Source organism: Chiloscyllium punctatum, chromosome 41, assembly GCF_047496795.1.
Source record: "Chiloscyllium punctatum isolate Juve2018m chromosome 41, sChiPun1.3, whole genome shotgun sequence".
NCBI classification, from domain to species: domain Eukaryota; kingdom Metazoa; phylum Chordata; class Chondrichthyes; order Orectolobiformes; family Hemiscylliidae; genus Chiloscyllium; species Chiloscyllium punctatum.
Genome location: NC_092779.1, coordinates 19,427,890 through 20,581,322, shown reverse-complemented (window position 1 = coordinate 20,581,322; position 1,153,433 = coordinate 19,427,890). Strand labels below are relative to the sequence as shown.

The following is a 1,153,433-nucleotide window of genomic DNA, read 5'->3' as shown; positions in this document are numbered from 1 at the left end:
ATACAATACATTGTGTACAGTTGAGGTTCACCAAGATACTGCCATAAGGGGAAAGACATGAAACATTTTCTTTTTTGAAGAAATCATTGAATGACTTTATTGAGTATTTAACATGACGAAGAAATGGGGAAAAAAAAATCGCTGGAAGACTCTTTCCAGTGGTTGAGAGTTCTAGTGAACCAAATATAGTTTTAACGCAACTTAAAAGATGGCAAGATAAATCTTTCTTTACATAGAGAGTTAGTAAGCCTAGCAATTGAAGCAGAAGTCAACTTTAAACAATAGCTTAATAAATGCTTGCAGGAACAGGGCAGACAACAGGTTTATGATTATAGCTTGTAATGACAGTGAATGTCAACATAGCCTCAATAAGCAACTTGCACATTATAATTTAGATTTCACATTTCTGTAAGTAGATGGCAATCAGGACTGAGGATCCTGGATTGATTCTTTCCAACCTGTGATCAGTCAACTGAGCACAAGCAACACCAACAACTTACATTAATATAGCACTTTAACATAGTAAAATGTCCCAAGGATTAGGCTTAGCCAATCTTGGTATACAGTCTCCATATCAGTATGATCTTATATGGTCAGTTCCCATAACTGAGTTACTAAGAGAGACCTGAAATGGAGGACTGTCACCTGAAGAAGCATCTGCCTCCCTTACTGGAGTTTTCAACCTATGTTCATAGGTCAGAAACCAGATTCTACCCAGAGATTCCAATTCTCTCTCTCCACAAACCAGTTCCACTTGAATTTATTTGAATGTAGTAAATACATTCCAATATTTGTGTTACATAGCATAATTGTTAAATATATCTGAGAGACATAGAGTCATAGAAATATACAGCATGGAAGCAGACCCTTCAGTCCAACACATCCAAGCCAACCAGATATCCTAAATTAATCTAGCCCCATTTGCCAGTACTTGCCCATATCCCTCTGAACCCTTCCTATTCATATACCCATTCAGATGCCTTTTAAATGCTATAATTGTACCAGCCCCACCACCTCCTCTGGCAGCTCACTCCATACATGCAGCACCCTTTACACAAAAATGTTGCCCCTTAGGTCCCTTTTAAATCTTTCCCCTCTCACATTAAACCTATGCCCTCTAATTCTGGACTCTCCCACCCCATGGAAATATGCATAACTTATTATCCTTTGAACCTGTTAAAAAATGTCATCTTCATCACTGAGAACCCAGGTGTCTTAACTTGGGACTTGGTCTTCAGTTGCTGACATGATTACCAATATGTGTATACCAATTTGTATTTAATCTTATGGACTCCTGCCCATCATCTATGTTCAGCCAGTGACAATACAATCTGCATAAGCTCTCCAGATTTGTTTTCTTTGTGCATGTAATTTTTCCTTCTTCTGACAGGTTTATCTTCTTCGTGTTCTCAAAAACGTGCACATGCACAATTAAGCCCAGTTGAAAGATTTATCTAGGGAGTCAAATTCCCCTTTTTTGACCCTTTTTAATTTGCTTAAGTGCAATTCTTGTACAAGTATGTGCCTCGCAATAGCATTTCTCAGTTGCTGTCCTTGCAGCTCACTGAGGGGTCATGATCCATGACAACAGGGGGTATGCTTTGTCATCCACAGGCCATCTGGTTACTTCAGATTTTTTCCTTGAAGAGATCAGGGAGGGCAGACTTCCTCAGGACAAAAGCATCATGGCAACTTCCTGCAAATCTGGCATTGGTATGCAGAATTCTTTACATCTGGTCACGCGAGATGTATAGGGAGTGGAAGCTCTTCCTATTCAAAAGGTTTAGGGTGTTTGCTCTTGGAGATTTCAATGTTACGTGAGTGCCATCTATTGCACCCTGTGATTTGGGAAGCTGAGCAACTCCCCCCCAAAAGAAATGAATGATAACTCCTGCTAGAGGTCCGTGTGTGCAAGTATCACCAAGAATATAATTGGCCCCAGATGTGATGCTGAGCAGCCTGCTGTGCACTTCCGGTATTTTTCCATTCTTAACATTATGTTTTTCTGATGATCTACTTAACAGCATACTCAGTCTTATGCTTGGGATATTGAAAATAGATGCAATTTGTATAACCATATTTTTGAAGATGACAATAAAGCTGGTAATAACACATCCAGAATAAAATTACACAAATTAAAGTAGTACAATATGTCGCCTGAAAATTTTTCAGCTTTAACTGGCATGACTTTGATTTTAGGTTATACACTACAAATTGTGTAGTTGTGCTAATTAAATAACTTCTTTAACCTGGCTGAAGTGAATAAATCTTTGTAAACAGTCACGACTAAGCAAAAACACGACACTTCATGTTAAGGGAATTCAGCTCTTGAAGCTCTTTGAAGAGCGAGCAGAGACAGAATGGGCTCCTGTATCACTTTGTGGTCATTTCCCATATTCCATCACTTGTAAGACCATAAGACAGAGGAGCAAAACTTAGGCCATTCAACCCATCGAGTCTGCTCCACTATTCAATCATTGCTGATAAGTTTCTCAACCCAATTCTCCTGCTTTCTCCCTGTAACCTTTGCTCCTGTTGATATACAAGATCCTACCTATCTCAGTCTTAAATGTACTCAATGACCTGGCCTCCACAGCCTTCTGTGGCAATGAATTCCATGATTCACCACTCTCTGGCTGAAAAAGTTTCTCCTTATCTCTGTTTTAAAAGGTCTTTCCTTTATCTAAGGCGATACCCTCAGATCCTAGTCTATTCTACCTATGGAAACATCTTTCCACTATCACTCCACCCAGGCCATTCACTGTTTTGTATGTTTGAATCAGACTCCACCACTCCCCCCAACCCATCCTTCTAAACTCCATCGAGTATAAACCCAGAATCCTCAAATGTTCCTCACATGTTAAGCTTTTCAGTCCTGGGACCATTCTTGTGAACCTCCTCTGAGCACGCTCCAGGGCCAGTGCATCCTTCCTGAGATATGGGGCCCAAACCTACGCACAATACTGTGGTCTGACCAGAGCCTAATAGACCCTCAGAAGTGCATCCCTGTTTTTATATTCACGTCCTCTCAAAACAAATGCCATAATTGCATTTTCCTTCCTAACTACTGACTCAACCTGCAAGATTACCTTGAGAAAATCCAGGACTAGATGTTGACTGAACCAAGCTGGAGATAGCAAAATTAAAGACTGATGGTCATAGATATTATTTTCCCAATTTGTTGCCAATTATGGAATGAAACTGGGGCAATAAATTAAGTAAAATTATTTATAAACTCATAGAGTCATAGAGATGTACAGCACAGAAGCAGATCCTTCAGTCCAACTCATCCATGCTGACCAGATATCCTGACCTAATCTAGTCACATTTGCCAACACTTGGCCCATAAACCCTACCCATTCATATACCCATTCAGATGTCTTTTCCATGTTGTAATTGTACCAGCCTTCACCACTTCCTCTGGCAGCTCATTCCATACACGCGCCACCCCCTGCGTGAAAAGGTTGCCCCTTAGGACCTTTTAATTTTTTCCCCTCTCACCGTAAACCTATGCTCTTGAGTTCTGGACTCCCCCACCCCAGGGTAAAGACCTTGTCTATTCACCCTATCCACACCTTCATGATTTTATAAACCTCCATAAGGTCGGCCTTCAACCTTCAATGCTCCAGGGAAAACAGACCCAGCCTATTCAACCTCTCCCTATAGCTCAAATTCTCCAATCCTGGCAACATCCTTGTAAATCTTTTCTGAAGCCTTTCAAGTTTCACAACATCCTTCCCATTCATATACCCATTCAGATGTCTTTTCCATGTTGTAATTGTACCAGCCTTCACCACTTCCTCTGGCAGCTCATTCCAAAAGGAGGTAGACCAGATACTGCCTGGAAAGTGCTGCAAAAACAATCTGAAGTCAAATGCTGAATTCATTTAAGGTGAGCCATGTGGTGCACCATATGGCCAACTCCTCCAAGTCAGTTTTCCAACTACCACTCCAAACCAATCCCAAGTCCCAAAATACTACAGCAGTAAAAGTGGCAATAGCAGCTGGAGAAAAGACCACCTAAAATATATGTCACAATGAGTTAAGGCTTTGGTGAGCTAATAGAGAATGTTGATCTGGCTTTGTTAATAAATCAATCTTTTGAAATTGGTGATTAAGCCATAGAATCCCTACAGTGTGCAAACAGGCCATTCAGCCCAACACAGACTCTCCAAAGAGCATGCCATCCAGACTCACCCTTCTACCATTTCCCTGGGGCTCATGCACCAAACCTACACATCCCTGGACACTTGGGATGGACTCTATTTAGCATTCCCCCACCTTCCCCCACCTCATCCTAGTTCCAAACTTCTAGCTCAGCACTGTCCCCATGACTTGTCCGGACTTGTCCTACCTGCCTATCTCCTTTTCCACCTATCCACTCCACCCTCTCCTCCCTGACCTATCACCTTCATCCCCTCCCCCAACCACCCATTGTCCTCTATGCTATTTTCTCCCCACCCCCACCCTTCTCTAGCTTATCTCTCCACACTTCAGGCTCACTGCCTTTATTCCTGATGAAGGGTTTTTGCCCGAAACGTCGATTTCGCTGCTCCTTGGATGCTGCCTGAACTGCTGTGCTCTTCCAGCACCACTAATCCAGAAACTGGTTTCCAGCATCTGCAGTCATTGTTATTACCTCGTTGATTTTAATCCTACTGCGAATCCTCTTGCAAGGATGCCTGCCTTGAAGAAGTTTTCCTCCTCTCTCTACAAGAATCTCAGGAAGTCCCCCTCCCACTGCAACTCCCAGGTCATTTCATCTGCCCTGAAGCTCTTCAACCATGTCGTGAAACAAACTCGCTACCACAGCCACATTTGCTTCCTCAGTGCCTGCCTCCATAACCAACTCATCCCACACGGACTCCAGACCACCTTTAAACCAGCAGAGTTCGGACCCGAACAGGACAATCAGTACAGACTACAGATTCAAAAACACCAGCAACAGTTCTCCTTCAGGATCCTCCGCTCCACGCTTGCAGCAATGCGCCGGCACCTAACATCTCTACAGTCAGCCCTGCCTCAGCTGAGGGCCACACTCTCTCAGAATTGCAAAGGACCCACTCTGTACGACATCCTCAGGAGAATTCATACTCTCAACAAACAGTATTTCAATTCTATCTCAAACATCAAAAAGTGTCAGTACAACAAACTTTTATCTACCCACCTCCATAACTAGCGCTCCTCAAACATTCCAGAAGATTCCCCTGGCCTCGGAAACGGCTGATGCAGCTGCCACACCCACGCCGATTGATGATGTCACTTCCGCCCCCCATCATGGCCATTCCCACAACCACTTCCACCCCTCACAATTCCTCATGCATCACACGTGACATCACTTCCGCTCCTCACATCATCGCTGATGCCACATGCTCAGTGACTTCCGCCCCCCTACTGCCATGGTCACCACCTCTTCCGTCCTCACCAGTGCAACTCACCTGCATTCTGCTGACATGCCCCCCAGAGACCCCACTGTCACTATCCCCACCCCCCAGAACCCCGAGGGGAACACTACCCCTGCTCATGACTCCACCCCCATTCACACTCCACCCACCATCACACCCACTCCAGTTACAGATTCCGCCCCCACTCCCAGCTCTACACCTGCACCAGATCCCAGCTCCCAGCCCTGCCGAGTTTTCACCATCCCTCCAGACCTCCCCCTCACTGAGGACGAACAATCAGTCCTCAGCAAAGGACTCACCTTCATCCCCCTCCGTCCATGCATCAATAAATTTAATACACGCCGTGATGTCAAACAATTCTTCCATTGCCTCCGCCTCCAAGCTTACTTTCACAATCAGGATTCCCGCCCACCTTCCGAGGATCCCTTCGCCCACCTCCAACACACTGTATCCACCTGGACACCCCGCGCTGGCCTATTACCTGGCCTCGACCTCTTCATTTCCAACTGCCGCCGGGACATTAACCTCCTCAACCTGTCTACCCCCCTCCCCCACTCCAACCTCTCAACCTCACAACGTGCAGCCCTCCAATCCCTCTGCTCCAATCCCAACCTCACTATCAAGCCAGCAGATAAAGGGGGCGCAGTGTAGTCTGGCGCACTAACCTCTACACCGCTAAAGTCAAATGCCAACTCGAGGACACCTCTTCCAACCCCCCCTCGACTATGACCCCACCCCCCCATCACCAAATCATCTTCTCCCAGACCATACAGAACCTCATCATCTCAGGAGATCTCCCACCCACAACTTCCAACCTCAGTCCGGGAACCCCGCACTGCCCGGTTCTACCTCTTTCCCAAGATCCACAAGCCTGACCACCTTGGCCGACCCATTGTCTCAGCATGCTCCTGCCCCATTGAACTCATCTCTACCTACCTCGACACTGTCCTATCCCCCCTAGTCCAGGAACTCCCCACACACGTTCGAGACACCACCCACATCCTCCACCTCCTCCAAGACATCCGTTTCCCCGGCCCCCAAAGCCTCATCTTCACCATGGATATCCAATCCCTCTACACCTCCATCCGCCATGACCAGGGCCTCCAAGCCCTCCATGTTTTCCTGTCCAGATGTCCCCAACAGTACCCTTCCACCAACACTCTCATTTGTTTGGCTGAACTGGTCCTCACCCTTAACAATTTCTCCTTTGAATCCTCCCACTTCCTCCACACCAAAGGGGTAGCCATGGGCACACGTATGGGCCCCAGCTATGCCTGTCTCTTTGTTGGCTACGTAGAGCAGTTGATCTTCCGTAATTACACCAGCACCACTCCCCACCTCTTCCTCCTCTACGTTGATGACTGCATTGGCACCACCTCATGCTCCCGTGAGGAGTTTGAGCAATTCATCAACTTCACCAACACATTCCACCCTGACCTTAAATTTACCTGGACCATCTCTGACACCTCCCTCCCCTTCCTGGACCTCTCCAACTCCATTAATGACGACCGACTTGACACTGACATTTTTTACAAACCCACCGACTCCCACAGCTACCTGGATCCACCTCTTCCCACCCTACCTCTTGCAAAAATGCCATCCTGTATTCCCAATTCCTCCGCCTCCGCCGTATCTGCTCCCAGGGGGACCAGTTCCACCACAGAACTCAACAGATGGCCTCCTTCTTTAGAGACCGCAATTTCCCTTCCCACGTGGTTAAAGATGCCCTCCAACACATCTCGTCCACATCCCGCACCTCTGCCCTCAGACACCACCCCTCCAACCGTAACAAGGACAGAACGTCCCTGGTGCTCACCTTCCATCCTACCAACCTTTGCATAAACCAAATCATCCGCCGACATTTCCGCCACCTCCAAAAAGACCCCACCACCAGGGATATATTTCCCTCCTCACCCCTTTCCACCTTCCGCAAAGACTGTTCCCTCCGTGACTACCTGGTCAAGTCCACGCCCCCCTACAACCCACCCTCCCATCTTGGCACTTTCCCCTGCCACCGCAGGAACTGTAAAACCTGCACCCACACCTCCTCCCTCACCTCCATCCAAGGCCCTAAAGGAGCCTTCCACATCCATCAACGTTTTACCTGCACATCCATTAATATCATTTATTGTATCCGTTGCTCCCGATGTGGTCTCCTCTACAGTGGGGAGACTGGGCGCCTCCTAGCAGAGCGCTTTAGGGAACATCTCCAGGACACCCGCACCAATCAACCACACCGTCCCGTGGCCCAACATTTCAACTCCCCCTCCCACTCTGCCGAGGACATGGAGGTCCTGGGCTTCCTTCACCGCCGCTCCCTCACCACCAGACGCCTGAAGGAAGAACACCTCATCTTCCACCTCGGAACACTTCGACCCCAGGGCATCAATGTGGACTTCAACAGTTTCCTCATTTCCCCTCCCCCCACTTCCAAACTTCCAGCTCAGCACTGTCCCCATGACTTGTCTGGACTTATCTTACCTGCCTATCTCCTTTTCCACCTATCCACTCCACCTTCTCCTCCCTGACCTATCACCTTCATCCCCTCCCCCACTCACCCATTGTAGTCTATGCTACTTTCTCCCCACCCCCACCCTCCTCTAGCTTATCTCTCCACGCTTCAGGCTCACTGCCTTTATTCCTGATGAAGGGCTTTTGCCCGAAATGTCGATTTCGCTGCTCCTTGGATGCTGTCCTCTTCCAGCACCACTAACCCAGAATCTATTTAGCATTGCCAATACACCTAACCAGCACACCTTCTGACTGTGGGAGGAAACCAGAGTACCTTGAGGAAATCCACACAGATACGAGGAGAATGTGCAGACAGCCCTCGGCTGGAATTGAAACCAGGTCCCTAGCACAGTGAGGCAGTAGTGCTAACCACTGTGCCACCAGTTTTGCACAGAGCTTAATGTATAGATTTGTAGTGAAGTTACAGATTTCACAATAGTAATCCCCTGGTATGCTATGATAAGGAGAATAAGGGTCTCGAAGAGGTTAGATTAGAGACTCTTAAGAGTAGGCAATAGAAAAGCTTCTCTTCAGTGCTGTCTTCCAACAAGATCTATACATAAATAAAGGTTCTTAGATTTTTCAGACTATAACTAGCCAGGTGACTGCTCTTTGTTATGTAAGTCATTGGGGTAATATGTACTGGCTGAAGACTTCAAGTCTACTTCAACTGGGTGATTTACACTATCTATAATCATCAAAGCAGTGAGACTAAATTCTTTCCAATAGTAGCAAATGACCCTTCCTACAATTATCAAGTCATTATTCATCAACACTTTAAGGAGGTTACTGATGATTTATTCAGGAGTTCCCATGCAATTCATATTTTTCCCAAAGGGAAGCAAGATAAAAGGTAAATAAAACTCTCCATTTCCACAGGCACAAGGAACAATTCATAGAACTCACACTGTACTCAGTGTCCTGTTTAAAAGATCATCAATTTTCAATATGGGAGCAGTTTTCATTCTATTTAAACCTAGTCAACAGCTGACAAACCCCCATGTACAGAAGAGTTCATAGGGTAGTATACCTCTTGGAAACTAATGCCACAATTAAAACTCAAATCTTCTATAATAATAGATACAAGCAAATGGGCAAGACACTTCTAATAAACGATATCTATGAACAACAGGATGAGGAAACCTTCGATAACGTCACCAATACAGAATCAATAATTATCCCTTTGGCATATGACAGAACTTCCAGAAGCAAAATAATCATACAATATCCTACAGATAGGCTGGTCTGCACCCTAAGTAATTCCCTTCTCCCTATACGGGTGCTTTTCAACTTCATTTGGCCAAAATGCACAGCATTAAGAACATATACAGTAGAAACTCGATTATCCGAATACCAATTATGCGAAAATCGGATTATCCGAACGGAATCTGACGGCTCTGTGAAACCGTTACAACAAAGTGGCATTCCTGATAAAGGTGTCGCCATCGTGTCTTTTGTTAGCAGCACAGGGTAATGAGGGTTGCCTGCACTGAAGAAGATCTGCAAATGCTGCATAAAAGAGGTGTTAATGATACTGCTGCAACAATCTCAGTCAGTCAATTGTAGCAGTGTTAACATAATTTTAACCAACAATAGTGCAAAGATCGGGTCTTTAGTTTAACTGAGGTAAACAAGGGGGTACTCACACAAAAAATGATGTGCAAGCATTGCAGCAGATAAGGTGTTAATGACACTGGTCCAAGAATCTTAGTCAATCAATTGTTGTAGTCTTGAAAGAACTTCATCACGTGAAAATAACCGACGTACTGAAGGATTTTAAAATGCATGACAAAGTCAGTGGTGTCTTCATTCCCTCTACAAATTTTTCTGAGTTTATATCTGGTGTAACTGATCAAGTTTGTTGTACATACTGTACTTATTATGTCTGTGAAAAGAAAGTGCACCACAGTGATAATTTGACTGAAAAGTGAGATTTTACAGCGTCTGGATTGTGGTGAAAAGGCATTGAGGATTGCATAGGAGTACAACATTGGGATAGCGACAGTGTCTGACATCAAGAAAACAAGACCAGCGATTGAGAAACACATCAGCCTAAATGGCAGTGCAAATGCTCTAAAAAGAAAATCCATGAAGCCAGCAAAGGATGAGCAACTCGACCAAGCTGTGTTTTTGTGGTTTTCACATCAGCATGAAAAGGGAATTCCCATTTCTGGCCCAAAGATACTGGAAAAAGCTGCCAGTTTCCATGAACGCCTCCACACCGGTGAATCTGATCACAGTGTTTCAGTGGGCTGGTTACAGCGCTTCTAACACGTCATGGCATTAGGGAGCTCAGCATTCTTGGAGAGCAGAAGTCTGTGGATGACAGCACAGTGGAAGACTACAAACTAAAGCTGCAATCCATCATTCATGAAGGAAAGTATGAACCTGAGCAATTGTACAATGCAGATGAAAGTGGATTGTTCAGGCGTGCATTGCTGGATAAGACATTTGCATCCACCGCAGAAAAGTAGGTGTCGGGACACAACGCGCAGAAGGATCAGATCACAATTTTCCCTTGTGTCAATGCCACCGGCACTCATAAATTACCGCTTGTCTGCATTGGGCAATATGCTAATCCCCGTTACTTTAAGAACTGTGACAAGAACTCGTTTCCCATGAGGTACAAAGCACATAATAAGGCATGGATGACATATCCCCTTTTCTCATCCTGGTTCCGTGAAGATTTTGTACCCGCTGTCAGGTCACATTTGGCAAGCAAAGGACTCGAGCAACGTGCCCTTCTGCTTGTTGACAACACGGGGGCACACACTGTGAAAGGCAGCCAGTTATAGTCAGCAGACGGAGTAATCAGGTGTTTGTTTTTACCACCCAACATCACTTCAAGGTTACAGCCACTTGATCAGGGAATCATTGCGATAATGAAAACATATTACCGCTGTGACATGTTGCGTGCTGTCCTGGGTGGAGACAATGCTGACAAAGGACTGCTGGAAATCATTAAGGCAATCACAGTAAAGGACACTCTATTCATGATTGCCAAATCTTGGGACCACATCAAGCCATCAACAATTGCAGACTGTTGGTACAATAGCTTGCATATTGGAGGCCGTGCCAGTGAAGTGGACACCCATCCAGCACAAAGTATAACCACTGACGTCACTGAAAACTGCAGACACCTGGGTTTAGGAAACTTTACAGAGACAGAGATTAATGCTTGGATGAACTGTGACAACAAAATTGGAACAAAGACACTCACCGATGATCAAATAGTAAACATAGTCACAGAGGAACAGTAGGACTGTATGAATGGTGTGGATCGTATGGAAAATCTGATACCAGCATCATGTCCAGTCCCCGTTAATGAAGCTATTGACGGTTTGTGACTTTTCATGGAGTGGTACAAAACACAAGATGGAGTTGATGCCGTTAAAGTGATGCATCTTTGTCCCATGTTACTGTTTGCAAAAAAAAAGAGACAGCATTTCCTCAAGCAACAGCGGCTGGATAATTTCTTCAGAAATAATAAACAGCCTCCACCTCAATGAATTCTTTTTATTGTACAGGTACACAAAAAGTGATCTGAGTTGTAAAATGTCATGAATTTTTAAGCGATATGCAGTGTTTGTGAAGATTTTAGTGATCAAATGAAATAAACACTCTGTTAGCACACTTTTTAACACAAATATGCAGCTTCCTTTGTTTAACGTCAAATCAATTTACCGAATACTCAATTATGCAAATGAAAACCTGCCTGCCCAAGGACTTCGGATAATCGAGGTTCACTGTATACCTAATGCTCTCAATGTGGCAAAAGCGACAAATGTCATGCAATTGCTTAACACTATCAAATCAAATAAAGAGACAAGTAGGGGCTTTTGCCCTGATGTGAGCTCACTTTTGCATCAAAGATAGGCCTTGATCAACATGAGCGGCATAGACACGCTGACCTTAGGAATCAAAAATGTCTACAGAGAATAGATACAGATGCAAAGTTAGGTAGAAGGGCTTACAAATGATCAGCTGAGGAAATCAAACTCCTTCACGATTTAGAACAATAATTAACGGGCAGCTCTTCTATCAATAAAATGATCTCCAATATCCTTACCAGCAAGATGCCTAAACAGATAAAAGGAGAACATTAGCTAAAACAGAAACTAGACCCCTTACTCCAGCTCCTGATGTACCTTTAGAGATTATTAGCAAGGAAAATTATTAGAGGAGGATATATTGTATCAAACTGAAATCCCTCAAAAGTGAAATAGAATTGCTCAACCACCACATTATACCCCAAACATCTGGATATAGATAAGCAAGTATTACAGGCAGAATACCTAACTAGTTTAAAAAAAGGAATCTGGAGGCCAGAGGGATACGGTTAGGGCTCATTCAATGTATTACTGATCTTTTAATTAAAGGTAATGTAACATTAGAAAATGGTAAGAATACTGAGAAGCAAAGCATTCAGGTCAAAAGAATGAAGGAGGCAAAACCAGTAAAGTAAGAAAACGGTATGCAGCTAAGAAATCTCAGTTTCTGGAAACGCAATGACTTTACAAAATTATTAGAAGACAACTTGCCTGTCAAATTATAGGCCAAGAGTGTGGTGCTAGAAAAGCACAGCAGGTCAGGCAGCATCCGAGGAGCAGGAGAGTCAATGTTTCAGGCAAAAGCCCTTCATCAGGATGCTGCCTGACCTGCTGTGCTTTTCCAGCACCACACTCTCAACTCTAATCTCCAGCATCCTCACTTTCTCTCTGTCAAATTATGGGGGCCCCTGCTTTTACCCACTGTTCTTTGTCAGAAGAGGAATTGGAAAATGTATTCAGTGCCAAATTATCAACTCAGAATTATAAAGCTAATCTCAACAAGATTAAATCATATTCTGGCCAGAGAGATACACATCTGCTGATGTGACCAATACAGGAAGGATAGGTTAATACAGAGTGACTGTGGAGGAGATTGAGTCAAAGAGTGTTCTTGGCCCTGATGGCATGAAGCATAAGGATATCCAAGCTATACAAAGAAAGGCATGCAACACATCCCCCCAGACTGTTCTTTCTTTGCCTTAAATCAGGTGTAATACCATATTCCCTCAAAAAGAGTAGGGCAGTTTTAATCCCTAATACTGAGACAAAAATATTAACAACTGGAGGTTGATAACAATTGAACCTATTTTATTCCATCTTTTTATGAAGATCATGGCTAAGGTAGTTAGCGTGGCAGTTGACTTAAATTTTACATAAAACGGGTCAATGGCAGCTACTTTTGGGTGTAATGAAAATATAACTTAGCAAGTTTTGAGAAGATTTGTAGCTCAGGTTGAGGTTCTGGATGTAGGTTTGCTTGCTGAACTGGAAGGTTCATTTTCAGACGTTTTGTCACCATACTAGGTAACAGCATCAGTGAGCTCCGAATGAAGCTTCATCCGGAGGCTCACTGATGATGTCACATAGTACGGGGTGATGAAGCATCTGAAAATGAACCTTCCAGCTAAGCAAGCAAACCTACATCAGGAAAATATAACTATTTTAGAGAATGTAATAAAAGGAATGGGAAGGATCTCTCAGTTATCTTCGTTGATTTGTCTAAAGTCTTCAACTCTGTGGGACATAAATTATTATTCAAAGCACTTCAAAGGGTTGTCATCCCTAAGTCCTTTATGCGGTTGATTTCAGATTTACAAACAAATAGTGCGACAATAATTGAAGGTAATCACTGTAAAACTAACCCAACTAAGATGAGGAAAGAGTTAAGTAAGATGATTTTTTTGTCTCTCCCAGTGTTTGGGGGCAGTGATGGTGGTAATGCTCTTCCAGTGACTGGAGGCAGCAGCAGTAACAATGTAGCTCTCCCAGCAATCAATGAGAAACTCACAGGCTGACTGAGACTCCAGGCTGTGGCCATGCCCGGGTTCCAAACACCTTTATGGAGAAAATACTTAGACTTTAAGATCTGAATGTTTTTCTTTCTCTCTTTTAGTTCTGCTGTTGTTTTTAATTCTGGTTTTGTAATCAAGATGGCACTAGAAAATTGTGACTTTGTAAACTTTTCACTGTCCTCATATATTCCTATGCTTGAGTACATGAGACAATAAAATCTAATTCATATCTAATTCTAATTCTAATTAATATAGCTTTGGATCATTTGGTGTGCACCCTCAAATATGCAATTTCAGGTGTTTTTATGCCTTTTAATTGAATTAAGATCAATTTCTTCTCTTTGGCTTTCACTGGCAATAATGTGCTTATTAGTGACTTACATCCAGGGATGGCTAGGTGTCCAGCAATTCTGTGGTTGTTCAGGTCTGGTAATCAACATCAAAAAGACTGCAGGATTTCATTTTTCTTATAAATGGAAGAGATTTTTATATCATCATGAGAAGAACTGGTCACTTGGTGGTAGCGATATTAAATACATTTGTCCAGGAGGTACAGAAAAATATCTGTGAGCCCAAGTCGATCCATGGGTAGGTGTTGAGGAAGCAGCGTGGGAGGTTAAATTAAAGACGTGGTTGGTGAAACTTGGTTTGACTGCCCTTTGCCCGATGCAAAAGACCAAAATTTTTAAAACTTATATTGTCCCAAGAATGTATTACCATTTAATTTTGATGGTAACTTCACAAAACACTCTTCAAAAACTGGACCGAATCATTCACAGTTTTACCAAAGAGACTCTACATCTTTCTCACTATATGACCGATGGTGTCATTTACTTGAAGAATAGGGGTGGAGGTGTGGGAATGCCAAAACTAAAGGTACAAATTGCAGGCTAGCAATTACTAGAAAACACGAGGCCCTCAATTCATCGACCAATAGGGTGATCCAGACTTGCTCTCAATTCTGTAAACCGAGTAACTTGGGTGTGATAAAGGCATTACATCAATTGAAGACCTTGAAAGATGTAGAGACCTTTTTAGAGAAGAAGACCCAATGAAATCCTACTGCAGATGTTGAGGAATCTTTGAATCCCCTAAATGTGGAGTGAAGTGAAATAATGGGAACATTGTGTAACAACTACAAGGCATTGAGGGATTGGGAGTTCGCCAAATGGATGGATCTCAAGAATCAGGGTCTCAGTGTGAAATATTATGAAGATGGTAAGGTTTCCAATTTGTTGATTAAACCATCTTTTAACATGAAATCATCTAAATTAATAAATAGTTTGCCAGAGATGCATCCTCTATCCAATAAGAACCATTCTGACTCTGATAAGGCAGATGAACTTACAACATTGTTCAGTATGTGGGAATATGATACTGTTGCAATTGCTGAGTCATGGTTGAAGGACAAACCAGTCTGGTAGCTCAACAGGGTACAGATGTTTCAATTGGGGCAGGAAAGGGAAGTAAGGGAGGCGGGGCATTGCATTAATGGTAAGGGAAACCATCCTTGCAGTAATGAGGGAGGATGTCATAGAAGGGTCTTCAAATGAGGCCAACTGGGTAGAGCTTAGAAATAATAAGGGGTAATTACCTTGATGGGATTATACTACAGGCCTCCCAACATTCAGAGGGAGATAGAGGAGCAGATATGTAAGCAAATCTAAGGTAAGTGTGAGAAAAACAGGGCAATAGTTGTAGGGGACTTCAACTTTCCAAAAATCATCTTAGTGTGAAAGGATCAGACAGGATGGAATTTTCAAAGTGCATCCAGGAGAACTTTTCATGCCAATATGCGGATGGTCCTAGAGATGGGGCAGTGCTGGATTTGGTGTTTGTCGGTCAGCATGCATATGATGGGCTGAAGGGCAAGTTTTTATGCTGTTTAACTCTATAACTTGAGGCAGCCCACTTTTAAAAGAAGGAATGCTGTTGGTGCGAGGCACCATGGGAAACCTTGTCACATATCTCAGGTAACTACCCACATGTTAAGAATGTAAGAATTATCAGCGTAATAAAATAATGGAAAAGTTACAGGAGTATATTGGGAAATATGGATGGACTACTTAGGTAGAACCATTCCTGAAGGTTAAGGAAGGACATCTCTGGAAGCCTGACCTGATAGTTAAGAAAGATCTAAAAGTTGTTGTTGTTAATATCACAAGTCAATTCAAAAATAAGGATTAATCATTTGAAAAAGACTGGGCCAAAAAAAACCACTGAAATACCATTGTCTTAATCAGGAAATAGTTGAACTGACAGAAGGCTCAGAGCCTGTACATTTTAGTTTTGTAAAAGGTGCCAGAGGAAAATGGCTAGAATTAAATAATAGCCTGGTGAGACATCTGGGTATCCAAAAATATAAATCGTTTACCCAGGACATTGAGATTAACTGTATCTCTAACGCTGGAACTTTTGCAGATTTTTAGTGATGACTATATGCCTTTTATTTGCTGAGCTAATATTCAGATATTGCTCTTGCTCATGGAAATTTATATTGTTAGTCTTAAGTTTTATGGTTTTGTCTTTATACCAATTATAGATAATGATTATAATTTCAATTTTAACTAATAGTTTCTCATATTTTTCTTTTAACATTTTATTAATTTTAGCTAATAAAGTTTTCATGTTTTAGTTAGTTATGTAATAATGATAGATAAAAATGTTTTAAGTTAAATTTTGGGTCGTAAGAACTAACACATCAAATGATGTTAATGTCTTCAGACAGCTAATCTAATCTAAACAGTGCTGCCTGAACTTAATTAAACCATGCTTGGTGAATTGGCTCTGGCCCCAAATTTTGGCTTGACCATACCCTTTTAGATCTATAGCTGTGGTCGGGCTGGATAGAGATTCAAACAGCAGTGAGCAAAAAGAAAACTCAGAAGAGGCATTCCCATGTTTGATTGTATTAAAATAACCAAATGCCTCATCATCTAATTAATGATGCACATGAAGCGATGAGTAAAATTCCCAATGTCCCTACCTACCATCTAGTAAAACCACAGCCAAGCAAACAGGCTTGGCAGAAGCAGTGGGGAAAGAAGATCCTGTTGAACTTGATTTTTTCATAGTAATAGAAGCCAGAGTAGGCTGTTTGGCTCATTGAGCCTGCTCTGCCATTCATTAAGATCATGGCTGATTTATCCACCATCTCAGCTCCTGTTACACGTATTATCCCCTACCATGCAAAAGCACATCCAACTGTGTTTAATGAAGCTGCGTCTACTGCTTCCTTGGGCAGAGAATTCCACGTGTACACTACTCTTTGGGAAAAGCAGTTCCTCCCCATGACTGCCCTAAATCTACTCCCCCTAATCTTGAGGCCATGGCCGAGTCCTAGTCTCACCCACCCAGGAAACAACTTGCCTGCCTCTATCTTATCTATGGTAAAAAGGTCCCCATGACTTGTCCGGACTTGTCCTACCTGCCTATCTCCTTTTCCACCTATCCACTCCACCCTCTCCTCCCTGACCTATCACCTTTATCCCCTCCCCCAACCACCCATTGTACTCTATGCTACTTTCTCCCCACCCCCACCCTCCTCTAGCTTTTCTCTCCATGCTTTAGGCTCACTGCCTTTATTTCTGATGAAGGGCTTTTCCCCGAAACGTCGATTTCGAAGCTCCTTGGATGCTGCCTGAACTGCTGTGCTCTTCCAGCACCACTAATCCAGAATCTATCTTATCTGTCCCTTTCCTAATTTTATATATTTCTATAAAATCCCCTCTCAATCTTCTAAATTCTAGCAAGTATCAGTTGGATCAACCTCTCCTCATAGGGTAACCCCCTCATCTCTGAAATCAATCTTGTGTACCTCATCTGCACTACCTCCAAAGCCAGTGTATCCTTCCTCAAGTAAGGAGACTCTAGGCTGGCATTGTGAAGAAACATGAGAGGTGTAGAATAAGTGGGAGGCGTTGGCAGCCAGTGAAACATCACTACCCTTAGCGTTTTATCACTTACCTGGTGAGGCAAGGAAGCGAGTCCCGAGGGCCTCTTGCTTCTGAGTGGAAGCACGTGGGCATGACCCCCTCTGAGACAGTATTAGGTGGGAGTTTGACTCTATTAATGTTTTGCTGGTGTATAATACCTCTCACCATTCCCTGCATGCCAATGCCAGCTATTCAGGAGGTTGCCATGACAATTTCATGCAACAATCCCCAACACTAGGGCTCATGACTCATCCAGAAGGTTAGCTAATTATGAGCGTTGCCCCATGAAATTTTACTACATGACTCCAATAAAGTTTCTGTAGGAAGAGAGCAAAACCAGGAAGTGCAGACCATTGTAGGAATGCTCAAGGTCACCTGAATAACTCTGGTGGATCATTCAGTGTGGGAAAAGCAAGGTGCAAAACTGGGTGAAAAGTTCTGCGTAATGAAAGACTTCTGCTGTTGTCTGAATCTGACTGACATGATGAAGAGGAAGCAGAATGACCTTGCTGCCCACAACTGAAGGGAGTGCCAGAAAGCAGACGGCTAGGGACTGAATGGCTAGTGCCAGAGAAAGTAGACGAATGTGTGATAGCACAAGGATTTCAATATATCAAGGTGACACACAAATTAAGGTCAATCCATCAAACTGTTAATGTTGCCTAGTCTTCCAATATTCCATTATCCTTATACATTGCTCTCTGTCAGCTTCCTTCATATTCTTTCAGTATTTAGAAGCTTACACTTTCATTGTCTTCACCCAAATTTCCAAAAAGCAAAAAAAACAACCATCTTTTTTTAAATAGAATCCCTACAGTGTGGAAACAAGTCCACACTGAGCCTCCGAAGAGTAACCCACCCAGATCCATTCCCCTAACTAATGCACCTAACCTCGGCATCCCTGAACACTATGGGCAATTTAGCATGGCCAATTCGCCTGACCTGCACATCTTTGGATTGTGGGAGGAAACCAAAGCACCCAGAGGAAACCCACACAGATGCAGGGAGAATGTCTGTGTGGAGTTTGCACAGTCACCTGAGGTTGCCTAGGCTGTAAGGCAGCAGTGTAAAAACAATGACTGCAGATGCTGAAAACCAAATACTGGATTAGTGGTGCTGGAAGAGCACAGCAGTTCAGGCAGCATCCAACAAGCAGCGAAATCGACGTTTCGGGCAAAAGTTGCCCGAAACGTCGATTTCGCTGCTCGTTGGATGCTGCCTGAACTGCTGTGCTCTTCCAGCACCACTAATCCAGTGTAAGGCAGCAGTGCTAACCACTGAGCCACCATGTTGCTCTTCACAAGGATTTTTACTTAAATGAAAACTCTCAAAACATTACGAGCAATTAATGTCACTCAATGCACAGCAACTAGGTATATCTCTACTTAGTGCAATCTAACTTGTTTTACTTCCTAATCTAATACTCATTTTATAACTATGAGGTGCTACCCGAGTTAGTAATCCTGGAATTACCCGCCTTTTAGCAGCTTTGGGGAAATACCTTCACAACATGGTCTCCACCAGTTCAAGATGAAGTATTGAGCACAAGCACAAGTTCAAGGGTAACTTGAAATGGGCAATAAATGCCAGACTAGTCAATGGTGCCTAGAAGAATTAATCAATAAAAACTACTTAGTAAGCCAAAGGATCCTGGCCTAAATTCATCTTTGGCATGGTGTGCAGTTTACATCCTTCTCACATGGAGTGGAATTTAGACTGGAATTTCAATAAGGCATAAGGCCCCATTTCCTCCCTCAGTTCCATGTTCCCTCTCCAGATAGATTGTCAGGGGTATAACACTCTACCAAGTTATCAGAGTTCGAGACTCTCAAGTTAAACACTAGCCTGATGGATACAGGTTTAACTCTAAATTTGAATGATAAATCTTTCAAGGAAGTAAATGTTTCTTGTGATAGGACAGACACTTGCAATTGTTCCACTCGCTAATAACTATACAGCTCGCTAGGAGACTTCAAATGCTGCTAAGAATCAACTGTACTGGTACAAAACTGAAATGACAGGCAGACCAAACAGTAACTTTAATTTCCCAAAACAACTTAGTGAAACAGTTGGGATTTTAAGTCAATGGTTATATAGTGGCTTCATATACCAGTTTGTTCTTGCTAGATACACTTTATTTCTCTACGTAAGATGAGATTTGAACACACGGACAGGCCAAAGATCATGACGCAGGGATCCTTTATTCAACTGGATTCAGGTCATTACAAACATGATGGCAAATTAAGCTTAAGAAAGAAAGGCACAGGGCTAAATATTATCACATTTTGGCGAAGTATCAATTTTATCGAGTTTCATGGAAGGTTTCTCTCTATGAGGCCAAGCGCAATTCTTATTATTTTATCACAAACTTGCCTCATTAACTACCTATTTTCCCCAATGTGTCACCCTCATCGTCCAACGCTCACCCAGTTCTCCCAATCGTCGTAGCTGGAAGTACTCACCAATCACAATATATTACAGGGAAATACTGACCAATCACCAGGTATTACAGGGAAATGCTCACCAATCACCAGATATTTCAGAATAGAGTCCCTTGAGCAACTGCTTTCTTTAAACCCTGGTGGAACACCAAATCAAGCTATAAAAATTTGAATTTGTCTCTCATGAGCAATATAATGGCACAGCAACCATAAACACATGCTGTTCATGGCTGACATTTCCTGGCACATGCAGATCCACTGACTGGCAGCAGTTGCTGATGGCCAGCAAGCCACCCAGTTTAAAGTCCTTAGCTACATCCCATCATCCACTGTCTCTAAATCACCATGGTGACTGTGGCTTCAGCATCAGCAACTTGATGGCCCTGTCTCATTTCCTGCTGACCATGGTAATGATGTGGTCACTCCAGCAGAGGCTAAAGTGGCAGTGGTGTAATGGATAGGCTCGTTCATTCTAGCTCTGGTCGCAATACGGTGACTTGTGCAGTGACTACACGTGGTGCATCAGGTCCATTCCACCTTGCAATGGCAGGAATCCTTGTGGTGGTGGCGAGGGGGCTGCCGCAGTGGACAGAGGCATTGGGAGTCCAGTCCGTTCCTCCTTTCTATGGCGGCTTCAGTGGTAGCTTTGGCAGCAGCATCCCAAAGGCCCATCAGAAACCTAGGAGACATGAATGGAACAAAAGGTGAACTTTGTCTGAATTATTTCTTTTTTTATATTTTCTGTAATTAAAATTGACGCTGGAGTATGACAACATAAACACTAATCACTGTATTTTCCTAATTGCAAGTGACAATAAATTATTATACTATACTGTACACTGCACTGTTCCCAAAGCCCCTGCAAATCAGCATCTTTCAGTATTCAGTGGGGTCTGTCACAAATTTGCAAGTACTCGGACAATTCCAAATTTTCTTTTGCACCCAGTGAAAGCAAAATAAGCATTATTGCCCCACAATGGAAACAAATTACTCGCACAATCGCCAATGACTAATTTACATTCCAGAGTTGTCTGCTGCACCCTGCTCTCATCTACTAGAACGGAGTGTCAAGCCTGTTTGACTGGTAGCGCCCGACACAGCTGAGCTGTGTTATGTAGAAGGAGAGCTTCCTCCTCCCCAGTGTCCTCACCCTCCTCAGTCAACTGTTCCCATCTCCCAGTTCTTCAGCATCTAGCACCTCACCTCATTGTCTGCTCCAATGTGCAGATGACAGCACACCTGGACTACAGTGGAGAAAGCCCCAGACCAGTCCAAGCAGCAGAGCTGAATCTTCATTAGCTCCACCACCTGCTTAGGTTAAGGCATGGGTGGCATTCTATTTGCACTGCACAGCAGTCAGGGAGTTGCAAAATGGTACTCTCAGCCCTGGTTGCAGCAGGTACCTCTGTCAGCAGCCTTGTAGAGCAACTGGACCCTCACTGTCCTTGACTCATCTCAACACATGCATCTACTTTTTTTCACCCAAGCCTTGAATGCTTCCACCCATCATCATAGAGCACCTGTTCCCTCTCCTCCAGTCAACGCATAGACCCCCAGAACTGACTTCTTTCCAGACCCATGTGACCGACTTTGACCAGAAGGGACTGACCAGACCACTATCTGCTGTCCTTGCAGATCCCCAACGGACAATATGCAATTCCCTGACTGCTTGTGAAGGTCTTACATGACTAACCATAACCTACTCCCCAAACTGTAGTCAGGTATTCCCTGACTGTGGCCAGGCCCCAGATTGTGTGTGTACTCAGCCCTTCACTCACTTTACCGAGCATCCCTTGACTGACAGCAGTTGCCCTTGACTCGACAGAGGACTACCCTTCACATTTGGTTGAAAAATCATGCAATGTGTTTGAGAGCAGGTAGGTAAGGCATGCTGTAGGTGCAAGATTGATATCTGTGCTGGTTACTCTGAGTGTGAGCAAATTAACATGACAATTCTGTGAGCACTTAGGGTTTGGATGAAGCACCGTTGTATTATAAGATAGGCTATGACAAAGCAAAACAGGAATGCTGTGATCATGTAGGTAGGCATGAACTGAGGGAGTGCTAAGAGAGAAAGCAAGCAGCCCTGAGATTCTGTTGGTCCAACCCATAAGCTGTATGCCTGTTTCTATGTGTAAAGGATCCTTGCAGCAGTATTTCAATCTTTGCTAATTGCCGGTGGCAGGGAGCCTAAAATAGACAGCAGAAGGGGTCCTGCAAGTGTATCAGAAGTCCCATGAGGGCTCAGAGGACAGTAGTTGTCAGATTTCACTGTAAACAAGTTGCAATGAAGAAATAAATAATTTACAAATAGATATGGTTAGGTGAATGGACCAAAATTTGGTGACATTTAACATGGATAAATGCAAGGTTATTCATTTTGGTCAGAGGAATAGAAAGGCAATTTATCTAAAATAAGAGAAATTTCAGAGTGCTTCAGTGCAGACAGAACTGGAAGGCCTCATTCATGAATTGTGGAGAATAAGTATGCAGTACAGCAGGTAAGAAGGAAGGCAAATGGAATTTTGACATTTATTGCTAAAAGAATAGACTAGAAATGTAGGGAAGTGTTGCCGGTACTCTACAAGGCATTCGTGAGATTTCACCTGGAGAATTGCATACAATTTTGTTCCCCTTATCTGTGTAAGGAATTTGTTATAGTAGATGCTGTTCAAGGAGGTTCACTAGCCAGATTCCAGAAATGAGGGTTCTAAAGAGAGATTGAGAAGTTTCGGCCGATACTCTCTGGAGTTAAGAAAATTTAAAGGTGATCTATTTGAGGTATAAGAAGACACGAAAAGATGTTTCCTCATGTGTGCAATCTAGAATGAGAGGTCATAGTTTTAGGGTGAGTGCAAACAGATTTAAAACTGAGACAAGGAGAAATTGCTTCCTCGAAGGTTTACGAGTCTGTGGAATTCACCATCTCAGAGTGCAGAGGATAGTGGAGCATTGAGTAAAAGTAAGGAGGAGACTGAAGATTTTTAATTGGTCATGGGTTGAAGGGTTATGGAGAGTGGGCAGGCAAGTGGCGTTGAGACTGTGATGGGATTAATCATGATCATATTAAATGGTGGAGCAGACATGAGGGCTGAATCACCGACTCCTGCTCCCGGTTCTTTTGTTCTTACGTATATTTCTGGTGTCCTGGGCCATCTCCTGCGATATTGTTGCTAGTTTTCCAAGATGGCAGTCTAAAGGAGCATACGGCAAGCTGACATCTGATTCACTTCGATTTTCGTCTCGGGAGCCATCAACATCTAGTTTCCTCAGAGCAAGGGGTAGAGTAGGAAGCTGCATATTAATGAGATGGGATTCTATATTAATGAAGCTGTTAACAAGCAATAATCCTCCCCCAACCAAGCAGGAATCTGATCTTGTCACCCAGAATGCTGTTTTAAAATGCAACAAGTTGCTGCTGTCATCAAGAAAAGGCCTCATCCCACTTTTCACATAATTCTCACAGGGTTCCAACCATAGTCCATGTCATTCAAGCCACTAAGATTTGTCCCAAATTGTTTGTGTGGAATTGAGCCCACATCTGGTAGAAGAAAATCATTTGTCTGTCCAATTCATCTCTCCAAGAGGCATCCCTTCCCCAAACACACCCTTTTTCTAGAGAAGATCCATTTGACCTCCCTAGCTGCCCGTCACCACCTGTATTTAGGTAGTCTTGGTATAACTTCTTGAGCTGTCTTGCTTAGTGTGCTCCTTCACCATCACCACTTGTTGCTTTAGGTCTTCTACTACTAGTGCAGGTCACTGGATTATTAGTCCACTAACTGACCTCATTTGAAAACCATTTGTTTGATTAAAGCCAGCACTGGATCAATCCCAAATGGCAGTTTATTCCAGAAGGATCACTTGACATTGATTGAGCCAAAGGAGGTTTACTTCCTGTCAGACAACCAGAAAAAAGTGCATTAGCAATAACAGTGGCAGAGCTACAACCCAAAGAATTATACCTTTTCATCTCACAGAGATTGGGAGATATAGGGCAGAACTTGAAGACATGAAATTATTAAATCATTCACAAGAGAGGAATTGCAGAACTCCATTGTACAGAGACATTTGAGCGTCTTGATACATGAATCACAAAACTTTGTGCAGGTGTCACAAGTGATTAGGAAGGTAAATGGAATGCTGGATACTTACTGCAAAGGAAATGGAGTATTATAAGAGGGAAATTTTAATGCAGCTGTACAGTACCTTGGTGGGATGAGATGTGGAGCACTGTGTACACTTTTGAAGTCCTTACTTGATAAAAAGAAAAAAAAATTGTGTTAGAAGTTATTCATACAGGGTTCACTGGATGCATTCCTGAGATGAAGGGCTTTTTTAAAAAAATCACTCATGAGATGTGAGCATCACTGACTGACTAGCATTTATTGCTCATTCCTAGTTGCCCAGAGAAGGTGGTGATGAGCTGCCTTCTTGAACTGCTGTCGTCCATGCGCTGTAAGTAAATGCACAATGCCCTTGGGAGGGAATTTCCATGCTTATAGTACAATGAGAGGCTTATAGGCCTATCACCATTGGAATTTAGATGACTATAGGGCGATCATGTTGTCGCATAAAAAATACTGACGGGACTTGATAAGATGGGCAATGGAAGATGTTTGCCCTTGTAGGGAAACTAGAACTTGGGGAACCAGTTTAAGAATAAGAGTTCTCCCTTTTTAGATGGAAGTGAGTAGTTTCTTTTTTCGTCCCAGAGAGTTGTAAGCCTGTTGAATTCTGTTTCCCAGAAAGCAGTGGGAGTTGGGTTATGGATTTTATTCAAGGCTGACTTATAGAGTCATAGAGATGTACAGTACAAAGGTAAACCCTTCGGTCCAACTCTTCCATGCTGACCAGATATCCTAAACTAACCTAGTCCTATTTGCCAGCATTTATATCCCTATAAACCCTTCCTATTCATATACCCATTCAGGTGCCTTTTAAATGTTGTAATTGCACCAGTCTCAACTGCATCCTCTGGTAGCTCATTCCATACATGCACCACCCTTTGTATGAAAAAAGTTGCTCCTTAGGTCCCTTTTAAATCTTTCCCCTCTCACCTTAAACCTATGCCCTCTAGTTCTGCACTCCCCCACCCCGAGGGTGAGACTTTGTCTGTCCACCCTATCCATTAAATTTTTGATTAGTTGTTTTGATTTTACAACAAGGGAGCCAAAAAGTCGTCAGGAAAATAGAGTTGAGACCACAACCAGATTATTCATGATGCTTTTGTCGAGCCAGCTGAGAGGATTGAATGGTCTATCCCTGCTCCTACCCTCTATTTAAAGGGGAGAAGTGAAAAAAGAAATGTGAATATGACAAACACCTTTAAGTAAAGCACATGAATTTATCGCAACAAATACGCAATGACAATTTTCAAGAAATGGTGTTTACTACTCTGAAACAGCTTGTCTTTCACAAAAATAACATTTCGTTATTTACATAGTTTCACAATCCAACTGTGTAGTGTGTCAAAGACGGTTCCTACCACACATCAGCAAGAATGTCAACCACTGGATTCTTAGACAAGATGTCATGCTTAAAGGCAAGAAAACATAAACAAACACTCATAGGTGAGGTAAAGAAAAATACCCTTAAGGGTAAATGGCAAATTATATCTTTCATGAGTCAAGTATCAAAGAAAAGTAACTAAGGTGTGCACCTGTTTTTTACAGAATTTCTTTTGCAATCAGGGAAATGCAAATTCTTATCTTTGTTTGATCCATTACACAAGCAACGGAACAAAGTTTTAATTTATTCTCAGAAGATTAAAATTTTTAAAATGCTTTTGGTTTTATTTAGCTTCTTCAATACCCTCCCTTCTGCATTTGTAGGTGTTGAATTTGCTGGGTTTACAATTCACAGGTGTCTCCAGTGTTTTGTCCAAGGGTGATTTTTTTTTTAACTGTGGGTGTTGCTCGATTATGAGACCATGAGGGTTTCCAGAGTCAAGTGTGGACATGTCCCAACCTGACAGTCTCACAAACACACACACACACACACACACACATTGGGTTGAGTGAGCAACAGAAACAGGTTGGCTATGCTCTGCCTAGTAACAACAAAAGCCAGGTACAATACAACTACCACACAAGTAAAAAACGGTGGGTGTCAGGAATTTAAAATCAAAACAACTAATACTTATCCAATTAAGCACAAAGGTGGGCTTGTAACATGACAAGACTAACTCAAAGAGTGGGCATTAATTGACTGAGAGTGAGAGACCTCTCCAGACTTTGAGATGATACCTGGCCATGGCTGTTAGGCAGACATTGCAAGGCAGGGAAACTCCTTTACAAAGCAGCCTGCAGCCATTTGTAAGTGGGGTTTTGCAACGAGAAAACCATTACCTTTTTCTGGTTGTATTTCAGCAACAGCTGGAAGCCTGCTCACCAACTGGAAAATTTCAGTCATCATGGGTTAGGGATCTAAAAAGGCCTCTGAATGGCCTCAGTTAGCTGATTGCAGGCTGGCATCCATATTGCCCCTGCGGCACACCTGCCAAACATGGGCATCCTTGGAAAGACAGCATCAAGAAACAGCACAAAACTATTCGCTTTTTATCTTCTGCCTGTCATCTCTCTTTCTGTCTCCGCAGATACTGTGAGACCTGCTGAGTTTTTTTTGTATTGTCTGCTGTTATTACACAGAAAATAGAAAAATCATGGACAGGAACAGGCCTTTCAGTCCATTATGTCTGTGCCAACCATGATGCCATTCTAAACTAATCCCATCAGTTTACATATGGTCCGTATTCCCTCCATTCCCTGCCTGTTTATGTGTCTATCTAAATGCTTATTAAACTTTGCTAATGCTTATGCCTGTAGAGTATTCCAGACACCTATCATCCTCTGTATAAAAACATTTGCCTTATGCATCACCTTTGAAATTTCTCCCTCTTACCTTACTATGTATTTGACATTTCCTGTAGCATTTTTTCTGTATCTGTTTTGTATTCTGTAACATGTTCCAATAATGAGATGTTATGGGGTGGACTTTATGGTTTAAACATGGTTCATTTAAGAGTGTCTTGAATAAGGGGTTGGTGAACATTCTAACCCCTGCCTGGAGGAAGACCCATGTGATTTTGTTGCCTCAGTGACAAGAGGTGACAAAGGTTCACTTGAAAAAAATATAAGAAACTCAAGAGCCACTTTTCACACCTTGTTATTAAAGAGGGGTACCTGGTCTTCCTTGGCACAACCTCTTAGATGCTGTTCTGAGCAAAAGGAAAAAGATTCTTATTGCGTTAGGGCCAAGTAGAATGCTGGTGGGATATGGTTCTCTGTTTAAAGGGGTGAAACGTGTGGAGATTTAAGAATCAAGGAGCTGTTGGAGGATATTGTAGTGTCTGAAATGCTAAAAGACTGAGTGAATCAATTTAATGGGCACTGAAAGAACCACTCTGACAGGGAAGGGAGAAGGTAACCTATTGGGTACGTTGTGAACTTGAATCTACTTAATGCTAATCTGATGAGACCGTGCTCTAAAGTATAAACTAGCATAGGGTTTTGAACTGTGCCAATTCATTAATGGTAAAAGTATTTTGCCTATAGTTTAACATGTTGATCTTGCCTAGCACACACCCTGTGTGATGTAACCTGTATGTCTCTGTCCAAGATTTTTTTTAACCCTATGATCTGTGTCCTTGCTTACTATGATCTGCCTGTGCTGCTCGTAAACAAACGTTTCACTGTACTTAGGTACACATGGCAATATATCAATCAAATATATTAATTGCCAACTACACGGGGTTTAGTTAATGTTGATTTCAGTTTGCTTGTCACAAACAGTCTTAAAACATGAAATCATTTCATGCAATTCTTTTATCAGTTACTGAAAAGTCATTTTTTAAAAATGTAATTGGCTTCTATCTGTTAGGCCTCTATTGGCCCAACTGTTACAAATTATGTGTGTAATTACTGCCACAGACTGCACCCAAAGGCAATTACAACAGAGGTAGAAGTTATGTGACTACAGTAAGCCAATCTGTACACTAAGTGCTATTGCATATCATTAAACAAACCCCTTCTCAGACAGAAAAAAACAAAAAAACTACACTTAATTTGCAGTTCCAAATTATGCAAATTACCCAATATGCATATTATCTATTACACAAAACTATTAACTCTTGTCAATAACATTTTTGTTAGTTTCTGAGCATGCATTACATTACAAGTTTCTTCTGTATAAGAGTTGCTCCAAGTCCAGTCTCTCGCACAATCCTGCAAGGTGACTTCATCGTTGATGATGTAATGCATAGTGAGGCATTATCCTCACCAGTTGTTTAATTCCAGTGAAAGTTGATTCTTGCTCTGTGTCCAAGTGGCACTGAACATCCTTAGCAGCAAGTTTGCGTAAAGGTTGACAATGATGCCAAAATAGATAAGATCTTTACTGGAATCCAACATATCATTGCACTGTTTTCACATCTGTTGGTCACTGCATCTGTGTTACCATTATTGCTCTCATCTTGTCTAAATCTGAGCAATTTCCTTTCAATGGCAGTACATGATCTAAGTACTTGTCTCAGGCATGTTCAATTGCATCTTGTTCATGTTTAACTTCAAGTTCACTTGGCAATTGCAGTAGATACTGATTGTGATCTTCAATGGCTACTTCCAATATGTCTCCATATCCATAGACCAGCAGATCATTCACAATAACTTCCACTCCTGGAAGTTCACTAACTATCTCATGATAAAAATCACACAACACCAGGTTATAGTCCAACAGGTTTAATTTACAGTGTGATGTAACTGAAATTATACATTGAAAAATTGATTGTATATTTTTCAATGTATAATTTCAGTTACATCACACTATAAATTTTTGCTATAAAATCTGTGTTACGATCGAGCCCTCCACTATCACCTGATGAAGGAGCGTTGCTCCGAAAGCTAGTGTGCTTTCAATTAAACCTGTTGGACTATAACCTGGTGTTGTGTGATTTTTAACTTTGTACACCTCAGTCCAACAGCGGCATCTCCAAAACGTATCTCATGATAGTACTCTGATGAAGAGTCATCTAGAGGCGAAACATTAGCTTGCTCTCTCTCCATGGATGCTGTCCGGCTTGCTGTGATCTCCATCATTGATTGTTTTCAGTACAGATTCCAACATCTGCAGTAACTTGCTCCCACTAACAATCTCATGTTGTCTGCATTACTATTCTTCTGGAGGAATGGAAATGTAAGTTGATTAGAAGAAACTAGCAGAGCTTGCTATAAGAAAATAGTGTTCAACTAATTTTTTTTAGAAGTAGTAACAGAAAGGGTTGTGAGAGAGTTAATACTGTGACGTGGTGTACCTGGACTTCCAGAAGAAGTTTGATACAGTGTCACACAACAGACTTGTGAGAAAAGTTATAGCTCATGCAATAGAAGTCACAGTAGCAAGGTGAACACAACACTGGCAGAATCATAGGAAACAGACAGTCGTGATCAATGGATTTTCTTTTAGGATGGAGGCAAGATTTTTAATGGAGTTCCCCAGGAATCAGTACAAGGATCTTTCCCTTTCCTGACAAAAGGTAAACGTAAAATCACCACAGTCCAAGTGGACATAGGGCTGTTCAGTCAGAGAGAGACAGCTGGTGGTGGTTTAAGAATATTTCATGGTGACCTCATCCTGTGGAAGAATTGAACCCATGTTCTTAGCATGACCGAACATAAAATCAGCTAGCCAGCCAACTGATCTCCAAAATGTCACTGTAGTCTCAGAGAGCAGCTCTCTAATGGAAGAGAGAACTGGTGGAACTTAACGTAAGGGTCACAATGCTTCAGGTGAAGGTGAGATGGAATGTCCTGCATGCTAACTTCATCTAATACAAGAATTAAAACCACACTTTTGGTATTAGTTTGACCTGACAGACCAGCCATCAAGTCAACTGACCGAACTGATCCCATCCTTTCCTTACCCTATATTAATAGTCTAGACCTTGATGTGCAGGTGACACTTTCAAAGTTTATGGGTGTTGTAAAATTTGAAATCATTATAGACTGTGATGAGGGCAGTGTAGAACCTCAAAAAGACAAAGACAAATTAGTGGAGTGGATGGATAGGTGGCAATGAAGTTCAATAGAGAGGAGTGTGATGTCATAAATTTTGTAAAGAACATTATTTTTTGTAAACAATTTGAGCAACAAATTTTGTAATAATGTAAAAAACATGAACAGACATTAAAATGTAAGGGGTACATTTCTAAAGGGCATGCAGGAGCAGAGGGAAGAACTGGGTGTATATGTGCACAGATCATTGAAGGCATTTGGACAGGTTAGGAGAGAATTTAATAAACATGCTCCCATACCCTGGCTTTTATGAATACGACATAAAGTACAAATGCAAGGAGCTGCTGCTGAATTACACAAAACACTTGTTAAACCTTATCTGGAGTATTATATAGAGTTCTGGATGAAAGGATGTGAATGCATTGGAGAAAGTACAGAAGGCATTTCTAATAACTGTTCCAAGGATGAGAAGCTTCAGCGCTGAGCTTAGGTTGAAAAGATTGGGTCAGTTTTCCTTGGAGAGATGGAGATATGAAAAGGCTGGATAGAATAGACAGGGAGAAACTGTTAATGTTTGTAAAAGAATTAAGAAAGAGCGAACACAGATTTAAAGTGATTTGCAAACTGAAAAGCAAATGTGGGGTGATTAAAAAATATTTTCACACGATCATAGAATCCCTATAGGGTGGAAGCAGGCCATTCAGCTCATCAAGTCCACACTAACCCTCTGAAGAGCATCCTACCCACAACCCCTTACTCTATCCCTGTATTTCCTAAAGTCAATCCATCTAATTTGTACATCTTTGGGTTGTAAGAGGAAACCCACACAGACATGGGGAGAATATGCAAACTCCCCACAGACAAGGGTGCAATCAAACCTGGATCCCCGACACTGTGAGGCAGCAGTGCTAACCACTGAGCCACCGTGTCACTCCACGGTAAGTGGTTTGAACCTGGCATGCACTGCCTGAACTTTTGGTGGAGGCAGATTCATTTGGACATTCAAGAGGGAATTAGCTGATGTTCATTTGGAGAGTCGGTGTAGACGCAATGCCTCACATCTGTTATCTGGAACTCCAACTGTTCATTCTTCACTTTGCGTTGTATTCTCAGCTATTGCTTTCCTTTTACAAAGAGTATCATTTCATCATATACCTCAACCTGACCTTCAAGGTCTTCATTATTGGAAAATCATTTTGAGTGAAGGACAGGGGCAGCAGATGCATGGGAACACCACCACCGAGAAGTTAGTCATCCCCAAACAAGCTCAGCCCCACACACCTAAATAAAAATGGGTAAAGTCCAACCAAGGTGTTTCAGCCTGACTGTAATTTTAAAAATGATGCTCCATTGAAGACAGTAAACAGCTTAGCCTGCAATGATTAGAAGGTTCAAATCTGCTTGAGAACCTCCAATGATTCCTGGGTGGGTAACTGTTCTCTCAACCCTGAGGTGATATTTATCTGCATTAGTTTTTAAAAATATTCTATGAAGTTAGTAGGAGTTATTTTGTTCCCATTTTCTTCTTTAGTAAGATTTCACTCAAGAAGCCAAATGTTGTTAAGAGATTAGGATCCAAAAGAAGAATTCATTATAAACAGCCAAGAATAAACACTTCAGGCTTTTTTTTTGCAGAAGATTACAGAAGAGAAATGACGTGCAGATTTTCATCTTGATCTGGCAGGGTCTATACTTTTTCCAGGTTGCATTTGGACTATTGGGGAAGATCTTTGGCAGGGAAATGGAGATGGCTGGGGAAGCGACAGGAAACATCCATTAAGCCACGTTTGACCCAGTGCCATTACTGGGGCATTTTCCCAGTGACAGGATCCAATTCTGAGTGGCTCTCCATGGATATGGACAAGCAATTTACATAATTAAAGGTGTACCTTCAGGTCATTTTAGAAGCCATTAATATTTGTTAATGCAAAGGAAGTATGAAACCACGTAGAGAGACAGCCAAAGTCATGGTGAGGGGGGTCTACCTTTTACAGCCCTTTTTAGGGAGGGGCTCATGGAGACTCGAAGAGTTCAAGGGTGAGATTCAAGGATCAGGGACGTCAGCCATAGTAGCTCCATTGGTGTTGTCCGACAACTTTCTCTTCCAAAACACAACCTTATGAAATTTTCAATTTCTTAAAATTGTAATTGCTGGAGCTTTGAAGTTTTTAATCTGCACGGGTAACGCCCTCTTCTCCCAATAGTGCTGCTGAGGATTTAAAGCTGCCAGCCCCTCTGATTGAATGAGAGATCTAATTGGGGTAAGACACTAAAGACGAATGACAAATTAGATGTAGAAAGGGTGTTTCTTCATGGGGAGGGATGAGAGATCATAGTTTTAGGAGAAGGGGTAGCAAGTTTAAAGCTCACATGGGAACGAATTACTTCTTTAAAAGGGTCGTGTTTCTTCAGAATGCAGTGGATGCCGGGAGACCCAGCAAAGGAGAAGATAGTCAGATTTTTAATTAGTAATAAGTTGAAGAGTTCTGCAGAGTGGTCAAGAAAGTAGAGTTGAGGTGGAGATGAGATCAGCCATGATCAGACCAACTGGGAAAGCTGGTTTGAGGGGCGAAATTGTCTACTCCTGCTCACAGCTCTTACATTCTTAAAAGATGCAGGAACAGAAGTAGGCCATTCAGCCTATCTAGTCTGTTCTGCCATTCATTGAGATCGTGGCTGATCTGATAATCCTCAACTCCACTTTCCTGCCTTTTCCTCATTCCCTTAATAATTAAAAAGAAATCTGTCTATTTCAGCCTTGAATACACAGCCTCAACAGCTCCCTGTGGCAAAGAATTCCAAAGATTCACTAGAGACATCAGCAGCCTCCTCAATAGTACAATGGACATGGCACTCTGCTATTAGCAAGTATGGGCTCAGAACCCACATTTTGCCTCAATATCATACTCCCAAAACCTGCAGTAAAGTCTAGGTCATTGTATCCAGTTTTTGGTCCTCGCACATGGTCGGTGTGATGTTGAGTCTTTGCAAAGTGGTGGGCAAAGGTGGGTCATGACACTGATTCTCATAATAAAGCACTTTTGTTGTACAATAAACTGAAAATTTGGGTCTGTACATCTAAGAAGCATTAGTTTGGAGGTGATCTGATTGAGGTTTAGAAGTGAAGGGATTGATTTCCCCAATGATTTAGATAAAAGAGAACCAAGTATCACTGTTCCAGGGTGTGGAAGGGGTTCTTGTGGTGCAGAGGTAGACACCTCTCAATGAAATTGTTGAATGCTCTTGGACAGGCTGGAATTCAATGCCCACCAACGGTCCACCACCTCCTCTTGACCTGGAGACCCACATTCAAGTCTCACTTCCTCCAGAGGATCTCTGAGAAGGTTAATTTAAAAAGTAGGTTAAATAAAATAAAACAGCATATGGATTTTATGGCTCTCCCACCTGGAAAGCTTTCAGCAGGCAGGTAAAGTTATTGCCTTCTTAAGACCTTCAATTGCCAACACTTCCATAGTACAATGGAAAGTGAAAGGTGAGGTAGCCTGGTTGAGATAAAATAGTAGCCATCGTTATTGTGGAGATGCTAGTAGTGAGAGCAAATCCAGAGGCTGCTGCACTAGCATCATGGTAGGTGAAGCCTGTTTCACAGGGCCCCTCTCACCCTTAATTGGGGAAATTGAGGGGGTCGCTGATGATAATGACCATATCACTTGAGATGTTGTTCACAATCCTCCTCCATGACTTGCCTCAGCCTTTGCCTGGCACTCTAAAGAGGACAACATGACAGGACAACTGGCATCACATCCAAATGTCTCTGTGCCATCAGTATCACTAAGTTGTTAATGCTATATAATGTGAAATGTATTCTGTGGGCATCAGTGAGCTGTTCCTGCACTCACTTAGCCTGCTGCAGCACCTGATTCTTCATGAGGCTGGCCAATCTCTCAATGAAGAAGCCCATTCACTCAAAGACCTGAACTACAGTGATACACATGAGCTAGATATACTCCTCCATTCACACCCCATGATCTCACAGTTACTTGGGAAACTTGGGCATGTTTTGTTCTGATCCACTATAAAGAACATCCTTGCCTGAGGCATTCCCAGAGCACTTTCAAACTTTCCTGCACTGGATCCAGTTTCCACATATCACTCTGTCTGCCAAACCCCTGAAAATGGCCACCCATATCTGTCTCTGCTTCACTCACTTCCTCCTGCACATCACCAAGTGGCACTCTCTCTAATCATGCAGAATAACACCCCCAACCACTCAAAATGATTGAATCTGAGCAAGTGGAAGGTACAGCTGATAAAGTGTGACAATGCATTCATAGTGTAATCTTTGATCTTTGCACTTCAATGTCAACACAAGAAGAGATCATGAGAAGTACTTTTGAAGAGCAGAGCCTTTGCAGTGTTGACACCTCTCAATGCAACTCTTAAATGTCTTAGACAGGCTGAAGTACATTACCCACCAACCATTTTCACCCTCCACCCCACCCCACAACATCTCCCCCCACCTACCCCCAATACCCATCCCCTAATGTAAACTCTCAGCTCTGTGTTCACCATCTCCACCACAGACGTCCATCTGGTCTTCCCATCTTGTTCATGTTTAGTGACTCTGGTGATCACAATGGCGAGCTCTTCCATGTTAATGACACTGGGTAAAGAAGGGAACTCCAGCTCATAGGAACTTGTGTGTATCGATGCCACCAGGTCGTCCTCAGCAGCCTTATGGTTCTGAGCTTTGTGGAGGTGTCAGTAAATGCCCTGAATCCAAACCGTTCTCATGTTCAGGTGTAGCAGGCACTCTCAAGCACCCCAGGAGGGTGTCTGCTACAGGTTGAGTGAAATCTGACTTTAGAGTTTAGTATTGCGCTGTGTGTTCGGTGTTTGTCAGAGTTTTATTTAAATTTATTCTTTCACGAAATGGAGACATTGCTGGCAAGGCCTGCATTTGTTGCCTATTCTTAATTTCCGTTGGACTGAATAGCTTATTAGACATTTCCAGGAGCAGTTAAGAGTCAACCTCATTGTTGTGGTTTGGACCATACCATGTAAGGATGGCAGATTTCTTCCCCTGAAGGACACTAGTGACCATCAATCTATGATAGCTTCATGGTTTTCATTATGGAGACTAGCTTTATATTTCATATTTTGTTAACTGAATTTTAATTCCACCAAATACCATAGTGGGATGTACCTGAACCTTTGAATTATTACGTTGTAATAATATTACCATTATGCCATCATCTCCCTGAATAAAGTCTTTGAAACATTCCTGCACTGGACCCAGCTTCCAGACATTACACTGTCTGCTAATGAGCTCCACTGTTATGAGTTTGTATTGTGCTTGTATGGAGAGAGAGGAGAGTCAGTTTTCCTACCAGTGAACTGGAACCTTTTACTAATAAAGAGTTAGATAGAAGGGTGCATTCCAGGAGGTTACTGGCTCACTCTTAGTTGCAAGCATGTCTAGGTATTTGCAGGCATTGCTGATGATGTATCCCATGCATTAGTGGAATGGAATTTAGCCATTACCTTACCTCTACCACCTCTAATCCTGCTGGGTTTAGGAGGGTAGCTTCCCCATTACCATTCAGCAAAAGGACTGTCCTCCTGTCCCTTACTATGTCAGATCAGCGTTTCAAACTGATGGTCAGCCATGCTCTGGGTTCTATCCTTCTGTCTCTCCTGCTCCATCAATGACTGTATCACAGCATTTACTTCTGCTCCACCTCCATTCCCTCCTCCACAGCTGCAGTGAGGCTGCCCAAAACCACCCTCCACCCACTTAAATGTCCACCCCATTAAAATCAGGAGTCATAACTTCTCCGCTCCAGATTGGATCCAAGAAATTATCCCAATGCCCTTTTTCCGCTCTTTCCTACTCCAACCCAGGATGGAACCACCCGTCCAAAGTTTCAAGCAGATGATCTTGCAACAAGAAAAGTGAACTGATTCTTTCTTTTCACAGATGCTGTTCAGTAATTTCAGAGATTTATGTTTTTGTCCATTTTTGAGTCCAAATGACATGCACTGACTTCCTTAAAAATGCCGCACATACATTGTTCCAATAAGAAAAGGCTTTATATCAGAGCAATTAATGTTTTCATCATCTTTCGCTCAGAATCTTCCTTCATCTCTCCTTTTGTTCATAACAACTAGTACTGAAAAGATTTTTTTTAAAATGCATGTCAAGTTAAACGGTGAGCTTCATGCATGAAAACCCACAGAGTAATGTACTGTGTGGGCGATTCGTGCAAAGGCAGAGTTTCCAGCGGTTAATTTGTAGGGAGTTGTTACTGGTATTATCACGCATAGTCTTTGTTGGTTCTGCTGTGATGTGTTTGAAAATAACCCAAACAGGTTATGTAGTAACAGTGATATTATCTGGGTGAAGCTTACCTGAGGGGATTCCATCATAGCCAAAATGTTTCTCACTGTCTGCACGAATATGGCCTCAGGAGCTTTTGACAAGCAAACAACCTGGATATCACAGCAGCCGGTGATGGCTTGGTGACATATTTGTTGAAAATGGATGTTTAAAGCTAATTATAATTAATCTTCTGTCCAGTCCAAAAACATACTCAAACTGTGTAGAGTTTGTTATAAAGTAGCAGACTCCAAAACTTTGCAGTGTAAACTCTTCCTGAACTGACACTCACTGTTGGTATTGTGCTTTATGACAGGATGTGATATCAAGAAGATCCTTGTTGACGTATGTCGTTACACACCCAAAACCATGGCTGTTTACAATGGCGGATAGTTATCTAACATTTTCATCTGAAATTCTTTTGCATACTGCCTTCTGCCAACTTTCCCAGCAATCCCATTTGTATGAAATGAAATGTTCTTATAAATTGGGATTAAAATGAGACATGCTACAATTAAAGAGACCATTGCGAATTGACAGCCATGGCTAAGCTATGCTCTTGCTGATAAAATTGAGTATTTGCATGTCTTTGAATAGCTGTCTGAAGCACAGCTCAAAGACCAGTAAAAGGCAGTCAAATTTCTAACAATTGTATTTTCTAAAATTTGAAATTTAAAGGTTCTACCATGCAAACCACATGCTTCTTAAACTGTACACAGTTTTGCACAGAAGAGCTTGTATTCAGGCAACACTAGAAGTGTTTTGGGATGTTTCGCATTGGTTTGGCAGCCTGATAATAAAGATGCAACAAAACAACAGATTAGAAAATACACTTCCTTTGATTAGCGCATTTCATTTTGAGGTATGTTACCTAAAGTGTTAATAATTTCTGATGGACCATTTGGGAGTGCAGGCACCATGCCTGAAGACTTGATTGTACCTATTATATGCTGCTCACCTCAAAGGTAACCAGTACTACCTCCTTGTTGATCTAATTGTAATGTTACCAGTTTTGGTTGGTAGGAGTGAAGTTGCAGAGCTGTTGGATGCTTCAGTGCTCAGCAGGAGGTTTGGCAGTGTGCACTGAATGGATGACACAGTCGCTACTTCTTCTGGCATTCCTCAAAGTGAGAAGGGTGCTTGCCTTGGAGCCCGTCCAAGAACCTGCATTGAGGGTCTCTTCACCAAGGAGGCTGTTGTGCTGCATCTAACACATGGTTCTGGCTGCCCAGGGAACTTGCCCGTGCTCTTCGTCAATCATAGGTGTCTGGGAGAATTTGCAAGTTGATTATTAATGCTTTGGCTGTATCATGAACACACTTTCTACATTCATCCACTCTTAGAGTGGGGCTCGAACCTCAGAATGCTTCTCTTTGTGCCACAAGGCTTCTTCTTCCTGCTTCTTAAAGGCTATCTGACCCTCTCTAAGGGTAACTGCATTCATTGAAAAGGAAGCTGCTGCTGGCTACCTGCACTGACAGTGGCTGTATGTAGAAACTGAACAAATGGAGTACTAGAGGAGGACAAAAGGCTTCCATAGGTTCAGTGGTGCAGTGGAAGAGGTCTTTGCAATGGAAGTTGACAAAAGGAGAGATGCAATTTTCTTATGCAATGCCAAAAGGCCTTTAAAAGTCACTTTACAAAGGAAGTCAGAGCACATGGCCAAGGAGGTTGATGCAAGGGATATGGACCAGAGGACCTAACAGCAGTGTCAGAAGAAGTTTAATGCACTACACTCATGCCAAGGATCAAGATTAGTGAATGCATCTTCAAAGGACCTCATATTCAGTGCATCACCAACCTCCCATGTCTCAAATGAAACCACAAAACATCACTTTATCAGCAATGCACCCTGGCAGCTAGCACTCACAGCCTATATCCAGATGTTTTACTTCACCGACACACACTTTCCAATAATGCCGGCCTCACACCGAGCTCCCACATAACTCCAGCTGTTCTTTGCTGAGTGACTGATGGTTCAGTGGTTAGCACTGCTGCCTCACAGCGCAAGGGACCTGAATTCCATTCCACCCTCGGGTGACTGTATGTGTGACGCTTTACACATTCGCCCTGTATCTGTGTGAGTTTTCGCCAGGTGCTCCGGTTTCCTCTCACAGTCCAAGTATGTGCAGGTTCGGTGGATTGCCCAAGGATGTGCAGGCTAGGTGAGTTAGCCATGGAAAATGCAGAGTTACAAGGATAATGTAGGGGGGTGAGTCTGGGTGGAATGCTGTTCAGAGAGTCGGTGCAGACTTGATGGGCTGAATGGCCTGCTTCCACACTATAGAGATTCTATGAAATGAATAGACTGTACAGTAGAGGCTTATAAATCATGCATTAAATTGACCAGTATGGTCATTTACTGTTTTAATCATGGAGAAGCTTTTGGTGCACACAGGGCACCCAGAGGTGCCGCAGAGTCCAGTGTTTCTGTCCAAGCTCTCACAACAGTGTGCAAGGAAAACCTCAAATCAGTAGCTTAACAAACAATCTGCTAATGGTCTGGCTGTTTCCGAACCACTTTTTCTGTTCATATAAATACATTGGTATTTTGTTTGTTTTTGCAAAATTGAATCGCTACTTCCAATGTCTAAGCATGTTTATAGATTTAGAAGGAAACAGTCATTAATTTTCCTGTAAGTAAAGGACTTAAAATAATTGGATCTGCACCTTTTATGAAAGTAGCAGGGGAGTTTCATTTGTTATCCTATTTAAGGGGAAAATTTGTCACAGAGAGATTTGTTTGTTGCAACTATAAGATAATTAGTCCACTCCAAACAAGTCCATGTTCAGACCAAAACATCATTTTGTGCCTTTATTAAAATTAGTTGGAATGTCTGAACCATTTTCCTCAGGGGAGGAGGATGGGCAGATGGGTGGAGAAAAGATGAAGAAACGAAATGAGAGGTACAGGTGGATCGACAGCAGAATCGAATGACAAGTTGATCAAAGATGCAGGAAGGTGTAGCTGTAATGTGTTCGTTGCAGGATCTGAAGACATTCCTGTGTCGAGACTGAACTTCATAACTTCAATTACGTTATGGAAATGAGGGAGGGGAGTATGAACATGAAATGGGATGCACATAGTAAATTATTCTTATCTTAAGTATAAAGTTGCTATGAACAGATGGTGGTGGTTCTATTAAAATGTACCATGAAGGGACGTAACAGAAGCAGACTGCGTCTGAAATCTCCTGCCTGTTACTTGACTAGAGATGATAGCTCATTTGAAATTAAGCCCCACATGTGAGTCACCTGTATCTGTGATTGTAGCAGCTGTCAGAACTGAGAAATGCAAGCAGCATTTTACTTTATACTCCTGCTGTCATTTTCTTTAGTTTCCTTCCTTTCAATGAATGTTGGATGAAGTATTGTACCAGTAGCTTTCACAGTAAGGAAAAGCATTTTGCAATGAGATTATATCTCTCACTGTTGACAATACCAGTAAGGTCCTAATCTTTCCTGAGATGACTCACCCACAAGTCCGTTTTGTGAGGACAGTATCCTTGATGTATCATACATCTTGGTCCCAGAGTCATAGAGGTCTACAGCATAGTAAAAGGCCCTTCAGCCCATCAAGTCTGCGCCAGTGAAAAAGAAACACCTAACCCCATTTTCCTGGCCCACAACCTTGTACACCTTAGCATCATAAGTGTATAACTAAATACTTGTTAAATGTTTGCCTCTACCACCCTTACTAAGTAGAAAGACAGGATGCTGGAAGAACACAGCAGGCCGGGCAGCATCAGGAGGTGCAGAGTTTTGGGTGTAACTCTTCTTCAGGACTGGGGGGTAGGTGTGGGGGGAGCTGCAGACAAAGGGGGTGGCGGGGGCAGGATGGTGAAGTGGGGATAGGTGTAGACAGGCAAAGGGTATGACCTGGTTGGTTGATGGGGAAGAATGAATCCAGTTGGTGGCAGGGAGTATTGGCAGTGAGGGGGAGGGGCTGGAAAGGGAGTTGGAGGATGGGGAGGGAGTTTATTTGAAATTAGAGAGCTCGATGTTGAGTCCTCGGGGCTGTAGGCTGACCAGGCAGTTTATGTTTGGTCTCCCCGATGTAGGGAAGACGACATCGGGAGCACTGGATACAGTAAACTAGGTTGGAATAGAGACAGGTGAACCTCTGTCTCACCTAGAAGGACTGTTTGGCATCCTGGATGGAGGTGTACGGGCAGATTTTGCATCTCTTCTGGTTTCAGGGGAAAGTACCTGAAGTTCGATTGCAGGTGTGGCGTGGACCAAGGACTGTCAGAGGGTACGGCCCTTGTGGAAGGCAGAGACGGGTAGGGAGGGGAAGATATCCTTATTGGTGGGGGGGGGGAGGATCTAGTTGGAGTTGGCAGAAGTGTTTGAGGATGATGCATTGCATGCAGACTTTGGAGTGGTAGGTAAGGACAAGGGGGACAACTGTGTTTATTGTATTGCATCCTCACCTACCACCCCACCTCATCTCTGCATCCAACGCACATCCCCCCAACACAATAAAGGTTAATGCGCCTTAGAATTTTACAAATCTTAATTGTTTTCTCCCTCAGTCTCCTCTGCTCCAAGGAAAACAACCTCAGTCCATTAAATCTCACTTCATAACTAAAACTGTCCAGCCTTAGCAACATTGTGGTAAATCTCCTCTGTACCTTCTCCAGTGTAAACACATCCCTCCTATAATGTGAATTTCAGAACTGCACACAATACTCTCAGGCTGTGGTCTAACCAATGTTTTAGACACTTTCAGCAAAACCTCCCTCCTCTTAAACTCTGTGCCTTGTCTAATAAAGGTTGTTATCCCATATGCCTTGCTAACCACTTTATCTACCTGTCCTGCTACCTTAAGAGACTGATGGCCATGCACATGAAGGTCCATTCCAACCCTAACCTCACCATCAAGCCTGCAGACAAGGTGGAGGAGGGTGGGGGTGGGGGCGCAGATGGTAGTTTGGCACACCAACTGAAGCCAAGCGCCAACTCACGGACACCTCCTCCTATTGCCTCCACAACCACAACCTCACCTCCCATCACCAAATCACCAAACCATTATCTCCCAGACCATCCACAACCTCATCATCTCAGGGTATCTCCCATCCACAGCCTCCAACCTCCTCATCAGGGAACCCTGTACCACCTTATTCTACCTCCCACCGAAGATTCACAAACCTGACTGTCCCAGTTGACCCATTGTCTCAGCCTGCTCATGTTCCACCAAATCTATCCCTGCATACCTTGACACCATCCTGTCCCCCTTGGTCCAAGAACTCCCCATCTACATTCAGGACACCACTCATGCCCTCCACCTCTTCCATGACTTTCATTTCCCTGGCCCCCAATGCCTTATCTGCACAATGGACATCCAGTCCCTGAACACATTTGTTTGCCACGATGAAGGCCTCCAAGCCCTCCATTTCTTCCTCTCACGCTGACCCAACCAGTACCCTTCCACTGACACACTTACTCATGTGGCTGAACTGGTCCTCGCCCTCAACAACTTCTCATTCCAATCCTCCGACTTCCTCCAGACCAAAGGGCTAGCCATGGGCACACGCATGGTCCCCAGCTAGGCCTGCTCTTTATCAAGTACGTGGAACTGTCCATCATCCGCAGTTACACCGGTACCATTTCCCATCTTTTCCTCCGCTACATCAAGGTATTGGTGCTACCTTGTGCTTCCACGAGGAGATTGAACAGTTCATCAACTTCACCAACACCTTCCACCCCAACTTCAAGTTCACCTGGACCATCTCAGATATCTCCGTCCCCTTCCTGGACCTCTCCATCTCCATTTCCAGCGACCAACTCAACACAGACATCCAATACAAACCCACCAACTTCCACAGCTACCTGGATTACACCTCTTCCCACCCTGCCTCCTATGAAAACAATATCCCTTATTCCCAATTCCTTCATCTGCTCCCAGGAGAACCGATTCCATCATAGAACAATACAGATGGCCTCCATTTTCAAAGACCACAATTTCCCCTCCCACATGGTCGATGATTCCCTTTAGTGCATCACATCCAGTTCCCACACCTCTGCCTTTGAACCTCACCCCTCCAATCACAACAAGGACAGACCTCTCATGGTCTCACCTTCCATCCCACCAACCTTCGCCATTTCTGCTACCTACAAACAGACCCCACCACCAGAGATATATTTCCCTCCCCACCCCTATCTGCATTCCCTCTGTGACTCTCTTGTCAGGTCCATGTCCCCCACTCCCCCACCCTCTCCCTCGGCACCTTACCCTGCCATCGCAAGAAGTATAAAACCTGCGCCCACACCTCCCTCTCATCTCCATCCAAGGCCCCAAAGGATCCTTCCACACCTGACAGAACTTTATTTGTCCCTCCACACACATCATCTTCTGCACCTGTTGCACCCAATGTGGTCTCCTCTACATTGGGGAGACAGGACACCAACTTTGGATCAATTCAGAGAACATCTCTGGGACACCCGCACTAACCAACTTCACTGTCCTGTGGCTGAACACTTTAATTCCCCCTCCCAGTCCACCAAGGACATGCAGCTCCTGGGCCTCCTCCATTGCCAAACCCTAACCACCCAACGCCTGAAGGAAGAACGTCTCATCTTCTGCCTTGGGACCCTCCAACCACAGGGGATCAATGTGGATTTCACCAGTTTTCTCATTTCCACTCCCCCCACCTTATCCCAGTCCCAACCTTCCAACTCAGCACCACCCTCTTGAACTGTCCTACCTGTCTATCTTCCTTCCCATTTATCTGCTCCACCCTCCTCTCCTATCGTATTCCCAGCTACCTCCTTCCAGCCCCACCCCCTTTGCATTTATATTTCAGCCTCCTTGGCTTACAAGCTTCATTCCTGATGAAGGGCTTATGCCTGAAACATCGACTCTCTTGCTCCTCGGATGCTGCCTGACTGGCTGTGCTTTTCCAGCACCACACCCTTTGACTCTGATCTCCAAGATCCATAGTCCTCACTTTCTCCTATGCACATGAAGGTCCTTTGATCCTCAGTGCTTTGCAGGGTTCTACCATTCATCATATATTCCTTTGCCCTCAGTGGTGTCTGCCTTCAGAGCTATTGTCTTCATGATAGAACCATCTGCCACGTCTGTCACTCCTGTACTTAAATGAAAGGTATCCTCTATCAACACCATTGAAGCAGATGATGCCGTCATTAAGTTTAACTAATCAGCCAAGGTGAGATTCCAGGATATGCCGATTGGTGTAAATTACTCTATCCAGTGGACAGTTTTGCCCCAGATTCCCATTGGCTCTCATCCTGCACACTCCATTGAGCCAGCGTTGATCTAGTAGTTTGGTCATAATGATAGAGATGGGGATATGCTGGGCCACAGGGTTACATATTTTGTTTGACTGCAATTCTGATGCTCCCAGTGATGATGAATGAGTTGCTCTAGATCTGTTTGAAGTCTGTCCCATTTAACACCAAAATACTGCCACACAACACAATGAAGCGAATCATCAACGTGAAGATGGGACTTTGTTTCTACAAGGACTATGTGGTGATCTACCAATACTCTCAGGAATACATGGTTCAGATTTGACCATCAGATACTCAATCAAGTTTGACAACTGAATAACTAGCTGGGCTATTTAAGAGTCAACCATTTTGCTGTGGATCTGCAATTAGGTAAGGAAAGCAGTTTTTCTTCCCGAAAAGACATTAGTGAAACAGATAGATTGTTACAACAATGATTTCTCAGTCATCTTTTAATACTAGATAATTTTAAAGTCAAATTGCACCATCTGCTTTTGTGAGATTCAAACTTAAGATCCAGAACATTACCTGGGTCTCACAATTACTAGGTTAGCAATACCACAATTGCTGTCACCTTCCCACTTCTCAGAAATTTTCCATATACATTATAGTCTCGCAATGGTTTTAAGAAACATGCTTCATGTTCCATAATAGTGTCATGGATACTGTATAACATGATGCCAAAAAGACAGGACACGCCTGTTCGATAACTACCGAAAATCTATCAGTTGAGATGAAAATATCAAGAAAGACCATTGTGGTTTAACCAGCCAGAGCAAATCTACAGAAAATACAATCAGTTAGAAATATGTCCCAATTGTGCCCATTTGACGAGTGTAAAATGAACACCAAAGAAGGAATAATTTCAGGCTACATTGTCAGGCCCTAAAGTGAGCTCAACCATTTTTAAGGCAGTGATATCTACAAAAAAATGAAGGCTCACTTTAAAGACTCGTGAGCACCTAATCTGCCAGAGTTCAGAGCCATCAACTTTAGGCCTGGTGCACTCAGGCTCTCAGGAATGGTGGAGAGTTTGATGCCTCTCCCTCTTTCGGTTTGATTGTAGTCATGACGACTGCTGCTGACTCCCTTCTGTTGTCCTTCATCACCACACTTCTGGGTCTTAGCTGTTTATTCAGTTGCATGTTCAGTTAAGTGAGTCGCCTGTGGAGACATGACGGATACTGGCAGTTTGCCCAGAATATTTAGATTAGTGCAAGGTTTGTGAAGGTTTGTAGCTCAGGTTGAGGTTTAGGGCGTAGGTTTGCTCGCTGAGCTGTAGGTTTGATATCCAGACGTTTCATTACCAGGCTAGGTAACATCATCAGTGGCAACGTCCAAGTGAAGCGAAGCTGTTGTCTCCTGCTTTCTATTTATATGTTTGTCCTGGATGGGGTTCCTGGGGTTTGTGGTGATGTCATTTCCTGTTTGTTTTCTGAGGGGTTTATAGATGGTATCTAGATTTATGTGTTTGTTTATGGCGTTGTGGTTGCAGTGCCAGGCCTCTAGGAATTCTCTAGCATGTCTTTGCTTAGCCTGTCCCAGGATAGATGTGTTGTCCCAGTCAAAATGGTGGGGTATTTTTCTTCCGTGTGTAGGGCTATGAGGGAGAGACCCAGTACAACCCATGGACAAAACCAACGTCGTCTACAAAATTCCATGCAAGGACTGCCACAAACACTACGTAGGACAAACAGGAAGAAAGTTAGCCACCAGGATACACGTACACCAGCTAGCCATAAAAAGGCACGACCCTCTCTCCCTCGTAGTCCTACACACGGAAGAAAAAAAACCACCATTTCGACTGGGACAGGCTAAGCAAAGACATGCCAGAGAATTCCTAGAGGCCTAGCACTCCAACCACAATGCCATAAATAAACACATAAATCTAGATACCATCTATAAACCCCTCAGAAACCGAACAGGAAATGACATCACCACAAACCCCAGGAACCCCATCCAGGACAAACATATAAATAGATAGCAGGAGACAACAGCTTCACTTCACTTGGAGGTCACTGATGAAGTTACCTAGCCTGGTAATGAAACGTCTGGATATCAAACCTATAGCTCAGCGAGCAGACCTACCCCCTAAATATTTAGATTAGGCCCAAGGATCAATTTCCTCTGATTCTCCAGCCATGTCTTCAAGTACAGGGATTATTCCTCATGACCAGTAGGCCAGCGCAATGCAGAGATTGGCTGGATGAGTTAAGGAGGGCCAATAGTCTTCCTCAGCTGTAATGGTTGTATAAAGCAAAATGGACCCTGGAGCCACATTGTAACATATTCACAGTGCATATCACCGAGTCTGAATATCACAGTGAGAGCAGAGCTGGAAACGTCCAGAAAGATCACTCTGGAAGACAAACTGGTGTGAGATTCTCTGGAATAAACACAATGAGTATGTGAACATGAACATGAAGATTAGTCATAACCTAACGTAACTAAATGTCAGTCTCTGGTATATCTATGATTACCCTCTATTGTAGTATTTACTATTAATGTATAATGAAGTATTCCTATGAAGTCAAAGCCTGAAGACTGCCTTTCTCCTCAATTAGTCTGTAAAGAATCCAAACTTATAAGTGTGACATCAAACCACAAAATAGAAAAATAACTTCCTTGTGGCTTTGTGAAAATACTTCACTCAAATGATCATTTGAAGGATCTGTGATTTTGCAAAGGAAAATCAGCAAACACTTAAGATCACAAATAAAAAGCTTCTGCATTGAAATGCAGGCATTTCAGAGAGTTTACGTGAGTTAGTTAAGATTCACCTGCTGCTGCCAAAGCCTTGCTCTGCCAGAACTAGCTGTGGCTGATTGCCAAGCTGTAGCTCCAAGGGATGGTTAACACGCCTGTAAGCGTCCAGTGAAACCTCATTTCCAAATTAAAGCTTGTCATTCATATGACAAAGCCATATTTCTATTGATGTGGATGTCACATTCGCCACCCAAGATAAGGAACAGTTTCTAAGCCGAGCCCAGAGAAATGCCTATCAATATATTTCCAGGGCACTAGCTCCAACTCTACTTTCAGTTATCAGCACACAACTTAAGTAGAAACAGTAAAATTGTTTAAGAACATAACAGAAGCTTAGCACACTAAATTCAGTAAATTCAGCACACAGAATTCTCCTGTACGGCTTAATGTTTGAGATAACAGCATCTTAAATATCAATGTCAGTCAGACATTTAACACATCGAAAGGACATAAAGTTGCCATTGAAGTGGACAGTCACAGTTGGCACAGAGCAAAAGATTAAAAAGAAAATGGCAATGAACACTTTAGAGATCATTGAGCAATAACTGATCTCATAGAATAATCTAAAATGTTTATTTTAAAACATAATCTTAGTAATCACTACAGAATGTAATTAGAAGCTCTAAGTTATCCAATTTTTGTTCAGTTTCTCTGGGCTCCTTCCCAAAATTCAAAACCAGGGTTTAGAAAGTTAACAAAAATAGAAATTGTCGGAAAAGCTCAGTAAGTCTGTCAGCATCTGTGCAGAGAAATCAGAGGTAATGTTTCGGTCTGGCAACCCTTCCTCAGGTTCAGTCATAAGAACCCCAGATTAAACTTGAACCTGTCTTCTTGCTATTGCTTATGACTGCACTGGACATTTAGAGCACATTGTCATTCATTGATCAGCAAAGAAAACTCCATTTTGACAGCAGTTGTGTGTCTAAATTTTCTGTTCTTTGTGCGGGTTATAATCATTTGTAACAACTACTTTGGTGAATGTAGGGTTAACTTTTCCCTCTCATTTTTATAAATTAAATCAAAGTACGTAAATGTAAATAAAAGTATATCAGCTTTTGATTGCGATCACTATGTTGAAATAAGAAAATAAAGTAAGCATATCTAAGATTATATACATGCAACAAAAATAATATCCCAAATGAGTAATACATTAACTGATACTTTTTTTTTGTTCAAGAATCACTTGCCTTTTAGCTGAAGTATTTTAAAATGTCATTGATTAAAAGAAAATACAAGTAAACCCTTTCTATGAAATGAAGGGGATTAGATCTTTTCAATAGCTGCCATAGCAAACAGCTACTATTTGATAGTGGACTCTTTGCGTGTTGGCTATCAACTTGTTTATCTGAAATTATTTGTCCACCAATTTGTTTAAATGCACAAAAGAGGTTCTCAAACCAGATTTTTGATTGCTTTTTGATTCCTTTGAATTTCCTCCTTAGACGAAAAGGGGATTAAATTGTACCATATCATTTCCAACATGGGTGCTTAGTTACCTTTTAATGTGTTAAAATGGTGGAAAGAAAGCATTCAAACACTACTGAGCTAAAGTTTGCCAGCCACCCTATTAGAAAAGGACAAAAAGTATCATTTATCCATGCCAGGAAAGAGTCTAAGGTCATTTGCACGTGTGTGAAGGAGGTCCAATTCCTCTTTATTCCCTTCTGCAAGTTTGGTTTGCGACAGTTATACTTGGAATCTAGCCTAAGGATCATGGATGCTCCTCATTCTGGGATCCTCGACTCTTAACCTCCAGACTTTGGCTCCAATCATCAATCTCCACATTCTTCACACTTAGTCCCAAACTCCAGATCCTCTACCCCTCCTTCCCAACTGGTCAGCTGCTAGTAGATGAAGATTGGGCAGGCAAAAATATGCCCTCCAAGACTCAGATACATTGTGGAGGGAGGAGACTGTTGGGCTGCATCTAGTGACTGGGAAATGGGGAGCAGGCTGAAACAATAGTAGCTAAGACCTTCCTTGTGATGATGTTCCTAATCAATGGATGGGCGACCTTCTTGGGCAGGGCAACTTCTGCTCCCTCAAGGTATTTGTTATTTCCCCAACTCAAGACAGAGGCTGAACATCATTAGTTCTCTTTCAGGCAACTCTGTGTGCAGCCATTTCTTTGATACAGGAGACCTGTAACAATATCATGCAAATGTCATTTTTAAGCAGTGTGATTGCATCACTTGCTCAGGTAACTTTGTGAACATGCAGTATGACAACTTACCCTAGACCAGATTTTAACTGCAGATGTGAAATGGGTGGTCAGTGTGTGTGAATTTGATCTGTTCCTCCCAGCAGAATTTTTTTAGGGTGGGGCTGCATGTCCTAATTAAAACAGGCATTGCAGAGCTGAAGTACTGCAATATCAGATGGTCCAGACACTGAACGATCCAACACACAGGATACAGGGTTGAGGAGCAGGGTGCCCTCGTTGGCGATTGCCACATAGTTGAAATTGAAGGAACACCCGTGCTCCTTCAGAACTGATCCTTCTGGGACTATTCATGCTTCACTACCTGGTGCAACTGATATCCCCTTCAATATTATCCACAACAACCCCAAGTACATTTATAAAGTACTTTGACATAATAATATACTCTCAGGTACATCATAGGACTATTAACAGGCGCAGTTTAACATTGCACCATATAATCTATGTAACCTATTGCACGAGCCAGTAAAAGTTCGTATGCCAGTACAGTAAATTATTAATAAGGTTAATAAAATGCTGATATGTATAAAATGACTAAGAAACAATTTTTTTCCTAGCTACCATCAGTTCTGAAGAAGGATCACTCAGCCCGAAACATTAACTCTGATTTGTCTCCACAGATTCTGCCAGACCTGCTGAGGTTTTCCATCAATTTCTGTTTTTGTTTCTGAGTCAAATGCTGTTCTTCAAAAAGAGAGGAAGCAAGGGTAGTATGCAAGGCATCAGTGAGATCACATTTTGAATACTGTGGGCAATTTTGGTCTCCTCATTTAAAGAAACTTATGCATTAGAGGTGGTTCAGAAAAGATTTACCTGGAATGAGTGAATAATCTCCTGGTGGAAGATTAGACAGGCCGGGCTTGGTTGCACTGAAGTTTAGAGGAGTAAAGGATGACATAGAGTCATAGAGTCATAGAGATGCACAGCATGGAAACAGACCCTTTGATCCAATTCCACCATTCCAACCAGATAATTGAGTCCCATTAAGCCAGCACTTGGCCGATATCCCTCTAAACCATTCCTATTCAATGTTGCATCTTTACTAGCCTGCACCACTTCCTCAGGCAGCTTGTTCCATGCGTGCACCACCCCCTGTGTGCAAAAGTTGCTCCTTTGGTCCCTTTTCCCCTCTCATCCTAAATCTATGCCCTCTAGTTCTGGACTCCTCCACCCCAGGGAAAAGACCTTGTCTATTTACCATATCCATGCCCCTCATGATTTTATCAACTTCTATAAGGTCACTCCTCAGCCTTCGACGCTCCAGGGAAAATAGGCCCAGCCTGTTCAGCCTCTCCCTATAGCTCAAATCCTCCAACCCTGACAACATTCCTTGTAAATATTTTCTGAACCCTTTCAAGTTTTACAACATCCTTCCTGTAGGAGGGAGAACAGAATTGCACACAGTATTCCAAAGTGGCCTAACCAATGTCCTATACAGCTGCAACATGACCTCCCAACTCCTATACTCAATGTTCTGTCCGATAAAGGAAAGCACACCAAACACTCTCTTCACTATCCTATCTACCTGAGATTCCATTTTCATGGAACTATGAACCTGCACTCCAAGACGTCTTTGCTCAGCAACACTCCCCAAGACCTGACCATTAAGTGTATAAGTTCTGCTCTGGGTTGCCTTTCCCAAATGCAGCACCTCACAATTATCTATTGAAGGATACAACATCTTGAATGGTTTTGAAAGGATGACATGGAAGGGATGTTTCCTCTAGTGGGAGATTCCATTGTGGGGCACTGTCTAAGGATCATCCTTTTAGCACAGTGATGAGGAGAATGCTTTTCTACCAAAGGGTTGAGTAACTTTGGAACTCTCCGCTTTCCAAACCAGTGGTGATTGGGGGTCATTAAATATCTTTAAGGCAGACAAGGATAGATTCTTAGAAAGAAAGTGAGGACTGCAGATGCTGGAGATCAGAGTCAAAAAGTATGGTACTGGAAAAGCACAGCTGGCAGCATCCAAGGAGCAGGACAGTCAACGTTTCGGGCAAAAGCCCTCCATCAGGATAGATCCTTGGTAGGCAAAGGAGACAAAGGTTCAGAGTTGGAGAGGGATATGAAATTCGAAACACAAAGAAATCTGTCATGATCTGAATGAATGGTAGAGCATGCTTAAGGGGACAAATGATCAATTTCTCCTCCCATTTCCAATATTCCTTTAAATCAAACAACAGCTCAGCAGAAAACTTCATTCGATGTTGTAACAAACAGGAACGGAGGGAGAACAGGACTGGAAATGTAGAGTCATTGTTCAAGCTTGAACGTGCAAGACTGAATTGGTGTGTGAGGACTCCACAAAAATACAAAATGGAAAAGGGTTATTGAAGATGTGAAGTGAGAAATGCTTTATGTGTTGTTGTGACAATCCAGTGTCTATCGCTTCACCCACTTGCTTTGAATGGATTAATAGCTCTTTTGAAATAATGAACAGAGGGATATCATATGAACCTGTCATGTTTTTTCCCTAATGTTGTCAACATTAATTTGTAACCTGTAATTTCAATTCAGAACGTTTAAACTAACCACTAACAATTCCTCAGACAGGTGCAAACTGATTGCTGACATTCCAGAAAAAACAACTCATCCTCAAGCAGATTTTGATGTTAAAAAGAAGACTCTGTTTTCTGCCAGTGCAATTGCAGGTGAGTTAAACAGTCCTTTGACATCTCTGCCAGTGATATCACAGGCAACTGCATTTTAACACGGTGAAGACCAAAATTATCACAAAATTGAGTTTCCCTGTTTGTTCAGTGAGTAGATACATCTTACAGTGTGGTATTGTCAAGAGGATACAAGGAAGACATACCTGTTGTCCATCCACCACCCACCTTGGCGCTATAGAGTCACCTCTCCCTTCAGAGTGGTGATCTAGGGCAGTGATCTGATCAGTGACCACAGCAGTGAGCAGGGCATCAAGCAGAGTGGCAAGCAGAGTGATGAATGGGCCAGTGATCCATATCAAGCAGGATAGTGTTTGCAGCAGCAACTACAGCAGCGGATGGGGCTGTAACTGGAACAGCCAATTACAATGCCTGGCAGGGAAGTAACCCAGGCAGAGTAGGACAGTAAATGCAAGGAATCTGTTTGGAATATAGGCTGTGAAGAGATAAGACAACCAACTTAGCCCTTCGTCACTTATCTGAGGAAACTGACGAGAATAGTGCGACTGCTGAATAAACTAAAATAGATATTTTCCCTGAAAGATCCAGGTGACTGCTTCATATCACGCACCAAACCAACTGCATTTGAAATTCCAGTGACATCCATGTGTGTCTAGTAACACCCAGCTGTGTTTGCAAGAATGCCACACTGAAAGCTTCTGCGACGTTTCATATTTCATCTCTCATCTTTGAAGGAACATGGTTGTGTTTTGTAAAATAAATCTCAGCACAGGAAGTTCTTTATTTCTTCTTTATTTGCTATATGCATGTGCAGGTCTGTTCGATGATCAATATTTATACACGCATACTCCAAACCTCATATTAATCAGAATTGCATCTTTGTCTTGTTTTAATCTGAATCAAAAATAGTTAATGTATCTAATTGATAAATAAAGACCACATAGCTAAATGGATAAAATATTTAAATTTAAGTTGTGACTAATAGCGAGGTGGGACAAGCGAGCCACAGTGTGAAACTCCAACCTGAGTAATAAAAGTCTAAGTTGTTAAGCAATTGGTAATTTATTGCACTATCAATAGAAAAACCCTGCAGCTGAAATCTTTATTATCAGAATAAGTTACGAAGATGCCTTTTTTTAGTAAAAATACATCAAAAAAAATCTGTGATCTCAAGTTTTTTTTGAGATTGCTTTCAAAGGCAAAAAAATGCACATTCTGTGAATGCTGTATAGTAGCTGACACTTCAACAAAGGTAATCAATGGGTTTAAGAAAGCCAAAGACAGATATGTCTTGAGGTGAAAGCCAGTAAATTGGGAAAGACATAAGCTGAAATAACTTGAAGCTAGTCTTTATGTTTGTTCAATTAAGCATTATCACACCAACAATATTTTTAAAAATTTACATTTATCTTAGAATTCAAAAACAAGCAAGACATGTACAAACAGAAACTTTAATGACATACATGAATGACCTGGACTTGCACATGCAGAGCATCATTTTAATGTCTGCAAACAACACAGCATTTGGAAATGTAATAGTTAGGGAGGAGGATGGTAAAAGACTTAAGGAGGACATAGACTTATGAAAAAGACACTTTGAGGATGTCATTAAACATAGAAAAGAGTGAAGGGATACACTTTGGTAAGAAGAATGAGGAGAGACAATGCCTGCAAAGTGGTACAATTTCAAAGGGGATGCAGGGACAGAGTGAGCTAGAGATGTTTGAACACAAATCTTTGGAAGTGTCAGAAAAACATCAGAAGGATTTTTAAAAATGCAAACTCTTTGATTTAATAAATGGAGGTGTGGAGGCAAAACAAGGGGGTTATGCTAAACTTTTGTAAATCGCTGGCTAGGTCTCAATTAAGCATGGCTCTTTAGTTGGGATGTCAGCAATTAGTGAGTGTAGAGAAGAGTTATTAGAATGGTACCTGAGATTAGAGACTTCAGCTAAATGAAGAGATAAGCTAACTTGTTCTTAGAGCAGAGAATGCTCATGGAATGTTTCACAGTGTTATAGCCAGTCTTCTAAGCTCCAATCAGTATTGACCCAACCTGCTCAATTTCTCCTCAGAAGGCAAACCCCTCATTCCAGAATTCAGCCTTGTGGACCTACTCAGAATTGTTTCCAATTTTCTTCTCAAGTAAGATGGCCAAGTCTGTTGCAACAGCATGTTCGATGAGATCTCAATGTCCTGTACAGTTGTAGCAAGATTTCCCCACTTTAATATTCCACTCTCCTTCCAGTAAAGATTAGTATTTCATTTGTCTTCCAAATTGCTTGCTGCATCCATATGCTGATTTTTTTTGTGATTCATACTCAAGCTCTCTCTGTACCACAGCATTCTACAATTCCTCTCCAATTCAGTATTATTCTGTTCTTCTAATCTTCCAAACAATGTAGGCAACCTTACATTTTTCCCACATTATACTGCTTCTACCCAGTTTTAGCTTACTTATTTGCCTTGCTTTGATTTGATGGATGAAATTTACAGGTGATTGGCCTCAGCAGTTTACAAATCGCATTTGGTTACCTGGATTTGTGGATTCAGTGCAATTGCTTGAAAGGGACAAGCCATTAAAGAGCCAAACATCAGAACTGACTTTACGATTGTGAAAAAAGAAATATGCTAGTCCTTTTAAAACAATACTGAAGCTGTATCATCAAAATGGGGCCACTTCCTGGACTCAGTATTCTCCACTTGCAAAAAAAAACTTCAAAGGTGATGAGTGATGGACATGTGTCTGGCAAGTTAAGAAAACCAAAAGGGTAACAGTCTCTTTACATGATTTTTTTTCCTTCACATCTCACTGCTTACTACGATAAATCTTCTGAAGCAGATTTCCATCAGAAAAAAAATCAAGCTGTATTTTATTAGATTAGATTACTTACAGTGTGGAAACAGGCCCTTTGGCCCAACAAGTCCACACCGACCCGCCAAAGTGCAACCCACCCAGACCCATTGCCCTACATTTACCCCTGCACCTAACACTACAGGCAATTTAGCATGGCCAATTCACCTAACCTGCACATTTTTGGATTGTGGGAGGAAACCGGAGCACCCAGAGGAAACCCACGCAGACATGGGGAGAATGTGCAAACTCCACACAGTCAGTCACCTGAGGTGGGAATTGAACCCGGGTCTCTGGTGCTGTGAGGCAGCAGTGCTAACCACTGTGCCACCCTTCTGTAGCGTATGTGTCTTCTGGCTAAGTGCCAGTTGCATCAAGATTTTTGGAGGACTTTTCACCATGACGTCAAGTGAGTTTTCTCATTGCATCTCACCAAATGTGCCTCGTTAACTGCCAACTGCGCCCTTATGGCTTTCCTCTTGTCCAGTTATAGCTCCAACTTACCACATGCCATTCCTGGACCAATGTGCCACTCCCCAGCTACCTTGTAACCACCAGCATCCCAGCATTATCAGTCTCAAGCTGCCCTGTGCAGTTTTTGACATTTATCCCTGACATGGCAGAAAAGGGGGAAGGCACCTAGAAGTCATGGTGGTGGACTTGGTGCACAGTTGGGACATGTTTTTCCCACTGCACCACCAGAGCTGCTATCCAATTCAGAACAATCTCAACTATCTCAAGAAAAGCACTGCAATAAGACTGTAAGATATGAGAGCAGAATTAGGCCTTTTGATCCATCAAGTCTACTCCACCGATCAATAATAGCTGATACACAGCCTTCTGCGGCAAAGCGTTCCATCAATTCACCATCCTTTGGCTGAAGAAATTCCTCCTCGTTTCAGTTTTTAAGGGTAATCCCTTCACTCTGAAGCTGAGCACTTGTGTCCTAGCCTATCCCACTAGTGGAAGCATGTTCTCCATGTCCACTCTATTCAGGCCCCTCTCATCCTTCTAAACTCCATTGGGTACAGACCAAGAGTCCTCAACTGCTCCTCATATGTGAAGGCCCTCATTCACTGTATTATTCTTGTGAACCACATCTGGACCTCTTCCAATGCCAGCACATCCTTCCTTAGATATGGGGCCCAAAAACTGTTTACAATATTCCAAATGCAGAGCTTTATACAACTTCAGCAGTACATCCTTGTTCTTGTATTCTAGCCCTGTTGAAATGAGTGCTAACATTGCAATGGTCTTCCTAACTACCATATGAACCTCCATACTAACCTGAAAAGAATCATGAACTAGGACTCATAATTTCCTTTGTACTTCATGTTTCCAAACCCTTTTACCATTTTGAAAATATTCTTCCTCCCAAAGTGCATAATTTCACACTTTCACATGTTGTATTCCATCTGCCACTTCTTCTTTGCCCACTCTCCTGGCCTGTCTAAGTCCTTCTGCAGCCTCCCTGCTTCCTGAACACTACCTGTCCCTCTGCCTATCTTTGCGTTACCTGCATTTTTCGCAAAAATGCCCTCAGTTCCTTCATCCAAATCACTAATGTGTAATGTAGGAATGTAGAAAGAAGGTCAATGTGCTTCTCCATTCCACCTACATAATACCACCATATTCTCACTCTGACTTTGCCCTTGTACCTCCCTCCCACCAAAGCTCATGCTCTACCACTCTCACCATTGCTGCAACGTCTTCCCTGACTTGCTGTCACCCAAATGTCACTAACCCCGTATGCCTTTTGCACAGCCTACTCACTCACTTGGGAAACCTTCAAACCCACACCAAAAGTACAGCTGTGCCACCCTCTTTCTCCCTTAATACCTGTCCCTCACTCATTTGAGAGAGCACAAAGAGTCAAGGTGGGTTGTAGACTACCTGACATTTGACTGTTCATCCATTATATCCAGATTGACTTGTTTACAATATCCAAGCCATGGACTGGAATCAAAAGCTGCCCTTGATTTACTGTGCTAGGACCTCAGAACAAAGGCTATATCAGTTTCTTGACTGAAGACTGCTGACAATCATGACAATGTTCCAGGCTTTATATCTGTGCTGAACTGCGAGTATGCCAGCAGCACTATGAGCCTGGTATCTCCAGCTGAGGGGGCAATTTATAAAAAGGCAAGGCAGAGTAATGCAAGGTAGGGATGCGGTGAGCATCCAGGTAGGCTAAGAGGAAGTGTGTTCTATGACCACAAGCCAACAGCCAGAGATACAGCCTGGTCCAGTCCATGAGCTTGTTGCATGCTCCTGAGGACACAGTGTCATTGCAGCAGTCTCACAATGGTATTTGCCAGAGTTCCTCAATGTGCACCTTTGAAGTGCAGAAACATTCTGTAAGTGGATCAAAGATGCTGGCACATGTCAGATGCCAATGTCCATGGTCTGTGTGGCCAATGCACATGGATTGTGCCCTGAGATGTTGGTGTTTGGAGTCCAATATGGATGCCCTTTTTAGCAAGCAGTGAGCCAAAGTTGCCAGTTACCCACTCTTGGCTTCCATGCTGAAAATTCTTGATGCCCAGGTTGTTCATTGCGTTTAGTAAAATAGGAACCTGGATATTAATGAGTCACATTGAGATGTTAATAACGTATTTAAGAAGTAATAATCCCCCTTAATTGGTATCTCACCACTCCCCAGTGAGAAACCCACCTCAACGTTCAATGAAAGCATACACAGTGTGGCAAATTGGTCCTGACACCGAAATGGGCCTCAGGGGACTTTTAACGCAATTCTGCCACAAAATCTCACCAAAGTCCATGTTGTCAGGTCTCAGATAAAATTCTACCCAGCATGCTTTGCTTTACATCTTTGCTTCAGAACAATGATCTATAATGCAACATCAGATGTCACCTATTTTGATGAGTTGAAATAGATGCAATGTGTTTAATTCAGCATGCAAAGCACAGAATCTGACATAGTAAAATATGTGTCTTTCGCATTGGCAATAGGAAGCCAGAAATAGCCACAGAAGTGCCTTATGCTGAAAACCGTGCATCTCGTAGAAATAAATTGAACAGATTGCTGGGATGCTGAAGAGAAACCTCCTCATCATGGACCATTCAGGATAAGCCTTATATTCTTAAGTGGGGCTTTGCTGCTCACTGTACCATCTCACCTTCCCACTACCTGAGCCACAGGAAGAGAAAGAGAATGAGCATTGCTAAACACCTGGATCCTAAACACCGGACATCTCAGAAAACAACTCGCCAATGAACACTTCATTTGGAGCATCCTTCTCATTCCTTTAAACGAACATCCTTGCATTCCTTATCATCAGAGCCACCATCCTTTCTATAGCCTTACTTTAATCAATATTTTCAAATAAGCATTAGTACTAAAGTCAGGTCGAAAAGAAAATACATCCAGCACCATAATTCGATCTGTTTATGATGTTTAACAGGAAAAATCAAAAATCATAGAAACTTATTAGAAGACCTCCTTTTATCCTGAATTTCCTATGAAAGTGTTTCCAACTTGCTATCACGTGGAAGTTGGAATCTTGCTAAGTTTCAACTGAAGACATCTCAGTTGGATGTGGTAGATGTTTTTAAGCCACTATATACCTTTAAAGGCTTGACTACTGACCGCAACATCCTGGATTCGTCTTGCCTGGCTGGTTATGTAACATTATCAAGGAAATGGTAGACAGACAGTGGTACAGGATCAATAATTCTGCCCACCTCCATTCTCTGCAGGAACAGAACTCAGCTGTGCCAAGGATATGCAACACTCTGGAGACTCCAGTCCAGAGTTAATATGGCAGAAGTTGAGATTCCATGCAACACTGAATTGTCAAGCAAGTTATCAATGATATCATAGAAAAATAGAAATGTAGAAAATAGGTGCAGGAGAAGGCCATTCAGCCCTTCGAGCCTGTGCCACCATTCTATTTGATCATGGCTGATCATGTAGTTTTAGTGTCCCATTCCCACTTTCTCTCCATACCCTTTGATCCCTTTAGCGAGAAGTGTCACGTCAGCTCCCTCTTGAATATATCTAATTAAAGGGCTCCAACAACTTTCTGTGCGAGAGAATTCCATGGGTTCACAACACTCTGAGTGAATAAATTCTTCCTTATCTCAATCTTGAATGGCTTACCCATTATTCTAAGAACGTGAGGTACCATCCTGGTAAACACCACTGCAGTGATGGAGCTAAGTGAAGCACTTTCTCCGTAGTGGACAGAATAGTTTCTATTCATCACCTGAAGCCCCAAAAGAAGTTAGAGCTGAACCCCTCTATGCAGTGAACCATTAAGTGCCAGCGTACTGGCAGACTGCCCAGTGCCTCTGGCATTTTCTGGTGTGTGCAATATTTGTACTCAATGTCAGCATCAGAGTCTTCTGTGGCTGAACTGGAATTGCTGAAAAGAGAGACAAGTCAACGTTTTTCATCTTGTATTTATCAGGGCAAACATAAGAACAGTAAACTTGAACTTATTATAATCAGGTGAAGCAAAATGAATTAGGTCTTCTCTTTTCAATCTCTTTGCTCAGCCACATTCAAATACTTTATTATATTTTTCAAGAATATAATTATTCCTTTCTCCAATTAAAATATAGTTTACAAGACTTTTTCTGTAGCATTAAGAAACAGAAAGTTTTCCTTAAATGGGAACAAGCATAATTTTATTATTTGCTAAATCTGAGGGAAAATAAAAACAAAGTAACGTCAAGCAAAGACACCAATGCAAATACAAAGTGTCTCAAACAAGAATATAAATTTTAAAAATACAGTTTAAACTCTTTAGGGTGTTTTTTTTAGGTGCAATGTTTCAATTTAAGACCATAATTAGTTTGGATTGTCCTGGATCAACAGCTCAGTGATTCTCAGTGTTTGGATGTTGCTTTAATTTGTCTTGTCATGAATTGCTTTGTCCTTCCTTGGTGGTAAAGAGGGAGAATCCTCTCTAGTTTCAATCACAAATTGATCTCTCCCTGTTCCACCAAAGAAATTCCTTCAAACACAGCTCATTCATGTATTCCCATGTCAGAGTTCATTGCCTCCTAGCTAACTAGTTGTAGGCAATATTCTTTTTTAATCAAATTCCTTCATGCATGACTCGTTTCAACTTTTTTCAATAAAAATATTAATTTCAGTTCAGAATAGTTCTTGTTTATTGTTGGTTTCATGAAGGTCAGCCCAGTCTGTGCTCTGGTGATTACTGTGGACATTCCATCTGCTGAGATGTTAAAATATCCTTTTATTGTTACGTCCACTCACCTGACTATGGAATAAAGCAACTTTCTTGAATAATACCAAGTTGTCATCCTTTATCCATCCTGCTTCCACTCTCATTCATTCAGTCATAGCCAGAGAATCTTCAGTATAGTCTTGATTTCCTTTCCTGTCCCATTATCTTTAGGGTTCCCTCAGGGATCACTTCTTGGCCCAATTCTATTTCTCATCTACATTGCTGCCCATAAGTGATCCTGTTCAAAAATATAATGCCAGGTTCTACATATGTACTGACAATTTCACCTGAATTGAACGCTCAACTGTCTCTGAGTTTACACATTACTTGGCCATAAATCAGACCTGATATGAGTCTAAGTTCCCATAAATTGAACATTTAAGACCAAAACCATTTGCTTCAGCACCAACTGCAAATTCCATTCCTTAACAACCCATTCCGTCCTCTTTCCTTACCCTTATCTCCAGGGGAAAACAACAATTTATAACCTTAGCTTCCAATGTGACCCTGAGGTGAACTTCTATTCACATCTTCTCCATTTCAAAGACTATTTATTTCCCTTTTCCTCATAAGATTTATCCCTGCCTCCTATATCTAGCTAAAAGCCTCATCCGTGCTTTTTCTACCTCCAACCTTGACAATTCCAGTGCTGTCCTTGTTGACCCTGCCCAAACCCTCCCAACATCAACCACATGGGATTTTCAGGCAGCAGAAGGTTGCAGTTGGGAACCAGAGGGAGCTGTTGCTGGGGCATTGCTGGTGGTGAAGTCCAGGGACAATCGTGGGCAGGCAGAGTTTGGAACAGTGAAAACCTATGGGTTTTTTTTGTGCAAACCAATAGGTACAAGTATGCCCCTCCCTATCCATAAAGAAACCAAGAACAATTTAGTTATATTTTAAATTAAATATAATATTCTGGACTCATTCAGTCATGTTGTCATACAGCATGGAAACTTTCCTGATGAAGGTCTTATGCCCGAAACGTCAATTCTCCTGCTCCTCAGATGCTGCCTGACCTGCTGTGCTTTTCCAGTACCACACTTTCAGCATGGAAACAGACCCTTCCAACCAATCAATGCTAACCATAATCCCAAACTAAATTAGTCCCACCTACCCGCACTTGGCCCATACTGGATTAGTAGTGCTGGAAGAGCACAGCAGTTCAGGCAGCATCCAACGAGCAGCGAAATCGACGTTTCGGGCAAAAGCCCTTCATCAGGCTTTTGCCCGAAACGTCGATTTCGCTGCTCGTTGGATGCTGCCTGAACTGCTGTGCTCTTCCAGCACCACTAATCCAATATTTGCTTTCCAGCATCTGCAGTCATTGTTTTTACTGCACTTGGCCCATATCCCTGCAAGCGTTTCTTATTCATGTACTTATCCAAATGCCTTTTAAATGTTGTAACTGTACCCACATCCATCACTTTCACAGGAAGTTCATTCCACATTACCACTCTGGTAAAAAAAGTTTCCCCCATGTCTTTTTTCAAAATCTTTCTCCTTTCATCTTTTGACTCAGCTCTGTTCAGTTGATATGTTTCATTTGCTGTCTTGAACACAACATGACTTATTAAGTTCAGTGTTTAAATGACATCAGGGTTCTCATTTTTGGATTTTGCAGTTTCTCATCAGACTGGCAGTACCTCTGATGCCTGCTGAATGCCAGGTCTTAATATGGCAGCATGTGAGAGCACAGCATAGACCTGATGGTAAGGACAGTGCCCCAAATTTAACTCCACACTTGCTTCTTCTCGTCAGCTGCAAAGGGGTTAAAACCTTATTTGCTTCACAGAAAGAGTTGGCAAGAGTCTGTCCTGAAGCTCAGTACAGACTGTAGTGTGTCAGTCAGAGGACAGGCATAAAGGCTTACTACCCGACTGAGTGTCCAAGTGAGGGTTTGCAGGTCCAAACAATTTCTGGAATAAGAAATTGTGGGCTGCTGTAAAGCTTTAAGGATCAGTTCAGTTTTTCTCCATCAGTGATTGTCTGGGGCTTTTGGAAAATGTCAATAAGCCGCTGAGGGAGCTCTTTTTTTAATAGAGCAATCAACCAGAGCAATTTTAACTCAAGACTTGTTCTCTTCCCCTTGGTCAGGCAAGCTGACATTAGCTGGCAGCACGGTAGCTCAGTGGTTAGCACTGCTGCCTCACAGCGCCAGGGACCTGGGTTTGATCCCTGCCTTCGGTTACTGTCTGTGTGTCATCTGCACACTCTCCCTGTGTCTGTGTGGGTTTCCTCCAGATGCTCCGGGTTTCCTCCCATAATCCAAAGATGTATAGGTCAGGTGAATTGGACATACTAAATTGCCCATAGTTTTAGGTGCATTAGTCAGGCGTAAATATAGGGTAGGGGATTGGGTCTGGGTGGGTTACTCTTCAGAGGGTCGATGTGGACTTGTTGGGCTGAAGGGCCTGTTTCCACACTGTAAGGAATCTAATCTAGCTGTATGATGTTTGGCAAGTACCACTTGGGTCAATATCTAGTCTTGTCTCCAATGCTGGAAAAAATGTAATGAGCAGCTCTATCAATGGATGAAATTCCACTGTGCAGGTTCCTGCTTCTGCCATCATCCTATTCCTTTGTCCTTTTGAGGCTTTGTATGGTTGCTCTGGCAGACTTGAATGTGTTTTTCACTGGCAATGTCTTCTACATCACAACCTGATGCTTGCTATTGCAACCATATAAACTTTAGACAATCCATGAATTCACATGAACAGAAGAATGTCCTCTTAGTAAAATAAATATACTTACTTCCTTCTATGCTGTAGGAGAAAATAACTCATAACAAGAGGGAGATTACCAGCAGTGCAGAAGGATATCTATGTCCCTGTACCTTATTCAAAGAGACACCACAAAACATGTGGAACAAAACATAGACAGGGATAGAAGATAGGGACAGCAGCAGGCCATTCGACCCCTTGAGCCCGTACTGCCATTCAATATGATTATGGCTGATCATTGATCTCAATACCCTAATCCTGCACCTCCACCACCACCCCACCCCGCACCCCACCCCCCCCCCCCACCCCACCTCCCCCATATCCCTTGATCTCTTAGCCACAATAGCTATATCTACTTTCATTGTGAAGCCACAATGTTTTGCTCTCAAGTATTTTTATGGCAGTGAATCCCGCAGGCTTACCACTCGCTGGGTGAAGAAATTTCTCATCATCTTAGTCCCACAAATTTCCCACTTCTCCTTAAACTGTGACACTTTGACTCCCTCACCATCAAGAATATCTCTCCTGCATCCAACCTATTAGAATTTTATAAGTTTCTACGAGATCCTCCCCTCATTCTTCTAAACTACAGTAAATACAATCCTAACTCATACTACCTCATACATCAGTCCTGCCATCTCATAAATTAATTTGGTAAACCTTGGCTGTACTCCCTGTACTGTGAGAACATCCTTCCTCAGACCAGGAGACCAAATCTGCACAGTAGATGTGGCCTCACCAATGCCCTGTGTAATTGGAGCAAGACACCCTTATTTCTGTACACAAATCCTCTCACTGCGAGGGCCAATGTAAAGTTTGCCTTCTTTACTAACTACTGCACCTGTGCATTTACTTTAAGTGACTGGTGCTCAAGGACACCCAAGTCATTGAAGATATCCCTTTCTCAATTTATAGCCATTCAAATCATAACCTGCCTTCCTATTTTTGCTACCAAAGTGGTTAACCTCACATTTACCCACACTATATAGCAGCTGCCATGCATTTGCCCACACACTTAGACTGTCAAAATCACCCTGCGACGTCACTGCATCCTCTTCACAGCTTACCCTTCTACCCCGCTATCCAAATATAAAGGGACTAACAGCTATTGTATAGATATTAAATATAACCAAAAATGCAAATGGATGGGACTTTTATTTCAGTGAGTTCCTGTTTAACTAAACTCTCGTAGTGGTCTATATTATAGATGGTATTCTGGTTGTCACACAGGATTCTCTCAGATATTCACCAATTCAAAATATCCACTAGGATTTATTCAATCCTGATGGAAGTAATCCTGTCAGTCATTTACAAGTACCCATTACAAATATATGCATAGGAACTAAATGGATGACATGTGAGTTGGCTTTTAGGGCTTACATTTGATATTTAGTTACATCTGCATTTATTTTCAATACCTTGCTAGACAGGCATGAACTTTGTTAGAAAATCTGTTACGTTTTTGGTTTCTGATTAAGACTGCAACATGGTGAATCAACTTGAGTCAAAACATCTTTGCTCTCACTTCGTAAAAGTGCAATCACTTAACTTGCTATTGACCGTATCACAATAGGAAGTGAAAGGACATTCTTTAGGTTTTCTGTCTGACCAAGTCTATTTTTAAAGATTGAAGACCCTGGTTGAAAGCTTTAGTTTGATGTGCTTCCACGTTATGGTTATAAAAATGACCCAGACTGCCCATATTTCTTGTAACTCCATATTAAGCTACCACTTAAAGACTTAACTATTGGAATCATTAACCTTTAATGTCACAAGCATACAAATCACAGAGCGAGTGCAGCAGGTATCAAAATTAATTTAAAAGATTCAATAGTATATTATCCTTTTATGTCAAAAACATTGGAATGCAAAAGAGTGGAAATTATATTTTAATTGGTCAGACTTGGTCAGACTCCAAATAGATTTGGAAACTGCACCTCAGGAAAACTACGTTTACCACTGAAGGAATACAGTGCAGATACAACCAAATTATATCAGAGCTTAAAGTGGTTTGTTATGAGGACAGGTTGCATAGAATGGAATTGTTATCTTTAAGTGAAGAATGTTGAAGGATGATGAATGCTAAAGTGAAAAATGCTAAAGAGATTTGATACGGTATATACAAAGAAGTTGCTTCCTCTGCTGCAGAAAATCCTCAATTAAGAGCACAAGGAGCAAATTAGATTAGAGTTAGACCATTCTGATTGGAATTGTGAAATAACTGCATAGAGGCCAGTTTCCCATCACCAAATCACCTCTATTTACATGTACAGTGTACATGGGCTGTGACCAGCCAGCTCAAAGCCAGTCCCTATACTGAGGAGACTGAATCTTCTGTTTATGTCTGTCAGCCAGGGCTCCCTAATTAGCCCACGTTAACAACCACAGTCAAGAATCTCACAGTCAATGAGATCCATATGGCCATGGTTCCAATCACTACAAATTGTCTTCTCACTTTCAAAGCGGAGTGAAAATCTGAAGTTTTCTCTCCACAGACAGTCGATGCTGGGATTGAGGTTGATCAACATTTTGTTGGGTAATGGTATCAAAAGAATATGATCAATGGTGAGTAAGTAGAATTGATACACTGTTCATTTGAGCTGGAAGGTTTGTTTTCAGACATTTCGTCACCGTGACAAAGTAATATCATAAGTGAGAGCCTCTGGTGAAGCGCTGGTCTAATGTCTCACCTCTCTATTTATAGGTCTTGGTTTCTTAAGGTGGCTGTTGTCATTTCTGTGTTTTTTAAGAGAAGACAGATGGGGTCTAAATCAATGCGTTTATTGATGGAGCTCCGGTTAAAATGCCAGGCCTCTAGGAATTTGCGTACATGTCTTTGTTTCGCTTGTACTAGGATATGTGTGCTGTCCCAGCCAAAGTGATGTCCTTTTTTGTCTGTATGTATGGAAGCTAGTAATAGTGGGTCGTGTCTTTTGGTGGTTAGTTTGTGTTCATTTATCCTGGTGGCAATTTCCTGCTAGTTTGTCCGATGTAGTGCCTTTTACAGTTCTTGCATGGTATTTTGTAAATGACATTAGCAGGCCCCAAAAGCTACAAACAGCAGAAGAAAAATAACTTTACAACATTTTCAAGAAAAACAGGTACCCAATAAACACAATCCGTCAATTCCTCAGAAACAAACCCAAACAAGCAGACACAACGCAACCAAAAACTATAACCACATTACCTTACATCAAAGACATTTCAGAAATGACCTCCAGACTACTCAGACCCCTTGGCATCATGGTAGCCCACAAACCTATCAACACACTTAAACAGCAACTAAGAAACCTAAACAATCCCATAGATACTACCAGCACAACTAACATCATTTACAAAATACCACGCAAGAACTGTAAAAAACACTACATCAGGCAAGCAAACAGGAAACTTGCCAAAAGGATAAATGAACACCAACTGGCCATCAAAAGACATGACCCACTCTCACTAGTTTCCATACATACAGACAAAGAAGGACATTATTTTGGCTGGGACAGGACACACATCCTAGGACAGGTGAAATAAAGACATGTAAGTGAATTCCCAGAGGCCTGGCATTCGAACTGGAACTCCAACAATAGACACATTGATTTAGACCCCATCTAACTTCCTTTCAAAAAAAGAACCAGAAATGACATCACTTACCTTAAGAAACCAAGCCCTATAAATAGAGAAGCAGGACATACCACCAGCGCTTCACCAAAGGTTCTCACTGATGATGTTACCTAGTCAAGGTGACAAAATGTCTGAAAACAAACCTTCCAGCTCAGCGAGCTAACTTACATACTTATCATCAACCTGAGCTACAAACCTTCTCAAAAACCATGAACAGTTCATTCTTGTTTCTTTATTCTTTTTAATCACACAGGGAACAGCAACTTCCCAGGCCTGTGCTGGGATAGCTAATCTCAGTCAGAGTGGAATTTTCCCTACTGTGAGTGGAAGAAAGGAAACCAGAAAAATAGGGGCAGTCCTGGCAAAGGACTTTAACTGGAATGGTCGGAGAAGCAGCACCATGGAGGGTGGCAGCTAACTTAGGTCATTAACATCCAAGTAAGGGACAATCCAACCAGCTCACTGCGATTTTAATGGAGACATTCTCACTATTGCAGTCAATGTGTCGGTCAGGGCCTAAAATAGAAAACTGTCGAAAATTAAGGCTGTCCTCACAACTTTGAGAAGCTGTCCAGAATGGAGAAGGTGGGAATCTCCCTACTAATCCAAACAGCATCTGGATTAGTGGTGCTGGAAGAGCACAGCAGTTCAGGCAGCATCCAAGGAGCAGCAAAATCGATGTTTAGGGGAAAAGCCCTTCATCAGGAATAAAGACAAAGAGCCTGAAGCATGGAGAGATAAGCTAGAGGAGGGTGGGGGTGGGGAGAAAGTAGCATAGAGTACAATAGGTGAGTGGGGGAGGGGATGAAGGTGATAGGTCAGGGAGGAGAGGGTGGAGTGGATAGGTGGAAAAGGAGATAGGCAGGTAGGACAAGTCCGGACAAGTCATGGGGACAGTGCTAAGCTGGAAGTTTGGAACGAGGGTGAGGTGGGGGAAGGGGAAATGAGGAAACTGTTGAAGTCCACATTGATGCCGTGGGATTGAAGTGTTCCAAGGCAGAAGATGAGGCGTTCTTCCTCCAAGGGTCTGGTGGTGAGGGAGCAGCAGTGAAGGAGGCCCAGGACCTCCATATCCTCGGCAGACTGGGGGGGGGGAGTTGCCAGCCTGCCACCTCTAGTCACTAAATCTATAATCCAGAAGGGGCCTCATGGTTGTCAACTGTACTCAGCATCATCCATCTTTCCCAGGCAGTTTGCTGAGTTTCAGTAATTGCATTAGCAGCATTTAAATCCTGTTTTTCATTCTTAATAGGACAGTGAGTTGAGAAATTATTAACTCCAGCAAGATTGCTGAGCCTTTCCTTTGCCAGCAAGAGCAGTCTCTGAACCCCATTTAGTCCGGACATCAGGTTCCCGAATCCTATCGTAAAGTACAGTCTATAATTACAAATACTATTTTCCAAAGTGACAGAGGGAAAATATATGCCAGTGAGCCTGCCCTGATATATTTTCCATTGTAGGCCACTGGCTTAGTATGTTAGGATGTCAGTGAAGGGCTGGGTTAAGGTTGTGACTACATATTCCTTGAATCAACCATACTGCATCTTATAATAAAAAACTTTAAATTTTTTTTGTCAATCAAGCCTCTTATTTATGTGATTTGTCACATAAACCAATTTGCACATATTCAAAAGGAAAAGGCATTGTTTTCATAATGGATCGAATTGAACTTTGGAGTTGAAATTATATATTAACAATCTACAAGTAGTTTTTTTTTCCTCAAATGCATTGTGCCATTTGAAATTAAGTTTGTACAAAAAAGTTAATAGTGTTATGGTTTGTAAACAAATGTGGGATAATTTAAATTGAAAATTATGAATTATTTTCATTTGTGTGGAACTTCCCTAGATCTTGGCCCCTCACAATTAACAAATGCTAACAATTTTTTTTACAAAAGTTAATGCCTGGATAACATAAAAAAACTGCCGTATAGGAGCTTAGCTTGACGTATATAAGAATGGATGTCCACAAATGTGTTGTGTCCCTTTAAGAAGTTGCATGGAATCCTCTAATTTGGAAACAAAGAATCTTTTCATGTAGAATGAAAATATTAGTTAAAAAGGGGTTAAATCAAACAATGAAAAGGCCTTTAGGGATGTATGAACTGAAATAATGGTCACAATAATGCTGTATAGTAAGCTTATCACCTAGAAATTGGATTGTGCCAAAATGGGTTTTAGTACACTCTGTGTGTGACTAAGGGAAATTGGTCCATGGTCCTCATTTGTTTATTACCTATGAACCTCAATTGTTGGTTGAATCTTTCGGCAGCTTGGCCTGGAGATAGAGCTGGCTAAGACTCGAGCTGAGGAGAAGCAGGTTTATCCAGAAACAAAGGAACAAGTGGATGGCCAGAGTGAGGGTAGGGCCAATCAAGGATAGTGGAAGGAATTTGTACCTGGAGTCGGAGGAAGTAGGGGAGGTTCTTAATGAATACTTTGCTTCATTATTCACTACTGAGAGGGACCTTGACGTTTCTAAGGACAGCTTGAATTAGACTGATATGCTATAGCGGCAAGGTGGCTCAGTGGTTAGCACTGCTGCCTCACAGCACCAGGATCCCAGGTTCGAATCCACCCTTGGGCAACAGTCTGTGTGGAGTTTGCACATTCTCCCCATTTCTTCTGGGTGTTCTGGTTTCCTCCTGCAGTCCAAAGATGTGTAGGTCGAATTGGCTATGCTGAATTGCCCAGAGTGTTAGGTGCATTAGTCAGAGGGGAATGGATCAGGGTGCGTTACTCTTCAAAGGATCAGTGTGGACTGGTTGGGCCAAAGGGTCCATTTCCACACTATAGATAAACTAATCAATAGTAAGGAAATAGGAATGGGATCAAGTGCAAGTCGGCAGCAAAGGTTTAAATGCAGAGCCACCAAGCTCCACATTCAAGTAATACAATACTTTGTACTTTGCATAGGCTGCGCAAATTTAAAGCAGTTATAGCCAGGATATACCAAGGTATTGCCCCTTACTACTTGAACAGCTTTCCCTTTGCATCTCCTGAGGTGTAACACCTGGTTTTAGTTTGTACCACCAAAAACCATGCAGAGAACATAAATTTGTGCATCACAAAGGTCAGGCAGCATCCATGGATAGAAAGCAAATTAACATTTCGAATCCAGATGACTCTTCATCAGATGAAGATTCATCTAGACTCAAAACATTAGCTTGTTTTCTCTCCATGGATGCTGCCTGACCCACTGTAATCTCCAGCACTTATTGTTTTCAGTTCAGATTCAAATATCTGCAGTAATTTGTTTCTATAAATTGGTGTATTTTCTTCTTTCCCTTAGACCCTGGTACTGAGTCCTACTCCCTCCAGGTCCCTTATCATTACATCCTTGTCAGCCAGTAATATATTCTGTATCAGGATAATACAGTGGCTAGTGTTAGGATCAATAAAATACCATGATGAATCCAGGATAGGAAGTCCCTCTCTGAAGATGCCAGTCTGCTCTGGCTGTTTCAATCAGTAAGAATTCAGCATGTGTGAGGGAAATGGTAGACATGCATTTTCAAAAACAGCTAGATAAAAACAATGACTGCAGATGCTGAAAACCAAATACTGGATTAGTGGTGCTGGAAGAGCACAGCAGTTCAGGCAGCATCCAACGAGCAGCGAAATCGACGTTTCGGGCAAAAGCCCTTCATCATGTCTAACTTAGGGATCAGAGGCTGTAACTGAACAATAGCTAGACATCAGATTGTCTACAGTTGATAAGCACTTTGAGTTCTTCAGGCACCCTATCCCATAGCCAACCTGACCTGGACTTTTCTCCACAACATTTCCATTTCCCACAGATTCCCATGCAAATGTTAATCTAGAAAGTTGAAGACCTATCTCCTCATGCCTACTAAGGCATATGATACTTATTGTTACTTTCGCCATAGTCATTCTTTGCATCTGTCTTCAGCTTGATTCTCCTTTGCAGAAGAACACTACTGTTTAGAAATACAGCAGTTTAATCCACATTTTTAAAAAATTCATTTGTGAAATGTGGATGTCTCTGGCTTGGCCAGCATTCATTGCTCCTCACTAATTACCCACAGGGCAGCTGAGAGTCAACGACATTGCTATGGGTCTGAAGTTACATGTAAGCCAGGCCATGTGAGGATGGCAGATTTCTTTTCCTGAAGGACATTAGTGAACCAGATAGATTTTTAGGACAATTGACAATGGTTTCAAGGTCATCAGTAGATTCTTAATTCCAGTATTTTGTAATGAATTCAAATGCCACCGTCTGCCAATACAGGATTTGAACCCAGGTCCTCCGAACATTCGCTGAGTTTGTGAATTAGTAGTCTAACAGTAATACCATTGAGCCATTGCCTTGCCTAAAGTAGCAATTTCACTTGATGTTGACAAACTTGACAATCAGTCACCTATTTTACATCCTGACTCTTATTCTCTTACATTGATTACATGCATGACACTCCTTTAAGGTCCAAAAAGAATAAGGTTTCAAGGAATTTTTACTCTGTCACTTCACCACGGTCCCATTCTTACTAGCCCAATGTTAGTTGTTTTGCTAAAATTTCCAGGAAAGAAACAGGTAAACAAATATTCTTTCTCAATGCTGTGCCAACTGAACTCTATTCACAGGAAGAATACATTTCCAATTGCATAACTATAAATTGTTAGACTACAATGATAAACATGATTGAAAAAAAGCTAAAGCCACAATTGTGAATGGCAATAATGATCCATTGTGTAAAGACTCCTGGAAGAATTCAAGTAAAAGAGAAAGAAAGAATGTGAGACTCCCAGAAAATGCGTGACAGCAAGCTGGTATGCGTCAGTAGATTGATAATCTTTTTTTCTCTGGGAACATAGCATGCAAACTGAGAGTCCTAGCGTGTGAAGAGAGAAGTGACTGTGGCAGATCTACAAACAGGCCCGCATTGAACGAATCATTGGCAATCTGCTGGTAACATTTGAAACTGAAGGATCAGGGACTAAGTTTTCTTATTGTGCTCTAGGTAGATAATTATCAGGCCTGGGCATATACAGTGTATGTGAGCTGTGGGTGAGAGGTTCTGAGCTTCCTGAAAAAGGCTGATAAAAACCAGCTGAAAAACTGGCTTTGTTTGTGGAGCAGAATGCTTATTTATAAAAGTAAATTGTGTGCCTCCATTGCAAACAATTTTGCATTGAGTGGTATACCAATAATTCATCCACCATTATTTACATTGTGACACTTAAAGTATAGGGGGTTGGAATAGAATAGTTACTTTGAGTTGTAAATAGAATGTTATATATTTGGAGGTAAAATGTAAATTAAGTTAGTACCTATGATTTTATCAATCTTTCCTAATTACATGTTTATTTAAATGATAGGAGGAGTTGCTTCTAATAATACCATTGAACAATTCAAATTCCGCCACCCTGAAGGTACTTCTACAATGGTAGTTGTTTAGTTCAAATTCTAAGAGATGAGCATCTATGAGTCAGTTCTCTCGGCTTACACTACCAATTCTAGCTCTCTGGCACAGCGGCAGAATAATTGCTTGACTATTGGATTTTTCTTCTGGTGTGAGTTTGAAGTGTGTCAGGCAGAAGTTCTGTCTAGTGACCTACCCTCTCATACACTCCCATATAAACACCTAGATTGTGGATCATTCATGGTGAAAGGTAAACATGGAAGGATCAATAGGGAAGTTCTTGACAATGCATCAGTTAAACTAATCAACAACTATGCGATTACATTTGTGGCAACCCTGAATAGAAACAGACCATTTCTGTTATTAGCAAGTTTTGAGAAGATTTGTAGCTCAGGTTGAGGTTCTGGATGTAGGTTTGCTCACTGAGCAGGAAGGCTGACATTTCAGACATTTCGTAACAATACGAGGTAACATCATCAATGAGCCTCCAGATGAAGCACTGGTGGTATGGCCCGCTTTGTATTTATGTGTTTAGGTTTCCTTGGGTTGGTGATGTCATATTCTGTGATGATGTCATTTCCTTTCTTTTTCTCAGAGAGTGGTAAATGGAATCCAAGTCAATGTGTTTGTTGATAGAGTTCTGGTTAGAATGCCACGCTTCTAAGAATTCTCATACATGTGTCTGTTTGGCTTTTCCTAGGATGGAATGTGTTGTCCCAGTCAAAGTGATGTCCTTCCTCATCTGTATGTAAAGATACTAGTGAGAGTGGGTCATGTCTTTTTGTGGCTAGTTAATGTTCATGTATCCTGGTGGCTAGTTTTCTGCCTATTTGTCCAATGTAGTGTTTGTTACAGTTCCTGCAAGGTATTTTGTAAATGACATTAGTTTTGCTTGTTGTCTGTATACAGTCTTTCAAATTCATTAGCTGCTGTTTTAGTGTGTTGCTGGGTTTGTGGGCTACCATGATGCCAAGGGGTCTATATAGTCTGGCAGTCATTTCTGAAATATCTTTGATATAGGGGGGAGTGGCTAGGGTTTCTGGATGTGTTTTGTCTGCTTGTTTGGGTTTGTTGCTGAGAAATCAGTGGACTGTGTTCATTGGGTACCATTTCTTTTTGTATACACTGTATAGGTGTATATATGAACACAGTCTGCCAAATTACCAGCAGCATTGCATTCCAACTGGAACTCTATCAGCAAACACATTGACTTGGAACCCATTTACCACTCCCTGAGAAAAAGAACAGGAAATGACATCACTGCCTGAAATGACATCACCAACACAAGGAAACCCAAACATATAAATAAAAAGCAAGAAACACGAGCAGTGCTTAATCCGGAGGCTCACTGAAGATGTTACCTAGTATGGTGACGAAATGTCTGAAAATGAACCTTCCAGCTCAGCGAGCAAACCTACAGTCATCTCACAGATATTGCTGAGTACTGTACTGGAATGTCAAAAATTAAACAAGAAGTATTGGTAAGAATAGAGAAATTGGAGAGTTAGAAATAATAGATTTGAATAGGTTTCCATGAGCCAAACAAAACCTCTAAGTAAAACATCTTCATTGTGGCTGTTAGTTTGGGTTACTCAGTGGACGGTATTCTTATTTCTGAGTCACACAGTTCTGTGTTCACATCTCACTCCAGACCATTCCGTGAATGCTGCTGCATAAATTGAACTTTGAAGCCTCCTAAAATTGAGTCAATAAACTTGTGAATATAAAAGTGAACTGCGATTGTCACCATCCTTGTTGTTTGTCGCACAAAATCTGCTTCTGTGTGTATGCACTTCTTAAACTCCTGTGCATCTTTGCAACACAACCTACCTGTTTCCATGTGACCAGTTATAAAATAACTGGTCAGTACAACATTCATGTGTGGGATGAAAGATTGAAGCTAACTACTAATACAAGGAAAGTATATCCTGCGAGAAAAGGTGATACATGTACTGTGTAATGCAAAAACATAATTTTTGAGGATAAAGGAATAGAGGTCACCCTATACGCTAAATCAATATATGTTCCACAATCTATGTTAAGAATAGAAATCGAGCTGATCCTCCTGTTCAGTACTAAGGGAGCGCTTCACTGTCAGAGGCGCTATTGCTCTGATGATGTGTTATAATGAGACTGTCGGGTTGATGTCAAAGAGGAGTCCAGAATTAGAGGGCATGAGATTAGGGTGAGAGGAGAAAAATTTAAAAGGAACCTAAGGGGCAACCTTTTCATGTAAAGGGTGGTGCGTGTATGGAATGAGCTGCCAGAGGAAGTGGTGAAGGCTGGTACAATTGCAATATTTAAAAGACATTTGGATAGGTACGTGAATAAGTAGGATCTGGAGGGATCTGGGCCAAGTGCTGGCAAATGGGACTAGATTAATTTAGGATATGTGGTCAGCATAGACGAGTTGGACCAAAGGGTCTATTTCCATGCTGTATGTCTCTATGACTATGACTCTATCTCAGGGCACCGTTTCAAAAACACATCTACATTGCAGTCAGGTTGAGAATTCCAGAATTTTGACCTATCTCCAGAAGTTCTGATGGTTGGAAAACCAGATGAGTCTTTTGCATAACCTGACCAGATTACAGCCAATCCACAATGTTTTGTCTGAACAACATTACGGCTCGAGATTAGATTGGAAAATATCTAAAGTAACACAAGGTTCCAGAATGTATGTGCTTCTAATCCACTTATTAAAAATTCTGGACTTTTTTTTTTTGCAGATTCAGATATATCCATTCTTGAGCAGAGCATTCTCACCACTCACTCCACCGCGTCAACAACCTTTATGCTGTTTACATTGTGAATGCAAATGAAAATTTGCAGCTGCGGTGTAAACAGGACTTTTGTGTTTAAATAGAATGTGTAATCTCTTTCACTTCAGCAACTGCATCATCAGATAGCAGCAAGTGACACACATAAATCAAAGGAGCAGAATGGAAGGCAGCCAGTTCCAGATGAATGAACTAATCCACATTCATAGGTGGTCTCCATTTCCTTTGTGTTATGCCACACAAATGTCCTCCAATCTTTTTGTTGAGTATATGGAAGAAAGAAAGTAAAAGATTGCTGCCTCCAAACATTTTTTAAAACAAACATCATGGGTTGAGCTCTGCCAGAAATCAGTTGAGTGTCAATTTTGAAAGGTTTCATAGGAAAGTTTCTCTCCACAAGATCTTGCAAGTTCTTTTCACACTAACTTCCTCAACTTTACCTTATCATCTATGCACTGCAAGGTTCCACTTTCATTGTATTCTCCCACTCACCCCAGGCAGAAGTACTTGCCACCATTGGGATATCCCAGGATTTCTGGTGCTGGCACCATATTTAAAATAACCCAGGAAAGCGTTGGCAATCCAGAGTCCTGGACATGGCCAATAATGGAAAATTGATGGTCCCCTTTGTGGGCAGGGACCCAGACATCGAGGGTTGCTGCAGAGAAAGCCATAAAATCACACCCTGCCAGTCAGGTTCAAGGGTCAGTGCAGTCTCCACGGTCCAGAGAAACAGGCAACAATGTAACGAGAAGTTCAATAACCTTCACTGCTCTGCCATGATAAGTGGAACCATTTTCTCTTTTCTACCTCAAATCCACTGTATCGCTGCTGCTGCACACACATCCCACCAGAGCCTCTCCTCTCCCACTGTACACTACTGCATGATAAATGTTTCATCACTTGTTGTCACCCTTCCCAGCCCCAAATTCTACTGATGTCACATGCCTTCAGCAATTCCTATTCACCCACCCACTCGCAAGATCTCACTACTTTGTTGTCACTTGCACCAACACTAACAGCTGTGCCAACTTCTTTCATCTCACTCAATCCTTCCCTTTGCCTCATTCCAAGTGGAAATGGGCCACAATAGGACAGAGTGAGCCAAGATCGGTGATGAGGTGCCCAACATTTGGCTCCACTCCCAAATTGAGGAGAGAATCTTTAAGCTCGCGAGACAGCAAGCAAAGAGACTGGAGATACAGCCGAGTCCAGTCTGTGAGCTGGGTGTGAGTCCTTGAGCACAGTGTCCTTGCAGCAGTATTACATTGATAGTTGCCAGTACAGCCCAAGGTGCAGTATTGAATTGCAGAACCATCCTGTAACTGGCTCAGAGATATGCCGGTGGTGGCCAAGTTGTTGGAGGGAATGCTGAGGGACAGGATGTACATATATTCGGAAAGGCAAAGACTGATTAGGGATAGTCAACATGGCTTTGTGCGCGGGAACTCATGTCTCACAAACTCAATTGAGTTTTTTGAAGAAGTAACAAAGAGGATGGATGAGGGCAAAGCGGTGGGCATGATTGATATGGACTTCAGTACAGCATTCAACAATGTTCCCCATGGGAGACTGGCTAACAAGGTTAGATTTCATGGAATACAGGGAGAACTAGCCATTTGGATACAGAACTGGCTCAAAGATAGAAGACAGAGGATGGTGGTGGTGGGTTGGTTTTCAGACTGGAGGCCTGTGACCAGAGGTGTGCCACAGCGATTGGTGCTGGATCCACCACCTTTCGTCATTTATATAAATGCTTTGGATGTGAGCATAGGTGGTATAGTTAGTAAGTTTGTTGATGACACCAAAATTGGAGGTGTAGTGGACAGCGAAGAAGGTTACCTCAGGTTACAACAGGATCTTGATCAGATGAGCCAATGGACTAATATGTGGCAGATGGAGTTTAATTTAGATAAAGGTGAGGTGCTGCGTTTTTGGAAAATAAATCTTAGCAGGACCTATACACTTAATGGTAAGGTCCTAGGGAGCGTTGTTGAACAAAGGCACCTTTGAAAGCAGGTTCATAGCTCCTTGAAAGTCGAGTCACAGGTACATAGGATAGTGAAGATGGTGTTCGGTATGCTTTCCGTTATTGGTCAGAGTATTGAGTACAGGAGTTGGGAGGTTATGTTGCGGCTGTACAAGACATTGGTTAGGCCACTTTTGGAATATTGCATGCAATTCTGGTCTCCAAAAGAGTTTAGAAAAGATTTACAAGGATATTGCCATGGTTGGAGAATTTGAGCTATACGGAGATGTTGAATAGGCTGGGGCTGTTTTCCCCGGAGCATTGGAGGCTAAGGGGTTACCTTATAGAGGTTTATAAAATCATGAGGGGCATGGATATGATAAATACACAAAATCACTTCCCTGGGTTGGGGAGTCCAGAAATAGAGGGCATAGGTTTAGGGTGAGAGGAGAAAGATATAACAGAGACCTAAGGGGCAATGTTTCCACATAGAGGGTGGTACATGTATGGAAAGAGCTGCCAGTGGAAGTGATAGAGGCTAGTACAATTGCAACATTTAAAAGGCATCTGGATGGGAAATGAATAGGAAGAGTTCGAAGGGATATGGGCCGGGTGCTGGCAAGTGGGACGAGATTGGGTTGGGATATCTGGTCGGCATGGACAAGTTGGACCAAAGGGTCTGTTTCCGTGCTGTACATCTCTATGACTCTATGCCATGACATTTCTCATAGTCTGGCACATCAGATGCCAATGTCCATGGAATTGGGATCCATGTGATCAGTGCCCAACGTCCAACGTGGAGGTCGTTTGGAGCAAGCAGCAAGCTGATTTGCCGGGCGCTTGCCCTGGTTTCCTTGTCAAGTTTTCCAGATGTTGAGCTTGTTGCCGCATTTGGTAAGATGGGAGGCTGAATTCTAATGAGGTAAGCTGGGCATTTAACAATCAATAATGACCGTCAAATAGCATCTGTCTGCTGCCAAGTAAGAACCTCACCACCCTGCTTGTGAAAAGCTTAAAAGGTGGCATGAGTTGCTCCTGACACAAAGTTGAGCCTTCTCTCGCTTGTCACCCAATTCTGCAACTTATCCCACCATCGACATGCTGTTGAAACTCCAAAAAGACTCCAGCATGTATTTTGCCCCAGTTTATCTCCCCTGCCTACTGCCTCTAAAATATCGTGCATATTCCATAGCCTGGACCTACCAGCAGAAACGTACTTTTAAAATCCGCAAGAAGAACATTCCAATCTAATCAGTCAATAGGTGCTGAGAAAAGATACCACTTTTCAGGAATCCTTTGCCATGCTAATTGACTCTCTGATCCTCCAAAATGAAGTGGAACTGGGGCGAGGACTTGAAGGTACAAGTGTAGGGCCAAACACTAATTCCTTCTTTTATATTTGTATCCTACCACCTCAAAGCCTTGCTGGAGCCCTCTTATCTCATTGATATTGGTGGGGCAAGCCCTAAATGAGTATTTTGCTTCTGTCTTTACGAAAGAAACAAACTTTATAGTGAATGAAACCTTTGAAGAGCAGGTGTGCATGCTGGAATGGTTAGAGATAGAGGAAGCTGATGTGCTGAAAATTTTGTCAAACATTAAGATTGACAAGTCGACAGGCCCGGACCAGATTTGTCCTCAGTTGCTTTGGGAAACGAGAAATGCAATTGCTTCGCCACTTGCAAAGTTCTTTGCATCCTCACTCTCCACTGGAGTCATACCTGAGGACTGGAGAGAGGCAAATGTAATTCCTCTCTTCAAGAAAGGAAATAGGGAAATCCCTGGCAATTACAGACCAGTAAGTCTCACGTCTGCTGTCTGCAAGGTGTTAGAAAGGATTCTGAGGGATAGGATTTATGACCATCTGGAAGAGCATGGCTTGAGTAAATGCAGTTAACACGGCTTTGTGAGGGGCAGGTCATGCCTCACAAACCTTATCGAGTTCTTTGAGGATGTGACTAGAAACGTTGGTGAGGGTCGAGCTGCAGATGTGGTGTATATGGACTTCAGCAAGGCATTTGATAAGGTTCCCCATGGTAGGCTCATTCAGAAGGTCAGGCAGAATGGGATACAGGGGAACTTAGCTGTCTGGATACAGATTGGCTGGTCAACAGAAGACAGCGAGTGGTAGTAGAAGGAAAATATTCTGCCTGGAAGTCAGTGGTGAGTGGTGTTCCACAGGGCTCTGTCCTTGGGTCTCTACTTTTTGTAATTTTTATTAATGACTTGGATGAGGGGATTGAAGGATGTGTCAGCAAGTTTGCAGATGACACAAAGGTTGGAGGTGTCGTTGACAATATAGAGGGCTGTTGTAGGCTGCCTCGGGACATTGACAGGATGCAGAGATGGGCTGAGAGTTGGCAGATGGAGTTCAACCTGGATAAATGCGAGGTGATGCATTTTGGAAGGTCGAATTTGAAAGCTGAGTACAGGATTAAGGACAGGATTCTTGGCAGTGTGGAGGAACAGAGGGATCTTGGTGTGCAGGTACATAGATCCCTTAAAATGGCCACCCAAGTGGACAGGGTTGTTAAGAAAGCATATGGTGTTTTGGCTTTCATGAACAGGGGGAATTGAATTTAAGAATCGTGAGATCTTGTTGCAGCTCTATAAAACTTTGGTTAGACCGCACTTGAAATACTGCATCCAGTTCTGACAATAGACAAGAGACAATAGGTGCAGGAGTAGGCCATTCTGCCCTTCAAGCCTGCACCACCATTCAATATGATCATGGATGATCATCCTTCATCAGTATCCTGTTCCTGCCTTAACTCCATAACCCTTGATTCCACTATTCTTGAGAGCTCTATCCAACTCTTTCTTAAATGAATCCAGAGACTGGGCCTCCATTGCCTCTGGGGAAGAACATTCCACACAGCCACCACTCTCTGGGTGAAGAAGTTTCTCCTCATCTCAGTCCTAAATGGTGTACCCCGTATTTGTAAGCTGTGCCCTCTGGTTCGGCACTGACCCATCAGCGGAAACATGTTTCCTGCTGCCAGAGTATCCAAACTTTTATTAATCTTGTATGTCTCAATCAGATCCCCTCTCAGTCTTCTAAACTCAACAGTATACAAGCCCAGTTGCTCCAGTATTTCAGTGTAAGGTAATCCTGCCATTCCAGGAATTGACCTCGTGAACCTCTGCTGCACTCCCTCAATAGCCAGAATGTCTTTCCTCAAATTTGGAGACAAGAACTGCACACAGTACTCCAGGTGTGGTCTCACCAGGGCCCTGTACAGCTGCAGAAGCACCTCTTTGCTTCTATACTCAATCCCTCTTGTTATGAAGGCCAGCATGCTATTAGCCTTCTTCACTACCTGCTGTACCTGCATGCTTACCTTCATTGACTGGTGTACAAGAACATCCAGATCTCTCTGTACTGCCCCTTTACCTAAATTGATTCCATTTAGGTCGTAACCTGCCTTCTTGTTCTTGCCACCAATGTGAATAACCCTACATTTACCCACATTAAACTGCATCTGCCATGCATCTGACCACTCACTTAACTTGTCCAGGTCACCCTGTAATCTCCTAACATCACATTTCACCCTGCCACCCAGCTTAGTATCATCAGCAAATTTGCTAATGTTATTGTTAATACCATCTTCTATATCATTAATATATATTATAAAAAGCTGCAGTCCTAGTACTGATCCCTGCGGTACCCCACTGGTCACTGCCTGCCATTCCGAAATGGAGCCATTTATCACTACTCTTTGTTTCCTATCAGCCAACCAACTTTCAATCCAAGTTAGTACTTTGCCCCCAACACCATGCGCCCTAATTTTACTCACTAACCTCCTATGTGGGACTTTATCAAAAGCTTTCTGAAAGTCCAGGTGCACCACATCTACTGGATCTCCCTCGTCCATCTTCAGAGTTACATCCTCAAAAAATTCCAGAAGATTAGTCAAGCATGATTTCCCCTTCATAAATCCATGCTGACTCTGACCTATCCTGTTACTACTATCCAGATGTGTCATAATTTCATCCTTTATAATAGACTCCAGCATCTTTCCCACCACTGAGGTCAGACTAACTGGTCTATAATTTCCTACTTTCTCTCTCCCACCTTTCTTAAAAAGTGGTATAACATTAGCCACCCTCCAATCCGCAGGAACTGATCCCAAATCTATCGAACTCTGGAAAATAATCACCAACGCATCCATGATTTCTCGAGCCACCTCCTTCAGTACCCTGGGATGTAGACCATCAGGCCTCGGGGACTTAACCTTCAGACCTAACAGTCTCTCCAACACCAATTCCTGGCAAATATAAATTCCCTTAAGTTCAGGTCCTTCAGCCACTGTTACCTCAGGGAGTACCAATTCAATTCTTCTGCCATTTCTTTGTTCCCCGTAATATATTCCCCTGTTTCTGTCTTCAAGGGCCCAATTTTAGTCTTCACCATTTTTTTGCTTTTCACATACCTAAAAAAGCTTTTACTATCCTCCTTTATATTATTGGCTAGCTTACCCTCGTATCTCATTTTTTCTGTGCGTATTTCCTTCTTAGTAATCCTCTGTTGTTCTTTAAAAGCTTCCCAGTCCTTCGTTTTCCCACTTATCTTTGCTATGTTATACTTTTTGTCTTTTAACTTTATATGTTTCTTAACTTCCCTCATCAGCCACGGCCACCCATGCCTCCTCCTAGGATCTTTCTTCCTTTTTGGAATGAACTGATCCTGCAACTTCTGCATTATACACAGAAATATCCACCATTGTTCCTCCACTGTCATCCCTGCTAATGTATTGCACCATTGAACTTTGGCCAGCTCCTCCCTCATAGCTCCATAGTTCCCTTTATTCAACAGAAATATTGTCACTTCCGATTGTACCCTCTCCCTCTCAAATTGCAGATTGAAGCTTATTGTGTTTTGGTCACTACTTCCCAATGGCTCCTTCACTTCGAGGTCCCTGAACAATTCTGGTTCGTTGCACAATACCAGATCCAAAATTGCCTTCTCCCTGGTCAGCTCCAGCACGAGCTGATCTAAGAATACATCTGTGAGGCACTCCACAAAGTCTCTTTCTTGAGGTCCAATCCCATCCTGATTCTCCCAGTCTACCTGCATGTTGAAATCCCCCATAACTGTAGTAACATCTTTGCGACAGGCCAATTTCAGCTCCTGATTCAACTTACATCCGACATCCAGACTACTGTTTGGGGGCCTGTAGATAACTCCCAAGACGGTCTTCTTTACCCTTAGTATTTCTCAGCTCTATCCACACTGACTCTACATCCCCAGATTCTAGGTCTCCCTGCGCAAGGGACTGAATATCATCCCTTACCAACATGGCCACCCCACCCCCTCTGCCCATCAGTCTGTCCTTACAATAGCACGTGTAGCCTTGAATATTCATTTCCCAGGCCCTGTCCACTTGAAGCCATGTCTCAGTTATCCCCACAATATCGTATCTGCCAATTTCCAAAAGAGCCTCAAGCTCATCCATCTTATTTCTAATGCTTTGAGCATTCATGTATGGTATTTTTAATTTGTTACTGCCCTCACCCTTCCCATCAACTCCTATTTCACTCAACCTTACAGCATGATCCCTTTCTGAGTTTTCTGCCTCATTGATACAGTTGTCTTTCTTGACTTCTCTTGTTCTAACTTTCCCTTCAATTTCCTTCTTAAACATCCAGTTTGTCCCCTCCCCCCCGCTACTTAGTTTAAACGTAGCTGTGTTGCAGTAGATAACCTCCCCGCCAGAATGCTGGTCCCTAACCTATTAAGGTGCAAACCATCTCTCTTGTAGAATTTATGCTTACCACAAAACATACCCCAGTGATCCAAGGATTTAAATCCTTGCTTCCTGCATCAGTTCCCCAGCCACACATTCAATTCCATTATCTCCCTGTTTCTGGCTTCACCAGCCCGAGGAACTGGAAGTAAACCGGAGACGTCCTGCTTTTCAGCCTTCTTCCTAGTTCTCCGAAGTCCCGCTGTAGTATGTTCCTCCTCCTCTTCCCGACATCATTTGTGCCGACATGTACCACCACCTCTGGCTCTTCACCTTTGTCCTTGAGGATTTCCTGCACTCTGTCTGTGATGTCTTTAACTCTTGCACCAGGAAGGCAACACACCATCCTTAAGTCCCATCTGCTGCCACAAAAACCCCGGTCAGTTCCTCTCACTATGGAGTCCCCTATTACCACGGCTCTGTGCAATGTCTGACTCTTCCGCTCTGTCTCCACGCCAACTTTTGATTGACAGACCTGGCCGCCTCGCGGACTGACAGTATCATCTGTCTCTACTGTTTCCAAAAGATTCAACTTGTTCCTGACTGGTACTTCCACCAGGATCCCTTGCACCTGTCTCCTCTCTGCCTTCCTCATCGTCTGCTCTCTTCTGGTATGATTGGTGTAATAACCTCGCTGAAGGTCTTGTCCAGAAAGATCTCATTCTCTCGGATGAGCCTAAGGTCCTCGAGTTCTTTCATCAGTGCTGCAATATGCTCTGTCAGTTGCTGAACGTGCACACACTTTCCACACTTATACAAGCCAGACACATCAGAGTCATTGACCTCCCACATCAAGCACGTAGCACAGTGAACCAGCTGGGCAGTCATGTCTTCACCCTCTTCAACTGTGGCGTAATCACTTCACTCAACCTCCTTGTCAAAGACTCCTGAGCTAAAGCCTCACTCTTCAATCCACAGGAACTTCCTTGGACCTTCTTTCTGGGACAAGTCTGTGGACTCTTAATTTAGGTTAGAGAAGGAGGGAGGGAGGGAGGCCCTACTTTGTAGGACCTGGGTCATCCTATTATAGGAAAGATGTGGATGCTTTGGAGAGAGTTCAGAGGAGGTTTACCAGGATGCTGCCTGGACTGGAAGGCTTATCTTATGAAGAGAGGTTGACTGAACTCGGACTTTTTTCATTGGAGAAAAGGAGGAGGAGAGGGGACCTAATTGTGGTATACAAGATAATGAGAGGCATAGATAGAGTCAATAGCCAGAGACTATTTCCCAGGGCAGAAATGACTCACACGAGGGGTCATAGTTTTAAGCTGGTTGGAGGAAAGTATAGAGGGGATGTCAGAGGCGGGTTCTTTACACAGACAGTTGTGAGAGCATGGAATGCGTTGCCAGCAGCAGTTGTGGGAGCAAGGTCATTGGGGACATTTAAGAGACTACTGGACATGCATATGGTCACAGAAATTTGAGGGTGCATACATGAGGATCAGTGGTTGGCACAACATCGTGGGCTGAAGGGCCTGTTCTGTGCTGTACTATTCTATGTTCTATGATATTGCTGATCCCTGACTCTGCCTACTCCAATGGTGGGGACACACAATATCCTTTACAAATCCCCAGAAAAACACAGCCACATGCAGTGGGTGAGATTCTGGGTCACAGGTCAACAGCCAGTTTTCTCATCCTTGTACCTGAGAACTGAGTGCTCACTGTAAATAAAGGACATCACATTCAGTTGGCTGGTACAGTCAAAGGGAAAGTTGGTAGTGAGTCCACTTGCACGAGTGGGAGCTTCTTTGAATTCTGCAAAATGTTTAGTAAAATAACTCAGTCTATTTGATACCGGAAGCTGTAATAGCTCATTGATCCATATGAGTTCTTCAATCTTTACTTATTTTTGAATTCGAAACAACATTGCAGGCTGTTGCTAACAATTATCAAGGAATTGAATGTGCCACATTTTCATCTTATCAAGACTGTGTAAAATAATTCCTATTCATACATGCAAACATATGAATTAGGAGCACAAATAGGCCATTTGGTCCATCAAATCTATTTCACCATTCATTACTATCATGGCTGATCTAATTGTAGCTTCAATTGAATACTCCCAGCTATTTCCCCTGTACCTTTGACTCCTTTGTTAGTCAAGAATCTATTTACATCTCCCTCAAAAATATTTAATGATGTTGCCTACACTGCTCTCTGGGAACAAGAGTTCCAAATATTCATGCTCCTCAAAGAAACAAGAATTTTTAAACTGTGTTCCACTTTCTCCCAAAAGTGAAAATATCCTTTCAGCACCCATCCTGTCAAGTCAGCTTTGCATCTTACAAGTCTCAATAAGATCATCTTTTATTCTTCTAAACTCCAATAGGTACAGTCCAAGCCCATTCAAACGTTCCTTATAAGACCCTCATATCAGGTAAAAGTGGAGTAAATCCTCTGGCATTTACTTCTATTGCATTCATATCCTTTCTTAACTAGGGAGATCAGGACTGTGCACTAATTCCAGATGTGGTCTGACCAAGGTAAATTTAGCAAAATATGCCAGCTTGTATGTTCTATCTCCCTTCCGCTCAATGGCATTGCACTTGCCTTCCTAGGCACTTACTGTATCAGCTTACAAACTTTGTGAGCCATGTAACAGACTCACCCAAACCCCTCTCTGCCTCAGAGTTCTGTGGTTACTGTCACTTATAATAAATATGCTGCTTTTCTGTTCTTCCTGCCATGATGGACAAATCCATACTTTCCTACATAATACTCCATCTGCCAGGTTTTTATCCACGTCCATCTGCAGACTCATGTCTGCTTCACAACTTATTTTCCTACCTATCCATGCTTGCACTGTAAAGTTAGCAAATATCCAATCAGCTCCTTCATCCAAGTCATTCATATAAATTGAAAATAGTTGAGGCTCCAGTACTGGTCTCAATGGCACTCCACTACATACAGCTCACCAATCTGAAAATTACACATTTATGTTTACTGTCTGTTTCCTGTTAGCTAACTAATCCTCAGACCACACCATTATGTTACTCCCACACCATGTGTCTTTCCCACAATGGTAACTTTCGATGTGGCACCTTGTTAAATGCCTTCTGGAAATCTATGTACAGCTCATCCACAGGTTCCTCCTTCAGCGCATTGCTTGTTATTTTTCTTTTATTCATTTGTGGAACGTGGGCCTCACTGGCTGGCCAACATTTATTGCCTGACCCTAGTTGCCCTTGAGAAGGTGGCCTTCTTGAACTGCTGCAGTCCGTGTGCTGTAGGATGACCCACAATGTCCTTAGGGAGGGAATTTCAGGATTTTGACCCAGCAACAGTGAAGAAACGGTGATATATTTCCAAGTCAAAATGGTGAGTAGCTTGGAGGGGAACTTGCAGGTGGTGGTGTTCCCACGTATCTCCTGGCTTTGTCCTTCTAGATTAAAGTGGTTATGGGTTTGGAAGATGATATCTAATGGTCTTTAGTGAATTTCTTGCAGCTTGTAAATAGTATACATTGCTGCTACTGAGCATCAGTGGTGGAGGGAGTCAATGCTTGTGGAATTAGTGGGCTGCTTTGTCCTGGATGGTGTTAAACTTCTTGATTGCTGTTGAAACTGCACTCCTGATTTGTGCCTTGCAGATAGTAGACAGGCTTTGGGAGTCAGAAGATGAGTTACTCACTGCAGCATTCCTAGCCCTGACCTGTTCTTGTAGCTATATGGCATGTCCTGTTGAACTTCTGGTCACAGGTAACCCAAAAGATGTTGATAAAGGGGGATTCAGTGGTGGTAACACCATTGAAACTCAAGGTGTAGTGGTTAGATTGTCTCTCACAGGAGATGGTCATTGGTTGGCATTTGCTTGGTATGAGAGTTATTTACCACTTGTCAGCCCAAGCCTGAATTGTCCAGAAGAGAAAATGCTGAAAATCTTAGCAGGTCTGGCAGCATCTGTAAGGAGAGAAAAGAGCTGGCGTTTCCAGTCTAACTCACCCTTTGTCAAAGCTTTGACAAAGGGTCAGTTAGACTCGAAACATCAGCGCTTTTCTCTCCTTACAGACGCTGCCAGACCTGCTGAGATTTTCCAGCATTTTCTATTTTGGTTTAAGATTCTAGCATCTGCAGTAATTTGCTTTTATCCTGAATTATCCATATCTTGTTGCATTTGAACATGGACTGCTTCAGTATCTAAGGAGTTGTGAATGGTGCTGAACATTGTGCAATCATTGGCAAACCTCACAACTTTTGACCTGATTATGGAAGTAAGGTCATCGCTAAAGCAGCTGAAGATGGTTGGGCCTAGGAGATAGAACATAGAACATAGAACAGTACAGCACAGAACAGGCCTTTCAGCCCACGATGTTGTGCCGACCACTGATCCTCATGTATGCACCCTCAAATTTCTGTGACCATATGCTTGTCCAGTAGTCTCTTAAGTGTCCCCAAGGACCTTGCTTCCACAACTGCTGCTGGAAACGCATTCCATGCTCTCACAACTCTCTGTGTATAGAACCCGCCTCTGACATCCCCTCTATACTTTCCTCCAACTAGCTTAAAACTATGACCCCTCGTGTTAGTCATTTCTGCCCTGGGAAATAGTCTCTGGCTATCTACTCTATCTATGCCTCTCATTATCTTGTATACCTCAATTAGGTCCCCTCTCCTCCTCCTTTTCTCCAATGAGAAAACTCCGAGCTCAGTCAACCTCTCTTCATAAGATAAGCCTTCCAGTCCAGGCAGCATCCTGATAAACCTCCTCTGAACTCTCTCCAAAGCATCCACATCTTTCCTATAATAGGGCGACCAGAACTGGACGCAGTATTCCAAGTGCAGTCTAACCAAAGTTTTTAGAGCTGCAACAAGATCTCACGACTCTTAAACTCAATCCCCCTGTTCATGAAAGCCAAAACACTATATGTTTTCTTAATAACCCTGTCCACTTGGGTGGCCATTTTAAGGGATCTATGTACCTGCACACCAAGATCCCTCTGTTCCTCCACACTGCCAAGAATCCTATCCTTAATCCTGTACTCAGCTTTCAAATTCGACCTTCCAAAATGCATCACCTCGCATTTATCCAGGTTGAACTCCATCTGCCAACTCTCAGCCCATCTCTGCATCCTATCAATGTCCCGCTGCAGCCTACAACAGCCCTCTATATTGTCAACGACACCTCCAACCTTTGTGTCGTCTGCAAACTTGCTGACCCATCCTTCAATCCCCTCATCCAAGTCATTTATAAAAATTACAAACAGTAGAGACCCAAGGACAGAGCCCTGTGGAACACCACTCACCACAGACTTCCAGGCAGAATATTTTCCTTCTACTACCACTCGCTGTCTTCTGTTGGCCAGCCAATTCTGCATCCAGACAGCTAAGTTCCCCTGTATCCCATTCCTCCTGACCTTCTGAGATGCCCTGGATCTGAGCTGACTGACCTCCAACAATCTCAACCATCTTCCTACGTGTTAAGTATGATTCCAGCTTCCTTGAAAAGCTCTAATAGCTTAGTCTATCATAATTTTCCCTTTAGAAATCCATGTTGAATCTGTCTGATCTCATTGAGATTTTCTAATTCTACCACTATATTAGATTTGATTGATTATTGTCACATTTACTGAGATACAGTGAAAAGCATTGTTTTGCATGCTATCCAGGCAAATCATACCTTGTATAATTAAATAGGGTAATCAAACAAAATGCAGAATATAGTGTTACAGCAACAGAGAAGGTGAAGAGAAAGATCAACTCTAATATATGAAGGGTCCATTCGGAAGTCTGGTAATAATCTGGTACATATTTTTAAACTTTTGTGTCATCGCTTAATGGAAGAGAATGGAGTATAATTCAGGTGGGACAGGTCTTTGATTATGTTGGTTGCTTTGCCAAGGCAACAGGAAGTATGGATGGAGTCAGTGGAAGGAAGACTTTGTGATGGACTGGGTTGCATTCACAACTCTCTGCAATTTCTTGCTGTCTTGGGCAGAACAGTTGCTAAACCAACCAAGTTGTGATGGTAAGCGTCAATGTGGACATGCTGAATTTCTTTAGCTTTCTGAGGAAGAGGAGGCATTGATGTGCTTTCTTAAGTGGAGTGTCAACATAGATGGACTAGGACAAATTATTGATATTTACTCCTAGGAATTTGATGCTGTCAACCATCTCTACCACAACACCATCAATATTAACCAGCAACTTCATTTTGCTGACATCAAGGGAAAGATTGGTGTCTTTGCACCATGCCACTAAGGTCTCTATCTCTTTCCAATACTCTGCCTCTTCATTGTTTGTGATCTCACCCATTATAGTGGTGTCATTGGCAATTTTGTAAATGGAGTTAGAGCTGAATTTAGCCACCCAGTTGTGAGTGTATAAGGAGTATAGGAAGAGGCTGAGGACATAGCTTTGCGGTCCCGGTGATGAGGATTATTAAGGAGGAAGTGTTGTCACCTATGTTTACTGATTGTGGTCTATGGGTCAGGAAGTCAAGGAACCAGTCACGGGGGGAAGCAAAATCCTGCACCTCAGAATTAGAGTTATGGTGTTGAAGGTGGAGCTAAAGTCAATAAGTGTATTGTCCAAAATAAAAGAAAATATAGTGTTTTTCCTATCACACTTGTCCTACGACAGCTCACTGGCCTGAAGTTTCCTGCTACCTCGCCCTCTACCCTCACCTCTTTCTTGAATAGAGGAGTCACACTTTACAATCTGTGAGATCTCTTCCAGAGAATTTTGGAAAATTAAAACCCATGTATCTATTATTTCAGCAGCCTTTTATTTTAAGACCTATGTCTTTGTTGTTCAGTTAGGTCTGCCTTTCTTTTTGTTAGGTCAGTATTAGATGTAAAATTTTCTCAGCGCGGTTTCTGTAATGTTTCACACATCAGTGTAACCAGAAGGATTTACAAGTGTTAACTCCTAATGGGAGTATTTCCAGCAAAGTGTGCAGCAGTTTTAATCAAGGAAAAGAACTGTGAAAAGACATGTAATAGACTGTTTTTTATTGCTGCATATGCGTGATACCACCCCAACTCTTTCAAAGAATTGAGGCAGGCAGACTGATCAGAATGTTTGATATATTGTGGATTGAAGTATAAAGGACTCCTAAAATAAATCTATCTACAGCAAGCACAGACAGCAAGCATTCTCTTATATTGTAAATATACAGAACTGCATGTGTGGTCTCCTGAGTCATGCTCTGATTTCCACTGTGCAACAAGACAGCTTGAGCACTTTCTTCCACATTTTGACATTGACGTTTAATTGAATTTAGTTGTGAGCAACAGATCAAGTGGTGAATTGATTCGCTCACAATCAGATCATGGGTTCCAGTCCCAGCGTCATTTATCACTCATTCACTTCTGTCGGTTCCAACCTAATCCTTTTATACTCAGGCTGCCTCAAGAGAGTATCATTCAAAGAACAGAAACTCCATCATGGGAGGGTATTTTGGCAAACTATGTTCTCCCCATGCTTAATATGTTGATGTTGTAGTGATTTAAAATGAATAATTATGGAAAGTATCTGTCAATGGGTGTGTAGAAGTTTTCAATCAATCATTATTTCAACAAAATTGTATCTTCCCTAAAAATTGGCATGAATTCTGCAAATGCATAAGAGACATAGGAAATCAAGAGGGAAAAATCCTACATTCAGTTTATTCCTGTCTAAATATATTTAATCAAGAATAAATGTTAGCCTTGTGTCTTGTTTACAGACTGTAAATGAAACACTAAGGAATTCTGACGTTAGCACTCAACTAAAAACAAAGTATGTGGATGCTGGGGATCTAGAGTAGAGTTGAGTAGAGTAGAGTAGACTAACTTTTTATTTGTCATTTCTATCATATACAACAGCTACAGTAAAAATGAGACAGCGTTCCTCCAAGACCAAGGGTGCTACATGGACAGCACAAACTATACAATCGTACGTGGCATAAAGTGTATAAGAGTTGCAAAATACACAAGTTACAATGTAATAGAAGAATGATAAGTAATGGACAGTTTTCTAGCAGCAATTCAAAGTTGTGTAAAGAATTTCAGATGGGAAAGAGTCCAACCATACTGTGTTAAGGAGCCTGATGACTTGGGGGAAGAAACTGTTGCACAGTCTGGCCGTGAGAGACTGAATGCTCCAGTATCTTCTGCCAGATGGCAGAATAAAAGCAAAGAAGTACTGGTGAAACTCATCAAGTCTGCCAGCAGTTAGGAGGAGGAAGAAGAAACATTGGATTCAAGAATGCTTATTCTGTTTCTTTTTCCACATCTGAGCATCCACATCCACATCCACATCCACATCCACATCTGCTTTTGTTAACTAAAATGGACGGCCCAATAAGAGTGCCCATAACATTGGATGAATGGCAACCCCAATAGGAGAGATGGACACTGCTAAAGCAGGCAGGAGACCAGGATGGCATCTCAAATGGACACACTCCCAGATGCTTGCCTCTGAGTGCCATCAGTGTAGAAGGGGAGCTCTTTAAGGGAAGGACTGGCTGTTTTATTCATGTAGCTCATTCAGTGGTGTCAATGAGAGGACTCATAATATGTATTTCACTTGATGTACATGATTTGGCACTTAATTAATTATTCTAATCTTTGCTTCTTGGAAAGACTCTGCCAGTAACTGAATTCAATTGCCCTTAAAAATGGGCTTGTGAATTGTAATTACCCAACACCTGATGATTGCAGCAATGTGATGCCTGCCTATTTCAAGGGTTTCAGCAATCAAATCAGCACTAAACACACTGTTTATTATCTGGATGTATCAGCAAGAAGCCAATATATCATGAACAACAGCTGAAATAATGAGCTCAAGATAGCAAAGTTGTCATTCAATCAGTATTGTTCTCCAGTTGATGATATGATCTACCTAATTTGCATACTTCTGATCGATGTTCACTGCCCTCATCAATGTGGCACCCAGCATGATTCACCTCACAAGAGGGTACAGGCTATGGACTCCATTTTGGAAAGCGAAGGACACTTATAAAGTAAAATAAAATTTTCTGACAAACCTAATTGTTTGTCCTCATGCATACCTAAGTGAAGATTCTTGAGTCCAATTGGTTAAGGAGAGACACCATTGCTTGATGTGTTCACTGAGGTCCCACATCCATTGTAGGGAGCTCCTCACTAAAACTGACTTCTAAACAGTGTGAAGAGAAAATAGAAAGTTGCTGAGTAAGTGCAAGTGTAATGAATGGCTAGCACCATTCAATCACCATTGTCTCTAAAGTTCAGGTCAATATGTCACAGAGGCCAGATTTTGCTGAAGATTTTCCAAGTAAATTGATTGAAATCATTAGCCCACAACCAGTCAGAGCAGTTGACAACATTAATCTAGTTATAATGTTGAATTCCTGCAGTTAGGTTCTTGTGGTGCAATGGTAGTGTCTCTACCTCAAAGGTAGGAGGCCTAGGTTCAAGTCCCTACCTGCTCCAGAGTTATGTAATAATATCCCTGAGCAGATTAATCAGAAAATATCTGTGGTTGGTTTCTAATTGTCATTTTGGTTTGAAAATGTCAACTACATATTCTTTTCCGGTAATTTTAGTGCACTTCATCTCACAGAATTGTAAGGAATGGTAATTCTTGGTCATAACTAGACCTTTTGTGAACTATGTTCCTTTAACATTGGCAAAGCTACATCGTGTTAAATTCACTGGGCACCTGGGAGAGCCAATCAGGAAAATCACTGGGTGAGAAAAGGACAACTCTTACCAATAATAATCTAAACTGATCATCAGACAGAAGTTCAAAGCACAGAGAATAAAATTACAGTCAATGGAAATAAGTAAAAGATAGTCAGCACTATTCCAAACATTTTTATTAGTGGCTATGATGGTTGTCAAATTTGTTACTCTGACATTCTTGAACAAGAGATTGCTACTTGACAGGTTTGTATCCACGTCAATAAAACGTCACCAGGAGTTGTGGAATCATAGTCTGTAAAAAGAAAATGTTATCTGATGAGCAACTAGAAAAATTCAAAGCATGTTTGGAATGCCAGTTTAAGATGAGTTCAGATCCAGCCTACATAAACATTTACTGAACTGATTTCTAAATGATTCACCACATATGATGAGATAAATATGTGGTCTCCTCCTCCCAGGTTCATAAAGCTTCTGCAATATTTTTAATAATGTTCCCTTATGTTGGGAAATGATTGCTGAAACATAACTTTCATTACTGTTGGAAATCCTTTTTAATGAAGGAAAACAGTTCAAAACTTTATTTATAGAATTTTTATCCATAACAAATTTCTGTGTAAACCATTCGGATTTGTTAGGGAATTTCTATTATGGTGTTCTGAAAAATATTTGGTTGGGTCTCATTTGAAAAAATAACAGCATACTAATGACACGCATCTCTGTGCATGTGCAAAATGGCCAGAAAGTAATTGGGGGTTAAGACATACATCACAAGTTATGAATCACCAGAACCATCTCGCCAATTTTCCATTTGCTTCATTTTTAGCCTCACTATTATTTTTAAGAAGTGGCTGAATTTGTGCATTAATTGTTTATTAAATTGACAACAGTAATTAATAAAGCAAGCAACATTTTAATGACTAAGTCACTGTTAATGCAATGCCAGTCAATCCCTTTGGGTCGGAGGAAGAGGAGAACAATGAAATTACAGATTCTCATTCCTTCAGGTGATCAGTTGTTCGAAATTTTTAGAGATCTATTTTTTGTTTTAGTATTTTTTGATGCTTTTGGGTATTTTTCTCCTTTTTCTGCACTTCCTATAACTTGAACTAAACTTCTTGCCCATCATTCATCTATTTCTTTCTGGGTCGATCAAGATATATTTGGTTCCACCATTCAATGTCTCCAGATACTCTGTTGACCTCACTGCCTTCATACTTACTGGAATGTGCAAACATTTCTGCAGCTGAAGGGTGCAGGTTAAAACCTAACCAATGTAAAGAGAATGGCAAAGAGCATCTCCACGCCAGCAAGATCTGGTCCAGTACATTAATACTAATGGGACAGTGTTCCACAAAGAATGAGCCATGTTTTTTACTAGTTGGTCATTCGAAACTGCTGGTTAACTTTTAGGAATTTATCAATCTGCTTTCTTACTCATTCATTTTTGAAAAGAATTTGTTTTGTTTATACTGCAAAATGACTTCTAGCTTCCTTCAAAACAGATTAACTGCAGTCATATGTGGCCCAGTAAGGATTTCTTTTGTGCTTGAAATGAGTGTAAGCAGCAAGTAAGACAAGAGCAGTTCAGAGAAGAGAAAGGTGGCACTGAATGAATGAAGGCTGTATCCACAACAAATCTCTAAGCAGACTTCCTCTAACAAAACTCCACTGAGGATCAATATCTCACATCTCTTTGCTGCACAAGAAAGCCTGTCACAGTGTCAGGCCACAAGTGCAACTGATATTTTGGCAGGAAGAAAATGAGTCTTATTTAAATGAGAAAAGACACTGCAGAAAGCTATGCAGCACAGCGGGATTTGCGAGTCCTCATACTTAAATTACAAAATACTAACATACAAGTTCAGCAGGTAATAGGGAAGGCAAATGGAATGTTGGCCTTTATTTTAAAGGGAATAAAAATATAAAAGTATAAAAATAGGCACCCATGCTAAAATTTTACAGGGTACTAGTTTGACCACACCTGAATACTTTGAACAGTTTTGGTTCCATACTCGAGAGCAAGATATATCGGCAATGCAGGCAGCCCAGAGACAATTCGCTCGGTTGATCCCAGTTAAGGAGAGATTGTCTTATGAAGAGAGGTTTAATAAGTTGGGCTTGTACTAATTGGAGTTGAGGAGATTAAAGGGTAACCTTACTGAAACATTACAGAATTCTTAGGGGACTTGCTTCTCCTTTTTGAAGAGCCTTGAATCAGAAGACATAGTCTCAGAGCAAATGGACACCCTTTAAGGCCGAGATAAGGAGGAGTTTCTTCTCTCAGATGTAGTGAATGTGTAGAATTCTTTACCTTCAACACCTGTAGAGGCTGGGCCATTAATGTATTCAAAGCTGAAACAGACAGTTTTAATTAGTAAAGGAATCAAGGGTAATGGGGAATAAGCAGGAAAGTCACGTTGAGGGTTCGAAGTTTTGCCACGGTATCATTAAATGGCAGATTAGACTCAGTGTCTACCTCTGCTTCTATGTCTTATGCTCCTATCTTGTATTAGGACATGAACTGCACCGACTGTCAGGATGACTGGGATCTTTGATATTTATGCAGCAGACTCTTTCCGGTGCCAGTAGCTGACTTTGATGAAATACCACAGTTTACAGCCCACATCTACACCCACACTGCAAAATAACCTAGGGTGTAAAGTCACATTGTCAGATTGTCATCCATCACTTTCTGCTAGCTTTCTGAATAGGAAGGAATTCCCTTTCCTCAGCAGCCAACTTGCTGGCTCCAGCAATAGGGTCTAAGACTGATTTCCTGACAGCTGCCCTTTCAGTTTTCCCTCCAATTGTTCTTCTGTTGCAACAATGTGCGGTCCCTTCAAGGTATGACCACATATATCTTAAGGGGAATGATGGTCATGTGAAGCCTGCTTTTTACACTTTGTGATAAATTCTAGATTTCTGTGACCACACAACCATGCAGCCTATAGGGAACATTGTAAATTCTTTTAAACTGTGCTAGTTCTTCAAGTTCCACATTTCTGCTAATTGAGAAGGGAAGTCCTCAAGAATGACTGAGTATGGACCCAGTTAAGCATAAGGATTTATCAGGGTGAGGGCAGGGATTTGGAAGTTGACCACATTGTGCCAATTTTTCAGATAGAAACCTGATGCATGAAGCTTCAATTTGTGGGATCAAATTGCTGCAAATGAAGAGGCCAACATCATTTTCATTTGAATTCTTTACAAGCACCCCGTTAGCCATCTAATCAGTCATTAATGTTTTGAATGTACTCTTAAGAGGGCTAACATTTTTTTAATGATCCATTTACAATGATTGTATATAATCTGTCTGCTATTCACAGTGAAAATGCCCAAATAGGACCTGACCAGGGGTCTTTAAAGGATCCACTGTCTCCAAAAAGGACAAATAGGAATCCTTCTTCTGTCTCTATCTTAAACTTTAGGCTGAGAGTGGATAGCCTAGATCCCCACCATTACTTATTTTTAGCTGTGCAACTGGTCAATCCCACATCTATCAACCCATCTGAACCACTGTTCCCCCCTACCCCCACCCCACCACATCTAGTGAGCTGCCTTTGGGACCACAGTTGATGCCCAGGACCTATAGTGCTGTTCTCATCAAGTCTTTGATTCAATTTTCCCTAGTCCAGCCAGTAGAGTCCTGTAGGTGTCCCAGCATGCTCTACTTCCACATTGTGTCCAGACTTAGGAAGTGATCCAATTTCTAACTTGCATTTTATTTTAAAAATGTGATGCACTTCAAAATAAGTCAAACCTTCATCACCAACATAATGATCACTCTGAGTGAGTGTGACTTGGCAGATCTGCAAACCGCAGGGTTTGTGCAAATGTATGGGTTAAGTCTGGTTTTAGGTTTTGCTGTGGAGAGAGAAAAACAACCATTTTCTGACACATTATACTTAATTACTGAGAGAGCTATATTAGCAAGAAACTATTTTGAAATGTTAGCTGAGGACAACACTAATTTATAAAAGAGTCTCATATTTCTGAATACACAACAGGTGAGGGCTTGGTGCAAGAGCAAGATTTTCAATGTTTCTTAGGTGACACGTTTTTGATGAAGCCTGCAGTTCCATTTGTTCCTCACACTAACATAGCAATTACACAGGCTCAAACTCACCCTCCATCATGCCACAGACCCTGCTGTAACTTGCAGGGTCAGCCAATTTAAATAGACAGAAATGTGCAGGCCATGTAACTAAGTCTGCACTACTTAAAGTGGGGATAGCAAGGGCAGAACACATAAAACAGAACACATCTGCAGAGGAAGTGTCAAGTGAGTCGTGGGACTAAGTGGGGGGTGGGCAGCTTGGAGAAGTAAAAGCCTGGCCATGAAGGAGGGGCAGAGAACTGTTGGTTCAGTGCTATGTAAAACAAGCTCCTGCCTAATGGCTTAACAGTAGCACTATAAGAAGCAGACAAATGACAGCCAGATCAAAGGAGAGTGGCAAACCTCACCTGAATATTTACACATCGGAAATATTAAACAACCAGGACTCACCCAGAGTTACTCAACCAACTTACAAGATGCCATTCTCAGAGCTTATAACAACTCCTATGATTGTTCTAGTTAACCTTAGACGTTTGTTTATAAAAGGTATTAAGACACCAATGCACCCACCTGGACAAAGGTAACAAAGTTCACTGAAGAGTCCTCCTAGAATTCAGAAGCCCTGAAATGAAAATCATGACACTGTAGCACAGCCAGGTGGGAGTGACATACTTGCTGTTAAGGCATTATCTCAGTGCAGCACTAGAACAGATTAGTGAACAACATTCAGATGTTGTGTATGGTGGTAATAAGATGATACTAAGATAATCATATGCTACAAACATATATGCATAATAAAACTACATGGAGATATAAACCCTAGTGTTCAGAATTGTGTCTTTTTTTTGTTTTTGGTTGCTTGAGGAATTCTTGGAAGCCATTAACAATGGGCCATATATTTTCATAAGTCTATGCATTCCAAACCATTGCTTTCTTAAACAGAGTCTGAGACATCATCAAGAAATGAACTGTAAGCACCAAAAAAGGTGCCTCCTGCTTTATCCTATTTGCTTTTGGTATAACACCAAATGATGTATTTGCATAACATCTTTAAGAGAACAAAATGTCCCAAGCTACTTTACTGAAGCAGTATAAAATAAAATATGAGCTCCAGTCACATAAGGAGATGTTAGTACAGCTGACCAAAAACTTATTTACTGGATTAGTGGTGCTGGAAGAGCACAGCAGTTCAGGCAGCATCCAACGAGCAGCGAAATCGACGTTTCAGGCAAAAGCCCTTCATCAGGATGAAGGGCTTTTGCCCGAAACGTCGATTTTGCTGCTCGTTGGATGCTGCCTAAACTGCTGTGCTCTTCCAGCACCACTAATCCAGTATTTGGTTTTCAGCATCTGCAGTCATTGTTTTTACCACAACCTTATTTAACCTAACAGTTTTAAGGTGTGTCTTTAAGAAGTGTAAGGTGAGTATTCCAGAGTTTGGGACCTAGGCAGTTAAGAGGCACAGCTACAAATAAAGGAGAAATTGAGAATACCCACAATGAATCCAATAATAAGGGCTTCATGACAGAAGACATAAAAACAAATTATCTCTCTGCCTGAATCTGCCGTAATTTAGCTTTATTAAAAAAAAATGAGATGTGGGTGTTGCTGGCAAGGCCTGCAATTAATGCCCATCCCTAATTGCCCTGAAGACATTGTTGTTGAGCCACCTTCTTAAATTGCTGCAGTCCACATGATGTAGATACACCCACAATGATCTTAGGTAGGGAGTTCCAGGTTTATTACCCAGCAACAAGGAACTGCTTTACATTTCCAAGTCAGTGTGTGAGCCGGAGGGGAATTTGGAGTATTTTTTTTAATTACACAACTGAGAATTAAACTTTCAAATTCCTTATGTCAACGCTGATGTTTCAGACAATGTTTAAATTCAACCACGTCCTGATTTGAAATGTCACAGAGGTAACTTGACCCTCTCCTACTGCAAGCTTAACTCAGTTGCAATTTGTTGAATGAATTTCGGGGACAGCAACATTTGCCCACATTATCCTGTCATTTGTGAATAGACACCAATTGAAGGATGCAATGCTTCACCAGTTGTCAATTATATTGGAATTTTACAGGCATCAAATTCTTTGATTCACATAGAGTCATAGAGTCATACAGCACAGAAACAGACCCTCCCATCTAACAGTCCATGCTGACCATAATCCCAAACTAATTAGTCCCACCTGCCTGAGGTTGGTCCATATCCTTCCAAATATTTCTTATTCATGTAATTATCTAAACACTTTGTAAGTATTGTAACTGTAACTGCACCATACTGATTTGGGTAGCAAAACAACTTATACATGTTTCTGTCCCAAAATAAGTCACCCTTCCCCTATTTATGACCATTCCTGCTGACACCCATCATATGCTATCATAACAAGTGAGAGGTGAAGCAGCAGATGATGAAGGACAGAATAATAAAGAGGAATATCAGTGGAGCATACCACAGCAGACAGAATTAAGAAACAGTTGCATCTGAAAGAAATGTTTTTCACCAGGGAGGTGTTGGGTTTAGTATATTTTGTTTATAGATTGGTGACAATAATCATTCTGACATACTTTTCTTGAGAAACTGTAATGTCAAGATTGAACAATAAAGCATGATGATTAGTTTCACTGAGATTTGTTAGTGTTGGAACATGTGTATGTAAAATTGTACATAACTGCCTGGAAAAAAATTGAAGTTATGCAAATGAAAGGAGACCCACATACATGATGGGTTCTTTAAAAGGACAACAGACAATAACATACTTTATGCTTATGAAAGAAAGAATAGTGAAACTGATAGAACAAATTATATTATATGCGCCAATACATTGATGTCTGTTTGAGTTAATGCTTGCTTCCTTATAAAACTGTTTGTCAAGGCACTCTGTTAAAAGCTGAATGTAACAACAAAGGGAGAGATTAGATAAAGATCTTAGTAGAAAGACAGGATAAGATGAATGTGGAACTGCAAAATTCTGGAAATTGGACAATAAACAGAAAAACTGAATTTGAGAACCTTTAAACATGTAAAGCATCTATAAGATACATGCTGGGGGAAAGGGGAAAAATGCACTTTCAATGATATTAATTTCAATCAATCATATTGACAAGCTATAGCCTGATAAAGCATTGCAAGGGTTTTGCAATGAAAGATGCTACAAAATATCATTAGCACACATCTAGAAAAAGAGAGACTCAGTCAGCAAGATACTGCAAGTAATGAAAAGAGAGTGATACCCTGGAGAGCTAGGAACCATCAGAGCCTTTGGTTGTTCATATCTTTATATCTCTTACAGTTGTCAAGTCTAAACTTTGATGTACTTAATAAATTCTCTGACTTGATTAAAAAACAAGTATAGGTTGAAATTGGTCTAGAATGCTGAAAGGTACAGGTTTGATGCTCTCGACCTTACACAAATTATCATATGTTATGATTTTTCTCATTGTGATATAACAGAAGAAACAGGGAACTCTGCCTCCTGTAATATGAAAGGTTGACACCACAGTCAATGCCCACGTTGCTGCATTTTTGGTAATGAACATGACAACAGGACTCAATTTATGTCACACAGCATTATTTTAGCGAGTCACAGGAGATCACTATAAAATCTAATAGGGTGCAGTACAGGCCTGATCAATGCACTTTCTAGGCGAATTAGGGAATTAATTAACTTTAGCATCACAGAAAGTCTGCAGGGAGACAGTGCCATTTAATTTTCACAATCAAGGTTCATGTGTAGTAAATGGCACTCACAATGCTTTGCAAGCTTTAACAGACGTTAAAATTCCAGTTTATTAATCCAAAGGTTTCTTCACTCACAGATTGTCTGTACCAACATACAGGGGTTTTGGTGAAAGTTTGACCTTTTGATCTCCTCAAGAAAGAGGATCAACAGATATTTTGTGGGTGACAAGCTGCACTCATTCCTACCAAAGATTTTGACAGTGAGATCCAAACAGCAGCAGAGGGATTTGTAATGAGGCAGATGCTTTTACATCAGCGTAGTTCCTGCTGTAAATTTAATATGGTTTAAACATACTCCTTTAAATGTCAACAGTGCAGGAGAAGCTTCCTAACATCCTCACAAATGAGTAGTGGACACTAGATTCAAGCCTATTGGTTGTCACACGTTCTTTGCGATTCTTGGGAGAACGTGTAAATAGGACTGTTATTTGTTCGATGATCTTCTTTACAGGGACCATTCATAATTTGCAGATCCTATGACTGCAAAACCTTAGGCAATCTCGGTCTCAGTCGCTGCTGAGAAGTTTGCAGATTTGCACATATTCGCCACTCCCTCAGTCTTGCCACATTCTATCAATCATCATTATCTTGTTGTTTATGTGAATTAATCTCCCTCTGTAATATTGTTTGAACTGTTGTGCGGTACAGGAAAACAAGTGGTGAAGGAGTGGGTTGAGGGGTTTATGTCAGAGAAGCATATGACTTCAGTTTGTCCCATTTTCTTTCTCTCAGTCATCCTTCCATCACTTTGCAACTTTCATCGTCCTCATAATCTATTAGGAACAAGTTTTATTTTGCTTCCTTTTCTCATCGTTTTCCACTTTCTCATTTGCCTTTCATTGCTTTGGTGGATCTGCAGGGGAAGAAGGTGCAAGTTGTATGAGTTATACTCTTTTGGCATTAATGATTCAAAGAAACAGATGAAAGATGATGACGCTATCCTGCATTATTGGAATGTAACAGTGACTGTTTCCTTGATGTTTGTCATCCTTGGAAAGAGTTTCTCCCCTTCAGTGTAATGACACAGTTCCTGGAGGAATCATGCTCTTCCTCATTGTCAGAGAAAAAAAACCTGCAGATGCTGGAATCCAAAGTAGACAGGCTGGAGGCTGGAAAAGCGCAGCAAGCCAGGTACTATCAGGAGGTGGAGAGGTCGACGTTTTGGGTGTAACTCTTCTTCAGGTTACGCCCAAAACATTGACCTCACTACCTCCTGATGCTGCCTGGCTTGCTGTGTTCTTCCAGCGTCCTGCCTATCTACTTCCTCAATGCCAAGTAGCTACTCCAGTAGCCCATTTGTCACAGGCCCTCAATACAAGATGGCCTTGTACTGAGGTTTAGTGAATTGGGTGGAGGCTAATATTTGGGTCCTGCATGCCACATAGTATGGCTCATGTAAGAAATGTGTTGGTAGACCCTGGAGAAACAACTGTTGAGGATGGCAGCGAGAAGAGGGGGGAGCAAGGTATAGCCAACCAAATTAAATATACCAAACCAAATTAAAATATACCAAATTAATATCTCTGCCCATAAACCAGAGTGCATTTTTAAAATCTGATTAGATTAGATGAGATTGTTATATTAGCTTAATGACAGAAGAATCAGTTACATCCTGGCCTGCCCAAGGAAGAAAAGGGAGACTGGTATCTGTGGTACAGTGTGTAGTCGGTGAACTTCTGACAGAACTAGCTAAAGTCCCAAGATTATAATTACCACCTCATCACCTTGGTGTAAGAGTAATTTTCTTCTCACAAATAATTAACAGTCCTTTTCTCCTCAGATCCATGCATATGAAGGATAATAAACAGGGATGAATGATTAAAGCTATGGGTAATATTCATTATAAACTATGCATGCAGCCACATAGCAAACTTGGAAGTAACCATATAGGCTGCTCACAAGTTGCTCCCATTAAGACATCATGCCAAAGTTCACAGGAATTCAAATTGATGGGCCAAGTTCAATTAAAAATATTTAGAGGGATATTAGGTTTGGACTGTTGATGGAGTCAGCATGGATTTATAGAAGAGAAATCACACTTCACAACTGGAATGTTTTCAGGATGTAACTAGTGGAGTTGATAAGGGGGAGACAGTGGACATGATTTCCTTGGACTTTCAGATGGCTTTCAATAAGGCCCCATAGAAGAGATTAGCATGTGAAATTAAAGCATATGGGACTGGGGATAATATACTGACATAGACAGAGATGGCAGATAAGAAACAAAGTGGGGATAAATGGGTCTTTTTTTCAAGTGGAAGCCAGTGGCTCGTGGATATCGCAGGGATCAGTGCTTGGACCCCAGCTATCCACAATATATACTCATAATTTAGATGATAGAACTGAAGGAAATATCCCCAAGTTTGCAGATGATGCAAGCTGAATGGCTGGGTAAACTATGAGAAGGATGCAGAGATGCCTCAGTGTACTTTGGACAAGTTGAGTGAGTGGGCAAGTGCATGGCAAATGAAGTGCATGGCATGGCATATAATAACTGTGATATTATCCACTTTGGCAGCAAAAACTAGAAGGTTTTTGTATGGTATTTTGAATCATCTGAATGACCATAGACTGGGAAACGGTGGGGGGGGGGGGGGCTTACAACAAACTTTGGTAACCCTATAGACTTGGCACTGAAAGTAAATGCCTAGGTGTTGTAAGCAGTGAAGACAACATGTAGTATGTTGGCCTTCATTGTGAGAGGATTCGAGTACCTAAGCAGGTATGGCAGTCAGTAAACAACACATACCCTCAAACTTTGGTCCAAGGTGCAAAACAGGATATAAATGAATAAGCTTCCCTCCACTGTCCCTGAAACCCAAACTGCTGATCTCAAAATTGAGGCTGGGATAAGAACCAACCCTTAATTGTCTATTAGCGTCAAAGAGTTGCTACATCATGAGAAAAGATACTTCAGCCGAATGTGTCTGCACCGGTCATCAAGCATACATCTATTCTAATCCCATTTTCCAACTCTTAGCTGCTGGCTTTGAATGCTTTGGTATTTCAAATGCTCATCTAAAGATTTCTAAAATACTTCGATGGTTCCCACCTCCCACCAGTGAGTTCCAAATACATGCCATACACCTGATGAAAAATATTTTCCTCAAATCTCCTCTAAACTTCCTTGCTTCTCACTTTAAAACCATGTCCCATGGTCATTGACACCTCCACCACTGAAAAACTTTTCTCCCTATCTATGTCCCTCATAACTTTGTCCACCTCAATCAAGACCTTGGTCAGTCTCTGTGCTCAAAGATAAACAACCCCACTCTCTGTCATGGTGGCTGAATGATTCCACATCAGGCAACATCCTGATTAATCTTCTTTACATCCTCTTGAGTGCAATCATATCCTTAAATCAGTGGCATTGTCACTGGAATAGTAATGCTTTGGAGACATTGGTTCAAATCCACTATTTGAATTCAAGTAATTAAACTGTGGAAAATAAACTTAATCTCAGTGCATGATTGTTGTGAAAACCCATCTGCAATCACTAATGTCCGTTAGGGAAGAAAAACTGCCATCCTTACCTGTTCTGGCCTATATATATATATCTACACACCACAGATCCACAGCAATGCAGATGACTCTTAAGCACCGCTGAATTAGCTTAGCAAGCCACTCTGTTCAAGAGCAACACTGAATGGGCAAGAAATGCTGGCTTTGCCAGTGATACCAACGTCCCATGAAAGAATTTTTAAAAATTTAAAAGGGCCGTAATTGGAGCAAAAGTGGATAATCTGTCCTAGGCCTCATCCATTCCCTTAAAATTGCAGACAGCTGGATGTAACTGGGAATGTTATTGGTCTTCCATCTGCAAATGGTTTTGGCAGGGCCAATTAGTTTCTGCCCCATAATACTATTTTGTTCACGCAGGAATAGTCTTGGAAGAAATTCTGTACTATGCTTGAGAGCATTTGGTGGAGTCTAAAGGCTTCCTGCTTTTTATTTAAACTTCTATTTGCACTGTTGGAATTAGCATAAAGTCTACATTGTAACATATCTATTTAGAGACTGTCCATTTTGTGACCTTTTACATCATTACAGACACAGCTTACTGTTTACTTGTTTGATTATTAACCCTTTACTCCATATCTATGATCCATGAAACTTTGATACAAGCAATTATGTACACAATTTCAAGGTGTGAATCACTTTATCTTGACACAAGTGTGTCTAGTAAATTCAAGGTAAATTTAAATATCTCAAAATGAATGTAACTCTGAAATACATGACTTACACACCAAATTCTGGTCTACAAGCAGAACAAAATCATTTATGCAGTAGAAAGATTGAAATTTCAGGTAGTAGACATTTCGATTTTAAAATAACATTAATAAGCCCCTTCTGACTGAAAGTATTCAAAGAATGTGTCTATTTCATTGACAAGTGATCTCCAATGACAATCTTTGAATAGTTTCTACACAAAAAATATGTAGTTTTGAGGTTCTCAAAGATGTTTACAGTAAGAGCACAGATTTAACTTTCCACCCATAGGTCACTCTAACTCCTTTCCATAACCAATTACTTATATAGGCAATTCAGATACATTTTTCACATAACTTTGAAGTCATCACCACCCTTAGGCTATACATAGAAACATAATGCTTGGATTCTTTTTCCATAGAACAGTAATGATGTTTCCTTGCAAAATTTATGACCTTTCCATTGAAGGAAAAATGTAGAAAAACACCCCAACCTCCATACAATGCATATTTTAGTCCAGTTTTTTTTCTGGTATTACTGGTTACTCTACTATTGCTGATGAAAATGTGAAAATTATGACGACCAACTAGCAACCTGAAGGGCATCTGGATTCTAGTCAGATGCTTGACACAGAGACAGTTAAATAGTATGACAAAATAATAAATGTATACTAGTTGTCATTGTTCAACTGTGATTTGATGTTTCTTCCAATCACTCATGTTAGATGAACCATACCAACAGAAGAAATTGGATGGGAGGCATAACACGTTCTCCTGGTGCTTGGTTTTTCCTACCCCAAGCCTTTTAGCAGCTTTTTCAGGTCTGCTATATATAAATTATGCCAAGGTCATGGGGCCAACAAATGTCCTGCCAATAATTTTTGCTGTCCACAGAGAGGTTCGGAAAAACAATCCATTCAATGTGAAACCTTAACTCACTTTCCTTCTCCACAGATGTTGCCAGAATATGTTAATTTTTTTTTCAGCACACTGTCTTTTTGGTATCAACAGAGGGCTGCAGTAGGAGTTAGTCAACTCTGGGTCAATAAAGCAGAAGTTCCCTGGATGCAGAACTGCCCCTCAACAACACTTTGCTGATTACCCCGCTAACACTTCACACCCTTGTTGATCAAAGTCTGTCTAATTTAGCCTTAAATATATTCAATGACCCAGCCTCCACTGCACTCTGAGCAAGAGAATTCCAAAAGCTTACTCACGTGAGAAAAAAAATCCTCTTCATTTTCATCTTAAACGAATAAGTTTATTTACAAAATAGTTACAGAGGAGCAAAACATGCAGATAGATTTGGAATGCAAAGCTATACTAAACAAAAAATTGGTTGAATCAATCCATAAGAATTTCAAATATTTGCTTTAAAGAGCAAATTTTATGCATTTTAAAGAAAATAAGCATTTGTATTATGCTATGTTGCATTATCACTGGATATCTCAAAGCTCTTTGCAGTCAATGAAATTTTAAAACTTCAATGAGATCTTTTGTCTCCTATCTATAGAATCATACAGTAATAGAGATGTACAGGCCATCTCATCATGCCAACCAGATATCCCAACCTAATCTAGTCCCGTTTGCCAGCACTTGGCCCATATCACTCTTAAACCTTTCCTACTCATATACCCATCCTGATGCCTTTTAAATGTTGCAATTATAAAAATGCAAGGGAGGAGATTGCAGAGCCATTGGCCTTGATTTTTGTGTCCTCTTTGTCGACAGGAGTAGTGCCAGAGGACTGGAGGCTAGCAAACGTGGTTCCCTTGTTCAAGAAGGGGAGTAGGGATAATCCTAGTAACTATAGGCCAGTGAGTCTCACTTCTGTTGTGGGCAAAGTCTTAGAGAGAATTGTAAGGGATAGGATTTATGCACATCTGGATAAGAGTGATGTGATCAAGGATAGTCAGCATGGTTTTGTGAAGGGCAGGTCGTGCCTCACAAACCTTATTGAATTCTTTGAGAAGGTGACTAAGGAGGTAGATGAGGGGAAAGCGGTAGATGTGGTATATATGGATTTTAGTAAGGCGTTTGATAAGGTCCCCCATGGTAGGCTACTGCAGAAAATACAGAGATATGGCATTGAAGGTGAGTTGGAGGTTTGGATTAGGAATTGGCTCTCTGGAAGAAGACAGAGGGTAGTAGTTGATGGCAAAGGTTCATCTTGGAGTGCCGTCACTAGCGGTGTTCCGCAAGGATCTGTTTTGGGACCATTGCTGTTTGTCATTTTTATAAATGACCTGGAGGAAGGGTTAGAAGGTTGGGTGAGCAAGTTTGCGGATGATACGAAAGTCAGAGGAGTTGTAGACAGTGAGGAAGGATATGGCAGGTTACAGCGGGATATAGAGAAGCTGCAGAGCTGGGCAGAAAGGTGGCAAATGGAGTTCAATGTAGCTAAGTGTGAAGTGATTCACTTTGGTAAGAGTAATAAAAAGATGGATTACTGGGCTAATGGTAGACTACTTGGTAGTGTGGAAGAGCAGAGGGATCTTGGTGTCCATGTACACAGATCTCTGAAAGTTGCCACCCAGGTAAATAGTGCAGTGAAGAAGGCATATGGCGTACTGGCTTTTATTGGTAGAGGAATTGAGTTCCGGAGTCCTGAGGTCATGCTGCAGTTGTATAAGACTCTGGTGCGGCCACATCTGGAATATTGTGTGCAGTTTTGGTCGCCATACTATAGGAAGGATGTGGAGGCACTGGAACGGGTGCAGAGGAAGTTTACCAGGATGTTGCCTGGTATGGTAGGAAAATCCTATGAGGAAAGGCTGAGGCACTTGGGGTTGTTTTCATTGGAGAAAAGAAGGTTTAGGGGTGATTTGATAGAGGTGTACAAGATGATTAGGGGGTTAGATCGGGTTGACAGTGAGAACCTTTTTCCACGTATGGAGTCAGCTATTACAAGGGGGCATAGCTTTAAATTAAGGGGGGGTAGATATAGGACTGATGTTAGGGGTAGGTTCTTCACTCAGCGAGTCGTAAGTTCATGGAATGCCCTGCCAGTAGCAGTAGTGGACTCTCCCTCTTTATGGGTATTTAAGCGGGCATTGGATAGGTATATGCAGGATAGTGGCTTAGTGTAGGTTAGGGGTGCTTTGATCGGCGCAACATCGAGGGCCGAAGGGCCTGTACTGCGCTGTAATGTTCTATGTTCTATGTTCTATACAGCCTCCACCACTTCCTCTGACAGCTCATTCCATACACGCACCACCCTCTGCATGAAAAAGTTGCTCCTTCAGTCCCTTAAATATTTTTCCCCTCTCACCTTAAACTTATGCCCTCTAGTTCTGGACTCCCCTACCTCAGGGAAACGACTTTGTTTATTTATCCAATTCATGCCCCTCATGATCTTATAAATCTCTATGAGGTCACCCCTCAGTCTTCGACCCTCCAGGAAAAATAGCCCCAGCCCATTCAATCTCTCCCTACAGCTCAAATCCTGCAACCCTGGAAATATCCTTGTAAATCTTTTCTGAATCCTTTCAAGTTTCACAACACTTTCCGATATTTTTTGGACTGTGGGAGGAAACCGGAGCACCCGGAGGAAGCCCACGCAGACATGGGGAGAATGTGCAAACCCCACACAGACAGTCACCTGAGGGGGGAATTGAACCCGTGTCTCTGGCTCTGTGATTGCTAACCACTGAGCCACCGTGCCGCCCACTGGAGGGAGTACAATGTAGATTTTTACAAGAATGATACGTCAACTTAGGGGTTAAGTTTTGAGGAGAGAATATACAAATTAGCTTTTTTTTATTCCTGATGAAGGGCTTTTGCCCGAAACATCGATTTCGCTGCTCGTTGAATGCTGCCTGAACTGCTGTGCTCTTCCAGCACCACTAATCCAATATACAAATTAGGCCTGTTTTAGACCCTCGAATGTAAAAGCTTAAGGGATGATCTGATCAAAATCTTAAAGATATTAAAGGAAAATACAGTTGATAAAATTTTTCCACTGGAAATTCTGGACCAAGGGGCATAGGGCTAGATCATTCAGGAGCGATGTTAGGAAGCACTTCTACACACAAAGGGTTGTAGGTGTTTGGAACTCTCTTCCACAAAGTGGCACTGGATGCTGGATCAGTTATTAATTTTAAAACTAAAATAGATAACTTTCATTAAGCAAAGGCATAAAGGACTAGGGGCCAAAGATAGATATATGGAGTTAGGGCTTAAAAATGTGTTGCTGGAAAAGCGCAGCAGGTCAGGCAGCATCAGAGGAGAAGGAGAATCGACGTTTCGGGCATAAGCCCTTCTTCAGGAATTCAGCAAAGAAGGACTTATGCCCGAAACGTTGATTCTCCTTCTCCTCTGATGCTGCCTGACCTGCTGCGCTTTTCCAGCAACACATTTCTAAGCTCTGATCTCCAGCATCTGCAGTCCTCACTTTCTCCTTAATGGAGTTAGGACAAAGATCAGCCATGATCTCATTGAATGACAGAATAGGTTCAGGGCTGAATGCCCTACCCTATTTTTATGTTCCTATGTACCCTGTTGAACTCACTAAACCTCATATGTATGAATAAAATCACCTCTCATTCCTCTAAAGGCCAGACTCCACAGCCTGACCCCATCTCAGAAATCAGTGTCAAGATTCGAGTGGTGCTGGAAAAGCACAGCAGGTCAGGCAGCATTCTGGGGTCATTCCTGATGAAGCGCTTTTGCCTGAAACATCGATTTTCCTGCTCCTCGGATGCTGCCTGACCTGCTGTGCTTTTCCAGCACTACTTTAATCTTGACTCTAATCTCCAACATCTGCAGTACCCACTTCTGCCTCATCTCAGAAATCAGTCTAGTGATCCTTTTCTGAATTGCTTCCAGTGCAAGTGAATCACTCCTTAAGGAAGGAGACCCAACCTTGGTGCTCTAGATGTAATCTCATCAGTGGCCAGTACATTTGCGGCAAGACTTCCCTCATTATTCCCAATTCCCTTTTTTGATATGATAAAAGGAAAATCCAAGCCTCTTAATCTGAACTCTGTTCCACAATTTAGATGCAGTCCTTTTTTATGATGCGGACTTACTCCCAGCATTTTCAATTGATGTTTTTGTTGGTTCACAATTATTCTTTAATTATAACACACAGGAGATCACCTAGGGTGCTTTCCTGTTTTCCCTGAAAAGCAGTAGATACTTTAACAATGGACATTGTGTTTCAGGATTAAACTAACATTCAGATTTATTTACGAGATAATTACACGGGAGCAAAAAACACAGCAAGGTACCAAGTACAAATCTGCACTAAACAATAAGGATTAAATCAATCCAAAAATATTTAAAATGCTTTCATGATTGTCCATGTTTTCCACAGCCTATTAAAAAAGACTTGCACTTTTCTTCATCAGCAGATATTTCAAAGTACTTTACAACCAATGAAGTGTTCTTAGAAGTGAAGTCCCTGTTGTAATGCAGGAAACATAGCAGTCAATTTATACACAGCAAACACTCACATCTGGCAATGTGATAATGACCAGATCATTTCATTTTGTGATGCTAATCATTTGTTTTTTCATAGCATTTGAGCATTGATGATAAGACTAGCAGATATCACCATTCACAATTGCCAATGAGACGGTGAGTCACCTTTTGAACTGCTGCAGTCCATGTGATACTAAATAAAAACAGAAAGAACTGTGGATCATGTATATCAGAAACAAAGGTTCTGGGAAGGGTCACCAGACCTGAAACATTAACTCTGATTTCTCTTCACAGATACTGCCAGACCTGCTGAGCTTTTTCAGCAATTTCTGCTTTTGTGTCTTGAGTCAAAAAATGCTGTTAGGACAGTGGTTCAAAGATTTTGACCCAGCAACAGTGAAAAATGGTGATATAGTCAGATGATTTTTGGCAAAATGCGACAATGCACAGGCGGTGAAGACAGTAAAATTGAATATGGTGGATATGATATCAACCAAGCAGCTTTGATTTGATTTAGTATTGTCACATGTTGCAAGATACAGTGAAATGTATTGTTTTGCATGCTATCTAGGCAAATCATACCTTACGTAAGTACAACAGGGTAATAGAACAGAATGCAGAATATAGTGTTACAGAGAAAGATCAACATTAAAAAAAAATAGGCCTGAGGAAATATCTGATAGCAGCTGGGAAAAAGCTATTCTTGAATTTGTTGACAAAGTTAAAAATCACGCAGCACCAGGTTTTAGTCCAACTGGTTTATTTGGAAATCCAAGTTTTCGGAATGCTGCTCCTTCGTCAGCTAGTTTTTGACTTTAATCTGGTATTGTGTGATCTTTAACTTTATACTCATGTGGTCCCTCTCAGCTCAACCAAGGCTAGATCCAGCACAAAAAAGCCTTGCAGTTATTATTAAATTGGAGAGGAATCAGAAAAGATTTACCAAGATGTTGCCAGGACTGGAGAATTTAGGTCATAAGGAGAGGTTGGAAAGGCTGGGACTTATTTCCCTGGAGCAAGGGAGGTTGAGGGGTGACCTCATAGAGTTTTATAAAATCAGGAGGGCATAGGTTAGGCGAATAGATAATGTCTTTTCCCTCGGCCGGAGAAGTTCGAAACTAGGGAGCATATTTTTAATGGTGAGAGGAGAAAGATTTAAAAGGGACCTGGGGGGCAACTTTTTCACACACAGGTTGGTTGGTATGTGGAATGAATTGCCAGAGGAAGTGATGGATGCAGGTACAATTACAACATTTAAAAGACATTTGGATAGGTACATGAATAGGAAAGGTTTAGAGGAATAGAAGCCAAACACAAGCAAATAGGATTAGTTTAATTTGGGAAACATGGTCAACATGGGTGAATTGAACCAAAGGTTTCTGTGCTGCATGACTCAATGACTCCAAGATTCTGTATTATTATTTTTCATGATAATATCACTGTGGCTGGCTATCCCATATTTCTTGTTACTTATGAGTCAGAAGGAAGGTGAGAAGGATTTTTATTGCTCCAATGAGGTGCTATGATTTGGAATGGTCTGCTGGAAAGGGTTGAGGAATCAGGATCAATAGTTGTTTGCAAAAAGGTACAAGCTATGCAGTTGGATAGAATGATTTTGCTTTGAATGACTGTGGGACTAATCAGTTTAGTTCCTTAAAAGAGCTGGTGAAGACAATTCAGTGAATTGATCTTTTTCTTTGCGGTATGATTTTGAGGGTTTATGTTAGCATTGATTGTGAAACTATTATCTATTATAACTCTTTATACTATAGAATTGACTGTGATTTAGACAAACAAGCCAAGATGTTCAAGGCAGCCTCATTGCATTTATATTGTAATTTTTCAGTGTAACCAATTCTGCCCCTTATTCAGATTATCTGCTGCCGAAATCCTCATCTTTGCTTTTGTTACTTCTAGAATTGATAATATTGATACATTCCTGCCTAATCTCCCACCTTCGAGCACTCTTAACTTGAAGTCACTCAAACTCTTTATATCCTAACTTGCACCAAATTTTATTTAATTATCTTTTTGTTTGACATTGGCTTTCAGTTAAACAACATCTCAGTTTCAAAATTCCCATCCTTGCTCTCAAATCCCTCCATGGCCTTGACCTTCTGATTTCTGTAATCACTTCAAGCCCTACAACTCTCAGATATTGACATTTCTCCAAATCTGGCCTCTTATGCGTTCATGACTTTAATCACTACATAATTTGCATACATTGGTATAGATGCTTTCAGAATCTCAGCTCTGACCTCTACAATTCCCTTCCAAAGCCACTTTTTTGATCTCACTTTTATCCTTTAGGATATCCTTACAACTTACCATTTGGTCATCTACTACACTAATATCTCCTTGTATAGTTTGGTGTCACATTTAGTTTGATCATTGGCCTGGTAGTACTTTGACTTCTAAGGTTCTACTAGAAATAAAAGTCACAACTTGTAATAGTTGCTGTCAGTCTGGTATCACAAACAACACATGGGCACAGGCTGATTTCTATAATACATGCTTACAAAGAAATGTTTACACTCAGAGCCCTGCAAAGTCAATACCCCAACAGAATTTCAACATTGAGTAATGCAGAATTACTCCACGACTCCCTTGTCAGGTCCACACCCCCCACCAGCCCTCACCTAACTCCTGGCACCTTTCCCTGCCACTGCACTCCATCCCCTCACCTCCATCCAAAGCCCTAAGAGATCCTTCCACATCCATCAGAAATTTACCTGCACCTCTACCAATGTCATCTACTGCATCCATTGCACCAGGTGTGGTCTCCTCTACATCGGTGAGATATGACACGTTTTTGCGGATCATTTCAGAGAACATCTCTGGGACATCCACACCCCAACCCCACTGCCCCGTGGCTGAACACTTCAAGTCCCCCTCCCTCTTTGTCTAGGACATCCAGGTCCTGGGCCTCCTCCATCGCCAAACCTTTACCATCCGACACATGGAGGAGGAATATTTCATATTTCGCTTTGGGAACCTGCAACCACATGGGATAAATGTGGATTTCAACAGCTTCCTCATTTCCCCTCTCCCCACATTATCCTAGTCCCAAGCCTCCAACTCAGTATCACACTCTGGACCTGTCAATCACTCCCTCCTCTTACCTATCACCTTCTCCCTCACCTTCATCCAGTTATCGCTTTCTCAGCTACCTTCCCCCAAACCCCACCCGTCCCATTTATCTCTCAGCCCTGACCCACAAGCCACCTTCCTGATAAAGGGCTTATGCCCAAAAAGTCGATTGTCCTGCTCCTCAGATGCTGCCTGACCTGCTGTGCTTTTCCAGCACTACACTCTCGACTAATGCAGGATTACGTAGAATGTACAGCACAAAAACAGGCCACTCAGCTCAATGTTTATGCTCTACTTACTCATGCTATAACCTTCACAAGAGAAGTGTGGAAGCCTTACATAATGTTGTAAACAATGACGTTTTGCTGTTTATACGATTTATCTAAGAGTTCTAGTACTACAGACCCCTTGGATGAAATTGTATGCAATTGTATCTATCACATTAAGAGCAGAGAGTACATTTTGTGAGGATTTATTCCATCAATGGAGTTTTCCAAGTGATGAGTGAATGGCATTAAATCAAATGACCCCCTTGAGCACAATTGTCAAGTTTGATGTGACAAAATTGCCCCACAAATTGCATGCAAGTCTTTATTAATGTGTTACATTTCCTTTATAAATTCCCTAGACCAAAAGTTTTCAAATTTAGGTGCATAGCATGTGTATCGGGTATAAAAACTTCAGTTCACAGACTGTTTTGGAGCTTTCCTACAGTAACTATCTTGAAGGGATAGAGCCATAACTTTGTTTTGAATTTTTGTACACATTTGACCGGTGTTTACTCTGTACATTATTTAATATTGATGGCAGACATCTTTTGTTTGCATTTTGTGGAACCATCTTTTCACCATTGTTCTTGATTGTTATTTATTTTGAAACTATACCTTACAAAGAGGCAAGGATGTGTATTCCTCTCTATGTGTATATCTCATCTCCTTAATTAGATTGTATAAATCGAAATGTGAAAGGGAAGCTTATGAAGAGCAAATCCAAACAGGTGCATTGTTCTGTTAACTCCAAGCCCAAGACCTGCACCTGTCCATGCAAGATCAATTTTGTGGCAAGAATGAGCAAAAGCCTTGGGAGAGAGCTGACAAATTATCTTCAAATCTACATGAAACTGAATTCAAAGTTCAATGGTCTTAAATTGGCCCTATAGATGACTACTGAGCAGGGATGTTAATTTTGGTTGATAAAATACCACTATTCATAATTATAACAGTAGTAGACAATTCTACTTTCTAGGAATCTGTTTAGTGTAATCCAATAGTCACATAAAGATAACTGTAAATATTAAAAATGTTTCTAAAAGAGATATATTAGAGAAAATCAAAGCTGTATCTGTTCTCAGATTTAAATATCAATCATAAAATGTGCAAAGTAACTCTCATGATTTATAATGTGATCTAAATTTCTTAATTAGTTAGCTTTCTGTAACCACTACCATAGAGTATATTCTCTACTGACAAATCAGTATAATAATTAAGTTCCATTCAGTTCAATGATCACTAAGTATGCATTTGCAAACATAATCAGAAAGTATTTAGCAGCAAGAATAATTTCTGCTAATAGCTGGAGGCACAAGGAAGTTCTGTTTTACTCTATTGTTATGGGTTTAATAGGAGCAGCTGATGAAATTTCATATTCAAGGTATTCTAAAAGATGTAAGAGTTACCAGAACAGTGCAGATCAATTCCTTTGTTCATCTTTTTGTTTGAGATCGACAATCTACAGGATCATGTCACCAATTTCAGTTTCTTCGAAGCTTGAGAGGAGTAAATATTGCACATTTATTCACAGACAGAAATAATCAGGACATTGATCTATATTGAGAATGCAACAAATATTTCATTACACCAAAAGTGGCCTACTTTAGGATAGACAAATTGCATTGGACATTTAGGTTATTCTTGGTAAGAATCGCAACAACCTAAGAAGATTGTCGTACAAATGGTTACAAGAGGGGATTTTCCATAAAGAACATGAAATTATGAAGTCCGAAATGTCAACTCTCCTCCTCCTCAGATGCTGCCTGACGTGCTGTGCTTTTTCCAGTGCCACACTTTATTGACTCTGACTCTCCAGCATCTGCAGTCCTCACTATCTCCGAACTACAATTTTTGCCGAGCAATTGTATATTAATTTCATTCTGTGCTCTTTCGCGATAGCAAATACCCACATGACAGCACAATGGCCCAGATCTTCTGATTTCCAGATTGTTGGAGACCAAATGTGTGCATCAATATCTGCACCAGGACCTTGCAGAAGTCCAAATACACTGACTTCCATAGAAATTGTCAAGGAAGTATCCACCAGGAGGCATTATAGAATACTAGTGGCATAGCTGGAATGAGGACATGGGTTGTTCTTGGGGTTTCCTGAATTAGTTTTCAAAAGTCCCACAGGTTACTTAAAGGTGACTTTGCATGGTTATTCCTTAGTATTGCTTGTGGTAAGAAAGGAACACAGTTTAGGAATGTGTTCATTATAATGTCAGATTTGAAAAGCATATGATAATCAACTGGTGGCTTAGCCTGGCTGACAATATATGAATAGAACTCTATTGTGCAACATTGGCAGTTCAGTTAGAGTGTTGTAAGTAGCAATTAGTTGCTATACGTTGCCTCCCAAGTTATGTGGTTGATTATTCAATATATTTTGGCAAGGAAAGATCGTGCTGACTCATTTTTGTTTGGAAAGAAGTATATGTTATGCCATTATTGGACACAACTTTAAGTTAGTTTGTGGCCCTCACACACCAAGTACTTATATGGTTTAATGAGTAACTATGGGTAGAAAAGTTGTTTATCCTTCAGGATTTGGGTAATGTACTGAAATGCAACATGATGAATATTTTGGCAATTTTACAAAATTCATTTCGCACAACGTTAGGTTCTTATAAAAGCTGAAGAGATCTTCCAAGCCACTTGAAATTGCTTTTCTACATGATTATAAGAATGCAAATGTCCAAGAGTTGTGCTTCTGACTTTAGATTGCTGACAAGGAGTCTCCATTAGGAGTGCAGATTTGAAATTGAGTAAATACCATATTTATGTATTGAATTACAATTTTATTAAAATCAGAAAACGATTGTAAATTCAGATCTGCATTAGACAGCAATCTCTCACTACCAGCCCAGTTTAGGAAAGTTACTACTTTGGATCAGAATTCCAGATATTTAGTGTTTCTTCTATTCTCCAAATGTTCTGTGCTCACAGTCTCATGCCATGGTACAGTTTAACAGGCAGTGTCTAATCTCTGCTACTTTGACCATGTGACCATTTCCCATAACACAGATGGTAAATGTAAGCAAGCAACCCATTCAATCTGTGTCAGAGGAGAAGGGGGAAAGATTACTGTTAAGCAGTATCTCATCCTCCCCCAATGCCAAAATCTATTTCTAGCAGGAATCACGTAATAACTGATCAGTAATAGCAGTCTGTGCTGCCATTTGCAATATTCATTGATGACAGTAGCACTCATCAGAGAAAAAGATACATGCTAGCTGGATACCAAGTCAGATAGATGGTGTAGCATGAAAATAGATGTTTCTCTTGAAAGGTGATTTTATTCCCAAACTACAAATTATTTTGTGTGTGTGTCGAACTATCATTTACCAACCACACTGTGTCCCACCGTTTCTGTGTTATAGATATTTTAAATCATTGTGTGAAGACTACCTTTGAAGAGGATGGGATTTTAACTTGGGCCTTCAGGCTCAAATAGTACAGATAGTAACACTAAGCCACAAGAACCACTCCCCTATTTAAAAAATAACTACCACTAAATTCAAATAAATCACTAAAGTAAACAATTGACAAGCACTGCTCACCAGGAACAGTGCACCAATAACAAATGTGAAGGAGGTTAGGAAGAGAGGAAGGGGACGAAATTAAAATGGAGTTCTCATGGAAAATTAACTACTCCAGGCCCCAGGGGTGCTCTTCCCATTACATTATGTACTCTAATACCAAATAAAACAATCAAACAACCAAGAAAGACAGGCAGGCAATGGGGTTAAAAGATCGGGGATAAGGGGAGGAAAGTGGAATGAGGAATGTCAGATCAGCCATGTTCATATTGAAAGTAGACAAGCAAGAGGCTGGAAGAACACAGTAAGCCAGGCAGCATCAGGATGTGGAGAAGTTAACGTTTCAAGTGTAACCTTTCTTCAGGGCTGAGTGTGGGTGTAAGGGAAGCTGTAGATAAAGGGGGTGGAGGGCAGGGTGGTGAGGTAGTAATAGTTGAATACAGGTAAAGGGTATGATCTGATTGGTCGTGGGAGGAATGAATCCCGGTTGGTAGTCGGAAGGAATGGTCAATGAGAGGTTTGGAGGGGAGGGGAGGGGCTGGGAAAGCAGTTGGCGGATGGGAAGGGAAGTTATTTGAAATTGGAGAACTCGATATTCAGTCCTCCAGGCTGTCGGCCATCCAGACAGAAGGTGAGGTGTGATCCTCCAATTTGTTGTCTGATTTGTTGCAGCAATGAAGGAGACCAAGGATGGTCATATTCAAAAGGGAGTGCGAAGGGGAATTAAACAGGTGGTGACCAACCTGTGTTCACCTATCCCCACTTCACCACCCTGCCTCACCAACTCCTTTAGCTGCAGCTCCCTTACATCCACTCCCAGTCCTGAAGAAGGGTTACACCCGAAACATCAACTTCTCCACCTCCTGATGCTGCCTGGCTTGTTATTTTCTTCCAGCCTCCTGCCAAATCACTAGTATGGCAAATCAAGACAGACCATCACCCATAAAATAAACTTTGACCCTAGAAGGATCCATACTTGATCCTTCTAGGGTAAAGTATCACAACCATCCACACTGCGTCAGTCGAAGCCATGGAATCAATTGTTAACCCTGACATCAAACTATTAATGTAAGATAGATAAATCAGTGCAAGTTAGATAACTCAGTTCATGCAGATAGTACAGCATCACTGTTCAAATCTTGTAATTTGCACAAGTCTGTATGTGTTGAAATTTCCTTGCAATTTTCACTTGGTTTGGACCAGATTAGGGACAGAAATCAATTGAAATTTGTTCTTAGAGAAAATGAAAAAATTTTCCTGGGATTACATTTCTGGAAAGCTATCAATTTAGAAGTCATGCCTTGCAGATGATACCCTTTGCCCTCACACGCAGTCTCTATGATCAAGAAGGTCCTACTTTGGTGCCTCAGAAACAACAGTTCCCTCCAGAGACTATTAGAGGAAGATACTGGATTAGTGGTGCTGGAAGAGCACAGCAGTTCAGGCAGCATCCAACGAGCAGCGAAATCGACATTTCGGGCAAAAGCCCTTCATCAGGAATAAAGGCAGTGAGCCTGAAGCATGGAGAGATAAGCTAGAGGAGGGTGGGGGTGGGGAGAGAGTAGCATAGAGTACAATGGGTGAGTGGGGGAGGAGATGAAGGTGATAGGTCAAGGAGGAGAGGGTGGAGTGGATAGGTGGAAAAGAAGATAGGCAGGTCGGACAAGTCAAGGAGACAGTAACTGAGCTGGAAGTTTGAAATAGGATGAGGTGGGGGAAGGGGAAATGAGGAAGCTGTTGAAGTCCACATTGATGCCCTGGGGTTGAAGTGTTCCAAGGCGGAAGATGAGGCGTTCTTCCTCCAGGCGTCTGGTGGTGAGGGAGCGGCGGTGAAGGAGGCCCAGGACCTCCATGCCCTCGGCAGAGTGGGAGGGGGAGTTGAAATGTTGGGCCACGGGGCGGTTTGGTTGATTGGTGCGGGTGTCTCGGAGATGTTCCCTAAAGCGCTCTGCTAGGAGGCGCCCAGTCTCCCCAATGTAGAGGAGACCACATCGGGAGCAACGGATACAATAAATGATATTGGTGGATGTGCAGGTGAAACTTCGATGGATGTGGAAGGCTCCTTTAGGGCCTTGGATAGAGGTGAGGGAGGAGGTGTGGGCACAGGTTTTACAGTTCCTGCGGTGGCAGGGGAAAGTGCCAGAATGGGAGGGTGGGTCGTAGGGGGGTGTGGACCTGACCAGGTAGTCACGGAGGGAACGGTCTTTGCGGAAGGCGGAAAGGGGTGGGGAGGGAAATATATCCCTGGTGGTGGGGTCTTTTTGGAGGTGGCGGAAATGTCGGTGGATGATTTGGTTGATGCGAAGGTTTGTAGGGTGGAAGGTGAGCACCAGGGGCGTTCTGTCCTTGTTACGGTTGGAGGGGTGGGGTCTGAGGGCGGAGGTGCGGGATGTGGACGAGATGCGTTGGAGGGCATCTTTAACCACGTGGGAAGGGAAATTGCGGTCTCTAAAGAAGGAGGCCATCTGGTGTGTTCTGTGGTGGAACTGGTCCTCCTGGGAGCAGATACGGAGGAGGCGGAGAAATTGGGAATACGGGATGGCATTTTTGCAAGAGATAGGGTGGGAAGAGGTGTAATCCAGGTAGTTATGGGAATCGGTGGGTTTGTAAAAAATGTCAGTGTCAAGTCGGTCGTCACTAATGGAGATGGAGAGGTCCAGGAAGGGGAGCAAGGTGTCAGAGATAGTCCAGGTAAATTTAAGGTCAGGGTGGAATGTGTTGGTGAAGTTGATGAATTGCTCAACCTCCTCGCGGGAGCACGAGGTGGCGCCAATGCAGTCATCAATGTAGCGGAGGAAGAGGTGGGGAGTGGTGCTGGTGTAATTACGTAAGATCAACTGTTCTACATAGACAACAAAGAGACAGGCATAGCTGGGACCCATACGTGTGCCCATGGCTACCCCTTTGGTCTGGAGGAAGTGGGAGGATTCAAAGGAGAAATTGTTAAGGGTGAGGACCAGTTTGGCCAAACGAATGAGAGTGTCAGTGGAAGGGTACTGTTGGGGACGTCTGGAGAGGAATATGCGGAGGGCTTGGAGGCCCTGGTCATGGCGAATGGAGGTGTAGAGGGATTGGATATCCATGGTGAAGATAAGGCGTTGGGGACCGGGGAAACGGAAGTCTTGGAGGAGGTGGAGGGCGTGGGAGGTGTCTCGAACGTATGTGGGGAGTTCCTGGACTAGGGGGGATAGGACAGTGTCAAGGTAGGTAGAGATGAGTTCAGTGGGGCAGGAGCATGCTGAGACAATGGGTCGGCCAGGGTGGTCAGGCTTGTGGATCTTGGGAAGGAGGTAGAACCGGGCAGTGCGGGACACATCTTCCTACTGCTCCCTCGACCATGACCCCACCCCCCATCACCAAACCATCATCTCCCAGACCATACAGAACCTCATCACCTCAGGAGATCTCCCACCCACAGCTTCCAACCTCATAGTCCAGGAACCCCGCACTGCCCGGTTCTACCACCTATCCACTCCACCCTCTCCTCCTTGACCTATCACCTTCATCTCCTCCCCCATTGTACTCTATGCTACTCTCTCCCCACCCCCACCGTCCTCTAGCTTATCTCTCCATGCTTCAGGCTCACTGCCTTTATTCCTGATGAAGGGCTTTTGCCCGAAACGTCAATTTCGCTGCTCGTTGGATGCTGCCTGAACTGTTGTGCTCTTCCAGCACCACTAATCCAGTATTTGGTTTTCAGCATCTGCAGTCATGGTTTTTACCCTATTAGAGGAAGATGTCAACTGAAGATTGGCAGCCAGCTCCCACCAGTCATGTTTGAGCATCCATGAAATCATTTTTGATGTAATCCTTCCAGCCAGAATCCAGCCATCTTAGTCACTTGCCACTTCATGAGGAAGTTCAATGGTCCTTTATTCAAGGAGTAAGACAATCCATATTCTCCCTAACTAAAGAGAAAATCAGACAGAGAGAGAGACGGTGTTGACAATTTCATAGATCAGCAGGTACAAGGAACAAGTAGTGGAATGTCTTGAATGACAATCTTTTCAATCCTATCAACAGGAAATATTCAATTAACATGCAATTGGTGTACACTGCCAATTACATCACTGCAATTGATTATCCAGGTGGGCTCGTGTTTAGGTTTTCACCACTTTCACAGTCATGCTGAGTGTTTGATTCCCTGTCTGAGAATTACTCTATTTTGGGGGGTACTGTGGCACAGTGGTAGTGGCCCTACCTTTGAGCCAGAAGATCTGGGTTCAAGTAGCACCTGCATTGAAGGTACGTAGTAACAGCTCCAGAAATTGATTAAAAGTATCCACACTGTCAATTACCTTGTCAAGCAGTTCTCCTCCCAAATGTTGCCAGGAAGCTACCAAGACACTCAAAAATCCCTCCGTCATTATTCATGACAGGTGTCTGGAATGTCAGGGCTTTCCCCTGAGTCATGTTTCGTGATTCCGGAGACAACAATGTCAACATACAGGTGATATAGCACCTCTTAATGAAGTAAAACATTGCAAGACATTTCACAAAAGTGTTATGAAACAGAATTTGATCATATAATGCACTATTAGGACAGATTGTGAATATTTTGTCACCGCAATAGTTTTTAAGGAGTATCTTGATTTTGGCAAGAGAGAGACCGGTGAGTTAAAAGAAGGAATTCCAAAGCTTAAGGGCTATGCATCTGAAGGCATGGCGACCAATGGTGGGGCAATTAAAATCAGGAATCCCCAGAGGTCAGAATTAGAGGAGTACAAGATTTGTGGGGCTGAAGATGATTAGATATGGGAGAGGAAAACACCAAGGTGAATTTGTAAATAGGATGGAGCATTTCCAAAATTGAAGTGTTCCTTGACCGAGAGCAATGTAGGCCAGCCAACACAGAAGTGATAGGTAAAGGGTACTTGATATAGATTCCAAGAATTTTGCTTGATCTCGGATTTACAGCAGGCAGAATGTGGGATGCTGGTCATAGTGCATTGGAATATTCAGGTTTAGAAATAATGAATAATATGCATAGACTTTCAGCAAAAGGTGAGTTGAGGCGCGGGGTCAGATCAGGTGATGTTTCAGAACTACGTGGTCCTGGTAATGGCACAGGTATGTGGTCCAGATGCGTATCTCAAGGTTAAAGGACACCCATTATACGGGTTCAGCTCAGACAGTCCGGAGACTACTTTTCTGTATGAAACCCCTGATGTCATGCTGCTTAAGAAAATAATATGTTTGTGAATCTGGTTAAAAGCGCAAAGATAACCATGCCTTAAACAGTGGAATTTCCCATCTAACCACAGTTTGAGAAATGACCTTTAATATTGATAGACATTGTTCCTCTTCATATAAACACATCCTCATGAAAGAGGAGGAATAGAACTGGCAGCTAAGAAACAAGAGTTTGTGATGGAATGCTAAGCAACAACAAACCAATGGGAGGAGTATTCCACATTATGCCTCAATTCACAAAATAAACCATCCCTGGAACACTCTAGTAAAGTATCTGAAAAAATCACATTGCTTTAAATTTCTTGAGGGTACAATTAAGGATGATAGTTTGTGTACCTTCAGAGAACAAGAGTAAATATTTAAGTAGCACATCTATTGGTAAATTTAATAAAATAAAAATTAGAGCACCAAAATCATTAATACTGGCTAAGACAAAATATGTATATGGGAAATTTTGTACAAACCACCCCTGGATTTGAGTTCGCCTGGGTTTTCAAATATTTTTCTGCACATTAGCACTGGAATGCAATGCATCTCCCCAAGGTTGATCAGTCTTTACCTTGTAGCTTCAGTGTATTAGAAAGTAATGAAGGTCTACTGTATGTAATAATTGATGAGCAACAGTCAGAATTTAAGATCGCTTCAGAAAATTCTGCACATATTGTGATGCATCAATGAAGAAGACACATGCAGCATTTACTGAATTATTTATCACAACCCAAACCATTACTGAAACCTTGATCTCGATGGAGCAATGTCAACTTTTTCACACCATAATCCTACCTCTTGATACCCCCACACTTAAAAATGGGGACATTTCCTCCAAGTGCTACCTAGTCCATTTGAAGGGCAAAAATGTTAAAATTTATTTCAAAAAAATCTTAGACTTGCATCCTTTCTTATACCAAATATTTCAAAATGGATATTTGGACAATTTTGCCCCTTTACTGATGATTGTAGACAAAGATCTAATTACAGTCTGTCTATTGAGAAATAGTATCAACACTGTTGGTAGCTATTGGTTTTACTAAAACAGACCAATCCTTAACTTTTGAAAGGGCAGCAATGATAAAGGTAAAAAAAATTAGATAACAATCTAAACTCAAAAATATCCTGCATCTTTGAAACTTTATTTACATTTCTCTTTGTAATATACAGAATACAAATCTTAAACAAAATTTTATTGACACATTGTTTTGTGTTAAAGAGTTTTTGCATCTGAACAAAAATATGCAGAAGCATTCAAAGCTATGTAAACAAGATTACTTGATGCCATTTTATAATCCATCATTTGCGTATAGTAAGACTATGACTGAAATTTTGACAACCTAGAGATTGCACAATAAATGGGTGTGGGTTTTGGTATTAATAAGAAACACTGCGTATATTGAATCTTGAGAAGTTACAAATCGAGAGTCTGTGGTTGACATCAGTTTTCTATTTTGTCTGAATATTTGCATATTTATATGCTTAATCACAGCAGGCTACATTATTTTCCTGCAGTCCAGATTGCGCAGACATTGTGATGTTGTGGTCAGATTAAAAATGCAGTGGTGACACATTAATCTAATTAATGACAACTACAGGTCATTCTAAGAAACTCAAGTGTTTATTTGTTCGGTTCAATGGCGCCAAGTAAATCCCGCTCTCTAAAAGATTAGGACATTACGCAAACAAAATTATGTGCTATCAAAAGTTCTAAACAATGGTAAGCAGGCAAGGAGAAGTACTGAGATGGCAGATGAGTGGGTGACCATTTACCAAAAGGAAAGGAGACAACAGGGCCAGGAAAGCCAGGACTGCTTGGAGCTGTCTAGCATACATAAAATTTTAGGTGCCTATTTAGTGAGCTGCACGGCTGAGTCAGGGTGAGGGAAAACCATAGTACCATGGCACCGGAGGGTACTGTAGGAAAGGAAAGAGAGGGTGGTAGACAGATTAGAAAGGTGGTGGTAGTGAGTGACTCATTAATTTGAGAGATAGACTGGATTGCAGCCGAGATCATGAGTCCTATAAGATCTGTTGCCTCGCAGATGCAAGGGTTCGGGACATAACAGATGGCTGAATAAACCTCTGGAAAGGGAGGGTGAATCAACAGCGAATGTGGTTCATGTGGGAAACAACATCACGAGGAGGGACAGCCTGGAGAACTTGCAGGTTCAGTTTCATGTGTTAGGGAGAAGGGTGGAACACAGGATGTCCAGGGTAGTGATCTCAGGAATGCTACCTATGCCACGTGCTTAACTGTCTAGGCAAAGCCAAATCAGGGAGGTAAATGGAGGGGTTAGATTTGTGGGGCATTGGAATCACATTTGGGAAAGGAGAAAACCATTCAGAACAGATGGGCTTCATCTAAGCACAAATATAAGAGTGTAAATAATGTTGTGGGTGTGGATTCCAACTTGTAAGGCAGGGGGGCTGAGTTCACTAATGGACTTAGTTTTGGGAAAACTAGTGAGAGCAAAAGAGAAGATCGGGATTGGGGAAAAGGAAGTGAGGGAAGGTTTGGGTGTTGACAATGAACAAAAAAATGGTTGCCTTTCAATTGGCAAGAAATTGATAAGGGGAGAGTTAAATTGTATGAATGTAAAAGCACAAAGCATAGCAAACAAACTTGGGGAACTATAAGTAGATGTTGCTCTAGGGAGATATGACACAGAATCATTGACAGAAACATGGCTCAAGCCAGAACAGGAATGGAAATTTAACTTCACAAGTTAAGGCATATTGTAGGATCATACAATGCCTACAGTATGGAAAGAGGCCAGTTGGCCCATTGAGTCTGCGTCAACCATCTGAAAAGCATCCCACCCAGAACCAGAGCTCCACACTATCCCTGTAACCCCGCATTTACCAAGTCTAATCCACCTAGACTGCACACTCCTGGACACTACAGGGCAATTTACCATGGCCAATCCACCTGACCTGCACATCTTTGAACTTTGGGAGGAAACCAGAGCACTCAATGGAAACCCACGCAGACTTGAAGAAAATATGCAGACTCCACACTGACAGTCACTCATGACTGAAATCAAACCCAGGTCCCTGGCACTGTGAAGATAACCACTGAACTACTGCGCTATCTCAAAACAAGGTGGATAGAAAGAGATGATGTGTAGCTGTCTCGAGCAAAGATAATAACATTGCCCTTTAATGAGATACTGTTCCTGACTTAGAATCTATAAGGATGGAGGTGAGAAACGGGAAGAGCGCAGTGACATTGTTGGGTATTTATTATAGACCTTCAAGTACTGGAGTGAAAGTACAAGAGATTATTTGTAGGCAGATCATGGGAATCTGCAGGACAAGTAGGATTGTGATAGTTAGTGATTTCAATTATTTCAAGGTAGCCTGGGGAAAAGCTAGGATGTGGGACATGGAAGAGGAGAAATTCCTGCAATGTGTGCAGGAGAACTTTCTGAAAAAGTACATTTCTAGCCATACCACAGAGGAATCTGGGCTGGATCTGGTCTGATCTGGCAGACCAAGTGGAAAATGTCAGACTGGGGGAGTATATGAGAAAAAGCAATCAAATATAATAATGTTCAATATTAAGTTGGAAAATGAGTTTTAAAAAATCAATCAAGGATTAGGATCCCAGATTGGAAAAGGGCAGATTTTCGGGCTAGAAAGGTGAACTGAAGCAGATTGATTGGAAACACATTTTGCTGATTAAAACACGTGGATGAAAAATGAGACACTTTCAAAATCAGATGAATAGGGAGCAAGCTAGACACATATCAGTGAGAAATAGTATGAGGTTTCCAAAGCTAGAGTACTCTGGATGACTAAGGGTATTGATGAAACAATAGGAAGAAAAAGGAGGCATATGTTGCATACTGGAATAACAATAGCAAGAGAAATCAGGAAGCGTATCTCGTATGCAAGAGAGAGGCGAAGGCTGGAATAAGGAAGATTAGGAAGCATGAGGAAAGGATGGCAGGTTATAGAGCATCAAGTTATAGTGATGTACAGCATGGGAACAGACCTTCCCATCCAATTCATCCACACCAACCAGATATCCTAACCTAATCTAGTCCCATTTGCCAACACTTGGCCTGTATCCCTCTAAACCCTTCCTATTCATATACCCATCCAGATGCCTTTTAAATGCTGTAATTGTGTCAGCCTCCACCACTTCCTCTGGCAGCTCATTCCATGCATGCACTGCCCTCTCCGTGAAAGATTTGCTCCTTTTGTCTCTTTTATATCTCTTCCCTCCCACCCTAAATCTATGCCCTTTAGCTCTGGACTCCCCAGGGAAAAGACTTTGTCTATTTATTCTATCCACGCCCTCATGATTTTATAAACCTCAGTAAAGTCACCCCTCAGCATCAGACACTCAAGGAAAAACATCCCCAGCCTATTCAGCCTCTCCCTCCAACCCTGGGCAACATCCCTTTGGCAGCATGGATTAGAAGTTGGCTAAAAGATAGGAAATAGAGGGAAGGTATAAATGGGCATTTCCCAGTCTGGAGACAAGTTGAAAGTACTCCCCAAGGACTGGTGTTGGGACTCTTGCTTTTTCTGATTTATATATTTGATTTGGAGGTGGGTATTGAGGGCAAAATCTCTAAATTTGCAGATGATACTAAGCTAGGGCAGCATGTGGCACAGTGGTTGGTATTGCTGGCTCACAATACCAGAGACCCAGGTTCAATTCCAGCTTTGGGTGCCTGTGCAAACACGATACAGCCATTCTGTGCGGATTTCCTCTGGGTGCTCTGAAATCCTCCCACAGTCCAAAGATGTGGAGGTTAGGTGAATACTCATGCGAGATTGCCCTACAGTGTCCAGAAATGTGCAGGCTAGTGGATTTGCCATGTGAATGGAGGGTTATGGGGATTGGAGGGAAACTGTTGAGAGGGTCGATGCAGACTGGATGGGCTGAATGGCCTCTTTCTGCACTGTCGGAATTCTATGAATCTCAGGAGTTTCGTGAATTGTGAGGATGATGCTGAGTGACCTCAGAGAGACGTTGACAAATTGGCCAAATGGACAGACAAATGTCAGTGCAGAGAAATATGAGATCATGCATTTTGGTCGGAGAAATGTGGAAAGGCAAGACAGGCTTAAGGATGCAACTTTGAAGGTAGTACAGGAGCAGAGGGAAGCACTGGTTCATGGGCATGATTCTCTGAAGATCAGGCAAGATTATACAGTTGTTGTGAAGACTTATAGGATCCTTGGGTTTATAAAGAAAAACAGAGAATATAAAATCAGGGAAGTAATTTTACACCTCTATAAATCTTTGTTCAGACATTATTTGGAGTATTGTGTTCAGTTCAGGGCACCTTATTTAAGGAAGGATGTTAAAACCATGGACAGGATTTACTGGAATGATAGCAGGAATGAGGTATTTTAAGTACAAGAAAAGTGTAGAAAAATTGGGCTTATTCACCTTGGAGCAGCGAAGATTAAGAGTTGAAAAAAATAGGAATTGCTGGAAAAGCTCAGCAGGTCTGGCAGCATCTGGGAAGAAACATCAGAGTTAATGTTCTGGGACTGGTGACCCTTCCTCGGACTCGAAACATTAACTCGGATTTCTCTTTAGATGCTGCCAGACCTGCTGAGCTTTTTCAGCAATTTCTGCTATTTCTGATTTACAGCACCTGCAGTTCTTTTAGTTTTTAGTTAAGATTAAAAGTTGACCTTATTTGAGGCATTTAAAATTATGAACAATTTTGATATGGTTAAAAAAAGTTATTCTATTTCCACGAGTTGATATGTCAGTTACTCAGAGTAACAGTTTCAAGATTGTCAGTGTTTGGACCACAACTTTTCACTTTTTGCATTAATGATTTAGATGAAGAAATGGAGGGCATTCTGGCTAAGTTTGCAGATGATACGAAGGTAGGTAGAGGGACAGGTAGCATTGAGGAGGCTGCAGAAGGATTTAAACAGGTTAGGAGAGTGGGAAAAGAAGTGGCAAATGGAGTACAATGTGGGAAAGTGTGAGGTCATGCATTGCTGTAGCAAGAATATAGGAAGAATAGAGGCATGGACTATTTTCTAAATAGGTAGAAAATTCAGAAATCTGAAGTGCAAAGAGACTTGGGAGTTCTAGTCCAGGATTCTCTCAATGTAAATCTGAAGGTTGAATCAGTAGTTAGGAAGGCAAATGCAATGATGGCATTTATTTTGACAGGACTTGAATATAAAAGCAAGGATGTACTTCTGAGAGTCTGTAAGGCTCTGGTCAGACCACATTTAGAGTATTGTGCGCAGGTTTGGGCCCTATATCTCAGAAAGGATGTATTCACCTTGGAACATGTTAATGGGAGGTTCATGAGAATGGTCTCAGGCATTAAAAGCTTAACATACGTTTAAGGGCTCTGGGTCTATACTTGATGGAGTTTAGAAGAATGGGAGGGGGGTGGGTTGGAGGGTATATAATTCAAACTGAATGGCCTGGACAGAGTGGATGTTTGGAAAATGTATCCATTAGTAGAAAAGACTAGGACCTGAGGGCACAGAGTAAAGGGAAGATCTTTTACAACTGCGATAAAGAGAAACTTCTTCAGCCAGTGAGTAGTGCATCTATGGAATTGGTTACCACAAAGGCTGTGGAGGGCAGGTCACTGAGTGTACTTAAGACTGAGATAAATAGATTTTTGATTATCAAAGTGATCAAGGGTTACGGGGAGAAAGCAGGAGAATAGGATTGAGAAACTTATCAGCCATGATTGAATGACCGGACAGACTCGATGGGCTGAATGGCCTAACTTCTGCTCCTATGTCTTATGGTCTAATGGTCTGTACTCAAAGAATTGTTGGGATTTGGAAAGCACTGCCTGGGAGAATGGTGGAGGTGGACTCCATATAAGGTTTAAAGAGAAATCTGGATATATATTTCAAAATTATGAATTTGGATTGCTCTAGAGATAGGGCTGGAGAATGGGATTAGCTGGGAAGCTCTTTTGGGAGCCAGTACAAACACGGTGAGTTGAACAGTCTGTTCTGTGTAGTTGAATTCTATGATTCTGTGAATTATAATTATCATTCTCTAACACATCAATCAAAACAAACTGGACACAGTCCCATGTATTCTTGACTTACCCACACATCTTCCTGCCCTTTAATAATCACTTTAGGTGTAACTATTTCAGACCATTAAATTATTGAATTGTCAAAGTCAAGCAACAAGTTGTTGCATTTCACTGACATAGATGTCATCCCAAAACAGCTATTTTTAGTATTGTGAAACCCTTTTCCATGTTGATCTTTATTACTTCCTCATTCTTTTAATAAAAGCCTGAAGCGACAAGGATAAAATTGTTCTAGCGTGGGTGCTCCTGCATATGTGCATCACTGAGTGCATGTCAATCAATATTACAAGGGTGCCACTTTTCCACTAATCAGAGGCATCCTTGATATGCAGTAACACGAATGTCCCAATCAACATCAGGAGACAGCTTCTGATCTGACTTTCAAGTGCATTAAAGGCAAGCAGTGTGATACTAACTTCAACAAGTGTGTCACGGTAGTTTATATTTGTACCTAGTATATAGCATCTGGTCATACCCAATCACTCAAATCAAACTCCTAAGAATCTTATATGCTGACTTTTCTTTCCATGAATTGCCCAAAGCTTCTTGTCTTCACAATTAAAAAAAATGTTGAACTGAAACAGGTTGGGGCTTCAATTAAATCCGGGTTCTAATGTTGAGAAAACTTGCAGCAAATGTTTCAATTAATGAACAGCATTATAAAACAGGCATTTCAGGCACAATGCTGCAAGTGGTATTGAACATCATTGTTGATGTCTGCCTTTGTTGAGACTAGATTTCCAATGTTTCGTTTATATTATTCAAGGTCTTGTCATGGATTTTGATAACCAGGTCAGCATTGTGTTGACAATGGCTCAGAGCTTGGATTCCAAATATGTGCAGATGCAAGCACTATCCACATCCTGTAGTCCAATGACAGAGGATGAATCACCTTGCGACAGACCCACAGGCAGCAGAGGTTGAACACGTTTCCATTTCTTCTGTAGATTAGCTCCACTCCGTTGGAATGCTTGCTGAGAGTGTGGTGGAGTATTGTAGCAGGAAAATTGAGAATAGCTTCAGTGCAATGACTCCATCTTGCTTGACCCCCACCTGAATGTGAATTAGCTCTGCAGTGACTTCACTGCGTAAGATCACAGCTTGCACATCATCATGGAGCAGGTATTGAATGGAGACAAACTTTTGGGGCAGCCAAAATAAAGGATGATATTTCACAATCCCTCTTGATGTTTTAGTGTTGAAGGTCCCTGTAAGGTCAAGGAAAGCCACAGATGAAAGTTAGTGCTGCTTTTTGCATTTCTCTTGTTGTGAAGATCATATCTGGTGTGCACATTAGACAGCAAAATCCACATTGAGACTCTGGAAAGAGTTCTTCAGCCACAGAGAAGTAAATTGAGGGGGATTCTTTGGGTTTTTTTCTGTAGAAATTCCTCACAGTTAACACAGTCACACATGTTGAAGATGATCACAGTTATGCCATCTTTGTGATCTCCTGGCATGCTCTCCTCCTTCCAGACAAAGATAATGACTTCACGGCGTCATGCCATTTGTACTTCTCTGCCATATCATAGTGCTTCAGTAGCAATTCCATCAGCTTCTTATTGTTCTTTAGCTGTTGAATGACCTTTCCTAATTCACATCGGTTTGGGATTGTGTTGAGATGGAGGCAATTAGCATGCTGCGGGATGGAGTCGAGGACACTTGGATTAATGACGCAACCTCTGTTAAGGAGAGCTCAAAAGGTTAAACACTGAAGTGCAGATATCCTGCCTGGCTGTTCTGAGCCATTTCACACTCAAACAAGTCGGTTGCCTTCAGCAAATGAATCCTTCTCGAAAATGCTTATTGGGTTGCTAAAGGGAGAAGAGGAACAGAAACAGCAGGAGGGAGAGGAAAGATTTTCACTGGAGGCTGCTGCATGTCAGGTAGATCCAGGAGTCAATGGAGGTGGCCATATCAATCTAGAGAAATTGGAAAATGATCTTTATTTCATTGAAGAGCAATATTTTTGAATTTAGGTGCCTTTTTCTGTGCTAAATGCTCTAGCCAGATCTGAAGTCTAGATTAAGTGCATTGCCTAAAACTATCAAGATTTCAACTGTTCTGATTTTCTTTCACCACTTGTTTCTTCCAGGTGCCAATGTGTTACATGCCAAGCAACAGCCATTAGGTTGTGAACTATTGCCTCAGCAATCTCCAATTTTGCAGCCATGAAACAAAAACCTCTATCAGGTTCAGAGGAGATAGAGTTGGAAGAAGAAACTTGCAAGCCAATGGCATTTTCTACTGCAAGCAGTCAAAGAGCAAATGATTAACTAATGATTATAGTGAACTGCATCTCCCGCAAACCCACCAGCAACAACAATGACTAACAGTTAATCTATCCACCTGAATCAAAGTAAATCACTGCCTGAAGTACACAAATTGCACCTCATAATGCTGCCCCTTAATGAACAAATTGCAACTATTATTGAATCAATTTGCATGAGTTGACCATCACCGACATCAAATTTGTTTTAAAGCAGTGGACAAGTACGAAAAATATTCATGCACATGCTACTCGATAATATCTCTATTAATAAAGCATATGGAAACTTGAGCTTCATAAGTTGAAGTTTTGAGTACAAATGCTGGGGGTTATTATAAACATTTATAAAGTAGACAAGCAGGAGGCTGGAAGAACACAGCAAACCAGAAAGCATCAGGAGGCAGAGAAGTTAACGTTTCGGGTGTAACCCTTCAGTTTTTTTGCCTCGAATATTTATAATGCTCTAGCTAGGCCACAGTTAGATAGTGTGTCCAGTTCTGGTCACCACACTTCAGCAAAATCACACAAGTATATTTGATGGTTTTCTGGCAGCACAAAGAAAGGACAATGATAGTTGCTGGACTGCTGTGAAAACCCAAATGGGTGACTAAAGCCTTTCAGGAACGGGAACCTGACACCCTTTTATGTGGTGAATGCTGGATTGTCATGTAGTGTCTATTTTCAAGTCAATAAGATATACTACAGAATTTCAAATATTCAAAATGAACCCATTCTTATTGACTTGCTCCAGATTTTCCTGCTTGTCTTAGTTCAACATTCTTCCAATTCTTCTCACTTTGTTCATCTTAGAAGACTGAGATTTTGAATTGACCAAAGTCAATAATGACCATATGAATGAACGTCAAGCAGGAAGCGAACATATAAGGAAGGTTTTGACCTTTTTCCAGGTAACCTCACTAAACAAGCAAATTATTATAATTAAACAGTGGTTAGACAATGTTATATGTGCGACAAGTTAATCTCCAAATAATCCCAACTTTTGAAGTGGTATCATTAAATACTGCAATTTGCTATGAATGGAAACAACATCTGTTTTCACTGTTGTTAGCTTGTGTTGAGGACTTGGAGAAAGCAACATAGAAAGACCATCATGTTCATACAAGAAGAGAATTTAGAACATGAATCCAAATTTCAGAGAGAGGATTTTTATTACGTCACTTCTGGGGTTAACAGCTTCAAAATCACATTAACACAATGACAACAACTTTTAGCTATAAAGGACCATTAACAGGAGTTCATGTAGTCATTGAGCACAGGGATGATAGGGGATTTGGACTTGTTGTGACTTAAAACACAGGCTGCAGAGTTTTGGATTACCTCAAACATATGGAGGGTAGAATGTGGAGATCAATCAGAGGTGCATTCAAATAACCAAGTTTGGAAAGATCAAGAACATGATCGATGGCTTCAGTAGCAGATATACTGAAAGGGGGCAAATTCTGATGATTTTATGGGCCAATAGGCCATCAAAATTCCGATTTGAAAAAAGCCAACCATCTGGTATTGACAGCACCCACATGTTTTGACAATTTTCAATATCATTATTCAAATCCTTAGACAAAATTAGGAAGAAATCATCTACTACTGTTCTTGTATTTCTATTTTTCCTCAGAGGAAACATAGGTACACACTTTGACTTCATCTCTTGCAATTTACGTTGTCAGTGGCTTCATCTATACAATGTAAGGGTAGCAATCTAGTGGACTGTCCTAGGTCGTCTTTTTTTGCCCTATTACTAACCAGCCAAATATGAATACAGCAGGAGCCTTAAATTTGCATGATCTTTCACCATTGGAACAGAGTAGTCCAAATTAACCCTAAAATATTTTACCAACATCTTTTGCTGAGATTCACCATATAGTTGGAGCAATATTTATTGAAGAAAGTACAAAAACTTGAATAAAATGGCTTGAAGTCAACTATGAAAACCCATACCTCAATAGGTGAACAATAAACAGTTGCCATTTTCATCTATTTGTTAATATTAACATAAGCATTTCTGTCAGCAAGGCATCCGCAAGCTGGTAGTTGGAAATCTGCTAATCTAGGAAGAGAATGAAATGGCCAACTAAAGACTACATCAATTGTTTTAAAGAGATTTTAAATTATGTGAAAGAAGTACAAGGAAAGGCAAGTTTGCAGGATTCCAAAATTAGGACATTGGTGAAATTCTTCTCATTGGTGAAGAAGCCTACAGAAAATCAGAGAAATGGACCATTCCAAAGAGGAGCAAAGGCCCTAGAAGATTACTGAGATAGAATGGGAGTATGTTGTAGAGATACTTGAAGGAATTGGTTGCATTCAATTGGTTGGTTGCATTACAAAGATTTAAAGTCGTGCGTTAAGTGTTGGTGAAGAGTCAATACAAAAAGCCCTTGGGAAAATGTGCAATTAGCTAACAGGAGTGTGGCAGGAAGGAGCAAGCACTGAGTTAAATTTAAAAAGCAGCCAGCAGGAATAGGGCAGGAAGAATTGAAAACAGGGCCATCGCATAAACCTCTAATCAAGGCTCATGGATGACAATTCTTATTGTTTCATGCATCAAGTCCACTTAATAGCTCTCACCTGTCTCACTCTCCCAAATATTTACCAATTTTTCTTCCTGTACTTTGTGCTTATTCACTGAGGACACCATATCTCCTCCTCATGCATCACCATTAACTGCTCATCCGTCACTTCCATTACATTCAATCCTACAGCCAGATTGGAGTCATAGAGTCAAACAGCTCTCCATTTACTCTTTCAAGCTTCTATCTTGGTTAGCATTCCCCAAAAGGTTACCCTCAAAAGCAACTGCCTGTAAACCATGCCCACAACCAACACCAGTCCAAAGAGGCTGGCATTGGCATGCACCAGGTCTGCACCCCTGGCCTCCCCACTCTCTCCAACACTATCATGTCACATCTCTAACCTATGTACAGTACAGCTTTGTATTTCAATGCTGCATTTTGGAGTGTGATGACACTTTTCACTGTAATGCTGTGCAGGGATCAGCACCCAAGTCATGGATTCAACCAGGATGCATCTCAGGGCTCCTTGTTTATTGTATTAAGCTCACTCACATTGCACCTACTTGGATGCTCACAGTATCACTGGCCTGTCTTGCTTTATTTCATTTTCCCTCTCAGCCATAGCTTAAAAGCTCACAGTACTTCTGTCTTGCCTTGCTGTTTAGTTCAGATATAAAAAGCCTGGCAGCTTGTCATGATCGTTGGCAGTGACCAGTGGCAGAGGCAGGTACAATTATGACATTTAAAGGACATTTGAACAGTTACGTAAATAGGAAATGTTTTGAGGAACACGGGCCAAATGCAGATTAGTTCCATTTAGGAAACCTGCGTGGTGTGGATAAGTTGATTTCCATGCTGTATAACTCTGTATGTACTCCCTAACCTGCAAAAATAATTGATACCCTTAATATCTTGAAAACTTCAAATCATCCCATCATGATGTACAACATTTTGGGTTTATTTATCTCACACCTGCTCCATTTGCCCAGTAGCGTACACAGCAAATGTACTGTATATACATCAACCAAATGCAAATGTCTGCTCAAGGGGCAGAGCCTTCAGTCAGACCAAGGGAGACAACCTTCAGTCAGAGGCCCCTGGCACAGTAAATTAAGGACATCATCTAAACTCATCGAAGTGCTTGGACACAGTCAGTCAGCTGCTTAGGCCAGTCAGGATCAGGGGTTTTATATCAGTACAATCCAGGGAGGAGGGCCATGGTGAGTCCCGCACCTCCAGCCCAGGATGTCATGATGAATCAATTGCTGAGCTGCTCAGAGATCAGTCAGGTGTCCTGTCACTCAATAGTCACGGCTGCCCATCCAAGTTGGTCAGAGGTGTGGCTCATGGTCAGCTCTGGGGCTCAGCTCAGTGCAGGTTTAAGGGGGTTATCAGGCATTTATTCACCAAGAGGAAGTGCAATGTGTGTTGACCAGAACAATACTCCTGGATTCTTTGTTCTATTCAAGCGTGAAACTCTGAGGAGCATTTACACAAGCTCAGGTTGTATTTCTTGAAATTTAAAATGTTAAGGAATGGTTTGAAGTTTTTAAGATATTAAGGGTAACAGGTAGATTAGATAAAAGTTATTTTGGCAGGTTAGGGATACATACAGTCACACAGCATGGAAAACAGACCCTTAAATCAACTTGTCAATGCCAATCAGATTTCCTTAATGGAACTAATCTGCATTTGGCCCATATCCCTCAGAACAACTCCTATTTACATAACTGTTCAAATCTCCTTTAGATGTCATGATTGTACCTGCCTCTGCCACTTCCTCTGGCAATTTGCGCCACATATGCATCACTCTCTGTGAGTAAGCGTTGCCCTTCATGTCCCTTCTAAATCTTTCCTCTCTCACATTAGATCTATATCCTCTACTTTTGAACTCCTACGGTCCAGGGAAAAAAAGTCCCAGCCAATCCAGCCTCTCTTTATAACATAAATCCTCCAATCTAAGTCACATATTTATAAATCTTTCTTACACTGGTTCCAGTTCAATACCATCCTTCCTACAGCAGGGCATCCAGAACTGTACGCAGTACTCCAAAAGTGGCCACAACATGACATCCCAACTCCTTTTCTCAGTGCTCTGACCAATGAAGGCATGTGTGCCAAATGCCTTATTCATCACATTGTCTAGCTGTGACCTAGCAAGGAACTTTATTATTCAACAACACTCTCCATTAACTGTGCAAGTCCTGCCCTGACTCTAATTTCTGGATGATGATGCAAATCATAAGGGCTAAAAAACGAATGTGAGATAGCTTTGAAAGATAAAGTTAAGGAGAATCCAAAGAAATTCCACAAATTCATTAAAGGAGAGAAGGGGGCTGCTTAAAGATCAACAAGGCCAACTCTGTGTAGAACCACAGGCGATAGATGGGATACTAAATAAATATCTTGTGTCAATAATTACTGTGGAGTAAAACACAGAAGCTAGGGAACTTTGGGAAATAAGTGGTGATGCCTTGAAAATAATTCATACTACCGAAGAGGAAGTGCTAGAGGTCTTAACTGCATAAAGATAGATAAGTCATTGGGACCTGATAAGACCTATCCCAGAACTTTGTGGGAAGTTAAAGAAGAGTTTGCTGAGCCCTTTGCTGAGATATTTGTATCATTGATAATCATTGGTGAGGTGCCAAGTGACTGGAGGTTGGCTAATGTAGTACCATTATTTAAGAAAGGCTGCAAGAAAAAGCTAGGGAACTATCGACCAGTGAGCCTTACCACAGTGGCAGGTAATCTGTTGGACGAGGTTTTGAGGATTTACATACATTTGGAAAAGCAAGGACTGATTAGGGATAGTCAGCATGGCTTTGTGCATGGGAAATCATGTCTCACTAATTTGAGTTTTTTCAAGAGGTGACAAAGAAGACTGATGAAGGTAAAGAGGTAGATGTTGTCTATATGGACTTCAGCAAAGTGTTGAATTAGATTCCACATGGTAGACTGGTAAGTAAGGTTAGATCACATGGGACTTCATAATTGGTGGTATAGTGGACAGTGAAGAAGATTATCTCTAAGTGCAAAGGGATCTTGATCAGATGGGCCAATAGACTAAAGAGTGGTAGATGGAGTTTAATGTTGATAAATGTGAAGTGTTGCATTTTGGTATGGCAAACCAGGGCAGATCTTATGCACTTAATGCTAGAACTCTGGGAAGTATTGCTGAACAATGAGACTTAGAAGGGCAGGTGCACAGTTCCTTAAAAATGGAATCACAGATAGACAGAGTGGTGAAGAAGGCATTTGGCACACTTGCCCTAATTAGTCAGAATATTGAGGAAAGGAGTTGGAATGTCACATAGCAGTTGTACAGGACATTGGTCAGGCCACCTTTGAAATACTACGGACAATTCTGGTTACCATTCTTTGGAAGAGTGTTGTTAAACTTGAGTCAGTGCAGAAGAGATTTACAAGGATGTTGCCAGGACTGGAGGGTTTGAGATATAGGGAAAGACTGAATAAGCTGGGAATTTTTTTCCCTAGACCATCAGAGGCTGAGAGGTGATCTTATAGAGTTTTATGAAATCATGAGGGGTATGGATAGGGTCAATAGCTGAGGTCTTTTACCTAGGGTGGGGGAGGGGAAAGATTTAAAAAGGACCTGAGGGGTAACCTTTTCATGCAGAAGGTGTTGTATGTATGGAACGAACTGCCAGAAGGTGTGGTGGAGGCAGTAAAAATTATAACATTTAAAAGGCATCTCGATGGATATATGAATATGAGCCGTTTAGAAAGATATGGCCAAATGCTGGCAAATGAAACAAGGTCAGATTGTGATGCCTGGTCAATGTGGATGAATTGGACTGAATGGTCTGTTTCCAAGCTGTATGACTCTATAACTCCACGAGTGAAATTCAGAAACAATTCTCCACATAAAAGGTGGTAGAACTTTCTGTACCACAAAGAGTAATCAATACTGGATCAGTTGTTAATTTTAAATCTGATCCAATAGATTTTTGTTAGCCAAAGGTATTGAGGGATGTGGGGAAAGCATCAGTATGTAGAACTAGGTCACAAATCAGCCATGATCACATTGCCTGCTGGAACAATCTCCAGGGGTTAAATGGCCTGTTCTTGTTCTGATGTTCCTAATTTCCCTTAGCATCTTACACAAACTAAAAATGGCAAATTATGAGGAGCCACACTGGGCTTATTTATATATCCTTGCAGATCATTCACTTTGCTTATAGCTAAGAATGGCTAAATTTGTTATACTATGCAATGGTACAATCTGAAAACAGAATTTTTTTTTGAGACTACTGTGCTTTGGTGAATCAAAGAAGATGTATAATTGTCAGTACACAACAAATATCTGATTGTTGGGAAGTGTTTTGCTACTAAATATGTTCAGGATAACATTAATGATTACTAAATGCATTCCATATCATATGCTTTATATTTGATTGAAAGGTATTTTAACACAACATAGGCAGACTAGAGAGGTATGGAGTTGTCATTATTGGTTATCCTGGTGAGATGATTATCTCAGCAGAAAACAATGCATACCAATACCAATGTGGTATTATTTCATATCCCCCATACCACTATTTAACATTAGAATTGTAACTTGTTGGAAAGTTTATGTTAACCAATGTAGCATTGTCTTCTATTCTGTGCAATTCATCAGGATTCAATATATCACAGTAGTACAAGCCATTTATTCCACAAATATGTTCAAAAATTTTCAAAAATGTATTAAATAGCAGTTAAAATTTGATAATATATAATTTGCAATACAAATCAGTACCCTTTCAAAAGGGTACATGAGGTGCCTCACTCCACTTGTCATTACAAGTTATATTTACAATGTATGTATACATTTCATGTCAAGCTTTCTCTAGTGCACATATCTCAAGATGTTTTACATGGATTTCAACTCCTCATAGTGGGAGGGCTGAAAGCATTGGTCTTTTCTCCAATGAGCTTTTGCAGTGGCTGCCAAACACTAGTTTGTCTCTCAGCACATAGTTATGATCCTTAGAATTTGCCAGTGTGCAACATTCAGTCATTAACAGCTCTTTGCACTGGAGGCTTTGCACGTTTCAGGCTGCTTCTCACTGAGTTGATGGTCCTGCAGCAGCACATCATGTTTTTATTGGTGTACACCCCATAGAATACAGAGGTACTCAAGTACAGCATTTATTTTTGTATGTATCTGTACTTTAAAGTACATGCGTTCTTTGCTACTAATTGACAGCAATATTCATGTTATAGCTTTATACTCTAATGTTTTGTATTTCTTTTCGGCCTCCACTTAGGTCTTCAAAGTAAATGAACCCGATTTAACTAATAATAAGCAAGTTTGGCACTTCTTTTAAATATTTTGTAGGACTATTCCCCCAACCTCGAGATAATTCACGAAATCTGTTTGCATTTCTCCAAAACAGAAATTATAAGCACATGCTGGACAGAAGATTTGGCTTTTCTCAACTTTCATTGAGCCAACTCATGCAGAAATGATACATCCCACAGCTGAATAAAGGAGGAGTCTTATTTTGTGCTCTATCTATCAGTTACCTCACTAAGTGGATACTTCAGAAGTATTGATGTGTCATTATAACAATGACATTTCAATTAGCTGCTAGTTTTTCATAACCAGAAGCAAAATTGCATTCTTAGGAGCTACAAGATTTTCAAGTCCATATTCCTGCAATGCTTTTAGCCAGTTACACAGCTACAATGAAGAGTGAATACTTCAGTTTTGTGCTTTGAGGATATTGTGACCCAAAATATATTGCTTCCATGTATGAGCATATATGACTTGTGATTTCTATATGACTACACATTGACCAGAGGCCAACATTAATTTGATTCAATCTGGAGCATATCTGCAATCTATACTCGCAAACTTAATATAAAGAAGTTGATTGAATTGAATTGAATTTATTGTCATGTGTACTGAGGCACAGTGGAAAGCTTTGTCTTGCGAGCAATACAGGCAGATCAGAGTTAAGTAGCATAGCTAAGTAAATAATAGGTAAACAACGGCAAAAACAAAAACACAGGTACAGGCAAATGTTAAGAGTTTGAGAGTCCATTCAGTATTTTAACAACAGTAGGGTAGAAACTGTTACAAAACCAGTTGGTGCATGTGTTGAGGCTTCTGTACCTTCTCCCCACTGGTAGAGGTTGTATAAAAACATTGCTGGGGTGGGATGGAACTTTGAGAAAGCTGGCGGCCTTTCCTTGACAGCAAGCCTGGTTGATGGATTCTATAGATGGGAGGTTGGCCTTTGTCATTGACCAGGCCAAGTTCACCACTCTCTGTAACCATCTCCGATCTTGAATGGTAGTGCCATACCAGATAGTGATACATCCAGACAGAATGGTCTCTATGGTGCACCTATAAAAGTTGGCAAGGGTATTCACCATCATACCAAATTTCCTCAGCTGCCTGAGAAAGAAGAGAAATTGTTGGGCCTTTGTAACCAGTGTGTCCACATGAAAAGTCCAAAAAAGTTTGTCGTGGATAAACACTCCCTGGAGCTTGACGCTCTCCACTCGTTCCACCTCTGTGCTGTTAATGTGTAGGGGGGCATAAGTAACATCCCGCCAATTAACAAGTTTGTCAGCTCCTCATTCTCTCCCAATACAGGATACCTCTGATATAGTAAGACATGGAAAATCACTCAAAGGCTGCCTGCTACCCTGCAGTGCATGGCAATCACATTCAAATTTTACAAGCTTACCTGAATTATTAGTATAAATCCACAATTTAGGTCACCTGCACTTGTAAGTAGTCTCTCATGGCATGTGCAGAATTTAGCTTCTTGTACAAAATTGCAAGGATGTGAGGACTTAAAGGTGGGTGGCAGCTCAGCTTATTTTAGTTTTAAAATTAGTATTAAATATTTATCAGTTTTTGACAGGACTTGGAATAGATGGGAAAGAAATGTCAAGCAAAAACTAAAAGAAACTCAAAGATTCTGTGAAAAAGAGACAAAGTAATTTAATATCCTTTATTTACTGGTTCACAAGGCAAATGTGGGGCTTTGTGAGATGGGTGCGACAGGGACATATGTCCCAGAAGACAACAATGTCAGATTTCAGTAGCTAGGCAGAGGCTCAATGCAGCACTTGTATTGAACACTTGGCATCTCTGGAACCAGGAAATAGTCTATGCCCTATGAGGCTGATGCCTCCTTTCTGCAGGAAATGGGATGTACATTTGTTTTTATTCAAGCAAACCTCTCTGCTCATTCTTTTCTACAGAAGGTATCAATCTTGGATCAATTATTTCAAGTAGGCCAATTGTAAGTTCAAACTCCACATACTTGACCACATAGTAATCAGAAAATTTATAACAGGTAAAACGAGGCTTTTGGCCGATTATAATTGTTCTGGCTGATGAAGAGACACACAAACTAATCCCATCTTCCTACACTAGGTTTCTGCAGATCCAAAGTCTTGAGGTAAACATTCAAGGTCTTTCAATGTGCTGAGTATTTCTGCCTTTACTGTCCTTTCAGGCAGTGAGTTCCAGACTCACACCACCATTTGGGTGAAAATCTTCACCTCCCCTCTTATCTTTCGACCAATTACTGTACTTTCAAGCCATGCCCCCTAGTTTTTGACCCATCTGCATCTACTCCATCATAGCCACTCCTAATTTTATACACCTTTATTAAGTCACCTCCAAGCTTCCTCTATTTAAAGAACAACTCCAGCCTATCCAATCTTAATCTCATTGTTAAAATTTTCCAGTCTCAGCAATATCCTCATAAATCTTCTGTGGACTCTCTCCAGTGATTGATTGTCCTATTTCCATAATGTTATCCAACTTCACCTCTGCCGCAGCTCATCTGCTGCTGATGCTTTATTTTGTTACATAGCGATTTGACTATTCTAATGCACTCCAGGCTGGTCTCCCATACTCCACCCTCTGTAAATTTGAACACATTGCTGCTTCCATCCTTAGCATTAGCACCAAGTCCTGTCTACATAGCATCCCTATGTTCGCTAACCTGCATTGGACTCCAGTCAACATTGCAGCCTTGTTAACAAATAACTTCCCTTCTCTGCAAACCCTTCCAAATGCCACAAACCTCTAAGATATCTGTGCTTTTCTCTTTCCGGCCTTTAAACCATTCCCAATTTTAATCACTCAATCACTGACGGTTGATTCCGTTACCTACGTCCAAGGCTCTGGAATTCTTCTCTAAAGTGGTCCACTTCTTCACAAAAATGGTGAAATGTTGCAGATGTGAAAAAAACTGAAAATCTCAGCTGGTCAGGCAGTATTTGTGGAGAGAAGCAGAGTTAAATTTTATGCTGATGACCGTCATCAGAATTATTTTTGCCTGTAATATTTTGCCTCAATATCTTCCTTTCCATCTTTAGGCCTCACATAAACTTAGGTTTGTGAGCACATGTTTCCCAGTTTTGCTGAACAAGATTGCACCAACCAACATGATTCCAAAGGCCTGGGGAGTATTGCTGACAATGATGATGAATGCAGAAGAAGTTCCCCATCAGGAGGATTGAGCTGCATGAAAGGATCTGAGAATCTGATAGCAAATCTGTCAACGATCATTGGGAAACTGCAATTTTGCCTCCCACCAAATTTTGTTCCCATGCCTGCCTTCCCAAAAGCTCAAAGCAGGCCTGGAAGCCTCTGCCCTTTGTATTGAATTTTTCCATAATTCCACATCAGATCATCAGAATCAATGTATTGTCATTCCAAGGCATCCAGAAAGGTTACAGTTTTAAGAAGATACTTTGAGAATACTGCAGACAATTCTGGTCACCTTTCTATAGGAAAAACCTGAGAGAGTGCAGAAAAAAACTTACCAGGATGTTGCTGGGACTGGAGGGTTTGAGCTATTGGGAGAGGCTGAATTGGCTTGGGTGTTCCAAGCCTTATAGAGATTCATAAAATCAAGAGGGGCATGGATAGGGTGAATAGTCAAGGTCTTTTCTGAGGGTGGGGGAAGCCAAAACTAGACGGCATAGGTTTAAGGTGAGAAGGGAAAGATTTTAAAAGGTCCTGAGAGATAAATGTTTCAAACAGAGGATGGTGCGTGTATGGAGTGAGCTGCTAGAGGAAATGGTGGAGACTTTATAATCCTATTATAGCTCTTAAACATTTATCTTAGATTAAATTACATTCCCTACAGTGTGGAAACAGGCCCTTCGGCCCAACAAGTCCACAGCGACCTCTGAAGAGTAACCCACCCACCCCCCTCTGTGGACCCCCCTCTCTAACAACTGTGGACAATTTAGCATGGCCAATTCACCTGACCTGCACATATCTCTTCAAACATGTTTCTGGTCATCTAATCTGAGATCTTCTTACCCGGCAAGGTTGCATATTTTGTCTCCTGTGATGATTACAGGCCTTATAGAACTTTCTGTAGTTCAATTGCCAATGTATTTTATTTCAATGTTTTCATGGATCATCAATATACATTATGGGGCTGTTCACAGTCAAGTACTCATCCCCAATTATGCACTCAAACGTTTGGAGGGCGTTTGAGTTCACAAAGTATAGACTCCGAAATGTCAATAGAGATCTTGCAAAAAAGCCTGGTCATAGATCAGTTTCAAAAGTTGTCCCTATTGGGAAAATGAAGTACTTTTTTTCTTGTGTTCTTTTTAAGAATTGACTTGTCAGGGAGTGTTATGACATACCTCCACAGCAAATCGGACTTCTGGACTAGACCTAGATTTGACCTTCTGGCCCTGCACCCTTTTATGGGTCAGTTAGTTCAGTTGGCTGGTTTGTGGTGCAAAGAGATGCCAACAACTTGATTCCTGCACCAGCTGTGGTTACCATGAAGGTTCTGCTTTCTCAGCCTTGCCTGAGGTATGGTGACCTTCAGGTTAAGCTCAACCTCAGTCATCTCTCTTTGGTGAGAGAGCAGTCTTCTGAGGCTCTGACTTTACTTTTAATTACAAGAACCCTTTTAATTGCAATTGCGGTTGTGCTGAGTGAAGCATTGTATAAATTTGCCTGCAATTTCCACTTGCCAGGAAGATGCTATTTTCCTAACGGACCAGGTGTAATGGAGACTTTGAACTGCCTGTACTCCACTCATTCTAAACGCAACATGTTGCAAACATTCTCCGATTTAACATAAGTGCTGTTTAAAAGCCATCTTTTTTTAATTTCAAAATGCACCAGCATCTATTTAGGTGCAACATCAACATATTGCTGTCTGATTTTGTTTTATTAAGCTGCCCATGACAAATACATGTGCTTCACTGTAAAGCTGGAAAAAACAAAACACTGAGGGAAGCAATCTCGAATTCCAGGGACGATAACTACTATGATACCGGTTCAGCTGGGACAAGACCACTATGGCCATGAATGGAATTACGGAGGGTCACTGCTTTACCACGGCAACAAACCAAAACAGCGAAAGCAACAGATTTCACGAATTAGATTTGTGTAGGACACACCCACAGCTTCGTCCGCTACTCAGGACAGCGGTAAAGAGGAAATTTTATTGAGTGAAATTAATTGTCCTGTTGCCGACAGAGGAGTCTCCTCGTCTTGTCCAGGTCAAAGTGAGTGTCTGAAAACCTCAATTTGATCAGTAGATGTGTAACTGAGCACTGCCGCCTCCATGGCAAAGCGTACACGGGGAAAAGTTTTGTCTCCCAGTTCAACAATTGTATCCTCTACCTGACAGAAATAGGATATAGTTCTGTCCTGCAGAATAGCATTGACGCTTCGTGAGTCCTCCTAATGTCACGAATTCCGTTGTATGGTGGTGTAAGCTCATGTGTTTCACTTCCCTTTGAATAACCTATCATCCAGCATCTATAAGCCCAGTGTTGTTTTTCAATGCCTGAAATTCCAGAGCCCCGCTGATGTATCTGTCGCCTCCGCTCACGCCAGCATGGTAAGCGGAATGTTTACATCCCCGGGTAGACTCGATTACTCTTGGAGTGAGAAACTCTTGCTTAGTACATGGGAGATCACAACATTCAGTGCCCACGGTGAAGGCAATGTGTATCCGCGTCTCCCTCATTAAAGTGCAGCACCTCCAGGGGATAAGGGCATGCCCCCTGCGTCCCGTTGACCTAATGAAGACAAGAACAATATTTGTCCGGCGGTATTAGCGAGGAAGAAAATACTTATAGGTACGGCCGCTTGACTGGAACATGTCAGTTTGTTGTGGAGTTTAATAGCCTGTGTATATCAGTAAATATTTCTGAATTCCGTTTTCTTTGATCTCGGAATTAAGGCCATCACTGAATTGGAAGGAAAAGTGTTGACAAACTAACTGGGCACAGACTCGTCCCCGGAAATGGTATAAAATGAAAAGCACACAAAGATTTTTAGTTTGACACTTGCAAACCATACACGTGCACTAGCGGATTTTGACACTGTCAAATCCATAAAACAGTCAGTCAGAGAGCGGGCAAGAAGATGCATTTCAACCCATTGTCGACCACGTCCCCCCGGATGAGACGATAAACGCAAGTCGGTTGTGTTTTACAGACTTGCTGATCGTGCTCCACCAAAGCGTCAGGGGGCAACCTGCGGCCCCCGTCCTTTACCAGCCAGAATCGACAGTCCGAGCTATTCCCCCGCGCACTTGCCCACAGTATCCTCGCTATCGCTGTCTAACCTCCTCGCGTTTGTCAATTCCGCAGATCAATGAATGATTGCAGGTGTTTATGGCCTCATTGTTTCACGCACACAGTAGATTATTTAGCAACACCAAAAAGAAATACACATGGAAAGTAATCAACTTCTGCAGAAGTGAGGGATAAAATGATTCAGCGCTCTCAGGGGCAGGGGATTCCTGTTTAATAATAAAGGGACAGGAGAGTAATATTAGTGGCATTTGCTCCGTCTTTTAATGTCTTGTTTCCGCACCCTTCCTCCACGCCTCCTGGTTTATTTACTGTAAGTGTTCAGGAAATAGCCCGAGTCGATTTCACGCTGTTGAAATTATACAGCGGCTCAGGGAGAATCCACCCAACAGGTGTAGAGGGGTGATTGGAAAGGTACTGTAAAATTAAGTCACAACAGCATTCTTCCGTTTCAAGCGACAAAGTTTACAAATTCCCGCCACCGGTGTAGGTGGTCTCGCAAATGAGGGTCCGCGGCTGAGGAGGGGGTGGGGGCGGCAGCAGGAAAGGGGAGTGGGGGGAAGATTTGGAAACGAATCTCTAGGGTTCCGTCCCCCCCCCCCCCCCACAGGATCCTCCCTCCCCCCCTCTGCGAGGTGTGGAGATGGCTGGATCGAAGAGCGATATGACACAGGTCTCTGGGATTCTCTGGAGATTTAAGGGGGTTGCTGGGGGGGTTGGTCATGACACAAGCGAACTACCTGGGCGCCTGAAACTTTAGCGAAAAAAAACAAAACAACCTCAACTGAACTGGAAGCGACCTCCGCTTTTCAATCACTTCAGCAGACCGGGTTCAGGGCGCTGAGTAAGCTGTCTAGAGAGTGGGAAAGGAGTCATTTATTCCCGCTTGCTGTTTTGTTATTTTGTGTGTGTAACGTAACCTCTCTCTCAGTCTCTCTGAAGTCATTGATACCTGTGATCCTCCTGCTCGGGATTTTCTGTGGAAGTCAGCGATATACAAGCGACCATGAACTTGGAAGTTCTGGGTGAGAGGGGCTTCGTGGATAAAGCGACAGCGGTCTGCAGTGACTCGGAAGGCAGTGTCCCCTCGCCCCTGTCGGTGGAAGAGGAGCTGGGGTCGGATGGGGACTGCACAGCCAACAGCCCGGCTCCCACCAACCCGGGCTCCGAGGGGAAGGGCAAAACCTACACCAGGCGCCCCAAGCCCCCTTACTCCTACATCGCTCTGATCGCCATGGCCATTAGAGACTCTGCCTCCGGCCGCCTGACCCTGGCTGAGATTAACGATTACCTGATGAAGAAGTTCCCCTTCTTCCGTGGCTCCTACACGGGCTGGAGAAACTCTGTCCGCCACAACCTGTCTCTCAATGACTGCTTCGTCAAAGTGCTCCGTGACCCGTCCAGACCCTGGGGGAAGGACAACTACTGGATGCTGAATCCCAACAGCGAGTACACCTTCGCGGACGGGGTCTTCCGCCGCCGGAGGAAGCGGATTGGCCGCAAACTCCTCAAGGAAGCCGGCCCGGGGGACAAACGCCTGGATCTCATCCCTTCAGCATCCAGCAAGGATGAAGGAGTCAAGTTCTCCAGCTCGTTTGCCATCGACAGCATCTTGAGCACGCCTTTCCAGAGGCGGGAGGACAAGGTGCCTGTGGACGGCGCTACCAGGCTGTTCTGGACCAGCAGACCTCCCTTACCTTACCCTCTCCTCACCTACAGTCCCTCCGGCCCGGTGCCAGCATTGTTCCCCATCAGCCCGGCTGCTAACTCCATGCTGCAGCCTTACCGGTTCGCTGCCGCCTCCCAGCCCGGAGTGCTGGCCCCCCGCCTCTCTCATTTCACCAGCTCCAAATGCATCCCGGACACGATTCCGAGCACGGGGAATTTCCCCGGCGTCCGATTACCAGCGGCGATGCACCCTCAGACCTACCACCCCTACAAGATCGAGTCTTTCATCGTCTAGAAGGTGGACTTTAATAAGAACAAACTCCAAAAGAGGGAGAGAAATGGAGCCTCTCTTTCTGCACTTTTGTTTCTAGAACTTTGAATCGAGTCTCTCTGTTGCTTTTCTCACCCTGAGCATCGCTGTGGACCTGGCAAACACTTTGGTTGGAATTTTGTTTGTCCCCAATATTTGCTCTTCTGTATATCGACAAAGCCAGTTGGTCTGGTAAACCTAAAGGAATACTATATTACAGAGATTGTAGTAAGTTCATTTCTGAACAGGTAGTTTTTTTATTATTAAAAATAAACGTGTGATCAACTGGTTATCAGAATTCCTGCCTCAAACGACGGCATCACTGTGTGCCAAATAAGTAGCTAACGTGATTTTTAAAAAAAAAACATATTTATAATTGTGATTTCCAAACAAGAGGTAACCAGATAGGCTTTATAATGTTGTGGGTTTAAACGGTTTAATTAATGACAATGCTCCAATCGAGTGAATGAGTTTAATAGATCTTCTTACTGTTACTTCAAGACGGGACCACTGCCAACGTAAGCAGGTGATGTTTTTGTGTGTAGTTTTTTTTTGTTTGGTTTGTTTATTAAAAGACGCATGAGCCTTACATTGTAAAATAAAAGCTTTGATAACAAACCCCATTAGCGTCTGACGTGCACTGATTTGACAGTCGCTTGGGTTCCATCTCTGCCATTTGAAAAGTGGTGTGGGGAAAACGACGGTTTCTGGGGGGTGGGGGGGAACCAGTGAAATAACAAGAATCGGATTCGCGTGAGAAATGTTTTCTGTTAATTCTTCTTTCAAACGCCTGTGCGTGTTGAAATGAGAGAGTGGGAGATCAGATTATGAAACGCGATTTGACTTGAAACGTTTGGGGCGGAGCCAAACCAGGTTGTTTACACGTTTCAACCAGCGAGTATAGACTTCTTTTTAAAAAAAAAGTTTTGACCGTTTTCTTTCTTTAAACGCATGTTAATAGGGAACAACCCTGCTCCGAGTGAAATTCATGATTCCTCGACTAATTCCCAACAAAAGAAATGACCATCTCTGTAGCTGTCCAGTAAATTAAATAAAAGCCTCCCCTTTAATTATTTTCTCTATTATTGCGACGGATGCAAACACGTGACATCTTGTTTCCATGCTTCCAGGCCAGTTAATCTTCAAGAATTAAAATTAACCAGAAGGTACATCCACCGTTGAAACTTGCTCAAGGGCGCTTGCAAAAGTGAATCAGCTGGCAGTTTCTATCGAGCACTCAATACATCTCGCCCACGCAGATACGCGGTATAGTATTTTAAGGAGGAATGTATTGACATCAGATAGGAGCTAGGAACGGACAAGGTGGTGGGTTTTCAATGTGGGCATCCAACATGAGGGCTGGTGCTGGAAACAGGCGTGTAAGCCTAATAATATGCGGACAATTTAAAGGTGCACAGGCCTCAATGCTTCCTCACGCTCTTGGGACATCAAATAGGGTTTCTATACGGGTTTTGTTTTGCCACCCCTCCTCCCCCCACCAAACCCCACCCCCAACACCAATAACTTCCCAAATCAAATAATGCATTCTCGACCATTCACGTTCAGAGCTCCGAGTCAATGAGATCAAAATGTAAACAAGTTGAATCCTATCGCAACATCAAAGTCTCGGGTGCAGCTGATGCACATACTTCTCTGGTATGTGTGTCTGCTTCAGACCAACCACGCGTAAACGTGAAGACCGCCCAGAGCTTGATGTAAACACTGGCCGCCTGTCCGCACCTCCCTGTTGTCCGTACGGAATACTCGCCAGTCCAGGCTACTCGCAGGCACTGACATCCAATAGACAAACCTAAAGAGCCGCGGATACTGTAAATCAGAAACAGGCACAGAAGTTGCTGGAAAAAAAACTCAGCAGGTCTGGGCAGCATCTGTGCAGAGAAGTCAAAAGTTAACGTTTCGGGTCCCGTGACCCTTCCTCAGGACAACGACCCGAAACGGTGACTTTGATTTCTCTGCACAGATGCTGCCCAGACCTGCTGAGTTTTTCCAGCAACTTCTGTGTTTGTATCTATTTGACTCAACCCTTCTCGAGACCCAGAAATGTTAGCAGTGTTGAGGACCTGAGCTGTTGTCCACAGATTTTGACGCTTTATTTATGACGATCTTGTTGCGTTTGAAAGTCAAGTTGGTAATAAACGGAACAAACACAATCACCGGTTTATGAAGCTCACGGAAGTGACACAAGGTTTAAGACACTATACAGGCTGATACAAAAGCACAGGTGTATTTCTCAGCAGCCAGTCTCGTTGAATATTGCCTCAGCAGTTCACGGTCGCTTGAGTTTTCTCCAATCAGTTACCAACCCATCTTGTTTAACCACTTTCGTAGGCACTCCCACAGCACACACTGAGAGTTAGCAATAGTACAATAGACTGTCTCTTTCATTTAGAGGAATGCAATTTCATTTTTTGTTGTTGGCAACTGACGAAAAAGTGGCATTTCGGACGAGTTGCAACGTAACCACGGATAGGTTAAATGAGCATAGGGTTTATAATAAACAGGTGATCGGCGACAGAGTTTGGGGTTGTACTGGACAGGTGTTCAGTTTAGCGGCGGGTCGGAAGGTGATCTTGCCATTTGCTGATTGTACTCTGTCACCATTGCGGTTTAAAGAGGCACCTTTAGATAGTAGCAGGGTTTGGTTAATACCTGGAGCAACCTGTTTGAAATAGCTGGGGTGTAACACGGCGAAGTTTTAGTAAATGTCACAGGTATATGCATACTCGCACTTTTGAGGCCGGGCAGACTGTTTATTCAAAGCAGCAATTAAAAAAAAACGCAAACGTTTATTTTAGAAAGATTCCCTGTTTCTGTAAACATAGTTTAGATGAATGATCTGCCTGTATGAAAAGTGTCTGTGAAAGAGAACTTGAAGACTTGCTTTTGGAGTTGTTATTTACATTGAGGCTTTGTGGCGCCAGGGAGATGGTCCAACAAGTATCGGGGAGGTCTAATAATCTCCGTTCTGGCCCACTACAGGCGGCGAGTTATGAATCAAAACGGTGCTTTGACATCACTTCTGTAATTGAATAATTTACCTGAGCTCTCTCGTTTCCAAATGATTGACTTTTGTTTAATTTGCGTTTAAAATGAATTGTGTTTTGGCAGCGGAGCTAAGGTCTGTCTTTTTTTTTGAAAACCCTCATTTACCTCCCTCCATCGAATGCTTTAAGTGATACTTGACTTTAAAGCGAAGTCGAATCTGATGGAAGGTTTGCATAAAGTGTGTAAGTCAGGTCTGTAACCACTGATGATTTCGCCTCTCCGCCGCTCGTTCATTTTGACCTGACGAACGCTGCAGAAATATTTTTAAATATATTTTAATTCGTCAACTGTTTGATGTTCGCGATGCGAATTCTGGGAGAGTCCATCGTTCGTCAGGGTTATCACTTCAGCTGAACCAACTCCACTAGGTCTCCCATTGTAAGGTCCAGGACAGAGAGAACAAAAGCTTTCAAAAGCACAGCGGTGAAAAGCCACCAATCTAAGGCCTTGCAGTCACAGTGTACCAATGAGCTGGTAACTTGCAGGGCCCGTGCTTGTGATAGAATCTATAATTAATGTCATGATTTTGTATTTGGATTCAGACTCCCAAGAGTGTGAAGTGCTCAATTGAGTGAAGTGGTATTTTATTGGATTTTCTGAAATGTCCAGTTTGACATGTTTTGTAAAGTGTAGTTTATGAACAAAGCATTTTTTTTACTTAAAAATGACTAACTAGATGCCAAGGAACACATAGTTACTGCATGAAAAACTGAGAGCTTGCAATGCATGAAATAATACTTGTCTCCAGTAAATTCTGTACAGTTTTATATCTGGACCAAAATCAATTCTAGCAGCCCCAGTCAGGATGTAAACCCAGAGAGAGACTGCTGGAACAGTAAGGATGATCAATGGATATCCAGGGGTTTTTTTTTGTTGTTTGTGAGTTATGGGGTTTGGTGGCTGGCTCAGGATTTGTTGTCTGCCCCTAATTGCAGTGAAAGGAGTTGGTTGTAAGCTGTCTTTTAAATGCTGCGGTCCCCTTTTTAAAATTCATTCATGGAATGAGGGTGTCACTGGCTAGGCCAGCATTAATTGCTCCTCCCTAATTGTCCAAACAGCAATTAAGCAGTCAAACACATCTGTGCAAGTTGGGAGTCACATATATGCTCAACGGTACAGATGGCAGTTTCCTTCCTTAAAGGATGTTTGTGAACCAGATGGGTTCTTTCAACAATCTTCAATGGATTCATGGTCATCATTAAACCCCTGATTCTACATTTCCCACACCAACCCCCAATTAAATTCAAACTCCAGCATCTGCCATGGCAGGATTCGAACCTGGGCCCCCAGGACATTACCAGGTCTGTGGATTAACAGTCCAGTGATAATAGTACTAGCCCATTGACTGCCATTTGGCAAAACCCACAGTGCTGCTAGGAAGGGAATTCCAATATTCTGGCCCAAGAACAATGAGAAAACAGCAACATAGTTCTAAGTCAGAATAGTGTTTGTCTTGGAATGAAACTCAAAGGTCCCACGTGACTGCTGTGCAAATGCTTCTGGGTGGTAGAGGTTACAGGTTGGAAAATACTGTTGAAGGAGGCTTGACGAGTTGATGAGTCATCTTGTAAATGGTACACATTGCTGGTGCAGGGAGTGAGTATTTGAGTTTAACGGATGGAGTACTGTTGAAGACAGGAATTTTGTCCTCACTATGATTTAGAATTTAGAATTAGAATTTAGAATCCCTACAGTTTGAAAACAGGCTCTTCAGTCCAACAAGTCCACACTGACCCTCCGAAGAGTAATCCATCCAGACCCATTCCCCTACCTTATATTTACCCCGACTAATGCACCTAATACTATGGGCAATTTAGTATGGCCAGTTCACCTGGCCTGCATATCTTTGGATTGTGTGAGGAAACCGGAGCACTTGGTGGAAACCCACACAGACACGGGGAGAATGTGCAAATTCCACACAGACAGTCGCCCGAGGCTGGAATCTAGATTGAAGAAGTTGAAAAAGGCTAGGAGGTTTTAAAAACCATGAGTGGGCTGGGTAGATTAAATAGGGAGAATCGTTTTCTGTTTGTAAAAAGATTTGCAAGTGATTTGCAAAATAAACAAAATTAAAGTTGAGAAAAACATTTTTTTTCTCACAACGAGTAGTTAGGGTATGGGGTGCACTGCCCAGAAGTGTTGTGGAGGCAGGTTGAATTAAGTCTTTCAACGGATATTGGATGACTATTTGAATTCAAATAATGTGCAAGGGTATGGGGTAAAGCAGGAGATTGGTAGTAGGTGATGGTGCTCCTTTGGCATGCTGGTGTTGACAGGATGGGTGAATGGCCTCTTTCTGCTCTGTAACACTTTTGTAATTCTAGATGATGTTGAGCTTCTTGAGTCATGTTGGAGAAGCACTCATTCAAGGAAGTGGAGAAAATTCCATCACTCGTGACATGTGCCCGTGGACAGGCTTTGTAGAGTCAATATGTGAGTTATTTACCACAGAACTCACACCTTCTGACTTGCTCACATCGTTATAGTATTTATATGACTGGTTCAGTTCAGTTTCTGGTAAACATTAATCTCCAGGATGTTGAGAGAGGATTCAACAATGGTAGTGCTGCTTGTTCTTTTCAAGTGCTTATGCCTGAGCCAAGTTGCCTCACATTCAAGCTACTTTAATGTGTGTATATAGAGCCTCAAATAGATCATAACTTGATTTTGCCAGTGATCGGGAAACTTACATAAAGTAGCCTCTTACTTCAGAGTATGAAGGTTGTAAGTTAAAGTCCCACTCTGCAAACTTGAGGACATAATCAAGGCTGGCCCTCAAGTGCTGCGCTGAGGGAGTGCCATCAAAAGTATGTCTTTCAGATGATGCAGTAAAATGGGACTCCATTGCCTTCTTAGCTGGATATAAAAAAAGATTCTAAGGCACTATTTTGAAGAAGAACAGGGAATTCTGCCCAGTGCCCTGTCCAGTGCCCACCAATATCACTGAAACAGATCATTTGCTCACTATCTCATTTGTGGAGTTGTGCAGGGCTAATTTTATTTCTTCATTATTCTTTTGTGGCATTTATTGCTCAGTCCTAATGTCCCTGGAGAAGGTGATGGTGAATTTCCCTCTTGAACCACTGTAGCTCATATGGTATAAGGACACCCACAGTGTTGTTCGGGAGGGAGTTCCAGAATGTTGACCCTGTGACAGTGAAGAAATAATGATTAGAGTTCCATGTCAAGATGTTGTGTGCAATTTGGAGGGGAAATGCAAGTGGTGTTGCTCTCATTTGTGTGCTGCCCTTCTTTTAAATCACTGGAAGTTGCTGTCAAAGAAGTCTTGGTAAATTATGCTGGTGCATTTTGTAGACGGTACATACCTCTTCCACTGTGCACTGAAGTGAATAGAGTGAATGTTTAATATGGTAAATTAGTTATCAATCAAGTGGGCTTCTTTATCTTGAATGGTGACTGCTTTTTTGACTGTTGGAGCTGCAACAACCCATGTGGTGTGGTGGCAATTCTAACAGACTAGCAATCCAAAGGCAGGCCTAATGCTGTAGAGGCAACAATTCCATCCCATCACAACAGTTGGGAGAAACTAAATTCAATTAATTAATGAATCTGAAATTAAGATCTTAGTCCTAGTAATGATGATCATAAAAGTATTGAATTGTTATACAAGTATTTTTCATTCACAAATGGTCCTCTGGGAGAGAAGCTCTGTTCCCTTTTCTGATTTGACATGCACGTGACTCCAGACCCACAGGAACGTGGCTGACAACACACCAATTCAGTGGCACCAACCTGCTAAAAGGTAAGTCAAATTGGCTGCCTTATTTCCTAAATGGCAACAGAGACTAAACTTTAAAAGTAGTTTATTGGCTGTATAGTTGAAGAAAATCAGCCTGGAAACAACAAGCTTGTGAAAGAAATGACCGTATTATTCAAGGATACAGGTAAGGCCCTAACCATCAGCACCATTCAAATAACATTATTATTAACACTTCTCTAGAATTGTGTGTTCTTGCCAATGGATTGATATTTCAGAGGAATATAAAATGGCCATTTGATATCTCTTACTTAATTGCCCCAAAGTCCAGGTCCATGAATTTGAGGAAGAATTGTACTTGGACTTCAGGATGAGCCTGTTTGACATCAGCAAGAGTGAAGCTGTGCTTTTTGAAATTCTGTGTTCTCGCCAATGGAATAGTATTTCAGAGGAATATTAAAGCTAGGCCTTCATAGTCACAATACAATATTGCAATGTGACATGTGACAAGGTAGTGTTCTGTTGAATTTGAGAAGTTTTAATTTACAATAACTGTAGCCAAAATCAGAAGACAACACTTAAAAGCAAAATACTGCAGATGCTGGAAATCTGAAATAAAAATAGAAAGTGCTAAAGAAGCTCAGCAGGTCTGCCAAGGGAGAAACAGAATTAAAATTTCAAATCCAATATGACTCTTCTTTAGAAGTCAATACTGTCAAGAAGCAGCGTTTGTTTGCATTAGGATTTTTCTAAGAAAAGTAGAAAACTTTGTGGGACCCCATGGAAGACTGGTTAGCAAGGTTGATCTCACGGAATACAGGGAGAACTAGCCAATTGGATACAGAACTGGATCAAAGGTAGAAAACAGAGGGTGGTGGGGAAGGATTGTTTTTCAGACTGGAGACCTGTGACCAGTGGAGTGCCACAAGGATTGGTGCTCGGTCCCCTGCTTTGTGTCATTTACATAAATGATTTGGATGTGACCATAAGAGGTACACTTAGTAAGTTTACAGATGACACCAAAATTGGAGGTGTAGTGAACAGCGAAGAAGGTTACCTCAAATTACAACAGAATCTTGACCAGATGGGCCAATGGGCTGAGAAGTGGCAGATGGAGTTTAATTCAGATAAATGCGAGGTGCTGCATTTTGGGAAAGCAAATCTTAGCAGGACTTATACACTTAATGGTAAGGTCCTAGGGAATGTTACTGAACAAAGAGACCATGGACTGCAGGTTCATAGCTTCTTGAAAGTGGAGTCATAGGTAGATAGGATAGTGAAGAAGGCGTTTGGTATGCTATCTTTTATTGGTCAGCGTATTGAGTACAGAAGTTGGGAGGTCATGTTGCGGCTATACAGGACATTGATTAGGCCACTGTTTGAATATTGCATTCAATTCTGGTCCCCTTCCTCTCGGAAAGATGTTGTGGAACTTGAAAGGATTCAGAAAAGATTTACAAGGATGTTGCCAGGGCTGGAGGATTTGAGCTGTAGGGAGAGGCTGAACAGGCTGGGGCTGAAGCGTCGGAGGCTGAGGGGTGACCTTATAGAGGTTTATAAAATCATGAGGGGCATGGATAGGATAAATAGACAAAGTCTTTTCCCTGGGGTCGGGGAGTCCAGAACTAGAGGGCATATGTTTAGGGTGAGAGGGGAAAGATATAAAAGAGACCTAAGGGGCAACGTTTTCACACGCAGGGTGGTACATGTATGGAATGAGCTGCCAGAGGAAGTGGTGGAGACTGGTACAATTGCAACATTTAAGAGGCATTTGGATGGGTATATGAATAGGAAGAGTTTAGAGGGATATGGGCCGGGTGCTGGCAGGTGGGACTAGATTGGTTTGGGATATCTGGTCGGCATGGATGGATTGGACAGAAAGGTCTGTTTCCATGCTCTGCATCTCTATGACTCTATTTAGCTGTTCTGAGGACAATTCTCCACTGTGAGAACATCTCAGTTATATGAAAATTGACAGTTAATTGCAAAGAGAAAAGTCACAACAGTACATAAAGCAGTGTTCTGCTACTGATGTTTTAAAACTGAAAAGAAGCAAATTGAGAACAATTTGTGCGGCAACATAAACCTTGAAATTGAACTATGGTTTCACAACACCCTACCAATTGTGTTCCACCTCTAGTCCCCTGAAGGCATTGACTCATACAGGAGTACCATTCCAAAGCTAGCAGCCACCCTTTGGTGCCTTACTTGAATTACTATTCTTCCTCTATAAGCCCTGCTGTTAATATAAACCTGCCTCTTCCTCATCATGTGCACAGTCTAAATAGAGAGCCAACTGACCCCATTATTTCCTCCACACCCTATTCTATTCAAAGGCAATTGTAGCATTTAGTTCACATCAGTTGATATCAATAAATTCAGTGGAAGCTGTAAATGGAAGTCAAAGTCTTCCTGGTTTGAACCATTCAATAGCACAGAGAGAGGATTTTATTTTAAACAATGAAAGATAAAATCTAAAGTAAAGCTCGACTTGAGGATTATTAGTTCTCATTAAGTGTGGCACAGTGGCACAATGCCTCACAGCATTAGGGACTCGGGTTAAATTCCAGCCTTAAGTGGAGTTTGCATGTTCTCCCCACGTCCTTGTGGGTTTCTGCCAGGTCCTCTGGCTTCCTCCTACAATCCAAAGATATGCAGGTCTGGTGGATTGGTCATGCTAAATTGCCAAGGATGTGCACACTTGTTGGATTAGCCATGGTAAATGCAGGGTTACAGGGATAAGATAAGGGGTTGGGTCTGACTGGAATGCTCATTTGAGGGTCAGTGCAGACTCAATGGGCCAAGAGACGTCTTTCTGCACTGTTGGAATTCTATGATAATATCATTTATAATTTATCAGCAAATGGTGATTGTGTCTTAAGTAACTTAGTCCTAAACTCTGGAATTTCTTTCCCTCATGCTACATTTCTCCATATCTCTATCACTACCTTTAAAACATTTCTTAAAACTGACACTTCATCAAGCATTTGGTGACCTGATTGAATATCCTTTTATGTGGCTGGCATCAGTCTTTGTTTTATAATACCTAATGCTCCTGTGAAGAACTTTGAGACATCTCATATGTTAAAGACACTAAATAAATATATGCTTCTGTACATTTACAATATAAAAGTAGGTTTAATTGAGCTCCAGTCCCTTTTGTTGACAATGCAATATAATGACAGTGCATTAAACCAATTGTGCTTTTGCTTTTGCATCTATTGGAATTGATCTCAGGTTCACATTGGCACTGAACAGTTGTTTAAACTGGGTTACTGATCTAACTCCTCAGAGGACTAAGCAAGTATTATCACATTTCTGCAAGCTTCATGCACTCCAACTTAATTTAATGTAAAATAATTTAATTTTTTTTTAGAAACAATTCCCAGATGTTTCAATCAACATGCCACTCTGCGCTGAACAATTAAACCTATTCTTGCATATTTGGTTGCTATGGTGGCTCAGTGGTTAACACTTCTGCCTCACTGCACCAGGGTCCTGGGTTCAATTCCACCCTTGAGTGACTGTTAGGAGTTTGCACATTCTCCCTGGGTCTGTGTAGGTTTCCTCATACAATTCAAAGAGGTGCAGGTTAGGTGCATTGGCCATGTTAAGTTGCCGATAGCGTCCAGGGCTGTGCAGTCTAAGTGGATTAACTATGAGAAGTGCAAGGTTACAGGGATGGAGTGGATCTGGGTGGGATGATCTCTGGAGGGGTCAGTGTGGACTCGATGGGCCTGCTTCTGCACTGTAGGGATTCTATGATATTTTAAGGGCAGTCCAATCCACACTAGTAACATTAAAATAAACAAGCTGGTGAACAGAAACATGCCACATGAGTGGATCTGCAGAGCCCAGATGTTCCTAATCAGAATGGAATAAATAGTTTGGATCTGCTGGTTAGTCATTATATTGTCTAAGACACTATATTTTTTATAACTGTCTCGTGAGACCACCTCTGAAACTAATACTGTATTTTTTCAAAAGACAGCTGGATATATATTTGAAAGGGATAAAGTTACATGTTATGGAGATAAGGTTGGAGAACAGGACTTGCTGGTTAGCTCTTTCATGACCTGGTATAGATATGATGGGTTGGATAGCTTCTTTCTGTGCTGTAAGATTCTATGATTGTTAAAATTCAAGTCATTCTCGTATTGATAATGTCTGGCCACCCTACTATAAATGTTGTGTTAATGAGATGATCATAGAAATTGCAGTATAACTGGCTTGTAGGCTTCTTTCAGAAATTTCTATGATGATAATAGTAACAAGATAGAAACTCAATCTTTTGCTTCAGATAAAATAATTTAAGCTCAAGGGATGTCGGAAAATTACTCAAAGTAACACATGATTCGATCAACTCCTTAAATTCAAGAAGAAGTACCTGAAATAACTCCACAGAAGCTGGTATCCCATCACCAAGTCACTACTTATTTACACGTGGAGAGTTCTTGACATTGATCCAGTTCCCTCAGAGCCAATTTACAGAGTGAACAGGTCCCATCACTCTGGTTTGTACCTATCAGTCAGGGCTCCCTGACTGGACCAGATTAAAGCCCCAATCAGGGAACTAGCATGCTATGAGGCCTACTTGGCCGACATTGTTACAATCACTGCAGTATTAAGTACATTAATTTTATAGATTGGTTCTCCTGGTAAATAAACTAGGCTGAATCTCCTCCAGATCCCAATGGTAACACCTGTCCAAAGCCTGCATTTCTGGCCTGGTTAATTTTCAGGAGTTAGATTAAATTTAGCATGTCACCTTGTTTTGATCACCTTGTTATAAAAAGGACGTTATTAAACTGGAAAGAGTGCAGAAGAAATTCACAAGGATGTTACCTTGACTCAATGGTTTGGGTTAGGGGAAGTGGTTCGACAGCTAGGACATTTTTCTTTACAGAATAGGAGACTAAGAAGGGACTTATAGAAGTGTATAAGACTATGAGAGGCATGGGCAGGGCGAATGCACTTAGTTGTTTTCCCAGTGTTGGGGGAATCGAGGACTAGAGGGCATCAGTTTAAGGTTAAAAGGGATAGAATGAAAGGGAACCTGAGGGGCAACGTTTTTACACAGAGGATGGTGCGCATATGGAATGAGCTGCCAGCAGAAGTGATTAAGACAGGTACATTAACAACCAATTAAAAGGCATTTGGGAAAATACATGGATATGGGCCAAGTGCAGGGAAATGGCATTAGTATGGATGGCATTTTGGTCGGCATAGACCAGCTTGGGCCAAAGGGCCTATCTCTCTGCTGTAGGACTTTATGACTCTACAACTCTAATATGTGGAAAACCTATTCTGGGGGTGGAATCACTTGCACAAGCCCAATTTGTGATGGCATTAATTATTGGTGACTGATTGGAGTGGTGATAAACCTTGGCAACCTGCCTTAGTAACAAAGAATTGCATAATGTCAGGAGCATTGTACTTGAGATGAAAATGGTCTATTCAGAAGAAAATTGGGGGGTGGGAGGTAGAAGCAGGAAGATAAATAAGTTAGTAAGCCCTTTATATCTGTTGCAATATTCAATATGATCATGGCTGACCCACATCAAATCCAGCTTCCCACACTGTACTGGTGTAACTGGTGTTACATAATTCATTTGCTATCATGCTTCAACTAAATTATGTGATGTACTGCGTAAGGCCTCAAAGAATCTCAGTTTAGTAGTATAGAGTTTCAGAAAATATTAATCTTGAGGCAGTTGGGTTTTCCTGGTATTCTCACGTTATGTTTGTAATGCATTCCAGAGAAAACCACTGTCATGCGGATCTTGTGTTACAATGAGGAGCACATTAATGACTTTGAACAATATTTGAATGTTACTGACAGTCTTTGGACACTGAGGTGTGGTCGTGGTTTATATTATCTGACAGACTGTGATGGTCTTTATCAAATACAAGAATCTTACAATGATTTTGTGCCTATTTTTAATGTTGGTATAAGTAGATGACCGAACTATCATAGTTGTCAAATACAAGTTTTTTTTTCATTTACATTATATGGTAATCCAGAAACTATCCATTACTTCATCTAAATGACCATTTTTCTTAGAGAAACACTGGTGGGAAATTCAATTAGATGTCCATCAAAACTGTCTCAGACTGTGCTCTTCCACAATAACGACAGATGTACCCTTTTAGTACAGGAGTCAATCAATGTTGATAACGAATAGAAATATTTGGCAAACTTACATTTCGTAACAATGGTATTATCAGAGCTACTGTGGGAACCTCACTGTCATTCTTCTTGATAACCAGTTATCTCAAGAGAGTCTAAAGTTCTGGCCCCTGGATTTTACTAATTTATTTTACTAATTTGGTTGAGTAGTCCATTATCAAAATATGAGTGTTAATATTACTGAGCTTTAATTTAACATCATCAATTGGACAATTAAATGATAAAAAAGAGATGACAAGATGACTTAATAGTGTAGTTTAAAATACAATGAGATAAAACAAAATAGATTATGAAGATGTCTGGAAAAAGGCGACTTAAATAACAGATAAAAATATGAACAAGTTCAGACAGCAAATCTTTTTAAATTCAATCACAGGATGTGGCATCTTTGCCAAGGCCAGCATTTATTACCCAGAGGTCAAGTGAGAGTCAATCACATTGCTGTGGATCTGAGTCACATGCAGGCCAGACTAGGTAGGGATGATAGATTTCCTTCCCTAAAGTACATTTGAAAACCAGGTGGGATTTCCCCCAACAATGGGCAATGGCATTATTATACTCTTAATTCCAGATTATTTATTGAATTCAAATTCTACCATGACAGGATTTGAACCTGGGTCCCCAGAACATTAGCCAAATTTCTGAATTAGCAGTCTAATGATAAGATCACTAGGCCATTACCTCCCCAGAAAATGGAGAAACATTTTGTCCAGAGGGCTATGAAGCATTAGAATATACTTTAGTGACTGAAATGAAAACAATGCCAACATTTAGGAATACGCTAGATAGCTGTTTAAACGAAAATGGAATTAAAATATAGGCAACAGGACGGCCAATGTGAAGTGTAAATGCAACAAAGAATGATTAGTCCAAAATTACTGTTTCCATATTGGCAATCATTCTAAACAATTTTACATGAAGAAAACAAGAAGTTGATTTGAGCCCAGGAATCAATTGATGATGAACCAAACTTTGTTGTTAGCAACTATCACAGCGGCTCACACTTGATGCTTGATTTAACACAGTAAAACATTCAAGATGTTTCACAGGAATGTTATTAAACAAAAACCTGACATATCATCATATAACGAATTATTAAGGCATTTGATCAAAAGCTAAATTGAAGAGAGATGTTTTGAGAGAGAGGAAAGAGCAGGAGAGATTTTGGGAGGGAATTTCAGAGTTTAGAGTCCAGGCTGCTGAAGGCATGACCAGCATATGTGGTGTGGTTAAAATCAAGGATGAACAAGTAAACCAAATTTAAGGAAGGGTAGAGAACTTCAAGGGAGGTAGGCCTGAATGAGGCTACACACATTGGGGGTGGAGGGGCAGGCTACAAAAGATTTTCACCCAAATATGTTTCTCTCTGCTAATAAAATGACTGAATATGCTCTGGGTTGCAAACTTCTATACTTGTGAAAACGCAAAAGGTTAATATTTTACATTTTGATTTCCAACATAATTGCATGGGTAAGTTTCACAATCACAATCTTCTTAAGACTGTAGTGTATGGATAGACAGACACATTCTGAGAATGAAGCATTCAGCTAATGCATAAAATGTAAAAGTTTGTGAAGCTGCTGATGGCACACTGTTACATCCACTTATATTCCCCAGAAATAGCTATCATAACCTTCCAGAATACAGAAATATTATCAATAGGATTGTTCCAATAGATTAGATTATTTACAGTGTGGAAACAGGCCCTTCGGCCCAACAAGTCCACACCGCCCCGCCGAAGCGCAACCCACCCAGACCCCTGCATCTACCCCTTACCTAACACTACGGGCAATTTAGCATGGCCAATTCATCTAACCTGCACATCTTTGGACTGTGGGAGGAAACCGGAGCACCCGGAGGAAACCCACGCAGACACGGGGAGAACGTGCAAACTCCACACAGTCAGTCGCCTGAGCGGGAATTGAACCCGGGTCTCTGGTGCTGTGAGGCAGCAGTGCTAACCACTGTGCCACCGTGCCGCCCAAATACTTAGTGATTGAATTTGAAGCTACAGTAAGTCTGACATAAAGAACTGTATCTTTTACTCATTGGCCTGTACCATTTCACTTTCATCTTACTTGCTTTTCCTCTTCCCCATTGCCATTTTTTTGTACTCGGTATGGTTTGTTTCTGTGCTTCACTTCTGCCTCTACACACCTCTCTCCCATTCTTCTTTCTATTTATCCTTGCTTCTTTTGATCAAGAATATTGAGTATTACAGAACCAAAATAAGTAGATGAAGATGCAGATCTATTTGATTGGTGGTAAAGACTTGAGTACTGGTAATATTGCTGTTATAATGCATGCCTCCAGGAGGAGGTCATCATCTTGTCCTATTATCATTTGTCTAATAATCCAGCAGTGATGGTAATATCCTGGGGACCAGAGTTCAAATATGTCATAGCAGGTGATGGAATTTTAATTCAATTTTTAAGAGAAATCTGGAATTAAGAGTCTAATGATGACTTGACATCAATGTCAGGGAAAATCCCATCTCATTTTCTAATGTCCTTTTGAGAACTAAACCTTACACAACTCCAGACCCACAGCAATGTGGTTGATTCTTAACTGCTATCTGGGGATTTGGTGATGCTGGCACAGCCAGTGATGCCCACATCTCATGAACAAATATATATTATTGAACAATGAAAACTGTATGATATCAGAACCTGGTTATGATTTCCATTGTCAAAGAACATGGCAGTATTCACTGTTTACAATCTCACACGAGGAACTGTCACATTAGCACCAATAGGCTACTGGGTTCATATGTAACTGCACTATGGAAAGGAATAAGTGAGAAGAAGAGGAAATGTGGGAAACAATAAAATAAATTTAATGGCAAGGAAAAATAAAGAACATTGGAACAGGAGTAGGATAGAAAACAAAAAATGCTGAAGATAACAGCAGGTTGGGCAGCATCCATGGAGAGAAAGCAAGCTAATGTTCTGAATGTAGTTGACTCTTCAGAGCACATCTAACTCGAAATGTTAGCTTGCTTTCTCTCCATGAAGGCTGCCTGACCCATTGTGACCTCCAGCATTTTTGGTTTTCAGTACAGATTCCAGCATCTGCAGTAATTTGCTCCTCCTGAGAGTAGACAGATATTGACACCATGACAGCCTACTGCTTCCTTTTACCAGCATGATCCCTAACGTAGAGAGATTGTCTTATGAGCAATGACTTAAACGGGTTGGGATTCTACTCATTGGAATTTAGAAGTATGAGAGGATTCTTAAGGGGCTTGACAGGATAAGTAGGATGTTTCCCCTCATGGGAGAGTCTAAGGTGCGAGGGCATATTCTCAGGATTAAGGAGTGCCAATTTAAGATTGAGATGTGCAGGAATTTCAACTGTTAGTGTATATGAGTCTTTGGAACTCCTTGCCACAGAGAGCTGTGGGGGCAGAGTTCTTGTCCATATTTAAAGCTGAGATAGATAGATTCTTGAACAGTAGGTGAATCTAGCGTAATGGGGAAAATGCAGTGAAGTGGATATGAGGAATGTCACATCAGCCATGAATGGCAGAGCAAGCTCAAGGGGCCAAATAGCCTACTCCTGTTCCTAGTTCTTTTGGTATTATTGTCTTGCCTTAACCCTCACCTTTCACTAATCACGTAAGTGAGGCGAAGAACATAGAACATAGAACATTACAGTGCAGGACAGGCCCTTCAGCCCTCGATGTTGTGCCGAATTATGAAACCAATCTGAAACCCACCTAACCTACACTATTCCATTATCATCCTTATGTCTATCCAATGACCATTTAAATTCCCTTAAAGTTGGCAAGTCTACTACTATTGCAGGCAGGGCTTTCCACACCCTTACTCTGGGTAAAGAAACTACCTCTGAACAGAGAAAAGATATCTTTACTTATTCAGAAACAAATTCTAAGAACATCATCAAACTCTCCCTAAGATTATCCAATAAGTTTCTGGCTTTTGAGGTACATACCTCATACATTGCTGCTTTTTATTGCACCTCGAGCAGATATGTTAGCTGTTCTCAGACCTTTTCAGCTTCTTTTAGATGCTTACAGTGAATCTGCACCTACCACACAAGTTGACATTTTATTCCAAATCAATGAGTTTTAACAAAAAGAATAATCTTTCAGATTTTAACAAGTTCTATGTTGAAATAACTTGCAGTTCTGACTCATGGTGCTTCCTATTCCAATGTAACTCAAGTAGGCTAACTACAATGATCACAGGAATTATCACATGCTTTTTAATCTTTCATGCTGTTCTGCCATTCAATGAGATCTTGAATGATCTGCACAACCTAACACCATATATCAAAAAGGTTTAAGAGATAGGAGCAAAGATTGGTTGCAAAAGTCGATCAATCCCAGATTTTGAATCTTAAGAATTTATCTAACATCAATTGCTGTTTTGTGAAAAAAAGTTCTAAATGTCAACCAATTTCATTTTTTGTGTGAAATCACTTCAGACTTCACCCTTGAAGTGTCTGCTACTAAAGTTATCCATGGTGTCCTGACCAATATTTGTCCCTCAGTCAACATCACAAAAATAGAATGACTCAAATTTTTCAGTCGTCATATAGCTGAAATCTGAACTTAAGGTACAAGTTGCCTGACAGGACCCTGTGAAAGTCCTTAGGTTTAATATGACATATACTGTCCTAATGATAGGGGGCCAGGGTTCTATCACTTCACTCATCATCTCCTATGCTCGTTGGTTTTGTGTGAGGATGGCAGTACTGACTTAATCACCACTACAGCCATAATTTGAAGTCTCTTCTGAAATAATACAGTATGATCAAATTGCACAAGTTTCTTAATCCATACAGAATCAAAGCTAGGTCGTGAATTTGGGCTATTTTCTGCTCATTATTACAGTATTAATTCTTGGAGTTTACCATGTCTGTATTGGCATGCTGCATTTCCTACGCTACAACATTTTGAATATCCTTCAAAAGCATCTCCTTAACTGTAAAGTATTAGAGATGTCAACAATCATGAAAAGCATTATGAAATATAAATCTTCCTTTTTCATTATTTTTAGGTGATGTCTCTGAGCCTTAGATCTTCCAAACAGCAGAGATAGTTTCTTACTATCCACACTAGTAGCTCCCTCAATGGCTTGAAACATTTAATCAAACCATCCCTTAACTTTTTAAATACTAAAGACTAAAAATTTTAAAGACTAAATCAAATCGCTTCAGTATTTTAAATCTGTCACTTAAATTTCTCCAAAGTAGTTCCATAATAAAACAAAATCTTAAAACCTAATTTCCTTCAAATGCAAAGCAATGTAGTGGCATCTCTGGAACAGTTTCCAGGTTCCATCTACTGTCATTATTCAAGAGAATGGACACAATACATAAGATCTAACTATGGTCTTATGCAAAGAAAGCATATTAATTTTTTTTATTTTGTGTTTAATCTTCTGGCAATACAACTAACAATATATTGGTTCATGCAACAGCCTTTGGCACATGCTGTACTATAACACCCAGCTCTCTCCTGCTCAACAGCCTTGAGCATCCAACTATGAATGGTATACACATGACACAAAGATTAGGTGGTTTGTTCACGTCAGCCTACATCTGAGATGTTATTACCCTAAAGCAAATGTGTTATTAATTGCACTATTGGAATAAATGGCATAACCTGACCTCTTCCTCTTTTTTTATTATTTTCACTGTGGAAGCCTTCCTCAGTTGCAATTTCTGGATTAGTGGCTACATCGGAGATGATATCACAAATTACTTTTCTGGTAAATAAATGGGAATTTCACAGATTTGGCGAATTGGAGTGCAAGAAGATATCTATATCATGGCGAGAAAATGAGTTTTCAGCAGAATTCAACACTGCAAACATGTGTTAGAGCTGAGAACTATTGCAGTGCTTTTCAAAATATCACCAAAGCATATAGATTCTTTGATCACGCTACAAGCTATGTTCCTTAGCCACCACCTCTATCCCCCTCCTTGGAATATTATAATCTTGATGTCATATTTGATCCTGCGATGAATTTCCAACTGTTCTGAACGTTTCTGAAAGGGTGAATGTTGGAGACTGCATTTAGCTCCAGTCAATCGAATATCAAAAGGGATTGGACAGGGAAAGCAGAACATCATAGGATCTTGTAGGGTAAGGGCCTATAGCCATGTGTCTCCCGGTTACTGCTAATATCTAACTTATAATGTAACTTATTCCTGATAGCTATCATGAAATAATCTAAATTTTCTTTAGGTCAAAAGACTTATTAGTTAATATTAACTAGCGGTTTTCCTCTCCCACTGTAAAACAAGTAGGTCCTTAGCACTAGTCAAGGAAAAGAAGTGGTGGCAGCAAACTAGTTCAACAATGGACTGGCATTGGCTACATTTCTACACCATCACGATGTTTGCCTATTTCCACCTCTGACTTCACCCGTGCTTTGACTCACCTGCAGGCTAAAATGCTTGTCCCATGCCCTTGTGGCCTCTTCCAATGCATTCTGAGCCAGCCTCTCTCATTCCATTCCCTGGTAGTGTAGGTCATCTAAACTTCTCTGCCTATGTTTGACTTCACAGCAATTCATCCATTATCCCTGTGCTCACTGACCTACATTGGCTTCTCATATAACAAAACCTCAGTATTTTAATAATTCTCATCCTTAGTTTCAAAAGGGCTCATGGTTCTCCCACCCCTCTGCCTGTAATTGGCTCCAGCACTACAACCTCTTTTTGTCTCCTTCATTTCTGGCTTTATGAATATCTGATTGTCACAGCTCCACGTTTGGATACTATGTCTTCAGCTACCAAGGCACTAAGCTCTGGAATCCCTTTTCACTTCTCTACCTACTATTCTCCTTTATTCAAAACCCATCTTTTTCAGTCATCAGGCCATCTTCCCTTACATCAAATTATTTTTGATAATGCTCCTCTGAGTCTTGAGGAGTTTTTTTTCTACGTTAAAGGAACTATAGAACATAGAACATAGAACAATACAGCGCAGAACAGGCCCTTCGGCCCTCGATGTTGCGCTGACCTGTGAACTATTCTCAGCTCGTCCCCTTATACTATCCCAAAATCATCCATGTGCTTATCTAAGGATTGTTTAAATCTCCCTAATGCAGCTGAGTTGACTACCTTAGCAGGTAGGGCATTCCACGCCCTTACCACTCTCTGCGTAAAGACCTTGCCTCTGACATCTGTCTCAAATTTATCACCCCTCAATTTGTAGTTATGCCCTCTTGTACAAGCTGATTGTATCATCCTATGAACAAATCTTTCTCTGTCTACCCTATCTAATCCTCTGATTATCTTGTATGTCTCTATCAAATCCCCCCTTAACCTTCTTCTTTCCAATGAGAACAGAACCAAGTCTCTCAGCCTTTCTTCATAAGACCTTCCCTCCAGACCAGGCAACATCCTGGTAAAGCTCCTCTGCACCTTTTCCAATGCTTCCACATCCTTTCTGTAATGGGGCGACCAGAACTGTACACAATCTTCCAAGTGTGGCCGCATCAGCGTTTTGTATAGTTGCAGCATGATATTGCGGCTCCAGAACTCAATCCCTCTATCCACTATCCACCTGGGTGGCAACTTTCAAGGATCTATGCACATGGACTCCAAGATCCCTCTGCACATCTACACTACCAAGAATTTTTCCATTGACCAAGTACTCTGCCATCCTGTTATTCTTCCCAAAGTGCATCATCTCACATTTAGTTGCATTGAACTCCATTTGCCGCCTCTCAGCCCAATTCTGCAGTTTATCCAAGTCCCCCTGCAACCTGTAACATTCTTCCAAACTGTCCACTATGTAAATACAAATTGTTAATAATGTCATGTTAATTGTCTGTTATGCTGAAAAACACTGCTAGGCATTCAGTAGTCAGTTAACATTGACTTGGAACTCCAAAGGGTTCTAGTAGACTTCACACCTAATAATTAACATGTGAAGTCAATTTCAAGGATTAGGTACAAAATGATATTTATGTTTGCAATTGTATTAGCAATGTTCATGGTTCTGAATTCATTGAAATGAAGTGTAAAGTTTTATTACTGTTGCTTAGCTTGAACAGAAAAATAGAGGTAGATTGATTCCAGGAGCATTGAAATTAAAGAGTTGAAACTCCTTGCAGTGCAGTTCCAGCATTTATAGAAAGTGGAAAGCAACTAGTAAGCAAGACATAGGTAAGTGCAAATACCAGACATCACTGGCTTCCAATGCACCGTGAAACCGGAATCTCTGATACCTGTCCACCAATGGGACAGAGGAAATTGCCAATGTTCTTGTCCAACCACAGATATATTTCCTTTAACCCACTGAACAAGGGACCAATCTTCAAGACTTTTTTTAAAAAAGTCAACAATTCATAAAATCCCTACATTGCAAAAAGAGGCCATTCAGCCCATCAGGTCTGCACTGACCCTCTGACGAACATTTCACCAGACCCAGACCCCACACCCTCTTCCTGTGACTGTGCATTTACCATGGCTAATCCACCTAACCTGCACATTCCTGGACAGTACAGGGCAATTTAGCTCCACCAGCACACCTCACCTGCACATCTTTGGACTATGGGAGGAAACTGGAGCATCCAGTGGAAACCCACACAGACACAGGGAGGATGTGCAAACTCCACACAGACAGTGACCCCAGGCTGAAATTGACCCTAGATCTCTGACACAAGGAGGCAGCATTGTTAGTCACTGGGCCATAATGCCACAGCCCCCACCATTCAAAAGTGCTCTTGAATGTTTTCTATTTTCTACTTAAAACGAGCTGAGTATATTTAATTTATTCCTTTGCCAAAGAGCAGCAGACAAAACAATCATGTGCCTTTAATAGGATTTCAGGGTGCCTTCAGCTGTGCAGTCACTTTTTTAAGGCATCTATGCCAGCTGAGATGTATTGCAACAGAAAGGAATTCCAGAAATAATGCAATAAATCAAGCCTGGCTTCCTAACATCTCTTATAAATTTGTTTCCTCTTTGCAAGGGACATGGATCAAAGGCAAGTATGTGGAGTTAGGCCACAGATCAGCCAGGATCTCAGTTAATGGTGGAACCGGCTGAATGGTCTATTCACGTTCCTGTGTACCCTGCCCAGGTTATTTGTCTGTTCAGAATTATACTCATAATTTTCTTTATTCGTTCACCCTCCACAGCAATTTAGCATTTGTTACCTTTTCTTAAAATCACCAGGAAACACTCATAACGTTTAAGAAGGATTTAAATCCTCATTGGTGATGCCAAGACATAATAGGTTATGGACCAAGTGCTGGAAAATGGAATTCAAGTAGTTCAGTGGTTGCTTTTGACCACTACAGACTCAATGGGCCAAAGGGTCTTTCTTCTGTGCCATAGACCTCTGACTCTATAACCATTTATCGCTCATGGCAAGGATTGGATGCAAGTTTATTGGCACCAGTATGGTTCACACCAGATGTCGGATAACTGAGCCAACTGACCCTGGCAAAGAGACCAGATTGCTGTGGCAATGTACACTTCTCCATGTATGTTGTCGTCCAGAGCTATGAATAGTGATGGTAAAGGCTCTAATTTTCTTTCCATCATGTTGCTGACTTAGTATCTCTCTGCCTACCCTCTGAGTATATGAGAAAGATTTACTAGTTCATACTCAAACCTTTTTGTCTGTATAATGAAGACACCTCCCTTGGTCGTCAAGTGCTGGAATGGGACTTAAGCTGAGAGCTTCTGGTTCACAGGCGGGGATGTTACCATTATGTTAAAAAACAAGCTGGGCTAGAAAGCACAGCACAGAAATAGAGATAAGAAACAATGTGAAAGGCCACATCTGATAACATCAGAATTAGTAGTCGGAGTAGGAGTAATTTCTCCTCCTCTCTTTTAAATCCCTTACCCCAACACCATGATCCATCTTTCTAGATTGCCCCACATGAGGAAACATTCTTTCCACAATTACTTTGTCAATCCCCTTTTGCATCTTACATACCCCAATTACATCTTTTCTCATTTTCTAAACTCCAGAGAGTATCGGCCTAAACTGCTCAATCTCTCCTCATAAGACAGACCCTTCATTACTGGAATAAAGCTAATGAACCGCCTCTGAACTGCCTCCAATCCAACATTCCTCCTCAAGGGGACCAAAATTGTACACAATGCTTTAAGTGCAGTCTCACTAGTGCTTTATACTGTTCCAGAAACTTTTCTCTACTTTTATTTTCTATTTCTTTTAGAAATAAAAAGCAAAAATCTTCCTTATTACCTGTGTTCTGTGATTCAGGCATAAGGACATCCAGATCCTTCTGCACCAGAGCACTGTGAAGTTTCTCTCCATACAAATAATAAGTTGCCTTTCTATTCCTCCAACCAAAGTGGATAACCTCACATTTATTTTTCTAATTTTCTGGCCTACCACATGCCTTTGCAGTATGGTATGCCTTAATTTTGTCTTTATTTTATCTTTACCTTTCTTGCTTAGCCTTGGAGGCTCCCTGCCCACCTTGCCCTCTTAAAAGCTTTAAAAGAGTTGGTGGCTGAACAGACAGCTGAATAATCAATTCAGAAAGTAACTTCAGAAAGAAGTGTATTGTTTTATATAAATGTATGAAACAGGAGACCAACTTATTAAATAACTTCTGAAATGTGGGTTTGGAGGAAAATAGAAAGGATCGGTTAGGTATTCATGTTATCACATATTTTTAAAATGCCACTTTCTTATAAAAATAAATTGCGTTGCATAGCAGGTACACTGCTAACAACATGCAACTAAATATTAAAAATAATATTGTCTCCTATTAAAATGTGGTTAACCCAGGTTGGATTAATGCTGCAGATAGTCACATAATTATGTGATCTGGCTTTACATTGAATTTCAGATGTAACAACTGAAACAGTAAACAAGCCTTTGTCTAAAAGATGTAGGTTAAGATTTCGAATTGAAGCATTCATGACAATTATTTCTAAGTTGATCAGATCCTGATCAATCTGCATTTCTAGATTAGAGTGAATTTTTCCTTTGCAATCTTGAATAGATTCATCTATAGAGCATCTATATTCATTTAGGGTGGGGAATTCCTCAGATTCACAAATCTTTTGCAAAAGGAAATTTCTTGTCATTTCAGTTTGAAAAGCTTGACCTGCTCTAGACTACCCAGGAAATAGCCTTCCACCATTTGCCCTATCAATACCTCGAAGAATACTACATATTTGACATCTCATTTAGCCAAACTCCAGAGAATATAGATTCATTCTACCAACCTGTCCTCATAGGACAGTTCTCTGATCCCAGAATTACATTTAGTTAACTTTTGCTGCAGCCCACGTCATGTATATCACTCCTTAAGTAATGAGAGAAAAATTGTGAGCACTGCTTCAGGTGTGTCCTCAATAATAAATTATATAATTTCAATAAGATTAACTCTCAACCCCAACCACTTTAGGATTAAAGCTAGCATTCTTTTTTCATTTCTGTATCTGAGTAACAGTTTTTTGGACCCTTCCCAATGCAGAGTGAGTCGAGAAACTGAAAAAGAGATTTGTAACTGCATACATGATTTCCTGCAGCTTGTGGTCTGTTTTGATAAATTGCTGATTTAATAACAATTTATGTTGAATTATGAATATGTGAACATTCACCTAAAATCAGCTGATCAACTTGATCCATATATAAATTTTGTAGTCAGGTTTTAAGTATTGTAAATGTTTATTTCAGCGATGCAGAATTAATATTGCAGTAATACAGCTATTACTGACATGCAAATAACCCTAATCTGTGAGAGCTGGAAAATATGGCTACCCAAGGGAGTCTGCAATTCCCTGGTGATGCTAAAAGTTTAAGTTGACAGTTAATTAAGGGTTGTTTTTAGCACGTGAAATCAGTTGTAACTTGAACTGGGTGAACAGTATTAATCCAAATAAAATTACGTATCTATGAAGATTGATAATATGATTTCTTGATCAGTAAATTTTACCATAACAATACTTTTAATATAAAGTAAAATCAACAATTACTAACTATCTAAATTATTAAAATGGCGTAAAATGAATTGAGACATCCTTAATGTAAATTATATTAAGTTGTAGCCAATTGTGGCATTATAAAAAGCAAGTGCACATGAAGTCAGAATTGGCAGATTACAGAAATCTCAGATGCAGGATCGAATATATTTTATACTTAAACTACATCTAATTTCATGTTATATCCATTCTAATTATATTTCTTTTGTCTCATTTAATCAAATGGTATCGTAGATAATAAGTAACTCACGGTGGCTCAGTGGTTAGCACTGCTGCCTCACAGCACCAGGGTCCCAGGTCCGATTCCAGCCTCAGGTGACTGTCTGTATGGAGTTTGCACATTCTCCCCGTGTCTGCATGGGTTTCCTCCCACAGTCCAAAGATGTGCAGGCCAGGTGAATTGGCCTTCTAAATTTCCCATAGTGTTATGTTCAGAGGGGTATGGGTGTGTGACTCTTTGGAGGGTCGGTGTGGACTTGTTGGGCCGAAAGGCCTGTTTCCACACTATGGGGAATCTAATCTTAAAAAAAGCTCTGCATTGTGAAGGAATACAATGTTGGACTGTGTCAAATTTTTTTTCTTACTTCTCTATTTCTCAACTGGGATATTATTTGTTAATTTAATGGAGAAAGAAAACAAGAATTTATATTAAATCAATACTAATTTTGAAACTTGAATAATGTAGATTCTAATTTATTTATCACACTTGGGTTCCACTCTGTTTCTATTGTCTACACCATAAGCATATTCATTAAATAATGTAAATCATCACATATTTCTATTTCAGCATCATTATAATTAAATTAAGTATCCTCAGTTTGAAACCTCAAGGATAAGAGGTAACATCACAAAGGTAGTGCTCAAACTAAGGTTAATCAACAGGTGAATCAGTAACATGATCTGCAGACACATATGAGGATTATTCAAAAGACTTATCAGAAGCATCGAATCACAAACAGGGGTTCAAAGGGAAAAAATACAGAGAATGGGGTAGACAGATGGAAGTGACTGCAACTAAGATAAGATTTAACTATAGTATAAATAAAGATTCAAGAAAAACAAAGCAGTAGATGCAATACTCAAAGCACCAGACCCGTTATGGGTTGAAATATGGCAACTGGTCAATGGAAAGGCAAATGAAGTGTATTGATTACCAAGTCTAACAACAGGACATTGCAATTGGGGAGAATGTGGCTGGCTAGGAAGGCAGCTTTACTGTTGGCCAAACAAATAATTCTGTGATAGAATAAATTTCAAGCAAAGAACAGTTATTGATGTCAGCATATGATACCCACCAAAGCTGACAGGTCTCCTGCTCACAGCCTCTCCACAATTCAAATAATTTTACTTGGCCTACTGTCAAAATAAAGACATGAACAAAATCACTGTCTTATAAAATGTTTTGCACTCATGCCAAGTGCTATTAAAGGTAATCATTCCATGGATTTCTCAACAACATTTCACCTAGATCTAATCTTCCTAACTATCTTCTCATCACCTTTTTTGGGCAGTCTCTTGGGATCAAAGTCCATTGAACTTATTTCCGCTTCAGTTCAATCAGTTCAGAGACGGCTGATAAGTTCAAAGTGCAATCTGTAAACTTTGCCACTGTCACAGTTAGAAATGCAGGTGCCCTTCGGGCTAAACCAGAACAGCTTCAGAGTTTGACTCAGACACGATGATGCTCATTGGAATAGTATCAAAGCATTGGATTCTGGAGACTTTTGTGGTGTGCTGGTAATGTCACTATCTCTGGGCTAGAAAGTCCAAGTTCAAGTTCCACCTACACCAGGGGTGGGTCATACCAAATTTGAACAGGTAGATTTGTTTTGTAGAAAGGCTGGATTCTGGTGGGTGTTTAAGTGCATTATATCCCCCTCCTACGCCACTTTGATTTAATCCCCTGCCTTGTTTCCCACATTTTGGTTTTTATTTGTTATTTTAACACTCTCATTGGTGGGCAGTGCTTGTAATTTGTTAATTAGCCAAATGAGTGATTTGTTGATGGGTCAACAAGAAAAGATTTGGGTTCTGTCTCCTCATGGGCCTGCTTCCAGACCTGGCTAAAGTAGTTATCACAGGTCCAGGCAGCAAGACATGGAGGGAGACATAATTCTCGGCAGGTGGAACTAGATTGGGTTGGGATATCTGGTCAGCATGGACAGGTTGGACCGAAGGGTCGGTTTCCATGCTGTACATCACTATGACTCCATGACTCTATGACTCTCTTCTGCAGCTACATTTATGCCTGGGTGTTATCAGGTGGTTGAAGGAGCAGCGGTCCAAAAGCTAGTGCTTCCAAATAAACCTGTTAGACCATAATCTGGTGTTGTGTGATTTTTAACTTTATACGCTCCAGTCCAACACTGGCATCTCCAAATCTTGGAAAGGGAGAACATGGTATTCACCAGCACCCTCTCAGCACTTAGAGAGAAGTGGGCATCACAGGGGATAGAGTGTATTAGCTCACCTTTCAGCATTAGTTTGATTAGCTCTCTCCCTTGTTTCCTCACCATTCTGATTTCTTTGTTATTGTGACATGTCAAATTAGTTAATCAGGTGATTTGGTGGGTTTTTCAAAACATTCTTAAAAACCTGGATTCCCAGTGCTGCATTTCGACAGTGTGGCACATATAACAATTATCTAACACGCAGAATGTCCCCAGTTTGAAATTAGGCTGAACATCAATTATTAGGGAATTGTATCTGCAGCTCAATGGTTTAGATTATCAGATTACAACTTTATTATGGTTTAGCTGTGCCTTTTATGTAAGAAAAAAGGAGCTGGGATCTTCCCCAGTGGGGAACTGGCTTCTGGACATGGAAAGGTAGAAACTGGTATTTGTGCTAAAACACTTGTAACTCTCTGCACATATTTTGCTGCCTAATTCAAGATATGATCATTGATATGTTAAACACCACTTGAAAAGCAGGTGGTACTTGGAGGGTTAAGTATGTCAGTTATTTGGACATTTGTGCATGAGAGCTGGTGTGTGTGTGTGTGTGTGTGTGTGTCTACACGCAAGTTGATAAAGGAATCTGATATACTCATTTATAGTGGAGACCACTACTTGCTTAGTATACAATTAAGTTAGATTACTTACAGTGTGGAAACATGCCCTTCAGCCCAACAAGTCCACACCAAATTGCAAACCATCCATACATTTACCCCTTCACCTAACACCACGGGCAATTTAGCATGGCCAATTCACCTGACCTGCACATCTTTGGACTGTGGGAGGAAACCAACGCAGACACGGGGAGAATGTGCAAACTCCACACAGTCAGTTGCCTGAGGTGGGAATTGAACCCGGGTCTCAGGCGCTGTGAGGCAGCAGTGCTAACCACTGTGCCATCCTTCATCAAACTTGACTCCAACACAACACTGCTAAGAACAACTTGGCTACTGTCCCATGGCATATATAGGCATTAAGTTCTCTTCAAACATCTCACGGTAGCTAAAATGCAAAATGAATAGATTCGCCCAGGTGTAATAAAGGGTGTGTCCTCAGATCTGTGTTAAGGCACACCATTTGGCACGCAGTGAATGGTACTTTGCTCTAGCTCTGGGCCAGGCCATACCTGACTGGGAAATGCAGCAAAAGCACAAGGTTATTAGAATGAAAATAATAGTATTTCTTATCCAGATGAGTTTGTAATAATCCCTGTGGTCAAAAGGTAGGTTTGAAACATTATTGATTCAAAGTTTCATGGGCATTTTGGTGGGCACTCAACATTCCTTTAGCCCTTCATTGCACGTTAAGCTTCCCAATATGAGAGGTGGCCTAGAGATATGATAGTAGGTTAATTGGCGAATTTCTTCATGACTTTGTAAGTTCCGTGATAGACATTCCAAGTATAATTGCCAAGACTGTCACAGTTGCTAGGTCTCATGTCCTGTAAATTGTAATCCATTTCACGATGAACAAAATTAAAATAATTAATTACATAAGTATTCTGTTTAAAACAAAATAACATTACTGTATGTTTATGCATTCAAAAAGACATCAGCTTTTCATCACAGCAATGTGCAAGAAGGCATGCACAAAAGTCATTAAGGACTAAAATATATACCATGGACCCACAACCAGTTGGAAATCAGTTTTGTTTGCACAATATTTCACTATCTCGTTTATTCAACTTTAATTTTATAAGCCTGAGATTATGAGGGAGCTGTTCTAAAGTTGCTACTGCACTGGCAGGTTACTAAAGCTGATGTTACTAAAGCTAAAGTTGATCTTTCTAAAGCTAAAAATACAAATATTGATGGGATTGTTAGTTAAAACTTTACGGCATTTGACACATTGAAATATGTGTATACCTCTGAAGGTTCACAGATTAAATTTATTAAAATGTACTAATAACATTAATTACACCATAATTAAAGTTATGTCATAGAAAAGTAGATAATATAGAAATAGGCCATATGATAATAATATGTTCAGAAATGCAGATTCACAGGTCCACTCAAAGACTCTGAAATTGTGTTGAAATGTCAAAGGTGAAAAAGAAAATGCATTTAAGAAACAAATGTTATTGTTATTTTCAACCAGTTTAATGATTGATTAAAGTGACGTTATGAACATGGGGGTTGAATTTCCTTGGGGATTTTACCAATCATCCGTTGTGGCTTCAGCAGAAGATCCATGAGCTCTCCAGAGAAACAGCATAAACAGCATTTATGTCATTTCCCTGGTGTTTCTATGAATCTTCTGCTGAAGTTACAGGGGAGAATCAGGACAATTCCCAAGGAAATTCAACTAACCCATGTTTATGTGTGTAAAAGGAACTGAATGCGAAAATTATGAAGCAAAACCCAACCAGCATCCCATTTAATATAAATAACACATGCTTTGCCACAGGAGGCTTAACAGATTGTGAAGTTTTTCTTCAACATATCAATAACAAAATCCAAAACACAGTACAAAGCATTTGGCATGGCTCAAATAATTCTAATTCATTCCATAAACAAATGTATATTGGTGCTGGCTCATGTTGATGAGCAAAGATTTAGTCTGGTGAGAATAACAATGATTTAAATCGAAACATACTTGAATGAACAAAGGAGTTCTGTGCCTTTATGAGTGAAATCTATTTTGTTCAGGTAAAGCAACACTGCAACCTACAGGTAGAGAGATGGATGACATTACCACACCTTATACACCTGGCTCTCAATCAGCACCATCACTCCTCTTGTTGACCAGGATCATTAGTTCCTAACCAGTTCACAACCAGTTCCTAATTAACCACCCACTCAAGCCTTTACATGTTAATATTTGACTAAACTCAATATGAATTATGAAAAACACATGCAGTTGGGGCGGCACCGTGGCGCAGTTATGCCACATGTGCTGTAAAACAGTCAGTTATCGTCCTACTTGGAATTAATGAGATACTATCAACTTAGAGCAGGAATTCTCAAACCTTTAGCATCTAAGGCCAACTCTCATGAAACAAAAAATCCATGCACCCACAGTAATGCAGGGGTTTTTGTCTCTGTTTGGAAATTAGTTACACAATTCGAGTCATAGAGTCATACAGCATGGAAACAGACCCTTCAGCCCAACTCATCACCGCTGACCAGACATCCCAACCCAACCTCGTTCCATTTGCCAGCATTTGGACCATATCCCTCTAAATAATTCCTATTTTTACACCTTTTAAATGTAGTAATTAAACCAGCCTCCATCATTTCCTCTGGCACCTCCTTCCAAACATGCACCAACCTCTGTATCAAAAGGTATGCCCACAGGTCCTTTTAAAATTTTTCCCCTCTCACCTTATCTCTAGGTTCTCTAGTTTTGGACTCCCCTATCCAAGGAAAAAGACTTTGGCTATTCACCCTATCCATGCCACTTCCAAGGAAATTCAACTAACCCATGTTTATGTGTGTAATAGGAACTGAATGTGAAAATTATGAAGCAAAACCCAACCAGCATCCCATTTAATATAAATAACACATGCTTTGCCACAGGAGGCTTAACAGATTGTGAAGTTTTTCTTCAACATATCAATAACAAAATCCAAAACACAGTACAAAGCATTTGGCATGGCTCAAATAATTCTGCATCCCTAGATCTCTTTGTTCGGCAACATTCCCCAGGGTCCTACTATTGACTATGTAAGTCCTGCCCTGGTTTACCTTATCAAATTGCAACACCTCACATTTGTCTAATTTAAATGCCATCTGCCATTCCTCAGTCCATTGGCCCATCTTACTAAGGTCTCATTGTACTTTGAGATAGTTTTCTTCACTGTCCACTGCATCACCTTTTATGGTGTCATCTGCAAACTCACTAACCATATTTCCTATATTCATATCCAAATTATTTATATAAATGATGTAAAGCAGTGGACTTAGCACTGATTCATGTGGCACACCACTGGTCACAGGCCTCCAGTCTGAAATACAACCCTGCACCACCTTCTACTGGGTGGCATGGTGGCTCAGTGGTTACCTCTGCTGCCTTACAGCACCAGGGAGCCAGGTTTGATTTGAGCTTCAAACAACTGTCTCTGTAGAGTTTAAACATTCTCCCTGTGTCTGTGTGGGTTTCTTCCCATAGTCTAAACATGTGCAGGTTAGGTGGATTGGCCATGCTACATGTCCCACAGTGGTCAGGGATGTGCAGGCTGGGAGGGTTTGCCATGCACTCTCATGAAACAAAAAAATCCATGCACCCACTGTAATGCAGGAGTTTTTGTCTCTGTTTGGAAATTAGTTACACAATTCGAGTCATAGAGTCATACAGCATGGAAACAGACCCTTCAGCCAAACTCATCACCGCTGATCAGACATCCCAACCCAACCTCGTCCCATTTGCCAGCATTTGGACCATATTCCTCTAAATAATTCCTATTTATACACCTTTTATGGGAAATGCAGAGTTGCAGGGATAGGGTAGGGCTGTGGGATGTTCTTTGGCGGGTTGGACTTGATGGGCCAAATGGCCTGCTTCCACACTATAGGGATTCTACCTTCTAGCCAATGTTGTATCCAATTGGTTAGTTCCCCCTAGTTCCCATGTGATCTAACCTGACTAACCAGTCTACTGTGCAGAAGCTTGTTGAAACATTTTGTTGAAAATTTTGAACATATAGACAACATCTACCACTTTACCTTCATCAATCTTATTTGCCACCTCTTCAAAGAACTCAAAAAAGTTAGTGAGACATGATTTCCCATGCACAAAGCCATACTGACTATTCCTATCAGACCTTGCCTTTCTAAAAGTATGTAAATCCCGTTCCTCAGAATCCCTGCCGACAATCTATTTGCCACTGACATAAAGTTCACCAGTCTATAGTTCCCTGCCTTTTCCTGGCTGCCTTTCTTAAACAATGACACCATATTAACCAACCTCCAGTTTTCTGGTACCCAACCGGTGGCTATCAATGATACAAATATCTCAGCAAGGCACCCAGCAATTTCTTCCCTGACTTCCCACAAAGTTCTGGGAAACACCTGATCAGGTCCCAGAGATTTATATACCTTTATGACCTCCAGCATTTCCTCTCCGGTAATTTGAACTAATTTCAAGACATTGATATTTATTTCCCCAAGTTCCCTAGCTTCCAAGACCTTCTCCATACTAAATTAAACAGAGATATTTATTACTTTTCCTGCACTCAGTGTGAAAATTAGTGCAATTGTTGGTCACCGGATTGAGGATTGGCTGAGGGGAATGGCTGCTCAATTGAAATGAAGGGGCTACCCCCAGATTGATTGAAGTTTAAATGAGATTGGATACTGTTATGTATAAAATTGAAGCAGCTGCCAGTGTTTACATGACAGCAAGCTATAGGTGCTTTTGACACTGAGGTGTTGCAGTAAAGCTATTGCCAATTCAGCTCCAACTCAAAGTGAACAGTGTGAATCTAGACAGAGCTCTGTTGTAATGTGGAATGAGGCTCCTCAACACGGGAGCAGTATATTCACATCATTTTCATTTGTATGGATTGTGAATGCAATAAAAGTCAAATCTGATTGGCACTCGGGCACTTTGTCCAAAGCCAACAGACATTAATTCAAATGTTCTAATTAGGGATATTTTCCATTCTCTTTGTCTATTACACTTCTCACTGTTGGAAGAACATTCAGCCACTGCATGTAACTAGGGGCTTACAGAGGTCTTGGGTGTAAATGGAGCATTAGATTTCTAGCCAGAGCAAAACCATGCCATGCAAATCCATTTATATGCAACTGGGAGCCAAAGATGCAGGACCACTGTCACTTCTGCTTTGCTACAGAATGGCTTTGTAACCGATTGTGATAAACGTAACTCCAGATTAAAATCCCAGCAATGCTGATCCATCAGACTTCCTCAGGACTGAACCTGAATTTCACCAGCTAGATGGGATACTCCAAAAAGAAAATCCCCAATACTACCGACCTGTATTGATATAAATGGTCCCTGCACTGTTCTTGCTCCCGGGAGCTTACTGGGGGAGGTGGATGAAGAGGTGGATGAGACATGGGGATCAAAGTCGAACCTATCGACTCTGGAAACAGTTTGGATGCAGGTGAGTGATTCCAGTAAATAATTCCTGTGGCAAACTTTTTTTGTGAGTTTGAAAATAAAGTAACATTTGACAAAGATGTTAAAATACAATGTCGTACCCAATTGTCACACACTGTCTCTTTCTCTCTCTCTCTCTCTCTCTCTCTCTCTCTCACATGCACACAAATTAAACATAGATAAAAGTATCATGATATTATTGTAACTTATAATTACTTCAGTATCTTTTGTGGCAGGCTTATAGTTTCTTAGATGGAGGAAGTAATTTGAAATTGAAGTGAAGGTCTGGCAAAGGTAAGGATTCTCAGTAAATAGCATGATTTCTTGGAGTTGCATTTCCAGGAGATTAGTCCGCAGGTGAACTCAAGGTAGGAATAGATTAGAGGAAGTCCTTGAACTTTCAGGCAAATACAGCTTGTTCCATTGGTTGCTTAGATGACTTGCACATAGTTTGATGGCTTTTGGTAGAAATCTCTGGCTGCATCCAACTTTTCTTCATTTAATTGCAGACAGAAAATATGGCTGTTTCATCACATGGTCTTTCCCGAGTTCAAAATGCCCATCCCAAATAAGGTGGGTGGTTAGCTTGATTATCCATCCTATGTTCTGGATTTGACAGCTTGAGAGTTTGAAAGGGCCAGTGTCTTCGTACTTGTAAGATCCATCAGTTTGATAATTCCCTTGGAATTAGTTTGAGTCAACATAAGTCTGGAAGAATTGTCTTGAGAAAATGTGATAGAGTGGTTACAATGATTTTAATCCACAAAAGAAATCAGTCCATCATTGAGCAGTAACTTTTGCAGGCTTTTCAGTTTTTTAAAATATATAATTAAATGTATTGTTTACTTTATACTTTAATATATGTGTTCTACCTCTACATTAATTCAGTTAGATATTAATTTAAGAAACCATTTAATCTGAATGGATGGAAATAATTTCTGAAAAAATACCAAACAGTTTTTGTTGTACAAATCCACATGTTGTACAAATCAATCTCAGCAACATGTGGATAAGTGGAGCAAAACCTTTGTGATTGAAACAGCATTAGCCACTACTTGCATAGAAATACTGTATAAGAACATAAGAAATAGGAGCAGGAGGAGGCCCTTCAAGCCTGCCATGCCATTCAACAAAATCATGGGTTGATCTGCCTCGGCCTCAATTCTTCTTTTTTGCATGCTCGTCATGGCCCTCATCTCCTGAACACCTGAAAACAAATGTCTATCTTCTGTTTAAATACTTTGCAATCTAGCCTCTACAAGTCTCTGGGACGAGCTATTGAGCATGACAATTTGCTTGTTTTCTCTCTCTCTGTTTTGTTATGACACACGGCTGAATGGCTTTTCTCCTGCCATCAAATAGCCTATGGTATTTTTAATCTATTAACTACCATCAATCAGTAAGTTATCCATGTTCCAATTGATTAACTTACATGCAACATCTGTTAATGGAAATGTAAGAACACGAAAGTAGACGGTAGGGAATTAGACAATTTGCTTATTGTGTTTCATTTTACATTGCCACACATGATCATTGTAATTGGCTGCAAATTAAATCTATAAACCTTCCAGTGATGTTATCACGATGATTCATCTTTAAAACTGTCATTGCATAACAACAACCCTGAATACAAAGGGAGTGTTTGCCTCGACTGGCAGCTGGGAAATATCATAAAAGTAAAGCTAGATTATCAGGTTGAAATCTTTACACAATGCAGAAACCAGAAGACATAACTTGAATGGAGTCAAAAGTGAACCCAAAATGTTTTTCAGGAATAGCTTCCCTACTTAGAGAACAATGAATATTTGGAAAATCTGCCACCAAAGTGATAGAGACATGAACATTATTCAAAATGTCATTGATCTAATGATGGTGAAATTGATAAGAGTTACTTTTGTGAAGTAAAATTCACAGCAGTGAGTGCAGATCAGAAAATTGTGCATGCAGATCAGAGCAGGGATTAGCATCTAGAAGTGGGCAGTGTCATTAGCCAAGTGGCCTCCTTCCTTGTTTCTCCAATCATACTCACTTCAGACAAAATTCTATTGAATTTTGCAGTGGGTTAGTGGGATGGACAATGATGGTTCACTGGCCATTTCTCATCTGTGATTTTGCTGGGAATTTTCAAACAGCTAAAGAAAATAAGTTTTTATTTGTGCTATTTCAAAATATTAGATGGTGTGGTGATGCAAGCAGTTGAACACTAACAAGTTAAACTGCAGCCCAGGTTATTATAATAAAAACGTCCTCTTATCTGCTGTCTGAAACAATGTGTGTGAAATGAATTTGAGTAACTTCTGTTTTGTTCCTGATATCTATGAGTTTTACAAATGAAAACTGTATCCGATTTGGCAATAACTGACACAGAGTCATCGAGACGTAGAGATGTACAGCACGGAAACAGACCCTTCAGTCCAACTCATCCATGCCAACCAGATATCCTAAACCAATCTCATCCCACCTGCCAGCACTCGGCGCATGTCCCTCCAAACCCTTCCTATTCATATACCTATCCTGATGCCTTTTAACAATGTTGCAATTGTACCAGCCTCCACCACTTCCTCTGGGCAGCCCATTCCACACATGCACCCCTTAGGTCTCTTTTATATCTTTCCCATCTCACCCTAAACCTATGCCTTCTAGTTTTAGACTCCCCGACCCCAGGGAAAAGACCTTGTCTAGTTACCCTATGCATGCCCCTCATGATTTTATAGACCTTTACAAAGTCACCCCTCAGCTTCCAACGCTCCAGGGAAAATGGCCCCAGCCTATTCAACCTCTCCCTATACCTCAAATCCTCCAACCCTGGCAACATCCTTGTAAATCTTTGCTGAACCTTTTCAAGTTTCACACATCCTTCCAATAGGAAGGAAACCAGAATTGCACACAATATTCTAAAAGTGGCCTAACCAATGTTCTGTACAGCTGCAACATGACCTCCCAACTCCTGTACTCAATATTGTCACCAATAAAGAAAAGCATACCAAATGCCTTCTTCATTATCCTATCTACCCACAACTCTACTTTCAAAGCGCTATGAACCTGTAGTCCAAAGTCTCTTTGTTCAGCAACACACCCTAGGACCTTACCATTAAGTGTGTAAGTCCTGCTAAGATTTACTTTCCCATAATGCAGCACCTCACATTTATCTAAACTAAACTCCATCTGCCACTCCTCAGCCCATTGGCTCATCTGATCAAGATCCCATTGTAATCCTAGGTAACTATCTTCACTGTCCACTACATCTCCAATTTTGGTGTCACCTGCAAACAAACTAAATTTACCTCTTAAGCTCACATCCAATTCATTTATATAAATGACCAAAAGTAGCAGACCCAGCACCAATCCTTGTGGCACTCCACTGGTCACAGACCTCCAATCTAAAAACAACCCTCCACCACTACCATCCTCTGTTTTCTACCTTTGAGCCAGTTCTATATCCAAATGGCTGGTTGTCCCTGTATTCCATGAGATCTAACCTTGCTAACCAGTGTCCCACGGGGAACCTTGTTGAACACCTTACTGAAGTCCATATAGATCACATCTACTGCTCTGTCCTCATCAATCTTCTTTGTTACTTCTTCAAAAAATGAAATCATGTTTATGAGACATGATTTCCCATGCACAAAGCCATGTTGACTATCCCTAATCAGTCCTTGCCTTTCCAAATACATGTAAATCCTATCCCTCAGGATTCCCTCCAACAACTTGCCCAGCACCGTTGTAAGGCTCACTGGTTTATAGTTCCCTGGCTTGTCTTTACCGCCCTTCTTAAACAGTGGCTCGATGTTTGCCAACCTCCAGTCTTCCAGCACCTCACCTGTGACTGTTGGTGATACAAATATCACAGCATTGGCTTCCCACAGAGTTCTAGGGTACACCTGATCAGGTCCTGAAGATGTATCCACTACTATGCATTTCAAGACATCCAGCACTTCCTCCTTTGTAATATGGAAATTTTTCAAGCTGCCACTATTTCCCTACATTCTATATCTTCCATGTCCTTTTCCACAGTAAATACTAATGTAAAATATTCATATAGTATCTCCTCCATCTCCTGCGGCTCCACACAAAGGCGACTTTGCTGATTTTTGAGGGGCCCTGTTCTCTTTCTAGTTACCCTTTGTCCTTAATGTATTTGTAAATACCATTTGGATTCTCCTGAACCCTATTTGCCAAAGCTATCTCATGTCCCTTTTTCATTCTGCTGATTTCCCTCTTAAGTATACTGCTACTGCCTTTATACTCTTCTAAGGACTCACTCGATCTATCCTGTCTATACCTGACACATGCTTCCTTCTTTTTCTTAACCAAACCCTCAATTTTTCTAGTCATCCAGCATTCCCTATACCTACCAGCCTTTCCTTTCACCCTAACAGGAATATACTGTCTTTGGATTCTTGTTATCTCATTTCTGAAGGCTTCCCATTTTCCAGCCATCCCTCTACCTGTGAACATCTGCCTCCAATCAGCTTTCAAAAGTTCTTGCCAAGTGCCATCAAAATTTGCCTTTCTCCAATTTAGAACTTCAACTTTTAGATCTGGTCTATCTTTACCCATCACTATTTTAAAACTAATAGAATTATGGTCACTGGCTCCAAAGTGGTCCCCACTGACACCTCAGTCACCTGCCCTGCCTTATTTCCCAAGAATAGGTCAAGTTTTGCATCTTCTCTGGTAGGTACATCCACATACTGATTCAGAAAATTGTCTTGTACACACTTAACAAACTCCACTCCATCTGAACCCTTAACACTATGGTAGTTTCAGTCTATGTTTGGGAAGTTAAAATCCCCTACCATAACCACCCTATTATTCTTACAGATAGCTGAAATCTCCTTACAAATTTGTTTCTCAATTTCCCTCTGACTATTAGGGGGTCTATAATACAATCCCAATAAGGTTATCATCCCTTTCTTATTTCTCAGTTCCATCCAAATAACTTCCCTGGATGTATTTCCGGGAATATCCTCCCTCAGTACAGCTGTAATGCTATCCCTTATCAAAAATGCCACTCACCGTCCTCTCTTGCCTTCCTTTCTGTCCTTCCTGTAGCATTTGTATCCTGGAACATTAAGCTGCCAGTCCTGTCCATCCCTGACCCATGTTTCTGTAATTGCTATGATATCCCAGTCCCATGTTCCTAACCATGCCCTGAGTTCATCTGCCTTCCCTGTTAGGCCCCATGCATTGAAGTAAATGCAGTTTAATTTATCTTGTTCTGTGATTTGTTCCTACCTGCCCTGCCTGTTTGACTTGCTTCTTTTCTCTACTATACCCATCTCAGATTGATTCCCCCCCCCCCCCCCCACCTTACTAGTTTAAATTGTCCGGAGCAGCTCTAGCAAATCTCCCTGCCAGTATATTAGTCCCCTTCCAATTTAGGTGCAATCCATTCTTCTTGTACAGGTCTATCCCAGAAGAGATTTCAATGATCCAAAAATCTCCCATACACCAGTTCCTCAGCCATGCATTGATCTGCTCTGTCCTCCTATTCCTGCCCTCACCAGCTTGTAGCACTGGGAGTAATCCAGATATTACTACTCCCGAAGATCTTTTTAAATTCCTGCCTAACTCTCTAATCTCCCTTCTGAATCCCATCCTTTTCCCTTCCTATCTTTTTGGTTCCAATGTGTACAATGACCTCCTGCTGGCCCTTCTCCCTCTTGAGAACATTCTGCACCCTCTCTGATCCTGGCATCAGGGAAGCATTCTGATTTTTTGGTGATGGCCACAGAAACGTCTGTCTGTATCTTGGACTAAAGCGTCCCCTAACACAATTGAACACACTTAAGACAAAATCAATATGAGTTCTGAAGAAGAGTTGCTTGACTCAAAAAAGTAACTCTGTTTCTCTCTCCACAGATACTGCCAGCCCTGCTCAGTTTCGGCAGCACTTTCTGTTTCTGTTTAGAATCTTCAGTATTTGCAATTCTTGGTTCTATTTTAAGGCAATAACTTTGCATAAAATGAAAAATATTGTTCAGAGATAATTTTCTGAGATTGGGGTGGAAGCCCTGCAGGGAAGAAGGAGAACAATTTGGTCTGCATTTGGTACTTTGTACCTGATCTTTGTTTTGTTCATACAGGATGCAGGCATCACTGGTGAGACCAACAGTTATTGCCCAGCGGACATTTAAAGAGTCAACCACATTGTTGTGAGTACCATGTAAGTCAGACCAGGTAAGAATAAGATATATATCCTTCCTTTAATGAACCACATGTTTTTTTCCCTTACATCAGTTTCATGGTCATCACTAGATTCCAATTCCAAACCTTTAATTGAATCGAAATTCCAACAGCTGCTATGAACTGGGTCCCCAGATCATTATCGGAGTTCCCTGCATCAATAGTCCAGCGATAACACCATGAGGCCAAAGCCACCGCTTAATTAGAGGACACGTGCTTGAAATTAAGAGTTCTCCAGCACCAAATAAACATAAAAATGAAAAATAATAAAGTTTGAAGAACCGATCGTCCGAGTGACCAGGCACAATGGCACAGCCTCACAGCACCAGGGTCCCAGGTTCGATTCCAGCCTTGGATGACTGTCAATGTGGAGTTTGCACATTCTCCCCTTGTCTGCGTGGGTTCCCTCCCACAATCCAAAGATGTGCAGGTCAGGTGAAGTGGCCATGCTAAATTGCCCGTAGTGTTAGGTGCATTAGTCAGAGCGAAATGGGCCTGGGTGGGTTACTCTTGGGAGGGTCAGTGTGAACTGGTTGGGCCGAAGGGCCTGTTTCGACACTGTAGGAAATCTACTCTAAACATCCTGATAGGCATGTTCCACCGTAGAGAATGTGTTTGCAGTTTCACCTCCTGCTGCATTTGTAGCGCAGGGTGATTTATAGAGACAGAAAGGGAAGTCGCTGAAAGTGATGAAGTTTCAGCGTTGTTTCTGCAAAAATCCCACAGTGATTACGGATTAGCAATAAAACGGTGATGTCAAGCAATTTGTGAGGGCGGCACTGCACGCACTCAGAATGCAGTGAAGACTGTTTTTAGCGCGGTGGGGTTGTTGGGGGGGGGGGGGGGAGGGGGATTTCAGCGAGTATTTCCCGCACTGGTCCGCTGTAACTCAGGTGGGACAGCCAGTGGAAAGCGGGTGCTTCAACATTCGCCCTCGGACAGACACTGAGGTGAATGAATCTCCTTCTGTTTTCAAATGTCTACTATATCCTCCAATGGCGGAATGCAGCACGGATTTTCTTCAATCTGGACTCCCCATATGCCACAAGCATGGACAATGAAGCTGTGGACAATTCGAGCGCATCCCACCCACGCATTTCACCCTCAAGCAGGTCCCAACACTAGGTGTAAAGCCTACACGACCCCAGGCCAAGCCTTATACCCCAATGCAAGCTACACACCCCTCTCAGATTCAAATGCAATCCTCACGCCCCAGCAGGAAGCAGGGACCAAGGTGGCCAGTGAAACAGTTCGCCGGGAACAGCTACAGCAATGCCGCAGAAATTTGGGAGCGGATGGCTGCAGGTACCTATTATCCCATTAAAGGCCTGCGGAACGTACAGTCAGTTGTGCAGACAGCCCCAGGCAGAGGTCACGTGAATGATGAGATGAAGCTGTTCTATGGGTCACAAGCAGATGGCAGCAGCCAGAGAGTTGCCCCTCCCAGTGCGCGAAACCTTTCTAATGGACAGGGTTTGCTAACTTCTCCCTGGCGCTGAAATGTCTAGCAAATAGATGTTCACAAACCAGCAGATATATGATTAGCGAGCAATCTCCATCTGAGACCATCGGCGGTGTGCAGTGCTGAGAAGCTGTATATGACTTCAAACAAACTGCTCAGATCTGTGATGACACACGTCAGGGACAGATGGAACTAGAACCCAGGTCGTCTCGCTGTTCTATTAGCACTCTGTCATAAGGCCCCCGTGAAGCTGTAGATTTTTCAAAAATTTCTAATCAGTTACAGAGACGTTATTAGGCAGAAGTGAGTACTGCAGATGCTGGAGATTAGAGTCAAGATTAGAGTGGTGCTGGAAAAGCACAGCAAGTCAGGCAGCATCCGAGGAGCAGGAAAATCGACATTTCGGGCAAAAGCCCTTCATCAGCAATGCCCGAAACGCAGGTGGGACCTCCTGCCTCGGCAGTAGGGACAGTATCATTGCATCACAAAACGTTGAGAATCTGTATATTCCACAAGCGCCGGGGGATGGCTGTGCAACTCATTGAGATAAGCAGCACGCTTTATTAGCTGAACAGCTGCTGATGGAGTTGACTCGTGTCATCGTCTGAAAATCAATCGAAGTATTGTGCATGCTGGAGATCTGAAACAAAAATAGAACCGTTTGGGGAAATCCAGTTGTTCTGGCAGGATCTGTGGAAACAGGAGCAGCGTTAACTTCTGAGTCCGGGAGGATTCTGCATTGGTTCCGGCAAATAGAGCTTTACAGTTTTTACAGCACGGATAAAAACAGCTCTATGGCCTGCGCCATCATCAATCATCCATCTATTCCCATCACGTTTCCCAATATTTGACCCGTCGTCTTGCGCTTTAAATGCTCATCTAAACATTTCTTAAATACCCTAACCGTTCCTTCCTCTACCGCCCTTTATGGCAGTGGGTTCCTGATGAAGGGTTTATGCCCGAAACGTCGACTCTCCTGCTCCTCGGATGCTGCCTGACCTGCTGTGCTTTTCTAGCACCACACTCTCGACTCTGACCTCCAGCATCTGCAGTCCTCACTTTCTCCTAGTGGGTTCCAAATACCCACCACTCTCCAGATGAATTTTCATTTCCTCAAACCTTTCTAAACTTCCACTCCTTCCCTAATGCCTGTGCACCCCTGGTAATTGGTACCTCTACAAAGGGGGAAGTATCTGTTCTATGTCAAGAGTGCAGCTCTGGAAAAACAAGGCAGGTCAGGCAGCATCCAAGGAGCTTGAGGTTCGACTTTTTGGGCATAAGCCCTTCATCAGGGCTCTAATTTTCTAATTTTCCTGGAGCACCGGACCCTGAGGGATGACTTAAAGAGGTTCGTGGATAAGGTAATTAGATAAGGTAATTTTGGCTCGGGGAGTCCAGAATTAGAGGGCATAGGTTTAGGATGAGAGGCGAAAGGTATAAAAGGAACAACCTTCTTCACGCTGAGGGTGGTGCGTGTCTGACAGGAGCTGCCAGAGGAAGTGGTGGAGGCCGGTACAATTATAACATTTAACAGGCATCTGGATGGGTACATGTATAGGAAGAGTTTAGAGGGATATAGGTCAAATGCTGGCAAAAGGGATTAGATTAGTTTGGGATATCTGGTCAGCATGGACGAGTTGTACCGAAGGTGCTGAGTAACACTATGACTCTATATTCAGATATACTGAAGGATCATTAATGCAGGTTAACCAAGTGACCTGGTTTTCTATATTTCACTAAAGTGGCAGTAGCAAAATCTGGTGCACCCGGCGCTAATGTAGGTCACAGAAAGAACATCTACAAATATTCTTGAATTAATTCTAAACTGGAAAATATGACTTTTAGCTCTTTACAATCCTACCAGATTCAACATTCCTGAAGGTACCCGGCATTTTGGACAGTGGTGTTCAATTGTTCACTTGCTATAGCCTGTATTTTAAAAACAAAACAAGGGAGACTGGAAATAAGATGAAGGATGAGGTTTCCTCTCGTTGTAGAATTGGGAATGAACACAGGGTTTGACCTCTGCCTGACAGATGTATCCAGGCTCAGTGTGAGTGGAGAAGTCAGAAACAAAAACAGAAATTGTTGGAAAAGCTCAGTAGGTCTGGCAGCATCTGTGGAAAGAAATCAGAGTTAACGTTTCAGGTCGTCACCCTTCCTCAGAACTGATGGTAACTCTGAGTGTGTCCATAAGACCACAAGACCCTAAGACATAGGAGCAGAAATTAGGCCAATCAGCCCATCGAGTTTCAATCATCATGGCTGATAAGTTTCTTAACCCCATTCTTCCGCTTTCACCCCGCAACCTTTAATCCCCTTGATACTCAAGAATCTGCCTATCTCAGTCTTAAATATACTCAATGACCTGACCCTCCACAACCTTCTGTGGCTATGAATTCCATAGATTCCATAGATGTTGGTTTATATGAAGAAAATGTGTGTATGGGGGGGGGGGGGGGGCGAAGGAACGAGGGGGGGGGGGGTAATGGTGGTGGAGGTGGTGGTAAGGAATAAACGATAGGCGAGGATAGACCCAAAGAGAGGGAAGAACACTCAGAGAGACAAAAGACTGGATGCCGATCTGGCAAGGAGGGTGAATATCCATTAATGGGGACTGTTAGTGACTAACAATGGATTGTATGTAATAGCAGACTGTGTGATAACAAGGCCTGGTGGGTGGGGCTTGGGGTAAGGACACGGGAGAGCTCAAGCCCTAAACTTAGTGAACTCGCGATTGAATCCAGAAGGCTGCATGGTCCCTCAGCAGAAAATGCGCTGTGCTTTGCTGGAGCACTGTACAACCCTGGAACAGAGGTGTTGGCCAGGGAACAGGATGGGGTGTTGGTATGACAGACAACTGGAAGCTCAGGGTCAAGGTCAGAGACCAGCTTCACAGATACCGAGCCACCTGAGAATGAGCCGCACTTTCCAATCTGCTGATAAAGTTAAAAGTCACACAACGCTGGATTATATTCCAACAGGTTTATTTGGAAGTACAAGCTTTCAGAGCACTGCTCCTTCGTCAGGTAGTTAGTGGAGTAGGATCATAGGGCACAGAATTTATAGCAAAATATCTTAGTGTCATAAAACTGATGCGATATATTGAACAAACCTAGATTGCCGTTTAATCTTTGATCTTTTAGAATGGGTTGCAGGTTTCGATTCATCTGTAAACCCCAGAACTTCTTTCAAGTCCCATTTCCGAGATAACTTAAGACTTTATAACAAAAAGGTGACATCTTAGCTCAGAGAGTGCATTAAAGATGTTAGGTTAGAGTCGGTCTGTATTCCAATCTTGAGTTGGACTGGTTCTATTTCCAAAGTAGGAATTTATAAAATGTCACATGGATTATAAAAAATATTGACTGCCTACAGATTGTGTGCTTTTTGAACAAAATAAGGTGTGACTTGAAATAAGTTCTGGGGTTTAAATATTAATTAATCGAAACCTGCAACCCATTCTAAAAGATGAAAAGCAATCTAGGTTTGTTCAATATTATCGCACCAGTTGTATGACACTGTGATATTTTGCTATAAATGCTGTGTCCTATGATCCTAGTGCACGAGCTACCAGCTTAAGGAGCAGCGTTTGGAAAGTTTGTACAGTACTTCCAAATCAACCTGGTGTTGTGTGACTTTTAACTTTGCCCCAGTCCAACACCGGCACCCCCACATCACGATCTATTGATGTAATGGACCGATCCAAACTCGCAGAATAAAGCAATCACAAAACACTTAGCATCCCCGTGCCCCCTGACCCGCGGTTCACCCTTTTTTTTTAAACAACAATGGTATGAATCGGAGCTCTCTATCTCGCTCGCCAGGATCGGAGCCAAACGCCGGACTTCAAACGGCAGTTTTGATTGTGAAATTCTAAAACAGCCGCACGGGAAATGAGTAAGGGAAGGCCAGTGCTTTGTTCTGGCCGCTGCCTTCAGGAATGTGGGTTGATTTTTCTCTGCTCTCCCATGAACAACAGGATCACGTGGGAACAATCAGAACAATCCTAAAGACTACAAAATAAAGATGCATCAGCTCAACAGTACTCCTGGGATTTATGTTCCCACTGCAGAGGCCCCACCATAAACTGTGGTCCATTAAAAGCCCCAGGCTTCTTTCACAACCTAAGGCAGAACTGGAGTCGGACATTGATTCCCAATATTGGGACAAATATTTACAGATATTTGTGAATAAAACAAAGGCATGGTTGAACAGGTTGGAGCTGTACCAACGGCACGCTAAACCTTGCCAAAGTGAAGCTGACCGCTTAGTAATGGAAGTAGAATGCTGGTGTTGCTGAAAATCAACTAAAAACTGAAAATGTTACAAATCCTCAACAGGTCCGGGAGCATCTGCGGGCAGAGAACTAGATTTAGTAGTTCAGGCTTGTAGGCATCAGTCCTGATTCAAAGACCCTGAGAAGTTAATGTTATTTATACTTGTCTTGCCCAACCTTCTTGGCTCTCAATCTCACACCTTTGCTCTAACTGGAACCATGGAACACAGGAAATAGGAACCGTTCGAATCTGTTCTACGTTCCAGCCATTTTCCCGCTCTGTCTTGACGTTCCTTCAAGTCTCTAATAGCTCTAGAAGTCTATCCATCCCTGTCTTCAACGTACTCAAAGTCAAAAATCACATGTCACCGGGTTATGGTCCAACAGGCTTATTTGGAGCTGCAAGCTTTTGGAGCCTTCGCTCTTTCCTCGGGCAGCTCGTGAGAGAGAAGACAACGGACACAGAATTCGCAGTAAAATATCAAAGGGCCAATGTACTCAATAACACAGTTGAGTGCAGCACCAGTAGATGTCTTGCTGCAACTGTACCGTGTGCGTTGGTGAGACCACAGCTTGAGTATTGTGTGTAATTTTGCTCTCCTTATCTCAGCAAGGATGTTCTGGCTATGGAGGGAGTGCAACGAAGAAATTTTACCAGACTGACTCCAGGGATGACAAGACTGACGCACAAAGAGCGATTGGATTGACTAGGGCAATATTCACAGGAACTTGGGGGGAGGGGGTTTGGAGGATCTCATACAAAACCTAGAAAACTCGAACGGGACGAGTCAGGATAAAGAAGAGGGATGTTCTAGAAGAGTTCAGAACCAAGGGTCACAGTTTGTGGATACAGGCTAGGTCATTTTGGGCTGGGATAAGGAGAAATGTCTTCACCCAGAGAATGGTGAGCCTGTGGAATTCTCTGCCACAGAAAGCGGTTGAGGCCAAAACATTCGACGTTTTCAAGAAGGCGTTAGATATCGTTTTTAGGATTAAAAGGATCATAGGGTATGGGGAGAAAGCAGGAACAAGGGGACTGAATTGGATGACCAGCCGTGATCATAAACCGAGAGCAGTTTCGAAGGGCCGAAGGGTTTAGAACATAGAACATAGAACATAGAACAATACAGCACAGAACAGGCCCTTCGGCCCACGATGTTGTGCCGAACTTCTATCCTAGATTAAGCACCCATCCATGTACCTATCCAAATGCCGCTTAAAGGTCGCCAATGAATCTGACTCTACCACTCCCACGGGCAGCGCATTCCATGCCCCCACCACTCTCTGGGTGAAGAACCCACCCCTGACATCTCCCCTATACCATCCACCCTTCACCTTAAATTTATGTCCCCTTGTAACACTCTGTTGTACCCGGGGAAAAAGTTTCTGACTGTCTACTCTATCTATTCCTCTGATCATCTTATAAACCTCTATCAAGTCACCCCTCATCCTTCGCCGTTCCAACGAGAAAAGGCCGAGAACTCTCAACCTATCCTCGTATGACCTACTCTCCATTCCAGGCAACATCCTGGTAAATCTTCTCTGCACCCTCTCCAAAGCTTCCACATCTTTCCTAAAGTGAGGCGACCAGAACTGCACACAGTACTCCAAATGTGGCCTAACCAAAGTCCTGTACAGCTGCAACATCACCTCACGACTCTTGAATTCAATCCCTCTGCTAATGAACGATAATACTCCATAGGCCTTCTTACAAACTCTATCCACCTGAGTGGCAACCTTCAAAGATCTATGTACATAGACCCCAAGATCCCTCTGTTCCTCCACCTGACCAAGAACCCTACCATTAACCCTGTATTCCGCATTCTTATTTGTTCTTCCAAAATGGACAACTTCACACTTGGCAGGGTTGAACTCCATCTGCCACTCCTCAGCCCAGCTCTGCATCATATCTAAGTCCTTCTGCAGCCGACAACAGCCCTCCTCACTGTCCACAACTCCACCTATCTTTGTATCATCTGCAAATTTACTGACCCACCCTTCGACTCCCTCATCTAAGTCATTAATAAAAATTACAAACAGCAGAGGACCCAGAACTGATCCCTGCGGAACTCCACTTGTAACTGGACTCCATGCTGAATATTTACCATCTACCACCACTCTCTGACTTCGACCGGTTAGCCAGTTTTCTATCCAATTGGCCAAATTTCCCTCTATCCCATGCCTCCTGACTTTCCGCATAAGCCTACCATGGGGAACCTTATCAAATGCCTTACTAAAATCCATGTACACTACATCCACTGCTCTACCCTCATCCACATGCTTGGTCACCTCCTCGAAGAATTCAATAAGACTTGTAAGGCAAGACCTACCCTTCACAAATCCGTGCTGGCTGTCCCTAATCAAGCAGTGCCGTTCCAGATACTCGTAAATCCTATCCCTCAGTACCCTTTCCATTACTTTGCCTACCACAGAAGTAAGACTAACTGGCCTGTAATTCCCGGGGTTATCCCTATTCCCTTTTTTGAACAGGGGCACAACATTCGCTACTCTCCAGTCCCCTGGTACCACCCCCGTTGCCAGTGAAGACGAGAAGATCATTGCCAACGGTACTGCAATTTCCTCTCTTGCTTCCCACATAATCCTAGGATATATCCCGTCAGGCCCGGGGGACTTGTCTATCCTCAAGTTGTTCAAAATGTCCAACACATCTTCCTTCCTAACAGATATCTCTTCTAGCTTATCAGTCCGTTTCACACTCTCCTCTTCAACAATACAGTCCCTCTCGTTCGTAAATACTGAAGAGAAGTACTTGTTCAAGACCTCTCCTATCTCTTCCGACTCAATACACAGTCTCCCACCACTGTCCTTGATCGGACCTACCCTCGTTCTCGTCATTCTCAGGTTTCTCACATACGCATAGAATGCCTTGGGGTTATCCTTGATCCTATCCGCCAGGGATTTTTCATGCCCTCTCTTAGCTCTCCTAATCCCTTTCTTCAGGTCCCTTCTGGCTATCCTGTATCCCTCCACTGCTCTGTCTGAACCTTGTTTCCTCAACCTTATGTAAGCCTCCTTCTTCCTCTTTACTAGACATTCAACCTCCCTCGTCAACCAAGGCTCCCTCACACGACCATTTCTTTCCTGCCTGATCGGTACATACATATCAAGGACACGTCGTATCTGCTCCTTGAGAAAGTCCCACATTTCCACCACATCCTTCCCTGACAGCCTATGCTCCCAACGTATGCTGCTCCTATTTTGTATATGTGAATTCTAAAGCTCCACAAACTCCGGGAGAAGGAGTCCCTGCTCATTCCAATCCTACATAGTTTACCTTATTCCGAGACTCATACCCAAGATTCTGGAAGCCCGCCCCATCCTAAACGGTGAAACATCTTTCCTACACCTCTCCCGTCAAGCTCCTCCGGGCTTTGTATGCTTCGATGAAATCACTGCTCATCCTTCTTAAAAAAAGAGAATCGAAACTTAATCTCCTCAATCTCTTGCAATGTTTAGAGGTGTTTGAATACACATTTCGCCTCCTTTATCCTGGTTCTCTGTTTCGAATTATCGGGTACAGCTTGTACGAACAATACATTTTATTTGGTGTGAATTGTTCGCCGCTTTTCCTGCTGCAACATATTTTAAAAGAAGATATTCATTTGGTGTAAAGCGCTTTGGGAACACCTGACATGGTGAAAGGTGCTATATAAATGTACGCTGTTTTTCACTTCCACGGTCTTAATTTTACTAAAAGTCTGCTACTGTTGTAGCTGCAATCGTGCAAGGAAGACTCACCGGACTGATTCCCGGGATAAAAACCGAAAGACCGTTCTGAGGAAGGGTCACTCGATCCGAAATGTTATCTCTGATATCTCTCTACAAATCTTTCCAGACGTACCACCCCGGAATGGAAGACAAAAATAAAAATTGCTGGAAAAGCTGAGTAGATCTGGAAAAATTTGTAGAGAGAAATCAGCGTTAACATTTTGGGTCAAGTGACCCTTCCTCAGAACGGTCTTTCGGTTTTTATCCCGGGAATCAGTCCGGTGAGTCTTCCTTGCACGATTGCAGCTACAACAGTGGCAAACTTTTAGCAAAATTAAGACCGTGGAAGTGAATATAGCACCTTTCATCATGTCAGGTGCCCCAAAGCGCTTTACACCAAATGAACATCTTCTTTTAAAATATGTTACAGTAGAAAGGGCGAAAGACAATTCACACCAAACAAAATGTATTCTTCGTACGAACTGTATCTGATAAATCGAAGTATAATAGGAGGAGAAAGCGAGGACTGCAGATGCTGGAGATCAGAGCTGAAAATGTGTTGCTGGAAAAGCGCAGCAGGTCGGGCAGCATCCAAGGAGCGGGAGAATCGACGTTTCGGGCATGAGTCCTGAAGAAACGTCGATTCTCCTGTTCCTTGGATGCTGCGTGACCTGCTGCGCTTTTCCAGCAACACATTTTCAAATCGAAGTATATAGCCAGGGTAAAGAAAGGGAAATGTGTATTCAAAGTCCTCTAAAAATTATACACACCTCTCTACATACACACACATTGGTCAGTAAGGTTTTTTTTGCAAGGTAAAAACAATGACTGCAGATGCTGGAAACCAGATTCTGGATTAGTGGTGCTGGAAGAGCACAGCAGTTCAGGCAGCATCCGAGGAGCAGTAGTTTTTTTTTCGCAGCTGTACCTATAAATTAAACTAAGATCATTTTGAAATATGATCCTCGTTTTCTTCTTGTTGCTGATTGTTCCAGGAACTGTCTGGAAATCTAGTTACATTCGCATCAAATGTGATCGAAATAATTTTTTTTACTGCCATGACACGCGCATCGGGGGATATGGGCACAAGGATGGTGAAGCATTCAGTCCGGTTTTGGCGGGATGTGGGTCCACTTGCCCCAATATCGTGTGGCTGGAGGCTTGTCAGAAGCAAATGTATTACAATTATCGGAAAAACGTGTAAAACATGGTGAAGTCGATGCCTCCCACGCAGGCGCTCCCACACAATATAAGCCCACGGGTCATTCAAGCAAGAGATGCGCCGCCTAGCGGTGGCTCCGAACTTCCAGCATTTGGCCCCGGGGCCGCTGTGTGAAACATCCGCGCAGATCGTGGGAGCGTTTGTAATCGAGGAGCAGGCTGAAGGGGAGAAGCAGAGGCGGGGGATGTGTTGTTAAAATAGCACTGCACACACCCAATCTTGCTCTCAAATCAATAGAAGCCGCCTGGAAAAAAAAATATGTAACTCCCTGAGCCATGACTACGTGACCATATTGTTTGGACATGTTTTCAATTTTTAGTGAAGTTTTTACTGATCCCCTTCTGCTGTCACAATAGAAATCTCGATAGATGCAATGCCCTCCCTCCCCGTTAAGTTTTTAATACTATTTCTTACAGAATCCTTCACATAAACGAATTAAACACAGATGCAAGTAACTTGCCTGCTGATTTGTTAATGCCTTTAATCCGTGAAAGATGTTTCTGAGCAAGCATGCTGCTCGATAATGGCACTGGAGTAAGAAAATTGAATCCAAATAGAAGTGACTCCTGTAAAACAGTGACCCGCCAATTAACAAAATACAAGGCTCCAGATGTTATAGGAGGACATTAGAATTGTACTCGGCAAAACACGCGAAGTACTGGTCAATCTACCACAAGATATATACAAAACAGACGAGCGTTAACCAAACGGAACCACTTATTCCGAATGCAAAGCAGATGATTTGCCAGAAAAATATTCTAAAATCTCAGCGTCGGACTGAGGGAGAGTGTATTGCCGACCGTCCGATGTTTGCTACGATAGACGGCAGCAACCCTTACTGTTATTCAGAATTAATCCAGAAATTTAGGTCAGAAAGAGACGTACATTAAAATGCTGCTCAAAATAAATTTCAAGCCAAGTGTTTACCAACGTGCGTTTGACATGATCCAGAGTAAGGGAGAAATGAAGAAATATGCGTCCAAAGCCCTTCCTCTCTTGAACTTTCAAATATTATTTCTTACAGCTGTCTATGCATAAACTATGCGCCAATGTGAATTAAAATAGAGTTTCATCAATAATTTTACCCGAGTCAATGTTTCATTTCAGTTCATTTATTGTACGTTTTCACTTTTTTTTTCAGGACTGAAATACTTAAGGGACCGTAAAAGAAAGAAGGACATGGTTGAATGAATGTGAAACCATTATTTCAGTGACACTGCTGATTACCTTTGGGGACAGTCTATAATACTGTTCTCGAATCCATTTTATTCCCCGCGACGTTAAACTAAAACACACTGTAGTTGAAAATGTTAAGTCATGGAATAATTACTTCTAATCTAAACTAAAACCTTAACTTACATATTTTATTGATGCACTATCTTCCCTAGTGCATCACGTATTTGAACGCTTTGCAGAACAAGTACAGACTGAGGTACAGACTGTCAGTGATAAGTCTGGGGAACACATTAATATCTCTTAGCTGGTAAATTGGTGCAATGCATCAATAGGGTCAGTTTGGAAATGTGAAATCTAATCTACTGTTAATCCGTCTCACGAAAAACAATCCTTCTTGAGCCGCGATTTTTTTTTCAAACTGCATTAGCTTCAGATATTAATTAGGCACCTCCTCAAAGCGCGAGGAGAGAGAATCAGTCATTTGCCTGCCCACGTGGTTCGTAACCTCATCTCTTATTTCCGGCACCCGGGGTTTGGGTTAAACCCGGAGTAAGGGAGCAAAAAAGCCAACAATGGCGGCTGTGCACAAATTGGGGAGGCAGGTTCAATCTAATTCTGAGACCGTCCTGTTTTATTCAACAAAATTATAGAGACAGAGAAAACGAGAAAAGGGCAGGGGCTCAGAACAAAAATGCTCCGGGATGAGGAGAGTAGAGGACTTTAGGCTTTTGAGGGGATTTGGGAAGAACCTTGAACCTTCAACCAAAGTCCTTTCCTATGCTGGGCTACCAGCTGAGACGTTTAGTGAGTGAACACGGTGCAATCAAGATACGACTCCGAATGTTGCACTGTTGTTGAACCAGATAGATTCAGACAAATTGCAGGCCCTACGAACTAAAATATTCATTCCTTTGAAATGAACCCGGAGCTAAAAAAAATAAAGATTTGACGACCCCGAAAGATCAATATTATTAAACCTTTCACAAGAAAATAACTGAGAGTTTCCCTTTCAGCTATTTAAATGCGATTAATCTGTTTGTGTTTTCATTCTATCTCACTGGAGAGGCAAGTGTGATTGCAAAGGCAGGACCTGGGGAAGTTATGGAATTCAGATTGAGAACTGATTAATTAAATGAAGACACTTTTGTCTTTCTCTGTTACTGCCGTTACATTTCGTTTCCGCCAATCGAAATCTCTTAACAGCCATGCTCCCAGTGAATACATTCAGCGGTGTAACTATACCTACTGTGAAGAAAGGCACCGTTAAATTCCTAATGTCTCCAGTGTTTAGGATTGTGGGCTATTGTGGGATTCTGGGACACCTTGTTTTAGGTTGGCCACACCGATATAGAGATAGCAAAAACAGCTAAAAAAAAAACTGATTCATCTGTATTAAAGCTTTATTATAAAAATAAATTTAAAGAGTTAAAAATCACACAACACCAGGTTATTGTCCAACAGGTTTAATTAGAAGCATTCCCTTTGGGAGCGCTGAGGCTGGGGCTTCCAATTAAACCTGTTGGACTATAACCTGGTGTTGTGTGATTTTTAACTTTGTACACCCAGTCCAACACCGGCATCTCCAAATCAAATTTAAAGAGCTCAGCGTTTAGTACTGTATGTAACAGTTCACCTCTACGTAACAGATCACCTATCCCTGGATAAGAAGCAAAGTAGCAACATTTAAGTTGCGTCTGAAAGAACCGTTTGGCTGGAAACGCAGAGATTTTGTCAGAATAACAATAATGAACAGGTGTATTTGAGTTTACAGCTTCATTCACTGGTGCATCTAAGACAGCTGAGTGAAACAGCATAAATTCTCCTCATTTATTTGTTATCGAGCGAATAAAATGCCGCTCTATTTGGATTTTCAAAACGATGAGGTATCAGAACTGATGAAAAACGCTCTCGAGATCGCACCGCGATCGACCATTGGAGCTCCTCTAGTCGATCGGTTGACTCCCTATTTCTCGGGACCGTGTAAACCAGAGAGAGAGAGAGAAATATTTACTGTAGTCATCCCCCGGCACCTTCACCACCACGTCAGCTTCCAGTGAAGATGGAACGCCTACTCCAGCCATACTTCACAGATTATTTCACCGGCTACACGTTAATAGGCAACAACCCACATTTTGCACGCTTCATGCATGTTGCTTCTTTATAGACAGAACGTGGAGGTGCCGATGTTGGACTGGGGTGGACAAAGTTAAAAAGCACACAAAGCAGACTATAGTCCAACAGGTTTATTGGGAAACGCTAGCATCAGATGAAGGAGCAGCGCTCCGAAAGCTAGTGCTTCCAAATAAACCTATTGGATTATAACCTGGTGTTGTGTGATTTTTATCTTTATAGACACTTAGCCCACAAGGTATCGTCTACCTTGATCTATTGTTGGGGTTTTCTTCCGCATCATTAATTTTCAAAACATTGTACCCTCAGTGTCAAACCAGATCGAAAGAGACAGCGGGTCAGCCAGCGGCTGCTGGAGATCTGTGGGTGCTGATCGGAAGGCAATCTCTTCCTCAGCATTCACATCAAATAGTCGTTATTCAAAGGCCGGCCTGCTGTCAGTGTTTTCAGATACTCACTGAGCTGTTTATCCCCAGTATTTACAGCACTAATTCCGGCATGAAATAAGTCCTAGTTGCTAACTTTGTGTGTGTGTGTTTGTGTTTGGGGAGTGAAGTTTTGAAATAAAAGGCGCAGTCCATATGGGGCCATATTTGTTGTGATTCACGCAAGATTCCCCATTCAAATAAACCTGCTTAAATACACTTGACAGTCGGCTGGAGAAATTGACTTAGCTGTTTCTAACATACGAGTACACAAAAAAATTGCAATATGCAAATGAGCTGTGAGGGAAAGTGCGCATTGGAGCCTTCTGATGTGCTGAAGGATTTTTTTTTGACCTAATATTGTTTTTCTATTTTGTTTTGACAACGATCCGTGACTGAGGTTACGTTTCAACTGAAGATACATTAAAAGCTGGTGGTGAGGCAGCGCAGGAATTCCCCGGAATCTGTCAGTGCACCAACCAGCAGCAAGGGAAACCTTCCCACTTGACAACGGAAGAGAACATTTAGCGGGCGTTACGGGTTCGCGACTCGGGGTTGTGTTCGCGTTGGGGAAAAAAAGAGAGGCAATAATCATTCTCCATTCCGAAACACGAAGAAATGCGTAAACGAATCCGCCTCAGTGTGCCTATCTGTCTTTGCCCTTCAGTTCAACTTTAAGCTTTTCCAAGACATCCTACGCAGAAATATATGACTTGATACCATGATACCAGGGGCAATACGCGTTTGGTGTGTAACGCGTATCCACTCAGATATTACTGTCACCGAGCACTAAACGAGACCTTAATAAACCTTTTCCGTTTTCGATAGAGAGCGATGCTGGGTGCCTGGGAATGAACAGGATTGGTCAGAGGAGAGGATGGATTGATGGAGCAGATATGTCTAGCATTGTTTGACTCGCCCGTTCTCAAAAGATTGAGTGAACTCCCAACGTTTAATATTTCTACGAAGGCATTTTTTTTGTCAACTTAAAAAAAGTTATTAGGATCTAGTAGAACGATAATTGCGTTATGCTGAAATGAATAAGTGCGCCGTTAAAATGAAAGGGTCACTAACTGTACATTTTTAAAACATAGCAATACCACGGTTGACACTCAAAAGAGTCTGTCGGACATCTTCAATGTTGTCTATGCTTTACTCAGCCAGTTTCAATATTCAAGTCCAAACATATAACATGATTTTTTAAAAATTGCAAGTTTGGGAACATCCCGTGTGTCTTAAGAGGTGTGCGGATTGGAAACGCTACACCTTTAGCTGGCTTGGAAATAACGATATGATTGTGCGCGCACAAACTTTCCTCTCCAGTTCCTGGTGATTTTCATGTCTTTTTGCAGCCATTTATAATCAATACACCAGCTTAGAGCACACCAGCTTAGAGCCGGCTGCCTCCACTATCGAACCAGCTCCCTCAGGAAATTTGAAAACAAACCTCAATTGAGTCAATTTAAAAGGTGCACAATAATGAGGAAAGTGCAAACCGGTTGTGTGTTTTCATAGTGCTGATTTCGTTTATAAGTACCAGAAAATTAACGTTATTGTTTGGACCTAAAATAAATTCAGTGCAATTCTTTCCAGACAATGCGGCTTGCAAACGTCCGTGTTTATGTTTTGTCTAACTTGGTCTGGTCGGAACATGATATTAACAGTTTGGGGTTCCAGTCGAGATTCGATATAACAATACCAAGGGAACGAAAAACGTGTACTCAACAATCACAGACAAAATCAGTCGACTCTTCGTTTAATTTGGACAAAGACCTCGACTTTAAATCCTGGGCACTATTTAAACAAAGGGTGAAATACATAACTTCCAACTCATTGAAGAAATCCAATAATACAGAACTCTGTAAGGGAAGAATGGGTTGACTTTTTTCTAACAACTTGTTGGAGATGTTGCAATCGTGTGTGAAAGCATTTGTGAACCAGTGAGTGAAATATATATCACAGTAAAACAGCCATATCAAATCAACGTAGTTTACGTATAATGGTGCATCTTTAATCTCGGGTTCAGCAAAGTCGTTCTGTCTTGTGAATAGTGACAGCTGGACATAAAATTGAAGTTTTGTTTTTTTCATTCAGAGACGAGTCGCTTGTCTCTAGTTATGGTCACTTCTAAATGCTCTATCCGTGGGTCACTTTCCTTCTGATGAGTCTTAAGATTCCCGATTGTGAAAAGCCGAAGTGAAATAAACATGGGGTTATAAACATGGCCTTAAACGGCTGCTTTGTCACAAAGAAAAGCGCGATCTCAAATGTCCCGAAGCGTGGTGTTATTATCAGGAATGGAGTTGGTGCTGTAACATTGTAACGGATGACAAATGAATCGTGTTTGTACCAATTATACCTGCATCTAGCAAGAACAAAAAATGGACTGGAGTAATGAATGCGCACGTCTACATTTCCACAAATACCTCAAATATTTCCTAACAATGTTCATTTCTACCCAAATCAAGAGATATCATATATATTGCCATTAGCACAACGGGTTGCTGTTGATTGCTTCTTGTAATTAACCAAGGCTCTTTTGTTTGAAAATACAGTCTGGAAGGTGTGTTATTTCTTCTTCTGCGTCGTTTGTTGATTGATTTCAGACACAATTGAGTCATTTTGTTGTAAATCCCTGCAAATGCTAGCTGGGCTCGGGGGAAAGCTGTCGACGACTGCGAAGCTAATTTTGCTTTTCTTTGTCTAATTATTGTAGTGCTCAGGGAGGGGGGAAAGCTGCCTGCAGGACTGGAGCAGTAAACTGACACCGAATCTCTGTGTGTGGTACAGGCAAGGTTTGATGAAAACGGCCTGCTTCCACTCACGTCAAAGCTAGTTACTCAGAACAATACCCCATACACGCAGGACTCATCCAACGCAAATCTACCTTTTTTTTTTCTCTCTCCTCTCTGTGACCACCTTTTCCATCTCTTCTCATTCCGTCGTCCTTTCGCTCATTCGTTCCCTTCACTTCATCATTGCCCCAGATTCTAGCCATTCCGTCTATTTCGTAAAGGAAGGCAAACACTTTTCAATGAAAGGGCCGATTTGAACCTCTAGTTTTAGTTTGGTGATATTTATGAGATGTGTGACATAGTGCGAAAAAAATGCCCTTTAGAACTAATTATCGCGGTTTAATCTTATTGCGTATAATTACCTAAATGTGTTCAAAGCATCATTTTGGAGAAAATAAAACAAATGAGTAAACATTCATTCAGAGTTTTAAACGTTTTAACCCCTAATAGTAATTTCATTGGTGTACTTGTAAGATGAATGGAAACGACTGACTTCTGCATTTTTGTGAATAGATTTATTCTATTTAAAATACAATTTTATTCTGGTCATTCTTCTGTTAAACAAAGTTAGCCCTGATTCATGCGACTCAAGGTATAACGAATATGTGTGCAAAGCAACATTTTGTCGAAGATTTTGAAATTGAAATAAACAAACAAGAGATAAAATTTTCGACGTGATTCCAAATGCCATTGAAGAGAGCGCAGATTGTGTGGCTTTGTGTGTATATAAATAATGTGCCGGTGACTTTGAATGTATGTTGTGAGTTAGCATCGTTCGGGAGTACATTTGTAAATGTGGCAGTATGTAGTTACTTTGTGCCAATATGTAGGTGGCGTGTGCCAGTATGTAGGTGGTGTGTGCCAGTATGTAGGTGGTGTGTGCCTCGGTGGTTGCTTTGTCAATCTGTTCGATGGCTACAATATGTACGTATCTGAGGATGAAGTCAAGAATCAGTGAAACGTGCACAGTATTGCTTATCAAATGCTAGTTACCCAGAAAAATATCCTGACATGCAGGACTCATCTAACACAAATTCACCCATTCTGTCTCTCTTTTTCTCTCATTAGCTTCTCCAAACCAGCTCTTCAAGAGCAACTGCAAACCCAAACCATAGTGCAATATGAGTATTTTTAGAGGGGAATGACTGAAATACCAATCTTTTATGTTATTTCCTTTAAAATTTACTCAGTCAAAGTATATGCCGAATTTACGCAATTCTTAAAGGGTTAAAGTCGACGTTTTCCCTGGCTATAGGTCCAGAATTAGGGAAATCAGTTTCAACATGAAAGGCGAGCTATTTAGGACTGAGATGAGGAGGGACGTCTTCACTCAGAACCTTCGGAATTGTCTAACCCGAAGGCTGGGGAAGCTGCAGTTGAAGACAAAGATGGGTAGAGATTTCGAGTTACTAATCACATCAAGGAATAGAGGACTAGGCCAGAATTCAACTTGTAGAGAGGTGATCACCCATGATCTGGAATGCAAGTTCGAGGGACTGAACAAACCTCTCTTGATGTGTTTTATTAGGGATGTTGCAGAATTAAATTTCAGTGTTAAAAGTGCAAAAATTCCAGCGAAGCTCGGCACCACAGCACTGACTTCGGGCCGTCAGCAGGATAAATGGTGTGGGGCAGAATTGATGTTAAATGCGATTAAATAAGTCAAACCTGGGAGGGGGGGGTGGTGGTGGTGGTGGACAGGGAATGTATCCTCACGCTGTCAGTGATTCTAATGTAGCTGCATGGTGCAGGCAGACAAAAGTAAAAAGTATTCTGCAATGCTTCAAACAGGATTTTGGAGATTTTTTTCGTAAACTTGCACGTACAGCCGGTTAAAACAAAAGTAATGTGGGTTTTCTTTCCTCTCCTTCTGTCTCGCTGACATGTGGCACCCCTGATAAATGAGATTGATGAATGAATTGGAGGTGCCGATGTTGGACGGGGGTGGGTAAAGTTAAAAATCACACAACACCAGTTTACAGTCCAACAGATTTATTTAGAAGCACTAGCTTTCGAGACCCTTGAAGAGGCAGCGCCCCGAAACCTAGTGCTTCCAAATAAACCTGTTAGACTATAACCTGATGTTGTGCGACTTTTAACTTTGATTAATGAAGGAATCGTTTGGATCGAAAGGCGAAAACCTGGTTACATCATTTTATTTTATACTTCAGTCCGGGATGGTTGTAGGTTTTTTTAAAAAAAAATTAATTGGAGGGAGCTCGAATTAAGGTTTCACCCTTGAAGGGAGGAGAGTGAAGGGTTCGGGAGTTTATTAGCTGATAGGTCGCCACGTTTTTTTTGGCTCCGTCAGTCAGTGCGGGAAGCGTGGGGGGGAGGGGAGGGGGGGGGGGGTGAAGAGAGAGAGCGAGAGAGAGAGCGACCTCTCGGTGCTTCCTCTTAAAGGGCTCTGCGTTGGGATAGCCACCAGGTGGAGGATGGAGCAGCGATCTCGGAGCCACTGAACTGCTGCCAGGAATCCTAGGCAACTTTTTTTCTTTCTTTAAAAAAAAACACGATTTCCTAGAGGGGGGGAAGACAGGCCGGGCGTCGCCAGATGCAGAGAAGTCGCCTTCCCTAGAAGGAGAGGCCTGTGCGGAGAATGCGGGCAGACCACCAGTCTGACACTCAGCCGCTGAGCTTCTGCACTCGGCTCGGGACAGAGGAGCGACGCTCCCAGCAAACGGAGCAACTGCCTAAAGTCGATTGAACAAGACTCCTGTGTTTTCCAGTCGGGTAAATGTCCCGTGCTCCAGTGAAGCTAAATAGGGCGTAGCGTCTACAGGGATCATTATTCGAGAGAGAGCGAGAGTTTAAAAAAACACACAACGTTTGTCTTCTTCATTCCCCCCCACCCCCCCCCATCCTTCCACTTTTCCAGGCTGACCCCCCCCCCCAGCACCTTTCTCTCCACATTTCACACAGAGTTCGACTTCAGTAGGAGATGGCGAGCGAGAGCCCACAGCAACATCTGGAACCTCCAGCGCGCATCCGGTCGAGCCCGGTTCCCGGAGTGCTCAAGTCGGCCTTGATCGGCCAGCACTCGCCGGCCATGGAGCCCTCGAGCCTGGGCAAAGCCAAGAAGAGCAGCGGAGGCTTGAGGCGGCCCGAGAAGCCGCCTTATTCCTACATCGCCCTGATCGTGATGGCTATTCAGAGTTCGCCAACCAAGCGGCTGACGCTGAGCGAGATCTACCAGTTCCTGCAGACCCGCTTCCCCTTCTTCCGGGGCTCCTATCAGGGCTGGAAGAACTCGGTGCGGCACAACCTGTCCTTGAACGAGTGCTTCATCAAACTGCCCAAGGGTCTGGGCAGACCCGGCAAGGGTCACTATTGGACTATAGACCCGGCCAGTGAATTCATGTTTGAGGAGGGGTCTTTTCGTCGGAGACCCCGAGGGTTCCGCAGGAAGTGCCAGACGCTCAAGCCCATGTACAGAATGATGAATGGCCTGGGCTTCGGCCCCTCGATCATCCCCCAACCCTTCGACTTCCAGGCGCCCGCCGCTTCCCTCGCCTGCCATGCCAACAGCTATAACCTGGAGAGCAGCCTCAGCATGATGAGTAACTCACTGTCAGGGAGCTACGATGGACTCAGCAGCGGGCACCATGTCCCCCATATGTCCCCCAACCCCGGCTCCACTTACATGGCCAGCTGCCCCGTGTCTTCAGGCGGCGAGTACGGTGCCGACAGCAGTAGTAGCCCTGTCCCCTCTTCCCCTGTGGTGGCCAGTGCCCTGGAGTGCCATTCTCCATATTCGTCCTCAACTGCCCCTTGGTCATCGTCCGCCACATCGCCGTACATTAAACAGCAAAGTCTGAGCCATATCAACTCTGTCCCCTCCAGCCTCCACTCTACTATGTCATCCTACTCGCTGGAACAGACATACCTTCACCAAAACACAAGGGACCCCGCAGAAATTGCAGGTACCATTGCTGAGGAATCTCGCTCTACATTTTTATAAGGCGCCGGCTATATTTTTGTTCGTGTATTCAGTGTGTCACGCAACAGATTCGTTGGCAGGCACCAGAGTTTGGCTAGTTTTTCTGTTCACTGATTTGTTTATGTAACGTTTATTTCCTCAAATAGAATAGAGTACTTGAGCGCTTCTAAAGCGAAGCGAATTAAAATAAGCTTGGATTTTGAAATGGCGACTTTAGCTTTAGACCGACGGAGCCCAAGCGCTCACAATTTATTTCTCTAAGTTCTTTTTTCTTAATTGCGAGAAACTTATTGTAAATATAGCAGCCTAGAACAAGCGGTTAAAGTACAATGCTGTTCATGGAAGAGGTTTCCCACTGAAAGATAGGCTGACGAAGGGTAGTAAAACGGCGTGAGTTGAAGGAGGGATTCATGGTCCTAATTGTAACTTTAGAATAGCTTTTTGAAGTTTGAAGACTGTTGAAGTCAGTTTAACAGTGACTGATACTGGTAAACTGATAAAATGTCATTAAAATAATAAGATGGAATCTTATACCTCCTTCTAAGAATAGGTTAAGGAATCCTTAATCAATCCTCTCTACACTCGTACCATTTAAAAATCCTGATTAGATGCAACCTCAGCGATTTTTAAAACAGAATTTGAAATATATTTGACTACCTCATCACAAATAAAGCGCGGGGTGGGCGAATGTGCTTTTAGAAAATTGACAGTTTATTGGCTTGTAATTTAAAACTATCTATGTTGACAGAATGATTGCTTCAGTACAGGATAGATTGTCTACACTGGTATATCTGAAGATAGTGTGCAGCTGTTTCATTTAACTGCACTTTGTGTTAATGTGATTTAAACGGGTTTTATAAAGGTTCCCCTGTCAAAGGTTCGCAAGTATCATCTGGTTTTTCGCCCCCCCACCCCCCGCCCAATTTTGCTGAAATTGTGAAATAGAGAGAGAGAGAGAGAAAGCCAGAGTCTATAAGATCTATAGGAACCGTGGAGACTCGAGGCTGTAAGTTTCCAAACAGTCACTGAAAATGTGGGTCGGGAAGGTTAACTAAACAAAGACAGTCGCGGCCGGACCACACTGAAGAGGATTTTAGCTTGACTTAACCCAGATGAGAGCTGATGTTGTTAAACGTTCTGGGAACCGCTGGTTCGTCAACTGCCAATACAAAGGCATCTGTATCTACCCCGTACTTTCTCAGCGCAGAACCTTAAAAAGTCACGCTTTGTTTTTTTTTAACCCTTTGATTTCGCAATGCATTGGATAATTAAGATGAAAACTGCTAGAAGAGAGAAGCAGCAGTCGAGGCAATTGAAAGGCACAAGCAACACCTTATAGTAAGCCCGGGGTTTGGGGAACTGAGGGTCCAACGTTACTGGCGGAAGTTCACATCAAGTCAAATAGCTGCGTGTATGTGTCCCTAGTTTTAACACATTTCCAAACTGATGGACGCCAAAGTATTGTGGTTAGTGTTGAAAGCTATTCTCAGAATGAAATACTGGACATCAAGACTTTGGAACAGCCTGTGGTATGGAAAGCATCACTGGCGTGTGATTACGAAATGACAGTCTGAATTATATGGTTAAGATGTCGGGAAAACAAGGTACCATCTTGAAGCCAAATATCGGGCCCTAAAACAGGAAATAGCTGGCTTTCGGTTCATTTGCCAGTTGATGACATACCTGCTGGCTGAGAAATTATACACATCTGGTAGATATATATATATATTATATATATATATAGAAATTGTCAATGCTTGGTACGATTTTATAACTTGTTGGGGCTGTGGAGTTGAACTCAGGAGACTCGCGCAATGTTTTCAAGTCCGGCTGACAGTTGTCTGTCATCGGCGTGACTGTTGGATTCCTCTGGTGATATATCTGGTCTCCGGTGTTTTAGCTTCAGCGCACGTTCCGTTACAGCCAGCCGCGCACACACACACACAAAAAAGCAATTAGTTCCAATCAGATTGTAAACAAAACATAAATCATACCAAATAGAAGTCTCTCAAACGGGCACTCGAAACTTTTTTTTTCACTCTTTTAAGTAAAGCGTTCATTCGGATTGCTGGGGATAGGTCGAAATAGCAAATCAAAGTTCATCTTATCAGGGTAATTTTGAGATTTTTTTTGCCCCAATTTAGGCTTTACCATTCTGTGAATTGAAACCAGGTGTTAGCGTCCGTAATAGTCATGGAAATGAATGGTTAATGATTCTCACAAGTGTAAACTCAAATAGGAAACTTGCCATTCTGCACTTGGCACTTGAATGTTCCCAAACAAGGGAAGGTTTTGTCTTTTTGTTGTTAAGTTGGAGAGGGACGCTCTTAATTTGTGTGTACTTAACTCGACCGAGTCCGCAAACACACACATTTGGAGTTAGCATCTGGAAAGTTATGGATTCCCCTTTAAACAGCGGTTCAATGTGTCCCGCAGAAACAGTATGTCTCTCCCCGAAAATTTCATTTTTGATTCTTAAGCCAGTGCTAAATTTTAACGACGCAGATACGCAATTAACACAGACATGATTGAGAGGGAAACTGATCCAAGGCCGAACATGCATTGACCACTCAACTGATACTGATTGAGATGTAAACAGTAGGGAGCCCTGTGTAAAACGGTTAGCCTTTACACACAAAAAAATAATATTCGCTCCTTGTCGTTTCAGTGGGGCTACCTCGCTATCAGACTCATTCCTCGCCAGTGTGTGACAGAAAGGATTTTGTGCTCAATTTCAACGGGATCTCATCTTTTCACCCCTCGGCCGGCGGATCATATTATCACCATCACCATCAGGGCGTGTGTCAGGACATCAAGCCTTGTGTCATGTGAAAATCTGCGCCCACCTTAAACCAAGTCTCGTCTGTGCCTATCCCTGATCATTTTTGGTTATTCTGATTCATATAAATAAAACCAAGACAGAACTCGGCACCGTGGAGATTGAGCCCGAGCAATGTCTTTCGAGAAGAAAAACAGGGGGGACAATGGGAGATACCTCACTACTTGCACATCTGCAACCCTGTTGCCGACTTTTGTTTTTTAAAAAAAGAAGCAAATTGTCTCCTTTGTTGAGTTTTTTTGGTCAAAACAAGGAAGACGAACTGTCCCGTTGAGTCTGCCCTTTAGCTATGAAGAAAAAGGTGGCGCGTGTGTCAGATGTCTTGTTATTTTAACAACATTCAGTTCCTATATCAGTATTAAAGAGCAGGATGTGTAGTATGAACATTAGCGTACTGTATTTATGTATAAATTTTGAAATCCAAAGGTCAGACTTGATACCATGTCAGTATTAGACACTGATTCGAAATATTTTTTTCCGAGGATAACACGGATTTTTACCATAAACTATAATAAGACACATGTATGTATACACGCACATAATGCTTTTTATAAATAAATACATTTGAATATAATTGCACTTGAAAAATGTATACTTTATGTCTTTTTGCCAAAATGTTTTGATGTAAAAACTAAGTTCAATAAAAATATAATTCGGAGTGTTGTTTATTATAGTTTTTTTTAGCAGTTATCTCAGCACAGTGGACGAAATATGTTCAAAGTCGGGAGACCCTGTTTCGGGATTAGGCTGTTATACATCTTAATGGGGTATTCAAAGCGACTGCTGTTGATCGACGTGTTTTAGTATTGTAAAACATCTACATTGTAAAAGGGGCACCTTTAAGTCACATTGACCAGAGCTGTAACATTAATTCAGCGTTGAATTCTATGTTATCTAATCGAACTATCGGTTAGCGCGGTTGACAGATTTTTAGTAGACATTTTTGCACAGAGCGGAAATGGCCGCTCGGTGTCAAACAGTGCTAAGGTCATCAGCGAGTGTCTTGTGTGTAAGCGTCCAATTACCGAGATTGCACTTTCAACTCGCTAGAACTGAGTTCGATCATCTGAAGGATTCTGATTCAATTTCAGTTCAAAGATGAATGCGTTGCACCATCACGAACAGCTGGAATTAACCCATTTTGGAAACAGCGAGTGAACTGTAAGGTTTACAGTCCTGGAGTTAAATGTGCACGACTCTTAATCACTGAGCGGCAAGAAGCTAAAAGCAAATTTTTAAGCTTGAGAACCACTGATTCTACACCTTTGTCAGTGATTATGGTACTCAGGTTAAATTCACAGGTTTAAATTACAAACTCAAAAACTCCAGAGACAGCACAGTTGCTCAGAGGGATCCTAGAACATGATCAGGAGGTGCTTCAGAGACCAAGACGAGGCTTATGGCAAATCTCCCCCCCACCCCTTCCCCGCCACACCCCTCCCTCACACACACACCTCCGCAGCAGAAAGGGTCCTGCTCCGGATAAATTTAGCAGCAGATAGGTGTCCTCTTCAACAGGAGGAGGCCGGGAGACCGGCAGATCCTCCGCCCTTCCACTCCCATCCTCACCCAGTCTGAGCTGCTCGTTATCAGGAAGCATTCTGCAGGCCAGTTCACCTCCACCCCCTTCCCCACCCCCTCCCCCACCACACCGCCGCCACTTTAACGATGACCCATCACTCTCAGCAATAGACTCATGAGGCACCACGATGTGTTTGCAAAGTGCTTGTTTTGAACTTTAAACCAGGGCATTTCTTACTGGGGGGGGCGGGGGGGGGGGGGGTGCTCCTTGTGTGTTCCTCCAAATAACCCTGTTCAGATCAGGTGGTCAAAAAGTGAAGAGTGTTTGGGGTAGGGAGAAGAGTCTCGATTTTTTTTCAGACAGCTTCTCTTTAAACTTATTTCCTTTCTATCTGACAGCAGCCACCGTGTGCGTGACCCGGCATTACGGAACCTCTGCGTTTTAAACCTCTTCCTTATCCCTCTGCGTTGTAAATAGAGTTCAGGAGAAAATTAATGCCGTTGATTAAAATGCATGGTCTTTTTTTCGCAACTTGAGGCCTTCAGCCAGTCGATTTCCTTTTTCTGTAAGATGTCAACAGTTGCACATTTACTGTAAGAGAAATTGAACTTCACAGGGTTGCAATTGCATTCTCGCCAATAACTCCTTTGAAAAAGAGGAAAAATTAAAAACCTGCGTTCATTGTCATTTTCCCCGGGAGTCTTGGATGACATGAAAATTCGAAAACCATGTCCAAACCAGATTTGAATGTTAAATTATTCCCTTTCGTTTTATTTTTTAAAACCTCTACACGAGACTATTCTGAACCTACATTGGAATGAGGGTTCGCTATCGATCGTACAAAACACCCTAAACGATTGAAGTTGGTTTGTACATTTAACAAGTGTAACGTGGATCTAAATTGCCAGTTTTGATCAGTTTTGCATGGACTCCTTGTACTCAGTTCTATACCCATCCCATTCACATAAACACTGCTGCTCCCTCCTAAGACGGTAATTTGCTGACGGTCAGTTTTGCTAATGGCCTTGACCCATGAGGTGGTCAATTCTGAGAAGATTTATAATTATTTTAACTTCCTTTTCTTGGCGAAGTCCTACCATTCAGTTTACATTCCTGGGTCTTTTCATGAAACGTCTGTCTGCTGCACATGGAAGCGGTTCACGAGGACGGTGTACTCTCCCTGAGCAGGGCACAGACAGCGCTCGCTCAGTGCCCTGGTAATACACGCAAGGGGATTTAGATCCAGGCGCTGCTTCATGGTTGTTGTCACTACCACTCGTGCCATCTTGTTAAGAAACGGCAGTACAAACAATCGCTTCAGCAACATTTTGATTGGCAGCAGATGACTGGGAATCCCTCTCAGATACAGTAATGTTGAAATTTAAAATGGAGAAAACATAATGGGTTCACACGATTGAGGTTGTCTTGTGTTAACTGTATAATAGATAGCTCCTCTTCTTCATGATGTCGTTCTTGGTTCATTTCAGACTGTGGATTTGAGATGCACTCTGTCCTCCCTTATCAACTCACTCCGGCATTCTTTTGTGCTGTTCTGATTTATTGGTTAACCTGCACCTTTTCTGACCTTCACCCATTTAATAGTGTAGCCCTCAGTCAATAGGTAATGACTTATGTATTCTGCACTAGTGTAGGAAACCTACCGACCATTGATTTACATGTAGTGGGAGATCTTATGAATATGGTACATTGCGAACAGTACATTAGCCGGATTTCCTTAATGGATGATATATTCTGGATCATCTATCATTTCATGTCAGCTGAGGAAGTGACAGATTTGATGATTAGTAGGGCTGAATTGTAACCGGTGTGTAAAGGGCAGCGTGTGCTTATTTAGCGGATAATTCCAAGCCAACATGTCTAAAAAGTAACCTATGAAACAAAGTCATTTTTTTCCTCCTCAGTTCCGGGAGGAACACACTAACTGGAGCACCAGCCAGCGCAGGGTCAAGTGCCCCAAACTAAATCTCCAGGTTTTTTTTTATATATACTGAGGAGACTCTAAATCTCTTGGTTAAACAAAATCCTCTATAAGAAAAACAAATGACACTGGAGCCGTACAATTAGCCTAAAAACATAGTTATACTAAAGACACAACTGATTCACAAATGTCTCCCTCCTTAACCGGCAACTGTCAAACGGCCTAGTAAATTACTCCATTGTGATAACATTGGGGTAGGGGGTGGACAATAAAACAGGCGGCAAGGACCCACCTGAGGATAGTTCGTTTCAAGGTCAAGATGAAGTGGAGATTGTTTGTTACAAACTGAACATGTAAAATACCAGCGAACCGGCGTGTATTCGCACCGTTTTCACCGACTTTGCAACTCAAACAAACCCCTCACCGCCGCTGTCATGTAGGAAACAAAGTCTGATGGTAGGTTCGCACGACGCTATTTGAGACTGACAGCTCCCCAATCACCCTGGAACAAAACCGCACACACAGCAATAATCGGAGTAAATCACGATTAAGCTGAGGCAAGCAGTCTTAAGATGCACCCAGCTAGCAGCAAATCGTCCGGTTCCCCGTCCTGACCCCCGGCTTTAGTGAATGTTACATTTTAAAGTGGTGGTTGGTAACAGTGAGAGAGCGAGTGCATTCTGAGGATCCCAGTCAGACTAATGGCATTTTAAAAAACAAAAGCAAAGCCATAATAGTGTGAAGTTAAATCTGAGGGAACCCGAGGAAACAGTTTAAGAAAGATGTTTAAAAACCAGTAGGGCACTAATGGGGAGGGGGTGAATAACAAAGTGCCTACAGAAAAAGGCTCCTTCAGACGTGCCCAATAAAGTAGGAATAACATTTAGACCAAGAAAATCATTGCACCTTTGACCCCATTAACTAATCATTAAAGGTGCATCCAGAATCATATGAAACATGATTTGTTACTCTGTGATAACGGGATAGGAACCGGATAACATCTCTGAATCTGCACGTTCAGGGTACTTCTATAACATTCTGATGGAAATCAGTCATATAATTTTCACCGTGAGGCATCGTATCAACCGCCCGGCTAGTATTGGATGAGTCTATCGAAATGAGTGAGCCACTTCGAGTTTATCATTTCATCAAAATCTGTTTCTCACGTACCAACGGCCTCAGTATAATCTCCCGGTCGCGGGAGGGGTGATTGCAATTTTTAAACGAATTAAAAAGTAATAGAGTTTGGATAAAAATGTCCAGTGTTAGCACATTAGCAGCCAACCAACAAGACAACTCTGCACTCTTTCTGGAGAACGGATGCAAAAGCTATGGCAGTGGTTTCAAGCGTCTGTTTACCCAGGCGTTAATCGGATGCTCTGAGTATTGACAGATCAGCCACAGGTCGCCGTTCTACCTCACTAATGTCAAATGCAACTTGAAGATTGGCTGATGACTCAGCGCTGAGAGCATTGCTGTACTGTCCAGGCTTGTGCTTGACACTGCTAAGGAGCGAATTGTATGTCTTAACTGCCCTATTTCACTGTGGCTTTTTTTTAAAAAAAAGATTGTTGGTGTCTTCTGTTACGAGGGATTTTGAACCTGTCGGACGTTAATTTCCCAGACCCTGGACAACCCCAGGGCGTCCTGAGAGCTCAGGGTCCAGCTATTAACATGTACATATCTCGGAGGGTCACAGCAACAGCCGTTACTGATCTCAGTTCTCTGGAAGATTTAAGTATTGGCATGTCAGTGTATATTTACACACACTCTCGCCTCGCTGCTCTGAATTGCAGAGTCTTGTAACGTGGAGGCCAGCGTCAGTATAACTGTGGTTTGTGAAATTTGATTCCTTAAGTAGTAGCTTTTCTGTTTCTCCAACATTTCTTCGAGTATGAAAGGAAATGCGACCTGATGTCTCTCTCGGTGTGGGCGACCTGTATTAGAAACCCAACCCCCTCCCTAACCCCGCGTTCAAGCGCAGCTATAACAGACGCGAGACTCTAATCAAAATCGTGCATGGGCGCCCACCTTTTTAAAATCTCTTGGCTGTTTTCTTTAAAATTCTGCGTAGTTTGGTCTAGAGAGTTTAAAATAGGGCCAACTCTATCATTATTCATTCTACAGGAATAGAAGTTTTGGAAGATATTGTATGCGCGTCTCGGGTATTCATATACGAACTGTCAGCCTGTGTATGAACAGGCCCAAACACCAGTGGCATTAACCAATAATAGGAGCCCAGGGCGTAAAATGGGGATTATAAATTTTATAAAGGTTTCAAACTCTTTCCGAAAGCAGCAGCCACTATTATGATCGTGTTTGCATGGGTGTAATTTATAGTGTAATTACAAATGCTCATTGCTAAAGGAATTTGCCGTATATTGGACAGATGAAATGTTCCATGCTTCGAAGTGATAATTGTTTCTACGTCAAGCGGTAGAGAAGTATTGCAACATTTGGGATATAGTATTCAGGGAAACGTACCACCCACATTGCTGCCTGGCGCACACAAGTTGCCTTTTATTAACCACTGAGGGTTCAGGTTAGTCCAAAGGACAACAGCGCCATCGAGAGGGTTTCAGCTGGGTTTACATCTGTAACATTTGTAAGATCTGGAACATTTTCACATTTCATACGACAGAATGGAAGGAGTCTTGAACAAGTATGTTATGAAGATGTGAGTATACTGTAAAAAACGCTATTAGTGACAGCACCAGCACCAAGTGTTCTCAATAAGCCACAATGTAACATGTGCTCCAGCTATTGTGGTACCTAGGGTAGCTGGTTGCCTGGAAATGAAAAAACAGATTCAAATTAGGCCAATCAGTTTAAATTATACCCCCAAAGATACTAAACTCCAATCCAGTTTGAATTGAGTATATTGACAATCTGAAAAGCCATGACACAATCCGATGCTTTGCGGGTATAAGACCAGGGAAAATTGAATAGTTGAGAAGATAACTGCCAATCACCAGCATGTAAAAAGACTGCCAGAAAATAGCTCTCTGAAAGGTACCTTTATCGATCAGTAACCTGTGAAGGAGAAACCCCTAAGAAGAATAAAAGAAGATTCGACATCCAGCCGTTTTTTTTGAAAAGTTGAATTTTGGTTAATTTTATTCGGGGGTGGGGGCTGATGGGGCTTATTGGACTAGTTTTATAGAAGGGCAAGTAAAAGATAGGTGGGAGAAAGGAGTTGTAAATAGTTATTAGTTAATTACTCTGTTATATTTTAAGAAATAAAGTTGTTACTTTGACTAGTATTTGCCCTCTCAAATTTTCACAGATTACCGCACAGGATAAATCTATTCTGTGTTGCTGGGTTAAATTAAGCAGGAGGATTTAACCCATGTTGCAATAGCTTGGGGGCTCTGCTTTAGATAGATTTCAATAGATTTGGGGGCACAAAAATTCCCAGCAGATTTAAACACTTTCAGGTTAGTGTCCTAGATCTTTAAATAAAACCTAGGTGAGACAATTTGTTTAATTTTGGTTCCTTGAGGTTGAGTAAATTAAAAGGGAGAGAAATGGCTCTTACAATTACTAAAGAGGTTCTGGGATTTGAAGATGATTCTCAAATTTGCCAAGAAAGTTCAAAAGGAAAGAAAAAGGCCATACTTTTAGCATCAGCAAATAAGTTAGATTTGCATTTAACCAAGGACATAAGTAAAGCTGAAATTGTCAGGGAATTACTCAAACACTTAGGTGTGTCAGAGAAACAGACAAGTGCAGTAGAGGTAGAAAAACTTAAATTACAATTGAGGAAAATGGAGTTACAAGACAAAGAAATGAAGAGAGAAAGGGAAAGAGAGAGAGAAGAAAGAGAAGAAGAGAGGGAGAGAAAGGAAAAAGAGAGAGAAGGTTCTTAGCTGAGCAAAAAGAGAGAGAACTTGAACTTGAGAAGTTGCAACTTAGTCAGCAAGGTCAAGTTGACAGGATGGAGACTAAAAGAGAAGGTAGTGATATATGTAAGTATTTCAAAACACTGCCACATTTTGATGAGAAAGATGTTGAAGCCTTCTTTATTTCATTTGAAAAATTGGCGAAGCAGATAAAGTTGTCTGAGGATTTATGAGTAATGCTAGTTCAGACTAAACTGGTCGGCAGAATAATGAGGTATTTGCCGTACTGTCAGATGAGGGGGTCAAGAGATTATGAAGAGGTTAAACAGGCTATTTTAAGTGCTAATGAATTGGTACCAGAAGCATATATTGGATTAGTGGTGCTGGAAGAGCACAGCAGTTCAGGCAGCATCCAACGAGCAGCGAAATCTTTCATTTCGGGCAAAAGCCCTTCATCAGGAAAAAAGGCAGTGAGCCTGAAGCATGGAGAGATAAGCTAGAGGAGGGTGGGGGTGGGGAGAGAGTAGCATAGAGCAGAGCAGAGGAAATGACCTGGGAGTTGCAGTGGGATGCTGCCTGAACTGCTGTGCTCTTCCAGCACCACTAATCCAGTATTTGATTTTCAGCATCTGCAGTCATTGTTTTTACCAGAAGCATATAGACAGCAGTTCGAAAACACAAAGAAGGAACCAGGCCAGACTTATGTTGAGTTCGAAAGAATTAAACATAGTCAACTTTGTTTCTTAAAGTATAACAGCGAATAATTAATGAACAACTATTTACAACTCCTTTCTCTCACCTATCTTTGACTTTCCCTTCTATAATACTAGGCCAATAAACCCCACTAGCACCCACCCCCGATTAAGATTTACCAAAATTCAAATTCTCAAATAATCGGCCAGATGTTGAATCTTCATTTCTTCTTCTTAAGGATTTCTGTTTCACAGGTTACTGATCGATCTATTGAAAATAGATAAGACCTTGAGGCTCTAAGAGAGATTATTCTGCTGGAGGAGTTTAAAAACTCACTTCTAGAGATGGCAAGAATTCACGTGGAGGAACAGAGAGTTCAGGAAGTGAGAAGAGCAGCAGAATTAGCAGATGAGTACATGTTGGTGCATAAGGCAAGGTTCCGGCCAGAATTTCGTCCTGTGAGGGATAGAAGTTGGGAGAAGGAGAGGTCCTACAAGACAAAACCAAGAATACAGAGCACTGGTAAGAACGTACTACAGGATAAAAAAGCCCAAGAGAGTGGAAAGGAGATGAAAGGCCTCAGGTGCTTTCACTGTGGTAAAGTGGGACATGCAAAGTCACAGTGCTGGTCATTAAAGAAAGGCATTGTGGTCATTAAAGAAAGCTAGTGGCCTTAGTGAAGGTAATAGAGGTGACCCCAAGAAGAGCCAAGGAGCTGCAGCAGAGTGCACAGCCTTCGGCAGGGGCTGGGTATGGAGTTAGTACCTGATCTCTACAAAGAATTCGCCTCTGTGGGTAAAGTTTACCCAGAAAGAACTGGAGCAGAAGGACAAAGATTTATAATTTTGAGAGATACAGGATCTAACCAGTTACTGATAGTAAGGGATGAGTGAATATGCACTCTTTCTGATGTGTTACCCGAGATTGTGGTAATTTGTGGGATTGATGGGCAGAAATTTAGCGTACCCCTATGTAAGAGCAAGTTGGAGTGCCAACTCAAGACTGGAAAAGTTACAATGGGAGTGATCAACAGAATGTCAGTTCCAGGAATTCAGTTTGTTCTTGGGAATGATTTGGCAGGACCCAAGTGGGAGTGACACCCCTTGTGGTGGAGAAGCCCAAGGAAGACCAAGAAACTGAGGAATTAAAACAGAAGTATCCTGATATTTTCCCAGTTTGCATGGCAACCAGATCCCAGTATCATGAGTCACAGCACGATGCAAAAATTAAAGAGAAAGATGAAGGAGTTGAAGTTCATTTAGCAGATACTCTGTTTGATGTAATAGTGCAGGAAAAACCTGAACAGGCAGAGGGTCAGACAGAAGTGTTTAGTCCTGAAAGGCTAAGAGACTTGCAACAGCAAGACAAGAGAATAAAAAATATGTATGTGGATGTGTACTCTGAAAAGGAGGCAGAGAATATTCCAGAGGGTTATTATTTGGAGGATAGAATCTTAAGGCGGAAATGGAGACCACAGCAAGTTAGTACAGAGGAGAAATGTGTCAAAGTGCACTAGATTGTGTTGCCGGTAGCATACAGGCAGGAAGTATTACGGGTAGCACATGAACTACCTGTAGGAGGTCACAAGGTGTACGAAACTCTCAGGCTAAGGTTCAAAAACATTTATTGGCCTGGAATACACAAGGATGTGGTTAACTTTGCTGTACTGTCATACATGCCAAATGGTAGGTAAGCCACAGGTGGCAATAAAACCAGCATCTTTGTTGCCAATTCCCACATTTGAAGAATCTTTCACACTGGTTATAATTGATTGTGTAGGTCCCCTCCTGAGAACTAAATGTGGGAACCAGTACTAGTTAACCATAATGGATGTGTCTACCGGATTTCCGGAGGCAATTCCATTACAGAGTATCAAGGCAAAAAGGGTAGTAGAGAAGTTAGTAGCTTTCTTCACACAATGTAGGCTACCCAGAGAGATTCAGTCAGTCCAAGGGTCAAATTTTACTGCTAGGCTGTTTAAGGAGGTTATGGAGAGCTTAGAAATACAGCACTTTAAATCCTGTGCGCATCATCCTGAATCCCAGGGACCTTTAGAAAGGTGGCATCAGACCTTGAAGACCATATTGAAAGCATACTGGAAGGACTACTCGAATGATTGGGATAAATATATCCCATTCGAATTGTTGCTTTAGTGATGCCCCAAATGAATCAACTCAGTTTGAGTTAATATTCGGTTATGAAGTGAGAGGCCCTTTGAAATTAACTAAAGAAAAATTGACAGGATCAAAGTCAGATATCTCACACTTAGATTATGTATCGGAGGTGAGCGAGAGACAAAATTGAGTAGGTGAGTTAGCTAAACAGCACCTAAAGAGGGCACAGTGTAGAATGAAACTGCTGGCAGATGAAAGCTCTGAGACTCTGATGTTTTCCTGAGGGGATGACATTTAGTACTGTTACCAGTAATAGGAGATCCCTTCAAAGCCAGGTTTAGTGCCCCCTATCAAATTGTAAAAATGCCAGATTAAAATAAAGGTATGAGTGTGTCATGTGAACATGTTGAAACAGTATTATGCTAGAGAGAAAGAATTGGAGAAACAGGTGTTAGTTACTGCTCCGCAGAGTGAGGAATCAAATCCAGATGATGTGGATTTTGAGGTGCCTCAAATAGATTTAAAAATGAACAAGTCCTTGAGGAGTGGGATAGGTTAGTAAGTGATCTGTCTCAGGAGCATAGAACACAGTTGAAAGATTTGTTATTGCATTATAAGGACATATGTAAGATGAAGATGGGGAGACTAATGCTATTGTACATGAAGTAGACATAGGGAATACTGCTCCGATAAAACAACACCCCTATCAGCTTAATCCTTTTAAAGCCAGACAAGTCCAGGTGGAGGTGGAGGCCATGCTTGACGAGGATATCATTGAACCAAGCCAGAGTGAATGGAATTCACTGATTGTCTTAGTTCCCAAACCGAACAGGACTCAATGATTCTGCATGGATTATCGGAACATCAATGCCATTACAAAATTGGACTCTAATCCAATTCCCAGATTGGAGGACTGTGTCAAGAAAGTTGGTCAAGCCAGTTACATTACCAAGTTGGACTTACTGCATGTTTACTGGTAGATATCTTTATCAGAGACAGCGAAAGAAATTTCTGCATTTGTTACCCCAAATGGGCTATATCAGTTTAAAGTGATGTCCTTTGGAATGAAGAACGCACCCACCACATTCCCAAGACTCATGAACAGAGTTGTGGATGGATTAACAAACTGTGCAGTTTCCTGATAAAGGGCTCCTACCGAAATGTCAATTTTCCTGCTCCTCGGATGCTGCCTGACCTGCTGTACTTTTCCAGCACCACTCTAATCTTAATAAATTGTTCAGTCTATTTGGACGATCTGGTGATCTTTAGTAAGTCCTGGAAAGATCACATGGTACTGTTGGCAGAGCTCTTTGAAGGACTAGGAGAAGCAAAACTGGTGATGAATTTAAATTAAACTGAATTCATTAAAGCAGAGGTGACGCTCTTGGGACATAACATTAGTCATGGAAGGTTGACCCACACGGAACACAAAGATGAAGGCCATTGAGGAATTTCCACAACCAACCTGAAAGAAAGAGGTGCTTCAATTCTGAGGACTCAACGGATTCTAATGGAAGTTTGTTCCAAACTTCAACAGTGTAGTGACTCCGTTAACCAATTTGCTGAAGAAGAGCACAAAGTTTCGGTGGACAGAATCATGCCAGGAGGCAGTTGACCATTTAAAAGCCATATTAACCACCAAGCCAGTTTTAGCTACACCAAACTTTTCAAAACCTTTTAAAGTCACCATCGATGCTAGTGACATAGTAGTTGGAGCTGTACTCCTCCAGGAAGATGAAGATGGGATTGAACTGCCAGTGGGTTACTTTTCGAAGAAGATCAACATCCATCTGAGGAAACGCTCCACAATCAAAAACGAACTATTGAGTTTGGTACTGACCTTACAACATTTTAATGTGTATGTCACGAGCAATGTGTCAGAGACAGTTGTGTATACAGATCACAATCCGTTTACATTCTTAGGACATTTTAAAGATAAGAATATGAGACGATTTCATTGGAGTCTTATGTTACAGACTTTTAATTTAACAATCATACATGTGTGGATAGGAAGTATATAATTGCAGATGCAATTATAAACTGATAAAGTTTAGGTGAGATTTCTATTTATTTAATGTAATATATATATATATAGGTATATGAGAAGAAGTTAATGTGAACTTATATTAAAGTTATCTGTATATTTGGATAATGTGTTTAAAAAATAGGAAAAAATGAAGCCATCTTTTCATTATGATGGCTCATTTTTTTCTTAAAGGGGGAGATGTTATGAAGATGTAAGTATACTGTACCTTTAAGAGAGTTAAAAGCAAGCAGTGATAGCACCAAATGTTCTCAATAAGAGACAATATAACATGTGCTCCATCTACTGCAGTACCTAGGGTAGCTGGTTGCCTGGAAATGACAAAACAGATTCGAAATAGGCCAGTCAGTTTAGACTATACCCTGAAAAATACTGAACTCCAATCCAGTTTGAATTTAGTATATTGACAATCTGAAAAGCCAATGACACAATCCAATGCTTTGGGGGTATAAGACCAGGGAAAATTGAACAGTTGAAAGGAGAACTGCCAAGCCACCAGCATGTAAAAAGACTGCCCAAAAAATAGCTCTCTGAAAGGTACATTTATCGATCAGTAACCTGTGAAGGAGAAATCCCTAAGAAGCAAAAAAGAAGATTCGACATCTGGCCGTTTTTTGAAAAGTTGAATTTTGGTAAATCTTAATTGGGGGGTGGGGTGGATAGGGTGTTATTGGACGAGTATTATAGAAGGGAAAGTAAAAGATAAGTTAGAGAAAGGAGTTGTAAATAGTTGTTAGTTAGTTATTCTCTGTTATACTTTAAGAAATAAGTTGTTACTTTTACTTTAACTAGTTCATAGCCTATCAAATTTTCACAGATTACTGCACGGGATAAATCTATTCTGTATTGCTGGGTTAAATTAAGCAGGAGGGTTCAACCCATATCATAACAAGTAGCAGCAATGTGTGCTAGCTGAACAATGCACTGCAGAAATTTAACAAGGATCCTGCTCAAACCCACAGCCACTAACATCTGGAATGACAAGAGCAGCCGGTAACTTGGAACACCAACGTCTTGCAAGTTCCCCTCCAAGCTACTCAACATGGAAATATATTGCCATTCCTTCAGTGTCACTGGGTCAAAATCCTAGAATTCCTCCCTGAAGGCATTGTGGGTCTACCTACATTGTGGACTGCAACTGTTCAAGAAGGCAGCTCACCACCACCTTCGCAAGAGTAACTAGGGATGGCCATTAAATGCTGGCTCAGTCAAATGCATCCAGATTCTATGAATGAATAAAGATAAATGAAAAATATTTATAGAACATAAAAAAAATTATTTCTATACCAATGGAATGCCAGTTCAGCTTCTTATTGGAATGGGTTGAGGAAAGTGAGCTAGGGGGTGGGGTGCATTATCAATGTGAAATTGCCCAATTCGAGTACAACGATGACTCTGATAGCTCCATTTCATCATACCTATTTTGAAGCCTAAGATAAATGAAGAAAATGCACAAAGACAAATGAAGTGGCAACACAAACCTCTCTTAAAATAAGCCTTTGAAGTCAAAATGATCCAGGACCATACACCCACAGATCATTTGGCAATGGGTTTTAACTCTATATATCTCTTTCTCCTGAAACGCTTTAAACATTGAGACAAGAGCAGAGTTGCTGCTGCATCTTCTAATAGGTAATGAAACTGGAGTGAAGTTTTGTGCAATACCTAATAGTTAACACAATTTAAGAAGATCAGGATCCAGAATGGTATAAAGCATAGATTAAGTTAATGCTGGTGAAGTGCAAATTGCGAGGGAATGAGAAAGAAACTAAAGAGTGCGAAATGAGAGGAAATTTTGGGGAATGAAAAACAAATTAAAGAGATAGAAAAGAGGGAAATTTCAGGGCTTATCAACATTTCAGAAAAATATATTTTTCTAAAACAAAAGATCTAACCAGAGGGCTAAGATGAGCCAGGAGCAGACATGAGAAGTTGTTGGTTGACAGGATCAAGGAAAACCCTAAGGCCTATTATAGGTATATCAGGAATAGAAGAATGACTAGAGTAAGTTTAGGACCAAAGATAGTAGTGGGAAGTTGTGTGTGGCATCTGAGGATGTGGGGAAGCGCTTAATGAATACTTTTCATCAGTATTCACACTGGAAAAGGGCAATTTTAGTGAGAATGTGGAGAAACAGACTACAAGATTAGATGGATTGAGGTCGACAAAGAGAGATTTTCACAATCTTGGAAGGTCTGAAAATCGATAAGACCCCTGGGCCGGATGGGATTTATCCTTGGATCCTCTGGGAAGCCAGTTAAGAGATTGTAGAGCCTTTGGCTTTGATCTTTATGTCATCATTATTGACATGAGTATTGCCAGAAGACAGGAGGATAGCAAATGTTGTTCCCTTGTTTAAGAAGGGGAGTTGGGAGTCAGTTATTATATGCCAGTGAGCCTTACGTCAGTTGTGGGTAAGGTGTTGGAAAATGTTTTAAGAGATAGGATTTCTAGACATCTGGAAAGGAATAATTTGATTGTGAATAGTCAACACGGTTTTGTGAAGGGTCGGTTGTGCCTCACTAACCTTATTGAGTTCTTTGAGAAGCTGGAAAAACAGCTGGATGAAGGTAAAGCGATTGATGTGGTGTATATGGACTTCAATAAGGCATTTGCTAAAGTTCCACACAGTAGGCTATTGCACAAAATACAGAGTTTCGGGATTGAAGGTGATGTAGCAGTTTGGATCAGAAATTGGTTAGCTGAGAAAAGACAGAGGGTGGTGGTTGATGAGAAATGTTCATCCTGGAGCTCAGTTACCAGTGGTGTGCCACAAGGGTCTGTTATGGGGCCACTGTTGTTTGTCACTTTTATAAATGATCTGTTTGTGGCAGTGGAAGAGCGGGTCAGTAAATTGTGGATGATACTAAGTTAGGCAGAGCTGTGGATAGTGCCGATGGATGTTGTGGGTTACAGAGGGACCTAGATAAGATGTAGAGCTGGGCTGAGAAGTGGCAAATGGAGTTTAATGCAGAAACGTGTGAGGTAGTTCACTTCAGAAGAAGTAACAGGAATGCAGAGTACTGGACTAATGGTAAAATTCTAGGCAGTGTAGATGAACAGCGAGATATCGGTGTCCTGGTGCATAAACCCCTGAACATTACCACCCAGGTTGATAGGATTGTTAAGAAGGCATATGGTTTGTTGGCATTTATTGGTAGGGGATTGAGTTTCGGAGCCATGAGGTCATGCTTCAGCTGTACAAGGCACTGGTAAGGCCGTACATGTACAGCTTTTGTTACCAAAATATAGGAAGGATGTGGAAGCTTTGGAAAGAGTTCAGAGGAGATTTACTAGGATGTAGCCTTATATGGAAGGAAGGTCTTATGAGGAAAGGCTGAGGGAACTGAGGCTATCTTCATTGGAGATAAGAAGATTGAGAAGTGACTTAATTGAGACATATAAAATAATCAGAGTGTTAGATAGTATGGACAGCAAGAGCCTTTTTCCTCAGATGGTGAAGGCTAACATGAGGGGACGTAGCTTTAAATTGAGAGGTGATAGATTTAGGACAGATATTAGGGGTAGTTTCTTCACTCAGAGAGTAATAGGGGCATGGAATGACCTGCCTGCAACAGCAGTAGACTCCCCAACGGTAAGGGTTATTGAAATACGTATTGGACATACATATGGATAATAATGGAACAGTGTAGGTTAGATGGGTATCAGATTATTTTCACAGGTCAGCACAACGTTGAGGGCCGACAGGCTTGTAACGTTCTATGTTCTATGTTCTAAAATCTGAGCAAATCAACAATGGGACTCAGTGGACAGGTATGGGAAAAAAATCTGAAGAAACAAATATTTTCAAAATAACTATTTTGAAGTTGATGGAAGGGGAAAGGGGAATATGAAAAACTTAAGAGCAACTTTTCAAAAGTATAGAGAAGTTATAAAATCAAATTACAGTAGCAAGGAATTCCATAGGCACAAAACAAAGGGGACATTCAAGGCGAGTGCCTGAGGATGAGTTCACAGGCAATGAATGAGAAGGTGGGGAAAATATGTAATTATTCCCACTCAGGTTTTGCTAAGGAAAATGAAAAAAAAAATGATACCAGTACTGGATGAATTTGCAAAAGGAAAAACTAAAAATGGAGAAAGTAAATGACAATTAGCAAAGCAAAAATAAGGTAAAATCTAAATCCTGATGGCATGCATTTGTGTCAACTAAAGACAGCATGGACACCAAACAGGAAAGCTAGCATCAGAGGACTGGTGAATAGCTCAGCTAATGTCATTGCTAAGTAAACACAAAAAATAGAACAAAACCAATGATTATTGACCAATCAATTCAATCTCAGTGGTAGGAAAGGCATTGAAATCTATTGTTTTCCAATGTAATAAGATAGTCAGCATCCATTCTGAAAGGCTGAGTTGTGCTTCACTGACTTGGTAGAACTCTTTGAAGAAAATTGGGGAGATTAATTGAGGAGAGTGCAGTAGATGATTTATTTGGATCATAGAGTTCATATGATAGGCTTGTGGGACGTTAAGCCAAGGAACAAGTATTTGAATATATGGGACAATTGGCATAAATAGAGAGCAGAGAGTTGGTGGCGAGGGGAGTTACTTTGATTAGAAGTTGATAGGAAGTGATGTTTTACACAATTCTGTACTGTCACCACATATGTAATTCCTAAAAAATAAATGCGAGATGATGAACTTCGGAGACAAAGTAGAAACATCACCCATCTTTTAGAAAATGGGAAACCAAGTGAGGCCAATGAGCTGAAGGATCTAGGGATACAGATGAACAATCCATTATAAGAAGCAGCATAAAGTCGGAGAGTGCTACAGCATGGAGACAGACTCTTTGGCCAAAACTGGTCCGTACCGACCAAAATGTACACCTACGTTAACCCCATTTCCCTGCACCTGGTCCATATCTTTCTAAACCCCTCCTATCCAATTATTTTTTCAAATGCCTTTTAAATGTTGGTAATGTACCCACCTCAACAGCTTTCACTGGCAAATCATTCCATATGTGTCCCACCCTCTGTGTAAAAACATTGCCCCTCAGGCTCCTATTTATTCTTTCCCTACTAATCATAAACTGATGCCCTCTAGTCCTCAAACCCCCAACCTTGGGAAAAAGACTGAGTGCATTCACCCTCTCCATGCTCTCATGATCTTATACACTTTTAAAATATACCCAATCAGTCTCCTATGCTCTAAAGAAAAATATCCTAGCTTGTCCGACCGCTCCCTATAACTCAGACTGTTGAGTCCTGGCAACATGATTGTAAATTTCTTCTGCACTCTTTCCAGTTTACTAACATCTTTCCTATAGCAAGGTGACTAAAACTGAGCACACTATTCCAAGTGCAGTCTCGCCAATGTCCTGTACAACTGCAACATAACTTCCCAACTTTGACACTCAGTGCTCTGACTGATGAAGGCCAGTGTGCCAAAAGCCTTCTTCATTGACTGTCCTGTCCACCTGTCACTCCACTTTCAGAGAACTGTGCACCTAAACTCCAAGGTCCCTCTGTTCTACTACATTCCTTAAGGCCCTACCATTCACCATGAACTTCCTACCTTGATTTGACTTTCCAAAATGCAAAACCTCACACTTACCTATGTATTAAACTCCATTTGCCATTTCTCAGCCCACTTTGCCAGCTGATCAAGGCCCTGATGCAATTTTTGATAACCTTCCTAACTGTCCACAATGCTATTAATTTGCATAATAATTAAGAATACTAACAGAGAGCTAGAAATTATTTTTACTGTTATAGAATTCAAAAGGTGTAAAATTTGTTAAAATTTGCATAGAATCTTGGTTAGTCTGCAGTTAGAATACTTTGCAAAGTTTAGGTGACTGTACAATCATAATCCCAGTCAATAAAAAGAATAGAGAGACATTGATATCATGCAAAGAAATGCAAAGAAAGGAGTTACTCTGAGTGTTGACAGCTTTAGGGAAATATTGAACAGATTGGATTTCATTTCTTTAGGCTTTATGGAGCCATAGAAATGTACAATACAGAACACACCCTTTGGTCCAACTCATCCATGCGACCAGATATCCCACCTGCAGAATCCATTCCTGAAGAAGGGCTTATGCCTGAAACATCGATTCTCCTGCTCCTTTGATGCTGCCTAACCTGCTGCGCTTTTCCAGCAACACATTTTTCAGCTCTGATCTCCAGCATCTGTAGTCCTCACTTTTTCTCTGGCAAGGTATTGGCATGGATAGGGGATTGGTTGACTGGCAGAAGCAGAGAGTGGATAAAGGGGTCTTTTTCAGCATGCAGCTGGTGACTAGTGGAGCTCCAAAGGTTCTCGGTGTTCAGACAACAACTATTCACCTTATACATTAACAATCTGAACAAAAGAACTGAGGGCATTGTTGTTAGGTTTGCAGATGACACAAAGGTAGGTGGAGGAATAGGTAGTGCTGAGGACACGGAGAGGCTGCAGAAGGACTTGGACAAACTAGGAGAGTGGGCAAAGAAGTGGCAGATGGAATACAATGTGAGAAAGTAAGAGGTTATGCACTTTGGTAAGAAGAATACAGGCATAGACTATTTTCTAAATGGGAAAGGTTTCAGAATTCTGAAGCACAAAGAGACTGAGGAGTCCTAGTTCAGGACTTTCTTAAAGTTAACATATAAAGTCAGTTAGCAATTAGGAAGGCAAATGCAATGCCATCCTTGATTTCAAGATAGCTAGAGTACAAGAGCAGAGTTGTATTGCTGTATAAGGCTCTGGTCAGACCATGTTTCGAATGTTGTGAGGCTACTTGGGCTGTGTTGAGAGGGTGTGTTGGTTTTGGAGGGGGTCCAGAGGAGATTTACAGGAATGATCCCAGGATGAAGAGATTGTCATATGAAGAGAAGTTAAGGATTCTGGGTCTATATTTGGTGGAGTTCAGAAGGATGAGGGTGGAGATCATTGAAACTTACAGAATACTTAGAGGTTTGGATGCAGTGGACATGGAGAAGATGTTTCCATTAGTAGGAGAGACTAGGGCCTAAGGTCACAGCCTCAGTGTAAAGGGATGGTCCTTTAAAACTGAGATGAGGAAAAATTTCTTCCCAGAAGGTGGATATTCTATGGAACCTATTGACACAGAAGGCTGTAGAGGCCAAAGCATTTGGAGTACTTAAGACAGAGAGAGATAGGATCTTGATTAGTCAGCAAATCAAAGGTTATGAGTAGAAGGCAAGAGAAAAGGGTTGAGAAGCATATTGGCCATGATTGAATGGTGGAGCAGACATTTTGGGCCAAATGGCCTAATTCTGCACCTACCTTATGGTGTCATGATAGGGCCTGATAGAATATTGATCCACACTCAAGTATCAGCTGACTCAGTCACTTTCTTTGGAAATGATTTCCATAGTTTTACCTGCCTTACATGAAAGAAAAAAAATCTTCTGAATTTCCTGTTGAATGTCTCACTTTTGATTTTTATATCGTCTCGTCATACTTTGCACTCTCATTCTTCTTTATATTTTTGTTTTGCTTTTTCCAGCATCACACTCTATCTACTCTATTTTCTCGATACATAGATTAACCAAAATCTCCCATAATTTTACAGACCTGTATTAGATTTCCCATTGGTTTTCTTTTCTTTTCGAGAGCGAAGAGACCCAGCTTTTCAGTCCTTTTCTGATATGAGTACTCATGAATTTCTGGTATACTTTTGTAAATCTTCTCTACACCTTGCTCACCTACTTGACTCCTCAAGACCTGTCCATAATCTACAGGGCACAAGTCAGGAGTGTGGTGTAATACTCCCCACTTTCTCAAATGTGTACAGCTTCAGCAACACTCAAGAAGCTTGACATAATTCAGGACAAAGCAGGTCAATTAATTGGTATCACAACCACAAGCATTCAATTCCACCACCAAGACACAGTAGCAGCAGTGCGTACCGCAGGATGCACTGCAGAAATTCACTAAGGTTCTTTAGACATCAACATGCAAACCCATGACCACTACCACATAGGAGGGCAAGGGCAGCAGATGCATGGGAAAATTATCACCTGCATTCCTTCCAAGCCATTCACCATCCTGAGTTGGAGGTATTTCACTGTCTTTCCAACCACTGGAACTCCCCCCTGAATGGCATCTATAGAACATGGACTGCAGCAGTTCAAGAAGACAGCAAACCACCACTTTCGCAAGGGTAGCTAGGAATGGGCAATATGTGCTGGCTCAGCCATAAATGCACATGAATGAGTAAAAACAATTGCTCATTCTGTTATTAATGTTCTCCTATAGTTTGTTACAGTTTTCAATATGAGCAATCCTCCATCCCACCAATTTGGTGACATACACAAATTTAAAAATTGTACTTTGATCTTCAAGTTGAAATCATTAATTTAAACTGTGAATACCTTTAGCCCATGAACGGATCCTTGTAGGGAAATCACTGCTCACTTTTTATCACTTTGCCTTCTGTCCTGAAGCCAGTTAGAAATGAATTCTCCCATTTATCTTCTGTTGCCACATTCTCTAACCTTGTTCATCAGTCTACTTCAGGAAACCTTATCAAAGGCCTTTTAAAAATTCTGATAAAATTTCATTTACTAGGTTATCATCCTCTACTCTTTATTTCAAAAAGAATTCAATGAAGTTACTCAAACAAGATCTCTCCTTTTGTAATCTATGCTAATTATTCATTGCTATATTTGCCAGTTCTAAATGTTCTTCTGTTCTCTTCTTTCATAATTGGTCCTTTAATTTTTGCAACATTGATATTAAGATGATTTGTCCATAATCGTGACAGGTGTTTTCCTTCTACTTTAAGTGTAGGAATTGTATTGTCTATCTACTGTCTTCAGGTTTGTCATCTTTTCCTATGAATGTTTTACTAGCAATGCTTCTATATTTTTCCTAAATTATTTTCAAACCTGTGGATGCAATATATCCAGGATTTTGATCTCTTCAAGTTTCATTTTGTTTAATTGAGCCTTTTGTAATTTTACATCCACTTCTGTGTCACATTGAGACAGGGTGGTTAAGAAGGCATTTGGTACTCTTGCCTTCATTGCTCAGTCCCTTGAGTATAGGAATTGGGACGTCATGTTAAGGTACATTGGCAAAGCCTCTTCTTGAATACTGTGTCCAGTTCTGGTCACCCAGTTATCAGAAGGCTATTATTAAGCTCAAGAAGAGATTTACAAGAATGTTGCCAGGTGTGGAAGGTTTGAGTTTTAAAGAAACGCTGGATAGGCTGGGATTTTTCTCACTGTAGCGTAGGAGCTTGAGTCAACCTGGTCGAAATTTATAAAATAAGGACAAATATAGATAGAGTTAATGGTATTGTCTTTTCCCTAGGATGGGGGATTTCAAGACTAGGGGCACATTTTTACAGTGAGAGGAGAGAGATTTTAAAAAGCCATAAAGGGCAATGTTTTTGCAGAATGGTTCATGTGGGGAATGAAATTCCTGGGGAAGTGTGTATGTGGATATAAAAGACATTTAGATAAGTACATGAATAAGAAAGATAAATAGGCAAAGTCTCTTCCCTGGGTTGTGGGAGTCCAGAACTAGAGGGCAGAGGTTTAGGGTGAGAGGGGAAAGATATAAAAGAGACCTAAGGGTCAACGTTTTCACACAGAGGGTGGTACGTATATGGAATGAGCTGCCAAAGGAAGTGGTGGAGGCTGGTGCAATTACAACATTTAAAAGGCATCTGGATGGGTATACAAATAGGAAGGGTTTGGAAGGATATGGGCTGGATGCTGGCAGGTGGGACTAGATTGGGTTGGGATATCTGGTTGGCATGGACAAGTTGGAGTCTATTTCTGTGCTGTACGTCTCTATGACTCTATGACTTTATTTGGAGGGCTATGGACCATGAGCAGGCAGATGGGACTAGTTTAGTTTGGGATTATGTTCAATACGGACTGATTGGACTGAAGGGTCTGTTTCAATGCTGTATGACTCTATGATTTGATGTCTACATGTCTATCTCACAGGATTTGCAGGAGCTACAAAAGGGGCAAGACCTTTCATGCTCAATGCTATTTCCTCTGGAGGAGCAACGTGCCATATTAGTGCAGGCTGAGCATGTCCCAGGACACTGACATGGAATTATGCCATGTGCTTTGTGATGTGACCAGTCAGTATTCATTTCACTCACAAAAGATAAATTAACTTTATCATCCATTCAAGGGATATGGAACACACTGACTAGGAGGGCCAAGTGATGCCTCGAAAAGGCACATTGACACTGGACCTTATTCCAATGAATGCAGTGCCAGTCATGTCACAAAGTGACAATACGAGATTGTAAGTGCTGCATGAGTAGTGAGACCTTGTGCTCCCAGCTCCATATTAGTCAAGAAAGTGTATCATTACACATTTGAGCATCTTGCAGACTACTTACAATTCAAGGTGAGAGAAAGCAGTTCTGTGCCGATGTGCAGCTTGCAAGATCTTGCATTGCCTTTGTACTTTGTGGACAACAGCTGCTAATTTTAAAGTCTCCTGTGATTACATCTACTTAGCAAAGTTGACTATCTTGAATCTGCAATGACCTATGATGTGGTAAGGGTTGCTTGTGCACCTCGTACAGTTTTACACTGCATGCATTTCACATGCAACATGTGAATGATTACAGATGACTTCGACTTGTACCGTGTAAGTGCCTGATTAATGTGATTTCCCCTTAAAAGAGCTTACATTAATTCATAAGTGGAGCCTGAGTGTTGGAACAGAGGAAAAAACTCCGACTCTATCCACTGCATGTGGTCGCAACCAATTACCATAGTTCCCTCTGAGAGGATGAGTGAATATGGAAGGCTCAGCTGGGCATAAACATCCCGCTGCACCCCACTCCACCCCATCCTCCTTTATTCTGACATCGCATCACGACATATCCTCCACATGTTCCAACACACTGCCTGGAATTACATCAGCAGTTCTCTTCATTACCTCTTGAGCTCCATCTTTACAGTCTAGTCCCACCTACAGCTTTGCTCTCTACTCCCGACATATTGCCCCATTGAGTCCCACGAGTAAAGACAAATAGTGACATGAATGAGCTTTAACAAAATCGGGAACATGATTGAGTAAAATAGCACAACTGATTTAAGATATCTTCAATTGTTTCAACTGCGTTGTTCAAACAGTTCATATATTTCTTACTCGTGAGAAACACAAAACAAATCACTCAGGCTGCTGCCTTTTTGGCCCATCCAACACTAGACACCTGTTCACATTTTTCTGTCAAGAAAATTAAGAGGTTAAGTGGTTATAAGTATTTGTACGCAAATCAAAAAGGAACTTTGGGCAAGTGCTAGTCGCAAGTCTAAAATTCAATGTCCAAGTGCTACAGTTTGATTTACCCTGACCTGATATTAGATTAGATTAGATTCCCTACAGTGTGGAAACAGGCCATTCAGCCCAACCAGTCCACACCGACCCTCTGAAGAGTAACCCACCCAAACCCATTTCCCTCTGACCAATGCACCTAGAACTATGAGTAATTTAGCATGGCCAATTCACATATTAACTTTGTACAACCACAACCTGCTGACTGTTTCAACATTGGAATGCATTGGATGGCATGGTGCCTCTGTATTTCCTGGTAGAATTTAACTAAACCGGTCAGAGGAAGCAAAATCTTTTCTATTCTAATCTAAAGTGCCTTAGCAATGGCATGATAATTGTTCATCACTGCCAAACAACCTCTTATTATCACTTATTATTATCTATTTACAAGAGAGTCATCACATTGTGATCCAACGAATGCCAAGTATTTTTGTTTACTTTCCCTTTTCATCTCTTTTTTATTGCCTGTCTTAATTATTTTTTTCCATCTATTTCTGTTTCTGGATTTGATTTCATATTGAACTCACCCACTTGAATACTTCCTGAACTCTAGTTAATCTCACAATTTCTTCAACCTGGTCAGTTTTTTTTGCACAATCGTTTATCGTATTCACTCCAGTCTCAGATGATTCATCCACTTTTGTCTTTGTTCAGTTTCTCTGAGAGATGAGAGTCGAAGAGTGTGGTACTGGAAAAGCATAGAGACCAGGCGCCACACTTTTCGATTTTGACTCTGCAGTATCTGCAGTCCTCACTTTTTCTCTTAGAGATTTGTCAGGACTGCTGTCATGTTCTTTCTTTTACAATATTTAAATAGAAACAAAACATATATGATATTGTTTTAACTGTGCTTTGGAGTGATGTCAAGCAAGTCATAGTTATTGGAATGTTGAAACAGATTTAAAGAGCTGAGACTCTACGTTTTCAGTCAGTTCTAAGGCAAGTGCACCATCTAGTGTGCAAAGTGAAGAGTGCATCTTATGATATTACAATTTTGGGTTTTCAAAAAAACATCAAAATTGATGTATGAAACTCAGAACACAAAAAAAACTAAACTATCTTAAGAACCTTGATTAAATACAAAATAAATTCCACCATAGAGATGGAATTATAAATAGACAATAGACAATAGGTGCAGGAGTAGGCCATTCTGCCCTTCGAGCCTGCACCACCATTCAATATAATCATGGATGATCATCTTTAATCAGTATCCTGTTCCTGCCTTATCTCCATAACCCTTGATTCCACTATCCTTGAGAGCTCTATCCAACTTTTTCTTAAATGAATGCGGAGACTGGGCCTCCACTGCCCTCTGGGGCAGAGCATTCCACAGAGCCACCACTCTCTGGGTGAAGAAGTTTCTCCTCATCTCTGTCCTAAATGGTCTACCCCGTATTTTTAAGCTATGTCCTCTGGTTCGGCACTCACCCATCAGAGGAAACATGTTTGCTGCCTCCAGAGTGTCCAATCCTTTAATAATCTTATATGTCTCAATCAGATCCCCTCTCAGCCTTCTAAACTCAACGGTAAACAAGCCCAGTCGCTCCAGTCTTTCAGCGTAAGGTAGTCCCACCATTCCAGGAATTGACCTCGTGAACCTACGCTGCACTCCCTCAATAACCAGAATGTCTTTCCTCAAATTTGGAGACCAGACCGCACATAATACTCCGGGTGTGGTCTCACCAGGGCCCTGTACAGCTGCAGAAGAATCTCTTTGCTTCTATACTCAATCCCTCTTGTTATGAAGGCCAGCATGCTATTAGCCTTCTTTACTATCTGCTGTACTGCATGCTTACCTTTGTTGACTAGTGTACAAGAACACCCAGATCTCTTTGTACTGCCCCTTTACCTAAATTGATTCCATTTCGGTAGTAATCTGCCTTCCTGTTCTTGCCACCAAAGTGGATAACCATACATTTATCCACATTAAACTGTATCTGCCATGCATCTGACCACTCACCTAACCTGTCCAGGTCACCCTGTAATCTCCTAACATCCTCCTCACATTTCACCCTGCCACCCAGCTTAGTATCATCAGCAAATTTGCTAATGTTATTACTAGTACCATCTTCTATATCATTAATATATATTGTAAAAAGCTGCGGTCCCAGCACTGATCCCTGCGGTACCCCACTGGTCACTGCCTGCCTTTCCGAAATGGAGCCATTTATCACTACCCTTTGTTTCCTGTCAGCCAACCAACTTTCAATCCAAGTTAGTACTTTGCCCCCAATACCATGCGCCCTAATTTTGTTCACTAACCTCCTATTTGGGACTTTATCAAAAGCTTTCTGAAAGTCCAGGTACATTACATCTACTGGATCTCCCTCGTCAATCTTCAGAGTTACATCCTCAAAAAATTCCAGAAGATTAGTCAAGCATGATTTCCCCTTCATAAATTCATGCTAACTCTGACCTATCCTGTTACTACTATCCAGATGTGTCATAATTTCATCCTTTACAATAGACTCCAGCATCTTTCCCACCACTGAGGTCAGACTAACTGGTCTATAATTTCCTGCTTTCTCTCTCCCACCTTTCTTAAAAAGTGGTACAACATTAGCCACCCTCCAGTCTGCAGGAACTGATCCCAAATCTATCGAACTCTGGAAAATAATCACCAACGCATCCACAATTTCTCAAGCCACCTCCTTCAGTACCCAGGGATATAGACCATCAGGCCTCGGGGACTTATCAACCTTCAGACCTAACAGTCTCTCCAACACCAATTCCTGGCAAATATTAATTCCCTGAAGTTCAGGTCCTTCAGCTGCTGTTACCTTAGGGAAATCATTGTGAACAAGTAAATATCAATGTTTGTAATAAATGACAATTATCAACTGCACACCCATTGGATAGCATTTTTGGTTCGAGGGTTGGTTAGCTCAATTGGCTGACTAATTTGCAATGCAGATTGATACCAACAGCATGGGTTCTATTCCCACGTGTTACCATGAAGGTCATATTTTCTCAACCTTGCATGCCCTTTGCCTGACATGTGGTGACACTAGGGTTAAACCACCCAGCTGTGCCTGTCAAATGGGAGAGCAGCCCAATGGTCCAGTAGGACTATAGCAACTTTACCTTTTAATGTTTATTTGATAGTATTTGGAAAAAGGAAGACGTCATAAAGCCAGAGTTATATCATGTTATACAGGCATAGAGATGGAAAGCACGGAAACAGACCCTTCGGTCCAACTCGTCCATGCCAACTGATAAGGTAGAATTAACTTGTGAAGAAGGCATACAGATAAGCCATAGATTATAGCAGGAAGGTTATGCTAGAATTGAATAAAATACTGAGCCACAGCTAGAATTTTGTTTGCGCTTCTATTCACTGGACTTAAAATGTGATTGTACTAGAGGTGATTCAGAGGATATTTGAGATGGCCAGCCTGAACTGGTGAATGTTAGTTATGAGGAAGAAATCTTGGTAATACCATGAAATATGTTACCAGATTGCAGCTCTTCATGGTGAGGTTGATTCTGGTTGTATCAGTGTCTAAAAAAGGGGAGAGCTTGGTACCAGGGAGAGCAGTTAGAAATGGCACAAACAGGCCAGACAGCATGTAGCCTGCTACCCTGATACAGAATTAGAATCTTTGATGCAAAGGAGGAGAGAGATCTTCCTTCAGGAAGCCAGAAGGGCCCCAGGTAGAAACTGGTGCAATAAAGACCAACTTTATAGACCAATATCAAAAGCAATGTGTTATGCTGCAATCATACCTGAACTTGTCTGAATCCAAACTGAGTTGAGCTCTTTTACAAACAGTTGCCTAAGACAGGTATCATGCCCTTTGGATGTCTCGGTGAGGGTCTAATGCCCATTTTAAGAGCATGTTTTGAAATTTGGCTCCTCTGACTGAAGCGTCACTCTGCTCAAGCTTTCATGCCAAGGATGCAATCTAACAAGAGGTCAACAAACAAACCTGAGTTTTGATTTTAAACAATACTTTCATATGGAACCATGGGAATCAGGAGTACCGATCCAGAGGATTTCTGTCAGTCACACTTGCCTTCTGTGATTTTCTTCATCCTCCTATGAATAGTGTGAAAGATGACCCTGGCAAGACAGTTGGTCTCAGTTGGATCTGTTGACATGGAACACTTACCTCTGGAAGTTATTGCAGCTTGCCAGAATTACTATTCAGCGGAGACTCAATTTTGTCAAGCAATGGATTAACCAGTTGGGGACAAAGTGCATAACTGTTTCTTGTTGTGGCAATGTAGTCTGCCCTGGCCAGATTTCACACTGAATATGAGAAAGAGAGTCAGGGGTAAGGGTAATGTTGTGGTGTGGGCAGGTTGTACAGAACAATAGGCACATGTTTAGCACCATTTGCAGACTGTAGAGCAGAAGAGAGTCAGGAATATGGGGATGCTGGAAAATGAGAAGGAGAATTGCTTTACGAAGATATTATTATCCTCAATGTTTTCAGCCTCACTCATGGCCATCACTTATGTAATAGCTCTGTCAATAATGGAAAACACTTATACATAGGGGAAAGGATGTGCAGATGTACATGTCTCTTTCTGGGGGTTTATTCCTGCTTCCTCATGCTGTATGCCACTTTATCCTGAAAAAATACGTATGTGTCAGTCAGTGTTAACCAATCTGTTTGGCCAGTGTGACTACCATAGTTGAATAGCTGGCTGTATGTGTAATGTAAACGATGTGGATATAACATTTGCAACAAGGTCTCAGGGTAAGACAAATCAATGGATCTCACCTGAGTTCTAATTGACAGAGATTACTCATAGGTTGGTAGGTCAATTAAGGAATATCAGTGATTAAGGGTGCAATCGACAAGATATATTATTTAAATATGTATTTAATGACCTTGACCACTCATGTGAAGTCATTAAACATGTTGTGAAACTGCATCCAGGTCCTCTGGTCTCCTGACACTGACCAGCAACATCCATTCTCCCTACATATTGAAGACTTTTCTTTTTTTCCGTCTTATCCATCAGCATCTCAAAGGCAGAATTCAAAAACCTTGTAGCCTGCTGTTTCTCTCCTGTTGTGTCATTCCCCACTCATTTCCAGATCAGATTTGCTGCAACCATGAAACCCAGCAGTCACTCCAGTCACAATGCACCTTCATGTTCAAACATGCAGACTAACTTTAAGAGTACACATTAATTGGTGCTAGTTATTTACAATCTTGGCCCAGTACTGATACTTTCAGACAATAAGCAAGATAGTTAATGTTGGCTCCATGTCAAGATCATTCAACCAAGCAGTCAGTGTGAAGTTGGCATGGTCATTGCATTGCCATCAGTTGGCCTGGTTTAATTGCACCTTCTCCATAGGTAATTATTATCATGCTTTTGCAGTCATGTTGACTCCACTTAATGCTTTGGACTGCAGAAAGTATGGTGTTTCACATTAACAGACAACTTTGATTGTGATTTCAAGTAATCTGATTGTGGCTTTAGTTTTGTTTTTTTAAAACAAATTAGTTACTTCAAACCAGTACATTGATTAAGTCTTTTTTTTAATGCATAGCAATAGTATCAAAATATTCAGCAACACTATCTTGAGTTAATTCATAGCAGTAGGTTAAATTGACATGGGATGGATTCAGTAAAATATAAACTCTAAAGAGCAATCGGTATTTGGGATGGGTTTTTCTGGGAGTTTTACTATAATTAGGGACCGAGGAGGTTTTTTTTTTACCATGATAATAAGAGGATGGTTGTACTAGATAGCCCAGAGCAAGTGAAGTTCAAGTCTTCCTCGGAAACACTCCTCCCTGTCCTGTTCTATATGAATACCTGAAATAATAATGCTCAACTTGCCTTGTGGGCTACTTCTACCCAGCTCCTAGTAGGGACTGCCTGATGGGACAGTTGGAACAGATTCCTTCTTCAGGCATTTGCCTGATATAACAGATTATTCCTGATGACATAAATTGCATTTTTAAAACAGAATCCTGATTCCTTCCTGCAGGTTTGCTACCCTCTTGTATTGTGTGCATTTCACACACTGGATGTACAGTAGCTTCACATACAAGTTTTGATTAGATTAGATTCCCTACAGCGTGGAAACAAGCCCTTCGGCCCAACCAGTCCACACCGACCCTCCGAAGAGTAACCCACCCAGACCCATCTCCCTCTGTCTAATGCACCTCTGACTTGGCAATTTAGCATGGTCAATTCACCTGACTTGTCTATGGACTGTGGGAGGAAACCCACGCAGACACAGGGAGAATGTGCAAACTCCACACAGACAGTCACCCAAGGCTGAAATCGAACCTGGGACCCTGGTGCTGTGAGGCAGCAAGGCTAACCACTGAGCCACCCCACAGTGGGTCAGTCAAAAAACAAAGGTGGCTCTGATTTTTGAGAAGCCAGGAAGTGTATGAAATCTTTTCAATGGTGCTATCGCCATGCCTTCCCATCTTACATCGCAGTGTTTGATTCCTTTTCCCATTTAACTCTGGCCTTCTTTTGCTTCAGAACAGCGTAAGAAGCATTCAGAACCGCCATCTGATTGACAAGTGCTGGTTTAGACAACACCTTTCATCAACATTATACAGATGAGGCCCTTCCAAATGGCTCAAGCACCTTGCTGAGGACATCCAACATGTGTCATGATAGCAATGCTCATTGCCTGCCCAATTTCCACACAATTAAGATTGGCCTGAATATGATTCACTTGTTTCATTTCAATGTTCATGTATAGAATATGGGCATCACTTATTAGGCCAGCAGTTATTGCCAATCCCTAATCACCCTGGAGAAGGAGATAGTGAGCTGCTGTTTTGAACTGCTACAGTTCATGGGAGGGGGCAACATCCACAATACTGTTAGGGCGGGAGTTTCACGATTTTGACACAGTGGCAGTGAAGGAACAATGATATGGTTCCCAATCAGGATGTAGTTTGGAGGGTAAATTTCAGGTTATGGTATTCCCATGTGTCTGCTGCCTCTGCCCTTCTAGGTAGTAGAAGTCCCATGCTTGAAAGGTGCTGTTGAAGGAGCCTTTGTGAGTAGCTGCAGTCTGACCTCAATAAGGCTCACAAAGCTCCCCACTGTGCATCAGTTGTGGAAGGAGCGAATGTTAAACATGATGAATGAGGCACAAATCAAGCTGGCACAAATCACTTTGTTCTGGATTGTGCTGAACTTCTTGAGTTTGGTTGGAGATACAGTCATCCAGACAGGTATACCATCACATTCTTCACTTGTACCTTCTTAGATGGTGGACTGTTTTTGGGGAATTAGGAGGTGAATTACTCACAACATTCCTCGCCTCTGGCCTGCTCTTTCCACTGCAATATTTATATTTATAATCCAGCTCAGTTTCCGGTCAGGATGTTGGTACCAGGAGATTCAGTGATGGTGATGTCATTAAAGGGGGATGGTTAGATTCTCTCTTATTGGTGATTATCATTGCCTGCATTTGTGTAACATGTAAGTTATTTGGCATTTATCAGGCCAATTCAGAATGTCGATCAGGTCTTGCTGCATAGGAACATGGATTGCTTCAGTGTCTGTGGAGTTACAGATGGCACTGGACATTGTGCAATCATCAGTAAACATCAATGCAACATCCATTCTTGTTGAACTAATGATGGAGGGAATGTCATTGTTGAAACAACTAAATATAATTGGGCCTAGAATACTATCCTAAGGAACTCCTACAGTGATGTTATGAGACTGAGACACTTGATTTCCAACGACCACAAACAAGCATATTTGTGCCAGGTATGGCTCAAATTAGTCACGAATTTTCCCATGATTCCCATTAATTCCAGTTTTGCATAGGCTCCTTGAGGCCATATTTGATCAAGTTTGCTTTGATGTCAAGGGCAGTCATTCTTGCCTCACCTCTGGAGTTTAACTCTTTTGTCCAAGTTTGGACCATGGCAATAAAGAGGTCAGGAGTTGAATGGCCCTGGTGGAAGCCAAACTGAGAGTTGGTAAGCAAGTTATTACTTCACCATTACCTGTGGCACATGCAACAACAGTTTCACACTGCACAGTCATTGTTGAGACAATGTCCTGCTTTCATATTTAAGATACTCTCCATCAAGTTATGTGGTACTACAACCATGCAAAATTGGATCAAGTTTTGAACTAGTCAAGCAACTCGATATCTGGGCATCCAAAAAAAATTAAAAGAAAAAACTTAACCAGGAGATTAGAATTTCCTCAGATCAGGGGACTGACCCCATACTGGTTAGGCCACAGTCAGTGTGTTATTGCTGCTATTGGTTTCTGTGTGTTTTTTTTTCGGGGACTGGGTGGGATGGTGGGAAGGAAAGAGAAAAAAAAAGAGGGATAAAAGGAAAAGCAAAAAAAAATCTGATCATCCATGAGGCGCTGTGGGTCATCGGCTGGGAAGAATCCTATTCAGTCACAATTCATAACCTCACAACCTAGCATATACCCTACTCTCCCATTGCCACCATGCTAGAGAACCAAACATAGGTTAATGGATTGTGCAAGAAGACATGCCAGGAGCAGCAACAAGCCTTACATAAAATCAAGGGATCAAGAAACAACACAGGACTATTTGCGTGCCAATCAGCTGAGATGCAATACATTAGAGAGTGCTAAACAATCTCACAACCAACGGATCAGATCTATGGTCTGCAATCCTGCCACATCCAGTCTGGAATGTAGGTGGTCAATTAAACAATTCTCTGGAGGAGGCCACATAAATATCCTTATCCTCAATGATACATGAACACAGCACATCAGCAAAAAAGGTAAAGTTGATTCCATTCATTCAACGTTATATCAAGAAACAGCTGAAGGCAGGGGGGTTAAACATCTATGAACCCTGATGTTAGTGACTTGAATGAGGTCAGCCAGGTGGACCTCATAGAATATGAGCTCCCTGATTGGGGCTGTTAACCTGGTCCAATCAGGTACTCTTGGCTGACAGATGAGAACAGGATCATCGATAAGGACAGGCAGCATGGTAGCCCAATGGTTAGCACTGCTGTCTCATGACACCAGAGTCCTAGGTTCAATTCCAGGTTTGGGCGACTGCATGGAGTTTGCACATTCTCCCTGTGTCTGTGTGCATTTCCTCTGAGTGTTCTGGTTTCCTCCCACATTCTAAAGATGTGTAGGCTAGGTGGATTAGCCATGGGAAACGTGGGCTTTCAGGGATAGGGTTGGGGGGGTGGGTCTGGGTGGAATGCTGTTCAAAGGGGTGGTGTGGATTCAATGGACCAAATAGCTTGCTTCTACACTGTAGGGCTTCTGCGAGCTGGCTATGAAGAGGCAGGATCAGTGTCAAGGACACTCCACATGTAAATAAAGGGTGACTTGGTGATGAGATACCAACCTCTGAGGAATTATTTCGCTGAAAACCTTCTGACAATAGTACTGAATACCAGTACCTCAGAACTTGTAGTGCATCCAGCTAAGCTGTTCCAGCATAGATGTAGCACTGGCTACATATATACACAATACACAAGTATAGTATTGTGAAAGATTGCCCAAATATGTCCATCCTAAAAGCAGGACGAATGCAGTTTGGCCAACTAATGCCAACCAGTCCATTTCAATCATCAGCAAAGTGATGGAAGCAATCATCAACAGTGCTATTCAGTGGCATTTATTCAACAATGACCTTTTCACTGATGGTCAGCTTGGGTTTCACCAGGCCCAGTCAGTTCCTGATATCATTACAGCCTAGGTCCAAATGTGGACAAAATATTTGAACTCAAGAAGGGAAAAAGGGACAGTGACTGTCAGGCAGATTTGCCTGAGTATGGTATCCGGGAGCCCTTGGAAAACTGGAGTCAGTGAGATCGGGTGGAAAACTATCTGATGGTTGATACATACCGAGACAAGGAACAATGACTCAGAGGTTATCACTGCTGCATCACAATGCCAAAGACCCAGTTTTAATTCCACCCCCAATCAATGTCTGTGTGGAGTTTGCATATTCTCCTGTAAGGGTTTCCTCCAGACACTCTGGTTTCCTTCTACAATCCAAAGGTGTGCAGGGTAGGTGGCTTGGCTATGCTAAATTACACGGAGTATCCAGGGATGTGCTGGATGGATGGATTAGCCATGGGAAATGAAGGGTTAGAGGGTTAGAGTAGAGGGGGTGGGATGCTCTTCAGAGGGCTGGTGTGGATTCAATGGACAAATGGCCTCCTTCTACTCTGTAGGGGATTCTATGATTCTAGATAAAGGAAGACGTTTATGGTTGTTGGAGGTAAAGTATCTCAGTCTTGCGCTGCTGAGAAACTGACTGAAGGTTAGTGATTCAGAATAGTTGAGGTTTTGGAAGAAGTCCCAAGAGCTATTTGATAGCTTGGTGACAACTTGGGAAAATTCCTGGGAACTGGTAGGTGTAGCTTAATGTTTGAGTTAAGACTCAGGAAAAATACTGGAAGCCATGGGAGCCTTAGTAAAACTGATAAGGAATGGATAGTTCAATGCAGAGGAGAATGGGGTGGATTATCTACTTTAAGGAGAGTAGACAACCAGAACGTGAACACCTACTGAAACACTTTTTGATGGAGGGGTATTTCAGGGAGTTCCAAATCCACGCCTTCAAAAGATTGAAAGTGAAATCCTTCATAAAGTTTTAATGGTGAGCTTCTGAGAAATCCATGGAATCTGACTTCATGGCATTTGTTATTTAGAGTGCAGTTTAAGGTGTTTCACCACAGTTGCCTGTTGTCCAGAGTTACTTCTCATTAATCTTGGATGTTAAAATATAAGTTGTGTCTACATATTATAGATTGTATTAGTGTTTTAATGTTGCACAGAAAGATTATTGTTATTAATTCATATTTATGGAATCTTGTGGCTTTATTCTCTTATTAAGTTGCTGGGGTTCAGTTAGCTCAGTTGGCTGGATGGCTGGTTTATAACACAAGGTGATGCCAACAGTGCAAGTTCAATTTTTTTATTGGCTGAGACATCTTGCAGGTCCTGCTTTCTCAGCCTTCACCTTGCCCCCCTCCACACATTACCTGAAATGTAATGACTCATGTTAAATACACCACCAGTCATCTTTCTCTCATGAGAGAGTAGGACTAAGGTGACTTTATATATTTACCAGGGTCTCAGATTTTGTCTATTTTTTAAAAAATGATGCTGCCAGGCCACACTTGGTTCTGGACATTTATGTAGTGCACCCATAGTATATTCCACATCCTTGTCACACTCAATGCTTCTTCCAGTTGGTATTCAATGTGGAAAGTATTGTTTCATCAGCTGAAGGTCATTGGGGGAAGTGATGTGACAGGTAAGGGGATCTCCTAATTGCCATTTATGTTTGACCTGATGAAACTTGGAGCTTGGGGGTCAACATTGAGAATTCCCAGGCAACTCCCTTCTTACTGTGCCACTGCTGGTTTGATCCTGTGTGTAACATGGGGCACAACTAGTGATGATGATGGGAATATCTAGAGACATTGATATACTCACGGAATCATTTCTGAAAGACAATGTCAGAGCATTGCTTGGTTAGTCTGTGGGATAGCTGCTCCTACTTTGGCAGAAGTCCCCAGATATTAGTAAAGAGGATTTTGCAGGATTGATAGGGATGTTCCATCGGTATTTCCAGTGCTGAGGTCTATGTCAGTTCGTTTGGCCTGGTTTTATTTTGTTTTTGATTTCATAGCTGATTGATGCAACTTATGCTGTTTTACTCCAAATTTAAGTCCGTTTTAAAAAATTCCTTTTGGGTGTTTTAGCTAATCACATACTGCACTAGGTGGCAGTCTGATCTGCATGTCATGAAGAAATCTTTGCTGTGGTTTAAGTTTGATAGATGTTTTTGTTCTTTCGTAATCAGGTTTCTGGTTCATCTCTGCAGCTTTAATAAATACACTTTTGTTTCTTCCTTTCCTGAAAACCAATCGAATCTCAGAGATTACCTTCATAAGATTTGAAATAAAGACTGAATATCTTTTACTTCAAGCTTGTACTATGGAGAAGGGCAACATGTCCACGTGTTGATCTGTAATTTTATCCTGCCTTGTGCATGAAGCATGTCTGGGCTAATGTGTAACGAGACTCTGCAAGCTCACATTCGGTTAAGATCACTAAGGTTAAAGTTGAATACAATCTCTGTAGGGGCTGCAGCAAAAATTTTAAAAGTGATGTGTTAAGGGGAAGGGGCCAAATGAATCCAATGTCAACTTTCACAAATGTTTCTCAAGTATTGTATATACTTAAGTCATAGTCAAATGTTTTAGACTACTTTTTCAGGATAAATTTATGGGGTTGACAATGACATGGATACTACTTTTGAGGAGCTGAAATTCACGCCCACCCAATACATACTGTATCATTAGTAGAAGCGCAATTGATCGTTAAAGGAATAAAGAAAAAAAGCACAACAAATTTTGGTAAATACCGGATAAAAACAACAGAAACAAAAATGAATTACCAGCAGTAATTGTTCTATCTGCTTTCTTTCTCTTGTTATTCTCTCTTTCTTTTAAAAAGAACTTAAATTGGAGTAGTGATGACATCATCAGTGCAGCTGAAATCCAGAATGGGGCAGACTGGAGACTCAGAGCGGACTGGGATGGCCATAAATCTGGTAACCCGGAGTAGGACGGGTCGGCCAGCAGTCTGGTAACCCGGAGCGGGACGGGACGGCCAGCAATCTGGTAACCTGGAGCGGGACGGGACGGCCAGCAATCTGGTATCCCGGAGCAGGACGGGACAGCCAGCAATCTGGTAACCCAGAGCAGGACGGGACGGCCAGCAATCTGGTATCCCGGAGCAGGATGGGACAGCCAGCAATCTGGTAACCCGGAGCAGGACGGGACGGCCAGCAATCTGGTAACCCGGAGCGGGACGGGACGGCCAGCAATCTGGTAACCCGGAACGGGACGGGACGGCCAGCAATCTGGTAACCCGGAGCGGGACGGGACTGCCAGCAATCTGGTAACCCAGAGTGGGACAGCCAGCAATCTGGTAACCCGGAGCGGGACGGGACAGCCAGCAATCTGGTAACCCAGAGTGGGACGGGATGGCTAGCAATCTGATAACCCGGATCGGGAAAGGACAGCCAGCAATCTGGAGACCTGAAGTGAAGTGGGACCGTCATATGAAAAGTGAATACTACTTATACTAATTATAGCGTTCATGTGATGATAAACTTAAGAAATCCATAGCCTAACATTGGTGTGAATTAGGGTCGACATTTATACAAGATAAATGGAAAACTCCCCCAGATTTTTTAGCCAAAAATAGGGAATTAACTTTTACGTGAGATTGACTTTTATTTGAGTATATATGGTAATTCTAACTGTACAAATACATTTGTAATTCACCACAGAGTTAAGTTCAGCAGTTTGCAGAATTTTCTTGTCAGTCTCAGTTATTGTAACATCATCACTGGAGTCTGTCTCCCTAGTGTCCAAGATCTTTGCTCTTTTACTCAAAACTTGTGTTTATGACAGTCGTGAGGTGATGTAGCAAAAGTGCCTGATTTACTCTGTCATCAATGAGAAGATTGATGAAATCTTAAAACTGTTCTGACATTAAGACCAAGATTTGGCTGCCATCTGTGACATATCCATTCACACCTGAGTTTCGTTTCTTGTATTTTTACATTCACGTGAATTAACACTGCGATAGACTGACCAACTGTTCCCCAAAGAGACAGCTTTATTTTAGAACATTTTGCCCACAGCTAAAGTTAACAAGGTAAACACCTGTTGTGTGACACAGATGTAGAGCTCAACTTTGACAGGCTACGTGCTAATGTTATCCACATCCCCTTAGACTTTGACACAGATCTGAACTGACCACTCTAGTTTCTCAGTGAGGCCTTTGGGAATTCCTAAAGGGAAAAGAAGACAGCAAAAAAAGTTTTTGTTAGTTTGTAAAAATAAAATTTCAGTTTCTTCCACTTATTTGCAGAATGGAGTCATGTCATTTGAATTATTGAGGGATATATTAAAATACGTTTTTTGTCTGGATCAAAATTCTTTGTCCATTGAAAGAGCGTTAATCTCAATTAAAGCAAACTAATTCTCTAATAGGTGGAGAGAAGAAGTTATTTCAGATGCATTGATAAGAAAATGGGGCAGTCTTATTCCTGTTGGGCAAAAAAAAATGAGCATTAGAGACTCCAATTGTGGTTTATGAACTTCATCAAGTTTAGTGACTTTAATTTCAGTGACTTTTAGTTGGCATTGGTCACTAGCTGTGAATCCTGCAGACTTTATTGAAATATTCAAACTAGAATCCTGTTCTTCACAAATTGAATGTTTTCAATACTGGATTTAACAAACAAGCAATTATCTTCGATATCAATAATTGTAAGGCAGGTTGCATTAATGACATTTCAAGGAATTCTCATCTGTGCACAGTTACCTTCAGTGTACTTTGGCCAGAGCGTACCATCTGTAGGATGTACTGCAGTGTCTTACCAAGGTGTCTTCTGCATTACTTCCCAAAGCTGCACTACTTAAACGGTTATTCAAAATCTTGCATTGAATGAATATCATCACTTGTGGTCTTTTATGGTTCAAGAAGGATCATTGCCACATTCTGGAGGGAAATTGAGGATTGCCATGAAATATTGAACCTGATTCTTCCCATGGCACAAGCAATTATAAATAACTATGTGCTAACAATATATACAATGGATGCTACATTCTTCCTTAATATTAAAATGCAGTTGTGTTGCATATGCATTATTCATTCTTTTATTATGCCACCATATTGTTAAAACATAATAGCTGTGAAAATATTTGATCGGGTTTTCAAACAATGACAATTATGATTCCCACAGAGACCAATATCACATTTTAAAAGAAAGTAAATTTAAACCTTGTTAGTGTTCAAAGTGTAATACAACAAGGTTTCAATTTTTTGACTTTTATACTGTCACATGAGAGTAAAATCATTATTAGCATTGTTTTGGGGTTTTGCTGCCAGCTGACCTAGGGTCCCTCTGCTTAGGATATTCTCTGTGTGAGACTGTGCAATTGTCTTCATTCAAGCGATGTTCCCCAAGTTGAGTTGGCTTGGCAAGGGTCTCCATTTCCATAAGCACACCCTGAAATTCATGTGTTTGCTGCTTTTTCTAATGACAAAGCCAGTTGTAGTGCATGTTTGAAGTCCAGTTGGGCTTTAGTTAGTAGGTGCTTTTGCATGGTTACATGATTAATCCCACATACCAAATGGTTTTTCAGCATCTCATTAAGGGTTGAACCAAAGTCACGTGCCTCTGCCAGTTGTTTTTACCTCGGACAAAAGTCCTGAAATGGATGCCCCTGGTTCTCAAAGGGCCAAGTAAAACTGACAGCATCTCTGAACTGGAGGAGGTCTGGGTTCATAATATTCCTTAACCAAATTCATCAACTCTTAAGAGATTTTAGTATCTGGTGCCTCAGGAAAATTTAGACTTCTGAGAACTGATAAAGCCATGGGTCTGCAAGCTGTAAGGAGAATTATTCATTACTTTTCATCTGCCCCAATGTTACTTGCCTGAAAAAAAATGCATTATTTCCACACACATTGATAATCCGATCAAACGAGTCAAGCTTCCTAAATGATGGCATAAAGCCAGAAATGCTGACCCCAATTCAAAGACGACCAGCCAATTTCTTCAGGAGTGTATTGTTTTTTCTCGTCGCCACCAAAATAACCCCATGGAGGCTGGTATCCTGTCTCTAAGTCAAGTTCACTTGCTGGAGTTCTTTACTCTGGTCCAACTTTCTCAGATCCAGTTCTCAGACTGAACAGAATCTCTGACACATCTATTTATGTCTCTCAGCCAGGGCTCATTGATTGGACCAAATTTATACACCCAATTAGGGAATCAATACTCTATTATTATCCATTTGGCTGACCTATAGTACTCCCTGTAAACCCACAACTGTGTGGCCAAACTTCAAACGAACACCATCTCTAAGTTCGTAAACAATGCTGCCATAATAGGACAGATATCTAACAATGACCAGTCAAAATACAGAAGGGAGATAGAGGATTTGGTGAGATGTTGCAATGAGAACAACCTCTCTCTCAATGTCAGCAACACTAAAGAACTGACCATTGACTTTAGTAAGACAGGAGGAGAACATTCCCTCTTCTACATCAATGGAACTGAGGTCAAAAGGGTAGAGACCATCAAGTTCCTCAGAGTGACGATAACCAACTAGTCCTGGTCTTCCCATGTAGTTGTGATGGTCAAGAAGGCACAACAATGCCTCCTCCTCTTCAGGTGGCTCAGGAAATTTGGCATGTCCATACAAACCCTCACCAACCTCTACAGATACATCATTGAAAGCATACTGCCCGGGTGCATAATGGCCTGGTGTGGCAACTGCCCTGCTCAGAATCATAGGAAACTACAGAGGGTGGTGTGCGCACAGCCCAGGTCATCACAAGAGCCAACCTTCCAGCCATGGGCTCCATTTACACACCTCGCTGCTGCAGAAAGGTTGCCAATATCATCAAAAACCCTTCGCACCCCCATAATGATCTCTTCTAACCCCTTCCATCAGGCAGAAGATACTGAAGCCTTAACACATGCACCAGTAGGTTCAGAGACAGCTTCTTCCCATTAGACTAGTGAATACAATCTCTAGCCTCAAATAGCCTGATCTACTAATGTTGATCTCTCTTGTATCTCCTGTGCAATGTTATCTGAATGCCTCCATCTAAATCTTTTGTTTGTACATCCTTGCTTACTATAATCTTCCTGTATTGCTCATAAACAAAGCTTTTCACTGTACTTCAGTACAAGTGACAATAAAATATCAATCAATCAATTAATTGTTATAATCACTACAATGGGAATTCCAAGGATTTTGACCCAGCAACAGTTTAGGAACGGCAATATATTTCCAAGTCAGGGTGGTCAGTGGCTTGGAGGGTAACTTGAAGGTGGTAGTGTTCCTATGTATCTGCTTCACTTGTCCTTATAGATGGAAATGGTAAAAAGAGAAAAAAACAGGACATTTGATCACACAAGATTGCCCTCTAAGAAGGGCACTGCTTGTTACTGGCCACTTGGGTGCTTCCTTTCTTCCTGGTGGTGGAACTTGAATAAAGATTTGTACATCTGTTGTCTTTCACTGTGTCTCACACCTGTACACACACAGCATAGGTGCTGGGGAAAATATAAGAAAAATTTAAAAAAAACAAAAAATAAAAAGAAACAAAAGAAAGATGGAAATAGTTGTGGGTTTGAAGGTATTGGTCTGAGGATCTTTGTTGAATTTCTGCAGTGCATCTTGTGGATGGTACAGTTAATGAATGTCAATGGTAGAGAGAGTGGATGTTTGTTGATGTGGTGCCAATAATATGGGTTGCTTTTTCCTGAATGGTGTCAAGCTCCTTGAGTGTTTTTGGAGTTGCACCCAGTCAAGGAAGTGGGGAATATTCCATCATACCCTTCACTGTGCCTTGTACATGATGGACAATCTTTGGGGAGTCAGGATGTAAGTTAGTCGCTGTAGAATTCCTGACCTTTGACCTGCTGTTGTAGCCACTGTATTTATGTGGCAGTCCAGTTGAGTTTCTAATCAGTGGCAACCCCTAGGTTGTTAATAGTGGGAGATTCGATGATGGTAACACCATTGAATGTCAAGGGCCGGCGGTTAAATTGTCTCTTATTGGAACTGGTCAAAACTTGACAGTTGTGTGGCGCAAATGTTACTTGCCACTTTCCAGTCCATGCCTAGAGAGCGTTCAGATTTTTGTTGCATTTTTACACGGACTGCTTCAGTTGCAACAAAATCCAGACAATATCCAGGTCTGGACAAACATAAGGTCATTTACATTTCACAACTTTAAGTGCATTGCTGTAAAATGGGTGTCATGTACCCATTATGATTGACCTGATAAAGTTACTGTACTTCTGAATAGCCATACATCTAATTCTACACTTAATGTCAGTGCTCTGCCCTGTCATGTTCCTCACCCCCTGTTAATCCTCTGATACTAATTTTCTGTAAAAGCATCAGAGAATTTGATGGTTCTGTTCCTGGTTCTATCTTTTCACTTATTCATCATGGCTTCTTCCGTCTTTTCCCCTTTTGACAGCTCCTCTCCAGGCAGTGCAAGGATCTTTAAAGGGCTGCCCGATTTTTAAAGCTTGCAGCAGCTCATACTATCCCTCCCACTGTTCCGCTGCCACCATTGTGATAAACTTCCAGTTCAGTTTAGGAATGACGTCAGGATGTTGCCTCCGTACATTTCCATAAATAAGCCTAGCCTGGATAATTCCCCACCAAGAAGGAACATCCACTGGCGGCTCTAATAGGAACATGATTTTGTGCCCTTCTCAAATCCTAAAATAATAATCTAACACAAACTAACAGCAAATTACCACTCATTATTAAAGATAAATGGACATAAATATTTGATGCACAGATCCTTAGTTTTTAAAAAACTGATGAAGCCTCAGGCTAAGCTCGGACGTCTCTATTGTGAACTGTAATGAGATTGCAGTTTTATTTTACAATGACAAAAGCATAGCAGGCAAAATGTATATTTTATCTCTTTCTCATCATATGTTGCTGCAAGTTTCTCATACCTGTTGATGGCACAGAGTTAATGCCATTGGGGCAGCATGGTGTCTGAGTGGTTAGCACTGCTGCCTCACAGCACCAGAGTCCCAGGTTTGATTCCAGCCTCGGGCATCTGTCTGTGTGGAATTTGCACATTCTCCCCATGTCTGCGTGGGTTTCCTCCCACAGTCCAAAGATGTGCAGGTCAGGCAAATTGGCCATGCTAAATTGCACATAGCATTAGGTGTATTAGTCAGAGGGAAATGGGTCTGGTGGGTTACTCTTTGGAGGGTGGGTGTGGACTTATTGGGCCGAAGGGCCTGTTTCCACTCTGTAGGTAATCTAATCTGTTTTGATATTGGTTGTACATGCCAATCTGTCATTGAAGAGCTGTGCTCCTAGGTCCTGGTGCTCTGAAAGGCAGTAAGTAGGGTGGTCAGGGCCCAATGGTATATTGCTCAACTATTAATCCAACAGCCAAACTAGTACACTCAAAATCTGGGTTCAAATCCCACAATGGGAGATAGTAGCATTGGGAATTAATTTTTGAAAAACAAAATCTGGAGTGAACAGTCTAATTTTGACCATTAAACTATTGTCAATTGCCAGAAAAAAAACCTATCTGGTTCACTAATGTCCTTCAGGGAATGAAACTGCCATCTTTACTGGTCGGGCTTACATATGACTTCAGACCCGCAGCAATGTGGTTGACTCTTAACTGCCCTCTGGGCAATTAGGAATGGGCAATAATTGCTGACCTAGCCAGTAGTGCCCACATCATGTGAAGAAATAAGATAGAAGTGGTTGAACTTTCATTCATTTCATGTTCAGGTTCGCAATGTAACACCTTGAAAAAATTACCAAAGGGACCCCTTTGTCACAATTTCATTACACAGCATATGAGTGCACTCCCATGATACTCTGTCATGGTAAATGCTATAATTTGTATTATTAAAATAACCAAAGATGTCTGTACAGAGACACAAGATCGTGCTCTTCAGCATAGAAATTTGTCTCAACCAGTCCAAGTCAACCTTTCTCTCTACACGAGTTAATCATTTTGATCATACGTACATTTAATGTTTGGAGATCTCTCCAATTATTGGCATTCATCCCAGCTATTCAATCTAATCTTTAAAGACAAAATTTTGTTTATCTATAGAGATTTTCACAACCACCAGATGTCTCAAAACACTTTACAGCCAATGAAGAAGAGCTGAAATGCATTCACTATGGCACATGTCACAACTGATCTACACTCAGAAAACTCCCACTAATAGCAGTCCAAAGATGTCTGGATTATCTATATTTTTTGTGTAATGTTAAATGAAGAATTAAGTTTGTCCAGGATCCTGGGGAGAATTCCCCTTTTCTTTTTTGAAATATTAGCATGAGGTATTTTACTTACATCCAAACAGATACAGCTTCTGTTTTAAAATGGACATTTGAATTTTATCGCCTCACACTTCACAATCGAGAAACATTTTTCTGCTTTCGTTCTAAATCACTGCATTTAATGTGACATCTATGGATTGTTATTCTTGACCCATTACCATTTCAATCACTATGTTTTGATTAGTCCAATGCTCTTTCATTCATACCTTTAAGCAGTAAAACCTTTTCAGGCTGTAGGATTTTTGGAAAGACATTGAAATAGAAGGATGAACCACAGTATTGGTAAAAGAGCACAACTATGAACCATTTAAGTGAGGATGACTGGTCAGTGGAAGAACTATGGCCTAGAAATTGGTGTCGCTTACCAATTTGATAAGTAAAAACGTTTTGTTTTTTTTTTGATTGCGAGCAGCAGCTAAGGTAAGACTGTTTGTTTTAAAAGTACTTACCGGTAGCGGGCAGCGGTGTTTTTTTCACTCTCTTCACAGAAAGAGCGGGAGCAGCAGGGGGAAGTGACGACGACCAGAGAGGCAGCCGAGACCCGGAAGCAGGTAGAGCGTAAGCTTACCTGGGTAGGTTTGTTTCCCCTTTAAAAGCGCGCAGCTGAAGAACCCGAGGCACTACGGAGGTAGTGCCTCCCACCCGCCCTCCTCCTCTAACCTAATAATAAGATCCGTTGTGGTAAGGAGGTAAGTGCCGAATTTTGCTTGTTGTATTCTTTAGACCCAGTTTTTTGTTTAAAATAAAGGTTAGCTTTAGAGGGATGGCAGTGAAGGCAGTGCAATGTTCCTCCTGCAACATGTATGAGGTGAGGGATGCCATGGACGTCCCTGCTGATTACACTTGCAGGAAGTGCACCCATCTCCAGCTCCTCCAAGACCGTGTTAGGGAACTGGAGCTGGAGTTGGATGAACTTCGGATCATTCGGGAGGCAGAGGGGGTCATAGATCGGAGCTATAGGGAAGTAGTAACTCCAAAGATGGCAGATAGATGGGTGACCGTGAGGGGGACTGGGAGGAAGCAGCCAGTGCAGGGACCCCCTGTGGTCGTTCCCCTCAAGAACAAGTATACCGTTTTGGATACTTGTGGGGGGGACGACTTACCAGGGGTAAGTAACGGGGCTCAGGCCTCTGGCACGGAGCCTGTCCCCGCTACTCAGAAGGGAAGGGTGGAGAAGAGCAGAGCAATAATAATTGGGGACTCGATAGTTCGGGGCACAGATAGGCGGTTTTGTGGGAACGAGAGAGACTCACGTTTGGTATGTTGCCTCCCAGGTGCAAGGGTACGTGATGTCTCTGATCGTGTTTTCCGGGTCCTTAAGGGGGAGGGGGAGCAGCCTGAAGTCGTGGTCCATATTGGCACCAATGACATAGGTAGGAGGAGTGCTGAGGATGTTAGACAGGCTTTTAGGGAGCTAGGTTGGAAGCTCAGAGTTAGAACGAACAGAGTTGTTGTCTCTGGTTTGTTACCCGTGCCACGTGATAGAGAGTCGAGGAATAGGGAGAGAGAAGAGTTAAATGCGTGGCTACAGGGATGGTGCAGGAGGGAGGGATTTCGGTACTTGGATAACTGGGGTTCTTTCTGGGGAAGGTGGGACCTCTATAAACAGGATGGTCTGCACCTGAACCTGAGGGGCACCAGTATCCTTGGGGGGAGGTTTACTAGTGCTCTTGGGGGGGGTTTAAACTAACTCTGCAGGGGCATGGGAACCCAGACTGTAGCTTTAGAGTGCAGGACCTGGAGTGTAGGGAGGTTAGGAATATGGCATCAATCTTAAAGGAGGGTGCCTGTAAACAGAAGAGTGGCTTGAAGTGTGTATACTTTAATGCCAGAAGTATACGAAATAAGGTAGGTGAACTCGCAGCGTGGGTTGGTACCTGGGACTTCGATGTTGTGGCTATTACGGAGACGTGGCTAGATCAGGGACAGGATTGGCTGTTGCAGGTTCCAGGGTTTAAATGTTTTAGTAGGGTCAGAGGTGGGGGCAAAAGAGGGGGGGGTGTGGCTTTGCTTGTCAAAGATAGTATTACAGCGGTGGAAAGGAAGATGGACGAAGATTTGCCATCTGAGGTAGTTTGGGTTGAGGTTAGGAATAGGAGAGGTGAGGTCACCCTGTTAGGAGTCTTTTACAGGCCTCCTAATAGTCCTAGAATCGTTGAAGAAAGGATTGCGAAGATGATTCAGGAGAAGAGTGACAGTAATAGGGTGATTGTTATGGGAGACTTTAACTTGCCTGATATTGATTGGGAAAGCTATAGCTCAAGTTCGTTAGATGGGTCAGTGTTTGTGCAATGTGTGCAGGAGAGTTTCCTGACACAATATGTAGATAAGCCAACAAGACGTGAGGCCATACTGGATTTGGTTCTGGGTAACGAACCAGGCCAGGTATTAGAACTAGAGGTAGGTGAGCACTTTGGGGACAGTGACCACAATTCGGTGATTTTTACTCTAGTGATGGAGAGGGATAAGTGTGTACTACAGGGCAAGAGTTATAGCTGGGGGCAGGGAAATTATGATGCGTTGAGGCATGACTTAGGATGTGTGGATTGGAAAAGTAGATTCCAAGGCATGAGCGTAATTGATATGTGGAACTTGTTCAAGGAGCAACTATTGAGTGTCCTTGATAAGTACGTACCTATCAGGCAGGGAGGAAAGGGTCGTGTGAGGGATCCGTGGTTTAATAAGGAGTTGGAATCCCTTGTTAAATGGAAGAGGGCGGCCTTTGTAAAGATGAGGCGTGAAGGTTCAATAGGGGCAATTGAGAGTTATAAGGTAGCCCGGAAGGACCTGAAGAGAGAGCTAAGAGCAGCAAGGAGGGGACATGAAAGGTCCTTAGTTGGTAGGATTAGGGAAAACCCTAAGGCTTTCTATAGGTATGTTAGGAATAAAAGAATGACTAGGGAAGGAACAGGTCCAATCAAGGATAGTAATGGGAAGTTGCGTGTGGAGGCTGAAGAGATTGGGGAGGCGCTGAATGAATACTTTTCGTCAGTATTCACTCAGGAACAGGACATTGTTGTCGATATGAATACTGAGGCACGAATAAGTAGAATGGATGGCTTTGAGATATGTAGAGAAGAGGTGTTGGAAATTCTGGCAAGGGTGAAAATAGATAAGTCCCCTGGGCCTGATGGCATTTATCCTAGGATTCTCTGGAAAGCAAGGGAGGAGATTGCAGAGCCATTGGCCTTGATTTTTGTGTCCTCTTTGTCGACAGGAGTAGTGCCAGAGGACTGGAGGCTAGCAAACGTGGTTCCCTTGTTCAAGAAGGGGAGTAGGGATAATCCTAGTAACTATAGGCCAGTGAGTCTCACTTCTGTTGTGGGCAAAGTCTTAGAGAGAATTGTAAGGGATAGGATTTATGCACATCTGGATAAGAATGATGTGATCAAGGATAGTCAGCATGGTTTTGTGAAGGGCAGGTCGTGCCTCACAAACCTTATTGAATTCTTTGAGAAGGTGACTAAGGAGGTAGATGAGGGGAAAGCGGTAGATGTGGTATATATGGATTTTAGTAAGGCGTTTGATAAGGTCCCCCATGGTAGGCTACTGCAGAAAATACAGAGATATGGCATTGAGGGTGAGTTGGAGGTTTGGATTAGGAATTGGCTCTCTGGAAGAAGACAGAGGGTAGTAGTTGATGGCAAAGGTTCATCTTGGAGTGCCGTCACTAGCGGTGTTCCGCAAGGATCTGTTTTGGGACCATTGCTGTTTGTCATTTTTATAAATGACCTGGAGGAAGGGTTAGAAGGTTGGGTGAGCAAGTTTGCGGATGATACGAAAGTCGGAGGAGTTGTAGACAGTGAGGAAGGATATGGCAGGTTACAGCGGGATATAGAGAAGCTGCAGAGCTGGGCAGAAAGGTGGCAAATGGAGTTCAATGTAGCTAAGTGTGAAGTGATTCACTTTGGTAAGAGTAATAAAAAGATGGATTACTGGGCTAATGGTAGACTACTTGGTAGTGTGGAAGAGCAGAGGGATCTTGGTGTCCATGTACACAGATCTCTGAAAGTTGCCACCCAGGTAAATAGTGCAGTGAAGAAGGCATATGGCGTACTGGCTTTTATTGGTAGAGGAATTGAGTTCCGGAGTCCTGAGGTCATGCTGCAGTTGTATAAGACTCTGGTGCGGCCGCATCTGGAATATTGTGTGCAGTTTTGGTCGCCATACTATAGGAAGGACGTGGAGGCACTGGAACGGGTGCAGAGGAAGTTTACCAGGATGTTGCCTGGTATGGTAGGAAAATCCTATGAGGAAAGGCTGAGGCACTTGGGGTTGTTTTCATTGGAGAAAAGAAGGTTTAGGGGTGATTTGATAGAGGTGTACAAGATGATTAGGGGGTTAGATAGGGTTGACAGTGAGAACCTTTTTCCACGTATGGAGTCAGCTATTACAAGGGGGCATAGCTTTAAATTAAGGGGGGTTAGATATAGGACTGATGTTAGGGGTAGGTTCTTCACTCAGCGAGTCGTAAGTTCATGGAATGCCCTGCCAGTAGCAGTAGTGGACTCTCCCTCTTTATGGGTATTTAAGCGGGCATTGGATAGGTATATGGAGGATAGTGGGTTAGTGTAGGTTAGGTGGGCTTTGATCGGCGCAACATCGAGGGCTGAAGGGCCTGTACTGCGCTTTATTCTTCTATGTTCTATTTTCTATGTTCTATGTATCCACTATTATGGCAGCCATGTCTACACAGCTTCCTTGCCAGAGGTGCCTGCCCAGCCTTTTTAAAACAGGCATCAAAAATAACCAGGCATTAATCCTTTGTCATATGCAAATAGGAGACTGAAGGCAAGTTTGAACAGAGGCCAAGCTCACTGAAGGAAATTGTTCACGATATGGCAACTGACGAACTGACCTTAAAAAGTAACGTTTCCTTGGTTTCATATTAAAACATGAGCCATCACCAACCACCAATTGTATCCCCTCCTAATCGTGCACCACTCACAATTTGCACCCCTCTTGATTGCCCCCTCTTTCCTGGTAGCTCATTTGCCTGATCATAGGTTTGTGTGAACCAATATCTGAGCCAAAGTGCCGAGTTCGATTCCAGGATATTATCCTCTGGGTTCATTTTTTAAAAATTGAAGTGAACTATTTTCCAGTCTTCAGTTCACATCCACAGTTGACAAACACCCGCCCTAAGAATTGGAGTTTTTTAAAATTACCCTTCAGCTTAAAGGTTCTTTGAGCTAAAAATTGCTCTAAATGCAAGTTGCTAATAGCAAGGTATCTGCTAAATTAAGGGCCCAATATTCTTTATCCTTGCCAAAGAAATTTAAAGTTAGGTAGAGAAAAACAGAGGAAAGATGGAAAAGAAGGTAGAATAAATTAGAAACAAATTAGATGTAGAAAGATAAATAGATGGAATGCAAGATTGAATTAAAAGAGGCAAAAGGAATAAACAAATAAAACACAAATTGTAAAAGTTAACTTCTAGAAGTCTCTGTGAGCAATTTAGCAATGCCAGAGTGAGATTCAGCTTCAGTTGTTCTCTTTTGGGCTAATGTAAAAGGATATTACAATATCAAGTTCAAGCCCTAAGTTTCTGCAGTGAGTTTAACTCAATTTAACAAATCAATTCTAGCAACCTTTTGAAATTCACAGGAGGTTCATGAAAAATTCCCAATATCTTTACAAGGCTACTGTCTCGCAATTTCAGACAATTCCCAATTCTTGGAACATCACTTCTCCCACACAAATTGAAGGATATTTCTGCACACTAATAAAAGTGTGCCCATTTAACTTGCTGTTATTTACACCCGAAAACTTTGGACTTGTAATGTTTTGAGTTTTATCATTTCTTCGATGTTTTTGTTACTTTCTTTCTAGCCAAGACAACTTTGCTGACAAAACAGAAAATGCTGGAGAAATTCAGCAGATATTGGCAGAGTTACTGTTTCAAATGCAGTGATCATTTGTCAAAATTAAAAATAGCTGGGAAAAGGTGGTACCTATGCTGGTAATGGGGTACATTGGAGATACATTGACTGCATGGAAGTAGTGCCCAGAGAGAAAAAGAGAGAGTAAAAACGAGTGAGAAAGAGGCAGGCAAGCAAGGAGACTGTTGATGATAATCCTAAAGAGATATACATGCTGGGGAGCATGCTATTGGCAAGTGTAAGTGGTTGAAAATGGGTTGGAGTTGCATGAGGTCCAGGGTGGTACTAGCTAGATGGATAGAGAACTGACTGGGCAAGAGGAGGCAGAGAGTAGTATTGGAAGGGAATTTCTCAATATGGAGATCTGTGACCAGGGATCCATGTTGGGATCACTGTTGTTTGTGATATACTGGGGAAGGTATAGGTGGTCTGATTAGCAAGTTTGCAGATGACAGTGAGATTGGTCGAGCAGCAGATAGTGAAGAGGACTGTCGGAGAATACAGCAGAACATAGATAGATGGGAGACTTGAGTGGAGAAATGACAGATGGAGTTCAATCTGGGCAAATGTAAGGTGATGGATGTTGAAAGATCCAATTCTAGAGTGAACTATACAGAAAATGGAAACGCCCTGGGGAAAACTGATATAGAGAGAGATCTGGGTGTTCAGGTCCATTGTACCCTGAAGGTGGTAATGCAGGCCGATAAAGTGGTCAAGAAGGCATACAGCATGCTTTCCTTCATCGGATGGGGTATTAAGTACAAGAGTTTGCAGGACATGTTACAGTTGTATAGGACTTTTGTTCGGCAACTTTTGGAATACTGCATACAATTCCAGTCGCCACATTACCAGAAGGATGTGGATGCTTTGGAGAAGGTGCACAGGAGATTCACAAAATGTTGCCTGGTATGGAGAGTGCTAACTATGGAGAGAAATTGAGTAGATAAAAATTATTTCATTAGAAAGATTGAGGTTGAGGGGGGAACCTGATTGAGATCTATAAAATCATGAGAGGTATGGACAGGGTGGATAACAAGGAGCTTTTTCCCAGAGTGGGGGACTCAATTACTAGGGGTCACGAATTCAAGGTGAGAGGGGAAAGGTGGCATGGTGGCACAGTGGTTAGCGCTGCTGCCTCACACCGCCAGAGATCTGGGTTCAATTCCCGCCTCAGGCGACTGACTGTGTGGAGTTTGCACATTCTCCCCGTGTCTGCGTGGGTTTCCTCCAGGTGCTCCAGTTTCCTCCCACGGTCCAAAAATGTGGAGGTTAGGTGAATTGGCCATGCTAAATTGTCCGTAGTGTTAGGTGAAGGGGTAAATGTAGGGGAACGGGTCTGGGCAGGTTGCGCGTCGGTGTGGACTTGTTGGGCCGAAGGGCCTGTTTTCACGCTGTAAGTAATCTAATCTAAGGGAAGTATGTGTGAAAAGTTCTTTTCACGGAGGGTGGTGGGTACCTGGAATGCATTGCCAGCAGAGGTGGTAGAGCAGGCATGGTAGCATCATTTAAGATGTATCTAGTCCTGAACACTGTAAGGTACTGAGGCAGAAGATGAGGTGTTGTTCCTCCAGCTTGTGGTGAGCCTTATCTGAGCACAGCAGCAGGCCTGAGACAGAATTTTGGCTTGGTACCAGGTAATTGGGTGCTCAAGGTCATTGTTATGGACAGAGCATAGATGTTGAGCAAAGCAGTCATCCAGTCTGCATTTTGTTTCTCCAGTGTAGAAGAGACCATATTGTGAGCAGCTAGTACAGTAGACTAGATGGAATGGAGTGCAGGTAAATTATTCCTTCAACTGAAAGTTGTGCCTGGGACCTTGGATAGCGAGGAGGGAGAATGTAAATAGACAAGTGTTGCACTTTCAGTAATTAGATAGGAAGAGGGATTGATGGGGGGCCAATATTCATTTCTGAGGCGCAGATATAGTGAGTATGAAAATCACACTAATTATGAGATGGAGGTGCCTCTGTTTTTTTAGTAAACAGTTTGACTTTTGTTTGAGGTCCAATCAATATTGTCCTGAATTGACTAATATTGATTAACACTTCATGATGTTTATCATCTTGAGCCTGCATGCTGTCAAAATCTTGTTTCATATGGGTGCTGACTATTTCATTTTTGAAGGAGTTGTGGAACAGAACATTGTACAAGCATAATTGAAAACCTCCACCTTTGACTCAGTATGGAGGGATGGTCACTGAAAATATTATTGTACATGGTTGGATGTAGGACCCTACACTGAGGAACTCCAGCAGTAATGTCCTGGGATTGAAGAAGTTATTATTCTACAACAATTTTAGCCACTTTCTCTTATGCTGAATGACAACCAGTGGAGAACTTGTCTCGAATTTGCATTGTCTTTAATGCTATAGAGTCATAGAGATGTACAGCACAGAAACAGATCCTTCGGTCCAAATCAGCCATGCGGACTAGATATCCTAAATTAATCTAGTCCCATTTGCCAGCATTTGGCCCATATACCTGTAAACTCTTTCTATTCATGTACCTGTCCAGATATCTTTTAAATATTGTAACTGTACCAGCCTCCACCACTTCCTCTGACAGCTCATTCCATACACACATAACCCTCTGCATGAAAAGGTTGCCCCTTAGGTCCCTTTCAAATCTTTCCCCTCTCACCAAAAACCTATACCTTGTAGTTTTGGACTCCTCTACCCTGGGAAAAAGATCTTTGCTATCTAATCTATCCGTGTCCCTTATGATTTTATAAACATCTACTATGTCACCCTGAGCCTCCGACACTCCAGGGAAATTAGCCTCTCCCAATCGCTCAAACTCTCTAACCCTGACAACATCCTTGGAAATCTTTTCTGAACTCTTTCAAGTTTAACAACATCTTTCCTAAAGCAGGGAGACTGGATTGCAATGCGGTATTTAACAAGTGGCCTCACCAATGTCCTGTACAGACACAATATGATATCACAACTGCTGTACTCAATGCACTGACCAATAAAGGCCAGTGTACCAAACATCTTCTGCACTACCCTGTCTACCTGTGACTCCACCTTCAAGGAATTATGAATCTTCTTCAAAGCTTCAAGGTCTCTTTGTTCAGCAACACTCCCAGCACCCTACCAGTAAGTGTATACATAATGCTCTGCTTTGCCTTTTAAAAATGCAACACCTCACAGTTATCTAAATTAAATTCACCTGCCACTCCTCAGCCCATCAGCCCGTCTTTCTTCTTTCCCTTGATCAGAGGCTCAATTTCTTGAGTCAGCCAGCATTTCATACACCTACTAGCCTTGCCTTTCACACTAATAGGAACACACTACTTCTGAATTTGTGTTATCTCATTTCTGAAGGCCTTCTTCCACTTTCCAAATGCCCGTTTATCTGCCTTTCCCAATCAACTTTTGAAAGTTCTTGCTGACTATCATCAAAATTGGCCTTACCTCAATTTAGATTTAATTTAGATTTAATTTTTAGGTCAGATCTATCCTTTTCCATAACCATTTTTAAATGAATAGAATTATGATTACTAGCCCCAAAGTGCTCTCCCACTGACACTTCAGTCACTTGCCCTGCCTTATTTCCTAACAGAAGGTCATGTTTTGCTACTTCTCTAGTAGGTTCATCCACATATTGGAAAAGAAAATGTTCTCGTGCACACTTAACAAATTCCTCTTCATCCAATTCCTTAACACAATGGCAGTCCCAGTCTGTTTGGAAAATTAAAATCCCCTGCCATTACAACCTTATCATTCTTATACATAGCTGAGGTCTTCTTATGTTGCACAAGTTCTTTGATACTACACTCATCAAAGTATTGCCTCGATGTAGATGGAAGTCACTTGAAAATCAGCTCTTTTGCCTCTAATTGGGCCAGGCTAGAATGGGGTCTGAAGACGTGTGGTTTGAGGAGAACACAAATGGAGCAATGGTAAACAGTTGATTAATAGTGTTAACAAAGCTTTCTGCCACATCCCAGATGATAAAGAGTATACTAATGGGGCAATAATTAGTCTGATTCAGCTGGACTTTGATTGAGCTCCTTCCCTTCAAATAAACAGGCGGACATCTTGGCATGAGGAAAGGTTTGCATGATGTCATCACAGGTGTAACTTTGTACCCACCCTAATAAATCTCCCTGAAATTAGTGAAACATTCTTGCTTAAAAAATTAACTTGAAAGAGCTGTAAAATATTTCAATTTCAAAGCATAAACAGAGCACAGGCCAGGACTGAGCTGACTAAGAATGAACCACTCACTGCCGCAGCCGATAAAACCCATTCAGTCCTGAAGCACTTTAATCTCGCTGTAGCACCAACCCTCAATGAAAATAAAAGACACCTTCATAGACCCATATGAAAACACAAGTTCGTAATAGGTCTGTGGCAAAGACACTCAAGAACTGTGTGAATCAATTCACACAAGGAGACTCTTATTTATTCAATGTGGCCCCAGGGATGTTTTATTTATATCTCATGTAATGATGAATTTTCCACTGGTTATTTCCTTTCTGCAAATAGTTGTCATCTGTTATATGTCAACAAAATTGTCAGACCACCTTTAAATATTTAATGCTTGTAAAGAGCTGACACGATAGTAGGCTTTTGGCTCAAGTTAGGAATGCTAAGAGTATTCAGGTACCAGTTTGCAGAGGTAGCAAATGAACTCATTTCTGCTGGTGCATGCCACTCTAAAAGCAGGCACTGTTCTCAGATGATACCTCCAGTGCTAGATGGCTTTGCACTCATTAACCTAATGGCAACCCTGATTTATTATCTGGATGTATAATTCTGAGCTAATTATACCAACGGACAGGCTATTAATAAGAATGTAGGAAAATAAAGGACTGGAAAAGACTCTGCAATCCATCTGGTCATTTCCTAAAAGCTAATACACATCAATTGCCCACTCATTCAAATACTTTTGAATCCTCCAATGATTTCAACAGGAAATTGGATGATCATTTGAAGAAATTAAGGTTGGAGTGATGGGGCTTCAGCAGGGGAGTGGAACTGATTTGTGTGCTGTACCTAGAGTCGGCATAAGCTCAAGGGTCCAAATGGTCATTTTCGGTGCCATTATATTGCGATCAAATTTTACCACAATATCTGCAGCTGTTTGTCCAGATGGGGCAATATGCTCCTCATATGCTTCATTTAAATCTAAGCTGTCTGTACATTTTCCACTTTTTAATCTTGAGCCAATGCCTTCTGCTTTTAGATTCTGGCAGAATCCGGAGTAAATCATTGGGAACTAAACTTGCAATCTTGAATTGGCCTGAAGTCCTAGAATACAAGTATTCTGTGCTTTCTCTTCTTCAGAGTCCAACCCCTTTCCCTTTAAAATCTCCTCATGATATTTTTCATTCTTTCATTGGAAGTTGACGTGACTGGAAGGCTAATATTTGTTGTCCACCTCTAACTGTCCTTTGGAGGGCTGTAGTGAACTGTCATCTTGAATACTGCAACCCATGGTGGGAGTGGGATGGTGGTGGTGGTTTAGGAATACTCACAGTGCTGGGAGGTTTTTTTAGGTAGTTTCAGGATTTTAACCTAGTCACAGTGAAGGAATAGTGACAGATTTTCAAGTCAGGATAGGGTTTGGCTCAGAGGGGAAATTGCAGGTGATGGTATTCCCATATAACAGCTGCCCTTGTCACAGGTTTAGAAGATGCTGTTAGACCTGCCACAGCACATATTGTAGATAGTACACACTCTGCCATTGTGCAGTTGTTGAGAAAGTGCTGTCCAAGACTTGCTGCCTGTGGACACCAAATGCTTCACTATCTGTGAAGTTGCACATCGTACTGATTCAGAAACCTTAACTCAGGTATCAGTTTTACTGTCTGGATAGACTTACTGTAATACAGAGACCACAATCACAATGGGCTGAATTTTCCCAGCACCTGAATGGTGTGATGATACTGTGCCTTTCAGAGTGATGTGTTCTGTGCAGTTTCCCTTGTAGAGAGGATTGCCACAGAGGTGACAGAATGTCTGTTTCGGACAAGCAGTTGGAAATAACTTGAAATTATCTCTGTGTGTGCTTTTTTAAAGGTCAACAAAAGAATCATGAGTGGGTGGGTAACAGTTAGTTGAGGATTTCTGTTGGCTGCTGAGCTAAATGCTTAAGTTCCAAGCTGCTCGAGTGAAGTCTGAGATGAAAGGCTTCTCTAGTGATTGTAACAAGGTCAGCCAGGTGATCTCATAGAATAGGAGTTCCATGATTGGGGCTGTTAATCTGGTCCAATCAGGGAACCCTGGCTGACAGGAGTGAATGAGCTTCTTCTTAGCATCAATGATTCTCCATATGTAAATAAAGGGTGACTTGGTGATAGGATGCCCGCCTCTGTGGAATTATTCCAGAGGCAATGAGGGAAAATCACTTTCTTGAATAAATTCATTTGAAACAATTATCTTTGAGTTGGGGAAAGCATTTCTGACACCAAGTTATTTGGGAAGCTTAACTAGTTCAATCCTGCCATCAAAGACTAGACACAGCATGTGGGAAGAATGTGTTATTTGTTTTCCAGGCAAATGATATTGCAGCAGAGGAAAAGCAATGAGTAATTCTCCTGATAGCCTGTGGACCCAGAGCTTTTTCAGTTATTAGGACCCTAATGTTACCTGAGGCACTAGGTACCAAAACCTTTCAAGAGTATTTGGATTTAGTTAAGAAATGTTACAACCCCAAGCCTCCTGTAATTCTGAAATGCTATTGGTTTTACTTGGCAATTTGAGAACTGGGGAAATCCATAACAGGATTTTTGAATTTATTAAAACAACTGGCAGAGGCATGTGACTTTTGTTTAACCCTTAATAAGATGTTGGCAAAAGGTTATGCCTGGTGGCTAGGATTGGATGCAGACATAGCGGAGTTGGTGGGTCAGGGCCCAGAATATGAACAAAGATAAAAATTACTGGCAGCAGTTCCCCCACATTTATGGGAATGGCCAGGCAAACCCTTGACTCAATTACATGTTGACTACGCAGGTCCTTTTGTGGGCTCAATGTTCTTAGTCATTATGGATGCTCACTCAAAACGCTGAACGTACATAGTGTTCATTCGTCAAACACAGGGATGAAGCTAGAAAAGCCATGTGCATCTTTGCAATACATGGACTCCTGGAAATGTTGGTCACAGATAATGGGCCATCATTTACCAGCAGGAAATTAGAGTATTTCCTAAAGTGGAATGGTCATATAAGGACAGCTCCACACCATCCATCATACAATGGTCTGGCAGAAAGAACAGTCCAAACTTTGAAAGCAGGCTTAAAGGATAAACCGACATGTTCACTAGATACCAAACTGTCCTGGTTTCTATTTGATTATATGACCATCCCTCATGCAACTACAGGGATAGCTCCAGCAGAGTTGCTAATGGGAAGAAGACCCCACACCAGGTTAAATCTGATTTTCCTGGACTTGGGGGTTGGGGGGAGGGTTGCGAAACAGCATCAGGAATACTAACACTGGATACAAGATTCCACTAAACGAGAAAGATATGTTACTTCAGGGGATGAAGTTTGGTGTAGTAGCCATGGGAAGGCCCTGCATGGGTAAGTGGCATAGTCAAAAAGAGAGAAAAAGTGAGAAAAAAGATTTGCTCAAAGTTACAGTGGGTATCAGTGAAAGATGTTTGATCTTTCTTGCCTCCATTGTTTACAAGATTAGGAGTTAGCCATGTGTGGTGGGAGAGTTTATTTGAGGTTTAGTAGTCATTGTTTTGCAACAGCAACAGAAGGATATGATAGCTGAGTTACTGAGTTGTTGATAATTTATGGTAGAAACGCTGTGAGATATAACGTTTTCTTACTCACATATATCCCAAGACAGTAAGTAATGCTTCAAATTCTCCTTTCTGACTTTTTATTCTGGAGAGTTTTGCTGTTATTTAACGTGCCTTTGGAAGGAATCTATTTTAGGTCGATTTATTTTTAACCTGCTTACGGTTAGTAAAAGCAGCAAAATTTCAAGAAATATAAGGAATGAGAGTCTGAGTTATACAAAGCAGAACTTAAGCTAAACTGCCACGGTGGAAAATATTGATGGCTAAACCCACTGCATGTCACTCTGCCAGAGGTAGGGAAGCCTCCAAAAGTAAAGCAAATAGCAGGAAAGGCTGACAGTGAGATACCCATCTGCTTGCAGTCTATTAAGCTTGTTAACGAGCCAATTTAAAATCAATTATTCCTGAGTGCACCAAAATATAATTGCGTCTCAGGGATCAAATGGAAGCCCTGTGGATTTCCCATGCCTCCCTGTAGGATTTGCCAGTGGCCTACCAGCTGTTCTCCCTGGCTGTTAGGCTAACACTCAGTGCTCAATTGAAGGAACCAGCATTAGGAAGGAAAGAGTTCCACTGAAGGCTGCCTCTTGGTTCTTCTATCTGCACTCTGCTACAACCTCTGGCCCCCTGCCCCTCCTGCAATGGTTCCTCCCTGCAGACCCTATCCGAGCTTCATTCTCATCTCTACGGTTCCAGTGAGGATCTTTGGTACAATCCCTAGAGCATTATCGGCTGCACCATCTCTCCCAGTGGTGCTTCTAACCTCTGACTGGTTGACAGCTCCAGACAGGCAGGATTCCCATCCCCATAGGATAGGGGAGAGAGGGATCGGGCCTAAATTCTGGGAAAGGTCCTACGCTAGCTAGCTAAGTGCTTGTCAACATTTAATTTGATCAGACCTTCTCTCATCTACATCTAACCCTTATGCAAGGAAGCAGAATTTCCATCAGTTCTCTTTACTTTATACAGCGGGTGGTAGGTACCTGGAATGTGTTGCCAGCAGAGGTAGTAGAGGCAGGCACGGTAGATTCATTTATGGTGAGTCTGGACAGATGCCTGAGTAGGTGGGGAGCAGAGGGATACAGATGCTTAGGAATTGGGTGATAGGGTTAGACATTGGATTTGGATCGGCTCAGGCTTGAAGGGCCGAAGAGCTGTTCCTGGGCTGTAAATTTTCTTTGTTCTTTGTTCTCCAGTTAAGGGCAAGATCACTTTCATTAATATCTAGCCCATAGTGTCAGACAAAGATTCAGAAACACCAAGAAAGCAGTCATATTATTATCAAAGCAAATTACAAGAGAGGGATAAGTCTGAAGTGATTGAACCAAAGTTACTTTGTTATGATTGCTTATTTCAGTTATCATTACATCAGTACTTATTTAGAATATTCTGGTTTGATTTTAATGAGGGGAACAGTGAAGTTTAAAATATAAGGAAGTATGTGAAAAAGCCATTCGGTCCATTACAACTGTTTAAAACCTTGGCTAGTTGATTAGTCTACACTTGGAGCATTGTGCAAATTTCAGATCTTTGGAATATTAAAAGGAATTTATACTTTGGAGAAGGTGCATGATAGTTGTGAAGGGGACACACAGAGTTTACAAAGTAATATAGATAAATTTAGTGGGCAAAAATTTGGCAAATGTATAAAACGTGAAAATTTAAGGTTATCCATTTTGACTGGAAGAACAGAATCACAGTAAACTAAGTGAAGAGGGATCGTAGACGTTTGAGTTCAGAGAAGTCCAAGTGATATTGTACAAGAATAACAAAATGTCAGGATTCAGGTACAGCAAGCATTTGGGAAAGCAAATGGAATGTTGATATTTATTGCAAAGGGAATGGTGTGTGATAGTAAGGAGGTATTGCTACAACTGTATAGGACCTTAGTGAGATTGTAGCAGAAGTACTGTGTGCAGTCTTGGTGTCCTTACCTAAATAAGAATATATGTGCATTAGAATCAGCTCAGAAGGTTTAGTTGATTGATGGTGATTTTATTAAACATGTAAGGTTGTGAAGATTTGACAGGGTCAATGATATTTCTCCTTTTTGGGAGTTTTGAACTCGGGCCACAGTTTAAAGATTTGGATTCTCACATTTGAGATGGAGATAAGGAAGATTTGTTTTCTCTCAGAAGGTCATTAAGGCTCAGGAATTCTGTTTCATGTTGATCAGCGAAGTCAGAGTCAGTGACTATATTCAAACCTGAGTTTAACAGAGTTTTGATTGATAGGAATGTCAAGGGCTTTGAAGAACAGGCAGCAAAGTGGAGTTAAGGCACAATTAGATTAACTGTGATTTTTTTTTTAATGATTAAGTAGGTTTGAGGAGCCAAATGGCCTAATCCTGTTCTTATTTCTTGTTATCTTGTGATATTATACTGCAACTGAGAAGTTATACACATGATGAAAGATTGAACAATCCAGAGATCCTTTATCCAGAAAAGATATTGCTGAGGGGCAATATGATAAAAGGTTATCACAGACAGATATAAATTTTCTACTTAAAAGAAAGGCATACATATGAGATAGTTACTAATAAATTTAATTGTGAACTGAGGAGAAACATCTTTACTCAGTATTGAGAATGTTGACCTTATAAGGAGTAGTTGATGCTTACATCATAGAGGCATTTAATGGAGAACTAGATAAACCCATGAGGAAGAAAGGAATGGAAGTTATACTGATTGGGTTAGATGAAGGGTGTGAGAGGAAATGTATGTGAACCTTAAAGATCAGGTGGAACAAATGGTCTATTTCAATGGTGTACATTCTATGTAATTCAGTGTAAAATTCTATCCATAGTCTACACTGAATCTAGTTTATAAGAAAATCAACGCTAATTCCCCTAAGGTTCCTAAAGTTCAATATTAAATACTCCCAGAGCTCCCCAAAGGAAATTGAATGAAATTCCAGGGCACACACCTAATCTTAAAATATGCCTCTGCCCCATCGCATTCTTAGAGATTTGAACCGTATACCCAATAAATTCCAAAAGCTACAAACAAGGAAATCATCACAGTGGTTGAATTTCCCTGAGGTTCTCCGAATAACAAGGCAAATGTTTTCGAGATCTCACCAAGTGTATGGCTCTGATGATGCAGACCTTAATTCAATATAACAACTTGACCAAAGATTTTTTGATTAAACACATGAGGGCCCTAGCTTTTTTTTCTTTCTGAATATTGTTGCAGGATTTATACCATCTCTGCTTTGCAGTGCAGAGAGGTGCAAACAGCACAAGTTCAATTCCCACATCAGCTGAGGACAGCATGAAGGACTCACATTCTCAACCTCACCCCTTGCCTTTTACCTTCAAGTAAAACCACCACCAGTCATCTCTCTTGCTTGCAGATGAGAGAGCAGCTGTACAGTCTGGTAGAACTATGGTGACTATTTTCTTATGATCATCTAAAAAAAATCAGACTACTGAAGGATAATAAAGAAGTTAATAATGACAGTAAGAGTTGTATTAGAAATTTTACCAGCTGAAATCAGAATCTGTGGAAATAATTTAGATGAGCATGCTCTTCTTGGTTTATTACAGTGCCCACTCCAAATGGGTAGTATGTAGCAAAAAAAACCAAATGATCAAAGGAATAGTTATTCTATTATGGGAAGCAAATTTCTTTTGGATGTAATCTACATCATAAAAATAAAGCCTATTTCAGAGCTGTATATTTTATGTAACTCTATGTAAAATTCTATCCACAAACCTACCTCATCAGGGACTAAAAAAGAACGTAGAGGGCAAGATTTCTATAATCATCTTTCTACAAAGTATATAGGCTTCATCATGAGTTAATGATTTCTAAGTTAGCTATTATGGTTGAATGTAATATTTATTCTTGGTATAGATGGTTGAAAAACAGAGAGTGAGCTCTGATTCAGGAGCATGTGGGCACAAAGCACATTCCAGAGTCTTGAGCATATAATCTGGCTGAGATTTCAGTGTAATGTGGATGGAGACTTAGATTGTCAGTGTTGCCATCTGTTAGAAGTGATGTTAAACAGTGAGGTTCTATCTGTTCTTTCAGGTAAATGTAAAATATCCCATGACACTATTTGAAGTTTTCCCAGAACCCTAGCCAACAGTTAGCCCACAATCAACATCATTACAAAAATAAGTTATCCAGCTATTGGCCCGTTGGGGTTTGAGGGACATTGCTGGGGAAACATTGACTGCCAATTTTCAATACCCAACAAAGGCGCCTATAGTTCCAAAGTACTTCATTGACTGCATAGCACTTTCGGATATCCAGGACTTTAAAAGGTGCTGTGTTAATGCAGTTTTGGCCTTTCTTTTTTACTCTATCTCTAGAAGAGGGAATGTTTCTGTATGGGCTCAGAGATGAGAAATCTGAAGACAACATTCCTGAATATGAAGTAAGGTCTCCTGAATTGGATTCAAGTTTCTTGCAATTTAATCACCCAAATTTGCAAATAATAAAATGACCACTAACATTTAATCCCTTTAATACATCAGAGAGGCAGTGTCTCATGAAAAGTTTGCCTCTTAAAAATTATTCACTGAAATAGATGCCTAGGTATCAGGAACCTAGTCGTCGAAATAGTTTATTCAGCTTAGCTATAAAGTTCTGTGTCAGCCAGTAAAGTTATAAAGGTAACAGCATGGAAATTCTGTGTCATTTTCACCATTTTACCAGTTTATAAAAAATCAGGACAAGGTATTTTTATTATCTCAGAAGTTGCTGATTTTGCACCCCACAAGCTGATCCTCCTGAATGTCCATATGGTTTTTGGCCTTCCCATTGATCCCCCGTCATTAATTAACATGTGTTATAATGAGGACCAGTGACAGGGCAGCTCCTGATTTCTTAGTTCTACACTTGCAATGTACAAGAAGTAAGTTAAAATTAGAAACATAAGGCACAGCTGTTGACAGGGTCAATTGAAACAGGTAAGTCTCAAAACTGCTGAATCTTTGACTACCAATTACAGCAGCCAGCAATGATTTGTTGGAGAATTTCAGTCTAGACTGGTTCTGACTATATGGAAGAGTGGTGAGACCACCAGGAGATTTCTCTGCCCCTCCATTCCCCACATTGAAGATTGGTTAAGTATAGATATGACAGTACATATAGGGATACTTTAGTCTGTCTTTGACATAGAGGAGGAAGAGTAGGGATCAAATAGAGATGAGCATGGCAGTATTGGAAAATATTACCAATCTCTGCCAAATATTACCTTTCAAACATATATGGCAACATTGGCCATATGATGTCCTGCGGAAGAGTGTATTTCATCTGCAGAGCAACAGGAAAGGCAGCCACCTGCTACATGATGACTTGCAAACACAGTCATCCACTTGTATTGCTCCTTTTGTGACTATGAAACATTTTTGCATAGTGCCATTTGGGTAACCATGGTGGATGTATGTAATATCAACCGTATGGATATGTACCTAGTCTCCAGTGAATCCAGTCTACTGGAATTCTGATGTGCAGGGTGCAATAGATGGCATCCAGACAGCCACATGAGCTCCCCTAGAAAACCACCTCAACTAGCTTAACAAAAGCAATTTAATTTGCTGAATGTACAGTGAAGTATGGCAACATGCAAAGGATCCTCCATATCAATTTGAGTTTGCTATAACTTGCCATTTCCTGTCATCCTTTGCAATTTGATGCTTTCTAAATGTTCAAATAAGAAATTCTTGTCAATAGATGATGGAGTATAATCTTTTTTCTGATTATCAGCAACATAATCATTAACAAAGTGGTTATGGGGAACCCCAATATTGACCATAACCATAAGACCATAAGACATAGGAGTGGAAGTAAGGCCATTCGGCCCATCGAGTCCACTCCGCCATTCAATCATGGCTGATGCGCATTTCAGCTCCACTTACCAGCGTTCTCCCCGTAGCCCTTAATTCCTCTAGACAACAAGAATCTATCAATCTCAGCCTTGAAGACATTTAGCGTCCCGGCTTCCACTGCACTCCGTGGCAATGAATTCCACAGGCCCACCACTCTCTGGCTGAAGAAATGTCTCCGCATTTCTGTTCTGAAATGACCCCCTCTAATTCTAAGGCTGTGTCCACGGGTCCTAGTCTCCTCGTCTAACGGAAACAATTTCCTAGCATCCACCTTTTCCAAGCCATGTATTATTTTGTACGTCTCTATTAAGTCTCCCCGTAATCTTCTAAACTCCAACGAATACAATCCCAGTATCCTCAGCCGTTCCTCATATGCTAGACCTGTCATTCCAGGGATCATCCGTGTGAATCTCCGCTGGACACGTTCCAGTGCCAATATTGAAAGTACCATTATAGAAAGTTACTCTCAGTGGGGCTGTTTTGGTAGGCAAACGTGAGGACTGCAGATGTTGGAAACCAGAGTCTAGATTAGAGTGATGCTGGAAAAGCACAGCAGGTCAGGCAGCATCTGAGGGTAAGAAAATTGACATTTCGGGCAAAAGCCCTTTATCAGGAATGGAGGTTGTTTTAGTGCCTACATTTTAGGGGTTGTTTTAGGGGTTATTTTGGTGCCTACATAGGTTGGTTAGAGCCTTGCCCTGAGCAATATACCTGTTCATGTCGGGTTTTTTTTAAGTATGTGGCGTGCTACATCCTGCACAATTTCATGACCCAAGTTATGGACATTCTTAATCCATGCTAATTTGCATATAACACTACGTGGAAAGAGCATCACAAAGGCCATTACTCAGAAAACCAACTAGTGACTAAGACAATCAGAATATACTTGATAGTTATAAAACTGATTACATTTGCTAAAGGATAACAATGGAGGATTGTCTCTCAGGTGATGATAGACAGATGTTCTAAGCAAAGTTGAGAAATAGGTTTTAAATTTTTCACAGAAGTAAATAATAAATATTGAGTTGATGCCCTCCTTGTTACAGTTTACAATGTGAAGTGTTCATTGCATTTTAGCAAGTAAAATGTTTCTCTGCACAGGGCACCCATGCAAGAAAAAGGAGAACAGATGAATTGTTACCTTGGATTCACCGGTGAGTTCCATGAAGCCTTATTACATAGGTATGTGGTTCTGAAAGTGAAACGGGTGTCACTCAGTAACCGCACCACCTCCCTTCATATTGGGACTTTAAAAAAGTTTTCTTCCTTGCACAGCCTTTCTCTTTTCTGCTCAGTCTCTTCAAAAATGTTTTGGAGACCAGTCTCACATTTGTGAACAATTTTTTCCCCTCATTTTGGGTGGTTCCTTGATCCTTTTCTGATTGCTTGTGCCATATCCTGCAATGGAAAGTGTTCTTGAGAACAGGGGGAAAAAAATCACAATCATCCAGTCATCTACTGTGGTTACCCGTGGTTAGAACTGCTGCCTCACAGCACCAGGGTCCCAGGTTCGATTCTAGCCTTGGGCGACTGTCTGTGTGGAGTTTGCACATTCTCCGTGTCTGCATGGGTTTCTTCTGGGTGCTCTGGTTTCCTCCTACTGTCCAACGATGTGCAGGTCAGGTGAATTGGCCATACTAAATTGCCCATTAGGTGCATCAGTCAGTGGTAAATAAATGATCTAAGTTTCCACACTGTAGGGAATCTAACCTACCTGATTGTAGACTGAAATCTTTCTTGTACTTTGACACAATAGTTCTATCCTACTCATACGCAATCCACATTAACCTTTCCTTTGTTAAACTGCATTACATTCTGGTTCTCTGCAAAAAAAACTGCACTTGCCCCTTCTCAACCCATTAACTGAACCTGTCCAAATCTTTTTGAAATTGGGTGCTCTGATATTCATCATTTTCCACTGCTCCCACTTTTGTATCAGAGGCTGTGGAATTCTTTTGTTGAGAACCAACTGAGTTATGTTTTAGGTGGTTAGATAAAAGATTCAATTATGCAACACTAAAAAGCTCACTTCCTGTGTGGATCTACCTAAGATACTTTTGCTGCATTTGCAGACTGTGGAAGTGTGTATAAAGTATGACATTAATACTTTTGCTGGATGTATTGATAACTTACCAATCAAAGTAATAGGTAATACATCAGCAGAACAGAAGCCTGAGTACAGATTGTAGTAGTAGCTGTTTAAACTGAGAGAGGTGGCTGAGGAAATAGCGGAGGCATTGGTTGAGATCTTTCAAAAGTCACTGGAGTCAGGGAAATTCCCGGATGATTGGAAGATCACTGTTGTAACCCTCTTGTTCAAGAAAGGATCAAGACAAAAGATGGAAAATTATAGGCCAATAAGCCTAACTTCGGTTGTTGGTAAAATTCTAGAATCCATCATTAAGGATGAGGTTTCTAAATTCTTGGAAGAGCAGGGTCGGATTAGAACAAGTCAACATGAATTTAGTAAGGGGGGTCATGCCTGACAAATCTGTTGGAATTCTTTGAAGAGGGGACAAGTAGGTTCGACCAGGGAAACCCAGTGGATGTAGTCTATCTAGACTTCCAAAAGACCTTTGATAAGGTGCCACACGGGAGGCTGCTGAGCAAGGTGAGGGCCCATGGTGTTCGAGGTGAGCTACTTGTATGGATTGAGGATTGGCTGTCTGATAGAAGGCAGAGAGTTGGGACATAAGGTTCTTTTTCGGAATGGCAGCCGGTGACAAGCGGTGTCCCGCAGGGTTCAGTGTTGGGGCCGCAGCTGTTCACATTATATATTAATGATCTGGATGAAGGGACTGGGGGCATTCTAGCGAAGTTTGCAGATGATACGAAGTTAGGTGGACAGGCAGGTAGTACTGAGGAAGTGGGGAGGCTGCAGAAGGATCTAGACAGTTTGGGAGAGTGGTCCAGGAAATGGCTGATGGAATTCAATGTGAGCAAATGCACTTTGGAAAAAAGAATACAAGCACGGATTACTTTCTAAACGGTGAGAAAATTCATAAAGCCAAAGTACAAAGGGATCTGGGAGTGTGAGTCAAGGATTCTCTAAAGGTAAACATGCAGGTTGAGTCTCTGATTAAGAAAGCGAATGCAATGTTATCATTTATCTCAAGAGGGTTTGAATATAAAAGCACCGTTGTGCTACTGAGACTTTATCAAGCTCTGGTTAGGCCCCATTTAGAGTACTGTGTCCAGTTTTGATCCCCACACCTCAGGAAGGACATGCTGGCACTGGAGCATGTCCAGTGGAGATTCACACGGATGATCCCTGGAATGATAGGTCTAACATATGAGGAACGGCTGAGGATCCTGGTATTGTATTCATTGGAGTTTAGAAGATTAAGGGGAGATCTAATAGAAACTTGCAAGATAATACATGGCTTGGAAAGGATGGACGCTAGGAAATTGTTTCCATTAGGTGAGGAGATTAGGACCCGTGGACACAGCCTTGGAATTAGAGGGAGTAAATTCAGAACAGAAATGCGGAGACATTTCTTCAGCCAGAGAGTGGTGGGCCTGTGGAATTCATTGCCGCAGAGTGCAGTGGAGGCCGGGATGCTAAATATCTTCAAGGCAGAGATTGATCAATTCTGGGTGTCACAAGGAATTAAGGGCTACGGGGAGAATGCGGGTAAGTGGAGTTGAAATGCCCATTAGCCACGATTGAATGGCGGAGTGGACTTGATGGGCCGAATGGCTTTACTTCCACTCCTATGTCTTATGGTCTTAACACTTCTGAAGTGATCTTAGATTAGATTCGATTCCCTACAGTGTGGAAACAGGCCCTTCAGCCCAACCAGTCCACACCAACCCTCCGAAGAGTAACCCACCCAGACCCATTTCCCTCTGACTAAAGCACTCTGACACTTCGGGCAATTTAGCATGGCCAATTCACCTGACCTGCACATCTTTGGACAGTGGGAGGAAACCGGAGCAAACCCACACAGATACGGGAAGAATGTGCAAACTCCACACAAACAATCGCCCAAGGCTGGAATCAAACCTGGGATTCTGATGCTGTAAGGCTAACCACTGAGCCAACCTTCCAGCCCTTTATACCAGAGGCATAAGGCAGTGGTGCAATTCAAACCCATGCCTCCGTGGAGGCAAGAATATTAATCCAGCAGTTTAGGCCAGCTTTTCTGACATGCATCATGATGCTGGACTTGTGTCATATATTTGGCATATGCTTAACCTATCCAATCTGATCTATTCAGATTTGGTATAATTTGAGTCATTGACAATGTCCAATTGCGTCCCACTCCAAGGTATACCTTGAATCCACAAACAGTGGAAATGAAGCTCAGAGTCCCATAGTTGTGTAATTGCCCACAAGCCTCAGGGCCTACTGGCTGCTTTTGGAGAATCGCAGCCGAATTGTATTTCCAGGCTTCGTATTTGACCAGCGCTTGTATAAAGAATACTATCTCCTGATCACGTTATTGAAATTCTTTGATCTGAGGAGAGCCCTGGTACAGCACCTATCCAGTATCTTCTTTTACTGACCCCATGAAAGAAAAGGAAAATAAAGCAGGAGATCCAAAAACACTTTAACTATATAGGTACGTTGCACCTGTACATTGTTTTCCTCATTCTTGGTCAGGTTAATTGATTCCCAAATGATTTTGTGCATTGTGTTATTAACCAGAAGAGATGGCTTAGACCAAAAACAAAATATCTTGTTTGATAATATGAAAGAGTGGCCAATGGATCAGAAGAACTTTTGATATTTACGATATTTATCCATTTCAGTAACTGCATCATAATTATTTTAAACTTGGCACTTGGTGATACAATAGGATAAAAGATAATCCTTTAGCCTCCAATGTAGGGACATGTCAACCTTAATCTCTCCTACAAATTCTTTGTTCTGAATTATAAAGCATTGTAGGACTCAGGATAATTGACTTGAATTGGTTTAATTGATTTTTCTCGGACTTTAAGCCATAAATCTAACACCCCATGTAGTCCTGATGCAGGTGATGAATCTATGGAAAGTCATGGTCAAAATCTGTACAGTACTTTATCCATAATGAGTATCCCAGCTCCGAAATGTATGAAATGTTATAAAAGCCACACTTCTCAGAAAAAGGTTATCTGTTCTCATCAACTTCATTTGGCACCTTGATTAATTAAGCTATTGTGTGGGATCAACACAAAGGAAGCAATCTTTAACTTCCTCTTGAAACAGATATGCAATGGATGAATCCTTTAGAAGGTCAATAAATGTTAACCATCATTTTGAGTCGCTGCAAAAGAGAATCTGGAAGTTATGTTCCAGTTCTAAAAAGCTTTTGTTAGACTGCATCCAGAATTCCTCATTTAGTTCTGAGTAGTGCAATAGATAAATTGAACTTGGTTGGGGGGTGCAGGGGTGGGTGGGGGTGGGGGTGGGGGGTGGTGGAGTGGGGGTGGGGGTGGGGGTGGGGGTGGGGGAGGATTCACATGAATGCAACCATTGCTAAAACAGTTACACTGAGGATAGGTAGCCAAGATTAGCCTTATCTTCTCCTGAGTACAAAGGATTAAAGGGTAAAATAATTGAGGTGTTCACGATGACCAAAGAATTTTATAGGTTAAGTCAAGAGAAACCATTCCCTCTGAAGGTGGAAGTAGATCAAGGGGTACAACGTTAAAATTAGAGCCAGGCCATTCAAGGGGATGTCAGGATACACTTCTTCATTCAAGAGACCATGGAACCCTCTCTGTCATAAAACAGTTGTGGGTAAAGCAATTACATTTAAAAATGAAATTGATACACTCTTCATAAATGACTGTACTGAGGATTGTGAAACTAAAGCAGGAATTATCAATTTCAAACAGATAGTCATGTCCACAGGTCTTAATTAAAAGTAGCAACATGGCCATGCAGAATATGAAACCTTTTTCCGATGTAATTCTGAGACTTAGGGTTCACGCTTCCCTGCACTATGGGGAGACAATAGAGAGTTATCACCCATAATAGGGAGATTCCCTTTGAAAAGTAGTTGAGGTGACAAGCCCTGTGATTGCTCCTCACTCTTGACTTTGAAGCAATGTTGAAGCCTGTCTATGATGGTGTGCTTGAGAGTCTCCCTACAAGAACAAACGGCGCAAATGCATGCTCTATTCCCTGTGCTTTTCCAAATAAAGAATCATTTCTAAAGATCAGATTGAAGTCAGACATTCTAGAATTGATATCTATGCAACTGAGACAGTATGTGCCACTTGAAGATAAGCCAAGTGCATCAGAGAAAGCCACATTATGGAACTCTGTTGCTAAGTTTCTCACACACAGCAGAGTCAAATGAGGAAATGTACAATATCAATCTGATTATTTTGAACTGTGCTGGGACCTAAATTCAATTGTTTTCTTATCAATTATTGAATTAATTGGACATCCTCTTAATTGTCACATTGGGCCCTTCTTCAATGGGGATAATCAAATTTGTTGATGAAGTTAGGGAGAAGCATTGCTCAATCGATCACCTCAAATGGGGACACTAAGAAATTTGAAGCCAGTTGGCACAGCACTGCCATCTATTATGTTGGATTGTTTGACAAAGTTAAATCCACTGTAATTACAAAAGAATAAACTTAATAAGAATCTTTGGAAATATTTTGCACCTCGTGGAATTGACATGTTCTTGCCCCGCTTTAAGTGTCAAATTTCCCATCCTTTGAGAGACCTGAGCAGCAGCAATGAATTTTAAATCAGATTGCCAACTACATTGAGAGACCCTATCATAAATAAGTTACTTTTAAAAATGCTTCCATAGCAAGACCATCACTGTTACAAAAGTGGCTAAGTGTGAGTAACCTGTAGTGATATTTCACAATTTAACCCCTGTATCTTTCCCACCATCATCAGGAAGTATATTACAGTTAATGTTGTTGTTTCAGATGTTTGCCTGCCTGTCCGAGTTGATGTAAATAAGAAACATTCATTTGTTTATAAGAAAATTGTACATTTAAAACTAACTTTCATGAATTGTGTCTAGTCTGGCAAGCACTTTATATTGATGATGAAGAATTCTATTATCTTTGTGCCCTTCTGATTTTTAAGAAATCATTTCTCATGCTTTGTGATCAACCTCTCAATAGTTTTGTGCAAGAATATGCAGTTTTATTGTACCCATGGCTTTTAATTTTTGAGCAATGCTAAAACCTGTTGCAAGTTCCTGGATAGTTGACTTGTTGTCTTGCATAAACAGTTCAGCCTGTATTATGCGCTAGTAAGGCAAAGGGCACATCATCACAGGAACTGATGATATGTCACATGATCTTGTTCTCTCGAAGCCTCATGACACGATGAAGCCACAGCTACATGTTTCTTAAATAAAGTCAATGTTTTCCTTGCCTCAGGAGACTCTGTAACTATAGTAGCGTAATGAGATAATAATATTATAGATACCACACTCCTGATTACTGAATACCAGTAACAACTGTATTTAAAACCAGTGTGTAAACTGAAGAAAGTATTGTTAATGTACAACAAACAATGTGAATTTATCATCACATTTGGAAGTTAACTGCCTTTCTGTTTTATACTCAAACCCTTATTACTGTTATCCTGCCAATTGTGAGTTTGAATTTGGGTTTGAACCTGGCAAATGCTGAGGATTTCACTGCTCTTTTAATATGTTGCAGAGCCAAATTGCCAATCATTGCAGTGATATCAGTGTATCAGTGAAGGAATTACCTTCTCTTGTTCAAACAGCTGAAGTGGACATCGATGAGTATAGAAGCATATTTATTTCTTCAGCATGTTTTAGCTCTGGAAATGCTGTGCTGTGCCTCAGACGATCAGTTTGATTTGGAGCAGGTCACCTACAAAGGTCCTTAGAAGATGATGGTGACCAACCAGAATCTAAGAATGTGGTTTCCATCTTTGGATGATAGCAGAAGGATGTGCATGCTCTTTCATTTATATGACTGAAGTGCAGCCCTCAAATTTTCATGGGCACTGAAGTTAAAGTATTATTGTATTAGCGTGAGAAACATCATACCAGGGATATACTGGAAATGTTCATTTAATGCCCGAGGGCTTAAATGCATGAGGTTGAACCAGTACCCTGTAGGAGAAAGTGAGGACTGCAGAGTCCAAAAATTATGGTGTTGGAAAAGCACAAAAGGTCAGGCAGCATCCCAGGAGCACGAGAGTCGACGTTTCGAGCATGAGCTCTTCATCAGGAATTAAGAGCTGTACCCTGTGGCTCTGAAAAAACAAAATTTGCCAGTGAGCAGAACCAAGCAGCAGGAAATTAAAAGGGACAGCTTTTACCATATAGTAACTCAAACTATGAAAGGTAATGAATTAGTTACAAACATTGAAATTGTTCACACACCCTGCATTTTTAATATCAAGTTTATGAAGGTCAATTACATAAAATCAACCCTTTATTATGTGGTGTTTATGTGCCTCAAATTTATTATTTGTGTCAAAGTAAACATGTGTATTGCTCTAGTTTGTAAATCTCTTCTCTGTGAACATTTCTTTTGAGAAATCTAGTGACTTCTGTGAGTCCTTGTTAAATGCAGCAATCAGATAACTGCAAACAGGGTAATTGTTCATCAAATATTACTGCCCCTTTTTGTGAACACAATAAAGGATGTCATTCTACAAATCATGAAACTCTCACCAACCTCACATGTTTTGGACATATCCACCTGAACCTTGGTAGATTCACTGACATTACACCTTCTGTTTGGGTGATAATCTAAGTTACTGATATCATTAGGGAAGGATGCTAACATGAAGCCTTTGGTAGAAGGAAGACTTGGTTTTGATAAACAGAATATGTTTATTATATAATACTCCATAGCTAGTTACCATACATCTGAATTACATGATAACCTCTGCGAGATTTAAAAATAAGTAAAAATAAAAGTAAAACTAAGGGGTAGTATGCTGGCTCAATGGTTAGTGCTGCTGCTTCACAGTACTAAGGAGCTGGGTTCAATTCCACACTCAGGTCACTGACTTTGTGGATTTTGCACATTCTCACCATGTCTGTGCGAGATTCCTTCGAGTGCTTTGGGTTCCTCCCACAGTCCAAAGATGTGCAGTTTAGGTGGATTGGCCATGCTAAATTGCTGATGAAGGGCTTTTGCCCGAAACATTGATTCTCCTGCTCCTCGGATGCTGCCTGACCTGTTGTGCTTTTCTAGCACTATTCTAATTTTGACTCTGACTCCAGCATTTGCAGTACCCACTTTCACCATGCTAAATTTCCCCTGGTGTCCAGGATTGTGCAGGTTAGGTGGATTAGCCACAGGAAATGTAGGATTACAACAATGGGGTGGCTCTGGGTGGGGTACTCTTCAGAGGGTCAGTGTGGCCTCAATGGGCTGAATGGCCTGCTTCCACACTGTAGGGATTCTATGATTGTATGATACACTTATCATTGTAAATTACATAGACTTAACATTAAAACTGGAAACAAAGTGAACAGTAAAAAATGTTGATCTCCCAGGAACAATTATTTATATCCTGATCGATGGAATTTATCTCTTGACATCAGTTAACCCTTTCAAGTACTGTCATATGTAACAATAATTACCATACTTTAAAGCAATAGGCCCACTTTCCAAGGCCAATGAAAAACATTTGAGAGGCTTGACAGTCTATAAAATCACCAAAACGGTAGAAATTTATGAACATTATCATTCATAGACCAGATATTGCTTGAAATTATAGCTAACTCCTGAATGGAATTTGAACTCTTAGTAGTCCTGTACTTGGTTTACATATTTACCTTAACCAGCATATCATAGTGGATCATTGAAGGATGTAGCCAAAAGTGAATTTTTTTAAAAAAACTTGCATGAATGTGGAGGTGACAGGGGAGGAGAGCCCCTGCTGGTCCAACTGTAGTGCTGAAGACTGATTTCATCTCCCTCCCTCCCAATAGTTTTCATCATTGTCCAAGGATCTACTTGAGGGCCAGTAGAAACAACTTCCTGTTTTAATCATGACCTAAACTACAAAAGAAAATGTAAGATACAAGGCAAGCAAAAGTATGTGGCGAGAAGAAACTGTAACAATTTTTGAACATATAAATCTATTAAACTGTTTTAGAACCTATTTCAAAATCCCAAGGGTTTCTCAAGTCAAATTGTCACAATTATAACCTCAATGACTGGAACAGCTGAACTTTGTGCAAACTCCATACTGGAAGTGGCCAGAGTCATAGAGTCATAGTCATAGAGCATGGAAACATGGAAACAGTTCCATCCAGTCCTTATTGAATCCCAAACTAAAGTAGTGCCATTTCCTACTCCTGGTCCATATCTCTCCAAAGCTTTCCTACTCGTGTACCTGTCCAAATTTCTTTTAAATGTTGTAATTGTACCCACATCCACCACTTCCTCAGTGGAAGGGATTGCTTGATCTCCTACTCTGGTCTGGTTGCAGATGATTTACCAAACTAAGTAATTCTTAGTTTCATAAATCTCACATTAACTCTATCCTACAGATCTGAGAAAGATTTCTACAGGAGAGTTATCAGTGTAAGAGGTAAGTTAAGACTCCTGGAATATATTGATGATGGTACCATTCTTACTGAATCACTAGTTGCTGTCGTTATAAGAATCCAGGAACTGGGTGATCATGAAAAGAAGCTTTTCAAAGAGCTCAGATAGATGAAGGAAATTTGAAGGATACACGCATTCCTGGCAAGATGATAGAATTTGACACACCTGACTGGTTTTATTCCTGGCAGGGCATGAGAAAGAAAAGTAAAATACTATTATGTCAGCCAGAAATATTTCGAACAAACTATGTAAAGCAATCAGGAGGGTAAGAGGTGCATTGTAGGACGTAATAATAAAAATGTTGATTTGATTTATTATTGTCAGATGAACCTAGGTACAGTGAAACTTTTTTGCATCATGTACAAGCAGATCATACTATACAAAGTGTATTAGCACTATAAAACAGAGTGAAAAATACAATGTTATAGCTGCAGAGAAGGTTCACAAAGAGCAAGATCACCAGTTAAATTTAAATCTGTAAGTTAGCTCACTGAATGTGAAGGTTTGTTTTCAGACGTTTCATCACCATACTAGGTAACATCATTAGTAAGAGTCTCTGGTGAAGCATTGGTGGTATGTCCCACCTCTCTATTTATAGGTCTTAGTTTTGTAAGGTGGGTGATGTCAATTCTGGTTCTTTTTTTCAAGGGAAGGTAGATAGGATCTAAGTCAATGTGTTTATTGATGGAGTTCTGATTAGAATGCCATGCCTCTAAGAATTCTCATGCGTGTCTTTGTTTCGCTTGTCCTTATCTATACAATGTTTTCAAGAAAAACGGGCACCCAATAAACACAATCCATCGATTGCTCAGAAACAAACCAAACAAACAGACACAACGCAATCAAAAACTATAGCCACATTCTTAGAGGCATGGCATTCTAACCAGAACTCCATCAATAAACACATTCACTTAGATCCTATCTACCTTCCCTTGAAAAAAAAGCTGGAAATGACATCACCCACCTTAAGAAACCAAGACCTATAAATAGAGAGGAGGGACATACCACCAGCGCTTCACCAGAGACTCTTCCAGATGATGTTACCCCTAGTATGGTGACAAAATGTTTGAAAACAAACCTTCAAGCTCAGCGAGCTGACTTTACAGACTTACCATCAACCTGAGCTACTAATCTCAAAAATCATGAATTTAAATTTAAAATTTGAGAGATCCATTAAGAAGTCTGATAATGGGGGATGAAGTTGTTGGTGCACGTGTTTCAGCTTAAGCATCTTCTGCCCTGTGGAAGAGGTTGGAAGAGATTATAACTGGGGTGACAGATGTCTTTGATTATGTTGGCTGCCTTCCTGACGCAGCAAGAAGTATAAATAGAGTCAATGGATGGAAAGTTGATTTGTATGATGGACTGTTTACTCCATGCATCTGAGAGCTAGATATTAAGAAATATCCTAAGCAGAGTCTAGGTGCAAGGATTTTTTCAGGTAATGCAAGGATTGATCAGATAGGATGGCAGAGTAATTAATAGTGATGAGATAATGTAAATGTAACTTCCAAGACCTATGTGAGTATATGGAGGCAAATTATAAAAAGATCCTTGGATGCCATATGGCTTAAGATTGGTGCCTCAGAAGTTCACAGACTAGAAAAAGCCAAAGAAAAACAGAAATCCATTTTATCAAAGGTTTATTGAGTCTTATTTAGTTGTGCTGTGAAACATAACCCCATTCTGTGAAAGACACAGATTTTCATATCTTACATTGACCTATTCAGAATTTCCACATCAAATGCTGGCTCACTGGCAGCATATATCAATTTTTTGTAATGTATTTAATTTATACCATTGACAGGATTGATTTTACAAACATAATATAACAAAAATCAGTGATACTTCAGTGGTAGTGGCATAGCCCATTCAGTGGCTGGTTTACGTTTATTTGCATTTCAGCCAACATCCTCCTACAACTTCCATTTCCTTCTTGCTTGAAAGGAGAATGGTCAGCTAGAATGCAAGCACACTAAACTGGAACGTTGGTGCTTTTGGTATTCTGGAATGATCTAATTCCCATTCTGACATCCACTCCACATGTTGACAATACAGCTCTCCAAACACTGTCTTAATTGTATTACAAAAGAGAAAAAGGAGATCAGAATTCACTGACCGAGGTGGGTGGTCCACATTTATCGTCAGGATAGGGAAAACACATTGATCCAAAAAGTCATAGAGATGTACAGCACGGAAATAGACCTTTCGTTCCAACTCGTCCATGCCGACCAGATATCCCAACCTAATCAAGTCCCATTTGCCAGCACTTGGCCCATATCCCTCTAAACCCTTCCTAGTCATATACCCATCCAGATGCCTTTTAAATGGTGTAATTGTATTAGCCTCTACTACTTCCTCTGGTACCACATTCCATACTCGCATCACCCCCTTTGTGAAAAAGCTGCCCCTTAGGTCTCTTTTATATCTCACTCATGCTCTCTTGTGATGAAGGGCTCCGGCCCAAAACATCGATTCTCCTACTCCTCAGATGCTGCCTGACCTGCTGTGCTTTTCCAGCAACACACTCTCGACTCTGATCTCCAGCATCTGCAGACCTCACTTTCTCCTATTCCCCCTAGTTCTGAACTCACCCACTCCAGGGAAGAATCTTGCATATTTATCCTAACCATGTCCTTCATGATTTTATAAACCTCTTTAAGGTCACCCCTCAGCCTCCAGTGCACCAGGGAAATCAGCCCCAGCCTATTCAGCTTCTCCCTCTCACTCAAATCCTCCAATCCTGGCAATGTCCTTGTAAATCTTTTCTGAACCCTTTCAAGTTTCACATCATCCTTCCAATAGGAAGGAGACCAGAATTGCATGCAAAATTTCAACTGTGACCTAACCAATGTCCTGTACAGCAGCAACATGACCTCCCAACCCCTGTACTCAATACTCTGACCAATAAAGGAATGCATACCAAATGTCTTCTTCACTATCCTATCTACCGCAACTCTATTTTCAAGGAGCTATGAATACTCCCTAGCCCTGCTCTGATTTGCTTTCCCAAAATGCAGCACCTTGCGTTTATCTAAATTAAACTCCATCTGCCACTCCTCAGCCCATTGGCCCATCTGATCACGATCCTGTTGTACTCTGAGGTAACCTTCTTCATTATCCACTATACCTCCAATTTTGGTGTCATCTGCAAATTTACTAATTATAGCTCCTATGTTCACAACTAAATCATTTATATAAATGACAAAAAGCAGTGGACCCAGCACTGATCCTTGTGGCACTCCACTGGTCACAGGCCTCCCTTCTGAAAAACAACCTTCCACCACCACCCTCTGTCTTCTATCTTTGAGCCAGTTCTGTATCCAAATGGTTAGTTCTCCATGTATTCCATGAGATCTAACCTTGCTACCCAGTCTCCCATGAGGAGCTTTGTTGATTGCCTTACTGAAGTCCATATAGATCATATCTATCGCTCTGCCCTCATCAATCCTTTGTTACTTATTCAAAAAACTTAATCAAGTGAGACATGATTTCCCACGCATAAAGCCATGCTGACTATCCCTAGTCAGCCCTTGCCTTTCCAGATATGTGTAAATCCTGTCCCTCAGGATTCTCTACAACAACTTGCCCACCACCCATGTCAGGCTCACCGGTTTATAGTTCCCTGTCTTTTCCTTACCACCTTTCTTAAATAGTGGCACCATGTTGGCCAACCTCCAGTTGTCCGGCACCTCAGCTGTGACTATTGATGGTACAAATATCTCAGCAAGAGGCCCAGCAATCACTTCCCGAGCTTCCCACAAAGTTCTAGGGTACACCTGATCAGGTCCAGGGGATGTATCCATTTTTATGCGTTTCAAGACATCCAGCACCTCCTCCTCTGTAATATGGACATTTTTCAAGATGTCACCATCTATTTCCCCACATATCCTTCTCCATAGTAAATACTGATGCAAAATGCTCGCTTAGTATCTCCCCCATCTGCTATGGTTCCACACATAGGCTACCTTACTGATCTTTGAGGGGCCCCATTCTCTCCCTAGTTACCCTTTTGTCCTTAATGTATTTATAAAATCCCTTTGGATTCTCCTTAAACCTATTTGCCAAAGCATTGGTGTATATATTTTGCATTTAAGCTAATTAAAATGTGTTTGCCAAATGCTATGTATCACTGTTTAGAAGTGTGGTGGTTGGCAGTTATCCAATCGAACAAATCAAATAACTTCTTAGATAAGTATCCCTGATGCCCATGGAATTACTGATATGAGTTACTAAAGTATGGGAAGCATTTGTGTCAAAGGACCACAGTTGTTCCATTCAAAATAGAACATAGTTCATTTGCATATGTATGTCTTGGCTACAGAATATTTTAGACTTACAAATATTTCTATAATATTTCAGGTAACCTAAAATTATGCAGAGAAGTCACGCCACCCTTTTTAATGTTTTGTTTAATTGATACCTGCAAAAGTAAAAGCATAGCCTAGAATTTGCTCATGGCAATATTGGGCAATATTGCTGAATGCTTAACAACACATTACATTTCCAAAGTACCTTTGATGTAGTGAAACATCACAGAAACCAAGATTTACATGCAGGAGCAAGCCATTCGGCCCCTCACACCTATGGTGCTATTCAACAAGATCATGGTTGATTGATTGTCAAGCCATTTTATTGAAGAAAAGTATCAAGAAGGACAAATACCAAGCACAGTGAAAGACGTATGGGAATGAACAAACATAAGTTCTAAGGAATACTTTCAAGTGGAAGGGGTGAGGGGAGAAAGAAATTGAGTTTTTGGTCAATTTATTGAGGAAATTCCAGAGAATACATCCAAATAAAGAGAGATGAAAAGCATTCAAGAGTCAAAGCCAGAAGATTGAAGAATGCATGAGTGTATATTGGTTAAGAGGATGCTTTGAGTTAGGCTGAAGTGAAGTCATGGACTGAGTTGAAGATGACAACCTTTCAATTTAATACACAGTGGACAGGAAGCCCATCCAGATCTATGATGATGAGGATAATGGTTTCCTGGAGCTTGATGGAACATTGGTCTCTAAATTTTTAACGAAGTTTAAAAAGAGTTAAAAATAGGAGATCAGAGATATTTTACAAACAAAAACCAAATTTGGAAATGACTAAAATAGGTATCATGCTTTATTTTTATGGCCATGGAAGTTAGGTCATGCTAAATTGGGCAATCCATCTTGATGATAAATAAAAACCTAAGATCATAGAAGGACAAAACAGAGAAGGGGATATTTAACCTATCGTATTTGTACTCATTCTTTAATCAAGCTATCCAACTCATCCCATTTCCCCATTCTTTCCCCTGCAAATATATTCCTTTCAAAGTGTTTATCCAATTCATCTTTTGAATATTACTATTGAACCTGCTTCCATTAGATTTTCAGGCAGTGCATTCGAGTCCTCCTGGCCACACTCTCATTCTTTTGTCAACTACCTTTAATCTGTTTCCTTTAATAACATTGAGTGGGAAACCAAGAGAACTGAGAATTGAATCATAAGGATTTGTATTGTATTTTACAAGCAGTTATGCAAGGGTGCACAATATTAGCCAGAAACCAATTATGGAAAGTTGAATGATGCAAGAGTTGGCCCAGAAACCACAAGTTCACAAGTTGACTGTTAGCCAGGTGACACTCTCCTACTTACCACTAGGGGAAAACACTTCGGCTGGTCAGAAATGTTATCTTTAAATATCTTCTTGATAAGGATTTTCCTGTAAGTTCATTCTAATATGCTGTTATTGGGGAGGCAGGGTATTTTCTGGGCAAGTCACCACTCGACAGCAATTAAATTGTCATCAACCACATTTTTAAAGTAGAAAACCCATCCAGCATGATAGAAAATAGAAAGCTTTCAGCACAGGGCATAGCAGCTTCCTCCAGGAAAAGTTTAGTTAGTCCCATTCCCTTGCTGTTTTGTACTCCTGCATTTTGAAAGCTATAATTGAAGTTGCCTCTATAACCCAGCACATTTGATATCACAACCAAGTACTGTTTAAAGAAGTTCTTGTTTACAAAACCTTCGGTTCTTTTGCTAATCATTTTAAATTGCTGTCCTGTGGTTCTTAACATCTGTCCAAAATGCAGTTTCTGTCCACCAGCTCTATCCCATGATTTTGAACACCTCCACCAAATCTCTTCTTAATTCTTCTTCTCTTAAGATGAATAGCCCCAGCATCTGTTGAGAGAGAGTCAAGATTAGAGTAGTGCTAGAAAAACACAGCAGGTCAGGCAGCATCCGAGGAGCAGGAAAATCGACTTTTTGGGCTAAAGCCCTTTGTCAAGAATGTTGAGAGAGAGTCCAGTGACCCTCCTTCAGAACTTCAAAACTGTTCCGAACCGATGATGCCAGACCCGCTGGCTTTCTCCAGCAATTTGTGATTTTGATTGTTTCATTTCTGCATCATTGTCATCATCTTAAGCAGTCCCTCTACAATGAGGATGAGTTTCTTCTTCTTCAAGATATCTGTCCTGAAGTGACTGAACAGTTCAACACTGGACATGCAGACCCTGCTACAGGTGGAACTGATGGATTTTGAAGAAACAGATCAATGGGATGCTTAGGTTTTCACACACTCCTTCCATTGTTTGCATTTGATCTCCCCCAGGGCCTGTGGCACACATTCAAAATAGATTGCTCCTTTGCATAAGCTTCTCCGGGCTGAGTGGTCTTGGCCAAGAGATTTCAATGAGAAAGTGGGGATGTTGCATTTTTTCAGGGAGGTTTTGAGGATGCCCATGATGCATTTCTTCTGACCACCTGGTGACTTTGAATCACAGCATCTAAAGTTTGTTTTGGAAATCTTGAGTCTAATGTGTGGCTGAAGTGACTTGTCTGGTGTGGTTGATTGACAATAATTAGTGTCTCTACGCTAGGAATGTTGGTCTCAAAATGGACTTTGATTGTGGAGCACCAGAGGCAGCTCTCAACACCTCTGGCCTTTCATGACCAGTTTTGTCCTGATCTCCCAAGACAATTAAATTCTGAATTGTCATGTGGTTGCTTGGGTTAAAATTTGGCACACTCCACACTTTTGTTGCCCTCAATTAATGCTCCAGAAATAAAGGTTTGCCCCTGACTGTTCTGGTGAGAAAAACCTTAGACAGTATTTTCCTCCGTTGGTGACCTCTGTGGCCAACTGCACTGCACTCACAAATCCCAATTCCCTTTGCAGAACCCTGGCCCCATTTCCTAAAGCTGCAAGTGTAAAATCCCTTCAGGTTCTATGTCATTCCCAATCAACATTTCTAACAGTTGATAAATGGATCCCAAATTTTCATACCCCAGAATTACTACAATTTTCCACTCAACTCGAGACATTCATTCCTTTGTGTTTTTCCAAAGACCCCAATTGTAGGAAACTTTTCTTTAATTAGTAGTAATTCTGAGCAGGGATGCAGTACTGTAAAGGGACAGCAATGTTCTATGGCTTTCTTTTCTGTATTATATTCATATGGTTGAGATTTTCTTCAAAATCAGCAGTCATCTCGTATGTTATGAGTTCATGATGTTTTGGGATTGCCTTTGCTTGGACTTGTCCACTTTGTCACACTTAAAACATTTAAGGGACAAGTTCTCATGGGGGTTTTTCTGATTGTCTGCTCTAACTTCACCAGAAATTAGGGAAATTAATTTCCTTGTCCTCAGACTTGCTTCTTGTACGTTGGATTGTTGGCTTGTTAAATAAGTAATCAGGTTCATAAATTGTCTGGAAGTATTTCCAAAAATCTGTCTCATAATATGTGGTGCCAAATGCGTATGTAATCCAATACATTTTCGTTCTCTGACTAACATTCCAAAGTGTTTTCGAATACAATAACCAATTCCCTGGATACTTCCTGGATACTATACGGATTTTTCCTGCACTTTTTAAAATTTTACTTGTTAACTTTAGATGTTTGACCATGTCTAATTAGAAAAGCAAATTATGGGGAAGACTACCATTTGCTTTACAATGCTTCAAATTTCCTCGTTGATATAATTGAAGAAACCATAATGTTTCCTGTCTTTCATGGAGCAACATATTCTGTGTCGCAAGTCTTCACATAAATGCTCTGCAAACAAATTTCTCCCCTAAAATTTTAAACCTGGCTATGATACATTTCATAGATTTCTAGATTTAGGATTGGCTCACCCAGACACCAATTAACCATGCCACACTGAATAAGAATACTTCTTCCCTTGGCAAATAAGTTCTGGATCTGAGATGACTGCATGATGACATGCCTGGTAAAGAAGACTGGAATCATACAAACCATTTTGATGGATTTCATAATCCAATATCAAAGCTGAGTAGGTTCAGCATATTTCAGGATACAAATGATGACTGACAAATTAGCTGAACTGATCATATGCATTGAGGTTAATTCAGAGTGTTAATATGACCTAGGAGCATCAACATGCCACTGGAATTAGGACTGTTTGTAGAGAAACATAAATATCCCTGCACGCAAGTGCTCCAATGAGTTTCTTATGCAAAATGGACAAATAATGGCTATTTTCCAGTGCTCCATGCTGTTGAATTGTGCTGGTTAGACTCCCCGCATTAAAATGTTCTTAAACCTTGTGCCCTGCCAATCTGTGAATTGATTATCTCAGCTTTGATAAGTGGCTTTTGTACCTATTAGAGAAATTGTAACCTGTACGGGTCAAACTAAAACTCTAGCTTCATGAACAGCCGGAACTAACAGGTGCAACAGCTTCTGGAGATTATCACCATCACCAAGTTGACACAGTAGGATGAATCGACAGACTCGCAATGTGCCATAATTGGAGTAAATGAGGAGAGATCCAGCAGAGAAGGGTAACAGAAGTCTGAGAAATTAACAATACACATAACAAAAGTGGGAGCTTGAATCACATAAAGCTTCCACCAGGCTTAGGTGATGAGAGTTTCCCAAGACTGTCAAGAAGGTCCCTTATGATGACATTCATCAGAATCCTTTATAACATGGCTACCAATAAAGACTAACAATGTAGGCTGTACTAAGAAACCCTATGCACATATACGTCCTTCCTTTGCCTGTTGACTTCCACGCTGGTTTACAGCACACAGAAGTCAAAAGTGCATTCAGGAACAATTAAAATTAGAGAGAACATTGTTGACCAAACACATTTTCTTTCCGCGACGCAGAGTATGAGGAGGATACACCTCAATGAGGAAGCCATTAATCATTCTCATGAACTCCAATCGATACAAGATAGGTTTTATCAACCTTTCCTCATAAAATAACCTCAGTCCCTAAAGTCCACCAGGTGTCAGTCCATAAGACCACAATATATAGGATCAGAATTAGGCCATTCACCCCATCGAGTCTGCTCTGCCAAATAATCATGGATGATATGTTTCTCAATCCTATTCTCTTGCCTTCTCCCTATAGCCTTTGATCACCTTACTAATGAAGAATCTATGTATCTCTGTCTTAAATACACTCAATGACCTATAACTGGGTGACCTTTTACCTTAATCAACTGCACTAAATTAAGGTGTGCACACAAACAGACAGGTGAGTTGCCATTGTATTCAAACCAAATGGGCAGTATTCCTCTTCAATATGGAAGTTTTGTGGTGTCTTGGTGGGCCTATCCTAACTCACAGATGTTTGAATTGTGTCACAGGCAGCTTTATGTTTCCGAATGAAAAAATCATTCATACAAAACTACATTGAGCATCTGGCAGGAAGTGTTAGGAAGTAAACTGGATATTAACTACTAACTGCACCATCAGTGATATTTCTTCAGTGATATCAGCAAAGAAACTTGTTTCCAGAAATAGTACTATGAGAATGAATTTCCAACTTCATCAGCCTATAATCACTCACAGCATTTTTCTTGTGTCAATCCAGTAGACAGTATTAATTATGATGTTGTTAGCTGGGGTTTTCTTAATGGATATGTTAAGTTCAGCTGATTAGCCAGTCATTAAATATAAATATGCAGATAAATGCGAGGTGCTGCATTTTGGGAAAGCAAATCTTAGCAGGACTTATACATTTAATGGTAAGGTCCTCGGGAGTGGTGCTGCACAAAGAGACCTTGGAGTGCAGATTAATAGCTCCTTGAAAGTGGAGTCGCAGGTAGATAGGATAGTGAAGAAGGCATTTAGTATGCTTTCCTTTATTGGTCAGAGTATTGAGTATAGGAGTTGGAAGGTCATGTTGCGGCTGTACAGGACATTGGTTAGGCCACTGTTGGAATATTGCGTGCAATTCTGGTCTCCTTCCTATCGGAAAGATGTGAAACTTGAAAGGGTTCAGAAAGGATTTACAGGCTGGGGCTGTTTTCCCTGGAGCATCGGAGGCTGAGGGGTGACCTTATAGAGGTTTACAAAATTATGAGGGGCATGGATAGGGTTAATAGGCAAAGTCTTTTCCCTGGGGTTGTGGAGTCTAAAACTAGAGGGCATAGGTTTAGGGCGAGAGGGGAACGATATAAAAGAGACCTACGGGGCAACCTTTTACACAGAAGGTGGTACGTGTATAGAATGAGCTGCCAGAGGAAGTGATGGAGGCAGGTACAATTGCAAAATTTAAGAGGCATTTGGATGGGTATATGAATAGGAAGGGTTTGGAGGGATATGGGCCGGGTGCTGGCAGGTGGGACTAGATTGGGTTGGGAGATCTGGTCAGCATGGACGAGTTGGACCGAAAGGTCAGTTTCCATGCTGTACATTTCTCTGACTCTCTGACTCTAAAACTCTGGAATATCATGGATGTACTCAGTTCAGATACTGAATTATAAAATCTGCCATAAAGCGTTTACTTGATTCCAATACTCAATTGTCAGACATGTCATCTTGAAGACACCTTAAATACAAAGAAATGTTGTTAATTTTGCGGTTTCCCTGGAAGATGGTCATTAATAAATTATTCCATCTGACAAATGTGTGCTTAAACCTCCACTAGGTAAATGAGTATCCAAGGATTACCATTGACCAGAAGCTGAAATGGACCAGCCATTTAAATACTGTGGTTACAAGAGGAGGTCAGAAGCTAGATATCCTGCAGTGAGCAACTCATCACCTGAATTCCCAAAGCCTGTCAATGAATTGTGATGGAAGATTTCCCACTTGCCTGGATGAGTGCAGCTTCAACAATAATCAGGAAGCTTGACGCTATCCGGGACAAAGTAACACACTTAATTGGCACCACATCCATAAATATTCACTCCCTCCATCACCAAGCTCAGCAGCAGCAATGTGTACTACTTACAAGATGCACTGCAGAAATTCACCAAGGCTCCTTAGGCAGCATCTTCCAAACCAATAACCACTATCATCCAGAAGGACAGGGATAGCAGATACATGGGAACACCACCTCCTGTAAGTTTCCCTCCAAGCCACTCACCATCCTGACTCAGAAATATACAATCATTCCTTCATTGTGGTTGGGTCAAAATCTCAGAACTCCCTCTCCAAGAACCCTGAGTCTACCAACAGCTAATGTACTGCAGCAGTTCAAGATAGCTCACCACCACCTTCTCAGGGGCAACTAAAGATGGTCAATAACTTAGGCCCAGCCAGCATTACCATAAATCCATGAATGAGTTTTTAAAAATAGCAAATACCAAGAAATCAATGTATGTTAACACATATCATTATGTCATGTCTCCATGTCATATCTCATCACATGATAATTCCATCACTTAGAACTGTCAAGATTTAATAAAAGTATTTGCAACTATGCAAACAAATCATAATTTGTCATTAAGTTTTGAATATAAGGAACATGTTCTCGAAGCAAACTTCCAAGTAATGATTTCCACGGGTGATACTGTTATGTGAATGGAAACAGTTCAACCACTGCTGTCAATGTTTCCTGTTTATCTCCAAGTTGGGACTCTACCGCTACCTACTTCGGTACCATCACTTTTAAGAGAGCATTGTTAAAGAATTAATAAAAACAAGATGCAACCAAAGCCAAAGATCTGAAACTAAAGTATAACATGCTGGAGAACCTGAAACTGAAAACATTGTACTTGAAAATGTAACCGCATTTTTCTCTCTTCACAGATGCTGCCAGACCTGCTGAGTTCCTTCAGCAGTTTCGTTTTTTATTATTAAAGCATTGCTGAATGGAAGATAGGCATAATTTATAAATTTCTATGCTTAACAAACCCTTAACAATCAAAACAAAACAGTTAACATCAATTCTGTTTGAACTTGTTAATCCTGTTCAGTCTTGGAAGACACTGTTAGGTCACGGGCAAATCCCAACACACCAAATGACTCCACACCAATGTACACTTATTTCATTATTTCAACACATTATTTCAAACACAGACTCATTCCACCTGTATAATTCAAAAGGACTGATGCTTTTTTTTCCAGATCTGCTTAACAAAACCATTAGTGAAAGCTTACAGAAATAGAAGAGTTTAAACACTAAACTTTTATACTTGCTAATCTAGTTAAATGTTCATAGAGAACTCATGTGAGGACCAAGATCTGTTTGAGATTGAACAAATCCACGTTTTTACAAAATTGGCAGATTTAGAAAAACACCGCTATTTCTTGAGTTCCATAACATGTGCATCATCATCATTTAAGGTAAAGCTGCGAATTACATTTCTCTATCATTCTTTCCATCTACAGGTTGATGGATACGCAAAACAGACTTGAAGCAGAAGAAATGGAAACTAAGTTGCTTAGTCACCGGGATCAAGCATATTTGGTTGGAAGTGGTGTTTGAAGTTCTGGAATAGACATAAACAAGATGGAACATAAAAGTTCTTGTCATTTTGTGCTCAGGAGTGGGTCACCTTTGATGACAGTGCACATCAGGTCAATGTTCAACTGAGGTAAATAGATACTTGAGTGTTTTATTTCATTCTTTTTGGTAATGAGACATACCAATAGGAAATTAAATAGCATACTTTGAAACAGTGTCTTTGATAGAATAAAATACAGAGCATATGAAAGCGTGGATTTGAAATGAAATTACCTTTCTTATCCATATCTTTTCATGTTCTCAGTGAGTTAAAAAAACAGCTATTTGGACTTTAATGAATAAATGAAATTATACAATATCATTGAGGTTAAATGTGACTGTCATTTATGTAATAAATTTATTTGAAACTTCAATTTCCTCTAACATCTGATGGATTCTCCTGTGGGAGCACAGAATTGCTTGTAAATATTTTTGTGAGTCGATATTTTGAACTATAACCAGTTATTCATTTGTCAAAATCCAATTGACATGATAACTCTATGATATATCCAAAGAACATAATTTTCCTATTACTAATTACTACCATTTGCTCTAGCTGACACTTGCGAGCATACACTGTTTAAGATATATTATGTCTCTGCATGGTCAAAAGTGATTCTAACTGCTTTGCAGCCAATGTTTGCACAAGAAATCTTCAGAACGTCTTACAAATGTTATTCAGTCCTGCGCAGAAGTCACTACAGTAATTTCACATCAACTGTAGAATGAGAGGGAATTTGTGCACACAAATGGACATGGTTGAAATTAATTTATTGGAACCACAGCCTGGATTGTTGGTGCACGTTCCATCTTTATTCTTTTTTAATGTCACCATAGAAGTTTTTCATCACATTATAAATACATTTCAGTGTTGATCATTTTAACAAACTCAAGGGTGAAGGAAGCAATCCTGTGCTCCCAAAGGAGAATTGACAGAATTATGAAGATAATTTTAATGTAGCCCATTGGATGGAAATCCAACCTATCTACCTCTGCCTACCCCGAGACTAGGAGAACCCTGTCTATTTTTATCCTCCAGTGAAACCAGCAGAGAGCAAATTAGGCAATGTTGCACCCCATCCAATTTAACCTTATTTTCCTTAGCCGGCAGATTGAGGTTAAATTGACCTGTTTACCTCTGGCATGTAATTCCTTTATGTGCTCCCTATTGGAAATGTAGGATCAATGTAGTTACTACTGAATGCCAGGAAACAAGCAAAAGCTAAATAAATAAAACATATGAATAGTTGCTTTCTGCCCTTGGATTCTTGCCACTTTCTGCTGGCTCTAAGGGCAAACTTCCAAAAAGGTATAGCTTGATTAAACTTCTTATGCAACCTCAGTAAACCTCCAGCAAATAGATCTAACATTATAGTTTACATTATTCAATCTTGACCAGTCACATTCCACAGACAGCATTTTCATGATTCAAGAGGGACTCAAAGCATCATGTTCCATAAATTATTTAACCATTCTATTAATCTTTAACTCTAAACCAGATATTCACTGTTTTCACAATTAATTAACATAGCAACGATTAGTTTTAATTCTATCCATGCACAACCAAATGGGAGAAAGCTAGTTAGTCTCAATTTTAGTTCTGTTGAAAATTTAGTTTATTTCTTTAACCTTCATTCTTGGGATGTGGGCATTATTGGCAAGGCTAACATTTACTGTCCATTCTTAGTTGCCTTGAGAAAATAGTGATGGGTCTTCTGTTTAACTGCAGTACATGCAATGCTGTAAGGTACAGAGTTCCTCAGGATTTTCATCGAGTGGCATTGTAGAATGATGAAATATGTCCACACAGGATTGTAAGTGAGTTGGAGAACTTGTCGGTGATGCTGTTTCTGTGCACCTCCTGACTTCTAGTTGACAGGATTCACAATTTTAAAGCAAACCATAAAGGAAGCCTTGGCACGTTGCTGCAGTAATTCATGTAGGTAGAGCATGCTAGAGCCTCAATATTGTGGAGAGAGTATGTGTTTATATGCAAGTAGACAATATGCAGATCAATTGGTGTGCTTTGCACTGTGATGTCAAGCTTTTCTGTTACATCTGCAACATCTGTGACAGTATATATTCACACTCCTGACTTGTATCTTCTAAATCATGAGGATGTTTTGGCCCTTACTACAGAATATCGAGCTTTTTGCCTACTCTTCAGTCTCTCATTTGTGATTGGTCCAGTTGAGCTTCCAGTCAATGGTGAATGTTGATATTGGGCAACTAAGTGACGCATGAAGGGATACAGAAATTCATTTTGTCGTATAAGGGACCAAATTCCAAACAGTAACAATGTAAGATTTGCATCAGCACTACTTGCCTGGATACCACTGATGATAATATTCAGATGAATGATCCTTTTCAGTACAACCGAGTAATAATCTAACTCTGCCCGTAAAGACGAAGAACATGGGTTCAAATAATGAGCTAACTTCCTCCAGCTCATTGGTAAGATGAATAAGGTGATGCTCACCATCTGCAAATATCCTAGTTTCCTTTTTCTATTGACCAATTTGCTACTAACATAATGTGTAATTTCAAATTATTTGTCAGTTTACTTATATTGGTAATTGGTTCATAAGCAGTTTCTGACCTCTAGTTTTAATACTTGCATTATTTCAACATTTTTGTCAATGAGTTCTCTGGCCAATACTTCTAATTTGTATCCTGCAGAATTCTGAAATCAAATCATATACATTGGTTTCATCTTACTTCGTTTGTCTAATTGGTTGTTTTGTTGCTTTTCTCTGTCTCATCTGCTGCTTTTACTCTTCAGATACTTCTTTCTATGCCTACAAGATAATTGTAGTTATTATGGAATGTTCCATTCCTTTTATCTTCTTGTTAAATTACAGCTGCTGTTCCTTTGGTAGCACCTCAGTGATTTTACTTTCTATCATGCCTGTAGCATTTTACAATGCTACTAAACACAGCAAATTCATTTTCAAAGCTGCTAAATGCAACATCATTGAAATGGAGCATTGAGTGTTTCCTTCCTGCCACTCCAGCAGCCATTCTGTCTCATCCCATGCCAAATCCTTTTCTCCTAAATTCTGTGAATTCTCCTTTCATCCTGACATTGCAACTGATAACTATTCCAAAGAAAGAGTTGGTTTATCTAGCTCATACTTTTCTTCCAGTTTTAAACTAATTATCTCAATCAATAAGCAACTTCTTTGCTTCATTCTGACGTGCCTGAATGGCCAATAGCAACCCACCAAGGTCTGTCAGCTCCGCCACTGTCTAGTTGTCAATAAAACCTTTACTCTTGACACTATCTTTCCCATTATGCACTAGAACTGTGCCTTTCAATTTATACCAATACCATCTTTCCTCCTTGAAATCTGTCTGTTCCCAAAATAGTTGATCCCCTTTATTCTTGCAGCTACCATTCTACTGCCTTTGAATTAACATCTCTTAACTGGAAGTTGCTTGAAACTCTCAAGTCATTAATCATTATTTAGTTTCTGAACACTGAAATTTAATCAATGACCACCAGTTTAGTTTTGAGTAAGATTTTGTCTATTTATAAAATTTACGTTTGAAATGTTGTCCTACACCTCCTTTGACTGTTTCTTATGCTGAAGTGGATTCTTAATGTTTCAGGCATTTTAAAATCAATGATGTGCCTAACACACATGAAAATCTATCAAAATAGGTAAGAGTCTGAGAAATCTATGCATATAAAGTTTTTGATTTTTACTTCAGAGAAGTTAAGTGGAAGTGCCATCCAAGATTTCTGTTATCTCCATATTTACGCAAGATGCTGAATGTTTTGAACCCAATATAACTCTTCTTTAAAATGCAGAACCTGGAAAAGGTTGTAATGTGTGTGATGCCTTGACTTTCAGCTATTGAATGCTACTCTCAAATATTGAGAGTGTTACACATCCTTAACTGAACAATGGGTTCCAGCAGACTGGAAGACCGAACGATAGGGGGTGGCCAAAGGGCAGGTATCTCGTGCAGAGCAAGGACGGTCAGCGGACTAGAGGCCTGAGTGATGGGGGGATGACAGTCAGTAGGCTAGAGGTCTGAGCAGAGCAGGGTCAGTTAGCAGGTTGGAGGTCTGAGCAGACCAGGGTCAGTCAGAAGGCTGGTGGTCTGAGCAGAGCAGGGTCAGTCAAGGGGCTGGAGTTCTGAGCAGAGCAGGGTCAGTTAGTGGGCTGGAGGCCTGAGCAGAGCAGGGTCAGTCAGTAGGCTGGTGGTCTGAGCAGAGCAGGGTCAGTCAGTGGGCTGGAGGTCTGAGCAGAGCAGGGTCAGTCAGTGGGCTGGAGGCCTGAGCAGAGCAGGGTCAGTCAGTGGGCTGGAGGCCTGAGCAGAGCAGCATCAGTCAGAGGGCTGGAGGTCTGAGCAGAGCATGGTCAGTCAGAGGGCTGGAGGTCTGAGCAGAGCAGGGTCAGTCAGTGGACTGGAGGCCTGAGCAGAGCAGGGTCAGTCAGAGGGCTGGAGGTCTGAGCAGAGCAGGGTCAGTCAGTGGACTGGAGGTCTGAGCAGAGCAGGGTCAGTCAGTGGGCTGGAGGCCTGAGCAGAGCAGGGTCAGTCAGTGGGCTGGAGGTCTGAGCAGACCAGGGTCAGTCAGTAGGCTGGAGGTCTGAGCAGACCAGGGTCTGTCAGTGGACTGGAGGCCTGAGCAGAGCAGGGTCAGTCAGAGGGCTGGAGGTCTGAGCAGAGCAGGGTCAGTCAGTGGGCTGGAGGCCTGAGCAGAGCAGCGTCAGTCAGTGGACTGGAGGCCTGAGCAGAGCAGGGTCAGTCAGTGGGCTGGAGGCCTGAGCAGAGCAGGGTCAGTCAGCAGGTTGGAGGCCTGAGCAGAGCAGGGTCAGTCAGTAGGCTGGTGGTCTGAGCAGAGCAGGGTCAGTCAGTGGGCTGGAGGTCTGAGCAGAGCTGGGTCAGTCAGCGGGCTGGAGGCCTGAGCAGATGAGGGTCAGTCAGAGGGCTGGAGGTCTGAGCAGAGCTGGGTCAGTCAGCGGGCTGGAGGCCTGAGCAGAGCAGGGTCAGTTAGTGGGCTAGAGGCCTGAGCAGAGCTGGGTCAGTCAGCGGGCTGGAGGTCTGAGCAGATGAGGGTCAGTCAGAGGGCTGGAGGTCTGAGCAGAGCTGGGTCAGTCAGCGGGCTGGAGGTCTGAGCAGATGAGGGTCAGTCAGAGGGCTGGAGGTCTGAGCAGAGCTGGGTCAGTCAGCGGGCTGGAGGTCTGAGCAATGTGAAGACTGCCAGCAGACAGAAGAGGCCCGATGGAGCGGTTTTTGGACTGGGACTGGTGTGGGTGGTCAGCAGCTTGTGAGCCTGGGCAGACCACATGTAAAAGCCCGTGTGCTGATTTACTAAAACACTGTAATGCTTATCTTTTTAAATTTATTCTCATTTTTCTGACTTACACTATGAACAACTCTAAGTAATGTAACTTTTTTCCTTTCTTTTTCACTTTTTGTCTGTATTTTGTATCTAAGATTTGTACTTAGATACTTTGTACCTAAGATGGCAACATATGAGACGACTTTGTAAATGTTTCACTGTGAGTACGTGTGTCAATATTCTAGATCTACTTCTAATATTAGAGACAAGATGTGATAATGGTAATGTACCATCCAATCAGATCAATCTATTTCTGTCACAGTTCACAGATAAATAATAGACAATTGGGAAAATACTGAAGAGCAGCCAGTGAACACATAACTATGTGTTCCATGGAAAGAGATAAGCAGAAGAATAAAGGAGAATGTTTTAGGTAATTATTTGTACAGCCATATTGGAAGAAGATCGATAATTCACACTATCCATAAATCTCATTTTTGCTCTGCAACTGGAAAAAATATATTTGTGAAAATGAGAAAATACAACAGCAGAATCATAACAGCCTCTCAATCAATACTTACAATTACCATTTTCAATCCACAGGCAATTCATTCATAGTCTCATATGTATTTTATTAAAGTATGTGATGACATAGAGAATTTTCTCCCCAAGAAATGCATATACTTCAAATGTGTGTGAATATATAAATTATAATGTGAGTTGACCATTGGGTCAGAATAATGCATTTCAAAATATATATGTGATTCTAAATCTATTGTAATGTGATTAACTCTATGCATACTCTGAGATGGCTAGTCACTTCAAGGCAATCAGGGAATAAATGTTTGTCTTGCCAGTGACACCTGAATAATTAAGCTGACAGAAATTTGTCCATTTTACAGAAAGAAAAATCCATTTCCTCACCACTATCGACTTAAATGAGCTCGAGAATAGACAAAGAGTCCACATAAAAGGCATTTAAAAAATTGTGTGAGCAAAAACAGTATGACCCCTATGCATGAATGATGGGGAGATGACCAAATCATCTCCAGCCTGGCTGGATATAGTTGTGTCACCTTTTGATGGAGGATTTCAAAATAGTAGCATATGGGTGCTTGTTACTGGTTACTGGTGAACCACTAGGGTGTTAATGGAATAAAATGTTTATACTGTGGGTTTTACAACAGGTCGAGTAAACATTAAAATTCAATAGCTTGTTTTGAATTTTAAAAAGTTCAAGGATTGATTTTAGACTGAAAGAAACACAGAAACTGCAAGATTTTAGGGTAGTTTGGAGGAGATCTGATTGATGTTAGAAGCAAGTATAGTTTGCCCCCTAAAAAGGAGTTTTTCAAATTAGATCAATTCTCTCAGACTTCTTGCAGCTTTCAGATCAGAAAGGTTTGATTAGAAATCTGCCAGTGATTAGAAAGTTGAGAAAATGTAAGCTCTCAGTTTTGTGGATGTTCATAACAGAGGAGTCCATGGTTCACTGAAAAGAAACTGGAAAGATTCAGTTAAGTAGAACTTAAAGATTTCATATGAAGGGGTAATTTCTCTGGACTTGAATTGCTGTAATTTGATGGTGATGGGGAATAGGTTAAAACATTTTTGTTTTGCTGCATGTTTTGAGATGTTTTTAAACTGTCTTCTGTATCTGTGTGACTTGTTCTCATTTTCATCTTTTGTGTTAAAAACGTCTATTCTGTTCTTAATAAAACTACAGCCTCGTGTGACTATGTTTCAGTGACTGACCAACATGTCTACAAACGTAAATGTTCTATCCAGCCAGGTTTCATTCTGGGATCCAACTATTCCAGTAGTAGTATCAGTAGTAGTATAACACATTGGTAGTTTGTTATAATAGAAAACCTAGTTGTGTCTACATGCAGTTACAGGCTCTGGCCATTGAGTGTTGCTGTTGATCCAGCTGAGCCTGTGTACCTTCATCAATTAGTGCATCACAAGGGGGCTTTCAACATAGAATCCCCATCTCTTGGCCAAAGATATGGGTTCATAAACCCACCTGCACCAGAGCTGTGACAATAGCAAGAGTGAGCAGGTTAACTAGGACAAATAATAAAACCAGTCATGACAGTAATTATGAATAATGGTAGTTATTGTTTTGTTTTTTCCTTATTGTGCTGATGGAGGTCCATTCTTTATTAATTTTTTCCAAAATGGTTCACTGTCATATTTCAGAATTTCTTGATTAAAGCAAAATGGTGAGAGCTGATAGATCGCCCAACAAAATGTTCTAGTCCAACAATATCTAGTTGAAAAACATTTCAGTCAAACCAGTCCAAAATTACATGAAGTAGGTTCTATGTACTTCCACAAGCCCAAGAGGGCCAATGTGTCAAGGAGTGGTAGGTGGAATTTAATTTAGATAAATGTGAGGTGTTGCATTTTGCTAAGGGAAACCAGGGCAGAACTTATACAATTAATGGTAGGGCCTGGAGAGTGTTGCCAAAAAAGAAACCTAGGAATACAGTTGCATTGTTCTTTGAAAGTGGAGTAGTGCGCAGACAGGGTGGTGAAGAAGGCGCTTGGCAAACTTCCCCTCATTGATCAGAACATTGATTACAGGAGGTTAGACGTCATGTTGCGACCACTTTTGGAGTATTGCGTACAGTTCTGGATGTCTTGCCATAGAAAGGATGGTATTAAACTGGAAAGAGTGCAGGAAAGATTCACAAGTATGTGACTGAGACTGGAGGATTTATATTACAAGGAGAGGCTGGACCAGCTGGGACTTTTTCCCTGGAGCGTAGGAGGCTCAGGGGTGACCTTATAATATCATGAGAGGAACAGATAAGGTGAAAAGACAAAGTCTTTATTTCCCAGGGTAGGGGAGTCCAAACCTAGGGGATACAAGTCTATGGTGAGAGGGGAAAGATTTAGAAGGGACATGAGGGGCAACTTTTTCACACAGAGGTTGGTGCATATATGGCACGAACCGCCAGAGGAAGTGGCAGGGGCAGGTACAATTATGACTTCTAAAAGATATTTGAACAGTTCCCACAAATAGGAAAGGTTTAGAGAGATATGGGCAAAATGCAGACTAGTCCTGGCAATGGGAGATTCATGGTCCCTATTTTCATTCTTGAACAAAGGAACAATGTTAGCTACTCACCAGTCCTCTGGGATCTCTCCAGTGGTTAACAAGGATACAAAGATCTTGATCAGGGCCCTAGCAATCTCCTCTCTTGCCTCTCTCAGTAACATGGGGAAATACCATCAGAATGTGGGGATTTATCCACCTTAATTCTTTACAATAGATCCAACACCACTTCTTTCTTAATCTCAACATGCCCAAGCACATGCCCATACTCCACACAAATTTCGCTATCCTCCATATTCTTCTCCTGGGTGAATACTAATGCAGAGTATTCATTTAGGATCTCACCCACATCCTCTGCCTCCAAGCACAAGTTCTCTCCTTTATCCTTGAGTGGTCCTACCTTTCCCCTAGTTATCCTCTTGTTTTTAATGTATCTATAGTATGCCTTGGGATTCTCCTTAACTATACTTGCCAAGGTCATTTCATGGCCCTTCTTGCCCTCTTAATTCCCTGCTTGAGTACTTTCATACTTTCCTTATATTCCTCATGGGCCCTGTCCAATTTTATCTTCCTCAGCCTTACATATGAATAGGAAGGGTGTGGAGGGATATTGACCAAATGCTAACAAATGGGACCAAGTCAGATTGGGGTGTCTGGCCAGTGGGGATGCATTAGACCGCAGAGTCTGATTCCATGCTATATGCCTCTATGACCAAGCACTTAAGTCCAAGACAGAACTAAAATGTTTTCAAGTGTCTTGAACAAAAAGTGCTAAATGGATTATTCTACTTAGCTTTCTCCATAAATCCCTTTATTACAAATGCCAGTGTTCAGTCAAATCAGTTAGTTCCAACATGGCAGTGTAATGAAAGTTTATGATATGTTACTTTTATTATATTAGGAGCTTGGACTCTAAAGTAGAGGGAAAAGGATTTTGATATGCAGTAGAAATAGCTTTTTTGTTAAAGAAAGATTTACAAAATCATTTGAAACAGTGATCAGTCTTTCCATGAAAGTATATAACTGAATCAAAATGACTAACAAGTGACCTGGTGAGATCATGGCTACTCATTATTGACTGGAGTGTTTTACTACCAGGGATATAGAGGCTAGGGCCACCAGGAGGTTAGGTTCAGGAGAAACAATCTTTACCAGCAGGCAGGTATTTTTTTTTTGTTTTTGGCAGGCTTCGGGCCAGCAGACTTTCAAAGGATTCCTGAGTTGTTTTTGCAACCTCAAAGTTGATAAAGCTGAAGAGAATTCGACGGGTTCGTCTGTCTGTGTATCTTGGAGAGAGATGGAGAGAACCATATCTAGCAAATGTATAGAAAGTCACGAAAAGAAAGTGTTTGTAATGTGGTCAGTTGAAGAAGAAACTGCAGAGAGTCATGAACACAGCCCAGTCCATCACACCAATCAGTCTTCCACCCATTGACTCTATTTATATTTCCCACTGTCTTGGAAGGCAACCAATATAATCAAAGACTCCTCCCACCAGGGTTACACTCTAATCCACCTCTTCCACCGGGCTGAAGATATAGAAGTTTGAATAGATGCACAAACAGATTCAAAAGCGGCTTCTTCCCCACTGTTATCAGACTTTTGAATGGACTTCTCAAATGTTAATGTTGATCTTTGTCTCTGCACCTTCTCAGCGGCTGTAACACTATATCCTGCACTCTGTTCTGCTCCCTGATAAACTTTGCATGAAATCATCTGTCTGTGGAGCACACAAAACAACACCTTTCACTATATCTTGGTACATGTGACAACAATTAATCAAATCAAATCAATTCACTTCAAAGTCAATGTATCCTTCCCAAAATGTGGTGATCAGAACTGGATGCACTGGGGTCAGAACTCTGATTGATGGATTCTAATTAATGCTCTGCAAAATTTCTTCCTATTTGTTTTCTGTTAATTTTTTGGGTCACATTTTGTCCTTGTGCCTATGGTTGGTGCACCTAGATATTGAAATTCTTTTGCTCCTCCATAGCTTCTGCAGGTCATGACAACTTTCATGCTTATGTTGCAGATGCAGGTAGTGGACCCTTCTCTCTTATTGTCTGAACTGTGTGCATGGAACCCCTTGCTCCACAACAGACTGATACTTTCCAACCAATGTTTTTGAAGACCACACCTCTGAGAATTGAGTCCATATGCTCCTGAACCAATGACAATTATTTGTTCACTCTCCATGGGCAAATGGCAAAACCTTGATCAAAGACAGAAACCTTTCAAGAATGTATTAAAGAGAGGAGATAGAAAGGCAAAAACATTTAGGAAGGAAATTCCAAGGCTCAGAGCCTAACTAGCTGAAGGCATGGCTGTCAGTTATGGCAATGAGGTTGATGGTGATTGGGAATGCACAGGAAGCCAGAATTGGAGAAAGGCAGAAAAAGACAAGACCACAACAAAGAAGATTGAGCCTATGAAGGGATTGAAATGTCAGGATGGGAATTTTACATTTGAGGCATTGCCAAACTTGGAGTACAGAACTTTTGGATGAGGTGAACTTTATAGAGGATAGAAAGTGAGTGACCTCTCAATGGGGTTTTGGAATACTATAGTTATCTACCAGCTTTAGAAAAAAACATAACTCATAGGCTTCTGCTCATCCTCAGGCAAATTTTGAGTGTAACTTTCTTCAGCCCTCCCCTGCAGCCCAGGTTAATACTCACACATGCTGCACTGACCCTACCGTGAACCAATAAACCTACCTCCTGGGATTTGAATCAATGATAAGCTCTCAGGCAGTATGCCTATCAGTAAGCAGGAAGTCATTAGAGGTCCCAAGTACAAGAAGTAGAATGGAAAATGAATCACATATTTCACAGAATTGTTTAAGGTGCAATAAAAAGCTATTTGGCCCATTGTTCCTGCACAGGTTCTAATACCTAATGCCAATCTCCTCTCTTTTCCCCATATCTCTGCACGCCATTTCTATCCAAATAAGTATCCAATGCCCTCTTGAACCTGCCTCCATCACATTCCAAGGCAGTGTTTTCCATACTCTCACTACGCCCTGTGTGAAAACATTTTTCTTACATCATCCATGCTTTGATTGCACATCATTTCAAATCTATGCCCTTTTTTTCCTTTCTTTTACAAAGAAACAGCTTCTCCTATTCACTTTATCCAGCCTACTCATGATTTTGAAAACCTCTATAAAATCTCTTCTCAGTTTTCTTCTCTCTAAGGAGAACAGTCGAAACTTCTTGAACCTAGCCTCCTATGTGAAGTTTTTCATGCTTGGAACACTTCCTGTAAGTCATTTATGCACTCTCTCCAATGCATTCATATCATTTACATAATATGGCACCCACAACTGTACAATACACTCCAACTGCAGTCTAGCAAGTATCTTGAACAAATTCAGCATCACCTCCTTGCTCACGTACTCTATGCCCCTATTAATAAAGCTAAGACCAATCTATGCTTTCTTAACTGCTGTACCTATCTTGCCACTTTGATCTGTGCACTCATAATAGCCTCCCCCGTTCCCCCCCCCCGGTGCCACTGCTCCTGAACCCACTTCAGAATTCTATTTCCTATTTTATATTGTCTTTCTGACCAAGGACTATGACCTCACAATTCTCCACATTGAGCCTCCTCTGCACCCCTCCACCTCACTCCACCAAATTATCAATGTCTTTTGGAGTTCTTCCTCACAGTTTACAATTTTTCCAAGTTCAGTATCATCTGCAAACTTTGAGATTGTCCCCTGATCACAAAGATCCAGATCATTTTCCTGACTGCTGACGAACTGCACAACCAACCTTCCTCCTGCCTCCAAAAACTCCATTGACCAGTTCTCTCTGTTTCTTATCGTTCAGCTGATTTTGTATGCATGTGACTGTTGAACCCTTTATATCATGACCTACAACCTTCCTCAAACGTCTGTTGTGTGATACTGTATTAAAAGCCTTCTAGAAATACATGTATACCACATCAACTTCACAGACCATTTCTGTTGCTACAAAGCTATGTTAAATCTGAAGAAGAGTCACTGGACTCAAAATGTCAACTCTGTTTCTCTCTCCATAGATGCTGCCAGACCTGGTGAGTTTCTCCAGCAATTTCTGATTTTGTTTGTTTCAGATTTCCAACATTGACAGTTCTCTGTTTTTTATTGAAATTAAGTACAGCAAGCAATTAGGAAGACTTATGGCATGTTGGCTTTTATTGCAAGGAGATTGAAGAATGGGCCCATTCTGATCTCCATATTTAAGGGAGGATGCAATTACTGTGGTGGTGATACAGTTACGGTTTCTGGGATGATAAGAAGTTGGGTAAATTCAGACCATATTCCCTGGAATTTACAAAAATGAAAGATGATCTCATTGAAACATTCAAGGTTATGAATTGTTTGACAGGGTTGTTGCTGAAACATCATTTCCCCTTGCTGAGGAATCTAAAACACAGGGACGGTGTAAGACAAGGGGACAAACTGAGCTGAGGAGAAACATACTCACGAATAGATTTGCATATCTGTGGCATTCTCTACCCCAAACGGTTGTGAATTCTCCACCACTGTATATATTTAAGGCTGAGATAGAGAGATTGCTCATCTCGCAAAGAATCAAGGGATAGGAAGAGTGGGCAGGAAAGTGAAGTGGAAGTCCAACATTAATTACAACCCCACTGAATGGTGAAGCAGACTCAATGGCTGTTCCTTTTTCTCTTGTTCTTGTGGGAAATTCCCCCAAGCTGGTGAAGGAGTCTAGCTCAAATGGACATAAGTACAATATAGGAGGCAGACCCATTCAGGAGAGAAATTAGGAAATAACTTCACATGAAGGGTCAAACACTCATCTGGAAAGAAATAACAGCAAATGCAGCTCAATCAATAATGTTAGATTGAGATTCATTGAGTTTTATGGGTCAAAGTTATTCATGGATGTGGATAGGAGGAGGGTGAACAGAATAGGGATTTGATTGAATAGAGTTGGGATGGGGAGAAGGTTGGGTGAATTGCAATTTTTCCTATGTTTTCCCTGAAGTTTCAAAACCGAGGATCTAAGAAAAGGCTTTAAAATGATAAGTGTGTTTAATAGGCTAGATCAGTCCCCTTCTGGGGGAATTCTGATCAAGGACTTGAACAAACATTTTAAGTTTAGAGATTGATTACTTTGTCTGAAATGATTTCACACAAAGGCAGGAGACGCTGGATGGTTTCAGTTTTGCAAGATCGCGATGAGGCAGTTTCTGCCAAGAGTGGAGATCAGGGGATATAGATTAGATTAGGGGATATATATCAGGGGATATACAGTGTGGAAACAAGCCCTTCAGCCCAAACCGACCCTCCAAAGAGTAACCCACCAGACCCATTTACCCCCTGACTAATGCAGTTTACACTATGGGCAATTTAGCATGGCCAATTCACCTGACTTCCACATCTTTGGAGGAAACCCACGCAGACACAGGGAGAATCTGCAAACTCCACACAGATAGTCGCCCCAGGTTGGGATCAAACCTGGGACCCTGGTGCTGTGAGGCAGCACTGCTAACCACTGAGCCACTATAGAGAAAGGTGGATGGGATGACTTGAGTTCTTAGTTGAGCTGCTTAGATTGACAGATACGACTAATACCTGGGGGCAATCAGACAGTTCATAGAAAGCACTAATATTCCTCCCTTCCTTCCAAAATGGGGTGACTGCTTTTCTCTTCATATTGTCTGATACTCCTGCTGGTTTGTCGGTTACCCAGCAGATGCGGTGTCAGGATTTTGGAGTAATCTGGGGAAGGGAAATGGCAGATTACGCAAGTAATTTAGATAACTCTCTTTTTAAGAAGCTATGTTTGTGTATAGTGCCCCAGGGTTTAACTAGCGAACTGCTGTTGGTCTAATGACTGAAACGGATATGGATACAGCCCGAGGAAACATGTTTTTCACCAAATTCTTGAGCACCATTCTAAAAGGAGTTATACGAATGTTGACATGTGTGTAGGAATGTGAATAACCAAGTAAGCGATTTTGATTTCCATCTGTCCTTTTCACAGCAACCCTTCCCGCGCAGAGATCTTAACAACATGTAATCACAGCACAGAGGGGAGATCCTGGTTCGGGACAGCCATGGATTTCAGTCAGGTCTTTGTGAGCTTTCCTGCGATAACTGGGGGTGTAGTGTGATCTCTGGACGGTGTCCGAACCTATAGGACAGTACACCGTGTTTAGGGAGATGCATAATCCTCACAAGTGGGCGGCTGCTCATTTATAATTAATTCTAAACCAATCTACATGCGCATGGTTCTAGGCGCTGGGACACACAATCTATGGTTGGACTTGAAAGCAGACCTTCTGGCCCGGAGCTAGAGACGTTACCACGATGCCACTTTACAAATCCTCCTATTCATTTGCATCTTGGCTTTTTTCCAACATCCCTAAGCTCACCCCTCTCACTCCCTCGGGTGCCTCTGGTTTTCCCCTGCTCGGACTCCGGCTGACTCATCTGTTCCTCAGATGTTTACTGCTTAGCTCAGAAGTTGGAACACACCGTTCGCCTGTCTGGGTGGTGGGGGGTGGGGGAGAGGGGGGAAGCGGGAGGCGACTTGCTTGAGCTTTTCATTCCGTTCCCAGTGACCGTCAGAGACACATCTGACGCTCGCCCCCCTCCCCCCTAAGTCTGGAAGGGACAAGGAATCGGTTCTCTCTTTCGTGCAACTTGCAGTAGCGAGTAATGGGTCACCCAAACTGTCAAGAGAAAGCAACTAAAATACACAATCTTGTGCTCTGTCAGATCCACCAACATCCGAGAGGGGTGCAATCTCTAATTACATACCAATGTTGTACAACGATTTTTTTTCCCTCTCTCGCTTATTATGTGGCACTGTCTCGTCTCGTTCAAAGCATGTTGGATTCAGAATGTAAATCAAATGAAAGCCACCGTTCCAATTCGGTTTGGTCCCATTATAAACCTTGATCTCAGTATAATTGCGATGCAGGAATAACACGTCTCAACCTCTAAGATATACTGCTTTATAACAAGGGCTGTTCCGGGTTCAGAGATTTTTTTTTGGCACACCGAAGAAACAGATTCCATTTCGGTCCTCAGACCGTAACTCCACATCACCATTCTTCAAATCATGTCCAGAAAATATTGCCATTTCTAATAAGAGTCTGCGGGCCCCGCAGCCCCAGTCATTTCCTCTCCCAAATTTCCCCAGATTTGACACTTATTTTGCGACCTGTGGTCTCATTCAGGTCATGCACAGCCTCGGGATTATAAAAAGTGAAGAAGTTTTCGTTTATTTCTGCGTTAACAAAGCAAATTTAACTGCATTTGATCACTAAGTATCTGAAAATGGGTGGACTTGAACTTGTTCTTGAAAGAGGGACTGTTGAACAAAATAGAGGCATTGACGGTGAGTTCCATAATCATAAAGTAGTTTTAACGACTGTGGTTATTTCCATCCAAGCATTGCCCCAGCTCCTGCGTTCCCAGCCTGGCCATACCTTTGACTTCCACTAGATGGTGCTATTTAGCAGTCCATGGCCCTAAAGGAACAGTCAAGACAAAAGACATCTTTTATTCATGTTGGAAGTCATGACTGGATTTGTGCTGTTTGCGGGTGAATTTGTGCTGACTGCTTCCTCTTCTAAATATGTTAGATCGGCACTGGTTATGTCGGCACGCATTGCACCCCCACCCCACCAGCCTTCCCTAATTATCAAAGGCCGTGACCCTAATAAGAGCAAACTATGAGTTTATTAAACCGTTGATTACTCTTTTAAGTATTTAAAACTATATGCGAATTTTAGAAAGATACCTGGCACAATATAATTTATTTTAAAGTCAGGTAACGAAACACAAGGGCTCTAATGAAAGGAGGAGATGTTTTCTGAAGGTCCCGAACCTTTGAACCCAGGGATAGGGAAAAATAATTATGATAAAGACACTCGTGAAAAATATTACACCTTGTATTTGACAGTATATTGCATTTGTTTGGCGAGCGATATTATTTTGGGAAAGTTCCCGAGGTAGAGCCTCTTTTCTCCCCCAGGTGATCAGGTAGAAAGCAGCGGTTGGCAGATAGGGATTTATTTTTTTGGAATAACTGTTTCCATTTTGTAGTGCAGCAGATGTTTTCATGTGTAAAGTGGAGCCGTGGGCAAAACCCCTTGAATTCAAACCGCACATTCAACTTTCGTGGCACATTCAGCAGTTGGTGAAACAGCTCGGTTTGTTCATTAAACTGGCCGTTGGTATTTTGAAGCGCACCAAACGCCTTTGATCACTGATACCGGGGAAGCACTTGGAAATACATCTCACACATAAAAGAAAATTGTCTGACTCCCAAAAAAACACGTTTATTTCGTTGGGTTTCCCGCAATTTAAGCTGCAGCCACCAACACCTTGACTTCTTTATAAAACAAATTATTTTCATTTAGGACTGCAAACACTTGGATATTTAAAATATACCAGTCTACGAATGTAATATATACAGATATTTGGAGAAATAAATATTTATATGTCTTAAAACTAGTTTGTTACAATTATAGTGGTGCATGTAATAATTGTTACAATGTTTAAAACTTTTTTGTGCTTAGTTTGCTTGTACAGAATTTTTAAGAAATGCGTTCAGTGTGTGACACTGTGTTCTTTTACTTTGTATATCTTTATATGCTGATTTTCTTTTATGTTTGTCTTGCCAGAAGATTCTCAAAGACATTCATCTCGCTTTTCGCAGTTAATGAATTCACTCTCGGTCTGCTGCACTGAGATCTGTCGGTCTTCTCGCCACTTCCAGATTTCTCTCAGATGGCTGAAATGTAAATTTGTAAAGCTCCGTCTTAAACAAGCCTGACATTGTCTCCCCGACCAGGAGAAACGCGGGGATTTCCGCCAAACGCCAAAACTTTGAGTCTATTCGCGTGCTCCGCCAATAGCTCAGTTATGTCCCTATTGCTCCCAAATATAGGATTTAAATCCTCCAGAGCAAAGAGCACATCTTTGTGTTTATTATCGATTCGTTTGTGATCATTTTGAATGTAGTTCACCTTTAAGGCTGCGGGAAAATGCGTTGAAAAGCAATTTTTGGGACGGCGGAACTAACAGAAAATTTCATTAAGACGAGGGCAATGTAACCTGTTTGTGGTACTGAGTGTAATTAGTCCCCTGTGCGGTTCCTAGACGAAGGGGCTCTTTCTCAGACCTTATTTGTTACCCGGGCCATGCAACAGTGATCCTCCCGTAGATGAAACTAACACCTTGAAAAATTATTGCGATTCCCCCTTTGATCGCTTTTGGGAATATTAATTCCGTTTGACATTGACCTTAATATTCGAGTTAAACTTCATATAATTAATACTTATTGTAATTCTTTGTGTAAAGCGCTTTCAACAGTTTTTTTTGCAACAAGAAGCACTATACTAAGCAAGAGGTATAACTACATTTGTAATGTCATCGTCGGCGGTGACGACTCACCGCAGATCCCATAGAGATGGTATAATCTGTCCGATCCCATAGAGACGGTGTAATCTCTGTTGCAAACGGAATGGAACTTGAATGTAAATAAATCTGTTGGCTGTTAATCTCGATGGTATTGACAGATGATATTAGATAAAACGCCATTACAAATTAAGCTGAAATGCAATTAAACAAAGTTAACTTGTGAGTTTGAGTAGGATCTTTATACAAACATATCAGTGAGTACATCATTATTTTACAAAATATTCAGCTCCTGTTGCGTTCAGGATTTACAGTTAATCATTTTGACGAATCAGTTTGCATTAAATCGGATAAGCAGTACTTCATATTTTGCATGCAACAATATAATAACATTTCAATCTCAAGATGGTCGTGATTTAGGATAATTAACACTTTGAACCTTCCCCCCCCCCCCCCCTCCCCGAAATGTCTGCGTGAGTTTGGGCGGCTGAACGCGTAGTGGTGCTGAACTGCCGGATTGGAAAGGTGTTCACCCGACACTGAGGCGGCCGAGTCCTGCAGGGGGCGCCTGGGGTACATGCTGCACTTCATTCTGCCTATTCTCTCTCTCTTTCTTCCTCGCATCCAGGTGTCCTTCGTGTCTTCACAGACAGAGCGCCCTTACTCTTCTTGAAAGGTGATGCCTTCCGAATGCTGCTCCAGTACAACACTGTGAATGGTTCCGCTTCTGTGAATCCCCATAAAGGACATTCATTTTCCATATATCAAGTAATACTTGTCAAACGACGACTGGGCGAGTAAAAGGGAGAAACCTGCAGGCGTTTCTAATGAGCCCCAGATAGAAAAGATCATTAAGTGTTACTTTATATTTCTCAGTGGCAATTAAACTACCGTTGGCATCTTATGGGGCTGCTTATATTTGAATCACCTCAGAGAAAGCAGATTTTTTTAGTTGCAGTTTAAGACTTTCTTTGTTCCTTCTATTTATGCTTCCAAAATGACTTGCGTAAGTACTGCTCATATACATTACATTGAAATACTGTATCTGTGTGCCCAGTGCACTTCTAATTAACGTGATCTTTTACAGGTCAACTTTTTCTTTCCTGGAGTTGAGACTGAGGTTTATTTTTACAGTATTGGATCAACTCTAATTTGCATGCCTAACGCACATCGAAATGTAGTTCACACAACCAAAGAGGGCAGGCTGAGATGTTATCAGGTTCTGAGCTGTGGGAACAAAGGGACTTAACTTAGCCTGAGTAAATAAACCGGACCATCCACAAGGCTATAATTCACACAGCGAACATTCTACATAAATGCATGCAATTATGGAGGTGTAAAGTGTCCTGAAGCATCATTATGTTTGAGTTTGTGTGCGCTCATGTTTTCTAAAATATTGGCGAATTTGACTTTCTTTCATTATTTGACAGACGTGTTGAGTGATGCAAATCAAAATGAGTCTAAATTGTACAAATACACATAAATGAAAGCGCAGCTTTAACTTAATAAACGCAGGTCGCATATTACTGTCCAGACAGTTGCATATATCGACGAAAGACCTTTGACTACATAAATTAAATAACGTGCTCCATATCTCATCGTTATAGCCTTTAATGATGACTAATATATAGAGGGGGGTGGTCTGTACAGCCAGTCCCCGGTCTGTGACCCTCCGAATAAACAATCATTAAAAATATAAAGAATGTGGAATTTTCCCATCCAGCGGCTGTTGCTTAAAGCAGCAACAAATCACTGCCAGCTGCCCTCAGTCAAACAGTAGGAGAGTTTCAATATTTTTCTGTGTATTTTTACAGAAACTTTACAGCAAATATTCTGAACGAGAATTGCATGTGACATTGTGGAGAATTCGGAGGAGATACAGGGAGAATGGGAGCACCTTCGGCGGTTTCCGTTACCATCATTTTCTATTGACATTGACCGACCTCAGACTATCGTTCGAACCTTCCACGTTTAATCTTCAGGAAGAAACTTCATGTTTCATACTTTTTGCAAAAGAACTCAAGGGTTCGAAGGATGTTTAAGTCATATTTGCAAAAGATTCCGCGCTCTGTTTAATTTCTGTATCGGTCAAATAAATGAGATTAAACTATGTGCCGCATTAAACTTGAATTGTCACTAAGTGTCGAGCTCATGTGATGTTTAGACGTTCCCGGTAGACCGTATCAAATACAAATAAAGTAACAAAACATAGCAAGAATTTGAAATCCTCGCGATTTTACCACCAAATAAATACCTGACGTCGCTTGACCACAGTCGCACATTCATTTTAATGTAACTGATCCTTGTTGTATCACAACAACCCTTAATACTGTCGAATAAATGTTGCCGGCTTTATAATACTATAATCCTATGCAACATTTGTCAACGATGATAAAATGTTATAAATTCGTCAGAATAATCTAAAACCTGTATATTATTTTCAACATCATTCGAGGATGCAGTTGGATAAAATCTGAAGTAATTCAAAAGTTAAAATGTGTTGTTTTTAAACATTCAATTCTTTTAAACATACTTTATTTGACATGAGCGATATAAATATCAAATCAGACAATTAATATTTGTCTTTAAAAATCACGTGGAGGTGATGGTGGTCCGTCCAAACTGTCAATTTTTTTTCTCTTTGTCTTTAGGGAGAGACAGAATTGTGAAGCAAATCTGTCACTGTACAAACAGCCTGAGGTGGAATAAAGTTCATGTGGGGGTCTTTATGTGTGGAGGAGAATGACCCGAGGAATATGTCAGGTCCACCTGCAGTGTCCCGGAAGACATACAATGAATCGTATTGTACCCACGCAGCAGATTCACTTCCAAAGCAAAAAACACACTCAAACCAGAAATTAAAACCATTTCCAGGCAAAACGATTACAGACTATATCCATGTTCACCCATCAGAACTCGAGTGCTCACTAGACCAGTGATGTCACTACATTTGTTTCATGGTCTACTTTATTTTAATTCGCCAATTGTTCATGGGATTGCATTGTGTTTCTGTGTTTGTGCGTGCACGCGTGTGTGCTTAAAGGTAAAAATGATTCGTTACTTTCATACGGTCATTTTTCCAATATTGTTCCGACAAGGCAAATTGCAGACGCTGATCTGATGATTTGCAATATTTTCTGCCGATGAGCTAAGGTTGGCAATGGATTGATTACAGAACTCACACACACACACACACACACCATTCCTATTGATAACGAATCGATTGCAAATGTGGGTCTATCTCAGGAGCAAATACTAATCGATTGCAAGTGTGTGCGTATCTCAGGAACAGATATTAATCGATTGCAAGTATGGTTGCATCTCAGGAACGGATACTAATCGATTACAAGTGTGAGGATGCCTCAGCACCCAGTTACTAATCGATTACAACTGCGGAGTTGTCTCAGTACCCATATATTAATCGATTGCAAGCGTGGGGTATCTCAACAAGCAGCAATTAATCGATTAAAAATGTAGGGGTGCCTCAGTGCCCAGTTATTAATCGACGATGTGTGGGGGCATCTTAGTGTCCAGGTACTAATCGATTATACATCTGGGGATATGTCAACACTCTAATTAAGCGATTATAAGTGTGAGGTGTCTCAGTTACCAATAATTTATCGATTACAAGTATTTCAACGTCTACCTGAGCGATTATACGTGTGGGGGTATCTCAGGACTGAATGACAGATACCAGTTATAAACTATGAATACAATTGGCCTGTATGATTATTAAAATTGTATCCTTAAATAGATATCTCATAAGGAATATCTTACCCCTGCCTTGGATTTTGAATGATTGAGCAAGTAGCAGTTTTACTGGTCTTATAAATAATACTGGGCTGTTTGATGAAGAGCAGCCCTCATTATAAGAATTATGTTTGAAAGACAAAAGGCTAATTTCCACATTGATCTATTTACACGCACCAATCTCGTAAAGAAGTCAACGTCCGGCAGCTGGGGAACATGGAAAAGAACTCTGCTTTATAATGCTGATATGGTCTAAAATGAAAATCTGAATTAATTTAAAGGTTAAATAAGACACCATCTGAGATTTGTGGATGGCTCGCTAATGCACACATTGCAGGTTCCGAGTCGAAGCCTCAGAGATTCTGGGAGTCACACTTGCCGTCCAATGCCTTTTGTCACAATCCTGTAGCCCAAAAAACGGGACGAACAAATTGCCTTCACCCATCTGCAAATGGACTGACACCTCAGAGGGAGTTAGGAAAGGCATTGAATTCGGGCGGGGGTGGGGGAGCCACCAAACCCATTTAAAGCACTATCCAGCTGTTTGAATGGGATCCCAACAATTCGTGTGTGTTTTAGTTGAATAAAATGTCACGGCCTAAATTGCCCCCGTTCAGCATGTGAAAAGGGGGCTAATCTCACACTACTCTTGACGGTGATTCATCTCCAATTCTATATTCTCACTGGCGGCTAATAGAGTGTAAAGAGTCGCGAATACAGACAGACATCACAACAGGGTAGGAATAGCAACCACACTTTCAACTTAAATCTCCCGCATTACGAGGTACACAGGCCAGTGTAGAATTAATCTTTAACAGGGGAGTCTTTACCTGCTTGCCCATCCCCACCCCAAAACAACATTTTTTTTAAAAAGTCATAAGCTCTTTAAATGGCTTTGAACTATTCAGTCGACATTACTTTGTTAAAAATGACAATATATTATTAATATTGGCTTTTAAAAATGAAATTTCCCCGTGCCTTGCATTTGTAATATTGCCAGAACTCTGGACATTTATTCCGTAGGTATTTCGCATTTATTTAACCATCCAACGATGAGGAACACTTATTGGTTCATCTTAAGAGTGCAATTTCAGTAGAGATGTCGTACAAAACATGAAGACTTAAAACAAAATAATAAAGTGAGGGAGTTTGAGGGCGGTGGGGGGATTGGGAAAGGGGGCATTGCCTATTTAAGGGGCTTTCTGTGGGGATTGGAATGGGGGAGGGAGGAGAGTTGGTGTTAGAAGTGGGCTGGAAGATTTGTACGTCACCTAACTGCTATAAACTGTACGTGGGTGGGCCAGAACACAGCGGCAACTGGTGTTTCACTGAGAGACGCTGAGACTTCAATTGGATATTGTCGCCTTGGAGGGAGGGGCTGAGAGCAGGGGGGTGGGAGGTGGAAGAGGGAGAGGGAGAGGGAGAGAGAGAGAGAGAGAGAATCGGGGGGGGGGGGAGGTGGGAGAAAAACGCTGCGTAAAACTCTTGTCAAGTGACGAATGTCCAAAAAGTTCAGAAGTTTTTTTTTCTTACCCAATTCACTCTGCCACCCTGCAGAAAGAAGGACGTTTTTGGGGGCAGATGTGAAAACGGGGTTGGAAAAACTCTTCTTCACAGCGTTTGGGAGAATAAGCGTGGATTGAACTCTCTCTCTCTTTCGCTGGCCTTTTTCCTGTGTCGGTATTTCGGCGTGAAGTTTTTTTTTTGGGGGGGGGGGTGGTGGTGTTACGGTGGTAAGGAGCTGGAGTGGAACACCACGGAGCCGGGAGACTTTTAACATTTCTTCTGAAAAGTTATAGTGTGCAGTTTGGCAGTGTTTTTTTTGTTGTTTTTTTTTGTTTTGTTTTGGTTGCTCTGTGGGAAGGCAGCGATGCAAACTCGATACCCGGTGTCGAGTCCGAACTCGCTCGGAGTGGTGCCCTATCTGAGCGAGCAGAATTACTACCGGCCCGCCCCGGGATATACCGGGATGCCGGCGCCGATGGGGATGTACCCGCACGCTGCTCACGAACAGTACGCGGCGGGGATGGCTCGATCCTACGGACACTACACCCCTCCTCCCCAACCCAAGGATATGGTGAAGCCTCCTTACAGCTACATCGCCCTCATTACCATGGCCATACAGAATGCGCCCGACAAGAAGATCACCCTGAACGGGATCTACCAGTTTATCATGGAGCGCTTCCCCTTCTACCGGGAGAACAAACAGGGCTGGCAGAACAGCATCCGCCACAACCTGTCCCTGAATGAGTGCTTCGTCAAGGTGCCCCGGGACGACAAGAAGCCGGGCAAGGGCAGCTACTGGACCCTGGACCCGGACTCTTACAACATGTTCGAGAACGGCAGCTTTCTCAGGAGACGGAGGCGTTTCAAAAAGAAAGACGCGGTGCGGGAGAAGGAGGAGAAGGAGCGGCAGGTCAAGGACCCCGCGGGACGGCAGCAGCAGCAGCAGCAGCCGGCGGCCGCTGGAGACGCCGAGAAACACGCGGTGAGGATCCCGGAGATCAAGACCGAGAACGGGGCTCCGTCCCCACCGCCGCCGCAGCCGCCTCTGGCCGCCCCCACTGCCCTGAGCATGGTGCCCAAGATTGAGAGCCCGGAGCCCAGCAGCGGGCAGAGTCACAGCGGCGGCAGCAGCAGCAGCAGCAGCCCGTCCAACCGCTCCCTCAGCCTGGACAGCCACGAGCACCAGCCCTTCACGGTGGACAACATGGTGCCCTCCCTCAGAGGCTCCCCGCACCCCTCTGGCGAACTCAGCGCGGCTTCCCGGACGGGGATCAGCCCCTCGTTGTCCCTCAGCTACGCGTCCAGCCAGTCGTCCGTCTACAGCTCCTCCTGCAGCCACAGCCTGAGCTCGGCCGGCGCCGGCACCTACCACTGCAACATGAACCTGTACTCCGGGGAGAGAGCCGCTCACATAGGGGCCAGCGGCGTGGACGAGGCGTTACCCGAGTACTCCATCCCCCCGAGCAGCAGCAGCAGCGCCGCTCCTTCCCTGAGCCACGGTCTCAGCAACGGCCAGGAGGTGGCCGGGAGCGGGCCGGGCCGCCTCGCCTCCTGGTACCTCAACCAGGCCGGTGACCTGAGCCACCTGACTTGCAGCGCTTACTCCGGACAGCAGCAGAACATCCACACGGTGCGGGAGATGTTCGAAGCTCAGCGGATCGGCCTGGGCACCTCCGCCGTCAGTTCGGCGCACGCCAGTGGGAATAGCAGTTGTCAGATGTCATTTCCCCCGGCCCAGACACTTTACCGCACCTCAGGTTCGTTTGTATATGACTGCAGCAAGTACTGACACCAAAACAAAAACAAAACACACGAGAGAGAGAGAGAGAGCGTTTACACACTGTAATTTTTATCTTTTAGGACGCAAGCAACAACAGCCCGTGTTTATATATCTGTCTCATTTGTGTAGATAAACAAAAAAAAAACCCACAAAACCAATTTGAAATTTGGTTAACAGAAGTGTTACTCCAAAAGAAACGTAAGTTGCTTTTATTTTGCAAAAAAAAGTGTTTAAAAATGAAAAAAAAGTTTGTGTGTCAAATCTACTAGAGTTCACGGCGAGCTAACTCGGACTTGTTATAAGCTGTCGGATAGTAATTTATTTTCAGTGTAGTAGAATATTATTTTAAAATATGGACCAAACTCCCCGAAAGTGTTCTGGTGCTGACTCTTCCCCCTTCGCCCCACCCCCATCCCGAATCTTTAACGTTAATGTTTTGTTGTTGTTACCCTTCCAGTATAAAGGTTGACTGTATAACGCGATTTTATGTCCTCCTTTTATTGAAAATGTTCCGAAGGCATTGCATTGTTTGTTTCTTAATAAATGACAATTCGCTCCGTCTGTTGGAAACTCAAGAGGTCTTCCGTGTGCCTGGGAGCTCCCGCTGTAAAATTCAGTGCTCATTCAGAGAGTCAGAGAGTGGTACGTCTGGGGGAAAAAAAAATTGCTGGCAGGCACAAACTAACTCACTAGCCGAACGCATGGGATTGAATTAGGTGGCATCTCGAATCTCAAAAACTCTATCTTTGCCCCCACCCTCTTCCTCCCCCATTGTTATCTGGTCCACACGTCAAAGGGAGCGCCGCGTCTGCCCAGTTCGAACAAACGTTTGTCATTTCGGATAAAAAACCAGTCCTTATCGGCTTGGTTTATCTAAAGACAACAATTAGCCTCTAATTGCAATTGCTCTTTTACTCGATTGCAGTAATTTGGTAGCAATCAGGCATTGATTTAAGAACACAGCGGCCACTTTCCTTTTAAAAAGAACTAACACCGTCAAACTCAGACAATCATATCTCAATAAATCCAGCCATTTGTTTTGTGTGAAGTGACGGTCAAAACTGACTCCTTCCCCACTCTCTGGTGCAGAGGTGAAGATGGCATTTCTTCATATTTTATTCTGCGGAGTAATGCGACTCGGCATGTTTGTTGAATGTGTTGCAAACGCTCCGGAGAAGCACCCAATTCTGACATTATTTCTCTCTCGTGTTTGTCAATTTGCTTGCTGCATTTTTGTTTCTAAAATAAGGAGTACCGCCGATTACTTTGAAAGCAGCTTTTGAGAACTTGTGTGCTGCTTTAAGGAGTTCACTGCTTAACAGCTGGCCCGGTTGAGGTGTACTCTGGCTTCTGGAAGGTTTATGGACTGTATACGAGGTGTCTCTTCGCGTTGAAGGGTCTTGCTTATCGGTAGCTGTTTAAGTCACACTGTTTTTCCAACAAACAAACTCGGGTATCAAACGAGGCAGCTTTGTCGCCGGCCTAGGCCGGTTGGATTCTAATGAATGTCACTGTTCACGGTGGCTGCTGTTTTTTTTCTAAAAAACAAAAAGTAAAATTACATTCAGATGAAATCAGAAGTTAAATGACACTCAAAACCGTTTTAACACAAGTTTTTAAAGATTAAGGTTTCTTCCTTTACATTTTTGTCCCATTTGAAATGATTGATAATATCTTGAGATTTGGGTCTTTTATTTTGCTCTCTTTTAAAAAAAACTTGAAGTGCAATCACGTAGGGCCTAGAACGAATCCCTGGGAAAGGCCACTCTAATTAAGATTAAGCGTTTTGAAACTGATAAAGATATGCTCCTGGCCTGCAAAAAGATACTGCCTAGAATTTCGAAGCAGGAGCTCAAACTGCAGTTTAAAAAAATAAAGATAAGGTCAGCCATTAAACAGAGGGAGACACTGCCGTTTGGCATTAAAATATCTATCATGTTAAGTTGGAAGCACTTATCACATTAATGTCGTAGCTTTAAATTATATTTGGGAATATTTGCTTAACTCCTCGCTGCAAACAAGAGGAGACCATTACAGTAACCAACAGGCCTCCCATACAATACACAAGAGCATTGGCAGTGGTAAGATTTATTGAGCGCATATTATACCTTATTAGGGCTGGTTGAGTGTTGACTAGACATTTAAAGGAGAAATCCTGGGAGACAATTTCATCGTCCCAGGAAACCTACGCTATTAAACAAGTGCATGATATGATCTTCACTTATTAAAGACCACCAGGCAACATTGGGGGGAAAAAAACACATGAAGCGTGAGCCACGTTTAGCTTTTTGTTTAAAAACATCTGAATGGGTCAACAAAAAAAATGGCCGCCTTTTTACATGGCAATTAATTTGCTTGAACTAACGTGATTAAGGTCACTGGGAGAGGGCTGTGTAATGTGCCCACTTTGGGCTAATCGAGTTATATTAGACACGGGGCCTTCTGTGATTAACTGTTTACACACCATCCCTATAGTTTGTTTTGAACACACACGTGTGTTTAAGAGCTGGGGGGGTGAGGTGTAGAGTTCGAATAGGTTTCATTCCTGACATGTTGTAGCGACCAGGATCGACTCCATTCTGAAACCTGCGTATTGTTCACTGAGAGGCACCCACACCCCACTTTGAATTCAATCGTGATTTTGTTCGTTCATATTTTTAAAAATTGTGTGCCCGAGCCACAAATTAACTGACGAGAACAGAGGGGTGCTTGATTTTGGGTATGCCGGGATATAGAGGGGCACTTCCCGCTCACAATAGAGAATCCCTCGGGACGATCGAAACTGATTGCGTTGGTTGCTACACAGGAACCCAATGCTGGCTGTGTTTATAAGCAAAGCAAACTTATTTAGTTTTTAAGAGCCTCAAAATTTAATCCACGCTTTTCCAATTTGCCATCTGCCCGAGATAAAGTTTCCGCTGTAAGTGTAGTTCAGTTTAATCCGACGAGTTATGGCAACAATATTTGAGAAGATTAAAGTGTAACGGGCAGGCTTCTAGTTTTTTTTAAAAGAGACTCACCTAAGGTACGCCATTTCGAATATTTAATTTACAAATTATTTTCAAAACGTATGCCTGGCAAAGAATTTGAGATAACAAATCAGTATAAAACCACAAGGGATCTCTAAACCAGTTTTGTTCATTTTATTGAGATGGTCTCATTGAATATATAAGATCCTGAGGGAACTTGACGAAGGTGAATGTTGAACGAGTGTTTTTAGGGGACACGGGTGAAAAATAAGAAGGTATCCCATTCAAGAAGAATATGAGGGGAATATCTTTCCTCAGAGGGCCCTGAGTCTGGAATTCTCTTTCACAAGGACAGTTGAATACTTTTAAGGCTGTGCAGATGGGTGTAGGTACGAGTATTAAGCAAACAGGAAAGTGGAGTTTAGGCCAAGATCAGATCAGCTATGATCTTACTGAATGGCCGACTAGACCCGAGGGCCCGAATGGCCTACTCCTGCTCTTTATTGGCATGTTTGCGCATGTATAAGATAATGGAGAACATGGTTCACCAACTTTTAATCGGAAGCTAAGTATTGATATTGGGATGACTAGTTTATGGAAAGTGTCAACTGAATTTGTATACTAGAAATTTCCAGTACGTCAATGAACATGTAACCTATTATATTATACAATAGGGTTATGGAATAGCAGGAGTTCTGCAAGCAAATATCTAATCAGTGCCTTGGTCGAATTGTTTTCTTTTTCTCTAGAAGTGATACATTCATGAGTTTCTTGATTTCGGTCTCAGTAATGATGACAAGTTAATATAATTACTCAACAGGTGAACCGGTGATTGGTTAGGAAGATGTAAAATTCAAACGCGTGGTCACTGGAATAGTAACCTGGACATCTCTGAGGATTATTTGTTTGGGAGGAACTGAGAACATTGGACACTAGGAGAAATGTGAAGTGAGGACGCTGTTGTAAATTTAACAGAATTATGGCGATACAAAATGTAATTCTAATCCTGCTTTCATAATACGGTGGGGTTGTACTGACCAGGTGATGTTAGCAGGAAATGATGGCTGATCTGAGTTTCAAAGACGTAGCTACTTGTATAACAATGATAACGATTCGTTCAAATTATATGACAATTGATGTAGGATTAAGATTAGTTTTGTGAAATTGGACCTAAGCACACATATATTGGCAGAAATACAACATAGTATAATAATTTCAATATCGACACAATAATAGATACTGTGGAAATTCAATACAAGATGAGAAGAGTTCTATTTCTGGATATTCGCAAATTGCTGCGAAAAATCATGTCGCTCTTTTCATTCTAAGATATTTTATATTCACTCCGATTCTAATTCAATCGGAATATAGTAATGTCCAAGTCGTTTCAAGTAACAAGCTCACATAATATGTGCGTGTCTATGTTTCGTGAACAGCCATTTGTGAAAATGTATGTCTACGTGTCCATTTATCAGATATTTAACAATATTCTGGAGGTTTGTAGATAACCACCCCGGTAGTTAAATCGTGAACGTCAATATCAGCTGTGATACCTGAAAAATACTTCGCAAAGTAAAACTGACAAGATAACGTAGCAAAGAGTTGAGTAGAGAGTTCAGGAGTGGGAAGTACTCTGTACCACCCTACCTCGTAGATGACTGTATATAGGTATCGAGTGTAAATATGGAACTACATAGTCATTTGTGGTTTTAATGATATAAATATGAATATTGACAAAACTCACCATATGTTACACGGATTTTATAATACTTTACGTGTAACACCTCTCATCGTTATTTTTTATGATTGTGATTTGTCTTGTCTGAATAGATTTGACTGAGCAGCCTCCCAAATATTAAACGAATGAATTAATTACGGGGAAATATCACCGTCAAAATACATTGTAGAATCCGTTTTGGTTTTGGCTACATCATCTTCTTTAATCTTCAAACTCGACATGAGAAATCGTTCTCTATCGAGTTAACAGAATTCCTAATTTTTCGATACACGGGGATTTTTAAATATAAAAGTCACACCTTTTGGATTCTGGCCTCAACAAAAAAAAAGGACTTCAGGAATATATTCGGAAAAGCGAAGGCATTAGGAATTTTTTAAAAATAATCAAGGACCACAATTGCCTGTCTGACATTTAATTCTTCCTTCTATTTGCACACTTCCTGTACATTGTTGGGCGCTTAGTCCAGACGTCTAATTTAATCAGTACATGTTCACTCTGACCTAACAGAATTTGATCGCACTATATGGTGTAACATTAAATATGAAAAAATTGAGGAAAATGTAAATAAATGATGCATAATAAAGCAGCCAGAGCCTGTACAAACTTTAAGATATATAATGTATATATTTAGATTTTATCACGCCGAATATTTAAAAATGTCTTTATTATACAGCATATAAGTTCGAATAGCTTTTGTTAACACGTTAAATTAAAATCTTCACCTAAAGATAGAAAGAAACATTCCTGATTAATGTAGCTTTTAATATGGTTTTAAAACATTCGTTTCGATTCACTCTATACATTATTGCACGGAATGATTCTGTTTATTTCATTTTAAAGTTAATTAAAGGGATATCTTCACGCACACCGACTTGTATAAACATATGGATGCATACTTGCGTGTTCACGCTTAGATTTTCAGTTTCCAACTTTAATTATAAAACCATTAATTCTTCCCTGGCCCAATAAACAAACGTCGCGTTAGCAAGAAGATTGATCGTTTTCATGCAACTAAATCTGACTAGTCCAGGAAGAAATAAAATTCAATCAGTGTGCCGAATCATTTTTCATGAGACAGAGAAAGCACAGAGCGAAACGTAGCCAGAGGCCAGTGCTCGGGGATGTCAGTGCAGTAATCCCCAAAATTAGACTTTGGCGAGGGACTTGCAATCTGTGAATATTGCACCGTGAATATTCGCTGTCTCTTTGGTTTCAAAGTTTCGAGCTGTTATCAAGTTGCGTGCAGTCCTTTTAACTGGCGGGATAATTCAAATGTGGTGCAACCCGAAATTAGAAAGCTCAGTGGTGAATATTTTGCTACGCACAGAACTGATTGGAATATTATGGGTCTGTAACAATCCCACAGCCGTTTGCCATTGAGTCCCATATCTTCTGAATGAATTGATTTTGAACAAAACAAAAAGCTATATACAGAGATTCAAATTTCCAGGCGTCTGTGCTTAGATGTTTGCATATAAAATGACGGGAATGGGAGTGATCAGTGCCCAGAGCTCAGCGCCTCGTGTTTGAATGTCTTTTTAAGTAGTTTGCGGTGCCAGGTCAGAACAGACTGTCCCATGGATTTTTTGTTGTTGCTGTATACTCGGTGATGTGTTCCATATTGTGCGGAACTGAACTCCGTTTGCATGCGTCTGATTTCAGACTATTTTGGGTGAAGGGGTCAAGTCTTTACTTTCGATTTTAAGCGGATCCAGTTGGCTGCTGCCGCACTAACTTTCGCTCCCTTTCTAAGCCAAGCGTCAGAGTAAACTCACGCTGAAAATCTTCAGGTCAGAGCTGATTACAGGGTTGGGTGGCCGACAATTTTTTTCCCTAAATAAACACAGCTTGGTTCAACCTGGGTGGGCAAAATGGACCAATTTTTACAAACGCTTTCGGAGAAGCGGGGCGGGGGGTGGGTAGTGGGAGGGGGTTGTTCAGAGCGGGAAAACAAAGCAAGACGGTGCTGCCTGGGTATTCTGTGATCCTAAAACAGATCTGCAGCCCTCCACACTCCTAACGGCGATAACAGGGAGCGCCCGCGTACAGACCAACAAACTGCAACACATGAGTCCATGAGCGAGCTGAATACTCTGGCAAGTTTGTAAAGCGAGTCACACCCATCACCCGAACCAAATCAGGCCAAAATTACCCATTATTGCCAGCAACTCGCTTTCCTGTGAGGTGCATTTGGGAGGGCGAGGGGGAGAGGGGGTCAATAACGTGTGAAATAGTCTCAAGATCATTTTGTAAATGTCAATTCGTGGCGGCAATGTGAGGCTGAGATGCCTGAAGGTAAAAGAGATTGTCCAGTTTGTAGGCTACCTGCGTCCGTTTAATGTGGGGCGAGATGAAAAATACAAATGACAAAGATACACATTCTCCCCTTGCCTTGGCCTCCACTTGTCTGAGCTCAGATTGTATTTCAAGCCTTGGCTCAAAAGCTTTTTTTTAATCTTTCATTTGCTTTTTAAAATCTGCCCTCATTTCTTTTAATTAATTTAAAATGCTCAAGGGTATCATTTTCAGATTGTCCCCACACCATCGAGAATAAGGGATGACAGGCAGATTGTGGTGTTTTTCTTTTTGAAATAAATGATAGCACCCCGGGAAAATTTCTCTATCAGCAGTTCCCGGGGACAGTCGACTGGGCCATCTCTCCCCACACACCCCTTACTTTATAGTTACTGAAATATAACATTTTGATTTAGGGGCATAGGGGAGTTGACACATTATTAAACCTCATTTTATCTTCCAGCTCCTTCACAATACAAAGGTGGTGGGGAGAGTATAGCGAAGTGTTTGCACAGATGCAGGAATAGCTCATTCCGGAGTCTGGGCGCAATATTCCACATGGAGGTACTTTTTTTCCATTGTTCTGTGAGAAGGGTGGGGAAATACTTGAAAATTAAAAACTGCACGAATTCACAGTTCAGTCGAGATAAGAATCACAAAGGTGTTGGCGGCCCGCTCTCTCACTCGCTACCTTTCCTGAGCACTTTATCAAAGCGACGCCAAAACAGGATCCCGAAAAATTTCGAAACAATTGTCTTGAAGATTTTGATGGGTTTTCTGTTTTGGAATTTAACAAGTTGTAATCACTGTGACCCGTGCAGCGGTTCCTTCAGGCTGCTCGCTTGGGACAAGAGAACTGGCCTCCAGACCAGTTAGCAACTTTAAATCTTGCAGGAAATTCTCTCAGGCTTTCCTCACTTTCCCATCAAATCAGGAGCACAAGTGAAACCATGGATTTGCCTCATACCGTGGAGGGGAAAAAAAAAGAATGAAAAAAAGCACACATTGACCTGCCAGGACAATGTTAAAAGATTGCCGACAGTTTTAGGCACGTTTCTTAACTTAGTCATATATTGTACCGAATGTGAACTCTTGCAGTGGAAATGAGCTTAGAACAGTAATGATGGATCTTTACAGAGAGAAAAAACACAAGGCCAAAACGTAGTGATTAGGCCTTTTGTTACTGACAATGGTGGCACTTGATGACATGAAGCTCAATGTGAAGGCAGACCTAAGAAGCTCACCGGTACCAATTGTACAAATCCACAGAATAATCAGTGTAGAATCAGTGGGAGAAAGAAAACTTCTGCAGCTGTACAGGGCCCTGGTGAGACCACACCTGGAGTATTGTGTGCAGTTCTGGTCTCCAAATTTGAGGAAAGACATTCTGGCTATTGAGGGAGTGCAGCGTAGGTTCACGAGGTCAATTCCTGGAATGGCGGGACTACCTTATGCTGAAAGACTGGAGCGACTGGGCTTGTGTACCCTTGAGTTTAGAAGACTGAGAGGGAATCTGATTAAGACATATAAGATTATTAAAGGATTGGACACTCTGGAGGCAGGAAACATGTTTCCGCTGATGGGTGAGTGCCGAACCAGAGGACACAGCTTAAAAATACGGGGTAGACCATTTAGGACAGAGATGAGGAGAAACTTCTTCACCCAGGGAGTGGTGGCTGCGTGGAATGCTCTGCCCCAGAGGGCAGTGGAGGCTCAGTCTCTGGATTCATTTAAGAAAGAGTTGGATAGAGCTCTCAAGGATTGTGGAATCAAGGGTTATGGAGATAAGGCAGGAACAGGATACTGATTAAGGATGATCATCCATGATCATATTGAATGGTGGTGCAGGCTCGAAGGGCAGAATGGCCTACTCCTGCACCTATTGTCTATTGTCTATTGAATTTGAAAAATTGCAGTCACTACTGGATACCGTCTGTTTAACCCCGTGAGAACTGCAGTAGCAGCCCTGGTCTGTATCAATAAATGCAATCATTGAACGTTTCTCTTTCCTGGGCAACATAAAGCGAGTCGGGACACAAAATGCCCGGAACTCCTCAATATCAAACTTTAAAATGAGCTCGAAATCTCGTATTTTAAAACGAACGCGCTAATTGAGAGCGCAGGTAGGCCTTTCGGCCCCTCAAGCTTGTTCCTCCATTCAAAAAATTCGTGGCCGATCGGATTGTGGTCTAAATACCACCTTCCCGTCTGTACCCAAAGGCTGTCACGTTAGTCCAAAAAAAAGGTTTGATGAAAACTGGTGGAATCGGCCAGTTTCAGCAAAGATTCATCAGCCGAACGGAACCACAAGATCTCAGAGCTTCCGGTTATGTCCCATCCCATCTCACCCCCATCAAAAAAACATGTTGAAACAAAACCAGAAATTGTGGAAAAACACAGCATTTATGGAGAGAAAGCAGAGTTAACGTTTCGGGTCCAGCAACCCTTATAGAGTCATAAAGTCATAGAGATGTACAGCATGGAAACAGACCCTTCGGTCCAACCCGTCAGAAAATATCATGAAATATCTTGATAGTTTGTATTGGAAATATGTTTATTCTTGAATGTGACTTTTTTTTTCAGTTAAAAATAAGTTAGGCCCAATGTTTAGTTTTCTGTTTAGGCCCAATGTTAGTTATCGCCAAGGAAAGGGCATAGCCAGGGTTGAGATGTCCGGGTATTGCTGGCCACGGTCAATGACCAATAATGTTGACTGGGCAAATGAGAAACCGCGAGGCCGTCCAGATGTAACTTTCGCACTGACTTCTTTCAAAGCTTCGAGGCTGGGGTCTGCAAAGATCTGCCAACGCCACGAGGCATTCTACAAGGCAAGCGCATGCCACAGACAGGAGAACTACAACGAGGAATTGGAGGGTGCAGCACCTGGGCAGATTGAACACATTAAAGACGCGCTGAATCTTTTGAAATTGCAGGTCCACCTGTGCTCAATAACTAGACAGTATCATTGTCTCAGCCTCAGAACTATTTATTGTATTTACAGTAACATTTCTTCAAAAGACAGCAATGGAACTTTCTTTTTTGAAAAAAAAATGCAACTGTTCAATGTTCATGGATGAACTGAAGGCTTATCCTTCTGTTTCTGTGTGCAGTGTCCGGACTTTAAGGTTCTTTAAGACCTTTATTGCAAACCCTTATAGGACAGTTGTCTGTGTTAAGCTTCAAAAGTAATTGCAGAGCATTTAATGAGCTAAATGACTATTCAAGCATTATAGCACCTAGAATAAAATCATAAGAGTCTTAAAGTGGCAACCAAATTACGGGCTTAATCCGAAACTACAATATTTTTGTAAATGTGTTGAGAATTGCAACAGATTTATATAGAGGCGAGTTCAGCTTTTCAACTGGGTGAAGTCGCAGCCAGTCTGTACAAATATAAATCTTTGTAATAAGTATGCAGAAAGAGTTACCATTAAGACCCGATTGCTTAGTTCAAGAAATTATTAGCTCCAGTTTTCTGGGGTAACATTTACATGATATACAAGTCCGTTACCACGGGATGCCCCGTTCAGTGTCTTTCGCGTGCACTCTGCAGCCTCACATCCCGATGCCAAAATGTAGTCTGTACACGATTTTTCACAGTTCCGCAAGGTAAATTAATTTTAATTGTAGTGCGGTGCTAATGCGTGGAACTTTCAGGAAAAAAAACCCACAAGGTAGTTTTTTTTTTCATTTACGAAGATTCTGAAGCATGTTAATTTTGATCACAATTTAACCAATTAAAATAAAAACTGCAGCAAAGCGCAGACATCAATATAAACTGGTTTGGGACACGCACAATTGTGATCTATACTTTGCACACGAGTGCTGTTTTAATTATGAAAGCCCATACGCTGAAATGAACTGTATCATGCTAAACAAAGCAGAGCTAATTGAAAAAAAGTACTTATGTGAAAGCAGTACGTCAAGTAAAGTGCAATGCCAACTGTTTACGATAATGGATTTGGTCATAAAAGTCTAAATGGAGAGACAAAATAGTAGCAGCGTGCGACCGTCGCCGGGAAGTTCACCCGAGACTGGCCAGTTGATGCGACTGCACCATTGTAGAGTTCAACTCGTGACATTTGGTCAGGGTAGACCCTTTTCGGTCATCTGTCTTTCTCTTCACAGGTACGCACACAGTGTTCGTTTCCATTATTCAGCGCGTGACACACACTTAGCCATATCTATGTGTATGTCATAATAAGGTCACTCATCTGCCAGTGCACTCAACACTTTAAAAGTTAGCACCCAGTTTAAAACACAAACTCGCATCAGCCAGAGAGTTTTTTTAAACATAATCTGACAGTTCACTGGCTCCCATGAACTTCTACTTGAACTGCATTCGACGATGCAGCAATTGACAGGAAATTAACACCCAATACTAAATATACACGAACTTCCATTGATTGTATAGATCGTTCAAAGGCGAAGTGTCAGTATTTCACTCGCCTTTCTCCCTTGAAGGATGGTATTTTAGGAAGCAAAACAGCCATGGCACGGTTAATTTTATAATGCACAGCCGTTTTCCCCTGCCGCTGTGGCAAATCAATTCGTAGTCGGAAATATGCTGTTTATCCGCAAATCTGGAATTTTTCGAAAATCCCGATTATAAAGTGAGCTAATAGCGAAGGGAGTGAAACTACAACATTATCCAAGCAGTGCGCGAGTTTCTTGCTGCACTGTTGCAAGAAACATTCCAATAAAATCCACCAGTTTGTTGGGGAATATGACTCGCAATTTCCAAACCATTGGTTTTTTACGAAGTTAATTCGCCTAATTCATCGTAGCTTTTTATTATTGCTAAGTATCTGAACGAATTTCTGCATTACAAGGCTAGGAGTGGGGTGTTCTCATTTTATTACCGTTAACAAACTCGCCAATCCTAAAGCAAAGTTTTCACCTTGTGTGTGCGCGCGCGAAAGGTTGGAATGTTCACTAAGAGAATGTCTGGTGTGAATTGAGTTGGGAGCAATTTTGCACATAACGAAATATCATCCAGCCGATGACAAGTTTGCGCCCTTTCCGCGCTGTGTTTTTCTTCAAAGAAGGCCAGAGTTTGGGAATCGGACGTGGAAAATGATGGAGATTCCCCTGAAAAAAAACCCAGCAATGAATGCTGTCAGGAATTCAATGACCATTTATCTGCCTGTTCTTCAAAGCTTTTGGCAAAGCGTTGGAACAAGAAACAACTAGGGGAAAAAAAGTAAGTAGCGTTCAAAGAATTGCAAGAGTGTAATGTGCACCATTGAAATAAAATCTACAGTAATACCCACTTTAAAAAAAAGAGAATAATATACGTGTTCTCTGCGGACAAGGCTTCCTTTCACCAGCTGAGGGCAACTGTGGTCAGTCAGGATTTGAGGCTGGATCTGTTTCCCAGGCAGTGTAGTGCACAAATCGAACAACCATATAAGTTTTCTTTTATAAACTGTATGCCTGCACTCAATGGTTTTTGATTTGACAGTCAAACCCATAATTAGATGCATTCATTGATGAAACAATCTGGATTTTCTACATTTTAAGCTACAAAGATTTGAGAACTTTTGTGTTTTTCAAGTTCTGGGGCGGTGGGGGGTTGGGGAGGGGAGCGTTGCCTGCACCTGTATCAATCCTGCTGGAAGCGGGTATCTTTTTCCTTTCCCAGACTTTGGCGATGCCTACTCACATATGTTCTCAATTAAACTCAATAAGGCCCACTGTCTGACTGCTGGGAACTGTGGCGTGTTATAAGGTGTTCTGTTAATGCACCAAATCAACCGAAACTCCAAGAAGAAGAAAACGCGCGGTGTGTTTTCGATACATCAAACACAGTGCTCCAGTCCCCGCCAATAATTATAATTTTTCACTGTCCACCGGGCGGTTGAATGCCAGGAAAATGGACCGGTCATTTGTTTCCGCAAACTTCAAACGGGGCTGGTGTTTAAGATGGGGTAACGTTAATGGGAATGTGTCTGCACTTTTTATTGTACAGACACCCTCTGCTTCATTATAATCAAATTGCACTAAATGACATTCTTCTTAAAACAACGGGCGGGTACACCATGTTCTCACTGCATCAGCCGGAACTCGACTGGGTGGTTTCTTACATTTAAACCATTGCGACACTTGCCCTTGGAATTCTTCCACTGCCCAATGGCTAAAGTGGATTTGTAACTGTTGCCCGTGCAAACAATCAGCAAACGAAATAAGGGAAGCCTTTCTTTCTGCAGAAGTTAGACTAAAATACGTCTCATAACCAGTGCCCAAATACTGTATCCACACACGCTTTACATCATTGCCAATCTTCGTTCGTGAAACCGCACTGACTCCATTCACTCTGATTGACCTGAGAAACATATTATACCCAAATAATGATTTTAAAAGTGGACTATCAGTTAACATTAAGATACCTTGTAGTGCGAGTGAAGACTGACAGAGAGTGGGCTGGGAAACTGTACTTGCGGTGCCTTCTGTGGAAGGAAAGAGTGCTTTTTGTGCATGTGTTTTGCGGGGGGGGGGGGGGGGGGGGTGGAGTGGATTTCCGGACCCAGGATAAACTGCAAGATTCAATGGATAACATACAACTTTACAAACTCAGAAGGGAGAGTCATTGAAATGCAGCGGAACCACGTTCTGTAGGTTTTCCAGAAACATGAACTTTTAAAAGCAAACACTTACAAATGATCTTAAATGTTTAAATGTGTATTAGAAGACGGTCTATGTGTACTGTATATTTTAGAAAAAAAGGCACCAGCATTCCCTCCAAGTCTGGTTGGTGTCTAATTATAGAAGAGGGAGCGGAATGACAAGGGCCCCGATCTGCAGGTAAAATGGTCTGAAATACAGAGGGATCCTTCATAACTAGACTGCAACCCCTCAACCTGAAACTGTTCCCACTTACGTTCAAATGATTTCGTCAGAGTTTCCAAGGATTTTTTTCTCTCTCTCTCTCAGAGAAAAGTAAGCCCTGTGTTGATTGGAAGCGGAGGTTCCGCACTCTACATTATGTATGAGAGTTTCTCTTTAAAGTCAGGCGACGAGGTGCAAGCGCTGCTGTTTGAAATTACGAGAAAGAGAGAGACAAAAACCCAACCCTACTTTGTGTGTAAGATAAGTCACGATACCTACCGCAGATAAACGATGATTAATTAATGAGACACAGACAAACACAACTCACAAAAAAAAACAGAAGCCATGAACGGTTAAAACCCTGCACCTACGTGTTTTAATAGACAGAATTATTTTCAGTAACACGCCAGGTTTAAGACAGAACCTTGTTCAAGGCAGAAAAGTACAAAAGCGACGCCCCTCTCCCGTCTACGAGGTGGTCATTCCAACATTAAGGGCAGTTTAAAACAAAAAAATCACTTCCATCATTAAACATTGTTTCCATCAACCAGTCCCATATAACCAAGCATTTATGTCGTTTGAGTGGTGTTGTAAGAGCACATCACTTAGCACCCTTTTTTAAAAATTTTATGTGAATCATGTTCCCTCGTTCCTTTGTGGATTGTTCCTTTCTCATTATTACATTGCACCCAGTGTTCATGAAGAAGTCTTGCGGCCCTGGCGTATGTGTGGAATGGTATCCGGCCTCAGGCGTTTGGATTAGTCTTCATCAGCTCAATATCAGCCGCTACCATCTCTCTGACTAGTTCCTGCACACAAGCACAGCAACATCAGCTCAGCTCACCGAGTATTTCACAGAATCCGCGTTAGAAAGACACAGTGAGCTACCGCTGGAAACCCAAACAGTACGGAAAAGGTGAAAAAAAATTAGTAGTGGCGAAAGAAAGTGACAGAAATCAAAACTCAGCATCTACAATTTTAACCCCAAAGTATAGATCCACAGCGGTCATGTGTTTCTGCCACGGATGTTAGGGGAAAGGGTTCAGTTAAATCAGTTTGTTAAGTCATTGCAATACAAGATGGAACAGCGAGGTACGGGGCCTAAGTGAGGTACTCAGACACCACACAAATGGATTCACAGAAAAATACAACGCAGTTGTTGGGGTGCAGGAAAATGGAGAACTTTCAAATTCATTTCTTTCATATTTGACCCCGCCACTCCCCCGTCAAAATAAAAGCCACTTACGTCAAATGCAACTCTTGGCTTCCATCCTAGTTTCTGCAGCGCTTTGGTGCTGTCTCCTTGCAGAAAATCCTGAAGAAAGATGAATCACAGGGTCAACGTCAAACGACACTACACTACTGTGTTTGCATTTTTATAGATTATTACCGCTCTTCTGGTTAAAGCGCTGGGGTAATCGAGCCCCGCGGCAGCGGACAGTCTCTCTGGGATGTGGCAGGTTTAAGGTCAGGGGTAAGATGAGGGTCGAGTTGCTGACAGGTGCCACCCTGACCGAGTTCCCGCTGGCGTTCAGACTGACGGACACGGTCGAATTTGTCGCCTTTATTTTGGCCGAAGAGGTTAAGGCGCACGAAGGACTGTGTATTAAACTAGATCATCTCTCTCCGACGCTGAATGGAATTACTGCTGCCTTTAACACCGCTTCGGTATTTCATTGGTGTTCACTTTTTTTCAGAGGCCGTCTCAGTTACTTGCTCCCAAATATTTGAGATTGAATAAAAACTGCTTGACACTTCAGGCTTGCAAGAAAGTGCCCTGTGCCACTTTTTTTAAAAAAGAAAAAAATAAAATTGTACATCACCTGTAATTATTTTTAACACCACCCCTCCAAACAACTGAACCACACAACTAAGTTTCCAACCGACTTATCCCCACACTTCTTAAAACTTCACATTTACTGCTTTTCAGTCAGCGCTAAACTTAAACCTGCCCGAAAAAAAATCCCCCAAGGGATTATGTTGTATTTATTTATACCAATATACAAGGTGGTTACGGAATAGTGGTAGCATTTAATTAAAATTACGGCTTTATTTTCCCTTCTGGTTGTATTGGATATTTTAACTAAATAATACACTCGTAATTCGGGCCACAATGATATTGGAGGTTAAAAGGGCTTATTAAAAATGTCAACTGATTTTCACGACTCAGTTCCTCGTCCTGTGTGTGCCAAAGGCGCCAATATCTACAAAACCTTTTGAACAAAGGTGTTCAGAGACAAAAAAAAATCGAAGGACGACCAAATCAAATACGGCGAATTTCTCAACTCCTGATCTAAATTCTTAACACTTTCATTGCTTCTTTTTCATCCAGTATCGATTCACTTCTGCACCAAATTCCTTCACAACATTTCCCCTAGACCGTCTCACATCAGACTCAGCGTTCGCAACTTAACTGGTGGGTGGTGACAAGGGAATCCAATGGAACATCGTTTATTGGGACAACCGATTCGAAACAGCACAACAACCAATAACTGGGCAGATCCACGCTTAGCCTTAGCTCATCTGTTACTCAAGTGTAAAATACAGCATTGCTTTGGCATGTTCCTGACAGGTTGTCCTGGCTTCAGTCACCAGTTTATGAAAGGTTTACTTTAGGGTATCAATAAATTATAGCTAGTTCACAGATACAAAAAGATGATGGTATATTGTACCTCACCTCAGAGGCTAGAATACAAAGAGGCCGAAGTGATGTTTCAGTTTTGATTGGACCTTAGGTTGCTGGTTCAATTCTGACTGAAAAAGAATCCGAGTCTTTTTTAGTTTTAATTAGTAAGGGAATTAAAGGGCATAGGCAGGAAAGTGGAATTGAAGATTATGAAACTGGCTGTGATCTCACTGAAGGGTGAGTGGACTCAATGGTCAAAACAGTCCACTTCTGCTCCTATGTCTTCTGGTCTTAAGAGTTCAGGATAGATGTATTATTCTTGGAATCAATAGACCACTGATTAACTAGATAATTAGCATTTATGAGGGCAGGTTGTCCTCATATATATGCATTTTCTAATGACAGATAAAAATCTTAACTTTAATTTTAAATTTCACAACAATTTCAACAAAAGCAGGGAGATGACAAAGTAACTTCTGATGATGTATTTTAATGGATTCTGAACTGGTTTGTTAATATTTGTGAAGTATTGCCATAAAGACAGTTCTGCATGAATTGCAAGGAAGCAGAAATTTGCTTTAAGGTCCCTCCACTGTTGCCATGCGCTTGGGATTACTTACTGTCAGAATCAGGCAATGATGGGAAATGCATTTAATCCAACCACTTAAAAGTTGGAGAATACAGGACAGAACCAGTAAAGGCAGTGGGTGAAAAGATTCTTTTCTTGCTTAAGATCTTGTCAAAGCACCAAACAACAATCACTCAGTGTGCAAACGTGATTATCTGACAAATATCTCCAAGTTCTTTGGACTGTGATTTTATATTTGGCTAAGTACAACTGCTCCACAGTGCATTTGGTAATTCCATACACAGATTGGCTGCCTTTTCGCAATACAGGACTGTTTGACGAGGAAGCATTTTGTTGAAGACTTTGCACAATAACTCATTATCTAAATACTAAATGCTTATTTAAGTTTTTTTTTAAAGACATGAAACAGTGTACATACCTCACTTCCACCATAAATCATTCTACTACCCTAACCCCAACTCACGCCTTTGTTTCAGAGTTCATAGAATTCCTCCAGTATGGAAACAACAAGTCCACACCGACACTCCAAAGAGTAACACACCCAGACCCATTCACCTACCCTATTACTCTACATTTACCCCTGACTAACGTACGCCATCCACACATTCCTGAACATTATGGGCAATTTAGCTTGGCCAATTACCCTAACCTGCACATCTTTGGACTGTGGGAGGAAACTCCACACAGACAGTCGTCCGAGGCTGGAATCAAACCTGGGTCCCTGGCGCTGTGAGGCAGCAGTGCTAACCACTGAGCCACCATGCTGCCCTTTTCCAATTTATTAACAGACTGTTGTCATACATTCCCTTCACTATATACATCTACATCCATTAACAGAATAACTTGTGGATTCCTCTGGTCAGTGGTGTTTCAGTAGAACCACTGCAGCTGCCTGCCATCTGAATGGCTTGTGTAGACTTGGCCAAAGTTCCAAAGTTTATAAGCATCACTTTGAAAAATTAGATTTTGTAATTATGAAGCTATGAAAACAAGCTCATCTACTCATTAATTCCTTAAAAATAGAATTGCCAAAAATACCATTCCACAAATTTTTCCTTAATTTTTGTTCATGTATTAGATCCCACAAGTTTAATGACAACTGAATCATATTTACATGTATTTTGTTTTGAATTTTCCATTAATTCAAATTTAGTAATGCAGCTAACATAACAAAGTAGAACTGAGCTAATATTAAATTAGCAAATACCTATATTGAAAGGTGAACTGTTTCCTTTTATTTAAGCAGTACTTGTTGGCATAATTAGGGAAACCAGCACAAAGAAGTTATTGATCTTGATAGTCTAAGACTGCTAAATTAACACAAAAAGAGATGAAGGATTTGATTGCATTAATAGAAGACAGTGGGGCTTATCAGCAGTATCACTATTGTCCTCTACTGGTAGAATTACACTATAACAGTGCCTACAATTGCAAAAAACCTTCATCGGTTGTAAAGGGCTCTGTGATGCCTTGAAATTGTGAAAAAAGCTATGTAAATGCAAATGTTGGTGCAGCCAGAGTTGCAAAACTTCAATGCACCTGTTGCTGTCATGACTGCTGTTACTTCAACTGTTGGAACTGGCAGAAAAGCAGCCACGGGCTCTGGCATAAATACAAAGTGCTGGAGAACATCAGCAGACCTGGCAATATCTATTAAGAGATATTGAGTCCAATATGTCTCCTCATCAGAATTGAAGAAATTCTGGAGTTCCAAAGAAAAATCATTCTGGACTTGAAATTTTAATTCTGTTTCTCTCTCCACAAATGGTGCCAGATGTGCTGAGTCTCCCCATCACTTTCTATTTTTATTTCAGATTTCTAACATTTGCAGTACTTTGCTTTTATATGCTCTGGGACAAAATGTTCGAAGGTTTTACTTTCAGCTGACTGATAAGGTGGTGCTGGCTCGAAGGGCAGAATGGCCTACTCCTGCACCTATTGTCTATTGTCTAAGTTTAACTTATTGAAAGGTTGGCCATATTTATTGTGCTTATTTTGAATAGCAAAGTATTGGGAATGGGTGAACTTAAGGGCCCTGCCCCATAGCAACAATGGTTTGCTATTTCTAGCCAGGATTCCTGATTTCGAAATGAGTGAAAAGTAAGTTTACAGCGTGAAAGCCAAGAACGCATATTGGAAAAATGGGCAGCACTAAACTACTCACTGGAAAAATTCATCCCAAAAGATTGTCAAGAATGCACTAGATTTTAATTTCAGCTACCTCATAACACAAGCATAATAATTATTCCAGGTCAGATAAGGATAAACCTTTTGTATATTTAAAGTAATTTTTTTCTGTGGTACATGTCAAAGAAGTAAGTGTGTTACATGCAGCTCATGATGGTGAATGAGTGAGAACACTGCCTAAGCATTGGTGAATTGGTACAATTCAATTCTGGAAATCCACATATTACTTATGGCTTTAGACAAATTTTTATTAAGACCAAACTTGTTCTGAATATACTGGTTCAATACTGATTCAGTACCAGTACCATTTATGACATGTATTCAAAATTATATTCATTGCACTCTAATTGGAGACATAACTACACATATACTTAAATGCATACAAGTAGTTTTTACTTCAGATAACATTACTAATATGTGAATTTATATAAGAATAGATGGAGTATAAATTCAAAACTAAATTGTATTCCTTGTATTGACTTAGATTTGCATAGAGCACGAGTCATGTTGAATGCGGATATCCCAGATTTACTCCTCTAGCTATGTCGATTCATGGTAAGAATGCTTTTAACTAAATTCAGAGCTCCCATTTTAACTAATGATAAACTAAAATTCCCGCTTCTGATTGCCAGTTATTGAACTTACAGACAGTGACCATGTAAGTACAGCAAACAATTGCATCCATTGCAATGCTCTGTGTGGTCAAATAGCTACCTTACATTCACACATGCATTAAGGTCACTTGGAAAATGTGCATGAAGGTGATGAATGCCTGTGGAACTATAACCCTATTATGGAGTAAATATCTTAAGTGGAGAGATAGAAAACTATCTGTGACCATGAACAAACTGAAAAATGGTTAAGAAGCTTTTAATGTTAAATTGCATTTTGTTTGATGCATTATGCTACAAATGATGTGTGATACAAAAGATGGCAAACCATAAGGTATATATTTGGCTTGAACATCCGCACAAAATGGGTGATCAAAAAATGGTTTTATACTCATCTCAATTTTCTTTTCCTTTGACACAAGTGCAAAATGGGTTATCAATTCGCAGTCACAGTTTTGCAAGACTGCCCAAGATTAACTTATAAATGCTCCAATGTTTGCCACATTCAATTGAGCTTTTACTTTTTTTTTTACAGGGTTCCAGGTGCAGGGTAAATACCATTGGACATTTAAACATCCAGGACGATTTCTGCAATATCATGCTTTAATACTCCCTGTAACATATCTTTCCGAGTACGCTGCTTCAATGACTAGCTTCCAATTGTAAGATCAGGGCCATTTTTCATATGCGTCTCAATATTTGATTGGCTGTAAAGCATGTTCTACCTGCTATTCCTGAAGTCATAATAGTTTAATTGGCCAAAACTTCAGAGCATAGAGAGATTCATCATTTAATAAACCACAATTAATCAATGACAACTTTGCCGAGTGCTATCAATTCAGCATAACAACTCTAAAGACAGTTTTGTTCTTTGCATTTGCTTGAATACCCCAGACATGTAATGCATTAATATGTACTAAGAAATCCCATTTAATTGATAAAAGTGTGCAACAATGAATAATATGCATCACAAATCTCAAAGACTTTCGAAAAATACCTGTACCATAGCTATTTATTGATATTATTAATTATATATTTTATATATATTAGGAACCATTATACATCACAAGAAAAAGTAACTATGCAAATGGTACACAAAATGCAATGCAGATATCCAGTGAAATAGCTGAAATAATGGGCACTCTTTGAAACATATAAAGACATCAGTAACATTTCTGCATAATACCTGTAAATATTTAAGGTGACAGGGCTATTGACATATAACATCACAAATCTGAACTTTACAACCACAAAGCCACACTGACACAATGATGCATCAGAATGGGACAACCTCTCCCCATAAGGAAAAGTCAATTCTAGCAGCTGGTTCAAACATTACTGGGTAATCATCTTGCAAAGGTTTCTCTGCCTATCCCTCAGCCTGGACCATTGCAGATCAGAGGTGTGGGTGCAGTGTAGGAAGGAACCCAACAGGATAAGAATAACAAAGACATGGAGGGTTTTTAAGAATGTTTATTCAGTTAACACTACAAAGAACTGTTCACAAATTGTATTCAAGTAGCAATTTCAAAAAATTGTATTGAGACAGTATATATATTTTGATAAAATTATTGAAAAGCTGAAAGATTCTGTGGACACTATAGTTCAATACCTAGATTAAACTCATCAAAAGTGCATGAGGAATATATGATGACATTTGCTCAGATCTGTTTTCTCACCAGTTACAGCCTGTGGCAGTGATTTCAATATTAAAAGAGCAGCTGTATGCAAAAGAGTTTTGGTCTTTTTTGATGTAGATTCTAAACTTTTAAAACGATTTAAATTCTCAGGAATGTTTGCGTCAACTTCTAAATTTAGAAATAGTAAAATGCCGCAGATGCTTGTCACTGAGTCAGAGAGTCATAGAATTGTACAGCACAGAAACAGACCCTTTGGTCCAAATTATCCATGTCAATCAAACATCCTAAATTAATCTAGTCCCATTTGTCAGCGTAAGTGGGCAGGTGATGACCGAGTAGTATTATCATTGGACTGTTAATCCAGAGACCCAGGTAGTGTTGTGGGGTCCTGGGTTCGAATGCTGCCATGGCAGCCAGTGGAATTTGAATGCAATAGAAATCTGGAATTAAAGAGTCTAATAACAGCCATAAATCTATTGTTGATTGTTGGAAAAACCCATTTGGTTCACTTATGTCCTTTGGGGAAGGAAACTGTCTGGCCTACATGTGACTCTAGACCCATAGCAATGTGGTTGACTCTTAACGACCTCTGCGATGGACAATAAATGCTGGCCTTGCCAGCAATGCCCTCATCCCGTTAATTAATAAAAAAAGACCCATTTCTCTCTAAACCCTTCCTATTCCTGTACCCATCTTGATACCTTTTAAATGTTGTAATTGTACCAGTCTGTACCATTCCCTATGGTGACTCATTCATGATATGCACCACCCTCTGCATGAAAATGTTGCCCCTTAGGTCCTTTTAAATTTTTTTCCCTCTTACCTTAAACCTAGCTTTGGACTACTCGACCCTGGAAAAAAGACCTTGTCTATCCATGCCCTCATGATTTTATAAGTCTATATAAGGTGATCCCTCAACCTCCAACGCTCCAGGCAAAATAGCACCAACCTATTCAGCCTCTCTCTATATCTCAAACCCACCAATCCAGCAACATCCTTGTATATCTTTTCTGAACACTTCCATGTTTAATAACATTTTTCCCAAAGCCAAGAGACCAAAACTGAATACAGTGTTTCAAAAGTAGATGCAACATGGCATGCCAACTCCTAGACTCAATGCACTGACCAATAAAGGCAAGCATACCAAATGACTTCTTAACTATCCTTCCCAACTTTATGTAGATTACAGTCATCTGTCATTTGGTCATGTATTTACATCATAACAGTTGTTCATGAATTTCAAGATTTTGATGAAGTCATCCTAAACCTTTGCACCTAACTTTGTAATAATACACGTCTTTGATTGCATTTTATGCAATGGTTTCTTCACGTCAGAAAAATCAAAATCAGCATCAAAATAATTCATTAGCAATAGCAAACCAAAACGTGTGTGTGGGTGAAATAACTTGAAAAAAAATGAAGTACTGCAACAAATCAATACGAATTGCATAGTTTATTTTTGTGACTAATGACAAAAAATCAATAGTCAGAAGGCTCATAATCAGGGTGTGAGTCAAAATTTACAAACACAGGCATGCCATTAATAGGTATTTGCCAAAGCAGCATGACCAAGTTGCAAATTGATATAAAAAAAGTGTATCTCACTCATAGTGGTTCAGGAATTCTGTGATAAGAGTCACAAGTGGCATTTGTGTTTGAATTTCTTCCTTTCATATGGGGGCAGAGTAAATGAATAAACCAAGCACCAAGGGAGTGAAGGAATGCTGGTATGTGTGTTTTTTTTCTGGGTAGTGAGCAAAGCCTATATCAGCATGGCATGAGTGGGCACGCTCACGATGTGGGACCAGTGCTTAAATTTTGCTTTTGAATATGGAGGTTTTTTATAATATTGACCGATAAATAGCCCTGAACAAAATAAAGCTCTGCAGTTTTTACAATCCAGTCACAAACCAGTGTGACTCATTTCAGAGCAAGGAGTAATTTCCTTCCCTCTAGTTTCATAGTTAAGTTTACTTCAGCATTCTTATCTTATCAGTATCATAATCTCACATTTCATCAAGTCTAAACAAGAATCCCACCTCATTAAATAAAACCTCATTTCACTCTATGGTTTTATATAAGCACAAACTACCTAGAAAACAGAGCCTGTTTAATGAGCAAGGGTGATAAGAGATTGGAGCGGGATGGGGGGTGGGGGTGGGGTGGGGTGGTGGTGATGGTGGCGTGTGTGGAAATACACAGCTAACTGTCTGGTCTGCTCAGGAAGTTGCAAATCAGTGGTATTGTCCATCAGGGGGGCTGACAGAATGCCGCCAGTGCCCAAACAATGCTTGAGCTCCACTTTGGGGAAATGAAGTCAGTCAGCACCGGCTTTGACAAGCACACTGACAAAGGAGATAAACCACAAACAGGACAAAACAAGGGATACTGGGATATGGACTTCGAAAGAATGCCAATTACACAGGAGCCTCTTGTGCCAGACAATACTGCCTTTGCTTCATCACTTTCAGTAGCTGGAGGAATCCTATCCCATGACTGTATATCTTAACTTGGCAGCAGATAGTCAGCAGACACGCAATGGGTAGGTACTGGGTAAAAGTAAAACTTTGGAGTCTGCTCGCCCTGCTCAGAGTGCTCTCTTCACCAAGCTCCACAAAGGAGGAAGTCAAGGCACCAACCTTTCACATTACATCATATAAAAGCCTCATTTATCACCAGCCAACATACATCTAGAAAATCATAACATCCTTTCAGGAAAATCATGTGGAAAATAATCAGATTTACTTCAGCGAAAGCTTTCCGTATCAAGGTCCAGCTTTTGACACTGTTACTGTAAACTTGTGCAAGTGTATTTCAACAACTATTCAAGAGAAGTGGAAAAAGTCCCTCATGGTGTACTATTAAACTCTATCACTGGGAAAAGACTCAATACTGAAGTCAACCATTTCATCAGACAGCCAGAAGGCAATCTTAACTCTAGAGGAAGTCAGACAAGAATAAAACATCACCTGTCTGTGATGTATGTTCATTCAGGATTACTCTGCTCGAAGATCTCATTAGTTTTCAGCCTCACAGAACAAAATGTTTCAAGTTTATCAAAGTTCCGTATTGAATTGACTGATCACAACTGAGGCCAATTTAAGGACATTAGAGATCTTGTGCCTGATTGATACAGAGTAAATTCAAATGGAAGTGCATATTTGTGAACACCATATACTCACGGAAGAGCTTACTTGTGATGTCCTCTGTAAATTATTAGCCTAGCAACTGTGCCAAGACCAACTTGAGTAAGATATCAGAATGCAAGTGTTGGCCTTAACGACTGCACTTGAAATGTCAATGCCTTTCAAAAATCCATCTTCAATACATACAGATAATAAAATTAACCAGATTTTATGACAACATTTGCCTGCAAGTGCTGTGAATATAAATAAAAACTTCCTGTCTCACTCTCAGCGTAATAGTTGAAGTTACATTGTTTTGTACATTACAAAGGAAAGCAGATGCTGGTGATGAACAGGATACAAGTATTAACAGGCCTGCACTAATACAGGTACATGATACAGGTCAGGGGTCAGGTTTTGACAGTTCAAGTGCCAGAGCCACAAATCATTTCCACCTGTGGATTCCCTCTCCTCTCAAGCAGTAAAACAAGAGATTGCAGCAAAACATGCTCCACAAAACACTCAGTATTCTTTCCTTCAAGACTGGTAATATTAAAAGTGGTATTTCTGCAATGGGAAAAAAAAACTTCTCATTAATGGGTATTATAAACTACTCAATTAAAAAATACATACAAACGTAATCAGAATAAGACCATAAGACATAGGAGTGGAAGTAAGGCCATTCGGCCCATCGAGTCCACTCCGCCATTCAATCATGGCTGATGCGCATTTCAGCTCCACTTGCCAGCGTTCTCCCCGTAGCCCTTAATTCCTCTAGACAACAAGAACCTATCAATCTCGGCCTTGAAGACATTTAGCGTCCCGGCTTCCACTGCACTCCGTGGCAATGAATTCCACAGGCCCACCACTCTCTGGCTGAAGAAATGTCTCCGCATTTCCGTTCTGAAATGACCCCCTCTAATTCTAAGGCTGTGTCCACGGGTCCTAGTCTCCTCGCCTAACAGAAACAATTTTCTAGCATCCACCTTTTCAAAGCCATGTATTATTTTGTACGTCTCTATTAGATCTCCCCTTAATCTTCTAAACTCCAACGAATACAATCCCAGTATCCTCAGCCGTTCCTCATATGCTAGACCTGTCATTCCAGGGATCATCCGTGTGAATCTCCGCTGGACACGTTCCAGTGCCAGTATGTCCTTCCTGAGGTGTGGGGACCAAAACTGGACACAGTACTCCAAATGGGGCCTAACCAGAGCTTTATAAAGTCTTAGTAGTACATCTCTGCTTTTATATTCCAACCCTCTTGAGATAAGAGACAACATTGCATTCGCTTTCTTAATCACAGACTCAACCTGCATGTTTACCTTTAGAGAATCCTCGACTAGCACTCCCAGATCCCTTTGTGCTTTGGCTTTATTAAGTTTCTCACCATTTAGAAAGTAGTCCATTCCTATATTCTTTTTGCCAAAGTGCAAGACCTCGCACTTGCTCACGTTAAATTCCATCAGCCATTTCCTGGACCACTCTCCCAACCTGTCTAGATCCTTCTGTAGCCTCCCCACTTCCTCAGTACTACCTGCCTGTCTACCTAACTTTGTATCATCGGCAAACTTCGCTAGAATGCCCCCGGTTCCCTCATCCAAATCACTAATATATAATGCGAACAGCTGTGGCCCCAGCACCGAACCCTGCGGGACACCACTCGTCACCGGCTGCCATTCTGAAAAAGAACCTTTTATCCCAACTCTCTGCCTTCTGTTAGATAGCCAATCCTCAATCCATCCCAGCAGCTCACCTCGAACACCATGGGCCCTCACCTTGCTCAGCAGTCTCCCGTGTGGCACCTTATCAAAGGCCTTTTGAAAGTCCAGATAGACCACATCCACTGGGTTCCCCTGGTCTAACCTACTTGTTACCTCTTCAAAAAATTCCAACAGGTTTGTCAGGCATGACCTCCCTTTACTAAATCCATGTTGACTTGTTCTAATCAGACTCTGCTCTTCCAAGAATTTAGAAACCTCATCCTTAATGATGGATTCTAGAATTTTACCAACAACCGAGGTTAAGCTGATTGGCCTATAATTTTCCATCTTTTGCCTTGATCCTTTCTTGAACAAGGGGGTTACTACAGCCATCTTCCAATCGTCCGGGACCTTTCCTGACTCCAGTGACTCTTGAAAGATCTCAACCAATGCCTCTGCTATTTCCTCTCTCAGAACTCTAGGGTGTATCCCATCGGGGCCAGGAGATTTATCAATTTTAAGACTTTTTAACTTTTCTAGCACTATCTCTTTCGTAATGGCAACCATACTCAACTCAGCCCCGTGACACCCTTTAATTTTTGGGATATTACTCCTGTCTTCCACTGTGAAAACTGACGCAAAGTACTTGTTAAGTTCTCCTGCTATTTCCTTATCTCCCATCACTAGGCTCCCTGCATCAGTTTGAAGTGGCCCAATGTCTACTTTTGCCTGTCGTTTGTTTCTTATGTACTGAAAGAAACTTTTACTATTATTTCTAATATTACTGGCTAGCCTACCTTCATATTTGATCCTCTCATTTCTTATTACACTCTTTGTTATCCTCTGTTTGCTTTTGTATCCTTCCCAATCTTCTGATTTCCCACTGTTCTTAGCCACTTTATAGGATCTCTCTTTTTCTTTAATACATTTCCTGACTTCCTTTGTCAGCCAAGGTTGTCTAATCCCTCCCCGGTTAATCTTTCTTTTCTTGGGAATGAACCTCTGTACAGTGTCCTCAATTATACCTACAAACTCCTGCCATTTTTGCTCTAGTGTCTTCCCGGTTAGCCTCTGCTTCCAGTCTATTTTAGTCAGTTCCTCTCTCATGCCCTCATAATTACCTTTATTCAACTGTAACACCATTACATCAGATTTCGCCTTCTCCCTTTCAAACTCCAGACTGAACTCTACCATATTATGGTCGCTACTTCCTAAGGGTTCCCTTACTTTAAGATCTTTTATAGAGTCTGGTTCATTGCAAAGCACTAGGTCCAGAATAGCCTGCTCTCTTGTGGGCTCCATGACTAGCTGTTCCAAAAAGCTAGTCCGAAAGAAGGAACTGTTTTGTGGCAGATACTTCATAAAATTCAGATTTGTTCATGATGCAAATCACCAAAGAAATAAATTATTTTAAATACATTTCATGCTGTTATGGGACTTCCTCTATTTTATTATCTATTAAACTACCTGGAAACACAATTGTACAGCCTTTTCTTATATAGACAATGATAATTTGAGTCTCTGCCTCATTCTGGTCTTCAACACTGCTTTATTACAAAGTAGAAATTAAGAAGCTTGAAACAACACAGAATACTGCATCAACTGAGTTTCTGCTCATCTATACATGATCCTTAAACAAACAAAATTTCTTCTTTTCTCCCTTTCCCCTGTACAGCTTTCCACTTGGGATAAATAAGTCAGACAGAAGATCAAATGCAATCAAATCTTTTGCTCCATAAATTGGCTGGTAAAGTTGTTTAACACAACCTGCAGGATTAACTTAGCCACCACCCATTAACGCTTTCCTCACCTGTGGAAAGCAAGTTACCTCAGGACAGTGCTTGTCCCTGGACTCAGGACATGGAGAACAGAAACAGCACAACTCCCACCAAGTTTGTTTGCTGGACCACCCACATATTTGATGACTATTTTGTGCCCTCTGGGCATGTTCTCTCACTCTGGGAATTGGTTTGGTTTAGTTCAGCAGTTTATAGTAGGAAATTGGTCTGAATGAATAGTTGAGATATCTTGCAAAACACTTAATTCTCAAATATCATGAAACTTTCTTTTAAAAGAAAAGATCAAATCATTAAAATGATCAGGATTAATTTCTTTTTGTTTTTAAAATCACTTTCTCTGCTGATTTTGAAATAGAACGCTTAAAGAGCATACAAAAACCATGTGGTGTAATGATTTGGAAGAATCACTATGCTGAACAAGAGAGAAGTTATTCTAAGCAATATTTGTAACAAACATGTTACCACTTTGAAACTACTTGCATGCTTTTGATAATAAATAAATAAGGAAATTGCAGAAACATTATTTATAATTTTTCAAAGCTCTCTGAATTTGGGAATTGTGCTTTTGTATTGAATATTGCAAATTTCATTCATTATTTATGAAGAGAAGGAGGGTGAGATAAGACAACTGCTGACATGTCAGTTTGGCATCAATTGTAGGTGAATTATTGGAATTATTCATCAGAAACTGAGTTGAACAATTGGACAAGTACCAACCAATCAAGTCCAAATCTGTAAATAAGAAATCTGACTGTAGCTAAATTTCTAAGAGGCGGTCTCCAGCATGGCAATTGCCTCTAAAACAGATTTGATAAGTGTAGTGATTGTAATGAGGTCAGTGGATCTCATAAAATATGCATTCCCTGATTGGGGCTGTTATCCTGGTCCAATTAGGGAGCCCAGGCTGACAGACTGAAACTGAAGCATCAGAGGTTCTGGTCACTCAGAGCTGGCTCTGATGAAGTTGGACCAGTGTCAATCTTTGTCTAAGCAAAGAGTGGCTTGGTGACAGTATACTAGCCTCAGTGGATTATTTCAATAAGGATTCACACAAGATCTATTTTTACTTAAAATGAAAGGATATAGAATTGGAGGTCACCATGTGACATAGGTTGGTAAATTGCTTGGATGGTAGAATGGAGAGAACAGGGTTAGAGGGTATCTTCTCTGATTGATAGGCAAGTGGTGTTTCACAGTTATCTCTAATTTAATATCAGAACAGGCTGGTGGGTCCAAATGGCCTACCCATGTTCCTGATTTCTTATGTGATAATGTGCTTTGATACTAGTGTTAGAGGTAGATTAATTGACTATGGAATAAACAAATATACATTACTTTAATTTCATGGCATAATGAGTTCACTAACTTTTCCGAGCTAACTCTCCCGTGAAATCCTTTTACTTCAATTGAAAGAAACTGCTGGTGTAAAATTCAAGGATATTAAAGATAATTCCTTGAAACCTGATTTATAAATATGCTACGGGCAAGACTTTCTTTCCGGAAGATTCTGAAATCTATTAAAGTCGCAAAGACTGCCAAGGGAATTAAACAAAGTTAGTTGATCATTCATGATGTTGATCCTGGGCAAAAACATCAGACAGACTATTAGATTTAATCTATAATGTTATTCCATCATTATTTGTACTTCGTACGTTCCTGGTGCCAATTTATATTTTGTAATTTTCTTTCTGCTCCTCTTATGTTTGACTTGAAATTTTCATTTTACTTTTATACTCAATTATCATTTTTTCTGATTCCTTCTTTTGCTTAAAATATGGTTACTTGTGCAAAGTTATATTTAATCTTCTTCATGTGTTTTCTTTTAAATTATGTAATAGCTTAAAAGCATCAACTATGATTAAATTCTTTGCTAAATCAATTAATATGTCAACTGTGCTTAGAAATTACAAGGTACAGAAGGGAGTGAATGCGATTAGAATAGGGACCAAAGAAAAACAAACAGTGCTGCTCAAGTAGGGACAGCAAAGGGCTTGAAGATTATTACAAAGAACAAAGAAAATTTACAGCCCAGGAACAGGCCCTTCGGCCCTCCAAGCCTGAGCCGATCCAAATCTACTGTCTAAACCGGTCTCCCAATTCCTAAGCATCTGTATCCATCTGCTCCCCACCTACTCATGCATGTGTCCAGACGCATCTTAAATTAATCTACCAAGCCTGTCTCTACCACCCCTGCTGGCAACACGTTCCAGACACCCACCACCCTCTGTGTGAAGTACTTGCCATGTGTATCCCCCTTAAGCTTTTCACCTCTCACCTTGAAAGCGTGACCTCTCGTTATTAAATCCTTCGCCCTGGGAAAAAGCTTATCTCGATCCACACTGTCTATACTCTTCATGATTTTGTAAACCTCAATTAGGAGGCACAGCAGTGACAAGGTTGTTAGGAGGTACAACAGTGATAGGATGTTGACTGAAGGAGTAAGGCAAAATCTGATTCCTCGGTTATTAAAGATTCATAGATCTATACAGCATAGAAGGGATCACTCTTCCCATCGTACTTGTTTCAGCTCTTTGAAAGATCTATCTAATTTGTCTCATATTACTCTGCTCTTTCCCTACTTAGAGTGGAAGCACACATTGAGATAAAGACTGTATGCAATGAGGAGCATATGTTAACTTGGTGATTTGGCTCTGGTGGACTATTTGGTTCAGGTTATTCTAAAGCTTTAATTTAGATTAACAATCAGACTCAAACTTTAGAATTGCAAGCTAGTTAAAAAGCTTAGCTTAGCAGAAACAGTAAAGCAGAGTTCAGACCACAACCAGATCGGCCAATGAGTTTATTGAATGCTGAAGCATGCTTTTAGGGGAGTCTGGCCTAAGTTCTATGTTCCATGGTCCTATGATACAGATAATGATAAGCAGAATGTGATAGGAAGAGTGTGTACACACAATTTAACGTTAATAGAAATTATCAGAAAATCATCATTAAACAAGAAATAAAGTCCATGCATGAAATAGCAGTATAAAAATAAAGTTGAAGCCACTTTGCAATAACTATCTTATTATGTTATTGATAACTAACTCATAACTAAATAATTAACTCACCTGAAAATTGCAGTGGGGTTCTGGACTTCTTACGCACCTGTTACATACCCCTGCACCAGACCTCCCAATGTAAAAAGTCAGAGGCTAACCAGCAAAGAAAAAGCCCACCCCATAGGAATAATGCACTACAAGCGCCATTAACAGATTGAATATAGTTTGGAGGAGGTCCCTCACCTTTAAAGCGGCTGGTCAATCAGTCCTACCAGCAGTACACCCCAAAAATGGGGCATTGCTGGGACTGCTGGCAGACCCACACAAGAGGAGCCAATAGGCTGAGGCAAGTCAGGAGGTTGGGGAGGGTTGCCCAACTTAGGGAAGTTGGGGTTGATGTGCAGGCAAATAGGAAGAGCAAAGAAAATCATCTAAAGATCTTACCCAATCCTGCTTGCCATTCAAAAAATCATTAAAAAAATGGCATGTTTACTTTTGCTTCAACCACACTGCATCAATGTCAACTTCACTAATTTCCAAATTTCCCCTCCCCTCCCACCTCACCCCAGATCCAACCCTCCAGCTCAGCACCACCCTCTTGACCTGTCCTATCTGCTCTACCCTCCCCACCAACTTATCACAAACATCCACCACCTGCATCCACCTATCATCTTCCCTCCATCTCCACCCTCCTTTTTATCTCTCAGTCCCCTTAACCCCACATTCCTGATTAAGGGCTTTTGCCCAAAATGTTGATGCTCGTGCTCCTCGGATGCAACCTGACCTGATGTGTTTTTCCAGCGCCAGACGTTTTGACTCTGACTCTCCAGCATCTGCAGTCCTCACTTTCTTTCAATATAGCTTTTAACAAATTCACTTAACCTTTAATTATTTACTTACACATGGTGGGTGAGGTGTTGATTTCAGTGACTGCCCACCCTCCATGTTGTGGGTGTGCGTTGCAGTGTGAACTCATGGGGGGATGGCAAGATGGGGAGCTGGACATCTGGCCTATTACATATGACAGCTTCAGAAACACTCCGAATGCAGGCACATAATATGCACCAACTCAGTTGGTTGGACAGCTGCTTTGCAATTCAGACTGACCCCAACAGTGTTGGTTCAACTCCACACTGGCTACAGTTAGCATGAAGGATTCTCCTTTTCAGCCACTCCCCTCATTGATACATGGTGATCCTCAGTTATTTGTCTTTAATGAGAGGGCAGCCCTACAATTATGGTGACTTTGCCTCACCTTTAAATATACAGCTCTATGTTTACAAGATGAAAAAGGTTGGAATATAAATTTCCAAGGATTTTAGCATTTTGGAAGGACAAGCAGAATGTAAAAAGGTGGAATGGTAGCTCTGACAATAAAGGCTGTCCAAAGTTATGAGAGGTACAGGATCTTGGCTCAGAAAGTAAGGAAGTAGAATCAGTATGGATGAAGATTAGTAATAGAAAGGATCATAAAACACTGATGGGAGAAGTTTATAAGTCCCTTGATGGCTGTTAGCTATTAGACAAACCATGAAACAAGGAATTATTGGAGGTCATAAAAAAGCAACGCAATAAGCAGCAGGTAACATTTGCTTCACACAAGTTCCAGGCAATGACCATTTCTAACAAGAGAGAATCTAACTATTGCCATTTGTTATTCAATGACATTACCATCACTTACCTCAATTCTTGTCTTTCAAATGTCTGCCTACTATTTTTAAGGCACAAGTCAAGAGTCTGAATGAACACTTCGTACTTGCCAGGATGAATGAAGTGCCAACAACACTAAAGAGGCTTCACACCATCCAAGACAAAGCTACCTATTTGATTGGCTCATCCACCAGCTTTACCATTCAGTTCCTTTACCACCACTAAACAGTAGCAATAGTGTGTACTACATTGACACCACTAACTCACCAAGTCTCTTTTGACAGTGTTTTCCAAACCTGTGCCCTTAGAACTATAACATCATTCCTTCACTACCACGAAGTCAAATCCTGAAACTCATTTCCTAACATCATTGTAGGTGTCCCTACACCTCAAGGACCATGTGAATCAGGAAGGCAGCTCATCAACACACTCTCCAGGCAATTAGGGATGGCAAGGAAATGCTATGTTGGCTGGTGAAGCCCACATACCACAACAAGTAGAAAGAAAATTTTGTGGAGGCCTTTAATTTAATTGGAAGAATCAAATTGGCAAACACGATCGAGAAGATGAGTTCATAGAATGGTTGTGTAACAACTTCCTGGAGCAGTATGTGTGAAATTAACGAGGGACAAACTGATATTAAATTTAATATTGTGTGATGAGGCAGGGTTAATTCTTCGGAGGGTTGATGTGGACTTGTTGGGCCAAAGGGCCTGTTTCCACACTGTAGGGAATCTAATCTAATCTAATTAATAAAAGTAGTACATGACAGTAAAAGATCTATTGGGAAATAGTGATCATGATTCAGTTGAATTCCTAATTTTGGAAGGGATGAATTCCAAAGACAAACAAGAATTTTAATAACTTAAGAAAAGCAAATTGCATAGGTATGAGGTGAGCATCTACTAATGTAGATTGAGTAATTAGACAAAAGGTATGGCTGTAAATAAAAGTTTCAAAGCATAAAGAAACAGTCCAAAATGTTCAAAACCAAAAGCTCAATGTGAAAAATCCAACTATGCTTCACTATGAAGGTCAGGGACAGTATTTAATTAAAAGAAGACATTGAACCAGATACAATACTTCTGCTGCTCCTCAACTTGTCATGTTAATCAAGTTAATGGTAGAATAATAGAATCTGTAAGACTCGTGTAAATATTGTGCTCATTTAATTTGTATAATGTGCAATGGAGCATTTACATACGAAAGTCCTAAGTGTTTTTCTAGTGCCACTGGTTTCTCCTTTCAATGACTAATGAATTGAAGTTGATGGCATTTTACTAGATGTTGGCCTTAGTGATTCTGATGATTTAACATTGTGAAACTAATGATTACCACAATCCCAATGTGATGACACAGTGTAAGATCAATATGCAGCAATATTTGGGGCGGCACGGTGGCTCAGTGGTTAGCACTGCTGCCTCACAGTGCCAGGGACCCTGGTTCGATTCCAGCCTTGGGTAACTGTCTGTGTGGAGTTTGCACATTCTCCCAGTGTCTGCATGGGTTTCCTCCCACAGTCCAAAGATGTGCAGGTCAGGTGAATTGACCATGCTAAATTGCCCATAGTGTTAGGTGCATTGGTCAGAGGGAAATGGGTCTGGGTGGGTTACTCTTCGGAGGGTCGGTGTGGACTTGTTGGGCCAAAGGGCGTGTTTCCACACTGTAGGGAATTTAATAAAAAAATTAGTGAGTTGGATAGTCCTGATGTATGCATTAAACCTTTGACAAAGGGTCAGTTAGACTTGAAACGTCAGCTCTTTTCTCTCCTTACAGATGCTGCCAGAACTGCTGAGATTTTCCAGCATTTTCTCTTTTGGTTATGCATTAAACCTGCCTTTTTAATAATCTCATGTTTCTTTGTCAGCCATAGTTTGGCTTTTTAAAAATTTATCATTGTCCTCCCAAGCATGAGATTAGTTAAATGTTACTTTTAGTTAATACCTTGGTGCAGAAAAGCATCCCAGGGTGATCAACTCTCATGACCTCTGCTGGCATTCACAGTCAAGAAGAGGATTTCACTGTGGGAAATTGTGGGTTTGGAATTCCAACTTGCCACTCTGAGGTGCAGTGTTTTGGAGCTGTTAGAATATTGCATTATGCTGCAGAGACTTCGGGTGAGAATAGAAGCGATCTCAGCTGTGATGTTCTGGAGTCAAATAGCCTGCCGGCACTCAATGTCTAGACTCATACATACTTGGCTAAGGAACTGGAGGGCAACGGATGTCTATGGAGCCATATACCAGCAAGAATCAGTGCCTTCAGGAGAGGAGGGAAGAAACGTAGAAGAGGAAAAATATACACATATGGACAGTATTGCAAAAACATTTAGAAAACTGAGGTTTACTTATATCTGTTGGCATTGTGCCATCAACTATATCTGTTGCCATTATGCATTAACGCCACAAATATTGCAACATTCAGACTAAGTTGAAACAGATATGTGAACAGAAATATACATCCATCAAACTAATTGCCCAAGTCTGAAAAAAATCTGTTAGATTATAAATGTTATTCAAACTTTTGCCTCAAGAATTTTGTGCTATTGTTTTTGGTGTACACTTTTGGCACACTGAGGCAGACTGCTGTCCAAGGCTGCAATCCTATCATTCTATCATGTTGATTTGCATGATATCTTATTCCTTAATATTTAGACACTTCATTCCTTAAGCTTTACTTCAAGGTAATAATGCATTCTATTGAAACCTAAAAGGTTATCAATCGCTTTTCACAAGCAGGACTAATAGGCACTATTAAAGGGGTGACATGAAAATGAACACTGGTTATTCAGTGCAACCTACTTAAGCTTTCAATGAAGAAGGTTAAAAAATATTTTTGTCAATTTGCCCTCTCCATCAAGGTGTTAGTGTTATCATTGGATCCAGGATCAGAAACTAGCACCCTCAGGTCAGATGTAGCAGACTTAAAATTCTGAAACTACAACAGAAGCAGATCATTTACACTGCAAGTTTTATACAGTAGCTTCCATTTTTCTGACATTTAATCATATAATTTTTACATTTTTAATTTTTAAAATGTATTTAACCAGTCTACCTTTGAAGCCTATTATCAATTCTCCTTCAAACCCACCAATTTCTATCATGCTTCTTAATATATCCTTTTTCATCTCAGCATCCATTTCTGTCTCATTATGCCTCTATGAAATGCCTTGGGATTTTGATCTATGTTAAAAGTGCTTCAAAACTATGGGTCATTGTTGCTTCCACCACTGTTTATGGTACGTCTTATCATATCCCTGTTAAAGAAAATCTTCTAACCTCCCCATTCTTTTGATGGTAGTCTTAAGTTTATTCTTTTGAGCTGCGAACCCGTAGGTCTGTGGAAGTAGGTTTTACCTATCTATTCTTCAATATTTTAAGCATTTCTGCAACATTTTACATGTATCTGTTCTTGTATTGCAAAATACTTAATTTAATTTCATAATGCCAAACTTTATCTGAACAAATTGATTCTGATTCCTCTGTCTAATTCTGGCATCCTTTCAAGAGTGCTCAAAACTGGCCAAATCTTGTGTTAACTGTGAATTAACTAATAGTATGTTTAGCATGATGCCTTTTACTTTTGTACTATATGCCCTTATTTATAAATCATTCGATTCCATTTTCAATTTCTTTAGAATTATCAAACTGCCCTCTCTCTGTTCAAGAGTTGTGCATCTGAACTTTCAAGAGTATCTTTTGTTCCACTGACTTTAAAAATGTACTTGAAGTCCTAAAATGGGTGAAATATCAAATTTATGTAATACTAAGCACCAGACTCCTTTACTATCACTTTTTGATACTGTGTACTCAAGAAGACAACAGTAGCACGTGCAGGGAAACACAACCACTGCAAGACCTTTTCCAATTCACACACCATTCTGAGTTCAAAATATCATCACAATTCCTTCAGTGTCACTGGGTCAAAATCATGAAGCTCCCTTCCAAATAATGCTGTGGATGTGCCCACACCAAATGGATGGCAGCAGCTCATCATAATCTTCTCAAGGGCAACGAGAGATGCACAGTTTAAGCCAGCTTCACCACTGATGCTAACATCCCAAGCACGATTTTTGAAAAATATGGCTTCTAGAAGTTTACTCAACACCAATGTAAAAGTGACAATTAACCAAGTTTTCTCTTTTTTTTAATGGCGAGAACAGATAACTTGCAGTAGTAATCTTTCAGTTCCCCAATGCAACATCAGTATGCTTGAATGATGTCAGAAAGCTACACTGTTTGTGTCCAGATCATCTTCAGAATGTGGTTAGGATGCAGTTCTTCTTCCACTTAGAGTTTAACCAACTAATTGTTAAGAAATATATGCCAATAGTTATCTACAGAAGAAAAGAAAAGCTCAGTCTACTCTGTTCTAAAAATGCACTGTGAAAACAGTAACTGCTGCAAACACTCAACAGATCTGGCAGCAACTGTGGAGACAGAAATAGAAGCTGGACAATATATCCCCAGCAGGGTGCATATTCGGTGGGCATTACATAAATAGGGCAGGTGCCAGCTGATCACCTTGTAACCCACCCTTCAGCTCATCTACATTATAGATGGTGCTGAAATTGCCAGCCAGATGTACATAAATAATTAAGGGTCACATGAGCATGTCAAAGGTAAACTGACCTCAATATTCCTGATGAAGGGCTTTTGCCCGAAATGTCGATTTTCTTGCTCCTCGGATGCTGCCCGACCTGCTATTCTTTTCCAACACCACATTCTTGTCTCTGACCCACAATATTATCCTGTTCACGTCATGAAATGGTTGGCATGTGCAAGCAATGGCCGTGGTTGTTTTTTTCAAAAGTGCAGGAAGGAAGGGGGATTCCTTTGTGCATCAGCATTAATCCCCAAAACCCCTCAGAAGAAAGTACATCCTTCTTTCCTCACCCATTAGCCTTTTAGAGACACTGAAATTCATCAAACCCTCCCATCCCAATGCACTTATTAACCTGGGTCCAGGATTCCATTGGATCTTCATTGTGGACCTAGTTGCAGTGCTGGAAAATTGGCTGATAGCTCCAATTGATGTCCACCCACAGAAGTCGAACTCCCAAAATACGCACTAATTTAGAAAGCCCACGGCCTGGTTCAGAGTCTGGAGACTGGCCACCAAATTTCCTTCCTCCACCAAGCCCTACAAATTTGTACTCAGAGTAAACAGCTCAAGTCATAATCTTCTCTCCACAGATGCAGCCAGACCTGCTGAGTTTTACTAGCAGGTCATGTTTTAATTTCAGATTTTCAGCATCTGCAGTAATTTGCTTTTATCTGAACAATGTGCTTTCATTTCAAATTGGGGAATCAACCACTATCGCAGTGGTGTGAATTTTCCATTTCCCATTAAATGTCAAACTATGGGTATTTTTATGCTGTGGTTTGTGACAAATAATGATTCACTTCCCATACAGCCCTTACAATCAGCAAAGGAAGGAAACTTTCATCCCATTTCAGCATGAACTGAATTTAAATGGAAGTCACAGAGGTGAAAGAATTGAGGTTAGCCCCAATCAAAATGATGTAATTTGTTCTGTTGACTTGCAAAATAACTATTGAATTAAATGAATTTATAAACCAATAATAATGTTAGAAATTATGCTGTTGATCTTACCAAGTGCATAATAGCTCTTGTGAATGGGAGCAGTATTCTTCAATGAGGTCCCAACAGAGCAAGTTCATGTTAAGCTATTTAATATGGGCAGAAATTTATAACATTTCTACATCAACATAAAAATAGGGAGGTCTTACTAACACTGGCACTAGTCAGACCACAGCTAGAATACTGTGAATAGTTTTGGTCTCCTTATCTAAGGAAAAGTATACAGGCATTGGAGGTAGTTTAGACAAAGTTCACTTGGAGAAAGTGAGGACTGCAGATGCTGGAGATCAGAGCTGAAAATGTGTTGCTGGAAAAGCGCAGCAGGTCAGACAGCATCCAAGGAACAGGAGAATCGACGTTTCGGGCATCAGCCCTTCTTCAGGAATGAGGAAAGTGTGTCCAGCAGGCTAAGATAACTGGTAGGGAGGAGGGACTTGGGGGAGGGGCGTTGGGAATGCGATAGGTGGAGGGAGGTCAAGGTGAGGGGTGATAGGCCGGAGTGGGGTGGGGGCGGAGAGGTCAGGAAGAAGATTGCAGGTTAGGAAGGCGGTGCTCAGTTCGAGGGATTTGACTGAGACAAGGTGGGGGGAGGAGAAATGAGGAAACTGGAGAAATCTGAGTTCATCCCTTGTGGTTGGAGGGTTCCCATGCAGAAGATGAGGCACTCTTCCTCCAACCAACCCAACCACCCTGTAGCTCAACACTTCAACTCCCCCTCCCACTCCACCAAGGACATGCAGGTACTTGGACTCCTCCATTGCTAGATCATGGCAACACGACGGTTGGAGGAAGAGCGCCTCATCTTCCGCCTGGGAACCCTCCAACTACAAGGGATGAACTCAGATTTCTCCAGTTTCATTTCCCCTCCCCCCACCTTGTCTCAGTCAAATCCCTCGAACTCAGCACCTCCTTCCTAACTTGCAATCTTCTTCCTGACATCTCCGCCCCCATCCCACTCCGACCGATCACCCTCACCTTGACCTCCCTCCACCTATCGCAGTCCCAACGCCCCTCCCCCCAGTCCCTCCTCCCTACCTTTTATCTTAGCCTGCTGGACACACTCTCCTTATTCCTGAAGAAGGGCTGATGCCCGAAACATCGATTCTCCTGTTCCTTGGATGCTGCCTGACCTGTTGCGCTTTTCCAGCAACACATTTTCAACAAAGTTCACTTGGTTGATCCTGAGTATGGATGAATTTTCTTATGAGGAGAGGTTGAGCTTGTATCCATTGGAGGTTAAAAGAATGAGAGGAGACTTTATTTAAACATTTAAAATTCATCAGGGTTTTGACAGGATTAATGTGGAAAGGTTGTTTCCTGTAATGGATCAGTCTGGGGCCATAGGAAATAGTCTTCGAATGAAGGTTGACTCATTTAATGCAGAGATTAGGAGGAATTTTCTCAGAGTGTGGTAATAAGTGTATTCAAGGTTGAGATAGCAGATTTTTAATCAGCAGATGAATCAAGGGTTATGTGGATGGCAAAAAAAGTGGAATTATGGATTATCAAATTGTCCATGATCTTATTGAACACCACAGTGGACTCAATGGGCTTAATGGGCTAATGGCCCACTTCAATTGCTTCATCTTATGATCTTTTCTCTCCACTTGCTCTCACTTACCCCAAACCCTGACATGAGTAACCTTATATGTCTACTCAGTCACTCAGGATACATCCCCACCTCACCCACCATACCTGCCTGTCTCCTGTTCCAGGAAAATGACAATGATAGATAGCAGCGTAAACAGTATAGTTGGTGTTGGTGGTGTGTTACAGATCACTTGAGGGAGTCCAAGTTACTATGGCAACATGTATGTTGTAGTCTGGAGCTATGGTCAGTGTTGGTAGAACCTCCAACTTTCTTTTCATCACATAGCTGACCAGGATGCTCTTTCTTGGCAGAAGAGATACACTGCTTGCCAATGGGGTGTGCTGGAAGTTTGATAATCAGCCTGTTTGGCACATGACATGTATGTACCCTCCTTGGTTATCAAGTCACTGGTGAGACTCAAAGCAAGTGACTAAGAGGCATGGACCTTAGTCACTGCATCACAAGACCCCACAGTAACATAGACTGAAGCATAAAATTACAGAGATAGTGACAAATATCTATGACCATCCCTTCAGTTGCTTTAGCCCAAAACTCTGGAATTCCCTCCCTTCATCTCTCTCTCTCATTTTCCTCTTTTAAGACACTTCTTAAAATATTGCTATTTGGACATGCTTTTGGTCATCTGATCTAATATTTCCTCATGTTGCTTGGTGTCACACTTTCCTTTATAATGTACTGATTTTTAAATGTATTCACAGAAGATGTGCGTTGCTGGTGAAGTCAGAGTTTATTGCCCATATCTAACGGCTCCAAAGAAAGAGATGATGAGCTGCTTTGTTCAACCACTGCAGTACACGTGGTGTGCATATATAAACGGTGTTGTTAGGGAGGGAGTTCCAGGATTTTGACACAGTGTCAATGAAGAAGCAGCAATAGTGCTCCCAAGGAGAGATGGTGGCATAATGTCACTGAACTACTAACCCAGAAACTCAGGCTAATATACTGGAGCCTGAGTTCAAATTCCACTAAGGTAGATGGTGAAAATGAGTTACTACCTGGAATAATGGTAATCATGTTTGTTGATTATTCCATTGTTGTAAAAAGCTATCTGGTTCACTAATCTTCTGCCCTTATCTGATCTGGTCGAAGTGTTACTTTCTGAGTGAAAGCAATGTGCTTGAGTCTTAAATGCCCTCTCGGCAATTAGAAATGGGCAATAATTGCTGCCCTGGGCTGTGATACCTGCATTCCATAAACAAATTTAAAATGAATCAGGATGACGTGTGGCTTGCAGGAGAACTTTCAGATGTGGTGCTTCGATGTATCTGCTACTCTGCCCTTCTAGGTTTAAAGTACCTTGGAACACTTAACGATGTCAAAGGGATAATATAATTACAAGTTGTTGTCGTAATAGACTGAGCTAATGTGGAAAAACTGGCAAACGAATGTGGAATATAGGCAAATGGAGTGGACTCGATGGGCTGAAATGCCTTACTTTCATTCCTACATCTTATGGTCTAAATGGGAGGTCATCTTACCTGAACAGGATTGATCAGGATGCTTTCTAAATGGTGAAAAGCTAGAAACAGAAGTCAAAAGAAACTTAGATTTCCATGTGAATAGGTTATTCAAATATGTATTCATGCATAGGTACAAAAATAAACCAAAAAAGGTAAAGCAGTGCTGGCCTTTATATCCCTGGGGCTTGAATGTGAGAGACTAGAAAGTCCTACAGGTGCTACACAAGACTGTGGTACTATGTTCAATTCTAGGCAGTACACCTGAAGAAAGATTCATTGGTCAGTGCGATAGACTCATTAGAACAGTACCTGAACTGAACAACTAAATTATAAATTGCAAGGTCATATTCCCCTGAATTTAGAAGAGCAGGACGTGATTTGAATAAAGTTTTCAAGATATTAGGAAAAATTGATAGCGTAGATAGAAGCTGTTTTCTTTGGCATGGGAGTGTATGACTCAGGGACATGGCTGAAAAGTTAAGGCTAGGTCTTTAAGAAATGCAGTTAGGTATTGCCTCCACATAAAAATGGTGAAGATGTTAAGAGTATCCTTTTGCAAATAGTAGTTGATTTCAGCATCGATCATACACTTTCAATCCACGATTGATCGATCTTTAGTCAAAGCATTAAGATATGTGGGACTCAAGCAGCTAAGCATTTCAGTCATAGCCCAACCATAGTGTCATTGACTAGGGGAACAGACTCAAGGAGTTAAGGTGTTAACTTCTTTTCATTTAGAATATGAAGAGATTAAGAGATTAAGCATGAAGGGAGTAAAACAGAAAATGCTGGAAATCGTGTATGTGGAGAGAGATATAAAGTTAACAATTCATGTATGACAAACTTTCATCAGAACAGTTCTTGAATATCAAGGGATATTTTACAGTGATGTTCAAAATCATGAAGGGGTTTGACAGAGTAAATAAGAGAAACTGTGCTGTAAACAACAAATGCTGGAGACCACAGTGGGATCAGGCAGTGACAAAAGGTTCAGTGACTGAAGTACACTGATTTAAGGTAACTGGCAAAATAAAAGAGATAGGTGGAACAAAATTGCAAAGAAATGCTGGGATCTGGAATACTCTGCCTGAAAGACTTGTGGAAACAGATTCAATAGCAACTTTCAAAAGGGAATTGGATAAATACCAGAAAGGGAAAGTTTAGTTGCAGAAAAATGGGGCTCACTGAATAGCTTTTTGAAGAGCTGGCACAACCAAGTTCGGGCAAATATTCCCAGAGCATTGTAAACAGTTTTGCACTTGTAAAAGTTGGCCTCAAAGTTCTGTAATCATATTTCTCTAAAACAACAACGAAGTTGTAACGCTTTTTAATTTGGTGCTGTGGAAAATCAAAGGTTGATGGAAGGTTAAACATTTCTCTTGGCCTCCACTGGCCTCTAGGACTCTATGTAACACTAATCCTGAGAGAAACATTAACAAGCCCTCCAAAAGGATATTAAGTACGATTGGGTCTACTTCTGACAGACAACAACTGAGCCCAATTCTCCTGGTAACACAATTTGAATAACAGTAGTCAAAGCAGAAGACTAGAACTCAGTTAAAAATCCCAGTAGTTCAATATAAGGTACAACTGCATGACTTTCCTAGTTGGACGACATGCGTGGATGAGGGGGGGTGCAGCCATGGAGTTTAAATTATCGGCATACAACCAAAACTATTGAACACCGCCTCTGAAACCTAAGGATTATAGGAAATGTGGCTAAAATGGTATCATGATCATCATGATCACTAAATTAGTCCCTTCATACTGCAAGCAAAACTACTGAGCTTCTTCAAAAACTTGCATCAACAGTATTTCACAACCACAGAGTTCGCTGACTTCAACCAGCTTCTGGGAGGCCAAGACAAATGTTTAACCTTCCATCAACCTTTGATTTTCCACAGCACCAAATTAAAAAGCGGTATGACCTTATTGTTGTTTTAGAGAAATGTGATTTCAGAATTTGAGGCCAGCTTTTACAAGTGCAGAGCTGTTTACAATGCCGTGGGAAGATCTGACACAAAACACTGTGGACAAGTTCAGGAACATTAGTCCTGAGTATAATTAAGTCTCAGTGTTTCGTGTACCACAATAGATTTCTCTAACCATGTGGCTTTCATTTTACATACATGCCAGCATTTATCAAGAAAACAGTGAACTGAAATTCAGTTTTATGGTTTGTTACTTTCACTAAAGAATGGATAAAAGAAGCAATTGCAATCCAAGGTGATGTTAAAATAACCTTAGAAATTGCCCTTAGAATGTTCAATACTGCAACAATAGGCCATAACCATTCTCATTGTATCTTCTTTACACGTTACAGGAAGGTGAATAACTTGAATTATTTGAGTGCATTCATATGGATAGGACTCCAGTTCAATAGAAATATACTTTACTCTCACATTAAAATGCTGCAAATTTTCCCAAATCATTACCAAACATGCTCCGGTTTCCTCCCACAGTCCAAAGATGTGCAGGTCAGGTGAATCGGTCATGCTAACTTGCCCGTAGAGTTAGGTGCATTAGTTAGGGGGAATGGGTCTGGATGGGTTACTCTTCGGAGGGTCAGTGTGGACTAGTCAGGCCGAAGGGCCTGTTTCCACACTGTAGGGAATCTAATCTAATATAAAACAAAGGGGAGATTTATATGATCTACAGCATGTCACAAAAGCAACCTTTCAGAATATTGTGATGCTATGATATAACAGAGAAAGGAACTTATGACTGAGGTCAGGTACATATTTAGCTCATGTACTGCTTGATGATTGTACTCATAAAAACTGAAGCTGGAAAATTGTTCAGTTTTCCATTTCTAGAACTAATATCAATTCAGAATAAAGTTCTACATATGTTTAAAATGTGCTAAAACTGAATCCAAGAGTTACTTTCAGTCCTTCAAAGATAAACAAGAGACTCAGTTGCTTTTTTAATCCATAAAATTTCAATCTCTATTTTTTTCATTGAAGCAGTGGCTGGATCAGGAATTCCCATTCTTGAGGTTCACTCTGGATCCAGAGCAGTGACAGTTAGCACATGTGGTTGAACATACACCAGCTTGTACCAGGGTCAATATGGACCCCACCAAAAGGCTCCAGGCCAGGCAGGTTGCCTCGTTCCTCAACATGGCAAAATTGGAAAGAAAAATACACAATACAAACTTTTCACAAAAGAGGATGCTACAGCCAGGGTCAGGAACTAGGGGTCTCCCACAGACATTAACAGAACAGAATGAAGCCATTCAGCCCAAAATGTCTGTGCTGATCATCAAATATCCCAGATTATTGCTTTTGGTCACACAGCTATGGAGGCTGTGGCTGCACAAACGAGCATCTGAGCACTACCTAATTGTTATAGGAGTTTCTGACTCAACCACTCTTTCAGGTAGAGAGTTCCAGATTCTTACCACACCCTGAGAGTGAAAATTATTCTTTACAAAACTCATCTTTGCCTTCCACCTCTTACTTTAAACCTATGCTCTCTGGACATTGATGCCTCTACTAATGCAAAAAAAAAGTGCCTTTCTATCCATCCTATCTATGTCCCTCATGATGATTGTCAATCAGGTCCCTTTCTCAACCTTTGTTTCCATAAGGAAAATAATCCAGCCTATCCAATCCTTATTGCTCAGACCTTCCAGCCCAGGCAGCATCATGGTAAAATGGCTCTGGATCTCCTCCAACGTGATCATATTCCTCCTGTAATGTGCTATGGAGCAGACCAAAACCCCTCAAAATATATTAAGAAGACAGTCTACTTTTTCTTATTTTAAAGCTAAGACATTGTATTCCAGATGCAATTCGATTGGTCAAACTATTCGATGTTAAGCAAAACAGACTTCATTTTTACGCTACAGCTAAAATACAGAAAAAAGAAAAGAATAGGCTTAACTGTAACTCTATTGAAATGCTAAAATATGTTGTGGTTCTGTTCGCCGAGCTGGGAATTTGTGTCGCAGATGTTCCCTCCCCTGTCCAGGTGACATCCTCAGTGCTTGGGAGCCTCCTGTGAAGCGCTTCTGTGTTGTTTCCTCCGGCATTTATAGTGTCTCTTCCGGCTGTCCGCTGCAGTGGCCGGTATATTGAGTCCAGGTCGACGTGTTTGTTGATAGAATCTGTGGATGAGTGCCAGGTCTCTAGGAATTCCCTGGCTGTTCTCTGTGTGGCTTGTCCTATAATAGTAGTGTTGTCCTAGTCGAACTCATGTTGCTTGTCATCTGCATGTGTGGCTACTAAGGATAGCTGGTCGTGTCGTTTTGTGGCTAGTTGGTGTTCGTGGATACAGATCATTAGCTGTCTTCCTGTTTGTCCTATGTAGTGTTTTGTGCACTAGAGACAAAGAAAAGGACAACCAACTCCCATTCCTAGACGTGATGGTACAGAGAACACCGAACGGAGAATTCACCACAAAGGTTTACAGGAAAGCCACACACACAGACCAAGTCCTGAACTATGAAAGCAACCACCCCAACATACACAAAAGAAGTTGCATCAAGACACTGTTCAAAAGGGCCACAACACACTGCAGCACACCAGAACTGCAAAAAGAGGAAGAAGAACACCTCTACAATGTATTCGCCAAAAACGGATACCCACGCAATTTCATCAACAGATGCTTAAGGGAAAGACAACGGAATTAGGACATGCCACAACCCAAAGGACTAGCCACATTAACATACATCAAGAACATTTCTGAACTGACAGCCAGACTACTACGACCACTAGGACTCATAACAACACACAAACCAACAGCCACTCTCAGACAACAACTCACCAGGACAAAGGACCCGATACGCAGCATGAGTAAAACCAATATAGTGCACAAAATCCCATGCAAGGACTGCACAAAACACTACATAGGTCAAACAGGAAGATAGCTAACGATCCGTATCCATGAACGCCAACTAGCCACAAACGATACGACCAGCTATCCTTAATAGCCACACACACAGATGATAAGCAACATGAGTTTGACTGGGACAACACTACTATTATAGGCCAAGCCATAAAGAGAACAGCCAGGGAATTCCTAGAGGCATGGCACTCATCCACAGACTCTATCAACAAACACATCGACCTAGACCCAATATACTGGCCACTGCAGCGGACAGCTGGAGCGGACAACCGGAAGCAGCAGAGACAAACCACTATAAATGCTGGAGGAAACATCACAGAAGCGCTTCACAGGAGGCTCCCAAGCACTGAGGATGTCACCTAGACAGGGGACGAAACATCTGCAACACAAATTCCCAGCTCGGCGAACAGAACCACAACAACGAGCACCGGAGCTATAAATCTTCTCACAAACTTTGAATGCTAAAAAATATTTATTAACTACTACTAATTAACTGTTCCAATATAGTAACATCCATAAGCAAACCCTTGGCGAAGACAAATTCAGTAAAGTAGATTTGTCTCGAATGTAATTTTAGCAGCAGGAACAGAATCACAGTTTTTAGCTGTAACAGAAACAGGAAAAAGAACTTCCACATCCAGTTTCATGACTCCAGGCAACTGCAGAAAGCTAAGATTAAAAATCCTGCTTCACTGGGAGCTTGACCCCATCCATTCAGGCTGCCTCTGTTGTTCCAACTTTAAAAACAAAAGCCAAAGTGTCACAAACTGTTTACTCCACTGGCTTTGAGCAGACTGCTCTATAACACCGCCTCAACCGTTCTTCACAACAAAAGGACAAAGTTCACCTCTTAAAGCCATTGTATTGTCACAAATGTGGTGACCAGAACTGAACACCGTACTCCACTTGTAATCTCACTAGCATTTTATAGAATTCAAACAATATCCTTGCTCTTACATTCTGTGACTCAGCAAATAAATGCAAGTATTTCATATTTCTTCTTAGCCATGTTATTGATCTGCCTGGTACCTTCAGGCATCTGATGATATGCACACATAGGTCGTCCTGATCTTCAGTACTCTCCAGGGTCATATAATTGATATTGGAAACTCTTACCTTGTTAGTCCTCTCCAAGTAATTACCTCACACTTTTCCAGGTTGAATTCCATTTGCAATTTTGTTCCCCTGAGCATTCATTTGATTGCCTCCTGCAGTTTACAATTATTTTCCGCACAATTTACCGCCTGAACCAATTTCTGTGTCATCCAGGAACTTCTTGATTATACCCCCCACATTTAAGTCCAAATCATTACTATATACCACAAAAACAAATGGCCCCAGCACTGAGCCTTGCAGACTGAAAAAGATTTCCAGTCACAGAAACATCCTTCTACCATTATCCTCTGCTTCCTGCTTCTTCCTTTTTTCACCAGGCTGCCAAGAGGAAATTTATCAAAATCTTTGCTCAAGTCAGAGTCAATCACTTCAAATGCATTATTCTCAGAAATATTCCTGCTAACCTCTTCAAAACAGTTGACTAAATTTATCGAATGTAACCGCTCTTAACTAATTTATGCTCTCCATGGATGACAGGCACTGGAGTTTATGACATAAGTCACAACCAAAGTGTTGTTTGTGTTTGTTTGACCCTGAAAAATGGCAGAACCCATTCAGGAGGGCAACATCAGATGCAATCTCAGCATAAGATGCATCATTTAAGTTATTCATTCACTATAAAGTTTTAAGTCCTGACAATATTTGGGTGGCACGGTGGCACAGTGGTTAGCACTGCTGCCTCACAGCGCCAGAGACCCGGGTTCAATTCCCGCCTCGGGTGACTGACTGTGTGGAGTTTGCACATTCTCCCCGTGTCTGCGTGGGTTTCCTCCGGGTGCTCCGGTTTCCTCCCACAGTCCAAAAATGTGCAGGTCAGGTGATTTGGCCATGCTAAATTGCCCGTAGTGTTAGGTAAGGGGTAGATGTAGGGGTATGGGTGGGTTGCGCTTCAGCGGGGCGGTGTGGACTTGTTGGGCCGAAGGGCCTGTTTCCACACTGTAAGTAATCTAATCTAATCTAATCTAATATTAGAAGATAACATATCTGTCTTAAGAATATTATCAGATTTCCTTCAGGTCTTCCCTTTCCTAAAGTTAAAAACTGTACAATAGCAGATTATAGTCCAACAGATTTCATTGGAAGTACAAGTTTTCGGAGCGCTGCTCCTTCATCTGGTAGCTAGTGGGGCAGGATCATAGGACACAGTAAAAGATAAAAGTGTCATACAATTGATGTGATGAAAGAGAAGACCTAAACTATTCAACCTTTCCTAATGGCTGTAATCCCTACAGCTCTTGAACCACCCTTGTGAATATTTTATGCACTTTCTCTTGTGCTTCTATGGGCCGAAGGGCCTGTTTCCACACTAAGTAATCTAATCTAATCTAATCTAAAAAAAACATTTTTATAGTATCGAGATTTGGTTTGATTTTCCATTTTCTGTGTTTCTCTGAGTCGTGATGAAAGGTCATCTGTCTGAAATGTTTCTTTCGATGGCTGCTGCCTGATCTGCTGAACATTTGCAGCCAATTTTTGTTCTTGCTTTAAGTTTCCAGCATCTGCCAAATTGTGCTTTTGAATTAAAATTTCTGTCATTTTTTATTTATAACTGGCTTGTGCATTTGTACTGTGGCAAGAAATGACAGAAGGGTCATTTGCAGGAGTTTTGGGTTTAACCTGTCTGAAAACGATTTAGTCAATTGCGCTGTTCAGTTTCTCTTGAAAGTGCATGAGAATTGATTCATGAGATCTCATGCATGCACAAATAAACATCTCAGTAATAGAAAATACCAGAAACACTCTATTCATGACATTTTATATGCTATGTTATGAATTCATCAATTGTTTAATCAACATTAAATAGGCTTTGTCAGTTTAAAGAAGCATACATCTATGCTTTAGCAGCAGGAAAAGGAATGGAGGATGTTTATAAGTACCTGAGACAAATTAATGAAGTTCTTATTGAGAAAGGTTTGACTCCAATTTGGGAAAATAGAAATTTCAGAGCAATGCTAGGAACTCTATCCATGTATCCAGGTGAATTTTAAGCACTTCACTAAATGGCTTTGGATTTTCTACAGCTCTGGTTTTTACAAAATACCATACCACCAAATCACAGTATTGTTGTAATACAAGAGGATGTTTGGCCCATTATGCCTGCACCATCTTTCTTAATGCATGTTGTGACTTAGTACCATCCTCCTGCTATATCTCCATAACACTGAATACTGTTGCTGTTTAAATTGTCATCTAATGCTCTCTTCGCATGGTGGCTCAGTGGTTAGCACTGCTGCCTCACAACACCAGGGACCCAGGTTCAATTACAGCCTTGGATGACTGTCTGTGTGGAGTTTGCACATTCTTCCCGTGTCTGCGTGGGTTTCCTCTGGCTGCTCTGGTTTCCTCCCACAATCCATAGATGTGCAGGTAAGGTGAATTGGCCATGCCAAATTGCCCATAGTGTTAGGTACATTAGTCAGAGGGAAAATGGGTCTGGGTGGGTTACTCTTCGGAGGGTCGGTGTGGACTAATTGGGCCGAAGGGCTGTTTCCACACTGTAGGGAATCTAAAGTAGAAGTATCATTGTGCTGATTAAAATTCGCTTCACCACACTTTCAGGCAGTGCATTCCAAACTTGAACCACTCACCGTGAACAAGTTTTTTGTCACATCATTTTCACTTCCTCCAGAAATTACCTTATACCTATGCGATGTCATTCTACATCCTTTTATGAGTAGAAACAGTTTCTCCCCCATCTCTTCTGTGCAAACCCCTTATTATTTTGAAAACTTCAACTCCTCAGCCTTTTCCTTTTCTAAGAAACTTCCCCACTCTATCTTCATAATTCAAGTTTCTCATTCTTCAAACCATTCTTGCAATTCCCTTTAGCACTCTCTCCAGGCATTCATCCTTCCTAAAGCGTACTGCCCAGGATTGGAGACAATGCACCAACTGAGGTCTAACACATGTCGCGTAAAGTTCAGCATAACCTCCTTGCTCTTGTACTCTTATGCACCTATTAATAAAATCTGTGATCCTGTATTCTTTATTGACTGCTCTCTTCCTATCCTTTCACCTTTAATGCCATATGCACACATTTTTCCCAGGTGTCTCTGATTCTGCATTCTTTTAGGGTACCACCCTTTAAATTGTAGTTTTACGTTCTTTCTAACAAAATGTATCACCTCACACTTCTCTGCATCGAACTTCATCTGCCACATGTCTGCTCACACTGCCTATTTTCGTAGTTTGTACACAGTCCTCCTCACAGCTAACATCATCTAACTACTTGTAAACAATGCTATTGAAGTGGTTAGTTAGGTTGGCTGAACAGCTGGTTTGTAATGTAGAGTGACATCAACACTGTGGGTTCAACTTCCGTACCAGCTGAGGTTACCATGTAGGACCGCTCAACCTCACCCCTCGCCTGAGGCATTATGACCCTTAGGTTAAACCACTGGCTCTCTCTCTTTCTAATGACAGAATAACTCTACAAGACTATGGAAAATTTAGCTTTATCTAAAAAAAAGTCCACTAACGTCACACTTCCCTGTAAATCCTCACTATTGTACTTCATATACAAAATTCACAAGTTTAAAATCTGTCAAAATGTACATTCATCAAAAATAAGATAGCGAATTGATGACATTGCTCAAAATATTTCTTTAAGTATTTGTTTGTTATGTCTATGCCCTGAGACAGTGCTGAATGCTAACTCTGACACTTTCTTCAAACTCACAGAGACACAGTCGCATCCTGGTTATAACAAAGGACTAGCAATCCAGAGGCCCAAGTTGATGCTCTGGGGACAAAGGTTACATTCCTACCATAGCAGCTAATTAAATTTAAATTCAATTCATAAAATTTGGAACATAAAAGTAGCCTCAGTAATTTGATTGTTGTAAAAACTCATCTGGTTTACTAATGCCCTTTAAGGGGATTAATCTGCCACCCTTACCCAGTCTGGCATACATCTGACAAACTGACTCTTATCTGCCTCTGAAATGACCTCGAAAGCTGTTCAGTTCAAGAGCAATTGGGAATGGAAAACAAGTACTGGCCTGAACAACAATGCCCATGTCCTTTGATTAAACAATGAAATAAATAAATGTAACATAAGCACACAATTGAACATCAAACCATCACTTTTCACTCATTTGTCTGTTGAGATCTTTCACAGTCTCCAAGTTCAGAGCCCCCAACTCAATACAATCCAATGCCTCTGTACTTAATTAAAAGCTATGTATATATTTTGCAGTTCAGATGAAAGGTAAAGTTATTTTGTTTCTTTCTTTGCTGAATCTGCCTGACTGGCTGACATTTCCAGCATTTTCTATTTTAAAAAGAATTGCTAAGTACAGTAGTCTAAGTCTGTCAGAAGTTAGGAAAACCCTTTCCAGTATTACCACATGATTACAAACCATAGAAACCTCACTCTAGTTGTGACACATCCTAAGACACGGCAGTACTTCAGAGCCCTTAACTGTCTCCATGCCTCCTACTCTTGTAAACATTCTAATTGCTTCCAGACTTTGGCACATCCCCACCATGTTTCTTGGCCCTAAAGTACCCACTCAGGGCTACTAAACCTGAGCAGTTCTAATGTCAGGATTTACTGTTACCCAGGATTCTCCCAGATCATGACCGTTCTCTCTACGAACAACCCCCGACCCCTAGAGTGGGAGATTCCAAACCCTCCCTCACACTCTAGTTTTTAAGGGAAGTAGACAATGAGTTTATATGCACTTCAGTCACAGTCAACTAAATATCTCTTGATTCAGGATTTCAGATTGGATGATTTTAAATGTAATTCCACTATTTTAAAAATGAGAGAGAGGCGGGAGAAAAAAATCAAGAAACTTAGATCAATTGATGTGGGAACTGATTGAAACCTATAATTAAGGACAAAGTGACTGAATACTTGGTGGTATTTGAGCTGAAGAGTGATTGCAAAACAGAATTGTATAAGTTAAGTCATATCTAACAAAATTAATTAAGATTTTTGAGGAACTAACTAAATTAGCAGACAGAGGAAGGAGTATAAATGCAGTTTACTTGCAAGGGCTCTTGTGGTGCATTGGTAGTATCTCTAAGGTAGGAAGTCTGGTTTCAAGTCCCAATTGCCTAACAGAAATGTAATAACATCTTTAAACTCCATATGATTTTGAACACCCTTACTAAATTGCCCCTTTAACACCTATATCTCTGCTCTGAGGAGAACAATCTCAGATTCCCTAGTCCCTCCACGTAACTGAAATTTCTCATTTCTTATTACCATTCTACCAAATATGTTCAAACTCCTAATTTTTCAAATACTGATCCATGGCAAAAATGCCAGGGTATTAGAACCATGATTAGATATATTACTAGTGGGGTTCTTAAGCTATCTTGTAAAATTTTACCAAGTACATGCACATGATAGATTCAGTTGAACCTTTTGTGGCTGACATTTGGCTTGAGTTCCACAGGGTACTGATAGCAAAAGCTCCAGAATGCCAGAAACAATCGAGAGGGCATTGACTGTCCTCCCAGACGGTGGTTACTTTCTGAGCTGCAAGTCAATCTCCTCGAGCCCCACCTGTGCTGTGTTAACATGGTAAGAAGTCATTCTGATATTTTAGGTCACAGATGGAGTGGACTGTTGCGGAAATATTTTTGCCTGTTCCAACCATGGGAACAACCCTGTTATTTAGAGTGGGCTTGGATTCCACCATCACTCAAGTGCTGGCAGAATAACTCAACTGGAATTTCACCCACAAATTCTTCATGTGATTTTCAGATCACTCGGGAAGTAGTGATAGATTTTTCTGGTACTAATATTAATCCTTCTGTGAATAATGGCTGATAAAACATCAGTTTTCAAAGTGAATTGTGGCAATCTTTTATCTCTGAAGCAAATTCTGATTTAGAAAAATGTTCCCTCCAGTCCTTCACATAAATGTGATTTAAGAGATGAAAACATTCCTTCTGCTTCTGTTTTTGCATTCACTGTCAACCCCGCATTTTAAAGATGTCCGTTTCAGTGTAGTGTTTGCGTCTTGTGCCTAACTACCCTTTGGAAAAACCTTTCAGAATACACAATTTTTTTAACTGCTAAAATATTTCTCCAAGTAGGGGAGGTGGTTGCATAGTGGTAATGTCATTGGAAAAATAATCCAGAACCCAGACTCACGCCCTGCAGACAGGGGCTCAAATTCCGTTGTGGTAAGTGGCAAAATTTGAATTCAGTAAGAGAAATCTGGTGTTTGCCTAATGTTGATTATTGTAAAAACCCATCTGGTTCACTAATACCCTTTAGAGAAGGACATTTTCTATCATTACCTGGTCTGCCCTATCTGACTTCAGACCCATATCAATGTGGTTGATTCTTAACTGCCCTCTGAAACAAGCCATTCAATTCTAGGGCAACTAAGGACGGGCAACAAATGCTGGCCTTGTAAGTCATAGAGATATACAGCATGGAAACAGACCCTTCGGTCCAACACGTCCATGCCGACCAGATATCCCAACCCAATCTAGTCCCACTTGCCAGTACCCGGTCCATATCCCTCCAAACCCTTCCTATTCATATAGCCATCCAAATGCCTTTTAAATGTTGCAATTGTACCAGCCTCCACCACATCCTCTGGAAGCTCATTCCATATGCGTACCACCCTCTCCGTGAAAAAGTTGCCCCTTAGGTCTCTTTTATATCTTTCCCCTCTCACCCTAAACCTATGCCCTCTAGTTTTGGACTCCCCGACCCCAGGGAAAAGACTTTGTCTATTTATTCTATCCATGCCCCTCATAATTTTGTAAACCTCTATAAGGTCACCCCTCAGCCTCCAATGCTCCAGGGAAAACAGCCCCAGCCTGTTCAGCCTCTCCCTGTAGCTCAGATCCTCCAACTCTGGCAACATCCTTGTAAATCTTTTCTAAACCCTTTCAAGTTTCACAACATCTTTCCGATAGGAAGGAGACCAGAATTGCACGCAGTATTCCAATAGTCGCCTAACCAATGTCTTGTACAGCCGCAACATGACCTCCCAGCTCCTGTACTCAATACTCTGACCAATAAAGGAAAGCATACCAAACGCCGCCTTCACTATCCTAACTACCTGCGACTCTACTTTCAAGGAGTTATGAACCTGCACTCCAAGGTCTCTTTGATCAGCAACACTCCCTAGGAGCTTACCATAAAAGTCCTGCTAAGATTTGCTTTCCCAAAATGCAGCACATCGCATTTTTGTGAATTAAACTCCATCTGCCATTTTTCAGCCCACTGACCCATCTGGTCAAGATCCTGTTGTAATCTGAGGTAACCCTCTTCGCTGTTAACTACACCTCCAACTATGGTGTCATCTGCAAACTTACTAACTGTACCTCTTATGCTCACATCCAAATCATTTACGTAAATGACAAAAAGTAGAGGGCCCAGCACTGATCCTTGTGGCACTTCACTGGCCTCCAGTCTGAAAAACAACCCTCCACCAACTCCCTCTGTCTTCTACCTTTGAGCCAGTTCTGTATTCCATGAGATCTAACCTTGCTAATCAGTCCCCCATGGGGAACCTTGTCGAACGCCTTACTCAAGTTCATATAGATCACATCTACTGCTCTGCCCTCCCCTCATCAATCTTCTTTGTTACTTCTTCAAAAAACTCAATGAAGTTTGTGAGAAATGATATCCCATGCACAAAGCCATGTTGACTATCCCGAATCAGTCCTTGCCTTTCCAAATACATGTACATCCTGTCCCTCAGGATTCCCTCCAACAATTTGCCCACCACCGAGGTCAGGCTCACCGGTCTATAGTTCCCTGGCTAGTCTTTACCGCCCTTCTTAAACAGTGGCACCACGTTTGCCAACCTCCAGTATTCCGTCACTTCACCTGTGACTATCGATGATACAAATATCTCAGCAAGAGGCCCAGCAATCACTTCTCTAGCTTCCCGTTCTCGGGTACACCTGATCAGGTCCTGGGGATTTATCCACCTTTAACCGTTTCAAGACATCCAGCACTTCCTCCTCTGTAATTTGGATATTTTGCAGTCTATATCTTCCATATCCATTTCCACAGTAAATACTTATGCAAAATATTCATTTAGTATCTCCCCCATTTTCTGTGGCTCCACACAACGGCTGCCTTGCTGATCCCTGAGGGGCCCTATTCTCTCCCTAGTTACCCTTTTGTCCTTAATATATTTGTAAAAACCCTTTGGATTCTCCTTATTTCTATTTGCCAAAGCTATCTCAATTCCCTTCCTGATTTCCATCTTAAATATACTCCTACTTTCTTGATACTCTTCTAAGGATTCACTTGATCTATCCTGTCTCTACCTGACATATGCTTCCTTCTTTTTCTTAACCAAACCCTCAATTTCTTTAGTCATCCAGCATTCCCTATACCTACCAGCCTTCCCTTTCACCCTGACAGGAATATACTTTCTCTGGATTCTTGTGATCTCATTTCTGAAGGCTTCTCATTTTCCAGCCATCCCTTTACCTGCGAACATCTGCCTCTAATCAGCTTTCAAATGTTCTTTCCTAATACCGTCAAAATTGGCCTTTCTCCAATTTAGAACTTCAACTTTTAGATCTGGTCTATCTTTTTCCATCACTATTTTAAAACAAATAGAATTATGATCGCTGGCCCCAAAGTGTTCCCCCACTGACACCTCAGTCACCTGCGCTGCCTTATTTCCCAAGAGTAGGTCAAGTTTTGCACCTTCTCTAGTCGGTACATCCACATACTGAATCAGAAAATTGACCTGTACACACTTAAGAAATTCCTCTCCATCTAAACCTTTAACACTATGGCAGTCCCAGTCGATGTTTGGAAAGTTAAAATCCCCTACCATAACTACCCTATTATTCTTACAGATAGCTGAGATCTCCTTACAAGTTTGTTTCTCAATTTCCCTCTGACTATTGGGGAGGCGGGGGGGGGGGGGGGGGGTCTATAATACAATCCAAGTAAGGTGACCATCCCTTTCTTATTTCTCAGTTCCACCCAAATAACTTCCCTGGATGCATTTCGGGAATATCCTCCCTCTCCACAGCTGTAATGCTATCCCTTATCAAAAATGCTACTCCCCCTCCTCTCTTGCATCCCTTTATATCCTTCCTGTAGCATTTGTATCCTGGAACATTAAGCTGCAAGTCCTGTCCATCCCTGAGCCATGTTTCCGTAATTGCTATGATATCCCAGTCCCATGTTCCTCACCATGCCCTGAGTTCATCTGCCTTCCCTGTTAGGCCCCTTGCATTGAAATAAATGCAGTTTAATTTATTAGTCCTACCATGTCCCTGCCTGCTCTGACTGTTTGACTCACTTCTGTTCTCAGCTGTACCCGTCTCAGATCAATCTCTTTCCTCACCATCTCCCTGGGTCGCACCCCTCCACGTTACTAGTTTAAATCCCCCCAAGCAGTTCTAGCAAATTTCCCTGCCAGTATATTCGTCTCCTTCCAATTTAGGTGCAATCCATCCTTCTTGTACAGGTCACTTCTACCCCTAAAGAGATTGCAATGATCCAAAAATGTGAATCCTTCTCCCATACACCACCTCCTCAGCCATGCATTCATCTGCTCTATCCTCCTATTCCTGCCCTCACTAGCTTGTAGCACTGGGAGTAATCCAGATATTACTACCCTTGAGGACCTCCTTTTTAAATTTCTGCCTAACTCTCTGTAATTTCCCTTCAGAGTCTCAACCTTTTCCCTTCCAATGTCGTTGGTTCCAATGAGGACAATGACCTCCTGCTGGCCCCTCTCCCTTGTGAGAACACTCTGTACCCTCTCTGAGACATCCTCGATCCTGACACCAGGGAAACAACAAACCATTCTGCTTTTTCTCTGCTGGCCACAGAAACGTCTGTCTGTATCTCTGACTACAGAATCCCCTAACACAATTGACCTCTTGGAAGCCGATGTACCCCTAGAGCCAATCTCAATACCAGAAACTTGGCTGTTTGTGCTATGTTCCCCTGAGAATATATCACCCCCTACATTTTCCAAAACAGCATACCTGTTTGAAATGGGTATATCCACAAAAGACTCCTGCCTGAGGTGCCGACCTCTCTCTCCCTTCCTGGAGTTAATTCATCTATGTGACTGTATCTGAGACTTTCCCCTCTTCCTATAACTGTCATCCACCACATACTGTTGCTGTTGCAAATTCCTCATCGCTTCTATCTGTCTCTCCAATCGATCCACTCGATCTGATAAGATTCGCATCCAACAACATTTATGGCAAATATAATCCGCAGTAACCCTTAAACTCTCTTCAAACTCCCACATCTGACAAGAAGTACATATCACTGCAAAGTGATGCCTATACAGGAACAAAACAAAAATCCATCCCCTGTTCTCTCCTAAAGGCATTGCATTAAGTTGAGTTCTGGTTCCAATTGTAGGTCTTGTGTACTAGACAAATGGGTGAGGCTTGACAATGAGTTTCAGGTATTTGGCATCACATCAGAGCTGAGCCTTATCTACACGTGGACTTTTCATCATGGTTTACTGGAGAGAGAGCAATCAGATGTTCAAATCATAGTTGACTGTTTCCTGCTACTCTTGGAATGCCATGCTGATTTCAGTGCTCGTATTCTCTCTCCAGCGGAGATCAACTAACTCTGTACATTCCAGGGATATTGCTAATTTCTATGGAGATGATGTTAACTTTGCCACAGGTCAATGGTCAAGTTAAAATAGTTGTGGTAAATGTACAGTCATATTCCTGCATTAATACCTTTTTTATTGGTATCTGGATTTGGAGGAAATGTAACAGAAGTCTTCAAAACCATGAATGGTTTTGATAAAATAATTAGTTATTTGCAGTAGGCAGGAATGGTGGTTGACCATTGGATATAGACACAGACGTACCAAAGATGACATGAGGAGACCTTCCTTCTTTCCTACAAACAGGTTGTAATTGTATAGAATATACTGCTTTAAAGGGTGGCGGAAGGAGAGTAAGTAATAATATTCATGGAGAATTGAATCAATACTTGTAGGGAAAAGATAGGCATTAATTGGATAACTTTACCAACAAATGCCTGAGCCATTCATAACAAGAGCAAAGCATAATCCTGAGGCATACTGGGGTGTGGTAATTTCACCAGAATACATTTCGTGCTGAGCCACTGACATTGGTGTGGCTTGGACATGTTCATCAGATAGGTGAGAACTGTAAACCAAAGGTCTTCTGCATGGTGAATACCACTGTGTCACCATTTTCTGAGTGCCCATACCTCCACGAAAAGGAAATCTACAACTGAAGTCTGAAGATAGTAGAAATTGAAAAAGTTAAGTGGGCAATAGTCACCAGCCATTTGAAGACACATTGGAAAAGCTGAGCAGATACAGGCAGCTCCTCTGGAGGAGAAGTAGGCCCAGAAAACAGAGGCCAGATAATACTGCACTTTCACAACCCCCTGTTTTTCTCTGCAGCAAATGGGACAGAGACTGCCATGCCATAGTGAGGCCCCTGATCTGTGGCAGATGACATGGCACAGAGTTGATAATCGTGATGCATTTGATCATCACTCTGGAAGGGTGCCAATATACAATGCGCCGAGTTTCACAGAGATTTTGGGCTGACTGACTTTCTACTCTGATGCATCAATCTATGGGTTTGTACTGGGTAGCCTAAACACCTGTCTGAATGAGGCAGGAATCTTATTATTGTCGATAGATTGAGATCTTATGATGTTGTTAAGACTCAAATGCAATTTTAAGGGCAAACTGGAAGAACAAGTACCAAGTACTTTCCAGTCCACAAACTTTATCACCAAAAGGCAACGAGGAATGGCTCTCAAAAAGATAAGTGAAAATTATTTTTATTTGGAGTCTGCAGAATGCTGCTATCCACTACTGCCCATGGCATTCTGCTTCACGGGGAGAACCCACTCCCTTCTCCAGCCAATCTACGTTCTTGTCTGCGGGTCAATCTCCATTAACTAGACAAAGCACTAACCTGGAGTATGTGTGCTTCATCAGGAAATGTATTCAGCACAAAGTTCACCAGTAGAGTGGGGACCAGGCCAAACTCTTGAAATATACCAGGGTCTCCTGCAAGCACAGTCACAGGTACCAACTATCCCACTCACGTCTTATTAGCACTATAAGTAGCATATTTACCAAATTAATCACTCTAAAAAGTTGTTACAGATCTCTTAAGGCTGCAATACTAAGAAGCAGGGTACCTTTTGTTCCTGGAGGCAGCAAGCTTGAAGAAGGCAAGGGCACTTAATTAGCTGGAGGCATGGTGTACTCAAACTGTGTCACCTTCCCATCTCCACCAGAATTAGGTTTTGCACAGGCAGGACCACGGTCAATCTTTCCACAGGCAGCCAACTGGGGCCCTAAAGTGGCCAATTAAAGATTAAGCCAGAAGCTTGTCACCATGCTGCAGTTCCTGTAGCTGCTACCTTATGGATAACTTGCAGAGGGTAAGTACTCCTTTGGTCAATGCAATCTGTGCAAGATAGAGGGATTGAGGCACTGAATATTGAGCTGGAGGTTGCCCACTGGGAGCAACTCTCTTGATTTTGCTTCCAGCACCATTTCCTACGTTCACCAACCTTCAGCCCCCTCTCCTCAAGACACTCAAATCAAAAACCCATCCCATGCATTATCTCTGACATGGGTCTTCTGCAATCCTGGGATTCAGGGGGTGATCTCCTGACAGCAACCACAGCCAGTTAACATGGGCACTGCTAAATGCAAGAGTTGCTGGCCTCTGACTGGTTAGCAGATCCCGCTGGATTAGACATCCAGTGGAAAACTGACTGGTGGTTGCACCACTGCATGATTGGGATGTCGTTCTCTCAGCTGCTGGATGAGATCCCTAATGTCTCAGTAAGTTTTCCCTACTGAATCAATTTGCTCCTGCCATTGACAATTTTCTTACAGCCTACAATTAAAACAGAAAATGAATTAAAGTAGGTTCACTAATCACTTGCGGATGGAATTAATTTTTTTTGTTTATTACTGATATTAACAATTTGAGTGAGAATTTAGGAGGCATGATGACACCAAAATTGATGATATTGTTGACAGTGAAGAAGGTTACCTAAGATTACAAAGGGATCTTGATCAACTGGGCTGAGGAGTGGCAGAATGAGTTTAATTTGGGTAAATGCGAAGTATTGCATTTTCATAAAACAAACAAGGACAGGATATATACAGTTAATGGTAAGGTCCTGGGTACTGTTGTCAAATGAAGAAACCTAGGAGTTCTGGTACATAGTTCTTTGAAAATTGCATCACAGATAGACAGGGGGGTTAAGAAGGCGTTTAGCATGCTTCCCTTCATTGCTTACACCTTTGAGTATAGGAGCAGTTGATGTCATGTCAGGATTGTATAGGATGTTGGTGAGGCCACTTTTGGAGTACTGTGTACAGTTCTGGTCACCCTGCTGTAAGAAGGATATTATTAAATTGGAGATGGTTCAGAAAAGATTTGCAAAGATGTTGCTGGGACTGGAAGGCTTGTGTTATAAGGATAGACTGGAATATGTTTTTGCACAGGAGCATAGGAGGTTAAGGGATGACCTTATACAGGTTTATAAAATCACGAGGGGCATGGATAAGGTGAATAGCAAAGGTCTTTTCCTTAGGGTGGGAGAGTTCGAAACTAGGGCGTATATTTTTAAGGTGAGAGGAGAGGGATTTAAAGGGAACCTGAGAGGCAACTTTTTTCACACAGAGGGTGGTTCATATATAGAATAAACTGTTAGAGGAAGTGGTACATGCAGGTACAGTTATGACATTTAAAAGACATTCATATAGGTGCATAAACAGGAAAGGTTTAGAGGGATATGGGCCAAAAGCAGGCAAATGGGACTAGTTTAGTTTGGGAAACTTGGTCAGCATGTATGAGATGGACCGAAGGGTCTATTTCCATGCTGTATGACTCTATAATTCTTTCTACTCTGCCAACCATCTTTATTGATGTTGAGATCTGTGGTGGTCATCTGTATATCGAGTGCATCACCAGAAGTCTTGCAGCCTCAAATATGCAATGTTCAGATTGTGTACATTTTACAGCATTGTAAAATGTAATGTGTCTGATCTTGGCTCCCTGTTTGGCTTGTTCACGGTGTTGCCCACACACAAAGCATTGGCTGGCTGACTGCTGCTTAACACCCAGGAAGAGCCTCATGCATGCAAGACCTCAGGCCAGCACAGGAAACACTCTGTCAGGTCGAAAAGCTACCTACTACCTTATGGATAGCCTGACAATGGGGCTGCAATTGATCAAAGTCTGGCATTCCAGCTTATCAGTACTAAATCATAATTCTGAAATGAAACTGCTCTAGATTGCCCCTCCCCACCATTAACTTCCATTCAATCATAGCACAAAAAGTTCATGTGCTCACAGCCAGATGTTATCACTGTGGGCTTTTTACATTTCTTTCTGCTTTTTAATACATTGCTGGTGTAATCTGAGTTGCTGATGGGTTTAGCTAAGCAGTTTTACCTTTGACCTGATTACATTAAACTTTCCCAATCAATTTAAGTTCTATATAAACATCATTTCTCAGGGTCCCTCTAGGCCAAGAGTGAAAAGGGACAAACTGAGGCCTTAATCCCAAGTACTTATAAGTAGCATTGAGGCCTTCACAATAATTAGAGATATTTTCATGCCAATAAAATATAATTAAGCTAAATGCTTGTTTCTTAAAAGAATCAGAGCATCAGCTATTATGTGGTCCTTTCTATTTGTAAAGACTTTCACTTTCACTTTTTCGAATACAAAATTTTCAGAAGATATTTCATTGTTTATATTCAGCAAGTAAATTCAAAATAAAGACTTTGCTGTATTGGTGATACCAAAAACCAATGGAAATAGGGAAAAAAATCCATTCAACAATCAGAAGTACAGGTAGGAAGGGACTCATTGTCTCAAAGCTCAAGAACCTGGGAAAGCATACAGCTCAAACTATATTCACTTCCTTAATCATTCTTCTACACTGCAGACAACGACCAGTCAGTAATACATCAACAAGAAATAAAAAAAGTTTCATAAATAGGTAAAGAACAGTCATATCTGTTATTTGGTTTAGTGTCCATTTATACACATTAAGTGCAAAAAGGATTTATCTGTTGTTAAAGAAAAGTTGATTAACACAAATTAAATGGCATAAATCTTTCAGATTACAATGATACAGAAGTAGTTTCTGTTGCATTTGCAGAAATGTTTGGGTTTTTCAAAAAAAAAATATTGCATCCCATAACAATCTGAAATATTTCATAATTACCAACAGAAAGAGGCCAACAAAACTAGTACAGTATTCGGGCTTGTCAAAAATACACCAGGCAAATTCTATGTCACATTTAACATATGCGTATTATTATACTTTCAAATGAAATGGAACAATTTTTTTAGCAGTTAATAGGAAGACTGCTGGTTTGTACACTGAGGCAGACTAGCTTGGCAGCCAGGAAAGCATTTTATTACAAACCGCAGCTAAGGAGGCAGTTTCTCCAAAGGGCAGCACCAATGAATGCACTCTTTGTACAGTGTATTAGTGAAAATATTCAGCATTACCTGGTATACTGTCCCAACTCCCTCTACTGAAAATAAACTACACTGCCTCAAACCCTTCGCTTTCAAAAGTGACTTTTAAAAACACTTTTCGAAACAGGCACTTCAAGTTATTTCATAAAATAAATCCACAAACAACTTTTTAATACGTAAATAACCATTTGATCAGGACAGAAAAAGAAAAAATACGACACCATGGATGTAAAATTACACAATGTGCGATTTAAAGACAGAATAAGAAGTGTTTCATTTCATAAATTACCAGTTATGTTTTATGTTAGTTCCTCACAGCAGAAGATTTATGAAAATGTCACTCATGTTGTTTATGGGAACAAATGGACTCCTACCCTCTCTCAAAAGGTAACATATTTCTTTCTCTTCCGTCTCCACAGCGTCTACTTGAAAAACATCTTGCTGTGAGGCTGGGTTTCCACAGACATGAACTCCCAACAGCCTTTAGTGATGGGTGGGGGGGGTGGAGGTGGGGAAGAGTATGTGTGGAGGTTGACAGTCAGAGCACAGCTGCAGGGCTTATGGAAATTGTACATTAGAAATGCTGTTTCCATATATCGCTCCTCACAACAAACACTGTGGCTTTTAGCTTCTTCCCTTCACTCCATCATTTTGCATATTGATGACACTTCCCTATAATATACAGCCAACTGCCAAGGGCCTAAAGATTCAGCAAGACCACTATTGTGTCAATTAGGCTGCTTAACAATCCCTGAGGCTAAAGGTAACCTGGCAAATATGTCAACCTTCATTTATTTGTTGACAGCTTTATCATATTTCAATTATTTATTAAAAAACTGCCCTGTTAAGTAGCAACAGTCTAAAGCACAAAGTTCACGAGAGCAAAAGTTCAAATTTAATACACTTAACTGAATTAGCCAAGTGCAGTGTTTCAAGTGTCTTTTAAAATTATGATCTAAAGCAAATTAATACAACTAAATATCAGGCAAACCTGGGTCAATTAAGCCACTGATTCTTATCAGGGTAACTTGTAAATGTTTATATGGCACTTCTTACATTGAGGTGACATTTTCAAAATTGTTTTAACTCCAAAGGCTGGTTTTAATTAATTTCAGTTAACCTGTCAGCTGAACCATAATGGAAGACTCTGTGTATGAGCTCAGATGCAGTAGAAGTTTCTTTGAACAGCTTTCCATTTTTGACCCCTTAATCTGCAAAAAAAAAATCCAGGTGGTCCTTTATATACTGCATGCAGAATATTAAATATAATGTTAAGTGACAAAGCTATTAAAAACAGAAAGGTCCATTAGTAATTCTGTTGGCGAGTTAATTTTGCCTGCCATATGGAGCTACTTTATTCATCTGATATTTTTGAAGGATCTCTCTTCATATATAACACTTGCCTCATCATTAACAATTTTATGAAAATATTGTGAAAAATATTTATGAAAAACTTAAATCCATTTGTGTTAACTCTTCCACTGTTAGATTCTACTAGAGTATTGAAGAGCAAGGCTATTTATCAGCCACTTTAAAAAATAGTGAATTGTAGATTAACACACTGAGCAAATTACAGCACAGGCCAGTGAGCTTATTCCTTTTCACATGGAAAACATTTTGATATGCAAGATTTTGTGGTGTTATGGAATTTTGTGTTGTGTTGGAATGCAGTAAATTGGCCACTGGATGGAAAGCTGGTGAGATCCTTGTGCTGCCTCCTTTTCAGAAAGGCCACCATATTTTGTTCCAACTCAGGCACCTGACCACCTGCAGGCCTTCCCCAGGATCAACGAACTGGGTGGAAGTCCCTCCAGTCAGGCACTGTATGCTATTTAATGATAAGCTTTCACTTGGGAACCCACAGACTATCCTGCACAGATTTGCTTATTATACTCCCTTTGTGGTAAGTCCATAGCTGGTGAAGGGTATGAAGTCTTTAAGTGGGCATTACTCACTCATTTAAGGGTGGCAATTCATAGCAGAAAAGGAAGATCGCTGAAGGATGGAGGTAGGAAAATGGTGTTCCCACTCAACATCCTCCTGCTGTTGCCCTAGAAAAGAATGTGGGGGTGCTGGGAGGGGAGAGAAGATAATAAGTTTGCAGATGACATAAAGATTGGCTAGATGGTTGACAGTAAGGAAGGAGACCTTAGGTTACAGCAGTATAAGATGGATTGATACCCTCTGGGCAACTAGGAATGGGTAATAAAATGCTGGCTTACGTACCGATATCCACATTCCATGAATGAATAGAGAATAACACTTATTGTCACTTTTACTGTAAAAACAATGTTCAACCACTTTCTTCAGAACTATGTATTACTTCCAAAAGCTCAGGGGTTCGTCTGGTTGAACTACGCAATGCTTACTGGTTATACATGTTTAATGCTCACATGCTAAGATTACCAGAACAATTCCATTCTTTTTTTTGTTAGCATTTTCCAACCTTCCAAACAAATTTTTCGCATGCTGCTTCTTTCGAGATGTGATGATTGCAAACTGTTTCAAAGCATCCACTACTAAAACAAAACATCTATGTAAGGAGTCCAAGGTAACAAACTCCCCTCATTTCCCTTCCTGTGAAGAGACTTATGCCAGAAACCTCTTCTTAATTAACTGAATGATATGGAACATATCTGATCGAAACTCCTCAACGTTTCTCAGGATGTTGGGCTTTTAAGTCACAATATCATGTTATTTTTAATATATTGCCCGAAGACACTTAAAATATATGTTGTATTATAATTTATACTACATGAACATGTTATTAATTATATTGAGGTTTTGAGGATTGAAGAAATAAATGACTTTTATTTGATTTTATCTTGAAAAGGTTAATCAGGCATCAAACATTGCTGGATACATAGAACTCTTTCTGTTCTGCCCCAAAATTTGCCTCATCTGAAGAACACCTCATACAACCAGTCCACTTGTCTAATCCAAAGAACCTCAGACCTATTTGTATTTGTTTCACCTTTGCAGTTTTATCTTGATTGAACTTGTGAGCCTGAAAGTTTAAAAGATCCAGCCTTCGCACCATTGTCTCATTGGTTATTAAAACCCTAAATCAGGACATCAAGGGATACTTTCAGCAGCTACTGGCATTTGTGTGCATTATTAGGATTTGTAGTGTTGAGAATGGCTATAGCACAGAATGAGGCAATTTTGCCGGCTATGTCCATACGATCTCTCAGCAAGAACTAAGCTGGTCCCACTCACCTACCTTTTTTCCCATAGCCCCGAAAATGTTTTCTCTTCAGAATAATTATTCAATGTCCCGATGAAAGCCACAAGTGTATCTGTCTCCATCACACTTTCAGACAAGGCATTGTAGATCCTAGCAACTTGCTGTACTAAAAGGTTTATTTCTCATGTTGCTTTTGGTTCCCCTTTCTTTTCTGTCAAGTCCTTTCATGATTTTGAACACTTGGATCAAATTTCTCAGCCACCTTCTCTTTGGTAACATTCTCAACTTCTCTAATTGAGCCAAGCAAATGAAGTCCTTCATATCTGGAACAATTCTCATCAATCTTTTCTGCATTCTTTCGAATGACTTGGCATTGATTTAAGTTTTATGGTGCAGAAAATCCATGATCTTTCTGTTACACTTACATTACAACTTACAAACAGTGCATCAGAAGGGTACCTATTTTAGATGGGATCAGGATACAGTGAGTCCCAGCTTTGTATGCTTGCACCTTATTTGAGACAGACACTGCACTCTTTAAAGGATTGGGAGTAGCTACGTTGGGAGATATCCAGTGAAGGGCTGGAACAGTACATCTGGTGATGCTAAGTCCACCAAAAGCCTTTAAGATAAAAGGAGATAAGTGCTTTTAGGGTGTGCAAGTTGAAATGCAATAGATATGCATGTGCTTCAGGGGCATCTTCAACTTTCTTTTGAAGGTCAAATATAATATTTTGGTTAAAATATATGAATAAATTTATTGTTAACGGAATGTCAGTCTCAATGGCAAGGCTAGGATTCATTGTATATCCATGGTGATGGTGGTGAACTGTCTCCTTCCAGGAGACAATTTTTGATAAAAATGACGATCACATCTGTTGCCTCACAGCGCCAGAGACCTGGGTTCAATTCCCACCTCAGGCAGCTGTCTGTGTGGAGTTTGCATGTTCTCCCCGTGTCTGCGTGGGTTTCCTCCGGGTGCTCCGGTTTCCTCCCACAGTCCAAAGATGTGCAGGTCAGGTGAATTGGCCATGCTAAATTGCCCGTAGTGTTAGGTAAAGGGGTGAATGTAGGGGTCTGGGTGGGTTACGGGTTGGTGTGGACTTGTTGGGCCGAAGGGCCTGTTTCCACACTGTAAGTAATCTAATCTAACTCAGAGTTGATGAGGTGGAAGCTAAGCTCTGTTCACTGTGACACATTAGGGAAGGACAGAGATACTTGGACACCATGTTTCAAGAAACAATTACACCTTTTAGATCAAATACATCAAATTTGGTTCATTGACAGGGACAGATAGGTGTGACTGCAAGTGAGGCAGCTTTGGGGATCCAGAATTTAGTTTTGCAGAAATAGAACCAGAATAATAATAATGGTAAAAGGTTAAAGCTTAAGGTTTTTTTTTGTCTGAATGTATGCAGCACAAGTTGAATGAGTTAGTGGCATAAATAGAAATAAATAAATATGGTTTGATATCCATTATGGAGACATGTTTGCAGGGTAGCCAAGACTGGGAGCTCAATACTCAAGGGTACCAAATGGTAAAAAGGAAAAGAAGTTGGGATAACTTTGTTAATCAAGGTAGGTATCTGTGCGGTAGTGAGTTGTGATACAGGTGTAATAGATTGTGATGTGGTATCCGTATGTGTGGAAATATGGAATAACAAAGTAATTAACTCACTTGAGGGTGTCATCTATAGGTGCCTGACGAGTTGCATCACAGAAGGGAAATAATGGAGGCACGTAAAAATGGCACTACAATTGATTGATTGAGTGATTTTAATCTGCATATTGAACCAAGAAATCAGATATGTTAGGGTAACATGGAAGATGAATTGGTAAAGTGCATCAGAGATTGTTTCTGAGAGCAGATCATTGCAGAACCTATCCTGGAACAGGCTATTTTACATCAACTAATGTATAAGGAGGCAGGAACAATAGAGATTGCTTAGTTAGTAACCTCCACAGGTATCAATCACAACATAGCCGAATTTCAAATTCAGTTTGAGGAAGGGCAACTCGGGTCTCAAACCGGTGTCCTCAACATAAACAAGGGAAATTACAGATGCATGAAAAAAAAATTGCGTAAAGCAGGCTGGAAAATAGTATGTAGGGAATGGATGAACAGTGACAGACATTTCAGTAGATATTTCATGATACTAAGCAAAAAACAGCTCTAGTCAAAAAGAAGAACCTGATGAGATTACCTGTGGTTAACAAAGGCCATCATGTAGAGGATCTAATCAAAAGCCATTCTATTCTATGTATGGTTTTTATTTCTATTTATATGACAGAATAGCCCACAATCTGTGAGATTCGACACACAGTAACATGACTGAGGTAGAAACCTCAAGTCCAGACACACTCAGGTCATTGACAGTAACTTGAATCTACGATGAAATGTTTGCCAAAATTTCTCATTGTTGGCAACTTAATTGGCATATAATGTATGCATCTAGATACTTGTATAATGACTATTTACGTATGTCATCCATGTACAATAAGGAGCTGAAGGGTTAAAGAAAGTGAAGGTAGATTGCACGTTGCTAATAAAAAATTACCTTGTAATTATAAGATTAAGATAAGAATAAATTCTCATACGTTAATCTGTTTTAGTATGCTTCAACCATTTTACTGACTTTTTTTAACATGCAAACAGCTATGTAGGCTCGCTGACTGCTCCCAAACTCCAATTTGCCAGTTCATTTCATCAACAGGATAAAATACATACTTAAACTAAAACATTACTTCATGCCAGAGATAGCTCTCAGGATATTTGAGACAGAGGAAACGCATAAGATTCATTCATGTGTGTCACATCTCCAGTTATTGTCTCCTCATGCTGACTGAAGCACTAAAGATGGAATTTGGGATAATTTCAAACTATTATTGGCTGGTCTGCTCTTTTCATAAAGATTTTTCAGATTAATAAAGGTAACTAACCAATTCATCAGCACAATGCCAAATTTTACACTTTGCCCAAGAACATCTAGAGTTGGTTTGTCCGGAATTTAAAAAGTTCTTGCAGCCCTAATCAATATCTGCTTTTAAAAATAATGCTATGTTTAATCCCAACAATACACTAAATGGTGTATTTCATTGATACATTAAATAAAATGATTTTAACAGTTCCACCAAAATGCTATGTATTTGCTAAAGCAATGCAATGGTACAAAGTACATGTCATAGAATCATTGAGTCTCTTACAGCACGGAGCAGGCTCTTTAGCCCAAATTGGTCAATACCGACCAAAATGTACATCCACACTAACCCCATTTCCCTGCACTTGGCCCATGTCCTTCTAAACCTTTCCTACGCATGTATTTGCCCAAATGCCTTTTAAATGTTGTTAATGTACCCACCTCAACCACTTCCCCGGCAGTTCATTCCATATGCGTACCACCCTCTTTGTAAAGACGCTGCCCTTCAGGCTCCCATTTATTCTTGCCCCCTCTTACCTTAAACTGATGCCCTCTAGTCCTAGATTCATCAACCCTGTGAAAAAGACTGAGTGCATTCCCCCATCCATGCTTCTCATGATCTAATACACTTCTATAAGAGTCCCCCCTCAGTCTCTTACTCCCTAAAGATTAAAGTCCTATTTTGTCCAACCTCTCCCTGTAACTCAGTCCCTTAAATCCTGGCATCATCCTTGTAAATTTCTTCTGAACTCTTTCCAGTTAAATAACATCCTTCCTAAAGCAAGGTGACCAAAACTGAACACAATCTCCAAGTGCAGCCTCACCAACATCCTGTGCAACTGCAACATAACTTCCCAACTTCTATATTCAATGCCCTGACTGATGAAGGCCAGTGTACCAAAAGCCTTCTTCAATGCCCTGTCTACCTATGACTCCACTTTTAGAGACTATGCACCTGAGCTTTTACTATCCTCCTTTATATTATTGGCCAGTTTACCTTCGTACCTCATTTTTCCTATCTATGCCCCTCATGATATCGGAATTCATTGCCCATTTCTAAGACGTGAAACCCAGCAACTGAAGTGGAGGATTTTTCTTGTATAAAAATGCTTGGGCTATTCAGTTATAGTTTAGCTTTTCTTCAAAACCAGTTGATTAAATTAAAGATATGTATCTTACATTAACCTGTTTAACCACACATATTACAATCGATCACTGAAAATAAGCTCGTTGTCATGAAGCAGTCAACATTTTTCAATAAGTTATGTGATGATGGGATTCTACAAATAAGCCATCATGAAGTACTACAGATTTTGCAAACATGTGGAATATGTAGAGTATCATTAATGCAATACATATAGAAATATTAGTATCTACATCACATGCAATAGTGCCCAAATTATTTAAGGCCGGGATAGACAGATTTTTCATCTCTCAGAAAATCTACAGATATAGAGAATACATGACCAGCTGGTGTTTGATGGAGTAGGCCCAATGTGTTCGCTGATCTACCATAGCTTTTATTTTTTGTATTCAGATATCTTGCCAACCTTTTCAATTTTAGTTAGCTGTGATGGTCTCCTATCCAGCACAACCAAATTGAAATGAATAATAAAGATAGTATATTAAGGCAGCAACTTAAAAATAGCTTGAAACACTGTTGGGGATATTGTTTCAGGATACAAACATATGAATGATATAAAAATGATGAGAAGGAGCAGAAACCATGTGATAAGATAATAATGGAAACATGGGTTCAATCATGAATACTTGATAGGGTTCAGTTATTTGAATTAAGTCAAAATAAAGTACTGGAGATACCAGAGCAGCAATCAATACTTGGAAAAAAAAAGGTTTTTTTTCGGTGCAGAAATTTTGAAGTACAGAAGTTCAATCTATCTTTTCTATTATTTACTGTTGTGTACCCTGCATTTTTCAGTTACATGACAATAACTCCAGCATTTGTTAAACTCCATTCTCTTATGGGGTATATGACAAACAAAAATCAATTCTACTTTGTGCTGGTATGACAGCTGTTGCCTGAAGTATTAAAACATAATCCGCAGCCTTAAACTAATTTCATTACATAAGTTGCAAACTTAATTGCTACAGTCAGCTTTGCAAAAATAGACTTAAAGAGTGCCTCAAACACATGACAGTCTCTATCTCACATTTTTCTCCTGTTGAAAACACCACTTTCTCACAGATAATTATTACATGACAGTTTTAGCTATGAAGATGAGAGGATGTTATGTTTTGCCTGGGATTGGGTATTATCCATTTATACTAAACCTCACCAGTAGGTTGAGAGCTATAAAAAGGAGTGAACAGTCCTTGAAGTACAGCTGAATTAAACAACTAAGATCTTCATTGAAAGTTGTTAGCTTGCTTCCACAACTCTTAAGGAGATTTGGAGAACTGTGCATACAGCAGTTGTCTATCAAGATGCAGAATTGCATTTAAGCGAATGACATTTTGTAATTCATAGGCCTGGTGCAGAGATGCCAGCTTTCAGCCAATTTGATTCATTCTGCATGAGATCAAGAAACAGCTGGAGGTATTGGATACTGCAAAAGGCTATATGCTGTGACAACATTCCGGCAACAGTACTGAAGATGTGCACTTCAAAACACTGTACCACAGCCAAGCTGTTCCAGTACAGCCAAAACACTGCTATCTACCAGAAAATGTGGAAAATTGCCCAGGTATGTCCGGTACACAAAGCAGGACAAATCCAACCCAGCTAATTACCACCCCATCAGTCTAGTCTTAATCATCAGTAAAATAATGGTAGTTGTCAGCAACAGTGCTATCAAGCAGCACTTGTTTAGTAATAACCTGCTTGCTGTTGGTCAGTTTGGGTTCCACCAGACTCATTTTGCTGCAAATCAAATTACATCCTTGGTTCAAACATGGAAAAAAAGAGCTGAATTCCAGAATTGAGGTGACAGTGACTGCCCTTGGCATCAAGGCTACATCAGAGAATGTGTGGCAAGAAGGGGCCCTAGCAAAACCAGAGTTCATAGGAATCAAGGGGAAATCTCTCCCCTGGATGGAGTCAAATGTAAAATAAAGGACGATGGTTGCAGTTGATGGAGGTCAGCCATCTCAGTTGCAGGACATCTTTGCAGCAGTTCCTCAGGTCCAACCATCTTCATCAATGACCTTCCTCCATCACAAGGTTGGAAACAGAGATGATCGCTGATCGAACAATGTTCAGCAGTGTTCAAGATTTCTCAGACACTGAAGAAGGCCTTATCCAAATTCCACAAAATCTGTACAATATCCAGATTTGGGCTGTCAAGTAGTGAGTAACACAAACAGCAGGCAATAACCATTTCCAATAAGAGAGAATCTAACCATTGCTCTTTTAATTCAATGGCAATACTATCATTGAATTCTACACTGTTAGCATCCATTACCATGGATGAGAAACTGAACTGGACTTGCCATATAAATATTGTGACAACAACAGCAGATCAGTGATAAGCAGACTGTAACCCACCACTTGACTTCCCTGTTTACAGTCTACAAGGAACAATTCAGGAATATGATGGAACACTCCATACTTGCCTGGATGGATATTGCTCCAACAATACTCAAAAAGCTTGACACCATCCAGGACTAAGCAGCCATGATTAGCACCACATCCACAAACATTCACTCCACCTCCATGATGGATGTAGCAGTACGATCCATCTGCAAGAGGCATTGCGGAAATTCATATTCTCCAGGGCACCTATGTCTCAGGAACGAATAAAAATGTACTATACATCTGTGGCCCCCACAAAGATTATCCCCTCCTACAGAATTTCCTAAGGCTGGTGTTAGAAGTCATTAGAATTATTCTTAAGCCTTTAAATAGCTAAATCCAAGTCTATTTGATATCTGGAAAATGTGGCCAAGTGTGCAAAGCTCACGCGCTGCTCACTTGTAAATTAAGATCACAATCACGATTACAAAACCTAGTTTGCATATAGAAACAACTTCCTGTCTGCTTTGAGTAAGATGAGAAGACATATGATATCCTTAGCTTTATAAATTAAAACAGTGCACAAAAGTAAGGAAGCAGGGCTTGACCTTTATTGAAAATTGGTTTAGCTCCAGATATAGTATTTTGGCCAATCCTGTGAAGCACCCTTTAGGAAAATTTCAAGGCCTGACAAAGGGAGCAGAAGAGATTTAGAAGAATAGTTCAAAGGCTGAAAAAATTCATTTGTGTGGACAGCTAGAGAAACTGGAGTTGTTTTCCTGAAATGAGAAGGTTAATGGGCAACATGAGGGGAGACTTTGAAAATCATGATGGATTTTAATAGAGTAAATATGAATAACTTCTTCAAATGTCAAAAGGGTCAATAATTAGATAATACTGATTTGATATTATTGGCAATAGAATGAGAGGCAATGCGAGGGATTTTTAAAAAACTCAATAATCTGAAATATGCTGCTTGAAAGGGTGGTGGAAGTAAATTCAAAAAAGCCTTCAAATAAAACAAGTTAAAAACTTGAATGACACGATGAACCAAATAGCTCTTTCAGTGTTACATTGTTCCGTGACTCAATGAGCGCTGCTACTAGTTTGAAGGCCTCTCAACTATCTAGGCCTTGGATGTCAAAGGGATCTGTTTTGGAAATGAGTCGGGGTAAAAAGAGTGAAAATCCAAATGGATTTGCTAACTAAATAAAAATCGTCACTTTTCAAAAGGCAAAATAAAGGAAATGATCCTGATGATGGCATTCATTCTTCTCTTTATTTTCTTAAGATTAGTGATTCAACTTACATGTTTCATGTACTTAGCTTAATAAATCAAGAATCTTAATATACAGACTGCTTTTCATGACTTCCAGTCACCCCTTCATGGCAAACTAAATAGTTTAGATGCATAATCACAATTGCAGCATGGGAAATGTGGTATCTAATGTGTGCACAGCAAGGTTCCATAATCTATTTTTGTGGTATTTGCACGGGATAAATTTTACTCATGCCCCTGGATACAATCTGAATTTGCTCTGGATGAGTTTCCACGGAACAAGGAAAGTATGTTAAAATATTTTTGGGAAGTTAAGTATGTTGGGTTAGTTGTGGATATGTAAAATAAAAATCTTGCCAAAATGGTCTTTATAGTTGCATTGAAGATTTGTCGTGAAATCTTAAAAGTAAGTATATTGAACATTTATGATTACATTACACACAGTGGACAGAAAATCTTATGAAGAGACAGTGCGTAGGAGTGCTAGGTGGTTACATAATCCAGGCTGACATGTCAGTGTAGTATTGTGGGATTACTGCACGATTAAAGGTGCATGCAGTCCACAGTCTGAATTTTGTAATCACTCACCTGAGCTTCTGCTATTACTTAGCACATTCCCACTGTTTACTCTAAAACCACTTTAACACTGTTTAATCCCTGAACAAAGCAAAATTGAACATAGGATAAGGATAACCCCAAGTGAGATTACTGTACACCTTTTGTTCTGCTGCAAAGCTTGTTAGGAAAAGTCAAACTGCAAAGCTCTTTATAGTCAGCGAGCAGTTGTCATTAGGCCAAACAGGTTCAGGCAGCATTCTGAATTGTATTTTTATCCCTTCTAATTGTGCCAAATTACACTCCTATTGGTACTTTCATTATTCTTGTTTTCTGCAGGAAGGAGAGTTATTGGCACAAGAACATAGCACAATACTATGATACCATTTGTTTCCTATCGGTAAAAGAATTCCAAAGTCTCAATTTGTTGCCTACTTCCTTAGTGTAGGCACGTCCACTGATTTCTTGAAAGTGAATATTTGCATGGCGTGCAGACTCTTTCCTCGTAAATTTTACACTTTTTTTCCTGGTAGCAGAGGGAGTGTATAAAAGGAATAATTGTCTTGTCTCTGGCACGCTAAAAAATGATGATACTGAGTGGCATTCTCCAAAGCTAAATATATATTACGTTCTTGGCTTTTAATCTATTCTTTTTCAAAAGATTCTGCTTTATTTCCAATTTACTAATTAAAAACTTGGTCATAATTATGTTCATTTACGTTTTAAATATAATTAAATAACAGATGATAATTTCTCATGAGGCAGATTGTTTATTTTCTGAAGCCCCATACACCAATTCCTTCTCCTCTACTAGACAGCATTACTTTAAAAGACTTTTGGAAACTTAATAGAAAAGACTGTCTTCTTAAAAACTCTACTCTTCAGTTTACAAATAGGTATTGAAAAAACATTAATACTACAGTAATAAAACTTCTCAAATATCAGGAATTGCTTATCTCTAATTATTTATTTAAGTGAACAAAATAATTTTAATCAAAATATTTTTTACATTTTGCAAGCTGTTCTTTGTCATTTTTCCTTTACATGCGACTTTCTAAACTTTATCTTTCTCATCACTATTCCAGCTTTTTGCTCTTCAAATGCCATTTCAAAGTTTTGTCACAATCATAGCCTTGCTCTCATTTTTTAATGAGAGACAAATTTTAAAAAATACATAAGCTCTACTTGATAAAAAAAAGGAAAGGTTCCAAAATCTAATACAAGAACATCAAGAACTGGAGCATTGATAAATGACTTGAAGAAGTGATTCATCAATCTCTGGTGAGTTTTTATACATCAAATAGAAAGTGATTGCCATAAACTAGTACATTTATCTGTGATACTTCTTTTATCCACCATTGATGCCTACGCTTTCAGTTGTCACGCTGACACTTGCGAAAGTTGGCTTAGGGGTGACAATACTGTTCACCAAGGCCTCATGTGTGGCCTGCAACTGGGTTTTCAAATACAAGTAGTACAAGGGGAGGATTATGCAACGAGATGCCCTCCAATCAGAATCTGCTTCTCAGTAGTGAGAAGATCAGCAGCAAATTCTAATTGGGAGGTAAACAACCTCTGATTGGAGGAGCAGTGAGCTGAGCAAGTGACTAGATTCATGAAGCCCTGCACAGCAAGAGTAACAACTGTGGTGAGTGTGACAAGAGCACAATACTGCAAATGACATCATGCCGTGGGTTCAATGCAAAAGATTAGACTCCTGTTGTTTAGGGGTTTCAGAATCCTGGAGCAACCTTGCAACAATGTTACAGCTGCACCTCACTCAACATAAATATCACAACTTATTTGGAGTTATAACACTTGAACTAGAGCTCTCGAGGAGTGGTAGGTGGAGTTTATTTTAGTTTATTTGAGGTGTTTCATTTTGGCAAGGCAAATCAGGGCAGGATTTATACAGTTAATGGTAGGGCCTTGGGGAGTGCTGCCGAAGAAAGAGACCTAAGGGTGCAGGTGCATAGTTTCTTGAAAGTGGAGTTGCAGGTGGACAGGGTGGGGAAGGTGTTTGGCAAGCTTGTCTTCATTGGTCAGAACATTGAGTAAAGGAGTTGGGACGTCATGTTGAGGTTGTATAGGACATTTTATAGGATTTTTAGAATACTGCATTGAATTCTGATCTCCTTGCCAAAGGAAAGATGTTGCTAAGCTTGAAAAGGTTCAGAAAAGATTTACAAGAATGTTGCCAGAATTGGAGGGTTTGAGCTATTGGGAGAGGCTGGATAGGCTTTTTTCCCTGCTGCTTCAGAGGCTCAGGGGTGACTTTATAGAGGTTTATAAAATCATGAGGGGCATGAATAGGGTAATTAGATAAGGTCTTTTTCCCAGCGTGGGCAGTTCAAAACTAGAAGGCATAGGTTTTAGGTGAGAGGGGAAAGATATAAAAAGGACCTGAGTGGCACCTTTTCATGTAGAGGTGGTGCATGTATGGAATAAGCTGCCAGAGAAGGTGGTGGAGGCTGGTAAAAAGTTTAAAAGGCATCTGGATGGATATATGAACTGTGAAGGTTTAGAGGGATTTCAGCCAAATGCTGGCAAATGAGACTAGATCTGTTCAGGATATCTGTTCGGTGCTGACGCATTGGGCCGAAGGGTCTGTTTCCGTGCTGTATGGCTATGACTTCCTGACTCTTGTAAATTCGCAAACTTGGGGAGAGTCTCAAATGCATTTGGATACGAACACTAAAAGAAGACCGATTAGTTCTTAAATAACTTAACAATAAAATTAGAGCCTGTGTTATGATCCCAGCCAATAATATTGCTGGGCAAGTCAGATCTCAGACTGAAATCTGCCTTGATAGATCATATTTTATTTCATTTATGTTTTAACAAAATTATCTTTCATTGACACAGATATATTTTAGCAATAAAACAGAAGTTAATGAAACAAAAGAAATGAAGATAAACTAGAATAAACTAATCTATTCATTTATAACCTATATTCAGAGAGTTTTAAACACACAGCAACAGATTAATCCCAAACACCCCACACAAGTTTAAAAATATCCCTTATATAATACCCAATAGCAACCCTTGTACAATACTTACCCCAGAATCACTTCCCTAAAACCACACTTAAATAAGCATGATTTTAACTCTTGGACTGAAATCTTTGATAGCTTATTTGTGGAGCTATCATACACCTGCATTTATGTGAACTCAGCTTCAAGCCCTCTTCAGGGTTTCATCCTGACACTTCCTGTGTGGTGGGCTATCATTAACTCTTTATTCGAGGGTAATCTAGTCTTACTATATTCTCCCCTCCTCAGGAGCACTGCTGTATACTTGCATATCTATGCAAGGACCTCATAGAGCTGACTAACTCAAAGTAAAAACTGAATGAAAAGATTCTCTCTCTCCATTGTGTTTGTTTTCCTCAAGCTTTAAAAAAAATCCCATACTAGCAGTTTCTAACACAAACCATAAGGCAAATTGTCTGTCTTGCTAGTTCGTAAAATCCTAAAGGTAGCCAAAAACCCTTTTGGGCTGCCAAAACAGTGCTCACGGACTGTTTTAAAATAAATCACCGTGGCTACAGAAATACTAAGTTAATTATTAACTGCAGACACATAGAAATCCTACGTTATTCACCAAGAATTCACAATCCAAACTTAATTACAGATTTCAAAATTACGCACACATGCATATGTGTGTATATCACAGTTTATATCTTACCAGATATATCTAATGATTGCCATCTAAAGCAGTTTTAATATGAATGTATAATAAATAGGGTTATTACAAAGCTTAAATCCGAAGACTATACTTGACTTTGACTTCTCGACAGGTCTGTCATGAATCCAAGTTCATTGTATGATTAAAGAGATCTGAGTTCTTGGGTGGAATGAGGCTTCAAGTCAGGGGATAAGACAAAGCTCTCTCCTTCCCACACAGGCACCCTGAGAAAGCAGTCAAGAATGGGTTCACTGCTTGGCATATTTCAGTGATCATTTTCATGAATTACTTACAAAATTATCGATTTAGTGGTTTATAATTCTATTTTCTCTGAAATTCAAGCTTACTGTTGTGTGAAACCTTATCTTTCTGAAATTTGCTCATAGCCTTTCCAAATGGTAGAAAAATTGAAATGTGCAACCTACTCTCCCGCAAAATCAGCATCCTCACCGACGTGCAAAGGCTGGACAGCACTAATCTCAGCCAACAGCTTTGGATACTGTTGTCAAGAGCCTTGCCTCTTCCACAGAAACATCAAATCTAGGAGTAGGAGTAGGCCATCAGCTCTGCGAGCTTGCTCTGCTTTCCAATATGATCATGTCTGATTGACTTTCTCCCCATACTTCTCAATGCCTTCAAAATCTAAAAAAATTGATCTCTTTCCCCATCTTAGTCCTAAGTGTTCAACTCCATATCCTGAGACTATGACCCCTGGTTCTATTCTCCCCAGTCAGGGCAAACATCTTCAGTACATCTACTCCAGTCCTGTCAGAATTTTATAAATTTCATTCAGATACCCTCTCATCTTTCTAAACTCTAGTAAGTACAGGCCCAGTCAAGTTAATCTCTCCTTATAGGACAGTCCGGTCACCCATGGAATCAGCCTAATGAACCTCCTCCTGTAGCAAGGATATCCTTTCTTAGGTAGGGAGATTAAAACTGGATGCGACGCACAGACATGTTCTCACCAAGGCCAGGTATAATTGCAGTAAGACATTTTACTTCTGAACTCAAATCCTCTTGCAATGAAGGCCAACAAGCCAGTTGTTCTTCCAAATTGTTTGCTGCACTTTACTAAATACTTTAATTGATTGGTTTCATTGACTGGTCTCTTTCCTCCTTTATGACATTCCCTAAATCCTATCCTAATAACCAAGCTTTTGGTCACCCATTATAACATTTTCTTATGCTATTGGGGTGTTTCACTTCGTGAAATGTGAGTTGTCCACAATATGACAGAGCACCATTACAAACAAAGTCAGCATTTATTATCACAATGCCCATACTGACTGACAACAGTTATAAAGTCTCATATTCTGATTGTTACGGCAAGGCACCCAGTGATTCACTAGATAACCTATATCTTTATTTATAGACATACACTTAAGGGCTCTTGTGATATCCCCACCAGAACACCTCGGAACAGGTTGAATAAAAAAATATCTATATGGCCAAATATAAGGATAAATTTTATAAGCACAATTTTATAAAAAATAATCAATTAAGAATTGTCTTTAATATTGTTCAAGGAGCTTCTTCTTAAACAGTAGCTGCACTGTTTGCCAATGAAGTCATCAAAATTGTGCCATATGTGTCAGATTTATTGTCGTAATTACACACGGCATTCTGGAAATGTAACATAAACCAGACACATTTGTGCCTGTAAAGTAGCATTATTACTTTCCCAAAAAGAAAGCCCTTAAATCGATTGCACTGCTTAAATCAGTATCATTAGGATATAAATAGTAACTGAAAGCTCAGGATTGAGAAGTTCAATCTCTTTTTAAATAGTTTATATGCTTGAAAACAAAAACGATAACATTGCTGTCTAACCACAAATATGGCTGTACAAACTGGATCATTTTTAAAGTGTGAAATTTAACTGAGGCATTGCTGTACTTGTAATAAGCAATGCAACTTTAGTTTCTCCAAAGGGACCAAAACCATCTTGTTGAAAATTCTATTCAGCACACGAATCAAAGTAAAACATATTTAAACAACCAACTGGAGAAGTGGGGGTAAAGGTCACTTACTGGACTTCTAGATAGTGAATGAAAATAGAACATGGGCTAAATCTTATGCTTTTTTGGCTAAGTGTCAATTCTGTTGAATTTTGAATGAGTTTGCTTGCCGTGTCTTTGCAAAGTTGCCTTATTAACTATCTACCTGGCCACTATTGCCACACCACCTTGTCTGATTCTAGTCCAGTTCGACTGTACCCAGAACAATGTGCCACAGCCAGGGTATCTGGAGTGGATTGTCAACTAGTGTCACATTTAAAAGGATGTTGAGCATCAGGCCGAACACTGTTTGTCCAGAGCTGCCCTGTCATTTACTTCAGACTTGGCAGAGAAAGGAAAATTGGTGTCCAACTTTGCAGACCAGGACTTGGAGGGTGTAGTGGATGGGGTGGAGTGGAGGAGAGAACACCCTCATCCCCCTAGCCCAGGAACGAAAGCCATGTCAGCAAAATGTTTCGGCCTGGTCTGAGGTTTCCATCTGGGTCAGTGCAGTCTCAGTCATCTGGAGAAAAGCCCAGTGCTGTAGGAAGAAGGCTAATGAACTTTTTTCCATCTCGCCATTGTAAGTGCCATCATCATGTTTTCAACATGTCACATTATATCTGTTACTGTACCTATCTCTCAATAAGACGTATTCTCTACAACTCTCATTAATGCCTGCAACATCTTCTCTCTACTCTCCCTACTTACTAGCTCAGGACACCTCTCCAACTGCATCTAAAGTAACTACTTTGCCACCCACTTTCATCTTGTTATCTGCACGTCTCTCAATCCAGAAAGAAAGCAGCACACTATCAGAAAGATTCAAGGTGGTTGGTGGAATACCCAATATTGTGCTTCTCAACCATTGTGTAGATACCATGCTGAGTCTCACTATCCCAAGTTGCTGATGGACCATTTCCAGGCCCCTGAACTGCTATTAGAGGATTACTCTGCTGAATGAAGGCTATCCCAATTGACTTGACTCAACTCTGCTGACAACCAACCTCCTTCCTTTGTATCTGTGCTAAATGGCAAAGCAAGAGAGAAGAGATATCTTTGGCTGAGGGGTTGAATCATTAAAAAAAAGACAAAGCAATTCAAGTCAGGGATGCTGTGAACATCCAGGCAGGGGTCCTGTCTTTGTTTGCCTTTGACTAAAATCCCCTCAAAGGCGAAGTGACCCATTAGGCTTCACGACCAGTGCGGCCCATTCCGCAAAATGGATTGGTTTAATGGTTCCTTCACTTTCCAGCCTTCTGATTTCAGCCTCTATCTTTGCCTGTAAGGTAAATGGCATTAGGCAGACCTAGCCTAATCATGGAATTGTTTCCCGGTCAACATGCGAGTTGGCCTTGGCTCCTTTGACAGTATCTAGACCTTCCTGAAAAGTTTCCAGGTATTTAATTGGGACTTTACTCAGGCAGCCAATTTCTAATCAAAACATTTTGAGCCAATTTAGATGCTCTTTGGAGGGTTAGTGTGGACTCGATTGGCTGAGTTGCCCACTTCCACACTGTAGGGATTCTATAAATGTTACTTATCAGCTATTAGTCCAATATTGTCTAGTTTTTGCTGCAAGCTTGCATGGATTGCTTTGTTATCAGTGCAATTGCAAAGTAAATTACTGTAATATCATCAATAAAAAGTCAATTTTCAACCTTCTGATGGAAGGAGAGAAATACATAATGTAACTGAAAAACTTTGGGCTTAGCACGTTGCCTTGAAGACATGACGCAGTAATTTCTTTGGGCTGAGATGGTTGGGTCCAGCTACCACAACCATCTTTCTTTGCACTAGGTAGGATTATTGCCACCTGACAGTTTTCTTCTGAACCCTATCAACTACAGTTTTACAAATGCTCTTTGGTATTACACTGGGTCAAAAGCTAACTTGCTGACAAGCGCAGCCACTCTCATTGCAGCTCTGAACTTAGTTCATTGTCTATTCTTGGACCATGACTATAAAAATAGCCTGGAACCAAGCGATACAGGCTAAACTCACTAGTGAGCAAGTTATTGATGTGAACATGCCACTTGTTGGTACTGATATTTTCCCATTCTCTGCTGGTAGTAATTGAGAAGATTGGATTTATCCTGTTTTTTGTGCCTTTTTGACACAAAAAATACTAACAATGTGACTTAAATTTACAATGAGCAATCTCATGCATAATTCAATTTGGAAAAATACATTATCTATGCAATATCAAATAAAAAATGCAAATGTTTGAAGATATTATCTCAAAGGAATAGCAGAATTTTAAACAAAGGATAATTGTGTAACCAATTTGAATAGGTACCCAAAGAGTCACAGCAAGTAGGATACAACTAGTTTAATAATCAGAAACAAGACCAAATCATCAAACACAGTAATATGTTTTAACAATGGGATAATAGTGAAGGTGTAAAACTGCTAGAAATGCTTCTGAGCTATAGCATTTCTGGAATACAATTATAATTTTGGATATAATAAGGAATGTTACAAACAAGTAGTCAAATGAAGCATTTTACATGAACAGAACTGGGTTACATTTTAATTAATTTTTAAATGTTCTTACCACTTCAGTAGGCCTGTAGTACTTGGGATCGACCCTCACATGGATTTGGCCTGTTTCCTTGCACCTTCCCACTTCATTTTCACCCTCACCTTCCCATCTAGAAAAAGATAGCAACATTGTTTTGATTATTTTGTCAAAACAATCCATATTAAGGGTTGACATTTTTTCCATTTTCATTACATCCATGCAGTTGTGTTACAAAGAACATAAAAAACAGGAAGAGGAGTAGGCTTTGGGCCTGTTCTACCATTCAGAAATCATGGCTGATCTGATTGTGGCTGTAGCTCCATTTTCCTGCTTGCCTCCATTAATTCTTGAACTCACTTATTGATCAAAACTTTGTCCAGCTCAGCCTTGAAGATATTCAGCTAATACATTGCTTATTAGGAAAGGAATTACAAACACTAGTGACCACTAAAGATGAAATTCCTCCGCAAGTATATCTTAAACAGAAGACTCCTTATTTGGAAACTGTCCCCTGGTTAATAGATTTCCCCATGAGAGGTACCATCCTCTTAGTATCTATCCTATCAAGTGCCCTCAGAATCTTTTGTTTTAATAAGAACACATCTTCTAAATTCCAACCTGCTCATTATTTCCTCAGAGGAAAAAAACACTATTTCAATCAATCAAACTGGTGAACTTTCTCTTAACTTTTTATAATGCAAGTTGGTCCCTCCTGGAATATGGTGATCAAAATTGGGCGGCACGGTGGCACAGTGGTTAGCACTGCTGCCTCAGTGCCAGAGACCCGGGTTCAATTCCCGGGCGACTCTGTGTGGAGTTTGCACATTCTCCCAGTGTCTGCGTGGGTTTCCTCCGGGTGCTCCGGTTTCCTCCCACAGTCCAAAGATGTGCCGGTCAGGTGAATTGGCCATGCTAAATTGCCCGTAGTGTTAGGTAAGGGGTAGATGTAGGGGTGTGGGTGGATTGCGCTTCGGCGGGGCGGTGTGGACTTGTTGGGCCGAAGGGCCTGTTTCCACACTGTAAGTAATCTAATCTAAAAATTATACATAGTACTTTAGGTGTGCTTGAACAGTTCTAGCAAGACTCCCCTATTCTTATATAAACAGAAAAATCAGACAAAACTCAGCAGGTCCGATAGCATCTGTGGACAGCAAAACACATTTTATGTTTCATAGTCTGATATCACTCAGAATTGAACGGGGCTAGAAAATGCAACCATTTATGATGTTGACAGATGAGGAGGGTGAGACCAAATCATTTTGCAGAACATCTCCATTCTGTCCATAGGAATGACCCAGACCTTCTATTTGCTTGCCATTTCAATAAACCATCTTGCTCCCATGCTAATATTTGTGCTTTGGCCTGCTATGGTACTCCAATGGATAGTGAGAAGGGGACATAAACAGACAGGTGTTGTATCTTCTGCAATTGTGTGAGAAAGGGCCGCGGGGTTGTGGGGTGGTATTGGGAGTGGAAGAAGTTTGGTTCAGGGTGTCCCAGAAGGAACATACCCTGTGTAATGCTGACAAGGGAGGAGGAAGAATACAAGCCTGGTGGTGTTGGAAATGATGGTTTATGCTACTTAGGATGCAGAGGCTGGTGGGGTAAAAAATCAGGACAAAGGGGACTCTACTGTTGTTGTTGAAGGGAAGGGGTGAGGGCAGAAGTGCAGGAAATGGGTCAGGCACGCTCGTGGGAATCCTCAGTGAGGACAAAGGTAGACATATCTAAGGCCCTTCTGCAGAAAGTAGCATTATCACTATAAAATATCAGATGGCAGGAGCATATAGTAGACCTTGTGCTGAATTAGGAGGAGAAAGTGAGGACTGCAGATGCTGGAGATCAGAGCTGAAAATGTGTTGCTGGAAAAGCGCAGCAGGTCAGGCAGCGTCCAAGGAACAGGAGAATCGACGTTTCGGGCATAAGCCCGAAACGTCGATTCTCCTGTTCCTTGGAAGCTGCCTGACCTGCTGCGCTTTTCCAGCAACACAGTTTCAGCTCTTGTGCTGAATTATATGAGTCCTCCCTGCCCGCAAGTCCACTGGCAGACCAGTGTAATGACCTGCCCTATAAAACAAAAGTGCGCACAGAGCTTGAAAACACCCTATAATTACATCAATTATCTCACAAAGATTCTCCTGGGTTGCTTAGGTTTTAGGGCAGTGCCAAGAAGAATAATCTTCAATCTAGTGGAAGCAGTGATACCGTGGTATCGTGGTATCGTCCCTGTTAACTGAATAGGCCTTGCGTTTACTATTTTGTAGGTATCTTTCTTGGCCATGGTGAAAATTGCAGTGGTCAGAATTAAATTGTTCTGCATGTGCAGTTTTTATTGTTGTTCCAGCTGCTGTGGAAACTACTCCATAATGTAAACAGAACAGCCTCACAGTTGAGAGACTTAGAACTTCTAAGATTACAATGGCTTGAATGCTGAATAGTTCTTAGGAAATTTTATTTTTACCACTGATTTTTTTATCCAAGAAAAGTAGGGAAATAAACCCAAGTCTGAAAGCATTTTGTAATTAGAGGAGGAGTTATGCATTATGAAATAATAAAGGGTTTAAATGGTTGTAAGAAGTTTCAATGTTTCTTTAACAAATTCCTGGGTCCTGACAACTTATATTCCTGAATCAAAGGATAAAGAAGCTTAAATTTAGATTAAGCGTTAATTGCTAATTTTATTAGTTTGGTTACAACAGAAAATGTTTCTAAAATTGCTAGCATAGCTCCTTTGTTTTCGAGACAAATAAGAAATTGTACATCAGTAACTTTTTCAAGCCATCTCGGAAATTTTTTTTTGAAACAACTTTACTGTTTGACAGATAACGAGATGTGTTCTAAGTACACTAACAATGGGATGGTGACATTTTAAAAAATACTGGAACAGATCATGTTGAAAAAAATTGGTGGAGGAGGGAGGAAAGGGTAAATAGTGGAGGTGTGTGGAAGAGTAAGTGACACATGGAGAAACTTGATCTGCACCTCCAAAAATTTCAGAGTGCAATTACATGGTGAGCAAATCAGTGTGAAAACAACTCTGTCATTTTTATAAAGAATGGAACCTTTTTGGAACAAAAGAGTCAGGACAGGACTGGTTACATGGTAAAAATAGGAACAATAGTTCGAAATTGCTGGACCAATAATGTGGGTTAAATTCAGGACACACGTTTTAATGCTTAAAAAACCATTGGGGTGCAAATAAAAATGAATCTCACTTGAGTTATTTAAAGCCAATATTTCATGTTCTAAAGATTTTGTTAATAATACAATTTCTGGCCCTATCATGAAACTCAACATTGGAAGCACAAGAAGGAAATAGTCAGAATAGAAAGGGAGAAATGAGGTTTTAAACTTAAATGAAGGTAATTAGGAGATATTAAGGGAGATATGGCTAAGGTGAGCATGGAAAATAGGTTAAAACTAAGGACAAGCAGAGTTGCAGTGGCAGAAGTTCACAGAAATATTTGATAAATCTCAGCGAAAAGATGAGTGTTTGCTCATCCATTTTATTTGCTGGATATGGGACTGGTTAGCCAACAGGGAGCAGAAAGTAGAGATGATTGGGTCATCTCTTCTTTTTGGATTGGCAAGCTATAACCAAAGTGCCACAGAGATCACTGTTGGCTCCTCAACTATTTCCAATCTATATCAATGATTTAGATGATCGGCGCAACATCGAGGGCCGAAGGGCCTGTACTGCGCTGTATTCTTCTATGTTCTATGTTCTATGTTCTATGAGGGGACTAGAGTAGGGTAGCTAAATTTGCTAATGATACTACTTTAGGAAAGTAAATTGTCTTGAAGGGGTACAGGAGAAACTCATTCCTGATGAAGGACTTATGCTCGAAACATTGATTCGCCTGCTCCTCGGATGCTGCCTGATCTGCTGTGCTTTTCCAGCACCACACTCTCGACGAAGAGGCAAAGAGCTACGGATGCACCGAGTGAGTGGGCAAACATTTGGCAGATGGGCAGAGAGCTTGGGTAATGGTAACTTGTCCATTTTGGCAGAAAGAATAAAAACTTAAATTGAGAGAGACTGCAGATCTTGGTGGTATAGAGGATCTGAGTGTCCTGGTCCACAAATTATGAATTTAGAATGTTGATGCAGCAAGTGATGAGGAAAACAAATCAAATTCTGTTGTTTATCACAAGAGGAATATAAAGTAAAAGTAGGGAAGTTTTACTGCAGGTGTTCTGGGCCTTGAGGGATCAGCTGGGTTGTTGTGTACAGTCTTGGTCTCCTCATTTGAAAAAGAAGATATACAATTGCTCTAGAAGCAGTTCAGAGAAGATTCACTTGACTCGTTCCTGGGCTGAAGGGCTCATCTTACTTTGAACAGGTTAGGCCGATACCTCCTGCAGTTTAGAAGAATGACTGGTGATCTTACTGAAGCATGTCAGATCTTCAGAAGACTGATTGGGGTGAACACCAGGAGGATGTTTCTCCTAGAAAGGATACAATTAAGGGACATGGGTGATGATTAAGAGGTCTTCTTTTTAAGGCAGAGCTGAGGGTAACGTTTTCCTTTTAGTGGTTCATTCCAGAAGTCTCTTCCTCAGAAGTTAGTGGAGGCTGGGTCTTTAACTTTATTCAAGTCTGCATTGGATAGTTTTTGGATGAACAAGGAAGTCAAGGGCTAATGCGTGCAGATAGTAAGGTGGAGTTGACACCAAAACCAGATGAGCCATGATTTTATTGATTGATAGAGCAGGTTCAAATTGTCATATGGCCTAGTCTTGCTCCAAAGTGTTATATGTTCATGTTGTTGAAATTAAGTAGTCTCACTGCCATTGGCAGTAAATTGTTGAGAGAGTTTTGAAATATTCTTCTCACTTCTCTTTCTGTCTTATTTTTCTAAATACTACCTTTCTCTCCCTCTTAAATTAGAAACTGAAAGAGAAGTTAATACCATCTTAACTCTGATTCAACAAAATTCTTTCTCAACCTTTCTGTTTCTTTCTCTGATCTTAGGTTTCACTAGCTAAGTCAGTATTGGTTCCTGTTGGTCTGAAATTTCAGATGACCATGTCATTACCTATTCCCACTTATACCAATTTGTGGCTGAAAAATGATTGGAACTGAGCGCTCAAGAAACATACCATGACATGCAATGTTTGGACCAACAAGATTCTAAAGGAACACTGAGAAAACTATTGAGGAGAAGAGGAAAGAAGTAGATTTACAGCCAAAACTGACAAGAAAATAGGGAAGAAGCAAGTATAAACAAAAACAAGCTCAGAAAATTGTGCTCCAGAGAGAAGCATAAAAGTTCAGAAAAGACCCTTTATGAGATTTGTATCTAGCGTACACTAGCCAAGTCTTTCCCTGAAGCATCTTGCTTTATTATTTTTATTCAAGTACCTTTACATGAATCAAAAGCAAGGAATGCAGTTAGGAAACCATCACTGTTACATCAAAGAACTTGTGAAAACAACTATCCTCGAATAACAAATCAAAATTGAAATTGGGACCAAACGAACATACGTGCAAAGATACAAATATACCAAATAGGAGCAGAAGCAGGCCCTTCAACCCACTTAAACTTACTTAGTTCAAGAAGATAGACTCAACTTGAAGTAATTAATGCTCCTTGAAACGTTAAATGTTAACAGGGCAAGCCACTGGAGCTGGACATTAAACTCCTGAACAAATGAATGAGAAACAGGACCAGGCCACTCAGCTCTTCAAGCAGTTTATCATTTAATAAGATCATGCCTGATTTTATTACTTTACGTTTCCAACTACTCCAATAATATTTCAGCCCCTTGATTATCAATAATTTATCTATCTCCCAATTAAAACGTTTCAAAGGCACTGCCTCCACCATCTTTTGAAAAGGGTTTCAAAGATGCATGATCCTCTCCCAGAAGAAAATGTCTCCCATATCTATCATAAATGGATGATCCCTTATTTTAAACAGTGTTTAAAGCTGTTCCACATTGTTTCAGAAGAGTAAACATCCTCTTCACATCCACCATATCAAGGCTCTCAGGATCTTACATATTTCAATTATATCACCTCTTACTCTTCTAAACTCTAACCTAACCCTCCATTCCAGGGACGAGTCTAGTAAGCCTTCTCTGCTTAATTGCTTCCAATACATTTACAACCTTCTTTAAATAAGAATAACACTGCTCACAGTTCAGGTGTGATCTCACTAATGTTCTGTACGGTTGAACTATACTTGAAATGTACTATACAGTTTGTATTCAGTTCCCCTTGTAAAAAGCACTAACGCTCTATCAGTTTTCTTAATTACTTGTTATACCTAGATTCTGATGTTTTGTAATTCATGCCTTAGGAAATTCAAAGCTGTGCAATCTCTCACCATTCAGATAATATGGTCTCTATTCATTCTGTCCACTCAATGTGGACAATTTCAATTTTCCCATATTGTTCTCCATTTGCTAGCTCTTTGCTCACCACTCAACCTATCTAATTTCCTTTGCATCTTCTTTATGTCCTCTTCGTGATTTACTTTCTAACCTACCTTTGTGCCATCAGCAAATTTTGCAATCCTGCCTTCAGTCCCTTTATCCTAGCCATTTATGTAAATTGTAAAAAGTTGATGTCACTACACGGATTCCTGTGGCATACTATTTTTTTTCATCTTGCCAACCAAAATTTTTCCAACCTAATGGAACTTCCCCAAAACTAGGGTGTTTTAGAAAATTAGAGTGAATGCATCACCTATCTCATGAGCCACTTTTAAGATCCTAGAATGAAGTCCATCAGGACCCAACAGCTTGTCATCCCAGAGCTCCACTTCATTTTACTTGACAAAGGAGCAGTGCTCCAAAAGCTTGTGTTTTCAAATAAACCTGGCTATAACTTGGTGGTGTATGATTTTCAACCATATCCATCCCAGTCCAAAACCAGCAACTCCAAATCATGACTCATGATTGTGATTCCCTTGAGTTCCTCTCTCCCTTCTATTGCTTGGTTTATAGTTATTTCTAAGATGCTACTTGTATCCTCGAAATTAAAGACCAATGAAAAATATTGGTTCAATTAATTTGCCATCTCATTATTTCATTTCCCATTATTAATTCCCTGGACCCACTTCCCACAGATCAACATTCATAGAGTCGTGGAGTCGTAGAGATGTGCAGCACGGAAACAGACCCTTCGTTTCAACTCATCCATGCCGACCAGCTATCCCAACCCAATCTACTTCCACCTGTCAGTACCTGGCTCATATCCCTCCAAACCCTTCCTATTCATATACCTATCTAGATGCCTTTTAATGTTGCAATTGTACTAGCCTCCATATTGTTAACTCTTTTTTTTCCTTTTTTAAATAGCTATATATATATATTCTTATTATCTGATTTTATATTTCTAGCTAACTATCTTTTGTACTTAATTTTCCCTCATTAAGCTTAGAGTGATTCTTTGATTTTATAAAACATATTTTTGTCAATTCTTCTGATCTGCCACACACCTTAGCATAATTACTCGTTGGTCTTTAAATCTGACACCATTAACTTGTTTAGCTGACCAGAGATGGTGGGTTCCTCCCTTGGAATTTTTCTTTTTCTTTGGAATGTACATATTCTGTGTCTTCCAAAATATCTCCTTAAATTCTTGTCTCTATTGCTCGATCACAAACCTAATTTGCCAGTTAATCTTAGCTAACTCTGCTTTCATCCCTTTAGAATTGCCTTAAAATGCTAATCTTGGACCCTCCCTTCTCTTCTCTCAAAGTGAATGCTTTGCTATCATCTAGGGGTACCTTCAGTATGAGGCTATTAATTAATCATATCCTGTTGAGCAACACCAGGACTAGTATAGTCTGCTCTTTGGTTGGCTCCAGAATGTCCTGTTTTGAGAAACTATCCTGAAAACATTCTATGAACTCATCTGGAGTATTTTTGCCCATTCGATTTTTCCAGTTTATACATTCCAACAGTCATAGTTTCTATTGCTGAGTCTGCCAATATTCTCCTATTTCCAGTCCATTTTGAGGGGTGCGGTTTCGAGGTGGGGCCACTAGCAGTGGGTAGCCAATGAGGACATATTATTCATACGAAATCTTCTGAGAATTTCCAAAAAGTATATGCTGTCTCTGGTTGACAGTTGTCACATGGATGGAGGGGAATGACCAGTGGTACCTCTGATAGTTTTCAGCCCACATTACCTCTGATTGTTGGAGGATCATGGTTGTAGCTGCAGGCCATCCTGTGAAGTGGGACCCTTCCATAATGCTGGCTAGATGCAGCTGTGGCCACACTTTATTTTTAAACATTAAAAATTCTTCAGAAAACGCCTCTCTCTTGAGGCACCCTCCCAACCCTCCAGCTACTGCAACAATGCTCAGCTCTCCCAGAACTCAAATTCAGCCCTTTGTCCCTGAATATTGGATTGATATCCAGTGAGTAGGTCATGTTCCATAGCAGTGGAGAGGCACCACCAGAGCTATCCTCTCCTGTCGCACCTCATATTGCTCTTTAATGATTTTATCTGCATCTGAGTGACGACTTTGACACATACACATATGACAGCTGGTTGTACTGATCCAACTTCTTCTCTCAACCTCTCCAGCGCTCTTCTACAGTCAGACCGCTTGTTAAAACTACATTCAAGTTTGAATGAATATTGAATACATCTAATAAAGCTAAACACAGAGAACACTGTGCCAATTTCCTTTGATTCAGTGGACACCAGTTAAGAAGGAATGAGGTCAATGGCAGAAACCAGAGTGTTCATGTCCTTGGTGTCCTGTTTAGTGTTTTATTGAATTTCTGATCCTGCATGCTCTCAGTTAAATTAAACTTGTCTCCCTCACTCTTTCAACTGCATAAAGTCTAACCTGAAGCTATGTAAAACCCTGATATATGTATTCTTTACATTCAACCTTATTATTATTTAAAAGTCTTCCACAAGCAGCTGTACATCTTGGAGATGGTGCATGCGCTGTTACTATGCGTTGGTGGTGGAGGAAGTAAAGGTTTAAGGTGATGGGTGTAGTGCCAAACAAATGGGATGCTTTGTCTCAGATAGTGTTGAGTTTCCTGAGCATTATTGAAGTTGTCCTCACTCAGGTCAGCAAGGACTATTGCATCATTCTCCCAGCTTGTGTCTTGCAGGTAGTGGAAATATTTTGGGGAGTCAAGAGGTGAATTATTTATGGTAAAATACACTGTGTGAAACCTGGTCTTGTAGTCACAGTATTTATGTGGCTTGGCCAATTACATTTCTGGTCAATGGCAACCTTCTGGATGCTAACAATGGGAGATTCAGTGATGGTAATGATATTGAACGTCAAGAAAAGGTGATTGAATTGTCTTTTATTGGTGATGGTTATTAGCAGCCAGGTACTTGTAAGGTGCAAATGTTAATTCCTATTTAGAACAAACCTGAGTATTTTGCAAGTCTTGTTGCATGTGGATACAAACTGCTTTACTGTCTGAGGAGTTATGAATGGAACAAAATACTGTGCGAACATCAGCAAATATTGCAACTTCTGACCTTATGACAGAGGAAAGATGTTTGAAGAATCAGCTCGAATGATTTGGCTTGAGGAACTTCAGCAATATTCTGGGACTGAGGTGACTGACTTGGACGGGTAGAGCTGAGACACACCTAGGGGTAAAAAAATTTTGATAGGTTTGTACATAGACCTGTAGGAGTAATGTTGGGAATTGCACTAAACAGGAAATTAGAGACCCATGCAATGATGGAAGATCTCTAATTATGGGTGACTTTAATTTAGTTGGACAAATTAAGTTAGTCACAGTCCCATACAGGAGGAGTTCCTGGAGTGTAAAAGGGATGATTTTCTGGGCCCAATACATTGAGGAACTAACTAGAGAACAGGGTATCTTAGACTGGGTTTTGTGTAATGAGAAAGGAATATTGGCAACCTCATTGTGCTAGGCCATTGGGAGATGACTGACCATAATGTAATCAGAGTCCTCATTAAGATGGAGAACGATGTAGTTTATTCTGAGACTAAAATTTTGACTCTAAATAGAAGAAATTATGTTGGGATGAGGTGTGAAGTGTGAGGTGACTATGATAGATTGGGGGACATTACTTCAAGGGATGATGGTGGCAATGGCAACCATTGAAACAACACATGGGTAAACTTCAAAATTTGTTCATTCCTGTCTGGTGCAAAGGTAACATGGAAAAGGTGGCCAAACCATGGTTTACAAAGGAAAATTACAGATGGAATTAGATCCAAAGCCCATAAATTGTCCAGAAAGAAATAAAAGACCTGAGGAGTGGGAGCAGTTCAAAATTCTGGAAAGGAACACAAAGGGACTGATTAAGAAAGGAAAAATATAGATGAGATTAAGCTTGTGGGAAACATCAAGAGTGATTATTAAAGGCTTTACAGGGATGGGAAGAGAAAAAGATTAAAGTCCCCCTTGTAGTCAGAAGGAGAGGAATTTTGGGGAACAAAGAAATGGGTGACTCACTAAATACATATTTTGGTTCTGTGATCATTAAGGAGGACACAAATAAAAGTGTCAAATGTTGGGGAAACAAGGTTTAGTAGGAGGGAAGAACGAAAGGAAATCAGAATGGGTAGGGAAATGGTGTTTTGGAAATGAAAGGATTTGAAGGCAAATAAATCGGGCCTGATGATCTACATGCCAGAGTACTTAAGAAAGTGGTCCTAGAAATAGAGAATGCATAGTTGGTCATCTTTTAAGATTCTATGTTCTCTGGAATAGCTCCTACAGATAGGAGGATAGCTAACATAACCCCTCTGATTATAAAGGGAGACAAAGGAAAAATCAGGATGATAGATTAGTCAGCCTAACTTCAGCAATCGGAAAATTGCTGCAGTTCATTACAAAAGATTTAATAGCTGAGCACTTGGAAATAAATTGTGGGATCGGACAGAGTCAGTAGGAAAGGGTATTCGTGTTAGACAAAACCTCCTGGGATTCTTTGAGGTTGTAATTTGTAGAATTGTTGAGGGGGAGCTAATGGATGCGGTTTATTTGAACTTTCAAAAGTTTTTTCAAAATCCCACATAAGAGATTATTGTGTAAAATTAAAGCACATGAGATTGGGGGTTACTGTACTGAAGTAAACAGAAAACCAGTTGGTGGACAGGGAACAAAAAGTTGGAATAAGTGGGCATTTTCTGGAATGGTAGCCAGTGAATCATGGATATTGCAGGAATCAGCACTAGGACCCCAACTAATAGCTCTAAATTTGCAGATGAGAAAAGGTTGGGTGGAAGAGTGAACTGTGAGGAAGATGCAGAGATCCTTAAATGTGATTTAGACAAGCTGAGTGGGTGGGCAAATGCATGGCAGATACAGTACAATGTGAATAAATATGAGGTTATCCACTTTGTGACCAAAAACAGGAAGCCAGATTATCAGAACTGAGAGGGGATTATGTAATGAGACCTGGGTAACCTTGCTACTAAAGATAAACATGCAGATGCAGTAGATGGTCAAGAAGGCAAATGGTATGTTGGCCTTCATAGGGCAACATGTTCTGATGACAGCAACAAGGATGTCTTGCTGCAATTATACATGGCTTAGTGAGGCCACAACTAGAATATTGTTGCAGTTTTGGTCTCCTTACCTGATGAAGGGGGTTCTTCAATAAAAGGAATGCAGAAGACTTTTACCAGACTGAGTCTTGGAAAGACAGGACTGACGTGTAAGGAGAGGTTGAATCAGTTAGAGTTATATTCACTGGCGTTCAGAAGATTGAGGGGGGATCTCATAGAAAACAATAACATTCTAACAGGTTTACACAGGGTAGATGCAGGAAGAATGTTCACAAAGTCAGTTGACTGCACAGCAAGGGGTCACAATCTAAGGATACGGGGTAAATCATTTTGGACTGAGAGGAGGAGAAACTTCTTTAACCAGAGAGTGGTGAGCCTGTGGAATTTGCTATTACAGAAATAGCAAGTCCCACAGCACTTGGGACTAAATGGATCAAAGGATATGAGGAAAAAGCAGGAGGAATAAGCCACTGACTTGAATGATTAACAATGATCATAATGAATGGCAGAACAGGCTCGAATGGTCAAATGGCCTACTCCTTCTTCGATTTTCAATGTTTCTATGACTTCCAACAACTACAATAGTCTTCCTTCGTGATTTAAATGATTCCGGACAGTGGAAAGTTTCACCCTAATTCTCGGTGACATCAATTTAACCAGGATTCTTTGATGCTATTCATGGGTCAAATGGTGTCTTGATGTCACGGGCAGTCACTCTCACCTCAACTCTGGAATTTCCCCCCATCTCACTTTTCTATATTAAAGGCACATATAAATTCATGTTGTTGCTGAGTCTACCGTAAACTCCTTTTTTCCTTTCAACTTCATCTTTAGTTATTTTAACACCATTCACAGGGTTCACCCATTTTTTTTTTCCTTTGCACACAATCTTGCACTTGGCCATATTAAATTTCATCTGCTGTTGATCAGCCAGTTTTAATATTTTGTCTAACACATTTTGTAGTTCCCAGGCTGGCTCCTCATATTTGCCCTACCATGGCTCGTTTGGTCTCTTGGCCTTTTTCTCTTCCATACCTAATATACGTGACAAACCCATTTCTTCCACTGCTTTACACCCAGATGATCATGTTTTGGGTTGTTACCATTACAAAGATTCTTTTCATGTAGCATTTATCATCTGCATCTATTTTGCACTTGAGAAATTTACAGCCATTGAGCTTCAATCTGTGCAATTTTCAGCATTGTTAAAGCCAGGTTAAAAGTATAAGTAGCAAATAAGGTACATTGTCATCTCACAATATTTTACAGTGCTTTTTGGATGGAATGCACACTTTACTTGGCTCCAAGATTTACAATGTATTTTCCACTCTTCTTCAGGTTCCAAATGCTAAGCAAAAACTTTATTTTTCACAGCTGAGTGGTTACAGAGATTAAATAGAGCATGTTACACCTCATTAGGTCTTTTATTTATGCATGGTCTGCCATTTACCAATTTCAATTAATAAAAGTATTACAACTGAGCATGATTTAGTTACACGAGATTGAATCAATGGTTCTCAAACTTTTTAAGTGTATGCCACACACGGAGAAAAACTGTGAAGCCTGCCATTCAGTTGCTCAATACAACAGAAGGACAATACTGCACTTTTTAGACATCACAACATTAAAAAGGGTTTACTATATGTTAGTAACAAAGTAAAAGCAATAAACGGTTACACAATAATGAAGTTACAGTCTAGCTTAAATGCTTATTAAAAGTGTCATTTGTTTGTATTTGAGTTTCACATAGACTGGGAGAAGCAGAACAGTTGAAGTAGTGAAAGCTAAAAATTTTGAGAATACATTCAGGCTAGTATTCTAGCTTTATAATGGAGAAGAGATCAGGCCATATAAGATTTAGTACTGAATACTAAACCAATAAGACTCATAAAACTGATGCCCCCTTATATCCTACAGCTGTGATTGACACTGCACAATATGGATTAGATTGCTATGTGAGCTGTTGCAACTCGTTCTAAATGGGTTTTCCACATACACAGTGAAGGATTCCTTCACACTTGAGGATCATACAAGAATTACATATTTAGAAATGTCCATGTAGCTTTTTGACATCACCTGTTTATTTACCAGCATAGTACTCAAAGAAGCCACTGACACTGTACTGTGTCACTATATGATGGCAAATCTAGATGTACCACCTCTGTCTAAATTTGTGTTCATCAAACTTATAAACTTAGCAACTTGTATGGTTGAGTTCTGTTTCAATGATACTGTGTACATTTAAACAGAAGGCATTGCCATGGGATCCGCTGCAGGTCCAGTTCTCGCTAACATATTGGCGATGAAAAGCGAAACTCTCACGGAAAGGCAGCAAACATCCTCCCCCTTCCATTCTTCTCACATGGAGATGATGTGTTTGCAATATTTAAATCCACAGCTGCGTCAAAGAATTTCTTTACGCAGCTTCAGAAACTCCATCCTGCAATCAAATGAGATCCTCTTCCTCAATGTTTTAGTTGAGAAGTTGGCAAATCAGTCATTAACCACTATATATCAAGAGCCTACATTCACTAGTCAATATACATCATGGGATTCCTACATCTCATGCAATACAAGATGACTGGCAATCCAGTGAATTGGACCCTGGTCATTTGCTCACTATATAAGCAGATCAAAACTATCCTGTGAGATAATGGATGCCTTGGTCAAATGATGACACTTATGTTGTATGTCATGAAACTCACAAAAGGACTTGCACCCACCACTCTTGTCTCTGAGTGGTGCCAGTCTATTTGAGATTACCTTGGAAGGGGAAAGGTGACTCAAAAATTGGAACAACAGATAAAACTAGCTGTCTTACACTGCCGCCATGCAGTAAATCCATGAGTATTTGTTTTTCACTAGCATGATACTGCTATCGGACCAAAAAGCCATTTTGCCGACCACACAAATGAGTAATGTGGTACAAAAGTTTCAGTGCCCACGCAATGCCAGGTATTTTAGTCTACATCCCATTTGGTGCGCTGAAAAAAAGAACAAATCCAATTGATTATTAGCAGCTGGTAGCATGACACTTATACTTAACCAGTCTGTGTTTGCCAGCTTTTGAAAACACAATCCAACATTAAATGAAATTCTACTTTGTAAATAGTTTATGAAATGTTCTGTACTACACTACGAGTTATGTCACAACCAATGTAATACCATCAGCCAGGCCTGCAGGGTGATGCATTTGAAGCTACATACATAAATACTCAGGACATGGTTTATTGAGACAAAAACAATTTTACATACATTGCATCTTTCTCAAGAAAAGTATCATGAAGGCAGCTGAACTTTGTTGTATCCCCTGGCAACACCTAGACCAATCTACCTGCCTGGTCTGGGAATTAAGATTGCTAATTAATTTCTTGCTGAATTTCTGTGCCAATAATGGCCAAAAAAAAAGGCCCTTTTCCCATTCTGTATTTAAAGGTGTTTCATTTCTTAATTCTCCTTGTGTCCTGATTCTGATGAGTACAAGGTGAAAAGCTTCAAACTCTAGTTTATTATTAACAATGTCTAATACTAAATTAGCCATACAAAATCTGTTATTAAGGGAATACCTTGCAAATAGTGACCACAATATTCCTGAACTTGAAATTCAGTCATAAAGGAATATCATAAACAAAGATGTAAAAATTAAGGAAGGCAAATTTCAAACATTTGAGAAATTAGTTGGCTAGAATAAACCGAACTGAGCTGCTAATGGAAATCCTACAAACAGAAACGAGTATTCAAATAAGAACTGATATGCTAAGTACAAAACCTTTAAATCCTAAAGCGTCAGTTGTGTAATGCAGTAACCGTGGTCAACAAATGAGATAAGGTACATTATCAAGCTCAAAGAAAAGCCTTATATAAATGCTTAAAAAAGTGCAAGTAGATTGGAACATCTGGAAAAAAACAACAAAACAATACAGAAGGAGTAATAAGATCTTCAAAAAGCAATAGGAAAACATCTTGGAAAAGATGCCGAAGTAAGCATGTATTTATAAATATATTAAGATAAAATGTAGCAAAAGGACACACAAGATAATTTAAAGGTAGCTGCAGGTGAGGCTTATTATCTTAGCACTTCATGTCCACACCACAGTGGAAGAAGAGCACAAATACCATCATTACAAGGAGACAAAACGTGAAGAGAAATAATTTGATCGACTTAATACAATTTACATAAATGATCATGGCGAGAGTAATGGGACTTCAACTCAATAAATTTTGAGGAGCAGGATTCCTAATTACTGATGTAAATAGTTGAAGAAATTATATTCGTCATGATTTTCCAACATACTATAGATTAAGGAACTGTGCCTATGGATTGACAAATTGTAAATGTAATTCAATTAATTAAAAAGGGAAGGAAAGAGGGTTGCTATGTATAGACCCAGCAGTTTAGCATCACATATGTGGTGCTGATAAAAAGAAATATGGATTCATGAAGAGTAAGTCATATCTGAATGAAAGCAATAATGATAGACTAGTCGATTTGAAATGATCTATGGTCCCTTTTAATTAGAAATCTGTAACTTGATTGAATGGACAATCATCTTGACTTCTCTCCCTAATTTGGTGACAATTCTTGGAGGCAGGATGCTCTGGGAAATAGTCTCAGCAAAGCCAGTCTATCAGAAAGTCATTCAAACCAAAAAATAATCCTACCATTTCATCGGGGACTAAATGGGCAAGATTTAACATGGGCTCTCACTTTCTCCTATACACTCTATCTGATGCCCATCTTGAATGCATACCATTGTTAGCTTATCAATTACAAGAATCATATTGCCTGAGTCAGCAATGAACAAAGCTAACAGGGAAATAGGTAATGTTGCCAAATGAGTTGAGCTCAGATCTCAGATTTATGCTTCGTCCCTTAGACTGCACCTGTACTGAATATAGCCTGGGTTGCTGCAATGAGTAATGACTTGCATCTCCCAGGATTGACGCAGTGAAAAACAAGACAGTTTCCTGGTGCTGAATAGGCCGGATACGAGGAGTATCTAGTGAAGCATAAACTCTTCAGTTTTAAATAGAGTCATTTTTGGGAGGAAAGTACAGGGCAAGAATGTCTGAATAAGCAGAAATCCTGTCAACTCCATTCTAATTATACTTGATGATTTTTATCACTTTCCCGTTTAAATTTTGTGGGCTCAGCGATTTAACAAGGGCAGCTTTTAGCTCTGTGGGCTGGTTAGTAAATAAAACCTAAAGCAGAATATAAGAGCTTCATTTAGCTAAGGCCCCACATATAAGTGAAGGAGTTAACAGTTGATTCCCTGGACTTGCTGACCTTTGGACAGAATCTTACCTGGTGTTAACTTATACTTTTAATCTGGGCAGTAAGAGCAAGGTATGTGTGAAAGGGAGCTCTTAAATGTGACACATTTTTTGTTTGTTGTTTCTTTGACTTTATATAGTTTATTTTTCTGTTCAGATCAGAACATGCATAAAATATCTATATTGATAGAAAATCAGCTGAATCAATATTGTCTAGACATCAATAGAATTTGCCCATGAAGGAAGTATTTGAGAACTAGGAAGATCCTTAAAGAAGGGGTCTGCCAAGCGATTGTTAAAATACAAAATTTCAGTCCAGCTTCAACAAAGTTCATAATTGTAAACTACAGTGTCTACTGACATCAAAGAAGTGAATAATAAAATTAATTTGCTAAATTTGCTGGTTAAAGTAATACTACACTGGGTATTCTGTGGCTTGTGAATTATACCTGGATTTTCCAGAACATCTCTTCCATCTATCTACAAAGCACAAGTCAGTGCTGCGATGAAATACTCTCTGCTTGCCTAAAAGGACTCAGTTGTAACAAAAGTAAGATGCTTGTGTTAGCATCCCAAATATTGAAGTAAGCATTCATTTTCTCTACACGTTGCAGCTTCAATACACCAATGGCAACGTCCACCAGACTATAGAAACTTGCTAAGGCTTCTTGGCATCACCTCCCAAATTAATAATCACACTACCCAGGATCAGAAGAAGCATAGAAACATCATCACCTCCTTGTAACCTTCACAATGACTCACCATGCTGATTTGGAATCTGTTGCCATTTCTCCATTGTCTCTACGCTAATATCCTGCAATTTCATTCCCAATGTGATTGCGGGAGCACTTTCACCAATGGACTATAGTGGTTCATGAAGAAGGCTCACCAACATCTTCAAACAGGCTAGACTACGATCTCTTGTGACTACAAAGATAATGAAGGACTGATGACTACCTCCACAGCAATCCATTGCTTGCACATAATGTCCTAAACTGCAAACACATTTTCTGTTTTCCTTTAATAAAAAATCACAAGGAAGGGGTGGAAAAGACAGTTTCAGCTCCACTGGTGGTGTGCTATTGGAACTGAACATTCTTGTGTATAGCAGACTGGATTTAAATATTAGAGTTCTATGAAGGTCACAGTTAAATAACTTTGCCCTCGTTATCCCTGTGTTGCTGGTGAAGACTACCTCTTTCTTTGAATGCGAGAAGTGAGCTATTAAGCACCCAATAAAAGGGAAACAGGACAACAAAAAGAGAATCTTTCACTGACTGCTGGAATTCAATCACGTTCAAAATAAATCAGAAATACAAATTCTCAACAAGTCTGGAAATGTAAAGATTACGAAGCCAATAGTTCAACCACCAATGTCAACACGACTGTAAACTCCACTGAAGCAGCCAAAACGTCCAACATTCTGCTCTTTGTGAACAATTCAGAGACTGATCCTTACATCTGTTTTTATGTTACTTTTATCTTTTTGGGCTCATCAGTAACTATGTGTATTGTGTTCGTATTTCTTCTCTTGAATAGTGATTAAAACTCTCTTTTTGGTAATTCAAGAAAGCCTTGTTAAAATGACCCCTTTTAAACACAAGTTAAATTGAGTGCGAGAGAAAGGTATCCACAAGGGAAGGAATCCTTTTACAAAAACCAAAGAGGTTGTTGATGGATAAAGAGGAGGAGCCAATTAATCCTTCCATATTTGGAAGGGATTGCACCACAATCCTGCCTTCTCTGGCCAACCTTTAATATTCTTCCTTCTTAAGAATTTAGCCGACTATGCATTAAAAATATTCAAAGACTGCTTTCACCACTTTTTAAGAAAAAGAGTTCCAAGAGCTCATGACCCTCTGTGACAAAATAAATTCTCATCTATTTTAAATGGATGACCCTCTAGTTTTACATACCACCCGCCCTAGTTCCAGATACGTCCACAAGAGGAAACATTCTTTCCCTATTCATCCTTTCAAGATCCCTCAGAGTTTTAAATATTTCAATCCAGTTACCTCTCCCTCTTCTGAACTCCAGTAAATGCAAGCCAAGGCTGTCTAATATTTCCTCATAACACAAACCATCCATTCCAGGCATTAGTCTAGTAAACCTTCTCTTAACAGCTTTCAATGAACGTACGTACTTAATAAAGAGACCAGTATTACACACCGTATTCCAGATGTGATCTCAGCAATGCACCATATAACTGAAGAATAGATGCCCTACTTTTGCAGTCAAATTCCTGTGCAATGAACAATAAATTTCTGTCAGTCTTGTTAATTACTTGCTGTAGCCACATACTAAATTTTTACAGTTCATGCGTTAGGAAATCTCTGCATCTCAGAGCTCTGCAATCTCTCATCATTTAAATAATATGCTTCTTTTCTATTCCGTTAAAGTGGACACTTTCTCATTTTCCTATATTACACTCCACTTCCCAACTCTTTGGCCACTAAATTAACCTCTTGTAGCCTTGTTGTATCTTCTTCACAACTCACGTTTCTACCAATTTGTATCATCAACTAATTCAGAAATCCTAACTTCAGTCCCATCATTCAAGCCATTTATATAAATTGCAAAAGGTTAAGCCTTTACCTGTGACAGGCCTTTACCACTGACACCTGTGGCACACCATGTTACATCTCATCAACTAGAAAATTACCCATTTATGCTCTCCTCTGTTTTCCGATAGCGATTCTTCTATCCTTGTGAGTATTACCCTTTTCACTATGAATTTTATTTCTTTCAATAACACTTGATGTAGCATCTTATTAAATACTTCCATAAATCTATGTACAATACATTCCCCTAAATCCACAGCACAGATTATGTCTTCAAAGAACACATTTTTGGTTAAACATGATTTTCCTTTCACTAAATCATATTGATTCTGCAAAATTACCTTGACCTAATCTACGTGTTTGGCTGTAAATTCTGTAGTAATAGCTTCCAACACCTTTCTTATGACAGATATGAAACTAAATGACCTGTAGTTTCCTGCATTCTGTCTGTCTCTCCTTACAGATTGTGGACCAGTCATTCTGTGTCTGTTGTGAAGAAGTGAAAAGACACAAGGGAAAGCTTGGAGAACTAAAGGACTTAGAAAACAAAAGGAACCCCTCCACTGAATCATGAGATCTGGGTGATTGAACTGTTTCCCCAGTATGACTTTCTTCTCTATCCATGACACAAACTTTATTTTTGTCTGCCCATATCTGTATGTTTACGTAAAGAAGGGGATTTTGAGTTTTAACTCAAAGAGTTAAATGTTGACTGTTCATAATTGTTGATCTGTGGTTCGAATCTATTTGTAATAAATAGTAGTTCTTTGTTAAATTCAGAAACCTGGTCCAGGTTTTTTGTTAACCTTAGACAGGTAAATTGGGAACTCTATGTACGTAGAAAAAATGCTTAACTTTTGTGTCAGGAATGACAGAGCTTGAATTATTAAGTGTTACAGTGGGCACTTCTCTTAAGATCCAAGGATGAAGTCCAGGAAAAGCTGAGGATTTGTCAGCCCTCAACTCCAACAATTTACTTAATTGTCTACCTGATAATTGTAATTTTCCTGAGCTCCACCACCTTTTGATTTCCTGATTTATATCTATTTCTGAAACTTTATTTGTATTCTCTACAGTGAAGTCTGATGCAAACTACCTGTTCACATCATTCACCATCACTTTATTTTCCTTTATTAATTCTCAAGATTCACTGTGGAGGACCAACATTCATTTTGTTAACTCTTCTTATTGTTAAATATAGAAGTTCTAACTAAATGTTTTTATGTTTCTATTTAGCATTCTCTTGTAATCATTCTTCCTCCATATAATTTTTTAGTTATTCTTTTTAAATATTCTGTCCATACTGTACAAAACTTTAGTTAGACCACATTGGAACTATTGTGTGTAGATCTGATCACCACTCTATACAAAGGTTGGGGCAGCCTTGGAGAGGGTTCAAAAGAGGCTTACAAGGATGATGCCTGGATCGGAACATATTAGCTATAAGGAGAGTTTGGACAAACTTGGATTGTTTTTGCTACTACACCAGATGTTAAGGGAACACCTGATAGAGATCTATAAAATTATGAGGGGCATGGATAGAGTGGATAGTCACTTTTTTTCCCAGGTGAAATGTCAAATACTAGGGGGGCATAGTTTTCAGATGAGAGGGGAGTTTATAGGAGATGTGCAAGGCAAGTTTTTTTACACAGAGGGTGATAGGTGCCTGGAGGTGGTAGAAACAGATATGATAGCAATGTTTAGGAGACATTGACACAGACACATGAACAGGCAGAGAATAGAGGGATACGAACCATGTGCAGGCAAATGGGATGATTGTAGACTGGCATATAGTTGGCACAAACATGATGGGCCAAAGGTACCGTTCCTGTGCTGTACTGTTCTACGTACTTCTGATCTGCCACCCATCTTTGCACAATGATATGCTTTATTTTTAAATTTGATATTATCTTTCACTTGTTTAGCTCTTGTCATTATCTATGTTTAAAATGCTAGTTTTGGATTCTCCCATCTTTCCCTCAAACTAGATGCAAAATTCAATCATGCTATGATCACTGCCATCTAGGGGCACATTCAGATTATTGATTAATCCTATCTCATTGGGTATAATATCATACAAACCCATTTCAAAACTGCTTCCTGATTTCACTATAAATACCCTAGTTCTGACCGGAAGGGCATAATTCCCAAAATTGTGCATTGAAAATTATGAAGACACATTTTGCGAGAGGACATTCATTTTAATAATTTGAAATCTGAGATTACTAAACTTTTGCTCATCTAGGATATTATGGAATATCGAGCCAATTGTGGTTGGATGGAATTAGATATACCATGATCTCACCGACCAGGGCTATTCCAGTAACTCTGCCATACTCTACTGTTTCCCTCTCCAAAGCTCTATCAACTGCTTAGATTTTTTTAAAAAAGTAATGTTTCTTTCTTGCTTGGGTTAAAAGGAGTTAAAAAAGTGTTGAGTAGGACTGAGTTATGCTAGGTTGGAAGAGACCAATTCTGCAGTTTGGTTTGATATGAATCAGCATTTTTGTTGTCATTAGTCCCTGTTAAATCACTTATATACAAAAAATTTCAACATAGAAAAATAGCAGTAACACAATATTCAATACAATAATCAATACAATAATTTGGAGGAAAATTATTTTATAAAACTGCATTCAGTTAGGCCAAAATAATTTGTTCATTGAACAGCAGATACATTGCAGTCATTTTAAGCAATGTAAATAAGAAGCCTCACTCGGAGCTGTAGGGCAGTGCCTTAGAAATGTGTAATTTTTTTTAAGTAAAAGAAATACATCTTGAGGGGATATTTGGTAATCCACGTAACTCATATTACAGTTTACAATTTGTCAAGAGTATAGAGAAAGATGATCTGGAAACCATGATTCCATCTTATGATACTATCTGTGATGCACATAAATGTTTTGCAGTTTTACTCTTACAGATGTAGTTTCCTATTACGTATGTGGATATGTCAGTAACAGTTGGGGATGGTTTTACATATGTTTAATATGCATAATGACAGGCTAACAAAGGAGCATCAGTACAAATAATCAAATTGGACAATTAGGAGATTATAGTTTTTGAGCAAGAGCACTACCAGAGGTGATTTTTCAGATAATCTCCACCTTTCAAATACCTTAATTAACTCAACCTCCAAGCACTATGATTCTGCTTGTTCTGAGGTTAATCTAACTTTTTTAAAGTTGAAAATCACACAACACACACAACAGGTTAGAGTCCAATAGGTTTATTTGGAAGTACTAGCTCTCAGGAGGACTGCTCCTTTATCAGGTAGCTGTGCAGCAGGATCATAAAACACAGTATTTATAGCAAAAGATCACAGTGTCATGCAATTAAAATGATACCTTGAACAAAACTAGATTGCTGTTAAGTCTTTCATCTTTTAGAATGGGTTGCAGGTTTCAATTCATTAATATGTAAATCCCAGAACTTCTTTTACGTCACATTCTCAAGATAACTTAAGGTTTTACAAAAAAAGTGACATCTCACCTCAGACAATCTATTAAAGGTCTGTCTGTATCCCAATCTTGGAGTCAGACTGGGTCTATATCCAAAGTAGCAATTTATAAAATGTTATATAGATTAACTGCCTGCAGGTTGTATGCTTTTTGAGCAAAAATAGAATGTATCTGCAAATACAATTCTGCAAATGCAAATTCACCCCACAAACTTTTATGCGTGTGTTTGTGTGAGAGAGACAGAGTGTGAATATGTGCATGAGTGTGTTGGAGTATAAGCCTGTGAGAGTGTGTGAGTGAGAGAGAGAGAGAGAGAGAGAGAGAGAAAGCGAACAGTGTAGAGGGGTCACCTGTAGTGTGACCCCACATGGGTACTGAACTTGGCTATCAGCTTCTGCTCGGAAACTCTGCATTGTTGCATATGTCTTGGAGGATGGTCACCAAAAAATCCAAGACTGAATGTCCCTGACCACAGAAGTGTTCCCTGACTGGGAGGGAACATCCCTGTCTGGTGATTGTTGTGCGGAGTCCATTCATCCGTTGTCATAGTGTCTGCTTGGTCTGGCCAATGTACCATGCCTCAGGGCATCCTTGCCTGCAACATACGAGATAGACAACGTTGACTGAATCACATGAGTACTTGCCATGTACATGGTGGGCGTTGTCCCCATGTGTAATGGTAGTATCCATGCTGACACTCTGACATTTCTTGCCATGACAGGGTTTTACAGTGTTGTGGTCGATGTTGTCCTGAAGGCTGGACAGTTTGCTGCAAACAAAGGTTTGGTGCTTGTTTAAAGGCGAGAGGTGGAGGCGTAGCAAAGGTCTTGGCGAGGTGCTCATTTTCATCGATAATGTGTTGCAGGCTGCAAAGAACATGGGATAGTTTCTCCACTCCCGGGAAGTACCGGACAATGAAGGTTACCCTATCGGTTGCAGTTCGTGTCTGTCTCCTGGAGGTCATTCTGATTTCTCGCTGTAGTGCATTGGAACTGATGATTGATGAGTTGAGCATTGCACACTATTCTTAAGAGGGTGTCCTTCAGCATCTTTAGATTTTGTTGCTTTCCATCTCATCTGAACAGATTCTGTGTTTGTGCAGGGCTTGTCCGTAGGGGACAATATTTAATATGTTTAGGGTGGAAGCTAGAGAAGTGCAGCATCATGACGTTATCCATGGGTTTGGGGGGAGAGTGAGGTACTGAGGTGCCCGTCCTTGATGGAGATGCATGTGTCCAAGAATGAGACAGATACTAAAGAGGAGTCCATGATAAGTCTAATGTGTGGTGTAACTTATTGATATCACTGTGCAGTTGTTTCAGTGACTCCTTGCCATGGGTCCCCAACGAACTATATTGTACACACACTCACATACTCTCACACTCCCACAGACCCTCTCTCATACACACTCTCTTTCTCAGACACACACACACACACACCCCACACATCCTCTCACAGGCTTAAACTCTGTCACACTCACATAAACACACTCTCTCTCATGCACACGCACACTGTCTCTCTCTCTCTCTCTCTCTCTCTCTCTCTCACATGCACACACGCACACATATAAGTCTATGGGGTGAATTTACATTTGCAGAATTGTATCTGCAAATACATTTTACTCAAAAAGTACAAAATCTGCAGGCAATCAATGCAAGCAGTCAATCCATATTTTTTATTTCCTGTCTGGGAGCAGCAGGAGATAGAACGGAGGTAACGTGGAGACAAGGAGGGTGCCGGGAAGCTAAGGACTTAGTATATATTTGGCAGTGGCTAAACCAGAGATAGTACACTTATAGTATCTACCTCCCGCGTGCCCCCGCCCCCCCACCAACTAAAAGAAGACTCTGTAAGGTAAGATTTTTAATTTTTTCTCTTTCATTTCTTTCATATATTTAAGTGCATTGTTTGGTTTTAGTTAGTTGATATAAAGCTAAGGCTTACAACGGCAGGGGGCTTCAGATCCATGGCATGTGCCTCTTGCTTGATGTGGGCACTCAGGGACGTGGCCGACATTTCTGACTCCTACACTTGCAAAACGTGTGTCCAGCTGCAGCTCTTGTTTGACCGCATGATGGCTCTGGAGCTGTGGATAGGGCATCCGTGATGTGAAGGAGGTCGTGAATAGCATGTTTAGTGAACTGGTCACACCGCAGGTTAGAATTGCTGAGGGAGACAGTGAATGGATGACCAAAAGGCAGAAAAAGAGTAGGAAGGCAGTGCAGGTGCCCCTGCGGTCATCTCACTCCAAACCAGGTATACCGTTTTGGATACTGTTGGGGGAGATGGCTCACCAGGGGAGGGCAGCAGTTGTCAAGATCATGGCACTGTGGCAGGCACTGCTGTTCAGAAGGGCGGGAAAAAGACTCATAGCGCCACAGTCATATAGGGGATTGTATTGTAAGGGGAGTAGATAGTCGGTTCGGAGGTGAAAATGGGACTCCCGGATGGTACGTTGCCTCCCAGGTGCTTGGGTCAGGGATGTCACCGATCGGCTGCAGAGCATTCTAAAAGGGGAGGGCGAACAGACAGTTGTCTTATTGCATATAGGCACCAACAATATAAATAAAAAAATGAGATGCATTTCTGAAAGCAGAATTCAGGAAGCGAGGAAAGGAGTTAAAATGAAGGACCTCAAAGGTAGTGATCTCGGGATTACTACCAGTGCCACATGCTAGCCAGCGTAGAAATGAAAGAATAGGCAGGCTGAACGTGTGGCTTGAGGAGTGGTGTAGGAGGGAGGGGTTCAGATTTTTGGACATTGGGATCGGATCTGGGGAAAGTGGGACTATTACAAATTGGATGGTCTACATCTGAACCAGGCTGGAACTTGGGGGAGGTTTTAAGCTAATGTGGCAGGGGGCTGGGAGCAAGGAGAGAAGACAAGTAGACAGCGAGGTGGAAACTGGAGACTGTAAGAATCATGAAGTTAGCATTAATAAGGGGAAAGAGTAGGCAGAGAGCAGATGAACTGGTGGCCTGAAGTGCATATACTTTAATGCAAGGAGTATAGTGGATAAGGCAGATGAACTTAGGGCTTGGATTGGTGCCTGGGAGTATGATGTTATTGCAAGCACAGAAACTTGGTTGAAGGAAGGGCATGATTGGCAACTAAATGTTCCAGGATATAGACGTTTCAGACAGGACAGGGAGGGAAGTAAAAGGGGGAGGGGGGGGGGGGGGGGGAAGGAGTTGCATTACTGATCAGGGATGATATCATGGCTGTTCTAAAGAAGTACACTATGGAGGGCTTGAGTAGTGAGGCACTATGGGTGGAGCTGAGAAATAAGAAGGGTGCAGTTACACTGTTAGGGCTGTTTTACAGGCCTCCCAACAGTGAGCGTGAGGTAGAAGAACAAATAGGTAAACAGATTATTGAAAGATGTAGAGGCAACAGGGTGGTGGTGATGGGAGATTTTAATTTTCCCAACAGTGACTGGGATACACTTAGTGTCAGATGTCTGGATGGGGCACAATTTGTAAGAAGCATCCAGCAGATTTTTCTGGAGCAGTATGTCAATAATCCGACGAGGGAAGGGGCCATATTGGACCTGGTGTTGGGGAATGAGCCAGGTCAGCTGGTAGAAGTTGCAGTGGGAGATTTCTTTGGGAACAGTGACCACAATTCTGTAATTTTTAGAATACTCGTAGACAAAGATGAGAATGGTCCTAAGGGAAGAGTACTAAACTGGGCCAAGGCCAATTATGTCAAAATTAGGCAGGAGCTGGGAAATGTGGATTGGACACAGCTATTTGAAGGGAGGTCCAACATTTGTTATGTGGGATGCTTTCAAAAATAGATGAAAGAAAGTGCAGGATAGGCATGTCCCGTTAAAAGCAAATAGGAAAGGCAAGATTCGTGAACCATGGATGACAGGAGAAATCGTATGACTAGCCAAGAGGAAAAGGGAAGCATACATAAGGTCTAGGCAGCTCAAGACAGAATGGGCCCTGGAGGAATATCGGGAAAGTAGGATCAGTCTTAAATGAGGAATCAAGTGGGCTAAAAGAGGTCATGAAATTGCTTTAGCAAGCAGGATTAAGGAGAATCCCAAAGCCTTTTATTCTTATATAAGAAGCAAGCGGGTAACTAGATTGGTCCACTAAAGGATAAGGAAGGCTGTGTGTCGAACCTGAGAGAATGGGTGAGATTCGGAATGATTATATTGTGACAGTGTTCACTGAGGAGAGGGACATGATGAATGTTGAGATTAGAGATAGAAGTTTGATTAGTCTGGATCACGTTGACATAAGTAGCGAAGATGTGTTGGGTAGGTTAGAGGTTGTTAAGGTGGACAAATCCCCAGGACCAGATGGGATCTATCCCAGGTTGCTGAGGGAGGCGAGAGAGGAAATAGCTGGGGCCCTGACAGACATCTTTGTAGTATCCTTAAACACAGGTGAGGTGCCGGAGGACTGGAAGGTTGCTCATGTTGTTCCCCTGTACAAGAAGGGTAGTAGGGATATTCTGGGTAACTACAGACCACTGAGTCTGACGTCGGTGGCGGGAAAGTTGCCGGAGAAGATACTGAGGGATAAAATCTATTTATAATTGGAAAAGAATGGGCTTATCAGTGATAGGCAACATGATTTTGTGCGGGGGAGATCGTGCCTTACCAACTTGATAGAGTTCTTTGAGGAAGTGACCAAGTTGATAGATGAAGGAAGGGTTGTAGATGTCATATACATGGACTTCAGTAAGGCATTTGATAAGTTTCCCCATGTTAAACTAATAGAGAAAGTGAAGTCACATGGTGTGTAGGGTTTTATAGCTAGGTGGATAAAGAACTGGTTGAGAAACAGGAGACAGAGAGTAGAAGTTGAAGGGAGTTTCTCGAAATAGAGAAAGGTGACCAGTGGTGTTCCACTGTGTTTGTGATATATATAAATGATCTGGAAGAAGACACTGTTGGTCTGATCAGCAAGTTTGCAGATGACATGAAGATTGGTGGAGTAGCAGAAAGCATAGGGGATTTTCAAAGAATACAGGAGAATATAGATAGACTGGAGAGTTGGGCGGAAAAGTGGCAGATGGAGTTCAATCCAGGCAAGTGTGAGGTGATGCATTTTGGGAAGTCTAATTCTAGAGCTAATTATACATTAAATGGAAGAGCCTTGGGAAAAGTTGATGAGCAGTGAGATCTGGGAGTTCATGTCCACTGTACCCTGAAGGTTGCTGCACAGGTGGATAGAGTGGTCAAGAAGGCATATGGTATGCTTGCCTTAATCAGATGGGGTATTGAGTATAAGAGCTGGCAGGTTAAGATTGTACTAGACATTGGTTCAGCTGTATTTAGAATACTGCGTACAGTTCTGGTCGCCACATTATCAAAGGATGTGGGCGCTTTGGAGAGGGTGCAGAGAAGGTTTACGAGGATATTGCCTGGTATGGAAGGTGCTAGCTATCAAGAGAGGCTGAGTAGGCTATGAGTGTTTTCATTAGAAAAAAGGAGATTGAGGGTGACCTGATTGAGGTCTATAAAATCATGACGGGTATAGACAGGGTAGATAGAGATAAGCTTTTTCCCAGGGTGAAGGATTCAATAATGAGAGATTATGCTTTCAAGGTGAGAGGTGAAAAGTTTAAGGGGGATACACATGGCAAGTACTTTACACAGAGAGTGGTAGGTACCTGGAACGCGTTGCCAGCAGAGGTAGTAGAGGCAGGCACGGTAGATTCAGTTAAGATCCATCTGGACAGATGCATGAGTAGGTGGGAGCAGAGGGATACACAGTTAGGAATTGGGCGACAGGTTTAGATGATGGATTTGGATTGGCTCAGGCTTGGAGGCCCGACGGGCCTGTTCCTGGGCTATAAATTTCTTTGTTCTTTGTATATAACAGTTGATAAATTCCGACTTTGGAAGCAGAACCGGTCTGACTCAAGATTGGGATACAGACAGACTCTAACCTCACACCTTAATACATTGTCTGAGCTGAAATGACACCTTTTTTAATATAAAACCTTAACTTATCTTGAGAATGTGACTTAAAAGAAATTTTGGGGTTTATATATTAATGAACTGAAACCTGCAACCCATTCTAAGAGATGAAAGACTTAACAGCAATCTAGGTTTGTTCAATATATCATTTCAATATTTTGCTATGGATTCTGTGTCTTATGATCCTGCTTCAAAGCTACGTAATGAAGGAGCAGTGCTCTGAAAGCTAAGGCTTCCAAACAAACCAGCTGGACTATAACCTAGTGTCGTGAGATTTTTAATTTTGTCCACCCCAGTTCAACACAGCGCTTCCACATCATAACTTTTTAAAATTGGCTTGTGTGATTGGAAGTAAATTTGCTTTTGGTGTGTAATGTATGCAATATATGCACTGGACTTTATGCATCTGAGCATGTTTGATCAACTGGGCTCAGCATGCTGAGGAGAATTATGTGAGGTAATGGACAAGTGTGATTATTCTAGCAAAAAAAAATTAAGTGAGTTCACACATTGGCCTTCTGTCTTTGATAACTTTCAAACATTTTTGTGTGTACCTTCCAGAAGTGATTGGAAGAAATATTTGCGATCCCCACCCAAATGAATTTAAACATCCAAAATGTTATCCTGACAGGTATTCTAGTGATACCTAGATTGCATATGCTTTTGTTTTGTTAACTTTTATTGTTTCAAGTGCAACATTGTGAATGGTTAACTACAATGACTTGGAAGTTGGAAACTAATACAATAAATGGTCTCTCCTCTGGTTTGAATTACATCACCAAGTACTAAGCCATTCAGTTACATTAGTTTCAACCACTAGATCTTAATTTGGTCTCAGTTGTTGTGAATCCAAAGTTACTCTATTGCACAACGGTGTGGATGTTGGGCTCATGGATCATCCACAAGTCCAGTGCAACTATTCTAAAGCTACCATGCAAATTGTGCTTACAGACAGCAACTTTAATGCTTTTCTGATAACTTTCTGAAAATCAAGTTTAATCAAATATAGTCATAAAGTCATAGAGATGTACAGCATAGAAACAGACCCTTCGGTCCAACACGTTCATGCCAACCAGGTATCCCAATCCAATCTAGTCCCACTGCCAGCACCCGGCCCATATCCCTCCAAATCCTTCCTATTCATATACCCATCCAAATGCCTCTTAAATGTTGCAATTGTACCAGACTTCACTACTTCTGCTGGCAGCTCATTCCATACATGTACCACCCTCTGTGTGAAAAACTTGCCCCACTGGTCTCTTTTATATCTTTCCCCTCTCACCCTAAACCTATGCCCTCTAGTTCTGGACTCTCCGACCCCAGGGAAAAGACTTCATCTATTTATCCTATCCATAATTTTGTAAACCGAAATAAGGTCACCCCTCAGCCTCCGACGCTCCAGGGAAAACAGCCCCAGCCTGTTCAGCCACTCCCTATAGCTCAAATCCTCCAACCCTGACAACATTCTTGTAAATCTTTTCTGAACCCTTTCAAGTTTCACAATATCTTTCCAATAGGAAGGAAACCAGAATTGCATGCAATATTCTAACACAGGCCTAACCAATGCCCTGTACAGCCGCAACATGAACTCCCAACTCCTGCACTCAGTACTCTGACCAATAAAGGAAAGCACACCAAATGTCTTATTCACTAAACTATCTACCTGTGACTCCACTTTCAAGAGCTATGAACCTGCACTCCAAGGTCTCTTTGTTCAGCAACACTCCCTAGGACCTTCGTATAAGTCCTAGATTTGCTTTCCCAAAATGCAGCACCTTGCATTTATATGAATTAAACTCCATCTGCCACTTCTCAGCCCATTGGCCCGTTTGATCAAGATCCTGTTGTAATCTGAGGTAACCTTCTTCGCTGTCCACTACACCTCCAATAGCATAGCTGCATGAAAGCAGTGTCAATCACAAGGTTGTGAGTTCACGTCCCAATGCAGGGCTTGAGCACAAAAATCGTATTGATATTCAAGTGCAATTCGAGGGAGCACTGCACGATCAGTGATGCTGTTTTTCAGATGAGATGTTAAACTAAATTCCCATATCCTTATTCACGTGGATGTAAAAGATCCCATGGCACTATTTCAAAGAAGAGGAGGGGAGGTATCCCTGGAATCCTGACCAATATTTATTCCTAAAACAACATCAGAAAAACTAGACTATCTGGCCATAATCAAACTGCCGTGGTGGGAGTTTGCTGAGCACAAATTAGCTGCCGCATTTCCTACATTCCAAAAGTGACCACACTTCAGAAAGTACTTCATTGACTGTAAAGGGCTTTGAGAGTCTGGAGATCATATAAAGCACTGTATAAATGAAAGTCTTGCTTTCACAGGTAAACAAATTAAAACATTTTTCAATCTTAGATACCACTGTTACATAATGAAACATTCTATGCATCGTTCATGTCTACTTTATCCAATGGGCAACTCTGGCATATCTTTAGATATGATCCGCAAAATCACAAGGAATACTCATCCAAAAATCAAAATGAAGTTTATTTGCATCATTTCATCGTTAGCAGATCCCTCCCCAATAGTGCTCAGTTGTATAGTCTAATCATAAACCTAACCACATTCTTTTAAATGTTGTTCTTAAGGTGCTACAAACCTCAGTAATAAATCCACAATTTTATGGAGAAAGATTGACTTTTGGATGGAAGTGGAGTGATTTTATTGTTTCGACTATTTAATTGCTGATATTTGCTGTTTATTCTTGATTAGCGACTTTCAGACATTTTAGTAGTTTTCAATTGGAAGTTGATTATTCTGCTTCCTACACTTCCAGCTAGATCTATCACCATATTGTGGATATGAATGTTTTAGAAATTTTATGAAAGTATGACAAGGTAGAGCCATTAAATGTATAATGTCAAGAGTGTTAATTGGCATAGATGCACATTATGAATGACTTTTCATGTAAAGATTTTAAATTTTATGTATAAAAGAATATGTTTGCACATGTGCACATATTATCCTGCATTTAGTCTGTATTATAATCTGTGAACTGATACTCGCATTACATTGTAAAAGTGAAACATTTACATTCAACAGTTAAATTGAAAAACACAATGCACTTTCTCCATTCAAAGAACAAATGTATAAAATAAAACTTAAGAATGCCTGTTAGATGCTAATACCTCTGATTTAATCAACCTCATCTTCCCCCTAATATAAAGACTATGCGATTTAATGCATCAGAATTTAGAATGCAGGCAGATCTTGCTGAATTAGAGGCAGTAAACACCAATAAAGTGAATACACACAACAAAGCAAGTCTTACAAAACAACCTTACAGAAGCAGTTCCCACTTAGGCAGTACTCCAGTTGTCATGGATTTTGTAACATATTCTTGTAGTAAAAAAAAGATACTATGGAAACTTGCATGCTAACCTTTATTTAACAAGACCTTCCAATTTGTAGAATTGAAGATACCTTTGGACTGGTGACAGAGGAAGAGAACCAAGGAGACTCAGAGAAAGGGTTTCAGAGAACTGGCATAATCTCTGAAAGCTCTCCCACTGATGTTAATGGGAGAACAGATAAACGACATATGAAGCCACAATTAGAAGTGCAAAGGATACATGCTGGGTGGAAAACGTAGAGAGGAATGTAATGGTAAGGTGGACGAAGGCTAAAGACAGATTTAAAGAGGAGGATGAAATTTCCTGCATCAGTGTACTGGGGACAGCTGAAGTTAAGGCTTTTGAAATAGACAGGATGTATGTTGTGGAGTTCTGAATGAGGTGGATTTTATGTACTCTGGATCTGGGAAGATTAACAAGAGGTGCATTGGCAAAATTGATTAGAAATTTTAAAAATGATAAGGATTTCATCACTTAATGGTCGTGAGGTATATATCGAAAATGAAATAGCTTTGGCACCTAGATGACAACATTTCTTAAAGATGTCAATAGTTGCCATTTTATTTTCATTAATGTTGGCTTAGCCTGTGACACAGCCCAGGAAAGAATATTTAGAAAATTACATAATAAATATTGAGAACTCCTTTGGTCATTTTGTGTACAACATTGTAATCATGGTTGTGAGGATTTCATGCATTCAGTATTTCCATAGTAATTGTAAGACTATTCTAAAAGAAAATACTTGCAATTTTGTGATCCTAAGTGATTCTAACACCAATACCATAATATATGTTCAATTTTTATCATCATAATATTTCAGACAAGCAAATTACACTCCCGATCATTTTTTATATTTTTGTAAGTAAATTTAAAACAGTCAGTTTGATTCCAAGATCTAATGATCTCAATTCCAGAAATGCCTTCCAGCCACTTAAATGAATATGAACAATTCAGTTAGAAACTACAAAGGCTGATACAGGTATAAAAATAGTATTATTTGCCAAGTGTATATTAGTTGCGATACGTATATTGTACAACCCAAAAGACATTTGCTCTCCCTTTACTCACAACCTAAATGTAAAAGTACTTACTAGTAATGTTTAAGTTAATTCCACACATTATGCATACAGGTAGCTCTGGGATAAAGAGTGTTTTAGCATTGCAATTTAGTTATAATCTCATTGAAGAATGAGGGAATGGTATTTTCGAGATTGTTTACCTCCATTGGCAATAGTGTGATTCCAATGGGATCATGTGTTGCGCGCATGCGCCGATGTCCACGCCATTCTGCGGATGCATGATACCAGCTGCTGACAGAGCAGCTTTCTGTGAGAGATAGTGTACAGAGAGCAGCTTTCTTACGTTTTTTAAATGTACTGTGTGTTAAATTTACTTCAGCTTCTTTAATAAATATCATTTCGACCTTCATTCAGGCAGTGCTATACTTTGTGTAACACTTTTGGTTGTTTTTTTGAGCGATTGCGAGTGATATTTTTTGTTGGTCTGCCCCAACTCCACTTTTTCCATAAACTCCATTATTTCTATTAATCGATTTTCTATTAAATGAGGTTTCGCTGGAACACAACTACGGTGCTATAGGACAACAACCTGTATACATCTGAATCAAAAGATGACAACATTGCTTAATTCTATTATGTAAGTGATAAAACAACCAAGACAAAAACCTTTGCAGGCAAGGAGCATACAAAGCTTCCTGGCAAGAATTGGAAGGTGATGGCATTTCATTTTCTTTTTTCTTGTATGGGATATGAACATCACTGTCAAAGTTAGCATTTTTGACCATTGCTAGTTTGTCTTGAATTCGCTAGCTGTCAAGACCATTTTAGAGGACAGTAAAGAGTGAACTGCTTTGTAAACTGAACTGTGGGTCTGGAGTCACATGCCATCTAGACCACATCAGGATGGCAGGTTTCCTTCCCTAAAGGACATTAGTGAACCAGATGGGTTTTTACAATAATGAACAATGGTTATTACGATTAGACTAACTTTTAACTCCAATTTTTCTTTTTTATTGAATTCATATTTTATCATCTGCAAGGTGGAATTTGAACCCATGTTTCTAGATTTTTAACCTCAGATTTTAGATTATGATATCAGTGACTCACCACAATAACACTACCTCTCCACAAGTGGCAGCTTAGTAATGACACTGACCTAGGAAAAGCTATTAATGGTGACAAACTATCATTGATTGTCATAAAGACATCAAAAACAGCTGTAACTAAATTGAGTCAAATTGCCTCAGCACAGTGGACAACGATGTACTCCAAATTCAAGTCTTCTACCACGCCCAGGTGTTCAGGAACAGATTAAGTCAAGCAAAATATCCCATCTCCCATCTTCCAAAGCAGAATCTCCAAGAATAAAGAGTATCACAAAGAATGAATCTCCAGATAATTATTAAGAAAGTAAATAAGCTGGTTTTCATCATTCATTTGCTGAGAGGGAAAGAATAAAGTGTTCAAGCACTTGAAGTAATAAGTCGACTCACTTCAGTGCAAATCTACAAGCCAAATAGGAAGCAAATTCCATTCAAACAAATTGAAGATGTGGTGAATACAACACAACAATTGTCACCACTAAGAAGAGGCAAATGGCATGCAGAGATCCAACTTACTGCAAATAAATAAAGCCGTCTTCAGTAAATCACACTGACAGTTATAATGAACAGATATACAGTACACTACTCAAGTCCTCTGCAAAGGGAATACCAGAGATTAAAGATTCTCCAGTTTGAGGAAGAACTACAGATCTCAGACCATCAGCACATTCAAAGTTAACTACTTTCTACTCAACAAACTATCATTTTCCGAGTCCAAAGAGAACCACATTTGGGAAGAATGCTGAAACCTCCAGACTGGGGGCAGTACATGTAAATGTATTTTAAAAAGTATAATGTCAGGAAAAAGAAGACATGGAGGAAGATGTTGTATAAGGGTATGGAAGTGCTAAAACTTGATTGTGATGCCATGCGCACTTGGTCAGGGATTAAAGAGGGAGGACAGAAGAAACAAATTTGAGTTAGTGTATTCTTAATGGTTTCTGTAGTATGTGAGTCATATTCATGTCATCTGGAAATAGTTGCAGTAATGCAATAAACATTTTCCAGTTAGACCAGAAAGGTGGCTTTCCTTATCCTTGCTATACCATTGCGGGCTTGACGAATCTCATCCACACAACAAAGGTAACTGTGTCATGAACATTGATCCATCAGGCTTCTTGCAGGCTCTTGGTTTAATGTCTCACAAGGGAGATCATTGAGCAATGCGAGCTGAATGCAATTTATTTCCTCTTAACAGAAATAAGCAGCCAGAGCAAACACTCAATTTCTGAGAATTGCAAGCATGGCGATTTTCCAATATTGACAGCACATATAAAATTATAAGCCCTATACTGAGATATACCACACCCGAAGAGATTCCACTCTTTGATTCTGCAGGCGGTGACTGAGCCAGTTACATGTGAGCCACCATGTTAAACCAAAGGGAGGCCACTTAGCAGTAAGGCTTTCCTTCTGTTAAGATGGTGCTTGAATCCAGTGTACAACCCACACCAGCATGAATGAAATGAAGGCCATGTTGCTATGTGCAATGTCATTGAGAAGACCACTGACCCTCCTGAGCAATGCTATTGCAGTACTTGCCAGAGCATGTGCACATATGGCAAGATTTGTTGTAGTCTGCTGCATGCTATACAACATTGATATCAAGAAACCATCACCAATGTTGCCATCAACTACAAGGTGAAAATGTGTTGCTGGAAAAGTGCAGCAGGTCAGGCAGCATCCAAGGAGCAGGAGAATCGATGTTTCGGGCATGAGCCCTTCTTCAGGAATCCTGAAGAAGGACTCATGCCCGAAACGTCGATTCTCCTGCTCCTTGGATGCTGCCTGACCTGCTGCACTTTTCCAGCAACACATTTTCAGCTCTGATCTCTAGCATCTGCAGTCCTCACATTCTCCTAATCAACTACAAGGTGACCAACTCAGGAGGATGGCGATGAAGACAAAGAGGAATAGAAGGAGGGAGTAGGCAACCAATACTGTTTCTTCCTGGTCATGTAGTCTGAGACAGTTATAGGAAGGTTATTATTAAGTGGAAGAGGGTTCCAAAAAGATTTACCAGGATGTTGCCGGATATGGAAGGTTTGAATTATAAAGAAAGGCTGGATAGATTCATAGGGACTTTCTTTTTACTGGAGCGAAGGAGGTTGAGGGGGTGAACTGATGGAAGGTTATAAAATAACGAGAGGTACAGATTGAGTTAATGGTACTTGTTTTTTCCCTAGGATGGGGATTTCAAGTCTAGGGGGCACATTTTCAAGATGAGAGGAGAGAAATTAAAAAAAAAGCAAATTTTTTGCACAGAGGGTGAGTCACGTGTGGAATGAATTTTCTGAGGAAGTACTGGATGCAAGTACAATTACAATGTTGAAAAAACATTTGGATGGATGCATGAATAGGAAAGGTTTGGAGGGATATAGGCCAGGAGCAGGCAGGTGGCCTGTGCCATTACTTTATCTTCCATTACCAATAATCATAATGTCTTTGTGGTCACAACACAGGTGAAAAGCTTCACAAAACAAATATTGCAAACTAAAATTATCAATCAAGTACCAAAATTATTTGCAACTGTCAACGAATCAGCCTTTTTGCATGCCCTACGTATCTGGGCTTATTATTCTAATGCTCTTATGCAATGCAAATGATTGGTGGAAGGCTGCAGATTCTTAGTGGGGAATGTTGCAGATCGTCTCAAAGGACAACATTCAGCATTTCTTTGGCAAGAATGCCTGGATTCATACTGTACTGATCTTGCCAGTTTGGTCTAGGCCAGTGATAGACAACTACAAGAGCACTGCTTGAGCAGTGGAAATACGTATGCTGTCATCCTGAGAGAGGACATGTTGCTGCTTATGCCCACAAGACATCTCTGAATGACTTCATTCTAAGATTTCTGATCAAGGCAGGTGCAGGGTGGTTTCTGCTGCAGTGGAAGCTGAGAAATCAGCCAGAAGCTGCTGCATGATAATTAGGTACACAAGTATTCTAATAGAGGTCACCATCAATTATAGCTGAAAAGGATGGGTTCCAAGCTCTGTGTAAAGCCCTGTTCTAAATTGAAACCAGGCGCCTCCTCCTTCCTTGACATTGACTGTAGATTTAGTGGTAGATTACCAGTCCATAAAGCAATGCAGTTTACATATCTATCAGTTTTCACCTGTACTGTCATGACCAATATGGCCGCAAAAAAAATTTAATACTTTTAGTAACACGCTTTGGTTAATTGAAGTTAACACGTAGTTATTCATTCACCAAAATCATCAAGGAGCCGATTACATCGGCTTTCTTATGTGAAAGTAAGAGAAATTCTATGACTAACTCTAAGAAAAATAACCATGACACAAAATCAAACATACACACCAAGTTTAAAAAAAAGAGTTAAAAAGTGTCCAACACAAAAGAAAAAAAAATAAAAGAATGTGAAGTTTTAGGTCTTGAGGGTGTGCTGACAGCGTAAGATGCTAATCTGAATCTATGGTTATTTAGTGATTTTCCAGATCAACTGCAACTGTGAATATTACATATATTGTTGAGTTGTCACTGTTTAAATTTTCTCCAATTTGTGTTGCTAGTATTTGCCTCGTATTTCAAGTGAAAACAGATAGAGAGGGAGTGAAGAAGAAAACAAGCAAAAGACAGAAAGAGAGAAACCAAGAGGAGTAGAAACAACAAAAGCCATCAAATGGAAGATATCGCTCTTCCTTTTTTCCTCATGTGAGTGAAAAAAACAAAAACCCAGGAAACTTAAAATAAATCATTCTAATACAAAAAAAGACTAGGCCCATGCAAACAGCTATTGAATTTAAGAATGACCACCAGGCTACATATATAACAACCCGTGTTGTCATTGCTAAACTCAGGAGGATTCTAAGGAATAGCCTCCTGCCTTGTGGTCAGGATATTTAAACTAAAGAACATTGTTTATCTGGTCTATATTTTTCTAACCAAAATATCAGTGTCAAACTCTCTGTCTTTTACCTGTCTTATTCCCCTTTGAAGGGGAATAGTTTAAGTTACATTGTTGTCAATTAGAAATCCTTTCTGTTCTCTGTTACAATAGGCCAAATGATGAAACCTGGTGGTAAATTGTTTTTGTCCTGAATTGCAGTCATAGAGTCATAGAGATGCACAGCATGGAAACAGACCCTTCAGTCCAACCTGTCCATGCCGACCAGATATCCCAACCCAATCTAGTCCCATTCGGTCCATATCCCTCCAAATCCTTCCTATTCATATACCCATCCAAATGCCTCTTAAATGTTGCAATTGTACCAGTCTCCACCACATCCTCTAGCAGCTCATTCCATCCAACAAACTGGGCATTTTGATAGTCTACTTGGGATTTTATACATACTGGGATGGCTTCTGGCACAGTGGGGCGTGAGTATCGGTGGACTCTTCCCAATTAACTTCCATCAACAGAGAATTATGGTATTTCTTCTTCCTCAGGGAGGAGTCATGACTGCTAGAGATTGTTATTAGATTCTGGATTGGTGGTGCTGGAAGAGCACAGCAGTTCAGGCAGCATCCAAGTAGCTTCGAAATCGACGTTTCGGGCAAAAGCCCTTCATCAGGAATAGCTGAGTGTGAGGTGTGATGAAATTAGTGGTATTAGGGTCTAGTGATTCACCTAGTAGAATTAGACATATGAAGGTGCAACCACTGAATTCATGAAAGTGGTCATAAGTAATTGAACCTTCTCAAGGTATCCAGGGTCTTAGCACTGGACTCTTGTATAAACTGTTCGCTCAGGTTTTTGCACTGTTTATTTAGACGATCTCATAGCCTGCTGAGAAAACAACATATCTCTCCTTTTCTCCCACTTGCACCAAAGTTTCCAGTGCAGCATCTATCCTTCTTCCCTGTTGCTCCATTAATCACTCCTCCTGCAGGTTAGAGGCTCTTCCCCAACCACTTCCAGAAACTTCTTCCAGAACGCACTTCCATTTTAACAGTGTGCATAAGTGGTGCTTAAACCTCAACTGCATGGAGTCACTCAAGAGCAGTCTCAACCTTGAACTGAATGCTACAATCATTTAAATTAACAGGGTATACAATGTTTGTCTGCTGTTGCATCACAACCTCCACTATTTTCTTCAGGGGCTATCAAATTTTGTTTCTGTTTTATTCAGAGGCCTTTGCAATGACTGATTTTGAAGGTGCTGCTGAGAGATGGAAAATGGCAATATGAGGCAATTTGCCTTTCAAGGTCCCATTCTGCCACACTTGACCTGAGTTAAAAAAAACTCATCCTTCATCAGGCAATTCCTCTTCCCCAAATACAACGCAAAGAGAGTCACCACGTTGGGAAATACAGGTGTGAACTCATCCACTACCATTCTATGGCACAGTGCCTGCTAAAAAACATGATTTAAAAAAACTAAATGTTAAGAAGCTTTAGATAAAGCACCACAGTGTATCATTCATTATTGCCGGTAAAACATAACTGGCTGCTGTCATGAACCACAAAGGGTCTCAGGTTAAGAGAAGAGCAAATATGAAACGAGTAGAAACAATACTATTCTGTCCTTAGGCTAATCTACTAAATTTAACATCAACAGTGATTTGGGGCCATTAGGAGTTCAACTGTGTGCTTACATGTACGATGAGCACATCAAAGAAGCATGTTGTGCAGACCTGTCGGCCCCTGTTGAAGGTGGGATTAAACCACACAGTTTGATAGAAATAATAGCAAATACTCTGTGCACGAAAGAATGTTCAGCATTTGAGGAGTATCGATGGCTTATTGTGGTGAAAGTAACTAAAATAATATGATTATATCTATTCAGTGACATTCTTAACGTATAAATGTTAAATATAAATGTAGCCATCTTTTTATCAAATTGCTTTTATGCGCATAGTCAATGTATTTCATGCACAAAGTAAACAGAACAATCCTGGCCATTAATCAAAGCGATGGCAGAAAGTACTGACTGTTCTAGTGAAAATAAAAATTGTGAGAGTGTACATGCAAGTCTTTTTACTTTGGGCAAGAGTAGCTTAGCTGTCCTCACACACACCCTTTGGGAGTCCATATGGCATGTATTTTAATAATGAGGCATGCGTAATTATAATGATTTTATATTAAAAAAATTTACATAAGCTAATTAAATTCTAACTCATCCATTTAGTATTGGTATCTGTCAACAAAGGAGCCTGCCCATGCATTAACTCCCACTGATTACGTTGCTAAAATAGCTTTATTGTTGCAGTGACAGAAGTTGTCGATCTGGAAACATGTAGAGTAACAATTTCGTCATGAAAATAATGAAACCAATTGCTGCATTGCAAACTCATGTGAATAACTCAACTATAACTGAAACGAAACAAATTTCAATGCGAATGGAGATAAATGATAGGTAACTGCTTTTCGACTGATCAAGCAAGGATTTATGAGTCCACACACTAAACTTTCAATGTTGGTGTTAATGATGCACTGTTTTCTTTTGTTAGGCATCAACATAAATGTAAGTGAAATTGCACAATTGCTGTATTGTCAGATACAAGTGGTAATAATCAAATAACTGCGAAACAGTCATGCCCATATATACGATCCACCCATATTTAAAAATAATCAAAATATTTGCAGTGTACTTTTGAGGTTTACCCAGGTCAATTTTTTTTCTCCTTTTACAAGCAGAGTAGCCCAGGGAACACCAGTGTTGATGAATGAGTTACAATATACAGACAGAATGATTTGAAAGTAAGCTATGTCCCTGCGTCTAAAATTATGGTTGAAATATAGATTCACTGCACTTTATTATACACAATGGGAAACTAACATTTTAATCCTCCATGGTCTCCATATCTGAACAGTGACAACAAAACATTTTAACTAGTACTGATGAAACAAATGCAAATAAATCTGCTGCTGCTCTTACACTCAAAGTATTTTCTTCAAAGTAAAACCAAACTTGAAATTTAACTTTTTTTGTTAAGAACCAATGAATGAAAAACAATAAAGAGCTTCACTGTGCACTACTGGGAAATTAATGCTGGGAGTTCAACTGAAGGACTCGACCTAATGGTCATCTTTCAACCTGAATAACTGTATTCAATTGCCTAATACAGTACATGGTAGCATTTTTAATAGCTTAAATATATGGCTGCCTTGCACTTAAAAATGTGACTGCATAGGAACGACAAAATAACTATTAGTCAATTTTGAATACCGTTCTCTAAAAAGAATTAATCAGAGGAAGCATGTGTGGAATATTTTTGCTTTTACTTCTGAGTAATCTATTCATGATTTGTATGCCATCACAATGATTTTCTTCATGTGAACTGCATACAAAAAAATCAGAAACAAACACTAATACCAAGCAAACAGACACCAAATCCAAGGAAAAAAAACATATTTTAAGGACCATTATGTTATATTAAGATTTCTGTGTCAACATAAAGGGCTAGTGACTGTATTACATAAAGTTTACTGAAATCAAAAGTTGTTCTTTCCCCATTAACACGGATTACAGAGGAACCTAATTATCCAAAGGACATGGGCAGGAGGTATTTCATCTGGTTCATTGAATTCTGGATAATCGAATGTTAGATAACATGGTTTAGCCGAGCATAGGGACATTGCGATCTTGCTGGATAATCCGATATTTGGATAATCGAATACCGGGTAATCGAGGTCTCTATAAATGCATCTAACATTGAATTATAATCCAAACAATTATTTAAAGAACTGTCACTCCCTTCTCCTGTTAGGTGATGGAAAGAACATTTTGTAGACTCCACTTAATCATGCTAAATGCTTAAAATTTTCATTCATTCCACTTCTACGTAGATTTTCACCAAGAATAGACTTCGAGCAATTTTAGAGTTATTTGGCAACTCACAATAAATTATGAACTATTCACTTGTAAACCTGTATCTGTGCCTCAAACAGTTTGTAGCACATTTTCATACTCACACAATGGTTTTCTCAATGTGTTTGAAGGCTTTTTCAACAAATTCTCGAACACTGTGCACTTCTCCTGTAGCTATGATAAAATCCTCTGGTTCATCTTGTTGCACCATTAACCACATAGCCTGGTAATAGGAGAGAAGAGATAGGAGTGAATCATCTATAATGGCCTTAGCAGAGTCTTAATTCATGTTCTCAGATTAAGATCACAGTACTTCGCATGAACAGGCAGTAGGGATATAAATTATAGTTACCAAAAATTGGACTCTGTTTAAAGAAATATCAGTGAGATATATACAGAAATGCCAAATCTGATAGACATCACCACACTATGATTGATTCTTGGCTACTGGCATATGCATTGCATTTGAGTTGCCAACACTGAAAGATTTATACTAATCTCAATTTCAATCTCAACCACACTCACGACTGTTTGCCCAATTCAGCTCTAACTTCATTTACAAGTTTGCTGATTACACTACCATAGTGCGTTGGATCTCAAAGAACACTGAGACAGAATACAGGAACAAGTTAGCTTTGTGGCATGGTGTAAAGACAACAAAATCTCCCTTAACGTCAGCAAAACAAAGGAGCTGGTCATTGACACCAGAAAGGGAAGTGCAGAACATGCCCATCTGTATCAATGGTGTTGAGGTGGAGGTGGTCAAGAGTTTCAAGTTCCTAGGAGTAAGTATCAACAATGATCTATACTGGTCCGTCCATGTTGACATTACAGTCAAGAAAGCACACCAATGTCTCTACTTCCTCAGAAGGCTAAACAATTCCGCATGTCCACAATGGTTCTTACCAATTTTTATTGATGCATCATAGAAAGCATCCTATCCAGATGCATCACTGCTTGGTATGGCAACTGCTCTACCCAAGACCATAAGAAATTACAGAGTTGTGAATGCAGCCCGAAAACCAGCCTTCTTTCCATTGATTCCATCTACACTTAACGCTGCCTCGGGAAAGCAACCAACATAATTAAAGACCCCCTCCTACCCCAGTTATACTCTCTTCCATTGGCGAAGATACAAAAGCTTGAAAACATATACCAAACAATTCAAGAACAGCTTCTTCCCTACTGTTGTCAGACTTACGAATGGACCTCTCATATATTAGAACTCATCTTTCACTGCACTTTCTCTGTAGCTGTAACACTATATTCTGTATTCTGTTCTATTACTCTGATGTACTTACAGGAGGCATGATTTATCTGGTTAACATGTAATACAATACTTTTCACTGTATCTTGGTACATGTGGCAATAATAAATCAAATCATATATTTCATTTTACTTTGACTAATTGTAGGCATATTCTGAAGGAAAGAAAAAGAGAAAATGAGGAAACTCAGCTGATACAAACTCAGATCCCAGAACTCTGCAATAGCCCTCAAGCCCTGCATTGTTCAATATTGCAGCTAGCTTTGTACTACGTTTCATATAAAGCAGACTATAGGGGCTTCCTGCTAGCATTCTTCACCATTGGAAAAGCAGACTTGCTCGAATATGTCTAAGGTATAGCTATATTTTTTAATACTTCACATATGAGCCTTACCCCAAACCCCAAAAATGAACTAAGTAACTGATGTTCTTGTGCCAAATATGCAACAAAATACTGCTTTGTATATGCTGTATTTTTTTGTTTATTTCTGTATAAAAGGTACCATTCAGTTTTCTAACATTCAGTGCCCAAAACTACTTCTGCTTTTTCATAAAAATTCTCTCTGCCTTCTTTTCATTTCCTGAGTAGGTAATTTGGGGTAAATAATTGCAAGCAAAAGAATGCAATAATTCAAGTAAAATTTCAGATTTGCCATGATGAAACATGAAAGTTGACATATTATCAATTACTGCCAACTGGAACTCAGAATCATAGATTATCGCGATTTCTATTATCACTCTACAGCTAGGTTATCCTGACCTGTACATCCGCCAAGAAATAAAGCATAAATATTTTACAGAGTTACACCTTAATATAAAATGTAAATGTTTGGGTCACATGAGAAATCCTAAACCTTCCAAGAGCACAAGTTATTCAAAGGTCTCTGGCGTTCAATTGGTAAAAATGTCTAAAATCTGTAAAATAAATCTATTACAGAAATAAAGCACAGGCAATAAATTGGATGAGAGCATACTTATTAACACATGTATTCTATGACTGGGTTTTAAATAGCTAAGGAGCATGTTTAAAGAATTATACAGATTTTATTCGATATTCAAATGCTTTAGGATGTTATGAGAACATGAAATCTGCTAGAAAGTGCATGTATTTTTTCAATACTGTGTTAAAAGACAAATTTAAGACTAATGTTTGGAAGTTACTTTTCATGCAAAGGATGATTAATAAATTAATTTCTAGAGTGGGCATTGGAGTAATCCCTGCAATTATTTACGAAAGAACTGGGTCCTTTATCTGCATTTAGGAGGTGGTGCTAACTTTTGGGGAATGAAACATAGAACAGTACACACAGGGGCCATGGTGGAGCAGAGGATAGGGCTGCTCAAGGTTAGGTTCCGCAGTTTGGAATTATCTGGGCTTGGTGGGGAGGAAGGGGGGAGTTGTTGCTCCTGCATGGTCTAGAACACTGCTCAGCACAATTGGAGCAAACAAACCATTCCCGCTCCCCTCCAACCCACTGAAGTCAGGGGCAAAAAGCTCTGATATGGGATTCTTAGCTGTTGCTGAAGATATTAATTAGGTCCACGAACGAAGCAAGTGACACCACTATTGCTGAGTTCACTGCAATTCATTGGTAAGATCAGGGATTTAATGGAGGCTGCATTGCATTCCTGTATGCTCAGAAGGCTGCTCAGTGAACTGTTGGCTTAGCCAGTGCACTTCCTGGGGAGTCCCTCATTATCAGGTCACCTGTGCCCAATCAAGGGGCTGAGCAGTGGGGGCTGCCCATTAAAAGCCACCCACTGCCCTTCTCTCCAAGTCAACTCCCCCTCTCTCTCACAACCCCCATCCTACCTTTGGTCTGAGATCCAACTATGAACCTGGGTCTAATCGGACTGACAGAAACCTAGCCATGGAGTCATATGCAACACTTGCTTTTGAAACTTTTTTGATCTTTACAGATGAGTTCCAAAGAATGACTTAGAGATTTTATAAGATTCAGAAATCCACAAATAATATTGGATTAGGCAAGAACTACACTAAAGCCATTGGTTCATCTCCTATTTCCCAGTGAATTATTTAGGCAGTCTCAGTCAGAGACACAGATAACACACAACACAACACCACAAATCTTCATTGAAAAACGTAACTAATCTATGATTCTGTGACTTGTGAATTATTCCAATTCACTTATGGGATATAAGCTTACTGTTCATTGCAATTAATCTTCATTTGTCACATACAAAATTGCTATAAGTGTTACAATTTTATCCATATTTCTACACTTCTGTTGCAGTACACAGAAATGTCTGAAATGAAAAACCATTAAAAAAGGTAACTATACTTTTAAATATGAGGAATTGTTTTTCAATGTGTGTGAAACTTTAAAACCTAAATTTTTGTATCTAACACATTTTGAAAGAATGTCTTTCATAGGTCCCAATATTCTTGTGCAAGACACCTACAAGCAAGTAAGATTTACAAAAAAAATCAAAAAATCCTTGAGGCATTTTTCTTTGCTTCATGATCCAGGAAAGAAGAATCACAAAATCCTTTGTTGCTTTATAATTTCTCCAAACAAACCAAGCTACTTGTTATTCCAGTTGAAGATGTTCCATCAATGCTTTTTGATAACCATAGAAGTTCAAACTGTTTTTCATATGTTTGCTATCATTCCCACCTCTCGTCTGCATCACAAATCATACATGGTCCTGGTACAGGACAACTTGAGAATGAACCCAGACAGTTATGACAGCTGCTGCAAGAAGGAGGCCATTCAGCCCAGCGTGCCTGTAGCAGCTCTCTAAGCATTTTGGTATAGTGTCAAACTTATGCTTTTTCCATGTAACACTACACATTGTTCCATCTGCCATCACCACATTTCCAGACAGTGCATTCCCTAACTACTTGATGTGGAATAAAGTTTCTCTCATCTCACATTTGTTCTTTTGCAAAACGTTTTAAAATTGTGTCTATTGATTCTTGATCCCATTCTAAGTGAAAACTGTTTTTCCCTATCCACTCTGTCCATGACTTTGGAAACTTCTGTGAGATCTCCCCTTCTTTCCAAGGAAAACAGTCCCAAATCCTTTAATCTATTCTCATAATTGAAGTTTATCAGCCCTGGAATCCTTATGAATCCCTTCTGCATTCCCTCCAAAGCATTCACATGCTTCCTAAAGTGACACCCCCCCCCCCCCCAGAACTGTACACAATACTCTAGCTGAGGTCTAGACATTGTCCTTTCTAAGTTCAGTACAACCACCCTCCTCTTGTATTATGCCCCTATTAATGAAGCTAGAATACTGTATACTTTATTAAATGGTGTCTATGTTTGTTCTGCCACTTTCAATGCCTTGCCGCTCTTGCACACCAGTTAGAATAACATCCGTTATACTATACTGTCTCTCTATACTTTTTGCACTGAAATATATCACCACACATTTCTCTGCATTGAACATCATCTATCACCTGTGTGCCCACTTCACCAATTTGTCAATGTCCTTCTGAAGGTCTACACTATTCTCCTCACAACACTCCCAAATTTTGGATCATCCACAAACAGACCATCTTATTGTTTGGATATTCTCATGAGTAATCAACATGCAGTACCAGTTCAATAATCAAAATATAAATTTAATATTCGTTTACAATACCCATTTAATATACCTAAAAATATAATCATACTTAAAATTCACAGTCCTTTACTTTATGAGTGTGTCATATGCAGAAGTTCTGGTTTTTTCACACATCAACATAAGTACTTGAAATATAAAATGAATTACAGTAAATTACAATGGATAGAAATATCAATACAAATACTTCAATCACTCATCGAGCAGTGACAGCCTGAACTTTGCACTGAAGCATCTGGCATGGGAATTGAATCCACAACCTTCTGACTCAGAGACAGCACTACTATTGAGATACATCTAACATTACGATGTGGTCGAATTATACTTGGTTGTGATGTCCTGCATTACCAAATTACGTGCCAATAGTTACTTTTAAGGCTCACATAAAGACTGCTCATGTAGGTGAGGTACTGGTCAAAAACGATCTATAAAAACAAATAATAGACAGCAATATGATGAGAAAGATTGTTAAATTTTATGCTGGCAATCATCTTGTTTTTGAAATAAATATATTCTTTTAGAAAATGTGACAAATATTTTTAATTAATGTCAGTACTTAAAAAGTCTTTGTTCAGTTTTTCAGGTCTGCACAATTATCATGGGTGCATTCTGCTTGCAGATGACAAATCTACAAGCTACTTAATAGCTGCAATAAGAATTCTGATTTTTCTACTTCTGCAGGCTAGAATTTGACCTCATCAGGCCCTTGACCTTCCAATTTCTAGGTATTTCCTTTAGTAGTTCCCATCATCCAGGACTTCAGGCATTAAACTGTGCTGTTGGAGGGGGTGGGGTGGGGGGGGGGTGCTCCCACAGTTTTCAGTTTATTTATCATTACTGAATGGTTTACTGGTTTTAACAGGAGAGACGCTTTGTTTAAACTTCTACAGAGGATAATTAATGGTTATTGACTGGTAAATGAAGAACAGGTGACAGGCCAAATCAGAAGAAAAACGATCTTGTGTTGTAGCGTGATAATGGCTTAGTAATTGCTGCAAAGCTGAGGCTTATTGCATCCCATCATAATGCCAGATCATGCCCAGAACACAAAGGCCTCTGTGTGAAAGGTATTCAACCTTCTACATCCTTACACATCTGCTCAGTTGATTTGGTCCATTTATTCTCTGATGGGCTGCATAACGGAGGCAAAAGTTCACTTATTCCCACCTTCCTGCTCACACTCTGTCACATGACATTCGACACTGCGACTTCAAGTGCACCTTTGTCTTTTCACAAAGTGTGCACTTGTATCAGTGATAAATTGTATCATTATTCCAGAACTTGGCTTGTTGGTCAGTTTTAAGTTCTTTATATTCAAATATTAATGTTGTAACTTGTGTTAGAAAAGCATCATTCTCAATGCAATACAGATGGCCAGATGCAAGTACCTTGCAGTAGAGATTCTAGTGTCTTTTAATTGTATCTTTGCATAAGCAGCCATCCACCCTTGCCTTTTATTTCTCCACAAATTATTAATTATTAAATGTGAATATTGTGAGACATGGACAGTGGAAAGAAAAATTCTTCCAAACTGCTCCTGCAATTGTGGTGATGAAACAGAGGCAGCTCCAAATCAATTACCAGCCACAAAAGGCATTTTATAGAATCACTCATTGCAGAAGGTTGATATTTAGTCACTGTGCCTCTGCTAGTTGTTGGAACGAACCATCCAATTAATCCTGTTCTCCAGTTCTTTCTCCACGGCTCTGCAATTTTTAATTCCGTTTCGAGCATTTATCCACTTCCCTTCTAAGAGTTAGAATGGAATGTGCTTGCACAACCTTCTAGTCATTGCATTCAATACCATACCAACTCACTGTACAACTTGATCCCCCCTTGGTTTACCTCTGGTTCCTTACCTAATTACCTTACGTCTATGTATTCTGGTTACTGATCTTTCTGCCACTGGTAACAATTTCTCCTTATTTATTTGATCAAATCAGTTCATGGGTTTGAACATCTCTTATCAAATCTCAACTTAATCCTTTCTGCTCCAGCTTTCTCAATCTCTTCCATGCAATTGCAGTCTTTCATCTCTGGTACCATTTTAGGAAATGACCTCTGCGCTCGATCTAAGACCCCATTAAAATGTAGTGGTCTGAATTTGACACAATAATACAGCTAGAGTCAATCATTATAAAGAATTCACAGCAATTTCCTTGTTTGTGTACTCCATGGGAGCAATTTTTAAACACCTCCAAGTTGCATGTGAATTTGAGGTACAATTTTGGTTCCACTAACATTTTGGACAAGACACCATCTTGGCAAAGGATGTGAAGCACATCTAGGGAATGGCTACCTGACAGACTCTCAAGAGGATGATTACTGTTTAAATTGCCTACTGGAGATCATTGAAAAAGCTGCAGAGATTTTGGTGATCAACTCTTACAGGGATGTTTTTATGGAACAATGTTAATAACTGTCAATATCTATCAGCATTTATCCAAGAAATTTTCTGAGGACATCATCTAAAAAGCTAAGTGCTGAGGTACACTACTTTATTGGAGTCACCAGATGAAATGGAGTGCTTGATTACTGATATCGTTGCAGAGGTCTCTTTTGGTTTGTAAGAGGAATGTGAATAAGACATAAAGCTGCAGGAAAGGGGGGGAAGAAGAGGGTGACATGGTTCTAGCCTCTTTGTGAGTATGGGACATCTCTCTTCCTCTAGATTTCCTCCAGAATCTCCAGCGCTGTGTTGCAGAACACATGTTCCCTTACCCTTGGCTTTTGAGCCATATGGAAACCTACCACATTGTGTTTGCCAGCTTACTTCTTACTTTTACTGGAAGTGAGTTCTTGAAGCACTGCTCAATGCAAATTGCTTCTAATCTGCATACAAGTGCTAACCTGCAGGTGAGTCTTTTGGCACCTACAGCCAAGTTCAAATGATGGGAATCAGGAATTAGGACCACAATTTCTATTAACAGGAATGTCAAATGGGAACAAAAGTAAAAGCTGGCAATCTTAATGGCAGCTGAAAGAGTTAGCATATTTCACTGTTCAATTACATAAGCTTACTTGGATACTTAGCATGGGACAGGAAGGAACAGAGAGAATAAGCATGGAAAAACAGCAACAAGTAGAATCAAAGATGGAGAAAATACGAAAAAGGCAAATAAATGAATTAACAGCACAATTAGAGGTTAATGGGTATGGTCTGATAGCCATTGCAGAGACATGGTTAAAAGGAGATCAAAGCTGGGAGGTTAATCCTCAGGGTATATGATTTTTCAAAACGATAGACAGAAAGGAAAGAGTGGTGAGGTTTTTGTTATCTGTTTTTGTTTCCTTCCCTTTTTGAATGAGGATGTTACCTTGGCAGATTACTAAGCCTCTGGGACTTTTCAGAATCTAAGGATTCTTGAAAGATAACTGCCAGTGCTCACACCAACTCTGTTAGTACAAGATGGAATAAGTATGATAGAAAGGAATGATCATAGTTTGGAAGATGTAGAAATCACATCGGTGGTGGTAAAAAATAACAAGTGGAAGAAGGCACTGAGTGGAGTAGTGAATAGACCTCCAAACAGTACTTAGAATGTAGGACAGAAAATAAATCAGGAGATAATGAGGCATGCAAATAAAAGAGAGTACAGTAATCATGCGTAACTTTAACCTTTGTGTGTACAGGTAGCGATGAGGAAGAATTCACACAGTATATTTGAGAGAGACTGCTAGAATAATATGGACCTAACCATGTATCAGGCTATTTTTCAACAGGTAATGTGTAATGCGGCAGGTTTAATAAATGATCTCAGAGTAAAGGTTTCCCAAGAAAACAGTGAACACAACATGGGAGAGTTTAGCATTCAGATTGAGAGGGAGGAACTTGGGTTGGAAACAACAGCATTAAGTTTAAGTAAGGACAGTTAGAAAGGTATAGGGCAGAATTGCCTGGAGTGGACTGGTAAAGAGTTTAGTAGAAATGGCAGTTGAGGAACAATGACTGACATTTAAGAAAATAATTAATGGCTTATAACAGATATGCTCCAGTGAGGAAGGAGGATATTAGGAAGGGAATAAGCTAGCCATGGTTAACCCAGGATGTTGAGGATAGAATCAAATTGAAAGAAAAAAACATGCAGTGTGGCAAAGATTAGTGGTCAGCCAGAAGATTGGGAAAGTTTTAAAAACCAACAAAAGATGTTCAAAAGTGGAGAAAATAAACTTTGAATATAAACTAAGCAGTAGTATCAAAGTGGACCAGAAGAGCTTCTTCAAATGAATAAAAAGGAAGAAAGAAACCAAAGTGAACATGGGCCCTTAGAAAATGAGGGAAAATTAATGGAAAACCAGGAAATGCAAGAGGAATTGAATATATATTTTGAATCAGTCTTCGTGGCGGAACACACTAATTGTAATCCAAGAAGGGCCGGTTACAGTGGTGAATAAATACAATAACTATCACTACAGAAAATATACTATGGAAACTAATTTGGCTAAAGGCCAGTAGGTTTCCTACATGTGATAAGTTGCCTTCTAGATTCTTAAAGGAAGCAGTTGCAAAGTTGGTGTGAGCACTGGCAGTTATCTTTCAAGAATCCTTAGATTCTGAAAAGTCCCAGAGGCTTAGAAATCTGCCAAGGTAACATCCTCAGTCAAAAAGGGAAGGAAACAAAAACAGATAATCATAGGCCATGGATGTATGTTTGGGTTTCTTTGGATTGGTGATGTAATTTATTGTGGTGATGTCATTTCCTGTCCTGGTGGTAGATGGGTCTAACTCAATGTGTTTGTTGATAGTGTTCTGGTTGGAATGCTATGCTTCTAGGAATTCTCGTGCGTGTCTCTGTTTGGCTTATCGTAGGATGGATATGTTGTCCCAGTCGAAGTGGTGTCCTTCCTTATTTTGTATGCAAGGATAGTAGTGAGAGAGAGTCATGTCGTTTTGTGGCTAGTTGATGTTCATGTATCCTGGCGGCTAGTTTTCTGCCTGTTTGTCTAATGTAGTATTTGTTACAGTTCTTGCACGTATTTTATAAATGACATTAATTTTGCTAGTGCTACTAAAACAGCAGCTAATGAACTTGAATGACCTTATATGGACAACAAGCAAAACTAATGTCATTCAGTGTTTTGCCCAGAGGCCCACTGAAGAGGTTACCTGGTAGGGTGATAAAATGTCTGGAAATGAACATTTCAGCTCACGAACAAACCTAAATCCAGAACTTCAACCTGAGCTACAAATCTTCTCAAAACTTGCTCATCATAGTCCAGTTATAGCTTAACATCTGTTATTGGTAAAATGTTACAGTCTATTATAAAGGATGGATTAACAAAGCATTTAGGAATACATAACATAGTCAGAATCAGAATGGCTTCATGAAGAGGAAGTCATGCCTGACAAATTTATTAGAACTCTTTCTAAGAGGTAATAAGTAGGATAGACAAAGGATAACCAACAGATGTAATATATTTGCAGTTCCAAAAGGCGTTTGATAAGGAATGGCATGTTAAACTACAGTATAAGGTAAGAGTCCATGATGTTGAGGGCAGTATATTAGCATGGATAGAGGCTTGGCTAAATAACTGAAGACATATGTTTGTATAAGGGAGGGGTACTCACAGAGTGCTTTAGGAATCAGTGCTGGGGCTTCAATTATTTACAAAAGAACGTTAATGACCTGGATGAAGGAAGTGAATGTACTATCATTAATTTTGTGGATGATACTAAAACAGGTGGGAAGGCAAGTAGTAAGGATAACATGAAGAGTCTACAGTGGATACAGTCAGGATATATGAGTGGGTAAAATTTTAGTGGATGAAATATAGTATGGTAAAATGTGAGTTTCTGTACTTAGGAAGATTAGAGGCACTGAATATTATTTTGTTGGAGAAAGTTTTGCAGAAAACTATAGAATAAATGGAATTTTTTTGTGCATAAATCAAAAAAACAGCAAATAAGTTCAGTGTCTGATGCAGAAGGCAAATGGAATGTCAGTCTTCATTTCAAAGAGAGTGACGTTGTAAAAATTTGGAAGTCTTGTTAAAACTATACAAGGCACTAACTAGACCATATCTAGAAGATTGGGCACAATTTTGATGTCCCTATTCAATGTAAAGATATTCAGTCATTGGATGTAGTCCAGAAAATATTCACTGGGCTGAACCTGGGAAGGGAGAGATTATCTTATGAGGGCTCAGTGGAGTGTAAAAGAATAAGAGATCACCTTATTGAGACATATAGACCTTGACAAGGTAGCTGTAGAAGGATTTCCCAATTGGTCGCTAGAATAATGGGTTGCCCATTATTCTAGGACAGAGATAAAGAGGAATTTCTTCTTTGAGATCTGGAATCTGTGGAACTCTGTACTCAGTTATTAAGTATATTAATGGCTGAGATAGTCATTTTTTGTGATCAGTAAAGAAATCAAGAGTTATGTGGAAAAGTGGAGTATTATGAGATCAGAACTGATCTGATACGAGACTCGATGGACTGAATGGCCTACTTCTGCTCTTAGATTTTTATGGTTTAATCATTAAGTGGTAAAGTAAAGCTTTCAAAAAGGCATATCTTACTAGCAGATCACCTACCTAGCACGTTTTTCACTTTATCAACAAAATAACTTGCAAATCATCTGCATATAAAGGCAAAGATCCCACATCTTTTTAACAGCTTCCTCAAATTGTCCTGTCACTATCGATGACTATGTATACACATTCCCAAATCTCTCTGTTCCTGTAAAACTCCCTTTAAACATTCCCTCTAAAATTGCACCTTCTAGTTGACTGGACGATTAAAATTACACATCACTCATTTTTGCAAAGTTCAGCTCATAATAATGAAAATTATACAGTGCAGATGGAGGCTCTTCAGTCTGCTATAGGTCTACTGGCTCTTTGAAAAGGGTATCCATGTGCTCCATACTGAGTCACTGTTTTTAATAAATGTAGTTTGTCCTAAAGTATACTGGTGTTTCTCACATTGTCCAGAAACACTTTGAAGTTCTAATTTACAGAAATGTTCACAAGTATCACTATTATTAAAAGGTTGTGAAAAGATAAGCTTTTTTTTTCAATTATTTACCACTCCTTTGATCAAAGTACTTGGTACTCTCTTACCTTAGCCCCACTGTGCCAGCATCTATATCATTGCTGATAATCTTGGGTAACTGTATAATTGTGAATTCATATTCAGGAACAATAAAATGCACATTTCATAGCTCAAATTACAAATGTGATGAAAGAAGGTTTACACAAGAACTGAATCCAGAACACCATGATGTCACTGATGCAAAAAAAAAGTGCCTTTGCATCTCCAAGGCCTTTGTAAGAACCTAGCATAACTTATTGATAAACATTCAGAATAACTTACTTTGACAGATGAAAAAGATAACTTTATTTTTTAGATTTAGCTCCCTTTACATAAAGCTGGGGGGTATAAACTTTCTTCTGGTTATCTTATTTAATGTATTTCTGTCACTAAATTAATTATATTTTTGTCAGCTAGGTAGTTTGAGGGATAAATATCAATGGTCCTATGCAGTCTGTCAATCAGTCCTTGCTTTTTGGAACTTAAACTTAAGTTGTATTTTTCTGTGACTGTACAGATCAGATTTTAAATTGTTTCTAAACAGATTTACCCTTGCTACAACTTTATTTTACATACTGGAAAGTTTCCCTAAATTATGCTAATAACAATGAAATAACAGTATTGTTTCTCTCCCTATTTGAGCAGTAAAAGAGACTAGTCAACTTGTTCAAATAATTTGATTACATTGAGATGTCAAGCAACACACAGCCAGAAATAATGCCTGTTACCACCCTCTACATGAAATGTAAGTATAAAATGAGGCCATACAATGATCCATGGAGACATTAGGAAGAATTTCCACAAGTTAAAACAAAGACACCATCTAAACAGAGGTGTTGCATGTGTCACAGTAAATCTGTTCAATTTATAATGGAAAAGTTTCACTTTACAGTGACAAATTCAAAACAGAGCCAAGCCAACCTCTCTTTTTGATGGAATCACAAAACCTGGCAGGTATCTAAAGAAAAGCTAAGACATGAGACATTTAAAAAAATGTCTCAACTTTTTTCTTAACATAATGATAGATTTCAGAAAATAATCTTTAACAAAAGAATGCTGTGAAAAGTTTTTTGATAGCAGTCGCCATGAACTTAAAAATCCAACAACTTGAATTGACCCTTTTCCAAAACACATTCCGCTAGAATAAAAAATAAACCAATAAAAAGGAGACACCCACACTTGATAATTAGGCTATGATGCTCTTCATGTACCCCGTGAGTTCAGTGTGGTCTTTGTAAGTCATTTGCCGTGGTCCTTCAGATCCAATTTGGCTCCATTGAAAAGCATCTTCTGCTACAGTTTCTCACACTGTGCTCTGAATTGAGTGACAACTGGTTTTTAACTAATTAGTATTAATCAGTCTATTTTAAAATTGTAGAGTGAAAAGTGTTCAAGTTGGTTTGCAGAATTGGTAGCTGGAGGCTAATGTGGAACTGCAGAGTAAACTTTCCTTATGTAGTTAACTACTTATTTTATGGAGAGTGAAGTGGCACTGCTGGAGGGTTCTGTAATTAAAACAATGAGATGAGTGTAGACTTCATGCTGTTAATTATAAAACTGAGTTCAGCCAGTGTCTGTATTATTACAGGGTTTCAGCACTAATAAAAGCTTACTTAGTCTCCACTTAGTACTGTCAGCATCAATTCACAAACAAATCTGTTCTTCAAATTGTGATCTTGGACCAGAAGTCAACAAATAACCCTACCTTAGATAGTAAATACTGCTGAAAATGTGTTGCTGGAAAAGCACAGCAGGTCAGGCAGCATCCAAGGAACAGGAGAATCAACATATGCCCGAAACGTCGATTCTCCTGTTCCTTGGATGCTGCCTGACCTGCTGCGCTTTTCCAGCAACACATTTTCAGCTCTGATCTCCAACATCTGCAGTCCTCACTTTCTCCTCGAAGTAGTAAATACTGTCAGACTAAAATTCAACAAAATATCAAAAAACAAACTGCTACCAAATTAATACTCTGGGATCCCTCATGAAGAGCTTTTGCCCGAAAAGTCAATTTTCCTGCTCCTCGGATGTTGCCTGACCTGCTGTACTTTTCCAGCACCACTCTGATCTAAACTCTGTTGCAAGAAACCCATCTTAATGAGAAGTAGCACCTAAAGTTACAGCTGGATGTGTTTGATCGGGTGTTTTTTCATCCTTTAACACGAAGAGCAGGGGAGTGGCCATACTTGTCCAGAAGAGTCTCCCATTTAAGTTATTAGATCAAGTTAAAGATGACTATGGGTGGTTTGTAATTTTTTAAGCTTTAACACATGGTGAAGAGTATGACATTCTAAATGTTTATTGTCCCCCGGCACCCACCCCTCAAATTTCCGACCGATGCACTTTTTAAGTTGATTGCCCTTGGAACATGACACACTATCAATAGGGGGAGATTTTAATCACCTCATGGACCCCCACAGTGATAGAATGCCCAAAGGTCCACCAAATGGCTCTCTGCAATCCAAACAATTGGTTGACTTATGTCTGGAACTGAGGCTGGTGGAAATTTGGAAATGTCTCCACCCTACAGGTAGGGACTTCACCTTTTTCGCTAATCCACACAAGTGTCATATCAGGATTAACCGTTTTTTAGCACCTTCAGTTTTTCTGGATTCAGTGCTGTCCTGTAAAATTGGAAACATAGCCATTTCCGATCATGCAGTTGTATATTTGGAGGTTGAAATTAAGGGCAACAGAACAGGTTCCCGGCATTGGCGAATGGATCCTTTTATTCTCAAGGACAGTATGTTTAGCAAGTTTTGAGAAGGTTGGTAGCTCAGCTTGAGGTTCTGGATGTAGATTTGCTTGCTGTGCTGGAAGGTTCATTTTCAGACGCTTTCAGACGAAGCCTTCGACCGGAGGCTCACTGAAGATGTTACCTACTATGGTGACGAAATGTCTGAAAATGAACCTTCCAGCTCAGCAAGCAAACCTACATCCACAGTACATTTGTCGAGTACTTCTCGAGTGAGTTCAAAGCATTCTTTGCTATCAACTCAGGTCCGGCTAGTAACCCGTCTGTACTCTGGGAGACTGCCAAAGCCTATGCTATGAGGATAGTTATCTCTTACTCAGCTAGCTGCAAGAGACAGAAGTGAGAGCAGCAATGTCTGCTCAAAGCCTGGTTGAAGGCAGCATAATTTGATAGGCCATCAATGGCCAAGTTGCAGCGAGCCACATCCTCAAGTTGCTTTGAATTCCATGCTCACTCAGACAGTGAAAACAGAACTCTCTTTCACGAAACAAAGGCAGTTTGAGCATGGCGATAGGCCAGGCTCTGGCATATGTGGCCAGGAAATAGAGCGCCCTCCAATCCATTACATCAGTTAGAGAAGGCACTGGGATTCTTACATGGAACTCTAAAAGGATCAAAGCAGCATTTTGGAGCTTTTACTCAGAGCTATATCAGTCAGAATGCTGCAAGGATCAGTGGGCTAAGATGGAGTCTTTTTTCAAGAACTTGGACCTTTCAGGTTTGACCTCGGAATAGGCAGCTTTTCTTAACACCCCCTTGACAGTGCAAGAGATACAGGAGGCAGTAAGACAGCTCTGAAGTGGAAAGGTGCCTGGCCCTGATGGTCTCCTGGGTGAATTCTACAAAGAGTTTATAAATATACTGTCAGGGCTGATGCTGGACACGTACAGCTATTCATACAGTCATGACTACCTCCTGCCATCCCTGAGAGAGGCTAACACCTCTCTCATTCTCAAAAAAGGGAAAACACTGGAGGACAGTGCTTCATATAAGCCCATTTTGCTGTTAAATTCAGACTTTAAAATTTTATCCAAGACACTTACGTTGAGATTGAAGAAGGTGTTGCCCTATATTGTTAAAGAGGACCAGATGGGTTTAAAGGGCCGTAGGTCCTCCAATAATATTAGAAGATTACTGAATATGGTCCAAGTGTGTCAGCAATGATCAGTTCAGGGTTTGGTGATCTATTTAGATGCAGAGAAGGCATTCCATCAGGTGGAGTGGCCATGTCCTTTTTTATACTCTGGAATGGTTTGGTCTAGGTGACGTCTTTGTCAGATGGGTGGAGGTCCTGTATAGGGACCCTCTGTCTGCAGTTCTCAGCAATGGTGTAAGATCCAGTAATTTCAGTATTGGTAGGAGCAGTCAGCAAGGTTATCCCTTCTCACCGCTACTGTTTACATTGGTGATTGAGCAGCTGGCAGAGGCGATATGTAAGGACCCTAACATATCTGCCCCAGAAGTGGGATCAAGGGCATATAAGACTACATTAAATGCAGATGATGTTCTCCTCTTCTTATCAAACCTGGCAGGTTCCGTACCTCACTTAATACAATATATTAATTTACTTGGCTCTTTTTTTGGGATATAAAATCAATTTTGCAAAATTGGAGACTATGCCCGCTGGGGGTGTTAAGGGAATACCTGATATTGAAGGTGAATTATGACTCCCCTTTGAATGGTCGCAGAGGGGTTTTCTTTACATCGGCATTTTTGTTACTCCCACCCTTGATCATTTGTTTAAGGCTACTTTTAATCATTTGCTTGACAAGATTAGACAAGACCTTCAAAGATGGGAGAACCTTCCAATTTCTTAGTTAGGTTGCGTAGCCCTTATCAAATTGAATGTCCTTCTTCATCTGTTATATCCCATGCGAAAGCTCCCTCTGATGTTTCCCAGGCAAAGGTTGTGTAGACTTCACTGCTTGGTTTAGTTCTTTTATTTGGCGTCTCATTAAGCTTGCCAAATTGCAGTTACCCCAAGAGTTGGGGAGTGTCGACTTTCTGGATATTAAGAGATACCAAGTAAGCTCCCGTCTGCCCATTGTGAGCAACTGGGCTTGTGAGAACTTGAGATCAATATGGTTGGATATTGAGGCTTCGCAGGCAAAATGCCCCCTGTTGATGAGGACAGCTATTAATACAATCAAAGCATGGAGAGCAACGCGACAGAGCGAGGGCAGTTTATGAGAAACCTCTTTTCTCACCCCTATAGTTGGCATGCCGGGATTCCGGCCAAGGATGATGGACCCTGGATTCAAACTGTGGGCAACTAGGGGAGTCTCCTGTTTGGGAGACCTGTTTGAGGGGGAGGTCATGAGGTCCTTCGACGAAATGAGCTGCCAATATGGACTGCCCAGCAGGGATCTTTATCGTTACTTTCGGGTTAGTGACTTCATTCAAAAAAAGACAACACTTTTGACCAACCCCTATAGATCTAACACAGGCAAGAGAGTGCTTCATACCTGGGGACCAAAGTTAAGGTAGACCCGGTCTCTCTTCTCTTGGGCCTGCCAAATTTATCTTCCTTAGATACGCATGGGACAAAGCTATTTAACATTCTCACTTACTGTGTGAGGAAGAATATTTTGATGAGTTGGGTGTCGGAGGACCCTCCAGGCCTGTTGGGGTGGTGCAAGTTAATTAAGGAACACATCCCTTTGGATTTCCTCACAAACATAGTGCACCATTAAACGGAACCTTTTTATAAGACATGGCAGCCCCTTTTGAATTACCTGGAAGCAGACTTGTCTGCCATTTTAATTAAGGCATTTGTTTAGCCATGGTGTGATTAGGTTTAGTGAGCCTTGTGCCCTGGGAGGAAGAATCCCAAATAAATATGGTTGTAATAATTAATGCTTCCAAAGGTTGGAGCCTCGGTGTGGTTGCGCTGAGTGGCATTATTTATTTACCTATCTATTTATAGATTTGTAGTGAGTGTAGTTTTGATTTGTTTTGGAGAGTAGGGTAGTAGTTAGTTTATTGTAATGGTTGTTATAACTTTAAATGGTTATATTTTTGTAATTTTATAATTTTGTAAAGAAAAACTTTATTACTAAAAATATTTTTTAAAATGTCCCTTCAGTTTATGTTGCTTCTCCTTATTTCTTCTGACAAAAACGTGTCACTTCATATTTCTCTCCACCTAAATGAAACATATAAGTGCATGAATCCATAGTTATGAATCAGAAATAATGTTCCTTTTTGGATTCTGACTGGGAGGTGATCCTTTTATCTTTCTTTTTAAAGAACGCCATTAAAACCAAGAAGACCTTCATGAAACTTTTTTAGTTATATGAATTGTATCTTTTACTCTTTACTCATTATTATTTTGCACAATTTTGTGCTACTTTCAGAACTTTGATCTCTCACTACCATAATTATCATGATCACATTAATTTATTACGTCTTGCCATAATTTGTGACAGAAATGTCTCCCATGCCCCATAACTCTTGACAAGGGCTTGGCCTTTACAACATATAAACTTGGCTGAATTATTGGAAAACCTGCAGACCTCCCAGAATTCCACCCCATTCCCCCCTCCCCCATTGCTACCTTCCCCATTGACCAATGAGATCCAGCTTTGATTGGTGACTATGTCAGAGAAGTGATGAAAAGGTGACTAAGGTCTCAGGCAGCTAGTCTGGAGCCAGTTTATGTCTAAATTCTCTGGGGGCTGTGGCTTTGTAATTTCTCAGGAATGTTTAATTCACTGCATCCCTGTATGTTTCCCTCAAGGAGGACTTGGGCCTATCTAACCTCCCTAGAGGGCACTGTATAACGAAATTAGCATGAGATAAGTTTAGATTCTCATCCAAACATGAAAATACAGGAGAGAATTTCATTAAAGTTGGAGAAGTGGGTGATCCAAGTTAATCCCATCAGTAAACTGCGGTAGAGAGTTTGTTTTTGTGTGAAAATCCTCCAAGCAATGTTGCCGAGCTCAATAAATATAAAATATGTAAAAATGTATAACTTGGCCTGAGTCAACTGCAGATAACAACTTTTGACTCAACAAAACAGTTGCTTGAACATATTAGTAACTGACAGGAACAATTGAAGACTGCTAGTTTTTTTTTGTTTCTGTCCCTTCTGTTTTTTGTTAGTGTTAACGTTATCGTGTTTCTTTCCATTTCACATACATGGGGGGCTGGGGAAGGGATGGGTGTAGTCTTTGTCATGCTGGTACTGGGTGAAGCCAGAACTTTCTCTGGCCTCTCCTAATGCTGTTTTTTATCCCCATTCAGCCATTTTAAGGCATAGGAATATTGCACATTCTGGTCTACAAAACATATTGCAGGTAGGTATGAAGAGGGCAGTGCATAGACTACCCACCCCAGTTAATACAGGTAGCTAACATTGATACAATGATTCAGATATACGACAGAGAGAGTCAAGCCAGAATACCACATAAAGGTCTGCAGCACATATTAAAAGAAAGGCATTGTAAAATTAAATAATACATTATAGATAAGACACACATTAATAAGAGATGCTAAGTCAGAGAAATACTGCTCCCTATAGGATGTTGACTAGGAGGTGATCTTATTTTTCAGTAATTTTAAGGGAAGACTTTTCATGAAAGCCTTCTTAATTTTACATGTATAAGAGATTGTAACTTCTACCCTTTAAAGCTGGCAATTCTAGCTGCAGAGAGTGTGTTATTAAGGAATGGCTAAAGAAGGAAGAATGGGTAGTAAAGCACTCTGATGCTGCATTGGAGGCGTCAGAGAGACAGTGAAGAGGAAGGAAGTCCTTCTTTCCTGATGGAAATTGGAAGCCTTCCATGTATTTAATCAGAAAGTACATGATTAAATCAATACTTGGAGCACTGCATCAAGAAAATGGCTGCATTACTGGATATAACTCAATACTTTGACAAGAGTTTTTAAGAATGTTCTCATATTTTTGACTGCTGCGGAACAGCATAAGACACTGCCTGAGATAGCAAACTAGCTGTAGGTACAGGGAATAAACTCTTTCAATTAATAAAAATATTATGCAGATGACAGAGCAAGAAAGGTGATGCATAAGCAGCCTGAAAGAGCACACGGCTCAAAGGTAGAGAGCGATGGTGACTTCTACAACCAGAGACGCTGCTATCTATGTCTCCGTATGTTGGATAAAATAACAGCATCTCATCTACTTTTGCACAGTAAACATGATATAAAGGTCATACTTCCCAAAGAAACTTTGTGGATTTGACCTCTTATGCAGTGTCCTCCTCCTCCTCTACCTCACAGCATTTACACTATGGCAGCTTCTCCTTCTCTGCAATGTCTTTCTTGCCCTATGACACCAGCCGTGTTTGACAAGCATTTGTGATACAAGGAACAAGAATACATCAGCTAAGTTGTCTTAGCCCTCAAATCAGCGATCAGTATTACCAGTTCAAAAACCAGACTGTTAATTACTGCATGTTGTCTTTAAGTAGCATTTGTGAAAGGGCCTTCCTGTCAGATTGTGTCTGATGTGCTGACCTCAATGAGAGAAACGCTGAGCCAGTTGAAAATGGAAAGCAAGCCCTCCAAAATGCAAAGGTCCATAACTTATATTGTTCTTTGGGTAAAATACTACTAACAGGCACTTCTGTTGCCATTGCAATTTCCTTTTCTAATATGACAGAGGTGTATGCATGCACTTCCTGCCTGATATATTAGTGACATAGTAGGTCACTCAGCAGACAAAGCAATTTATGCCACACAAACAGGTTTTTAGACTAGTGACCTATCACTGGTTCAACTCTGTGTCACAGTGTGATGGCATCCTGTGCAGTGAGAAGCTCATAATAAAGGGGAATTTGGAAAGCCGAAAGAGAAACTGTGTGCCAGCTGTGGGGTAGTGGAGTCCTTTATCAACCCGAAAGAGAAAATACTGGAAAATCTCAACAGGTCTGGCAGCATCTGTAAGAAGAGAAAAGAGCTGATGTTTTGAGTCTAACTGACCCTTTGTCAAAGCTGAGTTCTTTATTAAGGCAGGATGGTGGAGAGGTGACCCATCCATCTATCCATATCCTTCCAGCAGACAGCCTTCCCAAACTACTATCAATTGAGACCATTAACTGGGCAACTAATGCTCAATTGAGTGCCTCACCTCAAAGCTGCTAATACCAAACTCATTGGTGGATGGGTTTCCATGTCACAAAACACACCAAAGATAATTGTGTTTGCTTTCCAGCTACAAGGGAGGGGGCCCTCCTTGAAAGATCTGCTACTGGGAGGCATTGAGAGCCACAACCTGTTTTTGCTGCTGACTTCCCTCCCCCATAAACCTTTGTGCACTGTCACTCAGCCAAGACTTGGCTCTTGGCTCATGGGTTTGTGTCATTCCAGCAGGAACCATTGCCCCACAACTCCATTCAGAAGAGCTCGGCCTTGGATTCGCTAGCAACTTTTGGCAGGTGAGACTTCAGCCACCAGGATCTTTGGTTAAGTCTCACCAATGGCCTTTGAACTGCTTGACTGGTGTGAAGCAGGTCTTCCTAGAAAGAGGCAATGGGAGGTGGAGTTTCAATCAATGGCTCTCCAGTCAGTGCCCAAAAAGCCCAGCACAAGATTCCACACAATATTATTAATCTTTGGTATGTGCTTGTGTTTATCAATAGAATTATACCAAGTTATGTTGTGCTCCTTTTGATGTAAAAGGTCAGAAACTGCATGACACCAGGTTATAGTCCAACAGGTTTATTTGAAATCTCAAGCTTTCAGAGCACTGCTCCTTTGTTGGTGAAGTCAGTGTGACTTCTGACCTTGTCCACCCAGTCCAACACCAACACCAACACCTCCATATCACAGCCTTTTGATGCAAAGTAAGAGCAACAAAGGTTTAACTTGAATAAGCAAACGTTGCATGATATTGTGTTCATACTGATCATTGTACAATATGGTGTTACTTCCAGAAAGTGAATTTACTTTTCAAATCATGCTACAGTCAGTTCTTTGTACCACTTCTCCAAAACAATGCTTCGTTTGTGCTAACCTCAAACAAATAATATGCTGTAAGCCTCCAATGATCGTTCATTTAAAATCCGATTTAATGATCACACAGGTTTGAAGGTCACATCTGAGATTGTTGGGTCAACTGGCAATATCTCAAGATCACTCTATTGGATAAATTGTCCTGATACCCCCACGTGATTATAAGTGACACAAATACAAAGGTACAATACTTATTTGACTTTGTACAGAAATCATCCACTGACACACACTGTGCCTTTTAGAAATCTGCACTCAACTCAGGTGCACTGGATATTAAAAAGAAGCAACTGAGCCAATGGGTGGAACTGCATCTTTATATTTGTGCCAATAATGACATTACAATTTGGGTTCTGAAGGTATTATTACATGTGTTGCTACAAAATGTAATTAAAACAGCTAATGGAATGCCGGCCTTTATCTCAAGGGCGATAGAATACAAAGGGGAGGAAGTTATGTTTCACTTGTATCAAGCCTTAATCAGACCCCATCTGGAGTTCTGCATTCAGTTTTGGCAAGCACCTCAGGAAAGATATATTGGTCTAGGATAGGACACAGTGCAGATTCACCAGAATGATATTAGGATTAAAGGGTTAAATTATGAGGAACGACTGCATAAAAATGGATTTTGTTCCCTTGAGTTTGCAATGTTGAGGAGTAATCTCATTCACATGACAGAGTAATTATAGAGAACCTACGTCCTCTGGTAAACTTCCCAGACAGGGAATTCAGCTTAGAAATTAGACCTAGGCCATTTGAGAGTGAAATCTCCCTCCCAAAAGACTATGGATGCCAATTTAATGAAATTTTTAAAGATTGAGATTGACAGGTATGGGCAGGTAAATTGAGCAATAGAACAGGCTATTTCTGTTCCCAGGTTATCCTTTATTTTGTAAATGCAGCACCTTACATAAATGTCTACCCTAGAACAATTAAGGCTAGGGCAATAGAGCAATGGGGCTGGGAAGGAAATTTCCAGCCATTGGCCTTGGGTGATTAGCCAGCACTATCCCACCCTGGCCATTCTCCTGAAGACTAGATCAGGGCTGAAAAGCAACTTATTCAAAAGAGGTGGGTAACCAACTGAAGTAAATTAAAGGTCAATTAGGTCCAATTATCCAGCACGCCTATAGGCCTCCCATAACATCAACAGCACAGCAGAGTCAGCCCCAGGATACTTTTGAGGCCTTTCACCCTGGTCATAATCACACCTGTTTTTTTTAACCTTGAAAGATTTTAAAGTGCTGAGAGGACTCCTCAAAATGAAGGCAGTTTTTCTCTTCTAAACTTGTAGCACCAGGCCATAGCTTACTCTCTGCTATTTGTCGTCCAGCTTTGAGACCCATTTTTGACCTTAAAGTACATCCTCTGGTCAATTTAGACAAATCTTATGCTGGAGTCCTGTATTTGACCCTGACTGAAATTGGAAATCCTGCCTAGCAAGAATCCCAACATCAACCTTGTGAGGTCTTGATTTAAAAGTACCCTGTTTAAATTCACATTTCCTTGTCAGTGCAATACTTCAATCATATCTCAGATTTGAGGCATTCAAAGAAATGGAAGGGGGACTTGGGAAGGTCTCTATTACCTTGACCACTCCCATGTCTGGATCTCTTACTGTTACCTGGCAGTTTTATGCTTGATCTGAGGGGCATCAGGAGGGTGGGCTCACCCAAGCTTGTGAGTTTTATGAATGTTGGATTTTAAATTACAGTAATGCTTTTAAATAGTGCCTATAAATCGCCATGAACTGCAATGATTTGGAATTGGGGAATAGTGAGATCAGAATAAATCACTGTCAAAAGGCAAGCTTATCTAATTTGGTTATCATGCATGGGAAAGAAACCTGAGATCAGGACTTATTGAAAAGTAAGTGGCTGTTGCCACACCTTGACAAGTAGGCGGCACGGTGGCACAGTGGTTAGCACTGCTGCCTCACAGCGCCAGAGACCTGGGTTCAATTCCCAACTCAGGCAACTGACTGTGTGGAGTTTGCACATTGTCTGCGTGGGTTTGCTCCGGTTTGCAGGTTAGGTGAATTGGTCATGCTAAATTGCCCGTAGTGTTAGGTAAAGGGGTAAATGTAGGGGAATGGGTGGATTGCGCTTCGGGTTGGCGTGGACTTGTTGGGCCAAAGGACCTGTTTCCACACTGTAAGTAATCTAATCAAGAACAATGTCATTTACTCCACCAGTAAAGAGGTCTTCATCCATATATCAATGACCTGACTGATGTTCAGACAGGTCCACAGAGTTGATCACTTGCCTGTAGACCCTGTGTCCAGGGTTATCATCGCCTTCCAGCTGAAATTTGGTGCAATTTTCATCTGAGCAATGGAGGACCATGTGGCTGAGGTTGGCATCGCTGTTGCTCTTAAGTGCTCTGGGATTGTTGTTGGCAGCATGCCTTCTGCTGTTGCCCTCTTTTGGAGTCTCACCTATTAAATTCTTCTGACTATCAATGTACCTGAAAATTTGAAGTTCTTCAATTTATGACTAATGTTACTCTTTACAGTCCAGCTTATCTACATAGTAAAGGTTAAAAGAGGCTATCTTTTACACAGCTAGATTAATTCTGATTGTAGTTTTATAAAGGAAACAAATATTTGCATTTATATCGTACCGCATCCTGATATCCTGTAGTACTTTCATTATAATTTGTTGTTTTGTCAAGTTTTCCAGGAAACAGCTTTTATCTCTTCAAGCCAAATAGCTTTTAAAAATCTTTGTAGATCTCCAACTTATTGATCACTTCTGCTCCCACTTATATTTAAATGCTCAAATCCACTATAGAAAACATGATTTATTCCATATTTTTCTTTGCCAGCAAACTTTGAGTGTACTTAACTCAGTTAATTTAAAAATATCATTTTCACAATTTTTAATGAATATAAGCCAAATCTGAATAAAAAACTGCGCTGACTTCTTCTTTAAAACTTTTCTAACATCTGAAGTTATAACATAAAACTGGCCGCAACTCAAAGATCATTATGGAATGAATGGTTTTAAGAGTTTTAGAAAGTCAATTGCATCCTTGACTTGTGAAAAAGAGGCCATTTCCTTAATAACACACAGTGTACTTCCACAGGAACCATCACTTCTATTACTGTCTTGGGGAGTAGTGTGCACCAGTCACTCGAGCCAACTTTAATTTTTACATTGGACCGATGGGCCAAATGCTTAAGTGTTTCATCAAAATATATCAGAGTGATAAATTTCATAAAGCAGTATTGAGGTTCTAACACATATGTTTAATATATTACACATGCATTCATAATTTGAAGGCTAACGAATCCAATGGCAGTTGCTGACAGCAATGGAAGAGCTGTAAAAAACACAAAAATTTTCTTTTGCTTCCTTCCTTAACTGCAGACAGCAGTCTGAACTTTATTAAAGAAATGAAATTATTTGTTTGGCTACCTCTACAGAATTGATACAACATTTTGCATTTTAATATTGGCAGTTTTCCTTGGAATTTGTTTCCTAAGAAAGAAACACTAGCAGTAACTTACCAGAAACAGTAGTTACCATTGCTTTCACCTCTACAACATCTCTTACATTATTCATGAAGCTTGTGTCACTAAAACATTTTAAATAAACTCAACCACATATGATCAGTCCCACAGCAATCTGCAATTCACACTTTCAGTTCAATTCTGATTAGATAAACTAATTATATCTCAAATGTTACAATTGTCGGGGTTAGATAGCTATTTCATTTTAGGACTATGTCTTTTGTTGTAACTGTGTTATGGTTTCGATTTAAATGCATCTTTAAATTTAGGGCAAATGAAAAACCTCATGTCTGAGGTCCGCTTGTGAGTGAATCTACACAAAATCGACTGCAGTGATTCAAGGAGGCAGCGAACCACCACTTTCTCAAGGCCAACTAGGGATGGAAAATGAATATTGGCTTTAACTCTGTCACATATGCTTACTCGCTCACACTCTGTCTTCTCCTCACAACCATTCTTACTATTTCTGTCACACATACTCACTTCCACTCACTCAAATCGCTTACACTCTTGTCAGACATACTCACTTAGTTACACTCTTACTCAGTTTTACACATGGACTCAATTACTCTCTCTCACTCCTCTCTCGTAAAATACTCATTTCCTCACAATCTCTCATGTATTTACTCTCATACTCATTTACATACAATGAAAGTTTTGAAAAAATGTAAAATATTGACGTTTCATTCTTTCTGCTAATGACTAGACATTTGAGTTTCTTAGTAAAAGTTATCAGTCTTTATGGAGGTGGTATCATCAATATTTAGAGAGATCATAAGTGTACAGCTCAATTTCATGGTGAAGCATATTTGAATAAAATCTTTAGATGAGTTTTATTATACCAATGCAGAAATTTACAAAAGGGCAATGCTTGGCATTATTGCTGCTGCATTGCAAAAAATACTGCCTCCTCTGCATTTATTCACTGATTACTCGCGATCTAATTAAAGAACCTCTTAAGGAACACATTTTCTATGCTGTTATTTAGTCCCTGTTAAGACCATAAGATGTAAGAGCAGAAGCAGGCCATTTGGTCCATCGAGTCTACTCTGCCATTCAATGACATCATGGTTGATCTGATAATCCTCGACTCCACTTTCCTGTCTTTTCCCCATAACCCTTGACTCTGTACTGATTAAAAATCTCATTATCTCGGCCTTGAATGCACTTCGACCATCCTCTGTGCTAAAGAATTCCACAAATCCTTGGTCCCAGAGGGAAAGCTTTACAGCATATTGGAAACTTAGGTGAACAAAATCCAGTCCTCTCCCTTGATAAAAACAATAAATAAAACAACAAATGGTAAAACAAAACTAAAAGAACTGCGGATGCTGGAAATCAGACACAAAAACAGAAATTACTTGAAAAGCTCAGCAAGTCTGGCAGCAGAGAGAAATCAGAGTTAATGTTTCAGGTCCAGTGACCCTTCTTCAGACCCTTTGCCATTTACAAATGTAAAACCCTGACAAATGTAGAAATTTTTTTTAGATGTCTGTTTTTTGATTATATTGCAACGAAGTGTTTCCTTTGTTATATTAAACAATATCATAACAAAGTACTAAATGGGGGGATAGTAAGGGGAATTACAACTGTCAATTTGTGGATATACATCGAAGTGCAAACTTGAGCACATCATTCACGGAGTCAATTCAGTGCAACATTGAAAAAGCACACCCTATATATAGAGTCATAGAGATGTACAGCATGGAAACAGATGGAGTGAAGTAACATGAAGAGGAAGAAAAATTGTAGAATTGTTTAACAGCTATCTCCTAAACATAGACAATATAAAGAAAACAATATTGATTCACCATCCCATTACTGTGATATTGTGAACATCCTGCAACATTCAAAAATTGTCAACTAAAGGGAGAGATTTCATTAGATTAAATCTCAAGCAAATACAGTATTTAAATGGAGAGGAAAATCTATTCTTGCAGTGTTAGTAGACTAAGAACAGCAAGTAAAGAAATTTTCTCAGGGATAAACTGAAGGAGCAAAATTGCAGTAACTTGACAAGAAACAGCCAGGATACATTTAGAAGAAGGAGGTTCATAAACTTCCCTGATTTATTTGAAGATATTATCAGTAAAGTAGAACTCAATTCACAGAATTGTTTTGACACAGAAGGAGACCTGTTGTGGCTGCACTTGGCACGATCTTCATAAAGCCTTTGTCAAGGCCTCAGATGAAAAACTTTCAAAGAGCCTAAAAATTCTGAAAATCCAGAAGAGAGCATGGAACCAAATAAAATTTTCAATAAGAATAAGAAACAGCATTCATGAGAAATGTTGTGTTGAGCTGCAGGGAAGTTTAAGGCCACAGGGGTCTACTTCATGCTTTTAATCTTCTCTAAGTATGTGGATGTTAAGGCCCACAGCAAGTTTCTTAAGTTTGCAGATGAAAGTAGAAAGAGGGAGCAATTTGTGGAAATTTTGTGGAAAGGTTTAGATTTATCACTTTAGTTACATATCCCTGATACACCAGGTAAATAATGGTATGACTTATAACAAAAGCAAAATACTGGGCATACCAGGTATTTGAAATACAAAGAAAAGTTGATGGAAAGTCTGAGAAAGTCTGGTAGCATCCATGGACAGAGAAGCAGAGTTAATGTTCCAAGTTGAATGTGACTCATGCTTCATGCCTGGTTTTTGAATGTAAAACAGACATCGAAAGCATCAATTTATGAGTTGTAAGTATACACAAGCATGGATCCCATTGCTACATTTCTGGGGCCCATTTCTTCGGTCTCCAGGCAATCACCAAAACATTTGGTCTTGAAAACGTTAATTAGCAATCCAAGTCCAATGAAGGAGACCTGTGTAAAATTAGTTACTAATGAATGAGGCAGGCATTGGGCTTTCCCTGTGTTGGATTCTTCATAGCTCCTGCAAATACCACATAAAAGCAAGGTTTATCTTCGTATTCTCTTTCTCTTAAGAAAAGTCTCTATGCACACCAGTGAGGCAGGAAGCCTAAATTTAATTACTCTTGCAAAGTGAGCTGCTGGTAGACACATAACTGACTCTAATTTTAAAATCATAGAATAATAGAATCATTACAGTGTGGAAGCAGGCCATTCAGCTCATCGAGTCCACAATGACCCTCTGAAGAGCATCTCACCCAGTCCCACCCTCTACCCTATCCTATCCTTGTAACCCTAATCCATCTAGCCTACACAACCCTGGACACTATGGACAATTTAGCATGGCCAATCCACCTAACTTGAACATCTATGGACTGTGGGAGGAAACTAGAGTACCCTGATGAAACCCATGCAGACATGGGGAGAAAGTGCAAACCTAACACACACAGTTACCTGAGGCCGGAATCGAATTCTGGTCCCTGGCAAAATGAGGAAGCAGTGCTAACCACTGAGCCACCGTGCCACCTTTATTAGATGCGTTCCTCTTGGCAAGGAGGAAAGTGGGAGTTCTACCTGCCTGATATCCAAAGTGGCAACTCTTTAATTTCTGGACCCCGCATAATTTGCCTTTTAGATCCCTGTAATTGGGAGTTTATCCATTTAAACGAGGGAACAATATGTTGCTGCAGGATACTAAACATTCATTGTCTTTTTCAAGTCATGCTAAGTCTTTAATGTCCATCTGATCCAGCAAACAGAATGGATAACATTAATGCAGAGCTTTGTCTAAAAGTCAAATTCTGACAGTACAGTTCCCCCCTCAGCACTATACTGGAGCCATTTGAATGTCTTTTACATTGGTTCACTTCAAAGAACCCAAAAGCTACTAAGAAATATTAGGAATTATTGCAAAGAAATGGCTGAATTAAAAGGAAAAGCATTGACTAACCAAAACAAATTAATTTACTCCAAAAAAATTAAAAACGCGTAACCAAGCCGAAACTGACTGAAATGCAACCTTTTGTGAGCTCAAACTGATCCATTACATTGCTGAACTGGCATGTACTGAACATTGTTAACAGTTTATAAATGGATACAAACAGGACAAATAATTCACACGTCTGAAAACTGCATTTTATTTGTAGATAATGGTACAAACAAAATCTTGGACGTTCTGGTCAACTATCCTTCTGAATGTAATTACAATGTTCATTTTAAGTCTATTGGATGGTGAACTGCAACCCTATGTCATATCCATTAGAAATATTATCTACAAATTATAAACAAGCCCCTCTGATCAGCAGGCTTCTTCTAATGTTTCAGGGGAGGTTCAATGAACCTGAACAGCAGAGTTACTTATTATCCCAGGATGCCTCTTTGGGCTGCATCATCAGTTTACATTCAGAACTTGCAGGAATCATTGTGTTTGCATTTTATGTGCTTAATATATTTGACAAAGTTATTTCTTTTTCATAATAATATTAATTTCCAAGTTACATGTATGCGCTGTGTATGCCATATAAACATACGAGAAAAAGTCAGAAAGCATCTTTATTAACTTCTATTTACATCAAAATGGCAATAAAAATGCAAAATATGTCTATAATTACATCTGGGTATTCAAGTCTATGCAAGTTCAGTCAGTCAGTGAAACACATTGTAACATACGGACAGTACATGAAAAAAAATTTGAATCTTATCAGTTTTGGAAATGATGCAGAGGCGATTTATTAGGATGTTGCCTGCTGCAGTGGGAAGGTCTCATGAGCAAAGGCTGAGGGACTTAAGGCTGTTTTCATTAGAGAGAAGAAGGTTGAGAGGTGACTTAATTGAGACATATAAGATAATCAGAGGGTTAGATAGGGTGGACAGTGAAAGCGTTTTTCCTTGGATGGTGATGGCTAGCATGAGGAGGCGTAACTTTAAATTGAGGGGTGATAGATATAAGACAGACGTCAGAGGTAGTTTCTTTACTCAGAGAGTACGGGTGTGGAACGCCCTGCCTGCAACTGTAGTAGATTCTTTAAGGGCATTTTAATGGTCTTTGGATAAACATATAGATGAAAATGGAACAGTGTAGGATAGACAGGCTTCAGATTGGCTCCACAGGTCGGTGCAGCATCGAGGACTGAAAGGCCTGTACTGCGCTGTAATGTTCTATGTTCTAAAATTTGAACAGAATAAAATGGACTTTCAAAATTTGGTATACTATACTGTGATGTAAATGCAGCTGACACACACATGATCTAAGATTCTACCTTGTTCTGTTAATTGATTGAAAACAGAGTGGTGATATAGATACGAAACCTGATTTTAGTTCACCTAGGCCAGGAAATATGTGAAAGTTGGATGTGGGAAAGATCAGGCTCAGCTGCAGTTTTGTTTTTGTATTTGAGAGGCATATTGATATTCACCATCTAAACTTAACCATGACCTGAGGCAGGACAGTCATTGTATTTGGAATCGTATTGAAGCATATATGAACATCTTCAGTTGTGATGGTGGAGAGAGAGAAGGCAAACAGAAAATGGAATAAAAAATATTTAGATTTGCCATCTGTCGAGATTATCAATATTATTCAGTTTTGACTCACATCTGGGACGTGACCACAAGAGTTCAGCTCTTTCATGAAGAAATTTCACAAAGACTAAAAATAAGTTCAATCTGCAGTCATTGAGACAATCTAGAATCGTACTCTACAGCCAATGTTATACAATGGATTATGCATAGGAAAGGCTTAACATTAGGATCTGATCTAATCTCATTGAAAAGTTATGACACAAAAGGAGCTATGGCCCATCATGTCTGAGCTGATTAACAAAAAGCCTATCCCATCATCCTGCACGAAGTCTATAGTCCTCAGGTCATGGCTCTTTAAGTAGACATTGAAGTTTTATTTATAAATATGGTGAGAACTTCTGCCTCTACTAACCTTCCAGTTACGGACTTCTGGATCTGTACCATTTTCAGGTTAAAAAAAATCCTTCTATTAATTACATTAAATGTGTGACATGTCATCGTGACTCCTCTTTGAACGCAAATATTTGTTCCTATTTATTTAGGTCTCTCATAATTTTATACCCCCTCAATTAAATCACCATACACCTGCCCCGGCGGACTCTCAACCTCCCCTTTTTCTCAGGGAAACAATCCCAGCATATCCAGCCTTTCCTCCAGATAAAATTTTCCAGCAACATCATCATAAATCCCTTCTGCACCCTCTGCAACATAAGCATGTTTCCTGTCATGTGGCAAGCAGAACTGTACACAGTTTATTTATTTAATTTATGCTTACCAAATGGTTAATTGCATCAAACGAGAAAAGTCACTGCCTTTGTTTGTTAGGTCCCCATGGCATTTTCTGTTAATTTCATTTACATTTTACATACAGTCCTTTCAATAAAAATTTTGGACTGTGAATTAGTAGAAGTCTATCATGTTTTGGAAGTGATAATGTAGGAATTTGAACTCCAGCTTTAATGATTGTGCATCGACTGTACAATATTGAGAGTGCTGAGTGAAAAGTTGAATAAGTAATGAAGAACAGCTAGGGTCAAACGCTGGGTATCTCCAGCAGCCTGTACTGTACTTCTCAACACCACATCAACTGCCCCCATGGGTCTTGTTGTGGTGGGGCAGTTATTTATACGACAGGTAAGGGATAGTGTCATGGGATATGCTTATTCTAGACCTTAGTAACCTGGAGGTCAAAAGATCAACTGAAAAAGTGACAATACGGTTAACTGACTGTTTCATATAATTAACTACTTATTGAGGTTAATCACTCCATTATCTGCCCGTTTCTACTGGTAGTGTTAAAAGATCCAACACAAAACATAAACAACTGAAGGCCTGCCCTGTGGAGGTGGATTCTGAAGAACGTGCAACACTATGTTTAGTATTCCTGCTGATAAGAAAGAGAGGAAGAAGCCAAACTGGATTCTTAGGACAGATAGGGAAAAATGCACTCCAGCATATTTATATTGTCAGTGTTTCTTCATTGATCTGTAGCCTAACTTATACTAAAAGCCAGTGTTATAATCATAATGGAATTTCCCCACTGGAACTGTAACTCTCTTCCTCCATATTTTTAACAACTTCTCTGAAAAATTGTGAAAATTTCTTACATTCACAATCAACTCAAATTGTTTTGGAGTTAAGTGACCCAATTAAAATAAACAGGTGGCAATACTTTAGTACCATTTTTTTTTCAGTAAACAAGAACAAATTCTATTTGTATATTAAACTTAATATAGAAAAAGGTATGGTAATTAATAGATATTTCATTGAGGTGTAATCAAAAACAAAGTGGGAATCAAACTAAAAAAGACATTGGAGGTGGTGATCAAAAACTTAAAGTGATATGTTTTCAGGAAAGTCATGCAGAATAGGAAATAAGTGAGACAGAGGGATTTAGAGAAGGAGTTTCTGAGCGTGGGGACTAAATAATTGAGGGCATAGCCATCTGTGGTGGGGTCTTGGGAGACAGTTGCATACAAAGTCAAGTTTGGGTAGAGGACCGTTTGGAAATAATGGTCATTACAAAAATGCAGACAGATGAAGTCAGGAGGATTTAAATGCTGGGATGTGAATTTCAAATCTGGGGCATTGTAACACTTAAAATCAAGGTAGGTCAGTGAGAAAGGTAGGGTGATTGGAGAGTGGGACAGAATGGGTCAGCAGCTGCTTTTAGAAACCAGAAATGTTTGAGAGATGGATGTTGAGGGTCTGGCCAGAAATGTTTGTCGACTTGAACAAGGAGCAAGCATGGGTCCGGGTGGGTTGCTCTTCGGAGGGGCGGTGTGGACTTTTTGGGTGGCAAGGTGGCTAGCACTGCTGTCTCACAGCGCCGGGGACCCAGGTTCAATTCCGGCCTTGGGTGACTATCTGTGTGGAATTTGCACATTCTCCCTGTTTGTGCGTGAGTTTCCTCCCACAATCCAAAGATGTGCAGATTAAGTGAGTTGGTCATGCTAAATTGCCCATCCTGTTAGGTGCATGAGTCGGGGGTAAATATAGAGTAGGGGAATGGGTCTGGGTGGGTTACTCTTTGGAGGGTCAGTGTGGATTTGTTGGACCAAAGGACCTTGTTCCATACTGTAGGGAATCTAATCTAATTGGTACAGATGAGGGTTTCAGCTACTGATAGCACGAAGGTCATATTACACAACTGCATGTGGCTAAAGATGGAAGAGCGACAAGGAAAGATCCTTGGGAGACTCTGGAGGTAATGGTTCTGTGGAAGAAGAAAAGCTACTTTTGTAGATGCTAAAGCTACGATTAAATAGCCAAGTGCAGATTCAAGCAAGTGCAGTGTCTTTGAGTTGTACACCATACGGTAGACACTGGAGAATGATGGCCTGGCCAACTCTGAGGATGGCAAATAAATCACAATTACAATTACAGAGGAAGTAATGAGTGATAGGCAGGAACAGAAATGATGGCTCAGTAATTAGCACTGTTGTCTCACAGCACCAGGGACCCAGATTTAATTCCAGCTTGGGTAACCAGTCTGTGTGGATTTTGCATGTTCACCCTGTCTCTTCATGGGTTTCCCCAAGTGCTCCAAAGAAGTCCAAAGGTGGATTAGCCATGCTAACATTGTCCATAGTGTCCAGAGATGTGCATGTTAGGTAGATTAGATATGGTGAATACAGGGATAAGGTGGTGGGCTGGATAGGGTGTGATGCTCTTTGCAGGGTCGGTATGGACTCAATGGGCCAAATTACCTCCTTCAGTATTGTAAGGATTCTGTTATTTCATGAAATCTGATTGCAGAAATCGAAGCATGGAGCTGAAGATGCGGATGAATTTTGGAGAAAACAAAGAGTTCAAGGCTTTATTAAGGAAGATTTGAGATATGGTTGAGATTTGTAAGAATCTTTGTGAAAGATTTGGTTGACAGCAGCTTCTAAATCACTGTTTGAGCAGAGTGAACTAATTACAGTGTTAGCTAATATGAGCGCCAAGAAGAGATATTAGGTGATCAAACAATTTAATGAGAATGGAATCAAGGGAACAGCTGGTGGGGGGTCTCATGCACAGGATAAACATGGGCGGGGTGTGTATGATACAGATCGGAGAGAAAGGAGAAAGAAGGTCATAGATTTCTAACAGAACCGTTGACAGCGTTTAGGTAGGTGAGTAATGTGAAAGGAAGATAAATGGAAAAGGAGCAAATTCAACTGAATAGTGGGCCATACTGCACAGCAGAGGTCAGACTGTAGTTCATGTTGAAGCCCAATCTCCAAAGTTCAATGTATCTGCGGCACTGCTATGTTAATTTTTTTTGAAGTGACCGACATGAAATGTCATCCAGTAACAAATCTGCACAGGAAATTAAAGGAATCATATTTCTTTGTTTGGCAGGTGAATTGCTGAAAGTGAAATTAAACAAATAATTTACAATATGATTGCACTTATTAGAAAAATGTGCTTTTTTAAATTTTGAGCAGAATAGTAATTTGGCTACCCAGTCAAGGTCACTTAATTCAATGTGGGTGGGCTTGAGAAACTGTGACTGCGTCATACAGTTTATCTATCATCATAGTTGACCTGGAGGCAAGATGGATTCATGTAGGCAGTATTGGCTGGAATAAGGCAAGCTTTTAAAACCCTTATGTACAAGAAGATCCCAAGGGTTTGTAAGGTCATTAGATTCCTATTTTGGACCAGGTATATTCCACAGTACTGTATAAAAAGTACAATGACTCGAGATTTTGTATTTATAGGTTTTGTTTTATTAATAAATTATTTCTAAGGCTGCATACTAATGACAGGTTTCTCTTTAATAATAGTACTGTTTTCCTTTGGGTGGTTGAAACATCTTTTGGACTTTAGGACAGAGAGTCCTTCATGACTATGTCAATATTTTTAGAAGTCACTCAGACAAAAAAGTTCATAAAGTACTGGATGACGCCTTTGACTCTTTTTTACTATAAGGAATTTAAAACAAAATCTCATAAATAAATGGAAATAAAATTACATTAAAAAATAAACAAGCCACATTGTTTGGTTAATCAACTTTTGTACAACTGTGTATGGATACTGTGTATCTATACAGTGAATCTCATCAAAAATGGAAAAGTAATGTGATTTAGTTTCCCAATTCTTTACTACATTTTACACTTACATTTTTAATTCATTTCAAAACTCTTTTGTAAGTATTGCATCATAGATGTGGAGCCATTCTTTTGCCCTTGTTTCTGACCTTCCCACCCACCTCTCCCTGTAATCCCCAGTCCCAACTCTTACCTTTGTCCAGGGTCTTTCTTGATCCTGGAACCCCGGGGATTGTGGGGTGTATGTGTTTCCTACAGCATTCATACACTCTGTGGTACTACTGAGGATAGCAGCTGGCCTCTAGTTTGCCCCAGGTCTTGACTACAGGCTAAAATGCCTGATTGAAGTGTGGTTCTGGCTGTTCAGCTGGCATGTGAGATCCCTACCAACTCAACAATCTTTTGCTCCAAATTTCTGGTATGAGTGAGTTTCACCCTTTCTTTTGCCAACCATAACTATTCAAGTGCCAACCTAGACCAGAGGTTGCACTACATCAGAAAATCACAGGTTTGGGCCCCACCTTACCAAGCACTCAATTTAGCCTAACATTCTTGTGCAAAGGGCTACTGAGTTTCTGCATACTTGTCCAAATGAAGACAAAAGATTGTGTTGGAACTATTCAATGGAGAACAGAGAGCTTGCCATATGTTGAATCAGATATCCAAATCTCAACTTAAATTACAAAAATCTAGTGGTTTGAAAATACAGTGTAATCAAGTAAATCTATCACAATGATTCTAACAGATATTTAATTCTTGATAAACAGTGACCAATTCCAATTGTTGCTACCTTGCCTTGTGGACCCCAGTGATTCAGCAGTTACAAAAACACCCAAGTATGGTATACAGATCAGGAAGGTGCCAGGTTTGATCACATCTTGTATGCTAAAAAGGTTTATTTAAGCTAAAGTCAACTGGAATTCTCAATTATAGAGTCATAAGAGTCACACGGCATGGAAACAGACCTTTTGGTCCAACCAGTCCATGCTGAACATAATCCCAAACTAAACTAGTCCCGCGTGTCTGCTCCTAGCCCATAATCCTCCAAATCTTTCCAATTCATGTACTTATCCAAATGTCTTTGAAACGTTGTAACTGTATTCACATCTACCACTTCCTCAGGAAGTTCATTCCACACTCTACATAGAAAATTGTCCCTCATGTCTTTTTTAAATCTCTCTCCTCTCACCTTATAAATATGCCCCCTTGTCTTGAAGTCCTCCATCTTTGAGAAAAAATGTGTTGCTGGAAAAGCGCAGCAGGTCAGGCAGCATCCAAGGAGCAGGAGAATTGACGTTTCGGGCTTGAGCCCTTCTTCAGGCTCATGCCCGAAACGTCGATTCTCCTGCTCCTTGAATGCTGCCTGACCTGCTGCACTTTTCCAGCAACACATTTTCAGCTCTGATCTCCAGCATCTGCAGTCCTCACTTTCTCCATCTTTGAGAAAAGACAACTACCATTAACTCTATCTATACCTCTCATTATTTTATAACCTTTTATAAGATCGCCTCTCAACATCGTACGCTCCAGTGAAAATCGTCCCTGCCTATCTAGTCTTTCTTTATAACTCCACCTTTCCATTCCAGGCAACATCCTGGTAAATTCCCTTCTGCAACCCTTCCAGCTTAATAACATCGTTCCTATAATTACAGTGTATAAGTCTTGTTAAGCTCTGTTCACAATGGATACCAGCATGTACACTATTAACAGTGTATCTGTATATATATATTTGTACAAATGGAATAATTAAAAAATTTGGTTGTTAAGCCTCCCAAAGCTGAACAGTCCTAAGTCACTCCTGTCTAGCTTCACATATTAAGAATTAGTGGCCAATTGGATGATGTACCACAGGACTGCCAGTACCCATGTTTCAGCATTACAGTAAATCACTGTTTTCAGAAGAGGTGATTAGTAGAACACATTGTGGGAAATTAAGGAAGTTCTGTACTATATTTATGTTTCCAAAGTGAAAGAAAATGATTCAGAGGTAACGTCCATTCTGTGTTTACTCAGTCAGAGTATAAAAGTGAACCCGATAAAAAAGTATTCCCGAAAAATGTTTTTTTCCCTGACTAATGAACTTCTTCTTCACAGGAATCAACTATTCAGCATATGTGAACTCACAAAACTGCACCATATGAGTTTTCATGATGTTTTGCTTTGAATATCTACAGAATTCTCACAGGGAATTGCATTTAATCTCAGCAACTATCTGTGTGGTTTAGCTTGTGAGGACATTCAATTCCCACAATGCATGTAAAAGTTTAACCTGTTAGTTGATATATATCTACAATCCAATCTGTGATTCTGATAAATTTCAAATGCAATTAAATTGTTACACTGGGTGAAAAACTAAAATGTTATCTCCTATTCCACACAAAATAAAATGCTGCAAAACCATTGCTAGCCAATAAATAACAAGCTTACACAGTCAGAGTTCTTGAGAAGATTTTTACATAGTAAGTCCAAGAAAGTAGCTAGTGGATGCCAGAGGATTATCACTATTCCCTTCATTGATCTAAAAAGAACTTTTGCACAAAAGTACAAAGTAAAAAGAACATACTCTTACCTCATCCACTAACCACTTTAGGGACTGACTATACATTTCATATGGACATCTGGTCTTTTGTATTCCTAAAATCATTTGTAGGTCTTTAACTAGCAGTAATCTTTCCATGGTTTTCAAAGTTCACTCATACATGTTCCCAACTGTTAGAGTGGTTTGGTGTACTCTACCGTTGATGATCATTAGCTGCGTTTAATTGGCTTAAAATGTGTTGAGTATTGTGGAGAGCACTTTCATGTGGTGTGAAGTAGGTACTTCACTGTAGCAGAGCCAGTGCTGGCATTAAAATTTGCTGTGAGAGAGTAGGGTTTCATTTGTTTTGCTGGAATGCATGTTTTTTCACATAATTAGGGAGATTTGGAGCAAATGAAAAGAAGTTGACGGGCTATGGTTCTGCATTTAATTTAATTTTGAAGTTGAGTCAAACTTGAATAACTTCTGAGAGATGTTACATTGAGGAAAGAGTGGGGCACATTATATTTACTAATTATAGATCCTGTCATTTCTACACCCCAAAGTGGACGCATTTTCTTAGTGTTCAACATATTCAGGTTTCTCTTTTGGTAAGGAGTGACTTAGAATGTTACAATGCAGGGCCTGGAGTGCAGCAGATTAATTCTCTGTTGGAATCTGGACATAAATACTTAGATGTGAATTTAAACTATGTAGCAGAAATTTTTAGATGCTCTCAAACAAATGTAGAAAGGGAAAAGATGAATCAGTTCTTCAAGTGAGAAATAATACACTGGAACAAGCTTACAAATAAGTTGTCTTGAGAAATCAAGAAAAACCTCTGTATAGGGAACTTAGTATGTAACTGAAGAGAACAGCATTTCTCCAATAAGTGAGGAACTACTTGTGAATAATTAAAATCTGAACAATAAACTTCCAGTGTTTAACCCTTGAAAATCAACACATTGCATAGTTTTAGTGGAAAGTAGTGCCTCCAGTTATTAAAAAAACCCTCTGAAACCTTGCTATTTAATTTTATAAAAAGATGAAATTTGACCTATGAGAAATAGTCATTGAGCATTAATTATTTGATGAAGTTGATGGCCATAATCTGTACTCTCCATCTAAAAATATATCTTACTCTAAATGAACTTTATTTCATTTCTTGTTTTTGTTTAAACTGCAAAATTAACTTGGTCCTGAAAGAGAAAAGAAATTACAGCAAAACATGTTTGGTTTTCAATGGAACCCGCTGAGGGTAGCTGCTGGAATTTTAGTGGGCTGAAGGTGTTCTCACCCACTGGTTAGAAAACTGGAGGGGATTCCCCATCAGGACTGTGGGGAGGGTCAAAGGCATGAAATAAATGGACGCTGCTGGGTCTTCCCAATGAGTCAGGTCCCCTAGTAGCTGAAGTCCTGCTTGCTGAGAGCTGGTGACCAATCAAAGATTGGAAACTCATGCTAATGGCATCAGTGGCAGCATAGCACCTACCAAGATCCAGGACTGCAGAGGAACCTAGGGCATGGATGAGTGATCGTGCAATGGTGACTTGGGAATGGGGTCACAGACAGTGAGGTCTGAGGGGACCAGTGGCAGAGGGTGGCATCTAGCACTCACCACGCCCCCCCCCCCCCCAACCCCCCCCCAACCACACCACCACGACGAGCCTGTTGCCAGGGTCCTCAATTGGACAAAGTGTCTCTGGGAAAATGCCGCCAAACCCAACCAGTTTTGCTATGCCACCTTTTGAGAGTGCAGGAAACCTGTATGGTCTCCATTTAATCCCTGACCCACCAATAATTTGCAGGGGTCTCAGGGATAATGGGCATTAATTGGCTCATTTAGAACCTAAATGAAATCCAAAGCTAAACAGCTGGAAATTTCCCATCAGTCCCTGTCTGACTTAATAGGGAGAAGTATTCCGACTAATGAGTGACTCGCACATGGTCTCTCCCACAATTGAGGGGCCCAGCTGCCATGACGGACCTCATAAAACCAAACTGTAAGTTGTGATTAATTGGGCAACATCTATATCAATAACTAACTGTTATATAGACATGGACACATTCATTTCCTCAGGAACAACGGGAAAGAAAATACTATAAATCTGAAACAAAACTATGGTTGGAAACACAAAGTATACCAATCACCACTCTATAAAGACAGGCTACAGCTTATTACACAGGTAACCATGCATCAGAATATATCTGAGGTGAATAAGCCTATTGTGTAGCTTTGAGCAATACATCTCAGTTAGAGTTAGCTAGTATTTATTTTGGGAGGACCAAGGATACTGGGAAAATGCTACAGATTTTCTCGGTCTCTAAAGGATGAGAACTCAAAAGTTCAAAAGAACAAAGTAGTTTCTGCTGCTATTGAATATCCAGTGACCTCAGCTATTCATATCAGTGAGAATATATCCAAGCTGAGCTATGCTGGGTTCCAGAGTCAGGTCCCCTACAAAGGCAGTGGTAAATAGCACTGCAGTATTTTGCCCACAAGCATGGGCTAACCCAACAGACGTCCATGGGTCAACCTACAGAAATGAGGGACTAGAGAAAAGAACAGACAGCCATGAGTGTGGAAATATGTGTAATTCACTATTATTTCAAAAGTGAGCAGAGACAATTCAGTTAACTTCTGCTCTTGTTCAGCAAACCACTTTGGTTTCCTTTGCTAACTATTCATCACCTTGTCCGAAAAATGGGGCACTAGATTTGAACCAAAGTAAGTGGAATTTTACAGATGTTATATTTCCTAAACCAAGTTTGAGAACAGAATTAAATTAAATCTAGAGCCTTTGGAATAATCAATAAGATTTTGAAGCCCATCCACATTGAACTTAGTTGGAATTAAAATTTAATTACTGCCTAAATGGATGATCTTATTGCAAACCATGAAGGTGAGACATAAAATTCAAGTTACAAACTGCAGAAACTCAATTTCAAACAAGTTAGTTAACTGTTTGAGCTCAAATCATTGTGTGACAATCTAAGTTGCAAGGGTAACTGTAGTTTGGCAGGAGTTATTCACTTAGACAGAGTCTGTTATTTGACGGCAGTTTATTCAAAGAGAGAACATTTGGCGTTGTTTAATGGGAAGAAATGGGCCCTGAAATTCCACAGTACCAATCATGTCTGCTAAGACAGAAATTGCACTAGTCGCTCCTCTGCAGCAATGACCCCTGCCAGATTTTGAGAACTAGGGCATGAATGGAAGTAGAGGAAAGGTTTGCATGTGAAACTTAGTAGTGAAGTCTTTAGAAAGACAAATTAGACTGAAGATTTGCAGCAGCAAATTAAGAAAGCTAATGGCTAAGAAAGCATTAAACAAATGAGATTGCTGTTCGCTGATAACTATAAATGCTATAGTGATATGAGTGATAACTGTAGTAAAGGGTGGCTGAAGTATAATAGCACTTCTAAAAAGGTTTGGCAGAGGTACCAAAGGATGCTGCTAGGAAGAAGCAGCGGTGAGCAATTTTCTTGAAGTGATAGTCTAAGAGTTCCAGGATTTTGATCTACTGACAGTGATTTATTTCCAAGATAGGATGGTGTGTGACTTGAATGGGAACTTGGAAGAAAATGGTGTTCCCATCCACCTGCTACTCCTATTCTGGTGGTAGGATCCTTAGTATGGAAGTTACTGCTGCAGGAGTCTTGGTGAGTTGCTACAGTACATATTATAGGTAGTACATACTGCTGCCAATGAATTCCATGGTGGAGGGAGTGAATGTGAAGAGAGTGGATAAGGTGCCAATCAAGTGAGCTGCATGGTTTTAAAGTTCTATGACTGGAGTTCTATTCATCCCAGCAAACAAGGGCAGTCCTAAATTGAGCCTTTGAGATGATAAATAGGTCTTTGGGAAGTCAGGCCAGTTACTTGCTGAGGAATTCTCAGTCTTTACCATCTTGTTTATGCCAGTATTTAAGCTACATAATCGGTCTCTTGAACTTATATCTCAACTCATTATCGATTCCTTCTATTCTTTCTCCGTCGTATGCTTATTCAGCTTACCCTTAAATGTTTCTCTGTTTCCACCTTAATTACTACATGCACAAGTGAATTCCCCAGTCCTACCCTTCCTCCTGAATTCCCTATTGAATTTATTAATGATTATCTTATATTTATAATTTCTATTTTTGGATTCTACACATAGTATAGATTCAAAGAAGCAATTCTATCAAATTCAATCATAATTTTAAAGACCGTAGACCATAAACCATGAGATATAGGACCAGAATTAGGCCATTGAAACAGTTCTGAAGCCTTTCCTCATTTAGAAAATAACTTCATTAGGTTATCTTTTTGAGTCGAAAAGTGTGGCACTGGAAAAATACAGCAGGTCAGGCAGCATCCAAGAAGCAGGGGAATTGCTGTCCATCATCAGGAATGAAGGGCTTACGCCCAAAACATCGAATCTCCCGCTCCTCGGATGCTGCCTGACCTGCTATGCTTTTCAGTGCCACACTTTTCAACTCTGATCTCCAGCATCTGCAGTCCTCACTTCCTACAAGTCATTGTAAGCCTCTTCTAATGATGCCTACCTTGAAGAAGTTCTCCTCCCTCATCCACAAGGATCTCAGTGAGTCTCTCTCTCACTCCAACCCTCAGGTAGTCTCCTCTGTCCTGAAACTCTTCAGCCACATCCTGAAGCAGACCTGCTACTAAGCCACATCTCCTTCCTCAGCACCTGCCTACGCAACTGACTTATCGCGTATGGACTCAAGACTACATTAAGATGATCACAATTTGGACCTGACTAGGAAAACCAGTACCTACAGCGAATGCAAAGTCTCCAGAAACGGTTCTCCCTCCAGATCCTCTGCTCCATGCTCACAGCAATGCACCGCCACCTACACTACCTGCAGTCAGCCCTGCCCCAGCTCAGGGTCACACTCTCCCAGACCTGCAAAAGACATCTGCTATTCTTCATCTTGAGAAGGATTCACACACTCAGCAAATGCTTTTTCTCTAGCTTATCAGACATCAAGGAACATAAGTATACATTCCTAATGAAGGGCTTATACCAGAAATGTTGACTCTCCTGCTCCTCGGATGCTGCCTGACTGGTTGTGCTTGTCAAGCACCACACTTTTTGACTCTGATCTCCAACATCTGCAGTCTTCATTTTCTGCTATCTTTTCATCTTTTCTCACAAAAGAAAATAACTCCAATTACATTCAATCTTTCTTGGTACTTGTGCTCTTTCAGCTCTAATAACATCCTTGTAAATCCTTTTTCCACTTTCTCCAATGTTTCAATCACCTTTTTAATGGAGACCAGAAATGTGCTCAGTACTCTCAATGTTGTCTCATTAAGCTTTTGTATAAATTTAATAAAACCTCCCCACTTTAAATTCTGTTCGTTTAGCGATGTGCACCAGTGTTTTGTTTCCATTTTTACGGCTTTGCTAATCTGTATTGCTACATTTAGCAAAGTGATTCTGTACTTCTTCAATCTTTCCAGGCATCAACCACCATTTAGACTCTTATATTTCAAGTTCCCTAGTTCCTTCACCCAAATCACATTTAAATTTGATCATACCACCTGGTTTAGATGATAGTAGTTGAGATAAGAAATGTCAGTTTATTAAAAGTACATATTTAAACATATATTAAAAAAAGCACTACAAAAGATCTGGCATACAGTATATAAGACATTAAAATGCCTCCTTGAACCAGGAGTATCTCATGAACTACTGCATTCATGCATAACCTCAACAGAAGTGTCCTCTCATGCAGAAAATCTATGGCTTCTGCTGAAAGGCACTTTTGAGTATTTTATCTATGTTCATTTATTACCATCAAAATATACACCGTTCATATCATCTGTACATATTCTTGTTATTCTTGTCAGATTTTCACCAAAGCAAGGGAGGGAAAAAGGACCATCAAATGGACAAATGCACTTAGACACTCCCATGATAGGAAGAGTGTAAAACAAAAACAGGCTTCAACCACAAAGATTCAAGCTTGGGTCTAAAGTTATTTGTAATGTAAGCTCCTGTACTTGCCTTTACTGTCAGATGATGGACCAACACAAGCTAACCATTCCTTTAAACTGTAAGTGCAAAGCAGGATAGACGTTTTCCTCTTAAGAGATGGGATGGAGGGTTAGGAGTGAAAATCACTTGATAGTCTTGTTTGACACATATCATGGAATTTCCTTTTCATGGCAGATTTACAATCACAATTTTGATGTCTGGTTATGATACCATGACTAGATACAGACCCAAACAAAAGGAAAGCTCAATTGCACACATTTGGATAAAAATCATTGTTTACTAATCTTACAAGGTTCAAGCTACTCTTTGAATTTGGGCATATAATCAGTGCCAACACATCTGTACTTTATGAAGGAGTAGAAAGGAACCATCTGTTAGATGAAATTTTGATTAAGAGGGAAAGAGGACCCTCAAATGGACAAACGCACTTAGACATTCCCATGATAAAAATGGACTGACTGCCATTTTTACCAATTGATTTTCACTGTTTGCACTTCAAAATTAACAAATTATTTGTAAAGTACTTTCAGACAACCTGACGATCCAATAAAGCACTCTTGTTTTTTCAATCCAACTCATTGTTGATGCCTGGGTTCAATTCCTGCACTGACTGAGGTTATCACAAAAGGACCCTTCTTCTCAACCTCACCTCTTGCCTGAGGCGTGGTGACCCTCAGGTTAAACCACCATCAGTTGTTTCTCTCTAATGAGAAAGCAACTCTATGGTCTAGTAGAACTATGGGACTTTACCTTTTCCTTGCTAATTTTATTAGATCATGCATATATGGTGGAAACACTGAAGAGTAGTTGATAAATGATGGAGGGAAGAGCTGCAAGGTACATTTGGAAGATAACATCAATTACATTTTTAAACTAAAATTGCATTCATGCTTCTCGAAGATTACTTAGAGGATAACTGCCAGGAAAAACATCCTAAGAACACATGGTCATAATGATAGTTTTAGAGTGGGGAAGGGGGCAGCTCAGGAACTAGTTCTCCAACTCACTTCTTGAACAATGCAAAACATTTTTTAAAAAAGCAAAACTAAAAAACAAATACAAATTTGAACAAAATACACAAGACGTCAATCAATGGATCAATTTCGAACCTGAAGCTGAAAATGAACCTCGCAGCTCAGCGAGCAAACCTACATCAAGAACCTCAACCTGAACTACAAATCTTCTCAAAACATGCTAATATCAATCAATATACACTTAATTTAAAGTAGTATCAGTTCACAAATGCCTGTAGCTGTCTAATTACCTGTAGTATATGTCTCATTGACATTAAATATTTAATTATAGGCAGAATAAAACTAGAAGTTTCATTTGCATCTATTTTTAAAGTTAAGTCTAATTGTTCCTTCAATTTCCCTGAACATAGGCCATTCATGGATCATGAAGTTCTTCGGGTAACCCACTTCCTGGTTACACTTATTATACAATACATGTCCGATGGGCCAGGTTTGTGGCCTAGAAAGAACTATCAATGGCAATGACCCCTTGTTGGCAATGGAATTCCTATAAAGGAGGATCCCTCTACAACTCATTAGGAAGACCACCATGCAGCATCTGGTCTTCCCAATTAAGGCAAAATGCCTCTGGAAGTGGAAAGTGGTCTTTAATTGGCCACTTGAGTGGCTCAATTGGCCTACGATGGACAGTGATGATTCCTTGACAGGATAAAATGGCATGTCGGTGTGAAGATGTAAGGAACACCCTCTTCGTGCTCTCCCAGGCCATTTTGTCAGGCTTCCTCTGTTTCCCCAAAGGTCCTGGAAAATTCCAGGCTATAGTTCAAACTACTTCATTAACTTTTGCATTCCTTGTGTTCCTAGATTACATGAAAGGTGCTAAGCAAGTACAAGGGTATTATGTTCAGAGAAAGTGGCTCTGCTGCACACCATACTTAGAGTATGAAAGCAATGGCCGTGACCAATATCACAGCATAATGTATTTCCTCCTCCTAACATGGGCTAGTCATACAACCTGCTTTATTTTGTGTGCTTTGTAGTGTATATTATTTCCAATACAAGAAATTTTTCACAATGGCCTGACCTCAAACTTTCAGCATTCATGGTTTTTCAATTGATAATAATGGAATATCAATTGTTTGATTGATCACCATATATTCTTATTTAATTTGGATGCCAAAATAAAGATTTTCAAAGATTGTGATTCATCAGATTTTTAGTTTTGTGTGTATGTGTGTAAGTATGATTAGTCCCAGTTCAAATTACACTCAAAAATATGCACAGATCTGCATGACATCTACAAAAATATACACTTACAATATACATATACTTCAGAAATGAGGAAATAATTGTGGTTAGTAACTTTTGGTAAAAACAAACTATGCCTGTAACTTTTTTACAAATCGGTACAGAAAATGTGTGCAACACTATAATACCACAAAACCAGAACGGTCTTTGTCTCAACTTTGCTACTGGCATTTGTGGTTTGTCAAATACACACAAGATCTCATTGGTTTCATTTTTCAAACTAAATATTCCAAAGCATTTTCTCTAAGTGTCACAAAAAAACAACTCTATTCTCACATAACATCTGCAAAACTGCTCATTCTACATTTCTAAGTATGAGCACTAGACATAGCTGAATGGGAGCAATCTACAAAACAAAATCACATGATCAACTTACAGTCTTGATAAATTTGGGTTTGGAGAAAATAAATGCTTAAAAGCTCCAAATTATGGAATTGGAATGACTGAAACCAGAAGGGTTTTATTAGTATTTATCACAAAGATTTGGCTCTGATTCACCTCTCCTTATGGTGTTCAGCTTTTCCAAATTTAAGTATCTTAATGTGAAAGTGAATAGGCTGGGGGGAGGGGGGAGGTTGTGGAGGGACTGTGGGGCAAAGAGTGAGAGAGGATATCACCACAGATGCAACTGAGCATTTTTTAAACGACAAAAACATGTCTGCTGAACATGGAGCAAAAAACATTTGCAACAGCTTTACGTTTCGAGGCTGGGAAAGGCCAAGCTTGTCCTTTAGAATGCCTTGTGCCAGATTAACATACTCATGGGTCACTCATGTAACTTCAAGTCCCAAAAACAGAAAAACAACTGTACTAGTTTGTTTGTCTGTAAGGCAGATTCCGGGAGTCATTTTTAAGCAGGCCAATACATTACGGTGAGAGTTCAACAGAACATATGTCAGTGGGGGTTCAATGGAATGAACTTACTGTTACCTTTTATAACATAAGTCTTCTTTTCCTGATACTGTCTGAATCTGAAACATCTAAATTAATCCATAGAAGAGCCAGTCTTCCTTTTATTTCCTGTCTATAGTGCAGCAGTCGCCTGTTTCAATTATGAGTTTCGCCAGCTCCTACATTTTTGCTGCTCCATCTGGCTCAGTGTACACTGCCTTGGAAGGTAAAATGCACCAACTGTTCTGATCAGAGACTGATAGAACCCTGGAAAGCTGCAACAATTAATGGCTTAGCTAAACTGATAAGAAAAAAATAGGGAGAGCTACATTTTTCCCAATTGGGAAGATTTATAGTCATTCACTTTTAATGGAATATTAATACCAATTACCATTTGCTGTAACATATACTGCAAGACTGCAGCATGCAAAGTAACACCTATGTTTCTCATGTGGAATGTAAGTACAGTCTGCATGATCTACATATTAATCAACGCAAATGACGAAAATGCTCAGGGGACAAAATTCTCTTTATACTGAATAGTTTCTCTTGATTATAAGTTATTCTGGGTCAAATCAAATTGCGGATTTTTTTCCAATGGCATTTCTTGTTTTGGGCGGTGTGTTTATAGGCGTGGAGGCAATGGGAAGTAAGCAGCACAATGTTGCGTTGATAATCACAAATGTTTAAAGTGTTTTTAAACTTCCTGTTGGCTGAACTTAAACATTTCAAGCTTTCTGATATTGGTAACAATAGTTGCTGACAAGTCACTTATCACCAGAAATGCAAACTAATATGTGAAACAATTCCCACACCAAGTAACATTATGTCACCAAAATATAGTCCCAGCACTTCAGGGCACAAAACAAATCAAGCATTATATGCAAAGAACTTGCATATTCTAAGGTTTTATTTCTATATACATTCATATGTAATCATGAGATTTGATTTTTTTGCATAACTGGTTAATCAAAAATGCCTTTCTACAAAGGTGGAGTGGGTCTGATGATTGGCTTCGATTTCCCTTCGTTACTTCCTGCTTGCACTGAAAAAAATGCTCAGCTCAGCTCAGCTACTGTACAACATTCTGACTCATTGTGTCTGACAACGAAGCCTCGTGTCCTGGAGAGCCAGGATGCAAACTACAGTTAAACCTTCAGTATTAAATATTCAGTTTCAAGGTATAGTGGGCCCTTTAAGCACCACAATGTGCAGCAAAATGACATTACCTTTTAAGCTAGTGATTAGCGTTCCTTCAGAACCACATCTTGTTTGCAGCTCTGTTACCCTCCAACATCCAGCACCTTCCCAGCCAAAAAGAATGGGCTTGAGACCAGTTCCCATGCCTCAATCAATGATTCTCTACAGCCAGCCACCAGGGACATGCGAGAATGCCACAGAGTAACTGATTTTTTCCTTCCTCCCACTGGGAGTCTGGCCTTCACTGAACTGGTAACAGTGTGAGAAATCACAGATGAAAATTCATATCTTGCCACTCCACGAAGCGTGAGAAAATGCTTCAGTGTTACAATAGAGTACACAACTTTTAAACACATTAACAAGAACGTACCGTGGCATTTCAACAACAACCCTCACTCTTTCTACAAGTATTTGAGCAATCTCCAACCCAATTTTGGTTGCTTGATGCCTGACAAGACACAAGAAGTCATTATGTCATAAAATTTCATCAGACTATGTTTAGGATGGTTTTTGATTGTGAGATTTTAAGAGAGTGTTACAGCCTTTGCTAGTTTCCTGGATAGCAATGCAGCAATGGATCTTCCCATTACTGCTGAGGGGAACTTGGAAAAAGTATGCAAAGAAGGAATCACTGGCTTCAAGGTGGGGGTGAGGCGAAGGGAAAAAATTGGCACTTAGGAAAGCAAACTTCTTTTTAAACAAAACTTGAAAGTGAGGAAGAACAAAATAAAACTTGATTTCTGTGATAATGTGGAAGGTTCCATATCATTGTGTAATTTTTCGATTAAGAGTACAACATTAGGCAGCTAGACATGCTTCCCGAGTGGATTCAGACTTGGCAGATTCAGCAGAAGCTAAAAAAAGAATAAGTTACATGTGATTCTTATTTAGTTTTACACAGGTTGCTGGGGTAGATTTTGCACTCGAATTTTCTTCAAACTGTCATTCACACCATGATAACAGAAAAGCTTGTTGGAAGTGGGGTGCTCCATGATTTTTCTAATATAAAGTTCATGGGTGTGCCTAATACAGTGCTGTCCCAATGCACTAGATTTTATAAAAGTGACAATCTCGTCATCAATGGGATTGAAGGCAGGGGTAATATTAAGTCCAACAGGTAATCTGTCCACTACCAAACCACCTGCGCCTGCTCCCATTGTAATTATATAAGTGGTAGAGGTTGTATTGTTGCAGTGACTGACATGATACCCTTAAATAGGTAATTAATGACCAAAAAAGGGCCACATCACTGCTGCCAGCTTTGAACTGGTTTTCTTGTGTAAGCTGATGATCAGGAGATTGTCAATCCTTATTTGTCCCCCTGGATGTATCAAAGATCCCAATCAGTAAATCCCCATAACCCTCTCAATCCCTGATGCCACAACCCTTACCAATTTATCTTGTCAAATGCCAAACACTTACAAAGTTCTGACCCATCACAGCTCACCACCTTTTTGACCTAGTGCAGTATCTGCAGTGGACAACACTCCCAATGGCATTACCCATACCTTGAAAGTTGCAAATCACTGATTGGCAAGTGGCTCTATAAAGCCAGGTTTCTTGTCCCTGAGGGATAGAAATCCTATCTCCAGACTATTAATGCCTAACTGACTGTTCAATTGCTGCAGGCAGATGTTTCTCCCATAAGTTGGCATACACCAACATTTTAGCTGGACAGGGGGGGTAGAATGAGGGCGGGGAGGGGTGTGAGAATAGACAATGACTCTTCTCAATTTTTTTCCCACTGTCTATTTGTCAAGAGAATAAATGGTTAGAGTTGAAAAGTTAGAAATACAAAAAACTAGTTTACATCTACATCCATGAACTCACTGGGCAGGACCAGAGGCAGAATGGCTAGAAAACTGGCCTTGGAGAGCAGTGAGCCAGTTTGGCTGCATGTCCCTACATCTACAGGTCATTTCAAAAGTGAATTATTAGACCATTCTATCAAAGTAACTTCCTCAGACATGTCATAGCAGTGACAGGTGGGATGAAACTGGACCTTCTGGCCCAGAGGTCACTACAACTGCCCCACAAGGAGGTCACTACAACTGCATCCACTGCTCTGGTGTTTTGAGTTTTGACAGATCATTGTGGCTGGTAGCCAATTAATGTTCTTAACGGTCCTATTAAGGGCACTGAGGTGATGCTGACTGAATCCTGACCAACGTATGGAGACAGGGCTGCAGACCAGAGGTCCAGCACTCAAAATAATTGTTTAAACACCTATTCCTTTACCCCCTATTCCCCTTTGCAATGTCTGTTAGATGATTACATACCACCTTGTGGAGGGCTTCCCTGCCAGAATTAGAGATCTGCTACCTGTGATCAGTATGAATCTAATTATTTTTCAGAGGAACGGTGATTTCGATCACCAGTTACTTACACTGGCAGCTCCTATCTCTGATGGTGTGGCTGCAAATTCAGAAGTGCTGGAGAGTTCCAGTTGGCTTTCCAGCCCTGGGGTCTACTCACATGTTAGGAATGAGCACAGGCACATTGGCCAGTGCTTACCAGTCCCCACCCAAGGACCTATCTCTAAATAAAATGTCCTGCCTCCCCACAGATTACTTTAAAGGGACTATATATTTTGCCAGTTTTTACAGCCAAGTTGTACAAAGCACTCCTGTAACTACTTGTATGCACTACTTGTACATTACATCTAAGCTAACCCAACAAAATACAAAAAGCTGCCAGCACAAAGTTGAAAGCAATACTTAGTGAAATTATTTTGCACAAGAATGTCATTCCCACTGGTGCCTAAAAAAATACATTGAATCCAGAGCATTTACATAGGAAAAGAATTCATGTGGAAAGCCGGCTATCTCGTATTGTCCTCTTGGATATTAAAGGGCCTTCATACACTGGATTTCTATGTAGTTTTCAGAAAAGTGCTGAGACGATGCAAATAAATGCAGTTGATCCATCTCACAATACTGAACGTCCACATCAAAATTAACACAGTTTCATATCAACAACACTTACACAGTAACCATTGTAACAGAATTGATTTACAAAAGCATTTGCGGGTTAAACTGATTAATTGTAAACTTGCTTTCAACCTCCAGTCACCACAAACAGACATAGATATCACAATATGTTAATCATACCCATTGTTTACAACGCTGGTAGATAACCTCCCTCATTTCCATGATTTTTGTGTGCAGACACTATGTGTGGGCTGCATCCATGTGTGGGACCAATATCACACTTGCAATACTCAAGCCTACAAGCCATTTCTTAAAAGGGAGGTACATTGTGTCTGCTGTTGGTGCTAAGAGCATTCAAAGTACGGTTTTGTGCAGTTGAAGAATCAACAAAAGCTGACTGCACCAAGGCTTTTAGAAACTGCCCTGTAGGCCTTGGTACAGGAGGTAGAAAGGAGGAGAGATTTCTTTACACTTTGTAGAGAGCCAAAGGTGAATCAAAATCCAAATCAGAAGGCAGAAGCATGAGTAAGCAGTGAAAGTGAATGCCAAGAGAGTAGCCTCAAAGTCCTAGTTGCAGGCCACAAGAAGTTAGATGATCTGAGTTGTCAATGTTCGTAAGTATATTTTCAAATGCTAAGTCCTACCAATGGTCACTATCAATCCTCTGCTCAATTCACATTACACTCCAACCAACAACCTCAATCCGGAAATATACCTGGTAGTTAAGGAGTCTACCTCATGCTCACACACTCGGCATGGTCACACGTCTTACATCAACATTTCACAGCCTGCAAACACCAACAGCTTTTCAATCATAGCAGCCAGATCATCCACTTCTCTCTTTCTTGCAGAAGGTAATGTGCACATCAGGAGGCTAGGAGGAGAAGACATGTGCCTGTGTCAGAGATGATTTTGATCATTATGGTAAAGGCCCCAGTCACAGGTGGAGCTGAAGCAGCTGGAGCAAATGAAGAAGTGGTTATCAAAATATCACTTCCTCATTCACCCTACATTCTGAACACAAAAATGACCCTGAGCTTCCGGTTACCTGCCATTTCAACACACAACCAATGTTCCCTGGCCAACATCTCTGTATCAGGCTTGTTGCAATGCTCCAGCAAAGGCTCGAAGACCAGCACTTTATTTTCCGCTTGAGAACGCTGCAACCTTCTGGACTCGATATTGAGTCCAGTAATGTTAGGGCCTGAGCACTTTCTCCCATGACCTTACCCCAATCCCCACACACCAGACTTTGGCATCACATGGGCTGCTACCACCTATTGTCAGCTATGAATAGTCGCCATGTGTAGACAAGCAGGAGGCTGCAAGCACACAGCAAGCCAGGCAGCACCAGTAGATGCAGAAGTTGATTTTTTGGCATAACTCTTATTCAGGGCTTGCTGTGTTCTTCCAGCCTCCTGCTTGTCTACTTTGGATTCCAGCATCTGCAGGTTTTTTTGGCTCTAACTAATAGGCCTGTAGCAGCTATCCATTCTCCCAGGCTGACCTTTATCTATTTCTTTGTCTGCCCAACTGTTTTTGTCTCTCTCTCTCTGGGCTCCACTTATCACTTACTCCTTCACCCCCCCTTCCCCCCCTATCTGTTCTCCAGCATAACTTCCAACCTTTTCCCAGCTACAATCAGTTCTGAAGAAGGATCACTGGATCCAAAATGTTAACTCTGTTTTCTCTCCGCAGATGCTGCCCAAGCTGCTCAGCTTTCTCGGCATTTCTGATTTCCAGCATCTGCAATTCTCCTTCTCATGTAATTTTTACTTTCTCCTCTCCCCTCAACGCAACCCTACACTTGTCTCTTTTTCATTTCATATACTCAAGATTTGGAACTGTCCAGGCAGTAGCGGGAGAGAAAGAGCAATACAAAGATGTCATCCAATTTCAGAGTCGTGGCCACAAGTTTGGATACTGACAATATGTGTAACTTACGAGCATAAAATAGAGTTGGTAACTAATTTTACCGAGATATCAAACACAACTGGGCTGGAGACAGGAGAGGGGGAAGGGAAAGCATAGGTGTCAGGTTTATAGAGAAAGCACAGAAATATCTTCACCTCTATCTAACAGTTAGATTTGCTCATTTTCCCAGCCGTGCTTAATGCCAAAAAGAAACCCGACTCAGCTGTAGCCAAGTCTCGGAACAATCATCTTGCGCACAAGCTTAAGTCAACAAAGGAAGTACTTGAGCATCAGCCAGACCACTACCTTAAGTTACTGAAACTCTCAGCAAGTTAGGAAAAGCACCCAAGATGCACAAAATTGCAGCAACAGCCAGAAGAAATAATCCAGCAACTACCTCGAAAGTTAGTTTAAATCGTGCTGGTGGGTGTACTTCTCGATGTTTAATGTTGTAATCAGATGGCCAAAGATAAAGGGACAAGTGGGGCAGTCTGGAGAATGGTAGCATTGGCATCAAAGCAGTTTCACTTGCTGACAAATGCCATAACCTGCAGGCTGCCCATAATCATTAGGAATGTACTTGCAAACCAATCACAAACATGGTGTCAAGCACAACCCTCGTTGGAAGTGTGCAAGCACGTTGATAAAACAATCCATGTAATTTAAATCAGGCATTGCCAAGTCCAATTTAACCTTAATTTTGTTTATTGAGACAGAAACGAGAATAGTTATGTCAGAACAAGTTATTGCAGATGCTGTAACCTGTACTGAAAACAACAAATCTGGACATCACAGCAGGCCAGACAGCATTCATGGAGAGAGAACAAGCTAATGTTTTGAGTCTAGATGATTTTTCACCACAGCTCATGTCCACTATTGAGCAATTCATGTAGTTTGGAATACTCCATTCAGTCTGGTGACATTTTATATGTCATTTACAGCACAGAAATGTTGAAAAACGTATTTTCTTTCAAAAATGCAATGGTTCGTTGAACCTATTAATCTCATCAAAATTTTCCTCCTCTCTCAATCCCAACTGGAAGGGCTGGATAATTATCCTGAAAGTTTTTCCCCCCACCCCGAGACACACCAATACGATTCCATTGATGTGTGAATGTCTGTAAATGTGTTTAAAAAGGTTAGTTTAGTGACTTAAAATTGTGCCATGATTTGGAGGTGCCGGTATTGACTGAGGTGGACAAGGTCAGAAGTCAGATGACACCAGGTTATAGTCCAACAGATTTATTTTAAATCACAAGCTTTTGAAGCGTTTCCCCTTCATCAGATTCTCCACTGACAAATTGAGAAAAGTTTAATTCTATCAAATAACCTACACAGTTTGAATTTGTTCACAGAAGCATCATGAGGACACTTTAGGCCTGAAGTTATGTCAGAGTGAGAGTTGGATGGGCATGCACCAATGTCAGTGACAAACTATCACAATCTTGGCAGTATGAAGTCCGACTGAACAGCTTTAGTTAACCTTCAACAAATAAAACAAAAAACAGTTGCCGGCTGGTGGGCTGGTAATGTTGTCTGGCTGAGAGCCACTATTGGATCCTGAAAGAATTAACACAGCACTAAGTTATGGGAAATAAGTTGAGGAAGGGAAGAAGAGAGGACATAGCCCAGGTCAGGAGTGATCTATACTTCCATGGGTTTGAGGGTAAAGGTGGAGGGGACAAAAGGCTCCACAAGGAAAAACAAGAAAGCAAATCAACTTATCTCTTTTGGCCTCTTCTGGTCTAACTCTTCTTCTCTCTAAAATGGTCTTCGAGAAACCACAATGGTAGTTGCGTCCTGACCATATTATAAGCCTGAGACTAGTACAATAGGAATAAAGAAACCCTCAAATTTCTGGCAAGTTTGCTTCCTGCCTGCTTCAAGGCATAGCATAAAACCTAAACCAGCTGGCAGTGTGTGTCCACAGTGAACAAACCCTACTGGTGATTTTAGCTATCCATCACCCTGATTTCATTGGTACAGCAGGGTTACATGTGCCCTTTTTTTTCAAAATAATATGTAGCTGCAAATAAGTACAAATTTGAAAAAGAACTTCATATTCTCATGGCAGACCAACAATCTACCTGCAAAATTTATAATAATTTAACTTAGGCTATTTTACCTTCTAGTTCCCAGTGTTATTTGTACAGTAAAGCTATCCACCCATAAAGTATTGTGTTCACTTTATCTCAGTTTATCTCACTTCATTGTGTCACATTTGAAAGTGCCATACATGCAGTGTACAGAAGGCTCAAACTTTCAAGCCAAAAGTAGCATCTGGGCAAATAGTGAATTGAACAAATAATTAGAAAACAGGAATAAAGACAATCAATAGGCACACCAATTCCAAATCAGGATCTTAAGGAGAAAAATGGCAACCAATCAAATCACTCACACGATGTTTTTACAAACATTTGAGATTCCATTTTGTCAGTTACCCTCAGAAACAACTAAACCAAGGACCCTCATTTTTCAGTGTCAATGTTCAGATGTTAATTTCTTTCTGCTATGTTAACAGAAGCGTTAATCCATTTAAAATAAACAGGATAATGCCTTTGCTAAAATAATGGACAAATTCATTTCAGATGAAAATGACAAATGTTCAGTCATTAATATGCTGAAGCGCAACTTAGGGCTCTAGTTTCTTTCATAATAAACAATTAGAAATACATAATGTACAATAAAATCATTATGACTTACCTATGCAGTTGCCTCTCATATGCTTAAAATCTCTCCAACAACATTGTAATCTAGAAGCCTGCCCAATTTCAAGCAAATTAGGACTTAGACCTTTCAGATCTATTGCAAGCAGCCTCTTCGGTAACCGCTTCATAAAATCATCTGACAGGATAGGTGGATGTGCTCAATGCTGCTGGGAATTTGCAGCATTTACCCTGTTGATGCCATAACAAGCTGCGTATCTTAGGCACTGCAAGCTAGGAACTTCACACTACAGCACTACACTGTTATCGCAAAGGAAATGGCCTAGAAAGATATGTTAGCTCCTCAATTTGCTGGCAGAGGCCTGGAGGAGTTGGTGGACCTTGTAAAGGAGGGCAACAGTCTTCCTCCTGATGATAAAATAAGCCACACTAGCAGTCTCAGCCAGGCTGGATTGAGACAATGGTCTGTATCAGTGCAGTGCTCCTGATGAAAGGCAAGGCATATCAGTACAGGGAGAAGGTTAATGATCTTCAGTGCTCTGAGAGAGTAAATGTTAACATAGTCTTTCAACTACCTTACACTCACAGTTTAGCCTTCACTCTCACCCCACCAAGGCTCATAGGTTATTGTTGAATGCATCATGACCACTCAATGACTTTCAATCACCTCACTCTTCCAAATTACTAACTTTAATCCATCTGCTTCCCACTCACCCTCTGCAGGCAGCTCACCACCTTTGTTACTCCTGCATCAACACCACCTGTTCTTCCATCTACTATTATCATGTTTGGTGCTTCCCTTTATCATAATTATCATACTTCTATTTCATTGCAGGAAATATTGACTCACCCTCCAGACTGATGTCTCCACAGCACCTCATCTGATGTATGTGTAATCTCCAGACTAGCTGCACGTGATTTCAGGACTCACTATGGTCAATCTAAAGCCCCTTGATTGAGTAAAGGTACCCCTAATTGATCATAGCCAGCTTCCCCCACCTCTCCCCCTTGACTTTATAAAGTACTGCTTCCCTTTGACATTCAGACATGCCATTTGATTGAAACATAAGTGTGACACTGACGCAGCATAGTACAGCAACGTGTCCATCCCTTTGCTCATTCAGTGCGCCAAGACTAACCACCTGACATACCCAATGCAATAAAAATGATGCAAACCACTGAGGCTGGAAGCTTCCAAGTAAGCACAAATTGAGTGAGTGCTAAGGAATGAAGCTAAGAGCCATAAGACGCATCCTGCGTAAAATGCACGAGATACCTGTAAACCCCAGTGGAGTGTGACCTGGCAAAAACATGGAAGTCCAAAGTGTTTTTGAGCACTAAGTGAGGTTTGGATGGGCTGGCAGTGTGAGAGTTGGTCTGAGATCAGCCATGATGATGTGGTGAGGCTAGTAGTGTGTCGTTACTGACTTGCTTGGATGAAGACTGGCGGAGAACGGTGTCCATAAAGAATTCTGGGACATTGTGGTGAAGGCAGAGTTGGATGAAGGCCTGGACAAATAAGTGGCAAGCTGCTGACACCTTGTAACTACTCTGACTTTCATGTTGGGAAAAAGCAGTCATCTGGTTTCTTGGGAACACATGGGAAAATTTAAGGTGTTTAGAAATGAGGCAAGCTGGGCTAATATTCATCAATGAGATTCTGAACTAAATATTTAAACCTTAAGGGGAAAGTCAGAATTTGTTTCTTGATGTCCAGTTTCTGAACTTTTCACTTTTGCCATATATCTTCACATTTTTCATTATTGTTTACACCATACAAGGAAGAATAATATTCTGCCCAAGAAATTCAATGAGATACAAGAATTCATCTCAAACTGCACCAATGTAACCCTATGTAAGCACTGTGACCCACAACAGCCTTCTGTTACCAACAAAATATTTAGAATATGGAGTGGGGAAAGGATACATATCCTTTGTTCTTGATAGTGGAAGTGTCCTAAGGCCAAAAGTTTGTACTTGCAGAGACCTATATGGTAGAAAATTGTCGCAGGACTTATTGAAGGAGGAGAGAAGGATAAAGTTTTGTGAGGAATGTCAGTGGCGGCATCAAAGCTTAGTCAAATAAATAAGATGCAAGAAATTAACACAGGGGGCTGAGGCAATTATAGAATGGAGGGGAAGTTACAGAATTAGGGCAGACTGAGGATATAGATGGCCTCATATGATGTCCAAGATTTCACATATTCTGTGCAAGGTGATATATGCACAGTGACAGAGAATTGGGATCTTCTGCAGGTCAGAATGCAGACAACAGGATTCTGGACTGGTTGAAGTTTATGAAGGAAGGTTGTTAGCCCTTGCTTCTCTTCCAGGGGTGGAAAACAATCTGTACTTTGTGAAAACTAAGTTCTTATTTGGAATGCTCTTCCACAACAAAATTGAAGAACTATCTGTAGAGTAAGATGTGCACCTTTGCATTATTTCTGAACTAACTACAGCAGGAAAAGAAACAAACTATTTGTAAGAATTTGGAATGAATACAATTAACTGTGTACATATTATACAGAATGATACACTGACTGTTCTAAAACTACCCCCCTCCCACCCACCCAGTGTGTATGAAACACCTCTGTTCGAGTTTTCATGTAGGGATTATGTTCTGGGTGTGGAGTTGTACCACATCTCAACAGCAAACATGACTGTGCTTAGATAGCATATTTAACAATGTAAAATGTCTCAAGATGCTTCACAGGAATGCTATTAAACAAAATCATTCACTGAGGCACACAAGAAAGATAAGTAAAAGAGGTTGGTTTTTGGCAGCACCTTGAAGGAGATGAAAGACTAGAGTAGTAGAGATTTAAGGAGAAATAGCCAATATTTACAGGCTTGGCAGCAAGCTACTTTGAAAATATTAAAATTAGGAATGCAGAATTCATAGATAGCATAGAGACCAAGGACAAATTTCAATTTAAGAGCAAAAATTTCAAAATTGACACACTGCTGGAAAGGGGTGATAAGTGAAGAGCACTTGGTATGAGTCAGGATACAGACATCATTTTGGATGAGCTTAAGTTTTCCCAAATGTACGTTTAAATATATAATATCTAACATGATTAATATTTTACATTGTCCACAATAGTGATAATTGTCAATACTGACATTGCTAAATTGTAGCTATGACCATAGATTAGGATGGGCCCATGTGGAGTTGCCACTTTACTGAGCCTTGAGCATACAAACAAAATTGTATGAGAAAAAATTTTTAATTTAAAGCAGCTCAAAAAGGATTATGCACTTTTGAAATCAATGAGAAAATTTAAAGATGTAACTCTGTTGATGAGATGAAAGGAATGTGACAGGATAAGTTTGTCACGTGTCACATACGTGATTATAACAATATAATGCGAGAGGAGATATCAGAAATAGGTGGGGCCTGAATCTTGAAGGGATTTGAAAGTCAAGAAGAAAGATTCTGAAACACAGGAAGCCATTGAATGTTGATGAGGATGTGAACCTTGGTATGAGTACACAGAATACAATATTTTATATTTTGTATAGGTTAGGGGTTGCACAAGTGCAAAATCCAACGGTCTTCTGGATTAGTGGTGCTGGAAGAGCACAGCAGTTCAGGCAGCATCCAAGTAGCTTCAAAATCAACGTTTCGGGCAAAAGCCCTTCATCAGGAATAAAGGCAGTGAGCCTGAAGCGTGGAGAGATAAGCTAGAGGAGGGTGGGGGTGGGGAGAAAGTAGCATAGAGTACAATGGGTGAGTGGGGGAGGGGATGAAGGTGATAGGTCAAGGAGGAGAGGGTGGAGTGGATAGGTGGAAAAGAAGATAGGCAGGTAGGACAAGTCCGGACAAATTATGGGGACAGTTACTGAGCTGGAAGTTTAGAACTAGGGTGAGGTGGGGGAAGGGGAAATGAGGAAACTGTTGAAGTCCACATTGATGCCTTGGGGTTGAAGTGTTCCGAGGCGGAAGATGAGGCGTTCTTCCTCCAGGCGTCTGGTGGTGAGGGAGTGGCGGTGAAGGAGGCCCAGGACCTCCATGTCCTTGGCAGAGTGGGAGGGGGAGTTGAAATGTTGGGCCACGGGGCGGTGTGGTTGATTGGTGCGGGTGTCCCGGAGATGTTCCCTAAAGCGCTCTGCTAGGAGGCACCCAGTCTCCCCAATGTAGAGTAGACTGCATCGGGAGCAACGGATACAATAAATGATATTAGTGGATGTGCAAGTAAAACTTTGATGGATGTGGAAGGCTCCTTTAGGACCTTGGATAGAGGTGAGGGAGGAGGTGTGGGCGCAGGTTTTACAGTTCCTGCGGTGGCAGGGGAAAGTGCCAGGATTGGAGGGTGGGTTGTTTGGGGGCGTGGACCTGACCAGGTAGTTGTGGAGGGAACAGTCTTTGCGGAAGGTGGAAAGGGGTGGAGAGGGAAATATATCCCTGGTAGTGGGGTCTGTTTGGAGGTGGCGGAAATATCGGCGGATGATTTGGTTTATGCGAAGGTTGGTAGGGTGGAAGGTGAGCACCAGGGGCGTTCTGTCCTTGTTACGGTTAGAGGGGTGAGGTCTGAGGGCAGAGGTGCGGGATGTAGACGAGATGCGTTGGAGGGCATCTTTAACATCGTGGGAAGGGAAATTGCGGTCTCTAAAGAAGGAGGCCATCTGGTGTGTTCTGTGATGGAACTGGTCCTCCTGGGAGCAGATCCGGTGGAGGTGGAGGAATTGGGAATACGGGATAGCATTTTTGCAAGAGGTAGAGTGGGAAGAGGTGTAATCCAGGTAGCTGTGGGAGTCGGTGGGTTTGTAAAAAATGTCAGTGTCAAGTCGGTTGTCATTAATGGAGACGGAGAGGTCCAAGAAGGGGAGGGAGGTGTCAGAGATGGTCCAGGTAAATTTAAGGTCAGGGTGGAATGTGTTGGTGAAGTTGATGAATTGCTCAAACTCCTCGCGGGAGCACGAGGTGGCGCCAATGCAGTCATCAATGTAGCGGAGGAAGAGGTGGGGAGTGGTGCCGGTGTAATTACGGAAGATCAACTGCTCTACGTAGCCAACAAAGAGACAGGCATAGCTGGGGCCCATACGTGTGCCCATGGCTACCCCTTTGGTCTGGAGGAAGTGGGAGGATCCAACGGTGACCACCTTGAGAAGGCCACTTACAAACTGTTAGCAACATCAATTAAAAGTTCAACAATGTAAGGGTTGGAAGCAATGCAAATACACATGGACTAACTGATTTAAGAAGGCAGATTACCACTGCCTTCCCTAGGACTACTCAGGTCAGGCAATAAATGCTGACCAGCCAACAAGGCCCATGTCCCACAAGTGAATACAAAAAAGTCATTCTTCTTAACAGAATGTATGATCAATATCCAGCGTATTATATAAATGTTATATCAATGCAAAGTATACAATCATCATCAGAAGTTGCACAATATAGGTATTCAGTAATATCAAGGCTGGCACTGGATAGGCTGTAGATCCATACCAAGTATGATGGATATTAATACATATTTTACAAGATAAAAAGAATCATGGTAGTTTATTTCTGCATGGCAACATGAGGATGAGCTTCCTGTTACGAAGGTTTGCTTTAGGTAGAAGCTTCCTGTTGCAATTATGCTCTTTACTGGGGACAGTCGATGTGCCTGTGGTAGGAAATTATTACTCACACCAAGAGGTCAAAATAGGAAATCCCCACGCAAGACTGCATTGTCATATTTAAAGGAGGAGGCACCACAACTGTACTGTAGATTTGACAGGCCTGCCACAGTGCACAACTATTTAACCTTCAGATAATATGCATATATTTCTATTCACTGTGTCTGTATAGTGAGTTTAATTTTGAACTCAGTACAGTGTTATGATTAGAAAGCATACATGCAATGAGCAAGTGCAATTTCAGATAATAGCAAGCGTAAAAATCGTGAAGGAGCTGCAGCATAAGCAACACCAATTAACTGAGAGAAATGTAGGTCTGTACAAAGAGATCACAAGTAAAATGGGTTGAATGAATGGGGAAAGGTTGAGGCTTGAATAAGGTCAAATGAATGGGCAAGATCACAGCTGGAGTAGAGCAAAAGAAGGTGAAAGGTCACACATGGGGCCAGCAAAAGCTGCTTATAGTTGGACAGAAGGTTAGAGGAAAATTTGCAGCAGACATGAAGCCTGACGTGGATGAACGCTGGTGGTTTGAGCCAGTGGGTGCAATTATCAGGTGATGTCACCAGAGTTGAAGCACAAGGAAAAATGTGAAGGTTTGTAAATCTGTTGATATTAATTCCAGGTTTGCCATAAACATCCAACTTTTACTCATGTCACAGAGGAAAGATCAAGTTGTGTCATCAAAATGAGATCTCAGCTTTCACTGCAACCTGCTTAGTCTGCTGAATATTTAAACATTATGATGTGGAGAGGTCTAAAACATTGACTTTGCAGGGCTCCAGTGTCCAACACTAAATGATTTCCTAATCTACTCATGTAGTAGCAAAGAAGCTCATGCTCAATAAGCCAGGTGTTTGTCATGTGCCTTTTAGAAGAGACACATGGTTAGCATTTCAGGTTGATGACCTGTAATTGAATGCTAACTCTTTTTCTCTCTATGTATTGTTGCTTGACCAGCTAAGTATTTAAAGCACTTTCATTTATTGCCAGATTTCCAGCAGGTGTGGAATTTTTCTTTTGTGTTATGAATACTTCAAAGGTCTCACATTGCTGAGATAGAAAGATAGGGAAAAAAAGTCACCTAGATCCCTCACTCTTGATCACCACAGAGTGACTCCTGCTGGTAAATTGGCAAATATGAAAACGTGAGGTGTGGTTAGCAACTGGTTAATGAGTAGGTGGTTAGTCACCTACTGACAAGCACACATGTAACTCCTCCTCAGAGAGAACCAAAATCCTCAGAATAACTGAACAGAATACAAACACAAAATAAAGTGTGGGCATTAAGAAATGGGAGGTCAGGTTTGGAAATGCAACATGTTTCCATTTTTGGCATCACAAATCATTATTAAATGTCTACAGTTAGGTAATGCTTAATAAAATACCTTCTGTTGTGCAAAAAGTACTTTTGCTGTCCAACTTCAAGAGATAATCTCCTACAAAATGACTGCGATCTTTGTACATTTCCTATATCAGCCACCTAGCAGCACTTTGACGTCTCCAATTCCATTCGGTCAGTGTCAAATTAGTAGTGACACCAGCCAGAAACTGCCTGACTTCATTATATGTATGTTCCATACAACCATGAGAGAGGAGACTTTGATCCCATTATTCAGTGCTTGTTTGGAAAGTTGCAGTACTGGAATGTAAGTGTGGTACTCAATGCCCCAGCGAACATCGATGTGAAACAAAGAGATTAAAATGTATTTTTTTATAATTACAGCTTTACTGACTCCAGTAGACATTACTTGCTTCAGGAAGTGGAAACATTGGACAATATCCAAAGAACATATGAACTACTAGACAAAAAAAATAGACAAAGGCTCATCTATTTCATGGTCTATCATCTTGGTCGTCACATGATACAATGATAATGTAGTTGTTGACTACATCATAGCAATCAATCACAATTAGTTAGTCTACTGCAAACCCAGACATGACGTGAGAAAAAGCCTGGTGTTGGACAGTTTTGGGAACCATAGATCCAAGATCAGTTGCTCCTCTGAGCATGCTACCACATATGTCTCAAATTGCTTGTGTACTGTATTCCAAAAATGTTGCTTGCTGAAAGTAGTAACAGAAGTATTTTAATTTGCATTTGAATGTATCAATACTAGCTACTCCAACATTTCCTGAGGAAGCCAATTCTTCAGACTGACCACTTGCTCAGCAAGATATGGGGCAGGATTTTGAGATTTCAGTTGGTGCGCTGATGTTGGGTTCATATGTGGGTCCAGTACTGACATGGTCTTAGGGACAGTTGCTCCAAATTAATTTTTGAAGGATTAGCCAATAATTGGCCAGAAAGTGCACGAGTCATCCAATTAAAGATGGTGGCCAGTCTTTTGAAGCTAGAGGACCAATAGAAGAACTTCCAGCACTGAAGAAGCTGCAGTCTGCAAACAGTGCTAATGGAGATAAAGAGCTTTTCCACCTTGAGGTGCTCACTGAACTCTAATAAAATGTTTCAAAACAAAAATGGCCACAGCTCTTGGACCACCATTTCGAAGGGAAAGCCCCTGCAGTGATCAGATAGGGATGGCAGCCAATGGGTGCGCTTCAAAGTGAGCACAAAGTCTTGATCTGCAGCCTCCAGCACCCGTTATGTTCCTGATGATGTAGGGACTTCACAAGTTGACTGGAAAATTCTAGTCAGCCTCTGATCATTGGCCTTAATTGGCCTATTGGATCACTTCTGAGCAGAAAGCTGTTCATTACCAGATCCAGCCTCTGGGAAAATGGTCAGGAGCCAGGATCATGGTTGGGTTTGGCAATTCTGATGAGCACTGGGAAATTCTGTGCCTGCCTCCACATTGGTACCAAAAGCCACTTACGATTTCTGCCAATTGGTTCTGAATTCATTCCTCTTCCAGTGGCAGCTGTGTCACCTAGTTCTATTATTCCGAACACAGTTGTGAAACGCCAAGTTTAAATCAATGCACCATCTTAAATCCACCACATATACATCCAGTGACCTCACCAGACGAACCAACAACTTCATCAGTTTTCTGACAACATCAGGTGTCAAATGTTATTAGATTTATTAGTTCAGTATTCCACTGTCTGTCTGGCACCTACAGGGTCACACTATTATCAGCTCAGGCTCTGCTACAATTTTCTGTCTCCCTTGGTCTGTGTGAAGTTACTTCATCCACCTAGATATTTGTTTCCACGTGCTCAAACATCCAGTTCAAAATTTCTGTTTGACTTCATGGTGTACTATCAGCCTTTAAATTTGTGCTATATGAAGTTACAACCACACGTATGAGGAAATGGTTCTCATCATAAAATAGGTCTGCTTTGCTTAAAGCCATAAGTAGAAATAGCACAAAATGTCAGGGATTCTACATTGTTCATCCTGTATTGGTGCTTTGGCTCCATGTGAGTCAGCACACTTCTCAGACTCAATATCTCTGTTTTTTTTATCTTGCATTGATTATTTGGAACATTTATATGCACATTGAATTAATATCACCTCAGAAACATATCTCTGGGAAGAGAGATATTTGTACCTGGACAATAAATGTAACTAAATCAGCGGATTCATTAACATGGGTTTTTGTTTTCAAAGGCACACACAGCCATCGTAAGAAATAGTTCTCACTGTAGATAAATTGTCAATCACCTCATTATTTTCTCACTCCTTCCCATGTCTATAATGTGCATTATATTGATAAAAAAAAGTGGTCATTTCCAAGAACAAGTATTGCACACATGCCAAAAGCTCAAGATATAAAAAAAAGATCAAGCACAGCCAAACTCTGCTGGAATTCTGATAGTCATAAACTCTGCTTTGACATCTGTTTCCAGTGTACTGCTGGTATGCAAACTATTGTCTATTGGATGTATGTTGCAGTTATGTTTGCCAGGGTTAAAGACTGGGTCAATTTGATTGAAAAGCTAAAATTAGCTCCTGTATGTTTTCCTAAGACTACCGTAAACCCCTTTGTTTTTGCTTGAACTTTGGCCTCCAATTTCTTTGCTGCTTAGTCAATTACCATGCAACATAAAGCTATGAAATAAATCCTAGGATCAATTCTGCTCTGCATATTACTTCTTCCAAAGCTTAAATGAATAGAGGGTTTTGAAAAGTAAGAGGCTTAAAATAATGTTGAGTTAGAATACTAGATCATTTTTTTCTGCTTTAAAACATTGCTGACACAAACAACTCCAAACAGTTGTAAGAAATGTTAGCATTTCTTACTTTCAATATAGCACCAATGTGCTGTGCAATAATTTCAAGAGCAAAAGCTTATGATTCAATGCAAAGAACATACTTTACCTATTTTTTTCATAAAGCAAAAAAACAAACATTTATCTCTATGGCATTACTGCAATCATTGTCATTTTGATATGATCCAATGTAGACAAAGCAGGACAGATGGAACAATGAGATTTATGTGTCAGTTATACTACAGAATTTTTGTCAATTTGCATATAAAAACAAAGTATAGTGTTGGAAATCTGAAATAAATACTGAAGGTGCTGGAGAAATTCAGGTGATCTGGCAACATGTGTAGATAGAGAAACAGAGTTAATATTTTGAAACCAATGTGACTTTTTTGGAACCGAGGAAGTGTAATATTGAAATTGAAATGTTGACTCTTTCTCATTCAACAGATGCTGCCAGACATGTTGAGCATCTCCGGGACTTTCTGTCCTTATTTGTATCAGCACAACTTGGGGTTGACGTTGACTGATTAAATGGCATCAAGAAATGATGTGCTGTTTTGATGTTGCAACTCTGGGGGGAACAGTTATGTTTAAGTATCTCCCAGACAAATGGCTGGATTAGCACAACAATGTTTTTTAAAATTAACAATGAATAATTTCATCAGCATTATATTGCTAGTGAGCAAAGTTAAACCACTGCAAGCAAACACATGCAGAACTTTTCCTTGACAGAAACGATATGACGTTGCAGTATAACTCTGGACTAAAATTCATGTTTCAAGTAACTGAATGTATAAAGCAAGTACTTAAAAACTGACTCAGAATCTGGTTCAAGCAATTGTTCTCAAAAGCAATGACACCATCGAACTTTATGGACTATACAAACGGGAAGGGAATAGAGTCATATGGATCCTGTAAGTGAAGACAGTTTTAGTATGAAAGGATGAAGGCATTTGCTACGTCTGGATTTTTACTTGTGAGCCAACCATTGCAACATAACTTTCAACATAGCTTTTCATGTGAAAATTACCATAGCCTTTAAATTTGTTTCAATGGTCGCCTTGAAGACATGGTCATCATGTCTTCTCCTGTCCTGTTGTTTTCACTATAATTGTTTAAAACCTTTTCATTCCATGATTTGACTGGTGGGTATATCATCAAACTGTCTGGGTATTTCATCCATGTTGTCAATGAGTCTTCATGGGCACTTTGTTGCATTGTTGGAAATTAGTAATTTTGGTTACAGGGTCTTTTGGTTCTAAGTGATCTTGATTTTCTATCTGTGAAAGATCACATTCTTTTCTGTGCTCTAGATTTGATTAGTTCCAATTCAGTGTATGATCATGCACTTTTTCTGTTGATGATATAACATTGATAATTTTCAAGAACCCATTCTGATCCATGCTTCTCAAGCCCAGTGGCTATGCCTGTTATGATGGCACATTTCATTTTATCCAGCTCCTTCAAGGCAGATTCCTCCTTCTTCAACTCTTGCATGTTTTTTTATTAACACTAAATTTCTTCATTGCAGCAGTTATTTGATGAGTTAGTAAATGTTACAACTTTTAACATGAAAGCAGCTTCATACATCATTCATTTTGCTGAAGAAACTATTTCTGTAACTCACTCACTATGCCTTGTGTGATGTGTTTTGTGTGTGTCTTAAAATCCTTTTCACAGCCCCATATCATCTACTTGATCCGAAGCACTGATTGACAGTATAAACAGTGCAGTCAAAAATTGTGGCGCTGGAAAAGAACAGTCAGTCAGGCAGTATCTGAGGAGCAGGGGAGTTGCCATTTGGAGCATAAGCTTGTCATCAGGACACGATGCTTGAAATGTCGATTCTCCTGCTCCTCGGATACTGCCTGACCGGCTGCGCTTTTCCAATGCCACACTTTTTGGCTCTGATCTCCAGCATCTGCAGTCCTCACTTTCTCCTAGTATAACTTATGCAGTTCGGGGACAAACACTGAGGTTGGTTACTGATGTGAATATAGCATTTTATAACTGAAAAAGGGGTCAGCATTTATGTCAAGTAATTTCAAAAGCATGACTTCTGGTGCCAATAAAAAAGTGGGGTGATCTCACATACTACATAAGTTTTTATGCTACTACAGAAGGTGTTCACTGACAACAATGTCAGATAATCCTTTAATAACCCATTAAACTGTTATCAAAATGTAAACACAGCCCGCTTAATGGGATAAGTGATTAAAGACTTTTTGAGACACAGACAAGCATTCACAACAGCCCTGGCGATCAAAACAAATCTTGGAGGATACCAAGTATGGAATCAAGTGAAACTGGAACACCAGGCAGCCTCCTTTTTAAAAGTGTAGTTGCTGTCACATTTCCATCTTAAAGTAGATTTCTTGTCAATCAATGAAGTGTAATAGATAAGTTAGTTTTTATTCTACAGACGGGCCATTCTTTTCAAAGCTAAAAATCACTCAGTATTGAAATCTCAGTCCAAAGCATATCAGGAGAGTTTCTTAGTTCTTTGTTTTTATCAGCTTTGAATGCATTATAACAATTCTATTGTTGAGCAAGCTACTGTTGAAGGGCTTATGCCTGGGGGCGAAACAAATTCCGGGCAAGAGGAATGGGGATAGGGATCATTCCTCAGCCCAAGACACAAGTGAAGACATGAAATTCTGAGCGAATGTCTCTCTACCCATTTTCATTCCTGAAGGGCTTATGCCCAAAACGTCGATTCTCCAGCTCCTTGGATGCTGCCTAACCTGCTGTGCTTTTCCAGCACTACACTCTCAACTACTGTAATGTATGTCAACATATACAGTACATAGTGGTAGTCAATATACCAGTCAATTTACCTTTGCAGGATGGAGCCCATAATCAATCATGGCAGTAAAAACATGCCTAATTTGCAATATAACATCTAACTATTGAAACTGAATTAATTATAGTTTTGACTTTTGATGCTTGAAAACTAAGGAATTCCAACAGCAGATGATCTCTCTAATTCTCGACTTAAAACTGGAGGTGACATAAACCATATCTCCTGCCAAAATGAGCCTGCCTCCATGAAAACAGTGAGGCATTGGAAATGCCCACCTCTGTGATGGAGTAGGCAAAGGAAGGTTTGTGAAGTGCAGGCTCATCTTGGGGCCAAACAAATCCCGGGCAAGAGGAATGGGGACAGGGCTCATTCCTCCGCTTAAGGCACAAGTGAAGGCATGAAATTCTGAGCGAATGTCTCTCTTTTCATTTTCATATTCATATTCATAAAATGCTTGTAATTTTGAAGTTTGTGTTCAAGCATAGTTTGCAAGATCTGTAGAAAAGCCTGAGCTTCCTAATTAAATAGCTATAGCATGATGACAGGAAGAACCATAAACTTTGAAATATAAGCATTTTAGGTGAGAGTTAACCACCTTCTTACTGTTCAGATAAGCATTAAATAACCCATAGCCTATTTAAAAAGGAGCAAGGAACTCTCGTAGTGCCTGAGGCAATGTTTTGCTTCAATCAACACCATAACATTAACACCATTAATTCATCTTTATCGCACTGCTACATGTGGAACCTTGTTATGCATAAATTACTGCGCTTCCTTACATTACAAGTGACCTTTACAGTCAAGGGTGTACAAGGTTCTAAATAAATGCAAGCCCTTTCTTCTACACTGTTAATGTTTTATATGATTTCTATATTGGAATAAAAACTATAAGCAATGCAGAAAATGTAAGAATTTGTGATAAGTGACCATTGCATGGAGATTCTACATTGTTGTGCTAGATTTCCCGTACATTTTCATGAACATAGATTGTTTCAAAACGTAATCTTGATTAGAAGTAAAACAGAAAATTGAGATTAAACTGGGAGGCACACTGATGTGATCTAGTTGCCACGGGGACAGGAACTCAAATCCATTGAGGTGGGGTGATAATTAATATATTTTCACATTATCTCACAGAGAAAAAAAAAAGGCTGATTTTGAATCCAGGAAACAAAAAGTTACTACTGTATGAAAAGCAGGGTAGGAAATATTCTTGCATTAACAATGAAGGAGATTGCTCGTGAGATTTCAGTACAAAAACAGGATAGAACAAGTTGCGCTCTTGTAGATTTAAGAATGGGGAGTCACTGAAGTCAGCCTTGTTGATGATAATCAGATTCACAAATCTCAAACAGGGGATATTTCTGTAAAATATATATTTATCGAAAGTATATCGTTAGGTTAAAATGTTTTGAAAGATGTATTTTGGACGTTCTAGTTAGTGAGAGGGAGATTTCCTTCTTGTTCAGTTTGACATATTAGTTTCCTATTAATTAATGTTTGATCTATGTTTATAATCTATGATTTTAGTTTTCTTGTTACAGTAGAAGTTGTAAAATGAGAAATTGGTGTCCACCCATTTATTTCCATTGGTTGTTTGGGAAATTCATTCCTTTAAAAACAAAGTGTCTAAAGTAATCATAACATGAGTGACTAAGAATGGGGCAAAAATAAAGTCAATCTGAGGATCCCTACAGAAATCACTTGGTTTACATAAATATGGGAGATTGAAAATAAATATTATTTGCGTGCATGAAATGCATCCCACTTTTTGCCGAATGTTATTTATTACTGTCCATTAGAATGGATTTGAATGCTATACCCTATAATAACTTGTAAAATCCATCTCTTACTAAATTCTGGAAAAGAACAACCTCTTTATTAAGCAAGTGTAGAGCATTTCACTAGAATCCACTTTACTTCCTGCTCATGCTAATCCTGGCATGAAAATTCCATTGCTGTGACCAACTTTGAACCACAAAATTTCATTAAATCCATTCTAGATTTGCAGGATGTTTATTGTAATGTGTTCAGCATGGACGAAACATTTTCTGGGGCAAACGTGCTTTCTGCAAGTTTCAAAAGGCAGTTCGATCCCACATACTGTTCTAATTTTCTGATGCTATCAGATCTGTCATACATAATGATTGTTGCAAAAAAAAAAAAATATATATATTTTAAACAGAGGAGTGTGGACTACTTTGTTTTAGAAGTGATGCTAAAATACAATGTTCACCAGGGTGTGGAGGAGTATGTTGTCTCCAACAAAATATGTCTTCCTTGACCTGCTTGGTCCTATTCTGTAATTCCTTGCACTTTTTACCCTGGAAATATGTGACCTTTGCTATTAATAAAAGATGTCTCATCAAAAAGAAACAAGCTACAGAATGCAGGGAAACAGCAGTGTAAGCAGGGGATGAAACCTTCCCTGTATTATTGAATGATAATTAAAGCCTGTAAGCAATATTTTCCTAGGACACAATTAAAAGTGAAGAGATTAATTTCATAGATAAACGGGACAACTGATGATCACAGAAGAGCCTTTGAAGAGTTTCTGTGGGTGTAGGGAAGTGGAGCTTCCCAGCCTACATGCAGGGATGAGTCTGTCTTCTGCATCTGTCAGTCATCCCATCACGATTCCCCAGGTGCGGGATTGGGACACAGACTGGGGCCAAGAGAAAGTTCTGATGACTGGAAAGCATCCGGGCACAGGAGAGGTTGAACAGTGGTGGATGGTTGGCCCTTAGGCTTTCAAGTAAAATAAAAGTTTGAGTCCTTTTCCTGTGCCCTGACTTGGATTCCCAGTTGAGCCCCAGGGAGCTATGTTAGTTTTTGACTGTGAGCCAGCGCACGGAAGCTCCAGTGTTCTTAATTCACAACCCATGGTGCCATACCTCCCATTCTGCTCAGCCACTGCTGAATATAGAACTAAGACTATGATTCCTGCAAGATTTATGGCACATATCTGCTGGAACATCTCTAGATTTGTTAACTATGGATTGCTTCTCTTTTTTTAAAGACATATCACCATCATTTCAGTTTACATACCATAGTCCTATGCTTACTTTTAAATTCCATTTTTATTTCCGATTTCCAGCATCTGTGGTTTTATTTCATTCCACTGTTTATCTCACTGCCTTTTCTTGAGATTAATATGTCTCTTTCCCACTGTTCACATTTGTTGATTTTGGTATTTTATGTTTGATCATGCATTTTCTAAAATTCATAGTCATTACCACATTCACTTTCTTAGAAATCAACTCAGCTCTCATTAGTCATGACAAAAGATTATTAACTGACCATATTAATCCTATGTGTCTCACCACATAAATGCTGTCTACCCTGCTGAGCTATTCCAGTATTTTCTGTTTGTACTTACTGTTTCTTTGCCCACTATGGGGAAAAGAATTGAAACAAAGCTGTCACAGGATCACTAAAAGCAGAAGACAGCGCGCTGGACTTTCCCATTGGGGTCTAGCTCCAGCTATCAGCTTCAGTCCCATGTTAGAAACCTGGAAGTATTTGTTATGGATATTGATCAAATAAGCCATTTAAGAAGTCATCTCCAGTTAGCCAGCATCACTAAGAGGGTGGCATTAGCAAAACAGGTAGGAGACTGTGAAAGGCCCTGTCAAAGTGAAGGATGTCTACAGCGTAGCTCCTCAACAGATCCACACTGGGTAGACTGAGCTGAAATATTGATGACTCCCCCCACTTGCCATCAGGAGATCACTTTCAGCGGAATAGTGGGTTCTATACTCAACAGGGTAGCGAGCTACAGTTACTGCGTTTCTCCCTAAGTCAGCCAGGAAGTGACCCTGATTCACTACCAACTGTTGCTGGGTCGATAGCGTCTGCTGTGTTAACCTCACCCATAGCAAGCTTGTACAGAGGTATAAAGTGTGAAAGGTAGCTGACTCAATGACTCTTCTTAATTTTTCTCCTAGTCCCACCAACTAATCTTCATCCATCAGACCAGGAAATATCAGACCACTATGGCAAGTGAGAGAGAGTAAGAGTGCACCCTAAAATTCCTGTCATTCCCCAAATGAGTCATCTTCTGGACTATCTGCAGCCAAACAAATAAGACCAAGCTCTCTCACTATCACACTGTAATATGTAAAATGGAACTTCGGATATTTATACCATCAATGTTACGTACACCATGTTGTTGCTTAAGTAATGAAAAATGACTAACAGTCAGAATCATAATACTTTTTTTTAAACAATACTTATGTAATCAATGTGTACTTCTTATATGAAGTGCTACATGAACAATGAAAGCAGTAGCAATGCAAGCAATTTTGGTAGCCATTTTCTGTCCAAGATTCCCATAATAACAAATAATTAATGTGCTGAGAAAGGACTGTTCATTAAGATACCAGGACTATCTGGTCCTCGATGAATGTGATCTTTCTCGAGAACTGAACCATCAGAACATGCATCACATTTAACAGTGAAGCACTTTTGCAGTATTGCATGTATTATATTGAGAGAGACTGGTTTGAGACTTGAATGCAAAACCCTCTGAGTAAGAGGCACGTGATATCTATGAGGTTGCCCATTCTGATCACTTAATCTGTACTATCAACATCCTTTCTCACCCAGCACTCCAACCATTGCATGAATGCTGTCCCCTTCATGCTTCACTACGGCTCTGAAGAGTCATCTAGACTTGAAACGTTAGCTTGCTTTCTCTACATGGATGCTGCCTGACCGGTTGTGATCTCCAGCATTTTTTGTTTTCAGTTCAGATTCCAGCTTCTGCAGTCATTTGTTCATACACTGTGTTACCACACTTTATTATTTGAATTCAATAAAAAAAACTAGAATTAACAATCTAATGATGACCATGAAACATTTGTTGTTGGAAAACATACCCCCTGGTTAACTACTGCCTTTTGGGAAAGGTAATTGCCATCGTCATCTGGTCTGGCCACTATGTGACTCCATACTCACAGCCATGTGGTCAACTCTTAACTGCCCTCTAGGCAATTAGGAATGAAATGTAAATGGTCTAGCCAGTGACACCCACATCCCATGAATGAATAAAATAAATCATCATATCCTACAAAATATTTCTTGCTAATTTCAATTTTGTCCCAACCTAAAAATTGTACACAACCCCTTGGCCAATAAAACAAGCAATGAGGTGAAACCACCAAGACACTCCCACCTACACATGGATTGTGTGAAAAGCATTTGAAAATAGTGTTGCTTTAAATGTTGATAATTTTGAGTCAAGTGGACCACTATGAGCACCTAAGGATAAAATGACAGACTGAATACCTCACAATCATGCATATGTTTTACTACACATATTGTACACGTTTGGACCACCACAATTCTCAGACTTACATTTAAGAGTCAGTGCACAACATTCCGTGGTCTACAGTTTCCATTAGTTGCCCAGTCACATGTCAACACTCAATTCTATTACACAGGTGCCTCCAACCTCAATGCGTCACTCAGTATTATCCTAAATCCCTGTTTTCTGGTGCTAATCCAAATCCTCCCCTCTTGCCATTGCCAGATAATTTCTTAAGACTGTGGGCAACCATAAGAAACAATTACTATAAGTTTTTAAAAGCAACATGCTAAGTAATATTTTGTATTAACAGAAAACAAATGTTAATTTTTTTTAACATTTGGAATTATTTCATAAAGTTATAACTTTGAAATGATAGCAGAATCTCAGCTCAAAACAACAATTCACTCGTGCAAAGTTAAACATGACAACATACTGGATATATAAAGTAATATATCTAGTGTATGAAATCTGCTGCTTGAAATAGTACATAACTAAAAGCGATTTATGATGCTTACCACACAAGAGCTTGTATCAGCAAGATTCATCAGGATTTTTGATGTGTATCATCCATTAGATGGGGGTGACACACTCTCATTCCTATCCCAAATTATACTCACAGGCTACGGACACTTCTGTTTTTTTGAATTTCTGGTAAGTTACCAACAAATTAACATAAACAAATCTTACATTTGACGACTTATTTCTAAGTGATCATGGTGAGTTGTTGAATGAATTTACTTTAGTTTACTGTGTGATGTTTTACAGGAAAATTGTTCATAAAGAAACATCATTTTGATAACTTAATTCTTCATAATAGACTTCGACTGTGTTTTGCAGTAGCAACAATCCAGATCTTTGGCCTGAACTTTATTTAAAGTATCCCATAATGCATCAAATAATTATATGTGCTACCAGATTTCAAAATTAAATTCAAGCTCTCCTTCCACACCCAGCTGTTGTGATTTCCTTTGAAGTTAAGACTGTTGACCCAAGTCTGTCTCTAATTCCTTGCTCTTAATAACAAGTATAACTGGAAGTGCTGTTGAGCAAAACTGCAAAAAATTTAATCATATTAGTCTTGTTGCTGTTGTTAACAGCATCAACTTTCATGTTAACGAAGAGCCAACTTAGTTTCATAGTAATATTGAAAATGTTGCAATCGATTGAAACAGGCGTCTGAAACTATGCTCAGAGATGACCATAACAAGATGCAAATCTGGACAAATAACTCCAGATATTGGTTTCAATACAGGATTTGATAAGGTTCAGTTACTCACTTGAAAACTACAATGATTGGAAGTGAGAGATTTGACAGGGGAGCACTGTAGAGAGACGGGTGGGTAGAGAAACTGAAAACATAATGCAAAAATGTTGCACGTAAAGTAAACTGAATCATTCCACACATTTAAGATGATTAGGTCACTTTGATGTAAAGAAACAGCAGAAAAAGAGTTAAACTGTTTCAATGTAAACTGAGAAGGAAAGCTCATGAAAAGGAAAGTGGAAGTTGAGCTACATGAGCATTTCCATCTCTGTCTCATCTCTTACTGGTCCAAAACAGATGAGCCTTGACAGTTCAAAGATGTGCAAAAATCATAACCAAAGTTTCCAATGAAAGAGAAACAGTTTAACAAGTAAATATTTTATAGAGAATTGAAATTCCTTAGTACCTGCCTTTTACCAATAAATGATTGAGATCAGAGATTTGCAACCAACAAATTTGTGTGGAATATAAAACCTCAAGGCTGAAATTGGTTTAGAATGCTAATATAAGAGATGAATAAATGGAAATCAATATTCGGCAGGAGTAATATAAGCTGTCAATTTGCTATCACTGAAGTTGCCTTACCATATGAGGTTTTCACTCCTCATGTTCGAAGGCACTGGAAGTTTTAAACCATGTTGTTCTATTAAATCTTGTTGAACTGCTTGAACTCACTTGATCATTATTTTAAGTATCTTCCTCTTGGTGTTCCACTTTTTGGCAAATTACTTTCCAGAATTATCATTCGATTGCTTAGGGAAGAGGATGAAAACCAATTTAAAACAGAATGCTACAAACACCAGGAAACATTAACTCTCAGTCCTTTTCTCCTTCACTAGGATGGGTCTGAATAACACAGAGTCATAGAGACATACTGCATGGAAACAGACCCTTCGGTCCAACCTGTCCATGCCGACCAGATATCCTAGCCTAATTTAGTGCCATTTGCTAGCACTTGGCCCATATCGCTCTAAAAACTTTTTATTCATATACCCATCCAGTTGCTTTTTAAATGTTGTAATTATACCAGCCTTTACCACTTTCTCTGGCAGCTCATTCCATACATCCATCACCTTCTGCGTGAAAACTTTGCCCCTTAAGTCCCTTTTAAATTTTTCTTCTCTCACCCTAAACCTATGCCCTCTAGTTCTGGACTCCCCCCGACCCCCAGGAAAAGACCTTGGCTATTTACCCAATGGTTGCCCCTCATGATTTTATAAACCTCTATAAGGTCACTCCTCAGTCTCCAAAGCTCCAGGGAAAACAGCCTCAAAATTACAGTGGTACTGGAAAAGCACAGCAAGTCAGGCAGCATCCGAGGAGCAGGAAAATCAACGTTTCAGGCAGGAGCCCTTCACCAGGAATGATGAAGAATTTCAAGATGAAGGGCTCCTGCTAGAAACATCAATTTTCGTGCTCCTCGGATGCTGCCTGACCTGCTGTGCTTTTCCAGCACCATTCTTATCTTGACTCTAATCTCCAGCATCTGCAGTCCTCACTTTTGCCTAGAAAACAGCCCCAGCCTATTCAGCCTCTTTCTGTAGTTCAAACCTTCCAATCCTGGCAACATCCTTGTAAATCATTTCTAAACCCTTTCAAGTTTCACAACATCCTTCCGATAGGAGGGAGACGAGCATTGCACGCAATATTCCAAAAGTGGCCTAACCAATTTCCTGTACAGCCGCAACATGACTTTCTAACTCCTATACTCAATGCTCTGTCCAAAAAAGAAAAGCATACTAAATGCTTTCTTCACTATCCTATTGACCTGTGCCTCCAGAAAGAAAAGCAACCCTGCACTGTTACAAGCCAGCTCTGTATCCAAATGGCTAGTTCCATGAGATCTAACATTGCTAAACAGGCTACAATGAGGAACCTTGTTGAAAGCCTTACGAAAGTCCATATAGATCATTGTCCACCGCTCTGCCCTCATCAATTCTCTTTGTTACTTCTTCAAAAAGCTCAATCAAGTTCGTGAGACATGATTTCTCACGCCCAAAGCCATGTTGACTGTCCCTGGAACACATTGCCAGCAGAGGTGGTAGAGGCAGGCATGGTAGATTCATTTAAGATGTGTGTGGACAGATGCATGAGTAGGTGGGGAGCAGATGCTTAGGAATTGGGTGACAGGTTTAGACAGTGGATTTGGATCGGCTCAGGCTTGGAGGGCTGATGGGCCTGTTCCTGGGTTGTAAAGTTTCTTTGTTCTCTTTCTTAATCAGACCTTCCCTTTCCAAATACATGTAAGTCTTGTCCCTCAGGATGCTCTTCAACAACTTGCCCACCATGGATGTCTGGCTCACTGGCCTATTAGTTCCCTGGCTCTTCCTTACCACCTTTCCTACATAGTGGCACCGTGTTAGCCAACTTCCGGTCTTCCGGCATCTCACCTGTAACTATCAATGATAAAATATCTCAGCAAGGGGCCCAGCAATCACTTCCCTAGCTTCCCAGAGAGTTCTAGGATACACCTGAACAGATCCTGGGGATTTATCCACTTTTATGCATTTTAAGACATCCAACACCTCCTCATCTGTAATATGGACACTTTTCAAGATGTCACAATATACTTCCTCACATCCTATATCTTCCATGTCCTTCTCCTCAGTAAACACTGATGCAAAATACTCATTTAGTATCTCCTCCATCTCCTGTGTTTCTACACATAGGCTGCCTTGCTGATCTTTGAGGGGCCCTATTCTCTCCCTAGTTACCCTTTTGTTCTTAATATATTTATAAAATCCCTTAGGAATCTCCTCAACCCCATTTGCCAAAACTATCTCACGTCCCCTTTTTGCCTCCTGGTTTCCCTCTTGTACTCCTATTGCCTTTGTACTCTTCTAAGGATATACTCAATCTCTGCTGTCTATACCTGACAGATGATTTCTTCTCTTTCTTAACCAAAACCTCAATTTCTCTAGTCATCCAGCATTCCCTACACCTACCAACCTTTCCTTTCACCCTAACAGGAATATTTTCCAGCTGTCCCTTTACCTTCGAAAATCTGCCTCCAATCAACTTCTGAAAATTATTGCCTAATACCATCAAAATTGACCTTCCTCCAATTTAGAACTTCAACTTTTAGGTCGGGTCTATCCTTTTCCATCACTATGTTAAAACTAATACAATTATGGTCACTGGTGCCAAAGTGCTCCCCCAATGACACCTCAGTCACCTGCCCTGCCTTATCTCCCAAGAGTAGGTCAAGTTTTGCAGCTTCTCTGGTGGGTACATCCACATACTGATTCAGAAAATTTTCTTGTACACACTTAAACAAATCCCTCTCCATCTAAACCCTTAACACTATGGCAGTCCCAGTCTATGTTTGAAAAGCTAAAATCCCCTACCATAACCACTCTATTATTCTTACAGATAACTGAGATCTCCTTACAAATTTGTTTCTCGGTTTCCTGCTGACGATCAGGGGGTCTATAATACAACCCCTATAAGGTGATCATCCCCTTCTTATTTCTCAGTTCCACCCAAATAATCTCCCTGGATGTACCAGGAGTAATCCAGATATTACGACCCTCGATGACTTCCTTTTTAAATTCCTGCCTAACTTTCTATATTCTCCCTTCAGAATCTCATCCTTTTCCCTTCCTATGTTGTTAGTTCCAATGTGTATAATGACCTCATGCTGGTCCTTTTCCCCTCTGCACTCTGTCCAAGACATCCTTGATCCTGGCACCAGGGAGGCAACACACTATTCTGACTGCAGGAATGTCTGTCTCTTCCTCTGACTATAAATTCCCCGATCACAATCGATCATTTGAAAACCATCGTACCCCTCATTACATTTGCGCCTGTCTCGATACCAGAAACTTGGCTGTTTGTGCTACATTCCCCTGAGAATTCATCACCTCTACATTTTCCAAAACAGTATACCTGTTTGAGATGGGGATTGCCACAGGAGACTCCTGCACTATCTGCCTCCCTCTCCTAACGTTTCTGGAGTTAATCCATCTACCTGACTGTATCTGTCGCTTTTCTCCTTTCCTATAACTGACATCCATCATTTCTCCTAGCTCCTACAAATTTCTTATTGACTTTAACTGCTGTTCCAACCAATCCATGCGATATGATAGGATTCTCAACCAAACACACTTCCTGCACACATAATCATCAGTAACATGGAAACTTTTCTTAAACTCCCACATCTGACAGGAAGAGGCACATCAAAGCTCCACAAGAAAGAGCAATCACTCAACTAAAGGCCATCTTTGCTCCTTCACAAATCTATAGACCCAGAAAATAGCACCATCTTATTGTTCCAAAACAAACTACTCCAGGCTAACTTAGGTTTATATTTTTAAAGTTTAATCAAGAGACAGATTGCATCAAGAAAGAACCAACTCTACTCACTATTGTAGATTTACAGCAAGGTTACACTCAAAAGTTCTGCACTTATCTGATCCTGTGCTGTGAGCTCTCCCACACAGGTTCATCCAAAGGTCAGCTGTGAATTTTGTTGTTGTTAACATTTCCTAGATGCACTCCGATGTCCAGAGATATTTGAACTCAAACAGCAAAGGCAGTAACTGTGCAGATTCACTGCTGTGTCAGACAGTAGTACAGGTTTCTTTCTCTGACCATGTGATCTTCCTCCTTTTTAAAGTGCTGTTGTTTTGATCTTTTTTTCCCCACAATGTTTCAAACAATACAACAGCACATAAACCAGCAATTGGTGCTCCTGAAACTTGAGGAAATCACCTCCAATGCATGAAATACCTAAAGAAAGGAGCAACTCTTACAGTCACAACGTTTTCCCATCCTCCATCTTGGATTACCCAGAATCCATGCTCAACATTGATTTCATTCCATATTAACCAACAAGAATGGATACTTTGCACTGCAGCAGTGGCCCTCTTGATAATCTCATCTCTTTAAGATATATACTCTGCCAGTATGAATTCTTCCACTTAGCTACCTTGCTCAGAATCAACGGCCAAGATTCTTCAGTGTCCTAAACATTCTGTACTTATTTCCAGCACTATTTTGTGTAGGAACATAGGAGATGGAATAAGCCATTCAAATCCTCGAGCCTACTGCACCATTCTAGATCAGAGCTGATCATCTACCTCAATGCCATATTCCTGTGCTATCCCCACATCCCTTAATGTCATTAGTAACTAGACATTTATCAATTTATGTCTTGAACATGTTTAATGACTAAACTTCCACAGCTTTCTTAGATATATAATTCCAAAGATTCACCAACCCCTGATTGATAAGGTTCCTCCTCATCTCCTAAATAGTTTACTGTTGTAGTCATTATTATACAATAACTGCTGAGTGTAAATGAACTAAAAGCTATGTGCTTTTTCAAAACTGTAGAATTGTTATGATGTGAACAGAATAGAAGTCTAATTTCATGGCCTGGGTATTATCACTTGCATGATAAACTGGCGAGGGAAGAAAGCTGGTGATGGTGGTTAAAAAGTGAATTCTACAGTGCTCAACACCAATATATTGTGCATACATGCACTGTCCCAGGATATCCATGTGTCCCACCATGGTGATGAGACACTTGTAAATATATTTCAATCAAGATAAGAGCCTGATTTGAATTTACCATGTGTGTACCAGCCTCAATGAATGGCCTATCTATTCTCCAAAGGAAGTGGCATCTTCCATTCTCATTGTGGGTCCCAAAAGCTAGCTGCGATACCTAAGGCCCTCAGGGAAGTTTACAGCCTCCCCAGCCCTCTCTCTTCAGCTTTCTCTCCACCCAGCTATCCAGCTCACAATCCCTCCCAGCCCACCACCTGATTGTCAACTGGAGATTCCTCGTTCCTTGATTGTCAATTTTCCTCCCACATCCTGATTGATGGGGATGGTCTCAGTGACCTTATGCCATTCTGTTCTCTTCCTCCCGACATGCGGTCAGCTGCTGGCTGGGAAGTGGAGTTGTAACTGAGGCCCCTCAATTGATGTCAAAATAATCTGTATCTTTGAACTTGCTAGGTTTAGCCTCAACATCTCTACCTATCCATAGATATCAGGAATATTTATTTTACAGTTCATGGACCAAAAAAAAACAATTTAAATACAGACAACCACATTTAATGAGATTAACAGGTTACATTTTAAACTAACAAAAGTCTAACTGTACTACAAATATTTCTGTACATAGGCCTCATCTATAAAAAAACTTAATTAACAAATAATTTTATTTTGAATGTAGTCACTTATTCTCTAAAATTACAAACAGAGGACCACAATGCTGCGCTGTCACATTCTGTACTATGGGCAAAACACAGGTCGCCAGACTCAAAAACATGGTGCAATTCTAAACCTAGGAACTGAGGTGAAGAAATCAATTTAATATGAGAAAAGCTGAGCAGAAACACATGAGTGTGATCTCAAAGTTCTCACATGTAGTAGCCTGAGGTAAAATCCACAATTGGGAGAAACTTAAGAGAAGAAAGGTATAAATTAAAGTTGGCAAAATGAAAGAGTCCAAGAATACAGGAAATATTTTGTACTTTCATGAAGTTTTGGCATCTTACAAATTGGATTTATAGAAGGAAAGAACAATGAGGTATTTTTCACAATGTGATTCTTAACCAGAAGTCATTTTATACGACCTTGTTTGAGACAAAATAACCATTAGGAGTGCCCAAATAGTATATCACACAACACAGTATACCATTTGTAAATGATCAATGAGATCTTTCAATGACAACACTAATTTTCAACCACTCTATGGAATTTGCAGGGTTACAGTTCTTTGCAGAATCCTGTAGGTTTGCTTTTACCACTGGACCATACATGACACCCAGCAGGTCAGTGTAATTCACGGACCACATAGCACAGTCTAAACACTTTTTCACATTCACAGACTGAAGATAGATTTTTATATTTGTTGCTTTTAATTAATTGAAGGAAGGGAATCAGTTCACATGAAGAATGAAACACAGAGATACATTATCCTAATGTATCACAACTTGAAATATTGGGACACTACACTTGAAAGGCTCAGATTGCAATTTTCTCAATCTCAGCTGCAGCTTCCTCAGTGGAACCGACAGCGGGCTATTCAATGGCATATCGTCTTTGATAGGCTTTAATGGTTGTGGAAACCTCTTAGAATTCAACTACTGTGTGCAACAATGTTTTCCAACTCATACCATATGTGTAAATTTAATGATAGATTATCACACAGAGTTAAGCAAATTTCACAGAAACCTAAACAATTTATCCTACACAGACAATAGCTAAATGATGCGCAAAAACTGATGAGGCTGGGTTCACATTAAGATAAAGTATATATTACAGTCCTAGCAAGAAAAGCCTGTGGTAAGTGATGGATGCAGATTAATAGTGGGATCATGTGGGGGCTAGATAAAGGGGGGAATAGCTTCAAATGAATAATAAAATTCCAAGTGAAGGTAACATTTTATTACTTCCTACGAATCTACTCTGAAAAATTTGAATTCAATGAAACCAGATGGCTAGCAACTCTTTAACTAAATATTAGCAATGTGTGTAATTGCAGTCATCAAGATTGTGCCCAAAGTATAGTGCTGATTTAAATGCTCCAAAATGGTAAGGAGAAACTTAGAATTTCCTGAGATTGACCCAGTTTTCATTAGACTTTCCTGCCATTTTGCAATATGCTAGCTAGAAAAAGACATTCATGTCATATGTTGAAAAATGCTATTCCAACAACACACACATAAGAGAAGGCGAGAAACAATAGTGAAATAGCATGCAATGCATACGTATATAGAACTTTTAATATAATGCATGGTCCCATCGAGCTCTGCAGTTAAGAAACCCCACCACACAGGAGCAATGCAGTTGGCTTGATTGGCATTCTCCCCAACATCTCAAACAATCACTCCTTTCACCACTGGTGCCCTTTCGCTGGACTGTACCATCTACCAAATAATCTACAACAATTTTGCCAAGGCTTCTTCTTTCAAAGTTTCTCCTCAACCCATGTACACTCAGGCGATAAGGCAGCAGGTGGAGAGCAGCTTCACCATGTCCAGGTTCTCCACTACCTCATCCACTATTCTGTACATGACCTTCAGCTCTGGTTTAAAAGGCTGGAACAATAATGTAATCACAATGTAGAAGTGCATTCATTACATAGACATCTGATGGTTTAAGAAGTCTACTCACCACCACCTTCTGAAGGACAACGAAAGGTGCCAATAAATGCTGCCTTCACTAGTGACATTCATCACATAAATAAAAACCCCATTATTGACTCCATTTAAGAAAACTTAAATCCTTATTTCAATTAAATAGATTTTTCTGTGTTGCTCTTGAAAATGTAGTTCTGCACTCCCGCATTAAATTACAAGTATTTGAAAATATTACAAGTGGTATTGAAATACAAATTGAACATACAAACATAGGGAATTTAATCAAACTTGTACTTACATTGACATTTATCTTGATCTTCAGGAGGTAAAATTAACAATAAAGGATTGGGGAGTGAAAAACTCCAGTTAGCACACAGAGTGGTCCGAACCGCAAACTTAGGAGACATGACTGTGTGCTACCTTCTAGACAAAAATGCAACCGTTGACCATAACATTCTGCACTCTCTCTCTGAGCCGATTTCATGTGCATTCTGTCATTGCCTCTTTAAACACAGTGGCTCAATAGTTAGCTGCCAGGGACCAGGGACCCGAGCTTGATTCCAGCATTGGACGATTGTGCAACTCCACACAGACGTTCTCCCAGTGTCTGCATGGGTTTCTTCCTACAGTCCAAAGATGTGCACATTAGGTGAACTGGCCATGCTAAATTGCCCATGTGGGGATATGTAGGTTATGTGTAATAGTCAGGGGAAATGTAGAGTAACAGGGGAATGGGTCTGGGTGGGATACTCTTTGGAAGGTTGGCGTGGACTTGCTTTGCCGAAGGACCTATTTCCACTGTAGTGATTCTATAAAAAAAGGTCTATTTTGCTTTTTGTTTAGTATATGACAGCTTATCAAACAACACAAACATATCATAGTAGATCAAGCCTTGATTTGCGAAAAGACTGCTGGCTATTCATATAGCTAAGCCTGCAACATTATAAGAACATAAGAACTAAGAGCAAGACTAGGCAATTTAGCCCCTTGGACATGTTCTATTATATAGTACAATCATGGCTGGGAGAAAGTGAGGACTGCAGATGCAGTTGAGAGTGTGGTGCTGGAAAAGCACAGCAGGTCAGACAGCATCTGAGGAGCAGAAGTATTGACATTTCAGGCATAAGCCCTTCACCAGGAATGGCTAATTTCTGATGCAGGGTTTATGCCCAAAATGTTGATTCTCCTGCTGCTAGGATGCTGCCTGACCTGCTGTGCTTTTCCAGCACCACACTCTTGACTACAATCATGGCTGATCTCATCTCAATGAATCCACTTTCCTACCTGATTCCCATAATCTATAACTCATTGCAAACTAAAAGTCTGTCTACTTCTCCTCAAACATATTCAGTGTCTCAACATCCACCACACTCTGGAGTAGTGAATTCCACAGATTGAAAACTCTTTGAGAAGCAGTTCCTCCTCATCTCAATTTTAAGTCTACCACCCCATAGCCTCTCTATGACCTCTCGCTCCAGATTGTCTCTCAATGGGAACATCTGCTCTATGTCTGCTTTATCAATCTCCTTTGGCATCTTATATACTTCAATTAGATCTCCTCTCATCCTTCTACAACCAAGTGCAAAATGGCTTAAGCTGCTCAATCTCTCCTCGTAAATGAAGTCTTTCATTTCTGTTATTAACCTAGAGAACCTTCTCTGAACTGTCTCCAATTAATTACATTCTTCTTCAAGTAAGGGAACTAAAACTGTGCACATTACTCCAGATGCAATCTCACCAATGCCTTGTACAACTACAACAAATCTTCCCTACTTTTACACTCAATTCCTTTCATAAAAATGCCAAAATTCTGTTTGTTTTCCTTATTATCTGCTATGCCTGCATACGAGCTTCCATGCATAAGACACCCAGATCCCTCTGACTTTCCCTAATCCATGTTTAGTGGTTGTCTTTCTATGATGCTTGTAGGAGTCATACAGTGATAGATGAGTCCCAATAAAGCAACCAATTTATCAAGATTAATGGCAGATATATCCATAACAGCTCAATAAATCTTCCTCATTGTGGATTGACCTTATTTTAATAGTTGAGCGTGGTCATTATTGTAAATGCAATTTGTTCTGGTTAAAGTATAGCATTATCATGGTTAAACTGGTGTGTCGATCCATTAAAACAACTTACTTGAATAATAAGCAATAAAACTGAAGCTTAATAAATATTCCATTACTTCAGGGACTTTTTGTAGTCATATAAAGACTTGGCAAAGATTTAGTTGTGATTAAATAAGGCCAGACATTCAAACAGGGAGGGAAGATTACATTAGTATCCAATTGACAGCAGCTGGAAAATTGTAATCTAGGTATTAATTCATTCATTAGATTCTACTATGAATCCTTTGCAGTGGCAAATATTCACTGACAGTGAACTCAAAATAAAATTATTCACAATCATACAGGGTCACTCAAAGAAAGTTAAGCACAACATTCACATTCCAGTCTTTGGAAAGTCTTATGACATGAATGTTATATGTCAGACTGGACCTACCTTAAAAACTGCCAAAACTGTCACAGCAATTGGTGGAATTCAGTCATGCTGAACAGGCCTCTTCACAGACATTAGGGATTACCTTTAATCAGGTCTCCATCAGGTGGATGGCATAATGCAAAACATCTTTATTCAAAATTTGGAATGTCATAATTAAAAGATTGGAGGCTTTGAGCTATAGGGAGAGGCTGAATAGGATGGGGCTATTTTCCCTGGAGTGTTGGAGGTTGAGGGGTGGCCTTATAGAAGTTTATAAAGAGGCATGGAGAAGGTAAATAGACAAGGTCTTTTCCTGGGTAAAACTATCGAGGGCATAGGTTTAGGGTGAGAGGGGAAAGATTTAAAAGGGACCAAAGGGGCTACGTTTTCACACAGAGGGTGGTGCGGGTATGGAATGAGCCGCCACAGGAAGTGGTGGAGGCTGGTACAATTGTAGTATTTAAAAGGTATCTTAGAGTCATAGTGATTGAGATGCATGACACAGAAACAGACCCTTCAGTCCAAATCATCCATGCTGACCAGATATCCTAAATTAATCTAGTCCCATTTGCCAGAACTTGGCCCAAATCTCTCGAAACCCTTCCAATTCGCATACTCATCTAGATGCCTTTTAAACAGTGTAATTGTACCAGTCTCCACCACTTCCTCTGGCAACTTATTCCATACACCCACCACTCTTTCCATGCCGACCAGATATCCCAACCCAATCTAGTCCCACCTGCCAGCACTCGGCCCATATCCCTCCAAATCCCTTCAATTCATATACTCATCCAAATGCCTCCACCACTTCCTCTGGCAGCTCATTCCATACACGTACCACCCTCTATGTGAAAAGGTTGCCCCTTAGGTCCCTTTTAAATCTTTCCCCTCTCATCCTAAATCTATGCCCTCTAGTTCTGAACTCCCCCACACCAAGGAAAAGACCTTGTCTATCGACCCAATCCATGCCCCTTAGAATTTTATAAACTTCTAAGATCCCGCTTCTGCCTCCGACACTCTAGGGAAAAACAGCCCAGCCTATTCAGCCTCTCCCTATAGCTCAAATCCTCCAATGCTGGCAACATCCTTGTAAATCTTTTCTGAAACCTTTCACAACCTCCATCCTATAGGAGGGAAACCAGAATTGCATACAATATTCCAAAAGTGGCCTAACCAATGTCTTGTAAAACCACAACATGACCTCCCAACTCCTTTACTTGCACTGACCAATGAATGAAAATATACTAAACACCTCCTTCACTATCCTATTTACCTGTGACTCTACTTTGATGGAACTTTGAACCTGCACTCCAAGGTCTCTTTGTTTAGCAACACTCCCTAGAACCTTACCATTAAGTGTGTAAGCCCTACCCTGATTTGCCTTTCTAAAATGTTGCACCTTATAGTTATCTAAATTAAACTCCAACCGCCATTCCTCAGCCCATTGGCCCACCTGCTCCATGACTAGACTATGTTTGGATTTCCCTGATTTGATTACAAAGAAAGGCTTTATACTCCATCTTATCATAACTGATAAAATTGATTATAGACTCCCAATCATCAATCAGACCATTTTGGCACCCATCCAGTTGAGACCCTGCATGCATTGTTCAAGTGGAGGCCATGCGGTAAACACATGATCAGTGGCCAATCCCACCAAAATTCAGTTGAATACAATATTTTGACCAGTTGTAACCATGCAACATAATATTAAGGATTTACCGACACCATTAGTTTAACAGTTTTGGTGCACCGTCTCTCCCAGGGGTTAGCTGATTGCTGTCCTGTTCTACCTTATTACACTTCTCAAAACCTGTCATACTGCCCACGTGAGGGTCTCAATTAGCACTTGTGTAGAAAGACCATACATGAGATTTCCCACCCAGGCTTAGAGTCATAGAGATATACAGCACGGAAACAGATACATTGCTCCAGTTTGTCCATGCTGACCAGGTATCCTAAATAAATCTAGTCCCATTTACACTCTTCATGTTCATATACTCACTCAGATGCCTTTTAAATGTAGTGATTATACCAACTCCACCACTTCCCCAGGCAGCTCATTTCATGCATGCATCATCCTCTGCATGGAAAAGGTACCCTTCAGGTCCCTTTTAAATCTTCCCTTTCTTGGGGAAGGTGGTTGAGTCCCCATTTTCCAGCTGACTAATTGATCCCCAAGCTCCAAGCACATGGACGAGACTTCAAATTCTGCCTGTGTGTGCAGAAATAAGTTTGAAAAATATTTGTTTTGCAAGTGCGTATTGTTTAATTACTCAAGAACTGCTAGTGTAGTACATCGTGTGTGTTATGTCCAAAGTGTAAATAAACAGCTGCTACAGTCCTCCTCATTCATTAATGATCACTTTAATTAAGGCACCAAAAGATATACAGACACAAGAAGCCTGAAGACCGAGCCTAAAGTAAGAAGGATGTGAAACTGCAGCCTGTATATATCGGAATGAGTTGTAACTCTAATTATCCAAGCCTAAACAATCTATATATTACAGAGTTTTCAGTACAAAACAATAAACATCTGAGAGTCTTAATAGCACCTTCGAGGTTTGTTGCAGGAGGGCTGAGTAGATGTTATCAAGTTCCTTAAAACTGACTTAAAGACACAATAGGGATTACAGCAGAAATAAATACTTCATTCCCATTTTGCGTCTTTTATCATTTGCATTTAAGTTTAAACTCCTTTGGCAGTCATAAGCATCTCCATTTTTGTTGAATAACAGAATTATTCTTAATTTCGTACATGATTCTCAAAAGAAAAAAATATCAAATTAAATGTATTTTAGATTTTTTGCCCAGTGAAACTATTAAAGACCAAATCAAAGATGATGACAAAGAAAAATGTTGGACATTTCAACCATTAACTCATATTTATTTTCATGGATAGGAAGTGCAATTAGCTAAAATTTTTGAAATCATATCATTGATTTTCCCTTTTACTTCCACATTTCCAAGTTGGCAGCATCTTGTAAGGGTTGAATCAGGATGTGCTTTGCCACATAAAATACTGTGGATGCTGGAAATCTGAAATAAAAACAAAGTGCTGGAGAAACACAGCAGGTCTGGCAGGATCTATGAGAGAGAAATAGAGTTAACTTTTCAAAGTTGATGTGAATCATCTTTGATTCTGAATAGTTATATCTGACTCAAAATGTCAGCTCTGTTCCTTTCTCCAACAATGCTGCCAGACCTATTGAATGTCTCCAGCACTTTTGGTTTTTATTTGCGTTTGGAGGTAGTTTTGTGCATTCTCTTCCCTGACTGATCCACCCAGACTTGACACTGTGCAAAGAAATAATTTCTCCCTCCGCAGTTTGTAACTTAGTTAAACTACTGTAACTTAGTTCCTAGAGCAAGATAAAAGGCAAATCAGTTAAATTTGGATGTGGTTGCATTGCTATTGTGCTTAAATGGTACCACACAACTATTAACTTACATAAAGATGAAGACTAAAATTGTTGCCCCTTCATTATGCGCTCTACCCTTGTTACATTACTGTTAAAATGAATGTCTCCAATTCACAACACCGGAAGGATGTTTTTTGCACAACTTGCAAATGCACTGGAAAATTAACATTGGTTTTCAATCCTCAACACCTCATGCCTTTTACTTGTCTTTTCCTGATGCTACTCTTGTGACTATGCGCCCAGCCACCATTTGATGCGATTGAACCTGAACTTTGAGCTGTACATCTGCAGGTCCAAGTATAATACAGACAATCAAATCTTCACTTGATGTACATATCCATCATGATAGAATGATTGCTCTTTCTCTTCCCTTCCTAGGAATGAGGCAACTAGATTGCCTCAACAGCCTTTGCAGGTTAGCCTGATAAATACAGTTCAATCTCGAAATCGGAAATGCCACTTTTTCCATTGTTTCAGGCATAATGTTGCATCATGTGGTTAAAAGTGAATTTAAAAAAAAAACTAAATTGCAGACACTTTTAAAAATTGGAGTGAAAAACAATCTAGCACTTTGATTTAAGGTGTAAACAGAAAATTGCATAATTTAATTTTGATAGATTACAATTTGTTACTGGAGTATCATACATTTTGGTAAAAGGATAGTTCTTATTTCTTGTCTGTTCATATCAATTAGATTGCTTTGAGTTAGCTCTCACTTGTCAAAAGAGGTTTCCTGGAATAGATGTTAGGGTATGGGAGACTTGTGACTTGTCTATCAATGTACCAATGTACCAAAACCTTCCAGCACTAAACCTAAGCCATCGGTACTTGTTACAGCATTCCAATTGCCTCCAGCTATATCTTGTTCTCTCACTTACGGTGATGAAATAAAGGCAATACAAATACTAATCTAAGACTCATTGTGTATGTGACTTCCAAGGGCAATTTTTTTGGGTGTGTGCAGATCACATCTTTGAATACGTCAAAACATTTTTAAACATTTGAATCCGTCTTTACATCTTTTCCTGCAGGATTTAACAAAATAGATTGGATTTTTTTTAAACTTTAAACTATTTAATGCTATAACTTTTCTGGGTTTGTATAGAAACTTTCTAAGTATTGATGCCATTTTATTCTCCCGTGTATTAAAAAAATACATTGAGAACACACGAGTTAGCAGAGAGCATGCTACAAATACTTTTTAAAAAAAGAAACCTCTAATAGAACATCCCTTATATGAAAGGCAATCCAAACCTGGAAACATTTCAAAGACAGGCTCCTTCTGTTGCATTTCTTTATCCTTCTGTCGGTAACTACACTATTTTGCACTTGGAGCTCATTTGCTTTGATGATTGAGGTAGGGCTGCCAATAGGTGGTGCAGCAATGCAACTTGCTCCAGAAAAAAAATGGCCACGTTGTAATTGAACTTTCTCTCTGAGCAACATTCGGAGTTGCATCTGATTCCAGAGTTTTTCTTCTTCATATCCGTGAATAGGGCAGAATTTCCAACTTGATGCTTTCTGTTTATTTTTTAAGTAACATGAAATTCAGCCACTTCACTGCTTAGAAAGTTTTGCCAAAGCATTTGCACAACAACAGCAGTAGCCAACACCACCAACAGCGCAACACTGTGGGGATAACGAGGAGGCTGAAGTTACACAATCTCGCAGCAATTGCAACTTGGCAGCTTTGCAATATTGTCATCAAAATCTATCCACCTACTGAGAACTGACAGAACTTCTTTCCAACTGCTCTGTACCTATGTTCCACAGAAAGAAGTTTGATTACTGACAGCCTGTCATGAATTAGGCATCTCATTTATTTGTAGTTTAATCTTTTGCAGGAGTGTTAAGATTAATATATCACTAATCTCGGGAATACTCTGCTTGTATTTGAATTTATACATCGTTTGGAGGGGGTGGGGGGGGGGGGGGGGGTCGGAATTTGCATCCTCTAAACTAAAACAGTGATGACTCTCGACACTTTCAATCTTGTATCAATATTCTTCTTTGATTGCTTGCGAGAAGGACTTCAAGAATTGTCCAGAACAATTACACTTTGGCATTTGGTGAAGTGCTTCAACTTTATTCTCCATTTCTTCATGGCAATGTGCTAAACGTTAGGATTGTGAGAATATGAGCTTATCATTTTAGTCTCATTAGCCTCTCATGCTAATCTTTGAGATTATCTGTGTCCCTTCTTTGAGGTAAAAACAATGACTGCAGATGCTGGAAAGCAAATACTGGATTAGTGGTGCTGGAAGAGCACAGCAGTTCAGGATGCTGCCTGAACTGCTGTGCTCTTCCAACACCACTAATCCAGTATGTGTCCCTTCTTTGTCCACCTGACCACTATATCCCTTAAAGCTTTCGTCTAACAAAAGCTATTGACTTCAAATTTATAAAGATTACTTGGACGAGTATTTTCTACTCTTTGGGTGGGTGTGCATCGGGCGGGGAAGGTGATCTGGGGTTGGTGGAAAATGGATGGATTCCGCTGGATTACTGGTGTGACAAAGTGCTTCCTTGCATCTTTCCTGAATGGTCCGGTTCTTATTTTAAGGTTAGGTCTCCTCATACTAAATTCATTCACTGATGGAAAAGGTTTAACCTATCAAGCTGTTTAATAACCCATAAAATTGCCATTAAAGCACCCATTAACATTGTGCAGTCTAGGAAATACAACCTTTGCTTATGCAATCACAGAATATTGGAATAGTTACAGCAAAGGAGGTCACATTCAGACCATTGTCTTTCCACTGGCTTTCTGATGGGACAATTCACCCAGTATTGCTCCCCTATATTTTCTTTCCCCCTCAATGGTCCTGCATTTTTTTCCTTTTCATACAACAATCCATTTCCTTTCTAGAACACTGAAATGACTACATCACCAACAAACAGTCAAGCAGTGCATTCCAGAGCCTGTCACATACTGCATAAAAAAGGTTTTGCCTCATGTCACCATTCCCTCTTTTGGCAATTAATCTGAATCTATTCTCTCTGGTTCTTGATCTTATAACTGTTTCTCTCACTTTCTCTCTCTCCCAATTTTAGACTGCTCATGATTTTGAGTATCTTGATCAAATCTTCTTTCTACTTTCTCTTTTCCAAGGGAAAAAAACAGATTGCAGTGATCCAAGAGGAAGCTCATTAACATCGTCTCAAATAAAACACAACTAACTTTCCCAACTCTTCCGCAAAACTGAGGGTTCTCATTCCTGCACCTGCTCTTGCAAATTCTTACTCTACCTTCTCTTAAACCTTTGCATCCTTCCAAACATGACATGCCCAGAACTAGATGCAATATTCCAGCTGAAGTTGAGTCTGAGTTTTGTACAAGTTTAACATAACTTCCTTGATTTTGTACTTTAACACCCTATTTTTTTTTTATTCACTTGTGGGACATTGGCACTGCTGGCTGGCTAGCATTTACTGCCTATGCCTAGTTGCTCTTGAGAAGGTGGTGGTGAGCTGCCTTCTTGAATCATCGCAGTCTATGCATTTTAGATAGACCCGAAATGTCATTAGGGAGGCAATTCTAGGGACTTAACCAGTGACAGTGAAAAAAATGACAATATATTTCCAAGTCAGGATGGTGAGTGGTGAGGAGGGGAACTTGGAGGTGGGTGGTGTTTCCATATATCTACTGCCCTTGTCCTAAATGGTAATAGACTAGGTTTAGAAGGTGCTGTCTAAGGACCTTTGGTGAATTTCTGCAGTGCACACTGATGCTACTGAGCATCGGTGGTGAGAGAGTGGATGCTTGTAGAGTGCTACCACTTAAGCAGGTTAATCCCAGGATGTACTTGCCATGTACTTTATTGAATTATCTCCCAATATGTCTTGCCAGCTTCAATTATTTATACATAAACACGTGTTCTTCCTACTAAAATGAATCATGACACACTTCTGTCAGTGCCATCTGCCACTCATTATCCATTTCAAACTATGTTCATTTTAGGATTCACACCAATCTCTTCTTAAATTCCAAATGATTGGCACATTTTGAAACTGTGCCTTGGACACCTCGGTCTAAATCATTAACATTTATTGGAAAGAGCAACTCCATTATAAACCTTCCCTCAGTCTGAAAAACAATAGTTTACAACAACTCTTTATTTGCAATGATCCAGCCAATTTGGCATCAATGTTACTACTATCCCTCTTTTTCCATGAGCTCTAACTTCCTTTGCATGTCTAATGTGCAGTACCTTATCAATTGCCTTTTGAAAGTCCATGTACTCTACCTTAACAGTATTAATCTCATCAACCCTCTCTGTTACCCTCTCACACATTTGTTAAACATGATTTGCTCGTAATAGAACGATGTAGATTTTCTCTAATTAACCTGCATTTACCCAAGTAACAATTAACTTTGCCCAAATTAATATTTCTAAAAGCTTCCCTACCACTAAAGCTAAACTGACTGGCCTGCAGCCGTCCGGGCCTATCTTTACACATTATTTCATAGGCTGGAGAAGGTGAAGTCACATTGGTCCAGGGTATATGAGCTAGATGGATAAAGAACTGGATGGGCAACAGGAGACAGAGAGTAGTAGTGGAAGGGAGTTTCTCAAAATGGAGACCTGTGACCAGTGGTGCTCCACAGGGATCCCTCCTGGGACCACTCTTTGTGTTATACATAAACGATTTGGAGGAAGGTATAGGTGGTCAGACTAGCAAGTTTGCAGATGACACTAAGATTGGTGGAGTCGCAGACAGTGAAGGGGACTGTCAAAGAGTACAGCAGACTAGAGATAGATTGGAAAGTTGAGCAGAGAAATGATAGTTGGAGTTCAATCCGGGCAAATGCGAGGCAATGTATTTTGGAAGATCCAACTCTAGAGCAAACCATACAGTAAAAGTCCTGGGGAAAATTGATGTACAGAGGGATCTGGGTGTTCAGGTCCATTGTTTCCTGAAGGTGGCAACGCAGGTCAATTGACTGGTCAAGAAGGCATATGGCATGCTTTCCTTCATTGGACGGGATATCAAGTACAAGAGTTGGCAGGTCATGTTACAGTTGTATAAGATTTTGGTTTGGCCACATTTGGAATACTGTATACAGTTATGGTTGCCACATTACCAAAAGGATGTGGATGCTTTAGAGCGTGCAGAGGAGGTTAACCAGGATGTTGACAGGTATGGAGGGAGGTTGAGTAGATTAAGATTATTTTCATTAGAAAGATGGAGGATGAGGGGGGACCTGATTGAGATCTACAAAATCATGAAAGGTATAGACAGGGTGAATAACAAAAAGCTTTTTCCCAGAGTGAGGGACTCAATTCCTAGAGCTCACATGTTCAAAGCGAGAAGGGAAAGGTTTAGGGGACATATGCGTGAAACGTTCTTTACACAGAGGGTGGTGTGTGCTTGAGCACGTTGCCAGTGGAGGTGGGCACGATAGCATCATTTAAGATGTATCTAGTCAGATACATGAATGGGCAGGGAGCAGAGGGATACAGAAAATAGGCGACAGATTTAGATAGAGGTTCTGGATTGCGCAGGGTTGGAGGGCCAAAGAACCTGTTCCTGTGCTGTAATTTTCTTTGTACTTGTTCTTTATTCAACAGTAATGTAACATTTGCAATTTGGCAGACCATTGGCCACTAGCTCAAATGTACAGAACTTTGGATAATTATGACCAGTAACTTGGTGCCAAATCAACTTTCAGCACAGTTTATAAATACCTTATCCATATCAGCCTTCAGACTTTCTTTTGCTATGACCTGAACATCCTGTTTTTGGTTTAATCCCTCAGCTGTATCTGATAGGTTAATGAGCAAATCTTCTTTTCAGTCCCTATTCATCAACTCCTCCTTTTACCATCCTTTTACAGTTTATACGCCAACAGAAATGTTAGGATTCACTTTTATGTTAGTTGTCAGTCTTTCTAGACTCTGTTTGCTTTTCTTATTTGCTGAATAATTGTTTCAAGATGTTTGCCCACCATTGAAGTTAAAAGACAGAAGGTAGAATTTAAATTCAATAAATACCTGGAATTAAGAACTGAATAATTATCATGAATCCATTGTCAATTGTGAACAAAACCCATCTCGTTCAATAATGTCCTTTAGGGAAGGAAATCTGCTATCCTTACCTGGTCCGGCCTATATGTGACTGCAGTGTGGTTGACTCTAACTACCCTCTCATGGCCAAGCAAGCCACTCAGTTGTGACAATCATTATGAAGTCTCAAAAAAAGCTGGACAGACCACCTGGAATCAACCAAGGCCCTGAAAACGACAATGGCAAAAACAGCCCTAGTGACCCTGCAATGTGCTGCCAAATTTGAAACAGCTGTCTCACAGATTAGTCAAGCAACAGTCCGACACTGTCACACTCACTGAATCATAACTTACAGCCAAGTTCCTGACACCACCATCTCAAATCCTGGATATGTCCTGGCCCGCTGGCAGGACAGACACAACAGAGGTGGGGGCACTGTTGGGATGGAGTTGTCCTGGGAGTCCTCAACATTGACTCCAGACCCCATTAAGTCTCATGGCACCAAGGTTTAACATGGACAGGGAAACCACTTGCTGATGATCACATACCATTCTCCCTCAGCTGAGGAATCAATTGTTCTCCATGTTGAACAACACTTGGGGTGTGCTGAGGGTGGCCAGATTGCAAAATGTACACTGGGTGGGGGATTTCAATGTCCACCATCCTAAGTGGCTTGGCCACAATACTACTGATCAAGCTGGTTGGGCCCTAAAGGACATAGCAGTTAGACTGGGTCAGCGGCAGATTGGGAGGGAACAAGTAAGAAGGAAATTTGGCCTCAAACTCACCAATTTGCCAGTGGCAGATGGATATGTCCATGACAGTATTGGCAAGCGTGACCTTTGCACAGTCTTTGTGGAGACAAAGGCCTGCCTTTGCATTGATAAGACCTTACATCATTTTGTGAGATTAACTGAACAGACTTCAAACAGATCTAGACACTCAAGCCTGGGCATCCTTGAGACACTGTGGGCCATCAACAGCAGCAACAGAAACATATGCCAACACAATGTGAAAGCTCAGGGCATGGCATTTCCCCAACCTACCATTCCCATTAAGTTCAAGAGATCAACTCAGGTCCAATGAAGAGTGCAGTACAGCATGCTGACAGCAACACCAGGCAAACCTAGAAATGAAGTGTCAACTTAGGGAAGTGACAAAACAGAGCTACTTGTATACCGAACAGAATAAGCAGCCAGTACAGTTACAACACTAGCATCTGCCCGACAATGTGGAAAATTGCCCAGGTATGTCCTATACACAGAAAGCAGGTCAAATCCAATCCAGCCAATTACCACACCATCCATCTTGTTATGACTCTCCTGCTTACTTTAAAAACAGCAACACAGAAAAGATTTATCCCATGCAGTAATGTGTAAAACTTCGAGTGGCCGAGAAATATATAAAGTAAAAATTAACAACTTTATTTCTTAAAGTATAACACAGAATAATTAACTAACCACTATTTACAATTTATTTCTCTATCTTTTACCTTCCCTTCTATAATACTAGTCCGATAAAACTCCCAAGATTTACAAAACAACACTTAGTATCTCAAAATAAGGTAGCAGTAGGTTATTGTCTTCGGATCTTCCTGTGTCTTCTTTTCTCCTTGTTAGGAATTTCTGTGACACATGTTACCTGATAGAAAAGGTTCCTTTTTAAGACAGCTATTTTTTCAGGCAGTCTATTTACATGCTGTTGTCAGTTCTCCTCTCAACTGTTCAATTTTCCTCAGACTTATAACCACAAAGCATCGGATTGTCATTGGCGTGGTTCTGTTCGCCGAGCTGGGAATTTGTGTTGCAGACGTTTCGTCCCCTGTCTTGGTGATATCCTCAGTGCTTGGGAGCCTCATGTGAAGCGCTTCTGTGATGTTTCCTCACAAATCTTCTCACAAACTTTGAATTGTCATTGGCTTTTAAGATTGTCAATATACCCAATTCAAACTTGATTGGAAATTAGTATTTTTAGCAGGGTATAATTTAAACTGACTGGCCGAATTTGAATTTGTTTTTGTCTCCAGGCAACAAACTACTCGAGTTGCTCAACCCAGTGTTACATACATTGTTGTCTTATTGAGAACACTTGGTGCTGTGTCCGTTAGTTCTGCTGTTTTTAACTCTCTTAAAGGTCCACCCACATCTTCATAAAACCTCCCCGCTTAAGAAAAATATGAACCATCATAATGAAATGATGGCTTCATTTTCTTTTTTACCTTTTAATCACATTACCCTGACATACTGATAACTTTCATATAAGTTCACCTTAACTTCTTTTCATATACCTATATATCTATATGTGTCACATATATACATAAAATATTAAATAAAGACAACTCTCATCTAAACTTTATCAGTTAAATTCCTGATAACGCGTCTGTAATTAAATTCTTCTGACCTGCAACATATATTATTTTTAAATGAAAAGTCTATAATATAAGACTCCAACGAAATAGTCTCATATTTTTATCTTTAAAATGTTCAAGAATGTAAGCAGATTGTGATACATGAACACAATTGTCTCCGGCACATTGTTTGTGACATACACATTAAAATGCTGTAAGGCCAGTAACAAACTCAATCGCTCCTTCTCGATTGTGGAGTATTTCCTCTGGTAGATGTTTATCTTCTTCGAAAAGTAACCAACTGGCAGTTCAATCCCATCCTCATCTTCCTGTAGGAATCCAGCTCCAACTCCTACATTGCTAGTATCAATGGCGACTTTAAAAGTTTTGAGAAGTTTGATGTAGCTAAAACTGGTTTATTAATTAATGTCAATTTCAAACGGTCAAATGCCTCTTGGCATGGTTCTGTCCACCAAAACTTTGTGTTCTTCTTCAGCGGTGCCACTACACTGCTGAAGTTTGGAACAAACTTCCGATAGAATCTGCTGAGTCCTAGGAGTCGAAGCATCTCTTTCTTCTAAGTTGGTCATGGAAATTCCTCAATGGCCTTTGTCTTTGCGTTCTGTGGGGTCAACCTTCCATGACTGATGTTATGTCCCAAGAACATTTACCTCTGCTTTTGCGAGTCCCATTTTATTTAAGTTTATCACCAGTTTTCGTCTCAAAGTCGTCAAAGAGCTCTACTAACAGTACCATGTGATCTTTCCAGGACTTACTAAAGATCACCACATCGTCCAAATATACTGCATACTTTGTTAACTCAATCACTACTCTGTTCATGCATCTTTGGAATGTGGCGGGCATGTTCTTCATTCCAAAGGGCATCACTTTAAACTAATATAGCCCATTTGGGGTTATAAATGCAGAAATTCCTTTCACCTTCTCTGATAAAGGTACCTGCCAGTAACCACGCATCAAGTCCAACTTGGTAATGTAACTAGCTTGTTCAACTTTCATGATCTAGGAATTGGATATGAGTCCGATTTTGTAATGGCGTTGACCTTCCAATAATCCATGCAGAATCACTGAGTCCCATCCGGTTTGGGAACTAAGACGATTGGCAAACTCCATTCGCTCTGGCTTGGTTCAATGATGTCCTCATTGAGCATGGCCTCCACCTCCATCTCGCCCTATCTGGCTTTGAGAGGATTAAGCCGATATGGGTGTTGTTTCATCAGAGCAGTATTCTCTACATCTACTTCATGTACAATCGCATTAGTCCTCCCCATCTGATTCTTAAATATATCCTTAACAAATCTTTCAACTACAGTCTATGCTCCTGAGACAGATAGCTTACTGATCTATCCCACTCCTCAAGGACAATCTCTACTTTTTAATCTATTTTGAGGCACCTCAAAATCCATATCATCTAGATTTTATTCCTCTCTCTGCAGGGCAGTAACTAACACCGTTTCTCTAGTTCTTTCTCTCTAGTGTAATACAGTTTCAGCATGTTCACATGACATACTCAATACTTTTTTTTCTATCTGGCATCTTTACTAAATAGTTCACCTGACTCAATTTGATAGGGACCACTAAACCTGGCATTGAAGTGATCGCCTATCACTGGTAACAGCACTAACACATCATCCCCTAGGGAAAACATCAGAGTCTCAGAGCTTTTATCTGCCACCTGTTTCATTCTACACTGTGCCCTCTTTAGGTGCTGTTTAGCTAACTCACCTACTCAATTTTGTCTCTCCCTCACCTCTGATACATAATCTCAGTGTGAGATCTCCAACTTTGGTCCTGTCAATTTTCCTTTAATTAATTTCAAAGGGCCTCTCACGTCATGACCGAATTTTAACTCAAAGGGAGTAAACTGAGTAGATTAATTTGGGGCATCTCTAATGGCAACAATACAAATGGGATAGCTTTATCCCAATCTTTTGGGTAATCCTGACACTATGCTCTCAATATGGTCTTCAAGGTCTGATGCCACCTTTGTAAAGCTCCCAGAGATTCAGGATGAAATGCACAGGATTTAAAGTGCTGTACCTAAGCTATCCATAACCTCCTTAAACAGCCTAGCAGTAAAATTTGATCCTTGGACTGACTGAATCTCTCTGGGTAGCCCATACCATGTGAAGAAAGCTACTAACTCCTCTACTACCCTTTTTGCCTTGATACTCCATAAGGGAATTGCCTCCGGAAATATAGTAGCCATATCCATTATAACTAAAAAGGAGGGGACCCACACAATCAATTATAACCCATGTGAAAGGTTCTTCAAATGCAGGAATTGGCAACAAAGGTGCTGGTTTTATCACTGCTTGTGGCTTACCTACCATTTGGCATATATGACAAGTACAGCAAACGTTAATTACATCCTTGTGCATTCTAGGCCAATAAAAATGTGTTTGTACCTTAGCCTGAGTCTTTCGTAACCTTAGGTGATCTCCTACAGGTAGTTCATGTACGACCTGCAACACTTCCTGTCTGTATGCTACTGGCAACACAATCTAGTGCACTTCGGCCCATTTCTCCTCTGTGCTAACCTGCTGTGGTCTCCATTTCTGTCGTAGGACTCTATTTTTCAGATAATAACCCTCCAGAATATTCTCTGCCTCCTTTTTGGAGTACACATCCATATATATCTTTTATCGCTTTGTTTTGCTGCTGCAAGTCTCTTAGCCTTTCAGGATTAAATACTTCTGTCCAACCCTCTGCCTGTTCAGGTTTTTTCTGCACCATTACATCAAACAGAACCTCAACTCTTTCATCTTTCTCTTTACTTTTCATTTTGTGCTGTGACTTATGATAGTGGGATCTGGTTACCACACAGCCTGGGAAAATACCAGGATATTTCTGTTTTAACTCCTCAGTTTCTTGGTCTTTCTTGGGCTTCTCCACAACAAGGGGTGTCACTCCCGCCTTGGGTCCTGCCAAATCATTCCCAAGAACAAACGGAATTCATGGAACTGACACTCTGTCAATCACTCCCACTGTAACTTCACCAGTCTTAAGTTGGCACTCCAACCTGATCTTACATGGGGGAGCACTGAATTTCTGTCCATCTATCCCATAAATTACCGCACTCTCGGGAATCAGAGCAGAAAGGGTGCATATTCGCTCATCCTTACTATCAGTGACTGGTTAGATCCTGCATCTCTCAACATGCTAAGTTCTTGACCTTCTCCCACTGTTCTTTCTGAGTAAGCTTTACCCACAGAGGTAAATTCTTTGTAGAGATTAGGTACTAACTCCATACCCAGCCTCTACCTAGGCTGTGCACTCTCCTGCAGCTCCTCGGCTCTTGTTTGGGTCTCTTTTACTACCTTCACTAATGCCACTGGCTTAGCTCCTTTTACCACATCTTCTTCCACAGCGCCTTTCTTTAACGACCAGCACTATGTCTTTACATGTTCCACTTTACCACAGTGGAAACACCTGAGGCCTTTCACCTCCTTCTCAATCATCAGTAAAGTGATGGAAAATATCATCAACAGTGCTGTCAAGTAGCACTTCTCAATAATTTCCCGCTCACTGATGTCCAGTCTGGATTCCGCCAGGACCACTCATCTTCAGACCTTATTACAGGTTTGGTTCAAACATGGATAATAGAGTTGAATCCCAGAGGTGAAACGAGAGTGACAGTCCTTGATATCAAGGCTATATTTGGTTAAGTGTGGCATCAAGAAACTCTAGCAAAACTAGAAATAATGGCAATCGGGGGAATTCTCTGCTAGTGGGACATCTGGCACATAGGAAGGCATCTCAGTTCAAAGACATCTCTGCAAGTTCCTCAGGGTAGAGTCCTAGGCTCAACCATCTTCAGCTGCTTCATCAATGACCTTTTCTCCATCATAAAGTCAAATGTAAAGATGTTTACTGATGACTATGCAATGTTCAGCACTATTCACAACTGCTCAGATACTGGTGCTGTCCATATCCAAAAGCAGCAAGATCTGGATAATGTCCAGCTCTGGACTAATAAGTGGCACGTAACATGTGCACTAAACAAATGCCAGGCAATGAACATCTCCAATAAAAGACAATCTAACTTCCACTCCTTGAAATTCAATGCTGTTACCATCACTGAATCCCCCACTATCAACATCCAGGGGGTTACCATTGACCAGAAACCAAACTGGACTCACCACATAAATGCAGTGGCAACAAGAGAACATCACAGGCTAGAAACATTGCAGTGAGTAACTCACTCAGTTACTGACTCCCCACAGCCTGGCAACTATTGATAAGACACAAGTGACGCAATACTCTTCAATTGCCTGGATGAGTGCAGCTGCAGCAACACTTGACACCATTCAGGACAAAGCAGCTTGCTTGATTGGCACCATATCCATAAACATTCAGTCACTGTGCCACTGACTCTCAGTGGCAGCAGTGTGTACTATTTACAAGATGCACTGCAGAAATTCACCAAAGATCCTTAGGCAGCATCTTCCAAACCCACAACCAATTTAATCCAGAAAGAAAAGAGCAGCAGGTTCTTGGAAACCCCACTACCACCTGCAAGTCTCCCTCCAAGCTACTCACCATCCTGACTTGGAAATATATTGCTCATGAAGGCTGTTCATTGCCTTATTGCTTTCTCCTTGTCTCAAACATTGCTAAAAATGGTAACTGACCACAACAAATCTAATGGGTTCATGATTTGCTCCTCAAAGGACAGATCTAAGATTTTCTCAGGGAAGCATAGGGGTAACTGAATTAAAGTTGCACTACCTTAAAAACAATTACTTATTTCCACCATGATACTGATTTGAAAAGCTTTGCTATAAAACATGACAAATATTGTTCTTTTTAAAGCAAAAGCACAACACTTCAACACATTCAATTCATACAACATCCTGTAGAGAGGCTTTTATACTAGTAAAAAATATCAGTGTATTTTTATCTATTTTGACACTGTGGTCTGGATTTTCACACTTGAGGTGGGAAGTAGGAGTTGGTTAAGATGGAAAAGGGACATAGGTGTGGACTGCAGTTGAGCCAACTAACTCGGAGATGAGGTCAGAGGCAGGCACAGAAGTTGCCATTTAGCATGGCAAGCTCTTTAAAAGGCATATCACAACACTCTGTCACTTCATCCAGTTATAAATGTATTCAATAAGACATCACTCCTCACTCTCACAGAATCCCCATCACCCATCCCTTCCTCATGCCTCTTACCTAACCCCCTTTGGTCCTTCATGCCAAGTTATTCTGTCCTCAGCCATTCCTCAAGCCCCTCAAACTCCCCATATCTGCGGCATGGCTGGGAGACCAGACATCCATGACACTGTTAAGCCTTCGGAGGTCTTTCTTCACTGACAGCTTCGCTGACTTACTTGTGTTGTAAGTTTCATAGCGTCAATTTACACCAGGTTAAGAGGCTTCAAATACTTGCAGTTACTATTAATCACACATGTTCTAGATGCATGATTGTTTCACTGCTTATAATAGAAAATAGTGTTTATTTTAACACATCAGAAATAATGAATGAATTAGTGTTTTGAAAACCTTTATTTCATACATACCATTGTCATTAATTTTTTTTTGACTGCATACAGTTTACAATGGGCAAATGGTCACAGAAAAAGCACAGTCGAGCATGGGTTCCACTGGGGGACCTTGGCATAGCTTGGCATGGGGGAAGAGGGAAATAAGGAAGACCTTTGAACCTACATTTCAAAAGCTCCCTCATTCAGACTATGGTTCATTACACATCAGGTATTGTGAATGATGACTATTTCAAAAGGTGTCCTGACTTCATCAGAAACTGTAAGAAGTAGCCCATGCCTATCTCCATAATAGCGCTGGCCAGGCCAGGAATGCCAGGTTTCATGACCCAAAGCAATTTGCATCATTTAAAAAAACCCTAAAGAAAGTCAGAAATCTCAGGAATGGACCTGGAATTGGGATCCATCACCATTTTTAAAAGGTTCCCGAAACATTCGGAATCAGTGAAAATCCAGGCCCCTATCACTAGCAGAAGGAAGTTGATGGCATTAAAAGTTCTGTTTAATTTGGACATGTATTATTTTTTCATTTGTTATCAGACTAACAAAAGTATGATTGTATTGTGTCATTTTAAATAAAAAAAAACAGAAAAAAATCTTAATTTTACCTCTGTGGCCAAAAGGTCAAAGTAGATTTAAAAACATATTATTAACTGAACTTCTGTTTAGACATGATATTTGATGTGCATCAGATGGGTTACAAAGGAAATAGTTACAGTGAGAATTAGGCACATTCAGGGAAATCGCTCCCTGAGTTGCTCTACTGCTATCAACCAAATTGCACTGATAGTCAGTGTAAAGCTCACTGAAGGAAGGAAGTCTTTAACGAGTGAAGATGACATAACAGTACTGAGTAAAATCATTGGCAGCTACTCTGCACCAATCTCTGGATACTTGCACAAAGGACGGAAAATTGCTGGCGCCACTGGGCCTCAGTCCGGGTCATCATGTAGCTGAAAATACGAAATGCAATGCCATGATAACGAGTGCAGTGGAGGGAGGTGAGGGATGGTATAAGTCCCTACGTGTATTAATCACCCAGAGCTAAAAGGCTATTGGCAGGCTTATGCTGACAACTCTGGTTTCACAGTATAAGTGACTGGAAAGATTGTCTTCTTTGTCAAGGGGAGGCACTAGAATAACATTAAAGGCATCAAATATCCTCCCTAAGAGAGGATGGAAAACTCATCTGGAAGGTGACAGGATGAAATATGAAACCTGCAGAAGCACTTAAAGACATGGAATAGCCATTCACAATTGAATGATCCAAGAAAGGTAGAGAAGGCAATGACAATTGAATAATATTGGAAAGATTTTGAAGAGTGACAAAAATAATATTTTTACTGAGGTATCAAAACTCCTTTAACCCTTTGTTTCCGTAATACTCACTATTAAAGAAAAGGAGTAGCATGTTGTTTTTATTGCACTTAGTGCCATGTTCTGTACCAAAGTCATGCTGACTAGCTTATCGGTTAATACGCTTCTTAGGAATTCATGGCAACTGCCTGAACATGAATGTTGGGCTCATTGAAATATGTAAATAGATTTGTACTTGCTTTACGACCCTTTTAGAAAAATGATGCCTGGAAGCATTTGACTTGATTGTTCTTAAACCTGCCCAGAAAAATACGGCACGAACATTCAGGAAGTGGGTTAAGCAGCGAATGTAACAGGTTTCCTACTTACATTAAGGTAAGTCTCTGGATAGTCATCTTTGGCTGCTGGAGATTTTTGGAGACATCTGTTGGTGCAGTCTGGGGAGATTTTTCATCTGAAATTGTTGGAAAGCTGATGTTTGGCTGCAGCTGTATTTTGTCACTTCACTGGCTGCAGTACTGGGAAAGCTGGACATGTTGTTGGGATTGCTACTGAGGCTGCCTCACTAGGGAGAATAGCAGCAGTAGCAAACAGAGCAGCACAAACTTGTAGAGACTCACAGGATCGAGCAAACGTCGTTTGCTTCACAATAGGATGCTATACCTCAATGTGATAGAGCAGCAGTGTGTAAGGAGAGTGAGCTTCTCCAGGCAGGTGGGGATTCACTGATCCATGTCACTTTTTCCTGCAGCTATTAGAGCCAAATGTGAATGGCACAGCTCTGCATGCGGCTGTCAAAGTTATGATGGCACTCAACTTATATGCTACAGGTTAATTCTAGGTTGGAATGGATGACATGAGCAACATCAGTCAGGTTACTATTGAAAGTGCCTCAATCTGACACTGGATACCTTTTTGTAAAATGATGGCATGGTATCATCTTCAAATGTAGAATGCTGATCATCTGTAAACAGGAAGCACATGCTAATTACTTTTATTTTGTCCCTATCAAGAAGGAAGTCAACTGAATGTCAACTGGTTTGTGACACACAGGCATGACTTCTTGGCAGTTATCATAATGCCTTCAATTCATGCCAGTCCTTAACACTCTTATCTTCCAACCAGATCAGTGACTGGTAAATTGACTTTGGAGACAGAAGCATCTCTTTTCCACCAAACCCATAGCTCCTGTCAGGAATATGTGAACATACATGAAAGCCACACAGGAACAGTGTAAGTGAAGTACAGATGCAAGATTTCAGATAGTTGGACTAGTTTGACAGAGCCCTGCAGTATAGCCCTGAGTGAGTCTCCTTTTTTCTGCATGCTGCATATTTATGCAATTCAGAAGGACTAAGTTCTGTACCTACCATAGGAAAAAGAAACAAAGGAGGAAAAGAAAGAAAGGAAATAAGGGCAAGAGGATGACTGGTGAAGGACGAGTTTGAGAAATCCTGCCAGCTGCCACTACTATAAGGCAACAAATTGTGGAAAGTGTCCCATAAGCCAACTCTCACTCCAGCAAATCAATAATAGCATATACCTGATCTACTCCTGCCACCTATCCCCGGAAGACCCTCTGGCATTACCACCTAATCAGTGCTCTTGTTACATAACTATGAAGCAGATAATGCTATAAGCTTCTCCTTTACCTGACATATAAAGGCGTCTGTCAGCTGCCTGCCAACAACATCCACACCTTCTTTGAGAGGTGCTACCTGCTTTTATATTGCATTAGGAATGCCTGATAACCAAGCTCTAAGTAAGGAATCTGTGAATAAAACAGCATGACTATAACAAAAAGCTACTTATTAAATGATGATGAAGGAACATGACCAATTTTAATTCCTATTTTTATCCACATCATGAGGCCCAATTCTGGGGCAAAGATCTATCTCTGTAATATCTCCTACAATTTTTTTTTGGAAAAGACTCCACAACTACGAGTATAAACCTTGCAGATTCCTTATAAAAGTAACAAAAACAGAAATTGCTGGAAAAACCCAGTACACCTGGCAGCATCTGTGGAGAGAAAGCAGAGTTAACATTTCGGGCCGAGTTCTGAGGAAGGGTAAGTCAGCCTGAAATGTTAACTCTGATTTCCGCTGCTGAGCTTTTTCAGCAACTTCTGTTTTTGTTTCTGAATTACAGCATCTGCAGTTCTTTCGGTCTTATACAAGTAATATTACTTGCATACCTGGAATGTATTTTGTGACTTTTTTTTTCATTTACAAGCACAGTTTCTTAGACCTGAAATGTGAGCAGAGTTCACTCAAAAGTATTTAAACGCTTGGTTTCAGTATAAGGTTCATGCATTTTAGTTACTATACATAACTGCCTTTACACTTCATGAACCCCATACTTCAATAAAATTTCATCCCTGTTTTGACGGTTTAAGGTATTGTGAGAACTGGGCTACTCCTGAATTTTGTTGCTTTGAACATTTCATTTTATGAACATTTATTTTGTCTTGAGCATCAGATTCTTAATCTATCTAGTTCACAGCCATTTAGATTAATGACAGTGCAGGCAGTAAGACAGCGTTCCAGTCCGTGATTTATTTTTGTTCCTCCTCCCACCTTCCTCCACCTCCTCAAAGCTAGCCCCAGCACATCCACAGACCCACAGTGTTGCATTTCTGTAACTCTTGGTAATTTAACTGCCAACTCCCTCGGGATGGAGGGGTTAACCTAATGTCAGAGGCAGCAGGTTATGACTTCCATGTAAGTCTGTCAGCCTGTTCCAGTTGGGATCCATCGTTTGTGGAGGCTGACAACAGCTTGCTAGTGGGGGTAGGTCCTTCAGACTACAAATTATAGTTTCTTATTGCACAAACACAAAAGGGCCAAAATTCTTCCCATCACTAACTTCAGAAAAAAAGGCAGACTTGAGTGAAAATAGTAGTCAGCCCCTAGGAGACTGCTGACCCCAAACCAAACTCACTTACCAGTGAAGCCTTCAGGGAGTTTTCAATTCACTGATTTGAGATAATTAACTTTAATATATTTCTACTCAATGTTTTAGCAGAGGCAAGAAATTAATCTTCTAGTATTTTAACACTTTATTTTACCAAAGATCTATTGTATTACTGTCATATACATCTCCCATACAAATGAAAGTCAGCACATTCCAGAAAACTGATTGTTTAGTACACTTATTTTTGTACATCATTTCTGTACATCATGTATATTTAGTCTGAGCATTTTTCTGTTGCTTTATTTTTCTTAATAATTTGGAACTCACAAACAACAAACAAGTGCCTCTCAGAAGGATTACTCTGTCACTTAGAAATGAAGAGTACCTATCAACATATGACACCATCACTGAAAAGGATTACAACCATGTGTTCTGTTCTGATGTTGCAAACACTTCAGTATTCCATGGTATTGCAGGCAATTGGTCTCCAATAAACTGCAAAGTTGGTACATTTTCATACTGTGAAGGTGCTATACAAATTCAAGATGTTTAGTGTGAAAATAGTACTAACTTAAGGAACTCCTTTATCAGCAGTTCTATGCTTTATATTGATAATGCTGGTTTATATTGACAGGCTCCATTCAGCTATCACTTGAGCTCACTGACTTATACTATATCTCTACTAAGCAGCTCCTCAACCTTTAAATTCTTACCGTCATTTTCAGATCCACCACACCCACTAGTTATTTCCATAATCTCTCCCAGCCTTACAACTGTTAAAGATCTCTGCACTCATCAAATTTTCTTCTCTTGCATCCCTCCAATTTAATCGCTCCATAACTGGCATCCAGCTGCCTAGATCTCAAGTTCTGGAATTCCCCTCCACAAGCCTTCCAGCCTCTCTAAGTCTCTCCCTTCCTTTAAGAAATTCCTTAAAACCTACTTCTTTAACCAGGTTTTGTATCATTAATCCAAAAATTTCCTTATGCAGTTCATTGTCAAATTTTGCTTGATTTCGCTCCTGTAAAACATCTTGGATTATTTTACTGTGTTCAAAATGCTGTGCAATTGCAAATTATTTGGTTAATCCCTCTCCTACATCATTGGACAAAGCAATAAATATTCAATTGAAATGTATAATTATTCCACAAACCATGACCAGTATAAGAAGAAGGAAGTTACATGTTGCCATCTACTATAAAAACAGGTAAATAGAGAAGAGCATGAAGATTAGACAAGTTACACAAAGCATCATTTCATTATTTATCTCTTCCACTTCAAAATGTTAACAGTAAAAAGGAATCACAAAGCTGAATTGTGAAGATACATACAGCAGTAGATTCAGTATCTACTGCAGCACAACTTTTCCCCAGAGGCCAAAATGGTGGCACAGCAACAGATTTTCCAGGTCAGGCAGTTCCTGGAACAGACCCAATGCAAAAATGTGCAATGAGGCAGTAACGCCTCTCCAAGTGTTGATCTTCCGTAACCCACGAGGGTCAGAGCTTGTGAGAATATCACTCACTTCACTGGGGATCATGTGGAGCCCTGAGCTTAGCCTGCACACAATCTTTTGGGAGAAAGCAGTGAGAACAGACTCTTGAAAGTAGCTTTGAAGTTTAAAATTAAAGTTATTTAGCAAAAGGGTGGTCAAGGCTTTTTGAAAAAAAGTTTTTTTAAAACTTTTATGAACATTTGAAATCTGCTTCTTTTAAACAATTGGTCGATTTCAAGAGATTTAATTAGCCTTGGTGTTCATTTTAGAGGAGGAATAAGTTTACTGTTATCTGTCACAGTCATTTACAGCAGAGCAGTAACCTATCTTTTGAAAAGACAGAACTCTAATACACCAGATTCAGGGCAGTACACCATTCTCAGTTAATAACACTTCTGTGTGGCTTCAGTGTGTTTTGCATGAACTAGCCTTTCTGAAGATTTGTCCTCATTCTTGGCTAGGGATCATGCATCGTGCAGGGTAACCCGAGAGAGAAAAAAAACTATAAAAGGTCATGAGGGTAGAGTTTCCGCTTTGGTGCAATTCCCTGATTGTGCCCCAAATGCACTTGAAATTTTGCTGGTTATGCTAGGCTTCATGGTTCCACTAAAAATCATTTGCTTAATCACAGAAGTAAACTATTTCATAAACCAGTATGATCAGGATGTGTGGTAGTATGTAACTGTTTCTTTTCTCCCCTTCATTATAAAATATCTCTTGGTGTTTTAAGCATAGTCACCTAGTGCAGTTTTATTAGCAAAACTGAAAATGGATTAATCTCCAAAACTAACGGGATTTAAAATTCCCAAAATGACTTAAAAATACTGAAGCATGGAACAGTGATTTTTTTGAGGGCACATTAGTTGGTTTCTGAGCAGATTAAAAATGTTACCAAGAAACTTTTAAAATGAACCAAACAGTGTCTGTGCACCAAGTAAAAGAGTGCAATTTGAAGAGCTTTCCTGAACCAGAACACTACTGAATCTCACAGCATTAACAGGGGCTGTAGCCAATTTGGTAAGTGCACCTTGATCCAGACGTACTGTATCCTGAACCAGTCTAATATTTCGAGGACAACACTGAAGCTGCTTAAAGAGGCAGATTTCAAACAATTCAGTTTAAAGTTTCATATGTTTTCATGCTGATTTGACCATTTCTGTTGTCATGGCAAGTGAATCAAGCAGAAATGTATCCTTGATGCATTTAGCGCATGACAATTAGGGCCAAGGAGAGAAATTGCGAACCCTGGTGCTTCTCATGTTTCTGGGTCTCTTATATCTCACCATCCCACCCTCATTCATCCTTCAAGTGCTCAGTTTTGGAACTACTATCACCAAAGGATTGAACTGTTTTATACAGGTTTAGCAAAGCTTCTTTATTCTTATTAGCCCATTAAAAGCTCAGGTCTCACTCTGATACACTCTTATAACTACAGCTTTATAAGATGATTACAAGCAACTTAGCCATGCATATTAGACTAGCTCTACTTCATTCAATGTGGCCCAATGCAAGATCTAAACAGAAACACCCAAAAGATTTGAGTTTTATTAATGAAAAAACTACAACCTGCATTGACCGACAAATACATTCTTATTTTAAATTTAAACTGATCATACTTGAAATGTCCAACATGAAGGACACTTTAGGACAACAAAGTTCAGCAGATGCTAGAAATTGGAAATATGAACGGAAAATACTCAGTAGGCCAGAAAGCATCTGTGGAGGGAAAATGGCGTCAGATTTTCAGTACAAATTCTTGATAATGGGTTTGACAAAGGATCACCGACCTGTTTCTTTCTGCACAGATGCCTCCAGACATGTTGAGCATTTCCAACATTTCTGGTTTCTATTGATACAAATATAACTTCCCTTGTGAACCTTTTAAAAAGCAACCAGACTTCTTGTGCATTTCTTACTCCTCCTCAGTAAGAAGTCCAGCAGCAGCTGCCTGACGTCTAGTTTGGCCCATCACTAAATGCAAACTTCAGAAAAAAAGTTAAGGTGTGAAAACAACAAAAACAACTTGCTGAGCAGAAAAATCAATTATGAAATATGTTGATAATTTTAAAGAATGGGTAATTAATACAAAAAATTAAAAAGTGCCAAGCAGCACAACTAACTAATTTTTAACTTGCCTTTTCACATAAGAAGCACACCGAGAAAGACAAGATGGCCTTCACCTTTGCTGTCCTTGACCCTGTCCTACAGCACATCCTGGGTAAGTTATTCTTGCTTTCGCCAATGCGCTTTTGGCTAAACTTATTAGTAAGAGTAAGACAACTACTGTAACTGCTTAAACAGAGCTGTCAATTGTCTCACATGCTCTTCCCATGTGTTACTGTATATTCTGGAGGGAATTTAAAAAACTGGGGAAGCAGTTCCATAGCACCAGTCCACAGGGTTTGCTGAGTAGATCCTTTTGTTTCAGGATTTTCAGTTCTTCAGTTTCTCTTCCCCAGGTTCTCCACAACCAAACAGCAATCTGTCACAGGCCAAATCTCACTTTGCACACATACTCTGGTGAAGGCCAGTCTACAAACAGCCTTCCCCACTGCTTAACAAAGCAGCAGTGTCAATACAACCTACAATTAATTAAAGTGCATTTAACAAATTCAGCAATCCCTTTCACCATCCATTGCTTTTGAAAGAATCCTTTTCCAATTTTGGTCCAAAATCAAAAATACAGGAAAATTATAAAAAGGTCGATAGTACACACTCAATTTGTCTCACAAAACAGTCATGCTTTCACTTACACACACTCCCATTTCACAGACGTGATCTGGAGGTATTGGTGAGTAGGCCAGTTCCTCTTCCACCTGACTGTCACAAGAGGCCATGTCACCAGACCAAGACAGCCTGGACATTAACTGCAGCGCAGCTTAATGATCGTCCAAAATGAAGTGAGATGCCCAGGACAGCAAACAGGTTGTCAAATGATCTGCTCTGTGAATGGGTAAATACCATCTTCTCTCTGCTACCCAACACTCTCAGGACCACCACTCACTCTAACTCTGGCAATGCACACACAATTCACCAAGATTCATGGACAGCAACTCTCAATTTCTCACTCTTACTCACTCACTCTCCTACATACTTGTTCACTCTTGCGGACACGGTCAACTCTCACACACATTTACCCTCACTCTCGCACATATTCACCCTCTCTCTCACGACATTCAGTCATTCTCACAACATACCAACCAGCTGCAGATCAGATCTGGATGCTCCCTGCTTCCCTTACCATCCTATTCCTGGACTCCACTTACCATTGGGCAGGAATTTATTTTTGATTTTGATTTCTTTTGTTACTGTGTGCATATGGACAGTTATAAAAAAAAATCAGAAATGAGTTACATAAATGATTTAGAAATACAAGACCATTCCTTGTAAAATACAGGTTATATGGCACTGGGATTTGACTTTTATAGTCAATATAGAGAAATTATAAAGTGACAGCAGGAGTGAAACCAAACTGTAATATTAGATTAGATTCCCTACAGTATGGAAACAGGCCTTTCTGCCCAACAAGTCCACACCGACCCTCCGAAGAGTAACCCACCCAGACCCATTCCCATAACTCATATTTTCTGATTAATGCACCTAACTGTATGGGCAATTTAGCTTGGCCAATTCACCTGACCTGCACATCTTTGGATTGTGGGAGGAAACCGGAGCACCCGGAGGAAACCCAAACAGACAAGGGGAGAATGTGCAAACTCCACACAGACAGTCGCCCGAGGCTGGTGTCGAACCTGGATCCCTGGTGCTGAGACAGCAGTGCTTAAACTGAGCCACCGTGCTGCATAGTCCCTACAAAATCAGTTCATTAGTTATATCTAACTGGACATGAACAAATAATACTAGAACAATGTTAAAACCATCTTAATAATTCAGAGATAATTCTATTGGAGCAAAATAAGAAACTTAAAAACTCAAGACAGACCTCATCATCACTCTACCAAACATTTCAATTGCCCTTGGGTGAGAACATGCTGTAACAATAGTGGGCCTGTGCCTGCATGTCACATTTGAAGCATGGCCTAATGTGGATATGGACTACATCCAGAATTCACTCTGGCCAGCAAAACAAATGATGCTACAAACTCAGGCCCTGACTTCAAGACAACATGAACTCAAACATTGGAGGTGTGAGCTCGAGTGGAGCATAAGACCATATGTTGAGCACCCACTGTGTGCTTGTTTGTGAATAAACTGTGCTAAGTGTGAGGAAGTCACTGGATGGTAATATCCCAGCCCAGACTCCCCAAAGGCCCCAATCAATAGAACAGCTTCCTAGGCTCCGATGTAATTAGCAATACTTAGAAAAGACAGAAAAGACCACTAATTTTGAGCAGATTTTGCATAGATTTGATGAAAATCTTTCACTATAACACATGGTAAGAAAACAAACAAGTCCTTTTTTAAAGTCTCTCAGTCTTGGACTCCTCTCCAGGACAAAAATCAGGATAATCAAATGCTTACAAAAGAGTTTTGGGACCTTTTAGAAAAAGGTGATAAATTGCGATATAAATGAAAGTATTATTTTAAAATTAATGGACTGCTTCAAGTGATAAATGCATTACACGAAGAAGAGAATAGGGAAGAAAATAATCAGCCAGGATTTCACCCGCCCATAGTCAAATAGTTTCCCAGCACTCAACTTTCTTAAATTTGTGGCATCATAATTGCAGCAGAAGTAGCAACCTTCAAACAGCAAAAGCAAATTTGAGGGAGGGGAGGCAGAATGGAAGTTTGCATTCGTCTTTGAATGGAAGAACTTCATGAAGTCATAGTCTACTTTCTTTTAGTGTAATTTCTAGAAACATGAAAAGCCAAAATGTATTTTTTAAAAAAGCAGATCAAATCTTTTTAAAATTGGCAAATGCTCTAGCTGTTGTCATGTCATGTTCACACAAAAAGCGCAACAGTGAAAATTGTGGGTGGCAAAACTTGCTTTTCCCAAGCCTATAATGAAACCTTAGCATGTGGTAATCTCATGCTGGCTATTCCGAAAAAGGCACAAAGGAATGCACATGTGCAGGAAGTGTAAGGATATTTCTGTTTTGAAAGACCAGAGTTAAATCTAAAAATTGAAACATACTTTGAAAGTCATTTTAACCATAAAATGTAAGGTTCTTCAGCAAACAAAGCCTTTTCTTTCATCAAAGCTTCCCATAGAAATCTACTTTTCGAACGAATTTCTTGTGCGCTTGTTTTAATAAATTGCCTCAAGTTCTGAATAGTTTGTGGTTCAAAATGTCCTTAAAAAATAGATAGCTAGAGATAACTAATGCAAGCCTCTTTTTAAAATTATAAAACTGATGGACAAACCATTGCCCAGACAACAAACAATATCAACATTTTATAAAGAGTATGAACATCATCATTAATTTCACATCTCAATGTTACAGAACATCTAAACATCATGAGGACAACTTATTTATTAGTAATTAAAATGGTAGGAGAAAATAGTGTTCAAAATACAGATGCGAAGAAAAAATAACCTGAACAGTATAGTTTTCAATCTTTCCCCGTAACCTCTCTGCTGATTAGTCCTTGTAACAACCTTCTTGAGCAAACCAGGACAGCTTGTCTGTCTGGGGACAGAAAGCAGCTAAACTTTGAGATCTGCTTCACTTCAAGGGCTCTGCATCACATGCCTGTTTGTTGGCTTTCAAACTACTTTGCATGTTTTTTGTCTGGTGATCATTAAAAGGTCTGTGTAAAATGCATCGATTGAGTGACACTTTGTGAATCGATGGTATTCATGGTGACTGAGGAGGATTCATGTGATTGGGAAGACGTTAAAAAAGGAGAAACCAATGTTACACTAGCCCTTAAAATATAAAAAAAACTGCAAACGTTAGAGATTTGAAACAAAAATGAAATGCTGAAGAAGCTCAGCATGCGTAAAGAGAAATACAAAGTTAACTTTCCGAGTCCAATGATCCTTCATCAAAACTGGGTGTTTGTCAGTCCTGACAGAGGGTCACTGGACTTGAAACATTAACTGTGTTTTTCTTTCTCCAGATGCTGCCAGACCTGCTGGGTTTCTGTCGCAGGTTTTGATTTTTCATTAGCTCTCTGATATTGTTTGGTAGTAAGCTTGGTTACTTTTCAGAAGATCTAGATTTTTAGCCAAAACATTAGAACATAGCGAAAAGGCACAGGTGCAGGCCTTTTGGCTCTTCAAACCAGTTTAGCCATTCAAAAAGACCATGGCTGATCTGATTGTGGACTCCAGCCTCTTAACTCCTTTGTAAGTCAAAAATCTTGCACTGAACTTTCCTATTTTTAGTTAAGTGTTTTGTCAAGCAAAATTCGTGGTGTCTGATCCATCATGGCTCAGAGTGACTTTCCTCACATAATCTTTTCCTCCTTATTTCATTAACGATGTATCTGGGCTCTACATTGTCCATCTCTGGCAATCATGCAACAGGAAAGGCAGGCCGGCTCTCCAATGTCAGGACCTTCTGGCTTTCACACCGCTGGTGTCACTTAAAGCTCAGTTCACCAATACTTCAAACCCTGGAGGACAGAAACAGGTCCTTACACTTTATTGCTCAAACTTTATCACCAAGGACATGTCCCCCGCAGGAAAGCTACTTCACCAACCCAGGCCTGGATTTTCTGTGTGATGAAGAGGACAGTAATGTTTTATTCTGCTCTCTGCTGCAGGAGACCACACTATTAGATTCGGCCAAACTGGACTGAGACAGCAGCCTGAATGAGTGCGCCGTCGTGGGTAAAAAGGAATGGTACAGCACCACAGCAACAGATAAATGTTTTGCTGTGCTCCACAAACGGAAGTGCTTAAAAAAAACCTGTGGGTTTTCTCTTACTTTTAAATGCTATCATCTTCTTTCTGCAACCTCAGACTCACAGGCTTCCGCCCACTCTAAGCTGCCACTGCATATATCTCTCACCAAACTATAACTCACTATTGTATGCATTGAGGCTACTCAATGGCACTTGCTCAACTCATCCTACCAACGCAACCTGCTCTCTGTGCTTCCCACTCACTGTCTGGGGACACCTCACTACCTCTATTGCTTCTGCTTCACCGCTAACAGTTCTATAAACCATTTCCATCATTCTCAATTCTTTCTTTTGCCTCGTTACAAGTAAAAATACCCACTTGCTACTGGCTACGACCGATGTCTTCACAGCTCCCACCAGAAATACCTGTAATCTTCACACTGCTTGCATAGGCCGCAGAACTCACCAGCAAGGACACAGTTTCTCAGACTCTGGTAGGAGCGTGGCCAACCCTATGGATTGGAATCAGACAAGGCCCTTGACAGATTATAGTAACATCCCCTGACTGACTGTAGCCCCTTTAAGCCACTAACAACTGTCTCCCTTTATTTCTTACACACAGTTGAAGTGCATTTCATTCAATTGCCATGTATATGACTGTTACATGCTGCAGGTGTGATATTGACATTTCATGATACCACTGAATGCCACATCTTTGCCCTTCACTGTTCAATACTCCCTAAGCTGCCTGTCTCTTCCAAGCAAGCACAATGTGAGCTATAGCTAAGAAATAATGTGAATAGCTAAGAAATAATGCATCCTGTTTTGATGTATGAAATGTATTTTTGTCTCTGCACACAAAGTGACCTTGCAAAAGCATGCAGGTTCGAGGTATGCCTAAGCTCCAAAGTAAAGTGAAGAGCTGAATTGGTGCAAAAGTTGGTCCCAGAGCAGACATGATAATGTGGTGAGGCTGGTGGCTTGCCGATGCTAACTTGTGTGGATAAAGATTGGAGGAGGCTGGCGTCCATGGAGCTGGCAGGTCCAAAGGTGCGCAGGTTAGATTGATTGGCCAAGCTAAATTGCCCATAGTGTCCAGGGATGTGGATGCTAGATGGATTAGCCATGGGAAAGTTGGGTTTATAGGGGGATAAGTCTGGGTGGGATGTTCTTCAGAGAGTCAGTGTGGATTCAATGGGCTTCCATGATTATATTCAATGATTCTATATTATGGTGACACAGTTGGATGCAGGCCAATGCGAACATTCAGTGAGCTGCAGCCTGCACGCACTGGCACTGATTTATAAGGTGGAATTTCTGCCATCTTATTTTTTCAAAGAAGGAAAGGAGAATTGGAAGTGGCCTAGAAGTTGTGGACTTGATGAGATGGAAATTTGTAGAATTCTCCTTGGAATAGAGAAGATTAAGAGGTGATATTATTGGGGTGTTCAAAATTCTGAACAATTTTGACAAGGTAAAGAAAGATTGTCTAGTATGTCAGCCACTCAGGCTCACAAATTCAAGACTGCCAGCAAGAGAGTTAGGAGTGAGATGAGGAGAAACATCTTGACTCAGAGTCATTAGGATTTGGAATGCTCTGCCTGGAAGAGTGGTGGGGGCAGATTCCTTACAAGGTTTCAAAAGGAAACACATATTTGGAAGTGTTGAATTAATAGGGCTGGAGAATGGGACTAGCTGGGTAGCTCTTTCGGGAGCAGGTATGGATAGATTGGGCTGAATGGTCTCCTTCTGTACTATATACCTGTCTGATTCTATGAATTAATTGCCACTCAAAGCAAGATTCTGAAGTCGCTGTTTAAAGCTTAAGGGGAAATCAGGAGTATTTTTCTCAACAATAAGATTCTGGTTGTTTTGTTCTCAATGCATTTTCCCAAGTTTCTTGCCATAGCCCAGACCACACAAGGAGGGAAAATTCCACTCCCCCATCTCACTTAGACTTGAACGTATTCAATGTCCCAGTCTCCACTGCTCTCTCGGGAAGTAAATATCTTTTTATGCAACAACATAATCAATTCCATTTGAAAGTCACAACTGGACCTGAATTCTGTAGAGTGAAACACTGACCCAATGCAGCATTTTGGCAGCAGCCAATGCAACTTCAACAAATTCTTTGTTGTTACATTATGTTATTTATTGTTGTTAAACTTTTAATCAGTTCATGGAGGACTAATGAGTTCTTTTCTTTTTAAATGCATGGAAAACAATACTATGGAAAAATTACTTAGCATTTTATAATTTGCTGATGCAGAAGGATTCTTGACACTGAACAGAAATTCTTAGTGGTTTGATCAGGTCACATTCAACCATGTGACATCTTTAACATTTTGAGGGGTTCACCCTAGTTAAGTTTCTTTAGCGTAGTTTCACTGATCTGCTGTTGTGACAGAAGCTTTGAGAACCAGGAAGCCATCTGTGTGCAGGAAAAGAGGAACTGAGGAACCCAAAGTTGAGGGAGCAACTCACAGAGGGAAAAACAGAAGTGGGAGGACCTTTAATTCTGTCAATAACTCAAAAGTGACTTCTTGAAACTGGATCAATACCTATACTAGTAACCCTCCTTCTCTCGTAGCCAATGGAATATGGTAATCTATTAAGAAGTCTCTCTTATAAATAGTATCTCTTCGTAATTCACAGTAATTCTATAACTGCTAATACGGACTCTGAAACCAATGGTATAATCAACCTTGACTTCACAGCGACTGGTCAGGTTCCTAGTTGATGCCACTGTTAACAGCTATAGTGCCAAAATGGAAAAATATAGATGCGGAATAAACACAAATGAATTCTCACTGGAGGCAGCTAACTCCTATTTTATGTACTTGGAATACTGATTTTTAACACGATAATTTAAAAATTATTGCAGTTTAGGAATAAATATCTCGGCTGTGTGAATTAATTTATACTTTTCCTTTAAGTTGGGTCAAAATCTTGAACCTCCTGACTTAACACCTCTGTCAGGGAACTTTCCCACACAGGCTGTACCTATTTAAGAAGATGGGTAACACATCCTTTTCAAAGGTAATTATGGATGAGCAATAACTGCTTGATTGATGGCAATGCTTACATCTCATAAACAAATATAAAGAAAGCTTTAAAAGAAAGCACAGATATTATGAATGCTCCCTCCCAAAGGGGAGCATGTGCCCTGGGTGTACATAAAGAGTTTGGGTTTGAGGTGTATACCCTGGGTTTTCTCATTCATTTAAATTAGCATATAATAAGGACATGGTAACATCCATCATGTTCCAGTGAAATGAATCTGAGATGAGATGCAGAACTTCTCAACAGATTTTATTGCTGTCATACCATAAATATTACATGTTGTCTTAGATCCAAAATCATCCAAAAAAAATCTGATGTTGGGATGTCATCCTGGAGCCTTACATTTGCAAGAAACATTACTGACTTATGACTTCACAAATTTAAAATTATTCACATTCCCACTGGGAACACTCGAGCAGTATTCCTAAGGAGACAGAGTTAGGGCACAAACATTACAGTGTAAAGACCAATATCCCTTTAATATGTAGTTGTTCTGGGCAGCCAGCTCTTCCCAGGTCACAGCTCCTTTATTTTTTTTAAATGTGGCCACACACCCTCACAGTTCCAGATTATGCATGAGCAATGCCAAAGGTGACCCAATAGAATCATTAATCCTTTTTTCTCAGGATGTTAACTACAAAGTTCAGATATCCCAAACAACAACAGCCAGAACTTTAACTTTGTATTTAATGACATAATTGTTTTTAGCATATTTGTTAGGAGGGCAATGATTAATGCAAAGTTATTCAGTTCATTAGACACATGAAAAAGTTGACTTAATGCACAACTGAATTAAACATAATATATATATATAATTGTAAATGTTTTGACCATTATGAAATTAAACCAAATAGATAAGGGTAGTCCTGAGTGTGATCTTCAATGATGAATTAGTCGCTCACCTGCTGCACTTCACTTGATCTTAGTTGTAACTTGTTGAAAATAAACACAAGTTCTCTATAATATGCTTCACAGAAATACGCCAGTGATTTTTCCAACCTCAAAATATTCCTATTCAATTACGCATTAATTTATTTTTCATGACACAATCATAATCATTTATTTCAAACAGTTGGACTGAGTCCACATTTTATGAAGCATATCACATCAGAACAAAGCAAATATGGTACTATGAGAACTGAATAAACGTGTTTAGCATACTTTGGGCACTCTAATCCAAAAGAAGTCACGACCAACAAGACTGAGCAACTAAGGGGTTAAAACCAAGAGGCCATTATTAGTAGATTGTGTTGAAATCTTCCTGTTGGGAGTTCCTTTGAGAAAGAGTGGAAAAGGAACAGTATTAATAGCTGCTGCCTTGCTGCATTTTCCCACAGGCCTGGACAGGATCTTCAGATCAGCTCTGCATTATGAAAAGGCGACCCGAACCTAAAAGCACAGTGGAAATAATGCAGGGCCTCATGCAGAGGAAGCACAATGTTCTCAGAAAAAGGTCCAGTTAGGTGCAGACTGGCTCTGATCTGCAGCTTCCTTACAAAGTCTACTAAATATTTACGTGTCTAGTGAATTACTTTACGAGACTTTTGCTGCAAAAACTTTTCATTTTCATGCTGATTTAAAATAACTTTGTAAGTGACCCTCATTACTTGACCTAAATGACACAAAAATATTCAAAGGGAAGAAATTTACTGTTCCCACCACTTTTGTATCCTGCAACTAGTGTCCAACTAAAATCCTACTGGAGAAAAGCTTTTTTGTTTACACTACATCAGGTTTATTAGCTTTGTTAGAAGTTAACCTGTTGAGGATTACTGATTGAAATGTTCACAAAATGCAAAAAACCAAATTTCAAGTTTGACACAGTAAACAGTTCAAGCTGTAGAATTAAACTGTAGGAATTTACCGAAAGAATGATTTAACAAGTGTAAAATTAAAGAATGTAGCATTCCTCATTTCATCAGGTTGCAAGTTTGACTTGAGACAGACACTGCTTGCTGAATGAGGACATGATTCTGAGGTCGACTGCTTTGTAGGGTTGAACTAAAATGACCTCTTACAAAAAGTGTAATTAAAAGATTTAGTCAGTGCACAGACTGGAGCCAATGGTTTTCGTTGATCCGTGAGATGCATTCCGCTACTGCTTATGGTCTAAGCAATGGAAGGTTAATGCTCAGCTTTTTACTATAAGAGGGTTGTAATTTCACTGCAACAGGAGTCTAACTCCATTCAGTTGCAAAGTAAGTGGTATGAAGCATTGATGGCCTTTTATGAACTGATTTGTCCTCCTGCAAGATTCACATTGATAAGTACACTGTATTAGTGTGTCACAAATTACATGTGAACTCCCTTTAGTATTTCTGGATACCTGAATGCATTTGCCCATCTGAAACAATTTAAATGCAATACAAAAACAAACCATTTTATTCCTGTCATACAATGCTCATCGAGGACAAAACAACAGCCTAACTACTAAATTAACTTAGTCACTTCTAGGAAAACCAAAACACTGAGATATAATTAAAAGTCAATTCATTTTTTGAGAGAGTTATTTACACGGGTAACATGATCAATATAAGATCACAGCCCACACTTCACTGGAGCAACTTCTTTCTGAATAGTAGATTGAGATCCAACAATATATATGTGCATTTTTTAACTTAAGGTTGGGTTTATGGTGGACAGGAAATGTATTTTGAATAAAATATTTGCAAGGATAAACTCGCACAGTGGTCTTCTGTGAGAGGACACTAGCTCTCTCCAAATATTTATATGGAAATTTATATGGAAAAGCCTATTGCCTCATTAACCAATTTTTCAATGAGTGACCGAAAGCTTCCATGTGATTATGCTGTTTTTCTCAGTACAATTTCCTCAGTATCAATGTAATTGTTGCAAAACACCACAGAATTTTAAGTGAAAATTGTGTTCAGTGCAACAATTTTTTGCATTCTTTGTACCAGTTTAAGAAACATTATGCCAGAGACAAGTCCTGCCCATATAACTGGCCACTCAATCAGGGTGGGTTCCCTATTGGCAGTTTCTATTATTTATGCGCTGGCCTTTGAGGAAGCTCCAAAAATTAAGCTAGAACATTTGGTACAGAGGCAGCACAAGCCCTGTTTATTTTATAGAAATTTTGATTTTCCGTTCATTTGTTCATGAACAAACCCACTGTATGTCAAAATGTAACTCAGAAATTGTTTTGCTTACTTTTTCAAGAGGTTGGTTTCAGCAACTTCAAATTGGATTATTCCCAAATGGTGGGTTGCCACTTTGGTTTAAAATGTATTTTTTGTGCTAAACCCATTTTTAGTTGCATTATTAAACTTCATCTAATTACTATTCCCAAATATGTGGGGAAAAAAACATATTTTAAAGCAACATGAAAAGGTTCATTTTCAAATATTGGTCTGATTCATTGCGGATTTTACTTTCATGCGTGGACATTTGGGGAATAGAACTACTTTTCAAGGCTGATGCAATTTTTGATGCACTTTTTGCCAAAATCTCATTTGCTCCTAAAGTGGAAATGCTATGCCAACAGGTTTTTGCTGCTAACTGAACTTGGAGCTGGCACCTGACCTAACATAGGCCAAACATGGAATGAGCCTTTCTGGCAAATCAAGTCTTTCTGCACTTTTCCATAGAGTGAGACTGGAATTTTACTGTACAAACATGGTGCCAATGCAAAGTTTGTTTTAGACTGATACTAACTTCCTGAAATTCCATGGATGGATTGGGGAGCTAGGAATGCAGTTGTCTGGATCTCCTGCTATGACTTCAATTGGTCTGTGGAATCCTGGGAGAAATGGCGATTGCTAAACATGGCTATTTATGCTGATCCCTCTGCCTTTTGGACATCAATGCTGCCAAAAGAGTCATAGATAGATTTTTAATCAGTAGGGGAATAAAAGATGATGGGGTAAACGCAAGAAAATGGATGAAAGGAATGTTGGATCAGCCATGATCCTATTGACTAGTGGAGTAGGCTCAAGGGGCCAAACAGCCTACTCCTGTTGTTATTTCTTATGGTCATAACAGGAGTTTAAGGGAAAAGGAAACTGAAAATTGAAATATTGCTCTTATATTATGATGTGGGCCTTTTCTTTTACTTTGTCCTCTATTTTCTTCTGTACTCATTTCCATCACAGTTTTGACTTTAGATGTAATAGGTCTATTGGTACACAAAAACCTTACACCTATACCTTACTAAAATCACTGGTTTTAACTTATGAGCTTCAACAATAAAGTGTTGGCACACCATTTTAAACTAAGGTGCATCAGAACATAGCCCAGAGCTGATCTTATTAACTGTCAACAACTGTGCACTCTTCTAGCACAGATTATCAGATAACAAATAGGAATGACAACTCTGACTGACTTATTGCCTTCTAGGCAAAAGATCATGAAGATAATTATATTGTCTCCACTGGTAGTATGTTCAGAACATTACTCTGAATTGATATTTAGAAAGTAATGTCATTTAGTAGTACAGAACCTGAGAAGATAAATTTTGTCAGAGTTTCCCATCTGACTCTCATAGGATAATTTGCAAGAAATAAATGGAAAACAAAATTTATAGAATATGAGTGGTGAGTGTTTTTGGTTGTCAAGGGGACTCTCATAGAAGCCATGCAGTGTAGAAAGAGGCCATTCAGACCATCGAGTCTGCACTGACCCACCAAACAGATTTTCACCTCAACCCATCTCCCTAACCGTGCATTTAACATGGCTAATCCACCTAACCTGTACATCCAAGAAATGTTGGAGTAATGGCCAGTCCACCTAATCTGCACATTTTTGGAGTGTGGGAGGAAACTGGAGCATCTGGAGGAAACCCATACAAACATGAAGAGAACATGCAACTCCACACAATCATTTGCCCAAGGCTGGAATCGAACCTGGGTCCCTAGTGCTGTGAGGCAGCCATGCTGACTACTGTGCCACAGAGCTGCCCACTGACTCTTAATGGTAGAAGCATTGCCTTGGAAAATCTAACAGTTAATGATGAATGGAAGTTAATCTTCAAGCTTTGTTTATATTTTAAACAAGGCAGATTGATTCTGATTAGTTGAGCCATTCCCCTGAGAAATGAGAAGTTGCCCAGAAAATGACATATACATATTTTATTATGTTAGAAAAAGGAAAATGTGTGTATATAAGACTTACTCATAGAGATATACAGCACCGAAACAGACTTTTCGGTCCAAATCATCCATGCCGACCAAATATCCCAAATAATTACATTTCATTAGATTAGGTTCCCTACAGTGTGGAAACAGGCCATTTGGCCCAATAAGTCCACACCGAAGAGTAACTCACCCAGACCTATTCCCCTACATTTCCCTCTGACTAATGCACCTATCACTATGGGGAATTTAGCATGGCCAATTCACATGATCTGCACATCTTTAGATTGTGGGAGGAAACTGGAGCACCCGGAGGAAACCCATACAGACACGGGGAGAACATGCAAACTCCACAGCAGTGGCCTGAAGCGGGAATCGAACCCGGGTCCCTAGTGCTGAGAGGCAGCAATGCTAACCACAGAGCCACTGTGCCACCCATTTATCAGCACTTGGCTCATATCCCTCTAAACCCTTTCTATTCATATACCAATTCAGATGCCTTTTAAATGTTGTAATTGCACTAGACTCCACCATTTCCTCTCGCAGCTCATTCCATACAGCACCACCCTGTGTGTGAAAAAGTTGTTCCTTCTGTCCCTTTTAAATCTTCCCCTCTCACCTTAAACTTATGCCCTCTAGTTTTGGAATCCCCCACCCTGGGGGACAAAAAACCTTGTCTATTTACCCTATCCATGCCTCTCATGATTTTATAAACCTCCATAAGGTCAACCCTCAGTCTCCAATGCTTTAGCAGAAGTAGGCCACTCAGTCCGTCGACTCTGGTTACATGTTCTTTCTAAGTACAAAGATCAGGATCCAAGTTTTAACGTATGTAGTTTCCAGTTCACACAAGTATGCCATATTGTGAGGCCATTGTCAGACATGTGCTTTAGCATTTAAAAATATCTTGAGCAGTGGCATGCAAAACACGGTATAAATCTACATATGGTATAAATTGGACTAGATCTACATTTACGTTTCAGCCATTTATTCTCTGTGAAGCTCCTTTGCCTGCTGTTGTGCTCTGCACAGCTGTGCTGTGGAGCAGTCCAGTTACTAACAGTGCATTTTTATCACCACATGGGTGGTGACTTTTTGCCTTCTGTCTGCTCGCTCACTGACTTAATTGTGGACAGGCTTCCCAGTGAAAAATGGTCCCAGGTGGGTCACATTTTTTGAAGTACTTGATTGCAACAGTGCTTCATCTCACACAGCTGCACGCAGTTTAGAACACTGCACTGAGGATATTGTTTGTGAGTAAACGATTGAATTGTACAATGTTTAAATAAGATTGAATTTCCATTTAGCAGACTGGATTGGTCATTGAAGAGTCAAATACAATATGTTGGAAATGTAAGTAAATTAGCCAATAAGGAAACCAATCAAGTTAAAGAATTAACGAATATATATGAAATGACACAAGTGAATGCATTTCCCTTTCCCTGTGTAATGAATGGGATGGGCTGAAATATGACAGAGGCAGATTTGGAAGGGTATGTTGGAAGATCAAAGGTCAAATCGATTTTAAGTGTGTTCTGATCCCTTGTGAAACAGCAAGATGTTCTCTCCTGAACAAGGCTGAACTAAGTAACACTAAGCAGAGGAAGAACTCATCAGCCATTTTATGTTTGTCCTGTCTATAAAGCAGCAATGCCCTGAAGTGTCATAGCAAGAAGCTGATAAATGCAGGTGTGACTTAGAAAGGATAAGTGATAGAAATTGCTTATTAAATAAGCTACAGAGTGGCAGATAACATCAGTAACTTATTTTATAATTCATCACTGATTTCCATTACACCTCACCTTCATTCCAAGTACATTTGAAAAAATATAAAAGAAACATTGAGAAACAGCATCTTTGAGTAAATGTGACATGTGACATCTTATGTGCTATGGAGCCATACAAGCCAGGAAAGTCCCAGCTTTTGATTTTCAATCTGTATTGAATTAACTGATCTCAGCTGGGATAACACAGTAGATGGTACTACAATTGACCTGCAGTATCCCCAGGCTAGGGAAGGAAGAGTTGGCCAGGGTTGCTGCTTATGTTCACTATCCCGTGAAAAAAATGCACCTGTTGCTTAGTTGTCCTGCAAATTAATTATCCTTTGGGTCATACGACTGAGTGACATTTTAAGCTATTTAAGGGTGATATCTGATGGTTGTCACTGTCCAAGAAATTATACTGTGGCATGATTCTCTATCTCCTGAAGAGAAAGGGAGGACATCTAAAAATGAAGAGTATGCTTTGCATATAACTTATCATAAATATATAAATTTGGCACCACACATGAATTTTTTAACATTCATTCTTATCTCCATATCCTCAGTTTAAACAGAATCTAAAACTACATTAATGTTTTGCTCCTCTCTTCCCTGTAATTTAGCTCATCTACCGATGAAAACCTCAGCAATCACTCTACTACTTCTTGATTTGAGTACTCAAATGCTCTCACTTATTCTCACTCTTTACCCTCTGAAAACTTGAGCTCATGCAAAAGTTTGCTATTTGTATTCTAATCATCCCAATTCTAGCTCATTCATCATTCTGTGCTCGTTGCACTACATTGTATCACAGTCTGGCAATAACTTTGATTTTAAAATAAGGATGACAATTTTAAATCATTGTGGTCTTACCCTATTTCTGTAATATTCTGTAACCCTACACTCCACTGAAACATCTGTGATCCTTGTACAGCTACATATTTAATGGCTCCAATAATATAAGTAGGTTAGTGGCACGATGTAAAGACAACGATCTCTCTTCATTGTCAGCAAAATGAAGGAGCTGGTCATCAACCTCAGGAAGCAGAGTGGTGGACATGCCCTGTCTGTATCAATAGTGCTGAGGTGGAAATGGTGGAGAGCTTCATATTCCTAGGAGTAAACAACACCAACAATCTGGCCTGGTCCATTTACATCAACATTACAGTCAAGAAAGCACACGGATACATCTACTTCCTCAGAAGGCTAGGGAAATTCAGCATGTCCATAATGACTCATACCAATTGTTATAGTTGCACCATAGAAAACATCCTATCCAGATGCATCACAGCTTGATATAGCAACTGCTCTTCCCAAAAGAAGTCTGAGGAAGAAAGAAATGACAGAGTTGTGAATGCAGCCCAGTCCATCACACAAACCAGTCTTCCATCCATCGACTCTGTCTTTACTTCCTGCTGCGTCGGAATAGCAGCCAACATAATCAAAGACCCCTCCCATCTCTGTTTTATTCTCTTCCACACTCTTCCATCGGGCAGAGATATAAAGGTTGAAAATACATACCAACAGATTCAAGGGCAGCTTCTTCCCTGCTGTTATCAGACTTCCGAACGGACCTCTCATATAATAAAGTTGATCTTTCTCTCCGCACCTTCCCTGTAGCTGTAACACTATATTCTGCATTCTGTTCTATTACCCTAACATACTTACATAGGGTATGATTTGCCTGGATAGCACATAAAACAATACTTTTCACTGTATCTCATACATGCAATAATAATAAATTAAATCAAATCAAAATCAAATCACTGTTGATTGTGCCTTCAGCTTATCTGGACTTAATCGATGGGATTTCCTCCCTAAATCCATGTCTCTTTTTCTTTTAGATAGCATTCTAAAATAATCCTTGTTGTTCCTAATAGCTCTTTCTGTGGCTTGGTGTCAAATTTTGTTTGAAATGCTTAAATTACAATGTTAAACTTGGTTTACAAGTGCAAGTTGCTGTTTATGCTCTCTATCACCACCAAATAAACAGCAGATAAAGCAGAGGAATAACATTTAGTTGGAGGGAACTGTTGTCAAATGATTCTTAAGGACAGAAAATCAGGATAAAGGTAAAATATTTTAAACTTGCATATCAATCTACATCTGAATAGTTTTGATATTATTTTGAGGGAATCAAGGTGGGCATGATTTGTTAGAAGCAATATTTCTTCGCAGTAGTGTTCCCTTCATAATTATAAAGTGACAATACATGCTTAAGTAGAAAAATAACATTTAAGCTGAGCACCAAAATGCTGCATGAAGTAATGCTATGACATGAAGTTGTGGTCACATTTCCCACATAGATCTTCCACAGCAGGGATGTGCCAAGTTGAAGAAAAACAGATCCCTCACAGTGAAGGTGGAAAAATTAGATATACAGATTATTGCCTAATGGTCATATCATAACCAGGCCACTTTCCATAATGTAGGCAAAGTAAGGAAGTAGATGACCTGCCAGCCCTCTTCATTGTCGCATGATGTACCACACACAGGAAACCAAACAGAATTTTTAAATAATTACCATTAAGCAATTGAGGTAATTTGATGCTAGTTCCTGAGAATTTATTTGGTCAAAAGAACTTGTCTACATAATTGAGGGACCTTGCACATTTGCTATTATGTTTTTAATGGTTTTAAATCCAGAAATAAAGCATTTATTACCTTTCATCATGACACCATGAAGTCCCTGAAGCAGGTTACAAGCAATGAAGTATTTTTTAAGTGCTGCCACTGTTGTCATAGAGGAAATGCTGCTGCCAGTTTGTACACAGGAAGCTTCCATAAACAATAATATAATAATGACAAGAAAATCTGTTTTTTTGGCTTTGGCTGTAGCTTAAATACTGGCAAAGACACAAGGGAAAGCACCCCTGCCATTCTTCAGATAGTGCCAACACATCTTACATCCACAAGTGAACTAGGGATGGGCCTAAATTTAATGTCTCATCTAAAAGACAGCACCTCTGGCAGTGGTCAAAAATATCAGCTTCAATTTTATGCTCAAGTGTCTGGAGCAGAACTGGAACCCACAGCTTCCAATTAGAAAATGCTGTCATCTGAGCCATGACGGATATGAGGTTGGGAAGTGGTCTCTCTAAGAGACCATTATTTGCAGTGTAAGCTAAACCCTGCTAATTACTTCATCACAGACTTTCAGAAGTGCAACTGTACACATATTTCAGAAAATATACTAATTCAATCCATCCTATGAAGACTGCAACAATCTTCCCTTGATGAAGTTCAAAGAAAACTCGAAAATGACAGTTTGCTTACAGGAATTTCTAGACTGAGGCACAAAAAGCATCCACATCAGATTGTGTCTTTATTTCACCTTGGGTACTATATTACAGTAGTAATGGAGAAGGAAATCTATTCATACTAAAGTATCAAAGCTCTTAACAGTGCATCTGTTATTTGCGCAAGTTTCATATTTGGGTGGACCTTTTCAAGCCACTTTTAAATATGTGCTGCTTGGGTAAAGTCAGACAAGCATAGGATGGTGACTCATTCATTTCAATAGTGAACTACTGTATGAAAGACAGTAACCTTTTTAAACTACCTAGGCGTTTGTTCAAAACAGTCAGACATCAAATCCTTTCAACATACCTTATTGCAAAACTCCGCCTTTTCAAAAAAATGCTTCATTCAGTTTCAAGAAGCCATTTCATGTTGTGGTAATGTCTTGGTGGACCACATATAGAACTAAATTTTGTAGATACACACAGAAACCAAGTATACATCAAGATAGAAGGTCACACCCAAAAGGTAATAGTGACAGAAATCGTTCGATGTAAACTTCTTCACACTCTGTTGCTGGTGACTCAGAGTTTGAGAGAAAAATACAGCTGGAGAAATTTGATAGTTTCTTGCCCATTTTCCAAGTCCAATAATGCAACAAATATCAGTGCAACAAAGCAGCTGATTATTAAGCATTGGAAGCCAATCATATTGATAAATTCAGAAAAATAAACTGTAATAGGCATGTTTGGATTTTAGTTTGTTAAGTACCTAACAATTTTTTTTTGAGGCCCACTTTCCAAAACTGGACTACCCTGAAAGCAGTACGATCATTAAAGTATGTTCTTTATGCATTCTAACAGCTGTTCTTTAAAGTGACTGCCAGAGGCCACCACCAAAACGATGAATTTAAAAAGCTCCTCACGTGAATATGAAGCTAAGTAGACAGCAGAATTCTCCTGCAGTGGCCATTGTAATGCTGAAGTTTGTTGCACAACAGCACCACAAACTCTCTTTATGTAGTCGTCTCAATTTTCAGGCCATACTGGGCATCTAGAGTCATGGAGTCATAGAGATGTACAGCACGAAAACAGAACCTTTGGTCCAACTCGTCCATGCCGACCAGGTATCCTAACCTAATCTGCTAGCACTTCGCCCATATTTTGTAAAATATGCTTTTTAAAAATTCATTCACAGGATGAGCACATCACTGGCTAGGCCAGCATTTATTGCCCATCCCTAATTGCCCAGACAGGAGTTAAGAATCAACCACTTTGCTGTGGGTCACATGTAGGCTAGACCAGGTAAGGATGGCCGTTCCCTTCCCTAAAGGACATTAGTGAACCATGAGGGTTTTTCCTAACAATGAGACTCTCAATTCCAGATTTTTAAAAAATTGAATTCAAATGCCGCCATCTACTGTGGTGGGATTCAAACCCAGGTTCCCAGAACATTACCTGGGTCTCTGGATTAATTGTCCAACAATGATACCACTAGGCTATCGTCTCCCCCCATGAAGAGCCACCATATTGCTGTTATCTAATTTCTCATATATTTTCTCTGAAAAATACAATAACCAGACTTCTGAAAGCATATGATTCACCAAGTGCAAAGCTACCAACCCTAAATATACTTCTGTCTGTTGAACTACCTTGCAGCACATGAAGAACAACAAAATACCACCTTACCCCAGAAAGCCAATGAAGGAAACAATGCAGATTTCAGAGCCAAAGGAATCTCAGAACTGTGAAAAGGCATCTGAACGGCAAAGAAAAAAAACTGTACTGAGCATGGCTTAGAGAAGTGAGTGAGAATATTAAAAATAAGAGTTCACTTAAGAACAAAAGAGTAATGAGCTGTCAAGTGCTGCCTCTGAAGATGAATTGGCTGAGTGTGTGACAAGCTGCAAATGTATTAAGAAAGTTTGTTGCTTTGGTTTTTAATCAAGGAGGAAACTGGCAGCATGCTTAACTTGAAAGGGAACAAAATAGTATTTCGTAGTAAGTTGTAACAGTAGTCCCAACAGTAATGGTTTCAAAACAGCTGTTCTAGAGTAAGGTAAGTAAGTCTCAGGGGCTAGATAAGATGCATCTGAGGATCCTTAAGGAACTCTGGGAGGAAATCGCAGGAACTCTGGCACAAATTTTCCAGAAATCATTAAATATAGGAGAGGTGCCTGGGGACTGGAAAAAGGCAGATGTTGTTCCTGTTTTTAAAAAGATAGCGAAAGAGACTCAGGAAACTACAAGCATAGAGAATGGTGAACCTGTGAATTCTCTGCCACAGGAATGGTTGAGGCCAAAATATTGGATGTTTTTAAGAAGGAGGTATAATTCTTTGGGTTAAAGGAATCAAAGGATACAGGACAAAAGTGGGAATAGGTACTGATCAGAATGATCATACTGATGGCAAAGCAGGCTCGTAAGGTCGAACAGTGTACTCCTGTTTCTATTTTCTGTGCTTCTAAACCAGTGAGCTTGCCAATTGGTGTGGGTAAAGTTATAGAGACCCTGATTGAAGAGACGACCCTGCATCATCAGCGTATAAACAAGACCAAAACAATAGAAAATTGAGGTTCATGAAATGGAGGTTTTGCCAGTCTAATTTACTGGGTTTCTTATAAAAAGCTTATAACCAAAGTGCTTAATAAGTGTTAGAGAGTAAATGAGATTTACTTTGATTTCTGTAGGGTCTTTGATGTAGTGCCTGTGGAAAGGGTGGTAGTAGAAAACAGGAGAGTTTTAAAATCAGTGAAAATATTTTACATTGGATAATAAATAAATCCAGAGCATGGTGCTACAGGGATTGCATCAATCTGGGAGCATGGTACTACTTGGATTCTACAAGAGTCTGATTTAGGATCATCTTTTAGTATCTTTATAAATAATATGGAGCAAAAATCATGAGGTCAATGGTTACCCTTGCAGATACAAGCCAAGAATAACAGTATAATGCAAATCTGGACAGTGTAAGTTGTCGGTGGATTTAACTACATTTGGATATTCAGAAGACAGATGGCAGATAAATTTCAGTGTATGTGAATGTAAAGTGGCTGACATGGTGGCAAGAAAAAATCATAAAAGGGATTATTACTTAGAGGGAAATAAAATTGTATAGATAAAATTTTAAAATATACAAATTGGAAGTACTGCAACAATGTATGTTTAGAGAAATGCATTTGTACATCATGCATTTATGGCTTGCTATAGTCAAGTGGCCTCAGCTATAACTTGTTTTCACTTTAGAAGTTGTATCAGAACCACAGAGATTATCAATTATCAGCCAACCTAATGAGTGAATTAATCAGTATTAATAGTAGAATAGATTTGCATTACATTGAAACACTGGTCATTATTATGAAACATTATGGAAAGAAATAGTTTCAAGTTTAGTATCAGTGGCAGTAGTTTGCTGCTTGCTTCTCTGGGCCATAGAACAACTCTGTAAGAAGAGTCATACCACATTCGAAGCATTAACTCTATTTCCCTCTCTACGGATGCTGCTAAAACTATAAAGATAACTGCTGAACAGATGTCAAAGCAAAGATTCTACATTGTACAGTAGGTTGGCATTGTCAGATCTAAAGGTAACAAATTGTGATTGTTGTAATGATGACTGCAGAAAGAGGGATAAAGTGAATTAGATATATCAAGTAGACCCCAGTGCTACATGCAACCTTCCACTTTGCAGACCTGTGGGAAATGTATCAAGATGGTGACCAGAAAATTAAGTCCTCAACGGTAAAGTTGAACCATTATGATGGGATGATGTCAATCCCAAGAGGACAAATGAAGTTGCAAATAAAATACAGCGAGAAGAATGAAGATTTGCAGTTTCAGATAGCAGACATTAAGTGAAGTCAACTAATCTCAGCTGAAGTGAGTCCAAAGCATGAACTGGCAAACATACATGTGATGTTTCACAGGCCATTATGCTATTGACTGCTGAAGAAATCTTAGAAAATTACAGAGATGTTTTAACATGTCTTAATGAATATTATCGTAAAGTGCATGAGAGTGTGATACCAAATCAGTATCTGCTGAAGAGATTTCTAGTTGCCCTCGAGTCCAGAATGAAAAACAAGATGGAGAAACTGATGGCTCCTCAAACCTAAGAGGTCTGAAAAGTGGAAAGAAAGATAAAAGAGCAAAGAAATAATCTGAGGAGTTAACAGCTTATAACTTAATAAAAGCAAAAGAAGCAACCAGCATAGAACAGCAGAAGATAAAGCACGACAAGAAAGAGGAAAAAGAGAAAAAGATGCAATTGAATGTGTTTGACCTCAAGGGCATCAGCCATATTGACAATGGAAGCATTTTACCCAAATCATAACAAGGAGAGATCTATAGCAAAGGGGCATCTACTTGTAAATGCAATGCAATCAAAGGGATTCATGAACCACCTTGCACGGTTCTTTCCTAAGTTGTCATCAGAGTCTGTACCTTTATGTGAGTTCACTGCTAAAGATGAGCAGGGTATTGGAGCACAGAACATGAAGCAGCTTTCTTCGTGAATTAAAACAACAAACAATAACAATTTGACAATCTCTGGAAGGCTTTCACCCAGCAAAGGCATTGGGTGGAATTTTTTATGACTTTGAGTGGCCTGGACAATGATAAAAACATTGGGAAAATAAAGCAAAAATGGAAAAATCAGGTTCTCTGTGGATAAAAAAATTCCAATTTTATCCTAAAGGTTTAAACAGCAAGTTTCAAAACTCATTAATGCAGATAACTACCTTATCTATATGCATTAGCATATCATTATTAGACCAACTCAACTCATTTGTACATGGCACCCAATATCCCACTTATTTCCCAAATTCCCTATTATGAGCTAATTCCCATTATGAAAATTAGAGCAACAGCACTCATTGCCATGCTTCTCTGGGCCACCAGACAAGTCTGTCCTCACCAAAACATTCCTCTATACTCCATGGACCTCTTCTACCCTTCATTGATGCAAATGGGCGTCATCAAACTGCGAATCTTGGCACAATACCACGACCACAGATCACTTTAGCATTTGAGTTCAGGGACATATATGATTTGCATGCTTTTGCACAGGTACACATCTGCATCTCCGGCATCTTCACAGGACACATCTAATGGTTCTTAGTTGACTGTCTTTGAGTTCATTCACTTTGCAACTATATAGAGACTGCCCAGACTCTGTGGCTCGCTTTATAGTGGACAGGCAGATGCAGGAGATTGAACAGTCAAGGAGTAGGACATGATGATGTATCACAGTGCTGTACAATGTACCTGCAACTTACATGGCAAACATAATGGACATGCTTCAATCAAACGGTCGTGTCGGAAAGTCAAAGGGAATCAGTACTTAGTTGCTGTGGTGTATCTTGCTTATGGTACATATTAGTGCCAATGTGCACTGGTGTTGGAGTGCAGTGAATGTTTAATGTGGATAGAGTGCTGAACAAGCAGACTGCACTGTGCTAGATTGTGTTGAGCTTCTTGAGCATTACTGGAGTTGCATTCAAAGAAAGCGGAGTCAGGATGAGACTTAGTCACTGCTAAATTCCCAGTTTCTGACCTGCTCTTGTAGCCACAGTATTGGTTCAATTGCTTTCTGGTGAAATTAATTGGATTCATCACTGGACTTGGAACACTCAATAAAGCAGTTTGAGGAGGTTGGCATCCTATTTCATGCAAGTTTTGGGAAATTGCCACCACCACTCACTGAATCCCATCTCCTCTTGGCTAGGAAATATCTGCCCTTCAAGTATGATGTGTGTTCAGAGGTGTAGATTCTATTGTAAACTGATTTTGAAATCTGATAAGTAATTTTAATCCTTTTTTAAACAGACTAATGCCTTCTTTTGGATTTCTCTCAATATCACACGCAATGCCTCAGATGAGGGAGGAAAAAACAACTTGATGTTAGGCATCTGCCAAACAATGCTCTCTATCAAGCAAACTGAAGGTACAGAAAACAGTCCCATTCTTTTTATCTCTGTCTCTCTCTGATTTCCCTACCCTTCCATTCAGCTAAATCTATGGGAAACTGGAAAAATTAGCCCATAAGATAAAGATGATGATGTAGGCCATTCAGCCTTTTGAGTCTGCTCCAACATTCAACAAAATCTGATAATCCTCAACTCTGCTTTCTTGCTTTTTCGTTATACCCCTCAATTCCCTTAGTGACTAAAAATCTGTGTATCTCAGCCTTGAATCTTGCTTTTGTCCATTAGCTTATTCTGTCCATTTCTTCATCTTCCTAGAACAGTGCCATCCTCACCACTTACCTTCCACCTATTTTTGTGTCATTCGCAAACTTAGCTGTAATACATTCACTTTCTTCATCCAAGTCATTTACATATTATAAACAATTGCAGTTCCAGCACTGGTCCCTGTGGCACACCCCAATTTTTTATGCCGCCATCAATAAATTCTTAAAATAGTAAATTCAGTAAAATAGATGGCTTCACATATAATTCCAGCAGCAGGAAGAGAACTCTGGCTTTTAGCTGTAACAGAGAGAAGAATAAGAGATTCTACATTCAGCTTCAAGACCCCATGCAGAAAACTAAAACTAAAAATCTTGTTTCTGTGGGAGCTTGACCCCACCCATTCAGGTTGCTTCCATTATTCCAACAAATAAAAAAAACCCAAGGCCTCACAAGCCTTAGGTTTGAGCGATCTGTTTGACACCTCTATCTCAACATTTTATCATTAAAAAATCCAGGACCACTTAAAGCCAGAGTGTTGTCACAAAACAACACAGCAAATTAAATAAAAGCTACTTTCCTTTGGCAAGCATTACAACAATGTGACAGAGTGTTACACTTATCTTACTTAAACAGGTATTCAGCATACTATCTCACAGACTCATTTGGAATACTCTGCAGTGCACTCTGTTATTCCAACTTGCAGACTCTGGTCCCCAGTGGTTGCACAGATCACACTGACATCATGTGCAGCTCCTGTTCTAAAGCAGCAAAGGAGACTGTGGAGGGGACATTGAAGGCTCTGGCAGTACAGCTCTGGTCCCGAAGAACTAGATTTTACAGGGTACTGTGGTCCTCACGTACTTCCTCCCACCAACCAAAATGTCAGAAGGAAGGAAGCTGGCCTAATATCGAGCTGGCTGTCCTGTAGGAGTACTGGAAGCAGCATTAATTGCTTTAAGGCAAGAAGAATTCCATCTTAAGAGTCCTGTTGGCCAATTGAATGGCGGGCAGCTCGGTTGTTCCAGCTGCATCAGCCAAGAGCTGTTGGGAGTACAGGGAGTCCACCATGTCAGGGGCCCAGGAAAGGCCACAGTCAGAGATTACAGTGAGAGGTAAGATTGGAGGGTTAGATTCAAGATATTGGGGAGGGGAAGACTTAAGTGGTAGATGACTTTGTGAGGGGTGCCTCTGATTGGTCCAGGGGACCAGTAAAGGCGTCTTCTGTTACCAGGGAATATGGAGAGCTTAGGTGAAATTACGATGTGCTAATATAAAATAATAATAGTTTTACAAAGGATTTTAAACCTCAAACTTTCCTACTTGTATGATGTAATGTTTATTAGAGCTGATCCATAATAATGTGAATTCTAATTGTTATGTACTGAATGTTACTATGCTGCTTTATTGCTCTTTTGTTTATGCTGACATCCAGGTTCACCTTTGAGAATAGTTTGCGAAGTACTAAAGTAGTAGGCAAGTAGTAAATACATGCCAATTTGATGATTGTGGGTGGGCATACACACTTAACTAAATCAGAACAAATAGTGAATGAGATAGCTCCAAACCCATGGACTGGCTGTACGGGGACTGTAATGTTGCAAGTTAATTCCCGGATTATTGCATAAACTGTGTGGTGTATCTGCCAGCTACACCACAGTGTCCAGGAAAAATATAGGTTTTCAAATGACAAGTTGCAAAAACAGAATTCGATACTGAAGCTTAATCCACTCTTTGTATTTGTTTCTCAGAGTTTTATGACACAGGAATACAGGAACTTCTATTGCTTCATAAAAATATAAGATGTGCCAGATCCTAAAGGACCACTTTAGAGATTGTTCTACAAGTAAATCATTCACATTTTTATGATGAGCTGCAATTACAAAGGCACTGGATTATTTTTCTTCTATTTATTGACTTTTCAGTTGAATATTTTAAATTTTTTTTGAAGCACAAACCATTTTAATGTTCATTACTAACCTTGAGTGACATAAACTCATATATAATCAAAGGCGTTTTTTTCTACCACTATACACAGAAGCAAATAACAAATCCAGACTTATAAGTTGGGAGTTATAGATAACATACTGAATAAAACCTTCGCTCTATAATCATTGCAAGTTTTATCAGCTCAATTTGTCAGCATACATTACAACCTCAATCAAACTGACGAAAATAATTTATTATTTTCTAGTTATGCTAATAACTGTACACCTTCAGCAATAATCAACATGCTCTCTTCACTTCTAAATCTGCCTTTTAGCTGCCAACTTACTTCAACTGGAAAAACAACATATTTGCTTCAATTCTGAACATTGTTCTTCATGTATACCCCGGTATAAATTTGATCTTTTGACCCGTGTCTCCATGAAGCTTGCCAGCTTGGAATTTGGATTGTGTCCACAGAGTATAGCTCAAATCCATTCCATTCATAAACTGTTTTCTGGACAAGCGCTGTATCATTGGGAATTAAACTCTTCCATCTCCCCACCCCAACACCAGCTAAGCTGCTGTATCCCTTTGGTTGGACAACACCTCTGATTCACAAGAAACCAACCAGTAGGTCATGTGTACTCTGGCTGACTTACTAACAGCATCAGCAATAAATAGTACTGCGTCAAGATTTCAGTGAGAAACTGTACCAGTTGGTGTTATTTTCAAGACCATAACCACTAAGGATACAGAAAATAAAATTATTTTTAATAAGTATTGTTCAATTTAATGCAAATCATTACATTTTGTTTTGTGCTTGGAACTTGAGGCTGTACCTAGCAATAGAACTATAGCCAAAAAGGGATTGAAGAGATAGGTAGAATGGGGAGAAAGAATCATGTTAAACAGTGATGTAGAGAACATATGAAGTTACCCAGATAAAAATCCTACAACACCAGGCAGACTTCAGGATAGGAAACAACGCAAAGTGGCCAAGCAGAGGCTATTAGCCAAGTTTGGCACCCATGAGGATGGCTTCAACCAAGGTCTTGGGTTCATGTCACACTACAGGTAACTCCACCACACTATGTGTACACACACATACTCACGCAGACCCTCTCATATACACACACGCTCTCTCTCATACACACACACATATAAAACCCCCACACTCTCACCCACACGCACTCCCTCCCACAGGCCTATACACCATCACACCCATACACATACTTTACCAAGCATGCATATACACCAACACACACTGTTTCACATGCACTCATACTCACACGCTCATACTTTCATGCACACGGTCATTCACTCACTCTGTCTCTCTCTCTTTCTCTTATGCATGCACATATACTTAAAAATTTATGGGGTGAATCTGTATTTGCAGAATTATATTTGTAGATAAATTCTATTTTGCTCAAAAATGCACAATCTGCAGGCAGTCAATACATGTAATATTTTGTAAATTCCACTTTGGAAATAGGACCAGTCTGACTCAAGATTTGGGATACAGGCAGACTCTGTATCCCAATCTTTAATGCATTGTCTGAGCTGAGATGTCTCCTTTTGTTAGAAAACCTGAACTTATCTCGAGAGTGTGACTTCAAAGAAGTTTTGGGATTTATATATTAATGAACCGAAACCAGCATTCAAAAAGACGAAAGATTTAACAATCCAGGTTTGTTCAATAGATCACTGTATGACACTATAACCTTTTGCTATAAATTCTGTATCTTATGATCTTATACTCCACAACCACATGATGAAGGAGTAGAGCTCCAAAAGCTAGTACTTCCAAATAAACCTGTTGGACTATATCAATACTGTAATTATGAAACCTAGTGACTGAGTTAGAGAAGCATTAAAATATATTGATTAAGGAACATTAGCTCCAGTGAAACAGAGAAAAACTTTGCTCTAAGAAAATATTACAATTAGCAGTTGGATTATTGGATATGATTTCTTTCACCTGCTATTTAGAATGTCTGGATCATAAGAGACAGATTAGGTCACTTTAGCAACAGCATTCAAGCAGTATCACCTCAACATCATAAATTCAAGGCTAACACAAGGCTGACACTAAGTGTCACAACACTTATTGTTCTAAATGCTGAGTATTACCATGGTCAGAGTTGTATATGACCTGCTAAATACACTCAAGGCTTGCAAGCTTGTTTTTATTACCTGTCAGGTCATAAAACCCTACTCCAGATAACAATGCAGGCTCTGTCTCTTGCTGTTATTTTACTTCTCTCTGTTCTGACATACAGCATTCCTTCAGTCACTAATTTCCCAATTAATAGTGCCATCTATTTACATTTAAAATAGTAATATGTTCCCGTTCTCTCATGCTGCCTTGATCTGGTCCTAAGATTCCATCAATCCTGTATTGTAGATGGGCATTAGAAGCTGTACAAAATACCTTCCCTTTGTCAGAATTACACATTGTTAGGAACTGCCTGGTACCCATTTAGTGTGCTTTCATGCAAATACTTCCATTTGAGGGGAAAAAATAATTTATTTTTCCCATATTTATTTTCTATTCCTCTGAATTTCAATTTGTCTGTGCAAATCATTTTTGTTTCAAGGAATATATTTGGTCAGTCAGATCCTAGAAATTGATGTGCAGCTAAACTGCTCATCAAAGTATGTTTCAATTAAAGATTCTCAGATGCATGATTAAGAAAGCTGAGATATTGCCATGTTATTCAAAATGAGGTGGATTGAATAGTCATGAAAAAAAATAATGCAGTGTTCATAACTCATCAAAAATCAACCAACAAATTCAGAATAGAAAAGATCCAATGGATCTGCAAATGATAAGACCTCACTGGTCAGTTTACATCGCTCCACAATTTGCATTGCCCAAATAGCATCTAAAATTTGGTGTCCTTGTCACTTATAAGAACACACAGCATTTAACTATGCATTAAAGTCGCCAAGATGTTTGGGCTTATAATTAATAAGAATCCCATTAGCAATGTTTTAGCTTTGAATGTAATGCCAATCTCTCTGACCCTAAACGACAGAGAATTCATTTGAATCTCACACCTGTTTGCAGTGATCTGTTCAGAGATTTGAAACATTTTGGGTACTTGTTTTATTATTTAAAAAAAAACAACTGAAATTGCTGTAAGCAATACAAAAGGTTGTGGAATTTTGATCACAAGTTGTAATCAGCACTACTTGAGTTTCTGGAGTTTATTTCACCAATTGTACAAACATCACACTAGAAGCAGGGCCTGTGCATAACTGGCTACATCTGCAAATCAGATTTACCTTTGGCAGTTTCCACTTTTTGGGTTTGAGTGGATCTTCAAGGCAGCTCCAAAAATTAAGCTGAAATTTTCGGTGCAAGATTAAAAATAGGTACATTTTGAACTTTTAAAAAAATATCCACTAAAACTCATTACTAGACTACAAAATGATTAGAAAATAATTCTGTATTACTTTAGGAGTCCTTTGTAAGCATTTATGATAAGTTTACTCTCAAGTAGTTGACTTAAAAAGCACTTTTTTGTGAGAAACGTATTTTCAGTTGTGTTAGTCAAACATTATCACCCATATATATAATTTTTCAAAATTATGTTCTCTAATCCTGCATGATTACTCAACTTTAAAGGAGCATCGTGTTTGCAATTATGTAAATAGATTTGAAAGAAATACACTCCTAAAAATGGACAAATATTTTGGGCACAAATTGTGTGTTTCCAACCAAAAATGTCCTTCGATGTCCTGAGTTTGAGATGATTACATTTTTAAAATTTTCCTTTGTCTCCCTCTCTCAATCCAATCCTGTTTACAATCTCTTTAATTCCCTTTCTTCATACCTGATTTGGCACAATAGATCTACCATCTCTTGTTATTCCAAATTCTTACTCTGTCCTTAAATTTCCTTTGTTGGGGAAATAAACTACTGTTACCATTGTTCACTAAGGTGCCAGATGCCTGTTTCCCTCACACTTGAGTTAACAGCATGCATTTCTAAAAGTTAAAGGGCAAATTATATTAGAGCTGAAGGTTGTAGGAAAAAGTCAAACTTACAGGCAATGCTGCAAATGCTTACAACTGGAACAAGATTTCTTCCAAAGTTGGTATGCACTACAACCAATTAAGGATATAGATTTGAAAAGTAGAACTTTTTAAAGGTAATACCACTGTAGATTTAGATATTCCTAAATTGCTTTCAATTATTAAGTAAACTGTACCTTCCTATTGTGACAGTTTTAATTTCAAATATATAATTTTTAAAAAGTATCAAAAATCAGATCTCTTTCAAATATCTAACCAAGCTCGATTTATTTACATTTTAGCCCTTGCTGAACAATAGCTCGAGACCCATGGGACAGTGTGTACCCAAACTTGTTGAGACTGTATAAATCCTCTATTTTACATTAGAGATTAGTAATGATTGTGTACAACAGTACACTTCCTTTTAATAACAGTCTTTCAATGTAAAAGGGCACATCACTTATTTGAAGGTTAAGACAAACAGGGAGATGAGGAGAACAGGAGATGATATTCTAGTGGTAATGTCACTAATCTAGCTATCCAGAGGCCCAGGCTAATGCTATATGGGCATGGGTTCAAATGTGTGTAATTAGAATTCAGCTAATAAATCTGGAAAATAAAGAAAATCTCAGTAATGGTAACTACAAAACCATTATCAATTGTTATTTTTTTTTAAATCTGGTGTTCTAATGTCCTTTCAGGAAGGAAATCTATCATTCTTACTTGGTCTGGCCTAGGTGTGATGTCAGATCCACAGAATCAGAGCTCTAGAACTCTTAGGACCGGACTTAAAAAGTTATCTCTGCTTTCTCTCCACAGATGCTGTCAGACTGCCAAGCTTCCCCAGTATTTCTATTTTCGTCCCTGTCACACTTAGTTCTTTCCTCATCAAACTCTTCACCTTAACTGAGCTTATCTTTCTTCCTCACAGGCTGGGAGTCATTCCTGATTAAAAATACAGATAACAACTTATGAAAACTATAATGTACTATGTTGGCTTTGTTATTTTAATGCTTTATATAGCTTCTTAAGGTTGACCTTCAACACAGATAGGCAGTTCTTAAAACCTAGCGACTAACATATGGTCTGTCATTCACATTGTTGGACATATGTTATACCCCAAGTCCAAAATGTCTTGAGTAAATCAAGCTACTGCTATGTTGCACTCAACAAGTTGGTGGAGGCACCAACTCAGAATGTCTGCATCTCAGTCTGCCTGTGAAAACCTCATGGTAAAACAGCCAGATGTTATAAGACTAGCTTTCTTCGTACACAATTTAAATTCTAAGTTTTAATCTAGTAAACCTCCTCCAAACTGCCTCCAACTAGCATTATGGAATGCCTACAGTGTGGGAGCAGGCCATTCAGCCCATCAAGTCCACACCGACCCTCCAAATAGCGTCCCACCCAGACCCACCCCCTGCCCTACCCCAGTAACCTTGCATTCCCATGGCTAATCCACCTAGCCTGCACATTCCTGGTCATGACAGGGCAATTTGGCTTGGCCAATCCAACTAACCTGGACATTTTTGGATTGAGAGAGGAAACCGGAGCACCCGAAAGAAACCTGCACAGACATGGGGAGAATGTGCAAACTCCACACACACAATCACTGAGGGTGGAATCGAACCCGGGTTCCTGGCACGGTGAGGCAGCGATGCTAACTTCTGAGCCACTGTTTATATTCTTGAATCCTTTGTTAAGTAAGGAAATCAAAGCTACACAGGATTCAAGATGCGATCTCATCAATTCCCTTTATAAATATAAGGATGCTATGCTTCAGTTCTGCTCAATTCCTCTCATAATAAAGCTTAGCATTCTATTTGCTTTTGTAATTATTCACTGTACCTGCACACTAACATTTTGTGACTTCTGGAGAACATTTAGATCCCTATTCACCTTGGAATTCTGCAGCCACCCTTCATTTAACCTCATCAAAGTTAACAACTTCATAATTATCCAACATTTATTCCATCCCAGACATCTGTCCAATTACTCAACCTATCCATATTTGTCTGCAACAATCTTATGTTGCCTTCGCAAGGTATTTTCTGGCATGCACACATTCACAGGATGAAAGGATGATGTGTCCCTCAGAACTTCCTATATGGTAAGAAAGCTGGAGCAGAAGGTGGATAGAACACCCAAAACTCTGCTTCAAGCATACTTGCAAGTATGACTTGAAAGACCATACATCAATTTTTATCCTTGGGAGATAATTGCACAATACGGAGGGAAATGGCAATATTACCTGTGGGCTTAAAATCATTATCATTGAGATCAGTAGCTGGACAACAGATACCAACACTAAAAACAACAACCTGCAATGTCACTTTATAGTCCCCCAATATGCAGCACGTGTCAGAATCTCTCTCTTATGGAATGGTCTCTTCAGCTATTAGCAAAAGTGCATGATATAATTTTACCTCATCCTCAATGAATTTGCTGTATGTACTCCACTTTACACAAATGAAAGGATGCTATTAATACATCATTCCTAATAACTGGGAGAGATTTGCACGCTCAGTTATTAAACCATTTCATTGCTTAAACAGAGATAAGCAATGTTCTATAAGACAAAAGTTCTGTAATACTTCACGCTGAAAACTCCATTAAGCTCCACCCAATCTAATGATGTGGCTTCATTTTATTAAGTAATTAGCCTTGCTATTGAAAATAATTAGACAGCACATTTCAGACTACAACAAGACCTTTCTTTCTATATCGAATTGCGAAAGATCTGCCTTAAATTTGTACATGCAAAGGAATCCGAACGTAGGTAGCCAGCCCTTCTCCATACCTAAGGCTAGTTGGCTGTAATTTAAAATTTACTGCCGGAATGATTTCTTAGTTAAAGGAGGCAGTAATTATTCAATGGAAAGAGTAAAACACAACAGGCTGATATACAGCTTTCTGGAAGCAAATTTCCCATTAATTAGGAAGAATGCACTGACTTAGCCTTATTAAATGTGCAATTAGCATAGCCCTGAGTACTGTACAACCAGTAACATTTTGACACAATTTATTCATACAGCGTCTGCAGCAGTCAATTGGCGCTTAAGCTGCATTTTGATTTATTGCATGTTTCCAGCATTTGTGCTTCACTATTCTTCTTGAATGATGTAGAAAGAGAAGATTCAAGGTGAAGACAGGATCTCATGACCTTTTTGCAAACAATACTGACCTGTCAGCCCAGTTCCTTCCATGAGCATGTATTGGATTATCCTTTTTAGTTTCATTCAGGTCACCCTACACTTACCTGGCTGGGCCTGTACTTCACAACCAGTGAACTTTTTCCCTTAACTCCACGATGCACCTGTCAATACTGCCTGAGGCAAACATTTAAAAATTTCAAGCTATTTCCTAACCCCATCATATGAAACGAAGAAACATGTGAGATAGCAGAATCTCAAGGTTCTGAGGTCGACATGCATTCGTGCAACAGGGGAAAAAGGTCAAGTTACTGGGTAGAAGGCTAACAAACAAATGAGCAGGGAGCTAAAGCACCCAGCAGGGCAAGAGTTCAGTTAATTCACCCAGACGATCTATTCCAGACGTGGTAAATGATACATTATTGGATCCAGATCTGCAACTGCTTTGTATATATTACATTACTGGGACCAACCCCACTTAAGTATCATTAGCCTCCCCTCAGAAATACTGTTATTGCTCAAACCTGTTTGCTGAGTGTGCTTTAACTGAGCTGGCAATGCATTTTGTTTCTCAATCTTTCTCTTCCATTCCAAATACTTGCTCAACCACAAAATTATAAAGCATAACCACCAATAGTGGAACACCCAGGTTGATTGTGCTCAATGGAATTTTAGTAATAACTGTGCATAGTACAATCCCACAGAATAGATCAGTGTAAACTGTGGTAAACACTGGGCTAAACATACTGTAAGTAGATAAGAGTGCCAAATGTTAAGAAGTGTTATTAGCTCCTCATTAATCAAAGTTTCTATCTGAGAAAGAGGAAGCTTTTACAGATAAAAGGAAGCCTTTGCAGATAACAGATAAAGAATGCTTCAATAAAAACAATGCAGCTTTCACAATTGACAGCAGCTACTGTATTCACAGATTGGCTAAGGATTGATTGAATTCCCAAGAGACTGGTTATGGAGAAATATTGAAAAAAGACAATGAGCAAAAGTGCGCAGTTTAGAAATAACTTTCCGGGGCTACTAACTAAAGTTGTTGGTCTTGAGATAAAATTCACACATCAATTTTTATTGCGGCTATTTAGATATTTATTATTTAATTTTCAATCTTTTTTTCTTGGTATTTGACTTATACCCATTTATATTTTCACTGTCTTGTTATCTAGATAATTATCTTAACCACAATTTAAATTTGGAGGAGAATATGCTGACAAAGCACGATGGAATTCTTTTGTTCTCTCACATCACACACAATTCACTGAAACAGTATTCATTTGCAACTATATGCTATCCCTTATAATGCCCCTACAGTGGCAATACCAAGGGTGCAAGGATTTTGTGATCTTTTGCCAAACAAGACAAGGTTGGTACAGTGTAAAATACAGGCAAATAGGAACATCTTCTGAACGCAGCCTCACTGTTGGCCACATACACTGACACCACTATTCCTGGTTAGAATGAAGATAATTGGATAATTCTTCAATCAATCACTTCTGGAGACCACACTGCTGTAAATGGCTGGGATTGATTTTACACATAAATTTTGTTAATTGCAGTTTGTAGAGACATTTAAAAAAAACTCTAATAGAGATTGTTTCCTTCACTGTTCACTGAAAAATCCAATGTTTGATGTTAAGTCCAACTCCCCCACCTCCCAGTCATTGATTGAGACATCTATTGAAATGTGTTAACCACAGTTTCACTTTTTAACATCAGCAGTAAAATGGCCACTGCTGCAAGCCACCCTTTAAAAATAAACCTGCCACAAAGTGGGGAAGTCCAGAACTAGAGGACATCGGTTTAAGGTGAGAGGGGAAAGATTTAAAATGGACCTAAGGGCAACTTTTTCACACAGAGGGTGGTACATGTATGGAATGAGCTACCAGAGGAAGTGGTGAATGTTACAATTACAATGTTTAAAAGGTGTCTGGATGGGTATATGAATAGGAAGGCTTTAGAGGGGTATGGGCCAAAAGCTGGGAAATGGGACTAGATTGGTTTCAAATATCTGGTCAGCATGGATGGGTTGGACCGTAGGATCTGTTCCTGTGCTGTACATCGCTACAACTCTATAACTCTTCAAACTGGCTTGTGTTAAAACTTTAATTAAAAGGAGTTATCAGTCCCATCATGTCTCTTCAGCTGATGAGAATTGATTGTGGCCAGGGTTTGGTGAATAAAATGCAAATAGGCAGAAGGAAGAACTGCTGCTGCCATTTACACCATTCACCAGTAGAACGTGAACCAGGCCAACGTAAACAATGAAATTACATCAACACAAATTTACATTTTTTTAATATTAAGGACCTTTGAGTTGACAGATCAGATACAGATAAATTTGTTGCTTTCTGATTATATTCAAGAGAATGTGGAGGAAGTCAAACATGTTGCAATCATTGCTAAGTCTCAATCTATTAAAAGCTATTTGGTCACCAGGTTTCATTGTTTTCTGTACAATTTCAACTCAATCTCTCACGTATTTAATTGTTGAGGAAAGGGGAATGCAATGATGCCAAAAAACACAGCTATGGGGCAGATTTATGTCATCAGGGTTTTGAGACTCAACCCTGATTAGTAATCTTATGCTTTAACCTTTCCCTGTTTCTAATTTAGGTCCCTCCTGTGGGCTGGAGGGACATGTGCATGTTTGGAGCATAGCATTGGGTGGGGCAATGGAACGCAGGTGTTATGAATGCAAAATCTGGAAGGATGGGTTTCTTGGATGGAGGTTCTATTCTGGGATAAAACATCGTCCCAGGAAATAACATGAATCAGGGACTTGGGATTGTGAGGAAATAGTGCAGTGAGATACAAGTTGGGGACAGTCAGGTGGAAGTTGGCAATGTGCTTATGGTGATTGGTATCCAAAATGGCTTTTGGATATGCAGAAGTATTAGTCAAGTGGAGTTTGTGGGCTGGCATGTGGGGAGAGTTTCAAATCGTGGGAGTGGAGCAGGTAAACTTGTTGGATTGGGGTTGTGGTGAAGGCTTAAATAAATCTAAGCAATGCATCTACTTTATGGATTCAACAGTTCCCACCTCCTTATATTGCCAGATTTACCTGAGGTCAGGGAACATAGCTGAAGATGGATAAAAATGATTGAGGCATGCAGCCTCTTTAAAAGCTTCCACCGACTGACCCCCCCCCCCCCCCCCCCCCCTTCAAGAGCAGATTGATTGCTTGCTCCAAATCTGTTAGAACTGGAAGTGGTCTGGTTTGAAATTTTAAAATTTTAACTTCTCACACAGCCCAGTTCTTTTTTGTTTGGGGATTAAAATTATCCTTGTGCCTTCAAAGATATCCCAGTTTATGGTCAGTGAAAATTATATTAATTTCTATGCTATTAAAGTGAACCAGTGACTGTAACAGGAACACAGAATTATTTTCTATAATGGGGGTTGGGAGGGCTGAGGCAGTGTATGGGAGAAACAATAATAATGACTTTAGAAGCAAATAGTCTGCAATAGTTCAAAAATGCAGCTCACTATCACAATAAGAGAGAAGCAACAAATGCTGGCATTGCCAGTGATGTTTGTGTGTCATGAAAAATGACTAAGAATGTGATTTAGCTCTGACATTTAATAGTTAAGTTTATAATATTTTCATTGTATTAAGTGCATGGATCAGAAAGTTCCTGGTATTGTATTAAGATTGCTGATCTCAGCATCCTCAACATCCAGAAATGCTGATTGTCGTTCAGTGTACAAGCTCATAATTGAATAGTGTGACTTAAAATGAGGAGCTGGGGAGCTGCTAAAGTCTCTGGACATATATGGCCAGCATGAATCAATGCTTTTGGAGAGAGGGGAGGAAACTTGAGAGAAGAATAACTATAAAATTATTTTCTTAGTTTTGTCCTAACTATATGGATATATCCCCTTTAAAGAGGAAACCTGACTCTAATTGCTTCTTTTAAAATATCTGTTATGAATAATTAAGATTAATCTTAATGTTTTCTTTCCATTAAGATTTTGTTGAAAGGAGGAATATTGTTTAAATGTGAAGTTTTCAGTCAATCACTGGGGGATATGGCCTGAAGGAGGTTTGGAGCCTCCGGTGTGAGGAAGCAAAACTAATTTCAGTTGGCTACATTTACCCAGTGTCTTTCAATTAAAATGTCCACCAGCTATGTGCGCTAATCTGGCTCGTTTACACTGTAAAGCTCAGTAATTCCAATACATCAACAATCAGATTGTTTTTGCACTGGACGGTAATCCTCCATCAGCATTTTATTTCGAAAAGATTGTATTTCCTGGAAATTGGAAAGTTAAAGCCTAATTTGATAGGGAAAAAGTATTTGTGCTCGATAGAGTCAGGTCACAGATTAGGCATGATCTCACTGAATGGTGGAACAAGCTTGAAAGGTAAACGACCTACTCCTGTTCCGATGTTCCTTTTTCTCCCCCCATAAGTTGCCCTCATGGTGAAACAATTACCCACAATTTGATGGAAGAATATGGCACATGAAGTTGTCACACTGATACTATTACTGAAGAAAATACATTCAACTCTGCCAGGAAGGACTGCAGCATGAATTGTGAATCATATCAATTATTGAACGACTTGCATCAAAAAAGAAATGTCCAACTCATGGTACTTACTTGAGATGACCTATTCCAGCAAATTCTGATATATAATTTTGTAATCTTCATCAACTATACACATTTCACAGATGTAACACAGCATACTTAGAAATCATTTTGTGAAAAAGGAAGCAATATTTAAAGTATATCATGGAAGAGGATTATGAGGCCTGGTGGCAAGTCACTGATTCTGAAAAAAATAATTCTTGTAAGTCAAATAAGAGCAATTGTGCTGTAAACATGGCCAAATCCAATTTGAAAATTAGCAAACAACTTCACTCACAAACAACTTCAATAGCAGAATTAAAATTCACATGACCAGGTTAGCAAACATTTTGCTGCATGTTCAATTGCCCTGAGGGATGTTTGAAACCTATCCAGTATGGTTTGAACTGAGAGATTATACACAGCTGTGCAGCCAAGGACCAGCTACCAATAATTACATAATGAGGGCCAAAAATATCCTCACAAAAAAAATCTAGTTTTTGTTTTTCAAACGAAAGTACTTGAATTAAATTTTCATTATATACCTCAATGCATCATATGACCTCTCATCTGACTCTTCAAATATACAAGCTGAATAACTGCTACAGTATTTGTTTTTCATAAAATAATTTGACAGACTGGAAGAAATTAAATTGTAGGGTCTCTTTTTATTCTGGGACTCTGTGTGTTTACATTAAAATCAACAAAATTATGCAATTCCATTAAATCCTGGGTCCAGATTTCAAGTTATTCCATTTCATTTTTTGTTTCAGGTTTCACTGCAGTAATCCACTGTTGAACCTCATCATGACCAACTTGGAGGTAAAGAACTGCAGAAGCACCTTTATTAAGTGGCACACTAAAAAGGTTTGATCCACACAATTGATTCTTTTGCTCCTGCATGATCAGACAAGTCATCCAGCAACAGCATTTAGAATAGGAAAATTCTATAGCAGTTTGTTTTAGTCCTCCTCCGGAATCCATTTTAAGGTCAGAAACATTGGACTGAATTTTTCCGTTTTCAAATAAAATGCTTTTTTAAGTGAGATGCATAGTGCCTGGTCTGTCATGGCTCGTAGTGACCTTTCTCCTGCAGTTTTCTGCTCTTCATATCATTAATTGTACATCAGGTTCTCTAGCACCTGACTCAGAATTACATGGCAGGACAGATTTAAGTACTTGCTGCTGTTTGGATCTTCCAGAGTTCACACTGCTGGTGCCATATTCAAAGTGAAGCTACACACAAGTTCAGGTGCTACAAGGCAGAAACAGCCTTCCTCTGTGTGGTGCTCAAGAATCTAAATGACCTAGACAGTTAGTTTGTTGGTTTGAAACATCTTCTGTGCTCTGCAAGAGTAAGTATCACCATCTTCTCTCTGCTAACTCACACACTCACTCATTGTTGATTGTCCATTCAATGGCTCTCAACTCAACTCATTGAAATTGACCACTTGTGTGGGGTCATGGAGACTTCCACAGGCAATCAACTCAGTAAACCTCATTGTGCTGTACTGCACTATTCTCCCATACCAAAATTAATTCATTCTTAATCTGCCTTTTAACCCTCATACACAAATACTTTCCTTTCCTCTCTTATGCTGTAACTAGCGGCACCCTAGAGGCCAACACTGGAGACCCTCTACCTCTAAAACTGAGGATGCCATTCAATGCTCAGAAGACAACTGGCAAGACCTTCACTGGCTCAGAGATTGTCACCTTGGTGGGTTCTGTATCTAGAGAAGACTTGGGAGTATAATCTGCTGAGCGCATCATTTACGTGTTTCCACAGCAGGTTATGGGAGTAATACCCAAGTCTGATCCCCTGGATGGAATAAGATGAGCCCCCTGACTCATTATAGTGCTACTCCTTGACTAACTGTACTTCCTCTTAACCCCACTAAGAACTGTTCACCTTTGACATTCAGACATGGCCATTTAGGTGAAACACATGCAATATTTTGCCATGTCAGTTCCTGGCACGTGTTAGTGGGTGTGACATTGATGTAAGTTGCCTGCCTTTCCCTGGGTGTGTGCTGAAAATCAATGCAAGCCTCAGAGAGTGACAGCCTCCAAATAAATGCAAAGTGAGTGAAAACTAAAAGTGAAGTTAAAGGAAAAAAGATGCATCCTGTGCAACTGCATGAGATGTTCGTTTGCTCCTGTGTGTTAAGCACCCTGGCAGAAATATGTAAGTTGTGGGTCTTGCTGAGCTCCGAAAAAAGAAGAAAATTGGGATACGCCTTCTTGGTGTTCCCATTCCAATGTTTAGTTCTTGTCATACTTTCCCACCCTTTTTCGTCATTGCGTACTGCTGCAAGAGACAAAAGTTTCTGACCATTGCTTACCACACTAAATGTGTGAACTGTCAAATAGTTGTTTGGTTTTATTAAGAATTATTTGTTCATAAATTTAATTTGTAAAAATATGCCTTACACAAAAGAAATTCCTCTTTCCATAATTATAAATAAATATGCCACAATAAATTTCTCTGGAAATTTTGAATTGGAAAAACCTTTAAGCTCTGTTTCTAATAACAATAGCAAATTATGTACAAGAGAAAAATCCATGAACCTTATTGCTCATCCAAGCCTCCAAAACATTTGTTTCCATTTTGCAACTAAAGCAACACATTGCTTAGACAAATAATTTCAAATTCTCATCAGGAATGCCGAATTCCTAAAATTAAATATCCTAAATTTATTCTTAAATATATTATCCGCTATGGTCGTCGGAAAAGGTCTTTAAAATTCTTAAATTTTTACATGTCAAATCTATGTGGTTATTTGCCCATCTATAATGTAATTCCATCCTAACATTAAGAAACAAAAGTCTGTAGGAATTTTCAAAACATTAAAACTAATATTTTGCATAGTGCAGCCAGTGTAAAATCCAACTGATGTAAGGCCCTGCCTTTCAGGTGAAGAAAAACGCAATAGCTATGTAATCTACAGTAATTTATTCAATTATGCAACTGTAACTCTAATTCCATTCATATACAGAGTAATTATAAGAATGCCTCCATGTTTACCTAACCCCAATCAGTGAATATATAATCACTGACGATCTGTTGTTCAGGATTTCCTAATATGACAACTCCAGTTAGTCATCATCAAATAAAATTAACCCTTTGATACTCAAACGTAATTCACAACAATAAAGCAGTATAGTAAAACATCTGAATATAGATGTTCATGAATATACAGCACACAGACAAGACGACTGAATTTTTTTTTTAAACTGGGAAGTTTTGACAGGAACACCCACAAAACCACAAAGAGAGCCCCTTAATCCCAAGTCTGTTAAGCTGCACTATTTAGATGGAAAAAGGCAACAGTGTTTCCAGCATCAATATGTTCGAACTTAAATTGGACGACAGATACTTTATTGAAAACATCTGTGAAAATTTCACTCCAGTTAGAGTACATTCTTATGTGTCAAGTTTATAACACAGGAAAGTTTCAGTGACGTTATACAAAGCTAACATTTACAGCAAATAATAATTCTGATGTATGCCGAACAATCTGCTGCATGTGTGAATTGGTATCAGGTTGCACCAGTACTTGAGTGTGTCACTGTGTATGGACAAGATGCTTAAGGAAAGTGGGTAAACTTAGTGAATATTTTAAAGTGCATAGTTAATTATGGTTAGTCAGCACGGATTTGTTAAAGGCAAGGCAAACTTAACCAATTTATTTGAGGTTTTTGAAAAAGTGCCCGACTGAATAAAGGGAATACATTAGATGTTGTACAATGACTTTCTGAAAGCAACCAATAAGGCATCACGTAGAGACTCATTAGAAAAAAAAATCAGCAATATAGGTGAAGGAAGAAATAAAGTTATCTGAGATACTGAATTGCACATGTAAATAATTTTGGATTAGAAAAGTGTATCCCAGTATGGATACACTTTTCCAATATTCACAGATTATTCAGACCTGGATATAAATTTTCTATTGATAGTACAGAAGTAACAGGATTAGAAAACAATAATTACCACAAAAGTCTTTAGGAAATGAGAGAGGTTAGTAGAATGGCCCAAATGACAGCAAATTAAAATTTATATGGAGATGTACGTATTGTATTTTGGGAGAAAATAAGGAGTTACTGGGAAATTGCTGATGTGTCTGGAATGAGAAAGAGATTACAAAGATTAAATGCATAACTTCCTGTGCATTCTTAAGTAGTAATAGTCATAGACTCATATTCATTAACAGCACACAAATAGCCCATTTGGTCCAACTTGTCTGTGCAGACCAGACATCCTAACTGATCTAGTCCCATTTGCCAGTATTTAGCCCATATCCTTCTAAACCCTTCCTATTCATGTACTCATTCAGATGCCTTTTAAATGTTGTAATTGTACCTGCCTCCACCACCTCCTCTGGCAGCTCATCCAGCAGGCAGCAAGATCGAGAATGACTTGCTTCCATTCTGGTTCACTGAGTCTGAAATAGTGATTAGTCCAATGTACAATCTGTAGGCTTTGTCATGTGTTTGGAGAGTGGTGCTTGAAATGTTGGGTTGGTGGGTTGTTTTGAGGTTTGAGTTCTCCCTTTGACTCCTCGACTTTATCTCTGCATATTTCCAACAAAGAGTCTTGATACATTCAAAGCCTTTTCTGAATGAACACTGTCTATTTTGGTTGGTCACAAGTCAATGTCTGCCATTATCTCTTCAAGGATACCCTGAGAACACCACCAAACCATTTGAGTTGTGCACATGGGAGCCCACTACCTTGACAAGTTCAGGGTAGAATATCTTTGGGAGGTTGCATCCAGACATATAAATGACATCTCTTGTCTGGCAAACAGTGATTATTGCCTCAAATAGTGTCTTAATGCTGCACAAATTGTTTTGGGAGAGGATGTTGCTGTTGGACTAACTTTCTTAACAGCAAATTTGAACAGAAAGCAGGCAGTATATTAGGTTTCACAAACAGTACATGAACCACATTTTACAATACCAGCTGATTGTATTACGAAATGACAGATCCCAGACTGAAACCTGGGTTGGTAGATTATTTGTTTAATTTTTGCAGTTGATTAATATGGTGCTTAATCACTGAAATATTTGCAGATAAGGGCAACAAGAAATCATAAAGTTAAAATACAAAACAAAGAAACAAGCAAAACTGTATGTATAGAAGACAGTTAGAAAAGTCTTATCACAAATATCGAAACAAAGTTTCAACCTGTTTCCCGACACCAGCCACAGCTGAGTCTCAAGTCTAAGAGAACTATTGCTGCTATCTCAGCATTTAAAAATAATCTTATCTGACTTTCTTTCTCTTGGACTTTCTTGTCTTTTGCAGAGACAATTTTATCATTCCTTTCTGGCATGTACATTTTACAATTCTGAAGGTCTAAACATTTTCAGTTCCAACAATTTGAAGATATCTGTATAAACACTCCTGGCTTGGAAGATCCACTCTAAAAACAGAGTTAGAATGATTGGTTCCCTGAGCGGACTTAACTCTCCTGATAGGAAAAACTGAGCTCCTGGTTCTCCTCAACTAAAATATTGAACCTTCTACTCTGAAGAAGTAACTGCCTCAATACATTTAATCTGTCTGTCTTGAATGCAATAGTAGGAACATTTTATCCATTAACACTCTCTGGGTTCTCCCATGAACTCTACTGCAGTCACATTACTGCGTGGAACTGATGTATTTAGGTCACAGTACAAAATGACTTTCTGTACTTCTTAAAAATAATGCTTTCACAGGACTGACCTACATTCATCTGCCTCTATTTTGAAATCCAAACCCAAACATATATTTTCATCACACAGCAAGAGTAAAGAGGTAAGCTGAAATTGACCCAAAGAAAGAGTATTTTGTGCAGCTTTGCACATTCCATCAGAGAAAGGAAATTGAAATCAGCAGAGAGAAAAATATCATAGTTAATAAGAATGACATCAGGCATGGGAAATTATAGTTATGGGAAGGGATTTGAAATGCTGAGTATATTCAAACTATTTCAGGGAAAACTAAGAGGGGCAAAGGTCGGTGGTTGCTGGATGTCTGAAATAAGAACAGAAAATGCGACAAGAATACAGCAGCTCAGTGTCTAATTAAAGTTTATCAACTTGGAACTTCGTTCTGTTTCCCTGTTCAAAGACACCCTTTTTATTAAATTGTCAAGGCGAGGATATATTGAGCACCCCTGACTCGACTCACCTCCCCCCAACCCTGGTCACATGGATGAAATGAGTCCCTTAAATGGCTTCTAATTGATCACTTAAAGGTAGCAAAAGGCCCAAATGAGGCAGGACCCCAAATCCCCTCCCCCTAAAATTTTAGTCAAATTGGGAGCAAGTAGATAGGTGGTAGCAAGGAATTTTCCTTAACTGTTTTGTTTTACAAGTTTTCTGCCATTAGGGAATGTAAAACTAGGTTTCAGATCAAGCTTGAGGGATTTCTTTATAAATGATAAAGAGTTTTGTTAAGAATAAACTTGAAACTGAAATAAAGAATAAAAAGAGATGGTAGGAGAAAATTCTTTATTCGTTGTTGAAGGATGAAAAGCTTTACCACATGGGATGTTGAGGCTTGGACTACTAATACATTTTAATATAAAGTAGATTAAATAGTTGAAGCTAAGTAAGTTTCAGGGGTTATAGGGAAATGACTGGGCAGTGAATTTTTTTTTCAATTGCTCTAAAAGGAGGCAACATACATATAACAGACTGAATGACCTTTATTTATATTTTAACTTCAATGATTCTAAAGTGGTAACAATAAATTAGGGAACAATTGCTGTAGATTTCTTGCAAAGACCCATTTTGAGCCTTTCTCTGATAATATAGGAAGTATTGATAGGAATAACTTTTGCAGGAAGAGGAAAAAGATGTGCAGGTTAGGTGGTTTGTCCATGCTAAATCATACCGTAGTGTCCCGAGATGTGTAGGCTCGGTGGATTAGCCATGGTAAATACAGGGTTCTGGGGACAGGGTATTGGGCTGGGTCTGGGCAGGATGTTCTTCAAAAGGTCAGTGCACACTCAGTGGGCCAAATACCCTGTGTCCGGACATAGGGATTCTATGCTATTTTTCTTTTTCCATGAAAATGCAGCTGGTCCAATAAATGGAAATGATTGAAAGTGCAATGACTCAGGAAATATTTCATCATATATATCTACAACAATCAGAAGCAATATTGCAGTGGTGGAAATAACAAAAGTGCAACAACTGAAGCTCCATTGCATATACAAGACAATCACAGCAATTTCCTGATTATGACAGAACAATATGCCAGAATTTGAAGAAGTATGGAACAAGAAAAATCTTCCAATCAAGTAAGTTTATTATGCCAAAGATCCTGCTGAAAAATGGCTTGCCTGCTCCTTTTAAACATTTATAAGTTTTAAATTCCCACAAAGCAGTTTGTGAATTTTTCCACATTATTGTCAGAAATGCAGAATGAAGATCAAGTTTTCCTGTACAAGGTTATGCATTTACTCCTATCTGATTTAGGACTGGTATGTGAGGTTGGATCATAAAACCTACCAGTGTGAAGACAATTTGAAACTTAAATGACAGCCAAATACAATTTGAACACATCAACATAAGAAAATCCATACGGAGAGGTATCAACCACTTACATCCACTAGAATATTCAGTGTGCTCGAACAAATGGAGAGCTCTGTTGTTCGAGTTTTAGCTTCTTAAAAAGTTCACTTTTGTGGGATGTAGTTAATGCTGGCTGGCCAGCATTTATTCCCCGTCTCTAGTTGCCCTTGAGAATGACAGAATCTCCAGAGTTTGGAAGCAAGCCATCCAGCCCATCGAGTCTGCACTGACCCTCCAACCCTACATTTCCCAGGGCTAATCCACTTCGCCAGCATATCTCTGGACACCATGGGCAATTTAGCTTGGCCAACCCATCTAACCTGTACATCTTTGGACTGTGGCCAACCCATTTAACCTGCACATCTTTGGACTGTGGGAGGAAACCAGAGCACCTGGAGGAAACCTACACATAGGGAGAATGTACTAGGAGAAAGTGAGGACTGCGTTGAAAAATGTGGTGCTGGAAAAACACAGCAGGCCAGGCAGCATCCGAGGAGCAGGAGAATCAACATTTCGGGCATAAGCCCTTCTTCAGGAATCCGAAGAAGGGCTTTTGCCCGAAACGTCGATTCTCCTGCTCTCGGATGCTGCCTGGCTTGAAGTGTTTTTCCAGCACCACATTTTTCAACGTAGGGAGAATGTGCAAAATCCACACAGACAGTCACCCCTGGGTGGGATCGAACCTGCGTTCGTGACACTTTGAGGCAGCAGTATTAACCACTGAGCCAATATTTCGTTCGTGAAGGTGGTAGTGAGCTACCTTCTTGAACCACTGCAGTCCACCTGCTGTGAGTTGACCTACAATACCATTGGGATGAATTCCAAGAAATTGACCCAGTGACAGTAAAGCAACGATGATATAGTTCCAAGTCAGGAAGATGAGTGGCTTGGAGGGGAACTTCAAGTTCCCCATGTATCTGTGCCTTTGTTCCTTCTAGATTGAAGTGGTTGTGGGTTTGGATGGTGCTGGCTGAGAATCTTTGGTGAATTTCTGCAGTGCATCTTGTAGATAGTACACACTGCTGCTACTCAGCTTCAACTGTGGAGGGAGTGGATGTTTCTGGAATGTAGTGCCAATCAAGTGGGCTGTTTGGTCATGGACAGTGTCAAGCTTCTTGAGTGTTGTTGGAGCTGTGCCCATCCAGGCGTGGGGGGGTGTGGTATTTCATCACATTCCTGACTTGTAGATGATGGACAGGCTTTGGGGAATCAGGAAGTGATTACCTCACTGCTGTATTCCTAGCTTCAGTCCTGCTCTTATAGCCACTGTGTTTACGCAGTGAATCTAGTTGAGTTTCTGGTCAATAGTAACTTCCAGGATGTTGATTGTAGGGGATTCAGTGATGGTAACACCACTGAATGTCAAGGGGCAGTGGTTAGATTGACTCATTGGCAATCCTGGCATTTGTGTGATGTGAATGTTACTTGTCACTAGTCAGCCCAAGCCTCGATACTGTCCAGATCCTCTGCATTTGAACATGGACTGCTTCACAATCTGAGGAGTCAGGAATGGTGAACATTGTGCGATCACTGGCAAACATCCTCATTTCTGACCTTATGATTTAGTGGAGGTCATGGATGAAGCAGCTAAAGATGATTGGGCCGAGGGCAAGTACTCTGAGGAAATCTTGAAGAGATATCCTGGAACTGAGATGGGTGACTTTCAACTTTCACCATTGTGTGTATACTACAAAACAGAATTACTTGTATGGTTATCAAATTCACTATGATCAAATAGTTGTGTCCATATTTTTCTCAATTGTGTGGGGAAAATAAAGATAGCAAATGGATTGAATGTTTTGATCTTTTAAATGGTGTGGTTAAAGTATAGGATCTTTCCAGCTGTGGTCTGACTACTGCCTTGTATAGACTTAGGAAAGTCTCCCTATTGTTATACTCCACTTTCTTTGAAAAAAAGGCCAACACCCCATTTACCCTCCCTAGACCTGTGGATCTTGGATGGGTTTTGTGATTCAGACACAAGGACCCTGAAATCCTTCTGTGCTGCAAATTTCTGCAGTCTCTTTCCACTGAAATAATATTCAGCTCTTGAATTATTCCTGCTAAAGTGCATTTTTCCACACTGTATTCCCATCTGCCATGCTTTTGCTCACTCACTTAACCTGTCTATATCTCTCTGTAGTTGAGAGTGGGGTGCTGGAAAAGTACAGATCAGGCAGCATCCGAGGCACAGGAGAATCGATGTTTCGGGCAAGAGCCCTCTCTCTGTAGACTTTGTATCATCCTCACTACTTGCCTTCCCAACTTGGCTATAGTACATTCACTTTCCACATCCAAGTCATTAATGTATATTGTAAATAACCAAAATCCCAGCACACATCTGATCACGTGTCACCCTGAATTTGTCCCTTTTATTATTTAGCTAATTCTCTATCCTTTCTAATATACTAATCCCAAAATCATGAGTTCTTGTCAAATGCCTTTGGGAATTCAAACATGCATCTACTGGTTCTCCTTTAACTATCCTGCTTGTTTTCTCCTCAAAGAACTGTAATCAGGCATGATTTCCTCTTCATGGAGGCAGGCTGACTCTACTTGCTGATATTATGCATTTCTAACTGGTCTACTCCTACATCCTTTATAACAGTCTCTCACATGTTAAGCAAACTGGACTATAGTTACTTGTTTTTGCCTGTCTCCCTTTTTGAATAATGGCATTACATTGGTAGTTTTCCTATCCTCTGAGGAAGGATCACCAGACCCGAAAAGTTAACTCTGATGTCTCTTCACAGATGCTGCTAGACCTGCTGAGCTTTTCCAGCAACTTCACGGTTTGTTCCTATCCTTTGGTATTTTTCCAAAATGTAAGGAGTTTTAGAAATTTAACACCAGTGTATCTACCAACTCTGCAATAACTTCATTCAATATCCTAGGATACAGCTCATCAGGTGCAGAGTACTTACTGGATATTAGCCCTATTAGTTTTTCTAATACTTTTTCTACAGTGAGAGTTTGTGTTTGTTTCCTTCCTTCTTTAGTCCCTTGACTATTTAGCACTTTTGGAACTACCACGGTTTTAGATACAAAGTATTGATTCAACTTCTCTGCTATTTCCTGGTTTCCCATTATTATTTTCTCAGCCTCGTTCTCTAAACGGTATATGTTCGCTTTGGCCTCTCTGTTCCATTTTATATGTTTAAAGTCGCTCATACTATCTGTTTTTATATTATTTGCTCTTAAGCTTTTCAAAACATTATCCCTTTCATGCTATACACAGCTAAGAATTATGCTCTCAATATAGTTGGGACCTTGGTTCTCTTTTATTGACAGTAAGAATAGAGAGAGTAAAAGGATATTTTTAGTTTTCTCATCTGGTCCACTTGACTGGCTGGATCAGACATACCTCTCCTGCATTTCCACCAGCAATATTCCCACATTCCTGTGTTGAAACATCAGAATAATTTAAATGGAATATATGCGACATGAAAAAGGGACTTAGAACAGCAGTGGAAAATCCCTGCAGTGGTTAACTTAACTGGATTAGTGCCCACAGTGACCAGTTTTGATGCTCTGAAAATTTGATTAATGTGTGTGAAGTAGAGATGCAAGTATACTTTAAGTGGCACATCGTGTGACAATGACATAGGAATCAGAAACATTCTCCCTCTCTCTGCAGCCCCTCCTCTCAAATAACTCCCAACAAACAGTTACTTACATTGAAGGCAATCACACTCAACTGCATTTGCCAGGCATGTGGAAGGAAAATGAGCAACAACCTATTTTCAAATATAAGTGATTCTAATGCCAGTTTCTTATTATTTAAAGAAAATACATCATCCAAGAATTTGGTCTTTTGACACTGCAGATGGAGGGGCTGGCATCGAATATTATTTGTTCTTTTGTAGCACAGGTTCAAAAATAAGCATTTGCATAGAGAGAAATAGTGAATGTCCTCTGCCAGGGCTGAAATAACTTAGGAACAGCAACTAACTTGGAAAGACTTGAAAAACAGACCTCAGGCAATAACGAAGGAGATGCTTCTTATCTGAAAGTTGACCTTTCTACCCTGCAGGCCCAGCATCACACCAAGCAAATTGATATGGGATACTAATTAGCAATTCTGTATCCTTCAGTGATAAATTATGTGGTTGGTCTTTCTGACAATGACGGAGTGACAACAAATAAAATTCAATCAGCTTGTCTCCCTTGGAAACGTGATGCTGAAATAGCACGAGTATAGTTGAAAAGTACAACAACTACAACATGTGGCATTAATAACACAAATGAACTTTCTAGCATTAACCTTTTCAGCACCACAGACAAGTTTATTTGTGTACTAACCATGTTTAAACTCCAAAGCTATTCTGAAGCTTACATATCAGTGCAGTTTCTTGTCTCGACATCTCCAAGCATGTTCATAAATGACCGAGTTACAGAATTGGTATGACTATTTTAAATTTACGTATAATTATGTAAAATAGGCCTTTAAAAAAAGAACTGGCATTCATATAGAAGTTTTCACAGCCTCAGGATGCCCCAAAGTTAGTCAAATTAATTACATTCGATGTGTTTGAATGTAAGGAGATTCAGAGCAGTTATTATAGCCATTCTGATCACCAAGGCCTAGTGGAATGTAGTCCCTGGCTTTAGATCTTCCTGCAGCATTTTGGAAAAGTGGCCAAGTGGTTCCTTGGTGCAGTGAAATCTGTGAAAAGAAACTTTCTCCAACAGCACCTTGAATTATATTTGCTCCCTCTGCACGTGTCTGTCACGTATTTGTTCCTCCCCAGGTTGTTCAAGATGATGAAGAACAGGACAATGTCTCATGATTAGGCTATTATAATCCTTTTGCCTGCTTAACATGTAGCAAGAGCGTGATGCTCCGATAATGATTCACAATGGTTTAAATGTCAACACTACCACAACAGGAGCATTTTGGAGCAGTGCGAGAAGCTCACAATATTAGCAATAATGCACGAGATGACAATGAAGGAATTAAATTCACATATTAGTATCGCTGAAACTCATGAAGGAGGAAACCCTGATCCCAAATTTCATGCTCTTTATTTTGCAGGAAATAAACAGTTGGGTCAAAACTCTGGAATGCGTCCCTAAGGGCACTGTAAGGCTACCTACAGCAGCAGTTCAAGAAGAGAGCTCCCCGCCACCTTCTCAAGGGCAACTAGAGACTGCAAGAAATTCTGGCAAGCCAGCAATGCCCATGCCCCCCCCAGAAAAAAAAAACAAATCAGAGAAAGGGCTTATTCAGTGTTAGATTCTGATGTCCATGGAGAAAGTAATCCCTGAAAGACCCAAGATGAAAGCCAATCAGGGAGAGGGTAAAGGCAAGATGGGAGACCACCAAAAAAAAATAGGTTTACATGATCTTCACATTTCTAGGGGATACGGATGGAGTTCCCTCTTGCTTGCTTTCATCTGTGCCAAGCATAAGCGCTAATGATTTTTTCCAACTCTACACAAGCAGCTGCTGACAGATTTAAAAGGACTAGTCTCTTATGTTTTCCACTGCCAATTGTGGGGAAGGAACCAATGCAAGCCAGTGACACTGTTTCTTCAGAGGAAGTCAGAGTGAAAGAGCCTCCACCACTCACATCAGTCAAGCAAACTTTCCCCCAGTGCAGCCACATTCACCTCACTGGAGGCACAGAAGCCATAATCTCAGTGTAAGGGGTTGCTCATTTATGATAGAGTTGAGAAGGAATTTCTTACCTCAGAAGGTAGACTTTCCCACTGAGGACTGCACAGACTGGGTCATTATGTGTATTCAAGGCTAAGATAAGCAGATTTTTAATCAGTATATGAATAAAGTGTTCTCTGAAAAGGCAGAAAAGTAGAGTTGAGGACCATCAGGTTACCCATTCTCTCGCTGAGGTGCTGAATGATCTACTTCTGCTTCTACACCTTACAATTTTATAAGATCTTAGAATGGGTTATACAGGATGACCATCAACTCACACGTAAGCAGGAGATGGTAAGGTAGGCAGAGGCAGCTCACTTTGAAGAATGGAGAACAAACACAACCTACTCAATGGAGCAGAGATCCCCAGCCTTTGTATTACACACACTATAGGATATTTTTGACCAACAGCATGAGATATGTGCCTACATGACAGAGCCCCCTGAGGTGGTGCACAGTCATGGCCAGAGAATGAAGAAATCATTAATGACATGCATACCATAGAAACATAGAAAAAATACAGCGCAGTTCAGGCTCTTTGGCCCTCGAGGTTGCACCGATCCAAGCCCACCTAACCTACACTAGCCCACTATCCTCCATATGCCTATCCAATGTCCGTTTAAATGCCCATAAAGAGGGAGAGTCCACCACTGCTACTGGCAGGGCATTCCATGAACTCACGACTCGCTGAGTAAAAAATCTACCCCTAACATCTGTCCTATACCTACCACCCCTTAATTTAAGGCTATGCCCCCTCGTAATAGCTGACTCCATACGTGGAAAAAGGGTCTCATAGTCAACCCTATCTAAACCCCTAATCATCTTGTACACCTCTATCAAGTCACCCCTAAACCTTCTTTTCTCCAATGAAAACAGCCCCAAGTGCCTTTATGTTTCAAGATTTTGAGTGCATTAGCTAACCACAAGGGGAGTCTTAGAGATGCCAGTTCAAGGTTCTGTTCAAGGTACCAGTATTGCATCATCAGAAGTCTAATAACCCACTCAGTGGCGGTCCTTGTGATGAGTAGAATTTGGCCGTTACACCTCTATGCAACTAATAGCCATATATGAATCTCTTGGGTGCCATGAAGAACTGTAGCACTTGTATTTACCTAATGAGGATGTGATCTACATGGACTTTAGTAAGGCATTTGACAAGGTTCCTGATGGTAGACTGGTCAGCAAGGTTAGATCTCATGGAATGCAGGGAGAACTAGCCATTTGTATCCAAAACTGGCTCCCAGGCAGAAGACAGAGGGCGGTGATGGAAGGTTACTTTTCAGACTGGAGGCCTGTGACCAGTTGTGTTCTGCAGGTATCGCTGCCTGGATCCACTCCTTTTTGTCATTTATATAAATGAGTTGGACTTGAGCATAAGAGGTATGGTTAGTAAGTTTGCAGATGACACCAAAATTGGAGTTGTAGTGGACAGTGAAGATGGTTACATCAGACCTTGATCAGATGGGTCCATGGGATGAGGAGTGGCTGATGGAGTTTAATTTAGATAAATATGAGGTGCTGCATTTTGGAAAGGCAAATCAGGGCAGGATTTGTACATTTGATGGGAAGATCTTGGGCAATGTGGCTGAACAAAGCGACATTGGAGTGCAGGTTCTTAGTTCCTTGAAAGTGGAATCCCTGGCAGACAGGATAGTGAAGGTTGTGTTTGGTTTGCATGCCTTTATTGGTCAGTGCATAGAGTATAGGAGTTGGGAGGTCATGTTGTGGCTGTACACAACATTGGTTAGGCCATTTTTGGGATACAATGTTCGTTCTATTCTCCCTGATATCGGAAGGATGTTGAGAAACTTGAAAGGGTTCAGAAAGATTTATGAGGATGTTGCCAGGGTTGGAAGGTTTGAGTAATAGGGAAAGGCTGAATAGGCTGGGCTACTTTCTCTGGAATGTCGAAGGCTGAGGGGTGACCTTATAGAGATTTATAAAATCATGAGAAGCATGGATTGGGTGAATAGTCAAGGTCTTTTCCCGAGGGTGGAGTTGTCAAAGATAAAGGGCCTAGGTTTAAGGTGAGAGGGGAAAGATTTAAGATAGACCAAAGGGCAACTTTTTCACGCAGACAATGGTGCGTTTATGGAACGAGCTGCCAGAAGAAGTGGTAGAATTACAACATTTTAAAGTCATCTGGATGGGTATATGAATAGGAAAGATTTAGAGGGATATGAACCAAATGCTGGCAAAATGGACTAGATTAATTTAGGATATCTGGTTAGCATGGATGAGTTGGACCAAAGAGTCTGTTTCCATGCTATACAGATCTATGACTCTCTGACTCACAGTACCAGTCATAGCAGCTGGCAGGATACCACGCACACGCTTACACAAAACTCTTTATCTGGTCACAGGCAAACTAACCATTTAGAAAATACAATCCCAACCTATTAAATTTACCTATGTGCTCATTTGGTGCATTGATAGCCACATGGATCTGATTGATGACATCCTACATCTAAGGTACTCCAATGAAGACAGAAAATCTCATTGTACCTATGTTGCCCTATCTATTTGGACCTTGATGTAATACTCCTGAGCAGTACATCAATGAATCACTTTAGGCAATAGTGGACCACTTTTGTGCTGACCAGAAGTGTGTGCCAACAAGATCATTTAGGCTTCAACAAGTGCACACATGTCATAAGCCAAATGCCTGAAGAGGCACAACTTCCACTGGCACTGAGTACCTAAGATGGCACCAAAGTAGCGATATCCCAGCCCCTCATTTCTTACCTCTGTGTCTATCATGGCTAATTGTCTGCTGAAGCTGCTACTCAATACTGGAATAACGAACCTATTTCAGGGTAAGGCCTTGCTTGCATTATCATGGCTCCTGGATATGCCAGGATGCTCCCTGTGATATATATAGGGTCACCCACTTTCCAGTTGTCCCAGCATTCTTTGATCAAACTCAGGATGCAGAGATCACATGATGGTCACTCACTAACACTGCATAGGGTGATTGCTGAGGCCTTCCTTGATGTAGTGTTCCAAGTAGCACCCACATTCATATCGGGCCCCCTGCTTCAATGTTGCCTCACCTTCATGGACCAGCTTGCAACCCTGATGGTTGCCTGTTTCCAAAGAACATCTGCAAACTCCCCTTCAACTTACTGACAATTGGCTTCATTGCATGCCACTTTCAGGAAGATAGCTGCTTCTAGTTTTCCGACCCCTTTTCAAAAATCATACAGCATCAGAACCCAGTGGGGAAACCGCCAAACCGCTTGCAGACGTGACTTTCCGAGTACACCCATCTCTGTCACGCTATGGAAATTCAGCTCTTATGTCAGCAAAAGAATTTTTAAATAAATCCAGAAGGTCAGGAACAGTTTAAGGACATACTTGAAATGGATAAGAGTTTTCATTGAAAAGGCTAAAGAACGTTTAGCACAAAATGAGACCACCATCCTTTTCGATATAAAAATACCTCATGTTTGACAACAGTGGCTAAATGAAGTTTTCAATTTAAATTTCAAAATACTCAACTACACGTTTGATTAACTAAAACTTAGTTATCAAATTACACATTTGATCAGCTGGAACAACAATGGGAGCTCAGAAGGTAAAATTAGAAAAGCAGATGTTGAAGAAAGCAAAATACATGAAATTTCAACTGATATATGCAGACGCCAAGAGCTTTGAACCTAGGCTTCACTAAACCATTCCAACCCAATAAGACAGGAACTAGAGGTCTAGGCAACAGAGGCGCTATTGTTTGCTATGGAAGTCAGAACATGCTGTTTCATATCTCCTCACACCACAAACTCGGCACAGAGAGTTACTAGAAGTGGGTCGAAGGAGCATAATCTGCTCAAAACCTCCTTTGTTGCAATAAATCAGACACTACCACACCTTATGCACACAAACTTGGGATTAATAAGGGCTGCTGTGTTAGCACATAATTTATAAATAACTTTGATTTCTTCCAAATTAATCTGTGCTTTTTGCTGCAACACTTTCTTTAAGCACAGTACCAATATGCATTTTATATGGAGCAGCTCATTCTTCATTTTCACACGATGACAATTTTCCTCTATCAATGCTCCTTCCTGTTTGTAAGTCTTTAATCACAAATGTCATTGAAGCATGCTTCTTTTATAAGAAATAAACTTGCCACTCCAAATCTCCAAAAACACTGGACAACAGCAACTTATATTTATACAAAGCTTATAAAATATATATATAATATTCTAAGATGATTCCGAAGATCATCATAAAATGAAATTTGACACTCAGCCCCATAAAGAGGAATAAGGGCAGATGAACAAAAATGAGGCCAGAGTGATGACTCAGCACCCACAGTCTTCTGTGGTGAAGAATGAAGAATAATTTTCCTCAGTTCAGTCCGAAATGCTCTACCCCATATTCAAAGCCTCTGACCCTGTTTCTACAATCCCCCACAAGGGAAAACAACCTCGCTGCATCTAGTTGGTTCAGCCCTGTTGGAATTGTATACATTTCAATCAGATATGCTCTCATCCTTCCAAATTATAGTGAATACAGGCTATGTTGAACTAATCTCTCCACATAGGACAGTTCTATCATCCTCACTATCAGCATGATAAATCTGCACTGCGCTCCTGCTACGGCAAGTATATCTCTTCTTAAGTAGGGAGGCCAAAACTGTATGCAATCCTCCAAATATAATCTCACCAAGACCCTGTATAACTGCAGTAAGCCATCCCTACATACAAGTATGTTAATCTCTATTTCATGTTGTCTAGTTTGCCCACTAATCTCTTAAGTGGGTTCTTATCAAAAGCCTTCTGAAAGTCCAAATACACAATATCTATTGGTTTGCCCCAACTATTCTGTTGGTTACATCCTCAGAAATGACCACGAATGTATCCAACATTAGTGACGACAATGTAAGGAGGTTACAAGGTGATTTGAAGTCAGTGTGCAAACACATGGCAGATGCAGTATAACGCAGCTAAATATGAATTTATGCACTTCAGAAAAATAGAAGTGCAGTGTATGATGTCAATGATAATAGGTTGGAAAGCATGGATGTAAATTATCCTCACAACTCTGCCCAGTTTTGTGTCATCAGCAAACTTGGGAATGTTGCATCTGGTTTCCTCATTCAGGTATATAGATCATGAATAGTTGGGGCCAAAGCACTGAATCTTGTGGTAACCAACTAGTCACTGCCTGCCCTCTGGAAAATGAACCATTTATTCCCACTCTGTTTCCTGTCTGCCAACCAATCCTTAATCCATGCGAATATTCCATGCGGTCTAATTTTGTCCACTAATCTCTGATGTGGGATCTTATCAAAAGCCTTCTGGAAGTCCAAATATACCATGCCCTTTGGTTCTCCCTAACTATTCTGTTGGTTACATCCTCAGAAAAGACCACTAATGTATCCAACATTTTCAGGGCCACTTCATCTAATAGTCTGAAGAAAAAAGAGAGTTAAAGAGACAAAGAGCTTAGGGAGCTATAGTTTAAGCTTTATTCTACAGTTTAAGGCTTCAGTTCTGAAAACATGACCACCAATATTGCAGGGATGAAAATTAGAGATTCTCAAGAGATCAGAATTAGAGCAGAGAGATGTTGAAGATTTACGGGGCTAGATGAGATTACAGGGAGGGTCAAGCCATGGAGACATTTGAAATAAAGATGACAATTTTGGAATTTTCATCATTGGAATGTAAAAATGCCAATAGACAATAATGGACAGCACAACCAAGCAGACAGTTAAAAATGTCATTCTCAGATTGAAATTAGGAAATTGTGAACATAAATCTCATTCCAGAGATCTGAACTGAAAAACTAAACTGATTCTCCAGTGGACTGCTATACTGTCAGATTTGTATTTCCAGATGAGATGTTAATACTTCTATCCACTTGGATGGATGTTAAAGACTACATGACACTATAGTGAAGAGAGGGGAGTTGTCCCTGCTACCTTGGCCAATATCTATCACTCAATCAACACATTATTCTATGATTGCCTGAATACTGCTTGTCATGCTCTGTTTCTATATTACCAGTGACTACACTTCAAGAGTTCTTTAGTGGGACATCCTAAGGTCATGAAAGGCACTATATAAGTAAGTTTTTAAAATACATAAATGAACACATTATCTGACATAATTAGATTAGATGTTTTTTAAAAATCACTTCCATTTTATAAATTTTGTCAAAATTTCTTCAGCTACCAATATCTCACACTAGCCAAGTTAGTTAACAGGTGATTTGCTGATACTTCTCAACTTTTACCAACTATAATCCTGCCTGAGGCAGGGAAAGGGAGGGAAGTATGGGGAGGGGACCTTAGCAACATACTTTCTGATTATCTACTATACTAACTGGGGATAATTTTTGCATCCACCCACTTCTGTACTGAATGACTGGAATCTGCCATCTAGCAATTGTTGTTAGCCGATGTTCAACTACTCTGCCTATATGTTTGACATCAGAAGAAGAACATACAGCAAGGCTCTTTAGACAGCACCTGTAAAACATGTAACCACCACCACCATCTAAAAGGACATGGGTGACAGATACATGGGAACACCACCACTACCTGCAAGTTTTTCTCCAATCCATTCATCATCTAGACTTGGAAATATATTGCCACTTCTTTAATGTTGCTGAGTCAAAATCCAGGAACTCCCTCCTAAACAGCACTGTGAATCTGCCTACATCAAATGGACTGCAGCAGTTCAAGAAGGCTGCTCACCACCACTTAAAGGCCATTTAAAGATAAATAAATGCTAGCCCAGCCAGCCAAGTCCAAAACCCCACTAATTAATAAAAAATTAACAGTTTAAATGAAGAAGTTTCGAAGTAGAACAGACCCAGGTATCTGGTGAATACCAGCTTCATTTCACTGTCAGTGTGGGCATCATGGGACCACTCCCACCCACACATTGGTTATACTCTTGACCAATCATGATGAGAAGCAAGAAGTGATTGCACAGTTGGGTTAAGCACTTAGCTCCATCTAAGTGGAAACTTTTAGTTTCAATAAACAACTAATAAACTACTCACTAAGTAAATAATCCAATTTACAGTCATCTCTCTATAACACTGTGTTCAATGTTTTCATGGAGCAGATAGGTGGAGTAAAGTATGACTAGGCCCTCTTTCAAGCATTTTCAGATGACGTTGGTGGAACATGTGTTTCACCTCACCCCACCCATAACACAATTACGTTGCTCACCAAACAATTTCCCCAAATATTTATGTGGCATTCCATCACAACTTCTGAAATCTAAAAATGTCATATTAATACAAATGCAAGGAGAAACCATTGTCCTTTGTGACATGCTCTTCCAAAATGTTACATTATTAAGTTAGCATAGCAGCCCTGCACATTACATCATACTGACCTCAACAAATATAACCACACCACTTACCAAAAGAATTCCAGATCTGACCAAACTATTTAATATTCTCGCTTCATTCCTGATGCAGATTTCCCCTGTTTATAATATATATAGTAAAATGGGTTTAGGAATACATTTATGACTTTGCTACAAATAAACAGTGGAAGTCATCTATTCCCTTTTACACAGATGACTTGTATTTATGCAGTGATTAATCATGTCTCTCAGAAACTCCCATAGCATTTCTTATCCTGTTAATTACTTTGTTTTTATAAAAACATCATTGTTTTTGTAAAAACAACTGTGGCAGCTTTGTGCACAGGAAGCTCCAATAAAGAACAATTATATAACTTACCAGTTGCATAGAATTATGGCATTGAAAGTGATCCTTTAGCCAATCCGGTCAATACTAGTGTCAGTCTTTTACATGACATCTTTATTCCACTTCCCCAGAACAATACCTGGGTCTCTGGATTAACAGTCCAGCGATAATACCACTTGGTCATCACCTCCCCATAAGTAATGAGGTTAACAACAGAAGCAAAAATGAGAATGATGTACCTGTATGTCAAAGTCAGATGATTATAGAGTTGGAAGCAGGCATAAGCTCTAACGTGTGTATAGTTTGAGCAGTAAATAGAGAGTTATTTGCACAAAAGACTATGGATTATAGCTGCATATTTTTGGGAGACAAGATGGCCCTTGTAGTGATCGTAATTAGGTCACAGGAATATGAGTTCCCCGATTAGGGAATCTGGGATTCCAATCAGGGGGCTCTGGCTGACATATAAATAGGGTGAGTGTCAGAGACATGGACACTCTGGTGCCTGAGTCTGTATGTGACAGTACTGTAATGAGGGACAGTTTGTGTGTAAATAAAGAGTTACTTGGTGATAGGATACCAGCCTCAATGGAGTTATTTCAGCCCTAAATAACCCTTTGTAATCGAATACATAATAAAACACATATCTTGTAAGTCATTCCCAGAATGTGGATGCTCCTAGAAAGTCTTACATTTATTGTCCATCTCTATTTGTCCTTCCACAATTGAATACATTGCCTGGCCACATTAGAGGGCAGTTAATTGTCAACCATACTGACTGGAGTCACACATAGACCTGACTGAGTAGAGAGAGCAGTTCCCCTAACAATTTGATATTGTAGCCTGGTTTAAGAATCTGGAGATCCAAATCCCTTTACTCTTTCATGTCATGCAGCTTTTCCCTGAAAACCAGCTTTGCTAAAATGTGCCACATCACATTTATTTACATTCAATTTGCTTTTTCATTTTTCTTACATCTCCTTGCAATTTCCCCCCCTTTACCTTAAAGCTATGTTCCCCTGTAGTAACTGACATTTCTACCCTGTGAAAAAAGACTAGGACTATCCATTCTATTCATGCTTCTCATATTGACTTAAACAGTTTACAAATTCATGTCTTTTAAACAATGAAATAGGAGCGTATTTTTATTTGCATGCATTGTAAATGCAAGAAAGTTTTCAGGGATTAGTTACTTTTCAAATATTTTAGTGTTGAAATAAAGCTGTCCTACATTCACACATTGCTGTTTTCAAGTACAGGCTAGTTACACTGGAGCTGCAACAAGTCACATTTTATTAACCTCTGAGGTGCTGTTTCCAAAAACAGTAGTCTGTCGACCCACAGTATTTTTCAAAGTCAACACAATATTGTTAACTTACCTCATGAGACACCGATAAAAGACCTGTAATAAGACTCATGGACTCTGATATCCATTTTTTTATTTCTTTGCTTCGACATTAGTTTGCAGTTCAGTTCAAACTTGTTGGTCACTCTTTTCATAATTATGTGATTCTGAATGGATCATGACCAAATCATTTTTATCGTTGTCTAAGACTAGACATCGAGTCATTGCCAGATTAGACAATATTTTCCGCAATTCTGAAAATAAAAACAAAATGGGAACAAAAGAACAGGATGCTATGCTACCATTGCTCAGCATTCCTCTGTTGGAAAATTGCCAGTAAATACAATAAATTCTGCAGAAATCAAAGAAAGAAATGAGAAACTGTTCTAAATGTTCATGATGATTAAAATGATGCATGTTCATGTGATTTTCTTTTTTCATGAATGCAGTCATCTAAATGCATTCAGGTTATTGGAAATAAACAAATTATGCAGCTAGCATGAATATTTGGGAAAAGAAGTATTTACAAGGAAAGTTGGAAGACATCTTGGAGCAAGTGAAATTGTATAACTATTAGTTTCATACCCACTGCTAAACCACTTCACCAGCTAAAGGAAGGAAAACAAGACAAAAACAGCAACATAAATGTAGTTTCTTACTTTACCACCCTTTGAAAACTTTTTTCACAAGACTTGGTTTGAACATAGTTTCTCTTCATGTCATCAAGGATTCTAACATTCGCAAAATGATAATTTGAGCCACATGCTTTAAGTGCATATGGGTCCTTGGCTTCAAACAGCATCATAGTGTATAAAAGCAAAGGAGATATCCTGAGCCTTTATAAATCACTGCTCTGCCTGAGCTGCAGAACAAGTCAAATTCTGGACACCATAGTTGTGGTTCTGTTCACCGAGCTGGGAACTTGTCTTGCAAACGTTTCGTCCCCTGTCTAGGTGACATCCTCAGTGCTTGGGAGCCTCCTGTGAAGCGCTTCTGTGATGTTTCCTCCAGCATTTATAGTGGAGGAAACAGCACAGAAGCGCTTCACAGGAGGCTCCCAAGCACTGAGGATGTCACCTAGACAGGGGACGAAACGTTTGCAAGACAAATTCCCAGCTCGGCGAACAGAACCACAACAACGAGCACCCGAGCTACAAATCTTTTCCCAAACTCTGGACACCATACTTTAAGAAGGATGTCAAGACAAGGGTGTAGAGGAGATTTGCTCAAATCAGGGATGTAGAACTTCAATGATATACTACAATATTCAGAAAAAACGAAGTTCTGATGAAAAATCATCAAACAGAAACATTACCTCGGTTTCTCTCTTCCTGGACACTGCCAGGATCACTGGGCATTTTCAGAATTCTCCATCTTTATTTTCAAATCCCAGCATCTACTGCATTTCATTTCTAAGATTAAATGTAGTTTTAATAGTCTTGATCAAAAATCATGGAGGGATTTAATCAAATAAATAGAGAATCTTTTTCTTGTAACAGATGTGTCATTGACCAGAATATGCAGATTTTAAGTAATTGGCAAATGAATCAGAAAATTGGGAAGGATTCAATGTGAAGCTGGTGGGCTCTTGCTATTAGTTGGAAAGTTGGAGGTGAGGCTGATTCTCCCATCCTGGTCAACTAGATTTTACAATATTAAATTATGATTACTGGTCCCTGACTCCCTTACTGTCACCATCTCCCTCATTCACCTTGGCACAGGGAGGCAAAATGTCTCATCCTCCAAAGGTTACCAGTCAATCTAAAGGTCGCAACAAGTCTAGTTCCAAAGACACACATGTAGAACAAAAGTAAAAAGATGCAGATAATGAAAAACTGAAACAGAAACAGTAAACATCAAAAGACATTCAGCAGATCAACTAGCATCAGTCAAGGGAATGCAAATCTCTCAATTCAAATCTAAACCCTTTTTCAGAGCTGAAAGGTATTGCAGATGGGAAGCATTCACAAAGGAAAGAAAATACCAAGTTGGAGAAAGCATACACAGCTGCAGATCGAGAATGATGTACAAAAGGCTATAGTATAGTAAGAACGAGGACACATATAAAGAACGAAAGTGATAAGTGCAGGAATAAAGAGTGACAAATGAGAGGAATCAAAGATGTAAAAGACATATTAAGACTTTGAATATGAGAAATCTCATGGTGGATAGTTAAATGAACAAGGAACAAAAAACATTCTGGTAAAGTAGATCAGACTCCAGCAGTCTGGTGGTAGAATATAATGGTCAATACAAATAGTGCAAATCACCTGTCAGAACAGTATCGTAGCTAGGCGGATGGAATATCCAACCCTGCACGAAATTAGTTGCTTGCCCTATCTTAACCAAGAAATCATTCATGTATGTATTGAGCTTGTCAGAAATTACACTGGTGACAACTCCGACGGAGAATGCTGGAGACATTTCAGATCATCCTGCACCTATAGAGGGAATGAGCAAATGGACGTTTCATTTGACCTGACATGTTAACTCAATTGTTCACTCCACAGATTCTATCTGATTGGCTAAGTACTTCTGGCATTTTCAGTTTTGATGCTTAAGATTTCCAACATTGGCAAGGTTTTTCTATTTCATGTGATGACTTGACGTTTTAAAACTTCTGTCAACAAAAAGAAACAAATAAGATAGAATAGTTTCTTACAAATACCTCACCATTCATTCGCTATGTAAAGCTGGAACAACAGCAGAAAACGAAGTAATGAATAAGATTCTGTTATAATTGATAGATTGATAGATTCTTGTTGTCTCGGGGAATTAAGGGCTACGGGGAGAATGCGGGTAAGTGGAGTTGAAGTGCCCAGCAGCCATGATTGAATGGCAGAATGGACTCGATGGGCCGAATGGCCTTACTTCCACTCCAATGTCTTATGGTCTTATAAATGTGCAGAGAATAATAAAATCTTAAAGTCAAATTTAGACCACTGATTATGCTTTATATCCAAACAAAATCTAGTGCAGTACAATATAATGGGTAAGATGGAACAGTAGATTTTTAAGCTGCACAGTTTCACTAAGATACTGTACATGGTGTAAGAAAATAAATTACCCATTTTGGGGTCATTTTAGTTCCCATCAACCAGTACAAATATATTAGATAGACAGAAGGAGATACTTCAGCTGAAGATTTAGCATTGAGTAATGTAACTGGTTGAAGGGTTATGGGGACCAGGCAGGAAACTGGAATTGAGGTCATGATGAGATCAGCCATAGTTTTGTTGAATGGTGGAGCAGCTCAATGGGTTGAAATGCTTACTTCTACTCCCAATTCTTATGTTCTTACATCACATTGAACTGAGGTAGAAAACTCTTGGGCATAGAAATATGGAAGGAACCACAAAGGCATTTAGAAAAGATTTCATAGCTGGTATATAAAATGTGAAATAAATACTCTGCAAATGTAAAAACAAGACTTCACTTGCAAGATAATGATAGCAACAGGACGGTAGGCTTCCCATCTACCTATTGGTTAAAGAAGAACTACATTCACTTGAAAGCCGAGTAAAATTCAAAGGTTGGAAGTGTAAAGTTTACGTTAATTTGGGAAGAGTTAATGGTAACTTATATATGCCATGTATAAAAACCAATATATTTTACATAATCTCCTGTACGATTTAAAGCAAGTTAATATTGCAATTTTCTTTCCTGTGAAAATTGTACAGAAGATGCAGGGATTCATAAATCCTGGAAGGTACGTACGTGGATCACTACAGAACAACTAACAATCACTCCTGACATTCATATTGAGCACTTTTAAGACAGAAAAAGTATAGATTTACATTGATATAAAGTGGTAAGTTTGGAGATCTACACAGCAGCAATGAAACAACTTTAACTCGTAATATAAAATTCTCGCTTCCTGTAGTCTCATGTTTAATCTTTAAACTTGTTGGCTGGATTTATGCGTATATAAGATTGACCTTGTCTATTTATACTATCCATGCACCTCAGATGTCTCCACTCTGTAAGGTTGAAATGTTTCAAGTAATACAGACTCTGGAAGCAGTGAAAATCTGTAAGTTGGCCTCCAGGTGATTACCATTGATAACTGGATTTTATGGGATGGATGATTTAGCAGAGATAATATTTAGAGTCATAAAGATGTACAGCTCGTCCATGCCGGCCAGATATCCCAGATATCCCAACCTCATCTAGTCCTATTTGCCAGCATTTGGCCCATATCCCTCTCAACCCTTCCTATTCATATATCCAGCCACATGCCTTTTAAATGTCGCCTCCACCATTTCCTCTGGAAGCTCATTCCATACACGCACCACCCTCTCTGTGAAAACGTTGCCCCTCAGGTCCCTTTTATATCTCCTTTCCCCTCTCACCCTAAACCTATGCCCTCTAGATCTGAACTCTCCCACGTCAGGGAAACGACCTTGTCTATTTATCCTATCCATGCACCTAATGATTTTATAAGCTTCTATAAGGTCGCCCCTCAGCTTTTGATGCTCCAGGGAAAACAGCCCCAGCCTGTTCAGCCTCTCCCTATAGCTCAAATCCTCCAACCCTAGCAACATCCTTGTAAATCTTTTCTGAACCCTTTCAAGTTTCACAACATCCTTCCGATAGGAAGGAGACAAGGGACTTGCACTAGGGAGGTAACACACCATTCTGATTTTTAGTTGTTGACTGCAGAAGCTTTGTCGGTGTCCCTGACTGGAAAGTCCCCTAACACAATCAATCACTTGGAACCTGATGTACCTGATTACATTAGAGGCAGTCTTGATACCAGAAACCTGGCTGTTTGTGCTACATTCCCCTGCAAGTCCATCACCCCACTACATTTTCCAAAACAGCATACTCCTTTGAAGTAGGGATAGCCACAGAAAACTCCTGTGCTACCCACCTACTCTCCTACCTTTCTTGGAGTTAAACCATCTGCATGATTGTATCTATGGCTTTTCTCCCTTCCTACAACTGCCATCCATCACACCCCTAGCTCTTGTAAATTCCTAATTGCCTCTAACTGTTGCTCCAACCAATCCATTTGATCTGACAAGATTCACAACCAACAACATTTATTGCAGATATAATCCTCAGTACCCTTAAACTCTTGCAAAACTCCCACATGCAGCAAGAAGAGCATATCACTCTACTACAGGTCATTTTGCTCCTTCCAATCTACACACCCAGAAAATAGCACCGTCTTATTGCTCTACAAAATACTGCTCCAGGCTAACTTAATACTTATGGCTTATATTTTTGAAATTTAATCAAGAGACAGATCCCAATAAAAATATATAATCAAGAAAGAACCCACTCTACTCAGTATTGTAGATTTACAGCAAGGCTATACTTAAAACGATTTACTAGTCTGTTTCTGTACTGTGACCCCTCCCAAACCAGGTTCCTCCAAGATCAGTTGTGAATTTCCTGGACACACTCCAATGTCCATTTATTGTGTATTTTTGAATTTAATATTTATTAAAATGGGACTTATTTTTGTTCAGCAATTTTTCTGAAACTAAATATCATTTATTTAAATTTTGTGAAATATTATGTTGATCACACTGTCTTTTGCACTGGGCACAAGGACACAATCTGGTTGAGTATTTTGGGTTGTGCCAACTATAAATGTCTTAACTTAACATGTTTCAGTGCACCTACATGTGATTATATATGATGTCGCAACAACTGGAAAATGAAAAAAAGAAGAGAAAGCTGTGTTCATTATTACTGATATTTCAGCAGACAATTTGTGAAAAAGCTAAATCAATTTATTATCTCAGAAGCATTAAGAAAAGATAGCTCTCAAAAGCTAATATGTAACATCTCAAAGGGAAGACGTGATGACTAAAGTCACAGAAAGGAAAAGCCAAGGCATATTTTCTTACATAACATTACCAGAGCTAAATACATATTAAACTGAAAAAAGGAACAGAAATTGGATTCTCCTCCAAACCAGCTTAATGATGATTACATTGAAGAGTTTTATCAAACTGGTGACATCTGTCTGCAAAGATGTTGGCCTTTGTGATTGATCACAATTACTGCCAAAAAAGATAACCTCAAATAGAATTTCTACATACAAGACTCTTGGAAACGTGTACATCAACTAATGTAATGGTCACAGGTCTACCCAGACATTAAGGAGTATTACCAGTTTTCAGCTTCACACATCACTGTCAAGTCTCAGGGTACTTTGAAGTATTGCGAATTGTATAATGATTTTTTTGAACAATCACAAAAAAAGTCAAAGTTTTTCGAATGATCTTATTAGAAACAGAACTTTTACAAGTAATCCAGAAAGATCTGCTGTAACTGTGTGTTGACAATACATTCATTGTCACAATAAACTCACAAAGGAAATTGGAAATTCTGAAGGATTAAACTTTGAGGAACATATTCTAATAGCCTGAGTTAACCCATTACCTTACAAATTTAAACATATGCTTTCAATTGCTCTTGTATTTCAAAATGCTTATTGTAAATAAAAGACTTGCTTTGTTTTCTTCTGGTAGTCTTAACAAACATGCAAAAGCGCGTGGTACTTAAAACCGTGCACATTAAAAACCTCTCCATATACATAAACTTATCCTGGAGAATAATGCCATCACTTGACAAATTTCCTGTTAACTGCAAATGACAGCATCCAAATGGGACCAATACAGTTTCACAATAAAATAACTCATAAACTATGCAGTCAGAATATTTATTGTGGCAGTAGGATATTTATTGTGGCCACAAATTTGACAAATTATTTAGCCTAGTGACTCCTATTAAGTCAAAGATCAGGCAATTAGCTTGCACAGTAAGAGGGCAATGTAAAGTTTTATGCTGGAATTTATTGATGCTCTTAAACTGTCATCTGACTTCAAAGCATCAGTTAGAAACTGTACAATGACTCATTTAACTTGACATTAGTAATGTGGAGTACTAGCAGCAACTATGAATTTACCATCTGAGTTGACATACGCACAGCTCCATTTCAAAAAAATGTATATTTTCATGAAAAACTGTTTACTGGATGGGTGGATAGCAGAGCATGTAGAAATTAATGGAAGTGTGGTGACAAGCAGCGTTAAACAATGATATTAAACAGATGCTGTTCTGCTCCTGCACGCAATGAGTGAAAGGATAAGTACTTGTATAAGAATTGGATGAAAAGAGGTAAAGAGAGGAAATGCAAAAATAGAAAGGGAGAGAGAAAAGAGAATAAATATGTGTGTGAGATTGAGAGACAGAGAGAGACAGCTTGTGGGGGGGGGGGGGGGGGGTGGTGCTGTTGAAGCAACAAAAATAAAACAATAGAAAGCTGTATTAAGTGCTTAGCACTAGGAGCTAAACTGTGGGGAGATACTTAAGCTTGACCTGCTGAAAGACAAGATTAATCAAAAGTAATGAGCTGGTGACAGCAAGGAAACACACCACCCCAACATGTGTTATAGATCCTGAAACCCTCTCAAATGGCAGGTGAAATTTTAAAATGAATAACCTTCTTTAGTGTTCCCCTGCCAAATAAATTCAACAAACAGATGCAACAACAAATATTCCTCCAACAAAATAGCTAGATTGAAATCAGTTGTTAATATGAAGCTATATTTAAAGTTCAAACTTATTGGTTAGCTTTACTTTTTAAAAATATAACTTTTACACAGCAGTCATAAACTTTCTTTATTTCAATCACAAAGGCCAACCTCCTATCTACAGAATCAAGCTACCAGGCCCGCTGTTAAGGAAAGGCCGCCAACATTCACAAAGATCCCTCCCACCCTGGCAATACTTTTCTTCAACCTCTACTATCAGGGAGAAGGTACAGAAGTCTGAACACATGCACCAGCTGGTTTTGTAACAATTTCTACCCTACTGTTGTTAGAATACTGAATGGACTCACAAACTCTTAACATTTGCCTGTACCTGTGTTTTTGTTTTTGCTGCTGTTTACTTATTATTTACTATCTATGCTACTTAACTATGTGATCTGTCTGTATTGCTCACGGGACAAAGCTTTTCACTGTGCCTCAGTACACGTGACAATAAATTCAATTCAATTCTATTCTTAACTTTTGTGTTCTATTTCCTTCGCTCTCCTCCGGAAAGCGCTAATGGCTTTTTGAGGTACTGTTCAACAAATGCTAATTCTGTGGGCTCTTGAGGTTTTCAATTTATCTGTGACCCCAATATGTGTAGAAAGTCTATCTGATAAAGAATGAACATTTCTGCAAGCCCAACCCCTCCCCCTATCCAATTATGTGTAATTCTGGAGAGCAATCAGAAGCAAGAATTATGAATGCATTTTTCCTTACAATGTTCCAATGATATTGAGGCTAATCCTAAATCTTTTTTCTGTCACCCTGGATGAGGAAAGCTAATTTAACAGAAACAAGGATATTGACGTTCTGAGTTTATTTAACTCAGTTATGAACTGAATTAACTAACTGAATCATCAAGGAATACTTCATTTTGACACAACCGTCCAATTAACAGTGGACAACTGAAATCTTCTACAGAAAGTTGGGCAAAGATTGTTTCACCAATTGAATGGTTACATGACAGACGCAATCAATCAACTTGGAATTCTCACAACATACAAATGGGAAATAAAGGCTTTGAATAAAGAAACATCTGTGTAAGAAGCATTATTACTGGAATTTTAATAAGGCACCAGGAATTGTCAATACTCTAGAAAGAATAGAGTATTGGATATTAAATCCATTCTGATTGGTATAATAACATCACATGCACACAGAGTGATCACAGAACCTCCTTTGGCTCCCTTACCTTTCATGTTGAAGTTTAACAAAAAATAAGCAATAAAATTCAATGTCATTCAATCGTGTTGTAGTCACTGAAACTCTCACTATCTCACCACCAACTTCTCAAGGGAACTATGGACAGGCAACAAATGCTGGCCCAGCCAGTGATGCCCACCATCCCACAAGTGAACAAAATAAATTATATTTGAGTTTTCCATTTCGACTGCTTTCCTTTCTAGTTCTAATGCCAACCTATAAAGCCTATAAAGGTTGACAACTTCCACTGAGAAAGCAGGCATCACAAATAAATCAGAAATTGAAGCTGTACAGGAAGACAGATTTCTAACTTAAGCTGATAGAATGTCCAATGCTTCTGGACTAATACAGAAGGTCAGGCCAATTCTCAGGGGACATGGGTACAGATTCCATTATCACAGCTGGTGAAATTTTAATTCACCTATTAAATCTGGAATTAAAATCTAATCTCAATAATGGCGACCATAAGCCATTGTTAATATTTGGAAAAACCCACTTGGTTCACGAATGACCTTTAGCGAGGGAATTCTGCAGTCTTCATTTGGTCTGACCGATATGTGACTCCAAACCTACAGCAATGTGGTTAGTTCTTAAATGCCCTGTAATGGCCTAACAAGCCATTTATTTGCTCAAGAAAAGTCAATAAGGAATGAAACTGGATGATCACCAGCCATTGACCTTGGCAGTGAAAACAGCAACAGCAAATGTAGCTCTTTGAGTCTCACGACCTCACTAAACAAATTTTTCAGAGTAGTATCTTTGGACCAAATATGTTCAGTTGCTTTGTCAGTATCCTTCCCTCCATCACAAGGTCAGAAGTGAGAACAACATTCAGCGTCATTCATGACTTCTCAGATATTGAAGCCATTTGTGTCCAAATTCCTGGACAAAATTAGGCTTACACTGATAAGTGACCAGTAGGATTTGCCCCACACAAGTTCCAGGCAGTGACCATTAAAAGAGCATCTATACATTTGCTCTTGGCATTAAATGGCATTACCACTGCTGAATCTCCCATAATCAACAATCCAAGAGTTACAATTGACCAGGAACTGAACTGGATCAGCCATATAAATGTTGTAGCTACAAAAGCAGGTCAGAAGCTAGGAGTTCTGCAGTGAGTAACTCACCTCCTGACTCCTCAAAGCCTGTCCACTGTGCATTATGCACAAGTTAGGAATGTGACGGAACACTCTCCATTTAACTGATAAGCACAGTTCTAGTAAATGCCAATGAACTTTACAAATACAGCTCACTTGACTGGCATCCCATGCACCACCTTAAGCACTCACTCCCTCCACCACTGACACACAGTGACAGCAGTGTGTACTGTCTACCCTAAGTTTCACTGAGACTCAACAGGCTCCTTTGATAGAATCTTCTAAACCCACGATTTCCACAACTTAGCAGGTCAAGAGCAGATGATGCATGGAAATACCACTTACAAAAATTCTCTCCAAATCACACATCATCTTGACTTGGGACTACAGCACTATTCTTATATTGTAATTGGGTCAAAATCCTGGAACTCCGTTTCCCACAGCACTGTGGGTGTACCTGCACGACATGGATCTCTATGGCTCAAAAAGGCAGCTCACCATCTCCTCAAGGGCAAACGGAAATGGGTAATAATTACTGGCAATGTCCAAAATACTGCATTTTCAAAAGATGAAGCAAGCTATTATTTCCTTAAACTCTATCTCAAAACACTCTCCTTTCAATCTCTTATCATAATCAGATATCCAAAGTATCTGCTCTCCCACCATTCACCTTCAATCTTCCCAGTTCAGGTTAAAATTCTTTCTTCTCCTCTCAATTCTACCTGATAATTGTGGTGTGGAAAGAACAATCTATGTTTTCTTTCTTTATCACTTATGTTTGCATATTATCACCCCCCTCTAAATTCATTTGTCACTGTCTTCATTCAAGGCCATCACTCATATTCGCCTCTCTCCTCTGGGTGTTCTGACACTGAAGCTACTGCAAAAGCTCAAGTGACTACAAGCAGCTGTAATGCGAAAGTAAAAGGTTTTGCCCACACTACCTAGCCTCAGCTAACTAATTCAGTTTGAAGCAGCAGTAGGACTATGGTTGGAAGTTTCCTGGTTAAGGAGCAAGAGGGAGACAATATGCCTGATTTTCATTCACGACTACCATGGACGCATGCACTGACATCCTAAAATAGCAGCTACCAACATCAAACATAGACAAGTTTGCATGTGACTCTTGTGTTGCATGTGTTTTTGAAATGTAGTTCACAGGGAATAAAAAAGACTCAGCAATGATTTCTTAGTCCGTGGTGTCCTGATCATGCCAATTAGCTACATTGCCTGCAAGGCAGGGAATTCTAATCCAATTGCAACTAGTTTTCTCATTCACCGATTCTTTCTGTTTTCATTCAAGGACTGCTTCTGTATTGTTATGCTGTTGGTAGATACAATAAAAGTATAGTATACAATAAAAAGAATATCAAGACAATTTATTAACTAAAAAGTAACTTAGGTTATGTGTAGGTTCACTGGAACATGATTTCAGACTTAGCTTATGGCGAACAGTGCTTCTTGATATGTACAAGCAATGCAGGAACTTGCAGATTCCTGCTTTCATTCTCTGCCAAGGGCAATGTAGAAAACTCCTACAGTCTTGGGGGTATGAATTGATCCCTTCTCAAGTGTCAAAGCTGAGAGTTAGTTTAATAAATGAAATATAAATTGCCAAAATTTAAGCACACTGACAAAAACTGTTACAGATTTAGGGATGGGACCACATCCTGTTAATTAGACTGAGTTTAGCTGCCAGTTTCTACTCAATTCCAGCTGGTACACACAAGTTCTGATCTAACTCAACTCCCACTACTGGTCCCAATTGAATTTGTGTCTTTTGGCAACCCTGACATAATCAGACTTCTGCTGGCAATTAATATAACTGGATGAATTAAAAGCTCAAAAATGAACCCATAATTTCATTCGGTTAGAGTACCGGACAGGGTCAGGTTGATAAAAGAGAAGTGGTCTTGACACTTTTAATTCTGACAGTTTTGTCTTGCATTATATACACTTGCAGGCTATCCATAACAATTTAGCATGTATATTGTCACCAACAGGATCTCCATATTCTGCTTGGGGACAGGAATTCACAATTATAGAGTCAGAGAGTTGCACAGCATGTTATTCACAAACTCTATTTTACTTTGCCATCACGCCAGTCATGTACTAGTTTTGGTGGCTGCACGCATCATTATTAGACTACTCCCTTAAATTAACACTAAAAGGTTAGATTGAGTGGAAACTTTGGAAAAAGAATCATTTTTGACATTCATATTGATTTGTTTATTTTCTACTATGCAAGCAAAATTGACCCTTTGTTTATGAGGGAACTAGAAGCTCTCTTGCAGTGTGAGCAGAATAGATGGTTAATTCTGCAAAAATGTTCACAAATTTGATTTTAAAAATCCTTCCACTATTCACCACTGCTTTCTACTAATTCTTTTAGAAGAATCTCAATAGTGTGGAAACAGGCCCTTCGGCCCAACAAGTCCACACCGACACTCCGAAGAGTAAATCACCAGACCAGACCTCTACCCTACATTTACCCCGACTAATGCATCTAACCTACATATCCCTGAACACTGTGGGTAATTTAGCACGGCCAATTTACCTAACCTGCACATTTTTGGATTGTGGGAGGAAACCAGAGCACCTGGAGGAAACCCACGCAGTGCTAACCACTGAGCCGCTGAGCCACACTCTAGTTACAATACGGCTTTCACACTGTTGAAAAAGCTATCTCATTCAGCATTGTGAGGTATTCTCTATTTAGGTGTTAATGACAACACAATAGAAAAAAATCACTATAAATTAAACATTAATAGCATTTTGACTACATGATGCACAACACTTCATTATAACACACTTTACATCATTTTAATTTAGTAATTAAAGTGAATGTACAGACTTGATATATTTAAATAGTTTAAACCAAAGATTTTGCAACATGTTAGGGTACTTATTAGCATACTTGTAACTCTTTTACACTCCCAAGATACACAGGTTTCTGGTTTCACTGTGGCTTGCCTATTGTTAAAATGTTTAATCACGTTTGCACTTAACTATCACAGGGATCTGATTATCTCGTAATTTTGACAGAATGACTGCAGAAATTCCAAATGACAACCTTATGCCTTCTTTCAAGGACTTTAGTATTTCTTTCACCAAAGTATAGTGGACAACTGGAACCCATCCTCCCAGACATTGATGCCTGTTGTCTCTACGATCTGTTCTACTGTGAACGCTTATGTCAAGAATCCTGGCTTATTCTTTGTCCCAAAGATTTAATTTCCTTTCAACTCTGTTTAAAGTGCACCTACTTTTAACTTTTGAACATTGAAATTTGGCAAACATTGAGTTCAAATTATTCTTATGAGAACAAGTGTCTGTCCCACTTGAATTGTCTATTAATAACTTGCATACTTGTGCAACTCATCAGCTTATTTTCCACATTGCCTCTTTGTGAAGATGATAAATGTCTTAGAACATAGAACATAGAACAATACAGCACAGAACAGGCCCTTCGGCCCACGATGTTGTGCCGAAGTTCTAACCTAGATTAAGCACCCATCCATGTACCTATCCAAATGCCGCTTAAAGGTCGCCAATGAATCTGACTCTACCACTCCCTCGGGCAGCGCATTCCATGCCCCCACCACTCTCTGGGTAAAGAACCCACCCCTGACATCTCCCCTATACCTTCCACCCTTCACCTTAAATTTATGTCCCCTTGTAACACTCTGTTGTACCCGGGGAAAAAGTTTCTGACTGTCTACTCTATCTAATCCTCTGATCATCTTATAAACCTCTATCAAGTCACCCCTCATCCTTCGCCGTTCCAACGAGAAAAGGCCGAGAACTCTCAACCTATCCTCGTACGACCTACTCTCCATTCCAGGCAACATCCTGGTAAATCTTCTCTGCACCCTCTCCAAAGCTTCCACATCTTTCCTAAAGTGAGGCGACCAGAACTGCACACAGTACTCCAAATGTGGCCTAACCAAAGTCCTGTACAGCTGCAACATCACCTCACGACTCTTGAATTCAATCCCTCTGCTAATGAACGATAATACTCCATAGGCCTTCTTACAAACTCTATCCACCTGAGTGGCAACCTTCAAAGATCTATGTACATAGATCTTATGCACAACAAATTGATTGACAGAACATGTAGAAATAGTACTTCATTATTTTTGAAGCACTAAACTAACTTTCTATTGGTTCATTGTGCAATATAAAGCTAATTTTCAGAACATTCTAAACTCATAAATGGCAGGAATAGTCAGAATTTTGCATTGGTTTCTGTTTTGTAAAGGACAGGAAATAAATTTAGCTATATAAAACAACTCAGATTAAACACAGTTTTACACACCCTAATGCAATTTACAGCTAAATAAAGAACCTTTGAAGTGCAGTTGCTCTATTGAGGACTGGAACTTTTTAAAAAAAGGTCAGGTGCTGGATCTGAGGTGGGTATGCAAGTTGGTACTAATTGGCCTGAGTGCCAGTTCCCACTGCAATCTCAATTCAGAGCCATTTTGAATGAGGTAAACTTGGCCACCAGAAAGTGACAGGCACCCAACTGATGCTGAATAACGTTAAATAAGGGCCTATTAAGGTGAAGTGGTGATTATCTTAGAATTCAACTTAAAGCAAATACACAGCACAGAAAAATAAGCAGCATTTCTTCCTTTAAAAAATAGTGTTTTGTGGAAATACTGTGTAACATCAATCTACAAAAACAGACACTTTTCTAATTGGCCTGCCCTTAACTGAAGAGCATTTATGGCAAAATAAAGTAGCAAAGTGTATTAGACACTATATTAAATAAAATACACAAACTTTCTTTTAATCAAGAAGCCTTTTGCACATACATGAATGACTAATTTTCATCCATAGATTAAAAATTAATTGAAATATTTCATGCAGAGGGTGGTGCGTGCATGGAATGAGCTGCCAGAGGAAGTGGTGAAGGACGGTTCAATTACAATATTTAAAAGACATCTGGATGAGTTTCGAGGGATGTGAGCCAAATGCTGACAGATGGGACGAGGTCAGAATGGGATGTCCGGTCAGCGCAGACAAGTGGACTGAAGGGTCGATTTCTATGCTGTAGGACTCTATGTCTCTACTTATGTCTCATAAAATGAAATCACCAACAAATACCAAACATTTTCATTGGTCGAGATGTCTTTCTTTATGTTGTGATCAATTTGTAATGACATCTTGTGGAATGTTACAAAAGTAAAGCTTCAAACGTTTGAAGAGTATGGACATTTATTGTTGGTTGCTTGACATTTTATACCTTGGTCATTTATCACCACACCTTAATTATCCCCAGTTCAGCCTCACTCATTAAATTGTTCAGATTTTTGTGAGATAGATCGATCTTTGGCCAAATGGAAGTTCATTATCTTGGCAGGTGAAACAGCAAGACAAAAGAAGGACAACAACTTGTATTTATATAGTACCTCTAATATAATAAAGTGTCTAATGGTGCTTCACAAACATTTCCAAGCAAAATTTGGCACTAAACCAAATAAAGAGATATTAGGCCAGATTAAAAAAGGCCTAATTAAGGAAATAATCTTTTGGGAGAATCTTTCATGGGGGAGGGAGTTAGAGAGACAGAGATTCAGGGTGGAAATTCATGAGCTTTGGGTAGCTGATAAATTGATAGCTGAAAGTATGGCTTCCAATGAAGGATTGATTAAAATTGGAGTTGTTTAAGAGCCCAGAATTAGATAGGTACAGGGATGTTAGAGGTCTCTAAGACTGGAGGAGATCACAGTGATGGGCAGAGTCTGGAGGGATTTAAAAATGTGTGAACATTTTCAAATTGAGGCATTGGCATTGAGGAGGTGAATAAATAGCACTGGCATAAAGTAGGCCACGGACAGCAGGGTTTTGAATGAATTCATGTTTGTGGAGGATAAAACTAGGGAGGTCATCCAGGAGTGGGTTGGAATATTCAACTGGTAGCACTTACATAAATGAGGGCCTTACTTGCAGGTAAACTGAGATGAGGGCAGAAATGGTGGAAAGATTTTGCTGTTGGGGTGGACTGGCGCAAGGAGAGGGTAACCAGGAGAGAAACAATGAATCGAAATTTTGGTTCAAGAACAGAATCAACTGCCATATAGAGTTTGATATTGGGCCAAAGACTTCTTGATTTAGTTCTTTTTAAACCCGACTTAGCAGATCTCAGCAATTGCAGTTTAGATATCACAGTTGGATGAAAACAAGAACAGGCTTGTCTCTCATGTTTCCTACTACCAAACAACCTGCCAATTTCATTGAATAACTACTGTGTTGATACAAGAGGAAAGTTAAAGTGCTGTCAAACATCAGCAACAGTCAGCACCTTCAGAGAGAATGGACAAATGGAGATTATCTTTAAGAACAATTTGGAAAACTGCACATAAATAAGACTCAACATGAAGAAGCTTCAGCCCCAACACTAAGCATTGGCACAAAGAAAAGGCTTCTTTTTCTGAGCAAATCAGTGAAGATCTCAATGTACTCACTAGTGCTAAAGGAAGGAGTCGACTCCACCAAGTTCATGCCCTACATGTATCGGGGTCTGCAAACAGACATGTTTCCAATTTTGGTTAGCCACATTGCACTGTGAAGGGAATTGCAGAGGGCAGGGTGTTAATAAGAATTTGTGACACACTAATGAATGCAAAAGAGGCTCCCGCCAATCAGGATCAGGAAAATGAACAAACTTGAAACATTCTCGGATTTTAGCTGCAAAACTTGAAACTGAAGTTAGGGAACAGAAATGTTGCTTCTTCCTCAATTCAGAAGCATTGGCAGACATTTCGGGGATATTTCATATTACTCAGAAGAAGTATATTCTTCCTAGATAGAAAAATTCTAAGGGGAAGATCCAATATCTGTGGTTAAAATAACCACAGGGAAACCATTAAATTTAATGAAAAGTATAACTACATTGCGCAAAGATGATTAGCAGTTCAGAAGTTTGGATAGAGAACATAAAGAATGGCAAAGAATAACCAATAGATTAATCAGGAGAAAGAAATTAAAATATGAGAGAAAGCGAGCTAGAAATTGACAGCAACAGATTTTATAACAACTTTTTTAAAAAGTAAGCAAACTGAATATTGTTCCTCAGATAGTGAAGGTACTTAATAACAGATAATAGGAAAATGGAGGTTGTCACGAAGAAATATGGTGCTTCTGTCTTCACTATGGATGACACAAAAACACATGAGTAACATCTGTAAATCATGAGGTGGAAGAGAAAGATAAAGAGAAATTAGGGAAGCAGTACTGAGCAAACTGATGGAGCTGTGGCCTGACAAGTCCTTGGGTCCTGATGGACTACATCTTAGGGTCTTCAAAAACTATGGTTAATGGCGTAGAATATTCATTGCTGCCAATATTGCAAAATTTGCCCAATTATGGAAAGATTCCATTGGACTGAACAGCAGCAAATATAACTCTTGTATTCAAGAAAGAAGTGAGGTCGAAACCATAAGCCAGTTGGTTTGATATCTATTATGGAGAAGGCATTAAAATTGATAATTAAGGAGGTTATGGATGACACTTAGAAAAAACAAAGAAATGGGAAGAAGTCAGCATGATATTGTGAAAGGGAAATCATGATTAACCAATTTTTTTGAATAATTTTAAGGAGTGACATACATTGCGGGCAAAAGAGAGTCTGTAAACGTACTGTACCTGGATTTCTAGAGGTATTTAACAAGGTACCATATGAACGGTTAGTGAGGTATGAGCGTTTCTTGGATAGAAATTTTCTGTCAGCTAGCTGATCTGAGACAATGCATAAATAGGTATTTTTATGATTAGTCAGATGCAATTAATGATTTCTTGCAGGCATCTCAGCTTTTTACAATTTGTATCAATGATTTAGATGATGGGAGTGAAGGCATGGTAGCTAAATTTGCTGATAATATAAAGAGAGGTAGGCAAGTGTGTTGTGAAGAAAACATAAGTCAGTTGCAAATACACATACATAGGTTGAGTGAGCCAACAGCGGCAAGAGTATAATTTGGGAAAATGTAAAGTCATTCACATTAACAGGATGAATAAAAATGTATCACTTAAAAAGAGAATGACTACAAAATTCTGAGATGTAGAGGGATCCAGGTATTTGGGTGTATGAATCACAAAGTATTAGCATGCAGTTACAAGTCATTCAGAAAACTAACGGGAACGCTACTCTTCATTTTGAATGGAACTGAATGTTACATTACATTGTTATCCTGAAGTTACACAGAATATGGGTGAAACCATATCTTAAATACTGTATGCAGTTATGTTCTCCTTATCTAAAGGAGAATGTACATGCACTGAAGAATATTCAGCGGAGGTTTAGTAGATTTACACCTGGAAAGAACAGTTTGTTTTATGAGGAAAGGTATTGCAGACGGAGCTTGTTTCCATTGGAACTTGGGAGAGTAAGAGGATGACTTGCATTGAGATATATAAAATCCTGAACATCTTGACAGAGTGGAAATGGAAAGAGTGATTCATCTTATGGATGAGTCCAGAACTTGGGCACACCATTTAAAAATTATGGGTTATTCATTTTAGACAGAGATGAGGAGAATTTTTTTCCTCTCGACTGGAACTCAGAAGAAGTGGAATTGGGGTAATTCAACATTTTTAAAATTAAGGTCAATACATTCTTGTTAGACAAGAGAATCAAAAGCTATTGCGGGTAATGGATATGTGGAATTTAAAACACAAACAAATCAGACATGATCATATTCAATGTTGGAGCAGCCTCAAGTGATGGACTTTGGTTGGAATAACATTGAAAGACAACATAAAATATGGGATATAATTCTAAATAGTGTACAGAAGCAGAGAGACCTGGATGTATATGTGCACAAATCATTGAAGGACAAGTGGAAAGAGCGAACAAAGCATGCAATGTTTTCATGATTCGGAGATGCCGGTGTTGGGCTGGAGTGTACAAAGTTAAAAATCACACAACACCAGGTTATAGTCCAACAGGTTTAAATGGAAGCAAACTAGCTTTCAGAGCGACGCTCCTTCATCAGGTGAAGGAGCGTTGCTCCGAAAGCTAGTGTGCTTCCAATTAAACCTGTTGGACTATAACCTGGTGTTGTGTGATTTTTAACTTTGCAATGTTTTCGGCTTTATTAACAGGGGCATACAGTACAAGATTAAGGAAGTGATGCTGAACTATCACAAGACACTTTCTGGGCTTTAGCTACACACTGTGTAGATAGCTATAGAAAAGATGTGAACGCATTGGAGAGTGCAGAAGTGATTCCAAGAATGAAAAATGTCCCTTCTGAGGATAGACTGAAGAAGTTGGGAGTATTTTCACTGGAGAGAAGAAGCCTTAAAGGAGATTTGATAGAGGTTTTGAAAATCATGAGCATGTTGGTAGAATAGACAGGGACAAAATGTTCCCATTCATTAAGGAATATGAACAAGAGGGCACGGATATAGAGATGTGCAAAAGAAGCAACAGTGAGATAAGAGAATACTCTTTCACCCAGAAAGGAGTTAGGATATGGAATGCATTGCCTGGAAATATGGTGGTGGCAGGTTCAAGTGAGGCATTCAAGAGGGCATTGATGACTATTTAGATAGAAATGCTAAATAAAGCAGTAGATTGGCACTAGGTAATGATGCCCATTTGAAGAACTAGTGCAGACACAAGGGGCCGAATGGCTACCTTCTGCACAGTAATAATTCTGTGATTGTCGAGATCAAATGGTCTAACTTCTGTTCCTAACCTGCTTCCTAAAAGTTCTGGGTGGGCCAGTTCCACCCACTACTGTTACTCTGCACTGTTCCCGATGAATATGAATAGTGAGGAGGCAGGATATCAGCTCAGCAAACCAACTTGGCAACAGGACATTAGCCGTTATTCAAACTGCAAATTTTCTGGAAGCAACTTTTCTAATGTTAGATGTTTACCTCCTATCCCCACCCAAAATGATTCAAGGAATGATGGCAACTTCAACAGAAATAGCTGGAAGTTTTTTTTTCCCAGAAGTTAATCCACTCATATCTTTAGGAAAGTGGCATTTTACCCAGTGAGATTCTTGGCAAGCTATACGAGACTGCAAGTAACTGAAGAGGCCAAATAAGGTTGGGAATTTTAAAACATACAAGATATTAACATTCAATTCTGCGCCGAATGCAACATTAGTGCCAAGTCTTGCCATCACAGTTGTACAACTATTAAGTGATAACTTGAGGAAAAGAATGCAAATAATCTGAACAAGTTCAACGTTTTGTGTCATGCCCATCTGTTAACGTTCCCAAGTTCCTATGGCTTGAAGTGGTTTATTCATCTACTGTGACGCACAGTCTATGACAAATATATCCAAATAAGTTAAATTATGAGAACTCCAGTCAGTAGTGATTTACTTGTTCAATAATGACACTAAAACAAGACTGCCTGGGGATAGCCTGACTGGGAGGCTGATTACTGCTAAATGTGTAAATTGAAGTTAGCCATTTACTTGGTGGCTGGCAGCTGTCCAACAATATCTGTTTAAGTTACTAGTTACTAAGTGCCATTCATCTGATAGAATGATAAGGCCCGACTGAAAGTGTAAAAAGGATCAACACTTCCACAAAAATATTAACCTTTACAGTGTAGTTTGCAATATAGAACTGGCAGTAGCTATATATTAAGAGAAGACTAAAGAGCAACTTTCAAGGCATATTGTGCATGATATTAAATACTGTTTGAAAATTAATATGGTCCCTCAAGAAAGCATGTTACAGCTTGGGCTCCTCTATGAACATGCATGGAAATGAATAGTAGCTCATTAAAACTGAAAGGAAATGAAATCACTTTCAATAAAATTACTTATAAAGTTGACATTTTGGAAATGCATTTAGTTTTTCCATGAAGTTGTATAAAGATTTTGTTTCAGGGCTGTTCTTGATTTTTAATTGGTCAATACTGCAATAATGTAATGCAGCAAACAAATTTTACACCTTAAGTTGAAAGTGGTTTAAACAAGAACGTAATACAATATTTATTTATAATCACGGATTAAATTTCTTTTACTCCACAATTTGTCTTTTAATGACTTCAATTAGATCTTCTCACAATGCACTACTTCCTTTCCCATCACGTTTTTATCTGATGTGCAGAACTGACTTTGTTATATGATAAATTTTCGTTGGTTAAGTGCTCCACTTGGTATGCAGCGAAATAATAGTTGGAAAGGAAGATCAGAAAAAGATATGAAATTGAAGTTGTGAATGTGGGTGTTCTGGATTGTAACCAACTCAGTCAGAATATGAAAATGAATGGGGGTGTTGAATGGGGTACAGTGAGTTAAATTTAGGACTTTCATTACTGATTTCAATCGGATTTAGATTAAAATGTTTAGAAGACCCTTCCTTCTGCTATCTATCAGAGTCTTACATGCAACAAAGGTAAGTAGTTCTCAATCCAGTTATTAATGAGCACAGGTTTATAATGCCACAGAAACGATGTTTATAATATTGAAGAACCTCAATTATCCGATATTCGATTAACGGAATTTCGGATTAATTGAACAAGATCGCAAGGTCTCAATGCTTGGTTAACTATATTATCCAGCATCGATTATCTGGCATTTGATTAACCGAACAAAATACTTCCCATTCGTGTCCTTTGGGGAATCGAGGTTCCTCTGTACATCAGAAATGGGGAGGTGAGAGCCTAGTGGAATTATGACCAGACAATTAATCTGGAAACTCAGCTAATGATGCATCGATGGCAGATTGATTAAAAAAAATCTGGAATTAACAACCTACTGATTGTCAGTAAAACCTACCTGGCTCACTAATGTCTTTCAGATTTAGGGAAGGAAATCAGCCATCCTCAAGGTCTGGTCTACATGTGAATCCAGAGGCACAGCAGTGCGGTTGACTCTCAATTGTCCTCTGAATTTGCCTTGTAAGCTACTCAGTTGTATCAATTGCTCCAAAATCTCAAAGAAGAAATTAAACTTGACGGACACATGGCATCAACCTCGACACTGGAAACAACAAAAACAGCCCTGTCGACCCTGCAAAGTCTTCCTTACTAACATCTGGAGGCTACTGTCAAAATTGGGAGAGATGTCTCACAAACTAAGCCACAGCCTGATATAATCATGTTCATGAAATCATATTTACAGATCATGTCCCAGACACTACTATCACTGTTCCTGGATATGTCCTGGCCCATTGGCAGGGCAGACCCAGAACAGGTGGTGGTACAGTGGTATACAGTCAGGAAAGAGTGCTCAACATTGACTCCAGACCCCATGAATTCTCATGGCTGCAGGTTAAACATGGGCAAGGCAATTCCCTGCTGGTTACCATGTACCATCCATCCTTGTCTGATGAATCAGTACTCCTCCATGTTGAACAGCACTTGGAGGAAGCACTAAGGGTGTAAGGGAGGAGTTTTCAATATTCACCACCATAAGTGGCTTGCAGCAGCTTTACTGGTTGAGCTGGTCAGTTTCTAAAGGACATAGCTGCTAGGCTGGGTCTTCAGCAGGCAATCTGTACATGGCAGCGTTGGTAAGAGTGACCACTGCATAGTCCTTATGGACACCAAAACCCAACTTCACACCGAGAATAACCTTTATCATGTTGCATGGCACTATCACTGCGTTAAATGGGACACACTTCAAACAGACCTAGCAACTCACGACTGGGCATCCAGAAGGAAATCAACAGCAGAAGAATTGTATTCCAGCACAACCTGCAACCTCATGGCCTAGCATTTCCCCCAATCAACCATTACCAGTAAGCCAGGGGATCAACCTGATTGAATTGAGTGTGCAGGAGGGAATGCCAGGAGCAGCACCAGGTGTACCTAAAAATGAGATGTCAACGTGGTGAAGCTACCAAACAGGACTACTTACATGCCAAACAGCAAAAACAGCAAATGAAAAACAGAGCTAAGCAATCCCATAACCAAAGGATCAGATCTAAGCTCTGCAGTCCTTCCACATCTAGTCATGAATGGTGGCAGACCATTAACCCAATGGAGAAGGAGGCTGCATAAATAACCCTATCCTCAAGGATGGAAAAGCCAACCTATTAGTGCAAATGATAAGGCTGAAGCATTTGCAGCAATCTTTAGCCAGGAGTGCTGAGTGGATTATACATCAGAAATATTTGTATCTAAAAATGCTGGTGAAGCGCTAGAGGACATAAGGGTGGCCGAAGTTGTGTTATTGTTTAAGAAAAGCTATAAAGAGAAGCCTAGAAACTATAGGCCTGTAAATCTGACATCAGTGGCTGGTAAGTTATAAAGTCACAGAGCTGTATAGCATAGAATCAGACCCTTCAGTCCAACTCATCCATGCTGACCAGATATCCTAAATTAATCTCGTCCCATTTGCCAGCTCTTGGCTCATATCCTTCTAAGTTCTTCCTATTCATATACCCTTCCAGATGACTTTAAAATGTTGTAATTGTATCAGCCTCCACCACTTCTTCTGGCAGCTCATTCCATACACGCACCACCCTCTGCATCAAAAAGTTGCCTCTTAGGTCCCTTTTAAATCTCTCCACGCTCACCTTAAGCCTATGCCTCTAGTTTTGGATTCCGCTATCCTGGGGAAAAGACCTTGGCTATTCACCCTACGTATGCCCCTCATGATTTAATAAACTTCCATAAGGTCACCCCTCAGCCTCCGATGCTCCAGGGAGAACAGCAAAAGGCTTTTAAACCACTCCTTCTAGCTCCAACTCTGGCAGGTTGTTGGAGGTGATTCTGAAAGAGAGGATTTTATGTATTTGGACATGCAAGGATTGACTAGGGATAGTCAACATGATTTTGTGTGAGGAAAAGCACAAACTTTAGTAAAAATAACTCAAAGATTGATGAAGACAGAGCAGTAGATGTTGTTTACTTAGACTCCGGTAAAGCCTATGACAAGTTTCTGCATGGTATACTAATTAGTAAAATCAGATCACATGGGATTCAGGATGAGCTTGCCAACTGAATACAAAATTGGCTTAATGGTAGGAGACAGAGCGGTGGTGGAGGGTTGTTTTCTGGACTGGAGGCCGGTGACCAGCGGTGTTCCACAGGGATCGATACTGGGTCCACTACTGTTTGTCATTTATATAAATGATTTGGATGTGAGTATAGGTGGCATTGTTAATAAGCTTGCAGATGACACCAAAATTGGTGGTATGGTGGAGTGAAGAAGGTTATCTAAAATTACAACAAGATCTTGATCAGTGGATAAGTGAGCTGAGGCATTTAATTTAGATAAATGTGAAGCATTGCATTTTGGTAATACAAACAAGGATAGAACTTATACAATAAATGGTAGGACCCTGAGTATTGTGGTAGAACAGAGATACCTAGGGGGTTCAGCTACATAGTTCTTTGAAATTTGCGTCAGTTAGACAGGGTAGTTAAGACGGCATTTCACATGCTTGCCTTCATTGCTCAGACCTTTGAGTATAGGAGTTAGGATACCATGTTGAGGTTGTACAGGATGTTGGTGAGGCCTCTTCTGAGTGCCTTGTTAGAGGAAGGATATTATTAAACTGGAGGGGGTTCGGTAAAGTTTTGCCATGGTGTTGTTGGCACTGAAGGGCTTGAGATAAGAGTGTAGGAGGTTGAGGGGTGACCTTATAGAGGTTTATAAAATCATGAGGGGCATAGATAAGGTGAAAGAGAAGGGTTTTTTCCTTACACTGGGGGAGATCAAAACTTAGTGGCAGGGTGGAGAGCATATTTTTAAATTGAGAGGAAAAAGATTTAAAAAACCCATGAGGGGCAACTATTTTACACACAGGGCATTAGAGAGCCCAGCAAAACCAGAATCTATGGGTATTAAGGGTCAAACTCACTGCTGGTTGGCGTGTTACCTGGCACACATGAACGTGATTATGGTTGTTAGAGGTCAGTCATCTCAGCTTCAGGGCATCTCTGCAGGAGCTCCTCAGGTCCTAGTGTCATAGGCACAACCATCTTCAGCTGCTTCATCATTGGCATTCTCTCCATCACAAAGTCAGAGTGGGAATGTTTGCCAATGATTGTACAAATTCAGCACCATTCACAAATCGTCAAAAACTGAAGTAGTAAATATTCAACTGCTGCAAGATCTGGACAATATCCAGACTTGGGCTAACAAGTGGCTGGTAACATTCACACCACACAAATTCTAAGCAATGACCATCTCCAATAACAGATAATATAACCACTACCCCTTGACATTCAATGACATTGCCATAATTGAATCCCCATTATCAATATCCTTGGAGGTTACTATTGACCAGAAACTCAACTGCACTTGCCACATAAATACAGTGGCTACAAGAGAAGATCAGAGGCCAGGAATACCACGGCAAGAAACTCACCTCCCGACTTCCCAAAGCCTGTCCATTGTCTACAGGGTAAAATCATGAGAGGGGTGGATAGTGTAAATAGACAAGGTCTTTTCCCTGGAGTGGGGGTGTTCGGAACTAGAAGGCATAGGTTTAGGATAAGAGGGGAAAGATTTAAAAGGGACCTAAGGGGCAAAGGTTTCACGCAGAGGGTGGTGTGTGCATGGAACGAGCTGCCAAAGGAAGTGGTGGAGGCTGGTCCAATTACAACATTTAAAAGGCATCTGGATAAGTATATGAATAGGATGGGTTTAGAGGGATATGGGCCAAGAGCTGGCAAATGGGACTAGATTAGGTTAGGATATCTGGTCAGCATGGATGAAATGGACTGAAGGGTCGTTTCTGTGCTGTACATCTCTTTGACTCTAAGTCAGGAGTGTTATGGAATACTCCCTACTTTCCTAATTGGGTGGAGCTCAAACAAGACTCAAGAAGCTTGACCATCCAGGTCAAAGCAGTCCACTTGATTGGCACCACATCCACAAGCATTCACTCCCTCCACCACTGATGGCAGTACCAGCAATATATACTATCTATAAGATATATTGCATAAATCTACCAAAGATCCTTAGACACCACCTTCCAAACCCACCTTCCATCTAGAAGGACAAGGACAGCAGATACATGGGAACACCCACCACCTGAAGGTTCCGCTTCAAGTCACTCACCATCCAAACTTTGAAATATAATTGCTGTCCCTTCTCTGTCACTGGGTCAAAATCCTGGAATTCCTTCCCTAATGGTGTTGTGGGTCAACAATTGACTACAGTTATTCAAGAAGGCAGCTCACCACCAATTTCTCAAGGACAACCAAGGATGGGTAATAAATGTGGGCAAGCCAACAATGCCCATGTCCCATGAATGAATAAAAAACAAAAATCAAAATCAACTGGCAATCTGATACAAACAGGTCATGAAATGCAAAATTATATCGTACAGAATAGGATGTCGTTCTGGTATTGATGTCAGTAACAATGTGATAGGAGCTTACTCAGCACCTAATCTCACCTGACCACAAGAATGCTTCATGCTCAAAATGCTAAAGGTGGTTAATTTCCCATCACTAACATGCCTCACTCTGGATTAACGTGAAATTGACCAAGGGGCAACAAAAAAGGAATGTGGAACATAGATTTGTCAACCAAGACATGAGAAAATTATGAAATGAAAACAGCAAATTATTAAACTACACAACAGGTTAGACAGAATCTGTACATTTTGATAAAGGGTCACAGACCCAAAACAATGACTGCGGGTCTCTCCACAGATGGTGCCTGACCTGATGAGTATTTCTGCTTATATTTCAGACTTCCAGCATCTTCAATATTTTGCTTTTGTGTAAATAAAGCCCGATCTCGCTAAACCAGTGTATCAAATTTTGGTTGGCTTTAATAAGTAATTAATGGGACAACATTATGTTGAATTGCACAGACACAATTAATATTTCACAAAAAAGTAAAATGATCAAATTTCCAAAAATATGCAGACGCTGTTCATTTCATTAGCTGTCTCAATTTTCAGTGTAATACTTATCTCTTCCTTCCCTTGCCTTGTCCAACTACATGATGTTAGGAAACTTGGCAGTCATACCACCTTAGTTGGCACAACAGATTCTTTTTAAAGAAGTGCTCTTTCAGTACTGACCTTATTTCCACACATAATACTAACGTTTAGTTACTGATTACATAAATACATAAATAGGTGATCTCCTTTGGATTTATGATACTGTGGTACCCAAATTCAAATAAACTTTCAAAAGGAAAAATCCTGTGACCTTTTCATAAATAATATTATCCCTCCATGTTCATGTGCCTCCCTATCTCAGTAAACTTCCTCAAGCCTTATGACAGTATAAGCTCCTCCAACTCCAGCCTGTTCCACATTGTCAATGTTAATCCCTCCACCACTGGCAGCTGTGCCTCCAGATGCATAGGCTCCAAGCTGAGGAACTCTGTTCCTGAACCTCCCCATCTCTGTAGGTATATCCTATCACTTGACTGTTCTTTTATGCCTGCCTCATGTCCTGTGGCCTGGTGTCAAATTTCATTTGATGAGCTCCTGTTAAGTGTGTTGGATGTTTTATTAAAGATGCAATGTAAATGCAGGTTAGTGGACCATAATATGGTAGTAGCCATAACAAGAATGTCATTGACAAAACTGATAACTGCTCATGTCCACACATCCTGAGCTGGAAGTGGAAGTGTGAATGTTTCTGTCATCAAAGGTAACCTACTTCTCCACAAGTTGAGCTGTTGCACTCCTCTTGTGTGGTATTTGCAATTCTTGTCCAGAGAAAGAGAGAGTAAACTTGACTACTGAACCCAGTATGAATAAAAACAGAAGGTTCAACTACAGATTTGGACTGCAATTTGGCTACTATGAACAGTTCTGGTCTCCTAAAAATGCTTAGTGGCACTGGTATCAGCATTGAGAGATGATACCAATCAGCAAAATCTGAAAAGGTTAGTCTGTTAGAAAAAAAAGACTGAAGTGTGACCTGACAGAGCTGCCGAAAGTTATAGATGGGTTTGATAACGTAGACACAGAAATAATTTCTTCACTTATGATGAGACTGGAATGAAGGCATAAATTAAAAGATAGTTGCTGATTAATCCAATAGAGGATTCTGGATAAAATGCTTCATGTAGAGAGTTAAAAATTACACAACACCAGGTTATAGTCCAACAGGTTTAATTGGAAGCACTAGCTTTCAGAGCACTGCTCCTTCATAAGGTGGCTATAGCTCCTGATGAAGGAGCAGCGCTCTGAAAGCTATTGCTTTCAATTAAACCTGTTGGACTATAACCTAGTGTTGTGTGATTTTTAACATGGTACACCCCAGTCCAACACTGGCATCTCCAAATCGCCTAAAGAGAGCTTAGAAGATGGAACTCGCTACCTTGGGGAATAGTTGTGAAAAATAAACAAATGTATAAGCATATGAAGATGAAAAGAATAGAAGGATATGACAACAGGGTTAGATGAAAAGAAGTATAAAGAGGCTTGTGTGGAACATGAACACCAACATGGATCTGTTAGGCCAAATGGCCTGCTGCGTTGTTGTAAATATTTTTGAAATACTAATACTAGAGATAGACTGTGTCATGCACAGATTTAAATTGTACTGATGATAAATAAAGGAAACTGTTCCCATTGAAGATAGATTCAAATTCCTTTCTCGCTTTGAAACCAACAACTAATGCTCTCGTGTCATGGGCCATCTTCTTAACTGTTCATTAATGGCCAACTCCCAGAAAAAGGTCTAAATAGCAAGGGCTGAATTTTCACAGACAGTCAGAACATTTCGAGGCTCCACAAGTCTGACATGGGAAAAAAACCTCCCAGAAGTAGGGATTTTTGTTCCAGGATGATAGGGTCACTGGGAGTCAGGCTGGGTGACTCCAAACCATGAATGGAGGATGACGGTTGCAGAAGCAGGCTGGACAGACCTTTTGCACACAGCAGCATACTACTAAAGCTTCAAAGTAAAACATAGAACAACCTGTACCCCCTTACACCACTTCACCTCGACCCAGCTATGTATACCCACTCCAACTCTGTGAATGTACTGATATCACCAGGATCGAAGCAGTTCAAGAAGTCAGCTCACCATCACCTTCTCAAGGGTAATTAGAGATGAACAAGGAATGTTGGTCTAGACAGTGACATCACATGCATGAATATATGTTTGAAACATTATGCCCCAAAACCACTTCCAAGGGTCTTTCGGCCCTTCATAGCAACCTATATCTCTATTCCTAATCCCATGCCCCATTAAAGAACCTCTGTCAAATTTGTGCCACCTCGCACCAACCCATGCCACATAACCACTTCCCTTACATCCTCTATGCTAATATGTCCAATGACTGATCTCTGGGCCCATGCAATAATTGAATAAAATACATCTCAGAGTGTACATTTCAAACTTTGTTAGAATAGAAAAATGCTCTCTTTCATAAAAATGCACTTACCACATTTACATTTCTTCAATTACATAATGATTTACAACAAACATTTCAGCAAAATACACAGTATATTTTAAAAACAAGCATAGAATTCAGAGCCTCATTTCAAAAAGATTATAACCATTTGTAGATGTGTAACCTGTGAAATAGCAGCCTCCCTGTGCTATTATAAATGGATGGTTGCGCACCACTAATACGGTAATTGTTACCATCAGGTTAGTCTCACACACTGAAATAGCAAGCAATTTCAACAAAAACAAGAACTCCAGATAATATTTTTCAAAGATTTAAGGGGCAGGACTTTTAAAAGCCTTGCCTGCTTGACAGCTCCCTTTAACAGGTGCTTTTGACATTCCTCTTTACACTTTTGACATGGGTTTTTATAGTTCTCATGAATTTCATATCTTCAATCACTTTATGCAGATATTTGCACAATCATGCCTAGTTTTACCAATCCAACGGGCATCTGGCCTCCCTCAAAGATGTCCCAGGAACATATTCAAAAGGATATAGTATCTTATCTCTTCAAATGACATCCAAACAAATGCACAAAGTTCAGACATGCTCCTGTCAGGTCTAGTCTGTGCACTATATGCTTCAGACAGCTAAGTCACCAAAATTGGTCATAGATGGATAGGTGAAAGTGAGGACTGCAGATGCTGGAGATAAGAGCTGAAAATGTGTTGCTGGAAAAGCGCAGCAGGTCAGGCAGCATCCAAGGAGCAGGAGAATCGACGTTTCGGGCATGAGCCCTTCTTCAGGGCCCATTCCTGAAGAAGGGCTCATGCCCGAAACGTCGATTCTCCTGCTCCTCGTTTGTTGCCTGACCTGCTGCGCTTTTCCAGCAACACATTTTCAGCATAGATGGATAGGCAGCTGGTTCCATGAAACAGACTTTCCAGAAATGTGGCCTGTCCTCATCCCTGGCCCAAACAAAACGGTACTTTTTGTGTTAGAGGGTGGGACTATTTTTGCCACATTAATGTTGGAAATTTGGATCCCTCCAAAACTGAATTTTCCTAGTATTAATGGAGTAGCATTTAATTGCTTGCAGTAATTAGTTTTCCAAATTTCTAACATTTGAAAACAAAAGGAAAGGTCACAAGAATCACCTGGGTTGTGACGTTCTATTCACTTTATGTCTATGATTTATCTGGTACCACATGTACCCTAAGTCAATGTACTGACAGGAAAAATAACAAATCTTTGTTCTTAGAAAGAATGGTAAACTCACCCTCAGATGAAAGTGGGCAAGGGTGGTAATGATCATTCTGATGTCATGACTGGCTGCCTGTATTCATTAGACCATGGTTCATTCAGGTGATGAACACAGCATAGATTGCCAGCCTCCAAAACATGGGAAGATAGGAAGTAAGTTAGAGAGACAGGGGCTGCAAGGGAATGAGCCACTACATTTTTGGGAGAAAGGCCAAAGGTTCAAGAGAAGAACAAAGGTTTACCATTGTACAAAATGGTTTCAGAACTGGTAAAACATTCTCATCTATCATGGGTCATATATTTTCTTTGTCTAATTAGTTAATATATCATACCTAAGCTGCTGTTCTTTAACAAACTCAATAAACTGTCTGAAAAGTTCTTGTAAATGGTTGACTATCTATATGAGGTAACTATGATCACAAACCCCCAAAATGTAAGAGACTGTCTATTGTGGTGAAAATCCAGGCCTAAGTGCCAGCAAGCAACTTGATGGGCAGAATTCCAGTTGAAACATGGTTTGTGATTGCACAAGATGTCCAAATACATGCACTTTCCAGTTGAAAGTACCAGGTGGCTCTTGGTAGTGGAAACCCTGGCTGTTTTTTCTGCCTCCCTAGTCTCAGGATATAAAAGCTAGTTGTCACTCTGATCTTGCTACTGATATCAGTAAGCTCAGGGGTCCCATTACAGTTTGACTTCAGTCCCTCTGATTATGAATCTCAATTGTAGAAGGAAAATTTTTACCCTTGTTTTTTAGATTAGATTACTTAGAGTGAGGAAACAGGCCCTTCGGCCCAACAAGTCCACACCGACCCGCCGAAGCGCAACCCACCCAGACCCCTTCACCTAACACTACGGGCAATTTAGCATGGCCAATTCACCTAACCCTCACATTTTTGGACTGTGGGAGGAAACCAGAGCATCCGGAGGAAACCCACGCAGACATGGGGAGAATGTGCAAACTCCATACAGTCAGTCGCCTGAGGCGGGAATTAAACCCGGGTCCCTGGTGCTGTGAGGAAACAGTGCTAACCACTGTGCCACCGTGCCACCCACATATAGAATGATTTGTACATGTATCTATTGAAAGGAAGTGTCACGTTTTTGCAGTTGATAAACAAATGCTTGAATATTCAATGCAGCAATTCTTTTCAGAAAAAACAGAAATGTAGCAACAATCTGACTTACTCAGTACCTCTACTCAGTGAACAATTATATTAATCTCAGGTTATTTTTCAAGAAAATAATCTTTCCACTGTTTATATTAAAAATACATTCATGCTAATTTGTTTTGGTCAAAGTTGCTTCAGGAAGTCACAGATTCAAACGAATTATATGTTTGTACAGCCATTGAAGGATACAAACATTCATAATTCCATTAAACAAGAAACTGTATGCTTGTCAGTGTCAATTAAAGGGGTAAAACTCTCCCGTCTGGGCAAGATTTTAATGGAATTTAAAACATCTGACAGGGCAATTTAGTTTAGATCATACACATTGAGGAGTAAGATCAAACCAATACTCTCATTACGAGCAATATTTAAGGGATAGCAGCTGATAACCCAGAGACACTGCCTGCCATATAAAATGGAGATCTTCAGAGTTTACCGACAGAGGTGATGTTTAAAATAGTTAACAGCATCGGTCCCAGAAAAAAGAGTGGAGTAATAATGTAATAGATTAACGTAATGTTCTTTGGGACAGTAAAGCTTACAGCCATCAAATTCCGAGTAACCAGCTCAAATGTGACAGAGAGAAGAGAATTCTGAAAACTGTGCAATTGCTCCTATAGTACAGCCTGTAGAAACCTAAAAATACTGCATACCTTTCCATGAGTTCCAGCTGCCCTCCAGTACTTTGGCCAATTGGTTATTCTTCACAGACGAGCTACAAAATCTTGATAATGGGGCGGGGGGGGGGGGGGGGGGGGGGTCAGGAATTTGCAGCAGTGTGGAACAGATGAAGATGTAGGACAATCATTCCTGAAATTGATCTTGATGTCACATCTTCACTTTTTTCTCACAGGGATCACCAAATACTTACAAGGGAAAGAAAACCCTGAATTCTTTCACCCACATCGAACGCAGGGGACTGAGGCCAATTTTAGTTTTGACCAGGTGCCTTGGTTGGGACCATACTACAATATAAATACCAGGAGCAATGTTGCAGTTACTGTGAGAAGGATTTATGTGTAAAATTAATTCAACGAAGAGTTACATAATGGAGGTACAGTGAGAAGTATTAATTTCTTGCCATTGTAGCTCTTTAGCAGTGATGGTTTTAAGGATGTCTACATGAGGCCTAAAATGCTCAGAATTCTGTGTACAGTACTTCCTCCAGAAGCACAGACTTTATCCAGCAACCAGTGTTGTATAATGCACAATTAAATTTTATGCTGCACAATTGTATCTCAACAAAGCATAGCAGTTGGATTTCTTCGGTTACTATGTGATGACAGCTATAAGCTATAATTAAACTGCAGTTGAATAATGTCCTATTAGTGTAATAATAGTTGCAATAGGGTTCTACAGAGACCTTCAGTCTGGAAACACAATATCATTTTATAGCTATTAGATGCAGGTAACTACTGACGCTAAAATAAGAAATAACTACTGTATATTTTAAAAGAAAACAGTTGACATGCCACTCTAAATAACAGTGGCTTTTGAAACACTGCAGCATTTTTAAAATTGCTGCAGTTCCTTGATTAAAATTACATGAAAAATGATATGAAGTTTTGTAAAGCTACGCATTCGGAAAATATTTTAAACTGACATATAACTGAAAACACTTTCCTTCTCCCTTAAACAATGCAGTATCACTGGGGGAGAAAATTACAGCAATGTTCTTTAAATGTCCAGTCTACTTGGATCAAGAAACATGATACGTTTTCTTAAAATGTTCCATGGTGTGATATGGTAACAATTAGTGGGTTGGGGTCAGTTTTCCGAGTTCAGGTACTTTCTCAACACTCAGATGCAGAATTTAATTTGAGTAAGCTATTTTATGAACCTCAGGACACATATACATTGTAAATGCAGAAGCAGTAGCGTCTTCAAACAGCTTTTTATAGAAATATGCAAATTACCACTGGAAAACTCAATCAAGAGGCAAATTCAAGAGGCATACACAAATTAATTTGAAGGACAAAGTGGCCGCCTTTCTCCCTTTTCAAGTGTTAATGTAAAGATTGATTCCTCTGAATGCTGTGATTAGATATGCATTCTCATTACACAGCTGCAGGACTTGGAAGTGCTGTTCCAAGATAAAACCACACTGTTTCACTTCAGTCCTAAACCCAATCCCTGTCTGTACTCCCAGTTCACCTCCAGCTGCTTCACACTAAGCCCCTTGTTTATATCAGTGCTGTAATTAAGCCCAGGCCAAAGAGGGAAATCCCAAAGAGGGTGGCAAAAGTGCATGGCTGTGAATTGAATTTCAGACCCTTCTTTCAGTGGTCACTTCAGGACATCCCAGAAAGTTGAGTTACTTTACAAACTTACCACAAACTTTAACTCACCTGCAGTTATTCCCACTGTTAGAGGCTTGCACACATCCTCTATGAGCTTTCACAACGAAATGTAGGATTAGTAAAGTTAATCTAAATTGGTGAGGTGGTACATTTAGATTAGATTAGATTAGCATCCCTTCAGTGTGGAAACAGGCCCTTTGGCCCAACTAGTCCACATTGACCCTCCGAAGAGAAACCCACCCAGACCCATTGCACTACATTTACCCCTGACTAATGCACCTGACCCTGTGGGCAATTTAGCATGGCAAATTCACCTGGCCTGCACAACGTTTGGAATATGGGAAGAAACTGGAGCACCCGGAGGAAATGCACGCAGACAAGGGAAGAATGTGCAAACTCCACACAGTCGCCCAAGGCCTGAATCGAACCCGGTTCCCGGGCTCTGTGAGACAGCGGTGCTAACCACTGAGCCACTGTGCCGCCCCCATAAAAAGCAAACTGATAAAAGGTAGTAAATTTGTCAGAAATCAGATCAAGCTTTTATTAGAAATATTCCACCTACACATACGCAAACAAATTGCATAGAGTATTTTTTTCATATCTTAGAAAAGTCAAGAGCTGATGCTCATTTTGATAATGTTGTTAAAAAGACACTTTAGCTATCCAGTACACAAAATTACAGTAACAAGTGCTTCTCAGTGTTCAATACTTTATTCCAATAATAACATGCATATTTTAATGTGTCTTGTATTAAATTTGGGTTAGTTAGTATAGTACTAATATATCAAAACATTGGTGTCTTCAGTATATTTTAAATATTCACAGTTGTACACCTACATATTAAGCGATAACTGGATGTGTTTTAATGTTCACAAATCTGATTTTAGTGCATGGGCAAAATGAAAAAATTGGTCATGGAGGTCAAACAGACTAATTCATAGAATCTTGACTAATTCAATCACAGCTGGCTCCTCTCTATACAACGCATTCTCCCACATTCTGCCAAAATGGAATTTGATTCATAAAGTTGCAACCACATTATTAAAATATACATCTTACTCTTTCCTATAAAACTTATAACTGATATGAAAATTTCCTTCAGATATGAGTAAATGCTTGAGATTTAAAAATATGAAGCTTTTGTTAATGTCTATAATTATCCAATGACACCACATGAACTTTAGTAAGCAGATTAATTTCCAACTGGCGGCACGGTGGCACAGTGGTTAGCACTGCTGCCTCACAGCGCCAGAGACCTGGGTTCAATTCCCGACTCAGGCGACTGACTGTGTGGAGTTTACACGTTCTCCCCGTGTCTGCATGGGTTTCCTCCGGGTGCTCCGGTTTCCTCCCACAGTCACAAAGATGTGCAGGTTAGGTGAATTGGTCATGCTAAATTGCCCATAGTGTTAGGTAAAGGGGTAAATGTTGGGGAATGGGTGGGTTGCGGGTCGGTGTGGACTTGTTGGGCTGAAGGGCCTGTTTCCACACTGTAAGTAATCTAATCTAATCTAAAAAAAAATTACTGGCAAATCATGAACTTTTAAGTTGAAATACAACCAAAGTTTTAATTCCTCATAGTCTGGTGCAAAATGTAATCATAAGCCCAATTGAGGATAGCTGATGCAGGGAGGAGCAATTTTTGCCAAGGTTGGGATTAAGACACATAATTGAAACTAAAATAGTAGTTGATTAATACAAAATATCATCACTGAGGTTAAGCTTATAGTAACCCTAATCTCATTACAGACATGATGATTGAATTAATCATGGATCAGAGCTGAAGGATTTAGGGCTGTGGAGCAAATATAGAGTCGTGTATATTCTTTTCAAATCCCTGCCTCTCTCCGATATCAATACCTTTCCAGGGAAGGTTTGAGATCATGCTCCGAATGAAAATGTTGATTCTTTTGTGTAATGAGATGCATCTTGACTTATTTTAAACAGTTTCACTGAAAAGATGTGCAATTGATAACATTTTCTGTTTAGTAATGAAAGATTGCACTTCCATTTATACATATTCAATAAGCTAACCAAAAGCGAATTAATTGGCTGTATACCTCTTCAGGGAAATACCCTGCCCTAGTAAATCATCTCCCTCCCCATCACCCTCAAACTACTTGAGAAGGCAGCCAATGATATGACTGCCAGTCTCAGATGTAAGAGGGGACTCAGTGCTTCAGGCAGGAATTCCTGTTCTCGTAACAAATCAGATATCAAGCATTCGCTACAGCTGGGACTGACAATGAGAGTATTATCTGGAAGTGATTGACAGCATTTTCCAACTAGATCCCTAAAGGTGGTAAATCAAAGCTAACAGATTTACTGTTGTAGAGTTAAAAAATTGCAAACAGTAAGAATTCCTAGTTTACGTTATTGCTGTCTACAGATATTTACTGAAAGTGTCTCTGAGAAATACTTATAAAAGCAGTTCCCCGGCTTCAAATTTTTACATTTCCAAGATCTAAGTAAATCTGAATCCATCTCGTTGTCTTTTGAAAGCTAGAAGGAGAGCAAAACTCCACATTATTCTTGCTTTTCTACCTCAGACTGAAAGCCAAGTAAAAATGATTCAGAATGATTTGTAAATTTATTTTCATAATTTTCATCCCAGTTTGCTTCAATATAACCAACAGGTTATCTAATACTAAACTGAATATGACACAGGGGAGCCTATAATGTTACTGAATCAACGATGCAAACTTGTCATGCTTCCCAGCTGATTTAGCCCTGTCTCACTGTTCAATAGGCATTTATTGATGTACTAGAGAGGGCCCAGAAAACAATGACAAGATTGATTCCAAGACCTTGATTTTGAACTTAACAAAACATGACAGATATTGATTTGTTTCTTTTATACACTCTTAGCTACCTTCTCCTCAGGCAAAAGGGAGAACTGCAGATACTGGAAATCAGAATCTAGATTAGAGTTGTGCTGAAAAAGCACAGACGCAGGAGAATCGACGTTTCGGGCATGAGCCCTTCTTCAGGAATGAAGAAAGTTCCTCATTCCTGAAGAAGGGCTCATGCCCAAAACGTCGAATCTCCTGCTCCTTGAATGCTGCCGGACCTGCTGAGCTTTTCCAGCAACACATTTTCAGCTCTGATCTCCAGCATCTGCAGTCCTCACTTTCTCCTGGAAAAGCACACGTCAGGCAGCATCCGAGGAGCAAGAAAATTGACATTTCAGACAAAAGCCCTTCATCAGGAATGAAGGTAGGGAGCCTCTGGGGTAGAGAGGTGAAATGGGAGGGGGATGGGGCTGGAGAGAAGGTAGCAAAGAGTACAGTTGGGTGGATGAAAGGGGATGGTGATAGATCAGAGAGGAGGGTGGAGTGGATAGGTGAGAAGGAAGATTGGCAGGTAGGACAGGTCACGAGGATGGTGCTGAGCTGGAAGGTTGGAACTTGGGTAAAGTAGGGGGAGGGGAAATTAGGAAACTGGTGAAGTCCACATTGATGCTCGAGGCGGAAGGTGAAGCGTTCTTCCTTCAGGCATCGGGTGGTGAAGGAGTGGCAGTAGAGGAGGCCTAGGACCTGCAACGTCCTCAGCAGAGTGGGAGGTGGAGTTGAAATGTTGGGCCACGGGGCGGTGTGGTTGATTGGTGTGAATGCCCCGGAGATCTACCTTCTCCCCAGCCACACCCTCCTCCCATTTATCTCTCCACACCGGAGGCTCCCTGCCTCATTCCTGATGAAGGGCTTTTGCCCAAAACGTTGATTTTCCTGTTCCTCAGATGCTGCCTGACCTGCTGTGCTTTTCCAGCATCACTCTAACCTTGTTTCTTTTTATATCTTTTAAAAGGAAAGGCACCCTAATTCAAGATTTTAGCATTGACAATGTTAGATGTACTAAACCTTAACTTGGAATGTAATAGAATTAGCAGACATAGATTCAAATTAATCAATCTCCAAAAAAAGAGACAGAAAGGAAGGATTGATAATTTTATGTAGTGCTGTATCAAGCAGGAAGCTCTACTTATCAGTCTTTCCCTTCCTTCGGTAACTTAGTAGAGGTGGGGTTGCATGAAAATAACTAAGTTCAAAAACATGGAGACAGTAAGAACTGCAGATGCTGGAAGCCAGAGTCAACAGACGTGGAGCTGGAGAAGCACAGCAGGTCAGACAGCATTGGAGAAGCAAGAAAGTCAACTTTTTGGGCCGAGACCCTTCATCAGGACATCATTGTTAAAAACATTATTTTCATCTTCAGTGTGTTCCAAATCTAAAATAAGTGTAGGTACTCTTACCCGTTGCTTCTGGACATGCCACAGGCTCCGTGTTTACTGGAGCGTTGTGGCGGGAGAGATAGGGAGGGTATTGAGGACTGAAGTCAAAGTAGACCCGATATCTCTCCTCTTAGGTCTACCGAATTTACCATCTTTAGATGGGCATGGGAAGAAGTTATTTAATATCCTTGCACACTGTGCACGGAAGAATATTGGACTTCCCTTGGACTTTTTCACAAACATGGTGCACCACACAACAGACAATTTTTATAAGACATGGCAGCCCTGTTTGAGTTATTTGCATATAGATTTATCAGTTCTCTTAAATAGGATATTTGTTTAACCAGGATGATTAGATTTGTCAAGCCCTGGGCCCTGGAGGGGTCTCTCGAGTTAATACGGGTATGTAGATAATGCTCCCGTCCCTTTGTCTGGGAGCCATGCGCTGAGCATTGCTGTTCTGTATTTTGTGTTTTTTTTTTGTTTTTTTTTTGCTTTTCTTTCTTTTTTGGTGTTGCTTTGCACAGTGTTAGGGTTTGCTTTGTATTACAGGGTAGGTTAGTAATTAGTAGATAGTAGTTGTATTGTAATTTGTGGGTTTTTTTTCTTTTTATTATACTGATATTTGTGATTGATTGCTTTTACAATAATTTTATATGTTTGTAAAGTTAAAAAAAATTGCTAATAAATATATTTACAAAAAAAACATTATTTTACCATGCTTGATATCTCAGGTCTATGCATTAGCACACTGTAATTCACCTTCCAGTGGGAAATACACACTAGGGAAGGTGACTTGGATTGACAAGTTGTCACACTTGCGTGCATATTAAAATGACTGGTGTCAACTTTGTTTCTTAGAAAAGTTGCACATGGTTTTGTACCTCAACCAAATTCCAAATTTCCCAAAACTTCAATGAGATAACATGTTGGTCAGCTTCTAGTTTCTCAGTGTCAACAGCAAGAAAAGTGGAAATAGCAATAAAATGGAATTTTAAGAAAAAGTTAATGAGAAATACAAGTTGTAATGTGCTCATTAAAATGCACAAATGTAATTCAAGACAATGCAGGTTATTAAAAAAAATTAAGTGTTTACTTATAGAGTAATTTTATTTTTTTAAGCACAATGTTCTTCCTATTTTAAAAATAAAACAATTCCAAAAGAAATTGTGTTTATTTACTGCCTATAACATTCACAAAATCCAAAAGCTAATTCACTGGATCATTATGAAGCAAAACCTCATCAGGCAATATTAAGTCAAAAGCTGGGTCAAAGAGATAGGTTTTAAGGAACACTTCTAAAGAAGGAAAGAGAGGTCAAGAAATGGAGTAGGATTGAGAGAGATTTCTAGAAATTGGTATTCAAACAACTGATCAGTCATGGCACAATTAAAATTGGAGATATTTGAGAATTAAATGAGTGGAAAAAAAATCCCAAGTTTTTGGGATGTATAAAGTCAACAAGAGATTTGAAAACCAAGATGAGAAATTTAAAAATTAAATATTGTTCAACTAGAAGTCATGGATAGAATTTTCCCCAGACCCTGAACTATATTGGTGATGGCAACACAGTTGGGAAAATGTGGTGAGAATGGTAAAATACTGATATTCAGAAAGAAATGTCTAACATTCCATCAAAAGATTTAAAGGCTAGATTAGAATCTCACTGGGAATGGTGAAGAGCCAATTTGCTTGCATTTGCATCACTTAATTTCACTTGATTTGTATGCATTTTGCTATTTGTCCAGGCAGTGAAGAGAAACGAGAAGGCGACAACTCCTGAAAAGCAGGTCTAAGCAAGTACCTGACAGCTGCACCTCTTCTCTGGATTTCTATCATGACTAACGTTAGCCAGCATCTCAAGGCACACCCAATGGGAGTGACCACCCGCCCTTTTGTCCATGTAGGTTGACACCAGCAAATCATGTTTCAACTCATCATCATGATAGATATGGGACTCTCCTATGATCCAGTTCAGCACTTCAATGCAGTACTTCGGAGCTCATGGAGATATTTCATTGCAATGCTGCAGCCAGGCCACTTTCAACACAGGATCAGGGTGCATTAGCATAGGGTGCATCTCAAGGCTCCGAGATTGCACTCACTTTGCATTTGAGTACTCACAGCATCTCTGCCTTGCCTTGCCTTTTAGTGCAGGTAGATTGCTAGGCAACTCATAGTGTTTGGTTGCAATGACTGAACAAGAGGATATTGTCAGTTGGGGGTTAGTCCATTGCTAGGCAAAAGTGAGAACTGCAGATGTTGGAAACCAGAGTTTAGATCAGAGTGGTGCTGGAAAAGCACAGCAGGCCAGGCAGCATCTGAGGAGCAAGAAAATCGTCGATTTTCCTGCTCCTCGGATGCTGCCTGACTTGCTGTGCTTTTCTAGCACCACTCTGATCTAAATGTTAGTCCATTGTCAGTCAGGATAGTTGGTGAGGTGCCCTAAGTGAATCAGTAGGAAGCACAGAGAGCAGGAAGAATTAGTTATTTTGAGGGATGAAATATGTGAGAGTCATTAAGGCAAGTTGCTGCATGCAATATTGAAAGTAATAGACCATGAGGCTTGATGGAAGTTGGATGCAATAGCAGAGAAAGTGAGTGGAAGAGTAGGCAGTGGCACTTAGAATGGGTAGCACTTAATGTCATTAACTCTTTTGTAGCATTGCTGCACAAATTCCTAAATCATGGACAGCGCACTGATCAAAGTGGCTACTTCAGATCAGACAGGAAGCACCTGAAGTGGTGTGCAACTTGGACTTAATGATGGCGCTTACACGTGCATGCTGTCAGGTCCTGGCAAGCATTTTGCTACTGCTGAGCACAAGACAGCATGAGAGTGGCACCAGGGAGGCGCTGTGCATGCTTAATAAGGTGAGCAATGTAAAATTGCATGAGGAAACATGTTAAGGTGCACAAAGGAAAATTCTCCATGAAATTCCAGTCATTAACAGCTGGCTGATTTTGGGGAGAGTTCAGTCCACTGTTTCATCTGCACTTTTCATTTTGTTTTTGGATCATCTATTTAAACAAGGTGTTATTGCATCATGAGTTATGACTAGGAAATTCTATAGCTCTATTTCTTGAGGAATTTGAATTGAAGATGAATGGTATTCATTCAGAGGAGCAAATCAAAATGCTCGGGCTTTGGAAGAACTGAATTGGTTCTAATTTTCTGTCAAAGTTATGGTGAGGCTAATGCAGTCATAGTTACTCATGTGCAGACGCTATACCAGCTTCAGATGAAGGTGATTAAATACAGGAATCTAAAACTTGTCATCCAAATGGTTGGGTCTGTATATTGCAAAAACTACATCTTCCTGTCTGCTCACCATGGAATTGCATTGAAGAATGTGAATTGGTTCTTGGAAAACTCACCACAGAAAGTTGTCTTGTCCATTTTAGTTTAAGTACCTTCTTAGTTATGTCATAAGTGCTAATTACTGCAAAACAGCTTTTCTCACATTGAAAATCAATTACAAAAGTCAAAAGCTAGCAGAACTATCTGACAGTACCAAGTGTTCTGAACTAGATATAATGCAACTTTTGGTCCAGCAGCTCATGTAGCTGGTTGCCTCGAGACAAAAGCAAATTTGAATTAGGCCAATCAGTTTAAATTATACCCAAAAAAACCAACTCCAATCAAATTGAATTTAGTATAATGACAATATTAAAAGCCAATGACACAATACCCGCTTTGCGGGTATAAGACCAGGAAAAATTGACCACTTGAGACAGAACTGCCAAAAAACCAACACATGTAGGCTGCTAGTAAGAACTCTTTGAGAGGTACCTGCTAGAAAAAGAGTTTGCACAGAGAAAGACATCAACACTGACCTGAAGAGCAAATCTACAGAGGAAGATATAAAAAGAAGATTCATTTGAGGATTGGCTGTCTGACAGAAGGCAAAAAGTTGGATAAAAGGTTCTTTTACGGAATGGCAGATGGTGTCAAGTGATGTCCCGCAGGGTTCAGTGTTGGGGCCTCAGCTATTCACTTTATGAATTAGTGATATGGATGAAGGGACTGGGGCATTCTGGTGAAGTTCGCCGATGATACGATGTTAGGCAGGAAGTTCTGAGGAGATGGGGAGGCTGCAGAAAGATTTAGACAGTTTAGGAGAATGGTCCAAGAAATGGCTGATGAAATTCAATGTGAGCAAATGCGAAGTCTTGCACTTCGGAAAAAAGAATATAGGGACGGCCTATTTTCTAAACGGTGAGAAAATTCCTAAAACCAAAGTACAAAGGGTCTAGGAATGCTAGTACAGGATTCTCCGAAGGTTGACTTGCAGGTTAAGAAAGCAAATGTAATGTTGTCATTTATCTCAAGAGGGTTGGAATGTAAAAGCAGCGATGTGCTACTGATACTTTATAAAGCTCTAGTTAGGCCCCATTTATAACACTGTGCCATGTTTTAGGCCCCACACTCAGAAAGGACATACTGGCACTGGGGCGTGTCCAGCGGAGATTCACACGGATGATCCCTGGAATGGTAGGCCTATCATACTATGAATGGCTGAGGATCCTGGGATTGTACTCATTACAGTTTAGAAGGTTAAGGGGAGATCTAATAGGAACTTACAAGATAATGTGTGGCTTAGAAAGGGTGGACGCTGGGAATTTGTTTCTGTCAGGCAAGGATACTAGGACCCATGGGCACAGCCTTAGAATTCGAGAGGGTCAATTTAAAATGGAAATGAGGAGACATTTCTGCAGCCAGAGAGTGGTGGGCCTGTGGAATTTTATTGCCAGGGAGTGCAGTGGAGACCGGGACGTTAAATGTCTTCAAGGCAGAGATTGATAAATTGTGAATCTCGCAGGGAATTCAGGGATACGGGGAAATTGTGGGTAAGTGGCGTTGAAATGCCCATCAGCCATCATTGAATGACGGAGTGGACCCGATGGGCTGAATGGCCTTACTTCCACGGCTATGTGTTATGGGGTTATGGACAGCTGGCTGGTTTTGAAATTTGAATGTTTCAGTAAATCTTAATTGGGGATTTTATTGGACTAGTATTATAGAACAGAAAGTAAAAGATAGCTTAGAGGACAGAGTTGTAAATAGTTGTTAAAAAGTATAATAAAGAATAATTAGCTAAGTCAATTTTTACTTTAAATAATTCTTGGCCTCTCAAATTTTTACAGATTACTGCATGGGATAAATCTTTCCTGTGTTGCTGGTTTAAATTAAACAGGAGGGTTTACCCCGTGACGTAACAGCATCAATGAAGCTTTTAAGAGCGCATATTCAATCAAAATTCTAGGCGCCTAGATTTTAATTGATCTATGTTATTTTACAAGGCCTTGTCTGATTTTGCACTGTGTTGCCAGTGTACCACAAGCTTGTTATGCTCTTGCCTCTAACTGTTACTCGTGGAAGTACATCTAATTCTCTGAATATTTAAACAGATTAAATAATTCTGGCCACAGTATTCAGCCTTGTCATACTTCTCTATTCATTTGAAACAGGACCAGCAGTTCCTCTTCCATCTAATGTTTGTTACTTGGTGCCAATATAGGCTCTAGATAAATCTCACATCTTTGCTGTTAATGTCAAATGCTAGCAACATGTGTATTAACTTTTTGTGATAAACATTACCAAATGCATTCTTATAGTCCATGATGCATGTATAAATGTCCCTGTTTACTACTGGATTTTATCAAAAATGTTTTTAATGTTAAATACTTCCTCTCTTATTCTTAACTCTGGATCGATATGAAGATAATGTCATCAATCTCTGCTTTGAATCTGTTATCATTTCTTTCTATTGTGATTTTAAGATCAGTTCAATGAAATGGCTCATGAAGTACATAGTTTTAAATGATTTACTTCTTGCTTCATGCATCCTAGGTAATTTAACAAATCTCAAAGTTTAGAATATCGATTGAATATAAACATTAAAAACAAAATAACAATGTAGTTAGGAGGAATACATTAAAAGAAACCTGAGTGAAGAGTGAAGTGCATGAAGATACACTGGAAACCATTCGGAAGTTTGTCAATTTAGAAGAAATGATAATAAGGTGGCAAATGCAAAAGTTAGAAAAAGAATTGAGATAGCAGGAAGTAATTTTGAGAAGATGAATGACATTTTAATGACAAGAGAACTGAAGCTTCTAACAGAAAAACACTCAGAACATGCTACATTCTATTAATTTCCTTCTTTTTCTTACAAATGTTGAGAATAACTAAAAAATGTGAATGAAAATAGGGACCTTTTAAAAGTGGATGTGAAGATGTTTGGTAAAAATTCCATATCGTGACCATAAACAAATGAAAATACACCGGAAATTACAAGGGGAAAAAACGCTCTTAAAAATCGCATCCAGTATTTTGCAAATTTGATCACAGCAGAAAAGCTGGAGATCTCCTTTCCATGGCAAAATGGAGGGCAGCAGAAAAAGGAGTTGACCTACCCATAGTTACATGATGGATGTCATAAAGTGTTTGCAAATAAGCTACAGCATGCGTGAAAATGGTGCAAGACGGATGAGCATGACATGACATGATTCCTAGCAGGAGTAGCAGTGGGAAGCAGCTGGAGTCTAATTCCTTCATATTTTAATTACTGTTTTGGAAATTTAATGTAAAATACGTGTAACCTTTTCAAAAATGTACTTTGCCTTTCTGTCTCCCTTCTCTTTAAGTGCCTGATTCTAATTTGAAATTACCCACTCTGATTTTCTTATCAGTCCTTCTGCTGTTAATTTCACAATCCTTCAATCCATTGGCTAATACGTTACTTGCCCTGTTCACTTAGATTCAAGGTGCCCAAATTTTCCTTGTTGTGACATTGTCAGCTTTCATTAATGATCACTTGTTTCTGCTGAATGGAAAATATAAACTGTCACAGTGCTCTGACAGAACATACCTGCTTCACATTGAAAACCATGTGAATGGCCGAAACACTACTTTAGCATAACTTTAGTTATTCCTGCATATCACGTTTCGTACTCAAATTTTTACATTATGCCAAAGCACAGAATCACACAAATTATTGGTAAAGAATGTGTTTTGGTCAACTAAGTTTTAAAATACTTCTTTCACTAATGGTTCAAATTGCAATTTGGCTTCTGTGAACAAGCCAGTAAAATGGCAAAAGAAGTCATTAAGTAAGGACATCCATTCACAATTATACACTCTTTCACTGTAACACATATGTCTTTTTACCGAGAGTAAATTGCAAAAGTATCATGTCCAGTTTTGATTGCCCTGTTATAGCTAGAATATTATTAAGGTAGAGAGGGTTCAGATAACATTTACCAGGATGTTGCTTGGTGTGGGGGGGTTTATGAAGAAAGACTGGAAAGCTGGGACTTTTCTCATTGCAGCATGGGAGATTGAGATATGCCCTTAAAAGAAGTTTATAAAGTCATGAGGGGTATAGATAGGGTTAATAGTTGGTATCTTTTCCCTAGGATGGGAGATTTAAAGACTAGGGTCATATTTTTAAGGAGAGAGGAGAAAGATCTAAAAAAGAAATGAGGGGCAAATTTTTTACACAGAGGGTGGTTCATGTGTGAAAAATGAACTTCCTGAGAAAGAGATGAATGTGGGCACAGGTTACAATGTTTAAAAAACACTTCGATAAGTACGTGAGTAGAAAAGGTTTGGCAGGACATGGGCTAGGAGAAGGCAGGTTTGGAATTATGTTCACTATCAACGGATTAGACCGTAGGGTCTGTTTCCTTGCTGTATGACTCTCTGACTATGGCTGTATGTTAAGACTACTCATTACATTTCTATACAGAAAATGTTGTCCACATCCTAAATAGAAGAGTCTTTTACAGGTCTATTGATTCCAAGAAGATAGATAAACATGCTGATGATCACACCATAGAATCAACAAGTATTAAAAATATTGATAGCACATGTCAAGGATTTGTTCTGAGAGCACCTTATATCCAATGTAAATTTTTTTCATTATGCAGGGCTCATCGATCTTTTGGAAATACAAATGCACTTATCTATAAACTATAGAAGGCAATTGTAGTATTGGGTATGTCAAACAGGCATTTGAAGAGCTTAAACATTTAATCTAAACATTTCTATATCATTATTAAACTTGCAAGATATTTTAGGAGCACATACTGGCCATATTCATTAATATAGTATGATGAAGTGTGAGGCATATGGCAAAGGATAGATTTATTTAAAATCTGCTGAACATTAACTTTCCAAAATGCTTTCCAAATGTACTTTCAGACCCATATAGTACACTCAATTATGTTAAGCAAAAGCTTTGAAAATTAAACATTGCTATTCCCCTTAGTAGTAGTGGTTTCTTTGCATAATTGTTGGCTCTCAAAAGTATACCTAATTACGGGTAAAGTCCATTGACAGAAATAAAGCACATTCTTCAAGTGATGTTTAAACATAGTCCAGGATCCAGTCTGAACATGAATGCCACCTTTATATTCCAGTTCTGTTGCTGTTACACCAGAAATATTAAGGACAAGCACTTTGCAAACTGAATGTTCCTGTTAAGGTAGTTAGTCATAGGCTTATGGTTCAGGTTTCAGCTAAGGGATACCTGTTGCACTGAATGATTATTATCCAGAATATTTTAATTTCAAACTGGGTACAACATGTATGCGTAAAATGGATCTGATTTCTAATCTGCTATCATAGTACATTTCTGCCACAGAGCTTTCTTTTAAGAAAAGAAAGTACATTAGACAACTTGCAAATTGAAAGAAATTTTCTTTAATTGCTTTGTCAGAACATTTCAGTGTGCTGACTTTTTTCTAAAATATTCTTTTGTGGGATGTGAGCGAGGCCAGTTTTTGTTATAGACACTTAATTGTTCTCAAGAAAGTGACTGTGGGCTGCCTGTTTAAAGTACTGCAGTTCTTAGAGTGTCGATTCATCCACAGTGGTGTTAGGAGGGAGTACCAGGTTTTAAAGTCTGTAACTTTGAAAGAATTACACTATAGCTCCAATCCATGCTGCATGACTGAGGGGGAACATGAAGGTGAGGGTGTTCCCATGCATCTACTTCCCTTGTCCTACCAACTAGTAGAGGTCACAGGCATGGCAAATGCTGTTGAAGGAGACCTGGCATGCAGTTGTACTGCATTTGTACATAATACACACCGTTGACCTCCTGTCCAAGTGAAGGAGGAAGTGAAATTTTAAGGTGATAGCTGGGGTGCCACTCAGATGGACTGCTTTGTACTGGATGGCTTTCAGGTTCTTGAGCATTATTGGATTTGCACTCCTCATAATCCTGACTTGTACCGTTGAGTCTGAGTTTTTACACCACTGAAAGAGGTCCTTTCACCCTTCGTGTCCATGTCAATCAACATCATTTATTCTAATCCCGTTTTCCAGCATTTGGTCCATATTCCTGTATGTATGACTTTTCAATTGTTCATCCAAATAATTCTTACCTGTCTCAAGGGTTCCTGACTCGACCACCCTTTTAGGTAGTGAGTTCCAGATACCTAGCATTCTCTGAGTGAAACATTTTACTCAAGTTCCCTCTACCTGAAAACTGTGCCCGCTGGTTAGTGACCCCTCTACTAAGAGCACCCCTCTGTGCTTCTTAGGTCCTACCACTCCATGTGTACTTCCTTCCCTGTTATTCTTCCTAAAATGCTACACCTTATATTTTCAGAATTAAATTCCATTTACCACTGTTCAGCCATTTGTCCTGTAGTCTAAGGCTTTTCTCTTTGCTGTTTACCACACCACCAATTTTCATGTCATCTGCAATTTTATTGATCATGGCTCCTGCATTCATGTCAAGTTCATTCTTGCGCAAAACAAACAAGCTGCCCTCCTACTGAACACAGGCTTTTAGTCACAAAAACACTCTTCAACCATCACCCTTTGCTCTCTGCCACTAAGCCAATTTTTGACCAATTTGCCCTAATTCCTACGGGTCTTTAGGAGCTGAAAAGTCTCTGGCACTTGTGTGGTACAAGTGTTATTTGCCATTTATCAGTCTAAACCTTAATGCTGTCCAGGCCTTGCTGTTTCAGTTTCTGTCAGTCAAGCACACTATGGTTCTGAGTATCATGCAATCATTAGTTAACATCCGCCCCTCTGACCTTACCTTCTATCCTTTTACCTTATTATGTACAGAAAACCATTGACGAAGCAGCTGAAGATAATTGGACCTAGGACACTAGCTGGAGGAACTTATAATCAGTGCAAACCACCTACCTCTGAGCCAGGAGACCTGGGTTCAAGTCCCATCGGTTCATAACATCCCTGAACAAGTTGATCAGAAAACAGAGGAACTTATGATGCAATGGTAATGACTCTACCTCTGAGCCCGGAGACATGGGTTCAAGTCCTAGTTGCTTGAGAGATGTGTAGTACCATCTCTGAACATGTTGATAAGAAAGTATCTAAACTGATGACCAAATGGGATGATGATTGGTCACCAACAACCACATCGATATTCCTTTGTGTAGGTACAATTCCAGCCAGTGGAGAATTTACCCCTTATTCCAATTAGCTTAACTTTTGCCAGGTCTCCTTTATACCATTAATGGTGTTTTGATGTCAGGGACAATTTCCCTCATCCCTGTGAATTTCAACTCTTTTGTCCACATTTGGACTAAGGCTTCAACGAGGTCTGAAGCTGATTGGCTCTGAAACTCAAACTGACCATAAGTAACACTTTCCCTCACTTTGCTGTTGATCCACAGTAAACTAATGGAGCAGTAATTGGTCAGGTGAAAGGTTACTGTGGAAAATAAAAGCTCATGGTACACCAGAATAGTATGGATAAAAGATTGGCTGGCTGGCAGGTAACAGAGAGCATGCATAATTGGGTCTTCATCTAATTTGCTCATCAATGTTCCTCAATGGTCTTCACAAAATAGATGGATTTGCTGTTGTGAATCAGTCCAGAACTAGGGGACACTGTTTAAAGTTAAGGGTTATCCTTTCAAGACAGGGAGTTTTTTTTCTCTTAGGGGTTCGTGCAATTTTGGAATTCTCTGCCCTACAAGATGGGGTGAAGGTAGTGTAAATACATGTTTTTAAGACAGAGATGAATATATTCTTGTTAGGCAGGAGAATGAAGGATTATCATGGGTAGATTCAAAACACCACCTGTGTTTTGGTGTTTAATGTTTTTGACCAATCTGATGTTATTGAATGGCTCAAGGATCTGAATGATCTCCTCCTATTCTTTGTTCACATATTTGCAACAACTATATGAAGACATACCTATGCAATTTTCTTTACAGTCTGACAGATATCAGTGTTGTAGCTGTACTGGCACAGCTAAGTCAGGGACACAGATGGTTTTTAAGCATAAGTTCGACAGATGGAGTGTAGCCTTTGCTGTTTCCAGCACTTTCAGCAAACACTTGATATGACGTGGTGCAAACTGAACTGAACTGACTCAAGACTACCATTTGTGATGCCGGGGACCTCAGCAGGAGGCTGAGTTAGATCACCAATTCAGCAATTACAGCTGAAGATGGTTGCAAAATGCTTCAGCCTTATCTTTTGAATTGAGGTGATGGGCTGCTCTATTGTTAAACAAAACAACACTTATGTTACCTCCTCCTCCGACTTGTTACTTAATTTTTCCATCACCAATCACAACTAGACCTGGCAGGACTATCACATTGGTTGAGGAATTGCTTTGCCTGTTTTCCATATATTGCTTCAGCTGTTCAATATGTTCATGGTCCAGTGTTACAGCTTCACAAGATCAGCACCTTTAAGCATGCTCGATGCAAGCTCTCCCACTCCTCGATATACCAATCTTGGTCCCCTGGCTTAATGGTAATAGTAAAATGAGGAATATGCCATGCAGATTGTGGTTGAGTGCAATTTTGCTCCTGTTGTTGGCCCACAGTACTTCATAGAAGCTGGTTTAGAGCTGCTAGGTCTGTTCTGAATCTAGTTCAATTAGCACATAAATGTAACACACACAAACATATTGTTTTTGTCAATTAAGGTGGACATAGAACTTCCCAACGAAACTTCAAAGGAACAACATCGTAAATGGAACAACTTTCAGACTCCAATTATCTGATGAAGCTTTTAGCAATTTCAACATCTTTCAAATTCTATATTTATGCCTCAGTGGGCTAAGCAGGTCAGAAAATTCAAAACCTTCATTTCATGATCTGAGTTGAATTCTATGATCTCAATCAGAATAGCAGTTGGGTATTAAAAGTGCTCTCAGCACCGCTCAGTTAGAAAGGCATAAAATGAAAAAGCAAGATTCCTGGTTTTTACTTATGTCCAGTAGACAATGCTTAAAATGCAAATATGTAGACATTGGGAGTGGAAAATATTACTTTCTCAACAAGGATAATTGAGTGAAATCAAAGGAAAACATTGAACTTAAGCTAGCAATTTTCATTAATCTAATTCTATTCATAGTCATGAAAAATATAATCCAATCTGAATCAGCCTGCAATAATAATCTTTAGTACTTCTTGTTGAAGAGTCACTTCATTGGAATATTACTTGTAATGAGAAACTGTGTGTGCAAAAGATACTAGTTGATCCCAAAATGTGAAGACATCATTATCTTGTGCTATAATCATGGCAATACCAAGGAATATATGATAATTAGGTGTGATTCTTTAACATACTTGATCTGTTCTGGCATTGCAAATTCGTCAAAATCCTACCTTTTTCTCCCTTAACAGTTTGTATGGCCTGAACTTTCCAGCAGGCAACAAATCCCTGGTATCATATCCAAATGAGACCACCCATCATTGTTAGACAGCATGCCGACAGGAGGTAGCCTAATACATGAGCACCATTAGCACTGTCCTCATAGTGTAGGCCAATCAGAGAACCTGCAGCAATGTCAAACTGGCAGTCTACCATGAGAGATGGACTTTGCTGAATAGGCAGGCAAAGGGAAGGGTGCCTTAACACAAGAGGCTGTAGTTATTGTGATGAGGTCAGCCAGGTGGACATGGAGGAATATGGGTTCCCTGATTGGACCAGATTAACAACCTCAATCAGAGAGGCTTGGCAGACAGATACAAAGAGCAGAGTCAGACGTTCTGTTCATTCTGAGAGCCAGCTCTGAGGATCAGTGTCAAGACCTTCCACATGTGTAAATAAAGGGTGACTTGGTGATGGGACTTGGTGATGTACGGTTATTTCAGTGGCCTCAGTTGACTGCATACAATTCATGAAATAAAAAGTGATACAAGCAAACATTGGGGTGGAGGGGGTATCCACTTTGCAGTAGTGACAAAAAGGCTATTGCCTTTCAGTTCAGCAGATCGATCGCTGCACTCTGACATCAGTTCTGTCAGGCTGACTGAATTAAGCTGGTCACCTTTGATAGAGGTGGGGACCTCTACAATGTCTATAAAGTACCAAGGCGAAAGTGAGGACTGCAGATGCTGGAGATTAGAGTCGAGAGTGTGGTGCTGGAAAAGCAGGTCACACAGTATCCGAGGAGTAGGAGAATCAACGTTTCGGGCAAAAGCCCTTCATCAGAATATGAAACTACCCAGTCTATCGCCGAATGCTCCCCTAAGTGGGACTGCTTGGTTTCATCTCTTCATGCTACTAGCAACGGCATTCCTTTACCCTCAGAATGAAGAACATATTACATAAAACAGTACAGCACAGAAACAGATCCTTCAAACCACTGTGTCTAGGCCAACCAATATGCTACTCTAAACTAATGCCATCTGCTAACATATAGTCCGTATCCCTCTATTTCCTGCCTGTTCACGCGCCTAATGTGACACATAGAGCAGCAGGACCAGTGAACAATAAGAACAGGGCCTAAAAAATCAAGTAAATGAGTCAACATACATACTAAACTGTAAACAATACATGACTCAATAATATATAGTTTGTCACATTTTAATCAGGCAGAAAGGAAAATGGCAATTGCCCAAAAGAAAGAGAAACAAAACCATACTACTTTCCGTAAAATATAAAAATCATTTAAAAATTCTATCACAAGAAAATATGGTAGTTTTTGTTGCAAAATAAGGCATCAAAATGGCTAAGAAGAAATTCCTTTTCAATCAGAAACACTGGAAAACTACTAAATACAGTGCAATAAAATGTAATTATTTGAGGCACATGCTGGTGAGGAAGAGAAGAAAGAAAAGTGGAGAATGTTCCACAAAAGCCTATTCAAAAATAAATCTCTTGCCTTGAGCAATTGCAACCATCAACAGAAATGCTGGTGCGCTTGGGCTACTTTTCGTAGTAGAATAGAAATTTTACGAACCAACTTAAAACAACATTTTTCCTTCAGTTTTATTTCTTTGATATTTTCTTTCACCTCTTTCTCCACAATAGGTGTGACTGCAAATTGTCACAAACAAAATGGATTCTGCGCAAATATCTATCTGGATTTAACTGCGATGATGCTTCAAAATCTTGCATTCATTAAGTTGATACCCAATTGAAAGACCGATCTTCTCTGTATTTCTGGCTCAAAGATAGATGGTCCCATAGACTCAAGCGATTTAAGAGGAATTAGACAATTTTCTAGGACTAGCTCATTGAATTTATTGTTATTGTAAAATTATTACTGGGTTGCTTTTTTTCCCTCATTTGAAGTCAAATTCCATAAAATCAGTAAGAACTTGTTTGACTTGGTCCTCTTATCCTCCTCCTTGGGTGGGCAGATTAGCAAGGAGACTAGTTTCCAGCCCAGCCACTACCAGGCAGTTTGCTATTCTGCCTAGGCACATCTGGGCTTTATATCAGTCCTTTAATTAATCCTCAGTGAAAGCCAAGCTGTGACAGTTTGACTGGGTAGGCTCCAATTTCGGACAGGTCTTGATTTATTGCGGCTGAGTTTCAACTAACTTTGATTTATTTCAGCTTTGGGGAGGGAGCTTTCGCAGTAAACAGAAAGGCACCACAGGAGGCTGGGGACGTCAGCATAGGAAGCACCTCCAGATTCCACGGCTCAAATAAATGACCAAATAATAAACAATTCAGATTGCTGGCTTTAAACAGGTTTCATGCCCAAGGACTGAAAAATGCTAATGGATAAATGCAAGTTACACAGAATGGTTTAAACGATTTCAGATTTTATCCCTAAATGTCATTCAAGGAAGCTCATCATGGCTTATCTCCTGCAAAACAGTAAATCCCTGGACACTCATTAAGACTAATCATGACACTCATCTGCACCATGTTAGCCACAGGAAAGCAGACTGAGGTTTTCAGCTAAACCACTGTATTTGAAAAGGATGTTCCTCATTATCTTCCATTCCATCAAGGGTGGATCACCATTAATAAGGCTTTGCTCTTCAAACCTCTTTGAGTGATTAACTTGGGAGATACAACAAACCTACTAAAAATGTTATGTTTATTCATTTTATAAAAAGCCACTTGAGAATATTTGCCAATGCTGTCTACTATTATATACAAAACTGAATCTTTACACAGTTTTGTAAACTGAGAAACCACAACATGGTTGTTGACTATGTGGCTAAATACGCTATTTATTCTTACCAACAACACACAGGAACTAATGTGTAAAGAGCTATGCAAAGTAATTGCATTGCCACTCTGGCCTAAGGTGTATATAGGATTTTGATTGTTATCAAGATATTTCAGGCTATAGATGATATATCATTATGTCACATAAATCAAAGCATGTGATAATGAATGACCTTGTCCATGAGGACAAGACACAGTCAATGCTCTCTTGCTGATGTGATACTGGTATGTATTTCAAACAAAGTAATAAAGCAATTACTTGTTAGAAGTTTAAACACTTAACCACTTTAGAATGCCCAGAACACTCTGTGCTGATCTTTAAATGTCAGATCAACTGATTCATAAATCCAGAGTAAATCCAAACACACTTTACAGTAAGAGAGGTAATGATTTTCACAAAAACTATCAGAAAGTTTGTAAAAGCCAGTCCTGACATAGAGCAGACAGAATCACAAAGAGAGAGAGAAAATGCTTATCAGTCTCCTTCAGATAAAAGCTGTAAGAAATTCATGAACCTTCAAAAGCACATAAGGCACTGTCTGGGATAGAGGAAGTTAGACTTCTGGACAGACTAAGCAGATCTTTCTCAATATTACCTCAAGACCTATTTGCTGATTCAGAGGATCTTATTACTGCTCTGTCATGTTGTTACAATAGAAATTATTCTGTGCATTTCAATAATATGATTAAAAATAGTTTTCCCAGAGTACTTCATTTTGCAAAAGTCTGCAAATTGATATTCACTTTCCAAAAGATTAGCAAGCCTGTGTTAAACTCTATGAGCATTGTCACAATGAATACCCTTCATTTGGCCTTCCAGAATTTCCATCTTGTAAAATGATACTGCTACTTTAGGTACACATTTACATTTTGAAATCTCTCAATTAAAAATCCCATAAATCATATTATAGTCTGAACTGTTCACATTCTGCCGCTGTGATAGGAATGTTTGAAGTTGAAACTTTCAAGTCTATTGGACCCACCACCCATCAACTGGGCAAGCTGCACGTCATCAAATGAATGGTTATTTATGAAATCAGTCAAATGTAGGTCAGATTACATAAAACTGATAATCTGTTTCACCTTTTGAAGAGAGTATGAAAGTATGATTATTGAGAATAAGTGCAATATAAAATGCTGACTGTATTCCTCTCACATCACATAATATCATCTCTCATTGCTTCCTTGATTGGGGACTAGGAGGAGCAGGAATACAGGTGACATTGTGACAATGCTGCCAATTTGCCTACTCGAGTAACAGCCAAATTAACATTCAGGATCACTATATCTAAATCTTTAGTCAAATTTCTTTACTTGGAAAAACTTACTTGATATCTCCTCATCTTGTTCAACAAGTCATCACTTTGTTGTTTTATTAAAGAACAGTTTGTATCTCCATAGTTGCATATCCATAATGGGGAATATTTATCTCCTTTAGTTGCTGTCTTCTTAAAGTTAGCAATGTGGAACATAGCTGATGTGTTCGAGTAGATCAGCTCCACTGTGGTTCATGTTGATATTCAATTCTCTACAGATTTCTAAAAATACATGATTGTTAAGAATTGGGCTTTAAGACAGAGGTGAGGAGAAATCTTTTCTCTCAGAGTATCGTCAGAGTATGCAATTTTCTTTTACAGAAGGTACTAGATGTTATGTCTTTAAAGTTAGTCAAGTCTGAGTTAAATACATTTTTGATAAAGAGAGGCAAAAGTTATGGGGTGCAGACAGGAAAGTGGGACTGAGACAGCAACCAAATGACTTATGACCTAATTGAAAGGTGGAGCAAGCTCACATGGTCTAATGGCCTCCATTAGGTCCTAAATCCTATGTTCCTATCAGTTGCTATGACAGAAGTATTACCAGATAAACACGTATTCAAATATCAAATAATCCTGCTGAGATTATCTGTAATTAATCACATCAAATATAAATGATAACCATCTTTCCAATGAACCAAGTATTCAACATGCTGTAGGTTTATTCCAACAGAAATCAATTGCCTTCTGTGGGATAGGTTACAAAGGTTCAATTCATTTAAAATAATGATTAAAATGAATTGCAAAATGTCATTGATCAGAAATATTTTCACCAGGATATAAGGGCGTGGATCTGTTTTTGTGCTGTCTTGATTCAATTTTCATGCAACTTTGCTTTATTCCAATTTACTGTAGTTGTTGACACCTAGGTGAATCTTTGAAGTAGCAAACAATTCCTCCAAAAACAGGGTTGAGACAAGTTTTTAAACCACCCTGGTGACAATATATGTTTTAGCTTTATTTTTTCAAATACATTTGGAAATGTTGTACACTTCAAACAGTGGCTTGTCTTTAATATCAGGACTGAATAATTAGATTAGAGTCTGCAAAGAGGTCAACAAGGCAATTTGAAGCGTGAAATTTTTTTTAGGTTCTTTTATGCTTCTGTTTTTTATAGATTTGCTTTAATAAATGTATTAAAAAGTGTTTTGTTGCATTAGTTTCACATGAGGCGTGTTATAAGAGAGCAACACAAACAATGTTCACTTGTGTGCAAGTTGAATGTCAGAATTGAAGCGTTTTCTGGCAACAGTTATAATTATCATGGGTGACTTCAATCTACATAGACTGGGTAAACCAACTGAGCATTCAAGCTGTGGAGGATTAGGAGCTGGACTGTGTTAGGGATGATACTCTAGAGTAGTATGGTGAGAAACCATCCAGAGGACATGCAATATTAGATACAGTAAAATGTAGCTAAATAGGGCTATGTAACAATTATGTTGTTAGAGAACCTTTAGGGATGAATAAGCATATGATAGAATTTTACATATTTGAAGGTGAGGTAGTTCATTTTGAAGCAAGGACGCTAAATTTGAAGAAGGGAAACTATGAAGGTATGAGACACAAAGCAGCTGAGGTGGATTGGGAAAATACATTAAAAAGACATGATCGTGCATAGGCAATGGATATTTTTTAAAGAATTATTTTGTGACTTAACAGCAACAACACATTCCTTCATTTGCAAAAATTCAAAAATGGTCAGTCAACCATGGCAAACAAAGAAAGTTCAGGATTTCATACGTAAAAAAGAAAAGGCCTATAAAGTTTAGAATGCTTAAGAGAGAACCAAGAAATTGATAATGGAAGTGTGAGTAGAATATAAATGAAATCTAGCAAAAGATATAATAACTATAAAGGCTTCTATAGGTATGTAAGAAAACATTTTTGGCTAAACCATTGGTCTATTACAGGCAGAATCAGGAGAATTTACAACATGGAAGAGAGAAATAGCAAAGAAGCAAAATTATTATTTTGTGTCTGTTTTTACTGAAGATGCAAGAACTAGCGATCTAAGTGGCTTGACGGGATCAGGAGTTGAAGAATGTTAGCAATAGTAAGAAGGTTCTACTGGAGAATGGCAATCCCCAAGACCTGATTGTCTATATGTCAGAATGTGTTGGAAGCGATGGCCACAGAGATAATCAATGCATTGGTGATTGTCTTACAAACATCCATGGATTCTGAAATGAACGTTGTAGGTTGGAGGGTTGCAAGTGCCACCCACTATTTAGGAAAAGGGCAAGACAGGAATCAAGGAACTACAGACCTGTTAGTCTCCATCAGTATTAGGAAAAATGTTAGAATCTATTAACGATTGGTGAACAAAGAACAGAAAATAGGAATAAATAGGTTATTTTTGAGTTTGGCTGCCTGTGACTAGCGAGGTATCACAAGAAGCAATACTTTAGATCACAGCTGTACACATGTGTAAGAAAAATTTGGTGGTGAGGATCAAATGTAATATTTCTAAATTTGCAGATGATAGAAAGCTAAGTGGAAATATACATTGTGAAGAAGACTTAAAGTGGCTTCCGGAGGATTTGGACAGGCTTAGTGAATAGGCAAGACCATGGCAATAGTAATATAATGTGGAAAAATGTTAGGTTAACCACTTTAGGAGAAACAGATCGATATGGTATTGCTTAACTGGTATGAGGTTGGAAAGTGTACAGAGGGACCTAACTGTCCTTCTTGATAAGCCACTGAAGGCTAATGTGAAGGTGCAGCAAGTTATTAGGAAGGCTAATGGAATGTTAGCCTTTATAGCAAGAAAGGTTTAGTACAGTAATAGTGAGGTCTTATTCAGTTGCATAGCTTGGGTTAGACTGTACATGGAGTAGTGTGTATAATTTTGGTCTCCGCAACTCAGGAAAGTTATTATTACCAAAGAGGGAGTGCAGCAGAGGTTCACTAGACTTGTTTCCAGGATGATGGGACTGTCCTTTGATGACAGATTAGGCAAAATGGGTTTGTATTCTCTAGAATTTTGAAGAATGAGAGGTGCTCTCATTGAAACTTAAAAAGCACTAACAGGGATGGACAGGGTAGATGCAGGTTCTGAGGAAGGGTCGACTCGAAATGTCAACTTTGATCTCTCTCCACTGATACTGCCAGATCTGCTGAGTTTTTCCAGCAATTTCTATTTTTTCCCCAAATATAGGTTAGCTGCTTTCCCTGGATGAACAGTCTATAACCATAGCACACAAATTAACAACAAGTGGGATGCTCCTTAGATCCAACACAAGGAGATTTTCTTTACTCAGAGGACATATCGCTTTTACGTTCTTGAGTTAACTCTTACTGCCTAATATGTACTATGCAATAGCACAACCTAGGGGATCTTACAATATGAACCAGATGTCATGCCTTTGTCACATGCGTTAGTTGCACTTCTCCAGTTTTTTGATAGGAGGAATTGATGAACCCTCTGGTCAGATGAGGTCAGTGACAAACCAAGAAACTGGTTCATTTTACAGAAGTACTAATTCTATTTTTGTTTAAATGCCCGTGTAACATAATACAACAAAAACATTTTTAATAGAGAACAAAACATTCACTTGTGCCTTATTTGCTTTCAGGTTAGCTTCTGGCTGGGAAAACGTACTTAATTCCTGGTTCAGGTCAAGACTTGACTCTTTGCAGCCATTATTAACACAGATTGACCCTGGATATGGGTTTTTCTCTCCTTTGCAATAACTTTGACCTCAGGAAACAGAATTTCAGCAGACTGCCCTTACAACTATTCCAGCTGAGGTCAAATTAAGCTTGACTTCTCAACCAGAACAGTTTAATGCAATTCAGGCACAATTTGATTCACACCTAAATATAGATTTCGCTATGAATATTCAGAATCTTACACAAGGAGGATCAGAAAACTCCTGCCAACAGAATAGATGCCTGTTCACTAAATTCAGTTTGGTAGCTAATCTCAAATTGTCTTCTGAGATTTTGTTTAATAGTTGCCAAACAAAACGGATTTAAATCTTCAGTAGGTCTCACTTCGGACTACTAATTGTTGGTTGTTAAATCAATCTAGATCCCAAATCACCTACATCTGAAAACTCAAGTATTCAATCTAGGAGAAGAAGTGGCATTTTAAGTACACCCTGTGGGTTTGGGAAATTTTCCCAATTGAAAAATATAGCTGACTTCCTATGTAAATAGCTTGGAATTTGTGCATGACCAGTAATTGCTGTTATCTAGAATAATATGCAGGTTATAAATAGTCTCTCCATATAAAAATATACCACATTAGCAAACTAATCTAGTACAATGTTCTTTATTGTTCTATATGATTCATAATTTGTAAAATTACTGCAGTTCTGCCGCCTAACATATAGGACTTGCTGACTCAAGCAGGTGAGTAACTGACAATATATTCAATGAATTGCAGATTTCCATCGATACAGATGGGCTAAACCACAGAGAACCGTATTGTCAGACCACTTGAATTCTAAGACCACCACCACACAACATCATGTACAGCTTCCCAACCTGACCACCTCCCACCCCTGTCAACTCTGTTTTTCTTAGTCTGATTTTAAGGGCCACCTGTGACACTCCAGCTGCACCAAGGGTGGTCTGAATAATACCATGCATATATTGAAAGACAGGAAGTCACTTGAGGCTGTCTTTAAGCAAACCCCATATTTAAGAATAAAATGTTAGGGAGGAGCTGAATGCTCTTTTCAAATAAAAGAGGACTGCCACACAGGTCCAATGTTTTGGCATGACCAAAATCTGAAACAAATAACATGTTAAGAATTTTCTTGACTTCAACACCTTAGCAACTGCTTACTGGATGGCAGCAATTCAGGATTTGCAAGTGGCATTCATACCAATTTTCAAGGCCATCACCTTTTTTTTAATAATTGATATTTTAACTGACACTTATTTCCTACTAGTACAAACATTTGCATTTATAAAAGGTCCTCATCACTTTAATATATCTCTGGGCGCACCACACAATGAAGTACTTGCAACATATGTATTATTGCATGTTCATTCTGTAAGAATGGTTAAAAAGATTTAGTAGTGTCCAAGTCTCAGGAGAAGAATTCTGAAAATAATCCCTAGGCAAACAAAGAAAGATACATAGGTAAAACACTAGCCCAGAATTGTGGTGGTTGTTGATGGCAAACAGTAACATTCGTCGTCATTACTCTCCCAAGTGGACATTAAAGACTGCCTGGCATTATTGCAAAGAGCAGGAGCGTTCTTCCCAGTTATGGGGGATACAGTGGTGAAGTTATAATGTTACTGGACTACTAGGCCAGAGGACACTATTTCAAACCCCAACAAAGCAGATAGTAAAACTTAAATTAAATTAGTAAATCTGGAATTAAAAGTGAATTTCAGTAAAGGTGACCAGAAAACCATTTTTAATTCCCATATAAAACTATCTGGTTCATGGGTGTCCGTTTTAGATGGAAAATTTACTGTCCTTGCCTGATTTGGCCTTCATGTGATACCAGGCCCACAGCAATGTGGCTGACTCTAAAATGGCCTAGAAAGTCATTCAATTGTGTCAAACTAGCTTTTGAAGTCCACAACCACCTGATGAAGGAGCAGTGTACGAAAGCTAGTGTTCCCACATAAACCTATTGGACTATAACTCGGTGTTGTGTGATTTTTAACTTTGTTCACCCCAGTCCAATACTGGCTCTTCCACATCAAGTTCTGAGATGGACAGATTTTTAATCATGAAGGCAATCAGAAGTTATCAAGAAAACTAGAAAAGTGGAATTAAGGACTATCAGTCTAGCCAGGGTCTAATTGAGTGTTAAAGTTGACCTAAAGGGGCTGGATGGCCTACTTTTGCTCCTGGGCCTTATGATCTGTCCCACAGACTAGTCAAACACAAAATTCTGGAACTCCTTCCCTAACAGCACTGTGAGCGTACATACCACACACGGACTATTGCAGTTCATGAAGGTGGCTCACCACCAATATTTCAAGGGTAGTTCAGGACGGGCAGCAAATGCTGGCCTTGCCAGTGATGCCTGCATCCAGTGAACAAATTTAAAATGAGGTGTAACTACCCATTTGAACTGTGATCTGAGTAATAATTTTGACTGAGTAAATGAAGCATTTTTGGAATATTGTTAAGTGTTTTCATAATAATTAATTAGTACATTTTAAAATGAGATCTTTAACTTTTAAAACATTTGTTGGCAATATTTCAATTTCTAACTTTTATCCCAAGTGTATGTTTCAATTTTTAATCCCCCCTGCAAAATCTTTAACAAGTGATTTGGTTACTAATTCATTTCATTTCCCAGTTGGCTGTGAGGATTCTTTAATGAGATTGTTTCTTGGATCACAACAGTCAAGCCAATTTAACTTGCACCAGAGGAGAAAAAATGTCTTTGCTAAGTTGCGGTTCTATATATCAATCATAAAGAAACTGCATTAAGGAATGTTCATTTCATTTGCAGCATTTCAGAAATGATCTTTGATTAAAAAGTCAGAAAAGATTTTCTACAAAATATTCCTGATACAGTGATTCAAACCAAATGAGTTTGGAGCAAGAAAAAAACTCCCATGATTTATTAGCTTTCAATGTTACACACGGTGTTTGGTGGCAATTATTTTGGTTTCTTTCAACAGCTCACCATGAATCTGTTCAAATAATCACAATATTTGTTTCAGGAAAACAACAGGGGTGACTTGTAAGCCAACTGAGATGGGGACCACACTGAGTCCGGAGCTAAGGCTTAAACAACTTTTAATGACAAGACAGTACATTGGGACTATTTAACCTCTAACTTTATTACACTTCTGCTACACATTCAGATCTAAGGTTTCACTTGCAATTAATTGCTAAACCATTACTGTCTGTGACATGGGGGAGAAATAGGTTTTGGCCTCACAGCTGCTAACTGTTTATTTACTGATTTCAAAGATGGCATGAAAAGACATCATTCTCAAGATGTGAAAAATGCTATAAAGCCAAATCTAAATGATGGAGTATCCCAGAGGAGCTGCTCCCAAGGTGCTTTCTGATTGCCTGACTTTCAGTTTCACACGTTTAACAGGCATAGGACTGCAAATTCCATAATCAATGGGTATGATTATTATGCTGTTCAACAACAGAAAAATTATTTCTAATTTTGACTAATTATATATGAGGCTAAGTTTAAACATTTATCAGGTGGGCTTGACGATAGGACAGCAATGATGCCAGGTCCAAGCCATTATTGTAAAGCCCAAATGTTATTGAGGTATGAATGCAGCCAGAAATGTGGGGATGCCAAACAAACACATTGCTGCTTCTGACCCAAGTCAAGTGACAGAAAACCGGATAGTTTCCAAGTGAAGATGCTTAGCCAGTCAGGCCTTGAGGCTGTATTAGCACCTTTACTTGCAAATTTAAACAGGCACGTACCTGAAACAGAAATTGCTAGAGAAACTCAGCATGTCTAGCAGCATCTGTGGAGAGAAAGCGGAGTGAACATTTTGAATTCAAGGACTTTTCTTCAGAACTCTTAGGTGCTGCCAGACCTGCTGAGTTTCTCCAGCAATTTCTGTTTATGTTTCAGATCTTCAGTATTCTCAGTTCTTTGGTTTATGTTGGCCACGTTGCACTCGCATTTATATCTGGAAGGTGTGTTAGGTAGGTCTTGGGCATTGAAAGGGCTGCTGTGGTTCCTCAACACTTGCTGAAATTCTTTTCCAATATTTTACCCACCACAACCTTTGAATCATGAAGTTTGTGTCCGACTCCAATTAACTAGCTCTGTGTAGTGGGTCAATATTGTGGAATTTGCTGACTAACAGGTCTGCCTATAGACTGAAGTGGTCAAAAAGGAAGCTCGCCACCATCTTCTCAAGGGTAACCAGGGAAAGGGCAATAAATGTTGGTGCAGCCACTGACACCCATTCCCATGATTTACTACAACAAAGTTTGCCAAGTCAAACATTGAGTCTGATTTCTATCGGTCTTACAAGTTATAGAATTGGAACTATCATTGTTTTATTTTACAAAATGGTAATCCCTGTGAATAATTGATCTTGTGATGACCTTTGAGCCAGAAATAGTATTGTAAGACAAATTAATTTAAAAATTGTAACTATAATTATTTTTATGATTGCATCAAGCAAAAAGGAACAATTATAATGTTCATGAATAATAAGAAATACAATTCCACGGGATCTGGTGATTCCTCAGCTTGAGGGAATAAGGAGAGTCAGGAAAGAATGATACAGAAGAGATATGGGCAGAAATGAAGAAGAACTAGGGTAAGGGAAGAATAGAGAAGGCATGTTTATAATGGGCTGTGTGTGTAACACAGTTAAAAAGGAGCAAAGTTATTATACTTTAGTTATACAGGGTATTGGCAAGACCATATCTTGTATACTTTGTGAACATTTGGGTATAAATGCATTGCACATGGTACAGAGGAGGTTTACCAGACTGACACCTGGAATGAGTAGGTTGATACGGGAGGATAGGTTGAACAAGTTGGGTTTTTTTCTTCTGAAAATTAGAAGTGCAAGGGTGACTTGATTGAAGTATATAAAATCCTGAATTGTTTTAAAAGGCAGGATCTGGAAAGGTGTTTTCTCTTGGTGTTAGTCCAGTGTCAGGGTGTGCTGTTTTAAAATTAGGGATTGCCCTTTTAGATCATTAGATGTAGGATCACAAGTAGGCCATTCGGCCCATCGAGTCTGCTCTGCCATTCATTGAGATTGTGGCTGATCTGATAATTACACTCAATGTACTTTCCTGCCTTTTCCCCATAAACCTCTATTCCCTTTATGATTAAAAATCTGTCAAGATCAGCTCTGAATAGACTTAATGACCCAGCCTATACACCCCTCTGCAGTGTAGAATTCGACAGGTCCAATACTATCTGACAGAAGAAATTTTTCCCCACGTCTGACTTAAATGGGTGACTCCTCACTTTGAGATTACGCCCTCTGGTTCTGCATTCTCTCAGCTCTCCACATCTACCCTGTCAAGCCTCCTAAGATTCTTGTATGTTTCATTAAGGTTGCTCCTTTTTCTCAAACCCTCGTTGAGTACAGGCTTATCATACCTTAACTCTCTTCATAATAAAATCTAGTGAACCTTGTCTCGACTGTACCTTTCCTTACATGAGGGGACCAAAAAATGTTCACAATATTGAAGGGTGGTTGAATTAGTCTTTTGCACAATTTTGTGATTAATGCACAAGATTTTCCAAATCACTCTGTACTGCAGCTTTCTGATGGGGAGAATTTTTTTCTCTCTGATAGCTATACGACTTTAGAATATTCTGCCACAGAGGTGGGCTCATTAAATATTTTTAAGGTAGAGGTAAGTATAGTCCTGTGAGGCAAGAGAATCGGGCAACCAACATTCACTTCGCCCTTGCTGAAGCCTGCCCGACTAACAGCCTTACTTACCTTTTCATTGGTGCCCTCTATGACTGTTCCTTGTCTTGTCCTCCCATATTACTAGCAAAAGCCAAAGTTCCTTTCTCTGATTAACTGGAGCTGGGATCTTTTATCTGAATGCCCCAGGAAACTCAATGGCATGGGACTAAGTGCTTGATTATGATTAAACTCTTGTGGGCCTCCTAAAAAAAGTCACTTGGGGGTTGCCACTGCCATGGCCACTAAATTCCACCTAGAGAGCGACAGAATTTTGGACCTCTCTTCAGCTGGCGGCAATTGACACAAATTCAAATAATAAATCTGAGATTAATAGATTTTTGCTATCCAAGAAAGTTAAGGGATGCGTGGTAAAGATGGATTTAGGTTTCAGATCTGCTATGAATTCACAGAATGTCAGAACAGTCTGTGAGAATAAATGGACAACTGTTCTTATATTGCTTCTGTTCTGATGATATGTAAAGATCTTTCACCAGATATTGGGAAATGCCCACGGCTGGAAGTACCTGTTCCTGATTCCATCCTTCAATTGGATTTTTGAAAACCATTTTGCATTTTCAAATCTGTACAGACAACAGGTTGAGGTTAATCATAGATGAGCTGTTACTTATTTAATATTAAACATATTTATTGTGTTTTCAATTACATGTGACAGACTAAATGGACTGGTGAACAGCTTCCTATCCAGCATTTATGTGCACTTCTAAGTATAAATCAATTCAAATTAATGCAAGGGGCTTACATATTATTTACACCTGTCTTGTCATGCAACGTGTTAATGTTAATTTTCCATCCAAATAACTAAATTACTTTATATTTTTTGCATTCTGTGCATTAGGAAGGGGAAGGCATAGTTTTAATTTCACTATGTAATTTGTTCTTGTGAACATAATGCTGACAAGTCTGGTTGGTTGTTGCCTAGAAACTAGGGTTCAGGGCCAGAAATAGACAGAGGGAGGTGTGTGTTTGTGTTTGGATGTTTGAGAGATAGAGTGTGCAGAAAGGAGACAGATATGTTAAAATCTCTAATAAGAAACTTCTCAAGACTATTGGATACTGGGGTTAGGGAACCCATGTTCTGAAATTCAAGTAAAAATGAGTTTACTTCATAGTTTGTTTTACAGAGCTCTGGGAAAGATAAAAGCAGAAGAAAAGGCATCAAGTGAATGGGGAGAAACTTGTTGGAAGGAAGCCACTCAAAACTGTGCCAACCTAAGGAACAAACCATGGTGTGAAAATGGTGGTGAATGGTCACTAGGGATTTGGCGCTTGCAAGGCTAAAAGGAATAGTGTACTTTTGAATCCTTTTCTCATGTTAAATTGTAATCTTCCCAACTTCGTTATTTAGTGTAATATAGTTCATGTTATCTTCTTATCTAATTATTTATTCTTTGTGCTCAAAATACAATCAATGGGAGATCCTTGTCAATGTATTCATTAACTGATCCTCATAGTTTGAAAAAAAATGTAGAGTTTATCAAGCCAGCATTTACTCTAAGATCTAACTGCATCAGTACTAACATGAGCTGAAATTATAGTGCCCAATGACCAGTGTCCCAACTAGCCAGCTGTCTTAACATGGGTTAATGATTGCATAATTGGATGATAAGGTACAACTGTTCAACAGTGATCATTATAAACTAATGGGTTTCGTAATATAATATATAGTAAATGTGTGCTATGTTACAAAATTTATCACAATTCAAAGATTAATTACCATTATCTAAAATCTAACAACATGCACCTCTCCTTGGTCGCAAGGGAATATAACTACTTTCAACACTTTATATAATCAGGAATGTATACCTTTTCCAAACACTCTTTCCAATAATGCTTCATCTCACCTTCCTTCAACCACTTACCAATCTAATCTTGAATATTTGCAAAGGTTTTGCTTCCTGGAAAAGAATTCCAGAGAAGCACAACTACGTGTCAAGCAGTTTCTCCTAGTTTCTAGTTTAAATCTCTTCTCATTACATGTGATCAACAAACTCTTACTCTAGTCCCTCAAGTACTGGAAACGATCCACTTACAATGACCCTGTCCCATTCTTTTGAATATAATTCTTCAACTTTTCTAAATCACTCTGTAACCGTACAGTTACAATGAACAAAACTGAAATTTTTCAGAGACAGTGAAGGCAGGACTTGAGAAAACTCAATGGGAAAGCAGCAGGATCTTTCTGTATCTGGGCCATTTCCAAACAGGCCGGGTTGCATGCAAACTAACTACTTACATCAAGCAGCCAATAACGACAATTAAGTGGGCTGTTAAGATCACTTTCCTGCACCAGCTAAACTTTTCCTCTCACCCCACAGTACTGGTCTCAAAAGATGGCCATAACTGTGACAACAGTTTGTTGTGGGTCCAGCAGCTGTGGCCAGTTTTTAATTTCAAACTTTAAAACCGCTGAGAGCGCAACTTCATTCAGAACCAACAGAAGGCAAACAGTAACATATGATGGAGAATCATCCTCTCCTATGGATGTCCTCCAAAGTGCCTAAGCAGCCTATCTAGAGACCTTTACTCTCCTGATAGATGATGTTCCCAACAAGTTTTTTCATCCAAGTATTTTCAGGTATGGTCTAAGCATCAAGGAATTGAAGGACTAATGAGAAATGGCATTCAATGTTAAAATTGCAATGCCATGTACATTACTGACAAAAAAAATCCACAAACAGATAGCTTTAAGTTCTGTAATCAAATTCTCTCACGGTTGGATACACAACCATACCTAGGGGATTTATATTTTAAAGCAGCATTGAACAAAGATTATACATTCAGCAGGTTACTTCAGAACATAGGAATTAGGAGTGGGAGTCGGCAATTCAGCCCTTCGAGCCCGTTCTGCCACTTAGCATGACCATGGCTGATCTTCTCCTGGTCTCAAGGACACTTTCCTCTGCTCCCCATAGCCCTTTATTCCACTTTTCATCATTAACATATCTATTTCTCACTTGAATAGACAATAGACAATAGGTGCAGGAGTAGGCCATTCTGCCCTTCGAGCCTGCACCACCATTCAATATGATCATGGCTGATCATCCTTAATCAGTATCCTGTTCCTGCCTTATCTCCATAACCCTTGATTCCACAATCCTTTTGAGCTCAATCCAACTCTTTCTTAAATGAATCCAGAGACTGGGCCTCCACTGCCCTCTGGGTCAGAGCATTCCACACAGCCACCACCCTCTAAGTGAAGAAGTTTCTCCTAAATGGTCTACCCTGTATTTTTAAGCTGTGTCCTCTGGTTCAGCACTCACCCATCAGTGGAAACATGTTTCCTGCCTCCAGAGTGTCCAATCCTTTAATAATCTTATATGTCTCAATCAGATCCCCTCTCAGTTTTCTAAGCTCAAGGGTATATAAGCCCAGTCACTCCAGTCTTTCAGCATAAGGTAGCCCTACCATTCCAGGAATTGATCTCGTGAACCTACGCTGCACTCCCTCAATAGCCAGAATCCTATGCTGCACTCCCTCAATAGCCAGAATCTGTTGATCAATTCTGCCTCCATTGCACTCTGTGGCAGAATTCTGAGAGAAGTAGTTTCTCCTCATCTCAGTTTTGAACCTACTTCCTCTCACCCTATAACTATGCCCGTTTGTTCGAGACCGTCCACAAGGCTGAACATCTGTTCCACATCAACCTTATCAGTCCTCTTTAGCATTTAATATACCTCAATCAGATCCCCCCCCCCCCCCCCACTCTTCTGAACTCCAGCGAGTACAAGCCCAAGTTATTCAACTGCTCCTCATACAAAAGTCCTTTCACATCCCTAGAATCAATCTTGTGAACCTACTCTGAACTGCCTCCAATGCCACCACATCCTTCCTCAAATAAGGAGACCAGAACCGGACACAATATTCCAGGTGTGGTGTAACACCTTATGTAATTGTAACAACACTTCTTTACTTTTATAATGCAGTCCTTTTACAATAAATGCCAGGATTCCATTTGCCCTTCTTATCATATGCTGCACCTGCATACCCACTTTCTGCAATTCATGCACAAAGATCTGATGCACTTTGAAACTGCTTCTCATTTAAATAATAATTTGCCTTTTTGTTTTTCTGGTCAAAATAGACAACCTCCCATTTAACTATATTAAACTCCATCTGCCAGATTCTGGCTCATTCTCTGAGCCTTTCAATATCCATCTGTAAAAACTTTATCTCGTCATCACCGCCTGCTTTTCCATCTAATTTATTATCATCCACAAACTATGCTGTTTCCCCAGTCCTTGCTTGCTCATCATCTATATAGATTGTAAACAGTTGATGTCTGAGAACTGAACCCAGCAGCACTCCATTAGATACAGTTTGCCATCCAGAGAAGGACCCATTTATTCTGATCCTCTGCTTTCTATCAGTCAGCTAATCCTCCATCAAAGCCATTACTCTATCCTGAACCCCCTTATGGAACAGTCTTTTATGCAACACCTCATCAAATGCATTCTGGAAGTCTAGATAAACCACATCCACCAGATCCCCATTACCTCAGTGGTGTTTACATCCTCAAAGAACTCCAGCAAGTTTGTCAAGCACGACTTACATTGCTTCACGATTTCATGAAGGGCAAGTTATAGGTTTCCTTGAGCTCCAAGAGATCCTGAAGGGTTAATATGGCATGAGGGTTGGACTGAGAACAGGAATGATGATGTAGTGAAGCTGATGGTTTACCAATGGCGACTTGCATGGATGAAAGGTCAAGGAGGATGGTATTCATGGAGCATACAGGGCCATTGCAATGAAGACAAGTTCATCAAAGTCTGGGTCAAATAATTGGTGGGCTTCAATCACCTGGTACCTACTCTGACTTTGTTAGGAATTTGTATCTTACAGCTTCTCAGGAAAGGAAGGGAAAATTGGAAGTGGCATTGAAATGTAGTGGGTTGAGCTAATAATAAACAAGTGTATGCCAATAAGATAGTGGCCACTCAATAGCAAGATTCTGAAGCCAATGTTTACAGCTGAAGTGGCAAATAAAGAATTTTTTTTCTTTCCGTCAGAATTCTGATTTCTTTCATTATTGCTGTATTTTTTAAATTTTCTCATTATTGCCAAGGTTGCTGTAGGGAGGGGAAAATTTCATCTGTGAACTACCTTCATATTGACTGGTAAAACCTTGGGTCATTCCTTAGCTCTGTAAAGTGTTTTTTTGAGTAAATGTCTAAGGGCCAGCAATATTATAATTTGAAAAATCAATTTTAACTGTCTCAATGCAAAATCTGTTGTGCAACTATGGTAAACTTGGTCAACTGATAAACAAGGCCAGCTATAGCAAGGCCAAGTCTCTCCTTACTTGAGCGACATATCCCACTGCAATATGACAGCAGCTAACATAAAACTATTTTTTTTAAAAATCTTTAAGTACATGTTTGCTGGATTGATCTTTGAATTTTTAGTAAAGTAGCTGAAACATTCTTCACTATCCTCACTCTTATTTCAACACTGAGAGCAGAGTTTGACATATCGTAGTTTGGTTTATTACAGATCCGCTACCCAGTCCAACTTACCTTTGCTCCTCTGGTAGAATTGTCTAATTGGCCAATTGGTCCCAATTCTCCTGCTCTTTAGCTTAGCCTATTTTTATTATCCTTTCAAAGTTACATTGGGCTACACCTCATCAGAGCTCTTGGAACAGTAGTTTAGTTTTGCCTGCTCACATTGCCCTAAAATAGGTAGCGGTCTCAAACCAGAGTTTAAATGATATCGGTACCAAAAGTCTGCAGCCTCAGATTCTACTCAGCAATTAGCTTTTAGTGCTTTGCAAATTTATGTAACTTGATGAATGAAATTAATTCTCTTGCAAATTTTACATCAATGGTATTTAAAGTAACTATGCTCCCTTTTTCAATAATCTACCTGTCAGTTTCAAATCAAATACTTAAATATGAAATCAACCAACCAAGACCTTCCATGTGCAAGGCCATTTTAGATGTGGGGTCTATATACCCAAGATTACTACAATTATAAGAATTGACTAAGGTTCATTGTGAATGGAAGCAGTGCACAAACCTAAATTAAAACTCAAGTTTCCAGAAGCTTATAGCAATCTAAACATACTATAATCGCATTCTACACATTGCAGGGATTAACCAACGTATAATTTAAAACCAAATATGGGCCCCATTACCTACCTAATGGGACAGTAAATTTTTACCACCTGCACCTTCACTATTTTTTATGCAAGAAAGTCAACTTCAATGCATTTTCAACTTAACTTCAGAAAAACATTACCCTCTTGAGGTGGGCCAGATACTTAATATTGCTTCCTCAAGTCTCCCTGGGATCTCCTCAGACTTATAATTTTAACATGAGCAATTTTCAATCCTAAAATAATAATCATGCTAAAATCACATTAGATGTGATAAAGTTATTCTTGGCTTCGTGGTTAATGAAATGCCTGACACACTATCAAGTATCAAATAGATGATAGCACTTGGAACACATTTTCTTTACAGGCAAAACAAATTTTGTGTTGTCCTTTTATTGTTTGTTGAGAAAAAGTAGCTTACTGGTATTATTTTTCTTTTCACCCATAAAAGGATGTGGTTGAAACATACCAAGACACAAAGCACAGCAGCTGAGAAGACAGCACCACGCATTAAAAAATTCTAAGAAAGCTATGATGCGGAACCAGAAGTATTTAGGGCCAACAATTTGGCAGGCCAAAATGTTTGACTGAAAGCAAATTATTTCCTGCAGTAAAGGCACTGAGACAAGGGCCTTTCAGAATGGTGCACTAATCGTGCAAAACACATGTGAAAAAAATCTACAAAATAATATGAAATATGCAGGATGTAATTCACATGAGTATTTGCCAATCATGGGAGAATGCTTTATCAAATTTAATAATTGCATTCTTAACCACTGTTTATTGAGTGACGCGTTTTCTCTTACCTGTGACCATAGTCATTGCAACACTAATTAGTAACATGAATCGTGTTGTACTATGAAAGATATGATTGCCAGTTTTAAAAGAGATTGGCTGAGCCAGTGGATGCTGGGAATCTGAAAAAGGAACAGAAATTGCTGGAAAAACGCAGCAGGTCCAGCAGCATCTGTGGAGAGAAAGCAGAGTCAACGTTTTTGGTCCAGTGAAGAAGGGTCAATGAACATGAAATGTTGACTTTGCTTTAACTTCACTGATGCAGCCACACCTGCTGTGTTTCTCCAGAAAGTTCAGTTTTTATTGGCCGAGCCATTAGTTTGTTATGCAGAGTAAGATGTAAAAAACTTTACTGGCCAGATTTGTTACGGTTCATGATGAGAAATGCACAGTAAATCAGAAACAGAACAAAACCTGTAGAAGAATGAAATTAAGAACACAAGAACAAGGAACAGGAGTAGGCCATGTGGCCTTTCAAGACTGCTCCATCATTCAATAAAATCATGCCTAGTCTTTTTGTGGCCTCAGCTCCACTTACCCATCCTCTCACTGTAATCCTTAATTCCTTTACTGTTCAAAAAAAACGATCTTAGCTTTAAAAATATTTACTGAAGTAGTGTCAACTACTTCACTGGACAGGGAATTCTATAGTTTACAACCCTCTGGGTGAAGAGTTCCTTTTCAATTTAGTACTAAATCTGCTCCCCCTAATTTTGAGGCTATGCCCTCTTGTCCTAGTTTTACCTGCCAGTGGAAACAGCTTCTCTACGGCTATCTTATCTATTCCCTTCATACTTTTACATGTTTCTATAAGATTCCTTCCTCACTCTTCTAAATTCCCAAGAATATAATCCCAATCTACTCAGTCTCTCCTCAAAAGTCAATCCCCTCAACTCTGAATCAACCCAGTGAACCTCCTCTGCACTCCCTCCAGAGCCAGTACATTCTTTCTCAAGTAAGGAGACCAAAACTGCATGTAGTACTCCAGCTGTGGCATCACCAGCACCTTATAAAGCTGCAACATAACCTCCCTGCTTTTAAACTCAATCCCTTGAGTAATGAAGGACAAAATTCCATTTGCTTTCCTAATTACCTGTTGTATCTGCAGATCAACCTTCTGTGATTCATGCACAAGGTCCAAGTCCCTCTGCATAGCAGCATGCTGCAACTTTTGTATCATTCAAATAATAGCCCTTTTTACTGTTACTCCAACCAAAATGGATGACTTCACATTTATTAACATTGTGTTCCATCTGCCAGACCATTGCCCACTCACTTAAAGTATCTATGTTCCTCTGCAAAGTTTCACAATCCTCTGCACACTTTGCTCTGCCATTCATATTAGTAGTTCAACTAGATTTGGTTAGTGAACAGAAGGTCAGAGTTGAATGGCAAAAAGAAACAGAATGCCTCTTTAGCTGTGGGCAATAAGGTCAGTTATGGATGCCAAATAAAGTTGGAGAGTTTAGGCAGTTGGAACTTGGGTCAAGACTTACTATTTGCAAATGTGAAGTGGAGTCAAAGTTAGTGAGACAGGAAGGATAGCATGGGATGCAAAAATGGGAATGATCAGATGAACAGGAGGTTGTAATATATTCCAAAAGTGTTGTTACTAATTATTATTTGAACATAAAAGTTGGGATATATCAGGATATTTCACAGTAGTGGCTAACACACAGCACTGTGAAAGATTTTCACAGAATGTTATTTACATAATGAAGATACATCTGAAGTGATTGTCACCAAGGGAATAGTTCTTGTATTTAAGTAGAATACAAATCCCTAAATTACAAACCCTCAGTTCAATGGCAGTTACTTGGGTAGAAGAAAAAAGAACAGGTGCCAAGATGTGCACTGTGCTAAAATATCCGTATGAAAGTCTAACTTTAGCATGGAATTTGAGTCCTAATTGCCAACAAACTGAGCTTGCCTGATGTGCTAAAATACAAACCTGAGTTTTTGCACTTTTCCCATAGCAGCACATGTGGGTTCCATACACCCAGTTCCATTGAAGGTGTGGGGTGTGCTGGCTAGCACAGAGTGGTACATTTCAGGATGGCTGAGGGATTGAGTGAGAGGTAGCACAACTACTTTGATATCTGTATCAGTAGGACAGAAGCTCATCTTGCTCGTTTGACATCACATTTTCCCCCTATTCCTCCTGCAGACTAACAGTGACCTCTAGCAAGACTAATTGCTGACTTTCTCTTGGTAACTCCAATGAGATGTCCAGTCAAGTTGAATAGCACAGAGCTCACTTTTTGGGTGAAGTCCTCTAAAGATTTCCAGAATAAATGTTGATATAAGTCAGTGTGCCAAGAAATCTCTTGATATGTCTCAAAGATCCTCTTCAATCTTCTAGCAGTGAGTGAACAATAAAAGGCACTAAAGCCAGAGCAGGTGGGACCTGATCCTGGAACTTCTGTCCCAGTGGTATCCAGCTATTTTGATAAATACAAGTAGGCAAATCAATTATGTAGTAATCAGCCTCTTAACAATCATAGCATGTATTTCAACTTTTTTAAAAATTCATATGGCATCTTGTGCTAAACCAGCTCAAGTTCCCAGACCTTTAGCAACCGAAGGAAGAATTGAAAATTATTTAAAATATCCCTTCAGAATTTAAATTTAGCACTTTTCTCTACCTTAATCTGGATTTGTTAAAACAAAATTCCTTGTTATATAAACTGAACACTGTAATGTCTTGTGCATTTCTGCCACCTTCCAAATTGTGAATTGATAGACAAGTAAACAGAACAGCCCAATTATAAACCATCAAGTTAACTTACTTTTTCTACAAAACATGAGCACAGTAACATTTTTGTAAACTTTAACCTAATTCATAATACTTCCTGTGATACAGAAACAGCAAAAGAAAATCTATTAAATCATTTCAATATTCTTTTGTCCACAATGATTTATCTAAACAGTTCCTATTGATCATACTTAGGAACACCTCACTGTCCTGTGGCTAACTCTCTTTCCAGATCTTAGCAAAGTCTCCCTGTGTGTCCTGACTTAGTTGTACAGGAAACCGAAAGTTTGACCTCTGGCACTTGTCCAGCTTCCCATGTCTGGGAATTAGGGAATTGAGCTGCAAAGCAGCCAACCACCTTGAATCAAAAACCTTCACCACCCACAAACCAGCCCTCTTGTGCTGAAGGAGAAGGAACCATTCTAGCAATGCAGCCTGGATTTTCTTGGGTCTATAGGCAAAATGGTGGAACTGGCTTTCTGTTCATCCTTGTGACTCTGCTAACTTATGACTGATTTGTTTTTGGTGGGATTAATGTAATATGCAAGCCAAGTTTAGAATTGGAATCACAGGGGAGAATGGATTTTTGCTGCTGAGAGGAAGGGTTTAACTGCAATTTAAAGGGCCAGATGTATGGATTGTTGTTGTTGGGGGAAGGGGGTAGATAGAGGTAGTTGGATAGACAGAGAGGCAGTGGGAGAAGGAGAGGAAAATACAGGGCTGAAGCTGAAATTACAATTCCAGTGGCAGGAAGTGAACAGGCCTACAATGAACAAAGTTCCAAGACTTGTGAAATTGTGGCAAATGTCTGGCAGAACACAGAGCAAGAAGGTGCAGAGAGACCAAGTGCTTAAATCTGAGAACTTGGTAAATGTGGGTGTTTTGAGAGCTGATCTTTTTTCCAAAATATTGTCAAGTTTTCAGTTTGCACTTACCTTAATTGTAACAGCAAATTATAGTTTTTTTTTGGCTTCACTGGTGATAAACAATGTGCCTTGGCCCACAGGCACCTGCAGGAGAGTTAATTTAAGTCTCTAGGGCTGATGCCCGAAACATCGATTCTCCTGTTCCTTGGATGCTGCCTGACCTGCTGCACTTTTCCAGCAACACATTTTCAGTACTTTATTTATGGGCTGTTTCATTAATCCTAAATCATTGCACCTCTGTTTTTAATTGTGGAAGGGTTATGGAGATTGCCTCTCCTTGTTCCAATCCCTATGCCTGGGTTAGGGACATCTGTTCAGGAATGGAGAGGAAAAGGATCTTGTTGCCGTGGTGCACATGGGTCATAATGTTGTTGTTGTGTTGCCACAGTCGTACCAGACCATTGGGGTTGCTCTCTCATTAGAGAGAGAAGCGATTGTTGGTGATTTAACCTGAGGGCCACAGGGAAGAGGTTGAGAAGGAGAGTCCTTCATGGTAACCCCAAATTGGTGATGGGAATTGAACCCACGTTGTTGACATTACACTGCTCTGTAAACCGACAATCTAGCCAACTGAGCTAAACTGGTCATATAATATAAGCAGGACCAAAAAGAGTTTCTGCTGATGGAGTATGAGCAGCTAAACTAGACGAAAAAGAACTACAAAGTTCATTATCTCTGAACAACTGTATGAGCCATAAAGAAATTGGCAGAGGGTAAACAAAATCAGAGGGTTGAATGAATTGCTCAAAGATTGTTGTGGAGAAAATGGGGTTTGATTCACAGAACATTGGTGAAAAAAGAGACAGCTTTCATGTTGGGACCAATGCATTGCAAATCATGTAACTAGGGTTGTAGAGAGGGATTTAAGCCCAATAGAGTGAAGGGACAGCTTATGAGGGGAGGTTTGGAAAGGTGAGGCATTAATCCAGTAGTAATGTCGGTAATGATAACCAAAGTGTGATTGGAAGGGACAGAATTGAATTGAAGTGAACTGAATTTATTGTCACATGTACCGAGGCACAATGAAAAGCTTTGTCTTGCGAGCAATACAGACAGATCACAGAGATAAGTCGCATAGATAAGTAAATAACAGATAAACTGCAGCAAAAACAATAACACAGGTACAGGCAAATGTTAAGCGTTTTAGAGTCCATTCAGTACAACAGTACGGTAGAAACTGTTATGAAACCACTGGTGTATGTGTTCAGGCTTCTGTACCTTCTCCCCAATGGTAGAGGTTCAGGAAAAACATTGCCAAGGTGGGATGGATCTTTGAGAATGCTGGCAGAATTTCCTTGACACTGGCCTGGTAGATGGATTCTATGGATGGGAGGTTGGCCTTTGTGATTGTCTGGGCCGAGTTCACCACTCTCTGTCACCATCTCTGATCTTGAATGGTATAGTTGCCATACCAGGTAGTGATACATTCTATGTTTATAAGTTCTGTCTGGATGTATCAGCAAGTAAAGTCAAATTGAGCAAAAATGATAAAGGACAGACATAATAGATCTTTATCTGAATGTAGACATTATTTGTAACAAGATGGATGAATTGACGGTACAAATAGAAATGTGAGTCTGATATGAAAGCTATTACAGAGATTTGATTGTAAAGTGATCACAGTTGGAACAAGAACATTTAAGGGCATTTAACATGGGATTGACAGAAAAGAAGCAAAAGTAGATGGTGTAGCTCCCTTAATAAACAACAAAATCAGCACAATAATCAGAAATAATCTTAGTTCAGAAAGCAAATTATAGAGCAAACAGGTATTGATGAACTGAAGAAATACTAAAGGGAAGAAGCCATGGTGGGAATTATTTATAGATCCCCTGATAGTGGCTGCCCTGGAGATTAGGCAAGTCAAACTGGCTAAGGTATATTTGGGGCAATTTCTTCCAATATATATATCCTTTGTCTATGAGACTTTTTTTATTAATCCTATCCCATTGTTCATATAATGCACCTTTTTCATTGAGGAAGAGTTAAGGGCACTGCCAATCCCGTTTGCACTCTCATGGACGATGCCTTGACCAGTCAGAGTCTACCGTCTTGCTTTGAGTTTAATTAACTAAGTGCTGAGTTCAAGCTTGTTTATAGGTGTGTTTTCTATTTAATACTGCTTGCAATTCCTAGCAAGTTCTTTGACAAAGAAATGGATTTTCATTATAAGATTAATTGTTCTTGTGCTTTAAAAAAGGCATGAGCTATAAGAATATCAAGGAGGATGATACTCTCCACTCTTTTCATTTTCAAGTTCACATGTATGTATAGTGTTTCACTCGGTCACAGCCCTTTTGGCTCACTCACAACTTCTGGCTAAGTGGGTGTCATCATTACTGCTTGTGCACATTCCCCACTGTTGCCTTTCGACCTGCTCAAAATGTTAGCAATTCTTTTTCACCTGGGTTCAGAGATTTTTGGACTACTGTTTCTTCTTTGCTTGTAGTTTTGTGTCATTGATTGTAAGCCAGTTTTTCATTTGGAGTGGGAAGAGTCAATGTGAAAGTCAGTTAAGAGAGATATGGAGTGTTCTCCCTGAATGAGTGTGTAGACCCAAGGGTCAAATTTTCACTGACAACCAGTAATATGCCTACTGCCAAACAATGAGTATTGCTAGAGTGAGCAGTTAGAATGAAGAAAGTGCATTAGTATTTGCAGAGGATGCCCTTTGCAGAATAGCTTCCCTGACCTGTACACATGGGAAAAACAAAGAAAAAGGAGCAGAATAAAGTCTGTCAATGGCAATGAATGTATATTGGCAACAGTGTCTTTCTTACCATGGCCAATGAGGTAATTGAACATCTGTGTAAAATATGGGGGTCTATCACTTGTTGCAGGCTGCAGACTGTCTGTACTCCCCCCCCCCCCCGCTCTCCTTTCATGGAGTTTGCGCCATCCTCTTAGTGTCTTCTAGTGCCCAGCAGTCTCCCTTTTCAGGTTCTCAGACAGAAATATTGTAAAGAATGCCAATGATCTGCATCTTAACCCGGCACTCTCTGCCCCTTCATGGATGCTGCTACCAAAGCCATTCTGACCGCATTTACATTTTTGCCATTTTTAAACTTTACAAATCGCATCCGGCCAATTCGCTGCTGCAAGATTTCTGCTCTGCCTGACCAAGAGCATTCAAATTTCCTTCCCACTCACCACTTTTACGAAACCATTCATTCCAAATATTATGAAATTTATAATGTCATTGATTTTAATCAAAGAAAAGAAAAACCTGACACCTGGAAATATTAGCTCATTGCTCAAATAAAATGTAGTAGAATTTTATATCAACTAATTCATACTTCAATCTTTTTTTTCTGAAAACAAAAGATTCAGACAAACAATTTTTCTCTTTTGATGTTATATAATTACTAAGGGTTTCATGATAATTAAGAGTGTCTAAACAGAAGCGTGTTTTCTTAAATAAATGATGGTTTGTGAAAGTATCAAAAGCTCATCTTGTAATAATATGAACAAGTAATTAAAATGATAAATAAAAGTACTGAAGTTGAATTAAAATGTTATGTTTAGCAACGTGTTACAACCACAGCAGGTTGACAAAACAGAAGAAATTCTGTACACCTTATAATTGTAACAAGTTCATTGGCCTTTGAAGACAGTAGCCTAGAAATAGCCACAATAGCAATGGAATAAAATGATTTGTGTGAGAAATGTACACTTATTTGTGAAGCAGGCCACGGAATACCAGATTTAACAAACGTTGTATCATTTTTTGGAAGACAAAACTAAAACCTCGTATTCAGATACATTTGCTATTTAATCAAAATCATTGCTGGACAGGTAGCAATATGTTTACCACTTTGGAGAGGAGAAGCTTTACTGGTGGTTATGTGGCAGTTTGCAAGAAAAATATTGTGTGGTTCGTGGATTTTGAGAAAGTGGGTGATTATGTATAGTTTTTTAAAAAAGAGGGACAACACTTGAGGAAACGAAAGCAACTTCAATGCCAGATATTATTGGAGACAGGAAGATAAGTTGAAAGGCCAAAGGCTTGGTGGGAACAGTAGGTGAGTTTTATTTACAAGACAAACTCTAAGACAGCATGTTGGGAAATTGGAGAGCAACATAGTTTAGAGATAAAACAGGCTTGATAGTCTGAGACAAGAAGGGGAAACAGCAGAAATAACTAGAGGGCTGGGGCCAAATATTCTCAGAGATTAGGCTCAATTCTCCCTAGAAAAATAATTGTGTTTTAATAGCATGCATCGTTCCTCATCCACATACAGCCAGCAAGATTAAGAAATAGTTCAAAATGCTGTGAGTTACTTTGCACAAGTAGCCTTAGTCTCCATGTCATTTTTGAGAGCATTTTACTGTGTTAAATGCCCATTAAACTCATTGCAGAAAATTAGGGCTCATAACTACTGGCATAAGTACCTTTTGGCATGATGGTTGTTAATACATTGCCAATCAATTTCTTCAGCCCAGAGGGAAGCATTTAAAATATATGTAGTCAATTGTTTTGTAGAGATTTTAGAAAAGGTCAAATTTTAAAGACCTTCACTCCATACCAGGCAACATCCTAGTCAATCACCTCTGCACCCTTTCACTTTGATTTTTTTTGTCTTAATTAAGTCTTTCCCCATGCCAGACTTGATTCTAACCCACCTTTCTCTGGTCCTTTGAAAGAAGAGGTAGAGAGGCAAGTCTCCTTAGAATTGTTCGATACCTGGGCTTGTGTAGATTTCGAAATGCAGTTCCTGGTACAATAGCCATCATAATGTTACAAATATGATTCCATCTGGCTTTACTGTCCCCTCATGACTTAATTTTGCTCATCCAAACTGGGGAAAATAATTGTGAGGAGAAAATGACGACTGCAAATGCTGGAGATCAGAGTCGAAGAGTGCGGTGCTAGAAAAGTACAGCAGGTCAAGTAACAGCTGAGGAGCAGGAGAGTTGAGTTTCAAGCACAAGCTCTTCATCAGGAGTGAGGGGGTGGCCCAAGGGGACTGCAAGATAAATGGGAAGGGGTTGGACTGGGGAAGGTATCTGGGAAGTCAATAGGTAGATGAAGATGAGGGTGAACATAGAACATAGAACATTGCAGCGCAGTACAGGCCCTTCAGCCTTTGATGTTGCGCCGACCTGTCATACCAATCTGAAGCCCATCTAACCTACACAATTCCATGTACGTCCATATGCTTGTCCAATGATGACTTAAATGTACGTAAAGTTGGCGAATCTACTACTGTTGCAGGCAAAGCATTCCATACCCTTTCTACTCTGAGTAAAGAAACTACCTCTGACATCTGTCCTATATCTATCACCCCTCAATTTAAAGCTATGCCTCCTCGTGCTCACCGTCACCATACTTGGAAAAAGGCTCTCTCTGTCCACCCTATCTAACCCTCTGATTTTCTTATATGTCTCTATTAAGTCACCTCTCAACCTTCTTCTCTCTAATGAAAACAGCCTCAAGTCCTTCAGCCTTTTCTCATAAGACCTTCCCTCCATACCAGGCAACATCCGAGTCAATCACCTCTGCACCCTTTCCAAAGCTTCCACATCCTTCTTATAATGCGGTGACCAGAACTGTACACAATACTCCAAGTACGGCCGCACTAGAGTTTTGTACAGCTGTAGCATAACCTCATGGTTCCGGAACGCGATCCCTCTATTAATAAAAGCTAAAACACTATATGCCTACTTAACAACCCTGTCAACCTGAGATAGGTGATAGGTTGGAAAGGAGGGTGGAATGGATAGATGGGAAAGAAGATGGACAGGTCGGACAGTTCAAGAGGGCACTGCCAAGTTGGAAGGTTGGATCTGGGAGAAGGTGGGGGGGGGGAGGGGAAATTAGGAAACTAGTGAAATCCACATTGGTCCTGTGTAGTTGGAGGGTCCCAAGGCACAAGATGAGGTGTTCTTCCTCCAGTTTGGTGATGGAGGAAGCCCAGGACTTGCACTTCCTTGGCAGAGTGGGAGGGGGAGTTAAATTGTTCAGCCACAGAGTAGTGGGGTTGTTTAGTGCGTGTCCCCCAGAGATGTTCTTTGAAACATTCTGCAAGTTGGTGTTCTGTCTCCTCAATGTAGAGGAGACCACATCAAGAGCAATGGACTCAGTAGATGACGTGTGTGAAAGTGCAGGTAAATCTGTCGGATCCTTTGGGACCTTGGATGGAGTAAAGGGGGGAGGTGTGGGTGCAGGTTTTGCATTTATTACAGTGGTTGGGGGAAGTGCTGGGAATGGAGGGTGTGGTGGTGGTGGTGGGGGTGGAGGTGGGGGACCTAACAAGGGAGTTGCAGAGGGAATGGTCTCGCCAGAATGCAGATAGGGGTGGGGAGGGAAACATATTCCTGGTGGTAGGGTCTGTTTGTGGGTGGTGGAAATGGCAAAGGATGATGCAATGTATCCAGAGATTGATGGGGTGGAAGGTGAGGACCGGGCAGTTCGGTCTTTGTTGCAATTGGAGGGGTGGGGTGGAGGTGTGGGAAGTGGATGAAATATACTGGAGGGAATCATTGATCAAGTGGGAGGAGAAATTGTGGTCTTTGAAAAAGGAGACCATCTGGGATGTTCTATGGTGGAAGTTGTCCTCCTGGGAGCAGATGCAGTGGAGGTGGAGGAATTAGGAATAAGGGGTAGTGTTTTACACAAGGCAGGGTGAGAGGAGGTATAGTCCAAGTAGCTGCGGGAGTCAGTGGGTTTGTCATAGATGAGTGTGTTGAGTCGATCACCAGAAATGGAGATGGAGAGGTCCAAGAAGGGAGGGAGGTGCTTGAGATGATCCAGGTGAACCTGAGGTCGGGGTAGCAGATGTTTATGAAGTTGGCGAACTGTTCAACCTCCTTGTGGGAGCACGAGGTAGCGCCAATATAGTCATCCATGTAGCAGAGGAAAAGGTGGGGAATGGTGCTAGTGTAGCTTCATGAAGTTGATGAACTGTTCAGCCTCTCCTGCCGACCCAAGCAGTGCCTCCCACTGACACACTCATTAGATTGGCTGAACTGGTCCTCACCCTCAACAATTCCTCTTTCGAATCCTCCCACTTCCTCCAGACTAATGGGGTAGCCATGGGCACCCGCATGGTTCCCAGTTATGCCTGCTTCTTCGTCAGGTACGTGGAATAGTGCATCTTCTGCAACAACACCAAAACCATTCCCCACCTTTTCCTCCGCTACATCGATGACTGTATTGGTGCCACCTCATGCTCTTAGATTTAAATGGGGACCCTGGGCACGCACTTGATGGGAGTATAGAAGCACAGTTATTTCCCCAAAAACCATCAAGAGGTTTAGCATAGGGTAGGGCACATTCACATATATCCTCAGCCCCATCCCTCTAGCATGCTGAGAAAACAGGGAGCTACTAATATTAGAAATAACTTAAGCGGAAAGGAGGGAAGGGTAATATTTGCAGAGCGGGATCTGTGACATATGAGTATGAGAGAGCAATAACATGAGATGAGAGTGTGGACAGTGGTGGTGAGTTGCCTGCAGGGAGAGGAATGACTGGAGCTGAAAGGTACATTAGTCTGAAGAGGGCTGTGCATAAAAATGCTGGGCAACTCAGAGCATGGGGCTTGCCAGCTGAAGTTGCAACGTCATTAATTTTCTCAAGCGCACCCCCCTTCCTGCCACAACATTCTGTATCCACTATTCATTGTCATTACAACTCCTGTTGTTCACTTCCTTGGTATTTTCCATGCAAGACTGTTTGGAAAGAGGGATTTTCATTTCCTTCTTTTCATGAACAAAATCATCTTTTTGCAGGCATTCTGATATTTTGTGGCAAAACCTCCACTGGAGGGTAGAGTCCTGGGGTCTTCCTGGATTTTTTTTTCTATTCCTCTGGTTGTTGCAACTTCAGTAACCCCAGTTTGTAGTTCAGCCTTTCCAATCCATGCTGGGATCTCTTTAATTAGAAATACTTCCTTTGACAGATTTGATGAGTCATTCTCCCCAGCTGATTTGATCACTGGGATCTACTGCCTTGGTTCAGTTAAACAACCGTAGCAAAACTAACTTATTTGGTAGACAGATTCTGGATGTTCTACAAGCCTTCCTGCTGCCTGCGGATCAACTGAAATAAAATTCTATCCCAAATCTTTGCAAGCAACAGCAGTTCGCCAGCATTAACAGCAATTTTCAATGATATTACACCGGTGTTGTAGTGACATGATTAGTCCAGGATGGAAATAAACAACTACCCAAGGACTGGGTAATCCTGCAGCTAAAAAGAGCTGGAGCTGCTAGATTCACCACTGCCTATGGTCTAAGAACAGCAGAGTGCTTAAGCCATAAGACTATAAGACCATAATATACAGGAGCCGAAAAAGTTTTTATCAGATTCCTTCCCACCCTTCTTTTTAAATAAGGACCCAGAGTCCTCAACCACTCCTGATATGACATGCCCCTCGTCCTGGGATCATTCTTGTAAACTTCCTCTGGCCCCCTCCAACATGAGCACATCCTTCTTTACATACAGAGACCAAAACCGCTCATAATATTCCAAATGTAGTCTGACCAGAGCTTAAGATAGCCTCAATAGTGTATCTAGTATTCTCACCCTCTTGAAATGAATACTAACATTGCATTAGCTTTCCTAACTGTCAAGTGAACCTTCATGTTAACTTTAAGAAAGCTCTGAATTAGGACTCCCATCTCCCTTTGTGTTTCAGATTTCCAAAGCTTTTCCTATTTAGAAAATAGTCCACACCTCTATTCTTCCAACAAAGTGCATCACCTCAACTTTTCCACATTGTATTTTATTTACGACTTCTCTGCCCTCTCTCCTTTTGCCAGTCCAAGCCCTTCAGTAGCCTCCCCACTTACTTAACACTAGCTGACACTCCACCCACCTTTGTGTCACCTGCAAACATAGCAACAATACTCTCAGTTCCTCCATCCAGATTGTTAATGTGAATAATCATGATCCCAACATGACCCCTGCAGAACTCCACTAGTCATCAGCTTCCATCCTGAAAAAGACACCTTTATCCATACTCTCTGCTTTCTGCAAATCAGCCATTCCTCTGTCCATGTCAGTACTTTGCTTCTAACACCATTGCCTTTTACTTATTTAGCCTACCGTGCGGCACCTTGTCAAAGGCCTTTCGGAAATTGAAATAGCTAACCCCCACTGGCTCTCCCTTGTCTAACTTGCTCATTACCTCCTCAAAGAATTCTATTGGATTTATTGACATGACCTCTCCTTGATGAAGCCATGTGGACTCTGTCCCAATTTATTGTGCATTTCCAAGTACTCTGCAATCTTATCCTTAATAATGGTCTCTAAACTTTTACCAATGACCATGCTCAGGCTAACAGGCCTTTGTTCTCTGTATTCTGTCTCCCTCCCTTCTTAAACACGATTATTACATTAGCCATTTTCCAGGCCTCAGGAACCCTCCCTGACTTCAGTGATTCCTGGAGTCTCCTCGCTTTCTCATTTAGAACTCTGGCATGTTGTCCATCTGGTTTGGGTGATTTATCCACCTTCAGACCTTTCAGCTTCCCCAGCATCTTCTCCTGAGTGCTGGCCACTACACTCCTCTCTCCACCCTTGAAGTTCTGGTTTGCTGCTGTCTTCTACTGTAAAAACTGATATAAACTATCTATTCAGCTTTTCTGCCATTTCTTTGTTCCCAATATTGCTTCTCCAGTCTCATTTTCAAATGGTTCAATGTCCACTCTTGCCTTTCTCTTACTTCCCAAATCCAACCAGCTTCTTGTGATCACCTTCTTGGCCTATCAACCCTATCTCCAGCCACCTGTGATTTCCTCAACACATCATCTCTCCACACCCTCTTACACACTGCAAACTTGTGACGCCTCTACTGCTTTCTGGCACAGCCCTTCCTGCCTAACACCCAGATAGTAACAATAACCATTAGATGAAATAACGTTATGCCTTTAGCATAATAAAACCTCTTAAGGTGCTTCACAGAATACCAAGCCACACAAGGAAATATTAGGTCAGATAACCAAATGTTTGTTCAAAGAGGAAGGTTTTTAGTAGCAATTCAAAGGATGAAAGAGAGTTGGAGAGGCAGAGAGGAATTCCAGAGCATATTGCTTGGGCAACTGAAAGCATGACTACCAATGATTGAGCAGTTAAAAGTGGAAATGTACTAGAGGCCAGAATTAGAGGAGTGCTTCCAGCCTATTTATCTGGTTGAATGCAGGTAGGAAAATGGAGGAAAAAGAATTCAAACTATGCAATTTAGCAGGACCTTCATTTTAGCCGCACTTCCATGTTTCTGTGTCATTTCAAGCATATGCATCTCCACCATAGCCGCTTATTTATGGCATTTCAAGTGAAAGAGCAACACCTCAGAGGCACTGTGTAAATGAGCAAAATGTGGACTCAAAGATTCCAGCACCACTAATCCAGTATTTGGTTTTCAGCATCTGCAGTCATTGTTTTTACCTCAAAGATGGAAACCTGGTGTGTAATTTAAGTAATTATGCAAAACAAGAGGATATGTCATAGCAAAAAAAGTTAATCTCATTTTACAATCCCAGTGGCAAATTTAAGTTGGGTGCTAAATTCACATTTGAACGTATAAAAATGTTTCTTTACATGATGTACAGCCAATAAAAGACAATATATATTTTAAATCTTTTGGTAGGCAGTTTGCTAGTCACACCGATCTACGGATCATTGATGAAAACAGGATTAGACTATTATTGTAGAACTCCAATGTAAATGATTAGATAAGTACATTCCATTATCATATTTGAGAGAGAGGAACTGGCAAAGCATATTGAATGACTTACAGACCTAACTAAGAACTGTTCACTTTTCTAACTGTATTATAACAGTCCATTATTAATAGAGCATTCAATTAAATGTATATCCTCACTTGACTCTTCATTGACTTCATGTATAACTAGAACATTATTTCCATCGAAGTGTGAAAATAGTTCGGATAACAGAAGTTCAATAAATTACTCTATAATCATCCACAAATATCTTCGACATAATTAAAAATCAATATGAAATGCAGCTTTCCAGCATTATTAGAAACCTAGCATTAGCATTTTAAATAAATGGCTACCATTAATTTTGAAATATAGTAAGAAGCTAGAGTATATAAAACCTAAAAGTGAATGGCACTTTAAGTTTAAATTAGGTTCTTTATGAATGCATTTGGCAGAACAAAGTAAATAAACATAATTCATGGGGAACTCTTGAAAGAGTACTGACGTAGGAATTACCAGAGCAATAGACGTCATCAGCTACATGTGCAAAATGATCTTACATTGAATCGTGAGGGTTCAACAATGAATCCAGAAACACCCTTTTAGCTTAACTGATGTAAGCAATGAGTAGCAGAAACATTATTGACTGGTTAGGTTCAATCTGTGTTGAATTGGATACTCATATCTGGGTCTTAAGGATGTTGTCCTCAACATCAGAGTTAAAAAAGCAAAGTTGGCTGGAGTTCCTGTTCCTGAAAACTAACCAGTGATGTTTCTGGAAATGCTGTATGTTGTAAAATCTTAATTTAAGCCACCGCCTCTATGCTAGCTAATAGTACTGCAGAAGTTCTTCACTGTCAAAGAGGCATCTTACAAATGAGACATAACTCTGGTGCTCCACTCATCCTCTTAATTGGTTGCAAAAGATCCTAAGGCATTATTTCAAAAAAAAGCACAAAAGCCCTCCCTAGTCTTCTCACTAATACTGATCTGTCAACTGACATTACCAAACAAAAAGAACACCGGCCATTATCTCATTGTTGTTAGTGGAACAATTTCGAAATTGACTGTTGTGCTCCCCAATTACTACAGACACTACACGTACAAGTATTTTATTGTTTGTAAAGCACTTTGGAATATTCTGAGGCTGCACACAACGCTACATAAGTGCATGTCTTCTTTTCTTTAGCCCAAACATTGAGAATAGCTATTGGGAAGATGCAAAGCAAACTCATGGAAATATTTCCCTAGAAGAAATCACAATCTTCAGAACAGAAAAATGGAGAGAAAAGCATTGTTTTTTTTTTAAAAAGAAAAATTGCACATTGTCAGAATAGTTCAGCAGTAGTCATATCTATATCTAAAAGCTGTAGAATTAAATTGCATATTCTTAAAATCCTTTGAAATTGAGCATTTGTATTAGTCACATCAGGAATCATAGTCTATTCTTTTACTGGACTTCCAGTGGAACTATGGGTCTCAGGTGTGGGCTAAGGCAAACAAAGCTAAGGAGAAGGTACAGACAGTGCCAGTTTACTCCATGCAGAAACCAATCAATGTTGATTCCAATTGATGAGTGGTCCAGAGAATCAGGCCTTTCTTCCTCAAGTGAGAGGATGATGGTTGGTAGCAGTGATGTAATTCAAATGTCATTTGCAGGCAACATATACACAGTAAAACAGCCACAAACAGAATGTTTTCGTACGCAATCGTGAAATGATAAAGCCGCCATTCAGTTCACCATGTCTATGCTGGTCCTTTGAAAGATCCCATTTCCTGCCCATTCCCCATAGCTCTGCATTTATCCTCTTAACGCATTTATTTACGTTCATAATCTGGAATTTTGAAAAACGCAAAATATCCCCCAGAAGGTATAAAGATATGGACTATCCACTGTATTTTAAATAATTACTGAGTTCAGTGAATGGTCATTATAACCAGATATATCATCTCACATGAACAGACTGCATACTAAGGCAGCAGTGATGGACACAATATATTTAATGCATCCCCCTATCAGTTGAAATAATATAGCAGAAATATTTTGCTACTTATTCACTTACCTTTGCACTGGACTTCAAAAATATGTAAACTAAGAACTGTTAGACACCCTGTAGTAAAAAGTGCCTGACACTGGCAGCTTTAAATTCTGTAGAAACTACAGATAAGATCAGAGCAGTCTTGAGCTTTTTTTTTTAAATAGCCTAGACCTTTAGCCAAATTTAATAAAAAAAAGTTGGTCTTCTATTTTTTTTGGCTTCTTGTACTGCCATTTGTTAGCAACCACAGCATTTATCTTAAACCAGACTCATTCAATCTTTATGAGTGCTAGATTTTCATTTGGATTATGAAACAGCAGCAAAAAACAAAAAAAAACCCATGAATTTAATAAAATCTAATGAATTAGACCTTTGGTGAGTTTAGTACAAACTAATGAATCAGACATCTGCACAGTTCAGTTCTTAAGCTTCCACAACTTGTGAGGTGGATGCAGATTGGACAAAATTCCATTGAAGCACATTTATGCCAAAGAATACATGTACTAGGAAAGGTTTAACACAGGAAAATTGTGATGAGGAAGCATGAAATAAGAAAACCGTAATTTTCTCCCTCTATCTGTAATTGCAGACTGACCTTTCTAATAGGATAAAAATTTAGTTTAACTATATACCATTTGCAAAAAGCTTAGTTTAAGTCTATCATTGGAATTTAAGTAGGAACCAAATATATCATCAGTATAACGTTCTGTGGTGTTTGCACTTCTAGTAGCAGACATCTGGATTTGCTGCTTTCTTTCACATAGAAAGTAAACCCACACAGAGGCATTTACCATAAACTTGTTGCCGCACCCTTATTAAACTGTCAGCTTTTTTTGCTTTGTAGGTTTCTAGCTTCTGTTTAAATTACGTAAATAGTTCTGGAAAACCAGTGTCTGTGTCCCAGGGATGTATGATTCAAAAAGACAGAAATAGCATTGTAAGCACAGGAAACCTGTCAGGACCCAACTGAGGGAAACAAGCTAGCCAGTCCAGACACTATTTTTGCTGCTGTCTAGTAGAGTTAAATAGTCTCCACAGTTGTTCCAAACTATAGAATGGAAAATGAAATTAAATATATTGTAAAATTCAAACATGCTCTTACATTTCTGCATCAAACTAAGGAGAGAAGGGGGAAAAATGTTCAGGAAGGGATAAAAACTGAATTTGTTGTAAAAGATTCAGAAAGACCCTCTGGCAGTAAGTTACCAGTGAAACGTAAACTTAAAACTGATCTGAATGAAGTGAAAGATTGTTTTTTAGTCAGGTCAGGACTGGGGTAGCCCACCATGGAACTGAATTCCCTTGGCTGTAATTGACTGTACACTGTGATAGCAACTCTCTTCTGGCACAAGTTCACAAGATACACCATACAGATCAAGCAATTTTTTGAGATGATGCATGAAACGTATCATCCAGGCAGAGAACTATTTCTGAACAGCCTCTGGCCAATGGCCTACCTCAATGTAGTCCTTGGCATGACCCCAATCTCTCTTGGCATCCAGATTGCCCAAGCTAAAACAATCCAGCTGTCTGAGGTGAATCTTAGCCACTGACCGACTAATTTTCCGAGTTACGAAATTAGACCCTGAAACAAAGATAAAAGATAACATCAGTATAGTTATTCTAATTGTTTAATTGTATCAAAAGAGAAACAAAATTAATTTAACATTTGAAGAGTTACTAGATTTTTTCATATTGTATCATTTGTTAGTTGAGTAAACCCAGAAGCTGCAAACCAAACAAATAGTCAAGAACTCCATTTATACTGGAAAAAAAACTTTCTAAAGCCTCTTAACAAACTACTTAATTTTTAATTTACTATTTATATCTCCAATTCAGGAGCAAAACCAATAATATTGGATGCAGCTGTAATCCTATAAATATCAAATGCAGAATAATCCTATAAATACCAAGTGCAGATTCCCTAGAAATGTTTAAAGTTTCAAACTGAAGACAGTTCATAGACATAAAGTGGAAAGCAATGAGTTTTAAAACTTTCTTTATAAACTGCCTTTGCAGATAACATCAATTTTAAAACTGCATAAGTCAGTACCATACAGCAGCAATTATCAAAACAAAAAATTAAAGACACTAAATAGAATGGATCTGATGATTCACTGTATTGTCAAAAAATAAAGACTAAAACATTCTCATTAGAAAAATCTAATGCAACAATAGGAAGCTTATAGCACAAATGACACAATGTTCATTTCCACAAGCTGCAGTAAATCTCTTAGTCAAATTTAAGAATATATTAAATAACATTACTAATCCTGCAGTGGGGCTACAACAATTATAGGCAGATCCCATGTTGCTATTACATATGCGTGTTCTGTTAGCAGATTTTCCAGTTATATGAGGTGAACAGTAAAAAATAAGTGCCATTTTGTAACCAATTATTTATGATTCTTCTAATTCAACAACAGATTCAGTTGGACCCAGGTGCTACCTCATCCTTAGATAATTTTTATGCTGCAGCCCACTGCTTTTCTCTTTCTCACTAGGTTTGCTCCTGTAATCTGTGTAAACTGTAACCCGATAGTAAAAACATGGGATTAAGATGCCAAGGTAATTGTACCTTAACTAGGTGTGAACAGCTGATTGAACAGCTGAATCCACTGAAATTATCCAAATTAGTTTAATACAATTTTAGGAATGTTTGTCAGTAACACCCAAGGAAAACAACGAATATTAGTAACCTGGGATAATCAGCTGGCTACAATAATCACAGGCAAATCTACCAAAACCCAAAAGTTTTCATTTTTAATTTAGTCAAGTGTTTGAACTGCACAGAAGCAAAGAAAGATAAAAATGTTTCTTGTCTATTATAGACTAAGTATAAATTATTTTCCACTAACAAACTTGGTTAAAGCTTTTCCAATCAGACACCAAATCACATGATAAATTTATTAACAGAGTCGTAACAGAAACACTTGAGGTTTAAATTCTTGAACTATATACACATGAAAATAGCTTTTAAACTTGCTTTGAAGTAAAAAAAAATTGAATCGATGAAAGTCATCTTTGGTATTTCGGATTGAACTGAAAATCACATTAGAATAAATGAAAACAAAATAGATTCATCAACATAAGGCAAGTTAACTTTGTTCCTGAACCCAATTTGAACTCTAGCTTGGTGGCTGCATTTTTCACTAGCCGCCATCTGCTGTTAAACTGGGTGATCTTCAACACTCCGGCACAGAATTGCCTTAGCCACGGCGTTGCACAGCTGGAAAGCTAAATGGACAGACACTGAGAATGCCATGGCTGACTGAACAGACTACTGAGATCAGAGAGATTACACCTAATTTGCTGGCTGAGGACTGCCAAAATCAACATTATGTAACAGCAGGTACTCAAATACGTATGGGTATATTTTCATAAAAGTATTCATTTTTCATTTAAAGACTTACTTTGTACTGTACATTTTGTGAATGTTTCTTTTTTAGCAATTTAAATTTGTAATAATTATACAAATAAGTATTTTTTATATATTGCTACCCAAGTTTGTTTTTTTTTGAAAAATAAAATTTCTGGCAATTAGCCACACTATAATTGTGTTTGGAAAAATACTGGCAGGCAGGCATCTTACAACATAAATGTATCCTTTGTGCAATTTTATTACAAACTTGAGAAACTTTCCAAAGGCTTTTGATCTGAGCCCTAGCTGACAGCTAATGTATGCAAGACAGATGATACCAAAGTAAGCCAAGTGGGTTTCCTACTGCTTAAATATCTTATTTTGTCTTGATGACACAATTTTGCTGTTGTTTCACTTACTCATTTCAGACCGTAGAGAAAACTGCATGAGCGATGAAGGTTTTGCAAGCAAAAAGTTCAGTCCCCTTTTCCTACCCCCAGCTTCACTTATAGAACTGGAGTCTCAAACAACTGAAAACCTACTGGCATACTACATTGCTCCTACAATATTCTGGCATTCAATTCAAGGGTAGAACACAAGTTTTTAATGCTCACATGGTGTACTCTTTATCTGAATTCTGTTGTCATGATTTTGAAACTGAACACATTTCTCCCCAGAGAGGTAGAAACCAGCAGCTTTTTGCAATCCACCTCAAAATGCCATTAACAGTTATGTCCTTCTAGCCTCATGACTAGGCAATGGAGTTTATTTTTTAAAAGTTGCTTAATAATTGCATGTTAACTTTTGACCAATTCAAATTCACATTAAACTTGCATATTTATTACTTGGATAATCTGATGAGCAATTCCCAAAGCACTGGTTAATATTCCAGTAATTTCATGTAACAAAACAATCTGATTGATTCACTCATTGGAAATCAGTGTTTCATTTAAAAATGAACAGCCCCTTTTCATTGTACATGCAAGGTTAGTGATTTTCATTTTCACCAGAAAAGCATGTCTGAGGAAAGCCTTCATAATTCACTCATAATTAAAACAGTTTGTCAATCAAGTTTAGCACAGATTTCCATTACAAGTGGAAATGCAAGTGCAGCAGAAGACTTAGACTTAACATTGAACTATTGTGGAATTGCATCAGAGAAATCAATAGATGGTTAGTTGAAATGGTGAAGAAGTTTGCTTAACAAGAAATCATCATAGACAAAGAACCATAGTGAATCAAATTAAATTAGAAATGGCTTGGAAGATGCCAGGGAACATTTTCTAACTTCAAATGAGACTGTGTTGCCACTCCAACTCCAACTGATGTGATCAACAATGCACATCAACAAGGTCAATTGGAATTCTTGGAATGTCCTCTGTTAGGATTTAGTTCAACTCCAATTTTCTCCATGTTTGGACTGAAAGCAGATTGCATTTCATTTTATATACTAACTGGGAGAGAAGTAGCCATTTGGTCCGTCAGGTTCACCATTCAATAAGCTCGTAGCTGATTTGATTGTTGCTTCAACTCCATATTCCCTGTGTATCCTTAATATCCTGTGGCTCCCTAGTTAGTCAAAAATGTATCTCTGTATGCTTGAAAAATATTAAAAGTCTCTGTCTCCACCACTCTCTGGGAAAGAAAATTCAATGGACTATGGCCTCCTGAAAGAAAGTATTTCTCATCATTGCCACCTTAAATGGGAGAGCCCTTTATGTTTTAACTGTGCCCCTTAGTCCTAGAAAGTCACAGGGGAAACATCCTTTCACATGTACCCTGTCAAGCTGACTCAGAACCTCATACATTTAAATTGAGTACTGTGTTCAGTGCTGGTTGCCCTGTTATAGGAAGGATATTATTAAGCTAAAGAGGGTTCAGAAGAGATTTACCAGTATGTTGCCAGGTGTGGAAAGTTTGAGTTATAAAGACAGGCTGAGCATAGGAGGTTGAGAAGTGACCTTGTGGAGGTTTATAAAATCATGCGGGGCATAGCTAGGGTTAATGGCAGGAATCTTTTCTCTTGAATGGGGGATTTTAAGACTGGGGGCATATTTTTAAAGTGAGAGGAGACAGATTTTAAAAAGACATGAGGGGCAAATATTTTAAACAGGGTGATTCGCATGTGAAATGAACTTTCTGAGGAAGTGGTGGGTATAGGCGCAGTTACAATGTTTACAAGACACTTAGACAAGTCCATTGATAGGAAACATTTGGAGGAATATGGCCAGGAGCAGGCAGGTGGGACTAGTTCAGTTTGGGATTATGTTCGGTATGGACTGGTAGAACTGAAGGGTCTGTTTCCATGCTGTATGACTCTACGACTCTATAAGATCACCTTTCATTCTTCTAAACTGCAGGCCCATAATATTGTTTCTTAATTAAGTCTAAACAAAAATGTACACAGGCACTCTAGATGTAGTCTTCTGCAATTGTAGTAAAATATCCCTACTTCTATATTCCATTCATGTTTTAACTTAATCTGTTAACAATAGAATAGTACTATTTAATCTAACCATCAAACATTTCTTTGAAATGATCTTGCAACAACAGCAATGAAGAGTGAGCTATTGAATATTTTCAGTGGAGAGTTAGACAGAATTTTGATTAACAGGGCATTAAGGGATATAGGAAGTGGCAAAAAAAAAGTGATGTTAAGGCCATAATCATTGACAGTCTTACTGAATGGCAGAGCAGGCTCAACAGACTAAAATAACGTAACTCTTCTTCGATTCCTTATGATCTTATGAAGTGTGCTTCCCTTGGCTTCCCGACCACAAAATCTGTTCTCTAACCACTGATTCCAACCCTTTCCTTGAGAACTCAGAAGATGAACCAAGCTGTTCAACTTGAACAATTTGTCAGATATCTAGGTATCTATGTTATAAGGCCACTTATTTCCAATTCTATAATACTTCCCAAATTCACCCCTCTGCACTCAGCCATTACAATGCACTCCTGGCCAGCCTTCCATCATACAGCATCCATAACCTTACATCTTATAAAATATTACTGGCACTGTCCTAAATTGCACCAAGTTCCATTCATTCATTCATCACCTATGGACACTAACAAGGCTCCACATTGAGCAATGCACCATTTTAAAACTTGCATCCTTGTTTTTAAATCCTTAATGCTCCTGCCCCTTCCTCATTTCCGTAATCTCGTCCAGCCCAACAACCCTCCAAAGTATCAATGCTGGCCTTTTGCTTAATCCTTAGTGTGTGCTGAGTTAGCTAATCTCAGCGAATGCAACAGTAGCAGCACAACAATTGGCTTCAATGTGACAGGATATGGACATAGTGGGGATAAGCATGGCCAGGATTCCTGCTTCCTACCGAACAAGCTTGACTGAAAGGGCTTTATATGAAGTTAGAGCACAAAGAGCAGAAGATCAGATCTACTTGTTACTTTATCCATAAAATAAAAGCGCATTCTGAAACATTTCAACTTGGACATTATGGGAAATTAATAAATAAATTTTTCTCAACTAAGCATGTTTACTTTCAGGATCCTCAATCCAATTGCAATGTATGTGTTATTTGTCATATGCATGAAATGAATTGAATTGAATTGAATTTATTGTCACATGTACCAAGGCACAGCGAAAAGCTTTGTCTTATGACCAATACAGACAGATCAGAATTAAGTAACATAGATAAGTAAATAATAGGTAAACAGTGGCAAAAACAAAAACACAGGTACAGATGAATGTTAAGATTCCTGAGTCCATTTGGTATTCTAACAACAATAGGGTAGAAACTATTACGAAACCAGCTGGTGCATGTGTTTAGGCTTCTGTACCTTCTCCCCGATGATAGAGGTTGTAGAAAAACATTGCCAGGGTGAGATGGATCTTTGAGAATGCTGGCGGCCTTTCCTTGACAGCAGGCCTGGTAGATGGATTCTATAGATGGGAGGTTGGCCTTTGTGATTGTCCGGGCGGAGTTCATCATTGTCTGTAACAGTCTCCGACCTTGAATGTTACAGTTGCCAAACCAGGTCGTGATACATCCAGACAGAATGCTCCCGATGGCATACCTATAAAAGATGGCAAGGGTATTCATCGTCATGCTGAATTTCCTCAGCTGCCTAAGGAAGAAATGTTGTTGGGCCTTTGTAACAAGTGCATGAAAGCTTGTTGTGGATGACCACTCCCAGGGGCTTGACCACCTCTGTGCTGTTAATGTGTAGGGGGGCATGGGTAACATTCTGCTGAAAGTCAATAGTGAGTTCCTTGGTTTTTGCCAGCATTGAGAGCTAGGTTGTTCTCAGTGTACCATTTTTCCAGGTCTTCCACCTCCCATGTGTAGTCTGTTTCATTGCCATCTGAGATTCGACCGATTATGGTGGTGTCATCAGCGAACTTATAAATGGCATTAGTCTGGTATTTGGTGACGCAGTCATGGGTATACAGTGAGTACAATAGGGGGCTGAGTACACACTCCTGGGGGCTCTAGTGTTGAGTGTTAGTGAGGAAGAAATATTGTCCCCAATCTTCACTGATTGTGGCCTATGGGACAGGAAACTGAGGATCCAGTTGCAGAGAATGGGGCTTAGTCTGAGATCACTAAGTTTAGTAATCAGTCTCGGGGATAATAGTGTTGAAGGCTGAACTGTAGTCAATGAGTGGGATTCTTATGTCGCTGTTCTTGGTGTCAAGATGTTCTAGGGAGGAGTGAATGGCAAGTGATATGGCACCTGATATAGATCTGTTGGTCTGATAGGCAAATTGGAGTGGGTCAAGAGTAGTGGGGAGGCTGGAGTTGATTAATGCCATGGCCAGCCTTTCAAAGCACTTCATGACCACTGAGGTTAGGGCCACTGGGCGGTAGTCATTGAGACATGCTGCATGAGCCTTCTTAGGCACAGGGATAATGTTGACCCTCTTGAAACAGGCAGGGACAATGGCCTCCTGCAGATGTCTGAGAAAACCTCTACCAGTTGATCTGCGCATGGTCTGAGTGCACAACCTGGTACTCCATCTGGTCCCATCACTTTCCTTGGATTCACACGAAGGAAAACTGATCTGATCTCTGATGCAGTGAATGTTGGGATGGGTTAATCAGGACTTATAGGGTTAGATGTTACCTCTCCACAGAAACTCTGCTCAAAGCGAGCATAGAAGGAGTTGAGACGATCTGGGAGGGATGTATCATCGTCTACTATCTTGCACTGTCTCTTTTTAGAACCTGTGATGTCATTCAATCCTTGCCATAGTCGCCGGATCTCTGTCTGGGTCACTAGTTTGGATCGGTATTGGTCCTTGACTGTCTTAACGGCTCTGCGAAGGTTGTACTTGGATTCCTTATATTTGAGTGGGTCTCCTGATCTGAAGGCCTCATGCCAAATGACAAGCGTACAATGGGAAAGGTTCTGAGTTAGCAGCTTCTATAAATTGAAGGAAAACGGGGTGAAAGCTTGAGTCAGTGGCCTTTCTCCACTGTCCTTTATGATGCCTGTACCAGGCATTAGCATGTCCCTTTTAACCCAGTCCTGGACATTTGAAAATGCCAGACCATATTGCATGGGCAAGAACAACTCTTCACACTGGAAGACCAGCATGTTTGGTCAGACCAAACAGCGTCTTTCACAAAGTTGATCAACTTCCAGGTGCAGTTGATGTATGTCCTAGTGTGTACATCCATGGAACAGTCCAGGGAGTACAGAGTCCTATATCATGGAGCTGTTTGGGATGAATCTCATCAAAAACAACTGCACCTTCTCTCTAGATCTCTTGTGCAAAGGTACATTCCAGAAGGAGATTGTGATTGTTTCTTTACCACAGCAGTTGTTATGAAGGCAGCATGCAGTAGTGCAAAGAGTTCAGGAAAATATTTGACTGAAAGTGCCCTTTTCACCATTAGTTGAGCTACACCTTGGCATTTACTCAATTATAAGGCAAATGACATAGACTGCATCAAACAAAACCACTATCTTCTATCGCTGATGGGCCTCTTGGACAGTACATACTGACCAGTGCCCATAGATTGGGTGCTTCTCCTTCCAAAGTTTTCCATGAGAGACAGGCAATATGGCATGGTCCAACCATTTGAAGTGTTTTGCAGCAATGGGGCCAGACACATCCTTTGCAACACCAGCTACAGGGATAAACTCAGCAGGTAATGACACTTCTGTTTCTCTACCAAGGGTCCACAATCAGCTTAAAGCAGCCATCTGCAAAGGTGACCATCAGCATGAGGGTAACATTGCATACATTCTTCTTCCTCTATCTAGGGTTTTGTACATGGTGCCCCTGCAGACACAATCCACCTCCAACCTCAACATAAAGCAGAAGATGACTGCTGTGGCACAGGCTCAGTTAAAAGGTCAGATCTGTGCCACATAGAATAATTTGAGAATACCTTCACTTGGCAGCCAATTTCTTAGATACAATGGAGATAGGGTACCCAGTTTCGGCCTCACCTTAGTGATGCATTCCTCTTAGCTTTTTAGTGGATGCCCTGGCCCTCTGAATCATATCCCCAACAACTTCAGGTAATCTGCTGTGAAGCTGAATGGCTGAAAGGATTGGCCCAGTTTCCAAAGACGATGCCATCCTTCTCGCCTGCATTTACCTTGATTTCCAACACCTAGCTATTACCTCCTTGTAGTTCAATAAAATATCCTGATTTACAATCAAACAATTGTCGACTTGGTCCAAAAACAGAAATTGCCAGAGAAACTCAGCAGGAATGGCAGCATCTATGGACAGAACGAAGATTTAACTTTTCGGGTCTAGTCACCCTTCTTCAGAATGTCAGTCTTCAGTCAATTTGATGTACTGGAGGATGACCTGCTCAGCCATTCAATAAGACCATCTATGAAACTATAGTTTGGAGCCTTTTAATTCAATAAAAGAGAAAAAAAACACAGCCCATTGACAAAGGAGGAAAATGTTTCCAGGAGTTTTAAATCCACAGGTCAAAAATATCTCTAGTATGCCACTAATTGGGATTTTCCTCAGATAAAGGAGGTTTGGGATCTGGATAAAGGTGATGTAGTTTGTGCTGTGAATGGCTGCACAGGTGAGAATGTTTGTTGTTACCAGTGGACCAAGAAGTACATTTCTAACTGTTGACATCCTTGTTCTTGATAAGTGAGTGTGTCACTCCAAAAGGAAAATAAAATGAATATGGGTAAATGAGTTTTCTTTCTAAGTATATCCAAAAGCGTCAGTAGTTGCGGAACTGATTAAATCTCATTAACATTGAACAAGTTCAAACAACATCAATAAGCTGTTTGGTTTTCTTTCAACAAATGAACTGCGTGTACATGTAAAATTAGCCAGAGGTATGACATAATTTTGCACAAGTGTCAAAGATGTGCATTGCTATTTGGTACATTCATAATTCCAAAACAATTTTTTGACCCAAAGATTAAAAAGGTTAAGTTTCATTGCTAGTTGACATGCTTAAACCACCAATGTCCTTCAAACGTATTTGTCTTCTGTATATTGTCTAAATTCAATTCGGCCGTAGCATTGTGAATGTCCTTTTTACAGTATATAAGAATAGGTTGTCTGGCCCTTTGAGCCTGCTCAGCCATTCAATAAGATCATCGCTGATCTTTTCGTGGTCTCAGATCCACTTACCCTTGCACTGACCGTATCCCTTCATTGTTAAAAAAAACTACCTTAGTTTTAAAAATGTCTACTGAAGTAGCGTCAACTACTTCACTGGGCAGGGAATTCTATAGATTAACAACCCTCTGGATGAACAAGTTCCTTTTCAATTCGGTCCTAACTCTGCTCCCTCTAATCTTGAGGCTATGCCTTCTTGTCCTAGCTTCAGCCTTCAGTGGAAACATCTTCTCTACTTCTATTTTATTTATTCCCTTCATACTACTTTATTTTTCTATAAGATCCCCCTTCAAACCTCTGAATTCCAATGAATATAATCCCATTTTACTCAGTCTGTCCTCATAAGCCAATCCCCTCAACTCCAGAATCTACCCAGTGAACCTCCTCTTGTGCACCCTATGGTGCTAGTACATCCTTTCCCAAGCAAGGAGACCAAAACTGCACACAGTACTCCAGGTGTGGCCTCACCAGCACTTTGTACTGCTGCATCAATCTCCCTGCTTTTAAACTCAATCCCTTTCACAATGAAGGACAAAATTCAATTTGCCTTCCTAATTTCTTGTTGTATCTGCAGACCAACCTTCTGTGATTCATGCACAAGGACACCCAGGTCCTTCTGCATAGCTGCATGCTGCATCATTTTAACCATTCAAGTAATAATCTTTTTTACTGTTACTCCAACCAAAATGGACGACTTCACATTTACTTACATTGCATTCCATCTGCCAGACCTTTGCCCACTCACTCAATGTATCTGTGTTCCTCTGCAACGTTTCACAGTCCTCTGCACACTTTGCTCTACCACTAATCTTAGTGTCATCTGCAAACTTTGACACACTACACATGTATGGTACAATTGAATATAATATCTTTAATTTTGTCCAGAAATTTGGAAAACTCTTTCTCAGAGCTGGCACAGGCATTACAGTTTGAATGGTCTCCCAGACTAGATGATTCTAGGAATTAAAACAAAATAGTTCTTTAAGAATTCTGTTATAACAACCAAAATACTCTTTTCTTTCTGTCAACATGCCATAGTGCACTATCATGTCTGAATACTGCAAGGAAGATAATAGGACAAAATAACAAAGTTAACCATGTCAGATTGTGTATTGAAATTTACAAATCCGTTTATTTCTTACATCATTGTTAGGAAAGACATTAGGCCCATTATATCTTTTTCAATTATGTACAAGATACCTTTCTCATTTTCTGTCTCTTCAAATCAGTTGTATTTTCAGAATTTCGTTCCTACTATAATTTTATATTTGGCAAACATGTACATTGTTTAACCTCATAGGAATGTTGGGCTGTATTTAATATCCACCAATCCAAGCTATATTTGCATCATAGCCTAAATTGCATTTAACTTTGCAAACCACTTGTTAATCTTTGGGGTAGACATTACAGATAAAGGAAGATTAATGAAAAGGTACTGCATTTGCAGCCTAGATATCTAGGCCCATTTACAGAGAAAAAAAACATTAACCAAGAAAATTGTTCTTTAAAATTCTAAAATGGCATCAATCAGAATTTCAATACTATTTTAAAAGCATTTTAAAAATTATAAAATGTGCTCAGATCTGCATTTTTGCATTTTCAATAATGTTATGTGGAACAAACACTCCTAAAAGGAGACAAGAATTTTAAGCTTTTCATCTTGCACTCATTAGAACTAGGAGACAGGAAAATGACTTGATGTCCCTTTGTTCAAATGTTTTTCTTCAATTCTAGTTCCGTTACATGCAAGACAAAATGCTCAAATATTTGTCACCTTTTTGCAGGCTAACAAAGGACAACAATCAATGTACAATTACATTGCCACATATCTGGTCTAGATCACCGATTTCAACATGGAACCTTTTCAGAAGTAACTCAAAACTGATATCCTCTTCCTCAATATAACAGCAATGTATGGCATTAGCATACTGGTCTTCTAGTAAAAATACTGAGAGCACTGTCACATTTGGGACAGCAGCTTCTTACTGCAATGGAACTGACCTTTCAGAATATATATGAATGTCATAGTGACACCAAATCCATGGCCTCCATTACTTTTTTAAAACTATCCATAAACATGGCAAATGATCCAAATTGCAGACAATGCCTTTTGGTGTGCATGCTTTGGATACTTCAATGTGGTTATATATTAAAAACAGTTTATCCAAGTGCTCTTGTCAGTGAGCCAGGCAAACTGACACAGAATTTGATTTACAGCTTAACTTGATTTTATGAACAAAATATTTCTTACTAAAAACACGATGCAAGCATTTCCTAACTTCCCACAATATTTACTCTCTATCTAGCTGAGGAAGAATATAAGCTGCAACGATTCATGTGTTTGAGCTTTGCCAATAGAATCTCCTTCCTCTCCAACGTAGGTCTGGCTCTCTTCCATGAAGGTTGTTCTTACAGGGGTCAGAGTGGATCTTCTCTCTCTCTCTTTTTCTCTCTCTTTCTCTCTCTCTGTGTCTCTCTCCCCCCAGATGGATGAAGCTCCACTGCTGGGCCAGGTCAAGCCTTCGCTAAGGGATGGCATTCAGGTAGGTGTGCTTAACCTCTCCTTGTTCCTGACCTTCCAGAACGTTCTGTGGCCTTTAGCCAATGGGATCATGAGCTGGGTTAAAATTATCCAATGAAATCATGCCAACTTTCCTCACTGTTGCCATGTGGGGAGTGTACTGGGGCAGTCAAGATGCCAAAATGTCTGATCGACATTTCTCCAATACAAAACCTTTAGGCTGATTGTAACTGGAAACTCTGTAACTGTTTAATCTTCCTCTCTTCTCTGTAGCGGATAGCTGATGGCTGCTGTTCAATTTAGTTTGGCTAATTTTCAGACAGGCTGTATCTCTGCGACTGTGGGTCAATCTAGAATGTCCAATTCTGGGCCTGTGATCGTTTAACCATACTTTGTTAAAGTTAATCATTTTTGCACCCTAAAAATCACCTGTGCTAACCACGTGAAGCTTATGTTAGAATATCATTCAATCAACGATCTCAAAGGCTGGCATGTTAGTACCTTACCAACACCTTAAATAGTCAATGAATTTCTTCAAAATTATGTTCAACCTGTTTGGGTGTACTTGGGTGTTACATTCAACCACTCATGAACCTACCAAATAAATCTATGAAAATTACTCAACAAGTCAAAGCCTGATTAAGCCTTTATCACTAAACATGCCAACTCACATGCAATTTAGAAACTGACTAACACTGAAAAAACTCATATTGGTCATTCACTTTAATTTACTTGATCCAACAAAAGCATAGTTTTGCTTGAGACATTCAAAATAGCCAAGCTTAATATTGGCAAAACATCTTTGTTTACACCTTTAGTGGATATGCCGAGTTTTCAACCAGATATGATAGATTCAGGATTTAAACGTTGGCAGCTAGGAGTGTATCTTGCATGGGTGATTTAGTTGAGGGAGATGTAATGATGTCCTTCGACCAGTTAGTACGGAAGTACGAGTTACCTACGAGTTACGAGAGACCTCTTTCGTTTTTTTCAAGTTAGGGATTTTATTTTTAAAAAACCACGCATTTGACTGATCCCTACAAATCTGACACAGAAAGAGGGGCACCAAGGGCTAAGAGTACACTCTCTGTCAGTACTCTATATCACCAATTGGGGGGTGCCACCTCAGATGAGTCTGATCGAGTCTGGAAGATGTGGGAAAGAGAGCTGGGTGTTGAAGTTTCTTCAGAGCCACGGGAGGATATTTGGGAGAATGCAAGGAAGATATTGATTTGCAATAGGACCCATGGTTTACAGTTGAAGATTCTCCACAGGGTCCACTTAGCCTCAGACCGTATGTCAAAATTTAAACCAGGGGTATCTTCAGCATGCCCCAAGTGCAAGGTCTGTACGGGTACTCTTACCCATTGTCTTTGGTCTTGTGACAGGCTTCAAACATATTGGAGCGCTGTGATGGGTGCAATGAAGAGGATTTTAGGTGTAGGGGTGGAGAAGGACACTATTTCGCTCCTTTTGGGCCTACCCATTGCATTTCCTGCAGACACGCATAAGAAAAAACTTTTCAATATTCTTACATTCTGTGCAAGGAAGAATATCTTGCTAGGTTGGATATCAGAAAACCCCCCAGGCCTGTCGGGTTGGCGGAAGATTGTTATGGAGCATATTCCCCTGGATTTTCTCACAAATATGGTATACCACAAAACTGAGAATTTTTACAAGACATGGCAACCCTTGTGAAATACCTGGACACAGATTTATCTGCCACACAAGGGCTTTTATATAGCCGTAACGATTGTGTTTCATGAGTCCAATATCCAGGGAGAAGGAACTGTGAATGTATGAGTGTTTTGTTTGGCTGGGCTGAGTTATTACAATTTGTTTGTTTGTTGTTAGGTATTTATTTAGTAAGTTAAATAGTTAGTTTAGGTTTTTTAAAAATTTTATACTTCTCTATATATGTTCATACATTCGTATAGGAGGATGGGTTGGGGAATTTCTTTTTTATTATTTGGGTTTAGTTTTGTACTTTTTTATACTGTTTTGAATTGCATTGTTTTGTATTTGTTGTAATATTTAAGAATCTATTTTTCTTAATAAAAATATATTATTTTTAAAAAAAGCCAAGCTATTGTAAATACATTGCCTCTTCCTGGTTTACACAAAAAAAAGTGCACAGCAGATGTTTCTGTGAATCACCATATCATTGACGAGGATTAAAGAGACCATTATGTATTCGGGTGCATATTAACCTTTGGACAGGAACAATGTGTCTCAAATCTTAACCTCTGAGGTACTTCTGATGGTAGCAAATGCCCTTAAGGACAAATATAAGCTATGCTCCATCTAACTATGTCACTAAAACATGCCAATAACTGAAGTCTCTATTGCTGGCAATTACAATACCAGAAGATGACTGAAATTATATGCTGAGTCGCTGAACACTAAGTAAATAAACAGACATAGAAATCTGCACTCTATTTATTATGGGTTAATTCACTTTGAATTTTGCGATGTTTTGTTCTCAACACATCACAGTTTATATTATTTGTTTATCTTCTTCAAAAAGATTCAGACTTGCTTATCAATTTATTTTTGGATTCTGTTATCAAACCTGAAGTGAGAGTACAACAAAAAGACTTGTAGTAAAATTGAACCTATGAAATCTGTTACCTTGAAAATCACAGGCCTTTTCACTTCAATTACATTTTATTTATTGTACTTCTGGTTGTTGTGACAATCAAATAACTTAAATACAGATGGCAATACTTGATGGTGCCTAAGTATGGTTTCCAATAAATGAACACTCAATTTATGATACAGGTGTGGGTGTTTACCTCAAAACCATATGGAGGTATCTAATAGACAGCCTTTCATCCGTGCTCAAAATGACTCTGATTAATGTTGCTATTTCTACTACATGCAGGCTATAAGTAGTGTCTGGAATAAAAATGAGATACTTTTAACCACTGCAGACTTCTCTGCAAACTAAGCCCAAATAATATGCACAGTTGTATTCAAAATCATGGAGCAGGGTTTTACATCCTCCAAAATAAAAGTTGGTTCCTTATAAACCAATGTTAAATAAAGCAAAACCAAAATAATAAAACTTTCCAGGCAGCCGTAGAGAAGTGAGGGGCAGTTGTCTACACTTCAATGGGAGCAAGTCCCATCCTCAAGATGCCAACTTGACTGGTGAGCAACTTGAGCAGTTTCAACAGGGCCAGACTATACCTCAATGGAAACAAGTCCCATCCTCAAGATGACAACCTGACCGGTTAAAATTCACACAACACTATGTTAAAGTCCAACAGAATTATTCGGAAGCACTAGCTTTCATAGCGCTGCTCCTTTAGGTAGTTGTACAGCATAAGACACAGAAGTTATAGCAAAAGATTAATGTCATGCAATTGAAATGATATATTGAACAAATCTGGAGTGTTGTTAAATCTTTCATCTTTTAGAATGGGTTGCAGGTTTCAGTTCATTAATATGTAAATCCCATATCATCTTCTCAAGATTGGGTTTTACAACAAAAGGTGACATCTCAGCTCAGACAATGCATTAGAGGTTAAGGTTAGAGTCTATTTGTATCTCAATCTTGAGTCAGACTGGTTCTATTTCCAAAGTGGAATTTACAAAATATTACATGTATTGACTGCCTGCAGAATGTGCAATTTTTGAGCAAAATAGAATGTATTCGCAAACATAATTCTGCAAATACAAATTCACCCACAGACTTCTATGTGTGTGCACATGCATGAGAGAGTGTGTGTGTGCGCGCGAGTGTGACTGGTGAGCAGCTTGAGCAGTTTCAGCAGGGTCAGACTTCAATAGTAGGTGCTACTTGGATTGCAAGGCAGGGAGCCATTAAAAACCCACCTATGAGTTACAAATCCTACCAACAAAGTAGTGGATTATGAACTTACTCCCCATCTACACTGGCTTTCCAAAGTTTCATGAAAAGGTTTGGGCGAAGAACTGTAAACTAAAATATCAGGGGTTTGTTCAACTGGGTGATTGAGGGCTTACAAAGGATCGCTTCAAGAACCTAATTTCATTTCTTAAAAAAAAAGTGAATTAATCTCAGCCACCAGATTTTACACATACTGAATTCAGCAGCCTTGAAGTTTTGTGTACTGTGCTCATTACCCCCATGGGAACTAAAAACAACATGAATCAGAAGTCACCTTTTTTAGATATCAGTGCATATGCAATTGCTGAACCCTGAATAAAGAAATTAGATGGTAATTAGGGGATTCAGTTAGTTTCATCACTAAATCATTGTAGTACAACATCTATAAACAATTCCAAGGAAACAAATGTGGACTGTTTCTCTCAAGGATGTGGCAGAATTAATTAGAAATGTCTGATCTGTAAAGAAAATGAAAACGCGGCTACAAATCTTTTAGTTGTCTACAGAAATAAAACTCAATATTTTTCTGAAAAGCAGAGGTTTTCATATTACTGATTTTTTTCAAATTTACCCTGCTAGTCTTACTTGCTTTAGTGATCTCTTTCCCCGGAATCTGCAGTGGCTAATTGACTTACCCATCCCTCTCAGCGCACCATTCTGCCACTGATTTCTCAGACTGGTAGAATCTAATTGTACAGAAGCATGCCATTCAACATCCAGATGTATGCTGGCTCTTCAAAAGAAATTCAATTAGACCCACTCTCCTACTCTTTTGCCATGCCCAGGCAACAATTCCCTTTAGGTATTTATCCAATTACCTTATCCAAATTACTACTCAATCTGCAAACATAAGATTTTCAGGTAGTACATTTCAGATAATAAAAAATGGAGAATAAATAGTTAATTTCCCAAATCTATGTCATGAAGTTAATATCATCCTTCCTAGCACAAACAGATTTTGCCTCATCTACACTCGCACAGCATTTTTAAAATTTTGAACACCACTATTAAATTTCCCTTAATGTTTATGCTTAATCTGAGTTTAACATGTCTCAGTGCACAACTGAAGTCCCTCATCTCTCATACAATTCTCATTCAATGAGTAAAACTCATTCCTGACCAGTCTAAGAGCTTAATATCCTTCCTAAAGTGATGCTCAGAACTGGATGCAATGTTTCAGCTCACGTCTAACCAATTATTCATGAAGAGTTTAGCAAAACTCTTTTACTTTTGTATTTTGTGCTTCTGTCCATAAAGTGCAAGTCTCACATACTTTACCAAAGTGTCTTCCTTTCTTTAAAGATCAGTGAATGTGTACCCCGGGACTCCACTCCCTCTACCCCTTCCATAAGCACTTAATATTTGTATCAACTATAACAATGGATGAAGTCCAGAGGACTGGAGGATAGCTAATGCTTGTTTATGAAAGGTTGTAAGGAGAAGCCTTGGAAATATAGACCTGTGTCTGACTTCAGTGGTGGAGAAGTTATTAGAAGTAGTTCTGAAAGATAAGGATTTACATGCATTTGGAAAGGCAAGGACTGATTAGGGTTAGTCAGCATAATTTTGTGTGAGGGAAATTGTGTCTCACAAACTTGAATGAGTTTTTTTTGAGGAAGTAGCCAAGTAGATTGAGGTGGGAGCACTGGACCTTGTTTACATGGACTTTAGTAAAGCCTTTGACAAGGTTGCGTGTGGTAGACTAATTAGAAAATTTACATCACATGGGATTCAGGTTGAGTTTGCCAACTGGATAATAAATTGGCTTTAGGTCGGAGACAGAGGGTGGTAGTGGAGGATTGTTTTTCAGACTGGAGGCCTGTTACCAGCAGTGTTCCACAGGCTCCACTTTTGTGATCATTTATATAAACGATTTGGATGAGAATATAGGAGATATGGTGAGTAAGCTTGCAGATGACACCAAAATTGGTGGTTAAGTGGACAGCGAGGAAGATTATCTAAGATCACGAAAATTGGGTCAATGGGCTGAGGAGGGACAGTTGGAGTTTAGATTAGATTCCCTACAGTACCGAAACAGGCCCTTCGGTCCAACAAGTCCACACCGACCTTCCAAACAGTGACCCACTCAGATCCATTCCCCTACCCTACATTTACCCCTGACCAGTGCACTAACACTATGGGCAAATTAGTGTGGCCAATCACCTGACCTGCACATCTTTTGGAATGTGGGAGGAAAGTGGAGCGCCCGGAGGAAACCCACGCAGACACGGGAAGAATGAGCAAACTCCACACAGACAGTCACCTGAGGTAGGAATTAAACCCAGGTCCCTGGCACTGTGAGGCAATGGTGATAACCACTGAGCCACCGTGTCGCCCATGCATTGGATAAATGCAAGGTATTGCATTGTGGTAAAACAAACAAGAGCAGAACTGATACAATTAATGTAGGGCCCTGGGTAGTGTTGTAGAACAGAGAGGCCTAATGGTTCAGGTACATAATTCTCTGAAATTTGTGTCATGGGTAGACGGGACAGGATGGGACAGGACGGGGTGGTGGGGGGGGGGGGGGGGGGGGGGGGTGGTTAAGAAGGTGTTTAACACCCTTGCCTTCATGTCTCAGATCTTTGAATACTGAAATTGGAACATGATGTTGAGGTTACACAGGATGTTGGTGAGGCCTCTTCTGTGCAGTCCTGGTTGCCCCACTATATGAAATAGAGAGTTTGAGTTATAAAAATAGGCTGAACAGCCTAGGGGTGTTTCCAGTGGAGCAAAGGAGGTTGAGGAGTGACCTTTTTAGAGGTTTATAAAATCATGAGGGGCATAGATAAGGCGAATGGCAGGGTTTTTTTTCCTTAGGGTGGAGGAGCTCAAAACTAGGGGGCTCAGTTTCAAAGTGAGGGGAGAAAGTTTTAAGAAGGATATGAGTGGTATCGTTTTTACACAGATGGTGGGTGTGAGGAACAAACTGCTAAAGGAATGAAGGTACAGTTACGATATTTAAAAGATATTTGGAAACATACATTAATATGAAAGGTTTGGATAGATATGGGCCAAACTCAGGCAAGTTGGACTAGTTTAGTTTGGGAATATGGTCGGCATGGAGTAGTTGGATCAAAGGGTCTTATTTCCATGTTGTCTGATTCCATGACCCTATAACTGCAAACTGCTCATAGGCTTTGGTATCACTAAAATTGATATGTATTGCTGCCTTTGTGTTTTTTTTTAACTTGGTCACAAGCCAATTCTCCCTGCAGGTCACCCACACCAGCTGTGCCCTGCATCCAAGTCTTTCTCTAGTTTTGTTCCTATCTCCCCCTTCACCTACCCAAATGTACCTTGACCATGAGGTCCACTTCTTTGATCCCTTGGTCAAACTAATTCAACTAACCTGCTGCCTATCAAACACTGTTCTATGTCATTATGGTAACAAACATCGTAAAAGGTTCCCCAACCTCAGATACTGCAAGACAATGTCTGCCAACATGCCAAAGCTCTCTCAGTATGCATGTGCAAAACATTCGTGAGGCACCCCTGACAAATACTGTCACTGACACACTTCTTTCAAATTCGCTCAAGTATAGTGTGTTCATTTGTGGGTGCTACAATGTTTTGTATTATTGGTTAAGCATTTCACACAAAGTGTGCAAGCATAGAATTCTCTGCATGCACCATGTGAACATTTCAGGGGTGTCAGGAGGCGGAGCTACATGGTAAATCACATCCTTCTCCTCTAACCTCACTTCTTCATGCTTCATGTTTCCTCATTAATGAGACTGCCCTTGCCTGGATCCACTCCCATATACTGGATTAGTGGTGCTGGAAGAGCACAGCAGTTCAGGCAGCATCCAACGAGCAGCGAAATCAACGTTTCGGGCAAAAGCCCTTCATCAGGAATAAAGGCAGTGAGCCTGAAGCGTGGAGAGATAAGCTAGAGGAGGGTGGGGGTGGGGAGAGAGTAGCATAGAGTACAATGGGTGAGTGGGGGAGGAGATGAAGGTGATAGGTCAAGGAGGAGAGGGTGGAGTGGATAGGTGGAAAAGAAGATAGGCAGGTCGGACAAGTCAAGGAGACAGTAACTGAGCTGGAAGTTTGAAACTAGGATGAAGTGGGGGAAGGGGAAATGAGGAAACTGTTGAAGTCCACATTGATGCCTTGGGGTTGAAGTGTTCCGAGGCGGAAGATGAGGCGTTCTTCCTCCAGGCGTCTGGTGGTGAGGGAGCGGCAGTGAAGGAGGCCCAGGACCTCCATGTCCTCGGCAGAGTGGGAGGGGGAGTTGAAATGTTGGGCCACGGGGCGGTTTGGTTGATTGGTGCGGGTGTCTCGGAGATGTTCCCTAAAGCGCTCTGCTAGGAGGCGCCCAGTCTCCCCAATGTAGAGGAGACCACATCAGGAGCAACTGATACAATAAATGATATTGGTGGATGTGCAGTTGAAACTTTGATGGATGTGGAAGGCTCCTTTAGGGCCTTGGATAGAGGTGAGGGAGGAGGTGTGGGCATAGGTTTTACAGTTCCTGCAGTGGCAGGGGAAAGTGCCAGAATGGGAGGGTGGGTCGTAGGGGGGTGTGGACCTGACCAGGTAGTCACGGAGGGAACGGTCTTTGCGGAAGGCGGAAAGGGGTGGGGAGGGAAATATATCCCTGGTGGTGGGGTCTTTTTGGAGGTGGCGGAAATGTCGGTGGATGATTTGGTTGATGTGAAGGTTTGTAGGGTGGAAGGTGAGCACCAGGGGCGTTCTGTCCTTGTTACGGTTGGAGGGGTGGGGTCTGAGGGCGGAGGTGCGGGATGTGGACGAAATCCAGTATTTGATTTTCAGCATCTGCAGTCATTGTTTTTACCTTCCACTCCCATATATCCAATCAAAGGCATCTCCAGCAATGGATTCTCTTTCTGTCCTTGCCTTTGGACTAATGTAAGGATCTGTCACTGGCACCACATTTCCCCTCACATACAAAAAGCTGCACCTTTATGAATAAATGTCAGATCCAGGGTCAGGTTCCACACATGCTGGTGACAACGAAATCCATTTCTCCATCTCCTGTTTCAACTCTTTCAACGTCACTGCTGTCAGACTGCTGTTTGATGCCCATTCTTGGAAAAACCACAGTTTGACCAAGATTTTAGTCATCTCTCCAAATAGTTTCATCTTTAGTTCAGCATTCAGTTTTCTCGTTTTGCCTTTGTGAAGGACAATGTGACCATTTCCTGCAACAAAGGCACTATACAAATTCCTTGGTGATTTTGGCTGTCGCAGTAGCTACGTATTACATTAACCACAGTGCCATTGTAAGGGGATTCAGTGGAGCAAGGTGTCTTGTTTTAGAATTTAAATTGGCCTTAATTTCAGAATGCCTTTTACGTTAGTCATGTACGTTATTATAGCTCTGTGATCCAGAAGTTGCATTTCTTTTCAACAGGAGTGGTTTAATGATTTGAAGATTTCATCAATATTTGATTAATCATAGATATAAGGTTGCATCATTTTTGCTGCATCTTCTAGCCTAGGTAACACTGTCTCCCTTTGATATATTTAAGTGCCTACCCTGCATATTTATTACGACCCAAGGAATAAACTCTGCCAGGACATTATAGGATTTTAGGTGGAAGCTTCATTCCAAGTCACTTGCAATGGAATCAGAAGAACCCAACCCCTATTATTTATCTGTCTGAGATCTGCTAACTTAAACACAGATTCAAACTTAAACCTGAGATATTCTTCTTTGTTTCAACTACTTAGTGTCAGGTGACAATGTTGAGGTGGTAGAAAGTTCAAACCATGAAATTCTGTACTAACACATTGATAGTTGTCTTTGAGCAGAGCAGACTTGATGGGCCAAAGGGCCTTATTCTATGCTGTAGACCTCTATGACTCCATTCAGCAATTAAACCTTATATTAAAGTCAGGTGATCAAGTGTGATGACAACATGAACTCTTAATAACCTGTTTTAATAAGAACTTTAAATAGCACAAGGCAGCTGCCATGTCACACCCAATTGTAAACATTGAGAAAAAGTACTTTTATGTGGAGCAAATTTCATTTTGGAACCACCTACAGCCTGGAGGTACAAGCAACAATAGAATGAACCCAAACTGCTTTTCTCATGGACAGAAAAGGATTGATTTGCACAGAACTGAGTTTCTGGTACCAATGGATCAACCTTTCCATTTTGCATTCGAGATGATTATTACGATGCAACCACTGTGGGATGACAGAAAGCCCATTCTCGTCAAGAACATGGGTTTCTTTTGGCTTAAGGTGGAATTCTCTAGTGGCAGGATACTGAAAGTAGCACCAAGGGATCATGTCACAAATCCATCATTTATGCAAATAAAATTTGGCACGAGTCCACAACATTAACATTAAGAAGATCCAAAATAACTTGTTTTCCTCAGCAGGGAGGAAAGTAATTACGGTTTCTTCTGTTTCAGTTAATGGTTACTCATAAACATCAAAAGAATTGGAGGAAGCAGAAATAAACTTTCTTCCACATGAAATTCTTAGACACTAATGAATGTCACAAAACCTTTGTGAGCCTTGTTCTGAAATGTTGCCTTGAAACCAATCATTACACTTCTCCCACCTGCTTCACATAATGAATAGTCTTGCTAGGAGTGCAGCTCTAAGATAGAACTTGCTGCTGAAAAGTGTCTCCTGCCATATCTTTAAAGTCTAAACAATGAGAACTCTGAGCTTTTCTGAATACCAGTGTCAAATATGCATGATGTCAATTACAGTGAGCAAGAATTTAAGGTACTTTACACATTCATGCTACATTCCATCCGGACTTTTAGCAAAATGACATCCTTACCACCCAAATTCCCCTAACCATTATCCCCAAATCCACAGTCCTATCCTTACTCAATCTCAATCCACAGATGGTCTCTCTGAGCCATACCTTTTTGAGCATTTATCAGACACCTAAAAAAATGTAACATAATGTGAATTATTTCCTCTGCATAAGTAAAATGGTAGAAACAGTAAGCTTAAGTTAATTCAAATAGATCAAACAATTTCTTTGTATATTGCTATGCTTAATATTTCAGTCACCATTCATGCTTTATCTAATTTATAATTCTCACGCAGCAAATTTACATGCTTAATTTCAAGTAGTGCATAATGAAATGACCAAAGAGTGATATAGCCACATACAACATTCATAAATAAATCAATCATATTTGTACGTTCATTAAATTATCCTCTTTCAGATTTATCAAGGAAGTATCAGCCTGAATATTGGTATTATCAAAAATTTAATGGCAAGATTAAAACAAGATTGTATAGTAATCTGGACAGTAAAATTGAGCAAGGCTTTTGATAGCCTTGCATCGTGGCAGCTTTGGTCAACTGGTTTAATGGGTGTTTAGTTTGATCATCTCAATAAAGATTTTTTTTTTACCATCCACATTGGCCAGATTTATTAGAAAATGTCCACTTGATCTAAGAAAAATGAGAGAAATATTAAAAGGGATGGATGTTTTGGCTCTGAAGCCTGTTCTCCAATCCAATTTAGTGTTGTCTGCCCCTCGATTATGACATCTAATGAGAATTTTCTGTCCTGGGTTTTTATGTAACTGAACTGGCTGATTTTCAATCCACAAATGTTTTACTACATGGGATTGTATGTCCCATAAACTGTTGTGACTTGGAGTGGAGATTTGCTGTTTTTCCCCTTTCCCTTTCTGCTGTCGTTCTGTCCCATCGTTAAGACATTGCAACTCAATGTGTGATGCAGCTTGATGGACATAATACTTCCATTTTAAATGATAGATGTCAGGTTCCTTCTAGCCATTGGTGTTAATGCCGCAGTGCTTCAAAGAAATCTTTAATACATCTTTAAAGAATTTGCTATGTTTTCCCATGGAATACAGGTTATTTGAGAATGGGGAGAATTGGACCAGGCGAGGAGACATTTTTGGACGATTTGAAGATGGTTTCCAGTGAATAAAAGAGGACTTCCCAGGGTATTTCCCTGAATGCTTATGGAGCTGGTTTCATGAAGGAAATGTGTGTGTATTTGATGGTACTTCCATTGAATTGAAAGAATGTCATGGAGGTATTGCCATCCGAGGTTGCCCTTGAGAAGTTGGTTGTAAGATGCTTTCTTGACCCACTGCACACCCATAATGAATTAGAAAGTGAGTTGCAGGAGTCTGATTCAGCAACAGTGAAGAAGCTGCATTTTTTTCCATTTGAATCCAAAAGATAAATTCATGGAGGTTTGATGTAAGCCAAAACCCACCAGTTTTGAATAACTCAGCTGGAATACCATTGAGATCACAAGAATGCATTTAGAGTCATAGAGAGGTACAGCATGGAAGCAGACCCTCCGGTCCAGCCGACCAAATATCCCAACCCAATCTAGTCTCACCTACCAGCACCTGGCCCATATCCCTCCAAACTCTTCCTATTCATATATCCATCCAAATGCCTCTTAAATGTTGCAATTGTACCAGCCTCCACCACATCCTCTGGCAGCTCATTCCATACATGTACCACTCTCTGCGTGAAAAAGTTGCCCCTTTATATCTTTCCCTTCTCACTCTAAACCTATGCCCTCTAGTTCTGGACTCCCCAACCCCAGGGAAAAGACTTTGTCTATTTATCCTATCCATGCCCCACATAATTTTGTAAACCTCTATAAGGTCACCCCTCAGCCCCCGACGCTCCAGGGAAAACAGCCCCAGCCTGTTCAGCCTCTCCCTATAGCTCAAATCCTCCCAACTCCTGTACTCAATGCTCTGACCAATAAAGGAAAGCATACAAACACCTTCTTCACTATCCTATCTACCTGTGACTCCACTTTTAAAGAGCTATGAACCTGCACTCCAAGGTCTCTTTGTTCAGCAACACTGCCTAGGATCTTACCATTAAGTGTATAAGTCCTGCTAAGATTTGCTTTCCCAAAATGCAGCACCTCGCATTTATCTGAATTAAACTCCATCTGCCACTTCTGAGCCCATTGGCCCATCTGGTCCAGATCCTGTTGTAATCTGAGGTAACCCTCTTCGCTGTCCACTACACCTCCAATTTTGGTGTCATGTGCAAACTTACTAACTGTACCTCTTACGCTCGCATCTTAATCATTTTTGTAAATGACAAAAAGTCGAGGACCCAGCACCGATTCTTGTGGCACTCCACTGGTCACAGGCCTCCAGTCTGAAAACAACCCTCCACCACCACCCTCTGACTTCTACCTTTGAGCCAGTTCTATATCCAAATGGCTAGTTCTCCCTGTATTCCATGAGATCTAACCTTGCTAATCAGTCTCCCAGGGGGAACCTTGTTGAACGCCTTACTCAAGTCCATATAGATCACATCTACTGCTCTACCCTCATCAATCTTCTTTGTTACTTCAAAAAACTCAATCAAGTTTGTGAGACATGATTTCCCACGCATAAAACAATGTTGACTATCCCTAATCAGTCCTTGCCTTTCCAAATACATGTACATCCTGTTCCTCAGGATTCCCTCAACTTGCCCACCACTGAGGTCAGGCTCACCGGTCTATAGTTCCCTGGTTTGTCTTTACTGCCCTTCTTAAACAGTGGCACCATGTTTGCCAACCTCCAGCTTTGCAGCACCTCACCTGCGACTATCGATGATACAAATATCTCAGCAAGAGCACCAGCAATCACTTCTCTAGCTTCCCACAGAGTTCTTGGAGACACCTGATCAGGTCCTGGGGATTTATCCACCTTTACCCATTTCAAGACATCTAGCACTTCCTCCTCTGTAATCTGGACATTTTGCAAGATGTCACCATCTATTCCCCATATCCTTTTCCACAGTAAATACTGATGCAAAATATTCATTTAGTATCTCTCCCATTTTCTGCGACTCTACACAAAGGCCACCTTGCTGATTTTTGAGGGGCCCTATTCTCTCCCTAGTTACCCTTTTGTCCTTAATATATTTGTAAAAACCCTTTGGATTCTCCTTAATTCTATTAATTTTATAAGGTTTCACCAAAGTCACTGTTAACAAAATTAAGTGCATGGAATTCAAGCTGAATTATTGGCCGAGGCAATGAAATGGTTCGGAATTCAGGGTCAAAGAATTAGGGACAATAAGTATATATGCTATTTAGCAAACATAAAAAACGTCACACAGTACTGGGGCCTCAGTTTTCTTTGTATGTATCAAAGACATTGGAGGAATAAAATCATGTAATTAAGTTTTCCAGGGACAGCAAACTTAGTGTAGACTGGAGCAGGAAATTGCAAAAGAATATTTAAGCAATTAAATGAATGATCAAAACTATAGTGGAGGGAGTTCAATGCTTAAAAGTGTGAGGTCATCAATTTTGGACTTACGAAAGATAAATCAGAACATTTCCTAAATAGTAAGAAGTTACAGGCTGTGGTGTAAAGAGATTTAGGGTCCCAAGGAAAACAAGTAAAGTGGCACAAAAAAAAGATAAAAATGAAATGTTGTTTGTTACCTCAAGTGGTGTTAAAATGCTAAGAGGTGAAAGTTATCCTAACTGTTAAGCAAAACTCTGGAGTACTGGATTCACATTTGGAAAGCTCTGTAAAGATGTACTGGTCTTAAGTGAGTTGCAGCGCAGGTCCACCAGAATAATTGACGAAAAGAGTTAATTAATGAAGCAGGCTGCATAGATTAGGCTTGGATTCCCTTGAGTACAGAAGATGAAGGGGTGACTTATTTGAAGTATTTAAGACAATGAAATAATTTGAGCGAGTAGAGAAACGATTTCCTCTCGTGAGGAAGTGGAGAACAAAGGGACAAAACCTTAAAATTGGACCTAGGCCTTTGAGGGTTGAAGCAAGAAAGCATGTCTTCATACAATGTGTTGTGGAAATCTGGAAAACTCTTGCATAAAAAGCTGGTGGGGTCAGTTCAATCAAAGATTCAGGTACATTTTGTTAGTTGAAGATAACTAAAAGATGTAGAGTTACAATGCTTGATCGGAGTTGATGTCCAGAACAACCTTGTCCAAACTGAAAGAGGAATAGGCTCAAGAATCTAAATGGCACATTCCTGCACATTTGTTCCATTCTATGTTTGTGCAAAAAGGTTTCAAGAAAATCTGCAAAATTGAAATAGGAAGCATGGTGATAACAATGTGGGTCTCAACTAAGGATGCTAGCAAAATTTACTGGAGGGGGAGTTACAGTCTATGTCACTGGGAAAGAAATTGAATATTTAATTAATTGAAATGTACTTATTTAGGTGAATGAACACAAGTTAAACTTAATTCATTTTACATCTTAGTATATTAGTCACTGAAATGTGAAAACATAATTTAATAGAGAATCTAAGCTTCTCAGATGTTTGATTGTGGAATATTAAGTTAAAGACAGTGAGGGGGTTGAGGGAGGTGCTACTTTGTGGTTGGGTAATACAGATGAACATGTATTTTCTGTATTTCATGGTTGGACCTGACTTGTATCTCCCTTTATCAGCTGTAGCTAACCAGATTGAAAGGCAGTTTGGCTGGCAATGGAGCAGCTAGGCCTTTGACACTTGGCCACAGCTGGAGAGCAGAGAGAAAGGAGAGAATTATTGAAAGGATTGTGACAGGGAAGGTAAGGGATAGATCGGAGGCTAGATTAAAGGCTAGTGTAAGGGACTGGAAAGCCAGAAGCAAGATTAGAAATGAGAAAGGTAATAAGTCTGATGTCAAAAGTAAGAGTGGGGGAGACTAAATGCCGATTGGCAGCTTCATGGAGGAGAGCAGGAGCACCTGTAGAAAGTTGAGAGGTTGAGTGCAGAGGAATGTAGGCTGGTGGGGCAAGGAGGGTCAGGGAATTAGAAGCCTCTGGGATGTTCACTTGCAGTTGATAATTTGGAGGTAAGTGGAAAAGTATTTATCCCCAAATTCTTTTAGCTATCAGGTTCCCTAGGGCTCCAAAATCTTGGTTGGTTAAATATGTGACCTACAACCTCATTATAATAATTAAATTGCCACTCACTTCTTTGGAACGGTAATTATCTGCAATTCCAAACCCTCCCTGGTCACCTCTGTTTCAACTGGAAGTGGGGGAGTAAGAGCTTGTGGTTCAGATTTTTCAGACTTTCATATTTTCCCCTCAAGGTCCTCACATCCCTTTCCAAATCCACCTGCTTTTTTGGGGTTAAAATTCCCTGCAAAGATTCCAACTCGAAACTATATTTACCTTACATACTTTCACAGTCACACGGAAAAATGTTCAATTCATAACATGTGTGAAACAATATTTCAAAGGCACTAAAATTAGTAATAATTCAAATATATTAAATGCATGAGTTTTCTAACCTCTTCTTGGACTTTCATGGTTGAAAAGAATGCCATTGACAGCAAAAAGGTTGTAAGCCTCCCTGAAGTTCACCACAATCCAGTAGGCGTAAAGCTTGGCTGCTCCTGTAAAACAAACAATAGCTTGCAAGTCAGCAATGTTCATTTCTAAAATAGATGGTAAATGAGTTGAAGTCTGATAATTCACTGTCAGCAGATCCACTGCTAATAACAGATCACATGATTTAAATACAAATGGGAAGAGCATATAATAGCAGGCTTCATAATTGAAAGAAATAGTTTTTACCGCATTAATTTCTTATTACCTTTGCTGGAGTACAGATCCAAGGGAACCAGACATTCACTTGCACAACTGGCAATATTCACATGTCGGCCTTCATGGCAAATGCCAGATTACCTAACTGCAGGAGACATCACAGCTGAACCTGAATGTGGTGCTGTTCAATATCCACACATGGCCACTTTCAGCATGAGTTATCAATCATTACTGGGATCCCTTGCTAACCTCATTCTGTTGTTAAACCAGGGACCCTAAAGCCAACTGTTGTATTTCTGAAGTTAATCAGCTGAGATCAGTTAACTTGGAATCAACCACAAAATGGGTCCAAAATCTTCATCTTCTCTATAAGTAATCCAGTGACCAGATAATCTCATTGTACAAGTTTGCTTTGGCTTTTAAAATCCAGAACTTTGATGCCAGACTCAATTCATATTCATAATGATGATGATTGAAGGGTCTCAAGCTCTCGTGTCACTGGAAATTTTCTGTCTGCTATTATGTATTGCATGTTAACTACATTGCTACTCTAGTATATCTTGCAATAACTGACTTAAGCAACTACAATTGGAAGAATACCCATCTACTCAGTCTATTGCAGGAATACATAATCCAGGTAGAATAGAAACAGTTTGCATCCTTCAGAGAATGGTCACAAAACCCAGTTTGTGGGTGTAAAACAGCTACTAAATTTTGAACCTTGACAGCTAGAGACTCTAACATAATTTGCTTGAAGAGCAATAGCTCTTTGCTCTCTGTCTACAACTGATCCAGGAAAATCACAGTAACAATAGCTTGTGTGTACAAAGTAGTTTCAGCTGCAGATCAACATTAGCAACGACCAGTGAACAATCTTTTTTTCCTCAGTTTAATTGTCACTGAGCCACAGGAAACTGCAGAGTTTCATATTTTTGCTTATACTTGAGTGAGTGTTTTCAAAAAGGGTTGTTTTACGTATACTTGCATAATTTAAACCTTTCTATTAATAGTCTGCATAAATTTTCTTTATCATAAACTAGTTATTAAATGCTAACTAAAGAAACTTCACTGACTTGTTTCTGTTTCTGAACTACAGCCTCATAACTACATAATTGGCAACATCACTGTCCTTTTTAAATTAAAACTTTGTAACAATCAATCGAGGAGTGAGATGAAGAAAGAAACAAGTTCATCTCTTCAAATTCAGTCATAACATTAAATTATACCAGAAAATCAGTTGTGTTTGGCAAGTTATAAGGTATATCTCACAATTGGTCCAGACATTTCATTCCGTTTTTATTTTCCGTCCAAGTTAACTTCAGCTGAAAGGTATGAATTCAATGCACATGAAAACATTATAGTACTTGCCATATGGTGACCGAGGGTAGAAAGGGGTAGTCTCCTTTTGTGGAATTTCCTGTACTTTGCCAAACAGTTCACTGGTGGAGGCTTGATAGAACTTCACTGCATTTATAAGGCCACAGGTTTTAATGGCATCCAGAAGTCTAAGTGTCCCAACACCATCAACATCTGCCGTATACTCTGCTAGGTCAAATGAGATCTAAGAAAAATTCAAATTAAAGGGTTACTCACTGACTAGAGATGTACTGCAAAAATGCAACAAGAGATATAGGCTTTTCTTTAGAAAAAACAAGATCAGCCTAATAAGTCCAACAACATTTGCATTAAGCAGAATCTACTGTTCAGTTGAAGCAGCATGAAAAGCAAATGTGCATCAATAATGGAACTGGCAGGCAATTCTGTGGCAGCAAACAAGCCTCTTGAATAGTATATTGCCTTCCTGGTGCCTCAGTCAATGATGCCTCAGAGTAAGTGCAGGGTATTCTGAAGGGAAGGGTGAACAGTCACCAGTCATGATACATGTCAGTAGCAAGAAAATGGGTAAACAAAGAAATGAGGCCCTGCAACAGGAGTTTAGAGAGTTAGCTAGTAGTTCAGAGAGGAAGACTACTTAGAGTCATAGTCAAAGAGTCATAGAGATGTACAGCATGGAAACAGACCCTTTGGCCAGTATATATATGTCCTACTAGAGATGGGGCAGAACTAGAACTAATTCTAGGGAATGAAACCAGTCAAATGGTTGAAGTTTCTGTAGGCAAGCATTTTGGGGATAGTGACCATGACTCTGTTAATTTCAAAATCATTATGCAGAAATTAAGTGTCTAAATTGGGGGAAGGCCAATTTCAATGTCATTAGAGAGGACCAGGCAAACATAGACCAGGAGCAGTTTGAAGGTTTGTCTACATTTGGAAAGGGGGTGTCTTTTAAAAGTAGAAGAGAGAGTGTTCAGGACCAGTGTGTTCCTCTTAGTGTGAAGGACACGGGCAACAAGTCCAAGGCAGCCTCGATGTCAAGGGATATTGGGAGTTTGATTAAGAAAAAGAAAAAAGCACAAATCACTGATAGCATATTAAAACAGAGGGAGCCCTTCAAACGTGTTGACAGTGTAGTGGATTTCTTAAAAAAAATTAGGAGGGCAAAGCGGGGCCACAAAATATCTTTGGCAGATAGGATTAAGGAAACCCCAAGGCATTTTACACATATTATGAGTAAGAGGGAAAACATGGGGTCTTTTAGAGACCAAAAAAGGCATGCAGCCAATGGATGTAGGTGAACATTTCTGATCTCATAGAGGAGAAGACATCATAGCTAGGAATTTCAGTTGGCATAGTGAGGTTGTAGAACATGTTAAGAATAATAAGGAGGAGGCATTAGATATTTTAGCCGGCATAAAGATGCATAAATCCCCAGGGTTGATGAGATGGATTCCAGATGGCTATGGAAGGAGACAGAGGAGAACGCCGGGCCCTTCTGGAGATATTTAATACCTTGCTGACTACTGGTAAAGTGCCAAATGTCTAGAGAATAGTTAATGTGATTCCTTTGTTCAAGGAGGTCAGCAGGGGTAGGTGAGATAAGTGAGATAAGTACAGACCAGTTAGTTTGACATAAGTGATGGGAAAAATTTGGCAAAAATTCTGAGGGACAGGATGAATCAACACTTGGAAAGGCAGGAATTCAATCAGGGATAGTCAGCAAGAATTTGTCACAAAGATACTGTCTGACCAATTTAATTGCATTTTTTGAAGAGGTGACTGAATAGATCGAAGACGGGTAGTGCAGTTGATGGGGTTTACACGGACATCAGTAAGGGCTTTGGCTTCAGTAAGGTCCCACATGGAAGACTAGTCCAAAACTAAGACCCTATGGGATTCAATGCAAGTTGGCAAACTGGATCCAAAAATGGCTTACAAATAGGAGGCAAAGGGTGATGGTGGAGGGTTGTTTTTGTGATTGGAGGCCTGTGACCAGCAGTGTACAACAGAGATCAGTACTGAGACCCTTGCTGCTTATTATGTATATTAACGACATGGATGTGAAGATAAAAGGGATAATAGTAAGTTTGCAGATGACATGGAAATTGGTGGTGTTATTGATAGTGAGTAGGATGGTCTCAGGCTCCAGTCTGATATTGATCAGCTAAATTGGGCTCAGCAATGGCAAATGGAATATAATTCTGATAAGTGTGAGGTGTTGTGGTTCTGATCGCCAAGCTGGGAATTTGTGTTGCAAACGTTTTGTCCCCTGTCTAGGTGACATCCTCAGTGCTTGGGAGCCTCCTGTGAAGCGCTTCTGTGATGTTTCCTCCGGCATTTGTCTCTGCCACTATAAATGCCGGAGGAGACATCACAGAAGCGCTTCACTAAATGCCCAGAGGGCAGTTTAAGAGTCAACCACATTGCTGTGGGTGTGGAGTCACATGTAGGCCAGACCACATAAACATTGCAGTTTGCTTCCTTAAAGAGCCATTAGTAGATCAGATGGGTATTCTCAATAATTAACAATGATTTAGACTCTGAATTCCAGATTTTTATTGACTTCAAGCTCCACCATTTGCTGTGGCAAGATTCAAATCCAGGTCCCCAGGGCATTATCTGGGTCTCTGGATTCATAGTCTAGCAATAATACCACGAGGCCATTGCCTTCCCTAACATTGTGATACACCAAGCAACACATTATGTGGAACCGTGTCAATGGTCCAAGTAAACGGCTATTCATCATTACTTGAATTAATATGGACATAAAGCATCAGTATTTTGCATGTGCTATACACATAATAATCAAATCAGAATAATGCAAGGGAGGAATGTAAAGAGGAGTAAAAATGCATTAAAAATAGTTTGGAAGTCAAAAACTTGTAGCTTTTACAGTGTACTTACCTTTGCTGAAAGACAGCCCTATCTAAACCAACATCTTCACTATCTTAACAACCAGAGCAATTGACTGGCTTAGTTTATTTTAACATCCATTTAACTTTTACGAATTTGGATTTCTCATTTTAAGTACATTAATATGTCAACCTAATCCCCTAGTATTCATTTTTTTTGAGAGCTAAAGTTACTGCCACAGTCTAGGTTCTCCATTAAGGCTGTAATGACAGACAGAATTTACAGTCCAGTATCTATTTGGCTAACCATTTGTCCTCAAACTAGATAATTTTTTTTTGGCTCGAAACAGGGTCTTCAATCTTAATTCTTTTTTAGGAAGTGGCTAAGGCACCAATGAGTTTACTGCCACAAACAGGCATCAGCAGTCAGCAAATGGCTTGCTAGGGTTAGCACCTATTCTCTGTCTACCCACACTTTTATTAGACTTCATTAGTGGAATGTACAGATCATCAGATAACAGAATGAAATGGACGTCTGTGAGAGATAAAAGTGCACATGAGAATCAGATTGTCCATAAAACTATGTCAAAAAAGTATACCCTTCTCATCATTTTCCCTTATCTCTCAGCCATTCATTATTAACTTGATGGAGTGGGGGAGCTGTCAAGGCTCTATGGGACTAGCTGTTTATCTTTCATTACAATCTTCAACTTACTGTTCACAGTTTCTGCTGTTTTGAAATGGCACAAAAGCGACCAGTCAGGACTTTATGGCTTTGCACTGAAGATCACAGGCTGCGTGAATACATACTGACCAAAGGTATGGGTTGCGAAAGGACAAGTGAACCTTCCAGTTGGAAATATTGTGATTTTTATGATTAGTGACACTCTTCTAACTTTAAAGTTTGGCTAGGAGGTAAAATTCAAGCTGTGTCCAAAGCTTTTAACCAAAATCAAAAGCACAGTCACTTGAGAACAGCAGTGCAGAAATGTAAATGGATATCCAATTCATGTTTCTTTATATGCATCATGGGAGTTGCAGACTCGGTGTAAAATGTGGGAGGTGAACAACTCTGGCTTTCTAACATTTGTTTCATCTTATTCCCATAGAGACAAAAAGGAACTAAGAACCACAATGTCAATATAAAGCTAATTGCACATTAACTTAACAATTTTAACATTTCACTACAGAGAAATATATTTAATCAACACATTTGAATTGTTTTGACCATGAAAGTCAAAACAGATATTTCTACTTAATCCTAAATTGCAGGAGCCCTATTTGACTTTTAGGGAAGTAATAATTACAGTATGTTGAACACCACAATGTTTACCAAAAACTGATGCAGTAAATTACATGGTGCCAAATTGCAAATCTTTGGTGGAATACCACATATTGTTAGCTATTTCAAACAAACTGATGCTCATTCAAGCTCTCCTCAGTGAATTCCACCCAATTACTTGCTGAGATCAATTGCTGAGAACAGTGCTACTGAAACAGCACTTCAGAATGGCATTCTGGAGCCACATTAAGGTGCAGTATTTTACCGGACTTGCCCATGGAAAACAAATGGTGTTGGGCTTGTCACCTGTCTTGTACACTGCATTCTTTCTATTGAATCTGAAACAAAGTAAAGTCAGGTGAGGTATAAAAAGGCTGGCTCACCAAGTCCCCTCAGTTTCCCAGCGAGTGGCTTAGGTGAAAATGGCCAATCATGCCACTTATACTACTCATCTGGGTTGAAAACTAGAAACATTTGAAAGGCAAACTACTTTCTGCATGACAATATTTAATAATTTGGTGAATACTGCCCTGTTCAAAGTATTCCAAATTTTTTGTAGCAATCTCAAGTGTGGCAACCGTACAAATTCTAGATAACTACTTAACAGTACAATGGATGAACTATTCTGCCACCTTAGCAAAGGGAAGGAAGGGATATCAGGAAGGTCAGATCAGTGGTACACAAGTTCACTGACATCTGAGGAACAGCACTGATCATCATTAACTGTTTCACATCAGCCAGAACACCTATCTTAATAGCTGAGAGGTTAGTTGGGTCAGAGGAAAAGAGGAGTGCTTACCTTATATGCATTAATATCTTAAATCAATTCTTATAAACAACTTACAAAAGAAAATTAAAGTGTTACACATGCCATCATTATATTTAATTTTACTTGTTCGAATGTGCACCACCTCATAACTTCTTTCCCTCCAAGTTCTTTCACTAGGTTAGACATAAACTAAAAGAAAGTGAGAACTGCAGATGCTGGAGATCAGAGCTGAAAATGTGTTGCTTGAAAAGCACAGCAGGTCAGGCAGCATCCAAGGAGCAGGAGAATCGATGTTTCGGGCATGAGCCCTTCTTCAGGAATCTAGAAATAAACTAAGACCATCTCAAGGTGCTCAGCATCTCTCCTTCATGCAATTTTTAACAACACAACTTACACTACTGTAGCTTTAACTGTTATGGGACTCTTTGACACTAGTTCACTGATCAATGTGTTCATGTAAAATCTCAACGCTCATTATATTAATGTACTTGTTAACCTGTTTAATGCAATAGATACGTGAATAAATTTTTTAAAAAGTTGATGGAGTTTTATGCAAAAATGCTAATATATGTACTAAGGAAGGAAACTAAATGCCCAGGTTGTTAATAGAGGAATTCAAAAAGAACTTCTGAACAACTGAATGTAGTAAATCAACAAAAATCAAAATAAAATGATTAAAACATGCATTTATATTTACACATCACCAATATTCATACTAATTGTATTGTAACTGTGGCAGCAGTCTGCCAACTAAACATACATTGAAGCTGACAAATGTCAAATGTGATATTATGCATTAGCATCACTGCCAGTGCTAATAGTTTTATCACGTGAACTGAGGTTGTTCAACACACAAATGGACAATTTATGGTCTGCTTTTATAAATTCTCTCTTTGAGTGATGATAGCAGGCCTACATTCATCTTGCACTCCCAGTACCATCACGATTGGTACAGTTGGTTTCAGCAAGAACAAAGTCTGTGGTTTCCCCCATTGAAAGCTGTTCATCTGTGGCACTCACCACCAGGTACAGCAGGTAGAACAAGTCTCTTCAGGAAGTGAAATGTTACACGCACTCCAGGCAGCGATTTAAAAAGGCACATATGGAGATGCTATTCCGTACTTTTATCGAAATAGGAAGACACACTTCAGAGTTGTGTTGAACTACAGTCTGAATGAGGGAACACTTTGAAAGGTCTTACCTGGGCCCTTTATACTGAGCTCTGACCAGCCCCCCCATACCAACACGCCAAGCTATGCCACTCCAATGTTTCCTCCCACCCCCGTAATGGTGCCTCGTAACCTTCAAGGTGAGCTATGGCTCTGCCATGCCTATTCAGTAACATATCATAAAGTGACAATGGTGTATGTTAAAAATGCTTTTAAAAAATCATTCATTCATAAGTTCCACTTTTATGTGAACTCAGGAGCAAATACATTAAATGTCTGAGAAAGATCTTTTTAGCTTCCTCGTAACTTCACTATTCTCCAGGGAGTGGAGGACAAAGATATTCATTTAAAAGTTAAGTTAATTTGTTTGTAAAACTCTCTAGTCCCAAAATTGACTAGACCGAGACTTGTGGCTGCAGAATAGCCCAGCATCATTGGCTATCTCTACATTCGAGATAGTGTCTACCAATTGTCATGAGGTTTTGTCATAAGTATTCAGGTGGCTGAACAAATAAATTCTCAATCTGACTCTCTTAGTACATGAGTCAGCGGGGTCCAAACTGCAGGATTTTCTTCCTTTTCTGTCCTTCCTTTATGCCACTCTTCCTCATCATTAAGACATTGTACTCAAAAAGTGATGTGGTTTGATGAGCAAGGGCTGCTATATTTAACCACTGGTAGCAAGTTTCTCTCAGTCATTAATGACAACATTGCCATACTTCAAGGAGAGTTGAACAGTGTCTTTATAATATTTTCTTTGTCTTCATCTGGAACACTGACTATTGAGAGTTATAAAAACTACACCAGTCATTAAGAACATGCAATTATGTCTTGATTTTCAAAATTTCTCAATCAAATTAATTCTCATAGATCAATGTTCTTGAACTATTGACAACTCTTTGGTTAAAACACTTAACTACAGCTGTAATGAGTTAATGATTTTTCATTTTAACTAATAAAACTATGATCATTAACAGTGGTCAGAACTAGTGCAGAGGTCAGTACATGTGATACACTGTGGAAATGAATGCTACATTAACGACAAAAATTTAAATTTATCAAGAATATTGTTTTGAATTATAATGTCATTGTCCACACACTTGGCAAATAAATCACACTGTATCTTCAACTCTTTCAATAGAATTGAAGTTTAAAGATTTATGCTCTGTAGGAGACACTATAGCAAATGCTCATGGTGTCACTTTACATTTGTACAATTAGACTCAGAATCATAGGGATGTTCAGCACGGAAACAGACTGTTCAGTCCAACTCATCCAGGCTGGTCAAATATCCTAACCTAATCTAGTCCCATTTGCTAGCACTTGGCCCATATCCCTCTAAACCCTTCCTATTCATATAGCCATCCAGATGCCTCTTAAATGTTGTAATTGTACCAGCATCCACCACTTCCTTTAGCAGCTCATTCCATACACGTACCACCCTCTGTGTGAAAACGTTGCCCCTTAGGTCCCTTTTATGTCTTTCCCCACTCACCCTAAACCTATGCCCTCTAGTTCTGGACTCCCCCACCCCAGGGAAAATACATTGTTTATTTATGCCCCTCATGATTTTATAAACCTCTATAAGGTTACCCCTCAGCCCCTGACACTCCAGGGAAAACAGCCCTATGCTATTCAGCCTCTCTCTATAGCTCAAGTCCTCCAACCCTGGGAACAACTGATACAATTTCATCATCGTGTGGCTGTCAGCACATGACACATTTCATCCTACTTCTCAAAACCTCTCTGTTCTTAGGATATGAGTAATTTTGGCCAGGCAATATTTAGTTGTTATGAGTAGGCCACAATGGTTTGGATAGTAGGACATCAGTAAAACAGTTGAACTTTTACAACAAGCTGGAAGTTTACAGTGTAATTTTGTGGTTCCAGCCTAAAAAAAATGCCAGCTCTACTGAATTTGATTTCATAGTTTCATATAGTGGGATATGAACTCATGACCTTTGGTTGCCTGTTCAGTGCTATAAGCATTAGCACATTTTACTGACCTGGTAGCGATAAGCTTTAAAAATTTTTGAGTAATTTAATTAATTCACATAAAAGGAACCCTATCTTCCAGTTTGCTGTTACTCAGTATTTATAAATCCTGTGTATAAAGGTGTGAGATGGAATTGCAGGCCTCATTTAGTGGGTCCCTATCAGGATTCAAAGTGAAAGTAGCCATAGAAAATCAGCCCTAATGGAGCAGGCTTTCACAGCAGTAACAAAGTAGTCTCAAAGTTCACCAACATGAGGCATGACAGAGTTGGTCCAAGCCAGAAGAAATATTTTGTTTACAGAAATAGGTAAAAGGCAAACAAAGTAAGCAAAACTGGAGGTCACTAGAGAGATCTGAGCTGCAATAGTGTTAGCAAGGCTTGGATGTTGTGGAGGAAATGCTTCTACAACCCTCTGCATTCTGGTAATGGGTGCATAATGCAAAGACAAGCAATTGGCCCTCAGCATCTTACAGTAATAACTCAGAGCAGCAGGACTTCAAGGTAGGGAATAATTAAGTACACTGAGAAGATTGTTGCCCATTACCAACTCTTATCTAAGTGAAGGGAGAAAAGCAATGTCAAGGGAGGATGGTAAAGTACAATCGGCCTCTGAGAGTGGGTCATGGCAGACAAATGGAAATTTGACTTCTCCATCCCCTGAATACAGAGGAAATGAGCTCAAGATGCTTGCAAGAAAAGTCATTCAGGAGGTTCAGCGGATGAAACTAGTCATGCTCATGAAAGCTCGGGACAATGGATGTGTTGCAGAAAAGTATCCAGTTTTGTGAAGTCATTTCCCATAGATTTCATTTGATGTGCTGAAAGATGTCTGCTGAGACAAAGGAAGTCACATGACTGATATGTTTTCTCCCACATAGGGCTGATGCTGAAACATTAACAGCAGATGAATGTGGGTGCTAATTGGACAATATGTACTCTGAAAAATTACTGGAATAGAACTAAGCTATAGCTTCCACTAGTTCAGATACATTGGTGGGGCCTAGGGCAACTTTATGACAAGTAGCCCAAGGTTATAATCATGGTATATGCAGCAGAGGCAGATGATGAAGGCAGCGGTAGATCATTCTGGGTCCACTGAAGGATGAAGGGCAACTGTAGTCTTGCTTACTCAAATGCAGAGCTTTGGAAGCATTGGAGAAAGCGGGTGTTAGTGGAGAACCAACAGGAGACGTATTGACATTTATCATTATTCATTTCTTTCAAATGTATCATTATTTCTAATTTCTAATTACTGAAATGCTTGGGTTCTTTGTTGATGAACAATAGACTACGTACTGTTACAGAGAGTTCTACACTCACATGCTACTGGGGACCAACGATATCTTAAAAGTTGGGTTAGGTGTTGTCATGCATCATTTTCAATAGTGGTGATGGATTTTGTCTTTACACATATACAGTCAGAATACTACACTACAAACATTAAAGCAATACCACAACAATGAATTTGGCAGTCATTGACACCACTGGAGTATACAGGTCATGGGAAATTGAGAAGTCAAAAGATGGCTGTTAATAAGGCAAGGGAGTTTATATGGCTGGACAGGTACAGGCAGGATAGAAAGTTGGCAAAATGAGACAAAACCTCTTTCACTAAGAGTATTTGAGACAAACAAAAACTTTATTTTAAATATAAAACAAAACATCGCAATGGTGACAAATATTCGTCATATCCCTGTTTGTGATTGCATGGTAAAGTTTAAAACATTAGCAGAGTTTATTTATAATTGCTCTCTCAAACACAGTGTCCCTGGAGAAAGCAAGAGGTTTTCACATTAACACAACAGATTCTACACCACCACTTAGTTGGGGAAAGGGAAGAAGTCATGAATTGAGAAGACTGGCTGGTTTTTGCCATCCTCTGGAAAATTTGATCATAATCTATCCCCTAGTTCTGCAACTTGTTTCTGTAATTATTTGGTCAATTGTATAATCTTCATCTGTAATTATTTTGTAAATCTCCACAACTTATAAATACCAGCTGCTGCTGGTGCATATTCTTTGTAAAAGTCCCCCAGAGTTACACTATCCATACTGAATTGCAAAAACTAAAGTGAAAAACTGTACTGAGATTTCTAGGTCCATGAAGTATTAGACCGTTATTTAAAACTTAACACTGTGAACATATGCTTGGAAAAGAACTATATTTTTGCAAACACCTAAACATTTATTCTATATTGATCATCTTTTACTTATTTCAAATTCATTTTTATCCAGTAAGGCTTTCTATACCAACCAATATCTAGTTACAAAATAATTTTTCCCTTGCTGAATTTAACAACTCACCCCCTTGGTAGCTACCACCAGCTACTAATCTGCTCACTATGGTATGAAACATTTTAGTTATCATAATGGCACAACAAATCTAAGGCTTTGTACAGGCTGAAATCATAAAGGCTCAGCATGTCAACACTGGACAAGCCAGCCTGCAATAGATGTAATACAGCCTTCAATGCTGAAAAACTATTTAATGCTTTAACCTTTCAAGTATGTGAGACTGAAGTGTTCTGAAGTGGTGATGAATTAAGTAGTAAGTGCTTTTTTTCAGACCATGTCAGCAAGAGCCTGAGTATCTGTCTAGTAAGATATCCACTGTTCAATATTCCTTTGCAGTTTTAGCTTGATGGAATTCCTCTGCATGAAATGGGCCTGATGTTTGCCAGAATGCTGTCAATAAATTTTGACACTTATTACACCTCTGCCTCTTGCTCTCAAGTCAAAATAGAGTGCAAATTGCATGTTGAGTCTTATACCAAAAGTACGCTTGGAAATGGTTTTGCCAAGGAGAAAGTGAGGACTGCAGATGCTGGAGATCAGAGCTGAAAATGTGTTGCTGGAAAAGCGCAGCAGGTCAGGCAGCATCCAAGGAGCAGAAGAATCGACGTTTTGGGCATGAGCCCTTCTTCATGCCCTGAAGAAGGGCTCATGCCTGAAACGTCGATTCTCCTGCTCCTTGGATGCTGCCTGAACTGCTGCGCTTTTCCAGCAACACATTTTCAGCAATCGTTTTGCAAAACCAACATATTTAACTACAATTTTCTCTCATTTATTCTGCTGCTTGCTACTACTTTCAGAACATTTATAATTGCATTTATAATGTCATCTTAGAGAACTCATACATCAATCATAATTTATAATGGACAATGGTCTTGTCTGACTTACTAATAAAACTGGTGGTCAAAGTATTGTGAGCTTAATTTTAATCTACATGTTGACATTTTAGTTATATTTTCTAAAAATTGCAGGAAATGGTCAATCTCAGGATAAAACTGGCCTGGAACTTCCTCATAATTCTAGTGTTGCTACAGCTCAAGAGTAAAGCATGCTGCCAATTTTTAACGAAGAAACTTGTGCATCACTGATTTGCGGCAGTTTTGTGGTATTTTCCCAAATGATCGCCTAGTACTTTGTGATAGTTGCCACTTCTACCAGTATGTGGTACTGGGTAAGGAGGTGTTTGAAGTAGTTCACTCCCGCCCATCATCTTTTGTCTTGGTCTTGGACCTAGCTAACAATTAGTGGAAGACTAATTCAGAATCGGCAGATTGGGCTCTGATAGCAATACATACAATCTTAGTCTGACATTATTATCAGGATCTTATGGAACTGGTACAGAGACAGCTCCACCCAACAGGGAGAGTAGAACTCCTTCTTTTCACCTGACTGCGACATCAGTAGAATGGTGGAACCGATATAACATGAACATTAACCTCTTTACAACTATTATGTTATACAAAATGTTTTACAATAAAATATTACAAAGGAAGTTCCTCAATCTACTTTGTCATAACTGCAATGCATCCACCACAATCCTCAGCTACTCAATTACAAGAATAAGCTTTTATTTTCTTGCTGGATTTGAAGCTTCTTCCACCATTCAAACTATTTGATTCCTACCAAAATGAGATTCTGGAGCAGGAAACAGGTTTTACCTTAAAACAAAATATTTTTTCCATTCTATAAAAAGAAGCATCTTGGAATAATTAATCACATTTCCCTACGTATTTCATGCTCTGAAGACAATACACACACAGTTCTCTAGAGGGTAAATTGAATTATTAATCTTAATACAACTCAGACATTTCTCTGAATTATTCTGTTAAAATCAGTCTCAGTTCTCTGTTTCAATAATTGTAACAGTACACTACCTGACCTTGGAAACTGATTCATAAAAATATTTTCTAAATCGTATCAAGTATCGGTAAAATTTAGAACGTATCAATTAAATGGGAAATTTGCTGATACATTTGAAAATAGTGACTCTTGTCCTCTCCTGCAACCCCAACCCCCACCCCAAACAGGGAAATTTCACTGGGAAGGAAGCTGAACTAAACAGGTTTCCACGTAAGCAGTGTAATTTCCTTGTCAAAAAATGCAGCACTTGGAACATAGGAAATCTCAACAACAGGAAAAGGCTGATTAACCCAACAAATTCATTCCTTTTTAACTTATCTTAACCCAACCTTCTCACCGCATCGCTCACTTTACTCTTTCTCCGGAAACAGATTTTGTCTCTTAAACCAATTCAGTTTATTTGATTTACAACATGAAATTTTACTTTGGAAACAACCCGAATCTGCTATACAGTTAAAAGAAAACTAAGCATGTCCCCTGTTTAACCCTGTTCAATGAGATATTTATTTTTAGTTGAAAAGAAGTTCAACATATCCAAAATGTTTGATAGCACGGTTCATACTAAACAGCAGCATGACAACTGTACAACATTGAAGTTTCTTAACCCAAAGTATTGTTTGAATAAACTAATTAGTCTGTAATCTGTCTGTGGTTAGCAGAAGTAAGATAGATTCCAATGCAAAATACAGCAAAGAGTAACAAGTGTGTCATCAAGTAAATAAATGTACTATTTCACTTTCTTTATCCCAGTGTACAGTTACAAAAAATACTATTCCACCAAGCACTACATTCTAATAAATGCAAAAGGTTGCTGATAATTGTCTATAGCCATCACAAAGTAAAATGTATTGGTGTGAATTAACCACCACTTCTAATTAGTCTTGGTTGTTGGTGAATATATTGTCTAATCGACCTGTTTAGATATGATATTACACACTTCTGGAGCAGGTGGGACTTGAAACCAGGTCACCTGGCTCAGAGTTAGTGACAATACCATGCCACACTATGGGCTTTATTCCTGCACCTGGATTTACAGTTTTATTTTTAAATTGAAACTGATTTTTTAATATATTGCACAATAACATTTTTCACTAATATACAGTAGACACTAACTTCCCTCCACTTTGTCAAATTACTGTGTTCTGTCAGATAATAGATATTAAATACCAATAGGATAGCAAGAGTTCAAAGCAATATATAATTCACTTTCATATTTTTTTTGGAAATGTAATCTTAAGTGTTTAAATATTAAACAGGACTGCAAAGCTATTTTGATATGACAAGGAAAATAAAATTAGTTCTTCTTTTAAATTTTCTCACACAATATATGTGCCTTACTTTGCAGAAACCACATTGAATAGCTGAAAAGAATAAACTTCTAATACATACTGTATATCTCAAAACACACCAATAATTTATGACAATAACTATTTAAATAACGTGTTATTTAATGATGAGGGCATGAGGTCAGGATGCTTGAAATATTGTGCACCTTCTAATAACAAATTGGAGGTAGGAAGGCCACATGATTATTTGAGAGTGATGATAAACCGAAATAGTTTCACCTCCACTAGAATGAAGCTCAGAGCAGGAAGTGTACCTTCCTGCCCTGCTGACAATGGAGGACCTTGAATGGGCAAATAAGAACAACACAGCTGGCATTAACCCAGCTGCAAGTGGTAAGCCCGATGGATAAACCTGTGTAGGTAGCTTGTCAGCCAGAAACAGTGTGGGGGTGTGGTCCCTTCATTAAAGTCAATCAGTGCCTAATTGAGGGAATGGATGTAGGTTACTGTGGAGAGTTACTTCCCTCCTCTTGCCTCCCAGCCCCTTGCTGCTCTCTTCCACCAATCCCATTAAATACTCATTCCCCCACCTCCCAACATGCACAACCAACACACATTAGTTATCTTTTACTTAAATCCGGAGTGTCCTTCTACTCAGGCAGCTACAGCCTGACACAGATAAGGTGAGAACTACCAGCATTGAACTAATCAACAGCACCCATTGGATGGGATTTCCATAATCAGGTCTTAATGTTCCATGAACATTTGCCGTTGGCCTCACTAATGTCTCATTGGCATTAGATTGAGCAATTGTTGTCTAATAGAATCAGTAATGTCTCTTTCCAGCTCAACAGCTGGCTCTCGAGATCCTCACCTTCTCAATCAGATTCATTCCAATGTGACTTTCAACAGAACAATACTCATTCACATTTCTAACAATTTCAATCTTCCAGTATGATGATTAACACTAATAATTGTTTCTTCCCTAGTACTCACGCAAATAGCATCAATACATAAATAATATGGAGATTTGGGCTGAAACAATCAGTTATATATGAAAACAAAAATTTTTTACAGGGAATTGACATCAACAGGTTATGATGAATGAAGGTGGTAGTTGAATTTAATTTTACTGATAATTCTGCATTAAAAAATATATATCTGCAGTTCAATTACTTATTTCAACAGTTTTTTTTATGAAGTCAAGTACTGTATATAGTCCACGTTTAGGGCTTCAACAACAGCACCACCTGGAGACTTTAAACAGACAGCTTTTCATGGTATACTGTACTGTTTATTCGCAGAGGGACCAGAAACTTTTAAAAAGAAACTTGAACTTTCAGTTAATAGATGCAAAGATGACAGAACAAGATTTCATGTTTTAAGACTTTTACTATAATAAGTATACTAAATGAAACAATATTTATGTATGCTACTTATACTAGCAAACCGCCAAACAGAATTTTCCCAGTTTAGTTTTTGTATGAATGATAATCTCTAATTTCACAATTAGGTTTCACCTCGTCTCTTAAGCAGACATTCCCTTCTCCCAGCACCAATTTAAAGTGATTGTTAGCTCATGAGGATTTACTTGTATTCATTTCCTTTCTCAGCCTGATAATTTTAATCCCAGAATGATCTTTCACGAGGGATTTTCTGGAGGACTGCCCTCTAGTGCAAGGCCAATGAATCTGTTTCAAATCCTCATGAAAGTTGGTCTTTTCAATTCAAATTTGAGCTATCTGTGCTCTGCCTTCCTGTGAAGTTAACCAGACAAACTTGGCTTCTAGTAACTCTTGATCTTCCTTCCATATCTTGGCAAACTGCTTGCGATTTTCAAGTATATCATTTAGGAAGCCTTGTAAAAGTATCTCACCATAGAGTTTTAAAGACTCTCTCCTCAAATCCCATCTGTATGGTAACATGAAACATATGGGCCTTGTATCCAAACAGAAATGTTGATCAGTCATTCTTCCAACTCCACCTTTCTTCCATCTTGGAAATAAGTGGACAGTTTATAATATAACTTCTAGAATCTGACATCTTAACACTATGCTGGGTTCTTGGAGAAAAGCAGTGAAACTACTTTAACAGACACTGCCTCAATTTTGTCTCTCGTTGTGACCACTTCACTTGTTCTTCCTAGCAAAGCAACCAGAGCCTCCTTTTAATCATCAACTGCCACATCCCCCAGATCTATTGTTAGACAGATTTTTGGATCAAGTAGACAATAGACAATAGGTGCAGGAGGAGGCCATTCTGCCCTTTGAGCCTGCACCACCATTCAATAAGATCATGGATGATCATCCTTAATCAGTATCCTGTTCCTGCCTTATCTCGATAACCCTTGATTTCGCTATCCTTGAGAGCTCTATCCAACTCTTTCTTAAATGGATCCAGAGACTGGGCCTCCACTGCCATCTGGGGCAGAACATTCCACACAGCCACCACTCTCTGGGTGAAGAGGTTTCTCCCCATCTCTGTCCTAAATGGTCTGCCCCGTATTTTTAAGCTATGTCCTCTGGTTCAGGACTCACCCGTAGTGGAAACATGCTTCCTGCCTCCAGAGTGTCCTATCCTTATATGTCTTAATCAGATTCCCTCTCAGTCTTCTAAACTCAAGGGTACACAAGCCCAGTCGCTCCAGTCTTTCAGCATAAGGTAGTCCCGCCATTCCAGGAATTGACCTCGTGAACCTATGCTGCACTCCCTCAATAGCCAGAATGTCTTTCCTCAAATTTGGAGACCAGAACTGCACACAATACTCCAGGTGTAGTCTCACCAGGGCCCTGTACAGCTGCAGAAGAACCTCTCTGCTTCTATACTCAATCCCTCTTGTTATGAAGGCCAGCATGCTATTAGCCTTCTTCACTACCTGCTGTACCTGCATGCTTACCTTCATTGACTGGTGTACAAGAACACCCAGATCTCTTTGTACTGCCACTTTACCTAAATTGATTCCATTTAGGTAGTAATCTGCCTTTCTGTTCTTGCCACCAAAGTGGATAACCATACATTTATTCACATTAAACTGCATCTGCCATGCATCTGACCATTCACCTAACCTGTCCAGGTCACCCTGTAATCTCCTAACATCCTTCTCACATTTCACCCTGCCACCCAGCTTAGTATCATCAGCAAATTTGCTAATTACATGAACCACTTCATTTCATCCTGAAATAAAGATGCAGTTCCAAAACATAACAATCTCATAAATGTCATATTTTTATGAATACCAGAGATGGAAAAACTGGACTGAGCATTACAATTGCTTAGACATTAACCTCTTTGGGCTGGCAATATTTACAATCTGCCTACCTAAATGCATTATCAGCTGACATGTGGCTAAGATTTTCTATGTTACAATATCAGCAACATCAACAACAAAAAATGGCCATCATAAATAGGAAACCTGGCAACTTTTATTTTGCATAACGATATTTGTGTGGGTCACTGGACCTAAGTATTACAGGCATAATTCTATCACACACATGCTGTTTGTTAACAAATTTTAAAGAAAACATTGATATGAAAATGCTTGTTTCTAAGATACACTATATTTAAATGAAAAAAAAATAAGATTACAATACAAACATTTTAAATCTCATTAAATCAGCACTAGGTTACATTTTGATCTTCTAAATATTTTATTACAAATAATAAAATGATGACGAATTGTTTTGTCAGAGTTCATGCTCTCTTTAACAGCATGTCTTCTCTGTTACATCTTGTGCAGGATTCCTATAGTGCTATCTAGAAATTCAAAAGAAGGTGACAACAAAGCAGCAATCAGCAGCTTGCTTAAGATTTCTCAGACATTTTCCTGTCTTCTCACACCCCCAGCAGAGTACTGCTCACTGCTTCCTCCCAGATCCAGCTGTTCTCAGTGCATTTGGTTTCAATCAGGTGCAGGGCAGGAACTCTGTATCCTGCTGTCTTGCTTTAATTAGGAGGAGTCAAATTTTACAAATTGGCAAATTCCTCTGCTTAATCTTCACCATTTGATGAATCATTTCGTTCAAAACAAGTTGGAAGAAAACAATCTTTTTGCCAAGTGCTCAGTGTATTAGGAGCACTGACTGCACATAGTACAAATACAGTACCATAGAACGACTCAACCTCAGAAGGATATATTTTTGCTAAACCAGGCATATGCAAAATGCATCTCAAAATATACCACATGAACAGTGTATTGTGTAAATAAGTCATAACAATCTAAGTAGTACAAATAGTTGACTTCCTTAAGATTCACCTTTAGGTCTTATGCCTTTGGCTCAGCTCAGAACTATAATAATGATTTTCAAGAGGTAGCTTTGAATAAGATTGTTTTATATATGGCAAAATTATTTACTACCAATTGTTTAAAAATAATTTTAGATTATATACTCTTTAATCAAGTTTTACAAGTATCATCAAAACTAGGTTGTTTTAAATTTGTCTAAAATACGATTTTTTTTCCAATTAAACTGGAACATTTTTAAAATAGGCTTCATAATGCAACTATAGTGAGTGCCAAGTCTAATTACTGCTAAAATCAATTAACATCTTTTAATAGCACTGACTGTAGATGAGCACTATGGATGTAACAAAGATCTTGGCTTCAACACCTGGTCTTTCTCAAGGATTCCAACAGAGTATCTTTCCAACACCTTCAGGGTCCCCTGCTGGGTTAGGAGAAGTGTGACATAATCCCAAAAGATTGTCAACTTTTGTTTTCACACTCAGTTGAGCCAAACATTCTACACTTTATAACTTGCACTCTCACACAACAATAAGTGTCCACTTTCCCAGCCTTAACCTCAACATTGTTGGAACGGTAAATGTGACAAAGTAAATTTATTATAGGGTCATTATGAACTTAACGAAGTGGAGAATAACGATTACGTTGGTTCATTCAAATGCAAAGTGATTTCAGTTTTACAATACAATTAATTGGCAAAAGATAATGCTCCCTTATAGCACAATTGAATTCAACAGCTAATTCAACTTTAACACACAGCTGACAACAGTAAATAATAGCTCTTTAATTTTGTTTGTTTTACCAATTTTAACTTCACCGAGCAATACTACTTTTATTTTCAAACAATTTGCCCATTGGCTCTTGAATTCTAGCAAAATCAGGACAATCTTAAGTATTTATATGTAATATATTCATGATACTTTGACTTCTGACAATTTTTTAAAGCACTGTCCATACTATAGAGGAGGAACTGCTGGATGTGTTCAAAGGTTTAAATCACCAGGACCTGATCAGGTGTACCCTAGAAGTTGTGGGAAGCTAGGAAAGTGATTGTTGGGCCTCTTACTGAGATATTTGTATCATCGATAGTCACAGGTGAGGTGCCTGAAGACTGGAGGTTGGCGAACGTGGTGCTACTGTTTAAGAAGGGTGGTAAGGACAAGCCAGGGAACTATCGACCAGTGAGCCTGACGTCGGTGGTGGGCAAGTTGTTGGAGGGAATCCTGAAGGACAGGATGTACATGTATTTGGAAAGGCAAGGACTGATTAGGGTTAGTCAGCATGGCTTTATGCGTGGGAAATCATGTCTCACAAACTTGATTGAGTTTTTTGAAGAAGTAACAAAGAGGATTGATGAGGGCAGAGCGGTAGATGTGATCTATATGGACTTCAGTAAGGTGTTCGACAAGATTCCCCATTGGAGACTGGTTAACAAAGTTAGATCTCATGGAATACAGAGAGAACTAGCCATTTGGATACAGAACTGGCTCAAAGGTAGAAGACAGAGAGCAGTGGTGGAGGGTTGTTTTTCAGACTGAGACCTGTGACCAGTGGAATGCCACAAGGATTGTTGCTGGGTCCACTACTTTTCATCATCTACATAAATGATTTGGATGTGAGCATCAGAGGTATAGTTAGTAAGTTTGCAGATGACACTAAAATTGGAGGTGTGGTGGAAGAAGGTTATCTCATATTACAATGTGATCTTGATCAGATGGACCAATGGGCTGAGAAGTGGCAGATCGTGTTTAATTTAGATAAATGTGAGATGCTGCATTTTGGGAAAGCAAATCTTAGCAGAACTTATACACTTAATGGTAAGGTCCTTGGAAGTGTTGCTGAACAAAGAGATCTTGGAGTGCAGGTCCATAGCTCCTTGAAAGTAGAGTCGCAGGTAGATAGGATAGTGAAGAAGGCATTTGGTATGCTTTCCTTTATTGGTCAGAGTATTGAGTACAGGAGTTGGGAGGTCATGTTGCGGCTGTACAGGACATTGGTTAGGCCACTGTTGGAATATTGTGTGCAATTCTGGTCTCCCTCCTATTGGAAAGATGTTGTATAATTGAAAGGGTTCAGAAAAGATTTACAAGGATATTGCCAGGGTTGGAGGATTTGAGCTGTAGGGAGAGATTGAATAGGCTAGGGCTGTTTTCCCGGGAGCGTTGGAGGCTGAGGGGTGACCTTTAAGAAGTTTATAAAATCATGAGGGGCATGGATAGGATAGATAAACAGACAAAGTCTTTTCCCTAGGGTGGGGAGAGTCCAGAAGTACAGGGCATAGGTTTAGGGTCAAAGGGGAAAGATATAAAAGAGACCTAAGGGGCAACTTTTTCATGCAAAGGGTGGTGTATGCATGGAATGAGTTATCAGAGGAAGTGGTGGAGGCTAGTACAATTGCAATATTTAAAAGGCATCTGGATGGGTATATGAATAGGAAGGGTTTGGAGGGATACGGGTCGGGTGCTGGCAGGTGGGACTAGATTGGATTGGGATATCTGGTCGGCATGGACGAGTTGGACTGAAGGGTCTGTTTCTGTGCTGTACATCTTTATGACTCTATGACACTAGCTCTTGGCGTATAACACTAAAATAAAATATGGATATTCAAACAGGGACAAGATTACCAGAGAAAACTGGATTAGTTCTAAATGCAAGCTGTATTGAGACTGAGAATGAATCAAAAGTAACAAAAACATTGAATAATAGTTTCTTGTTCTAACTTACTAGAGAAAATACTCATTGCAATTGAAGAATTTAAGAAGTTATGTAACCAAGCCATTTATTTTATTCATTATGGGATGTGGGTGTCACTGGCTGGTCAGCATTTATTGCCCATTCCTAGTTGCCTTGAGAAGGTGGTGGCAAGCTGCCTTCTTGAACCACTGTAGTCATAGAGATGTACAGCACGGAAACAGACCCTTCGGTCCAACCCGTTCATGCCGACCAGATATCCCAACCCAATCTAGTCCCACCTGCCAGCACCCGGCCCATATCCCTCCAAACCCTTCCTATTCATATACCCATCCAGTCACAATGCTGTTAGGGAGTAAATTCAAGATTTTGAACAAGCGATACTGAAGGAATAGCAACATATTTCTGATTCTGGATGAGAGTGGTTTGGAAGGGAAATTGCAGGTAATGGTGTTCCCATGTATCTGTTATTCTTGCCCCCACACGATCGTGATTGTGTATTCAGAAAGCACAGTAGAAGAACCCATGGCAAATTTCTGAAGGGCATCTTCTAGATAGTATGTCCTGCAGCTGTCCAGTTTTAATGGTGGAGATGAATGTTTGCAGATGTGGTGTCAATCAACTAGTGGCTTTGATCTGGATGTGTCAAACTTCTTGATTGTTGTTGGAGCTACACTCATACAGGTAAGTGGGGAGTATTCTATCACACTCCTGACTTGTGCCTTATAGATGGGGGACAGGCTTTGGGGTGTCAAGAAATTGGTAACTTGCAGCAAGGATCATAATCTCTGTCACCAGAGTACTGATTTGATTAGCGGAAAGTGAGGACTGCAGATACTGGAGATCAGAGTCTAGATTAGAGTAGTGCTGGAAAATCTCAGCAGGTCAGGCTGCATCCAAGGACCTGGAAAAATCGACGTTTTGGGCAAAAGCCCTTCATCAGGAATGATTTCACTGACTTGACTAGTCCAGTTCAATTTGATCAATGGTAAACCCCTCGATGTTGATTTTGGGAGATTCAGCGATGCCATCAAATGTCAAGGGGTGGTAGTTAGATCCTCACTTGTTGGAGATGGCTGTTTCCTGGCACTTGTTAACCTACATCGAGATACTGTCCAAGTCTTGTTGTATTTGGCCATGGACTACATCAGTATCTGAGGAGTTGTGAATGGTGCTAAACATTGTGTAGACATTGGTGCATATCCTTTTTTATTGGAATCTTTCCAGTCTCAGAGTAAGCAATGGTAAGAGAGTTGTGGTAATGTGGAATGATCAGAAATGAGATTCTCAATATTAAAAATGTCCAATTTTTTTACCCACTGTATAAATGGAAAGGGGCTTATTCAAAATGGATTTGCGTTTCATTATTATCCAATTTTGCATCACCTATGTGTAGTTTCCTATTCTCCTATCAATCATAGAAAAAATGAATGGTAACATGGTATGAAAGGATGGATGAGAACTGGTGGCTCCAATCTACTGCTTGCTCTTCCAGCCTCCACCTTGGCCAGCATTTCCCAACATGCTCCTTGGGCAGCAACGGTCCACAGGAGTTCATGTAGGACATGCTCCTGTATCAGAGGTCAGATTAGTGTTCCTTCGTGTGAATCCAAGGAAAGTGATGGGACCAGATGGAGTACCAGGTTGTGCACTCAGACCATGCGCAGATCAACTGGCAGAGGTCTTCTCGGACATCTTCAACCTTTCCCTGCAGCAGGCCACTGTCCCTGCCTGTTTCAAGAGGGCCATCATCATCCCTGTGCCTAAGAAGGCTCATGCAGCACGTCTCAATGACTACTGCCCAGTGGCCCTTACCTCGGTGGTTATGAAGTGCTTTGAAAGGCTGGACATGGTATTAATCAACTCCAGCCTCCCCACTACTCTTGATCCACTCCAATTTGCCTATCGGACCAACAGATCTATGTCAGATGCCATATCACTTGTCCTTCACTCCTCCCTAGAACATCTTGACACCAAGAACAGCGATGTAAGAATCCTACTCGTTGACTACAGTTCAGCCTTCAACACTATTATCCCCTCGAGACCGATTACTAAACTTAGTGATCTTGGACTAAGCCCTACTCTCTGCAACTGGATCCTCAGTTTCCTGACGCAGAGGCCACAATCAGTGAAGACTGGGGACAATATTTCATCCTCATTAACACTCAACACTGGAGCCTCCCAGGGGTGCATACTCAGCTCCCTACTATACTCACTGTATACCCATGACTGCGTCGCAAATACCAGACTAATGCCATTTACAAGTTTGCTGATGACACCACCATGGTCGGTCAAATCTCAGATGGCGACGAAACAGACTATGGATGGGAGGTGGAAGATCTGTAAAAATGGTGCACTGAGAACAAACTAGCTCTCAGTGTTGACAAAATGAAAAAACTCTTTATTGACTTTCGGCGGGATGTTACTCATGCCCCCCTACACATTAACAGCACAGAAGTGGAACGAGTGGAGAGTGTCAAGCTCCTGAGAGTGCTCACCAATAACAAGCTTTCTTGACCTCTTCATGTGGACACACTGGTTATAAAGGCCCAACAATGTCTCTTCCTCCTCAGGCAGCTGAGAAAATTTGGCATGACAGTGAATACGCTTTCCAACTTTTATGGGTGCGCCATCAAGAGTATTCTGTCTGGATGTATCACTACCTGGTATGGCAACTGTACCATTCAAGATCGGAGACGGTGACAGAGAGTGGGGAACTCAGCCCGGACAATCACAAAGGCCAACCTCCCAACTATAGAATCTATCTACCAGGCCCGCTGTCAAGGAAAGGCCGCCAGCATTCTCAAAGATCCATTCCACCCTGGTAATGCTTTTCTACAACCTCTACAATTGGGTGAAAGGGACAGAAGCCTGAATACTCGCACCAGCCGGTTTCGATACAGTTTCTGCTCTACTGTTGCTAGAATACTGAATGGACTCACAAACTCTTAGCATTCGCCTGTACCTGTGTTTTTGTTTTTGCTGCTGTTTACCTATTATTTACTTATCTATGCTATTTAACTATCTGATCTACCTGTATTGCTTGCAAGACAAGCTTTTCACTGTGCCTCGATACAAGTGACAATAAATTCATTTCACCACATCACTACAGTACAGCTCTGACCTGCCTTTGATACAGTTCACTGCTTCAATACTGCACTTGGAGCTCACTGACAGTATACATTGCAATGCTGCTGCCTATCACTTCATGCATAAGGGCAGACACCCATCTTATGCCTTGGATCAGGGAACATTGTATGGCTCTTCACTTGTTTTCTCAGTGCTCACTCAATTTGCGATTATCTAGATGCTCACAGCATCTCTGTATTACCTTGCCTTGAATTTTAGATGTTTGTGCCTCATTCAGAACTTGAAAGTTCACATTACTTCTGTCTTACCTTGCCTTGTAATACAGGCACAGAGCCAGCCAGCCTGTCCTGGTTGTCAGCAGTGATGAGACAAAGGCTGGGACATGTTGCTATATGGAACTGTGCTACATCACTATCAAACCTACAGCATGTGTTTCAACAAAATGGCCATGTCTTAAACTTTTACACCTTCAGCTGTGCAGCATAGGGCACAGCATGATAGCCACAACTTACTTAATACTCATTTCCAATGAAACTTATCTTTCATCGACTGTAATATTGATGTTGCTTGAAAGGCAATCGGTTCCCGTTTAATCCCAGAAGCAAATGCAGCATTATTATTTATTCTTCCTTTGTTTTCCTGTTGTTTAATAAAAGTTAATATTCACAACCGATGGAAAACTTAACAATATGGGATGCTACCACATGGAACAATGACAATGGATGTAGGTTTGCTCACTGAGCTGGAAGGTTCATTTCCAGATGTTTTGTTACCCTACTAGGTAACATCTTCAGTGGGCCTCTGGGCGAAGCACTGCTGATGATTCCTGCTTTCTACTTATACGTTTGGGTTTCTTTGGGTTGGTGATGTCATTTCCTGGGGTGATGCCATTTCGTGTTCTTTTTCTCAGGGGGTGGTAGATGGGGTCTAAATTGATGTGTTTGTTGACAAGCGTTCTGATTGGAATGCCATGCTTCTAGGAATTCTCGTGCGTGTCTCTGTTTGGTTTGTCCTGGATGGATGTGTTGTCCCAGTTGAAGAGGTGTCCTTCCTTATCTGTATGTAAAGATACTCGTGAAAGAGTGTCATGTTGTTTTGTGGCTAAATTATGTTCTTGTATCCTGGTGGCCAATTTTCGGCCTGGTTGTCAATGACAATAACAATGATGATGTTATACTACGCTGGGTATTATGGAAAGTGTAGCAATCCTGCAAACAGCTTTCTAACTAGGACAGGTAGCTCCTGTAGTTTCATCCTTGTTGCTGTAGTTACAATGACAAGTTGGTAATGTGAATATGTGTATGAATGGGATTGTTTATTTCTCATGAAGTGTCACCATGCCACTTACATGCTAGTTTCATTCCTATTACATGTGCTGTGAAGGCTATTCCTGGATGGTTTGACCTGGTACACTTTTAATATAGCACCAGTGGCAGAAATCCCAGCAAAAGCTCTGCCGCTGTTGAGTACGATATACTATGATGTGGTGCGCAGAGGCACGGTGAATGTAAAATGAAATGAACAATAGAGAATTACATGAGATAGCTCACTGAGCTCGTGGAAAGTAACCGTGATGAAACTCCTTGAAATTGGCATGATTTTTGGCCAACTTGAGCCCAATGATTTTGATTATCATTGGCATAGGTAGTCCAAACTGACTTAAAATTCATAAATCTCCAAAGATTGTTGGTGTGTAATGAGGATCCCAAGTCAGATGAGGTTGATGCTGCTGACAGTCATCGTGAAGGAGGCAATAAATACAGTGGTGGCCCATTATGTTAGAAATGAATAATTTGGAACTTTGATTCATGCAAGGTTCAAAAAGAGTTTATTTTCTCCTCAAGCTGTTAAGACAAGTTATACGTTAATAAGAGAATCTGTACAACTTTCAGAAGGGAAATGGATAAATATTTGTAAAAGAAAAATATAAAAGTACATGGAAATGGGATTAAGTGAATAGTTCTGTCAGTGAGCCAGCACAATCATGATTAACGAAATACCCTCCTTTGTTAGCATAATATAATCTTGATTCCCTGCAAAGGACATGCATATTAAATTACAACCTGGCACTGAAAAGCTACATTTTCCAATGAGAACAGCAACTAAAGAATTAAAGACTTTATCTAATAAATTCTGTTGATATATGATAGAAACATGAAGAATAACCACATGGTGGAGGCACCAGGGTGCAAGTGAAATAGGAATAAAGCTGAGTTGAACATTTTTGCTGAAGATATATGGAATCACATTATGATGCAATGCCAACAGACTGCTGTGCAAACATATGAAAACACTTTATTAGCACATTGAAAGTTGATCACAATCCTTGGGTCCATATTTGATTGAACAGAGGATAGTCATATGAAAGTACAGTAGGTAAGAAGTTAGGACAGAAAATGAGAACATTAAGTTTGCAAGAATAGTTTAAAGCATCCCACTAAGACTGCTTTACTTTCTCCAGATTGTACAGAACAGAACAATTAATTCCTGATTACTCAGCCATTTTTGGGCTTGAATGAATAATTAATAGTTTGAATAAAGCTAAGTGAAACAGATGACCAGGATAGAAAGTAATGGTGAAAAACGAGCAATAATTCGAATTAAACTTCTTAATTAAGAGTAGACGGAATTATCTTTTTGGAGAGAAAGATGTCTTTACCTCACGTCAATTCCTGTTTTCAACCAACACAATCAAACGAGAGTCATAAAGCCATACAGAATAAAAACAGACCCTTCGGTCCAACCAGTCTATGCTGACCATGTTCCCAAACTAAATTAGTCTCACCTGCCTGCCTTGGTCCATATCCCTCCAAACATTTTTTACTTATGTATTTATCTAAGGCCTTAACTGGTCTTACAGTTTGATCTATAAAATTATGTTGCATGCAAAATTGGCCATCAATGTCTTTTTACAGAGACTCAACTTCCAAAAGTAAGTCATTTAGAATTGAAATGATTGAAGGTACAAGGAGTATATAACATGCAGTATAAAACACAGAATTACAGGCCTGTTACAGCACAGACAGACTTTCAGCCTATTATGCCTGCACTAGCTCATTAAGTGAGCATCATTACCTTGTGCCAATCTTCTGCTATTTCCCCATACTCTTGAACATTATTTTTAACCAAATAACCATCCAATGCCATCTTGAATGCCTCAATTAAATCTGCCTTCACCATATTTCCAGACAGTGCATTACATATTCTACCTGGCTGAAAAAGTTTTTCCTCACTTAACCCTTGCTTCTTTCTCAGACCATTTTAAGTCAATGCCTCTTGTTATTGTCCCTTTTACAAAATCTGTCCCTTTATTTATAAGACACCAAGTTCTATTTTGGAAGAAACCTGCAGCGCTCATTTGTTAATACACTTATGGGTAAAAACTAGCATGAGGTCGCATAATTTCAATAGAAGACCAAGCTGTGACACATCTGTGAGGGGCTCAATGTTCTTTAGAAGTTGTAATGACAGATATTGTTGCACTAAGTTACATAGTAGCTCACTGGATACGTTTGGCAAGCTGCAAAGAAAGTGAATTTCTTATTCCTGGACTCCATGCAATCCAAACATTTTGTAACATTGGCCTACTCTACGTCGATAGTTTATCCTTGACAACATCTGTAAAATGTGTTGAGGCTGTCAGCCCTGCACAGGTCACAAGAGTCACGTAAAAATTTCTTGGATTGCTTTTGTTTGTTAATACTTATTCATGGACTATAATGCATATTGGTAGCATCGAACATTCATAGACTAAGTAAAGCATGAACTATTTTCAGTGTAAAGTTACTCTACTTTGTTCTGTGCTAGTAGGAAGAGTCAGAGTCCAAGAGATATGCAGCATGGAAACTGATCCTTTGGTCCAAATCATCCATGCCAATCAGATATCCTAACCTAATCTAGTCCCATTTGCCAGCACTTGGCCCATCCCCCTCTAAACCCTTTTTATTGATATACCCATCCAGATGCCTTTTACACGCTATAATTGTACCAGCCTCCGCCACTTCCTCTGGCAGCTCATTCCGTACACGTACCACTCTCTGTGTGAAAACATTGCCCCTTAGGTCTCTTTTATATCTTTCCCCTCTCACTCTGAACCTATGCCCTCTAGTTCTGCACTCTCTTGCCCCAGGGAAAAGACTTTGTCTGTTTATCCTATCCATGCCCCTCATGATTTTATAAACTCCTATAAGGTCACTCCTCAGCCTCCGAAGCTCCATGGAAAACAGCCCCAGCCTATTCATCCTCTCCCTATAGCACAAATTCTCCAAACCTGGCAACAACCTTGTGAATTGTTTCTGAACCCATTCATGTTTCACAACATCCTTTCACAACAATAGGAAGGAGACCAGAATTGCATGCAATATTCCAAAAGCAGCCTAACCAATGTCCTGTTACAGCCACAACATGACCCAACTCCTATACCCAAGGCTCTGACCAATAAAGGTGGGTTACTCTTTGGAGGGTCAGTGTGGACTTATTGGGCCGAAGGGGCTGTTTCCACACAGTAGGGAATCGGATTGAATCTAATCTAATAATATCAAATGCCTTCTTCACTATCCTATCTACCTGTGACTCGACTTTCAAGGAAATATGAACCTGCACTCTAAGGTCTCTTTGTTCAGCAACACTCCTAAGATCTTACCATTAAGTGTATAGCCCCTGCTCTGATTTGCTTTTCCAAAATGCCACACCTCACATTTATGTAAATTAAATTCCATCTGCCACTCCTCAGCCCATTGGCCCATCTGAACAAGATCCCATTGTAGTCTGCAGTAACCTTCTTCACTGTCCACTACACCTCCAATTTTGGTGTCATCTGCAAGCTTACTAACTATAGCTCTTTTGTTCACATCATAATCATTTCTGTAAATGACGAAAAGCAGCAGACCTAGCATCAATCCTTGTGGTATACCACTGGTCACAATCCTCCAGTCAGAAAAGCAACCCTTCACCACCACCCTCTATCTTTTACCTTTGAAGCAGTTCTGTATCCAAATAGAGTCATAGAGATGTACAGCACAGAAACAGACCCTTCGATCCAATTCATCCATGCCGACCAGATATCCCAATCCAATCTAGTCCCACCTGCCAGCACCCAGCCCGTATCCCTCCAAACCTTCCTATTCAAATACCCACCCAGAAGCCTTGTAAATGTTGCAATTGTACTAGCCTCCACTTCCTCTGGCAGCTCATTCCATACACGTACCATCCTGTGTGTGAAAAAGTTGCCCCTTAGGTCTCTTTTATATCTTTCCCCTCTCACCCTAAACCTATGCCCTCCAGTTCTGGACTCCCCCAGCCCAGGGAAAAGACTTTGTCTATTTATCCTATTCATGCCCCTCATGATTTTATAAACTTCTTAAAGGTCACCCCTCAGTCTCTGACGCTCCAGGGAAACCCCTAGCCTATTCAAACTCTCCCTATAGCTCAAATCCTCCAACCCTGGCAACATCCATGTAAATCTTTTCTGAACCCTTTCAAGTTTCACAACATCTTTCCAATAGGAAGGAGACCAGAATTGCATGCAATATTCCAACAAACCAATGTCCTGTAAAGCTGAAACATGACCTCCCAACTCCTGTACTCAATACTCTGACTAATAAAGGAAAGCATACCAAATGTCTTCTTTGCTATCCTATCAACCAGCAACTCCACTTTCAAGGAGCTATGAACCTGCACTCCAAGGACTCTTTGTTCAGCAGCACTCCCTCAGACCTTACCATTAAGTGTATAAGTCCTGCTAAAATTTGCTTTCCCAAAATGCAGCACCTCACATTTATCTAAATTAAACTCCATCTGCCACTTCTCAGCCCATTGGCTCATCTGGTCAAGATCCTGCTGTCGCCTGAGGTAACCTTCTTCACTGTCCACTACACTTCCAATTTTGGTGTCATCTGCAAACTTACTAACTATACCTTTTGTGCTCACATCCAAATCATTTATATAAATGATGAAATGATCAGAATGATGAAATGCCAGCAACGATCCTTGTGGTACTCCACTGGTCACAGGCCTCCAGTCTGAAAAGCAACCCTCCACTCACACCCTCTGTCTTCTACCTTCAAGCCAGTTCTGTATCGAAATGGCGCGTTCTCCCTGTATTCCATGAGATCTAATCTTGCTGACCAGTCTTTCATGGGGAACCTTGTTGAACACCTTACTGAAGTCCATACAGATCACATCTACTACTCTGTCCTCATCAATCCTCTTTGATATTTCTTCAAATAACTCAATCAAGTTCATGAGCCATGACCTCCCATTAATAAAAACAAAAGTCCCACCTATAAAATCACTGAGGAATTACCCACACCATTTATTCTTTTGATAACGGCAAGTGATATGCCAGCTTTATTTCCAAGTGAAAGAAAACAATTGTGTTGAATCACAGACAGGTTTGTCTATTGTGTGCACAGTAAACTTGATACAGATTGCTCTTATGCAAATAGGAATGTCACAGCTGTCCAAAAGACGATGCTCATTCTCTCAAAAGATATTAATTTCTACACAGATTTCAGCAATGGAAGGACAATGTTCAAACCCAATATGCCACCTAATACTAGCTTCATGAATTGTGAACACCTTGGGCATAAGCATTGAGATTTGACTTGATGCAAGAGCTGTCTTACTTCAAGTTTCTAAATATCAACCTACAATCTAAAATAAATACTAGCAGCACATAGCAGAGTGTTATCACTTGACCATCTGGAAATTTGGCATTATTATGGAATCATAGAACCTTAAAGCCCTTAATGGAAGAGACCATTCTTGCCCACTGTATCCGTGCTAATTCTTGAGAAGCTAGCTAGTTAGCCACACATCCTTCCCCATAGATTTTTCAATTTGTTCTCTTCAAGAATTTATCCATTTCCCTTTCAAAAGGGAATCAATGCACTGGCAGGCATCGCATTCAAGAACATAACAACTTAGAATCCTTCAGGCTAAAAGGATCAAAGTGTAAAGGGAGAAAGCAAAAAAGTTGGATGATCAGCCATGAGGTATTGAATGGCAGAGCAGGCACCAAGGACCAAATAGCCCCTCTTGTTTTTTTTTACGTTTCTATAAAAATGCTTTCCTGTATTACCTCCGATTCTTGAGCTCTTTGCCTTAAATCTACATCCTCTGGCTATCAACCGTCCTGCCTCTGAAACAATGTTGACTTATTTACTCAGTCAAAGCCCTTTAAGTATTTCAGTGCCTCTATAAAATTTCCCACCAATGTACTTGAACCTAAAAAGAACACCCAAGTTGCTCCAGTCTCTCTAGGTTTCGCACCCAGGGTCCAAGTTCAGTAAATTTCCACAGTATTCCAGTTGAGACAACATAACACAAAAGTATAATTTCCTTGCTTTTGTTCAGTGTGCATTTTTTAATTTCTAAACTTGTCCTACCACCTTCCAAGATTTATGCAGCTACCTCCCTATATTTCTTTGTTCTTGCACTCCTTTACAATTGTATATTGCTTCTTCTAATTTTTTTTAAGCAAGATGAATCACTACATTGCATTTCCCAATATTTTTGCAAAGTGCTTTCTTAAGTGAGATTCATGGCAGCATTGGCCATGTTGACTTTTCAAATGCAATCTTCTACTCCATCTCATTCACTGAATAACTGGACTCTTTGGCACCTATTCCACGAAACTGTGCAGCAGGGGAGGTGGACCTGCTTGTCACTGCAGAGCCTTTACAATATTCATACTATTGGTTCCATATTAAACCCCAGCTCCACAAACTTTGGTCCCTGGAAGGCAGTAACTGCCCTTCACATTGTTATTACTGAGAACAAGGCCCAGGAAGGGAAGCTGGCACTACACTCTGCCACCAATAACCTGGAAGTGCTGGTGAATGGAACTGTGTAAAGGAGGGCCATTTTTCTTTTCCTGTTGACTACTAAAGAATGCCATCAGACTCAGCCAACCTGGATCGAGATGGTGGCCTTGTTTAGTATAGTATCCCACATTGGAAGAAACATTCAACAGTGCAGGAGGATGTTGAATGTTCTTCTGCATTCTGCAAAATTAGATGCCACCATTTTCATTCTGCTGTCTCACACCCAGAGGGCCACCACTCACTCTCACTCTGCCACTACACAGGTCTCTCACCAAGGTCATGGAGTACAGCTCTCATGGCTGAACACACCATGGCCACTCAAGGGCTCTCAACCCCTCATCTTCCAAAGCTGCTAACCCCTCCTACTCTCTACTCTTCTTACTCAATGGGGACTCAACCTCTCCTGCTCGTGCACGAACTGCTCTCCATTCACTTTTATCTCATGCAGTCCCATTCTATGTCGCATTTCAGGAAAATGTGGCCCAACCCTGGATGATGTCTTCATGGCACTGACAAGCCTGTAATCGACTGATGAATCTGTAATCACTTGAGAGGTTCCACTTGAACTCCAGGTCCAACTGTGGCCAACTCTGCTAAACTGGAATGCAATGAATCCCTAGCTTGATTATGCCAATACTGCAAATGGCCATCATCTCCCTTAACATCACTCTTTACCTTTCACACATCTCTGTTTGGATGAAACAGTAACATGTGTTTACTACTCAGGCTCCTGGTATATGCTGTTGGTGTGACATTGGTGTAGCATAGTGACATAAAGCAATATACCCACCCTCTTGACTGTTCAGTGCTCTGAGTCATGAGAAGCTGCCACCTCTCTCTCTGTGATATTAAAAAACATAACCAGACAAGCTGGCTAGGAAGCATAAAGTGAATGTGCACTAAGAAATGAAGCTAAGACCCATAAAATGTATCCTGTTTAGATGTATGAAATTTGTGCGCACACACGCACATGCATTTATGTGTATGTCCCTACATGCAAAATGACTTGGCAGAAGCATTTAAGTTACAAGTGTCCCTGCATGCCATAATGGTATTCCGAAGGGCTGAAATGGCATGCAAATTAGTCCAAAGGCAGGCATGATGTTATTGTAAGGCTGGTGGTTGGACATTGTTGACTTTCTGGAATGAAGGGTTGAAGAGGACAGTGTCCAAGGAGGAACGTAGTGGCAGAGACAGACTTGGATGAAGGCCTGAAGCAGCAAGCAGCGAGCTGCTGCTACCAGTTACCACTCTGACTTGGGTTCAGAATTGGCACAGTATAGCAGGAAACTAGCAGAGAATTGAGAGCTGCACAGAAATGAAGTGTGATTGGCTAATAACAAAATGCCAATACATAAAGTAGTCATCCCTAGCGAGGTTTTGAACTCATTGTTTAACCTTAAGGGGAAAATTGGAATTTTTTTCTCAGTGTTAAGAATCTGAATTTCTTTTTTCTATTTTTGCCATAGTTTCCCAACTTTCATTCCACTCAAGGAATCAGAATATTCCACCTACAGTATTAAATTTAATTTGCTATGTGTCACCTCCCCCACTTGAAGTGTTATTACTCTTTACTACTTACTACTACTCTTTACTACATTAAAACAAATTCCAAATTTTGAAAAAGCAAAATGCTTTAAGATGAAAGCAAAAATAGGGTTTATTATCAAATTGCTCAAAATGTAAAGGAATTGCTTCACTATACCACACACACACACAAGTACTCAGAAAATTAAGCAAGGCAAGATAGGAAAGCTGATAGGTCATAAATTACAAGTTTTGGAAAATACAAAGTGATCAAAAATCAGGTCTTGTGAGTTATAACAGTGTCTAATAGCATTAATGTCCTCTGTGAGATGCAGTCAGCAGTTTTCCTTCTTGCAGGTAAAATGTGGGCTTCTTTTCAGCTGGCAACTTGGAGGCAGAGATGGTGGGTCTGAAATAGACTGTCAACTCAGCCTGGAATTCTGCTCTCTAGATGTTAAAGAGCAACTGACTTAGAATACCAGAATTGTACATTCAAGCAATTCAACCAGTTTTGATTTTTGTCATGTGATAAGAATAGACATTTCAGTTCCCATCTCAGTGGGCTAATTGGAAGCTCATTAAGCTAGCATTATATTGTTACTTCTCCCATTACAGTTTACATTGTGAGGTTACAAGTTAATATAAAAGCTTTAGCACTCATTTTAATGTAAGGGATCATGATGTTTTCCTTTGTCCAAAACTGACTAGAAACAGCCAGCTCATCTCCAAGTCCTAGTTAGCTTTAGATGGACCATCTGTACAATGCAGAGGCCCAGAAATTTCTGGAAATACAATCATGTGATCAGCCATTTTATGAGTCCAGCAAGGTCATCCATTTCTAAAAGAAATAGAATTTAAACCTGAAAATATAGAAAATACATTTTTCTTTGGGATATCTCTCATGCAAATATTCATTCACAAAGTATGTTTTTTTTACAGTCCTGTGTACATCCAGCAGTCTCTAACAGCCTCAATGACTCCCCCCCCGCCACCTTTTCACTTTCCTTATTCTTTATTCTAATACTCTTTGCCTCTTCATTTACTACCTTTCTAAACACACACACCTCTGTAAAAAGAAAATGAGATCAAGGCAATTCTCAGCCTCCCATATACCCAGCAGTGATTCCAGCTGTTCCTCAGGCTCAGAAATGAGTTTGATCAGCTGGAGGCACTTCCTGCACACATGGTTATCCAAGACACATGAAGCAATCTGGAGTTGTCACTTGGCACAGGAATTGTAGGCAACAGGTCTCAGCTGTTCATCATTTTATTTAAAAGCACAGTTGTGCTTTGTTTAATACTGGTATTCAAGACCTAATTTTAATTTTACCCCTTTGTATCAAATTAATCATTTATTTATTAATATATTTGCTGCTGTCCCTAGGATAGCATTCCATTGTCCCATGCACCTAATTCAAATTTTAAAGTGTCCAATTCACTTTGTTTTTACCAAGCCCTATGCTCAAACTTTGAGCTTTTCCAAATTTCCTTCTAATACATCGCCTTCAGCTACACTGTAGTCACAAGCATATTATTCTCTTGTCTGTGTACTGGTTCTGCAGTGTACAGTCTCCAGATCTTATAATGTTCTCGGTTATCACTAAGTTTAATTTCATCCATTCTAATACATTTTTAATAAACATCATTAACACTCAGGTATTATTCTATTTATGCACAAAATGGAATAATTGTCATATTTTTCAGTTTTTATCCTGATCAATATTTATCATGAATATTCAATGTAAAAAAAATGAAAGTTTGAAGTTGTACAGCACATCACAGGTGTACATAACAATCCAAATTGAGAAGCTGCTCAAATAAAGTTTATACAAAAGGATGGGTTTTCACTGTGTTATTGCAAAGGAAATGTATCTCAGTAAAGGAAGGATACTCTTAATAAATAAGGAAGTAAGGTTACAGGATGTGTACATGTGCTTTCTATTAATGATGAGCACAGTTAGAACAATGGGCAGTGCAGGACTCAGTGCAACAAATAGGACTGTGCCTCCTACAGGAATACAAGAACAATCCTCACCAACGATTAGATTAGATTACTTACAGTGTGGAAACAGGCCCTTCAGCCCAACAAGTCCACACCACCCCACCCCACACCCAGGCCCATTCCCCTACACCTAACACTACAGGCAATTTAACGTGGCCAATTCACCTAACCTGCACATTTTTGGACTGTGGGAGGAAACTGGAGCACCCCGAGGAAACCCACACAGACACGGGGAGAATGTGCAAATTCCACACAGTCAGTTGCCTGAGGCAGGAATTGAACTCGGGTCTCTGGCGCTGTGAGGCAGCAGTGCTAACCACTGTGCCACCATGCCACCCACTAGTGCCACTATGCCGCCCACAACATTTTGACAGTGTGTCACATAATAGATGAATCTTGAATAATTCCCAGGTCCATAATTATTTCCTAAAAGTCAGGATTTGGCATCTAATTTCCACAATAAAAACCAAACAACAAATATTTCATGATACCTTTAGTTTTCAGTGCATAAGCAAAATCATCAGCTCATTTCCAAAGTTATTAGTTCCCAATGAAATTTACTGAGATTAAGGCTCTACATTTCTGCATGGGCAACCATCTATTTGAAATTACAAATAGTACATGCAATTTTTAAAAACTTATTTTACCAAGTCAATATCCTTGTATAAAATATCATTCAAATAATTAATTAAAATAATTAATTTACTAGTAAATCATTTTCCAGCTTTTTTCAAAATGGCTTATAAATCTGTAGTGAAGGAAACATAAAATTAACAAGATAATTGAACTGAAACTGTTGCCATGCTTCTCACAATTTTGCATTTATCATGGGGCATATCCTAGACATATATTTATATAATTGCCTGAGAAATTGGGTGACATGAAAACAGCAGTAAAATATACGAATAAGTGTGATGTAAAATAAATTGAAGAAAAGTTGTTCAATATTTCATGATTTAGGTTTTTACATTTATGGAATACCATCTTTTTATTTTATTTTAAACTTGAACCAAACAATATGTCACAGGACATATGACTCTGAGGCTATTTGATGCATTGGGCTGGATTTTTACATTTTTTAGGTTGGACTATTTTTGGGGAGTTTCATGACGAGTGTCCACTCATGAATCTCAGTAGGTTTTCCCACACTATTCGTTATACAGCTGACCTCTTTGGCATCCTTCTTATGCAATTACATAGCAGGCGAGCCAGGATTTCCACTGTTGCCAGGACCTTTCTGATTTACAAATTGCTGGTGGTAAATGTAATTCCCAGCTGTACATTACTTCAGATCCTGCAAAGCAGGTGTCATCTTACATATTTTTCTTTTCGTTAACTGAAATGGCTCAGAAAGGGAAGCGGACACCTTGCTGTCCAGGTAAGGACCTGGTGTCCCTGTTGGCAGAGTTATTGAGAGGAAGGCCAATATTTACTCAGTGGACCATCAGTGGAGGCCAAGAAATCTAACAGAGCAGCCCACATCAATGCTATCTCCAGGGTCAGGCAGGGTATACAATTCAGTAGGATAAAGGTCAGTGATTTTCCGTAATCCACAAGTGGAAGTGCCACCATTTTCTTTCTGCTACCTCATGCCACTGCACATATGCCTCACCATTGTTCCTGGACTATTAACTTTACAATTGCAGGCAGCCTCTCCACTCAACGGTTCTCACACACTTTATTCTCTGCAATTACTAAAGCCTCTTGTCCTTTGGCTGAAAAGTTTTGCAATTCACAGTTGTTTTGGTGGCCTCCAAGTAAGCACTAAGTGATTGAGCTTTAAGAAATGAAGCTAAGAGTAGTCAGGTGCATCCAGTGTATAGTTGGCGGAGGGTCTGCATGTGCAAAGTAACCTCACAGAAGCATGAAATCTGACGTCTCCTTCAAATCCAAATTACAATCCTGATGGCTGAACTGAATCAGAGATGGCCCGAGATCAGCAATCAAATGGTGGGACATGTGGTTTGCTGATGCTGACTCTTGTTGACTGAAGATGGAGGAAGGATGCTGTTCATGGATAATCAAGGTCATGTTGGTGATGGGACATTAAAATGGAGCCTGGAGAATTAAGTGACAAGATAAACTAGCCAGGTACCCACTCTGACTTTCAAGTCATGAACCATCAACATCTAAATTCTCAGGACGATAGGGGAGAATTCCAAGCTGCATATAAATGTGGCAAGTTAGGGTATTAATTAAGCACAAATAATTGAAAATAAAGTAGATGCTGTTTATCAACAAGATTCTGACCTTACCATTAAAACCTGAATAAGAAAAACAGGATTTCTTTGACTTACATCAAGAATCAGGTTTTTAAATTCTTGCATATTTTCTCACAGTTCACACCATTGCCCGTGTCGCTGAAGAAATGGGAAAATTCCACCCATTGCATACAACCTTACTCTCCCTTGGAACAATTCCTGTGCTGCAATTCCCCCAACCTTTCCCCACATCCCTGCACAGTCTTCTATCTCAAATATTTAAAGTACTTAAAAAATATAGAAAAACATTACAACAGAGAAGGACATTCTAGCCCAGCCTAATGTCATATCCCTGGAAGTTAAAGGACTTCAGTTACATAGCAAGCCACCTTTTAACTGAGTTGAGGGTGTCTGCCTGTACCACCCTTTCAGGAATTAAGTTGAAGCACATACCATCATCTGGATGAAAATGATTTTCATAATCTTCCCTCAAATCCTTTTACTGTTTGCTTCAAATATATGTGCACCATAGTCACTGACCCCTATACTAAGGGAAATGGATCCTTTCCATCTACTGTATCCATGTTCATCATAACCTTGTACAGCTTAATCAAGGCATGCAAGAGAGCAAACTAAAGATAGTCATATGACACTTAAGTTTCAGAAATCAATATCACTGATGTTTCTTTACTATACCATGAACATGTGATTTAAATTGATCAACTATAAATAGAAACAAATTGAACATACAATATATTAAACTACAAAACATAACATTTATTCTCATACAGTTTCTCATTTCACAATAGGCTGGATTTCAGAGGAGATTTATTACCCTCTGAAAGTGACCTCAACATCAGAATGTCCAATATGCAGGTTAGCGTGGAAATCCTGAAGTTGAGCGGGTTCCAATACAAAAAAAAGCAGAGTTTTTACAGGTCAACACCAAGAGGGAGGAAGGAGTGTCTCCCCTTCAACACTATTGATCTTATTCCCTACCCTTCCTTTTATGTTATCATTGTAATCTCTTTGTTTAATTAGTCAAATGGGAGATTTGAATTTAATTAAAGCTAATTAACTCAACCCTTACCTGAAACTTTTAGACAGGTAGGAGAATGTTGGGATTGGTGGGGAACAGGCTTAATAAAGTTTCGTTCTTGGACAGAGATTAAGGAGGTTGTGATTGAGTAGAACCTCCAACCTAATGTGCCCCACCCTGGATTTTGTAATCTATCAGCAAACCAACCAACCACAACCCTCCCTCCACCACTCCCAAAAAAAATCCAGAAGTCTCTGCTCCTATCAGTCAGATGTAGGCAGCTCTGTCTAGCAAGACATCCTCCAAAGGATGGGAGCAGAAGACATGCCTCCAACCAATTAATATTCCTTGGATACCTGTCATACCATCTTCAAGCAAGGCTTTTAACACTGATGTGATTGATATAATGAGGCATTGGTTAACTCAGTCAGCTGGTTTGCAATGCAGTGATCCAACAGTGTGGGTTCAATTCCCCAACCAGCTGAGGTTATCATGAAGAACTCTGGTTCTCAACCTCTCTCCTTGCCTGAGGTGTGGTGACCCTCAGGTTAAACCACCACCAGTCCTGTCTGTAATGAGAGAGCAGCCCAATGATGGTGAACTTAGTTTACTTTACTGGTAGATACCATTAAATAATCAATAGGTCTGACCGTGAGAAGGTCTTTACATAGTTGTGAACTGTTGTTGAATGATTACATACAAATATTTAAAGCTGTGAAAAAAGTCTTCCTGAAGAATGTTTTCACAATATTTCACCTTCTACCTTCACGCCGTGAGAGTCTATATGCCCTAAGCTTTTATTTGCGCTATTCAAGCATTTGGTTAAAAAGGTTGTTTAATTTCAGGATTTTGTTTCCCATTTGGGAAGGAAGCAATGGGGAGGAGAGTCTGTGAAAATGTTTTAATGCTTGAACAGTCTGATGACTGTGCTACTTCTTCACAGTGGGAGGCCCAGTAATAAACACTGTTATCAGTACTGCTGCATGATCTTGCTGCTGAGTACAGACTTCTATGAATACCTTAATAAACATGCACATAGTTCATAACATATAAGGTCAGAAAAAAGTATACCCAATCAGCCTTAGAATTCAACGACAACACTTGGTTTACTACCTGTATCCCTAGGTATAACAAAATAAGAGCAAAGCACTGCAGATGCTGAAGATCTGAAATAAAGTAGTCACATTTAACTCAAAATGTTATATCTGTTTCTGCACAGATTTTGCCAGATGTGCTCGAGTTTCTCCAGCACTTTTTGTTTTTATCCCTGGGTATAGTACTGGCCAGTGGAGCTATCCCGAGGTTTCTTTCAATATTGTTGCATGACAACTCACTAGCACTACAGAAGAGTACAATCACCCAAACCTCACTTTCAACTCCTGCCTTTGATTCGTCCTTAATTCGTACAATGGCTTGCTTAATATGGTAGCACTAAGATGTCTGATCCATAGGCTTGAATCTATGTCCTGCCACAATTTAGCACATTGAGTTCGGCATGCCAGCGTGTTGAAATAAGTGAAAATCCTGATGTATTTAATTACTTTGAGCATTTGTTTCGTCAATGTTCTGGAACGGAAATATGTTCTTTCCTGAATATCTGCATTCAGCTCCAAAGTCTGCCCATCTCCCTTAGGCACTTGTAATCTTTTACCTTCAACCAATTGTTCTTTTGAAAGAATGGCTGGATTAATTCCAGCAGAGGCATGTGATCTTTGAATTAATACATTAATCGTTTAAACTCATGTTCTTTGTATGAAACGTGCCGACTCAAAATTGCAGGTCTGATTTATAGCTCATTCTGATTAAAATGACTTAACAGCAACAGAAAAAGAATCATCAGGTCTGCCTCAATTAGCACTCCATTTTGCACTTCATTATTATTTTAAGTTGAAAATATACATTATTTTGTTTGGACAGTGAGAGTTGACAGTTTTATCAGTTAAATGTGATGGGTGTTTTTCAGTCTTATGGTGAAGTCAGCTGCAAAAACAAATCAATGGATAAATATTAACTTAGGGGTATTTCAGGAATTCAGATATTTTAACTATGTAAATGATAATTATGCAAATTCCATTTGTGACATCAGACTCCCCCAAAGTCTATCCTGGACAATATCAAACCTCAGGAGCAACCACTTAATAAATTGATTACTTAATCAATTAATACTAATATCCCAGCTGGTGGTCTTTACAATTGAGTTTTCAGGCCTAACACCTTCTTCCAGAATCTCTCTAATCACCCAGTGGAAAGTGAAGTGCCCAACAGAGGTGTGAAATAAGATTCTATTACTTCAGCAAATTACATTGACTGGATTTTAACTAAGGCTGAATGGAAAAGCTGCCTAGGCTATCTTGCTGTGATAAGTGAAAATAAATCAACTGCTGCCAGGAGGGCAAAGCATCCTCCCAGTCAAAATCATGCCAGGTCCCATAAGGGAATTTACAATCTCTTCCACCCTCGATGAACACTCATCCCATCTCACCTTATCTTACCAAACACACCTCATAATGCACCTACCTCACCCTCCTGCGATCTTCATGTTTGACCCTTCCACATTCCATCACTTGCAATAGCCAGAGTAACTAGCCATTGCTCGAATATCCCAGAATATAGTGACATCCCTGGTACCAACATGATCTTTAAAGTCTATTATGCAGTCAGACAAGCCCTTAGTCCAGAGCTTCCCTTTGCTGTTTCTGACATTTGTTTCAGACATGGTAGACAAGGGAAAATTAGCACCCCACTCTATAGGCAGGGATCTAGAGGTCTAGATGGCTGGTGTGGTGCAGAGTTGGGACATTGTCTTCTGCCAGGACTAACAGTTGAAGCCACCAAGACAGACCATACTCACCTGGTTCAAGGCTGCCATCCAAGTTAGTGCAATCTCAAACATTGAGAGGAATTTGCACAGCATTCTATGAAGACAGTCAATGATCTTCTCCACTCTGCCAACATAAGTGTCACCATTTTCTCCTTGATACCTCACACTCAGTCTCTGTATTGCAACCACCTCCTACAAAAGCTGATGCTCTACGACTCTTAATTTTGCCTGCAACATTTTCCCTCACCCATTGTCAGCTATGCCACTCCCCAACAGCATGAACCCTGCATGCCCTCTGTGCCACCAACTCACTCACACTCCACAACTGTACCAAAGTACCACCCTCTTTCAGCTTCCTTAATACCTCGTGCTGTCTCTCTCTCTCTCACACATATTCCGGGAGGGAAAACAGCCCATAATAGGGCAGGAAGAGTAAAGATTTCTGGTGGGCTGCCTGATATTCAGCTCCTCAGCCTGGCATGATTTTGACTGGGAGGATGCTTTGCCCTCCTGGCAGCAGCTGATTTATTTTCACTTATCCCAGCAAGGCAGCCTCGGCAGCTTTTCCATTCCGGACCTAGTTAAAATCCAGTCAATGTCATTCGCTGAGGAGAGGATTCTGACTTTCATTGCACTGAACTGCTGAATGGCTGTGACCAAGCCTCTAGACTGATATTGGAGTCTAGATATTAGACTGCCTTTGACTTGCTGTGCAGGGACACCCTGACTGAAGGCCATCTCCCTTGAGTTGGCTGAAGATTTCTGGCCATGTTCCTGGCTGGGTGTTGCAATTAAATGGCACGGCATTAGAATAGTACAATGAGCCTGTTATCTGTCGCTGAAAAACAAGATGCAAAAAAGCAAGGCACGGCAAGGCAGGAATGCAGTTCACATCCAGGTAGGTTCAGATTGAATGAGCACCAAGAAAGCAAGCAAACAGGTAAAAGGTGACCCTGATCCAGAAATTGAGCTGAGCACAGGTCCTTGAGTGTAAAGCATCTAATGCTTCTAGCGGCACAGCATTGAAGAACAGATAGATCAGAGTTGTGCCATGAGGTTTCTTAGAGGCTGTTTCATGTCAGATACCAAAGTCTGTGGAAATGGGCTGTGAGCGGCTGGTGCCTATTAAGTGTCTGAGATGTTTGTGTCTAGTGTTGAACATGGAGGCCCTTTGAAGCATGGTGTGAATTGATGTCATCAAATACCTGCTTTGTCCAGAATTCTTGGCACCCATGTGGTGGATAATATGATAAAAAGTTCATATTAATGAGGCAAGGTGCAGAGTTACTAAGGGCTTTAACATGCAATAATCCCAATTCATTTCAACTCGCTGCTGCCTCGCAAAAATCTTGTCTTGATAACCGAAATAAGTTGTTCCTGATATCAAGATAGGCCGCGATGAACATAAGTGTGATTCTAACATATTACTCAAGATAGCCCTCATTGTTTGGACCCTATAAGGTTCTGCCCCATTGTTGTTTTTAAAATTGAGAAATATTGATCGCTAATATTAAGAAAGCAAAAGTGCTTTAAATTTTGTGATCATTCTTGCAAAATTTTTTTCTATACTGAGACTTAATTTTGAGATTAGTTTTAAATCACAGGATGTTCAGGTCATGAACGCTATCTTATAATGTAATCAACAACATATACTTCTGTACTGCAGAGAAAAGTTAAAGTATTTGCAGATAATGCAATAAAATCACAAGCTCCATCTGTTTATATAAATTAATGCAAATTAACAATTCTGTAACTCAAATAAGTTTGATAAACAATTTTAGATTTTATCCCATAATTCAGGTTATCATCGAAACTCACTGTATAATTGACATGCATAATTTTATTACTAACATACATTTTATTTGCACACATTTCAATAAGATATAAACAAAATTAGTAAAAGTTATAAGTAAAATCCTTCAAAACACTTGTTAGTATTACAGGAGGACTGTTTCTAGATCAGTTTACATCAGTCACTTATAGTGTCTTGCAAATGGATAAATTACAAATTGAGGCCTTTTCAATATCCCTTCCAAACTTCCCCATAGGTTTCAGTTTTCCAAAATTATCATGAAAGGACATCACTAAAATTAACACATGATTTTGTTTAGAGTTCTCAACCAAATAGTGATAAGCTGTAAACAAAAATGGTTTGCCGTAGTCCTAAAATATTTATGATTTTGTTGATAGCAAATAAACAGCTAGATTAAGTTTCTTTATTGAAACAATTTCTTGCAATATTTAAAGGAAAAACATAGCATATTGCCTTGCTGTTAAATGGATCCATAAATACACATGACATACACATTATAATTTGGTAACAAGTCAAATATATACAGCAAATGTTGTAACCTAACATCTGTCAATCTAACAGAACTTTGGAATATAACATGGAAATTCGAAAGAGCACATTTATCAAAGAGTATAAAAGTCATACCTTTCTTGAATTGCTGGTAGATATATTTTAAATAATGGAGTCACAGAAGTGACATTTTTGGTCACCTGTAACTATGAGCCTGAGTAATGGATGATAGTCAAAGTGAAAATGTTACAAGCAAATAATGTGAAGATTTGAAGTGGATAGTGTAAAACTGGGTCATGTGTCAAAGTTTGTCTATTTAATACAAATTATAACACAAGATGGCAATTACGGTGTGGAAGTTCGAAGGATACAGATAGCCAGAAGCAATTTTGTGAACATGAAAGATATATTAACAATGAAAAAAGTCAGTATTGTAACAAGGAAAGAAGCTAATGAAATGTTACATTCTACTTCCATGTCCCTGAGAAACCTGGACAGTAAAATCATGGAAGAAAATAGGGGACTTTAAGGTGTGAATGCTTAGGTATACTGCAAAAAATTCATACATTGTGAGGCATATGCAAAGTTAGTTATTCTCATTGTAATTAAAAGTTACACAATGTAAAATCCTTCAAAACAATTATAAACTGAGATTAGATTCCCTACAGTGTGGAAACAGGCCACTCGGCCCAACAAGTCCACACCGAACCCTCCAAAGAGCAACCCACCCAGACCCACTCCCTCACATTCACCCCTGACTAATGCACCCAACACTACGAGCAATTTAACATGGCCAATTCACCTAACCTGCACATCTTTGTGACTGTGGGAGGAAACCGGAGCACCCAGAGAAAACCCACGCAGACATGGGGAGAATGTGCAAACTCCACACAGACAGCCGCCCGAGGCTGGAATTGAAGCTGGGACCCTGGAGCTATGAGGCAGCAGTGCTAACCACTGAGCCACTGTGCCACAGTGAGATGAAAACAATTCTGTTATAACATTAGCAACAGCATTTCATAGTCCATAGCAATTTATTAAACCACAAATGAGGCCTTTTCAATATCTGTTATCAGGTTTTATTTGCTTTGATATCTGATCAAATAGCTAAAATACTGAGATTTCCTTTCTTGACATCCAGAAATGAACTTTTTAAGAGTTCATTTTGCTCCTGCAATTTCAAACATACCTTTGTTTGCATAAGTCTGTGCACGGATTTTTTTTTTAGCAAATATCTTAGCATCCTTTTAGTAGTAATAGCCTCTTTGCATGCTCATACAGTTAATGATTATGGGTGTATCGTCATTTCAATATCCTCTATCCCACCCCACCTCCTTAAAAAAAAATCACTCTTGAGACAGTCATGTAATGAGAAAGAAGCATAGGATTTGACATTAATAGGAGGTGGGGTGGGTGTGGGGGAGCAGAGTAATGCAAGGAAACACAACAAGGCTAATGACAGAAATCCTGCCAAATTTAATGCCAGAACAAGATTGTATTTTTTTTCTTCTGTTTCCTGTCTGTCAGCCAGCCAAAGTGGCAGGCTGGTCAGCTTGGAGTGTTTTTTTAAATTTATTCATGGGATGTGGGTGTTGTGACGAGGCCAGCATCAGAATGGTAGGGGAGATAGCAGGAAATTGAGGTTTAGTAGTGGGTGTGGAGAGAGACCATCAAAACAGCAAGGCAGTGAGAGATCAGGCTGGTTTGAGAGAGGAGGGATTGAGGGAAGTATGAGGGCTTGGTCGGATCAGTAAGTTGACACTGTAAAAGAGGAGATGGCATCACAATATATATCCAAGAGTGAATCACTGAAGGAAAAAGGGATCATATATTAGAAAGCTCCTCAAATGCAGCATATAGGGAGAACTATAGGGCGGCATGGTGGCAAGTGGTTAGCACTGCTGCCTCATAGCGCCAGAGCTAGAGACCAGGGTTCAATTCCCACCTCAGGTGACTGACTGTGTGGAATTTGCACATTCTCCCAGTGTCTGTGTGGGTTTCCTCCGGGTGCTCTGGTTTCCTCCCACAGTCCAAAAATGTGCAGGTTAGGTGAATTGGCCATGCTAAACTGCCCATAGTGTTAGGTGCAGGGGTAACTGTAGGGGAATGGGTCTGGGTGGGTTACGCTTCGGCAGGTTGGTGTGGACTTGTTGGGCTGAAGGGCCTGTTTCCACACTGTAAGTAATCTAATCTAATCTAAAAAATTTAAAAACACACAGGGGACAATCACTTTGCTGCAGGTATACTACAGACCTCCAAACCATCAGGGAGGAGTTGAAAGATAGGTATGTAGGGCAAATCTCAGAGAAATGTAGCAACAAATGGAGTAATAATAATTGGGGATTGAAATTCCCCGATATAAACTGGGATCCACAAGGTGTGAAGGGCTTTAATGGGGTGGAATTCTTAAAATCTAACCAGGAGAGCTTTTTAAGCCAGCATGCAGAAGGTCTTACAAGTGAGGGTGGTTTCGGACCAAACTTTAGGGAACAAGCCCAGATATGGTAGACATGGCAGTGTGGGAGCATTTTGATGATAGTGATCATAATTCAGTAAGAAGTTAACCATGGATAAGCACACAGATGGACTAGAAATAAAGATTCTGAATTGGGGGAAGGCTGATTTTAATAAGATAAGATAGGATCTCGACAAAGTAGACTGGGAGAAAATACTTGAAGGAAAATCCACATCATGGCACTATTCTGCTCCTCCACACCCACACACCTCCTTGTTAATGGGAGACATTCAAAAGGCTAACAATGAGAGCACTGGCCCAACATGTTCCTGTAAAGGTGAAGTGTGGTCAAATAAGAGAATGCTGGATTTCAAGAGCTATACAGGATTGGATACAGAAAAAGAAAGGACATTTATAATAGATTCCAAAGGCTGTAACGAAGTCAGGAACTTGAGTGGCCCAGGCGGAACCCAAACTGGGTGTTTGAGCAGGTTGTTGCTGAGCTGCTAGATAGCACTGTTGATGACACCTTCTGTCATTTTACGGATAATCAACAGTAGACTGATGGGGCAGTAACTGGACAGGTTGGATTTGTCCTGCTTTTTATGTACAGGATATACCTGGGCAATTCTCCACATTGTTGGATAGATGCCAGTATTATACCTGTGCTGGAACAGCGTGGCTAGGGGAGCAGCAGGTTCTGGAGCACAAGTCTTCAGTGCTATTGCAGGAATGTTGTCAGAGCCCATAGCCTTTGCAGTATCCAGTGGTTCCAACCAGTTCTTGATATTATGTGGAGTGAATCGAACTGGCTGAAGACTGGTATTTGTATTGCTGGGGATCACTGGAGGAAGCCCAAGATGAATCAGCCACTTGGCACTTCTGGCTGAAGATTGCTGTGAAAGTTTCAGCCTTATCTTTTACATTGATGTGCTGGGCTCTTCCATCATAAAGGATGGGGATATTTGTGGGGATATTGTCCATCAGCATTCATGACTGGATGAGGCAGGACTGGGGAGTTTAGATTTAATCTTTTGGTTGTGGGATCACTTAGCTCTGTATATCATTTGTTGCTTATCCTGTTTGGCATGCAAGTAGTTGCGTTTGGTGGCTTCACCAGGTTGACACCTCATCTTCAGGTATGCCTAGTGCTGCTCCTGGCATGCCTGCTTGCACTCTTCACTGCACCAAGGTTGATCACCTGGCTTGATGGTAATGGTTGAGTGAGAGATATACCATGCCATGAGGTTAACAGATTGTGCTGGAGTACAATTCTGCTGCTGTTGATGGCCCAAGTGGATGTCCAGTCTTGAGTTGCTAGATCTGTGGGAAGTCTGTCCCATTTAGCACCATGATACTGCCACAAAACATGATGGAGATTATGCTCAATGTGAAGGTGGGACTTAATCTCCAGGAGGACTGAGTGGTGATTGCTCTTACTGAAACTGTCATGGACAGATGCATTTGCATCCGACAGATTAGTAAAGATGAGTTCAAGTATGTTTTCCCTTCTTGCTGGTCCCTTCAGTGTCTGCTGCAGACCCAGTCTAGCAACCATGTCTTTTAGGACCCAGCCAGCTCGATCTGTAGTACTGCTGCCAAACCACTCTTGGTGGTGAACACTGATATCCCCCACCCTTACCCTTACCATCCTTAGTGCTTCCTCAAAGTGTTGTTCAACATGGAGGAGTACTGATTCATCAACTGAGGGAGGATGGTACATGGCAATCAGCAGGAGGCTTCCTTGCCCATGTTTAACCTGAAGTCACAAGATTTCATGGAATCTGGAGTCAATGATGAGTCATCTCAGAGCAATGTATCCCACTGTGCCCCACCTCTGCGGGATCTGTCCTGCTGATGAGACAGGACATATCCAGGGGATGGTGGTGGTGTCTGCGACATTGTCTGTAAGGTACGATTCCATGAGTATGGCTATGTCAGACTGTTGCTTGACTAGCTCTCTCAATTTTGGCATTAGCCCCCAGATGTTAGTGAGGGAGACTTTGCAGGATAGACAGAGCTGTTTCTGCCATTGTCTCTTCTGGTGGCTAGGTCAATGCCTGGTGATCCACTGGGTTTCATTTCATTGAGACTTTGTAGGTATTAGTACATCTGAATGGTTTGTTAGGCCATTTCAGAGGGCAATTGACAGTTAACTATGTTGCTGTGGGTATGGAGTCACATGTAGACCAGACTAGCTTAGGATGGCAGATTTCCTTCCCTGAAAGACATTAGTGAACCAGTAGGGTTTTTCTGACAATCGACAATAATTTTATGGTCATCAGAGTAGATTCTTAATTCCAGATGTTTTTTTGAATTCAAATTCCACCATTTGCCGAGGTGGGATTCAAACCTGGGTCCCTAGAACATTATCTGGGTCTCTGGCTTAATAGGAGTTCCTGAAAAAATTCCTGAAGAAGGGCTCATGCCCGAAACGTCGGTTCTCCTGCTCCTTGGATGCTGCCTGACCTGCTGCGCTTTTCCAGCAACACATTTTCATCTCTGGCTTAATAGCCTGGCGATAACAACACGAGGCCATCGTATTCCCCTTCTTGACCCAAAATGAATGCTGAAAAAGTACATTAATCCTTCGTGCAGTAGTTCTGAATTCCTTTTAGGCAGTGGGTTTAGTGAGGGTTGAATAAACTTATAGAAAAGGACACCTGTATGACACAAAACCTGCACTCGTAGAAATGGCAACTGGCCTGAACATTTTGACCACTTTCTTTTAATTCCTCCTATGCTGTTGTATCCTTCAATTAAAATGAGTATACACCAACATTTAAAAGCCATGTTTCTCCCACTATTAAAAACAGTCTGATAGCTTATATACTTTACAAAAATAAACTACCTGTATGTGTTTCCACAACCATTCGGATTATCACAAAAACATCTCCACATCATGCTTGCTGAACTTGACCTCCTCCATTTGCTGCTGTCAGCCTGGCCAAATTTCTATTTTGCGTATTTTGCTCGGCTGTTGAGCACTAATGTAAAGTATAAAATTGAATGCACATTTCACTCAACATCAAGTCTGTGGTATTCTGAGCATCGACCTTCTTTGGACCAGTGAGTTTTGCACAAACCAGAACAATCAAAATGACTTCATACGGTATTTTTAAATAGAAAATGTTGGACTAAACACAGTGAGGTATGAATAAAACAAACCATGAGTGATTTACAGGAAATGAAATGACTTCTTTACGTTGGATTACGTTACACACTTGCACTTTGAACTTACAGGTCAGATGGCTTGACACTGTTTAGTGGTTTACATCTCTGTGAAGCACTTGATGTAAATGTCAGCTATTGTAAATGCTTCCACTGAGTTTAAATCTCCAGACACATGAAAATGTCTTTTTATAAAAATCAATTTTCTCCTCTAATTATCTGGTGTCTCCTTTATTCCACTGATTCATGCTAGATAACCTCACCCAAGTAGTCATTCCTCAGGTGACAAACTGCACATTAAATCTTTACTTAACATCAGGGAATCATTCCACAAGTTGAAACCAATCAATGTGATATGCACACAAATATACATAACACACATATGAACAGGAATGACTGGATATCGATGAGGAATAATTTTCCAAAGCCAGCTCACGATATGACAAATTCAATTAGATATTATTAGTGAAATTATCAACACAGACTATGGATCAAATGTGTTTCCTTACCCATATTTTATGTGCACTTGAAGTCTACACCAATTTGTAAATTTGTAGTTTTCCAAGAAATACACACAAAATGTTTTTGCCAGGCTTTGTGTTAACCAAACTTTAAAACTATATTTGTTAAAATTCATTCAAATTGTATCTTGACATTATAGCAAAATAAAATCCAGTGCGGTCCTCTGAAAATTAACCCAAAATTCAATCAAATTGACAGCAATTTTCCTAGTTTTGGAGTAAGTCTGGGGTCTGTGTGTTAGATATTGACTAGATTGTGTGTCAATCAGCTTGTTAAAAGCTGACCATCAAGATTCTTAGTGATTCCCAGGCCTTTATTGAGGTAGCATCCTGGTTCGCCAGAAAGTGAGGAATTGCAGGCATGGGTGGCCCTTGCTCTTCATGCATGCTTTCAATTTTCCCCACATTAGTGCAACTCGAGGCATATCCCACAACCAAGCAAGCAGGTTGCTGTGGTTACGCATTCAGGAGCCAGCCATCAGGAAGACAGGTAGCCAGGGAGCTGGCATGTTGAAGCTCTTGTGGCCATGAAGTCACTATATAAGGGCATGAATTGAAAGTGAGTCAAGAAAGACACCAATTGATCTTTTCACTCTTCACTTAATTAGTGAGGTGGCAAGTTGGCCCTAGAGACATTATTGCCCACAACCTGCCTAATTATTTATGCTACTTGTCACCTTCCTTGCTAGTCAGGGAGGAGAAAATTGTGCCTATGGAGTTGTAAGCAGAAGATTGCACTGATCTCTTCCCCAAATTTAGCTCTACAAACTTGCAGAAAAGTGGTACCAATCAGCTAAGTCAGTTTTTCAAAAACATTGAAATCTTCTAACAAATAATAGATACATTGCACCTGCATGTATGGGCACTTCCAAATCAAGTACTCTCTCCAAAATGAGCAAAACTCCAAAGGAGGAAACAAACCCTCTGGATCTACACAATTTCAGTCCTGTAGTCACACATCTGCATTCAGCTCCACTAGCAAGAACCCTGACAGCATCTAAAGAGAGCATAGAAGCAGTGTTTTGCCACAAAATAAAAGAAAAATAATCAAATAGCATGTGGAAACAAACCTTGACAATCACTCTGGCCTTAGCTATTCCACTGAAGCTGAACAGAAGCTCAAAGAACAACATTTCACTTTTCAATTAGAAACTTTACAGCCTTCCAACTCAGCACTGGGCTCCACAATTACAATTCAGAATTCCTGCTCCAGTCTTTTCAGACAACTGCCTGTTGGTGATGATTGTGTTGATCACAGTTACACATCTCAAGAGTCTTTAGGACAGACAGGGTCATCAGACAGGTGAAGTTCACAGGCGGAAACTGGCCAAAAAGGTACACAGAAACAGCTTCCCTGACTTGTTGAAATGTCAATGTTTCGAGGTGCTTGAGGTGTGACATCAGGTGATGGCAGAGATTTGCAGCTTGCTGATGCAAGAGGTGCTGCAAGTGAACCTAGTGACCACACTTTACCAGGGCATTTTATACAACATTGCATGGAATGGAGGATTGGAACCTGTGGGAGGAAGAAGGCATACAACAAAGAACCAATACACCAGTGACTAATTGTACTGCCACTTGAGATGCATCATTATTATGAAGATCACTCAATTTCTAACAGATCACACATTTGCCTACTACTTTTAAGAAGTATTTAAATGTGCACTTGTGTTGTCAAGGCAAATAATACTATGGGCCAAGTGCTGGAAAATGGGATTAGAATAGACGGTTGTTTTTGATAGGTTCAGTTTCAACGTGCTGAAGGGGCTTTTTCTGTGCTATAAACCTCTATGATGGATTCAAAACTCACTTTCCTCTGAATAACTACCACTATCCAGCACCCCCAAACCCATAAATTAATGATACCAATACAAAGCAGCCTTATAAACAGTGAAGCATTCCCTTCTGAACTAAATGGTCTCAACTTTTTCCTCACAAAACAGGTAAAAATCAGCGCTCCAAACATACAGCCTTTTGTTTCTGTCCAACTAAATTGCCCATCCATGACAGTTTTTAATGACCCCTGAACTATCCTGATGGACCTACTGAAAAGCATTGGAATAAGACTCTCCTCTATTGTAGGGCAAAATTGAATATTGTCACTTAACTACTCTTGGAATTCAGTGTTTCATCAATGTCACGTTGTAACAGAATGAAGGAAATAAATTGCATCACTCCAGTCACTCCACATTCTCTATGGCCCTATCAACAACTGTCAACACTCCCACACCTCCCAACACTCACCACCCCCAGTGCCTGATTTGGAGCCTCCATCTTCCTCAATTGATCTGTGGACAATGGCTAGCATCACAGTAGCTATTAAATTTCACTGATCGGCTGCTTAACACTCTCTACATTGGAAATAAAGCCCAATATTGTCTTCCATCCCACCCCTTATGCAAATAAATAATGGAGGACCAACTGAGATTGTTAATTGCTCCACCGATTCTGATAATGTGCTGCCCAGACCAAAATATGGTTGGCACAGTCAAGCCAGCAGAAGTGGGCAAGCTGCCAGGCTAATTATTTTTAAGAAGCCCATAAAATGAGCAGAAAGAGGGGGGTACCATCTTCAGAGGATGCCCTTTGCTAACAGCCATCAAATTAATCCCATTTCTTTCACGTTCCTGTTTAACCAAGCAAAGTTGTCACATTGAGGTATTTTTCCAATTCATTTTTTTGTCTCAAGTTTCAGTGAAAATGTCTTCACACATATGGTCTTAGTAATCAACTTTTTTGCCTTATTTAATCTATCCTAATATGAATTATGAATGCACATCTTCCATTTACCCCCACTGTCCCAAGAAGAACAATCTCAGTTTTTCTACACTTTCCACCCAAGTAAAGCCCTACATGCCTGACACCATCCCAATCAATTTCCTCTGCATCCCCTATTAAATGTTGGCATGCTTCTTTGCCCAGAACTGGATATAATACTCCAACTGGAAACTTAAAAAGGTTTAGCAGAACATTCTTAACTTTTGTAATCTGTGGCCGCACTTTTGCAAAGACAGGACCTCCCCAAAATCTTTGAAAAATGGTGGGCAGGACCTGATTTAAGTAATTTGGGCCCCATTCCTAGTGCAACAAATTCTTGCCAGTCTGCGAATAGGGTGTGAGTTTGCACACCAGAATTGCATGTCTCCGTTGCAGGGCTTGGGATATCCTAGCCCCTCACATTTTTGACATGTAGGGCCAGCTTCTCCATGACCTGAGAGGAAGTGTCCACCATTGTTTGGGTTCAGCAAGATCTAAAGGTCTTACCTATGCCTTTCATGGTCCCTCATATTCTCCCTACCAATCAATACCAACTTATACTTCCCAGTCTCTCCTCATGGCTTGTCATTCTTTCCATGCCAATTCAATGCTAATTCAGGCCCCTCCACCTACTCCCCATTGGTCTATAGAATCCCCCTGTCCATGTCTATGACAACTCACATAAACCCCCGACTCTCCAGCCACACGGCCCCTTGTACTCTCAATGATAACTCATTGGCAACTCATGCCCCTTCCAAGCCCATTCTTCCCTATCCACAATGTATAAAACTAATGATTTATGGAACAACAGTCAATGAGGAACTTCGAAGAAAAATATGTTTAAGATCAGAGGACACATGCTCAAGGTGAGGAGTAACTGGTCTAGAGGGGATCTGAGCAAATATTTTTTCACCCAGAGGATGGTAGATATATGGAACTTGCAACAACACCTCATCTTCTACCTGGGCAGCCTAGAGCCTGGAGAACACAATATTGAGTTCTCTAATTTCAAATAACCTCCTTTCCCTTCCCCTGACTCCCTGCCCAGCCCCTCCCACTCCCAGCCACCTACAGGATTCATTCCTCCCATAGACCAACCAGGTTGTACCTCTACCTGTCTTCACCTATCCACACTGCCCCTGCCACCCCCTTTATCTGCAGCTACCCTTACACCCTCCCTTAGTCCTGAAGAAGGGTTACGCCTGTAACGTTGACTTCTCCACCTCTGGCTGCCTGGCTTGCTGTGTTCTTCCAGCCTCCTGCTTGTCTACCTTGGATTCTAGCATCTGCAGGTTTTTTTGGTCTGTGAGGGGGTGTGGAGGCAAGTACTCTCACAACACTTAAGATTCTTCTGGATGAGTACATAAAATGCCTGGGCTATGGGCCAAATGTATGGAAATGGAATTAATGTAATTTGGTGTTTGGCATAGGCATGGTGGGCCAAAGGGCTTGTTTTTATGCTGTGTGTTTCTTGCTTTGTCTCTCCATGATTAAAAACACTGCTGCTCCTATAAACCTATAAAGGTATCATACAGTCAAACCATTAAGCACTGTCTTAATCATGTCCAAATAAACATTGAGAGATTGACAAAAGAGATCACAGTTCTTCATGTATCATTTCATTTATATTGCCTCTCTATGTTTTCCTTGCCAAATTCTCTCACTACATTAAATTCCATCTTCCAAAGCACTGTCCATTTCACTAGATTACATCCTGATGAAATCTGTAATATCTTTCTCACTTTTTACTACATTTCTGAGTTTAGCCTCTTCTGCAAGTTTCTTAAAATTATGCCCATTTAAATCCATGCTTATGTAATTAATATATTTCAAGAAGAGCAGTGATCCGAACCATGAGGGGGTCCACTGCATACCTCTGTCCAGCCTGAAACAAAAACTGTTCATGACTCATGATTTCTGCCTCTTAGCCAATTTCATATCCATAAGGCGACTGTACCTTTAAACCCTTAGGTTTCAAGCTTGTTAATGACTCTTATGTGTCACTTTATCAAACGTATTCTCAAAGTCCACTTGGGTTCCAGTGTGAAATAACATGTCTGTATAGGTTTAATAAAAACACATGTCACCTGCACTGCCTTCATTCATCAAGGGACTTAATCAAATTAGTTAAACACTATTGGCCTTTAATAATACATGTTGGCTGTCATGTTGACTTATATTTTTTCTAGTTTCAATTGATCTTGTTTCAGAATAGTGCCTCAAAACTTCGCCATCATTGAAGTGAGGCTAAGTAGCTTGTGATAACTTGGTTCATCTCTCTCCTCTTTTTTAAATAGGAAAAATCAACTAGGATTGTCTATTCAAGGCCTTGTATAGGGTTTGAACTCATGATCATGAGACATAGGAGGGAAAAGATCCATCAATTGAACTAAACTAACAAGTATTGGATGATACTCTTCATATGCAACACATGTACAACATGATTGTGCAAATAAATTTCCACACAAGCTGAGTTTGTTTCTAAAAGCTAAATTTAAACATTACAACTGCGAAGGATTCTCTCCCCTTAAAATGTGTACAGAAAGATTTTATGTACCTGGACTGTGCATACTGTGGCTGAAGAATACCAGAAAGGCTGCACAGAGTTGGCATACAACACTTTGATGACAAATGTTCACAAATGGTTTGTTGGGAAGTAAAATTGAGTGAGGTGGTTAACCCACATCCATTCACTTCAGATAAAGTGCTTTGATAAGGAAGCCATACAGCTAGAAAATGACAGGAGAGCCAAGGCCAGAAAAGTTGATGAACAGGAATGCTGTGTGCTTCAGCGTTAGCAGGCTCAGCACATTTCTGTAGAATTCCTGAGATTTTATTGAATCATTTCTTCATTTTCAAACAAAGATTTCCAGGACATTTTACTCAACAAGCATTTCTGAAGGAAAAAGTGCTTTAGAACATCCTGAAAGATACTATATGAATGCAAGATCTTTCTTGTAAAAAAATAAGCACTGTATCATATTATGAATATTAAAAACTTGCTTGGTTCAGACTCCAACATCCAAATAATATTTCAGCCATGCATACTGCTATAAATCAAGCTTCAGCTGTCAAGGCTCTCAGCTCTGGAGTTCCCTCCTTAGGCCTGTTCACCTCTCATTCCTCCTTTAAGATACTCATTGAAAGTGTATGTTTTTGGCTAAGCCTTTGACTATCTTTGCTTCTATCTGATTGTGTCAAATTGTGCTTGACAATCTAACAGTGAAGCAACTAAGGACATTTTACCACATTAGCGGTGCTACATAAATGACATTGTGGCTAACTACACAATGACTGAGAAATCTGAAGGAGACAGGTGGAAGAACGAAATTACTAAAGGAGGAAACCAAAATATCAAAAGCAAACGGACATGTATCAAGAGGCCAGAATTTGCGATTAGACCATAGTGATATATAGAAAGCGAGAGAGGGAGAGAAAACAAGAAGACTGGAAGGGAGAAAAAGCAGATGGAAGATTATTTGAAGAAATATTTTTGTTCCTTTTTGTATGTGAACAATACCACAGGACATAAAATTTGATAAAAGGTAATATATGTCATAATAGGCTGTAATTTAAACTCAGGGTTCAAGTGAGTTCTCTTGGCCACTTTAACATCAACAGAATGCTTCACTTAGATTATTCCATGGTAACCAACCCAACAGGTCCATTGTATTTTGTATAACATTTGAGAATAATTTAAGTTTAAATGAAAAAGTAGATACACATCTTCAGTTCTGTTCCAGCAACATGCTCGACCCCCTTTCAGATACAGAACAAAAAGTATACTTTGTATGTTAGGTTTTTTGGCAAGCAAGCTGATCTATGGAAGTTTTGAGTCAATATGCAATTTTAAAGGAACACAGTTGTAGCACTAAACAGTCACAGTCACTTTCTAGTCTGAGATACAGGCATCTCTCTTGAGACGAGCCCAGGCTTTCCTCGCCAACCAACAATACCAACCTCACCCCCATCTCCACCCCACCACTTATTTTCTTTCTAAAAGTAGCTAATAGCTTTTGGCTGATCCTGGCTCAAGAGATATGATCGAGATTGAACCATTTCTTGTATTCACAAATGTCATTCACACAAACTATGAAATTTGATTCGATTTCTTTACATAGTTGCAATGGCAACTGTTACATGAAGTGCTCAGAGACTGAAATCAAACACCATGTTATGTGTGACCAAAGTCTGAACAATTTCAACCCTGCTGTTAAAGGATACACTTACACGCTATAATCCAGCAGTTACTAAACTGAAAATGGAAAATCTGAAAAAAGATAAAACTATACCTGCAAGAAATGGCTTCTTGTATTTGGTGTGAAGTACAGTAACTGCAGTAATTTAACATTCTCTGAGAGTTATTGTCCTGCTAAAACTGAGCTCTTGAGGTGGCATTAAATCAATCATTGCTCGAATTACAGACAGTGTAGGTGGTCCACTCAAATTCAGAACTATTTCACCAGCACAGTGGACTGACAGACTTGAAAATCCCCATGTCAGGCCATAAACCATGAAGAGACAAAAACACTGTAAATTATATGTAACCAATATGGATATAGCCAGACCTGCCTCAGAAAATATTTCAGTTAAGCGTAGACTATGCTGGACATGACAGGCAATTCGTTTTTTGCAGCCACTTTCAAAACAGGTAGAGGCACCAAAATTCTGAAAGGAGGAATGTGAAAGTTCATAAATTACAGCAACGTGTTCAGAGACAGTGTTTAGTTCAGTTTCTTTTGTCAGTAATTCTTCGGTGACTTAACATGTAATCAGTTAGAAAATAATATTTGTTTCAGTCTATTTAATGACAAGAGCAAGGATACTTGGTTTTACACAGCACTTTAATTTTGCCAGCAATTATACATCACTTTTGCTTTTATATTTTTGAACTTTATTACCTTAAGAATATAGGTGAGGGCTTATTTCTAGAACCCTGAAAGTAGTAGATATAATTGACATCACAGAAGCGCTTCACAGGAGACTCCCAAGCACTGAGGATGTCACCTAGACAGGGGACGAAACGTCTGCAACACAAATTCCCAGCTCGGCGAAAAAAAAGCGAGGACTGCAGGTGCTAGAGATCAGAGCTGAAAATGTGTTGCTGGAAAAGCGCAGGAGGTCAGGCAGCATCCAAGGAGCAGGAGAATCGACGTTTCGGGCATAAGAAGAAGGGCTTATGCCCGAAACGTCGATTCTCCTGTTCAGTGAACAGAACCACAACAACAAGCACCCGAGCTACAAATCTTCTCAGAAACTTTGAATTGACATTATTGAAGAAATATTTCATCAGCAAGAATATGCAATCAAGGATAATTGTGAAAATCATTACACAAAACTATTCAATATAGGAAATAGCCAATCTCATATGAAATGTTATTAACTTATTCAGTAGCTGCATTTGCAGAAGTATTGGACAATTCAGAAATGCTGATTTGCATTTGTACTTGAGTAGCACATTCAAAATAAAATTCCTTCCCACAAGTTTAACTTTGTTGCCTGACTTCCAAATGGCAATTTCTATTTAGAAAGGAATAGATCATTTGTAGAGATGATTGTGACAAACCTCATAGCCACCAGCTTTTTTCATATTTTTATTTTTGTTTCCTCTTTCCTCATAAATTACTCCTGGCCAAGAAGATCAGCAGAGACAAAAAGTAAAGTACAGCTGATCTGAAATAAAAAGTAGAAAGTGCTGGAGAAACACAGCAGGTCTGTCAGCATCTGTGGAGAGAGAATAATAATTATTTGAATTCAATATGACATCTTTCACACTGAAGGGGGTTGGAAATGTAACGGGTTTTATGCTGTTGCTTATTCATTTACCAGATATGTATGTTGCTGGCTAAGCCAGTATGTATTCGCCATCCCAAGTGGCCCACTTGAGGTGGTGGTCAGGAGCTGCTTTCATGAACCACTGCAGTCCACTTGGCTCATTTAGACCCACATTTGGTTAGATGGGAAGTTCCAGGTTTTTGACTCAATGATACTGAAGAAATGGTGACATATTTCCAAGTCAGGACAGTGAGCAGCTTGGAACAGAACATGCAGGTGATTACATTCCCATGTTCTTCTCTTTCTGAATGGTAGTGTTTGCGGGTTTGGATGCTGCAGTGTAAGAATTCTTGATAAATTTCTGCAGCACACCTTAGAGATGAAATGCACTGCTGCTACTGAGTGTCAATAGTGGAGGGATTGGATGTTTCTGGATATAGTGCAAATCAAACTTTGACCTGGGTTGTGTTAAGCTTCTCGAGTATTATTGAAGCTGCACACCTCTGGCAAGTGGAGACTATTCCATCACATTCCCGACTTGGGAGACAGGCACTAGGGAGTCAGGAAGTGAGTTATTCACTGCAGGATTCTTAGCCACAGTACTTATACGAAAACTGAGCTCAGTTTCTGCTCAATGGTAGCTCACATGATGTTGATTGGGGGGGTGGGGTGGGGGGATTACAGTGATGGTAATACCATTTGAAGTCAAGGGGTAACAGTTAGATTCTCTATTGTTGGAGATGTTCATTGCAGGGCACCTGTGAGGCACAAATGTTGCTTGTCACCCTAAACCAAGATATTGTCCACGTCTTACAGCATTTGGACTGGAGTGACTCAGTATCCAAGGAGTAATGAAAGATGCTGAGCATTGCATAGTCATCAGTGAACATCCCCACTTCTGATCTTACGATGGAGGAAAGGTCATTGATGAACTAGCTGAAGCTGATTAGGCCAAGGGCAAAGGGGGAGGAAGAATTGGAACAGATATTGAGTAAATGTCAAATGAAATGTTAATGGTAATAGCAGAGTATTTTTATGCAGAGAATAAGGTATCATTGGTAGATGTTAATACCAGAAAATAAGTCAGCTCTGCTGAAAGAAATCCTAAGCACATAAGACACTGTTTTGTCTGTGTGCGCGTACAGGTGTGTATGTGTGCATGTGCATGCATTGATGGAGTTTGGATGTCAGACTATCGAAGTTCATCATATGAAGTCGTTGAATTCAATGTTAAGTCCAGAAGACTGTAAAGTGCTGAAGCGGAACATAAGGTGCTTTCCTGAAGCTTGATTTGAGCTTCGCTGTAACATTACAGCAGGCTTAAAACAGAAAGGTTAGTGCAAGAGCAATGTGGAGAAGCAATGTTTATCAGCATGTGACTGGATGGTCTGGGTCATAGCAGAAGTGTTATAAAGTCATAGGTCGTATAGCATGGAAACAGGCCTTTCAGCTCAACTCATTCATGTCAACCAGGTTTCCTAAACTGAACTAGTCCCATTTTCTGCGTTTGGTTCATATCCTTCTAAACCTTTACTATCCATGTACCAGTCTAAATGCCTTTTCAATGTTGTAACTGTACTCACCTCTACCACTCTTTCTGGCAGCTTGTTTCATATAGACGCCACCCTCTGCAAATTTTTTCTCTCTCACCTCAAACCTATGCTCTCTAGTTTTGGACTCCTTCACCTTATGGAAAAAACCTTATCTATTCCCCTCATGATTTTATAAACCTATATAAGGTCACCCTTCAGCCTCCTTCGCTCCAGGGAAAAGAATCCCAGCCTTTCCTCATAACTCAAACCTTCCGGTCTCAGTAACATTCTTGCAAATCCTTTTTGCACCCTCTCCAGTTTGATAACATTATTCCCAGAGCAGGGGGACCAGAATTTACACAATGTCTCGTACAGCTGGAACATGACATCCCAACTCCTGTACGCAATGCACTGACCAATGAAGCCAAACACTTCTTCATTATCAAGTCTACTTGTGACTCCACTTTAAAGCAAGTATGTATCTGTACCCCTAAGTTTCTCTGTTTGACAACACTCTCCAAGAACCTGATATGAACTGTGTAAGTTTTGCCCTGGTTTGTCTTAGCAAATGCAATACCTCCCATTTATCTAAATTAACCCCCATCTGCCATTCTTCAGCTCACTGGCCCAGTCGATCAAGATCCCGTTGTACTCTTAGATAACCTTCTTCACTTTGTTCTGCAAAACAGCCATCCAGGATGAATTTGGTGTTGCCAATGTAGAGGAGACCACAATGTGAGTAGTGAATATAGTTAATTAGATTGAAAGAATAAAGTAAATCACTGCTTCAGCTGGAATCTGTGTTTGGGACCTTGGATACCAAGGATGGGAAAGGAGAAAAAGCATGTCTTACACCTTCTGTGCTAACGTGTACTGTACAAACGTGTACTGTACATGGGAAGGTACCACGCAGGAGTGTAAAGGTGGTAGAATAACAGAGGAGTGGAACAGGCTGTTGCATACAACCACTAGGACTCCTTTTGTCTTTTTAGTCTGGAAACCCTCACCACCTGTTGAACTTGCTTTCCTTTCCCTTTTCTCAACAGCATAAAAAAAGATCATTTTCTAGCCCCCTTCGGTTCCAAAGGAAAGTCATATTGGACTTAGATTAGTAGAAAATCTGCTTGAAATCTCCACCAACACTGTGTAGAATCCACAATCATTCTCTGGCATAGTCCACTGAAGTTCCAACATATTCATCAAAGTGCCAAATACTTCTTTAATTTGATCTTTTCTCCTCCCTCAATAGTCTCACAATTGGCCGGAATACTGCTAGGTCAGAGATTTGTATATAGGAGAAATTGTCCTATTCAGGATCATGTTCTTCAGTTCTCTTTCAAAAGCAGGCCCAACTCACAGCACCACAATCTTCACCACCAGTAGGGCAAGGAGGCTAGTCTTGAATCCACTCAAGCCAGAATGGAGATTGAGGCCTGTGCTGTTGGCATTAATCAGATCCACACTGATCTTTGAACCAACTGGCACCTCAAGAAATCAGAGGAGCTTTGGAAACAATTAATTTTACATGCACGATGTTGCCTAGAGATCCAATTTCTTTCTGGCTGACAAGAAATCTTTGCTGCTCTTACCTTCTGCCATTGGCCTGTATTGGGAGGATTTGCAGAATTATGAACTCACATACCCTGACGATCAAGTCCTGGAGTAGCATTGGAACTGAGTCTCCAAGGCAGGGATATTGCCCTCTATCCCACCCCTCTATCCAGCATTCTGTGTCAATGCCATTTGGTGGTCATATTGTGACCTGGTCAAAAAAAAATCTACCTCAGTACTAAAGACAGAAAATTTTTATTATCAATAAATAAGGACTTGGATGTGAACTGATTGCTTTGCTAAATGTCCCTAGATTGGAGTATTTTGCATTTGTTTTATTTAAGGGAATAATAATTCCAAGGATAAGTGCAAAAGTTTGGTGCTTTGTTATGTCTGTTCCACGTACATTTCTATCTTTTCCAAATGTCTTTGCATAACTCTAATTCCGGTTTATGACTACCTTGTGCCAGAGATTGCTGCAGACTACTTTATATTAAAAGTGGTATTTTGTTGTGACAAGTTTTAGTTTTAATATTTCTAGTTTAAGCAAGACAACATAAAAATGTTCTATGAATTAGGGGATTACTTTTAATGATTTGTGTCGCACACTTTATTGAAGGAATGTGAATACAGCAATCAAGCATTCATATGTACACCTTTTGACAATCTTTAAGTGCAGGCTAATAAGAGCTCTGTAGGAAATTCCTTCAAATTCATATTTCAAATTAATGTCTGATTTGATATCTTTTCCTTTTCTGTATCAGCATAAGACCATAAGACATAGAAGTGCAAGCAAGGCCATTCAACCCATCAAGTCCACTCCACCATTTAATCATGGCTGATGGGCATTTCAATTCCACTTACCCACACTCTCTACGTTGCCCTTAATTCCTTGCAAGATCAAGAATTTATCAATCTCTGCCTTGAAGACACCCAACATCCGGCCTCCACTGCGCTCCGTGGCAATGAATTCCACAGGTCCACCACTCTCTGGCTTAAGAAATGTCTCCTCATTTCCTTTCTAAATTGACCCCCTCTAAGTATAAGACAGTGCCCACAAGTCCTAGTATCCCCGCCTGACGGAAACAACCTACCAGCGTCCACCCTTTCTAAGCCATGCATTATCTTGTAAGTTTCTATTAGATCTCCCCTCAACCTTCTAAACTCTAATGAATATAATCACAGTATCCTCAACTGATCATCATATGTTAGGCCTACCATTCCAGGGATCAACCATGTGAACCTCCGCTAGACATGGTCCAGTGCCAGGATGTCCTTCCTGAGGTGTGGGGATCAAAATTGGACACAGTATTCTAAATGGGGCCTAATTAGAGCTTTATAAACTCTCAGAAGCACATTGTTGCTTTTATATTCCAACCCTCGAGATAAATTACAACATTACATTTGCTTTCTTAATCACAGATTCAAACTGAAAATCAACCCTCAGTGAGAATCCTGGACTATTATGACTATTATGAATTTTAAAAAATAGTCAATGCCTGTGTTCTTTTTTCCAAAGTGCAAGACCTCGCACTTGCTCACGTTGAATTTCATCAGCCATTTCTTGGACCACTCTCCTAAATTAACTAAAATCTTTCTGCAGCCTCCCCACCTCCTCAGTACTACCTGTCTGTCTGCCTAACTTTGTATCATTGGTGAACTTCGCCAGAATGCCCCCAGTTCCTTCATCCAGATCATTAATATATAAAGTGAACAGCTGCGGGCCCAACACTGAACCCTGCGGGACTCCACTTGCCACCATCTGCCATTCCAAAAAAGAACTTTTTATCCCAACTCTCAATCTTCTGTCAGACAGCCAACCCCAATCCATGCCAGTAGCTCACCTCAAACACCATGGGCCCTCATCTTACTCAGCAGCCTCCAGTGAGGCACCTTACCAAAGGCCTTTTGGAAATCTAGATAGATAACATCCACTGGGTTTCCCTGGTCTAACATACTTGCTACCTCTTCAAAGAATTCTAACAGGTTTGTCAAACATGAAGGCCCTTACTAAATCCATGCTGACTTGATCTAATCTGACCCTGTACTTCCAAGAATTTAGAAATTTCATCATTAATGATGGATTCTGGAATTTTACCTACAACTGAGGGTAGGCTAATCAGTCTATAAATTTCCATCTTCTGCTTTGATCCTTTCTTAAACAACGGGGTTACAACAGTGATTTTCCAATCATCGGGAACTTTCCCTGACTCCAGTGATTTTTGAAAGATCACTATCACCGCCTCTGCTATTTCCTCAGCCGCCTCTCTCAGAACACTGGGATGTAGCCCATTGGGGCCAGGAGATTTATTGATTTTTAGACCTTTTAGCTTTTCTCACCCTCACTGCCATTCTGCAACAAATCAAATGGTAAAAGCCAATTTTGAAAAAAAAACAGGTGGACTGCAGCAATGTCTGACACTTAAACAAAGCCAAGTTATAATTTGGGATCCAGTCTTTGTAAAACAATTACTTAGTAACATGGCAAAATGTATTGTTGTGACATGTTTACATACAAGCAATTTACTTAAGTACAATATCACTAAACTATAATTTCCAAGATAATCTAATCCCTTGTCACCTTCCTAAATTCAAGTACATGGAAATATTTCTCCCCCATCCCCTCAAGTATTAAACTGTCAAGCCTATTTTTTACTGGCTCGACATGCATGTAACAATGATGTTATTGTCTTTTCAGCTCCCCTTGTATTGTATGTCTGATTTCACTGAAGAATCCTGCAGAATGCTGTCATGTCTGGGCATAATGACTCTGGTATTTACAGTGTTCAAAATCCTACTTCAAGGATGACAGGTTTTTCAACCAAGCAATGTTTTTTTTTAAATCCATGCGATTTCATGCAAGTGCAATGACATCATGTCATCAGAAATAAAGTACTTTCTCAGTGATGCGATATCGCAGTGTTGGTGTGAGTTACTGAAAGCTATCGCTAATTCTTCACAGGTGTTATAGTGCGTGCCTTTAAAACATGAGACTAGACTCAACATATTGCTCAAAGTCTCTGAATAATGTACCAAGAGAGCTCCCATTGAAAGGAATTCGTCATTTACTAGTAATCTGGCTCCCAACAATAGAGTAGAGAATCTACTTTTATCTTAAACCCTTTAGGGCACAGTGTCGCACTGAGCTTTTCAATTTCATATACATCTGTCAAATATCTGCAGAAATACTTTCCTAGACAATTTTACAAGACAGTAAAATACAAAAAGATGTATGAAACCAATTTTTATAAAGTTCTTCACCTAAGTCAAAGAAAAACATTTTTGGAGAAGTTTAGTGTGAAAAGCTCATTCAAAGCACAATAATTAATTACTAATAAATATCCACAGCACCTTTTTTTAAAAGAAGATAATTCAATACTATTCTGTTGATACCTTGTATCTTTAACCCAATTAATGGCCTGTTGCAACCTAATTTCAGATTAATATTTATCAGTGTATCTGGCCAATCGTTCTTTCCCCAAGTCTAAAGATTGATGTGGTTACAGTTTATCTTGCATACAGACAGAAATTGCTGGAGAAACTCGGCAGCTCTGGCAGCATCTGTGACAGAAAGCAGAGTTAATGTTTCAGGTCCAGTGGCCTGTCTTCAGAACAGTTTATTTTATTTTACTTTCCATAAAGTATAAACTTAGTGGAAGTCAGATTAAATTTTCTTCTCATCAAAATGAATTCAAGGTTTACTCATATCACTTCCAAATTACTTTAGTTCCTTATACTATTTTAACTAATTTCTTATTACAGTGCATTTGTTTAGATCTAAAAGAAGAATTACCAGGTGTTCTGCAAAAAAGCACTTCAGTTACGTAGAAACATAGATAATAGGAGCAGAAGTAGGCCATTCGGCCCTTCAAACCTGCTCCATCAATCAATATAATTATGGGCCAATCATCCCACTCAGTATCCTGTGCCCATTTATGCTAAACTGCAGTGATTACAAATACAACTAATCTAGCATCTCTTCATACTACAGTGCTGTCACTCCAGGAACTAGTCTTATAGACCTTGGTTGTGCTCCATCCCTAGTCAGGACATCCTTCCTCAGGCAGGGAGCCCAAAACTGCACACAATATTCCAGGTGTGGTCTCACCAAGGACCTGTACAATTTCAGCAAGACATTCCTGTTCCTGTATTCAAATCCTCTTGTTGTGAAGACAACATACCATTTGCCTTTTTCACTGCATGGTGCACCTGCATGCTTACTTTCAACAACCGGTGCACAAAGACATCCAGTTCTTTTTGCACTTCCCACTTTCCCAATCCATTGCCATTCAGACAATAATCTTCCTTCCTGTTTTTGCTGCCAAAGTAGATAACTGCAAATTTACAATCTCAAAAAATTCTACAAGACTTGTCAATCGTGATAAATTCATGCTGATTCTGCCCAATCCTGTCAATATTCTCCAAGTGCACTGCTATTACATCTGTTACAATGGACTCTAGCCTTTTTCCCTACTACCAAAGTCAGGCTAACCCATTCCATAATCCCGTTTTCTCTCTACTTCTCTTTTTAAAGAGTGGAGTTACAGTAGTTGAGAAGATATGAACCCTACCAGTGTCCTTGATGACCATGTTTACAGGAAGTCCTCCCAACCACAGAAATTTGAGGTCTGTGTTTTGGAGCTTGAGCAGTGACTGGAGACACTGGCTCATCTGTGAGGCTGAGAGTTACATGGATAACACATTTAGAGCAGTGGTCATGCTGCAGCTCCAGGGGCTGGAGGAAAGGAGGGAATGGGTGACCAGCAGGCAGGGAAAGAGCATCAGGCAGCTATTACAGGAGACCCTGGGGTCCTGCTGACAAAACAGCTTTCCACTTTGCAAGCTGATGAGGGTGCTGGGGTGCAGATAGATCTAAGCTTCTGGCTTCACAAGCAGTCTGACTGAGTACAGCAGGGAAGGAAGAAGAAAGGAGAACTGATAGCAACATGGAATTTATTAGTTAGAGGAACAGGCAGGCATTTCTACGGCTGCAGAATTGATGGTGTCTAGGATGGTGTCTTGCCTCAGGATCAGGGATATCACTGAGTGTAGCTGCAAGACATCCTGAGGGGAAGAGTGATAAAACAGAGGACAAGGTACACACTGGTAGCAACAACATGGGCAGAAGGAGGAATGAGGTATTGTATCAAGACTTTAGAGAGCTAAGTAGTAGACAAAAGAGCAGGACCTCAAAGGTTATAAGCTCTGGATGACTCCCAGTGCCACATGTTACTGAGTCAGAAATAGGTGAATGGGGCAGATGAATACATGGCTCAAGAGTTGGGACAGGAGGGAAGGTTTAGATTCTTGGATCACTGGGACCATTTTGGGAGAAGGTGGGGCCTGTACAAGTGGAGCAGTCTTCACCTGAACCTGAATGTGGCCAACACCTTGAAGGTGAGTTTGCTCATGTTGTTATGAGGAACTCAGCAGGTGGGGAAGAAACACAGTGTTCATACAATCTGGACACAGTATACTTTAGTACAGGAACCAATGCAAAGAGACTTCAGTCATAATGAGTTTCAAGAGAGTAAGGGGAACCTGGATGGCCTCAACTTTAATGCTAAGAATATTACAGGTAACACAAATGAGTTAAGGGCATAAATTGACACATGAAATTACGATATCGTTGCCATCACAGGCAAGTGATTATGAGAAAGGCAGGGTTGGCAATTAACATTTTGGGATACAGTATATTCAGGCAGTATGTGGAGGGGCAATTATTTTTAATACATAAGAGGTCAGTTCCTGCAGTAAGGAGGGACGATATCTTGGAAGGGTCTTCAAATTAGGCTTTGTGGATAGCCCTCAGGAATAAAAAGGAAGTAGTCAGATTGTTAGGAGCGTATTATAGACCCCCAAGCAGCAAGTAATAGAAAATACGTAGACAATTCAGTGAGGTGAGAAAAGTAATTAATTAGGGATTTCAACTTCATCAAAATTGGGATAGACAGAGTGTAAAGCATTTAGAGAGGGCAGATTTCTTGCAATGTATTTGGCACAGCATTTTATATAAATATGTAGAAGGTTCAGTAAGAGGAAGACTGCTGGACCTAAGTTTGGGAAATGAAGCCAGACAGATGTTTATTATGGCAACGGGAGAGCACTTTAGTGATAGTAACCACAACACCATACATTTTACGTTTGTATGGAAAATAAAAAAGGTGACCTGTGAGAAAGGATTTTAGAATGGGGGAAAGGCAGATTTTATTAAAATAAGTCAACATCTGGCCAAATTAGGCTGAGAAGAGCTGGTTGTGAGTAAATCTAGAGCAGAGCAGTGTGGGGGATAGGGAAAGGGGATGGTGATGGTATTCAAAATGTAATTGGAGAGAGTAGAGGCCAAACATCTTTGTTTTAGGGCAAATTGTAGGTGCAACAAATCCACAGAACCCTGATGTCTAAGAATATTCAGAAATGGATAAGAAGGGAAAGAGAGGATTTTAACTGGTACAAAGAGAGCAAATAAACTGAGGACCTCATGAGGTATAGAACGTGTTGGGGGATATTAAGAAAACAATTAGGAGAAAAAGAGAAAACACTGATGAGTAAGATTAGGGAGAATCCCAAAATATTCTGTAAGTATATTAAAGCAAAGAGGATAACTAGCAACAAAGGGGCAACCTATGTGTGGAGCCAAAGAACAGTGATAGGTTAAGCCAGCACGTCACATCAGAATGTCATTGCAGAATTCAGGAAGAGGGTCGGGAAATTTTTGAGCAGATTGACATAGGGAGTGAGGAGGTATTGCAGGTTTTAGTGGGCTTAAAGTTGGACAAATCTCCAAGGTCTGGATGAATTGTATCCCAAACTGCTGTAGGAGGCAAAAGCGGAAATTACAGGGGCTCTGACCCAAATTTTTAATTCCTCTCTGCAAACAGAAAGATTATGGAGGACTGGAGATTGGCCAATGTGATTCCACTTTCCAACAAGGGTAATAGAGATAAACCAGAGAATTCCAAACCAGTGAGTCTTACATTAGGGAAACTATTGAAGAAAATTCTGAAGGAGAGAATTAATCTTCACTTGGAAAGGCAAGGTTTGATCAGGCATAATCAGCACGGCTTTGTCAGGAGGTGGTCATGCCTAACAAATTTGATTGAATTTTTTGATGAGATTATCAGATGTGTGGATGAGGATAGTGCAGTTGATGTAATTTATATGGAAAACTGATTAAGAAGGTAAGGGTACACTGGATCCAAGGTAACTTGGCAAGTGAATCAAAAATTGGCATAGTGGTAGGAAATAGTGAATGGTGATTGAAGGCTGTTTGTGTGGCTGGAAGCCTGTGTCCAGTGGTATATCACAGGGATCAATGCTGAATCCCTTATTGTCTTTGTTATATATAAACAATGTAGATGAGAAGATGGGGAATAATACATATGTTTGCAAATGACATGACGATTAGCCAGGTGATTGATAGTGAAGAAGAAAGTCTTAGGTTACAGCAGGAAAGAGATAGATTGGTCAGATGGGCAGATAGATTTTACCCTTAGAAGTGTGAGGTGATAATCTTTGGAAAATGAAACAAGTAAAGGGAATACTAAATGAATGGCAGGACATTAGGATGCTCAGAGGAACAGAGAGATCTTGAGATGCTTATCCATATATCCCTGAAACAAGAGGACATGTTAAAAGAATAGGTATGAAAGCAAACGGGATTCTTGCCTTTATCAGTTATGGCATAGGTTATAAGAGCTGGGAGGCTAAGTGGAACTGAACAGAGACTTTGGTTGGCCCACAGCTGAAGTAGCGTGTGCAGTTCTGGTCACCACATGTTAGGAAGGATGTGATTGTACTAGAGGGGGTGCAGAGAAGGTTCACCAGGATGTTGCCTGGGATGGGGCAGTTTAACCATGGAGAGAGGCTGGCTAAGCTTAGGTTGTTTTCTTTAGAGCAGAGAAGGCTAAGAAGGGTCCTGATTAATGGATAGAAGGTTGTGAGGGGCATGGACAGAATGGACAGGAAACAGCTGTTCCCATTAGTTGAAGGGTTAATAATAAGAGGCATAATTTTAAGGCGAAAGGCAGGAGGTTTAGATGGGATTTGAAGAAAAAAAAAGTTGTAAATGCCCTCCATTTTTCTTCACAAATCATTTTCTTTTCACAAACCTATTTAAGGTTTTACAATCAGTTTGTGCATTCCCTGCAAGCTTACTTTCCTACTTTATTTTTCCCCCTTTTAATTAATCCCTTTTCTTCCTTTGCTGAAATCTTAAAATGCTCGCAATCCTCAGGTCTGCTTCATTTTTTGGCTAATTTGTATGACCCTTCTTTGGATCTAGTAACAATCCTAATTTTCCTTGTTAGCCAAGGGAGAACTGCCTTACACATTTTATTTTTGTGCATAAATTTGCTCATCATAATAAAGGAATCTGTGGTATTTGTGTGTTGTTGATACGATCATGCATGCCGGTAAACACTAAGAAAATTTCAGCCTCAATTGTAAACCTCAATGCAGGTTGTATGTTTTGCAAATAATTTACCAGATTGCTGGGAGCCTTGATCTTAGATTCACACAATGTGAACAAAAATGCTACCATTGTTATGCCGCATCACGCTTACTTCCTACTTTGTAGATGCCTTAAATTGAATCCACATCATTACAATAAGCACAAATAAGCATCAGAAAATTCTTTACAGATATGATTAAATTGTAAATAAAGGGCATTCATTTTCCAACTATTACAGACAAAAAAGCTTGCATTTGTATAGTATTTTTCATTGTGTCAGGCTGCCCTTGTGCACTGAAAATCAAATAAAGTCCTTCAAAAGCGCAGTTACTATTGTAATGTAAACTTAGGACACGAGCAGAACTCGCCTGTTCTTGTTTGATTAGTGATGTGCAAACTTTTACGTCCATCTGAGGGCTGACATGGTGTGGACATTACTGCCTCATCAGAAAGGCAACACTTCAGATTGTGCACATGGCAATGTTACGTTTGAATAAGACTGTCAATCCTTTACATAAAATGTTGCTTTAAAATGCAATTTAAAATGTCAGGATTGAAATTTGAAGGTACTGAACAATATGCAGTGCTACAAAATAAACACATCAATTAACCATGCAGAAAAACATTCAGATGGGAGACTAACAATTATTGCTTTACATTTCACTACTTTCTGAAGTAAATCATTCTAGTTACACATCCTGTCATGATTTAGAGTCCATGAAAAGAGTACTTGGAAGTGCATGGTAAAATAGGTCTGAGTCAGCATGGCTTTGTCAAGTCTTGACAAATCTGTTAAACTTCGTTGCGGAGGAAATAAGGAAATTCGACAAAGGAGGACCAGTGGATGTGATCTATTTGGATTTCCAGAAGGCCTTTGACAAGGTGCCGCAGAGGAGGCTGGTAAATAAGATAAGAGCCCATGGTGGTAGGGAAAAAGTGCTGGCATGGATAGAGGATTGGCTGATTGGCAGAAGGGATAAATAACTCTTTTTCAGGATGGTAGCCAATGACTAGTGGAGTTCTGCAGGGTCCATGCTGGGACTAGAACTATTCATGTTATACATCAATGATCTGGACAAAGGATCTGAGGGCATTGTTGCGAAGTTTGCAGATGACACATAGATAGATAGAGGGGCAGGTGGTACCGAGGAAAGGGGGAAGCTGCAGACGGACTTAGGCAGGCTAGCAGAGTGGACAAAGAAATGGCAGATACAATACAATGTGGGAAAGTGTGAGGTCATCCATTTTGGTGGGAAGAAGAGGCGTAGAATATTTTCTAAATGGGAAAGTCTTTGGAAATCTGAAGCACAAAGGGACTTGGGAGTCCTAGTTCAGGATTCTCTTAAGCTTAACATGCAGATTTAGTTGGCAGGTAGGAAGGCAAATACATTGTTAGCATCTATTTCAAGGCAGCTAAAATACAAAGCAGAAATGTACTGCTGAGGCTTGTATAAGAATGGTCAGACCAGAGAATATTATGAGCAGTTTTCGGCCTTGCATCGAAAGATGTGCTGGCATTGGAGGGAGTCCAGAGGAGGTTGACAAGAATTATTCTGGGGTGAAGGGCTTGACATATGAGGAGCAGTTGAGGATTCTGGGGTCTGTACTCAAAGAAGTTTAGATAGATTGGGGGATCTGATTGAAACTTCAAGAATACTGAGATAGAGTGGATGTGAAGATGATGTTTCAAGTTGTAGGAGAGACTAGGAACAAAGGGCACAGCCTCAGAGTGAAGATATGACTCCTTAGAACTAAGATGAGGAGGAATTTCTTCAGCCAAAGGATAGTTAGTCTATGGTGCTCCTTGCCGCAGAGGTTGTGGAAGTCAAGTCATTGAGTCTATTCAAGACCGAGAGAGATAGGTTCTTGATTGGTAAGGAGACCAAGGTTAGGGGCAGAAGGCAGGAGCATTGAGTTGAGAAACATATTGGCCATGATCAAATGGTGAAGCAGAATGACCTAATTTAGCTCCTATGTCTTATGCTAGGGATCCCAACTAATGCTAAAACTGGACAAGATAGACACCAATTCAACCAAGCTTGATAAGCATTAATTTTCTGATTACCACTGAGGCCAGTCACTAAACAAAAGGCTGCCAATGCACTTTTAACAAAAGACCATAAAAGTTCATAATACAGAAGAAAAACACAAACTGTATTACACTACACAAGATTGGAAGATAAACCTCATTACAAATGTCAGAAGAGTCATCCCTGTTAGATCAGCCACAACCTTACAGATCCTCAAAATTCAGGGAAGGGCCATCCAGACATTCATGCTAAAGTTTCTTGGACAACTGGCACAACTGCAATCAGTTCCTTCTCAGCAAATTTCTTCACATTCACTCAATGCTATTTTTTTCATTTAGTGTCTCACCTAAAGATCATTAAAACTAACTGCTAACTCAATCCACTTACTACTTAACATGGGTTCCAGTTCCTCGTAGGATGTCTTCTTCTGACATCTCCACAGCCTTCTGGTGCAAGAACTTTATACTCAACTCTAATAACACAGAATTTGTTCCCAGTCCTTACAGCTGAGAGACTGTTAAGTATCAGCACCTCTGCTGTTACCAATGACTTCTCTCTAAAATGAACTGGGAATCTGGAGTGGAGAGTATTGCATATGCCAGTCCCATGCAATGGTACTTTGGGGTCTTTCACCAAGTGCCAGACCACACGTTGTTTTTATGGCCTGGCGGAGACAGTGTTTCATGTGTACATTGAGTGTTCCTGTTTGCAGCCCCTCTTTAATCTACATGCATCAGGTGCAGGATTGGGTGGATGAACCAAAGGGCCTCCTTGTGGGTCTGCTCCGACCTGGTCAAGGTGGCCATCAAGTCCAGGCAGCAGACCATGGAAGGACTCATCATTCCTGACTTTGTACCTCTCTTTTGTGGTTATGTCCACGCTTGGGTGGCCTTAGAGACAGAGCACGTGGTGCTCACCGCCCTTCGAGTTGACTGGACAGTGCAGGCGCTGGAGTGCGTTGTCCCAAGTGACTTCATTTTGATTTTAATGATGGAAAAGACTGAGGATGCTAGAACTTGGAAACGGAAACAGAAGTTGCTGGAAAAACTCAGGTCTGGTACCATCTCTGGAGGAGAAACAAGAATTCATGTGTTGGGTCCAGTGACCATTCTTCAGAACAGTTTCTGTTTAATTCTGTAAGTTTACGTTCAACATTTTCATTTGCGTTTGATTTTGATACAGTGGCCCTGTAGGGGCTGTTTCATTATTCCTACTTTTGGACTCCCTGAAAGAATCAAGGGAGTTTTATTATGAATCTTAACCTTTTATTGTCCCTTTCCCAAGAATATTGATCAGGATTTTGTTGGGGGAATCTTTGCTTTCTTTTTACTTTGAGTTCAAACAAGGAGAGAAACCTTTACTCTGTATTTTAACCCCTTGTTGTCAGTGTGCTGGGAGTGTTTGGTGGGGATGGTGTCGACACATCTTTACATCCAGTTCAAAAGAGTTGAGGAAACTTCATTTCCAGTTTACTTTTAGTTCAAGGGGTAGAGAGAGTTTTTTCTGTATTCAGTTCCATGCTGATCCTGTCCCAGTCCCAGAAGTGTTCATTCGGGGTAGTGTCAAGAGGATTTTACTTTCCATTCAACTTCTTGTCTAAAAGAGTAAAAACAGGCCCTTTGGCCCATGTATATGCCGACTAACAAACACTAAACTACACAAATTCCAGTTACCCTTGCGTGGTCTACAGCCAACTATGCCCTGTCATTTTAAGTACTCATCCAGATGTTCCTTAAATTTTGCGAGAGTACTTCCTTCCACCACCTGTCAGGCAGTACGTTCCACATATGCACCAGCCTTTGAATGAAAATTCTTTTTACTCAGATCTCTTCTAAAACACTTGCTTCTCATCTTAATATTATGCCCTCTGGTCTTAGAGACGTCTGCTATGAGGAAGAGATTCTCAGAATCTACTCTGTTTACGCTTATCATAATTTTGGATACCTCTGGAGAAACTTAGCAGGCTGGATGATCTGCTGAGTCAGAAACAGCTAATAATTTGAGTCTTACATGACTCATCTTCAGAACATTAACATTTGTTACAAGCCCTGTTTAGAAATGCTGCACTTCTAATGCTGACACATCACATTTCAGGTAAAAATGACCTACAGTTTCAGCTATTGCTCAAAGGTTATGCGATCATTTATAGAGGTTTATAAAATCATGAGGGGCATGGATAGGATAAATAGGTAAAGTCTTTTCCCTGAGGTGGGGGAAGTTTACAACTAGAGGACATATGTTTAGGCTAAGAGGGGAAAGATATAAAAGAGACCCAAGGGGCAACTTTTTCACGCAGAGGGTGATACGTGTATGGAATGAGCTGCCAGAGGAAGTGATGGAGGCTGGTGCAACTGCAACATTTAAAAGGCATCTGGATGGATATATGACTAGGAAGAGTTTGGAGAGATATGGGCCAGGTGCTGGCAGGTGGGACTAGATTGGGTTGGGATATCTGGTTGACATGGACCAGTTGGACCAAATGGTCTGTTTCCATGCTGTACATCTCTTTGACTATTTGGAACTATTATTGGTGAGTTAAGTACGTATTGTTTATGAAGGTTCATACTACACTAATATAATTTGAAAATTTACAAAGTGGAGGGTAAATGGATTTTAGTTTCTTAGTCCTATGAAAATCTGACATTTAGGTCAGAAAGTCATTTTGAACATTGTGCACATGCTATCTGAACTCAGTCATGTAACTTCAGCAAAATGACCAGTAAGCCACCTGGAAATAAAAACAAATTGCTGGAGAAACTCAGCAAGTCTGGCAGCATCTATGGTGAGAAAGCAGAGTTAACATTTTGGGCTTCAATGTAGATGTAAATGGTATTATTAGTAAGTTTGTAGACATTGATAGTGAAGAGGATGGTGTCAGTCTACAGTCTGATATTTATTAGCAGGAAAATTGGGCTGAGCACTGGCAGATTGAATTTAATTCTGATAAGTGCAAGGTAATGCACTTTAAGAGGTCTCATAAGGGAAGGATGTACACAATGAATTGTAGGTCCTTAAGGAGTAGTGTGGAACAAAGGGATCTTGGTATGCAAATAGAGCCATAGAGATGTACAGCATGGAAACAGACCCTTCGGTCCAACCCGTCCATGCCGACCAGATATCCCAACCCAATCTAGTCCCATCTGCCAGCAGCCAGCCCAAACTCTTCAAACTCTTCCTATTCATATACCCATCCAAATGCCTCTTAAATGTTGCAGTTGTACCAGCCTCCACCACATCCTCTGGCAGCTCATTCCATACACGTACCACCCTCTACGTGAAAAAGTTGCCCCATTATATCTTTCCCCTCTCACCCTAAACCTATGCCCTCTAGTTCTGGACTCCCCGACCCCAGGGAAAAGATTTTGTCTATTTATCCTATCTATGCCCCTCATAATTTTGTAAACCTCAAGAAGGTCACCCCTCAGCCTCCAACTCTTCAGGGAAAACAGCCCCAGCCTGTTCAGCCTCTCCCTGTAGCTCAGACCTCCAACCCTGGCAACATCCTTGTAAATCATCCCTGACAAAAGGATGGTGAAGAAAGCAGATGGATGCTTTCCTTCATTACCAGGATGTAGAATTTAGGTGTAAGGAAGTCTCTGTCACAACTTTATTAGTTAGGCCACAGATGAAATTCTGTGTGCAGTTCCAGTTGCCACACTATCAGAAGGATGCGATTGCATTGGAGAGGGAGCAGAGGAGATTCACCATGATACTGCCTAGGATGAAAGGTCTCAGTTATGACGAGAGACTTGATAGGCTGGATTTGTTTTGAGTGGAGCAGTGGAGGCTGAGCAGGAAGTCTGATTGAGGTATCCAAAATCCATTGGTAACAGCAGAGATGCTGATACTTCAGTTTCTCCACCACTTTTTACTCATACTTCAGATCTCCAACATTCCCAGTACTCTGCTTTTAATTAAATATTAATACAGATAGCTGTAGAAAAAAAAGCGACTGTAAATATTTGGTTTTATTATTTAGGCTGCTCAGAAGTTATACCTTTGGACACCAGAGTATTTTTCAATAAAGACTGAAAGAACTGCAGAAAATCAGAAACAAAAACTGGAATTGCTAGAATGGCTCTGCAGATCTGGCAGCATCTGTGGAGAGAAATCAGAGTTAATACTTCCTCAGAACTAATGGTAACTAAGAAAAAGTTGTTTTTTGTGCAGGGGATAGAGTGAGGGAAGGGGCTAAGGAATAAACAATAGGTGGAAATAGAGCCTAAAGAGAGAGAAGAACAGTTGGACAGACAAAGGAGTAGATAATGATCAGCCTGGGAGAATGAATAGCTATTAATGAACATCAAGTGGCTAATGATAGGTGATGTTTCAGAGCAAACCACATGATAACAAAGCTTGGTATGTGGGGTTTGGGGTAAGGATTTGAGAGAAGATGCCTCAAGCTCTAATTAGCAGAAATTGCTCATCCTGAACTTTCTCAGCACATTTTTCTTTGAGGTCAACATACGTAATACTGACTGCATTTTTTTTTGTTAACTGGTTGCAGAGCTCATTCAGTTGGTCAGACAGGATTTGCAGTTAATAAATCACATTTGTTATCATTAATTGGTTGACAAATGATAGCTGATCTTAATCCCAATCATGATCTCTAAAAGTTTCTCCATCGCCAACATCAGACTGACTGGCCTACATAAAAACAAATAGAGTTGGTGAATGCATTTGTAGCAGTAGCTCAGTAAAACTGCTTTCCACAGAATACCTGCTTTGACTCAAGACATTCTCAACTCAATGCCATATAAATCATCCACTCTAGAAATCAGCTGTTTTAAAAGCTCTTGCAATATTGCTGCAGGTGTTTTGATGTCATATTCTATTATGATTGTAGTCACAAGTTAAAATATTACATTTCAATAATACCATAGATTTAAAAATGTGGGGGAGAAAAATAACAATTGCATCCACAGATGTTTGTTGCTTGCTCAATAGAAGGATCAGGAACAGCCAAATAAATCTCCTGCGCCTCCTAATGCTCAGTTGTAGAGACACACTGCCCTGAGAATAAGTTATTTACCTGTCCATTACCGGATAGAACAGTGAGACAGCTGAGGATGGGAACAAACAGGTTAAGGAATGAATTTTTTTGAACGAAACCATTCAGAAAGATACAAGTTTGTTTTTTTTTTACAGAACTTACCTTAGATGAATCAGACAAAACAGAATTACTTTGTGTAAAAGTACTATTCTGAATGATTACTAGTATTTCCAATAGAGTCATCAAGTCAATACTACTTGAATCAATATAAAATTAAGTAAAACTCTGTACACAACGCTCAAGCTTGTAAGGACAACATTACCACTCCTGACATAGCCTCTCAAAACAAAACGTATTGTGGCCTTTTGACAGATTGCTAGTCAGTACTATGCTGATTAAACTTTAGGAATGTATCACTTTTCTGGAGTCATATTTACATTAACTCTTTTGAAGTTTTAAAAAATAAATGAAATCACATCTCACCACACCATTGAAAGGATCTCCTCTATCAGAATCACAGATGTTTCCTCAAAGAGAACCATATCAAAGATCCAACAGCAAAACTAGTAGAAGTTATGTTCTCGTGTCAAAAATAATCAGGGTAAAATGATACAAACTGTAGACTTGATCCAACAATTAGTAGCAGCTTATGCCTTCTAAATATGCTGAGCAAATATCAGTGTCGTTACAAAAAACAAAATTGATTCAAGTGCTTTGTTGAGCAGATGGATATATACATGAGAGACTCATTTGCATGCAGTGGTAAGGGTTATTCGGCTTGCCAGAGAAGTGTAATTTTAATCAGCCACTAGTGGCCTCACTGTGGTCCCACAGGTATGTAACCAAAGGGGAAAGAGGCAAGGAGCATGGGGTAGACAAGGGAAAGATAGCATTGCGACTCAGAAAAGATCAAGTGGTCAGCAGTGGTCACATTTATTTGATCTGAGAATACTTCACATTCATAAAAACATATTTTAAACTTATTGAAATGGGTCTAAGAAGCAACCTATTTTGACGTACATGCTGCAATGCCAACCATTACCAGCTTGTGGTTGGGGTAGTTTGCTGTCACTACCCTCTTTCCTTGATTGGGTCTAAAGGCCTACTTGACTTATGGTGTTAGAGAAAACGGTTAGTGAGGCTTCATGTGAAGTCATTCTTCTCTTAAAAAAAAATACAGCTTATTTCAGGAAAGCAATCAGATGCAAGTTACACTAATAAGATACAAGGCTTTTGTAGCACAGTGAGAATGTCCTGTCTCTGGGCCAAAAGGTCCAGGCTCGAGTCTCACCTACCATAGAGGTGTGTCAAATTGTAGCTCTGAACAGGCTTATGAAAAAATAGCACACCAGTAAGAAAGAAATTGTTACTAAGCAAACTTGCAGGTATAAGTTTTGACCCTACAAGATGATAAATGTTCTGCCTTTTCTCCACCCAAGTCCCTATGACATTATTAGATTGGTTGGAAGTTACTGCAACCTCACAAATCAATCATTTTAGAACCATTACCTTCTACAACATCTCCCCCCAAACTTTTTTTCTCCACAGTTAGCAATAATACATTAACATATATAGTTACATTGACTACTACTCCATCTCATGTTAGTCGCTATCATGACAAATTCAGGCGGTCTAAGGTTTCACAATAATTCTTCTGGGGCAGCACTGTGGCACAGTAATTAGCACTGCTTCCTCATAGCACCAAGGACCCTCGTTCAATTCCATCCTTGAGTGATGGTCTGTGCGGAGTGTGCATGTTCTCCCCACGTCTATGTGGGTTTCTATCGGGTACTCCGGTTTAGTCCCAAAGTCCAATGATGTGCAGGTTAGGTGAATTGATCATGCTAAATTGCCCCACTGTATCCAGGGATGTGCAGGCTAGGTGGATTAGCCATGGTTAATGTAGAGTTTCAGAGATATGGTGGGGGGTCTGGGTGTGATGCTCTTCAGAGGATGGTGTAGACTTGATGAGCCAAATGGTCTCTTCTGCATTGTAGGGATTCTAGAATGATTATTTTTGGACTGAGAAGTTGGATATTGGTAAGATGACTGTTGACTTTAATTCTGCTCTTGATCGTGTGTGGTCAGCTCTATTTTGCAGGACCTTTTATCACAATGTCCTTCATTGAGGATGTCAGTCATGCTAAACTAGACATTCAGTCCTTCACTTTACCTGGGTAATCCTTAATCTCGTGAATTTGTTTCACAAGGGAACACTACTTGCTGAATCAGGTAGTTGACATATAACATACTTTGGGTGACTTTTCATTTCATTAATTCCCTTCACAGATGACAGACTATTGAAACAAATGGTTTCCTTTTTGCATAATCTATGGTTTCTTGACGGTGTTCTGAATTTGTGAATGTTGGTCATCCCACTTCAGTGTTGGTTGTCATGATGTTGCATGTCGGGATCAAGTGGTGCTGGAAAAGCACAGCATGTCAGGCAGATTCCTGATGAAGGGCTTTTGCCCAAAATGTTGATTTTCCTGCTCCTTGGATGCTGCTTGACATGCTGTGCTTTTCCAGCACCACTCTAATCTTGACTCTGATCTCCAGCATCTGCAATCTTCACTTTCGCCCATGATGTTGCATGCATCCCACTTCAATCTGTGTAAGCATATTTTTATTCTCAATATGTTGATACATCGTGGTTGAAGTAGGTAAACTCTTAACTTCAGTTTTGAATTAGGTTGAATGACTTCAGTTACTCACTGTGATGTCTTACTGATGAACCCTAAATGCTCTCACTCTCAGTCTTGCTACTTGAAAATTGCTGCAGAGTTAGCTATGTCACTAGTACTGATTAGAAGATAAAGAACTGCAATATTCCTCTTAAATCTATGCCATTTCATCAACTGACATCAAATTTGAACCTGATATTGTACGATATCCATCAAGCTGTGTTGGTGCCTGAACTAATTCAGTTAAAGATTGATCAGTAAGCTAAACTGCTGCTTTTTTGTTCACTTTGACCGACATTCTAACAAAGTTTGCTGTTTTGTGAATTTTCTTCAGAGGTGATGTTCTAACTAGAAAGGGCTGTTTCTCTGTCCTGACAACCCTGTGTAATTGCAGATTTCACAGTGAGTTATGAGATCCTCAAACTCTTGAGATCTTTGGTCTCCATACCACTGATTGAGCCTCGGATATAAACCTGGTGATCTCCAAGCCTCCAGTGGCATATCCCTGAAGGGAGTTTGGATTAATAAGCCTTCAGTCATAAAAAAGTTATCAACAATTGTGAAATGCTGTCAGTGCTGAAAGCATGCGTTCTTGTCTAACTCACTGGATTTTAGATCTGGTCATCCTTTAACACAGTACTGGTGAACTGAAGCATATTATTATCAGTTGTCTTTCTCTGAATCTGTTTGAGCCCATTTTTATCAGTTGGCCAGAGGTTCTTCTCAGCCTCATGAAACATATTTCTTATGTCGTCGTTGCCAATCTCAATGTACACATTCTTTATTCTTGGGCTCCAGCATGAGTCTGGAATACCCAATGACAGGTTGCCCCTTAAATGATTCTTCAACAACTATTTATTCCTGAATGAGATGTTTCCTGAATGAGATGTTCTTTTACTGGCGTGTTTTTGGACCAGCTCAGCATAAATTCATCTCTCTAAACCTGTTACTTGTCCATTTGAACTAATTGAAGTCTTTTTCCAATTTAAAAGGTTCCTGAAGAAGTTCTGAGGAAGGCTCACTGGACCCAAAACGTTAACTTTGATTTCTTGCCACAGATGCTGTCAGACCTGCTGAGCTTTTCCAGCGATTTCCATTTTTGTGCCCTCAATTGACATTGTGGAGATTGCGATAATACAAGTAGTTTCTGGTATTTGACATATATAATTTTTGCTGATTTACTAGTTCATTGGGTGCTGGTTAAAAAAAAGGTTTGTTGTGCTTCTACATATCTTCCAGAAATGATCTTCAATTTTACAATTATAGTTTGAAAAATAAATGTGGGCACTGCTTAGATCTATAAGAATTTCTTGTTCCACAGCATTGGCATGAACTATCTGTGGCTGGCCTGCTCTTTGCATTGGTTTGTCAAATATGTCTGGGTTTTTGTACCTTACAAACTGAATGGACTTTCTTGCTCTCCTGTATTAAGATTGGCCTTCTCCTCTCAGGACTTCTCCTCAAGTCTTCTTGCTTTCTGCTTTCAGATCCATCTAAATAGCTTGCTCAACATCAAATCTCCTTTGGACTGTAATAAATCTAACAAAAACTCATCAGCAATTCCAACAACAACTGTCTCTTATAATTTTTGATATCAGAGCTCCATAATCATAGTTCTTTCTAAACCGTAGATTTTGTTGCAGATTTCTCTGGATGCTAAACTCTTTATTTAAATCTGGACTTCACGAATTTTACTTTTTCTCCAATTAAAATAACTGTCAATAAATGGTAGAACTTCATCAAAGGTTTCTGTGCCTTCTTTTATGCCTTAACAAGCTATAAAGTAATCAGTTATATGTACAATTGAATCCAATAGTGTATGTAATATTCAGCTTAGGATTTAGTGCCAAGATTAGAAGCAAGTCTGTATGTTAAGAACTGTTTTCTCCAAGCTGTACAATCTTGTGTTTTATTTGCTAATCTCTAACATTAAATCTTCCAGGATGTATTATTACTCCAGCTATTTATTCTTAATGTGATTATTTATTCTTAATGTGATTATTTATTCTTAATGTGATTATTTATTCTTAATGTGATTATTTATTCTTCTTACTTTAAAGCATTTTAATTCTGTAGTATTTAAATGCAGTTTTACTCTTTCTCAAATAGTTTCTTAATTTTTCAATAGATACTTTTTATATTTCATTGCCTTAAAGACTAATAAATTCTGCAATATAGAATCATAGAATTCCTACAGTGTGGAAACAGGCCATTTGGCTTACCAAGTCTACACTGATCCTCCAAAGAATATCGCATCCAGACCCATTTCCCTACCCTATCACTCTACATTTCCCCTGACTAATGCACCTAAACTACACATCCCTGAACACGATGGGCAATTTACCTAACCTGCACATTTTTGGACTATGGGAGGGAACCGGAGCCCCCGGAGGAAATCCACGCAGACATGGGGAGAATGTGTAAACGCCACAAAGACAGTCGCCCAAGTCTGGAATCGGTGGAGGTGGCACGGTGGCTCAGTGGTTAGCACTGCTGCCTCACAGTGCCAGGGACAAGGGTTGGATTTCAGCTTTGGGTGACTGTGGAGTTTGCACATTCTTCCAGTGTCTGGTGGGTTTCCTTTGGGTGCTCTGGTTTCCGCCTACAGTCCAAAGATGTGCAGGTTAGGTGAATTGGCCATGCCAAATTGCCCACAGTGTTCAGGGATGTGTAGGTAAGGTGCAGTAGTCGGGGTAAATGCAGAGTAATAGGGTAGAGGAATGGGTCTGGGTGAGTAACTCTTTGTAGAGTCGATGTGGAATTGTTAGGCCAAATGTCCTGTTTCCCCATTGAGGGATTCTATGATCTATGAATATAGCAAAGTTAGTTTATTTACTTTCAGTTCAAGCTTTACATTCTGGAAAAGCTGAAGTCACCATAGTCTTACCGGACCACAGTTTACTTTCTCAGGAGAGTAGCTTGCCTTTACTGATCAGTGCATTGAATAAATGAGTTAGGAGGTCATGTTGCAGCTGTACAGGACATTGCTTAGGTCACTTTTGGAATATTGTATGCAATTCTGGTCGCCCTCCTATAGAAAGGATCTTATGAAACTTGAAAGGGTTTAGAAAAGATTTAGAGGGATGTTGCCAGGTTTGAAGAGTTTGAGCTATAAAGAGGCGCAGAATAGACCGGGGCTATTTTCCCTGGAGTGTTGGAGGCTGTGGGGTGACCTCAGAGGTTTATAAATCATGAGTGCATGGATACTGTAAATAGACAAGGTCTTTTCACCAAAGTGGGAGAGTCCAAAAATAGAGGACATAGATTTAGGGTGAGAGGGGCAAGATTTAAAAGGGACCTAAGAGGCAACGTTTTCATGCAGAGGGTGGAATGATATGCCAGATGTAGTAGTGGAGGTGAGTCCAATTACAACATTTAAAAGGGATCTGGATGGGTATACGAATAGGAATGGTTTAGAGGGATAGGGGCCAAATGCTGGCAAATGCGACTAGATTTATTTAGGATATCTGGTCGGCATGGATAGGTTGGACTGAAGGTTCTGTTTCTGTGCTGTATATCTCTATGACTGATGACAGCTTAACTTGAGTAGCATCATGCCACAGGCAAGGGGATAGGTTGGCAAGAACAGCCCTTCATGGTAACCTCAGCCAGTGTGGGAATTGAACCCACGCTGTTGGCATCACACCCAGCCATCCAGCCAAATGAGCTAACAGTTGTTTTGTCCTGTTGTAATTTTATAGGTTTCAATGAGATATCCTCTGATTCTTCTGAACTCCAAGCGATATAATTCTAACCCAACTCAATCTCTCCACATATGTCACCCCTGTCATCCCAGGAATCAATCTGCTGAACCTAAATCTTCACTACACATGCCCATCAAGCAAGAACACCCTTCCACAGATGAAGATATCATAACTGCACACAATATTCTAGATGTGGCCTCATCATTACCCTTACAATTGTAACAAGACATCCTTATCCATGTACTTGAATCTCCTCGGTATGAAGGCCAACATAAAGTTTGCCTTCTTTACTACCTGCTGCACCTACATGCGACTGGTGCACGAGGACACCCAGGCATCATTGAACATTCCTCTCTCTCAATTTACAGATGTTCAAATAATAATGTCTTCCTATTTTTGCTACCAAAGTGAATAATCTCATATTTATCCATATTGTACATCTGTCATGCATTTACCCACTTCCTAAGTCTGTCCAAATCACAATGTAACATCTCTACATCCTCCTCACAGCTCATCCTTCCACTCAGCTTTGTGTCATCTGCAAATTTTCACAGATTACGTTTAGTTCCCTCATCTAAATCATTAACACATATTGTGAATTCTTGGAGTTCTCGTGACAATCCCCATGATACCTTATTAGTGCCCTACACCATCTTTTGAATGCCAATTTAAAACAATGTTTAGGCAAGTAAAATGATAAAAATGTAAAAATCCTTTACCTCACAAAGCAGTTAAACAGGAAGGTGTAAAGCAAGAAGAAATGACATTGACTGTTTAACTTAGCTCTTACTGACAAACTTTTTGCTCTCCATTCAAAAAACAGTTAAAACCACAATCATATTTAAAAATACGCAAGTCAAAACACAATCTTAGGCAAAACAATGCACCCATACAGCCCTGAATTTCACCGGTTCTAAATAATATCACACCTATTATCATGTCAAGGTAGTTGGCTCACTTCCACAGCCAAACAGAAATCACCTTTGTCTGTGTGACAAATCTGTTTTGCATAAACTAAAATATCAAAAATTCCAGCAGAAAATAACTTCCAATTACAAAAAAGGAAAAAGGAACGGAGTAAATTAAAGATAGAAAGTTTTATGGGTCATTTCTTCAAACACCAAAATTGTCTCAAGTCCAAAAATAGCAATTAGAAAACTCTTCTAAAGCACAAAAGGGAATACAATTCATTATCTTTACACACAAGATTTTTCTCCAAATGTTTAAAATTAAATCTGATCAGTCCTCGTAAAACACGAAACATTAAACTGTCCATATCCTTTTATTGAATATTTATGATGTTGTATTTGTATTTTCAGTGTACAATATCCATATCTTCAGAAATACAAAGAAAAGAGGAGAACAAATGGGTGAGTTCTGCATACTGAAAGAAACAGGGACACAAGGAGCGAACAAGATGATCATTGTAAATCAGAAATACTTTAGCAAAGGTCAAGTTCACATGAATCAGAACATTTACTATCAGCACACGTAGTTCTCTCATAAATCAGATTGTTTTCCACCAGTATATCCAGCTTAGTATGATTCAAAACATGAACATAAAACCTGATCATTTCAACACTTGCTTGAAAGTGTGTTTTTTCAAATAAAAAGTTGTTTACTTCTAAATGCTGATATATATTTCATTACTTTTTGTTTCTAGTTAGAAACATAGAAAATATGGTATAGTTTGTTATGTACCTCATCTGTGTTCTAAATGGTCAACCCTTTTTCTGAGACTATGACTCAGAGCCAACTTACACACCTCAGAAACATAAGAACAGGAGTAGACCATTCAGCCTCGAGTCATTCTGTCAATCAATGAGATCATGGCTGATTTGTGGCCTAATTCCAAACACCTACCTTTGCCTTATATCCCTTAATAGATAAAATTTTGTGAATTAAATGTATCAGATTTAAAACTAACGACTGATCTAGCAAATGATCTCCTATATTCTCCATGCCAAATGTGTCTCTTTTACCCATTCCATGGCAATTTATGGAATCTACGGCAAATTATTATGCCAAATTTTGACAACCCATGCCCCCACCCACCAACCTTTGCCCTTAAATCTACCATGTCAACTCGCCCAGTATCAACCAAGGGCGAACCTCTGGAGCAATGTGATAAAATGCGTGTAAGTGCCATCTGAAGATTTTATTTAAAGAATTCTCTCAATCATAAAAACCTAGGCACAACATCCATGTTCATTCAATTAGGATAAACCATTATAAAAGTAAATATTTCACTCAAGAGCTTAAAAGAAAACATATCATCCAAGCACTTAATCACTGATAAACCAAGCACCAAAATTCATTGTTCCTTCTTAAAGAGTCTATAACCAGTTGGAGCTGTCAATAAAGCTGAAAAATAACAGATATCCCACTCCGACATTTCAAGCTTGATATGACTCTGAAAGTTATTGATGAGGCTTTTTCGAAAATCATAATAAAATTAGCAGACTAGATATGGTTCTACGAAAGGAAAACCTTTTATGTTTGTGGGGGAATATTACCAGCAGGGTAAATAAAATGGCAACTTCGGGATGTTGTATTTTGTAAAGCTTTCAAGAAGGCTAGCACACAAGTCAAGGGCTAGTGAGGTTGGTGATAAAATATTAACATGGACAAAGGATTGATCCAAGGTCAGAAAACAGATTTCAAATGAAAAGGTAATTTTTAGGTTGAGAAGTTTAGGGGTGCCAATGTTTTCTCAGTAGTTTGTAGTCTATATGTAGAAGGTTACAAAATAACTCTCACAACTTTAATCTAATAATAGAAACCCTCAAGCATACATCAACAAACAGTATGAAATAGCAAACAAATATTATTTTACATATTCAATTTTTTTTCAAATATTGAAACAGGTGGAGATTTAAATGTGTCCATTGTCTCTTGACAGTTTATTTGATTGGCTTGCTTTGAAAGATTTTTTTGGCAGTTCCTTTCAATGAATTTAACAGTTGCTGTGAATTCATGCACTTTTTTTCACATTGGTGTTTACTTCTAACAATCCAAAAGAACACCTGACCTTTCCAAATAATACCTGATTCATCCAAAAGTCTCCCAGGACCATATACAAAAGGGTACATTAACTTTCCAAAGGATAAACCATGCTTACTTAGGATGCCACGAAGATTAGGCTTGCTGCTACCAGGCCTGAACTGCATATGTTCTGCCACCTCTGTTTACTGAAATTAGACCTGACTGGAGACAGTTGGTGGTTTATAAGGGTCTTAAAACCTCAAAACCAAGGATATGCAATTTGAAACCCACCCCTATTCTCCCAACCCAAATCAAAGATGGCCTTGTTTGGGAGTGAAGCTTTCGGACTTCATCCATTGTAGTCAATTTTGCATTAACAGAGACATATTCTATTGCAGTGAAAATTCATGCCCAAATCTCTAGTACAGTACACCACATGTAATTTCACTAAAGCCTTCTACAACTGTAGCAAGACACTCTTTTTCCTTATACTCCAACTTGCTTTCAATAAAAGCCAACACATCATTCTGAACTGTTTGCTACACCAATATGTTAAAGCTCTGATTTGTGTTTGAGAACACCCTCTAAATACCAATACTTCCAGCCTCTCACCATTTAAAAAGCATCTGCTTTTCTGTTCTTCCAGTTTAAGTGGGGAATCTCATAGTTCCTCATTTAAAAAAATCATCTGCAGTCCACCTAACTTATCTATATGCCTTTGAGGCTCTTTGGGCCCACGGACAACTCTGGCTTTTGAGTGAGATAATATCTCAACTTTTGGATCTACCTCAGAGCTTATTTTCTGACCTAGTTTTCTATCATCAGCAAACTTGGTAAAATTGTACTCAGTCCCTTCATTTAATTCATTAATATAGACTACAAACTACTGAGAAAACATTGGCACCCCTAAGCCCCTCAACCTCAAAATTACTTTTTCATTCAAAATCTGTTTTCTGTCCTTGGATCAGTCCTTTGTCCATGTTAATATTTTATCACCAACTTCACTAGACCTAGTCTTGTGTACTAGCCTTATTGAAAGCTTTGAAGTCCAAAAATACAACGTCCTGTGGTTTCCACTTTATTTACCCTGCTGGAAGTATTCCCCCACAAACACAAAAGATTTTCCTTTCATAGAACCATATTTAGTTTGCTAATTTTATTATGAGTTTTGAAAAAGCCTCATCAGAACACAAGTAAGTTTCAGAAGAGTCATACTGAGTTTGAAATGTCAGAGTCATACAGCATGGAAACGGCCGTGCAGCCCAACTCGTTTATGCCGACTAGGTCTCCTAAACTGAACTAACCCCAGTTGCCTGCATTTAGCCTGTATCCCTCTAAATCTTTTCCATCCACATATCTGTCCAAATGTCTTTTAAATATTGTAATTGTACCTACCTCTATTACTTCTTCTGGCAGTTTGTTCTATATATGCATCACTTTCTTTGTGGAAAAGTTTCATTTCAGGTGTCCCTTAAATCTTTCCCCTCTCACCTTGAACCTATGCCCTCGTTTTGGACTCCCCTAGTCTGGGGAAAGGACCTGGGCTATTCACCTTATGCATGCCTGTCATGATTTTATAGTGGGCGGTACGGTGGCACAGTGGTTAGCACTGCTGCCTCACAGCGCCAGAGACACTGGTTCAATTCCTGCCTCAGGCGACTGACTGTGTGGAGTTTGCACGTTCTCCCCGTGTCTGCGTGGGTTTCCTCCGGGTGCTCCAGGTTCCCCCCACAGGCCAAGGATGTGCAGGTCAGGTGAATTGGCCATGCTAAATTGCCTATAGTGTTAGGTTAGGGGTATGGGTGGGTTGCGCTCCGGTGGGTCGGTGTGGACTTGTTGGGCCGAAGGGCCTGTTTCCACACTGTAATGTAATCTAATCTCATCTAAACTGCTAGAAGGTCACCCCTCAGCATCGTATGCTCCATGACAAAAAGTGGAGCTTATTCAGCCTCTCCTTTTAACTCAAACTGTCCAGTCTTGGAAACATCCTTGTAAATCTTTTTTGCACCCGTTCCAGTTTACTAACGCCCTTTCTATAGCAGGCCGCACAGAATTGTATGCAGTACTCCAAATGTGATCTAACCAAGGTTTTGTACAGCTGTGACATGACGATCTAACTCCTGAAATCAGTGCTCTGACTGATGAAAGCAAGTATACAAAATGCCTTCTTCATCACCCTGTCTGCATATGATGTCACTTTCAAGGAACTACATATCTGTACCCCTAAGTGTCTCTGTTTGACAACACTCCTCAGGGCCTTACCATTAACTGTGTATGTCCTGCCCTAGCATTTTGCCTTCCCAAAATGCAACACCTCGCATTTATCTGAATTAAACTCCATCGGCCATCTCTCAGCCCATTGGCCCATCTGATCAAAATTCCAATCTACACTTAGACTACCCTCTCCACTGTCTACTATACTACTAATTTTGGTGTCATCCGCAAAAGTACTAACCATGCCTCCTATATTCTCATTGAAACCTTTTATATAAATGACATACGATAATGGACCTATCACTGATAATTATGGAACACTGCTACATGTAAGCTGTTGAGTATTTAAAATTAGAGAACATGCACAGCCTCAGGGTAATATCTCAAACAAAATACATAATCTCTGATATTGCAGCAGTCTCTTTGTGCTGCACCAATGTGCGAGTCTGGATTATGTGATCAAATCTTTGGAGTAGGACTTGAATTTACAGACATAAGACTGAAAATGGTATCACTGAGACATGACTAAAAGCAAAGCATTCAAAATAATCAATAACAAAGTGTCATTAAGATGTTTACTTCTATTTTTTAATCAGCTAAACAATGGCATGGATGCTTAGGTTATACTGAAGTGAGGGATCATGAGGTCCTGGTTCATATACTTGTTTTTGCACATATAGATTTCAAACCTTTCTGTCCACAAAATTGTTGGAACTGTAACTGATAAGTAAACAATAGTGCATCTGGAAAATTAGTAACCATTGGGAGAGCGTAGCTCCTTATATAATTAAATTAAAGGATTGAAAAATGAAACAGGGAAAGGACAGAGAAGGACCAGTATTTTAGAATGATTGAATTCAATGTCAAATCAAAAATACAGACAGAAATTAAGAGACGAAGAAATGGATTAAAAGGGAGAAGAGAAAGAGACCGAAAAAGAAAAGGTGAAATTGGCATTTTTTACATCATAATCAACAAAGCACAAACCAAAAGCATGAGACTACATATTTTAGAATTATTTACTTTGGGAGCAAAAATGCTCTTGTGTAGTCATTAACACTTGTCATATCACTAATGGGCACTTGCCCTGTAAATTACTGGTCTTAATTTCTAGTGCTATGTTTAATTAGCAATTAAATTGCAAATGCATGAAATGATACACAGGTTAGGGACAAGATGTCATTCTCCTGGAGCTATTGACAAGAAGTGCAAATCAGCCATTAATTTGAGATTAACAATTAGCATGAAGTCTCTTCCCTTTAACAAGTTGCTCAACAATTTATACATTAAGTGACAGTAAATTCAACCACTTCAAGTTACCCTCCTTCTCCATTTCTTGTTTTTTTTTTCCTTTATTTAATTGGTTACAAGAATGCATTATTTGCTCTTTTGTTCATCAGGGTTCCAGTCACCTTTTTTTAGATTAGATTAGATTACTTACAGTGTGGAAACAGGCCCTTCGGCCCAACAAGTCCACACCGCCCCGCCGAAGCGTAACCCACCCATACCCCTACATCTACATTTACCCCTTACCTAACACTATGGGCAATTTAGCATGGCCAATTCACCTGGCCTGCACATCTTTGGACTGTGGGAGGAAACCGGAGCACCCGGAGGAAACCCACGCAGACACGGGGAGAATGTGCAAACTCCACACAGTCAGTCGCCTGAGGCGGGAAATGAACCCGGGTCTCAGGCGCTGTGAGGCAGCAGTGCTAACCACTGTGCCACCGTGCCGCCCACGGTGCACCTTTGTTGTGCAGTTACAAGCTTGCAAGTCCCACAACCTGATGGGCAAAGTCTTTAAACATGGTTGAAGGATGCCTGCTCCACTTGTTCTGATGTGTCACTTATTTTGCAAATTCAAAGCCAATATTTTTGTCTTTTAACATTGTGTGGTGAAATAATAACAGACCTTGCAGATACAAATTTTTTCTTAATTGACAAATGCATTTGCAGATTACTGGTTAGGCAGAGTAAGGTAACAGTTTTACTTGGTGCTGTAGAATGAACCGGAAAACCCTTTAGCAAAATAGCTTTTCTCGAGTAATAGATATATGGTTATACCAGTATGCGCTGACTGATTTATTGTATAAATTACAAGCTGAATAGCATAGACTTGAATTTTATAGTTTGCCAAGCAGATATTAGCCTCTCAGCTAGACAGAATACGTGGAGCCAGGAGGTGACCTTATCAGAGATGATCTTAAAAGGTATCTGTGAAAATACATTCAGCAAGTTTGAAGACGGAGACAATATATTTTTGGGTGTTGTTAGACATAAATCCATCAATGTGTTTGTGCCTTTGCTGAAAAAAAAAATCCATGAACCTTCCGACCTTTCCATTTTATAAAAGTCAGGCACATAAATTCAATCATTCAATTTCAATTAACAAGCAGAAGCTTGTGCAAAATGAATGTTTTTTTTTCCCCAATCAAATAATTAAATAAATTAAAATTGGAGTTTTAAGTGGAAATAAGCATAAGTGCTTGACAGGTATGATTTGAAACACTAAAACGTACTCTTCTTAGTTGGCCTTAGGTCAGGCTGCCTTCAAGTCTCAATACACAACTAGACATAAGGATACAAATGGTCAAAACTAGTCCTTCCGGACAGTAATGTGGCCAGAGTAATGTCAGACTATATACTGGGCACTTTCCCGGCCCCCAATGCCTTATCTTTACGATGAACATCCAGTCCCTATACACTTCCATCCCCCATCACGAAGACCTCAAAGCCTTCCGCTTCTTCCTCTCCTGCTGACCCAACCAATACCCTTCCACTGACACCCTCCTTCGACTGACTGAACTGGTCCTCACTCTTAACAACTTCTCCTTCCAATCCTCCCACTTCCTCCAAACCAAAGGAGTAGCCATGGGCACCCGCATGGGCCCCAGCTATGCCTGCCTCTTCATCGGATATGTGGAACAGTCCATCTTCCGCAGCTACACTGGCACTACCCCCCACCTTTACCTCCGCTACATCGATGATTGTATTGGCGCTACCTTGTGCTCCCACGAGGAGGTTGAACAGTTCATCCACTTTACTAACACCTTCCATCCCGACCTCAAATTTACCTGGACCGTCTCAGAATCCTCCCTCCCCCTCCTAGACCTCTCCATTTCTACCTCAGGCAACCGACTCAACACAGACATTTACTACAAACCGACCAACTCCCACAGCTACCTAGATTACACCTCCACCCACCCTTCCCCCTGTAAAAATGCCATCCAATATTCCCAATTCTGTCGCCTCCACCACATCTGCTCCCAGGAGGACCAATTCCACTACCGAACAACCCAAATGGCCTCCTTCTTCAAAGACCGCAATTTCCCCTCCAACGTGGTCAATGATGCTCTCCACCGCATCTCCTCCACTTCCTGAACCTCCGCCCTTGAACCCCGTCCCTCCAATCGCCACCAGGACAGAACCTCACTGGTCCTCACCTTCCACCCCACCAGCCTCCGGATACATCGTATCATCCTCTGTCATTTCCTCCTTCTCCAAACAGACCCCACCACCAGGCATATATTTCCCTCCCCACCCCTATCAGTGTTCCAGAGAGACCACTCCCTCCGTGACTCCCTCATCAGGTCCACACCCCCACCAACTCAACCTCCACTCCCGGCACCTTCCCCTGCAACCGCAAGAAGTGCAAAACCTGCACCCACACCTCCCCCCAAGGCCCCAATGGATCCTTCCATATCCGTTGCAAATTCACCTGCATCTCCACGCACATCATTTACTGTATCCATTGCACCGATGTGGTCTCCTCTACACTGGGGAGACAGGCCGCCTACTTGCGGAACGTTTCAGGGAACACCTCTGGGACACCTGCATCAACCAACCCAACCACCACGTGGCTGAACACTTTAATTCCCCTCCCACTCCACCAAGGACATGCAGGTCCTTGGCCTCCTCCATCGCCAGACCCTGACCATACGATGCCTGGAGGAAGAGCGCCTCATCTTCCGCCTAGGAACCCTCCAACCACACGGGATGAATGTAGATTTCTCCAGCTTCCTCATTTCCCCTCCCCCCACTTTATCTCAGCCCCAACCCCCAGATTCAGCACCGCCCTCTTGACCTGCAATCTTCTTCCCGACCTCTCCGCCCCACCCCCTCTCGGGCCTATCACCCTCACCTCCTTCCACCTATCGTATTCCCAGCATCCTCCCCCCCTACCTTTTATCTCAGCCCGCTTGGCACACCAGCCTCATTCCTTACGCCCGAAACATCGATTCTCCTGCTCCTTGGATGCTACCTGGCCTGTGCTTTTCCAGCACCACATTTTTCAACTCTGGTCTCCAGCATCTGCAGTCCTCACTTACTCCTAATGTTTTTGCCAAGATAATCTATCTTGATAGATCAGTTCAAACACTAAAACCATAATAATTCAATTTTCTACTCTAAATGATTTCAACTTAAGGATTATTGGTGTAATAATATTGTGTCTGTACAAGTTAATACTTTTGTAAACACCAACATGATCCCTCTTAGGTAACTCCTCGCCAAAGAAGTAGAAGTTGAACTGCTCTAAACATGTCATATGCACTTATCATTTAAAATATGCATAAAAAGATGTGCATCTGTGTGACATTAGAATATCAAATGAAAGTACTGATTTGTGTATAAGACATCTCTAACTAAGTGTACGTAATACATATAAAATGTACGTAATATATTTTTCTGTGCATAAATATAAACTTAAAACATTAATGTGAAATTCTATATTGCATTTTATTCATTTGCCGTTTCTCTTGGGGAAAATACTAAATTCATCCAAGCATTCCTGCTTTCTTGACTCCTTTGCCTAATGTGGTAACTCACACAAGGATGGAAGAAACCAGACTTTGAAAGATTGGGAAATATGGTATTCCTTGAATACACAGTGTGCAAGCCTAAATAATCAGCGAGATTATTTGATCAGAGGGATGTATGGCTGAATTCCAATGTAGAGCAAAGAATGAGTTTGGGGAAAAAGATATGCTTTCCTTTTAAGTGTATTAGTGACAATGCATGCCCTGAAAGATTGACAATCTTGTATGTGTACTCTGTAAATAATTTGCTGCATTATTCGGTTCAATTTACATTCTTGCAGTGGAAACAATAAAATGTCTTTGAAGGAAGTGATATTCCATGGTAAAATGAAAATACAAAAGTCATTGCTGAGATAACTTTATTTCTTAAACAAGATAGGGTTTGCCACCACTGCTTGATCTGGAGGTTTATTCAACATAGTGATCACATTTTCTGCAAAAGAAGTTCCTGATATTTTCCTAAAATTATTTATCTTATCACTTTTCTTATCATTTAAATTCTAATCCTCAGATATCCCTGTAAACTAACTTATTGCTGTAGCCTTCACAATTTTATATACCTTCAAGATCACTTCTAAGTTGCCTAACTTGCAGGCTACAACACCTTTTTTTAAAAAAACTTTTTCATTCAACACAAATCCTTGCAGAGGTTTAGCCTTATACCTGTTCCTTACATTGTCCATAACGTGAATATTCCTTGACAACTATTGTTCAAAGTGCTGACCAGACAAACAACAGTTTCACTATTACTTAATTTGTTTTATATTCTATGCAATGTTGATTGCTGCTCTGTATTGATTGGGTATACTTAACAAACGATCTGCCCAGACTCCTAGGTCTCCTTTAGGATCATCCTGGGCTATTTCAACACCATTTATCCAACATGTGAATTCAACTCTAAAGTAACATATGTATTTCATAAAAAACTCTAACCATGAAAATCAACAGGCTGTTCTCCAATTATTAAATTTGGTCAGTTATTTTGTCAAATAAAATCATTTCAAACCTGATAACTGCCTTAGCCTTGAAAAGAAACATTGTGTTACACTGAAGATCTTTCTCCAGGTATTTGTGAAGTATCCTTATTCCCTTTCAGAATTTTAACAGGTAATGGACAATTACAATTGTAATTCAGTTTTCATCTGTTTGGAACAAAGATCTGAAAATAAATGCTACTCATCTAATTTTTCACCAGTACAATTATTTAATCAGAGGCTTTTATACCTGAGACAAAATGTAAGGTAAAGTGGGTTTGGGAAAAAAAAAATTTTTAAGTGCTTTGGTAACCATGCAGTTTTTAAAAAATATATATATATATTAATTGAATAAAGATTTTTTTTACATTACAACAAATATAAAACAATACAATTCAAAACAATACAAAGAACGAATTCAAAAAAATTAAAAAACCCAAACTGCCCTCATGTACAAATGCATAAATATATATAAAAATATATTTTAAAAAACCCCAACTAACTACTTAACTAAATAAATAATAACTAACAACAAACTCATAAACAATAATAATACAACTCAGCAAAACAAAACACTAACTCTTGAATATCGAGTGCATTAATTTTCACATATTCATACATTCACAGCTCCCCCTCTTTGGATATTGGACTCGTAAAGCACAATCGTTATGGCTATATAAAAGCCCTTGTTAGTGTGGCAGACAAACATGTATCCAGGTATTCCAAAAAGTGCCACCATATCTTATAGAAATTCTCAGTTTTGTAGCATACCATACTTATATGAAAATCCAAGGGGGATATGCTCCATATCAATCTTACACCACCCGACAGGCTCAGGGGATTTTCAGTCACCCAACGTAACAAAATATTCTTTCTTGTGCAGAAAGTGAGGATGTTGAAAAGATTTTTCTTATGCGCATTTACAGGGAATACATTGAGCAGGCCAAGAAGAGGAGAGTTCAAGTCCTTCTCCACCCTTACACCCAAAATCCCCTCCATTGAACCCGCCACAGCGTTCCAGTACATTTGAAGTCTGCCACAGGACAAGAGACAACGGGTAAGAGACCCCTAACTAACTTTACACTTGGGGCATACTGAAGATACCCCTGGTTTAAATTTTGACAAACGATTCGGAGCCAAATGGACCCTGTGGAGAATCTTCAACTGTAAAGCATGGGTCCTGTTGCAAATTGATATGTTTCTTGTGTTTTCTCAAATACCTTCCCATGCCTCTGACGAGACCTCAAAGCCTAGCTCTCTCTCCCACACCCTACAAAGTCAATTGAACTCATCTGAGGGGGCGCGCCCCACTTGATATAAAGTGCTGACAGAAAGTGTACTCTTAGCACTGAGCACCCTCCCCTCTACGTTGATTTGTAGGGATCATTCAAAAGGGTAGTATTCTTTTGAATAAAATCCCTAACTAGAAAAAAAACAAAAGAGGTCCCTGCCAGATAGCTTGTATTTCCGCACTGATTGATCAAAAGACATCATTGTGTCTCCTTCAAATAAATCACTCAGACAGACTCTAGCTACCTAATGTTTGAATTCTGAATCTATTATCACCAGTTGAAAATCCAGCATACCCGTTATTGGTGTAAGAAAAGATGTTTTGCCAATATTGCCTTCACTCTGCCGAATTGCCCTCCATGCTTTAATAATATTGACATCTATTGGGTAATGGCAATATTCTTTAATTGTCCTCATTTTGCACAAAAACAGCAAGCTACTAAGAGAGCACTTTGCCTAAGAGGTTTTGATATCTAACCATATTGAAAGTGGGTCCCCACAAGCCCAATCTCTCATGTATGATAAAATTGTGCTTAGTTGATAGTTTTTAATGTCTGGGAGATCCACTCTCCCCAGTCTGTGAGGGAATTGCAGTTTAGCTAATTTAATAAGAGGCTGCTTACGATGCCAAATAAAAGAGCTGAAGAAGCCATTCAGTCTCCTGAACATTTACCTATCAAAAATCAGGGGGAGCATTCGTATAGGGTACAACAAACGGGAGAGATAATATTCATCTTAGTAAGAGCTATCCGACCTAACCATGAGACCAGTAATGGCTCCCATCTTTGAAGATCTTGTTTGATTTTGTTGAATAATTGAACAAAATTAGCTTAAACAACCAATGAAGAACTGGAGTGATGAATATGCCCAAATACATAAAACCCCTGTGACCAGTTAAATGGGAATTGGGATTTGCCCTCATATCTAGCAAATTCGTAAGACCACCCATAGGCATAGCCTCTCCTTTTGCAAAATTAATCTAGTACCCTGAAAAGGTGCCAAAAGAGATGATTCTCTGTATTAGGTGGGGCACCGAAACTGCTGAAATTGACAAAAAACTGAGGACATTGTCCGCGTACAACAAAATCTTCTATAATTTTGAAACCACTTCTGGAGCTGATATATTGGGATCCCTAGGACTGGCCTCCACCAACGGTTCAATCACCAAAGCAGAAAGCAATGGTGAAAGGGAACGGCTCTGTTGGCTGCCCCTAAAAATACTAAGATTGCTTGATCATATCCATTAGTGATGACCGCAGTGAGAGGGTTACTGTAGAGAACCTTTACACATCTTATAAAGGCTTCACCCAAGCCAAAACGCTCTACAATATACAAAAGGTATGGCCACTCAACTCGGTTAAATGCCTTCTCTGCATCCAGAGAAATTACCAATCACTGTATTGACTGTTGTTGATCAGCTTGAGTTACATTAAGCAGCTTTGTAACATTATTGGAGAATCTGCGGCCCTTAATGAAGCCCATCCGGTCGTCTTTAACAATAGAGGGTAACACAGTTTCCAGACTTAACTCAAGAGTCTTAGATAGGATTTTAAAATCAACATTTAAGAGTGAAATGAGCCTGTAAGAAGCACAGTCCTCCAGGACCTTCCTTTTTTTTTAAGCAGCAACAAAATATTGGCCTCTCTTAGAGATGGCGGGAGATGTTCATGACTATACGAGTCATTGGACATGTTGAGCATCAGGCCTGACAATATGCTTATAAATTCCACATAAAATTCACTGCGAAGTCCATCAGGACCAGGCACATTTCCACTCTGTAGCTGCTTCACAGCCGCCTGCACTTCTTGCTCTGATAAGGGGATGTTGAGAAAAGACTTCTTTGGCGGGCCACACCCAGAAGCCCAGATCCTTGAAAAAGGACTCCATCTTGGCCCACCCCTCCTCATAACCCTCGGATTGGTATAATTCAGAGTAAAATCTCTGAAATGCCAAATTAATCTTTTCAGAATCACATGTTAGGTCCCCAGCCCCCTCCCTAATCGACGTAATGGCTTGAGGGGTGCTCCTTTTCCTAACAAGATACACTAGGTACTTGCCCAGCTTGTCACCATGCTCATATACCCTTTGCTTTGCAAAAGTAAGCTCCTTCTTTGCTGTCTATGTGAGCACAGAATTTAAAGCAGACCGCAGTGCCATAATCCTCTGTAGCTTGGCAGCATGGACCTATTAAATTAAGCCTTCTCGGGTGCCTTCAACAGTGCTTCAAAGGGGCATTGCTGCTCGCCCTTCTGCTGCTTCCTACTGGCAGAGTAAGTAACCCCCTGGCATAGACTTTGGCAGTTTCCCAAAGGATGTATGGCCTACTAATCAAGCTTGAATTGATGTCGAGCAACACCCTAGATTCCTTCGAGAAGTACTCCACAAACTTATTATCGTTAAGGATGAAGGGATCTATTAGCCAGTGCTGCAGGCACACTAAAGCGTCCAGGGTTGCCATGTAGATCAGAAGAAAATCAATCCTTATGTAACATCTGTGTGGATTGGAAAGAAACTTAAAATCCCTACCTGTAGGGTGAAGACGCCTCCAGACACCCACCAACCCTAACTCCACACTCAGATCCAGTAATTGTTTAGTTTATACAGAGGGTATCGGGGGGGCCTTTGGGCAACCTGTCTACTGTGGGATCTATGAGACAATTAAAATCTCCCCCTATGATGAAATGTCGAGACTCAAGACTGATCAATTTAGAGAACGCACCTGCCAGAAATTTGAAGGGATGGGCAGGAGGGCAGTAAACATTTAAAACACCATATCCTTCCCTATTTATCAGGGCCTTGAAAATTATAAACCACCAGTGTGTGTCTTTAACACACTCTAGTAACTTAAATGGGAGATTCCTCCTAACCAATATAGCCACTCCCCTACTTCTGGCATTAAAGGATGAAAAGTAAACCCAATTAAAGCCATTCTGCTGTAGTTTCAAATGCTCCATATCATCCAAGTGTGTCTCCTGTAATAAAACAGCACCCACCTTTTCCTTTCTCAGACTCAAGAGTACCTTCTTCCTCTTAATTGATGAGTGACTCCCCTTGATGTTCCAGATACACCATTTAATCAAGTCATTAGCAGTAACATTTGTGCAGTAACATTTAGATTCCAGACAGGAGGAACTCGAATTACAAATCGCCAAGCCTTAGTGTCGCAAGATCCATTGAACATAAAAACTACACAAACTAAGATCACTACAGTTAACAAACCTACAAAGCTATCAAAGATTATATACAACAAAAACCAAAAAAAAAACCCAACATATAAAAAGCGCCAATGGCACTGAATAGGGGAACTCACACCCCTGCCCAAAGGGGGCATCTATACATCCCAAAACCCAACTTTCCATCCCGCTGCCAATACAGCAGTCAGGGCATTTAAATACCTCAACCGGGCATAATAAGTAGGCATCTAGCCATCCCATGTATTTTCTCTGCTCCTAGCTAGAGCTACACCACAAACACAAGCAGCAAATACAGAAAATACACCATGGAATAATAATGTGAACAAAGAAATTTTGAAAAAAAAAATGCAAGTACCCCACCCATCCTTTGGTATAACATAACTTAGCAATTGAGAGTACACATCCCAGCTGTCCCCCAGCATAGTTTAGACCAGATTATTACCAATAAAAAACAGGAAAAGAAAGCCCCGACTGGACTTGCTCTTTTTAAAACAAGAAAAGTAGAGACATACCCAAACAACACTACTATTTGTACATACTAAATTGTTCAGATTAAGTTAATTTGTCCACAAAGAGTCTTGCCTTCTCCGACGAGTCAAAGAGATGTCCAGATTCATCTAAGGTGATCCGAGGCACCGCCGGATACCTCAGAGAGTACTGGATTCAGAGTTCTCTCAGTCTTATCTTGATAGGAATTTCTTTTCCGGATCACTGCCGCTGAGAAGTCCTGGAAGAAGATGATCTTAGAGCCCTTGTAATCTAGGGCCCATGGATCCTTCCCCTGGATTCTGAAAACATCCACGATTCTCTCCTTATCTATATGGTGATGAAACCGCACCAAGATAGGAGGAGGATGTTGGCCCAGACCTGACCTCCGCGCCGTGACCTGGTGAGCCCTCTCAATCTTCAAGCTTCCCAAGCCAGCCACTAAGTTAAGGAACTTCGGCAACCAATCCTCAATAAATTCCACTGGTCGCTCACCTTCCTCACCCTCCAGCAGGCTGACAATCAGAATATTTTTTCTCCTGCCCTTGTTCTCAAGGTTATCAACCTGGTCAAGCAAATTATGGACTTGCATCTCCAGGGCCTGGATCCTATCCTTGGATCCTACATTCTATCCCATCCGTCCTTTGCTTGAGGTCTCCCAGCTGCTGTTCATGCTTCTGCAGCATGATAGAGGTTGAGCTTCTCCTCCATCTGCTTCCCCAACATTACGAGAGATTTCACGAGCTCCTTTACCAGGAACTGGTAGGAAATAGATTCCATGGATCCTGTAGGGTGGACCGTGGGCTTGGCCTCGGACATATCTGCTCCCTTCTTCAGCATCCCTGGATAGCAAAAAACCAAGGTAATGTGTTCTCTAACAGTTTCCTGGACTCCACGACCTTTCCATAGTCCCAGGATATTGCGGTGGTCCGGGTAGGTGGGTTAGGACTTTGTCCCGCTTACGATGTAGTGCGGAGCTCTAGAACGCGATCTTTCTAGATCACTGCCATCTTGGATCCCCCATGCAATTATTTTAATCAACCTTTTTAGATATTGTACCTCATAGCTCTAGCACAGGTAGGACTTAAAACTGGAAGACCTTTTGGTTCAGAAGCAGGGACATTACCAGTGTACTGCAACAACCCTTCAAAATTGTGCATGTTTCCTAATTTTAGGAGCTTCAAATATTTTTGAGATATTGTAAATAAATGTGTTCTCCCCTACACTGTCTTACTCTACCTAGTCCAGCCACGTTCTTTCACTATACCACAACTCTCTCATCTATGCTTTCCAAGTTCAGGGTCGTTGACATACTGATGACAAGTATCAAATCCGCTTATGACGATGTTCAGGCACTGCCATGTATAAGGGAGACTGTGATTTGCTGGAGGACCTTGGTACAGTGTAAGTTGGCGAGTAAAAGATTCAAGGTGTTTGAAATTCACACTTCGACAAATCACTGTAATTAACTTCTAAATGTTAACAAACCGTTCGGTTGTAAACTGCCTGGAATCCACACATTCAACCCCTACTTGAGCCCAAACTCTCATAGCAAGCGATTCTTGCAGCTAGCCCTGCTCGGTGCAATTGACAAGAAACACATTTTACGACATCATCCCGTCACTGGCCTTCTAATTCAATATGTTTGGCCTTGTCTGACGTTTCCACATTGCATGGAAGGACACTCTGAGATTGGGAGGTAGTGTTGGCACAATGGAACAAGGAAATAAGATACTGAACTTTTGTCCAACATGTATTAATGACAATCAGCGAGAGAGAGAGAGATGCTGCGACTTAAGCTTCATCTAATTTTCCACAGAGCCATTACTAGATGCATCAAATCAGTTGTTAAAATTCTATTTGCACCTATATTTTTTTCACCTATTTGAGTTCTCCCTACTTGCATGCAAATGATTTTATTATCCTGACCCTCATACATTCCTCTTTGACTTTCTTTTTTTTCTCCTTGTTTATATCTTGAGGTTTCTAAATTTATAACTTCTGGTGGCTGTGGTACTGATGACCACATTGACATTACCTCAGAATTGATCCAGAAGCTGAAGGAGTCTTCGCAAAATTTACGATTTGAAACAGTGTCAGAACCTTCAAAGTTTCCTCTGTGCAGAATGTTTATTATAGCCAATTCTCCTATATTAACATTCTTCTTTACTCATTAGCCTAATCCACTCAAAATCATGTCTATCTTCATAAAAAGCCTTCATTACTCAACTGTCACAATATCACCTATTGTTAGGCTAATGTTTTGCTCCCTTCCCTTTTCTGACTTAGTTCTTTTCTGTTTTTCATTCATCTCCAGTGAGAAAATGTTGCAACTCTATCATTTAAAACATACATCAGAGAAAACTAAAGTAAAAATGTAAACTGTAGAAGGCCATTCTATCATAAAAATAATGGTGAGGTACACCACTAGTGATGTGCAAATCATTCAACAACTTTAGGCAACAGTAGATGTGCAGTAATATGAAAATCCTGAAATTATTGTCCATGATGTCCTTTATTGCTAGAGGCTTGCAGTTTAAAAACAGTGAAATCTTGTAGCAACTATACAGGGTATGGATGAGGCTGCACCTGAAGTATTGTGAACAGCTTTGAACCCTAATTTAAACAAAGTTAACACTGGCATTGGAGGCTATTCAAGCAGATTCACTAGAGTGATTCCTGAGATGAAAGGGTTGATTTATAAAGAACAGGTGAGGTCTTTGTTGAGTAGAGCTTTGAAGAATGCGGGTGATCATATTGAAACATACAAGATTCTGAGAAGGTGTGACAGGGTAGTTATTGAGATAACGTTTCTACTGATGGAGTATCTTGAAGTAGGATATATATTTACAGAATAAGGGACACATTTAAAACTGAGATGTGAAGGAATTTCTTCTTCCAGAGGGTAGCAAATGTCTGGAATTTTCTACCCAATGAGTTACGGTAGCTAGATCACTGGAAGTATTTAACGGGAAGATAGATTTTTAAAATGTCCGAGAGCTAACACAAAAGAAGAATTAAGGCCTGAAGGGTGAGCCATGATCTTGTTGAATGGTGGGGCAGGTTTGAAGGGCTGAATACTCTACTCCTGCTCCAAATTCTCATGTTCTTATGAGATGTATCAATTCTATGAAAGCCAAATAAAACTGACAATGTTTTGAAGAAGAGTTATATTTGGCTTGGCAGTTTAATTCTATTTTATCTTAACACATACAGCCAGACTTTCTCAGTATTTCCAGTACTTTGCCTTTTAGTTACAATAAAATTACACATCTGACTCCCCTTTCTGACGTACTAAATATGGTGAAGTTGTTGCATTGCTGCCACATACTGATTGCAGAAAGTCAGAGAATGTCAAGTTAATTATTGCCAATTCACCTTTCTGGCTCTGAAAAACTAAGTTTTTTTTATGTATGGAATTGCAATCTTTCAGGTTGTATTTATGACTGGAGTTTTGAAACAAGCATATTTTTTTCCTTTTCCTTTTTTCTTTCTTTTCTCTCTCAATCCAAACTTACTTTTCTCCTTCATTCACTTTCTGTAACTGATCTGATTTTCACCAATTTGCTCTTCATGATTAAGACCCTCCCTTTTCGTTAAGGAATTTTCAAACTAACCGGTTAAAAAGACATATGGTAGCCTGGCCTTTCCACACATGCCCCTGATGTTCTGTAGATGCTGCCATGCTATTTTGATTGCCAATTGGAGCAAAATAGCTATGAAAATGACATTGAAATTAAATGGACAAGGAGAAATCTAAAGAATGGTGGGTGCCATTTCCTACTCTGACATGGGAAACTCTGGTCCATTGTACTAAGAATTAAAAGTTTGGGAGAAGATTTGTAGCTCGAGTCTCATTGTTGTGGTTCTGTTCGCCGAGCTGGGAATTTGTGTTGCAAACGTTTCGTCCCCTGTCTAGGTGACATCCTCAGTGCTTGGGAGCCTCCTTTGAAGCGCTTTCTGTGCTGTTTCCTCTGGCATTTATAGTGGCTTGTCTCTGCCGCTTCCAGCTGTCAGTTCCAGCTGTCCGCTGTAGTGGCCGGTATATTGGGTCCAGGTCGATATGTTTAAAACACATCGACCTGGACCCAATATACCGGCCAGTGCAGCGGACAGCTGGAACTGACAACCAGAAGCAGCAGAGACAAACCACTATAAATGCCGGAGGAAACATCACAGAAGCACTTCACAGGAGGCTCCCAAGCACTGAGGATGTCACCTAGACAGGGGACGAAACGTTTGCAACACAAATTCCCAGCTCGGCGAACAGAACCACAACAACTAAGAATTAAAAGCATGCATCTGGTTACTGAGTGAATAAAGTATATCATTTTAAAATAAAAACGGGAAATGTTAACTGCACCAAACAAAATATGAACACAGTTTAAAGATGTCATGTATGAAATTTAGAAAGAGCCATTTGACAGTAAATTATGAACATTAATTATCTGAGCGTTGCAGTCATCAGGACGTTCACAAGAATTTCAATAAAAAGGGGAGCAATATTTACATTGTATGAAAAGGGTGCTGATCCTTAACAATTGAGCTGTGATTGGTTGAGGCATTGCTGTGGAGCATGCACCAGTCAGATGATGGCTGACAGTTAACTGCCAAGTACAGGCATTGCCCTGAAGAATGAAACAGAGAACAGCTGTCACCTAAGTTGCATCAGGCACAAAGAGCTTGTGTTTCTTCTGTTTTCAAAGAAGAGGGTTCTGCATATTAATACCCATAAACACAGACATGTGGTTGGTACATCTGTTTTGTTTGAATCTACAGCTGCATGTAAGAAGTCTTAATGGATCCACCGTGCATTCAATTCACCTTTGAAATGCAGCAATTAAACGAGTTTCTTTTCCTTGGCGTGTAACTGAGAAATCTGCCACTATCTACTACTGTCTATCGCGAGTCATCTTGACCAATGCGTATATTGCTGTTTCAGTTCCAGGTAGTAAGATTGACCTAATTGGCAGGTTCCCTTTGCTGCCACCAAAGACATTGCTATAAAAAAAAGTGATTAAAAATGAACAAACCTATGAAAATGAAAAGAACTGAATTAAAAAATATATGGTAAAACCTGAAAAAATGTCAAGCAAAGTAGAATTCTAATTTTTCTTTGAAAAAGTTGGCTTTTCTGTTGTTTATGTGGAAGCTCAGAGTGAGAAAACTTGGAGGTGAGCACGCACAGTTTAGCGATTCTCGGTATATTGTTTGTGTCAACAAACACTATATTATTGCCACCCTTGGAAATAGGGCCTGAGCCAACTACTCATTGTGCAAGATTTGCGCTGAAATAGGACATATCAAAATCATCCTGAGAGATAATGGCTACCCTCATGTGATAATTTCTCACTATATATCACACAAACCCATAAACTATCAAAGACCTTTAGTCCTGAAAAGTGCTCAATCACGTCAGGTTACCTTGGAAGGGTGAGGCATCACAAAACTAAGCTACCCTTTGATCAGGCAAGGATATAAGTAGCTTTTGCCACTAACAGGATGCTGCTAAAAAACCAAAAATGCACTCTATCACACAAATGGATAATGTGGTTCATGACTTTCTGTGCTGGTATTCCTTGGTATGTAGCTTGTACATTTCAAAAACTGGTGGATCGTGTCAAACAACACATTCCTTTTGCAGTTTGCAACGGCGAGGTACTGACAGTATCCAGTCTGTCTGTGCTTGCAAATGCAAAACATAGTGTCCAACAATAGACTTATTTAGTGATTGGATTCTATTTGCTTAATAATCTTGACTACATTAAGAATTGTGTTGACAACCAATTTAAGACTGTCAGTCTCCCTTGAAGTTTAGTGAACGCTTGCATACTGGGAGCTACATATTTGAATATACATGACCTTCTTCTTTGCACAAGTGCATGCACACACATTGCACCTGTTTCAACTTAAAATACTTGACATAAAAACTTTGGTCCATTTAACAGGGCAAAGCCAACCTGCAAGGATAAAATGTAAACAAAGCTTTGTAGTTAATTGTCAGTCATCATGTAACTGGTACATTCTCCATGATAATGCTTCTACCAACTAGATTATGCTTGCTAAATAATCAACACTCCCTTCTCATGCCCTTATATTGGTATTCTTATGAATACCCTGGATGAGTAAGAGACAAAAAAGCTTAGGCAAAATGTGTCCTTTTGTCAGAAATAATTGATCAAATTAAAAGTCACTAATCTCATAGGACCAGAGAGAGAGAGGGGTGGTGGCTTAACCTGAGGTTCACCATGTCTCAGGCAAGTGGCAAAATCAAGAAGGTGGAACATTCATGGTGAACCTAGCTGGTATAGGAATGAAACGCATGTGTTGACACTGCTCTGCATTGCAAACTAGCCATCCAGCCAACTAAGCAGTGTATGGTACTTAAGCTCATTAATTGTGACAGATTAACATCAGATCTAATGCCCATCTCTGAAGCATTGTGGTCTATCAGTAGCAGAACTACAAATTCCAACAATCTGCTACATGTGTTTCAATGTTTCAATCGTGACTTGGCACATTCCTTCAATCTTCCAACATCCTCAAGCTTGGAAACTGAACATGGTTCAATGGAAGTACAGAATTGCACAACACCATTCAGGTTACATAACTTAGCAGAAAAAATGGGCACAGGATCGGAATATTAGAAGCTAGGTGACAGTAACTAAATGTGATTAAAAGGTAAGATTTGACTAGGTATGACATCAATCAACCCTAGAAAAATTGAGGTCAATAGAGAAGTGAAGTCAAAGAGGACGAGATTCCTGTAAAAACTCTAAAATGGTTGGAATCATATTCTATACTAAAGAAAATGATCACAGTTTTTGGAAATCAATAATGTCACGAGATTTGGGTTATAAAATTCCTCATGGACGATCCTCTACCCTGTCATAAGGTCATTAGTGAGACTATGTCATTATTTCTGCAAAATTCAGCCCCATTCACCAATTCTGTTGAGTGAAAGTAGTCCATGATAACCTACAGCAAAAGATGGATAATATCTAGGCTTGGGTTGAAAATGACATTATATTTGTACCAAAGTCATGGAAACAGCAAATCCTATAGGATTACTTCCAAATTATTCACCATTCTAATTGGGTATATGTCAGTATCCTTTATGATCACTTCATTACATTTCCTGAGACCATTGTGGAGACATCAAGAGCACTGAGAATGTAACAGGTCAAGAACAAGAGCCACAATTATCTTCTTAGGGTAACCAAGGCTGAACAATAATAGTGGACTTGTCAGTTTTGGTACATCTGGAGCATATTTTAGAACACTAAATTGAAATAATTGATTAAAAATTGTGACTTTTATTTGGCGATCTGCAAAGCTTAAAAACATACATACAAATTACAATACATCAGCAAGCAATGTCAGCCATAATACGCTGTTTTCTCCATGAAAACACAGAAGTTTTCTGTATGGGGGAAAGAACATGATCCAAAGGATATTTCTATTTATGCAACAGACTGAACAATGGTTTAATTAGTGTTTGTGCATCTGGTGACATAAGCACAGCAAGTTCTTGATAACAAATCTAATACAATATATGTGGAACCGCACTATTTTTCAACAACGATTTCCTATCAACCTTTTCAACAAGAACTTGATTTTTAGGGTGAAGACAGATATTCCGCATGAAAATGACATTTTAAAGTCAGCTTTTGTATAAAAGATTTCTCTTTTGTTTCAGTCATTTGTTATTTGTTGAACACTTTGTGGTAGGGATATAATTTAGCTTTTTCAGAGGGATCGCATCCTTTGGCATAAGCAGAGCTCACAAGCACTGCACATTGCAATGCCATAAATAATGACTTGATAGAAACTTTTAGCAAAATAATTTCTGTAGAAACATGATCAAATAACACTCAAGCAATAATCGGGAAAACTTCAACAAACATCAATAAGGTAACTCCGTCAGCGCATTTGTTCATTATCAAAAATGCAATGAGAGAGTTAAGCAGACATAATTTAACAGGAACTAAAACAAAAAATCTAAAATAAATGTTAGTATTTAATATGGTAAATGGAATATTTTGACAAAGAAGCAACATCCAAACCAAGTGTTGCATTGAAAATTTCTACACACTCAGAGTGGTTGTTAAAAGGTATGAAAATATTCAAGTAAAAAGTTCAATTCAGTAAAATGTCCAGAAAGCCACTAAAGCCATATAGTATATTTCAGCTGTCACTGATATAATTAAAACCACAAAATACAAGTGTGAACTATTGCTTTTCTATAGCAATAAGAGGTGATAAAAGCTAACACATCTAAGAAAGCATTTGCTTTACAACCATTCTCGCAACTTGGAAGTTTTGATGGGAGGTAGACAGGGGGGGGCGTACCTTTACTGCTTTTGAAAGTGTTATATTTTGAAACAGGTCTAAAGAATTTTACTGGAACCATATGTTCCCACCTCATAATCTGCAGACTTCTCCCATATCACTGACCAAACTTATCCCAAAGGGGCTAGTAGAAACAAACAGCTACAACAAAAAATGTAAATGAATAAAATAAACACATACTGAGAAATCACTGAAGTATAGCACCCTTCCATCAGCTCCTGGAAACCCTCAAAAGACTACCCTGAATGCATTTTCAACCTCAGTAGTTATAAACAGTTGGGACATACGAAATTTGAAACGCAGAGAAACTAAATTCTAGCTGCTGATAACTCCCAGCCTCTACATAAAGCTCAGAATAAATCGTATGCAATCAGTATGGACTTCTTCAATCACACAGCTAATATTATTTTTAACTTTTCTGAACAGAAAATATACAAGGTGAAAGAAAACTGTACAAATCATTCCTGGGGACTAATTTGCAAACAAACATTTGTTCACCCCTACTCAGTCTATTCCTTTGATTTCCAAAGAGCAAAATATAAACAAGTTGGTTTTGCAAAAAATGCTGTCTTTATTCATTAGAGATATTTAAATGGGCATCAGAGACTTGGTAGGTTTGCAATATCTGGGTCCATATGATAGTGGTCACAAATAATTTTCTTCAAGCTGAGTTTTCAAATTAAATGGATGGACGTGGGTTGACAATTTTGCTGGCTAAGCTAACATTTATGGACATGGAGAAGATAGTAGGTAGTGAGATACGTCCTTGAACGCCTGCAGTCTATGTAGTGTAGGTACATCCACAATACTGTTAGAGAGTGAGTCCTATAATTTTAAAACATTGTCAGCAAAAGAGTGGCGATATAGTTGTAAGCCAGGATGATGTGTGATTCAGGTAGGAATGTGCAATTTGTTGTTTTTGTCCTTCTAGCTGGTAGAGGTTATGGGTTCGGAAGGCTCTGTCAGAGGGGTCTAAGCGACTTTTTGCAGTGCATCTTGCAGACGGTATACACTGTTGCCATTGTGCACAGTGCAAGAGGAATGAATATTAATGTTAATAAATGGGGTGCAAATCAAGCACATTTTGTTTTAGATGGTGTCAGGCCTTTTGAGTGTTGTTGTTGCAATCATCTAGGCAAGTGGATAGCTCTAGCTCACACTCCTGACTTGCACCTTAAGAAAGTGCGCAGGCTTTGAGAAGTCAGCAGGTGAGTTCCTTGCCACAGAATTCTCAATCTCTGATCTGCCCTTGTAGCCACAGTATTTAAATGCCTGCCATTCACAATTCTCTGTAATTTCTTGTGGTCTTGGGCAAGACAGTGTCCATGCCAAGCTGTGTGCATCTGGATAGGGTGATTTCTTTGGTGTTTCTATAAAACTTCCACCAGAATTTCTCAGTCACTGGCATTTTTATACAAAATTTTCTGGTGATTCAACATAGAGAGGGATTTTTACTTTTGTTTTCTGGGAAAGAAAACATGTGCGAACTGTCTTAATTCAGCGAGATGCAAAATTTGAATTGCGCAGTGGCAGGTTGAGAATCTGACAGAGAGTCAGCAGCACTGTGACAGGTTGATACAAGCATGTGGCAGGTTTGTGCTTGTGATACATTGATATACCATGAATACTGAGAAGTATGAAACAGTTTTCAGCAAAGTCACATTTCACCGCACTGGCTGAGGTTACCATAAAGGCATCTCCTTCTCAACGTCTCCCTTCACCAGAGGAGTGGTGACCCTCACTTTAAACCATCACCAGTCATCTCTCTCTAATAAGAGAGCAGCCCTCTGGTCCTCTGGGACCTTGGCAACTTCACCCTTCACTTGCAAGAAAAGTTGCATTAGAACTTTGTGTCACATGACTCAATTATTTAAAGGTAGTACGTGCCTATTGGCTTTGTGCAGTGGTGTGTAAGGATCTAACTCTGTGGCACAAGAGAGGAGAGCAGGAGAGCGGACTCTTGCACAGACCCTCAGAATTGGCAAGCGTGAGGAAGTGGTGATGGGGACAGGCATATAGAGGTTTAGAAAATGGATCCAGCAGACGACATAAGATTGAGTTGAGGGACATAGAGGAGTGAATTGTGAAGGGCCTGGTGTCTTCGCGACTATGGAGATTTAGTAGGGACAAGTTAGTTGAGGTGAGAAAATGAGCGGCCTGGCAGTGGTGTCAGTTGTGCTTAAATCTGTCTCCATCTCAGGATGCCGGCTGGCAGGGTCTTTACACAACTTTGCGCTTAACAACAACATTTCAGCCACCCCAGCTGAGAGCTCTCTCAGTCGATGTCCTTCACAATGCATAGAGAAGATGATCAGTAAGCAGAAGCTCTCTCCTTAAGTAGACAGCACAACACTGGATGAATCATCGGTACATGCTGTCCATCGATGTCAGTTAATGTGGTGGGCCAAGGTTAGTCCTGGCGGTCTGCTCAATCAAAGTCTTGTGTGGGGTATCATGGGACATTGCCATGGTAGAGAATTTGGGGTACAATTATGGGGATTAGAGGTGGTATACGGGAGGCAGAGGGGACAATAATTGTAAAGGGGGCAACTCAACATAGTCTATTGAGATAAGGATCCTTTGGCACAGTGGGAATGTCCCTATCTCTGGTCCAGAAAATCTGGGTACAATGCCACCTGTTTCAGATATGTGTCAGAGCATATCTGAACAGGTTGATTGAAGTAACTCTAAAGGCGAGAGTAAAAAGTGCACTGGAGGATGTGGATTACTGCAGGAGTTGTTAGGAAATCATTGGCAGTTGTAACTACCCTGGCTTTGATGAGAGTACAGTAAAGCATAGTGGCTGGCCTGTAGAGCTGGGGCTAAGGTGGTAATGTTGGAAGATAATTGGGTGGGAACCTGCAGAAGGAACATGGAACTTTGGTGGAGCTGCCTGATCAGCAGGGTGAGAATGTGCAATAGAAATGGAAAAAACACACCCAGAGCCAGTGGAGTAAGTGGCATTTTTCAGTCTGAGCATGCAGTCTTTTATTTGTGAGTGATATAAAGTCCTTCAAAGGGCAATTACATTAATCAGGAAATTACATAGTACAGATTGAAGACATCTGCAATCATGTGTGTGAAATGTCCAACTGTGTGGGATACAAATCCTGGTCACAAACAATATTGACTATGTCACTTAGTCACAGTCATCACTGTGAAGCAAACACAATCATCGCTGACCTTAAAAATGATACCCATGAGCCACAATTCACATAGAAAATCAAACACCTCAAAAGCTTCACGAGAATCTGGTCTGTGCGCAGGTTGAGGTGGGGATGGGAATAAAGGTTTCAATAATCTTATCACACTTAATATCTCACACTGTATTTGCATAGCATGACATGTGCAGCATACATTGGAATAAGGCCTCCATGTCAAAGGTACATGTAGAGGCATTCTATGGCCATCCTTGTCAGTGTCTGCCATGTGCCACTGTATGGACAACTATGCTATACTGTAATTTGTGTGAAATGCCAATGATGACCTCACTTATTAATAAAAACCTGTTCTGTTCCTGATATTCTCCACACAGATGTTGATGTAAAATACAAATATCTATCCAAATGAGTCTTGTATTTGCAAAGAACTATTATCCATGCCACCTACATGCCTTCAGAAGGTTTCACTCTTTGATTCCCACTATATGTATTGTAAAATACAGCTCCTAGCTGGCAATGCTTGGCCTGGTTCAGATGGACTTTAAACATGGTGTTGGTGCTGGGAATCCTGAAAGGTCTTTTCAATGGGAAGTACCTCTGCCATTGGTGAGCGCACTATAGTATAAGCAATGTGCCATCGCTGCATGATGCATTTATAATGAGGTGAGCAGAGCAAAGGTGCATGAGATACCTTACTTCATAAAGAGAAAGCCTCCAGAAAATAGAGTCTGAGCTGATGTTTTGTAAAAGTCAGCCCGTAGTAGCAATGCCATTAAAGAAGTGGTTCAATGGAACATGTGAATAATGTATAACAATAAAAGTTGAATTATTACAACAATCCTGTTGGAATGATAGAAACTGCATTAATTCTATCAGTTCAAATTCATCAAGCTCAGCAACTCCACCAAGCCACTCTCCAAATGGTACAGAAAATTACTTTAATGTAACTGATAATGTAACACTGAAACAGTACGTTATTGTATAAATTAATCGTATTCAAAGAATTGTAAGACCTGAAGAAAGTACTACTTCAAAGTTATGATTACTTAAAATTCAAATCAAAATTACTAATTGCCTACATAAGGTCTGTAAGAACAGCTGTCAGTCAGTCACAAATAATTTTCTATAATAGCACTGGTCCACTTGTGTCATAATGTATCCTTGCGTGCTACAAAAGATGCATCATTTTCTACAAATGGCAGGTACTAACTTATCCAGTATAAATAAGTTACAAGTGGCTCTCTTTATAAACCTGCCTACTGAACACGTGATAAATAAGATGTTCATTTCTTTTCTCACATTGCAAACAATCTTAGTTTGCTTGTTTGAAAATTGCACAACAAATACAATTTACTAAGTTACAAATTTTACAGAGTAAAATCAGAACAGAGCTACATTTCATAACAAAATATTTATTCTGAATAGTTGTTAGTACAAAGTTACTGATGTTTAGTGCCTCAGGCAAATTAATGGCTTTACAATGTCCTTCAATGCACCTGCCTTGTGCAAGCCTATGAATCTATTTTATGATCAAATGACTAAAATATATTCAGCAATTTAAAAATCCACTTAAGTAAATGAATGCCAATATTTGTAACTGGCCCTTTACAGTAGTACACCAGATTCTACACATATGCTGGAACTTACACTAACCAAAAGATTTCATATTTACAGTTGCAATGAATACATTTTTTATTCGTATGAAATGTAAAGTAGAGATACAGTGCAGCTACTGTACCCAATTATTTACCCAACGTAAATACTGAACAATGCTTCCCTATGTCAACCCCATTTAATATTTAAAAATATGTATTTTTAGAAATTTTATTTAACACGTGTTCACCTGGCCTGAAAGATTTCAGCAGATTCATAAAATGAGAAAAATGCAATTTTAAATTCATTTATGAAAATCTTACTATTTATCTGTATTTTACGACTTTTTAGAAGAGCATATCTTTGTCAATAGTCCTACTTTAAATGAAAATTTAGGATGAGGTCTCATCCTGAGTTCCAGCCACCTCTCACATTTCCGTTTTCTCATCTGTGATTTTTCTTAAAGATGATGAATACTTATCATCAGAAATATTGCTTAAAGTAATATGTTAAGACATGTTTACAGAAATAGCTAAAGGAATTAGAATGCTAAATAACCTTAGGTTTCTGAAAATTTCTAATGATATTATAAACCTTCAGAGAGTCAAACAAAAAGTGCTCCCAACATGTACAACCATTCCTTTCAAGGCTCACTTAAAATAAATATTTCTTCTTTTTCATCTTGACCAAAAAAAAATCTACTAAACAAAAGGTCACAAGTTTTAATAGTTTGAACTTTGAAAAGAACTGGTGAAATCCCAGTTTTTGAGATTTGTAACATGGTATGACATTCATTACAAAACTGTGCTTTTAAAAAGAAGTTAAACAGCTCTAAAGAAACGCAGAGACAAGAAAGGAAGGAGGCCTATGAACAACACCATTCATGTACAGACCTCATTATGTGCAATTACATACACAAGTTACCATTACAATGCAATCCTTCAGAGATCTTTTTTTCCAAAGTAACATGTACCAACATGCATAAAACAAAGTCTGTATTTATAAATTTAACATAACACATCTGAAATGTAGCAGTCTAACATGGATGCAATGAAGCAGAATTTCTGGGCTATTAAACTTCAAATACAATGGGAAGTTTTGTTAGGCTTTTAAAGACTTTTTTTATTTATCAAAGTGCTCAAGTTTTGCAACATTGAAAGAAAATAACAATTGTAGTGGAACATAAAACATTGAATTATAAGATTTATTCTTTTCAGACTCTGGTAATCCAAAAGCAAAGTTCAATAGTATAATGTCATTTTTTGTTGAAACCATACTTTACTAATATCACCTTGGTAAAAAAAAAAGATTTAAAACTCATTGGTAAAATTACATCTCTTTAAACTATAAAAAAATTAAAAGCATATAAAATCATGTAAAATATTCTTGTCTAAATAAACTTGCTCTCACAAAATGATTACGTGCAGTTTCAGAATATCAAAATGTTTTGATTTTAAAAATATCACTTCTTAATTTTGTGGAGTCACATAAAGTTATATAAATTATTTTTCTAAAGAATAAATAAAATGAAGCTCAATCTAATAATATAAACAAACTATACCCTTGTAAATATTTTACACCGTAGAGACTAGCAGTTAAAACTCACAGGAAATTTAAACATTGTTCACAAACTGGTATAAACTGTTGGTTTGATCCTCAATCTGTGTTTATTACTCTTACAGTTCAGCGTTTCCTGGGAAAATATTTCTGTAGTGATACAGTCTTCAAGGGTTTCAATATTTATGGTTTTCGCCTAAATTATCAGATTATTAAGCCAAAAATTGGTTTGTCATGTGATAAATACAGACTTTTGTCAAAGCAATTGAGAATCCAATTGGTCTCTGGAAATGTATTTCTTACACCAAATGAAAATAGCAAAATGTAGTTCATGGCTATGTGGTACAGGTATAAAGCTATAATTTAGTTTAGATACATCTGCTTGACACTTATTCATGGAAACTGTAAAATAACACTACTTATGAATTATTTTTGTTTCTGAAGCCAAATGTTTTCATTGTTTGATTTAAGCCTTCTCCAGAATCAAGTTGTAATTTTATATCTTCAGAACATATCGCCATTGCACTGAGAGCTCACCTGTATACCAGATTCATTATGAAATGACACCAGTCATTATTCAAAAAGCAGGTGGCCCAAAATGGATTGTTAAAATCTGCTTGAGTCCTTCATCAAACCTGAGCTTGCATTTGCAGTGTATCAGTTTATCATAATCAATGGATCAGCTTAATAATTTCACCGTATGCCTGTTATTATCATAGTGTAGTTGAAAAGTTCTTTTGCAGGCTTGCTCAATATCCTTACAAAAATGTAAAAAGGAGATTGTTAAATTACATTTTGTCTGCAAACTTATAAGTGAAAAATATATTTTTTGTTCCACAGGTTCAGAATAATCCAGAAATTAAATTATGTGCTTTACTGGGCATGGTGATGCATTTTGTGACAGTAGTGGTGATGAAAAGGTAATTGAGCTGAGATGTTAATTCAGTTTCTCTCTCCAAGAATGCTGCCTGAGTTGCTGATCATTTACAACATTTTCTGTTTTATTTCAGATTTTTGGCATCCTCATATTTGCATTTTCTGTAGTAATTTGTCTCCTTGCATTACAGAAACGTAGGATGGAAATTGATGAGAACATCGAGGGACGTGGCATGTCTGCCAGAAGGAAAAACCAGGAAAACTGGCAAATGAGTCTGACTCATCTTGTAGACTTCAAAATGGAGCTGCATTATGACCAGTACATATTACTGCCATTTACTGATTATTGCCTTTGCTGCAAGACTAGCAACACCCCTGTCAATCCACTGAGCCTGTTCCTCCAGTATTTAGATAATAGCTGATATTTACCCTAACTCCATTTATCTGCTTGATTAATCTCAGTTTTGAAATTTTCAACTCACCTCGCACAAACAGCTGTTTGTGGAACAAAAAGTGGTTTCCTGACATCACAGTCCTGAGTTCCCGAGCTTTAAATTAAAGACTAAGACCCCTTGTTCAGGATTCCAGACAAAATAGTTTTTCTCTATCTAAACTACACTATTAAATTCTTTAATCACTATATATACCTCGAATTGATCACCCCTTAAACTTCTACATTCAAGGCCATATAAACCTAATCCTTTTTAGCCCAAGGTGTAGTTTAAAATATTCATCTACTACAGGAGGATACTTTTGCTGGTTCAGGTTAGTTTAGAGATTTTTCACTGCTGAAGTGTATGAATTGAGTTTCATTCATTCTACCTACTCATTATGGTAGTTGTCTATAAATATAGCTGGAATGCCAAAAGAAAACTATCCCAAGTTTTACATTAATAGTACATATATTTATATTGTAAAAATAGACTTAGATCCATTATCCCATCGATATAAAGAACATGAAAATTCTGGAAACCTAACAAAATTACATTGAAAATAATGTTTAAGAAGTTGGTCAAGCTGCCAACTTTTGAGAACATACCAAAGTTAAAATTAACTAAACATTATAAAAATCAGCAGAGAAAGACCTACAAAATCAAGCATTACTAATACAATTACAGTAATTATCCTATTGTAAGCTTAACTGCTCAATTTTAATAATATTTAAAAATTCTCTGTCCCAGAAAAAGATCATCACATGAAGAGTTACAGAGAGATCAAAAAGTTTAAACTAAGTATAGTTTAAGTAGAAGGAAATTCAAAGATTTATACATGTCCCAAAATGTTAATAGTGAAATGAGTCCACACAAAAGACTGTAAAGGTTCTGACAGCACCAAGTAATATGAACTAAAATTGTAAGTAGTACCAATAAGAGATCAACAAACCCTTCAAAAAATATTACATTATTACTTGTCTGTGAACATCTGCACTTCAGTTAAATCTCCCATTTTACTCAAACCAAAAAAAACATGAAAATTAAGAGTAAAAGCCTTCCTCTACCCCAAACAACCAACATGTTTTGTATTTTAATTGTATAGTAAGATAACCTGCCAAACAGTAATACACCTGCTAAAACACTGTCTTCTTAAAAATTAACTTGGTATCATCCAGTTACTTGCCACTTGTACTTTGCATACAAAATTGTACCAAGTCAGAATTTGTTCCTACCTTAGCTACAGTACATTAGTTTGACAAAAATCTAGTTAACAACAATTTCAGTGTCCACAGAGCAGGTCTACATGAAACTTGAACTGTTTTCCAAACAGACTACCTGAACTCAATCATTCTTACATGCTTTTGCTTTTGTCTTGAAATCTCAACGCTGCATTTTCAATTTTATATTTAAAACATTCTAGAAAGAAACATCAGATTATTGTAACAAAAATAACTTTATTGTCAAACAATTTTCATTATAAAATTGAAATTAAAACAAACACTCCCAATTGCATCACTATGGTTTTCAGACTATGTTCCACATGTTCTTTTAACTAGTAATAAAGATGGCTCCTTAACATTCCATTTCAAATAATGAATAACTCAAGTTTCAAATATTCAACTTACACCAAAATTTAGACTTTATCTACAAGGACAATATATCCCATTGTAATGTTTTCTGATTAAAGTAAATCAAAACTATAACACTATTCAGCCGCAGAAACTCAAAAATACATGTTCACAGCTCTGTGCACTGAAACCACCTGTGGAAAACCATGGTTACTGCTTTAATGCTACAAACACAAATATATGGAGCATAATTCATAATTACTAACTCATCATCGTGTTGCCAGTCTCTTTACAAGGAATAATTAGATTCCTTATGAACTGCATGACACAAAGAGACCTGAAACGAGCTTTGTCCATTTTTGTCATCATAATGCAAAGGGCAGCAGTAAAGCTTTTCTGAAATGCTGGCAGAGATTTGTATGAGACAAGCGAATATTCCCAAGACTTGCATGCCTGATTCATGGGCTGACATTTCCTTTTTAACCTTGCTAGACTGAAAACTACGCACACTGGCCAAACCATACCGTAACCTGAGGCAGCCCTATGTTTTCAGTAACAGAACGTTCCACAACTATTTCCTATAAATATATTGTCTTGCCAATTTGACCTCTTAAAACTAGGACTTTCTTCCAGTTAGGCTCAATTATAAACCAATATCAGTTCTGCAAACAGGTTTGCAGAGAAAGCAAACACAGAATCTCAAATATAGAAACATCATAATATTGCAGAATCCCACCTGCTTTTTATATGCCACCTTATCTTCAATAGTATTATAAATCCAGCCTGTCTGATTTAATCGATGTCAGGAATAATATAAATTCAGTGTAGAATCGATAAACTAAAAGCGTAGTTTGATGTTTCTGCACAGTAGTCAGGATATACATTACGGCTAGCTTAATGATGCATGGCACTCTGCTGCCATCTGTCTATTGAGAAAGGAAATTAATAACTGTGTTCAGATAGAAATGATGCTGTTATTTCTACAGTAATCAAGTGTTTACGAAATGTAATTTCCTGAAAAAAGCAGAAATAATATGTTCATGTTAAAGAGATCACTGTATATGGGCTTGCAAATAAAACCAAGTCAAGCACTTGAATTATGACTCCATTAGGATTACCCATACATAGCTCTGTTAAGATACATTGTTTTTCTTTTAATTCCTTTGTCAATTAAACTCAATGAAATAAATTTTGTTAGTTTACACTGATTTTTTTAACAATACAATTTGCCCAGAATCAACTAAACCACTGCAAATCCACATGCTGCAATCTTCTACACTGGTTATATACCAAGTTTGGTCCTAGATCCAATTAATTACTAAGATAAGTTTCCACTCATTAGATGTTCAGGTCTTTGAAGTATAATGGCATCAATAAGTGCCTTTTAGAGATTTCTATAATACTAAAAAAGGTTTGACTTACAACTTCAGCAAAACTAATGAATATATCATGAATAATTTTAAAAGGCATTTTCAATGATTTAAAATGTGGGTACTTATAGGCAGGTTAAGTTACTTGTGCTGAAAATGAGTAATTTTGTGATAAAGCCATTTTCTGTTTTATTAATAAATCTGCAACAGATTGCCCCTGTGAAATAAATCAAGGAATATATCTGAATGGCTGTAAGGAAGAAATAATTACATTCTGAAACACTGTCAAACTGCGCTGGCTTATGGAAAATGTCATGTTTGTGATTATAGGTGAGTGGAAACTGAAAAGAAAAAAACTTCAACTCTCCTGCTGAACTTTAAATTGTACCCTGGTATCTTATACCTCACTCAAGACAGCAAATGGACCCCATTTAAAATATCATTTGAAAGAAAGAACTCTACTAGTGCACTGTTTTCTCAATATTATTGAGAAATATATTTCCCGAAGTGAGGTCTGAACCCATAATGAATTATAGGTGAGCAAGTTACCATATAGCTATCGCTGATAGATAATGACACAGAATCTTAGAATTGTTATAGCACAGAAGGAACTGGAACCATCCTCATGAACTTCTTTTGCAGTTTCTTCAATGCATTCACACCCTTCTGAAAGTGTGACACACAGAACCATATTCAATACTCTGGCTGATGTATAACTAGTATCCTATACAAGTGCAGCACATCTTCCTTGCTACTGTATTCTATGCCCTTACTGATAAAGCCTGGGATACTGTCATGCTTTATTAACTGCTTCCTCTCCATGTCCAGCCACTCCTGGTATTTAATGCAGATATACATCCAGGGTGCACATCCTTTAGGGTAGTGCCCTTTTTTTCACCACTGTCTCTCCATGGTCTTCCAGAATCTGGTAAAACATTTCCTCTCTAATCACCATAGGAATATCTACAATTGCTTTTTTTGTTACAATCATCATACATCTTTGAAATGAGCCCAAAGGTTACTGTATGAAGTGGCACAGGCCAGGAACAGGGGAATATTCTTACAACTTCAGAACAGTGATCAAGGTGTCCTTACCCATCCCTCCAATGGGGCATCATGGTAATGACACAAGTCACCATTCTAAACCTCTACTTCATCTACCCATGGATAACATAAGCCAGTCACTGTGGAGGAGGAAGAAGAATTTGGAGAAGCGATTAATAGTGATGGGTTGGGAGTGGGTAGCAGTGAAACAGTAAAAGCTTCCAAAGGAACTAGAGAACACACACCCTAGCTTTGTCTTACAAATGGTCTCAAATGAACTGCCAGTTAAAGGGCTGACAAAGTCATAGCCTCACACACCTTTTGATTTTTCCTAGCACTGCACCTTCCTTCACAGTCCCCCACCCAGCCCGGAAACACCCCACCCATCCCCTCTCATGGAAAATCAAACATAACTGGTTGTCTTCAACTCAGGAAGCATCCCAGAGGTTTTGATGAACATTAGGCCCCTCTATATTTTCAAGATGGCTCTCAGCAGGCCCTATGCTAGTGGCCAGGATGGGTGAAGAGCCTGTTTCCACTCATTTAATTGAATATAAGACTCTGCCAGGGGAAACCTGCAGGAAAGAAATGTTTCCCATGCAAATAACTCAGAAAAAGGTAGCAGTTTTTTTCATTTTAGGTTGGAAGCAAAATTAATATGGTCAAATTACTTATTATCCGATCTGTGATTTGCATTCTGGAGATTAAACACAATGATAAATCAACAATGAGAAAAAGTGATCAAATAAAATGACAAATATAAAGTTATAACAGACAGAAAGAGAGGGATTAAACTGGAACCTCTAAGAAAAATTAAACTCAACGTATGCAAGTTAGACTAAGCCCTCCTATATATTTTTTAATAAGAGGGTTATGCAAGGAGCTGTTGTGTAAGCTTCCTTTCTAAACTAGTTAAATTTCCAGACAGTCATACAATCTGTTCCAGAGAGATTATATCTGGTCATTGAGGAGGTGCATGCAATGTATTAATTGAAGCATTAAAACATCTTTCTTTAAATTGAAATATCAAACTTAAATTGAAAAATGAAGGACATGTATGCCAATACAGAAAAATGAAAAAAGCTGAGTAATGACTTCACAAACAAGAACAGCCCTGATTGTAGGCCTATAACATGTAGTTACATTAACAATAAGGTAGGTCAATGGTTTATCTTAATATAAGTACAGATACAATCAATACTCCATCATTTGTTTATCAAAAGTGTACAGGAGTTTCCAGTCACATCTTGCAATAAAATTGCATATTTATACTTCCCTTCGGGTAAGTATCTCTATTGTTTGCACAAATATTACAGTTAAGGAACATGAAAGTACTTTTCTCTTTCTACTTAATTGACACTATATGTATTATTTGCTCACTGCTTCATAAGTTACTCCTCAATCTCTCTGCTTCATGCAGGCATTGACTTTCCCCTAATTACTCTTCAACTATCTTGACATTCTTCCTGCTACTAACTTATGCTGTTGTTCTTCTTCCACCCTTTATATCAGCACTTTGCTCCAATTTCCCTTTTACGGGGCTTTATTTAATTCTCACAGTCCTTCATCTTCTCCAGTTCACTGTTAATTTTCTCTCTGGATTTTTCTCTCAGCCCATTGAAATTCTGCTGCATTCTAGAGGCAGAAATTCTTGATTGTTGAAATGAAATTCCGACTTGCGGAAAATAGCACAACTTTGATTCCCTAAAGCAGCAGCTGTGGGAAGGAAGTCACATGAAAATTGAACAGTGGCATTGACTTTTGTCCACAAACAAAACAACACACAATCGAGTCTGAAGTGTTGTCTGCATAAAATTCTGGTGGTCAGTGTAAAAAGAAAATGGGGTCAAACTTCTTCCATGCGCTACTGATAGTCAACAGTTGGGAATGGCATAATGCTTTAGTATTTGTTACTTGGATGGAACACCGAGTGAGAAGAACAGATAAATATTCATTGCATTACATTTATGAGGATCCCTTCTTGATTCTATAAATTAAGTATTACTAAACCTAAAGTATTACTAAAGTATTAATAATATCCAACACTAAGTATCTTATTCATACACATTGAACAAATAACTTTTCTTTACTCAAATCCCAATTTAAAACTTTCGTCCTATTTTCACAAACGTAAGCAGGAATCTGGCTTTAAATCTTTCATAAGACTAATCCAAAGTCAGCCATCCAAAGACTGCGTGCTTACCAGACCAGTTATTTTTCCGCAATAGCATTTAGTTTATGTCTAGCACTTGTTCTCCTGATACGATGAACACAGCCAGATATTTCCCTTTCTAAGCAATTAATGGTTCTAACCATGTCTTACTATTGCATTCTGAAGGAATGCAATACTCTAAAAGGACTTACTTTTATTGTTTGATTAACTAGACACTTACTATATAAATTATATCCCAGCACGATGAACAAAATAAATGGTAACACATTAAAAGGAACTTCAACTTAACATTATGCTGAGTATTCCTGTCATAGGTTTTGAAGAAATAGATTTGAGAGGTAAATTTTATACTTCACAATGACATGTGTTTATACTTCTATGAAAATTATGCTCCTACAGTACTGTAATCACATTGCAAGAGTCACTTCTATCTTCATGTGTTTCCTATAGGAAGCAAGGCTAATTTCCTATTATTTTACTTTCCTACTTTCCGAATGGGCTACTTTTAATTAACTGGAAGTGAGAGATTCATAGAGCATTGTAGATTCTGGGAGAAAGCAGCCAACACAAATATATACATGTACAAATATTGCAGACAAACGTTCCATTGATTGAAACAGGCATCTTCTCTGAAGTCAAACTTAGAAGTCATATGTCACACACAAAACATATAAATGATAATGGAGGCAAAAGCATAACATTAAGAGATAAGCAGTCATTTTGTATCAGAACTTCAATTCAAAGATTTTCACTTAATAGGAGGAATATTTTATATAGATTATCCTTCAATGATAATTTACTTAAGGTTAAGTAAATCATAGAGTCATAGAAACAGAAATGTACAGCATGGAAACAGACCCTTCGGTCCAACTTGTCCATGCCAACCAGATATTCCACCATAAACTAGTCCCTCTAAACCCTTCCTTTTCATATACCCATCCAGATGCCTTTTAAATGTTGCAATTGTACTAGCCACCACATTTCCTCTGGCAGCTCATTCCATACACTTACCACCCTCTGCATGAAGAAGTTGCCCCTTAGGTCTCTTTTATATCTTTCCCCTTTCACCCTAAACCTATGCCTTCTGGTTCTTGACTCCTCCACCCCAGGGAAATGACCTTGCCTGTTTACCCTATCCAAGCCCTTCATTAAGTTATAAACTTCTAATAAAGTCACTCCCCAGCCTCTGAGGCTCCAGTGAAAACAGCCCCATCCTATTCAACCTCTCCCTATAGCTGAAACCCTCCAACCTTGACCATATCCTTGTAAATCTTTTCTGAATCCTTTCAAGTTTTACAACATCCTTCCGATAGGAAGGAGGCCAGAATTGCACGCAATATTCCAAAAGTGGCCTAACCAATGTCCTATACATCCACAACATGACCTCCCAACTCCTATTCTCAATACTCTGACCAATAAAGGAAAGCATACCAAACACCTTCTTCACGATCCTATCTACCTGAGGAGGATAATGCATTTTTGCATTAGATTTAACTGCTGCCATTGAAGTACAGATGTGAAGAACATCAAACACACTTATTGCAAATTATCCTTCTGAGTGCTGAGCATCAATCATAAACTTCTTTATCTAAACACTTCTCTTTTGAACATATAGCTCTTGCTGATCGTCGTCAGCTACAATACAATCACAAATTATTTTAATTACATACAGTGTACAAAACATTTTGCAATTAGTGATTGTTTTTACTAAATGGTGGATATATGAAAACTAATTTCACATTGTGACAATAGTGCTTATGTGTACTGCTGTGCTGGTGTCGCCTGTCAATGTTTGGTGGGTTCTAGTTATGCAAAAATTTACCCTCAGTCAAATAGCCCTATCTTCACTTTATAACCACTGAGGAACAGATATTAATGGCCACAAAGTTGAGGCCAAACATCATGTCAAAATATCAAGTTATACAAAAACATACCCAGAGTTTAACACCTTAAAAAAGGAAGAGAAAAATTAGAAAAAAAAGTTTACCTTCTACATCTGTATTTATGTTCTAATGTGCTTCATTTTGCAGTTTTTTGCATCAGTTAATTTTACCTGTGTTCATCAACACAATTAGACATAAAAATAGAAAATGCTGGAAATACTCAATATATCAGGCAGCATCTGTGGAAACAGAAACAGAATTAATTTTTCAGGTTCAAACATACAAAACTGGAGAGACTCAGCAGGTCCAGCAGCATCTGTGAGAGATAAAAATAAGGTTAATGTTTCAAGTATGGTTCTGAAGAAGAGTCATACCAGACACAAAATGTTAACTCTATTTTTCTCTCCAGAGATGCTTCCAAATCTGCTGAGTTTCTTCAATGTTTCGTGTTTGTTTCAGATTTCCAGCATCCACAATATTTTGTCTTAATTTTTCTGAATCACTAAATTCTCATCAGAGTTCTGACAAATGATCATGAACCTGAAACAGAAGCTGTCTGACTCTCAGTATTTCCAGGATTTTCTACTTTTATGTTATATTTTCAACATCAACAATGTTTTGCTTCTGCATTAGCTCAAACAAAGAGATCCTTTATTATGTAAACACCACAGACTGCTCAATGTTTTATATGCATGCCTGTATGTATACTTCCTAGATATGAAAAAAAAGTGAAGAAAATATATTCCTCAAAATTACTTACTTTAACATGGCTCTGTGCACCCAGGTTATAGATTTCAGTGGGTTTCACTTCGTTAATGATCTTAACTAGACATGTGCTATCTGTGAGGTCCCCATAGTGCAGCCGCATATCTGTAAATTGAAACCCAAGTTTATCAAATCACTAGGAAAAGAGAACGAACATTCTCCAAACCGTTGTCATTGAAGTCAAACTAAAATTTGGTCTGGCTGTGTAAAAGCAATTTGGTTTTGTATTACTCCATGTTAATGAAATCATAAAAAATAACACAAAACTACATTAATTTTCTACAGAAATTTCAAATGCCATAAAACATCTAATCAGTTTAATGGTTGTGAAGTCAATGACATTGTCTCTTTATTGTTAGTCTAATTTTTAAAAAAATAATTAAGATAAGGCATGAAATGAAAATGCAAGGTTGATAGGGACATTCAAAACTTGGAAGTCAATACTGTACCAACCAATAGGAACCAAAGGTAACAAAAGTTTAATTTATTAACACATATTTGCAATTTTATGGAGAAACTGGGAAAATTAAGATCATAGACAACTTAACGTCTCAACTTAACACCAGTAAATAATCAGTAGTCGGATATCTTGCAGGGAATGACGAAGGGCAAAAACGTTGGACCAGAGCAAGTTCGCAGTTTGATTCGTTTCTCCACTTCCTGTTTATTAATTTACGATATTTTCTCTTTTCACTCTTCCATTGTTCTAAAGGCTCATATTTTCACTTTCTTCCACAGAAGTATTAAATAGTGTCCATAAACTGTTGTCTGTTGCCCAAAGATGAACCACAGACATAACTGGATAATTTCATTGGATACTAGCACAGTGGTTGTACAATAGCAACTCATGATGTCACCACAATTTGAAAACACTCAGACCATTTTAGTCATAGAAATGTACAGCATGGAAACAGACCCTTCGGTCCAAACTGTCCATGCTGACCAGATATCCCAACCCAATCTAGTCCCACCTATCAGCACCTGGCCCATATCCCTCCAAACCCTTCCTATTCATGTACCCATCCAAATGCCTCCATGTTGGAGATTATAAGAATCATCAAATTAAAACATAATTTGTTGCAATGTTAAAATTTCAGCTACATTCTTAACATAGGGCAAAATCTTCTGCTGTCACTAATAGCAAGTTTGAAATTGGGTGGGCCATTTATTTGAGTGGGATGGCAGCGTACCTGAACCCACCATCCAACTTCCATCAATTGTGGGAGAAGGTCGCATGGCCAATCTTCCCATCTCTCAGCCAATAAAGTGACCCGGACTGAACCTCATAGCACTTGCTGCAGACAGGCCTGTGACAGCTGAAATCACGCCAGCTTGTCACTCCCCAGGTAAGCCGGAGGTGAGGGGGGACAGGTTCACGAAAACAAATGCAGAGTGTCTGATCAAGGTAATGGACATTGGGGGAGGGGGAAACAATTGAGAGCTCCTTACCTCCAACTCCCCTACCATGCCTGTCCCATGACCCCAAACTGAAAACCCCACCCTCAACATTACTTATCTCTGGCCGGAGCTGTTCTGTACTCTTGGGACTTCAGCACCTATTCTTCCTGCACCAGCCATAGCCGCGTCAATGGCACTGCCGAGAACAAAGGCTGCCAAGCTCAGATTGACCAGCAGCCCTCTAAGGAGCATTTCCACATCCCAGGAACTTGATTCCAGGGGAAGACCTCACCACTGCTGGTGGTGATTCAGTAGACCCTCCCAACAGAGGCAGCATGAGTCTCTCCAGCCAACAGGCAAGACTCCCAACACAAGATTTTCCCTATAATGGATTCTTATTGAATGCTTTATTGGAGAAACTATCAGGGTAATTAATTGAATAAGCTTTATGTCTTGAACTTCAAGAATATGAAAGAGCTCAATAAAATATTTCATAAAATTATTGACAATTAAGTGGAAAATTGTTCAGTGTTGAAAGGTAACTGTACCAGTTAGGATCTGCACCTGTGCATAGCTAAACATAACTATAATTGTCTAAAAAGGTGTGAAGATTTATACTAACCCTAATCAAAACTGTGTACAGATAGAAATACAAAAAGAAAGTCAAAATGTGCTTTAAAAGCTTCCCATCATCAAATTAGATGCTTATAATTGACAAAATAAAGCTTGTTTTAGGGTAGCCATGTAGACAGCTGAAGACAAAAAAGAAAGTAAGTTCAGAATTTTGTTTAATAGAAAGAGGAGATTGTCAAGCGATGTACAAGGACGAACTTACTTCCTTCTAAGTGTGTGCGAGGATTCTTGTACAAATGCTCTATACGCCCAGTGTTGAAAGAACTAGATCGGCGTATGATGCCATGCACCTGAGAAGAATCATACAAAAAGAAACATTAAGTTTAGCCCTCATTTATTAAATCTAATTTGCAGACCTAAAATAACTTAAGAGTTCAAAAGACAAAATGTGCAGGAGGAACAGAACAACTTCTACGAGATGAATAAATACCAGAGTGTTGTTAAAACAAACACAATTCATAAAATAACTCATTGATCTCGCAAAAGCAAATAATAGCAATCAAAACTAAGTGCTTGCATCTTCATGAAAAGCTGTTTTCAGCATTCAGGTATGATGTGTTGTGTTGTTATACAGATCGTTATAGAACTTATTTGCTTAGTTAGGTGTTAGACACTTTCAGAATGCCAATCATGCTCAACAGTCTCCAAATCAAACTGCAGAGAAATTACAAGTTATTTTTTCTGGCATTCTCACCCTAAAGGACCCTGCCTGCACATTTCTCTCCTGTAAGTTGTTCCTTAACATTTATCCTTTTGTCAAAGTTTTTGCTTACCTATCTCAAGTGTTAAATTCAGCTGATAACAATCCTGTAAAATTTAAAAATCACACAACACCCAGGTTGTAGCCCAACAGGTTTATTTGGAAGTACAAGCTTTCAGAACACTTTCAGGTAGCTAGTGGGGCAGGATCATAGGACAGAATTTATAGTAAAAGATCAAGTGTCATACAACTGATGCAAAGTACTGAACAAACCTAGATCGTTGTTAAGTCTTTAATCACTCAGAATGGGGTTGCAGGTTTTGAGCAATTAATATGTAATTCCCAGATCTTCTTTCAAGTCACAGTCCTGAGATAACTTAAGGTTTGATAACAAAAAAAGGTGACTTCTCAGCTCAGACAATGCAGTAAAGATGGGAGGTTAGAGTCAGTCTGTATCCCAACCTTAAGTCAGACTGGTCCTATTTCAAAAGTAGGAATTTATAAAATGTCATATGGACTGTCTGACTACAAACAGTTTGCTTTTTGAACAAAATAGAATATATCTGCAAAGACAAATCTGCAAATGCAAACTCACCCCATAGGCGCATGCGTGTGTGAGTATATAGTGTGGTGAGGTCACCTTTTGTGTGACTTGAATCCAAGATCCCAGTTGAGTCCACCTTCATGCCTATCAGCCTTTGTTCAGCAACTCTGCATTGTTGTGCATCCCAAAGTCCATCTTGGAAGACAGTCACCTGAAGATCCAAGGCCAACAGTCCTTGACCGCTGAAGTGTTCCCCAACTGGGAGGAAACATCCCGATCTGGCGATTGTTGTGCGGCATCCATTCTTTCATTGTCATAGCGTCTGCATGGTCTCGCCAGGGTACCATGCCCAGATCTTCGGGTGACTGTCCTCCAAGGCGAAATTTGGGATACACAACAATGCAGAGTCACCGAGCAGAGGCTGTTAGCCAAGTTTGGTACCAATGAGGATGGCCTCCACCGGGACTTTGGGTTCATGTCACACTACAGGTGACCCCAGTACCCAATATACTCTCATACATACGGACACATATACACACACCCACACCCTTTCACAGGCATATACTCCGTCACACTCATGCACACATACACAATCATACACTCTCTCCCCCCATCCCCTGAGACACACACACACACACATACACACCTATGGGGTGAATTTGCATTTGCAGATTTGTCTTTGCAGATACATTCTATTTTGTTCTAAATGCACATTATCTGTCAGCAGTCAGCCCATGTGACATTTTATAAATTCCTACTTTGGAAATAGAGCCAGTCTGACTCAAGCTTGGGATACAGACAGACTCTAACCTCACACCTTTAATGCTGAGCTGAGATATCACCTTTTTTGTTCTCAAACCTTAAGTTATCTCGGGACTGTGACTTGAAAGAAGTTCTGGGATTTACATATTAATCACTCAAAATTCCCACTCTAAGCAATTAAAGACTTAACAACAGTCCAGGTTTGTTCAATACATCACATTTTGATCTTTTACTATAAATTCTGTGCCCAAACATCCTGCCCCACTCGCTACCTGACAAAGGAGCAGTGCTCCGAAAGCTTGTTCTTCCAAATAAATCTGTTGGAGTCTAACCAGGTGTTGTGTGATTTTTAACTTTGTCCACCCCAGTCCAGCACCAGCACCTCCACATCATGGCAATCCTGTAAAACACCCGAGGATATCATACAGCACTATGGGTGGTTTCCATACGCATGATGTTTTAATTGTTGGTATTATCGATCGTGCATAATTTCTGATAAGATTGTACCACCACATACCTCAGCCCAAAAAAGTCTGGCCAATTCAACACAATGTTGCACGAGTATTGTCTGAATCAATCTCTACATATTCCTTGTGGTTATCCACAGGCATGAACCTAAGGCCAAGTTTTATGCTGGCATGGGGCAAGCAGACAAAGAACACGGAGTAAAAACGAGGAGCTCTGGTGCAAGTACTAGGTTAGGAAGGAGTGGTGCCTTATACAAAGTAGAACCAATATGTAAGGTGAGAAAATAAATACAGCATCATTTAACAGTAAGGAAGGATCTTTCAAACAGTGGCCAGATATCATTCAGTTTCACATAAGGTTTGAGAAACAGAAGGATTGCATATAAATCAAATTAAATTTAAATAAGATTGACCTAGAAGCAATAAATTAAAAAATCTTAGGTTGAGGTGTGGTTTTAATGGATGCACTATAACAGTGGGAACTATTCAAAGTAATATTTAATGTAATATTAGCCAAATACAAACCTCTCAACAGCAAATGTTCTTCACACAGGTAAAGCAATTATATGAGATAAGGTATAGTGGCAAGTTAAAGTAAATGACTTACACAAATGCAAAAAGTGGCAATCCAATGAACTGAGAGAAATGCAAAAGGTAAAAAGTGGCGATGAAGAAAACATTATCAACTTTCAAAAAAAAAAGGAATAGTTTTCTTAATTACCTTTTAATATAGTCCATTAGCTTTTAGTGATTTCTGTACTTGAATCATAAAATCTTACCGTTCCTTCATTGATGATGTTGAAAATACTCAAATCTCTTTGGTCCAAAGTGGATGTCTTCTCACTTTCCAAAACTGAAATGCATCTGTCCAATCATTGTCTAATCACTTTAGCTGCCAATATTTGTTCTGCATATGACTACATGGTTCACTATATCTTCTATTTTAGCACTGGACGTTCATCTACAAGATGGGAATTGTAAGTCATGCTCCTGTCCCCTGCCTGGCAATACCGCCCACACTCTCTTCATCTGAGGGTAGCAGGGTCAGGATGTACTCAGGCCCACAGCATCCCAAAGCAGGAAAGAGATAGAAACAGAGGCTGGTGGGTTAGAAGACTCACCTCAATTCCCTGAGTCGTAGGCCCACTGCTGTGCTTAAATATTAGGCACTTTGGCCCTAACCTCACACCCTGCTTTACGCTCCCAGGCCCCCTACCTCCTTTTACCTACACTATGTATTCTATTACATAACCAATTTCTTACCTAAGAGAAAGATTTCCTCCAATTTCATGAACTTACATTTTCTTATGTGAAACAGTGTCAAAAGCTTTCTGAAAATCCATACAGATAATATGATAACATCGACTATTAAGACAAATGGGACTTGCAAGACTCAGATGGTTTTATTTTTCAGACCTGGGGGTTAAATTTGAAAAAAAAGACTGGTAAATAAGATTGATTGAGTTGAACTGCAGATGACTCTAACTAACTGAAGGGACAGCACATGCCATAGGTTTAGTGGCCTAGGTTTGACCAGTACATTTTTAAAAATTCATTCAAGGGATGTGGGTATTGCCTGCTAAGTTAGTGTTTATTGCCCATCCCTAATCCAAGTTAAAAGTCAACCACAATGCTATGGGGCTGGAGTCACATGTAGGCCAGGTATGGATGGCAGTTTATTGTCATAAAGGACATTAGAGAATCAGATGAGTTTTTCTGCCAATTGACAATGGCTTCATGCTCACCATTAGACTCTTCATTCCAGAGTTTTTAAATTGAATTCAAGTCCACCATTTGTCATCGCGAGATTTGAACCCAGAACATTAGCTGGGTCTCTGGATTGATGATTTAGTTCTAAAACGAACACAATGAGGACATTACCCCCTCCCTGTAATTTAGACCTGCACTTTCTTAGCTTACAGTTCTTTTCCAAAGCTGCATGATATAAGTTCAAGATGCTCCACAAACTTGAATCGTAGAATGATACTGCACAGATGGAGACCATTCAGCCCAATGAGTAAGTACTTTCCCTTCAGATACTTATTCTTTTGAATGTTAATATAAAAATACTGTTAACAAACATTTATTTTAAACAAAGTGAATTGTCCTACTTTGAATAAGTATCCTATATTTTAATTATTTGGCTATTAACTCTTCTACCATTGGAAACACTTTATCTTTCATACTTAGCAAAACTCTTTGTGAACTGCAAATAATCGAACTTCCCTATTTCAAGAAGAAAACATTCTGTTGCACCATTACTGATGTCCTACATTCCTTGTGCCAGTCAAATGAATCTCCTTTGGACTTTAAGGCACTGATATACTCCTTCGAGTACTCTAGTACTTTTGTTTTCGTACTCGATGCTTCTTTTTATTAAGCAGAGATTCTTTTTATAAAGAGACAACCATATCAACTTGTCCTTCCATCTTTAAGGTTAGTATGCCAGATGTCTGTGTTCCTATTCCCTTTTAAGATTCTCACTTAACTCACATTTCTTTCCACAATCATCAATATGTCTGACTTAAGACTTGTCTTAAATTTGACTTGCCATGTATCTGCTCATTTTAACAATCTATATATCATCCCCAAAGGTTTGTTACTGATCTCCTCACTGTTTATTACATTTTTAAGTTGTACACCATTTGCAAACCTAGAAATTATGCCCTGTATACCTAAATCAAGGTATTAATATATATCAAAAAGAGTACTATACTTAATAATGAGAGACAACACTGCAAACTTTACCTGAGTGTAAAAAATGTTTTTGGTGCTAGTATCTGCTTTCTGTCACTTAGCTAATTTTATATCCATGGCACCCGCTGCCCTTTCATGGCAGTTTCCCAATAGGTCTTCCACTTGTTACTTTCTCAAATGCCTGTTCAAAGTCCATATACACATTAGTAGCATTATCCGTATAAACCTTCTTCAGTACTTAGCAAAGAACTCAGTCATGTTAGTCAAACATAAAAAGACACTAAAATAAAAGCAAAACACTGCAGCTACTGGTGATCTGAAATAAAAACCTGAAGAAGAGCATAGAACTTATGGAGCTTATTCAAGGAAAAGCTCCTGTGTGTCCTAGATCAGTATGTACCTGTCAGGCAGGGAGGAAGTTGTAGAGCGCGGGAGCTGTGGTTTACAAAGGAAGTGGAATCTCTGGTCAAGAGGAAGAAGGTGGCTTATGTTAGGATGAGATGTGAAGGCTCAGTTAGGATGCTTGAGGGTTACAAGGAAGCCAGGAAAGACCTGAAGAGAGAGCTCAGAAGAGCCAGGAGGAGACATGAGAAGTTGTTGGCGGATAGGATCAGGGTAAACCCTAAGGCTTTCTATAGGTATTTAAGGAATAAAAGAATGTCAAGAGTAAGATTTGGGCCAATCAACGATAATAGTGGGAGGTTGTGTGTGGAGTCAGAGGAGATAAGGGTAGCACTAAATGAATATTTTTCGACAGTATTCACCCTAGAAAACGACAATGTTGTCGAGGAGAATACTGAGATACAGGCTACTAGACTAGGTGTGATTGAGGTTCACAGGGAAGAGGTATTAGAAATCCTGCAGAGTGTGAAAATAGATAAGTCCCCTGGGCCGGATGCGATTTATCCGAGGATTCCTTGGGAAGCCAGGGAGGAGATTGTTGAGCCTTTGGCATTGATCTTTAAATTATCATTGTCTATAGAAATAGTGCCAGAAGACTGGAGGATAGCAAATGTGGTTCCCCTGTTCAAGAAGGGGAATAGAGATGACCCTGGTAATTATAGACCAGTGAGCCTCACTTTAACTGTTGGTAAAGTGTTGGAGAAGGTTATAAGAAATAGGATTTATAATCATCTAGAAAAGAATAATTTGATTAGGGATAGTCAGCACTGTTTTGTGTAGGGTAGGTCATGTCTCACAAACCTTATTGAGTTCTTTGAGAAGGTGACCAAACAGGTAGATGAGAATAAACCTGTTGATGCGGTGTGTATGGATTTCAGCAATGCATTCGATAAGGCTCCCCACAGTAGGCTATTGTACAAAATGTGGAGGAATGGGATTGTGGGACATATAGCAGTTTGGATCAGTAATTGGCTTGCTGAAAGAAGACAGAGGGTGGTGGTTGATGGGAAATGTTCATCTTGGAGTCCAGTTACTAGTGGTGTACCGCAAGGATTGGTGTTGGGTCCACTGCTGTTTGTCATTTTTATAAACGACCTGGATGAGGGTGTAGAAGGGTGGGTTAGTAAATTTGCAGACGACACTAAGGTTGGTGGAGTTGTGGATAGTGATGAAGTATGTTGTAGGTTACAGAGAGACATAGATAAGCTGCAGAGCTGGGCTGAGAGGTGGCAAATGGAGTTTAATGTGGACAAGTGTGGGGTGATTCACATTGGTTGAAGTAACCGGAATGCAAAGTACTGGGCTAATGGTAAGATTCTTGGTAGTGTAGATGAGCAGAGAGATCTCTGTGTCCATGTACACTGATCCATGAAAGTTGCCACCCAGGTTGACAGGGTTGTTAAGAAGGCATATAGTGTTTTAGCTTTTATTAATAGAGGGATCGAGTTCTGGAACCATGAGGTTATGCTGCAGCAGTACAAAACTCTGGTGCGGCTGCACTTGGATTATTGTGTATAGTTCTGATCACTGCATTATAAGGAGGATGTGGAAGCTTTGGAAAGGGTGCAGAGGAGATTTACTGGGATGTTGCCTGGTATGGAGGGAAGGTCTTACAAGGAAAGGCGGAGGCTGTTTTCGTTAGAGAGAAGGTTGAGAGGTGACTTAATAGAGACATATAAGATAATCAGAGGGTTAGATAAGACGGACAGGGAGAGCCTTTTTCCAAGTATGGTGACGGCGAGCACGAGGGGGCATAGCTTTAAATTGAGGGGTGATAGATATAGGACAGATGACAGAATGTAGTTTCTTTACTCAGAGTAGTAAGGGTATGGAATGCTTTGCCTGCAACGGTAGTAGATTCGCCAACTTTAAGTACATTTAAGTTGTCATTGGACAAGCATATGGACGTACACGGAATAGTGTAGGTTAGATGGGCTTCAGATTGGTATGACAGGTCGATGCAACATCGAGGGCCTAAGGGCCTGTACTGCGCTGTAATGTTCTATGAACTCTGTTTATCTCTCCACAGAATCTGCCCAGAACTACTGAGTTTCTCCAGCACTTTTTAAAAATTAAATCTATCCCCACATTCAGCATTAAGTTCAAATTTGGTCTACACATTTTCTTAAGTACTCTGTACATCAGACATACATGTCATGATGACCAATTACAAAATGACTCAATATTTTATGAAAACTCTAAGCTAAAATGTACAAGACCATAAGGCATAGGAGCACAAGTGGGCCATTCAGCTCATTGACTCTGCTCCACCATTCACAATGAGATTGTGGTTGATTGGATAATCCTCAAATCCAATTTTCTGCCTTTTCCTGATAATCCCAATTCCCTTACTGATTAAAAATCAATTCACCTCATCCTTAAATATACCTTATGACAAGCACCAATACCATCTGAGGTAAAGAATTCCACAGATTCACTCCCACTGAGAGAAGAAACTCCTCATCTGTCTTAATACGTGGCCATTTATTCTGAGATTTTGCCATCTGCTCCTAAACTCTCCGACATGGGTAAACATGATCTACCCTATCAAGTCCTCTAAGAATCTTGTATATTTCAATAAGGTCATTCTTCCATATTCCAACAAGGTCATTCTTCCATATTCCAACAAACACAGGCCCAATCTATTCAAATCTCCTCAAAAAACACTCACTCCACACCCAGTATCCACCAAGTAAATTTTCTCTGGACTGCCTCCAATGCCAGGCAAAAGTGAGGACTGCAGATGCTGGAGATCAGAGTCAAGATTAGAGTGATGCTGGAAAAGCACAATAGGTCAGGCAGCATCCGAGGAGCAGGAAAATCAACGTTTCGGGCAAAAGCCCTTCATCAGGAATGGTTCCTTAGATAAGGGGACCAAAACAGTTGACAGTATTCCAGCTGTGGTCTGATTAATGTGTTGTATAGTTTTAGTAAACTTTGTCACTTACATATGCCATTTCCTTTGAAATAAAGGCAAACATTCCATTTGTCTTTCCTATTACCCACAGAAATTGCATGCTAGACTTTTGTGATTCATGGACAAGGACTCTCAAATCCCTATACTCCAGAGCTTTATGCAATCTTTCTCCATTGAAATAATGTTCAGCTCCTCTACTTTCCCTGCCAAACTGCATCACCTCACATTTCCCCACACTACATTCTATCTGTCAGTTTTTCACCACTTACTTAACCTGTCGATATCCTTCTTTGTATGATTCTCATTTCTTGCCTTCCTATCCATTTTTGTAAAATCACAAATCTGGCAGAAGTATATTCACTTTCTTCATCCTAAATCATATGATATTTTAAATAATTATGGCACAGCACTGATTACTGTGACTCCACTACTTACATGTTTCCATCCTGAAAATGGTTCCCATATCCCAACTCTCCATCTTCTAATGGCTAGTTATTCCTCTATCCATGCTAATCTACTACTTCCAACACCATTTGGTCTTACTTTTCTAGTAATATAACGTGTGGTATTGTCTTACACATATTCTGTCAATCCAAATAGATTCCATCCACTGCTTTCCTTCTGTCTGTCCTGCGTGTTACCTCCTCAAAGAATTTGATAAATTAGTCAGGCATGATTTCTTCTTCAGGAAGGCATGCTGATGTTGCTTGGACATATTATGTTTTTTCTAAATGCTCTGCTATTAGACTCTTTACATTTTCTCAATAGCAGATGTTAAACTAACTGGCCTATAGTTATCTGCTTTTGTATCCTTTCATTTTTAAATAAAAGGTGTTACATTGGCAGTTTTCCGATACTCTAGGACATTTCCAGAAGCTAAGGAATATTAGTACCAGTGCATCCACCACCTCTGTAGCTACTTCGTCTAATATCCTAACATACATCCCATCAGTACAGAGGACATATTGATTCTTAGACTCATTAGTTTGCCTAGCAACCTTTCTCTAGCGATGGTTGTTGTATTTATTAAATTGGAGAGGATTCAGAAAAGAGTTATCAAGATATTGCTGAGAATGGAAGGTTTGAGTTATAAAGATAGGCTGGATAGGCTGGGACTTTTTTCACTGGAGCATAGGCGATTGAGGGGTGACTTTATAGAGGCTTATAAAATCATGAGGGGCACAGATAAGGTAAATAGCAAGTGACTTTTGCCTAGGGCAGGTGAGCTCAAAACTAGGGGGCATATTTTTAAGATGATAGGAGAAAAGCACATGTCGGGCAACTTTTCTACACAAAGTGGTTCAAATATGTGGAATGAGGTGCCTGAGGTAGAGTTGAGTTACAACATTTAAAAGACATTTGGATAAGTACATGAATAGGAAAGGTTTGGAGGGATATGGGCCAAACGCAGGCAAGTGGGATTAGTTTGTTTTGGTAACATGGTCACCATGGACTAGTTGGACTGAAGGGTTTGTTTCCATGCTGTATAACTCCTCCCTTTGTCCCTTGATTATTTAATTTTTGTTTGAATGCTATTACTGTGAAGATTGATGCAAACTATTTAGTTAGTACCTCTGCCTTATTATTTCTCTATCCTCATTCTCTCAGATGCCAATGTTCACTCTGGCTCCTCTTTCTTTCTACATATTTGAAGAAGCTCTTGTCCTCTGTCTTGCTATTACTTCAGGTTTACCCTTAAAGTTTATCTTATCCCTTTTATTATTTTTTTGGTCATCTTTGGTTGGTTTTTAAAACTTTCCCAATCCTCTGGTTTATCACAACTGTTTGTTAAATTGTATGTGTTTTCTTTCAACTTAATGCTATCCTCGACTTCCCTGGTAAACCACAGTTGATTTATACCCTTCTTAGAATCCTTCTTCCTCACTGGTCTATATCTTTGCTGTGAGCCATGAACTATATTCTTAAACATCTGCCACTGTTCCTCAACTGTCTTTGCATCTAAGCCTTTTCCCAGTCCACTCCAGCCAGATCTGCCCTCATTGCTTTGGAATTGTCCTTATTTAAACTAAGCATAGTTGGTTTCTGACCCAAGTTCCTCCTTCTTAAACTGAATGCTAAATTCTACCATGTTATGGTCACTGTTTCCTAAGATGTCCTTTAGTCAGACATCATTTATTAAAGCTGCCTCATTACACATCACTAGATTTAAAATAGCCTGATCCTTGGTTGGATCCAACCAACATGTCCTTCTAGGAAACTGTCTCAAATACACTTTATGAATTCTTCCTCATTGACCCCTGTCAATCTGACTATCCTAATCTACATGAAGATTAAAGTCACTCATGATTAATGTACTTCAGATTACAATGGGATCTTGATCAGATGGGCCAATGGGCTAAGGAGTGGCAGGTGGAGTTTAGGTAAATGCGAGGTGCTGCATTATGGGAAAGAAAACCTTAGCAGGACTTATGATGTAAAACTTGAAAGGGTTCAGAAAAGATTTGCGAGGATGTTGCCAGGGTTGGAGAATTTAAGCTATAGGGAGAGGTTGAGTATGCTGTGGCTGTTTTCCCTGGAGCGTCGAAGGCTGAAGTGTGACCTTATAGAGGTTTATAAAATCATGAGGTGCACAGATAGGGTACATAGACAAGGTCTTTTTCCTGGGGTGGGGGAGTTCAGAACTAGAGAGCATAGGTTTAGGGTGAGAGGGGACGAATATAAAGGAGATTAAAGGGGCAACTTTTTCACACAGAGTGGTGTGTGTGGAATGAGCTGTGAAAGGAAGTGGTGGAGGCTGGTACAATTGTAACATTTAAAAGGCATCTGGACGAGTATAGGAATAGTAAGGGTTTGGAGGAATATGGGCTGGGTGCTGGCAAGTGGGACTAGATTGGGTTGGGATATCTGGTTAGCATGGGCAAGTTGGACCGAAGGGTCTGTTTCCATGCTATACATCTCTATGACTCTATGTGTGCTCATTATCTTCTGATTTATTCTGTCTCCTGCTATTTGGTTATTGTTAAACTCCATAGACTATTGATTACTCCTACCAGTATTTTCTTTCCCTTTTTATTTTCCACCTCCACCCATATGCATTTATGTCTTCCAATACAAGATAATTTCTTGCTATTGTACTTATTCCATCCCATACTAACAATGCCACCTCTTCCTGTTAGCTTGTCTTTTCAAAAAGACACATACCCCTGCAAACTTAATTCCTAGCTTTGATCTCCTTATAGTCATATCTCCATAGTGGCTCTAAAGATCATATCTTTATCCTGTATGTGTGGCGTTAATTCATTTATTTTGTTCTGAATACTACATGCATTCAAGTAAAGGGTCATTAACGCTACCTTTTTATCAATCTTTTCCCCCTTTGACTCTAATTTACTGCAGCTTTTCTTCGTTTGTATATTCTGTCCCTTCCAGCCCCACTCTGGTTAACATTATCCAAATAGCTGCTCTGTAATTCTGCAATATTCTCCTGCTTTGTGAGGACTCCACTTCCAAACCCTCCCCCTTTCTAATTAGTTTAAACTCCTCTTTACAGCTGCAGTTATTCGATTTGCCAGGACACTAATCCCAGCATGGTTCAAGTGAACGCCATTTCACAGAATACCTCAGTTAGGATCATAGAATTCCTACAGTGTGAAAGAAGGCCATTCGGCTCATCAAGTCCTTATTAACCCTCCGAAGATCAGCCCACCCTCTTATCCTATCCCTGTTCTATGCATTTTACATGGCTAATCCACTTGGCCTGCACATCCATGGACTCTATGGGCAATTTAGCATGGCCAATCCATTTAATCTGCACATCTTTGGACTGTGGGAGGAAACAAGAGCACCCGGAGGAAACCCACACAATCACGGGAAGAATGTGCAAACTCCACACAGACAGTCACCCGAGAGTGGAATCGCTTCCATTCCTATCTCAGTGGTAGTGTCAGTGCCCCACAAACTGAAACCCATTCCACCTACACCAATCTTTGAGCCAAGCATGTAACTCCTTGATTTTATTTATCCTGTGTCAGTTTCCCCGTGCATCAAGTAGTAAGAAATTATTCTGATTTTCTAATTTAGTTCCTAATGGTTCACAGTGTTTCAGTAGAACCTCCTTTCTAGTCCTACTATTATTATTGGTACCAACACAGACAACAATGATTGGATTTCTCCCCTCCATCTCCTAGGTCTTTTCCAGCCCACAGGAAATATCTTTAACTGAAAACAACAAATGCTGGAAATCAGAGCAGTTCAGACAGCATCCATGGAGAGAGAACAACCTAATGTTGACTCCAGATGACTCTTTATCAGAGCTGACATGAAGTGTGGAGGGTGCAGCATTTATGCAATATTTGGGAGTGGGGGTGATGGTGTTGGTGGCAGTGGTGGGGTCTGGCACCAGACAGACAACATAGCATTTGGACTCCCAGTCACGGCTGTGGAGAACAGCATCCATTTCCCACTTACACAGTCCACTATTACATCCTATTTCCTCACCAACTTGAAAGCCTCCCTACACTAAGTAGTGGTGGTCAGTTTGTTCATCCTCCCTGCAGATACCACTCTCGCCCACACAGGTTGCAAGAACCTAATAATGGTGAGACAGATTCAGGAGCCGAGGTTCCTCATCTGTAACCCTTGGGTCCTCATACCTTGGGATCTCCCATCCACCGCCTCCAACCTCATAGTCCCACAACCCGCACCACCTGTTTCTACCTCCAGCCCAAAATCCACAAAACTGACTGCCCCGGCCAACCCATTGTCTCAGCCTGCTCCTGTCCCACTGAACTCATTTCTGCATACCTTGACACGATCCTATCCCCCTTTGTCCAAGAACTCCCCACTCACGCCCTCCACCTCCTCCATGATTTTCGCTTCCCCGGCCCCCAACGCCTTATCTTCACCGTGGACATCCATCCCTATCCACCTCCATCCCCCATCCCCCATCACGAAGGCTTCAAAGCCCTCCGCTTCTTCCTTTCCTGCCGAACCAACCAGTACCCTTCCACTGACACCCTCCTTCGACTGATTGAACACTCTGGACAAATTCTCTTTCCAATCCTCCCACTTCCTCCAAACCAAAGGAGTAGCCATGGGCACCTGCATGGGCCCCAGCTATGCCTGCCTCTTCACTGGATATGTGGAACAGTCCATCTTCCGCAGCTACACTGGCATCACCCCCCACCTTTTCCTCCGCTACATCGATGACTGTATCGGCGCGATCTCATGCTCCCACAAGGAGGTTGAACAGTTCATCCACTTGACTAACACTGTCCACCCCAACCTCAAATTTACCTGGACCGTCTCAGACTCCTCCCTCCCCTTCCCAGACCTCTCCATTTCTATCTTGGAGGACCGACTCAACACGGATGTTTACTATAAACCAACTGACTCCCACAGCTAGCTAGATTACACCTCCTCCCATCCTGCCCCCTGTTAGAAACGCCATCTCATATTCCCAATTCCTTCGCCACATCTACTCCCAGGAGGACCAATTCCAATATCGAACAACCCAGATGGCCTCCTTCTTCAAAGACCGCAATTTCCCCTCAGACATGGTTGACGATGCTCTCCACCGCATCTCCTCCACTTCCCGCTCCTCCACCCTTGAACTCCACCCCTCCGACCGCCACCAGGACAGAACCCCACTGGTCCTCACCTACCACCCCACCAACCTCCAGATACATCGTATCATCCTTCTTCATTTCCACCACTTCCAAACAGACCCCACCACCAAGGATATATTTCCCTCCCCACCCCTATCAGCATTTCGGAAAGACCCACTCCCTCCGCGACTCCCTAATCAGATCCACACCCCCCCACCAACCCAACCTCCACTCCCGGCACCTTCCCCTGCAACCGCAAGAAATGCAAAACTTGCGCCCACATCTCCCCCCCTCAATTCCCTCCAAGGCCTCAAGGGATCCTTCCATATCCGTCACAAATTCACCTACACCTCCACACACATCATTTACTCCATCCGCTGCACCCGATGAGGCCTCCTCTACATTGGGGAGACGTTCCGCAAGTAGGCGGCCTGTTTCAGAGAACACCTCTGGGACACCTGCACCAACCAACCCAACCGCCCCGAACACTTTAACTCTCCCTCCCACTCCGCCAAGGACATGCAGGTCCTTGGCCTCAATCGCCAGAACGTGGCATCATGACGCCTGGAGGAAGAGCGCCTCATCTTCTGCCTAGGAACCCTCCAACCGCAAGGGATGAATGCAGATTTCTTCAGCTTCCTCATTTCCCCTCCCCACACCTTTTCTCAGTCCCAACCCTCAGACTCAGCACCGCCTTCTTGACCTGCAATCTTCTTTCCAACCTCTCCGCCCCTACCCCTTCTCCGGCCTATTACCCTCACCTTAACCTCCTTCCACCTATTGTATTCCCAACGCCCCTCCCCAAGTCCCTCCTCCCTACCTTTTATCTTAACCTGCTTGGCACACCCTCCTCATTCCTGAAGAAGGGCTTATGCCCGAAACATCGATTCTCCTATTCCTTTGATGCTGCCTGACCTGCTGCGCTTTTCCAGCAACACATTTTTAAGCTCTGCTCGCCAGCATCTGCAGTCCTCACTTTCTCCTCATACTTACGTCACCCTAAGTAACACCTTCCTGTCCCTGATCACAGACCAATTTTGAATTACCTAGTCTGAGGGGTTTAACCATTTTCTGGAGCCAAGGATCCATGTAACGTTCATTTTGCAGCCAAAATTCCTCGAGGTATAAACACTTACTAGAGATGTCTCTCTCTGGATCATATTGTTATCCAGTATCTTCCACATGTTGTAGCAGTAACACATCACCCATGCTGCCATCACTATTATATTGGTATAATTTATAATTTTATTACTCAAGAATCCACCATGCTTTTGACACTTAACTGTAATGCTAACATTTTAAACCAAAAATAATCATCAGTATCAATCTAATACCAAAGGAGTTTATTTTTTAAGGAAGAGAGAAGAAAACACTGCATAAATAACCACAAATTGAAAACATTACATTTACTTTAGAAACAGAAATATTTATCAATTCTACTCACCTTCTTTCTTTGCACTCACATAATGCTATGGTTTGTGATGTTACTCGGCTGCCAGTCTCACTATGAGTATATTACTCAATCTTTTATCCTGTTATCCTCTCCTTTATCCTCTCCTACTCAACACAGTTTATTTTTTCTGTAGTGAACCTTAGTTAAAACATCTCTCCCACCCACTTTGCAATGAATTTCCAGTTTTGTGTTCTCACTTGGCCTTCGTTTTGCTCTGCTGACGTCTTATGCATACCAACCATACTCCTTAAGGTGCCTTTGGGAGGTTTAAAGTCCCCTTTGGGATTGTCAAAAGTAGATACAAGTGCACATTAATGTGCATAAACTTACTGGAACTGTGAACTTCACTAGAATGCAAAGGTAATTGGAACTGTGAAATGGAAGCTAAAGGTATCAAAACGTATGGGAAGAGAGCAGAAGCATGGCATTGAGGTAGAGGATAGGCTGTGATCATGCTGAGTGGCAGAGCTCCTATTTTCTATGTTACTATATTATAGCAATATAAGAAACAGGATAAAAGCAGTCAAAACAGAAGGCTAAGTCTTCATTCTCTCACCTGATAACCCTTCTGCAAAAGGAATTCTGCCAAATAGGAGCCATCCTAAAGAGGATTAAAAAAAACAAAGGTAAGAAATTTGGAATTTTATTCAAAATAATGATCAATTAAAGTTTAAGTTTTTTTTCATGTTGAAGCAATCCAAAAAGTAAAATTAACCCAGGGGTTGTGTTGTACTACTACACAGACGATCGACCAATCAAACTGTCTTACTGTGGGACCTAGAGTGGGATCTAGAAATACTCACATGCCTCTCTGTCCACATTGCCAGAATTCACTTAAGTTCTTTGCATTTAGCTGAGCGCGCTGTGGTCCCATGGGGAAAGTATATACATTCCAATACACACACACAAAATACATTCCTGCCCTTGTTTTTAAATCCCATACCTGACAAATAGGAAGAGGGAATAAAATCATTGTGTAAGGGCTTCAGGACTCTTGGACAACCCTTGCAATTATGTCACAGAGCTACATCTCATTGTGCATAAATGGGACAATGTGGGTGGAGTTAAAAAAGCTAGAAGGAACTCTCTGGACGAAATACTAGAATGAGATTTTCTGGAAGAATTACAGAGAGCACAAGGACATGAACACATGAGGAAGATAAATTTGTCCTTCCTTAACTGTAAGACCAAAATCTGGCATGTCTACAACTGTGTGTTTAACCATATTTAGTATTAATACATAATAGATAGTGTTCTTCAAAATCTAACCCTGAAGACAGTTGCTGACTTTAACTTCTCCTTGAGTAACCGGGCTCCAATGCAAACTCAAATAGAGTAACTTAACCACCTACTAAAAAAAAATAGAAGCAGTGATCCTCAAACCAGCATTACTAATCATGGTATCATGGCTCCAAAGTCTTCCTCTCCCACTAGTAAGAGGCAGAAGTATACTTGATATAGTAAACTGGAGTCCTTCAGCACAGTTAGGATTCCAATGTTATCTTAAGTGGTAAAATACAAGGAACATGGAGCTTGGAAATACTACCTGAGAACCCTGATGAGTTTGGGTTTAGTCCAGTCAGCATATCAGATATAAAGTGCCATAATGTCAACAGAATTACAAAGGTGGTCTTTCAGAGTTGCACAGGCTGTGATTTTTCTTATCAATGATTTGTATTTTGGGATTTTAGCAACTTGTTCTTAAACATGGAAGAGTTTGATGGCCTCGCCAATTATACGAGACAGCTCTGTAGCCACAGCAGCATCAGTGCTGGAAATACTGACAGTCCAATCATGCCAAGAAGCCCAGGTAAAGCCAGAGGTGGAGATTGTTCTGGGGCTTGTGAGGGTGAGGCGGGGAGAGGGCGAATGACTCTGGGGTGAGAAGTGTGATTCAAACAGGCCCAGAAGGCCAACAATGATTGATTCATCTTCTCCCACTCTTTGCCTGATACCAGCCCATGAGGCCTGCTAGGCTTTCCCATCAAAAGGGCCACCTGTGACTTCTCAGCTGTTGAATCAATTTGTGGAAATATGCAAACATAGCAGGAAAATCTCAGACTATGGCTCACATGTCACACCCATGCAGCACAAGAGCTGAACAATTACCATATTTGACGAGAGAGGATCTAAATATAATATATAACTATATTCATCAGCATTGCCATCGCTGATTTTCCACACTATCAACATACTGGGGGCTTACCATTGATCAGTTTGGCTACCAAGGACAAGAGTGAGGCTGTAAATGCTGAGGTGAATAACTCACCTCCCGATTCCTCAAAGTCTGTCTACCATCTACAAGGCATAAATCAGAGCTGGAATGAAGTACTACCCTCCACTTGCTTGCTCCTACAATACTCAAGAAGTTCAACATCATCCAGAATAAATCAAATAAAATGTTATGATAAAAAGAGTCATGTCGCACACGAAACATTAATTCTCAGTCTCCAGTGATGCTGTCGGACCATTGAGTTTCTCCAGCGCTTTCTGTTTTTATTTACTATCCTGAACAAAGCAGTCCATTTGGTGTTCACCAACTTAAACATTCACTGAAACACAGTAGGAATGGTGTACTAGATGTAACTCACCAAGTCTCCTTTGACAGCATCTCCAAGCCCATAATCTGTACCACAGGAGAGGGCAAAAAGGTGGATGGGAACACCCCCACTTGCAGTCTCCCTTCAAGCTAAACACCACCCATCATCAAGCTATATCACTATTCTTTCACTGCAGGATCAAAGTCTGGAAGCTCACTTTCTAGCAGTAGTGTGGGGTGTCCCTGCGTATGATGAAGTGGTCCAAAAAGATGGCTCACCTTCCCAACGGTAATTCAGGATGCACAATAAATGTTGACATTGCCAGTGAAACCCACATTTCCCACCGAAGAATAAAAAATACTCATGAGCATCAATTGACCCAAGGGCTGGTGAGCTGCCCAATACCTCCTCAGTCATTGATAAAATTTTAGATAGGTTTGGGGAGGGCAGAGCAACCTGTTGAATTTTACACACCCCTCTTCCTTCAAATCTGGAATATAAAATCCAACTCAAGGTAAACCAAAGATTAAGCAACAGGGAAGAATAGTCATAATTATTGTGCTTGGTACTAATATTAATGTAGCATCTATCATTCAAATAACCAGTTGCTTGAAGCAGGACAGTCTTGAGAATAGAATGTAGTCAGTCCTAAGGCAGTAGTTTTGACTTCTCCTGACTGAGAATGCTTACTATACAGTTACTCATTATCAGTGGCCAAAACAGGGAACATTAGTACAGGATATTGAAATGCAAGCCAGAAGCCTGTCTTTTATCTTGGAACAAACATGAGAGCAAGTTATCAAACTCCCCCTTCAAAAGCAGGAGGATCTGCACGATGACTGTCTGAAGGCTTGTTTCCCTTTGGTTATCAAGATGTACAACCGAACTCTCTAGCCAGCCGTGTAAGCTGGCTGAAGATATCAAGTTGTAAAAAACACAGTCTCAATAATGGACCAGGAAAGGCACACGGGGACTTTCCACCAGTGATATACAATTACTTAGATTTGAGCACTGACTGAATGCAGCCTTCCTTAAAGAGATATTCTGGTGCTTTTAATGCTGAATTGAATTCTTGCCTGAGATTGTATCATGCAGATGAGCAAAGCATCAGTAGCTGTGTCACTTAACTTTTTGTAGATAAGATCGGTTCATTAAAAAAATATCCAGGCATTTCATGTTTCCTGCAGACTCTCATGCTCTATTCCTGCCTCATGCTTACTGTATATGCTTCAGTAATGGTCAATCTCACATAAATTTTATGTACAGGCCAATACCACTTTTATCCAAAAAGTACCAACTTATTGTACTTACTGATGTCAATCTCTCTCTGTTGCAAAAGTACTTGACACAGAATTGCACACCACTGTAGGTAGCTGTTCAACTCGATGTGCCTGGTAATATAAACACATGACACCAAGGCTCCCACCTTACTGCTGCGTGCTGCATTCCTCCCAATCCCACCATCTATTCCGGTAACATGGTATCAACAAAGACTGGCAGTAGCACAACCCAGTTCATGTTGTTGAGATTACAGAGCAAACAAATAATTTTGCAACATCTAGAGAAATTGAATATTGGAGCAAAACATTTGAAACTCTCTCCAGAATTTAGGCAGGGGTCTAAGAATAAAAGTACAGAGTGAAGAATAGCAAGTGGTCGTAAGTAGAAGATAAAGTTGCAAAATATGCCAATGAAAATCACAGTGGACTCTTAGTTTCTTGAGCAATAATCCAAACTTTCATCCTAAAGCAAGCAAACAAATTAGACATTGCAAATTTCAAGCCAGCCCAAGGTGGAATAGCAAGTTTGTGAAAATAAACAATCTTATAATGTGATAAAAGACCAAGATATCACAGTCTCCTGGTAGAACTTGCTGATAGGATTATCACATTTCAGCAGCTTCTAATCAAACATCAACAAAAGACTGAATACAAATAGTCATATATTGGGAACATTGATGAGACTCCTAGGCGGCACGGTGGCACAGTGGTTAGCACTGCTGCCTCACAGCGCCAGAGACCTGGGTTCAATTCTTGCCTCAGGCAACTGTCTGTGTGGAGTTTGCACATTCTCCCTGTGTCTGCGTGGGTTTCCTCTGAGTGCTCCAGTGTCCTCCCACAGTCCAAAAATGTGCAGGGTAGGTGAATTGGCCGTGCTAAATTGCCCGTATCGTTAAGGTGTAGGGGAATGAGTCTGGGTGGGTTGGTCTTCGGCGGGTCGGTGTGGACTTGTTGGGCCAAAGGGCCTGTTTCCACAATGTAAGTAATCTAATCTAATGTCGATCTGTTCAATGATTGTCTGATGGGATAAAGATTAATTCAATGGTGACGTTAAAGAGAAAATCCTCCCAAAATAGCAATTCCCAAAAGGAATAATTGTCCAAGTTCACAATAAAGAATGAAGGATGGTGTTGGAATGTAGCTGAGGAAAGTTTGGTACTTCTGCCTAAGGTATTATGCAAAGAAGTCTTTTCATCTGGAACATGTTCAGATCACACCTTGTCGATGATGTTGTTGGTGAAGTTAGATCATAAAACAACAATATTGCAATGATTCTTGGTGCTCCTCCAAGCCTTGTTCAAACACTGGATCTCTCTCAGAACCAGCCCTTCAAAAATGGAATGAGAAAAATGTGGAATAACTGGGTCATCAGAAGAAGGGAGACAGCGATTGTGGGGGGCAGCATACAAGCTCTGATCTTATCAATCTTGTTTGGGTTGCAGAGGTCTGGGATGAAATCAGAAGAGATAGTCAGCAAATCATTCAAGAAATGTGGGATAACCAATGTATCTGATGGCACAGATGATGATTATTTGGAGAATGATATGACTGCTCACAAAAAGAATGCTGATGAAGATGACATTGACGACCCATACAATGTAATACTCTGTCCTACTATATTGGAAGTTTTTCTGTACTGTGAGAAAAGCTGGTGAAATTGTTTCCTTGGCATTTAGTTTTGATGAATTTGGTTAATTTAGTGAATTTGCTTTTTAGAAATTTATGTGTGAGATTATTTATTTACTCGTTTGCACCACATTGGAGTGTGGGGTTGGCAGGAATAGTTTGTAGAGTGGCAGCTATGATAGCAAGACACTGGGAGAAGATTGATTTCAACCTCTACAAAGTGTGTAAAATTCCACTCCATTTTTTTGGCTAAAAATGTAGTCTTAGAAACTAAACTTTACATGAGTATATCTAAAAAATATTTGGTGATCCAATCTCAATTATATTCTTTATCTCTACCACTTCTGCCACAAACATTCTATTCCTCTTATCTTTGTGCACCCCAGCCATCTCATTGTGCCACCATTGGCAGTATTGCATTTGTCAATCAATCAAATCTTCAGGCTCCAGAATTCCCTCTATTTCTTTAAGACTGAATTGCCTGGTCACTCATCCTCATGGCTTCTCCTTTGACTCAGCATACATTCTATTCAAATTACATCTCTGAGTTGCGTTAGGAGCATTTTATGTTAATGCATTGTATAAATGCACCTTAGATTTGTTATTCCAAATTTCCAGATAATATAATGTTTTAAAGACAAAAACATGAAATGATCAGGCATTAATTGATAGAAAAAAACAATGAACCTTGTACGAGACCTATGATGAAAAGTTTATTCAGTGTCCAAAGTCACCAAATTATTCCTTAATCACTTCAGTTCGCTGAGAATAGACAAAAGTCACTCAATTAAAGCAAGGAAATTCAACTCAAAAAGCTGTTGGACACTCAACTGCTTAAGCCTCTATCACAGGCTGCTTAAATTTTTACTACGTAACAGGTCCCAAAATTGAACTGAACATTATATACCTTCATTTTAAATCCTTCTCTAATGATATTTTTTACATCCAAAGCTTAGCTGATGCAATTGCTCATTGATAAAAATGATATGCTAACTGTGTACACACAGTTTCAATGGATTTTGGTGCTTGGTAGCTCCTGAAAACTTGCTACACAATCACTTATTACAACTAAACATGCAACCAAAGTTTTGTACATTTCTGAGGGTATGTTACAAAGTGACAAGATTAACTACATATAAATTAACACTGACTGTACAGCACTATGTTGTTTGGTTTACTCAAATTTGAAGTTCAGAAACCTCAAGGAATAGCTCATAGTCTTTTTTTTCTTAATGCAAAAGAAAAATAAAAGTTTGCCAAGTTTCCAGGCTAACAGAAGTCAGGAGTTTACAAAATGACAACTAACCCTGATGACAAAAGTCAAGTGGAAAAACTGTCACATTTTAAATTAGCTAACACTAGGTTTGTTTTGTGCTGATGTTGAGTTTGTCTAAGATGGTTAAAAATTCAGATTTCTCCATTCTTTATCAAGTTGAAAAAGACAGTGTATATTGCTGATGTAAGAGGGATCATAAAACAAACTTGTCAGACTCCTTCCTACAACCTTTGCTCAGATTGCTTCTCAGAGTTTCCATTTACACTGGAACATGGAGGCACAGTGCTGGCATCAACTTCCTTTTTGTTTTATTTCCTATTCTACTCCAGGAGTACTGTTTTGCAGATAGTGCAAAGGAATAGCAGAGAACAAAAGCTCCAAGCTAAATAGGCAGAACAATTCACAGAAATACATAGTGGCAACACTACTGGACCAGCAATCAAGAAGTCCATGCTAATATTCTGGGGACATGGGTTCAAATCCCATGATGATAGATGGTGAAATTTAAATTCAATAAAAATCTGGAATTAAAAGCTAGCTTAATGTAACATCTACTCGTTGTCATAAAAAACCATCTGGTTCACTAATGTCCATATCCAGTCTGGCCTGCATGTGACTCCCAACCCAAAGCGATATGGTAGGGATGGGTAATAAATGCTGGCATAGCCAGCAATGCCCCACATTCCAAATGAATTTTACAACTTCAAATGTAAAATTTGAATGTTACATATTTTAAAATGTGTAAAATATTTTAAACTTTACAATATCACTCACAACTTTGATTATGTTGCTTTCAGCCTTTCATTCAGTCCCCAAGATCTTGAGGAGTTAATGCTGGGCTTCCTTTTGAACTGTGCAGTGGTAGGGGTCATGTGTTGATTCAGAATGATGAGCTTTGGTGAATTGGTGCAGTGTGCATCACAGGTTGTACACAATGCACTAGAGTGCTCCCTGGTGCAATGGGCAGGTGTTTCGTTTGTTAGAACGACGCCAGCCAGGCGGACTACTTTTGCCTTTATGGTATCTCACTGACAAAAAGAAATTTAGAGGTGACACCATGGGAGAAGGAGGTCAGAGCTTAGGAGACAACAGAGTGGGACATAGCTGATGCAGCAAAGCAGGTAGTCTTGAACTTGCAGATAAAAATCTACAAGAATTTCTTACAATAAAATGAAAGGATACAGACTGACTAAGCAAAATCAAGCAACTGAATTGGGAACAGAAATTAATTCAGTGCAGCCTTTCTACCCTGGATTATCTTGGAGGAAGTGCAAGAACTGAAGGGGAGATGCTAAATGGTAATCAAATAAGGTCTGGTAGAGGTGACTCAGCTGACTATACTTAAATATGTAGGAGAATCAATATTTCAGGCCAGAGTCCTTCATCCTGATGAAGGGGTCTGGCCCAAAATATCGATTCTCCTGTTCCTCGGATGCTGCCTGACCTGCTGTGCTTTTCCAGCAACACACTCTTGACTCTGATCTCCAGCATCTGCACACTTCACTTTCTCCCACTTAATTATGTAGGCCTCAAATATGAGCGCAAAGTACCAGGGAAAGCTGCGAAGTGAAGGAGTCTGACGTCAACAAAAGATGCAGATGGCAATTTAGCAAACCAACAAAAGTAGTAATATTCTAAAAGGTAAAAGGTTTGAGGAGATGTAGTTGGGTGTTAAGGAATACCGTAAGTTAGCACAATCAGGCAAGATATATTTTTAGAAGTTGGAAGAAAAGAATGATTGGTTTGAAGTGATCAGGTGGAATAACGATGTTGAGGTAGACGAGAATATAATGCCTCATCAGTAACCAAGACCTCAAAGATGGCAATGTCTTGGGTGATAGCAAGGTCAAGTAGTTGGTTATAAGAAGATAGATGTGTACGTGTGACTTGAATGTTCAGGGTGAGGCTTTATGGAGGTGAGGTCACAACAGGAACACCTAATAACAAACCCTATAATTGAACTGCTGGATCTCTTTCAGGTTTAAAGCAGGCATTGTTTGAAAATTTCCCACTAACATCAACTTCATCGCAATTTGCTAAAAGCATGAATCACTTTGTGCACTGAGTAACTGAGTAAATAATTATTGCAGTAAATTCAATATATCAATTATTCTTTGTGCCTATTATCCATGTAGAGCACAACCTCTATCCAAAGAAAGTGCAATCAAGGTGGATGGTAAAGATTCAAGATACAAGTCATTGAGCAAATGGGTATAATTTCTTCCTATTTCACAAGCAAATTACTTGAAAAATATCATTTTATAAGCATTTAGAGGGTGTAACCAGCTCTTAAATGCACGTTAAAAAATCAGTGAAAATATTTTCACATGGAATTGAATGACAGTCTCGCCATTATGGAACTAGATTGTGGAATTACACATGCCTGGACAAGAAATGTTCAGCTATCATCTAACTACTATACTTAAACACTGTCTTATTGACAGATCTTCAGCAACTTATGAACAGAGATGATAGCAGACTGGCACATTATACTGTTCGGCAACAGAAATTATTTTCAAAATGCTATCAAATTACCCAGATGTACAAAACTTAAAAATAAATCAGAGATGAATCAACTAGTATAAAATTTAAAAATAAATCAGAGATGAATCAGTTACACTTATAATGCGAGACATTCTAAAACATCAAAAAGGGAAGAAATTTATATTTTATATATATATGTATATATGAGTCATAGCATCACACAGCATAGAAACATGCCATTCAGCCCAACTCATCCATGCTGATCAGACATCCTAATCTGACCAGCATTTGGCCCATATCCCTCTAATCACTTCCTATGCATATATCCATCCAGATGCCTTTTCAATGTTGCAACTGCACCTGCCTCCACCACTTCCCTTGACAGCTCGTTCCATACGGGACACAAATCCACTGCGTGAAAAAGTAACCCCCTAGGTCCTTTTTAAATCTTTCCCCTCTTAAACCTATGCTATCTCACAGGGAAATCAGGACGGCAAAAACGGGACATGAGATAGCCTTGGCAAATAGGGTTAAAGAGAATCCAAAGAGATTTTATAAAGTACATTAAGGGCAAAAGAGTAACTTGGGAGAGAATAAGGTCCCTTAAAGATCAACATGGCTGTCTATTTGTAGAACCTCAGGAGATGGATGAGATACTATATGTATATTTTGGGTCAATATTTACTGTGGAGAAAGTCATGGAAGTGGGGGAACTTGGGAAACAAATAATGATGTCTTGGAAAGAGTTCATATTAGAAAGGTGGTGGTGTTGAAGGTCTTAAAACATATAAAGGTAGATAAAACCCTGGAATCTGATCAGGTGTTTGCCAGAATTTAGTGAGAGGCTAGGGAAGAGATTGCTGGGCCCCAAGCAGAGATATCAACAGCCACAGTGAGGTGCCAGAAGACTGGATGTTGGCTAATGTGGTGCCGCAATTTAAGACGGGCTTGTAAGGAAAAGCCAGGGAACTACAGATTGGTGAGCCTTATGTCAGTGGTGTATAGTTTGTTTGAGGGACAGGATTTACATGCACTCAGAAAGGCAAGGATTGATTAGGGATAATCAACATGGCTTTGTGCATGGAAAATCATGTCACTAACTTGATTAGGTTGTTCTTGAACAGGTGACAAAGAAGATTAATGAAGGCAGAACAGAAGATGCCATCTATATGGACTACTGCGAAACATTCAACAAGGTTCTATATGGTAGACTGGTCAATAAGGTTAAATCATACGGAATACAAGGGAGAGGTAGCCAATTGAATACAAAATTGGCTTTAAGGTAGAAGAGAGAGGGTGCTGTGTCAAGTGGTGTGCCACAAGGATTGTTGCTGGGTTCACTGCTTTTCTCATTGATTTGGTTTGGAATATGGGAGGTATGGTTCGTAAGTTTGCAGATGAAACCAAAATTGGTGGTGTAGTGGACAGTGAAGATTATCTCAGAGTACAACGGGATCTTGATCAGCTGGGCCAATGGACCAAAGAGTGGCATGTGGAGTTTGATTTAAATAAATATGAGGTGTTGCATTTTGATTTTGCAACCTAGTGTAGGACTTATACAATTAATGGTGGTGCCCAAGTGTTGCTGAACAAAGAGACCTAGGGGTGCAGGGACATAGTTCCTTGAAAGTGCAGTCGCAGATAGACAGGGTGGTGAAGGCGACATTTGGCACGCTTGGCTTCATTGGTCAGAAAATTGAGTACAAGAATTTGGACATCATGCGTGGCTGTTCAAGACATTGATATGGCCATTTTTAGAATACTGCGTACTACTCTGGTCACCCTCCTATATGCGGGACATTGTTAAACATGAGAAGGTGCAGAAAAGATTTATAAGGATGTAGCTGGAACTGGAGAGTTTGATCGGGGGGGGGGGGGGGGGGGGGGCTGAATAGCCTGGGAGCTATTTTTTCCCCTGGAGTGTCGGAGGCTGAGGGGTGACCTTGCAGAGGTTTATAAAATTATGAAGAGCATAGATAGAGTGAACAGCTAAGGTGTTTTATATAAAAGCAGACCTGGAACAATTTGTGACAGAGAACATAAAGTACTGAGAAATTACTCATGATTTGGACGTAAGAATGCCTTCTACTATTTTCCTCAATCTGCTCCTATCACTGCTATTCCTTAAAATATTCAATCCTTGCTGTGTCCAGTAAGGCTTTCTGCATTAACTTCGTTGAGAGGTTTTTTAATATACCAGCTAACCCATAGGGAACAACAGGGTCAAATCCAATCTTAACCTCACCCAGTATTTCATGCCCACTTCAAACAGGGGAACAGATGGGTACTAATCCGTACTCTGAAATTATTTGTCCAAATCAGTTCAGAGGCTTCGAACCAAACCATCAAGCTTACACAGAGAACTGCTCAAAGGAGTTGAGACCCCAAGTGATATTGTGAGCTGATATTTTGTGGTATTGAGCTCTGCTGCGGCAATGCTCATGCAGAACTCTGTCCAACTCCTCTCCCACTCTTGTAGGTCATTCCAGTCCCATATCCTGCTCCAATTTATCTTCTCACTCTACCCTGCCACTCCCCATTCCATTTGACAATTCTCACCAAGGGATTACAACGATTTTCAAACCTTGAAATGGGGTCACAGTGGGAAAGTATTTGGGAAGCATTGCTTTGACAGCATCCCAGCAAAACTTTATTAATTCCCATGAACTGAGGATGATACCCAGGATTTTTAAAATTTAGTTCAGATACTGAAGTGTTGATCTGCTATTAGGAAGGAAAGAAAACCACATTTTAAATATTAACATTTTCCATGTATTTTGAAAACAAACAAGTTGAGGAACAGCTCTACTTCTACACAAACATAAATTAAAACTGAAATTCTAGAATTGACGCCATAGGATGGAATCTAAAAGGCTTCTATTGACTAGTTTCAGATGATAGTATATATTAGTTATTAAAGGCAAAGTAACAGGAAGCTGACCATCAACTGTCTTTCCCAGGATTGGGAAGTAATTACTGTGCGATGAAAACCATTAGTTCTGAACTTGCTTTGCATGTGTTAACTTGATATATTATCTGAGATTCTGTAGTGCTATTCATCTGTTATAATGCACAGTTCCAGAAACAAAACACAGATTCCATGAAGCAAAGTTCTGGCTGAAATGGACAGTTCATACGAGGTCCCTTGCACAAAGACAAAGGAAAAAAACCTAACAGCTCCACAGACGTGTTGACAACAGATGCCATGACTATATTCTTTCTAAGCACTATATATCATGCACATGAGGTTGCAGCCAAGTCAAAAGTTGTAGGCTGTGAATGGAACTTACACTGAGATATTGTGGCTTATCTAATGTAATCTGAACTGCAACCTCCACTCTGTTTCCCTTAGATTACATTAAGGGACAGGAAGGGACTAGAGGAGCTGAGGAACTCCACTTTAGGCAGACCTTCCATGAAATTGGCATCTGATAAAGAAGCCCAAAATTGGATCAAATCCAACCAAGGACTGAACTTCCACAATTTGTACTTGAGAGTAATTAAAATTTGGGTGGATGTCCTGTGTTACAAAACCTTATGACACAGAGTCTACCACTTACTCTCCAGCACTCCACCTAAACAACTCCCACAATATTTGAAAGGAAGCATCTTACTTCCTCAATTTCAGCCTAGTGAATGGCAGTTTGATTGCATTAAGCTACCTGTGTCTAAATTGGATAGACTATGCCACACTTCTGTTCAAAACAGAGTTGAAAATGCCAAGTTTGCAATGGTATTCAATCCCTGTCATCAGAAATAAATCTGTTATCTGCATCATGCAAACACATAATTTGCAATTAAGTTTGAATACTGTCACGAAACTGGCAATGTTTCGAGATTCTCACAATTAGTACAACTACTAAAAGATTATTCCACCTATTTGCAACCAGGCTAACAGTAAGTTGATATGACTTGACATATAATTGAGAATGGTTATTGCAGAAAAGGCAGCTTGTGTCAGATGTGTCTCGGCTGTCTACAAGAGTGGTTTAGATTTACCCCTCCACCCTGTCCCAAAGTCTGGCAACTTCTTTCCCCTTCAGGTGTTAATCAAATTTAATTGACTCTGCTTTTGCCTTCTTTTGAGTCTTGCACTTGCTACTACGAGGGGGCATAACTTTAAATTAAGGGGTGGTAGGTATAGAACAGATGTTAGGGGTAGATTCTTTACTCAGCGAGTCGTAAGTTCATGGAATGCCCTGCCAGTAGCAGTGGTGGACTCTCCCTCTTTATGGGCATTTAAACGGGCATTGGATAGGCATATGGAGGATAGTTGGGCTAGTGTAGGTTAGGTGGGCTTGGATCGGCGCAACATCGAGGGCCAAAGGGCCTGTACTGCACTGTATTTTTCTATGTTCTATGCTTTCTCATGTTGTGTGTGTGTTTTTTTTTCCTCTACTCAACTATTAAGTTTCTATGAATAATTACATGTAGCACCTTTAACACCAAAAAACATCCTGAAAATTTTACAGATGGAAAAAAATATGAAAAGGAATGTGGCTTTTTTAAAATTCATTCATGGGAAATGGACTTTGCTGCCCATTTATTGTCCATCCCTAGTTGCCCTGGAGACAGTGGTGATGAACTGCCTTCTTCAATCACTGTAGTCCTTCACATGTCAAGGCACCATAATATTGTTAGGAAGAGATTCTGGATTTTAAAGGGGTGGAACAAAACAGCAGTTTAGAAGAAAATCCTAGAAACAGAGCAGAGGTGGCTCAATGCTCTGCCACCAAACGACGTGAAGGATACAAAGAAGGCCAAATTGAAGAACTAACTGGTGGAGGAGAGTTCAAATAGCTGCAGGAAGCTTCAGATGTGTCTTGGAACAACGATATGGAGAGTTTTAAAAATACAATGATATTAAACTACGTGGAGGCACTGGACCAGCACAGCTCAATGACAAAGTGTTTGATGAATGAAATTTGATACAGCAGAAGATAGGGGCATCTGATGTTTGGTCAGATTGGAGTTCAAAGACATTGGGAATGGCAGAAAACTGAATTTTCAAAAATATGAGCAGGAAGGTGCATAAATTCTTGCCACTAGGAGAAGCAAGGTGGGCAAGGTGAAAAGCAAACATTGCTAGTCTTGAACATGTGGATTAAAGAAACTAGATTAAAAAAATGTAAAAAGTGAGCATTTCAATGCATTTTTGTTTTCTGATTATCTCAATGTGACTGGCTGCTAACCCTGCTTGGCAACAGTGAGTATTGCAGATGCTGGAGATCAGAGTCAAGATTAGAGTGGTGCTGGAAAAGCACAGCAGGTCAGGCAGCATCCGAGGAGCAGGAAAATTGACGTTTCGGGTAAAAGCCTTTCATCAGGAATGAGGCAGGGAGCCTCAGAAGTGACAGATAACTGGGAGGGAGGTGGGGCTGGGGAAAGGCAGCTCAGAGTGCAATAGGTGGATGGAGGTGGGGGTAAAGGTGATAGGTTGGACAGAAGGATGGAGAGGATACGTGGAAGGGAAGATTGACAGGTGGGACAAATCATGAGGTCGGCGCTGAGCTGGAAGGTTAGAACTGGGATAAGGTGGGGGGAGGCGAAATGAGGAAACTGGTGAAGTCCACAATGATGCCATGAGGTTGAAGGGTCCTGAGGCGGAAGATGAGGCATTCTTCCTCCAGGCGTCGGGTGGTAAGCGAGTGGTGATGGAGGAGGCTCAGGACCTGCATGTACTCGGTACAGTGGGAGAGGGAGTTGACATTTCAGCCACAGGGCGGTGGCGTTCATTGGTGTGGGTGGTGGCCCTCCTGGCACCTTTCCCTGCCACTGCAGGAACTGCAAAACCTGCACCCAAGGACGCAAAGGAGCCTTCCACATCCAAAGTTTCACCTGCACTTCCACACGTCATTTACTGTATTCGTTGCTCCCGATGCCATCTCCTCTACATTGGGGAGACTGGATGCCTACTCGCAGAGCACTTCAGAGAACATCTCCGGGACACCCGCACCAATCAACCTCACCGCCCCGTAGCTGAATATTTCAACTCCCCTCCCACTGTGCAGAGTACATGCAAATCCTGGGCCTCCCCCATCGCCACTCCCTTACCACCCGACGCCTGGAGGAAGAACGCCTCATCTTCCGCCTCGGGACCCTTCAACCCCATGGCATTAATGCTGACTTCACCAGTTTCACTTCCTCTCCCCACCCCATCTTACCCCAGTTCTAAACTTCCAGCTCAGCACTGTCCTCATGACCTGTCCCACCTGTCAATCTTCCTTCCCAACTATTCACTCCACCCTCCTCTCTGACCTATCACCTTTACCCCCACCTCCATCCACGTATTGCACTCTCAGCCACCTTCCCTCCAGCCCCACACCCCTGCCATTTAATCTTTCCACTCCTGAGGCTCCCAGCCTCACTCCTCATGAAAGGCTTTTGCCTAAAATGTCGATTTTCCTGCTCCTCGGATGCTGCCTGACCTGCTGTGCTTTTCCAGCACCACTCTAATCTCTGCTAACCCTGCTTGATGACATTACTGTTGCTGGATACCTGAAGATTCTCTTGATCTGACAACTGGATTCAAACCAATGCTAGTAAAATGGGAATTTACACCATAAGGATTGTTCGATCTTTGTGGTCAGCTTTCTTTGACGTCAACCACTGGTCAGAAACACAGGCTATCAGGTCTTCAGTCCCAAATACACTGAATGAGTTTCGATTATCTGAATTAGATATTCTACTGACAATTATCTGAATTTTGCTGTAGCCTTACAAGCTTTTTTCTGGATTTTGCACATCCTCTATATGGAAATGTAGAAGTTGGAAACATTTGACCAAGTTTTACATTTGGAAACAGTTACCAGTAGAAGGTTGACTTTTTTTGACAGATATGCCTGTGTGTTTTCTGATGGCTAAACAGAGATTCTTTCCAATAAAAAAAATTTATAAAGTATATTAAACTTGAAATGTAATTTGTGAAGTAGTTATTAAAAATGAATCATTACCTGCTGTAAATCGGTCAGTAGTTCTGGAAATGCTTTGTTGATTCTTTCTCAGAATAAAGCAAATTATTTAAGATGCACAGAACCAATGCTTGATACGTGAATGTTTACTAATGAGTATAACTAAATCATCTTTTAACATCTTTTCTGGATTGCCTACATATGATAAACTCCTTCTTAGAAAGAGGGCAAAAGTCTCCATAAATACTCTCATAATGAATGTGGAAACCAGGACCAGCAGAAACACCAAGGGGAACCTAATATAAATCCAGAGCTGTAATAATAAAATCTTGGTGTGAAGTATCAAAGCTCATATCTGCACAAATATTAAATGAGTCACTACTCAAGTATGGAAATGTGCGTGAGTTCAAAATTTTATCATTCAATTTAAACAAATCAGAAAAGCAACCTTAATTTTAGTGTGAGTGCATTTTTAAAAGTGTGTTTGCAGCAGCAGAATTTTACATAATTTTTAAATAGGAATGGAGAGCTACAATTCGCAACAATGCTTTGCTGTCCTCCTGAATGTTTGTTGATCAGTGCCAAGGCATTAGTTATGAAACTACACCTTTGATAAATATAGAAGAAAACTGAGAGCCCTTCTTTTATAGAGATACCCTGCAACAAGCTTAACATAAGTTCTAAAATACAAATGTAGATGATGGAAAATAGGTTCTAAATTTTATTTCCATGGTCCTAACATTACAGGGACTAAACTAAACAGAAAATTCTATTTCACTTTAACTGGAACATATTTTTCTCATTTAAGTGACCATTCTTTATCCTTGAGTTCAGAAAGTGCTGTTCAGCTCTTCCACCTTGGATACATCACAGCTGAGCCCAATTCCCATGCACACACTTCCTTGAAGTAGTTACTGGTCATCAATTTGGACAGTAACCACTGATAATCAGCCAGTTCAATAGAAAACAGATGTCCAACCTGGGATGTTTTGCTAACATAACTTGATAACATATCACGTCATGCTGATAATTCCTGTTTGAGGCATTTATCTTTCTCCTTTTGTTGATTACAATTAGTTTCATACTATCACTTCACTTCCTCACACAAAAATGTAATTTCACTTTCACAAAATACCATCATAACTAAAATGATTCCTTTCCTTTCCGGGAGGCTCCTGCACCACCACATTTAAAATCTTGTGAACAACAACAGAGGTTAAACATAGTTTAAAGTTGGCCATGGAGATAATAATTTTCATACCACAACTGAATAATGGTCCAGAAATTTACATTTTCTTTCAAGATCAGTTCTGCATTTCAGAGTAAAATGTGTGCACTGTAACAGGGGAGATTTAAAGCTTCAGCTTTACTTAAGGCATGAAAAATTCAATTTGGAAGACCTCTGAAAACTTCTATCCTACTATTCAGTCATGGGGCTAAGAATTTTCATTGCATACATGACCAACCATAATGCAAGGTTATATCTGCAGCTGCAACAGCCCAAAATGTTTAACTAAAATCCCCATTTAAAGTTCTAAATATGACAGAAAAATAAACTGGGTTTAAATTAAAAGGACACCCAACAAGATGGACAGAAAGAAGTGTGCATTTATATAATGCCTTGACATAAAAATTAGCCATGTCAAAGTTTTTAAAATACAGAGTTCTACAAACAGTTTTCTGCCCTGATTAGAAAGTGAAATTATTTCCTGAATTTCCAACAAGCAGAATTCATTCTAAACAAACGTAGAATATCAACTCAATCCACTCAAGTCAGTACCGAAAGCTAACTGCAACTTTGAGAGACAGACATTATGAGGTCTTGTCCCTGTAAAAAATTTTGAATTGCAAAGTTACCACTTAGATTTTTTTTAATCCTCTATAAATACCCACATAGATAAAATCAGAAATATGACAGCTAATATTTTTAGGACATTTCAACACTTGAAAAAATTGAAACAGTATGTATTTGATTATGACTTATTATTTTAAGCTGCATATGTCCACAGGTTCAAACCTGCCACCTGGCCCCATTCATAGCTGTAAAATTAAACCCTCATAAATGGTTTTTCTCCCAATAAAACCACTTCTACCAGTATACACAAACACAGGAGCTTTTTTTTATTCTTCAGTAGCCTATAATCTTTATTTTTTCATTTTACTGGATATGGAAAATATTAAACACAAAGTATTATCATGTGGGGCGCTGATATTTTCAAAGGAAACTTCTTAATGTTCGGAGTTTTGAGTCCATATGTATGTTTATATACACAAATATGCTTAAATGGTCTGTCCTAATGTTTTTATTTTGGTTATGACACACCAATAAGTAAATAAATTAGTCAACAAAACAAACTTTATGTGTGCTAGAAAACTATTATTGTTTAATTTTTTTTGATAATATTTAGTTGAGGATCATTGTTTCTGACACTTCAGACTTGAGACATAAACAGTCAATTTAAGAAACTCAGCATTGCTTATACCTTCAATCATAGCAGCACTGACCACACAATTGCCCAGGTTGTTTTTAAATACTAAAATCAGCTGCACAATGTTTTGAACTTCATGGTAATTTATTGTCCAATTTTGTAATAAAGTTTAACTTCCTTGCAGTTTGTAGATAAGCATTAAGTGCTATTCCAATCAGTAGAGGGATTCCAACTGAACATTACAGTATTAGTTTATATTTATTTAAAATAAAAATTCAGCAATTTACGTGGTGCAGAAGTTTCAAAATATTAGGCTGAATGTGTGGGTCCTGCTACAGCAAGCATGATGGCAAGAGGAGTTGGAAAGAATAACAGAAGAATGTACAATTACTGGGAAAGCAGGAAGGGCCTGACACTGAATTCCCTCTTGCTAGCAGCAGGATGCCAACTAGGTTCATCAAAGAACAACTTAAAGTTGACTATATATGAGCCCACTGGGATTTAATGGCGGGGGGGGGGGTGCGGGGGGGGGCTCAGAGTTTTAAGTAAAACTTGCACAGGTTTCCCATGGATCCCAAAGACTGCCAGCTGCCTTGTAAGGGAGGTCACTCATTATCGGCACAGTACCTCATCAAGCAGCTCTGCATTGGGGAGGGAACATTAAAAGTCATTTGCCAGTAACTCCCTACTCAGAATCCCACCTCCCCCTTCCCCCTCCCACACCACTTAGCTTTCTTTAGAGATCCAGTGATGATGTGTGATGAAGGGCACAGCACAGTACAGACAGCAGTCATTGCTGCTTCAGGTTCACAGTTCCTTGAAAGTGGAGTTGCAGGTAGATGATGAAGAAGGCATTTAGTATGCTTTCCTTTATTGGTCAGAGCATGGAGTATAGGAGTTGGGGGGTCATGTTGTGGCTGTACAGGACATCAGTTCGGCCACTTTTAGACTATTGTGTGCAATTCTGGTCTCCCTCCTATAGGAAGGATGTTGTGAAACTTGAAAGGGTTCAGAAAAGATTTACAAGGATGTTGCCAGGGTTGGAGGGTTTGAGTTAGAGGCTGAGGCTAAATAGAATGGGACTGTTTTCCGTGGAGCGCCTGAGGCTGAAGGGTGACCTTATGGAGGCTTATAAAATCATGAGGGGCATGGATAGGGTAAATAGACAAGGTCTTTTCACAGGGTTGGGGTGTCCAGAACTAGACGGCATAGGTTTAGGATGAGAGGGGGATAGATTTAAAAGAGACCTAAGTGGCAACTTTTTTCACAAAGAGGGTGGTGCTTCGATGGAATGAGTTGCCAAAGGAATGGTGGGGCTGGTATAATCACAACATTTAAAAGGCACCTGGATGGGTATTTGAATAGGAAGGGTTTAGAGGGATATGGGCCAAGTGCTGGTAAATGTGACTAGATTAATTTAGGATATCTGGATAAGTAGGACCGTGCTGTACATCTCTATGACTGTAGTGGTGCTACCAGCAATGGAGATCTGATAATCTCTGATTTGTCAGCTTCTCTTATGGTGGGATTTTTAAAATATTTGATAATGGGATATGGTGTAACTGGCAAGAATTTATTGCCCATTTCTAATTGCCCTGTAGAAGGTGAGTGCCGAGCTACCTTCTTGAAATGCTGCAACTCATTTGGAGTATTTAGACCTCGAGTACTGTTAGGAAGATAGAGTTCCCAGGATTTTCAGCGAGCAACAGTGAAGTAGCATCAACATAGTCCCAGGTCATGATGGTACATGACTTGGGAGGGACCTTTAAGCTGGTAGTGTTCGCTTGTATCTGCTGTCCTTGTCTGTCTAGATGATAGGATTATATGATGGGAAGATGCTATCAAAGGAGCATTGGTGTGTTATTCCAGTGCATCTTGTAGGTGATACACATTGCTGTCATTGTGCATCAGTGGTGAAGGGAATGCTATTCGAATACTCCTGAGGCTTTGATCACATGAAAAGCCCCACATTGGCTGGTTTAGTGCCTGATTACACTTAGATTGTATAAGGACTTTCACCAGTTCTCCAACCTGTGGGGTTACAAGAACAATGTCACAGGAACTAAATTCCACATGGTGATACTGGCTATGTTACTAGGTCAACGCCAGCAAAAATGCAAATGCCCCTAATTTGCAGAAGGAGGCAGAAGGGTTATGAATAATATCCATTCACAAGATGATCAAACACAGTTGAAAACTTCTCTGGAACCTACAAAGCATTTAGAGGAAACATGGACTTAAACTCCAGCACAAGAGTAATTTGTATTTCATTACATGAATGTTCTGGACTAGTTCAGTTGGAATTTTCCCTTCCACATCAGGACAGAATGTAGATGTGGCAGAATGGTAGTCAGATCAGGGGACAGTCAGGGGGAATTACTGACTGCTGATGGGTGGGGGTACTAAAGTGGTGGAGGGATCGAGATGAGGTTGTCGTTGTGGAGCTGGATTTGGCTGGCTGGCAGACAGTAGGGTCAGCGGTCTCAGAGTTTTAGGAGTTGTGTTTGATGTGTAGTCAGTGATCGGAAGGGAGTAGTCAAACGCTTTCTGGATTAGCTGGCTCAGGACAGCATGATAGTCTGGTGGTAAGACATGCAAGATTTACTGTGATCATTGGGGGATGGGGTCAGGTGTTTGGGAAATAACAAAGTGCTCAGTGAGACAGTTTGGCAGTCAAGGGGATAGTCAGGCTGGTTAGAAGTATAATCAGGAAGTTGAGAGGCCCTAAGACTGCTCAAGGGGAACCCAAAGCAAATGGCGATTCAGTTATACAGTTACTGAGGAAAGAGAACTATTTTAAAAATCTGTCTATCATGTCTAACGGTGACTATCCTGGACTGAACTCTGCCAAGTCTACAAGTTTAAGTCATGGTTAAAGACCATTTTGAAGGATTCCAAATGCAGGCTAATTGCCCATCAGAAGCTTGCAACATCCTGGGAAAATCCTGTATAGTCTGTACATCAGAAGGTCTGAGGGTTCCATGTGCATCTTTGGGGGTACATCTGGTCTCTCCCAATTTGGAGACCAGAAGATATGTCCAAGATTTTCCATTTGACTAGCTCCCAATCATACCCAAACCTCTGGAGAGATACAAAGTGCAGTTTGGTTTTGTTAGGTATTGAGAAGAAACAGTAAGCAAACCAAGTCAGGTCAACCTAATCCAATCTGTTAGGTAACAGTCTTTTAAACAAAGAGGCCAAAAACAGGATCACATTAAATAAGGGCACAATTTAATATTAAGTAGGCATATTACTGATCAGAAAGTGAAGCCAATTGACCTTTGATATTTGCTTCATTTATTCAAATGAACATGCTATCTATGTGTTACTGACATGTTCTTATTTATGGTCTTCCTATTACTGACATAAAAACAAAATCTCTCTTTGGGATGCTGACTTACTATGTGAGATTCCTCCATTCTGGCCCCCGTGTCACTTGCCTCAGCTCCCAGGAAAAGTGAGCACATTTTCTCAAGGTCAGCTTATGGCCTGACAACTGAGAAAGTTAAATGACTCTTTACATTTCTTAATGGTTTCTGCTCCATTATGTCACTGCAAAATGTAATTAATTTGCCTTTTGATAAGCTTAGTTGCAGATAATTACCTTAAACCTGTTGATTACTGAAAGACGGTATTCCTATTTTTTTCTGAGAGAAGTTCAACCTGTACAAATAGAAATGGCAATGCATCCTTGAAGGCTTCCCCTTCAAGAAACCAAGTTTTTTTGGAGTCCAATAGCTCAGCTTTGCAACATTCTCATTTTCAGACAGACCATCAGTTCATCAGAGAATTCAGTGGCAACCAGCAAAGATTAGCATAAAATAATACAACTGGAAACAAATTTAATTTTAAAAAATCCTCTGAAAATCCAGCAGATTGTGGTAAAAATAACTGAGCAGTACTAACCACATACAGTTCAGGGTCAATTCTCAGTCTCACGAAAGCAGCAATAGTGGACATCTGGGTTATGTCAGAATGCGTGCGCCTAATTTGTTGTTCAGCAATCTGCTGGAAATGTGCACGTTTGCACCTTAGTCGAGGACACCTGAAAGTTCACAGCCTAGTCCCACGCATCGACAAGGTTAACTAATTAGCAATGTTCTAATTAGAGAAATTAACAAAGATCAATCTGTATCTATGGAACCATATTCAGGGAGGGACAAATTAATTCAGAAGTTGGAAAACTGATCTGAAGAATACAGGCAAAACAAAAATTGAAAACTGATTTTTTTTCATTTAAAATCACTGGAAAAGAAAGATCAGGGGACCAATCTTCTCTGCTCAAGCATGAACATGAAAATGATATTTTACATTATGTAATGAATAGACTTGGCAGATGCATCGAGTGAGTAATGGCAAGTCGCTACAACATGTATAACTACACAAAATCCCCACAACACTACCAAAATTATCAATCTGTCTGACTGACTGCTCTCAGCTCAATAAACAATTCATATGATGCTTCCTCATTAACAGAAAAAGAACTATATATTGTACACACTTAACTTTAACAAGAACAGTGAAAAGAATGAATTGCTAATTTATATCTGTTAAACTATATCGCTTCAAAACACCAAGCATACACACTGTCATCATTAAGATAGACAAGAAACAGACGTTTAACATAGAATCATAGAGATGTACAGCACAGAAACAGACCTTTCAGTCCAACCCGTTCATGCTGACCAGATATCCAAAATTAATCTAGTCCCTTTTGCCAGCACTTGGCCCATATCCCTCTAAACCTTTCTTATTCATATACCCATCCAGATGCCTTTCAAATGTTGTAATTATACCAGCCTCCACCACTTCCTCTGGCAAATCATTCCGTATATGCACCATCCTTTGCGTGAAAAAGTTGCCCCTTAGTTCCTATTTAAATCATTCCACCTTTCACCCTAAAATTATGCCCTCCCGTTCTGAACACTCCCACCTCAGGGAAAATACCTTGTCTATTTACCCTATCAATGCCCCTCACGATTTTATAAACTTCTAAGGTCGCCCCTCAGCCTCTGATGCTCCAGGGAATTCAGCCCCAGCCTATTCAGCCTCTCCCTATAGTTCAAACTCTCCAATCCTGGCAACATCCTTGTACACCTTTTCTGAACCCTTTCAAGTTTCACAACATCCTTCCTATATGAAGGAGACAAGAATTGCACACAATAGTCCAAAAGTGGCCTAGCCAATGTCCTGTACAGCTGCAACATGACATCCCAACTCCTATGCTCGATGCTCTGACCAATACAGGAAAGCATAACAAACACCTTTTTCACTACCTATCTACCTGTAGGCATCACATGGCTCTGCTCCATGAGTTAAAATGATATATACAGAGTGAACAAAATTCCAAAACACAAAGGTTCAGAGCACAAGGTATAAAGTTATTTTCCTCTCGTTCTTTTCAGATTTACAATGATGATACATTGCTGTCTGTAGAGTGCCAGTCCGTCCTTGGATTTGATGGTTGATCAAGAGATCTTGTATGAAATGTTCTTGTAAAGAATCGGATTCTGTCTTCTCTCTACATAGAGAGAGAGAGAGAGAGAGAGAGAAAGAAAGAAAGAAAGAAAGAAAGAGAGAGGTGTGAGAGAGAGAGAGAGAGAGAGACACACACACAGACATACAGACAGACAAAGAGAGAAGGGAGAGAGGGAGATACATGCTTTCTATCTGCAGGCTCTGATGTTTCTCACACTCTACTGCTCTTGGCACTTACAGCTTTTTACCACATGCAGCTCAACCACAGGGCTGATGTCAGGTAGAATTTCCTTAACATGAAATATTGTGGTTGCTGTTCAGTCTCAAATGCTCCCTCTTACAGTTTCCAAAAATAGTATTGTATTACACTGCTCAACAATAGACACCACTTGATTTTCAAGTTACAAAAAAACTTCCTTCCATTCCAATTACAGAAGCCCAACTTCAGTTATTGTTTTTAGTCCCAAAAAAAAAGAAAAATTTGCTCTCTTACAAAAGGAGCACAAATGTGATGAGACGAAAAACATCGCATCCTCAATATTGAGAAAAATATTCCTGATTTTCCAATGAAATCAAAAATGGCAAATTCCTGATCTTATCATTGAACAATGACTACCCTACTTCCCACATATGTGTCTCATTAAAATCCCAACTCATCTTATTTATCTATCACCACAAATTCTCCTCTCCTCCAACAGGACATTAAATGGCACAAATTCCTGATATTTAAATCAGAGCAGTTTGATTTGTTTTGATTTATTATTATCACGTGCACTGAGATACAATGAAATGTATTGTTTTCGATGGTAACCAGACAAAAAAAAGCCTACACAATTACAACAGAGTAATAGAACAGAATGAAGAACACAGTGTTACAGCTGCAGAGAAGGTGCGAGGAAAGATAAATTCTAATATATGAGGGGTCCTTTCATAAGTTTGGTAACAGCGGAGAAGAAGCTGTTATTGGATATGTTGGTATGTGTTTTCAAATGTTTGTATCTTCTGCCTGATGGAAGAGAGTATAATCAGGAGGGAGGGGTCTTTGATTATGTTGGTCTGCTTTTCCAAGGCAGCGGAAACCCGCCCCTCCAATCGCCACCAGGACAGAACCCCACTGGTCCTCACCTACCACCCCACCAACCTCCAGATACATTGTATCATCCTTCTTCATTTCCACCACCTCCAAACAGACCCCACCACCAAGGGTATATTTCCTTCCCCACCCCTTTCAGCGTTCTGGAAAGACCACTCCCTCCGCGACTCCCTCGTCAGGTCCACATCCCCCACCAACCCAACCTCTACTCCTGGCACCTTCCCCTGCAACCGCAAGAAATGCAAAACTTGCGCCCACACCTCCCCCCTCACTTCCCTCCAAGGCCCCAAGGGATCCTTCCATATCTGACACAAATTCACCTGCACCTCCATACACATCATTTACTCCATCCGCTGCACCCGATGTGGCCTCCTCTACATTGGGGAGACAGGCCGCCTACTTGCAGAACGTTTCAGAGAACACCTCTGGGACACCCCCACCAACAAACCCAACTGCCCCATGGCTGAACACTAACTCCCCCTCCCACTCCCACTTTGCCAAGGACATGCAGGTCCTTGGCCTCTTCCATCGCCAGACCATGGCAACATTATGCCTGGAGGAAGAGCGCCTCATCTTCTGCCTAGGAACCCTCCAACCACAAGGGATGAATGCAGATTTCTGCAGCTTCCTCATTTTCCCTCCCCCCACCTTATCTCAGTCCCAACCCTCAGACTCAGCACCGCCTTCTTGACCTGCAATCTTCTTCCCGACCTCTCCGCCCCCACCCCCTCTCCGGCCTATCACCCTCACTTTAACCTCCTTCCACCTATTGCATTCCCAACACCCCTCCCCCAGTCCCTCCTCCCTACCTTTTACCTTAGCCTGCTTAGCACACCCTCCTCATTCCTGAGGAAGGGCGTATGCCCGAAACGTCGATTTTCTGCTCCTTGGATGCTGCCTGACCTGCTGAGCTTTTCCAGCAACACATTTTTCAGCTCTGATCTCCAGCATCTGCAATCCTCACTTTCTCCTAGCGGAAAATATAGGCAGAGTGAATGGAAGGAAGGCTAGTTTTCATGATGAACTGGGCTGCATTCACAACTCTCTGTAATTTCATGTGGTCTTGGGTAGACAAATTGCCATATCACACTGTGATGCATTCAGATAAAAATTAGTAAGAGTCATTTTAGACATGGCAATTTCCTTACCCTTCTGAGGAAGTAAAGGTGTAGGTATGCTTTCTTCACTGTAGCATTGACGGGAGTGGACAAGGATACATTGTTGGCGATATTTACTCCTAGGAACTTGAAGTTCATGACTATCTCCACCTCAGCACCATTGATACAGACAAGGACATGTTCTCTACTCCACTTCCTGAAGTTTTGTTTTGTTTACATTGAGGGAGAGGTGGTTGTCTTTAAAACGGGCCACTGAGCTATCTGTCTCTTCCCTATACTCTGTCTCGTCATTACTTATGATCCAGCCCACTATGGTGGTGTCATCAGCAAATCTATACATGGATTTAGCGCTGCACTTGGTCACACAGTTGTGAGTATATAAGGAGTGTACTAAGGGTCTGAGTTTGCAACCTTGTGGGGCACCAGTGTTAAGGATTATTGTGGAGGAGGGATTGTCACCGATCCTGACTGATTGCAGTTTGCAGGTCAGGAGGTCAAAGATCCCGTGCAGAGTGGGGAGCAAACTCCTAGGTCTCAGAGTTTGGAGATAAGTTTTATTGGAATTATGATATTGAAAGTGGAGCTCAAATCAATAAATTGGAGTTTGATATAGGTGTCCTTGTTATCCAGATGGTCCAGGGATGGGTATACAGCCAGGGAGATGGCATCAATCATGGACCCAGTGTGACAGTAGGCGAATCGTAGTCAAGCAAGACAATCCAGGAGGCTGGAGTTATTGTGTGCCAGTACTAACCTCTCAAAGCACTTCATAATGATGGATGTCAAAGCAACTGGGCGGTAGTTATTAAGACACATTGCCTGATTTTCCTTTGGCACTGGGATTATAGCGGCTGAAGGTCACTGACTACTTGTCCCAGCCATCACATGATTTTATTTTGCAAAGTCCTTACATGCTCCATGCTCATCATCTTCCTTGACCCTTAATCACATACGTCAGCATCAATAAACCATCAATTTGACCACATCATCAAGCGTGCATTCAGTCCAACTCTGACACCACTTCAACCCATCAACAATTTGGAGCTCAGGGACACAAATGACCTGCATGCTTCTACAAGGTTACTTTTGCATTCCACACAGATTCATCAGATGCATCTTATGGCTATTAGCTTACTTCCTTAGCACTCACTCAGCTTACTGCTTAATCAAAAACCTCTGGACTTCAATATACTCCATATTCCTTTCTCAGTACACATTCACAGATTTGCATACTCATTTACAGCCTACCAGCCTCTATATGGCTCACATTGCTTTCCCAGGACACTAGGTCTCAGTTAAAGACTGGCAGCTTTGTGGTTTGCAGAGCTTTTTAGCACAAAGGAGGGATAAGTAATAGTGGGGAGCGCTGAACGGTTTACCTGTGAGTCAGAAAGAGGGTGTACATGTCACTGTGCTCACTCAACATCAGATCTGCAACATCTGCCAGCAGTTTACACAGCAAACAGACCACGTGCTTCAAGCAAAGGGTAGCAAGATCATAGTGAGTGGAAGGGGCTATAGTCAGTCAGGGCGCACCAGTCAGTCAAGGGGGGTCATCCCATTGCAAAACAAGAGGTATTGAATCATAGAAAGGACACAGAATTTTACAGCATAGAAGCAGGCCACATTGTACAGAAATTGGCACCCAACTAATTCCATTCTCTAATCCTATCATAGCCCTGTAAATTAATCGCTTTCAAATGTACCTCCAGCTCCTTTTTGAACCTTCATATGGAACCAGCCTCCACCACTCTCCAGATACAGCATTCCAATTCCTAACTACTTTTGGAGTAAAGAAGTTCCACCTCGTCTCACTCCTAGTTCACTCATGGAAACAAAATATTCTTTTTTACCTTGTCAAAATTCTTCATAATATTGAACACACAATAAGATCACCTCTTAATCTTATCTGCTCCAAGGAGAATAAGCCAGATTTCTTTAATCTTTCCTTGTATCTAAATCCCTCATTCCTGGTTGGCAACAGTCTGTCAACCACTTTGTCCTACGAGAGTCCAGAAATCCATATCCTTGCAGTTAAGGGATTGGTCCACCATCAGTCCTTTAGATCAAGTGCAAGTAGTCTGCTGATTATAGGTAGGTCAGTCAGGTACTGTTGATACAACAGTCCAGGGGCTAGGCTAAATGTATTCTCCAAAGAGCATGATGGGAGTGGATATAAATGCAATATAATATTCATAAATGTGAGGTTATTCACTTTGGTCGTAAAAACAGGAAGGCAAATTGTTACTTCAGTGGTGGCAGTTTAGGAAAAGGTGAGGTGCAATGAGACCTGGGTGTCATGGTGGAGCAATTTCTGAAGGCTGGCACGCAGATGCGGCAGGCTAATGGCATGTTGGCCCTAAAAGCGACAGGATTTGAATATATAGGAATAGGAATATCTTGCTGCAGTTATACAGGGCCTCAGTGAGGCCACACTTTGTGTACTTTTGGTCTCCTCGTCTGAGGAAGGAGGCTCTTACTATTCAGGGAGTCTAGCAATGGTTCACTAGACTCTGTCTGGAATGGCAGGACTGACATATAAAGAAAGACTGATCAATTGGGCTTGTACTCATTGGAATGTAGAAGAATGGAGGGGGGAATCACATAGAAACATATAAAATCCTTATGGGACCAGACAGGCTGGACGTAGAAAATATATGACCAATGTTGGGTAAGTCCAGAACTAGGGGTCACTGTCTAAGAATAAGGGGTAATCCATTCAGGACTGAGCTGAGGAAGAATTTCTTCACTCAGAGTTATGAATCTGTGGAAGCCTCTACCACAGAAAGCTGTTGGAAGCAGTTTGTTAAATATATTCAAGAGGGAGCCGGACATGGCCCTGGCAACTAAAGGAATCAAAGGGTACGGAGAGAAAGTGGGAATGGGATAATGAAATTGCATGATCAGCCATGACAATACTGAATGGTGGTGTAGGCTTGAAGGGCCAAATGGCCTACTCCTGCACCAACTTTCTAAGTTTCTATGTTTCTAAGACCGGTTAATGTTGTGCATGAACAGGACAGATGGCCACAATGAGTAGAAAGGAGGGGCAGCAGACAGGAAGGGTCTGAAGTTTGGCAAGATTAGCCAAGTGAGAGCCATTGAGTAGACAAGATGCATGCAGTATTGAGAGTTATAGTCCATCAGGTTTGGTGAAATGTTTATGCAGTGGCACAGTTAAAGTGAGTGCTGGCCTTAAGAGTGTGAAGAGGCAGAGAGAAGATGTGGCACTCACCCGTGCAGAGCACATAAGAACAATGATCATATTTCTACACAATACTGACCCAGGCTAGATGTGTCTGGTCACATGGCCTCTTGCAGTCATCAACTGTAAAAAGATTGTCTCCTCTTCACTACCCCACGCACCAACACATCCAGGTCCCTGATTAATGAGGTAAAGAATGGAAATTGCATGAAAACAATTTGAGGCATGGTTGACTGAGCGCCACATATCTCACTCAACAAAACAAACCGCAAATAGGAAAATACTACCAATAATACCTAAAAAAAAAGATAGTGTGACGTAAATCTTCCACCTTCTGTTGATGAAAGGTCTTGCGGAGGCATGAATTAAATCAATCAGTAGCTGAAGTAATTAAAATAGGGACAAATAAATAGAAAGTATTGGAGAATGTAGAGCTCAATGGCTCACCTATGGGAATGATTCAAAACCTGGAAATGAAAAATAAAAAAAGTAGAGTCAAAAGAAATCTAAAATTTAATAGATACCAATCTTTAAAGAGATTCACGTTTACTGGAAAGTTATATATGGAACTATAGAACTGCCATGTCCACAAGTGTAGTGGTAGTATCTTGGGACCAGATTAAATTGTAGAATATTCTGTTAAAGGCAGAGTAGGAATTGTATATTCTCTCCTTTCTGGAAAACTCAAGACTACAATAAGTAAAACCACTCAGCCTATGTTAATTCATGCAGACATTTCTCTTTATGTCGTAACTAGCTATTTAACTGATTAATAAATTTTTGCCTTCACATGAGCATTCTGTGTCAGAAGATGATTTTCTGATGTTTTGACTAAAATTATTGTCTGCTGGTTTGGTACTTTTCCAATTGTTGTATTCCCACAATTTAGTTTTAAATAACATTATGGTTTTACTATGCCCAATCCTTTTACTTACTTACTTCCATAAAATCAACTTCAAGATATCTTCTTTCTAGGCTAATGTTTCTCCAATTCATTCTCATAACACAGACCCTGATCTAGCAATCATTCTTGATTGTAATCTGTACTGCTTCCAGTGCTTCATTACTGTCCTTATTTGGTGACCAGTATTTATTACAGTATTAAAAGTGTCATCTGACCCTGGCATTATACATTTTATCTCTCTTCAATGGTCAAGAAATCTGATCACACCCAGACCCTGGCACACAAGAGGAGAGGTGTGGTACATAGTAGTTAATTTGTTTATTGATAGCATGCAATATTTGTGATGGTAAAGTTGGTGAATATGCAACAGATGACAAAACTCAAAGTTTCTTTAATATGGTAAAATGCCTATCCCTGGATCAAGAGGCACAGGTACAAGTCCCTGTGTAATAACATCTAGGAACATCTTACCCACTGTTATCAGACTTTTGAACAGACCCCTCAAATATTAATGTTGATCCCTCTCTGCAGCATTAACAATGTATTCTGCACTCTGTTCTGCTATCCTGATGCACTTTGTATGAAACAGTCTGCCTGTATAGCATGCAGAACAACATTTCACCGTATTTGAGTACGTGACAATAATAAATCAAACTCAATCTGATTAGAAATATAGGTAAAATAGAAAAATTTTAAATAAAAAATTTGAAATAATTTATTAAACAGACTCAGCCCCTCCAACACCATTTTGATTGAGGCCCTTCCATTTCTCCCCTTCCGTTCTTCACTTTTTGATAGATTGCATTGCCGATAAAGAGCTTTGTATGTAAATACTGAATTGGCTATACTGTTGTTTTTACTTCTGGTGAATAGTAGGTAAAAAAAAATGCAGTGATTTTGGGAGTGGGAAAGTTGCTCAGTTGTGTGAGATAGCACTTCTGGGTAGAATAGAATTTTAAAAAAACAGATCCAGACCACTTCCCTCTCTCCCTGTCTCCCTACCTCCCTCGCACTTTGGATAGTTTGCATTGCCCATAATGGGTTTTGCTTACAAGCATTTAATAGGTTTAACTGGTATTTACTGGTGGTGGTTTATAATTTAAATAAATCAAGAAAAAAAATCATAATTTCAGCAGTGGGAAATTTGCCCACTTCTGGGTAGAAAACAAATAAAGCTGACCCAGTCCAGGGAACTCTTGGCACTTTGGTAGTATCAACTAGGAGAAAGTGAGGACTGCAGACCAGAGTCAAGAGTGGGGTGCTGGAAAAGCACAGCAGGTCAGGCAGCATCCAAGGGCTCTTGCCCGAACGTCGATTTACCTGCTCCTTGGATGCTGCTTAACCTGCTGTGCTTTTCCAGCACCCTACTCTCAACATTGGTAGTATCCCCTACCTTTGAGCTTGGAAGTTTGGGTTCAAGTCCCACTTGTTCCAGAGGTGTGCAATGACATCGCTGAGTAAGTTTATTAGAAAATAGATTAAAACAATAAAGCAGTGTTATGCTGGCTTAAACATTTTCAGGCAACTTATTATATTGTAGATTCTTCTCCACCTCTACTACCTCTTCTACTTTGGTATCATCTGCAATCCTGACCACTTAGTATTGTAGTTCAGAATGTGGGACTCCAGTCTCTTTGGAATAGCAACTTTACATGAAATTTTCCCTTTACTTCCTGTAAAAATGCCATCCCTTATTCCCAATTCCTCCGCCTCCAGCGTATCTGTTCCCAGAATGACCAATTCCACCTCAAAGTTCCAGATGGCCTCCTTCTTGCGTGATCGCAATTTCCCTTCTCACGTGGTTGAAACGTCCTCCAGTGCATCTCTTCCACTTCACGCTACACAGCCCTTGAACCCCATCCCTCCCAATGCAACAAGGGCAGAAACTGCCTGGTCCTCACCTTCCACCCCACCAACTTCTCCATACATCGTATCATCCTCTGCCACTTCCGCTAGCTCCAAACAGACTCCAGCACCAAAGATATATTTCCCTCCCTACCCCTATCAGCGTTCCGGAGAGACCATTCCCCCCGTGATTCCCTTGTCAGTCCACGTCAGTCCACCCCCCACCCCCCCACCCCCCAGCCCACACCCCACTCCTGCCATCTTTCCCTGCCACGCAGGAAGTGCAAAATCTGAGCCCACACCACTCCCCTCACCTCTATACAAGGTCCGAAAGTAGCCTTCCTCATCCATCAGAAATTTTCTTGTACCTCTACCAATGTCATCGACTGCATCCTTTGCACTCAGTGTGGTCTCCTCTACATCGAGGAGACAGGATGCCTTCTTGCGGACTGTTTCAGAGAACATCTCTGGGACACCCGCACTCACCAACTCAATGACCCCATGGTTGAATACTTCAACTCCTCCCCTCCCACTCCATCAAGGACATGCAGGTCCTGGGCCTCCTCGACCACCAAATCGTTACCAACCGACGCCTGGAGGAAGAATGCCTCATATTGCACCTTGGGACCCTGCAACCACACAGGATATAAGTGGATTTCAACAGCTTCCTCATTCCCCCTCCCCCCACATTATTCCAGTACCAAGCCTCCAACTCAGCACTGCCCTCCAGACCTGTCCATCACTCCCCCCTCTGACCTATCACCTCACCTTCATCCACCTATCGCTTTCACAGCTACCCACCCTATCCTCCTCCCATTTATCCCTCGGCCCATAAGCCTCGTTCTTGATGAAAGGCTTATGCCCAAAACATCCATTCTCCTGCTCCTCGGATGCTGCCTGACCTGCTATGCTTTCCCAGCAACATACTCTTGACTCTGATCTCCAGCATCTGCAGTCTTCGCCTTCTGCTAAGAAATTTTCCCTCCCATGAAGCAGCAGGAAAGGTAGAAAATAGAGCTGATTTGAATGAGGGAAATATCCAACATCTGAGGAATTAAGTTCTTTGCAGGCAAGTTCATAGTTGATCTCCTTGACTCTCTGCCAATTAAGGAGTTTAAGTGGTCAATCAATAACCATATAAGGGCCTCGCTTCAACTGAATCCTGAATGATTCTGTTCCTTGCAGATGAAACCAGAAGCAGCCTTCCTGACTTAGGGTGTAGGTTTAGCTCGCTGAGCTGTAGGTTTGATATCCAGACATTTCATTAGCTGGCTAGATAACATCATCAGTGGCGACCTCCAAGTGAAGCTCAGCGAGCAAACCTACACCCTAAACCTCAACCTGAGCTACAAACCTTCACAAACCTTGCAAAAAAGCCTTCCTGACTATTAAAAATGGAACTTGATGGATTATAATGGAAATCCCCTTGACATGTAGAAAGTGTTTCTGTTACTCTTCCCAACAGTAGCAGATTTCAAGGGAATTACTGGTCCATATCCATTATGTCAATACTGAAATGAACCACAGCATAAACATTTTAGATTTATAATGGGCCTTGAAGATCAAGCAAATACCTCTTATTTGACAACTCACCCAGAAATGAATAAACAGAGAAGGCAAAATTTGCTCCTCCCAGGAGGTGAAGAGAAGGAGAAATAATTAAATATATTGATCATACACTTTTCACAACCACAATTAATTGATCAAAAAGATCCACTGGAGACTTTCCTAACATGATTCTTGACACAGCAATTAAGACTCTTAAATGGTCAAGAAACAGCCACTTAAGGGCCTCAACTTGCTTCCTTTCTCATTGCCTGTCTTCCCAGCTGGTAAGAAAAATGGTTGGTTTCCTGACAGGAAACCCTAGCCTCTGAAATCCACCCCGCGTCATTGCCTCTGACCTTCTCAAAGCCCCTCTCCCCATTATCCCCCGTGACATGAGAAGCCAAAGAAAAATCCCTAACTTCTCACCTTTGATCCCTGAAAAGTACAAAAGTCACTTGACACCAAGTTGGAATCCAACAGGTTTATTTGAAATCACAAGCTTTTGTAGCGCTGCCCCCTTGACAGGGTCACTTCATGACGAAGGTGTAGCGTACTGAAAGCTTACAGTTTCAAATAAACCTGTTCGATTATAACATGGTGTCGTATGACTTTTGACCTTGTCCACCCCAATGCAACACTGGCACACCCAGACCCTGAAAAGGAGGCCTTGACTCACATTCTCGAGGATCCAGAAGTTGCTATCCTCTGGCTGATCGAGAGGCAAGCCAGAACTACACTGTCAAAGCCTGTGAAATGCTGGAAAGTTTGTTAAAACTGGCCAGTCAGCTCTTTACATCCTATTCGACATGTGGTACGGTGAGCTTCTTCAGCATTGGGACAAAAGTTAGTCGACCTCAAACAAGCCTGCCTCCACATGGTCTCAAAATAGGGAAATCTTGGCCACAATGTCTAGAGGTGCTACTTAAAAAAGTATTTCAGTTTCATATCAACACTGGCTGGTAGGATGGTGCAATGGTTAGCCCTATTTCCTTGCTGCATGAGGGACCCAAGTTCAATTCCAGCCTTGGGTGACTGTCTATGTGGAGTTTACGTGTTCTCCCTATGTCTCTGGGGGTTTCCTTCAGCTGCTCTGGATTCCTTCCAGAGATCAAAGATACACAGCTTGGGTAAACTGGCCATGCTTAATTGTCCCATAGTGTCGAGGGATGTGCAGGTGTTGATTGCCAATAGCAAATACAGAGTTATGGGGTTGGGGTGGGTCTGGATGAGATGCTATTCGGAGGGTTGGTGCAGACTCGATGGTCTGAATGGCCTCTACCTTCACTGTAGGGAATCTATAATGCAAAGGTAGAATTAGTATTTTTGTGTCTAGCTCAACTGTTACCCACATATTTGACAATGCACACAGCCCCAAAGAAATGATATATGGATTAAAATATTTGGTTCATTCACCTGCTGGTTAAAATGGTGCTAATTTTAGTCCTTACGTTTTTCTGTCACTGCAGAGAGTGGTTGCTAACACTGGCAACATTACAGTCCTAGCTAAGAATGATTCTAGTTATTAAAAATCAGATTTTATGATTACTACAGATGAATGATGCTAACAGGGAATAAAATTTGCAGAGATTTATACAATTATTATTCAAATCCACATTTTATATGACACAGCAACAATAAAGTTAAGAAGTAAACTCTATTGTGTATTCAATGTAGCAGCTGTCACAAGGGTGACGCAGCAGCTCAGTGGTTAGCACTGCTGCCTCACAGCTCCAGGGCACTGGGTTCAATTCTAGCCTTGGACAACTGTGGGTGTGGAGTTTGCACATTCTTCCCGCGTCTGCGTGGGTTTTCTCCGGGTGCTCCAGTTTCCTCCCACAGTCCAAAAATGCGCAGGTTAGGTGAACTGGTCATGCTAAATTGCCAATAGTATTCAGGGATATGTAGGTTAGGTGCATTCATCAGGGGTAAATATAGGATAAGGGTAGGGGAACGATTCTGGGTGGGTTACTCTTCAGAGGGTCGGTGTGGACTTGTTGGGCCGAAGCGCCTGTTTTCACACTGAAGGGATTCTATGAACATGGAACAACAGTTAAAGGAGGCGAGCTTATTTTTTACGCAGTATTAGTGAAAAAACTAAACAAACTTTTCAATAGGAAATCTGCCCAAAATGAAAGTAATCTCAAATCAGAATCAACATTGTAATTCTACACAGATCTGAAAAAATGTGTACACAGTTGCTGAAATAAAATTATTCCAAAATAAAAGGGAACTAGAGACCGGAAAACACTACATTCCCTGTTCAATTACCATATCCTCTCATTCTTAACCAAAACTCAATCAGCTAACATACATTACTGCATGTACAATTCTCTACTTGGTTACAGTAATGAGATTTTTGGGCTTACGTCTTTAAGTTAGGGTAAAACTAATGGATCACATGACCTATTCAGACATCTGCCTGACAACAACAGCCACATGGCCTGGCCTAAAGGTTAAAGGGAGACCGTAGTGTTATTGGCTGGAAAGAAGATGTAAACTGTCCAGTTGAAAACAAGATTGGCAACATCTGAAGTCACAGACTTTGAAACTCCAAAGCCCTAGGAAGGTGTTGAGGATATCAGATTGCAAACCATAACATTTTAAATTGTCCATTTATTTCCAAGTTAGAACAGCCTTAATGTGATACAAATAGCTAACAGTGAAATCTTGTCATGTCATTCTTTTGCGAGCAACAGGAAGTTTGAATTTCTTTTAAAAGTTAATTGTCTGTCGAGACTGGAACAATCCTCACAGCAAGCAATGCAATGACACCTGCAGCAGGATTGCCCCTGAACCAAAACAACAAACATTGCAAACTCTGCTCCAACTAACAAAAACTGTAGGGATTGCTACATCTCAAGCACAATAAATGAACTGTTAAAAATACATTATTAATCAAGTGCTATTTTATCCTGGTTCCTGGACGATCACAGCAAGAAAGCATACATAATTAAAATTTTTTAAAGTCCTTGCAGATTGGATGGACCCCAAAATGGAGGATGGGAAAAATTTCTGGCTGTAAGAGCAGCTCCTTTTTTTGAGGTATTTTAGGTGTTGGAGGTGATTTCCTTGAATTCCAGGAGCAGCAATTACTGTTTATGTGCTGTTGCATTGTTTTGGAACTTTGGAAAAAAAGTCAAAGCAACAGCAGTTTGGGCGGCACGGTGGCACAGTGGTTAGCACTGCTGCCTCACAACGCCAGAGATCCGGGTTCAATTCCCGCCTCAGGCGACTAACTGTGTGGAGTTTGCACGTTCTCCCCGTGTCTGCGTGGGTTTCCTCCGGGTGCTCCGGTTTTCCTCCGGGTGCTCCGGTTTCCTCCCACAGTCCAAAGATGTGCAGGTCAGGTGAATTGGCCATACTAAATTACCCATAGTGTTAGGTAAGGGGTAAATGTAGGGGAATGGGTGGGCTGCGCTTCGGCGGGTCGGTGTGGACTTGTTGGGCCGAAGGGCCTGTTTCCACACTGTAAGTAATCTAATCTAATCTAAAAGGGAGAAGAGCAGACAAAGGAAGCACATGGTGAGGAGAGTGCAGGGGATAGAGAGAGAACCTGCACAGTTACCACATTTGCTGTTTGAATTTGTGTATCGCTGGACATCGGAGTGCATCTGGGAAAATTAACAAACAATGAAATTCACAACTAATCTTGGAGGAACTGTTGGGCGAAGTTCACAGCACAGAATCAGATAAGTTAATTGTTGTTTTAAGTCCGTCCAAGAGAAAGGTTGCAGTCGTGAGTATAGTGGATTCTTTCTTGATTATATGTTTTTGGAGATCAGTCTATTGATTAAACTTAAAATATAAGCCATTGCTATTAATTTAACCTGGGGCAGTGTTTGTAGGGGAATAAGACGGTGTTATTTTCTGGGTCTGTAGATTGTGAAGGAGCAAAAATGGCCTTTGCGGTGATATGTACATCTTGTCAGATGTGGGAGTTTAAAGAGAGTTTAAGGGTGACTGCGGATTATATCCGCCATAAATGCTGTTGGATGCGAATCTTATCAGATCGAGTGGATCAGTGGGAGAAACAGATAGAAGCAATGAGGAATTTGCAACAGCAACAGTATGTGATGGATAGCAGTTATAGGAAGGGGGGAAAGTCTCAGATAGAGTCACATAGATGGGTTAACTCCAGGAAGGGTGAGAGAGGTCGGCACTTTGGGCAGGAGTCTTTTGTGGATATACCCATTTCAAACAGGTATGCTGTTTTGGAAAATGTAGGGGGTGATGGATTCTCAGGGGAACGTAGCACGAACAGCCACGTTTCTGGTATTGAGACTGGCTCTAATGCAACGAGGGGTACGTCGGCTTCCAAGAGATCAATTGTGTTAGGGGATTCTGTAGTCAGAGGTACAGACAGACGTTTCTGTGGCCAGCAGAGAAAAAGCAGAATAGTGTGTTGTTTCCCTGGTGCCAGGATCAAGGATGTCTCAGAGAAGGTGCAGAATGTTCTCACGGGGGAGAGGGGCCAGCAGGAGGTCATTGTCCACAATGGAACCAACAACATTGGAAGGGAAAAGGTTGAGACTCTGAAGGGAGATTACAGAGAGTTAGGCAGAAATTTAAAAAGGAGGTCCTCAAGGGTAGTAATATCTGGATTACTCCCAGTGCTACAAGATAGTGAGGGCAGGAAGAGGAGGATAGAGCAGATGAATGCATGGCTGAGGAGCTGGTGTATGGGAGAAGGATTCACATTTTTGGATCATTGGAATCTCTTTTGGGGTAGAAGTGGTACAAGAAGGACGGATTGCACCTAAATTGGAAAGGGACTAATATACTGGCAGGGAAATTTGCTAGAACTGCTTGGGGGGATTTAAACTAGTAACGTGGGGGGGTGCGACCCAGGGAGATAGTGAGGAAAGAGATCGATCTGAGACGGGTACAGCTGAGAACAGAAGTGAGTCAAACAGTCAGGGCAGGCAGGGACAAGGTAGGACTAATAAATTAAACTGCATTTATTTCAATGCAAGGGGCCTAACAGGGAAGGCAGATGAACTCAGGGCATGGTTAGGAACATGGGACTGGGATATCATAGCAATTACGGAAACATGGCTCAGGGATGGGCAGGACTGGCAGCTTAATGTTCCAGGATACAAATTCTACAGGAAGGATAGAAAGGGAGGCAAGGGAGGAGGGGGAGTGTCATTTTTGATAAGGGATAGCATTACAGCTGTGCTGAGGGAGGATATTCCTGGAAATACATCCAGGGAAATTATTTGGGTGGAACGGAGAAATAAGAAAGGGATCATCACCTCATTGGGATTTATTATAGACACCCCCCCCATAGTCAGAGGGAAATTGAGAAACAAACTTGTAAAGAGATCTCAGTTATCTGTAAGAATAATAGGGTACAAAGTTAAAAATCACACAACACCAGGTTATAGTCCAACAGGTTTAATTGGAAGCATACTAGCTTTCAGAGCGACGCTCCTTCATCAGGTGATTGTCAGGCTAGTGTGCTTCAAATTAAACCTGTTGGACTATAACCTGGTGTTGTGTGATTTTTAACTTTGTACACCCCAGTCCAACACTGGCATCTCCGAATCAATAATAGGGTAGTTATAGTTAGGGGATTTTAACTTTCCAAACATCGACTGGGACTGCCATAGTGTAAAAGGTTTAGATGCAGAGGAATTTCTTAAGTGTGTACAAGACAATTTTCTGATTCAGTATGTGGATGTACCTGCTAGAGAAGGTGCAAAACTTGACCTACTCTTGGGAAATAGAGACAGGGCAGGTGACTGAGGTGTCAGTGGGGGAGCACTTTGGGGCCAGCGACCATAATTCTATTTGTTTTAAAATAGTGATGGAAAAGGATAGACCAGATCTAAAAGTTGAAGTTCTAAATTGGAGAAAGGCCAATTTTGACAGTATTAGACAAGAACTTTTGAAAGCTGATTGGAGGCAGATATTCGCAGGTAAAGGGATGGCTGGAAAACGGGAAGCCTTCAGAAATGAGATAACAAGAATCCAGAGAAAGTATATTCCTGTCAGGGTGAAAGGGAAGGCTGGCAGGTATAGGGAATGCTGGATGACTAAAGAAATTGAAGGTTTGGTTAAGAAAAAAAGGAAGCATATGTCAGGTATAGACAGGATAGATCAAGTGGATCCTTAGAAGAGTATAAAGAAAGTAGGAGTATATTTAAGAGGGAACTCAGGAGGGCAAAACGGGGACATGAGATAGCTTTGGCAAATAGAAATAAGGAGAATCCAAAGGGTTTTTACAAATATATTAAGGCCAAAAGGGTAACCAGGGAGAGAATAGGGCCCCTCAAGGATCAGCAAGGCAGCCTTTGTTTGGAGCCACAGAAAATGGGAGAGATACTAAATGAATATTTTGCATCAGTATTTACTGTGGAAAAGGATATGGAAGATATAGACTGTAGGGAAATAGATGGTGACATCTTGAAAAATGTCCAGATTACAGAGGAGGAAGTGCTGGATGTCTTGAAACAATTAAAGATGGATAAATCCCCAGGACCTGATCAGGTGTACCCGAGAACGCTGCGGGAAGCTAAAGAAGTGATTGCTGGGCCTTTTGCTGAGATATTTGTATCATCAATAGTCACAGGCGAGGTGCCAAAAGACTGGAGGTTGGCAAACATGGTGCCACTGTTAAGAAGGGCGATAAAGACAAGCTAGGGAACGAGAGACCAGTAAGCCTGACCTCGGTGGTGGGCAAGTTGTTGGAGGGAATCCTGAGGGATAGATGTACATGTATTTGGAAAGGCAAGGACTGATTAGGGATAGTCAGCATGGCTTTGTGTGTGGGAAATCATGTCTCACAAACTTGATTGAGATTTTTTTGAAGAAGTAACAAAGAAGATTGATGAGGGTAGAGCAGTAGATGTGATCTATATGGACTTCAGTAAGGCGTTCGACAAGGTTCCCCATGGGAGACTGATTAGCAAGGTTAGATCTCATGGAATACAGGGAGAACTAGCCATTTGGATACAGAACTGGCTCAAAGGTAGAAGACAGAAGAAGTTGGTGGAGGGTTGTTTTTCAGACTGGAGGCCTGTGACCAGTGGAGTGTCACAAGGATCGGTGCTGGGCCCTTTTGTCATTTACATAAATGATTTGGATGAGAGCGTAAGAGGTACAGTTAGTAAGTTTGCAGATGACACCAAAATTGGAGGCGTAGTGGACAGCGAAGAGGGTTACCTCACGTTACAACAGGATCTGGACCAGATGGGCCAGTGGGCTGAGAAATGGCAGATGGAGTTTAATTCACATAAATGCGAGGTGCTGCATTTTGGGAAAGCAAATCTTAGCAGGACCTATACACTTAATGGTAAGGTGCTAGGGAGTGTTGCTGAACAAAGAGACCTTGGAGTGCAGGTTCATAGCTCCTTGAAAGTGGAGTCGCAGGTGGATAGGATAATGAAGGCGGTGTTTGGTATGCTTTCCTTTATTGATCAGAGTACTGAGTACAGGAGTTGGGAGGTCATGTTGCATCTGTACAGGACATTGGTTAGGCCACTGTTGGAATATTGTGTGCAATTCTGGTCTCCTTCCTATCGGAAAGTTGTTGTGAAACTTGAAAGGGTTCAGAAAAGATTTATAAGGATATTGACAGGGTTGGAGGATCTGAGCTACAGGGAGAGGCTGAACAGGCTGGGGCTGTTTTCCCTGGAGCGTCGGAGGCTGAGGGGTGACCTTCTTGAGGTTTACAAAATTATGAGGGGCATGAATAGGATAAGTAGACAAAGTCTTTTCCCTGGGGTTGGGGAGTCTAGAACTAGAGGGCATAGGTTTAGGGTGAGAGGGGAAAGATATAAAAGAGACCTAAGGGGCAACTTTTTCACGCAGAGGGTGGTACGTGTATGGAATGAGCTGCCAGGGGATGTGGTGGAAGCTGGTATAATTGTAACATTTAAGAGGCATTTGGATGGGTATATGAATAGGAAGGGTTTGAAGAGATATGGGCTGGATGCTGGCAGGTGGGACTAGATTGGGTTGGGATATCTGGTCGGCATGGACGGGTTGGACCGAAGGGTCTGTTTCTATGCTGTACATTCTATGACTCTGACTTCAAATTTCACATTGGGTTCATCCAAATTAATTCTGGCAATTTAATTCAGCATGGCTCCCCGCTCAGCTGCAACCTAACAGACTCAATTGATTCCAAATATTTGGACAAATAACAGTTTACTTCAGAACTACAGTTATGGGCCATTCAAAGCTAAACAATAGGTACATTACATTAAGTGACACATAACTACATAATACTGTACAGAAACTGTAATAGGTTTAAGCAATTCAGTGCAGATATTTAAGCTTCTCAGAAAGTGATGCTTTCAAATCATGATGTGATCCTTTTTGTGACTTAATATCTCTCATGCCAGAGTAGACCAGAATTATAGACGAGAACAGCACAAGAAGCCATTCAATGCATTAACAATGTGTCAAATATTTCAAGCAGTGATGTAGTTTATCCCACTTTCTTCCACTTTATTCATATTTGTGTTATTTCATTTCTTTTTCAAGTATTTATCCAACTCTCTTTTGAAAACCACTATAAAATATATTTCTCCAGTAGATTCAGGCAGTAGATTCAAAATGTTAATCACTTGTGGTATTAAAAAAAAGCTTTTCCTCATGTCATTTCTTGTTCGTTTGCCAATCACTTTAAATCTATGCTCTATTGTTGCCAACACTTCAATCATCAGAAACTGCTTCTCTTTACTTACTACGATTTCATGACTTTCAAAATCTCTGCAAAATGCCCTCTGAGCCTTCTCAGCTTAAGGGAAAATAATTTTGCAAACACTTTAAAACTGCCACGCATAGTTAACAGTTGACTTTGTTTTGAATAGGCACTCCAGAAGGAAAAAGGACTACCCACAGGAAATTGTGTCTGCCACATTTTGTGCCCTTCAAGAGAAGGGAAAAGAAAAATAACTTCAAAAGCATCTAAAATAAGTTCAAAAACCTTTATTCAGAAGAAGTGCTTAATAATGAATTCCATAGCAATTTTGTATATTTTAACAAGACAATTGAAGCTCTGTACAGAGGTAGTGGCCTAGTGAGGATTTCATTTTGAAAAGGCAACACAGTCACAGATCAAACAAAATCTTGTTAGCCAAAAACCACAGGATCAGTGGGTGATTTTAGGGGTTTTTTTTGTAGTTACTGTAACCATGTGGTAGTTGGGAATAAATTATGAGCTCACATTGATTCCATTTAATTTTAAAAATTTTCAAACACGAGTGGTTTCCACTTTCAAAAAAGATGTGACTTGTCCTTCACAAAAACACCTGCAAACATGGTTTTCTGGTAATGATGGTTAGAAAGTAACTTAGAACAAAGTTTGCAGTGTGACAAGAATTACAGAAGATTAATTCTAACACTGTTTTATCTATTTGTGTGATAAAATGCTGCAATTGTTCTCAAAAGGTCATACAGCAGAGATACAGACCCTTCGGTCCAACTCGTCCATGCCAACCAAGTTGCCCAAATGAAACTAATCCCACTTGCCTGCATTTGGCCCATGCTCCTCCAAATCTTTCCTATTCATGTACTTATCCAAATGTCTTTTAAATGCTGTAACTGTACCTGCATCCACCATTTCCTCCAGTAGTTCATTCCACATATGAGCCACCATCTGTGTGAAAAAATTACCCCTTGGGGCCCTTTTAAATCTTTCTCCTCTCACCTTAAAAATATGGTCGAGTTTTGAACTCTCCCATCCTAAGGAAAGACCTATGCTATTCACCTTATTTATGCCCTTATTTATTTATAGAGATTTTACAAACCTCTATAATTTCATTTTGGGAACCCCTGGATAACCCTGGTGAAGTTCAATCAGTATCTGACAACAACCTTTGCTCCTCTTAATAATATGCTATCTTCTACTGTGATCTGGTCTCTCTGGATCCAAAAAGCTTTCAATTCTGATTGTGATGCCCCTTTGGTTTCCCCCATCACCACCAGCTGTTTCAATGTTGCTAGGACTGGATTTTTCTGTGTCAAACATCCAATATTGTCAGCTGTGACTGGAAGTCTGTTCAGAAAAGGTAAAACTATTCTGGACTCCTCGGTGTCAAACTTTGCTGACACTTAACATTCTTATTTCAAATATAAAACAATCTGAGTTGGTTTTGTACAGTGGAGTGAGCATAACCTCGATTTAGCTTGAGCATCATTTATTAGTTTCAATCTTTTACAATAAATAGAAATATAGTCTTCCTTGAAAATATTTATGCAACTTGGACTAGGTAGCTAAACCACTTCAGATATTCTAAAATACTAAATAAATTAAGACAGTGATCCGTTAAAAATATTCTGGCACTTCTTACACCTTAGTTTGAAAGTTTTGTATATCCAATAAATCACCACCAATATTGAAAATGGATTGGAAAAGAAATGAATCACAGGCAGGCCAATAACCACAAAACAACTGAAATAGCATTACAACAATACTGTGTGGGGTCACGTAAAATTCCAGTTCTCCTAGTGCATTGGTAGTGAGCTTTATATTTTGTTGTCTGGTTCACATTACCGAAAGCCTCAGGGAAGCTGAACATTCCACACCCCTGGTAGGAGACAGAAGATAACTGAAATGGAAGTTTTGATCCTGTTGTAAAATGAATCTGCAATCAAGTGATCATGTAGTGAAACTGGCAGCTGTCAGAGAAATTTGCAACCTGGACAGTCACGCTGAAAAATACATGTTCAAACACTGTAAAGTGAATAAACTGACTGCAGCAGAGATCCTTAAAGGAGTCTTAATTATATAACCAAATACAGACATTTGTAAGAGTGTATAAAAATGTCAACTTTGTAAAAATGAACAGAAGATTGATGTATTTAAAATAATGAACTTCATGGGCTAGATTTTTGTCTTTGAGGTGAAAGACTTCCTAACATCATGATCTGCTGTCAGGCCAGAACAGTGCCCAAGAAAAGCCATTTAAGTCAGTGGAGGCAAGGAGGGCCTGAAGTCAGCTTGCCTTCAAAGGCCGGGGTGAAGGTAAGCTGATGCTAAGGTGACCATATTAAAAGGCCCATCTCCATTCAATGGGGCACAGCGCAATTTGTGGGGATGAATATGAATCTCCATTAGCCCTCATTTCTACTTCCTCATTCCCACCCACATACCCAAAATTCACTATTAACAGTACTCAAGCCCTTAAATAACATTTTGAAGTCTTTGAAAAGCTCATAAGTCTATCAAGCTCATACTCCTTTGGATAGTTGTATTAACAAATCCTGGTGAGCAGAATTCATTTGTCTGTTACAATGGCATCATCATAATGAGATTCCACTGAAAGCTGCATCAACAAATTCTCTTGAGCAGAATGCATAAAAGCCTTTGACAATGTCCAGAAGCTCAGCCATATTTCAGAAAATTGAAACAGCCAAACAGCAGGAGGAATTCTTCACCATGTCATCTTAGTTCAATTATTTATAGATACAAGTATCAGATGCCAATACTTATACAATTTAGTTGACTCTATTTAATATTAAGAGATTGTTGACTGTACTGAATGCAGCAAAGAACATGGGTCCTAACAATATCTGAGTGCTAAAGACGTATCTGGCTTGCTCACCAAATCAAGCAGTTCCTGTATAGCAAAGGTACTGTCACCTATATTCAAGCAATATTTACCCAAGTATTCTTAGGTTGTGGGCATTATTGACAAACCTAGCATTTTAATGCTAAGTTCCTAGAAGATTTTAACCTTTTTCTTTAACTGCTGCAGTCTGTGTGGTGAAGTTATTCAATGCACAATGCTGTTCAATGGGTCTCTTGGAGGTTTGACTCAGTAACAGAGAAACAGTCATATCCTAGGAAGAGGGTTCAGTTATTGAATGTGTTGTCCAATAGGCCCTTTTCTCATAAATTGCCCAAGAATAAAAATCTCTCTGACTTCAAACATAGCTCCCTCCTCCGCCTACTGTGGGAATAAATGCAGCCATTAAGTGGCCTTCTCTGGTAAATGCCATTAAGTGGCCTTCTCTGCCACACATAAAATTGCAATGGAGTCAGGTACAGGCAGGCAGGCACCAAGAATTGGTATTACACCCAATTTGGCAGCCCTCTCTCACGGGAGTACTCTCAATGAGAAAAGATATACCGTATGTTTATGGGGTGTAGATGGAACAAAATGGGTGAACTTTATACTCCTTTCTGAAGTTTGGTGCTCAGGACAGAACATCACACACCCATGGGCTGTGTCCAATTTTCTGGAGATAAAGGAAAACATTTTATTCATCTTTTTGATAATTCTTTTTGCAGCTGAGCATTAGCTATTTGTTGACTGTTAACCTAAGCACTCAAATCCCTCCATTCCTCCTCAGGTTCTGCTGTCGCACTATGCTAAGACAGAGTCCAAGATCAAGTGAGTGCATCACAAACAGATTGCCAAGATTAAAATACAGTATTTTGCAGAGAGTGGAAATTTGATGTAATGTAGAAGTTGCAATTTATGCAATTTGTGGAAGTTTATGCAAAGCAGCATAATCCCAGGAAATAATACGTGCAGGCAGATAACTAGAGAAGCTGTAGCTTAATTAGAGTTGTTGAAGTGGAGTTGGAGGTGCTGATATTAGAGAAGGGGAGAATTACCTAGACAATTTGAACTACAAAGCAGTCACATTCTTCAGGTTAGATAGTGGTTTAAATTTGATTAATGGTCAAGGAGAGTGGGGTGTAGCTGTGACTCAGGCAACTAAAGGGATAAAGGTGCACTGGTGAAGAAAGTCTCACAGTTTGTCAGTTTCTGACAGCATTTGCTACCTCAGCGAAAGATAAAGAATGCAGAGAGAAAGGATAAACCGAACAAAACATCATGCTGCAGGAGATCATTCAAGTGGTGGAAAGCAAAAGGAATAAGAACTCATGATTAAGACAACATTCAGTCCCTCAAACCTGCTCTGCTATTCGATAAGATATTGACTGATCTAATTGTGGTCTCAACTCCACTTTTGTGCCTGTCCCCCATAACTCTTTACTCCCTTGTCAACCAAAAATCTAACCCAGCATTGAACAGATTCAGTGATCTAGCCTCTGCTATTTTCTGCAGAAGAGAATTTCACAGACTAACAACCTTTAGAGAGAAAATAAAAGCCTTATTTCCATCATAAAAGTGAAACCTCTTGTTCCTATGCTAAGCACCCTAGCTTTTCTACATGAAGAAATATCTCTCAGTATCCATTCTGTCAAGTCCCCTTGGGAGCTAATACATTTTACTAAGTTAGATTAGATTCTTTTTTTTAAGTTTAGATTAGATTCCCTACAGTGTGGAAACAGGCCCTTTGGCCCAACAAGTCCACACCGACCTTCTGAAGAACAACTCACCCAGACACACTCCCCTACATTTACCCCTGACTAGTGCACCTAACACTACGGGCAATTTAGCATGGCCATTTCACCTAACCTGCACATCTTTGGACTGTGGGAGGAAACCAGAGCACCCGGAGGAAACCCATGCAGACACGGGGAGAATGTGCAAACTCCACACAGACAGTTGCCCAAGGTAGGAATTAAACCCGGATCCCTGGCGCTGGGAGACAGCAGTGCTAAACACTGAGCCACCGTGCCACCCTCACGTTCTTCTAAACTCCAAAGCATAAAGACCTGTTTAACCTTTTATCCTAGGAATGAGTCAGGTGAATATTGTCGGAACTGCTTCCAACACAATATGCTTTTTCAAAATGGAGAGCAAAATTGCACACGTAGGTTGCACAAAGGTCCTGCGCAGCTGAAGTAAAATTTCCCTACTCTTGTATTCCATTCCTTGAGTCATAAAAGTTAACATTCAACAAGCATTCCTCACCTCCTGCTGTAACAGCAAGCTAACTTTTTGTGATTCATGTACCAGGCCATCCAGATCCCTCTGTACCTCCCAGTTCTGCATTCTTTCTAACAGTATTTCACTTTACTATTCTAACTGCCAAAGTGATCATTGCTTCCATTACATTCGATCTGCCAAAAATGTGAATGTGCAGTGGGTATAGGTTAGTGTATGGGAGGGGTGTGGGGGGGGGGGGTTTGCCATTCACTAATCACAGAAGCTAGCAGTGGTGTGCCAAAGTCTGCCTGCCTGCAGGTGCCACAGGTGCCATGTTTAAGGACATATTGTAATTGAGGAAAAATTTAGAAAAGGGGAAGAATCTGGTTACTGTGGTCCACTTAGAATCCATTATAATGCTAAATTAGGAATAAGGTTCTGTTGAGGAAGTTTGAGTTAGGATACAAATTAAAAAGAACCTCAGTAGCCTTTGGATTACTGCCTGAACCACTAGGGGATACTAAATTGGCTGAGTGAAAGGAAACAAAGAGTATTAGTGCAGGAATATTTTTCAGACTGAAAGGAGTTTGTGGTGAACTTCGACGGGTTGTGTGGTGGAATCCTTATTTCGTGATACCCATTAATGAGGGCACGTTTTCAAATTTTGTGGATGACATGAAATTTGGAAGCACCGCGCACTGTGAACAGGATATTTTAAAAATCGAAAGAACATTCACTGGTTGGTAGAATGGTACATAAGTGGGAAGAGATTAATTTTGATAGGAAGAACATAGAGACACAACACAAAATAAAGGTTATAATGCCAAAGGGCGGAGGATTATAGGAACCCAGTTCCATATTTAATAAACCATTAAAGATGGCAGGATAGCTAGAGGGAAAGGGTGCAAATCATATAATGTCCCAGGTTTTATAAATGGAGCATAGAAAGAAGTTATATAATACTTATACATAACACTGTTTTGGCCTCAACTGAATTACGGCATACAGCTTGGGATGCCACACTTTAGGAACAATTTGATGGCACAGAAAAGGTTAATGTGAAGATCTGGGAGGAGTAACTTCACTTTCACAGATAAATCAGACAAGTAGGGACTGTCTTCCCTGCAGAAGAGAAGATTGAGAGGAGATTTGATAGAAATATTCAAAATCATAAGGGTTGTGGGCAAAGCAGATAATAAAAATCTGCTCCTTTAGAGGAAGAATTGAAAACCAGAGAACACCAACTTAAAGTAATTGGCAAAAGAAGTGATGGTAATATAAGGAAAATCTTTTACATGCAGCAAGTGGCTAGAATCTGGAATGCATTGGCTGAGAGTGTGACTGAGACAGATTCAGTCAAGGCATTCGAAAGGGAATTGGATTGTTATCTGAAAAGGAAGAACCTGCAGAGTTTTAGGGAGGTGTGGGAGTGACACTAAGTAAACTGGTCCTACACACAAATCAGTGCAAACATGATGGGTCAAATGGAATCCTTCGAAGTTGTAACAATTCTGATTCTTTAATATGAGCCAACCAACTTACAATGAAAGCCAGCAGCAAACAATAAATCTTAACTTTATTTCCTTATCTAAAAATTAGAATGCCACTACCTAACCTTCTGCTGCATGAATTCAAATCCAAAAAAAAGAGCTTCACTCTTCTGTCAGTGGCAGTCTTGAAATATAATAAGTTAAGGCATGCTCAATTCAGTAGGCATGAATATAGAGATAAAAAACTTCAATGTAACTTTCAAAACAAACCAGAATAAGAAGGTGAGTTGCCTCAACTCGGGTATCCTGTAGATAGTAGAAGGTTTCACTGTTTGGTTAATTTTACCTGAATGAAAAGTGCGTGATTTATGAAAAACAATTAAAACATTTAAATGGCTGGACAATATTACAGATTAAAGCAGAGAAGCTAGCAAAAGAAGGACCGAGAGAGGCAGTCAACATCACCCAGAGGACCAGAAGACTTGAGGACACCAAGTCAGCAGTCAGCACAACCGAGAGAAGTGGACAAGGTGAGGACTCTGTGACAGGCTGTCAGCATCAATTAGAGGAGCAGGTAAAGTGAAAATCTGTGAACAGGCAGACAGTAAACTTTGGGAAATGGGCAAGAAAAGGACCCCAACACCATCAGAAATGTCTGGGGAAAACTGAGTTTACCTCTGAACCATGCAGGATCCCATATTCTTGCAAAGTGCATAACTAGATAAGGAGAAATGTTTTAAACTAAACAGTAGGGCAAAGGATAAAATGTGGGAAGAAATGGTAAATTAAAAAGTAAACATAAGGTGAGAACAGAAAATAGTAATATAGGAAATGAGAATCAGAGAATTGCAGAAAGGTACAGAGATAATAAACATAGCAATATGTCAACAATCAAGACTAGATATTACAAAGATAACAAAAAGATAAAACTGCTCTGAACAAAGTAAACAAATTATTAATGGACTTTGAAATAAATATGATCAGATGGCCTTAACATGGCTGCAGAAGGACATGGATTGAATCCTGAATATTAAGTGGTATTTGACATTCAAGAAGACTAGGAAGCTAATTAAAGGTGGACGGGTAGCACTGTTAACCAAGGATGGCATTTGTAAATAGTTAGTAATCACCTCAGTTCAGAACATCATGATATTAAACCAGTATGGATGGTGATGAGGGACAGTCGGGGAAAGCAGTCACTACCAGGCGTGGTCTATCGGCCACCTAACAATAATCATGTGGGGTGAAGTATCTAAGAAGAAATATTGGGTGTTTGTGATGAGATGTTAGCAAAATCATGGACTATTGTAACCTACCTGTAGAGTGAAAAAAATCAAATCAGGAGTAGCACAGATGAAGGGTTTATAGAATGCTTTTTTTCATAGTTTCCGAGAGCAGCACATTCTGGAACTGATCACAGAGCAGGTTATACTAAGCTGATATAGTGTAATGTGACAGATTAATTAAGACCTCAGAGTAAAAGAACCCCCAGGTTGCAGCAAATATAACATGATTCAATTTTACATCTAGTTTGAAAGAGAAAAGTTGCTTCTACGACAAATATTTTACACCAAAATATGGCAACTATGTGGGTATAGAAGCTTAGCTAACTGAAGCAAATTGACACACTAAGCTAAGGTTAGATCAACAGAAGAAGTGACAGACATTTAAATGGATATTTCAGAATAAATATATTCCTGTAATAAAGAAAAATTCTGAAGGGAGGATTGAATATCCATGGTAAACTAAAGGAGTTAGAGAAAGCATGTAACTGTGCAAAGGTGAGTGGTAGATCAAATCTTTGGAAAGAATATAAAGAATGACAAGAGCGTGTGTGTTGCAATCACTGTCCTTACCTCTCGTCCAGAAGGCTAGGATTCAAATCCCACCTGCTCAAAGATGTTTTGTAACATATCTGAACAAGTTGATTAAGTTAACTCTAAAGAATGGCAGAGAATGACAGCCCGGAGTCCTAAAAGAGGTGGCTAATGTCAAAATTTCTATGATTCAGGAAAGATTCCATCAAACTAGAAAGTATCAAATGTAACCCTCCAGCCAAGGGAGAAGGCAGAAAATAGGAAACTATAAGCTGATTCGCGAGGTATCTGTCATGGGGAAGATGTTGGAATCAATCATTAAAGAGATTACATCTGTGCACATATAAAGGTAATTGGGAAGAGTCAACACCTTTTGTTAAAGGGAAATCATGTTTAATTAACTTATTGTAGTTTTTTGAAGGAACCATGAATAAATGCAAGTCTCTACACATCTGTACTTGGAATTCCAGAAGGGATTGATAAAGTGGAAAATAAAAGCTCATGTATAAAAGGTAATAATTCAACAAGAAAAGATGATTGGCTGGCTGTCAGAAAATAGAGTACAAATAAATGGAGCTTATCCAAATGGCAGGATGTGACAAGAGGAATCCCACAGGGCCTATGCTGGAACCTCAGCTTTTTACAATTGATGTCAATGACTTAGATGAGAAGAGCAAAGGCATTGTTGCTAAATTCACAGACAAGACCAAGACAAGCAGCAAAATGTGTTTTTTCTATTCACTTTTGGGATGTGGGTGTCACTGCCAGCATTTGTTGTGAAGAAGATTGAGTTGGTCATAGTTGGCTGGAGATAATTTTAATGAGTGGACAAACATCTAGTAGATGGAGGATAGTATAGGAAGAAGTGAAGTTGTTCACTTTGACATTTAGATTTAAAAAAAACATCATTATTTCGTATTTCATACGCAGAGATCTAGGTGATCTGGTGCGTGAGTCACAAAAAAATTAGTAGGCAAGTTTAGCAGATAATTAAGGCGGCTAATTGGATACTATCCTTTATTATGAAAGGATATTTAACATAAAAGCAAGGATATGATGTTTTAGCTTACACTGTATTGATGAAACCACATCTCAAATACTGGGTTGTTTTGGTTTCCTTATTTAAAGAAAGATCAACAAACTTGTTCATAGAATCATAGGGATGAACAGCATGGAAACAGACCCTTCGGTTCAGCTCGTTCATGATATCATAAATTATTTTAGTTTTTCTAGATTGACACCAGGAATGAACGGGCTCTTATGAGGTTAGGTTATACAGACTGGATTTGATTCCACTAAAGTTTGTGACTTGATTGCAGTGTAGATGATCTGGATGGTCATGACAAGATGGATGCGGAAAAGATTATTCTTCATGTGAGTGGGTCCTGAACTATAGTGAACTATTTTAAAATTACAGGATTGTGCTTTTATAACAGTGGTGAGGAGAAGTTTTATCTTTTAGATGACTGTGTAACTTTGGAACTCTCCACCTCAGAAAACAGTGGACACAGGGTCATTAAATTCCTTGAACACAGAGATTGATTCCCTTGCCTAACAAGAACCTAAGGTTATTGCAGATAGATGAGAACATGGAAATAGACATACAAATAAATCAGCCAAGGCAAACTCAAGGTACCAAATGGTTTACTTCTGTTTATATTATGTATGCTGGTAAAGTGACAGCAAGGGAATCTCATTATCCAGGACACCTCATTGGCTCTTCTGGCACAGTGGTAATGTCCCTACCTCTAAGCCATAAGGGGTGAGTTCAAGTCCCACCTGCTCTAGAAATGTGAAATAACATCCCTAAACAGGCTAATTCTAAACTATCGAAGAGAAACACTGAATTCTACCAGCCCCAACTTTTACAGCCAAGTACTGTAAAAACAGCCCCTTTTTAAACCCTTTCAAGTTGCAAAACCTGTCCACGGTTGAAGCGGTTTCTCTATGTCGAGCAGTATCCATGTTGGAGAAAGTTTAACTTCATCATTCAACTTGCTGTTCCAAATGAAGTCGCTCCAAAGCAAGTGTGCATTTCATTCCATATTTATAGAAAGAACAAAAGCAGGAAAGAACGAAATTTAGTTGATATGCCACATATGAGCCTCCCTCTTCGTACTTTGTCTAATACTTAACTCATATCCATTCAAGGTGGATTGCTACTGACCTAAATCAAGTATCACGTCCATAAATAAAGATTGTAAGTCTTAGGCAGGATTTTCTGACCCTGGGAAGGCATGAAGAGTGGTTGGGTATGGGGCAATTAAAAAAAAGATTCTTACTGCTTCGATAAAGTTTAGCAATTAGGATTTTTAATTTCAAGTGTCCTGACCATCTCGCAACTGGACACTTTTGAAACTGGTCTAGAAATCTGACTTTTAATGCATAAAGAAACAATTTACAACTGTTTAGAAAATAGTAACTGCAGTAAAACATAGCACCACCCAATGCTACTTGGATGTTTCCTCATGAAAAATTACATGTTTCACATATCTAAGAACAGCTATTCAGCAGTTCCACATCCCCTTCCTATTACAACAGATTCAGCAAATCACACTTTGTCATTCTTGTACAGACATTATTTAATCTAAAATTTGCTGTCATATAAACTTATTTCATTGCATGCAGGAATTGGTTTTACAACGATAATCTGTCAACAGTTTACTAAATGTGAAAACTGATTGTGAAAACTGACAAAGTTGTACTTGGGCTTTTTTAAAAAAAACATATGCATCACTTCACTGCTATTGAATCTGTCATTTTTAAAAATTGTTACTTATTTTTGCTTCAGTACAGATTACAGAATACAATGATTTTTATCAGCATTTTGTTCCTAATATGAAATTGTGAAGTATCTGATTCAGCCTAAGGTAGCGGTCAGAAAACTAAATGGAATTCAAGGGCGCAGAGTTTGCAGTTAGACCTGAAATCAATGTCTTTGACATTCCCAGTGCAGAGACTAGCAATAGCAATAGACTTCTTTTAAATGTTTATGAAAAACTGGGATTCTCTATGTAGTCCTACCCATGTTATTGTGTTCATCGAAATAGTATCAGATCGACTGGGGGACATTTATAGCATCCAAATGGCAGTGGCCAAAGCTGCAAAGAAAAAAATTTTGAACATAATTTATTAGCTTGACAATTTAAGACAATTGTAAAACAATCAGAGGTAAGATGAGGAGAATCTTTCTATGCAGCAGATTACCCTGATCTGGAATGTAGTGCCTGAAGGGCTGGTGGATGCAAATTCAATCACATCTTTCAATCGGGGATTGTAAGAATACCAAAAATATTGGCATATAGTCAGCCTCTCAAGCCTAGAAAAATTTCTCCAAACATAGGGATCAACTTAAAAATATTTTTAAGCAACCTGTTTGTATATGTTGTGCCACATCTCTGGTACAAGTGGGACTTGAACCCAGACATTCTGGCCCAGAGGTAGGAATACTAACCCTGCACTACAAGATCTTCTCAGGGGTTCACTCATATGCTAAGTGTAAAATGTACCACTGGTAAGAGTGAAAGTGTGAATGGTTAACATTCAACACAGCCCCTATCACCAAATTGGTTCCTTCTGCCCAATTATAAGTTGAACATACCTTTGTGGGACAAAAAATTCAGGTTAACTACTAATACAAGTATACCACATGATGGTTGAAAATGAGAGCTGACTTGTATGTCGAATATATGCAAAAAGATAATACTTGGGCCAAGAAAAATACATAAGGTAGAGTGACTTTTATGCCCTGATTTACAATACTTGAAATGGGAAACATTTGTGGAAAAGACAGATTTGTCGCATTTAAACACAATGTTAAAATAAGATGTAAATTATGCTCTCACACTGGGAAAAACCTCTGGAAAACTACAGAGTTCAATAATTCAACAGATCTAAATAAAGTAGACGATTCAGCATCTATTGAGCAAACAAAAGTAGCAACCTGTTTTAAAACAGCAACGCCTAACTTGTAGAAAATATCTCAATCTCTAATAGATATTCATCTGTAATAGGGGAGGATGGCCCATATAGTGAGCTAACAGTTCAGTTGAAACAGCCTGTAACCACTTTCCCTCACTGAGTGAGAACAGTACCTTTATTTGTGTGTTATATATTATCTTTTCTTGTCCATCCATCCATCCTAGTAGTTAACACAGGATCCTCATCATCCTTCTCCAATTGTTCTCATGCTCTATCTAGCTTGGTGGATTTGCATTTGGCATTGTTCTGCTCCAACCTATGTGAACACAGCCAGCACATCTACAGCAGCAGCTTCTTTTCTGCCCGCTTACACTATCATCCATTGAGTCTAACAGCAATCTCTCTTTGGTCCTGTCCTTTACCACAGCTATTGCTAATCCTGCTGGTATCATCTGCAGGTGGAATCGCTTTCAGAAAGATGCTGACAGAACTCAGCTTTAACTCTCCAACATTTCTCTGCTGTCTCCAAGCTGTCAACATGTCTGTCTAACATCAAATGATGAATAAATTACAACCTCTCCCAAATGAATATCGGAAAGACTGAAGTTGTCATTTTCAGTGACCACTACAAATGTAATTCCCTTGCCACTGATTCTGAATCCTTCCATGCCCACTTGATCAATCCAAAACAGGTCGTGCTCAATCTTGACATCCCTCTAAAAATTTAATTTCACCTCCTTTGCGTTTGCTCAGTGTTTTTCACAAGCTTGGGTTGTTTCAAATTGCTTTAAGTCAATGAAGTACTTCTGAACTGTAACCTCTGTCAGAAAATGAGAAATACACCAACAGATTTAGGCACAGCCAGCTTCCACTAACAGCAATCTGATGTTCAGCAATGTTTGATTTTGGGGGTGATATTGATCCAGGGATAAGATAAAGATCTAAAGAGAAACACTGTTCAGGACATTAGGAGTAACTCCACTGTTTTTCAATGTAGTGCCATGGGGATATTTTACATTGATTTGATGAGGCAAGCAGGGCCTAATTGGGAGGTGGGAGTGATGGGGGGACAGTGCTCCTGTAGCACAGTGGTAGTGTCCCTATTTCTGATCTACAAAGCTCGCGTGCATTCACACCTGATGCCAAAGTGTACTGCAACTTGTCTGAACAGGTTGATTAAAAAATACATTAATCCTGTTTAGTAGGGTCTTGTGGCACAGTGGTAGTGCCCCTATCTATGAGACAGGAGGCCCAGAGTTCAAGGGGTGTGTAGTATTATTTTTGACAAGCTGTTTAAAAAAAGTACTCAACCTGTTTGAATATTATGACAGATATCCAGTGCAGCTGGAACATGAACTCAATACTCCTGACTCAGAGGTAGGGACAAAACCACTGTCCCTCAAGTGCACCTCCTGTTACCATTTATAGAATGGAAGATATTAGGCCATTGAAGGAGCTTGTTCCATAATTAGGAGTTCAAACTGAATGAAAAAGTTGCTAATGAAGTAATAGGATAATGGGTCTGGGTGGGTTATTCTTCGTAGGGTTGGCATGGACTTGTGTGTGTGTTGGGGGGGGCAGGGGTGGAAAAACACACCCATGTGATAAGAATACTAGTGACTTGTAAAATACTTCAACGGTAAACAAGTCATGGATGAATGGCAACCCGAGACAGGAGACAGCATGATGAGGTAAATTCAAGAAATAAAACACGCAAGAATATGTAACAAGTTGAAAGTTGAAACTATGAATATTGAGACACAAGGAAATCATGTAACTGTACATTACACAATTGCATGATCCCGATGGAAATAAAGAAACAGTTTGCATCAAGTCTGTAGACTATCTGACAAGCATAATAATTTAACAGAGGTCTCACATGCAAAGCATTAAGCAGCTCAGAGATCAATATTTCCTAAAAATGCAGAGCTGCATTTAATTTTAGTCACAAACCAGTAATCAATGGGTAAGGGAACAGCAACTTTCGCATGGCTAAGTCCGTTGTGAAAAATAAAAGTGGAGCTCTTGAGGCTTAGTGGTAGTATCCCTAGTTCGTGGTCAGAAAGCCCAGGTTCAAGTTCCACCTTCCCCAGATCTACATTGTAATATGTCTGAACAGGTTGATTGTAAATATACAAACTAAAACTCACTAATTAGGAGCACAGTATATTTTTAGAGTTTTGCGGTACAATGATAGTAAACCTACCACTGGGGTTCACCTATGTTGGAGGTGTGTCACAACATATATGAACACATCTAAAAATAATTAGCAATGGAGACAGAAGTCAAAGGAAAAGAATTCAATTTGAAAAAGAGAATCAGCCCAAAAATGGAGGAAAATTGGAAAATAAAATAATGAACAATATTGAATATGTCCAAACCAGAGATAATTAGAAGTTAAAATAGACAAAATGTTAAGGAATTCTAGAAGGAAACAAACAGGGAAACAGAAAATGCTCTGTCAATATACACCAATGTAAAAATAATAGGCAAGGATAGAGAAATGAAACAAATCTTCATAAAAAATGATGGAACAATAAATATTAACAAGTATTTAGTTTGATTTATTTTGAGATTGTTATCATGCAGACTGAAGTGGTGGAACAGTTAACTAAGACAACAATTGATAATGAAATTGAATTAAAATAGAAAAGATTTAATACCCTAATGTCATGCACCCTAGAATCCTGAAGAAAGTCAAAACACAAAAATCAAAGACTCCAACCATAATTTTGCCAACATTCTTGAATTTGAAGATTGAATCAGAGCATTGAGGGGTTTTTAACATTCTATATTTTCCTCAAGAGAAAAGGTTAAACCTGATGACTGTAAAATCATTTACCTTCAATAGTAGTGAATAAAATGCTAGAGACAAAAAAACAAGACGTTGATATTCAGTTAAAATGGCGTGCGTTGATTAAGATTCATAAAAGGCACATCACTTTGAACAATTTGGAGAAAATAACAATGTATTGATAAAAGAAGTTCCATGTATACTATGTATATTTCATGTTCTAAATTTGATGTTGTGCATCAAAACATTTAGTGTGTACAGTATTAAAGAGAACACAGAAGTTGGATAATTGCCAGAAAAGAGAATTACACTTAGTGAACATTTTCCAATTTGAAGGGATTTAAATAATGATGTTGCCCAAGGGTCAATTTTACAAACAAGTCCTCTCACCAATGTTTTTGCTGTCTAAATACGATGATAACATATTTTTCCACTGCTTTTCTCCTTTCTCGTTAGTTACTCTTTCTACTTCTATTATTCGGTAACTATATTATGCAATAACTTGCTTCCTCAATTTTAATTTTTTTGTAATTATAACCCATCAAAAACAAATTCTCTCTGTCTCACCTATCAAATGCAGTCTCAACATTTGGCCCTTGTATTTTCTGGAGCAATTATCCCAGAAATCTCAGCAAATTCTCTTGTCTACATTTTCCAGTAAGTGTTCCTACTCTCAATATTCTAAATACTAGCTCCCAATCACATATCTCAATGCCTGCCAGACAGCAACAGTAAATCATGATAACCAGAATCATTCTTGTGTAACAGTTGGCTTCCATGTCAATCCAACATATCAAAAGGGCACAAACTGATTTTTTTTAAAGCTTCATCTCAGATCTCTCAAATGTTCCATAACTTTCTGCCTGCAGCCAAGGCAAAATCCAATACAGGAAGCAAATGTCAGGTTGACATAGTTAGGCCATTAAAGCAGCAAAGCCATTTATCATCAGAAAATGACTTCACTTGTTTAATTGCAACTGATTTGCACTCAGCCCACCTGAGAAATCACTAATCTAGAGGCCAGTCACAGTAATTTCTTAAGTAACAAGAGTAAAATATATCTAGCGTCTAGACGTTCAATTTAAATAACAGGACTCTGTAGTTATTTGCATTTAATAACATCCCCCAGAAAGTTCACTTCAGAAATATTCGGAGTGCTTTGAAACTTTTGCAAACTGAATCCACAGAAATAAATAATAACGGAATGTGTCTTCTTAAACAGGCTAGAGATCTTTGTGTCTCTTCTATAATTTTTCCTCAGGAAACCCTTAATTGTACCCTTTACACCACCAATATATATCTTGGAATACCGAGATATACTTATACTTTGATTTTTTTTTCAAAAAATTATGTACAAATTTTGCCAAGAACAAACAGGCATTTTCTTTAAGTCCAAAAATATGATGCCAGCTGCACATCAACATATAAAACATGCTTTGTACAACCCAAATAGCTTGAGAAAAGTGAACACAAACTGTTTCAAAAATGGAATGAAACCACGGGAGGATTTTTTTTGATGTCGAACATAATAAACTTAATAGCTGAAAAGTAGCCAAAATGCTAACCTGATTTACAATGGAATATGCTGGATACATTTTGCAGTTTTTAAGCTACGTATATGGCTCCTATTAAATTAATAGGCTGTATTTTGTACAACTTCAATAATCTCCATTGTTCCATTAAAGTGTAGAAATTGTTAAAAGCACAAAATAATTTCACTGATACTGAAAATAAGCAGGACGATACGCAACATGTTTTCTTTGCTGTAGTGTGGGAGATAAACATTATGTTTTTAATGTTTATTTTGTTGTTAGCATATTTGTTGTTAACATAAAGTACAGTCCTATGAAAATATTAAAATATAAAGACTTGCATTTATACAGCATTTTCTGTGCCGATATCAGTGTCCTATTGAAGCCAAGGAGAATTTAATGTGTGGATTCAAAATTATGCGAATAATAGAACCTATCAATGATGACATCTAAACTAGGACCACTTCCACTGAGACCAGAGAAAGTCATAAAGAGATTTAATAAAATCATTTACAATTTTACAAATGGGGTTTGACAGAATTAACTGAGAAAACTATTTCCTTTGATTTGTGGTTTCAGTAACAAAGATTGTCAACTGAAATTTCTTGCAGACAGAAAAATTATCAGAAAAATTATCTTTTGTAGAAACGTTGGTGCCTAAAATACCCTGCTACAAAGATAAATTTTATTATAAACAATTGTGCTTTTCATAGGAAAATTAATAATATGACGGTATGAGATCAAGTAGAGCATTGGTTTGGTTCCAGCTGTCTCTATCCAAGAGAGGTACAATGGGTCGAAAAGCTTGTTAAATACTTTTGCCCTAAATTGTTTAGTTGCACAGAAAGGTTAATAACATTTTAGTATCACTCTATTAAACAACAAAAATAATCTCTCAGATTTACAGCACATTTTTTTTTTACCTAAAAAGCACTTGTTATCCTCGTAAGGTAGGTAGTTAGACCTTAAGACGTAGCAGCAGAATTAGACCATTCAGTCCATCAAGTCTGCTCCACCATTCGAACACAGCTGATAATATTTCTCTATTCCATTCTCCAGTCTTCTCCTTATATCTTTTGATCCCTTTACTAATCAAGAATTTATCTGTCTTAAACATATCCAATGACTTAGCCTCCACAGTCTTCGACAACAATGAGTTCCCCAGATTCACCTTCCTCTGGCTGAAGAAATTCCTCCTTATCTCAGTTCTAAATGGTCATCTCTTCACTCTGAGGCTGTGCCCTTGGGTCAGTCTCTCCTACTTGTGAAAACATCTTCTCCACGTCCACTCTATCCACCCCTCTTACGTTTCTGTAGGTTGGGCGGCATGGTGGCACAGTGGTTAGCACTGCTGCCTCACAGTGCCAGAGACCCGGGTTCAATTCCCGCCTCGGGTGACTGACTGTGTGGAGTTTGCACATTCTCCCTGTGTCTGCGTGGGTTTCCTCCGGGTGCTCCGGTTTCCTCCCACAGTCCAAAGATGTGCAGATCAGGTGAATTGGCCATGCTAAATTGCCCGTAGTGTTAGGTAAGGGGTAGATGTAGATGTAGGGGTATGGGTGGGTTGCGCTTCGGCGGGGCGGTGTGGACTTGTTGGGCCGAAGGGCCTGTTTCCACACTGTAAGTAATCTAATCTAATCTAATCTATCAGATCCCTCTCAACCTTCTAAATTCCATCCAGACCGAAGGTCCTGTGTCCACACTGTAAGTATTCTATAGACTCAGAGTCCTCACCACTCCTCATATGAGCCCCCAGTTCCCCAAGGCCAGCACTTCCCTCCCTAGATACAAGGCCCAAAATTTGTCAAACATGGTCTGCTCAGAACCTTATACAGTACATCTCTTATATTCTAGCCCTCTGGAATGAATCTTAACATTGCATCTACCTTCCTATTTGCCAACTGAACTTAACTAAGACTCCCAAGTACCTTTGTGCTTCAGATTTCCGAAGCCTTTCCCCATTTAGAAAATAGTCTATACTTCTGCTCTTGCTATCAAAGTGCATAACCTCACATTTTCTCACATTATGTTCCATCTACCACTTCTTTGTCCACTTTCCTAATCTTTACAAGTCTTTTTGCAATCTCCCACTTCCTCAACATTACTTGTCCCTCCATCTAGCTTTGTGTCATCTGCAGACTTACAACAATGTCCTCAGTTCCTTCATTCACAGTATCCAGTTACGTTAACACTGCTTTGATATTATGCAATGTTTGAATTCCATGTCCAGCAGAATGTTCTAATCATAGACATCAAAAAAAATCATGAATTGTTTTAAAAAGCTGTGCATTCTTATTTAAATTTTTATAGATTTGTTGAACAAAACATAGCAACTGCTGATCGCATGATGCAAGTTAACTACAATTTTTGCAAAGTTTCAATCAGCAGTTACCAGGATGAGGATAAAATTTTTATCCTCCTGGTATCTTACACAGCTCCATTATGTGGACACTGCAGTCAAACCAATACAGAAGAATGATAGATACTGCACAGCTGAAAGCAGCAACTGAGAATAAAGGGAACCCACTGAAACTAACTATGCCTGAAGGGGCATTAATGGTTTACCATTTAACTCATACTACGAGCAACATATTTTGAAAGACACATTGGAGCTTAACTTCATTATAATTGCAAAGGTGCTCTCAGCCCCCCTTTATCTATTCCTGTGAATACTGCACCCCTTGCCAGAAGTTATAGAAACCAATTATTAAATTGAAACCGGCTCCTTCCTGGGACCGTCACGCAACCAAAATTTGTCTGACCTCTTACGAAGTAAACTATAATCTCCAGAACCCATTGCATTAATCTGGTAAACATTAACATGGCTGCTATCTTTAAGTCTGCCTGCAAGATCCTCTATAAAAACTGGGTCTGCAGCTTCGTCCAACTCAAATTCAAAGGTTCCTCAAAACCTAGTTTCTTGAAGAAAATTTATACTTGTTGGAAAAGTCAACTAAGCCTACACATGACCATACTTTACTGCATCTTTGTCAACTTCAGAATGATTTCTACAAGTTCAATCATCTGCATCTACCTGAATCAAAATATTTTCAGTACTGATGTTTCACTGGACATTGATTTTCCAGACTCAGACAAACATTATATGAATTAATGTCCACATCATTGATTTTTCAATTATTCATAATGGCAACCTCCTTCCTTTACTATATTCTCTTTCTTCCTTATATGCTGTGTGCGTGTGTGACTGTGTGTGTGTGTCAGTGTGCGTTTGTGCATTGCAACAATCAACCCCCAGGTTTAAATGCATGAAAATGTTATGCTTTCATTTTAAATCCTGAAGAGAGTTTGTTTTGCGTCATTCAAAATTGGATTTCACAAGCATAGGGTTTGGGAAACATGTAACAGCCTATTTAAAGAGGAACAGAAATAACCTCTGTAGGCAGGCAGAAAGGAAGATATATTAAGTATCCAATTTACCTCTCTCCCCTGAACATAACATTTGGCATAGTTATAGTTTCAAGATATTTAAAACTGAGCTGGGTGATCAGTTAAGACTTTTCTAGGGTCACTGAAATGAAGCAGAAAATTATGCTCAATTTCAATGATAGCCTCCAATCTAAACATTTCCTACAAATGTTGACATCTGTGTTGTTGAACATTTATGTAACTTATTCCACAGTTTTACTAAAAGCACCAATAAACACTACAACAGATCTTAATGAGATCATACTACTGCACTGTAGTGGCTATCTAGACTATTTCCTTGTGTTTCACCCTTTCTCAATTAAAAATTTCACCATATACTCATTCAAATCATGATGCTGTCACTAAAAGAGGTTTATATGGAAAAGTTGGATCACTGTCTCTCAATAAGAGAAGCTACATCAAATAAATTAATGAGATTATCAAATGAGAATCATTGTAAATCTAACCACACAATATTAAAAGGGTATCTGGCACCAATCAAGAAATATGATTTCTTACACAAACTCAAAACACTCTATTTTGAGTGGAAAAAAAAACAACCCAGCACCTTCAGCTGAGTTGACAATTTTGTTAAATTTTGTATGTTGCTTAGTCTTGTAAAAGATGCAGTAAAATACTTAGAAAAATATTACTATATTGAAAATGTAGTGAATATTACAGATTTGTTAAATAAATAAGGCCATTGCTGAGTTTTGGACATCGAACAGAACTCAAACCAGGAACTTCATATAGGATTATACAACTTAGATTGAAAGAATAAAGTTGCCAAAGTAAGAGCCTGTTTTATCTGCATAAATTAACATGTCTACACTGGTCATGTCACATTTTGAGAGGCTGACTCAAAACCACAGCAATTTATGGATTGAAGCACCAGCATTGAGCATAGAACACAGTACAATCATTGAACAGCAGAAATACTTTACAAACTACTGAGCAGAAACTATTAAATATCTCATGCTTCTTTTGCTGTTTGATTAATGTAGCTGAATGATATAAGCACGAGTAACAATCATTTGGTCCAAATTTGCCAAAAGGAAAATACTGTTAATTCAGCAAGGCACCTGGATAAACCAGTTAAATTAGGGTGAATCTAAGGTCATTTGCATGAAGTTATTAGTGAGTCACATCCCCTTTCCATTACCCCAGCCCTCCACCCCCACCACTTGTCAGACAGTTTTGCGATTTCCATACCCCAAGCTGGACAGTCTCATGCCACTGAAGAATTATTTGTTGACCTGGTGCTGGAATTTTTTTTTAAATGGCTAGAACTGACATGTTAATCTCCAGGCAGTTTTAAAAATTAGGACATGTCTGCAGTTGACAGAGAAGGTGCTTTTGATATTATTTTAGCCAATATTCAATAGCGGAATCTTTGTGTCCAAGCACAGAACAAAAACTGATCATTTATTTTCCTGATTTATTGCTTCAGGGGGATTTCTTTGAAAAACATACGTCAGAACTTCTGGAAACTGATCAATACAATTAAAAATATTTGCAAAATCTTCAACATCTATTTGTGTAACAAACTTTAACTGGGATTTTGAAGTGTTAACTCTCAGAGCTAAAATGGTGATAGGTCATGACAGGTGGTAAAATTGCAAACCTCACATCTTGTAAACACAAAGAAGGTAAAGTCTGTTGAGTAATGTTACTCAATGTGTTAAAATCAATCCACTTATTCCATTTCCTCCCTGGACTAGTGGTATTCCTCACCACAGATGATTGAGTAAATTGCAAACTGTTCTGACAGGCGAGCAAAACTACAGCACGTCCCAGCACCTGACAATAAAGTAGCTTATAGTCAATGCAAAGAATAAGTCAGTGGACTGAGATGTATCATGTAAAAACTGAAATGAGAAAAGAAATTTTAAAATGGACAGCAGGGGAAATTACAGAAAAGAAACAAAATAAAATTGTAATGATGCTACATTAAAGTATGGCTAGTTGGCTTGTAGCTATTCATTATCTGTGCCAGTTGATTTGAAAACAGCAAGATGCAATGGAGTGTCTCCTGCAGTAGTCCTTGGGAGATGGCTGCAGTTTTTGCTGTGTTGGCTATTTAAGTAGATTTACCCATAGATGGCAATAGAGGTTTCAATCTCGTCTCAAACCTGCTGCTGTGGAAAACAGCAAATGGGTAGACATGCAAATTCCAATGATCAGGTAGCTTTGGCCAAAATTACAGGATAAATGTCAGTCAAGTTACAGCAGGGGGTGCTCAAGCAACCTTTTAAAAAGAGAATGCAATGCATCTTTAACACTCAAATTGTCTGCCCAAAGGGGAGCCGCTATCGCCTTCAGGTTGCTGTGCTGTTCATACTTTTTTTGTACTTCAGTGGTCCATATTTCTGACCAGGTCTTCCCATGCCAGCCTCTTCAGAAATATGGAGCTGTCTTCTATTTTCAAATTTCTTCACAATGCTAGGTCACCAAGATGGGTGGTGTTCAAAAGCCATATCCCCTTTAACAGCATGAGATACCATATTCTGGTGAGTATTTATTCACCAACACACTGAAAAGGTTTGGGACATTTGAACAGATTTTCAGTGCATCACTGAAGACTTAAGTGTATTTGGGTGCACGAGTATCAAGAAACGAATAGGATGGGTGAGGTAAAGAGATAGCATGAGTGAGGTAAGTGGATAGAGTCTTCTTCTCCACTTAAACATAATACATACTAAATGTCATATTTCAAAATTATTTATATACCAACTACATCCTACAAAGCTATTTTCTGAAAAAAACTGTTTAATTCATTCAAATGCAAATTAATGTAATCTGCTTTTACTGATTGGGTTCTGAGGTGGACAAAGTCAGAGCTCACACAACACCAGGTTACAATTCACCAGGTTTATTTGAAATCACAAGCTTTCATAAGCACTGCTTCTTCATCAGGTGAAGTCATTCATCATTGTTCAGGCACTTGGTTTCAGAAAAACACTATTGTTAAGATTTGAGACAATTTCATCACAAAACACTATACAAATGAAATCATGATGCATTTTAATCAGCTTAAAGGTGTTTGTCTTTTAAAGCTGACAGATATACTAGGCCCATTTTGTAAATCAAGAGATTTGACTTTAAAAACAATGAGTTGCTTTTTGCCAAACGTAAACCAGAGATTGAAATTTAGAAATTTTAATTCATAAATTTTGTAATTATAATATCCAACAGGTCAGAGTTCTTGAAAAAAAACCTACAGTATCTAAAACAGCTTTATGAAAATCATTTCTAACAAATAGGTAAGCTTATCATAAGTACAGAAACAGATCCTTTGGTCCAATCAATCCATGCCCAGCATAATCCCAAACTAAACTAGTCCCACCTGCCTAATTATGGTTCATATCCCTCCAAACTTATCCTATTCATGTACTGATACAAAAGACTTGTAATTGTGACCACATCCACCACTTCCTCAGGAAGTTTATTCCACATGCAAAACACCATTTGTGTAAGAAATTTCCTCCTGTCTTTTTAAAATCCCTCTCCTCTCACCTTAAAAATGTGCCCTCTTGTCTTGAAATTCCACCCATTCTCAGGAAAAGACAACTACCATTAACCTTATCTATATCCCTCATTATTTCAGAAACTTCTATAAGGTTGGCTGTCAACCTCCTAAACTCCAGTGAAATAGGTCCAAGCCTATCCAGCTCTTCTTTCTAACTTAAGCCTTCCATATCCAGAGACATTAAGAATTTGTTGCTGTGAAAAATAACTTGATAGATGACAGCAAAGAAGTCATTTGCATTATTGTGCCTGTGTTAGAATTTTGGTAGTATTACATTGGAGGTTTAAAAGATTATATTTGGGACGTATCTTTAAATTTAGGGTAAATGAAGAGGGCATGTGACCTGCTGTTAAGACTGTTTGACAGGAAGTCTAGATAATTTGATTGTTAGATGTCAAAGGAAAGTTTAGATTGTTTCAATGAGAAGGTGCAAGGTGGTTACATCTGAAGACAAGGTCAGCTGTCTCTAAGCTTGTCATGAATAAACTTCCAAAGACCCCAAAAAGTGCTAAAGTAACAGGTCGTAAACTGTTGACTGTAACTCTCTATCTAATTCTAAGATAAAACGGAGTTGAGATCAATGATAGCTAATTAGCATTTCTATGCAGATACAAGCTAAAATGTTTCATGTTACCATTTGTGAGATCAGGTTACAGATTTCCCTACAAATCAAAGAAACAACACGGACAGCAGAAATGGACATGTGACTACTACAGCCAGTTTTGGGAGAAAGATAGTCCTTAATCAAAATAATGCATTCCGCAGCTTTTTACAAATTCCAGAAGATTTCTCTGGCATTGCCAGTGGGAAGAAAAATCATTAAAACATTCTTTACAGCTGGTGGTGGATTTAAGAATTGATTAGATTACTTAGTGTGGAAACAGTCCCAACAAGTCCACACCGACCCTCCGAAGAGCAACCCATATCTACATTTACCCATTCACCTAATACTACGGGCAATTTAGCACGGCCAATTCACCTAACCTGCACATTTTTGGGCTGTGGGAGGAAACTGGAGCACCCAGAGGAAACCCACGCAGACATGGGGAGAATGTGCAAACTCCACACAATAGTTGCATGGGGTGGGAATTGAACCCGGGTGTCTGGCGCTGTGAGGCAGCAGTGCTAACCACTGTGCCACCGTGCCACTCGGGTCTATAAGGTCTCCAAAACCTAGAGGAAAGTGCCTGCAATAGTCATTCAAAATTACTCCTTAGTTAAATGGGCACATGGAACCCAGTGGAAGATTCAGATAACCGTAAACTGTTTGCTAAAAACATTGTAATTGGGTGGAGAGTGTGCTTTGTTACTAGTATACAACAGGAGTTTTAGTTTACATAGCTTAAAGTATAAGTTACCTACAAAAGGACAAGTTTTTAGTCACTAGTGCTTTTCAACACTGATCGCAGCAGTTGTTTTAAAACACGAAATCTTGATGTGTCATTCTTTCAGCAATGAACTGTAGGTTCAAATTTCTTTTTAAAAGTTATCGTTCTTGATGGAGATCATAACAAAACGAGGAGTCCTTGTGGGATTGTGAATCCACAGGCTGACACAAATATGCTGAGGCTTGCTAAAGTTTATATATGTAGGACGACTTCACAGCGTCTTTCACTGTATTCAATAAAAAGTAAAAAAGACTGTCTATTACTGAAGATTTCTTCAAATAAAAATGATTTGTCTTTGAATGCCTTACAACAATTTACAAAGGTTAAATTAAAAGCAGTGGTAGAAAAGCTGGAAACAGAGAAACATAAATGCTATAAAAGAAATAGTTTTGGGATTGGCACAACAATTAAACCATGAGGAAGAAAATGATAATCCAGATAAAATAGCTCAAGTTAGCCAGTATCAAAGCAATTTGAACTCAAAAAAGAAAATGGAAATAAGAAAACTCGAGTCAGAATTCAAAGGGAAAAGGAAGAAAAAGATAGAAAAATTCAAGGATTAAAAGAAAGGTAAAGCATTGAATTACATAGGTAGGGGGAAGCAAAGAAATTTGAACTCAATAAATTCTTTGTTTACATTAACAGAGAGTAACACAGGCTCAATGATGGGTCAGATTTAACACCTGGTTTGATTTAGCCTGAATTCAGTGAGGAAGGATTTAGAAATGTAATTTGTCCTCTGAGAAAAATGCCATAAATTTACAATGATCACAAAAATGGTGCAATCTTATAACAAACTTTTTTAAGTAGGAAAAGCACTGCAGCTGATAAATAATTAGCAGATCATGACAGTTAAGACTGCCGTGCTTAGTGCATATGATCAAGTGGTACCTTATGGACAAAAAATTAGAAACTTGAGGAAAAGATAGAATCAGACCTTTGTGGAACTTGGCAGATTAAAAAAAAGTATTTTATTAATGGTATAGGTTAACAAAGTTGGAGTTGGATTTTGAAAATCTTGTTAATGGAGACATTTAAAATAATACTTTAGGAATGAAGTCCCACCAGAAGATCCTAAAGTTTCTATTATGAGGGAGCCGGCTAATATTTATGAGCACAAAGACAGAGAGGCAAAATGCCTTAGTTTACAAACCCATACATAAGCTGGAGAGATAAACAGGATATGAACGACCAAAATAGCAGAAATGAAATAGCAAATTTGTCTCAACATTGTGAAGGGGACAGTACAGGCTAAGTATGAATCAAGGAGACAACCATATCCTGTCTTATGACAATTAAACGTAAAAATCAAACTGCTGGAAGTTAAGACCAAAACCTACAGCTTTGGACTGTTCTTCAAGTGATTCTCCAGAGAATTCTATACCAGTAGGTGGAGCTTATAGCAAGCTAATACCATGCAATGTATTTATAATGGGTGTAAATCATAGCATGTAAAATGATGGACATTTTGCATTTATTGATGAAGTAACTCCATTTTTGCCTGAGAAAGGACGCAAAAAGATTATTCTTAGGAATACAGGTTCACCTCAAAGTTTGAACTTAGCAAAAGATGTGAACTTTTCACAAGATAGCTCATTAATTGTAAATGTACTTTCAAAAAGAACCAAAAAAGAACTACTAAATTCAGAAGCTAAAAAGTCTTTCGATAGAGAATTTCCTCTGACTCAACAGTTTACACCTATGGCATTCAAAAGACCAGAGAGACCACCAGAAGTAGCAAGATTGCTCTGGACTGAAGGTGGATAAATCGCCAGGGCCTGATAATCTCCATCCGAGTCCACTTAAGGAAGTGGCTCTAGAAACAGCAGATGAATTGGTGGTCATCTTCCAAGATTCTATAGACTATGATACAATCCCTGCAAATTGGAGGGTAACTAATGTCACAGCAATATTCAAAAACAGAGGTAGAGAGAAAGCAGGGAATTATAGACCAGTAAGTCCAGTAATGGGGAAAATTCGCAAATCCATAATCAAGGACTTTATCGAGGAGCATTTAGAAAGCAGTGGCAGGATCAGACAGAGTCAGCATGTACTTATTAAGGGGAAATCATCCTTGACAAATTGGTTGGAAATTTATGAAGATGTAACCAGTAGAGGTGACGGGAGGAGCCAGTATTTGAATTTGGTGTATTTGAACTTTCATAAAGCATTTGATAAAGTCCTGCATAATAGATTATTAGAACATAGAAAAGTACAACACAGAACAGGCCCTTAGGCCCACGATGTTGTGCCAAGGTTTAAGCCTAATGTAAAATATAATAACTTAACCTACGCACCCCTCAACTCACTGCTATCCATGTGTATGTCCAGCAGTCGCTTAAATGTCCCCAGTGACTCTGCTTCCTTCACCAACACTGCTGGCAATGCAGTCCATGCATTCACAACTCAGCATAAAGAACCTATCTCTGACATCTCCTCTATACCTTTCTCCAAATAACCTAAAACTATTACTTCTCGTACCAGTCAATCCTGCCCTGGGGAAAAGTCTCTAGTCAATACTCTACCTATTCCTCTCATTGTCTTGTATACTTCGATCAGGTCTCCTCTCTTCCTCCTTCTCTCCAGAGAGAAAAGTCTGAGCTTATTCAATCTTTCTTCATAAGGCAAGCCGTCTAGTCCAGGCAGCATTCTGGCAAACCTTCTTTGCACCCTCTCCAAAGCCTCTGTATCTTTCCTATTATTGTGCAAGATTAAAGCACACAGGATTTGGGGAAGTGTATTGAAATGGATTAGGAAACTGGCTGTCAGAGAGGAAACAAAGAAGAGGAATTTATGGGTTCTTTTCAAACTGGCAGGCAGTAATGAGTGGGGTGCCATAGGGCTAGGACTGCAGTCATTCATAATATATATTAATGACTTGGATGAGGAAACAAAATGCAACTTCTCAAATTTTGCACATAATACTAGGCTGATTGAGAGGATGAACTGTTACAATAATAATTAGATCCTCCAGCATGATCTGGACAGGTTGGGTATGTGTGCAAACCAATGGCAGGTGCAGTATAATTTGGATAAATGTGAAGTTATTCACCCTGGAAGCAAAAACAAGGTAGATTACTACCTGAATGGCTGTACATTGGGAGAGGGGAATGTGCAGCAGGACCTGGGTGTCCTTGAACACCAGTCGCTGAAGATAAGAATGCAAGTGCAGCAAGCTGTAAAGAAGACAAATGGTATGTTGTGAGAGGTTTCGAGCACAGGAGCAGGAGCTTCTATGTTTCTGTCTCAGACTGAGTCATCTGCCTTGTTCTCTTAAACAGGGGCATGAAAACAAAATGAACCTTAATTGTACTGAGAAAGGAGCTACTGGCCACAAAGCTACTTCTGTCATTTGAGATGATAGTCTTTAAGAATTTTAGCAAAAAGGACATTAAACTTTAACTGCTACTCATTTGATCGATACAGATTAAACATTATGCTATGTTGGACTGTTTAATGGACATTGAGACAGCATGGGGGAAAATGTTCCTCGAATATATATATAAGGCAGGCCTTCCCAATCTGTGGGTTGTGATCCCTCCTGAGAAAATCACCAGCCAAAATTCTGGCATGTAGGCCCTGATGCAGCACTGGCTGCTGGGGAGCTCCAACTCAATGCTAACAACTGAGACACTCCCTTAAAGCTCACAGTTTAAAAAAAAACTGGATCTGGCCTAACTCTGAATCCTGGCCTTAGAAAATCAAATGCCTTTTACTTAAATAAAACCCTGTGGATTAAATGGCTTTTCCTCCAGCAGCTCTCACAGACCAATCATCAGTCCGACTCTCAAAGGTCTGGGGTCTTAACAATGTTTGAGCACCAAAACTGAGTCACAATGAGAAAAAAAAATTGGTAAGTATTGTTTTAGGATGTATACAATATTATAGGTGGTTATATTTTGAAGAAGGTTGATGAAAACTCATCACTACAGGAAGAGGTGTTACAATGAGGTTTAAAAAGTTTATGATGCTTTGAAACTGTACCTTTAAATTTAGAAGAAATGAAGATTATGTTATCTGTCCTGAAGTCTACATAACAGTCAGCCTGGAGGATTCTACAGTTACAAATCAAAGGAGGGCTAAGATTAGTTGAATAAGACCAACTTACACACCATTAAAGTCCTTCAACACTTCACTCAGCAACTCAGGGAAACCTCGCACTTGCATGCTTTTGACAGGTAACTGTGCAGAGACGCATATGCATCTGCACAGGATGGACCTTGTGGCTCTTAGCTTACTTTCTTAGCACAAATTCATTTTTTGCTTACTTGGAGGCTGCCAGCCTCTATATACTTCACACTTTTTACCATACACATAGACTAGCTTCAGCACTACCTTAGAGACTGCCAGTTTTTGTGTGATTCACATTGCCTTTTAACATTCTAGGTTTTCAGTGCTCAGATACATTTGTACAATAATACTGAGAGAGAGTCAAGATACTTGTCATGGTGAGCAGCACCGAACAATCAGAGGGTGTATATATCACTATACAGCTCCAGTCTTCACATTACACCCGCAGCAGTGTATGTGAGGCAAACTTAGTTTGTCTGTCACAAATAAATCGCCATGTGAACTGGAAAGGGGTGCAATCTTTCAGGGTTAGTCAGGTGGTACTACCAGTCAGACATGTGGCTCACCCAACTCAAGTCCAGAGGATAGACCACAATTGGTCAAGCACTTAGTCTGGCCTAAGGTCTTTACAGTCTGGGCATTGGGCTACGGTCAGTCAAGCAGGTCGTGCAACCAGTTTGGGAAATACAAGGAGGTCATGGTATCAGAGTGGAGTATGGAGAAGCAATTATGATGTCATCAGCAAGCTCAGCAAGAACAGAAACAAAAGCAGAAATTACTGGAAAAATTCAGCTGATCTGGCAGCATCTGTGGAGAAAAATCAGAGTTAACATTGCAAGTCAAGTGACCCTTCCTCAAAGCTTATACAGCCCAATTTATGTTTATGTTTTTGATTTACAGCATCCGTGGTTCTGTCGGTTTATCTCCGGCAAGAACAGAAACTGCATTAGTTGTCCACAGTGGTCTCCCTGTTCCTATGAGTTGTCCTGCTCTTCACTAGCTAATTCAAGAATGTAGCTACCCACCCACCCACAAATGCACACACAAACCCGGAGAGGTAGTGAGGTGTCCCCAGTGAGTGAATAAATAGTTCAGAGTGCAGGAAGAACCAGTAGTTTTGTGTTATAAGATGGGTGAGAGCAACTGAGTGAACAAGAAGCATGTGGATGGTGACAGCTGTAGTCCATGAACCTTGGTGAGACACATGCAGTGACAGAGTTGGAACAAGTGGTAGCCTTATGCAGCAGATAATAGATGATGGCACTTACTCTTGTGAGCACAGAATATTGCAGACCTTCTTCATGACTTGCTCCACTTGAGACCCATCTCCGAACTGGGCTGCTATCTGGGTTTAGGAGGAGGAAGTAAGGACTGCAGATACTGGAGATCAGAGTCAAGAGTGTGGCGCTGGAAAAGCACAGCAGGTCAGGCAGCATCCAAGGTGTATGGAGAATCGACGTTTCGGGCATAAGCCCTTCATCAGGAAAGGCTATTTGGGTTCAGATTGGCTTGGTTTGGTGGTATAGTTTTCCATAGCATTCCATGGAAAATGGACAATTCTTTTCTCTAACACACTGTTCACCAGGAACAGATCCTTGTCTGCAAAGCAGGCAACAAGCTTTCCTTTCCTCTGCTGCTCACAGCAGTGGTTTTAATATGTAGCAGCAATGTGAATACCAGAAGATCCTGACAATGACAAGCTCACCTGCCCCTCCTGCTGCACAATTCCATGAGATTTGTACTAAAGAGGCCAGTTGAATAATTTATGAAGTGGAGAGAAGAAAATTTGAGAAAAAGGTTCCTCCAAGCCACAGCTGACCTGATGTCATGAATCTCACGTGATAAATAGTATTGGGAAGATTGTGCCTTGTGGGTGGAATCTAAGTCTGTTAACTGAAGTGAACTTAATCAAGCAAGATGAAGCTGGTTCAGAACCCTACCACCTTCTAACCCTTCCTTGATTTAAGTTCTGGTTCCACCTACCACTACCAATTGAGGTTAACAAATCATGATCATAATTTGCGAGGGAGAACAAATGCAAGACGATGCTGATAGAGATAAAATACAGAAGGTAGGAGGAATTGCAAGGAGGAGAATGCTGATAAAGCTGAGTCGAGTGTCCTGTTTCATGCTATAGACCAAATGTAAATTTCGTTTCTGCCTTGTCGGAGGAATGAGGCTTGATTGGTCTACCTTGCTGCACACTCACGTACCACTGTGGAAAATGTCCCTGATAATGAGGCTCAGTCTTGGCTGATTTGTTTGGTTTTTACAAAAACCTGTCCAATAGCTCAGGAAACCCACAAGGCTGGTGTGGACCCAAGTGTAACTAAATTAGCATAGAGCAATTAATGAACATGGGAACATCCTGACATGCAATTCTGCAAAACGCCATATGGGCCTCTTACAGACTGAATAGTAATGTATTGACTGTGCAGGTTTCAAACCTGTTTCAACAGGTTCAAGTTACATATGTGGCAAGAGGCTTTTACCATGGTGAAGAGTTTAAAGCATTCCAGCTTTAATTACATACAGTTTTCTGCAGTCCTCAGACCTTTCAACACCATGATGTGGCAGCTGCTCCATGGAGAACTGCAATGCAACAGAAGGCAGAGAAATAATGTTCACTAAAATCTTTCCACAACATAAAAATTTGTTTTGAAAAAGATCAATATTTTAGAGCTGTCTCAAGAGATTGTACAGAAACTGGGTGTCTCAATGATTTTGGCTGAGTTGGCATATTTATGATATTTATATCTCAGGACCCACACCTTTCTTGATGGTACAAAAAGAATCTGCGGTTGCTTCATACAACTCCAACTACTCTTAAGAATTGAACAAATCCAACAGCAGTTAAGCTTACAAGACATGAACATACGAACACAGTACTGGATGCAATACAAGAGATTCTCAAGCCACATGCTGAGCAACTGGACACTGTTTGTAAATTGGTTTACTAAACCATATCTTGCCTCACATTGCATGAGAAAACACTTAAAACAGACCCAGGTTAAATGATGAACACAAAGAGTATGTCGGAATTAAAATCACATGAACGCATTTGCCCATTCACTGTAAATAGTTTTCAAATGTAAATAGTTTTTGCAAGTTTATCTATTGAATTGTGAAGTGTTTCACACATGGTAGTTCAAGATTCAATCCATAATCCATTTGGAGTTTGCTAATCTTGGTTAGAATGATTATAATTGACCTTGATGCCTCTAATTCTCAAAATTAATCTAGATTACTCCCTGTTGTGAGGAATGGGTTCCACAGAATGCTTCCTGAAATTATAATGTTTAACATTACAATCACACCTCACACAGAAATGATGACCAATACGATTAATTAACAACCATGTTGTGCAGGTCCGCTTCGGAAGGGCGACCATAATATGAGAGAATTCTTCATTAAGAGTCAGTAGCCAAATCCAAAATTAACATTCAGAATCTAAATAAAGGGAACTATGAGGGTCTGAGACGTGAATTAGCAAGGATAATTTGGGAACTGGAGTAAAGGGTTTAACAGTGGCTAGAAAATAGTTCACATTTAAAGAACGTGTGCATGAATAACAATAATTATTCATTCCTGTCTGACACAAAAAGTAAAAGAGGAAAAGCTTCAACCATGGTTTTCAAGACAGATTGGGGGTAGAATTCTAATTGAGGAGACATATAAAACTACCAGAAAAAACAACAGGAAGCCTGAGAATTGAGAAAATTTTAGAATTCAGCAAAAAAGGACAAAACATTTGATCAAGGGACAAATAGAGCAGAAGAGTAAAACTGTAGAGAATTTAGAAATTCACCATTGAAGCTTCTACAAGTATGCAAAGAGAAAAAATAAGTATAGGTACTTTACAGTCAAAAGGTGGGTAAATTATAATGGAGAACAAAGTGCAGAAAAATTGAATACATACTTTGGTTCTGTCTTCACAAAAGGCAGCAGAAATAACTTCCCAGAAATGTTCAGGAACCAAGGGTCCAGTGAGAGAATAGAATTGAAGGAAATCAGGATGATTAAGAAAATGGTGCTAGAAAATTAAGGGAATAAAGCCTCACAAATCACCAGACCCTGATAATCTACACCCCAGAGTGGTAAAGGAAGTATCCCTGGAAATATTTGATGCATTGGTGGTCATCTTCCACAATTCTAAAGAGTCTGGAGCAGTTCCTACAGATGGGAGAGTGGCAAAGTAACATCTATGATTTAGAAAGGGATGAGTGTGAAAATAACAGAATCATAAACCATTCAGACTAACATCAGTAGTGGAAAAAAATGCTGGAATCTATTATTAAAAATGAGATAACAGGCCATTTGGAAAGGGATTAATGGGATTTGGCAAAGCCAGCATGAGTTTGTGAAAGGCAAATCATGCTCCACAAATCGACTGAAGCGTTTTGACAATGTAACTAATAGAATTGAGAAGGGAGAACCAGTTGGTGTGGTATATTTGCATTTTCAGAAGGTTTTTGATATGGTCCCTCATAAGATGCAAATGAGTAAAGTTAAAGCACATCAGATTGTGTAATAACGAAGAATAATAATGTGCAATGACAAGGGGGGGGTGGGTAATATATTGACATGGATCAAGAATTGGCAGACAGGAAACAGAGTGGGAATAAATGGGTCTTTTTCGAAGTTAGCAGTCAGTAATTAATGGGTTACTGCAAGGATCAATAACTGGGTCCAAGTTATTCACAATACATATAAATAACCTGCATGATGGAACCAAATGCAACATTTTCAAGTTTGTTGATGATAAAAACTGGGCAGGATTGCAAGTTGATGAGGAGAATGCATGCAGGCTTCAAGATAATTTATGACAAGTTGACCAAGTGGGCAAACATCTATCCAATGCAGTAAATGGGACTGGATACAAAGTTATATGCTTTGGTATGAAATCAGACAGTATTATTTAAATGGTGATATATTTGGAAATTTAGATGTACAAAGGGATCTGGGTGCCCTTATACACGAGTCAATGAAAATAGGCAGGTGGAGCAAGCAATTAGGAAAGCAAGTGATATATTGGCCTGGTTTGCAAGAGGATTGGAGTTCAGAAGTAAGGATGTTTTACTGCAGTTATACAAGGTCTTGGTGCAACCATAGCTGGGGTACTGAATGCAGTTTTGATCTAACTAAAAAAGGATATACTTGCCATACAGGAAGTACAGTAGAGGTTCACTCGGCTGATACCAGGGTTGGCAGGATTGTTCCATGAGGAGAAATTAGTTCAACTGAATCTCTAGTGAATAGAGATAAGTGGGAAGAGAAAGAGATCTGACTGAAACATATAGAATTCTAATAGGGCTGAACAGACTAGACATAGGTAAAATGTTTTCTCGGTTGAGGAATCTAGAACCACAGGATATAATCTCAGGATGGGGTAGAGCATTTAAGATGGAGATAGAGGATCACCAACAATCATATTGATTTGGCAGAGCTGGCTTGAAGGGTCCAAAGAACTATCCCTGCACTGTCTTTCTATTTTTCAATCACAAAGACAAATAAAGCCTCCGGGTTCAATTTCTAAACTGTCAGAGGTGTCGGATCATAGCATGATATGACACTACTACTGCTGCAATTGGCTTTAGAATCCATGGATTAGGAAGGAGAAAGAAATAATAGAAAAAGAGCAAACTTGGCCCAGGCTCCAATACCTGAACACTTAGCAGCAATTCCTGCTGGAAAAGAATGAGTTATCTGAGGGCATAGCTTCAAGAATTATGCCCAATGTGGTCAATATCAAAGCTTGCAGTCTATAAGTTGAAATAATTATTTCAACAAAGCACCAAAACACAAAAGACTGATGGAGAAAAAGATCAACTTAGTAATTAGACAAACAACTACAAAGGTTTGTTTATTATTACAGAATAACAAATTAAAAGAAAATACATATCTATTATTTATTTATTCCTTTATTTCCAGTATTTTAAAGCCTATTTTGACAGTAAGCTTACTGGATAAGTATTAAATATGAATAAATATTCATATTTATGGGCCTCTGAAACTTGAATTAAAAATGTACTTATATAAGTTAAAGATACAAAAAAGGTATTCAATTAGAAAACACAGATTGCAATATTGGCATATTTCTTGGTGAGTAATGGCTATTTGCCCAGTTTCCCGGAGCCCTTTTTCTCAGTTTTTCAGTGGCAGAGGATGGCGGTATAGTAGTCATATTACTGGACAAGAAATCCAGAGGGTTCAAATCCCACCAAAGCAACTCGTGAAATTTATTAATGGTGACAATTAAACTATCACCTTTAGCTGGTCTGTACACGTAACTCCAGACCATGCAAGAATGTTGTTCTCCCTCAATATCCTAAGAAATGGCCTAGCAAGCCAGTTTAAAGGCATTTAGGGATAGGCAACAAATGGCCTTACCGGCAATGCTCACATCTCATGGAACAATAAAAAAACCTATTTAGTCTAATCTAGTCTCAATCATTAATCCTGGAAGTGAATTAAACAATTGCCAAAACCTTCTGGGTAGAAAAGGTTCTCTCATTCAGGTCTAAATGTAAAATTAAATGCAGGTTGTTCTTCTATAATGTGACATTTGTGTTCCTCTGCAACCTTGTGCTATAGAAAATCATGTCATGAAAAACCGCTAAAGAAAATCATGTTGTAGAAGATTGTTAATAGAAAAATTCAGAAAGTTTGCATTATCCAAACAACATTCACAATTCATCAGTCATGTTATGCCAATTAGTGCTGATAAAACGCACGTTATAGCAGATTGACCTGTGCTGTATCTTTGGCCATGTTCCTTAATTTCTGAAATAGTTTGTTTTTGTCTATCTGATGCCATCTCTATCTACCATTTAATCTCATCTATTTTAATGAGCATATACTTGAATCAAATATTTTAGGACATTGTAAAACATTCTATCTTTACATTCATAAATATCTTTTAATGTACAAAATGGAATTACAGTATTAACAAGGGGCTACATTCCAATGGTTTATTACATAGGAAATTCTTTAAGTATTTATTGTCAAGAACATGACAAATTCGTAAAAGATACACCATGATTGATTGCCAGAAGCAAATTAAACATTACATAACTGTATTTGTTATTTTATTGTATGAACAAGCAAGAGACTAGACAGTTCACCTCTACACCGCATTAATTGTTTTCAAAGTAGACCAAAATATTCAGTGGTGACATCCAAAAGCTGGACAGCTAGATTTATTGAACAGATAACCTGTTAGTGGAAGCAGAGCAAATTGACATGCACTTCTATTCCCAGGTGTGTTGATACACTCTCTAGTCAAGGCCTGCCTCAGGAATTCATCATTGTTTCAGTGGGGACCTGCAGAATGTCAGTGGGAGTGGGGCATGCACATCAGGCCACTGGGCTCCCATGGTGAAACCTGCCAACACAGTCTGACTGATGATTTTTCATTCATGCCTTACCTGATTAGCAACTTGTCAATGGAGCAATTTTCATAACTTCACTAAGGTATGGAGTGAAAGGTAAAGTTCCTATCAGGAAGTAAGCCAGATCATAGTGATGTAACCCAAAAAGCCCTGCGAAAAGGCTGATATAATACTGTTGGCTCTGAACCGACCAAGAGAACCAATGATGTATTTGTATTGTCACTAGATTATTTATACAGAGAGCAGGGTAATCTTCTGGGGATCTGAGTTAAAGGTCTAGCCCATTAGAAGTGTAATGATGACCAGGAAACCACCGTTGATTGTGCTATAGGGAAGATGACCTTACGTGGTCTGACCTTTAAAGGTCAAACAGGTTGGGACACTACTCATTGGAGTTTAGAAGAATGAGAGATGATCGTATTGAAACATATAGGATTCTTAAAAGGGCTTAATAGGGTAAATGCTGAGAGGATATTTCCCTTCAAGGGAGCATCTAGGACCAGAGGACAGTCTCAGAAATAAAAGAGCATCAACTTAAGAAGAGGAGAAATTTCTTCTCTCAGAGAGTTGAATGTCTTTTAAACTTTGATTTGATTTATTATTGTCACATGTACCTAGGTTCAGTGAAAAGTTGTGTTGCATGCAGTACAGGCAGATCATACCTTACAAAGTGCATCAAGGTAATAAAACAGGGTGAAACAGCATAGAGTAATAAAATTCCTTGCCACAGAGAGTAATGGGGCAGAATTCTTGTATTTAAGGAGGGGGAAATCAAAGATTACAGAGAAAATGCAGGAAAGTGAAATGTGAGGAATGTTAGACCAGCTATGATCCTACTGATTAGTGAAACAGGCTCAAGGGACTAAATGGGCAACTCCTGTTCTTATTTCTTGGTCTAAGACCATAGTCTTACATAACTCCAGACCATGACTGCTAGCTGCTCTCTGAAAGGAAAGGCTCAGTTCAAGAGCAACTATGGATGGGAAACAAAGGCTTGGTCAGTGAAACCTACATCCCTTGATCAAATTAACAAAAACTCCTATCCAGCTGAACATCTGATTTTCCCCCATCAATCCCATGGCAGACATATGCTAGAGTTCCAATGTAACAATGGGATTGAGAAACTTATCAGCCATAACTGAATGGCAGAGCAGACTCGATGGGCTGAATGGCCTAATTAGGCCTTATGGTCTTATGAAAAGGAAGCTAAACAAATGGGTAAAAGAAAGAGACTGGCAATAAGGAAAAGAAGATGGAAATGATGCTTTACATCAAGTTCAATCACCACAAAATAGATTTGGTTGGACACAAGGAAGTGAAAAGGTAAGCTGCTAATATTTTTAAGAGGATGATATGGAAGGGCTCTTGGTACAAACAGATAAATGGCCTGAATAGAAAGCGGATCTTGTATAAGACAGTACCTGAAAGGACATCACAAGATAAGCGCCATCTATCAGGATATAAAAGATTGCTCCTGGGAAGAGTTATCCAGAGTTGTGGGCCACGTCCTATCACTTCTCCAGAGTTGCGTAAAGCTCCGAAATGACTGTTCTTATGTTAACAGTATGTAGCACAAGTAGTAATGTGTATTTACTCTTAAGTTGATCTTTCACAAGTCTTAACTATGTATCTTAGATGAAATGTAATTAGGTAGTAAGCAATATGTAATAAATCTTTACTGTTTAATCAATCCAAAACTTGATCTTCTGCCTCACATGTGGCTCTCCTTCCTCAAGTGTCATCAATTACTTGATTAACATTAGAAAGGATTGGTAAAAGGAAAACTACCCAAGCTATCCCAGAAATTTCCAGCACAAACTAATATATACTATTTGCTGGCAGCATTGAAATACAACATTCCAATTGTGTATGACTTCCAGAAACCCTGGCGGTGTTAGTTGCATAAGTCAGAAAAGGTAATTGACGGATTTCAGATGAATAGCAGGGAAAGTACATACTCTTTTGGAGCATCAGCATGTCCTAGAAGTAAAGTCACAGTGGCACTCTGTGTCCTACAATATATAATCACAGAAAGGTTAGTGCAGAAAGAGGCCATCGGCGTACTGTGGATAAATTGGCTCTGTGATTTCAATCTTGTACAAATTTCCCGCTTTTTCTCTGGAACTCAGTATATTGCTTCTATTTAAATAATCATCCAATGCCCTCTTGAATACTTCAGTAGAACCTGCCTCCACCACACTTCCAAGCAGTGGATTCCTGACCCAAACGATCACTGGGTGAAAAAGTATTTGCTCACATTTATATTTGCTTTTTTCCTCAAAATCTGTGCCTCTGGGTCTTATGTTCTTATGACCTCACAGAAATTTTAGATTTTAACAGAACTACACACAGTAAATGAAAGATTTTCCTGACGACCAGGGAGTACAGACCCAGAAGCTACAGTCTAAGGTTATGAGGGAGGCCATTTAAGACTGAGAAGAGGAGAAATTTCTTCAACCAGTGACTGCTGCGTCGGCAGAAAATAATTACAGAAAGTAATTGAGGCCAAAATATTGAATGTTTTCAAGAGCTTTAAATACAATTCTTGAGACTAAAGGAATCAAAAGTATGGGGAGAAAGCAGGAACAGGATACTGAGTTGGATAATAAGCCATAATATTGAATAGTGGAGCAGGCTCAAGGACCAAACAGCCTACTCTTACTCCCATTTTCTATGTTTTTATTGTTAATTTGAATACAAGTGGGGATAGTTTCTCTCAATTCACTGTGTAGACACCTCATGATTCTGAAAACTTCTACAAACTTCGCCTTCTCCTCTCAAAGGAAACCGCTGGAATCATTCTTATAAATCTCTTCTGCATGCTAATACATTGACTATTTTTCTATAGTGTAATGTACATAATACTCCAACTGAGGATACTGTATTTTTACTGTACTGTATATTGTACCCATTCTGCCACTTTTGATGACTTATGTATGTAGAAACATAGGTCTGTCTGCTCCAGTTCACCCTTTAGAATATTACCCTATAAAATATATGCAGTGACCTTTGTGCTTTCACATCACATTTCTCTACATTGAACTTTCTCTGCCACCTGTGCCTGCCCACTCCCACCAATGTGTTGATGCCTTTTTGAATTTTTTAAACTGTTGTCCTCACAGTTTAGAATTCCAACAAATTTTATTACCTACAATCAATGGAATTGTTCCTGCACAACAAGAGCTGGATCATTTAAATGTAGATACATCAACAAAAAGGGATTGTGTGATGACTGTTGACTCATGTTAATTGTTGGATTTGCATGGCCAGGTTCTGTTTGGTTGGGAAGGGAGGGAGCAGGGAGAGATAGAATGTGGAGAAAGACATGAGGTGCAAAGCTTTTAGGAGTAATGAAGGACTGGACCAGGTTGTTGTCAAGTGAACAGTTCCTGTAGAATACTAACAAGCAAAGAAAGGGGAAGATTTATTTAATTGTGGCACCCCCTCCCCCAGAGGTGGCAAATAATGGCGCAACATGATCCTTTGAATGCTGAGGCTGGTGGGGTAGAAAGTGAGGCCAGAGTGAATGGCTACTGTTGTTCTGCGAGGAAAGAGAATGAGTGATGGTAAAGTGCAGGAAATGAGTTGGACACAGCTAAGAGCCCTGTCAACCACAGTAGATGGAGGGGTGGGTAATCTTTGGGTGAGCAAATGGGAAGACATGTTAGAAGCATCTTGGCACCCTAAACATCTGCCCCCGCGCCCCCCCCCCCCCCCCCCCAACCCTTCCACCTCTTCCTCCCTCTTTGACAACAGCAAAAAAAAAACTTTTTAATCCCTTTAGTGGATTTGAAATGTTCATTCTTTTTCGCTCTCCACATATGCTGCCAAATTTGCTGAGTTTCTGCTGCAATTTCTGTTTTAATTAATTCAGCAGATCTTGGCTTCTTGGACTGAAGGATTTGGTATTGCATCATTAATTAACAGCATACATTCCTCCTGCAAGAGAAGAAACCACATAATGCCAGGGAGTGCAAAGCCAGTGAAAGAATATGAGCCAATGTCCAGAAATTGAGCCAACTAACAGACAACAAAATCCACCATTGATTTTAACTCTAGTTTGACAGCTAAAGGTAGAATTGTAAATATCTCTGTGCCTTCAGTGAATTCACAACAAAGTATCTAAGTGTTTTTAAAACAGTATTCTTAAATATTCTTCAATTCTCTTATTGTCAACTTTTTTTTCATATAAGAAAACTACAAAGTAACCAATTATGACTGAAGGCTACTCGATCACACAACAGCAGTTGTTACCTCCTCCAGAGGCAGAAGGCAGAAAGTAGTTGAGAAGATTTCTGAATTAAAAGCCATGAGAAAAATATAAGAACACAGGATATACATTGAAGAGACAGCCATTCACTCCACCAAACCTGCTCTGCCAATTTATGTATCATGGCCCTGGGTTTTGTCATGGCATTGACATCAGATTATCAGTATCACCATGATTACTACACTCAAATGGACAGCAAGTTCTGGAGTATAGGAACGTGCAGAATAACATGGAAATTAGATGTACCTCCTAGTGACTCAATCCTTTTGCAACCCATGTGCTGAAGTGTCATTACCAGAGTGCAACCACAAAGTACTGAACTGACAAAATCCTCCATTTTTACATCAGTAGTCCTTGGAAAACCTGCACTTTGTTGATAAGACAACACTGGTTTCTTAACTAGCATATTGACTTTTAAATTCTACCTTCATCTCATCATATTATTAGGAGCAGGAGTAGGCCATTTTACCATGAGGTGAAAATGTGTTGCTGGAAAAGCGCAGGTCAGGCAGTATCCAAGAAGTAGGAGAATCGACGTTTCGGGCATGAGCCCTTCTTCAGGAATGAGGAAAGTGTGTCCAGCAGGCTAAGATAAAAGGTAGGGAGGAGGGACTTGGGGGAAGGGGCGTTGGAAATGCGATACGTGGAAGGAGGTCAAGGTGAGGGTGATAGGCCGGAGTGGGGGTGGGGGCGGAGAGGTCAGGAAGAAGATTGCAGGTTAGGAAGGCGGTGCTGAGTTCGAGGGATTTGACTGAGATAAGATGGGGGGAGGAGAAATGAGGAAACTGGAGAAATCGGAGTTCATCCCTTGTGGTTGGAGGGTTCCTAGGTGGAAGATGAGGCGCTCTTCCTCCAACCATCATGTTGCTATGGTCTGGTGATGGAGGAGTCCAAGGATCTGCATGCCCTTGGTGGAGTGGGAGTGGGAGTGGAAGTGTTGAGCCACGGGGTGGTTGGGTTGGTTGGTCCGGGTGTCCCAGAGGTGTTCTCTGAAATGTTCCGCAAGTAGGCGGCCTGTCTCCCCAATATAGAGGAGGCCACATCAGATGCAGTGGATGCAATAAATGATGTGTGTGGAGGTGCAGGTGAATTTGTGGCGGATATGGAAGGATCCCTTGGGGCCTTGGAGGGAAGTAAGGGGGGAGGTGTGGGCCCAAGTTTTGCATTTCTTGCGGTTGCAGGAGAAGGTGCCAGGAGTGGAGGTTGGGTTGGTGGGGGTGTGGACCTGATGAGGGAGTCACGGAGGGAGTGGTCTTTTCGGAATGCTGATAGGGGAGGGGATGGAAATATATCCCTGGTGCTGGGGTCCGTTTGGAGGTGGCGGAAATGACGACGGATGATACGATGTATATGGAGGTTGGTGGGGTGGTAGGTGGCATTATTGAAACAGCATATTGTTATAAAGTTGGAGGCAGATAATAAGCAGTTAAGAGAAGGCATGCTTAGAATTGTGAATAGTTGTTTAATGTTCACTTTTAGAGTTAAAAAATAAATTGATGTTATTTTCTTTAGATAGTGGAATATGGGAGTTCTACATCACTCACGTTTTAACAGATTATGAGGCGAGGTGAGCTTTTCTGAGTGGTTGGTTTAATTAACAGTGGAGTTCACCTCAGTGTCATAACACTATTAAAAAGAGTAACTGATGCGTAGCATGACATTAGTCGTTGTACTGGATTACTTTCTTTGTCTTAGTAAGTATATTTCTTGACTTAAAGATTGCTCTGTAAACATTTGAGAGAGTTTTTTTCAACATCCTTATGATTCCGTTGGTAATTGTCACTGTTGTTTCAGCCTTGCCACTGATTTATGGTGTTGAATTTCACAATCCTTCATGAAGCATTTGAAATCATCATTCATGAATTGTGGGCTATCACTTACCGATCTCTGGAACACTGTAAAGAATGATGTATGCTTTCAGGCATTCTACAATCTGGATGTAGGCTTGCTCGCTGAGCTGTAAGGTTCGTTTTCAGATGTTTCATCACCATACTAGGCAACATCAGTGAGCCTTCAGTGGAGCACTGGTGTTATGGCCTGCGTTTTATTTATGCATTTAGGTTTCCTTGGGTTGGTGATGTCATTTCCTGTTCTTTTTCTCAGGGATAAACAGAATCCAAGTCAACATGTTTGTTGATAGAGTTCCGGTTGGAGTGCCATGCTTCTAGGAATTCTCGTGTGTCTCTGTTTGGCTTGTCAGAGGATGGATGTGTTCTCCCAGTCGAAGTGGTGCCCTTCCTCATCTGTACGTAAAGATACTAGCGAGAGTGGGTCATGTCTTTTTATGGCTATTTGATGTTCATCTATCCTGGTGGCTAGTTTTCTGCCTGTTTGCCCAATGTAGTGTTTGTTACAGTTCTTGCAAGGTATTTTGTAAATGACATTAGTTTTGCTTGTTGTCTGTATAGGGTGTACTGTGTCTTCACCTATACAGCATATTCAAAAAGAATGGGCATCCAATGAATACAGTCCACCGATTTCTCAGCAACAAACCCAAACAAGCAGACAAGAAGTGTCCAGAAACCCTAGCCACTCTCCCCTACATCAAAGGCATCTTGGAAATGAGTGCCAGACTGCTGAGCCCACTTGGCATCATGGTAGCCCACAAACCCACCAACACACTAAAACAGCAGCTAATGAACATGAAAGACCCTGTACAGAGAACAAGCAAAACTAATGTTAGGTCTACCATTGGGTTTCTGCAATTAAACTGGCAGATTATATAGCTTCCACTGAAGAAAGATTGCCAGTTATCTCATTCTGTCTGTATCGGTACTCTTCTGGAGCTATGGAAATGTGAAGTGGCACCCCGAAGGGGTGTCCAGAATGTGGTTAGAAGACTGCCGCTTTCATCCAGCTTCAACATTTTTCACATCTAGTGAAGATTTTGGTCTTTGCAAGTGGTGGCAAAATTTCTTTAATAGTAACGAAACCGCTTTACTTTGATCTTTTGGTCAATGCATACTCAGCTTTGCAGTTGCTCCACTGCTACTATACTGATAATCCATTCTGATAGAATTGTCACTTTTTTTGTTTACTTTCTTCTTTTGCAGTTCTTCCATCTGGTCTTTCTGGGTGGATTTGAGAGCAGCTGGAACTTTCTTCAGCAGATAATGAATTGATGGTGCATCCTCATCTACTTTGAGAGGATATTCTCCAGGAAAACATTCTTAACTTGTCAACATATCAATGTACTCCTCTAGTTTCTGCCTGGAACCAATAGTTTAGTGTACCTTGACACAATACAAATAACTTTTGACAGACTAAGGCCTAGCTCTAAACTTGTTCCAGCGGAGATGAGTGGCTCTTTCTCACCGTATCATTTAAAGTCCAGATCTTTGTTCTTGTTCTTCCATTAGGCTGTCAGTGTAATTTATCCTCTCTGCACAATTAGGGTATCACATAGCCTCAACCTTACTTTTGAGAGCTTAATTTTTGGATTGTCACATTGGACCACTTCATACAAGTCATTAAGGGCCATGATGTTACCTATACAAGTGTGTCGTTTTCCTTTGTGTGACATCATCTGCAGTACTTGCATCCTGCCCTTTATCTGTGATCTTTCTACCCTTTCAATTTGGAATATTTATCAGCATAATGAAAAAGCTTAGACTGTCATGTCATGAATATGATTTAGCTGCACATGTCATCCATTTTCCTGAGAGCAAGTTTATCTTCTTTCAGTTGCGCTCTCACCGTGGGAACTCTCAAGCCTAATGCAATCCTGTCATTAATTAGATTAACTTGTGGAAATTCACCACGTTCAGTGAGCTGCGTATATGCAGACACATACTGATCAATGGACTCTTTTTCACTTTGGGCCTTTTATTGAACTCATAGCATTCATAACTTACACACACTTTGGATTTAAGGTATACCATTAAGGTTTTCAAATTTTTGATATTCATTTTTGTTTTATTCTTCAGTAAAATTGAGGGTGGAATACATTTTGTAACAGTTTTTCTCCAACAATGATATAAGTGCAACTTCTTGTACATGCTCTGGTTTGTTCATTAAATTAGTCAGAGTTTTGTCATTTTACCATTCTGAGTTGAAAATCTGCCACTTCTGCTTCAGATCATCTTTCATCCAACCAGTGCTGGGAAAGGGGACTTTTTAATCATTGTGTTTTACCCAGAGTTTTCAGCTACTGCATGCTTCTATGTTCCTTTTTAATGGCTTCTAGCAGCTCTGAATATTCAGGTATTCCTATTTCATAGCTGTGCTTTCATACATCTCTTTCATACATAACCTCATCTGTACTTTGACATCATGCTTAACACAACAGTGTTGCTTTTACTGTGTCTTTATTCAACTGGCAGTAAAATGAAAACTTGAAGTCAGTGCCTCATGGTAAAGCTCACTGGACTATGGCAGACCAGGAGGCACATTAGCACAATATTACATTTTTATCGCAAACATACACAGTCCTTTTATTCACAAGCCGAGTTTAAATCCAGATCAGAATGTTAGTGTATAATCTTACTTATTTGTAAGAAGTTTGGGTAGCCTCAAACCAGTTCCTGGCAGCTTTAGACCAATTCAGAGCATTAACCTCTACATTTAGCACTAAACTAGTAATCTCTGCCAGAGGCTACAAAAGGATGACATGTGAAAGAGGAAAATGATGTACTTACATGATTGAGGTTGTTGCACATTGCTGAGCCAAATTAAAAGACAACTCCTCCCTTCAGTCATTCTGCACTGCAATTGACTCAAGGCTTTTTGACACTAACCTTGATGTGAGAAGCATTCCATCTCTCAAATTTAACACTCCACGCCTTGGAATAAAAAAATCTTACTTGTGAAAATACTGTTATGATGCACTTAGTCAAAATCATATTTTTCTCACTAATTATTTCATAACTTGAAGGATTTCTTTTGACCAACTATGAATGCTTATACCAAAGCATACCTGCACATAAATATTAAAAATAAACATTATGAAAGTAAGCCTTCTTTAACTCAAAAACATTTATTGTCCTTTTGATTGAATCATGTTGCTTCTGTCATGGTGTTTTCTTTTTCTGTTCCGAAGTATAGGTTAAAAAGTATCCAGAAATGGAATATTTAATATGGGATTTTGGATTGGAAATCAAATTTGGAATCAAACCAATGTAAGAGAAACAGACACCCTAATATTTACTGCCTAGCCTACACACACAAAACCAAGGATAAAACAAAGTATTTTTTGTGTGTAATATTGAAATCAAAAATACTTTTATACTGAACCATTTTTGTTAGCCTTTGATATTGCAATGTTTTATTTTTCCAAGCTACTTTATGGAGTAGCCAGAGGTCTGTCCTCCAATTGTCCATAACTCGTTATTAAGTGCACAACACAGTGATTATGGTGATTATTCTCCAATTCAGTTGAGAAACACTAAGTATCCATAGAAAACTTTCCCCAGAACTTTGTAGGGGGATAATAGTGGAAGGTAATATTACATTATTTGCTCTACACCTGGCCAGAATCCCAAAGACTCAATTGTTTTTCACCACAACAATTCCAAGTGTAATTCTAGGTGCTAAGTACATGGAAAATGAGAACCAGAAACCTACATTCCATAATTCTATGACATAACATCCTGGGGCTCCACATAGTTATGTCTTGCTTTTGAATCAATATCTCCTTCTCCAAAAAACTGTCCTTAATTTTAACATATTTTGCAATGCCATAACTGAACAAAAAGCTTGTTGTACTTTTTATTGTTAATGTACACCCTCATGTTTTGCATCCCTTACACCTAATCAATCTCAGGAGCATTTCACATGCGAATGTCTTATTTTAAGTCTTGATGCAATAATGAATCCAATTTAACTTTTGAGTACTGGTATGGAGAAAACGCCCTAGTTGTATATAAGAATCAGTTGCTTGTTAGCAAATGTTTACTGGAGGCTAAAATATGGACTGGACAGGACTGAAAAGTCTTTTTACCACAATTAAACTTGAACCGTGAAAGTGATCGTACAGCAACTGAGAACCTTGTGAGTGGAAGACCAGTGCCATTTTGCCTAAAGTTACAGCAAATTCATAAACTTTTATTTCCATCCAAAATTTGTAACAAAAAAAAACACAACAAGACCCATAAATTCCAACAAAACAAAGTAGTGCTGTGTTTCAAAAGTAATAGCAACTATAATTGTATCAAGGCATAACACAACCTTGCAAAGTTCTCTAAAATTAAAGTGGGGGGGGGGGGGGGGGGGTTCTGTGTGTGGAAGTAATGGGGAAAAAAAAATCACCTTATCCCCCAGATGCCAAATCCAAATCAAGCAACCCCATTGCCACCTCAGCTGAAATGAGCCATCTCAGTAGCCAGCAGGAGTCAATCTGTGGTCTCCCAGGTCTGTATGATACAGCAAACGATACACTGCACTTACATGATACAGTGCACTTACTCATTAAGCAACGAGTAGGAAAGAAACTTGGAAATTAATATTTGCAACTTTCCCTTCAAACAAACAGTTTTTTTTAGATTCTCGAATATTTTCCATTGAAGCATTTCTAGTTTGTTATGCTCTTTTTGCCTATCAATCCTAAATGTGTAGAGAGCAGTTGGAACATTTCAATCCACAGGGACAACATTAACAAACTTTAACTGTATTTTTAAAAATAAATGTGGCAAAGTGGTAGTGGCTTTACCTTTGAGCCAGGTAAACTGGGGTTCAAGTCCTAACTACTCCAAAAGTATGTCATCTCTGAACAGGTTGATTGTAAAACATTTACAATCATCTTTAAGTCAACTTAGAAAAGTAAAATGTAATTGATGCCCATCAGATACTGAACATGTCGAGAGTGAAATACCCTATGGCAGTAAGACTGAACTGGCAGCATATATTTTCTGAATGAAAACAAAAGTGAGAAAAACATAACATTAGTGATACGCTCTATGGTGACTTCTAGCCAAATAACCTAAGCTGTAAAATTTGCATTTATATAGGATCATTTAATTTTTTTCAAAGATTAACCTCCCAGCTTTTTAGTGTTATCCAATGGAGGGAATTTTGGGAACTTGGCCTCCTGTTTTCATGGTGCCATTAAAATTAAATGACAAAATTAGGTGGGGACAATGCAAAGATACCCACTGCGCACTCAACCGATGGCTTCATGCTAACAGTGTGATTCAGCAAAGCTGCTCCACATTTCTTCAGGTAGACATGAATTTACATGAAGTTTAGAGGTCAAAGTTGAATGATATGTAGCTAAGACGAAAAGGCTAATCATTATATAAAATTGATAAACAGCACACTGCAAGAATACAAGTCACTTAAATTTCAAATACAAATCTGTATTTGTAATATACAATTTTAAAAATTACTAGACAGGCTGATACAATGAGAGGTAAATGAAAACAGGGCTTTCTTATTCACTGAAACATATATGCACAGCTATTAAATTAGTTTATGCTCCCAAATTAGGGAGAAGAAGAAAAATAGCCAGAATTTCAATTCCAGACCACTCTTCAGCTTCACTTATACTCCTAAATATTACTAGGTGAGATCATGAGAAGCATTATAGTGGAGACTGATTTGTTTGGAACATTAGACAGCAATTACATTGAGAGCCCTGACTGCTAATTTTCCCTTCCTTGTGCAGGGACCTGAAAATCTGTTGTAGTGCTTTCATCTAGAATCTATGGCACATATTCTGAACAAAACACTTATACCTTCTATGATTGTGTGGGAAGGTGCCACCTACAGCAATGGTGACAGAGTGGAGATTTTCACTTGCTCCTCTTTCCCCTTTTTCTTGACAGCAAAAAAACACATTTTCCATGTCCCTTCAGTTCTAAACAGGAATCATAACGTATTCAAAATATTAACTGTTTCTCTCTCCACAGATGCTGCCAAACCGGAGTTTCTCCAGCACTTACTTTTTTATAAAAAAGGTGTCTGGAGCAGTCCATCCACTACATTCGCCTTGACAAATGGTGCAGCAATGACGAGTGCTTTCTTGATGAAAACACTCGTGAATAGTGCCAGTACATTAAAATACATATTCATTAAAAGGACTGATAAAATTAATTTTATAGAATTTTAAAGGAAATGTGCACAAGTTTTCTACAGTCCAAATAATAGAAAATATATAGTCGCACACTTGTGCATAAACATCTTTATAATGGTCAATTTAATTTAAAACATTACTTCTTTAAGAAAACAATTTTGAAGAATGTAGTATGTCAGAACAGCACTTGAGAATAAACTTCCACACCAGACTTGGCATCTAATCCAAGTCAATAACAGGAACTCCCTCATAAATGCCCTGGTTTCCGGTTAGCAATTTTCATGCCCCAGTCTGACAAGGTGAGAATATAGACTAAAACTGACGTTTGACAACTACAACCACCAGCACTGAAGCAATATCTTTATAAAATATTGTACTGTACGAGAACCATTTGTTGTAAATTTATAGTTGTGTTTCCTTTCAAAATGCCCAAAAAGCTGCCAATGGTTCATGGTTTCTGTTAATTCACAGTTATGTATGCATTGTACAGACATCAAGTCAGGATATTGATGGTATTAAATTCCAAATTCAACATTAACTAAATGGTACACATTATACTCAATAACTGGTAAACTTTGTGGCCAACACAGCAAAAGCAATATTCATCAACTGAAGGTTTAAGAACCGCAAACTTTAGCCTGTTTCAATGTTAGCAACCTGAAAATTGAAAGTCTTACTAATATGTATACAACAACACATTAAGGAAAGACCCTAGCTGTACAGTTTCTAATAGCCTTTGCTGCAACAATACATTATAAACTGGATTTACTGCTTGTATTTTCCAGAATTTACTTTTTTGCAGAGGCAAAATGATAATCCTGAAGATTCACTTTGCATTTTCATTGTAGATTAGACACAAAACAATGCAAGGTAGATAAGGTGGCATTGTATTCCAGTTCATTACTGAGTTGTTTCGTGACTGATGCATTTTTGTCAAAGTTTCAGCTTGATACTGGCTGTTTCCATGTAGAGCTGAAAATCAGTTTCAATCTCAGAAATAATTTCTCACCTTAACAAGATTTGTGTTGGTTTCCAGGCAGTCCACTTGAAAAAAGGAGCAAAGCCATTGCAACTCAAATACATGTGCTTTACATGATCGAACTTTGAATTTAAAAGTAAGTTATAATTTATAGAGTCCCTCCAAACCCTTCCTATTTCATATACCCACCCAAATGCCTCTTAAATGTTGCAATTGTACCAGCCTCCACCACATCCTCTGGCAGCTCTTTCCATACACGTACCACTCTCTGCGTGAAGAAGTTGCCCCTTAGGTCTCTTTTATATCTTTCCCCTCTCACCCTAAACCTATGACCTCTAGTTCTGGACTCCCCGATCCCAGGGAAAAGACTGTCTATTTATCCTATCCATGCCCCTCATAATTTTGTTAACCTCTATAAGGTCACCCCTCAGCCTCCGACGCTCTAGGGAAAACAGCCCCAGCCTGTTCAGCCTCTCCCTTTTAGCTCAAATCCTCCAACCCTGGCAACATCCTTGTAAATTTTTTCCAAACCCTTTCAAGTTTCACAACATCTTTCCGAAAGGAAGGAGACCTGAATTGTATGCAATATTCCAACTGTGGCCTAACCAATGTCTCGCAACATGACCTCCCAACTCCTGTACTCAATACTCTGACCAATAAAGGAAAGCATACCAATCGCCGCCTTCACTATCCTATCTACCTGCGACTCCACTTTCAAGGAGCTATGAACCTGCACTCCAAGGTCTCTTTGTTCAGCAACACTCCCTAGGACCTTACCATTAGTGTATAAGTCCTGCTAAGATTTGCTCATGAAGCGACAAATATTATCCTGCCTTTTTCAACTCATTGTGTTTCATGTGAAATCTTCAAAGCAAAATATATACAAGTATCTGAAGAGAGGTGGATGAACTTGATTGTAAAAGAATTAAGTACAATCTAGTTTTAACTATTTTGCTTTTATTCATAACAAGCTTGTAGAACAATCAGACTAACAGGTTAGAAATAAGTTCCTGATTTGTAAGCTGTACTATTCATTGACACATTTATTGTCATGAATTTGTTCAAGAGCCATCACAGAGTCATAGAATCATAAAGCACGGAAAGAGATCCTTTGGTTCATCCAGTCCATGCCAAACATAATCCCAAACTAAACTAGTCCCACATGCCTGTTCCTGGCCCATACCGTTCCAAACCTTATCTATTTACGTATACATCCAAATGTGAATTTAAATATATAGTATATGCCTCACAGATAAAGTTTAAAAGTATATTTAAAGGTTGAAAATGGCAGAAAATGACTAAAAACAAAAATATACAATAGGTAGGAATAAAGTGAAAGACCAGGCTTGCAAAAGGTACAAATAAGAGAATGAAATAAATAGTTTAATATTAATGTCATAAATGTGTGATGCAAAACTATAAAGTGAAGTACTATCAATGATAATGAGATAGATTATGTGGCAGATATTGAAATTCATCCTAAAATATTGTCAAAGACGTCGACCTTAACCATTACAGTTTGTACCTTGGGAAATATACCCACCAATAGAATTTTGATCAAATGTGGTTTTGTCCCAAATTACATATTAAATATAAATGTCCCTAAATTTGTAAATTGCTAAATCACCAAAGAGTACAGATGAACAGTTTTACATATTTCTCTAATCATCTCATGTTAATTACTCATAATTGCCTTTATACAGCAAACATTATTTCACTACTCACATCACTTATCACGCTCATATCTATCTGTACTTGAATATTGCCTAGTACTCTCTCTACTTGGATTTGTAGGAGCTGGAAGTGGAGAACTTTGAAACTGGTCTAGGCTCAAATCAGACCAAAATTGTTACACTAAACTAGATAGAGTAAACTAAAAAGATCAGTTTCAAGAACAAATAACTCCACATATTTCAGTCTGCTAGAACAATGGTATTCAGATATTTATCCAGAAAACCTCTGAATAAGGTTTAGAAACCGGAGTTAACTGTCTGTAGTAAATGCAGTAATATATATTTTATAAACCAGTGCTAGGAAAATAACTTGTTTTCCAAGTTGCACAAATTCCACAGAAGACTGAGATGGCACAGGTGATGCTAGAACAGTGTCTTAAAATTTCAGGACCAGAAATGCTAAATAGATCTCCCTTCTTCACTGAACTAAAAATAATGCCAGTTTGAAAAAAAAATTGCTTCAAGTTGTACTCAGGTGAAAGAACAGCACAAAGTAAAGCATTCTCTTAGTGGGAAAAGGGCGGTGGGATGTAGTGGCATAACGGAAATGTCACTGGACAGTAACACAGAAGCTCAGGTTAATGTTCCGGCAAGTCCAAATCCCACAGCAAATGGAAAATTGTAAATTTAATAAAACCTGGCTTTAAAAGCTATCCTAATGACATTCATTGTGACTTGATGTATAAAAGTAACCTAATTCACCAATATCCTGTTGTACTTACCTGGTCTGGCTTCCACGTGACTCCATACTCATGGCAATGTGGTTGACTCTTAGCTGCCCTATGAAATGGCCTAGAAAGCCACTCAGCTGCATCAAACCATTACAAAACCTTAAAAAAGAAAATGGAACTGGATCTAGTATCGACCTAAGCACTAAAAACAAACAGCTGCAAAGTCAGCCCCTGTCAACCCTACAAAGCCCTCCTTTCTAACATCTGGAGGCTTACATCAAAACTGGGAGAGCTGTGTCACAGCTAAGACAGGCAACAGTTCTTGCCTAGTCAAACTCTCAAAATTGTATCTTATCTTACAGACAATGTTTCAGAGACTAACATCACTATCTCAGCTATGATATATCCAGAAGCAGTTGAATCAGTACTTTTCTATACAGAATACCACTTGAAGGAAATAATGAGAGGGACAAAGATTCCAAATATATTCTGAATAGTGGACTTTGATGTCCAGTAACAAGAATGGCTCAGCAGCACAACCACTGACCATGCTGAAAAAGTTGTTTTTGGATATAACAGACTGCGGTGTGCCAGTGGTAAGGGAACCAACAAGCAGGTGAAACCTGTCTACCTGTCCCTGATACTTCAGTCCATGACAGCGAAACAATGCTGAGGCCAGTATTCCATCACTAGGTCACCCTTTATTTACACAGGGAAAGTCCTTGACACTGATCCAGCTTCCTCAGAGCCAGCTCAGAGTGGAAGGAATCTCTGTCATTGCTGATTTTTTTAAATTGAGGACTTCTACTGAGCTGTGACACTCAGGTCCCCTTTCGCCCTCCACCCTCGTCCCCCTGCCAGAGTCAGCACAGTTTCTACACCTTGAAACACAGACAGACCACACGCCCTGCACAGCAGTGACAGAGCTGGCTAGTGCCTTACACCCAAGCTCCCCTCACTTCCCCCCACATTTGGTCAAACGTATCAGTGTAACTACATTGCTGTAACTCTGACCAAGGTATTAACAAGGGGGAATGGAAACAACTCCACCAAGTTCAGTATCCTGTCACCCGACGTGGACAGTCCTTGACTGGTCCAGCTCCCTCAGCCTGCTCTCAGAGTGAGTAAAACCTCTGACTCCCCCTTTTTTCTTTGTGCAGATGTGAGACACAGTGAAAAACACTAGGTGTAGAAATCTTTATTCAATTTCCACCACCAGGAAGAAAGGAAACACCCAAGTGGCCACTGTCAAGCAGTGCCCTTCACATCAAAGAGCAATGCTGCATGATCAAACAGTGAAGGGGAGGACAGGGTCACTGCTGTTTATAGCTATCAGCCAGGACTCCTTGATTAGCTCCAATTAACAACCCCAATCAGGGAACTTGTATTCTATGAGACCCATCTGCGTGACTACATTATAATCACTCTCGACAGTATCAATTGAAGCGATAAGCACACAGCTATTCTGTTGAAGATAACCTCCATTATGTTGTCTGGTACCATCACCATATTAAAGGGGGCATACCAGGAACAGATCTAACAACTCAAAACTCAGTATTCACAAGTGTGGGCCATCAGCAGCAGCTGAATTGTAATTAATCGCAATTTGTAACCACGTGGCCTGAAAGGCTCACATCACAGTGGCAGTGTCCCTACGTCTGAGCCAGGAAGCCTACGTCCAAGTCTCACCATCTTCAAAGTGTGTAATAACATCTCTGAGCAGGTTGACTAAAATACATCTAATTACGTGGCCTGGCAATATCCTCCTTTACACTGGTTAAGCCACTGTTGGAATATTGTGTGCAATTCTGGTCTCCTTCCTATTGGAAAGATGTTGTGAAACTTGAAAGGGTTCAGAAAAGATTTACAAGGATGTTGCCAGGGCTGGAGGATTTGAGCTATAGGGAGAGGCTGAACAGGCCGGGGCTATTTTCCCTGGAGTGTCGGAGGCTGAGGGGTGACCTTATAGAGGTTTACAAAATTATGAGGGGCACGGATAGGGTAAATGGGCAAAAACTTTTCCCTGGGGTCGGGGAGTCCAGAACTAGAGGGCATAGGTTTAGGGTGAGAGGGGAAAGATATAAAAGAGACCTATGGGGCAATGTTTTCACACAGAGAGTGGTACGTGTATGGAATGAGCTGCCAGAGAAAGTGGTGGAGGCTGGTACAATTGCAACATTTAAGAGGCATTTGGGTGGGTATATGAATAGGAAGGGTTTGGACGGATATGGGCCGGGTGCTGACAGGTGGGACTAGATTAGGTTGGAATATCTGGTTGGCATGGACGGGTTGGACCGAAGGGTCTGTTTCCATGCTGTACATCTCTATGACTCTAGACTCTATAACCCATCTATGACGGCCACGAATGTGGAGCTCTGCATTTCTATTGTTGTACCAACTGCATTCTGTCATAAAACCTGGAAGTTAACTGCAAAAGGTGTCAGATAGTTTGGTTGTATACTACCAATATTGTCTGCAAAAGTTACTGGGCACCACTTGGAGATACCACGTCAGCAATGAAGAAGTGCACAGGACTCGTCAAAGGCACCCACAAATACCATGACAGAGATTACTGAGACAGGACAGACATGCATTTTTGCATCTGAAAATATACCTCGGCAGAGTGGCAGTTAGAAAAAGAGGGAACTGGCCAAAGAAGACCTTGCAAAGTACAGTAAGGAGCCTGTTCAAGAGTCAGACACCCACTTAGACTGAAGCAACAGAGATTGTGATGGACTATGGCCAGTGGGTCAGGCAGCATCCACGGAGAGAGAGCAAGCTAACGTTGAGTCTAGATGATTCTTCATCAGAGCTGGAATGAAGCGTGGAAGAGGCACGTTAGCTCTGATGAAGAGACATCTAGACTTGAAACATTAGCTTGCTCTCACTCTCCATGGATGCTGCCTGACTCACTGTGACTTTCAGCATTTTTTGTTTTGTCGTGCATTTATAAAGTAGGTGTAAACACACTTGCAAGACAGATAAGGTCTTTAAGCAGGGTGATCTTAAGTTACTGAATTCCCCAGCCCCTTAAATACAAAATAATAGGCTGAAAATGTGATATAGAGTTTTAAAAATACACTTTATTGATTTAATTGACAAACCATCAGCTGTAAGATCCAAATAAATTGCCATCTATTTCAGCAGTTTTAATAAAGTTCGTTTTTGACATTTCCCAAAGGGTTTTAATATTGAGCTCACCATGAAAGCTACATGATTTTCAAAAGCTCTAAAAGCACTGATTTCAACACCTGAGGTGTAAGGTGAGGGATGTTGAAGTACAAATTGGCTTGACCGCTTAAAAGGCTATTAAAGAACTGACCACCTTTGATGTGGTTATTGAAAGAAGTTTGTTTGCATTTTTAACAGATTAAAATCTTTGAACAGATTTCACGCACAAGAGATTTGTTTTCCCCAGTCCCGGATGTCCTGTCTCCCAGGACAGGCCCAATGCCAACCAGTTAAATCTGATTAGGCCACCTCCTCGAAAGCAACACAGGGGTGAACACATATGCCATATTAAATTCCGCCCATTGTTCTGTGCCAGCTCTGTTTCAGCAATTCAAAACTATTCAAACTTTTCTACTTTCTCCTACTGTATTAGCTTTGTATTACCTGCTTCAAATATTTATGCAATCTCTTGTTTAAAAAATTCAATAGTCTTTAATGCTCCCTCCTTCAACACACAGAAGAAATGTCGTCACATCTACATAACAGTTTTAACGTAATGGCTATATCACAATCCCCACAAACCTGAGAAACAAACATGCCCCTAAATTGCATACAAGTGAATGTCAGATAACTCTAAGTTAACTTGGGAACTACCTAGCTTTTTAATTGCCCTAACTCAACTAGTTGAGCCATCAGTGAAAACTAGCATTTAAAGATTAATAAGCAGTATTTTATATGCGAGCTTCTGTGACGTTGAGATATGGCATTGAGGGTGAGTTGGAGGTTTGGATTAGGAATTGGCTCTCTGGAAGAAGACAGAGGGTAGTAGTTGATGGCAAAGATTCATCTTGGAGTGCCGTCACTAGTGGTGTTCCGCAAGGATCTGTTTTGGGACCATTGCTGTTTGTCATTTTTATAAATGACCTGGAGGAAGGGTTAGAAGGTTGGGTGAGCAAGTTTGCGGATGATACGAAAGTCGGAGGAGTTGTAGACAGTGAGGAAGGATATGGCAGGTTACAGCGGGATATAGAGAAGCTGCAGAGCTGGGCAGAAAGGTGGCAAATGGAGTTCAATGTAGCTAAGTGTGAAGTGATTCACTTTGGTAAGAGTAATAAAAAGATGGATTACTGGGCTAATGGTAGACTACTTGGTAGTGTGGAAGAGCAGAGGGATCTTGGTGTCCATGTACACAGATCTCTGAAAGTTGCCACCCAGGTAAATAGTGCAGTGAAGAAGGCATATGGCGTACTGGCTTTTATTGGTAGAGGAATTGAGTTCCGGAGTCCTGAGGTCATGCTGCAGTTGTATAAGACTCTGGTGCGGCCGCTTCTGGAATATTGTGTGCAGTTTTGGTCGCCATACTATAGGAAGGATGTGGAGGCACTGGAACGGGTGCAGAGGAAGTTTACCAGGATGTTGCCTGGTATGGTAGGAAGATCCTATGAGGAAAGGCTGAGGCACTTGGGGTTGTTTTCTTTGGAGAAAAGAAGGTTTAGGGGTGATTTGATAGAGGTGTACAAGATGATTAGGGGGTTAGATAGGGTTGACAGTGAGAACCTTTTTCCGCGTATGGAGTCAGCTATTACAAGGGGGCATAGCTTTAAATTAAGGGGGGGTAGATATAGGACTGATGTTAGGGGTAGGTTCTTCACTCAGCGAGTCGTAAGATCATGGAATGCCCTGCCAGTAGCAGTAGTGGACTCTCCCTCTTTATGGGTATTTAAGCGGGCATTGGATAGGTATATGGAGGATAGTGGGTTAGTGTAGGTTAGGTGGGCTTTGATCGGCGCAACATCGAGGGCCGAAGGGCCTGTACTGCGCTGTATTGTTCTATGTTCTATGTTCTATGTTCTCTCTGCCTAAAAACCAATGTTGATGAGGTAACGCGGGTTAAAGTTCAGTGTACAGGTACCAACATTCTCCTTCTGATTAAAAACAATCAAATAAATTTGAATTTGGACCCATGATCCTGAGACGAGAATGCAGCATTAACAGATAAGAATATGCAAGCATCTTACCTTAGTGGCCAGTTAGGTGCATACCACGAAGCCGCATAGGGCACATAGATATGCGATAACCTTAAAGTAGCAAATGTCAACTGAGACAAGGTTCAAAGGCTGACAACTAAACAATGACCTACATTATAAGCTGATGATTATAACCTAACAACATTTGAAACCAATTAGTGGCAAGAGTTTTGTAGCTTAAAGTAAAGAAATAGCCAACATTCTTTCACTTCTACTTAGGAAATTGAAAACAATAGGAAAAAGGAAAGTCTGGAAGGAGAAATATAATGAAATACTTTGCAAATATGAAAAGTAAAACATAATAAGAGCTAAATCTTTCAGGAAGTGTTCAAAGAGATGATCCCACACTACACCTGTAGCTTCAAGAGGGTTTTTTAAAAAGGCAAATTTGTCCATAAGGTGTGAAACTAATTTCAATTTCCATACGTGTATCAGCTGCAGTAACCAAGATGATGGGTGATCGGCCATTATGAGATCGATTGAAAGGAAGCCAGCACATTCTAGTTGGCTCAAATGATTTGTTTTTAGGCTGACTATTCAATGCAATTTTATGTAATGTTTCGAGTATACAAATCAAAAATTACAGATCCATCCTACTTCACATTGAGATTTTTTATTCCCAAACAAATAAACACAAATGCAACAGCTGGAGTTCAAAGGCTAATCAGACTACCATTACCCCAAAGATTAATTCAAAATTCATGCAGTCACACCTAACCTCGTTTAACTGGGATAAGAGGGTTATCGAAAGTGGAAAGAATAGACAGTTTGGATCTGTTCTCACTGGAGTTTAAAAGAATGAGTGGCAATAGTATTAAAACATACAGGATCCTGAGGGGGGACTTGACAAGGTAAATCCCACAGGATGTTTTCACTTGTCGGAAAAACTAGAACTAAGGGACACAATTTAAAAATAAGGGGTCTACTATTTAAGACAGAAATATAGACAATGTTTCTTTCAGAGGATTGAGAGTTTTTATAACTTTCTCAAAATGAGGGGGCAGATCATTTTTTTAAAACGGCAGATGTAGATAGATCACTGTTAAGAAGGGTATACAGCAAGGTGCCCCCTCACCAGTCTGCTGTTTTTGGACAAGATGAGGACAATTGGGGAATATTACCATAACCCAATAGTCATCAATACTGTTAAAGCATGGAGGGCAATTCGGCAGAGGGAAGGCAATATTGGCAAAACATCATTGTTTACACTTTTAGTGAGTATGCCAGGTTTTCAACCGGGTATGATAGATTCAGGATTTAAATGTTGGGCAGCTAGGGGTGTGTCTTGCTCGGGTGATTTATTTGAGGGAGACATAATGATGTCTTTCGATCAGTTAGTACGGAAATACGAGTTATCTAATAGAGGCCGCTTTCGGTTTTTTTCAAGTTAGGGATTTTATTCAAAGAAAGACCACACATTTGACTGATTCCTGCAAATCCAATATAGAGAGGGGGGGGTGCTAAGGGCTAAGAATACACTCGCTGTCTGTACTTTATATCATCAATGGGGGGGGGGGGGGGGGGGGGGGGGGGGGGGGGGGGGGCGCCACCTCAGGTGAGTCTGATCGACTCGGCAAGATGTGGGAAAGAGAGCTGGGTGTTGAAGTTTCTTCAGAGGTATGGGAGGATATTTGGGAGAATACAAGGACGATATCAGTTTGCAACAGGACCCATGCTTTACAGTTGAAGATTGTCCACAGGGTCCGCTTTGCTCCAGACCATTTGTTAAAATTTAAACCAGGGGTATCTTCAGCATGTCCCAAGTGCAAGGTCTGCACAGGCACTCTTACCCATTATCTTTGGTCTTGTGATAGGCTTCAAACATATTGGAGAGCTGTGGCAGGCACAATGGAGAGGATTTTGGGTGTAAGGGTGGAGAAAGACCCTATGTCTCTCCTTTTGGGCCTGCCCACTGTATTTCCTGCAGACGCGCATAAGAAAAAACATTTCAATATTCTCACGTTCTGTGCAAGAAAGAATATCTTGCTAGGTTGGATATCCAAAAAACCCCAGGCTTGTCAGGTTGGCGGAAGATTAGATTAGAGGACTTACAGTGTGGAAACAGGCCCTTCAGCTCAACAAGTCCACACCGACCCTCAGAAGAGAAACCCACCCACACCCATTCCCCTACATTTACTCCTTCACCTAACACTGCGGGTAATTTAGCATGGCCAATTCACCTAACCTGCACATTTTTGGACTGTGGCAGGAAAATGGAGCACATGGAGGAAACCCACACAGACACGGGGAGAATGTGCAAACTCCACACAGACAGTTGCCCGAGACAGGAATTGAACCCGGGTCTCTGGCGCTGTGAGGCAGCAGTGCTAACCACTGTGCCACTGTACCACCGATTGTTCTGGAGGATATTCCCCTGGAATTTCTCACAAATATGGTACACCACAAAACTGAGAATTTTTGCAAGACATGGCAGCCCTTTTTGGAATATCTTGTCACAGGTTTATCTGCCACACTAACAAGGGCTTTTATATAGCCATAACGATTGTGGTTCACAAGTCCAATATCCAGGGAGGAGGAACTGTGAATGTATGAGTGCTTTGTCTGGCTGGGCTGAATTATTAATATTTATTTGTTTGTTGTTGGTTATTTATTTATTTAGTTAGTTAACTAGCCAGTTTGTTTTTTTTAAATTCTATATTTTTCTATATATGTTTCTACATTTGTACATGAGGGTGGGTTGGGATTTTTTTTATTATTTGGGTTTTTTTGGTACTGTTTTGAATTACATTGTTTTGTACTTGTTGTAATATTAAAAATCTATTTATTTAATAGAAACATATATTATAAATAAAATGGTATAGAGGGTAGCCAGAAATGTGGGTTTTTGACCACAATCCAATCAAACGTGATTTTATCAAATAGTGGAGCAAAAATGACCTACTCCTACTCTTGACTCATCTGTTCATATTTCATTTTTGCAGACCCTGTTTACAGACAACGTACAGGTTTAACTTCCAACTTCCTCTCTTTCCCACAAGTCAATTCAACAGAGAACATTTTCATAAAAGCAGTTTTAAAAAGAAATTGTAAGTAAAATGTGTTTTGACTATCAACTAGCATTATAATTTAGATGGGAAAATTCCGATCACTAATCAATTGGAGAAAAGGTCCTTTAACCAGAAATATTTGAGAATCATCATTACATGATGCAAGTAGATATTGCATCCTATCAGTAGAAGCAACAGAACATTAATCGATGTCATGCTTTAACACAGAATATTTGCTGAAGCAAAAGGAAATCATGCATGTCAAGCTATTAGGAGGGCTAGTCAAAAACTTGAACAAAGAGCTAGATCTTAAGGATATTCTCAAAAGAAGAGAAGAAAGGACATAAGTTTAAGAATGACAGTGTAGAACATACCTATAAGTGACTGAAAGCACAAAAGACAGCACTGGTACTGTTGAATGTTGGGAAAGGGACAGATGCACATAAGATAAGAATCAGAGAAATGAAGACTTTGTAAAGACAATACAGGAAATGCTGACCATATTCCCATTCTAGTGCCTGCCAGCATAAAAGGCTGGCCATTGGAATACATATTGAACATTAAAATGAGATAGCAGGGTGAAAACTGTTGCCAATATTTTGGTTTGGATTTTTACATCCACAATTGGTAGGTCTATTCTCATTTTGTTTTAAAGGAAATATGTGCAATATCTTTACAACATACCTATTTCATGGAGATAATATCAGAGAAATTTCTCAGTTTCTTTTCATTTCAATTACAACAATATATGCAACCCAGCCAACTTTACTTAGAATATACATATTTTTTGCCTAGCAGTTTCCTGATTGTCTCGCAGATAGTGTGGGAACTAGCAGAGAAAAATCATCATTTTGACCCCACCCTCACCAATCTAATTATGACTGACATATCCATCTATAATGGTGTCAGTAGAAATGCCAATCAGTCATTATTAAAACACAAATGTGTCTTCAGTCATGTAAGGATAACCTCCATCGTGTTGAGTGGGGCAGACTTCCAACATGTGAAAAAAGACTGCACGTGCTGGAGAGTCAGAGTTGTAAAGGGTGGCACTGGAAAAGCACAGCAGGAGCAACAGAGTTGATGTTTCAGGCTCAAGACCTTCATCAGGAATCAGATATAGCAACTCAAACTAGGGATCAAGAGGCACTCAAAGCTATCAGCAGCAGAAGAATTACATCACAATCTGTAATCTCATGGCCCAGCAAAATTCCCCACTGTACCAGGCTCTCTAATACTTCATTATTAATTCTAAGCCCATCCAGCTCTCAACCACTTCTTTAATCATGATTTTTGCAACTGTTTCTTCTACAGTGAAATGATGCAAAACTACTCATTTAGTACCTCAGTAACATCATCTGCCTTAAAATTTCTATAACCCCCTTCTATGCTTTAAATTTAATTTTGTGATCATAATTACCAAGGTATTCACCCACAGAAATACACACCATTTTCCCATTTCATTCCCCAGAACTAGATTCAAAGCAGCTTCACCCTTTTTGGGTTCTGAAATGTCATTTTTAATTTAAAATGCTAAGGCTAGTTCTTTCTCCACACAGGCTACCAGACGTACCACGTTGTTCCCTTGCTTTCTTTTTTAATTTCTTTTCTACAGACACTGCAGTACTTTGCTTTGATTTTAACTGGCTCATTTCTGTTGAACTAGAGACATATTGGAAAAGAAAGTTCACTCATTTAAATTTTAGCAATTCTTCCTCCTCTTTACCCTTAATCTGTTCTTTCCCCAGTCTGTATTAGTGTAATTGAAAGCTCTACTATTACTGCTCAATTGGTTTTACATTTCTCTGAACATTCCTTCCAAATTTACTTCTGTATCACCGTCTGATCTTTTGGATCAATAGTCAAACACCTGTCAATAGTTCCTTGCCCTTCCTTAACTCTCTCCAAATACTTACAGTCCTTGAATCAGTCTCTGTGTAGAACAGAAATTCTGTCCTGTGTCAACATTGTACCATATTCCCTTTCTTTTTCTCTTCCTATTACTTCAGAGTATGCCTTTACCCATGACTTTCAATCCAATTGCTAATATCTTTAAAGATAAGTCTCCATTATAGTTATGTACAGTCTCATGTAGTAACTTCCACCTTTCACTAATCAATCTTATTTGTATTTGTCTGGGTTCAAAATGGGGAGGCAATGACCTAAGAGCATTATAGCAAGGCTATTAATCTAGGGACAGATAATCTTCTGAGGGGTTAGGTTTGAGGCTCACCTCTGGCAAAAGGTAGAATTTGAATCCAATTACAAAGGAATCTGGAATCTAATAATGATGTGAACCTCTTGTCAACTGTCAGGAGAAAATCATCTGGTTAGCCTGGATTTGAGTCCCATCTGCCTCTCTGAACAAGTTAATACGAAAATATCTTGGATGTATTACTTGATCATGCTTTGTTATATTACTGTTTACCTTTGTTACCTATTATAGATAATTACATTCTCAACTTTACGATTGATTTTTAGATCCTCAATAAAACTACACTCTGAGCTGAATCATGTTATCTGACCAAACCCAGTCATTAATTATCAACTTAACTTTATGGTGCCAGTGCCGCTCCCCCCTCCCCAATTCTAATCCCACTTTATCACTAACCGTTCCTGGAAGAACTCTCAACTCAGTAGATATTTTTTAAAGATCAGCCACATTTAAAAGACTGCTGTGCACTTGGACAAGCACTAGCTCAGTGACTGACTGAACAAAAGATGTCAAAGAAGAGGAAAACAATGCAGCAATTTTCCAACAGAGATATGGAGGCTCTGGGCAACAAGGTGAAGCAAAGGAGAGGCATCCTTTTCATTATTCTCTCTGCAATCTCAAATGTGATTGCACGCACCTCCCAACAAGGCCCATACCCAACTACTCTCTCTATATTATTCCACACCCCCAGTGCAAGGTCCCAGATGCATTGCCTCGGTGTTACCTACTCACTCACTGCAAACATTTTACCACCTTTCCACTGCCAACACCAGTACTAAGGGCTGTGCCAACCACTTTCATCTCAATCAATCCCTCCATTTTTCTCATTTCAGAAGAAGGTAGCCAACAAAGAGGATAAAAGGCATAGATAGGTGGCAGGTTGCCCAACATCAGGCTCCTCACCCACTACTACAAGGGAAATCTGTCCCTTGTTGGAGAAGGCGAGACTACTCCTGCAAAGATGCTGAGACATCCATATTTGCCAACCAAGAACTATTAATTATTCTACTGAAACTCTCACACTGACACAGGCAATGGGGTTAATCATTGCACATAACACCTAACTATTGGCAACAACATTTCTTCATTTTGTTGGTGCAGATCCCAGTCCACAACTCCTTAATGCCATTTCTTTGACCTCTCAGGAAAAGAGTTCCAATGTCACAGAGGAAGCTTGCCACCAGCTCAGAAACTAACACCTCAGTGGGAATGTCAGCCATAGAACGGCACGGTGGCACAGTGGTTAGCACTGCTGCCTCACAGCGCCTGAGACCCGGGTTCAATTCCCGCCTCAGGTGACTGACTGTGTGGAGTTTGCACGCTCTCCCCGTGTCTGCGTGGGTTTCCTCCGGGTGCTCCGGTTTCCTCCCACAGTCCAAAGATGTGCAGGCCAGGTGAATTGGCCATGCTAAATTGCCCATAGTGTTAGGTAAGGGGTAAATGTAGATGTAGGGGTATGGGTGGGTTACGCTTCGGCGGGGCGGTGTGGACTTGTTGGGCCGAAGGGCCTGTTTCCACACTGTAAGTAATCTAATCTAAAAAAAAGAACGTTTGGGAGCACAGGCTGGTGAGCACCTCACTGAAGCTCTGCAACCAGCTGCGGAACAAGTGCCTCAGCTCATCAGCCCTCAGAGGACAGCTGCAGAAAACTCTGGGAGGAACAGAAGCAACAGAAAGAATGCCGAACTCAGGCCAGGGGCTACAAGAGTTCATCCACACCAATGGTGCCTCAGTTACCTCAAGCATGCAATCATCTGGCTGCCTCCATGGACAGATTGGCAGGTGCCATGGAGTCTTAGGTCCAGCTGGAGACACAAACATTCCTGAACTCCATCACCCCAGCCATTTGTTCTCAGGGCCAAAGGTATTGTGACAGGGGGATGTGGAATTTGGCACATATGCCAGGTGCCCCTTCCTCACAAGGAGGCAGGCCAATGCCAAGAGGCACAGATTTCACAGATGTATCATTTCAGGAAATTTCAGAGGGAGTTAGGCATTCCACCTCTACTTTGCCTGCTCCTCTCCAACTTTTGGGAGTTCAAGCCAAGTGGGCCTGTTTGTATGCTGTATGAATGAGTATGGACAAGTGCAGGTAGATGGGATTAGCACTGTTTGGTGTTTGTTGGTCAGCAGAGTCATGGTGGGCTGAAGAGCTTGTTTATATTCTGGATGAATGGGTAAGGTATGAGCAAGAAGAGTCCACTTGCCTCTGGTAAGATCCTCAGCATGTCTGGGCCAGCCAGACATGAACACCCATAGGATTGCCCAACCAAACCTCCAGAGCTAATGAGCTACTCGGCCAAGCTGGCTCTTTTCATCCCAGCTGCAGAATCAGACACTACACTCAAAGGCAGTGGAATGGAGAGAAATAAGAAAACCAATTGAGCACACTTTTCTGGCATGGGTGATATCACACTGCACATGAACTCTTTTAGAGTCTCTCTGTAGCCCCAAATGCAACTATGCCAGCATGATGCCAAACTTTGTGCCCATAGATTGATGTTTACGTAGACAGCCTGATGAAGCATATAGATGCAAGACAATCAATGTTTACATAAAATAATTGGTTCTGCTGGAAACATTGTCCCTCTTGGTCAAATATCACTATTTTGTCTCTGGATTTGTGTGCAAAACTGTTAGTATAAATGAGTGTCAGCATTATGTGGGAAGGAAGGTTACAGTTCTCAAGGAGTCAATCCATTAGAATCATCAGGGATTAGGGATCTGCAGTCTCTAATATAGTGCATGGTTCTGTATGTAACGTTCTAGCCCAGTAAAGGGCTTCACATTAGTCGGTCTTGCAACCAGTCTCATGTTTGAGACACTTACTCCACTACTCTAAGAGTGATCACTGGCAGCTTCTTGCACATTGGTACAATTTCCAGCATGATGGAAGGCAACAGCAAACATTGAATGGTAGTTTCCAACGTATGCCTCCACATGCTGGCGAGGCCCCAAACACCTTGACCATCTCCTTGATAGGCCTTCCCATGAACGGTAGGATTTGCATCTTTCCACGTCCCCACCCAACACGAGTTGCACTTGCCCACCTTTCACACCCCATGACTGGTGACCATGCCAGATGTGGTCATACACTATCTCCTATTTGAAGCCAAAGTGCTCTGACTATGGACGATCACTCCCTCATCCTTCCCACCTGAGCTTTACCCTAATCCTCTTACAAACACAGTTTCATCCCTTCACAATTATCCATCCCCACCAGCACAACAACTCCTCCCCCCACCTCTCATGTATGCTAATCCCAGGAATAGATTGTCAACTAATGAGTATCCTTCCTGGGGTATCAGACCTCTGTCACTCTATTCTCCTTTCCCCTAGATTTCTTTCTGAACAAAACTGACAGACTGAATGTGGCTCACCGCCTTGATGAACAGTGCCCAGAACCCTGACTGTACATATTGCCAACTGCATAGGCCCTAGACTGGTCACAATAATGCCACAGGACTAAGTGATGAACTTACAAACTGCAAAGGCACTGACTTTTTATATAATTAAACCCCAATTAGATGCCCATAGCCAATCACCTGGACTTGTATCAGATATTGCCCTTGCTTTACTGTGCCAGGACCCTCTCACTGACTGAATGACAAGTCTTTTAAGACTATGGTGGCTCACTTGCTGCACATGCAGTGTGGGTTGCCACATAACATGCTGGCAAATGGTGCAGGTGTGATACCTATGGAGGACTCTGCCATACAACACTGCCTTGACTGAGGACTGCTGATCAGCAAGGCAAGATGTCTGGCTGTGTGACATCACAAAACGGCACATGTGCTTGGTGTGGCCCTGTGCAGAAACTGTCCTTTACAGAAGCCTTTCAATGCTAGTTGCTGGTATGCACTGTAATGCAGGTCTGTCTTTTAAACATCCTGCAAATGGTTCAAAGAGATGTCATGAAAATCCTGAGGGATTAGCTAAATTGGATGGCAATGTCCTGGGCTGAATAGTGTATGCTGTTGGTGCCAAATGACCATGATGAGATGTTGTTGTGTAATAAGCAACATGGAGATTTCTCACAACCATCAGTGAGCTGAAGTCACCAGGTACCTGCTGTAATCCCCATGTTGAGAATTCTCAACATCTAGATTGAGCGTGGCAAGTCGTAGGGTAGAAGGTGCATCTTAAAAAGTGACATGTGCAGTTAATAAGGTAATTGACAAGCAATAATCCCTTATTAGGCAGCTCACCAGTCCTTAGGGACAATCCCACCTCGACTGCTGGAACTTGCTTAAAAGATGCAGCAAGTTGGACCTGACATCGAGATGGACTTTGCAAGTCAGTGAGCAGCAGACACTGATGAGCAGTGAGTTCTGCAGCAGAGTCAAACTGGACTCGAAACGTTCACTGCTTCTCTGCCCACGGATGCTGCCAGACCCACTGAGTTGGTCCAGCATTCTCTGTGCTTACATCAGGTCGCAAAAGCATCCGCAGCGTTTGGTTTTGATTTGGCAGACACACTTAGGCATGTGAGTGAGTGAGTACCTGTCCGGTGATGCCGGTGATGATGGCCACTTTCCTCTTGCCATCGGCCTCTCCATCTGATGGGGCCGGACTGTCACCTCCCGCCGCCGCCGCCCGATGCTCATTCATCGCCGCTAGCTTGGAACTCCCGGGACTTGCTGCTGACTGTCACACGTTTCGTTTCGTTTCGTTTCACCTCACGTCCTCTCTCTCTCTCTCTCTCGTGTGCGTGTGTGGCAACTCGTACTTCCGCGTTGTGAAGGAAGCAGCCACCCCGTCTTCGGGCTCGGCTGGCAACCGTCTGAAACCTGCCAGCACCGCCCCTAGCAACAGGCCGCCCCGCTCCAGCTGCGCCTGCGCCGCCCCTTGACGCCGACAGACCGGCCGCTCTCCTCCAGGTACAGCGACCCCAGCAGCACTGGAGGTGCACGTACACATGCGTGCCAGCGCCTTCATTCATTCACTTTTTTTTTCACCGATGCGACCCATTGCGGCGCAGGGCGGCTTTGTGGTCGCAAACAAAACCAGAAAGATGCTGGAGAGACTCGGCAAATCTGGCAGCTGCTGTGGAGAGAAAGCAGAGTTAGCGTCCAGCTCCTTCAGCCCATCGATTCTTTCAGCCTTCTCATCCATTTGTTCAGAAGTGTCCACTCTGGAGCTGGTGGAACTTGAAACCCAGACTTGAAACACGACAAATGTGCCATAAGAACCCTCAAAATAATTTCCAAGTTAACCTTTTTCAGAGATGTTATTAATACACTCCTGAAGCAAAATGGGACTTAAACAAGCCTCCTTGCCCCAATGGAGGGACACAACCATTGCATCAGAAGAGTTCTAAAGAAACATTACTGGAACCAAAATGTTAACACTGTTTTCTCTGCACAGATGCTGCCAGACCTGCTGAGTTTCTCCAGCAATTTCTGTTTAGTTTCTTACTATGTCACAAAAGGTCTTTGCCAGCACCTTGGGTTGACTATCCACAGGACATCTGGTGTCATGATCTCATTGATTGGCAGTGCAGACTCAATGGGTTGAATTGCAGCATCCAACGAGCAGCGAAATTGACGTTTCGGGCAAAAGCCCTTCATCAGGAATAAAGGCAGTGAGCCTGAAGCATGGAGAGATAAGCTAGAGGAGGGTGGGGGTGGGGAGACAATTTTTCACAAAGTGAGTGGTTAATTTCTGGAATGCGCTGCCTACAAATGGGGTGGTTCAATTGTGGCATTCAAGAGGAAATTGACTATGTGAAAGGAATAGAAAGTACAGAGCTACAGTGAGGAGGGAGGCAAAGCAATAGCACCAGGTGCAGTTGTTCAATCAGAGTGCCTCGCGCTTCAACAAACCTATGATCAGTCAAGGATCAAATTTATCTTGCACGTCCTCATTTTAAAAGAGGAATAAACTGTAAAAGTTCAAATTAGTAGTAAACACATTCCTATTTTGGCTGAGTTAGTAGCACTCTCCTCTTCGAGCCTGTACATTATTGATTTAAGCTCCACTCCAGGATTTACACTCAAAAGTGTAGCATTGTCATTATTGTGGTTTCCTGTTAAGATATCAACTGATGAAACTGAACCCATCAAGAGCACAACTGTTTAGAAAGGAAATCAACCTGAAAGACTTGTGTGCTCTGTCAATTTCCAAAAACAACTGTACAACAAGATGGATGCCCCCTTGACTGAGGACTGCTGACCAGCAAGGCTAGCTGTCTAGTTGTGTGATTGTGCTAATTAGCAAGGCATGGATGGTGTGAGCATGCAAATAGGTGAAAAATAAACATGTGCTAAGAGATCAAGTGCGCATCTCTGAGATGCAGCCTGGTCCAGTCCATGAGCTGGATATATGACCATCTATGTGAGGTGGTCTTGCCATTTACAAAGCTAATTGCTGATGCACCATGCAATGCAAGTCTGTGCTTCCCAAGAGATCTGGAAATGGATTGGAAAGGTGATCTGATATTTGTGAGGAGTTAGCACAAGAATGCCACTGTCTGTGGATGAGGAATGCATGAAGTTGGTGCTGTGGACTGTGGTCGAGAGTGTGGTGCTGGTAAAGCACAGCTGGTCAGGCAGCATCCGAGGAGCAGGAGAATCAACATTTCAGGCATAAGCCCTTCCTCAGGAATGAGGCTCATGGGCCAGGGCGTGCTGAGAGATAAATGGGGCTGGGGAGAAGGTAGTTGAGAATGCAGTAGGTAGATGAAGGTGGGGAGAAGGTGATAGTTCGTATAGGAGGGTGGAATGGATAGATAGGAAAGACGACAGGTCAAAAGGGCAGTGCCGAGTTGTCAGTTTGGGACTGGGGTAAGGTGGAGGGGGACGGGAAATAAGGAAACTCGTGAAATCCACATTAATCCCTTGTGGTTGCAGGTTCCCAAGGCAGAAGGTGAAGTGTTCTTCCTCCAGGTTTTGAGTAGTAAGGGTTTGGCGATGGAGGTGGCCCAGAACTTGCATATCGTTGGTGGGCCCCACTCCCAAGCCTCCAACTCGGCACTACCTCTTGACCTATCCATCGTTTTTCCCATCTATATCCGGTCCACCCTCCTCTCTGACCTATCAGCTTCTCTCCCACCTTCATCTACCTATTGCATTCTCAGCTACCTTTACTCCGAGCCCCACCCTCCCCTCCCATTTAACTCTCAACCCTCTGGCCCACAAGCCTCATTCCTGATGAAGGACGTATGCCCAAAACATCGATTCTCCTGCTTCTCGGATGCTGTCTGACCTGCTGTGCTTTTCCAGCAACACATACTTGACTCTGAATCCCAGCATCTGCCGTTCTCACTTTCCCCGTAGTGGATTGTGCCCTGACATTCTGTTTGGCAATGAGCAACATGGAGGCTGACTGTGGCCAATGATAAGCTGATGTCACCAGTGACTCTCTCAGCTTTTCGTGGTGAGAATTCTTGAAATCTCAGCATCTTTGGTAAGATTTGATGCTAAATATTAATGAGGTGAATTTTGGCAATAATTAGGCGGTTAATGAGCTATAGTCTCCCTTGATTGGTAACTCGCTGCTGCCTGGTGAAAAACTCACCTTATAGTTCAGCAAATGCATGAAAGACACAGCAGGTTGCTCCTGATGTTAAGATAGACCTTGAGTGACTTTCCGTATGATTCGGTCACGGAGTTATAGAGTCATTAGGGTATGTGTCACAGAAACAGACCCTTCAATCCAACTCATCCATGTCAACCAGATATCTCAAATAAATCTAGTCCCACTTGTCATCATTTGGCCCATATCTTTCTAAACCCTTCCAATTCATATACCCATCCAGCTCCCTTTTAAATGTTGTAATTGTACCAACATCGACCACTTCTACTGGTAGCTCATTCCATACACACACCATCCTCCGCGTGAAAACATTGCCTCTCAGGTTCGCTTTAAATCTTTCCTTCTTACCTTAAACCTCTGCCATTTAATTTTGGACTCCCCCACCTCAGGGAAAAATCCTTGTCTATTTACCTTATCCATACCCCTCATGATTTTATAAACCTCTGAAAGGTCACACCCTCAGCCTCTGATGCTGCAGGGAAAGTAGCCCCAATCTATTCAGCTCTCCCTATAGCTCAAACCTGGCAACATCCTTGTAAATCTTTTCTGCACCCATTCAAGTTTCATAACATCATTCCTATAGCAGGGAGAGAAGGATTGCACACAGTATTCCAAAAGTGGCCTAACCAATGTCCTGTACAGCCACAACATGACCTCACAACTCCTGTGCTTCATGCACAGACCAATAAAGGAAAGCATATCAAATACCTCCTTCACTATCCTATCTACCTGCGACTCGACTTTCAAGGAACTATGAACCGGCACTCTAAGGTCTCTTTGTTCAGAAACACTTCCCAGGACCTTACTATTAAATGTATAATCCTGCCCTGATTTGCCTTTCACCTCACATTTATCTAAATTAAATTCCATCTGTCATTCCTTGGCCCATTGGCACATCTGACCAAGGTTCTGTTGTACTCTGACCAACCTTCTTCGTTGTCCACTAAACCTCCAATTTTGGTGTCATCTGCAAAATTACTAACTATACCTTCTATGTTCACATACAAATCATTTATGCAAATGGTAAAAATATTGGACCAAGCACTGATCATTCTGGCATATCATTGGTCACAGGCCTCCAGCCTGAAAACATTCCTGCCATAGTCCTCATCGCTCAGACGTCTAGAAGATTTTGTGCCAAGTGTAGAGCAGGAACACAGCTGTGTAATCGTTCAGTACTCCATGGTGGCCATTGCTACCTCAGAGCTCACAACACCAACATTTCAACCTATGACCCCAGTTGGGGTCCTGACCCTCACTTTAGCATGCCCTGAGGCTGTGTGTTACGTTTTTCCACATTGATGCATTTTCTCTGCGCTCGTTTCACAAGTGTTCAAGTCATCAAAGTAGAATTATAGCACTGGAGAACTGAACATGATGGTCTTCTAATGGGCAACCTTGCCCTCATACAGACTGATAGATTTAATAGCAGGGGAAATTAAACTGTAGGAGGTCCAGTCTTGTGGGAATTTGCTGGATAAAATACATAATATAAAATAAATAAATACTTCACAACTGTGCAATATTAGAAAATGTTTGAAACCATTTGGGAATACTGCCGCAACTGTGGTTTATTTCTGAGTAGACTGACATTTATAAATTCTTTGGTGATAAAATATACTAAGGATAGACCTCTCCCTGTGTCTGTCTCATTTTCCCCATTCTTTGCTTACTCTCCCATGCAATTTCTTTCAATGTTTGCTTATGTTCTATCTAGCTTGTCTGTTCCTATATTTCAGCAAGCCATTAGTCAGCATTTCTCTGTAATTTAAGTTGAATCGAGGCACAGCTCTGATCTACAGGAACGTATTCATTTAAAAATTGAAAGATCTAACAATTGGTTCACTTCAATCAATTTTTTTCTGAACCTTGATGTTTTATCATTTCAAAACTTTGTCAATACTTATCATTTTCACCCCACCAGACTTTGAATTATTATATTCACAATGCTACCACTTCACACTATTATTAGGACCATGCATTTTATAGGCAGGCAGATAAAAAGTTGCAGTCTTGTGTCTATGTGCCAAGAAGGAGTTCAACAGGCTACCAGATGCGAGCACATTTATTAAAGCTTCATTGAACCTGAATATATACAAAACAATGCCTAAGCTTACAAAGGTTGCTTTGCTCTACAAGATGTTACAGTCAGGGAAATTCAATTATGGGTATGATTTCCCTTTATTTACACCTCTTCAGGCTGCACTAACAAGCATCTACATTCCATAACATTTCACTCATTCTAATTCTACACTACTTTGTCTCATGGTTATCTGCACAATATTGGTGTATTAGAGTCTGTGTGAATGAAAAAGAATCATGCCATCAAAATAATGATATTCAGGCACCAACTGATTTTGGTAAAGTGAATGTGCAAGAGCAACAATTTATGTTTGCATGCCAGTATTAATATAGTAAAAATACTTCACAGAGTGATGCCAACAGTATGGGTTCAATTCTCATTCTGGCTGAGGTCACCATGAAAGTACTGCCTTCTCAACCTCACCCCTCACCTGCAGTGTGGTTAAGCCACCACTAGTTGTTCTGTCTAACGAGAAAGCAGCACTATTGTCACCTGGGACTCTGGTGACTTTACCTTTACTTCACAGGAGTGTGATTATATAAAATTTGACACTGGACCTCAATGTGTTAAGATTTGCAACAAAAATCTTATTCAAAGATGTAGGATTTAAGGAAGTTCCTTAAAGAGGAGAAAGGCATAGAGACTCAGAGCTATTGAAAGAGAAAGCAATTTAAAAATTGATATGAAAACTAAATATAAAAGTTGCTGGTCAGATTTCACAGGGTATGCAAATTGCAACATAGGAGCATCCAGTCCTCCTAACTTCCCAATTGCAAATTCTCTCTGGTCCTGCAATTGGGCCATCTTCACATCTTTATTCAAGCTTAGATGTTTGACCACTTACCTTAATGATCTTTAAATCCCTCTCTGCAACCTCTGTTCTGTTGTTTCTTCTCATCTCGCAGGTCTCTGACATCTGCAACCTCTCTTCATGTGACCTAAATCATCTCTGATTAACAAAGGCTGTTGCTGATTAACAAGAGCAGTCACTGGTTCTGGCCTGTTGGCTTTCCTGTCTGGTAGTGGACCAGCTTTATCAATCTGGTAGCCTGACTTGCAAGAAATGTAATAAAAACACTGGGAATTAGTTTCTGTCACTGAAAACGGCCAGAATATAAACTTGTTCAAGGCTGTGAAATTTCTGGGCTCCCCTCAACAAGCGAGATAGAACGTAAGAAAATACTGAAAGAAATTGCATGGGAGAGTAAGCAAAGAGTGAGGAAAATGAGACAGGTAGAGGGAGAGGTCTATCTTGCTGTATTTTAATCACCATAGTTGAGGTTCTCCCATTGCCTCCCCACCTCCGAGACGTTGAAATCTGGTGTTGATGCCAATATGAATGAGAAATAGAAATGGACCATGATTAGATCTTTGGTGGGGGTGGGGGGTGGGGGGTGGGGAGACAAAGAGGAGAGGCAGGTAAAGTAGGTCCAAACTAATTGTGTGGAAATGGGAGTAGAAGCCACTGCATGCTTAGGTATGGAACCAGTAAGGGAAGTCACAGTGAACTGGGCAATTCTTAATGTCCAACTAGATTCAATAATGCCTCCTTTACAGACTTTTTTAACGTTCATTCATGGATGCTGGTCAGCACTTATGCCCATCCCTAATTGCCCTTAAGAAATTGGTGGTGAACCACCTGCAGTGTCTGGAGGGTAGATACACAAATGCTGGTAGGGAGGGAGTTCAAAGATTTTGACTCAATACACTGATATGGTTATAGTGAATGGTGATATAGGTCCAAGACAGGATGATGTATGATTTGAAGAGGAACTTGCTGGTCTTCCCAGGAATTTGCTGCCCTTCTTTTAGATGGAGGAAGTTGTGGTTTCGAAAGTGCTGTTAAAGTGGATTTTCTGAATTCCTGCAGGCATGTATCTTATAGGTGGTACACACTGCTGCCATTGTCATAGAGTCATAGAGATGTACAGCAAGGAAAAAGACCCTTCGGTCCAACTTGTCCATGCCAACCAGATAGCCTAACCTAATCTAGTCCCATTTGCCAGTACCTGACCCATATCCCTCCAACAGACGTTAAATGTCTTCAAGGCAGAGATTGATAAATTCCTAATTTCACAAGGAATTAAGGGATATGGGGAGAGTCCAGGTAAATAGCTTTGAAATGCCTATCAGCCATGATTGAATGGTGGAGTGGACTCGATGGGCCGAATGGCCTTACGTCCACTCCTATTTGTTATGGTCTTATGGTCAAACCCCCCCCTATTCATATACCCATCTAGATGCCTTTTAAATATTGTAATAAAACCAGCCTCCACCACTTCCTCTGGCAGCTCATTCCATACACGCACCACCCTCTGTGTGGAAAGGTTGCCCCTTAGATCCATTTTATATCTTTCCCCTCTCACCCTAACCTATGCCCTCCAGTTCTGGACTCCCCCACCCCAGGGAAAAGACCTTGTCTATTTGTCCTACCCATGCCCCTCATGATTTTTAAACTTCTGTAAGGTCATCCTTCAGCCTCCGACGCTCCAGGGAAAACAGCCCCAGTCTACTCAACCTCTCCCTAAAGCTCAAATCCTTCAACCCTGGCAACATCCTTGTAAATCTTTTCTGAAACCTTTCAAGTTTCACAACATCCTTCTGACAGGAGGGAGACCAGAATTGCACACAATATTCCAAAAGTGGCTAACCAATGTCATGCACAGCCACAACATGACCTCCCAACTTCTGTACTCAATGCTCTGACCTACATCAGTAGAGGAGGCAATTAATGTTTAAGGTGGTAAATGGGTGCTAATCAAGTGTTATGCTCTCTCCTGGATAATTGTGGAACTTCTTAATAGTTGTAGGAGCTGCACTCATTTAGGAAAGTGGAGAGTATACCTTCACATTCCTAACTCAGACTTGGAGGTGAGCAGGCTTTGGGGAGTCAGGTCATGAATTCTGCCTCTGTCCCGCACCTGTAGCTACAGGATTTATATGGTCGGTTCTTTCAGTTTCTGGTTAAAAGTAACTCCTGGGATATTGATATTTTGGGATTTAGCGATGATAATACCTTTGAATGTCGAGGGCTGATTGTTAAATTCTCCTCTTTTAGAATTTAGTCATTGCCTGGTCCTTGTGCAAATGTTACTTCCCATATATTAGCCCAAGCTTAGATACTGCACAGGCCTTGTTGTATGTAGATACGACTGCTTCTGTGTCTGAGGAGTTGCAAGTGATGCGAAACATTATCCAATCAGCAGCAAACACCACATTCCTGATTTTATGATGGGGTGAAGAGCACTGATGAAGCAGCTGAAGATGATTGGGCTTAGACACAACCTTGAACAACTCCTGCAATGATACCCTGGGACTGAGATAATCCAACAAACACAACTATCCTCCTTGTGTTAAGTATGACTCCATTACTAACAGTTGGTTTTTATTCTATTCATGACATCATAATGAGGGCCAGGAGCTGAGGGGCCTGGTGGAGCCCAAATTGAGCAACAGTGAGCAGGTTTTGTAAGTGCTATTTGATAACACCAACATCACTTTGCTAATTCTCAATAAGCCCATAAGATATAGGAGCACAAGTAGGCTATTTGGCCCATCGAGTCTGCTCCGCTATTTGATCATGATTGTTATGTTTATCTGTCCCATTCTCCTGCCTTATCCCCGTAACCCTCAATCCCCTTACCAATCAAGAGTCAGACTATCTCTGTCTTAAATACACTGAAAAATTTGGCTGCCACAATCCACTGCAGCAATGAGTTCCACAGATTAGTTAACCTCGCGATCAAGAAAGTATCAATATTACATTAATGAGGCAGTAATAGGCAGAATTGGATTTGGTCTAATTTTTGTGTAGAGGATATGCCTGTGTAATATTCTACATCGTCAGGTATGTGGAAGCATTGTACTGAAACAGCTAGGTTGGAGGTATGGCTACTCTGGCACAGAAGTATTCACTGCTTTTGCCAGAAAGTTCTCAGTGCCCGAAGCATTTACAGTATTCAGTGCCTTCAGCCATTTCCTCTCATTTTTCATTGTTAGTTTAAGCATCTTAAATTTAAGGATTTGTTTACAGAATATAAAATTCTACCAAATTGTTTCACATAAGATTCTTTCTTTATTCTTTCTAAGTCTTAATCTCTGATAATGTGGTTAACCGGGGACTCAAACAGCATCAAGATCTTTAACTTCATAAAAATTTAATGATGGTCGTTAATCATTAGTCACCTGATCCAAAACACATTATTCTTCTCTGCAACAACAGTGTTAGGCCAGGTACAGATCAGAATGACATGTAATTTAAAACTTTAAATAAAAACAATTAAGTTTTCATAACTTTGGGAGTATTGGATGCTCGTTAAGTTCTGAAATGGTAACTGCTGTATTTGAGGCAAAATATCTGTCGGTATTCTTGGACCAGAAAAGCATCCGTGTTCCGGCCTGTTCTCACAAACAAGTTAAAAAAATATTTTTTTTAAGATATTATTTTGGACCTCTTGTGGGCCAGATGCTCTTCCCTGCTATCTTTTCCTGGCAGGAAAGTCAATCTAGTTTCCCGTTAATGCTATGAGGAAAAGTTGGAGCTGGTTCATAAAACATGTCAGGTTAGAAAATCACCTTGTTGGGACCAGAGTTACATATTTAAAATGGATTTTATTGCTAGTGGGGATGGAGTCCTCACCACATGGTCAGAACACATTAAAATCCCAGAAAATCAGTTCCAGGGGACTCAAACTTAACTGCTCTCTTATTTGATGCAACATCAATTTTTCTGCATAACACTTCGTAATTTTCCATAAAACATTTGCTTGATTTGCTTTTCGTGATGTTTCTTATTTTAATGTTCAGAAATATTTTGGGGGGGGCCCTCTTGTAATGCAGTGGTAGTGTCCCTAGCCCTGGACCAGGAGGCCCAGGTTCAAATCCCATCTACTCCCGAAGTGTGTAATAACGTCTCTGAACAGAAAAGTATGTTTAGAAAAGAAATATTTTTGTTGGGATTAACATATGGCGTCTGTTCATCTGTAAGCTTTCTTCTCCCATTCAAAACAACAGGAGTAGATGGAGATAGGAAACAAAACCTGTATTCATATTATACCAGAATGTACCAGTGCTCTTCACTAAGGAGAAATAGATGTCAGGAAGCAATGGAATACTGAATAGTGACTGAAAACAATGTATGCATGGTGTTTGAGCACTCCTTCAGAGGTAAGGGGGGAAATAGCTCAGGTTTATGAGGATTCCAAATAGACTGCTACCATTTGCTGGAGTAAACGGAGGCTGAATGCACCTGTCTGAATATATGAGAGACTTGTACATAGTGAGGTGGCTCAGTGGTTAGCATTGCTGTGTTGCAGGACTGGGACCCAGGTTCGATTCCAGCCTCAGGCGACTGTGTGGAGTTTGCACATTCTCCCCGTGTCTGCTTGGATTTCCTTGGGTTGCTCCAGTTTCCTCCCACAGTCCAAAGACTTGCAGGTTAGGTGGATTAGCCATGGGAAATGTAGTGTTACAGGGATGGGGAAGGTCTGGGTGGGATGCTTTTCAGAGGGGTGGTGTGGACTTGATGGACTGATTGGCCTGCTTCCACACGGTTGGGATTCTACATTTATGAAATGTTTAGAATTGCAGAGACACAAGCAGGAAATCAGAAACCAAGACCTATAACTGAATTAACAGATTTCTGCCCCTCTTACTCATCTTAAACTCGGAGGGGAAGATCCTTGCCCAGAGAGGGAGGTCAGGGCATGACAGGCCTAAGGAGGAATGGGCACATCTTTGAAAAAGTGGGAGTGTGAGTTGAGATACCCCATAACTTTCAGAAGGAGGAAGCTGGATGATGGGCAGAAAGTCAATCTCTATCACAGGCACATCAAGTTTGATAGAGTGATCAAGACTGATTGAGCACTGGGTCAATTGCAAAGTTGAGAGAAGTGAAGACAGCCCAGGATGATAGATGCTCGAAGATGATGGCTGGCAGGTTGAGGGTAATGGAGAGGCACTTCCAGAGCGCTGGGAAACTTTGAGGGTGACAGGGCAGCTCAACACTGGCAGGCAGTTATTTATTAAAGGGGAGCACAGTGTCACTGGAGGATCCAAGGTGTTGGAGCGTAGTTTAAAAGTGACAGACAGCGATGCAGGGTGTTGATTTGCTGTTCCAGGGTCAGAATGGGCTGGTTTGTGGCCACAGCTGCAACAGTTGAAAGATGTTAGTTTATATTCTACATTAAGATAAGAGACAGAGGACACACAGTTTTAGTTACAATTTTGAGATCTTGTTTGTTGCTGTGAAATCTGGCTGCTTATTTATACATTTGCATTTTTAATGAGGTTTTACAACCCTTCTAGTGAGTACATGGGAAGGTATGGTTCAGTGCCTCAAGTAACAAAGGTGAAACAAACTGCGCTGTTACCTTGTGACATGGTTTCATGGATACACAGAGTGATAAAAAAGTTAATCAGTCTGTATGTGGGTGTGCCAGAGAGTGCAAATTGGGCATAAGTGTCTCTGGTAAGAGATCCTGAAATGCTGCTGATAATGTATTCATGTATTTCCCCTGTAGTTGACATAGTAGTGAGTTAAATTTGCATTATATTTTAGATGTCTCAAAGAGTAAGACCAGCTGAAGAAAAGCATCTAGTAAACATGTTATAACACACCTCTGTAGCTATCACATCCTGAGGTGGGACTTGATCCCAGACCTCCTGGTCCAGACATAGAGATACTACCATTTCACCAGGAGGTGCTCAGTATGAGTGAATATGCTGGAAGGAAACTTGTTGCTGTCCAAAGCACAAAGCATTAACGTGAAAATTGCAGTAAATTTTCACTGGTGTTTATAAGGATAATGTGAGGATTGAAGATATAGTATGATTTTGAATCCTTTTGCTAATGTATGTACTGAAGTATACTATACTGTACTGAAAAAATAGTTCATGTGTTCCTTCTTGTTTAATGAATATTTTATTTGTAATAAAAATACACTTGCAGACTCTCGTGAATCCATTCAGTTACTGAGCTTCATAGTTTAAAACCAAAGTACAAAGCAAAGGTCTTTAAGCCACGCTTCACACTGGGATCTGACTCATTTAATATTAACATCATTTGGGATCGTAATACAAGCCAAGAAGGGGTTTAAACATGGTGAGGTGGAGTAGGGTGAGGTGAGTGGAGATGAGGTGTGAATGTTGGATTACAGTGACCATTGGACAACTGCACACCTCAGTTCTTAAATTAATAAGGGACAATAAGAACAACAAGGGACCCAACACTGATCCCTGTGGTACACCAATTGACACCAGCCTCCAGTCACACAAACAGCATTCTACCATCACCCTCTGTCTCCTAATATGAAACCAATTTTGAATCTAAGTTGTCAATTGCCCTGGATCCTATGTGACCTTCTGTAGAAGTCTCCCACATGGGACCTTGTCAAAGGATTTGCAGAAATCCATATAAACTACATCAACTGTACTACCCTCATCTAAACATTTGATCATCTCATCGAAAAATTCAGTCAAATTTGTAAGGCATGATCTCCCACTGACAATGCCATGCAGACTAACACTGATCAAACCTTGCCTTTCCAAGTGGAGATTAATTGTCTCCTTCAGAATTTTCTGCAATAGCTTCCCTACCATTTATGCGAGACTCATTGGGCTGTAGTTCTGTGGTTCTAACAGGGTGGCATGGTGGCCCAGTGGTTAGCACTGTAGCCTCACAGCACCAGGGACCCAGGTTTGATTCCAGCCTCAGGCAACTGTCTGTGTGGCGTTTGCATATTCTCCCCGTGTCTGCATGGGTTTCCTCCCACAATTCAGAAATGTGCAGGTTAGGTGGATTGGCCATGCTAAATTGCCCACAGTGTTAGGTGCATTAGTCAGTGCTAAGTGTAGGGAAATGAGTCTGGGTGGGATACTCTTCGGAGGGTTGGTGTGAACTTGTTGGAACGAAGGGCCTGTTTCCACACTGTAGGTAATCTATCTAATTATCTCTACTACCCTTCTTGAAAAGCAAAATCATGTTAACTATCCTCCAGTCCTCTGGCATCTCCCTGTAGACAGAGAGGAATTAAAAATTTGGGTCAGAGTCCCTGCAATTTCCACTTTCACCTCCCACATTTGCTTGGGATTCATCCAGGTCTTGAGGATTTGTCCAACCGAAAGCCCACCAAAACCTGCACTTCCTCCTCACTCCCTATGTCAATCTGTTCAAGTGCCTCATAATCCCTCTTTCTGAACTGTGCATCTATATCCTCCTTTTGAGTGAAGACACTTGTGAAGTACTTGTCTTACACCCACCAATGCCATCTGGCTCCAAACACGGATTGCTTGCTTCATCCTCTTTCCATGGTTATCCTCATATCCTTGATGTTTTATAAGTACATCTTGAAATTCTCCCTAATCTTACCCACTAGTTTTGTTTTCACGCTCCCTCTTTGCTGTCTGAATTATTTTCTTAAGATCCCCCCATATTTTCTATATCACACGAGAGCCTCTGTTTGTTTATTTGCTCCCTTTCTACCTGCTAAAGCCTCTCTTTTCCTTCTTATCTAGTCCTGAATATTCCTAGACATCCTGGGCTTTCTGGGCTTGTTGCTCCTACATTTCACCCTGAAGGGAACATTTTGGGGCTGTACTCTCTCCAATGTTTTTTGAACCCTGCCACCCCGCAGCCCACTGTTCTGCTGTAGAATCACCATTCCTAGCTGTTCCTGGTCTTCTTTGGCCAGATCCAGCCTTTTTTATAATAGCATCTGCCTTGGCCCAATCCAAAAGCAGTTTTTTTTTGCAAACCATCTTTCTGCTTTCCATAGCAAACATAAAAAATACAATGTTGCAGTCGCTATCACTAGAAGATTCCCACACTGCTACCTCAAATATCTGTCCGGTTTCATTCCCCAGAATTAAGTCTAGCACTGCACCATTCCTTCCTGAACCTTCTATATGTCGATTGTTATTTTGATACATTGCAGTGAATTGTCTACATATCTGCATTTTGTTTTGCCTGCCAATTAGTTGACCTATAATACACTCCCAGCAGTGCATTCACTCCCCTGTAACTAGTAGAACTTTCCCACAACAATTTGGCCACCAGACATTCAGTTCACCCATTCCATTTGCTCTAAGGCCTAGAGCCTAAATTCCTGCCCGTCACACCATATAAATGTATAATGCTTGATACTATCATGACTGCCATTTTGGTGTCTCAACATGGATCATTTAGCTTTGCATTACAAAATTATGAGGGGCATGGATAGGGTAAATAGGCGAAGTCTTTTCCCTGGGGTCGGGGAGTCCAGAACTAGAGGGCATAGGTTTAGGGTGAGAGGGGAAACATATAAAAGAGACCTAAGGGGCAACTTTTTCCCACAGAGGGTGGTACGTGTATGGAATGAGCTGCCAGAGGAAGTGGTGGAGGCTGGTAAAATTGCAACATTTAAGAGGCATTTGGATGGATATATGAATAGGAAGGGTTTGGAGGGATATGGGCCGGGTGTTGGCAGGTGGGACTAGATTGGGTTGGGATATCTGATCAGCATGGATGGGTTGGACCGAAGGGTCTGTTTCCATGCTGTACATCTCTATGACTCTATGAGAAGATCATTGACCCTTTTGTGACAATGGAACAGGTTTCACTTGTGAACCACAAGGCTGCTAACCTTTGTTGGAATCGGCAACCAAGCCACTGGGGTCATGCGAGAGGGTTACCTGCTGTGAAAGAGACCTCATGCCATACTTGGACTGACTGGAGTAGAGCCTACAGGGAGGCATTGCTAAACTGTGAGGCTTCTTATTCCCTGTGCTGTGGAATGTAACAACTTTTGAGTTGGGTAATAGCAAGTGATTGGGCTCAACAGGCGGGCATGTGACCACAACAACTACCAGGATTCCAATGTAACAGGGCATGGCGGCAAATCAAAGATCAGCACTGGCATCTGAGACAGGTAGAATGATGATACTGGCTCGCACACAGTATTTCTTGCTAAGTTAGATATAAAGTGTTATGAGTGAGTGTGAGTTACGTAACAAAACAATTCATGAATTTTTTATCATATGCTATGGCAGTGAATCCTAAGGTAATCAATTTCATTTCACTTTATATCTAATTTAGTAAAAAGATAGCATTTTTAAAGAAAATGTCACAGACCCATAATTTTTGTAAATAAATTACCTTTTAATGCTACATGCTTGGAGTAATAAAGATACTTCTGTGTTTGAAGGATATGACAAGCCCCTACAAATTGCAGGTACAAAAGGTACATAAATTGCCATTTATGCTTGCATTATGTGTAAGCATTTGGAACTATATCACCACTTTCTCATTAACAATGAGTAAACACCCTGGAACTCATCTCCGAGCAGCACTGTGGGTGTTCCCATAGCATGTGGTTTGCAGAAGTTCAAGTAGCCAGCTCATCACAATCTTTCCAGGATATTTGGAGATGGGTAATAAATGTTGGTCTAGCCAGTGACACCTGCATGCCATGAAAGATGTCAAAAAAAAACGGTGCAGTGAATGGATCATTAATAATAAGCACAATCTATTTCCGATTTTGCTGTCCTGATGCAAGTATTGGTATTCGTAGTATTATAGTCAAAAGTACAGTTTGCAGACAGAACTTTATTACTTATTTTTCAATTAGATATGCTGAATAATATCAGTATGCCACTGAGGCAAAGATCATGCAAAATGTATGTCATTGTGTGCAATATATGTTTATTCCAGGCAGATTTGTAATGTAGAACATATGTCATAGTCTTTCAATCTTAGGACTCTGTTTATTGCACCAAGCACACAACACATATTAATATATTATTTCATTACTTTTAAAAAAACCTAGTACATACCAAGTTAGATATAACTCAGGAAGCCCGACTGGACATAAACATCATTTATTGTAGAACACCAAAATAGAACCACTACTCATGGCATACATATGTTAGTGCAGCCCAAGACAGACAGATCCATCCCTGGGGTGAAAGTGAGGACTGCAAATGCTGGAGATTAGAATCAAGATTAGGGTGATGCTGGAAAAGCACAGCAGGTCAGGCAGCATTCTGAGGAACAGAAAAATTGACATTTCAGGCAAAAGCCGTTCATCAGGAATGAGGCTGGGAGCTTGGGGGTTAAGAGATAAATGGGAGGGGGGGTGGGACTGGGGAGAAGGTAGCTGAGAGCAATAGTTGGATGGAGGTAGGGGTAAAGGGGATAGGTCGGAGACGAGGGTGGAGCAGATAGGTGGGAAGGAAGATTGACAGGTGGGACAGGTCATGAGGATGGTGCTGAGCTTGAAGGTTGGAACTGGGGTAAGGTGGGAGTTGAGGACATGAGGTCCACATTGATGCCATCGGGTTGAAAGGTCCCAAGGTAGAAGGTGAGGCATCCTTTCTTCAGGTGTTGGGTGCGGTCCTCAGCAGTGAGGGGAGGGGGGGGGAGGTGCGGGTGGTGGGGAGTTGGAATGTTCGGCCATGGGGCCGTGAGGTTGATTGGTGCGGGTGTGCCGGAGAGGTTCTCTGAAGTGCTCTACGAGTAGGCGTCCAGTCTCCCCAATGTAAAGGAGACCGCATTGGGAGAAACGGATACAATAAATGACATGTGTGGAAGTGCAGGTGAAACTTTGATGGATGTGGAAGTCTCCTTTGGGGCCTTGGATGGAGGTGAAGGGGGAGGTGTGGGTGCAGGTTTTGCAATTCCTGTAGTGGCAGGAGAAGGTGCCAGGAGGGGAGGGTGGGTTGTTAGGAGATATGGACCTGACCAGGTAGTCGTGCAGGGAGCAGTCTCTATGGAAGTCTTTATGGAAGCAGATAGGGGTGGGAAGGGAAATATATCTCTAGTGATGGGGTCCATTTGTAGGTGGAAATGTTGGTGGATAATTTGATGTATACAGAGGTTGGTGAGGTGGAAGATGAGGACTGGGGGCATCTGCCCTTGTTGCGGTTAGAGGGGTGGGGTTCGAGGGTGGAGGTGCGGTACATGGATGAGATGCATTGGAAGGCATATTCAATCACGTGGGAGAGGAAATGGCCATCTTTAAAGCAGGAGGCCATCAGGTATGTTCTGTGGTGGAACTGGTCCTCTTGGAAGCACATCCAGTGGAGGAATTGGGAATAAAGGATGGCATTCTTACAGGAGGCAAGGTGGGAGGAGGTGTAATCCAGGTAGCTGTGGGAGTCGGTGGGTTTGTAGAAAATGTCAGTGTTGAGATTGTCACCGTTGATGGAGTTGGAGAGGTCCAGGAAGGGGACCATCCTTGGGCCTGCTTAATAATATTTTTCTAATCTACATTTCAGAGATGTTATTACACATCTCTGGAGCAAATGGGATTTGAACTGAGGCCTCCTGGTTTAGGGGTAGGAAAACTATAACTGCACCATAAACAGCACCACTGAGTTTTAAAATTTCATCTATTTTTCTAATTAACCTGTTCAGAGATGTTATTACACACCTCTGGAGCAGGTGGGACATGAAGCTGGGTTTCTTGGATCAGGGCCAGGAACACTACCACAAGAGGGCTCTAGAAGCACCATTGTGTCAAGGACTCAGGTAAAGTATTACAGCTGGACAGGCCATTGCCTGTTACCAAGGGTACTTAAACTCAGTGAGCTTTAATTAGTGATTCCCCATGAACCTTGTGAGGTTTTACAGTTACAAAACAAAATAACTCATACTTAAGACTCCTTTCATAGTGTTCATGACCAGAAAATACATTTTTCTGTGTACTTACTATTGGAAGATAAGTGTATGTCCCAAAAGTAACAATGAGGTTGGTTAATGAATTAAAAATTGGGCAGGACATCATGAAAAATTCCTTGCTTGTTTTCAAGTTGTGCCATTGAATCTTTTTATGTCCATGAGGGAAGACGTGACCTGGCTTTAACCTCCCATGATGCAACACTCACATTAGTCAAGGTTTGGTTGGTAGTACACATTCTTGAAGGCACAAAGTTTTGTGTTCCAGTCTCAAACTAGGGACTGAGTATCAAAATCAAGGCTAACAATCTAGTGCAGCTTTTACATGGTGCTGCACTATCAGAAGTGCCACCTTTCTCTTGAAACCAAGGATATATCAGCTTAATTGTGCTATTTTGTAGAAGAGCAGGCAAGCTATCCTGGGATGCCAATTGCTATTTACTTCTTAATTAACATCACAAAAAAGGATTATCTGGTCATGATTACAGTGCTGTTTTGGGGGCTCTGCTGTGCATTTATTAGCTGTCACGTTTCCTACATCACAAAAGTGACTACACTTCAAAAGTATTTCTTTCGCCGTAAAATGTTTTGTGATGTTCAGTAGCCATAAACACATTATATAAATGCAAGATTTTTTTTTCTTTTTAGCACTTTGTCTCTACAGAGCTCAAGCATTTGACTAGATTATGTATTCTTATTCTTTAGATTGAAATGCAAATATATACAAATCTCCTTCTTAGTTTGCTGCAGTCATGTGATCTCTACCATGAGGCATAATCACTGGAGGCAGCCATCTTAACTTCATTTCAAAAAAGACCTCATGTTGAACACACTGCTGTGTTCTATTTTCAAATCATGGTGTCAAAAGTGGCACTGAGATACGTGTTACAGAATTGCAAGAAAACACTGATAGGGAGACACAAGTACATGCAGAGCTGTGAGTTGCCACTAAAACAAAATAAGGAACAACAATGCAAGCCACTGTTAAAATACTGGTAAAGAGAAAATGGCTGCAGCCTTTTCACTGTCAGCTCCTGTTCAACTGAAACAAAAGTGGAATGTACAGTGGCAAAATTATGAAATAGCAATGGATTTGTTGCACAAGCCAGAACAGTAACAAATCACATCTTATCAAACATTTTTTAAGATTGTTCAGAAGTGATTATTTCAAAGTATTTTCTACTCTGAATTTCTCTGCAGAAGAGAAAAAAAAGGCAGAAACTTTAAAAGTTTTGAACTCTAAGTGAACATTACTAATGAATGGTACATGTTCAATACTTGGGATCAAGGTGAAAAGGAGTCCAATTTAGTGTCATTAATTTAGCTTGCATAAACCTGAGAATTTGTGCAACTAAAAGGTAAGCCAATCAAAGATAGAATTATTTTTGACCTAACAGATCCTACCATGACAACATAACTGCCAAATGAATTGAGTCTGACTCTCGAAGTTACATACATATACAGAAACTTTCAGCTTAAAAGATACGGTGTGTACCAGGGAGACAGGCGATGTTGTCCACAATATGAAAAAGCAGCCCAGACCTGTGCAACATGTTATGGATCAACTCAGACATGTCCACTATTTTGAAAAGCAGCCTACACTTTTTACACATGCAACAATATGGATAATGTAGGATTGGAGTAGGCCATTCAGCCCATCAAGCCTGCCCTGCCATTAAATATGATTTAAAACATTTCAACATCTTTTATCCAACCCTGCACACTACTTTTAGTCAGAAATCTTTCAATCTTTTCTTTAAAAGTACTCAAAGAAACATCAACAGGAGAGTCAGGAGAAAAATGAAGATAAAATGACAGTCTTCAAATATATCACAGTTCATGGCATAAAACAAAAGAGAGCGCGTCAAGTGTGGGAAAAAGTAGTGTTTTAGGTAGAAGAAGTTATACCGTTTTGCACACATATGTTTAACTAGGAAGCAAACAAACAAGCCAACGAAAGCGATAAAGCTGATAACTATAACGATGTCAGACAAAAACTCGGTTAAATCAAGCATGGAAACTAGAGCGATGTCAGTTGTAGATTCAGATGAATCATTCAACACCTTAGAGCAGGTTGGTAATGTCAAATCTAAAGGAGAAACATGGTTGGAAGGTTTGAACTACAGGGAGAGATTGAATAGGCTGGGGCTGTTTTCCCTGAAGCATTGGAGACTGAGGGGTGACCTTTTAGAGGTTTATAAAATCATGAGGGGCATGGATAGGAGTCCAGAACTAGAAGGCATAGGTTTAGGATGAGAGGGGAAAGATATAGAAGAGACCTAATAGGCAACGTTTTCACTCAGAGGGTGGTACGTGTATGGAATGAGCTGCCAGAGGACGTGGTGGAGGTTAGTACAATTGTAACATTTAAAAGGCTGGGTATATAAATAGGAAGGGTTTGGAGGAATATGGACCGGGTGCTGGCAGGTGGGACTAGATTGGATTGGGATATCTGGTCGGCATGGACAGGTTGGACCAAAGTGTCTGTTTCCATGCTGTACATCTCCATGACTCTATGACTCTATTACATTGACGACAACAGAACAAAAGCATCAAGTGAATATGAAGTGCAAGATAGACACTGGTGCTTCTGGCAGCAATATGAGCTTTGCAGACCTCTGTAAAGTTACATTAGATGCCAATCCACAAGTTAAAACTTCAAAGGTAAATTTGAGGCTCTGTTGCAGAATTATGCTCATCCTGTGAGGGTGATTAATCCAAGAGTCCAATACTATCTCAAAACACAATCTGGAATTCCAGTATTAAATACAAGACTAAAGTGGGATCTATCAGGACCAAGATGTAAGCTCAGACCAGTAGCTCTAAACACCTCAGAAGAGATTTACAGTGATTCATATGGTACATCAATTGCCTCACAGACAAACAAGCAGTGCAAGACCAAAATGGTCCAACTGCAGAAATACTAAGTAATCCTACTTCCTAAAACAAAAATGCAAAGATTGCTTTTTCAGACACAGTTAACGCAAGCTAAAGGAAAGAGATAACTAAGGCAATTGGTGAATTAACAGAGTCAGCTAAGGAGATTATGAAATTGAGCTAGAGAATATAACATTCCAACCAGCAGATTTGGGAAAAAAAAAGCCAACAACCTGTATGAGTACCATCATATGACAGAAATACTTGAAACATTGCGTATCATTTATGTAAATAAACAGACAAGAGTGGGACGAGCAAGATTAACAAACAGTCATCGCAGAAACAATGGTGTATATATTTAGTAACTTAGGAACTCAAAATGTACATAATAATGAATGCAATATTGAGATATCTCAGCACCATCTCTAGGTGAGGCAATTTATAGCCTGATGATGAATGCATACAGATATTGGAATAGCCTTGCAATGGTTAGAGTATGTGTGACTGAATCACATGCAACCCCTTTCAAAGCCAGAGTTATGTCTGGCTTTGACAAGGGCACACATTATAAATGTGTTGATGCTAGGGGCCTGTAGCTATGTTTCTACCAGGTTTACAGGTTGCGGGCCTGCAGGGTCATACAAATGGAGTGTACCAGATATGGTGCTAGTTTTACCTTTGATATTTCTTGAGGTGAACATTGGGGCCACTTACTTTGGCTGAAATTTGGATTCAATAAGATATAATGGACCTGTATGTAACATTGGTCTATTGCTCTGGCATCTACAGATGGAGCCAGATCATGCACCACTCTAGGGTCTAATGCTTTTGCTCCTTCACCCTTAACTGAGAGGGATTCAACTTCTCTACCCCTCTGTCTGGCAATTCCTCACCTATTTTCTATGCAAGGTTATGTTCGGTATAGAAGACCACAACGATACATAGGGCTCTTTGGCATATGCACCAGTGCTTCAATCTAGAGCAATGTCTTTCATTGGACTGCCATGAGAGTTGTCCAAGTGTGCCCTGAAATTTTGTACAAATTTAATAAAAATCAATGTAAAACAAATATTATTTCATCTTAAACATATTCTATTGAACCAAAATTACAACTCATAAACTTGTGGAAATTCATCATCAAATTAAATCGGTCTTTTGATTCTTAAAATGTGAACATTCCAGATGCAGATGGCCGAAGGACAGTGAGTGCGGAAACCAAGAAATGGTGTCTGCCATCTGTTTCTCCCTACATTTAAAGGCTCTGCATACACCTGCAGGGCCAGCTTTCCCACTCACCCGGAAAATTGCAATTGTTCTCTACTCTGTATTTTGCTCTAATCCATTGACTTTCAATCATGTATCAATTCAATTATTTAATAAAAAATTATACTCTTAAACATATTCTTATAAATATGAAATGTCATCTGAGATATTCAACCCCCTCAGCAAAGTGTAGCAGGTGGAACAGATTTAGGGTGGTGAATGGTTAGAAATAGTTGAAGTGAGCAAGTCTGAAAACATGTCTTTGCTCACTGGTGAAGATAATGTCTTTTTCTGGTGAATTTGAAACATGAATACTTTTGATCCTTCTTCAGCTTGTAGTAGGCACTATGTTACAGACCTCTCAAGTAAGACCATAACCATAGTAATTGCATGTAAATGTGGATGTGCTGTGGAATCGTTTCACTCATTGAAGTGTGTCATGTCACTGGAAATGTTGGGAAACACTGCTTTACAGGTCAGGGTTGTGGAACCTGATCTTCAGCAGTCTTCAGTTGATCATGTTGAGACATGGGAAAGCAGTTTATATCCCCTCTGCTGGACTTTCTAAAGGTGCCATTAGCCTGGTTTCCTGTCAGTCAGGAACCTTCCCTACAGTCATACAGGACAAGCATAAGAGCTACCCAGCCAGTCCCATTACAGCCCTATCTCTGCAGCCATCTCAATTCATCACTTTCAAATATATACCCAGCTCTCTTTTGAAAGCTCATTTGGAATCCCTCTCCACCATTCTCTCAGATAATGCATTCAAAATTCCAGCAATTCTCTGAGGAAAGAATTTTCTCCTCATTTCACTCCAAGCTCTCTTGCTGACAATTTTGAAATTGTATCCCCTAGTTACTGACCTTCCAATTAATGGAAACAGGTCATCCTTCTTTACCCAGTCAAAATAGTTCATAATTTTGAACGCCTCAAAAAAATTATCGCTTAATCTTTTCTGCTCCAAGGAGAATAATTCCAATTTCTGTAATCTTTCCTTGTCTGTAAAATCCCTCAGTCCTGGTATAATTCTATTAAGTCTCCTTTGCACTCTCTCTAGAACTTTAACATCCTTCCTTAAATAAGATGTCCCAAACTGAACAGAATACTCCAAAAGTGATCTGACCAATGATTTGTAGAAGTGTCGCATCACTTCCTTGCTCTTATACTCCATGTCTTTATTTATAATCCCAAGGATCCTATGAGCTTTTTCAATAATTGTTTCAACTTGCCTGGCCACCTTCAGAGAATTGCACACTTGAACCCCAAGGTCCTGCATTCCCCTCAAACTTGTCCCATTCAGCCTCTCCATGTTGTCTCTCCATGTTTCGTTGACCAAAATGCAGGATGTCACCTTTCTCAGTATTGAAATTCATCTGCCAGGTGTCTGCCCATTTGACCATATTATCAATATCTCTCTGAATTTGCTCAGCATCATCCTCACTATTCTCTCTAGTTTAGTGTCATCTGCAAATTTACAGATTTTGCCCTCAGCACCCATCTTCAAATGGTTTATGTAAGTCAGAAAAAGCAAGGGGCCCCAACACTGAACCCTGGGAACTCCACTTCCAACTCAGCCTGAGAAATATCCATTCTCTATTTCCTATCTTTTAGCCAATTTCTAATCTATGCTGTCAAGGACTCATCAACTCCAAACATCTCTAATTTGCTTACCAACCTGCCACACGACACCATATGAAATGCTTTCTGAAAGCCCAAATATACAATATCCACAGCCTTACCCTCATCCATTCCCTGTGCTATCTTATCAAACAACTGAATTAAATTTGTCAGTCACATATTTGTCAGACATGGCTTTATCAATACCCTTGACAAAGCCATGTTGACTGTCTAGTATTATCTTACTTGTATGTCCATGTATATTTATCTTCTCCCATATTATGGTCTCCATCAATTTTCCCACTGTTGTTTTCAAGCTGATAGATCTGTAATTTCCTGGGTTAGCCTTTGCCCCTTTCTTAAACAATGGTGAGACATTTGCAATACTTCAGTCCCCCAGGATTAATCCTGTGTCGGGGAGGCCTGGAGAATTTCTTTTGACATGATTTGCTCACTTATCCATCAATGGGCGAACGGTTAAATTTGTAAAGGATACTTCAACCCCTGGAGCTGACTTTTAATTCACACTGAATGGACAAAGAGGACCCCTATCCCCAGTGGTTATAGAATCCATTTTTAAATATGCAACCTTGATCCCAACGAAGTGATTTTCTAACCTGACACATTTTGGGAACCAATTCCAATTTTACCTCACAACATTAGCAGGAAGTTAGATTAATTTTCCTGTCAGGAAAACATAATAGGGACAAGTATCTGGCCCATAACAGATCCAAAATAATATCTTTAAAAAATATGTTTTTTTAACTTGTTCGTGAGAGCAGGAGGAACAGGAATGCTTTTCTGGCCATGAGTACAGACATTTCACCTCAAATACACCAACATTACCAGTTCAGATCTGAAGTAGTATCCAAGACTCCCAATGCTATGAAAACTTAATGCTTTTATTACGGGATAGATTTCACAGCTGTAGAAAAATATAAAGTCAAATGCACATTCTGAGCCTTACTTGGGATACTCTTAGAGTTTCCCAAGAGTGGTGGCAGTAGATGGATGGTCCAGGATCTCATTAGCAGTACATCCACATTACCTCTGTCGTGATAGTAACAAGGTCAGCCAGGTGGGCCTCATAGAATATGAGTTCCCTGATTGGAGCTGTTAACCTGGTCCGATCAGGGAGCCACGGCTGGCAGACATAAACAGGAGTGTCAGGTTTTGTACACTCGGAGTCAACCCTGAGGAAGCTGGGTCAGTGTCCAGGACTCACCACATGTAAATAAAGAGTGGTTTGGTGATGGAATACAAGCGTCTGTGCAGTTATTTCAACCTTTTTACTAATTGTAATCCAATTCCATCATCTTGTACTTTCTTTCATAGATGCTGAAGTGTTTTCAAAGATAACAAAAAATGAACAGCATTCAATTTTTGATATATTTGTAAGACCCTTAAAAATATGAGTTCTAACCTAGGCTATTTAAATTTATTTCTGAGAAAACTCTGCATTTGTTTCTATCCACAAGGATTATGCACTAATAATTGACTGAGCTTGACGTTAAATGTCATTCCGCTTTGTGCCTGAGCTAATATTATTGTTGCAGTGAGGAACAAAGTGTTTTAGTAGAGGTAATTAATCTTTGACAAGTACAGTTCCGCTTGCCTTCATTGCTCAGTCCTGTAAGTATAGAAGTTGGGAACTCATGTTGAAGTTGTACAGGACATTGGTGAGGCCTCTTCTGGAATATTGTGTCCAGTTCTAGTTCCCCAGTTATAGGAAGGATACTATTAAGAGGGAGGGGGTTCTGAAGAGATTCACCAAGATATTGACACGAATGGAAGATTTGAATTATAGAGAAAGGCTGGAACTTTTGTCACTGGAGAGTGGGAGGTTGAGAGGTGACCTTATACACATTTATAAAATCATGAGGGTTAACGTCTTTTACCTAGGATGAGGGATTTCAAGACCGGGGCATTTTTTATGGGGAGAGGAGAGAGCAGCACGGTGGCTCAGTGGTTAGCACTGCAGCCTCACAACACCAGGTTCGATTCCAGCCTCAGGCGACTGTCTGTGTGGAGTTTGCACATTCTCCCCATGTCTGCGTGGGTTTCCTTCAGGTGCTCCAGTTTCCTCCCACAGTCCAAAGATGTGCAGGTCAGGTGAATTGGCTGTGCTAAATTGTCTATTGTATTTGGTGCATTAGTCAGAGGGAAATGGGTCTGGGTGTGTTACTCTTCGAGGGTCGACGTGGACTGGTTGGGCCGAAGGGCCTGTTTCCATACTGTAGGGAGAGGGAGTCTAAACACTTAAAAAAGACATGGGAAAAATATTTACACAGAAGGTGTTTCATGCATAGAATGAACTTCCTGAGGGAGTGATGAATGTGCGCACAGATACAGCATTTAAAAGACACCTCGATAAGTAGATGAATGGGAAGGATTTGGGGGGGTATGGGCTCAGAGTGGAAGGGGGTAATATTAGTTTGGTTTGGGATTATGTCCGGCTTGGACTGGTTGGACTGAGGGGTCTGTTTCTGTGCTGACTCTATAAAGGGTTTGTTTGAATTGGCTATTAACCACTGTATCAGAAAGCAAATTTGGGAAAGAGTAAGGGGAACCATTTTATGTTAAACAATCATTTGCATTAAGTTGAATTTTATATTTTCTGTAAAATAATTTTCAAATTTAACATGCATAAAAAGTAACTAATAACAAAAAAAATCAAGAAATGTCTAAAGGTACCAGGTAATGCAAGTGCTATAGGCTTTGAGAACATCTTGCAATAGCACTGAATTTGTGACCCAGAATTAACCAAACCTTTAGAAAAGCTATTCCAGTACAATGTTTGCATCTTTCTGATGACACCAACATCCCATCTGCCTCCTTTGATGGATGTAAATTGTCCAATGGCACAATATCAAAGAACAGCAAGGTATTATTTCAGCATGCTATATAAATGCACCTTTGGCACCTTGCCACAACTGAACAGGAAGGTCAGCCTAGGCTCTAGAGTTTGATTTTAGACTTCAATTCACAGTTGTCTGAGGCAGCAAGGTGAGCCAAGCTGATGCCTTGCTGTATTGTAAGCTGTTTTAACAGATCCCTCTAAATTCTTTGTTGACTTGTCATGGGATAAGGATATTTATATTTCATTAAATCACTCATATAATGAATTCAGCGACAATTGAGCAAATATCATACAGTCTACAGATAAAAGCCTCATAGATGCCTACAAAGTTACTCACCTTCGGCCTTAACAACTTTACTGAGACTTTTATCCAACCTTTAACATTCTCCATTGCCTTTTCAAAATCCACTCTATGAAAATGTTGATTCTGCTGCCCACAGTCGTCTAACTCTGCGGGTGAATTGCCATTGTATTGACAATGCTGTGCCTAGAGATGGACAGAATGTCCACTTAGAGGGGAATAGTTAGCCAGGCTCAATCACATGACAGCGAGCCAATCAGCTATGCAAGGTCTGGGGCTCCAGCAAAGTTGCCAACTCTGCTGTTACCCCATTGGGTACTTTTTAAACAGCATCTGGACAAGGTATTCCACTCCCTGCAAGTGTGACAATACTATGACTTCAAGTTGTAGTTGTTTTATGAAAAAAGGCTGAGATGGAGATAAAGTAAACAACTCATGAGACCTTGTAACCTTTTTTTAAAACATTGGAACAATAGAAGCAGCATGAATGGGTTCCCACAGGCTTCCACAGACCCAAGGGTTTGTTTAGCTTTCAGTATTTGTTGGGGTTTAGGAGTTGGCTGTGGAAACTATCTCTCTCTCTCTCTCTAGCAGAATTCTCTCTCTGTTACAACTAAAACCTTGAGTTCTCTTTCTGCTACCAGAATCAGATGTGAGACAATCTGTTTTACTGACTTTGCCTTTGCCAAGGGTGCATTAATGGGATGTTACTATTCTGGAACAGCTGCTGTTTAGAAGTTAAATAATCTATTATTCTATTAAGTTTCCCAATAGAGGTAAAGTTATGCAAATTTCTCTTTCTTTTACTTGTATTTTAATGGGGTGGTAAGAATAAAGTGTGTTTTGCTTAAAGTCAAGTAGTGTGACCAATTGAATTATATTTGGAACTCAGCACCTTATACTTGTTTCTAAATAATATAAAAGTTAGGGTCTAGCCTATCTCCTTGATATATTTGCAGGAGGTTTGGTCTAGTCTATAACAAATTGGGGGCAACTGGGGATCAAAATCTGTAATTTCAGGTTAGGTTTCGGATTATTATACTCGAAGACGGTGAGGGCTGAATGTTGATATTTCATTTTCAGGTGTTACAGATGGTTGGCTCAAACAGGGTGTGCGTTGTGGAAGAATGGCTTTTTGTTTCCTGGGGCTGGGAGAAGTCACTTTGGGTGTTTTACAGAAAGTGAGCAAAGCAAAGCTTTTGGAATTGGCAAACAAGTAGAAGTTGGAGTTGCCTATGTCTGTGAAGAAAGGGGAGGTAATTGCAGCAATAGCTCTGCATTTGCAATTGCCAGGAATGCATTCAAAATGATTGGAAATTGCTAAAATTCAATTGCAAATGAAGCACCTTGAATTATAGGCCTTACAAACTGTTTACTTTATAGGCTTGAAACAGACCGCTCAACACCTCTGTATCAACTTTTCTTCATTACAAACAAAGACAAAATACACCTCTTAAATCCATGGTCATCACACAGGTGAGCGCCACCACTTTGCTAATTTGACCTGAGGTTGCTACCACTGCCTGACCACCTGTCATACTCAGGTCCCTGGAGTTACAGTTTTCTTCTGCTCACATGTTGTTGTCTGCTCTCACCCCAGTCAAAACTGATCATTCAAAACTCGGTGCAATGCCTGTGCGAAGCACTCAGCGTTGTGGCAGATTTTGTCGCGCATTGTTCGTCTTTTGTAATCCACCATAAAGAAAACAGTTATTTCTGTCTATATCCAAATAAATCACTTTTACTCTCAGGATCTTTGAAAACTTCAGCAACTCTCTTTTGATGAAGGGCTTATGCCCAAAAAGTTGACTCTTCTGCTCTTTGGATGCTGCCTGACCCGCTGTGCTTTTCCAGCATCACACTCTTTGACTCTGATCTCCAGCATCTGCGATCCTTACTTTCTCCGAGCATTTCTCCTCTGCCTCACAGCAAAAGAGCCAGATTATCAGATGGTATGCATTTTCTGAGCCATAGCAGTATATGTTGCTGATCTGTTCAAATGATGTCCTCTAGTGTTTATTATTGTTCACATTGCATGGGGACTATTTTAGCAATTTCTCCACTCCTTTTCTGAGCGGCATCAAAACAGTAAGCAGCCCTTTAAAAGCTACAACTTCTAAAATGTCAACTATTAGTTACGACCAATGCATTATATGTTGTCAACTGGAGTACCAAATCATAATGTGAGTGCACTGACCTGAGCAAGGTTTTAATTTCTTTTTATTCATTCATGGGTTGATGGCGTTGCTGGCTAGGCCAGCATTTATGGCCCATCCCTAATTTCCCAGAGGGCAGTCAAGAGTCAACCAAATCACTATGGGTCTGGAGGAGGCCATTTAACAACTGGTGCACTCAGCACCTCAGGAGTAGCTACTAGTTAAACATTGGATTAACCAGATGTGTAAATTTGCAATGGTATTCCACTGCTCTTCTGCAGTAACTTGGGGGAAACTGACAGAACCCCCAAAGATCTAGTTGCAAGTTAATTATGTTGTGTCTCTGACATTTACCAATTTCTATAGAATTCTAAGAAACAGGAACAGGAAAAGGTCATTCAGCCCGTCGAGCCTACTCTGCCATTCAATAGGATCATAGCTGATCTGACATTCCTCATATCCACTTTACTGTGCCTACCCCATAACCCTTGAATCTCCTACAGATTTCCCCAATTTCCACTTCATACATTGCATATTCAGCACAGAAACAGATCATTCAGCACTGCTAGCCTATCCTGCTGTTTATGTACTATACCAACCTCCACTAACTTCTCTTCATCTAACCCTATCAGCATTTCCTTCAATTATCTTTTGTCCGTCGTGTGTCTATCAGAGGTTATTACAGAAAATAAAAGCTCGTGGTATAGAGGATAACATAGTGACATTGTTATAAATGTTCACAATGTAATTATTATTATTTGAGAACTTGGGCTTTAAAGTGGAGGAACAGTTTTTTTCAGTTCTGTGAAAATCTGACTTTTGTAAGGTCAGAAAGACCTTTCAAACAGTGGTTATAATAGGTCATGTGATTTCAGCTAAATAACCAAAAAGTTGCCTAGGGGTTATGACTTAAGTTTTACGATGCAGCGAAAGAAAGAAAGATCCAGAAGCAGGTTCATTCAGAGAGAAGGCCATAACAGCATCCTCTACTGTTATTAGCACTCTCCAAGTAATCAGTACTGAGCAGTCTTGAGAAGCATTTAGTAAAGAGAAACAGAGGGTTGTGGAGGTGTTAGTAAGAAAGACACCCTACATGGCGCGAGTTTAGGGAATCCATGTTAACTAGTAATAGTGTGCGAAGTTAGCAGTTTATTTTCAGGGTCTCAGCAAGATACCTTAATCAAGAAGAAAACATAGAGTGAAAATGCCAAAAGGAAACCAATTACAGCTGTGTCAGCTGAGCAAGGTGCTACAGCGTGGCTATAATGGGTAACTCTTCACTGAGATTTGAGTATCTGCAAAGTTATTGTTGGGGTTAAAAAGGTTCAATCCTTTTTTCTGGTATTTGTGATGAGTTTGTCCCAATAGTTATTGCATAGTGTAACACAATATGTGTTTTTACTTTGTATAATAAATATTTCTGTTCTTTTGCTAAAAGCACATGGCAGCTTCCAGTGAAAATGTCCCATGACTGATCTCCACAGTAAACAAAAAGGAAAAAAAAATCAAGTTAAGTTTCACTCCGAGATCTGATGTGTTCAGTTTTACCATCAAGTGGGATCATAACAGCATAGCCAGAAGATTAGCTAACTAAAAAGAAACGGAGAGAAGCCAAAAATTGATCTTTTTTTGATTAGGTTAGTATACTGAGTTGTGTGTCACAGAGATCAGTGCTGGGGCCTCAATAATTTACGATCTAAATAAACGATTCATACAAAAAGAGCAGAAGTATGGTTGCTGAGTTTATTGATGAAACAAAGATAAATAGTAAGTAAGTAAATAAAGTCAGGAGATAAAAAGTGAGCACAAGAACATACATAGATTATATGAATTTGTTAAGTCACAGAGTCATTGAGTTATATAGTGTGGAAACAGAGCTTTCAATCCAACTTGTCCATGCTGACCAAGTTTCCCAAACTAAACTAGTCCCACTTGTCTGTATTTGGCCCATTTCCCTCTAAACCTTTCCTATTCATGTACCTGTCCAAATGTCTTTTAAATGTTGTAATTGTACCTGCGTCTACCAATTCCTCTGGCAGTTCATTCCACATATGAACCACTCTCTGTGTGGAAGAAATTGCCATCCAAGTGTGTTTTAAATCTTTCTTCTCTCACCTTAAAGTATGGCCCCTAGTTTTGAACTCACCCACCCTGGGGAAAAGATCTTTGCCATTCATCTTATTCCCCCATGATTGTATAAATTTCTATCGGGTCACCCTCAACCTCCTACACTCCAGTGAAAAATGTCTCAGCATATCCAGCTTCTCCTTATACCTCAAGCCCTTCAGTCTTGGCAATGTCCTCGGAAACTTTTCTGGACCCTCTCAGAGATTAATAATATCCTTCTTCATCAAAACTGTACAATGCACTTCAAAAGTGACCTCATCAATAACCTGTAAACCGCAACATGATGTTCCAACCTCTATACTTTATGGTCTGAGCAATGAAGACAAGCATGCTAAATGCCTTGTTAACCACCCTGCTTTCAAAGAACCAGGTACCTGATCCCCTTAGGTCTCTCTGTTCAACACAACTATCCAGGGCCTTACCACGAACTGCATAAGTCCTTCCCTTGTTTGTGTTGCCAAAATGCAATATCTCATATTTATCAAATTAAATTCCATCTACCACTTTTTAGTCCATTGGTCCAATTGTTCAAGATCCCTTTGTAATCTTAGATAACCTTTTTCACTGTTGACTCTATCACCAATTTTAGTGTCATCCAGAAACTTACTAACCATGCAAATAGAGTGTAATGTCCAAAAATGTGAAATTGTCAATTTTGTCAGCAAAAATAAAAAAATGTATATTATCTCAATGGTGATAGTTTACAAACTCTGTGATGCAGAAGGATCTATTGTCCTAGTGCATGAATTGCCAAAATCTAGTATGCAGCTGCAGCAATTAATCACAAAAGTGAATAGAATATTCTTATTTATTATAAGAGAAAGTGAATACAGAAGTAGAATGTAATTTTGCAGTTTTTCAGGGCATTGGTGAGGTCACATCTAGATTACTGTGTATACTGTTGATCTCTTTATTTAAGGAAGAATGTAAGTGTATTGAAAGCAGTTCAGAGAAGATTTACCAGGTTAATACCCAAAATGAACAGGTTGTCACAGAGTCATAGTCATAGAGATGTACAGCATGAAAGCAGACCCTTCGGTCCAATCTGTCCATGCCGACCAGATATCGCAACCCAATCTAGTCCCACCTGCCAGCACCCAGCCCATACCCTCCAAACCCTTCCTATTCATATACCCATCCAAATGCCTCTTAAATGTTGCAATTGTACCAGCCTTCACCACTTCCTCTGGCAGCTCATTCCATACCCGTACCACCCTCTGTGTGAAAACGTTGTCCCTTAGGTCTTTTTTATATCTTTCCCCTCACCTTAAACCTACGCTCTTGTCTTCTGTAAAAAGATTAAACAGGCGCTGAATCAACTGTAATTCAAAAGAGTGAGAGTGAGTAAGTAAGAATAAGAAACTTGATTGAAATATGTAAAATCCGAAGGTGTCTTGACAGGGTAGATACAGAGAGGACTTTTCCTCTTATGGGTAAATCTAGAACTATGGGCCACTGTTTGAAATAACTGCACATCAGTATCCTGTCACGCAATCACCCGTTATTTGCTTTTTCACAGTACACTGGCTGTGCGAAAGTGAGTACTGCAGATGCTGGAGATTAGAGTCAAGAGTGTGGTGCTGGAAAAGCCCAGCAGGCCAGGCAGCATCCGAGGAGCAGGAGAATCGACGTTTCGAGTTCATCAGGAATGAGGCTGGGAACCTTGGGAGTGGAGAGATAAATGGGAGAGGATGTGGCTGGGGGAAGTTCGCTGAGTGTGCGATAGGTGGATGGAGGTGGGGGTAATGGTGATAGGTCGGAAAGGAGGGTGGAGCAGATAGGTGGGAAGAAAGATGGACAGGTAGAACAAGTCATCAGGGCAGTACTGAACTGGAAGATTACAACTGGGATAAGGTGAGGGAAGGGGAAATAAGGAAACTGGTGAATTCTACATTGATGCCATGGGATTGGAGGGTCCCAAAGCAGAAGATGAGGTGTTCTTCCGGCAGGCTGGTGGTAAGGGAGTGGCGATGGAGGAGGCCCAGGACCTGCATGACCTCGACAGAGTGGAATGGGGAGTTAAAGACTTCGGCCACGGGGCGGTGGGGTTGATTGGTGCGGGTGTCCCAGAGATGTTCTATGAAGCGCTCTGCAAGTAGCCATCCTCTCACCCCAATACAGTACACAGGCTGTGGCCAGCCAGCTCGGAGTCAGTCCCTTAAGTGAGGAGATTCAGAATCCCCTGTTTATTTCTGTCAGTCAGAGGCCCCTTATTAGCCCAGGTTAACAACCCCAATCAAGGATCTCATAGTCAATCCCTTCACTATTTGAATATAAGAGGCCACTTATTTTAGACAGGGATGAAGAGAAGCTCATTTTCACAGAGCATTGTGAGTCTTTGAAACTCTCTTCCTCAAAGATGATGAAAGCAGAGTTTATATTTTAAAGGCAGAGGTAGATAGATTCTTGATAACCAAGGGGATGAAAGATGATCAGGGTAAGTGAGAATGAGTATAATTTCATCAACCATGATCTTATTGAATTGTAAAACAGGTTTTAGGGCCCAGGTTGCCTATTCCTGTTCCTTTGTGTGTTCATGTAGCGATCATTTCCTTAAAAACATCTATCTCATGTTTTTTTTAATGTTGACATGACAAATTAACTTTAAACAGGAATTGTTTTAAAAAATCCATATTTCCTTGAATAGATTTGATTTAAAATGAAATATTTATAGCACCATTACATGTGCAATTGGATGAATGTGATAGTTCAACATTCCTTAAAGTGTAAAAGTCATGAAGTGTACAGATATACTTGCCTCAACTACTACTTGTTTAATATTCTTATCATTCTTTCGGTAAAGATATTTCTCCTGAGTTACTTGTTAGCATTATTAGTGACTATCTTACATTTGTGATTTCTAGTGGTGGTGCTGGGACTGAAACATAGTCAGTACGCACAGTTCTGCAAGGTAACTGAGCATCCAGTGCTGTCAACATGTCAAGAATATTGGTCTCCACAAGTTTACAAGTGGAGTCCAGGCTAGGTGAACAGCCTGAAATGTTAAAGAAAACATATATATTTTTTAAAATTGTGCAGATTCCTGCCCTTAGCCAAAGCACTGATGGGAGATGATCAATAACATTGGGGAACGTCTCACCATGGCTGGGCAGACAGCAGTGTCACTGGGCAGGCCCATGCAGGTGAACATGAGAGATGCACCTTCTGGGCCTATGTAACCAAGATGCCATCTGTTGACCCCACACCCTCAGGTAGGATCCACACTGGAGGAAATTGTCAACCATGATCGGAGGAATTATAGGGCTGGAGATTCTTAGAATTTGTTATCTGATATCAATATGAGACAGCTTAGAAATCTTCATATTTTCTTCCAAGAATGAATTCTGGAGCTTGGATAAAAATTGTATAAGAAAATACAATGAAAGAATACAATTCCTCAAATGTATAACTGAAATGTAATGTATTTTACATCACAATTATTAGGAAATAGTTTGGCTCGACTTCTCCACTTTCTCGCAGGTGGCTCTAATTACATTGAATTACTACCATGCCTTGTTTAGTCTGTTAGGTGTGACTATAATTGTTGGTAATAAATTAGAGCTAACAGAGCTGTCAACCCATTCATGTAAGACTAATGCTGTGATATGCTACATTGTCTGAAGATACAGCATGTATGCATATAGGTATATCTGTACACTTCCTGACGTTTACGCTTCGAGAAATGTTGAACTATCACATTCATCCAATTACACACAAATGGTGCTATAAATAATTCATTTTAAAGCAAACCTATTCAAGAAAATATGGATTTTTTTAACAAATCCTGTTTAAAGTTAATTTGTCATGTCAAAATTGAGGCTTACATTAAAAAACAAAGGTAGGATAAGGAGGATAATTCACTGCGACAGCAGGAATGCAGAGTTTATTTCACGTTTGTCAAAGTCCAGTAACCCATGAGCCCCCAAGGATTCATGAGTTAGTGGGTGCCTCTACTCATGAACTAAAGTCTATATTCAGGCTGTCATCCTGAATTACTTTCAATATAAGATACAATGTACTTTGTAATTTAAAAAAAATTTTGTTAAAAACTTTGTTGTATTATGCATTAAAAGAGCGTTTCGAAGCAGATTTTAGGGCACTCACTTATTTAATCAGTTTCTGATTCTATCGCAGCATCAATGTGAACCATCAAGCACCCACTTCACCACCCTGCCCCCACCACCCCCATTATCTGCAGCTCCCCCCACACCCACCCCCAGTCCTGAAGAAGGGTTACTCCCAAAACGTCGACTTCTCCACCTCCTGAAGCTGCCTGGTTTGCTGTTTTCTTCCAGCTTCCTGCCGGTCTATTTTGGATTCCAGCATCTGTAGTTTTTTCATCTCTAACTAAGCAGAGCCTTAGCATTCAAAAGTAGGAATGACAAAGCAGGTGTAATCATTTTGGTTTGTATTTACCCATGTCTAATAATTGCACTAAGATGCCTCACCACTCCTTACCCTTCCACTTAGTCGAATGTTTGTGACACTGGTCTGCTAACTTAACAGAGTCGAAAAGTGTGGCACTGGAAAAGCACAGCAGGTCAGGAAGCATCCGAGGAGCAGGAGAGTGGACGTTTTGGGCATAAGCTCTTCATCAGGAATGTGTGTATGTGGGGTTGTTGGGGGGGGGGGGGGGGGGAAGTAGCTGTGAGATAAATAGGAGAGGGAGGTGGGGCTGGGGAGAAGTAGTTGGGAAGGTGATAGGTGGACGCAGGTGAGGGGTGATTACGTTAGGTCAGTGGGGCGGGGGTGGAATAGGATTGGTGGAAAGGAAGATGAACAGGGACAGGTCAAGAGAGCGGTGCTGAGTTGGAGGGTTGCATCTGGGATGAGATGGGAGGAGAAATTAGTGAAGTCACATTGATGTCATGTGTTGAAGGGTCCCAAGACAGAAGATGAGGCATTCTTCTTCCAGTTGTCAGGTGACTTAGATTTGTCGGTGGAGGAAGCCCAGGACCTGTATGTCCTTGGTGGAGTGGGAGGGGGAGTTGAAGTCGTTGGCCACAGGGCAGTGGGGTTGGTGGTGCATGTTTCCCAGAGATGTTCCCTGAAACGCTCCGCGAGTTGGCATTCTGTCTTCCCGATATAGAGGAGACCACATCGAGAGCAATGGACACAGTGGCTGAGGTGGCTGGGTTTGCAGGAAGATCTTTTCCAGATGTGAAAACATCCTTTGGAGTCTTAGATGGATCTAAGAGGGCAGGTGGTTTATATTCAAATTCCACCACAATCAATAATTAAATTAATATTATAGGGCTCTAACATTGACACCTATATTTTGCATGAAACTCATTGATGGTCAATACTGGTTAAAATTTAGTGGGTGAGAATGAGGTTCTCAGATTTTAGACATCTCTGACTCTGACCAAGACATCAGCATGACAGAAATGGGAGGAAGATCTGATAAAGCAGAGATGGTTGCTTACTTCTCTGCTATACTTAAAGAAATCAAAACAGAGTCTGGTTATCAATGGAGTGTGAGTCCAGGGCTTACAACAATACTCTGACTGAACCTTATGTTTTTTTTGGATAACTGTGAGTTGTCATGAGTTTGGTGAAGGGTTTTCTCACCATCTCTTACCAAACCCGTTGCATTCATCAGCATTTCAGCCCTTAGGGCAAGTGCCATGTCCGGTTTATGCTCCCATCTTATTACACACCTTTCCGGGAACAACTCGCTGCTTACAGGAGATCATTGAGTTGACCGACGTTCCCGGCTCCAGTGCCGTGGTTAAAAGGCCATTGTGCACCTGAACAAGCAATGCGTGATTCCCAACATTTGTCCTGGACATGGCAGACAGGGAGAAAGTGGTAGCACATTTTGTGGGCAGGATCTTTGAGGTCATGTTGGAAGAGGTGGTGCAGAGGGGATACCCCCTGTTCTGCTAGGACCAGTACTTTCTGAGATTAACACCCATGCTAGTGCAATCTTAACTGTCTGGGGGAATGTCCAGCGCTTTAGGAAGAAAGTCAATCTCCTTCTCTGCTCTGCTGCCATGATATCTCTGACATCTCATACTCATTCGCCTGCTAATGGATGCACAGACCTCTAGTTCTCAAACCTGCACTGGCACATGCTGAGTAATAAACCTGAGAGTGGCGATAGAGCAGTAAATCGATATTTGGGTTGAATTGAAGTTGACCTTGTGATGAGGGTGTGTCAGCTGCGAGGCGAAGAAGAAATTTAACAATAAATGTCAGCTCTCTTAAAATGCTTCACTAATTGCCTGGTGCAGTTGGAATGTCCTGAAGCCAGGGAGAAAGTGAAGACTGCAGAGGCTGGAGATCAGAATTGAAAAGCGTGGTGCTGGAAAAGCACAGCAGGTCAGGCAGCATCCGAGGAGCAGGAGAATCGACGTTTTGGGTATAAGCCCTTCTTCAGTTCAAGAGGGTGGTGCTGAGTTGAAGTTTAGAAGAATGAAAGTTATAATATGTAAGAGCTTAGTAGAGGGTACTAGGAGAATGCTAGGATGAGGGGTCATAACTTAAGAATGAGGTCTTCATTTTAAGACAGAGATGAGAATTTCTTTCTCATGGAGCTGTTGATTTGTGGATCTCAGATAGCAATGAAGGCTGTGTCTTTGAATTTAATCAAGAGTTAGAGAGATTTTTAATAGACAATGGAGTGCAATGCTGGGATGCCTGGAAAGCGGGGCTGAGATCACAACCTGATGAGCCAGAATCTTATTGCATGGTGTAACAGGCATGAGGCACTGTTTGGTGCAATTGTATTCCTAAGTCTTTTAAATTGCTGATGATAGGGATGTCAATATCATGTAACAAATGGGATCAGAGCCAGTGATGAATATATCAAATCAGTTACAAATATGTAGACCTGCATCTAGATAATCTGTGAAATCATTTGCAGTCTTTTGAACTGACACAGCATACAGAGTCTTAATCTTTTGCACCTTGACGTCTGGTTCAGAAGCAGTTTGAAAGCAAGCTGAGCAGCTGACAAACATTCCAGTTGCTCACGATTCGCCACCTTTCTAGTTTCAGCACTGTCTAGGAACAAGTATTCCTAGTTTAGTCACAATTTCTGACAACACACCAACAAAGGTTGGAGCAATGAGCGAAATGATCAATCACAGGCCCTTGCCTTCCTCTTCTAACTTCTTGACTGCCCTGCCAAGTCTCCCAGCCCTTGAAACGTTTTGGTAACTCCCAAGTACCTTTATACCCGAGTTATATGTTGGCTGTCCAGATGGATTTGCCCCAAGTATGGCTTTAGCCAGGGAGAAAGAGGATGTTTGTTGTAAAACTAAAAACTTATCTTGTGCAAGAGCTTTTTCTTCTACTTTTTCCTCCTTCTTCCCATTTCTTTGAACATGACATTTCAACAGTATTGTATTAAGCTAATTTGAGTTGTTGGATTTTTGCAGTCATAATCTGAAATTGTGCATGACAATGCTTGTAATGATATTGACAAAAGGTACAGTCATTTGCCAGTGTCCACACACCATATCCTGTATTCTAATATCCTTGTCTTCTGCTGAAAATTCTCAAGAGTTATCTCCTAAGTGGTTTTCCTTTAATGGTCAATGGTCATTGCACAATTCAGACTCCCTGGATGGCCATTGAACTATAATCAAAGGATACACCCAAGGTTGGTTCAGTATCATCTTCCTCTCTGTTGCTATAATGAAAGTTGTATTGGTTGGATACTGTCAGATAACAGTGGAAAATTCATGTTGAGTTTCAAATAATCCTTTATTTCTGACACATTGCCAGAAGCCAATCAACTAATTAGTCCAAATTGTTCTTCAGCACTCTTGAGTAATGATCCACCAATATTTTTTCTGGTTCTACTGCATTGTCACTGAAAAGGTTTCCTAACCTTTTTCAGGTTGGAAATAAATAGCCAGTGGAGTGCCGCGAGGATCTTGATTAATCACATCTACATTAATAATCTGCAAGAGGTGGCAGAGTGTAATGTTTTCATATTTACTGACTGTATAAACATAAGTGCAAGGGCAAGTTGCAAGAAGTGCATAAGGCATTTGCAAGGGGATATAGAAAGATTAAGTAAGTGGACAAAAACTTGACAGGTGGAGTTTATCAGAGGAAGTGTGAAGCGATACACTTTGGTACGAAGAATCAAAAAGCAGATTATTACTTAAACGGAGAGGGACCCTAAACAGTACATCACCGAGGGATCTAAGTACTGTTGTGAATGAAACACCAAAAGTTAACATGCAGATGCAACAAGTAATTGAAAAGTCAAATGGACTTAAATCGTTTTTGTTAGAGGGTTGGGCTTTAAAATAGGGAAGACTTGTTATACCATACAGGGTGTTGTCGTGGCCGCGCCTGGAGTACTATGTCTAATTTTGGTTCCTTATATTTAAGAAAGACACTGGAAGCTGTTTAAAAGAAATTCATGAGGTTGATTCCTCGGATGGAGGAGTTGCCTTATCAAAAATGATCAAATTAATTAGGCATTTATTCATGAGAGTTTAGAAGAATGAAAGGCATCTTACTGAAATATACATGATTCTGACAGGGTTTGGCAGGTTACCCGAAGAGAAAATGTTTCTATTAGTGAAAACTTCTCAAACTGTGATCAGACATTTCTTTAAAAAAAAGCATGTGAAGGAATTTCTTCTTCCAGACGTTAGTGAATATCTAGGCTTCTCCACCCCAGAGAGCTATGGACAGTAAATGACGAATAGTATTTAAAGAGGAGGTAGGTAATTCCTGAAATATTGGGGAGTTGAGGGCTGTAAGGAGCTGGCACGAAATAGTTGAGGCTTGAAGTAGGTCAGTCTTGATCTTATTGACAGGTGGGGCAATTTATAGAGTCATAGAGTTATATAGCATGAAAACAGACCCTTCCATTCAATTGGTTTATGCCAACTAAATTCCCCAAACTGAATTAGTCCTATGTTCTTAAACCTCCCCCCTCCCCCCCATCCATCTACCTGTAAAGCAACTTCCGAAGAACTATGTACCTGAGCCCCTAGGTCTCTGTTTGACAGCACTGTCCAGGACCCTACCATTAACTGTATAAGTCCTACTCTTGTTTGTTTTACCAAAATACACCACTTTGTGTTTATCCAAATTAAACTCATCTGGCACTTCTCAGCCGATTGGCTCATTGATCAAGATCTCTTTTTCATCTTAGACAATCTTCTTCTCTGTCAACTATATCACCAATTTTGGTGTCATCTGCAAACTTACTAAACATGCTTCTTAAATGTTCTCTCACTGTTACAAAACACATATAAGCAAAGGGGTGTGCTGTGTTTCAGCCCATGGTGTTTTGTATCTATTCCAGGTTTTTATCTGACTGAATCCTATTTTTAAAGGAGTTTTCTTTCTCTGTAGAAAAGCCAGCATTTATTTCAATTTATGCCAATTTATGTAAAACCAAATTGAAATCCAATACCAATAACAAAATCATGGCTGTGCAGGAAAATGAAGTTCTCAGTTCCTCTTGGCAAATTTGATTAACATTCTCCCACCAACATTCAAATTGTATGTTAACTAACAGTACACTAGCTGCGCTTGTCAATGCAATAGACACATTGCAAATTATCTTAACCAAATACTAAGCTATAGCTTTGTAAAACAACGATTTACGGCCACAAAGTTGCTGGGTCTGTCTTTTTAGGGCTATGGGAATATTTTAAGGATGACATATGCATTATGCTGAAGTCTTTTTCAATATTTTGTCAACTCAGCCATTGGTATCATTGGCTGAAATTATGCAGAGAAGACAGATCATAACTCCTCGCACTCACACTCGCACATGCACCCTCTCACAGAGACATACCCCATTACACACACACACACACACACACTTAACCAAGCTTACACACATGGACACACCCTCTATCACATTCACTCACACCCACATGCATACACTCACATGCACACTCACTCTGACTCTCCTACTCATGCGCACATATAAGTTTGTGGAGTGAATTTGTTTTTGCATAATTACATTTATTTAGCTCAAAAACTGCATGAATCCATGTAAAACTCTGTAAAACCATGCAGCGGGCTTGTCAGTCTGACTCAACATTGGGACACAGGCAGATGTCACCGATTGTTAGAAAAGCTGAGCTATCTTGAGAATGTAATTTAAAAGAGTTCTGTGATTTGCATATCAAAGAACAGAAACCAACATATCCCATTTTAAAAAATGAAAAATTTGATCTAAAATTGTTTAATGTATCACATCTCCATGACACCTGACACCTTTGGCTATAAAATCCGTGATCATGATCTTATTCTCCACAATCACATGATGAAGGAGCAGCGCTCCGCAAGCTAGTTCTTCCAAATAAACCTGTTGAATTATAACCTGGTGTTATTTGATTTTTAACTTTGTCCACCCAAACCCAACACTGGTATCCATCACCATATCCCATCACTTAGCTGCCAACAGGACTCATACCTAATATTTATAGCTGACACCACACCCAGACGTACCTAGCACTGCTATCTGCCCTAAACTAATGTCTCAGTCTTCATGTATTATTACCACCCATTCAACCATAACAGCCATATCAATCAAGGTACTGCATGATACTCTCTGATATGTGCCTTTCTTTCTGGGAGGAGACAATGGCATTGTGATTATTATCACTTGGCAATTAATTGCAAAATTTGCCTAATGTTCCGGGGGCCTGGATTCAAATCCTGCCATGGATAATGGTAGAGTTTAAATTCTTTAAAGAATTTGGAGTCAAATGTCTAATGATGATCATGAAACCATTGTCAGGGAAGGAAATCTATCATCCTCACCTGGTCTGGCCTATGTGTGACTCCAGAGCCACAGCAATGTGGTTGACTTTTAACTGCCCCCTGGGCATTAAGGGAGGGCAATAAGTTGTGGGCGGCACAGTGGCACAGTGGTTAGCACTGCTGCCTCACAGCGCCCGAGACCCAGGTTCAATTCCTGCCTCTGGCGACTCTCTGTGTGGAGTTTGCACGTTCTCCCAGTGTCTGCGTGGGTTTCCTCCGGGTGCTCCGGTTTCCTCCCACAATCCAAAAATGTGCAGGTTAGGTGAATTGGCCATGCTAAATTGCCCGTAGTGTTAGGTGAGGAGGTAAATGTAGGGGAATGGGTCAGGGTGGGTTGCGCTTTGGTGGGCCGGTGTGGACTTGTTGGGCCGAAGGGCCTGTTTCCACACTGTAAGTAATCTAACCTAATCTAAAAATGTGGGCTTAGTCAGTGATGTCCACATGCTGTGCTGAGTGGCAAAAGAAAAGATGGCGCACAATCAACTGTCAGGAGGGAAGCTATATTGTCGCAGGATGCAGGTTCTTCTACTATGCCTTGTCTGGTGAGAATTGTGTTGGTATTGCTGATTGTGCACATACTGAGCTAGTCTTTGTCTGGATTTTCATCGAGGCCTGAAGTGGTACAACATCTCGTAAAATATTGATGCCATTATATCAGATTCAAGACATGGTCCAGGACCTCTGCATTCTCCAGAGGGTTCGGTAAAGGCAAAGCTTTTTCAATCATTAGTATAGTTGCTATGTGCCTGTGGTGGCTGAAGTGATTATTTTCATACCCGCCCTTTTTCTTAGAATTCACATGTGTCAGCTCAGGTTTCACAGTTTCATGTCTCTAACTTAACACTATTATTTTAACAAAGTGTTGGTGACTTTTCAGACAGCAAAGTCTTAACAATCTAAATGAGTCGGAATGAAATGGCTAAAACAATTAGTTTATTTGGCAGATTTCTTTAGCTATCATTAACTTCTGCCTGCAATACTTCATTCATCAAGCAGCTAACCGTGAATGGCATTCAGAGCATTCTGTAACTTGTCTCCCACCGTAGACACAAGGAAAGCTTCCTTGCATAAGCACTCAAACCACTAATGTCCACAACCTAAATGTCAGTGGGTCTGCAAGATAAGATCATGTCCTGTTTCCTAATTAGCAGTCCATTGTGCCATACTTGGTAGGAGAGAACTTACAGTATTTACACACTGACTAAAGGATATATCTTTTTCTCCCCCTACAACTGTACTCCAAGTTTCTGTAAGAATCTCATTTTTTCAGTGCAGTCTGGACAGGAAGTGCCAGCAGAGGAAGCTGCCCTGATGAAGAAGGTTATGAGTTACTTCCAAGTAACCCTTCAGATGTTATCTGTACGACAGATGTTGGATCATAAAATTAGCATGAATACAGTGCAGAATTTAAGAAGTTTTAAAAAATCATGTTATTTGTACTTTTGCTACTAGACAAACAAAGCACAGAAGTCTCTACACTACATATCTTTTGTTTTGACACTTGTTTCAGGAAAGAAAATGAAAATATGTCACAAGGTACCTATTATGTATAAAAGATTAATTGCCTTTTATCTTTCCTGTCTGCTACTTAATGCCTGAGGTTTTACTCAGAAGATTTAAAGCTGTATGTTGCATAACTTGTCCTTTCTTGACAAAAAGACAAAGACAAGTATTTTTTCTAAAAGGCTGTGACATGTGTACCAAGTCAAATCAGTAAATTGCTAAAGTCAGCGCAATTTAAACATTATAAGTATGGTTGGGATTAAAGTAGATGAAAATGAGATTGCAGAGAATGTGAAACAAAGAAGGAAATAAAAACATTTCTCATTGTTTTAGAATTTTTATTCCTGCTCAATAATTGGCTGAGAATATATGTGTCTACTAACATTTTTATATATTTTTAATATTACCAGAGAAAAGCTACTTTGGAAATCAAAATGTGTTTCACTCACCTGTAGGACATGGGCTTCACTGACAGTGCTAGCATGTATTACACATTCCTAGTTGTCCTTGAGAAGGTGGTGCTGCAGTGCATATGCTGTAGATACACCCACAATGCTGTTGTGGAAGAGAATTCCAGGATTTTGAAGGGATGGCAATAAATTTCCAAACCGGGATGGTGAGTAAGGGGAACTTGCAGGTGACGATGTGCCCATGTATCTGCTGCCGCTGCCCTTCTAGCTGGAAGTGGTCATGGGTTTGACAGGTGCTGTCTTTGGCAAATTTCAGCAGTGCATCTTACAGATTGTATACACTACTGTTAGTGAGCATCAGTGGTGGAACGGAAGAATATTTGTTGATATAGTGCCAATCAAATGGGTGGCACGGTGGCTCAGTGGTTAGCACTGCTGCCTCACAGCGCCAGGGATCCAGGTTCGATTCCCACCTCAGGCAACTGTCTGTGTGGAATTTGCATGTTCTCCCAGTATCTGCATGGGTTTGCTCCAGTTTCTTCCCACAATCCAAAGATGTGCAGGTCAAGTAAATTAGCCATGCTAAATTGCCTGTAGTGTTAGGTGCATTAGTCTGGGATAAGTATAGGTTAGGAGAATGGGTCTGGGTGGGTTGCTCTTTGGAGGGTAGGTTGTTGGGCCGAAGGGCCTGCTTCCATACTGTAGGGAATCTAACTCACTAATCAGGATGCTTTGTTCTGGATGGTGTCAAATTTCTTGAATGTTATTGGAACTGCACTTATCCAGGCAAGTGGAGGTATTCAATCATAACCCCTGATTTGTACCTTGTGGATGGTAGACAAGTCCTCTAACCTGCTCTTGTAGCCACTGTATTTATATGACTAGTCCAGTTGAGTTTCTGGTAAACGGTAACTCCCAGGATGTTGATAGTGGAGAATTCAGTGATGGTAATGGCCTTGAATGTCAAGGGCCGATAGTTAGATTGTCTCTATATTGGAGTTAGTTATTGCCTGACATTTGTGTGGTGCAAATGCTACTTCACACTTTTCAGCCCAAGTCTGTATATATTGCCAAAATCTTATGGCATTTGCACATGGTCTGCATCAGTACCTGAGGGGTTCAATATGGTCGAGTGCAAACACTGTACAATAATTAGTGAACATCCTCACTTCTGGCCTTGATGAAGCAGCTAAAGATGTTTGGACCGAGGACACTACCCTGAGGAACTTCTACAGAGATGTTCTGGAGCTTAGATGACTGACCTGGAATAACCACAACCATCTTCCTATGTAGAACTTTAAATTGATGTTAACATAAAACTGTTTGTGAAAGTCTCATTTTTCTGCTTGTACCTTAAAATTTCACATTTTGCGAGAAAGGTGCAGCTCTGATCATCAGATATGATCTTCTCCATATACTTTCCAATGATCTTTTACATTGTAATTTGCTTTCAAATTAGGAAGCCTGTGGTATTTTCCCAAATAAAAACTGCTGGCACCTTGTGATTTTTGCCATGTCGACTATGCTGTTGGTTATGGGTTGTTTGATAGTTTGCTGCCACCAATCTTCCTTTCACGTTGCTTTGTTTTGGGCCCACCCTTGATTGATGGCAGGGGATATGCCTCCGTAGAGGCACTGTTCATAAATAAAGAGAAGGTTTATTGCATGGTGACAGTAGTAGAGCTGGTATTGACACGAGGCCAATAACTTACAGACCTAGAATAATAGGAGGATTATGGGCTTGAAATGGATTCTTATTGAAGTCCCTGATTGATGTTAAAATCTGATCACTTGGGTTTTTTTTGTTTTGAATTCTTTTCTCCTCTTATCTCTGATGGAGCCTAGCTAGGTCTTTTCCCAATGGTACTGGAGTTCAAAATTAGAGGGTATATTTTAAGGTAAGAGGTGAAAGATTTAAAAGGGACCTGAGGGGCAACTTCTTCCACAGAGGGTGGTTCATATGTGGAATAAGTTGCCAGATGAAATGGTAGATGCAGATACAGTTGCAACATTTAAAATACATTTGGACTGGAAATTAATTAGGAAAGGTTTAAAGTAATATGGGCCAAATACAGGCAAATGGGACTAGTTCAGTTTGGGAAACTTGGTCAGCATGGACGAGTTGGACCAAAGGGTTTGTTTCTGTACTGCATGACTTCATGACTCAGACTCTACCCATCCCAGGTGATATTGAAATTTAAATTCAACAAATAAAACTTGGAATTTAAAGCAGGACTAATGGTGACCATGACATGATTTTGGTTTGCCATAAAACACTCATCTCATTCGTTAACATCCATTATGAAAGGAAAATGTGCCGAACTCATTCTCTGGCCCACATGTGAATCCAGATCCAGAGCAATGTGATTGACTCTTATCGACTCATAGCAATGGTTTAGCAAGCAAGTTACTTCTGGATAACCACTGCAAAACTTGATAAAAGGAATGAAACCTGGATGGACAAATCAGCACTGGAAATAACAATGGTAACCCCAGCCTGCAAAGTCATTCTTGTGAATATTTGGGAGCTTATGACAATTGGGAGAATGGCACAGGTGCTCACATACCTTACAGACAATGTCCAAGATACCACCTTCACCATCCCAAAGGTGGCAGCTCAGGGTAAAACTCAGAAAGGAGTTGCCCTAAGAGTCTCATGCCAGAAGTCTCACGGCATGAGATCAAACATGGACAAATAAATCTCTTTTGACCACCTGCCTCTTTAAATTAACTTATGGGCTATTCCGTAGTAAATAACTGATTTGTAACATTCTAATTCTGTTTCTTTGTCATACTGTATATCAGTATTGCTTTCTGGGTTTTCCAGCCTCTTCCTGGGTTTTCCAGCCTCTTCTTGGATTTTCCTGCCTTTTTCTCAGTTTTTCCAAATAGTAGATATCACGTTTTTGATGTTTTTTCCATCTACTGCAGCCAAGATGAAGCTGTTTTATTCTGTAAAATGGACATATTCCCACCTTTCATTGTCTAAAACACTAAGCGCCTTCTTCTAGCAAGTTTTAAATAAAGTTCTCTGGCTGCACCCTTCTTAAATCTTCCCATCAAAATCGAATCTGAATCCTCTTCAGTCTTTAGTTTCTCTTCATTTTCCTTCTCCTGCATGATTCTTTCACTTGATCTCAGTAAATTCACTCATTTTCAGCTTAAATAAACTTGGAGACCTTCTCTATTCTATAGCACTGGCCTGAATTTTTGTTTGGGTCCTTCCACTGTTCGTTGCAACTGCATCTTGTGGAGTTTATTCTTGATAGCAGCAATGCTCATTGTGAAAGGTGATAACTCTCTTTTACACTCTGTTGTCTTCCCGTATTTGCACCATTTTTCATGAAGTTACTCTCTTTTTCCTTTGGAATTTCTCTTATTTCCTTTTGCCTCCAATTTTGCTTTACTGAGTCTCCTTCTGTACGCTCTTTGTTGTACTAAGTGTGGCTGGTTTACTTCCATTTCCCTAGTCCACACTCCTACCTCAGCATTTTCTATCAGCTACTGAATGAGGATTAGCCTTTGAAGTGCTGAACATGCTTCTCTTTACTGTTTCCATGGCTGCTGCTGAATCTCAGAATCTCTTTCTCTGTTGCTAGCTATATTTCAGCTATGGACTGATTGTCTGTATCTTCTTAAAGCAGTAATTCCCTTAAATTGGTGAACCCACTCGCTTGAGACATTTTCTTTCCTTCTGGGCATTCTGGATTTTTTCACTTTATTGTGGAGGTTAGATCCACACTACTGCAAACATGTAACATTTTCCCAGATGACTATTGCTGGCACTTTGTGATATTTGCTACTCCTGCCAGAATGTGGATCTGGGAAAGTGTTGTTTGAGGTAGTTTGTTGTCATTAGTGCTTCTTTCTTTTCATCTTGGGCCAATCTAGTGATTAGTACTCGAGGATACATCACAGTAGAATACCTAAAGAAGAGGCACTTTTCTCAGATAATAAGAAGACGTATTTCATTAAGTACAACTACATTTGATCAGATATAATTACTAGAACCTTAACCAACCGGAACCAATATATTTGCTCAAGTACAGTTACTAAAACCTTCTGAAGCTGGTTCAGACACGTTTGCTCCCTCCAAAGGCTAGAGCAAAGTTACTCATAGATTGTTTGTGACGTCAAAAGAATGGAGCCAATGTAATATGAATGTTAACCCCTTCAGAACTATTACCATATTAGAACCCAAACATAATGGTGCTATTTAGAGACTATCTACAGTCTGTGCACACAGAGCAAGCCACACTGCACCTCTTTAACTAATCAGATTGACAAGTTGTTAATAAGCATTGCAGAATCTGAAGGAGGAGTTGTCAATCAGAATGGTGAAATTACTTTCAAACCAAACACAGAAAGCAAAACAAAATGAGGGAAATAAAAATTGGATTAAGTTAGAGACCAAAAAAAGAACAAGACATGGTTTTGAAAATGTACTTGCGGTTTTTCATTTCTCCAAAGACAACTCATAACTGACAGAATGGGACACCATGCCTTCAAGGAAACAGCAGAGGGCAGGCTGTGATTTTCTGTGACAAATTCAGTTTGTAACTGCCATAATATAGGTACCATGCAGTACTCTGTGCAAGCGATGACAGTTGAATGATTTACAATTTTGCCATCAGAAGACAAGCAGATCACTTTCATGTTAAACTGAGGTATATATCAAATCCATTGAAATAGATTAGCTTGATTTTTAACTCATAAAGTAAATGTTTTATCAAATTATAATCAGGCTGTATTGCTGGGATTCTAATCTAGTAACCACATGATCTTATTAATTGGTTTCAGTGGTAAATTGGCAATCTTTCTAAAAGTAACCAGACCATTAAATGGCAACGTTCCGATTTGGCAATTAAGACATTCAACAGGATTTGCTTGTGACAAGAAATCCAGCACAATGGTATATCCTGTTTATCTTTCTGCTAAAGTAATGATTAATCAAGGTTTATATTAACTTTGGATTTCTTATTATAACTATATCCTAGAAGTGTTATTAAATTACAGATTAAATTTGCAGTGTGATACAATTTCTATATTCATGCAAATAACAAGAACTGCCCTTTGGATCCAGTTACCCTGCAAAGATACAGACTCATAAAGGAGGTCTGGAAACAGATGATAAATTTCAGTCCCCAGTTGGGGCCAGTGCGATCGGAAGGTAACTCAAACAAAATAAACGTCTGAGACATTCTCCGAATGCGGCTAAATAATTGTGTTGAGACCTAAGCCCATTGTGAAGTTTTAATGTTGTACCTGTAGTCCATTTTAATTGTGCACATTTTAATTGTGTGTTAAAGTGATGGGACATTCTCCCATCTTCTGATAGCAACATCAACACCACCAGATCTTCCCATAGGACTGTCTCAGATAATAATGTCAAACTCTCTTGAATGAGATTTAAGCAGCGTTAATATTGATGAACTTTAACTGTCCTTTTCACTTAACACTCGTTACTACAAGTTTTATCTCCAAAAAATTATGACAACATTAAAGAATTTGCTGCAAATGCTTTGCTGGCACCTCCCCTCCTTCGGGACCATGAATAATTATTCCATAAGTTTCCTCAGTAATTACTACTCTGAAAGAATTCCCTGGAATGTTTTGAACAGCTTATAAGATGTATGTGAAAAAGGATATTGTGAAACATTGATTTATGGTCAGCTTGAAATATAATTGAGAAAGACCAATGCAAGAAAGGAGTACTGTTTAACACTGGCTAATAAATGATGTTCCACATAACTTTGTGGTTAAGGCAAGACATCACATCTCTGTTTCACAGTTTACTTGTGTAGCAGAGTGTTGCTGATTCATGTGGTTCCACTATTAACAAGTAATGTCTTCTCCAGGATTCAGGTTTCTGAGGTGTCTCTTGCCATGCTGGTTGAGTTTGGTGTAGTAATACTACCACTTATTTGCTTACTGCTATTTGAGATGGGTGTTGAGTCTCGATTGTGTTAGATGGGCAACTGGGGGGAGCTTCAATACTTCATCATTTCAAATGCTTTTATCCATTTAAAGGGTTACCTAAACTTTCAGAGAACATACACTTCAGAAATAGTTGATGGGTTTTCACTGGGTGTAATGTAAAGTGTGAGTGAGTATGGATATGTGAGGGGGAGAAAGTGCTATTCCTCCATGGTGGATGAAGAGATGCTTGCCCTTAGCTAAGGAGCATGAGGCAGCCACATCTTGAGGGCTCAATCTTGAAAGAAAAATATAACAGGACATCAATCTCAAATGAAGACAGTGGTTTTGATGTATATTGTTAAGATGATTGACAAGTGAGAAAAGTCAACTGCTCGTATCTACTGCAAATTACAACGCATTGATAACCTGATTCAAAATCCTAGAAAATCCCCTACCTTCCACAAAAGTACCCTTGGTTCACCTACGACTCATGAACAGCAGTGATTTGAATAGGTAGCTTATCACCATCTTTTCAAGGCAAAGTATGGCTGTTTTATACATGTTAGTATCATTCACATTGAAAGAATGAACAAAAAACCCTGCAGATCACAGTTAAAAAAAAGCAATTGCGCGGGGCATTTTAGGAGAATAATAAGGAACATCAAAACATATTGATGGTTTTTGATCAAACTGGCTGCCTTTTGACCAAAAACAGCAAACTTGCTGAAAGGAATGGGCACTGATGCCACCAGATCTCCACAGAGTGGCATTGACCTTCTGAATGCCTCCAATGCATACACATAAGGGACCCTTCAGGTGTTAATTGGACATTCCTTATTAAGAGAAGTGATTGCTTGGTAAAAGCTGATCCATGAAGATCCATCACTAGGATTAGCCTCACCTCAAACCTTACTGAGCGGAAGCAATTCAGAGGAAGATCCAGTAAAATGTCACACAGCTTATTTTGCTTGTATTACCAGCTTTTTGTTATGGAAGCTTTCTCCAAATCTATGTGTAGTTTAGCTTCAGTCACAATAACCACTATATTTCAATGCTGTTCATATTATGTGAGGCACCAACAAAGGTTGGAGATGTGCAAACCTTTCCTTAATAGCAATTTATCAGAAATACTGCTCTTCATGTGTGTATTATTTCAACCAAGTATGTAGAAGTGAATTAATGCTTTATTTTCCTCATAAGCCTCAGAGTAAGAGTCTTTTCATGCTATGATGACAGTAATAAATAAAAGGATTTTTTTCTCCTTTCTCGAGCATAGGTCAGTGTCTATTGCTCTGAAGCCAGATTACCACAGACAAGGAAGAGTCCGAACCTCACTTTTCCAACCTCATGATAATACATGGCCAACTATAAAATGTTAAAATTTCTTGCATCTCTGGGTGAAACCATGGTCTTGGTGTTGATTAATGCTGATTATGCAGTTTTGTATTTGTAAGTTAATGCTTACACATCAGAATGACTTCCATCAGATCATGTAAGGCTGGATTTGTTTCTAGCTTAAAGAGACAATTCTCAAGTGGCACAATAGTCAAGTTTGGGTTGTGTGAGAAAGTAAGTTATTTCATTTTTTTCCTTTTGTTCATCTCTGTGGAAACAGCCTGTATCATGTCTCTATCTGTGGGGCTAAAGCAAGTGACACAACAGCACAATAAACTTTTACTTTAATGTCTTCATGTTCATAGCAGCTTGAAAATCATTGCAGCCATGAAATCTGTACTCTAACTTGGCACAAATAATCGTCTTTCAAGGAGTGGCACACATATTCTTTGATCTGAAACTAATGGATTTTGGCTCCTTTGCTACTGCGTTTTGCCCAACAGTTGAAGGTAAGACAAATCATTTTATTTTCTTTGACTTATGAATGATTGGAACTCTTTTTGTCCCCCAGCTGGACCTCAGTAATTTATATGCCCAGAGACAGTTGTTTTTCTTGTGATTCAATAGAAGAAAATTGGCTTTTTCTTCTAAAAGATGGCATTTTGGACTGTGGGAACAGGTGAAAAGGAAATCCTGAAATGCATTAAGAACTTAGAGCTAACCTTGCTGAATGTAAATATGAAATAAGAGGATATTAGCTATACATATGCTGGAGCATTTGTATTCATCCTTCTACTGGATACAGGGATCATGAAAAGCTGATCATGTGTCACCCTTGGCTCAATGGCAATACTTTCACCTCTTGAGTCAGGAGGTCAGGTGTTCAAACCCCAGCCCAGACATTCAAACATATGACACTTGGCTGACACTACAGATGTTGTTAAGCCAAGGCCCTAATTGCTTTCTCAAGGGTGTGTAAAAAATTCTCATAGCATACATCAAAGAAAGTGGAGGAGTCCCAGTGTTCTGGCCAATATTTATCCCTCAAGCAAAAATGACTGAAAACAAATTATCTGGACACATACCTTGTTTTTGTTTGTGGAACCTCGGTGTATAACTGGAATCTTGGAACCCCAAAATAGTTATAACACAGAAGGAGGCCATTTGCCACATCATGTCTGCACTGGTTCTCTGAAAGAACACTTCATCTTATGCCAACTTTTCCCCATTGATCTGCCTACTGCTTTGTTTCTTTTTAGCTTCTTTTAGTTGCCTGTACCAGTTTTGACAATTCTGAACACTTTTGTGCCTCTCTTTAGTAACTTTACAGCTTTTCAACACTACATCTCAACTCTAGTTCTGACACCATATTTTGAACTCTCTGACCTGTACCAGGATTTCATAAGCATCCTACACATGTGTAAAGGTTCCTAATTTCTCACAGAAATAGGACCAGGAGTAGAACATGCATTGGAACAGGAGCAGGGGAGTGTTGTAATCTAGCGTATGCCTCAACAAGAGTTTCTTGGAGAGGTTAGTCAGGGTCTTCTCTGGATCTTAAATATGCTCCAGGAGCTTTGGAGTAAGTTAAGGAAAATAAATACCTTGTATTTGTTTAGCACTTGTAAGGCTTCATGAAGTTCCAAAACACTTTATCCTCAGAGTCATAATGGTTGTAGCTTGTGTGTCCAACAGTGTCGTCAAATTCTTTCTTTGCAAAGCCATAATGTACAAAAGGGCAACTTAGACATTGCTTGGGAGGTGACCCAAGTTGTCTTGGATATATAAGTACATGACCATCACCTAGTGACTGCTGTAAGAGTCTAGGAACACAATTCATCATTGATATAATTTTGATTTAATACTATCTTACCACTCGTTTCTTCCCTTCACTTTCAAATCAAGAATCATTTCCCCCTCAATTTCCCATAATGGAACAAGACAACAAATTGGCTGTCTTTTGCCTTTTATTCCATAAAATTAATTGTAGAAAAGAATGGTGGGTTCTATGTCATAAGGGTGATATGCTGAAATAATTGTGAAATGTCCTGCAAGTTCAGAGTTCACTGGAATCAAGCTAAGGTTTGGAAGATTGGATTCGAGAGAAGTGACGGATGAACTATGAAATAACACTTGTAATCCTTGCAGCAACTGTTGGGAAAGTATTTCAGGGTTATAAATGATAATATAAGACAGCATCTTCAGAATATCAGACTGACATAGTGGTTCCAGTAGTTAGTACTGCTGCCTCATGGGACCTGGCTTCGTTTCCAGCCTCAGGTGATTATCTGTGTGGAGTTTACACTCCCACAATCCAAAGATGTGCTGGTTTGGTGAATTGGCTCTGGTAAATTGTGCAGACTAGGTGGATTAGCCATGGGAAATTTAGGGTTATGGGGATACACTTGGTCTGAGTGGGAAGTTCTGTGGAGGGTCAGTGTGGACTCATTGGGCTGAATGGCCTGCTTCCACACTGTATGGATTCTATGATCGCTAACCCGAAATAGTTTTAGCACTGGCAGGTCATTTTAAACTAATCTTTTGGATTTGTTTGAAGCAATGACAGACTGGTTAGATAAGGGAGAAAAAGAGCTATTGTCTGTTGGGATTTCACAGGGGCATTTCACATTGTACCACGTAAAAAATATAACAAATATGTCAAGCACATATCATGAATAGGCATGTGTTAATATGGAGAAAGTGAAGACTGCAAATACTGAACGTCAGAGTTGATAGGTGTGGTGCTGGAAAAGCACAGCAGGTCAGGCAGCATCTGAGGAGCAGGAGTGTTGACGTATGGGCATAAGCCCTTTATGTGTTAATAAGGACTGATTAGATCTGTTGGTTGGATGGTTCCTTTGTAATGCAGAGTGATACTGAAAGCATGGGTTCAATTCCCATGTTGTCTGAGAGCTCCTTGCCTGAGGTGTGGTGACCCTCAGGCTAAATTGCCACCAGTCAGGCTCACTCAGAGTGGATTATGGCAACTTTGCCTTTACATAAATAGAGTGGCAATATATATAGGAATTTGTTTGGAAGACAGAGTGTCACAAGGTTCAGAAAGGGGTTGCTGTTATTGTTCATTTTTATGATCTAGAGGTAGGAATTGTGTTCAAAGTGTCCAACTTCTAGGCAATTCCAAAATAGAAGAAATGACCAATAATAAAATCTCACAAATTCAAAGGATTTTGATAAGTTTAATCAATAAGCAGAGAAATGAAAGGTGCCATTTTAATGCAAAGAAGGATGAGATTTTAAGACCTAATGGTGAGATTGTTGATGAGGATTATGTGATAAATAGAAATATATTTCAGGTATCACAAGAATAATGGCTTGAAACTTTAGTGGACAAACCACTAAAACAAACAGTACAATGTTCCCAGGCTGTGAGAAAGCAAATTGTTACAACACATAGCGAGGAGATGAGATCACTTAAGCATTTATTTGGCTGTAGTGTAACTACATCTCGAGGAATGTGTAATTTTTATCCTTCCACAGGACTGCACAATGAAGACAAAGTACGCAATAGATCCTAGAATTTGATTGAATGAAGAATGAGGAAGAATTAACAACATTGGGTGGAATCTAACCTGGTCCTGACTGATATGATGTGGAGGAGCCAGTGTTGGGCTGGGGTGGACAAAATTAAAATCACACAACACCATGTTATAGTCCAACAGGTTTCTACCGATTGTGACATCAACTAGCCACAAAAAGACGTGACCCCACTCTCACTAGTATCCTCACATACAGATGAAGAAGGACACCACTTTGACTGGGACAACACATCCATCCTAGGACAAGCCAAACAGAGATACGCACGAGAATTCCTAGAAGCATGGCATTCCAACCAGAACTCTGTCAACAAACATATTGACTTGGATCCCATTTGCCACCCCCTGAGAAAAAGAACAAGAAATGACATCACCACCAGAAATGACATCACTACTGGAAATGACATCACCAACCCAAGAAAACCTAAAGACATAAATAGAAAGTGGGCCATGCAACCAGTGCTTTATCTAGTGACTCACTGATGATGTTACCTAGTATGGTGACGAAACCTCTGAAAGTGAACCTTCCAGCTCAGCGAGCAAACCTACATCCATGTCTCAGGTATGGTGAGTAGTTTTAGCTACTGCAAGTGGAGGAATTGGGCTAGCATCGGATGAGAGAGGTACTATAGGGAGGTAGTGGGTAGTTAATGGGACAATACTGCAAGAAAACTCACTCGGCCTCAAAGACCAAAACCATTCACGAAACCTATGACAATGACACTTTGGCAAAATATGTATTTTGTGTAAAGTATGTATTACATGTATTTTGCCTGTTGAAAAGTGAAGGCTAATAGAGATATGGTAGAACTATTTGTGATTTTGCAAGATTTAGGCAAGTAGTATCCAAGAAAAGTTTTCTATTGTCTGCAGAGCACGTACAAATTAAGTAGTAAATGAAGGAGTTTTTTTACTCGAGTGGGGTTACGTGCAACAACTTACTGACACAGATAATGGATGTTTACTGGGCCTCGAAAAGGAACTAGATATTTCTTGTGCATCAGCATTATTCAAAATGACCAGGAAATTATGATGATGATGATGATGATGAATTGCTTATCATTGTCAATGGTTTATATTCAATTTATAAGGTTGTGGGTTCTCATATAGCTCTTATATCCAAGCTCTGTAAAGATTGTTTCCCAGACACAAGGCACTGGATGTCAGGTGAAGGAATGGGAGATCTTTCTTCCATTTCCTTTGGGTTATCTTCTCCCGGATAGCTGGAAATGAACTGCTTTAAGCTTTGTTTGCTATCCTGAATTATTTATCACCTTTTCATGTTGCAAGCTGCATGCCCCTCAGGTATGTCAGTTGAGTTGCTACATTATTTTAGATTGGTCTTTAGGCAGTCTTTATATCATTAGAACTAATAACCACAATGGTATTTATCAAGCACCTGTTTAATATAAAACACCTTTTCGAACAGTCTAATATCAGGCATTCAGATTAAATGACGAGCTTGTATCAGCAGTACCTTTCCCATCATTGCTTGGCATTTTTACGAATGGCATTAATGTCCATAAACCTTACTGAATATTCACGATCCACCTCAGACTCCTTAGCATCCTTGTAGGATGGCTTATAATCATGTCATCTGTGCCAAATTGGAGGTGCAATAATCCGAGTCACAGGGTTCCAGTTCAAGTCTCACCAGAGCACTTGAGCATAAAAATTTAGGCTGACATTCCGACGCATTCCTGAAGGAGTGTTGCATTGTTGTAGTCGCTATCTTCCAAATGTGACATTAAGCAAAGACCACATCTGCTCTCTCAAAAGGACCTAAAAGATGCAATGAACTTAATTTTAAGAACAAGGGAGTTGTCTTTTGCATCCTGACAATGTTTATCCCCCAACCAAATTCATAAAAACAGATAATCTATTGTCACATTGCTGGGCATGGGAATTTGCATGATTGCCACATTTTCTACATAATAATAAGGACCACACTTCAGAATTATAACTTGGAGATGCCAGTGTTGGACTGGAGTGTACAAAGTTAAAAATCACACAGAATTTATAGCTGATGGTATTCTAACAGATGAAAGACTTAACAGACAATAAGTTTTTCAATGTATTATTTCAGTTACATCACATTGTAAATTTTTGCTATAAATTCTGTATGTTAGGATTGAGCCCTCCACTATCACCTGATGAAGGAGCGACACTCCGAAAGCTAGTGTGCTTCCAATTAAACCTGTTGGACTATAACCTGGTGTTGTGTGATTTTTAACTCAGAATTATAAAGTTGCAAAGCAGTCAGATACGTCTAGTGGTCATGAAAAGTACTGCAGAGATGCAGCTGCTTACATTTATGATGCAAACTTCCATATTATTTAACTTTCAACTTGGAAATGGATGTGAAATACATTAAAACAGGTAGTGTTTGAGTACAGCAGTTGTCTGATTTTATCAGCTATTAACATATTAACAAAATTTGGTCACAAATTTGGAATACTGATTTCCATTCTTTTTCCTTCCCCATAAAAATTAAGACACGTTCTACCTGCTAGAAAGTTGATTGCAGTGCTAGGAATTTAAAACAAACCACAAGACTCCAACAAAACAGCAGTCTCAAGCTCACCATCTGCTCGAAGAACAGGAAACCATGGTGCAAGGCACAAAATTCTTGCACACGTTTTTAGGCACATTTTAATCCTCTGGGCATGTTTGTTTCACCTGAACTCAAATGAACTATAGTTGGCCAATTTGAGCCCTTTCAAAGATTTGAAATGACTGAATTTGGATGACTTCAAGTCTGGAACATGATCCAGCACTCAATCCTAGTAGGTGGCTCGCTCATTTTGTAGTAATTAGGAGGCTCACTTTTCCCAGTGCTGTATGCACAGTGAAATATCAGATTGGTGCAGACACATACACCAGACCTTTTGTACCCATCTTGAATCCAAATAAGGACATCAATACCATTCTGACTGACAGAGGAGTAAAAAATACATTGTCTCATAACACACTCTGTGGTTCTCAGCGAATTAACAAAAGAGGGTCTCCCAGACAGTTTTAAGGTTGAGCTGAGCCAAAGGTCTAACATGACGGGACTTGCCAAGCCAAGAGCTCAATTTGTGCCAACAAATGTTCCAAGAAAATTGTATGACATTCAGGAAAAGATATCTTTGTATTTGCAATGTTCTGCCAAAAGTTTCAAGTATAGGGAGATCAGCAGAATCAAACTAAGCTTTTCTTTTGGCAAAAATGAATGATGTTTCTTTAAGATTTAATTGTTCTGAATGTACGTATCCTATTCAATTTTAGATGAACATTTAAATGTTTGAAACAGAGGGAGTAAATATGTATGATGAACAAATATGTTAAAAGAGGAGAATAACTTTCAATATTTCAGAATTTTGCTGTTAAAGAAAGAGAACAAATTGCAATTGCAGCATATGTCAAATAAAGCCTACAGGTAAGATAGAAACTGGTTTTTACAAATGTAAAGACTGTATTTTTTTTTATTTTTCTGTATTTTTGATTGTGGACTGAAAATGTGGAAAGGACTATTTTAAAAACCCAGGATTGTGTAAAGGTTACAGAACTTTATAAAAGCAGGTTACTGACACTCATTATAAGCGCTGCTTACACTGTTGCCTGTTAAAGTTGGAGGGTGGGAAGAAAAGTGTTATCACAGATGAGCGTGAGCCAAGGGATATGCATGAAGGGTCATTCAGTTGGCAACAGCGAGCTGTGGCAACACGTGGAGTGATGAAAAAGGCCTCCTGATTGCCAGCAACTATGTAATTGGCTCCCTAGGTATCTGAATAGGTTGTGAGTGTAAAGAAGATATCCAGAAGCTTTCAGACCTCCAGCAATGATAAGGCTGTCTATTTCTCTACAATCAAAATACCTAAAGTCTGAAGAACACTTGTTTATCTTCCCTCATGAGTTGCTGTAAGTGGTTGTTTTTAACCAGTAAGTCAGTGATTTTATAAATTGTGAACCATTCGATTTTTGCCTCCTGCAAACAAGTGAAATTATCTGGAGAAGCGAGATTGAGGAGCAGCAAATCCTGGCAAACTAAAAGGATCATCTCAGTGAACCCTGTGGGCTGAACTCATTGAACTCTATTTTCAATTTTTCCTTCCATCCATAACACCAGGTTTTTTTTCCCATCTCTTTGTGTCTGTAAATGTTTATGTAGCAGGAGTTTTGCACATAGGATCCACAATGAGTTGGTAGTTGTGGAGGGATGTTTTTCTGACTGGAGATCTGTGACCAGTGGTATCTCGTAGGGATCAGTTTGAGGACCTCTCTTATTTGTGATGTATTTGGATGGCTTGATTGAAAATATGCATGGTCTGACTGGTGGGTTTCTGGACAACTCAAAGATTGTGGATAGTGAGGAAGGTTGTCAAAAGATACAAAAAAAAATAGATCGGTTAGAAAGTTGGGGGGAGAAATGATGGGTAGAGTTTGATCTGGTTGGATGAAGTATTTTGGGTGGTCAAATGCAATATGGCAGGACCCTTGGGAGGGATCTTGGGATGCATGTCTATGTTTCAACATGGGCAACAAAGGTGGGTGGGATGGCAGGGAACTCTGCATGCTGCATGCTTGTCTTCATCATTTAGGACATTGAATATAGAAGTTAGTAAGTCATATTGAAGCTGTATAAAGCTTTAGTTGGGTCATATATGGAGTATTGTGTGTAGTTCTGGTCACCATATACAGGAAGGGCTTAGAGGCTTTGGAAAGGGTAAAAAGAGCTTTATCAGGATGTTGCCTGTATATGCATTTATTGGTTATAAGGAGAGTTGGACAAACTTAGATTGTTTTCACAAGAGTGTTGGAGGCTGAGGGGTGACCTAGTAGAAGTCCATTAAGTTATGAAAGGCATGGATAGGATGGATAGTTGGAGTAATGTTTCTCAGGGTGTAAACGTCAAATAATGGGGGTATAGGTTTAAAGTGAGAGGGGGAAAGTTTAAAAGAGATGTGTGAGGCAATTTTTTTTTAGACAGTGAGTGTTAGGTACCTGGAACACACTGCAAGAGGAGATGGTAAAAGCAGATATAAAAGCAAAATTTAAGAGATATTTAGACAGACACATGAACAGACTGGGAATAGAGAAATATGGATAAGTGCAGGCAGTGAGATTAGTATAGAGTGGCATCATGGTCGATACACTCATGGTGGCTCCTGTGCTGTACCGTTCTGTCTTCCATGTTCTCTGTTCTATGTTTAAAAGAAAGGTAAATTGGGGAACATTGTACACTTTGATAAAATCTCGAACTTCATGACAACTCTGAGAATGGTGTAGTTTCATTTCCAGTGTACCAACCCCAGTGCGGCATGACAAAGCAAACGCACAAAAAGTGGAAAATGGTTGAGAATGTATAAAGAAATCAGGGAAACATAAAGATAGATCTTATCTTATCAAGGAGAGAACAAGGTGGGATCAAACTGTTCTGAACTTGGCCAAACTGTCTTGAGGTAAAAACAATGACTGCAGATGCTGGAAACCAGATTCTGGATTAGTGGTGCTGGAAGAGCACAGCAGTTCAGGCAGCATCCAAGTAGCTTCAAAATCGACATTTCGGGCAAAAGCCCTTCATCAGGAATAAAGGCAGTGAGCCTGAACACTTCAACCCCAGGGCATCAATGTGGACTTCAACAGTTTCCTCATTTCCCCTTCCCCCACCTCACCCTAGTTCTAAACTTCCAGCTCAATAACTGTCCCCTTGACTTGTCCGGACTTGTCCTACCTACCTATCTCCTTTTCCACCTATCCACTCCACCCTCTCCTCCTTGACCTATCACCTTCATCCCCTCCCCCACTCACCCATTGTACTCTATGCTACTTTCTCCCCACCCCCACCCTCCTCTAGCTTATCTCTCCACACTTCAGGCTCACTGCCTTTATTCCTGATGAAGGGCTTTTGCCCAAAACGTCGATTTCGAAGCTACTTGGATGCTACCTGAACTGCTGTGCTCTTCCAGCACCACTAATCCACAAACTGTCTTGAGCCCAGTGCTGAAATTTTGCATGGGTAAGGAAGCTGCAATGGGACCTTGTTAAGTTGGTGGAATTGGGAAAAAACCTGGCAACCAGAATTTGATGTAGATAAATATGAGGTTTAAAAAAGAAATTTTTTAAAGTAACATTCAGGAGTAAATTAGACATTTGAAGATCTAAGGAATAAAGGTCTATATGGTTTGCATGTGCAAATGGAATCACTACGCAAGTGGTACTCCTCATCTAGATAACAATCATCATAAAAGACCAAATGGCCACTTGCTAACATGTAATGTCTCTGTGAGGAATGGTGAGCAACCTGCTTCTTGCCACTGTGACAGAAAAGGACACCGAGACTCAGATTCTTCACCATCAGCCTGAATATTTTCTCAAGTCAAGTAGTTGGTACTGTGCATCAGGATCAATTTTTCAAATAACATAGTCGCATGAATGAGCCATGATCACACTGAAGGTGGACAAGCTCAAACTGCTTTATGGTAAAAACAATGACTGCAGATGCTGAAAACCAAATACTGGATTAGTGGTGCTGGAAGAGCACAGCAGTTCAGACAGCATCCAACGAGCAGCGAAATCGACGTTTCGGGCCAACTGCTATATGGTCTATTCCTGTTCTAATAATTTCATTGATAGAAAGATAACTATGATGATAGTTTAGACAAAATCAGTTCTTACCCATTGAATGTGTGAGTCATGCAAATTCCCCACAAAGGTCTACAATTTAATCAGTTTTCCGCATTGAATTCCCTTGCCATTGCTTGCATGGTGATAAGAAAGAGACTAAGGGTCCTGATCCAGTTTATGCTCAGAATTCCCAAGGTGCAATATATATTGTAGACATTGGTTGTGAACTGGATAGAACTCAATTTGGGGGTGCTGATGTCGGATTGGGGTGGACAAAGTTAAAAAAATCACACAACACCAGGTGAGAGTCCAACAGGTTTATTTGGAATCACTAGCTTTCCAAGTGCTGTTTCTTGGTTGTGGAACAGAATCATAAGACACAGACTTTACAGCAGCAGCATTGGAGTGTCATGGAATGTAATATTTTAAAAAATTATCTGAAGTCTTGTATCTTTTAGAATGACCAAATTAGTTTCGATTCCTGCATATGTAAGATGGAAGTCATCTGTGATAACCATGTTGTGATTGAATAGTTTTCTGATACTGTCAAGACTCAAACGTAATTAAGATAATACCTGGGGTAGGTACCTGAGTGAAGACAGCATCGTAAATCTTACCAGGAAGGTGTCAACACACTTGAGGTAGGGAAAGAAGCATAGAAGAAAACATGGATAGGAAATTATTCAAAGCAAAAATGTCATGGCTGTCACCTGAACTACAATTGTCCCTTCCTTCCCTATAAAATTATTTTATGAGTGGCAGTCTTTGCAGATTAATAGGTTTAATAAAGACAATTCCATCAGTCAATGCTTCTAACTCATAAACAAAATTATTTTAAATTACAATAATAAAAAGATTATACAAGATAAAACTGAATAGGAGAATAACTCCCCTCTGGCTCAGTTACATAGAAAATATTAGTTCTTAAAGCATTGTACAGTACAATGAGCATTCTTCACCTGGCAATTTCTGTTTTGTTTTAATTCATTCATGGGATATGGACGTCATTGGCCAGGTCGGTATTTGTTACCCATCCATAATTGTTAAGAATGAGTCAGTCATATGGTTGCAGGGCTGTTGTCATGTGTAGACCAGATCACTCAGCGCAGTAGTTTCCTTCACTAAAGGACATTATTTAACCAGATTTTTATTGAACTCAAATTCCAGTGTCTGTAATGGTGGGATTCAAACCTCAGGTCCCAAGAACATTAACTGGGTCCCTGGATTAGTAGTCTAGCAATTATACCACTAGATCATTATATAAATTAAAGTTAGAAGCAGATGTGTGAAATTTTGACATATGACACTTCAAAATAGATAATGAGTCAAAGGGAGCGGTAGTGAATGAGTGGATAAGTGGATGAGTGGTTGTGGTTGTGAGTGAGATATATAGGTAAGTAAGGTGGGTATGAGGGTGAAATTTATAGTGAGTAAATGGTTATGAGTGAGTAGATACCTAGGTGATGTGGAAAGTAGACGTGATGGTAGTGGATGCGATAGTCAATGCATTGGGAAAACAGTTGAATGGTTACAAAGGTTGTTAGGTCATGTTCAGATGTTTGTTCAGGACTCAGGGTGTGGTTGGTTGCTGGGTAGCCTCAGTCACATGGTGGGAGTGTCAGTCACTAGGTCAGGAAAGTTAATCAGGATGAGCCGCGAGGATAATTGGATGATGGAGGGGTTGTAATTGGGGGTATAATCTGACATACATTTATAGTTGAGAGGCGATAGGATGCCTATCTTGAAGAAGTTCTCCTCCTCTCTTTACAAAGTAAGCCTCTTCCAAAGATAGTCAGACAATGCAGAGGGTGAGGAAAGATGGCCAGGGTTTAGTTGGGACCTGGGTCAATGGGGTGATAAGCTTTGTAATTACCCAGATGTTAGGCTATGTTTTAATCTGTCTAATATTTACTATGTAACTATAGGGACAAGCACTGCAGAATTTTCCAAAGTCTCTGACTGTACTTTAGAGTTAGAGACATTTGTGGAAGTTTCCAGAAGCAGGAAAATTACTCATTGGAAGTTGAAACTTCAGGAGGTCTGGCAGCAAAGGTAGAGAAAGAAACAGAGTTTTTGAGTTCAAATTCTCTTCTTCTCCAGCGTCCACAGTACTTTGTGTTTCAATAGAATTGGTAAAATGCTTGCAGATGGAGTATAACATGGGAAAATGCAATACTGTCCAATTTGGCAGGAAGAATAGAAAAGCAGAATATCATTTAAGTGGGGAGAAAAATTGTAGAATGCTGCAATACACAAGGATGTGGCTGTCCTGACATATGAAACACAAAAAGTCAGCGCATTATTAAGAAGATTAAATGCAATGTTGGCCTTTATTGCAAAGGGGTAGAGTATAAAGGTAGGGAAGTCTTACTATAATTGTACAGGGCATTGGTAATGCCACAACACGAATAGTGTGCACAGTTTGGATCTCTTTAATTAATGTTTTATATATATATGCATCAGAAGCAGTTCAGAGAAAGTTCACCAGGTTGATTCCTGTAATGAAGTAGTGTCTTATGAATAAAGTTTGAATCTATATTTATTGGCATTTAGGGGTGTTCTTATTGAATCTGGAGGATTGACAATGGAAAATAAGGAGATTGTGGATGAATTGACAAACTATTTTGTGTTGATCTTCACTATAAAGGACACAGTAACATCAGTAATAGGTGAAAATTAGGAAATGAAGGAGAGGAAGGAACTAAAGAAAATTATAATCACCAGTGAAGTGGTACCCATCAAATTGTTGGAGATGGGAGCTGACAAGTCCCTTGGTCCTGATAAACTTCTTCCTAGGGTCTGAAAAGAAATGGCTAATGAGATAGTTAATGCATTTTTAAAAAAATTCTAAATTCTCTAGATTCGGGCAAGGTTCCATTAATTTAGAAAATAACAAGTGTAACTTGTTCAAAAAGTGGGGGAGACAGAAATCAATAAACAACAGGCTAGTTAATTTAATTCCACAAGGAAGGAGTTAGAAGTTATCATTAAAACATTATGGCAGCATTATGGAAGGTTCAAGGTAATAGAGCTGAGTGAACATGGTATCATCATTTTTTGGACCTCTTTGAAAATGGACACATGGGAACCAGTAGATATACTATATTTGGATTTACAGAAAATTCAATAAAGTATCATATCAAAGGTTATTACAGAAAACAAAGTTCTTGATATAGCACATAGGATATCTGCATGGATAGACTACTGGCTAACAGGAAACAGATTGGACATACAAGCGTAATTTCCTGATTGGTAAGATGTAATAAATGGTGTGTCACAGGGGTCTCAACATTCTACCATTTATATAAATGACTTGATGAAAGGACCAAAGCTTTAGTGTTAAATTTACTGATTATAAGCCACAGTTTGTTGGGAATGTTGGCAGTAGATAGATAGACTTTTGATCAGCAAGAAAGTGAAGAGCTATCAGGGTTGGGTGAAAATGTGAAGTAATCGGAGCACTCATGATTTTGACTTACAAAGAAGTGTCAAGGAACTAAATAGCCTATTCCCACTCCTATTTCATATGTCTGTATCTTTGAAACATATGGTTCTGAGACTGTCTGAAAGGATAAATGGTGAGAGGATATTTCCTCTCATGTTGAGCTAATGGACAACAGTTAAAACTAATGGGTCTCCCATTTAAGGCAGAGGTGTAAAAGAATTTATTCAATCAAAGCGTCTTCAGTGTTTGAATTTTCTTTCCCAGAGAGTAGTGGAGGTTGGAATATATTCAAGGTTGAGTTTGACAGATTTTCAAATGTCAAGGGAGTAAAACATTACAGGGGATGAACAGAAAAGTGGAGTTAAGACTACAATGAGACAAACCATGATTTTAATGAATGGCAAAGCAGAACTGATGAACAGAAAGATCTCCACCTGTCCCTGTTTCTCATGCACTTATGATGTTAGATATATGCCACTTAGAAGTGTTTTGGACAAGTACTCAGTACAAGCCTTTTGGATACAAAGACTTGCAAGTAGATTTTCAGTATTAAATGTTGTACAAATTTGTTTTTGGTCCAAAAATATTAGATTCAGAATTATCATTGTTGCAAATAAAGATACCATATACTTGCAGTCATCTTGTTCTAACTAACAGTTTAGCCATTGGTTAAACTGGGATGGCACAGTTTCAAAGTTACTTTTATGGGGTCATATTTGTGGTCAGTGCTTCCTTCATGCAATCATTTTGAAATGAAATTAAATTATGTAAGGTTTAATGATAAAAGATAGTCTCGAAACAGGAAACTGTAGGTTGTGAGAACTCAATTTGAAAAACAATGACCTTACATCATAAAAGTCACATGTAAGCATTTTTATGAAAGGGAGGAACAGCTTTACTGCAATTAAAGAAATTCAAGCTGTTCCCAGTTGTTTCAAAGTTATTATGGATTGCTTAACGTTTTTGACTGTGCCAATTTCAAAAGTGAATTAAGGCATTTGTGGCAGAAATGTCAATACAAATTCAAATGGTCTTCTCTTATTGTATCAAAATCATGAAAGTGACCAATAAACATATAACACAACTTCACGGGGCTATAACTTTCCTGAGAATGCTGAAGCTTTTGTATCACTCATTCAATATGTGAAAAATGGCCTAAATATCTAGAGATGAGTGATGTACCAAACTCTAGAGGTTCTTATCGTGTCCTGGTCAAAATCTTTCTCTCCCATAAGCCAGTTAACTGGGCTTTTTGTTTGCAATACATCTTGTGGGACCTCACTGTATATAAATGGCTGCAAAGCCTTGCCATTTCAACATAATTTGTTCTATGAGAGCACTGTGAGAAGGATGTATTCAGACACCGTAGGTTGAATTGTAAAGTGCAGAATTTTGTGGGTTTGGCAAAATCAGAGCAGTCGACAGCGCATCAGGGAACTGGCTCCAATTCACCAGCTTCTACATTTAATTCCATTGAATTAGGTTTAGTGTGAGCAACCTCCACAGGAGGGGTGGTTTGTCAATTTCAATCGGCTTAATTGCAGCAACGTTTGCACTTTAATTATGGCTGTGAGGATTTTCACAGCTCCTTGGACCTCACCAATTCAAATAAGGCAGGAACGTAGTGAGCTTTTGAGAGGGCTGGAGACATGACAAGGAAATGTGCTGTTAAATGCTGACCCCACACAGTTTCCACATTGGTGGTTTTCTTCACAGTACTTATGCTGAGAGGTTCCTTCAACAACTTTGACAGCCTTTACATTTGATCTCTATGGTGCCCACTGCAGATGAGGACCAAGATGATCCGCAGTTGCATCAGCACCAACAGGTGGAGGAGCAACAACAGCTTACTCCTCAACGACCTGCAGCTCCATTGGATTTGTAGGATGAGCAGAACAGACAAGCACACAGGAGACCAATTCCCATTATATTGGCCGCCCAGGCGAAGAATTAGGATTCTCACCATGTTGGAACACCAGGAGGCTCAGAACCTTGGATCAGATGGTGTAACAACTCCTGCTGTCAAACTTGACCTAAACTAAAAACAACGTACTAGATAAGCTGGAGATTTGAAATACCACCAGGAAAGTTGTGGAGAAACTCAGTGGATCGGGTAGTATCTTGAGGAGAGAGAAACACAGAACTAATGTTTTGAGTCCAATATGACTCTGCTTTGGAACTGAAGAGGAATCATATTGGAATAAAGGCATGGAAATCTGAAAAAAAACACAGAGAATGCTGGAGAAACTCAGCAGGTCTGGCAGTAACTGTAGAGATTGAAATGCTTAATGTTTTCATACCAATAATCACATTTGATTGGAAACATTAATTCTGTTTCTCTCTCCATAGATGTTGCACGACTTGCTGGGTTTTACCAGCATTTTCTGCTTTCTATGCCAAACTTTATCTATTCTGTTATCATTGTTGTCAGTCTTAGTTGGTTTATGTCCTTGGTTTGGACTGATAGAGACTGCAGGAGGCTAACATGCTGGTAAGCTTGACCTTTTATTGAACATTATCGTCCAACTACTTACAGGACAAGATTTAGCAAAAGATTTCACAAAGTACAATCTCTCAGTTGTCTCCATTGTCATGTGATCTGGCATCACTGATGCTGGAGACTGTCTCCTGGTCACATACTTAACATTGACCCTTGACACCACACTTGTGACTAGCCCAAGTCACCACTGCTCTGCATCTTTTTTGTCTCTGGATTCTTCCATGTCTGTACAGGAGGCATTTTCAGGATTTCCCAGTCAGCAGCCCACAACTTTTCCAAGATGGTGGTGGAATAGGATGCTTCAGCCAGAGCTGGTCCACTCCATTCACTTTTTGTTCTTTGCTTTTCTCTTTTGCATTTTTACTTCTTCTCTCTTCTTGCTTTTCTCTTTTCCCTACCTCAGTGCAGACCCAGCAAGGCATCCTCTTGGCCTAGTGTGGTGGACTCTCAGCCGGGTGTGGTGGACTCTCAGCCGGGTGTGGTGGACTCTCAGCCTGGTGTGGTGGTCTCTCGGCCTGGTGTGGTGGACTCTCAGCCTGGTGTGGTGGTCTCTCGGCCTGGTGTGGTGGCCCACTGGCCTGGGGTGTGGTGGTCTCTCGGCCTGGTGTGGTGGCCTCTCAGCCTTGTGTTCGATGGTGTCTCAGCCTGATGTGGTGGCCTCTCTGTGGTGATTCCAGAGCAGTCTCCTTGCACAAGAACCTTAAGGTGAAGCCCGATGCAATCTGCAGTCAAGCCCCAGCATGGACTGGAGGCTAAGTCCCAGCATGGATTGGGTTGGAAGAACTGTCGTTCTGAACTTTTTATGTCTCTATTTTCTAATTTATTCCTATAATCTGCAATGCTGGACTTTTTATTTCTTTATTTTTCTAATTATTTTCCCTAAGAACTTATATTGTAGAATCTGTACCTAGGTACCTTTGTGCCTAAGATGGTGCCATAAGTTGTGATTTGTTAACTTTTCACTCTGCTCATTTGAGTATAAGACAATAAAGTTAATTCACAAAGGCAGCAAGCAGATGACTAAAGGTTTGTTTGCTATGGCAGGAGTTAAGAATACATATTTATATATAAGCATCATGAGGAAGTGGAATATGGAACTGTTTAGGCATATGAATCCCTCTTTTGTAGCTGTGATAAATTATTCCCACTTTAATCATTGTCATAGTGTATGATTTCTACACCTTCTACTTTAAACAATGACTGTTGCTTTTATTGCATCCCTCAAAAAGGATCTCCCATCTTTTCCACAGTCTGAATAAAGTCTCCCAAACTTTCTTTTCCCTCCAGACTGGATCTGTTTAGATTTTTAATGTGCACAATATTTTCACTTTAATTACTGACTTTGCCATGTCCCTGGATCTGCAACACTAGATTCATATTTCTTTCATGGCCTTTAATTTTTTTTTAAACCGTGCCTCACGGTACCCTAGGGCTGCAATCTTAATCTGAGCTATCAATAACTTTTTAACTCCTTGCTTTTCCAGCATGGAATACTGTACTGTTTTTAAAGTTTTCCTTGGCCTAGTAGGGATTTTAAGCTTTATTCACAGAGCCTCTGAAGTCTGAACTGTTGGATTTTAACTCAGTACCACACCCACAAACACCACCATCGTCTGATCTAGCCTGTATCTGCTCTGGAGTTACTAATTCTCCAGGGAGTTGTTAACTCTCCTGTGGCAGCACATCTGCTACCAGACCTGAAATGCTATCATTTATTGGAGTGGGTGAGGATTGCCATGAGAATTTCTTCTTTTTAGGTTCTTAAGTCTACAGTTGTTCCCTGGTACTGACTGTGAGCACAAGCAGTCGACTTAAAGCTGAGTCTGGAGATCTCACCACTACTTACTATGTAGAACGAGCAGCCAATTCAAATCTGCCCCAATGTCTACCATGTTGGATGGGCATATCATCACACTGTGCTGGGTGAACTGTTGTCAAGACAATAGTTGCTGTTGCCATTCTCTTCATGTGTAGAAAATTACAAGGCATGTGGAAAACCACTATCTGATCCAACTCGAACAGTCTCTGCAGATGTTGTTCCACATCAACCTGTTCAGAGATGTGTAGACATACCTCTGGAATGGGAAGGGCTTGAACTTAAGTCTCCTAGCTCAGAGATAGAGGCACTAGCACTGTACTACAAGAACTCCAAAGAGGCTGTATCTAATTCATTGATGTGATAGGCATTGTTATAGAGATTCTGAAGAGGACCACTTGTTAAGCTTCATTCCTTCAACATCTTAAGCTGTCCTGCCCACCAGTTCATATGACATCATTGTAGTGGGTGGTGCTTTTGACACTTCTCAGCGTTAACCCTTTCAGACCCATAGACAACAGAGACAAGTTTAAAATTTGGTTGACCAGGACAACCATGAGGAATCCAACCAATGAAGGCTGGATAATAAAATGTAAGACTTATGACAACTAGGTGTGCCCTTGAGCAAGCCATCCACCCTAAAGATGCACTCCAGGTGTCTGAACAGCTATGGTGTGATGCATCTTGCACAACATAGCACAGTAGCAAGGTTTGAACCTTTAGGAGGAACAGTGTGTACAGCATATAACCTCAAATAATCCCAAAGAAGAGGAATATGTAGAAGGATGTGATAAGGGAGTCTTGCAACAGGACACATTGCTACCCTAGATTCCCTTACCATTGTGAGTTTACTTACATCCCAGCAGTCTACCTGTCAACCAATACACAACCTACACACAAAAGCCATTGTTACGTGGCACAGCAATTAAGCACGAAATTAACATTCTACTATTGTATATCAAACCCAAGTAAAGATCATTCTTCTATAATGCAATGGTTGTGTTCTTGTGCAACCCCGTGTTATAGAAAAATTCCGTTTTACAAACAGCACTCAAAGTGTTGGCAATGTAATTGCGTTACAGCCAATACACATTTTAAAAGTTTGAGCTTTACAAACAGTGTCCTCGATTCATCAATTGCATTTCAGTGAATTTGTTTAAACGAAAAGCACATTATACCAGAGGGACCTGTGCATAATCTTGTAAATGGGGGCGGTGCCAGTGTAAATCGGGGGCAGACTGCACTGACACCTACCACCTGTGGTGGTTTCTTTACAGACATCAATGGAGAAACCTGTGTAGGTTTCCTGTTTAAATGCCCACAGGTTGTGGCACATCCTGTTCTGCAATTCAACATAAGTCTGCCCTACTGCCACATATTGTATCACAGTACATGAAAATCTCATCTCCTCATCTTTGTGATGCTCAGCCAGGTGGTTAAGACCAAGCCCAGGTTGAGTTAAGGTTACCGGGTTGGGGTTGTTCAGGTTACCAGCAAGACATCACTACCAACTCATTCAGTGGCTCAGCTGGGTACCTGTCTTGGTTACTGTCCTTTCTTGGTATCATTCTCATTAATGGCCTAGAACAGGATCAGACAGCTGGGTGTTCAAGCATCACCAACCGGGTCAAGAGACATGTGTGGTTCTGGGTTCAGGAAAATCTTTAAAAATTACAACATTTCCCCCAGTGAGTGTGGAAGCCACATGTCATTACATCAAGGATAAATGAATGTGACATGAATTGAATTGGTCATCCTCTCCCTTTGCAGGACAACTTTCCTTGCAGCGTGAAGATACAGGGCTGGATTTTCCAAGGTCTGGCAATCACTGTCATATAATTGTTGGCCTACTATACTGTTCTAATGAAACTTATCGTTAGCTCAAAAACAGCATCTCATCTGTTTAAGCACCAACTCCAGAACAAACTTCCACAGGATAATCAAATTAATTAATTTTAGTATTACATTTATTTTGCGAACCCATTAATATTAGAAGTAACTAACATTTCACAAAGCTCTCAAATGTAACACTTATGGACTTAAAATATAGCATAATCAAAGGTACATTAATAAAGAATGTATCAGTTACATACAATCACAATCTATTCCGGTTCGCTTTTCCAAACATAAAGACTCCTACACACCTCGAATATACGATGCAGGTCAGGTAGCCAAGGTGAGTGGTCTGGCTCCATTGTTAGTGAATATGATAAAGAAAGTCTGTGTATTGGGATTGACCGTAGGGAATTGGAATGTTGCTGCTGCCAGTGTCATTTGCTTTGCAAAATGTCTTTTTCAGAAAGTTCATGATGTAGGTCCAGTCAATGCTATTATATATTAAATTTTAAATAATACCCTTTCATATTAATCCACTTTCTTCATCAGTGGCAGCCGTTGATGCTGCTGTTCCTATTCACAGCTCCTCTGGACCCATCATTTATTCATTTCTGTTGTTCCATTACCATCTCCTTTGGCCTTGCATCATTATCTCTTTTATTGTTTAATCGCTCCTGCCTGCTTGCCTTTTGGTTTTGACATGTTCCCTCAGTTGCCACTGTCCTTAATTATAATGTGTTACATCTCTAACATTTTGCAGTTCAATGGAAAGGTCCTTGATCTGAAACTTTAGGCAGAATTTTGAACTGATAGTTCCCGAAAAATGGTGAGATCAGATCAAATATGACATTCAGATACTATTCTGGTCAATCAAAGGTATTTTTCAGAATTTTTAATGGGGTGTGGCTGCCAAGGCTAGCATTTCCTGCCTATCCTTGCACTTAGTGACTTGCTTGAGCCACACCAGAGAAGAGTTCATCACATGAAGCTGGAAATGACAAGAGTAGAGAAGGATAGCAGATTTCTTTCCTTCAAGGAAGGACATGAGTAAACCAGATGCTTTTCTTCAAGTAGAAATTGATTAAAGCTGTCATGGTCATTATTACTGAGACCAAGTTCCGAAGTTAAATTCATATATGGATTTGAACCCATGTCTCACAAAAATCAGCTTGGGCCTTTGGATTACTAATGTGGTGGCATTACCACTGTACTTTTGCCATCCACACAAGGGTAGGTGGGTTGATGTGCCAAATCTGGCAAAGGAAGGATCCTTATTGAAAGGGGCCCCAGCATGGATTGGGAAGGTTGAGCTGAACGTGAACCTTTGAGGCTGCAGTGACCATCGGAACGGAAAGGAGACCTGTGAGGGCTGCATCTCTCACTCTTACCTGTAAGTCCTGCTGTGACAGCTGAGAGACTGCAGTGACACAATGGCACCTCCCAAACTTGATGGGCAAAGGACAACTTCTATAACCAAACACACTTGCCACATAAGAGGCAAGTGAGCAGCAGAAGTGAGCTCACTCCAACCAGGGAATAGTGCAGCAAGAATAAGCATCACCTAAGGTTGACATGACATGTGAGTGGCTTAACAATTTCAGGTGCCAAGCTCCACGCTGACTTTTCCAGCATTCTTCTGTACAACAACCCAGCAACTCCATCTGTTCCTCTCTCTTTCAAAATATCACATGCCAATGTGGGAAATCAACATACATATCCACCGTCAGCCTATTGTTCTCTCACAGTTACCTCCACAAACAGTGTCCTTTTCTCTATGCTGGATGAGGGTATCACTAATGGACCTACAATTATTGTCCATTCCTCATTGACCAGAGGGTAGTTAAGAGTCAACCACATTGCTGTGGGTCTAGAGTCACATGTAGGCCAAACCTGGTAAGGATGGCACTTTCCCTCTGTAAAGATGGCTTTTTTACAAAATTCAACAGTGGATTCATTAGACTCTTAATTCCAAATTTTTATTGAGTTTAAATTCCACCATCTGCCATAGTGGGATTTGAATCCAGTTCCCCAGAACATTTAGCTGGGTCTCAGGATTAGTAGTTCAGTGATAATACCATTAGGCCATCAGCTCCTCATTTTTTGTTTCCCCCATTCGTAATACTCATAGCTGTGTGATTTCTCACCTTGTAGGAAAAGAGAGCTCAACCTTGAGGCAAGGTATTGGATGGTGGAAGGGAGCCATCCAGTGACTGCACTTTGACAACCACTGGCAGTGCCCACTCCTGGGGTGACATGGTGGCTCACAGCACCAGGGAGATGGGTTCGATTCCAGCCTTCGGCAACTGTCTATGTGGAGGTTGCACATTCTCCCGTGCCTGCTTGGGTTTCCTCCAGGTGCTTCAGTTCCCTCCCACAATCCAAAGACATGCAGGTTAGGTGAATTGGCCATGCTCAATTGCCTGTCGTGTTCAGGAGTGTGTAGGTTAGGTGCATTAGTCAGGGATAATAGGGTAGTGGAACAGTTTTGAGTGGGATACTGTTCAGAGGATTGATGTGGACTTGTTGGGCCAAAGAGCCTGTTTCCACCCTGTAGAGTTTCTATGGATTCACTGCTCCACTGGGAAGGTGGCCTTGTTCCAGGAGGCTGCAGATGTCAGTGACAGTCTGAGTGTCCTAAGGCAATGAAGCTCCAGCATGTCAAGAGAACTGATCCCTTGCCTATAGACTTCTCATGTATACAACCCAGAAGAAGGTGAGGGAAATTGTTGGGATCTTGACCCAATGTCATTTTTAGAAAGTGTAATACCTTTGACAAATCCAACACCCCCAAACCCTCCGCAAGTAAGATTCCAAACAATAATTCTGGCTTTCTCTTTGTAGATGCTTCCAAACCTGCCAAAATTTCCAGAAATTTTTGTTTTTGTTTCAGAGTTTCAGTATCTAAAATATTTTCTCTTGTAACAATGTAACCAGAACCAATCAAACCTAGTGATGTGCAGGAGCATACACAATGGCTCAGTGGTTACCACTGCTGCTCCATAGGGATCTGGATTCAATTCCAGCCTCAGGTGACCTTCTGTACGGAGTTTGCTCGTCCTCGCTGTGTCTGTGTGGGTTTCCTCCAGGTGCTCCGGTTTCCTCCCACAGTCCAAAGCCATGCAGGTGAGGTGGATTGGCCATGCTGAATTGCCTGTTGCATCCAGGGACATTCATGCTGGGTGGATTAGCCATGGAAAATGCGGGGTCACAGGTTTAGGGTAGGGTGTGTGAGTCTTGGTGGGATGCTCTTTGGTGTGGACTCAATGGGCCATAAGTTGGTCTAGTTGGCAAGCAGTAGGAACAGCCCTCTAAGCTTATATAAGTACAAAGATAATTGGAGCTGAGCCTGTATAATTCTTCTTTATCTGGCCTAATGACATGTAACCCTTGCTCTAACAGAAACAAATAAATGGCTTAATATTTACCTATGACTGATTTCTACCTTGAATATCGTTCATCTTCACAAGGTGACACTGTAGGGAGATAGAAAAATTTGAAACCTGACCTAAGGTCCACCAAATGAACTGTTATATATATATATATATATATACACATATAAACATATACATAGATTAATAAAATATAGCTACAACTTCAATACAAATGGGTTATTACCTATCAACTATTCCTCCAACTTCTGCTGACCAATAGCAGCACAACTATGTAACACACAGTGACTGAGGAAAAATTTGAAGCTATTTGGTAGTAATCTGTCATCTTGTTTGAAGGGAAAATCTTTGGTTGGAGTGAAAATAAGAGGCAGTCAACACTGAAGCCAAAAAAACAAAATATCTGGTTTTCTTGTCTCAGCCAATTGGCACCTTAGACAGAGGGTCTGGCAATCAAGATAAGTATCACCTTAATATCCTAACATATCTGGCACGTAAGCTAAACGTTATAATTCACATTGCATATCTTATTTCAAATCATTCACTGCTAGCTGTACAATTATTATTTTTTTTCTGCCATAAGTTGGTCTAGTTGGCAAGCAGTAGGGAACAGCCCTCTAAGCTTATATAAGTACAAAGATAATTGGAGCTGAGCCTGTATAATTCTTCTTTATCTGGCCTAATGACATGTAACCCTTGCTCTAACAGAATCAAATGAATGGCTTAGTATTTACCTATGACTGATTTCTACCTTGAATATCGTTCATCTTCACAAGGAGACAAATATATTCAGGAAAGTGGAAATTATCCAGATATTCAAAGTGCACACAGGGACAGCAGCTACAAGACTCACCAGAATTAGGATTCAGTCAGAATAATCTGGATGTCAATCCTGATGCAGCACATTCGTTTTACTGCTGACTGGTTTGAGTTGGTTGTGACTGCAGCAACATCCCTGAGGTAGCATTCCCCTTTTCAGCATCACTGGTCAGGCAGCTGTTGAACCAGAAAAAAATGTCAGAGAGCAGGCTCATGGCTCAAAGGCTAGTGGGGTTCAGGTTTTTTTCACAGAGGTGAAAGAAAGCAATCTTCCCTCCCCTTACTGCTGAAAGCCATAAGCCCTCACTTTGCAGCTGACATGAAATCTCGTTTAACAGGGACATGGATTTGAAAACCATATCCACTTTGTGACTGTTCAGCTCTATCTCAGTTTATAATACACTTGCCTCTGAACTAGAAGGTCCTGAGTTTAAACTTCGATCCAAAGACTTGAGGACAAAGTCTGTGCTGACAGTCTGAGAGACCACTCCCCTGTCTGACACATAGCCTTTCAGATGAAATGTAAAACTGAGATCCCACATGTCAGGGGATGCACAAGGTTCGACAGTAATATTTTGAACAAGTGTAAGGGAGTTCTGTCCAATATTTCTCATTCAACCACCATATCGAAAAATGATTACCTTATGTGGAAACTTGCTGCATTGTTGGGAGTTAAATTTATTTTTAGGGCCACCTGAACAACTAGAAGATAGCGAACTGTTTGGACATTTTACAGATTGAAAAAGGTGTACCATATGGTTTTGTCAAGAAATGAGATCAATAGTTCAAAGTGGGCTGCAAGCCACCTGCATAAGGTCAAGTGACTTTGGAGAAAAGGCAAGCAAAGCTTTCAAGGAGATAAGAGATGGAGATTATGACCCTTAATTAAAGGAAACCCTGATTTTGAAAAGGCTATGGTGATGTCTATGGTTGCGTTCACAGACACACCTTTTTGTTTTTCAAACCCAAGGGGTCAGTCGCGAAGACACCCTAAACGCATTAAGTCTTTCTCCTTCTCTCATTAGAAATTCTTAATAACCTGATAAAATTTTCAAGTATTAGTCTTTCTGGCTATCTTATAAACCATGAAACTCTGAACTGTGACCACTTCACAAAGACTTGGATCCATCTTGATGTCAACCTGAACTGAAGAACTTCCACCAATCTGTGACTGCCAGCAATCTAGTTTCAATAACAGGTACTGGATTAGTGGTGCTGGAAGAGCACAGCAGTTCAGGCAGCATCCTTAGCGCAGTAGGCAGCGCGTCCATCTCATAATCTGAAGGTCCTGAGCTCAATCCTCAGAGAAGGCAAGACTGTGGCCTTTGTCACCTCAATAACAGGTAACCTAGTGGACCATGTGAAATCATCACATTCTATCCTTTGTTTCCTGAAAGAGGCCAACAGCCTTTTTCTCCCCCTTTGGCCTTTCTTTTTAAGTACCTTATTTGCACAAAGTCATTTTGTGTTGTGTGAGTGCATTTGTATTTGAGATTAAAGGGATACAGTTTTAATTCTGAGTTAGAGCAAAGAAGTTGACCAGTGTTTTCAATTTGTTTAAAGAATAAGTCTCATTCATAATAAATAGACCATTTTGAGGTCATTAAATTAAATTCTGGATAGTAGCATACAACAGAGGCAGTCGGCCAATTTGGTGATAAATCAGCACAGACTCATTTAATGTAATAGTTGTGCACCTGATGGAGTAGTTAGATTGATTATCAGCACATTTTCCTGTCACAGTCCTAATAGTGTGCAATTTGGCTGCCATGTTTCCTTAATCATGATTAGATTAGATTCCCTACAGTGTGGAAACAGGCCCTTCAGCCCAACAAGTCCACACCAACCCTCTGAAGAGCAACTCACCCAGTCCCATTACCCTCTGACTAACGCACTGTGGGCAATTTAGCATGGCCAATTCACCTGACCTGCACATCTTTGGATTGTGAGAGGAAACCAGAGCATCTGGAGGAAACCCACACAGATACGGAGGAGAATTTGCAAACTCCACACAGTCGCCTGAGGTGGGAATCAAACCCAGGTCCTTGGCGCTGTGTGGGGTAGCAGTGCTAACCACTGAGCCATTGTATTCAATGGTAAATACACTTGAAAAGTACTTCATTGGCTATGAATTGCTATGAGATCTCCTGAGGTTGTGAAAAGTTTTATATCAATGCAAGTATTTTTCTATTTCCAACAGTTAATTCCAATGACTTGAAAAATTAAAGATAAACCAAATCGGGTAGCTAAACCTGACACCAAATTCATAAGTCAATTCAGCCATACTGCACCTTCCCTCAGACATATATCACTTAAAGTGAGGAATCCCAATTTCACTCTCTTATTTATATAAGATATTCAAAAGTATCTTGTGGTATCTCTAGATGTCTCTTATCATCTTCAGTCAGGTCATAATTTTCAGATTAGTATTTTAGCTACATCTTGTGGTCAACTTTCAGTACTACACAAACTTAATTCAGTAAATCACCAGCAAGCATTACTTTCAGATCATATTGCACTCAATTCCAATTAGGATTTATTTTTCAATGTTAAATTGAAACTGATGTTATAAGGAGCCTGCAGAATGATACCATGTATGCATTTTCTGTACTGTACTCCTGTAAGCATTATGAATCTGTAATGTTTACTATACTTAAACTAAACCATTTGCCTTGTTAAATTCTCTCAAGTGGAATAGGGTTACACCATCTGGCAGTAAGTTTTCCTTTTGTGTTGCAACAGTGATCTCAATTAAATAGGCCAGTAGCGATTATAAAGATAAAAAACAGAGGCCAACTTTGGGAGAAGGAATGAAGTTAGTATGTGGCAAGAATATAGTGTTGTGATCCTTATACTTCACCACAAGGAGAGAAAGTCAAGAAGCAAAATTCAATGTTATGTGTCCTTTGTGGCTGCAGTTGTTGTTAGCCAGGAGGCGAAGGGTAGATATTTAACTTAATAAGATTTAGAAGATCCCCAACTGCGGAAAAACTTTAACAAGTGCAAATCTGATTGTATTTTTCAGCCATCATTGCACAGTCTCACATTTAAGTCCATTACTTGCACATGGGAAAAAGAGTCTTCAGTCCTTCATTACGGGCCCTCTATATGCCCTAATAAGTCCAGTGTTTAACTAAATCGCCCTGTTAGGCATATTATAGTCATTTGGCAGATAAATACAAACACTAATGGGCACATTTCTTCGTTTCAAGTTTTGCTGGGGAGTTGTAGTCACCCTGACTAAATTGTTTCAAAAGAGGAATCTGTTCAATGTGTGCTGCTGCAATGGCTTCGAATGCAGTCTAAAGCAATTCAGATCCTAAAATCTATTCAGGAAACTTCTTGAATTAAAGGTGTGCACAGGCCCACCAAATTGTTAACTGTTTTGGGATGGTAACAGAGCAAACTGTGTCTTAAAGGAAACTGGCTGAAAGCCAGCACAAAAAGAAACAAATCTTACTGTTATTCCCAGAAATAAAATTGCCTATATTGTTCTCCAGAAGCCACGCTCATATAGCCCAACAGTGTGGAAGAAGGCCATTCAGCCCATACTGACCCTCTAAAGAGCATCCCACCCATATCCACCCCCCCCCCCCCATCTTATCCCTATAACCCCACATTTACTATGGCTAATCCACCTAACCTGCACATCCTTGGACACAATGGGCAATTTAGTATGGCCAACCCACCAAATCTGTACAACTTTGGACTGTGGGAGGAAACCAGAGCACCCAGATGAAATCCATGGGGAAAATGAGAATGTGCAAACTCCACACAGACTGTTATCCGAGGGTGGAATCAAACCCAGGTCCCGTGAGGCAGCGGTGCGAACTACTGAGCCACCATGCCACCTCAAGTTAACCCTTCTGCTCTATTCTACACCAAGGTTAATATCATAATGAGGAATTCATTTTGCATGCAGCCACAGAGACGGGCAAGGCCACAGATAGGGATGGAAAGAAAGGTGCAAATGTTAAAGTCAAAGCTTTGCTGAGCCAGGAGCCAAAGTAGATGAGAGATCTGGGACTTGGTGTGAGTTGGGAAACTGGAAGGAGTACATTGGATTATGGATCTGGGCAAGGTGAGAGGCTGACCTGGAGAGGATTGGAATAGTAGGGTCTGAAGGCTTAAAGAAAATGCATGTGTGAGGTTTTCAGCCTCAGGTGAGCTGCAGCAGTTAATAGAGGGTAAGTAAATGGTCTTGGTAATGGAGGAAACGTATGATTAGAAGTTCCCCTCAATAATAAATATACCATTTTGGATTCAGTTTGGGGGAACGACCTACCAAGGGAAATCCACGGCAGCCAGGTTTCTGGCACTAAGCCTGAAGAGGGCATGATAAAACCTCAGTGGGCAGGATTAAGGAAAACCCTACGGCATTCTACACTTATGTGAGGGACAAGAGGATGGCCAGAATGAATGTAGGGCTGATCAGGGAAGTGCAGGGAACTTGTGGCTGGAGTCAGAGAAGTAGTGGGGGTCCTTAAATAAATACTTTGCTTCAGTATTCACTACTGAGAAGGACATTGATGTTTCTGAGTGCAGCGTGGAACAGACTGATATGCTAGAACAGGCTAATATTAGGAAGGAGGATGTGCAGAAAATTTTGAAAAACATCAGGATAGATAAATCCCCTGGGCCAGATGGGATATATTGTAGGTTACTACAGGAAGCAAGGGAAGAGATTGGTGTGCCTTTGGCAATGATCTTTGCGTCCTCATTATCCACTGGAGTAGTGCCAGATGATTGGAGGGTGGCAAATGTTGTTCCCTTGTTCAAGAAAAGGAATAGGGATAATCCTGGGAATTACAGACCAGTCAGTCTTATGTTAGTGATGAGCAAAGTATTGGAGAAGATTCTGAGAGACAGGATTTATGATTACTTGGAAAACCATAGTTTGACTAGAGATAGTCAGCATGGTCATGCCTCACAAATGTTATTGAATTCTTTGAGGATGTGACAAAACATGTTGATGATGGTAGAGCAGTGGATGTGGTGTACATGGATTTTAACAAGGCGTTTGATAAGGTTCCCAGTGGTAGGCTCATTCAGAAAATAAGGAGGCATGGGATACAAGAAAACTTGCCTGTCTGGATACAGAATTGGCTGGCCCATAGAAGACAGAGGGTGGTAGTAGATGGAAAGAATTCAGCCTGAAACTCAGTGACCAGTGATATTCCACAGGGATCGGTTCTGGGACTTCTGCGCTTTGCGATTTTTATAAATGACATTGATGAGGAAGTGGAAGGTGGGTTAGTAAGTTTGTTGATGACACAAAGGTTGATGGTGTGGAGGGCTGTTGTAGGTTGCAACAGGATATTGACAGGATGCAGAACAAGGCTGATAAATGGCAGATGGAGTTCAACCTGGAAAAGTGTGAAGTCATTCACTTTGGAAGATTGAATTTTAATGCAGAATACAGGGTTAAAGGCAGGATTCTTGGCAGTGTGGAGGAACAGAAGGATTTTGGGGTCAGTGTCAATAGTGCCCTCAAAGTTTCACCCAAGTTGATAGGGTCAATAAGAAGGCGTTTGATGTGTTGGCTTTCATTAGCAGGGGATTGAGTTCAAGAACCATAAGGTCATGCTGGAGCTCTATAGAGTCCTGGTTAGAGCATACTTGGAATATTGCGTTCAGTTGTGGTCACCTCATTATAGGAAAGACATGGAAGCTTTAGAGAAGGAGCAGAGGAGACTAAACAGAGGTAGTTGGAGGAAGGTTTAAAGGAGATGTCAGAGGTATGTGCTTTACACAGAGAGTGGTGTGTGCATGAAATGCACTGCCAACAGTGGTAGTAGAGTCAGATACATTAGGGATGTTTAAGTGACTCTTGGATAGGCACATGGATGATAGTACAATGAAAGGTATGTAGGTTAGTCCGATCTTAGTGTAGGCACAACATTGAGGGCTGAAGGCCTGCACTGTGCTGTACTGTTCTGTTTTAAGTTCATCTTAGTGTCAAATTTATGAATGGCCTGAGTCAGCCTCAGACTCTTCCTGAGGAGAAAGATTAATTTGGTGGCTATGGGAACGAAATTAATAGTTTCAGTCTTCCCAATATTAAATTGGAGGCAACGTCAGCTTATCTGAAGCTGGTTACTCGACAGGCAATGTGACAGCGCTTTAGGATAAGAGGTAGCAGATTTAAAACAAGAGGGGAAGAGAAATTACTCCTCTCAAAGGGTTGTGAAACTGTGGAATTCATGACACCAGCATGTGGTGGATGCCAGGACACCAAGTAAATTCAAGGAGGAGATGGATTTTTAATCAGTAACAGGTTGAAAGGTTACAGGGAAGGGACAGGAAAGGGGAGTTGAGACTGAGATGCTATCAGCCATGTTTGTGTTGAGTGGCAGAGGAGTAGCAGGCTTGAGGGGCTGGACTTCTTACTCCTGTTCCTTTGTTCTTATGTTCTTATATTCTGAATGGGCATGATGAGGCCCTGGAAACTGCTCTCAAGTTTATTCTCAAGCTGGATGCCACTCCAGCTGTCACCAATGTTCCTTGCTTCTTGACACTGCAGCAGTCCCCCAGCTGTCAGTTTCTTCAAGGCATTTCTCCTGAGATGTTTTCTGCATTGCCTTCTGTGCACGGGACATGGAATCTTCCAGATTGTAAGTGGGAAATGGTATCCACAAGCTGCCCCTGAGCATAAGGCTGCTAAGTTAATTCTCCTTCTGAATGTTGGGTATCTACAATCAAGATTGCAAGGCTCTTGAGCTGAAGACAAAGATTCAATCCCCTTGGTGGAGAGTTGCTCCTCTGTCTCTCTCTCCAAATTGTAGGCAAATGGACAGATTACTGTGCATTTTTATACAGTCTTCAGTAATAATAAACAGGTATATGCCAAATGATATGCAATACAATTTAATGTATATATATACACACACACACACACACACACACACCATTGCAAACTGAGCAAGATAAAGCAATGCCGTCATTTCCTTTGTTTTATGGGTGGGAACAGTCTCATTCAGTGTCTGCTTGTAGGAATGAGATATGATCATTCTGTGAGGATTCATACTTTACATTTTAATGGTAGCATTTCCAGTTTGCTGTTCGTGCCAAAACTTAATATATTTTTGTACTTTGGGCAGATTAAACCATCTGTTGTAGACTGCAGACCTTCCACACCCCTTGTAAATGCTGGCTTCAGTTCTAGACGAGCTGCTGTTCCCCAACCAGCATTTTTCCTGGAACCCAGCTCAGTTTCTCTGTCAATGTACGAGTTGCAGCAAGTTCAGGGTCCTGCCTGAACATGCGTCAGCCTTGGCCCAATGATAGCCTTTTGCCCCTGATCACCAGGTTGTGGAATCTAGCTACACTCCATTAACTTGAGCACAAGTTCTATTCTTTGCTCAAAAATGAGAAAATGTTGCACTCTGATGGCAAGGAATCCTCAGTTGAGGGTCCTAAGCTATCTCTGACCCAGTTCCTGCAATTCTGCCATCACCTCTTCTCTTTTCCTCCCACAATACCAATAGTCTCCCCCAGTCCTCATTTTCTACCCAGTAACATCTGCATCCAAAGGATCATAATGGGATCCCACCACCAGACCGTCCCTTCCTTGGTCAGCATTTAACAGGGACTGTTCCCTCCGGGACACCCTGGTCCACTCCTCCTCCACTCCAAAAGCCTCCCTACACCAAATGGCAGCTGCTCATGAAATGGCAGAATGTGCAACAATTGCCCATTTACCTTTTCCCTCTACACTAACATAAGGCTCCGGACACATCATCCAGCAACTTAGCTGCACTTCACTCAATCGTCTGCATTCCCTGCTCACAATGTGCTCTCCTCTACACTGGGGAGACGAAACACAGACTGAGTGACTGCTTTGCAGAACACCTTCTATCTGTAAAAATGATCTCAAGCTTCCAGTTGCCTGCCATTTTAACACACCACTATACTCCTATGCCAACATTTCAGTCTCGGGCCTGCTGCAGTGCTCCACTGAGGCTCACTGCAAACTGGAAGAACAGCATCTCATTTTCCACTTGGGAACCCTGCAGCCTTCAGGATTCAATACTGAGTTCAACAGTTTTAGAACATGAAAATCCCTTTCCATGTTCTTGATGCACCCCCACGCCACAGGCCCTATCATGATGTAGGCTGCTTTCAGCACGGCCAACCCATTTTTTAACCTCCTTATGGTTCCCATTATCAGCTTTTCTTCTCCCCTGGTTTGTCATCGACCATCCCTTTGTGTGCCCAGTTTTCTTCTCTCCTATTTCTCAGCTCTGAAGAAAAGTCACTTAACCTGAAATGTTGACTCTGCTTTCTCTCCACCAATGATGCCAGTCCTGCTGAGTTCCTCCAGCGTTTTCTCTTTTGTTAATGTTTCACCAATTTATTGAAGTTATTTGGAGGAGTTACATGCACTCTGGTTAAGGCAGAGCCATTGATGAACTGAATTTGGACTTCTGGAAGGCACTGAAAAGGTCACAGTAATGGGGGTAGCATCCGAACAAGGATGGTGGATTTGTTGATAGACGGAAAACAAAGAATATTCAAAAATGGGTCTTGGTCTGATTGATATGAAATAACAACTGGAGTCCTGTAGGAGCAAGCAGTTGTTTATAATTCATATCAATAACTTTGATAACAACAACAAAGGTGTAGTAAATTTGGAGATGACACCAGAAAAATATCGAAAAGGATGTTGCAAAGAAGACATCAGGAGACAGCAAGAATCTGACAGATGAAATATAATGTGAGAGGATGTGAAGTCATTCATTTTGACAGGGAAATGAAAAAGCAGAGTATTACTTAAGTAGACAAGTGCTTAAGTGCTGCTACTCCTGATGAAGAAGCAGCACTCTGAAAGTGTGTGATTTCAAATCAACCTGGTGGACTATAACCTGGTGTCTTGTGACTTCTGACTTTGTCCATCCCAGTCCAACACCAGCTTCTCCACATCATGCTGAAGTGAGGAGTTGCCAGTTGCAGAGGGATTTAGATGTTCTCGTGCACAAGTCATGAAAAGTTAGCATGCAGGTACAGAATTTAATCAAGAAGCCTCATGGTGTGTTATCCTTTATTATGAGAGGAGTTAAATGTATTTAAAGGTTTAAGTAGAATTAAAGGTTCTAACCTTCAGTTATAGAGAGCTGCGAGACCACATTTCAAATACTGCGTGCAGTTTTTGTGTCCTTATTTAAGGATGGCTTTAAATGCATCAGAAGCAGTTCAGAAGAGGTTTACTAGATTGATAACCTGGAGTGAATGCGTTTTATGAGGAAAGTTTAGACAGACCAGGCTTTTTTTCCGCAGGAGTTTCGAAGAGTGAGGGATGATTTGATTAGGTGTGTAAGATCCTGAATGGTTTTTGCATGTTACCCCATACCGTGCCTTCCAGAAGTCCAAATTCTGTTCATCAATAGCTTTCCCTTAACCAGAGTGCATGTAACTCCTTCAACTAAGTTCAATAAATTGGTGAAACCTTAACAAACACAGAAAATGCTGGAGGAACTCAGGAGGACTGGCATCATCAGTGGAGAGAAAGCAGAGTCAACATTTCAGGTTGAGAAATAGGGGAGAAAAAAAACTGGACACACAAAGGGATGGTCGGTGACAAACCAGGGGAGAAGAAAAGCTGGTAATGGGAACCCTAAGTAGGTGACAAATGGGTTGGCTGTGCTGAAAGCAGCCTACATCATGATAGGGCCTGTGACGTGGGGGCGCGTCAAGCACATGGAAAGAGATGTTCATATTCTAAAATTGTCAAACTAAATACTGAGTCCTGAAGGCTGCAAGGTCCCCAAGTAGGAAATGTTCATCCAGTTTACAGTGAGGCTGGGAGGCTGCAGTAAGATTTAGGCAGGTCAGGAGAGTGGGCAAAGAAATGGCAGATGAAATACAACATGAGAAAGTGTGAAGTCTTGCACTTTGGTAGGAAGAATAGAGGCATAGACTGTTTTCTAAATGGGGAGAAAATTCAGAAATCGGAAATGCAAAGGGACTTGGGAGTCCTAGTCCATGTTTCTCTTAAGGTAAACTTGAGTCAGTAGTTGGGAAGGCAAATATAATGTTGTCATTCATCTCAAGAGGACTAGAATATAAAAGCAGGGATGTCCTTCTGAGTCTTTATAAGGCTCTGGTCAGACCGCATTTAGAGTATTGTGAGCAGTTTTGGACGCCATACCTCAGGAAGGATGTACTGGCCCTGGAGTGTGTTCAGAGGAGGTTCATGAAAATGATCCCAGGAATAAAAAGCTTAATATTTGAGGATCAGTTGAGGATCCTGGGACTATACTCAGTCGAGATTAGAAGAATGAGTGGGGAATCTAATTGAAACTTTCAGAATACTGAACGGCCTGGACAGAGTGGACATCGTGAAGATGTTTCCATTGGCAGAAGAGACAAGGATCTGAGGGCACAGCCTAAGACTAAAGGGATGATCTTTTAGAACAGAGATAAGGGGAAACCTCTTTAGCCAGAGAGTGGTGAATCTATGGAATTCATTGCCACAGAAGGCTGTGGAGGCCAGGGCATTAAGTATGTTTAAAACAGAGAGAGAAAGGTTCTTTGATAGCCAAGGATATCAACAGTTACAGGGAGGAAGCAGAAAAATGGGATTGAAAAATCTATCAGCCATGAATGAATGGTGGAGCAGATTTGATGGGCCAAATGGCCTAATTTCTGCTCCAATGCCTTATGGTGATATGGACTTATACTGCTATTCTCAGCAAATGTAAGTAATATTGTGTGCATTCCAGTGGTAATGTCAAATGGTCTTCTGTTGATATCATAAGCTACAACGGATAGGATGCCTGAACTTTCTTCAGTGGAAACAAATTAGGTAGTGACGTTTTTGTCTCTGTGTTTCCTCTAAAGCATATTTGACCATTTTAGGCATCTAGAATTCTGTCACTCTGATGCGCCTGTGAGTGGATGGCTGCAGCCAGAATTTTCTGACACATGAGTACAGCTATGCAGACTCTTGGTCAGCCAGGAACCTCCGTTCTTTTGATATCATGGTCAACAGTTTAACATTGTAATTCCTTTCAGATAATCTGTTTAACGGGAATAAAAACAACCCTTTCTCAAAGAAGGCTACAATCTGTGTTTGATCTCGGTCCAGAATTAAACTTCCCACCTCTGGAGGGTGACAGCGATATTTTTGCAGTGGAACTGAACCATTTGCCATTATTGCTGTTGCTGGAGGGAGATTCCTTCAGGACAGCAATACATTCCATAGCAGTGCTTGAGACCCAATTTGAACAGAAGATGAACTCTTATTTAAGTTTCATAGAATCCCTACAATGTGGAGGCAGGCTATTCAGTCCATCAAATCCACACCAACCCTCTGAAGTGCATCCTACTCACACACATCCCCCTACCCTATTCCTGTAACCCACATTGGCTAATCCACCTAGCCTACACATCCCTGGATACTATAGGCAATTTAGCATGGCCAATCCACCTAACCTGCACACCTTTAGACTGTAAGAGGAAACCGGAGCACCTGGAAGAAACCCATGGAGACACTGGGAGAATGTGCAAAGTCCACACAGACAGTCACCTGAGAGTGGAATCGAACCTGGGTCCCTGGTGCTGTGAGCAGTGCTCACCACTGATGTGTTGTGCCCCACCCCAAAGTAATTTTTTTATATTGTTTTTGTAGCTCAAAATGATACTGGATTTTGGCGACAAAACAATTTTCACTGTATCTTCAAGATATGTGTGACAATGAAATCATTCATTCATTCTCTACATTTATCATTTGTGCATTGAGATGGTGCTTCAGAGCATGGAATCTAGAATTACAGAGGTGCCTATTTAAAATGTTTAAGTTGATTCATGGGATGTGGGTTTGGCTGACAATTACTGCCCATCCTTAGTTGTCTTTGTTGAGCTGCTTTCTTGATCTGCTGCAGTTTACATGGTCCTGATAGAAAGGAGTTCCTGGAATTTAATCTAGTGACGGTGAAGGAATGCTGATTTACAGTGGACCCTTGATTATCTGGCATTCAATTATCTGAATAATGGATTATCTGGCAAGATTGCTAGGCCCCGATGCTCGGCTAAACTATGTTATCCAGATTTCAATTAACCGACGAAATACTCCCTGCCTGCGTCCTTTGGATAATCGAGGTTCCTCTAGTTCTAAGTCAGGATGGTGTATGGACTGCAGGAGAATTTGCAAGTGGTGGTGTTCCCATGTGTCTGCTGCCTTTGCCCTTCCTGGTGGTGGCTTACAGGTTCAGAAGTGGATGTTGAAGGAGTCTAATAAATACATCCAGCCACTGAACATTGGCTGTGAGTAAATGAAATTTCAGGATAGTTGACGGGGATGGTGCCAAACCTATTCAGGAAAGTGGAGGTTACTTCATTGGGTTCCTGCTTTTTGTGCTTTGTAGGTGGTGGATTAGCTTTGGGGACTCAGGATGAGTTACTTACAGTAGAATACCAAGCCTCTGAACTGCAATACAGCCACAGTATTTGTGTGGCTGGTTCATTTAAATTTCTAGTCGGTAGTTTGACCTTGAATGTTAATGTTGAAGCTTCCAGTGATGGTAATGGGGTTGAACATCAGGCATAGATGGATAGATTCCCTCTTGGTGGAGCTTATCATTACCTGGCACTGATGGAGCATAACTAAAGTCAGCTGGTATAAGTGTATCCAGGTTGATAGCATGAAATGTGCTGCAATGATACGAATTAGGACCGTGACGCATTGACTTCTTAGGCAAAAGTCTGCTCATAAATTTGAAACATCTCACATGGCACTTGGATACACCAAAATATATATTAATTCCCACCTATTTTTCCAACTGTGTAAGAATGGTATTTGGGTTCTTGTGGTGCAGTGGTAGTGTCTCTTCCTATGGCCCAGTTGTTCTTGGTTCAAGTGCCTGAAATAATGTCATAGCATTTCAGAACAAGTTGATTAAAGTAACTATAAGAATAGTATTTTATTTGGAGAAAATGTAAGTGTGTATTTTTGCAATAATACAAACTAATATTTACAGAAAGAAAGCAGAGGAGCAACTTTGGAATGAAGACCATAAGACCATAAGACCATAAGACATAGGAGTGGAAGTAAGGCCATTCGGCCCATCGAGTCCACTCCGCCATTCAATCATGGCTGCTGGGCACTTCAACTCCACTTACCCGCATTCTCCCCGTAGCCCTTAATTCCCCGAGACAACAAGAATCTATCAATCTCTGCCTTGAAGACATTTAGCGTCCCGGCCTCCATTGCACTCTGCAGCAATGAATTCCACAGGCCCACCACTCTCTGGCTGTAGAAATGTCTCCGCATTTCTGTTCTGAATTTACCCTCTCTAATTCTAAGGCTGTGTCCACGGGTCCTAGTCTCCTCACCTAACGGAAACAATTTCCTAGCATCCACCCTTTCCAAGCCATGTATTATCTTGTACGTCTCTATTAAGTCTCCCCTTAATCTTTTAAACTCCAATGAATACAATCCCAGGATCCTCAGCCGTTCCTCATATGTTAGACCTACCATTCCAGGGATCATCCGTGTGAATCTCCGCTGGACACGTTCCAGTGCCAGTATGTCCTTCCTGAGGTGTGGGGACCAAAACTGGACACAGTACTCCAAACGGGGCCTAACCAGAGCTTTATACAGTCTCGGTTGCACAATGGTGCTTTTATATTCAAACCCTCTTGAGATAAGTGACAACATTGCATTCGCTTTCTTAATCACAGACTCAACCTGCATGTTGATCTTTAGAGAATCCTCGACTAGCACTCCCAGATCCCTTTGTACTTTGGCTTTACGAATTTTCTCACCGTTTAGAAAGTAGTCTGTGCTTTTATTCTTTTTGCCAAAGTGCAAGACCTCGCATTTGTTCACGTTGAAATATTATGCCAAGTAATAAAGACAGATTGCAAGTGAAACTCAAACAGCAATGCTCAAGTAATGTAGAATTCAAAGTAGGAAAAATTATCGTTGTTTAAAAAGGGTGTTGTCACCTTAAACATGTTTTCAGTGGATGATCTATAACGTCTCTGCCCAGTACCCATTCCCTTGCCTATTAACACCTGGCACCACCAATGAACGTGGAAAAGCTGGTGTTGCAGTCTTTCATACGGATTGTTTCTGTTTTATTGTGCACTCTCCAGAAATTTCAAAGAGTCACGATTTAATTCTCCTAAAGTAAGTATTTGTTGCTATGGAGCAAGCAATCGTATTCCCACGCTGCATCCTGCCACTGAGCATGCTCTGTAGATTAAAGAGATGGTTTTGCTTCCTCATGCATATGGGAAAATGTTTGTGATAAATCAAAACTGAGCAGAGGTTTCCCATAATTGGTCAGGAACTCATTGAAGTGCCATTTATGTTTGAGAGCTATGACTCACCTTTTTCTGTGCAAGCCCTCAAATAGGCACAGAAAAGCATCTAAGATTTTGGTAAAGGACCACGCAAACACTATTCTCTGAAGTCAAGCAGTCAGTTACATGACGTCCATCGAGTGCTGCACTTGAGGATTGTGGATATGATCAGTGAAAGTTCCAAAGTTCATTTACAAATAGATGAGTAAATCGGAATGGCAGAAAACATGACAAAGTTTTGGCACAGCTCATGGAAATGATAGATGTGTTTTACTCACCCCTTCCCCTCCTCATTCAGTGTCACCTCACTTGGTGATCTTTCTAAACTTGTTTGTGAAAAGTTTACTTGGATGCTATCCAGTAACAGTAAAGCAATGGGTCCCCTAATCACAAGGTCATCAGTTCGAATCCAGTGTAGATTTTTTTTTAACAGTTCCTTTACTCAAGGGGTAGCTTTGTCAAGTTTCAATGATGATACCAGATGCCAGGGTAAATGTTTTCATAAGTGCTGTCTTTAGAACTGGAATGTCTAAAACCTGAACCCTTTGAATTTGAAGGCCAAAATAACTGTATTCCGTGATTAGGGGTAGCCTCTTGCCTGCAAGATCAGCAACCCCTTCAATATAACCAGGGATTTCATTGGATTTCCACTGAGTTAAAATAATTATTTTATTTCCAGGGAGTCAAACAAATTCAAACTGGGAAAATGGCCAAATTCCATAATTTGGAGATGCCAGAGTTTGACTGGGGTGTACAAAGTTAAAAATCACACAACACCAACTTATAGTCCAACAGCTTTATTTAGAGGCACGAGCTTTCGGAGTGCTGCTCCTTCATCAGGTTGTGGAGTATAAGATCATATACTTACAATCACCTGATGAAGGAGCAGCACTCCGAAAGCTAGTGCTTCCAATTAAGCCTGTTGGACTATAATCTGGTGTTGTGATTTTTAAAATTCAATAAAGCTTCAACAATCATCTCCCCATCTAAAATGACAAATTTTCTGGGGTTGGTCCATTTCCTCAGCAGGTGTAGAAGGTCTGCAAGGTTAGAAACCATTGACTGAACTGCACAGAGGAGGGACCCAGATAAACTCAGCCAATGTTCTGGGGACCTGGGTTCAAATCCCGCCATGGCAGATGGTGGAATTTGAATTCAAAAAGAATCTAGAATTAGGGGTCTAATGATGACCATGAAACCATTGTTGATTGCTGGAAAAACCCATTTGATTCACTAATTTCCTTTAAGGAAAGAAACTGCCATCCATGCCTGGCCTGGTCTAGCCTACATGTGATTACAGACTCACAGCAATGTGGTTGACTCTTACCTGTCCTTTGGGCAATTAGGGATGGGCAATAAATGGGGGCCTAGCTACCTAAACTCACATCCTGAGAATGAATACATACATAAAAACAATACATGGGCATGAAAGGAGTAGATGGGAACCACATTTCAAGAGGATATGCATTGCCTTTGTAGAAGAAATTTTATCTGCAGTTTGTTGCTTCTGTGGAAATTACGAACAGTGGACTGACATACCTCTTGGGAAAAACTGCAGTGAGTAGAAATCCCGTACTGAAATAACTCCACAAACTCATGTATCCTGTCACCAAGTTGCTCTTTGTTTATACCTACATCATACGTGACACTGACTCAACTAGCACAAAGTCGGCTCTCAGAGTGAGCAGAACCCCGGCACTCCTGTTTGTATCTGTCAGCCAGGACTCCCTGATTGGACCAGATTAACAGCCACAATCAGGGAACTTGTGTTGTATGACATCCACCTGGCTGACATTGTTCCAATCACTATGTCTCTCCCACTCTAAGTCCTAGGATATAGGCCTATTCTTTTTCCTGTAGTTTCTCCTGGGGAATTTTTGTACCGGGTCCAGTTCCTTCAATTCTCCCTTGGTTACTGGCAGTGAGGATTGGACCATAGCCCGCCTCTTGCACCCAGAGTGTCTCGGCTGCAACTTATCTTCTTCTCTGGATGGTAACAACATCACGGTTGTGCCATTTGCTGTGTCCATCTTGTCCTAAGAGGTTTCTTCAATGCTAGACAGAGAGGGAGAACCCACGGGTTCTAACAGCCTTACTGGATGCTCTGAGGGACTCAGTATGCTTTCCTCCTGCATCATTTGCAAGGTTGCAGCTTTCATGTGGTCCACACGCTGGTTCAGGACTACCTTACCGAACCAAACTTTATACATCACGGTACCTGATCTCACATCGGCCATCTCTCTATGTGGGTCCATTCCATGATTTCAACACTAAACTTCATCCCCTGAAGTAAACTCCCTTTCTTGCTTAAAGGAGTCTTGTGTCTGGCATTGGCGCTCTTGATGCAGTTTCATCCTCCATCCTCAGCTCCAGAAGATCAGATTTAACCTGGTCCTGGGTCTTCTCCTCATTAACAACTCTGCTGGAGCTATCCTTGCAGTTGCATGAGGGATGGTCCCATAATCAAACAGGAGCTGGGACTGTTTGGTATCAAATGAGCATGTAGGCTGTTTCTTTAAGCTTGCCTTCAAAGTTTGGACTGCTCTTTCTGCCAGGCCATTGGATGATGGATGATATGGAGCTGTCCTTATGAAGGGCTTATGCCCGAAACGTTGATTTTCCTGCTCCTCGGATGCTGCGTGACCTGCTTTTCCAGCATCACACTCTTGACTCTGATCTCCAGCATCTGCAATCCTCACTTTCTCCCTGTCCTTATGTGCTGAATGTCAATCAACTTGGGCAGGCCTTGCAGAATCTTGAAATCACTTCTTGGTCAATGTGTAAGGTGGCCTTGGCCCCTTTGATAAACTTCTGGTTATTTGTTTAGGACATTCTCCCCGTGTCTGCATGGGTTTCCTCCAGGTGCTCCGGTTTCCTTCCACAGTCCAAAGATGTGCGGGTCAGGTGAATTGGCCATTCTAAATTACCCAAAGTGTTAGGTGCATTAGTCACAGGGGAATGGTTCTGGGTGGGTTACTCTTCGGCGGGTCGTTGTGGACGTGTTGGGCCGAAGGGCCAGTTTCCATTCTAGAGGGAATCTAATCTAATCACTCATGCAGCTGTTTTCTAATCAAAAATTTTGAGCCAATCAAGTTGAATCTTTCTCAAATAATTTCACCTGGCTACAAGGTCTCATGTAAATTTAAGGATTGGAATCCAGAGTGAATTTTGGTGAAGAATGGTTCTGTAATCACTAATACCGCCGCACTGGTATCAACCTTCATTAGAATGGATGACCATTTAATCAGACATTCATTTTGATTGGTTCGGATTTGGATGTTGCTAAGCAATTTTCCAAACTGGCTAGCATGTCCAGGGTATACACTCTCCTGGATACTGACCTATGAGTTCTCTTACTTAATTTAGGCCTGGTAAGACTCTTTTGTTCTCTTGCGTCTGTTTACCAGCAGCAACTACAACGGGCTACCAGCCCGGACCATGGAGAAAATTTTAACCATTTGGTCGAGGCTTGGCTTTGTTTTGGTGTTTTGCTGTAGTTGACCTCGGGTCCCTCTGTTCAGGGCATGCTCTGTGCGTGGCTATATTCCCCAAGCTCAGTCGGCCTGGCGAGGGTGCTCACTTCCATCAGCCAACCCTGTAACTCATAATCTCCACTTGCCGCATTATCTAATGACAAAGCTAGTTAGTGCCTGTTTGAAGTCTAGTTGGATGCCAGCCAGTAGGTGCTTTCGCATGGTTGCATCATTAATCCCACATAAGACCATAAGACATAGGAGTGGAAGTAAGGCCATTCAGCCCATCGAGTCCACTCCGCCATTCAATCATGGCTGATGCGCATTTCAGCTCCACTTACCAGCTTTCTCCCCGTAGCCCTTAATTCCTCTAGACAACAAGAACCTATCAATCTCGGCCTTGAAGACATTTAGCGTCCCGGCTTCCACTGCACTCCGTGGCAATGAATTCCATAGGCCCACCACTCTCTGGCTGAAGAAACGTCTCCGCATTTCTGTTCTGAAATGACCCCCTCTAATTCTAAGGCTGTGTCCACGGGTCCTAGTCTCCTCACCTAACGGAAACAATTTCCTAGCATCCACCTTTTCCAAGCCATGTATTATTTTGTACGTGTCTATTAAGCCTCCCCTTAATCTTCTAAACTCCAACGAATACAATCCCAGTATCCTCAGCCGTTCCTCATATGCTAGACCTGTCATTCCAGGGATCATCCGTGTGAATCTCCGCTGGACACGTTCCAGTGCCAGTATGTCCTTCCTGAGGTGTGGGGACCAAAACTGGACACAGTACTCCAAATGGGGTCTAACCAGAGCTTTATAAAGTCTTAGTAGTACATCTCTGCTTTTATATTCCAACCCTCTTGAGATAAGAGACAACATTGCATTCGCTTTCTTAATCACGGACTCAACCTGCATGTTTACCTTTAGAGAATCCTCGACCTGCACTCCCAGATCCCTTTGTACTTTGGCTTTACGAATTTTCTCACTGTTTAGAAAGTAGTCCATGCTTTTATTCTTATTGCCAAAGTGCAAGACCTCGCACTTGCTCACGTTAAATTCCATCAGCCATTTCCTGGACCACTCTCCCAACCTGTCTAGATCCTTCTGTAGCCTCCCCACTTCCTCAGTACTACCTGCCTGTCCACCTAACTTCGTATCATCGGCAAACTTCGCTAGAATGCCCCCGGTTCCCTCATCCAAATCATTAATATATAATGCGAACAGCTGTGGCCCCAGCACCGAACCCTGCGGGACACCGCTCGTCACCGGCTGCCATTCTGAAAAAGAACCTTTTATCCCAACTCTCTGCCTTCTGTTAGACAGCCAATCCTCAATCCATCCCAGCAGCTCACCTCGAACACCATGGGCCCTCACCTTGCTCAGCAGCCTCCTGTGTGGCACCTTATCAAAGGCCTTTTGAAAGTCTAGATAGACCACATCCACTGGGTTTCCCTGGTCTAACCTATTTGTTACCTCTTCAAAAAATTCCAACAGGTTTGTCAGGCATGACCTCCCTTTACTAAATCCATGTTGACTTGTTCTAATCAGACTCTGCTCTTCCAAGAATTTAGAAACCTCATCCTTAATGATGGATTCTAGAATTTTACCAACAACCGAGGTTAAGCTGATTGGCCTATAATTTTCCATCTTTTGCCTTGATCCTTTCTTGAACAAGGGGGTTACAACAGCCATCTTCCAATCATCCGGGACCTTTCCTGACTCCAGTGACTCTTGAAAGATCTCAACCAATGCCTCTGCTATTTCCTCAGCCACCTCTCTCAGAACTCTAGGGTGTATCCCATCGGGGCCAGGAGATTTATCAATTTTAAGACTTTTTAACTTTTCTAGCACTATCTCTTTCGTAATGGCAACCATACTCAACTCAGCCCTGTGACACCCTTTAATTTTTGGGATATTACTCATGTCTTCCACTGTGAAAACTGACGCAAAGTACTTGTTAAGTTCTCCTGCTATTTCCTTATCTCCCATCACTAGGCTTCCTGCATCAGTTTGAAGTGGCCCAATGTCTACTTTTGCCTGTCGTTTGTTTCTTATGTCCTGAAAGAAACTTTTACTATTATTTCTAATATTACTGGCTAGCCTACCTTCATATTTGATCCTCTCATTTCTTATTACACTCTTTGTTATCCTCTGTTTGCTTTTGTATCCTTCCCAATCTTCTGATTTCCCACTGTTCTTAGCCACTTTATAGGATCTCTCTTTTTCTTTAATACATTTCCTGACTTCCTTTGTCAGCCAAGGTTGTCTAATCCCTCCCCGGTTAATCTTTCTTTTCTTGGGAATGAACCTCTGTACAGTGTCCTCAATTATACCTACAAACTCCTGCCATTTTTGCTCTACTGTCTTCCCGGTTAGCCTCTGCTTCCAGTCTATTTTAGTCAGTTCCTCTCTCATGCCCTCATAATTACCTTTATTCAACTGTAACACCATTACATCCGATTTTGCCTTCTCCCTTTCAAACTCCAGACTGAACTCTACCATATTATGGTCGCTACTTCCTAAGGGTTCCCTTACTTTAAGATCTTTTATAGAGTCTGGTTCATTGCAAACCACTAAGTCCAGAATAGCCTGCTCTCTTGTGGGCTCCATGATAAGCTGTTCCAAAAAGCCATCCTGTAAGCATTCCATGAATTCCCTTTCTTTAGATCCACTAGCAACATTATTTACCCAGTCCACCTGCATATTGAAGTCACCCATGATCAATGTAACCTTGCCTTTCTGACATGCCTTCTCTATTTCCCGGTACATGTTGCGTCCCTGGTCCTGACCACTGTTAGGAGGTCTATACACAACTCCAATTATGTTTTTTTTGCCTTTGTGGTTCTTCAATTCCACCCACACAGACTCCACATCATCCGACGCTATGTCATTCAATACCATAGATTTAATTTTGTTCTTAACTAACAAGGCAACCCCACCCCCTCTGCCCACCTCTCTGTCTTTTCGATAAGTTGAAAAACCATGGAGGTTTAACTGCCAGTCCTGACCCCCCTGTAACCAAGTCTCTGTGATGCCTACTACATCATAATCATTCACTATTATCTGTGCCATTAGTTCATCGGCTTTGTTATGAATGCTACGAGCATTCAGGTAAAGTGCCTTAATACTAACTTCCTTATCATTAGAGATGTTGGAAGTCATATGTCCTAAGTTATCCTTGCTTTTTTCTGCATTCTCAGTCTGCCTCAATTTTAAATCCGCCTGGAAACATGCTATCCTGCTGCTTATCTTTCCATTTACCTCCATACTCCCTGTCGCTTTCACTTTCCCTTCCCCCCAACTCAGAAGTTTAAAGTCCTACTGACCACCCTATTTATCCTCTTCGCTAGAACATTGGTACCTGATCGGTTCAGGTGGAGACCGTCCCAACGGTACAGATCCCCCCTGTTCCAAAACTGATGCCAATGCCCCATGAAGTGGAATCCCTCTTTCCCACACCAATCCCTTAGCCACGTGTTTACTTGCCTAATTTTCTTGTCCCTATGCCAATTGGCACGTGGCTTGGGCAGTAATCCGGAGATTATGACCCTTGAGGACCTGTGCTTCAATTTCCTGCCTAGTGCTTCGTAATGCCCAAACAGGTCCTCCACCCTAGTCTTGCCTATGTTGTTGGTACCAACGTGGACCACAACAACTGGATCCTCCCCCTCCAGCTCCAATATCCTTTCAAGCCGGTCAGAGATGTCTCACACCCTGGCACCGGGCAGGCAACACACCATGCGAGACTCCCGATCCGGCTTGCAAAGGATACTATCTGTCCCCCTAATTATAGAATCCCCTATAACCACTACTTGTCTATTAGCTCCCCCCTCTTGAATGGCCTTCTGCACCATGGTGCCTTGGTCAGTTGGCTCATCCTGTCCAGAGCCCTTTTCCTCATCCGAACAGGGAGCAAGAATCTCGTACCTGTTGGTCAAGGGCTGAGGCTCCTCCACTCCTGAACTCCGGTTCCCCCTACCTGCCTCACTTACAGTCACACTCTTTTGTGCCTGATCACTAGCTGAATGTGAATTACTTAATCTCCCAGGTGTGACTGCCTCCTGAAACAAAGCATCCAGGTAACCCTCCCCCTCCCGGATGTGCCGCAGCGTTTGAAGCTCAGATTCCAGATCATCAACTCTGATCCGGAGTTCTTCCAGCAACCAACACTTGCTGCAGATGTGGTCACTGCCGTTCACAATGAGATCAGCCAGCTCCCACATCATACAGCAACAGCACATCACCTGCCCAGCCATCTCTGTTTAGTTAGTTAATTACTTACTTTGTACAAGTATGAGTTAGAATACCTTCTGATACCTCTCTGCTATAGTATTTTTTTACCCTAAATAAGGACTTGATGTATACACACAAAAAAAACGAAGTAAATTTTTGACTAGTCCCTGGTAAAGAAATAAAAATCCTTAACTTAAAAAAAAGCAGAGTAGTTAAGAAGGTTAGAGGAGGAGGATTGGTGGGAGATACTACAGGTGTAGAATCTCAGGTTTAGCCGCCTTCCTGACTTATATACTCACTTTTCCTTCCCGGCTGCCCCTCTGCTTGCCATCACTTCCTCTGCTGCTCCCGCTCTTTCTGTGGAGAGAGAGAGAAAAAAAAACACACCGCTGCCCGCTACAGGTAAGCAATTTTAAAACAAACTGTCTTACCTTTGCTGTAGTCTCCCGGGTTCGCTTTTACTTCGACGCTGCTCCCACTCAAATGCCACAGAATCTCTCAGCATTTCACTTAGCATTAATACAAAATCACATGCCTCTGTCAGTTGTCTTAACCTTGTCAAAAATCCTGATATGTATTCCCCTGGTTCTCAAACTGTTGAGTAAATCAGACAGCATCTCAGAATTAGAGGAGGATCATAATATTTCTTAGCTAAGCCCATCAACTCCTGAAAGATTTTAGTACCTGGTGCCTCAAAGAAAGTTAGGCTCCCAATAACTGAAAAAGCTGCAGGTCCACACACTGTCAGGAGCATTACCCATGGCTTTGCGTCTGCTCCAGTGTCATTTGCCTGGAAAAAGTAACGCATTCTTCCCACATACTGAGTCCAATCTTCAACAGGATCAAATGAGTTAAGGCTTCCCAAATAGCGGCATGATGCCAGAAGTGCTTACCTAAAGGACGACTGCTGTGAGTGAATCACTTCTCAGGTGTGTTTTTCTTTCATCACCACCTGAAATAACTCCACAGAGGTCTGTATCCCATCACCAAGTCATCTTTTATTTACACTTGCATGGTACATAACACTGAACCAGCTAGCACAGAGCCGGCTCCAAGAGTGAGGAGAACTCCTGGCACTCCTGTTTATATCTGTCAGCCAGGACTCCCTGGTTGGACCAGATTAACAGCCCCATTCAGGCTGCTCATATTCTATGAGATCCAATTGGCTGACATCATTCCAATCACTACACCTACGACCTTATATTTTTTGCTGTGTCTTCCAGATTTGCAACTTGACTCCATGTCACACACCATCTCCATCAATTGAGTAAAAGCAGTTATTTTGTTCGGTATCATTTTGAATCAATTTTAAATTCTTATGAATAAAGTACTCGCCTTTCCTTTTTTTCTTTCCATTGAACTTTAGTGGGGAGGGAAATTTGTATCCCTCTTTGCTGTAAAGAAAAATAAGAAGAAATTTGTAAAACGAATTAATGTTTATTTGCAAATACAGCCGAGACAGAAAAATACAGAGAAAGGGAAGATGATATGTAAAACAAATCCACTAGTCTCAATATTGTTCAATAGGTTCACTCAATGAGAGTCATTGCATATGTCATCTCACTATGTCTGGTACCCTAAAATGAATATACACAGAAGTCCCATGTGATCCCTTAAACACGACTTCAAAAAGGAGAGGGGAAAACAGCTGAGGACTCTATTCGAGTAGAACACATGGCCTGTTGTATACGCCTCTGTACTACAATCTCTCTTTCTACTGTGAACTCTTCTCTCATCTGCTAGCCAGATGTCCATTAAGCCATTCTAGTTAACATGTCGTGAAGAAGGATATTATTACTATGACTAACCAATTCCAATGGATTTCGCTTTCATTGTGGTTTTGCACGGTGAGTGTGTAATGCCAAATGCATATTGCCGTCTTTCAGCCTGACCTTCAAAGCTTGGCAATCGCAAATTATGTTGTAGCGAATGACCGTAACCTGCCTCTATCATACACAGCAGGTTTTACACTGAGTTTATTTGAAAATATTCCACAATCAAAGCAACATTGTTAAATTGTTATGCTATAACCATTAGTTTATTCAGTTAATTCTGTAACTTGTGAAAGAAACACTTCTACATGCAAACTGTGACAGAAATTTAGAAAACGTATCCAAATAGCAATTGGTGTTCAATCAATTACTAATGTTGAAACAAACAGATTTTTGTTAGCCAAAGATACAAGATATGGAGCAAAGGTGGAGTCAGATCAGTCATGAACTGATTAACTAATAGAACAGGCAAGAGTCTAAATGGACATCTCCTGTTCCTATGGTCATTGCAAATGACAATGAGCAATATTTCATTCTATGTAACTGAAAATAAATCAAGTTTTCTATAACGTTTTAGGTTGCTTGTATGTTCGAATAGAGAATTTCAACTTCAGAGCTGATCATGAAACAATATTGTTGGGAATTCATATTTATATTTGAACACTACATTAAAAATCAAATGAAATATAGAAATGGTTGGATTTTTTTTAGAAGGATTTATGATGTCGTATCTTGGAAATGAAGTCAACAGTTTAATGTGTACCAGAATTTACCTGGTGTTTCGTGATAGTCAAACGATTTTAAAGAATAAAAATCAAGCAAATCTCTTAAGAAAGTAAAAGAAGACCATAAAACCATAAGACATAGGAGTGGAAGTAAGGCCATTCGGCCCATCGAGTCCACTCCGGCACTTAATCATGGCTGATGGGCATTTCAACTCCACTTACCCGCATTATCCCCGTAGCCCTTAATTCCCCGAGACAACAAGAATTTATCAATCTCTGCCTTAAAGACATTTAGTGTCCTGGCCTCCACTGCGCTCCGTGGAAATGAATTCCATAGGCCCACTACTCTCTGGCTGAAGAAATGTCTCCACATTTCTGTTCTGAATTGACCCCCTCTAATTTTAAGGCTGTGCTCACGGGTCCTAGTCTCCCCGCCTAACGGAAACAATTTCTTAGCGTCCACCCTTTCCAAGCCATGTATTATCTTGTAAGTTTCTATTAGATCTCCCCTTAACCTTCTGAACTCCAATGAGTACAATCCCAGGATCCTCAGCCGTTCCTCTTATGTTAGACCTACCATTCCAGGGATCATCCGTGTGAATCTCCGCTGGACACGCTCCAGTGCCAGTATGTCCTTCCTGAGGTGTGGGGACCAAAACTGGACACAGTACTCCAAACAGGGCCTAACCAGAGCTTTATAAAGGCTCAGTAGCACAACGGTGCTTTTATATTCCAACCCACTTGAGATAAATGATAACATTGCATTCGCTTTCTTAATCACGGATTCAACCTGAATGTTTACCTTTAGAGAATCCTCGACTAGCGCTCCCAGATCCCTTTGTACTTTGGCTTTATGAATTTTCTCACCGTTTAGAAAGTAGTCCATGCTTGTATTCTTTTTTCCAAAGTGCCAGACCTTGCATTTGCTCACATTGAACTTCATCAGCCATTTCCTGGACCACTCTCCCAAACTGTCTAGATCCTTCTGCAGCCTCCCCACTTCCTCAGTACTACCTGCCTGTCCACCTATCTTTGTATCATCGGCAAACTTCGCTAGAATGCCCCCAGTCCCTTCATCCAGATCATTAATATATAACGTGAACAGCTGCGGCCCCAACACTGAACCCTGTGGGAGATACAAGGTCCTTCATTGTCGAAAAAAACCCAGTTTTAAAAAGACAATGAGGTTTTTGTACTAAAAGTGGCATCTTTTTTAATTTCAAAAATATACTTTATTCATTAAATATTTTGATGATCTGTACAATTGGTGGTGCCATTCATAGGCACACCTTGCATTTCTTTACATACAGAGATCGGAAATAATCATTCGTATATACAGGTCTGTATGTTTACCATCCATATATTTAGCTGAGGCTTCAGCGGAGCCCACTTACTGAGTGGGCCCCCTGTTCTTCATTGGCAGGCAGATGTTACACGGTGGTCTTTCCCCACCGCACCTTGGCGGCAGCTGCCCCAAGCATGAGCGCGTCCCACAACACGTAGTCCTGGACCTTGGAATGTGTCAGTCAGCAACACTCAATCGAGGTCAGCTCCTTCAGCTGGAAGATCAACAGGTTTCGGACAGACCAAAGAGCGTCTTTGACTGAGTTGATGATCCTCCAGACACAGTTGATGTTTGTCTTGGGGAACAGACCGTAGATCATGGAGTCCCGCATCACGAAGCTGCTCGGGATGAACCTCGACAACCATCACTGCATTCTTCTCCAGACTTCCTTTGCATAGGCACATTCCAGAAGGAGGTGTGTGACAGTCTCGTCCCCTCCACAGCCGCTTCAAGGGCAGTGTGCAGTGCGGCAGAGAGTCCAGGTGGCATCGTAGCCCTTTCTGGGGCTGTTTTACGGACCTAGTTAGTCTGTAAGGAAGAAAACTTCACAGGAAGTTGCAAGTCTCCCTCCATCTCCCACTGGAGGTTCCTGGGAATCTGATAAATCTTTCAAATACCAACATTTCGGAATAACTTCTAAACTCTGAAAAGCTGAACTGTGGCCACCTTCAAGACTCAGAACCATCTTGATTTTAATCTGAACTGAATGTATGCCAGCAATCTATGGCTGTCAGCAATTCAATTCCATCAACAGGAATATCCAATGGTCTGTGAGAAGTCATCACATTCTACTATTTCCTTAGGGGGTCGTTAGGCCCGACTGCCTGCCCCTCTTCCATGGTTACGTTAGGGCCCGGGTGTCCTTGGAGAAGGAGCACGCGGTGTCCACCAACACCCTGGAGTTGTTCAGGGAGAGGTGGGCGCCGCAGGGAGTGGAGTGCATTATTTTCCCCTCCAACTCTATTTTGATTTAGTCCCTACCCTCCCCTTCACTGTTTTGATCACACAGCATTGCCCTTTCATGTGAAGGGCAGTACTTGTCACTGGCCACCCGGGTGTTTTCCTATCTTCCTGGTGGTGGAAATTGAAATAAAGATTCGTGCACCTTGTGTCTTTCACTGTGTGCCTCACACCTGCACACACACACCATGGGTGCTGGGGAAAAAAATAAGCACTACCGCAGTTAGGTGGTAGTGTGGGGGTTTAAAACAGGAAAAAATAAATTAAATAAACTGGACTGGATTGTGAAGAGTTAAAAAGGATAATCTACTATTTCCTTTTAGATCTTGGCCAACAAGGATGTTGATCTTTATTGCAAAACATTAAAATATCACCTCTGCAGAGACTATCGTCATTTTATGTTGCGTAAATGTAACTGTGTTTGAAATTAAAGGGGTACAGTTATAATTCTGGGTCAAAACTTAGATCTTAACCAGCATTTTCTATATTTTAACAATAAATTGGTTGCATGATAAATTGATTATTTTTTAATTCATCAATGAAGCCTGGTTAGCAGTACTAAAAAGAAGCAATTGATCATTTTGGTGATTGAATCAACTAAATTTGTAAATAGATCTACACTGGAGCAGTAGGATAGTATATACCTTCCAGCAGATTTGTAGCGATAATGCATGCTATATTGGTAATGCTCCACTTGACAACTGCCCTACCCTCTGTTGGTTAATTAATTTATCAATTGTCCACTTAATGTCTTGATTTGGCATCAGAAAATTCAGACACTCAGTGAAGAAATTAAAGAGAACATGAAATGCAAACTATCTTTCAAAAATTTAGACAGAAAAGCCATTGAAATGCAAGATGACCTCTATCGTTATTTTCATAATTAAAATAAAGTATTGATAAGTTCCAATGCAACAATGACATGAAAGTGCTGGAAACTCAATATTGGCAGAATAACATCATCAACTCCTCAGGAACATTTACTGGAATTGGGTAGTGATGACTCAACTCAGTGATTTGGAAAGTGATCATAATAGGCGCTCAAACACTAGACTGTTTCCCCTTCTACAATAATTGTACTCTCAGGGGATTGAAGGGCTGGATGGTATAAAAGCAGGTGTGACAGCCATTAACATTTAAATGTCAATACCCTGCATTTAAGTGAAAAAGATTTGCAAAAATGTAATGACACAGTCATAAAGGTGAGTGATAAATGTGGGCTTACACTCAACCATAAGAAAATGTACCCTGGTATTGACAAAGAAAAAGGACATTCTAGTATGCAAACTGCATGGTAAGTGGAAGCAAGTTAAAACACATTAAACAATTCAGCTATCTAGGCAGCACAATAACATCCATTGTTGAAAGCACTTCTGATATCCAAAAAATGCATTGGGCAAACCAAACCTGTTTTTACAAAATGAATTAACATTCAGGGTGGCACGGTCGTATACTAGTTAGTACTGCTGCCTCACTGTGCCAGGGACCCAGGTTTAATTCTAGCCTTGTGTAATTGTTTGTGTGGAGTTTGCGTGTTCTCCCTGTGTGGATTTCTATTTGGTGCTTCAGTTTCCTCTCACAGTCCACAAAGATGCACAGGGTTAGGTGGATTGGTCATAGTAATAGTAGATTATGGGAACGGTTTGGGTGAGATGCTGTTTGGAGCATTGATGCAGACATGATGGGCCAAATGGCCACTTTCTGCACTGTAGGGATTCTTAAGACATGTCATCCTGAAGTGACAATCTGTCTACTGAAATGTTATTTCTAGTCAGTATTTCTAGGGGAACAATAGAGGATGACAACATTAGATTTTATTTGTTGTTTTGTGCAGAACAGAATGTCCAGCATGTTAAAATGGGATGATCAATGAATCATGAAATTGTGAAACATTGTCATGTGGAACAGGGACTAAAGTATTGTAAATATATGCTGCAAACTTTGTCTAGTTCAGTGAGACTTTCAGGTGACTGAGACCTACTCCCTTGCGTATACTCACATTAACTCGTTGCATACGTGAATCCTGCAGACTTGAGAGTGATTATTTCACCACAATAATTGACATAGTCAGAAGGGTCAAAATGTGTTGCACTGGAAAACCACCGCCAGTCAGGCAGCATCTGAGGAGGAGCAGAAGAGTCGATGTTTTGAGCATAAGCTCTTCATCTACACTTTTTGACTCTGATCTCCAGCATCTGCAATCCTCACTTTCTCATAGTCAGAAGGATCGCCAGGCTTCACTAACTGGTGCCAGATTGAACATTGATATCAATAAACCTGTGAGAATGTTCACTTTTGAGATAGGGGCACTAGTGGAACCTTGAAAGGAACAAGTTGTTTCGTGAACTACAAGGGGAGGAAAACAATGTTTAATAGGGGTCACATATTTATTCGCATACCTCAGTTCTGATAGTGGAATCAAATTCATCAATTGGGACTGGTCAAGCTCAGTTGACTGGGTGGCTGGTTGGAAGGTGGAAGTCGTGATTACAATGAAGAACATTGGGCTCAGAGGTAGTTTGCAACTGCAGCAGATAAAAAGGTAACAGTTGAGTAAATAGTAGAAGATACATTGATGAGGAGCCCAGAACTGGCTGGTATGGAGTAAAATCAAACAGAGAACTGGTAAACAAAACAGCCCCAGATGGGGCCATCCCAGCTAAATTGGTGACATTTACTGTGGCATTAAAGTGGTGTCTGAATGTCGGTTTGCTCGCTGAGCTGGAAGGTTCGTTTTCAGATGCTTTGCCACCATACTAGGTAACATCTTCAGTGGGCCTCCGAATGAAGCACTAGGGGTTTAGCTTGCTTTCTATTTATATGTTTGAGTTTCCTTGGATTGGTGATGTCAATTCCTGTGATGACATAATTTCCTATTATGTCATTTCCTGTTATCTTTCTCGGGGTGGTAGATGGGATCCAAGTCAATGTGTTTGTTGATAGAGTTCCGGTTGGAATGCCACGCTTCTCGGAATTCTCATGTGCGTCTCTGTTTGGCTTGTCCTAGGATGGATGTGTTGTCCCAGTCGAAGTGGTGTACTTCTTTATCTGTATGTAAGGATACTAGTGAGAGTGGGTCATGTCGTTTTGTGGCTAGTTGATGTATCCTAGAGGCTAGTTTTCTGCCTGTTTGTCCAATGTATTGTTTGTTACAGTTTTTGCAAGGTATTTTGTATATGGCATTAGTTTTGCTTGTTGTCTGTATAGGGTCTTTCAATTCATTAGTTGCTGTTTTAGTGTGTTGATTGGTTTGTGGACTACCATAATGCCAAGGGGTCTGAGTAGTCTGGCAGTCAATTTGAGATGTCTTTGATGTAGGGGAGAGTGGCTAGGGTTTCTGGACGTGTTTTGTCTGCTTATTTTGGGGTTTGTTGCTCAGAAATCGGTGGACTATGTTCATTGGGTACCCGTTCTTTTTGAATACACTCGGACACTCACTGAAGATGTTACCTTGTGTGGTGACGAAACGTCTGAAAACAAACCTTCCAGCTCAGCGAGCAAACCTACATCCAGAACCTCAAGCTGAGCTTCAAATCTTCTCAAAAGTCATGAAAGTGGTGTGATGGTAGGTGAGCTAATACTTGTATATTTGTTTGGAAGCCAGGATGAGAGTGACAACACAACCAAGAGCAATGTATGCACATTGTTAATTGGCATGGATCTAGCAAAAGTGATGTATTCATTTATCCACTTGCTGGTATCAGATTCCCAATAAGTGCTCAGCCTCTGTGTCACCTCCTGAAGACAGAATAACTGGAATTAAGAAACAACTCCTGGGTGACTCAAGAGTATGATTTCCTTCCGAAGAAGGGTCACTGGACCAAAATGTTGACTCTACTTTTTTGCCATGGTTGCTGCCACACCCACTGAGTTTTTCCAGCAATTTCTGTTGTTTTTCGCAGTACATATTGTCTGTTTTAGGAACCACTTCAGGATTAACATTTGAAGTGCTCAGCTCTGCCCTCACTAATCAGACCAGAGTCATTGACTAACAACATCGAGGTTATTTTTCACTCACTGTTGTGATTAGGGCATCATTAGTTAGGCAGCATTTTACTGCCCGTCCCTAGTTATCCTCAAGAAGGTGGTGGTGAGCTGCCTTTTTGATCTGCTGCAGTCCTGTTGTCTGGATATTTGCCAGTGCACCCAGCAACTTTGAGTAACAGCTGCAGTTAGATGCTTGATGTTGTTTGATGCAAGAATCTAATTTCTCTGTTGCAGGTGGAAATAATGCGAATAGATCAGATTCTCAAGTCTTCAAGCGACAGCTTCTGCAGCTTCAGCTGTAGACGGGGAAACTTTGGATAAAGGTTTGCCAACTCCCGTGAAATGGCTCTTGGATGTGTTGTGAGGCAGCCCACTGTCATATAAAGGAAAAATGGCAATAGAAAAATCCCTCTTTTTTTTTAATCAAATAATGATTCTTCAGTGTGGGCTGATTCTAGTCTGCCAGCATCATAAAAGTCATCTGAGTCAGCTTCCTCCTTTGCAGATAGGACAAAGAAGTTTTATTTTAATGATGCAATTGCTAGTTTGGACATAGATGAATCATATGTAAAAATATGAAATATGTCTAGCTGATTCACAACAAGGAGACAATGTGCCAGATGGCAAGAGTTCTTAAAGGCCACTGAAAAAGACTCAAACCCTATTTGCTTTCAAATTTCCTGTAATCCATATAGAGGAGGACAATTGCAATTATATATATGCCATGTACAATTGCACACACACACTAAATATTTATCCACATGGTAAACCTTTAAATCTCAATTTTATTGAGATCAAATTGCAAGATAAAATTGAAAGCCTCAGAAAGAAGCATTCAAATCTGATTTGTTGCAAAACACCATGATCACTTTTGGGCATCACTAAATTCCAGTGACATTGTTGTAAAGTACACGAAGCAGTCCTGGTAATTCATGAGTTGCTGGCCACTGAAATGACTTGTGGATCTTGGTACAATGTTTTGAGTATCAAATGCTTAGTATGCTCAGCTAATTGTAAAGATGTTGCACTAAAGGAATTACTGAGCTCAAACATTGAACCTAATGTATGGAACCTAAAGCAATGTGACCTGCGATCACCATTACCACTAGCTCAGAGGCATGTGCCCACAATCCTGGCAGCTGTCATGGCTTTTACATCCTGAAGAACTCTGATCGACCTTGTGTGTTTGAGGGTCCAGGGTGCCTCAAAGCTTGCCACTGGGGGAGAAGGGCTGCTTCTACAACTTGGCTCTGATATAATTGAAGCCCCTCAATGATGATGCCAGGTGAATCTGAAGAGACAATGTCCTGCCCCTTGTCAGTTTTGACCAAAGGCACTCACAGCCTGATCAGGCTGTTTATAGACATCGGTTTTCTCACAATCATCATCAAAATTATCACAATTTGTAGGATCAATCCAAAAAGCAGTATTCTGGATTAAACAATTCCATGCCATTGATTCATCTCCATAAGTTGCCTCCTCAGAGGCTACCTTTTCAATATAAGAAGCCACTTTTCTTCAATCTCTCTTGACAACTCCAATCTTTTACACCAGGAATCATCTTCATAGCTATTCTTTGCACTGCCTTTAGCCTTTGAAATGTGCCCCTTTTAAATGGACGCAGTATTCTAGAACCATTTGTTCAAGCTTTCTTCTGTCTAGTCTCTATTGTTTTGGCAATGTGGTAAAACATTTTATTAACTTTGTGGATTGTTTGGCTGCAATGATTGGACACCTTAAGTGTTGAACCAATTAAATAACCCATGATCTTCAAATTTATCTGTTTGTACTCCATTTGTGAAGTACATATACTGGCATGATGGCCCAGTGGTTAGAACTGCAGCCTCACAGCACCAGCCTTAGGTGACTGCCTGTGTGAAGTTTGCACATTCTCCCCGTATCTGCATGGGCTTTCACTGGGCTCCGGTTTCCTCCCACAGTCCAAAGATGTACAGGTTAGATGTCTAATTTCCTATAGTGTCTATGAATGTGTAGGTTTGATGAATTAGCCATGGAGAATGCAGGGTTATAGGGATAAGGTAAGGAGTGAGTCTGGATGGGATGCTGTTTGAAGGGTTGGTTTAGACTTGATGGGCTAAATGGCCTGCTTCCATACTGTAGGGATTTTATGACTATGACACACATTTTTCCATTTGTCCAATATGCAATACTTTACGTTTGTCTGCATTCAATCTCATCCGTTATTTGTTTGATTTGCATTGAGTTAAGCCAAAGAGGAAATGCAATCTTCAAGGACATCATGGCAGCAGCGAGAAAAGTGTCCTGGTCAATCATGGGAAAACTCACAGTCGGATTCATTGGTGAGTGATTGCCCAATAATGAGTCTTGTACATAGGATCTACTGATAAACTGGGGTTTGTGGATATATATATATATTGCCGTTATGTTGATTTGTTAAGAAAGAGTAACCATACTGAATGGAAATTGGTTCATAATTGTGGTTTGTGTCATTTATATCAAAGTACAGGGTAAAGGATGTGAAAAGGTTGGGAACCTCCCCACCCCGTGCCCCATTTTCCATTTGCAGAACATGGTGAGTGCAGCATTGGCTGATCGAGCCATCCCTTGTAATTTCTGTGGCTGGCTTCATTCAGTGTACTAAGTAAAAGGATGTTTGCATCTGTGCAGTATCCAAGTTTGCACTTAGTTTATGAAGTCCCTATGTCTACGGACAAACAGTCTGGATGGTGGCAAAGGTCACCCTGCAATGCATTCTTTGAAGTTCTTTGTGCCTAATGTCAGCTTATTTGGGGTGTCTATGGTCTGGTCTTTTATCACTGCCCGTATGTCTTGACCAGATATTTGCGAATCCTTACTTTAAACTGTTTGGTAAGTGATTTTTGTTATTTGGACTACCATACCTCTGTGACCATGATCTTGAACTCATTTTTGTCCTTTGCTTTCTTTATTTGAACTTCCAGTGTCTCTGTTGCTGTATGTCATGATCTAGCATTTTCATGGTGTATGTATGAGGCTGCAAAGTCCGCATTGCTTAATAGGTTTGCTTTGTGCCGGTGGTGGACAAATTATACATAATCTAGACTATGTCTACTCATTATTTTGGCTTTGTACTTGCATCTGTTTTGCTGTAGTCTTTCCACATGGGTTGGTCCAAGACATTATTTTTGGAACACTTCCATTGTGATAAATCCTATCACAAGTTCAATTATTACTCAGCTTACTCTGTTGTCATGAAGTAACGATCACATCGCTAATCTCTTCATCTACCTACTGGCCAATGGTCTTTGTTGGTTATTGTCTGAAAAACATGAATTCCAGATAGTGTGTTCTGAAATTGAAGCTTCATTTGTGATTGATCTTCAAGTGTTGACCATTATTTTATCTGGATTTTTAAAGATGGCTGCCAGACAGATCTGATAAGCCTCAGTCTATGGAGGTTTTCATTGCCCGTTGTAAGTTTAATGTTAATGACTAATATCTGCCTCAGAAATATTGAGGGCTGTTAGACATGGCTGAAAATTTGTTGGAGTAAAGTAATTATAGCTAGGACACCCATGCTTTCGAATCAAGAATTGTAAATTCTGTTGTGTAACCTGCAGAATTTTGGCAGCTTTTTATAGTAATTTGAGTTTCTTCCAGGACCTTTTCAAATTAAATTGGCTCTGAGTTCATTAGATTTAATGATCACTGACTTCATTGGTCCTGGGTTAATGTTTGACTGCAATGGTGCAGTCTTAAGCACCCTCTAATTTTTCGCTAGTTTACTTAAGCTCCTTTATCTAGATGTTAGTTCTTCTTCCTAGTCCAGTCTGAAGTTTTTAACTGCAGTAGCAATGATTCCTCCTAATTGTGACAATTTTACTTAAAGTGAAGTCCCACTCCAGAACATGCTATTAAAGCTCTGTTCCTACACAAACATCAAAACATGAAGGCTCTAACTAATTAGGCTCTCCTGAGTTTCAACAGTTTTATTGAGACATGAGATCTCATGGCTGGAGAGAGGTGTGATCCCAGATAAAAGTTCTTTCTATTCACTTTGTGGGATGTGGGGTGGCCAACAGTTATTGCCCGTCTCTGGTTGTCCTTGAGAAAGTGGGGGTGAGCTGCCTTCTTGAACCGCTGCAGTCCACCCGCTGTGGGTTGACCACAAAGCCATTAGGGTGGGAACTTCAGAATTTTGACCCAGCAACGGTGAAGGAATGGCGATGCATTTCCAAGTCAGGATGATGGGTAGATTGGAAGGGAACTTGAAGGTGATGGTGGTCCCATGTATCTACTGTCCTTATCCTTCTAGATTGAAGTGGCTGTGGGTGTGGAAAGTTTGGTTTGATGATGTTGGGTGAATTTCTACAGTGAAGCTTGTAGGATCAGTCATAGAGGGATTGGATGCGTGTAGATGAAGTGCCAATCAAGCAGGCTGCTTTGTCCTGGATGATGTCATGCTTCTTGAGTGTTGTTGGAGCTGCATCCATCCAGGCTAATGAGGAGTATTCAATCACACTCCTGACTTGTGCCTTGTAGATGATGGACAGGCTTTGGGGAGTCAGGAGGTGAGTTACTAGCTGCAGTATTCCTTGCCTCTGACCTGCTATTGTAGCGAATGTGTATATGTGGTAAGATCAGTTGAGTTTCTGGTCAATGGTAACCCATGGAAATTTATAGTGGGGGATTCAGTGATAGTAACACTATATGTCAAGGGAATGTGGGCACATTGTCTGTTATTGGTGATGGTCACAGCCTGGCATTTGTGTGATGTGAATGTTATTCGCCATCTGTCAGCCCAAGCCTGGATATTGTCCAGATCTTGTTGCATTTGAACTTGGTAAAATATGTATAGGATTGCAACAGAACGACAGGATCATTTCCAAAACGATAAGGTTTTTGATCATTGTTTCAGTTTTACCCCAGTTTTCTTTTTCTTCATCTGGATAAAGAGGAGTTGAGGTTTGAATATTTTTCTGTCAAATCCTCAAAATCATGTTTCCTCTTTGACAAATTTTACGAATGGCATACTTTAAAAAAAATCAAAAATCTTCATAATTCATAGACCAATTCAACATACTCTGTTGAGTTGACAGTAGTTTAAGTTACAGCCCTTAAAAGTGTACGCACATCATATCACAACTGAAGCTGCTTGCATACCTTTTGCCAATGTATAACATATCAGTATTCTTTCAATCTATTGTAACTTTCCAGTGTCTATTTGTGCTATAATAATAATTAATGACAGAACCTTTCTCAGCACTTATCAATAATGTAATCAAGTGACATCCATTCACCATTAAGTTGCTCACCCTCATTCATTTTAGACTCCATGAGGTCCGATCAGTTCCAGACATTGTTACATCCTTGTTTCATGGACATAAGGCTTAACTCCTGGGAAAGAGGGAGTATAATTGATCTCGGTGTACAGATAATTTGAAGCTTAGCTGATTAGATTAGATTACTTACAGTGTGGAAACAGGACCTTCGGCCCAACAAGTCCACACCAACCTCTAAAGCGCAATCCACCCAGATTCATTCCCCTACATTTACCCCTTCACCTAACGCTACAGGCAATTTAGCACAGCCTATTCACCTAATCTGCACATCTTTGGAATGTGGGAGGAACCCGGAGCACCTGGAGGACACCCATGCAGACACGGGGAGAATGTACAAACTCCACACAGACAGTTGCCCGAGGCAGGAATTGAACTCGGGTCTCTGGCGCTGTGAGGCAGCAGTGCTAACCACTGTGCTACCGTGTCATTATCAAAGAGACTTTGAGGAAAAGCCAAACTCTCGAGTTATTGTGGCTGTGTATGTCAAGAGCTAATTGTAGCACCAGGATTTTTCAGACAGTGGGTTCATGATGCAACCATCATCAGTTGTCTCCTTTTCTCCAGCATGCAGGGTCCAGCCTGGGGCTCATCTGCTCTCTTTGCTTCTATTTTTTTTCCTTTCTCACTGCTCTTTTTCTCTTACATTAATCGATTTAACTTCTGTGGAGAGCACGTTTGTGCAGCGCGGAGGAGATTGAGCCAGCGTGGCGGTGGGAGAGGTTCCTCCAGCATCTGCAGTGATGTCAAGAGTAGGAAGCCCAATGTGGCGGTGAGAACAGGCAGCCTGATGGGATGGCATGAGCAGGCTGCGCGTGGTCTCCCAGCATCTGGGCCAACATTGACCACAGGGGAGATCAAGTCATAGTGAAGAGAGTGAACTCATTGCAATAGAGCCCAGTGCAGAGATCGAACCCGAATGATGGTTGTGAGGCCAGCATAGCTAAACACTTAAGATGGACTTTAATGTTGAACTTGTAACTTTAATTCTTTATTTTTCTACTTCATAAGGTCTGTAGTGTTGAAATTTTAACTTTATTGTTTTTTTCTTTACTTTGTACCTAAGATTTTGTACCTAGGTATCTTTGAAACTAAGATGGTGCTGGGAATGGTGACATTGTACACTTTTCACTGCGCTCTTGTATTCCTCTACTTGAGTACACATGACATAGGATCCAAATCGAATTCTAATTCTGATTACCTTCAGAAGTTGAACTGTTAACTGGTGATTTTTAAAAGATTCATTCACGGTATGTGGGCTTTGCTGGTTTAGCCAACCAGCATGAAGGGACCTGAAGAAAGGGATTAGGAGAGCTAAGAGAGGGCATGAAAAATCCCTGGCGGATAGGATCAAGGATAACCCCAAGGCATTCTATGCGTATGTGAGAAACCTGAGAATGACAAGAACGAGGGTAGGTCCGATCAAGGACAGTGGTGGGAGACTGTGTATTGAGTCGGAAGAGATAGGAGAGGTCTTGAACAAGTACTTCTCTTCAGTATTTACGAACGAGAGGGACTGTATTGTTGAAGAGGGGAGTGTGAAACGGACTGATAAGCTAGAAGAGATATCTGTTAGGAAGGAAGATGTGTTGGACATTTTGAACAACTTGAGGATAGACAAGTCCCCCGGGCCTGACGGGATATATCCTAGGATTATGTGGGAAGCAAGAGAGGAAATTGCAGTACCGTTGGCAATGATCTTCTCGTCTTCACTGGCAACGGGGGTGGTACCAGGGGACTGGAGAGTAGCGAATGTTGTGCCCCTGTTCAAAAAAGGGAATAGGGATAACCCCGGGAATTACAGGCCAGTTAGTCTTACTTCTGTGGTAGGCAAAGTAATGGAAAGGGTACTGAGGGATAGGATTTACGAGTATCTGGAACGGCACTGCTTGATTAGGGACAGCCAGCACGGATTTGTGAAGGGTAGGTCTTGCCTTACAAGTCTTATTGAATTCTTCGAGGAGGTGACCAAGCATGTGGATGAGGGTAGAGCAGTGGATGTAGTGTACATGGATTTTAGTAAGGCATTTGATAAGGTTCCCCATGGTAGGCTTATGCGGAAAGTCAGGAGGCATGGGATAGAGGGAAATTTGGCCAATTGGATAGAAAACTGGCTAACCGGTCGAAGTCAGAGAGTGGTAGTAGATGGTAAATATTCAGCATGGAGTCCAGTTACAAGTGGAGTTCCGCAGGGATCAGTTCTGGGTCCTCTGCTGTTTGTAATTTTTATTAATGACTTAGATGAGGGAGTCGAAGGGTGGGTCAGTAAATTTGCAGATGATACAAAGATAGCTGGAGTTGTGGACAGTGAGGAGGGCTGTTGTCGGCTGCAGAGGGACTTAGATATGATGCAGAGCTGGGCTGAGGAGTGGCAGATGGAGTTCAACCCTGCCAAGTGTGAAGTTGTCCATTTTGGAAGAACAAATAAGAATGCGGAATACAGGGTTAATGGTAGGGTTCTTGGTCAGGTGGAGGAACAGAGGGATCTTGGGGTCTATGTACATAGATCTTTGAAGGTTGCCACTCAGGTGGATAGAGTTTGTCAGAAGGCCTATGGAGTATTATCGTTCATTAGCAGAGGGATTGAATTCAAGAGTCGTGAGGTGATGTTGCAGCTGTACAGGACTTTGGTTAGGCCACATTTGGAGTACTGTGTGCAGTTCTGGTCGCCTCACTTTAGGAAAGATGTGGAAGCTTTGGAGAGGGTGCAGAGAAGATTTACCAGGATGTTGCCTGGAATGGAGAGTAGGTCGTACGAGGATAGGTTGAGAGTTCTCGGCCTTTTCTCGTTGGAACGGCGAAGGATGAGGGGTGACTTGATAGAGGTTTATAAGATGATCAGAGGAATAGATAGAGTAGACAGTCAGAAACTTTTTCCCCGGGTACAACATAGTGTTACAAGGGGACATAAATTTAAGGTGAAGGGTGGAAGGTATAGGGGAGATGTCAGGGGTGGGTTCTTCACCCAGAGAGTGGTGGGGGCATGGAATGCGCTGCCCGTGGGAGTGGTAGAGTCAGATTCATTGGCGACCTTTAAGCGGCATTTAGATAGGTACATGGATGGGTGCTTAATCTAGGATAGAAGTTCGGCACAACATCGTGGGCCGAAGGGCCTGTTCTGTGCTGTATTGTTCTATGTTCTATGTTCTATGTTCTATGAAATGTCCTTGAGAAGGTGGTAGTGAGCTGCCTTCTTGAACCACAGATGTCCATTTGGTGTAGGTATATACATGGTACTGTTACACTGGGAGTTCCAGGATTTGACCCAGCGACACAAAAGGAACAGTAATATATTTCCAAGTCATGTATCTGCTGCCCTTGTTCTTCCAGATAGCATTGTTTATGAATTTGGTAGGTGCTGTCTGAAGAACTTTAATGAATTTCTGCGGCATATCTTATAGTAGCAGAACTGTGTGACACCTACACGGTGGTGATGAAGGGAAGAATATTTGTAAATGTGATGCCAATCAAACGGGCTGCTCTAATCATGATGGTGTCAAGCTTCTTGAGTGTTGTTAGAGTTAGCCTCATCCATATGAGTGTGGAGTATTCCAACACACTCCTGACTTGTGCCTTGTAGATGGTGAATGAATTGTAAGATGTAGGAGGTGAGTTATTCATTGCAGGATTCCTAGCCTCTTACCTGCTGTTGAAGCAGCAGTGCTTACATGCCTCTTCCGGTTGAGTTTCTTGTCAATGATAACCCAACAGAGGCTGACTGTAGGGAATTAAATAATGGCAATTCCATTAAATGTTAAAGGATGATGATAGAATTCTCTTCTTGTTGGAGGGACATTGTCTGACAATGTTACCCTTCCACCGACACTCTCATTCGTTTGGCCGAACTGGTCCTCACCCTTAACAATTTCTCCTTTGAATCCTCCCACTTCCTCCAAACCAAAGGAGTAGCCATGGGCACACGTATGGGCCCCAGCTATGCCTGTCTCTTTGTTGGCTACGTAGAACAGTTGATCTTCCGTAATTATACCGGCACCACTCCCCACCTCTTCCTCCGCTACATTGATGACTGCATTGGCGCCACCTCGTGCTCCCGCGAGCAATTCATCAACTTCACTAACACATTCCACCCTGACCTTAAATTTACCTGGACCATCTCTAAACCTCCCTCTCCTTCCTGGACCTCTCCATCTCCATTAATGACAACCGACTTGACACTGACATTTTTCACAAACCCACCAACTCCCACAGCTACCTGGATTACACCTCTTCCCACCCTACCTCTTGCAAAAATGCCATCCTGTATTCCCAATTCCTCCACCTCCGCCGGATCTGCTCCCAGGAGGACCAGTTCCATCACAGAACACACCAGATGGTCTCCTTCTTTAGAGACCGCAATTTCCCTTCCCACGTGGTTAAAGATGCCTTCCAACGCATCTCGTCTACATCCCGCACTTCCGCCCTCAGACCCCACCCCTCCAACCGTAACAAGGACCGAACGCCCCTGGTGCTCACCTTCCACCCTACCAACCTTCGCATAAACCAAATCATCCGCCGACATTTCCGCTACCTCCAAACAGACCCCACTACCAGGGATATATTTCCCTCCCCACCCCTTTCCACCTTCCGCAAAGACCGTTCCCTCTGCGACTACCTGGTCAGGTCCACGCCCCCAAACAACCCACCCTCCAATCCTGGCACTTTCCCCTGCCACCGTAGGAACTGTAAAACCTGCGCCCACACCTCCTCCCTCACCCCTATCCAAGGCCCAAAAGGAGCCTTCCACATCCATCAAAGTTTTACTTGCACATCCACTAATATCATTTATTGTATCCGTTGCTCCCGATGCGGTCTCCTCCTCATTGGGGAGACTGGGCGCCTCCTATCTGAGCGCTTTAGGGAACATCTCTGGGACACCCGCACCAATCAACCAAACCGCCCCGTGGCCTAACATTTCAAATCCCCCTCCCACTCTGCCGAGGACACGGAGGTCCTGGGCCTCCTTCACCGCCGCTCCCTCACCACCAGACGCCTGGAGGAAGAACGCCTCATCTTCCGCCTCGGAACACTTCAACCCCATGGCATCAATGTGGACTTCAACAGTTTCCTCATTTCCCCTTCCCCCACCTCACCCTAGTTCTAAACTTCCAGCTCAGTAACTGTCCCCATAACTTGTCCGGACTTGTCCTACCTGCCTATCTTCTTTTCCACCTATCCACTCCACCCTCTCCTCCTTGACCTATCACCTTCATCCCCTCCCCCACTCACCCATTATACTCTATGCTACTTTCTCCCCCCCCCCACCCTCCTGTAGCTTATCTCTCCACGCTTCAGGCTCACTGCCTTTTTTCCTGATGAAGGGCTTTTGCCCGAAACGTCGATTTCGAAGCTACTTGGATGCTGCCTGAACTGCTGTGCTCTTCCAGCACCACTAATCCAGAATCTGATTTCCAGCATCTGCAGTCATTGTTTTTACCCCAATGTTTGACATGAATGCTACATGTCACTTGTAAGCCGAGGCCGGGATATTGTCCAGAATATCCAGAACACTTCTGCAGCGTTCAGTCGTATTCACCGTTCCTCATATATTAAAACAGCTCATGTGCAGAATATGACCAACACTCATGCTTGGGCTAACAAGTAGCAGGTAATGTTAGTAACGCACAAATATGAAACAATGACCATTGCGAACACAAAAGGTTCCAACTGCCTTTCCCTAAGCTCACAGTGTGCCTGCCTCTGAATCACTTATCATCACTATCCTGACAGTTGCCATTGACCAAAATGTATTTGCTAAGAGCCATGTAAATAACATGATGACAAATGAAGAGCCACGGCTGGAATCTCTGTGATGGAAAAATTGACCTCTTGACCCCTGAAACCCACTCCAAGATCTACAGCACTTGAGTGAGATGTTTAATGTTATACTTTCTATTCAGCTTGTTGAGGTGTCAATGTCAGAATACTCAAGAGGTTTATTGTCATTCAGAACAGAATATTTTACTTAGTTAAAACACAAGTTCTGTGGATCCTGGAGATCTGAAAACTGAAGTGCTAGAGAACCTCAGCTGGAGAGCCACATCTGGCAGCAACTGCAGTGACAGAAAGTTCTGAAGATGATCACATTGGACTTGAAATGTTAACTCAGTTTCTGTCTCCACAGTTGCTGTCAGATCTGCTAAGTTTCCTCAGCGCTTTTTTGTTTTTATTTCAGAACATTTTACTTCAACAGTTTCTCTGTCACACTTCCAATATTAATGTATTGTACTATCAAGGTCAAAAGCAGCAAGATCAAGGCAACGTCATGACCTACATATTTTCCTCCAAACAGCATGTTGTCCTGATTGGGACCCAAATTACCTTTTGCCATTGGTCCTTAGTTAAAGCTCTAAAATGCTTTTCTTGCTGCCATTATCCAAGCAGCGTTAGTACATAAACTGCAGTGTTGTAGAGAAATGGTGGCTCAGCGGTTAGCACTGCTGTCTCACAGGACCAGGGGCCTAGGTTCAATTCCAGCCTTGGCTGGCTGACGATGTTGAGTTTGCATATTTGCCTTGTGTCTGTATGGGTTTCCTCCTACAATCCAAAAGAATGTTGGTTAGGTGAATTGGCCATGGGAAGTAGAGGAGTGGGTCTGGGATGCTTTTTGGAGAGTCAGTGTGGACTTGTGCTGAATGGCTTGTTTCCACACTGGAGGGATTCTATCATTCTATGAAAACCTCACAAACAACTACAATGGACAAAAAATGTGTCTTTGTTAATCTTGCTTATTTGTTGAGCCCTTTCACAAGCTCAGAACTTGACCATTTTTTTAATAGGAGTGGTGCCAAAGCACTTAACAGCCAACAAAATGATTTTGAAATTACTTACAGCAGTGAATATAATGCCAAATTGTCCACAACAAGATCCCATGTGCAACAGTGTGATAATGACCAGATAATCTGTTTCAGTGAATTTAGTTGAGCAATATTTAGTGATGAATTCCTCTGCTCTTCTTCAAACAATATTATGGGATATTTTGTAGTAACCTGAGACACTAGATTGTACATTTTTTAATATCTTAAGTGAAACATGCGCTGGCTCAGTACTGGACTGAAGTTGCAGTCGTGATTATGTTCACAGGTTTATGGAGTGGAACTTGAATCTACAACTTACTGAGTTGGGAGGAGTGAGTGCTACCTACTGAGAAAAGATCCACAAAAGAGTTGCACTGGACTGTTAACATTAAGTCTTCTCTCTATCTCTACAGACGTTGCCAGACCTGCTGAGTTTCTCCAGCACTTTCTAGTTTTTAATTCCAGAATTGCTGTAGCATAACTCCAGACCTTTTCTCCCCTGAATCGCACGTCCATGGTAATAGTTTTAATTATGCTACCATTTGTTTTCTACTGCATTGTTTTCTGGCTTTGAAAGATATCTTTTGAGATGCCTTGAAAATATTGGTGTAATGTCTACTTATGTCAAATTATTCTCTTTTGTTTAAGGAAGCCCTTGTTTTATGGCCAATAAAACACATTGGTTTTCCTCCAGTAAATGTGAGGTGATTTCTGCAATTTGAGATCTTACATTTACTGTTCTTTTTCCATCAAAATCAAATGGTTCATTTCTTCTCTTGAGGCACACATTAGCCTAGTTTGATTAAACCTGCTGCTGAATGGTGTCTTACTGTTAGGAACTGGATGAGTACCATCTGAGGTTTAATGTTATAGCTTTCAGTTTTTGTGTCTGGCAAAAGAGGGACTTAAGTGAGTCGTAGAAACAAAACCCTTAAAATCACAACTGTACTTATTTAATTTAAATGCTAAGTTGAATATTTATTTGATCAAAACATTTTAATTTTACTTTATTCATTCATGGGATGTGGGTATCATAGGCAAGGCCACCACTTCTTACCCAGAGGGTAATTAAACATCAACCACATTGCTATCACATGTCAGCCCGGCCAGACCAGACCAGGTTAGGACAGCAACTTCTTTCCCTAAAGGACATTCATGAACCAAATGGGTTTCTTTTTCCCTGACAATCAACAATGGTTTCATGGTCCACATTAGAGTTTTAATTCCAGATTTTTAAATTGGATTCAAATTTCACCATCTATCATGGTAAGATTCAAACCCAACTCTCGAGAACATTACCTGGGTCTCTCGATCACTGGTCTAGCAGTAATACCACAAGATCATCACTGGCGAGTACCTGTTGGTTCAGCCCTCACCTCCACTTTGCCAATCGAAAACCTGTGATGGAAAGAATTCAGTAGAATACCATTAACCTATTTTTGTCATGTCTCTAGGTTTTTATTAGCTAATTGGTTGAAGGTGCAATGAAATGGATATTGGTGAATGCTAATGATTCAACATCAGCATTGCCATATTCATTTTGAAAGGAATCTAAAAGAATTATAAAACATGTGTGTTGAAAATCTGGCATTCACAGGCAGTCAGAAATTGATGGGAATTTTATCTGAAAGACTAAATGAAATTAATCTCAAATTACTTGCATCATCTCAATTTTATTATATCTGAAGCACACAGCAGGCTGGTCAGCATTAAGTTGGCTAACATTGCACATAAGCCAGAGGGATGCAGTGGTGCACTGACAGTATCCCTAACTCAGAGGCCAAGAGGCCTGAGTTTAAGTCCCATTCGCTCTGAAGGTGTATAATAACATCTCTGAATAAATTGTTCACAAGAAATATTAGAGGAACTGTTCAGGTCCAGCCCATCATTGAATATTATTCGTATACTGTTTACCTGCTGGATGATTTTCCTCACTCAACCCTCACCTCCACTGTGCCAGTCGAAAACTGTGATGGAAGCAATTCAACAGAATACCATTGACTTATTTTTCTCCTGTCTCCAAGCCACTGAAACTTGTTTCACTTTGACAGTTTTTGTGTTTCTATTCCTACCTGATTTACTTTTCCCTCATTTGCCTTTGCTGCTTGTTTGTTTCCTGTGTTTTGTAAATGTCTTTGCCTTCTCTTACTATATCTCCTTTGGTCTCATGGAGCCCCTTAACCAACATCTGTTTCCCAGTTCTATTGTAAAGATGTGGCTTTTTAAAATTTGATCCATTCCTTAATAATTATTGCATTTTGGTAAATAAAGAAAGGGGAGGACTTGGACAATTAAAAGTATGGCCTTGTGGAATATTATAGAGTGAAATAGAGAGGTCAGAGCCTAATCTCCAACATCTGCAGTCCTCACGTTTGCCTGAAATAGGGAAGTGATAGCCCAGTGGTATTATCACTAGGCTGGTAACCCAGATAATGTCCTGCGGATTTGGGTTTGAATCCTGCCATGGCAATTGATGGTATTTGAATTTAATTTTTAAAAATCTAGAATTAAAAGTCTAATGATGACCATTGAATCCATTATTGATTGATGGTTTATGAATGCCCTAGCAGGAAGGAAGATGCCATCCTAACCTGGTCTACATGTGACTCCAGACCTCCACAGCAATGCGGTTGACTCTTAATTGGGGATGGGTAATAAATGTTGGCCCAGTCAGCAATGGTCTGATCCTATGAATGAATTATTTAAAAAAGACATAGGGGTTCAGTTACATAATTCTTTGAAGTTTATGTCACGTACGCAGGATGGCTAAGAAGACATTGAGCATGCTTGCCTTTGTTGCTCAAACCATTGAGCATAGGAGTTGGGACGTCATGTTGAGGGTGTACAGGATGTTGGTAAGGCTTCTTATGGAAAACTGTGTCCAGTTCTGGTCGCCCTGTTATAGGAAAGTTACTATTAAACTGGAGAGGGCTCAGAAGAGATTTACCAAAATATTGCCGGAAATGGAGTGTTAAGTTATAAGGGAAGTCTGGATAGGCTGGGACCTTTTTCACTGGACTTTTTTAGGAGGTTGAGGGGTAACCTAATAGAGGTTTCTAAAATATGAGGATATTGATAAGGTGAATGACAGGTGTCTTTTCCCTAGGGTGAGGGATCTCAAGACTAGGGGACATATTTTGAAGGTGAGAGGAGAAAGGTTTAAAAAAGACATGAGGGAAAATTTTATTTTATGCAGTGGTTCATGTGTGGAATGAAAAGCGAACTGGTAGATGTGGGGACAGATAAAAGTGTTTAAAAGGCTTTTGGATAAGAAGATGAATATGATATGCTTGGAGGGATATGGGCCAAACGCAGGCAGGTGGGACTAGTAGTTTGGGATTATGGTCAGCATGGATGAGTTGGACCGAAGGGTCTGTTTCTGTGCTATATGACTCTATGACTCTATAATTCTGGATCTCCTGTCATTTCTTCCATGTGATGCAAGCTCACACTTAGAGCATTATCAGGTATGTGTTCTCCACAAATACAGACAGAACATTTCCTGTGTTTATCTCACTTAACTGTTATTTGAAACTGGGCTATGCAGCTACTTCATATCGTAGAGTATCATTTATTACCCCAAATAAATTACTCACATTGAAAGATAAGTACAACTTCTGTTTAGGTTTAGCGCTTTTTAATTCATTTGTCTCATTTGCAAAATAATATTCAGTTGAGAAAATGTATCCTCTAAAAACATTCAGATCAAATAGATTTCAGAGAAAACCCAGGATAATTCCAAAAAGTCAGGTTTAGGGGTGAGCACAAAAGCTTGGATATTTCCTTCCAGGATTCAGCGGTGCTGGAATCCAGCTTCTAGAAATACTAATGTGCCCTGGATAAACAGAGTAGTGGGATACTTGATTGAAACTGTGAGTAAAGGATCAATAAACATGGCCTAGAAACAGGATCATGCTACACTTGTTCTACAGGCATGAAACAGATGTCTTTAAAGCCAGTATGGTGAGCAGTACATATGAACTCATTGCTCATTCAGGCACAATGCAACACAATTATATCCCAGGCTAGTTTCAACACAATTTCTAGGCCCATAAGTACAATATTAGCAAGCCTGAAGTAATAGCAGAGATTTGGCTTGTAGTCCCCTAAAATGAAGAAAATGCTTGCCATGGGGAACATCCTATAGCAGCTTTAAACTGGGAGGGGGAGGGGTGTGGGAGTGTCTGTGTGTGTGTCTTTATGTGTGTGTGTGTGTGTGTGGTGGTGGCGGTAGTGGAGTGGGGGGAGCAGAAGTGGTGGTGGGGGCATTGCACTAACTGCGCACACATGTTCTTACTGACCAGTAAAATCACCCATTCTTACTGGCTGCCAGAGGTGCATTATGCAGAGGTACAGGTAGCTAATCAAACTGTTTTGGCCATTTAACCACACAAACACATTCCTTAGCCTTCAAGTCCAGGCATACGGCTTCAACCCAAGGCTTCCTTCTGAAAGGTAAGGATCCAAACTATTGTGCCAGAAGACAGCCATGATAGCAATGCTTCCACCTTGTGGAGCATGTAATGTAGTTCTGTCAAATTAGTTTTTACAATTTCAATTAATTTCAATCCCGCTCCAAGCATTGTCAAATTTTGGTCTGGTTCAGTAGTGCAGTTAGGAAATTGATATCCTGGAAATTACACTTAATTACTTTAGTTGTTCAGGATGAAATGACTTTTGGGTTATTCAGTTAAGCTTCAAGTCTTTTTTTGTCTTTTCATTCCCTAGTCTTAAAAATCTGCCTTAACCAGCTCTTGGGGTCAAGGTAGGGTTGAAGCTTGGTTCCAGGATGTTGTCAATTTAACCATTTAGTAGGAGGCAGTAGAGATCACTGAAGCATGAATCTCCCTGAAAATGTTTCTAGCCCCATGTTGAGAAGCATTGTGACTACAATCTGTGATTGCTGTCACTCAGGTCCATGGATTAAGAACCGAGGGAGGCAGGACCTCAGCTCCTCTTCCTTGCAGCGTGACAACAACTGCTCATGTGCAAGGTTTCAGCACTAACTTTATGACGTTCCATGGAAATTTTACACATAAATATTGTCAACTTATAAGAATGTTTAGTTGTGCAAATTGTATGTATTCATTTGGAAAACATGGGTATAATGAGCTTTTCATATTCCATTTGTAGCCCTTAATGTTAATTGAAAATTTTCTTGATACATTATAGAGTGCAGTGCAGCTTTATTCATACAATACAGATTAAAAAAAAGTTTATCACAAATGTAAGCATTTTTTTTTGTCACCAATAATGAGAAACCTGAGTTTAGGGGTAACTGAAAAGGACTTTAGAAAATATTCACAGCCATTTGTCACTGTCATTGGTGTATAGCAATCAGTCTCTTATGTTTAGTTAATTGTAATGTCTATAGTCCCCCTGTGGGATTCTTGATTCTCCAATCACTTTTGACAGTGAAACCTCACCCCTTGCCCTTACATGCCTTCCTTGCACCCTCCTTAACAATTGATGGTTGACTGTAGTCAACCCCAGACCCCTGATCAACCTTGAGGAGCAGCCCCTAGACATGACTGACCAGACCTCCAACTGATTCCTTTGCAGGTCCCTGACTGATGAGACGTGGTTTTCCTTACTGTCGCTGGTGGTCCGATAAAATGGACCATTGCTCACTCCTTGCACTGTAATTGGACAGATCTCCTGGTTGTCAGAATCCTAACCTGACTCCATCCTGGGCTGTGCGCAGAATTTTCCTGTGACACCCAGCACCGAGAATCCTGACTTGACAACAGCCCCCTTGGCTGGACTGAGAACATAGGAATTATGCCCCTTAATTGGCAATTCATTGCTGCCAAGCGAGAATCTTGCCTCGCTGCTTGGGCAAAGGCATAAAAGGTGTAACAAGATGCTTCCCATGTCGCTTTGGACCTCATTTTGTTCTAAGTTGTATTTTTCATCTAACTCTGCGACACATGTTGACATAGCTCACATTGCTCAGACCCTTATAAGACTCTGCCCTTGGTAAAGCTCCTTCTACTCTGCCCTAACAAAATACAACAGCCCTATTCTCAGGCTCACGCTCCCAATTACAATAGGGTGACTTATTTTCTATTTCCCACAGCAGTCACTATGCAGCCTTCAAGTGATTTTTAATTAGTTGCAAACTAAAGATAGCTTTTAGCTGTGTTTTGGAACACTCAGAACTCATATGACACAGGATCCTTGTAGGCAGCAGATATTCATCTGGCTAGTGTAGGCTGGATTTAAACCCACTTCCTAAAGGTGAAAGCTCAATGTCTCACCCACTTCCCCTTCCTATTTTTGTGTTATTAACTGTTTGCTTACTGTTACTGGACTAAATTGTTCCAAGGGCAACATGTTCTCTGTTGGAGTATTGCAAATTGTCATCTGTTGACAGAATAAGACAGAAACTTAGGGCGTCATTTTCTGATATTTTCTCCAAATGTGGAGGCATGTTAAGTAAAGATTAATGCACACCACCACCAGACATAAGAACGTAGGATCATAGGAAGGCAACAGGACCATTCAGCCCCTTGAGCCACATCCACCACTTAATGTGATCATGGCTGATCTGTGGCCTAACTTCACATAACCACCTGAGGGCCATACCTCTTAAAACCTTTGTTTAACGAAAGCTTGCCTACTTCAGATTTAAAACAAACATTGATCCAGCTCATTAAGAACTGTCCAACAAGCATTGGTTAGTATCTTGCCTTATCATTGGCCTCAGCACTAGTGAATCGGGTCACTGAAATCAGAGAATGGTATTATCTGGATCCTAAAGTCTGCCAGTCGAGGCTTACTCCTCGGGTGATCCACTTCTTATTTTTGTCTTGGGCATGGGGTCATGGTGGTCTGTGGGGGGATGGTGGTTGGCGACAAGGCAAGGGATGTGACTTTAAGAGGCCATACTCTTGTAACCTTGCCCCCAGCACCACCCCCCTCCATCAGTGCCCCATGGTTAGGGCAAGTAGAGGACCCCAACCACTCAGGAGGCAGGTGACCCTGGCTTTTTAGTAACTAGATATCTTTCTCGACCACTGGAGAGACAGGAGAGATTAGATTACATTACGGAAACAGGCCCTTCGGTCCAACAAGTCCACACCGACCCGCCGAAGCGCAACCCACCCATACCCCTATATTTACCCATTACCTAACATCTTTGGATTGTGGGAGGAAACCGGAGCACCCGGAGGGAACCCACGCAGACACGGGGAGAATGTGCAAACTCCACACAGTCAGTCGCATGAGGCAGGAATTGAACCCAGGTCTCAGGCGCTGTGAAGCAGCAGTGCTAACCACTGTGCCACCGTGCCACCCATCTGCCACCGTGCCGCCCATGAGGTAGTGAGTTGAAACCCTTCGGTGGTCAGTAATTAACCTCTTTAAAAGGCCTCAATTACAAATAAGTCAAGAAACTCCCGAATGGAACTTCTCATTCAGAACCTAGTTACTGAGACGCAAATAAGTTAATCTCCAGGGCCAGCTCACCCCATTATTTCCCCCTTATGCAATCTCTTTCACACTTCTGGGGAGGGGAAAATTACACCCTTCTTCCTTTGCTGCTTTTAGAAAAGTGTGTCTTGATTTTAATATGGGGAATGATGTTAACAGATAACTATAATACATCAGCTGGTTGTGTATCAGCATCCTATTTTCCACCTTTCCTGATTGTATTTCCATGCGGTTAATTTGCCATGGCATGTTCTAAGCTACTGCACATCCAAATTACTCCCATTATGCACCCAGCACGTTAGACTAAACTAAAAATTAGCTCCAGGTTGACAAATGAAGGATTAATACTCAAAGACGTAAATAGAATACTCAGGCAAGAGGGATGTGGGAGATCACATGATACAAAAATTCTGAAAGAGAAGCTACTGTGTTGACATTGTGCTAAGTCTAAGAGTGGGAACAGTTCATAGAAAGTTGAATAAAAAGTAATCTTAAACAGACCTTAGATTCCAGCAATGTCTGTTAACCACAGCACAGCACCAAGGCACAATACCAAAACAAAAGACAAATAAAATATAATGCTCTTTAAAAATTACCAAGTGAGTTGGAATAAATAAATTATTCGATATTGACAAGCTCTTACCTTGAAGTCAACCCCTGAATTACTGAGGGGATGGATGGTGGACAAAATAAACTGCTGACAAGATAACGTAAAGATGAAGCAAAGTCCCTTTGCTTTTGGACTGTGGACTAATGAAAAGGAAGATAATTCTTTCCACAAAGAGACTGCTAAGTGACTGCTGCCATTTAAAAAAAATATGTTTACTGGAGCACATTGTTCGCGATACAACCTTACATTTTTCCTGGAATAGGGAGAGCAAAAGCCAACAAAACAGAGCCAATGGGTTCTAAACTCATGGAGAATTGCTTGGCAACAGCATTTTGATTGGCTCCTAACCAGGTGACCATGGCTTGACTGGGGTCACTGAAGAAATGGAAGGAAGCAGAAGAAAACAACTCAAGTACCATGTGGTAGGGCCAAACAATTCTGTTGCTGTGCATGTGTTTTGTTTGCCCATCTTATTGTCCATGTCTTTGACTATCTGTATGTGATGGAGGAAATTTAAGAAGGGATAGAGTCTAAGTTAAAGAGTTAAAAATTAGCAATTCATATTTTGTCACTGTCATTTGTTAACGACAATATACAGTCATTTACTTGATCAGTACAGAAGCCCAGTGAGCACTCTCTTTTAATCTGGATTCATCAGTCAATTAAACTGGGAACTTTGGTTGTGATAATTCTGGGAGTAGTGGGACTTGATTTCAAACACATTATTCCAATGCGTTATGACAGCAAGAGCAGCTTTGTGCTCATCAGGTCAGGCAAAGAAACACGAAAATGGCAGGCACCCTGCTGACATAATGAATGGTTGTTAAATCACAGCTGTAATCAGGTCATGGAAGCTCTCAGGCTTATGTCAACAAAATAGAGTGAAATAACAAGCAACAATTTTTAAAAGACTTTTCCAGATTTAAAGGGCAAGACATGTAAATGCCTTGACAGCTTAACAACTTATAGAGAGAGAAATGCATTTAGTGCATTAGATCAATGATTTAGTTCTAACATGTGATTCATTTTGACTTTGTGCGATTTGTAAAATGATGATAGTGAATCTGAGGGGAGAGTCTTTTCACAGCATGTCCCATTTCGCAAAGATGGGATAGAGCAAGATTCACATGTCGTGGATGTGTGGCAGCTGGCCATGTAAAGCATGAACTGCCACTATTCTCCTCTGATTTTGGTAACCCTGAAGTTTTAATAACTGAAGTGTGCAGAGTAGACCTGGTAAGAGAAAGTCTGTAAATTGTGCATTTCTTTTGAAATCTGCAGTGACCTTTTGATGAGATAAGTTACCACTTTAGATATGTTTCTGGGACACATTTGAGGGATCTCAGGTCCCAATTAGCGTAAGTAGGGATCTCCTCACTGAGGTAAAATTTCCTCTTGCATGAGTGTACATAGCATGCATTAATCTATTCACCGTCAAGCTCTTTGGAATAGCAGCAAACCTATCAAAAACAACTGTCAAACTGTCAAAAACATCTGTAAAACACCTGACAAGCATGTAAATAGTAAATTTCTTAAACAGAATCGTCAAAGGAAGGCGTCAAGCTGTCAAGGTATTTCCATATTCTGCCCTTTAAAGCTGGAATGTTAAAAAAGTATTGCTTGCTATTTCACTCTATTTGTTGACATATGCCTGAGGGTTTTCTTGACTTGATTACAGCTGTGATTTAACAACCATTCATTATGTTAGCAGGGTGCCTGCCATTTTACAGTTTGATTGACAGCTACAAGTGAAATAGGACAATGAATTCCAAGCTTATTATAAGGATTTGTACACTTAAACAAAATGTTTGTTTGATAAGGTTATATGTAACTGAAGGAATGTAAATGTAGGAAATGCTTTTTTTATGGATAAGAGATTTTTCAAAATAGTGGAGTCTGCAACAGATATTTGGTGCTTTATTTATCTCATAATACTGTCTAAGTTGCTATGGCAGGTGTATAGGGTATGGGGTATGGGTTGTCACGAGTTGGCACAAAGTTGGCTTAGGAGTTATGAAAGGTGGACGCAAGGACATTGATTGTCCAAAAGGGTATGTGGGGATGTGATGGTTGAGAACAGGAGCCTGTGTTGGGATGGAGGGTATAACAAGTTATGGGTAGTTACAAGAACATGCACAATGATGGACTATAGGGTGGGTACATGAAGTGGCATAAGTTGGCATGGGTAAAGTGTGAGATTGGGAGGAGTGATGAGAGCTGAAAGCAACTCCTTCAGTCATCACTGGCTGGTGCTCAGGAATGTTTTATGCTTCATCATTTCTAAAATAATTTTGGACACAGTGCTGGAATCCAGAGGCAGGTCTGCGTCTTAGCTCATGGCTGCATCTGGCATCCCCGTGCTACTCTCAGGTCATCTAATATCGTCCCTTCGCCCGGACTGAGAAACTGATGACGGGTAGCCATTCCCTGAAGTTGCATTCATGGAATCAGGAATTCTCTGAACTCTGCACATCCGACTCACAGATGAAAATCTATAGCTAAATGCTGCCAAGTGTGCACTTCCCAGTCTCACTGGCTGGTGATCAGCTTCAGGAATCTTCCCCATCTTTATTTTCCTGGGAGTATTCTGACCAGTCGAGTTGAGTTGATCACTGGACAGACTTGTAGCTAATCGGGAGTCATCAGAATCAACATTTTTAAACTGTATATAGTTATGAACACTATACACACACATTGTAGGATCACAACAAGAAAGTTAACCCCTCACATCTACATAGAAGTAGAAATTTCAAAGCCGGAATCATAAAAAGAAAAGGCTGGAGATTTATATGTTCTCAACATTTACTTGAAAGGTTAACTATTTATATAGAAAGCATTAAACAAAATGTTGCTTAAAATGTATTTATGAACACATTTGGCAATGATTAAAGTACAATTTGAACATAATGTATTATTACGTATAAAATTTATCAGTGCTGAATTGCTGAATTTCCATGGTAATATTGACTGACCACCACTGCACCCCCACTTGCCTCAGTACAATAGTTATTGAATTATATCTAGACTTCGCTATCTTATGTAGCTGCTTTTTGGGAGTGAATGGAGGTGAAAGCCAGGTTGTCTGCGTCAATACGTCTGAGCCTGACATTCCAGAGCTTTGGACTGAACTGCATGACAACATTTTTTTTTCTCTCTGGAAACTCATGTCTCTGTTGCCCACTGTCTCCCACACTGTTGTTCTAGGGGTTGTGTCAACGAACAAGAATGCTACACATCTCAGATATTCCAGGCTGCAGCACTGATGTCTGGACTACATGGGAATGTTTAAACACCACAATTATTGTGAGCCATTAACTTTTTTTTTTGTTCTTCAGTTATTTGTCCTGGCAGCATTGTCTATTTTTCTTTGGGTGGGGGGGATGGAGGGGTTTGGGTTTCCACCACTACCGCCATTGATAGGAGAAACACAAATCATCTATCATGCCGTCTGAAGCAGGAACATTTAACTGAAGACTTCACAAAGTACAAAACAGTATGGCATGTTCTGAACTGTGAGGGGCTTTAAATAAAGATCAAGTGTTACACCATACAGGCGCTGAGTACTTCTGCAGGATCAAAAGAACCATGGATCTGAAGGAAAGTGTTAGGCACTGCAAACCTCTCTGCAAAATTTGTTTTTCTTAAATTCTGAGGACTTTTATTACCCCCATGCCAGTTTTTGATGTGACCTCAAGAGACTTTCTGATGTACTGCCCTGTCCCACTGTACTGTTAACAGAGTCAACCAGCGTATTTTTATTTTTTCCCTTCCATTACACTCCACCTAGAAAGCACAACCACTATATTATTCCTATATTCAGTTATGTCTGCAGGGATTAGAATGCAAACCAAACGATTAATTCTACATGGAAGAGGGGCGCAGGTGCATCAGAACCTAACGTGTTTTGTTGGCCAACAAGGATTTTGTTGGCGATGTCTTTGTGAGTTTGACAGACTAGTGATTCTGGGAGTTGCATGCACAAAGATGTGAGAATGGAGAATGACAGACTTCTGAAGCGAAAGATCTACGAACTGACAAAAATGGGATGAGGGGAAAGGTAGAGATGGAAGCCTTCACTGATCTGAATAATTTTAGATGAGTAATAAAACAAACAACTGCAGATGCTGGGACAAAAGATTTGCAGATTAGGTGGATTTGCCATGCTAAATTGGCCCATAGTGTTCAGGGATGTGCAGGCTAGCTGCGTTAGCCCTGGTAACCCTAATATGGGTTATGGAGAAAGGGGGGCACGGGTGGGTCTAGGTGGCATGCTCTTTTGAAGGCTGGCGCGGAACGATGGGCCGAATGACCTCTATCTGCATTGTAGGGATTCTATGATTCTATAATTCTATTAAAAATAGTAAGTGCTGAAGAACTCAACAAGTCTGACAGCATTTTGGACAGCAAGTAGAGTTAACATTTTGAGTCCAGTGATCCTTCTTCAGAAGTGAGTTCAGATGAGTGTTTGTAAACCTTTTCTTCTCCACATTACCATCTTACCTGCATGAAAACACTGAGTTGCAGTAGACTGCAATCTTGCAGAGTAACCATCTCTTGTAACCACAGGGTCAGCAAGCTTTTCCACTTCAGGAATGCATCAGAAATAGCCCCTATCCATTCCTCACCTCAATGTCCATACACATAGTTGTGCATTGGGTCAGTGGACTGTGTTCAGCAATGGGATCCTGGTTGAAACTTAGCTCAACTTCATTTGGAAACTGAGGTCAATTTCTGCTCACCACCCCTAAATCATGAAAACCTCCACTGTGAAGTCAAGCTTGTTGACCCTTCAGAGTTTGTATTTCCCTTGTTGAACAAGTGTACAGTTTGTAAAATCTACCAATGTCTGTAGGATTGTAACTTATGAGACTGTTGAACTCAGTAAATACAGACAGTGAGGTGAAAGGTTTAAAGCTAAACAAATGTCTACTAATCTCTGCATCGGTCGTAATGTGGCAGAAGATGATTTGTGTAAGTTAGAAATTCTTCAATCAGTGACAGCAGAGAGTGTTCATTTTTCTGTAACATTAATGGACTGCGAAAATAGTCGCAGAAACATGACGTTTCTGTTGTTAATTGCAAAGAAAAATAGACTTTGGCTAAGAATTTGACCTTGAATGTTTCCTTGTTAATTCAAAAGGGAATTTAAGAAGTTAGGCTGGTTTAATCTTCTGAAGCCCCAGCCATTTTAATTTCACTAGACATTATGTAATAATAGAAAATCATTCACAGAGTATTCACACTGCAGCAGAGAAAGGTTCAGCATAGATCACACTGAACAGGAACACAGCAGAATATCACCCACCCAGTCACTGATAACCATGACCTCTGTCTGATCCATGACAGTATATGTTATTTATGGGTCTGCCATTAAGAAGGAAATTATATAAACAAAGGCAGCTTACAGCTTGTTTCTTAATTCTTGTATGGTTGTCACTCTTATAGAGGCAAGGAATGATTTGGAGATGCCGGTGTTGGACTGGGGTGTACAAAGTTAAAAATCACACAACACCAGGTTATTGTCCAACAGGTTATAGTCCAAGAGGTAAGGAAGGTTAACTCAATGGAGTATGGTGTGACCCTCTCCATAGTTCCTATTTTAAAGACAATGTCATGTAACCTGTCTGACTTACTTAAAGTATCTTTCATACATTTGGTAGATAGGAGCTCTGCTCAATAGGAACTTTTACAGGTTTACAGGAAAGCATGTTTTCCAAAGCAAATTCATTGACGATCTCAAAAAAGATTAAGAAACGATGCATATATTGAGTGGATGACTTCTTAATATTAAGGAATGTGGAAAACTAGGCCTTCTCTTGCAATAAGCTACATGCGCAGCATCAAGGCAGATAATTAGCCACTCCTTTTAGCCACAGAATTGTGTATGGCTGCAGGAAAACTTAGAAAGAGAGAAAATATTCTAAAATTCAGACATTCTCATCTTACATACTCAAAATTATTCAAACGAAAGGCATTGTATGGAACAAGTTATTCACAACACTTGGTAAAAATTCTTCACAATGCAAAGGGTTCAGCACCTCTCTTTTCATATAGAACTGCATGGGAAAATGTAACATACGTATTTCACACGTTTCTGAGAGCAGGTCATAGTTTGTCCTGTTTCCAATTAGGATGGAGTGGGGAGCTAAAGTTAACAGCTCTATTAATGTATATCCCAGGGGATTGGTGCATAGACTGGGTATAGGGTCATTCAGTAAATAGGATTCTGATGGACAGGATTATTTGCTTTCACGCCTTCCCTACTTCTTTTCTGGAAGATCAAAAGTTTTGTTTACTTTGCAAATCTCATGTCAAGCTGATGTCCTTACCTTGGATTTGAATTTGTCTTTTGAAATAAAATGTGCCTTTTTTTCCAAGAAATACATATTTTAAAATATTACATGGAGTATATAACACATAAATAGTGACATTAAATAGCATTGACTTATCAAAACCAAATTGTCACATTCAGTTTGGATTGTACCAGCACCATGCAGTTCCAAACATGTAGGTTTTGAAAACTGACAATGAGCTGAATTCCAGAGGTGCGCTAACATCGATCATTTTTCTTCATTCTGCTGTTAATGTTCCATTTGTGCTTCCTGCCCTTTCTCTAATACAGTAGAAGCGATGAACACCTTTAATTTCTTTACCATCTGCTATTATACTTCAAAGATTATTATTAGCAATATGACAAAAATAAAGGTTTCTAAGTTACAGCATTTCCTTTAATACAAAAAAAGTTGAGTAGTGCTTGTGTTGGAGAGAGAGAAACCAGGTATCATTTTTCATGGTCACTGTTAGTAAAGTGGTTATATTACTGGGCTCACAACACAGACACCTGGAAAAATGGGCCATAAACTGTCAGATTGTTAAAAACCCCAACTGATCTTCAAATCTTTCAGAATGGAAATCCCCTCCCCCTACCCAAGTCCAACTACTTATAACTCCAGTTCCACACATATATTTGGCTCTGTGATCATTCAATAAGTCATGCAGTTGTATAAAGGTATTGGAAAGGAAGAAAAGCATCAAAATAAATGAATCATTCGGTTGCCATTTGAGTACCAAACTAATGCATATCCAGCCCAACTGACCCAACAAAATCCTCCCCACGCATCATTTTGGGACTGGCCTCTACATTGGGAGAGCTGTCACACAAAGCTGTCAAACAAGAACCTGAAAAGTTCATTCTCACTCAATAAAATTTGCCAGATAACATCTCAGACTCTTCCACCATCATCACAGGGTATCTCTTAACTGAACAGCAGATGGATCCAACCAAAGAAAGAACATAATGGCATTTAATGGATTTCTTTATGTTAGCCAATATAACATATATCATATATTGTTAGGTTCTTATAGAGTCAGTTGTCTTAAAGTTTATTGACAACATGAATTGTACACATCACTATAATATTAGACCTGCTCTCAGAGTTTAGTTTCTGACCCTGATGGTCTATTCTGGGATACCTTGGCAACAAAGTGTTCAGGCTATAAAGCATGATTGAATTGTGCTGGCAACAGATGAGAGTAATGCCATAGGGGGAGGGGTAGGTAGTTAAACAGGCAGGTTTGCGATAATGTGATGAGAAGTCTTGCTGAGGCTCTAATTTTCCTACTAGCCAGCATGAACCTCCTTCATTGTGTGGCAATGAATTGTGGGAGTGTGCTGATGCCAATCACTGTGCCCAGAACACTGGAGCAGCCATGTAGCTTAGCGAAAACATGATTATTAACCTGTCAACTTGCTCCCAATCATTAGCAATGTTGCAGAAAATAGTGACATTAAATAGCATTGACTTATCAAAACCAAATTGTCACATTCAGTTTGAATTGTACCAGCACCACGCAGTTCCAAACATGTAGGTTTTGAAAACTGACAATGAGCTGAATTCCAGAGGCGCGCTAACATCGATCATTTCTCGATCAGTGTGGCATCTATGAGTCTCAGTTGAAAGGTATGGCACTGGAAAAGCACAGCAGGTCAGGCAGCATCTGAGGAGCAGGAGAGTCAACATTTTGGGCATAAGCCTTTCATCAGGAATGTAACCTGAAGTTACTGGATACCAATCAGAAATCTTTCCAGAGGCAGGGATTATACCTAGTACAAAGGAAAATGTTGTGGGTTTTGGAAACCAATCGTAGCTTGGGATATCACACAAGGGTTCCTCAGGCAGCATCTTAGGTCCAACCTACTTTCAATTGTTACGTATAAGGTCAGAAATGGGAATGGTCACAGGCAATTCCTTTGACAATATCCAGGTATGGGTTGATAAATGGGAGGTGTGCCACACAAATATCAGGAAATGACCATCTCCAAAAACAGCATTAACACTGACATCATACCACTCCATTATGAGTTCTGTCTAGTTCCATGATATTGCAGAAACCTTCATCCATGCCACTGTTAACTTCAGTCTCAATTATTCCAATTCTCTCCAGAATAGACAGCTTCTAAGTTGGATCTTCCATAAACTTAATCTCAACCCATGCTGTGCTGCCAGATGTTAAATTGCATCCAAACGTATCCAGTCCTCAGCTCACTGACCTACGGTGGATTGTAATGGACATCAGCAGAGATCAGCATATTTTTATCATTCTGAGAAGCCATCTGTTGCTGTGCACCCCAAGATCACATCTTTGCCTTCTCTAAGCAACAAGGGCAGCAAGGTGGCTCAGTGGTTAGCACTGCTGCCTCACAGAGCCAGGGACCCAGCTTCGATTCCACCCTTGGGTGACGGCCTGTGTGGAGTTTGCAAATTCTTCTCCATGTCTACGTGATTCCGCCCAGTGCTTTGGTTTCTTCCCACAGCTCAAAGGCATGCAGTTTAGGTTGATTGGCCATGCTAAATTGCCACATAATGTCCAGGGATTTGGAGGTTAGGTGGAGTAGCCATGGGAAATGTAGAGTGTGGGTGGGATTCTGTTTGGAGGGCTGGTGTGGGCTTAATGGGCCATCGGCCTCCTTCCACACTGTAGGGATTCTATGATTCAGTTTCTCAAGGGTTCTACAACAAAGGTGAGTGTGGGAAAACTGTAGTTAATTGATTCACCAGACCCACAAACATTGTTGATCATTCACCCAGAATGGAGTCAGGACATCTTTCACCATCTTGGTTTTCTGAGGATTGGTTTGTATCCTATCCTTGCTGATGGTATACCCGAGGAAATTAATTGAATTCCTGCAAAATTCATTCCCGTCATTCAGTGCAAAGGCTGCTGTTTGTAAATGCTTCATGAAATCTCTTATGGAGCTGCATAGTTTCAGCATATAACAGGATAACATCCTACATCCATCTAATCCCAGTAAAATATTAGACATAGCATTAGGAAATCTCTGAGGCAAAAGCAATACAAAAGGTTGCTTTGTTAAAAAAGTATCGATTAAAATGAATAGTTAGAGTGGTGAAGAGCTAAGATGTCTCACTTACAGGAACCTGCCAAAACCTACTATTTGTATCAGGCTTTGTAAATATTCAACTCATGGAAGGTAGAATACCTTCTATGCAGGCACAGAAAGAATTTCTCTCAGAACAGTGGGCAGCACGGTGGCACAGTGATGAGCACTGCTGCCTCACAGCACCAGAGACCCGCCTCAGGTGACTCTCTGTGTGGAGTTTGCACATTCTCCCCATGTCTGCGTGGGTTTCCTCCGGGTGCTCTGGTTTCCTCCCACAATCCAAAACACAATGTGCAGGATAGGTGAATTGGCCATGCTAAATTGCCTGTAGTATTATGTGAGGGGGTAAATGTAGGGGAATGGGTCTGGGTGGGTGGCGGGTCAGTGTGGACTTGTTGAGCTGAAGGGCCTGTTTTCACACTGTAGGTAATCTAATCTAAAAAAAAACTCAGTTTTGCAGAGTGTGTGAGATCCAAGCAAATTTGTCTGATGCCAATGGGTTTGGGCACTGTGAGCATGCCCAAGCAAATTCTGTAGGTTCAGTCACTGGAGAAATGACCCCATGTTGACCACTCTTCCAATTGTTTCTCTACTTTGTCTCTTCGTGAATGAGATATTTTCCAAGGTGGAAAGGTGCTTCAGTTGAAGGCAAAGTTTGCCTTCTTTTTCAGTGAAGGAGATTGCTGGCTACTGATAATATATTCTTTCTCCATATATTTGTGATATTTGAATGTCAGCATAACATGAAAAATCCCTTTAATTGTAGTTACTGTACCTCTGGCTTTAAATCAGCTGGTAAAATGTTCATCTCTGCTGACTATAGGGGATCATTGGAGATAGCCATTGGTACCAACATCTGGTTTAAATTTGTTTGGATAATGACTTATGTAGATGACTTTTGTCAAATTTCTTGTTTAATTTCTTCCATAGAAGAAAATTACAGGTTTATCCCAAGGGAACTGTTCTTCTTGTAAAGAAACTTGTTCCATTTGAAATTGAAGTATGCTCTTCAACGTTCTGTTCTAAGGCTGATTGGGAACAATTTGGTTTGTTTGTTGTATGGTGTTCTTCAGACTGTGGTATATCTTTGGGACACAACCCCTTTTGCTCCAATGAATACTCTGTTGGTAGAAGATGGAAAGTTTTGCCTCCTCTGGTGGGATATTTTAGAACCATACCATTGGCAATGTATGTTGTATTAGGTCAATTAGGATTTCACATTGAAGTGGTCACATATGGTATATTGTTCAAATGAGAAATCAGTCTCCCCTGGCCAAATGGTTTATTATTCTTTAAGTAGTTAACATGCTCTGCAGAATATTCAGCCTTAAATTGAACTTCTCCTGCATAATACTTCTTCAGAAATTTTCTAGACTCTGTAACCATTGCTATTTGGATCGCTCATTTTAGAGTTAGATTCTCTTCTGAATGAAAAAGTTCAGTTGCTGACTGCTTTATCCAAAAGACCAGTGATAGTTCTGTCGCTCATTCCTGATGAAGGACTTTTGTCCAAAACGTCGGTTTTCCTGTTCTTCGGATGCTGCCTGACCTGCTGTGCTTTTCCAGAACCACTCTAATCTTGACTCTGATCTCCAGCATCTGCAGTCCTCACTTTTGCCTGCTTTATCTAAAAGACCAGTGATAGTTCTGTGGCAAATGCATCTTAGCGTAAATTTCCATAGTTTCATGGTTCAGATATCTACAGGTAACTAAGCTGTCCACATGTGTTTTCCACATTTACCAATTTGCTGACCTATTAAATGGATGTGAAAGACTAAATGTTTCTGGTGCGAAGATTGGGTAGGGTAATTTTGTTCATGTTTATGTTTTTGATATGGAAGGGTATTGTTAGGACTTTGGTCTCCTTGTGCTAAACTCATTTTGTTGTCCTATGGTATTCTTAGTTGATGGATATTTTTGAATCCTCATTGTTGTAAAGGTTATTATTAAAGAATCAAGAGTGGAAGCTGCTAAACTTTCTGTTACTTTATATGTTGTTTACAATGTAAAGTTTGGTTTCTGTTTACCAATATGGTATTTTTGGACAGATGAATGAAAATATTCCTTTTCCAAGATGGCTAAAGGATTTCCCAAAAATCTGGGTTAAGATTTTCTCAAAGTAGCTACAGTCAATAAGATTGAATGTTTTTGTCAACTGAGTCAACCATGATTGCTGTGACACCTTTTGTGTCGAGTTTTTCTGAATCAGATGGATAGTTTTATATCAAAATTGATACCGTGTGATGCGATTTATGCACTTTCTTGTCATCTAACTTTTCATCTTTTAATGTGTAAAATTGACAAAACTTCTCGATTATCCAAACAAACCTTCATATTTGTCATTCAAACAATCGAAATAAAAATTTTCACCAATTTCACTTCTGGGGTTCTTATATTTTAAATTGCAATATTAATTTTTCACTGTAAAACTTAAATTTAAACAAAAATGCAGAATAAATAAAAAGCTGGGTTGTTGTAGATATTACTGGTGAGTCTTTATAACATTTATTACAGTTTAAAGAAGACCTGTTTCTAGCTGTAAACCATTCAGATGGTGAATTATTCAGAGGTTCAGAGGCAAAGCAGGTCAAACCTAAGAGGAGAAGATAAAACTTGAATCAGAAGATCTACAAATCTTTTCGGTTTGTAAGGTACAAAACCACAAAATTCGCACAACTTTCAAAATGGAATGCTTTCATTGTAAGAATGTAGGAGACTTTCAGAAAATATGCCAAAGCACGACACAGCTGCAGGAAGCAAACCCCTGAAAAACTTTCCATTCAAAGAGATAAATGAAATAGAATAATCTCCCTTAGATGATAAATGCAAATCCTTCTGATGGAAATCAATAACCAACATCAAAGATTTTCATGGAAGTGTTTACATCAATTGGCATCTTATGAGTTTCAAGTAAGACATGGAAGCCAGTGTCACCGTATTGAGAGACTCAGTAGATAAACACCATTTATAATTGAAGATCAGCTACATAATCCCAGGGACATCACATTTAATATCAAAGGCATACTACAAGCCCCTCTCCAACAAAAGGGACAGCAAATAGTAGAAAATTTACACATAGCTCACAAACAAGACTCTCACTCAAAATGTGGAAAAGGTTATATGTGGAAAACAATGGAAAGTCAAAGAAAAGCTGACAGAAAATGCTGCTGGGCTTCCTAAATTCATGGTATATCCTCACCAAAAAGCAGAATCTCCTGAGGCTTGTTACATTGAAGTGAAACGTTTGTTTCATAACATTGAAAAGTTGGAAAGAGGAGACTGGAATGGATGGCTGAAATCTTCTTCAGCACTATCAAAACTGAAGACAGTTCAGATTCTAAGCTATGACGAGGTTCAAAATGATGTACAAACAAATCTAAGCCGCATGGGACATTAGAACCACCTGCAACCAAATTGAGTCTGATTGCCAAACAGCACAGTGAACAGCTATTTATGATAAATTTAAGTCGGATATTTGATGTGAGGTGTGTTTAATACGAAACAAATTCAACCAAAATATCTGATCTCTCCCTCTCTCTCTCTTCCAAAGGATAATCTCCAACAGATATGAGATCAAGCATGAATGAATCTCCACATAACACATATGAGGAAGTGAACAAAGTGATTTCACTGATAATAGAATCACTGACAGGTGAAATGTAGCATCCAAAATATCCAAGAAATTGAAATATTGTCTACCCATTTCGTCGCAGATCTACAAGCTGAATGAGAAATAAATTCTATAAACACAAATTGAAGACGTGGTGCACAGAGTTCCTTGAAAGACACCACTAGGATGAAACAAACAAAGTTCTTGACTCTGCAAAGTTAAACTAACACATTCTATATTCAGGACCACACTGACTGCTGTGGAGACCAGACAAAGTCCTCTGGAAAAGCAATACAGTGGTTCAAGCCTCTCTAGTTCAATAAGGAACAACAGACCTCAGATCACCAGCAGGACAATCCAAGTCAACTTCTTTCTACCCAACAAACTGCCAATCTTCCACATCCGAAGGGAACACATTTGGGAGAATAGTGAAGCCTCCAGATCATCTCAATTTGTAACGTCAAAGATTTTTGTGGAGTTGGGCTAGTGGTCAATGTAAATATACAAACAAATGTATAATAATTTAATAATTATTCAAAATAAATGAAAGGGGACTTGATGTTGTACATTGCTTTGAAATGGTTAGTACTTGATTGAATACAATAAGCTTCACCTTCTGTGATGATGTCACTGGGAATTGGTCAGGGTAAAGAGGAACTTGTAGGAGACAGACCTGGGGCTACTGTACTCTGGTCTCTATAGTAATGTAGACTATGTTCATGTAATCTGAAAATAGTCACAATAATGCAAAATATTTATATTGTTTTCCCAACCAGACCCCTACAGTTAGACCAGAAAGGTCTCGGTTCTAATTCACACCAAATCAGTTCAAGTTTGAAAGAACCCTTACACAACAGTGGAGCTCATTGGTCATTCCATCATTTGTTGCCCATTCCAGATGCTGAGTAAAGTGACACAAAAGCAAGGAGTGCTGAGAATGATAAGGAAGAGCAGGTGGAAATGAGAAGAGATGAATGGCATACATTGGGTAAATAGGGCACATGCTAACTTCTCTTCATGGAATCCAGTCAGATCTTTTAATCAACCTGATCAGGGTTGTTATTATACATCTCTGGAAGCAGGTGGGATTTCAACCTAGGCCTCCTCCTCCAGGGAACACTACCACTGCACCATAAGAACCTTGATAATTGACAATGGACTTATGGTCACCATTAAGCTCCAGATTTATTGCTCGGATATATATTTCACTAACTGCCATAGTGGCATTTGAACCTGAGAGTATTGGCCTGGGCTCTGGATTACCCAACCATTGACAGCATTATATCCTCCCACCCCCTGAGTCACTTCATTGAAATATTTTCAATGCATAAGATCTGTATAAAATTCCTGAGAGCTCTATTCTTCATAACTACTGCTGTTTTCTTCTCATGGACAGTACAACTCTTCCCCTCACATCATTGAGGAAGGAATCAAGGAGTAATGGGCACCATCCTACCTTCTGAATCCATTTTAACTGTTTTGTTCCCAACTTAGTTCCAGAGCCAGGCTTTGCTTCTAGAACTTGTTCGGTTTGTTAAATATAGCTGTCAGGAAATTAAGGCATGAAGGTGAGCAGCTTGTCCATAGACAGGTGATACCAGTGCAAAATTTGCAAGTTACATCACACCATGGGACGTAGAGGGCTATCATATCCCCCTGACCCACCAACCACGCTGAACCATTGTTCAATTCCCCTTTCCTAGTTTCCAAAGGAAGACATCGCCTTAGCGTAACCTCCCCGACACCTCTGGATTGATAGGAGTATATGGAATTGATTTTGTTGTGTCAATATTTTTGTTGGCCTCTGAAATGTAACAGAACATCTCCCTGCATCATTTTTCAATTACATTTTTTTGCCTCTGGTACTTCGGAGTGTGACATATGGCTCGTTCTTCAGTGATAGGAAGCTGCCTGCAGAAATTTGTTTTCGGGAATGTTGAAGGAAAGAAATGTGGCAAGAGGTAGCTGTCGAAATAGTTTTGAGTCCTCAGAGGTTATGAGTTATATCCCGTGTGTTTAATATAATAGAATGCTGGCCGTTTTAAATATATACTGAGTTATTTCTGCTGTGGTACAAGGCTCAGGCAATTTCCCCGAGCTCGTCCAAAACAAATATATTCTATAAACCTCACACTAATAGCACAGGGCAACAAAGGCCTACCATATTGCTGTAATACTATATCGTCAGCTTTCTGCCAAAAAAAGTACCAAACACCATCTGCAGCTGCTTTGAGCATTTTTTTAAATGCAGAACACAGCACAATTTTACAAAACAAGGTTAGAAATGCAGATGTCTTGTAAAAGGACCACAACATGTTGCATGCCACCACAGCAAATCTTTTGCCCCAAATAGGTTGTACAGTGAACATAAAAAACTGTTTCTCTCTGAGGGATTTATGGTCTGACTATCAGCTTATCTCTTTATATGGGAAATAAGAAGAAACAAAAACATATCTTCAAAGTCTAGGGATTAAAAGTGATGGAACCACGCAGGCACCAGGCTAAAGAAGAGAAAGAGGTAAAGTTGTGACAAGACAAGTGTCTCAAAAACAAATGTCAGGAAAGGTCCCATCCACAATGTTAAAGCTTTTTATCACACATGCTCACTCATAGGATGCTTACAGCACAGATGGAAGTCATTCAGTCCATTTTTATACTACTTCTTAGGTGAGATGCTGGCTTCACTTTCAAGACCAGAATTTATTGGTAACCTCTAATTGTCCTTGAACTGATTGGCTTGCTGGGCCATTTTCAGAGAGTGTTTCAGAATTCATTACATTGCTGTGGCAGTGAAGCCACTAGTTGGTCAGACCTGTGAGACTGGCAGCTTTCTATCCCTAATAGGCATCTTGTCCATGCTGGCTCTCTGTACTAGTTATTCAAATTGCACCACTTCCTGCCCTTCTCTCATTGCTCTTCCTCAGCCTTCATTGCATTTTCACATTTTTAAAACTTATTTGTGGAATGTGGACGTCACTGGCTAGCCAGCATTTATTGCCCAGTTGCCTTTGAGAAGGTGGGGATGAGCTGCCTTCTTGAACCGCTGCAGTCCATCTTCTGTAGGTTGACCCACAATGTCTTTAGGCAGGGAATGCCTTTATCTTTTAATTCCCTTCTCCTTGAGAACAATGATCCATGACATGCTTCTCTCCAAGCTTCTCAATAATGTTTGATGGTTAATCTTACTTTACAAATATAAGCTAAATTATTAGAAATATGATCTTCCCATGCCTGTGTTTATAACAAAGGTAGTTTTGCTTCTATGCCTTTAACCAGTTATTTTGATCAGTTTTATTGAGTGTTCTTTAACTTAATTGCTGTATAACAATTGCTGTGTCAAGACTGGAAAGTCAGATCTGTCATATGGTTTAAGGGTTCATTTTTAAGGTGCATTAATATGTAACAGTTAATGCCAATTTTCATGTGTGTGGATCCCCTCACCTGCAACCACTGTCTTAATAGGCACACATAAATGACGGAAATCTAGTTTGTTATTGCTCTGATGGAATTCAGTTTATGTTTCTTCTTCTATCATGTTTATCAACCTGCTGTAAATTTGGAATCAAGAAAATAGATAGGCCGACATGTTCTTGCACTCCAGTGCCAATGAAAGCAACATAATACAGGGACACATGAATGTCACATAAGAAAGAACAATTTTTTGGAGTGCTGTATATATTTTATATCCTGGACTGAGAAGAGATGATATTAATTTCTATGAGTGAAACGGGTTTCATCCACAGTACTTTAAAATGTCAGCTCCATGCTTCAGTTCCAGTTCTTTTACAACTCTATGTTTTTCTGATTCTAATCAATCAAGTAGAGTGGGCATCAGATATAGACAGACTCGCACAATAAAACACAGAACAATTGAACCACTGAGCGCTATGTCAACTAAGAGACTTCTGCTAATTTTTATGCTGCTTCATTACATTTGTACTGGTCCACTGTAAGCCTCACTTAAAGTAGAGAGAGGGAGAATATTGCAGTCCCACACTACACCATTAAAATACATTGTAGTGGTGAATTTCCTGGATTAATGCCAGACCTTAGTGCCACTGCCACTTAATCTGATAAATATTGGTACCAGTGGCCTAGCAAAGGTGTGACTAATAACTGAGATTACTTCTTGTCATTCTCTATAAATTCATAAAGAGTGAGGACTCAGATTGTCTCTGCGATTAAGTGTAGATCAATCACCTGTAAAGGCTTACTGCTAGAACAAAAGCTTATTTCTGATAATTGTTTCTGTGTCTGAACACTGCATATATTAAAGCAGAACAAATATCTGGATAACAAAGTGCAGATTTTGATGATTAATTGTGCAGTTTAAAGAAAATTTTTCAATATATTTCATTGAATCTTTGTATCCCACTCTCCTGCAAAATCTGCAGGGATAGTTCTAAACAGTTAAGCCAAACATGGTCTGTTGTTAATTTATAACAACTAAATTGTCATAAGAAAGAAACACCCACTTGATTTAATTTAATCTTTGTTACTTAATATTTGATTTTTGTTATCTAGACATTAGCAACACCACAGCAGCTCAAATTAATGACTTGCCTTGTTCATCTTGAAGAGAGGAGGAGAGGGTGGCAATTCAGTAAGATAATGCATATGTGGAAATAAACAAAGTTTTCAATTGCTGTATCAAGGCGGGAAAGTCAAGAGGGCATCTAACATCAACTATGTCAAAATGACAGGTCAACATAGGAAATAACGAACAGCTCCAAGTCTGTAAATGACGTGGAGGTGCTGGGGTGGGCAAATTTAAAATTGACGAAGGAGCTGCACTCCAAAAGCTGAAACTTCAAGATAAACCTCTTGGACTATAACCTAGTGCTGTGCAACTTTTAAGTTTGTAAATGGCTGTTGACTTCACTGTTTCTGATTTCTCATGATGCGAAATGTTCTAAGTAGACATCACAACCTTCTGAGTTAACAATGGGGCGATTGGTGTAAAGGGTAATGAAATTATAATGTATCATTTCAATCTTGTTGCTGAAGGAAGTTCATAGTTTGAAATTTCTCATGTGAATTAAATCACTTACCTCATGGTGCCACTTGCATCAAGCATGTTTCTCAATTTAAACCTGGTGTACATTTGATTATTATGACTTTATCATTTGTTACCTTAAACTCTTCAGCAGTGACATTATGAATATCCCTGTTTCCCAAATCTCTATTCTTCCACAAGCATTGGGAACCTTCCATCTTTTATAAGTAATTATTGAGAGTGTTTTAATTGTAAGAGCAAGAGCGGCATGATAAACATTGACAAAAAAAAATGCAGATAGACGTGCATTTTTTCCAGCAAGGGTTACTATATATAGCCAAATTTAGACAACCAGAGTGCTTGCTTCTTTTCTAGCTGAGGAGAATGGTGAATGGATAGGTTTGGGGGAGAAGGGGAGGCTGGGCTACTGGGCTACTGGACTACATCTGTTTGCCCATCAGAATCCATTGGCACAATCTGCATTTTCAGAGCCCCATTGTAACAATTCCATCTGCTTTTGTTTTTGAAGTCCAATTAGGTTTGGGTTTTAGCTCTTGTTGCTTTACTGAGGCTCTGGGTGACCAGGAGCCTAGAAATAGTCAGCCCCTTCAACCTGCTCCATTATTGAAAATGATCATGGCTGACCTGTATACTCCAACTCACAAACAAGCTTCCCATCCATTAACTTCATCTGGACTTGCCAATGCTTCAAGAAAGCAACAAACATAATCAAAGACCCCTTCCTCCCCGCTTATACTCTCTTCTACCCTCTTCTATCAGGCAGAAGATATAAAAGTTTATATACTTGTACTAACAGATTCAAGAACAGCTTCTTCCCTGCTTTTGAATGGACTTCTTTAATAAAAATGTTGATCTCTCTCTCTGCACCTTCTCAGCAGCTATAACATTGCATCTGTTCTGTTACTCTGATGCACTTGTGTAGTGTGATCTACCTATAAAACATATAAGGCAACACTTATCACTGTACATTGGTACATGTGACAATAATAAATACAATCAATCAACTTTCTTTTCGATCACACTTAATGTGACTACCATGTAAATACTGGGCACAATTAATTCATGCATAATTCAAAATTATATGAAGGAAGAATTGTTCTTAAAATTAAAATTGTCTGCACAGACAACACAAATAATCAGCGCTGTTTTATGGCAGATATTCGTCCTGCAGTTTCTCTGTTTGTGTAGTAGCTAGATTTTGTTTCTGGGTTAGTCTAAATAGGCAAAGGTTTTAAGATTATTTCAGTGAGGTGTTTGAAGTTTTCATTTCTTTCCCCAGATGAGAATGTTTCTATTTCCTGATGCCAGCAATAAATCCAGGTCTAAATGAGGCATGACAGTCCATCTGGGGTCCAATCATCACAGGCATTTGGCAAATGGTGAAGATACATTTCAGGTGTCTGAATCAGTCAGCAGGCTACAATGTATCTTTAAAAGGTTTGCCAGATCTCTGCAGCTTTCTCTGTGCTGCTCTCCATCACAGCACAGCAGACAATTCTGGTCTCTCCTGCCAAAGTACAGGTTCAATGTTAACAGAAATACAACAGTGAAGATGTATTTGCAGCATGTAAGCATGGAGTAAGCTGATCTACTGAGAGGCCTGGATATAAAAGCTATGAGGTAACAGATCATACACACATGTTTTCTCTAGCTTAGCCTCAATTCATGATAGGTGGCCAACATTCACTAACAGTGGCCTATTTCTTGTCTAATTCCGGCCTATTTCACTGCCCCATATTGGTGACCCCTGCTGGTATACAATGCCACAGGCCTTTCCATACAACTTGTCCAAATTATTGTTCTCTGTACATAAGTCTGTGCAGCAACAGCTAGTCAGAACTGGCAGCGTGAGCCAATTCTTTCCAAGCCAGGAATCCCTGAAGTCCACCCATCAAACTGCCCATCCTCCCAATTCAATTGAAATCCACAAATTCAGAGCAAGCCTTGTACCATTTTGGGGTCATCTTGGCTTGGGATTGCATCCAACTATCTGTTGGAAAAGCACAATAAGAATTCTTAAAAGGCACTTTTGATATTATTATAGCAAGAGTAACTTAGAATCATAGAATCCCGATAGTATGAAAGCAGGCCATTCGGCCCATCAAGTCTACACTGACCATGCATTTCCCATAGCTAATCCATCCAACCTGCATATCCCTGAATGGGCAATTTAGCAAGGCCAACACCACCTAACCTGCACATCTTTGTACTGTGAGAGGAAATTTAGTAGATTTGGGTTTTCATCAATTTAACTAAGAGAGGACCTTAATTTTTTTGGCCATTGTGAATAAAAAAGCACATTTAATGTTTTTGCAGAGTCTTGATAATTGACACCACTTAAGTAACCACCTCCCTCTGCTGATGAATCAGTAATCTTCCAAACCAGCTCTCTCTCCAATGCCAATGTTGGTCAGGTCTGGGACTATTCCAGCCTTAAGTTTGTTTACACACCCAGTTGTTGTGCTGTGGAATGTGCTGCCTTGAAAGTCTGATAGAAGCAGATTCAGCAGTTACTTTTAAAATAAATTTAATATGTAGTTGAAGACAAAACCTTTGAAAAGTCATGAGAAAAGTAGGTGTTGAAGATAAGCCAGGACTAATTGGATAACACTTCCAAACAGCCAGCACAGACATACAGGGTTGAATAGCCTCCTTCTGTACTATCTTGATTAGAGTTAAAAAAAAAACTGCAGTTGCTGGCATCCAAGGTAGACAGACAGGAGACTGGAAGAACACAGTAAGCCTGGCAGCATCAGGAGGTGGAGAAGTCAACATTTTGGGTGTAAACTTTCTTCAGAACTCAGGCCACCTGGCTTGCTGTATTCTTCCAGCCACCTGCTTGTCTACCTTCCTCTGTACTATGCCATTCTATGATGCTACATTGATTGAAGAATAGATATTGGACACCAGAAAAGTCCTCTGTTTTTCTTTAACAAGGTATCTTGTCCCTTTACAAAAGGTTGGTATCACATCTCATCCAAATCCAAAAGTGCTCCATTACAGGGTAGGACTATGTGCCTTTACACTTAGATTTCTGCAATGGGAATTGAATCTACAACCTTCTCACTCAAAGGTAAGACTGCTACACAGAGCGATGGCTGACACATTTTCTATCATGAAGACAAATAAAATGCCTGACAGACTTACGAGTGAGGTGTGTGTATTTTATTTTTGTTGAACTTGTTTCAGTATTTGCAGACAACATAAAAGAAATGAAAATAATACTGACTCAGTCACTTGAGATATTTAAGACTCTACTTATTTTTTTTGCAGCTATTTAAACCCATTAACATCCGTGCTCATTCTCCAACAGCTCCAGTGACTGCGCTTTGAAAAGTAATTAATTGCTTGTGAAATAACCTGGAACATCCCTATATCACATTATGGGCATTATATATACAAATTCTTTCTTTAAACTACAGCTCTCAATCCTTCCACAGGCATTATACTATAGTCTGCTTGTTCAACATCCCATCTTGAAGGAGCTAAAATTTCCTTCACTTAAACATTCTGAGAGAACAAAGCCATTAATCTTAGGGGTCCATCAAAAATCTATCCCCTTCTCCCCAACCTGAACCTTCTTGGACACTCCTTCAGGCTGAATCAGATTATCTTATATATTTCGCTCTGAGTTGACCTTCTGACCAAACTCTTTCTCTCACAAAAACTGCTTATTGCCATCTCAGTTCCTACATTACTCCTGAAACTCTTTGTCACCTACAGAAGTCAGAATCCCAAACCTTTTCTTAGATTCATAGATTCATACAGCACAGAAAAGACCCTTTGGCCCATCAAGCCTGCACCGACATAATTACCACTAAAGACACACGAGTCCCAATTTCCTGCACTTGTCCCACATCCTTGAATGTTATGATATTTCAAGTGCTCATTCAATATTTTTAAAGGTTGTAAGGTTTATGGCCTCCACTACCTTCCCAGACAGTGCATTCCAGATTCCCATTACCTGCTGAGTGAAAACGTTTTCTTCCACTGAATGTCCAGCCACTCACCCTGAAACTATACCCACTGTGATTGACCCCTCAACCAAGGGGAACAGCTGCTCTGTATTCCTCAAGTCCATATCTCTCATAATTTTGTAAACCTCAATCATGTTACTGCTCAGTCTTTGCTGCTCTAAATAACACAATTAAGTCTATCTTGTCTCTTCTTATAGCTCAATTTCTCCAGCCCAGGCAACATCCTGGTGAATCACCTCTGGACCTCCTCTAAGGCTAACACATCCCTCTTGTAGTGAGTGACCAGAATTGCACACAGTATTCCAACTGTGGGCTGATGAACGCTCTGTATATCATTCCAGCTTTGCATGTCCCATACGCCTTCTTAACTGTCCTATTCACTTGTTCTACTGACATCAGGGATCTGTGAATAATTACCCAACATCCCTCTGTTCCTCTAAGCTACCCAGTATCCTTTGTGAATTTTAGTTCATCCAAAATGCTGTTCCTGTACCCTATCCCAGAGCTAAGCCAGTTCACTCATCCACCCTCTCTGGATATAGTTGGATCCCTGTCCTCCAATGCTTAAAATTCAAAATTCCCATGTTTATATTTAGATCACCTATATCCTTGGCCTTCCTTAACTCTGTAATCTCTTTCAATGTTGAAATTCCTTTCTGAGCTCTTTCTGTTATACTGATTCAAATTTCTTGTGCATTGCCCACTTTATTCTGCCCAGCGCTGATGGCTTTTAACAATCCAGGTCTCCCACTCTAGAATTTCCTCTGTAAATCCTTCTATCTTCTCCACCTTTAGTTCTTTAGCTCCTTAAGTTCTTCCTTTTTGTCTGAATTTTCAGCAATCCTTGCTAATGGCTCACTCATTGGTTTTGCGTCCACATTTTCCCCTTATCTATTTATGAAGTGCATTCTTTCTCGTTCTTTAAGATTAAATTGTTCTTTTTAAAAACCTGAAATCTGTGCTTCATCAAGAATCACTTTGTTCCTTAAGTGAAGCAGCAGGGAATAATTAGCGGTTGTCATGCCTGACAACGAAATTGTCGTGTCTTAAAGAGTCTGACCTTGGAAATAAACCCACCAGCATTCATTGAAAAATTTTCTTTATTAATACAAAACTTTTGAATTTTCCCCTTTTTCTAAACCCTCAGAATAAGGGCACTGTTGGACTTTACCCAATTGTGCTTCTCATAAATAACATTCTTTCTTTCCAATCACACCTCCAATTTTGATTTCATAACTTTTGCCATTCAAAATTAAGAGAAAATTTAATTTGGTTCTATTACACACAACTTTGAAACATGCGACAGCCAGTTAGTTTGTATGGAGGTAGTGTGATTGAGTTGACTAATGTAAAGGAGAAAGAAGAATCATTGTTATATGTAATATTAACAATAAAATTAAAGCAATAGTTTAGTACACACCATCTCTATCAGCAACTGTGCAGCTTTTGAGACATTAGATTACTTACAGCATGGAAACAGGCCTTTCGGCCCAACTAGTCCACATTCCGAAGAGCATCCCATTCCCCTACATTTTACCCCTTCATCTAACACTACGGGCAATTTAGCACTGCCTATTCACCTAACCTGCACATGTTTGGACTGTGGGAGGAAACCAGAGCACCCAGAGGACACCCACGCAGACACGGGGAGAATGTGCAAACTCCACACAGTTAGTTGCCCGAGGCAGGAATTGAACTCGGGTCTCTGGCGCTGTGAGGCAGCAGTGCTAACCACTGTGCCACCGTGCCACCCAAATATATTGAAAAAATACAGATTTCAAACCTCAATGTAATCCTGACATATTTAACAATGGAATTTGTTTCTTTTTCTCATAAATGATGAAACCTAGGTGTAAAGACCAATGTGGTTGGTTAGTTCTGTTGGCTGGATGCTCATTTGCAATGCATATTTGTGTCAATGTAATGGGTTCCATTCCAGCACCAGCTGAGGTGACCATGAATGACTCTCCTTCTCAACCTCCCCCCTTACCTAAGGTGCAGTAACCCTCAGGTTAAACCACCATTGGTTGTTACTGTCTAATGAGGGAGCAGCCCTGCGGTGTCATAGTCATAGAGTCATAGAGATATACAGCACTTTGGTCCAACTCGTCCATGCCTTTCAGATATCCGAAATAAATCTAGTCCCATTTGCCATTCTTGGTGTGGTAGGACTATGGTGAATCTACCTTTACTTTCGATAATAGAGGAAATTAACAGAGTTTAATAGGGTGGAAGAAAGGACAAATCAACAATGCCCGACAATGCTAGCTTGGGTTTAAGCAGTCTGTAAATTGGCAGCAAGAATAGAGAAAATTGTAGCCGTGTGATTTTGAGAAAAGTCTAGGGCAGCATTTCAGTGCAATACTGAGGAAATGCTACATTGTCAGAGATGCTGCTTTTCAAATGAAATATTAAACTTAGAGCTTAAGAACTCCCTTAGATGAATGAAGAAGATTTCATGGTACTCTTAAAACAAGACAGTGAAATGAGCCTGGAGTCAGACAAACATTGATCCCTCATCACTGCAAACAGCTTATCTGACCATTGATCGCATTGCTGCTTGTGGAGTTTTACTGTGATAAATTGTTGCATTTTCTGCAACAGTGACTAGATGTCAAAAATGTACCTTTTTGCCTATAATGTGCTTTGCAATGGTCTGAAATTGTGAAAGATCCCAAATAAATTTCTTTAAATAAATGTTGCGTATTTGTATTTTTTTAAGTTTAAAACTGTCTCGATGAAGACTTGAATGGTGAAACATATTTTGTGATGTTTTCATTATAATTATTCTCACAGGACTAGTTCTGCTGCAACTTTAACTTTGTTTCTCTGGCCTATAAGACAGTATTGCATGTTGTGCCAGCAAGAGGACTGGTATTAATCTCCAACCCTCTTTTTCATGCTTATTAACCCAAGAGACAACCTATTCCTTCCCCAATTGTTTACTTCCAGCAGATCAGGCTTTGAGCTTTCCCATAGCGAAGGCTTTTTTTTGGTGGTCTGTATGTACAGCCTGTTAGCCTGGGGCCTGGTTTGATGCACCAAAAGAATTATCACCCCATTTCCATTGGGCATTAGCACATGAATGGCTGCCAACACAGTGGCTAAAGACTAAGTTGGAATTTCACTGGACTCCATGCAGGTGGGGTTGGAGGCTGGAGGCTGGAGGCAGTTGGAGGGGTTGGGGTTGTGGGGGGAGTTGGGTGGTGGTGGGGAGTCACGTTAGAATGGTTTTTCGATGCATTTCAGCTACCAGAGTGCATGAAGATGTAGTCTGACAATTTGTTCCTTGGAGGTGGGCAACCAATTTAAGTGGAGGGGGGCTTCCCAAGTAATGGTCGATTAAACAGGCTAGGTGGCATCTTGCCACTGATGAGACATGGTGATAGCTCAAAATAGCTTGGTAGATTGGGAGCCAGGTGACCCACTGATCTTAATCAAACAGTGAGCATGAAGGCAGCCAATTAGGAGACCACTTCCCAGAAAGGTTCCTCTGTTCTGCACTAGGGGCGTTTCTGGGACCTAAAACTGCAGGAAAATCCTTCCCAAACCCCCTTGTCTTTGATCTCATAGCTACCTCAAGGGAGAGATTAACTTTAAGCTCAGCGATCGGAGAGTTGCCTCAGAACTCCAGCTCACACCCAGTCCTGACAAGTGATACCAAAATGTTTTAATACAACTTTTTAAAAAAATCTTTGTTTCAGAAATGAATTTATCCTGCAATCAACACCACTGAAGTCATTGATATGATCGTCACCACATTCAGCTTAGCGGGAGCTTGCTGTGCACAAGTTGGCTGTGGCATTTTCTGCACTAAAGTGGTGACCACACTTCAGAAATACTTTGTTGACTGTGATGTGCTTTGGGTCAATCTGAGGTCATGAAGGGTGCTACATAAATGCAAGGCATTCTTTTATCATTGTCCTACTTCCAACAGATGAACCTTTTGAAAGGCATTTGAAAAGTGATAATTTCCCCAGGCACAATTCTATTTCCTTCTCAGTGAGTGCAGAATTTAAGCTTTATTCGCTCATCATAGAATTATTACGAGAGCAGATGGGGCAGAATTGGCCTTTCACCCAGTTTCCACCGGTGATAACAAAACACGGAAAACAGCAAATTGGTTTGCTGCTCTGTAACTCTCCCTGCTTCCACCAGGGTCATTTGGCTGCAAACCTCAGATGGATTGGAGCCAAGTGACTGACAAGTGAGGTGAGAGTGACTGCTCTTGACATCAAGACAGAATTTGACCCGGTGCGAAGCACTAGTCAGATTAAAGTGGATGGAAATCAAGGGAAAAACTCTCCATGGGTTGGAGCCATACTCAGCACAAAGAACAATTGTTTCCATTACTGGATGTCTATCATCTCAATACTACAAACTCCTAAAGGGAGTAGCCTGGCCGCAAGTGCCCTTAGCTCCTTGGCTTTTCTGATAATGATGTCTGAAATGAATGTATTCGCTGATGATTGTCAAGTGTTCTATACCATAGGTACTGAAGATACCTCAGTCTGTGCCTGCGTGTTGCATGACCTGGACAACAATTAGGCATGGGCTAATAAGTGGCAAGTGACATTTGAGCCACATAGATGAGAAGCAATGATCTCCAACAAAAGAAAATCTAACTATCTCCCTTTCTCAATTGAAGCAGTTACAAAGATGCAGTGATTGAACTTGTCCAGGTTTTTTTGACAACCTGTGATCTCTACTATCTGGAATGATATAAGCAGCAGCACATGGGAAAACTACCACTGGCAATTTTCCTTCCGATTCACACCCGAGTCTGAAATAGAACTGTTTCTTCATTGCTCCTGGACCAAAAGTCTGTAACTTTCTTTCAATGTTTGTAGTCAGTAAAGTGGAACCGTTTGTTACAAGGCAAGCAGAGACCATGTATCCACTAAAGGAAAAATGTTCAAGTGTTTGAAACAGGGCAAGATACCTAGCAAAGGGGAAAGAGTAAAGAAGTTGGATTAGCCTTTGATTAGCTTTAGTAAACTGTTTGAATAGATTTGATGTGCTGAATGCTCTCATTCAATGCTACAGACATATATGACAGCTCTTTTAAGTGTTAGCTTGGGTCTTAGTTGGTAGAAGTCTGGAATAGCATTTTTCATTGGAGAAAATTAAAAGAACCAAACATGTAACAGCTGAGAGTATTCTTTGCCACTCCAATTTCTCACAAGATTGTGTTTAGGTAAGAAAGAGGAATGCAGATGGCTCATGGTAATAAAAAACATCCTCACATTCTTTTCATCACTTTATCCAATTCTTAAATGACTCCAAGGTTATTGTCAATACAATACTCCGAAGACTGTCCCACATTTTATTTGCTGTTTTTGTGACGGGCCTCCTGACGTGAGTCCAATTTCAACCTCTCTATCCCTTCCTCGTTCCTTACATTTCAGTTTGAATCAAATTTATATTTTCCTATCAAGGACGGTCTTTGTCGGCCCCATCTGAATTTGAAAAGCTCAAAGTTTCCTCTGAGTAAGAACTACTGCTTTTTTTATTGCAGTGATCTAAATGGCACTGGTTGAATCACAGAGTTTTACAGCCCAAGAGAGGACCATTTGGCCCATCTGGCCTATGTAAGCTCTTTGTAAATGTGCTATCAGTTTCTTTGTTGTTAAAATGGCTCAAGTTTACCTTCAGCGTGATCCATTACTGTGCTGAAGCTGCATGTCCAAAAATAGCACTAGTTTCCCTTGGGACCTAACATAACAGTGTTTCTTTTGAATAGGGTCTGATCACAAAAAACAAATATCAGTAAATTTATTTTTAAAGAAATCACTGTAACTAAATATTTCCTAAGCAGGTAATGTGTGAATAGCTTTTAAAAATAAAGCAAAATGCTGCAGATGCTGGGAAGCTGAAAATTAAAACATAAATGCTGGAAATATTCAGCAGGCCGGGAAGATCCTGTGGAGAGAGAAACAGAGTCAACAGCACTAGCTGCCAAGTTAAATGCATTAACTTATTCATTACATTCTTAAACTAGTAACCAGGCGTGATGAAGATACATTAGCAACATGAGTTCAAATCCTGCTGCGTCATTAAAATCAAATTAATCTAATTAAATGTAATGGGAACAGAGAAGTCATCATGCTGTACAATAAAAAAAATTCACTACTTTTCTTCAGAAAAACACTAATCTGATCTCTGTGGAGAAAGTGAGAACTGCAGATGCTGAAGATCAGATTCGAGAGTGTGGTCTGGAAAAGCATGGCCGGTCAAGCAACATCTGAGGAGCAGGAGAATCAATGTTTCGGACAAGAGCCCTTCATCAGGAATGATATCAGGAATGACATGCTGCCCTAACCTGCTTTGCTTTTTCAGCACCACACTCTCTAATCTGCTCTCGGAACATAGCCTCATCGAAATGTGCAATGTGCTTGGATCCGAACTGGCAAAACATGCAGTTGTATTTAAGACATAAGCATACCATAGCCATATCAAGGCAACTGGGAATGGACAATAAATGTCTGCCTTGTCAGTGGAAGCCACATCACTTGAGTGAATAAAAACAAGGCTCTGATGAAAGGTCACCTGAAATGTTAAGCCTGTTTCTCTGTCCACAGATACTTCTCAGTATGTTGTTTATAGCCAATGGTTCTTCTGACATCTTCTTCTGTTGTGTAGGCCTCTCAGGTCCATTTGTGTCAGTGACATCCACACACAGAAGTCAATGCATTGGCATGCTGAGCAGCATGCATGGAACCTCCACTGGTACCCTCCAGTAAATTTGCTAGAAAAACATTAATAATGGCACAGAGTGCGGACCACACAAGGCCAGTACCTTTCTGACAGTTAGACGGCATGACAACATGTGGTGTTCTGTTATATTGCTGTCAGTCACTCACTCTGTGTAATGAAGTCAGTGTCATCAGTCTGTGTGTACTGCATAGTAACATTAGAACCTGGATTATGTTTGGAAGTCTGTGATAGCACAACCTTGTTAAGTAGTTATTGTCACAAATTAACCTCGCGGTATTGGTTCAAGAATATCCTGAATATAAGCGATATATGTTAAGTCATCTAACACACGTAGAAAACAACAAACAACAGCTGGATGGATATAAGCGAAAGCATTTTAGCAGATTCACAAAATTTGGCTTCCTGATTGAATTGATTTTAACTTGAACCATGCATCAGGTGCATGGCAGAGGGAATGCATATTTTTGTCCTCATATATGTTGAGAGCTAGGGTTTATTTACAAGTTAATGGTGAGTGCTGAGTACCAAACTGATTGCTGTAAGGAAGCTTGGCGATGGTAGAAAGCCATTCATGTTTCACTCACTTGCACCTTGAATTTGCAATCAGGTTCCTATTGCAATCTGCTCCTTACAAGTGGTACCCTGCTTGGAACAGACCAGCCTTCTGGAAATCCACCAGCGCCCGTGTTGCTGGCTTGAGGGCAGCGTGCCAATCACCATCCCTAAGTCACTGCCACCACACTAGGACCCTTGTACTCAACACCAAAAGAGATTATATGCAACTTGTGACACTTTCCACTATGGTATGTCGATCATGATGATGCTGAACTCCACAATTTATAGTCATGGAATTTCCCAGGAGGGACAAAGAGTTCCTGAAGTTTACAAAAAATAATGAGTGATCAATGACAATTGAGTCAAGATTACAACATGATTTATTATAGGTTATTAATGTTTGGGGTTGAACATCCTGGTCAATAGCCAACTATGAATGATGCACCATTGAATTTCTCTATCATTACAAAATGTTTCCTGAACCTTAAATGGTACAATTTTGAGCAAATTAGTAAGAGGGATGGTGAATGAGTTTTTCATATTACAAAACATTGAAATTTTCAAAAAACGTTTCAAGAGTATTGGGAAAATTGTTTTTTGTATTGCTTTGTGATTAAAAAGTTAACTCAACTTATTATTTTTGTTCATTTGCAATCAGGGAGCGGATCTTGCCTGGTTAAATTTTCAAAGCTAGTTTTACTTTTGCTTTTAAGTCCAAAAGACCTTCAGTACTTCAATGCATCAGAGTGCCTCTAAACCTACCCTGCTCTCCTTGCGTGTGGGTGGTACAGATGACTTGAAGGGGAAGCAGACGTAGGTTGGGGCAGAGGAGAGAAGAAATGAATGCGTGAAGTAGCCCACCCAAGTCCTAGGGTCAGCCCTGACAATCCCGTTCTCGGATTAGGGTAGACACCTGCTCTCCTTGCCAAAACAAATCCTTCTGTGCCATGGGCACACTTTAAAGGGTTCACTTTAACAGCAACGTGGCTCCAATTTCACTTTAACCTTCTCATATGACCAATACACTTTACCAAGGCACTTTGTACAAAAGGGGATCTCATGATGAATTTGGAAAGAGCCAGTATGTATACATATATTGGTGCTAGAATTTCATAGAAAAAAAGTAATTTCTAACTCTTCCATGGTGGTCCTCCAAGAGGAACCAACATGCTATTTGTTATCTTTAGAGCTGCGAAGTACATCTGGTTTTGATTCTTCCCATATACTTTGTCTTCAGGATCAGCTTGAAGTTTCAAAGGGTTTATTCTTTATAAATTGAATTCCCCAGAATTTCAGACCGAGGGATGGGAACCAAAAGAAGTTTGTGCTTGTCACACAAGACTGTCACTCACTCCTGGCCTTTGGGTTCACATCCTTGATATAAATCAGTATCACCTGTTTGGCAGCACCAGTGCATATTAAAAGAAATAAAAATCCATTAGCAGGATCAGATTTTGCCTGCGTGTTTTCTGATGTAAAATTAAGTGAACCCCTATTGACCCCTGCTGCCAAGTTTCATTTTATTGCCCTTGTAAGCTGATTGCAACAACCCACCAAGTCTTATGCAATTACATTTAAAAGACATTACAGTCCATTTCTTTCAGATGTCTATAACCCAGTTTGCAGTAATTTTGAATAGTTTCACAGCTGTCAGGCACACGCTTACACAGAGAAAATAGAGAGAATTGAATTGAGATACAATGACACGTTTTCATCAAACAAAAAAAATCAATGATTCGATGTTATAGGCTAGATATTTCAAAAATAAATTTAAGAAATAATTCCCCATTCGCCCATAGTGCTCCTTCTATCCCAAAAGGGTAAACATCTCAAATGTTTATGTAATTGCCTGCTGTCAGTGAATTTTCAAGAGGTGCTCCTCTGCCAACTTTTCGCCCCTTTATCATCCCTCTCCCAAATGAATTTCTCCTCCACCTTCTGTAGACCAAGAACCACAAAGGTCTCCTCTGTGACTTTTGGGTGACTCTTGGGATCAGAAACTGAACTCATGGTTCCCTCGTTGACTTTTTAAAAATTCATTAACCGGATGATTATCATCATTAGACTCTTTATTACAAATTTTTATTGAATTCAAATTCCGTCATCTGCCATGGCAGATTTGAACCCAAACCATTACCTGGTTCTCTAGATTAACAGGAGAAAGTGAGGACTGCAGATGCTGGAGATCAGAACTGAAAATGTGTTGCTGGAAAAGCGCAATCAGGCAGCATCCTGAAGAAGGGCTTATGCCCGAAACGTCGATTCTCCTGCTCCTTGGATGCTGCCTGACCTACTGCGCTTTTCCAGCAACACATTTTCAGCTCTCTAGATTAACAGCCCACAATGATACCATTAGGCCATCCTGTTTAAGATGTGGAGTGTAAGGATAAAGTGATAAGTAACTTGCCAGTGACCCAACTGGTACAAGTCAGAGACTGGGATTGTACCAGATAACACAGATCAGTGTGAGCCTACATTACAATCTCTGGTATATGTAGACCTGGGTCATCTCACCAGGTCTGATTTTACCAGCTGTCTAACAGGGAGAGGGAAGGAAAGAAAGCAGCCAAGGTTCCTGACCCTTGTCACTGGCATTTTCTTTTCTCCCTCAGAGTGTCATGAGTCTTTGAAACTCTCTTCCTGCAGAGCTGTGGAAGCAGAACCCTTGAATATTTTTGAGAAGTAGTGAGATACCTTTATATGAAGCAAGGTGTGTTTGTATGTTTGTTCATATGTTCATATGTGACGAATGTTAAATTGGACATGTGGAAGTCAGGCAAGGGCACAGCTTTGTTCTGTTGTAATGTCATCATTCTGGACCACTGCTGGGAAATTTGTGATCAAGGGTTGCACCAAAAGAATACCCATTTGGATAATTTATTGGAAAGTAGTCATAGAGGTGGATAGTTCAAAAACAGACAGTTTAGCCCAACTCATCCGTGCTGACCAGGTTTCCTGATCTGAACTAGTCCCATTTGCCTGTGTTTGTCTCATATTCCTCTAAATCTTTCCTATCCACATACCTGCCCAACTGTCTTTTAAATGTTATAATTGTACCCGACTCTACCACTTCCTCTGGTTGCCTGTTCCATATAAACACGACCCTCTGTCCCTCTCGGGTCCCTTTTAAATCTTTCCCTTCTCACCTTAAATCTATACCTTCTAAGTTTGGACTCCCCTACCCTGGGCAAAAGACCTTGGCTATTAGATTAGATTCCCTATAGTGTGGAAACAGGCTCTTCAACCCAACCAGTCCATACCAACCCGTCAAAGAGTAACCCACCTAGACCCATTTCCCTCTGACAAATGCACCTGACACAATGGGCAATTTAGCATGGCCAATTCACCTGACCTACACATCTTTGGACCATGGGAGGAAACCAGAGCACTCAGAAGAAACCCACGCAGACATGGGGAAAATGTGCAAACTCCACACAGACAGTCGCCCGAGGGCAGAGCCGAACCTGGGACCCTGGTACTGTGAGGCAGCAGTGCTAACCACTGAGCCACTGTGCCACCCCATATTTATGACCCTTATTATTTATAAAGCTCTTTACAGTCAATCCTCAGCTTCCTACACTCCTGGGAAAAACGTCCAAGCCAATTCAGCTTCTCTGTCTAGCTCAAACCCTCCAGTCTCGGTAACATACTTGTAAATACTGTTTTGCACCCTCTTCAGTTTAATAACATTCTTCCTATAGCATGTCGCTAACACAGTGAATCATTTTGCAGCAAGAATGATCCCTTTTGGACAAAAGTTGGGGAAGGGGACAAGTTAGAAAACCACAAGTAAGCAAATTTTAAAATGCCATGATTCTAGTTGACTGCTTGAGTGGGATTCAAACTCCATTGTTCTCGTTGGATTGTTGCAAACTTAAAATGAAAATGGAAAGAAATGAAATTAGAGAGCTCCAGGAAAAAAGGCATGGGATTACAAAGGATCAGTAACCTGTGGCTGTGACCTTTGCAACTAGCTAGTGCTTATAGAAGGGTTTTATTGGTATCAGCATTGGTGACGGGCAGCATTGTGAGCAAGCAGTAACGTTTAAAGATAGCCTGAACCTCTTAAAGGGGCTGGAGCAGAATTCCTTGGTGAAGAGAATTTGACCTGGGAGAGACTGAGGAGTCTAACACCAGGGGACGATAAGATTTACAAGCAGGCAAAAGTTTTTTGGTACCTCAAGCCTTGTCCATCATTCAGTAAGACCATTATCTGATTGTGGTCTCAGCTCCACTTTCTTGTCTGTATCCATAATACTTGGGTCTCTTGTCTCTTAAAAATCTATCTAATTCAGCCTCAAATAAACCAGTGTCCACTATCGTCCTGGGAAGAGAATTCCACACTGTTAAGACCCTTTGAGAGCAAAAGGTCTTCCACATCTCCATCTTAAAAACTATGGTCTCTCCCACAAGAGGAAACATTATCCATGTTTTCAGACAACAAACTGGAGGTCTTGGCGGAGGATACAGGAAGGAAGGCGATGCCCAGTATCTGCAGGGTGGTGGGTGAAGAGACCCACCAGACAAATGGGCAGGTGGCAGTATATGTATTAATCAATTCCATGAGTCAACCCATGAGAACTGGCGTGCAGTCCCTCAAGATGTTCAATAATCTGACATGCACTTCCACGATCCATGAATATATCAACAGATACCATATCCCACCAACTATGCCAGTCGTCTCAGCCACTGCTAGAATCAATGCACTCACCATTCACCCAGCAACAATGTCTGTTGACTAGTGCTTACATTGAACATTCGTAGCCTTATATCAACCTCTCACAGTTAGTGGTGTTCAAACTTCATTACCAAATCTCACAGTTTTCACATGCCACCAACTGTTCAACCATGAAAGTGGCATCAACCAAACGTTGCGCAACATTGACCAACATACCTCACACACTCTTCAGGACAAAGCGGTACATAACCTCAGGCAGGAGGATCTAACCAGAAGGGAACAGACAGGTTGTGTGCTCCAAACTCCATGGAAGACATATTATTGTTTTCATATATCTTTGACCTTCCCTAATTGTCCTTGACAAGATAAGACCATAAGACATTGGAGCAGAAATTAGGCTATTCAGCCCATCGGGAGTGCTCTGCCATTCAATCATAGCTGACAAGTTTCTCATCCCCATTCTCCCGCTTACTCCCCATAACCCTTGATACTCAAGAATCTATCTATCTTAGTCATACGTATACTCAATGCCCTGGCCTCCACAGCCTCCTGTGGCAGTGAATTCCATAGATTCACCATTCTCTGGCTGAAGAAGTTTCTCTTTATCTCTGTTCTAAAAGCTCTTCCCTTTACTCTAAGGCTATCCCATTGGGTCCAAGTCTCTCCTGTCATACAGTCATAGAGATGTACAGCATGGAAACAGACCCTTCGGTCCAACCCGTCCATGCCAACCAGATATCCCAACCCAATCTAGTCCCACCTGCCAGTACCCGGCCCATATCCGTCCAAACCCTTCCTATTCATATACCCATCCAAATGCCTCTTAAATATTGAAATTGTACCAGCCTCCACCACTTCCTCTGACAGCTCATTCCATACACATACCACCCTCTGTGTGAAACAATTGCCCCGTAGGTCCCTTTTATATCTTTCCCCTCTCACGCTAAACCTACGCCCTCTAGTTCTGGACTCCCCCAACCCCAGGAAAAAGACTTTGTCACTTTATTCTATCCATGCCCCTCATAATTTTGTAAACCTCTCTAAGGTCACTCCTCAGCCTCCGACACTCCAGGGAAAGCAGCCCCAGCCTGTACAGCCTCTCCCCATAGCTCAAATCCTCCAACCCTGGCAACATCCTTGTAAGTCTTTTCTGAACCCTTTCAAGTTTCACAACATTTTTCCGATAGGAAGGAGACCAGAATTACACACAATATTCTAAAAGTGGCCTAGCCAATGTCCTGTACAGCCGCAACATGACCTCGTAACTCCTGTACTCAATACTCTGACCAATAAAGGAAAGCATACCAAATGACTTCTTCACTATCCTCTCTACCAGTGACTCCATATTTAAGGCACTATGAACCTGCACTCCAAGGTCTCTTTGTTCAGCAATACTCCCTAGGACCTTACCATTAAGTGTATAAGTCCTGCTAAGGTTTGCTTTCTCAAAATGCAGCAACTCGCATTTATCTGAATTAAACTCTATCTGCCACTTCTCAGCCCATTGGCCCATCTGGTCAAGATCCTGTTGTAATCTGAGGTAACCCTCTTTGCTGTCCACTACACCTCCAATTTTGGTGTCATCTGCAAACTTACTAACTGTACCTCTTATTCTCACATCCAAATCATTTATGTGAATGACAAAAAGGAAACATCTTCCCAACATCTACTCTGTCCAGGCCATTCAGTATTCTGCATATTTCAATTAGATCCCCCTCATCCTTCTAAACTCCATCGAGATGGTGGTGAGCCACCTCCTTGTCCCACTCAGTCTATGTTGGAGTAGGCGTGTGCAGTGTTGTGAGAAGGGGAATTTTGGGATTTTGACCCAGCAACAGTAAAGGAACAGTGCAATTGTTCTAAGTCAGGATGGTTTGTGGCCTGGAATGAGAATTGCATCTGTAGAGTTCACATGCATCTGCTGCTTTTGTCCTTTGAGGTAGCAGAACTTCTGTGTTTGGAAGGATCTGTCCAGGGAGCCATAACGAATAGTTATCTTATCAATGTTACACACTATTGCCACTGTCCGTTGATATTACAGGGAATCAATGTTGAAATTGCAAGATGGATTGCCAGTAAAGTGGTCTGCTTTGTCCTGGATGGTGCCAACCTTCTTGCGTGTTGTTAGAGATACACTCATTCAAGCAAGTGGGGAGTTTTCCATTCACCCTCCTTACTTGTGCCTTACAGGTGATAGATTGTCTTTGGGAAACAAGGAGGTGAGTTACTTTCTGCAGAATTCCTAGCCTCTAACCTGCTCTTGTAGCCATAGCATTTATATGGCTAGTCTAGTTTAGTTTCTGGCCACTGTTGATAGTGGGGGACTCAGTGATATTAATGCCATTGAATGTCAATGGACAATAGTTAGATTCTCTCTTGTTGGAGACGGTGATTCTGCAACACTTCCGTGGGATATATGTTACTTGCTACCTTTCAGCCTTAGCCTGGATATTGTCTAGGTCTTGTTTCATTTGGCCTTGGACTGCTTCAGTATCTGAGGAGTCATGAACTGCGTTGAACATTGTGCAACCATCAGCTAACACCCCTACTGACCTTATGATAGAAGGAAGGTCATTGCTGGAGCAACTGAAGATAGTTGGGCCTAGGACACTGCCCTCAGAAATTCAATTGTGATGTGTTATGTTGTGGTCATAGCTAGTGGAAGGACTGATGACAGTGATGATCAAAGCCACCTGATGAAGGAGCAGCACTCTGAAAGCTAGTGCTGCCAAATAAACTTGTTGGACTATACCTGGTGTTATGTGTTTTTTAACCATAATCAAAGGTGACAGTGTTCTTGCATCTAATCTTCCTCCTCACACCCCACAGACACCTTCACAGCCACTGGTAATGTAGTCTATTCTGAAGTTGCAACTGTGGCTAAGGTAGTTTCAGTCACCATGACCATACTGCAACAGTGACATATGATACATAAATTCCCATTGATACACAAGTAGGAAAATTGCTTCCTGAAAACCCGAGGCAGATATGGCATCCTTTGAATATTGTTTTCCTCCTACTCCTCCAGTTTCTTGTAGCTTGTCCTGTTCTGTGCAATAAATCATTAAATACTAGCATATAAATTCAGTGGTGTTGTGAGTAAATCACCCCATGTTCCCTTTAATATTAAGAAATCTCACAGGCAATCAAGTACTGAAACAATGATTTAAACGTCATTGCATGTAGCAACCAAAGTAAGGCCCCTCAAGTGAGAGACTTTAAGCTTTGCAACCTGACTTAGCAATTACCCAATTAATGGTGAAGTCTGGCCAGGATTTCAACCAACAGTGGTCTGTCTCTGGAAGTGTACAGTGTGCAATCTTTGTGCAGTGTTGTTCTTCAACGTTCTTCTGTTGGGTTGTTTTGGTGTTGTATTCTTACACAAATTTTCTGTCTTTCAAGTTTATGGTGTGACATTATTGAGGATTCAATAGATTCGTTCATACCCAACATTGATTATACTTCTAAATAAAAGCAAATTACTGCGGATGTTGGAATCTGAAACCAAAAGAGAAAATGCTGGAAAATCTCAGCAGGTATGGCAGCACCTGTAAAGAGAGAAAAGAGCTGACGTTTCGAGTCTAACTGACCCTTTGTCAAAGCTTTGATAAAGGGTCAGTTCGACTCGAAACGTCAGCTCTTTTCTCTCTTTACAGGTGCTGCCAGACCTGCTGAGATTTTCCAGCATTTTCTCTTTTGATTGTACTTCTGGGATCTTTATGTCTGTAGCTTGCCTTCTTATTAGGAGCAGCTCCTTTGTTCCTTGTTACATTCAGAGTTAGCTGTCTGTTTAAAACACATCTTATCCTGCAATTAACCTCTTCAATTTAGAACATTCATTCTACAGGCAGCTCTTAATTGTCCACTTGCTACGAGGCAGCGGGTTAGCAAGCTGTTGTTATCTCCTCCCTCCCAGGAAACAGTTTGTTTATGCTGTTTCTTTGCAGAGATGGCTAATTTTCTAATTCCTTTAGAACAGTTTCTCATTGTCCCTTTCATCTCAAGAATTGGTCTATCCCAGAGTTATCGCTGCTTCTTCCCATGTATAATCTTTATTGATTTTTCAGTCCATGAAGCTATTATAACCGTGAAGTTTACGTTGTCACAGTGGATAATAGAAAAGGGGAATGGAATGTTGGCCTTTATTTCAATAGGAATGGGGTATAAAAATAAGGAAGTCTGGTTAAAACTTTACAAGGAATGCCTTGGACCACACCTGGAATACATTGAATGGTTTTTGTGTCCAAGTTGAAGGAAAGGTGTACTTGCTTTGTAGGCAGTCCAGAGAAGGGTCACTCGACTGATCCTAGGTATGGAGGATATTCTTATTAGGAGAGATTGAGTTGGTTGGCCTGTACTTATTAGAGTTTAGAACAACAAGAACCATCCCTATCAAACGTACCAGCTTCTTATCGGACTTGACAGGGTAGATGTGGAGGGATTGTGAGGTGTCTAGGACCAGATTAGAGTGGTGCTGGAAAAGCACAGCAGGTCAGGCAGCATCCCAGGAGCAGGAAAATTGATATTTCAGGCAAAAACCCTTCCTGACGAAGGGCTTTTGCCCGAAACATTGATTTTCCTGCTCCTCGGATGCTGCCTAAAGAAATGACAGATCTGAACTAATACCTTCTGCAGTGACTCCATCAGATTATCGGGACAGTTCCACATTAAGTACATTGCTATTGCTATGCGATCTTTCAGTAGAGATCACAGCAGCACTGCAATTACAATAAAAACATGACCAGAGATGCATATCAGAGCCAAGCTCCTTTCGATTAAGTGTTTGTCTTCTTCCACTGACCCTAGATAAATAATCACAGCGCTGTCTTCTGGATGTAATAATGACTTTGTTTGCACGTGTGAAACTTCATTTGCAAAAATACTGGGTGATTACTTAATTAATATAAAAATTAACTTCCTTGACCCTTTGTAAGATCTCAGTCTCCTTTCTGACTGACTTTGTATAAAGAATTAATCATTCGTAAGTTTGAAACAAACAATACATATGAAATGGCAAAGTAGAAATCTCATTCACAAAAACAGAATCATCCTTTGATCTGAATTAAATGCTTTTGAATAAAGATATGCAGACAGTATATTGAAAAATTAATTACAAGTAGATTTATTATCATGTCTACCCGAATACAGGAGAACAGGAATATAGTGAACAGTGCACAAAGTTGCCACTCTCCAACACCACCTCAGGTACAAACCCAGAATTTTATAAAGAACAACAAAAGCCAAAATTAAAGAAACAGAACCAAGGAAAGGAAAACATCCAATGCCAGAAATGGGAAAGCATTCCTTTATTTTCACTGACCCCTCATTTCTCAGATTCTTTGTATTAGGCACGCATGCCAGGTTCTGGTCAGCAAACAAAATAATGCCAGTTTTTGGGCAATAGAATTGAGTTCAATGCCCCCAGTTTAAGAATGCAAAGATTCTTCCATTGACTAGTATCATCGAATCATAGAATTATTACAGTGCAAAAGCAGGCCATTCTGCCCATCAAATTTGCACCGACGCTCAGAAGAGCATGCCAACCAGACCCCACCCCTTACCCGAGCCCTGTAACCTTACATTGCCCACAGATAATCCACCTAATCTACATGTCCCTGGACACAGTGGACAATTTAACATGGCCAATCCAGCTAACCTGCAAATCATTGGCCTGTGGGAGGAAAATGGAGCACCCGGAGGAAACCCACACATACAAGGAGAGAACGTGCAAATTCCACACAGTCAGTCACCTGAGTGTGGAATCACACCCGAGTCCCTGGCGCTGTGAGGCAGCAGTGCTAACCACTGCATCCAGTAACTTAGAGAAATTAATTCTGTGGATGTTGAGCAAGGAAAAGATCAGGCTTAACTTAACAAAGGGAATTTTTTTTACGGCTTATCTCTTGTAGCAGCAATGTCTCTTTAAAGGAAGAATATTGACATTAGTCACAGACTGATATAGTTAAAACGTTAACCTCTGATCATAATAATTGATGCATTTGCTGCTCTTCTCATGAGCTTTCCAGCTCAGGTTACTACCATGGTCAAGTTATGGACAGGAACCTGAATGTCTCAGTGCTTCTTATCATCACCCTCAAGTGCTGATGCTCCATCATTCTGTGAATGTCTAATTTAAGAGTCTTCAGAGCCACTGCACGATCTGTTGAAACTGAAACAAAATCTTTAGATACTTGCTACATTGTCATCCATGAAATCTTGCTGACCCAGCGCACAACTTCAGGAAAATGTTGGAGGGACACCACAGCCCAGAAACCCTATTGATAATATTATCAGGCATTTAACAGAACCATTCAGCATTCCTCCAGAAACCGCCTTCCTTTGTGTGGCTTTCACAAATATAAATCTAAAATGTAAATCACAGTCCTGGTCCATGCTATTTGTGAAATAGATGGTGTCAGATTTGGCCAAAAGCATTCAAATTGAGCATCCAACTGACTCTTAAGTGGAACTTATTACTGGTGTTCTAAAACACTTTAATATTTGAATCAATTAACTCTTTCATGCCATATCATTATATCACTGTGTACATTACTTTTGTAATGGACAAGACCAGATCCCTCAAAATATTTTAAGAAGGTAGCTTGGATCCGAACTATTTCTTTTTTTAAAGGCAAATGTAAAGTACTGTGTTCCAGATATAATTTGACTGGTCAAAAAAACTTGACATTAAGCAAAATACGGTTTATTCAAATACTATAGTTAGAATACAACAAAAGAAAGAAGAACTTATCTCTACTGGAAAACCTAACAGAATAATAGCATGAGAGGTGGCATGAGAGGTGACTTAACTGAAACAAAAGATCAGAAGGGGACTTGACTGGGTGAATGTTGAAAGGATGTTTCCTCTTGTGGGTGAATCTAGACGCAGGAGTCATAGTCTAAAAATAAAGAATCGCCCATTTAAAATGGAGATGAAGAGGAAAGAAATGTCTCAGAGGATTGTGAGTCTTTGGAATTCCCTTCCTCAAAAGACCGGGGATGCAGAACCTTTAAATATTTTCAAGACAGGGTAGATAAATTCTTGATTACCAAGGAGATGAAAGGTTATAAGGGATACACTGGAATGTAGACTTGAGGTTAAAATCAGATCAGCCCCCATGCAGTTATTGAATGGTGGAACAGGCTTGGATGGCCCAACTCTTGTTCCTTGTTTGCATGTTGGAATGATAAGCACATGGTGCCAACCCTCACATTTATTAAGATGTTAGCTTGTATACCCTTGATGAATTGACTTTTCTCACCTTTTCCCTCCCCCCCCCCCCCTCCCCTTGCCAAGCTGGCTGATTATCCTCTTGCTTTGGCAAGCATTTATATTTGTAAAACTGAGGAAGTCAGGTGCAAGGTAAATCGATGTTTGAAAGAAGTGAAAGGAGCAAAGACTGAGAATTTCAACACTTTGAGGTTCTGACAGGGACTGGATAAAATAAGTAATTAAATGTAAATCCATGAATGTAAATCCATCTGCAGAGGCAAGTGTTGGTCTTGGTTGTTCTCAGTTGACAACCCGGTTGTCTTGTTGTTGGTTGTTGTCACTCACCATTACCAGACAATCATCTCTGTCAGTCTTCTTCCTCACTGATTGGCGTACTGTACACTGGTCTGAGCTGGCTCTCGTTTCTTCAAAATACAGCACTTCAATCAGCAATGACTTTGCACAATCTTGGCTGGTTGCATATTCTGGAAACCTTTGCATGTTTCCAAGTATTTGTATTTGTCTATCTGACCATTTCTGACTCAGCATGTGGCTCAGTAGTTAGCACTGCTGCCTCACATCACCAGGATACAGGTTCAATTCTACTTCAGGTGAATATCTGTGTGGAGTTTGCACATTCTCCCCGTGTCTGCTTGGGTTTCCTCCGGGTGCTCATGTTTCCTCCCACAGTCCAAAGATGTGCAAGTCAGGTGGATTGGCCTTGCTAAATTGCTCATAGTGTTCAGGGATGTGAAGGCTAGGTGGGTTAGCCATGGGGGAAAAAATGCAAGGTTACAAGGATAGACTTGAGGGGTGGGTCTGGGTAGGATTCTGTTTGGAAGGTTGACATGGATTGGATGGGCTAAATGGCCTGCTTCCACACTGTACAGATTCTATGATTCTATGACATGTACTCTCTGTCCAGTGCAGAGCGCGATAGCTATCCGTCTGCTCGCTGGTCTTGTATCTCTTTCACTCTCCTGTTTCTGAAAAGGAATGTCCTGAGTCTTGGAATGCTTAGGCATTTGATTGCTGGTTTTCACACTTGCTCTCCAAACATGAGTCATGCCGGGGATGGTAATCTCTTCTCCACAGATATGGCATGAAAATGTAGCAATGCAAGGTGATAATCTTGTTCAGTTGTTGAACACTTGATGATCATTGATTTGATAGTATGTACCATATGCTTTGTCAGGGGACAGTGAGGACTGCAGATGCTGGAGATCAGAGTTGAGAGTGTGTTGCTGGAAAAGCACAGCAGGTCAGGCAGCATCCAAGGAGCAGGAAAATCGACACTGTATGAAGGGCTGCGGCCCAAAACCTCGATTTCCCTGCTCCTTGGGTGCTGCCTGACCTGCTGTGCTTTTCCAGCAACACACTGTCAACATATGCTTTGTCATTCTATTTGAGCATGTGTAGTGTGGTGATAATGTGATATGGGTCACTCCTCACTTAGTGTACATGTTATGAAATCTTTAGTTGGTGTAGAGGCAGTTATTAATTCCATGAGCCTGAGAGCTCTTCATCAGAGAAATCACACTCAAGCACTTTGCTACATCATCTTGCAACAAATTTGCTCATAAGACTCTTGGGCTTTCTGTTGAAAAGGAAAAGGGCCTTATGATTGATGCATTAAATGAAGATGGACTCAAGTGTGAAGCCATTGTGGTATTAACAACAAAGGCATGATCTAGGTGCAGCCAATGTCATTGCAATAGTCAGCAATGTATTCCAAATTAACAAAGATCTGTAACATCTGCGATTTGTCATTCCTATCCAAAAGCTGTCCAGCATTCCTTTACAAGTGAAAATAGCCTCAGGTAATTTGGTGATGGGGAGAAAAACAAACCATTCAGTTCTGTATAAGAGCACTTCT

General features: G+C 40.3%; 4 protein-coding genes and 3 long non-coding RNA genes across 8 annotated transcripts; 5 read left to right on the top strand and 2 right to left on the bottom strand.

Annotated features, from left to right (window-relative positions):
• Positions 1-19,967: 19,967 nt before the first annotated feature.
• Positions 19,968-23,989, bottom strand: LOC140465121 (uncharacterized). Its single transcript, XR_011955106.1, has 3 exons — positions 23,922-23,989; positions 23,266-23,428; positions 19,968-20,813 (listed from the first exon to the last, which is right to left on the bottom strand). It is a non-coding gene; the product is annotated as an uncharacterized lncRNA (long non-coding RNA).
• A 120,807-nt stretch (positions 23,990-144,796) lies between these two features.
• Positions 144,797-146,784, top strand: foxq1b (forkhead box Q1b). The gene has a single exon (XM_072560528.1). The coding sequence runs from the start codon at positions 145,195-145,197 to the stop codon at positions 146,149-146,151; it is 957 nt and encodes a 318-aa protein (XP_072416629.1). The 5' UTR covers positions 144,797-145,194; the 3' UTR covers positions 146,152-146,784.
• Positions 146,785-205,430: 58,646 nt separating this feature from the next.
• Positions 205,431-210,414, top strand: LOC140464916 (forkhead box protein F2-like). The gene is made up of 2 exons (XM_072560526.1): positions 205,431-206,950; positions 209,636-210,414. Exons 1-2 carry the CDS (start codon positions 205,969-205,971, stop codon positions 209,797-209,799), a joined length of 1,146 nt encoding a protein of 381 aa, XP_072416627.1. The 5' UTR covers positions 205,431-205,968; the 3' UTR covers positions 209,800-210,414.
• Positions 210,415-318,784: 108,370 nt separating this feature from the next.
• LOC140464915 (forkhead box C1-A-like) lies at positions 318,785-321,189 on the top strand. Its single transcript, XM_072560525.1, has one exon. The coding sequence runs from the start codon at positions 319,199-319,201 to the stop codon at positions 320,621-320,623; it is 1,425 nt and encodes a 474-aa protein (XP_072416626.1). The 5' UTR covers positions 318,785-319,198; the 3' UTR covers positions 320,624-321,189.
• Positions 321,190-332,511: 11,322 nt separating this feature from the next.
• LOC140464912 (uncharacterized) lies at positions 332,512-342,180 on the top strand. The gene is made up of 3 exons (XR_011955016.1): positions 332,512-332,819; positions 340,331-340,401; positions 340,993-342,180. It is a non-coding gene; the product is annotated as an uncharacterized lncRNA (long non-coding RNA).
• Positions 334,793-984,889, bottom strand: gmds (GDP-mannose 4,6-dehydratase). 2 transcript variants are annotated; one of them, XM_072560523.1, is made up of 11 exons: positions 984,589-984,889; positions 875,722-875,766; positions 859,859-859,946; positions 857,621-857,730; positions 734,046-734,238; positions 732,422-732,526; positions 704,317-704,444; positions 445,189-445,307; positions 403,119-403,215; positions 335,691-335,759; positions 334,793-335,253 (listed from the first exon to the last, which is right to left on the bottom strand). In XM_072560523.1, exons 1-11 carry the CDS (start codon positions 984,694-984,696, stop codon positions 335,191-335,193), a joined length of 1,125 nt encoding a protein of 374 aa, XP_072416624.1. In that variant the 5' UTR covers positions 984,697-984,889; the 3' UTR covers positions 334,793-335,190. The 2 variants fall into 2 exon arrangements, with proteins under 2 accessions (XP_072416624.1, XP_072416625.1); XM_072560524.1 differs by lacking the exon at positions 875,722-875,766.
• On the top strand, positions 706,078-739,195 carry LOC140464914 (uncharacterized). The gene is made up of 3 exons (XR_011955017.1): positions 706,078-706,211; positions 737,592-737,686; positions 739,084-739,195. It is a non-coding gene; the product is annotated as an uncharacterized lncRNA (long non-coding RNA).
• Positions 984,890-1,153,433: the final 168,544 nt, after the last annotated feature.

Bases quoted from the DNA above. Each gene is read 5' to 3' on its own strand.
- foxq1b (XM_072560528.1), top strand. From the start codon at position 145,195: ATGAACTTGGAAGTTCTGGGTGAGAGGGGCTTCGTGGATAAAGCGACA.
- LOC140464915 (XM_072560525.1), top strand. From the start codon at position 319,199: ATGCAAACTCGATACCCGGTGTCGAGTCCGAACTCGCTCGGAGTGGTG.
- LOC140464916 (XM_072560526.1), top strand. From the start codon at position 205,969: ATGGCGAGCGAGAGCCCACAGCAACATCTGGAACCTCCAGCGCGCATC. The intron at 206,951-209,635 runs GTACCATTGCTG...TTGTCGTTTCAG, and splicing joins GGACCCCGCAGAAATTGCAG to TGGGGCTACCTCGCTATCAG.
- gmds (XM_072560523.1), bottom strand. From the start codon at position 984,696: ATGAATGAGCATCGGGCGGCGGCGGCGGGAGGTGACAGTCCGGCCCCA. The intron at 732,527-734,045 runs GCAAGTACTATA...TTTGTTTTACAG, and splicing joins CTACCCTCGGTCACCATATG to GAGCAGCCAAGCTTTACGCC. The intron at 335,254-335,690 runs GTAAGTGGCTTT...GCTTGTGTGCAG, and splicing joins AGCCAAGAGTTGCATTTGAC to GAACTAGTCAGAGAGATGGT.